At 46.5% G+C, this 966,065-nt stretch overlaps 315 protein-coding genes and 6 non-coding genes across 337 annotated transcripts; 149 read left to right on the top strand and 172 right to left on the bottom strand.

The window, feature by feature from the left end:
* Positions 1–5,420: 5,420 nt before the first annotated feature.
* Positions 5,421–6,801, bottom strand: TrAFT101_000056 (uncharacterized protein; the record flags this gene model as incomplete). The annotated part of the gene is made up of 4 exons (XM_066125900.1): positions 5,421–5,754; positions 5,827–5,984; positions 6,375–6,475; positions 6,570–6,801. 4 exons carry the CDS (start codon positions 6,799–6,801, stop codon positions 5,421–5,423), a joined length of 825 nt encoding a protein of 274 aa, XP_065981997.1.
* A 668-nt stretch (positions 6,802–7,469) lies between these two features.
* TrAFT101_000057 (uncharacterized protein) lies at positions 7,470–8,160 on the top strand (the record flags this gene model as incomplete). The annotated part of the gene is made up of 2 exons (XM_066125901.1): positions 7,470–7,650; positions 7,721–8,160. 2 exons carry the CDS (start codon positions 7,470–7,472, stop codon positions 8,158–8,160), a joined length of 621 nt encoding a protein of 206 aa, XP_065981998.1.
* A 590-nt stretch (positions 8,161–8,750) lies between these two features.
* TrAFT101_000058 (uncharacterized protein) lies at positions 8,751–9,328 on the bottom strand (the record flags this gene model as incomplete). Its single annotated transcript, XM_066125902.1, has 2 exons — positions 8,751–8,944; positions 9,019–9,328. 2 exons carry the CDS (start codon positions 9,326–9,328, stop codon positions 8,751–8,753), a joined length of 504 nt encoding a protein of 167 aa, XP_065981999.1.
* A 1,976-nt stretch (positions 9,329–11,304) lies between these two features.
* TrAFT101_000059 (uncharacterized protein) lies at positions 11,305–12,233 on the bottom strand (the record flags this gene model as incomplete). Its single annotated transcript, XM_066125903.1, has 2 exons — positions 11,305–11,854; positions 11,917–12,233. 2 exons carry the CDS (start codon positions 12,231–12,233, stop codon positions 11,305–11,307), a joined length of 867 nt encoding a protein of 288 aa, XP_065982000.1.
* A 515-nt stretch (positions 12,234–12,748) lies between these two features.
* TrAFT101_000060 (uncharacterized protein) lies at positions 12,749–13,561 on the bottom strand (the record flags this gene model as incomplete). The annotated part of the gene is made up of 1 exon (XM_066125904.1): positions 12,749–13,561. One exon carries the CDS (start codon positions 13,559–13,561, stop codon positions 12,749–12,751), a length of 813 nt encoding a protein of 270 aa, XP_065982001.1.
* Positions 13,562–13,829: 268 nt separating this feature from the next.
* On the top strand, positions 13,830–15,052 carry TrAFT101_000061 (uncharacterized protein; the record flags this gene model as incomplete). The annotated part of the gene is made up of 2 exons (XM_066125905.1): positions 13,830–14,077; positions 14,182–15,052. 2 exons carry the CDS (start codon positions 13,830–13,832, stop codon positions 15,050–15,052), a joined length of 1,119 nt encoding a protein of 372 aa, XP_065982002.1.
* Positions 15,053–19,212: 4,160 nt separating this feature from the next.
* TrAFT101_000062 (uncharacterized protein) lies at positions 19,213–19,803 on the top strand (the record flags this gene model as incomplete). The annotated part of the gene is made up of 1 exon (XM_066125906.1): positions 19,213–19,803. One exon carries the CDS (start codon positions 19,213–19,215, stop codon positions 19,801–19,803), a length of 591 nt encoding a protein of 196 aa, XP_065982003.1.
* A 2,470-nt stretch (positions 19,804–22,273) lies between these two features.
* On the top strand, positions 22,274–24,743 carry TrAFT101_000063 (uncharacterized protein). The gene is made up of 2 exons (XM_066125907.1): positions 22,274–22,978; positions 23,098–24,743. The coding sequence occupies exons 1-2, from the start codon at positions 22,540–22,542 to the stop codon at positions 24,639–24,641; spliced, it is 1,983 nt and encodes a 660-aa protein (XP_065982004.1). The 5' UTR covers positions 22,274–22,539; the 3' UTR covers positions 24,642–24,743.
* On the bottom strand, positions 23,723–26,808 carry TrAFT101_000064 (uncharacterized protein). Its single transcript, XM_024901270.2, has 3 exons — positions 26,335–26,808; positions 25,978–26,236; positions 23,723–25,901 (listed from the first exon to the last, which is right to left on the bottom strand). The coding sequence occupies exons 1-3, from the start codon at positions 26,760–26,762 to the stop codon at positions 24,693–24,695; spliced, it is 1,896 nt and encodes a 631-aa protein (XP_024755773.1). The 5' UTR covers positions 26,763–26,808; the 3' UTR covers positions 23,723–24,692.
* Positions 26,809–27,227: 419 nt separating this feature from the next.
* On the top strand, positions 27,228–29,605 carry TrAFT101_000065 (uncharacterized protein). The gene is made up of 3 exons (XM_024902124.2): positions 27,228–27,756; positions 27,848–28,732; positions 28,821–29,605. Exons 1-3 carry the CDS (start codon positions 27,541–27,543, stop codon positions 29,556–29,558), a joined length of 1,839 nt encoding a protein of 612 aa, XP_024755774.2. The 5' UTR covers positions 27,228–27,540; the 3' UTR covers positions 29,559–29,605.
* Positions 29,606–44,916: 15,311 nt separating this feature from the next.
* TrAFT101_000066 (uncharacterized protein) lies at positions 44,917–46,128 on the top strand (the record flags this gene model as incomplete). The annotated part of the gene is made up of 2 exons (XM_066125908.1): positions 44,917–45,235; positions 45,308–46,128. The coding sequence occupies 2 exons, from the start codon at positions 44,917–44,919 to the stop codon at positions 45,958–45,960; spliced, it is 972 nt and encodes a 323-aa protein (XP_065982005.1). The 3' UTR covers positions 45,961–46,128.
* Positions 46,129–47,349: 1,221 nt separating this feature from the next.
* Positions 47,350–47,965, bottom strand: TrAFT101_000067 (uncharacterized protein; the record flags this gene model as incomplete). The annotated part of the gene is made up of 2 exons (XM_066125909.1): positions 47,350–47,361; positions 47,420–47,965. The coding sequence occupies 2 exons, from the start codon at positions 47,963–47,965 to the stop codon at positions 47,350–47,352; spliced, it is 558 nt and encodes a 185-aa protein (XP_065982006.1).
* A 288-nt stretch (positions 47,966–48,253) lies between these two features.
* TrAFT101_000068 (uncharacterized protein) lies at positions 48,254–51,329 on the bottom strand (the record flags this gene model as incomplete). Its single annotated transcript, XM_024901284.2, has 2 exons — positions 48,254–50,782; positions 50,838–51,329. 2 exons carry the CDS (start codon positions 51,327–51,329, stop codon positions 48,254–48,256), a joined length of 3,021 nt encoding a protein of 1,006 aa, XP_024755777.2.
* A 746-nt stretch (positions 51,330–52,075) lies between these two features.
* On the bottom strand, positions 52,076–52,261 carry TrAFT101_000069 (uncharacterized protein; the record flags this gene model as incomplete). The annotated part of the gene is made up of 1 exon (XM_066125910.1): positions 52,076–52,261. The coding sequence occupies one exon, from the start codon at positions 52,259–52,261 to the stop codon at positions 52,076–52,078; it is 186 nt and encodes a 61-aa protein (XP_065982007.1).
* A 1,219-nt stretch (positions 52,262–53,480) lies between these two features.
* Positions 53,481–55,400, top strand: TrAFT101_011980 (uncharacterized protein). Its single transcript, XM_024908939.2, has one exon. The coding sequence runs from the start codon at positions 53,582–53,584 to the stop codon at positions 55,316–55,318; it is 1,737 nt and encodes a 578-aa protein (XP_024755778.2). The 5' UTR covers positions 53,481–53,581; the 3' UTR covers positions 55,319–55,400.
* A 647-nt stretch (positions 55,401–56,047) lies between these two features.
* TrAFT101_000070 (uncharacterized protein) lies at positions 56,048–56,557 on the top strand (the record flags this gene model as incomplete). The annotated part of the gene is made up of 1 exon (XM_066125911.1): positions 56,048–56,557. One exon carries the CDS (start codon positions 56,048–56,050, stop codon positions 56,555–56,557), a length of 510 nt encoding a protein of 169 aa, XP_065982008.1.
* A 144-nt stretch (positions 56,558–56,701) lies between these two features.
* TrAFT101_000071 (uncharacterized protein) lies at positions 56,702–57,181 on the top strand (the record flags this gene model as incomplete). Its single annotated transcript, XM_024910294.2, has 1 exon — positions 56,702–57,181. The coding sequence occupies one exon, from the start codon at positions 56,702–56,704 to the stop codon at positions 57,179–57,181; it is 480 nt and encodes a 159-aa protein (XP_024755779.2).
* A 1,266-nt stretch (positions 57,182–58,447) lies between these two features.
* On the top strand, positions 58,448–59,616 carry TrAFT101_000072 (uncharacterized protein). Its single transcript, XM_024908940.2, has one exon. The coding sequence runs from the start codon at positions 58,528–58,530 to the stop codon at positions 59,368–59,370; it is 843 nt and encodes a 280-aa protein (XP_024755780.2). The 5' UTR covers positions 58,448–58,527; the 3' UTR covers positions 59,371–59,616.
* A 2,102-nt stretch (positions 59,617–61,718) lies between these two features.
* Positions 61,719–63,555, top strand: TrAFT101_000073 (uncharacterized protein). Its single transcript, XM_024908941.2, has 4 exons — positions 61,719–62,133; positions 62,233–62,364; positions 62,433–62,666; positions 62,735–63,555. The coding sequence occupies exons 1-4, from the start codon at positions 61,806–61,808 to the stop codon at positions 63,061–63,063; spliced, it is 1,023 nt and encodes a 340-aa protein (XP_024755781.1). The 5' UTR covers positions 61,719–61,805; the 3' UTR covers positions 63,064–63,555.
* Positions 63,556–63,768: 213 nt separating this feature from the next.
* Positions 63,769–64,284, bottom strand: TrAFT101_000074 (uncharacterized protein; the record flags this gene model as incomplete). Its single annotated transcript, XM_066125912.1, has 1 exon — positions 63,769–64,284. The coding sequence occupies one exon, from the start codon at positions 64,282–64,284 to the stop codon at positions 63,769–63,771; it is 516 nt and encodes a 171-aa protein (XP_065982009.1).
* Positions 64,285–66,759: 2,475 nt separating this feature from the next.
* Positions 66,760–68,955, bottom strand: TrAFT101_000075 (uncharacterized protein). The gene is made up of 6 exons (XM_024908942.2): positions 68,572–68,955; positions 68,389–68,494; positions 68,195–68,313; positions 67,477–68,087; positions 67,242–67,400; positions 66,760–67,132 (listed from the first exon to the last, which is right to left on the bottom strand). The coding sequence occupies exons 1-6, from the start codon at positions 68,656–68,658 to the stop codon at positions 67,006–67,008; spliced, it is 1,209 nt and encodes a 402-aa protein (XP_024755783.1). The 5' UTR covers positions 68,659–68,955; the 3' UTR covers positions 66,760–67,005.
* A 290-nt stretch (positions 68,956–69,245) lies between these two features.
* Positions 69,246–75,207, top strand: TrAFT101_000076 (uncharacterized protein). 2 transcript variants are annotated; one of them, XM_024908943.2, is made up of 4 exons: positions 69,246–69,325; positions 69,406–70,390; positions 70,453–70,578; positions 70,652–75,207. In XM_024908943.2, the coding sequence occupies exons 1-4, from the start codon at positions 69,323–69,325 to the stop codon at positions 74,704–74,706; spliced, it is 5,169 nt and encodes a 1,722-aa protein (XP_024755784.1). In that variant the 5' UTR covers positions 69,246–69,322; the 3' UTR covers positions 74,707–75,207. The 2 variants fall into 2 exon arrangements, with proteins under 2 accessions (XP_024755784.1, XP_065982010.1); XM_066125913.1 differs by having other exon boundaries at positions 69,249–69,325; positions 70,453–75,204.
* A 53-nt stretch (positions 75,208–75,260) lies between these two features.
* On the top strand, positions 75,261–77,475 carry TrAFT101_000077 (uncharacterized protein). Of its 2 annotated transcripts, XM_024902817.2 has the most exons (3): positions 75,261–76,585; positions 76,679–76,863; positions 76,936–77,475. In XM_024902817.2, exons 1-3 carry the CDS (start codon positions 75,601–75,603, stop codon positions 77,263–77,265), a joined length of 1,500 nt encoding a protein of 499 aa, XP_024755785.2. In that variant the 5' UTR covers positions 75,261–75,600; the 3' UTR covers positions 77,266–77,475. The 2 variants fall into 2 exon arrangements, with proteins under 2 accessions (XP_024755785.2, XP_065982011.1); XM_066125914.1 differs by having other exon boundaries at positions 75,261–76,863.
* Positions 77,476–78,935: 1,460 nt separating this feature from the next.
* Positions 78,936–79,845, bottom strand: TrAFT101_000078 (uncharacterized protein; the record flags this gene model as incomplete). Its single annotated transcript, XM_024901269.1, has 2 exons — positions 78,936–79,177; positions 79,245–79,845. The coding sequence occupies 2 exons, from the start codon at positions 79,843–79,845 to the stop codon at positions 78,936–78,938; spliced, it is 843 nt and encodes a 280-aa protein (XP_024755786.1).
* A 1,426-nt stretch (positions 79,846–81,271) lies between these two features.
* Positions 81,272–86,265, bottom strand: TrAFT101_000079 (uncharacterized protein). Its single transcript, XM_024902125.2, has 3 exons — positions 84,103–86,265; positions 82,986–84,024; positions 81,272–82,904 (listed from the first exon to the last, which is right to left on the bottom strand). Exons 1-3 carry the CDS (start codon positions 86,212–86,214, stop codon positions 81,451–81,453), a joined length of 4,605 nt encoding a protein of 1,534 aa, XP_024755787.2. The 5' UTR covers positions 86,215–86,265; the 3' UTR covers positions 81,272–81,450.
* A 3,323-nt stretch (positions 86,266–89,588) lies between these two features.
* TrAFT101_000080 (uncharacterized protein) lies at positions 89,589–91,543 on the bottom strand (the record flags this gene model as incomplete). Its single annotated transcript, XM_024908944.2, has 2 exons — positions 89,589–91,313; positions 91,362–91,543. 2 exons carry the CDS (start codon positions 91,541–91,543, stop codon positions 89,765–89,767), a joined length of 1,731 nt encoding a protein of 576 aa, XP_024755788.2. The 3' UTR covers positions 89,589–89,764.
* A 1,145-nt stretch (positions 91,544–92,688) lies between these two features.
* TrAFT101_000081 (uncharacterized protein) lies at positions 92,689–94,779 on the top strand (the record flags this gene model as incomplete). The annotated part of the gene is made up of 3 exons (XM_024904515.1): positions 92,689–93,659; positions 93,709–93,992; positions 94,040–94,779. The coding sequence occupies 3 exons, from the start codon at positions 92,689–92,691 to the stop codon at positions 94,777–94,779; spliced, it is 1,995 nt and encodes a 664-aa protein (XP_024755789.1).
* Positions 94,780–97,490: 2,711 nt separating this feature from the next.
* On the top strand, positions 97,491–98,813 carry TrAFT101_000082 (uncharacterized protein; the record flags this gene model as incomplete). The annotated part of the gene is made up of 2 exons (XM_024907069.1): positions 97,491–97,586; positions 97,641–98,813. The coding sequence occupies 2 exons, from the start codon at positions 97,491–97,493 to the stop codon at positions 98,811–98,813; spliced, it is 1,269 nt and encodes a 422-aa protein (XP_024755790.1).
* Positions 98,814–99,177: 364 nt separating this feature from the next.
* On the bottom strand, positions 99,178–102,092 carry TrAFT101_000083 (uncharacterized protein). The gene is made up of 5 exons (XM_024902818.2): positions 101,755–102,092; positions 101,297–101,693; positions 101,103–101,239; positions 99,545–101,052; positions 99,178–99,480 (listed from the first exon to the last, which is right to left on the bottom strand). Exons 1-5 carry the CDS (start codon positions 102,083–102,085, stop codon positions 99,256–99,258), a joined length of 2,598 nt encoding a protein of 865 aa, XP_024755791.1. The 5' UTR covers positions 102,086–102,092; the 3' UTR covers positions 99,178–99,255.
* Positions 102,093–110,320: 8,228 nt separating this feature from the next.
* Positions 110,321–111,694, top strand: TrAFT101_000084 (uncharacterized protein; the record flags this gene model as incomplete). Its single annotated transcript, XM_024906261.1, has 5 exons — positions 110,321–110,497; positions 110,565–110,669; positions 110,747–111,129; positions 111,180–111,244; positions 111,303–111,694. 5 exons carry the CDS (start codon positions 110,321–110,323, stop codon positions 111,692–111,694), a joined length of 1,122 nt encoding a protein of 373 aa, XP_024755793.1.
* Positions 111,695–111,832: 138 nt separating this feature from the next.
* TrAFT101_000085 (uncharacterized protein) lies at positions 111,833–113,758 on the bottom strand (the record flags this gene model as incomplete). The annotated part of the gene is made up of 4 exons (XM_066125915.1): positions 111,833–111,926; positions 112,020–112,471; positions 112,531–112,691; positions 113,266–113,758. 4 exons carry the CDS (start codon positions 113,756–113,758, stop codon positions 111,833–111,835), a joined length of 1,200 nt encoding a protein of 399 aa, XP_065982012.1.
* A 649-nt stretch (positions 113,759–114,407) lies between these two features.
* On the bottom strand, positions 114,408–115,280 carry TrAFT101_000086 (uncharacterized protein). Its single transcript, XM_066125916.1, has 2 exons — positions 114,801–115,280; positions 114,408–114,751 (listed from the first exon to the last, which is right to left on the bottom strand). Exons 1-2 carry the CDS (start codon positions 115,152–115,154, stop codon positions 114,656–114,658), a joined length of 450 nt encoding a protein of 149 aa, XP_065982013.1. The 5' UTR covers positions 115,155–115,280; the 3' UTR covers positions 114,408–114,655.
* Positions 115,281–117,477: 2,197 nt separating this feature from the next.
* TrAFT101_000087 (uncharacterized protein) lies at positions 117,478–118,667 on the top strand (the record flags this gene model as incomplete). Its single annotated transcript, XM_024904081.2, has 2 exons — positions 117,478–117,532; positions 117,588–118,667. 2 exons carry the CDS (start codon positions 117,478–117,480, stop codon positions 118,490–118,492), a joined length of 960 nt encoding a protein of 319 aa, XP_024755797.1. The 3' UTR covers positions 118,493–118,667.
* TrAFT101_000088 (uncharacterized protein) lies at positions 118,478–120,621 on the bottom strand. Its single transcript, XM_024908945.2, has one exon. It carries the CDS (start codon positions 120,554–120,556, stop codon positions 118,604–118,606), a length of 1,953 nt encoding a protein of 650 aa, XP_024755798.2. The 5' UTR covers positions 120,557–120,621; the 3' UTR covers positions 118,478–118,603.
* A 1,306-nt stretch (positions 120,622–121,927) lies between these two features.
* Positions 121,928–122,916, bottom strand: TrAFT101_000089 (uncharacterized protein; the record flags this gene model as incomplete). Its single annotated transcript, XM_024901292.2, has 3 exons — positions 121,928–122,106; positions 122,158–122,431; positions 122,494–122,916. The coding sequence occupies 3 exons, from the start codon at positions 122,914–122,916 to the stop codon at positions 121,928–121,930; spliced, it is 876 nt and encodes a 291-aa protein (XP_024755799.2).
* Positions 122,917–124,634: 1,718 nt separating this feature from the next.
* Positions 124,635–125,276, bottom strand: TrAFT101_000090 (uncharacterized protein; the record flags this gene model as incomplete). The annotated part of the gene is made up of 1 exon (XM_024910297.2): positions 124,635–125,276. One exon carries the CDS (start codon positions 125,274–125,276, stop codon positions 124,635–124,637), a length of 642 nt encoding a protein of 213 aa, XP_024755800.2.
* Positions 125,277–125,839: 563 nt separating this feature from the next.
* Positions 125,840–128,156, bottom strand: TrAFT101_000091 (uncharacterized protein). The gene is made up of 5 exons (XM_024901279.2): positions 127,637–128,156; positions 127,320–127,585; positions 127,138–127,253; positions 126,254–127,083; positions 125,840–126,170 (listed from the first exon to the last, which is right to left on the bottom strand). The coding sequence occupies exons 1-4, from the start codon at positions 128,070–128,072 to the stop codon at positions 126,378–126,380; spliced, it is 1,524 nt and encodes a 507-aa protein (XP_024755801.1). The 5' UTR covers positions 128,073–128,156; the 3' UTR covers positions 125,840–126,170; positions 126,254–126,377.
* Positions 128,157–128,302: 146 nt separating this feature from the next.
* TrAFT101_000092 (uncharacterized protein) lies at positions 128,303–130,129 on the bottom strand. Its single transcript, XM_024910298.2, has 2 exons — positions 129,819–130,129; positions 128,303–129,762 (listed from the first exon to the last, which is right to left on the bottom strand). The coding sequence occupies exons 1-2, from the start codon at positions 130,044–130,046 to the stop codon at positions 128,521–128,523; spliced, it is 1,470 nt and encodes a 489-aa protein (XP_024755802.1). The 5' UTR covers positions 130,047–130,129; the 3' UTR covers positions 128,303–128,520.
* Positions 130,130–132,897: 2,768 nt separating this feature from the next.
* On the top strand, positions 132,898–134,326 carry TrAFT101_000093 (uncharacterized protein). The gene is made up of 3 exons (XM_066125917.1): positions 132,898–133,285; positions 133,339–133,805; positions 133,857–134,326. The coding sequence occupies exons 1-3, from the start codon at positions 133,094–133,096 to the stop codon at positions 134,059–134,061; spliced, it is 864 nt and encodes a 287-aa protein (XP_065982014.1). The 5' UTR covers positions 132,898–133,093; the 3' UTR covers positions 134,062–134,326.
* A 3,317-nt stretch (positions 134,327–137,643) lies between these two features.
* On the bottom strand, positions 137,644–139,036 carry TrAFT101_000094 (uncharacterized protein; the record flags this gene model as incomplete). The annotated part of the gene is made up of 4 exons (XM_066125918.1): positions 137,644–137,852; positions 137,932–138,163; positions 138,245–138,538; positions 139,013–139,036. 4 exons carry the CDS (start codon positions 139,034–139,036, stop codon positions 137,644–137,646), a joined length of 759 nt encoding a protein of 252 aa, XP_065982015.1.
* Positions 139,018–140,183, bottom strand: TrAFT101_000095 (uncharacterized protein). The gene has a single exon (XM_024908947.2). The coding sequence runs from the start codon at positions 140,013–140,015 to the stop codon at positions 139,170–139,172; it is 846 nt and encodes a 281-aa protein (XP_024755806.1). The 5' UTR covers positions 140,016–140,183; the 3' UTR covers positions 139,018–139,169.
* A 276-nt stretch (positions 140,184–140,459) lies between these two features.
* Positions 140,460–141,350, top strand: TrAFT101_000096 (uncharacterized protein). The gene has a single exon (XM_024908948.2). It carries the CDS (start codon positions 140,668–140,670, stop codon positions 141,187–141,189), a length of 522 nt encoding a protein of 173 aa, XP_024755807.1. The 5' UTR covers positions 140,460–140,667; the 3' UTR covers positions 141,190–141,350.
* A 426-nt stretch (positions 141,351–141,776) lies between these two features.
* On the bottom strand, positions 141,777–142,031 carry TrAFT101_000097 (uncharacterized protein; the record flags this gene model as incomplete). Its single annotated transcript, XM_024906263.2, has 1 exon — positions 141,777–142,031. One exon carries the CDS (start codon positions 142,029–142,031, stop codon positions 141,777–141,779), a length of 255 nt encoding a protein of 84 aa, XP_024755808.2.
* Positions 142,032–142,876: 845 nt separating this feature from the next.
* Positions 142,877–143,631, bottom strand: TrAFT101_000098 (uncharacterized protein; the record flags this gene model as incomplete). Its single annotated transcript, XM_024907073.1, has 2 exons — positions 142,877–143,133; positions 143,208–143,631. The coding sequence occupies 2 exons, from the start codon at positions 143,629–143,631 to the stop codon at positions 142,877–142,879; spliced, it is 681 nt and encodes a 226-aa protein (XP_024755809.1).
* Positions 143,632–144,809: 1,178 nt separating this feature from the next.
* On the top strand, positions 144,810–146,071 carry TrAFT101_000099 (uncharacterized protein; the record flags this gene model as incomplete). The annotated part of the gene is made up of 2 exons (XM_024911096.2): positions 144,810–145,549; positions 145,710–146,071. The coding sequence occupies exons 1-2, from the start codon at positions 145,084–145,086 to the stop codon at positions 146,069–146,071; spliced, it is 828 nt and encodes a 275-aa protein (XP_024755810.1). The 5' UTR covers positions 144,810–145,083.
* Positions 146,072–146,129: 58 nt separating this feature from the next.
* Positions 146,130–147,182, bottom strand: TrAFT101_000100 (uncharacterized protein). The gene is made up of 2 exons (XM_024905572.2): positions 146,702–147,182; positions 146,130–146,617 (listed from the first exon to the last, which is right to left on the bottom strand). Exons 1-2 carry the CDS (start codon positions 146,916–146,918, stop codon positions 146,337–146,339), a joined length of 498 nt encoding a protein of 165 aa, XP_024755811.1. The 5' UTR covers positions 146,919–147,182; the 3' UTR covers positions 146,130–146,336.
* Positions 147,183–147,898: 716 nt separating this feature from the next.
* TrAFT101_000101 (uncharacterized protein) lies at positions 147,899–150,075 on the top strand (the record flags this gene model as incomplete). The annotated part of the gene is made up of 4 exons (XM_066125919.1): positions 147,899–148,038; positions 148,098–148,208; positions 148,500–149,633; positions 149,781–150,075. 4 exons carry the CDS (start codon positions 147,899–147,901, stop codon positions 150,073–150,075), a joined length of 1,680 nt encoding a protein of 559 aa, XP_065982016.1.
* An 840-nt stretch (positions 150,076–150,915) lies between these two features.
* On the bottom strand, positions 150,916–152,081 carry TrAFT101_000102 (uncharacterized protein; the record flags this gene model as incomplete). Its single annotated transcript, XM_066125920.1, has 3 exons — positions 150,916–151,694; positions 151,792–152,004; positions 152,061–152,081. The coding sequence occupies 3 exons, from the start codon at positions 152,079–152,081 to the stop codon at positions 150,933–150,935; spliced, it is 996 nt and encodes a 331-aa protein (XP_065982017.1). The 3' UTR covers positions 150,916–150,932.
* A 737-nt stretch (positions 152,082–152,818) lies between these two features.
* On the top strand, positions 152,819–154,256 carry TrAFT101_000103 (uncharacterized protein; the record flags this gene model as incomplete). Its single annotated transcript, XM_066125921.1, has 4 exons — positions 152,819–152,871; positions 153,281–153,347; positions 153,403–153,940; positions 153,992–154,256. The coding sequence occupies 4 exons, from the start codon at positions 152,819–152,821 to the stop codon at positions 154,003–154,005; spliced, it is 672 nt and encodes a 223-aa protein (XP_065982018.1). The 3' UTR covers positions 154,006–154,256.
* A 410-nt stretch (positions 154,257–154,666) lies between these two features.
* TrAFT101_000104 (uncharacterized protein) lies at positions 154,667–155,656 on the top strand (the record flags this gene model as incomplete). The annotated part of the gene is made up of 1 exon (XM_024904085.2): positions 154,667–155,656. The coding sequence occupies one exon, from the start codon at positions 154,667–154,669 to the stop codon at positions 155,654–155,656; it is 990 nt and encodes a 329-aa protein (XP_024755815.2).
* Positions 155,657–158,779: 3,123 nt separating this feature from the next.
* Positions 158,780–160,084, bottom strand: TrAFT101_000105 (uncharacterized protein; the record flags this gene model as incomplete). The annotated part of the gene is made up of 1 exon (XM_024908949.2): positions 158,780–160,084. One exon carries the CDS (start codon positions 160,082–160,084, stop codon positions 158,780–158,782), a length of 1,305 nt encoding a protein of 434 aa, XP_024755817.2.
* Positions 160,085–160,349: 265 nt separating this feature from the next.
* TrAFT101_000106 (uncharacterized protein) lies at positions 160,350–162,954 on the bottom strand (the record flags this gene model as incomplete). The annotated part of the gene is made up of 4 exons (XM_024910793.2): positions 160,350–161,424; positions 161,574–162,196; positions 162,248–162,732; positions 162,795–162,954. The coding sequence occupies 4 exons, from the start codon at positions 162,952–162,954 to the stop codon at positions 160,350–160,352; spliced, it is 2,343 nt and encodes a 780-aa protein (XP_024755818.2).
* A 332-nt stretch (positions 162,955–163,286) lies between these two features.
* TrAFT101_000107 (uncharacterized protein) lies at positions 163,287–165,814 on the bottom strand. Of its 2 annotated transcripts, XM_066125922.1 has the most exons (2): positions 165,330–165,814; positions 163,287–165,258 (listed from the first exon to the last, which is right to left on the bottom strand). In XM_066125922.1, the coding sequence occupies exon 2, from the start codon at positions 165,150–165,152 to the stop codon at positions 163,830–163,832; it is 1,323 nt and encodes a 440-aa protein (XP_065982019.1). In that variant the 5' UTR covers positions 165,153–165,258; positions 165,330–165,814; the 3' UTR covers positions 163,287–163,829. The 2 variants fall into 2 exon arrangements, with proteins under 2 accessions (XP_065982019.1, XP_024755819.2); XM_024908950.2 differs by having other exon boundaries at positions 163,287–165,814.
* A 308-nt stretch (positions 165,815–166,122) lies between these two features.
* Positions 166,123–171,458, top strand: TrAFT101_000108 (putative NRPS-like protein biosynthetic cluster). Its single transcript, XM_024911097.2, has 6 exons — positions 166,123–166,610; positions 166,682–167,067; positions 167,122–167,893; positions 167,961–168,013; positions 168,066–168,488; positions 168,555–171,458. Exons 1-6 carry the CDS (start codon positions 166,193–166,195, stop codon positions 171,366–171,368), a joined length of 4,866 nt encoding a protein of 1,621 aa, XP_024755820.2. The 5' UTR covers positions 166,123–166,192; the 3' UTR covers positions 171,369–171,458.
* Positions 171,459–172,402: 944 nt separating this feature from the next.
* TrAFT101_000109 (uncharacterized protein) lies at positions 172,403–174,485 on the top strand. 2 transcript variants are annotated; one of them, XM_024911098.2, is made up of 3 exons: positions 172,403–172,492; positions 172,550–174,069; positions 174,126–174,485. In XM_024911098.2, the coding sequence occupies exons 1-3, from the start codon at positions 172,438–172,440 to the stop codon at positions 174,438–174,440; spliced, it is 1,890 nt and encodes a 629-aa protein (XP_024755821.2). In that variant the 5' UTR covers positions 172,403–172,437; the 3' UTR covers positions 174,441–174,485. The 2 variants fall into 2 exon arrangements, with proteins under 2 accessions (XP_024755821.2, XP_065982020.1); XM_066125923.1 differs by having other exon boundaries at positions 174,148–174,485.
* A 451-nt stretch (positions 174,486–174,936) lies between these two features.
* Positions 174,937–177,260, bottom strand: TrAFT101_000110 (uncharacterized protein). 2 transcript variants are annotated; one of them, XM_024902819.2, is made up of 11 exons: positions 176,902–177,260; positions 176,757–176,848; positions 176,580–176,707; positions 176,375–176,529; positions 176,269–176,314; positions 175,953–176,211; positions 175,858–175,891; positions 175,555–175,805; positions 175,378–175,502; positions 175,273–175,326; positions 174,937–175,216 (listed from the first exon to the last, which is right to left on the bottom strand). In XM_024902819.2, the coding sequence occupies exons 1-11, from the start codon at positions 177,139–177,141 to the stop codon at positions 175,035–175,037; spliced, it is 1,566 nt and encodes a 521-aa protein (XP_024755822.1). In that variant the 5' UTR covers positions 177,142–177,260; the 3' UTR covers positions 174,937–175,034. The 2 variants fall into 2 exon arrangements, with proteins under 2 accessions (XP_024755822.1, XP_065982021.1); XM_066125924.1 differs by having other exon boundaries at positions 176,375–176,707.
* Positions 177,261–177,425: 165 nt separating this feature from the next.
* On the top strand, positions 177,426–179,269 carry TrAFT101_000111 (uncharacterized protein). Its single transcript, XM_024901267.2, has 3 exons — positions 177,426–177,888; positions 177,946–178,833; positions 178,892–179,269. Exons 1-3 carry the CDS (start codon positions 177,549–177,551, stop codon positions 179,059–179,061), a joined length of 1,398 nt encoding a protein of 465 aa, XP_024755823.2. The 5' UTR covers positions 177,426–177,548; the 3' UTR covers positions 179,062–179,269.
* Positions 179,270–179,965: 696 nt separating this feature from the next.
* Positions 179,966–180,672, bottom strand: TrAFT101_000112 (putative secondary metabolism biosynthetic enzyme; the record flags this gene model as incomplete). The annotated part of the gene is made up of 2 exons (XM_024906265.2): positions 179,966–180,460; positions 180,514–180,672. The coding sequence occupies 2 exons, from the start codon at positions 180,670–180,672 to the stop codon at positions 179,966–179,968; spliced, it is 654 nt and encodes a 217-aa protein (XP_024755824.2).
* A 470-nt stretch (positions 180,673–181,142) lies between these two features.
* TrAFT101_000113 (uncharacterized protein) lies at positions 181,143–182,510 on the top strand (the record flags this gene model as incomplete). Its single annotated transcript, XM_024907074.1, has 1 exon — positions 181,143–182,510. One exon carries the CDS (start codon positions 181,143–181,145, stop codon positions 182,508–182,510), a length of 1,368 nt encoding a protein of 455 aa, XP_024755825.1.
* A 197-nt stretch (positions 182,511–182,707) lies between these two features.
* TrAFT101_000114 (uncharacterized protein) lies at positions 182,708–183,879 on the bottom strand. Its single transcript, XM_024910794.2, has 4 exons — positions 183,644–183,879; positions 183,442–183,593; positions 183,158–183,393; positions 182,708–183,110 (listed from the first exon to the last, which is right to left on the bottom strand). Exons 1-4 carry the CDS (start codon positions 183,773–183,775, stop codon positions 182,848–182,850), a joined length of 783 nt encoding a protein of 260 aa, XP_024755826.1. The 5' UTR covers positions 183,776–183,879; the 3' UTR covers positions 182,708–182,847.
* Positions 183,880–184,344: 465 nt separating this feature from the next.
* TrAFT101_000115 (uncharacterized protein) lies at positions 184,345–186,929 on the top strand. The gene is made up of 5 exons (XM_024908951.2): positions 184,345–184,501; positions 184,578–184,706; positions 184,772–185,423; positions 185,475–185,972; positions 186,028–186,929. Exons 1-5 carry the CDS (start codon positions 184,350–184,352, stop codon positions 186,685–186,687), a joined length of 2,091 nt encoding a protein of 696 aa, XP_024755827.2. The 5' UTR covers positions 184,345–184,349; the 3' UTR covers positions 186,688–186,929.
* On the bottom strand, positions 186,529–187,683 carry TrAFT101_000116 (uncharacterized protein; the record flags this gene model as incomplete). Its single annotated transcript, XM_024904088.2, has 1 exon — positions 186,529–187,683. The coding sequence occupies one exon, from the start codon at positions 187,681–187,683 to the stop codon at positions 186,826–186,828; it is 858 nt and encodes a 285-aa protein (XP_024755828.1). The 3' UTR covers positions 186,529–186,825.
* Positions 187,684–190,451: 2,768 nt separating this feature from the next.
* TrAFT101_000117 (uncharacterized protein) lies at positions 190,452–190,776 on the bottom strand (the record flags this gene model as incomplete). Its single annotated transcript, XM_066125925.1, has 3 exons — positions 190,452–190,526; positions 190,585–190,650; positions 190,702–190,776. The coding sequence occupies 3 exons, from the start codon at positions 190,774–190,776 to the stop codon at positions 190,452–190,454; spliced, it is 216 nt and encodes a 71-aa protein (XP_065982022.1).
* Positions 190,777–192,010: 1,234 nt separating this feature from the next.
* Positions 192,011–192,981, top strand: TrAFT101_000118 (uncharacterized protein; the record flags this gene model as incomplete). The annotated part of the gene is made up of 3 exons (XM_066125926.1): positions 192,011–192,418; positions 192,469–192,485; positions 192,537–192,981. 3 exons carry the CDS (start codon positions 192,011–192,013, stop codon positions 192,979–192,981), a joined length of 870 nt encoding a protein of 289 aa, XP_065982023.1.
* Positions 192,982–196,783: 3,802 nt separating this feature from the next.
* PG1 (Polygalacturonase 1) lies at positions 196,784–198,181 on the top strand. Its single transcript, XM_024901277.2, has 2 exons — positions 196,784–197,075; positions 197,135–198,181. The coding sequence occupies exons 1-2, from the start codon at positions 196,869–196,871 to the stop codon at positions 198,008–198,010; spliced, it is 1,083 nt and encodes a 360-aa protein (XP_024755830.1). The 5' UTR covers positions 196,784–196,868; the 3' UTR covers positions 198,011–198,181.
* A 940-nt stretch (positions 198,182–199,121) lies between these two features.
* On the bottom strand, positions 199,122–200,252 carry TrAFT101_000120 (uncharacterized protein). Its single transcript, XM_024910795.2, has 3 exons — positions 199,940–200,252; positions 199,460–199,878; positions 199,122–199,400 (listed from the first exon to the last, which is right to left on the bottom strand). The coding sequence occupies exons 1-3, from the start codon at positions 200,045–200,047 to the stop codon at positions 199,223–199,225; spliced, it is 705 nt and encodes a 234-aa protein (XP_024755831.2). The 5' UTR covers positions 200,048–200,252; the 3' UTR covers positions 199,122–199,222.
* A 713-nt stretch (positions 200,253–200,965) lies between these two features.
* TrAFT101_000121 (uncharacterized protein) lies at positions 200,966–202,840 on the top strand. Its single transcript, XM_024910796.2, has 2 exons — positions 200,966–201,447; positions 201,504–202,840. Exons 1-2 carry the CDS (start codon positions 201,139–201,141, stop codon positions 202,698–202,700), a joined length of 1,506 nt encoding a protein of 501 aa, XP_024755832.1. The 5' UTR covers positions 200,966–201,138; the 3' UTR covers positions 202,701–202,840.
* A 1,131-nt stretch (positions 202,841–203,971) lies between these two features.
* Positions 203,972–205,998, top strand: TrAFT101_000122 (uncharacterized protein; the record flags this gene model as incomplete). Its single annotated transcript, XM_024910797.2, has 4 exons — positions 203,972–204,324; positions 204,402–204,606; positions 204,700–204,890; positions 204,993–205,998. The coding sequence occupies 4 exons, from the start codon at positions 203,972–203,974 to the stop codon at positions 205,876–205,878; spliced, it is 1,635 nt and encodes a 544-aa protein (XP_024755833.1). The 3' UTR covers positions 205,879–205,998.
* TrAFT101_000123 (uncharacterized protein) lies at positions 205,918–208,763 on the bottom strand. The gene is made up of 6 exons (XM_066125927.1): positions 208,458–208,763; positions 208,185–208,407; positions 207,915–208,128; positions 207,562–207,864; positions 206,798–207,505; positions 205,918–206,744 (listed from the first exon to the last, which is right to left on the bottom strand). The coding sequence occupies exons 1-6, from the start codon at positions 208,651–208,653 to the stop codon at positions 206,454–206,456; spliced, it is 1,935 nt and encodes a 644-aa protein (XP_065982024.1). The 5' UTR covers positions 208,654–208,763; the 3' UTR covers positions 205,918–206,453.
* Positions 208,764–209,183: 420 nt separating this feature from the next.
* On the bottom strand, positions 209,184–209,930 carry TrAFT101_000124 (uncharacterized protein; the record flags this gene model as incomplete). The annotated part of the gene is made up of 1 exon (XM_024901275.2): positions 209,184–209,930. The coding sequence occupies one exon, from the start codon at positions 209,928–209,930 to the stop codon at positions 209,184–209,186; it is 747 nt and encodes a 248-aa protein (XP_024755835.2).
* A 1,085-nt stretch (positions 209,931–211,015) lies between these two features.
* On the top strand, positions 211,016–212,054 carry TrAFT101_000125 (uncharacterized protein; the record flags this gene model as incomplete). The annotated part of the gene is made up of 3 exons (XM_024905576.2): positions 211,016–211,189; positions 211,243–211,660; positions 211,720–212,054. The coding sequence occupies 3 exons, from the start codon at positions 211,016–211,018 to the stop codon at positions 212,052–212,054; spliced, it is 927 nt and encodes a 308-aa protein (XP_024755836.1).
* A 1,273-nt stretch (positions 212,055–213,327) lies between these two features.
* TrAFT101_000126 (uncharacterized protein) lies at positions 213,328–214,451 on the top strand. Its single transcript, XM_024901271.2, has 2 exons — positions 213,328–213,632; positions 213,684–214,451. The coding sequence occupies exons 1-2, from the start codon at positions 213,378–213,380 to the stop codon at positions 214,335–214,337; spliced, it is 909 nt and encodes a 302-aa protein (XP_024755837.1). The 5' UTR covers positions 213,328–213,377; the 3' UTR covers positions 214,338–214,451.
* A 757-nt stretch (positions 214,452–215,208) lies between these two features.
* TrAFT101_000127 (uncharacterized protein) lies at positions 215,209–215,521 on the bottom strand (the record flags this gene model as incomplete). Its single annotated transcript, XM_024904521.1, has 2 exons — positions 215,209–215,354; positions 215,407–215,521. The coding sequence occupies 2 exons, from the start codon at positions 215,519–215,521 to the stop codon at positions 215,209–215,211; spliced, it is 261 nt and encodes an 86-aa protein (XP_024755838.1).
* A 3,272-nt stretch (positions 215,522–218,793) lies between these two features.
* Positions 218,794–221,643, top strand: TrAFT101_000128 (uncharacterized protein). Its single transcript, XM_024902126.2, has 7 exons — positions 218,794–218,848; positions 218,915–219,509; positions 219,568–219,816; positions 219,861–220,104; positions 220,153–220,249; positions 220,295–220,977; positions 221,141–221,643. The coding sequence occupies exons 2-7, from the start codon at positions 219,276–219,278 to the stop codon at positions 221,506–221,508; spliced, it is 1,875 nt and encodes a 624-aa protein (XP_024755839.1). The 5' UTR covers positions 218,794–218,848; positions 218,915–219,275; the 3' UTR covers positions 221,509–221,643.
* Positions 221,644–223,010: 1,367 nt separating this feature from the next.
* Positions 223,011–225,139, top strand: TrAFT101_000129 (uncharacterized protein). Its single transcript, XM_024905577.2, has 2 exons — positions 223,011–224,577; positions 224,641–225,139. The coding sequence occupies exons 1-2, from the start codon at positions 223,150–223,152 to the stop codon at positions 224,728–224,730; spliced, it is 1,518 nt and encodes a 505-aa protein (XP_024755841.1). The 5' UTR covers positions 223,011–223,149; the 3' UTR covers positions 224,731–225,139.
* A 38-nt stretch (positions 225,140–225,177) lies between these two features.
* AGL3_1 (Alpha-galactosidase 3) lies at positions 225,178–227,114 on the bottom strand (the record flags this gene model as incomplete). The annotated part of the gene is made up of 2 exons (XM_024906266.2): positions 225,178–226,020; positions 226,089–227,114. The coding sequence occupies 2 exons, from the start codon at positions 227,112–227,114 to the stop codon at positions 225,178–225,180; spliced, it is 1,869 nt and encodes a 622-aa protein (XP_024755842.1).
* Positions 227,115–228,650: 1,536 nt separating this feature from the next.
* Positions 228,651–230,021, top strand: TrAFT101_000131 (uncharacterized protein; the record flags this gene model as incomplete). The annotated part of the gene is made up of 3 exons (XM_024901261.2): positions 228,651–228,910; positions 228,974–229,200; positions 229,282–230,021. The coding sequence occupies 3 exons, from the start codon at positions 228,651–228,653 to the stop codon at positions 230,019–230,021; spliced, it is 1,227 nt and encodes a 408-aa protein (XP_024755843.2).
* Positions 230,022–230,069: 48 nt separating this feature from the next.
* TrAFT101_000132 (uncharacterized protein) lies at positions 230,070–231,572 on the top strand (the record flags this gene model as incomplete). The annotated part of the gene is made up of 1 exon (XM_066125928.1): positions 230,070–231,572. The coding sequence occupies one exon, from the start codon at positions 230,070–230,072 to the stop codon at positions 231,570–231,572; it is 1,503 nt and encodes a 500-aa protein (XP_065982025.1).
* A 1,182-nt stretch (positions 231,573–232,754) lies between these two features.
* TrAFT101_000133 (uncharacterized protein) lies at positions 232,755–234,737 on the bottom strand. The gene is made up of 2 exons (XM_024902127.2): positions 234,095–234,737; positions 232,755–234,044 (listed from the first exon to the last, which is right to left on the bottom strand). Exons 1-2 carry the CDS (start codon positions 234,577–234,579, stop codon positions 233,069–233,071), a joined length of 1,461 nt encoding a protein of 486 aa, XP_024755844.1. The 5' UTR covers positions 234,580–234,737; the 3' UTR covers positions 232,755–233,068.
* A 956-nt stretch (positions 234,738–235,693) lies between these two features.
* On the bottom strand, positions 235,694–237,149 carry TrAFT101_000134 (uncharacterized protein; the record flags this gene model as incomplete). The annotated part of the gene is made up of 4 exons (XM_024907075.2): positions 235,694–236,407; positions 236,510–236,710; positions 236,786–237,062; positions 237,118–237,149. The coding sequence occupies 4 exons, from the start codon at positions 237,147–237,149 to the stop codon at positions 235,694–235,696; spliced, it is 1,224 nt and encodes a 407-aa protein (XP_024755845.2).
* A 282-nt stretch (positions 237,150–237,431) lies between these two features.
* On the bottom strand, positions 237,432–237,701 carry TrAFT101_000135 (uncharacterized protein; the record flags this gene model as incomplete). Its single annotated transcript, XM_066125929.1, has 2 exons — positions 237,432–237,533; positions 237,606–237,701. The coding sequence occupies 2 exons, from the start codon at positions 237,699–237,701 to the stop codon at positions 237,432–237,434; spliced, it is 198 nt and encodes a 65-aa protein (XP_065982026.1).
* Positions 237,702–240,101: 2,400 nt separating this feature from the next.
* TrAFT101_000136 (uncharacterized protein) lies at positions 240,102–241,597 on the top strand. Its single transcript, XM_024902128.2, has 2 exons — positions 240,102–240,368; positions 240,423–241,597. The coding sequence occupies exons 1-2, from the start codon at positions 240,260–240,262 to the stop codon at positions 241,061–241,063; spliced, it is 750 nt and encodes a 249-aa protein (XP_024755846.1). The 5' UTR covers positions 240,102–240,259; the 3' UTR covers positions 241,064–241,597.
* A 1,183-nt stretch (positions 241,598–242,780) lies between these two features.
* Positions 242,781–244,019, bottom strand: TrAFT101_000137 (uncharacterized protein). Its single transcript, XM_024902820.2, has 2 exons — positions 243,796–244,019; positions 242,781–243,718 (listed from the first exon to the last, which is right to left on the bottom strand). Exons 1-2 carry the CDS (start codon positions 243,851–243,853, stop codon positions 243,186–243,188), a joined length of 591 nt encoding a protein of 196 aa, XP_024755847.1. The 5' UTR covers positions 243,854–244,019; the 3' UTR covers positions 242,781–243,185.
* A 1,225-nt stretch (positions 244,020–245,244) lies between these two features.
* Positions 245,245–249,026, bottom strand: TrAFT101_000138 (uncharacterized protein). Its single transcript, XM_024901294.2, has 2 exons — positions 248,507–249,026; positions 245,245–248,448 (listed from the first exon to the last, which is right to left on the bottom strand). The coding sequence occupies exons 1-2, from the start codon at positions 248,856–248,858 to the stop codon at positions 245,405–245,407; spliced, it is 3,396 nt and encodes a 1,131-aa protein (XP_024755848.2). The 5' UTR covers positions 248,859–249,026; the 3' UTR covers positions 245,245–245,404.
* Positions 249,027–250,419: 1,393 nt separating this feature from the next.
* Positions 250,420–251,402, bottom strand: TrAFT101_000139 (uncharacterized protein). The gene is made up of 2 exons (XM_024902129.2): positions 251,175–251,402; positions 250,420–251,109 (listed from the first exon to the last, which is right to left on the bottom strand). The coding sequence occupies exons 1-2, from the start codon at positions 251,333–251,335 to the stop codon at positions 250,782–250,784; spliced, it is 489 nt and encodes a 162-aa protein (XP_024755849.1). The 5' UTR covers positions 251,336–251,402; the 3' UTR covers positions 250,420–250,781.
* A 1,509-nt stretch (positions 251,403–252,911) lies between these two features.
* Positions 252,912–254,339, bottom strand: TrAFT101_000140 (uncharacterized protein). Its single transcript, XM_024904522.2, has 4 exons — positions 254,215–254,339; positions 253,946–254,114; positions 253,150–253,828; positions 252,912–253,099 (listed from the first exon to the last, which is right to left on the bottom strand). Exons 2-3 carry the CDS (start codon positions 254,103–254,105, stop codon positions 253,152–253,154), a joined length of 837 nt encoding a protein of 278 aa, XP_024755850.1. The 5' UTR covers positions 254,106–254,114; positions 254,215–254,339; the 3' UTR covers positions 252,912–253,099; positions 253,150–253,151.
* A 1,300-nt stretch (positions 254,340–255,639) lies between these two features.
* TrAFT101_000141 (uncharacterized protein) lies at positions 255,640–258,665 on the top strand. 2 transcript variants are annotated; one of them, XM_024901286.2, is made up of 4 exons: positions 255,640–255,987; positions 256,054–256,462; positions 256,557–256,978; positions 257,037–258,665. In XM_024901286.2, exons 1-4 carry the CDS (start codon positions 255,734–255,736, stop codon positions 257,854–257,856), a joined length of 1,905 nt encoding a protein of 634 aa, XP_024755851.1. In that variant the 5' UTR covers positions 255,640–255,733; the 3' UTR covers positions 257,857–258,665. The 2 variants fall into 2 exon arrangements, with proteins under 2 accessions (XP_024755851.1, XP_065982027.1); XM_066125930.1 differs by having other exon boundaries at positions 255,640–256,462.
* A 228-nt stretch (positions 258,666–258,893) lies between these two features.
* TrAFT101_000142 (uncharacterized protein) lies at positions 258,894–260,508 on the bottom strand. The gene is made up of 2 exons (XM_024902130.2): positions 260,096–260,508; positions 258,894–260,037 (listed from the first exon to the last, which is right to left on the bottom strand). Exons 1-2 carry the CDS (start codon positions 260,456–260,458, stop codon positions 259,012–259,014), a joined length of 1,389 nt encoding a protein of 462 aa, XP_024755852.1. The 5' UTR covers positions 260,459–260,508; the 3' UTR covers positions 258,894–259,011.
* A 2,807-nt stretch (positions 260,509–263,315) lies between these two features.
* TrAFT101_000143 (uncharacterized protein) lies at positions 263,316–265,059 on the top strand (the record flags this gene model as incomplete). Its single annotated transcript, XM_024901265.1, has 3 exons — positions 263,316–263,438; positions 263,492–263,950; positions 264,007–265,059. The coding sequence occupies 3 exons, from the start codon at positions 263,316–263,318 to the stop codon at positions 265,057–265,059; spliced, it is 1,635 nt and encodes a 544-aa protein (XP_024755853.1).
* A 3,145-nt stretch (positions 265,060–268,204) lies between these two features.
* On the bottom strand, positions 268,205–269,259 carry TrAFT101_000144 (uncharacterized protein). Its single transcript, XM_024904523.2, has one exon. The coding sequence runs from the start codon at positions 269,151–269,153 to the stop codon at positions 268,500–268,502; it is 654 nt and encodes a 217-aa protein (XP_024755855.1). The 5' UTR covers positions 269,154–269,259; the 3' UTR covers positions 268,205–268,499.
* Positions 269,260–271,174: 1,915 nt separating this feature from the next.
* On the bottom strand, positions 271,175–272,549 carry TrAFT101_000145 (uncharacterized protein). The gene is made up of 2 exons (XM_024902822.2): positions 271,606–272,549; positions 271,175–271,542 (listed from the first exon to the last, which is right to left on the bottom strand). Exons 1-2 carry the CDS (start codon positions 272,298–272,300, stop codon positions 271,236–271,238), a joined length of 1,002 nt encoding a protein of 333 aa, XP_024755856.1. The 5' UTR covers positions 272,301–272,549; the 3' UTR covers positions 271,175–271,235.
* Positions 272,550–275,134: 2,585 nt separating this feature from the next.
* On the top strand, positions 275,135–277,070 carry TrAFT101_000146 (uncharacterized protein). Its single transcript, XM_024902131.2, has 5 exons — positions 275,135–275,418; positions 275,505–275,609; positions 275,674–276,056; positions 276,126–276,190; positions 276,261–277,070. The coding sequence occupies exons 1-5, from the start codon at positions 275,266–275,268 to the stop codon at positions 276,707–276,709; spliced, it is 1,155 nt and encodes a 384-aa protein (XP_024755857.1). The 5' UTR covers positions 275,135–275,265; the 3' UTR covers positions 276,710–277,070.
* Positions 277,071–277,427: 357 nt separating this feature from the next.
* Positions 277,428–280,176, bottom strand: TrAFT101_000147 (uncharacterized protein). The gene has a single exon (XM_024908952.2). The coding sequence runs from the start codon at positions 279,639–279,641 to the stop codon at positions 277,665–277,667; it is 1,977 nt and encodes a 658-aa protein (XP_024755858.2). The 5' UTR covers positions 279,642–280,176; the 3' UTR covers positions 277,428–277,664.
* A 1,354-nt stretch (positions 280,177–281,530) lies between these two features.
* Positions 281,531–284,480, top strand: TrAFT101_000148 (uncharacterized protein). The gene is made up of 3 exons (XM_024907076.2): positions 281,531–283,036; positions 283,091–283,232; positions 283,300–284,480. Exons 1-3 carry the CDS (start codon positions 281,738–281,740, stop codon positions 284,358–284,360), a joined length of 2,502 nt encoding a protein of 833 aa, XP_024755859.2. The 5' UTR covers positions 281,531–281,737; the 3' UTR covers positions 284,361–284,480.
* Positions 284,481–284,953: 473 nt separating this feature from the next.
* Positions 284,954–286,780, top strand: TrAFT101_000149 (uncharacterized protein; the record flags this gene model as incomplete). The annotated part of the gene is made up of 2 exons (XM_024910300.1): positions 284,954–285,466; positions 285,689–286,780. 2 exons carry the CDS (start codon positions 284,954–284,956, stop codon positions 286,778–286,780), a joined length of 1,605 nt encoding a protein of 534 aa, XP_024755860.1.
* A 2,034-nt stretch (positions 286,781–288,814) lies between these two features.
* On the top strand, positions 288,815–290,283 carry TrAFT101_000150 (uncharacterized protein). Its single transcript, XM_024908953.2, has one exon. The coding sequence runs from the start codon at positions 288,989–288,991 to the stop codon at positions 290,081–290,083; it is 1,095 nt and encodes a 364-aa protein (XP_024755861.2). The 5' UTR covers positions 288,815–288,988; the 3' UTR covers positions 290,084–290,283.
* A 1,299-nt stretch (positions 290,284–291,582) lies between these two features.
* On the bottom strand, positions 291,583–292,745 carry TrAFT101_000151 (uncharacterized protein; the record flags this gene model as incomplete). Its single annotated transcript, XM_066125931.1, has 4 exons — positions 291,583–291,855; positions 291,906–292,279; positions 292,336–292,471; positions 292,524–292,745. 4 exons carry the CDS (start codon positions 292,743–292,745, stop codon positions 291,583–291,585), a joined length of 1,005 nt encoding a protein of 334 aa, XP_065982028.1.
* Positions 292,746–293,519: 774 nt separating this feature from the next.
* On the bottom strand, positions 293,520–294,948 carry TrAFT101_000152 (uncharacterized protein). Its single transcript, XM_066125932.1, has 3 exons — positions 294,460–294,948; positions 293,897–294,398; positions 293,520–293,845 (listed from the first exon to the last, which is right to left on the bottom strand). Exons 1-3 carry the CDS (start codon positions 294,943–294,945, stop codon positions 293,556–293,558), a joined length of 1,278 nt encoding a protein of 425 aa, XP_065982029.1. The 5' UTR covers positions 294,946–294,948; the 3' UTR covers positions 293,520–293,555.
* A 480-nt stretch (positions 294,949–295,428) lies between these two features.
* Positions 295,429–296,970, bottom strand: TrAFT101_000153 (uncharacterized protein). Its single transcript, XM_024901299.2, has 2 exons — positions 296,244–296,970; positions 295,429–296,167 (listed from the first exon to the last, which is right to left on the bottom strand). Exons 1-2 carry the CDS (start codon positions 296,548–296,550, stop codon positions 295,761–295,763), a joined length of 714 nt encoding a protein of 237 aa, XP_024755864.1. The 5' UTR covers positions 296,551–296,970; the 3' UTR covers positions 295,429–295,760.
* Positions 296,971–297,459: 489 nt separating this feature from the next.
* Positions 297,460–299,243, bottom strand: TrAFT101_000154 (uncharacterized protein). The gene is made up of 4 exons (XM_024908954.2): positions 298,849–299,243; positions 298,678–298,782; positions 298,389–298,622; positions 297,460–298,317 (listed from the first exon to the last, which is right to left on the bottom strand). The coding sequence occupies exons 1-4, from the start codon at positions 299,032–299,034 to the stop codon at positions 297,724–297,726; spliced, it is 1,119 nt and encodes a 372-aa protein (XP_024755865.2). The 5' UTR covers positions 299,035–299,243; the 3' UTR covers positions 297,460–297,723.
* Positions 299,244–299,858: 615 nt separating this feature from the next.
* Positions 299,859–301,974, top strand: TrAFT101_000155 (uncharacterized protein). The gene is made up of 4 exons (XM_024908955.2): positions 299,859–300,190; positions 300,255–300,325; positions 300,395–300,508; positions 300,587–301,974. Exons 1-4 carry the CDS (start codon positions 300,059–300,061, stop codon positions 301,884–301,886), a joined length of 1,617 nt encoding a protein of 538 aa, XP_024755866.2. The 5' UTR covers positions 299,859–300,058; the 3' UTR covers positions 301,887–301,974.
* A 387-nt stretch (positions 301,975–302,361) lies between these two features.
* TrAFT101_000156 (uncharacterized protein) lies at positions 302,362–305,356 on the top strand. The gene is made up of 4 exons (XM_024901266.2): positions 302,362–303,275; positions 303,328–303,700; positions 303,751–304,059; positions 304,118–305,356. The coding sequence occupies exons 1-4, from the start codon at positions 303,029–303,031 to the stop codon at positions 305,148–305,150; spliced, it is 1,962 nt and encodes a 653-aa protein (XP_024755867.2). The 5' UTR covers positions 302,362–303,028; the 3' UTR covers positions 305,151–305,356.
* Positions 305,357–307,403: 2,047 nt separating this feature from the next.
* TrAFT101_000157 (uncharacterized protein) lies at positions 307,404–311,161 on the top strand. Its single transcript, XM_024901273.2, has 10 exons — positions 307,404–307,659; positions 307,723–308,190; positions 308,260–308,829; positions 308,890–309,389; positions 309,438–309,547; positions 309,614–309,706; positions 309,758–309,957; positions 310,012–310,476; positions 310,528–310,857; positions 310,911–311,161. Exons 1-10 carry the CDS (start codon positions 307,452–307,454, stop codon positions 311,066–311,068), a joined length of 3,102 nt encoding a protein of 1,033 aa, XP_024755868.2. The 5' UTR covers positions 307,404–307,451; the 3' UTR covers positions 311,069–311,161.
* A 402-nt stretch (positions 311,162–311,563) lies between these two features.
* On the bottom strand, positions 311,564–312,464 carry TrAFT101_000158 (uncharacterized protein). The gene has a single exon (XM_024908956.2). The coding sequence runs from the start codon at positions 312,371–312,373 to the stop codon at positions 311,867–311,869; it is 507 nt and encodes a 168-aa protein (XP_024755869.2). The 5' UTR covers positions 312,374–312,464; the 3' UTR covers positions 311,564–311,866.
* A 775-nt stretch (positions 312,465–313,239) lies between these two features.
* TrAFT101_000159 (uncharacterized protein) lies at positions 313,240–315,069 on the bottom strand. The gene is made up of 4 exons (XM_024902132.2): positions 314,575–315,069; positions 314,397–314,523; positions 314,012–314,344; positions 313,240–313,957 (listed from the first exon to the last, which is right to left on the bottom strand). Exons 1-4 carry the CDS (start codon positions 314,701–314,703, stop codon positions 313,374–313,376), a joined length of 1,173 nt encoding a protein of 390 aa, XP_024755870.1. The 5' UTR covers positions 314,704–315,069; the 3' UTR covers positions 313,240–313,373.
* Positions 315,070–315,337: 268 nt separating this feature from the next.
* Positions 315,338–317,169, top strand: TrAFT101_000160 (uncharacterized protein). Its single transcript, XM_024908957.2, has one exon. It carries the CDS (start codon positions 315,516–315,518, stop codon positions 317,028–317,030), a length of 1,515 nt encoding a protein of 504 aa, XP_024755871.1. The 5' UTR covers positions 315,338–315,515; the 3' UTR covers positions 317,031–317,169.
* A 348-nt stretch (positions 317,170–317,517) lies between these two features.
* On the top strand, positions 317,518–319,479 carry TrAFT101_000161 (uncharacterized protein). Its single transcript, XM_024908958.2, has 2 exons — positions 317,518–318,197; positions 318,256–319,479. The coding sequence occupies exons 1-2, from the start codon at positions 317,714–317,716 to the stop codon at positions 319,380–319,382; spliced, it is 1,611 nt and encodes a 536-aa protein (XP_024755872.2). The 5' UTR covers positions 317,518–317,713; the 3' UTR covers positions 319,383–319,479.
* A 1,748-nt stretch (positions 319,480–321,227) lies between these two features.
* TrAFT101_000162 (uncharacterized protein) lies at positions 321,228–322,081 on the top strand (the record flags this gene model as incomplete). The annotated part of the gene is made up of 3 exons (XM_024904525.2): positions 321,228–321,673; positions 321,731–321,821; positions 321,878–322,081. 3 exons carry the CDS (start codon positions 321,228–321,230, stop codon positions 322,079–322,081), a joined length of 741 nt encoding a protein of 246 aa, XP_024755873.1.
* A 484-nt stretch (positions 322,082–322,565) lies between these two features.
* TrAFT101_000163 (uncharacterized protein) lies at positions 322,566–323,722 on the bottom strand. Its single transcript, XM_024901283.2, has 2 exons — positions 322,932–323,722; positions 322,566–322,862 (listed from the first exon to the last, which is right to left on the bottom strand). Exons 1-2 carry the CDS (start codon positions 323,523–323,525, stop codon positions 322,653–322,655), a joined length of 804 nt encoding a protein of 267 aa, XP_024755874.1. The 5' UTR covers positions 323,526–323,722; the 3' UTR covers positions 322,566–322,652.
* Positions 323,723–324,302: 580 nt separating this feature from the next.
* TrAFT101_000164 (uncharacterized protein) lies at positions 324,303–325,532 on the top strand. Its single transcript, XM_024908959.2, has one exon. The coding sequence runs from the start codon at positions 324,637–324,639 to the stop codon at positions 325,450–325,452; it is 816 nt and encodes a 271-aa protein (XP_024755875.2). The 5' UTR covers positions 324,303–324,636; the 3' UTR covers positions 325,453–325,532.
* A 2,657-nt stretch (positions 325,533–328,189) lies between these two features.
* TrAFT101_000165 (putative secondary metabolism biosynthetic enzyme) lies at positions 328,190–329,030 on the top strand (the record flags this gene model as incomplete). The annotated part of the gene is made up of 2 exons (XM_024910301.2): positions 328,190–328,466; positions 328,531–329,030. The coding sequence occupies 2 exons, from the start codon at positions 328,190–328,192 to the stop codon at positions 329,028–329,030; spliced, it is 777 nt and encodes a 258-aa protein (XP_024755876.2).
* Positions 329,031–329,322: 292 nt separating this feature from the next.
* Positions 329,323–330,448, bottom strand: TrAFT101_000166 (uncharacterized protein; the record flags this gene model as incomplete). Its single annotated transcript, XM_066125933.1, has 3 exons — positions 329,323–329,400; positions 329,464–329,805; positions 329,870–330,448. 3 exons carry the CDS (start codon positions 330,446–330,448, stop codon positions 329,323–329,325), a joined length of 999 nt encoding a protein of 332 aa, XP_065982030.1.
* A 3,329-nt stretch (positions 330,449–333,777) lies between these two features.
* On the bottom strand, positions 333,778–336,003 carry TrAFT101_000167 (uncharacterized protein). Its single transcript, XM_024901258.2, has 5 exons — positions 335,831–336,003; positions 335,541–335,756; positions 335,463–335,486; positions 335,221–335,390; positions 333,778–335,158 (listed from the first exon to the last, which is right to left on the bottom strand). Exons 1-5 carry the CDS (start codon positions 335,969–335,971, stop codon positions 334,147–334,149), a joined length of 1,563 nt encoding a protein of 520 aa, XP_024755878.2. The 5' UTR covers positions 335,972–336,003; the 3' UTR covers positions 333,778–334,146.
* Positions 336,004–337,331: 1,328 nt separating this feature from the next.
* Positions 337,332–341,214, top strand: TrAFT101_000168 (putative NRPS-like protein biosynthetic cluster). Its single transcript, XM_024911099.2, has 4 exons — positions 337,332–337,751; positions 337,823–338,084; positions 338,142–338,281; positions 338,333–341,214. Exons 1-4 carry the CDS (start codon positions 337,446–337,448, stop codon positions 341,102–341,104), a joined length of 3,480 nt encoding a protein of 1,159 aa, XP_024755879.2. The 5' UTR covers positions 337,332–337,445; the 3' UTR covers positions 341,105–341,214.
* A 1,051-nt stretch (positions 341,215–342,265) lies between these two features.
* On the bottom strand, positions 342,266–343,746 carry TrAFT101_000169 (uncharacterized protein). Its single transcript, XM_024902823.2, has 4 exons — positions 343,573–343,746; positions 343,069–343,517; positions 342,426–342,964; positions 342,266–342,363 (listed from the first exon to the last, which is right to left on the bottom strand). The coding sequence occupies exons 1-4, from the start codon at positions 343,692–343,694 to the stop codon at positions 342,310–342,312; spliced, it is 1,164 nt and encodes a 387-aa protein (XP_024755880.1). The 5' UTR covers positions 343,695–343,746; the 3' UTR covers positions 342,266–342,309.
* Positions 343,747–345,163: 1,417 nt separating this feature from the next.
* Positions 345,164–347,642, top strand: TrAFT101_000170 (uncharacterized protein). The gene is made up of 4 exons (XM_024901289.2): positions 345,164–345,220; positions 345,289–345,896; positions 345,958–346,328; positions 346,394–347,642. Exons 2-4 carry the CDS (start codon positions 345,380–345,382, stop codon positions 347,507–347,509), a joined length of 2,004 nt encoding a protein of 667 aa, XP_024755881.2. The 5' UTR covers positions 345,164–345,220; positions 345,289–345,379; the 3' UTR covers positions 347,510–347,642.
* Positions 347,643–349,497: 1,855 nt separating this feature from the next.
* On the top strand, positions 349,498–349,809 carry TrAFT101_000171 (uncharacterized protein; the record flags this gene model as incomplete). Its single annotated transcript, XM_024906268.2, has 1 exon — positions 349,498–349,809. One exon carries the CDS (start codon positions 349,498–349,500, stop codon positions 349,807–349,809), a length of 312 nt encoding a protein of 103 aa, XP_024755882.2.
* A 709-nt stretch (positions 349,810–350,518) lies between these two features.
* Positions 350,519–352,137, top strand: TrAFT101_000172 (uncharacterized protein). Its single transcript, XM_024907077.2, has 2 exons — positions 350,519–350,858; positions 350,922–352,137. Exons 1-2 carry the CDS (start codon positions 350,635–350,637, stop codon positions 351,922–351,924), a joined length of 1,227 nt encoding a protein of 408 aa, XP_024755883.2. The 5' UTR covers positions 350,519–350,634; the 3' UTR covers positions 351,925–352,137.
* A 169-nt stretch (positions 352,138–352,306) lies between these two features.
* TrAFT101_000173 (uncharacterized protein) lies at positions 352,307–353,457 on the bottom strand (the record flags this gene model as incomplete). Its single annotated transcript, XM_024901293.2, has 4 exons — positions 352,307–352,449; positions 352,509–352,622; positions 352,678–352,864; positions 352,921–353,457. 4 exons carry the CDS (start codon positions 353,455–353,457, stop codon positions 352,307–352,309), a joined length of 981 nt encoding a protein of 326 aa, XP_024755884.2.
* Positions 353,458–354,037: 580 nt separating this feature from the next.
* On the bottom strand, positions 354,038–354,901 carry TrAFT101_000174 (putative secondary metabolism biosynthetic enzyme; the record flags this gene model as incomplete). Its single annotated transcript, XM_024901259.2, has 1 exon — positions 354,038–354,901. One exon carries the CDS (start codon positions 354,899–354,901, stop codon positions 354,038–354,040), a length of 864 nt encoding a protein of 287 aa, XP_024755885.1.
* A 643-nt stretch (positions 354,902–355,544) lies between these two features.
* TrAFT101_000175 (uncharacterized protein) lies at positions 355,545–357,718 on the bottom strand. Its single transcript, XM_024902824.2, has 4 exons — positions 357,311–357,718; positions 357,076–357,255; positions 355,931–357,016; positions 355,545–355,849 (listed from the first exon to the last, which is right to left on the bottom strand). The coding sequence occupies exons 1-4, from the start codon at positions 357,522–357,524 to the stop codon at positions 355,695–355,697; spliced, it is 1,635 nt and encodes a 544-aa protein (XP_024755886.1). The 5' UTR covers positions 357,525–357,718; the 3' UTR covers positions 355,545–355,694.
* A 240-nt stretch (positions 357,719–357,958) lies between these two features.
* Positions 357,959–360,899, top strand: TrAFT101_000176 (uncharacterized protein). Its single transcript, XM_024901260.2, has 3 exons — positions 357,959–358,271; positions 358,324–360,343; positions 360,401–360,899. The coding sequence occupies exons 1-3, from the start codon at positions 358,178–358,180 to the stop codon at positions 360,804–360,806; spliced, it is 2,520 nt and encodes an 839-aa protein (XP_024755887.2). The 5' UTR covers positions 357,959–358,177; the 3' UTR covers positions 360,807–360,899.
* Positions 360,900–360,943: 44 nt separating this feature from the next.
* Positions 360,944–363,324, bottom strand: TrAFT101_000177 (uncharacterized protein). Its single transcript, XM_024910302.2, has 6 exons — positions 363,032–363,324; positions 362,688–362,959; positions 362,195–362,585; positions 361,997–362,124; positions 361,887–361,929; positions 360,944–361,819 (listed from the first exon to the last, which is right to left on the bottom strand). Exons 1-6 carry the CDS (start codon positions 363,238–363,240, stop codon positions 361,033–361,035), a joined length of 1,830 nt encoding a protein of 609 aa, XP_024755888.2. The 5' UTR covers positions 363,241–363,324; the 3' UTR covers positions 360,944–361,032.
* A 1,963-nt stretch (positions 363,325–365,287) lies between these two features.
* On the top strand, positions 365,288–366,891 carry TrAFT101_000178 (uncharacterized protein). Its single transcript, XM_024908960.2, has one exon. The coding sequence runs from the start codon at positions 365,469–365,471 to the stop codon at positions 366,702–366,704; it is 1,236 nt and encodes a 411-aa protein (XP_024755889.1). The 5' UTR covers positions 365,288–365,468; the 3' UTR covers positions 366,705–366,891.
* Positions 366,892–368,922: 2,031 nt separating this feature from the next.
* TrAFT101_000179 (uncharacterized protein) lies at positions 368,923–369,354 on the bottom strand (the record flags this gene model as incomplete). The annotated part of the gene is made up of 1 exon (XM_066125934.1): positions 368,923–369,354. One exon carries the CDS (start codon positions 369,352–369,354, stop codon positions 368,923–368,925), a length of 432 nt encoding a protein of 143 aa, XP_065982031.1.
* A 1,821-nt stretch (positions 369,355–371,175) lies between these two features.
* TrAFT101_000180 (uncharacterized protein) lies at positions 371,176–373,283 on the bottom strand. Its single transcript, XM_024902133.2, has 3 exons — positions 372,392–373,283; positions 371,462–372,325; positions 371,176–371,392 (listed from the first exon to the last, which is right to left on the bottom strand). The coding sequence occupies exons 1-3, from the start codon at positions 372,806–372,808 to the stop codon at positions 371,309–371,311; spliced, it is 1,365 nt and encodes a 454-aa protein (XP_024755891.1). The 5' UTR covers positions 372,809–373,283; the 3' UTR covers positions 371,176–371,308.
* Positions 373,284–374,474: 1,191 nt separating this feature from the next.
* On the bottom strand, positions 374,475–376,982 carry TrAFT101_000181 (uncharacterized protein). Its single transcript, XM_066125935.1, has 4 exons — positions 376,484–376,982; positions 376,402–376,429; positions 375,873–376,331; positions 374,475–375,782 (listed from the first exon to the last, which is right to left on the bottom strand). The coding sequence occupies exons 1-4, from the start codon at positions 376,888–376,890 to the stop codon at positions 374,583–374,585; spliced, it is 2,094 nt and encodes a 697-aa protein (XP_065982032.1). The 5' UTR covers positions 376,891–376,982; the 3' UTR covers positions 374,475–374,582.
* A 305-nt stretch (positions 376,983–377,287) lies between these two features.
* On the top strand, positions 377,288–379,233 carry TrAFT101_000182 (uncharacterized protein; the record flags this gene model as incomplete). Its single annotated transcript, XM_024910799.2, has 2 exons — positions 377,288–377,437; positions 377,506–379,233. 2 exons carry the CDS (start codon positions 377,288–377,290, stop codon positions 379,018–379,020), a joined length of 1,665 nt encoding a protein of 554 aa, XP_024755893.1. The 3' UTR covers positions 379,021–379,233.
* Positions 379,234–379,805: 572 nt separating this feature from the next.
* On the top strand, positions 379,806–381,304 carry TrAFT101_000183 (uncharacterized protein; the record flags this gene model as incomplete). The annotated part of the gene is made up of 2 exons (XM_024907078.1): positions 379,806–380,766; positions 380,823–381,304. The coding sequence occupies 2 exons, from the start codon at positions 379,806–379,808 to the stop codon at positions 381,302–381,304; spliced, it is 1,443 nt and encodes a 480-aa protein (XP_024755894.1).
* On the bottom strand, positions 381,286–382,830 carry TrAFT101_000184 (uncharacterized protein). The gene is made up of 3 exons (XM_024910304.2): positions 382,334–382,830; positions 382,089–382,281; positions 381,286–382,029 (listed from the first exon to the last, which is right to left on the bottom strand). Exons 1-3 carry the CDS (start codon positions 382,698–382,700, stop codon positions 381,450–381,452), a joined length of 1,140 nt encoding a protein of 379 aa, XP_024755895.1. The 5' UTR covers positions 382,701–382,830; the 3' UTR covers positions 381,286–381,449.
* A 1,514-nt stretch (positions 382,831–384,344) lies between these two features.
* On the top strand, positions 384,345–386,062 carry TrAFT101_000185 (uncharacterized protein; the record flags this gene model as incomplete). The annotated part of the gene is made up of 4 exons (XM_024901262.2): positions 384,345–384,437; positions 384,504–385,231; positions 385,292–385,499; positions 385,553–386,062. 4 exons carry the CDS (start codon positions 384,345–384,347, stop codon positions 386,060–386,062), a joined length of 1,539 nt encoding a protein of 512 aa, XP_024755896.2.
* Positions 386,063–386,261: 199 nt separating this feature from the next.
* TrAFT101_000186 (uncharacterized protein) lies at positions 386,262–387,583 on the bottom strand. Its single transcript, XM_024901290.2, has 2 exons — positions 387,083–387,583; positions 386,262–387,031 (listed from the first exon to the last, which is right to left on the bottom strand). The coding sequence occupies exons 1-2, from the start codon at positions 387,536–387,538 to the stop codon at positions 386,390–386,392; spliced, it is 1,098 nt and encodes a 365-aa protein (XP_024755897.1). The 5' UTR covers positions 387,539–387,583; the 3' UTR covers positions 386,262–386,389.
* Positions 387,584–392,267: 4,684 nt separating this feature from the next.
* Positions 392,268–394,940, top strand: TrAFT101_000187 (uncharacterized protein). The gene has a single exon (XM_024908962.2). It carries the CDS (start codon positions 392,295–392,297, stop codon positions 394,680–394,682), a length of 2,388 nt encoding a protein of 795 aa, XP_024755899.2. The 5' UTR covers positions 392,268–392,294; the 3' UTR covers positions 394,683–394,940.
* An 892-nt stretch (positions 394,941–395,832) lies between these two features.
* Positions 395,833–398,966, top strand: CEL3A (glycoside hydrolase 3). Its single transcript, XM_024901256.2, has 3 exons — positions 395,833–396,285; positions 396,351–398,081; positions 398,186–398,966. The coding sequence occupies exons 1-3, from the start codon at positions 396,225–396,227 to the stop codon at positions 398,593–398,595; spliced, it is 2,202 nt and encodes a 733-aa protein (XP_024755900.1). The 5' UTR covers positions 395,833–396,224; the 3' UTR covers positions 398,596–398,966.
* Positions 398,967–399,223: 257 nt separating this feature from the next.
* On the bottom strand, positions 399,224–400,311 carry TrAFT101_000189 (uncharacterized protein; the record flags this gene model as incomplete). The annotated part of the gene is made up of 2 exons (XM_024902825.2): positions 399,224–400,131; positions 400,195–400,311. The coding sequence occupies 2 exons, from the start codon at positions 400,309–400,311 to the stop codon at positions 399,265–399,267; spliced, it is 984 nt and encodes a 327-aa protein (XP_024755901.2). The 3' UTR covers positions 399,224–399,264.
* Positions 400,312–401,568: 1,257 nt separating this feature from the next.
* TrAFT101_000190 (uncharacterized protein) lies at positions 401,569–402,786 on the top strand (the record flags this gene model as incomplete). Its single annotated transcript, XM_024901281.2, has 1 exon — positions 401,569–402,786. The coding sequence occupies one exon, from the start codon at positions 401,569–401,571 to the stop codon at positions 402,784–402,786; it is 1,218 nt and encodes a 405-aa protein (XP_024755902.1).
* A 1,132-nt stretch (positions 402,787–403,918) lies between these two features.
* On the top strand, positions 403,919–405,833 carry TrAFT101_000191 (uncharacterized protein; the record flags this gene model as incomplete). Its single annotated transcript, XM_024904527.2, has 7 exons — positions 403,919–403,947; positions 404,004–404,115; positions 404,178–404,264; positions 404,323–405,038; positions 405,115–405,203; positions 405,274–405,430; positions 405,482–405,833. The coding sequence occupies 7 exons, from the start codon at positions 403,919–403,921 to the stop codon at positions 405,831–405,833; spliced, it is 1,542 nt and encodes a 513-aa protein (XP_024755903.1).
* Positions 405,834–407,086: 1,253 nt separating this feature from the next.
* On the top strand, positions 407,087–408,172 carry TrAFT101_000192 (uncharacterized protein; the record flags this gene model as incomplete). The annotated part of the gene is made up of 1 exon (XM_024905579.2): positions 407,087–408,172. One exon carries the CDS (start codon positions 407,087–407,089, stop codon positions 408,170–408,172), a length of 1,086 nt encoding a protein of 361 aa, XP_024755904.2.
* A 248-nt stretch (positions 408,173–408,420) lies between these two features.
* Positions 408,421–409,845, bottom strand: TrAFT101_000193 (uncharacterized protein; the record flags this gene model as incomplete). The annotated part of the gene is made up of 2 exons (XM_066125936.1): positions 408,421–409,392; positions 409,579–409,845. The coding sequence occupies 2 exons, from the start codon at positions 409,843–409,845 to the stop codon at positions 408,421–408,423; spliced, it is 1,239 nt and encodes a 412-aa protein (XP_065982033.1).
* A 101-nt stretch (positions 409,846–409,946) lies between these two features.
* Positions 409,947–411,935, bottom strand: TrAFT101_000194 (uncharacterized protein; the record flags this gene model as incomplete). The annotated part of the gene is made up of 1 exon (XM_024904101.2): positions 409,947–411,935. One exon carries the CDS (start codon positions 411,933–411,935, stop codon positions 409,947–409,949), a length of 1,989 nt encoding a protein of 662 aa, XP_024755905.2.
* Positions 411,936–412,329: 394 nt separating this feature from the next.
* Positions 412,330–413,569, top strand: TrAFT101_000195 (uncharacterized protein; the record flags this gene model as incomplete). Its single annotated transcript, XM_066125937.1, has 5 exons — positions 412,330–412,697; positions 412,753–413,069; positions 413,149–413,274; positions 413,327–413,453; positions 413,512–413,569. The coding sequence occupies 5 exons, from the start codon at positions 412,330–412,332 to the stop codon at positions 413,567–413,569; spliced, it is 996 nt and encodes a 331-aa protein (XP_065982034.1).
* Positions 413,570–413,609: 40 nt separating this feature from the next.
* Positions 413,610–415,677, top strand: TrAFT101_000196 (uncharacterized protein; the record flags this gene model as incomplete). Its single annotated transcript, XM_066125938.1, has 7 exons — positions 413,610–413,748; positions 413,813–413,950; positions 414,019–414,118; positions 414,199–414,356; positions 414,418–414,610; positions 414,674–415,007; positions 415,072–415,677. The coding sequence occupies 7 exons, from the start codon at positions 413,610–413,612 to the stop codon at positions 415,675–415,677; spliced, it is 1,668 nt and encodes a 555-aa protein (XP_065982035.1).
* Positions 415,678–415,729: 52 nt separating this feature from the next.
* Positions 415,730–416,842, bottom strand: TrAFT101_000197 (uncharacterized protein). The gene is made up of 2 exons (XM_024902826.2): positions 416,189–416,842; positions 415,730–416,111 (listed from the first exon to the last, which is right to left on the bottom strand). The coding sequence occupies exons 1-2, from the start codon at positions 416,737–416,739 to the stop codon at positions 415,796–415,798; spliced, it is 867 nt and encodes a 288-aa protein (XP_024755907.1). The 5' UTR covers positions 416,740–416,842; the 3' UTR covers positions 415,730–415,795.
* Positions 416,843–417,446: 604 nt separating this feature from the next.
* Positions 417,447–418,409, bottom strand: TrAFT101_000198 (uncharacterized protein; the record flags this gene model as incomplete). Its single annotated transcript, XM_024901285.2, has 3 exons — positions 417,447–417,734; positions 417,804–418,083; positions 418,156–418,409. 3 exons carry the CDS (start codon positions 418,407–418,409, stop codon positions 417,447–417,449), a joined length of 822 nt encoding a protein of 273 aa, XP_024755908.1.
* A 138-nt stretch (positions 418,410–418,547) lies between these two features.
* TrAFT101_000199 (uncharacterized protein) lies at positions 418,548–420,304 on the bottom strand. Its single transcript, XM_066125939.1, has 2 exons — positions 420,157–420,304; positions 418,548–420,076 (listed from the first exon to the last, which is right to left on the bottom strand). The coding sequence occupies exons 1-2, from the start codon at positions 420,298–420,300 to the stop codon at positions 418,958–418,960; spliced, it is 1,263 nt and encodes a 420-aa protein (XP_065982036.1). The 5' UTR covers positions 420,301–420,304; the 3' UTR covers positions 418,548–418,957.
* Positions 420,305–420,692: 388 nt separating this feature from the next.
* Positions 420,693–421,559, bottom strand: TrAFT101_000200 (uncharacterized protein). Its single transcript, XM_024908963.2, has one exon. The coding sequence runs from the start codon at positions 421,530–421,532 to the stop codon at positions 421,023–421,025; it is 510 nt and encodes a 169-aa protein (XP_024755910.1). The 5' UTR covers positions 421,533–421,559; the 3' UTR covers positions 420,693–421,022.
* A 1,069-nt stretch (positions 421,560–422,628) lies between these two features.
* ARO2 (bifunctional chorismate synthase/riboflavin reductase [NAD(P)H] aro2) lies at positions 422,629–424,256 on the bottom strand. The gene is made up of 4 exons (XM_024901272.2): positions 424,093–424,256; positions 423,959–424,037; positions 422,931–423,894; positions 422,629–422,881 (listed from the first exon to the last, which is right to left on the bottom strand). The coding sequence occupies exons 1-4, from the start codon at positions 424,137–424,139 to the stop codon at positions 422,787–422,789; spliced, it is 1,185 nt and encodes a 394-aa protein (XP_024755911.2). The 5' UTR covers positions 424,140–424,256; the 3' UTR covers positions 422,629–422,786.
* Positions 424,257–424,672: 416 nt separating this feature from the next.
* TrAFT101_000202 (uncharacterized protein) lies at positions 424,673–425,534 on the top strand. The gene has a single exon (XM_066125940.1). The coding sequence runs from the start codon at positions 425,053–425,055 to the stop codon at positions 425,425–425,427; it is 375 nt and encodes a 124-aa protein (XP_065982037.1). The 5' UTR covers positions 424,673–425,052; the 3' UTR covers positions 425,428–425,534.
* An 825-nt stretch (positions 425,535–426,359) lies between these two features.
* Positions 426,360–427,190, top strand: TrAFT101_000203 (uncharacterized protein; the record flags this gene model as incomplete). The annotated part of the gene is made up of 1 exon (XM_066125941.1): positions 426,360–427,190. The coding sequence occupies exon 1, from the start codon at positions 426,411–426,413 to the stop codon at positions 427,188–427,190; it is 780 nt and encodes a 259-aa protein (XP_065982038.1). The 5' UTR covers positions 426,360–426,410.
* Positions 427,191–428,063: 873 nt separating this feature from the next.
* On the top strand, positions 428,064–429,316 carry TrAFT101_000204 (uncharacterized protein; the record flags this gene model as incomplete). Its single annotated transcript, XM_024905580.2, has 2 exons — positions 428,064–428,226; positions 428,292–429,316. The coding sequence occupies exons 1-2, from the start codon at positions 428,127–428,129 to the stop codon at positions 429,314–429,316; spliced, it is 1,125 nt and encodes a 374-aa protein (XP_024755913.1). The 5' UTR covers positions 428,064–428,126.
* A 2,689-nt stretch (positions 429,317–432,005) lies between these two features.
* Positions 432,006–433,143, top strand: TrAFT101_000205 (uncharacterized protein). Its single transcript, XM_024908964.2, has one exon. The coding sequence runs from the start codon at positions 432,048–432,050 to the stop codon at positions 432,987–432,989; it is 942 nt and encodes a 313-aa protein (XP_024755914.1). The 5' UTR covers positions 432,006–432,047; the 3' UTR covers positions 432,990–433,143.
* Positions 433,045–434,198, bottom strand: TrAFT101_000206 (uncharacterized protein). Its single transcript, XM_024908965.2, has one exon. The coding sequence runs from the start codon at positions 434,109–434,111 to the stop codon at positions 433,395–433,397; it is 717 nt and encodes a 238-aa protein (XP_024755915.1). The 5' UTR covers positions 434,112–434,198; the 3' UTR covers positions 433,045–433,394.
* Positions 434,199–437,826: 3,628 nt separating this feature from the next.
* Positions 437,827–447,781, top strand: TrAFT101_000207 (Type I Iterative PKS; the record flags this gene model as incomplete). The annotated part of the gene is made up of 9 exons (XM_066125942.1): positions 437,827–438,205; positions 438,256–438,541; positions 438,597–439,122; positions 439,187–439,307; positions 439,362–444,817; positions 444,881–446,192; positions 446,269–446,528; positions 446,597–447,549; positions 447,618–447,781. The coding sequence occupies 9 exons, from the start codon at positions 437,827–437,829 to the stop codon at positions 447,724–447,726; spliced, it is 9,402 nt and encodes a 3,133-aa protein (XP_065982039.1). The 3' UTR covers positions 447,727–447,781.
* On the bottom strand, positions 447,773–449,599 carry TrAFT101_000208 (uncharacterized protein). The gene is made up of 5 exons (XM_024908966.2): positions 449,281–449,599; positions 448,763–449,186; positions 448,581–448,698; positions 448,473–448,522; positions 447,773–448,412 (listed from the first exon to the last, which is right to left on the bottom strand). The coding sequence occupies exons 1-5, from the start codon at positions 449,429–449,431 to the stop codon at positions 447,833–447,835; spliced, it is 1,323 nt and encodes a 440-aa protein (XP_024755917.1). The 5' UTR covers positions 449,432–449,599; the 3' UTR covers positions 447,773–447,832.
* A 1,098-nt stretch (positions 449,600–450,697) lies between these two features.
* Positions 450,698–452,403, bottom strand: TrAFT101_000209 (uncharacterized protein; the record flags this gene model as incomplete). Its single annotated transcript, XM_024910307.2, has 2 exons — positions 450,698–451,601; positions 451,661–452,403. 2 exons carry the CDS (start codon positions 452,401–452,403, stop codon positions 450,698–450,700), a joined length of 1,647 nt encoding a protein of 548 aa, XP_024755918.2.
* A 2,155-nt stretch (positions 452,404–454,558) lies between these two features.
* TrAFT101_000210 (uncharacterized protein) lies at positions 454,559–456,518 on the top strand. 2 transcript variants are annotated; one of them, XM_024908967.2, is made up of 3 exons: positions 454,559–455,051; positions 455,203–455,426; positions 455,484–456,518. In XM_024908967.2, the coding sequence occupies exons 1-3, from the start codon at positions 454,665–454,667 to the stop codon at positions 456,385–456,387; spliced, it is 1,515 nt and encodes a 504-aa protein (XP_024755919.1). In that variant the 5' UTR covers positions 454,559–454,664; the 3' UTR covers positions 456,388–456,518. The 2 variants fall into 2 exon arrangements, with proteins under 2 accessions (XP_024755919.1, XP_065982040.1); XM_066125943.1 differs by having other exon boundaries at positions 454,559–455,426.
* Positions 456,519–457,437: 919 nt separating this feature from the next.
* On the top strand, positions 457,438–458,723 carry TrAFT101_000211 (uncharacterized protein). The gene is made up of 3 exons (XM_024910308.2): positions 457,438–457,609; positions 457,658–458,290; positions 458,348–458,723. The coding sequence occupies exons 1-3, from the start codon at positions 457,540–457,542 to the stop codon at positions 458,593–458,595; spliced, it is 951 nt and encodes a 316-aa protein (XP_024755920.1). The 5' UTR covers positions 457,438–457,539; the 3' UTR covers positions 458,596–458,723.
* TrAFT101_000212 (uncharacterized protein) lies at positions 458,654–461,186 on the bottom strand. 2 transcript variants are annotated; one of them, XM_066125944.1, is made up of 4 exons: positions 460,732–461,186; positions 460,326–460,678; positions 459,279–460,261; positions 458,654–459,219 (listed from the first exon to the last, which is right to left on the bottom strand). In XM_066125944.1, exons 1-4 carry the CDS (start codon positions 460,891–460,893, stop codon positions 458,762–458,764), a joined length of 1,956 nt encoding a protein of 651 aa, XP_065982041.1. In that variant the 5' UTR covers positions 460,894–461,186; the 3' UTR covers positions 458,654–458,761. The 2 variants fall into 2 exon arrangements, with proteins under 2 accessions (XP_065982041.1, XP_024755921.1); XM_024901296.2 differs by having other exon boundaries at positions 460,326–461,186.
* A 240-nt stretch (positions 461,187–461,426) lies between these two features.
* TrAFT101_000213 (uncharacterized protein) lies at positions 461,427–463,938 on the top strand. The gene is made up of 7 exons (XM_024902827.2): positions 461,427–462,162; positions 462,221–462,278; positions 462,333–462,619; positions 462,677–463,090; positions 463,142–463,353; positions 463,420–463,591; positions 463,645–463,938. The coding sequence occupies exons 1-7, from the start codon at positions 461,989–461,991 to the stop codon at positions 463,879–463,881; spliced, it is 1,554 nt and encodes a 517-aa protein (XP_024755922.1). The 5' UTR covers positions 461,427–461,988; the 3' UTR covers positions 463,882–463,938.
* A 1,170-nt stretch (positions 463,939–465,108) lies between these two features.
* On the bottom strand, positions 465,109–468,942 carry TrAFT101_000215 (uncharacterized protein). Its single transcript, XM_066125946.1, has 7 exons — positions 468,854–468,942; positions 468,388–468,807; positions 467,418–468,314; positions 466,639–467,340; positions 466,492–466,588; positions 466,171–466,406; positions 465,109–466,111 (listed from the first exon to the last, which is right to left on the bottom strand). The coding sequence occupies exons 3-7, from the start codon at positions 467,531–467,533 to the stop codon at positions 465,754–465,756; spliced, it is 1,509 nt and encodes a 502-aa protein (XP_065982043.1). The 5' UTR covers positions 467,534–468,314; positions 468,388–468,807; positions 468,854–468,942; the 3' UTR covers positions 465,109–465,753.
* Positions 465,161–465,325, top strand: TrAFT101_000214 (uncharacterized protein; the record flags this gene model as incomplete). The annotated part of the gene is made up of 1 exon (XM_066125945.1): positions 465,161–465,325. The coding sequence occupies one exon, from the start codon at positions 465,161–465,163 to the stop codon at positions 465,323–465,325; it is 165 nt and encodes a 54-aa protein (XP_065982042.1).
* Positions 467,655–469,281, top strand: TrAFT101_000216 (uncharacterized protein; the record flags this gene model as incomplete). Its single annotated transcript, XM_024906269.2, has 2 exons — positions 467,655–467,733; positions 468,021–469,281. The coding sequence occupies 2 exons, from the start codon at positions 467,655–467,657 to the stop codon at positions 469,001–469,003; spliced, it is 1,062 nt and encodes a 353-aa protein (XP_024755924.1). The 3' UTR covers positions 469,004–469,281.
* A 479-nt stretch (positions 469,282–469,760) lies between these two features.
* Positions 469,761–472,536, top strand: TrAFT101_000217 (uncharacterized protein). Its single transcript, XM_024902828.2, has 3 exons — positions 469,761–471,057; positions 471,141–471,828; positions 471,923–472,536. Exons 1-3 carry the CDS (start codon positions 470,168–470,170, stop codon positions 472,124–472,126), a joined length of 1,782 nt encoding a protein of 593 aa, XP_024755925.1. The 5' UTR covers positions 469,761–470,167; the 3' UTR covers positions 472,127–472,536.
* Positions 472,537–475,283: 2,747 nt separating this feature from the next.
* On the top strand, positions 475,284–475,947 carry TrAFT101_000218 (uncharacterized protein). The gene is made up of 2 exons (XM_024902135.2): positions 475,284–475,442; positions 475,511–475,947. Exons 1-2 carry the CDS (start codon positions 475,349–475,351, stop codon positions 475,738–475,740), a joined length of 324 nt encoding a protein of 107 aa, XP_024755926.1. The 5' UTR covers positions 475,284–475,348; the 3' UTR covers positions 475,741–475,947.
* Positions 475,948–477,631: 1,684 nt separating this feature from the next.
* Positions 477,632–478,222, top strand: TrAFT101_000219 (uncharacterized protein; the record flags this gene model as incomplete). Its single annotated transcript, XM_024910309.2, has 1 exon — positions 477,632–478,222. The coding sequence occupies one exon, from the start codon at positions 477,632–477,634 to the stop codon at positions 478,220–478,222; it is 591 nt and encodes a 196-aa protein (XP_024755927.2).
* Positions 478,223–478,993: 771 nt separating this feature from the next.
* TrAFT101_000220 (uncharacterized protein) lies at positions 478,994–479,500 on the top strand. The gene has a single exon (XM_066125947.1). It carries the CDS (start codon positions 479,033–479,035, stop codon positions 479,438–479,440), a length of 408 nt encoding a protein of 135 aa, XP_065982044.1. The 5' UTR covers positions 478,994–479,032; the 3' UTR covers positions 479,441–479,500.
* Positions 479,501–485,680: 6,180 nt separating this feature from the next.
* Positions 485,681–487,167, top strand: TrAFT101_000221 (uncharacterized protein; the record flags this gene model as incomplete). The annotated part of the gene is made up of 5 exons (XM_024910310.1): positions 485,681–485,915; positions 485,969–486,183; positions 486,249–486,691; positions 486,750–486,958; positions 487,022–487,167. 5 exons carry the CDS (start codon positions 485,681–485,683, stop codon positions 487,165–487,167), a joined length of 1,248 nt encoding a protein of 415 aa, XP_024755928.1.
* A 347-nt stretch (positions 487,168–487,514) lies between these two features.
* On the bottom strand, positions 487,515–489,815 carry TrAFT101_000222 (uncharacterized protein). Its single transcript, XM_024902136.2, has 3 exons — positions 489,220–489,815; positions 488,626–489,031; positions 487,515–488,562 (listed from the first exon to the last, which is right to left on the bottom strand). Exons 1-3 carry the CDS (start codon positions 489,505–489,507, stop codon positions 487,712–487,714), a joined length of 1,545 nt encoding a protein of 514 aa, XP_024755930.2. The 5' UTR covers positions 489,508–489,815; the 3' UTR covers positions 487,515–487,711.
* A 2,413-nt stretch (positions 489,816–492,228) lies between these two features.
* On the bottom strand, positions 492,229–493,605 carry TrAFT101_000223 (uncharacterized protein; the record flags this gene model as incomplete). The annotated part of the gene is made up of 1 exon (XM_024901295.1): positions 492,229–493,605. One exon carries the CDS (start codon positions 493,603–493,605, stop codon positions 492,229–492,231), a length of 1,377 nt encoding a protein of 458 aa, XP_024755931.1.
* Positions 493,606–495,993: 2,388 nt separating this feature from the next.
* TrAFT101_000224 (uncharacterized protein) lies at positions 495,994–496,584 on the top strand (the record flags this gene model as incomplete). Its single annotated transcript, XM_066125948.1, has 3 exons — positions 495,994–496,214; positions 496,262–496,295; positions 496,363–496,584. 3 exons carry the CDS (start codon positions 495,994–495,996, stop codon positions 496,582–496,584), a joined length of 477 nt encoding a protein of 158 aa, XP_065982045.1.
* A 1,187-nt stretch (positions 496,585–497,771) lies between these two features.
* TrAFT101_000225 lies at positions 497,772–497,858 on the top strand. The gene has a single exon. It is a non-coding gene; the product is annotated as a tRNA-Glu (tRNA).
* A 1,715-nt stretch (positions 497,859–499,573) lies between these two features.
* TrAFT101_000226 (uncharacterized protein) lies at positions 499,574–500,683 on the top strand (the record flags this gene model as incomplete). The annotated part of the gene is made up of 1 exon (XM_024904528.2): positions 499,574–500,683. One exon carries the CDS (start codon positions 499,574–499,576, stop codon positions 500,681–500,683), a length of 1,110 nt encoding a protein of 369 aa, XP_024755933.2.
* A 218-nt stretch (positions 500,684–500,901) lies between these two features.
* On the bottom strand, positions 500,902–501,739 carry TrAFT101_000227 (uncharacterized protein; the record flags this gene model as incomplete). The annotated part of the gene is made up of 2 exons (XM_024910311.2): positions 500,902–501,409; positions 501,480–501,739. The coding sequence occupies 2 exons, from the start codon at positions 501,737–501,739 to the stop codon at positions 500,902–500,904; spliced, it is 768 nt and encodes a 255-aa protein (XP_024755934.2).
* A 3,498-nt stretch (positions 501,740–505,237) lies between these two features.
* On the top strand, positions 505,238–506,623 carry TrAFT101_000228 (uncharacterized protein; the record flags this gene model as incomplete). The annotated part of the gene is made up of 1 exon (XM_066125949.1): positions 505,238–506,623. One exon carries the CDS (start codon positions 505,238–505,240, stop codon positions 506,621–506,623), a length of 1,386 nt encoding a protein of 461 aa, XP_065982046.1.
* A 1,608-nt stretch (positions 506,624–508,231) lies between these two features.
* TrAFT101_000229 (uncharacterized protein) lies at positions 508,232–514,491 on the bottom strand. The gene is made up of 14 exons (XM_024902829.2): positions 514,293–514,491; positions 513,713–514,168; positions 513,488–513,594; positions 513,090–513,412; positions 512,395–512,933; positions 512,264–512,309; positions 512,152–512,202; positions 511,819–512,096; positions 511,332–511,729; positions 510,578–511,148; positions 510,134–510,466; positions 509,981–510,073; positions 509,633–509,906; positions 508,232–509,560 (listed from the first exon to the last, which is right to left on the bottom strand). Exons 1-14 carry the CDS (start codon positions 514,415–514,417, stop codon positions 508,241–508,243), a joined length of 4,914 nt encoding a protein of 1,637 aa, XP_024755935.2. The 5' UTR covers positions 514,418–514,491; the 3' UTR covers positions 508,232–508,240.
* Positions 514,492–515,502: 1,011 nt separating this feature from the next.
* TrAFT101_000230 (uncharacterized protein) lies at positions 515,503–518,111 on the top strand. The gene is made up of 4 exons (XM_024901276.2): positions 515,503–516,223; positions 516,309–516,426; positions 516,506–516,865; positions 516,979–518,111. Exons 1-4 carry the CDS (start codon positions 515,767–515,769, stop codon positions 517,919–517,921), a joined length of 1,878 nt encoding a protein of 625 aa, XP_024755936.1. The 5' UTR covers positions 515,503–515,766; the 3' UTR covers positions 517,922–518,111.
* Positions 517,917–519,177, bottom strand: TrAFT101_000231 (uncharacterized protein). The gene is made up of 2 exons (XM_024902830.2): positions 518,503–519,177; positions 517,917–518,443 (listed from the first exon to the last, which is right to left on the bottom strand). Exons 1-2 carry the CDS (start codon positions 519,068–519,070, stop codon positions 518,205–518,207), a joined length of 807 nt encoding a protein of 268 aa, XP_024755937.2. The 5' UTR covers positions 519,071–519,177; the 3' UTR covers positions 517,917–518,204.
* A 1,696-nt stretch (positions 519,178–520,873) lies between these two features.
* Positions 520,874–521,955, top strand: TrAFT101_000232 (uncharacterized protein; the record flags this gene model as incomplete). Its single annotated transcript, XM_066125950.1, has 2 exons — positions 520,874–521,277; positions 521,337–521,955. 2 exons carry the CDS (start codon positions 520,874–520,876, stop codon positions 521,953–521,955), a joined length of 1,023 nt encoding a protein of 340 aa, XP_065982047.1.
* A 2,499-nt stretch (positions 521,956–524,454) lies between these two features.
* TrAFT101_000233 (uncharacterized protein) lies at positions 524,455–528,269 on the bottom strand. The gene is made up of 6 exons (XM_024904107.2): positions 528,061–528,269; positions 527,417–527,893; positions 526,915–527,177; positions 526,710–526,825; positions 525,163–526,624; positions 524,455–525,072 (listed from the first exon to the last, which is right to left on the bottom strand). The coding sequence occupies exons 1-5, from the start codon at positions 528,146–528,148 to the stop codon at positions 525,931–525,933; spliced, it is 1,638 nt and encodes a 545-aa protein (XP_024755942.1). The 5' UTR covers positions 528,149–528,269; the 3' UTR covers positions 524,455–525,072; positions 525,163–525,930.
* A 3,082-nt stretch (positions 528,270–531,351) lies between these two features.
* TrAFT101_000234 (uncharacterized protein) lies at positions 531,352–532,032 on the top strand (the record flags this gene model as incomplete). Its single annotated transcript, XM_024901264.2, has 1 exon — positions 531,352–532,032. One exon carries the CDS (start codon positions 531,352–531,354, stop codon positions 532,030–532,032), a length of 681 nt encoding a protein of 226 aa, XP_024755943.2.
* A 785-nt stretch (positions 532,033–532,817) lies between these two features.
* Positions 532,818–533,442, top strand: TrAFT101_000235 (uncharacterized protein; the record flags this gene model as incomplete). Its single annotated transcript, XM_024901287.2, has 3 exons — positions 532,818–532,931; positions 532,988–533,108; positions 533,162–533,442. The coding sequence occupies 3 exons, from the start codon at positions 532,818–532,820 to the stop codon at positions 533,440–533,442; spliced, it is 516 nt and encodes a 171-aa protein (XP_024755944.2).
* Positions 533,443–533,508: 66 nt separating this feature from the next.
* Positions 533,509–535,167, bottom strand: TrAFT101_000236 (uncharacterized protein). Its single transcript, XM_024904109.2, has 3 exons — positions 534,929–535,167; positions 534,751–534,831; positions 533,509–534,641 (listed from the first exon to the last, which is right to left on the bottom strand). Exons 1-3 carry the CDS (start codon positions 534,963–534,965, stop codon positions 533,674–533,676), a joined length of 1,086 nt encoding a protein of 361 aa, XP_024755945.1. The 5' UTR covers positions 534,966–535,167; the 3' UTR covers positions 533,509–533,673.
* A 1,946-nt stretch (positions 535,168–537,113) lies between these two features.
* On the top strand, positions 537,114–542,017 carry TrAFT101_000237 (uncharacterized protein; the record flags this gene model as incomplete). The annotated part of the gene is made up of 3 exons (XM_066125951.1): positions 537,114–537,557; positions 537,618–540,005; positions 540,066–542,017. The coding sequence occupies 3 exons, from the start codon at positions 537,114–537,116 to the stop codon at positions 541,920–541,922; spliced, it is 4,689 nt and encodes a 1,562-aa protein (XP_065982048.1). The 3' UTR covers positions 541,923–542,017.
* A 945-nt stretch (positions 542,018–542,962) lies between these two features.
* On the top strand, positions 542,963–544,087 carry TrAFT101_000238 (uncharacterized protein; the record flags this gene model as incomplete). Its single annotated transcript, XM_024907079.2, has 1 exon — positions 542,963–544,087. One exon carries the CDS (start codon positions 542,963–542,965, stop codon positions 544,085–544,087), a length of 1,125 nt encoding a protein of 374 aa, XP_024755947.2.
* A 1,295-nt stretch (positions 544,088–545,382) lies between these two features.
* Positions 545,383–546,603, bottom strand: TrAFT101_000239 (uncharacterized protein; the record flags this gene model as incomplete). The annotated part of the gene is made up of 1 exon (XM_066125952.1): positions 545,383–546,603. The coding sequence occupies one exon, from the start codon at positions 546,601–546,603 to the stop codon at positions 545,383–545,385; it is 1,221 nt and encodes a 406-aa protein (XP_065982049.1).
* A 2,065-nt stretch (positions 546,604–548,668) lies between these two features.
* TrAFT101_000240 (uncharacterized protein) lies at positions 548,669–550,079 on the top strand (the record flags this gene model as incomplete). The annotated part of the gene is made up of 3 exons (XM_066125953.1): positions 548,669–548,755; positions 548,818–549,886; positions 549,942–550,079. Coding segments are annotated over exons 2-3 (1,117 nt in total), but the record flags the coding sequence as incomplete, so codon positions are not given.
* A 2,936-nt stretch (positions 550,080–553,015) lies between these two features.
* Positions 553,016–555,145, bottom strand: TrAFT101_000241 (uncharacterized protein). The gene is made up of 2 exons (XM_024910313.2): positions 553,259–555,145; positions 553,016–553,198 (listed from the first exon to the last, which is right to left on the bottom strand). The coding sequence occupies exons 1-2, from the start codon at positions 554,947–554,949 to the stop codon at positions 553,063–553,065; spliced, it is 1,827 nt and encodes a 608-aa protein (XP_024755951.2). The 5' UTR covers positions 554,950–555,145; the 3' UTR covers positions 553,016–553,062.
* Positions 555,146–555,316: 171 nt separating this feature from the next.
* Positions 555,317–557,224, bottom strand: TrAFT101_000242 (uncharacterized protein). Its single transcript, XM_024901282.2, has 5 exons — positions 556,957–557,224; positions 556,848–556,899; positions 556,691–556,785; positions 555,898–556,638; positions 555,317–555,839 (listed from the first exon to the last, which is right to left on the bottom strand). The coding sequence occupies exons 1-5, from the start codon at positions 557,079–557,081 to the stop codon at positions 555,662–555,664; spliced, it is 1,191 nt and encodes a 396-aa protein (XP_024755952.2). The 5' UTR covers positions 557,082–557,224; the 3' UTR covers positions 555,317–555,661.
* A 261-nt stretch (positions 557,225–557,485) lies between these two features.
* TrAFT101_000243 (uncharacterized protein) lies at positions 557,486–559,774 on the top strand. Its single transcript, XM_024907080.2, has 9 exons — positions 557,486–557,943; positions 557,995–558,076; positions 558,137–558,374; positions 558,436–558,523; positions 558,585–558,642; positions 558,693–559,203; positions 559,277–559,342; positions 559,420–559,460; positions 559,535–559,774. The coding sequence occupies exons 1-9, from the start codon at positions 557,571–557,573 to the stop codon at positions 559,548–559,550; spliced, it is 1,473 nt and encodes a 490-aa protein (XP_024755953.2). The 5' UTR covers positions 557,486–557,570; the 3' UTR covers positions 559,551–559,774.
* An 889-nt stretch (positions 559,775–560,663) lies between these two features.
* Positions 560,664–563,726, top strand: TrAFT101_000244 (uncharacterized protein). Its single transcript, XM_024901297.2, has 6 exons — positions 560,664–560,928; positions 561,112–562,080; positions 562,141–562,370; positions 562,425–562,605; positions 562,673–562,834; positions 562,893–563,726. The coding sequence occupies exons 1-6, from the start codon at positions 560,753–560,755 to the stop codon at positions 563,479–563,481; spliced, it is 2,307 nt and encodes a 768-aa protein (XP_024755954.2). The 5' UTR covers positions 560,664–560,752; the 3' UTR covers positions 563,482–563,726.
* A 248-nt stretch (positions 563,727–563,974) lies between these two features.
* TrAFT101_000245 (uncharacterized protein) lies at positions 563,975–564,715 on the bottom strand (the record flags this gene model as incomplete). The annotated part of the gene is made up of 3 exons (XM_066125954.1): positions 563,975–564,320; positions 564,377–564,540; positions 564,704–564,715. 3 exons carry the CDS (start codon positions 564,713–564,715, stop codon positions 563,975–563,977), a joined length of 522 nt encoding a protein of 173 aa, XP_065982051.1.
* A 104-nt stretch (positions 564,716–564,819) lies between these two features.
* TrAFT101_000246 (uncharacterized protein) lies at positions 564,820–565,272 on the bottom strand (the record flags this gene model as incomplete). Its single annotated transcript, XM_066125955.1, has 2 exons — positions 564,820–565,076; positions 565,161–565,272. 2 exons carry the CDS (start codon positions 565,270–565,272, stop codon positions 564,820–564,822), a joined length of 369 nt encoding a protein of 122 aa, XP_065982052.1.
* Positions 565,273–565,721: 449 nt separating this feature from the next.
* Positions 565,722–568,273, top strand: TrAFT101_000247 (uncharacterized protein). Of its 2 annotated transcripts, XM_024902138.2 has the most exons (5): positions 565,722–566,081; positions 566,245–566,572; positions 566,651–567,151; positions 567,229–567,728; positions 567,791–568,273. In XM_024902138.2, the coding sequence occupies exons 1-5, from the start codon at positions 566,052–566,054 to the stop codon at positions 567,914–567,916; spliced, it is 1,485 nt and encodes a 494-aa protein (XP_024755956.2). In that variant the 5' UTR covers positions 565,722–566,051; the 3' UTR covers positions 567,917–568,273. The 2 variants fall into 2 exon arrangements, with proteins under 2 accessions (XP_024755956.2, XP_065982053.1); XM_066125956.1 differs by lacking the exon at positions 565,722–566,081 and having other exon boundaries at positions 566,176–566,572.
* Positions 568,274–568,282: 9 nt separating this feature from the next.
* TrAFT101_000248 (uncharacterized protein) lies at positions 568,283–572,237 on the bottom strand (the record flags this gene model as incomplete). Its single annotated transcript, XM_066125957.1, has 3 exons — positions 570,251–572,237; positions 569,900–570,140; positions 568,283–569,823 (listed from the first exon to the last, which is right to left on the bottom strand). Exons 1-3 carry the CDS (start codon positions 572,210–572,212, stop codon positions 568,283–568,285), a joined length of 3,744 nt encoding a protein of 1,247 aa, XP_065982054.1. The 5' UTR covers positions 572,213–572,237.
* Positions 572,238–573,117: 880 nt separating this feature from the next.
* Positions 573,118–573,480, bottom strand: TrAFT101_000249 (uncharacterized protein; the record flags this gene model as incomplete). Its single annotated transcript, XM_024907081.1, has 1 exon — positions 573,118–573,480. One exon carries the CDS (start codon positions 573,478–573,480, stop codon positions 573,118–573,120), a length of 363 nt encoding a protein of 120 aa, XP_024755958.1.
* A 2,354-nt stretch (positions 573,481–575,834) lies between these two features.
* Positions 575,835–576,308, bottom strand: TrAFT101_000250 (uncharacterized protein; the record flags this gene model as incomplete). The annotated part of the gene is made up of 2 exons (XM_024907082.1): positions 575,835–576,169; positions 576,245–576,308. The coding sequence occupies 2 exons, from the start codon at positions 576,306–576,308 to the stop codon at positions 575,835–575,837; spliced, it is 399 nt and encodes a 132-aa protein (XP_024755959.1).
* A 1,904-nt stretch (positions 576,309–578,212) lies between these two features.
* Positions 578,213–579,531, top strand: TrAFT101_000251 (uncharacterized protein). Its single transcript, XM_024908971.2, has 2 exons — positions 578,213–578,401; positions 578,479–579,531. Exons 1-2 carry the CDS (start codon positions 578,221–578,223, stop codon positions 579,333–579,335), a joined length of 1,038 nt encoding a protein of 345 aa, XP_024755960.2. The 5' UTR covers positions 578,213–578,220; the 3' UTR covers positions 579,336–579,531.
* Positions 578,366–582,076, bottom strand: TrAFT101_000252 (uncharacterized protein). Its single transcript, XM_066125958.1, has one exon. It carries the CDS (start codon positions 581,860–581,862, stop codon positions 579,454–579,456), a length of 2,409 nt encoding a protein of 802 aa, XP_065982055.1. The 5' UTR covers positions 581,863–582,076; the 3' UTR covers positions 578,366–579,453.
* Positions 582,077–583,145: 1,069 nt separating this feature from the next.
* TrAFT101_000253 (uncharacterized protein) lies at positions 583,146–585,646 on the bottom strand (the record flags this gene model as incomplete). The annotated part of the gene is made up of 2 exons (XM_024902139.2): positions 583,146–584,912; positions 584,980–585,646. The coding sequence occupies 2 exons, from the start codon at positions 585,644–585,646 to the stop codon at positions 583,315–583,317; spliced, it is 2,265 nt and encodes a 754-aa protein (XP_024755962.2). The 3' UTR covers positions 583,146–583,314.
* Positions 585,647–586,574: 928 nt separating this feature from the next.
* TrAFT101_000254 (uncharacterized protein) lies at positions 586,575–589,102 on the bottom strand. Its single transcript, XM_024905585.2, has one exon. It carries the CDS (start codon positions 588,882–588,884, stop codon positions 587,202–587,204), a length of 1,683 nt encoding a protein of 560 aa, XP_024755963.2. The 5' UTR covers positions 588,885–589,102; the 3' UTR covers positions 586,575–587,201.
* Positions 589,103–589,641: 539 nt separating this feature from the next.
* On the bottom strand, positions 589,642–590,278 carry TrAFT101_000255 (uncharacterized protein; the record flags this gene model as incomplete). Its single annotated transcript, XM_066125959.1, has 2 exons — positions 589,642–589,702; positions 590,016–590,278. The coding sequence occupies 2 exons, from the start codon at positions 590,276–590,278 to the stop codon at positions 589,642–589,644; spliced, it is 324 nt and encodes a 107-aa protein (XP_065982056.1).
* Positions 590,279–590,301: 23 nt separating this feature from the next.
* TrAFT101_000256 (uncharacterized protein) lies at positions 590,302–591,746 on the bottom strand (the record flags this gene model as incomplete). Its single annotated transcript, XM_066125960.1, has 4 exons — positions 590,302–590,926; positions 590,989–591,163; positions 591,291–591,338; positions 591,392–591,746. 4 exons carry the CDS (start codon positions 591,744–591,746, stop codon positions 590,302–590,304), a joined length of 1,203 nt encoding a protein of 400 aa, XP_065982057.1.
* Positions 591,747–592,966: 1,220 nt separating this feature from the next.
* On the bottom strand, positions 592,967–595,888 carry TrAFT101_000257 (uncharacterized protein). 2 transcript variants are annotated; one of them, XM_024911100.2, is made up of 2 exons: positions 593,347–595,888; positions 592,967–593,284 (listed from the first exon to the last, which is right to left on the bottom strand). In XM_024911100.2, exons 1-2 carry the CDS (start codon positions 595,747–595,749, stop codon positions 593,207–593,209), a joined length of 2,481 nt encoding a protein of 826 aa, XP_024755965.2. In that variant the 5' UTR covers positions 595,750–595,888; the 3' UTR covers positions 592,967–593,206. The 2 variants fall into 2 exon arrangements, with proteins under 2 accessions (XP_024755965.2, XP_065982058.1); XM_066125961.1 differs by having other exon boundaries at positions 592,967–595,888.
* A 923-nt stretch (positions 595,889–596,811) lies between these two features.
* Positions 596,812–597,111, bottom strand: TrAFT101_000258 (uncharacterized protein; the record flags this gene model as incomplete). The annotated part of the gene is made up of 1 exon (XM_066125962.1): positions 596,812–597,111. The coding sequence occupies one exon, from the start codon at positions 597,109–597,111 to the stop codon at positions 596,812–596,814; it is 300 nt and encodes a 99-aa protein (XP_065982059.1).
* Positions 597,112–598,206: 1,095 nt separating this feature from the next.
* TrAFT101_000259 (uncharacterized protein) lies at positions 598,207–598,464 on the bottom strand (the record flags this gene model as incomplete). Its single annotated transcript, XM_066125963.1, has 1 exon — positions 598,207–598,464. The coding sequence occupies one exon, from the start codon at positions 598,462–598,464 to the stop codon at positions 598,207–598,209; it is 258 nt and encodes an 85-aa protein (XP_065982060.1).
* A 1,034-nt stretch (positions 598,465–599,498) lies between these two features.
* On the top strand, positions 599,499–600,907 carry TrAFT101_000260 (uncharacterized protein). The gene has a single exon (XM_024907385.2). The coding sequence runs from the start codon at positions 599,739–599,741 to the stop codon at positions 600,705–600,707; it is 969 nt and encodes a 322-aa protein (XP_024764466.1). The 5' UTR covers positions 599,499–599,738; the 3' UTR covers positions 600,708–600,907.
* TrAFT101_000261 (uncharacterized protein) lies at positions 600,731–605,989 on the bottom strand. Of its 2 annotated transcripts, XM_024902269.2 has the most exons (6): positions 605,461–605,989; positions 605,152–605,377; positions 605,036–605,092; positions 604,694–604,966; positions 604,383–604,632; positions 600,731–604,318 (listed from the first exon to the last, which is right to left on the bottom strand). In XM_024902269.2, the coding sequence occupies exons 1-6, from the start codon at positions 605,937–605,939 to the stop codon at positions 600,981–600,983; spliced, it is 4,623 nt and encodes a 1,540-aa protein (XP_024764467.2). In that variant the 5' UTR covers positions 605,940–605,989; the 3' UTR covers positions 600,731–600,980. The 2 variants fall into 2 exon arrangements, with proteins under 2 accessions (XP_024764467.2, XP_065982061.1); XM_066125964.1 differs by having other exon boundaries at positions 605,036–605,377.
* Positions 605,990–609,517: 3,528 nt separating this feature from the next.
* TrAFT101_000262 (uncharacterized protein) lies at positions 609,518–611,928 on the top strand. The gene is made up of 2 exons (XM_024904868.2): positions 609,518–609,636; positions 609,695–611,928. The coding sequence occupies exon 2, from the start codon at positions 609,835–609,837 to the stop codon at positions 611,599–611,601; it is 1,767 nt and encodes a 588-aa protein (XP_024764468.1). The 5' UTR covers positions 609,518–609,636; positions 609,695–609,834; the 3' UTR covers positions 611,602–611,928.
* On the bottom strand, positions 611,811–616,730 carry ZRA1_1 (ZEB2-regulated ABC transporter 1; the record flags this gene model as incomplete). The annotated part of the gene is made up of 2 exons (XM_024902270.2): positions 611,811–614,663; positions 614,728–616,730. The coding sequence occupies 2 exons, from the start codon at positions 616,728–616,730 to the stop codon at positions 612,134–612,136; spliced, it is 4,533 nt and encodes a 1,510-aa protein (XP_024764469.2). The 3' UTR covers positions 611,811–612,133.
* A 548-nt stretch (positions 616,731–617,278) lies between these two features.
* Positions 617,279–618,398, top strand: TrAFT101_000264 (uncharacterized protein). The gene is made up of 3 exons (XM_024911133.2): positions 617,279–617,612; positions 617,772–617,965; positions 618,048–618,398. The coding sequence occupies exons 2-3, from the start codon at positions 617,837–617,839 to the stop codon at positions 618,285–618,287; spliced, it is 369 nt and encodes a 122-aa protein (XP_024764470.2). The 5' UTR covers positions 617,279–617,612; positions 617,772–617,836; the 3' UTR covers positions 618,288–618,398.
* Positions 618,399–618,973: 575 nt separating this feature from the next.
* On the top strand, positions 618,974–619,774 carry TrAFT101_000265 (uncharacterized protein). The gene is made up of 3 exons (XM_024904295.2): positions 618,974–619,342; positions 619,403–619,650; positions 619,706–619,774. The coding sequence occupies exons 1-3, from the start codon at positions 619,184–619,186 to the stop codon at positions 619,743–619,745; spliced, it is 447 nt and encodes a 148-aa protein (XP_024764471.1). The 5' UTR covers positions 618,974–619,183; the 3' UTR covers positions 619,746–619,774.
* Positions 619,775–621,666: 1,892 nt separating this feature from the next.
* On the bottom strand, positions 621,667–622,704 carry TrAFT101_000266 (uncharacterized protein; the record flags this gene model as incomplete). Its single annotated transcript, XM_024899167.1, has 1 exon — positions 621,667–622,704. One exon carries the CDS (start codon positions 622,702–622,704, stop codon positions 621,667–621,669), a length of 1,038 nt encoding a protein of 345 aa, XP_024764472.1.
* A 1,070-nt stretch (positions 622,705–623,774) lies between these two features.
* On the bottom strand, positions 623,775–624,206 carry TrAFT101_000267 (uncharacterized protein; the record flags this gene model as incomplete). Its single annotated transcript, XM_024905852.1, has 1 exon — positions 623,775–624,206. One exon carries the CDS (start codon positions 624,204–624,206, stop codon positions 623,775–623,777), a length of 432 nt encoding a protein of 143 aa, XP_024764473.1.
* Positions 624,207–624,341: 135 nt separating this feature from the next.
* On the top strand, positions 624,342–625,574 carry TrAFT101_000268 (uncharacterized protein; the record flags this gene model as incomplete). Its single annotated transcript, XM_024899215.2, has 1 exon — positions 624,342–625,574. One exon carries the CDS (start codon positions 624,342–624,344, stop codon positions 625,572–625,574), a length of 1,233 nt encoding a protein of 410 aa, XP_024764474.2.
* A 1,852-nt stretch (positions 625,575–627,426) lies between these two features.
* Positions 627,427–629,494, top strand: TrAFT101_000269 (uncharacterized protein). Its single transcript, XM_024899139.2, has 4 exons — positions 627,427–627,559; positions 627,640–627,988; positions 628,074–628,742; positions 628,821–629,494. The coding sequence occupies exons 3-4, from the start codon at positions 628,234–628,236 to the stop codon at positions 629,386–629,388; spliced, it is 1,077 nt and encodes a 358-aa protein (XP_024764475.1). The 5' UTR covers positions 627,427–627,559; positions 627,640–627,988; positions 628,074–628,233; the 3' UTR covers positions 629,389–629,494.
* TrAFT101_000270 (uncharacterized protein) lies at positions 629,066–631,157 on the bottom strand. Its single transcript, XM_024901680.2, has 2 exons — positions 630,831–631,157; positions 629,066–630,763 (listed from the first exon to the last, which is right to left on the bottom strand). Exons 1-2 carry the CDS (start codon positions 631,071–631,073, stop codon positions 629,498–629,500), a joined length of 1,509 nt encoding a protein of 502 aa, XP_024764476.1. The 5' UTR covers positions 631,074–631,157; the 3' UTR covers positions 629,066–629,497.
* A 1,023-nt stretch (positions 631,158–632,180) lies between these two features.
* Positions 632,181–632,396, bottom strand: TrAFT101_000271 (uncharacterized protein; the record flags this gene model as incomplete). The annotated part of the gene is made up of 1 exon (XM_066125965.1): positions 632,181–632,396. One exon carries the CDS (start codon positions 632,394–632,396, stop codon positions 632,181–632,183), a length of 216 nt encoding a protein of 71 aa, XP_065982062.1.
* A 2,000-nt stretch (positions 632,397–634,396) lies between these two features.
* On the top strand, positions 634,397–636,238 carry TrAFT101_000272 (uncharacterized protein). The gene is made up of 2 exons (XM_066125966.1): positions 634,397–634,423; positions 634,522–636,238. The coding sequence occupies exon 2, from the start codon at positions 634,903–634,905 to the stop codon at positions 636,025–636,027; it is 1,125 nt and encodes a 374-aa protein (XP_065982063.1). The 5' UTR covers positions 634,397–634,423; positions 634,522–634,902; the 3' UTR covers positions 636,028–636,238.
* A 1,094-nt stretch (positions 636,239–637,332) lies between these two features.
* On the top strand, positions 637,333–638,153 carry TrAFT101_000273 (uncharacterized protein; the record flags this gene model as incomplete). The annotated part of the gene is made up of 3 exons (XM_024910877.2): positions 637,333–637,407; positions 637,466–638,078; positions 638,137–638,153. 3 exons carry the CDS (start codon positions 637,333–637,335, stop codon positions 638,151–638,153), a joined length of 705 nt encoding a protein of 234 aa, XP_024764478.1.
* A 521-nt stretch (positions 638,154–638,674) lies between these two features.
* On the top strand, positions 638,675–641,667 carry TrAFT101_000274 (uncharacterized protein). Its single transcript, XM_024905854.2, has 2 exons — positions 638,675–638,993; positions 639,090–641,667. Exon 2 carries the CDS (start codon positions 639,245–639,247, stop codon positions 641,504–641,506), a length of 2,262 nt encoding a protein of 753 aa, XP_024764479.2. The 5' UTR covers positions 638,675–638,993; positions 639,090–639,244; the 3' UTR covers positions 641,507–641,667.
* Positions 641,668–642,029: 362 nt separating this feature from the next.
* TrAFT101_000275 (uncharacterized protein) lies at positions 642,030–643,217 on the bottom strand (the record flags this gene model as incomplete). The annotated part of the gene is made up of 1 exon (XM_024905855.2): positions 642,030–643,217. The coding sequence occupies one exon, from the start codon at positions 643,215–643,217 to the stop codon at positions 642,030–642,032; it is 1,188 nt and encodes a 395-aa protein (XP_024764480.1).
* Positions 643,218–644,056: 839 nt separating this feature from the next.
* Positions 644,057–645,702, top strand: TrAFT101_000276 (uncharacterized protein; the record flags this gene model as incomplete). The annotated part of the gene is made up of 3 exons (XM_024899235.2): positions 644,057–644,116; positions 644,206–644,901; positions 644,968–645,702. 3 exons carry the CDS (start codon positions 644,057–644,059, stop codon positions 645,700–645,702), a joined length of 1,491 nt encoding a protein of 496 aa, XP_024764481.2.
* Positions 645,703–646,388: 686 nt separating this feature from the next.
* Positions 646,389–647,927, top strand: TrAFT101_000277 (uncharacterized protein; the record flags this gene model as incomplete). The annotated part of the gene is made up of 3 exons (XM_024899189.2): positions 646,389–647,023; positions 647,088–647,764; positions 647,833–647,927. The coding sequence occupies 3 exons, from the start codon at positions 646,389–646,391 to the stop codon at positions 647,925–647,927; spliced, it is 1,407 nt and encodes a 468-aa protein (XP_024764482.2).
* Positions 647,928–648,088: 161 nt separating this feature from the next.
* On the bottom strand, positions 648,089–649,589 carry TrAFT101_000278 (uncharacterized protein). Its single transcript, XM_024910878.2, has 3 exons — positions 649,353–649,589; positions 648,403–649,288; positions 648,089–648,313 (listed from the first exon to the last, which is right to left on the bottom strand). Exons 2-3 carry the CDS (start codon positions 649,037–649,039, stop codon positions 648,168–648,170), a joined length of 783 nt encoding a protein of 260 aa, XP_024764483.2. The 5' UTR covers positions 649,040–649,288; positions 649,353–649,589; the 3' UTR covers positions 648,089–648,167.
* A 4,581-nt stretch (positions 649,590–654,170) lies between these two features.
* TrAFT101_000279 (uncharacterized protein) lies at positions 654,171–656,053 on the top strand. The gene is made up of 2 exons (XM_024899188.2): positions 654,171–654,797; positions 654,851–656,053. Exons 1-2 carry the CDS (start codon positions 654,313–654,315, stop codon positions 655,971–655,973), a joined length of 1,608 nt encoding a protein of 535 aa, XP_024764484.2. The 5' UTR covers positions 654,171–654,312; the 3' UTR covers positions 655,974–656,053.
* Positions 656,054–656,356: 303 nt separating this feature from the next.
* On the bottom strand, positions 656,357–656,458 carry TrAFT101_000280. Its single transcript has one exon. It is a non-coding gene; the product is annotated as a tRNA-Ser (tRNA).
* Positions 656,459–656,845: 387 nt separating this feature from the next.
* On the bottom strand, positions 656,846–658,783 carry TrAFT101_000281 (uncharacterized protein; the record flags this gene model as incomplete). Its single annotated transcript, XM_024902271.2, has 4 exons — positions 656,846–657,123; positions 657,226–658,117; positions 658,193–658,606; positions 658,673–658,783. The coding sequence occupies 4 exons, from the start codon at positions 658,781–658,783 to the stop codon at positions 656,846–656,848; spliced, it is 1,695 nt and encodes a 564-aa protein (XP_024764485.1).
* Positions 658,784–659,568: 785 nt separating this feature from the next.
* TrAFT101_000282 (uncharacterized protein) lies at positions 659,569–661,393 on the top strand (the record flags this gene model as incomplete). Its single annotated transcript, XM_024904870.2, has 1 exon — positions 659,569–661,393. Exon 1 carries the CDS (start codon positions 659,714–659,716, stop codon positions 661,391–661,393), a length of 1,680 nt encoding a protein of 559 aa, XP_024764487.2. The 5' UTR covers positions 659,569–659,713.
* Positions 661,394–666,100: 4,707 nt separating this feature from the next.
* Positions 666,101–666,960, top strand: TrAFT101_000283 (uncharacterized protein; the record flags this gene model as incomplete). Its single annotated transcript, XM_066125967.1, has 3 exons — positions 666,101–666,281; positions 666,366–666,580; positions 666,679–666,960. The coding sequence occupies 3 exons, from the start codon at positions 666,101–666,103 to the stop codon at positions 666,958–666,960; spliced, it is 678 nt and encodes a 225-aa protein (XP_065982064.1).
* Positions 666,961–668,765: 1,805 nt separating this feature from the next.
* On the bottom strand, positions 668,766–669,125 carry TrAFT101_000284 (uncharacterized protein; the record flags this gene model as incomplete). Its single annotated transcript, XM_024899202.2, has 1 exon — positions 668,766–669,125. One exon carries the CDS (start codon positions 669,123–669,125, stop codon positions 668,766–668,768), a length of 360 nt encoding a protein of 119 aa, XP_024764490.2.
* A 1,413-nt stretch (positions 669,126–670,538) lies between these two features.
* TrAFT101_000285 (uncharacterized protein) lies at positions 670,539–672,021 on the bottom strand (the record flags this gene model as incomplete). The annotated part of the gene is made up of 5 exons (XM_024909337.2): positions 670,539–670,717; positions 670,770–671,053; positions 671,158–671,245; positions 671,433–671,655; positions 671,767–672,021. 5 exons carry the CDS (start codon positions 672,019–672,021, stop codon positions 670,539–670,541), a joined length of 1,029 nt encoding a protein of 342 aa, XP_024764491.1.
* Positions 671,303–675,911, bottom strand: TrAFT101_000286 (uncharacterized protein). Its single transcript, XM_024909338.2, has 10 exons — positions 675,808–675,911; positions 674,346–675,738; positions 674,072–674,273; positions 673,963–674,004; positions 673,754–673,901; positions 673,578–673,683; positions 673,163–673,522; positions 672,499–673,093; positions 671,767–672,442; positions 671,303–671,655 (listed from the first exon to the last, which is right to left on the bottom strand). The coding sequence occupies exons 2-8, from the start codon at positions 674,690–674,692 to the stop codon at positions 672,682–672,684; spliced, it is 1,617 nt and encodes a 538-aa protein (XP_024764492.2). The 5' UTR covers positions 674,693–675,738; positions 675,808–675,911; the 3' UTR covers positions 671,303–671,655; positions 671,767–672,442; positions 672,499–672,681.
* Positions 675,912–678,231: 2,320 nt separating this feature from the next.
* AXHA1 (Putative alpha-L-arabinofuranosidase axhA-1) lies at positions 678,232–679,497 on the top strand. The gene has a single exon (XM_024907387.2). It carries the CDS (start codon positions 678,358–678,360, stop codon positions 679,339–679,341), a length of 984 nt encoding a protein of 327 aa, XP_024764493.2. The 5' UTR covers positions 678,232–678,357; the 3' UTR covers positions 679,342–679,497.
* Positions 679,388–683,454, bottom strand: TrAFT101_000288 (uncharacterized protein). The gene is made up of 12 exons (XM_066125968.1): positions 682,751–683,454; positions 682,135–682,697; positions 681,960–682,067; positions 681,686–681,906; positions 681,602–681,632; positions 681,351–681,544; positions 680,375–681,281; positions 680,127–680,312; positions 680,016–680,063; positions 679,858–679,960; positions 679,709–679,807; positions 679,388–679,656 (listed from the first exon to the last, which is right to left on the bottom strand). Exons 1-12 carry the CDS (start codon positions 683,243–683,245, stop codon positions 679,636–679,638), a joined length of 2,976 nt encoding a protein of 991 aa, XP_065982065.1. The 5' UTR covers positions 683,246–683,454; the 3' UTR covers positions 679,388–679,635.
* Positions 683,455–683,616: 162 nt separating this feature from the next.
* Positions 683,617–688,270, top strand: TrAFT101_000289 (uncharacterized protein; the record flags this gene model as incomplete). The annotated part of the gene is made up of 8 exons (XM_066125969.1): positions 683,617–684,170; positions 684,219–685,235; positions 685,289–685,400; positions 685,453–685,707; positions 685,768–686,219; positions 686,289–686,734; positions 686,816–687,262; positions 687,503–688,270. The coding sequence occupies exons 1-8, from the start codon at positions 683,675–683,677 to the stop codon at positions 688,268–688,270; spliced, it is 3,993 nt and encodes a 1,330-aa protein (XP_065982066.1). The 5' UTR covers positions 683,617–683,674.
* Positions 688,271–688,600: 330 nt separating this feature from the next.
* TrAFT101_000290 (uncharacterized protein) lies at positions 688,601–690,659 on the top strand. Its single transcript, XM_024899281.2, has 4 exons — positions 688,601–689,035; positions 689,095–689,412; positions 689,543–690,361; positions 690,440–690,659. The coding sequence occupies exons 1-4, from the start codon at positions 688,887–688,889 to the stop codon at positions 690,504–690,506; spliced, it is 1,353 nt and encodes a 450-aa protein (XP_024764497.1). The 5' UTR covers positions 688,601–688,886; the 3' UTR covers positions 690,507–690,659.
* Positions 690,660–690,891: 232 nt separating this feature from the next.
* On the bottom strand, positions 690,892–691,212 carry TrAFT101_000291 (uncharacterized protein; the record flags this gene model as incomplete). Its single annotated transcript, XM_024904305.2, has 1 exon — positions 690,892–691,212. The coding sequence occupies one exon, from the start codon at positions 691,210–691,212 to the stop codon at positions 690,892–690,894; it is 321 nt and encodes a 106-aa protein (XP_024764498.2).
* An 827-nt stretch (positions 691,213–692,039) lies between these two features.
* TrAFT101_000292 (uncharacterized protein) lies at positions 692,040–692,997 on the bottom strand (the record flags this gene model as incomplete). Its single annotated transcript, XM_024905858.2, has 2 exons — positions 692,040–692,906; positions 692,965–692,997. 2 exons carry the CDS (start codon positions 692,995–692,997, stop codon positions 692,040–692,042), a joined length of 900 nt encoding a protein of 299 aa, XP_024764499.2.
* A 3,827-nt stretch (positions 692,998–696,824) lies between these two features.
* On the bottom strand, positions 696,825–697,317 carry TrAFT101_000293 (uncharacterized protein; the record flags this gene model as incomplete). Its single annotated transcript, XM_024909340.2, has 3 exons — positions 696,825–696,860; positions 696,912–697,097; positions 697,183–697,317. 3 exons carry the CDS (start codon positions 697,315–697,317, stop codon positions 696,825–696,827), a joined length of 357 nt encoding a protein of 118 aa, XP_024764501.2.
* A 696-nt stretch (positions 697,318–698,013) lies between these two features.
* Positions 698,014–698,950, top strand: TrAFT101_000294 (uncharacterized protein; the record flags this gene model as incomplete). Its single annotated transcript, XM_066125970.1, has 2 exons — positions 698,014–698,092; positions 698,841–698,950. 2 exons carry the CDS (start codon positions 698,014–698,016, stop codon positions 698,948–698,950), a joined length of 189 nt encoding a protein of 62 aa, XP_065982067.1.
* Positions 698,951–701,849: 2,899 nt separating this feature from the next.
* Positions 701,850–701,921, bottom strand: TrAFT101_000295. The gene has a single exon. It is a non-coding gene; the product is annotated as a tRNA-Ala (tRNA).
* A 1,828-nt stretch (positions 701,922–703,749) lies between these two features.
* Positions 703,750–704,046, bottom strand: TrAFT101_000296 (uncharacterized protein; the record flags this gene model as incomplete). Its single annotated transcript, XM_024902272.2, has 1 exon — positions 703,750–704,046. The coding sequence occupies one exon, from the start codon at positions 704,044–704,046 to the stop codon at positions 703,750–703,752; it is 297 nt and encodes a 98-aa protein (XP_024764505.2).
* Positions 704,047–704,506: 460 nt separating this feature from the next.
* Positions 704,507–705,766, bottom strand: TrAFT101_000297 (uncharacterized protein; the record flags this gene model as incomplete). Its single annotated transcript, XM_024907388.2, has 1 exon — positions 704,507–705,766. The coding sequence occupies one exon, from the start codon at positions 705,764–705,766 to the stop codon at positions 704,507–704,509; it is 1,260 nt and encodes a 419-aa protein (XP_024764506.2).
* Positions 705,767–708,119: 2,353 nt separating this feature from the next.
* TrAFT101_000298 (uncharacterized protein) lies at positions 708,120–709,358 on the bottom strand. Its single transcript, XM_024905860.2, has one exon. The coding sequence runs from the start codon at positions 709,295–709,297 to the stop codon at positions 708,269–708,271; it is 1,029 nt and encodes a 342-aa protein (XP_024764507.2). The 5' UTR covers positions 709,298–709,358; the 3' UTR covers positions 708,120–708,268.
* Positions 709,359–712,692: 3,334 nt separating this feature from the next.
* TrAFT101_000299 (uncharacterized protein) lies at positions 712,693–712,866 on the top strand (the record flags this gene model as incomplete). The annotated part of the gene is made up of 1 exon (XM_066125971.1): positions 712,693–712,866. The coding sequence occupies one exon, from the start codon at positions 712,693–712,695 to the stop codon at positions 712,864–712,866; it is 174 nt and encodes a 57-aa protein (XP_065982068.1).
* Positions 712,867–713,406: 540 nt separating this feature from the next.
* TrAFT101_000300 (uncharacterized protein) lies at positions 713,407–715,082 on the top strand. The gene is made up of 2 exons (XM_024902273.2): positions 713,407–713,939; positions 714,012–715,082. The coding sequence occupies exons 1-2, from the start codon at positions 713,657–713,659 to the stop codon at positions 714,890–714,892; spliced, it is 1,164 nt and encodes a 387-aa protein (XP_024764509.1). The 5' UTR covers positions 713,407–713,656; the 3' UTR covers positions 714,893–715,082.
* Positions 714,986–717,338, bottom strand: TrAFT101_000301 (uncharacterized protein). 2 transcript variants are annotated; one of them, XM_066125972.1, is made up of 6 exons: positions 717,289–717,338; positions 716,812–717,173; positions 716,320–716,744; positions 715,628–716,267; positions 715,447–715,568; positions 714,986–715,359 (listed from the first exon to the last, which is right to left on the bottom strand). In XM_066125972.1, the coding sequence occupies exons 2-6, from the start codon at positions 716,936–716,938 to the stop codon at positions 715,192–715,194; spliced, it is 1,482 nt and encodes a 493-aa protein (XP_065982069.1). In that variant the 5' UTR covers positions 716,939–717,173; positions 717,289–717,338; the 3' UTR covers positions 714,986–715,191. The 2 variants fall into 2 exon arrangements, with proteins under 2 accessions (XP_065982069.1, XP_024764510.1); XM_024910483.2 differs by having other exon boundaries at positions 714,987–715,359; positions 716,812–717,338.
* A 1,711-nt stretch (positions 717,339–719,049) lies between these two features.
* TrAFT101_000302 (uncharacterized protein) lies at positions 719,050–721,367 on the bottom strand (the record flags this gene model as incomplete). Its single annotated transcript, XM_066125973.1, has 4 exons — positions 719,050–719,210; positions 719,268–720,599; positions 720,664–720,695; positions 720,764–721,367. 4 exons carry the CDS (start codon positions 721,365–721,367, stop codon positions 719,109–719,111), a joined length of 2,070 nt encoding a protein of 689 aa, XP_065982070.1. The 3' UTR covers positions 719,050–719,108.
* A 793-nt stretch (positions 721,368–722,160) lies between these two features.
* TrAFT101_000303 (uncharacterized protein) lies at positions 722,161–723,213 on the top strand (the record flags this gene model as incomplete). Its single annotated transcript, XM_024903237.2, has 2 exons — positions 722,161–723,038; positions 723,102–723,213. The coding sequence occupies 2 exons, from the start codon at positions 722,161–722,163 to the stop codon at positions 723,211–723,213; spliced, it is 990 nt and encodes a 329-aa protein (XP_024764512.2).
* Positions 723,214–727,078: 3,865 nt separating this feature from the next.
* On the bottom strand, positions 727,079–728,792 carry TrAFT101_000304 (uncharacterized protein; the record flags this gene model as incomplete). The annotated part of the gene is made up of 3 exons (XM_024899158.2): positions 727,079–727,620; positions 727,695–728,463; positions 728,523–728,792. 3 exons carry the CDS (start codon positions 728,790–728,792, stop codon positions 727,079–727,081), a joined length of 1,581 nt encoding a protein of 526 aa, XP_024764514.1.
* A 336-nt stretch (positions 728,793–729,128) lies between these two features.
* On the bottom strand, positions 729,129–729,413 carry TrAFT101_000305 (uncharacterized protein; the record flags this gene model as incomplete). The annotated part of the gene is made up of 2 exons (XM_066125974.1): positions 729,129–729,275; positions 729,345–729,413. 2 exons carry the CDS (start codon positions 729,411–729,413, stop codon positions 729,129–729,131), a joined length of 216 nt encoding a protein of 71 aa, XP_065982071.1.
* Positions 729,414–731,286: 1,873 nt separating this feature from the next.
* TrAFT101_000306 (uncharacterized protein) lies at positions 731,287–732,497 on the bottom strand (the record flags this gene model as incomplete). Its single annotated transcript, XM_066125975.1, has 2 exons — positions 731,287–731,586; positions 731,973–732,497. The coding sequence occupies 2 exons, from the start codon at positions 732,495–732,497 to the stop codon at positions 731,287–731,289; spliced, it is 825 nt and encodes a 274-aa protein (XP_065982072.1).
* A 6,696-nt stretch (positions 732,498–739,193) lies between these two features.
* On the bottom strand, positions 739,194–740,158 carry TrAFT101_000307 (uncharacterized protein; the record flags this gene model as incomplete). The annotated part of the gene is made up of 3 exons (XM_066125976.1): positions 739,194–739,283; positions 739,354–739,470; positions 740,069–740,158. 3 exons carry the CDS (start codon positions 740,156–740,158, stop codon positions 739,194–739,196), a joined length of 297 nt encoding a protein of 98 aa, XP_065982073.1.
* Positions 740,159–740,685: 527 nt separating this feature from the next.
* On the bottom strand, positions 740,686–742,028 carry TrAFT101_000308 (uncharacterized protein; the record flags this gene model as incomplete). Its single annotated transcript, XM_024906291.2, has 3 exons — positions 740,686–741,159; positions 741,215–741,341; positions 741,388–742,028. The coding sequence occupies 3 exons, from the start codon at positions 742,026–742,028 to the stop codon at positions 740,686–740,688; spliced, it is 1,242 nt and encodes a 413-aa protein (XP_024764517.2).
* Positions 742,029–746,729: 4,701 nt separating this feature from the next.
* On the bottom strand, positions 746,730–747,363 carry TrAFT101_000309 (uncharacterized protein; the record flags this gene model as incomplete). The annotated part of the gene is made up of 3 exons (XM_066125977.1): positions 746,730–746,857; positions 747,052–747,155; positions 747,338–747,363. 3 exons carry the CDS (start codon positions 747,361–747,363, stop codon positions 746,730–746,732), a joined length of 258 nt encoding a protein of 85 aa, XP_065982074.1.
* Positions 747,364–747,740: 377 nt separating this feature from the next.
* Positions 747,741–749,082, bottom strand: TrAFT101_000310 (uncharacterized protein). The gene is made up of 4 exons (XM_066125978.1): positions 748,885–749,082; positions 748,615–748,829; positions 748,473–748,560; positions 747,741–748,406 (listed from the first exon to the last, which is right to left on the bottom strand). The coding sequence occupies exons 1-4, from the start codon at positions 748,922–748,924 to the stop codon at positions 748,390–748,392; spliced, it is 360 nt and encodes a 119-aa protein (XP_065982075.1). The 5' UTR covers positions 748,925–749,082; the 3' UTR covers positions 747,741–748,389.
* Positions 749,083–749,849: 767 nt separating this feature from the next.
* On the bottom strand, positions 749,850–751,036 carry TrAFT101_000311 (uncharacterized protein). The gene is made up of 2 exons (XM_066125979.1): positions 750,836–751,036; positions 749,850–750,749 (listed from the first exon to the last, which is right to left on the bottom strand). Exon 2 carries the CDS (start codon positions 750,653–750,655, stop codon positions 750,050–750,052), a length of 606 nt encoding a protein of 201 aa, XP_065982076.1. The 5' UTR covers positions 750,656–750,749; positions 750,836–751,036; the 3' UTR covers positions 749,850–750,049.
* A 603-nt stretch (positions 751,037–751,639) lies between these two features.
* On the bottom strand, positions 751,640–752,630 carry TrAFT101_000312 (uncharacterized protein; the record flags this gene model as incomplete). The annotated part of the gene is made up of 3 exons (XM_066125980.1): positions 751,640–751,884; positions 751,950–752,014; positions 752,623–752,630. 3 exons carry the CDS (start codon positions 752,628–752,630, stop codon positions 751,640–751,642), a joined length of 318 nt encoding a protein of 105 aa, XP_065982077.1.
* A 1,208-nt stretch (positions 752,631–753,838) lies between these two features.
* Positions 753,839–755,023, bottom strand: TrAFT101_000313 (uncharacterized protein; the record flags this gene model as incomplete). The annotated part of the gene is made up of 4 exons (XM_024899116.1): positions 753,839–753,975; positions 754,054–754,222; positions 754,283–754,891; positions 754,949–755,023. The coding sequence occupies 4 exons, from the start codon at positions 755,021–755,023 to the stop codon at positions 753,839–753,841; spliced, it is 990 nt and encodes a 329-aa protein (XP_024764520.1).
* A 620-nt stretch (positions 755,024–755,643) lies between these two features.
* Positions 755,644–756,942, bottom strand: TrAFT101_000314 (uncharacterized protein; the record flags this gene model as incomplete). The annotated part of the gene is made up of 1 exon (XM_024904309.2): positions 755,644–756,942. One exon carries the CDS (start codon positions 756,940–756,942, stop codon positions 755,644–755,646), a length of 1,299 nt encoding a protein of 432 aa, XP_024764521.1.
* A 673-nt stretch (positions 756,943–757,615) lies between these two features.
* On the top strand, positions 757,616–758,812 carry TrAFT101_000315 (uncharacterized protein). Its single transcript, XM_024899251.2, has 3 exons — positions 757,616–758,189; positions 758,250–758,472; positions 758,539–758,812. Exons 1-3 carry the CDS (start codon positions 757,674–757,676, stop codon positions 758,706–758,708), a joined length of 909 nt encoding a protein of 302 aa, XP_024764522.2. The 5' UTR covers positions 757,616–757,673; the 3' UTR covers positions 758,709–758,812.
* Positions 758,813–762,982: 4,170 nt separating this feature from the next.
* On the top strand, positions 762,983–764,614 carry TrAFT101_000316 (uncharacterized protein; the record flags this gene model as incomplete). The annotated part of the gene is made up of 1 exon (XM_024903238.2): positions 762,983–764,614. The coding sequence occupies one exon, from the start codon at positions 762,983–762,985 to the stop codon at positions 764,612–764,614; it is 1,632 nt and encodes a 543-aa protein (XP_024764524.2).
* Positions 764,615–765,072: 458 nt separating this feature from the next.
* On the bottom strand, positions 765,073–766,274 carry TrAFT101_000317 (uncharacterized protein; the record flags this gene model as incomplete). The annotated part of the gene is made up of 3 exons (XM_024904310.2): positions 765,073–765,687; positions 765,751–766,129; positions 766,198–766,274. The coding sequence occupies 3 exons, from the start codon at positions 766,272–766,274 to the stop codon at positions 765,073–765,075; spliced, it is 1,071 nt and encodes a 356-aa protein (XP_024764525.2).
* Positions 766,275–767,563: 1,289 nt separating this feature from the next.
* TrAFT101_000318 (uncharacterized protein) lies at positions 767,564–771,118 on the bottom strand (the record flags this gene model as incomplete). The annotated part of the gene is made up of 1 exon (XM_024907389.2): positions 767,564–771,118. The coding sequence occupies one exon, from the start codon at positions 771,116–771,118 to the stop codon at positions 767,564–767,566; it is 3,555 nt and encodes a 1,184-aa protein (XP_024764526.2).
* A 4,342-nt stretch (positions 771,119–775,460) lies between these two features.
* TrAFT101_000319 (uncharacterized protein) lies at positions 775,461–776,204 on the bottom strand (the record flags this gene model as incomplete). Its single annotated transcript, XM_024904312.2, has 3 exons — positions 775,461–775,674; positions 776,036–776,087; positions 776,180–776,204. The coding sequence occupies 3 exons, from the start codon at positions 776,202–776,204 to the stop codon at positions 775,461–775,463; spliced, it is 291 nt and encodes a 96-aa protein (XP_024764529.2).
* Positions 776,205–776,793: 589 nt separating this feature from the next.
* Positions 776,794–776,878, top strand: TrAFT101_000320. Its single transcript has one exon. It is a non-coding gene; the product is annotated as a tRNA-His (tRNA).
* A 7,272-nt stretch (positions 776,879–784,150) lies between these two features.
* On the top strand, positions 784,151–784,738 carry TrAFT101_000321 (uncharacterized protein; the record flags this gene model as incomplete). The annotated part of the gene is made up of 1 exon (XM_024903239.2): positions 784,151–784,738. The coding sequence occupies one exon, from the start codon at positions 784,151–784,153 to the stop codon at positions 784,736–784,738; it is 588 nt and encodes a 195-aa protein (XP_024764530.2).
* Positions 784,739–784,910: 172 nt separating this feature from the next.
* On the bottom strand, positions 784,911–787,609 carry TrAFT101_000322 (uncharacterized protein). Its single transcript, XM_024907390.2, has 12 exons — positions 787,141–787,609; positions 786,850–787,081; positions 786,692–786,773; positions 786,531–786,597; positions 786,410–786,436; positions 786,159–786,352; positions 785,972–786,094; positions 785,854–785,903; positions 785,704–785,785; positions 785,626–785,643; positions 785,502–785,571; positions 784,911–785,437 (listed from the first exon to the last, which is right to left on the bottom strand). The coding sequence occupies exons 1-12, from the start codon at positions 787,531–787,533 to the stop codon at positions 785,234–785,236; spliced, it is 1,542 nt and encodes a 513-aa protein (XP_024764531.1). The 5' UTR covers positions 787,534–787,609; the 3' UTR covers positions 784,911–785,233.
* Positions 787,610–788,383: 774 nt separating this feature from the next.
* Positions 788,384–788,650, bottom strand: TrAFT101_000323 (uncharacterized protein; the record flags this gene model as incomplete). Its single annotated transcript, XM_066125981.1, has 1 exon — positions 788,384–788,650. The coding sequence occupies one exon, from the start codon at positions 788,648–788,650 to the stop codon at positions 788,384–788,386; it is 267 nt and encodes an 88-aa protein (XP_065982078.1).
* A 72-nt stretch (positions 788,651–788,722) lies between these two features.
* On the bottom strand, positions 788,723–789,983 carry TrAFT101_000324 (uncharacterized protein; the record flags this gene model as incomplete). Its single annotated transcript, XM_024899258.2, has 4 exons — positions 788,723–789,500; positions 789,578–789,673; positions 789,743–789,782; positions 789,857–789,983. 4 exons carry the CDS (start codon positions 789,981–789,983, stop codon positions 788,723–788,725), a joined length of 1,041 nt encoding a protein of 346 aa, XP_024764532.1.
* Positions 789,984–791,283: 1,300 nt separating this feature from the next.
* On the top strand, positions 791,284–794,268 carry TrAFT101_000325 (uncharacterized protein). The gene is made up of 3 exons (XM_024909343.2): positions 791,284–791,584; positions 791,660–793,145; positions 793,214–794,268. The coding sequence occupies exons 1-3, from the start codon at positions 791,537–791,539 to the stop codon at positions 793,990–793,992; spliced, it is 2,313 nt and encodes a 770-aa protein (XP_024764533.2). The 5' UTR covers positions 791,284–791,536; the 3' UTR covers positions 793,993–794,268.
* Positions 794,269–794,525: 257 nt separating this feature from the next.
* TrAFT101_000326 (uncharacterized protein) lies at positions 794,526–795,402 on the bottom strand (the record flags this gene model as incomplete). The annotated part of the gene is made up of 3 exons (XM_024905866.2): positions 794,526–794,759; positions 794,855–795,183; positions 795,264–795,402. 3 exons carry the CDS (start codon positions 795,400–795,402, stop codon positions 794,526–794,528), a joined length of 702 nt encoding a protein of 233 aa, XP_024764534.2.
* A 146-nt stretch (positions 795,403–795,548) lies between these two features.
* Positions 795,549–795,929, bottom strand: TrAFT101_000327 (uncharacterized protein; the record flags this gene model as incomplete). Its single annotated transcript, XM_066125982.1, has 1 exon — positions 795,549–795,929. The coding sequence occupies one exon, from the start codon at positions 795,927–795,929 to the stop codon at positions 795,549–795,551; it is 381 nt and encodes a 126-aa protein (XP_065982079.1).
* Positions 795,930–801,181: 5,252 nt separating this feature from the next.
* Positions 801,182–803,163, bottom strand: TrAFT101_000328 (uncharacterized protein; the record flags this gene model as incomplete). The annotated part of the gene is made up of 2 exons (XM_024899161.2): positions 801,182–802,702; positions 802,771–803,163. The coding sequence occupies 2 exons, from the start codon at positions 803,161–803,163 to the stop codon at positions 801,182–801,184; spliced, it is 1,914 nt and encodes a 637-aa protein (XP_024764537.1).
* An 870-nt stretch (positions 803,164–804,033) lies between these two features.
* TrAFT101_000329 (uncharacterized protein) lies at positions 804,034–807,046 on the bottom strand. Its single transcript, XM_024899259.2, has 3 exons — positions 806,997–807,046; positions 805,534–806,916; positions 804,034–805,426 (listed from the first exon to the last, which is right to left on the bottom strand). The coding sequence occupies exons 2-3, from the start codon at positions 806,195–806,197 to the stop codon at positions 804,183–804,185; spliced, it is 1,908 nt and encodes a 635-aa protein (XP_024764538.2). The 5' UTR covers positions 806,198–806,916; positions 806,997–807,046; the 3' UTR covers positions 804,034–804,182.
* Positions 807,047–808,699: 1,653 nt separating this feature from the next.
* On the top strand, positions 808,700–810,243 carry TrAFT101_000330 (uncharacterized protein). Its single transcript, XM_024899129.2, has 3 exons — positions 808,700–809,584; positions 809,658–809,898; positions 809,967–810,243. The coding sequence occupies exons 1-3, from the start codon at positions 808,999–809,001 to the stop codon at positions 810,100–810,102; spliced, it is 963 nt and encodes a 320-aa protein (XP_024764539.2). The 5' UTR covers positions 808,700–808,998; the 3' UTR covers positions 810,103–810,243.
* Positions 810,244–811,086: 843 nt separating this feature from the next.
* TrAFT101_000331 (uncharacterized protein) lies at positions 811,087–813,396 on the bottom strand (the record flags this gene model as incomplete). The annotated part of the gene is made up of 2 exons (XM_024905867.2): positions 811,087–812,336; positions 812,532–813,396. The coding sequence occupies 2 exons, from the start codon at positions 813,394–813,396 to the stop codon at positions 811,087–811,089; spliced, it is 2,115 nt and encodes a 704-aa protein (XP_024764540.1).
* A 458-nt stretch (positions 813,397–813,854) lies between these two features.
* On the bottom strand, positions 813,855–814,287 carry TrAFT101_000332 (uncharacterized protein; the record flags this gene model as incomplete). The annotated part of the gene is made up of 2 exons (XM_066125983.1): positions 813,855–814,005; positions 814,256–814,287. 2 exons carry the CDS (start codon positions 814,285–814,287, stop codon positions 813,855–813,857), a joined length of 183 nt encoding a protein of 60 aa, XP_065982080.1.
* A 2,604-nt stretch (positions 814,288–816,891) lies between these two features.
* Positions 816,892–817,284, top strand: TrAFT101_000333 (uncharacterized protein; the record flags this gene model as incomplete). Its single annotated transcript, XM_024909344.1, has 1 exon — positions 816,892–817,284. One exon carries the CDS (start codon positions 816,892–816,894, stop codon positions 817,282–817,284), a length of 393 nt encoding a protein of 130 aa, XP_024764541.1.
* Positions 817,285–819,463: 2,179 nt separating this feature from the next.
* On the top strand, positions 819,464–821,042 carry TrAFT101_000334 (uncharacterized protein; the record flags this gene model as incomplete). Its single annotated transcript, XM_024909345.2, has 3 exons — positions 819,464–819,534; positions 819,685–819,807; positions 819,995–821,042. 3 exons carry the CDS (start codon positions 819,464–819,466, stop codon positions 821,040–821,042), a joined length of 1,242 nt encoding a protein of 413 aa, XP_024764542.2.
* Positions 821,043–821,107: 65 nt separating this feature from the next.
* On the top strand, positions 821,108–821,965 carry TrAFT101_000335 (uncharacterized protein; the record flags this gene model as incomplete). Its single annotated transcript, XM_066125984.1, has 1 exon — positions 821,108–821,965. The coding sequence occupies one exon, from the start codon at positions 821,108–821,110 to the stop codon at positions 821,963–821,965; it is 858 nt and encodes a 285-aa protein (XP_065982081.1).
* A 377-nt stretch (positions 821,966–822,342) lies between these two features.
* TrAFT101_000336 lies at positions 822,343–822,424 on the top strand. The gene has a single exon. It is a non-coding gene; the product is annotated as a tRNA-Gly (tRNA).
* A 1,365-nt stretch (positions 822,425–823,789) lies between these two features.
* Positions 823,790–824,393, top strand: TrAFT101_000337 (uncharacterized protein; the record flags this gene model as incomplete). The annotated part of the gene is made up of 4 exons (XM_066125985.1): positions 823,790–823,807; positions 823,922–823,945; positions 824,108–824,276; positions 824,338–824,393. The coding sequence occupies 4 exons, from the start codon at positions 823,790–823,792 to the stop codon at positions 824,391–824,393; spliced, it is 267 nt and encodes an 88-aa protein (XP_065982082.1).
* A 3,909-nt stretch (positions 824,394–828,302) lies between these two features.
* TrAFT101_000338 lies at positions 828,303–828,383 on the top strand. The gene has a single exon. It is a non-coding gene; the product is annotated as a tRNA-Ser (tRNA).
* Positions 828,384–831,373: 2,990 nt separating this feature from the next.
* Positions 831,374–831,733, top strand: TrAFT101_000339 (uncharacterized protein; the record flags this gene model as incomplete). The annotated part of the gene is made up of 1 exon (XM_024903241.2): positions 831,374–831,733. One exon carries the CDS (start codon positions 831,374–831,376, stop codon positions 831,731–831,733), a length of 360 nt encoding a protein of 119 aa, XP_024764544.2.
* A 7,790-nt stretch (positions 831,734–839,523) lies between these two features.
* On the top strand, positions 839,524–839,878 carry TrAFT101_000340 (uncharacterized protein; the record flags this gene model as incomplete). Its single annotated transcript, XM_024904874.2, has 2 exons — positions 839,524–839,648; positions 839,731–839,878. 2 exons carry the CDS (start codon positions 839,524–839,526, stop codon positions 839,876–839,878), a joined length of 273 nt encoding a protein of 90 aa, XP_024764545.2.
* Positions 839,879–842,000: 2,122 nt separating this feature from the next.
* Positions 842,001–845,740, top strand: TrAFT101_000341 (uncharacterized protein; the record flags this gene model as incomplete). The annotated part of the gene is made up of 4 exons (XM_066125986.1): positions 842,001–842,015; positions 842,199–842,519; positions 842,584–842,972; positions 843,075–845,740. The coding sequence occupies 4 exons, from the start codon at positions 842,001–842,003 to the stop codon at positions 845,713–845,715; spliced, it is 3,366 nt and encodes a 1,121-aa protein (XP_065982083.1). The 3' UTR covers positions 845,716–845,740.
* A 728-nt stretch (positions 845,741–846,468) lies between these two features.
* On the top strand, positions 846,469–849,692 carry TrAFT101_000342 (uncharacterized protein). Its single transcript, XM_024902274.2, has 3 exons — positions 846,469–846,546; positions 846,614–848,644; positions 848,976–849,692. Exons 2-3 carry the CDS (start codon positions 846,642–846,644, stop codon positions 849,205–849,207), a joined length of 2,235 nt encoding a protein of 744 aa, XP_024764547.2. The 5' UTR covers positions 846,469–846,546; positions 846,614–846,641; the 3' UTR covers positions 849,208–849,692.
* Positions 849,693–850,382: 690 nt separating this feature from the next.
* On the bottom strand, positions 850,383–850,742 carry TrAFT101_000343 (uncharacterized protein; the record flags this gene model as incomplete). The annotated part of the gene is made up of 1 exon (XM_024905869.2): positions 850,383–850,742. The coding sequence occupies one exon, from the start codon at positions 850,740–850,742 to the stop codon at positions 850,383–850,385; it is 360 nt and encodes a 119-aa protein (XP_024764549.1).
* Positions 850,743–851,337: 595 nt separating this feature from the next.
* Positions 851,338–855,704, bottom strand: TrAFT101_000344 (uncharacterized protein). Its single transcript, XM_066125987.1, has one exon. It carries the CDS (start codon positions 854,348–854,350, stop codon positions 852,293–852,295), a length of 2,058 nt encoding a protein of 685 aa, XP_065982084.1. The 5' UTR covers positions 854,351–855,704; the 3' UTR covers positions 851,338–852,292.
* Positions 855,705–858,284: 2,580 nt separating this feature from the next.
* Positions 858,285–859,483, top strand: TrAFT101_000345 (uncharacterized protein; the record flags this gene model as incomplete). The annotated part of the gene is made up of 2 exons (XM_066125988.1): positions 858,285–858,392; positions 859,286–859,483. The coding sequence occupies 2 exons, from the start codon at positions 858,285–858,287 to the stop codon at positions 859,481–859,483; spliced, it is 306 nt and encodes a 101-aa protein (XP_065982085.1).
* A 2,384-nt stretch (positions 859,484–861,867) lies between these two features.
* TrAFT101_000346 (uncharacterized protein) lies at positions 861,868–864,558 on the bottom strand. The gene is made up of 2 exons (XM_024909346.2): positions 864,157–864,558; positions 861,868–864,053 (listed from the first exon to the last, which is right to left on the bottom strand). The coding sequence occupies exons 1-2, from the start codon at positions 864,332–864,334 to the stop codon at positions 863,062–863,064; spliced, it is 1,170 nt and encodes a 389-aa protein (XP_024764553.2). The 5' UTR covers positions 864,335–864,558; the 3' UTR covers positions 861,868–863,061.
* A 403-nt stretch (positions 864,559–864,961) lies between these two features.
* Positions 864,962–868,876, bottom strand: TrAFT101_000347 (uncharacterized protein). 2 transcript variants are annotated; one of them, XM_066125990.1, is made up of 4 exons: positions 868,007–868,876; positions 866,605–867,779; positions 866,057–866,473; positions 864,962–865,901 (listed from the first exon to the last, which is right to left on the bottom strand). In XM_066125990.1, exons 1-4 carry the CDS (start codon positions 868,199–868,201, stop codon positions 865,214–865,216), a joined length of 2,475 nt encoding a protein of 824 aa, XP_065982086.1. In that variant the 5' UTR covers positions 868,202–868,876; the 3' UTR covers positions 864,962–865,213. The 2 variants fall into 2 exon arrangements, with proteins under 2 accessions (XP_065982086.1, XP_065982087.1); XM_066125989.1 differs by lacking the exon at positions 868,007–868,876 and having other exon boundaries at positions 866,057–866,291; positions 866,355–866,473; positions 866,605–867,885.
* A 1,221-nt stretch (positions 868,877–870,097) lies between these two features.
* TrAFT101_000348 (uncharacterized protein) lies at positions 870,098–872,352 on the bottom strand. Its single transcript, XM_066125991.1, has 3 exons — positions 871,986–872,352; positions 870,871–871,901; positions 870,098–870,811 (listed from the first exon to the last, which is right to left on the bottom strand). Exons 1-3 carry the CDS (start codon positions 872,092–872,094, stop codon positions 870,452–870,454), a joined length of 1,500 nt encoding a protein of 499 aa, XP_065982088.1. The 5' UTR covers positions 872,095–872,352; the 3' UTR covers positions 870,098–870,451.
* Positions 871,678–874,411, top strand: IWS1 (Transcription factor iws1). The gene is made up of 3 exons (XM_024905871.2): positions 871,678–873,207; positions 873,273–873,751; positions 873,850–874,411. Exons 1-3 carry the CDS (start codon positions 872,692–872,694, stop codon positions 874,118–874,120), a joined length of 1,266 nt encoding a protein of 421 aa, XP_024764556.1. The 5' UTR covers positions 871,678–872,691; the 3' UTR covers positions 874,121–874,411.
* Positions 874,412–874,513: 102 nt separating this feature from the next.
* On the bottom strand, positions 874,514–879,601 carry TrAFT101_000350 (uncharacterized protein). Its single transcript, XM_024904875.2, has 3 exons — positions 879,333–879,601; positions 879,160–879,271; positions 874,514–879,048 (listed from the first exon to the last, which is right to left on the bottom strand). Exons 1-3 carry the CDS (start codon positions 879,419–879,421, stop codon positions 874,858–874,860), a joined length of 4,392 nt encoding a protein of 1,463 aa, XP_024764557.1. The 5' UTR covers positions 879,422–879,601; the 3' UTR covers positions 874,514–874,857.
* An 886-nt stretch (positions 879,602–880,487) lies between these two features.
* Positions 880,488–881,572, bottom strand: TrAFT101_000351 (uncharacterized protein). 2 transcript variants are annotated; one of them, XM_024907393.2, is made up of 2 exons: positions 880,929–881,572; positions 880,488–880,870 (listed from the first exon to the last, which is right to left on the bottom strand). In XM_024907393.2, exons 1-2 carry the CDS (start codon positions 881,467–881,469, stop codon positions 880,854–880,856), a joined length of 558 nt encoding a protein of 185 aa, XP_024764558.2. In that variant the 5' UTR covers positions 881,470–881,572; the 3' UTR covers positions 880,488–880,853. The 2 variants fall into 2 exon arrangements, with proteins under 2 accessions (XP_024764558.2, XP_065982089.1); XM_066125992.1 differs by having other exon boundaries at positions 880,488–880,875.
* A 1,255-nt stretch (positions 881,573–882,827) lies between these two features.
* On the top strand, positions 882,828–883,720 carry TrAFT101_000352 (uncharacterized protein). The gene is made up of 2 exons (XM_066125993.1): positions 882,828–882,892; positions 882,954–883,720. Exon 2 carries the CDS (start codon positions 882,975–882,977, stop codon positions 883,506–883,508), a length of 534 nt encoding a protein of 177 aa, XP_065982090.1. The 5' UTR covers positions 882,828–882,892; positions 882,954–882,974; the 3' UTR covers positions 883,509–883,720.
* A 501-nt stretch (positions 883,721–884,221) lies between these two features.
* Positions 884,222–884,860, top strand: TrAFT101_000353 (uncharacterized protein). Its single transcript, XM_024899066.2, has one exon. It carries the CDS (start codon positions 884,296–884,298, stop codon positions 884,704–884,706), a length of 411 nt encoding a protein of 136 aa, XP_024764560.1. The 5' UTR covers positions 884,222–884,295; the 3' UTR covers positions 884,707–884,860.
* On the bottom strand, positions 884,789–885,872 carry TrAFT101_000354 (uncharacterized protein). The gene has a single exon (XM_024905872.2). The coding sequence runs from the start codon at positions 885,711–885,713 to the stop codon at positions 884,943–884,945; it is 771 nt and encodes a 256-aa protein (XP_024764561.1). The 5' UTR covers positions 885,714–885,872; the 3' UTR covers positions 884,789–884,942.
* Positions 885,873–886,736: 864 nt separating this feature from the next.
* On the bottom strand, positions 886,737–887,651 carry TrAFT101_000355 (uncharacterized protein; the record flags this gene model as incomplete). Its single annotated transcript, XM_066125994.1, has 1 exon — positions 886,737–887,651. One exon carries the CDS (start codon positions 887,649–887,651, stop codon positions 886,737–886,739), a length of 915 nt encoding a protein of 304 aa, XP_065982091.1.
* A 770-nt stretch (positions 887,652–888,421) lies between these two features.
* TrAFT101_000356 (uncharacterized protein) lies at positions 888,422–889,226 on the top strand (the record flags this gene model as incomplete). Its single annotated transcript, XM_066125995.1, has 2 exons — positions 888,422–888,435; positions 888,512–889,226. 2 exons carry the CDS (start codon positions 888,422–888,424, stop codon positions 889,224–889,226), a joined length of 729 nt encoding a protein of 242 aa, XP_065982092.1.
* Positions 889,227–890,595: 1,369 nt separating this feature from the next.
* Positions 890,596–891,715, top strand: TrAFT101_000357 (uncharacterized protein; the record flags this gene model as incomplete). The annotated part of the gene is made up of 7 exons (XM_066125996.1): positions 890,596–890,627; positions 890,945–891,014; positions 891,145–891,191; positions 891,279–891,350; positions 891,460–891,487; positions 891,589–891,618; positions 891,683–891,715. 7 exons carry the CDS (start codon positions 890,596–890,598, stop codon positions 891,713–891,715), a joined length of 312 nt encoding a protein of 103 aa, XP_065982093.1.
* A 259-nt stretch (positions 891,716–891,974) lies between these two features.
* Positions 891,975–893,813, top strand: TrAFT101_000358 (uncharacterized protein; the record flags this gene model as incomplete). Its single annotated transcript, XM_024902276.2, has 6 exons — positions 891,975–892,054; positions 892,136–892,387; positions 892,462–892,550; positions 892,618–892,713; positions 892,784–893,112; positions 893,178–893,813. 6 exons carry the CDS (start codon positions 891,975–891,977, stop codon positions 893,811–893,813), a joined length of 1,482 nt encoding a protein of 493 aa, XP_024764564.1.
* A 1,026-nt stretch (positions 893,814–894,839) lies between these two features.
* On the top strand, positions 894,840–896,988 carry TrAFT101_000359 (uncharacterized protein). The gene is made up of 3 exons (XM_024909347.2): positions 894,840–895,197; positions 895,323–895,766; positions 895,839–896,988. The coding sequence occupies exons 1-3, from the start codon at positions 894,925–894,927 to the stop codon at positions 896,754–896,756; spliced, it is 1,635 nt and encodes a 544-aa protein (XP_024764565.1). The 5' UTR covers positions 894,840–894,924; the 3' UTR covers positions 896,757–896,988.
* Positions 896,989–897,418: 430 nt separating this feature from the next.
* TrAFT101_000360 (uncharacterized protein) lies at positions 897,419–899,101 on the bottom strand (the record flags this gene model as incomplete). Its single annotated transcript, XM_024907396.2, has 1 exon — positions 897,419–899,101. One exon carries the CDS (start codon positions 899,099–899,101, stop codon positions 897,419–897,421), a length of 1,683 nt encoding a protein of 560 aa, XP_024764566.2.
* Positions 899,102–899,169: 68 nt separating this feature from the next.
* TrAFT101_000361 (uncharacterized protein) lies at positions 899,170–899,427 on the bottom strand (the record flags this gene model as incomplete). The annotated part of the gene is made up of 1 exon (XM_066125997.1): positions 899,170–899,427. The coding sequence occupies one exon, from the start codon at positions 899,425–899,427 to the stop codon at positions 899,170–899,172; it is 258 nt and encodes an 85-aa protein (XP_065982094.1).
* An 879-nt stretch (positions 899,428–900,306) lies between these two features.
* On the bottom strand, positions 900,307–904,145 carry TrAFT101_000362 (uncharacterized protein). Its single transcript, XM_066125998.1, has 5 exons — positions 903,263–904,145; positions 902,997–903,015; positions 901,785–902,837; positions 901,507–901,728; positions 900,307–901,424 (listed from the first exon to the last, which is right to left on the bottom strand). The coding sequence occupies exons 1-5, from the start codon at positions 903,333–903,335 to the stop codon at positions 900,839–900,841; spliced, it is 1,953 nt and encodes a 650-aa protein (XP_065982095.1). The 5' UTR covers positions 903,336–904,145; the 3' UTR covers positions 900,307–900,838.
* Positions 904,146–906,505: 2,360 nt separating this feature from the next.
* Positions 906,506–907,855, bottom strand: TrAFT101_000363 (uncharacterized protein; the record flags this gene model as incomplete). Its single annotated transcript, XM_024899242.1, has 1 exon — positions 906,506–907,855. The coding sequence occupies one exon, from the start codon at positions 907,853–907,855 to the stop codon at positions 906,506–906,508; it is 1,350 nt and encodes a 449-aa protein (XP_024764569.1).
* A 5,130-nt stretch (positions 907,856–912,985) lies between these two features.
* On the top strand, positions 912,986–916,765 carry TrAFT101_000364 (uncharacterized protein). Of its 2 annotated transcripts, XM_066125999.1 has the most exons (5): positions 912,986–913,340; positions 914,102–914,895; positions 914,972–915,035; positions 915,171–915,387; positions 915,503–916,765. In XM_066125999.1, the coding sequence occupies exons 1-5, from the start codon at positions 913,321–913,323 to the stop codon at positions 915,941–915,943; spliced, it is 1,536 nt and encodes a 511-aa protein (XP_065982096.1). In that variant the 5' UTR covers positions 912,986–913,320; the 3' UTR covers positions 915,944–916,765. The 2 variants fall into 2 exon arrangements, with proteins under 2 accessions (XP_065982096.1, XP_024764572.1); XM_024904328.2 differs by having other exon boundaries at positions 912,986–914,895.
* A 71-nt stretch (positions 916,766–916,836) lies between these two features.
* Positions 916,837–918,848, bottom strand: TrAFT101_000365 (uncharacterized protein). Its single transcript, XM_024903242.2, has 3 exons — positions 918,480–918,848; positions 918,170–918,405; positions 916,837–917,863 (listed from the first exon to the last, which is right to left on the bottom strand). The coding sequence occupies exons 1-3, from the start codon at positions 918,510–918,512 to the stop codon at positions 916,942–916,944; spliced, it is 1,191 nt and encodes a 396-aa protein (XP_024764573.2). The 5' UTR covers positions 918,513–918,848; the 3' UTR covers positions 916,837–916,941.
* Positions 918,849–920,087: 1,239 nt separating this feature from the next.
* Positions 920,088–922,262, bottom strand: TrAFT101_000366 (uncharacterized protein; the record flags this gene model as incomplete). Its single annotated transcript, XM_066126000.1, has 1 exon — positions 920,088–922,262. One exon carries the CDS (start codon positions 922,260–922,262, stop codon positions 920,088–920,090), a length of 2,175 nt encoding a protein of 724 aa, XP_065982097.1.
* An 8-nt stretch (positions 922,263–922,270) lies between these two features.
* TrAFT101_000367 (uncharacterized protein) lies at positions 922,271–922,594 on the bottom strand (the record flags this gene model as incomplete). Its single annotated transcript, XM_066126001.1, has 1 exon — positions 922,271–922,594. The coding sequence occupies one exon, from the start codon at positions 922,592–922,594 to the stop codon at positions 922,271–922,273; it is 324 nt and encodes a 107-aa protein (XP_065982098.1).
* Positions 922,595–927,377: 4,783 nt separating this feature from the next.
* On the bottom strand, positions 927,378–928,017 carry TrAFT101_000368 (uncharacterized protein). The gene is made up of 3 exons (XM_066126002.1): positions 927,943–928,017; positions 927,619–927,880; positions 927,378–927,544 (listed from the first exon to the last, which is right to left on the bottom strand). The coding sequence occupies exons 2-3, from the start codon at positions 927,782–927,784 to the stop codon at positions 927,459–927,461; spliced, it is 252 nt and encodes an 83-aa protein (XP_065982099.1). The 5' UTR covers positions 927,785–927,880; positions 927,943–928,017; the 3' UTR covers positions 927,378–927,458.
* A 668-nt stretch (positions 928,018–928,685) lies between these two features.
* On the top strand, positions 928,686–929,077 carry ATG23 (Autophagy protein; the record flags this gene model as incomplete). Its single annotated transcript, XM_066126003.1, has 2 exons — positions 928,686–928,694; positions 928,793–929,077. 2 exons carry the CDS (start codon positions 928,686–928,688, stop codon positions 929,075–929,077), a joined length of 294 nt encoding a protein of 97 aa, XP_065982100.1.
* Positions 929,078–933,824: 4,747 nt separating this feature from the next.
* TrAFT101_000370 (uncharacterized protein) lies at positions 933,825–937,682 on the bottom strand. The gene has a single exon (XM_066126004.1). The coding sequence runs from the start codon at positions 936,623–936,625 to the stop codon at positions 935,060–935,062; it is 1,566 nt and encodes a 521-aa protein (XP_065982101.1). The 5' UTR covers positions 936,626–937,682; the 3' UTR covers positions 933,825–935,059.
* Positions 937,683–946,010: 8,328 nt separating this feature from the next.
* On the bottom strand, positions 946,011–947,961 carry TrAFT101_000371 (uncharacterized protein). Its single transcript, XM_024901682.2, has 3 exons — positions 947,332–947,961; positions 946,594–947,250; positions 946,011–946,524 (listed from the first exon to the last, which is right to left on the bottom strand). The coding sequence occupies exons 1-3, from the start codon at positions 947,868–947,870 to the stop codon at positions 946,251–946,253; spliced, it is 1,470 nt and encodes a 489-aa protein (XP_024764579.1). The 5' UTR covers positions 947,871–947,961; the 3' UTR covers positions 946,011–946,250.
* Positions 947,962–948,396: 435 nt separating this feature from the next.
* Positions 948,397–950,351, bottom strand: TrAFT101_000372 (uncharacterized protein). 2 transcript variants are annotated; one of them, XM_024907398.2, is made up of 5 exons: positions 950,009–950,351; positions 949,767–949,953; positions 949,375–949,701; positions 949,213–949,311; positions 948,397–949,115 (listed from the first exon to the last, which is right to left on the bottom strand). In XM_024907398.2, exons 2-5 carry the CDS (start codon positions 949,806–949,808, stop codon positions 948,834–948,836), a joined length of 750 nt encoding a protein of 249 aa, XP_024764580.1. In that variant the 5' UTR covers positions 949,809–949,953; positions 950,009–950,351; the 3' UTR covers positions 948,397–948,833. The 2 variants fall into 2 exon arrangements, with proteins under 2 accessions (XP_024764580.1, XP_065982102.1); XM_066126005.1 differs by lacking the exon at positions 950,009–950,351 and having other exon boundaries at positions 949,375–949,796.
* Positions 950,352–951,618: 1,267 nt separating this feature from the next.
* TrAFT101_000373 (Type I Iterative PKS) lies at positions 951,619–958,806 on the top strand (the record flags this gene model as incomplete). Its single annotated transcript, XM_024907399.2, has 4 exons — positions 951,619–951,919; positions 952,008–952,392; positions 952,464–957,882; positions 957,958–958,806. 4 exons carry the CDS (start codon positions 951,619–951,621, stop codon positions 958,804–958,806), a joined length of 6,954 nt encoding a protein of 2,317 aa, XP_024764581.2.
* Positions 958,807–959,541: 735 nt separating this feature from the next.
* On the top strand, positions 959,542–960,272 carry TrAFT101_000374 (uncharacterized protein; the record flags this gene model as incomplete). The annotated part of the gene is made up of 2 exons (XM_024907400.2): positions 959,542–959,802; positions 959,868–960,272. The coding sequence occupies 2 exons, from the start codon at positions 959,542–959,544 to the stop codon at positions 960,270–960,272; spliced, it is 666 nt and encodes a 221-aa protein (XP_024764582.2).
* An 835-nt stretch (positions 960,273–961,107) lies between these two features.
* TrAFT101_000375 (uncharacterized protein) lies at positions 961,108–962,403 on the top strand. The gene is made up of 2 exons (XM_024902277.2): positions 961,108–961,668; positions 961,723–962,403. Exons 1-2 carry the CDS (start codon positions 961,654–961,656, stop codon positions 962,284–962,286), a joined length of 579 nt encoding a protein of 192 aa, XP_024764583.1. The 5' UTR covers positions 961,108–961,653; the 3' UTR covers positions 962,287–962,403.
* Positions 962,404–966,065: the final 3,662 nt, after the last annotated feature.

Raw genomic sequence — 966,065 nt, forward strand, 5'->3', positions numbered from 1 at the left:
TTAAGTGGTTATTAAAGTTATAGTTTCTTTGTAAGAGTTTTTAAGTTATTTGGTAGAACTGGTGTTTCTTCTTGCAGTATTTTCTATAGTATTATATATTGTAGTTTAGAAAGTGGTTTATTAAGTAATTTTATACTTTAACTTTCTTTAGTTATTTACTTTACTAATTTATTAATTTATTAAATATATGCATTTAGCAGTATATATTATTACATTCCTTTTAGTAATGTTTTCTGCAATCTTTATTAAAAGCGTTAAGGATATTGTAAATTAGGACGCAGGTGTAGGCATTCCTAAGGTCTAGTTTAATAGCCTTTATTTACTCTTATGCTTGTTCTACATTTATCTTTTATAGTAGGTATTCTTTAAGATATTATTGTTTTTTTTTTTATTTTTCTTTTTCTTCTGCCTATGCTCTTAAAATATATATATAGTTATGTTCCTTATTTAATGATTTATAGATATTGTATCTTTTGCAGTTATAATCGGGGTCTTAAGAGTAATAGAGATTACATTAATATATATAAAATAGGATTAATTTATTTAACCTTTGTGGTTTTTTGCAGTGATGGTTTATATTCTGTGAATAGTATTGTAGGCATTTATATATTTTTTTATTAAACTTTAGGCAAGTTTTATTATATTGTGGTTCCTGGGAGCTGCATTAATGATATTTATTGTTATTAGTGTTATTACTGTTATATATATTTTTAAAGGTAACTTTATGTTTTGCAAAGGGGTGTATATTTAGAAGGGTGTTAATCTACTATTAGTATTTTTTATTAATTTTATAGAAGCTATATTTATAGATTCTTCTGGTTTTATTATAGATAATTTTACCTTTACTAGTTTCTTTATCCAGGAGTTCCTGTTCCTGTTCTTTAAGGTACTCCTTAGCTAATCTATCTTCTTCTTTAAAGAGTTTGCATATAGCTTCTATATTTTATTGCCATTTGCCTTTATAACTGTATTAGTATTCTTTTATAGATCTGCAGTTGGGGCATCCTTGGCATTTATGGTTAGGGTTTTATAAGTAGTAATTGTTGTAGTTATAGTTTTCCTTCTATATTGCTGCTTATTTTCTATTGCACTTGTAAGTAGTGTTAGTAAATCTGCAGTATCTATAGATTAATTTTATATTAAAATCTAAGTTTTTATTATTAAGTAGCTTATAGGAGGTTAAAGTATTAATTTTAACTTCCTTTTAAGATTTTATTTTTCCTAGCTTCTTTAGGTAGTGTTTTAATCTATCTTTATTACTTCTGTATATAAAGCATGCATTATTATAACAGGCAGTTTAACTAAGGCTATTATAAGGTAGTTCTATAATAATGTTTATTTAAACTTTATTAGCCTTATTGTTTTATTTAGGGCTTTTTCTATTTTCTTTCTGCTTCTTTTTAAAATAGCAGTATGCCTCCTTATAGCCTAGTTTACTATAAAAATAGCATTTTCCTTTAAACTTAGTTGCTTTAATAGTGTTAAAGTTTATTTATCCTGGTTGGGTTTTATTATCTTTTGCAATATATTCTTTTTATTTCTTGCCTTAGTTTACATAATGTTGAGATTTTTATTAAGAGGTTAATTAATAGCTATATTTTTTTAATTTATGTTCTTAGCTTCTTTTAAAGTTGTAGTTATTAATATTAATGGCCTTTTAAGTGTATTTAATGAATTTAATTTTGCTTTAATTTTCCTTAAATAACTTGTTTTTAACTTTAGACTTAATGCTATTGTAATAGATTTCTTTTTTTATTTCTTTGGTTTAGTTTACTTTGGTAAGCAGGCGTAAGAAGGTAGTAGTATGCTTAAATAAAGCTTTTTTTTATTATAAAAACTTAAGTTCTCTTTCTGCTTTCTATTCTTTATTTATAGTTTTAAAGGATTTTTTTAATTAATTTTTAAAGGTTTTGTAATTACTGAAAATCTTGCTTATTTGAATTTTTATTTTAGTAGGTTTTTCTTTTATAGCGTTATAGTTTATTAAAATAGGCCTAAATTATTTAGCAGCAGTTTCTATAAGGCAGTTGGCTGTGAAGAGGACTTGGTCCTTATTGTCTCTTAAATTGATTGGGAAATAGCTAAAATAAGTGTTTAATTTAGTAAAGAATTTATTTATTTTTAAGGTGTCTCTGTTAAAGTTATTAGGTTGCTTAGGCTTAAGGATTTCTCCTTTTTTCTTTTTTTTATTTTTTAGTTAATCCTTTAGCTTTTTAATTTATGTAAGGAGTAAATTAATTGCGGCTTGTTCTATGGTAAGAGGTGGATATTGTTTATAAGTTTCTTTATTTATGTAAGTAGTTCTTTGCTGACTGTTGCCTGCTATATTTTTATTATTGCCTGTAGGTCTAGTAACTGTCTGAATAAGAGTTATTAATATATGATAAACTGTACACTAGATAGTTAATATAGGATAGATTCCTAAGGGATAAACCTAGAATAAGTTCTTTAGGTTTATGTTGGTGGATAGGTTAGGAAACCTATGGGCAATAATATTATAATAATAGTTATTAGTAGGGATTAAAAGAGCTTTTTAATCTATAGGTATAAAACTATGTTAATAACTGGCTATTTAAGTTATCTACATAAGCGTAAGAAGTGAATTTATATATCCAGTTGGTATCTCTGGATTGTAATGGATTGATGTTGATTTTCATTGATCTTAAGTGTGCGTTAAGATAGATTGAATATAATTTGTGTCGACCTATCGCTGATTGGTGCGCCGGGCCTAAGTTAATCCGACGATGCCTACCCGGTAGGCCTATAGTTGCGACCATAAGAGTTGGGTCGTAACAAGCAGCTAGAGGTTATTTTATATAAAAACATATGTTGTTTTTCCTATCTAACAAGAGAATCTCAATCTCTTTATATCTGATCGATTAAGGCAGAGCCTGGATCAATTATCCTCTTTCAATTTCCCTTTCTATCCGGGAGGTGTTGTAACGATCCGTTATACCGTTAAGCCAACAGGGCAAAAGATTAGGCCAATAACCACTATTGTAGCAGTTACTGTAACGGAACCAGCTGCTTATAAGGGATCTATCTGTTACAGTAAACCAGGTTGTAACAGGTGTGCTGCAAAGGTTTATCAAAAGAACTAATACCAATTTCCAAAAAAAGAGGTATATTATATAGTTTCTTGTCTCCTACTCTATATATATACAAGAATATAAGTATTGATTAGTAATTGGAGAACCAATAGTATAAGCAAGAACCCTAGTTATTTAAGAACCCGACTTATCCAAGAACTAACAGCATTAGCAAGAACTTTTGTAAACCAGGAACCAACTGCATAAAAAAGGACTCTAGTAAACTAAAAGCTAACTGTTACGACCTGGTGTACCGTAACTGCAAAACCTTTATAGGCAGCTGGTTCCGTTATGGTAACTGCTGCAATAGTGGTTATTAGCCTAATCTTTTGCCCTGTTTGGCTTAACGGTATAACGGATCGTTACACTAACAGTATATACAAGAAAATAAGAATTTATGATAACTTAACTTATATATTTAATTTATTTATTTAAAAGTAATATATAATCTTAAATTTATAATTTAATTTAAATGGGAGAAGAAATAGAAAAAAAAAAAGAATTTACTCCTGAGGTAAAATATAATATTATATATAGCTATAATATTCTACCTTCTGACTTCTCTTGTGCCCTTGTTTCTTCCTTGCTCAATGTAGTTTCCGCTAGACAAGTGCTGCTCAAGCCCTTCCCACATTCCTCAGGCGTGTCATCTGTGGGACCGGGTCTCGATTACAGCGGGAAGGAGGGTGGAGGCTTCAACTGGCGTTGGAGTAAGGTACCAGACCATACACTACACGCCATTTACAGTCTGGGTCCTCGGACACTCGAATTGTGCAACGATGGCCCTGCAAGATCCCGGCACTGGAAGACCTTCCCTGGCAAGAATGATGCTTGATGTAATATTCGCCACTCCTTCTTCAAGGAGCACAAAATACGCTCGCTCAACATTGGCAGTAAGTTAAGATGCGTCGTAGAAGTTCCTTCACACGAGGTGACTGGTCTTTTTGCATTGGCGACCAAGGTGATTCGACGCATTGGCAACTGACGGCAGGCGAGATGAACTTGACAGCTATAGAAAGGCAGCCAGCCAGGTGGGGTTAATGAATGCATGCTGTTGGCTTTAAGCCTTCAAGACCTTGTAGTAATGACACTAGTCTCTGTTGCTGGGCCGTAGATGTGGATATCTGGGGGATTTTGCCAGGGGAAGTGAGACACCAGGTCTAAATGAGCCTTCGTCTCAGCAACCACTACAACGACCCAGAACGGCCCGTTGCCTATCTTTCCCGCCCATAAAAAGCCATGTTAAGCTTCCTTCACCGACGCCGCTCCCGTGTCAAGCCGTACAGGGGATCCTAAAACAGCCATCGCCGAACACAGAAGCAACGCAGAGTTGCATCCGGGGGGGGGGGGGGGTGAGTTTTATTAGGTCTAGTCCGGCATCTGCTCGGTTGACAATAGATTTCTTTCTGAGCTGCCGCCTACGGACGCTGTGCTCTGAGACGAATGTTGTCTCTCGCTGCATGGAGGAGACATGGCGCTGTACTGGGTGACCTGACCAGATACTCTGCTTGGCCGCATATGAGACTTGACCAGGCCAACAATATCAAACCCACGTCTAGACATGAGAATCTGACAGGGGGCCCGTCTTGAGTCTTGCTGTCCCAATGAGAGCTTTACGAGCCATGGCACAACAAGAGCACGTGGATCGGAGCAAACCAAGCTTAGACGCATTATGCACTGGCCGGAAGATCTCAGGTGTTCTCAGATACGCCAAGCCAGCAACCAACCCTGTCATGCTCACTATGTGGGTGGTCCGATCTGACTATGGTGCATGATCATCTATCCTCGGTTGCCCGGAATGTCCGTTGGCACCCGTTCTCTCTCAGATGCAGATATGATACAATGCAATTAGCGACAAACCCATTTTGAAATGGGGATTGCCGAAGGTAAACCTCGAGGTTGCGGTGCAAACAAAAACTGACTAAAAAATAATGGCTCGCCATGATCGGTTGTTGTACCCGACTGGGCTAGCTGACTTGAGAAAGGAAGACCACAATGTAGCATGCTCGTTATCGTAGAGTTAATACATAGTAGCATAACCAATTTTTTGTCTGACATTGGTGTCAACGTATGGGCTACGATGCTCGATTCTTTCTGAGTGTTGCAAAATTGCCAAGCTCTGGCAAATACGTGAGACGCGGCGTGTGAAATGTTGGTGGAATAAACAATAAACATCCCGGAAATGGGGGGGGGGGGGGGAGAGCCAAGGAGTCACTAATGGTAGGAAAATAGACCACTTTTTCTTTAGATCTCGGTTGAATAGGTCCAATACCGGCGCAAAACTGGTAGTCATCCATATATCACGGATGTCTCATCAGAACCGCAGTCCATCTAATTCCCGTCTGGAATAATGGCTCTAACTTCTATACTTGCCCGATGGGCAGCTCCAGGATTTGCCGTAGGATCGTTGAAAGCCCCATGTGCGACGCACTTCGCTACGCCATCAGCACTATCATCTAGCTTAAACAAAATCACCTCATCCATCAACATGCCTTTCTGATAGAACCAGCGATGCGCAGGGCTGTACTGAATGTCATAACCTTCATTGCAGCAGCGAGGAAAGATGACATCAGTGCTGATATATTCTTTCTTGGTGATGGTTCGGTAATCGCATAGCGCTAGGGGACAGTCCTGATGGGTGATGGGGGGGACGGAGCGCCAAATGCTGTGAAGCGTTTGGTTAACAAGGGGCATATTTTACTTTTCAAGGTCTAGGGAGATGCGGGCATCTACATACTTTACCAATCGATAGCGCTTGCTCAAGACATCATCTACGTTATTGGAAAGTGCAGTGCCATTCTCAACTTGCAGGACGCTTCCGTTGCATTGCAGTGAGCCAGAAAGAAGGGGGTTTTCCAAGGGGTTGTCTCCCAGTCGAGGGTCCGCACCACGAAACTATTGGCCGTTAGTATCCAACGAAAAGTAATAACTGCTATTTGAAGCCGCGACGGTATACACCAAAGCTCACATTGTATGCATAAATGAACACGCGCTCACACGCAAAACGCTGCAGAAGCCAGCTGTGTAGAAATGGAAGATACCTCTCTTGCACAGTATCATCGGACCAACTGTCCATCTTAAATGGCAAGTTTTGAAATTCAAAACCTGATGCGTCGAGAGTAAACAACTCCTCGTTTCCGCGGACGTTGTAGATATTTACGGGGTAACTCTTGCGATAATGTTGCTTCGTTTCAGGTCTCTCAAAAAGGGAAGACGACTCAGATATGGCTTCTGGCGTTTATAAAGCTCAAGGGGAGCAAGGTAATTGAATTCTTCGACACTAACAACCGGCAGTTGCCTGTCTTGGACCTGTTTATCAAGCTCGGAGCAAAGAACTGTTAGGAAGTCTGCGGCGTGATCCTCGGCCATCTTTAACTCTATCGCTTCTGATTCAGGCGGGTGTATTAGCACTTTCAGTACCAAGACCGGACGAAACCCAATTAGATGAGCACGCGAATAACAAAAGAGTTCAAGTCTCACCATTCTGAGCATCGGCAGCAGGAACGGGATCATTAGGAGGCAGGATGGTGTACGCCTGTTCAGTCTTGGCAGCTTCATTTCTAGTGTAACTGCTCCAAGGACGATTGAAAAAGTTGCTAGGGTCAAAGCGCCAATTAATAAACTCAGGACTGTCGGTTTTGAGCCAGCGCTGCAAATCATCTTGGTCTTCTGGCGGCCAGACACTCTGCCATGGTCGTTCAAGACCTGGCATATCGGCTGTAGCAGCGGCATCACTGAATGAATACAAATTAAGCACTTCAGCCATTTTAGCTCTTTGACCTGGAGAAAACTGTTCGATCTGTAGCCGTTGGATTTAGCTATAATATTATAGCTATTTAATTATATTTGATGGCTACTGGGTTCGTTGTCCGTTGTCCCAAATCCGAATGCTGGTGACTAAGAAATTCCTCCTCGTCAATCTGACGCATCTCTATGCCCACTCAATTGCCATTGCTTTTCGACTCCTTGATTTACTCATTTCGCTTTTTCTCGTTTTGTGTAGTCAGCACACGTATGCTGACTAGTCGCTGACTATGCTAAGTCGTCCTAGTTGGCACAGCTGGGGATTCAGGGGGAGAACAAATGTCTGCTGCGGTGGGTGGGGGAACTTAGTTGTCGTTGGCCGTCAATTGCTAGGGTTATACTAGATATCTACGGTGTTGTCATCGAGACCCGGACTTAAATATTGTTATTTCATGATTATTGTAAAGGGAAGAGGTCACGCGGAACTCCCGTATTGGATGAAGAAGAACCCATGCTAGCCAACAACAGAGCACGACATTCGGCAGGTTCGGCGGTTTCCACGGCAGAACCATACACAAAAGCATCTTTTAGTTGGAAAGCGGTCTTTGCGAGACAATCACGGCTCAACCTGTTGGAATGTCTCCTGCTCGGCATGCACTCTGTAGCGTTCGATCAGATGTTGCCCGTTTTCATGCATCATCCGCGTCAAAAGGCCGTTCAGACCCAAACGAGCTTGATACACTTCAGTGGTGGTTTTGGCATCAGTTCCAATCGAATCGGACTCCTCCTCATCTTAAACGGAATTTTTGGGATGTTCGTACAGTTTATTATATTCCCACCAGTGGCAAAGCGATTCGGTGTGTTGACATGCATGAAAACTTGCACAGTTCTGTTCCCTGTCATTTATATTGTTTTCCCGTTCACATCTCTCATTGAATCAGACCAGAAGCAACAAATTATTGGACTGCTCCTCATTGCTTGCAAATGCTGCATGACTGTTTTTGCCTTTCCCTGTAACGCCATTCTGCTTACCAACTCATCTGCCAGTGCCGGAACACTTGGTACCCTGAATGGAGTTGCGACGAGCGTTGCTGAAATTGGCCGCACAATTGGACCTACTATGGGTGGCTTGATGTTCAACGTTGGTGTCGAAGCTGGGCTCATTGTCTTGCCATGGTGGGTCATGGCAGCTATTGCTTTGGCTGCGGCCCTGCCTGTATTGTGGATGGAAGATAGACCTACACCCACAGAACTTGCGCCACAGAGCCAAGAACATGCGAATGCAGTAGAAGACTGTGAGGTCGGTGCCTCACGTCGGAGGCAATAGAAATATAGCAGGGCTGTTACTATATCAGAACGGCATGAGATGCAAAAGAGTCAGTAACCAGTCGACGATCGGATGAGCAACAAAATTAAGGCATCGCAGTCAGTTAGCGAGTGTTGCTCGTCGAGAGAATCTTCGTTCGTCAACACATGAAGACATCCTCATGGACTGCAAGAATGCGGGAGAATTAGTATATCTTCGTCCACAGCTATAGACAAAATGATGTGTAGACAGAGGAGTAGAGGTTCCCAATGTGCTAGGTATCATTCGTCTTCTTCCGCCCCTGAGAAACAAATTTTAAAATTCTCACGCTGAACCAGAACAACTTGTAGAGCACCTATCTATTGCCTTGACTCTATTTTCCGAGTATTCGCTTCTCAGCCGCCCTCAAAATAATATATATACTACATGTGAACGCAGCCGCAAGGAACTCTCCGACATCGCCTCCCGGACTACCGAATTTTGCAGCTATAGGCCCAACATACCACATTTGATTCATTCCCACCACTCCTCCAGCCAAATACCCCGCCAGCAAGCTTACCACTGCACCAATGCCCATGGACAACTGTCTGGGTTGATCCCAAGCATCGATATCATAGCCTGAACCACGTGTCTTCTACCAGCAGGATTATCGTAAAGCACACAGTCCAGTATCCCAGAAGGCTAACAAAATTCTGAACAACGGCAGCCAAGCTGTCTTTGCCGGCCATGGCGAGAACCGCGGAGACAATTGCCACGAACAGCGGCCACAAAAGCCTTGGAATGGCATGGAAGTAATCACCAAGAGCTGTATAGATAGGCCGCTGGAGTAGCAGCTGACGATGTTGTTTCCGAGTACGGAGAACATGAGTATCACCATACTGAACTTTGAGAAGCCGATAGGATGATACACAGTTTGAAGTAGACCCCCAGGCCCGTGTTTTGAGAAGGCTTCGCTATAAATGCTGTCCGAAGAGTTGAAGGCAAGTTCACCTACGCACGACCGGATTACGGTTGTGAAGATGGTTGGAATGCCAATTCCAAACACAGTAAGTAAGAACACCTTCCAGGTAGGCGTATTAGATGAGTAATTGCAGTAATAGTCTGCGACTATCGGGGACCAGCCAGATGCGCTCGAGAAGTTGATGGCAATAAAAGATAAAAACGGACCTGCAATTCCATCTTGAGCCATCGAAACGCTTGATGAAGACGAATTCAGTCGTGGCACTGTCTGTGCGAGTAGTATTGATAAAAAGACGAAGATCCAGACCCAAGAGAACTTTTCAAACCTGTGAATAAAGGTGAAGCCAAAAACAGAAATCGTGTAAGACAAAACCTGAATGATAATTACTCCAACGTCAACCGTCAATTTATAGTCAGACACCGCACTCAAAAGCTGTCCGCATACAACTAAATTGACAACGGAAAACCCAATTGAAGCTGTTACATTCAGCAGATTTTGGCCCCCGAAATCCAAAAGAATATCTAGCAGTGGCCACAGCGCGAAGACCAAGCTGCCAAGCGAAAATAAAAACCAATCTTGCGTTAGTAGGCTACATCGATAATTAAACCACGAATTTAACTCATTTAGAAGTCAAAAGCTCACCTTTGGACCCAAGGTTCCTGTAAACGAAGGACACAGCGCGCCTAGAAAACAACCAATCACTGTACCGGCTACTGAGAGAGGTAAAGATAGTCCGAACAGAGGACCCAAGAGTCCGATCTGCAACGTTCCAACATGCATGGTCATCGACCACCACATAAAGAACGTATTCAGTATGGATGGTGGTGTTCTTTTCTCTTCCGGGATTTGATCTACGCCCTGTGTTTCAATGCCAACCCGTCTATCAAGATTCTTTTCGAACTGGTGCAAACGTCTTAGCAGTCTATTTTGCCCGATGAGTGACTTGGCAAGAGATTCATCTTGCTGTATAATGATTGGAGAGAGAGCTGTTTCTATGGTGATACTGTCGCCGGGGCGGTGAGCTTGTTTTTTTGCATTTGTGGACGAGTCCTGCGACAACATGGCTGCCATGGCGTTGACGTCACGTTTGAGAAAGGGCATGAGGAACCATCACATCAATGCTGTTTTTCAGCATCTATGAGTAAACTTTGTTGCAGAATTCTTCTGCTAAAACTGGACGTAGCGCCAATTTCTGGCAGGTTGAAGAACCGTAGGCTGACATTCCGATTATGCTGTCATGCTAACTAGGAATCTAACTATGTTTCCTATGGATAGCTGCAAATTTGGACATGCTGACTGTCACTATCTCTTATACAGTTGGCCATTATCCCTAAATGTCGACTAAAAAAGAAGTCATGCAATACCGCAAAACCGCAGACACGCATGGCATTGCTTGCATGATATTACGACTCCTTGCGTCTCATCCATCGTAACGAAATTTGCTACTAATACTCCCAAGCTCAAGTAACTCACCTCAGGTCGTAAAATAGCGAGCATTAAGCTCGGAAAAGATCACAGACATACTAGATATGAAGGTCTACTCTCTATCTAAAGCCTGTCGGTTTCTCTCGAAACGGCTGCTTCCCAGCCGGCATTTCAGAAGGGCATCATCCTCCAGCCTGAGCAAGACAAGAGAATAGTAAATTGCCTTTCTTATCTGCCAGAATCAATGACAACACGTTTAACTGACTATTTCCTACAGTTTTGTGATCGTTCAAAACAAACCTAATGTAGACATACAACAATCTGCCCTTCTACCAGGGCTTCCTGACGATTCTCGATTTACTTTCACTGGTTCCATGTTTGATGCTAGTCCTGGTCAGGATAATTGTCGCAAGATAATTGGTACTTGTCTTGCATGCACCTCCGAGAACGAAAACGAGGTCTTGAAACCCATTCGAGAGCATCCTTATAATCGAAAGGTGTCTCGAATATTCTACTTAACAGCTACTGTATCCCTTGTGTCTATCTAACACGTTTATAGGGCATCTGGGATGTAGATACAGTGGAATTGTGGCCTCTGGAAATTGTTTTGACTAGCAAACTGCAGAAGAAGAAGCCTGGCGATACAATATGAGTAATTAGAAGCTTGTATCATAGATCCTGAGCTAGGTCCGGCTAAATGTGGATTGATTAAGCGTGTAATTATGTCTTTGACCCGTATCTTTCAAGGTTTATTTGGCATTGTGGATAGTTCAAGTGTCTCAATCACTAGCTGACGAATTAGACGGATAATGCTGCTTTTGCAAATCGAAGATGCGTCTCAAACTGAATGAATTGTGCCTTTTCCAAGTCCCAGATCCCTTCTTGAATATACGGGTAAGCGGCCAGAAAAAAGCTGTCAAGATCTGCCGTAAGGGTCGATTAGCAGACCTGACAGATTCCACGGCGGCAATGGCGCCACCAGGCGAGTAAAGGTTAAGGTGGTACTCAATTTCACTCATTTCTATTCTCTGCCTGCGGAGCTTTACTTGAGTATCTCGTCTGCCAACCAACTCCAGCGACCCATCATCTGCATACCGCACTAGATCTCCAGTGCGGTACGCTCTATGTAACTTCGCATCTGGGGGGCTGTTTGTCCAGGACGCGGGTTCGATAAAGGCACCCGCTGTTCTGGCCTCATCGTACAAGTAGCATCTGGCTACCGATGGGCCCTGGATGATGACCTCACCGATGGCTCCGATTGGAGCAAGTTGCTTGTAGTTGTCCTGAAGAACGAAACGACCCATAAATGACTGGACTGCGTGTGCTTGCCTATGTTAAGAGGGTCCCTAATACTCGAAGAGAAGTGATTTACTGAAGAAATGACGGAACACTCTGCCGGACCCCAGGCGTTGAAAAGGACAACTTTGTCGGCCCAAGTATTGATGATTTCCAAGTCGGGAGCTTCACCCCATACAGTAAGTGACTCAAGAAGAGGGACATCGACTGGAGAAAGCAGTTTTGCAAGTGTTGGAGTCATGCCAGCCCAATTGACACGGGGATTATTGATGGCACCTTTCAAGTCGTTCATTCTCTGCTCGTCCGATGGGATGCAAATACAGGCTCCGACCATGAGGGTAATCAAGATTTCCAGAAGGATAGCATCGAAGCTGTGAGCTGTGAAGTGTAGGACACGAGACCGCCTCGTCATTCGCAGGATTCGTGATGCGCTGCCGCGGCTGTGCAGTATGCTCTATGCTCCAGTATAATACCCTTTGGAACACCCGTGCTGCCAGAAGTGAAGACTACAAACCCCATACTATTAGGCGTTGCAGGAAATTTATTGTTACAACGGGCAGAAAGTCTGGCGATAGAGTTCTCGTCCACGGTGAATGCTGTAACCGAAGTTTTTTGAAGAGTTTGGGTCATCTCGCGACCACATAGAACGAGAGGAGCTTTAGCGAATTCAATGAGATGCAATAACCGGTTAAGTGGAAATTCTGAATTTAGTCCTACTGGGGCTGTCCCAGCCTTCAGTATTCCCAGAATGGCGACGACAGTCCAGGAGGATTTGGGGAAAAGAAAGGGAACGATTGCCTCTCTTCCAACACCCAACCCTACTAAATGCCAGGACAGACGGCTCGATAAGTCATCTAGTTCATGGTAGGTAAGGCCCCCATCCCAGGAGCATATAGCAATGTCTTATGGCGCTGCTCGAGCCCTGTCTTAGATGACTTCATAGATGCATCTCTCATCCATATGTATCGCACTCGCATTCCACAGTTGAACCCTTTTGCGGTCTGCATCACCCATGATGTTGATATTGGATAGTGTCTCATTCTCATTTTCGATCAAAGCATTGGCTGTCTCAACGAAGCTCTCCCCAAGACTTGTCGCTCTATGAGAGCTCAATAACTTTGACATGGTTGCAAGGCGGGAGAAAACGGAATTGCCAGATGCAGTTTCAAAGATGTAAACCGCGAGTGGAATCTGAACATAGCTTGACCATTTCCCCACCTCCAGAGCCGGATCAACACTATTCGCATCCAACATCTGCACAATAATGGAGTCGTACAGCCCGGTTGTTAACACTGCGGGAGTCACAACTACCATCTCGTCGTCTTCCGGGGTAGTCTTCGTGGATAACCCGTCGCCCGCTGGTTCCCTCAAATATCTCACTTCTAAAGCCTTCAGCAAGCCTGCAAGGTGTTGGTTCGAATCAATCTTACAACGGAACAAGCTTAGCCTTCGGCTAGTTGGTGACAAGCCGACGAAACCTGAGCAAGGTGAAGTGACACCAGCGAAGGCGCTAACGGCAATTGCCCAGGCCAGTTGATATATGGACTCTGCTCTAACATTGTTTCTTGTGCAGTAGTCTTCTATCAAAGCTTTATTAAGTGTACTTTTTATTTCAATCGTTGTCGAGACCTGCTGGTTCGAGGTCGCGCCAGCCTGCTCATAGTTATGAGAACAGATGAGGCATACATCCCAGTCTCGAATGTGTTCTTTTGTCTTGGCAAGAGAATCTGAAAAAGGCATTGCGACTCGAGTAAAAGACAAGCTGCCTGGTCTAAATTTCATAAAGTATGCAAACAACAAAACCAGTGCTCCGCCATGCCACGATGCCTGCCTGACGACTCCTTGATAAACACCATGAGACAAGCTGCTTTTAGACCGGCCTCAATTCTGGCTGGCTTTGAAGGAACCAGCCTCGGCTATCTTGTTCGGAAAGGCAGTGGTGTCGATCTCTGGTCCGCTTCCCAGTGAAGCCAAAAATGTTCGTAGCAGTGCAGGGTTCTGGTCTCTGATGTTTCTCACTCTGGCTCTCGTTCAATGCACCGTTTTCATTATTCAAGGAATTGCCTTTGCATACTGCTCAGAGCGGTTAATTCACCGCGCTCGAAGTCGGGCTCTAGGTGCCATTCTTCACCAAGATATTTCCTTCTTTGATCAGAAAGAGAACACCGCCGGTGCTCTTGCAACTTTCTTGTCGGTAAACGCAACAGCACTGGCCGGCATTAGTGGCGCCACACTCGGCACCATCCTCATTGCGGTGTCAACATTAATATCAGCGATTGCGGTTGGTTGTGCATTTGGCTGGAAACTTGGTTTAGTTTGTTCCTCTCTTATTCCTGTGCTGGTGACCTGTGGCTTCCTAGCGTGCGCTTCACTGGCGATTTTGAGCAACAGAGAGATCTTTACAACCGGGCATCAGCAGGCTACGCGAGCGAAGCTATCTCGGCCATTCATACTGTTGCCGCTCTGACGCGGGAGAATGACGTTTCCAGACATTTCAAGAAATCTCTCTCGGAATCGGCAAAACAGAGCTTAAAGGCAAACATCAAGACGTCATTGATGTATACTCTTGCACAATCGCTGCTGTATGCCTGCATGGGACTTGGATTCTGGTACGGTGGCCGGTTGATTGTCCACGGTGAGTACTCCACGTTTCAGTTCATCGTGGCGTACTCTGCCGTTATTGCCGGAGCTTTCTCTGCTGGTCTTGTCTTCTCGTTTGCTCCAGATATAGGCGGTGCTGCCAGGGCTGCCCACAGTTACAAAGTTCTTTTTGACCGGCGGCCGCTCATCGACCCTCGAAGCTCTGCGGGCTCCAGAATCAACTTTGGGAATTTGAAAGGACAAACTGAATTCAGGAATGTCAACTTTGGGTATGCCTCTCGACCTGCCCATCAGGTCCTGACGAACGTCTCCTTCGCTGTCCAACCGGGTCAGCACGTCGCCCTAGTAGGCGAGACGGGTAGCGGCAAAAGTACAATTATCGCACTGCTCGAGCGCTTTTATGATCCTCTATCAGGTAGTATCTTCATTGATGGAAAGCCGATCAGCTCTCTAAACGTAGCTGAGTACCGTCGCTCACTCGGTATGGTGCTTCAGGACCCAACTCTATATGATGGGACAATCCGGGAGAACATGGTATTCGGTCTTGAGGTAACATCAATACCGGACCAAGCTATCGAAGCCGCTTGCAAGAAAGCAAACATTCTCGATTTTATCCTTTCACTGCCGTAAGTTCTCTCTAATTCAGTCTTGTAATACTATGTCGGACATGGCGTCTAGATTATTGGACTAACCAAGACCCCTTATGGCGATGGCTTCTCAACCCTTGTAGGCAACAGAGGAAGCCAGCTCAGTGGCGGACAAAAGCAGCGACTTACCCTGGCGCGTGCCCTATTAAGAGACCCTCGCATTCTTCTCCTCGATGAAGCAACTTCGGCCGTAGATTCACAGTCGGAGTCGTTGATCCAAGAAGCTCTGGATAAGGCGTCAGAGGGACGCACAACTATTAGTATTGCTCATCGTCTTAGCACAATACAAGCTGCAGACAATATATTAGTGTTGGAGGCAGGCAGGGTTATAGAATCTGGCACCCATAGTACTCTAATGGCCAAGAGGGGCAAGTATTGGGATTTATGGAATGCGGGTCGGTAGAAACCAAGAGTCTTGTGGTGGATATGAGTTCAGGAGGCATTGGTCTGCGGCGTGCTCGACGGGCTGGCAGAAACCCTTGAAGGACTCCTATAGAAAGGTATCTTCCAGTGGTTGGAACCAAACACAGGCCGAGAGCTATTTAATTAATTTAAATATAAATAAAAAATTATTTTTCAATTTTTCTTAAACTTACTATATTTTTTATTAATATTCTTAAATTAATACATAAGTTATTATTTTATTTTTTGTTAGTATAATAGATTATAGTTAATCTGGCCGTGCCTACCCTGTAGTCTTGTTATAGCAACTACAAAAAGTAGGTTATAAAAATATTTGCATCTAGAGATAAAATTATAATTAATTTTAAAAATAATAAGTTCAAAAAGGTAAACTTTTAATATCTCTAATCTAACCTAAGGGAGAAGTTTCTACAGTATGGGACAGTAGCAGTGATATTTCCATATATAAGGACTACGCCGGTGACGGTAAAGACATTTCCAGTCGAGTCTGTAGTTATAGCCAGCGTAGTAGGGATGGCCGCTGGGGTTTCTGTCGCTGACTGCTGGGGGGTTGCTTGAAGCACCAAGTTTATGCTTAAAGTCTATACTGGTAAGGGAGCAGCCGGAAAAGTAATAGTAACACCAGCGGATGCGCAAAATTGCTGGGCAAATGAAAAAGTAGCTATAAAAATAACAGGTTAAACATATAGCTTCTTTAAGGGGGGTTAGGCACTATAAACCTTCCTGATCACTTGCATTACAAGTAGCTAATATATAGGGAGTAATGGCAGTGATAAAGCTAGTGTCTGCACAAATACACTTAGCATCAGTTACAGCGCACCCTGTCGCTGCCATTGCATCAAGAGCGCACGTTTGCTACCAGCTAAATTAGCATATGCTAATAGTAGCGCTGACGGACTTACAGGACTTACAGCGCAGGTGGGTAGGCCCGGCAGGCTTTGTGCTAGAATGGAAGATGAACGTAGGAAGGTGCTGATAATAATATTCAACTTCATTTTAAATGTAAGCTCTACGCGCTTCATATAGTAGAATTAATAAAGTAAAGCACGGGTAGTGAAATCGACTTTGAGTTGTTAGACCAGGATAATATTGCAAAAAGATATACAGGAATTCTATAGCTCCTACCAGCCTATGTGCCAGTTGTAAAGGTGTTAAATCTTCAGAGCAGATCCAGACCCAGATCCAGATATGCATTAAGAACTGGGCTCTAAAGTGCTAAAGCGGGGTAGCACGCTAAAGTCTGGTGGCTCTAGTCATAGACCCTGCTTTACTATTCCACCAAACGCCACGGCGTTATTTTTCCCTGGAGGTGTACAATTCCTGCCCTATAAGATATCCTTCTGGATATATGGTGGAGGTTATGTAGCTTCTTGGTTTTATAAGAGAATGAAGTATTCGCCTTGGCTGAGAGACTCGGAGGTGTTGAGAGCCCTGTGATGTCCTTGTATGTATGACTCAGGAGTGAGAGATCAAGTCGGGGTGTTTGATGATTTGATCTGACTTAGCATTAGCATTGAGGATATGGCAGACTTGAAAGAGGATCTGGCTAATGCTATCGCAGACGCAGCATTGAAGGGGTAAGAGTGACGTCGCTTTCGGCCATTAGCTATCTAGACCTGCTCTGTCTTATTCTAGGCGATTGGATAATGGGCGGCACTAACTATTATCCTTTGCAGGACTAGGTGCTAAAATTGGGTCTACATGATTTTGCATTCCAGATCTGAAGCTTGTAATCAAACTGACACAATACCTATTTCTCCGCTTTCTAGCTCGACTTGTGAAACTGCGAAGAAATAATGCCTGATAGTAAAAGAGGGGATGTATGCAAGGTAATAACAACCCGAGTCAACATGTCCTGCACTACTACAACGGATGGTTACAATTGGTGTATTTAATATCGCATATAAATTCCAAAGGTAAACAAAGGATTGCATCAGATATAGTCCAGGAATAGGCTTTAAGCTCTATTATATCAGAATAAACCTCCTGGAAGCTGGAATCTTACTGTTGAAATACCCTCTACTGAAAGATAATATAGATACCTTTCGGCTATGAATTTGAGATAAATTAGCAGTGTCTGAAAGTCTCCTTGCAATAGGTTTGCCTTTTATAAATCTTGTAATAGGTAGCTTTTGGAAACTGTTTTTTATGATAATGTACCTTGATAGTTGCCTGCCTTTAATATATAAGGCTTAAACTTAGCTACCGCTACGCTTGTATTATTTAAAGCCTGGGCAAACAGCTTGATAGGCATTCCTTAACAGAACCTTTATATCTCAATTATTATATAAATTAAGCCACAGCCACTAGTTAACTAGCATATTAATACTTAAGTCAAATGGCTGTTGGAAAACAAGCGCTATATTACAGTAAATTAGTGCTATAATATAGTAAGTCAATATTATATTATATTAGATAAGCACTGTAATACGGTGCGTAAGCGAGATATTATAGTAGAAAAGCTTTATAATACAGTTTGTAAGTCCTGTATTATAATGGAAAACCCTGTATTATAGTCGCTAAAAGTGTAAGAACTTCCCTTTACAAGCCCTACCTTTTTGGATATCAAATACGCCTGCTTGGATACCGGATATACTGCCTTTAAGTTCAAGAGAGTCTAAGAGATTGGGCCGCTATGTGTTCAAGAATACCGTGCAATTGTTTATCCAAAGCATGGGAATAAATAGAGAGAGCGAGATTTAGCCTAGAATTTAGGACTTTATTATTAGTGTGTGATGATCTATGAAATAAATTTAATTACATGACAGGACCAGTTCAGCACGAAGTCGCAGGCCAGAGAGAGTCGTGTTTACGACGTTGGGCAAAACTAGAGATAAAAATAAAAATAAATGTATGCAGTACAATACATATGCTTGCGCTTCCATATTCATAGTCAGCGGAAAGCCAAATGAGGTGATATAGCGTTATTAATCGCTGTTACAAGGTACGGAGTTATAATAGTCGAGCGTCCCTATTGATTACACATATTTTGTTCCAAACCGGCCGAGTCTGGCTATTAAACTAGTCAGAGCCAAGCCAATTCGGAATGATGCGCACAATTTTGCTAACTACACACGAGTAGGATTGATTATTCATACTATCTAGGTGCTCTGCCTGACAGCTTACTACAGCATAAACAAGTGAGACTTGCTGAAATGATTCAAGGGTTAAGGGCAAGTCAAACATAGGAAGCAATCAAGCCATATGATGTCGGCAAGCGGTCAATGCAATAAATCCCTCCTCCTAAAGAAAACAAAAGGGGTGGAAGAAGAAAGTCAAAGAAAGACAGCAAGATAAGAGAGAGAGAGCACAATAGAGATAGAATTGTAGGAGCTGGGTATGAATAAGAAGAACTGTGGGTCTAGATGCCAACGACATGCATTGATTGGACTAGCTGGCTAGCTCCTGTGTTTGGTGGACAGCAGGTACGAGATTTACGAATAAACCCGAGATTTTGCAACGGCATGAGCTGAAATACGAAGGAGAGTGGGGAGTTGTGCAATAGGCCCTCATAGAGTCCATACAGGACTGGAGATATTCTACGCATGGCCCTGGCTCCGGGGTTTGTTCTACACCCACGTTTCCATAGAACTATGTAGGAACATATCATAACATTTAAAGCCCCATTTATCACATATATAATTAGTGTCAACCGACATTTGAATTGTTATCTCGTTCACTTTCGTCACGTCATATTTTAAATTACACATACGATTACTAATGTCTCTCTTGAGCGAAGACGTTGCTGCTGCTGAAAACTACCGTGTGGTGCTCCCACCAGCTGGTGGACACGTAGTTATACGACCGGTTATGATTCTGCAGCTGCAAGGTTTTGACGGAAGTGGTGCACTGTACGAAACCTTTAACTTCTTCTCTGTCAACACCTGGTCCTCAATGCTCTCGCGAGACATCGGGAATTTTGGAAATCATGGCCAGCGAACTCCTTCCATAATCCTCACACGAGACGTTATCTCCTCCAATGATGAATCCTCGTCCGACATGGCGTCATCCACATTTCAAGGCATTGTTTCAGCTGGTTCTTACTCCAAGTCAATGGACAGTGGTAAGAAATTGCTGGACGCCGTATGGACTGCCAATTTACACTGCAACATCGCAAAACATGGTCAAGACTTATTCTTCATTTATGTTCACGACCAGAGTATAGCACAATTGGAGCTGGATCACAAGGTATGCGATTTGTTAGATTGGCAAAATAGGTCTCATCTGTTAATCCATGGCATAGACTTGTCAGGTTACTATCTGGACGGCGCCAGCCACAAAACAAAGAACTATTCTCGGCCAAATTTCTAAACAGGGCGTAAGTTTGGCGAAAGAGAGTCTGTGGAGGGACACCGTAGATACTCTTTTGGATGGCGATCGATCTAGATGTTGCAATGTTGGTCAATTAGGTATGGCTGTATTAGAAGGAAAAAGTCTGGTCATTTTAACGGGACTTTGGGCCGCAAGTTTGGCAGGTTTGGCTGTAATACCACCCTAACGGCAGCATCATCCGCGCGCATGCCATTTGCTATCTGATCCTCATGAACGCCCTCAATTGCATACGTTGCACAAGAGAGATACTGTTCACATAACTATTTAAGTTCGTAGTGTGATACATTGTAACAATTTGTTTGACCAATTCCTTAGCTGTGATAAGTCCGATACCCCAATAGAGCATCGCACAGTCTTAATTATTGAATCAGCTAGGTAATTCATGAATCGATTCGGCCCTCTTATGACTTTTTCTTAAAATCATTATTTTGTTTTTATTTGTTAGTGTGGTTAAAATATATACTATTTTAAATTCTTTTTTTGCTTTCAAGTAGTATTCCTTGACATTTAAAGAAGTTTAGTACTTTTGCTAATCTTTGATTAGAATATTGCTCGTGCCCAGTAGAACTGCAAAATTGATACCTATTTATGATGCCGGGGAGTGTGCATGGATAAAAAGTGGTGTAATACAACGGATCCGCCGTATAATAGTACGCTAGTAGTGTCCGAGTTTAAGATAGAATCCGAGCAAAAGCAATTGGTCGGTATCCAGCTGTATCGGATTCTCGTGGTAAACAGTTGATACACATAAATAAATAGTTGACGACGAAGTGCGTCAAAGGAAATGCGGGAACATCCCAGCCCAGTTGTTCATTTCTTCATTGTGCTCACCACCAATTGCTTAAATATAAGCTCTAACTCACCAATATCATGTGCATCGTTCTTGTCTAACTTCGCTGGCGCAAAAAACATCTGTGAAAGGCTCAAAGTTGCCCGATCCGAAGCAAAATATATTAACTCCTTGAATGCTCTGCAGCTACGACATATTCGAACGAAAGTGACGATGGCGGATAGCAACAGTGGCTTGAATACAATTGATTTCAAACTCTACCAATACACTCATTCACTACCGGCGGCGATTGTCGCATCCGTGGTTTTCCTCACCTCAACTACAGGCAGTTGCTCAAATTAATTAGGCACAAGTCCACTATTGCATTGCCTTTACAATTGGTGGATTGTGTTCAGTATTGCACTATAAATGAAAAAGAAGCAATCCCCTCAACCTCACTGACTTTTGATCTTCTAGGCCAAACTATCGGATACTGCGGGCGTATTATCTCTCATTTCAACACTAACTCCGTCTTAGTTTATTCTATTCAGGCTATCCTCATTCTTATTGCTCCTGCACTCTTTGCCGCTTCTTTTTATATGATTCTCGGATGTGTCATTCTCGCAACACGCTCATCACACCTCTCTCATCTCAGTGCATCTACTTGCAAAGGGTTTTGTCTTAGAAGATATTATTTCTTTCACTCTCCAGGCTGCTGGTGGAGGGCATTCAGGCTGCTGGTACTCTTGAATTATATCACCTATGGGAAAAGATTATTGTAATCGGCCTGTTTATAAAAATTATCGTTTTCGGGTTCTTCGTTATTACATCAATTGTTTTTGATAAGCATATTGGATAGCAACCAATACATGTGTCATTGTCTGCAAAACTACCCTGGCAGAGGCATTTGATGATTCTTTATAGTATTGTAAGTGGGTTTATTCTTGTACGAAGTATTTTTATCGCATGACCTAGCCCTTGCAATGTCTGATCGTGGCTCGAGATGCTAAATTCCTTTAGGGTCTTGGCCATATGCCTATAGAGAATAATTAGGCCAGTTAGCCTATGTACAATATATGTATCTCCCTTTTATTTGAGCTCATTTGCGGTACATGCAGATGAAATTATTGGACAATCATTTTCAAGCTACGCCAATTTTTTGGGTCCATCTCCCTCGCACGCATTCCACAAGGTTGACGATAGATTGGCCCCGTATAAGGCTCCCTTAGCCTGCCAGTCGCATGTATGTTAATGTGGCTTGGCTAAGTCGGCGACCTATGCGTAGCCACATAGGGGCTCGCAAGAAATCCGAACATTTCGTATTCCTCGGCATCGCTCGCTTTAGGCGTTAAGCTTCATCCTAATTAGCAGATCTGCCCCTGTGCGATAGAATTTAGTAATTTATGCCGCCCGGGGAAGTATATAGGTATATTATGATTTTCATATTCCTCTTCCCCTGTAATAGACCTCTTCGAGCACACTTTCTCGTCATTATAGTCTTTTTTTTTAAAGTTTTCAGCTGTCTTTATTTCTCGCGAACGGTAGCATGTGGCTAAATTCCATATGGTTGAGCCTGGCGCTGCTTCCCCTTGGTCAGGCTCGAGCCGTTCTGGAGCCTGTACAGCGACAGGATCAGCGGGCCACCACGAATGCTGGCTTCACTCCCAATTTTATTTCCACTTCAGACGATGTGATTACCTTGGACTCAACACACAATTCTCCTACAGTCCAGATACTTGATTATAGGTACAGCGTAGAGGGCATCCCGGCTTTCGAGGTTGTATCAGTTGATGGAGATACCTCTAACTTCGAGATCACGTACGGGGAAAGTCGTGCTGCTTTAAGCGTCTATATGGTATAATTCACCCATCCTCTTCCATTCGATTCGTTCCCATCTAATGAATTAATTATTCTAATCGGATGGGCCCCTTCCCCTCTCAGCAGCGATGGATACTTATCGGGTCAACCGATATCGTATAACCGGGCCAGGTCACATTTCAAATCGCCTCATCCAAGGTGCTTTTCGATACCAGAAGCTTAATCTTTCTTCCACTGGCGTCCTGAAGCTCAGAAATGTCGGCGTGCGTCCGACAATCGACACCACTGCAATCATGCAACTTCCCGGCTCCTTTCACAGCGCAGATAACAAGATTGATGCTATTTGGAAGGTTGGCGCTCGCACGATTCAGATGACCGAGATTCCCAAGGGTAGCATCCCGGACTTTTGGAAGGTCACTTCAGAGGGAGCTTCCGTGGACAGTCTCGCCCCGCAGGTTCTCGGGAGTGCGGCCGCCGCACAACTCTTGAATTACAATGTCGACTTTAAGGTTAAACCAGTTGTTGACGGTTTCGGCTTCACCGTCCTGTCGGATACCTTGAACTCCGGTATTTACATCTCTTGTGACGTTATCAACAAGCACATTGCCGCCTATGTAGGATCCACAACGATTAACCAAACGTTGCATGAAGCCCAACTACCGTCCAACCTCACGCCGCTGTGGCAGTCACAGATGTCAGAGTTTCTATCGATGGCATTCCTGTGCTGCAGCTCTCGCAAATGTCGCGATTCTTTGGTTCTGCCGGCCTTGGCGCTTCCTTTGGCCAACGTGCTGTCTTTCGAGACTTTTCACTGACAACGCCTACTGGAGACGAGATTTACTCTCATGCCATGACAGACTCCAGCTTCCTCTCGGACTTCTTTATGGGGACTTACCCCAACGCCGCTGTTGTCGATGGCTCTCGGCGTGATCGTATTGCTTACACTGGAGACCTTGATATCGCTAGTGGAGCAGCGCTGGCAAGCACTCACAATGTGGAGTCCATTCTCGGATCGCTTAACCTTCTCGGACCCTATCAGGCGACGCCGGGTTTCTTTATCCCGCCTGCCAAGATCCAGCAAAAACCTCTCGTGAGTGGTATTAATACGAATATTACCGGCTTGATCGGGTATTCGTTCAACTTCTTGACGGCTGTCGCTTCAACATATATGCATACTGGTGACACCGCATTCGCAACAACATGGGCCCCGAAGATTAAGAAGATGCTTGACTGGGCAGATTCGCAAACACTTGAAAATGGACTATTTAACCTGTCTGACGTTTCTTTCGGCGGAGATTGGAATTACTACGACCCGCCACAATCCGGCGTTGTCACCAAGTTTAATGTTTTATACGCCTATGCTCTACAAGAGAGCTTGGTCATCCTTACTGATGGCGGTGTTGACTCGACGGTATATCAAAGCCGTCTAGAGAAGCTGCGCGAGGCCATCGACACGCAGCTGTGGAGTGACCATTTGAAGGCTTACTACATATCTGAGGGCCTCAAGACTGCGTTTGCGCAAGACTCCAATGCGATAGCCATCTTGGCTGGCGTCAACAAGAATTCCAGCCACTCTACAGAGACCATTCTTTCCACACTATCAGCAGACCTTATGACCCCTGTTGGACCGCATTCCTTCTCAAGCGGTGCGATATCTGCTGGTTTCCATCCGTCCATCAGCCCATATGCATCTGCATACCATTTGCGAGCTGTCTTAGCCTCCAATGCTAGTGAAGTGTCTCTTGAATTGCTTCACAATCTCTGGCGCCCTATGGCAGATATAGCAAATGTCAATTACACTGGTACGTTTTGGGAGACTCTGGATCCCGAGGGACGGCCTGGGCTAGGGCTTCCGACGAGTTTGTGTCACGGCTGGGCTGCCGGGCCCACTGCGGAGCTGACCAGATATGTTTTGGGCGTGCGGCCGAGTCAGCCAGGCTGGAAGCGATTTGTAATTGCGCCGGTGACTCTCGGACTTGAGATGGCTAATGGCACCGTACCTACTCCGAACGGGAGCATCAAGGTTACGTGGAGGTTCGGCGACGCTGGCTTGTTAAGCATGGAGGTCGACGCGCCGGCCGACAGCACTGGAATTGTAACAGTGCCTACCCCTCTGCGGGTACCAGCCGAACAGTCTTCCTTCACCATCAATGGACATGCTGTTATGGGCACAACATTCAGGGTAACGGGGGGATCGAACTTCATCTTAACACAGATGCAAAAAGTATAAGCTTGAAACAGTGGATTGTTGGGCAATGGCTGTTAAAGTCTAGCTGTACTTTTACTTATGTAGTAATAGAGCTAAATAAGCTAGGATTCGGTAGCCAGCAATTATACCAATCATAATACCAATCCATGTTCCTTGAAGTCCGGTACTAATACTGAACAGTTGGAGAACATCGGTACCTTGGAACTTTCCCTCAGAGTTCAGATTACTTGGATATGCGCACTGGTACTGGCCGGGAGAAGGCTCGGCGCAGTCGTATTGGCGATGTTGGAACTCATTGACCATCATCCCTTGAAAGACATAGGCCTGATAGTCGATATAATGAAAGACATACTTCCAAAAAGGGTTTAGAATACTCATCGGCACCAGAAACCCATCAACACACATCCAAAGACCGTTAGCAAAGGCCGTAATAGCCAGAGCAACAACAAAGACATTGAAGAGAGAGGAAACAAGAACAACAAGAGACTCCGCAGCCACCAGATCCAGGAAGAGCCATAAGACCCACATAAAGAAAGTCGATGCATTAGAGCGGAAACCAATAAGCCAATATACAACGACCGAAAAGATTGTTGTAATAATAAAGAGAAATGGGAGACCAATGATAAAGTTGGACATCATAAACGCCAAAGGCCCGACCAGGCCGTTGGCTCGCTCCTGCTTGAAGGTACTGACATCTTCCAGAAAAGCTGGCACGTAGGCAACGGCCATAAAGGACATAAAAGCACTACCGAAAAAGATAGCGTTAATATAGGGCTGCACATATTTTTGCTCTGCGTTGAATTGGAGAAAAACGGTGCCCATGAGGATAGCAAGACCAAGATACATAACGATACGGATGCTGTATGCCATAATATCGCGGTATGACTTTATCCATGACCTATGAAGCAGCACAATCGGAACATTCCACGGACTGGACCGTTCGACAGAGTAATGCAATATATCTTTTGAAGCAGCTTCTCGAGATTTCTGCACGACGAGTTCAAGGCGCTTCTGACTCTCAGATGCAGCCCAAGATTGACAGATGTGATCAGTTCGACGGCGAATCTCTCCGTTTTTATCCAGGTCTGTATTAATCAAGTCTAGGAAGAACTCGGCCGGGTTTGTCTCAGCAGGGATTGAGTGCCCGATGCTGGTAAAATATGCAGTCGCGGCAGAGATCGGACCAAAGTAACAGGTACGTCCTCCAGATAGAAGACAGAGTGAATCAAATTGCAAAAATGTTGCCGACGACGGCTGGTGGATCGATGCCACAATTACTAGCTGCAAGACAAAAGCAGAGCTTGATTAGCAACGATTGCGGAGGTTACGTGAACTAGCGTCGTTGAAGGTGACTTACATTGTGCCTGCGGCCAATATCCTTGATATAAGTGCAAACCTCAAGACTAAGAGCGGAGTCCAACCCGCTCGTTGGCTCGTCGAGAAAGAGAATCTTGGGATTTGTCACCAAGCGACTTGCGACTCCTAGCCGTTTCTTTTGACCTCCACTCAGACCCTTCTTCATAGTCGTGCCAACAATTGTGTGTGCCTGGGATTGCAAACCGAAGCTCGCGATCAGATCGTCAACGCGCTGAAATGCTTCTCGTTTAGTCACGGTTCTGCAAATGCAAATGTATGTTAGCGTCGTCTGAGAACAAAATACAAGTACTGGCAGTCGGCTCGCACGAATGTGCAGGCACATGAGGTGTTGACGCACGCTGGAAGTGAGAGGCGAGCCGCGAACATCATTGTTTCCCGAACCGTCAAGCTACCAATCAGAGCATCTTCTTGCTCTACGTAACTAGACAAGTCTCGAATGGTTTGCAAGGATGCCTTGGAACCATTAACCAAGATGTCCCCATAAGTTGTGGCCCCGGCAGCAGCCACCCGATGCGCTAGGGCGTTGAGTAGAGTCGTCTTTCCGGAGCCACTGGGTCCCATAATAGCAAGCACCTCTCCGGCCTTAACTATTCCGCACACCTTATCTAAGATGGACAGCTGACGGCCTGTCTGGCGGTCTTTGACAACGACGCTGAGGTCGTGCCATGCGAACGAAGAGACAATGTCATTGGCTAATACAGCACTTTGAACGCGGTTCATTTCCAGATCTGCGGCCGCATTGCCTTGGCCATCGTTGGGATGCATGATGTCTGGCGTAAAAGATGATTATGATTCAAAAGTAAAAAAACTGCTGAAAAAAATGCGTGGTGTAACGATCAGTTGTCAGAATATGTCTATCAAGCGTTATGGCACAATCGGTATACGGAGAGGATGTGCTAATTATATCATCTCGCGGATAATCAAAGGTTACGGCAACCGCTCTATGGCAATGCTCACACCGGGAGAGCCTATTATAGTTTGTGATACACATCGGACAATCGGTCGCGGACATTTACAACAACTGTCATCCGTACAAATGAAATTTAAAAATTCCAACTATGATGTCAGTGACGCTGTGGGAACTTTGAGGCTCGTTGGCTCGAGTCATTCATTCCTCGGAGGGATATTGTCACGGGTATCGCTGGTGGATTCGAGATGTGGCGCTAGTCGCCGACCATGGGGTGTGTATTGAATTTTTGCCGTTCCAAGGTCGGCGACCCGGTGTCTAGGTCGGCGTCGGACTTTCGCCAATAAGATTCTTGTCCTAGGCCCTTGACAGGTGGATTGTTCTCGATCAGTGCCGTAGTTCTCACGTTCTCTCATCTAACGACGTTGGAGTAGCTTGGAAATCAAAACATCTACAACCAAGCTGTAAACGAGCATCTTCCTCCTCAGATCAGTGGTCTCCGTCCTCTCCTCGCCAGTATTCGCCACAGAAAAAAAAAAGGGAAGGAAACGAGGGGGATTCTTCGGCTTTCACAAATAAAATTAAAACATAACAAGAAAAAACAATTTGTCAAACTCCGTCAGGCGAGCTTGCGGAATGGAAAGCTTTCTCTCTATCCTAGATGATTATCCAGAAGTGTCAAATCTAAGCCCGACATTCTCTTGGGCCACGTCTCCAGTTGTCGACCAGTCAATTAACCCCGGAACTACACCTACAGATAATATCAAAGACAATCAAGGACCTGTCACCCCAACCACGGAGACGCAGACAGATGCTCCCAGGTTGCTGCCTGTAAAGACCTGTCTGACATGTGTAGGTGCTTCAGCGAGATCCCAATGCTTCTTTCTATGGCAAATCCGCTCTGCTCCAGCACCTGTATACTGAACTATAAAATAAAATATAGCGTCGCAGACATCTGAAATGCAGTGGATCCAATCCGTGTGCTCGATGCGTCACTTCTCAAGTAGAATGCGTCTTCATTCCATCGCAACGAGGATACAACCGTCTTCGACGAGCCACGACTCAAGGCAAGGAACGGCTGCCACTGGCAGGCACATCACGACTGCAGTATCAGCCTCCGTCTCCAGGACCTTCAGTCGATGCAGCTCGCGGCAATGAGCCGAATCGCAATCAAGCCTCTGACAACGAAGTCGAATCACATCCATTGTCAGCCAGTTCCCGGCTGAACAAGCTATCGGCATACGATACGAGTGCGCTTTACAACCAGACTTCGTCGCCGCAGTTGACAATTATGAATGATCCGGACCGACCTTTAACTGCATTCTATTACCATGCATTTGCATCCAACCCGTTCGTCCTTCCACGCTGCCATCTCTCTCAAATTGACGACGCGAAGAGCCTGCATGTCCTGGTTACGGCCATGAGGTGGGTGGGCTCTCTGTACATCAACGCCACGGTCCAAACCGATTTGTACAACGCCGCACATTCCTCTATATATGATGACCAGGCGCCGCGTAATGGTTTTCTTGTTCAGGCCATGATGCTGCTATTGGTGGCATTAGACGGCAGTTGCCAGAGGCGCGAAGCCCTCAGAATACTGAGTGATGTGGAGCTGCTTGCACTAGAAATTGGTTTACACAAACGCAACTTCGCAGACCTTCATGGGCAAGGCTCTCGTATCCTAGAAGAGTCTTGGAGACGAACATGGTGGTACCTCTACATTGTGGATGGCATGATTGCGGGCATACATCGCGAAACTAGCTTTGCACTGTTTGACGTCTCAACTGATGTGTTACTTCCTTGTGAGGAACATCAATACCTTTCCGGGGTGGGTGAAACAAATGGGACTCCATTATTATGCGTTCTACTCAGCAGGTTTCCAAATTTATTGTGGTCAAGCTAACGACTAATGCTAGGAAATTCCAAAGCCGCTGTCTCTCCAGGATCTGCATGATAGAAACTTCAACGAAGACGAACACCAATTCTCGTCATTTGCTCAATTGATCATATGTGGTCAAAGTCTCGGTACTTTTTTGCAATTACCACCTATATGTAACCCTGAGGACCCTAATGTAAAAGAACTGGAATTGCTTCTTACGAGTTGGAGGCTGCATCTACCTCGCTTCAAACGCCACATGTTACAGCAAGACGGTGAGCCGGACGAGGTGATGTTTCAGGCATATATGATAACCTATGCCATACTCATACTCCTATACCAGCCATTTTGTCGATTCAACACCAAAGCAGCCCAGGCAATCGACACCTGCGCGCCGGTCCAACGCACCTTAGGCAACGACTACGTCGATTATTACACGAAGGAGACGATTTCATCGGCCAACGCCATCAGCGCCATGATTGCACGAAGAGAACCACTGCTCTCACACACACACTTCTTTACATGTGCGCTCACGCTGTCGTCTATTGTTCACCTCAGCCACTGGGCACTGCTGTCGTCAGATGCTCGTGATTCTGCCTTGCGGGAAAGCATTCGCTTGAACCTGGGTGCTTTAAAACTCCGCGCTAGTGTTTGGCCTGCTGCTGCCGAAGCACAAGCACAGGTCGCTACCGTAGCCAAGGCGATCCATCGAATAAAGAAAACAGAATCCGCAGAATCCAATCTTTTGGATATTTTAATAAACAATGAAAGTATGTAAAATAGTTCTGCAATAAAACGATTTTGTTTTGCAATGTAGATTTAAAATTATACCCATCCCTGAAAAGCTAGTTATAATTAATACCTGCTAAAGATTGATAATTAATTGTATCCTATAAAAGCATCCTTACCCAGCTAATAATAACCAGAACCATATGTATTAAAGTATAGCACTATAAACAGGATAACTTGTTTGAAAATTGAAATAGCATTTGGGAGAATTTTATTTTAATAATTAAACATCTAGGGGTATTCTGCAACGATCCGTTATACCGTAAGCCAAACGGGGCAAAAGATTAGGTGTAACGTTCTGTTCCTATACCTAGTATAGGGTAACTAGTTCCCAAGGAATAAACCTTTAACATTAGGTTTATGTTAGCAGAGAGATGCAAAGGATCTTATAAGCAGTCTTAGTCATATAGCTAATAACTTTAAATAAGGGTCTAATCTAGTTATTATATAAATACTTATGTTAATAACTAACTATCTAAGCTATATTTAATAAGCATATTAAACAATCTTATATAGTAAGTCATTTTATAATTATTACTTATATAAGTAATATTATACTTAATAAAAATACTTCCCTAAAGTTACAGTTTTATTTTATAAATAGATATATATTTTACTAAAAATACATTTCCTTTATTTTAATTAACTAGCTTATCTATAGTTTACCTAAAGGTATATACTAAAGGGATTTTATATAGTTAATTTATAATACAATGCCCCCCTTCTATTAGTTTTATCCTTAAGGCCTAAGACTATATAAGATTTTATTTTTCCTTCCTTTAGTAATAAATAATTATATTTTTTTATAATATCTTATAGTATTTTTAAATAATATTCTTTAGTTTTTAAAAGCTTAATTAATTATTATAAAGCAGTAATAATAATTATTAAAACTATTAAAGTCCTTATTATACTTTATTTTTTTTATAAATCCTATAACTTACTTTATAAAATAGCAATAAAGTATAATAAATATCTAGAATATATTTATAAAGGTTAAATATATAATAAAAATAGTATTTCCTTAGCTATAGGTAAGTATTTTTTTAGTTTTTAATAAATATATGTTTTATTAATTTATTTTCTTAGTATAATATTTAGCAGCTAAAAAAAAACATTTAAATATTATTAAGTATTAAATTAAGCATAAATTTTTTAAACAGCAATAAAAATTAATAAAGTATTAATAATAATTAATATTATTATTTTAATAAATAAATAAAAGTTTTATATAATTATTATATCTTTAGAAGCAGTATTAATAAATTAATATATAAAGTAAGCAAATGCTTTATTACAGGGTTTAATCTTTTAATAAATTAAATAATTTAAAGTATATTAAATTAAAGGCAGTAGTTAATGTATAGCTTAATAGCAGTGTTAATATAATTAATTAAAATACAGTGCTTGTTAATTTAGGCCCAGTATTTAAAAAAACTTTTTTATTAGCGCCTAAGAATTAAAATATTTAATAAGTTTTTATAAATTTTTAAGTTCTAAGTATCCCTTTTATTTAATAAAATATTTAATATTATTAATTTTAGGGTTTTAGTGTATAGTAATAATATTTTTAATTTTATATTCTTCTTTTTAATTTTCTATAGTTATTTTATTTAAAATAAGTCTTTTAGTTTCTTTATTAATTTATGCTTTTTTAAATTATAATATATAGAAAACTGGATTTTATATTTTTATTATATTTAGCAAGGCTAACTTATAGTTAACTTCTTTAATTTATTTTAAAATTTTATAAGGTTTTATTTTTTTAACATTAAATTTATTATTTAGCTTATTTATTTTAATATTTAATAGTTTATAGCCTTATAAGTATTACAGCAGGTAAACTATATCTTCCTTCTAAAGAATTAATCCTATAATTCTATCTTTATCTATATATTTCTTTATATACTTATTAATAAACTTAAGTTATATATATATTTCTTTATATAAATTAATTATTAATTTTACTTATAATTATACTTTCTTTAAATTAAGTCTATCTTACAGTAGTTTAAATACTTTTAGTATAAATTTATAATTTATAAAAAAAGGCATTAGTTTTATAGATTTTAATAGTATACTATTATAGTATAGTTAAGCTACTAGTAGTTTTTTAACTTAATTATCTTATATAAAGTTAATATAAGCTTATAAGTAGGCTTTAATAATTTAATTTATATACTTAATTTATTTATCTATCTAAAGATAATATATAGTATTAAGTTTATAGTTTATTTTTAATTTAACTATAAGTTTTTATTAAAATTTAAAAGCAAATATTTATCTTTAATTTAAAATAATTTCTTTAAGTAGTCTATAATTAGCAGTAATTATTTTTATATAGGTATAAGTAAGGTTTTTTAATAAATATAACTTTTTATATAGTAAAAAGTAAGCTTGCTTTATAAATTAATAGATTACTATAAAAATACTATTATATTATATACTTATAAATAGTTTTTTTAATAAAAGTAAATTAATAATATAGTTAAAAGTAATTAATTCTTAAGGTTATTCTATAATAAATAATAGTTATAATTTTCTATAAGGCTTATATCTTTTATCTTTTATTTATTAGCATATATTATAATATAATATAATATACTTTATATATTCTTTAAGCTTTTTAATATTATAATATATTAAAACTTAATTATATATTTTTATTATACTTTTATATTTATACAGCAGATATTTATAAATATATTTAATTACTTTTTTTTATAGTTCTTTAAGTACTTAAATTTTTCTATATTATTTAAAATATTTTAAATCTATAGTAATATTTTTTAAATATTATTTATTTTTTTAATTTTTAATAAATTCTTTAATTTCTTTAAGCATAGGGTTGCTTTTTAAGACTTTAAATATTATATAAATTTATACTTATTTAATGTTTTTATTATTATTAAATTATAGTGCTTGCGCTATATATTTAAGTACTTTTTATTTATAATTAACTCTTTTACTTAATGCATTAGCTTATTTATTTTCCAATCCTTTATAGTAAATAAATTTAAAGTTAAATTATAAAAGAAATTTAAAGTATTTAACTTATTAGCTTAATAATTCTTATATAATAATAAAGTAAGTAAGGTTTTTATAGTCTATAAGGATAGTAACCTTATGCTGGCTTTTATAGCAGTAATATTTTTATTCTTTAAGTACTTTAATAATAGCTAATATTTTTTAGTTATATATAGTATATTATATTACTAGTTTATAAAGTTTATATAAAAAAAATATAATAAATTATAGCTTACTATTTTCTTTAGGTTAATTTAATATTTCTTTTATTATAAATATTAATGCATCTATTTTAATTATAATAGGTTTTTTTAGGTTAAATATAGTAAAAATAGGTTCTAATATTATTGCTGTTTTAAGTTCCTTAAGGGCTTTCTACTATTCTTCCCCCTACTTAAAAAAAATACCTTTTTTTATTATATTTATTAATAAAATAGCTTTTTACATAAAGTCTTTAATAAATTTTTAATAATAATTAATAAGTTTAAAAAATGCTTATACTTCTTTAAATATTATAAGCATTAGCTATTCTTTAATTACAGTAACTTTCTTAGGGTTTATATAGATTTTTTTTAAGGTAATAATATATTTAAAAAATTCTACTTATTGGGAATGAAAAATATATTTTTTAAGATTAATAAAGAATTTTACTTCTTTAAGTTTTTATAATATAAAATAAATATATTTTTTATATTCTTTAAGGGTCTTTAAGAAAATAAAGATATTATTAATATAAGCTATTATAAAGTTATTTAAGTATAGTTTTAGTATATAGTTTATTTTCTTTTAAAAGAATGCAGGTGCATTAATAAGCCTTTATAGTATAACTATATATTTATATAATTTATATCTTATAGTAAATACTGTTTTTTATTTATTTCCTTCTTTTATTTATATAAGCTTATAAGCTTTAGTAAGGTTAAGGGTTATAAACTATTTCTTTTTATATAATTTATTTTTAATTTATAAAATTAATAGCAAGGGGGTTTTATTTTTAATAATAATTTAATTTAGTTTATAATAGTTAATAATTAATTAAAGTTTACTGTTTTTTTTTAAAATAAAGATAATAGAATATTTAATAAATAATTTTAATATATAGATATATTCTTTTTATAGTTGTATTTTAATCTATTCTTTAAGTATTTTTAATTCTCCTTTACTTAAGTTATATATTTTATAAAATTTTAATAATTCTCTTTCTTTTAGCACTATTTTATAGTCCTATTTTAAATATAGTAATAACTTTTTTTCTAGTTAATTATTAAAGAGTTTTTAATATTTTCAGTATTATTTTAAAATTAATATTAATTATTTTTTAAAAGTAAGTTCTTTTATTTTTAACTTATGCAATTCTTTATTAAGTTTTATTAATTTTTAGTGTAAAATAGCAATATACCTTTATATATAAATTTATTTTATTTTCTCCCTTTTTTAATAGTGCTAAAAAAGAATATTTAAAGAGCTAAGGAAAACCTTAGGCTTTTAATAACTTAATTCCTCTTTTAATATTTTTATATTAATTCTATTTAAAGTACTTCTATTATTGCGCTAATAGATTTAGCCTATTCTTTATTCTATATTAGGTTTATATTTATATAACTAAGGTATTCTTAAGATAAGGTTATATTTTAGGATATTAATTATATTATATACTACATTTATAGTATAGTTATTAATTTATAGCAGCAGGGGATTAGTTTATTGCTTTATCTATCTTTTATTATACTTAAAGGTTTATCCTTTAGCATAAAAAAGTTAATATAGTTTTTTCTTCTTATATGCTAGTAACTGTAGGCATATTGTAGTTATAGTAGATATATAGTTACTTCTTAACCTACTATCTATTAAAACATTAAGTAAATTCCTGTCTAATAATACTATTAAAATAATTCTTTTATTAAAGTGCTTTTCTTTTTCTTTACTATTATATTTTAAATTAATAATATTTAAATATTATAAGTCCTCCTGCTGCCCTTTTATAAAGAACTTTAATAGTTTTTTAAATAATGCTAGTTTTTAATCTTTTTTTCTATATATTATAAATATTTTATTTTATTACAGTCTTTAAATTCTTTTTATTAATAATCTAGCTTTACTTTTTTAATTTCTTTTTGCTTATATTAATTCTATAATTTTTTTAATTTATATACTTTACAAGATTAGTTAATGCATTTAAAAAGGTTTATTTTATTTAAATATTTAAGAGGTTTTAAAACAACTATTTTAAGGGATTAATATTATTAAATAGCTTTTTATATAAGGCAGTATAAATTATTATAGGGTTTTAATATTATATACTAAGGGATATATATTAAAAAAACATTCTTTTTAGCTTTTTATTTAAAATATTCTATACATCTATAAGTAATATAATTAATTTAGCTAATTTAATAATATAGCAGATATACTAGGTTAATGTAATTATATTCTTTAATTATTTTTTTATAATTAAGGCCTTGAGTAAGTACTTAATTAATAGTAACAGCTTTAATAATATACTATATTTCTAAGGTTTACTTTTATAGGTTATTTAAGTAAGTATATAACACTATTAAAGTATTTTTTATATCTGCATTTGCTTTATCTATAATATTATATTAAAATAAATTAAGTGCTATAATTTTAAAGGTAAAATTCTTATAATATTATATAATATCTTTAGTTTCTTTAAAGTAATATCTATAATTGCATTATTTATTATTTTTATTAGTTTTTAAGGCAATGCCTTTAATTAAATTTATTAAGTTTATAAAATTAACTTAAGGGATAGATTATCGGTCAGGGATTTTATTATTTACTTTTACATTTAGTATCTAGGAGTAATTTAAGAGCTTAAATGTAAATTTATAAAAGTTATAGTTATTGTTACGACCCAACTCTTATGGTCGCAACTATAGGCCTACCGGGTAGGCATCGTTGGATTAACTTAAGCCCGGCGCATCAATTAGCAATAGGTCGATACAAATTATATTCGATTTATCTTAACGCACACTTAAGATCGATGAAAATCAACATTAATCCATTATAATCCAGAGATACCAACTAGATATATAAGTTTACTTCTTATGCTTATTTAAATAATTTAAATAATTAGTTATTAATATAGTTTTATACCTATAGATTAAAAAGCACTTTTAATCCTTATTAATAACTATTATTATAATATTATTGCCTATAGGTTTCCTAACCCATCCGCTAACATAAACCTAAAGAGCTTATTTTAGGTTTATCCCTTAGGAATTTACCCTATACTAACTATTTAATATATAGTTTATTATATATTAATAACTTTTATTTAAACAGTTACTAGACCTATAGGCAATAATGAAAATATAGCAGGCAATAGTTAGTAAAGAATTACTTATATAGATAAAGAAACTTATAAATAATATCCACCTCTTACTGCAGAATAAACTGTAATTAATTTACTCCTTATATAAATTAAAAAGCTAAAGGATTAACTAAAGAATAAGAAAAAGAAAAAAGAAGAAATCCTTAGGCTTAAGCAACTTAATAACTTTAATGGAGATACTTTAAAAATAAATAAATTTTTTACTGAATTAAATACTTATTTTAGCTATTTCCTAATTAATTTAGGAGACAATAAGGATTAAGTCCTCTTTATAGCTAACTGCTTTATAGGAACTGCTGCTGAATAGTTTAGGCTTATTCTAATGGATTATAATGCTATAAAGGAAGAACCTATTAAAATAAAGATTTAAATAAGCAAGATTTTTAGTAATTATAAAACCTTTAAAAATTAATTAAAAAAATTCTTTAGAACTATAAATAAAAAACAGAAAGCAGAAAGAGAACTTAGGTTTCTATAATAAAAAAGAGCCTTATTTAAGCATACTACTACCTTCTTATGCCTGCTTACTAAAGTAAATTAAACTGAGGAAATAAAGAAAGAAGTTTATTATAATAGCATTAAGTCTAAAGTTAAGGATAAGTTATTTAAAGAAAATTAGAGTAAAATTGGATTTATTAAATATACTTAGAAGGCTATTAATATTAATAACTATAACTTTAAAAGAAGCTAAGAATGTAAACTAGAAAAATATAACTACTAATTAACCTTTTAATAGAAATTTTAACATTATATAAACTAAGGTAAAAAATAAAAAGAATATATTATAAAAGATAATGGAACCTGACTAAGATGAATAGACCTTAATACTATTAAAGTAACTAAGTTTAAAGGAAAATGCTATTTTTATAGTAAACTAGGCCATAAAGAGGTATACTGCTATTTTAAGAAGAAGCAGGAAGGAAATAGAAAAAGCCTTAAATAAAACAATAAAGCCGATAAAGTTTAAATAGATATTATTATAGAACTACCTTACAACAGCCTTAGTTAAACTGCCTATTATAATAATGCATGCCTTATATACAGAAGTAATAAGGATGGATTAAGATACTATTTAAAAAAGCTAGGAAAAATAAAATCTTAAAAGGAAGTTAAAATTAATACTTTAACCTCCTATAAGCTACTCAGCAATAAAAACTTAAATTTTAGCATAGAATTAATCTACAGATACTGCAGATCTACTAACACTACTTATAAGTATAATAAAAAACAAGCAGCAATATAGAAGAAAAACTATAACTATAATAATTGCCATTTACAAAACCTTAACCATAAATGCCAAAGATGCCCTAACTGCAGATCTATAGAAGAATACTAATATAGTTATAAAGGCAAATAGCAATAAAATATAAAAGCTATATATAAACTCTTTAAAAAAGAAGATAGATTAACTAAAGAATACCTTAAAGAACAGGAACAGAAACTTCTAGATAAAGAAACTAATAAAAATAAAATTATTTATAATAAAACTAAAAGAATTTATAAATACAGCTTCTATAAAATTAATAAAAAACACTAACAGTAGATTAACACCCTTCTAGATATATACCCCTTTATAAAACATAAAGTTACTTTTAAAAATATATATAACAGCAATAACATTAATAATAATAAATATTATTAATGCAGCTCTTAGAAACTATAATATAATAAAACTTACTTAAAGTTTAATAGAAAAATATATAAATGCCTATAATGCTATTTATAGAATATAAACCACTACTGCAAAAAACCATAAAGGTTAGATAGATTAGTTCCATTTTATATATATTAATATAACCTCTATTACTCTTAAGACCTTAATTATAACTGCAAAGGATATAATATCTGTAAATCATTAGACAAGGAATATAACTGCATGTATATTTTAAAAGCATAGGCAGAAGAAGAAGAAAAATAAAAAGAAAGACAATAATATTTTAAAGAATACCTACTATAAAAGATAAGTATAGAACAAGTACAAGAGTAAATAAAGGTTATTAAACTAGACCTTAGGAATGCCTATATCTATATTTTAATTTATAATATCCTTAATGCTTTTAATAAAGATTATAGAAAATATTACTAAAAGGAATATAATAATATATATTGCTAAATGCATATGCTTAATAAATTAATAGATTAATAGAGTAAATAACTAAAGAGAGTTAAAGTATAAAATTACTTAATAGACTACTTTTTAAACTATAATATATAATACTGTAGAAAATACTATAAGGAAAAACACTAGTTCTATTAAATAACTTAGAAACTTTTATAAAAAAACTATAACTTTAATAACTACTTAAATAAAAAATAAAGAAATAAAACCTTAATTAAGAAATATTATTAAATAATTAAAGAATAAAATAATTAAATTAAATGCTAATAGTATAAGAAATATTAATCTAAGATATAGTAAAAAAGCCCTTTAAATATAATTACCATTAACTTAATTAAAACATTAAAAAAAAAGCTAGTAATTAATAGATATTTAAACTAGTAATTAATTAAGATTTATATAGATAGCGGTTTAGATTGTAACTTAATTGCTGACAGCTTGATAGACTAGCTTGAAATACCATGCATTATTAAGAAGACACTATTGGTTATCTCTAGCATTATAAGCATAAATACAGGAATAACTATTACCTATAAGACTAATTATCTCCTTATAATAATTGCCAATTGAACTAAAGATATTAAGTTTAATATACTAGACTTAAGAGACTGCAATATTTTACTAAAATACCTATAGTTAGAAAAATACAACCCTATAATTAACTAGAAAATAAAAGAAATAACTTAAGAAAAAGATATCTCCCTAAAGTTATAACTAGGCCAGGAAGGGGGTAAGGAAAGTAAAGATATGCTTATAGACCTATAACTAAAACCTCCTGCATAATTAAAAAAAAAGAAATAAAATAAGAAAGATAAAGCTAAGAAAATGGAAATATAAAAGAAAGTTAGATTTAACCTTAAAAAATCACTAATATTACTATAATATAATAATTAGCAATAAAAAGCAAAAATTATATAAATTAATAAAATTATTGCTAGATATTATATAAAACTAGCTAAACTTAATATTATATTAGTAAAAGTAAAAGAATAAGCTAAAGTTAATAAAAAAGAGCCTTTAGCTAAAATACTATAATAATATTAGAAGTATAAGAAATTATATTAGTAAGTATTTAAGAAAGAACTACTACCTTACTTAAAATGAGATTATGAGATTGTACTTAAGGATAGAACTTTACTAAAACTCTATAAGATTTATAATTTTAATAAAATAGAGCTTAAAATGCTTAAAGAATAGCTATAAATATAATTAAATAAAGGATATATTAAAGTATTAAACTCTCCAGTAGAGTACTTTATTATTTTTATATTAAAAAAGAATAAAAAGCTTTATTTAGTTATTAATTATTAATAGCTTAATAAAATAACTATTAAAGATAGAATGCCTTTACTATTAATTACTAAAATTAGAGAAAGATTATAAGGCATAAACTAGTTTATAGCCCTAGATTTTATAGAAGCCTATAAACTTATAAAAATAAAGGAAAGATATAAATAAATAACTGCCTTTAAAATAAAATATAGACTATTTAAATATTTAGTTATACTATAAAGACTTATAAATATACTAGTATTATTTTAAAAGAAAATTAATTTTATTCTTAAAGAATACTTAAATGACTTTATAGTTGCATACATTAATAATATTTTAATCTTTTTAAAGATATTAAAAGAATATAAAGAATATATCTATAAGGTATTATAAAAACTGCAAGACGTTAAGCTCTTTATTAACCCTAATAAATGCTAATTTTATATATAATAAGTTAAATTCTTTAAATATATTATTATACTAGGGGAAGTTTAAATAAATTTAACTAAAGTTGCTGCTATTTAAGACTAGGAACTCCTAGAAACCCATAAAGGATTATAAAGTTTTTTAAGACTTGCTAATTATTACTAAAGATTTATCTAAGGGTATAGTAAAATTATAAAACCCTTAACTAATGCTACTTAACTTAAGGAAGATAAAAAGGGCAAGAAGAAACAAAAAGATAGAAAACTATCCTAGATTAATAAAATAAAATCAGTATTTTAAAAGCTTAAGAATGCTATTATAAGCAAACTAATACTTACTATATATAACCTAAGTAAGTCTGTTAAAATAGAAACAGATGCTTTTAACTTTACTTTAGAAGGAACCTTAAGATAATAAAATAAAGATAGAAGACTTAAGCCAGTAGCTTTTTTTTTTAAAAAACTATATGGTCTAGAGTTAAGATATTTTATTTATAATAAAGAATTTTTAGCAATTATTAAAGCATTTAAAAAATAGCAATACTATTGTTTAGGAAATAAATATAAAATTAAAGTCTATACTAACTATTAAAATATATTTTACTTTATAATTATATAATAACTCTCTGCATAATAAATTTATTATTTTAAATTCTTAATAGACTTTAACTATAAAATTATCTACTGTAAAGGAATAGAGAATAGAAGAGCTAATGCTTTAAGTTAAAAAGAAGAACATTTTAAAGAAATTCTTAAATTTAAAGTATAAATCCTGCATAAGAATAACTAAAGGAATTATAAATAAATTAGAATTAATACTTTATTTATTATAGAAGAATATAATCTTATTCTTAATAAAATTAAGGATTAAATTAAAGATTAGTAACTAGAATAGTTCCTTAAGGAAGTAACTATAATTAATAGACTCCTAAGATAGAGTAAATAAATTTAGATATTAGAGGAATTGCAGATAGAAGTAATTTAAGATGTTTATTATAGTATAATTACAGCAGTACATTAAGGTATATAAACTACCTATAATTATATATTATATTATTATTATTTTAAAGAACTTAAATAAAAAGTTAAAGAGGTTATTAAAAATGCAATATATATAAAAAAATAAAAGATAAATAACATTAGCTATATAGGAAATTATAACCTATTCCAGTTCTTAAACAGAATTAGTATACCATTATATTTAACTATATTACTGATTTACTAGGGTTAAAAGAACCATTAACTAATATAGTTTATAATAGCATCTTTATAGTAGTAGATAAACTCTTTAAGTAAGCCTACTTTTTACTGCATAAGAAGTCTTATACTATAAAAGATTTAGTATATCTTTATATATAATATATTTTTGCAGAATATAGACTACTAGTAGAAATTATATTAAACAGAGGAAATACCTTTGCTTTTAAGTTTTAGTAAAAGCTTATAGCTAAATTTAAAACTTATTATAAGCTAAGCACTATATACTACCTATAAATAGATAGCTAAATAAAAAAAATAAATTAAGTTATTAAGGCATACTTATAATACTATATTAACCTTATATAAGATAATTAAATAAAAAAACTCCCTGCAGCATAAAATTAATATAATAGCTCTATTTTAGAATCTATAGAAGTTATACTATTCTACATCAATTATAGATTTACACCAGAAGCCTATAGACTACCTTATAATAGTTTAAATATAGAAAATACTTAAATTTTAGCCAAAGATATAATTTAATTATAGGAAGAACTTAAGGAATAACTTAAGTTTATTTAAGATTGCATAAAGCAATAAGCAGACTGTATAAGGATTAAAGGACTAACCCTTTAGAAGGGAGATATAGCCTACTTACTACAGTACTTATGCAATAAGAAGTTACTAAATATTAAAATAAATTAATTAAGTAATAAACTGGATTTTAGAAAACTTAAACTATTTAAAATTTTAAAGAAAATTAAAGAAGTTAACTATAAGTTAGACTTACTTGATAACATAAAGTTAAAAACAGCTGTTTTCTATATCTTACTACTAGAAAAAGCATTAGTAGATAAAGAAATAGGTAAATTAATTATAGATGAAATTATTATCTAAGATAAAGAAAAGGAATATAAAATTAATAAAATAATTTATATATAAATAAATAAAGAAACAGGTAAATGAGAATACCTTATAAGATAAAAAGGGTATAATTTATTTAAAGACTTATGGGTTCTTAAAAAAGAACTTAAGAGGAATGCTTAGGCAATCCTGTAGAAATACCACTAGTCTTTAAGGATAGAAATAGCAATGGATTTAAATTAAATGTAGATTAATTAACGACATTAATAGACTGGGATAGGCTGGCGGAATTAAGCGCTGCTAAAGCAGCTTAACAAGCAACCTTTATAGCTTCCCTCTCCTTGCGCTTAATGCACTTCAATTCCTTTAAATTATTAATACTATAGAAAACAGCTTATGCTGCTTTCTCTTTTTAATTCTTATGCTGCTTATAAAGATAAGTAATCTTGGCTATTAAGCGCATTGCCTCCTCTTCAGCAGCCTTAACTTTATTATTTAACTAATCCTAACAATAGAAAATTTATAATAATTATTAAGCAGTAAAAAAAGCCTTATAATAAAACCTATAATCTTTTATATATTTAGAACAGCAACTTAAATCTTTTACTGAGGCAAGGCATTAAATACCTTTCTTTTTATATAAGTAATAAGGCTTTATTTTAGTAGGACAAGAGAAAATAAATGCAGTAAATGCTATACTTTTATTAACTTTCTTTTACTTTTAAAAATCAGGAACTTTTAATTTTTAAATACAGTAAGATATAATAAACACTAGAAGAAGAATATAAAGAAGGAAAATAACTCACTAGGAAGGATGTAGGTACTTATATATTAAATAACTAAGTCTTAGGGACAAGACTAACAGAGGGGGAGTATTATATTATAACCTAACTCTTATAGTTACAACTATAGGCCTACTGGGTAGGCATTATTAGATTAACTTAGGCCCGGCGCACTAATTAGCAATGGGTTAACATAAATTATGTTTAATCTATTTTAATGTATACTTAAGATTAATAAAAATTAACATTAATCTATTACAATCTAGAGATACTAACTAAATATATAAGTTTACTTCTTATGCTTATTTAGATAACTTAAATAGCCAGTTGTTAATATAGTTTTATACCTATAGATTAAAAAGCACTTCTAATCCTTACTGGTGACTATTATTATAATATTATTGCCTATAGGTTTCCTAACCCATCTGCTAATATAAACCCGAAGAGCTTATTCTAGGTTTGTCCCTTGGGAATCTACCCTATACTAACTATCTAGTGTATGGTTTGTTATAGTTATTATTGTTTTTAAAAGATCTTAATTGTTTTAATAAATAGATAGTCCTATTGTCTTTATCTATAATATATATTGCTTTTAGCTTAAGAATAGTAAACTGTTCTTTTTTTAAAGATCTACAGTTTTTTACTATATAATTTAGCTTTCTATAGTTATAATATTTAAAGTCTTTCTTTTCCTTTTTCTTTTATATTATATTAAAGTCTATAGGTCCAGCTATACTATTATTATCTTTAGTAATTAATTCCTGTTATTTCTTGCTTTAATTTACTTAAAATCTTAAATAATATTTCTCTTTTTATTTAAAAAGATTTATTTTTAATTTTTATAGTAAATTATCTACTTTTATATATTTTTCTATAAAGAATAAAAGATTATATTATTTTTAATTAATTTAATAAACTTCTTTTTTAATTTTAGGTTTAAGTTTATTATAAAATTATTTAATAAATACTAATTCTCTTTAATTAATATATATTGCTAGATCTTAAAATATTATAGTATAGTTTAAATACTTCCCTTTTTAATAAATAATAATAAATTTATTTTTAGCTATTTTAATTTCTTTAATATCCTTAAAGGCTTTTTTAAGTTTTTTTTTAAATTTATTAAAACTTTTAAAAATAGCTTTAATAGCGTCTTTAGCAGTAAAGTTATATTTTATATAATTATCCTAAATTAATTTAAACTATTTAAAAGCAAGTCCTAAAAGATAAAATGCTATAAAGAATACTTTATTTTCTTCTTTTTTAAAAATAGTAAAGAAGTTCTAAAAATAAGCCTTAAGTTATATAATAAATAATTAAAGTTTAATAGGCTTGCTATTATATACTAGTAAAGGTTAAAGCTTAAGGGTAACTTTAATATTTTTTCCTAAGGCTAATGCTTTTTATTTTTTATATAGTTTTTTAATAAGTTTTTTAAGCTGCTTAATAGTAAGCTTATCTTAATTAAATTTATTAATAAAGTTAATATTTTTATTTATATCCTTAATAGAATTAAAGATAGGGGTATTAAAGTTGCTTAAGGTTGCTATAGTAATTTAAATTACTTAAAAAATCTAAAGTATCTTTTTAAACAAAAGTCATTAATATATAATATTCTATTTCTATATCTAATATAAAGTAACTAATTCTTAAAGAATAAACCTTTAATATTAGGTTTATATTAGTAAAGAGATATAAAGGATTTTATAAGCAGTTTTAGTTATATAGCTAATAACTTTAGATAAAGGTCCAATTTAGTTATTATATAAATACTTATATTAATAATTAACTATTTAAGCTATATTTAATAAATATATTAAATAATCTTATATAGTAAGTTATTCTATAGTTATTACTTATATAAGTTATATTATACTTAATAAAAATGCTTCCCTAAAGTTGCAGTTTTATCTTATAAGTAGGTATATATCTTACTGAAAATATATTTCCTTTATCCTGATTGGCTGGCTTGTCTGTGGTTTACCCGGAGGTATATACTAGAGGGATCTTATGTGGTTGGTTTATGACATTAGGCCAATAACCACTATTATAGCAGTTACTGTAACGGAACCAGCTGCTTACAGTATAACGGATCTAGGCTGCTACGGCTACTACAGTGTACCGGGTTGTAACAAACCCACTCTAGTGGTAATTACTTTGGATACAGCCCAAGACACTGTAACTTAGTTTATCAAGCTTTGCCTAATACAGTTAGTAGTGTCCTGGATTCAAATTTCAAACGTATATTTAACTAGCCCTCCTCTTAATGCCCCTTATCTTCTTTTCACTAATTTAGCTACACCATGCCTATTACTCGATCGGCTACACGTGCCAGTAAAATAAATACTGAGAAAACTACAACAAAACATACGTCAAAGCAACAGAAGAACCCGCGCTCTATCATCAACAATACCATAAAGGCAAATGGCGAGGATCCATTTCCAGTGGAAGATCCACGCAGATTGGTAGAATGGATATCACTCAAAGATCCACCCAATAGTATCATCCCAAGTAGCGACGGCCTTTTTGCCACCCTACAAGAGATACACAAACTCAATGAATGCATTGTTATCGCCCGAGGCCGTCCTCGTGAACTAAGAGGAATTGAATGGTTGATTATCGGTAAGCAACACTTACCTATTGATGTATGTAAGAGGATGTTATACCCATACCCAATAGCTAACCATTTACTAGAGTGGAGAAGCAGCAGGGATAGGGAAAAGTTTCTTCTTTCAGAGCTTTTCCTCAGATTGAATGAAGCTCTTTCACAGCGGTCGTGGAGCCAAGAATTTGCCTGGTCGAGAATTGGGGGGATTATACGCGCAAACCCGATTTTCCCTCCACAAAAGCTTTATGAGGTCTTGACAATCTATTTTCCTGCAGACTTAGATCAAGAAGCTATCCTCTCTATTGAAGGGCTTAGAATATTCCCCTACTGGCAATTTGATGATGATGAAGAAGACCTAGCTAAATATCCCTGTGCGGCACTCAAGTCCCAAATTCCTTTATGGATAAAGGGGACTTGTGAGTACCAGGGACAAACTGCAAGGCGGTTAGCTCTTTTTATTGTATTCACTGACGAGGAAGGAGAACGATTGTTTAAAGAAAAGGTGAAGTATAACCGACGCGGAAGGCCACCTTGGGACGTCATGATGAATTTCTTTGATGAGCTAAAAGATCTTGGGATGATCGGGTACGAATCGCTGCATGTTGAATTCATGGAGGTTGTTCATTATGCACCAGAGAACTACGTACCAGAACCTCCCCGATCTATATCCCCTGAAACAAGGAAGCGTTTTAATGATTTACGAGCCCAGGAAGCCTATGACTCAGATATGTCATTATAAAAGAAAAATAATAGCAGAGCAGGTTATATAAGGTAACATTTATAGTTATTTAAAGTGCTATGGAATAACAGTTGGGCTTTAAATAAGCTTATTTTTAGTTTGTGTACTAGGAGCCGTTACTGAGGCTTATATTTACTCGGGAAAAATATGACTTAAAACTTAATGGAGTTTCCAATTTTAATTTTCTCTAATCTAATAATGAAAGTAACTTATTTTCATTTCCTTTTCTTCGATGCACTGAAGGAACGAAAACTGATGTGTGAAGATGAAACTAGTTTCGACACTGAGAAAGAGGGTTAATCGTGACTAATTTAGCAACGAACTCACAACCGTGCGGTCCGTCGGTTTGATTTGATATTCTCATCAGGGGCATGCTGGTTTGATTGTTTCATCGCTTAGTGACAGGTGATAACCTGGTGCTCTGAGCGCAGATCCCCCGTGACCAGTCACATTGATCAAGATACATAGCAGTAGCAAACCACTGATAGGTTCCAATGGAGGAAGTGAAGATATTTATATCGGATCTGACCTGTGGACAAATGCAACCGAGGAGATCTTTTGCGAGCCACCCTGCACTATGATCCTGCCCCCATTTCCATTAGCGTCCCCCATAACGATTGACTGGCCAGCATACCAGACTACCATTGCATCAAGCTCTAATGGGGTCACATTGACCAAGACCACTACAATCACCGTTGCTCCCTTCACTATCAACGAGATACCATTCTGGCCTATCACTGTGGCAAAAACTGGTGGAAATGCCTACTTGAGCCCCATGCAGAGTATTGCTCCACCAACCTTTGGTCTGACTTTGCCACAAAGTGAAGCTACTTTGCCCATCATCGTGATCTCCTTTGACAATTCACATGTTGTTACCGTGGTGCCACAGCCGACAGCGACATCAATCAACCCCCCTGGAATAAGTATCCCTATACTCACATACTCCGACGGGGAGGCACCCTCGAATGGAGGGTGTAGTTCTGGCGGCGACACTACTGGTTGTAGAAAGATCGATTGTTCCCTCTTTGGTTTTGGGAATAAATGTGAATTCTTTGGGTGTGATGGAGGCTGTCGCTTAGGATTCTGCAGAGGAAGCTGTGGTCCTCTCGATTGCGGCCCTGGATGCGGCCCTGGTAAGTCAACTGTGTTCAATAATCAAGCGCCTATATCATAGTTCGCCCATCATGTACGACGCTGACATATATCTTATTGCGCTTCCAGGAAACTGTCTTCAAGCAGGAGGTGGCGGCGGCTCCGAGGAAGAAGAGACATCCACTTCTGAATCGTGCAGCGCAACTGCCACGGCTTCTGTCGCGAGTTTTTGTGACTATGCCTGTCCAGACGGGGCATCGACATTCTGTGCCACTCTTTGCACCTCGATAACAATTATTAACTGTGAGCCTACCGCGTTTGTTAATTTCTCCCGGGGCACTGTGGACGCAGATGCGATTCCACTCACATTACTTGAGGGTTCCGATGAGGCCATGGCATCCACTGCCGCATCTGTGGCATCCTGGTTGAACCCACTATACACTAGCCTAGATCTTGTCATGACAAGTGGTACCACCATGACTGCATCAGCTACAGCGCCGGCTGTGACGACATCTGCTTCAGCAACTACCGCCACCGCTATCTCGACCTCGTCTAAAAGCACCAGCTCGTCCTCATACTGCTCATGTGATGGAAGATACGGCGTGGCACTGTCAACAAAGGCTAACAAGCCAAAAACCACCTTCCTGGTCTGTGATGTCACTCCAGCCCTGACAATTTCCACCGTCATGCCGACGACGACTAGCTCCGAAACCCAGTCTGCTTCCACAGCCACCTCTGCCAGCGAGTCTACATCCACGGGATTTGCGCTGTTTCTGACCACCTTTTCAGCCTCGGAGTGTCCCATTGGACTCGCATGCGAGGGTAACGGGAAGTGGAATGCAGTTATGGTAGATAGTGTTTGGAGCGATGAAGCGGCCGTGCCCATCAAAGGCACATGGAACCAGTATGGCATGGTTGATGGAAGTCAAGCAACATTCTGTGATCAGACTTCGACCTTCGCAATCGATGGCGACGACATTAAAGGCTTAAGCAGCGTCAGCAGGTATGGCTCCTATGCTTGTAAGAAGGAACCTGTTCCTGAAGAGAATACCTGGTATGATCCGGAAAATACGGTATCCTATGACATCGTAGGGGCATGGACGTGTTTCACAGATATCTGTACTTAAAGTATATAAACTCCATATCACGGTCATAGAGCCAAAACAGAAAACAACTATAATGCATACCTCGTAGAAAAATTTTAGTTCTTGAATGCTGGAAAATATCTCTTCAAGCCATAATCCAAGGATCTCATTCCGATAGGTTTCACCAGATAGTCATCAGCACCAGCAGCATTCGCGGCTTCTCTATCTATTTCACTGTCTTGCCCAGTCACAATGAATAGAATACTTGACTTCCATCCATGTTGTTTCTCCAAGGAACGCATCTCGTACGTGGCGTCAATGCCATTACACACCGGCATCTGCAAGTCCATGAGAATCAGCTCAATGGGAGCTCCGTCACCAGCAGCGTGGGATGCTTGTCGCTTTGAGAATATCTCAATAGCTTGTTTGCCGTCAGCCGCACTGAGGCATGACAGTCCTCGCTTCTTGCAATACATCTGCAAAATGCGGAGGTTGATAGCGTTATCATCTACAACGAGTGTGAGGGGTTTAGCTGATCTTGCGGGGGTTGAAGGTAAGGTAGAACGCCTCCAGATTGCTGGCTCATTAGATTGATGTGTCGATGATAGACCCCAATCCAAGCTCGACTCACCGCCATGTTCGAGCGTCTGACTTGTTTCTCCATTGGAAGAGAGCGAGGGTGAGCCATTCAAAGAGCTGTACCCTTCGTCTGAAGTCAAGTAAATTTCTTCTGAAGAGGCGGAATCAGTACCACCTTGATTTAGGTCTTCGGCTAAGGTGTTGTTGGACCTGGCAAGTCTCTTCGCTGGATTGATCATCATGGCAAGATTATCGGCTTCTTCAAGTATGCTAAGAAGCTTCAACGTTGAGAAGGGTCCGCTAGCATATATGACATTTGGTAGTGACTCGAGAGACCCTGAATCAACTGATGTTGGGACCAGCCAGATGACGACTTGTTCAGATGGTATAGATGAAACATGGCTGTGGGTCAGTTTCGAGTCACGACCGGATTCAACGATTGTAAAGCTGTCTTTGTAGCTCTCTGAAGCGGTGAGTCCATTACGGATCAGGAACTTGGCGAAGTTTGAAGACAGATGCAAGTCAGGCAAGTCAGCCCCCACTTGGTGGAATCTCAGCGGTAAGTATGTTAGAGCGGACACTGTTTTGTGTAAAGGCACGGCCGAAGCTGCATAAGTGATATCTCGAAATGTTGCTCTGAAATGGGAGCCGCGATCGACCCGTGATGATATTAGCTCAATAGAGCCGTGAAGTAGGGTCGAAAACTTGGTGGCCAGAGGTAAACCTAGTCCAGCGCCTGTCGAGTGCTCGCCACCTTTCTCGTAGAGCTCAAAGATACGGCTTTGATCATCTGGCTGAATGCCACAGCCCGTATCTTCGACATCGACCACGAATGCATCTGTCCCTGGTTGTTTTGAGGAAGTGACTATTACAGCACCCTCGGATGTGTTTTGAATGGCATTAATGATAAGGGGAAGAACGCTGTCCCGAAGCAAGCTGAGGTCGGTTTTTAAGCACCTACGGTCTGGAGGTAGATCAAAGTGAAAAAAAATTGAAGGCGTCGAGCCTGTGTCCCTTATCGCTGCGTCAGAAATACCCTTCACGAGCTCCAACTCCAGCTCGCTAATGTCGTGCGTGGCATAATGTCGTTCGGCCACGGCAACATCAGCCCATCTGTTCAAGGTAATCATGCTGTTAACGGTTGACATAAGCTCTCGACCTGCTGTAGATATGGTATCAAGGTACAACGATGACGTTTTAATATCAGAGATAAATCCCGCGACCTCGGCTAACGCTGGCTGTATTTTGGCGTTCTCAGATATAGTGATTGCCTTTAAGTCCTCGGCAAGAAGTTCGGCGGCGCCGAGAATGCCATGAATGGGAGTTCGAAGCTGATGAGATATTCCACGAAGAAACTTTTCTTTTGCTCTGATTGCTTCTGATAGAAGACGTTTCTGCCAAATTTGGGTAAGCATAGATGCACAGGTTTGTATGAACCAAGCATCGACATCGTCAAATATTCTTCGAAAATCCTTGGTAGCCACAGCAAGTATTGAATGACCTAGTTTGCTCTCGCACTGGGCAGAAAAAATCCGAACAACTCTATCTTTAGGAGTATCGCTATGGTTTGAGGTTTCAATGAACTCATCAATGTAGGCGGTGTCTTCCCATAACCCATTGTTCAGGTCAGAGGGCAATCCCGAATGCCGGCTGTTGGCGAATTGATCAATTTCAGACGACTGGATGCTGATTGACTCATCCGGATAGGCAGTTCGCAGTATGCTGAGCACTGAGTCTTGTGGATCATGATCGTCGGATACATTTTCAACAGTCGCAATGAGCTCGGCCAGTCGATGGCGCTCACGTTGACGCCGGGCTCGTGTGCACTGCACAATGTCGGCTACAATCCAATCGGCAAGACGAGCGAGTGTTTGTTGTTGCTGTTTCGACAAGGGAGGTTGACTGGTTGCTGAGGCGACACATAGCGATCCTAGCCCAACACATTCCCCAGATTCGTGCTGCATTCGAAGCGGGACGCCCGCGTATGCTATTAATCCTCCTTGTTCAACATATGGCGACTCTCGGAACCTCCAGTCCTCCATCATATTTGGTAGAAGAAATACATTCTAAACGCACGAAATTAGCAGGTACTAAAGGAGTTCTAGATGGAATTGGCCATACACCAGGAGGTTGGGTCACCGTATGGGCGCAAAGCGTTTCGCCACGGGGGAGAATAGCGAGCTGAACACCAACTGTTGCAAGACGGATGTAGACGTTGACATCAAGTAATCCCACGATGGCAAATTCCCAGCCGGAAGATTCTTGTGCTAAACATGCTTTTTCCTGAAGCCCTGAGAGGAGCTCAGGTTCGTTGCCAAGATCCCGCCCGTAGTACCATAGCATAGACAATCTCAACCGTTCATTTTTGGCCAGATGAGCCCGCAGGTATCGAGATGGAGCACGGGGAGGTTTCTTGGGTATCGATGCCGAAGCGTAAGGGTCAATCTTGGTGGGATAGAAGCACGACTCGGTATCCGGAGTCCACGGCGCAATTGGAATTTCGGCATTGTCAACATCGAATATTGGACCCACGTTGGTAGGGCGGGTGGGCAGGCTCTGCTCTTCTAGTGATGGCGACAAAAGGGCAGCGTCTGCCTTGGGGAAGAAATGCATTTGCAACTCGGAAACTATGGCCAACGGCTCATTGTAATGACCCAAGAGTCGCTCTGCTCTGAAGCAGTTTTCGACGAGAAAAGAATGATGTCGCACTCAGGATCGATCGAATAACAGGCTGGGTGGGGCTCCCTTCCAGTAAACAAGGAGCTCAAGGATTTGTGGGGAAGGACGGAGCAGATTCTCCGATCCAGTCATAAGCAAGATTTTCGTTTATATACTCCGTACATATACCATTTATGAATATATACTTTATTAGAGTTCTCTGCATCCACATACACTTGCGACTTGTGTAATTTATGGCCAAGATAATCGCTTTGCTATTGAAGCAATATTGTTGCAACCTGGTCCACCATAGCAGCTGGATCCGTTATAAGCAGCTGCTTCCGTTACAGAGTGGCCTGGCTAATAAGTACGCACAGCTGGGAGAGGCCCATATACATGACGGCCGGACACGATCCCACAAGTGGCCGCAGTGAGTCGGAAAAGCAGTTGCTCCTCGAAGTCGGCAAGGGTAAGCATCGGTACGCGGAACTGGGCCGGATGAGTACGCAATGCGCACCGGCCGGCGCAGGGTAACGGCCGCCGGTCGGTCAAGCATGTAGTATGACCAGAGAATGTGCCGGACCAGGTGCACGCAGCAGCCACCATGGGATGGAGAGTTGGGGGCTGGATCATCATGGAATCCGATGCACTGGGCTTAGAAAATGGCAGTTCCCAGCCAGTTCCACATATTCTTAAGTTCGTCAGGGCTCCTCGTGCCAGCAGGTCATCAGTAGCACAGTGGCGAGGACGGTTAGACGATCTGACTTGTAGTCTGAATCACACAGGAGCCAGACCCGAAGGTAGAAGGCTCTTCGTATTGCCCGGCGTTTGTTGTAGCCGTTACTTCGCAGGAGCCTCTTCTCGACATACGGCGCGGCGGCAAACATGATGGCATCTGGCCGGGCCACATCCGAGGCCAACCGTGTGTGATTATGGTGGAGATTGGTAAATATACCGGACTAAAATTCCTAACCACCGCGGATGGTTAGAAGATTGTCCCAGTTCTGCCAGTTGACAGGGGCTTCTTCGTTGGAGCCACATTATGCACTTGCATTCGGTTACGACAATCACATTGAGTCACAAGGGAAGTTGGACCATCAATTTGCATTCGTTGCATAGTTATATTATTCAGGTGCGTAGTTCACCTACTTTCCAAAAGTTACGGTACTTACCTGCATAAGCTTAGGGCCTTTAGTAGAATCCTCGAATGCTAGTTAGTGTAATATATTTCATTGAATAAATTATAGCACAAAGTTAGCTCTTCTAGGTTTCCTAGCTTGTTGCAAAAGCTAACTTTCCTAGCTTTCCTTTCCTGTACAACCGATAACCCCGATTGGCTTGGCGGTCTGTAGCTAATCTGGAGTTGCCTACCCTGTAGGCCCAAAATTTTGCAACTGAGTTGGGTCGTGACTATTATAGGCATTGACTCCAACCCTCTATCAGACTAATATTAAATATAACTCTTTACTAACCAGGGTAACGATTAATAATTATCGGCAAAATATTATACAGAGCCTGCACGGAATTGCAAAGTTAGGTGGTCGCCTAAATATGCCAACTCTGACACTCGCATACTACGTTTTACAGAGCAGACTCAATAGGCAGTGTATACTGCAGGGAAGGAACCGGGCAGTTTTGTCAACTATGGTAGAGGTACTGCGTCAACAGGGTAGTCAGCTACGTTTATTTCTCCGTCGCAATGCCAATTATGTGGAAGATAATAATGGGAGTATACCAGACAATCAAGGAAAAATTCCTGCAGTGCTGAATATAGTGGACCTTATAATAAACCAATTGTAAGCAGACAGTGCACAGCACTAGCTCCAACGTCCTATACTTCGCCCTTATTAATATATATACATACATCCTCATTAACCATTTACGCCGGATACCAAGTATATGCTAGAGATTTAATTTGGGAGAGTTACTGCCTGGCTTGTATATCCAGTGGAGATATAATATATTAAGAAAGAGGGAAATGCTAAAGTTTATTGAACATCCTGGAGCCTTTTGCAGACCCACTGTAGGCAACTCTAGGCAGCGGTGGGGTGTTTTTCGAACCCTGGCACCTTAATTAAAGGTTAAATAACTTCCTTCTTCATTGCCAACTGCACCTGATATTAATGTCATAGAGATAGTTCAAATTCTCTCTCCTCCCAATTTCTCAAGTTAACGCAGTATTCTGCTATTCTCGATAAGCCACGACCATGACGCAGCACCAGTACACCTCCAGGCCGCTCCTTACGGAAGACGTGCTAGCTACCATCATCTACATGGTGCCACGAGGCACGCTCCTAAACTTCCGCTTGGTCAACCGATCTCTTGGTGCTCTGGCTACCAAACGCGCCTTTCGGCATATATGCCTTTTTGCCGCGGAGGAGGGCACTCGCTTCGTTGACATTGCACGGTCTGAGGCGCTCCGCTCGTGCGTCCGCGAGATAACCTGCGACACCAAGCTTGCCGAGGATGATTATACATATCATTCCAATGGTGATTTTGCTTTCCCTTGGAGATTCATGGCGGCCCTTCCATTCGTGCGTTATTTCGAGAGGCTGGAAGTCCTGAACTTAAACTTCAACGAGTACTGTGGGCCGGAGAACAACGATGAAGACCTGCTTGATGGCATCCTTATTGAAGAGTCGCCTGATATCCGGTTCCGTATTCTAGATACCATCTTCCACTGCCTCGAGGGTACATGGTCTGCCGAGAATCAGCGTGAGGTGGATGAAGAGCTTGATCTTAGTGACGATCGCGATATTCTGGACATCGAAGATGACCCCGAAGTAGCATTCTACAAGGACGACCATCAGGGCTTCGCGGCTCCTATTCATGATCCACCTTCCTCGGTTTGTTTGACAATCTCCAACTTAGGAGACTTCGACGACCCGCGCCTTACCAAATCGGACACGTTTCGCCGGGTTATAGCTTCCCAGATATCTGAACTAAAAATTCTATTCACAGTCCAGACCGATGAAGCCTCGCCGGAGAGCACGATATATCGGCCAGAGAAGTATGATCTTATGAAGAATCTGCCCCACACCTGGCTGATGCCATCGCTTGCCATGAACTTGACAGTTCTTTCTTTATACTGTCGTGACTATTGGGGCTGGATCCCCCGGATGGACTTCCGTTGCGTCAATCCGGGCTCGGGTCCGGGCTCGGGCTTCCCAAACCTCAGGGTCCTGGCTCTAGGAAACTATGTCTTCACCCACGAGTGGCAGGTCGACTGGATCGCTTCCTTAGGGCTCCAAAATGGACGGGGTGGGCTTGAAGAGCTTTATCTAGATGATTCTCCCATCCTTTACAAGGCTCGAATGGTCCAACCCATGAACTCAGGGGAGTCGGAAGTGACTAACCTCGTGACTGGAGAGGTTATTTCCATTTCGGATGAGCTGTACCCGCTCCCAGAAGTCGTTATGGGAGGGACGTACAACCCCGAAATCATTTATTTCCCTCTTCGATGGGACTATGTACTTGGTCGCTGGAGAGACTTAATGAAGGGTCTTCGAGTCTTTAGAATGGGCCACGGTGCCTGGTGGCAGCACTATTGTTTCGATCGTGCCATTGAGTCCGATGAATGGATTCAGTCGAGCGACAGACGTGATTTCATTTCATACGATTGCCCAGCTTTCCGGTGGTATAATTGCCCGGTTGTTGATCAAGAAAGCGATGAGTACTATGAAGGTTGTGAGCTCTTTAGAGAGGGAGAAGGGCTCCAGCTGGCCAGGGAATACCAGTGCCAGTATATTGAATACGATATCGGTACAGGCCCCACCCAATGGCAAGAATTAAGGGATAGGTATCAGTATACCTATTACCCTTATTACCCGAAATTGAATCCAGAGCTGGATCCGACAGGAACCCTGATGAAAGACGAGGATGAGGCTCTTGGAAGTCTTCTGGAGATAACAGATCAGCGGCGGAAAATGAATCTGACTATATAAGGTATTTAAATTATATACTAAATATACTACTAGTAGTAAGCAGTTATAGAATTTATTATAGCGCCAGTGCACTAAAATACAGCATTTTCCATTTGGAATATAGTGCTTATATATTAAAGCATAGTGCTTATATACTATAGCAGAGCACTAGCTTTCTTCAGTGCTAATTTTCTAAGAGTATATGTAAAAGGCAAGTAATATATATATCTTCACGCATAGTGTAATTATGTATTCTAGCTGTACATAGTGGAAAATACAAATGGTAGATATTTTTTTCATGATATTAGATACTTGAACAGCTGTTTTTTTGTTTTAAGTTATCTATTTTCTTAACGGTATATGTAAGAATAAAAGGTCCATAAAATTATGTATAACTTGATTGTCAATACTTTTTTTCCGGACCAACAAGTGGGCACATTATTCCAATTATAAATGTATTACAGATCGAGGTATAATACAAGCGCAATACTATTTGCACAAGCTGCGGCCGCTCAAGGTACCACTAGCTCAGTCCCTAATCTATTACTCGCCAGTAGCTATAGTATTTGAGTAGCAAGTTTCCCTGTTAAAATAAAAGAGGTCCACAATATATTCCAGAACAGCTGTTCAAGTTGCATATATAGTTGAAGGGCTAGCTGTGTGAAAGCACGGCAGGATGAGCATTCGAAATAGGTCTGTCTGCCAAATTTATTAAGTCAATTACAACTCCGGTATTTTTTCCTAATTACAATGGGACACATATCCCCCAACCCACCTCAGTCTCTCGATGAGATCCTGAACGTGATCATAGAGCAAGTATGGGAGGTAATTCGTCAACTACCAGAGCTTCGCCCCCTTGTCTTCAATAACGACGAGGGCGCTCGTATAAGTCTTGCTGCGGAACAAAAAGACGTTGCTAGGTTTGAAGAGCACGCAGTGGTTCAATTTCAGCGTCCCATACAAGAAGTTGTCCAAGAAATGAGAGATATTTTCTCATATATTGTGCGCCCTAACCATCCTCCCTTCATGTCAGCGATTCCGTCTCCCTCGTCACCCATCTCTTGGCTTGGCGAGAATTTGACCTCTGCGTTCAATTCCTGGCCTGCAGCATGGTTTGCTGGCTCAGGAGTTGCGACTATCGAGACGAAACTTATTGCTTGGCTGGCTACTCAGATCGGAATGCCTACTTCAACCGGTGGAACATTTGTGTCAGGAGGCTCAATGGCCAATCTGACAGCACTGGCAATTGCAAGGGATTAGAAGCTTGTGGAGAATACGCGCTCTCTTGGCGTTGTGTATTTTTCTGACCAGATTCATTTTCCTGTACCAAAAGTCTTGCGGGTTCTAGGCTTTAGCAATAGCCAAATGAGGCAATTGCCAGCGGATTCGAATTTCCGCCTCGATATGGAACAGCTCCGCAAAACGATTATTGCGGACAAGTCTAAAGGTCTCATTCCTTTCTTGATTGTGGCTAACGTTGGCTCGACAAACACGGGCTCCATCGACCCTATTAATGAATTTGCGGATTTGGCAAAAGAGCATAATATGTGGATGCACGTAGATGGCGCTTATGGCGCATCTGTTGCTCTATCGAAATCGTATAGGTCGTTACTGAATGGAATCGAGCGCTGTGACAGTCTTGCATGGGATGCCCACAAGTGGCTTTTCCAAACATTTGGATGTGGCATTGTACTCGTACATGATAAACGCTATTTGGCGGAGAGCTTTGCGTCGTCCGGAGACTATTTTCGCGACATACCCAGCGACGATGACGAACCAAACATGTTGAATTACGGAATAGAACTCACTAGGCCGGCTCGCCATATGAAGCTTTGGTTCACATTGAGGGTTTTGGGACTAGAAACCTCGGGGGGGTATGATTGACCAAGGATTGGAAGTTGCCAGATTTGCAGAAGCCGAGTTGAGAAAACTTCCAGATTGGGAAATCACCTCACCTGCGATACTGGGGGTGGTTACTTTTAGGTATTGCCTCGATGGGTTAGACGAAAAAGTGAACGACGACATCAATGCTGCCATCTCCCTGGAGATAATAAAGAGCAATGTTGCTTATATCCAAACTACTCGAATTTGCAGCAAAGTTAGCTTGCGCATTTGCGTTATCCACCCTGAGATAACAAAGGGTGATATGCAAAACATAATTACCACTTTGAACAATCTCGCGTTAAACGTCGTTCAAACATATAAGTAAATTAAGTTAAATCACTAACGAGGGGATTTATAGAGAAGTCAAATAACTTCTGGTTTATAGTAACATTAACTATGTATATTTGCTTAATTAAAATATAAGCTGAGTGCCATATGTCTGCACTTAGCAGGAGTGGTTTTTCTTCAGTCTGTATATGATCAATTATGTTCCAAAAACCTCTTTAGAGTTCACCCCAACTTATAACAAATAAATCCATTGCGTTTCCCACTACACCGTCATTTCCCATACTAACTTGGCGAATCTCACCCATTACCTTCTTATTCATACTCGTGTTACTGGAAGTCAAAGTTGTTGATGTGGCTGTTGATGGGAGACAGCTACTGTTGGACTATCAAGTCGTTTGCTGTCATCCTATAGATCTTCTAGACACCATCAAAGATATTTTTTTTGATTGAAAAATGGCAATGATGCAATACAATGTTGTACGAGCATTGTACCAGGTCACGGTATACGGAAGTAACTGCTTTGACAGAGACGGCTCGGCTGATGCAGAACAAGCGCTCTACTTGCTACATCACTGTATCCATCATGCTATCTTTAGTCTTCTTCAATAGAAAATGTGTATATATTGCGTTATAGCGAAAATGTGGTGCATTTTGAAACTGGGTACAATTAAAATACAAGGGCGCTATTATCATAGTTGCTCTGTAGTTGCGTACAGTACTACCGATATTGGCCAGGGTGGTTTCGCTTGCTCCTCTACGGAGTACAGGTTCACACAATTACCAGCACTCGCCTCCACACCTTTGTTGTTGCAAAACGTGTGGCCCATGCTTTGAGGGTACTCTTACCCCTAAACTTACTAGTGCTACTTACCCCGCACGATTCTAGGCAGCAGTTCTAACAATCAACTCTGCTTGCACTGCGAATACTTTATTTATAACTCTTAGATAACTCATGTATTTATTACTATAGCATCGGATCGCATTTGTATGTACATACTATCCTTACGCGGGCTTCTTCCTACAGACTACAATTGTACTGCTTTACTGCATTCTCTTGAATGGCAACGTCTGAGGAATTACCAAAAGCCCAATTCGGACCACCGCTATGGCTTGGTAACGAAAATGAGGGTCTAGCATATTATGTCTTTAACCCAGAGGGAACAGAGTCAATACTACTCCTTCATGGTGCCATGACTGGTGGCACGGAATGGGATCTTGTTTTACCCCACCTCTCGAAGCGGTATCATATTCTTGCGCCAGATATTCCCCTCCACAACCGTTCAAGAAACATAAAACTTGAAAACCCTGGCATAGATACGGGAAACCTCCTACGAGATCTGGTCAAAGGCTCCGCAAAGGGAGGACAGGCACATGTAGTGGGACTAAGTATGGGAGCTCACATCGGCAGGAGACTGGCAGTTCAGTGCCCGGAAGTAGTCAGGACCTGCTTTTTGTCTGGATTCAGTCAGCTGGATTGGATACCATGGAAAGGCTCGCTCGCTTACATTGTCTATGCCGTGGAATACGTTGGCGCAATGGTCCCAAAAAGCTGGATTGACAGAATTGAACATGCAACTGATACTGAGACTCCGCATGATCTAGAGCATTTCAAGAGGGTTTGGAATTTGATGATGGACGATACAGATGTGAAGGGTAAATCCTGGGAGGCTCGAACACTGGTGGTTGCTGCAACGAAAGGTGGGCTTGTTCCCACAAACGACTCCATTAGAGATGCCAGCGCATTGGCATTACTCGCACAACAGAAAAACCCAGAGAGCGCGGTTGTGCAGAATAAGACCATGCGCCATGGGTGGAGCAGACAAGGCCCAAAACTATTTGCAGAAGCCGTCATGTGCTGGATTGAGAACAAGCCATTACCGGATAGTTTCGAGCCCATCTAAATGATGACAGAGCGAATATAAGTCTCATCATACGAAGACCAAATAAAGTATCGATGCAAATGGCCACCGCCACCTCACATGGTAGCCTCAACTAGTCTACAGCTAAAGAGGACTAGACGCACTCTTGATCAAGCGAACGGTGGCGGCTGAAGCCTAGACAGACAGACTATATCTTAGTTCAAATCAAATTATATGGAAACTCGAATATTCAAGTCCCACTCTTTTGCTTTGCTATAGCTATCCGACAGTAAAAGCTCAATCTCACAAAGGGCATTGTTTAATGCCCGTCAATACCTGAATATAAATAGTCTCTCGGCTGGTAAAGACAGGCGACCTGTAGGGAATTGCTAGTAAAGAAATACTCCCTAGACAATTCTTTACTAATGTTGCGAAGGTCTTTGAGTACTTTAATATGTTTAACCATTTCTACATTGGTTTCAAACCCCTCCCTGCCTATTAATCCACTGGTTATTCAACTGCAATAACACGCTGACTACTAGTAAACTGCTAATATATAAGCTATATAAAACTAAATAGCCTGACCTAAAATAACTACTGTACCAAGTGGACGCCCGTAATATACTGAATTGCACAATTTTCATCCGTGCGCTTCAGAATATCCCCCGGACTGCACACTTCTTATCCATGCACGATGAAGAGTGAGCATGTTAACATCAAAAAGGAATAACCCCCAGGAAACCATTAATATGCCGAGCAATAGTCATCCGCTGTACTAATTTACACCCTTTGCATATTAGAATGCGCTATTAGGGGTTTATAATAGAAGAGATCAAGAGCATCCATATTTAGATAGTAGATTTATTTATATGATGGTAAGCATGTAGTGGGTATAATAAAAAAGAGAGAATAAAGTTCAAGATGCGTTCAGCCGCGCTATAAACGTGTTTAATATTTATAAACCAGCAAGAAAAAGCAAATCCTATTGCCCTTAAAGTGTATACACATTATATTACATGCTGGTTCACTGTAATAGATAAATCCTTTATAAGCACCTGGTTCTGTTATAGTAATTGCTACAATAGTAATTATTAACCTAATCTTTTGCCACATTACCTAGTGCTCGTTGATCTAATCAATAGTCAACTCAGTTGCCGGAAAAATGCAATTGGTGCTGTAAGCTACCCAAGCACGGCTTGTTATCGCTTTGTAGACAGAATCCATGAGACACTGTTACGACCCGACCCTTATGGTCGCAACAATGGGCCTACAAGGTAAGACTCATCGGATTAATGAAGGACCGAAGGTCCAATCAAGACACGCTCGACAGGCTCGACCTACGAGCCACACGAGCTCACAAAACTCACGCTCGATGAGCTCGACGAACGAGCTCAACGAGCCACCAAGATCCGGACGCCCAACTGGATATATAAGTTTACTTCTTACGCTCATTTAGATAACTTAGATAGCCAGTTGTTAACACAGAATCAAGATTGGAATACTCTTCTAACTTACTCACTTACTCACTGGTGACATTGTGTTATTTACCATTGCCCATAGATCTCCTAACCCATCCGCCAACATAAACCATAAGACCAGGTTTGTCTCTTGGAAATCTTCTGAGCCACTAACCCTTCCAGGATATTAGTGACCAGGTCGTCACAGACACCAGTAAGAGATGACGTCGATCTTTCGGAGGATTAATCAGTGAGACTTTCTGTCTCGGCCATATATTTACTAAACCGATGCCAGGGTCTCACACTGCGTAGCACTGCGTACTGCGTGCCAATGTAACAACCCGTACACTAGATAGTTAGTATAAGGTAGATTCCTAAGGGATAAACCTAGTTATAGTTTTAGGCTTATATTATTATATTAATTAAGAGATCAATAGGTAATATAAAGAATAATAATAAATAGAATTAAATAATAAGACTTAATATATGATACTATAATTTTAATTTTATATTACTAACCAGTTACTTAATTTATTTAATAAGTGTAAAAAAGTAAACTTATATATTTAGTTAGCTAGATGTTTTTAATATACTTAATACCCAAGTTTATTAAGTACACTTAACCCACTTGATAATTAAATTTATTAAGTAGTGATTAATTAATCGAACGATTATATGTTTCTCTGTTCTGGCCTACTCGGTAGGCCCCAGGTTGCGACCATAAGTGTTGGGTCGTGACAGCTAATAATACGCTTAGAGCTCTGGTTTAACGAAATGCTGGTCTTAAACCTGCAAGGGGTGTCTTGCGATGACAAAACATGAGACACCTACTAGCCTGCGAACGAAATGTGCAGAAACTGGCAGTAGCAGTAACTCATTCATGTGCCTGCATCTTATATGAGTGAAAGTAGTACTGGTTCTTATGGATTTGGGACTCTGAAAGAGATCATACAACCTGTGTTGTTCCACCGACACTTGCGCCTTACCTATCTTCCATCCCAGTTACCAATTCACTAAAAAATGCCATTCTCACTACAACGAAATTTCCCAAGGGAATCCAGGGAATTTCTGGATCGTGGAAAAGACTTCCATAGCAGCAATGGCTCAGAGAACGAGACTCTATTAGGATCCAGGACCCCCGTTGACTTTGTCCCTATTCCCGAGCAACGGAAACGATTCTCAAAGACCTGCAAGGTCTCGCTCACCGTTATCAACATCATACTTCTTCTGCTCAATACCGCATGCCTTCTTTCGGTGATGATGCGGGGAGCGCAATGGGTCAACCGCACGCTCTCGGCGGTTGGACTAGGACGAGATGATCATGTTACGATACGGATTCTGTCACCATGTATGCGCACGCCCCCATGTCTACTCTGAATTTTTCTTCTGCATCTTTCCATTTTTCTTTTTCTCAAATTTGGGTCATGTTATTAATAGATCTGGAAAGCGCCGGCAGAGGAAGTCGTGGAGTATCAGCTTCGTCGTTTCACCGATGTGATGAGCACCGGAGACTCAGATCGAATGTTCGTTGGCGATGCAGGCGAAAAGACGGACAAATTGTGGGATGACATAATAGATGGTATGTATCAGACTATCCACCTCCTGATTTCCTTGAATTGAGAGATGCCAGATTAACCTCGCGTGAAGAGGACAAATACTTCGCAGTTGACTACGATACCTTTTTGCGAGTCAACGGCAATCCCGACACGGGTCTTCGTCTGCCGGGGGAGAACTCAGACAAGTTCATTGGGACTCTTCAATGGGCTCATCAGTTACACTGCTTGAACATAATTCGGCAGTCTACGTGGTTCGACATTGGTCATTACAGGCACATGCACCATTTCCTTAACAAGACTGATGAAATTATCATAGCTCATACAAGTCAGTTCACGTCTTCTTTCTTCTCCTTTGATTGTACTGATTAGCGTATCTAACACGTCTCCTCGTAGAACACTGTCTAGACAGGATTCGACAGGTACTCCAGTGTAATGGCGACACGTCGCTTCTGACTTACAACTGGGTCAGGGGTTATGAGATGCCAAAGGTGGCGCCAATGACTCTGCAGAGCTGCCAGAACTTGGATCGTTTGAGAGAGTGGCAGGACGTGAACGATATCAGCCATCTCATGACACATCTAGAGAGGCCAAAATGGGTGATGAGTTCTGACCCAGAGGTGAAGACGCCCAATGGCGGCCGCAAGGGGCCAGCGGAGGTGCAACATCCGGCCAGTCACAGTAACATAACCAGATCTAAGCGTGGAGATACTGGAGGTGGGTGAACGACGCCCATTATACACATGCCGAAGGCTGCGGTCGTAATACATGGCTTTTATAGCTTCTGACAACGAGCTTCAATAACCGGCTTTTTTTTCCAAAAAAAAAAAAAAAAAAAAAAAAAAATGTATCATCTCATAAGTCACGTGGGATCAAAACAACATCCTACTCCTTGGTTAAGCTTTTCGTTTAGTATTGTTTTATGGAAGAGCCTACAAGCTCATGCCTATGCCAGTCACTTTAACCCGTACAATGAGTAACATATTGCAGTCAACATATCAATGCAAGACTACCCTAATCATAGAGGCCCTGCAGAATAAGGTGGCAGTGGATACATGTAATAAGACAAACGTTCATTCATTCGAATTTTTCAAAGCAAAAAAAGTGAAGTTGGCTCACGAACCTCGCAATAGCCATAGGTACAGATTTCAGGCACAAGACATTATAATCAAGAAACTCAAATTGAATTTTACTATCTTAGTCCCCCATGCCGTCACGATGCGCTAAAATGGCCAGCTACAACATAATATATTCCAAATTGGTCATCACCGAGCCGTGATGATACTCGCCGGAAACTGCCAGAAGAGCCATCTTCAGTCTGGTTGTTGAAACCAGGCAATTTTCGATAATCGAAGTCCTTCCAAACCACACTCTGGAACCTGCCGTCCCCATAGTGGCGCCAATTAAACAACCCCTTATTGGCAATATCCTTAGGCAGACATGTCTTCAGTCTGTTCGGTTCTCTCCTCATCACGGCGCCAGGGAACGAACCAAACACTGCCACCAACATTCTTGGCGGATACATCCTCGGTCTCATCAACACTGTTCTCGCCGCGGCGCCAGGGAACGAACCAGACACTGCCACCAACATTCTTGGCGGATACATCCTCGGCCTCATCAACACTGTTCTCGCCGCGGCGCCAGGGAACGAACCAAACACTGCCACCAACATTCTTGGCGGATACATCCTCGGTCTCATCAACACTGTTCTCGCCGCGGCGCCAGGGAACGAACCAGACACTATCGCCAACATTCTTGGCGGATACATCCTCGGTCTCATCAACACTGTTCTCGCCGCGGCGCCAGGGAACGAACCAGACACTATCGCCAACATTCTTGGCGGATACATCATCGTGAGATATCTCAGAGTTAATGCTTTGGGCTGGAGCGGCAAGAACGTTACCAGCCAACATGGCGAGAGTGAGAGGTCCCTGAGAGATTCTCATTGTTTCCGATGTTGACGAGTTCCTACGTAGATGATTATATTAGCACCCTGCTGTGACATGGCCATGCCGAAAGAGACATGGGGGGTCCGTCGAAAGGAGTCTTACCCTAATTTCTCAAAGTTGTAGGTTTAGTAAGTCTTTTGTTTGAGTATTGAAAAATTGAAAATACTGTGTGTTGTGTGAGCTTACATTTAGGGGGAGAGGAGGGGAGACTCTCGAAACTATATAGATGAGTAGATATGCCCGCATTTTAGGTGGTTTAAGGCGCATACTCGATTTGCCATGGCCAAGATGAGAGAAACGAGTTGAGACGTATTAGTGAGAAGTCTCCAAGACACATGGCAGTCATACCCGGCCGAAGATGAGCTCGCTCCATACCTTGTTCGGGCCGTAGATCACCCCAAGAAAGACACCGGTGATGTAGTCAACTCTTAACGTGCTGAAAAAGGGTACAGGACGACATATTTGAATAGTTGTCTCAACACTTCAATTTGGTGTATCGCCTAGAACATGAGTTTTTACACGGTCCATGCGGTAGTACACGGTGTGCCAATGGGAGGGCAGAGATGCATGTGTATGCATGTGCATCTGTGTCTCGGATGAGAGTCTGTGACTATGAGTATGCTCATGCGCACGAACAGAAATTTCTTGTGCATGAAGAACCATCCCCTATTCTGCTAGGACGTTGAGACATCCCCATTCTTCTGAGCCACATGGGCGAATCTACGGATTGGTCGTCGGTCCCATCTCGGTGATTTCCAAGGCTGGAGAGGACTTTCAGTCTCTTAGGCCGATCTCTGACTACAGCGATATCTCCAGGTGAAACTCAGTTTCGGCTGGAAGGTTAAACATGTTAGGACACGAAGTGTTTGTTGGTTGAAGTGTCTGGGACGGTATCGTATGTCACTTTTCACGTAATGATGGAGTTCTGCTGTCAGATTCTCCGCCCACGTTTGAGAAAAAACTCGCTCCCCAGCTGGCGCGTTCTCATCCCGATTTACCTGTTTACATAATAGAAAGTGTATATGGTGCTTTGCTTGCAGATCCACCTAAGTCTAATACTGCCTTGAGCAGTAACGTCGGCCGGCTCTTGACATCTATTGTGGCTGTTTGTCGCTTGCGGGCCCAGCCAGGAGCGGGTTGGCAGCTTATCTCCGATATATTTGGACGGCGAAAGGCATACCGGGATGGAGGTTATAAGACCGCGAAAGGGATTGATATTAAAGGAGGTAAATGGCTAGCGACTGATGAAGGCAGTATAAAGCTTCTTGACGCAGTTGACCGTCTGATTGCAGCTATAGGAAACAATGGTATGTATATATAAAATTCTTCACCTTAGGATAGGGTTAGAGGTATGCCCGTGGGGGGTATTTCCTCTTAGTTAGCTTAACCAAGTAATCTCAAGAATATAAATAATATATTTATTCTTTCTCTCTGGATTGCTGTTATAGTTAATAAATAATAAAACATTTAAATTTAACTTTATAGCTATTTTTTTTTACTTACTAATAATACTTAAAGACTTATCCTCTTCTGCCAATGTAGGCCTGGTTACTTTATGTACTAATCTCTTCACTTGTTTATATCGGTAAGGTGTCCATGACACAACTTCTTCACGCCCTATAACTTGAGCACGTCTATCATCGTCTATCCTTAGAACTTGGATAACACTGCGTATATGCGCCATTTGCCAATCAATCCAGACAACCTCAACAAGCTCAGCTATCTTTAAACGCCGTGCAGAAAGCTCTTCCAGAAGGCTGGAAGGTTCATGAGACTCTTCAAGGCTGATGCATTTTCCAGTGCCATGATCCTTTTTGTACCTTATGGACGCATCCAAACACCACTGTTTCTCAGAGACTTGGGATTTGCCAGATGACTCTGAGTTCGAGCCAAAATATGAGGCTCTTTCATACACATTGAGCAGCCCCAACAACCGCCAGAGTCTGCTGATCGTCTCAGAAGATGGAAAAGAACTCGAGAAATGAAGATCCAAGAGAGCTTGAGCTTAGCGCTCCGACATCTTCGGTTGGCCGACGAAGAGAGGTCGTTGATGATTGACGGCCTTTCGATTAACCAAGGAGACCTACAAGAGTGCGGCTTTGAAGTTGGTCGCATACCAGAGATCTACAAGCGAGCTTATCTGGTGATCTGGCTTGGAACATCCTCGGAGAATACATGTAGTAAAGGCGCGATGTATACTCTGAAAGCATATGCTGGGGAGTTCGAGTTTACGCGTACGCACGGCTCTTTGCCCTATCCAGACAGCTCCTACGGTACTTTTTCTTATCCGAATTGTGCCCGGATAGGCTCAACAAGCACTCCCAATACCCTGGCCGGAGAAAAGGTTTTCTTGGTTAGTATAAATACCACTCTATGGTTCATATAAGGTCAGGTTAGTAATTTCTCTTGCCACAAGTGGAAATAAAAACTATAGTTTTATTTAATGCTATATACACTATTATATGAGTTATTCTGGGTTCTTCTGCTATATCATTTAAGTAAAAACTACTAGAAGTTGTTTGTAATTTGTGATTTATAGCTTTTTTTTTGTTTACTAGATTTCTACGTAGGTGTATTTTCTAATAACCTAACTGCTATAATGCCTTTCAGATACGTATGTAGCTATTGCATTGGTGCGCTTCTTATTAGTACTGCAAGGTACCATTCACATCTTTCTATAGTTGTCCATCTGCTGATAAAGAAGATGGCCTCTTAATATCAGTCCGAGCTTGAATAAACTTGGAAATGAGCGCCAGTGACGAACGGATCTGAACGCGGATCATACTGCTCGACACCTTCAATAGGTGCATACTTGTGAATGAGGTAGCACATGTTATTATAGGCTCTGCAAAAAGTTCGTAAGCAAGTTGTCATGACCCCACGTAGACACGCAATAGTGTTGGAATGAAGATGGGTTAAGAGAAAATGAAGATGGGTTAGGAGAGTCAGCTTACGTCTTTCTTCTGATACTTCCAGGCCGCATAGCTGAGTAGTTGATAGCGACTTTGATGCTATACAGTCTGTTTCTGTCATCGAATTCCTCGACAGGCTCCGCAGCTGGAAATCGCCTCAGATAGTGAGCCATATAGGTCTTTGAGCGAAAGAAGGTGTTCCTAGACAAGGTCTTTGTAAGCAAGCTGCCCATCAAGGATGGCAATTAGAGCGTCTGGAGGGAGTGGAACACCGCACAATTCACTTCTCCAGTTTCCAAACTCCATCTCGTTGTGCGCAAAATAAGAGCTGGCGTCATACATAACGCTGTCGCCCGTCTCCATGTCGATGCCTCGATTTCCCTCCCACAAGTCGCCATGGATCAGGCACGGCTTTACTGGCTCATCACTGCCACTCTGGCGCAGATTACCCAGCAGCCGCGGAATCACGGCGTCACCCATCTGGCGGACAGCGAGCTCGAGTTCGGGCCAAGGCTCGTTTACTTCTGCATCGAGGCTGCAGGCATGTAGGAAGAGGTTGCGGAAGAAGTCGACCCATTTGCTCTCCCAAGTGACACGGTGCGGGATGTTGCCGTCATAGGTTGTGACAGGGAAGCCGAATTTGCCGGTAGGTGACTGGCTGTTCTTGTGCAGCTCCGCGAGTTTGCCCATCAGGTCTTCAGGGTCGGGCGCAGTTGTTACGTCCATGTCGATGAACTGGGAGAGGTAGAAGTAGGTGTCTGGGCTTTGAATTTTATAACGTCCATAGCCATATGGTGTGGGGATAAAGTCAGGCATGACGCTGTAAATCATCTTGGACGATACGTGCTCGCCTCCAAGCATCAGACGACCATGCTCTCCGTAAGCAACCTAGACACAAAGACATTCTCAGAGTCAGTTGCACAACGCAAACTAGTTTAGCAGTGAATGCTAGGAGATGGAGATTTCATTTTCTTGACTCGGCTCGGCTTTCATACCTTGAGAAAGAAGCGCTGGATGGACCCGTCGGCTCTCTGAGCCGTCACTCTCCCTGTCACGGTCCACGCACTGGTGCCGAAACTCTCAACTGAGGTGAAGGTGACATCCTTGGGTAAGGCTGAATGCGAGAAGGTGTCAGCGACGACTTGTCTACTATATTAGCGCTCAGTTGGAAATAGAAATGTGTTCGTACCCTCGATGACTGCCTCGTCAAAAGGGAACACTCCATCGAGCTGGGATAGGATATTCTGAATCAACGGGGCTTGTATAATCCCCTCGGTTCGGTTTTGTATCCCAGACTTGTGAACCAAAGAGTATGTGAGCACTGAGTCGTCCGGACGGATTGATGGCAAAGGTGGATGGTCGTGGAGTTTACCTCGACTTCATGTTCATCCAACACGGCGCTCTCAGCAAGTCCTGAGTCCTGCGCGGCATTGGGCTGTTCCACGATGGAGGGCGCCATTCTATCAGTTGACAAAAAGATCCAAGAGGGCTTGGGGTTCTTCCAAGTCCGATAAGAGGGGACTTGGCTCAGAGCTGTTAATTCCGCGGGACATGCCTACCATCTAAATCCTCGTGGTGCAGTGCACATTACTGTCAGATTGCCGGGGTGTTATCATGTCAACCCCGCCAGGCTCTGAGTACATGCATGGGTAGGAATGAGGGGATGAAGAAGATGGTGACGTGCTATACGATATGAGTGGCTCGAGCGCGTGACTGACAATGCATAAGCATCCTATTTTTGTTGTTGAAGTCAGGCAAACCACAGTAGTGTACGTCTCACACTGATTGTTCTGGCGTAGTACAGTAGTGCGCGTCCTCAGCCTCATATCCTGGCCAGTCAGGTAGCATAATAATGGCGCATCGGCTGGAAAGAAGCGGCTATATGTAGCTGTGCAGAACTGCAACCACACCTCTATGAGGCTAACACACTGCAGCATCCCACGTACCACCTGGGCGGCACCACAGAAGGTCAATGTGGACAGTAGTATCAGGCTGCCTCGTGGTCCCATTTTTTTTTTTTTTTCAAATCTTGTTGCGACCTCCCGTAGGCTCTGGGCAAGAGACAACTTGATGCGGTCGTGACGCAAGAGAGTCGAGTCGAAACTTGGTGATAGTCTGACACCATGGTTCGTGTCCCGTCTTGTGATGCCCAAGTCTACTCCATTAGGCACGCCTGTACTGACCAAGATTTGGGACCACAATATAGTTTCGCAAGCCGTTTGCATTCCCGAGACGACACCGGGATGAGGTGGTCGAGGCCGACCCCAGCAGCAGTGACGATGAAAACATCCGGCCGTTGGCTCTCGAAAGAACTCAGTCGTCGGCAACGTCCTCGGTAGCCGATCGCTCAGTGAAAGATCCTCTGGGCCTCAAAGTGCTGTATCGGCCGCCAAAAGAGCGCAAGGTGGACATCATATTTGTTCATGGTCTTGGCGGAAGCAGTCGCATGACATGGACGAAAGAACACAACCTCGACAACTTCTGGCCGCTCAAGTTCCTGCCTCATGAGCCTGAGATTGGAGATGCCCGGATCATGACGTTTGGATACAATGCCAAGTTCAAGCCGGGAAGCAGCGGATCAAGTACCATATCTCTGCTGGACTTTGCCAAGGAGTTGCTCTATGATCTCAAATATGCGACTGACGAGTCGTCACCGGAACTGGAGGATCTTAGGCTGGGACAGAAACCGATCATTTTCCTGGTTCACTCGATGGGCGGACTCATCGTCAAGGAGGCATACATGCAGGGCAAAGACGACCCCGAGTACGCGGCTATCATCAAGGCCATCTCATCTATCATCTTCCTGTCGACACCGCATCGTGGAACAAACCTAGCTGAGACACTAAACCGCATTCTCAGGGTCTCATTAGTCGCTAAGCCGATGCAGTTCATCTCCGAGCTCACATCAGGTTCACAGACGTTGCAGAAGCTAAATGAGTCGTTCCGGCACGTCGCCGAGAAGTTGCAGATTATTTCGTTCTATGAGACTCGTCCGACGCCAATAATCAAAAGTGCCACCAGCATCATGGTTTTGGAGAAGGAGTCCTCGGTGCTCGGGTACCCTGGCGAGATATCCAAGCCACTAGATGCGGACCATAACGGAGTCTGCAAGTACGATGGCCCAGACGATCCGCGCTACATCACCATCAGGAATGCGCTGAAGAGTTTGGTTGCCAAGTCCAATCATAGAGGTGCATTTCATGAGACATGTCTTCATCTTTGAACCACCAGAATGCTAATGTATCTGATGTAGAGGGCAGAGAACACACGGCTCGTCACGCGAGATCCGATAGCAGCAGCAGCAGCAACGGCAGCGATTTTATTGCCCTAGACCGAGACCGCTATCGAGGGGGATCAAGACGGGCGTCGACGAAAGAAGGTACGCTAAGCAGTATATGCTGAATCTTGAATGAGATGATCAATTATAACAGTTCTTGTGTTTGACGCAGTAGAACCGACAAATGCGCCTGACACAGCAGAGGCCGCAAAGGCGAACCTCGGAGACTATCTCTCCTCGGCAGAGTCACCAAACCAAGACTTCAACTTCTTCCGTGACCGCTGGACTGTGGGGACCTGCGAATGGATATTCAGCAACCAAGCCTTCACAACCTGGCTCGAGGACGATCGAACGAGCCCCCACGTCCTGTGGCTCCAGGGCAACGCAGCCGGGGGCAAGTCCATCATGTCGTCTTTTATAATCGACAAGCTTGCCCGGGGTGGTCTGCCGTGTTACTATTTCTTTTTCCGCTTCAACGACCAAAAGAAGCGCTCCATAGGTACCCTTCTCCGGTCGCTCGCTGCCCAGATGGCCAACTCGATCCCTGCCTACGCATATAAGCTACTGGATGTGGCTTCGGTGACTACCGATCTGAAAGCGGCCGACTTTCGGAGTATCTGGCAATGGTTCTTCAAGGACACTCTGTTTGCTCTGGGAGAGGAAGTCGGAAATCCGATATACTGGGTGATGGATGGGCTGGACGAGGCCGACACGCCTTCGTCGCTGATCCGCCTGCTAGCCGACATGGATGCAGCCACTGTAAAGATCCCTCTTCGCATTCTCATTGTCAGTCGCAAGACTCACGACCTCTCATCTGCCTTTGTGCGCTTGGGCAAACGGATCGACATGGACACTATCTGGATTGAGGGCTATCGACAGGATCTTCTTGCGTACGTTGAGCAAGAGATGGACTTTACCGAGGAGGGCGAGTACCGCGATCAGGTCGTAGCCCAGCTGCTGGAGCGCACGGGAGGAAACTTCCTGTGGTTGCATCTGGCGGTGCACAAGATCAACCAGTGCCACACAAAGTTAGACGTGGAGCGGGCGCTTGAAGATCTGCCGTCAGGTATGCACGAGCTATACGACCGAATGGCTTTGTTGGTGCAGAACCAGCCAAAGGCCAGTGACCGTCGCCTGGGGCAGAGTATTCTCGGCTGGGCTACATGTGCAAGGCGGTCTCTCAGCATCGAGGAACTGAAAGATGCCCTGGGAGGAACAAGCGATATGCGCGAGATCGTCGAGATCCACCGAACTGTGGAAGATCTCTGTGGTGGCTTTGTTGTGGTCGACAACGAGGGCAAGATTGCCATGCTCCACGAGACGGCGCGCGAGTATCTTACCGGCTCGGCGTTGTACGAGAGCTCTGGACGGCGACCATGCGCAATCGACCCGCGACGGACACACGATTTGCTCTTCAAGAGGTGCATAGCCTGTCTGACGGATCCATCGCTGCGGAATCTCATCAATCGCGGCGAGCCACCCGCCCTTGTCAACTACGCCATCAGCTCGTGGTACATTCACCTGTCCAAGGGGACATGCGTCGACCCCAACCCCGAGATTCTCGATGTTGTTGTTCGATTTCTTCGCAGCCCTCACGTTCTCGTCTGGATGTTCAGCGCAGCGACCCAGAACGAACTGCGGTTCCTCGTCATTGCGTCTCGGTATCTGGCTGGCGTGGTGCTCCGCCTGCGACAGATCCAAGATGAAGGCGAGTCTTTGGCCCAACGCCAGGCCACGGAAGTCATCGAGGGTTGGGCAACGGACCTGATCAAGATCGTGGGCAAGTTTGGCAAGAACCTGACGCGGGACCCAGACTCAATCTACAGGCGGATTCCGCCGTTCTGCCCGTCGCCGTCCATGATCTACCAGCAATTCGGCAAGAAAGAGAGTCGGACGCTGCACGTCTCCGGAGTGGCAACCACAAGGTGGGACGACTGCCTGGCGCGCTTTTCCTTCGAGTCCGGGGCTGTGGCATCGACGGTGCTGAACGCTGGAAGCCGGTTAGTGATACTCACGATCGATCGAAGAACCAGCACGATCGCCACTTACAGCGACGCAACCTTTGGAGAGCAGCGACGTATGCAGCACGCCGAACGGGTTCTCATGATACAGGTGAATAAGCTGGGTAATCTGCTCGTCAGCTACGGCTATAAAACGACCAGGATATGGGACATAACGACGGGTGCTTGTATCAAGGTGGCCAACAACCCAGCCACGCTGCCGCGGCCCCAGGCCATCACCTTCGTCCAAGACGAAATCCTGATGAGCAGCGAGGACCGCTGTGTTCGTTGTCTGTCCATCAGTGACGAGTCTAGTGTTGAGTGGGAGCTCAAGTCGCGCGTCGAGGAACAGGGCCAGGTGTTAGAGGGTATCATAGCCAACGCCCCCTCCTGCGCGGCCATCAGCCACGACGGGCGCATGGTTGCTTACGGATATCGCGGGCATCCCATCACCGTCTGGGAGATTGACCCCACGGTTTTCTTCAGCGAGATTGTGCTGGACGCAGATGGTGCAATCGACATGTTGGAGGCATCAAGCATGAGATGGCACCCTCTGCGCTATGAGATCTTCTGCCTGAGCAATGTTGGCGTCCTGTTCAAATGGGATCCAGATTATGATCAGGCCGAATTCACGACGCACTCTGGCGCAGACAAGCTCAACATCAACCCCAACGGCTCTCTTGTGGTGACTGGGGACGCGAGGGGTAACATCAAGGTCTATGCCAGTGCAGACCTCTCGCTGCTATGCCACTTGCACTCGCAGGACAACATTGTGAGTTTATCCTTCAGCTCAGACTCGCGGAGACTGTACGACGTGCGCAGTCTCTATGGAATCGTCTGGGAGCCAAGCACGCTCGTGAGGCTGGCGGAAAAGTCCGAATACCCAGAGAGCAATACAGACCTCGGATTCACGGGCGACAACGAAAGTCTGGCGAAGCTGTCGCTCTATTCAGAACACACTTCAGCTCATTTCGACAGCGTCGTCTCGCTCGCCAGACAACCCGTCGGATCCCTCTACTGCTACGCCACTGAGGACGGCGTCGCAATGCTAGGAGAGGTTGGGAAGGGCAACGTGGGAGAATTGGCACGCTCAGCGAGCTACTTAGCTATGGAGCACATGGTATGGAGCGAGGATGGGCGGCTCGTCGTCTTGAGCGATCTCGGGGGCCGGTTACTGTTCAAGCGAGTCACGCGGTCTTCCAACAAATGGAACATCCAACACGAGCATGATCTCGTTATTCCGCCCTCGCATGGGCACATCACACAGCTCGTGGTCCATCCATCCGGAGACCGACTGCTTGCCGCTACGCCGACAACGCTGCACTGCGTCAACCTCAAGACATGGGAAATAAATGCCAAACCGTGTCCCGTTGGCGTCGAGTCCCAGATCAAGTGGGCATGCCATCCCACGATACCTGACTACATTCTCGGATTCTCGAGAACGCGGGTGCGGATCGTCTCTTGGGCAACTCTCGATGAGTTGGGTGTCCGAACTTATGCGCTTCCAAGGGCAAAGAAGCAGCAAGCGTCAGGGCCAGGGCCAACGACAACTTCACATGGACTTTTGGCCCGTGCCAATGCCCTCAAGTCGGATCGAGATAAGCTTGGCCGGCTGATCTCGGGCCAAGGCTTTCCCCAGATTCTTTTCGAAACACATCTGGCCGGATCAGGGGAGGCGACCCGCGAATTCCTCGTCTTCGAGGCAGCGGACATCACTCCAAGCCCAGACGACGACGCAACGACTGGGCTTTCGTACACCACCTTACCAGAGCATGTCGCCTCTCGCATACGGGAGCCTCTCGCCTTCCTCCCGCGGGGCAAACTTGCCTACCTCGACATCGATGCCTGGATCTGCACGTTCCGCTTGTCTATGAGACCGACTCTTGGCGGGTCCCGGCGAGTTGGATCATTATCATCATCCTCATTACCGCAACCTGGCGGTTCAACCGACTCACAATCCGGCCGTCGACTCTCGGAAACGCTGTCTCATAGGCGCGGGAGCCTGCAGATAACAGGCACAGCTACGGAGAGAGTTGTAGCGGCAAGGCGGCATGGGTCGGAGTCTGCTGCATCAGGTAATACCAGCGGTATAGAGAGGCATTATTTCTTACCTGGAGATTGGGCCACGGCAAACGAGGCATATCTCTGCGCTATGGCGCCAGATGGGACTCTGCTATGTCCGCAGAACGGGGGCATCGCGTCAGTTCAATCAGCGACACTGCGCAAGTAGAACATGCATGAAATGAATGCATATTCTATTCTACTCTACAAACTGGATAAGCTGTATATAACGTGGGGGGCGGTAAGTGTGGCATAATATATATGGAGAACACGCATGAATTATTAACTAGGGTTCTAAGTAAGGGCAATGCTATATAACGGGGAGTAAGTGAGCCCTATTACGCGCTGTGCACATAGGTATGCGTAACAGCTATTACCCCAAGGCCGTAAATCATAGAAAAAGACTTTTATGTGATAAAAAGTATAGATGTACTAGATTGATCTTGGGGAAGCGATACGTTGTATCAAGAAGTCTATACCTGCATCCCTGGACTTGCTCTAGGCAGTGCTTTGATTGGAGGAATGTACGGGCCGGCGACGGGAAGTCTAATTGGTTCGGGAAATCTACAGTAAGCCGGGAATAGGAAATAGGATGTTATAACGAAAAGAGATAGCTTAACAATACACGCATATCTTCATCTAGCTATAGTAGAGGGGACGAGCGCCTCACGGCTAGATCGCATAATATCTTATTAACACTATTTCTACACTGTATTCTCAATGGTAGCGTGACCAACAAATTGTGAATCGAGAAATTATGCCATTTGTGTTTGTGATGAGTTGTAAGTTCCCATTGCGTCGACAACGTACTAATGCAGCTTGTCTACACAATGCTTGCGATTGGGCAGCTAAGCTTCGAGCACGATGCAAATGCGAGTAGTTTCTATATGGACTCCATTATTAGTACATGCTTCTTGCTTATCCTGCCGCATCCATTGTCATTCTCTATTCGTCGTCACTTGTTTCTCCAGTCTCATCACGGTCACCCTCTATTCATTGTATTGAATAAGCCCGATTCGGGTCCATCCCTACTTTTGCTCGTCATAATAGACCCCTCCCAGACATGTCCAGCGAACCAAAGCTCGAGTTGGGCGCACCGAGCCCCAGACTAACCCCGGAAGAGCCTTACTCGGCTTTCAGCAGCTGGCAAAAACGCTGGATCGTGATTCTCATGGCCTCGGTGGGCTGTCTCGGCACGCTCAGCAGCTTCGTCTACTTCCCCGCAATCCCACAACTGGCTGACCATCTCCACGTCTCAGTCGCCGACATTAACCTGACCATCACCGTGTACCTCATCGTGGCAGCGATTGCCCCGACTATCGTTGGCAATTCCGCCGACACGATCGGCAGGCGGCCGACCGTCGCCGTCTGCTTGGTGATTTATATCGGTGCGGACATCGGGCTGGCCTTGTCGCCATCGTTCGCTGCTCTGCTGTGCTTTCGCATCTTACAGGCCGCTGGGATATCGGGGACGTTTGCCATCACTTTTGGAGTCCTTGGTGATCTGTTCACGCCGGCGGAACGAGGGAGCACCTCAGGCATTATGTCCTTTGTTCTCAACACTCCTCCAAGCTTTGGACCTGTTCTCAGTGGATTGCTGATGCAACGGTGGGGATGGCGTTCGATATTCTGGTTCCTCACAACGGCGTCAGCGTGCTTCTTGCTTGTCATCGCTCTATGTCTTCCTGAGACTTCCCGATTGGTTGTTGGAAACGGGAGTACATCAGCGACTTATGGTGCTCGTAGACCGATCCTCACACTTTTACTCCCTAAATCTTCGATAGGCGAGAAAGTTTCCGAAGGCGCATCAAACAATGAGGGAACTGGGCGCATCAGCTGTCCGAATCCGCTGAAGACGCTTGGTGTACTGAGAAAGCCTGCAACGTTCCTCATTATCTGCGCAATGGCCATATACTACGCCATCTACTCGTCCCTTCAAGCTTCGCTTTCAAGTCTATTCAGCAGCACATACAAGACTTCGAGTTTAGTCACCGGCTTGATCTATCTTCCATTCGGTGTCGGATGCGGTCTCGGAGCTGTCCTCTCAGGTACGAATTATAGCTCAGAATTGGTCTCCATTCACTCAGATGTTCATTTCCAGCGACCCAAGAGTCGGCTCAAATGAGCTGACAAGGGCCTAGGCAAAGTACTAGATATAGAATACCGACGGACGGCGGCCAGGCTTCATTTTTCACTGGATCGTAGAGCAAACCATGATTTGGCCTCCTTTCCCATCGAAAAGTCTCGTCTCGGCAGCCTGGTTTACGCTCTGTTGCCTTGCTGCCTCTGCATCGCTGGATACGGCTGGTCAATCCAGTACGAGTTGGTGAGTTCAGGTCACTAGGTGTGTGGCGTGGTTGAAATGACGTGGGTATTGAAGCTGACTTTCAAAACGAAGCACATGGCGGTACCGCTCGTACTACAGTTCCTCATCGGTCTTCCAGTGCAGGGCATTTTCACAGCCATAGGCACGCTGCTAGTAGATACGCACCCGGGAAAACCAGCAAGTGCCCAGGCGGCCAACAACTTTATCCGCTGTGCAACTGCAGGTGCAGGACTGGCTATATTCGAGCCTGCACTTGGGCGATTGGGGCCCGGCTGGACTTTTGTAGTTGCTGCCGCGAGTGGTCTCGTGGCGGCCGCGCTGCTGTTCTGGGTCAGGGAGTCCGGTTTGTCGTGGAGGAGACGCTCTCGCCTCCTCCAAGCCAACGAAAATGGCTCTCAATAGCAAGACGGATGAGTATATTCAAAGAAATCCAGTTTGATTTGGTTCCAGGATGCTATACGGGGAGGCAAAGGGTTTATCACCACGATATGTAACTTATAAATCGTTAAAGAATTTAGAATGACGCATCAACTCTGCTAGATATCATCAGATTGTTGCATCATTTTCCAATACATATGTACTAATAGACACATTAGACCTATACAGGGCGGCACTCTGAGATGCCAGAGTTCTGGAAGCAGAACCTAAAACTCGCGAGATCTAATCGAACGCGGGAGACACTGGTTTTGCTAAAGGAGACAAAGGGTTTATATTCCCCTCAATGCCAGCAAAAGAAAGACTCTCGCAACCGTGTAAACACGCACGGGAATAGCTGCACTAAGGCTTTCCCCAGCCCAGGCTATGGAAACTCATATCCAGCAGTTAGTATTAGGTCAGGGTTATAGTATATTCTAGAAAATGGACTAATAATCCGTAGTGTATATCTCTCGCGCGCCAATCGCCGCACGGCGCCGTTTGAATCCCTCTCTTCAATACTTCCATGATATCTGAGTATATACAACGAGCGTAACCTTGATTGCCGGCACTTGCTTAAAGATCGACTAGCTTCTCTGGCTACCCATTACACTAACACTACCACATACATGGAATGCACCTTGGATCAGAGAGATTAACCCTCATAAGTATCAAAATGATCCGCTTATTTCGCCGTAAGAAGTGCCCAGAAAGCTTGACCCTTGTTTCCAACCTGTTTGGCCGTGTCCCACCCCAGTTCTTCAACGCCAAAGGTTTGCCAAATATGAGACAAATCTGTATCCGTTTCTGCCGTCTTGCCTTTCGCCTTCCATGTTTCGAGGAACAATGTCTACTATGCGGAAACAGCATCTCCCTTCATTTTCATGATTAAGTACTTTAGGTTGAACGAGGACGCCTAGTCAATGAGCTCGTCGCGCCGTATAAAGCTATTACCATCTCTTACGGGATGGTCCATATTTTTCTTGTAGTAAAAGGCATTCTAGGTAACAGCTTGAGAGGCAAATTCTTTCGGTGCATGATGTTGACGCCGTAGAGCAACTCGAGAGTGTTCTCCTTACAGCTATCGAGCATATCTCGATTGTTGGAATTGAAATATGTATCTTGATCTTGGAGAAGGTTGAAATCATGAGATATTTCAAGAGGTACACCCCAAGCTATGACTAGAATCTTCTTCACAAATGCTATATTCCGATCCCAATGAGAGACCTTGGCCGGTGACGCGATACTCAACTAGACTGGTGGTGCATCCGACAAACTCGTGACTATCATACCCAATTCCATAGGCGTTAAATCACGCATCAGTCTTGTATATATTACTTTTCCAGTGCTCAAAGTGTTATGCGCATCAAACGACGGATTGTCACTACCAGTTTTAATTTTGATTCTGTTGACCGGAAAGTTACAAGAGATTGTAATTACAAAAGACGCATAGGGTTACCCAGCCACTCTTTGACCTTGGTGAGTGGTTAGGCTCTATCAAGAGCCAGAGCTACCAAAGTTGGGATCGACTAGGCGGCTCCTATTAGCCCTTGTCATGAAATATTCACTGTTTCGATGGTTTCCAGAGCATAGGTGATAAGAAGCAAAGAGAAAAAGCTATTATTAGCTACTTTAGAAGCGTATTTAAGAGTGATATCTTAGCATGACACCGGATTCGTGCAACCAGTGAGCCACTGAGCCACTTTATTGGCATAGCAGTTTGCGTTTAAGGATCCACCCACGTTAGGCGAGTACTCCCCTTGGTTGTACCACTCGGACGCTACGTAAAAGACCTGTGCATCCGTGGCGCCCTGGGCCTCAGCCGCGTTGATGAGAAAGCTAAGACCGACTCCGTTATCGGTGCCTACGGCGCCCTCTCGAATCATGTTACTGATTGTGTCTATAGCAATATTGTTAGTCTGAGGCAAAGGTTGGAAACAATGTTTTTTGGTGAAGGTTATGCTTACCTGCTGGACATGGGTCGACCACGCCACAAGTCTCGCCGTACTCGTTGCTCACGCCGTTGTACGTTTCGCAGTTACAGGTGTAGTATCCATCGTAGTCTTGCAAGAGGCCAGGGTTCCAAATGCCGGTCGATGGACCACCCGTAGTGGGAACTCGAACACAGCCGGAAGACTCTGTTAGTATTTCGGCCAGAATGTAGCGATGATCGATGTTGAATTGGTTGGCGATGTCGTTGATGCCGTTCTCTAGATCGTTCATCTCGTCGTCGGAAAGATTGGGAACGCCATACTGGCTACACGAGTTCTGAATACTATTGTAGTTGACTTGCCAGATATAGTTGAACGAGACCCATTCGCTGATGGTTGGCCAGCCATCATTGGCGCTGCCGTCGCCGTAGTAGGCGCGGCATCCAAGACCGCCGTTGGTGTTCTCGTTGTCGTTGATTCCGTAAACTGCGGCAGTGCCTGTAACTGCTGTATCGGTGGCTAGGGAAGCAAGGACTTTGAGAGTTCGGGTGCCAGGAGGAAGGGGAAGACTGCGATTGACACCACCAGCAGCAACAAGCGATGCGCCGGCTAGGAGCAGTGCAAATTTGGCCACCATTTTATAGAACTTGGATAGAATAATCTGCAAGCTGTTTTTTATAAAATGCTGATGAGTGTGTCTTGAAGGTTACAACGGCGGGGAACCAGTAAAATATTTATATGCGGCTTCGAAATTGAAGCCTTCATCTTCATCCACCTCCAATGTTGGGAGTCAATCAATTCGCTCATTACAACACGGAACTTCGGCACGTCAAGATGGAGATAAAGAATCTTTTGTATTCCAAAGAGCCGAAGCCTTATGACAAATTGCAGAGCGCCCTCTCGTGTTGCGAATAATAAAGAAATTCGAACGGGTTAGACATGAAGTTTGCAGTCAGAAATGTAGACAAGGTGCCGACAACACGGAATCTCGGCACATCAAGAGGGAGGCATAGATTCTTATGTATTCTAAAGGGTTAAAGCCGTATTACAATTTCACAGAGCGCCCGCTCATGCTGCTAATGACTGGGGATTCTAAATGCTCCAGGAATGAAGTTAGAAATCATGAGTATAAACAAGATGCCGATAACCGCTGCTTGCAAACTAAACAATATTACTGTAGTAGTCTTTGTGGGGCAGAAGACAAATAGACTCACATAGAAAGGGTCCGAGTTACCCTATGCAGAGTCATAATGTGATGTTGCAGCCTTACAGTAACTGAAAAAAGAAGGTGAGAACACAGGCTCCGCGGTATCGACACAATGGTGGTTCAGGCTTACCAAGTCTTAAGGCGTTGTGTAATAGGTAGGTGGGTAATACCAAATGCGGAAAAAAAATGCAGGCGGCTACTGTTCTCCACTCAACCAATTCAAATAAAGGCACAGGCTTTACATATTGAACCTAAAGAGGCAGCTGTAAATCACGGACAATAAAAGTTGAAGTTGATGTAAAGCAAACTAGGGTATTTTCATTGATAATTAGGGCCGATTGTCTTTTGTTTTACACCTTTCTCCAGCCGCCTTCGATCCTCGATTGAAGAAAAAGAGCTGAGCTTCCGGGCCAGAGATCGCACAATTTTAGGACCAAGTTCATGAATGTCTGTCTGGCTGTGGTAAAATGCGGCCTAGCTAAGTTTAGCTACCGGCAGAGAAAGGCTGCGACTCAGCGCCACAGCAGGATTTAAGGCTGCGTTATTAAGGATGGAGTAGGTAGGAGACAACATCGCTCTACAACAAAGGAGGCTAGATTACAAACATTCCATAACAACTCAAGCACCTGCTTCTAATAATAGCTAAGTATTGCCGTCTTTTACAACTCCGACTTACACCAGGCCACTTTAATACCACCACTTCTGTTGTGTGTTTGTTGCTGAACTGCAAGAAGCAAGCTGTTCCTGAAGAGAATATCTAGTATGACTCGGAAAATACAGTATCTTACAATGTCGTAGGGGCGTGTCTAACAGACGTCTACACCTCAGTAGGATTTTTGAAAATAGTAGATAAAAGGCTCTTTATAAATAGTAGCTAAAACAACATAAAAAGGGTTTACAATAGTATTAGGTTTTGTCCTATAAGCTTCGTTTATCTCATTATAGGAAGTATAAAAATACATGATTATATATAATAACAAGAAATTTAGAAATGAGACCCGTACTTATAACTATAGGGTATAGTGCAGAAGGGCTCTATAAATTGTTAATGATTTGGATTTTCTCTTTTTTTTTTCCCCCGTTATATCTTGCCCGGGGGGTAGTTGTGCTTGGCGGTGTCCAGCCAGTCAGGCCCTGGGCCACCATAGCGAGCGACAGACACTGTTGAGCAACACCGCCAATAACGGTATATGTCAGATCGGAGTTCATCAGAGTGGATGAGCCTGTGTCTGCGTCGGCAACGAGGAATATCTTATTAAGCTGACCCTCAATAGAGCAGACAAAGGGATAGAAAACATTCAGGCTCGAATCTACAGCAACAAGAACAGTAACTCCAGTGCTGGATTTGGTCGGGAATAGCGTTACCAATTCGGCTCCATTGGGGATACTGCCCCAGGCTCCGAGACGAAGACGGGATGCGCCAACAGCGGAGATTGTGTTGGGGAAGTAATAGAGAAGACGGCCAATGGAGTCGCCCATGACAGCGCTCTCGCTTGTGTCGGCCACGAAGCCGATGCCATTTGTAAGATTAGTCAACGGTACGCTGCTGTTGGCTGCGGAAATGAACAAGCTGCCATTTACATGTGGGTTAATCTGTAGCTGGCCGGTTGCATCGTTGATGGTGATGCTGCGGAAGCTATCCGTGGGTGATGGCAGAGCAGCAGATGCTGTGTCAGTGCTGCTAGTCGCAGTAGTAGTAGCAGCGTTACTGGTGCCAGTGGTGGAAGTATGAGTCGTGGAAGTGCTAGTAGTACCAGCGGTGGAAGTGCTAGTACCAACGGTGGAAGTGCTAGTTCCTGTGGTAAAAGTGCTTGTGGTCAAGGTCGGCACACGTCCAAGGAGGTCGAAGTGGCTTCGCTTCCTGGTCGGTGGCGACGCCTTGAGCAAGCTCCAGCCGCTGTTTGCCTGTTCACCAGAAACAGCGCCAGAAGCAACAGCAAAGGGGAAGCAGTTGGCGAAGTCAAACTCGTCTTCTTCCCAAGGATTATTTTCCTGATCAATGCAATCCTGGATACCCCATGAAAAGAAGCTGACGCCAATACAGCTGGAGCCATATGTAGAGGAACAAGCATTGACACAGTCACCCAAGCTAGTGACGCACAAGTTGGCCAACTGGGGTGTTTCATAGTCAACTTCACAGTTTAGCTGGAATGTTTCTCCATTCGAAGTGCAGTAGCCAGAGTCATTGTTAGGGCAGGTGAATGTAGCGCAATCAGGGTAAGTCTGCGGAGGAGCAACGGAGGTGGTGCCACCTGGCTGAGCTGTAACGGTAGTGGTGGGAGCAGCAATTGTGAGAGACTCTCCAATGCAGCCTGAGGCGAACAGCGGTCCATCCCACTCATCTAGAGTGTAGGTTCCTTGGTCAATGTCTGAAAGATCAAGCACGACAGTATTGACAAGGCCAATGCTCCATTCTATGCCATAGCAGCCGTCCGCAGGAGCGGAATTGAATGAGCCATTAGTGAGCTCATTGGTGAAATCGTACTCGACTAAAACATTTTAATTAGTATTCTGACGGTTTGCAAGAAAGAAAAAAACAAGGGGCGGAGAAAAGGGAGGGGGTTCCTTACGGCTACCTCGGACACCTGGAGTATCAACAAGCTTAATTTCCTTCTTGTATTTGCCATCCAAGACATCAATACCAAAGCCAAGGGTAATAGGGAGACCGAGAGTAGAGTTTACAGTTAGACTACCATCAGCCTGGACTGTATCATTAACAATTGGTGTCCATCCAGACTGAGATGATCCGCCATGGTGGACAAAGTCTAGCGTAGCTGAAAGCGAAGGCCAGGTAAGACCAGCACCAACAAGGTATTGTCCGACAGCAGAGATATCTAGATCAATAGAAACACCGAGGGATAGTGAGGGTCCAACGATGATAATATGGGGAATCTCGAAGCCTGGTAGCCCCATGGTGAGGAAGTCATATTCATCCGTAGGGTCCCACTCAGCAAAGGCGTTCATGCCGAGGAAGAGACCAGCGTAAATATTTCCGTTCATAGACACCTGGCCCTTGGTAAGGCCGTTTGCAAGCGAGTAAGAGATGCTACCCGTAACCTTGAGGTCACCCTGAACTCCGCAGTTAACACACCAAAGCTCAATACCAGGCTCAGGATCAGCATCACCAAGCACCACACTTTTCATCTTGTCGATGGCATCTGCCTGAGCGTCATACCATTCGCCCTTGTCGGGAGTCCAGTCGTAGAACTTGAACCCATCGCCCCAGGGAGACTCATCCAAGGAGAGAGGCGGCGGTCCCAGGTGCAAGGGGAAGTCAAATGAGTTGGAGTAGTCACCCGTAACAAGGAAGGTGGCTAGGCCAACGACAGCGGATGCGAGGTTCTCGACAAAGGATAACACATCGCTAGCAAGATTGCCGATGGTCTGCTCGGCCTCACTAGCCAGCTTCTCTGCAGCGGTCTCAACATTGTTTACAATGTTATGAGCAACGTTGGTAACAACAGTTGCAACCGCATGGTAAACTGTGGATACGACGTGCTCGACAGCTTGGACAACGTGACAGAGGCCCAGGAAGCATCTACGCTCAATCAGACCACGACGCGAGGGGGAGTTTGCAGGGACTCCAGGGGCGAGAGCCGCCAGCGTAGCCTATCAGTATGTCAGCATATCTTGCTTGAATCAAGGGAACAATGCATGTAAATAATGTAAAAGGAATGTAGGACGTACATTGAAATCTTCGTCGGAGCCTGAGTAGTAACCAAGCTTATCATCTAGACGCTGATCGAAATCTGGGCCGCAGTAAATAGCTGGCAGGCCATCGACTTGAGAGGAGCCTGGCGCAGTGCAGCCGTAGGTGGCTTCAGGATCAGAATTGGAGCCGCTGGCTGGTGCAGAATACTCGATCGACCCAAAATCCATACCGACCTCTTGTGCGATGTCGGAAACAGTCTCGATAGAGCCGCTGCAGCTCACAGAGTGGGTCTTGTCATTAAAGGCGAAATTGCTAGCCACAAAATATATGTAGTTACCATCAGAGCTGCAGCCTGAAGCAGCCGTGATAACAATCAGACTGGTCGCGTTGCCTTCAGCGGCCGTCCAAGCGGCCTTCGCGGCATTGTAGACCTGAGTGCTGTTGAAGTCGGCAGACAGGCTTCCGGAACCACATTGAATATTGATGACGTTGATAGAGTTGTCAAGGACAATGGATGGATATTCGAATGTAATGTTGACACGGACAGTAGGAGAGTTGACGGCGTTTGAAGCATTTGACGCAGCAGACGAGCTGCCGAACCAGAGATTAGAAATCGCCTGAGGAGTCACAGCATCTGTGCCTGCCAAGTTAACGTTGGGAGGTGGCAGCGGCGTGAGAGTCGCTGTAGGCTGGGCATCAAGTGTGATGGGGCCAGTTGGTGTCTGGAGGGTACCAGGGGGCGTAGAGATACTGGCGGATTGAGTGGTCTGAGCAGCAGTTTGCGCCGAGGTGTCAGAGACGCTAGCTGAGGTTGACGCACCACTGGCAGCATTGGTCGTTGCAGCAGTTGAAGCGGATGATGAGTCAGAGGTTGAGGAGAGTGTAATCTGAGATGTTGAAGTAGTAGGCGAAGCAGCGGTTGTAGGAGAGGCTGAGGAGAGTATAACCTCGGATGTCGAAGTTGATGGAGTAGCGGTTGTAGCTGAGGTCGAGGAGAGTATAATCTCAGATGTCGAAGTAGACGAAGCAGATGAAGCACCGGTTGTAGGAGCTGTGGTAGCGGTAGTCGATGGGACTGACGAGCTCATAGAAGTAGCAGCTGAGCTTGAGGGGCTACTCGAAACAGCACTTGAGCTAGACTTGATGGTGGTCGAAGTGGAAGCCTTGATGGTGGTAGTGGTGCTTTTGGTGCTTGTCGACCAGCTCTTTGACGTGCTCTTCAAAGTCGATTTGGTTGTGGTCGACGTTGTGTGCGTTGACGTATGTGGCAGCTTGCTGCTCAGGACAGCAATCTGACAATTCGTACGCGTGGAAGAAGTCGTCAACTCTCTCTTCAGCCAGCAATGGCCGTCTCGGTAAGCAGCGGCGATGCATCCGCTTGTCTCATCACACCACGAGATACAATCGTTGAAGTTGGCCAATGGCTTGCTTGCCATGTCGCCCTTTGCGCGATCGGTGTTGCAGGCAACCGTGAAGCTTCTGCCGCTTGCCTCCGTGATCTGTTTGCCATTTTGGCTCGGGCACAGGGCCGGAGCATTAAGCAATGAGCTGAGCACAGCAGTGTCAACCCATGAATTGGAAATAGCTGGCTTGAGCGACTTTTTCAAATAGCAGTCTCCAAATCGCCAGCTAGCCGCAATACATCCGCTGGTTTCGTCACAAAGCTTGATGCAGTTGGGAAAATCGAGCGTTGGTACCGACTTGATGTCGCCATGGGGGCGGTCTGTCCCGCACTCAACGGTGTACTTTTTCCCATCTGCTTGCTCCAGCTGATCACTGCCATCCATGGGGCATGTAATAGGTGATGGCACGTATTGCAGTCGTACAGCGCCAGTTACCCTGCTGTTGGCGACTGCGGCTTCCACCGTGGATTTCAGCCAGCATGACTTGCCCGTGTAAGAAGCCGCCCGACACGATGAGTGGGCCGCACAGTAGTTGATGCAGTCGTGCAAGTTCGCAGCGGTGATCTCCTTGTAGTCGCCTCCATGATAATCGAAGCCATACTCCACGGCAAATTTCTCGCCGTTACTGGCACGGTATATCTGGTCGCGCTCAGAAAGCTCCTGGCCAGCTGTCGGGACAATCCGGCCGGAAGCCTCCAAAGCCAAGAAGGCGAGTGCCGAGGCGCTAACAAGCAAAGAGCGCATGTTGTCGAGCAGTGGCAGCACGCCAAGAGCTGTCACTGTAAGACGAGTTGTGAATAGGTCTGTAGCTCCTCTGCAGCTGGAGAGCGAGCGTCTTGGCGAGGTCTCGGCGGCTCATATAGACAACCGTACGTGCTCGTCAGACTGCTCGGGTTAGGCGAGACATCTTGCGCTCCATCTCTAGGTCCAGACTACGCGCGCCTCAGACCACTGTGCTAGTTGCAATAGATTGATCTTGAAATAGCTTTCGAAGCTTTAGAGCACCAATTCACGAACTATTTGTTGTTTTCACCTGAGCTGAAGCCCTTTTTCTCCACAAAGTGGCAAGGCTCTAGATAAGAAGCAGATTAGCTTTTGCCGAAACTGACAGGGGAGCCGCCAATATCGCTTCCCTAGACCGATCTCGACCGCCAAGCTCCCTCAGCCGTTCTGAATTCGGTATGGCCAGCGCTGGCCACGCGAGCAATGGGCCAAGCCGGTCCCCAAACAAAGCGTGGCGCAGGCCAGAAACATAGGGGCGAGACTTGGAAAATTCCTTCATATGGAAGAGGCGGCCCGTTGCAACGGGACGCCCGTCGATGGTCCCCAATCAGAAGAGCGCCAGCAACAGGCCGTACCTGGCGCCATTCATTGCTAGATCGGAGCTGAAAAAAAGAGGAAGAAATTCCCCGGCCATCCCTACATTGTCCTTCAAGCTTATCTCTATGCTATCTGCTGACCCAGATACCGGAAGAAAGGTGCCGGAAGTACTCATAGATCGCTAGAATTGAGTCGGCGCCCTTTTTTTTCTTCATCATATGACAACGCTAAATTCGAGCATCAATTTTTTTTTTTAACACTATCATATGACAATGAGAAAATCGAGAATCAACTACTACTTATGGGGCGTCTGGTAGATGCTGGCATGTGTGGGGAGAAAACACTAGATCCCCATACTAAAATACTGAAATCAGTGTATTCCCCCACTTTGACTATCCGCAATCTGGCAATACTTAATTGCAGGGTAGTTGATGAAGGGAACCCCCTTGACAGCTATTATACATATATTACTATTAGGTTTCCATGGCGAATATACAACCCTTTATATTTACTCTACCCACATTCTGTTTCGAGGTGCATTTTGAGATAGCTCACGACTTTGAGCACGGCATTGAGCTCCCACTTCTTGGCTGATCGAGTTTCTCTGGTCTGAATGACCCAACAGCGTGGCATAGATTCATGACAATGCTTATCAAGGCGCCTTTGTTAATGTACACCAAGCAATAAACAACCTTATACGGCCAAACGGAGGAGCAAGTCGGAGAAAGGCCCCGAAGTGTATAATATGAGGGCATGTCAACTAAGAACAGCAAAGGTTTATAGGTGGCTATGATGCTGAACTAGACTTATTGAGTGCTAGAATCTGAATGCCTACACGAAAGCGTTTCGGATGGATAAAGAGTCGAAGGGCCACACAAGGATGCGAAAGGTCTAAAGAAACGAAAATATATCGATGAGAAAAATTACTCGGCTGGAATGGGAATACGCAAAATTGTACATCTCTGCCATTATGATTTGCACATGCACATTCGCCAGACAATCGGGGCCGTGACAAAGAAAACGAGGTTTCGGTGGAAGGTAATTCGAGGCGTCCGTTTAGTTGTTGGGACAATTAGCCACGACAAGCTGTCAGCTATACTTGGAGGCAATAGCACCTCAATTGCGAAACGTACAAACGAGAACCCCGAGCAAGGGCAAGTACATATCAATATCTATGTGGGTGGCTGGGAAAGTGCGTTTGTTTGAGAGTCTCTCATTCCTTGTTACCCATGTTCTTAAAGAGCGGAAAAGCCTGTATCAGGACACGGCAGACACATGTTGCAATGGTGCTAAGCAAGATAACCGCACGTGTGGTTGGTAATAATGTTTCAACTCTGGTCGCACTTGACACAGCTACGAGTCTCGCTTTAAACTCCTCATCAGTCAACCCATCAATATCACTCATGCTGAAGGCATCAAGTCAGATGTTGGGACCCGACTGGTCTTGACTGAGATCAAATCTTGGGACATCGACCCACTCGATCGTTACTTCTCAACCGAAACTATCTTTGACTTGACGTTGGGCTGCAACAAACAAGCTAGGCAAGGCCTCCAAACTAGCCAGACTGATGCGCCTATACGACACGCAGTCTTGCCTCTCAAAGCTCTTCGGGGAGGTATCGATACGTCCAGAGACCTTACGCCGCCTGTGGCGCATGATACCCCGAGTTATAATAGTGGCCTCCAGCAATGCACACCTCATAAGCTTTATAGTTGGTTCCTTATCCAGAAGTCAAGCATATGATACAGTAAAGCAACCTCGCAATAAAGAATAATCTCGCAGCTAACCGACCTGGTTAATAATAATAGCAAAGGGAACGCAGACAGGGACAGCAACTGCACTAATACTTAAAGCTATCAGCCAAAAAGCCATAGCCCAAACTCATAAAATTTAATACAGTAAAGTTATAGATACCTGCAACTAATAAAAAAAAGTAGCTACAAAAAGCCTTTATTCACTTGAAGAGTAAATAATAAAGTTCAATAAAACTGCTGCTAGCTAAAGGTTTTGACTTTTTCAAGTAGCTGATAAAAGAAGAAAATAGCCTAAGAGGATTTAGAAAAGTATTACTTAGGAAATTGACTTACCTTGCAGGGAAACCATATAAATTTTCTAGACTCTGTTATAAGAGACTACCACGTTAAGTCTATCAAGCTCTATCAGCCGCTATCACTTTATAAGCTGAATGTTGAACTGCCAGTGACAAGCAAGATCGCTGTCTGGTGGTTGCAGATGGTATTCGAGGAGTGCTATTGGCGTAGTAAAGGAGGCATCAAACGTCTTCAGGAAAGGAAAAGATTAGCCAGATTTTAGGCCCCAGAGTCTAAGGACCATGTTGTCTCACCTGAGTCCGGTCGAAGCGAGCCCGGGTCGGCCCGCGCGCCACCAAAACTATGCCCAGCTCTAATTCACGCCGTTGCCAAAGGCAACATTGGCTTGCAACCCGCCTTAGTTACTACACCCGGCATTAGTAAGGAGGGAGACAGAACTATATCGAGATGAGGGAGATAGGATAGTTATGCATCGGTGGCGATGTAGACGTTGCGTGTATTACGCTTTGCTGGTTCCTCAGGGCCAGCAAGGGCTAGGGCAGCGAAAGTGTCGCAGATCAGAGGGATTCACTGCATGATTGTTGAATGGATATAGTAGAAAGAGTTAAATATGGAAAGGTAATTACTATTGCTGAGAAGAGTAACGATGGTGCATTAGTGATCATACTGGCTGTCAAATTGTTTTATATACTGCGAGTAAGGAAGGAATGACACAATGAATACTAAATAAATATATATTGTAATATTGCCACTTAAGTTATTGTAGCTATAGATTAGAAATCTATTAATTACCCACTAGTTTGAACCAAGAAGTTATATATTGAAGCCAAACAACATTGTTATTACATCTCAAACAGATCTGACCCAGTCAAATTCCAAACCTACTAAATGTATTTCAGAAACACTAGGTGTTCATATGTCCTTAATAGCACCACTTATGCTGTCCAGTGGTATTTGGGTCAGGATATGGCACGCCAGCGAGCTCTGCAACGTGTGCCAGTGAATCTTGGGTACCGAGTCCAATTTCACTTGATCCGTGGGCTCCGATCAGAGTGGCGCTTTTCGGGATGCCATCGGCAATGGCGTCAAGAAGAAAGCCCCGGGCATATCCAGTGTCCCACCTTGCTGCCGGACCAGAGCCGGGGCTGACGACGTCTGCATTGAAAAGAGCGAATCCAGAGCTGGCATCTGTCCAACACGCCGGCGCAGCGACAGAAAACACCCAGTCTTCGGCGTGTGCAGCTCTTGGGTGCCAGAACGATGCAAACTGTACCTTACGGTCTTTGAGAATAAAGGGCTTTTCCTCATTGTATGTGATCACCTTGAAGTCTCCTCCGTTGACATTTGCATAGAGCGGCTTTGCGACCTCGGGTATCACCAGCGCCGCACCAGCTGCCAATATGTCACCGACTCCGCCGGCGTGGTCACGATGATGGTGGGAGGGCACAACGTGCGTAATCTTTTTGCCTCCCATGTTCTTCTTCACCCATTCGACAACAATCCTGGATCGGAATGCAGGAGCGTCTGTAATGATAATACCATCTTCCATTTCGACCAGCATTTGAATGTAGTCAGGATAGCCAACGAACAAATTCATAATTTCAGGTGTGGAGCCGTTATGGAACACTGGTGCAATTTGAACACTTGAAGAGTTGAATTGCTCTGGGAATGGACCACCCCAGAGTCCCGTTTCAAAAAACTCATGAACTTCAGACCTTGGGTAGTCTGAACTAGAACGTGGGTCCATGTGGCTGATGGTCGAATTTGATGGCGAGAAGAAATCTGCCTCAAATTTGGGATTCACCGTGAGCTCGTCAATGACGAAGTCCTCAATAACCGAGACAGTATTGTACAGCGTCTGAATTCGATGGGGAAATCTCATATGATGGCCGTCGAACGAAACATTTGTATAGTTGAAAAAGATCATGTCGCTGGTGGAAGGGCCGAAGATGAGATGATTCTCCGGGGCCCGGACCGCGAATGGGAGGAATGTAGACCGGTCAATTAGCAAAAGAAGATCCAGTCCAGGCATCTGGAGGGTGGTGAACTCGGCGTCATAGTTCTTCTCAACCACGGAGGAGAGCAACAAACTGGATTGGTTCTCAAGGAACGACTTTAGCAGATGTGGCAAAGCTAGCTGCTGCGCTGAGTGAATAAGATAATCGGCCAGGAACGGATCCGCAAAGCCTAATGGTTGTGATGGGTCTTCTGCAAAGAAGGAGTTCTGTCCCTTGTTAAAGCAGGCAAAACCATTTGGTCCCGACTGCACCACCATGGAGTAATCGATATCCGGCTGAAGGTTGGGAAACGCCCATATCCAGTAATCTCCATATTGATACTTTCGATCGATGCGTTGTTTCAACTGCTTTTCGGCGAAGCTAAAGGAGACTGACTGCGAGCCGGCTTCGGCCACACCCTGGTCCGACCGAATAACATTGTAGCTCTGTGTAAGCGTCTGGCTCCGAAAGAGACTTTGTCACATTAGAAAAGCTTGGCGCAGCATTGTAAGCGAGACTTACGAAGAATGGTATTGGAGACCATTTACGGCATTCAGTGCTTGAGTTCCACCAATGGCTTGAATGGTTCTATCCAAGACAGCAGCCGCCTTTCCCGCATTACGAGCAACTTCCGTTGCATGCAAAGTGTGTGCACCGGCTCCGATGAGCAACAGTAGTTGTGACAACAATTTTGAGTTGATCATGGTGAATATGATCGTATGAAGAGAGGACAATTGTTTGTATCTAAAACGGAACAGACTGAACGCATCTATCTAGGAGTTGTAAAGATTCTTATATCTATGCAATATGCTCCTTACGCGTCGTAGATTCCCGTACTGTCATCTTCATCTTGACTACTCAGCCTCTCGATTAGGTGAAATTGGCGACATGTGCTACGTACTCCGTAGACGTTGCCGCGGATGTTAACAAGGTCCGCCCGCCAAGCTACGGCAACCTAAAACACGTCGGACCTTATTAGCCTCCAAAAATTTCGATACTCCCTATCACATAGGGCAATCCACTACGGGCAGCTAGGGTGAGAATGGTTTCGAAGATGACGATTGCTCATTAAATAATTAAGTGTGGTTGCGCCTATTCTACGTAAGGTCTTACGCAGTGACGTCTAAACCCTTGAGCCTGAAGTTCGTCGGCGTCGCCGAGTGCTCAGCCAGGCTCGTAGCGTAACACCTACTCAATTGAAACGTTCATGGTCTATGATATAATTGTACTATGCTTTCAAATACACAATGGAGAAGTTATTAGATTGTTTCTTGCTGACGCGTTGCTGCGTTGTCTGCAAGCTGTGACACGAGCAAGGCCGACAATTATGCTATCGCCTGCAGCTAAATGCTTAACAGCCTTAAGCTTAATTATAGAAGACTGAATATTGGCAACCAAGTCTCCAGTAGAATATCGGTTAGACCAACCATTGAACTGTCCATACGACGGCAGCCTTAGGCGCATAGCAAGAGAGAAGCTAGAGACTCATAATACCATCTTACATGAACCAAGCATCTCTGAGGCTATCTATCAGCATAGACACTCACTATCTATACTACACGCTACGGAACAGCAACTGTAGACGCTATTACGCTGTTAGTTGGCTTTGATTTGCGACCTCCTCCCCGGCAATTGCGGGGTATTGGCGCGGCACTGAAATTGAATGAGCGGTAAGATTGACGTTAAGCTTTACGCACAAGGCCTAGTGGCCGCCCTCTCTCTTCAGAAGAAAGGAGTCCCATGGGCGTCGCCTATCCTCCGCTTCACTACTCGGACACTCAGGCAGTCAAGGGTCGTTTCGTTTGTGCCGCATTTCTAATCAGTTGCTCGGAGAATAGGCCCGACTGCAATGGCCGAGTCCAAGGCCTCTCGCAGCATTGGCAAACACGCCTGCCAGGCTTGCCGTAGGAGGAAGACACGATGCTATACCGACACGCTCAAAGAGAACGGCAAGTGTCGGCGTTGTCAAGCACAAGAAATCAACTGCGAATGGAAGGAAATCTCAAAGACCCGGAAGCGTACCCGTACTGGCTCGCGCATCGCGGAGCTAGAGGAGAAGATTGTATCGCTCACATCGGCCATGAACAATCTCGACAAGAATAACGTCTTGAGTGGATCCGCTGGGAACTCTCCTAATAATTCTCACTCTCCAAATCGTTTTCATAGATTTGAAAGCACATTGGGCTCTGTAACGACTGACAATGCTGTGCCCGTAGCTTCGGACACAAATATCCTACCCACCATCGACTCGTCTGGGCCACCATCGCGGGGATTAGCCAGCGCCCGACATGGTAAAGATCATAACCCACCAGAAAGCGGTTCCGAACCGTTGAATCTGACGTCGGCTGCTAAGAAGAAACTTCTTCGCTGTTTCTTCAATACGCTGCTTCCGCAGTACCCGGTGGTTCGTTCAGTGGCCAACATGCCTCTCGAGTCGTTAGAGGAATATCGGCCGTATTCGGCCAGAGCAATGATTACAGCAGCCTGCAGCGTTCTGGAACCACAGCTATTCAAAGACATGCATACTCAAAGTACAAAAACTCTGGCTCATGTAGTGCTCGTGCAGGGCCACAAAAGCCTTGACCTGCTTCAAGCACTTCTGATAACCGCGGTATGGGGATGTCCCCCAACTAACTTGGAGCACCTGAATATCTCCCAATGGTCTCATACCGCATGCACAATGGCCATGGATCTCGGATATGGCGGCAGGACATCATGGCAGGCGCAGAACCAAGATATTGCCGAGCTTTCCCAAGACGCCTCGGACGGCATGCTGGAAAGGTATCGGGCAATGTTTGGCGTCTATTTGACATGTTCAAGGTTGGTGAACTCATGGCTTCCTTGACCGCCTTGTCTAATCCGGTCGCAGAATTGCCATTAGCTTTCGACGACAGAGGATCATATCATTCAGCCCTTCCACTGGCGTGGCGTTAGCCATCTTCAAACAATATGCCACTGAGACAAATGACCAACGACTCGTGGCGTGGCTTCAGCTGCAAGCTATAGCTGAGGATATAGAGGCTATGAAGAGAGAGGCCGAGATGAGCTCCGACCCTGCCGTAGTGGAGCATATCAATGTCAAGGAGAAATCCGCTCTGCTCGAACAGCGCTTGCGAGAATGGGAGGCAAAGCTTGACCGAACACTGCTGACTGGTATGTATTTGTCTGTAACTTTGGGACACACAAGCTCACTGTATAAGCTTCCCTCGAGATCGATCTTAACTTGTGCAAGAGCAAGCTCCACGAACTCGTCATTTGCTTTGATCACAATGTCCAGAGCCTCAGTCTGCCATCATTGGCAACAAAATCCGACGCTCCTCTGCCCGGCTCTCGCGCTCCACTCAGCCCCACGTATACCCGCATACTGTTGTCTTTTATCAGTGACTGTCAGTCTATCCTGGATGTTCTGTTAAACACAGGTCTAGAGAATATCCGATCGCTACCACTTCTCACATTTTTCCGAGTTCCATATGCCTTCAAAGCCTTGGCCATGCTGCAGAAACGCGTCACTGATCCAAACGACAAAATCAGCCAGATCATCGACAATGACACTCTCAAGTGGTCACACTATGCGCACAGTGTTTCCAAGGTTCTCGAAGACGCAAGCACACATGGGCTCTACGCTCCAGCAGCGGTGGTACTCCAGATTAGAGACACCGTGGGAAACATGCATCTTGCAGAGAGCATTCCGACGCCATCCGTGCATACTCGAACACTTCGATCGAGCACTGCCCCAAGTCCGGGACAATATATGCCGACACCCCCAGACGTGGTGGTCGGAATTCAGGATGCTTTGCCTAACAATACAGCTTTTGGTGATTGTAATGTCGGACTGTGGCCAGACGACTACGGATTTGCCTTCATGTCAGAACAGGAGATTCCCATGTCCAATTTTTACTACGGAATGGATAATGTTGGCGACCGATCAGGGGGCTGGTGATGCACTACATTGATAATTTTGACTGGGGAATTGGTGCTAGCCGAGCTGTCGAGGCGAATAGCTGCTGCATTGTCGTCAGCTGCGTAATCATATGGCAATGGCCAGGGTGCCAACTATCTGCATTGAGACCGTTTGGTATTGACCAGGTGAGCATTGACAAGCCACGTTAACATAGTCATTTTGCTTACGGCACATAGATCAAGCATGAAACAATCTAGTCAGCTGATTTTCAGAATGTCGATCTATATGACTGCGTGAAATACTAGTGCTCGTCGGACTGGGTGTTTACTTTGAAGCACTTGTCTTAGTCTGTGGATAACAACCACGAGTTGGAAGGCAAATCTATTCAGAGATATTCCAAGATCTTCGAGGTTCTTTTTTTCCTTTTTTTTTTTTTAAAAAAAAAAAGAGAAAAGAAATAGAGTTCAAATTCCCCAACGCAGTTGGCGATGTAATATTATATGGCCGTTCAGACATGAAGAAATTAAGATTTTTTAAAATACGGTACAAACGTCGGCTTGACATATCATATTACCCAAACCGACATTGCGCGAGCAGTACCCTTCGGGTAAAACATTTTTATTCTCGATGCGACCTCAAGCATTGGAGATGAGTGACATATGGGTCAAGATAACCCTGATAGAGTAGGGGCTTGAAATACACAATATGGCCATATTGCTCGACATAGACGTTCTGATTCGATATGCATACCTGTTAATGAAGTGGTTCTTTATCTGTGGAATATTCACAGGGAAACGATGCTCGCAATGGCTCCGATGTTCTCGATGCAGGCCATTGCGTCAGCTCGGAATTTAGGATCTTAGGGTTACCTTCCAATGCTAACACTAGTAAAGTCTTCCCAGCTCTGGTAACAGGGGTTTCCTATGAGCTAAGGGTAGCTCAGCTGTTCCTGCAGGAGGACCGAAACGGCCTGAAGCACAGGGTGAAGTTTAGTCTCGTCAATGCTCTCTGGGCGGAGAGCGGTTGTTAAAAGTCAGCCGCGCACCGCCTCACTGGCCCCATCTTTCAGAGGCAGTCTATATAATGCTGTACGTCAAGATATTTATGCCTGACTGTGTACGTTCATATAAGATATTGCGAAGCCGGAACTAATGCGCAAATGATTGCTACAGATAATGCACTCGAGCCACTTTATTGACCTTCTATGATGTAAGTGCACACCTGACCACATTTCTAAATTGTGCTAAAGTTGAAGTAACAATCTAGAAGTTATAATTCAGCGGTATACAGCCTGAGAAATCGCATGGGAGGATGGCAAGCTATCGTAAAGGTCAAAATGACACTTCGATCAAACAATAGATTCCAAACCTCAACAAGCTTTGTCGATGACTCTGTTCCTTATAATATCATGGCTCTGTGGAGTAGTGACTTACGGGCTGAGAAGATTTAACTGTCTGATCTTTGGCTACGAAGTCAGTTTCGTTAATGGCAATATACCTGTCGAATGCCTCATCTGGGGGTTTTGCATTTCTGTTTTGGCTGTGCAGGATGTTCGAAGCGATCAGGGCGTTTAGGTTGGCGTTTAAATGCAACGACAAACGATGGAGAGTCTTACTGTATATTGGGCTTACATGTCTCAAACCTAGACAGTTCGCACATCATTTGATCAAAATATAATCAACTGTTGACGAAATTTGTTTGCGGCGATTTGGTACATTCTCTTGTGACTGATTTTTTTTGTTTATGTAATAAGGGGGCTGGAATAGGCAGAAGCTGATTAAGAGAGCCAGGATTGCCACTATTAGACGCAATGTCGAATTTCACAGAATAAGCATGGCAGCAATGTTGGAGGAAATGATGCTGAATGAGGCATCGCGACACGTCTCGCCATATTCAACATCTCGTAGCCTAAGCTAGACAGGCTTGCATCTTTCTCAAATCCAAGTCTGGAAATAAATACAGGCTGTATTTACTAGTTCAACACGCAGCAAATAACGGAAAGTAACAGGAGAAGGCTGGGATAAGGACACATACTGTGTTAAGCGATGGACTCATCGTCGTGAGTTTCCTAGTACTGATCCAAAAGCTTACAGAGTCAATACAGAGAAGTGCATTTTGCCTAGTTCTTGGGGTCTAATATTGGTAGATTGGCGCGGAAGTAGGCAATGATTTTGCGAAGAAGTCTACATATTTCGGCTGGGGGATTGCGTCTCTGTTTGAACATCTGCAACAACCGTTACCTGATGCGTGTTGACGACGTTGATGTTATGGTCGACGCGTACGTAATCTGCTGGCGCAGACTTTCCGTGAGACGTCAGTCAAGGCTCAACGCGGACGTTAGCAAACATCCGCCTGGCTAAAACATCCCCTTAGGCCACCTGCTCAAGACATGTTGGTGGTCCGGAGCTTACCATTGGCTTGAAGTGCATGGAGCCAGTGGTGCGAAGCTGAGAGCAGAGCCAAGACTACGGTGGCGCTCATCAATCTCGGAGCTTATTAACATCCGACTTGTTGCGGCGCTCCAACCAAAAAATCATCATCCGCAAGCACCAGTAAACATGCTTAGAAACACCGTTATATAAACTTTACGAACTGTGCAAAGATGGAGGTCGAAATCATCAAATAATACCCCTCAGCTCCATCGACAAACAAACAAAGAAATTTCAAACTTTTTTTTTTAAACAAATCTACATCCACCAAGTACCAATTTTCACTTTCAGGCCTGCCCTGCAAAGCTCCCCATCTCAAATATGCGTATTTTAATCATTGGTGGGGGGATTGGTGGGTTAAGTCTTGCACACGGACTGCGTAAAGCTGGAATAGAAGTACGGGTTTTCGAACAACAGGTCAGAACTCTTCAACCAGGGCAGCATAATTGAGTTTTACTGAACAATTACCAGGTTGAAAAGGCTGAGAATTTGGCTGGGTACGGCCTTCACATCGATAGAAATGGCCGACGAGCTTTACGCTACTGCTTGCCGCTTTCCAACTGGACGCGACTCCAGTCGCTGTTGACGTCCGCCGGGACGCAGTTGTTTTTTCGCGACACGCAGCTTCGAGTCTTGGCCGAGAAAAACGACGTCGAGTTAAGTGGAAAGTCAGCACAAGAAGTCGAGCGAAGTGGTGTGGGAAGGTTGGACCTTCGCGACGTGTTGATAGATGGGCTTGACGACGAAACCACCTCCGTCATCCAATGGGGACGAGCTTTTACTCGGTATGATCAAGTCAGCGATGGCAGAGTACGCGCCCATTTTGCAGATGGCACCTACGAGGATGGCGATCTCCTAGTTGGTGCTGATGGTCCCAACTCGGTGGTTCGTCGTCAATTCCTGCCAAACGTAGAACGCCTGGACCTTGGAGTATCTGCAATCGCCGGGCGATACATTCTTGACGACAAGAGGGTCGGAAATTTCCCTCCACAAATGATCAACGGAGCGCTAAATAACATTGTACCATCCGGCAGAGGATGGATGTTTATCTCGGCGTGGCGCTCAAGACCTGCTGACGGCGACGAATCATCTGCACCTGAGCACTACATTGTCTGGGCCTACATTGCGCCATCAGACGACATACCACGTGGTGAAGGTCCGGTATACGGGTCTGAATTACATGAGTATGTTCTCAACTGCATAAAAGGATGGGCGCCAGAGTTGCGGGAGTTGGTGACGGGAAGTGATACTTCTACCACCAAGTGCCTATCATTGCGTTCGATGCCCACTCTCACATCATGGGAGTCAAGTAACGTAACACTCCTTGGCGATGCAATTCATAATATGACGCCGATGGGCGGCATGGGAGCCAACACTGCGCTCCGCGACGCAGATACCCTCACGCGTTGTCTTATCGACGCTGCTGCCGGAAGGCTCTCTATTACTGAAAGTGTTAGAACTTACGAAGAGGAAATGAGAGTGTATGCGAACGACGCAATCAAGTTGTCAACATCCAACGCGATCAACGCTTGTAAAGGGGGTACCACACAACGCTTAGTGTTCCGAGGATTCTTGCGTGCCGCCCAGACCTTTCCCCTCATTATGCGGGCCACTATAGGACGCTCCTCAATAAAGCAAGCATAGGGAAAATGTAACAATATGGTGTTTCTGTAACGTGGAAATAGATTAGGGACAAAAAGGGTGGGATTATGTAGGCGCATCGAGACTCAGGTAGTAAGGGAAAGGATTAACAACAATAATATAAAATATACTAACTCATCTCACATTTCACGCCTCGCGTGTTCTACCTCATCATCCTCCTACAATATTAATATACTACCTCCTTAATTACTTCACTTATAAATCATTATTATCTTAGGAAGCTTATTGTACCGATCCATTATACTGTTAAGTCACAGGGCAAGAGGCTAGATTTTTAAGTAACTGCCTTTGGAGTTGTGGACAAATTTTGCTCTTAAAGACTGCTGAAATTATATTAAGTTCTGGCCTCACCCAGACACACCCGGCATTTCTCTAACGACTATGTAATTTATTACTCGTTTTTATCTCCACGATCTTACAATTCCTAAGGAAGAATCTGGCTCAAGGGCAAAGTCCTTGAAGAGCTTCCCACATAAACGGTCTTGGGATAGTTAGAGATAACCCAGTTCTGGCTTGCCGGGTCCCAGTTACTCAGATCACGTCTGGTCAATTTGAAAGTGACAGTGGCAGATCGGCCAGGAAGGATCTCAATATCATCAAATCCTCGCAAAACACGGACGGGATCTGTTGGGCCACCCAGGCTCACATACTAGGACAAGAAGTTAGTAATTTTGTATGCATATATATTCTTGTTGGCTTGCAAAAATACTTACCAGTTGCGGAATTTCGGTGCCCGTCACTTTTCCAGCGTTTTCAATTTCGGCCGTGACAGTGTAGAGAACATCGTACAAGCCAGGGTTTCCACCAGGAGCGCCACCAGCCGGGGCAACTTTCTGGGACGAGCCGTCCTGAGATCCTGGGGGGACGTCTTCGGGTTGTCCTTCAGGAACGGGGCCTTCAAGATATGGGTAGACGTAGAGGTTAATTGGATCAATGTTCTTGGGAAACTCGTTTGCTGCAGGATTCTTGTTGACAGTTCCAAATGTGGGTGCAGATGGCGTCTTGCCCTTGTTGGGAGTATACTTGCGGACCTTATGCTTGACAACCTTAAGATTAGAATAGGTGAAGGTGGTGTAACTGAGGCCAAAACCGAATTCGTAGCTTGGTTCAATACCAGCGGCATCAAAATGACGATAGTCAATAAAGGTTCCCTCGGTATATGGGATCTGTACGGGATCTTCGGCAGTTGTGTAAATAACATCAGTGCTCCAGTCAGTACGTTCCTTGCCCCAGGTAAAGACAGACTTGGCCTGGGGGTTGACCTTGCCATAGAGAACGTCGGTGATCGAGTTACCGGACTCTTGGCCAGGGAGACCAGCCCACAGAATGGCAGTAACATTGGGGTTGTTCTTGTAGGCCTCCACAATGATGGGTCCTACAGTGTGCATGACAACAATGGTATTTGGGTTATGCTGTGCAACCAGTGAGACCATTGCGTCGCCGTTACCCCAGGCGGTGAGGTTGTTTCGATCACCCTGATTGCCGTCGACGGTGATGTAGCCTTCGCCACTATCAGCGTTGACAAAAACAATAGCAGCATCAACACCGGAAGCTGCCTTGATAATAGCCTGTGTATTAAAGTTGTCGCTCACGTTCCTGAAGCTGGTCTTGTCCTGCTGGGCCTGGGCGGCAAGAGCAGTAACGGGACTGATCAAGTATGGGAAGTTGGCAGTGCCGCTTCCCCAGCCCATGGCGAGGGTCCAGATGGGATAGCCGTTCTTGACGTTGGAGCAGCCTCGGTCACTGCATGCATTGGGTCCAGCTGGATTATCATGCGCATCGTTTCCAATGACCGCAATGCTCTTTGGCTTCTTCAAGGGGAGCGCCTTCTTAGTGTTCTTGAGAAGGACCGTTGAAGCAGCACCAATCTTGCGAATGAGGCTCTTATGATCGGCTTGAACATTGACATGCTGGTTGATGGTCGTACTTCCTTTGCTAGGATCCTGCGCATACACGGGCCCGGTGGTCTCCAAGCTCCAAGAGTCGAAGTTGACAGGGACTTTAGTAACATCACGACCAATCTTGTAATAGGAAGTCATGATTCGCACAACCATGTCGTCGAGTCTCCACTGAGGAATGGTTCCATTAATGACAGCGGCGGTAAGGTTGCTTCCCCAGTAAGTGTTGCCAGACGCGAGACCCTGATCTCCGGCCATGGTCATATCAAGACCAGCCAGGGCGCTTGCAACACCAGATTGCTGTGCCCACCAATCACTCATAACTAAGACGAGTCAGATTTTATATCGGTCAGAAAGCATTGGTATAACTTACCAAAACCCTGGAAATCCAGTTCCTCCTTAAGAATATAGTTCAGCATATAGCTGTTTTGACATGCGTAACTGTTGTTGACTTGGTTGTATGAGCACATAATAGATCCCACTCCAGCACGAACCGCATCCGCAAAGGGCCTGGCAAAAAGAATTAGTCAATAACTACCCAGTAATATTCATCGGGACTTTTCTCACCAGAGATATAGCTCATGTAGCGTAACGTCATCGATGTTGGAGGATTCTGCAAACTTGTTGTTCTGTCCGTTCGATTTCTGGGAAGCGCCGCCTTGACGATAATGTTCCTGTTCGTTACCGATGAAATGCTTTGCACAGGCAATTACACCAGAGTCTTGAATTCCCTGCACCGTCTGAGCCATACCAACTCCCGTGAGCACTGGGTCAGGGCTGAAACCTTCCCAGTTTCGACCACCCTCAGGCGTACGGCCAATGGGTCCAGCCACTGGTCCCAGTTGAGTATCCACGCCTTTTCCTCGATGCTCAGCTCCCATAGCCGCACCACGAGCATACATTAAACTCCGGCTCCAGGTTGACGCCGCATTGACTCCGGCAGGGAAGGCGGAGTTTTCATCCGCTAAACGAAGTCACTTAGAATGATTCTCATGAATGTCAACTGACTGGGGGGCTGGTCTTACTGTCACGAACACCAAGCGGCGAGTCTTGGTTACATAAACCTGGAAATCCAAGTCGAGGAATTGATCCAGTGTTTCCCACGCACTTTCCACCCTCCCATCCCACACCGGTAGTGAGGTTAACTTTCTCCAAAAGAGTGAGTTTGCTGACAAACTGGACAGCCTTATCATAGGCCTCTGCCCATGTTCGACCGTTGGTCGGAACCGGAGAAGGGTCGTCCCAGTTAAAGTCCGCGTTGATCCATGGCGAAGGATACTTGGGCGGGGAGGTCGCTTGGCCAGAGGCAACTCCCGTCAGGAGAGTGCCAACAGCGATGATGGACTTTGGCAACATGGCTGAGACTTGGCCACCAGTAAATCGTGCCAAGAGGAAGAGACTTGGCACTGATGCTACCGAAAGCTTCTTCTTACATTCGAGACACCAGCTGAATATATACCCTTGAATAATAGGGTAGTTCTACGGAAGGTATGGTTACATGCCGAACAGCCGTGCAAATCATGCTACCTTGGCTGCAGCCTCTACGACCAGGAGCCCAGGAGTCCAACCATGATTTACACATCTTCCTTTCAATACTATCGATAATAATCGGACCGATGCTTTTCATAAACACGCCGAAATAACATATTCCAGCCGGTAAGTAGGGTATGTCCGGATTAATAACTATTGTGAGCTGTTAAAGGCGACCTTCCGCGGCCTACTACTCCAAGTGCTACATAGTACTATATTTTTCCTACAAGCTACAGCATGTATAGTTCGACAATACTATGGTTGGTTTGCCAGCATACCCTAGCTCGCAGGGTAGGTGTTTAGTAAAATATGTGCGTTTGCCACTTTAGCCACTAGGATATATGCAGAAGGAGAGATCTTATTAGTGGATGTTTTAAAGTCGAGTTTGTCCGATTGCAGAGCCAGTTCAGGGATCATGCACAGCAATTTTACATAGGTCCCGAAATAAGGCCGGGGAAAAAGTGCAAAATACCACTGCCGAATTGCCGGGCAGGAAAGATTGCGGGGTAATTGGGGAAGAAAGGAGCGCTATAGTATAACGATTCGAATTGGTTCCTTACTATGAACTAGGCCAGGGGTTGTATGAGGGTCAGAATCTGGGGAATTGGCCCACGCTGCTAGAACATATTGCAAACATTGAAGTTGAAATGCAATTATATACTACAACAACACTCTAGATCAGCATGTCACCATAATTAGTTATAAAGACGCAATTATTTAAATTCCATTGACTAAAAAAGCAATATGCCCTACTGATAGAGCTTGTGACAACTTTGAATGCTTGGGCTTTTAGGATACCGAATAGACTAAGACTAATGATCACTAGCACTGCTAAAAACAGTTGGCGAATATTTAAGCACCTATGTAGATCTAGTATACAACTGCACAGCTCATTGCCAGGATATCTAAATTATTCCTCATGTGTTTTATTTTGCTGCCTTTCGTCGCTCAAATCTCGCCTCAGACACGGGCCATAGAGCTCCGCAGGTCTCGGGTTTTCCACCCACTTTTGAGCAGCATCATAAACGTTTTGGAGCTCAATGTGCACGCTACAGGCATTCATAGAAATTCTTATGCCTGAACCAGCAGATCGCAATTGCAGACAGACTGCATATGATGTTACGTTTTTCCTACCATAACATAGAGCCCGGCCAAGTCTAGTAATAGCATTATGCTATTGAATAAATTCTTAGCCTTACAAGATATGATTTTGCTAATTCTTATACAATATCATTGCTCTCCCATCCTGTGGGCTTTAGACTTTGAATACCCCTTGCTGCGTATAGCCCCACTGAGTCAACCCACTTTATTGTAACGGGATTTAGGTCTTGCTGCTGGTCGAGGTTACCGAGAGTATGGTTCATCTCTCTGGGTTTTGCTTCTTTAGCTCGAATCTCGAATATAGTAGTAGATCTTTCATGGTGCGCTGTTGATCACGCATGCTCCGATATCGCACTACGATATCACGCATTACTACATTTGACCATTTAGGTAATTTACCCGCTTCAATATCCTCAATAGCCCGGCTGTATGTAAGCACTGCTTCCTCTTCAACATACCATCCGATAAAGCAATGGCAGAACTTAAGTGAAATGGCCTAGGCGAGGAACATGGCATTGAAGCATACGCCCTATGTTCCTATCACCACAAGTCGCATACCTAGCCCCGGCTTGTTCAGGCTGACGAACGTGAGTAAACGCACGCGCTCGTTGAATGCCTCTTCAAGTAGCGTTTCGATCCTGGAATGGTCGAGTCTTTAGTTTTCTTGTTGATACGGAGAGGATCATTATCTTAATGCCTACCAGCCGTTGCCTCTCTTCATGCACCTCAGGCATTTGAGGTGTCGCAACATCCCTCCAACCATACCTGGAACGCCTGCCGCGCTCGCTTGGATGAAACGTCGCATCCACTTCTCCCCTGTCATTTGATTATTGGCGCTGCTAAGGACCTTGCCCCCAGCTTTTGGATGCTTATAGCCCGTGAGCAGATCCATACCCCATCGGAGCATAGGGACCGTGAGAAGTGCTACTCAGTCTGTCCAATCGTCTGGCTTCCGATGAGCTACATTGATCTTTACATTTGGTGTTTTGTGGAGTTTCAAAACTCATAAGAGCTAGGATGTGTTATTTGGTGCTGTAATGCGGCTACCTACACGGGAGGATCCCAGCCCAATTCTAGATTCTTGACCTAGGGTGGCCGCATTGACGGCACAAGCTACGTCGACTTGTGTGATTCGTTTGGGTTTGATCCCTTCTGTTGGACTGTATAGTTTCTACCAGTGAGAAGCGAATCAAGAAAGACGAAGCAATTAGCATGTCTGCGTTGTCGCCTGGTGGCGACTGAGTGTGGAATGATTATAGGACAAACCTTGACCTCATTTTAATAAAATACGAAGTAAAGTAAAGATTGGCTGGATTTTAGTAGCCTATTGATATTGGACTGGGTATTAGGTGCAACCATTAGCAAGACAAGAAGGTTGAAGACAAATTAGGCATTAGATATACATAAACCAGCATCAGATATCCCGCAAGAGATCATTTACTAAAAGGCCTACTACATCATCTCTCAAGAAAGCAATTTATATTAGCCTATTCAAATGAACAACATCACTTTTTACCCTTGGCAATACATACCTATCCTGGGCCCATGATCCGTGATGCGCTTTGGGGATTTTTTCGGACCGCCGCGGAGGCGGATGTACTATATGCAGGAGGCAACCGCTTCATTTCCCTCTAAGCCTGGTTGGTCATCGGCTCCAGCAGTGAGCTAGTAAATGTCTGGCATTTCGAGGTCAAAGATTCCGTTCTTTAACGACAGTTCGAAGAGAACAAGTCGGTCAGTGTTAGTGTCATCGCGCATTCTCCGCTGTCAAATAAAAATCTCGAAACCGATTGTGAGAATACAACTATTGCCTCAATCAACGGCAGGTTTTTTGGGTTCCAACTGTGTGCTGTTGCCTTCATGACGCCGCGAGCGGGAGAAACCTGGATGGCGTCGCGGAACATAGGGTAGACTCCATAAGTTTGCATCAGCAATGCCTTCACGTTGTCAGCGCCACGGACAAAATGGGTGAGACAATTGGAGTTAATTAAAAAAAAAAAAAAGAAAAAGAAAAATTGCTGTGAAATTTATATATAGATGGATAAATACAGCCTGACATGTCTGACTGAAATAGTGGTCTGCAGCGCAATTCTCTCCATACCGATGTAACATAAGCCGCGCAAAATACTCACTCATTAACGCAGCAAAATCCTTTCTTTTCAAATTATGCAGCAGTGAACCCTCTCAGAATCAATTGCTACTATGAATCTATTGATGCTTTTTTTTTTCTCTTCGATGATTCTTGATTAATGTATTTCAAATTCTCAGCTTTATTGAGGACGTTTGTCCCTCCATACGTGATTGAGGTCATAAACAATGAGTAACAAATTTAAGATTAATGATTTCCAAGAATCTATACCAAGCATCAAGAGATTAGAATGCATTTTGCATAACCAGTTCGACTAAGGTTGGTTCTATAGGAAAGCTAGGAGCTGATCGGTATTGAAAAAAGCATATGGCATTTGGTAATGGTCACACAAGGAATGTGAAAGGTTGATCTGATATAAACTGTGCAGTTTAAACTGCGGCCATCTTTCTGCGTGGCTCTATGAGGAGGGTATGAACCGCATTACAATGAATTGCGGTGCCGGACAGTTGCCGCAACCACTCATCAGCAAAACCCGTGCGTGCGTCGCCTCTCCCCGCCCAGGACCAACGAGGTCAGTTTGCTAAATGGTGACTAGAACCGAGTGGGAATGCGTAACAAAATCTTATGCCTTGTCAAGATGCAGTAACCATTCCAATATTATTGATAACGAATGACTCAGTTGCCCTGCGCTGCCAAGTCAGCCTCGCAATTTGAATCCTACACCTGAGATCAACATATTTCGCGTAATCATTTGCGCATACCTGGGACATGTGATGGGCTAGCAACGGCGAAATCGTACTCGTTTGGCTTGTATTTCCTGTTAGATGCGGAAGCGTAAATGTTCCGATACTCAGCCTTGCTCCAATTCTGCGCGTTTCAAGTTCGGTTGTCAATATAACTGCAGAGAGCTGCCCGCTCAAACCGTTTTGGCGCAGCGCTCTGACAGCCCGCTCGTTGCTAACCACGCTGCCGATCTGATCAAATCTCCCCGTAGGCCTCTGAACAGCCTCGCCGCTGAGCAACCGAGCCCTATTGAGGTCTCCTCTGGTGCTATATATGCGAGAAGGCTGGGACTATCAATGCATCTTGATATGGTAGCCAAGTTGGGTATTTTTTGCCTGGATCCTTGGTCTCCAACACTTGGCTTCCTCTGAAAACTCGTCCAACACTGCCATCACGACTCCGGATTCCATGAAAAGCATCATAGCTTGCGATAAAATGCACTTTTCAACTGCAGTATACTTTGAAAAGATGGACCCTTATTATCCGTTCCTGAATCGGCGCGAGCTTTTCCGCAAGATTGCTTTGATATGACCCCCAGTGGTTGATTTAAACAGAGTATCCTCAAAGATCTCTATGAAGCCATCCTTTCTGAAGTGGCTGCATTAGGACAAACAGCCCAGTCTAGAGCCAGCCCTTTGAAGCTGCACGATTGACTCCGGAGCATCTCAGCAACGTTCATGTTCCGTCCATGGACCTCATAACGGCTTAGGTCCTACGTGTGTCATACCTCCGCATCGCCGGCACACCCCATCTAACATAGCTAGCAAGCTGCCAGCTCATGCATCTTATTGAAGCATCTAGTTTATATTTGGTGATACCGAATGAACAGCCATTGGAAAATACCTTGGCTGTCAAGCGGAGACTATTTGCCATAGCTCGCCATTTTAATATCTGGATTTCATATGAACTCGGCCGCACACGTGTCAAATTACCGACAGCTACGACAAGGCTTCGATTATCTGACACAGCAAACCAAACGAAGGATGTCTTCAGCTTTTCGGGTTTGTCTGTAGGTCTAGACAATGAAATAACAGAGCTTGCCAACACTTCAGAAAGCTCTTGTCGACATTGAGAGCATTGAAGACCTGCAACCACCTATGAGCTTGACATATTGTAATCTGATGCTCTTCACTGGTTAACATACACTACCAGACCAATGATACAAATCGAAACGCTTTTCCCCCTGGATATTAAAGCTAACAGAAGAGAGGGTGATAAGACCGATGAGGTTGATTGCAAGAGATCCCAGTTACATCCCTTAAGGATATTATGCCGGAAGGATAACTCCAGGGATCCAGCCTAAGGCAATGCAATAGATGAAAAAGGAATGGCAAATTGCGATTAGCTATGCTCTTAATGGATACCTGGACCTCGATTCTATTTGATATTCTATTCGAAGCACCCCTAATGATCAAGAATGCAATGGTACAGGCTGGGATAAAGCTTGGTACTGCGCTAAAAATTAAACGAGATAAGTAAATGCAGTGAGGCTACAGTCTTGATTTTGTTTGTGCCTGCAACAAACAGAGCGCAAGAGCCAGTAGGTCAGACGGAGAAAGTGAATAGAAGGGGATGTATTGATGAATAGATAGAGAAGCGGTTGCTAAATCCTGGACCTCATCTCTATGCCCGTCATAATGATAGACATAATTCCAGTCAGCACTATGTATATATTGAGGAATAATATAGTTGTAGATAGTCGTGCTGAGGAGTCCAACAGCATAATCTTTGCTAGCCCGGTAAAGACTAGAGCGGCTATGAAAAGACCCTGGGTCTACTTGTCTTAAATACATATTAAAATATCCCGCTGATCTAAAGGACTTCTGTAGTTAGAATATATAAAAGAAAAAAAAAAACTTTTCACATCTTGGAGAGTGAGGAGAACTGGTTCCCTTCGTTACGAGCTATATGCTACATGAATCATGTTCTCGGAAGCATCTAGTAGAAATCACCAACATATAGACAAAGTATTGTTGATTGTTTTAAATAGGGGCATACACATAGGGAGTTTTAGTACCTAGGCGTGTAGGGGTTAGCCTAGCTATAACCTATAAGCAAGGGGGGTTATGTCGCTGCATTAGCAAGAAGCAAAGCTAATTGAACATAGATTTCTATACTGATATAAAAACCCCGACCTAGGAAAAGAAAACAGGGCCAGGGATCTTAAAAATCTATATTCAGGAGACACCTTGACAGAAATCATCTATACAATATCATAGGATAGGTAAATTGCATATTTTTCTAGCCCCTTTGAGGGGTTAAGCTGTGCGTCGTCCTCTCTTTCACGTTTCTACTCTGTATCATAGATACCCCAAGCTAGCTAAGTGGCCATTTTTTTTTTTTAAAAAAAAAAAAAAAAAAAAGGTCTGGGTTTCATCTTATCCCCCTGTAAACCTTAAATCCCTCCATGTTGTAACTTGGTTCCTGAGTTCTACCCCACTTTGCCCCGTGGGAGGTTTTCTGTAGGCTATAATTAAGCAGCCAAGGCGCCACAAAGAGTGACGAGCTCGACCCCGGAGGGTACACAATTTGGCCCTATCTCGAGTCCAGGATCCATTCCTCGGATCCATTCCAGGTCATCATTCCGTTAATTCATTCCCAATTAATCACTTCAACGCGGAATGCTGAGATCCTGCCTGAGCCAGCAGATCCTGGCTAAACCATGATATCAACATGTCAAAGGCGAACTGCTAATCGGCTCTCTCAGATTTGCTACCACATATTCATTTTCCGGCTCCCGCTACGTTTCGGTACCTCCCAAATAAGGCTAATACGTGTAAAAACAGAACATATAAGCTGCTGTACCGTACCGAATATATGGATACTGCCAATTTGAGATACCGATTTCGGTTTATAGCCACCACCAAACATTAAGTGAGACACCCTGATCCGTGATACTGCCAACAATGTGTACAACGACCCCCTCTAGCTGCTTTAATCATCCACTTCATGGAAGTTTAAACTAGAAATGCAGCCAGTTCACGTCCTGCATACCCAAATTGAATGGTGTCGATTGCGAGTAGGTCATGTGGCTGAAATGCCCCCTCAAGACAAAACCCCACCCGGGCGTTATGACCCTCCTTTTAGATTCCCATTCCCGGCCAAATCTTCCCCAGACTCCAGACTCTAGCCAACGCCATTGGGTAGCGCCAAGGGCGATAATCCATAGTGGATTTGCCGAACCCGTTATAAGCCGACCTCTACTTCGGCTTATTGGTTTTCCTCTAATATTGACAAATTTATTCATATACAATAGGTTTTTACAATTTATAGTATAAAAAAAATAACAAGGAATAATGGGTGACATTTAATAGTTTTAGTCTTGGGAAGTTAAGGCTTCTTTAGCAAGAGCAAGGCGTGATGCTGGTCTGGCTAAAGTTGAGCCCGAGGTAGAGAGCAATAGCCGAGAAAGTAGTATTGGTTTCATTTCAACAGTGATAGATGGTCAGCCTGTGCGTCCAAGCTATATCAACGCTAACAGAGAAGCTACTAGCATAACATCGTACATGTATCTTGCAAATGTGCTCCGTACTCTATAGACAGACTAGACTCGGATCTCATACCGTGGTGCATTTCCAGTACACTATACTAGGGAGGACAAACTCCAGCCTACATGGGTAACTATCTATTTGTAATCTACAGCATCATCAACAACGAGTATACGGGGACTAATCAGGGATTATTTCGAGACTATGAAGTTCTCACGAAGCTGTCTTCCACTAACTCGTTGGTCAGCCACAACTGACGGTGGGTTTCATGCTCCCTGACTCTCGTGCAGATATTGGTATCTCCCCGATCGGCAAGCAACGCGAGTTTGGCGACGTTATTATGCGCCACATTGCATGGTTTCGCAAAGCTGACCTCGCTTCTTGGTTGCCCCATCATGCTGAATGATGGTTTCAAGCCGAAAGTGTCACACCGTCTAGCACCCCTCTTAGTACCGTTGAACGCCACATTAACATCAAGAACAATAGATAATTGCTGTTGATCCTGCTCACATTTCTCGCCAACAGCAACAGCAATCCTATTAACTTTGTTATTTATTATTATTGCGTCGACCAGAGATTTGCAATAGCAAGCCGCCAACCATGACGGAGAATACGACGGCCATAGCGCACGATCATGACAATCGTGGGCCGCAACTTCTCGGTGTGAACATTGCCTTCGGCATTGTGTCTGTAATCACCGTTGTGCTGAGAATATATACCCGTGTCTTTACCGTCAAGGCGTTGGGCCCTGATGATTGGTTTATGGCTGTGGCGACTGTACGTCGGAAACACACTCATCTCCTAGTCACATAAGTTGTCAGTGTTAGACTAATACTTTCGACAGGTTGTTTGGATTGCCTACTGTGTTTCATCGAGCACTGGCGTATACTATGGCACTGGCCAACATATGTACAACCTTGAGCTGGAGAATATGGAGAAAGCCTTATACGTATGTAATTATAGCATGCACGATTACAATGTCTGGCCCCGATGCTGAAGTAGGAGAAATGCGCTGACCCAGAATAGTACTGGTGGCTGTGTTACCTTCTTTACAGTGTCATCGTGATTAACATCAAAGCGTCCTTTGCATGGTTTTTGCTTCGCATTATCACCAACCAGGTTCATAAATGGATCATTTATGCAGCAACCTTATTCTCGGTCATCCCACGCATTGCTTTCTTCTTCGTTGCGCTGTTCCAATGCCAACCTGTGTCGTATTTCTGGGATAGGTCGCAACCTGGCAAATGCATCCCGATCAACATCATCGTGTCTCTAGTATACTTTGATAGCGTGATGACCATCATTACCGACTTTACCTTCACCATCCTGCCTGCCTTCATCATCTGGAGCCTCAAGATGAAGACGCGAGTCAAGGCTCTTCTTGTCTTCTTGATCGCTATGGGCTGCATGTAAGTAGATGACATACTAGGCCATGACGTGAACTAACATGCACTGATAGTGCAAGCGCTGCTGTATGCGTACGATTGGCTTATACCCACACGCTCAAGAATCCTGATTTCTTATGTAAATAGTCATTTGCCTCAACTAGCATATTGCTATTGCTAATTCTAGATGAAACCAGGGGCGACCACCGACGTGGCTATCTGGTCAACTATCGAAATGGGCTTGGCCATCAGCGCCGCAAGTCTGGCAACATTGCGACCGTTACTCAACCAGATCTCATGGAAACTGGGATTTGGGTCCGAACAGAAGTCGTCACCGAGCCGCTTGTATAAATTACCATCGAACCACAAGACCAATGGCGGCAGCCACCTTGATCGAAATGTTTATATCTTGTCCGAGTTTTCACAAGGTAGAAGCTTAACCAAGAAGGGGAGCGAGGACTGGGAGCTGGGAACACATACAGCGGCCTATGCTGAGCCCAGCAAGAACTTGTCAACAGAATCAACCAAAGAAATTAACTTTGACAATGAAAGCCAGGAGTATTTGCACAAGGGTATGTCTGCGATTTGATAAGAGGGAAGGATTGACAATCAAGAGTTTATATAATAATATCCTTATTGCTCATTCGCCTGCAAGTTATAGTGTAAATTAATTTAATTCCAGCCTCTCCAAGCTACAGTAACAGACCTGATTTAATTATTCTTGTTTCTACTTACGTGTGGCTGCATCTGCCACGCTTACGACGCTCGAAATGGATGCGGAGGAGATGGCTGTGATGGGCTCCAGATCCAGTATATTCACCCTCCAATCGTTAGCAATGTCTCCTAGCCTGTTTCGATGCCAGAGTCTAATGCATCTAAGCAACCAATGTTCAGGCATTAAGAGCCTCACTCACCCTTGCCAAGTCAGAAGTCCACGGCAGCATATGAAGCATAATTCACCATGACATTCTCTTTTCCCATCTCTAGCGGCCCAAGCCCCGCCAGTGCTGCTCCACGGTATTGCAAACACCATGTGAACAGGGACACCCAATACCTCAGCACATTGAACATGCGTAAAGCTCGGCGGATTGGCGAGGATGGCATCTGCAACAAACGGAAATCCTATCTCAGGATCGGGCAATACACATGCCTCCCAGAAGCCAGCCAGCATTTGCTCATACATTTGGCGTTTGCGGTGGATTGCGCCTTCGCGAATTAAGGGTAGGCTTGGACTCTGGGTTGGATTGGAAACCATATACGCCATAAGTTCAGCAGGGTCGCCGCTGATAGGGAAGAACTCGAGGTTAGTGGATCGAATGAAGTTGGCAAAGATGTTGTGCGTCGCGATGCGAACGCGATGAGCATCCTGCTGCAAGGCGTTACCCAGAGCAAGAAATAGCTGAACGTCGCCGCGGCTTAGATTACAATGTTGGGGAGAATGGGAAATGCGCTGCTCCGGGGTGAGTACTGCGGTGGTACTGAGAAGAAGAATTCATCTTCTTCCTCGATGATGGAGGATTTTGCTTTAATAAATGCGGCACTGCGGAGGCCACTTGCATTGGCGGCGGTTCTTCCTGGATCTTCTTCTTTCCATGTAGTTAGCTAATTTTTGATATCTAGATCAATTGGAGTGCAAATACACATGACCTCTTTCATCTCTAAACCAGTCTGAAGAAAATAGGTATCCAATTTCTCCAGCGTGTCAATTTGTTGCTGCGTATCCAGCATCTCCTCGTCGACTTTATCAGTACGATTTCTCCCATAGTCCGTCCACTATATGGCCTTGCGTATAATATAGCTTGAAAATATAGTTGAGGAAAAAAATGAGGAAAAAAGACATTCAGACGAAAGATTCCTTGGATCAATTGTAGATACTTTCTAAGCTAACTATGTGTAAATAGCCAACCCATATAGAAAACGTAAAAAACCAGTAGGAGTTAGAACCTTCATTGACAAATAACCACAATTAGACTATAAACTTTAGGTTATAAGTCTTGCACACATTTTGCTAACTGAGCTCCCATTTGGACGCATTAAGTCTTATGTTATGCATCGTAATGCATAAGCTTATTTTAAACCCAAAGTCAAGTCTTGGTCCAATTCAGCGCCTTTAACATGAATCTTCTCAATCGGTTGGAACACAAAGAAAGTATAATGTACCGTTGTTATCATCTTTCTGAGTTAGATTGCGCCAAGCATGGGCAGTTCCCCGCTGTACAAAAACGTCTCCCTTTTTGAGGGTTTTTTTCTCTCCTGAGTCAAGTACAAGCTCAGTAGTTCCATCAATAATAACACCGTAATCCAAACTAACTGTTCGATGCATAGCGATATCGTTTCCATAAGGCACTTCAACTATAGTGCATGCTGTGCCACCCGTTGGATTCAGTGGCGATATATTTTGCAAACTAGTTTTGTACTGTTTGATATCCAAGTTGGCCCCGGAGGTATTCGATGATCCAGGAGAGAGGCCTTGCACTGGGAATGTTGTAGTCGAATATGCAAGAACATAGTCTGATGTAGGGGGGTTTCCCGTGGGAACAGGAAATCCTTCGAATTGAACGTTATTCTCCACGGTTTTTTCGAATATAGCATTGCCACTTTCTGGATCATGAGTTGTAATAACTCTGGTGAACGGAATCGGATATTGAGCCATAATGTGTAATTTGGTAATATTTTTGCTATTGAAATGAGAGAAACGCAACGATTAACCCGGTTACTAATATATATGTACCAGAGGGAGTGTTCAACTACTCCACAAGCTAAAATCAATGACTATAGCCTCTATAACGACAATCAAAATGCGTCAGGCTACAATATATGAACTCGTCATTATGATATCACTCTCTGATATTGAAAGAACATGATGTGTGTATTTCTTAATATCTGAGATAAGGTTTCGTTTCCCACATGGGGAGAATGGGAGATCGGGAAGCCGCTACGGATATAATTTTCTATGTGCGTAGTTTGTAGTACAATAATGAAACAACTAGTTTAATAGCTGAACCGGATAACTTGAATTGAGAAGGTATGCGCCGCATAAATCAGCGGCAATAGTACTTTACTTCTAGCTACTAGACTCACTAGCGAGATAAGCAATAGCCTTTGGGGTGACTTTTTCTTTCCTTACAAGAATTATTTAGATATTTTTCGCTTTATACAATCTAGTACCATATGTAAGCAGTAATTTAGACGAGGATTATAGCAAGGTTGCGACTTATAAGGGTTACTCTTTATATATTTAACACTTATTAAATGGCTTAAAGCTTTCACAAGATAGCAAAGCAACAAACATATTTTATATTGCTCAAATTATAAACTGTATCAACCTCTCGATGTAAAGTACAAAAGTCTTGGTTTTTCATCGATGTTAAAGTGCTGTGAGTATAGGGGTGCCAGGCGCGGGAAGCGACGAATATTTTGTTTCCACAAATATCTTCTGCATGCCACCCGCACGATGGTTGAACATATCATATACCTTCTCCATGTCCTCAAGCCTGAATCGATGAGTGACCATATTCAATGGCTGAATTTTTCCCTGTTGAATAAGCAGCTATAGATGCTCCCAGTACTTATGAATAGGCGCCTGTCCATTTCCAATAAGACGGATACCGGTCTCCATCAAAGAACCAATATTAAATCCGTTGCACTGGATAGGTTAGCCAGGTCAGCGGGCATCGATGATAATCTTCACTTACGTAACCTGTATAAATTCCTGTCACACCACAGCTTCCAAAACCCCTGACTGACTCAATCATTTCATTGACTGACTCTGGCGTGTCATTTTCCAACCCCACTGCTCTTTGAAGAGTATGACCCAATGTTTTGGAGTATTCGCCAGCTTCACACTCAATTGCAACGTCAGGGCCACGTCCATCGCACATCTTCTTCAAAGTAGAGACGACAGTTTCCCCCTTTGGTAGCAATGTGTAGTCGATTGTTTCGAGTTGTGGGACCTTGGATTTCACAAAATCTAGGCGCCAACGTCCCTGACCACCGTCGATTAGTATAACTCTCTTTGCCCCATTGACAACGGCAAATTCAACCGCCATTTGCCCAACGGGACCACCGCCGCAAACAGCAACTGTATCTCCAGGTTGAACACCTGTGTCAACGACGGCATTCCAAGAGGTGCACAGCACATCCGACAGGTAGAGTCCCACTTCATCAGGAACATCATCTGGCAGAGGTAGAAGGTTCACATCGCTCGGGTATCGAAACCGCGTATTTCCTTTTACCCGACTTACATAATTGGCCCACCACAACCTGCAAGGAAATTTCTCGGGGATTTTCTACCCCACATGATTTCTCGGCCTCCGGAATTTGCTTGGTTGTTAAACCCCCGAACAAACCGAGTTTTTGGGGGCTCTTGAATTTTTCGAGTTAAATTTTATCTTCCGGTTAGAGCATGATTTGTCGCATCAGCGTGTATAAAAAATCCTCAACGGTGGCGATACCACTGTAATATAATGGAATAAGAAGAATTTGAGCTGTGCTCCATAATAACTAACGTCATTGGGAGCTATGAAGCATAGAAACATTGCCAACTCATTCCATTTTCATCTAGGTTCAAATTAGGTGTAGAGTTGTAGAGTTTGCACATGTCATAATGAAATATATACAATTATTTATATCTTAAGATCGTATCCGCAAGTCCCTTAGACTGCGTAGATTTCTCGACTCTTGGTATTTGTTACAGCCTGGTCCTTTGTAACAGTTGAATACCCTATAAGCAGCTGGTTCCATTACAGTAATTGTTACATTGGCGAGTATTGGCCTAATCTTTTGCCCTGTGGCTTAACCGTATAACGTATTGTTACAGTATTATTGGTTTGTTTTGCTTTATCTAGCTAACCCGATATATGAACTTGCGGTAATTGAAAGAATCAAAATGCATTTACAATTATTATAACATTGGTCTCTCTCCGAAGCAAACGTCGACAGGCAACTAGTTACTATGCGCGGACGCGAAAATGCAGAAACCCTCTTGGAGATTAGGAAATAGTTCTGGGTGGACAAAGCTATGGTATACAACACGGCTTATTCATTACTGAATATATTAGTTTAAAGCGACCTCGGTCTTATTAAGGACGTACCAGATCTCCAGCAAGTTCACGCGATCATTATTCGGAAGGGAAATATCGAGCGTACTCTTCGTTATTTAGACATGCAAGTACTTTTAATAGCAATAATGACTATAAGAACTACCCTCTTCGAAGGCGAAGGTCAATTGGTTAGTTTTATTTTTGTATAATAATAGTAGAAACAAGAGACATGTATGATGAGGTGGGGCTGGCCAGTTCTATTTACACCCTGTCTGAGCTTTCGTACAATCATGACATCGAAGATTTAGAGATAATTGACAGCAAGCAGAAAAATACTCAAGTTACATACGCAAATTAGGCGCTCAGGTTACTATCAGCTTATTACACGCTTGGACCCTCAATGTTTTCTTACTGCAGTAGGTAGCTGTAAAACGTCATTGGTGCCTCCAGCACTTGAATGAGAATTAAGCTATTGCTGCAAAATGTCAACTCAGCGCCCGGATATTATAATGTTGCGTGCTAGGTGAGTGTTAGGTGGAAGGGTTGTCCAATGACGTGTAAATGGAATTTTGATTAGCTGGGAACAAGGTATTTAAAAATATTAAACCAGTATGTCGGCGAAAGGATGCAAACGTGGGCATTGTTCTCCATATGACGGGTCAAACAACTAGTTAAAAATTTAAGGCTACAGAAGAAAAAAGTGTTTAGAGGTATCTCAAGCATCCACAGGGTAGAATATCGAATTGTATCAATCTATTTAATGGTCAAACCTGTCGAATCTTGTCCTCCTTTCCGCTCTGACTTTGCTAATTGCCTCGATCTTCGCTACGAGAGAGGAGACGAGACAAGTAGTATTATTTTTCTGCCTGCTAAAATTGTTTTCTCTATAGCGTAGGCATTTATGACAGGAATGCCGAAAGGAGAATTTCCCCTTTTGGTTTCGGAAAGTGGAGCGGCCTTGGGCAGTTTCGACTTCCAAATCGGGGAATCTAAAAGATGCTAGGCGACACCAGGATGCGAGAATGATGATGTGCTATACTACAAAGAAATAGGGGCTTCCAAGATACTTTGGCACTATAGGCGAATAGAGTTTTCTGCAGCGTTGAATAATGTGATCTTCCGAAAAGACCGAGTTGATCGACATCCAGTATAAGGCAGAGTTATATATAAGGTTCTCAAAGCCCACGATCGAACTGGACAACAACAGCAACAATATACTACAGCTTGAAGCGTTATCACTCAACACTATAAATAGCCTTTCATATATCACATCTCTCGTAACCTCAACTACAATCACATTTATCTCAGTCTCTCAACACTCTCATCCACAATGGCTTCCAAGATTGATGTCCACCACCACGTCTACCCGCCCATGTACTCTCAAGGTTAGTTTTCCACTCATCTTCTAATAACATCCTCGCTGACGTTTGGTGAATTCAGCTCTCCAAAAGACTGGAGGTGACCCATCAGGCTGGTATGTTCCGGAGTGGACCGTGCAGGCCGACCTCGACCTAGCCAATGCTGTCGGTATCAAAAAGTCCATCCTATCCGTCACGGCACCCGGACCTTCATGTGTCGGAGATTCTTCCGAGGCCATTTCCCTCGCGCGAGATTGCAACGACTATGTGTCTCGCCTTCGTGATGAACATCCTGAAAAATACGGCTTCTTCCTCGTCCTCCCTTCTCTTTTCGACACCGAAGCCTGTCTCAAGGAAATCGCCCGCGGTATGGATGAGTTACACGCCGATGGTGTGGTTCTCTATTCACGTTACGGCCCTGGCAATGGTTATCTCGGCCATGAAAGTTTCTTGCCCATCTGGAGGGAATTGAACAAGCGCAAGGCTGTCGTGTTTGTCCACCCGACTCATGCTGTCGATAGGACGTTGGTCAACAGCAAATTGCCCCAGCCTGCGTTTGATTACCCCCATGAGACTGGCCGAACAGCCATTGATCTTATCACCTCGGGAAGGCTGATCAACGACTGCGCAGACTGCAAGATCATCCTATCTCACGCTGGTGGCACCCTTCCATCTCTTATCGGTCGTGTATCTGGCCTGTTACCATTTACGCCGATGGGTAAAGAGTATTTGCCTGGTGATATCAGGTCTCAGGCTAGGAGGTTTTACTATGATACGGCGTTGTCCAGTGATGTGGCTACATTGAAGGGATTGTTTGAAGTCGCGGATCCGACTCATGTTTTGTTTGGTAGTGATTTTCCGAATGCTCCGAATGAATCTATCTACTATTTTACGAATTTGTTGAAGGATGTTGGTAAGTCTATTGATGTTGATGTGGAGGATATTTATTTTAAGAATGCAATGAAGTTGTTCCCAGGGTTGAAATAGATCCTTGGATGACCTTGAACTTATATAAAGTAGTTATACTAAACGAGGACGGTTTTTATATAATTTGCTGTATAGCCGCTATCTTATTATACCGTTTCTTGCGGTGACTCTTCAAGGGTGGTACGGTAATGATGAAAGATCACTCCACAAGTCCACTGACCCTACCGTCATAGAGTCCACCAGCTCTGAAGATGAGGATGAGAACAGCTGTGTTAAATCAGGCTGCCCCAATTGACAAACCTTACTTATGGTTCCCTCAACGGCCACCCTCATCATCTCCACCAACCCCCTCGCCCTCTCCACCGCTTCCCTCGCCTGCAACACCCTGTGCTCCGCCAACCTCTCTAGATTCCTAATTATCACACCCACCGCCCTCCGCGCCACCATCGTAGTGTGGGGCGTTGTCGTGTGAGTGCTCACGTATCCCGTAAGACACAGCATGGCCAGCCACTGAAACCTCGTCGCCTGCGCCAGAACGTTGAACGAGCCGCTGTTTAGGTTGTCCGCCAAAGTTGCCGTGAGTGATATCGCGTGCTTGAGACATGTGATGCTGAGTTCGGCGGAGGTGGAGTGGTGGCTGCTCTCGATGGTGGTGGTAGGGGGAGAGAGGGAGAAGGAGCGGAGGAGGAGGAGGCAGGCCATGTGGTAGGACATTTTGAGGGCTAGAGATTGCCGGTGAAGCCACATGGGGATATCACCGTCTAGGGAGGAGTCGAGGTTGTTGTGGTTGTTATCGCTAGTATTATCAGAAGTGTCCTTGGTAAAGTTTTTGAGGGCAGGGGGAATGGCTTTGAACCACGTTGACATTGCCTTGATTGATGTCTTTACAGATGATGCCCCTTTACTGTAGAAGTTGTGTATATAGATATCGGGAGAGTTATGTTGATTACAAATCTGGTCAAAGTCGGCAGTAGATTGTCGAATAAGTTGAGATAGTCTGTGTATCTGCCTGAAAAACTCCAAGTAGGACAGTCCGTTGTGATTCAAAGTGTCGTAAGTAGTCCCGAAGTCACCAAGATCAACTTCTTCGTTTCTTGTAGCTGGGATCAGAAACGGCAGGCCTGATTCTTTTGACATAATGGTATCCATAATCTGTAAAGCCAACCATGTCCTCTTTGCAGATATGTGACCTTTCAGCTGTTCTGCGCCGCTATTCCCACTTGACAAATCGAGTAGGTATGCATCTCGAACTGCTAGTGATAGCATTTGATGGGCTTTGTAGTGTGAATGCAGATTGCCAGCGTAGATGGCAGCATATATGTATGCCTGAACGCTGAGCAAATCTGGTCCGGTTGTCCTTCTGAGTAATTCCATCTGAGAAATCTCAAATAGATCATAGCCGGGTGGACTATACGCCAAAGTAGCTGCGTTGTAACCGTTGTCGTCAACAGATAGCGTCAACACCTGGTGAGTCCCTAACGCGAGGATGATCTCGATGAGCGGACACCGTTGACGATACATGTCTGAATTAATGGTCCATAGACATGCGTAGTGCGTCCAGAGCCAGGATGCGTCCAATATAGGTGCGACAATCTGATAAGACTGGAGGAATGTGGATACTAGTGACTCCTCTAGTTGTCTATCCATATTTACCCCAATTGTGTTTCCTAATAGGTTTGAGGGGAGACCTGGTATGGCCAGGAATGGCTGTGGTATATATGGACTCAGCTCGAAGAGGGATGTGTCAAAATCCTGGCCGGGGCTTGATTGGCGGAGTTTAGCCTCAAGATTCTCCAGGAAGAACTTTGAAGATGTAGCCCTTCTGTATGTAGTGTTTGATGAAGTAAGACTTGATTGGCTTTCCTCAGCTTGATGCGGGGCGAGATGGCCAGTCCGTGGGGAGACAACAATGGTGTTTGGTGTTATCCGTGACTGCTCTGACCTTCGCACTGGCCTTTCGTCAAAACATTGTTTCCCACTGCTCTTGCAGGATTGACATGGTCTCTCGTCACCGCACTTGATGCGAGCCTGTCGACACCGCACACACGCTCGTAGCGTATGAGCAGATCGTCTGTGTGAGCGAGAGCCGCCACCAGCGTTGTTGAGGTGAAAGGTTGAAAACATGATGTTACTGGCTTTGCATCTGCGTAAAAGACGGTATTGGGCTGATATGCAGCGTTGGGAAGTGAAGGAGAGCGTCGATCGGGACAGAAGGGAGCACGGGAAGCGGGAATAAGAAAAGATAGACTCCGCCTACGAGTGTTGTCGCCGTTCCGCGTTCCGGAGAAGTGGAGCACCAGCGTCTTGATAAGTAACCGCCGACTCTCCACATCCAATAAAGCTGCAAGACAGATTGTCTCTAATTCCCAGAACCTGACCACGAAACGAATTAGTGGTGCTCCAAATTGCATGCTGTGTAGATGTTGAGTCATATAATGCGATAGAAGGATGGGAACACTGGTTGGTTACTTGGCGCCATCTACAGGTATGAACATACCTCAATCATCCAATGGCCAAGACCTATCCATTGAAGGCTGGAGGACTGTTCGCGCAAAAATGGCTATTCTGAGGGCCTAGCCCGAAGCCAGATAAGAACGCTTCCTCTGGCCCACTCTCGCGACAGCAATTTTACGCCAACCCTGGCTGCAGCTTCGTCTATTGTAAAACTTCGTCTACTGACTGGCTATTGCTGTTCACTTTTTTCGACAGCGAAACTAACTGCGGCACGGTTTTAACGCTTATGTTTCGCTGATGTATCCCGTTGTCTAACGCGTTGAGGCATCGTTTTAGTGTATGCAAAACTACTAGGTAAATATATTATATCAAGTAGCTTAAATTATATATATTTAAAACAGTACTTATTTATTATATTAAACATAGTACACAATTTAGTGAATACGCGCTGTAACTTGGCGTATACAAAGCTATATTATAGTTGCTTAATAAGTGATCTTTTGAGTTCTTCTACAAACCCCACTGTTCTGGATTAAAAACACACCTGCTTGAATACCAGATAGAGACCATGAGCAACCTTAACTTCGCCATGGTTATAAAATGGGCTCCTTAAATTCAGAAGAATCCTCACTGTTAAAGTCACTCCAAGGTCAAGGTTCGTGAGGTGAATGAGACTGAACTGCTCGTCGTGTGCTGAAGCGGCGGTTAAGAAACCCAAAACTCGCTTAAAAATGGCACTTTGATACCGCAAAAGCGGCAATATTATGGTGGTTTAAAAGATAACGGAGATCACTTGAAATTTAAGATGAAAATGGCTGTATTTGTGCTGTACAACGCGTTTGAAGTAGAGTTGTCCGTTGACGGGATGAGCAACGTTTTCTATAGAGGCTCGTCGGCAAACCCGCACTGAGCAATTGCAAGTATCAGGAGGTGTCTCACAATGATTCACGGAAGAGAATAACCAACGGCACTCAGCATTGAATTGCTTCCAACTCCAAGGAAGAAGTATTGTCATATTTGCATGTGCTGCTATGAACCAAATTATTTACCGAATGGAAAGCCATCGAGCACTGCGCCCATCGAGAGATACGAGGTTTCAAGCAATTTATCTGATTGGGATTTGAGTTCGGCGACATCCCAACTAGCCCAGAGAAACTTACCCTTGGTAAAAGCAGCTTCTGGGCTTGCCAACCACACAGCGAAGTCGCCAGACAAGGAGACTAGAGTAGTGTTAGGAGAGACTCATCAGCGTGCACATTTTCTTCACTTACTATCATCCATTGGGATTGTCATCCCGGCGGCTTGAGTTTTATCAGCCATGCGAGTCTGAATACCTCCAGGATGCACATTGTGGACACGGATATGCGGGTTTTCAGCTTGCACATGCTCGAAAAATCGAGATTCCGCAAGCTTCGAAGTGAGATAGGACGAGCTTTTTGGCATTAAAAACGACATGGCACCTGTTCCCATCGCGACCAAGACTGCGTTCTCGGCTTCCAATGGTAAGAAAGCTTTGGTCACGAGAAATGCGCCTTTGACATTGATCTATTGTATTTTTTCGTTGTCAGCCTTGTTTGACACAGTATCTTCTCAGCTCCATAACAAACCTCAAAGCTCTTGAACCATTCTCCGACTTCGGCGTCGTGAATGGGCACTAGGTCCGACATATAGGCTGCATTGTGAACGAGCACATCAATCAAGCCCACGGAACTTTTGAAGCTATTAAATGCCTTGGTTACTGACAGCTCATCAGTGATGTCAGCAACCAAGACAATGACTTTCGTCGACTTGAATTCAGTCTCAATGTTCTCCTTTGTTTTAATTAGAGCATTTTCCGTTCGTCCCAAAATGCTGATGGTAGATGCTCCCGCTTCGGCAAAGCTTCTGACAACAGATGCTCCTATGCCAATTCCACCACCAGTGATGAGTACATTCTTTCCCTTTGCTGAAAGCTCAGGCCGCTTTGGGTCGATCTCGCTGTAGGCTGTGCTGTGCCACTGTTGCGTTGGGGAAGGGAAGGGGGCTGCCATGGTTACGTGATTGTAAATGAAAGAGAATGTATACGAACAACGGTGATCAATTTAGGAATGTCTCTTCAACTTTGGTGACTAGTAGCGAAGTTGTTCTACTGTTTTATACCTCAAAGGACACAAAAATTCCCAATCAATCAGAGTATAGAAGGTTTCTGGAAAGTACTCCAATCAGGGAGGCATATTTGTCACCAGGATATTGTAGATTTCAAAGCAACCTTTCCTCTAAACCCCGTCTCTAGTCGAAGACGATCGGCCACTAAGCTACTTCCCATGTATGTGCGTTGTGGTTAAACAACTCTTGGTGGTTGCGTCGAGAAATCACGGAACAAACGTGAGACTCCGCTCATAGCTTGCCATTTTGGGAAAGTGGAACCCTCTTTAAATAAGGACCTGTAAGTAAACTGTTTTTGGATTTAGCCCTTGCCCATCTGTTCTTGTCCTCTACGCTAGGCGACGTTTTGCTCATGTTGTAGAGGTGCCCCCGCACGTAGCATATGATCTTTGTCAGCCAAGCACTCTCTTTTATCGTGACTTGGCTGCTTGGCCCTCCTAGTTGTAAAGCAGCTATCAACTTCAGTCATCTAGGGAACGACTAGCTTCGTTCCGGAAAATGGGCCTCCCTTTATGACCATTTTCCTCAAATGAACGTCGAGATGTCAATGCGCAAACGCCTTGAGTTGGCTGATGCTTAGCAATCGCTGGGTGTTTTAGAAAAGCGAAAAGGCGTCGAGGAGGCAGGAAGTCTTGCGTGCTGGCAGAGCCTGTCAGCGTGAACAAACAGTAGACCGCCAGTATTGATATTAGTCACTGCAGTGGAAGACGCCTCTTATACTACGGCTATCACGGTCGGAAATACCTGCTGTCTTTCGCGTAATAAGTAAAATAGACTGAGTCATAGTATCAGTCACGACCACCGTCACTTCACCCCTTATGTCAAGCTTCTGATAGTATTCATTTCTAATCTGGTGGTAATTCACCGGGGAAAATGTCGATGTCATGTTTCAAGTGCTTATATTAAAATTTTGAAAGATGTCTTTGCAGTTAAGATTCCTGCCTCAGTATCGCCACCGTAAATGGCTGTTTTGGCAGCTGGAAGGAGCTCTGTGGCGATGAGTTGCAGATGGTGACCCGTGGTGCCGGATACGCGGCTACCGACTGTGGCCTATTTTGAGCAAGACATGGTGTCACAACGAAGATACAGTGCGCATTCTATACAGGCTGTTAGATCCAGGATAATGAATGCTTGAAGGAGGTAATGAAGCAAGATAGTATTGACCATGCTACGGTTGGATCTTTGTTGGATCTTTGCATTTCCGTAATATATTTCTTACTCTGATAGTTATTACTGTAGCCCAAGCTCATTTGAGCGTAAAAGAAAAATTGGTTCAGTCAAAAGTGGCCAGAGAGTGACCAATTTGGCACAGACCCTACAATTGCTTTCGGACAAAGGCGATCCCCCAGCGCTTCCATGACTATCAAATAAACTAACATTATTTGACACAAAACTCCAAATCTCCTGACTGATGAGTTCGTCGAAATCCACAGACGTTGCAGTTCGTATTAGGCAAGTGAGTGGTAACTCCAACTGCTCAGAGAACCGCTGCCACGGGACAATTTACTCAACGGTTCACATAAGCAGAGTCCAAGTCCAATATTCCACTATGACTCTGCTATTTTCTCGATAGCGCTGCTATTCAATGTTCCATCTCCGGCGGCTAAAATAGGCAGTCTAGATAATTACCGGAGTTATCCTCGCTCTGGCCTTCAGAGAAATTACCTGCAATCGAGTTTTCGAGCATATCCAGGGCGTTCAATAGTGGTGGGTACTCTTCGCTTTCCTGGGTCAATTGATCCATATAACTAAGCCCATCGCACACAAAGTCGCTCTGCATCCTCGCAACACTTCGTCGGTACTGGACGGGAGTCATGCCGGTGCATTTCTTGAACACCCTGTGGAAGTGCCATTTGGATAGTCCAGCCTGCCTGGCCATTTGGCTCAGGCTTTCCGGGGTAGAGTCGTACTTGAACACCCTCTCACTACCTTCTAGAAAGGCCTGGACTTTGAGTACGGCAGCGTCCTCCGGCATAAGGCCTTCATGGTTCGGTTTGCACCGTCTGCACGGGCGATACCCTGCCGCCTGTGCCTCTCTGCTGGTCTTGTAGAAGGATACATTTTCGCGACGCGGGAGACGAGCCTTACACACAGGCCGGCAGTAGACTTTTGTATTTGCAGAAGCGCGGAAGAAAAGGCCGTCAGCGATGGCGTTGCGGTCTTTTGTTGCTTCCCAGCGAGACAGGTCGTCTTCAAATAGAGCTATGCATGCAATCTGGGATGGGGACCCGTCGTCTGTATCCATGCTCTTGAGAGAAGCAAAATAATGGGTTACAAAGGGACGATACTGGGGCTATTACATTGAAAGTATGTTTATTACCAGACAGCCCTACTTATAGGAACCACCCCGACGGCAAGCTTTATTACAGCTTCCCCGACGTGGTTAGAACTCCAAGCCCTGCCTATCAGCACACCCCTTGTCCCCAGCCTCATGTAGCCCATACCATGGCTGCTACAAGGTGCATCGTCTCACTACATGGTGAAGACATTGCTTTATTTAAGCTCGAGCACGTCTAAGCTGGGTATCGCTGTTGAAGGTGAGCGTCTCATATCCGTTACTAACCTCCTTTAGGGAAGTGGACCCGCCTTGTCCATTTTCCTTAAACTGACAGCCAGAGGAAACTTTAGCTTCATGGAAATAGGTAGTAAACCAGGCGCACTGGCTGACTGTACTCAGCAACCAAGTACATATATCGACAACTCGTAACAAGGAGGCCACTAGATTGTAAGAATTACAAATGAATTGGAAAAGCTCATAGGTGTCCAGACGTCGGATAGCGGCCGCATTTTGTAGCACACGTCTGTTCACGGCAGATTGCCTTTCGGGTGTCGCGGTTCAAGCAGGTTGCCAATCTTAAAAGAAATGTATAGTCTCAGTTGGCATTTCTTCGACCCAGTTAAGTAACTTCGATCTGCCAAAGCTCATTTATATGTATTTACTGCCTCAATGGCTTGCCATAGGGCTCTTTTGACTTTTCTTTTCCCCCGATATCATGCCTGATGACCGTGATCCTAATAGAATGCATGGAAAGTAGCTAAAGTACGGCGATACCCAGTACTGATGTTACCTACTGCCTGCTATTTTATCTATATGTTCGAAAATAGATATGTTTTTTGAGAGAAGGCCACTTCGGCCCGCCTGTGAATGGTTGTGATTAGCTGCAACAGCTATGTGGGAAAGACTATAGAGATATCTTATGTCTTGAAGGTTCGTATACGTACACCTTTGGTCATTATAGTTGCTCTTCATCCTCACACATGTTATCTCAAAGGCAACTGTCGGTGGTAGGTCGTCAGAAGCAGTCATCCTAGACTTAAATTTGAGTGTCTAACGTTCCGTTTAGAATCAGGATCCAAATTCAAGATTCATATCGTGTACCAGCTCATCGGAGCCCGAAGATTCCAAGCAATCAAGCCAAATAATCTCCCTTGCAATATTGACCAAGCTCTCCGACGAGTTCTGACTCGCCAACGCTTCCTCCTCTAGCTTGATCAAATACAACTCCCGCATAGTGCGCTCCTCTAACAAGGCCGCTGTGATCAGTGCCCAAATTTTAATATCACGATATTCAGAGCCGATATACTGCAAGTTGGATGCTATAAATTGGGCAAGCTTGGCCTGTATTGTACCTTTCTCAACAGTAAAGAAGGCGAATCTTTCCTTCACAGCTGACATAATGAGGACACACACAAGCCGTATTAGCTCTCGCACGACAAGATCCCCGGCGCCAAGTAGAGTCGCGAACTCTGTCGGTAGCCTTGGCATGGACAAAAGATAGTGCATTGGCGGGCCGATTAAGAGGATAGCATCAACATCCTTCTTCCAGAAAGCCGCAGAGTGGCTGTTGAGGTTTACAATGTCGGCGATGTCTGATACCTTCTGAAGAGCATTCGCAGCAATAGAAATGTCGGGTGGCATTTGCTGTAGCTGCAGGAGTATCGTTTGCAATCTCGGCGGTGCTGCTCTGATGGACGAATTGGCGGTGACAAGACCAGGTGCCACTGAGAACCGGGGTAGAGAATCAAACACCATGGCACCACAGATGTCGTAGCTAAAGTGCTTGGTTAGATTTCCAAAGGAAGATGCCTCAGTGGGAAAGGCTTACTAAAGCGTCAAGACGACCATCTGATACGGCAAACTCTCAAATCCGCCTCGGGCCTTCAAAACAAGCTCCAGCCCATCGATGTGTACTCTCCAGCTGTTCCAGTCGCAGTGTCTCATCTATGAGCAAGGTCAGTTGGCACGTGTGTGCCGAATATCGGGGGAATATTGCATATGATCGCCTACGTTGAGGCAGACATGTGCCAAAATGTTAGCAATAGTGCCGGGTTTTGCCCTTTCGGAGTCGTCATCTAAGCGCCGTCTCAATTCGATAAGTGACTGTGAGTAGTGTCTCATAATCTCTGGAGTCTTGGCCATGATATCATTCGTGTTGAGTCTGCGCCAGAAGTCGGCCGAGTTGCCAAGGGTGACGTAGAAGGCGCCGGGGTCCATTAGAGCAACCTCCCACCAGGCGACTCGAAACGGAACGTAAAAGTCGGTCACTTCGTTGGCTGCTATTGCTTTAGCAAGACTAATTTACGACACGGTCATCCATCCCATACCGAAGCGGACGAGCTCGAGCATGCGCATGTTAGTCTGAACTGGGAAGCTTCCGAGGGGGGCCAGCGACCGGCTGGGCGAAGGGCTCTCCGGATGCGCAGGCCGCCGGCTATTCTGGGCACCATCTTGCGAGAAGGGTTTCCTTCTTCCGCGTAGACGCCCCCGGTGGTCGCTTACGCCTTTCATTACGTGCCTGCGGATTTCTCGCTGAACGTTGCTCTGCCGGCGGATATCTTCCGGGTGGGACATGTTCACGAAGTGGAGAGCTCCGTGGCCCGAGGAGCCTGATGCACTTGTCGACGGCTCCGTCAAGGGAGGAGATCCATGAGATGCGTCCGAAGATGAATGCCCACTGGGAGGATGCTCCAAGACCTGTTCGCCCTCAGGCGCTGGCTGGAGCTCCTCGTCAAGCTCCCTCCTTTCTGCGCTGGACGCCATTTTTTTATAGTTGATGTCGAGGTCCGTGAGCGATAACACAATGCTTGATGGCTCAGTGGATAAAAATCAACACCTCAGCTTCCCAAATCACTTCAAGTCTGTTGTCAAAAGGGGTTAGACAAACTCAAAGCCGACTCTATGGACGCATTGCAGAGATGGCGCCGCCCTCTTAGTCATCACTGAGGTGAAACCTGTCAGCTTGAGATCTGACCAATACGTGGAGGTGTTGGGCGAATTTCCGTCTTTTAGTTTCCCTTTCCCTATATCTTAAGATCTAGGAGCGCTGTTTGGGTGCCAAGCAGGTCAGAATACTCTACTAAAGCCGTTTCGGAGAAGCAGCACCGGCAATTTTTTATTTCACATACACAAGAAATTCCACATCATTGCCCGTTGGTTGTTTCTGCTTTTCCTTTGTCTACCTTATTTACAGTCGCGAAATATCGAGTCACTAGCCTCCCCGTCTTTCAATATCCTTGAACTGGCCTCTGTCCCAATCTCCTTCGGGCAATTCTACCGAACACCAGAGCCCACCTTCGCCATCATCGCTTTCGACCATACATATTCTTCGAGCTCCAGCAGCACTGCTCCCACTTCCCCATATACGTGTCAACTTGCCATCACCCCCACCCTGGAGAGCTCCCCTAAAATGGATATCCAGGAATTTCATTTTCCTCCAGCTGCTCACCCCAAAAAACAATCCGTCGACACCGCGAGGGACAGGATTTTGTTCCGGGTTGGCAAGTACCCAGTCGACAGTCCGTTCTAACCCCTCTTTCGTCAACTGCTGCACCGTCTTTCGCACCTCCATCGCGACAGCCCCCAAAGACATGGTTCGAAGCTGCCCTACTGTGAAGGTATGCAGGAGAGGAACTGCAAAAACGGCGTTGTGGATATACGAACTAGGGTCTGGCCCATATCGCTCTGGCAGCATAAACCGCAGATCAAGCGGAAACACCAGGTGAGCAAGAGTGGATGGTGATGCAGAGCATGAACTGGCCCAAGCACGGGCCAAGAAGGCGAAGATAACGTCGTTTTCACTCAGTCGGACTCTATCCGCAACCCCTTGAGCTTCTGATCGTAACCGGGTGATCTCAGAAGAAGGAAAATGAAACGACATATACTTTGCCCGAGGCTCCGATTCCATCTCCTTCTTGAAGTTCTCCAAGAATTGTTTCTCAGCGGCGCCCACGATGGATGACCATCCTAGTGGTATGTTTGCGGCGTCGTTTGCTAGATTGTGCCTGTCACCGAGCCCTGATAAAGGATTCCATCCCAACGTTGCTGGCCCTATCGCATCCTCCACATCAGAATTAACGGCAGTAGCCCAATCTGCAAGGATTCGTTCGAATCCTTTGGCATCGTTGAATATATGAGGGCCACGCACACTTATGATTGTCGCGTCGGAGAACGTTTCAACGTGTACCTTCAGCATTGGTGGATTCAGTTCGGGCTGATTGGGATTTGGGCAATACTGCTCCGGAGTCCCCACAGCAGGAACCAGAGCTCGAAGAGAATTGACTCCAGGGTGAAGAGTGATGCGGTCCGATAGAGTATCTAAGTGCGGCAGAGAAGGATTGACGGTTGCGACACTTGTTTGACCACGATTGTTTGAAGTGAATACGACCGCAGGCAAGGTGTCGCGCGAGAATGATTTCGCACGAGGAACGTAAAAGCTGTCTAATGCCGATGTCTGGCAGCAGATGCATCAGAATCACTGTAGATATGTTAAGAGATAATTGCACTCACCAGTCTTGCTCCGAGAATTCTGTACTTTCTCAATATTAACAATTCCAGAGAGTCATGTAGTTTAACGGGATCTAGATATCCAGTAAAATACAGAGAATAAGTGATGACAAAAGGTTTAACAAGATTCGTCGTATCAATGGGATTAATGGGCACAACGTCGAACACGAGGTTTGGAGCGGGCTGATAGGTGCGAAGAGAACCGCTGTGATCGTTTCCTTTGGAGTTCATCTTCAAAAGGTGACACTGCGGGAGGAAAAAAAACCCTTGAATTCAAACACACATGGCCATCATAAACGCAATGCTGCAAGTGAATGCGATGGTATATATAGGGTATCTCTTTAGTAGGGTTAAGGCAGCTTTCTTGTACTTGCTCTGTCAGCAAATATAGGACTTATGCTAACCTGGATCATATCTGATTGGCCCTGTAGGAGGTAGGACGCTTGTTAGGCAAGCTGTACTTTTGGGAGTAAATAATGTATCACATTAGTTCTCTGCTGTCTTATTGGGCCGACTCTCAGAAGGTGCTAGAAAGCTGCCTCGACCCTCTCAAAGAGATGGCACAGATCCACATAAAGCAGCAGAAACCCTGAGCTAAGATATGATGTGAATATGACTTTGTGGTTCCGTGGTTTTACACTTAGTACCTCCAATACGGAAGAGAAAAGTATCTACGCCTATCAAACGGTAAATTATCGTAGCATGGGTGGTCCGCCCTGCAGCGTAATCTTAGTTATGTTTACGTCTCGGCGAGACCCATTGGAGGCTTGCTGGGTTCTGGGCGGTTAGCCACTTTGGGAAAATGGAGTTGTCTGAGATCCACTTGCCTGTTATGGAATATCAAGATGTCGTTCGGGAAGTTCGGACAACAGTCATTGTTGCAAGCCGTTAGCATTGGAATTAAATGTGTCTACTAGTACAAATATCTACTAGCCATTTACAAATAGACTAAAAGATTGTTATTAATAAGCTATACGTATGTATTATAACCGCTGCTACACGAGTACCCGGAGCCAGAACGTCTGTCGCATACGGGGCTTGGGGTGAGGCCAGTATTGCCCACGGTTGTCTGAGTTGTCCCCATAAAGATCTAGGAATCACAGGCTGTATATGACAGCTGTTTCATTGTGAATATATTTAGACTACCGTATTGCTAGTGCCGTTGGCACGATTACTGCACGGCACGTATCATTCCCAAGTATGTGGTGCCTGCGGTATGGGCGTGATGGTTGCTGCTAGTATATTAAGGCAAAACAATAGCATATTATGTGAATGACGCTGTCCGTTCAAGAACACAAGCAGCATCTCAAACGCTTAGGAAGCGCTTTTATTGCTATGCCTCGCCGTGGGTTAGAAGTCGTCGGCATTTTCTTCCTGGGGGTACCATTTGGCGCCTCAGTTTAGCCACTGCACGCTAAAGACTCGATCAAGGCCTCTGAACCGCAGAAGAGTCTCATGAATAGCAACAGTGATGGTTACGGTTGAGACTATTGGCCTAATCCTTCTGCTCTATTCAGCATTACAGTATACCAGATCGATACTTGCTTTTTTTTTTCCATAGTGTATTATCTACTCTACAAATTGAGAAGGTAACTAACGCATTATACGCAGTAAAATTTTACCCTATATGTAAAGGCTTGTTCGAGCTTCTTGTGGCGGCAACATAAGGACTGCAAGCAGCAGGCAAGTCCAGTGACAACGGTAACATTCGCTGATGCGCAATCCAACATAGATGATGTTTATGGCTCTGCCATTTGGGCTGAAGCATTCCATAGTAAAGGAACTTTGAAATGAAGCTGTTTTAAAAGCGGAGTATAGGGTTACTGTCTAGAATATACAACGACGGAGCAATTGGCTGCAAACACACTGGATACTGTATACAAGTATATCAACAATTACTTCCTCATGTACGACAATAGTCCGTTGGACGAGGCCAGGGCTTTTCTTACGCAACCTAAAGAACTTTTCCACCCAACGACTGGGCTTGATAAACGCATTGGCCTGCGCGCACAGCATGCATCTTTGAGGCTGATGTTTTCAACAATGTAATATTACACGCAAAATCCGACACACCACCTTGAGTCATTCCCCTAAGCTCAACTTATACGCCATGATCAGAAATAAGTCTCCAATTTTCGCTATCTAAACATTGAAGCCCAATCTCGTCCCGTTCATTGTGGCGTATTAGATCGTCGCAGCCCCCACCTTTGTTTTCGCTGCGGAAAAATTCCCTACCACGCTTCGAGAAATCGGTATCGGCCTAATAGGATATTGCATTCAAATATGTGTAAGTTGTCAGAATATCCTTGTACCACTCACTCACTGTACTACAAAGATGCCAATAGCATTCTTTCACAACCAGTAAAAGGGTGTTATACTTGGCATAAGCAGGGCGATGGGTGGTTTGCACAGTTTGCGGTGCACTTCTTTGTCCCTAAAACCGCGAAACTACCAACAGAGGAAATCGCTGCACTTTTCGGTGATACAGTCGTAGTATACTTACGAGTTAATGGTAGTGACCCGATTGATGGAAATGGAACGGATGCAGAAAGGAATAGTATTCACAAACTGTATAGCTTGGAGCCTATCTGCCTTGATCTGTAGCATGTTCGCTCTCTGAATAGCCTGGCTTGTGCACCATAATTTAACAGCGCTGTATAATATAGGCAACAAAGCTGGTCGTACAGTGGTTGCCATATCCTTTTCATTCGGGTTAGTCAGCATGTTCGATTGGGGGTGGTGTTTCTGAATGAAGAGAGTGGTGTAGTTTTATATCTGTTTGGTCACTTTGGCTTCTTGCTGAAGTGGTTAACCCTCAGCTACCATGCGAGGAGTCGAACAAATGACAATATTGTGCCATCTGCTGGGGCTCGGGAACACCTCAGTGCGTATCGAGTCGGTAATGAGCCGCTACAGTGGATTCCTCCGGTAGATCCTCCGAACTGCGGGGGCCAAGAGAATGCGGAAGACGATTCTCGGTCGTGAATTTGATGCCGGGATAATGAACATTTCTAAAGCATGTGGATTGAATAGGTACTGTAAATGTATTAAAGCCGCTCTCAATAGAGAAAATGCCAAAAGTAGAGTGGAATCGCCATAAATAGGATGATTTGAGCGTTGTCTAGTAATCCGGCGGGAAAGCCTCTCCTCATTCAACAGGGCCACGGACATAGTTTCATCCAGTTAAGCCCATTACTGGTAACAACCCGTAAATCTATGGCGAATCTGATACTATATATTGCTTGACGGCTTTACGCACAATATTGTATCTCTTCCCAATGGCGCCTACCTGGACTCGTCTCATTCGGTTCGTGGCGGAAGAAGATGGACACATCCACCTTGGACAGGTGGACTCAGACACCCTAGATGTTGGTATTGCAGCGTTCGAAGGCATCCCAATTTTCGCGAGGCTGATTGAAGGGTCTCTGTACGACGGGGTTGTCTCAGATACGACCATGACCGTTAAACACGTAGGTCTACATCAGCTCTGCAATGCTATGGCTGTAATACTCATCCAGCATAGCTCTTGCCTCCGATTCCGACTGACCAAAAGAGCATCATTCGTTGCCTCGGGCTCAACTACCGCGATCATGCTAAAGAGTCCAATATGCCGATACCAGATGTACCGGTGCTGTTCTTCAAGCCTCCGCATGCTTTGATGGGTCCTTGGCCTGAGAAAATCAGGATTCCAAGGTTCGTACAGGATGGATCCAGCGACTATGAAGCGGAGCTCACCTTGGTAATATCTAAGACGGGCAAAAACATCGCAGAGGAGGACGCATTTGACCACGTTCTCGGATACACGTGTGGAAATGACGTTAGTGCTCGCACAGAGCAGTTCAAAAGCAGCCAGTGGTCGTTTTCTAAGGGACTGGATGCGTCCGCACCAATAGGCCCCGTCTTGGTCTCCCAGAGCGCAATTGGCGATCCCCACAATCTCAGTATCAGGGCCATATACAACGGAGCTGTTGTACAGGACTCGAATACCAGGTACGTAGCATACTGAATCATGGAGCACATGTGCTGATGGGGAACAAATAGTCAGATGATATTCTCCATCCCAAAGATCATTTCGTTCCTATCGCAAGGAACGACACTGGAGCAGGGAACGATTATCATGACCGGAACTCCGCCAGGGATTGGATGCAAGCGAGATCCTAGAATCTGTTTGCGTGATGGGGATGATATAAGGGTTCAGATTGGAAAGATTGGGACGTTGATTAATGCAGTCTATTATGAGAAGTGAGAATCCCATGCAGGCGTTGTATAACTAGCCATCACCAGCGTAGAATTCACGAAGAGGAATAATCCTACAGGGTGATATGTGATGGGACGTAACGGGCCACGGGAGAAGACACAGAAGAAACAAACTGCGCCTCAGAAAATTCATCTAATAAAACGAGCCTCAAGGCGTCAACTAAGTAGGTCATGTCTCTGAAGGTATGCAGGAGATATGACTCTCTCAAGCTTGAAACGGGACAACATGAAGGTAGTAATTGATCTGTCGTGCGTTCTTTCCGAATTGGCTTCGAATTGAGGCATAATAACTTGTTGATATTATCACGCCATAAAATCTCTGACACAGTACAACCCGACACCAATCAAATCTCACCCCAATAAATCATTTTTGCATTGCTGCGAAATGTTTTTGGAGACACGGTTCTTCTTACCATTGCGGGGGGTTCATATTATTAAGCCGGCTTCTTCCCCACAAGCGGTGTCTTTCAAGGCACAAACGGCGGGGCGATTGGCAGTCATCAATCATTCCTTCGCAACAAACATACCGCTCGTCACTGATCCTGCTTGGGTTATTTCCCACGGCGCGCGTCCGGATTAAATACGCCAGACATCATGGAATTCTACTCCTCCACGGCCGTTGCTTGTTATACTTGCCGCAGGTAATGATAGCCCTCGCGGTCTACAACCTCGTTCCAGTCACTCGCAGTTGTGGAGTCAATGTTTATCGCGAGCTAACATTATATTTTGCATAGGCGTAAGATGAAATGGTAAAGACTACTACCTGGAGGTTCTCCTTGCGTCCTATTTTGACTAAATCCCATTGCTGGCACACAGTAGTCGCGATCGACCTTCATGTTCGTCATGTATGTCTGTGGGAAGTGCCTGCTCTTACCCACACTCTACGAGGAAGCCTGGCCCCAAGCCTGGTAAGATGCTTGTTTCATTTAATCTCTACAGTGGATGGTTTAGTTGATTATGACCATATAGGTAGTAGTAGGGTGACATTGCACAACCGCCGGGGGTTCAGGACAATGGATATGTCAACTAGAACCGACGGTATCACTCGCCATTCCAGTGGAGGTGTAACGAGCCATGCCGGCCGTATATCCCCTGAACATAGACTCAGTGCAACTAGCTCAAGCCCTCTGGAGGATACATCTGGTGAGGGCTTCGAAAGATTAACATCAAGTCCCAGCCAGTGGTCACGCGGCACCGCAGCTGTTTCTTTAAGCCACCTAGAATCGATATCGCTCTCTGATATGATGCATCCATCCCACGATATACCTTCCTCTCAGCAGTCCCCAGATGAAACGTGTGCCGGAGCTCCCAAAACATTGATAGAATCCGATTTGGCTGTCTGGAATCTCCTCGAGATTTCGCAACAAGCATATGACGAACTGTGGGTGCTTTTACTGATGCTTTTACTTTCCGGCCTTGTGAACAGAATTAACCGCGGTTTCTTCCAGCCTCCAAGCGTATTTTCAAAACATGTCTACATTGTCCCTATTTTACAAACCAGGGTTTCTCTCGAAGTTGAGTTCTGTGTCATCCATTTCGGAGTCGGCCGCTCTGGTGGCATCAATGTTTATCTTCTCTTCCCGCTTCCTCCAGGATTCACAAAAGCGAGGATGCTCAGTGTTCCAACGAAAAGAGCATGTCCCACTGCCAACCCCAGAGACGTTCCATGCGCTGGCACGTAAATATATTGCAGCTGCCCTAGATGAGTGCTCAGAAGATGCGCCATCTCTATGCGTCTTGCAGGCGTTGATCTTGAGTACCTTTCATCAACTGTCCCAGGATGTTCGAGGCTTGGCGTGGAGATCACTGGGAGTCTGTATACGGCTTGCCTACGAAATAAACCTTCACAAGGTAGACGCCGAGAGAATTGCCAACGACAACGATGATTCAGCCTATGATAAGGACCAATGGATTTTGGACGAGGAGCGCCGAAGAGCTTGGTGGGCAATATGGGAACTTGACGCCTTTGCCTGTACAGTCCGGCGGCTACCCACAGGGATTGATGCGATGCAAACAGAGACTTTCTTGCCAGTCAGTGATGAAGCCTGGTTTGGCGGCACCTATCAGCCTAGCTGCTGCCTGAATCTCGACCCAAAGGCTCGATGGAAGATACTTGAAAAATGCGCAAACCAGAGTTGGAAGTCATGGTATATTGTGCTCAATTCGATGATGCGAGACGCTCATCTTCTCTCGTATTCTCGAGTGGGGCACAACATTACTTGCTCTAATGGCAACGCCCAACCAGCCGCATCAAGCTCTACAGCATTTGGAACAACACGTGATAGCTTGAAGACCCTTGAAGAGTGTCTCTCCTCTTTTACAGGAGCCTTACCAAAGCAGCTATCCTACTGTAATGAATACCTTGGCTTCCATTCCAAGACCTCAATGGAGACGCAATCAACCCTAACTAATGACTGCGCTACGCATAGCTTGTATATGATGACACAACTAACGAGATTTATGATTTATCATTATCAAATGTTCTGGGAAGGTCGAACGATGCAATCAACATCTCCTGTGGACCTCTCAGCAGAATCGACGAACCAGCAATGCCAACTCCCAACATATAGTGTCAACATTGTAGCTTGGAACAGATACCTCGAAAGCGCCGACAATATACTTCGCATGATACGGAATAGTAGTCCCTATCACGTCCGCTACGTGAATCCACTATTTGCTAGCACCATATGGCTCGCAGCAGTTGCGCAAATAGTAAGCAAGGTTTTCAACCCCGAGCCTTCAAACGCACAAACTTCGCAGTCCAAACTCGAAGTCTTGCAGCATAATTTCGATAGCTATGTCTCATTCTGGGGCACCTCTAAGGCCCTACAGCACAAACTCAATACTTTGGAAAGTCGTCTTCAGAGTATTCGTCGTCGACAAAGTAACAATTATGGTCTTCAGGGCATGGACAACAGAAACCCTTTGGCGAGGAACCGGCGCCAAGACGCGATAACCGGAGAGTCTCTCGGAGTTAACTCTGGGTATCAAGATGTCCTTTTAGACAGCACAGTTCCAAGTTCTACAGGAGTACATGTTCCACTAGATCCAACGAATACTTTTTATTCATGCGGTCCCTTCGGATTACCAGCAGATATTGTAAACAGCGCGTGGCCGATGGACCTGACTAGTATGAAGTACAACCCTTCTGATGTTTTCAACTATGACGCTCTGGATTTTCTCAATTACTCGTTCACTGGCTAGCCCGCAATACTGCAGCTAAAACTCCGCATTTTGTTTCAAATATGCTATTCTTTTGTTTTTCTTTTTGGCATCGCATGTGAAATGCACTGAATTGCAAAACACAAAATGGAACCAACCAGTTCCCCGCTATAGCCTATGAAAGATTGACTATATACACTTTACATGCGATAGCCATCATATAAGAAGAATGAGAAAGAGTAAAGATACTAACATACAGTTGCTCTATAGCTGCTACGCAATAAGGTCATTTATAAATCATTACAAAGCTCTTTTAGTGCACTCTCAGAATCATATTAGTAAAATTTACAGATTTGTTCATGTTTAGTGTCGAGCAGATCTTAATACCCACATTCTATTTGGACAAAACTCATTCCCGCGCATCTTGCTTCAGTCCATTTGCAATCCAAGCTTTGTTACCATCGAGAAACTCCTTCAGCTTTTCGGGCTCATCAAGTACTTTGTTTAAATCAGCGCCACTTGGTACGTTGTATCCTTTCTGCACTGCTGGCCGCGACGCGATTCTCTTGTGCCAAATCTGCAATGTTGGAAACTCGTTAATATCGATTTCAGAGAACTCTTTTCCAATATTAGTAAAATTCCCATCAATTGCGCAATGGTGAAGAATGAGAATCGTATATGATGGAAGATTACTTACTTGCCGAATTCACCCAGCACCAGAGGGCTATGTCGGCGATGGTGCATTTATTACCAACAAGATAGTCAGACCCAGATTGCCTAAGCTTGCTGTCGACAGTACGGTATAAACGTCTTGTTTCGTTCTTATATCTGTAGATAGCATATGGAATTGGTTCTGCTGCCAACGAGTAGCGTATGAAGTGATTGGCCTGGCCCTGCATTGGTCCTACACCAGCATTTTGGAAGAAAAGCTACACGAGGTGTAACCTTTTAGCATAGTGTTATGGGAACTACCTCCATCATAGTAAAGCCTTAAGAATTGTGTAACTTACCCAATTATTCGTTTCATAATACTCCTTACTGCCTTTAGGGTAGGACAGCTTATGTTCTGGATCATAATTGTCGACTAGATACTGTTGAATACTGCCTGACTCGAATAATGAGATGGGAATTTTTTCTGATAATTCATCCGTCAGAGCCGGAATTCGCCCATTCGGATTTATTGCTAGGAACCATGGCTCCTTGTGGGCCAGCTTCCCAAGTTCCACGACGGTTATGTCATAGGGAAGCCCAAGCTCCTCGAGCGTGATCGAGACTTTGTGACCTAAGGTAACCGAAAGTCTAACCTGAGGTTACAATGTAAAAGGGTTGGCAATTCAAGGGAGGAGCAGACATATGCGTATATATATATATATGCTTATTCTATCTTGGTAAGCATTCATATTAAAAATCACGATTTATAAACATTAGAGACAGACTAGTTATCTCCCTGGGATTTCAACCACTGATAACCAATTTTTTCCGTCTGTGGCGTAAGTATTGGCCTGAAAGACAACTGATAATATATCTAAACATATTATTAATAGATGCTGATACTACGACGTTACAAGACGTCATAAAGACTTTCGTAGGCGACTTGGCATTCCAGGTAAGCATTATAGCCTTTTAAGCGAATAGTCTCCCGAAAAGTATGTAATTTAATAGTTCCTCCGACCCCATTTCGCCCATTGTAAGGCGTTCATAATGAATTTGTCCGGGGCCACCATCTCGTGAGAAAGAAACGCGGGGTAAGGGATTAGCATTTCCCTGCAATTACTTACTACGGGGAGAGAGATAACCGCCATCAGGCATAGCTACTTTTCCAATTCATGGAACATCTTTACTGGCCTTAATTTTGCATGAAAGGATGATTTTGTCTTGGTATTAGAGAATATGTCAAAATATAATTGCCTTTACTCATTGGCATTATAACACAAACTACTGCCAACTAGCTTTGATCCAGGAAGGGTCAGTTGGAAACGACTCTGGATGTTGTAGCACCCACTTAGCAATTTGATTGCAAGGTGCGCACCATATTCGGGAATCTTTGGCAACCAACTCTACCACTTCTCTCATGGCCAGGAATTTCTCCTCGCTTGTTTGAAGTACGGGATGGAAGAGAAAGGATATGTACGCGTTGGACCCCACGGCATCCTCTAGTTGCTGAAGAAAATGATCTTTCAATGTTTTCGAATCCAGTACATCTTCTCGAGAACCATAGAACCGTCGCAACCCAGAGAATTCGTGCATATAGAAGTAGGCATCAGTGTTTTTCCAGTGAAATGGCAAGATGACGATGTTGCGCACAATCGCGGCCTTTTCTGCAGCTGGAGATATATAACGAACACCGTATTTGTGCAGGTAATCGTACGTGCTGTCGTTCACCTGGCCACCTGGAGGCCGAAAGCCATCGTATTTGATTTCCAACTTTTTCGCATTAGCGAAACTCTGTTCAAAGATTGCCTCTTCTTCTTGTGGGGAGAGTTTAGACCAGGTCTCATGCTGGTATCCGTGCCAAGCAAGTTCATGCCCGCGATTAATTACATCCTGACCAACAGTAGGATACACTCCCAGACTCCAGGTCTCGAAAAAAAAAGTTGCTTTGACAGCAAACTCGTCGAGGATCTTCAGCATGCGCGGTAGCGCCTCTATCACTGACGCGTGTTGTCCAACTGGCATATGGGACGGCCAGGTACCACTATTTAGCTCTTGTGCTTCACCCAGGTTATCTACTGTGAAGCTCACAGCTGCCTGAGCGTTATTAGGCCAAGGAGAGCTGGCCATTTTAACCTAATTCAGCCGATATGGACAATGATACAAGGAGGATAGCGGAACTCGATAGTAGGGAATAGGGTCAATGCGACACTATTGATAGGGCCAACTGGCTATTTATTTCTTCGGTAAATGAGAGATACGTACTTTGTAGCGTCTTACTATCTATCATGTAAGACATCGTGCCTCTTACGTATTTGGGGCGGTTAACTAATACAATTTTTGCTTTGGAGCCCAAAAAGGTTGCCAGCGGTGGGAGGGGTTCCGGAAGAACTAACGGAGGAATTGGGGGAGGACTGGCGGATGAATACCAAGGAGTCCAGCCAATGCCGATCTCTTTATTAGTGCACTAATTAATCTTCCTATTGGACAAGCTGACTATAGAAGTTGCGGTTTGTGGAGATGAATATGGGATGACTTGGTTCTTGATAATATTAAAGATGAGCGGCGCTGAATATGAGGTTGAACTATTTGCCTGTCTCACTTAATCTGCTAACCACCGCCTTTCTTGCATTCAAACTCGACGCAGATTATTTTTCCCACTTGTGCAAAACGGACCCTGTTCCTTTGCAAATTTTGTCCTAAACTCAATTCTTCAACACATTGATACTTGGAATAAGCCTTCGCTCTTCTTCTTTCTGTTCAAACTAACTGAATTGTCAACATGCCCGTAACATCACTCCAGCCTCGAGGGCTTAACCATTTCGCTTATGCTACATTGAATATGGACGAGACCCATCACTTCTGGACTCAAATTATGGGTTGCAAGTTTTTGGGCGCATATGCATTTAAGGAATCCGGTCATGACAAGCCTATTCCAGACAGCTACGTGCATAGTCTGTATGGCATGTCTGATGGCTCGGCTTTGGCTTTTTTCGAGCTTGGAAAAGGATATGAGAAGAAAGATGACGGCATCCCCACATACACGAAGCATCTTGCTCTGACTTGTGATAGCAAGGAGCAAGTGAAACAATGGCACGAACATTTCAGTGCACACGGGCTCGATGTTATAGGAGAGATTGATCATGAAGGAATGTGGCTTTCAATTTACGTGACCGACCCTTCCGGTCTCATAATCGAACTTACGTACCAATCGCACACTTTCGACGATGACGATGCCATAGAGGGCCTAGAGGTCTTGAAACAGTGGCGGAAGGACAAAGTCTCCGCAAAGCAGTACAGCTGAGACCTTTCAAATTACATACCAAATAATCGTTCAAGTGTCGTTCAAGTTGAAAAATTCACGTTCCAGCGTCTGTGGTCTTTTACACTGGATCATGCCACATGAGTAAATGTAGCAAACCTAGGAAGACTCAGTTTACTAAAACTACTAAACTTAATGAAAGCATTAATGTGACTTATAGTTCCTTGTATGTTATTACCCTTAAAATAAGGTTCTATAAGCCTTGACTAGTGTAATGTATTGTTCAAGCTATACTATGAACCCAATCTGGGGCACTATCCGGCCTTTTGCGTATGATAACCACTGTATGGTCCACGTACTCCTCGCACATTGTCTGAATCTCCTCGGCCGAAGCAAAGGTACCAAAATACTCAGACGTAGCAGCCAGTCCTACATATGTCTAGAATACGAGAAACGACTCAGCGCCCCAAGGTAGCCCGTCGTGGAAATTCTCGCAATCGATCGGGTTAACAGGCCAGAAATCTATTGCGTTGCCGGTACAGCCGGCTCCGGTGAAGAGTCGGACCCCAAGACCAGAAATATTGGAACTGAACAAGAGGGAAACGACGCTGCCTGGTATTCCGAATTTTTCAGCCAGGGGTGGCCTGTTGTCCAGTGCGTACGTCGCAAATGCCGCCGCTAGCTTGGTTGCAGTCAGGCATTGAGCAGTATTTCGACCACCAGCTTGGGGTGGTAACCAGTGGTAACTGCATCGATGATCCCAACTCATAGCGATGCCTAACTTCGGCGGCGGCGGCATCCGTGTCATGGGCTAAAACAGCAGGTGAGGGCATCGCAGACCAGAACGCAAGGCTAACAAACGGGGTGAAAGACTTGAGTTGCATCTTGAGAGGTTTAACGATGGATAGAATAGGGTAAGGAGAGGTTCAGATAGTGGTTGATATGAGATAAGATGAGAATATTTCGTGCAATAGATTTCTTGCGGGTTATGTTGAGATAGTAGTATAAGATGCCTTTGAATAGTGAGAACATAACAATGATACAGAACACCGAGAGAGGAGACGAGGGGATGATTGAAACCTAAATATCCATCGGATATCACGCAATCTCCCTTAGCCATAGACGAACACAAAATCCTCCAGCTCGGTACTTGGCCTGTAACGCCCTGCTTCTTGGATACAATAGTCTTGACGAATACTGCCTGTCTGGGCATTTATTGATGAGCTGAAGGGGCCCCTCATTCACTGGAAATGACACCGGCAGGGAGCAAGCCCCCTTAGACATGTTTACCGTTAGGGTCGGTTGGCCTATGAGGTTTTCAGAAACCAGGAACATTCGAATACATGCAGCACAAAAAGGATAGGAATCTACTTCAACTGTTATATACGACTCGTGCTCACAACCATGTGGTTTTCCCCGTAGCCCACTGTTGCCAGTTTGGCGGATCTGGGAATTCAGGAGGTAAACAAGCTGCTCAGGTTTCTAGTCACAATGCGAAGCAAGAGTAATAAGAAGTTGCAAGAAAAAAGTTTCTAGTGTTCTGTAGCAATTGTCTGACGGAGGAAGCGCAAAATTTCCAAGGCTCCAGGGATGATGCCTCCGATCATGGACACACCTTCAACTATCGACCACTCGTTCTCCTCAACACTACAAACGAAAGAAATGAATGAGAATTATCCTTAGCCACCTACTCGTCTCCCCCGTAATTCACGCCTAATAGATTTGGCTCTTAAGCGCTAATCTGGACGGTGAGGTTACCGTGGTCGTCGTGGACTACGACAACATCGTTGGGGAGCTTGGTGAAGTCAACGGGGCAGACTCCTCCGATCTTGGTGACGTCAATGAGCTGTCCCTTCTTGAAGTCGCCAACGGCAACATAGTAGGTGTTGACCGGCTGGATCTGGTAGCTCGTCTGGGCCTCGGGAATGAAGGTAGCAGCGGGTCCGTCGGAGCCACCCTTGGCACCCAGACCAATCATGTATCCCGCTGCAGGACATTTAATGTTAGCAGGTTCAACCAGGGGCAAAGCCCGCCAGAGTAGAGTTGGAGGTTAAACGTACCAGCCTTGGCATCTTTATTGCTGAAGTCGCCGGTGCGGATCTCATAGGCATTGGGAAAGCTGGCGTTGGGGAGAGACGTGGAAGAAAACTGGGGAGTGTCGTCGTCGACAAACATGCTCAAGCTAGTTCCCGGGACTGGCTGGCCATTGGGCTGGGTGTAACCGAGAGTAACGGGCTGAGTGCCGGTGACGGTAACGGTGACGCTGCCGCTAGGGTTACTCTTCTTCTTGCCGACAATGGCGTTGTACTCGTTGACCAGATCGAAGCTGATCTGCTGGTCCTTGGCGGCCTTGTCGACGGCAAAGATGTTGGACCAGACCTGCTCCTGGACCTTACCTGACACGATGGGGACCTTGTTGAAGAGGGCATACTGCTGGAGGCTACCAGACTGGTTCTTGACGGTGATGTTATAGCTATTGGGCATCTTGAAGGTGGTAAGTGTAAGTGTGGAAGATTTTTAGTTGAGTGTAAGGATGGGTAGTTTGGAAATTGGTGCTTTGAAGTCAAGAATGTGTTAATGCTTCCTGCTGATGAAACGACAGTGTTATGTCGGGGAGGACGAAGGTCTTATATAATCCGAGATTGGCAAGACTGGACGACTTTTCCTCTGACTAGCGACAGATTGTCCCCATCTCCAGCTTGGAAACGATGAAGACTTCCACGATGCCGAACTACCCCGTTGAGCTCTGATAGCAAACACTACACCGCTGCCTAGACCAAGGCGGGACGCCGACGACTGCAAGCTGACCGCATTCTGAGACGAAGCTCCCCAAGACTTGTGTTTGGAGGCGGTGTTTCTCATCACAAAGCTATGGCGTAAGTGAGTTATCCAACAGTCTAGACGCCCTTAGCTGGTTCAGGATCATGGCACCGTGCCGAATGGGGTGAGGATTCTGCTTGTCCCCCCCTGAAGTGGCGATCAATAGAATCGAATAGTCCCTCTTCAGCCAGCCAAGAGGATGACTACGAAGAGTAGAACATTGAGCATCAGACTGACGCCTCTCTTCTTAGAGGAATAGAAAGTAGAACCTGCATCGGCGTGTCCGTGAGGAGGAGAGCGCAGCGGTTACCAAAGCAGCAGCCATGACGAAGAAGGCTTGAATAGTCGGATTGGGCGTTTGATAGTTGTTTCCATGGGGCCACCTGATGGCGCCTCCAAACTGAGTATCGGAATAAAAGGGACCCAATTAGGCAATGCGCAGCCCTTGACTGCCGGGGCAGGACGGCAGACGGCAGGGTCTTACCTTAACGGTGCGCAACTCACGAACCACGTGCAGATCGGCGGGCAATACTGGACCCTAGCCAGTACAGCCGCTGGGTTGAGCTACGCCGCCTCCAACGTCTAGCCAGAGGGTCAGCGTCTCATTCGCCCATGGCTTCCTGTCACTCCCCCGCACAGGGCTTGGTGACGCCGCTAGTGGGAGCTGAGGAAGGGTCTAGAGGCTCTGAGAGGGCACGGGTAAGGGCGGGTATGCAGGCCAAGAGGTCGCTGGGCCGGTAGGGCTGAGCCTTGGCTGGTCAGATTGGGGCTGGTGAACAAGGAAGAGAAACAAACGTGTGTAATAGACTACAGACTATCGGTTCGGTTCTCTCCTCTAAGCGCCACCGCCTAGCCCAATTCGCCCTCTGTTCGGTGCCCGTGCATGTACGCTGCCGCGGGCAGGGGATTCTTCTGCGCGGATAGACTCTCTTCGCAGGTCACTTACACGTACTAGGCTTCAAGTCACACGGCTCTCCGACGCCTCTCTTGTTGATGACGACTCTTGCTTGCTGTCTTTCCCTTTCACGATACTCCTAGCTCGCTGGAGCGAAGTTCTTTCAGTCTACCAGTGTAACCCCCTTTGGCGTGCTGCTTTCGACCTTGTCGAGGAGCATCATGGCGCCGTATATCGTCTCCATCAACAATCAGTCCGACAGCAAGCAAGCGTACGCCATCTTTGCCGCTGCCCCCGCCATCAAGCGCAACGGGGATTCCGCCGTCGACGTCGTCACCCGCATCATCACCAGCGTCCGGGGCGTCGCCAGCCCCCAGGGCCAGGCCAGCTTCATGCTGTCCAAGAAGCTCTTTGCGACATGCGGTGTGTACGACGTCGAAGCCGACCCGTCGCCTCAGAACCAGCACCGGAAGCGTATTGGCACTGGTATCGAGGTCGTCGACCAGCGCGCCGTCGACCTCGGATGCCTAGATGAGGCGGGCAGGCTTGTCCGCGGAACCACGCTCCGGATTGAGTGTTCTGATGGCACGCCGGCGTTTACCACAGATGAAATCACCCCGTCGGGCGCTCTGGGCTGTTTTTCCATCCTGACTGGCCGGGACTTCTCGGTCAAAGAAGCTAAGCACAGTGAGTTGCTCATCCTCTTCTCCCCCCCCCCCCTACTTCTCCTCTGCTACTGGGAACCCTACTCGTGTTCCAATGTCGCCGCATCCCATCCTCACCCCTGTATTCTGATATCCCCAAGCGTAGCTGCTGCGGACTTCTGGTGCTGACCAGTGACGAGAAGACCAGTACGTTGTTGGCTTCTGTTCGTCCATGCGTCAGAACATCGGACCCTATACCACCTTCGTCCCCGAGCCGGGCCAAGAGTACCAGATCGCGCCGTCCAAGATATTCTACGTCGTAGTGGGTCAATTCAACCCCTACGACCTGACCAGCCCAACTCTGAAAGACAGCCCCTCGACGTGCAAAGTGGACTTTGGCACCCTGGGGACGGACCAAGTCACCTTGATCCATAACGATACAGGTGGGCTTATCAGGATGAGGGTTCCTGGCGAGGAAGCGACGTCACCAGTAAACTTTGATGTCTCAGGGTCGTCTGGGTCCGCCGACTTGAGGCTGGATGTTACTGCTGCTCGCTCGAATTGAACAAGATTGATTGTGCAGGCTTCTGTTTAGCAATCACATATTCCAATGAGATGCATTCCTTAGTATAGTTTTACTCTCCTTCACACCAATCATCTGCAAGGCATGATAAAGCCGTTACTTAAATCAAATAAGAATAGTAAAGACTGAATAAAGCAAGCTATTACATTGTCTAAAGGTCTTGGTAATAGGCTCTCGAGACTTCCCAAGGCCTCAGAGAAGGTATTCATCACCTCAAAGAAGCACTCCCGGTTTCCAGTCTTGCGGACTAGCCTTGTCCCCAGCTGCCCTGCCTGCTTCTGTACTGTCGAATCAGATCCTGGCCGCCGTAGGTTTCAGTACTGACCAATTCAACCACATCCTCGAGCTTCAGCGACCTATTCTTAGGCTTCCTGAAGGCCCACATGGCGGTGTCTATCTCGTTCCAAAGGTAGAAGTTGTCCGTCCTATAGACGGTTAGGAGATAGGTGTCGCCGCGGTCGTAATCGACCTTTACCATGATAGGGATGAGATTGTCAAGGTTAAAGCTCTCGGCGAGGCTAGGAACCGCTGATGTAGTATTAGTGATAGGTACGTAAAGGCAGAAATAAAAGAAAAAGGGGAAAAAAGCAGAAGAGAGAAAGTAAGGCGAACCTGGGTTGAGGGAGAAGTACGTCTCCAAGTTCATGAGTTTTGGATCGTTGGACCAGGAGGAATCCGACGGTAAGAGTTCAGGGTCGAGCTTCAGGTACCGCGGGACACCCGTCGGATCCTCCTCAGGCACTGGAGGTACGGAAGAGGCCAACGAGGAGCTTTCGCCGGCCTCGGCCGAAGTGTCACGGCCTGGGTTGGAGGGATCAGTGCCCGGCATCTTTTGGTTTTCACGGCAAAGAAAGGTAGATGAAGATGAGGATGAGGATGTCGGTTGGCGAAGAAAGAGGATCTTGTTCAGAGAATCTTTCTCTTTTCTTATCTGGGCAAAGAGCAGAAGGATAGTATGGAATGCAAGGCCAGAGCTCGTAGGAGACTTGATATCTGCTTTCCACGGACCGGCTCTCTCATTTGGCGTAGTCAGTTGACTCGCTGAGCGTGCGCGAGAGAAGAGGCTTGAGTGTCTCCCAGGCCAATGGCGTCACCCGGCCCCCTCATCTGCCCAAGTTAGGTAAAGTATCTCAGAACCTATCCGAGCTGAAGACCCTCGTCTATTGCAAAGTTAACTAAGACAGCAGGGGCGCATACATGCACGTGGGCCGATAGTTTAACGAGGCTCAGAGATCCAGGCCATTCGCCACCACACTGCACATCGATAGAACAATATACGGCATGGTTCCGTGGACGAGCCCTAAAACTTCACATCGCGTCGTCCGAGATCCAGCTGTGATTGCGTCAGCCTCAGATAGCCTCCAAGCGCCTACGTTGGCCACTAAACGGCATTTGCTGGAAATGCAGGTGATGCAAGCAGCCAGTTCACTGCGGTCTCGAACGATCCAGTGCGAGGCCGACTGAGAACTCCGGCCCTCTAGGACGAAATCGTCGGCAACTAAGTTGCAACAGCTATTGGTTTATGGCTGGCTGAAGAGTCCAAGCCTCCTATTGGATGTACAATATGCCAACTCGTGGTGGTTATGCGCACCACCTATCCCTGTCAGAGGGGAGGGGTGGCTGAAGGGAAGAGGAAGGCCAGCACAGAGACAGACGGAAGGTGGGTCAAAGGCAAGGAAATGGCGGAGAATTTGATATAAGATAGAATATCAGGCCTTTTTTCAAGGCATTCGTATCTATATCAATTCCTGGTGATTCATCCCTCTTGTCAAGCCCCCTCTTATTATTTATTCCTCCCTCCTTTACAAGATGGCAAACATAGTCTGGGGCAATGGCTTTGGTGTCTTTGAGGCTCCGTGCCGCCTTGACTGCAGCATCTTCCAAGCACCAGCTCAAAATGGTCTCACAACCATGGTCGGGCGTTTCTACACGTGGCTGAACACTCTCCGGTGTGTTGTATACCTCCTCACTCACACCTGTAATAGACCTATACTGATAATTAGGGTAGCACGGAAGTCGAGGCAGCTTCAGTCGGCGGTGGTACGGGAACCTGCGGGATTCCTGGAGACCGTGTGACATATGTGATGCATCTGCTTGACACTTTTTTTCCTATTAATGGGTAAGCCAACAAAGACAATCTCTCAACGAGTTTCAACCCCCCTTTCACCATCATACCCCGGCCCTCACCTCCTGTTTTCTTTTGCTTCTACCTGCTAGATAGATGGATATATCGGAATTATCCAGGCTCTCATCAATTATTCTGGTATCAGTCTACATGTCTCGTGATATAGTACTGTGAACAAAGTTCCTTGCCCATGGAGTTCCATTCTTTAACAGGAATTTTTCCACAACCTCTATCTCTATATAGCGAGAAGTAAACAGCTAGTCATATAACTAACCTTTGACATAGACGTGTTGACATCTCATGTCATCCTGGAGACTACGCCAACATACGAGACCCTGATCCCGTGACCGTGCCATGGGGTCCTAACAACCGGGACTTGAAGATCATCGATGGGCCTGCAGCCCTTGGCTACATATTCAGCGTCGCAACGCCCCCTAACGGCGCCACCTACGACAACTATCTTGTGCCGCTACAAGCAATCTACAGTCGCTGCCTCTATCTAGCGTATATTCGCAAGATCGGGAACCCCGAGCCAGTCAATAACGTTGGTGACCCCCCTGCCATGAGCTCTTGTATCTACTTCCGCGACGCAGACAATCAATTGTGGTTCCTCCTCGGCAGCACATATATTCTCACATATGCTGTGGATGGGTCTGATACAGCCGATCATAATGCCAAGAGACGCCTGATGAATGGCTGGAGACGAGAGCAGATTCTTAACCCGGCGTTACAGTCATACAATCCCAATCGCCGCCTTCCCCCAATTCCTCATGTTCTGCCACCTGTTCTGGAACTAGCTGTTGCCGAGGCTATCTGGAAGAGCCTTTTCAATACGCCCCTTGGAATTGATAATGCTATTACCTACAACACAAATCTCCCAGCTCTGGACCCCTGGATAACTGTGCCCGAGAATCTCGCAGATGCCCAGTTCCAGCTCGTTAGGACAGCGGTGAACGCTGCGTGGAGGGCTGTCCCGAACCCTCAAGATCTTGTGCCCTTCCCCCGCACAGGACACTGGGATAGGGGCCCATTCAAGAATGCCCTGCGCGCAGCGCTATTGAACGTTGTGCGGCTTCGGTGGGAGTTAGGCATTAACCGCAATGATATTGCTATACAGGCTGCATACAGACAGGTGTTTGACATTGTGTTTGTTCCAAGGATGTTCCAGCCCACTGCTAATAACAAACCTAACACTCTACTTCCGGAATTCGATCCTGGACAAGTTCTACCGAATTACATGGCCCTGAAAGACACACTCTTCGCCACTCTCTATGGGCCCGCCAACACAAGCCCTGTTCTTCGCATGCTGGATAATTTATATACCTGGGTTAACAATGGAAATGACTACCTTGCATTTGCAGGGCCATCGGTTCAAAGGTATGGCCGTTGTGCAGAGACATACCCTATTGCAGGTATAATGTAGGTCCTCTTGCCTCTCCTCCTTCGTCCCCCTCCTCCTTGTCCTTTTCTTCTCTACTTTTGACGTAACCCCCCTTCTTATACTGCCTCTTTCCCCTCTTCCACCTCCTAGCCTCAGAGGGAAGGTTGAGTAACCATACAATATAGGCCGCATTACACACCAGAACGAGCTCTTCCAGGTGCACCCAATCCATCCCAAGTTCGCGGATTCGCAATGGAGGTCAGGAAGTTTAACAATAGTGTCGACGGAATAACAGCCGCGAGTCTAGCGGCCAACTTCAGCAGCACTACGCTCAACGGCTTCCACACCAATGTAAAAAGGGTATATCGCAAACCATGTGGTAATTGCGAGACCCTTCTACCCGCATTAGACGCACCTATCGGAGCTGCTAATTATGATCAAGATATGCAAGCATTCTATGGTGCTCCGATTCCTGGTTAGCCAGGACGAACAAGACGAAGGCTCTAAACTTGGAAGAGGATGAAGAGGGAATGGGAGATTACTGGAAGCTGTGGCTATAGTTGCGAGACGGGAAGTGTCAGAAAGTACGTGTGTTCTGTCTATTGATCAAATCTGTGTATTCCTCTTGTATTCTCGTTAAAATTGTCTGCCCCTGAAAGATCTGCTGTTCATCTTGTGACACTGCAGCACATGCCTTAGCCAATTTCCAAGTGCCCCGTTATATGCTTTTTGCCATACGGCAAACACTCCTCGTGTACCAGACGGTGGGCCACTTGGAGCTTTTCCTGCCAGCTGAAACCAATTTGCCACCTACTCTGGCACATGCTCCCGCCGATTTCCCTGATCTGCCAAGGGGACATCTCCTCGATCCCTTAGATCCACCTGATATCGAGTCCTATGCTATGATTGACCAAAAGAGCGTAGGATGGAACATCCCATTCCCTCAGGCCTCGGCGATATCCATATATCACGTCCCCCAACGCTTCGTTTGTGCAAGGATTCAGTTCCCTTTTTGCGATTAAGGCCTTTTCTACGTAGCGTATGAATAATCAACAACATTGGTCAGGCAGGATTGCTTGGAGTTGTATGGCCGGCCGGAGCATAGTCCTCAAATTTGGTCTTTGGGTCTCCACCAACATTGTTCCCATTTTTGGCCCACACTACTTCCAGCCTTGGGAGACCACGTCTTGACCCCCGATTCAGGTTGGATCACCATCGGCTCAGCCCAGCTCACCATCAGTTCAGCCCAGCTCAGGCTAAAGCAGGTAGAGTTCAGTTCCAAGGAAGGAAAGGGAAACTTTGGGTGTCGATTTTGGGATCGTGTTACTTTATTATCCTCAAGATGAAGTTCTAGAACTCTTGACTAGTGTAATGTATTGTTCAAGCTGTTTCCTGACCGTGTCCTCAAAAGAGGTAAACTCCCATCCGAAAGCTTTCTTTGTGTCAGAAGCGTCGAGTTTCCACTTTCTCGTAGGGAGTGATCCTGTACATTGAAGCAATCCATTTTCAACCTCTTGGGGGAAATACTTGATGGCAATATCCAAGATGGAGTTCCACTCGATGCCTTCTGGTGTGTCAGAAGTCAAGATATAGTCCTTATTACCGGGCACCGATGGCTTGATCGCGTCCACATGGGCTAGTGCAACATCATCCACAAGAACAGGTGCTCCCACAAGCGCTCCTTCCATGACTTTACCTTGGACAATTGGCACAATCATGGCACGAGTTCCGACGAAAAAGGTTTCAAGATCTGTAGCCCAATCATCTGGGCCAAGGACAACTGAAGGAAGCAGCTGAATAATGTCAAAATGGGGTTTGTTCCGGGACAGAAAGTCGTGAACATGCTTTCGTGCGAGAGCCTTGGATGCCCAGTACGCTTCCATGGAGTTGTGATATGGAGGTGTAGTGTCCGTATTCAGGTCTTGTGATGTGAACACGGTGTCGTTGTCGCTGGTGGTGATCCAAGATAGAGGAATCAAGGTTACAGCCGATGAAGTAATAATTATTCGACGCACACTAGGTGTGTTGAAGGCGGACCCGAGCAGAGATGACTCCATATCGAGGGGCGGCTGGACAATATCTCGATCATAGTAGTCTGTCTGTCCATCATATGTTAGTGAATGGTGCTGACGCATTACAAATGCGGAAGTAATGACGCGCCTCTTTTGCAAGTGGAGATGCAAGGTGTATAATAACCGAAATATCATCCAGGGCTGTATCGAAAGCTCCAGCTTCTGTTAAATCTGGAATGACGACAAATTCAACACCAGCGGCAAGGCCATTCATGAGAGGGTGAGATTTGATTTTGGAGATTTGCTCTTCTTTGCGTACAACGCCACGGACTCGGTAGCCGTGCGTGAGAGCGATGTACAGCACCTTGAATCCAATATACCCTGTAATGCCCGTGATCTAGTGATGGCGTTTTAGTTGGCAGCCCTTGACTAAGCGGCAAGATTATCACTTACCAGAATAGTTTCCTTGGCCATTTTAAATATGGTCAATTAAATGAAATGCCCAGTGCACGAGAACTAACTGTTTGAGGGTAATTAAGGGTAGAGTTGATGATGCTTATGGGAATATGCGGCATTGGTTAATAAGGCTGGTGAGGGCAAATATATATCACAGAAGTCCCAGGCTCGACAGAACATGTACTCTGAATATGTATACAAATTTAACGCCTTGTGTCGGATAAAATAATAACAGGGAGTGTATCAGCAGTGGACTAATGGTGGCGTTAATGTCGGCGGTAGAAAACTCCTGGTCGATTCACGCTCGCTAGTTGTGGGCGGGATCATGATATAGCGAGTAGTAGTACGCCAAAGTAAGCCGGCGTAACTAAAGTTACTGTAATTTCTTCCCAAAATTGGCTCTAGACTTGCGCTAGACAGCGATGGGGGTTCCTATTGCGGCACCTAGTCCATCATCTGAGCCACTCTTAAAGAGCTTTCATGCCCGGACTTCCGGGTACGTTGGAATCACACCGCAGCTCGACCTCAACCTTAACCGTTCCAGAAATAGCAAAAGAGCATCTGGCAATGTCCTCAGCTCCAGCCCTCGTTGACTTGCGTTGCACCAAATGTTCCGTGACTTTTACGCAGAGTGCGTTGCCACCGCCATTTGCGCGTTCTATTAACCAGGACTGACTCTCATGCATAGAGTCTTCGTTAGTTCGCCATTCTAAAAGGTGCCTTGCAGATGTTCGCGGTGTTCCACGGCAAAAATCATGCGAGCAGTGCATCCGTACAAAATCTCGCTGCACGTTGACGAAGCCCAAATGTGAGCGCTGTTCAAATAAGCGACTCTCTTGCCACTATCCTTCAAGACAGCACGGGAATCAGGGGAACGACGAACTTAATCCAAGCCAATGTCCAATTCCCAATACCTCAAGCTCATCATCCGCTCCTAGCAGTTCCAAAGACTTACTTCTCAGCCATGGTGATTCAACGCCCGTTTCCCCCAAACTCCAATGCCCCGTCGACCTTGGGCCATTGGGTAGATACCCAGGATTAATACAGAGAGCTGGAAGCATTGAGCAGCATAGTTTGCACCATACTATACGTGTGCTTCGAACGTACCCGCGTATGCTGTCAGCGCGCACGCAGTTGCCACCATTTATACACCATTCCCAGATAGAACAGGGCGCGCTGCCATCGGCTTTGAAAACATGCCACGACATTCTAACCAGGAATGAGCGGAATCATATTTCTGTGCAAGAACAGATCTCGATGGAAATTACAAGTTTAAACAAGACCGTCAGTGCGACTCTCTCCTATTAAGAGACTCTTCATCCACGCTAATCAAACGCAGGCAAGCCTGAAAACTGCAAATAATCTCCTTGCATCTGCACAAGCCTTTGTGATCTATGCGATTCTATGCTTGTTTCCCGATGAAAACTCTGTGCAATACGAAATCAACGAGGAAAAGCTCATCTTAGATATCTCTGAGATTTCGCTGCGGCTTGCATCCAGCGGTTTGGCTTTGCACGAAGAAACAACTGGCGAGGGCAAAATTTCCCAATGGCACGACTGGACAATGATGTCGGCGAAGAGGCGTACGATACTAACTATTTATATGCTGACTTGGGCATGGTCCGTTTGGCGTAATTATCCTTCCTTTTACTGCCATGAACTACAGTTGATGCTTGCACCGTCTCCGAAGGCACTTTGGCAAGCCCCGACGGAGACAGAGTGGCTACCGCTGTACCAGAAGTGGTTTCAGAAGTGGGGGGGAGATGGGTACAGGATTGGAGAATTGCTTTCAATTTCGCCAAAGCACATCGTAGACAGGAGGACAGAGGATTGGTTAGAAGAGGTTGATGAATTCGGCATGTTGTTAATGTCACAAGGTAAGAGTTAGCCTTGGATCATGGCGTATACTGAAGCTCACACAAGGCTAGTAAATGGTATATAACTAACATTAGATATCCACGAACCGACGAGAAATTTAAAGGAAAAGGACATGGCAAGCGAAGCGCCGTTAGCAATCAGTGCTTGGTCTCAACGAAACTAATGTCAGATGGTCCACCAATAATGAGGACACGAGGTCCCTGCAACTTTGAAGCGTTGCTCAATGACTGTGATTTTCACTATCGTGTCACAGATAGAAACTAAGTTCGTGAGAGATATACAAGAATTTAAATGCCAGCAACTACGTATTTTGCCTCACAAATTCGTGGCGTGAAACTTCGCAATAAGCTAATTCCTCGCCTGTATCAACGGAGTCATGTCAACATTACAGTTCCGTCTGGTAAACCAAGTTTCTGTCAAATGTGAGTTATATTTTTAACAGCCTCCTTCGCCGCGCATCGGATCCCGGAGTTCCGTGTTGAGCCCGAATTAGATGCAGGTACAAAAAAGATCCATAATTTTAATCGTTATAACTGATAACTATTTCCGCTTCATGTTAAAGTACTCATTTCAAAAGGTCCTGTGAAATATATAATCGCCTGCATTACATATTTGGATCCACGACATCTCTACTCTTTAAACCGGTCAAAGCAGCCCTCGAGGTGTCTCATAGGCCGTCTTATTATATAATTCGCCACATAATTTGCCCATGATATAATAGCGCAATGGCGGACTTGACAATCTACGGAGCTACTGGATACACTGGTCGGCTTGCATCTGAGTTTGCCAAGTCTCTCGGTCTCCAATTCACTGTGGCCGGCAGGTCGGAGAGTAAGCTGAAAGCCCTTGCTGCTTGTCTCGGCGTCGAGTATCGCATATTTAGAGTTGAGGACTCTACACTCGTCGACGCTAACTTACAAGGGTTGCGCGTTCTACTGAATTGTTCGGGTCCATTTTTGCACACGGCTAAACCCTTGATCGAGGCATGCATTCGGAATGGGGTCCATTATCTCGACATTGCTGCCGAACTGGACAGCTATGAGCTATGCGAACAAAAGCATGAAGAAGCAAAAAAGGCCAACATTATGCTCCTACCAGGTTGTGGGGGGAGTGTGGCTATGCTGGGCTGTCTAGCCGACTACATGTTTGAGCATGTAACCAACCCCATCAGTATTGACATTGCTCTTCACGTCGCTGGACCCATGTCTCGGGGCTCAGCAATAAGTGCGGCGGAGAATTTGACATCAAAGTGTCTCCATCGACTGAACGGAAAATTGGTAGACCAGGGTAGCGGCCATACCATGCAGTTCGATTTTGACGATGGCAGGGGCGGCGTGTCATGTTTCCCAGCAACTCTACCCGACCTCATCACGTTATGGCGATCGACCAACATTCCAAATATTAAAACATTTGTTCATGTGGCAGGAGGCGCTTTCCCAACTGATAATCTCGATTCATTGCAAGAGGGGCCAACCGCTGAGCAAAGAGAGACAAATCCGTATCACGTTGCAGCCATTGTAACTAGTTCGGATGGTACAACTAATCGGGGTGTCCTCCACATCGTGAATGGCTATACATTCACACCACTTGCCTCTGTGGAAGCTGTGAGGCGAGTGTTGATGGGAGAGGCGAAACCTGGGTTTCAGACGACTTCTAATCTTTTTGGCTATCGCTTTGCAGAGTCTATAGCTGGGTCAAGATTTCGAAACTTGTGAATGTATTTATCTGTTGAATAAAATACCGAGAACATGAAATCAATAACTTGTTATCAACACTGAAATTGCATAATTAGATAAGAGGGTATAGTCCAATTTATAGTACACGCACCGTCATAAACTCGATCCCTTCTTTTAGACACTATTTATACTCGTAGTATCGTAAAAGAGTGATTTAATAGTTGTTGGCGTAGATGTCAATGTATCTCGTCGTCGATACCTACCATTCATGATCTCGTCGACATATGTAATGGGTGAAACATCAGTAGACATGCAAGGGATAAGAAGGACAAATTGGGCATATTCGTCACGAATGACTTGGGCAAAAGCATCTCTATTCTTCATGTCGCTGGTGCTGGTGATCTAGAAGAGTGAAACGGCGATGTTTGAGTCTACATTGTCGCCGCCACTTGGTCCGCCATCCCCCTGCAAAGGCAAACCATAAGAATGCTTGTCTTTATCGTAGCAAAGAGTGTATCTTATGAGCTTTTTCTCGTTTGAACTCTTTTCAGCCGTTGTTGGTGGTCATCCAAAGAGTCTTAGAGTCTTCCAAAGTGGTAAAGAGCACATGCGCGGTGCAAGCTTGTAGACCGACCTATGTTATTGTATCTATTTATGCTATATTAATATGTTATATTAATATCGTTTTCTAAATGTGACTAAATAGGCGTCTTGCTAATTATTAAGCTGTATTACACCTTTGTATAGAATGAGTAATAGAGTAATAGCAATTATTAGCATACACTTACCCAGCCTTTATTATGCCATAGAGCTCCAGCTCACACGGTATTAATTTGTTTCTTTTATTCAATCTTTCATTTCTTTAAAACTGAATGAACTATACTAAACTCATTCTTATCGATAATAAATGTAGTCCATAAAATAATTCAGTAATAACCTTTCGAGCCTAATAGTGGTAAACCAAAATAACTTTGGTTCCAAACGCATTAAATTGTAGCAACCACGTTTTCGTTCTACAAAAGCATTAATTTTTCAGGTGCTGTGTTGCTAAGGATTGAATATAAACTTGCCTTTTATTAGCAACTGCAGAAAGGTGCAGGATATCCAGCAGGCCATGCACAGCAACTATTAGGACAAGCAGCAGCAATTACCCACTGTGCTCCGTTACAAACAACAATATCATGAAAGTCGTCGCTACAGTCGTAACCGCTCCCACTGCATGCTTGGCCGGGGCTGTGCGTTGCCAATGCTACGGCAGCTAGAGAGCTGAAAAATGCGAGGTATGAAAACTGCATTGCTGGAGAGGTAGTTCGTAGTTTAGAAAGTAGTTTAAGAAGCAGAGTAAAATGGTCGATGGCTTAAGGTAAGTACTCAACAAGCTCGAAGCCAGGCATGCCTATTTATTATTATTTTTCTGTAATACCACCTCCCACAACGATGTCACTGTACATACTACGGTCGTCCAAAAGAATGAACTGAAATATGAACCACGAATCCCTTGGTCAGACCAAATCCTTCGTGCCAAGGCATAGCCAGTAATCCTTCATGCAATCCTGAAGTTATGAATCCTAAATGTATTCATAGAACTCGCTGTTAAAGAGACTATGAACCGACGGCCCACAAAAGAAACTGTACCTTGGCTATCTTTGGCTAGAAAGAGAAAGGACTTTTGAACGAGCAGACTATAAAAGAGCAATGTCCCAAGTATTCATGCACCTTGGCCAAGGCACTGAACCAATCAGTAGTTCCGAGCAGGAAGAGTTGTTGCAGTAAAGTCTCACCAGGAATCCCACGGTTATGCATTGCAACCCAAGAATAAATGAAGTTCGGAACATCGGGTGCTTCTACGGATATGTGTGCCGCCCGTTAGAAATACACGGCTTTAGCCTATTTTGCACCAGCAAGTTATTTCGTCATATTAATTCAGCGAGGTATCCTGTGGAACACAGAAAGGTTTCCAAATTTAGCTCATGTTCCTTCAGATTCTATGCCTCTAACACCTTCTTTTCTTGTTTTCGCAATATCAAGGCTATATAAACAAGGATTCGATAACTAGCAATAATGCCGGATGCTGTGCCCTCTAGTCATTTTACCAACCAATCAACAAGCACTTATTTAGATGGGCACACATCCTCCGCATATCCAGAAGTGACGTTATGAAAACATAAGCTGACTTAATCCCGACTGGTTTCTTAGGGTATTATCGCATTTCCATCAAAGTAGCAAGGGGATATTGAAAACTAGTCCTAGAATCCCCTGCTCGACGCCGCCAAAAAGCAATCTCTGGACTCTGGGGCAAAATTGGCGACCGCTGTGTAACTCGACAGCTGTAGTCAAGTCTCGCCCATTTAGTAATGCTTGAGAGACCACATGCACATCCACAGCACATTTGTTGGCGACCAAAAGGAATTGAACACTGCATTCAAATCTAGTAAGCACTTATGAAAGCATCCATTACTATGTCCCCCAACGGTTTGGGGCTACTTCCCTTAACATACAAATATCAACCGTATCATGACCTCTAAAAATAAATGCATTGACAGGACCATCCCAGATACAAAACATGGCAGTGTTCATTGACAAAGGATACAATTAGCCGTTAAAGATCCGTGGCAACTGCTATCTGGGGATAATCACTGGTTTCGCAGCCAATAATCTGCGAAGGACTGTTGGAAGACGGACTCACTGCCGTAGCTGGTTCTAAAACTGCTATTTACCTCGTACAAATATAATGTATAATATTTTCCTGAGGAAAAGCGCCGCTCAAGCAGATGGAAAATGTAAAAGGCTAAGAGTCGGGTTGGACTATGGAGAGTAAATCCTCTCTGGCTGGTATCGAGATGGCGCTCTTTTTAATTAGTACATTTTTCACAGGGGCTCTAAACGGCCTAAATGTTTTGGTGGTAGGCCTAGATGTCAATTCAGATACACCCGCTATAGCTATTGCAGCAAACAGCCCCTTCCGTTGCTTAGTTGGTGCGGGGGCAGTGGCTATTGCCACACCGATGGTTGACAGAATTAGAATGGGTTGGATGGGCGTGTTCATTGCTGGACTCTGGGTTCCATTACGCCGGTACAGATGGTGATTAAGCAAGTGCAACAAGGAGTGATATTACTTCTGTAGCTACATAGATAGCCCTACGTACTGTCTAACGTAAACTTCTATGGCGTAATTACAACAAGTCTTCCAGCTCCCGTATAGTCAGCCGCCATATCAAGTGCGGATTTCCAGTCGTCCAATGAGAAACTCTTCGCAATCACAAAATTTTGCCCTTTAGGGAACAACCCTCTTTCCAGCATCCTGACAAACTGTGCCATGTCGTCCCTTTCGTACATGAATTTCCCCTTTATCGTAATGTCATTTGCAATGATCCGAAAGCTTGGCAGCGGCCCATCGTGAAAGCCTCCCATAAGACTGACACGGCCCTTTCGTCGAAGAGCTTTGATTGCGCTATTCAAATGCGCCGACTTACTTGCCGCAGCTGGCGAGAAGTCTAGCACAGCATCAATGGCTCCAAAATTTAGCAACGCTGCCGAATCTTCGTTTTCGTCTCCTGTAATCGTGACTGTCTCAATGCTAGCTCCTGGGGTTCCGGATAGAATATGTTTTCTCAACCTCTCCAGCTCCTGTCCATTCCTGCCCATGGCGATGACCCTGGCGCCCATGGCGATGGCAACTTGTACTCCAGCACCGCCAAATCCACCAGTCGCTGGGCAGATGGCAACGGTCTCCCCAGGCTCAAGCTTGATGTCTCTAAAGCCACCAAAGGCCACTAACAGATAGCCAAGGTACGCCAGATCTTGAACTGTATATCCCAGCTCATGACAAAGCCTTGTTTCGTTGAGAGCAACGCAGCTTTCCAATGGGAATTTCGCGTATTCCGCAAACAGCCCATCCCGCCACACGTCTCTCATTAACTTCTGGGCGTTTTCATTGAATCCGTCTGAGATTCCGGACAGAATGATTGCGTCCAAATCGTCGCGCCCACGAATTACACAGTCCAAAAATACAAGTTGCCCGGTTTCGAGAGCCACCGCATCGCGCCCCAACGCGACTACTCGGCCGACAGCACAGAATCCGCCGACAAGCGGCGTGGGGAGAGGGTAGTCGCGGCGTCCATCGTAAATAGCGCGCTGGTATGAGAGCACGGCGGCACTTAGGATACGCACTATGGCACTGCCGGTCTCCACCTCTGGTGTAGCGATATTTTCGAGATGGACTCCGCTCAAATCCCTCTCCACTGATTTGAGAATAATGGCTCGATGAGTCTGGGGGATTTTCGCTTCCATGCTGGCGAAGAACTGAGAATGAAGGTATTGAAGTAAGCAGAGGCCGACGTCTTTGTGATTCATGGATGCAAGAGGGTAAGAGAGGCTATTTATGTTTAAGATACTGTCCGCATAATACCGAGAGTGTGAAACTTGTAGTCCTCTCGGCCGAATAAAGGTTTCCCGTGGAGTATTCATAACCCGTGGCTGTAGCGAATTTTCCGAATCCCCCCGAGCGAATACTCCGGCTCATGGTGCCTGTAAAGTGTATTCCCTCATGAACTCAGAGGTAGCCTAGTAGTAAATAACAACGCGGAGCCGGTGAGCAAAATATCTCCGGAGCTGGCGGGAAATTCTAACCTTGTCAATGTCGATAGATTACTAATTAACGCATTTCAAATATCTACCTTGATGCAAACGGCAGCTTGAATAAAATAAAAGGGGGAACGTCTCGCAGATTTGGCTACCATTCTGCTTCGTGTGACACCGTGGCCTCACCTTCGCCTAGGCCCAACCAAAGGAGTTCATCAAGTCCAATATCCGGCATATCGTTAGATTCATTCCAATCTTCGTCGACGCTTATACCCAAATTTTGCCAATCAAGCTCCCTGAGCTCTAGACATCCTTCATCACGTCGTCCCCCATCCATCAGACACAAGCGAGACTGCATAACGGTGTATGCCATCTTCAGACTCTCCTGAGCTGCTTCAATCATCCTCAGCTGCCGAGAACTACCAGATTCTGCGCATTCGGCACGGCATAAGACAACGTTTAGTTTCATATTCAATCGCAAATTTGTCTCGCCAACTCTTATTCGTTCAGCCGTCTGCCTTAGAGCCTCACGAAGAACATCTACGAGCATTTTCCCATAGGTAGATGGCCACGCCATCGTGTCGAGCTCCTCCAGCTCAATAATCAGATCTGAACATATAGCCAGAGAGGCATGGATAATGCGGTTTTTGAAAATGCCACCGCCAATCAATGTGAGATGGTAAAAGTCTGGGTTATGGGGTGGTAAAAGTAAAGCCGTGGCGGAGTCAAGGCACACCTTTCTTGAGAAATGGAAGCCAGGATCACCAACTCGGGAAGCAGTGGCCAGTGGGCGATGAAGGGTAAGCAAAAAGCGACCAAGAAGCAAATTGGCCATATTTTGTTTAAAAATTTTGGTTGCATCTCCATTATTATTACCCTCGAGACTGGCACTGCATTCACGGCAAGCTCTGTTGAGAGTTAAAGTAAGGCATTGAACCTCGGCTTGGGAGAAGCTGGAACAAGCTCCGTTCATGCGATTGATTATTTCGCTTCGTGGCCGCAAATATCTAAACAGGAGCAGCTGCAACGACATATCCGTCACAGTGTTTTCATCATAATACGGGAGAATCTCGGTGTTCTCGCTGATGTCTTCGTCGTTAACGTTCCGAGGACTCTTGGTGTTGAAATCGTCAAATGATACTGCCAGCGGAGCTCCTGAGTCAAGTGACGCCTGGAGATTTATTTCAAGTATTGTGGCCCATAATCGTCTGCGAACTTCTGCCTCCCTGTTGAACGATCCAAGTCAGCAAGATTATAGATTAAATAATGCAAGAAACGTCGGATCGATATCATATGCTCTTCATGATAGGCCCCATACTAGTAACACTTTCTTTTCTACTGTGTGTAATATTGAAAGTTTTGGAGGGTGACGCACAAGAGAGTCATCTTTCTGAAATATACCGGGTCACGATGGAGACCCATGTGCATGGCAGTACGAACTAAAGTGCCTACTGCTATCCATACTAAATCTCCACCAATGGACAAAAATTGCCGAGCTAGAATCAATAGACATTGTACCTGAAGGCCGTCGAGGCTGATTCGATCTTTGTTGACGGGGCCAGATACCCAAGTTTGTGCCTCGTGTACCCACCGACATGAGTTCCATCCTATGTTGTCAGCGTCGGCAGTATCCCGATATAGACTGGACCCAATCGCCATTACGAGCTTGACCTTGAATTGTAACGCCAATGGTGATTGTTCTGGGTTCTTCGAGAACTCCTCATATTCTGCCCTGAATGAAGGAATATGGAGGATCCGAAACACCGACTCGAAGCGGGTTACGTATAAGTGAACCATTTGGTCGGCCCAGCTTTTGCAGCTCGTGGGTAGGCCCGGACCCGACTGCGTGATTGATCTTCCAGGATCATTCTGTTTCAGTTTTTGTGCAAGGTGCTTGCACTTGCGAAAGAGCCTTTCCAGCTGAACTTTCCGCTGTCTTGTTGTTTCTTCTTCTGTTGATTGATCCGTATATCCATTAAGAACCGCCACCCTCTTGAACTGCAGAGGTCAATAGACGATGATAGAAGGGGTACTTGATTGATTGCACACCTCGTGCCCTCCGTGTAACCAATGGGTTGCACCATAAAGTCTTGATTTGTTCAGCGCCAGTGAATGGACTTGCGATGATGGTTCCTCCTGGCAAGTATCCAAATGCTGCTTATACTGCAGTGAGTCGAGCTCGGTCTCCCGCTGTTTAACCTTTGAACTCATATTGTGAACACTTGTCAATGCCAGGTGTTCCTCTATCGCTCTGATTCGACGTCTGAGATTGGTGAATTCATCTTCCATGTACCTTTTATACTCATCAGTGGGTGACAGCGCCTGCGAGTTTGCCTGGCTGAGATGGGGTTGCTCTGCCAGCCCCGTAGAATGGAACGAGCCTGACTGTTGTGGCTCAAGCCCAGTCAATTGCCATGGTATAGCACTGACAGCAACGGGCTGTTTCGGTGCCAGGCTAAGATTATAGACACACGCGCATTTTGTAAGTTCACATTGCCCGCAGGGTTGCTTAAGGTCGCATTTGACTTTTCGGCCTATGGCGTGGTAAGAGTCAATCACAACTATGGACTTGAAGAGGGAGGTAGGCAGTACTTACGGCGGCATTCCTGGCATGACCGAGCTGGCCGGCGACGCTTGCGCGGGGGCTGCAACGCAACTCCAGGAACCGACGATGCCATTGAAGCTTCTCTGACAAGATTAGAAAAGTACCGGGAGGAATATCTATCGACGAGCGTATGGATGATGAAGCCGGCCATACTGTAGTCTATTTCCGCTTCGGACTTTAGAGTCAAAGAGCCAGCTGGATTTAGATCAGGTACAATGTCCGTTTATATCCGCTCCAGCCACTCAAAGTTCAAAGACAGCGAGCTCCATGGATATTTGCGGGGAGCTAGGTCCTTTCAGAGCTAGCTGGCGTGATTACAGCGGAAGCGCTGTAAAGTGGTTCTTTGATGGTTTCTGTGACATTGAACACACGTTAAACTACCCTGTATTATGGGAGAACTAAGGTAAAAATGATTATCGCTTCATCTGCACACAAATGAGTTTTGACTTGGTATATTCACATCAATGAAATGATAAAGCTATTGTCTTTAGTTAGAATATAAAAGATGTTTATTTCTACCCTCATAGAAAATCTTGATTGATGTGATAAATCAGTTTATGACAATATATGTAAAAACATTAAACACAGCCTAGCTTTTTATGTCAAGCTGATCATTCTCGATCTTGTTAACTTTCAAGGTTCGGGGTGGGAGGAGTTCTTAAATCGGCTGTATAAACACATTAAGTAGGATCAAAACACCTTGGTTTATACATAGGCGAAAGCAAGGAAGGATAAAGTTGGATGGCATTCCGGACTCTGTGGTGCAGATTGTGGTGATTGTGGTGCAGATTAACAAAGTTATCCCAGAAACCGACAAGTTCGTTGCTGAGCTGAATTGAATTTTAAAAAAAGGCTATATGATGGACTAATGTCCGGTCTGCTAAGCGAAGAATTGAAAATTCACTTGTCCTGTCATAAGAGCACCTTGGGCGGCAATAGGGAGCCTCGTCTAGAAGTGTATTGTGACTACCTAGATTAAGATCTGAGGCGCAAACCTTGGACCGACGAATCATGACCTGCATCTTCTTAAATAACATTACCCTTGACTTGATGTATCGTCTTCACATCAGTATTTCGCCAAATTGCCACGGCGACAAATCCAAGAGCCCAAATGGCAGTCCCTGCAATGTGTATCTTGACCTGTGCATCGGCATAAGCCTGTTGAATAGCGAGCCGAGCTGGAGTCCCGACTGGATAGCTCAATTGAACCTCCAGCGATCCATAGATACTCATCAAATTGGGCAACTCCTCTTCCGGCAGATACAGTGCAAGCTTGTTGGGGAAGTTCGACTGCCAGATTATCCCAGCGATAGTATATCCCACAGCGCCTCCTATGGAGGAAAACATGGACACTATGGCTAAGACGACCGCAATGTGTTGGTGGCTTGCGATAGACAAGGCGGCAATTTCGGGTGTAATCATGATGATTCCAGCAGCAAACGATATGAAGATCTGGCACACGATTATGTAGCCAATGTTCCCATTGGGCTCGCGGAAGTATATCATGAGTCCCATAAACAGAGCGTAGACGGGGATGGCGCCAAACAGGGTGATGAACTTGAAGCGTCCAGTGTAACGGATGCCTAAACCAGCCACGATGGCAAAGATGCTGCTGCCGAGGCCATATATTTGGACGATGTAGCTCGCCTCGGTGACGCCAAGGTTGTTCACCACTTGCAGCGACGAACTGAAGAAACTGTTCCAGCAAAAATAGCTAATGAACAAAACGGTGCCGAGGATACACGAACCGACCATGTTACGGTCCAAGAGGAGAGAGTATGGTATGAACGTGACACGCGCATAGAATCTTTCCCAAAGGATGAAACTAACGATAAGCGCAACACCGGACACCAGCAGGCAGATGATGAGTGGTGATTGCCATCCATCTGCCAGAAGGGCATACAAGTTGAAGGGCAGCAAAATGATTGCAAGTCCGCTCGTCAGCAACAGTAACCCAAAGGCGTCAAACTCGTGGAAGTAATAATGGACAGACTGCAACAAGGTCCTCATCTGTTTCTGCGGCGCAATGAGGTCCTGTCGTCGGGCTTTGTAGGAATTTAAGACCAGAAGACCAAACAAAGGGGAGCACATGACCGGAACCGCGATGGCAAACATTCCGAAGCACCACCGCCAGCCAGGACCGTTCAAGAAGGCCTGTGAGATGGGTCCTGCAAGCCATGTTGTAATGATGTTGGGCGAGGACGTCAGCGCAGTCATGAGGCCACGATTGTGAAGGGACGACGTGTCGGATACAAAAATGTTGACGCTGTAGAGCAGGGCACTGTTGCCTACTGTGCAGAAGACCTGAGCAGCTGCGTACATTTCAACACTGGTTGTCATCGTCATCATGACAAGGCCAATGGATACGATGAGCAGAGACAAACCATAGCCTTGAGGCCTCCCAAAGATGTCGAGAATCTTGGCCACTGTCAAATTGCACACCCCTCCTATGATGCTGCTCAGTATACCGACAGTGGGTGTCAGAGAGTGATCTCGGAAAGCAGAGGTGATGTAAGGAGACAGTACCGCTGCCGTGTTCTGCTGAATCAGCATGACCAAGTAGACGACCCAGATCAAGATGTAGGCAATGATGAGGTCAGTCCGTGTCCATACCATGGCGATAGCCTCGATTTGCTGGACGCCGGCCTGTGCATCTTGGCTGATGGATTCTCTCTCGTGTTCCTCCGTGTGTGTTTCGCTCAACCCGCCAACCGCGGCGATTGTCTGGTAGTCACTGAGAGGCCCATGACCCTGAAGTAGCGGCGTATCATCGCGAGCATTATCCATCTTGCGACGGGAATACCGTAGGGTCGAGTATGGTTGCCAGTAGTGTCGAGGATAAAGGATAGATATAAAGATGGGGCAAGGCGAGGTAGAGAAGATTGGTCATCGAGATGTATAGGCTAGAAATTGAAAAGTTTTGTTAATGCAACAATTAAACTACTTTAGAAATAGGACCTATCTAGTGTGTAAAGGTTTTATTATAAAGTGCGTTATATAAATCAACAATGTGGAGGGTATATAACATATTTAATAGCATGATTGAAAATGAAGAAGAGTGCACCTACCCAGTGTATTTATACTTATGCAAAAGTAACTCCACTCTAATAAGGCCGTGCTCTGAAACCGTCTGTATTGTATGTAATTCAGTGCTTAGAAACCATATTATTCCCAAAAGAAAATAGTATATTGGTAAATCGTGCAAGGGAACGAAATATTTGCGCAAACTTGCTCAAATAAAGCTTTCCTGATAAATATTTATAAGAACTAATGTAAATAATGTTAATAAAATCTATAGAATAAACAATGAATATTTATAGCCAGACGGAATTATTAACCTGCATCTAAGGATTCAGCGTTGCAAAGTCTTCCCGACAAAGAATACAACAATGAACACCACCAACTGCAGTGCTAGCTCGGCACCCCCAAATGTCAGCAGCGGAACAGACCCGCTGGCCATAAGCCAGACAGCCGCGGATGCTGGACAGACCTCTCGCCGTATCTTAGACATCATCTTTGAGTATGCGCTTAACAAGTTCGACGATTCGCGAGAGAGGCTGGAGGGAGGGACTCAGAACTTTCTATCAGTCATACAGAAGTTCGTTGCTGCGGGCACAAGGGTCGAAGCTTGTCTTCCCGCGTTCCCATTCAAGTCTGCAAACAGGGTCTACAAGGTCCTTGGGACACTGCCAGATAAGGCGGAAGAGCTTGCGCTCGAAAGGCTGAACAATATGTGCCTGCGCATACAAGAGGTTTATCCGCCAGGAGCTCGTGTCACGATCATTTCTGATGGCATTACTTACAACGGTATGATCTCTCTCTCTCTCTTTCTTCTTATTTTCAAATTGTATTCTTTTGGAACTAATATTATATCCAAGATCTCTTGTCAATATCTGACCGAGATACCTGGGCTTACGGTCGATGCTTGCGCGATTTGGCTTCTAAGAAGAAGTTTGACAACATTGCCTTCTCTAGAATCAAGGATCTTTTGGATTTGCCCCTTCCGGAGAAATTGACAGAAATCATGTACATTGCAAATTGCACAGCGTTTAGGCGAGAGCTCCTCAACAAATATGGTAAAGATGATCTCGACGTCGACGTCGAGATCGCTAACAACCCTGATACCAAGCTGACATATCTTGGATACAAGAGATTCCTCGAATCTGACCTCAAATACATATTTCCCCAAGGGCCAGAACGCGGAGCCAATGAGTACAAAAGAGATTGCAAATACATTGCAAAGCAGATGCTAATCAGAGGCTACGTGAGAGACACCGAGTGATCCAAGGGTTTAGTCTATGTCGCTGACAGTTTACAGGCTTTCGCCCAAGCGGTTAAACATAACTATCCAAATCACTTGCGCCTGTCTATCCATGAGTCAGTGGCGGGCCTGAAGCTCTCGATATGTCTGCTCAACACCAAGACCGGCTTCACCACCCCATGGCACTGCAGTGTAGCTCAGCTGACAGACGGAGAATGGGTCAGTGCGCCAATGGGCGAGTTTACCAAGGATGAGAAAATGGAGGTTGTCATTGAAGACGGACGTCCCATGTACTTCCGAGAGAGACCCTCAAGTCATGATGAGTTTGGTTCAACCGGAACTGCGACAATGAACTACCTGCAGGAGGCTAAGCAGATTAGCATGAGCGGGTATCTCAGCTCAGTGTCTACATCACGGACTGTCTCACCAGTAATACCATCACCGAAGGATACTACAGCTTTCTCACCCGGGGAAGATGCCGCGAGTAGCAGAGCAAGTACGCCAGAGACGCATAGCCCGGTGACTTTGGCTACGGTGAACATTTTGCCTGACGCTGCCGACGAGCATGAGACCTCCCTCCAGGCGGAGAAGAGTAAGGGACAGGACAGTTCATACGGTAGACGGCTCATTCCTCAGATCATGGACGGCTTAGCGGCAAGGGACCCTGGGCGGATCGTCTTCTCTCTGATGACAGTAAGAGATGGGACCCTTGAATGTCTTCATGTGTCTGCAAAGGTATTCACGCGTGCGGTGGACAGGCTTGCTTGGTGGATCAAAAGCCAGGTCGGCATTAGCTCATCGAATAAACCAGTGGGATACATTGGGCCGCGTAAGCACACTTTTAATTGTTCAGGACACACGTTTTATGATATATCGGACTAATGACTCTATGCCAGATGATCTTCGACATGTATTGTTGACATATGCATGCGTTAAAGCTGGACACTCTGTACGTTGACCCGGAATTGACTGATAAGTCTTGGTGCTTACTTACTTTACAGGCCTTGTTTCTATCGCCAAAGAACAGCACTGAAGGGGCCTTGGCGGTTCTTGACGCCACCAAGTGCGATGTATGGGCTAATGCCAGCGAAGTGCCTCTGACCCCTCTAGTAAAGCAGTTGTTGGAAAAGCGACATATGCGGCTCTTGGAGCTTCCTTTGTTGGACAACTTGCTGGATGATAAGCCGACAGACCCATTTCCCTACACCAAGACATTCGAAGAGGCCAAGGATGATCCGTTTTGCTATCTCCACACGTCGGGCACAACTGGCGTGCCGAAGCCGATACCTTGGTCTCATGGCCTGATTGGCACTATGGACGCAGTGAGATTACTGCCGCCGGTAGAAGGTGACAATGGGCTGCTCCCGTGGACCTCGGACTGGAAGGCGGGTGACACGATTTATTCAAGCTTTCCAATGAGCCATGTAAGTCCGCTATTCTATAGGTGACTGGTCGAAGAAGATGTGATTAGCTAACTCCCACGCTTTAAGGGGGCTGGTATCATCATGGATATTCTCATGCCGGCGTTGTTCGACCTGCAATGTGTCTTGGGTCCAGTAGGAGTGTTGCCAAACATCAACCTTATCGAGAGTCTGGCAGAGAACATTGACATTGACATCTGGAGCATGGTTCCGTCTTTGGTTGATGAATTGGGCGAAACACCAGAAGTCCTAGCCAAGCTGCGAAAGTCCAAATTTATTTGCGCTTCTGGAGGGCCTGTTAGCCCGACCAGCGCCGGAAAGGTAAACGACGTTATTAGGGTACTGAATCTTACAGGAACAACGGAAGGCTTGTTTATCGGTAACCTCGTTGTTCCGAGAGAAGACTGGTACTGGTTCTGCTTTCATCCGTACTCTGGGTTTGAGTTTAAAGAGGTGGAAGAGGGTACGTATGAGCACTGGGTGCATCGTAACGAGCATTGGCCACTTTTCCAGGGAATATTTCAGACATTTCCAGACAAGGACTCTATCAACTTCAAGGATCTCTACAGAAGGCACCCGTCAAAGCCGGATCTCTGGGCGTTCAAGGGTAGAAGTGATGATCTTGTGGTGTTGTCCAATGGATACAAAATATCACCGCTAGAGACCGAGGCTTCTATAACAACCCATCCGGCAATCATGGGCTGCCTCATATTTGGTACCGGAAAGCCACAAGCAGGATTGCTTATCGAGTTGAAGGACGGCTACGAGAAGACAGACGAGCTTCTCAATAGCATATGGGATACCGTCAAGCAGGCAAACTCACAATCGAGGCACAAGGATCAGCTACTGAGAGATTTTGTCACTTTCTCTGAACCCGATAAGCCATTCGTGCGTACCGATAAGGGTACTATCAAGCGCCCAGCTACGCTGGCACTATACGAAGATTACATCGAGCGCTTCTACGGCTCTCGAAGTGACGAGTCGGTCAGCTCGATCGTTATCGACACGACTTCTGCAGATGCGATACAAAATGGCCTCGGGATTATTTATGCTCCAGTCCTGCCTGAAATTAATAAAGCTGCGCCAACTGCCAACTTTTTTGATCTTGGCCTAGACTCACTTGGAGTGTTTTCAATTGTCAAGTCTATAAGAGCTGCGACGAGCCTGGGAGAACATCTCGCTCCGCGTCACATCTATGCCAACCCTAGTCTGGCGAGTCTATCCATCGCCATCAAACGTCTTGCGGCGACCATCAAGGCGGAGATGTCAAAGGATGCTGCTGCAGAGGAAGACGAGCTCCTTGTTAGAATCACCCAAGAGGCTGCGCAGCACAAAGCTCGGCTGTCATTTCCATTGAATGCACTTGACTATGTCAACCCGAACCATGGCATGGGTCTCATGTTCTACTTTCCGCTGCGTGACGGAGTTGCATTTCAAGATGTGTTTGAGAACCTTCAGCATGGTCTCAACCGGACCTTTGACATGATACCCGCACTCGGCGGTAAGATGATGAAGCGTTCAGAACAAGAAATTGGCTGCCTCAAGGACGACCTCTGTGTTACTATCCCGCCATTGTCGATGGCTTCATCTGCCCATAACCGGCTTGTATACAAGGATCTATCAGATGTCCTTCCAGCTTTCGACGAGTTGAGAGATGCAGGGTTTGTAACGTCGCTGTTTTCAGATAGTCTCGTTCTGAGAGATGATCCTTTCCCAGTCTTCCCGGCAGACATTTTCGTCGGGCAAGTCAACTTTGTGAAAGGTGGATGTATCGTCGCTGCTGATCTTAATCACTGTTGCTTGGACGGCGTTGGCGCCGTGATAGCAATAAAGGTGTGGGCAGAGAACTGCAGATACCTACAGGGAGATGCCTCGGCTACGTGTCAGTGGTATGACCCGGAGAGCTTCAACCACAGCTTGCCAGAGATAGTCCACAAGCAGGAAGGATGGCCTAGCTCAATGGACGAAGCTGATCCAGCGGCATGGGATGTCTTGCCATTCTTTCCTCCGGACAAAAGCCAAAAAATCAAGGCTACCGTGGATAAGGTTGCTGGAGATATTTCAGTTGATGGACCTTTTCAGCCCGAAGTTCACCCTCGATACGGATTCCCCCTGCACAATGTTTGGCCCTTGCCTCCTGCTGAGAGGTGCATGACCACCACCATGTTTCTCATCACTGCTGAAAGGCTCGACAAGATGAGAGACAGTGTGTCGTCCGATAAGGCTGTCCCAGGACAATATCTATCAATGAGCGACATCATACAGGCCTTTTTCTGGCGGGCTGCCACCAGGGCACGTTACCGTGTAGCGAAAGAGATTCGGAAAGAAACCTTCCACCCTGAGGCAAAGTCAATTCTAGAACTCCCCACAGACGGTCGACCCTACTTTTCCTCTCATCTACCCTCAACGTATATGGGCAGTATGCTCGTTATGAACCGCTTCATTATGGATCTCGAAACACTCTGTTCCCCTGACACAAGCATAGGCCGCATCGCCTGGCTGCTCCGTCAGTCTAACGCGCGAATCACCCCCTCACTTATCCACGACGCATTAACCATCCTGCAAAATTTGCCCGAGCATAGCAGATTCTCAACAGCTAACATGGGCCTTGATCACATGAACGCTATGATCTCCAACATGCTGCTTTTCCAGACCAGTGAGATATGTTTCGGTGATAAATATTTTGCGAATGGAGGATCGCCAGAATCGATGCGCCCACAGGTTGAGAGAGGGAATGGACGCTTCCGATTTTTAATTATTCTGCCCATGAGGAAGGATGGAGGAGTGGAACTCATGTTAGGGACACATCCTGAGGAGCTGGCAATGTTTAGAAAGGACGAGGAGTTTATAAAGTATGCTGAGATGATGGGCAAAGGGGCTTGACAGTCTTCGGTTTGGATGTATATGTAACGAGACTTGATATAGAGTGTACATAATTAAACTGAATCTCCCACAGGATTGCACTGGTGCACATTAGGTGTACCAGAGCCAAATATACTTGAGCTTGAGAAAATAACGAAGGTATATTCATCGCCACATAACAAGATGCAAAAGATACGCAACAACATAGAATGTTTATAGTAGACATTGAGAGCTTTTGATTCAATCCTCTCTGAAAACGAGCCAAATTTTTCATTCTACGTCTTCGTCCACTTGCTGTTACTGGTAGGCTTGTGGTGTTCCTGCCTGTAATGAAGGTCGCATTCTTCAAGCGCGATCCCGGCGCCAAACATTCGCAGGATCTAATACAAGGTCGAAGCCAAGGCGATGTAGATGCGATGACCATTATGGCTGAACCGTCTCTGTAAAACCATTTTACTTATAGCAGATGCACCAGTCGTGGAGTTGGAGTTTACGAAGGACGGGTAGAACGTATCCGAAGACCCGCGCGAGCTCAACGTGGTATTCATCGGCGATCTTGCGAATATGGGCTTTTGAGGTCAATAACAAGTGTAGTCCAGGCAATTTACATATATGAAAGATGAGGAAACTTGAAATTATGCGGAACCTGCCATGCCAATTTTGATGGACTGAACTCGGGTAATCACACTGTCTGGTAAAACGCTGGGAGAGGATCCAAGTCAAAGGCCGACAAAGCCAATATTGTTTGTCTCGTATGAAATGAGAAAATACATGCTGTGAATAAATATTTTCTATTTTACGGGCTGCTCTCTGCCTTTAATACCTATTGAATTTACCTTTAGCATATTGTCTCTTGTTCACCTTAGTTGCAGAATGGCCCCAAGCTGATAGCCACTCATTTGATCGGGGAAATGGGGACCTTCCCCCAGAAAGTTTTTGCCCAGTTAGGTAAGTGTCACGGCACGTGCCCTCATAATTTGGCTTTATCGCATCCAGCCTCACGCCGCGTATTGCAGCGCCAATCCAACCTTTAAGAGAATACCAGGACACGATGTTGGTGAAGGGCTGATGTCTGCCATTCAACTACGCAATGGCCTCACTTGCTACAGTAGATGAGGGCGTGGCAAGAGTACGTTCACGTGCTGGTTCGTAACCCAATCATCCAACACGATCAAGTGATGTGCCTGACGGCCCGTCTTTAGGATGCCATACCTGCCGGTTACGAAAAGTCCGATGCAAAGCTCATGCTGGGACTTTGGAAGATGCTAAAGAGCAAGCCTCTATATGCTCCAATTGCAAGAGACTAGGGCTTAAATGCCGATGGCAGCCTCCCGCTCCTGGCGAAAGAGTCTCACCTCCACCAAAGAGGAGACAAATGATCGGACGGCGCCCCTCACGTCGTGTAAACGAAGAGAATTCGCGTTCGTCGCCTATGCCTACGCAGCCTCTGAAAGATGATTCGACTCATACTCTGGATGAAAATGATGATATCCCCGTGTTCAAAGAGCTAATTGATCGTAATCAAACTCCGCACTCAGACCAAAGCAATGATGTCTCGAGCCAGCCACAGAGTGACCCGTTTGAGCTATTCTCTGGTGCTCCATACTATTTTGATGCTGATCTGGACTACCAATCTCTGGAACTAGATCTCTCCGGCGAAGGATTGAATCTCATTCCTTTACCAGCTGTGTCTCCCTCTGTGTTGCAGGGACCAAACAATGCGCAAGCGCTTTCCTTTAACGATGGATTTTCTCTCGAAGATGCTGGCAATAGCGTATGGCAATTTGAAGCACCATTAACAGACGGAGACCAATCAATACTCCAAACTGTAAAGGCAAAAGGCCCTTCAGTGAACGAAGGCAATCGACAGTTGATCCAACATTACTTAGAGGTAATGAAGGGATACGCCAAAGTGGACGATCGTTCTAAAGACACAAATAATCTTTTTATTTCGGCGTTTTCAAAATCTCTGTCCTTTCCTCCACTATTTTATGCCATTTTGTCCTTCTCAGCCTCTCACCTCTCAATGGAGACTCCTTCTTACAGCGAACAAGCAAAAGTCTATGACCGTTTAGCACACGAGTCATTTAACCAGTTTGCACACGATAACACCAGCACTGTAGACGGCTTGCTCTCAGCTCTTTTTGTGAGGGTCAAACAAGTACATGTGACAGCTGGCAACATCGACACCTTTTTCGAGTTAATTGCTGCCGCGATCGATATCGTTCGCAGTGAAGAAGTGGAAAAGGCGCTTGCAGACCCATCCAGTCTAATCAGGCGTATTGTCATCCGCCTTGCTATTTTGGATGCGCGAGCATCTCACTATGGATTGGGCGGCGGGAAGCTCGTCCAGCATCTTCGAAATGTCCCCGCTATATCGTCCATTTTTGAAGAAGTAGGGCAGACTTCAATCATTGGTGATGTGAATACCCTTTTTCGAGCCGACGTTTTCCGCATGCACGTTGCACGACTTGATCTGAGGATACAAGATCAGCTTCGAAGTGAATCCGCCACTTTTCCGCCTGTGCGCATAGAAGAGATCAAATCTCTGTACAAGTCTATTCAGCAACAGGCTGATCTTTGGGAAGTGGATGCCGTAAAGGACAGATTAGAGGACGGAGAAGATATTGTTGAGGACGAACAACTCAGTTCTGCCACATATGGTCGATTCACCGTCTTATCGGCTCTACACTCGGCTTTGTTATATCTCTACACGGTATATGTGAGTACTTTTACTTACCTAGTCACGAGTAAAGATGTGCTATTGACAATATACAGCCGTTAATGTCATTTGATCCAGAAGTTTCCGTGTCAAAGATACTTCATTACCACCTGAAGATTCGCCATGACCCGTCGCGCAGCTGCTCACCTTCCTCCATACTGCCGTCTTCACTGTTTCTTGCCGGAATTTGTACTGGTGACGCAATTCGGCGAGACTGGATTATTGAACGTTTCCGAGAGGGGGAGGCCTGGGGTGTTTATATTCAGAAGGCAAGAGAATTGCTCCAAGCGATTGTGAAACTGCGTAAAAATGGACATCATCCCAGTATACGCAGTGTCATGGATGAAGTAACTGGAAGGTTTATTATTTGACCTAATAGTAATGTTTAACTTTAAATGCTATTTATACCAACGTCACGACATGTGAATTGATGAAAACTATTCATGTACATCTACCTCACCATCACAATGCTTTCTTTTTTTCCCAGCGTTGTGATGGATCCTGTTGATGAATTAGTAGAGTGAAATTTCCATGTTGCTTTGATATCTGGTTCTTTAATAAGTCTAAAATACATGTCAGTCAATGTATAGACCGAGTGAAAATGGTTAAATGCCGATGAAAGGTAGATATGTCTCAAGACAACAACTTCAGTATTGCACTGCATCAACCACAAGCGGTATTTCTTCATGGATTAGGATATAATGAATAATAGCCGCCAATATAGCTACGTGGTAGGAGGGGTTCAAGCACATTGGCTTAGTTAAGGAGTCGTCATGGCAAGATCGCATGCGAGCACTGCTTGTCAGCAGTTCTAGGGATTTACGGCAGCTCAGTATACCGTATAAATAGCAAGCATATTTTCATTATGGCAGATGTCAGTACGTAGTTACTATATGGTAATAAATATTTGCTATTTGCTATAAGCGGCCTGGAGGTATCCCCATATGGAGCATGAAACCGACAATTTACAAAGTGTACCTGAATGTCTGCCACCGCTCAAAGTCAGTCTTATCACTAAATTCTGTGCTTAGTATCTCATCCGTGCCACCTCCCTCTCTAGCAAGTTTCTCATCACGTCGCTTATTCTCATGCCTGTACCATAGGTACTGAAGAATCGGAACAATGATCATTAAAGCATAACAGCCCACTATTTTGCAAAAGTCAGAAGTCAGTTGAGGTGTGATATTATAATCCGAGACATACTGAGCATTCTAAAGGCCAAGTCGTAGACTGGTGCCTGCTTGTCGAGGAAAAATTCTAAAACACATGTTAGACAATGTTCATAGATTCCTGCGTTGGAACGCTTACGAGGGCCTGCAATGAGTCCAGCGGCCCAGCCTGCGAAGATGATACCAGACGCAGTCGACTTTTTCGTGTTTCCTGCATAATTAGAAGCCATTAATCCGGTACTAAGGGTAAATGACATGGTGTGCCTGGCCAAAAGTTAATTTATACAAGTTTTGTCGCGTACACCGCGGTACTGACGTGAAGGTAAGATAGTAACCTGCGAGACGGCCGGCTCGGTTGCTATCGGAGAGTACATGCAGTAAGGATGCACCTATCAAGGGCGGTATAGATACTATAATCGAGAGAAGAAGCCTGATATTGTTGTGATGAGAAGCAATATAAGAAAAAATGAGGAAAGTACCAAGCTGGATGACGGCGGCCGGACACGCAGAAATAACCGTTGTTTGCAAGGCTGAGAAACCAAAACCTTGTACAATCTGGCTCGAAAACTGGAGAGATTATGAGCTTTACATGGATAATAGCCTGGAAAAGGACACTTACTTGACTCGCAAATGTTGAGGGCATGGTGTTACCACTGTATGGATACTCGTCAGCGCTGCATCAGATAAATGACAGCGGAGGTATATATAGCTTACACAGCTGTCACAAAGAAGAAGATGGTTTGGGGATCTCTCAATGCTTCCCAAAATTGAGACCATTTCCAGTGATTATCCGTGGAAACAGTCTGATTATCCCTCACTCTGTCTCTTGCGACTTCTCTCTCGCGTGGAGTGAGCCACCTAGCGTTGGAATAATTGTCGGGCATAAGATAGGCAAGAATAAGTGCAAAGACAAAGCTGAAGGAGCCGAAGAAAAGGAAGAAGATCTTCCATGTAGCTATTGATGAATTGTGTACTGCTACTAATTAGCGAAAGATTATACACACGAGTTTGAAGCAAAAAAAAATCTTACTTGACCCAAGGCCATATGAGAGGATTCCACCAAAGAAATTCCCAATCTGTAAACAATGAGATTCAATTACTACCATAACAAAATAAAATGAGAACACGATACTTACTGGTGTCCCACCGAGCCAAAAGGCGGTCCTGAATGCTTGTTCCGGTCGAGTCCACCAGTTACTTGTGACAATGACAAAGACTGGTCCTATGATGCTTTCCACTAGTCCAAGGAAAAATCGTGCGGTCATGATCCCCGCAAAGTTGAAGCATAAAGCTAGATTGGATTTTAGTGCTGCAATGAAGCCACGTAAAATCGCGACGTACGTGTAAGCAATATTATGCTGGACCACGCCAGCACAGCCGCGGCAATAAGCTTTCCTGTATGTTGTGGCCATTTGTGAACGATTTTGGCCCATGTAATCGACCCGATCATATAACCAATATAGAAGATGCTATGCGGCTATTAGCTTTCACGAAGGGCAAAATGGAGGGGAGTCTGACCTTCCCAGCCAGCTAAATTGTGAGCCATGGAGATTCAGTGACTGTTTCAGACCAAAGATTGAACTATAGTTGATGAGAGTCTTGTCCAAGAACTAAGTAGAGATGGTAAGCATGCATAGAGAGTTTCTATACAGGGATAACCAACGGAAAAAATGTAACAGCCGCACAGAAGGGGCAAAATGATGAAATCTATCTTTCTTTTGACACAGGCTGCTTCTTCATCGGTAAAGAAGGCTTCCCCGGGCTCTCTCGCGAGTTTTATATCCAAAGTTTCGCCTGGGGTAACATCTTCAACATGATCGGTGGGCACATGAACTTGGTCGTCTTTTTCCATGTTTCCAGAGTCAATCGAAATCCTTGTGGCAGAGATGCCTCCAGTAGTCATGATGAATAACGCAGTGAAAGACTCCCACGTGTGTGATTTATCTACCAGCAGAGTGGCAGTGGAAGAGATGCATATTAAAATAATCTTTCGGTTTTTTTTCGAGACATATTAATGCTATTATAACCGTTAAGTTGAAAACCAGTAGTCTATTGTTAATGGCGAGTCGAGAGCCGATACTGTCGGCTCCGGCTCACGTGATCTTGTCGGCTCTTTCATTTCAATCTTCTCGGTGTCACTGTCTTTGCCGACAAGCGATAATTAGGTCATGTGATGTTATCGGCTACGAGCTGCGTGTAAGTCGAGGGAGCAGTTGAGGGAGCAGTCGAGGGAGATAAACACCCCAGAATCGCTACATATGCTGCTGAGAGTGAAGACCTTGTTGGTACAGAGCCTCTCCGTATACTTGAATGAGTCCATACTATTATCAGTTCACCATGGCAGTTGGCAAGACACAACCTGCAGAAGAACGCGTCTTCGAGCCGCAAATCACATACCTACCCGACGGGGAGACCTCGCAGCCTGTGGTTCTCGAACCCTATCACGTCGATCTGCTCCCCGAATATGGCTATGTTAGTCGTGAGTATCTCATGAGTGGCGTGGCTGCTGGTGAGCCTTATTGCACTCGTCTCCTCCTGCGATGCCCAGCAGACTCAGCCCAATTCAGTGGTTTAGTTGTGGAAGAGCCATCGCATCTATGGGGAGGGACAAGCATTTGGCGTCATATAAACCGTTGGTTGATGAGAAAAGGTGAGACCATGTATCAGACTATACCTTTAGCAGGCACCTGACGAGGAAATTCAACAGGGCATGCTTGGCTCGAGATTGATTCACAGTCTCCTTCAGCAATTGGCAAGATTAAGAACCTCGATCCCGAACGATACAAAAACATGAATTTTATTCCAGGCCCCCTGGCGGATGAGTTTATGGATACTATACCATTCATGACAGCTGTTACACGAGAGATGCTGGAGCAATCATACGTTGATTTCAAGAAGAAGTGGTGGCCTGCAACGACCCAATCTCCAGAGATTATCACAGCGGCTTCCTACGCCCTTCGTTCCGGGGAGTTGGGCATTGCAGCTACCAGAGTGATTTTGACAGGTTTATCCCAAACAGGAGGCGTTACCAGGCGGTTCATCACACATTCATCCCATCTCAGACTCCCTGACGGCGGTCTCCCATTTGAAGCGTTTATTCCCTGTCAGTCTGGCGGAGCAGCCTTACCAGATGTTCCAGGAGCCAAGATAATTGAACTTCTAGGCGAGTCGGAATTCCAGTCTGTTCGGCTGCCGTGTGGGGTCAGCGGCCAAATACTTGGTGTATCTCATCGGCGAGCCGATAGCGATTCCTTTCGGCTCTATGAAATAGCAGGCATGGCTCATCGCGAATCCCGATACCCTTCAGACATTGATGTCAAGCGATGGTCAGTCGCAGATCTCAATGGTGCAAAGTGGAGTACATTTCCAAACTCTTTTATCTACCACGCTGTGTTTGATGCAATGGAACGCTGGACGAGTAATGATGCTATTGCTCCTCCTTGTAGCTCCATTATACAAACGATTGGCTTGAGCGATGAGATTGTCCGGGATGAACATGGCAATGCGGTGGGAGGGGTAAGGTCATTATATACAGACGTGCCATTGTCTCGTATTGTTGCCGCTACCCCCAAGGGCCGACCAAACTGGTATTGTGGTAAGTTGTCATCTTGGTTTCTAGTTGTATTTCAAGGCAGCTAATAACCTAATAACAGGCTCCGAATGGGCATTTGCACCTGAAATGTTGCAAAAGCTGTATGGCACGGTGGCCAACTATCGCCGTCTTGCCGGTTTGGCTATCAGCAAGCAAATTAGAGCTGGCTTTTTACTTCCGGAGGATGCTGAAGTGCTTCGACGCGAAACTATAGAGAGCGTTGTCTTTTGAGAATTTCCTCTATTAATACTTCCGCTATTCTTCTGCCCTTTGGCAAAATTTTCTATAATCCCTACGTTAAACTACAAATAGTACTCTACCTTTATTTATTATAACAATCGTTATGGAACTTATGATTAGAAAGGTGTATGCATAATAGGTTATAATGTAATCGCTATTTAAGTTTGGGAGTAGTAACTACTTTATTGATCGACATTGCAACATACTCCACATTATGTTCCGTCACTAAGCAGAAATTAGCATTAAAACAAAGCAATCATAAGGGAGTGACGAGAACAAACATCCTGTTATAGATATTCTCCCAGATGGCAGAAGATAGATGTGGTAGATCCCTTTCAATTGTCGAATTTGATCTGGTTGTAAGCCTGTCATTGAGAACATTCCAATCTTTGAGTTTGTCAGCGGCTTTGTATGTTGTATCATCTTACGAAGTATTAAATTGCTTACATCCGTTAGTATGTGATCCCAAGAACCTGGCGTTTGGTATTTCAAGAGCGCGTCCAATAGTCTTTTTCGCATTGACTTCATACGGTGACTCATGTGAAGCAAATCCTTTTGCCACTGTTGCTTCAGGTCTGCGTCTCCAAGTACTTTTGCCACAATCCTGGCTCCGTTAATGGGGGCAGTTGTTATTTCAGCGCGCGAAAGTCGTGAAAGCATGTTGAGAGTCTTGGATTTAGCAATTTCCGTCCGGCATACAACGTGAAGTACGCCCACACGCTCGCCATACAGACCGAAATTCTTGGAGAATGATTGGGCTACTAACATTTCCAGAGATGTGTTATAGAAGAAATGCCGCACTGACCAGGCATCTTCTGCCAAATCTCCAGTAGCAAAGCCCTGACTAACCTTGGATTAACTCATAGAGCTGCTTCGAGCTTAATAAAACCACTTACTAGGCAACGTCAAAAAAAGGAACAAGGTTTTTCTCCTCGCATACAGCAGCTACAGCCTTCCACTGATCCTTGGTGAAATCAATTCCGGTAGGGTTGTGTGCGCAACCATGGAAGATAACAATGTCACCCTCTTTGGCCTTCAACTTGAGGGTCGATATGGTGTCTTCGAAATTAATAGTGAACGACTGCTTATTGAAGTATGGGTATGTTTGACGCTCAATTCTGCTGTCTACCCACTGCCAAATTTCATGATGGTTGATCCACGTAGGGTCTGGTATCCAAACGGATCGGGGACGGCGAGCCTTGGCCAAAAACAAAGCACCGAGGTGATTTGCCCCAGTGCCTGCGATGGTCTGGATGGAGGCGATTGTTGCGGCATCTTTGCATGTTGCACCAAATATGAGGCTTTGGGCTCTGTCGAGTAGGGCGGTATGGCCGAGTATAGGCAAATGTTCGTGATCTGTAGTCGAGTCACTCCATAGCTGTTGTTTAGCCTAAAGAAAGTAAGTAAAGGTAGCGATTGTTGGGCAACGATAGTCAAGGCTACTTTTTCTACAGACGGCAAGATCCAAGGCCTTGCATCCTCGTCACGGTAGAACCCGGGACTGAGATCAACTTTGAAGGGAAAATTGTCTGCCTTGTATGCCTCAATCAAGGCAAAGGCGGCATCAGGTTCCGCCTCGGAGAGGTTGGCAAATAGCGACATGGCGAGGTAATTCAAGATAGTCCCAAGATTCCCATATAGGACTGCGCATTAACTAGTCTATATAATGACCTGAGTAAACCAGCTGTGTGCCGCAATGGGTAAGTATACTAACTCGCTCCAAGATCAATCTCGCCGAATCGAGTTTCGGCCTCATAGCATTTACACCGACGCCAGTGGCTAAGAGATGGAGGAGACACTGCCGCGAGACCAAGTTTGATGGCCTGAACGCGATGATGGTACCTCGAGTGTCTTGCTGTTTCGCCGAATAGAATCGCATATCCTGGTCGATAAAATCTTCCCGTTACTCAGTCCAAACTGTAGCCCGACATGGCTTTTCTTTTTATAAAGCCCCCGTTTTCTGTGTTGTCTAAGGCTCCATTTCTCTCGAACCATTTCCGATCTTTTTCTCTTTATTTGCATATATTTTCTTCATTAATTTGGATACTCTACAATCCATCACATTCAACACCATGAATCAATCCAGCATCTTGGATCGGCTTTCAGCTCTCGATACTACTATCGTGTCTGATGCCTTGGATTTTCTCAACCTCAAAGGAGCCACATACGGCCTACTACCACTCTGGGCTTGTCCCAAAATCGTGGGGCGTGCCAGCACAATAAAAGTTGGCCCAAAAATCGATACGACCCCCACAACCCATCTGCTCACTCCAGTTATAGATGCGGTAGAGACAGAGGACCGTATTCTAGTAATTTCTGGGGGAATAGATGGCGTTTCATGCTGGGGTGATATCGTTTCCAATGCCTCGAAAGAGAAACGCATCCGCGGAACCATCATCGATGGTGTGAGTCGCGACATCGATGGCAGCCGTGAGGTTGGTTACCCAGTTTATGGACGTGGCGTGACTATGATAAGCGCACGCAATCGAATGATACAAATCGAATCTGGAAAACCGCTAGAGATGCGAGGCGTCACTGTCCACCAAGACGACTTTGTGATCGCTGATACATGCGGGACGGTGTTTGTCCCAGCTGACCGCATCATCGAGGTTTTGGAACTTGGTGAAAAGATCCAATACCGTCAGGCTCGCATGGTTCAGGCTGTTCGTGCAGGTCACCCCGTATCAGAGGTTATGCATGATACGCAATTTGAAGCCATACGCGAAGATAGGCTGTCTCAGACAGACGTGGTCTCCGTCAAGGGAAATCCCAAGAAAGCCAGTGCAGGCGATAAAGAGTTGGTAGCTCTGTTCACAGGGTTAGATACCCCTGGAGTTTCTGACGCGCTTGATAAGCTGGGAATTCCGGGCCAGGTCTTCAATATCATGCCTTTGTGCAACTACAAAAAGGTTACTGTAGGGCCAGCCTTCACGGTGCGTTACGTACCCGCCAGCGACCCGCCAGGAAGTGTCGGTGATTTCATCGACGACGTTGCTGAAGGCGATATTGTGGTCATCGACAACAACGGCCGCACAGATTGTACCGTCTGGGGCGATATCATGACGCAGTACGCCGGCTTGCGAGGCATTGCTGGAACTGTTGTCGACGGTGTATGTCGCGATGTAAGCCGTGTTATCGCCGATGAGTATCCGCTCTTTACGGCTGGACGGTGGATGCGAACCGGCAAGGATAGAGTTCAAGTTGGGGGCGTCAATGAGTCTATCGGCATTGGCAAAGTACGTGTTGAGCCGCGCGATATTGTCGTTGCCGATGCAAATGGCGTCGTTATTGTTCCGCGAGATCGAGCCCGCGAGGTGGCCGAAGTGGCGCAAAAGATTGAGAAAACTGAAGCTTGTATTCGGGACATGATCGCAAGAGGAGCTTCGATTGCCGAAGCTCGCGAAGAGCTCGGCTATCACAAACTGCAGCGTAAGACATGAATAATGAATGAGAAACATGATGCATGTTGATGCAAATGAAGGAAATGTTAAAAAGGAGGTTACTCGGTCAAATTTGAACATTGCTTTAGTTTACAAATGGAGGTGAATTTGTCATATTAAACTATAAAAGAATATTATAATCATGAGCAATATACAAGATCTCAAATAAAGAATTGTTTTCGACATTTGATCTTAAACTGCATTATGTGCCGCGGTTCAACGATTGAGCAGCGAAAATTAATTTTACATATGTTTTCTACTAGTTTAGCTGATATCTACCTTCCATTGAAAGGAACTTCAAGCTTTGCACGTTATTTATCTCTCATCTTGAAAGGCATTAAGATCGCGCAACGCACAATTCAGTTGTATACCAGTTTTGAATTGCCCTAATATCATAACCCATTGCCACGGTATCAAACACTTTCAGGTGTTCCTTGGACGAAGCCCCGTCATTCGAAAGTCGGCCAACCCATTTGCCATGCTTCCGAGCTGCGACCACAATCTTTTCGATAGCGTCGAGAAACTCTGGCTCGTCACCTTTGGCAGGAACATAACCAAGAATTGATAGGGCAAGATCGTTGGGTCCGATAAAAATCATGTCTTGACAAAAGATTAGTCCAATCTTCCTTGGGGCTTCCAGTACTAACCGACTCCAGGTACAGCACATATATCGTCAACATTTTCAACTCCAGCTCTCGATTCAATTTGAAGACAGATAATGAGAGTTTCATTTGCGGTTTTCAGATACGTGGGGAGGTCAATGCCATGAGTAATAGCCGGAAATGCCGAGCCCTGTCCTCGACATCCTTGTGGGGGGAACTTTGAATGGGACACAACCGCCTCGGCGTCTTCGACTGTATTTATTTGAGGAACAACGATACCGCTTGTATCAATTTTAGCATACATATTGGAAGGGATGTATGTCGCTTACTGTGCCCCAGCGTCCAGAGCTCTCTTGATTAAATCTGAGTGGGTCATTCTTAGACGAACAAGTGGTGATACCCCCAAAGCAGCGATAGCGGCAGTTGAGGAGTGCATTGAATCGTCGCTAATATTTCCATGCTCGCAATCGATGATGATACCCTTGTCACCGTCAGTGCAAAGTTTAAGTGTAACAGTTGAGAGGCACTGACATCAACGCCAGTCTGAGCTATAATTTGACCTGTACGAAACGAAGGAAGCCCCAAAAAGGTCATAATCGGTTTTGAGTTGGCTCGTAGCGCATTGAGCAAGCGTAATTGCGGGTTCGGAATCGCAGCTGTCATAGTTGGTGATTAAGATGCCCTGGATCAATACTAATCTTTCAATATTTTAACACACTTTCCCATGCGACGGCAAAATTAGAATGTAGAGAAAAGCGAAATAAAGATAGACGAAACAATAATCAGTAATGCTGATGTGAGAAAAATACAAAGGCTTTGTTGGCAGTTCACTAGAAAATCGCCACCATAGGATACAAGAGTATAAATCGAGCCAGAGGAACCAGAGACAAAAGGAAAGAAAATTAAGATTTAGAAAAACATCCAGTCCACAACATGAATAAACATAATTATATATGCTTATTCACTGATTGCTTGTACAAGTAAATGCCACTCTACAATCCGGTATTTGGTATCGGCTTGGTTGCCTCTCCACCTTGAGTGAGCTTGCGAATCTAGTCATGAGTGGTGGAACTCAGAACATCTAGCCCAGGTAGTACTAGCTCTACGGCATCTTAACAATCTCACCGAAATCTAGCCCACTTTTTGTCGGCAAGAATGTGCCTATGCCGAGACTTAATGGCGCCTGACGTATTCACCATGCTCAAAGTTTTTTCCCGTTGCATCAGCTTTTTCCCGCATGTCAGTATTTGACATTCTGTCTCCTGACACGACCGTAATCTTTGAATTTAATCCCGTAACTGATACAATGCCAAAGCTAGCCAGGCAGAATATGCCGGGTACTATGTCTTCGACGAAAGCCCCATATGCGCCAAAGACTAGATCAATAGCGTATGACAACCCATCGGCTTCGGATAGCATTAGGAATTGACTAGGGTCCTATGCTAACCATCTGGTGTATTGTTAGCTGCCGTAAATGTCATTCGCGAAGAGTTAAATGTTCTGGAGGACAACCTTGTAATAACTGTAAACGGGCAAACAAGGCTGTAGAGTGCGTTTACCCTCAAAGAGATAGATTCGTAAAAATTAGCCAAAAGTAAGTTGCGCCGGACACCTTGGCATGATAAGATTACTACACCGCAGTTTATACTGACTGGATAGGTACATTGACGAATTGATTGAAGAAAACCAACGCCTTCAGAATCGTGTATCTCAATCAGGATCGCCAATTGATGCACAAGATAATAATACTCTGGAAATCAGCCATGGGACAGACCTCCGCGATGAAGCATCGTCGATACATGTCCCCGAGTCGGCGGCTACGCCTTGGTTCATTGACATGGCTGTTCCTCATACTCCCATCCTTCTCTCTGAAGCCTCAGACTCGGCGTTTGCGACGCGTTTCCGCCAGGCAATGTCTGATTCTGAACACAGTCATCTACCCCGAGTAAATTTTCCAGCGGATGATCACCTTCTGGCCTTGGGTGATGCAGCTTGTGCATGGCCGAACCCATCCCAGGCACGTCTTCTCGTCAATGCTGCATTAAGGTGCCTTGGGCGCTGGCACCATATTGTTTGCCGCAGTGCGGTCCTTGAGGAGCTCGAGCGCAGCCTGCAACATCCCAGACCAATAGGTTTTCTCCTGCAAAGTAAACTTTGGGTACTATTTGCAATCGGAAAGATGTATGCGACACGAACATCTGCTGCTTGTAAAACCTTCCCTGGCCTGGAATACTTTGCTAAAGCTACCAAAATTCTCCGCGTCACCAGTGAGCGCCCGACCCTTGAAATGGTAGAGACGTGGCTTTTGCTGGTTTGTAGCCCTACGAATGCACTATAACATCATATTAACACTGCATCCTAGTCTTACTATTCTCTTTGTCTCAATCGACGACATTCTGCGTACAGCCTAGCTGGTTCTGCCTTGCGGGTATCTATTATCATGGGCCTGAATTTCAACGTCCCCGAGCCTCTTCTTACGGATCCTGCAGCGCGTGAGCATAGGATCCGAGTTTGGTGGACTGCTTATACATTTGACAGAATGTGGGCCACAAAACTGGGGTACCCGGTGGGAATTCATGACAGTGACATTGACGTAGACCTTCCGTCGAATAAGCTTCTGGACAGTAACTTTGAGGACTGTTCTTATTCTATCGCAATGATAGATCTGGCAAGGATATCGGGGCGTATAACTCACTCAATATATGGTAAAAGCTCTCAGCAGGCCTCATTATCGAAACGAGTCCACGACAGCCTGTCAGACCTCCATCAGTGGCTCAAAAATCTCCCCCCAGAATTGCAGATGGATTCAACACAAGATACAGACCAAAAGGCAGAATCTTTATATCTATTATTCAACCAGGTAAGGTTCCACATAGCGATTATGCGGCATTGGCTAGGAGTAACGATGTTTTCAGCTTGTGATACTTGCTACTCGTCCAGTCCTGCTTCAGGTCTTTCGCACACGTATTAAAAGTGTTGATTCGGGATCAACATCGGAAATTCCAGATTCTGCAAGCGCTCTATCGGATGCATGCATTAGATCTGCGCGTCACTCATGCCAAATCCTTACTGATTTATGGATAAGTGGCACTTTTATGATGTTTGACTATTTTCACACTCAATATCTTTTTACCGCAGCAACAGTCTTAGCCATCTCGAGCTTACTTGATGACAGGAGCGGCCAGGCTGATAGGGAATGCTTTGAAACGGCACTGCAATTTCTTTCACAGCTTAAAGACGGTGGAAATTTTGTGGCCGCTGAGTTTAAGCAACATGCGGATGCCATGACAGCTCTCTTTTCCACTGTTGAAACGAAAATGCATGGTCAGCGCGCACATGGCTCGCCAGAAGAACTTATAGACTGCGTGGGCATTAGAAGGAGAGACTTCGATTCAACGACCGCGGCGGGGGATATAACCGCAGATATAGTACTATCTGAGCCCTTTTTCCACGATCTGCTCGCTCAGCCAATGCCAGACCTTGAGTTTATCAATGCATCGCTAAGCCTAGATAGCGACCAAGGACTTTACTGGCCGATGATGACTTCGAGTAGTGACCCAGAGACACTGTATTAAATCAGCGCTCATGATTCATTACTTGAGCCATGAGATTCCGGAAATATATTCTACATATGCTATTAAGTTATATATACATTTCTTTGAACCTCTAGTAAGCCTGTCAAGTCAATCTGCCGAACTGGTGTAGTAATTTTGTCATGGCTGATGCGGAGGGAGGTTGCGACTATCAGCTCTATGTATAAAGTCTTGTATAGATGACCACATAGCTACGGGGTTGGAATACATGGGGAAATGGCCGGATTTCGGAATCTCCATTAGTTCAACCCCAGCAGCTTTTAATTTCGGTAGATATGAAAGACTCGCATGTTGTTCTCCAAACATGAAGGCCTTTGGGAACGGAAAGCTTAAAAACTTTAGTAAAAGATCGCCATTGTCTGATAATTGCACCATAGATTCGAAGACGCCTTTAATTGCGCCGGGGTGGACTCGCTGCCGAAGTGAAGCAGCATACAATGCCATTGAGTAGAAGGAAGACTGGCGACAACCCAAGATGAAGTCATTGAGAAACTCATCCATATCGTCCTTTTCCCTGTCAAATATTTGGCGACTTATAAAACAATCTTCCGGCGCAAGATTGCCTTTAATATTGACGAAGCTGCGGACGGATTTGGGGTTGTGGTGCGCAAGTTGAAGGGCCGTAAGGCCACCCATGGAATGTCCCACGACATGGAATTCCGAGATTTTGAAATGGTGGAGTACTGCCTCGGCGGTCTTAACGAGGAAGGCAATATTCACCTTCGACGGATCTGCGCACCAGGTTTCACCGCACCCAGGAGCATCGTATGCAAGGAACGGTTGTCCGTCGAATGCGGAATAAAGTCGGATGTCGACGTAGTCTTCTTTGGAACTACCCCATCCATGAAGAAACAAGATGGGTGTAGACATACCAGCTCGTCGAAAAAGCGCTAGGTCTACTAAAGTTCCATCGATCTCAAGGCGAAGGCGCTCATACACAACGCCAAAGCCTGGTGCCTGTTGCATGAGATCTGGCATTTTGTAAATTCTTATGGTAGATTTAGAGAAGCTTGAAACAAACAATTTGCCGTTATATGTAGATACTCATTCGATAGAGAGGCAACCCTTTTTATGTTCCTTCACAAAGCGGGTCTGCTATTTTCCTGGATCCATGATCTGATTAGCTAACCTCGGTGAAATCTTGAAGTCGCCGAAAATATACAAAAAGCCTAACTGTATGGTCGCTAGGTATTTACGCCAGGTTGCCACCCGCCAGCAGTGCTTTACAGAACAGTAAAAGTTATTAGAGTGACAACTTACTTTAGTGGTAGCGTTTCCGGTTATCATTAATTTGTGACACCTTTCTTCATAGACAAGAAGCTTCTTAATACGAGAAGATCAGCTTTGACATATAATTTTCGCAAAATATGCTCAATATGGCCATGTTATACCCGGGTCCAGGGTAATGAATTTGGATATGAATTATATCACTTGGCCATTCTTTAAGGGTTACTAATAAGGATGAATTGGGTTGAACATCCGGATAATGATGAACTACCCTATATTAATTATAAAATACTAGTTCTTATAAGCTTTATGAATAAGGCTACATGTATAACAATAATCAAGCTAATATAGAACTTTCTTCATTGTCAATGCTTATACCGTTAGGCTTTTCTATTTTTGTAAATAATCTGCCAGTTTCCTGCTCCTGTCCCAGAGCCTTATATACTGTCCGCCCGTTATCGCCAAGAAGCATGTTCTAATATGGAAGACCATTGTATGTAAACAATACATCATGGTTCGTTAACCAGTACTTTGGCTATATCTTCCGGTACAGGGCCAACCCGCTCTTTGCCCTAAAGGCAAATTGAACTCCAAATGTCCTGCTCTCTTTCAAGGTTTGCACCAAAGCCAGCTTCTGCGTGGGGCGGCTAGATTCGAAGATTGCTTTGTGAGCTTTTTTCGTCCGCCATCACTACTAGTGTGGGCTCAAACCAGTGCCGAGGGAGCTCTGGATTGCCGGTTCGTTTTGGATTGAAGCTTGTCATCCATTGGCATGGGTGTGTAAGGAGAGCTATAGATCAAAAGGCTCGTGAGAAATTAGTATGCCTCGCAAGCGTGATTTGTCCCCTGTTCCCGTTTACAAAGCCCTTGGTATATTTAGCAGTTATAAGAAGACCCTCGGGGCGGTCAGGTTTCGTTCCTCGTATTTATTCCTAGCAACCCAATGCACAAAGAGAGATCTATCGCGGCAGCCCATATTTGGGCAGGTCCTGTACTCAGAGCGGCTTACTTATACACTCTTCGTCGTGAAATACTCCAATGTGTCGTCATGGTAGTCAACGAATCCAACGCTACCTTCCCAGGATCATGTCTCACGTTGTCTGTTTGACGATGACATTGCTGTTTTATCTACAGCGTTACGATGAAGCTGGACGACGCCAATGGCCGCAAGCCCCAAAACGCGTGCGTCCCCATGCTCCAACTAGAGAATGAACATACCAGGAGAAATGATTGGATGCATTTCACTTTGTCGCCTCACCAATGCGGTGCTCATGGATCTTTGATACATGCTGCAGAAGGACCATCGCCGGCAGAGGTATGGGACTTGGGGGGCAGCGTGGGTGTTGAAGCATTGTTATGAGGAGTTCAGACTCAAGGATATTTGCCTTGTTGCACTACTAGACGACCGATGATTATGACGTTTGATCTGGCAGTCATCAACTGAGGTTTGGGATAAAATATTGTTTGGGGAGATAATATTGCATATCGTAAAAAAGGTTAATTCCATTTAGCCATTGCTAAGCGTTTACTCGACCTCTACCAATTTTGCACCGTGTTTAATATGGCCAAGTCAGCGCTCGCCTTGCCTTACGTCGTTTAACCGCCCCAATAGCAACGAGCGTTGATACGCCTTTCGTAACATTATCGAAGGCGCCGATGGCTTCGAATCGACAATTTACGCCGTTGCAAGACCGCGCAATCTGCAGGCATAAGGGCCTATTTACCACCCAGTGGGTTGAGAGGTTTCTTCACCTGTTTGCGCTGGCTTACGACAGCCAAATTCGCACCTCGCACTTCGCACTTCGTTTTTCGGTTTCCATTCTTCGTATTATGTTTTGTTACTACAAGCTAATTTAGTGTTTAGTTGCTTTACTAGCTAATGTCGTGTAACCTGGGGCTGCTCTATAAGCACATTTAGTGTTTAGCTGCTAAATAAACTAAATTCTATTGACTTCTTTTAGCTTAGTATTAAAACAAATATATTATAAGTCTTAGTTGTCGATTGCAAAAATTCACTTAACACCTAGATTGGTTCTTATATAATGAAATTTATTTATATATATATTATTATTATTATTAATCAGTACGAAATAGGAAATATTGTGGATTAAGCGTTCCTTTCGCTTGTTTTAGGAGTTTTATTCTTGTTGCGTTTTATGGTTATTATATAAGCTCTATCATTCGTGTTATGCATGTTCCCCTACCCCATAAACTTATTTAAACCTTGATAGTTACTAAAGGAGTGTGTTTATTAATAAATCAATATAGATAGTAACAATATGAAAACTAATAAACTAGTTTTTAGGTACTACAAGACTGATGAATTTATAACCCTGGCTCACAAGTAGTTATCTGCCCCAAGTTAATGCATGACTGTTGGAGATCCTTGTAAACTCTATCTGGCGCGTGAGGCTCGTGCAAGAAACCTTGCAAGGCAATATCCTCATGTCAAGATTCTCTCGTAGTCCTTATGAAAACGCGAATAGAAACTGAAACCTCCAATGCCAGCCATAGGGCGACTAGAAGCAAAGAACCTCGAGCGGACTACCTTCATTTGGCAGGTACTCGTAGCAAGGATTCTCGTCTTTGGAACACTGTTGACAAACGCGCCTCTATTAGCCTCTACCTGGCATGGATCAACAAGATACTTACCCGGCCATTCTGACAATCCAAGACGGATGATCCGAGAAAACAAACGTTGTCTTCCACGCCGCATATCTGTAGATTATTAGTGAATCATATCCAATGATGTGTTTTCATGCTTCCTACGCCGACAACTGCTTGCGCACGAACGTGAGCCACAAAGGCCACAACAGCAATGAGCGAGATGGTAATGGCTTTCATCGTGAGGGCAAAGATGCAAAAAGCTCAAATCAAGATGTCTTTAGATGGAAAGAATTATTGGGAGTATGAAGGGTTGAGTTTATCACAGAAACTCAGCGGTCCATAGTCCCTTTAAATAGACCAGCTCCCAAGGGGCAAGTCAAAGCAATGGCAGCGTTCATTACGGGATACACGTTCCAATTCTGCTAGACCAAGCTGAGGAATAAGCCCCAATAAAATGAACTGGGGAGAAACGAGGAGAACTGTTTAGTACACTGGGGCCATATTTGGAGCAGGGTCGCAATTTCTACCATAGTCTGTAGTAAGCAATAAAGCAAGAATTTCCCAAAGACCGCACGCCAATTTTGGGCGGTTTCATCGGGCCAGATGGAGAAACAATCGTCTGAATGAAGTACGTAGGTCAGAGATGATGCGAAGTGCGATCAACGCACTGGGACTAGTTTCGGCGACCACGACACAAACGTGCGTTACTATCCTAAGGGTTTTATATAGAGTAGGTAAACATTTGACAAACCACTAAGTGCCCATAAGCTTTCTTTAACCAACACACCTTACGTAGATATAGTTGGCGAGAAGTGACCGCACTGAGACTAATCTCAGTGCTAAGGTACATAGTGCTTTGCTATCTCATACTGGCATACGGTTTAACTGTACACTTGACCAACGGCAAGTGCCTATCAGTCTTATTTACTCAACACGCCTTAGCATCAAGTCTGTATATATGGATTTACCCAGTAGTTTTTCTTGATTTCGTTTTAGGCCCAAGTCTTACGCCGGAATCCCTTTTCTGTATGGATCCTGAATAAGCCCCATTTAAGTAGTCAATCAGCATTGAAGTATAGTACTAGATGTGGGCTACTAGAGTTTCATTACTTGACCTCAATACCAGTCAGCACTTGACAATTTTTTCAAAGCTCATCAAAAGCAATGTTATGCAAATTGTAGTCTTACAGCGTTAACCTTTCCCATTAGGGCAAGTAGTTGCTGGAAGAGAGCGTATAGAATTAGCTTCGGACGAATTGGCTTGAATGTGCTGAGAAAAGGAATGTCGCATGCATGAGAGCTTCAATCCTGCGTCTGTACGAGATGCGAAATTTGCTTCCGTGTGGCTGAAGGAAAAGTATAAGAGGATCAAATATCGCCCAGGCTTCTTCCTTTTTCCGACATCACGCACCTCTACATTCCCATTCCATAACTCATTATTCCCCGATTCTATTCTGAACCCTTGATCAAAATGGCTGAAGCTATCGGTTGGATCAATGACGCGGTGTCTTTTTTTCAATTCCTGGAATCTCTGATCCCAGGCTCGCAGGCGGCCTATTCTACGGTGCGAGTTGAAGCCGGACTCAACGGAAATGGACTTAGTGGTGCTGATGGCACAATCTCCATGATACGCATATATGACAACAACCAGAACCTTATAGGCCAGACCGATGGCGGCTACGTTTCTAGCGGCGGCTACAGCGACTTTAGTATCGAGCAGTCTGGTAACGAGCAAGCCGTGTTTGCTCAAATATACTCCTCTAATGATGCAGTTTGTGTGTCCTATGCCTCCACTAGTTGGACCGACGGCAGCCAATACGCATGGGTTGGAGACTGGGGATACCTGTGTGGATTGCCATGGTATTACGGCAATGTCTACGTAAGAATAACACCAATATTGCGCAAACCTTAGCTAACCTCTCTCTGCAGGTCGACAATGGTGGATAGTACGAACCCTTTAACCACATGATTCAATCTCATAAGCTAACTATGTACAGTGCACCTAGATGTACCTGGATTGACGGTGACGACACCAATGGCCTTTACGCGCAAAGTCTGTTAATCGACTGGACCTCGTTCGGACAAAGCAACCAAAACACGGACCCCAACTCATTCTGTGGTTACCCGGCGCTGCGCTCCTACACTTCCAGTGGCGGCGAGGTAGTTAAACGCGATAAGACTCCTAAGCTCGACTCTAGGCTTGTTATCAGCTCTGCTGCGTCACACAACGCAACAGAACTTTGTTTGAGCGAAACCTCCCGTGGCCCAGACCTTGTGTCAATGGCTGAAGGCGTGTTTTGTGATATGGCCACCAAAGAAGTCCTGCCTCTTTGTGATCAAGGCACAAAGCATGACTGCTTTCACGTTGACTCTCGTACTAAATTGCTAAGCAATGAAACTACGCATGCAAAGTCATACACTAAAGTTCTTCAATGGAAGTAGAGCTCTTCGCTATTGGCCTGCTATGCATCTCAATAATGAATGGTTGTATAGAGTCAAGTTTACATTGTAAGGATGTTCATTTCCCTTAACTTGGTACCAAAGTTACTAATTTAGTTTCTACTTTTAGCTACTCGTTTCTAGTTTAATAACTAAAGCGAGCTTTTATTTTCATCTACTTAAAACAAATTTTTTTTGGGGTTTAAATTGAAAATAAATTCATTTAGTGGTGGAATTGTTTAAGATATTAAATTTCCCTGCATCTAATGTCTACAGAAATATAATATCAAGATCGCTAGTTTTCCATGTCAAATTACCAAGTGCTAGTAAGGCTATGCTCGAAAGCAAAAAGGTGCCATGTGTCATAAATGAATAAACCTATGTGGTATCTGTTAGCCCTCTATGCCAGCAACCCTTTGGGGCTCATATCGTACCTGGAGCTACTGTAGTCACGGTTCGGCTATAATTCATATGAAATGCACAACTAATTATTAATATAATTTATGTAGCCAGTTAGTTTAACGCTCTGTTATTATATTAAGCCAACGAGACAAAAAGGTAGGTCAATACTGGCAATGGTAGGCATTATTGTGAAGATCTAGCTGCTTCCAAGGGATTTCACTCGTACATGGGATCAGGTTGTTATAATATATATATATATATATACATATATTTGGTTATCGCAAATTATGCTGTGCATAACCTGGCAATCACATGACATTTACTTCATTATTTCCCGTTCTTTCAACCAGAGGTCTTTTTTTTTTTTTTTGTTTTTTTAAATACTGAGTAGATGCCTCTAAGTTAAGCCATGCCAGTTCTGCCTGCACAGCACCGACTTTAATTGTTTCGCTCTCATTGTGCTTAACGTATGGGGTTCACAATTAGGAAGCCTCTAATATATTGCTGTTTACAAGCATTAATATACAATGAATTACGCAAGAGCAATACTTCTTTCGTATTTTATACCATGTGGTAAATACACATCTAAATAGCTTCATGCTTTTACAATCCAGATTTGTATACAGGGTAGTATGATTAGTATAATCTAAATAAACGCTACCTCTTGAGCGGTGAAGTAGGCTTGATTCTTGGGTCTAGATACAATTTGTCATTAAGCCTAATTTAGGACCGACAAACGGGCGAGTCAGTTGTTGTAGTTTCTGGCATGTCGTCCTACATTAGCGTTGGGGTTGGTGAGCAGCAAAGACTCCGATTCGCTTTAAATATTTATAATGGGAAATTCAAACCTCTTTGAGAACATTATGTCTACAAAAGCGGCGCAGTATTTTGTAGATGTGATTATATGCTGAATTATCGCAACGAGAAATGCGGGAGCTCCTGTCAAGGTGCCTCCTCACTCCAGCTCATCAAATTACTTTAATAATGAGAGTAAAACAGCACCAATAGGCCTGTTTCACCCAGGGGGCATTTGCCAAAGTGTCACATCTGGGGATTTAATGCCTATGTGATCTAATCTACAGAGCATTACTATGTAAACGTTCAAGACGATGCGAATAGTTCTCAAGCCTTAATAAGGAGTCCCTTCACTATTTTGTATACTACCCGCCATTAAATATAGTCTATACAGTCAAGTAAATCCTATGGTACCAGTACTTTAACGATGAAGGAGATCTGTTTTCTCATATGATATAGTAGCCTCCATGCCATTAAGTAGGGTATACTAGATCCTAATCTTAGCTCGTGGCATGGCACATGCTTAGAAACTATAGCTAGATACGTCTACTCTTATTGTCCCTCTGAACGTCTAGCAAAAACCGGGAAAAGCTTTACCCAGCTCGCCGTCAGTAAGTGGGTATACATACCTAGGTAATTTGGCAGAATACACAAAAGCGGGGTAAGTTATATAGCAGCTTAATGAAGAAAAGGAAATAAAAACAGATAGTTATACAATAGAAAGTGCAGGGAGAGACTACTTCAAAGACTTCAAGGAGGCATAGACACACATAAAACGCAGTCGTCCTAATCCCCGTTCCGCTTATGCAGCTGTTCGTTGTTAGCGCCAACGGCAATTGTTTCTCCGCAGGAGAGAGAGAGATAGCGAATCATCGTGCCCTACGATGATAGCTTACGAGGTATGAAGAGGGTAGCCCCCTTAATATAGATTGTTAATATACATTGATAACTATATTCTAAATGAAGAGGACTACTGGTCTTTGTTGCGTTGGTGCCCCCTTAATATTCTTGAATCCTGTTCGCCTTGGAGATTCGTCAGCGTCTACGTCACTTCGCTTGCCAAGCAGCCTCGAGTAGCAGCTAAATGAGAGATTTGTTGATCTTGACGGATGATGCTACTGAGCTTAATCGCAGGGAACTTTGTCAACCCCACCCTACTCTAAGTTCTACTTTCTATCTATTAGTTCCCATTGGAAGTCTGTCTCTGAAAAGAGAATTGTGATGCCTCTAGCTATTGTTAGAATGCGGGGAACTTAGCTTCAGCGGAGAGGATTTTTGTTATACTTTTTTCGATTCGAATTTTGCTTTCGTAGCGTGAGTTTAGGACTTGTATATCGATATTTTATATCTTTAAGCCAAACAAGGCAAAGGAATCGGTCAATAATTGTAATTGGAGCAATTATTGTACCATAGCCAGCTGCTTACAAGGGACCAGGTTGTAGCAACTTCCTTCATCCTATAAAAAGTCAACTATTATAGCCTCTACTATGAAAGTATACACTATCACCATAACAGCAATGCCACAACGTTGCGCACTTTCATCTAAAATAGCCGTTATTGGAGATGGCTCTTTGCATTTACAGCCTTAAGAAACAGCTCTAGAACAGCAATTCGCGAATGGCAATCTTTTGCAAGACCTTAATACGATTTACGACTGATATTATATTTAAACTTGTTTATGTATCTTTTTTACCAACGGATGTTTCCGTTGTTGATTGAAAATTTATCATCCAATAGCTTGTTCTTTTTCCCGCTAAATTGTTTACTATGTCTCCTAGTTAAACACTAGCGCCGCAATTGGATATTCCGTAAAATTACTCAGCAACTGAAACTCGCATTGCCGCTCCAATGAACTGCTATAGCGTTTTACAACTACATGGGTTGCTCTTTACTTGCTACCGTCGTAGAGATACTATTGTGCGACAACACGTGGGGAAAGGGGGTAATGGCTTATGTCATGGAATCGTTCAGGGGCCAGTTACAGAGACAACAGCGCTGTGAGAGAGCTTCGGCCTGGGTGGGACTCCCTCGGTCCAAGGCCGAGCAGTTGGTAAATCGTACTCCGTATTCTCGAAAAATTAGCCTGTGGGCCTCTCAATTTGCTAACTGTAGCGGGATAGCTGTCCAAAATTCGAAGTAAATAATGGGGCAATTTTGATCAGATAGCGGCAAAACCTAGGCCTACTAGCCAATCTTTTGAAGGAGTGCGGCACTGCAGCCTTACCTGATACTTTGGCGGCTAGGTTATCAATTGCCTTCCTAGGGGATGGCGCGGTTGAACAGGCGGTTTGACGTGTGACTTTGGATACGATCCTCAAATAAAGTGACGGAGATTACGGCAGTGCCGGATACGGACTAGGATCTTGGATCTTTTGTACATTTGACAGCAAAGGCCGAAATAACGGTGGTATGCTTGTTTAAGCCCTACCGTCTTGTCAGAATTCCTGGGTCTTCGATTTGTTCTATGGATATTCTATTCTATTCGCATAATGCAGTGTATTTTAATATCAAGGTCCACTTATGAATGGCATGATTCCTTTATAAAGAGGGTTGGCCGCTGAATGTCTTCAGACTTGACTATTCTATAGAGCTTCTCCATCGAACATATTCAATTGGAAATCTGACACTCATTTATAACTGTGACACTCGTTTACAACTGTGACGCTCATTTATATATTAGAATCTTCGCCATCATGCCTTCCTTCGGATTTTTTCTCGCTGCGTTGGTGGCTACGGCTGCTGCAAAGCCTGCTTATGTTGCTCCCCGGGCTAGCTGCACCTTCACTGACGCTGCAACAGCAATTAAACAGAAGGCATCATGCAGTACAATTACGTTGAACAGCATCGCTGTTCCGGCTGGTGAGACTCTAGATCTGACTGGTCTCAAGGACAACACCAATGTTCGAACGCCATATAGCTCTTATTTCGCCGGTGACTAAAGGTCTAACTCAAAATTTAGGTCATTTTTGCCGGAAAGACCACCTTTGGCTACAAGGAATGGGCTGGCCCTCTAGTGGCAATCTCAGGCAATGGGATTCAGGTACAGGGCGCCTCTGGACATACCATTGACTGTGCTGGCCAACGATGGTGGGATGGCAAAGGTTCAAACGGCGGAAAGACAAAACCAAAGTTTTTTAGTGCCCATAACCTCAAAAACTCCAACATCAAGTCGCTTAATGTCTTGAACACGCCGGTTCAAGCTTTCAGCATCAACTCGGTGACCAATCTTGGCTTGTACAATATCAACATGGACAACTCTCTCGGCGACACCGAGGGCGGACACAACACGGATGCTTTCGACGTTGGCTCTTCGACCGGGGTATACATCTCTGGAGCCATTGTCAAGAACCAGGACGACTGCTTGGCTATCAACTCCGGTACCAACATTACTTTTACTGGGGGAAACTGCTCCGGTGGGCATGGCCTGTCCATTGGGTCGGTTGGTGGCCGAAGCGACAACACAGTTAAAACGGTTCGCATTTTGGACTCGAAAATCTCCAACTCGCAAAACGGCGTTCGTATCAAGACAGTTTCTGGAGCGACTGGCTCTGTTTCTGATATTGTCTACGATAACATCTCCTTGGCAAACATTGGAACCTATGGTATTGTGATCGAGCAAGATTACAAAAATGGTGGGCCGACGGGCACACCTACTGCTGGTGTTCCCATCACTGGTCTTACTGTCAATAAGGTCGTTGGCACAGTTCAGAAGGGCGGCACGAATGTATACATTCTGTGCGCTGCTTGTTCTAACTGGACCTGGACCAACAATGCAGTTACCGGAGGCACCAAGACCAAGACAAATAAGGGCATTCCCAAAGGAGTCTCTATTTAAAGATTAATTTTCTTCTTTATTATTTTATTTTCTTATATATATATATACAGGTGTATATATATATACCTATAGCCCCAGAGGATATACTATGTCATTTTAGTAGAGATGCATATGATTGCAAAGCCAAGTTATAGTACATATATTAACATAATGCCTTACTACGCTGTGCTCTTTTCTTTTATTCTGATTCATTTCAATGCGATCCGGTGCCCTGTCCCAGCTCTTATAACATTATAAGGGATGAACAAGCGCAGTCAATTTATGTCCTCTCTTGTAGCGGCGCTTAAACATTCCTAGAGAGGAAAAAATACAGGATAATAGTCCAGGCATTTTTTTCCAGCTCTAGAATCTTGACTAACAAACCATAACCTAAGTGGCTCTTGAGTCGTTGTTGTACGCTACTTTCGGTATTCTCTCAAGGTGGGCCGGTATCGGCTTGCCTTTACCGGTATTTTTGAGGGCGGCCAGCCCACCAGCCATATTCGTGTTCTCAGCTGTTTCTAGAACGGGATGCACACCATATCTATTCTATCGAGTGGAATGGAAAGCCTTTCACCATCTCACCTTTCAGAGACATAGTTCGACGACGTGAACTCCCACTTCTATTATAATCGAAAATGAGGAAGTTGTAGGCCACCCTCATCAGTGTCGGCGCCAAGCCATCATATGCGATGGATGCTTCAGCATGTTCAACAAGAAACAACTTCGATTAAGACCATGTGTACTTCTCACGTAAATGCTAATTTCAGCCTCAATCGCCCTGATGTCGCCATAGTTCCTCCGCCGTCCTCGCCTAATAGTTCATAAAACTATGCGGACGCGGCAGCCGGAAGAAAAACGTTTTGTCATAGAGTATCAGGCATCGCAGTTCATAAATTTTGAGGCCTCGACGGATGGAGTTTTTGGCGTATCTAGACCGCGCACATGCGCTTGAGCTATTTCTACGAGACTTTATGCAAAGGATGTCACATAATATGCTTCGGCTTAAATTTATAGCCTATATCCATACAAATGATTGTATATTATTATCTATGCCTACCAAAAGACCCTGGATGAATTAGAAGTTAATGAGAAAATTTGTTTTGTGATGACAAAAATCCACCTTCAGGCCCTTACTAATGTGAACTGGACATTTTTGTCGATTTGTATTTGTATTGTATTTCCCTATTACAATGGGCAGAGTCTATTACCACTATTTGTAGTCTAGAACCATTAAGAGAATATATGCAGTGGGTGGTTTGGCAGATAATAACCTGGGTCGTTGAACCGTAAGCCCTGGTCCAAGTTACTGATGAGTTGTAGCTCCTCAGCCATCAGGTCAAACCCAGTTGCATCAAGATTTTGGCTCAATCGAGACGCATTGTTGGATTTTGGGATAACCGCGATATTCCTTTGTGTAAATTAGCTGAAAATCTTCGTTGTTGAATGTCTTGTTTGTTTAGTATTTACCGTTGAGTTGCCCAGCGCAACAGAATCTGCGCATGGGTAACGCCGTACTTTTTGGCCAAGGCCGGGATTGGCTCGACCTCAAACAGCGTAGGCATTTTCTTTGCCTTGGCCGAGAAAACTTCGGGAAGCTCCAGGAAAGATTGTGGGCCAAAGGAGGAGTATGCAGTGACAACAATTGAGTGTAGTTGTGCCATTTTCACTAATCCAGGTTGCACTAGATATGGGTGGTGTTCGATCTGCAGCGAGGAGATGGGATGCTTCGCGTAACTCATGATGTCATACAGAGATTGTGCCTGGAAGTTGCTTACGCCAATGCTGCGGACAACTCCCTCGTCGACAAGCTGCTCAAGACTCTCCCATGTCTCCCGTATGGGAACCTTGTCTTCCTCGACGGTGCCACTGTCGTCGGTCCACCAGGCCTAATATCTGGGTGTCAGAGACTAATATTTCTCCAAGCCAAATCATCTCTTCGAAACCTACAGGATATTTGCGGACGGCTGGGTCGATGTACTTCAAGGCGCAGGGAAAGTGAATGAGCAAGAGATCGATATACCCTAGCCCCCAAGATTCGTTCTGGGAGCGTGCCATTTCAAGCGCATGCTCTTTTCTGTGATAGTTGTTCCATAGCTTGGTCGTAACGAAGATTTCTTCGCGCTTCACGAGACCTTCCCGGATGGCCCTACGAATACCCTCTCCTGCTTCCTTCTCGTTTTGATAATCGTAGGCCCCGTCAAAAAGACGGTATCCTGCCTTGATGGCCTAGAAAAATATCTGTTAGTCGAATAATCCTGCATTGCGCACTGGCCATCGATGTTGCTTATGGCCTTCCCAAGGGTGATGTAACTGACATTGTAGACTATCTCAGCAGCAGATTCCTTTGGAACCTTCCATAACCCAAACCCGACTAGTGGCATCTGGTGGCCAGAGGCTAGCTTTACAGTCACAGAAGAGGTCATGGTTCAAACGACTCTATTGTGAGATATTAGCTCAAGTTGACAGTGTCGACCTCTATGATCAACGAGCTTCCTGACGGGCTTCTTGAATGTTTCCATCCCCAGTTGAGCTTCGCAGCAGAGTAAGTGGCTAGGATTACTTAATTAGGAAAACGAAGAGCCGAGCCTTTCTAAGCCCACAAACGGTGTCACCCCTAGAGTAGAGGCTACGTATGGCCTGCGAGATGTAATCTGGAACTTGCACTCCATCTAATCCCAGTGGTTCCGCCCCAAAAAATCATAGATGCTTGCATGGAGATATGCGCCGAGTATGAAGTCAACACAGGCTGGTTGCCCGATGGCTGACAATCCGCTTCAACTTGCTGCGACAATGCCACATCGAGCGAAGTTTACTCGTAGCCACAGATAGTCTTGTATGGTAACGCTAGTTACACGTTTTATTAGTGGCAATAGTTCCAGGTTTGGCAATTGGAGCCGCCGCCGCCGTGCCCATGGCAATAGAATTCGGGGCCAGGGTGGTGAGGGATTAGCGCCCTAAATATAATTCCTCACGCCACTAGAAAGAAGGTCCTCGTAACTCCTAGTGGACAACCTTTATCAAGTTGAAGGTAGGGAGCGTGTGCTACAAGGGAAAGTAAAGAGAAGATGAGCAAAGTACCTATTTATCGAAACCGAGCCTGCCACCTTTGAGTCAACACAGCTTCAACATTGATAAGGAAGATCAAAATGGCCTCTGCTGCTAGACTACAGTCGTTTAAGTCGAAGACTAGAGTCTTCATCATCTCCGACATCTCTAATGAGCCGGATGATGCAGAGTCGCTCGTCAGATATCTTCTATACTCTAATCAGTTTCAAACCGAAGGCTTGGTTGCCTGTACATCAACATGGATGAGGACCAAAGTTTGTCCTCAAGATATCATCAAGATCATCGACGCATACGCTGGGGTTGTCGACAATCTCAATTTCCATGTACACCCTGACTTCCGTTATCCGACTGCTGAAAGTTTGAGGAATCTTGTGCGGTCAGGACCACCGGTAAATATCCATGTTTCTCACCCATTCATTATTGATACTGGCTGAATCAATGCCAGGTATACGGCTTTGCCGCTGTTGGCGATGACATCCCTTTAAGCGAAGGCGGCCAATTACTCTTCGAGCGTATCAAAGCTCCATCCAAAGAACCACTATGGGTTCTTTGCTGGGGCGGGACAAACGTACTTGCACAAGTACTGTGGAAATTACGGAAGCAATACTCAGCAAGTGAAGCGGCAGACCTACGCTCAAGACTACGCGTGTACACAATTTCAGACCAGGATGACACCGGGGCGTGGATTAGAGCGCAGTTCCCGGACATATTTTACATTTCATCTGTGCATGCCTGGAACCACTATGGCATGGCAGCTTGGACTGGCATTTCCGGTGACAGGTATTACCGTTTTGACCAAGGAGGCCCGGACTTCACAAAGGTTTCTGCAGAGTGGATTAAAGACAACATTCAGCTTGGCCCTCTTGGTTCCGCGTACCCAAACTTCATGTTTATTCCTGAGGGCGATACGCCCACCTTCCTCTATCTTATCCAGAACGGACTCGGTGTACCTGAGCAGCCCAGCTACGGTTCGTGGGGTGGCAGATACCAGCTCATAGACGTCAGTGATGTCGGACAGAATGCAAGTCATTTTGCAGATTGTGCAGATACAGTCACTGGCCAAGACGGCCGTACTTATCGTTCAAACCAGGCGACCATATGGCGGTGGAGGGATGCATTCCAGAACGACTTCGCTGCGCGGATCCAATGGAGTCTCACGAGCGACATAACAGCAGCTAATCACCACCCAGTCATCACTGTAAACGGAAGTCAGGGCTCGGAACCAATTATGATTGAAGCTGAGGCAGGCTCAACGCTCAGTTTTGACGCAAGTGAGACATACGATCCGGACTCTGGAGACAATCTTACATTCAAGTGGTGGCATTACCGAGACCCCAGTGCAATGCAGTGGACTGTAGAATTTGAGATTGATGAATTGGACATTCGGGCAATCGACGATAATGGGAGGGTGGTGGAAGTAAAACTTCCTGGACCAGAGAAATGCTGCGTAGAGCTCCTTAGTCGGAAGCCTGTTGCGCGAGGGAAGGCGCTGCATTTAATACTGGAAGTGAGTGACAATGGGGCACCTGCATTGACAAGCTATAAGAGAATCGTAATACAGACGATGAACAAGGACCTTCGAGGTGGAGGCGAACCATCTGAGGCAATAGGCGATGTTATACAGAAGTTGCTTTCAGGTTGAAGACCAGAGTTATCGTCTTCACCGGCATCGGAAACATTTAGGATCTGGATCATTATTATAATAGACCCATGAGGAGACAAAAAATTGCAATCGCTTTATGTGGTGTTTTAGTTTGTGCAAAAAAAGTGTTTTGGTGGTGGTAAAACAGCTAAGAAGAGAAGTTATACAAACGAGGTTTCTCAACTACTGTTTGGCACTAAAATTACATTTCATATTTTCACAGACTCGCTGTCAGCGAAATCTTGGTTGTCGTATAAGGCACTCTTTGTTACTGTATCAAATGAGATTAACATACGCGATCCCTCTTACAAATAGTGGTCTTTGTAGTATATCTTATCTCCCCTGGTTGTTCTCCCTAGAAGGGTCGATTTCTTGGCCGCTATTCTTAAGATATCGCAGGATGCTGGCTTTCTTGTCAAATATATCTGGCTCTTGACCCTCTTCTTCTTGCTACTCTAGCAGGTGCACCTCCATGTTGAACACCACCTCGGACATCCGATAGTGCCAATCTCACAAAATTCAGCAGGCACGCTACTTTCCACCGGCCAGCTGGAAGCGTGCAAAAACAGAAGTCCAGCTGTCTTCAGAGTTGCAATATATAAAATTTAGTGTCTTAGGTCAGCTGGTACCTGTCAATTCACATCATAGGGAGTAGTCCATTGGCAGCTTTATGCACCATCGTCATGCTCACAGGACTTCAGTGCTTTCATTCGGTGGCGTTGCACGAATGAGTTTGGTATGTGTAGCCGACCTATTGTACTAAGTTTTTGAAAATTATCATCTAGAAGCCTTCAATAGCGCCTCTTAGGCTGATCAAACCAAGGATACATGTCAGATGAGTTGCTAGTCACGATTTCCTTGCAACGGCCAGGACCCTGAGCCACTATGAGGCTGCCTCTGCGCTGCTTTGGGGACTCATGGGTGGGTAGAGGCTTTGCCGAGTGGCGCAAATGCGTAGTGTTAGGTGGTTTCCTAGACAGGCAAGATTAAGCACTCGGAAATGTTGGGGTAGCCTGGGGTGCAGTAGGGCGGATCCGGGGTTCTCCACATCCCAGAATCTGCCATTGCTCTAGAGCAAAAGAAACTTCGTATGATAATCCAAAGGGCTGTAAATATTGAAAATGGCGTTACTTTCTAGATAAATCCCTGCCTAGAAGTCGCTGTGATGCATATTTATATCATCGTCAAACTCCGCAACATCCTCCACAAGCATCCATGCCCACCTTCAACTCTTTAGCACATATCTACCCTGTCTTTCAGCAAGTCTCACAATGTCCTCTCCGCCTACACAAGTAGGATTGCAGCTGGAGAAAGGTCACGTCGAGGGTCACATTGAACAACAACCTGATGAATTTGACCAGATCCACCAGCAACAGCTTGCAAATCTAACCGACCGGGAAGACCACCAAGATGGCAAGTGGCAAGCTATTAAGAAGAACCCTTGGGCCTTCCTCTGGTGCCTTTTTGCCGTCTGGGCAGTTCTTCTTGTCAGTTTCGAGAATCAGGCGTCTGGCAACATTCTGGGAATTCCCCAATTCCGAAAAGACTTTGGAACGCTCTATGACGGCGGTTATGTTCTCTCCGCAAAGTGGCAATCTGCCTTTAGTGGAGCACCAGTAGCTTCGTAAGTCAGCCTAGTCAATTGTTCCTTGAGAATTACAGGCATAGCTATTTAGGCCAGCAAATTAATCAGGAAAACAGACAAGTCATTGGAGCGCTTGTATGCGGCCAAATTGCAGACTGGATCGGCCGGCGATATACCATCGTGCTTGCTCTTCTTATCTCCTTTGCGGCTATCACTATGGAGTTCGTGGCCACCACGGATGAACTTTTTTTTGGCGGCAAGTTTCTCAATGGCTTTGCGGTGGGCACATTGCAAGCTGTTGCAGGCACTTATATCGGCGAGGTAGGTTCACGAGATGACCACATCTACCATCCCAATCTTCCTTGAAGGGAGGAATATACCAACTAGTCAATATGCTGACATAGTATGGCTTAGATTGTGCCTCTTGCCCTTCGCGGCTTAATGACTTGCTTAATTGCGCTGTCCTTCACTGTTGGCCCCTTCACCGTGGCGTTGATCGTAAACTCCGAAGGCCAAAGAGACGATCGATGGGCATATCGCTCTGTTTTCATCTCCCAATATGGCTTTGCCGTTATCTCCGCTGCTTTTGTTTTCTTTATGCCAGAGTAAGTCTGGAATTCTCTTGTCTTCCCATCATTACACTAAAACACACCAATTCCGAGTGATGGACATAGCATTGAAAGACTGGCTAACATTCATCCTACAAGGTCTCCCTGGTGGCTTGTGAACAAAGGTCATGAGGACAAGGCCCTCCATAGCCTCCATCGTCTTGGATACAGTGCAGAATCTGGAGAAGACGCCAAGCGCATCGCTAATATCAAGGTCACGTTGGAGCAGATTCGCCACGAGACAGAAGGTGTCACATATGCTGAGTGCTTTAGGAAGTCCAACCTTCGCCGGACACTGGTTTCCATAGCGCCACTGGTAATCCAACAATTCACCGGAATTAACTTTGCTGCCTCTTACTCAACATACTACTCAGAGCTCGCAGGCTACAGCACAGACATGGCTTTCAAGCTACAGATTATTCAGCAAGTCCTATCTATGGTAGGAAACGTCATCTCATGGGACTTAATTGACCGCGTTGGTCGCCGTGGCCTGACCCTTTATGGAACTATGGTATTGACTGTTGTCCTCTGGGTCATGGGCGGTCTCGCGGTCGGAGGTTCGCCTAATGACCTTAAAGGAACGGTAGCCATGATCTTGCTGTATTGTTTCTTATACAATGTCACCATTGGCGCGACTGCGTATACCTGTTTGACGGAAACGGCGACATCACGCCTTCGGATAAAGACCATCGCCATCGGTCTAGCGGTCTCAAATTCCATTTCAGTCATGTGGAGCTTTGTCCTTCCGTACATGTTCAATCCAGACAAGGGCAACCTCGGCGGCAAGGTTGGCTTTGTTTTTGGGGCGTTATGTTTTCCTTGCATCGCGTTTCTGTGGTACTACCAGCCGGAAACAAGGGGTCGATCATACGAAGAGCTTGACGAGATGTTTACCAAGAAGGTTCCTGCAAGGCACTTTAAATCCTACGTTACTGAGGTGCAGACACAAGGTCACGAGGTTCAGTTGTGTAAAGCAGACATTTGAGGTCGATAACGTGCCCGTAGCATCGATCATATAGCAAAGGGCTTCTTGTACTCCGTGGATAATATTAAATTAGAATCGTCTATCTCCAGTTATACAAATATTACAGCCATCTAGCGTGGGAATATTGTTGATAAACTCTAGCAACCGGTCAATAAGGGTCCAAGTCAACCTATTCTGCCTACCGTCTACTTCAATCCCTTCAAACAAATATCTCGTAGTTATCTGCGAAGGGTGTAAACTTAGATTTTCCTCCTCAACAAATTGCCTATTGTCTTCCATACACGCCTTATAAAAGGCAAGCCTGGGTTGTGTGCGGAATGGCATGGCACCCTCCTGATGTTGTTTTGTGACCAACTCTCCCTTTGCTGCCCTAGACACAACGATCCGATCTCAGGGACAGTAATTAAGTCTTGATTCAATGTCTTTGCATTTGTCACTCATCTCTGCACATCCTGTTACAGCTGTAAAGAAAAGTCAAGGGTCATGTAAAGATCAGAACTTGACTTGTGCATGTCAAACTATGTCGTCTTCTTGTACTCTAGGTGCCATACCGGTTGTGGTACTCGAATGCATCGTCAGCCCACGTATCCCATATCGAACCCCATATCGACCCAGAGAATCGGTAGGTCAGTTTCTCTGGCAGAGCCGGTGGCCGGTTCTCTAGTTCCTGACTCTCGGGATGTTGCTTCAGCCGTGTCTGTCACGGCGGCGGTTCTTGTAAAAGCTTCTGGTGCAGAATCTGGCGGTATGGCTGTACCATTTTGGCGTCCGGAAAGATTCTGGGCGAAGCAGAATAGAATCATCGAACTGGTATCACAATTTGTAAATAACGGTACCAGAACAGGAGCCATGGATGGCTGAGCTACCTGTTGCGTAATTAGTATAGGCTAACTCAGTATTCGGGGATTGTCACTGTCACTGTTTCTATTGCAGAGGAATCTAGCCCAATGTTCTTCATGTCTTCTGCAATTTGAATAGCCAGTGATCTGGCAATCACATTCGTTTTACTGAGAGCTATCATGATGTGAAGAAGGTAAGTCAGGTTAAACCCTGCTTGTCTTCTGTCTTCGGCAACGGACGCGTCAAGATAAACTGACGAAGCCATGTAAGCGCAATATACAAGCAGTGGATTACTGAATGCAGCGTCCATATCTGTAATTTCCCGAAAGATGTTAAAAATCTCTTCCGCCGCGCTTAACAGTCGAGCTTGACCGCGGTTGAACAGAGAGGATGGCAGCGCCAATCGTCGCGTCTCCCGTATCGCCGCCCTATTGAGGCATATGATTGCCGTATGAATCATGATATTTGTAAACAGGGCGTTTTGGCATTGGAGGTTCCCCGGAAGCCGCAAATCTTCCGGCAAACGCATTATTAGAGTCGCCAGGTCATTATCAATCATAGTGTGTCGTGTCCAAAATGAACCATTGCGAATGTCTGCAGAGTGCTCATCCGACAAATGGCCCGAAACATGTTTTGCACTTTGATAGAACAAGTGCGCAACGAGCACCCTCCCCGCAAATGACGAGTACTTTTTACAGCCTTGCTGCAGCACGTCTCCCAACAAGCCTGTCGATTCCGCCACGCCGCTCTCAAAGGCTTCTTCTGACGCAGGGAGAAAAGTAGATATCTAGGTTCGGTCAGACAGATATATATAATTTGTAGGGAATATGAAGCTGCTCTTACATCATCATCGTTGATCAATGCAGGCCATCCCGTTGATCCTGAAACAAAGCGGTCGGAGCAAAAGATGACCCACCACGTTCGGCGTGCTTCTTCCAGCTCAGGCCAGTTCTTCGTTTCTGACACACCTGGTGGTAGTTGTCCATCAACTGCATCAAGTTGGTGCAGGCGTAGCATTTGAGCGATTCTGAGACAGCGGCTTAGGCTTGTTGAGGCCCGGGAGAAAAACGTTTGTTGCGCCTCAAAATTAGATATCAAGCACCAGAATTGCGCCTGGGCCAGGGTTACAGGCTGAGGCCTAAAGTCCTATAACACTGATTAATGCTGATATCCACCATGCAATTTCTTCACCATACCTTTAACTCTTCTTCCTCGACGCATAGCCTAGCCTGATGATATAACGTTAAGGCTAGATTACGATAGTTTTCCACTATTGATGCTGCTAAAGCTGCGATAACATATCGCAGATACATTGGTGGACGTAGATTGGGTGACAAATCCTGTGATGTGAACCGTGATCGGTGCAACATAGGCGCTCCGTAATGCAATTTGTCGAAATAGATCTTGGCCCTACAATACAAGTCAAAAATATGGTCCAGGTCAAGAATAAGACCGAAGAAGCATACAGATCGTCTAACAAGCCACCATAAGGTACCTGCCCGAAGGGACTCATCCTAACCGACCGCAGAGTCGATGGCCCCGTCTTTGCTTCACAATCTAATGGCGAATCTGTGTTATCAACGACATCATGGATGTCTTTATCAGGGAATGATGCAATAACATCATCATTGTTTAAAGCACGCCCGAGCCTATCATCTCGAGAACTTTTCACAATACTCTCGATGTTCGCTTGGTCATAGCGTTAGCGGAGGCAGTTTAGATTGGGCCATGTGCTTTACCTAGTCGTGTTTCTAACTCTGGGATGGTTCTTCTTGGTCCAACTTGGCGCCTTCTTGTAGTTGGGTATGTACATTTGGCGTCTCGCCTCGCACAGCGGCTACAACGTGGCTGCGAGCGGTCACACTTCAGCTTCTGTTCCCGACAGCTCACACAGGACATCAGAGCTCTAGAAAGCGAACGACTACTGCCATTCATGATCTGCTTTGTTATTGAGGGCTTTGAGTCGAGAGACTCTCAACCTGATAAACATACAGTTTCGGCCAAACAATTGCTTGTCAATAGTCTTGACTAAGACCAGAGGCCCGTTTTTGTATCATAGGTGGTTCATGCTACGAAATAGCGAGATTGCACCAGGTCATCTGCTGACAAATAAGTGGAATACAGACTACTTTGGGGTTCTAGAGGCTGACTAAATAACGGATTAACAGAGTTAGTCCCACTGAGGAAATCTACCAAGTCCTTCCCCGTCTAGAAATCTCGCTATTTCGTTCAGGGTGGTGCAGGAAAGGCGTTGCAATACAGCAGACTCAAAGTTGGAGGCAGCTAAAAGATGCATCATCTTGCTAACTAATTGAACCAAGTCCTTATAGATGCCTTGTCGTGATGGTCGCCCCAGCAAGACGCAGATTGGCGAAATGTCTACCATCAATAAATGCCGGGGATTAACTTATATGAAACACGGGCTTTAATCGCGGTCCATTGGCTGCCATACTGCAATTCCTTTGTCAATTATCGATCAGATTGAGACAGATGGCTGAGGTACTTACTCTTTGCAAAAGGTATTCGTCCAAAATTGGCACCCCGCGAAACGCAAAATCGTAAAAGAAGAATAGGCCGACACTAACACCCCACAGTCCGCCCCCGGAGGTGTAGGCATAGAATGCCCTCCAAATGGTATAGGCGCCATAGTTGATATGTCTGGCAAGGGAAAACAAGCCGCCAGCGTAAGGCTTGCCTTTGTTGGCGGAGTTCTTCTTGAAAGCTGTGCGTTGCAGCTCTGAGAGCAGCTCAACGGAAATGCCGACGACGTAGAATCCGAGACCAGCGACAACCGAAGGCGACATGAGGATAGAAGCAGCTGTGGGTGGAGATCCTGAGGTAACATCCAAAACCGACAACAACGTATTGATGGAGTTAAATATAGTGTTGAATAGAGCAATTACAACGGCCGATGATACCGGCATGTCCTGCTCCGACACGACAAGTATTGTTATGATCTGCTTCAAGCTGCTACCGAGGGCCATCATAGCAATGATTGTGTAATACGGTTGTAGCCCTCCCCCATCTGACTTTAGTCGTGCCAATTCCACGGATCGTCCGCCAACAGCTTGCACCAGTCGTGATGCCCATCCGTCATTGAGGAGAACGTACTGAAAAGCGACATCTGCTGCGCGAAGACCAATGAAAGTGGCTGTCCCGAGAACATTAAATTTCTTCACTCGGGACACATTATCGTGAAGTTTATTAGCCATCGCTTGGGATAAACCGAGAGTTTATGATCACCAAGTGCGTACATGTATTGTCGTGGCATTCAGTTAATAGGAGCAGGTCTGTATAGTACGCCATATTATATACAGCAATGGATGCGCTATGCAAAAGCATATCTACGCTACCAGATATTCTTTGACCGGTTTGTTTCGGGGTCCGGTGCTGTGGGCGATCAGCCTAGTGGGCTAGATTCATGGAGAGCGGGATAGGAATATCCCACTTACATCAGGCGACGAAACTCATTACCACTGGAATTGCATGGCAACGTTATGTAAATGAATCTAGTTTGCCATTCAACATGGACACGGTCACAGTCGCGCTCACAAACTTGACAATTGCTTCGTTAGGTTAATCAATTCGGATTTGCATATTTACAGGCACGGCCAAAACGACAAAATGATTTTCCTACGCTATTATCTAATGTAAAATCTTGACTGTGACATACATTGAGCTTCTTTGATACAAACAACACAAGGTCCGGTAGTTGGGGTGGCCCCATGTCTAACCTGTTCTAAATCAATCGGCCTTTCTCGGACAACGATAGGCGCACTATTTCGTAAGGGTGGCGTTTAGCAGCCAGTTTACCTAATAAATGAATCATGGTCACCGAAGTCCGCCAGTGCCATACTGGAAAACAATACAACCGCTTTAATATTCAGCACCTTGAGCCTCTAGTCCTAATAAACAGAAATTCTAGCACAAGCACAACTCTTAATGTAGATTACATAATATTTAGCCATATTCGTGCAGTGGAGAAGTATATGTTGATGCATTCGGTCTTTGTCGGACAACGACGTGATCCACTACGAGTATGCTTCGCTTTTGTAATCGCTTTTACATACTATACACTAACTACTTGGCCACCGCATGCGATACGCGCTATTACAGGTCCAGGTCTTGGATATATAAAGACATAGCAGAGACAGCATGAATCTAATACTAATCAACACATCTCACACCCCATACTCTGAACACTTGGTTCTTCTTCCTACTCAAAAATCCACTTGTACGCCTACCTCTAGCGATAAGCATACGTAAACCTACCAGCTGCCAAAAGCCAAACATCAAAATGCCGAAGCTCTTGACCGTATTTGGAGCCACTGGAAATCAAGGTGGCTCCATTATTGAAGCAGTCCTGTCTGATGCCACACTTAGAGAAGAGTTCACGATTCGTGGCATCACTCGTGATATCTCTAAGCCAGCCGCTCGAGCTCTTGCAGCTAGAGGTATTGAGGTAGTTGCGGTGAGTGGTTGATTTGTATATCCTTCAGTAGCTTATAAGCTAACTCGATAAAGGCCGATATGGATTCTAAAGACTCAGTGCTACAAGCTGTCACGGGTTCTCATACTGTTTTCCTCGTGACTACTCCCGACTTCACGGGTGGCGATAGCAAAGAGCTAGTTCATGGAAAGAATGTTACAGACGCATGCCAGGAAACTGGAGTTCAACACTTGATTTTCTCATCATTGCTTCACGTAACTGACACCACCAACGGCCGTCTCACCCATGTTCCTCATTTTGACATGAAGGCTGAGGTGGAGCGTTATATTCGCTCCAAGGATATTCCTAGCACCTTTCTCTTGCCCGGCTACTTTATGAGCAATTATACCGCGCTGCAATTGATAAGGAAAGGCGACAATGGAGAGTACACTCTCGCCTATCCTGTTAGCGACAAGGCTATGTTCCCTCTCATCGATATAGAGGCTGATATGGGTAAGGTCCCCAGAAATGGCTCTAACGAAGTAGCTGCTAATTAATTGACTCTCTTCAAGGTAAATATGTTATTGCTTCAATTAAGCAGAGAGAAGATGTCCTGGGCAAGCAAATTCTTGCCGCAGCTGACTACTATACGCCGGCGCGTATGCTTGCAGAATTTGAAGAGGTTACTGGTGGAAAAACGAATTTTGTGAAGCTCGATGCAGACACATTTAAAAGCTTTTTCCCGTCGCCAATGGGTGTGGAGATGCTAGAGAACCACCTCTTCATTGAGGAGCCGGGCTACTATGCAGGGAAGAGTCTCAGTGAAAGTCTTGATCTTTTGAACAAGGTTGGATTGAAGCCAACTACGTTTAAAGAATTCCTAGTCAAGAACAAAGCTGCGTTCTAAGAACTAGCTCAATGTTATAGATCCGCTAGTGCCTCTATGACACATAGTATTATATTAAAATAGAACTATTCGTGTTGCCAGTCTTGTTCCACTACATAGAAAGTATATTTCTACTCTTGCAATGAATGTGGGTTTAGTTTATAGAAATGAATCGAATTAGGACGTGTGTAAAGTAGTATTATGTCGGCGTAGCGTGCTCAGCTGTTACTCCCTGTGAAACCAATCAGAAGCTCAGGTAAACAAAATCCTTGAGAATGGTCTTACTATACTACGGATATTCTCTGGATCCACCAGTGCTTGCTTATAAACGATGCATAGTTCAATATCTACAATGCCTATTATCGTCAATAGTCACAAAATGTGAATTTGACCCTTGCGAGTACTAGGCATTAGTAGACTTTGCTAAAAGCATATGTAGAAAGCTTACCATTGGTATTGAAAAAGGGTACTAGTGTGGTTCCTAATGCTAGGTGGGTGGATGTACGAGCCAGTGCTCGGTCATTGCCGGACAGCGACGTGTGGCGCGAACGGGAGTGTGGAACCAAGCGCGCGGCTGAGATAAGCCAACATTTCTTTGGCCTTGTGGAAATGATCAACTGTAGGCTCAAGCAATGGTCTATGCAAGATCCCATATGCCATATTATCAGATCTGCTACGTCACTAACCCATATTATTGAGCTCATCAATGCTCGATAAGCACTCGACTTAGCGAATGCCGCCAGCGTTCTGCCGTGACAATGCTGGCGGCTGCCTGTGTCTTCATTTGTCATCGCCCGAGAATTAGTGTTGTTAAATGAACAGCTACTATTACAAGCTTTGTGAAAAATAAAAATATTTAATAGCAAAAATATGAATATTATGCATAATATTGACATTCTGGAACATGCTGAGTTTGCATTAAGCACAAGTAGCAACCCACTTTGGAGACCTTCGTGCTACTTTTTGGAACCTGAAGCTGAGAAGAATACGCGTGTTAATTGCAGCCTAGCAAATAGGTACCTAGAATACTATGTCGTGTTCACTTACTAATAGCTACTCCGTACATGGGAACATTGACCCCACAAGCAGGACTGTGTCGGGCACCGAAGCACCGAAGCACCGTCCATTCGCCACCGCAAAAGAAATCAATTGGATTTGGTAATGCGGAAATACTGAGTTTTCCGAATTGCTTGAGACACAATTAGCTGTTGCAAGAGGAATAGGGAGGCTGGGAGGGCATATAAGATGGTTATTTAGAGCCCATACCTGGGCAGACAATACGCATAACTAGGGTCTAAAAATTGACATATTCTAAAGCTATTGCATATTCGACCGCAGTTAAAGATGTCTCGCGCGTTGCTTATAACAGGGGCAACCGGAAAGCAAGGCGGCGGCGTCATCAAAGCTTTGCTTGCTAGGAATGCCGATTTTAAAATTTTAGCCGTCACAAGGGATGTCACCTCACCATCAGCAAAGAGGCTGGCCGCTGCATCTCCAAACATCACACTTGTTCAAGGAAATCTAGACAATACAGAGTCAATATTCCAAAATGCTAAGAAAGCAATCCGGGAGCCCGTCTGGGGAGTTTTTAGCGTTCAGGTACGTATTGGAGATAAGCAGCGAAGAGTGCACTTTAGTTAACTGATACAGCTACCAGCCATGAACAAAACGGGTCCAATCGTGGAAGAGGCGCAAGGCAAGGCTCTAGTTGATTCGGCTATCAAGCATGGCGTGAAACACTTTGTCTACTCATCTGTAGATCGCAATGGAGCCAAGTCACTTGATAACCCCACCAACATCCCTCATTTTGTCAGCAAGCATCACATTGAGCACCACCTCATCAACAGTGCCAAGGATAAAATGTCTTGGACGATTCTCAGACCCGTGGCGTTTATGGAAAACTTTGCATCCGGGTTCGTCGGCAAGATTTTTGCTACTGCTTGGAGAGATGTAGTAAAGTCTCGCCCGTTACAGCTAATTTCAACAGACGACATTGGTACATTTGCAGCTTTGTCGTTTATGCAGCCGCATCAATTCTCAGGGAAGGACATATCGCTAGCTGGGGATGAACTGTCATATGCCCAAGTAGAGGAGATCTTCCGTAAGAAGACGGGGTTTCCACCGCCTACTACATTCACATTCATGGCCCGTCTCGTTTTGAGATTGTCGGAGGAAATGGGGACTATGTTTAACTTCTTTGAGAAAGAAGGGTATGGTGCTGATATCCAATCACTAAAGGAGATTAACCCTGATCTCAAGGATTTAAGTCAGTGGTTGGCTAGCAGCTCACTAGCCAAGCCATAAGGAGGGTATTGAACTTCCTCATGTGGTCTATTTAACGGTAGCGAGATTAGTAACAAGATTAGCTATATTTGCTGATTTCAACTCTATTCATTTAAAACCTCAATAATAGTATCCTTACACTGCCTCAATGAGAATTGAATTGCTAAACAACTATTGTGGGATCTTAACCTGCTGAACCTCTGTTGGGCGTGCGTTCAATAGTAAAACCAGTTATGATTCATAAGGAGGTGATGTTCATTAAAAAAAAAAAAAAAGAAGAAGAACTTATAGCCTCGATTTGTACATGATGTTTTTCTATATTTCCGCGATTGTTTTAGCGTTAACCCCAATCTATGCATCAAGAATAAGCCGTCTTAAACTAAAAAGTAATAATAATCAGCACAACATAAGGGCCAACTAACCTTGAACTCTGGTAGTAGCTACTAGCCCCTCCAAACCCTTGAGAAGAAGATACTGCTAGGGCAATGTACATAGATAGTTGTCCTAGTGTTAGAATGTTAAGTTGAACGTAGTTATATTATATTACAAAGGTCCCCAGTCACGATTATGGAGCAAATTGAACTTTACGAGGAGACACGTAGGCATTTGCAACTATCGAACAAATTACAGCACAAAGTATCAACCATAAAGTTGAAGAACACCTAATCTCACCGATCTACCCGCTATATTTTCTGAAAGAGCCCTATTATGACACCTCACGGTACAGACCAAAACCTCAGCGAAGCGCTCAGCGAAGCAAAAAGAGTTAGAGAGCAGCTTTGGACAGGCTTTTTGCATTCCCTTTAGAAGTTAGCGAATTGGCATATACGAATCAGTACAGTCTAGACTTACTACTAGGCATCCGGTTGGCGAGATGGCTCTCGCACTTAGCTTAACCGCTGTGGGACTCAATATAGGCCTCAACACCAGCCTTAAGAGCTTGCTCGATTGGGTCCACGTCAAGGCCTGAGGGATAGCATATAAAGCCTCTGGTCCAGCTGCAGTATTCAGAGCAGCACTCCTTGTTTTGGGCACAACCTGCTCAAGTTAGAGTTTTTGGTATTAAATGAAATTTGTAGTTCCTACATACGCGCGTTGAGAGGCTTGCATGCAGCGGCCTCCGAGGCATGTTCGGCATTGGAGACAGCACCTCCAAGCGCAGCTGTAGCAAGAGCCAGAACGAAGAAAGAGTATTTGGCGAACATGATGAATAGAGTGTGCGAAGCGTGTGAACTTGGATGAATTGACGAGGAGATAATGAGTTTGGATAAAAAAAGGTTCCCAGTCCTGGCCATATCCCATCCTTTATATCCATTATATAGCTCAGAATTACCAGTCGCTCCAGCTCTAATGAGTTTTGCAACTTAATCTGACTTATTACTGACTCTTCAAAGTCTAGAACATAGGAATGTATCGCATACCCGAAACACTGAAGTCTGACCCGATGTATTACATACCCGAAACACTGAAGTCTGACCCGAATGTATTATATACCCGAAACACTGAAGTCTGATGTGCCTTTGATTGACACCGAATATATCCCAGACCTGAAATACTGAAATCGAATATTATGCTTCCAAATAATCTCGATTTTGGGATAGGCTGTTATAGTTTTTGTGGCTGGCTGAAGCTACGAGATTTGAACTTCTTACCCCGTTTCGTCTTTGCGAGACTGCACAGCCACAGCACAGAAAGACTCGTGTCTTGGTGTGCCCGCTCCATCTGACCAAACGAGAGACAATGAATTTAATGTGCAGCATTCCGAGATCATAGGACAATTGCTTTTAATGTGCAGTATACACTTGAAGCCACTCCAGGACATGCATTATAGCTATTAATCGTAGCACCCAAAGCAAATTACTACTATTCGACATGCAGCTACATCGATTTTTAACCAAAGTAGAAAACTGCATATTCAGCTGGAAAAGGGCCTTATAAGTAAATATGTTAGGCAACATCATAGTTTTATTACAACTTGCACCAGTGAAAATCTTTCAGAGACGAGACATAATACTGATCCATACAGCAGCCATTTATTTGGGTCTGCTTATTCCAGCTCGGATCATAGGAATGTCCATAACTCCTTCGGCTCGATGAAATTTCCCCTTGGATTGGTTTTATCCAGGCCGTCCGCCAGTAATGTAGGTGCAATAATATCAGGAATTCGGGTAAGGACTGAAGTATGCAGACTGCTATAAGAGTTCAGTATGAAAGTACGTATACAAGTTAACTACTATTGAATTGTATCGTTTTGTACTACCAAGCCGAAGTCAGGTGATAGTCTGAAAAGGAATCTTATTTGCTTAATTGTATGTAAAATCAGTGCTCAACGTTTCTTTAGATAATAAACTTAAATAGTTGACTTGGCGTTACCGCATTATTGCTGGTTGAAGAAAATCTGAACCTCGCGGACCACTCATCGTACTGGACCCTCCATTATCCCATGGTCTATAAGGCATTAATATACACTATCTATTACGCTTGGTCGCAACCAAGATACGTACCACGGATCAACCACGGACCTAACGACCAATCAAGAGTAAGTCACAACGATCCAGTGTTGACCTTTGTGTAAGTCGACACAAGTGGACCTGACGAACGCGACTTGCCACATAAGACGCTCGTAGATACACTCATTACATAGCTTATATATTCAGTCGTTAACAACACAATAGTACCAGATACGAGTTACATCTTATCTACCAACTATGTGACCGACGCGACGTGCTCCGCAGGATATCTTATCCCATCTACCAATATAAACACACGCATCTATCCCTTGGGAATCCCCCACCCTACAACGATAACTTGGGATCTAGGGAACGGATCGTCACACTATCTTAATTATTATTTACTAAGTTAAAGTTAAGTCCTTTGCCTAATGCTAGCTCGCAAGCTTAATTATACTCTTCCTGAAGCGCTTGTCTTTTAACCTATAAACTATAATACATAAAGTATTCCTCCGCTATATTCCTTTATATACCGAAACTTCTAAAATATAATTTAAAACTACTATTTTAAGCATAAACCTATCTCTAGAACCGCTTCAGGTTATATTAATATAACTAAATACAGCATAATTCATATATATATTAAAAGTGCTAGTAATATACAAGCTTAAATTAACTTACTTCTACTTTTAAAACTATTATTACTCTTTATAATGGACTGATCCCAAGGGGGCTAAGCGATAGCTAGCGCAACTGCCTTTAGTGCCTGAAGGGCCCTATCTCGTTGTGTTATGCAAAAGGATACGTATTGAAAAGATCGCTCAGCGATTTATTCAACTAGCTATATAAGGCCACGTTCTATAAGGTCGGGCAAAGCCCGAATCTATAACACTGTTTGAGATATAGCTTATTATAAATTTCTTCAAATATATCCTTATAAATATATATATCCTTGCCTTTTTCCACTTACTTAACTAAATTCCTTAATTAATACCCTATAAGTTTATAATACTTTCTTATATTAAGGTTTTACTAGTAATAATATTAATAACTCCTCACTACCTGGCTGGGTCGTGGGAATAGAACATTCTTAAGTTACGCTTTATACATGCTTTACTTAAAGAATTCCTCAAGGTCACTGCGAACGGCTGAACTCTATCATTTCTCGACTGAGTTTGCTTCGCTACAAATAGCGAGTTTCTATTCTGCTATTAGGTCAAGTTGCTGCATAACCACTTGCGAACCAGATACCTGGTCACTCACAAGGCTCTAAAACTAGGATGTATTAGGCCGTGGGAGCTTTTCCCTGGCATTGGAATTTGTCTGAGATTTGGAGAGACCTTAGTGTCCAAATTGGTATACATTATTTTTCTGTCTCGAACTTGCAGCGTCAGACAGCTGCAGACGCAGCGCGCTCCGTCTGTGGCTCTCGACCCGGCAAATGTCGGACAGCGGCTGTGGCTCTTGATGTGGGGTTTCAATCCTGGGGTTACGAGAATGTTCCTCAGACCTGACGTCTCGCTAAAAAGGCTTGTAGGTCGGTCCCCGCCATTTATTTTGGCGGGGTGATTTCTTAGCAAGTTTATGGAGTCCAGCATTAGCCTACAGCTGTGCTAATGACAACATTCGACTCTAGCTTTGGAAGCGGATATAGACCGACAGAGATCGTCGATGTTGTTCATTAAAATCAGGTGGTAGCACCACTCCAATAGGCCGAGTTGCGCCGAGCTAGGAGACCACGATATTGGCGAATCATCTTGTCTTAAAGATCCGCTGCATAACACCTCACGATGCCGAGACTGCCTTATTGCCGACAAACCGACCTAGTGTTCAAATCCGTAGTGCAGTGGAATACCTAATAAATTTCACAAGTGTCGGATCTGGCCATAGCCCTAAAGGATTCACCTCAAAATCGAGAGAGTTTAGGCCGCTTTTCGAAATAGTATGATGAAAGAAAATAAAAATCTGCATCCTCACCCGTTGAGAATTTGCATAGTCCAACCTTGGTACTCATAATATCCTCGAACATGTTATTTAATATCTGTGGCTGATATTGAACGGAAAGGCTGCCTGTGATACATGGTGGGCATATCTGTTACTTAATATGGCAGTTCGGCGAATTGACTAACTGCGCTGTAAGCACGGTAGCTACTCGGACCGATTTACTCGAATTTGGACGGCTAAGCGAACTATGCGAATTCCACACTCAGTAGCGCCCTGGCTTGATCACATCTTGTGAGATCAAACTATCTCACTGGTTCAAAAGACTCCCCAGCTTATATATTTTACCCCTGTAAGATGAATGACTTGGATTATATTCAACTGTTATTCTCAGTCAACCGACTTGTGCGACTTGGATTGTATATGCCCACACAATACAATTGTCGCGAATTTTACCAGAAACATTTCCCAATCTACAATTTTAGACTCTCAAATTGCTCTCTCATCGTCCCGAATATACTGAAGACTTTACAATTCAGGATCGCTCAGTGACTCTCAGTTCATTACAATGGGGCTATCGCACTTAGCCCTAGCATGGATATCAGCGTTGCCTTCTGCTGTTGCCCTCACAGCTGCAGAATGGCGCTCACAATCCATTTACCAAGTTCTGACTGATAGGTTTTCTCTCACAAACGGGGCAACTAACTCTCCTTGCAACACCGGAGACCAGGTCTACTGTGGAGGCACCTGGCAGGGGATCATCAAGAACCTGGATTATATAAAGAACATGGGATTTACTGCCGTATGCGCCATGTCTACCATTTAATGTCCATGGCATGATTACTAACTCAACAAGAAAGATATGGATATCACCAGTAGTATCCAATCTAGTTGGCGATAGCTCTGATGGGGAGGCTTATCATGGGTATTGGGCCCAGAATATCTACGAAGTGAATACCAACTTTGGTTCTGCTGCAGATTTGTTAGCATTATCTGAGGCTCTGCACAGTGCCGGTATGTATCTGATGGTTGATATTGTTACCAATCACATGGGATACCTTGGATGTGGAAGTTGTGTCCAATATAATATATTCAACCCATTTAACTCGGTAAGTCAGAATCCCCGTCAATTAAGGCTTTACTAATTTCCTAGCAATCCTATTACCATCCCTTCTGTCTGATCAACTATAACTCCAACAACATGACCCAGATACAGGATTGCTGGGAAGGCGACAATACGGTGTCTTTGCCAGACCTTGCCACCGAAGACGCCAACGTTCATAGCATGTGGCAATCTTGGATAACACAGCTCGTGGCTAATTATACCATCGACGGTCTAAGAATGGATAGCTGCTTTGAACTGGATTATGCATTTTTTGAACCATTTCAAGCCTCAGGTTCGTCCCATTCAGCACAAGTGAGAAACCTCAAGTAACAAAACATAGCAAATGTCTACATTGTTGGCGAGGTTGATAACGGCAACCCGGCTATTGTTTGCCCATATCAAAAAGACTACGGTCTGAACCCTCTGAACTACCCTGCGTAAGTATCAGCACTTTATTCAAGCCTTAATATTAACGTTTCCAGGTATTATTGGATAACTCAAGCTTTCCAATCGACCAGTGGTAGTATAAGTAACCTTGTCGCGGGAATCAACACAATGAAATCCGAATGCTCCGATACAACTCTTCTCGGCTCCTTCATGGAAAATCATGACAACCCGCGCTTTCCTTCCTATACATCTGATATTTCACTTGCAAAGAACGCCATTGCATTCACCATGCTTGCAGACGGAATCCCCATCATATATGAAGGCCAAGAACAACACTTGAATGGGGGCGGTGTTCCTAATAATCGCGAAGCAGTCTGGCTATCGGGATATAACACTTCCGCTACGCTATATTCTCATATCAAATCGCTGAATCAAATTCGAAGAGAAGCTATCAAACAAAGCAGTGCTTACGTGACATCCCAAGCCGATGTCACATACTCTGATAATTCCACCATTGTCACACGGAAAGGCAGTGCGGGATTTCAAATCGTCGGCGTTTTCTCTAATCGTGGCGCCAATGGTAATAATTACACCTTGACATTGACATCAGCTGATACTAGTTTCACCAACAACGAAGAAATTATTGAAGTACTGTCGTGTACGGCTTATTCCACAGACTCGAGCGGCAACCTCGCTGTGGCCATGTCTAGCGGTCTCCCTAGGGTATTTTATTCAAGGGCGAATTTGAGTGGGAGCGGCATTTGCGCTAGCTTAACGGGTAAGATCTCAGTCACATACATTAACTCGCTTTGCTTGTCTACTTTGCCTCATGCATACTTCGGTCCAGGAGAATGTAGATTTTAATCTCCTTGTATCCAAATCGCCCTTTCCGCTTAATATAGGCTACTTCCCAATGCTGACACTTATCGCCCGTGACTTAGGATCTGGTGGTGGTACGGGATTCACGACGACCTCAACGTCTCCAACTTCTTGCACAGCCATCCCTGTAAAATTCGACGAAACAGTCACCACAACATTTGGACAGACAATCAAGATAAGCGGGGACATTAGCTCCCTCGGAAATTGGGATACGGCTAATGCTATCGCGCTCTCTGCAGCCGATTACACCAGTTCTAACCCCTTGTGGTTTGTAACATTAGAGCTAACCCCGGGGCAAGTGGTGGAATACAAGTTCATCAATGTGGCTGAGAATGGTGCTGTTACTTGGGAGGCGGATCCCAATCACACGTATACGGTTCCGATGGCCTGTACAGCTACACCTACTATTACAAATACTTGGCAAACGTAATTACGTATTTATAGGTATTTTTAAGACTTCAGAGTAGCAACTATGTACGATTGATCAAATACAGGCCAGCATTGTCCGAATTCTCTGCAAAGCAGAATTCTATCTTTCCAGAGGGCTTTGGCAGAGACAGTTTGGGGCTGCCAACTTTATCCTAAAAGTTGACTCAAATTCTAAGCAATGCAGTTTGAATTATCTCGAGCTCGAATCCAAAGCCTCACATTTTCGCCTTATGATCTCGACGTTCGAATTGATCAATGCGTCCATCATATGGTGATGAAAACGATGTCTGCGGTGCAATATAAACGTAGCGGACTGCACTAGAGGTCGAGAAACCTATTGGTCGTGCTAAAGGCTTTTGCATTTTTTTTTAGGACAATTGGAGTATATGAATGAAACGCTATCGGGTACCATAAGGACCTCTGCCTCTTCGCTTGTCCACCCTGATCATTTACAATGTAGGAAAGTGACCGTCCAATGGGCAACCAGAAGCAAAATTGAGCAAGACTGTTGTAGTTCCCATGGCTGTGATGCCCAAGCAGTCGACATACTTGGCTAAGGCAGGAAAGTAAACAAATATAAATTTGCTGGGTATCACCATACAGCACAGTATAGGCTCTGTGTAGCAGTGAGGCCTATATCCACTGTAAGCCAAATCATAGCTCTATGTGAGACACTGACCAACAACGAGGACATGTTTAACGTAATTGCTCTAATAGATCCAAGTAGTACTAGTAGTAACTTTGCGACATTTGTAGCAAAGGAGAGCGGTGCATAGTTACGTCCTAATTGTATGAGGCACCTAGTTGGGTTTCGGTGACAGTTCCACTGCGACACCTTAAGCTGCCTGGAGATAGAGAACCATGATCATAGACCCGCTCCATGTAGTCAACTTGTTGTAGAGAGCCAAGTATTCTCTATGTACATTGGCAGAGATTAAACCAGAGATGGACACACGTAGATATTAAAAGGATTGGCACACTTCAATTCCGTGGTGTGAAATATCATGGACTAGGAAGAGTATGGAAAGCGCAGCGTAAAGATTAGTACTCGGGTAGCTGTCTAACTCGAATGATGTCTCAGTTTAGTGTAGATATAGCTTCCAGGTTTAAACTATAAGCAATCAGAATGTCTTAGACTATGAGTAATATAGAGGTAATAAAGAGACATAGGATTTGACTTGTCATGAACATTACATCAGCTGAATGTCTAGTCTGGATCCTTGCGTATAGTGTGTAACAATAACATTTGGCGCTGGTAAAGCACAGTGCTAATATGTAATACAGCACAAATGATGGACACCAAATGGCGGTCTGACCTGTATTATGTTTCACTTCAGCAGAGGTGATGTCTCACTATATTGTGGCGCAGATGCACTATATAGAGTTCTAAAATCACTAGCCATGTGAATCTTTTATCTATTACCAGTAATAGTAGGGATGTCGTCATCTGTTTAGCTAATTTCAAATAAAACTTGGTTTGTTATCTGTCCCGTATTGGCTAAACGCCCAGCTATAGCGGCCAAGACCCGTGATGGACACTCCGTCCTGGCCCATATAATTGCAAATATCCCGCCGGCGACTTTCTTTGTCATTGTGAGGTTTTGCTAGGGAGTACAAACAGAATAGGCATATACTAATCAGTATGTTCATACTTATTCTATTGATTCTTGTGATTATAATCCCGCTGGCCACAATCGGGTATAGGCCGAGAAGAGGTTGCCGGGGTGCACCCACTGTTCCCTTTTACATATCGTTCTATGAGGCGTGGCAAGGGACTGGGCAGGTGACATTTTACAACAACCACCTCCGCCGTCATTTAGAGATCCACGGGTTGGTAAACCTCTGGAACACCGGTCGGTGGTCGGTTCTAGTCACCAAACCTGAGTATGTCGCTCACGTCTTTCGCAATGAACGGGTTATCGCCAAAGGGGGGCTTTACCGCCAAATGCCCTCTACGACTCCCTCCCACCTCTTTGGCGTGAACATCATTGATTCAACTGGTGAGCTGTGGAAGCACTTCACAAGAATCATGAAGCCCGGAATTCAGCAAAAACACAACCCAGCGGCCCTATATACCACTGCTAACAAGCTCCTCGCGCTTATCGATAAACTACAGCAACAAGCAAGTACAGGTCGCGGAATTATCATCAATGATATCATGGAGCGGTGGTCAATGGACGTTTATGGTCAATATTTTCTAGACGCTGATCTATGCTGCCTAGATGGCAAGGCTCGGGCGCAACAAGCATTCCAGAACGTCGTACGAACCTTTCCACATCGCTTATTATTGCAATTCCCCTTGCTAGAATATATCTCCATGTTTCTGCTGCCCTCGCGCCGGCACGCGTGGAGCATGGCTGATGAGCTGGCTGAAGCTGTGCTTGAGGCGACCGCGGCCCATCCATTGCGGGAAAAGGGATTAACAGAAATTGAGAGCAGTCGATCAGAAAAGCTGGTTTACCGTCTCCAGAGAGCAAGAGACTCTGGGCAGCTCACGGATTTCCATTATCGGTCAAACATGAAATTGATGTTCATGGCTGGTCATGAAAATTCCAAGGCTTTGCTAGTTTCGAGTTTGCTTGAAATTGCGCAACGCACAAACGTCCAGGAACGACTATACCAAGAAATCGTTGCGTCAGACGCAGAAGACAGCGAGCTCAAGGATCTACCGTATCTGACTGCGGTAATCTATGAAGCCTTACGATTATACCCCACCCTCATCCAATTTACCGACCGAGAAGCCCTTGAACCAGTCTGCCTAGGGGACGGAATCACTATTCCTCAAGGAACCTTGGTAGGCTGGAACGCATACGGGATTCACACCGATCCCAATAGCTGGGGCAATGATGCTCTGGAGTTCAAACCAGAGCGATGGGGAAGTGACGTGCAGACAATCAATCGACTGGTGCGCACTTATCAGAACCGAGGAATGTTCATTGGATTTGGTGCGTGGTCACGAGCATGTATTGGAGCGGATTTTGCATTATTGCAGATGCGAGTTACAATTAGTGAGATTTTGCGACGTTTCTCGATACAAAAGGATCCAAGTTATCAATTAGTCCTCAATGATGTGAGTTTGGCCCTCTTCCTTCCCAAGTGCGTACCGCTTCATAGGAGTTAATAGGAATGATAGGTGGCGGCGCTTGAACCAGAAGAATGCCAATTGATCTTTACACATCGGCGGAAGGAAAAGTGTGAATCTCAAATAATAGGTTTAAAGTGATATATTGAGGAAGTAGTAATATACCACCAACCATATTTGTGTGTGGGAAGCCTTATACTAACGAGATAGAACGTTCTTTGATCAAAATTACCTAATGTATGTTATAGTGTATGAGCGCGTCTAATTAAGCCAACCTCAACTGTCATTGCCGACACATTGGTATATAAACGTAATAACCTTTTTTTTTCTTCAGGACAGTATCTTCAAAAGGATAGCATACACTAAACTGTAGTTGCTAGCTTGTCTCTCCTGTTTGCTGAGCCGTTGATATATCTAGGGATGATTGTCTTGTCACCAGCCTTCCTGAATCTCGGATACTTTGTGGTACCCTTCTACGCTTAGCTCAGAGAGCACATTTTGATAATTTAGCCCGTTGGCAATAGCAAATTGAGCTTTAATAAATTCGCGATATAATATTTTTATTTCCACTAGCCTTCCTTCTCCCTCTCAACCTGACTTTGTCAAATGCAGCAACTGAGATTCGCCCTCAGTTAGATACGCTGTATATTGGTTATTGACATGCGTAGAATTGCCTGACCAAACATCAGTGAACTTCCACTCAGAACAGCTCAAACCAAGACCAGATAAAGACACAGTCACTGCCTGTTGTCCATAGAGATATGTTCCGAACCCCCCAGAACCTTGATCAGGTCCGTAGTTTGCAATTAGCACATATGCCTCCTTGCCATCATCACTTGGACCACCGATCCAGGCTTGAAGCTGCTGGGCAAGGTTGTTTCCAGTGCGAGGATTCCGCGGCTGCATAGGATACTTGGCGAAGAAATTAGCGGCGGCAGTTGATTGAGAGCTTGTCAACAGCTTATAACCAAGATCATCCGTCTGGGTTAGATCACTGCCGAGAATTAAGTTTGCCCCTGCGCCTAGCCAGTGGTTCATGACTGTAGTTCGCATACTATCGTTAACACCGGTTAATCTCTCCGGGTTGGCGGCGAACAAGTTATCCATGTCGGGGTAAATCGTGATTGGTTTATTTTGCTGAGCTTGGAGGCCAATGTACTGGCGGTAGTTGTCAATGGCACGTTGGGCAACCGACCAAGCCAAGAAAGTCTCATGGCCATAGTTGTTAATGTCTTGATCAGTGCGCATGGACTCTGCCAGGTTGCTCCAAACAGGCAACCAAGTTTCGTTGCGGCATAGCTTCCATGAGATGTTCAAGCGGATATCTTTGCCTGTCTTCGCAATGGCCTTTTGGTAAGCCACTACGGCGTCTGAGTTCTGGCATCCCAGCATGGCGCCGTTTTGCGGCGAGCCAGGAGTGACGTAGTCGAGCTAGTTTTTCCATAAGGCATCAATTATTGGTCTTCGTCATATTGGAGAGTTGGCAACCGTTCACTTACTTTGATCATATCAACGCCCCAAGAGGCCCACAGATTCACTACAGAATCATGCCATTGCTGAACACCATCTTTACTATAGTCAAACTGGCACAAAATCTGATCGAAATTTCCGTTAAATACGGATCCGACGGTAATATCCGTGCCTATAATGGTCTTATTAGCTGCTTGGCAAGGCACGCCAGGAGTAATGTATAAGCCGAGTTTTAAATCCTGGTTGTGGAGCCACGGGCCAAGCTTGGGCATATCAAATCGAGTGTCGTTGTAGATGATTCGGCCGTTATCATCAACCTCATCAAAGGACTGCCAGCCAGAATCAAGGCTGCACATGTCGAAGCCAGCAGCCTTGAACTTAGAGTTGGCAAGGACGCCACACTGAGTTTCAACAAACTTCTGCGTATAATATAGACCAGATTGTCCGGCGAAAGACGGAATCAACGTAGAACCGTTGGCCAGGGCTTGAGCTCCATATGTGTTCCAGCCTCTGGCCGATGAACTGAATCCATTGGTAGTTTTCGCTGTTTTTAAGACTTTCAACGGACCTCCGCCAGGACTCGGTTGAGGGTAGCAGTCCGGAAGCGAAGAATCGCGATCTTGCAAGCAGTAAGGGGCAGGCCTTGTAGGCATTGTACCCGATCCCCCGCTAGAAGTGTAGCAAGCTCCGCTGGTCCAAAGCCAGTACCACTGGTTGTCGCTCCAGCCCCAAGTTCCGCTTGTCGAGCCGCTCAAGAGGCAAAGGTCTACCATGCTCTTAAAAGAGACGCTGATGTCACTATTCTGGGCTGAACCTACGGCTCCCAAGTTTGCCTGTTGCTGCATGCTGATGTTGGAGCCGTTGCAGTCAACCACGGAAGCATTGGCTGCCAGCTTGGTGATACAGCTCTGGATGTCATTGTAGCATTGATCTGAAAAATACACGCTTCCAGGCTGGTAAGAGGCGTCGGAGCAATGAACTGTGCCTGTATTTGTGCCGGCAACTGGCTGAAGCAGGATTGATGCCGCAATGGAGAAGACAAGTGCCGATGCCATGGCGGTGTAAGTCTGCGCCTGTTGGCTGCGTCTCGGGAGTCTGTCGCAGGCCAACTCCCAGTTCTAATCTTGCAATGGTAATATCAATCCAGACTGTTTCCTGCTTTCCAATCTGTCCGTAATGTCTTAGGAGTGATGGACGCTTGTGCTAAAATTCAGAGGTTTCTGTAAGCCTGGTGGACGGGACAGAGTAAATAATGTTGCGAACCTCGATGCATGCTTCCCCGAAGCTCACGAGGCCAGTCAGCTCTCCACTGTTTCCTTAGACCAATTGATTCAATTGTCATGTCTCTTTTGAGCCCTGTTCGCTCCGCCTGTATTACTAAACGAGAACTATTCTCCACGCTATCGACGGATAAGTCTACCCATCACTACGGATTTATGGCAAACGCAAATACGAATGCAGAAGTGCCAAAGTTCTCTCTCCTTCTCCGAATGAAGCCATATGAACCATTTCCGCCGGATTTGTGCTCGAATTTCGAGCTAAGGGGATGTGGCATCCACAATGCGAATGCCGAAACCTGCCCCTCGTATAACCAAAGTCTCGCCTTTTCCTCTATTGTCTTCCCCCGCATTTAACAACCTTCTTAAAGGGGTATTTTGAACCTACCCCTCAGGACACTATGGTAAAGGAAACTAAGCTACCTCATGATAGTTCCTTTGGGAAGTGATAATGGGATATGGCGGAAGCAAGGGGCAACTTCTTGTTCTATATCTCGTGCCCGGCTTCGGCGAAGTCTTCATCTTTTCATTCGCTGGCAATATTGGTTGCTAACCGAAAATCCTCTAGCCGGCTGTCACTGAAGCCTCTAAATCTTTGCATCCACACTAGCTTCTCCCCCACGAAAGACCATAAACCTGGACAAGTCAATAATAGAGGTTTAGATGAACTCACAAAAAGTGGACCGACAATTACGGAAAAGCTGCCTTTGGCAGACACGAAAGCAAATTACAGCGGCTAATTGGGCCGGAAAAGCAGAGCGACAGCTCATACATTACCCGATATCTACGGGAGGCCTAGCTTCGAGGGTGAAAGACTGAGCCCAGTTTTCCGTTTTCCTAAATATAACCATAATGACAAAAGTGTGGAGGTGGGGAATGTAGCTCTCATGTATGCTTGTGTATCCATCTGGGCTGTCGTTATCACGTCTTGACCCCTGCAACCTCAGCAAGGATTGAGATTATACAGTAGACAATGTCTTTGCGGGGAGAAATTCGGCATCCAGAAGGACTTTAGTGCATTTCTCAAATGCGTTGTAGTTGGTTTACATCTTAATTTTTGTTTACTCACACAGCCAGTGTTCCTGCAGCTAGGCGATCAACTCATCCTCCCCGAGACATGTCTGCATGATGTAGTTTCCCTTGCGTGGTGGAAACTGTGGCATACTTTCTGTTCCTTTCTGTCTGCTTTGGAAGGTACATAATTGTATATAGGTGAGCTATGTGCTGCCTCGAATGAATACCGGAGCAACAGCCATGGTGATTAGATATTGATAACACTCTTGTCTAGAGATCAGTTGCCATAAAGTCGGCACAATGCGCCACTTTTCGTTGGCATCTTTTTCTCTCTTGGCGAGTTGTGCCACTGCGCAATACATCTATAATCTGAGCGATGTCTCGTGGACGGTGAGCAATGGTGTCAATGCCACTGTGCCTGGTAAACTACCTTCACATGCTCATATCGATTTGCTGGCTGCGGGCGTCATTGAAGATCCCATTTATGGCTTTAATGAATGGAACCAGTTTTGGGTTCAGCGAATGAACTGGACATATACATCTGGGCCCATTAAAGGACTGTGAGTGATATTTAGTCATGAGAAAAAAAGGGAAAATTGAAGCTGATATAAGCAACTACAAAGGAAACCCCAAAATGGGCTTACATCGTGGCTCGTCTTTGAAGGTCTCGACACCTTCTGTGAAATTAAACTCTGCAATCAGACAGTCGGCAATACCAAGAACCAGTTTCGCAAATACACGTTTGATGTCAGCGATATTTTACCCAAGTGCTCTGGAGATCCAGTTCTAAGCTTGAACTTTGGGTCTGCAAGCAAAATCGTTCTCGACATTGCTCAGAGAAGTGATCTTTGTAAGTCTTCTCGATGACTGAATAATAGTGTTCAATACCCCCTTCGTGCTCCCTTTGTTCCGCTAACAGAGATATACTAAGCTGAGGTCAACTCTGCCAATGGTTACAATGGCCAAGAATTCCAAGGTCGAGTCTACATGAGAAAAGAGGAAAGCGATTTTGGATGGGATTGGGGCCCGCAGTTTTCTCCGGCCGGACCATGGCGACCAGCATACATTGTGCAAAAGGCCAAAACTGATCCTATTTATATCACTAATACGGCTATTGATATCTTTCGGCAAGGTCAAATGCCTAACATATCACCCGATCAGACAAAGCCATTCATTTTCAACGCCAGCATTGATTATATCGGCACGCTTCCCAAAAATACGCAGTTTCACCTGAAGATTGTCGACAGCAAGGGCCACACCCTCAAGGAGACCAATTTAGCTGGAATAAGCCAATCCAGTGGTACCATCACCGGCAGTACTGTCATTGGCAACAATGTGAATCTCTGGTGGCCATCTGGCTACGGCGAGCAGCCATTGTATACGGCAACGCTCTCCCTAATCAACTCTGCGTTCTCCAAGCCTGCCACCGTTACCAAGCGAGTTGGTTTTCGAACCATTGTCTTGAATCTGAATGCGATCACCGCTGAAGACAAGGCCAAGGGCGTTGCTCCCGGAGCCAGCTGGAAGTTTGAGATCAATGGCCACGAGTTGTATGCCAAGGGCTCCAACTTTGTCCCTCCAGATATCTTGTGGCCTCGAGTCAACCAGACCAAGATCAAGGAAACATTTGAGCTGGCCATAAACTCACACTTCAATATGATGCGAATCTAGTCTTCGGGAGCTTACCTCCCTGACTGGGCGTACGACTTGGCCGATGAAATGGGGTTGCTGCTGTGGTCTGAATTTCAGTTTTCCGTGGCCTATTTTCCCGCCACTAAAGATTTCATTGAGGAGTACGAGGCAGAGGCCTACTACAATGCTCGTCGAGTCAATCACCACCCTAGTCTGGCGCTGTGGGCCGGCGGCAATGAGCTGGAATACCTCATCTATGGCTGGTGGCTCAATCCCCGGAATAATACCCAGCTCGAAAATTACGAGACCATCTTCCAGCAGCATATTGCCAAGTGTGTCTACGCCAACACTCACTCTATCAGCTACATCCCTTCGTCAACCTATCACGGCTACACATCGCTCGACTTCAATTCAGTCAGCCCTCAGACCTCTCGGTACAACTATATGGAGAGCCCCGATGCGCTATACGCTGACACCGACTTTTACAACTACGATGGAACTATTGCCTTCCAGTACAGTGGCTATCCTGTGGGCCGTTTTGCTGACGAGTTTGGATTCCCATCCATGCCCTCGGTCTACTCCTGGCAAGAAGCCATCCCCGAGAGCGAATTCTACTTCGACTCATCATATGTTCGGCATCATAACCGCCATCTCAGTGGCGGCAGCGACTTTTTCTCGTCTTCTGCAGGTGGCATCAACCAATTCACAGACAGCATTAAGCTCTGGTATCCGTTGCCCCAACTGCAGGATCCTGTAGCCAACTTCACCGCCTGGACGTGGACCTCTCAGGTGTTCCAGGCAGACTATTACCAGGCTCAGATCGCTTTTTACCGGCGCGGATCTGGGCTTTCAAATCGCCAGATGGGCGCTCTGTACTGGCAGTTCAACGACATTTGGGTTGGCCCTACTTGGTCCAGCACCGAGCACAGTTTGCGGCAAAAGGTGGCCTATTATGCTGCCAAGGACATCTTCAACCCTGTCATTGTCTGGCCGTTCTATGACGAAGCTACTGACGTCTTGGAAGTTTGGGTCGTGTCTGATCTGTGGCAAAGGGTTTCTGGAACAGCTTCGTTCAAGTGGGTTGACTGGCAAGGCAATGCTCTAGACGTTGATCCACCGGTCCATGTAAATCCAGCCCACGACGGGTCGTTTAACGTCAACTTTAATGTGCAGCCGATCAACGCGACTCGGTTGGTTACATATCCTGCCTTGTCTACCTTCTTCGCTTGCAAAAACCCGACATCAAACACCCTGCTCTCAATTTCTGTTGAGGCTGGAGGATATACCCACTCGGCTTTTTTCCACCCGCAAAGCCTTCGACTAAGCAGTATTGCCGATCCGGGCCTGGTGATGGCAAAATTAATTCGTGGAAATAGGGCTCAGTTCAAGATCACTGCGACTAAAGGCGTGGCAGCATGGGTTTGGCTGGACTATCCCACGACGGTAAGAGGATACTTTGATCAGAACGGCTTCTGGCTAAACAAGGGCGAGAGCCGCACGGTTACCTTCAGTGTGTGGGATGACTGGTCTAATGGTGATTGGATCAATGATGTTGTACTTAGATCTATCTATGACAATGTAGAAAAGTAATAGCTAGATATATATTTATTTATTTTATAAAGGTATATATCATATGACTGTATTTGAATTATATAGTGAGCTATAGCTTTGCTTTGCAGATATGTTCCTAAGAAGATGCTCAACATATATATATATATATATATATACAAATTGATCGTCCCTATACTTTTTGTAAACTGTATAGATTATTATTATTAATCGGTATATGCCGTTCCAGAAGCTTCTCCTGTTTCATTGACCGCATCTTGCTGCATTCCGAGTTAAAATTCTCTCCCGTCGTTTATTGTATCTCAGTTGGTTTTCAGCGCAGCTCATTTTCTCATCCGTCTTCGAGTTAATAAAATAGACCCTATATGTCGGATATAATACAAAATACATCTTCAATGAGCAAATGCCAGGGGGCCAAAAGACGACATTATTACAGACTCTTGGATGGTTGGTAATATAGGCGAAGGGTCGATAAAATGCTTCAACTTAAGGTTATTCGTTTCACAACCGAACTGCAACGGAAATTGATAATAAATTAAACTACATATTGCCTTGCTCTAGCACAATTCCATCTCCTAAAATGGACGTCGCATCGACGCCAAAATAAAGTGCTTAAGGCCTCGCCTGAGTTGCTCCCGCCAGAACGCAACAGTCCAGGATAAGCCAAAAGCTATTACTATACGATACGCAGACCATCCCTCTTCCCAGTTGATCTCTTCCCAGCTCGCTTCATTTGTTTCATTTAACCTCTACGCAGTTGTCTACCATGAAGAAAGCTTTGATTTCTTTTGCGGCTGTCGCTCTTAGCGCGCGGCCCTCGTCACGACGCCTTACCCTGAAATGCAATATGACCCTGCCACAACCAAAGACTGTGTCGATTGGTACGACAACATCGAGGGCAAAACCTGTAAAAAAAAGTCATCCACTGGTTTCTTCAGACACTTTATTTACTCCTCTCAATAACAATAACATGTTCGACTTGGATGCTCGCTTTGCCATTGACCTTCGTGATAGTAGCCACGGTGTGTTGGATGCATTTATCAACAGTATTCTCAACGGTTTTAGTGTCAAAGCATATTCCTGAAATTCTCTAAATGGATTTGGACATATCGCCAACATGAACAAGGAGACACGCAAGAGATGGGCAATAGTTGTAATGCAAGTTCTTAACCGTCTTGCCTCGGCGAGAGGTAGCATTTTTAACCGACTCATCTTCCCATTAAATGGCGTACGAAACATAGTAAATAGAACTACTGGAATGTGAATGCGTAGCGAGATGTTCCTTACAGTATCAAAGGTGGTTACTGGATCCTATGGCCCCAATAACTTGCTTCACCCCAACTATGTAATTTGCCAGAACCAGGCTTAGCAAACACAGCAGCTCGACAGGCTGCAAAAACTACCTACAAAAACTATCTACAAAAATTAACTACAAAACTAACTGCAAAACTAACTGCAAAACAAAACCATCCTAGCATTCTTCATAAATTTATGTGACGCTAGGATTTTTCCTTGATTCAAGGATCTTTGAAGAAAATAACCTGCACGGTAATATCGTCTCTCACGTATCGACTGGTAGGTGTAGGTGCCGTCAGCGAGCCACAAAGCATAGCCCTTCTCCTCCCCCCAAGCGCATTCTTTACTAAACACACCGCCGCATTGTCGAGATCCTCTATAGCAAAATGCTCGGGTGTCGCCTTGTAAGATGGCCATCCCTCATCATCTATGGTGTAGCCCGTCGTCTTGGCATCTTCAACAACCTCTGGTTTCCCCAGACGTCGCGCGGAGAGCCAGCGGGAGACGCACGTCACGGCATCTTCGTTAGACATGACGTCCCAGAGCCCATCCGATGCGAGAATGACAAAGTCTGAAGATTGAACGGAGCGGGTGGTAACCTCCGGGGTAGCAACCATATAAGGTGGTGTTTTAGACTTGGGGCGAGGCTCAGTGCCGTGATAATTCGATTTGAGAAAGTTCAGAAACTCATTGGGCCATTTCCACCTATGGTCACCGAAGCCCCGAGTAACAGCAATCCCCAAGAGCCGGCCCGTTTTGGGACTAAGCATATCGTCTTCTCCAGGGTGCTCGGCGTTCAATCTTTTGACTTCATCTTCATTGAATCCTGTCTGGTCCTTGCTCAGAGCGGAAGCCACAAAGCTACCCGAATCAGAAGACCACGACCCGAGAACTGCGCGTGAGTCGCCCGTCACGGCGGTCCGCAGCACAGAGGACTTGGGATCATAGATGCAGAGCAGGGCGCAAGAGCCAGCGAGGGCCGGTGCGAGAGCCGACAACACTTGGCTGGATCCGGGCTCATAGCCTGCTTCGGCGGCTTCGCGCCCAGTATTCAAGATTCTGTCGTCAAGGCTGGTGAAGGCTCTTTTGATAGCAGCGTCGACAACATCTCCTGACCCCGGTGCCGAGACCTTGGAGAGTGCCATTGAAACATACGGGATGAGCGCCTGCTTTAGCACCTTTGAGGTAGCCCAGCCACTATAGCTCGGGTCAGTCTCGATGTTCCTTAGAAGCAGGATTTCACGTACGAGTGTCCATCGTAAACACCCGCGTACAGCGCCGTTCCGCCTTGGATACCTTTGCCAACAGCAACAGACCACTCATCCTCAACAGGGTCATTGCTGGCGACGCGGACGATATCGACGCGGCCCTTTTGTCCGTCTCTGCCATCAAATACAAACGATTGAGCCTGCTCCCGCAACTTTTGGTTTGCTGCTTTCAAGTCTAGGACGGGCACGGGCGAGATGACGGAAATGTCGTCTTCTGAGGAAGCGGGTTTAAGAAGAGGGACAGTCGACGTCTTGGTCTCAGTGCCGCTATTTAACCACAAGTATCCGCCCCCGGCAGCGACAACCACACATGCCCCTCCAACTAAGAGGCCTGGCCGTGATGGTGCGGATCTCGGCGCCTGGGAATCAGACAGCCAACGTCGAGAAAGCTTCTGGGGAGCCGTGAAGCTGTGTTTGCCGGGCGTAAGCCTGGCACCCAGGCGAGCCGTACCGAGACGCAACATGGCTTTTTTGGACCAATTCGCTGAATAGTGTAGAATATAAGGTGCAGGCAAGTGAAGTTTGAGAAGTGAGGTTGGGGTTCTTATCTTTCTTGCCTACATGAACAGATTCACGCACAGTTTGGGCGGTCACGCGACTTACATCGAACAAGAATTGCCATACCAGGCAATTTCACAGACGTGTTGTAAAAAAGTGGCTCATTTATCCCTGCAACCCCTCATCTACTCTAGCACAGCCACAGACAGCAGAAACCATTCTCTGCTTATCAAGTCTGTTGATTAGTCTACGTAGTTGTCCATAAATCCCAAGAGCAGAAAAGTGGCCGCGTGCCGCAATAACCGCTTTGCTAGCAGGCCAAAATAGGGAACACAAAGATTCCGTCATGATGGTTTTGGTTAGTATTCTGGGGCTTTCAGCGTAGTCTGGCTAGCACGCTCAGTTGCGGCCAATGACGTCTCTTGCTCCTCTTTAGCATCAATCAAACGATTTCGGTGCTTCCGTCTCGGCTGGCGAAACCGCGTGAGACTTGTTGATTCCAATTGCGTAGCCAGTGACTCATAACAGCGGCTGACATTTGAGTTTAACGTTGCTGGTATCCCAGGTTGTGAGCACTAAATTGCGCAGAGTGAAATTGTGGTCAGCAAGACTCTGCAGTGAAGAAAGAGTTGCAGGGCAGCTGTTGTTATTTCCTGTCATGAGCATAGGCACGGGATGCTAGATGTAAGTTAAACCAATCATCATGTATCACTAATTGTTGCCCGTGAAATAAATTTATATAAAAAGTGGCTATGGTTTTGGAGCAATGCAAACATATCATACATGATAAACAAAAGGAAGTTTCTGTATTTTGGTTTAAAAATTGACTGACTTTTCTACTAATAAAGTCATAAGGATATTCCAGTAGTTGGATGTAAAAACTATTTTTAAATAAATTTTTATAATGGTGAATTATCTTTTTTACGAGTTCAGTATCAATACTATACAAATAACCCTTTTTATAGTGTCTAGTGTTAACCGTCAAGGTTCACTCTTCTCCTGATACGCCTCAGCAGCAAGCAGTGCTATACAATTTGAAGTCAGCACTCGCAAGTAAACACCACGGCATCAAACGCCTTATTAGCCATGCAACGCCAGCAAGCCTTCGGCAGCCTGCTTGCCCAACGCCTCGAGCGTTCCCATGCTCAGCATTTCTAATACGCTGATATCCAGCCCAAACATTTGCTTCCACCAGGCCCGCATCTCCGCGGCCACAATCGAGTCCAGTCCCAGTTGTGCGAGTGACAGAGATGCATCAATCTCGCCATCCACTGGCCGCAGCACCAAGCCCAGCAGCTTCTTCCCAATTTCCTGCGTCAATAAGCCAACAGACTCTGGTTTGCTGAGCGTCTCAGGACTGGTCTTGGCCGCATCCAGAAACTGCCGCAGACTGTCGCTCGAGGCGCCGCCTTTGGCCTGGATGCGAATGTTGCGAAACACTGACATGCGCACGTCTTTGCGTAGCTTGGCGCTGCTGTCGGGACTGCTGAGTGGAACGACGGGTACAATGCCCACGAGAGTCTGGCCTGCGTTGACGAGGCTCGACTCTGGCGATCCAGGTTGAGCTGATGGCGAAGGCGACTGTCGTATGGCAGATTCCAGCACGTCCAGCAGCTCTGACTCTTGCACAGCCCGCCAGCCTGTTCCCTCTAGCTTCTTGAGCAACTGCTCTTCCTGGACAAGATCGCCTGCGTTTTCCACGGCCCCAATGTTGAGTGACGTACAAGGAAGCCCCTTGCTTGTTCGGAACTTGACGAATGCATCGAGAAACGTGTTTGCACTGGCATCGTTGGCCTATCCCGGCTGGCCAACGATGCCGGAGAGTGAGCTGAAGAGGATGGAGAAGTTGAGATCAAGTGACTGCGTCTCGTTGTGCAGATTCCAGGTTCCCCTGACCTTGGGCGCCGTCGCCATATTCCATTCGTCAATGGTCATCCTCCGCCAGGCTTGGTCATGAAGCACCATTGCCATCTGGATGACTCCCTTGAGGGGACGAGGCGATTCCGCAACGGCGCGGGCCACGTCTGTCGCTTCAGTGACGCTTCCGCGTACCAGATGCACCTCACAGCCCATGCTCTGGATCTCCTCGACAAAGAGCTTGTCTCTATCAGTTGTTCCAGCGCTTCAAGAAAGGAATGTGAGGTGTCGGGCCCCGTGCTGGACCATCCATACCGCTACGGAACGGCCCAAGCCACCAAGTCCGCCCACAAGCAGATACGACGCTTGGCCATCAAGCACTGTCGTAGTAGACGCACTACCAGGCTGAATTTGTCCAAGCTGAAGATCTCCAGATGTTGGTTCGCGGAATTCGAGCACAACCTTGCCAATGTGGCTGCCCTGCTGCATGTGCTGGAATGCTTCTTGCATCTTGACACCGGGGAAGATTTCGTCAATCGAGATGGCTCGAATACGCCCTTGTCGGTAGAAATCCATCGTTGATCGAAGGAGGCTTGTTGTCGTGTTAGCTTAATGTATTCAACGCATGGGCAACGACCAACACTCACCTGTCGACCATCTCAGGTTTCTCCTTGCACATCGCGTCTATGTCTACGCATCGATAGGTACGATTGGCAAGGAACACCTCCATTTTCAGCTTGCCAGCACCAAGAAGACCACGCTTGCCAATCTCTACCAAAGTTCCCCATTTGGCAACGCAGCGCCAAGTTGCATGTAGCAACTCGCCCGAGAGCAAGTTGAGAGCCAAGTCAACCCCGTTGCCGTTGGTTGCTCTTAGCAAGTCTTTTTCAAAGCTCACGTTTCGCGAGTTGAAGATGTGATCTCTTGGGATGCCTAACTCTCGTTCAAGGAAATCAATCTTCTAGTCACTGCTGACCGTTGTATAGATTCCAGCGCCAATCATGCGGGCCAGTTGGATTGCAGCTAGACCCACGCCACCACAGCCGCTGTGGATGAGAACAGACTACAAACATCGTCAGCATTATATCAATATAGTCCTAAGAAAGAAGATTATTTTTTTTTCTTCTTCACTTACCTGGCCCTTTTTAAGTCCACCGACGTTGATGAGTGAATAGATGTCGAGCAACCAGTGTCCCGTCAATGTCAAAATTAACATGAAGAGATCCATCATTTGTGTGTAACGATGCCAATTGCCCGTCTGAGTGCTGTAAATATTCAATGCCATTTGTGGAGCGGTACCAGTTTAAGAATTTAAGAAATGCAGCAAGAGTTTGGCCGAGGCAACAGCATCATTCAAGAATTTAACCAGACAATGATCCTTCAGCTGCTCTAGTAATTAGCAAACTGGAGGCACAGCAGAGCCATTTGTAATTAGTCTCTGATAATCAATTTGCAAACGGCATGATAAAATAGTGACCTAGCGCCTTTGGGGCTTAAACCTCGCCCTCCTGTGACATAATTATGTCCTTATTAAGGCAGCAGATCTAATTTTTTGTGGTTTATCAGCTTTTCCCTTGTTTTGCTGCTTAAATATAGGCTAAGCCTACCACCAACTACAAGAAGCACAGATTTTAGACTCCTTTGCATCTTATTAGTCTAATCAGGCCAAGCTATAAGAGCTAGGTCACAAGAAAATAGGAAGCAAATCTAGAATCATTCGCCTGCAGTTATGATTAGCCTGCTCGTTCATGGTGATCTTCGGCTCGAAGTGCAACATCATGTACCTTTTTAAACGTTAAACATGCAATCTTTGGCATAATCACCAATGCTATTGCGTCTTGTTGCATACAAAGTGTCTTCAAACCAAGCGATACGCCATCAAGTATCATGAATTAAGTATTTTCAGACAGTGCAGGGATTAAAAACATAGTTTATGTCGCAAAGTCGCTTGTTATCTGTCAAATTGATAGTGGGCTTGGTTCTAGATTGAGTTTTTTAGAGATTTGAAGTAGGACCTTCTTTGGGTATCTCCTGGCGGTACTGGTACACGTACACTATGCACTTTTCGAGTAGATTCTTAGTAATTGCTCTTCATAGTTGCAGGTACTTTATTATAGCTTCTGCTGTATTATAGCTTCTACTGTAAGAGTGCATAGCCTCCATACAGATCAAATCTTTGCGTAGCGTATAGCGTTTGTATTATTGTATCTCCCATCTAAAGTTGTAGGCGGGATTGTATCGAGAAGATTATGAAAATAGACGTCAGGAATTGACGCTACACGACCGATCGTCCTGAAGACCAAAGAGTGCGAAGACAGGATTGCGCCGACTTGAGCTAAGGCCAGCATTGCTATCGACAAATACGTATATAATAATGTCAGAAACAGACGAAACGCGCCAGCTGTTTGATACGATGGGTCATGCGCGTCCCATGGCGACCGTGGTCAGGAACCATCATTCGTAATATTGTACAATTTCGTGAATTCTTGTTCATCATGTCTCATGCCTCGTGGGTCTTGGATTAGTACATCCAGCCTACGCATTTTTGGTACCAGGGCAATATATTGCCAGTAACTAGCTAAAGCCGTAGTTGTACCTGAACGCGTGATAAGTGGCGAGTGTATGCCTACGAAAGAAGCCGGAACAGTGTCTGGCGCTTCCTTTCTGGAAATAAGCCTTTCCAGCTGCGTGAGCTGTCAGGTTAGCAACAGTATGCTCAAAAGTTTTGTAGCTTCGCATCCTGTATGTGCCTTCCTCACCTACAACATACTCACTAATTATATCACTTATCTGTATTGACACTAGGGCTGCCGACACCTATTCAACATGTAACTGCTTTCTATCTCCTTAAAATGCTTCGACACGACTTTAACATCTGGCTACTATATCATTGTCATACTGCTAACAATGAGAGGATAGCAGTTGAGAGTCGTGTCCAAATGGCCTATTATGACCTCCATCTATAGAATCAGGAGAGGATTGGTAATACTAACTGAGAAAAGAAATCTCCGAATTCAGACCCACTTGATTACAGTGCTGATTGGTTACTCGTTCGTGACGATCGTTGATCGACGGGTGGATAACACCCATTTCTTTTTAACGGATCGTTTCGTTGGCACAGTCGCCAGCTTCCCACCCTTCTTGAATAACTACCAACTCGTGTATATTGCTATTCCGTATTGCTGGTTTCTTTGTGTTATGAATGACTGCCTCCAGTCCGCTTAGCTTTTGCAATAAAGCCTTTCTTGCAAGGAACCATGCGTTTTCTCAATTTTCTACTATCAAAGATAGTGGGTTGCGATTACTGTCGCACAACGGCGATCAGCCGCCCCCATGCCAGCTCTGCGAGACACAGCCTCCAGAAGTCCTTTAGCCCTCCGTTCACTATGCTGAAAACCGGATGGCGCTCAGGATTAGGAGCGTCTGTTGGGCGGGGAGGTGATATCGCGTGCCTGCAGGTCAGGCCTGTGTGGATTTCAATTGCTGCAAGTTTGGTTAATAGTATTGGCTGGGGAACGATCTCGCCCGGGGTCCTAGTCCGCAATTTGTCTAATAAGTGGAATCTCAATGAAATTGTTGGCCGAGCCGCCTCTTGGTTTGGAAGGATTCGCCCTTGTTTCACAAGGCGACTTTGAAGGAGCTGATCACTTAAAATAGATGATTTATTAGGTCAAAGGCACTGAGAGCATTTCCGGTGTTTGTCTTTCTGCGTCATTTTTTCGTTTCCCAAGGCCAAAAGAAGAAGAAGAAAAAACATTTCCTATTAATTTTTTCAGTCGCGTCGGGAACATGGCGTTGGCGAGGACATTCTTTCTCTTATCTTCCTTTACCATACTGGCTCTTGCGTCCAACTGCATTACTGGATTGGATTATTGTGGCTACAATTTGTTAGGGATTGGTAGGTGACTCGCTCCATTTCTACCTAGCTCTTGTTTAACAGCTACGAATTCAGGAAACTATCAGGCCCAGATCAGCGATGCGCTTCAGAAGGCATCTCTAGACCCAACCAATAAAGGTATAGCAACCAACACACTCTTCCATTGTGTTGGCGGATACAATGGCAACATAGTAGTCATCAAGTTCTGCGCAAACACGTGCGCAGATGGCGGACCTGGTAAAAGTGATTTTTGCGACGAAGCTTCCTCATCGACCGCCTCGACTCCGACTTCCTCGCGTACGACCAGTACGACGTCTTCAACAGCGACACAATCCACTACAGCGTCATCCGCTGACTCGTCCGGCGCCTCTGCTACAAGTACGAATCCTACATCCTCAACAGATACTAAATCATCTGGAAACACTCCTGTCGGCGCAATTGCCGGTGGAGTAGTGGGTGGCGCGGCCGGTCTTGCGCTCATAGGGTTGGGCCTGTTTTTATTCTTCAAGAGATCTCGACAGCGACATAAATCACTGGACCAGAGCATGCCAGAGTTGAAACCAATTCAAGAACAATCATCGAAGGGCTACACTGACGCTCATCCAATCCCACAAGACGGATCAATCCTCGAGGCTCCTGGAGATGTGGCGAGAGAAAGATATGAACTATCTGGGGCTCCCGTAAACACCACGGAGACCAGATATGAGCTTCTTTAGAATATAGGACTACTAGTGTGACATAAACTTGACTCATTTACAGATCATTTTCCTCGACCTTCGCGACACATGAGGATAATCTCCTTGACTGGTCACTATACCATATGTATGGCTTGGGCCTAGCTGGCACAATCTAGTCCTACTGGTATCTCTTACACGTTTGTGATTGTCCCTACAGCCGATAAAATCCCGAATACAGAGACTATAAGCCCACGAGAGCGATCTTATTTACCGCGGAGTCGTTTGGCCTGCATCCTGGCTTCCACCAGCCATCTCGATGCGGCAGACTCTTTACCTCAGTACAATTCGGAATTCAAGCGCATGAAATTAATTATATTGTATTATGCAGGATTTTCCAACAATGCGCATCCTACTCTTCTTCACCTACTAGGTAATAACGCATACTATGGTTCGAATCCCACCTTTTGTTACCTTGGGCGACGAGGATCGTATGTGTAGCTGTGTAAAGTCGTATTTACTATTACGGTTTCAGCTTATAGTAAGGATAATAGATATTTGCCGTTGCACCTTGGCACACCTTCGTCTCTCATAAAACTAACTATTCGCGGGGCTCTTGCTCGTAGCCTCGTTTTCTGCTTCTCTTCCTCATCAGACTGTTCTAGAACAGTCTGATCCATCATTCTGAAATTGCAACAGCTATATACCGTACTTGGCAAGATCTTTTTCCTATCAAATGCCAAGAAGTCGATTGCGTAGGCACTTTTGTCTAAAAGTAGCATGTGATCTAGGACCTTGTTCAAATCAGAATCGCTATGCCAATCCCAAGTTTGGCCACCAGGAACACCATGTAAATCCAGAATGACGTTATGTTATACTCTGAGCAAACATTAACTATTCTATCCATGAGCTTAAATTCCAAACTTTTAATAGTATTAGTGTCATCGTTTTTATACAGTGCCGCGAGTTGAATGGGATGCGGAGATAGTTAAGCCTAATAGAAACAAGGACTTCCACATCCACTTTAGTGAAGAAATAGTTAATAAGGCGGGGGAAATAGAATTCGATATTCTCTTTGCTGGGAACCTCTATTAACGCAGCCCGATGCTCATGTTCATCCCCCGAATGCCAGTAACAGAATTTTTCATTTTCATCTCAAGTATGTCGCCGAATCCTTCACCGAGGATGATTCCCTCATCACCGGCTGGACGATATTGTTGTCGTACTTGGAAAATGTACACAGTGTATAAATGTGCTTAACAGTTGAGCAGCTGGTTGTCGTATCTTGAGTTGCTAAAGGGACATTATGGCGATGTCACGTTGGAAGTCAGATTTAATAGCCACCGTGATATCTTATAGTAATATTTTATAGCAACAAGCCTCATATTATACTAAATATAGAGGTCTAGCTAGTTCTCAACAGCGATGTTGTCAAAGTCTGTGACCTGATCGGTTCACTCTCTCTAGTATTGGTGGCATTCGATGCATGTAGTGGTGATATTGCACTACTTTGCGGAGTTGAGTCAGGCGTGAACTATCCATCATCAGGAGATACGGGTCAGGATAGCCGAATTTAGCCATTAACTCTTAGACATTGTTCCGGGGCCAAAGACGGTAGCACCATATTCCAGACATTGCTGGAGTTTATCTTATTTACGGTTATCATACACATGATTATAGAATTTAATTCAATTCAGTCGTGTTTCAAGTATGTATAAGGTACTAGTGAAAAAATAATTATAGTAAATATACATATAGGGTTTATTTTATGGAACATGAGCACCTGCACTGTATTATACGGATAAGCGCTGTAATATAGCGGATAGGTACTATATCATAGTAGCTAAGCACTGTAATATAGTGGTTGAAAGTACATCATACAGCACATACTTAGTGATACAAGCCCCGCTTGTTTGGATACCAAATATTGAAGCCTGCTTGAATACCAGATATGCCGTCCCAACAATTAGTTTCAATAAACATCCTCTCTTCTAGCCATCCAAGTTAAATCCTAAAGATCCGGGAAATTTGTTGAAGGAAACACCTAGTACCATAACGTTCCACCTTAAACGATGGAGTGCTATTTACTTCTCTTTAGTTGACTAATGTTAAGCGCCTTATACATTGCTTTCTACTTCATCCAGCCAGTCTACTTGAACATTCTCTAGGACAAAACCTTTGACAGGTTCGTGATCTGATCCAAGAACTTCTGGTCTGCCTTTGAGGCATTCTTTGTTACTTTTCCCAAGAGATGTTCAACTGTTTGGCTTGGGTCAGTAGGTGGGTTACCCTGGGCAGTTTGGATACGCGCGATCTGGAAGTTAATGAAGAATTTTGGTGCCTTGACGGCCAAGTTGCCTCCAATTGAACGCAGCGCAACTTCGGTAGCCGTGTAAACATTCGCTTCGTTTTGGAACTTTGCAAGATCATTCTCGGCTAACGGGCTGGTGGTTGCGAATTTCTCCAAGGCGAATTCCAGGGGAGACTGGCCCGAGGTCGCAAAGTCGATAGACGAAAAAGATATTCCGCCAGAGGAGACGTCTGGTACTCCTGAAATGGTGGTTTTCTTGGCATTGCAGGTGATATCCGACGCGAGGAAATTGGCTGCATCTTGAGTCTCTTGAGGTAGAGCCACTTTACCGACGATAAAGCACGGCTGTGCCTGCCGAAGCTGAAACTCTTCCATGCGAATAGGGTCTAGGAGGAAGAAGTAATTAGTTGTTTGTGTGCTTTACAGTGAGCAGCAGCTCCTCTAAAGATACGGCATGACTCACTTGCTAGTGCAATATCCAAAACAGAAAGAAAAGTGGCGACTAGGAGTGCAGAATGCATATTGACAAGAATCGATAATGAAAAACTCTGGAAATGAAGGGAGAACTGGAGTACTGAATGTGTGTAAGAAAGAAAGAGCAATTAGGGGGGAAAAAGGTAGTAATTAATCTCCTGTCTTTTCCAGAAAGACAAGATCAATTTGACGAAAAGATAGAAGAGTATGGTCTACAAGCTCATGCCGATCAACACATATACGCGGGAGACTTGGTATAAATATTCACGTAAACAGACCTGTTCTTACCCAGACTTGTGTCCTCGATACTGCGTGGGAAATGGCGTTGATTATCCTTGTTCCCGCTCCCCTTACTATTAGCGTTACAACGTGTTTCATCCTTGGTTTTTACGCTAAAAGTTGGCGAGCCGCCTGTGCGATAATAAAACACTAAACTGTCAAATCGATATGGGGCAATTCCTCTTCCAGCCAAGACACTGAAACAGGGGCTAGAGTGATTCAAACGACGACGGAGACGCTGCGCAGCCTGGAACCGAAACCATATTCCCCAGCCCGCGGAGTGGGCATACGAGGTTTTATAAAGAATGTCAGCAAATATTCATATCCGTCAATGTGTCATCAGATAGACCATGCTGGAAACATGACTGCCATCCTTATTATGCGGGGCAAGACGTTTGTAGTTTGGCCATAAGTTTTCGCCTGGCAACATTTCCGGCCCATTATCTAATTTGTCAGCATAAAGCCATCTGGTACTAGATCCCTTGCTTTGGCTTTTGCGGGTGCTTGGTATAGAGTACAGAAATAAGAAAAGGCACATGAAATACAGTGGGTTGAGAATAGAGATATATAATGGGAATGGAAGAGAAGCTTGGATTAAGGAATGCAGTTTGTGGTAGTAGAATTAGGTTTACTTACAATTAAGCATGTCCATGCAGCCTATAACGTAGTTTAGGAGAGATGTTTGAATACAAAAGAGGCCCACTCTTCAGCGAAAACCCGAGGGGATAAACATTTAACCATCTATCCTGCGCAATAATCCCTGTATGTGGATTTTCTTGGCTTTATTACGGAGTACAGAATACTTCTAAACTATTAATTACCTACGTGTTTAGCCTGAATACCTCGTATGCTCTGCTTACCCTGTACAAAAGTACCTTTCCTGATATCTCGTATATATTGGGTTTCACGTCACAGGCGGTGAAATAAAGACTAGCCATGAACTATTGACTCAGAAATGCTGCATTACGTGTTTCTTCAAATAACTCAGCTCAATTAATGTATACTAAGCCAGTAGCTGTAGGCATAACTTGTTGATACAGAAAGTATTTAAGAATGATGTATGCATCCGAAACTACTGTGACTGTTTTATTAATTGCATGTCCTCAAGTTGCAACGTCATTATGAAATAAATCTTTTGGTAACTATCTGCAATTTATCTCGAAATTATAAAATATATATTAACTATTGTTATTAATTATTAGCACAACTTATTTTCGTTATACAACCCCCCCTTTTTTTTTCTCTTCCTCTTTCTTTTCTCTTCGATATTCTCTTTAATTATTGATCTTTCGGTTGTCAACTTATTGGTAGTTTTTTATTTACCAAGCAATTCTTGCGATGAATCCACTAGAATATCTTCTCTTAACCGCCTTCCTTAGCTCATCAATACCTAATAGGCCAAGGCCTAATGCCATAGGAATAAACCAGTGCTCAACAGGAACTGGGGCACAGCCAAGATAATCAATGCCAGGAACCATCGTGAATATCAAACCAATAGCAAGAGCAAATAAGATAGCTGGGAATAGGAGCCAATTCTGAGTTTTGGAATTGAACAGTGGTGGATGCGTGAACAATGAGAGGTGTCGAGTACGCAGGGCCATCGCATTAAACCACTGCATTACTACTAGAGTTATAAAGTAGACTGAAGATGCGACTGTCAAGTGCGTAGTAACGTCATCATCAGTCTGTCCTTCGGGAGTTGGAATTGACCCAAATGAGAACCATAACGACCCGAAAGTTAACCCCTTTCGCTGTAGGTACCAGTACGACATTGTAAAAGAGAGGGCTGTTTCGAATGTACCAACAAAACCATAAGCCTGCAAGAGAAGTTTCCAGTCGACGAGACGGTCATTTACAATGTCTCGAGGTGGCTGGAGCATAACGTTGGCCTCTGGCTTCTCGTAAGCCAAGGAAATTGCAGTAGCGCAGTCTGTGAAACAGCATATAATAATCATGAGAAAAGAAGAGAGTATCTGAGGTAAACCAAATGCCACATTGGTAAACACTGGCCAGAACTCTGACCAGGAGCCAGCCGGTAGTAAGTACGCAATTGTTTTCTTCAGATTGTCAAATACTACACGACCGTAGAGAACAGCCTCTGGAATAGCAGAGAATGTACTTAACAAGACCATATCTGCAGCCTCAACAGCGATATCGGAGCCAGATGCGGGTGAAATACCAATATCTGCTTGTTTCAAACTTGGGGCATCATTGACGCCATCTCCGATCATGGCGACAACATAAGATTGTGACTGGAATTCCCGTACAATTTGAAGTTTATGCTCTGGCGTGGTACGGGCAAATACTATCTCTGAATACTCTGTAACTAAAGTGTGCCATTGGTGTGGAAGCAAAGTCATTAGATCTTGACCTGTCAAGACAATCGCCTTGGTTTCTGCTGGAAGGTGATTGGATTTGGTATTTCTCTTGGGTTCGAAATTGGGAGGTACACGGGGGAGATTGTCGACGCTGTGGACCTCAGCGTCTGGTACGCTAATAATACCACATGAGCGAGCAATGGATTGAGCTGTGAGCTGAAAATCTCCCGTAACCATGGCGGTGCGGATGCCGGCTCGGTGCAGGGTCTCAATTACACCGGGAACCTCCTCCCTTGGAGCGTCCACTATACCAACGAGCCCGATAAGCGTAAGGTTTGTACGTGCAAATTCTAGAGCTTCTTTTTCGAATAAATTCTCTTCTGGATTTGTTCGGATGATGCTAGCAGGAAGACACCTTCGGGCAAGAGCCAAAACACGTTTACCTTCGCTTGACCATGAGTTCTTGGCGTCTTCAATGGACAAGCGGATAGGTTCATCAAAGTCATACACGCCGCCGTCTTCGCCAACATACTTTGTGCATCGAGAGAGCAGAATATCTGGCGCACCCTTGATCATTAGAATGTAATCCTTCTGAGCGTCAAAGTCATTCATTTCAGAAAAAGAGAGCGTAGTTTCTAATGAAGATTGATCGCGGGGAGAGCTAATCCGTAAAGCGAATTTATTCTTCGAATTAAATGCGAGGTCAAATCTTTTGATCCATAATTCGCGGGACTTGTTTACAGGACCCAAAAATTCTGACAAGCGAAGAATAGCTTGATCTGTCGCATCACCAAGAATCTTTCTCTCCGATATTGGAAGATGAATACTTGTGGGGTCAAACTCTCCAGCGTTGCACACGGCAGAAGTGATACAAAGCTGCTTTAGGGCAGCGGTTTTCTGTGAACCAGATGTATCTTCCATATCCTGTATAGCCTCTGTGACAGTCAAGACCTTGGATCCAATCAGACAGTCTGTCACGGTCATTTGATTTTTGGTCAGAGTCCCTGTTTTGTCCGATAATAATACCGAAACAGTTCCCAGGGTCTCAACTGTCTTAAGAGATTTGCAGAGAATATCATTCTTCTTCATAATGCCTGCGGTAATTGTGAGTGAAGCGGTTAGGGCTATTGGCAGACCCTCTGGAATAAAGGCAATAGCCACGCTTACACAATCTACAATTAATGTTGAGACTGAGATGTAATCGGGGTATTTGTGACGAATAAAGCCCGCCCATAGGGCAATAATCACAACAACCATTAATATCATTAATGTTGCGATAATCAGGACAAATCTGAAGATTTCCTTCTGCAGCGCAGTTTGGCCGGTCTTGGGTTTGTTTGTCAGTTTCGCAATGCGGCCAAAGACTGTATTGTCCCCCGTTGCGACAACTATCCCCAGACCACTTCCAGAGGTACAGTGAGTACCTTGCATTCCAATACATTTTGTTTCAAGATAATTCTTCTCAGTAGACTCAATGATTGCCGGCAGAGGATTTGACTCGCCAGTCAAGATGCTTCTGTCGAATTTCGCATCAGTTGACACATCGACGAATCGAATATCAGCGGGCAGCTTGTTGCCGGCACTGAAAAAGAGAATATCTCCAGGGACAACCTCCGTTGCCGGAACTAATCTTCTTTTTCCATCACGCAAAACACTGCAGTCTTCCGGAAGCATGCCTGTAATGCTTTTCATAACTCTGGAGGAGGAGAAATCTTGCCAAGCATTAAACGCGGCTTGTGCTAACCATACAATAACCAGAACGATTCCCAGAGCTAGGTTAGCCACTGCGGGATCTGGTTCGCCAAGTGGTTTCCATGAAACAAAGACAAGAATGCTTCCACCAAAAAGAATGGAACCAAAACCTCCAAAAAGATAGAAAAATATTTTCTGCAGCAGCCGAGACTTTGGTGGGGTTGGAGTGTTGGCTCCGAATTCTTCGGTTTTATCTTTGACGCCTTGTATCGAGAGACCAGTTTCTGTAGATGTGTCTAATTTCTGAGAAACCTCTTGGATAGAGAGAGTGTGCCACTCGAGATCCTCTAAATCTATTGTAATCAGTTAGCTATTGTAAGACCTGAAGCTGCCCAGGCACCCGAGACTTACCTGCCATGGTCTTGTCGCCGTGTTTTCTCTTAATAGCTGCGTTCTTTTCCCCCTGCATGCGTTCCATGTCTATACTCAACGTGCGGTATAAAACTGGGAGTGCAGTGGCAGGATCAACTGCTCGTTGACCACTCCTTATGCTTGATAGGGAGTGGATAGAGTAGGCCGAACCTTTTCTCTTGAGTTTGACATTCCTGTTTATAGAAGAACCAATTTGTTGGATTTCGTCACTATCATCAAAATATCGAATTTGACGCTTCGTAGTGCCAGATGTCCCAGTATTGCTCTTGAGTTGAATAACTACTGCAGAGCTGCCCTTTTCAGGATCTCCTTGGTCGTTGGGATTCGCCATTTTGCCGCTAGGGAGAGGGAAAGCAAGGTCAGACAAGAAGCAATGAATTTGTAGGAGAATGTTTGAGTATCCTAGGCTCGGCGAAAGGCAAACTTTATAGCAATGGAATGACCTTTTAAATAGCAAAGCCGAAACGAGGAGGACTAGTATTTTGAGCTAGGAGTACGCTGGAGCAGGAACTTTGGCGCTCTCGCGCTTTTTACTGATGCGTTGAGCTATGATGGGCCTATATTGAAAGGTTATGAGCGATTTTTACGATGTACTCGGTGTGGTGGCGCAGCTTGACGATGTGCAGATGGGATCTGCTGCAAAGTGTACAAGCGACACGGTGTGATACTAGAATTTTCATTGTTTATGGATTTTTAATTTTGTGGATTTTTTTTTTAGGAAAAAAAAAAAAAAAGAAAAACCGGTTTAATCCAAGATATTAGGGATATGAGCCCCAATTCGGAATTGCAGAACTATGCTATTGCTTCAAAGTGCTTAAACTCGTCGGCTACTTCATTGGTATTATATGAGGGTATTTGCTTCAATAGTCATTACGCTTTTGTAGCATGCTTTCCCACATCCTTGTTGATCATTTCCCCTCTTTTCTTCTTTTTTTCCTATGGAGGTAATATTTTAATACGTGTATTTAAACTCAATTGTTGCGCAAATAAGCATCTGACGATTAATATATGAGCTATTAAAATTCTATTAGGTATTGGCAAGTTGAACTATCAAGTTGGGCCTAGAGGGAGGCCTCCATGCAAGGCTAGATGGCCCTGTTTCTGAATACCTAGTTTAGACGCATCTAACCTCATTAAGATGCGGTCAGAATAAATAGTAAGTTGATACCGTCTTATAGCATGACGTAGTATGGAAAGTTCACTCGATATTCATTCAAATAGACTAGAGCCGATGGACAATTACTAGGTGGAGTACTCCACTCTCTCAATCACTTCATGCTTATATGCATTGCAGAGCGGTTGGCTTATGAACTCAACTTCGCAGCGACCTGGATGGAGCGGGGAAATTGAAATACATAACTTGAAGCGCCTGCTGCCTTTCTGACGCATGACGCCCATCAAGGAAAAGAGGGTATTCCATATTACCCACTGGCAGTAGGGCCTCTTAAGATACCTAATTCGAAGTTTCAGGGCAATGAACCTGTCTTTCGAGTTACTCAATCAATGGATATTCTGTCCCATCTTTATATGCTCTCTGTCTTGACAAGCACACAGCGACATCTCCCTAGACCCCTTTTCATGGCCGTAATTGCCTTATTAACATCTTCAACGAGTTCAATTTCTACCGGCGGCCTGATGTTCTTTTCTGAGGCAAGTCATAGCATTTATCTTAGGTCAGTTGGAGAGGCTATGCAGCTACCGCCAACCGTGTTATCGTTAACAATGAGGAAATAGCATTGTTCGCGGGGAGCTCATAGCTGTTAGCGTTCCTACAAGAACCTAGAGATTAATACAATCCTTTGGGGGAGGGAATTATGAAAGAGGTATGCTCAGTCATACGTGTGCCTACTCAAGTTGAACCAGAGCTCTCTCGAGCTTGAGCAGCGTCGGCTGCTCAGAATAGAGCATTCAAGCATTAAGGCAATGAGATCTGGGGTACACGTGTTCTTCGCTATTCAACCATTGTTATCATCTATCGCAATGTACTCGTCGGCTCCCATAGCTAAGTTCCTAATTACATGGGCTGCCGTGCGGTTCCCGTCATCCGTGCTGTGCCAGTGGGCTGTTCGCCCCTTACCATGCCAAATACGTGTGCATGGATACCAACCAAGTTTTTCCTATAAAGATTTAAGAGAATAAGACACAGTCGTATTTCTTGAATTGCCTATGTTGCTTTGCCAGCCTTAATTATCCATATATTGTCGGAATGAGATACCCATACAAAATACACTCTCATCCTAAAAACAATCTTTTATCATCCAAGTTTTGCAACCGTGATATCTACATTTCCAATAGCACCAGGGCCACGGTTCCAAGTTGCGACTGCTACTGAATAATCCGACTTTTGAGGAACATAGTTTGACACTTGAAAGTTGTTAATTGATGACCCCCACGGACAGTCCCAGTTGAGGCTACAGATTCGTGTGGTGCCGTCATACAGATCAAGAGAACCCTGAGTTCCTGACAAAGCACCCGAGCGACCACACGAGTCTGCAGATTTGGTCGCGTCAGGGCCCACAACAATCTTATCGACTTCGGCGGCCGATATCTCATTCGATTTAGAACCTGAATAGAACTTGCCCCTAAAGACGTTTATTAAAAACTCGCGGCCTCAAATGAGCGATAAATTATAAATCGAAGAACTCACCACGCTAGGTTGGCGTTTTTAAAAGAGACGTCATCTTTCCTCATTCTGTTGTAGACACGAATACTGATCCATTGGTCTTCAGTTCTTACCTCTCCGAAGGCGAGTGTAACGGGTATAAATAGAATATAGGTAATAAGTACGATTATGCTAGATCTTAACATTTTGGAGAAATTTAAGGTCGGTATTGTGAACGAATGCAATTGGTATTAGCAGTGTATTGACTACTAAAAAGGCGGTAATATGAAACATGTTTTAAACTTATGAAAGACGGATATTGCCACTTCTTTATAGTGTGAGCGATGATAGTATAAAAATGCCTTCATTCCTTCTGAACTCAGCTCTCGGTATTCATGACGTAAAAAGACCCACTGCACAGAGAAATCTAGGTTGCGGTTGGTATTTCTCGGAAGACACGGACCAGCTCAGATATTTTATCCAAATTAGGACGCAGCGCCATGAGTGAATGGCTGCTGAGGTTTCCCCGCAAAGTGAAGATTATGTTGACTAAGTGGTATTCTTTGGTGGACTAGTCTCGCTCGAACATGGGGTGTTCTTACAGCCACTTGTCCGAGCTAGCTGCCGGTCAACAGTATTTTTATCAATGAAGAGCCATCGATACACAACAGATAACAAACAGATAAGACCTTGGGGCTGATTTATGCTGTTATGGGCGTTGATTATAACATCATCGTGGTTAATTAGACTAGAAGCTAACCAACATAGCCGTTTGCGAAGGCGGTTGGATCGTATCATTCTGCGTGTCAGGTCGCCAAGTCAGGATTACCTAGGCCATCTAGCGTATTTAAGCAATAGAATAAACAGTCAATTGCTTCTTCAAATGCATTAATAGCACGTGTGGTCTTGATTAAGATCAATGATTGCATGGTATTATGGTGTTGGTTTAGTGGCCAATCTTAGACTAGTTGTCGATATTGGATATGCTGATGATATAGATACCAAGGGCGAGTTCTTCTGCCTCAGACAAGCTGAAACTAGGCTTTTAATTCCCTGGTGAACGATATAATAAGTAGCTTCATCGATAGGCAAAACTTTTCTAAGCGTGTCAACGTCTTGGTGTTGGATTGAGGAAGCTCTGAATATCATGAACCAAGGCCCTTTTCTCTTCCTTATCTGAGACGACGGTCGATAATGCCCTAGCGTCTTTTACTGCCGCTTTCTCTGAGCGCCTGCCAAGATAGTTATGGATCGTGGTCTTATTCGGAACTAAGCGGGAATCTCTTCTTGGCATTCACTAGCAGATCTTTCAACACTTATAAAGATCGCCTAAGACAATTCGGGATTTACTCCTCTTGGTAGAAACAGACTTTGTTCAGCACTGTTTAATAGGAAAACATATTATTCTTGTACTAGAAAAGAAACGTTCTACCCCAGAGAGAAAAGATAAGTGGCTTTTTGGCTCCTCAACTACACCTAGACCTTTACTTTACTAAACTTCTACGGCGCCAAAACCCCACTATACCAGAGCTTCGCCATACCAGTCTTTAACAACCCCAGCAATGAGTGAGGGATTGCTAACAGCTGGGATTGCCAGCACTGGGTGGGCTGCCAGCGGGCACCGGCGAAGCACCCGTAGAGCGCCGACCTTCCTGATCGATCTGAACCACATGTAGGCTCCACACCCTAAAATAGCGCTTGGGGCGATCAGATGCGTCAATACTACTATTTACAACCTTTTCTTTGGATTCTATTGAGAAGTGGAATGTAATTAAAAGGGTCTTGGGCTTGATCAATCACTTTAATTTCTAGACTTCATCCAAAAAATTCTTGTAACTGAGCATGAATGCCTTTCATTTTACACTAACATGCCTACTCTCCGACAACCATAATGTTCCTCCCAGACATTACTCTGGCTCTTGAACAGTGGCTATGATCCTTTTAACCCTTGTTTACTTGCTTGTTCTATTCTTCAATGGATGTCAGCTTTTGAATCAGCAAAGTAACTTGGAGGAATTACCTTTAATTTTGTCCTTTCTTCTTCTGTCTGGCACTGGGTGGAATGGGCAATTTGTGGCCAACGGCTGGTCCGATAAATGGCGATCCTTCTGCCGAAATACCCCAAGTCTGAGTAATCGTGGTGCTGTCTGACACAGGCAATTCGCCATAGACAGTGTTAGCCGTCTCGCCAGTACCATCCTGGAACGCGGTATAACTCGGCTCGGTGGTCAGAACAGTCAGAGGTTGAGCGGCAGTGTAGACGATGGTACCCGAGCCAGAGCTGAAGACGCCGTCGTTTCCATCGTAGTCGCCGACGATGTTGAGCGTTAATGCGGAAATCGGGGATTCATATGCGGAAGTGATCCTGTCATTGGTACCGTAGACATCAAGGTCGGTCAAAGTTACGGATGTAGAAACAGCCTGGCCACCTGGAGGTGTATAAACATAAGTAACACCGGTGATGACATTCTTAGAGTTGAAGGTAGGAACAATATTGATACTGGCACCGGCAGGAATCTGATTAGCCTTGGGGAGGGTAGTAATTGTGGATTCGTCATTGATAATTTGGGCATATGTGCCGTCAGGCACTGTTCCCTCCCAGTTGTCAATGATGCCATAAAGGGTCCGGTCACCGGGCTGCGAGAAGACTACATATTGTTGCCAGTTGGGGGTGGTGCTTGGGGCACCTGAAAGCTCCTCTACCAACATATATGAGTTAGCATTTTCCTATGCATAGAAGTTCCAGGGGCGTGTAGATTGACATGGAGTATATAAGTAGAAACGAAAGGATATGGGGGAGTCTAAATGGTGCTTACGGGCATAACCGTTGAGTTGAAAGCCAAAACCGTTTGAGGTAGAGATGAGTGGCTCGGCGAAAGTTATCTCAACGTTGAGGCCAGTAATAGCATTTCCTCCATCCGCAAGGAAGTAGTTGAAATTGCTGCCTAAGCCTTGTGAGGGAGGTGCCACAGACATTGTTGTATTCTATTTAAGATGTGTTAGTGATATTTCTATCTACTGCCAATGGTCCCCTTGGGCCAAGCATGAATTTAAGTTGAATGTGAATCAACTATAAGGTGCACACCTAAATGTGGATTTTCCTCTGAAGTTTGTGATAGGACGGAATCGTTGAAACTCGATGGTTTAGACACAGGCAAACTAAATTGAAAAAAAGAGTCCTTTGCTCAAGCTTGTTCGAGTGAAGGAATTGCAAGAGGATAATGGATAGGAAAGCTTTGAACAAACGTCTACATTGCACCTTTTATGCCATTCGTAGTATCTGTCTCATCCTCATAACTACCTTTGAAGCCTAAATCACGTACCAAGTCTAAGTGCAGCGAGTTGCCTATTTCGGAAGTCTTATCACAATACCATCGTAATCCAAACAAATCTCGATTACTACGTTCCTAATTGAGATACCACTCCCGTTCTCCAGCCACATGAGTAGCGCTCGGCTTTAAAACCTCCCCTCGATGGCTTGCGATCGGTGCTGTACGGGAAGTTGATTGCCTGGTTGATTCGTGATCAGGTATCGCTGGAGTCATGGTATATCACCTCGCCCGACGCTAGTAATAAACATCCCCTGTATGGTTAGCACAATCAGTATATTTAGGCTGCGACATAGGTATCTCAACAGCTACAATATGGTGTGTTTCCAACTGTAAATGGCTTGTCATTACGGGTTCGTAGAGAGCTAGAGACTATGACCAAACCACCTTTGAGCTTTAGTGGTGGTGGCAAGAAGGGTCTGATTCAGAAAGATATTGGACTTGGAAGTCAACAGAAAAGATCATAATTTCACGAGGCACGGGCCAACAAAGCAGACCCAAATGCTGCACTAGCTCAAATCAAGCTTTGATAGAAAATATTAGGCTTGCAATATTCCTGTGGCTGGCTAAGACTTTCTATGACATGATCAAACTATGTAGAACAGAGATTAGATTGTTTCAAGTTGCGGCATTACCATCTGGGGGATGCGGTGCTGATGACAATGCTGATGGTAATGCCGTGATTCTAACTAAAATTCTCTCATTAAAATTGTACTATCAGCAAAATGAAGCCTTGATGGCACAATATGCATTTGCTTTCGTGTCAAAAGTTCTTTCTGGGACCTCGTGTAGCATATGCAGAGAAGAGGAGAATTGCCCGGCGTCATCGTCGGAGCAAAGGTCGTAATGAGCTAGATGAAATACTCTGCGGCTACCAATATGAGTGAACTAGACTCTTTCCGACGGCTATGAGTGAATCACGAACTTTTGAAGCAGAAGTGCCATTTTTCAAACCAGATGCAAGCTCTTTGATATGCATCTTTAATGGGAAAGTGCATACCTAGATGGGCCCCAGAAGCTGTCTTAATGCGAGATTCGGGAATCCGCCGTGTGGCGCAGTATTCATGTGCTAGCTACTCAATGCTCGACCCCACTAACATCACCACTCGTTTGTTGTGGGGGCTCTCGGTATCTTCGGTCCTCCTTCCGTAAGCTCGAGATTGGTTATGAGAGAGAGACATCGGCTTTGCTCCGTGACAGGCGCGGGCTTCTCTCATTCATTTCACCCGCCTACGCACAGTTTGATGCTGTTCGGGGCAATATCTTGGCCCTGAAATGGATCGACAGCGCAATGATACTGGATGGACCCCGCCTCGCAGAGACGGCACTAGTCCATCCCTTCCTTCAACAGTCGACGGTAGCAGGAATAGGAACCTTGGATCAGACCGTCGGCGACGCGCCGCCATAGCATGCCGTGTTTGCCGGGCTCGCAAGGTCAAGTGTTCCAATGAGAAGCCTTCCTGTGCGGGATGCGTTAGGCTCGGCTGCGAATGCGTGTATCCCAAGCCCCCGAGAAACGGGCTACAGCCGTACGTATCGTGCTTTACTACCTACCATCTATGCATTAGTCCGGACGCTGAATGACAGCCCTCCAGTTCCAACGAAAGCAACTCTGAAGTTATCGGCCTTCTCCATGATATCCTCCAGAGGTTACCGCCGGCACAAAAGCATGAGAGAGAGGCTAGTCACGCCCTTCCTGTCATTTCACTCGCCTTTACAGCCGTAGACCATGTTTTTGGATGGCCAGTATTCGATGCTAATAGATCAGACGATTGGGCACCCTTTTGCGTCTTAGCTGCTACCAAGATGCAGGACTTTCAGCACAAGGCGAGCCCGGCCATTGGCACGCAGCAGCTGGACTGGGATGAAATTCCCGCGTTGTTGACGAAATTCCTGCGAATGGCCCACACCATGAATCCCATTCTGGACTGCACCACTCTGATGAGATACGGGAGGGCTGTTGCTGAACTGGGCCCGCAGTGGGACTCTCGCACGTGCCTTGTGGTAAGCACTCTGCAATCTATTTCATCTTTATGCCAAACTGTAACTCTATGGCGTCTCCAAGCAGCTGATTAATGAGAAATGTAACGGTGAATAGCTTGTTGCCGCGGCGCTAGGCGCAATTTCTAGCCCCTTCAGTTCCTTTCCTGACACGGTAGAGAGTCTCTCGAGCTCCTCATCGCAACAAGGCGGCACTGCGTCTCGTCAAAAGGCTCAATCATATTACGAGTACGCCCGGAGGCGATTTGGTCTGCTGGGCATTAGCCTTACGTCATGTCATTGCTACTTCTTGTCAGGAGTATATCTTTTATACACTCTGCGTCCGATAGAAGCCTGGCAGGCGTTTTCTCAGGCGTCATCGCAGTACACTGTATACTTGAAATGCCTGGCCACGAGACGTGTTACACAAACAACAGATCCTATTGATAGCGACCAGATCCCTGACGAACATGACTGTCATGATGATCTGAGACATTGCCTCGAGCAGCGGCTCTATTGGAGCTGTGTCAAGTCTGAAAAGTTAGTCCCGTGTCAAATATACCAAAGAAGCATGAGTGTGATGATAACAGACTTGAAGTGACATGTGCAGCGAGGTCGAGCTGCCCAGATCTGCTTTGCACGCCCTCAATTTTCCCTACCAATTCCCTTCCCCTCCAACACCGAAAAGCGTCGACGGATTGGATGATCGTCAATACTTTGACACATCAGCATCATCAGCCACTACTGTTTCGTCAGTGTCTAGTCATACTGTTGATATACCGGATTTTAAAGAAATCCATGAGAACTCGTGGTTCAACTACCTTTCCGAGTTATCTCTCTCTAAGCTCTCAGTCCGCGTTGATCAGGCGTTTTACTCGGGACCCCCGTCTGCATGGGCGAGTATGGATATACTCGACATGATAAGCACGGCACGAACTTTTGAGAAGCAGATAGAGCAGTGGCAAGAGACTCTTCCAGGTACCATTTCTTGCTTCAACAAGCCACTGAACCTGCCGACAGTCAGTGAGTTTCAGTTGGCGCCTTGGTTGCGATCCGCGAATATCAAGCTGCGCGTCTATCGCCCATTCTTGTATCTCCTTGCACACGGCCAGGATCGAGACTGGTCGATCAATGAGTCACTGACACAGCTGGCAGAAAAGGCGGTACTAATCTGTCTTGATCCGCTGTTCAACCTTGGACTGAGACATAGACATGCTGGAGCGTGGCTTAGGTGCCGTGATACAGCCTGCCGCGCCATGATACTTGTCTGTGCGGCGCGAATTGGGCTCCTAAGCAGGATGGCACTTGAGCAACAAGCGCAGGAAGCACTAAAGATATGCATTGCACATATGCGCTATTGGGAGGCAGAGGCAGAAGACATTCGCGTAGCTCGCCAAGCTCTTGAACGTATGATTTGAGAGTAGTACGCTACGTACACCAATGACGGCACTCATTCCACGTTCTGTTTCATTATTCTATTGGCCTTTGATGGAACACTATCTTACGTCTGACTAATTATGGCGGATCACTCATGCGCTTGGTCGCATCATTCAGCACGTCTTTAAGCAAGTATGCGCCTATCCAGTAATGGTTTCTTCATCATTTAGTTTAATAGGCCAATATGTATTACAAGGTGTTAGTATATGTCAATAGGAAGAGCCTGTCTTGGAACAACCAGAGCGGCCAAAGCTGGGGAAATTACAGGCTGGCAATTGCTGAACATGCTTTAGCAAAGAAGCAATGTTATGACCAAGTGCTTTGGCTATCAACATTGGCACGACGTCGCATATTGAGTTACTTGGAGAAAGAATGACAGACATGCTTGGAGAACGAAAGAGTGGCTGGGTGGAAACTGTTCAGGAATTAGTGTATAACGCATTTCGTGCGCCAATCGGTGGATATTGCGTTCGCCAGGATAGTTGGGCGATCGCTGAGGTGCAATAGTGAGCATCTTCATCTACAAACTTTTACTATAGAAGACACTTTTACTATAGTAGACAGTAGATATTCAAGGGCTCAGTTGTCCATTAGGATGAGCCTCCGCTCAATACTCAATACCACCTAACGTTAGGTGATGTTGCTAAGTGGCCTGTAGCGCTGATTGTGGATTGGCCAGCTTCAGCGAGACTAGGCAACATTTACACGGCAATTCGTGTGTTTCTCTCCCAATTCTCAGGTGTATATTCAACGGAGGACTCACGAAATTGTGAGAGCCAGTCGTCATTGTCTGCGATAGCTGGTCCCTAGTCTCATAATTCGTGACGGAGAATGGTATTAGTGCTCTTGCTTCCGATGCAATAAGATTGGAGGCATTGCTTTTGAGATTGTCAAGCAGTGCTCCCTTCCAATCCATCTTCAGCCCCTTGAGGAAATGGGTTTTGTCAAATGATCAGCACGCTCTTCCCAGCTTTTCATACTTGTGTAACAGAACCCGCATCTTGACGAGACATATATCCCTGAACTTTCCATGAATCAATATTGGGAAGATTTTAACGTGATAATCTATTCTTTCTTCATAGGTAGTAGCAGAACTAAGCAACCGAGATTGTTACGACATATTCTATCTACTGTGATCAAGGAACTGTGAGCTTCGCTGTTTTCTTTGACGCCCTTCCGCCAAAACCCCATCCGATCTGATGCGCAACATTGATCGTAACACCCAATTCGTCAGCCCACGCCCACACAAGTCCTGGGTTTTTCAAAAACATTCGGCCTGCAGCAATTAAATCCAGTGGCGTATCGCTAGCGTCCTGATCGCCGTTCTGGTTGCCATCAATAATCTTCTGCGCTTCCAGGCCCGTCTTGATGCTCCCCACTGAGCTTACTAGCATGGTATCTTTCACCGCCGCTTTAATTGCCTTTGCAAATGGTGCTTGATATCCTGGTCCGCCAATAACTTTCTGCTGTACATGATTTCCGCCACTTGACACATCCAGAACGTCGACTCCGCGTTGGGCCAGGAGCTTGGAAAACTGAACGCTTTCCTCTACGGTCCAGCTTGGACCGCCATTCCAGGTTGGGTTTGTATCGAGCCAGTCAGTCGCGCTGATTCGCACAAACAGGGGCATATCTGCAGGAATAATCTCCCTTGTTGCATCTACTATTTCAAGCGCCAAACGAGTGCGGTTCTCAAAGCTTCCTCCATATATATCCGTCCGTTTATTAACCGCTGGCGAAAGGAAGCTTGAGACCAAGTAACCATGAGCAAAATGTAGTTCAATTACATCGAACCCAGCGCGAAGTGCTCGGCGTACACCGGAAAGAAAATCGCTTTTGAACTGCGTAATCTCTGCCAGGCTTAGAGCTCGTGGTGTAGGATAGTGCTCGTTGAATGGCTCTTCACTGGGCCCTACCACGTTGGATGGCCAGCCGCCAACTTCCTCAGTAGCTGTAGCGCCAGAGCTGAGCCAAGGCGCAACTGTGGAAGCTTTGCGGCCTGCATGGCCAAGTTGAATCCCGATAAGAGCATTTTGGCTGTGTGCAAAGTCGACGTGCTTTTTCAAAGTGTCGATATGTGCGTCAAGCCAAATGCCAGAGTCCTCGGGAGTAATACGGCCATTAGCTTGCACAGAGGTAACTTCAAGCATAATCAGGCCAGGCTATGTATATGTCAGCCTATAAATTGCTAGGGACTCTCCAATAGAAGGCCTGACTTACACCGCGCTGGGCCATGCCGCCATAGTGGGCAATGTGCCAAGGTGTGTGGAAACCCTCGTGAGCGCTATACTGGCACATAGGGCTCACCCAAATACGATTTGGCATTTCTACACCACGAATTTTCAACGGTGTGAAAAGTTTGGGAACAGGGTTGCCGGATGATTGAGTGGCTGATGGACTGCCGGCAACGGGATCCTGCTCAGGTGTAAAGAATGGGACGTTCTTGGCAGCGACGTTTACAATAGGCGCGGCACACTTTGCGCTCTTTTCGAGGGCTGGGGTTCCAGACCGTGACACCTGGATGCCATGATGCGGATGAGAAATATGAGGATGAGAAAGACGTTGATTGAGGTATGCGGCCATCTTGTCTAGTTTCCGGATTCTAGGTTGATTTTGGGTAGAGACAAAGACAAATCAAATTATTTATACACAATGAATGCTTGAAACGAAAGTATTCTTTAGACGACCAGCAGCAGCAACTTATATATACAGCAACTCCATGGTTAATATGATAAACGAGACATATTGTGAGGTCATTGTTGTTCAACCCTACAGCAACAACACGGCACTTGCCGTAACGGGGCAGTGACGGCTTCCAGTGGATTCGGTAACTTCGGAACGTTAACCGATACCCTTTGCAGGGCTCGACATCAAGTTGGGCTGGAAGCTGTTGAAGGCCACTACTATGGGTGGAGTCTTTCGGCAGAGATACCGATAACACCGGGCTGGTTTGCCTGCAAACCCGACCTGCTTAAAAGTAACGAGGAAAGGCAGAAACGTGCTCCGTACAGTACTTAGAGGCCTAGTGCAATCAGACTAATTGGTAATGTTGAATTGAAGCCGCCTTGGCTCCTGTTCAGAATACTAAGCAAACTCGGGCAAACAACTAAACTCTACCTCTCTGAACGGCTAAATCTGTTAACATGGATAGTTGATAATTAAGGTAACTCATAGATAATTCAGTGATATAGAGACATAATTTGGAAGGCTTCAAAGCTGCAAAGGGTAAAGTTTGTAGCATGTGAATGGCAAATGTTAGAGTTGGGGTTTCCCTCAATGTCTCCACAGCAGAAGACATTAGGTGCAAAAGTGATATTATGTACGCTTCGTGGGATCAGAAGTCTGACAAATGCCAATTTTATATTACAAAAGCACTACAAATAGATATAAGCTTTCAAACATGCTTGTCAACCTTCAATTTAAGAATATGATCGAAGTAAAACTTAATTGGGAGGCGATCGGTATTCTCGGCGCCTCGCGCCGGTCGATTCTACGCAGTTGTTCCATATTTTTCAACTAACATTTGCCGCACTACGCCCTACGTCTTACGCCCCACACTTTTACGCCTGATCCAGGATTGGACATTTCGTTCTTCGCTTACTTTTAGATCCTTTGAACGAAAAATTGTCGGGCAATCGACAGGTTGGGTGTGCATTGATTGGAGGAGACAAGAAGATGAGAGGAAATGGCACAGTAAACCGGGCAACACAGACACTCCCCACATCGAAGCCAAGAATACGGATTAAAAGTGATATCATTAGATATAGATTTAGATAATTTCTATGTCCGATCATTCCCCCTTTTGCTTCTTCTATCTATCCTTTGCTCTTTCGGCAAGCCAAAGCGCAGGGAGATTAATACCAGAAGTAATATTTCAGATATAAGATAATGGCTTAGTTTTGTTGGACATCCTAATATTAGGAAAAACCAACATGCTTGGATTTCTGCCTCGTTGGGATATTGATAGTATGTAAGCACGATTCCTTTCCTGTCATTAGAGCACAGCCGAAACTAACTGCTTCGTGTTGTCAACATACCTTGAGTACTGGACTACCACTCTTCGCCGCCAATCAACATCCAGAGAGCGCCAGTCCCTTGCTGCTCTGTCTTATACAGTTTGATGATCCTCTCAGCCAAGAACCATACAAAACCGACATGGAAACCAAGATAGCGAATTGCGAGACGCACCAGGAGAAATATCCGAAAGCCATGCCGAAGTAAGGTCCAATTGGCGGAGCATTGTATTTCCTCCATAGACCGGACACGATCATAGAACGGTTTCGGTGTCGATGATACATCAGATTGTTAGTAATACGGAAGAATCACAGTCTGGGGGTTCTCTCTCAAGAACCGGCGCACACGTTTTCCGTAGGCTAGGATGAGGGTGATAACAACCCTCTATGCCAAAGGGATTTTTTTTTCCTAGGGAGAAAATAGTGGCCAATGATGTTTACTGTGTCATATGTCAGCCTGCCCATGTGTACAAGTTTCATCCATCTTCTGGGAATTAGGTTTGAACTGCACAGTTAAGTAAATTTTGGGATATCTTGCATCGAAGGAAACACTGGTTTTGAGGAAGGGATATAGAAAATGTATAAGCTCCATATACACAGCAATATACGTCAAGATCAAAGTCGAACTTCACAAATTAAGAAATTCTTCTGGTTTTGGCTTAACCACATTCGCTCAAGATATTGATTTTGGTCCCGTGTTCCTTAACCCCCTAAGCAAAATCTACGGCCGCCGATCAATATCAATATATCTTGTCTCATGAAAACAAAATCAAGAAATACTTCATTATTGGGATCGAAAGACCGGGACCTACTATCACTCAGCATCTAAAGAAAACAAATTTTCTGCTTTATGCTATTCAAACAAGAGAGTAGATAAGTTCTCCAGATGTAGGTTAGCAAGATCTACGCTGCTTAGTCATAGTTTGGTTGGCAGAGCCAAGATCACCATGGAGGCTCTCATCAGTTTAAATTACGGATTTATATCGCTAGGAAATACTACTCTCGGAAAGATCGTCTCCGCAATAGCGAGCGGGCTACCTGGTAATCGCCTTCATGTTCGCTCTGTGCCTCTCAAACTGAGGCTGAGCTGATGGTGGCAAGGCTTACTTATTACCTAGCTCAGTTTGTTGGTTGGTGTCTATTAGTGGAATTCCACGATTATTTTTGCCATATTGGGCAAAGATTCCGGAAGAGCCAATCAAGCCAAAAGACACTTCTCCACTGTGCAAGCTGCTTTAGGTATTAGCAACACAATTGGACTATTCAGTTTCCAAACAGGACATTCAATTCAATTGCCTGTAGACTTATATAAATATGCCAGCAATGTTTAAAAAACACATTCTATATAACATCCGAGTTTTCTTTTTCAGTTTAAAAAGCCAATTGCCCAAACATCTCGCTTCAGTATCCACAAGCCGACTTTTACAATGGTTATTTTGTGGCCGTTTGCGCTAGGCCTCTTCACTACAGCTTCTGCAATAGCTACCGGTTGTAGTGAGCTCCCAACGGTCGATTTGGGATATGAGTTGCATCAAGCCATCTCCTTTAATGTACAATAGCCTTTCAAAGGTCTCTCAGCAGTTACACTAACGAAGGTATACAGGAGACTGGCCAGTACTATAACTTCTCCAACATTCGATATGCTAGGGATCCTAGTGGCGACCTGAGATTTGCAGCACCCAAGCCCCCTTTGCGAAATCGAACATCTGTGCAAAGAGGTGAAACCAACGTAGCCTGCCCCCAGGCTTTTGCTGTCTGGTACCTTTGCGGCTTAGCCCAACAGAGCGGGACTATCAAGTCAACAAAGGATTGTGGCCCATCACTTCTACCACCTCCTGATCCTGCTGAGCGGGAGGATTGCCTTTTCTTGGATGTCATTGTGCCAAGATCCATATTTGATAATAGAAAAGGCAAACCAGCATCAGTCATGGTTTGGGTGTACGGAGGAGGCTTCGCCTTTGGAAAGAAAGGACAAGATGGCAACCCAGCAGGCCTTTTAGCACAGAGTCAGCAGGTCGATCCTGAAGGGCGTGGTATCATCTATGTTCAATTTAATTACCGCGTAAGTAGAAGTGGCAACCATTCTCATAAGTAAGTGTACTAACGCAAAATCATCAGGGTGGCGCATTCGGCTTCCTCCAAGGCCCCAGCGTGCAAGCCAATGGAACTGCAAATGCAGGACTTCTAGACCAGCGTATGGCATTAGAATGGGTACAGCAGCATATACATAACTTTGGCGGTGATCCAAAGCGTGTAACAGTCTTTGGTCAATCAGCTGGCGGGGGCTCCATCTTGCACCAAATCACCGCCCATGGAGGTTCTAATGGTCCCGCGCCTTTTCAAAAGGCCATCATGCAATCCCCAGGATTCCCGCTTGTGCCATCTCGGTATCAGCAAGAGAACTTGACTCAGCGCTTTCTTAAGCACCTAAACGTATCGACTATTGCTGAGGCACGACAGCAACCCTACGAAGCCCTCTACGCTGCCAATGTAGCTATAGTGGCGAACTCCAACTACGGAACATTTACTTGGGCACCAGCCCCGGATAATGATTTTGTCCCAGGCCTTCCGGGAACGCTATTGTCTGAAGGTCTCTATGACAAAAGCGTCAAAATTATGACCGGCTTTAACTCTCATGAAACGTTATTTTTTACATCTCCGAACAATACCAACAATGCCTTCTTTGTCAACAACCTTAAAACTACATTTTTGGGTATACAAGAATCCGTTGTCAATCATGTGTCAGAGGTTCTCTACCCCCCGATCTTTAACACGACTCTGTACAGCGACTTCTTCTCACGTGCTGAATTAGCCCTTGCAGAAAGCGCATTCACCTGCAATACATACTACCTGCAGAAAGCCTTTCGACAATTCTCCTCTACATACGGATACAGATTTAACATACCTCCTGGATATCACGGGGAAGATGTGCCGTATACATTTTATAACGGGCCAAATGGAGATATCAATGCGTCAGTCGCAATTCCTTTACAGCGACATCTAACGTCGTTTGCAATCAGGGGAAACCCAAATAAAGGTGCCCAAGTGAGGATGCCTGTCTATGGATCAGAGGGCTTGGTCTTGGATTTGACGCCAGAAGGTGAAAATGTGATTAGTGATCCAAGTCACAACGACCGATGCAGCTGGTGGCAGCAGTCTCTTTATTACTAGATCTGCGTCTGTTCTGTTGTAACACGTCACTTTTCTGGCAAGTCTGCCTAATTGAGGAACAAACCCTGCATTTACTTCTCAACAGTTAGTAAAATATTTTTAGATCATTAGTCTTTAGTTGTAATACAAATAGATATGTAACAGAATAGTGTCTCTTCAGACCACGATCAATATACATTTCACCCGCAGATGTCAGCCAGAATTGTTTAAGACGGATAGAATTCCCCGATGAACCATGTCTCGCTTGATGAAAAGCTAGATTCTACCTTTTCCAAAGCCGATGCCATAAATAGGGCCAGCTGTATCCCCATTTGTTGCCCAATGTAACGCAGTGTAGATGCAATCCACTCTCTCTGATCCTTAGGAGTTGCCCTCAGCATTCCTGACAGAAAGAGTGGCCAGAAAAGGAGATACCCGCCCGGTATTGGTAGCTTTTCACCATCTTCAGAGCATATAGGGTCACTAGGCCGGCCGTCGGAGTTTCGGTGCAGCTTTAAATGATAAGGCACGCTGTGACAAACTTCATCAGCCATGGCCTTGAGAACTCTCAGAGAACCGTGTAGTCTCTCCTTGTGCTCTCTAGAATTGCACTTCATTATCGCAGCTATGATCGATTCGTGAATAAGCAGACGGATGCATCGATAGCTATTCCACATAGATGCTATATAGAGATCTGGATATATGTCGTACTGTAGCATATAATCCTTAACCTGACCATTGGCTGACGGCAAGGAGTGATAAGACTTGAAAGCCCAAGATGCCGGCAAGGTCCTCCTCCAGTCTTCAAACATCTCATCTATGGGCAGCAGTATTGCTGATAGAACTGCCGGGCAGGTAATTGATTTGTGCTTAATCTCTGCGCGGGCAAGCGCCAAGCGCCCATTGAGCTCAGAGAATCGATTCGAGGTTGGCTCAACCTCGCTGTTGGCGCATTCTGCCCAGCTAGACCACTTCTGCAGAGGATGGGGAATTGGTTCCTGTAGTTGGTGGCAAGTCATGGTCTATCAATCATCAGCTGTTAATAGGCGGTATAGCACAAGAGACCAGAAAAATGCATACAATGATCCTTCGTAATTGGACAAACAACCTTGCAGATGTTTTGCCACCGTTATAGAACTGTCCGGGGCCACGAAGGTCTATACATCTGGCGGCTGCGATAATATGATTGCTAAATGACTTCATTGAGTCCATGTCGGCAGAGGCAATGACCTGGCAATATGTCAGCGGTGCTTGGGTTCAGACGGCGTTGAAGATGGGCAAATCCCACTTCGAAAATGCTCATGAGCATGATAGCACCCAGTGTTTCATCTGACCTCATCCGATCAGGATCGCTAAGATGAGCCTGGAGTTGGCAGATTGCCGTTCCATACAAGCCATATGCTTGGGATTTCCATCCCGTAGATTTCCCAACGTTTGCCAAAGCTGCAAGTCCCGCGGCAGCCGTGATGGTCCCTAGCGGCCCTTTATCCCTTGCCTGTTGGAGTAAGTCTGGTAGATATTCATGAATCCCCCTCCTTTGTACTGAAGCTGAAGAGTCAAATGTACCGGATACATATTGGTGGATGAAAAATGCTACGGCGCGATCCTGCAATGGAGGCGGCAGGTCATGGATTTGGCTGGTATCTGTCTTCTGACCTCTAGTCTTCACTGAACGCTTCCTTTGTGAATTTCTCACAACAATATCTGTCTGGTTCCGAAAGATGAATTCGGCGTGAGACGGAACTCCCGGACAAGTCCATTTGGCCTTCTGGCATTGGGAACACGTTGGGTGCCTCAAGTCACACTATAAGGTATATTAGATGCTTAACTACAGAGCCGCCAAGCGGCGTGTATTAGCCACGACAAACCTTGATCTTTCTCAGCTTGCAGATATCGCAGCCTCTGCTTGGGCCGTGTTTAGCCATATTAGTGGGCTACTCAACCTCGTGTTTACCGCGTGCGGCACTCAGAGACTTGGAAAGCGGACAATACTAGGGAGTGGAACACCCAAAGTGAGTGTCGGCGAGATTTCCGGGCCCGTCATTATATCCCTATTAAAATGGGCCTTTTTTTGAGTGCAGAGACCGAAATTGGCAATGCCAGGCGAGCTCCGGCCATAGCTCGCTAGATATACAGTACAGATGACTCGGAACTCAAGTTTGCGGTTGAGCTATCGCCTACTAGACTGGCGTGAATGTGGGGATATTACAGTGGAGTCTATGGCGACAGCACTCCCATGCTATCTATTTTGAACCCAACTGATTGGGTATGCCGGAATAGTTTCAGGTCTTGAACTAGCTTAGAGCGCCCGCAGAAAAAAAGACCCCTTATTAATATGGCCTAATGGACATAATTGACAAGTATATTACCCAGATTAGTGCTTATATTTAGATATGACATGTTTGTTTCTTCGGTATGTATAGAAATATCATCACAATACATGGTTGTCTTGTACTACATAGCCTTAGATCATTCAATTGAAGAACGTTAATTTCTTAATTTCCTGTAAACTTCACTTGGTGAACTAAGCATTGCATATTTTATTATAAACTCTATGGTAGCGTCTTCACTAATACTTACGTTGACCTCGTTATAAACTATGCTAGTTACATAATACTTATATATCATACTTCTATAGATACTTGATATAAAGCCCATGCTAGCTGTACCGATGATTCAATGCGTTATAGAGATGCTTGTTGGTGGTGAATTCATGGTATCCTAATTATAGCGTTGAGAAGAAAAAAAAAGAAGAAAAAAAGAGAGAGAAAGAACGAAAGAAAGAAGAAGATGGCAATCTGGCACGTTAATGTTAGAACCCATTGTAGTGGACGCTTCCTATCGAAACTGAACTTCATTGTACGTGGTGTGGCAGTGAGAAACCTTTCCGTCACAAGATTATAATTACACTGGCCATGAAGCGCCCTTAAGCTATAACTTGGCATGCATCTATGAAACCGAATGAGTTCTCATTGTATTAGTCCTTAGGCGTTCTCGCATCCAACTTTTTTAACTTTCTGCAGGTGCTCTAGAAATTGTGAAGCTTGAAGTTAGTAAGCATTCTTCTTTACAGAGTAGGGGGCCACAGGGTGTCTTCGCTACGTCAACTGCTGCATGTTGAAGATGAAGATATTCTTAATACAAAGTTTCAGCCTTATATGCATATGCGAGTTTCCTTGTAGATTGCTACATACTCAAACTTGGCACTTCCCAGTATATTCATGACCCGTTCGTCCTACTATCTGGTATCAATTACAGGTCTAGCACAGGCATCCAACATCCGTCTATCTTCTCACCATCTCTTCTCTAGGCTAACAGCAATATATATGCTGCTGAACAGCTATGTTGAGAAAAGAATAACGAAAAACAAAGGCAGAGAGTTTTCCTACCCGCAGTTTGCATCCAGTCTTGAACAAAAACAAAGGTATAATGCATTATACAATTTGTTGATTGCAGCCCGTTCACTCACTTGCAACCTGATCCCTAAACTCAACCACCATATCAAGATCTCTCCATTTTTCCCTCTCAATGTTCTTAAACAGTAATTCAGCTACGACGCCCTGCCCAGGAACCTCCTTAATCTCATCCGTCTCAACCAAGCCGACGCTCTTCGCCATAGCTCTCATCGACGTATTATGTTTCATAGTACCCGCCTCAATAATATCCGCATCCACTTCGTTACTCAACCGCAGCAAGACCTGCATGAGCACTTTTCCCAATCCTTTCCCTTGGACTTCAGGGCTTAGTCTGATACCGATATTTGCGACACTCGGCTTCTCGTCGGGGGCGGTGATCTCAAATACCCCTCCCCAACCTACAAACCTGCCCTCTAAGGACATATATACGTCGAGACCGTGGTGTCGGGTCCGGGACTCGGCATACATCCTCCGCATCCTTTCTCCAGGGATAGGCTTTGGTGGATCCCGAGGCTCGGTAAGAGAGGCTTCGGTGCTCTTCGGAGCTGGTGGGATAATTGCTCCTTCTGCAAAGCGTATGAATGCAGCTGTCTCGGCGGGTGTCAAGCGGATGAATCTAAGGTTGGGCTCCGGGCGAGAGGGAAGGGTAATAGTCCAGTCTTTGGTGAAGAATCTATCATCTCTTTGGAAAGGCGCCATGGTTTTTTTTCTTTTCTCTTCTTTCCCTTTTTTATAAATTTTTGGTTTCCTGGAGTAGAATGAGATAGGGAGCAGTGTTGGATTAACAAGTCTGAGGCACTTGAATGATGGAGTTATAGAATGTTATATGCCTATGATTAGAGATAAGCAAGTCGGTAAGGGATTTAGCCGGCAATTGGTGCTAGGCAACAGCCATACCAGTTCATGCTCCACATAAACCCAACAATTGGCCGCTACTTCAAAATCTTTGGAAGAGTGTATTTTAGGCATCTTTTTTGCAGTATCGAATGTTAGCCCATAGCCCTACTTATGATAAAACCAATAGTTACGTAGATGAAGCATCTAGACAGAAGTGGCTAGATGTGATTGTAATCGCAGGCAGCTACTATAAAAACTGGACACTATTTGAGTGCATTCGATCGACGGCTTCCTAATTTGTCCAAGACACACCTGTTTAAATTGTATAACTTCAAGGCAGCAAGTTGTCAATTTCCTATTTTACTTTTAGCAATCTTATTCCTTGCAGCCTATGCGTTATTACCTATATACTACTAGTCTTCTCATGGCTTTTGCGATTCAAGTGTCTTTACGCTTCTGGCTCTGGCTCTAGCTTATCTGCTTTCTGGTACTACACTCTTACATTTCCATCCATATCTTCCTCTACCGAGTATAAGCAATTTTATATTATGCACCACTTTTGGTTATGGCTGTAGCTTGTCTAGTTCTAGATCATATACCTCTATGTCTGGCTCATCTGCTTCTAGCATTCCACGGCACACAGCTACTATTGTTCAAATAGCCAAGGAGCCTAGTTACCCTGGAATTATGCCAACAATTGAATGCCCCAGGACCCAATGTACAGTTTAGCAAATGCAGGAACAACTTCCTCTCATGGAAATGGATAGAATATAAATCCAACATACTCTTATCGCAGAGCCCATATGTTTGGTGTTGGGCTCGGCACCCATCAACTCAACTATTCCAGTGTTGCGAATCGAGTTCAGTCTCAAGAATTAGTAAGTCTTCTCCTTGTTGGAAGCTACAGCTAGATGGACTGACAAAATTCAAGATGTTTGTGCTCAGTTGTCAACCTTGAACTTTGGCATCTTGCTCGTGTGCTAGATCGATTATGCATTTTCGCCTCACACAGGTACCTAGTTGCGCCTGGCGCATCTCAGTTATTATCTAATGTTGCTCTATTCTGCCGATGTTTAGCATTTTGATGTTCATTCCATAGACACCAAAATGGTTGGCATCGCATGATCGACCGAATGATTGTACCAATGCTCTGGCAAAACTTCACGCCACCTCAGTCGACAACGCCAAGATACAACGTCAAGATACAACGTTTGCAAAAAAGACACTGCAAGCGATTGCTAGTTGTATGCGATATTCAAGCTTTTCAGCAACTTGGGGGAATTGGTGCAGTGATTTGTACGTACTGAAACAAGCTTTGGGTCCTTTGCTGAGTTTTTAATTGAACTTCGAGATCACACAACTACCCTGTTCTCGCAAAGGGTTGGATTTGACGAAAGAACCTCGGCACCGATGGCGGGCTTTTAGCAAGCCCAAGTGTTCTGCCTTCAAGAATAGACTATGAGTTGGCGACTAACCAAGGCCGGTGGGCGAAATCCTTCATTTGAGACTGCGCCAATTCGCTTGTCTTCCTCAAGTTACCTAATGGAACCTCTTTGTCCTTAGTAACACGCAAACAGATGATTGTACAGATCACTCCAATTGCTATTGAGAATACTGGCTGGAAGGTGTATTTTGTCCATGCTATTCTCAACCCGTTCTGGGTGCCAATCATTTTCTTCTTCCTTAGTTTCCTTGTGCTCTACACTTAACACTTATTTTCGAGCTGTCCATATCAGTTGGATGAAGTTCCTTCAATTTAATCCTTACTTCCCTAGGACAACTATACGATCTTGTAACAGACTCAGCTAATTTTTTGCATGCTAAAGAGCATGTCGTCTTTATAAACTAGGGTTATACAATCTGTAAACAAACCAGATTCGATTGGGAAGCTCACAAACGGGAAAAGAAAAGATGGACAACTATCAGCTTAAAAAGCTGGATTTTCTAAATTCCAAGTAATGCGCCTTTCGTAGAAGATGCTAGTTGTGCTCGCCACAAGCGATGCTCATTCAAAATGTACATTGTGCCCTCACGCCCGAAACAAAAGTTGGCGGCACCGCCGTCTACAAGAATCTTTCCCAGCAACACACCGCCGGCTGACCAAATGTTGATTCCGTCGCCACATCCGCTATACACATTCCCATGAACATCACATTTTATACCATCAGGGATACCTGTGTCTGCCATGGCGAATACACGTCTATTGGTCAAGAATGGCTGGCCAGAGTAATTGACAATGTCGAAAGCATAACTTTTCTTCAAGTTAGCGGCGGATTTGAGACCCGAGACTAAGGGGAAATAGCCTATCACTTACATGTGCGAAGCTCGAAGGTCATCCGTAGTCCCATCTCCGTGAATCCAGTCAGTATCTGTAATGTAGACCGTTTTTTCATCTGGGCTAAAGCAGATGCCATTCGGCCTTCCGAATCCATCAGCTATAACACGAACCGAGTTTCGCACGGGGTCGAAGCGGTAGACTTGGCACGGTAGCCTCGGCTTTGGCCGAAAGCCTTGTTCAAATCCATAAATAGGATCAGTGAACCAGATTGAACCGTCTGAGTGAATAACTACGTCGTTTACCGAATTAAAATCCCTTCCATAAAAGGAGCTGAGCATCAAATGCGATGTGTACGGCGGCTTAGATGCCATGAATGCGAGGCCTCCTGGACGTTTTTGTGTTCCCTGGGCGCAGAATAAAACACCGCTCTTATAATTCACACCCCCATTGGCCATGGGCACTTGCTCTGGGTTGATTTCTTCGCATTGAACAGAGGTTCCATCGTCAGAGAGCAAGACGCGGGTGATTTGAATACGAGGTTTGTTGGTATGAGGGTCTGTAAACTGGTTGCTTGTTATGAACAATGAGTTGTCCTCTGGAATGAATACGCCCGCCTCATGTGCGAATGGGTACTCTGCGTTTTCATGTAACAGGTCTAGGCTTGGAGAGGCACCGAAGATCTCCTTAATCGAGTCATCAAAGACCACAAATGCTGAATGGTGGTTTGCCATTGTTTACAAATCAAGGCTCGCTAGGCCTATCCCTTTGGAATTAGTCGTTTATGCCTAGAATTTTCCGAGACGGTGTGAACCCGGCGATTTATTCAGAGCAGAATCTAGAAGACTAATGGAACGGTCCAGCGTGTTTATGGGCGTATTCGGGCTGTGGCGACGCAGCTCCTGACCGATTCATTTGCCGTGTAGAGGGTGTGTAATCTTCAAGTCAGCGAGCACTGCCCCCCTGCAAGTTGTACGCGATACCAACAACGACGTAAAGCCAATGCAGAGATGCATCTGATGACGGCGGTTGATACACCAAGCACGATTCAGGGCACGCGCTAGGGAAGGTCGTGAGCGTTCCGGCAAGCAAGGCACATTTGCCACTATACTATACCGTACAATACGAATGCCGACGTTTAATAACGGGCCCTTGTGGCTCCAACGCCGCAGCTGCGTTTCCTCCTTTTAGTGCACAATTGGCGGACTTGGTTTCAAGTCCGTCCGCCCAAAGCAATGCCCATCGGACATTATGATGGCGGCCGAACCGCGTGGCTCATTAGCCGGTCCTCTGTCTGTATCGGCCCTTTCGTTTTGGGCTTCTAGAAAGCTTTTGCTCCCAGGCCCGTGGGCCGGATACGCCGCCTTGCTTGTCTAGACAGCTTCAACAGAGCCTCTCCAAGCACGAGTCTACTAACATGCTTGACCGCCAGATGGTGCAATTCGCCTAAACGGGTTGGATAAGTAGGCTGCACGCAATCTACATACATATGGGGCTGCTCTCCCGTTGTTCTGACAAACATGGACGGCCACGGCTTCCCAATCAGATTAGCGAAGGAAGCACTGTCTACTGGTGAGAGACGGCCCGTGAAGCCACAGTAAAACGGTGTGAATTAGACAGGTCGACATGTCATTCCTTGGCGTCAACATCTAATGCCAATGCCTCGAATACCAGCGTTGCTGGCGTGGGGCACTAGACTAGTCTATATCCGAGTACCTTATTGATCCCTCAGAAGTGTGTCAAATTATGGCCATCTCTCAAGTCCACTCCGTGCAATACTGTATAGAGACTTCGCAACAACCGCACCAAGAGATTCCAAGCCGCTTCGAGCCGAGGCGCTGCAAGTTGAGAGCATCAAAGCCGACAGTCCATCTCTATATGGATAATGGCCTGGTCCGCATTTGGTAGTATTACCCCAAGCCCAAAAACGTGGCGTGTAACGTTCTGATGTCAATAAGGGTTAAGTTAGATTGCCGCCTTTCCCGAAGGCCAATTTACCCGTTAGGTTTCACCTTAAATCGCCAACTGCTTGGCCCCGCCTTGCACACTCCATAGTAGGGCACAGAGTCGCTAAGACGCCCTGAAGATAAAACGGCGTTCTTGCAAATGGCTTTGATTCTCTTGCTAAAAATGACGCTAAGAAAACAGAAAAAGAGAAAAGAAAAGGCCCCCTTAGATGGCAGATTTCGAAGCGCTTCACCCTGATTGCAGTTTGAGCTTGTAGTATTTCGTAGATGTAGTATGGAGAAAGTCTCTTTTTTGCTATACCTATGTTGCTTTCATTGTAAAATTTTTAGTTCATTAGCTAGTAATATATGAACTAGTAGTATATTCAGCCTTTTCAGCGATCTTATACCGAACCAAGGCAAAGCCGAAACAGTTAGTCAATAACGGGTGGAACTGCGGGTAATTCTTCACCCTGTTTGGGTTCGGTTGCAGCCCCGAGAGCAGGTCTAAAGCAACTGGGAGGGTTGCGCGATGGCAAGGCGCTGAGGGGTAGCTCCCAGCTAATTGGGATAGGCACGAATCCGTAACCGAGGCAGCTTGGTCTGGTCTAACTCTATCTCGGCCGGTTCTGCATGTGCCATAATGCTCGAGTTTGAACTTGTGACATACAGTAGGGCTGGCTATAGCAATACAGTGTGGCATACTCTACCCTACCCAGTACGTCGTCAACTGTTGAAGTTATTTATGTACTTGACTGAACTCGGCTACCAGCAAAACAGGGTGTGGAGTCAAAAGACTGGCTAGGTGACTGTCACCAGCGAGTCAAGGGGAGTAGATTTATCGGGGAAACGAGTGTCAGTTGGATGGATGGATTCGCTCGTGGGACAGATTCTCCCTGTTATCTGCGCGCGCTGCTTGTCGTGAAAGGGGGCATTCAACTAAAGAAAGGCACTTGTGGGTAGGCGCCGGATGCCACTAATACGCACAATGCCGTGGCCGGGGGCCGTTGATCTCTTTTCAGCTCCCCCACAGATAGTCAAGCTGCAAGTCCGAGGAACGGGGGGTTCGTAGATTTGGTAAGATTCTTATCCACACATCCAATCGAGGATGTGGTTATCTTGCACGGAGTGAGCGAGCAAGTCAATGCGAAGTCGATGCGTGCCTGGGGCCAGGAAGACAGATCGATGGATGCTTGGGCCTCCTAGATTAGTTCGTCAAGGGACAGCGCTGCTGCCGCATTTGGCTAATATCCGCGTCGGCGTAGGCTGGTGTTTGCCCCCGCACAAGATGCTAACCCCTGACATGACTCGTAAAATCCTTGGTGGTTCCCCATTTTTTATACGCAACCTCGTTTTTTGCACACTCACAACTGCGCCACAGACAGAGAAAATTCTAAAACTGTTGAGATTGAGCCCGGGAGATGGAGGGAATGGTCCGTTATAAAGGGCAACCTGCCGCCGATCGGGGCGCTACGTGTATACTAGTCTGCCGCTTCTGGGAGTCCACGCTGCCGTCTCTCTGCGGGCAGGGGCAAGAGAGGAATTTAATTACTACTTATGCTCGACGCGAGTTTTTTGCAGGACGCTTCTGTTGATGCTATAAGAGATGTGATGCTTCGTATACAGTAGACACCGACTTTCGCATTCCGCTCGTTTCCGCAAGGCGTTTCCATTCCGAGTTTCCTCTCGCCTTCAACAGCTTTCCCTTCCAACACCAACCGATTGGCCTGCTCGCCAGAGAGCATGAGCCACGATGGCTGACATTCCCAATCGTGGTCCGCAGCTTATAGCTGTGGTAGCAGTGCTGCTAGTCTTTTCACTCACGGCTACAATTCTCAGATGTTATGTCAGGATAAGTCTCGTGAAAGCATTCGGCGTGGATGACTATCTCATGGTCTTTGCCATGGTACGTGACGGACGAGACACCTCGCAGCACCGATTCTTTCCGATGCATCCGTAATTTACGAGTTACTTACTTCTCTCTGAACGCAGATGACTTTTATAGCGTTCTGCTCTGTATGTCTCACGGGTGTCCATTATGGTACTGGCCGCCATTATTGGGATCTCGCAGAACACGACATCGAAGAGGCATTGATGGTAGGTGTTGAATTATCAGCACATGGCCCGCAATCTCTAGCCAAGAAACTAACATATCACACAGTACTGGTATTTCTGCTACATCTGGTACTGCGTAACGATGGTTCTCACCAAAATCTCCATCGGATACTTTCTCCTACGCATCACCGTCGAGCGGATACACAACTGGATTATCCTCGTCGTCATGTCGCTCAGCGTTATCACGGGCATCTGCTTCTTATTTATTACTACGTTCCAATGCCACCCAATTTCCTTCTTTTGGAACAAGAATCAAGACGGGACCTGCATCAATATCGACGTCATCATCGCCTTCACCTACCTATACAGTGCTTTTAGCGTCATCTGCGACTTCACTTTTGCACTGCTTCCCATCGTACTCATCATGCAACTCCAGATGAACAGCAAGACCAAGATTGCATTGATCCCAGTTATGCTAATGGCCTGCGTGTATGTTCCTTGTGATCCCTTCCCTTTCTTTCGTTTTGCCAGACCTTTTGCTAAAATACTCTGAAACAGTGCCAGTGTTGCTGTTGTTGTTCGCTTCCCCTATGTCAAGGACTTTAAGACTGTTGACTTTTTGTGTAAGTTTTTGCCACGGGCCCCCTGCTCAGTCGCTCAATGTCCAAGTTAACTAACTGGGGCATTTTTTAGGGGCCACCATCGACATCGCAATTTGGTCGACTGTGGAACAAGGGCTGGCTATCACAGCCGGTAGCCTTGCGACCATCCGACCGCTCTTCCGCAAGATTGCGGCCAAGCTGGGGTGGTCTACGATGGGATCGAATTTGCCGCCCACTGGAGAGGGCGCGTCTATGGGTAACCATCAGACTACCGGCCGATCGAGGAAAAACAAATCAAGAGACCCATTCAGTCTCGCCACTTTTAACCGTAATGAGGAGGAGGATGAGGAAGGAAATGGGCAGTTGAAGTTGGTGGAGGGATACCCGGGAAATTTCCAAACGACAATCACAACCATCACTGCTGATCCAAAGTCCGTATGGGGATCGAAAAGACACAAGGGGGACAACGAGAGCGAGGAAGAGCTTCGGATGGAGGGATCAAAGGTCAGAAGCTTCCTTATCACGGAAGAAACTGTATGACCGCTCGGTCATGCGATGGAGTTCATCAAGGAGGCTGGCATCATTCCTCCGCCTGCTAACTAGTTAATATCACCTAATCACATACCCCATACCCGAGGTGGATCCACCAGAGTCGCGGAGAATGTCGATAACCATATATATCCAGAGGCTCAAAGGCTCAACCTGTCCTCATTCTCCGCTGCTCTGATAGATTCGCTTCTTATATCATATTTAGAATCGTCCGACGTATATATACGCTGTGGACATTAAGCAGGTTGCCTCGAGCCCCTGCTATGGCATCTGGCAAAATCTATTACACCACGCTCCAAAAGACACAGTAGTAACCTACGTGAGAGCATGAGGCTTTTTGCTCAGGACAAACTATCTCTCTACCTAGCTTGTTTCCGACTGTCTACCTCTTATAGCCATGATGCAAGAGATGACGTGCTCCGTGTGCCCAAAGGTATTTAGATACTTTAACCCAGATATGTCCCCGGAAGAGGGCGGAGCATGCCGCAGCATATTGGAAGTCACAGGTGCAGAACGGCTGCTAATGGTGTTTTCTTTTGTTCCCATCATGGTCGGACGCGCTGTAAGCCCGAGTTACTGCCCTATCAGTTCCTGTCCACTAGATAGAGGTCATCAGCTTGGTACTCACTCTGTGCTCGTACATGCTCGATAATGAGACTTTGCGTTTCATGTGAATATCGTAGCCGATTATTCTCCTGAAATTTGATTACCAGAATACTAGCTAGTTATATACCCTTGTGATATAAGACAAATTTGATTTCATTAATTTTCAAATTAAGTTAGAGTGGTTTAATTAAGCCTCTAAGAGGTTACATTTTAAAATAAAGTGATATTAACTAACAGGCATCAGGCTATGACTGTTTGAAAGAACCATGCCATTTAATGCTACAGTTATGACATCAAGCAAAAGTACACAGGGCTAAGCAACTACTATACCAATGAAATCCTAAACTCTTTCAAACACCGGCATATAGTCTAATGGGCATTTGGCTTGAAGCGTTTGCCCTCCGGGTAAGGCGACGCCATCTGCACCCTTCCAGCTTGCTCCCTTTGGTAAGTATACCTCTATTTCAGCTACACCAGGCTTCAGAACCGGACAGCATAGGTACTTATCTCCATACATATACTGCTTGCCGACTTCCCAACATTTCTCGTCCTCCGGAAATTCGTAAAATAGAGTTCTCATAACAGGGCTTCCCTTCTCGTGGGCCGCCGCCATGAGCATCCTGGTGTACGGCCTCATACTTTCACGGAGAGCCATGTACTTTTTGCAAATGCTGTATATCTCTGGACCGTACGACCAAACTTCGTTATCTGCACCGCTTACACACGTTGCGCCGCCAGTTGTACCATGCTGAGGCTGGTGCGGTTCTCGATCGCCATGGAGTCGGAATACAGGGCAGAAAGCACCCCACTGGAACCAGCGAGCAAACAGTTCTCGAAAGGCTGGATCATTGGGGTCTCCTCCGTGGAACCCACCGATGTCCGTGGTCCACCATGGGATTCCTGCGATACCCATGTGCAGTCCTGCTGCGAGCTGGTTGTTGAAACTGGACCATGATGAAGCAATATCGCCGCTCCAGACTAGGGCGCCATATTTCTGGCTGCCGGCCCACGCACAGCGAACCAAGTTTACAATCTGCTCATGCCCTTCTTTCCTGAGTCCGTCGTAGAAACCTTTTGAATATGAAACCGGATAGATGTTACCAATGCTGAGGTTAGAGCCGAGATGATATCTAAAGTTTTCAAAATCATAAGCCGTATACTCGGGCTCTGCCTCGTCCAGCCAGAACACTTTAATCCCTTTGTCGTAATAATTCTTCTTCACTTTCTCCCAGACGTATTCTCTTGCTCTCGGGTTGGTAGCATCAAAATGAACCGTGTTACCCTGGAATTCCATGACGGTGCGTATACCCCGGTCCACGCGGATGAGGTAGCCACGTTCGACCATTTCCTCGTAATTCTCAGAGCGTCTGTCAACCGTCGGCCAGATTGAGACCATCAACTCGACTTTCATCTCCTGAAGCTCTCGGATCATTGCATCCGGATCCGGCCAATATGTGGGATCAAACTTCCACTCGCCCTGCGTTGGCCAATGAAAGAAGTCAATGACGATGAGATCCAGCGGCAGGCCCCTTCGCTTGTACCCTCGGGCAACATTGAGCAGCTCTTCTTGGGTTTGGTAGCGCAACTTGCATTGCCAGAATCCAAGCCCGTATTCTGGCATCATTGGAACTTTGCCGGTCGCATCAGCGTAGGCCTCCTCGATCTCTGCTGGGCTGTCACCCGCCACCACCCAGTAGTCCAGGGTTGTGGTGGAATATGCCTCGAAGCTCATGATGTTGCGACCAAGAACAGCGCGTCCGACGGATGGATTGTTCCAAAGGAAGCCGTACCCAAGAGATGAGAGTGCAAACGGCACGCTTGCTTGGGAGTTGCGGTGCGCCAGTTCAAGATCGGTGCCCTTCAGGTCGAAAAAGGGCTGCTGGTACTGCCCCATGCCATAGATCTTTTCATTAGCATTCACACTCTCAAAGCGCATTGTGAGGTTATAGTTGTCTGTGCCAAGAATGCCTTTGAATTCACGAGCCGAGACCTCGATGGCGCTGCATTTGGGATCCAGCACGTCTCTGCGGTTCCGTGTATACTCCTCGAGCAATAGCTCTCCCTTGGAATTCCACACCATGATCTTGCCCGACTTGCTCACAGCGGCCTTGATCTTGCCATTGACAATGGTGCCGCTTGTTTCGGTAATCTCGATGCTGGACTTTGATGAAGAAGGAGACTGGAGCGCCCAGTCGTGCTGAGGCATAGAAGGCAGCTTGGTTGCGCGAATTCTCAGGGAATTGGCGCCCCATGGCTCGATCCAAAGCGTTTCGGCATCGTATGTGAATACAAGGCGATTTTCCTCAGAGTGTAGCATTGCGAACCGGTAATCCAACGCTTTGCCTTTTTCTTCTCCCTTTGTTCTCTGGTGTGTGTAGAGTCTAGAGACTCTACGACATAGAAAAATAGAAGATCCGAGGTTCGGAAACGGATGATGATAATAATGCTGAGCGAGAGCTGCAGGAGGAGAAATCGAAAGACTTCCCCATTACATGCTGGGCTTTTAAACGGACGACTGCATCTCCTCTATGGCCGCCGCCACCGGAGGAAGTCTTTCGCTATGATGTGATGTAAGAGAACTCTCCTTGGACCATTGTAGGGACCTCATAGAAGACCCATCATTACTCTGGTTTAGACTAGGAACTGCTCCTCTCGGCAGCTCCCCGAAGCTGTTCACAACACCCTCTCACTCTTCCCCAGTTCACACTTTCGCTGCTCTGGCCCCACCCCCACCGGACTTTTGACAGAGCCATCCTCCGGCACTGGAGCTGGCTCAGCTGCAGGTGACAACACATATACTCGACATGTGAGAGACTCGGATCAACATCATATAAACTTTAACAACCTCGACAGATGCGATATAACCCGAAAACCGACTCGATAGCTGTTACAGTGTAGTTGTAATTAAGGAAGCCAGCTCTGGCGCTGTCTCAAGCGCGCCCATAGCTGGTCCATAACAGGGAGAAGGGCAAAAAGCACTAAAGGCTAAAGTAATTAACCGCCAAAACGCACTGAGAAACACGATGCGGGGGATACCAAGGCCAAAACAGCGATATGTAATGTTCTTGGCCCCACACTCTAATAGGGAGCCCTACGGGGTTAGTTTCCGATGGGGGATAGTGACCCTTAGGAAAAGAGAAAGAGAGAATAGCATTAATGAAAAGGCTTAGTTGCGAATGCTTATTTCCTAGCAAAAGCCTCAGTTTGTATGAAGTCAGAGCAAGGCTTCAGTCAGATGAAAAGCCCATCTTCGCCCATGCTCGAGCCATCCACTGAGATCACCGTTAGACCTCATTTCACGATATTATGGATTTGAATAAATAACAACTGAACGGTTACTCCTATAGGAGCACTTTAATGTTCATTTGGCATTTATAGACCACATTACGACTAGTAGTTAGTTGCTACATCACTGCCATATTTCCGCTCGTAATCGTAATACTACACTATGTAGTGCATCAGCCCAGTTCATCATCAGAACTCGTCCTAGTTTCGATGTGGGATATACGCTTTAATGTGCGTTGTTATCCTGAGGGTCGCGTGTAGACTTTTTTGAAGATTGTGGGAAAAAGGTTCTCTATGTTTCGCATCAAGTACAATATGAGTGAGCGCAGTTCAACTCTAGGTTAGTATAATACGGAGCTGTGATGTGCACTCCACAGTGGCGGCGTTCAAGGGACGAGTTTCTGCGGGGTTTGGCTAGGGTTGCTGATGCGATGAGATAAGTACAGGCTGTGTGTGGCCGCTTCAACTTCCCCCAAAACTCCTTATGCCGTCTCACATGCCTTCTCGCAAGCCTTCTCGCCTAGAGTTGCCTCCTTTGCAAGTTTTTTGCCAAACTGTTCTGTCACCCTCTTGCCATGGTGCCTTGCGCAAATCAGAGGCAAACCCTGTGATGATCACTACGAGGCCCAATGCCGTCCCGTCACTCTCCTACTCTTTGTATACAGAAGAATCAGTTGGTAGACATGACGACTGCGATCTCGGTTGGATCGAATGTCGGCACAGATAAGAAATGTGGTATTTGCGATGCGACTTTTAGCAGGCAAGAGCACCTTATCCGCCATACTAGGAGTCATACTCGTGAGAAACCTTTCAAGTGTCTCATTTGCGGGAAAGGATTCGCTCGCCAGTAAGTCACTTGAGCTTTACCCGCTCTGTTTTACACTCTAGACACACGATATAATATTTGCGACACCGTACAGGGATGTCCTGAACCGTCATCACACATCGCATACACAGGATCACGAAGAAGCAAGTGCTGTTACACGTTCCAGAGCATGTAGACAGTGTGCCACGAGCCGTGTTCGCTGCTCCCGGAGTGATCCATGTAAACGTTGCATTGAACGCAGCTTGACTTGCACTTTTCCTACAACACGGAAATCCAAGACCACGGCGATTGTCAGCACGGGGATGCATATTGACAACGAGCCGCAATATACAACGTTGGACGCAACTCACCAAACAATTGGAGACGGTGCCTCACTAATTACAGCTAGACCTGAGGTATCTGCAAGTATCAACGGCGCTGATCTCAACGAATGTGGCCCTGAGGCGGTAAACAACAATCGTTTAGCATTCAGAACCGATGCTTGGAGAGCCCAGCGTATCTACGAGTTTAATCCAATCCCGGACTTTAATGAGCAGGCCATGGACCTACTCTCTATGAACTGGATGTCTCCTGAGAATCCTCCCTCGTTTGTGTGGAACGGACTTATTGCTGTGCCGCCCTATGCTGAGAATGATAAGAATGTCCCATCTATGCCTTTTTGCTTCCCTACTTCGAGCCCTTTGCCCGCCTCTGATCACGAGTGCGTGCCACTTAATAACGTACAGGCGCCTAACATTGGGCGAGCTAAAACCAGCATCGATGGTGCAAGCCATTCGACTGATACTATTGGCAAATATGGGTCTGAGGTAAGCAAATCTATGACTGGGAGTTACTACGTAGATGGCGATGGCTCTCGAGCACCGTTTCGCGGTCAGGCTACCCAACAATGGAGAGGACGACAAATGATGGCTGCCGACGATGCATCAACACCTGAAAGAAGCGCGGCCAATTACGTAGGTGGTGAAAGAATTGGTTTACGGGAGGACTCTCTGGTGGATGCGGATGGCTATAGCAACATGATACGACAATTACATTTCGGGCTGAGCAAGCAAAATGTGCCTGTGGATGCCATCTCCTTCCCGTCTTTACAGTGTATTGCTCTATGCGTCCATTCATACTTTGCTTATTTCCATTCTACATTCCCCTTTGTTCGGAAATCGACGTTTTTGGAAGACTCGAGAGAAAACTGGCTACTTCTCCTTGCTGTTGCCGTTATTGGATCCAAATATGATAAAGAACGGCTGCTTAGCCCAGAGTTTACAGCTGTTCTGGAAGGCATGTCTATTAGAAGAGTATGCCACGGTCGACGAGAAGAAGCTGGAATCCCTTCAACATCACCATTCTGCAAGTTGGAAAATAGTTCGTTCAGCCTTCCGGATTTGCAGGCGGCCAGCCTCTCCTTGATCTGCTCACTACACAGAGGCAAGCAGGGCATGACAAGGTGTGCTTTGATGGAACGACACTACCTTGTTGGAGCATGCAAAGAATTTAATCTGCTATCTGGAGAGTCGGAAGACAGTCATCATCATAGCGATGGTGCCAATGTTGTACAGGACTGGTTAAGAAAGCAGTCTCGTATGAGGACCGGCTTGATGATATGGGTATGGCCTATAAAACAAGAACTATAACCGCTTGTCCAGCTGACATGTCTCTAGGTACTTGACGCTATGATCTCATACGAGTTCAATGCAGCTCCATTGATGCAACTTGTAGATGTAAAGGTCTCCTTGCCCTGCGAGGATCACATCTGGGAATATCCATCAGTAGAAAAGGTTGCAGCCGAGCAGAAATCATCTGGTATATTACCCGCGAGCGTAGCAACCATTTCTTAAAACATTGATAAGCTAATAATCTCTGCCTATAGTCACACTGCTAGACGTGATCGAGATGCTGTATATCGAGAAGAGACTCCCAGAGAGCCTCAGCGAATTCAGCAATATTTTAATCATCCACGGCATTTGGCGAAGGACGAAGGAGGTTATCAACCAGAGCCGGACTCGGCTGACAAACTGGATCCCTAGCGCTGCCATCCAAGGACAAGAAACCTATCAAAGCGCATCAGCAGAAACCTGGCCGCCGTCGAGTCCAACGCTATCAAAGTGGCGCAATAGTGCATGCGATTGTCTGGATATATTGCACTGGAGAGCTAATGGCAAGGCAGCCAATGCCGGAGGACTGGAACACCCTACCATCTTGTATTTACACCTATCTCGTCTCATCTTACTTACGCCTGTAGCGCAAATCCAAACATTGGCAACCAACGCCAATAACACCAACTCTACAAACTCAGCTGCCAGCCAGAGATATACAGAAGCAAGCAACTGTGTGCTCAAGTGGGCCATTAATGACTCGTTCAAGGCTAGGCTTTCAATCATTCACGCCGGCGCGCTATTTTGGCACATACGACGGTACTCAAGAAGGTGCTTTCTGGAGCCTTTCGCAATATACATGGCCACGCTCATCATCTGGGCGTACAGTATTTCGGTGAGGTTTGCAAAACAACAGGAAGAACTTGAAGCTTTCGCAGCTTCGATGGAGGGACCTGTATCATCTGAAGCCCGCATGGTGCCCACTGCGTCCCAGCAATCGACGACTTCCAAGGATGAAGAACTGGTTTCAGAACTTTCTTTTTTCTATATCGACCGACCGTGCGACGATGAGATGGTGCAAATATACCTCCGCCATGGCGATAAGCTGTCTGCACATATGGCAAGAGTTGGGATCATTACGCAAGCCTCTGCTCCCAGCAGAATCCTTAAAGAAGGCCTCCGGCTCCTTGCAAATGACACAACAGGTGGCAGTTCGGTATTGGTGACTGGTTCAAGTGGGCTAGACGGACCCAAAATAAGCACATGGGGGGCAGAACAGACTTACATGGGAGTTCTAGATGCCTTGTCTCAGACAATGGGGCAGAGGCAGACATGAGGGTCTTTGATCTGGACTTAACCATCACACACCAAGGGTAGGCGAACGACTGATACACGCAGAAATGTACGTACCGCTCCCTAAATCTACCCCCATTGCAATTTGGCTTACTATTCTCGGATTTTAAGACCTCCTCACCGCCATGACACCAAGTCAAGTCATTCCTCTCCTCGCCGGAGACAAAAATCCCATGGGTTATCTAAAGGTGCTTCTTAAATGGGAATTTAATTAGCTTCTGATCATCTACAGGTTATGGCTCTATAATTATGCGGAGTATAGAGCATAGATACTCTGAGGTGATTGCCCAATCGCACGACATTTCTCTCTATCCACCATGTTTTACTCTTCGCTTAATAAAGCTCCCTTCTCCCTTCTCCAACCTTCATGAAATGTAAGGAGACTTGATACGACCCGAATGGGTTAATTCAGTCTCAAAGTTATCTCCCAATATTTGGATCAAGACTCTGAGCCGCTTGAAAATTATTATAGTTGAGACCCGCCTACATACCCCGAACATTCCCATCCACCCGGCTCCCATCATCCCATTTCAACTTACCTCTGCTTCATTCTCACAAGCCAGCTTACAAGCAATCATGATAAACGAGGATGAAAAGGTTGAAACTGTCACGTTGGAGCACCAGAGCTCCGATGGTGCTAGAGATATTGAACTAGCGAAGCAAGCAGCCGAGGCCGATCATAGCCTTAGTTTCACGGAAGCCATTCGCAAGTATCCCAAGGCAGTTATGTGGTCGGTTCTGTTGTCAACTTCTATTATCATGGAAGGCTACGATATCGTCCTCCTCTCTTCTTTCTTCGCGCAGCCATCCTTTATGAAACGATACGGCGAGTTCGACCCCAAGTCCAAGACGTATCAGATCTCCGCGTCGTGGCAGAGTGGCCTCAACAATGCGGTTAGCATTGGTACAATATTTGGTGCCTTTGCCAATGGTTACTTCTCACACAAATTCGGCTATCGCAAAGTCCTCTTGGTGTCTCTACTTCTCATTGTAGGATTTGTGTTCATCACCTTCTTTGCTCCCAATCTTGGAGTTTTGTTGGTTGGAGAGCTATTGTGCGGCATCCCATGGGGAGTTTTTGCAGCAATGGTACGTGCATATCGTCTTCGACCCAACCCCCTGCGTGCTCCGACATATCCCAAACCCCAATTATGCCCCAAATCCTCCTTCTCATTTTTTTTTACTCCCTGAGGCTTGACAAGTCTGTTCAGTGAAAGACACGGGGTTTGAGTCATGCCATTTGGTTCCCTCTTTCTATCATGCTACCTATGTGGCTGGAGAGAAAACTTATTAATGTATCCATACAAATAGGCCCCTGCGTATGCATCAGAAATTTGCCCAATGGCTCTCCGTGGCTATTTGACCGTTTATGTTAGCCTATGCTGGGCTTTTGGTCAGCTCATATCAGCCGGGGTACAGGCCGGGTTTGAGAAAAATACAACAGAATGGGCTTATAGGGTCCCCTTTGCGATCCAATGGGCTTGGCCCATTCCACTATTCTTCATTCTTTGGTTTACCCCAGAATCACCATGGTTCTTTGTCCGTCAAGGCTTCTTTAGCGATGCGGAAAAGACCATCATTCGCCTCGGTGCAGATAGGGATACAGCTAAGCAAATCTTGGCTATGATGATCCATACAAACGAACTAGAAGTGTCAATTAATAAGGGCACATCTTATTTGGACTGTTTTCGCGGCATCGATCGCTATCGGACAGAGATTGGATGCCTGGTTTTTGCTGCTCTGCCGTTTTGTGGGTTACCAATGGCAGCGACTCCGACTTATTTTTTTATCCAAATTGGACTGCCGACGTCAATAGCGTTCCAAATATCTCTCGGCGGGCGGGGACTCGCATCTCTGGGACCGATAATCTCATGGTTCCTGATACCCCATTTTGGAAGGCGAACAATGTATCTTTGGGGCTTAGGCATGCTGGCTGCGATATTGCTTATCATCGGATTCATCAATATTGGAGCTGCTGACTCTGTTGGGGGCTCTTACGCCCAAGCGAGTATGATCATACTATGGCAGTTCGTCTTCTACGTTACTGTTGTCCCCATGTGCTACGCAATTATTGGCGATGTATCTTCGACTCGTCTCCGAAATAAAAGTGTCTGCCTCGGCCGAATCGCGCTTTATATCGCCCAGATTGTGTGCAACGTTGCTAACCCGTATATGCTAAGCCCTACTGCAGGAAACTGGCGTGGAAAAGCCGGCTTCTTCTGGGGGTTCTGGGCCCTTGTCTTTTTCGTTTGGGGCTGGTTCAGGCTTCCCGAAACCAAAGGCAAAACTTTTGAAGAGATGGATATTCTTTTTGCATCTGGCGTCAAAGCTAGGGACTTTGCAAATTATGAAGTGAACGCTTATGTTGACGGAGACAATACTTTAACTAATACAAAAAAATGAGCACTAATGGGCAATTGCCTCGAGATTTTAATTTGTGTTATGTTATGAGTACTTAGCTATCAAGAGTATAATTACATTCCTTTAATTTCGATAGAAAAAAAGTTGCTGTCTGTGTATTTCACTATTGCTTTCCGGCCTATAAACGAAGGAATCTGGATGACTCCTGCTGCGCCTGGATTCCATCGCACAAAATGTCTCGAAGACCAAGAAATTAAAAGCACAGACAAAGGGCCGTTAGATGATAGTAAAAGTAACCACAGGTGGTGATCTTAAGCCTATGTTTACTAACAGTACGGGCTGAAGAGTGTCGGATGTTTCGGGCTAGTGAAGTAACCCATGTGTAGAGACTGAAAGAAGAAATGGTAGAGGATTCCGTGCATCGGTCTAATATTGACATAGTGCAGTAAGGTGGAGGGGGAGAGTGCATTTGAGCGACTGTAGGAAATGAATGCAACTGGCTGAGGTGTTTGGCTCGAGCCAAAATACTTTGGTTAGATTTTGTGTCGGCGTAACTGTTAAGTCACTTTGATAAGAATTTGCTTGCAAAAATACGGCTCTTCCGGGCTTTATTGCATGCTCGGTACATAAGAGACATAACCGTGTGACGCAGACGTTCATTGGGTAGCATAGAACATTATGGGGACCTGAGCGATACCAATACCCCTTCATATCAGCACCACCATGAGGTGAATAGCTGAGCGGGTGATTGGCTGTCCAGGGCCCCGCAAAGGGGACGTTTACATGCAGTATATAAACGGGAGGATGAACCCCTCCAAAGAGGTTGGAACTCTGTCCTCTTTTTATTTCCCTGCATAGAGCTTCTAGTATAGAGTGTGGAAATATGTCTGGCAGTCGCGATTGGGGATTTTATTTGTGTGGTCGATATGAGAAGATAATGCAGAGACAGGTTCAGTTAGAGAGTGTGCTCAGGGTTAGAGAGGACTGTCCATCTATGACATGCTCGAAGAGTCGAGAGTTGAAGATAGAAATGAAATTCACCCCTATTTCAATAATTCCATTGAGCGTCATCTTTTTGGGAGCAAAAAGAAAGCCCGGGCTGCTGTTGGCATCTATTGCAAGCGGTTCCATGGTGAGGCACTACAGTACCATGTCGCTGTTCGCTTCTCTACAAGAACGAATTGGTGAAATGCAGAGAAGGCGTTAGCTGTGCACGTTGACGTTGACGGAAAGCGAGTCGCTGATACCTCGTCTATCCTGATTCGTACGAAGAGACGGCGTCAGAGCGAAGACCAGTGGCTGAAATATGTTCAGGAATATGTTGTGAAGGGCGGCGACACCTTTGGCACTTGGATTTCCTCTTCTTCCTGATCGGATAGAAGGACGCGGCGCCAAAGAGTTTGGGCCCAGCTAAATTATGAAGATTGATTTATTATGGGTTGCTTTTTTTTCAGCAGGGTTGTGTATTTAAGTAGGTACTTACTGGAATCTTTCCAATAGATACCTGTTAGAAGATAATATTATTACATGCGTTTTTTAACTTAACGTGACGTCTTTTGTGTACATTTTCAAAACATTTTAATTGCTTTTGTGTTTGGCTAAACAGTCATTTGTTTCTTGGTATTGTAGTCACTCCCAGTTTTGTATTTTCTTTCCAAGCATACCGAGTGATTAAATGTACTTATTATAAGCAACTCGGCCTAGTACCTGATGCATGTACTGGATAGGCCAACAGTGAGCGGACAAAAGTCTGCGACCACCATACCGAATCCCAGCAAAAGTAGGTATTTTTAATAACTTATAAAACTACCAATATTAACTAAATAAGTATGTAGAAAAATACATATTATTAATTAATTAATGAATAATGAATCTATGAGTTTTGTTTTGTATTATATTCAGTTTTAATATAAATATAAATAGTTAAAATAAGTATATTTTATAAGATTTATTTTATAGCGGGTCATGGTGAGAAATACAATAATATTAATACTGCTTAAAAGTATATGTTTTTGCTATTTAATGTGGGATGCTGTCCGCTCGCTGTACCAACCAACTCTACTTGGGTCAAAAAAACAGCACTTTTGGCTACCTAGACAATCTCGGTGGAAGTCGAGCTGTCTACCAAGGCCTACTGCCTAAATCACGTGCGCAAATAAGTGCAAGATATTCCTCTTTATCTACTCGCCAACACAGCAGTTGCTTGGTTAACTTCTCTGAAACTCTGCCTCAACTACACCATCAATAATTATGCCTAAACGATCCGTAGTTCAGCCCAAGCGAGTCAGCAAAAAGCTGCCTTCAGATGGCGATGCAAATCCCAAGCAGATGCAAAACTCGCACTTCCCTCGCTTCGGCGAACTTCCCCCTGAAACGAGGCTTCAAATCTGGCGCGCCGCTCTTCACCAGGCGACTGTCAACAGAACGATTCACGTAGAGGTGCATCCCCAGATAGGGACAACTGCACACGCCTGTTTCACCAGCACCGGAGTCTTTTGTGGCCGGCACGGCAGCTGCCCATCATTCCGAGAGGGTGTCCCGCACTGGTCAATCGGCTGCATGTCCGATGGCTATTTCGCATCTACCGACCTGGTTTCCAGCCCCGAGGACTCAGAGTCCTCTTCGGCAATGACCGGCCTCAGCCTTGCTTGTCGTGAATCTCGCATGACGGTCCTCGAGTTATACCCCAAATTCTTCAAAGTGTATCAAGGCCCCTGGCACCCAGGCGCCAAAAGTCGTCTGGTCCGCTGCCGTCCAGAGACGGATATGCTGGTGATTTATGCAGTGCCAGACGTGAGCCTGAGCCACACACGTTATGAAACATTGACCAGCGACGAGCATTGGCGGGCCCTGAACGAGTCTCGAATGCAAAGGTTTCCCTACAATAACAGAGACTTCGCTGCGTTCAAAGAAATGGTTTCTTGCTTCCAGAATGTAGCAATATTCTCTCGCCTTTTTAGCGGGGGTGAAATGTTCCCGCAAGGCTCGCAGGAGAGCGATGCTAATATAGTTCCTGGCATTGATCTCTTCAACAGCACAGATATGATGGCACTGCTTCTATTTTTTAAATCGTTGAAGAACCTTTATTTCTGGCTTGATCCGGTCTGCTATGCCAATGCGTGGGACGATGCCATTCGCGTCAGCAACGTTGAGGACCTAAAATGTGATGAAGAGCCTGATGTTGTACACATGAGAGCAACTGTCGAGGATTTTATCCACAGGTACAATGAAGACGTGGAAGTTGAGAAGAACCATTCTGTGGTCGCCGACAACACGCATTGGATACCACAGCCAAAGCTGCTTGAACAAGTTGGATGCCTTTGCCCCGCTTCTTGGTTACGATGATGAGGGCCTCCCACACATCCCAGTGTATGATTCGATATCTGTCAGAAAGCTATAAGTTGGAATATGAACAGGCGAGTTACACGCAATGTACGATTAATTTATGCAATATAGTGTTTGTCCATTTGGCAAAGGGCCATTGGATTGTATGATGATGGCGTCTGCAAAGTACATATACCTAATATATATAATTGATTGCCAACGTATCGTTCTCTTGATCAATAAGTAACCTGGTGAAAATTTTTTTCTCTTCGCACATTGCAATTCTCAATTTTCAGCATCAATTGCTTATAGCTAAACACAGCATGGCAAGCCCTGATACATCAATTTTGTGTTTTGCCTGCGATAAGCGAGGTGCTCGGTGTTGTGGAAAATGTAAAAGTGCCCGTTACTGTTCGACATCATGCCAAATGGATGACTGGCCTACCCACAGGCTGGTGTGCGCAAGCTTCTCGAATCATCCGGCCAACCGACGAACATTTTCGTGTGCTTCTCTTCCCAGTAGATGGGAAGCCAGAGGTTATCTGGCATCCCTCTAGATGGTTTAATGATGACCAAGAAGATGAAAGGTACCAAAGTTTCGATCAAAAGTCAATCCTAGGTCCAGATGCCCTTCCGAGAGGTTCTTCGATTCAGTATAATGCTGCATTGAAGTGGAAACTTCTCAATACTATCTATATTTGTCATCGTGACTCTTTCCTCATTGATGGATCAAAACCTAACCATAGCATTGCGTGAATCACTTCTACAAAACCCGGTTAATACCACGACCGGAGAGGTCCAGTTTTTGCCTACGGAATGATTGGCCTTGGCAAAGACCAGAAGAAATGCTAGTGTAAACGCCGAGAATGGAGCATTTGGCTGGGGGTTGGCTTCTTTCAATGGCAGATCGATGTTGGGAGTGTTCTCGTTGTGCGCCAAGACAGGAAATCACTATATCTACTACATGTTGAAGCACTATGAAAGTATTGCCGTTACGATATAATGCCGCTGTTGCTCACTCTATGAGAGAATACGAGCCAGAAGAGCCATTGGAGAAGGAAGTTGTACTTGTTATGATCTGCCGGCCGAGATTTGTTTTGTCAAGATATAAGCTGCTAGACGAAAAGGGTAACCGAGGCGAGGGGGAAGATGCTCCTTATCCTTACGATACCGAATAGCGACAAGCTCGCCACTTCTATTACAGCATGATACCGGAAAAATTGATATATTTTGCAGTTATAAATCTATTGTCACGGAGTTGTATTTAATCATTATGTGTGCAAACGCGCGTGCCCCACAATCTTCTGATAGATCTCTTCCAAGCCATCCAAGTTACATGTAGGAATTAACTCTATGTTCGTGGTAGTTGCTGTCTTTTCAGTAGTGTTGGGGTATTATACCACTCCCCATTATCTACAACAACATGTTAAGCAGTGAACAGTAATATCAGCAACACATCAATAATAAATATTCATCGCTCCTCATCAACAATCTCAAGCAGGGTCAGAATTAGCTGCTTTTCACTCAACTGAAGAGTGCTCTCGTCGATCAAAGGACCGAAGAGCAAGTGGTTCAAAAGCTGCAGAGCGGCCCTTCCACCACTGAATCTTGGAAGAAGGAAAACTGCAACCTGGCCCCTTTAGAACTAGGCCAGGGTGAATTAGGTTCAGAGATGCTAGAGCAAGAAGCATGGGCAGTGCATCAAGATACAGCTGGTAGCCTTCGTGACGCAGTATCTTATTCGATGAGGACACGCCACCACTAAACTCGACAAATCGAAATATAATCCGTTCCTCGTTGGCGTTAGTACGACATGTGGTGCACACGGCAAGAATATACGTACAACAATGAGAATGAGAACAAGGAATATGACGAGAACAAGAGGGCGTATCCACCTATTCCGATTCTTCAATGTGCCGGTGCGGATATCACACAACACTTGATGGTAGAAGGAGATGGAGACAACGATAAATATCACCACAAAGAAGAGCTGCACTCCCACGCCGGCCATATAAACCTTTCTTCCAAGGTCTGCGTTTTCGGTGCTATGCTGATCTGCCATGAGTGCTCCACCGGCAGCTTGGACAATGAAGGAAATAATGTCGGCTGCCACAAAGCCTTTTGCAAGCCAGCGCGCTGGGATCGTGAGTACGGCTTGTTTCGGGTGGAGGAAATAGATCAAACGGGAGACAACCATGTATGCAAATGCATTTATCCCTGGAAAGACACTATTAGCACACATGTGAAGCTGTTCGAAAATGGCCATATCTCACACAAAGGGGCGAGGAGGAATAACAGCGTCGATACTGTGACATATGTCGAGTTTTGCTGGTCCTTTGCACCTAGCGTTCGTAGAATAAAACAAAAACATTCCCAGAGCGCTCCCATGATGATAACCCAGCAGAATGGCTTAGAACAGTTAGCAAGTGGACATGGTGATGAGGTGGTGTTGTTTCTGCACCTTTTTCAGAACAATGGCCTGCGCGAGATGCGCACACGTAGTCAAACCAAACGCAATTGCAAAGGCGGCATTATCTTCCCACCTTGGATAGAAGCCGTAGTTGGCATTGCATGCGTCAGGGGGGACATAGCCGTTGGCGTCAGGGACTGCAGTTGTACAAGTCGCAGCCACTGTTGAAGTGGCTTTCACTAACAGAGTTGGAGTAGAAGAAGTCGCTATCATGCTGATTGGTCTCACTAAGATGAATGAAAGAAATTGTTGTAGATATAGTAAAATATCATTGTTCTCAATTGCAACGGGGGACAGTGTTATATAAGAGAGTGGGAATATACACTCGCCCGGTGCGCTGTCAAGATCATTGTCCCACCTTGACCTTGGAAACGCTCACTGCCTCCTTTCTATCGAGCATTGTACGTGGTCACAGTCGTTTTTGCGAGGATGAAAACGATGCCTATTAGCGATGGACTCAATTACTCCCCTTGCAAGGACTGAGAGAGTCAACGTCTTGGAGGCATGGGTCCCGTTGTGCCTGATATGGCAAATTTGAGCCACAGTTGAACAGGTCCCGCTGAGTGCTAATTGGTCTGAGCATCGTTTTCGTCGCTTTCATAAGTCTTTGAAAACGAGGCTGATCCACTTGGCGCTGATCCGGACAAAATCGTGGCTTGGCCCCTGCCCCTCTCTGACACCAGATACTAATAGTGCCGATGACATCCTAAAAATGGCCAGGCTTTTGTGTGAGACAGGTCCCAAAGGCCACGCGTCAAATGCAAGAAAATATATGAGCTGCGTATACAAGAAAGGTGCAATTTATCTAAATTAAACCATGTCCCCTAACACCATTATTATGTTAGTGACCTCTAAGTATTTTGTAACAAAAGCGCACATTTAATAATCTCTGCATTATAACAAAGACCTGAGCCGGCTGGGTTTTACTTAGTAGTTCAAGATGTCAAAAACCAACCGCAGCCTGCTTTATGATATTGTAAGCATGACTTTTGCTTTTACAGTGGAGCTCTATTTACAATGCCTTTACATTTTTATCGAACTAGTTGCTATTCCCAGCGGCCACATTATGTGCTGCTGAAACTTTGAGGGTAGGCTTGCAGCTACATTAATAACCCATGTAGTACTAATCTTCCCACAAAAACCAAAATGTTTTGGCGTGGGACTAAAAAAGTGCTCCTCCAAAGTATAATCCAGCATGAGGAAATGCGATAGTAGAATACGCGCGCAACCGTTGGATGGGTCTGTGAATGCCTTGAACTCCTCTTCCGTCATTTTATTTGTCAAGGAGTAACAAGGCACAATCTCTAAAAAGGCTGTTACAGGTCAATTTTTGTATACTTCTTCACGATGTAGCTAAAACGTACCTTCAACGGGAGACTGACTGGCCAAGCGGCCCAGTCTCTCAAGTGCAGAGAGATACTTGATCTCTGCAGTTCCTTGGCACAGCGTCCGAAGAATTTTCAGAGAGGCAAGATAGTCATCAAGCGGAATCATGCTCTTGTTGATCGGTTGCCGAGCGATGTGTTGTTTCATACTGCTAGTGAATGCCTCCCTCGTAAAGTTACGGAATATGGACATTTCGAGGTCCGGAACTACTTTTGTCTGGATAAACATCCATCCTCGCAGCATCTTGATGAATTCTATCATTGCATCTGTCATATAGCCGGATTGGAAAGTCAATGCTATGATGGCCGCGTATCGAGCATCGGCGTCAGTGGCTGTCAGGCATGGCTGAGACAAGGCCTCGTTCAGGCCGTTGATGGCGGAGACACGCAGATCCAGAGCCTGAATGGAATAGTCTGCACCGCAGAACAAGGTGAGATGTTGAGCGGCAAGGCCCAGTATAGCATTGGCAAGGAATTGGTACTGTCGAAAGCGTCCGTGGTTAATCTAGGCTGGCCTATTGGGGACTTTGACGGCTGCATACCTCGTGAGACATGGCGGCAACATTGTGCCAGACTGGTTCTGCACCAAGCGGCGTCGGAGGGTAAGCCTCAGCCAAGAAATGGTGATAGAATCGCAAGTGGTCGAGATTAGCGCATGGCTTTGGACTTGAGGACCTCGCGCTATGTAATCTTTTGGCTGGGGGCAAATGGCTCTCTGGGTATATGCAGATTAATCCCATTCGATTGCAGCCTCGACATTCCGGCATCGCCTCGGAGCATTTCACTCTGCGTCGCTTGCAGTTGAAGCAACCTCGTCGTGACTTATTGAAGCCTTTGCCGGGCACCGGCTTTCTCTTTCGTTTAATAGTTGATGATTCATTTATTTCTAGATTTGATGCTTCCGTGACGTCTGCTTTGCGCGGCGTGGCAGAGTCTATATCTGTGGAGATGGAAGTCTGCCTAGAAGAAATTGTAGAGGAGTTTTCACTGGCAATCTCCAACGTGAGAGATACACTGAACGCCTCCATGTTGTCTGAGGCTTATTTAAACCAGCGTTGTTGGTAGTTGAGACAGAAAAAGGCAGTACATAAATGCGTAGAAATAAAGTGGTGAAAGCTTCTTACAAAACGTAGGCAGAGTTTTATAAATTCCAACTTGGAGGCGGACTACATAAGCTTAAACTAGTAGCTTGCTTAAAATGTGGCGGAGCAAGATGACGCAGCTTGGCGCTATTATTCCAGCCCATCAACAAGCTTAAGTAGAGCGATCCAATGTATTGATTGATATAATGAAACCATGGTAGAATGGTATATTAAATGATACGTACGTAAATGCAGCAGATTCTTTTCTGCTGAGAAGAAAATGTCAAAATATGAAGCTCAGATATGATATATAGAGTAAATTGTCAACGAGAGGCGGTGGAGAAATTCCACTGTGCTTCCATGATAACTTGAGTTCCAAGTAAAATTGGGGCTATTTTCTATTGGATAGACTGTAGTCAATGATAAAATCCGGCATCATGTATTATAACGATGAGAATATATAGTTGCTATTTGGGCACTTTGGTATTCATAGCCCTTGACGTCAAGCATTCTGCAACATGTATTAATTGACATAAATAAGCTAGTGCAGTCTGAAAAGGACGTCTATCCGAGGGACCTATTTGTTCTCCGATGATCCCATGCGTTTTATCACTACCTCTGCTATTGCTGATATTATTTGAGTGAATAGGACGCGAAATTTTTGGTGGCGCGTGTTTGAGCTTGGAAACACGTATCAAATATAATAAAACAAGATCTTTGGAAGCTCGGTAAATAGAAAAAAAAAGCCAGCCGGTAAATGCCTAAGAGCTAGATTTAGGCCACTTCCAGAATATATTTGCCCCATCGATATCTGCCAAAGGATTCCCGTCGCCCTGTCTGGCGCTCCCGTATTGCTCGTCAAATCCGCATTTTGTATAGAACTCATCTTTACCAAAGGCGCTGACCACCGACGCGCAAACGCCTTCCTCTTCAGCCCGTTCAAGCCCCCATTGTACAAGTTTTCGTCCTATATTTCTGCCCTGATATTCTGGGTGTACTGCCAGTGCTTCGAGATACCACGACTCAGCACGCTTGCCGGTCCATATATTGTCAAAGTGAGGATATGACCGCTCTATGATGTCTTCTTCTACTGGATCACTTGCACGGTTGGGCCAGACTAAAGCATGGACTTTCATGGCAACCGATGACAAAGGCTTGGAGATCTTTCCTACACGAGTGGTTTAGCTTCAGTTGATATCTAATTTTTGGGGGGAAATGACAATGACATGCTTCGATGTACTTACGGGGATCCAAGTACCAGCGCTCCAGCTTCTTGCCTCCCTCCCCCAATCGTTCCCATTGCGCAACTCCGACAATCAGCTCTTCGCCGTTTTTGTCTTTGTCTGTAGCGACAAGCCATCGTCGGCGATTGTCCCAAAAGTTGACACGTGCCCGCCGCAGCCAGTACAAGTCTACATCATCAGGGAACTCATTGCGATGAGGATGTATGAGCTGGCCAAATAAGTTGTCTTCCCAAAATGCTTGTGCCAAGACATGGGCAATCCTGGGTAATTCCGAATACCGCGCATCGCGGAGCTGGATGTTAGACATTTTTTTTTTTTCAGTGAATACCGAGTGGTAGGGGGCAAAGTGTATCAACTTGACGGAAAAGAAAAAAGGGGGGGAGGAAGAAAAAAAAGGAAAGTCTAAACAGTTCGCAGGGCCAAGTTCAATAAAGTCTATAGCGGCAGTGAGGATCGCTGTAATCCCTAGTCAAAGAGAGATACTGTTTCGAAAGTAGGTACACCACTGATATGCATCAGCACCTATGCAGATAGATGCAGATGAAGTGGCCGCCAGCTAGGGTGGCAGCTTGCAAGATAACGTGACAGTAGTCAGTTTATGATTTGAAGATGATTGCCTAGTTCTGGCTATATAATAGGGGCAAACAAACTGCTTTCACATACCCGTAGGTATGCCCCCCTGCAGTACCTGCGTCCTTGGATATCAGCACCAACACGGTAATAGCCGCTATCCGTAGAAATAAAAGAAGGAAACTCGGATTTCGCATGCCGTACTTTGAGAAATAAATCAATATCATATGTATCATATGCAACTATATGTTCTTCAGGCCTAGCGCCGCTTGCCAAGAATCCATGCTACAGTATTAGCAGCATTAGTTGTCTCCTGTTAAAGGCGTTCCTACATGGCTTGATTTAGCACGACGCCTTACGCCATCCCGCTCTTGGTTGGGCCTTGGGTCTCGATCTAAAAAGCAAAGTGTCGAACGGGGTCCTACTTGTGGTTCGACTGAATCTCGGTGATCCGACTGGCCCGGGGAATCAACACCCCGGTCGTCCGCAGTGGCTAAATTCCAACCAGCAACAACGGCTCTGCAGCAAACAAGGTTGCATGCATGCACCACCGCCCCGTACCTACAATTGCTACTAGTAGTACTGAATACTTGTGGTATTGCCATTTTTTCTTTCTTTTTGTTTTGCGTTAAACGCTTGAAAATGCCTCATGCGACATGTGTCTCTTTCTGTCCAAGTGTTGCTTTTATTACCAGAGACTAACTAAACATGCCAGTCTTTTTCCTCTTATCTACCACCTAAAAGACGTAATTACTACAAAGAGGTTAGATATTGTGCTAAAGTACTGCCGGAGCTAGTATTGACTGTTGAAGAATTGAAGGCTGGTGAGTTAGTTTTAGAGAGGGTTCAGTAAGCAACACGCATTCATCCTTTTATAATGTCAATGTCATGATCACTATTGGCTTGGTTGCTAGTCTTCTTCTGTTTCTAATAATTCCTCTCTGCTGTTGTTGCCGCCATGTGCCCTGATAGCGGTCTCATTCGAACCCTGGCCCAGCCTCCAATTGTACGGGCGGCTGCGGAGTCCGCTGTCACAGGGGTCATGCATTCCAGCAGAAGTCAATGTTCCTCCAGCTGTCGTTGCCGTAGAGGAAGTACCCCTTGGGTGTCTGTTCTCAAGTGACTGAAGCTGGTACGATTGGCTGGATTCGAGCCAGCTGAGGTCAGGGGGCAGTGGAAACCCCATGCCGATGGAGAAGGATTTTAAAAAGTTTTTCATGTTCGGCACCGTGGCAGAAATGAGGGACCACACAATCATGACCTGCTGAAAGAGCAAAGAGCTCGCAATGGCAAACTGAGGCTGGGCGGAAGTTGGATATTTGTCGAAATATACCAAGTGCGTAACCGAGAGGGCAATGAGCAGCAGACGGAATGAAAACACCATGGCAACCTGACACTTGCGGCTGAATGACATGTTGACTGTCCAAGACAGTTGTACAATGAGAATCCAAGTGAGCATCTCAGTGGAGACGTCGACAGCCGTGATCACGGCCCATCGTATATCCTACAAGCAGCTCTCTAGTTAGCCGTCTGATGATGAGATCTCTGAGGGGGTACAGCATGGTTGTTCCGCACCTGATTGGGACATTGCTCGATATTATCCCGAGTCAATAATGTATCGGCGCGGCAGTTAATCAGGAATGCTAGGCAGGAACCTACACCCCAAGCCGCACTGATGGCTAAGAGCGAAATGCAGAATATTTTAATCTTTCCGGTTTTGGAGCCAATTATTCGCAGAATAAGGGCGAGAACAGAGCATTTGGCGAGAGCCAGGGCCAGTAAGCTGAGGATAACGGCTGCGAGAGTGGACTGCCAGCAGATACATCAGCTATGAAATCAACAGTGGTAGTGTGTAGAAGCTCACTTTCGAAGATGTCGCCCATTGTTCCGGCGACGTAATGGAGTTGAATTTGCCAAGGCCGTTGTTCAAGCCAATGAATACCGCGACTGACTGAGCTAAATGCAAAATCTGAATGGCCAATACTTTGTCAACAGGGGATATCGAACGTCAGCCGGATCAGATCAGCCCTCTTACCGTTGCAAAAGCAATCAGGATGTCATCAAAACCGAGCATCTTATGCTTGATGTACGCCCTTGCCATGATTGCAAGCGAACTGTAAATAAGTGACAGAATCGTTACAATCCACAGCTTCCCAGCATGGTCGTTGTACGTAACGGGCGAGAATGGGGGCGAGCCACTGCTCATTGATACTGAATCCATGGCGAATATATCTGTGGGCTTAGCATGTGCGATGCAGCGATTTTGACAAATTTTCAAGAACTGAAAGAGAGATGACACTCCCAACAGGAAGTCATTGCATATTAATCGGTGGAATCTACTCTTACAGAACGAGACTGCAACAAAAGCAACGACTCGGATGGATTATCTGTCGCGTGTTATTGGTTTTAACATGCTTGATGCAAGATGATATTTTACCTCCTGGCTCTAGGTCATCCATCCCTCCAGCAGCTTACAGTGCAAGCATCCTCGCATAAAACCAGCCTCTCAGGGTGAGACTAGGTTGCAAACTTGCCATGTCCCGGTCAGGCTTCATCACCAAGTTACACGTATGCAAACAGTATGCACTTGATACAGTGTGACAATATCCTTGCCTGTGACTCTACGAGTAGGTACGTACATCCCTTCGCCCTTTGTGTCTTGTTCCCAAACCAAGAGACTGTGGGTCTTCGCAAGATGTTCCCGATCTAACGAATTGCTCGACCAAATTATGAGGCATGGCCCCCTGCTAGCGATTGCTTTGCTTAGTTAAATGTTGAATAATCCACTCTTGACACCGGAAATCGCACCGGAAATCGTGGTTGATATTAGGCCGTGCTGTCGTAATCATCAAGAAGCGCCTTGTCCTTGTCTTTGTCGGACAGACGGCATCACCACCTCCCTGTACCACGCTAGAGTTCCCTGCATTGTCACATGTAGGGATTATACCAGGGCTGACCAACATGCATAAACCAAGCCATATTAGGAGCCCAGGCCGGCGTTGTGGCTGCAGTAAATATTTGCACGCTGTTTGCGCTATCCCCAATGCTATCTCGTTGCTACCGGTACTCATTCTGCTACGTACTTGATACTCCTCTTGATTGCAACTCTCCGGCAATGTGTGTCTGCCGGATGCATTTTTCTCCTTGCATCATTTATAAAGCTAGCTGCAGCTTTATATAATCTTTTCTTCACCTCCACCTTTTGATATTTTCTTTCCGAGCGGTGATTGCAGAGCATCACGACAATGTCAATTGACGATAAAGAAACCCCTGAAGTCGTTGGCAGCGCCATCGAAAGCAACGATGATGTTGATAAGAAAGGGACCGCGGCCGACCGCGCGGACATGTACCGCATGGGCAAAACGCAAGAAATGAGAGTTCGTATTAGCAAACATTCTTGGCCTGTGGTACAATTGGCTTATCTAAGGTTACATCTGATAGAGAAACTTTCGCTTTCTGTCCATATTTGGGTTTTCCATGATTCTCATGGCGTCGTGGGAGTTTTCTCTGAGGTAAATTGTGCTAGTTGAGATCTGGGGGTGTCATGAATCCTTATCAAGTGACTAAACATGCTGGTAAAGTGTCTCTACCATCGGACTTGTGAACGGCGGCACTGCCGGCCTCATCTGGATGTTCTTTATCTGTTGGATCGGCTTCCTCTTGGTGAACACTTCTATGGCTGAGATGGCTTCAATGTGAGTACCTACTACCGAGTCTCCAAATGGCCCTACCTGCGCAGACATGACCTGATTGCCGACGCCAACTTTCCACAGGGCTCCCACAACTGGAGGACAGTACCACTGGGTATCCGAATTTGCGCCTCCGCAGTACCAAAAGTTCATCAGCTACCTCATGGGATGGATGTGTGTGCTTGGCTGGCAGACGTCATGCGCTTCGTCGGCGTTTATTGCCGGCACGCAAATCCAGGGGCTCGTCGTGCTGAACTATCCCGACTATAACCCCCAGCCTTGGCACGGCACCCTCATCACCATTGCCGTTGCTGCCTTCTCTGTGCTCTTCAATACCGTGCTTGCGAGAAAGCTGCCGATCATCGAGGCTCTCATCCTTGTGATTCATGTCTTTGCCTTCTTCGGCATCCTCGTCACCCTCTGGGTTCTTTCTCCAAGGGCAGACGCAAAGGCTGTCTTCACTGAGTTTAGCGACGGCGGAGGCTGGAACAGCCTGGGAGGCTCAGCTCTCGTGGGAATCCTTGCTGGTATCCTGCCTCTTCTGGGCGCAGATGCTGCCGTACACATGTCCGAGGAGCTGCGCGATGCTGGCCGCTCGTTGCCGCAGTCCATGATATTGACTACAGTCTTCAATGGTGCTTTCGGATGGATCATGGTCATAACGTTTTGCTTCTGCTTGGGGGACCTTGGAGAGGTTATTGAGTCTCCAACGGGATACCCATTCATGCAGGTCTTCTACAACTCCACACAATCGACGAGCAGTGCGACTGCAATGTCAGTCTTCATTGTTGCCATGACAGTCTTCTCCAACCTAACCATGGTGGCTACCTCATCGCGCCAGCTCTATGCATTTGCACGAGACCAAGCTGTTCCCTTTAGCTCTTGGTTCTCCAAGATAAGAGCAGGGTGGGATGTGCCCCTCAATGCCATTATCACGACTTTCCTTGTTTCAGCGCTGCTCTCCCTCATTAACATTGGTTCAGCTGTAGCCCTGAATTCCATCACTTCTTTGGCAACTGTATCGCTTCTGTCCAGCTACATCGTCTCAACTGGCTGCATGATCTGGCGACGATGGACGAAGAATACGCTTCTGCCGTCCAAGTTCAGCCTCGGACGATGGGGCCTCGCGGTAAACATTGCTTCCGAAGCCTTCCTCGTCCTCATTTTCGTTTTGTCATTTATGCCTGGCAACCCCAATCCGACAGCAGCTCAGATGAATTGGAATATTGTAATTTATGGCGGCGTTACAATATTCTCGTTGGCATACTACTTTTTCCGTGGAAATCGCCGTTATGACGGTCCAGTCACCTACGTCAGAACGCTTGATCAGTATGAGGCAAGGGATCATGAGTATGATGCAAGAGATCAGTACGAAGCAAGGTAATCAGTCGTGTCTACGTCAGATGCTTTACAAGCCCTTACGCATTATCGAATTTGTATACAGTATTAAGCAAAGGAATAATAAACACTTCATCTTATCTATAAACTCTCGCTTTCTTAACCTATACCTTGCGATATTGTTTGGTGGTCTGACTTTATATATTCTCTGTAGTATACATACATATATTTGTATTCTTGTTTTGTTTTCATTCTGCTTGTTTAATATCTATCCAAAATTCCTTCTTAATAACTGTCAAGTTTAGGGTAGTTAATACCTTATATTAGTTTATATCCGTCTTACCAACCACATGCCAAAACGTCGTCATGAGCCATTTATGCATGGGGGATAATATATTATCCTGTAGTTTAAGGCGCAATCTCGCGGCTCGGCCCGGCTCGGTGGTTTGGGGCTGTGCGACATCTATTGCACGTTTCTATTTCACCTGCTCTCGTCATTTCCCCTTGATGCCAACGACGATCTGGCCGAGTGCTAAAGCGCTTCCCCGCATTCCTCTCGGCCAATATTTATCTGCCGTCTCCAGGATTACCTAGTCTGACGTCGGTAGGCAAAGCCGAATTCGGGCCTTGTTCGACTTGACACTTGACAGTCGCCAATAATGGGACTCTGCCCCGCCTTTGTTTGGCGTTGACGGCCTTGATAAACCTCTTGAAACGAAGCAACTGGCAGAGACTTATGCTAGATCATCCACAATGCAGGTAGGAAATCGATTGCATCAAGTTGATCTGCTCCCATCCAAGATGGACATATTGGTCGAAAAGTCCAGATGGCTAAAGTTGAAGCTTCCCGCCCATCTTAGGATACCCGCTCCAATGGAAATTGTACCGTCTTCGGGCCGTTTCGAGGCATTACTCCAATCACATAAGTCATTCTAAAATCGACGGTAATGCAGAGTTCAGGAGGTGGGCCTTCCTCGGCCTGTTTGAATTGATAGCAAAAGTCCATCTTGTGCGTGATGGCCGTATCAAAATGCCGCTACAACATCTTCAACTCAGCACAAGGATGAGCTCCGAAGTGAGCATCAAATTTACCGATTGTACTATAAAAACAGAGACTATGGCCTCACAGAAGAGTCTAGACAAAGTTTTCGTTCCATCTCATTCTCGGCATTTTCGAGTCATCACACCATGTTGTCTCTCAGATTGTTAGCCGTTGGCTGCTGTGCGCTTCAAGTTGTCAACGCTGTGCCTAGACTGTCCCGCGAGAGTCGCCATGAAGTCGATATCGCGAAAAGGTCTGCGAGCTCATTCCTTGCAACTGAGGTCCCTATTGCGCTGGCCGATATGTTGTGCAATATTGGGTCATCGGGTAGCTGTGCTGCAGGTGCCGACTCAGGCATAGTAATAGCGAGTCCATCTAAAACGAATCCGGACTGTAAGAACCACTTTGTCCGCAACCCATGCTACACCACACTAACAGATTCCAGACTTTTACACCTGGACTCGAGATTCGGCGTTGACCTTCAAATGTATCGTCGACACCTTTGTCAACTCTTACTCATCCTCGCTGCAGACTGAGATCCAGAACTACATCAATGCGCAGGCGATTGTGCAAGGCATATCCAATCCTTCTGGGAGCCTGTCTAACAGCGGCACGGGTCTTGGTGAGCCAAAGTTCAACGTTGACGAAACAGCTTTCACAGGAGCTTGGGGCCGTCCACAGAGGGACGGACCTGCACTTCGAGCCATCGCTTTGATAACTTACTCAAAGTGGCTGATTAACAATGGATATGAGTCCACTGCCAGTTCGATTGTGTGGCCCATCATTGTGAATGACATCAGTTATGTGTCGCAATATTGGTAAGATTTTGTTGTACATGCTATGACTTATTCTAACTGGCAATCCAAAGGAATCAGACTGGTTTTGACCTGTGGGAGGAAGTGAACGGCTCCAGTTTCTTTACCGTTGCCAACCAACACCGTGCTCTTGTCGAAGCCAGTGCGTTAGCTACTACTCTTGGCAAGTCCATTCCGTATGCCCAAAGTCAAGCCCCCCAGGCTCTTTGCTTTCTTCAAAGCTTCTGGAGTCCGTCTCAAGGCTACATTCTAGCCAATATCAACCAGAACAACGGCAGGTCTGGCAAGGATGCCAACACGATTCTGGGTTCTATTCACACATTTGATCCTCAAGGAAACTGTGATGCAAGCACATTCCAGCCGTAGGACTATACCTTTTGCAGCCACATTGATTCCACGTTGTTTGCTAACCACATCTAGGTGCTCTGATCGAGCTTTGGCAAATCACAAAGTCGTTGTGGATTCCTTCCGCTCCATATATACCATCAACTCTGGTATTCCCGAGGGCACTGCTGCTGCCGTTGGCCGTTATCCGGAAGACTCTTACCAAGGTGGCAACCCCTGGTATCTAAATACCCTTGCAGCTGCCGAGCTTCTCTACGATGCCCTTTATCAGTGGAATCGAATTGGATCCATCACCGTTACCTCAACGTCCCTTGCCTTTTTCAAGGACATGGATTCCTCCATCACCGTAGGAACATATAGCTCCTCTTCTTCAACTTACACTACTTTGTATAACGCCATCTCGACCTACGCTGACGGGTTTGTTAACATTGTTGCTACTTACGCATCATCCAACGGATCACTAGCAGAGCAGTTTAGTCGAAGCAATGGACAGCCTCTCTCAGCATACAGCCTAACCTGGTCCTATGCGGCGCTGCTGACGGCTGCCGCCCGACGATCTAGTGTCGTGCCATATTCCTGGGGAGAATCTTCGGCATCCAGCGTTCCGTCGGTGTGTTCTTATACGTCAGCCGTGGGTACCTATTCCTCAGCCTCTACAGGATCCTGGCCGCCCAACCAGACGCCTGGCGGCGGGACAGGTTCAACCTCTAGCCAGTCTACGTCAATCACCGCGTCTAGCACAGTCAGCAGCACAAGCACCTCTAAATCTACAAGCTCTACAGCAGCCGCAACTAATCCTGTTACCGTGACTTTTGATGAGATTGTCACAACCATTTACGGACAAACCATCAAGATCGCTGGAAACGTCCCAGCTCTCGGGAACTGGGATACCAACAACGCTGTTGCTTTGTCGGCTGAGGACTATACATCTTCGAACCATTTATGGAATGTGCAGGTGTCGTTTGCTCCGGGGACGGTGATCCAGTATAAATATATTAATGTGGCATCCAATGGCGATGTGACATGGGAAGCTGACCCCAACCACACATATACTGTGCCCGCAACGGGTGCGACGGCGGTGACTGTGAACAACTCCTGGCAGTCGTAGGATGCTAACAAAATGATTGGGGTCTCTGTGCTGCGAGTTCTGTTTCGCCAGTTAGAAAAGGCTTCAGATTGAAGTCAAGTCCCGAATGGCTGCGACATACCCTTGAGCACACGCCCTTATATTTGTGAAGAAAGGTGAAAAAGCTTTCAGTTCAATTCATTTACATATGTATGTAAATACCATTTTTTCATAAAATAGAGGCATGAATTACTATATGCTATTAGCATAAACAGGTTGGTCCAAAACTCTGCACACACAACTGAGTCTTGGATCACAGCTTCAACTACTTACGCCATGGTATGTGTATGATTGCATGATAAATGCGAGACCTTCAAAAGAGCCAAAAGCTCATGGAGCATTGATTTTGTTTGTCAACGGGGAGTAGAGCACCAATCCCCAGCGCTGAAGAATACACCAGATAATCATGATGTAGGGTATCGCGTCAAGTCTGCGCTGGTAAATATCAGCACTGAGGGGTATGGGCTGGCTTGGACATTTTATAGATTCACATCAATGGGAAACCCTCAAATGCACATCATTTCAAAAAGAGCAAACGTCAACAAACGCATCGATGGATTAATAATGGCGTGGCTCATAAATAGCGCATTCAGGCTCTCCGTGACTACCCTATTCACTACACGGATGACACTTTGCGACTCGAAACATTTAACGCCGAGTTAATAAATGGCCGTGATCTGTGCTGTTTGTTTACTTGGCCAACTATAGCTAGTCGTACCCAAGCTGAGCCGAAGCTTAAGCAAGTGTCCGAAGAGCCTTACAGCCGGTAACAGCAGACTGGAATGCCTCGCCCAGGCACATCACGCCCAGATCCCGGGTACTCCAAAGCCGCCTTTGGCCCTGCCGATCTGCCGAGGTCCCGCACCAATTACACCTCTGACTACAACCTCCGCGCTTCTTGTCATGCTAAGTCGGGGAAGTCTGGGGTTTAGGGCCCGCCGCCTCTCCTGTCACCCCGCAAATATGCAGCAATAAGCTACGCCACTGCAGCAGAATCGGTCCTATCTTATTGAGTTATTGAAGGTGCTAAGGTAGTGCTTTTCTTCTTCTTGAGCATTCTGTATTAAAAACCAGAGCTTCTATACGACAAGAGGAGACGGAAACTATATTTATGCTTAGGCTGTATTCTAGAATGTAGTCCAAGTATCCATAGCTCCTTGGCGTACTTATAAACAGTTTTTCCAGGGGGGGTAGAATACGCTTCCTTTCTACCAAAACAACACCTCAGCTAACAATAGCCATGTGCCAAACTCGGCAACTAACAGTTGTCAAAACTGTGGGACGCTTCAACTGAGTCACCAAATCCGCCGAGTAGGGCGCGTTTTCTAGGAGCCAGTCAGTTGATGATTTTGTTGTTTCAAGGCACGATGATATAGTATTCGCGTCGTTGACAAGGGTCGTGTGGGGGGAGACTCGAAAAAGCTGCCTTTAATGACCTTAGTGAGACGATGTCGCTTTTCGGAGCTACTCGCGATGACATGGGGCTGGCTGGTTCTGGAGTCCGAGATTCCGCGACAGCATGGCTTTTGGGCTCTGCTCTCATGCCATCACATATCTCACGATGTATGTGCCTTTTCCCCATTTAGCCGCGGCATGTTTTGGCTCCAGCCTGTTAGGCCAATGAAAGAGTGCGCTCCACCCCAAAGCCCTGGATCTGGCCGTGAAAGCGCGTTCTGTCTCTTCGAGTCCAGACTGGTTTGGGCGTCGTTCTCCGTCCTATTTCCCATGGCGCTCAGCACGTGCCGGGTGTTTTCCTGTTCTTCAGCCAGGTGACTAGGCTTCATGTCGGTGTAACCTTCAACCATCGCGGACATCCACAACTTTCCCCCGGACTCTGTTTCATACAAGATGAGGTGCAGATAAAGAACGCCTCACTAGCATGAACAGCTCGGATCGTGTCGGGCCTTTTTTTTAATTAGGGCTTATTTGCTTGTTTGCTTTATGTGCAAAGTTGCTGGGTAATATGGCAACCTGTTACTTGAATAACTCGCCTTTCGCGAGGAGACTACGATGCCTTTCTCGGGCGTTCTCCATCTTTAGCTCATTCACAGCTTCCTCGCCGCAGCCCAAAAAAGGGCCTTTTCTTGTCTTTGGCTGAGGAACGCATACCATGCCTTGAATCTTGTCATGTGCAAATTCCCCATCTCCGCTTGTTGCATATAAAAACTAGGCCACTTCGAAAATGATTTAAGAGCATGGGGGTCCCTGAGAAATCTCCATGATCACCCTGACAATCTCTCCCTCCACCGTTGTTGCGAAGAGGTGCAGATAGCTTCTATCATCATGGGGTTTATACGCTCCGCCGTGCTTTCGGCCCTCACATTTGCCGTGGCATGTCGTGGCCTGGCCACGCCTGGATCCGAGGCTGAACCCTCTGTAGAAAAGCGTGCTTCAAGTTATTGGTATGAAAACATTGCCCATCAAGGAATTGCGCCATTCGCCCCCAGCGGCTACACAGTGTTCCGCAACGTAAAGGACTATGGCGCAAAGGGTAACTTGCCCCCGCCCCCCCCTTCTCAGTCTTGACCGCAGCTGCTGACGAAGGATGCTCAAGGTGATGGTGTTACCGACGACACGGCAGCAATTAACAATGCCATTCTGTCGGGAGGTCGATGTGGCAGACTCTGCACATCCAGCACTCTGACTCCGGCTGTGGTATACTTTCCCGCTGGGACATACGTGATCTCAACGCCCATCATTGATCAGTACTACACCAACATCATTGGAGATCCGACCAACCTGCCAACCATCAAGGCGACCGCAGGCTTCAGCGGCATTGCCCTCATCGATGGTGATACTTACTATGGCGATAATGACCCGAACAATCCCAATTGGATTTCAACCAACGTCTTCTACCGGCAAGTACGCAACTTCAAGCTCGACATGACATCTATTCCAACTTCTGCGCCCAAAATCTATGGTATCCACTGGCCGACAGCCCAGGCAACAAGCTTGCAGAACATCCAGATTACGATGAGCACAGCGTCTGGAAATAACCAAGTCGGTCTTTTCATCGAGAACGGTATGAACTGCTGAACCACTCGTTACAACACCGTAGTGTGTCTTTATGTTTTGGCTAATGACTTCGTAGGATCCGCTGGATTCCTCACTGATATGACCTTCAACGGTGGCTCGATTGGTGCTGCTATCGGCAATCAGCAGTACACAATGCGCAACTTGGTATTCAACAACTGCGGGACAGCCATTGTCAGCGGCTTCGATTGGGAGTGGGTTTACCAGGGCATTACCATCAACAACTGTGGATTGGGCATTGACATGACGGCCGCCGAGTCCATCACTTTGATCGACAGTTCCATCACCGGGACGCCAGTGGGAATCAAGACCAGCTTCAGCGCAAACCAGTCGCCCGCCACGTCCAACAGTCTCATCGTTGAGAACCTGTCTCTCAACAATGTCCCAGTGGCCATTCAGTCGTCGAGTGGAAGCACTATTCTGGCTGGAGGAACTACAACAATTGCTGCGTGGGGTCAGGGTCACCAGTATACGCCAAATGGACCGACGACATTCCAAGGCAGCATTACGCCAAACTCTCGTCCCTCGTCGCTTTTGAGCGGATCCAGCTATTACACGCGCTCAAAGCCCCAGTATGAAACTCTGCCAGTTTCTTCATTCAAGAGCGTCCGATCTGCTGGTGCCACCGGTAAGCACGGTTATCCATTGTTCGTCAGGGTTTGAGTGCTGACTTTTTGCGTGACTCTAGGTAACGCGGTCACCGATGACACGGCCGCTCTGCAAAGTGTCATCAACAGTGCCACTGCTGCAGGCCAAGTCGTGTACTTTGATGCTGGTATCTACCGCATCACCAGCACGCTCACTATTCCCCCTGGCGCGAAGATCGTTGGAGAGGAATACCCCATCATCATGTCTTCTGGAAGCTTCTTCAATGACCAAAGCAACCCGAAGCCTGTGGTCCAAGTTGGCACACCCGGCCAGACTGGACAGGTGGAGTGGTCAGACATGATTGTGTCCACACAGGGCACCCAAGCCGGAGCTATTCTCATTGAGTGGAACTTGGCTACCTCGGGAACGCCCAGTGGCATGTGGGATGTGCACACGAGAATCGGTGGCTTCAAGGGATCGAACCTCCAAGTTGCGCAATGCCCCGTAACTGCGAGCAGCACGACTGTAAACACGGCTTGTATTGGAGCTTACATGTCCATGCATATCACTGCCAGTGCAAGCAACCTGTACATGGAGAATGTGAGTGAACTGACCTGGAAAAAGGTGCTTCCCAGCTAACGTGAATAGAACTGGCTCTGGACCGCAGACCACGACATTGACGACTCTAGTAACACGCAAATCACCATTTTCAGCGGCAGAGGTCTGTACGTTGAAAGCACTGCAGGAACGTTCTGGTTGTATGTTTACCATTTGCTTAGCATATTCTCGTTTGCTTAGACCAGGCTACTGACAGACTTCTATAGTGTTGGAACAGCGGTTGAGCATCATACCCTCTACCAGTATCAATTTGCCAACACGCAGAACATCTATGCGGGAGTTATCCAGACAGAGACACCGTAGGTATATCCACCTCTCTCATGTGTGCACTGTTAATGATCCCTGCCCAGATACTACCAGCCAAATCCCAATGCCCCAACGCCCTTCAACGTCAATACTGCTCTCAACGATCCCGACTTTGCCACCTCTTGTTCCGGCAATTCGGGCCGCTGTGCCGAGGCTTGGGGCTTGCGAATCGTTAGCTCTAAGAATATCCTCATCTATGCCGCCGGCTTGTATTCGTTCTTCGAAAACAACGATGGAAACACTGGTACGTAGTCTTTTCGCTTCCTCCTCCCACAAGAGTTGAACTGACGAGTAAAAGGCTGTGATGTGGCTCTTGGGCCGGAAAACTGCCAGAACAACATTTTCGACCTTGAAGGCACGCTGACCAACATTAACGTCTACAACTTGGGAACCGTGGGCGTCGTCAACCAGATCATGCAGAACGGAAACGTGCTTGCAACCTCCTCTTCCAACGTCAACGCCTTTGCTGATGTTATTGCTCTCTTCCGACTCGCTTCCGGAAGCGGAGGCGTGACTCCTCCTCCTTCTAGCACCACCACAGCACAATCCACAACATTTTCCACAATCATCACCACCTCGTCGCCGCCGAAGCAAACTGGATGGAATTTCTTGGGATGCTACTCCGATAATGTCAACGGTCGGACTTTGGCCAACCAGGTCCAGGTCGCAGGAGGCGCATCTGCCATGTCGATAGAGGCTTGTGAAACTGCCTGCAAAGCCGCCGGATACACCATTGCGGGCGTCGAATACTCGGGAGAATGCTGTAAGTATTGCACACAAGAACAAGCCCTACAGTGTAACTAACGGCTCTCAGGGTGTGATACCAAGTTCCAGAACGGCGGCGGCCCAGCCTCTGATGGAAGTGCTCAGTGCACCATGACTTGCAGCGGTGCGCCACAGGAAACCTGCGGTGGCCCGAACCGCCTCGATGTTTACAGCTTGGCGACTGCAACTGGGAGCGCCTCGCCTCCCGCGGCCACCGGATGGAACTTTAGAGGATGCTATACCGACAGTGTCAATGCTCGAGCGTTGATTGCCGAGTCGGTTCCCAACGGCCCCTCATCGATGACTATTGAAGCGTGTCAAAGTGTGTGCAAGGGCCTGGGCTACACTCTTGCGGGCCTTGAGTATGCCGACGAGTGCTGTAAGTCTAACTCCAGCTCGATATTTCTCTGATCTCGTTCTAACGATTCGTAGACTGCGGTAACAGCCTCGCCAATGGTGCAACCATTGCCCCAGATGGAAATGCTGGTTGCAACATGAATTGCGCGGGCAACGCTGCTGAAACATGCGGCGGTCCCAACAGGTTGGACATTTACAGCTATGGCCAGGCCAATGGCACCCAGCCACTTTAAGCGTATCCAGGAAGAAATAGGGATATGTAGATATGAGTATTTAAAAGAATATAAAGTATATATAGCTATGGTGTTTCATACAAACACACATGTCAATCGGACATTTAGCATTAAACCAAGTAACCCTGACATTCAATTGGGTAGTGGTCACTGCATGTACTTTGCCAGCCCCTGCCAGCGGCCTGATCTGAATGATGCATCTTATCGTGTCTCGATGCTGCTGCTGCGCTGACCTGACTAGAAGTACGGCATGCTTCTGGCCACATCGATTCATACATCATGTCTGTGATGCTGGTTCACGATATTCGCAGCATCCGTGGTCAAGCTTGTGAATGCTGTCATAAGCAAAGGCTAGCCTGTCGTTGGAGCAACATTCAAAAGCAATTTATTCTAGAAGCCCAGAGGGATTCTGACATTCATATTTGGACATTCAGTCTACCATCTGGCCACTCACCAATTTTGAATATCCTGATAAAGTGGTCGAGATCATCCAAACGGTTTACAATGAGAATAAATTATAGCATATATAAACTGCTAAGATATATATAAAAGGAACCTTATATAAAGAATTATTTAAATGAAAGATGGCCAAGCATTTTGTGTTATATTAAGCATTTCCGTTGAAGGGTTGATATTGGCTTAATCATGTGTACACAGCAAAAGTGGCTCAATCTTCGCACTATCTCTAATGGCACATTTATAAATCAATATCCAAAATATTTCATTCAACAATTGACTCGAGTATATCCAATTCTTGCCTTACGCTCTCTGCCCACTACATTATCTGTTCGTGCAATCCTAGTTTGTGACATGGTATACCTTGTATACAACACTGTCAATACCCGCAGCACCAAAGACAAAATTTACACGTGCAAGTAAGATTGCAAAATTCATCCACCTGTACTTTTGACTCGCCGTGCTACATTTGAGTATCTCAAATCCATACGGTTCAGTGATATTCGACGTGTCACTGCCCGAATCCTCGCCAGCCTGGCCATCCAAAGCCAGCATAGTTGCTCGATCAAGATAATCATAACCCATTACACTGAGGCGTAACAGCTCGCCATTCGAGTCTTTGGCTATCAGCCGCATGTCCACTTCAGCAACATTGTCTTCGACGTATCGAGTAAGATAGTCTCCTCCACCAGAGGTTACTTCCGCAATATGGCTGCCGTCTGCTCCAGTAATTGTTCCATCCGTGATTTCGAACCAATTTGCCTTTCCTCTTGGAGTTTCACCGGCATTAATTGGCTCCTTTGGCGTGATCGCCATGGTAAAGACGTGATTGAGGGTAGGAAGCGACATTGCTTGGAGGTGTATAGACCAGCCTTCAAGTCAATATGTAGAAGCTGGGGAGAATATATCACTTTATAGGATTTATAGAGGCAATTCTGTTCATAACGAAGATAAATGGAGGAATATTTTGACAAATTTTGAAAAGGGAAATCCGAGTTATTTATGCAATGGCCTAGCCGCTGAGAGGCTTCACGATTGTCTTACTAATAAGTGGACGGCCTCTCAACAATATTACGTGTCTTATGAAGTAGTTGACTTGTCCAATAGAAGATGAGGGAGCTACTGCGCGTACTGCCGTGACGTGTAAAACACCAAGTGGACGACTTAGGGAATTTACGTCATGCGAGTATCTTGGATATACAATACTTCATTGTCCTATCTAAAGAGTAGGTTGGTGTGGTAATGAGAAACTGATGCTACATATCCATTTGCATTTCGTTTATTACCCTTGCATATACTGTACAGTGTATTGTTCTCCACTGTTGCTTGATTGGACTTATGCCATATCACAGCCTCTTAATTTGCCTTCAAAGACATTAGAAGAGGGGTTGAGCCCCGCCATACTGCATAACTATAAGTGAATGAGCATAGGGAGCCAACGCGGCTACTTGTCCTGTAATACTTATCCATAGCGTAGATGTCCAATTTGTCGCTTATTTTGTTATTATAATAGAAGCAAAGATGACCGTAAAGAGAAACCCTTTCAAAGTAGATGTGTATCGTCATAAGTTGACGGAGCATACAAGGGTAAGGTACGTGGCTTTGATGTTCCTATGAAACAAACAGCCTCGGAGCCCTTTAGCGGTTGAAGTTAGCTGCTTAGCCCGCTAATATCAGTGTGATATCACCATAATATTACGCGTATCTTTTAGCTGATGAAGAGCAATTAATTGTTTCCAATTCCCCCATCATGTTAATTGATTCGTGCCATCATTTGTGCACGTTTATAATACAGATTTTCAGCGCTGATAGGAAACAGTCGCTAGTATAAAGCTTATATATACACGCATTATAGCTCATCTTTTATACCCTTTGGCTGTTCTCGAGCTCCGTCTTCCAAACCCCTCTTGACAATAGAGCTTAGGATCTCATACACAACCTGCGCCGCCGCCAAAGCCGTCTCTTCACCTCTTCCTTGGTAGGCAGGACTGACCTCCACGACGTCAGCGCCGACAATATTTAGGCCTTCAATTCCTCTCAGGATTCGGATAAACTCTCTCGTAGTCCAGCCGCCAGGTTCAGGGGTTCCAGTACCAGGTGCGAAAGCGGGATCCAGCACGTCGATATCAACAGACAGGTAGACCGGGTCTTCAGTTCCTAATACTGACATGATACCATCGATGATACCCTGTGTGCCGATCTCATCAATCTCGTCGGCGGCATAGCGCACCCAGTTCTGGGCGGTATCCGATTCGTGATCCGCCCAGTCAGAGCCGCTGAGACGAGTGCGCAGACCGGCATGAACAGACTGGCTTGTCGATGAGTTTGACAGAAGCCCCTCTTGGTTAGCCATCCAGAACATGGAGCCGTGAGTAAAATGTGATGAACCCCAGGCTGACGGGTATGCGGCGGGATTCCAGGTGTCCAGGTGAGCTAGAGTCTATCAGTTTCCGTCTGCTTCCCTTAAAGCCTATGAGAAAGACATACCGTCAAAGTGAAGAACCCGAACCGGCTTTCCATAAATCTCCTTCAAAGATCTCAACGCAGGCAGAGCCAAACTGTGATCTCCGCCAAGAGTGATGAGCTTAGGCCGACCTTTGCTCAGTGAGCTTATGGGCTGAGCTCTACCGAGATTTCTGAAAGCCTGCGTCATTTGCTCGGTTGCAATATTATTGTCAAAAGGCGTGATGGGGATATCCCCGCAGTCAATGATTTTCGCCCAGTTCTGATAGGGATTGATGTTGGCGCGAGGGTTGAATGCGCGTAGCGACGTCTGACGAGAAGAGGCTTGTCTAATAGCTCTGGGTCCAAATCGGGCGCCTGTGAGAAGGTGAGTAAACAGTCATCACCTGGGTCATGCAAAAATAGTTACCTGGTCTGAACGAGACTGCGGTATCGAAAGGCGCGCCGATAATTGCAATGTCATATTTCTCTTGCGGGTTTGTGAGACACTTGACGTAGTCTAGATGAGCAAATGACCCGATGCCGTTGAAAGACCACTGCAATCTGTCAACACGGGCTGGAAACTACAAATCAAGTTCGTCACATACCTCGTGCCCCCATTTTGCCTCCAATTCAGCCAATTCCTCTTTGCTCCATTCCTTCTCATCACCATGCCCGCCACAGCTGTAACCTGAGCCAGCCAAGGCGAGGATGCTGAGCCATGTGATGAACTTCATTTGGAGACAAGGAGCGCTTAACAACACCTACAAAGGAAACGAGAAGAAACGATATAAACAAAGTCTCTATATCCAGCACATTTTGCCTTGCAGCGTCTACCATTTATAGGGTTGCTCAGCTTAATAGTTGGTGTTCGCATTCTCCACATTCTCCACCCACGGCGTCAACGGCGGGGGATATTGTCTGGGGAAGCTACCTCTTGTGTGAAGCCCGAGATCGGCCGCGAATAGGCGCATTCTGACTTGCTAAAATGGTGCCAAAACTGATTAGCCACCAGACATGATCTCAGCATCAGCACCAAAGTCAACGCGAGTGCTGTTACAAGTCTGCCCAGTTCCTCGGGGAGTTGTACAAGACGCTGTCAAGTATTTGATGTTTGTCTTCGAACCCTCGTTTATAGTTCGCAAAATCCATCGCCACGGCACGTGGCTTGATAAAAAATGGAGTCTCGATTCTTGGCTGCAACCTGTTCGGCTGTTAAACAACCCCTACGTTTACGCGGGTTGAAGTACCGATAAGAACCAGCCAACGCTAGCAATACGCCTCCGGAAAGCGCACTTTTTAGCTCGCCTGAATCCGAATCCGCCAAGTCTTGGTGTGGTGAACATTTCTAGATCTTTGATAACCTGACAGTCCTCTGCTACAAGTCATCCATAAAAATGGCCCTTACTGCCTTTATATCTACTTCCTTTGAGTGAAGCCAGCTAGTATTTATATAAGCTCTTCAACTCCTCTCCCTCTTCCCCTTTGATTCTTCCTTATCCAGCATATTAAATTGTTCAGATAATACAAGCCAAAAAACGTCTTCGCCATGGCTGACAAGCCCAACGCTGTGGACTCTGTGTCCATATCCCAATCCCATGTGGAAGAGTCAAAGTTTGTACAGCCTGAAGAACAGCTCAAGAAGCGATACAGCCTTCTCTCTGTCATTGCCTTCGGCTTCACTACAATGAACTCGTGGGTGGCCTTTGCCTCTGGAGTTGCCGTCCCGCTCTCGTGCGGCGGCGGCCCAGGTCTCATCTATGGCCTCATTGTTGCCGGAATCGTCATGGCCACAATTAACATCGGCTTTGCTGAACTTGCTTCCGCATTTCCATCTGCTGGCGGCCAGTATCACATCGTTTACATGACCTTTCCCCAATCGACACGTCGAGTCGCCGCGTTCTTCACAGGCTGGATTTCGGTGATTTACATCATGGCGGCAACGGCATCGTGCAACTTCTTTGTCGCTGGCTCGATTCTTGACCTTGTCAATCTGTGGAACGACGGTTACGAAATACAAGCCTGGCATACATACCTGCTCCATATCTTGCTGAGCATCATTGCATTTGGGGCCACGTCTCGTTTCCCTACAGCCATTGGCAAACTGGGCGTGACGATTCTTGTGCTGTCCATTGTTGGCTTCGTGGCCTCGCTGGTTACGCTGCTAACCGTCCAGGATACGAAACAGTCTACCGACTTTGTCTTCAGGCAATATACAAATGTTAGTGGATGGTCAGATGGATGGGCCTTTTTTATCGGTGTTACTGGATGTCTCTGGGCGTACAGTGGCGTTGATGCCCCGACACACGTTTCAGAAGAAGTGCCGAATCCGAGTCGAAATGTCCCCATTGCCATCATCACAACCATGGCCCTGGGTATCGTCACAGTCCTTGCCTGGAACATTGCGCTCATGTTTGTTGTCACCGATCTTCAGGCCCTTATCGAATCCGGCGTTCCCATTCTGGAGGTGTACAACCAGGCGCTGAATTCAAAGGTGGCCACAACCATCTGGGCAGTCTATTACATTGTCATGTTCTACGACATTGTTCTCAATCTATTCATTTTCGCCGGCCGAACAATCTGGTCGCTATCACGAGATGGCGGCGTCCCCTACTCCAAATTCATTTCTCATCTGAATGCGTCAAGTCCCGTTCGCGCCACTGCAATCATGCTTGTCTTGCAGATTATCATCGGCGTTCTCTATGTGGCGTCGGCTACAGCGTACAGCAGTTTCATCAATCTCACCCTATTCGCGCTCAATATCACGGTTGCGCTACCCCAGGCTGCCCTCTTGTTCCGAGGCCGCAGCATTCTTCCGGAGCGAGCTTTCTCTCTTGGAAAGTTTGGCTACATTACAAACGCCGTTGCTACGCTCTTTGTCATTTTCTTCTCTATTTGTTTCTGCTTCCCCGTCGGTTATCCCGTCACTGCCAACACCATGAATTATTTGATTGTTGTCATGGCTGTGGGTCTAGTTGTGACAGCTGTTGTGTGGGCTGCCAAGTTGCGTAAAACTTTTACCGGGCCTCAGTTGGAGAGTTACGGTGGTGAATTTCATCATTGAAATTTGCATGGGATATAAACTCCCCTATGTAGATGGGAATAAAAAACAATAGTTAGTATTACAATATGAATTGCAGATGTTATGATAACTCTTCATTCTCCGCGATTGTTAAGCTACTCCACAGTTTTCTAACCTCCCCGGGCTCTACACCGAGAAAATAAGGAGCAACAAAGAAAGAACGAACTAGCAAAAGATGGTTGACATCCAGAAATAGTCAAACGCGTGCGAGAGGGGCGATAAACTCGTTCTAGTGCTATCTGTATTATGTACGAGTTATCTCAATGCAACTAGCACGCTCACGTATTAACTTTGTGGATTCAGCTTTTAACCCAATACAACCACTTTGCCACGCGCTATCAGATAAGTTCCCCGCGCTTTGCGTTTCCAGTCGTTATCCATTGTCCACTTACTCCGCATTCTCCACACAACTGATAGATACTCAGCCCGTTATCTTCGGCAGCGTCCCCTAATAAGATAACAGGCTCGCCGCCGCCCTTAACGCCGCGCATGGACGCATTCCGACTCTCGGTTTCTCTGTCACCTTATTTCTACCACCTTGGAAGATCCATCTCATATAACCTACGTTGGACTACTCGCTGCGTACATCTGGTCATCAAACGTCCCCCCACTGGAAGTGTGTGCCGCCTGCCGCCATTGACGCCCGTCTCGCCCCTATAGTCGCAATGTCGACGTTGCCGGTCTCGCTATTACCGGCTTCAAGGCCGCAACCGCAGATTTCCCAGCGCAAATTGATCAAGAAGGGCGGTTACACGCGACAACGCCGCGGGTGCTTAACCTGCCGACAGCGCAAGAAGAAATGCGACCAGGGGCTTCCGATTTGTGGGCACTGCTCACGACTTAACCTCGTTTGCAAGCACGAAAAGCCCCGAGAGGTTGTATCAAGCACTTGCGGGGAAGATGCTGCCAGAGACTCGGCTGGTTCTGAAGTGCGTCAACGCTGGGGCTACGACAACTCCAATTCTCCACATGGCGACAATGTTTCCGAAGTCGTACGGGTCTCAAAGATCTTTGAACCGCTGGATTTTGTACGATCCAAAGATTCTGTGGATCATCTGAGCTCCAGTCGAAGGACCATGATGCGATACTACACTTCCACCCTCGCCATTATGCTATCAGCAACAGCTGAAAATAACTGCTTCCTGTCAGGTTAGTTGGATACAGCTATTTCCTCTGCGTCTAGAATATTCCTTAATAGTGGATCTAGTCCTGTTGCCAATGGCCTTTGACTGCGCTACTCTGCTTGATGCAATGGCTGCATGGTCATCGGCCCATCTTGCCTTACGAGACCCCAGTTTCAACAATGTCTCTCTCCAACATCGGGGCAGGGTTCTTAGCAACCTTAGCGCCGCCCTTAACGGCAATAACCTTTCCGGGGAAATGTGCCTAGCTATAACGATGGCCATGTGCTCCATGGAGACTATCTCGGATGCAACTACCAGCGGCTGGGCACACCATCTATTTGGAGCTGCGGCCGTCCTGCAATCCGGCATCTCTGATGTTCAAGAAGGCGCATTGCAAAAGTCACGAAGCATAATTAACGGCTACTGGTTGGAATCGGTTGAGCGGAAGTGGCTGGTTAGAAACTTTGCGTATCACGATATCCTGATGAGCGTGTCACTGGATAGAAGGCCCCTTATCACTGGCGATTATTGGATGTCTGCGGATGATGAGATGGCGGATCCTTACTTTGCATTTGCGTCGAAAATCATGCTATTAACATCCGAGATCAGTGTTTTAAACGCCGATTGCGCTGACTACGAGCTATCACTTGGCGATGGTGGCAGCCCAGAAGAAGACGCCTATGCTGACATCTTTGGAGGATTGCCTTCAAGCTCCAATTACGATACATTTCTTCAAAGAGCACGCGACATTGCTGCTGAACTTCGAGAATGGAAATGCCCAACTGCTTCCGCCGACACACCGCTCGGATTCCTCAGCCAGACGTATCAAAGCGCGGGACTCATATACCTTCATTATGTCTTGCAAAAATACTTTCCACAACACTCGGATGATATACTAACAGAGGGGGTTGATGTGTATGTTGAATTGGTATGTGATGCGGCGCAAAAAGTACCCGAGGGATCCCTGGCCGAGTGCTCTTTACTATTTCCGCTTTTTATTGCTGGCGGGGAGGCGAAGAACGAAACACACATTGAGCGAATTAAGAACAGGCTTTACACAATGAATAAGTGGAGGAGGTTTCGGAATGTGAATGCTTGTAGGGAGGTTTTGGAAGAACTTTGGGAGCAGAGGGCTCAATTGGGAGAGACAGAGACAATAGGTTGGAGGGATATTGTCCGGCAACGAGGCTGGCAGCTTGCACTGTCGTAAACACTAATGATTCGATGTATTATTTTATCAAGCTTACGAGTATATTCTAGCGTGCTTATTTTTTTATCCAGAATAGTGGGAATTCAAATTACTAAACCTCACTCAAGAAATTGAAGATGACAAGAGCCCAGACAGACTGTAGAGCTTTAGGAACAGCTTTGCGCGAGTTGTGAGTTTTTGTGGAAACCAGAACCAATGCCTTGGCACCAATCGCATAGAATGCAGTAGTAGTGAAACTCGAGATAAAGACTAAGAAGCGGCCAAGAGAACCGTTGACATCTTGGCATTGACCAAAAAAGCCGGTTCCAATATCTCAATCCGATGTATTCACCGTTCGTCGAGTGATGTTGGCCTCACTCCGCACAACTTCTAGTATTACCAGTGTATCTATACAAAGTCTATGTATTACAAATCTCAGTTGTTATAATCCAAGTCGTCTAATCACTTTTTGCTGCGCTAGAGCGGCAGTTGTGCATAAGCATAGTAATTGGATTTCGGGTAGTGCCGTATAGGACACACTAGGCCACAGTCACACTAGGCCACATGTTGTGTGGCCAGGGCAGCCCGGCTTCCGCCCAGCATCTGCTATTAACAGAATGCAGGGAATAGTTTAGAAGTCCGGGAAGAGGTTATCTTATAACTGTTATGTGAACTTCAGGAACAGGTAGGACTAGTGGCTCTTGATTTAGCTACTACTCTATCTTCTACTCCAATGTGCCAACAACCCGACCCCTGTATGAAGGATTGATGAGGCAATATTAGGTACTAGTGGTTGTAATTTGCCCTCCACCTCGCAAAATATTATTACTACGGTATGTAGTTTGATACTGGCTATTTAAGAGCCTCCGTGAAGCATTAGAAACTAATGAAGCAAAGCTTACTTCAGAGTTGTTAAGAAAATGACCAAGTTACTGCGCTCAATAGCACAATAACATATATTTATGCCCAGCTTGTATTCGCAAGTACACAAAGTTGCCTGGAAGGAACGCTGCTTATCATAGCACTAAATAATATTAGCCGACACTAACCACCAAGGGTGATGCATAGCTACTCAATTATAAGTAGTTCATAGACCTTTTTAAGAGTCAAACGCGTGTTCCATGTAAGCTATGGTAACATTGACATAAGAGTAACCCTAAACGGCGTAAGGATTCTTCAATTTTTATTTGACTAGAAGTATAAACCTTCTAGTTAAAGTAGGATGTAAAATGATCAGGAGAGGGCATATTGGCTTACCTGACTACTCATACCTAGGGAGCAGTAATCACCACCTATATTTTAAATCGTGTAAATTATAGAAAATTAGACAGCTTGGCATCTATGCTCATTACGGCACCCTTATACTTGATCGGGGATTTATTAGGCCTTTCATCGGCCCTAAGTAGCCGAGACCCGCATAATCGGATGTTTTAAGATATATATTATACAGAAAGAGAAGGTTGTGAGTCGTATTCCATGCTCAAATAATGGTTCATATTTATACCCGATCCAATCATGTTCAATCAGCCTGGCTATAGGATTCAAAAAGCTACTCTGTCTCTGGTAGTGACCGAAACTGGACAACCTCGACAGTTTTTGAGGTCCTCAAGAGATTGTACTGTCAGCAACAATAGCATCAAAGGGGACGATTGCAAGGACTGAAATGGGAGGCAAGTTCTAGTATCGGTTAAATAAAATACAACCAACTTTAAAGATGCCAGCACAATCCTCAGTAAGAAAAGCATCTATAAAGAGGGATCTCGCTCCAGAGCTCTTCTCATGATGTCTTCATCAGTCACAAGTAATTCAATTATCCGGTGTTAGAGAGTTTCGTTTTCTTTTTGACGCTGTTTCTCTGCGTCTAAAATGGCTCGCTTGACTTACATTTCGTTACTTGGCCTTGCCAGTTCTATCCTTGCCGCTCCTCAGCCTGCATTGACTGGCACTGAAGGCACGATTGCATCTACTGTTCGAATTGCCGGCCCCACAGCTGCTCCTAATATTCATGGTCTAGACATTGCTAGTCCTCCTCAGTTCCTGACGATCACTGTTGTTAACAGCCATGGCGATGCTATTTCGACATCGCATGCTCACGACCCCAACGGTCCTTCTGCTGTGTCGGGTAATGTAGGTCCCGGCACTATGGCCGCAGGCGCCACTGCGGCCTTTGCTGTACCAACCGGATGGATTGGTAACGTCGCTATTAACGACGCCGGCTGGGCTATTACTGGCGATGATTCTCTAATTGAGGCCAACTTTGTTGTCCCTCAGGGGTCTTCAATTGCAGTAGCCGATGTTGATATCTCTTATGTGTGAGTTATGAACTGTGATTTATTTTCTCTTTTTCCTGTCAGCTAATGCATTCATAGAAACGGTTTCTCTGTTGCCATTGTTTGCTCTTGTGACGGACAGATTGTAACTGGTTGCAACAAGAACTTGTTCAACCTCAACTCTTGCGGCGTAAGTTGGCGTTATTGTACATCTATCCAATTAGCTGTAGCTAACATAAAACAAAGAACAATGACGGGCAAAACGCTTGTGTTAACCCGCTCAGAAGCGACCAAGGAGCCACGTCAGCTGCGCCTTTCTTCGCTCCCTGCCAGCACGCTGCTTGGACTTATGTCAACGATGGCGCTGCAAACTCTTTCGGGCAGTGCCAGTCGGGCCAAATTACCTGCTGTGTTGGCGCTGCTTGCCCTCCTAACCCCAGACAGCCTTAATAAAGGTATAGTGCTATTCAAATTCAGATTTAGGCTGGAGACAAGGAGAATTCACCGCTACCCTGAAAGCATCAGAATTTAACATCCCTGTCTTCAATCATGAATTTGCCGAATTATTTATTCTTCTCTAAAGTCGCTTTATATATATAGCCACGCAAGATACATAGTTACATAGAATTATATACTAGTTACATGAATTAATTGTGTCTTTATTACGACAAAGCTCTCTACATTGAAAGACTGGCTTAGATGTTGTTAAGGGGGTGTTTCTTTCTCTTTCAACAGCTACGTAGAGAATAATAGAATGAAGAGACGCTAGTAATAGCATGGAGTAGATATCTATAGGAGCATAGCAATTGGTAATCAATTTCATACTCACAATTACCCTTATCACCTGGAACTTAATATAGCCATGTTCAACTTTTGCGAGTTGACTAACCCAGCTATGAACAATGGTTGACCATAATATTGGGGACCATTTATTTGAAGCAGTATATTTCGCTTTTATTTGACTATCTATTTGAAAATATCATATATACAGTGGTATAACCTCCAAATGAACGTCACTGTCCTAGTTAGGCCCATTGCCCGAGCCGTAAGGGCTGAAGGTATACTGAACACCCAAGGGAGAAAGAGAAGGTCCACCGTTCTGTAGCAGCACTTTCGAATTATCCGCGGTACCAAAGTAGGAATAACGGTAGACACAACCATTGTTATCAAGGAACGGGATTGCCGATCGCAAAAACTGACTCTGCTGGTCAATTGTTCCGAATGCTTGGAACTATTTAGGTAGTTAGTATCTGGGTAAGCATTCTTTCTCTCTAGATAGGAACTGATATGAGCAGCGTACCTCTGTAATCCAGACTTGACGGCCATTGCCAAGCGCGCATATGCTATTAACCCAGTTTTCCAGATCCGCCTCAAGTGTATAATCATTGTACCAGTGAATTGGGATGAAATCAATGTGGCAGTCACTGCAGGCCTGCAAAAATTGACTCAGCCAGTTGTAGCCGTCATTAGAGACGGCAGGAGCACCGAGTTGAGCATGACCATAAAAAGGCTCCATGTACTGCCTCCAAGCTGCAGCAGCATCCCCGGGGCTTAGATTGGCCTGGCCGGATTGTTCTGGCTCGTTGAAGGCTAGCAAGTGCCCTGAACCTCCATTATTAAGCCAATACCAAGCATTGTCGAACCACTGGTTTGTATGGTAGCTTTGCGTGCCCCACAGCATGGGTACAAACTCAGCCCAGCTTTGCTTCTGGCTGGTTGTGCTATCCCAGTTGTATTGCCAATTGACCTGCGAACCGTAGCCATTCCATGACCCGCTGAACTGACCGATGGGGATATCATCGTTGGCCGCCAGGCCACGCTTTGGCCACGGATCGGCAAGAGACAACGTGAAAAGGGAAGCAGCTACGCTTATCCTTTTGCCGGAGAAAAGCATGATGGCGAAGGGGCAGTATGTATGAAGGTAAAATGTAGAAGTGTATGTGAAGTTGGTAATACAAGCCCTCGATCTTCCAATGGCGAAGGAAAGAAAGATGAATCTCTTCTTGAGCTGTGAACAAAGAGATTCAAGATGCAACTTAAATGTCACAGACTTGATAGCGGCTGCTTTTTTTTATTGTATTACAACAGCATTCCGTCTCCTATAAATATTTATAGTTTCCAAACATGCGAGCAACTTATTCCGTGGAAGGATTGTACTCTGCTGACAGATTTTTCTTCTTCTTACTCTTCTCTTTTCACTTTCTTTTTTTGAACTAAGAGCGAGTAAGCATAAATGCTTGTTAATCGCTCTTATTGTAATATGAAATATATACCTCGTGGTATGATTTTCAGGTACATTTTCAGCTTGGTTGCTAAAGCGGAATTAACTCATAGCCACTAAGAAGTAACCCTGCCGGTGCGCTATACGATATCGGGCATCGGACGGGTTATAATTCCTAGCATGACAGCGCTTAAGACTGCTGCCTTGAATCCTTTATCTGTGGGTACATATTCATTGTTTCTCCAAAAGGAAGGCAAAGATGATTTAATTTACAATAGGTATACTTCATAGGCACGGCTAGATCCTGCCGATATAAAGCCGCAGCAGTAAGACATAGGATCCTTTCCATGCTATAATAATATACTCATCCTTTGCAACTCTTCTCCTTCTGCATTTATCATAGGCCATTTACAACTATTGACCAAGCTTGGCTATTCTAATTTCTCAGGACCGAATTTGGTTACAACTGTCTTCAGCTGACTCGGTTCTATCACAGCACACCATTGGAGCTATGGAACCAGCGAATCCTATCACTAACACTGAGCTTGTTCTAGAACCCGAATCTCCCGACAACTACCGAAGCGACGGCAGTTGTAAGGAAAGAATGGTGACAGTGGCAAGATATATCCTTGAAGCAAGGTTGATTTATCCCAGTCTCACAGTATGTTGTTAATAATGGGGGAAAGTATATAAATAAAGACATTGCTTCACCTCGTCTTTCAATCTGGCCATCTCACAAGCATTGTCCAAACAAAGGTTGCCTATCCATACATCTGCTGTTACCATGCGTGCCATCTCTTTTCTTTCGCTTATTGGCGCTGCCATAGCGCTACCAACAACTGAAAGCTCCGGAGTAGCTCCCACTAATAGCACCGTGCCCGATATCAATGCTATCAAAGCCGTATCGCAAGATCGGTTTACAAGTTATCAGACGGGTGGCTTAGAACGCCAGTCTGTCAAGGCCAATGGAATGAAGTCCAAGCGCGGCTGGACATGCAGCAGCTCGCCCATTTTGACTTGGGGCGACAGCGACACCGGCGGCAAAGGCGTCACTATCACCAATGCTGACACGGACTGGCGGGGCTTTTACATCTACCACAACAACTGCGATACTGTTCCTTGGAAGTACATTTGGGTTGGGGCCAACCAGACTCAATTTGTTTCCTTCCCTGATGGCTTCGAAGGCCGCATCCAGCGCGGAGTCGACCAATACATGCTTAACGGGCAGGCGCAGTGGCTCGGCTCATGGTATGAGGTCAGCTGGGACGGAAATGGCGTCGGTTGGAGCGATGTCTCTCTCATTCGTGGCTGTGACGGTGGTGTTTTGACTTGGTCTCTGGACAACTCTGGAGCCTGGAAGGGATTCACACAATGGATCCTGGACGGTGCGCCTACAGGAGCGTATGATATGAAGAATGATGGGCAATGGGTGATCAAGGCTACAGAGGCGCTTGACGGTTCGATTAACACAATCCCTCGCGATTGGGATCTCCAGAAGGTTGGCTCTGACTACGTCTATGTTGACGACTCGCACGGCAGCCCAGTCATTGCATCGAGCAACGGCCGTTTCGGTACTTACTGGCCGGGAGGCCGAGCATAAAGCTCGCATTATTTGGATACAAAGCCTTTTAATAACTTTGAGAGTATATATATATACATATATTTATCAAGAATTATATATACTTACTGTGGAGACGCTCTCTATTTGGCCTCTATATTATATAACCTAGCCTTCTAATTGCAGCATACTGTATCAGAACTTAACATACATAAGAACGATAATTTGAAAGCGGTGTACTATTTGATCCGTAAAGTATCATGAAGCCAAAATGTTGCAACAGTGAAACTATCAGTGTAGTATTGGGGTTGCTTCAGACTCAAAAATAAACAGAGTTACATTTGAAACGAGTCCTTGGACGGCATGGCAACATTAAATTTCCCGTGGGAGTCTGATGGAGTTGCATTAGGAAATGTTCCCGGCCGACATTAAGCTGCCAATCGACGGTTTACAAATAGAAATAGTAGTACGGTTGTTATACATTGCAGACACCAACTGTGAGTACTTTATAAACATGTAGAGGAGAAATCTATAGTCTCTCCTTACTTAATAATGTTAAAATGTAAGAGTAGATATAGGGTAAGCCGCGGCTCCAGTCTAGAGCATGTAGGGAAGCCAGTTCTAAATCCTCAAGGATTCAGGGGCCATAGAATCTATGTTCTAGCACGTGGCGTAAGATGAGCCTAGACCATTTTGGAGTAGATCCATACCCCTTGATTCCCAGCAGTCCTCTTATCCCAGCCATCTTCTTCTAGTAAATAGGGCTTCATCCCCATAGCTACACACATGACTCCATTCAAGGCGCGAATCTCTCAAGATTCGCCAAATTTAGAAATAAACTTGATAATAAAAGAATATTTGTAAAGCCGGAATGCGATACAGTGAGCGCAGAGATACCTCACCAATTGTATGGCTACATATCACCGCATATTACCGTATGTTACCGCATATCGCCGTATGACCACATATTATCGGATGTACGCGAAGATGCAGTACGATCAATTGCAAAGGCCAAAATTAGTGTCCTATATCGGGGCCATAGAATCTTCTATTATTACACTAAGAATTCTATGCCCCAAGATTGAAACCATTACAGGCTACAAAGTATACGCATTTTCTTAAATACTAACTGGTTAGTGCTGCTAAGTCTACAATATACGCAGGGTCTGTGCTGATATGAATGCAGTATTGCACCATCTACATACTCTTAGTCGATTAAAGCTTACATGTGCTGCATAAATAGAATAAATAGACGCACAAATATTTTACTTTTGTTGATACACAAATATAGTTGGTAGTTCAGGCTTATACTAATGTCATACCGTGTACAAAGTTATGCATTCCCTATGGGTAGAATATTGTTCCAGCGTCTGTTTGCCTTTCTATATTCCTAGTATGTCTTTAACAACTTGCCAATGCTAGGCATATCTGTTGACTATTGGCCTTGCAGAGTCAAAACCGAGTCCGCAATTTGTCCCTGGTATTCTATGTGCGTGTAGGCACTTAGTGAGCTTGACGTTAATATTGTGGCACCTTGCTGCGGCATTACTTTTCCCTCGAGATTCGATATGAAGTGCCGCAACACCGCACACCAGCGCCGCTGAAAAGTCGGATCTAGGCGTTTTCGCACCATCGACTAAGCACCAGACCAAGCTTGTTGGATATAGGGCTGGGGCGTCGCCACAGCGGGGTCTGAATACTCAAAACGGGCTATAGAGTCCAGAGTGAAGCCCATCTCTTCTTCAACAGCAGAATCTTACATTTTCTTCTTGGAAAGAATGTTTCCATCTCCTCCGAGCCAGCAAAATATCTGTATCGTTTGTAAACTTCGAAGCGGATGAGGGTCAGTGCTTCTCTGTGCTGGTGAAACCCGGCCGCAGACCCTTCGTTAAACCCACCAGAATTGCAACTGATAATGCTGAAGTATCTCAAAAAAAGGCTGTGTGCATAGTGTTATATTACATCAAGACTGGTTATGGAATTGATAGCTGGAGTAAGCTCGTTTAACACGTTTCCGTTGATCCAAAATGTAACATATGAAGCGATGTGAATTACACTATTACCAAGCCCCATAGCTCGATTGCGCGTTTCCTCGACGAATTCGCTCTAGAGGTATCGCAAACAATCTTTCCGACCACATTGGCTCTGTGTGTCTCAAAAAGCTCTTGTTAAAATGCTCGGATTGAAGTTTGTCCCCAGCTGGTAACCGTAAGATCCACGATGTGCAGAATTTACGCTTCGGTTGAAGCTGGCGTGAACGTCAACGTGAATGAAAGGTACAAGCAAATTTCGCTGGTCCATTATTCGAATTCTATGAAGGGGTGCTTTCTATTAAAACCCATTAGTAATATAGAAACTGCAATTTCACGTCAAATAGATAAATATATATTTCAATGGGGCAACATAGGCTCGCGCATGACTCGATCGTGCAGTAAGGTTGCATAGATCAGTAACATATTTCTCCACGATTCTCTAGGTATATATAAACAAATTCGGCTTTCGGATAGACTTTTCATACTTCTTACAAATCTGCGTAGCAACCAATTGAATAATCTCTGGCGGTCAAACAATATCCGTAATCGTTTGCAAATACTGGTTAGTTTACTACATACGGAGTTTATCGTACTTACTACCGCGATACTAAAATAGCATGCTATAACAAAACACAAAGTTGAAAGAATAAATAGAAGTATACATGTCCCTTAACTCATGTGTTCTATAGTTTCTACAGTCTAAACACCATAACATCGACCTCTATTAGCTTTATAAATTGCCCACTATGAACCGTGTCCTGTCCCTTTTTCTGCATTTTGCTGTCGCCATGTCGACCAGCTTTAAGACTTTAGCCTTGCACAAGGATGGCGCTGATGGCGCTATTTTGACAGTCACTATCAAAAATACAAGAAGCGAGGTCAACGTGTTTTGTCAGGAAACCTCTATCGAGCTAAATGAGCTTGTAACTGTTCTCCAAAATGATACCTCAACAAAAGTCGTCATCTTCAAAAGCGGCAATCCTGAATTCTTCAGTGCGCATTATGATATCTTCCCCACACCTGGTTAGTTTGTCTCTCTTTTGGAAACGATATAATTTAGATATGCTCACCTGATATACCTGTACAGGCGAGCCCGATCTAAACACGCCTGGGACTGCAGCTTTCAACGGCAAAGTATTCCTGAATATGAGCAATCTGCCACAACCTGTGATTTCCATGATTGATGGTCCTGCTCGTGGCATAGGAAACGAGTTCCTTGCAGCATGTGACATGATATTCGCTTCCAAGAATGCTCGCTTCAGCAATTTTAAAGCAACACTCGGCCTTCATCCTGGCGCAGGGGGCGTTGCATGGATGCCGTTGCATATTGGGCGAGCTAGCGCTATGGAATTCGTTTTTTCTGGAAATGATATTGATCCAAAGACGGCCGAAGAATATGGCTATGTCAACAAGGCATTTGATACACCAGAAGGATTGTACGATTACGTTGAGAAGTTGGCAGAAAGGATCGCCCTGTTCCCTCTAGGTGGTCTATCCAGCATCAAAAGGACAGTAACTGATACTATTCAGCCTAGGCCAGAACAAATAGCGATTGAGGGAGCCGAGTGGGACAGGCTAGTGGCCTAAAATCTACAATCGGAGCTCATGGGTAGACTCATGACACTCAGCAAGAATTTTACGGACTACAGGTCCCACAAGAGGTAGTTAGGGTTCAACTTATTTAATTTAATATCCAATCGCTATTTTGGCATCTCTCCATAGTATTTTTAGGCGATAGCTACTTTTAGAACTCGAAGAGAAATATTAGATGTATAAATCTCGTCAACAAACCACCTGCCTCCGCTTTCAACCTAGAATATTATTTTCTCGCTACGCATTTGCGACTTCGCTATTCATGAATATCGATGATATCAATCTTTTATGTAGAGAATATTTGAGAAAAATCTCGCTTACGGAAATACTGCTCCATTGTTTCCAATTTCGGAGGCTCTTCCAGCTACGTGTATAATTCTGTTAACACATATTTCAAGCACAACAGCTGCTTTGAGAGCACACTCACGTCTTTCGGGTGGATGATTGTTGGGTCATCTCTAGCTTCATATCCAAACTCTTCAAAATAAAGAAACCCTTCGTCGATTTCGAGCTTTAAATCGGGAGGCAAGAATTCATTTGGTTGGCTACGAGGTACAACCACCACTTCAGATTTGGTCTCAGAGGCTTCTTGGAAAGCTTGTACCATTTCTCGCAGAGTTGCCCACTCTCGATAAGCAATGAGATTTTTGCCCGGTTTTTCCTGAATCAGGACCTTGACGAATGGACCAGTGTCTTCGTCTGCGGCAATCCACGGGAGCTTGAAATCGGCAGCCATCGTAGTAATGAATTGGGCGATACCATCCTCGTTCTGAAATATGTCATTATCTTTCTTTCCCTTTAACTATACAAGGTTGTTGATCGGAATGACTTACTTTGTGAGGGATAAAATTCGGGCTTTCCACATAGGTGTTTAAGAATAGACCTGCTTGAAAAAGGCTAGTTTTGGCCCATAGCGCTGAGTGCGTCTCTTCAACGTAGGCAGATGCGCGCGCTTTGAGGTCAAAATGATAAACATGAGTGTACTTTTTTCTAGACCACTTTGTCACATTGGAGAGGGTAGACAGGATGAACCTTTCCAAGCCGGGCACCTGAGAAGCGGCGTCGATTGCATTCTTCAACTGCTGGAGCTCGCTTTCTCCCGCCAGCAGATTTAGCCGCTGCTCGCTGGTGTGTTTATTTTGTTGAACAAGGGCACCGTATATCCCCCAAAAGTCGCTCACAACAAAAATGGCATTGGCATCACGAAAAGCGGCTGAGAGGCTGGAAATATCATCCATATCAGCCTGAACGACTTCTACGCCGCGAGCAGAGAGTGCCTTGGCTTTTGAGCTAGCAGGATTTCGAGTAAGCCCTCTAACCCTCCATGCTGTATCTTTCAGAAAAGTGTTCACAACGGAGCTGCCTTGGTTACCAGTAGAACCAACAACTACAATAAGTTTTTTGTCGGCCATAACGAATTGCTTTATCGGGATGAATGAAGTTCGATAGAATTGCGCCTCACTATAATGTGGTTGTCTGAGATGTAGAGCTACGAACGTTGGAAGTCTTTATTGTTTCGAGAATCAGGCATTTATACTCTACGCGCTTTGACTCTAGTGAAGAATTTATAGCCTTGCTTGCTCCATACGTGCTCCATAAATCTTGAAAATAGTTGAGCATTTTAATGATAGACCCGATGTATGTGCTATCAGGTGAACTGCTTGGTAATTCACATGGATAAGAGACAAAGCAACGCATTCTGAAAGGATTTGTAACAGCCCGATATTAATAACTAGCGATTAAGAATTAGAAATCGTAAACGAGAGTATAGCTAGATTCGCGAATTGCCCGAGCTAGATCCACCTCTTACGAGCGATTTGCGCTGTTGGCGTGCGGCAACCTGAAATATTTCGTTGCGGAGTGGAGTTACGGATTTGCGGCCGCGTTTTGCGGCCGCAGAACGCGGCTTGGCTTATGTAAAGTCCGCCACAGTGATCATCGGAGTTATATAACTAGGCCTTATGTTGTGTTGCGAGCCTTGGCGTCGGCGAAATATAGAGCGTATTCCCTCGAGCGTTGACATCTGATTCGTGGGAGTAGTACTGTTGTCGTTGAATGCCTTCCTCTAGCATAAGAATGCTGTAACACAAGCCAAGTCCCAGAGGAAGTAGTTCCTCCCATCAACCATCTTTATAACGATTTAGCGTACAAGTCTAATAATGTGCTACACTATATAACTGTCGCATCGCCTAGGTTGGCAAGAGAGATTCAGAGCTCTGGCCCTGCTCAAAGACCACGAAAATATAGATTGTTGATTCGCGGTGGTTTGCCCATTATTAGCTTCATCTCCCACTGGTGCACGTTAACAGATTATCGCAATATTGAATAGTGAACGACTTTCGACCGACGGTCTGAATAGAGCCTACATGGGGATCAGATTAACAAATTTTCTCCTCGTGATGGGTGTCAGATTCATGTCGCTATGAGTCGCAATTAGAAGATATTTCACGCCTATAACTGCTGTGGTCGCATCAGCTACATACAACCTCTTTAAATGCTCTAGGTTTCGCAGGGCACGCTTGCAAGCTTTGACGTAGCGTTGGGTTTGTGCATACGCACGCTGTGTTTGTCAATTGACACGTTCACAGGGAAATCGACCCTCGCGAAACGCCCACGCTGTGAGTGGAACGTAAGGACACAGTTGGCTGATCAATTTCACAAGTAAAGAGCATATTAGGAACATACAAAGCACACAAGGGCATCTCAGCCATGGCTGGGAGAGCAGAAGTATTTGAAGGGCTTTTGCTACGGCAGCCAGAATGGCCACCGCCAACAGCCAAAGCTTCACGGCTATCGACTGTACGTTGCGATCGCCCAGCTATAGTATCTGCAACTGGTAAGAATAAGTAGGTCATGATAAATCTCTTGGCCTCTGATAGGCGAGTTGCAATGACAAGGGACACAGTAGGCCAAAGTTGTTGGCGAAGAAATACAGATAGCAGAAGATCAAAAGAAGAGATAAGAGGAAAACTTTTAATTTGTCAAGAAATTGTACTATATAGATTATAAACAAGGAAAGCCACAATAACGGAGACTGTTGGGAATATAAAACAAAGGTTGCCGAGGGGTGGCTTCGATCTTAGCGTTAGGGACGGATGGTGGGTTGCATCGAGCTACCCGAAGACAAGTCTTGCCATCCTTGACTTCTTTTAAAGAGCCGTTCCAACGTATTGAGCAGGGATTAGAGCACACTAAATACTATCGTTGATAGAATATACCTATAGTGTTCGGTGTTGATGCTTCTGTAGGCCGTGAAAGTTGAGCGACGGAGTGGCTGGCACTAATTGCGCTGAGACGCTGACCTGAATCAAAAGCTCATGCTTCTTGGCTCACCATTCAGGAACGAGAAGTCCCAATACATGCATATTGGTGTCATTTCAGGTATCTAGGCCATCTCTCACAAAGCCAAGTAGACATAAGAAAGCAGGGGGAATCTCCACGGCGAAGGCCGTATCAGTCTCCATGATTGGCCTGAGCGGAATCATTCCTAGTTGTGCGGAATCACTTGACAGCAGTTCTAGCATTAACGTGTCCCAATTGCTAGCCAGCCTTTTTCCGTAGTTTGTGACACGACGGAATAAAGGGAGAAGAGAAAACTGAATGATCTCGCTAGTTGGCCGTATGTTCGTAGAGGAATGCGGCTGAACCGTTAGCATTCACAATTCACAAGCTCCAATACGTACTAGAGTATGCTACCTCTACTAAAGGCTCTAGTCTACTCACTCCTTCCAATTTGTCCAACGGCTCGCACCGATATAAACGAGCTTCCCGGCATTGTTCGTATAGCCACCAGGTTACGAACGCAGGCTAGGCGTGGTGTTCTAGAGGTTATGTAGTCTCTAGCTCCGCACAAAGATCAATTCATTGGACGGTAAAAAGAGGAAAAGCGCGCGATATGAGTCGCACTTTGAACGATCTGCTCAAAAGTTGTAGATAAACGGGGCTGAAAGCTGGGGTTCGAAAAATAGTCCGAGACCATCGCCAAGGCACCTCGCGAAATAAGGAGCGAACCAAAACTGATGCTCGCCAGCGGTGACGCTCTACCAGTTTGGGGAAGGCTTCGCGATGCAGAGGGAGAATGGGCTTGTCTTTTATTTCGTTTGGAGACACTCAGCTAGAGAGTAATTTACCTAATTTCTCAATTTTATGTATTTTTGGGTAGTTGCAGGATATAGTGCTTTACTTTAGCACTTATAAGAACAGACTTTACCAAGTAAGCAAGATAGGTAGGCATCGGCTGACTCCATCTTTCAATCTGACAGGTACTAGGTAGCGCGTAGAGATTAGGCTCGTTAAGTATTTGAGCTCATGAAAAGACCGTTTAGGGCAACATGCATGTTCATCTCATCCATCTTCAGCTCTCTACAGATAAAAGATCTCCATTAAGCAGCTACTACTGGGAAGCGTTGAGTCTTTTATGCCTTGGCTAACTAACATGGTTCTCATCGTTTGGCATTGGTATCAAGTGATGCTTCCATAGACTAGCTAGAACACTTTTACCAATGACCTTTTCCCCCTTCATCTTTGCACATAGTTTTATTGTATACTACACAGACCTATGGGGTATAGCAAAATATTATGCCTTTCTAACCGGGGTACGAGCTACAGCTTTAAAGGTTCTATGGTAGGGTGACGAACCACAAGCGGTATCCGAGATTCTTGAAGAGACTAATAGTAAGGGGAACATCATCAAAGATTTCTGATGAGTAAAGCCAAGGTAGACGACAGTTTCTTCATCTCTCCGGGCTTGCGCTTTTGTGCTAATGGTTCCATTTCTCATAATGTTTATACTTATGTAACTAACTCTGTGCTTTTCTGCTCTCTTGCATTCTATATCAATACCTAGAGATCTAATAACGGCCAATGATCAAAGTATGTATATAGCAGCTAGTACATGCAATGTACCCACGCAGAGTGAGTTATGCCTCTCAGTAATATGGCTTCAAAATAAAGGCCGCAGCATGTACATACACTGAATCGACCTACGTATAGCATTAATGTAAGGACGCTCAGAATACAAAGCTGGGTAGGTGATTTCTATAGCGGCCATACCACGCTCCCGTATCGACAACCTGCTGAATCTGCCTGTGTAGGCATCTCGAAGCTACACTCATTGCATCATTATTTCCATAGATTCGTCCATAATTTTGCGAGCTCGAGCTTCATCACGTGGTATGATTTGAACTCCAAATTTCTCTGGCAGAACTGAAAGTCCTTCCGTTAGCTTATTGGGATCAGGCAAGATGGGGTTGCCGGAAGGATCAAGCTCAGGTAGGAAGTCAAAGGCCCAGAGCATCCGGGAGATGGCAATAAAGAGGCTCCTCTCAGCAACATGAATACCAAGGCAGATCCTGCGACCGCTTCCAAAAACATAATGATCGCGCTTAGACGGATCTGGATTCAGCGCTGAGTCTGCAGCTGATGCCATATCGCCTTCAAATCGCTCCGGTTTAAAAGCCCGCGGATCAGGATACCGTTGCGGGTCCATGTGAATGGTGTAAACGTTGTTCACCAGTCCTGCGCCAGCCGGAATGCGATATCCCATGTATTGGTCCTCGCGATTAGATGCGTGCGGGACTCCTGCAAGAAGCGCAGTGGGCATCCACCGGAGCGACTCCTTGACACAGCCGCGGATATATGGTAGATTGTCCTCATCGTCCAGTGTTGGAAGGCGATCAGGTCCAATGACCCGATCAATCTCCGCCTGCGCCTTGCGCTGTACCTCGGGAAATAATATCATTGCTTGAATGAAGCCATAGAGAGTTGACGATGTTGTGTCTGACCCTGCCTCAAGGAAGCTTCCCGCCACATACGCAGCTTGCTCGTCTGTAAATCCATTCTTATCTTGCTGTTGAGCCAGAGACACACATATACAATCTTTGTACGTGCCACTTTTGTAGCTCTGTTTTGCTTCTAGCCACAGATTCAGGTACATATCCATCTCTTTCTTATGTAGTTCCTTGGCCAGCCTCTTCATGGGGGTCAAGAATTCAGGAAGCCATCTTAAGATTGGAAAGAAATCCAAAAATGCAGATGTTCCAGTCTGAGTGATCTTTCCAACGTCATTGAAGCCTTTGAATACCTGTAACAGCCTTGGGTCATCATGTCGTACAGTCCGCCAACTAGTTTGCATTTGTAAATAAATCGTGCGATAATTAAAACAAGGAAAGATTCATCGACTTACCCGTAAATCATGTGGGTTGACAAAGAATTACTGTATCTGCGCAAGCTTTCGAGTATTAAATCTGGGCGATCTAAAATTTCACGTAATAATTGTTTGCTTTCCAGGATTTGATATGGCACATATGCTTTTGATGATTGTACATTAAGAAGTTGATGTCCAAGTCTCCGGAACTGAATATTAGGTACAATCGCATTAGAAACACTCATCATTTCACTTCATAGCAAAGGTTAAAATCCACTTACCGTTCGCCAGTTATCTCCGTATCCCTATTATCCACATTAATTCAAAGAAAGATTAACTGTGTCGGTGACGAGGCTTACGAGCATTAGAAACCGATAACCACCACTGCACAGCGTCTGTCCAATGTACATCTCAAGGCGATCACTGTGGATGCCACCACGCTTATCCAGTAGTTCTTTAATTGCCACATCATTAGACAACACGATTAATACCTGTGTCCCCAGAATAAGGCTATACACTGGGCCATATTCCTGGGCCCATTTTTGAAACTGCAAATGCCCTTGAGATTTGGGGAGCTAGGTACACAAGAAGGACCGTTAGCAAATGCTCTCTGCGGGTTGTGTCACCGTCTCCGTATGAATGGGACTACCTGGTGGATATTCCCTAGAATGGGCAGTGTTGGGGGGCCTGGAGGGAAATCTGCTGGCCTTCTACCAATGCGATTCAGCTTTCTAATTGCCCCGAAGAGTATTGCAACACATAGAATGTAAAGGTAAATAGGTATGTCCATAGTGGCTATGCGAATGACAGGAGTGAATAGTTGTGTCACTTGGTCCGACTTCAAGTCGTGATACAAACAGCAAGGCGACCAATATAAGTGCTCAATGTACTAGTATTAATTGGCAATCCACTCATTTGTATTGGACCCCCCATGCTGCCGTATAAGCTAGAAGAATCCTCCACAGTCATGTTTTACTTTCTGCTTACTATCTGGGGCTAAGGATCTGTCTAGCGAGGTTAAAGTAAAGAATTACTTGAGAGAAAATCTCCATGCTTGACCAATAGCAAATTTGCAATATATATATATATATATCAAATTAAATATATATTTAATGCTGGAAAAAGAATAATATATTATAATATATAAATTTAAGTATATTTAAAGTTCTTGATTTTTTTACAATAATAGAGTTATAAAATTTTCCCAGATATTACCTTTAAGTAAATAGATTCCTAACTAAAACTACAAAAAAGCCTCAGCTTCTAATTTAGTGATAATATTATTATTTTTTAATATCCGATGCGTTTAGAATATCAATTATGAGTTCTTTAATTTAAATACATTATTCATTCAATGAGCTAATTATAAGCAGTAGGTAAGTAGTCTTCTGCATGGAAAGTCGTTGCAATTTCCTATTGTAGAAAATGATGACTCTCATGGCATGTGGGGTGGTTACATCAATTGTCGGCCGTTCGCTTTTCGTTTAACCAGGTACTCCTATTAATTTCGTACTGCGTTAGCGTAGCAGGAAAATGATTAGTATTAGGGTATTATGTATTGTTCTCGGTGCCGAGGGCCATCAATCTCATGAACTAAGACTAATCAAGCAATACCGAGACATTATGTTCTTCAAGACGCCGGCGAAATTATCAAGCCTGATACCAGCGGCACAGATCAGGATCTGTACAAGCCGCCCAGGGGGCCTTGTTTCTTGTTCTAGGGGGTATAGCAATATCTTTAGCCATGTGTCCAGGGGTTGCAATCCTCCTCTGCAGCGGAATCGTCATCCGTTCAGCTCTGTGGATAAAGGATCACTGGGCCAAATTGTACAACACTATTAACCTTGCATCATTCCAATTGATTACAGTAAACCATGTTCATCACGATATTCTCCGAATTAAGGCTTGGTTGCCATGGAATAACATTTTCCGTCGTTCTGTTCTTGCGTCAATAAGCTTGTGGGCCTGTAGGGTGTGTAGGATTATTATCTCGGCTTAATAGCAAGGCCGGTTGAATCTTTAATTGGTTTGACAATAATGGTGAAGGCGGTAGCATCGGGACGCTTACATGACTGCTTAAATATCACTGTCAAAGATCCCTGCACATCCGCAAATGACAGTCGCGTGCGAAGACTAAAGAGTCTTACAATTTTGCATCCACCAGTTCATCCACCAGTTCATCCATATCTGTTCTTTCAACGCATCTCATTATCGACAATTGTTGTCACCAATAGGCTTTCCTGTGTGTCTACCTCTCTTTCGATATGCCCGGCACTTTGAACCACACTCCTGAGCCTGAATATGGGCGCAGGTTAATACCCAACATCATTGATGAGCGAGCCGAAAGCAATCCAACAAAAGCATTTGCGTCTATCCCACGATCAAAAGATCTCGCAGATGGCTTCGTTGATATTACCTATGCATTGATTGCCAATGCAATCAATCGGGCAAGTTGGTGGCTTTCACACTCGATGGGTAATACGGAAACATCAGAAGTGTTTGCATACTTGGGTCCAAATGACTTGAGATATCCGATTCTCCTGGTTGCGACGATGAAATGCGGCTATCAAGTATGTACAGGAAAGAAAGATAAAATTAAAAGCAACACAAGCTAAGATAATGTGATTCTTTGCAACTATAGATGATGATGCCGTCGCCCCGTAATTCGGCTGAGTACCAACAAGAGCTCCTCCGCCGTGCTGGCTGTCAAACACTTTTCTGCACCCGCGGCTTAATGGCGAAGTTGTCACCAGTTGTAGATGATCTGGATATCTTTTGCAAGATTGCACCTGATTTGGATGAGCTGCTCGATCCAACGCCTGTGGCCCCGTTTCCTTATGAAGCAACTTATGACGAGGTGAAGAAAGATCCATTCCTTATCCTTCACACATCAGGGTCAACCGGTAAGTCTCTGTGCTAGAACAGTGGATTTATATGCGTTACTCTAATCTAGTATATAGGCCCCCCAAAACCTATCACTTTAACCATTGAGTGTACTACGACAGAGGACACACATCGCCTCCTCGATGACCCAGAGGGTCGACTGTGGTGGCGCCTTTTTGCAAACAGGCGATACTTTATGGGCATGCCATGCTACCATGTAAGCAGTATGATTCTTCTCTGAAATAGTTTTACTAAGACAACTATCTAGTCTGCTGGCGTCTGGTTCTCGCTCTTTAAACCAGTCTTTTTCAACTCGACGGCCGTATTTGCATTAAGCGACAAACCTCTTACAGCGGCCATTGCAGAAGCGGTGCACCGAACGGCTGAAGTCTCTGGTGGAATATATCCACCCTCCGTTTTGGAAGAGATTAGTCACACGGAGTCTCTCAGCGGAGCCAAAGGCTTGGAGTTTGTAGCGTATGGAGGTGGCCCTCTATCGAAATCAGCGGGAGACCGGCTTTCTAAAGTAACCATCCTTCACAATTTCATTGGATTCACTGAGAATAGCGCACCCCCGCGGTATGTTATGGAACCAGAAGATTGGAATTACTTTGAGTTTCATCCGGCTTCTGGCTATTTCCCTGAACACCTGCACGATAACCTCTACCGGATGTCCTTCAGGCGTCTGCCTGAGTATGAGTTTGTTCAAACAGTCTTCCGGCTGTTCCCGGAGCTAGACAAATATAGCTCTGGAGACATTTTGAGTCCACATCCAACAAAGCCCAATCTTTGGACATATGGGGGTCGCACCGACGATCTCATTGTGCTATCTACGGGAGAGAAGTTCAATCCCATCCCTGCTGAGCTTATGCTTAAAGGATGTTCGGTGGTAAAAGACACTCTTATCGTTGGGGATGGAAGAAGCCAAGCTGCGCTCCTTGTTGAATGTGATCCAGAGACCACTGTTGGAATGTCAAATGAACAGGCTTTGGATGAATTATGGCCATTTGTCCAGAGGGTCAATATGACGCTGCCCACCCAGGGGAGACTGCTGAAATCAAATATTATTTTTGCCTCTGCGGAAAAGGAGTTTTCACGTTCACCAAAAGGCTCTGTGCAGCGAAAAGCTACAGTCGCAAATTTTGAGGCTGAGCTTAATAATCTCTACTCGACTGGCAAATCGCTGCCAAATGAAAACGGTCATAGCCAATCAGCCAAAAAACCGATATCAAACGGAAATGGCTATAACCAATTCACCAAAGCCAACAACTATAGCCAAGGGTCCAAGCTCGGCCTGATAATTGACCATACAACGAAATCTTCAAGTCAATCGACAAATAGCGACACCAGCTCTGCAGTAACAACGCCAGTATCTCCCAGAACAGTGAAACCTGCCGCAGAGCCTGATATTGACGATACCACGTCGCTTTCTACTACGACTGTATCTCAGCAGGAAAAGTACTTGCTCGACGAAGAAATTGTTGATAAAGAGCAAAAAATAACGATCGCGGTGACCGAATTACAAGCCGTGAGCTTTATCCACACAGCCTTGGAAGCTATATGCGGCATCCACAGCAAAAACAATGACGATGACCTATTTGAACTTGGCCTTGATTCTGTAATGGCTTTACAGTTGTCAAACGAGCTCCAAAGTATATCGGCCTCATGGCCACAAGATAGAGATTCTTCATTGCAGCTGATTTATGCAAATCCAACTATCAAAAGCTTGTCACAAGCAATCAGCCGTATGAATAGACTCTCGGACACTGCGATGGACTCGCCTAAATCTTCAGAGGACGCGGAAAACGTAAACCGCGTTAGAGAAGTTGCGGCTCCGGCAATGCTCGATGCTGTGGAAGCTCAACCACCCAATACGATTGAGAAGTTGATCCACAGTTACACAGAGAATCTGGAAGAGAATACTCCAAAGCGAGTAATCACTGTTGCTCTTACAGGCAGTACTGGAGCTGTGGGGAGTCATTTACTTGATCGGTTAATGAAGGAGCCAAATGTGACAAAAATCTTTTGCCTTAACCGTTCTACGGGTGGAGAAAAGGCTCAAAGAGCAGCATGTGAGAAAAACGGTATTAAATGGGTACCAGGAAGCAAACCAGTTGAATTTCTCACAATTGATCTGTCACAGCCGCATTTGGGACTTGGACGAGATCAGTACTCTACTCTGCAAGATGAAACCGACATCATCATTCACAATGCTTGGAAACTTGACTTTCTACACACTGTACAACATTTTGAGAAAACTCATATCGCAGGAGTTCGACATCTAATTGATCTTTCGGCGAATTCTGAGCGTCGGCCGCGTATAGTTTTTATTTCCTCTATTGCCAGTGTCCTCGGTTGGAAGGAGAGTCAGAAAGTGCCGGAAAAGATTATCCTTTCAGACTCGGTTACTGCGAACAATGGCTATGCTCAATCCAAGCATGTAGCTGAAAGAATTCTCTACGAGGCCTCACAAACCGTTAGAATCCAGGTCACAGTCGTACGACTTGGTCAAATCGCAGGCCCTACCAATGCTGGAGTTGGAGCATGGAACTCGCTTGACTGGGTACCTCAGATTATATACACATCTAAATCGCTTGGTCTTGTGCCAAAGACTTTGGGCATGGCTGATGACGTTGATTGGGTTCCAATTGACCGCCTGCCTGACATACTTGTAGAGTTGATTCATCATGACCTCAAAAAGCCAGAGAGGTTTCAGATCTATCACGCCGCAAACCCTAATCCAGTATCATGGGGTTCACTTCTTCCGGCGATATGCCACCGCCTGGGCCCTGACATGGAGTTGGTATCTTACCAGCAATGGCTGACAATGTTACGAAACAAAGGTGGGCATACTGAAGACGTGAAAACTTTCCCAGCTCTCCGCCTTATGGGCTGGCTACGGGAGTTGGATGCTCCTATGGGTGTCAAGTTACCAAGTCTTTCTACCGATATGATAGCCAAATCATCAAAGACCTTTTCCAGTTTGGAATCAATTCGCGGTATGTGGATGGAGAATTGGATGGAGTCTTGGGGGCTTTAACCAATTACACTTTCGCTGCTGAAATCATTTACATGCCATTCCAACTATTCTTCGCTCGCTTTTTTCTTTCATTTTGTTATTATTTTTTTTTTTACAAATATTGCCTGTCATAATGTTGTATGTATCATTATCGTTGTATTTGCTTAGTATTAAATTCACATATTCAGTCTGTATGACATATCTGTATGCTTCCATTTGTAGCGTCCGACGGTACCTATTCTTATCTTATGCCAGACATCTTACTTTTGTTCTCTACAGTCCAATTACTTTACCAAAGGTACTGCTTTTTATGACGTGTTACATATGAGTATACTAAAAGATAATTTACAGCTTCCCACATCGTGCTCAGGTATATATTCTCATAATGAATCATGCAGAAGCAAAGCGACAAGCCAGCCGAGGCCATTACGAGCCAGGCGGTCATGAAAATGAAAATGTACCACTAGTAGAGTGAGCATTTTTAGCTTACGTTGACATGTAACGTAATACACTCGCCATTGTTTGATTACAGCGTAAAATACAGATCCCTGCCTTTATTTTCCACTTCAGCTAAGCTTTGTTAGAAGCCTGAGAGATTTTCCAATTGCGCACTTCTACGGAGTACCCCGTGCTGGGGTCCCTAAAGTATGCAAGCAATTACTTGTTTTGGCAATTTTAGTCCTCGGGACCCGGGCAGTCGGCCCTGGATCCATGCCCGAGGTGGGATTAGATTTGCCGCCCTGGCGATATCACTATAAACCCATGTAGTACCGGGAGGACTCTGTGCATGCGAATCCTTTGACAGCGATCCTTAAATTATGGAGATCTTGTATTCCAAAGCTACTGTTCGAGACCGTTCGGCCGAGGCGTGTATTAATTAATAACCAACCATAATATACATACTAAATATAGATGTATATTTCCAAATGTAGTAAATGTAAGATACCTAACCCTCCGCGCTGTGATCCTTCCGTTTAACCAATGATGTCAGAAACTAGTGTCATCTGGGCGGAAATGACAACAGTTGCTATGCTAATATCCGTTGATAGAAAGCGGTCTTAATATTAATAATAAAAAGAATAGTACAAAGATACTACTAAGCTTACTTTTTTCATAATGGTTATAGCATTTACACACTATCACTGGGTAGAAGGTTCATCTGAATAAGGAAGAATGTGTTTAAAATAATTATTGTCTTGAATACTACATCGGTATTTGTATTATCCTCAGTGACTCTTGCCATTCGTGTACTCAGGAATCTTCTTGCGTGGAGGAATAGGCTAGAATATGAGTAATTAGTGAAAGATTCTTCAAATAAAGAGAATATGCAAATTGGTCTTACCTTGGGATCCTCCACGTAATCGAAATGGCCAGAGTTTTGAAGGAGCAGATTGTTCTTCGGGTTAGCTTCTCCATTAAACCACATGGGGAAACCAATATCAAAGGGTGCGGCATTTTCAATCATGTCCATGTCTTGCTTCGTAAGCTCCAGGTTAAGAGCCTCAATATTACTCTTGAGATGTTCGAGCTTTCGGCCCCCGAGAATAGGGAAGACGTATGGTGTTTTATGCAGTAGATAAGCCAAAGCCACGCTAGTCATTGGCACACCTTTGATTCGGCCAATCTCCTCAAGCACTTTGCCTACCTTCTTGTGGTTGGAAGTATCCATCACGGGTATGTTCCGGCCGGAATTCTTGTTCTCCTGAACTTGGGTGCGCTCGGTATCAGTCTTGAAATAGCCGCCTCCAAGTGCGCCCCAAGGAGCAAGTGCCATTCCTTCAGCCTTGCACATGGGGATGATGTCTCGCTCAAAATCACGCGCGGCACAGGACCAATGGCCCTGGTAGACGCTAAATTGACGTAACCCGTGAGATCTCGCATCTATGATAAGCATTAGTTATGCACGTGTAACGGTGTGACACTTGGCCATTCTAGAATGGAATGTGCTGCAGTGATACAGGCATAGGAACACGAAGGCAACATACATTCATTGGCACGAGACACAACCCACGCAGGCGTATCACTGATGCCCAAGTAGAGCACCTTGCCTGAGAGAACGAGTTGGTTCAAGGACTGCATAATCTCTTCAATCGACGTTGTGAAGTCAAACCAGTGGACGTACATGATGTCAATGTAGTCTGTACGCAGCTTCTTCAAACTTGCCTGGACAGTCGTGTAAAGGCTCTTGGTAGAATTTCCAGTAAAACTGGAGTGTTGGATACCTTTCTCATGAATGCGGAAGCCATTGCTGTACTTGGTGGCGATTACCATCTCATCCCGGCATCCCCGAGACTCAAGCCATTCACCGATCCAACGCTCAGAATTACCGCCTTGGTAGTTATTGGCGGTATCAATAAAGTTGCCACCATGCTCTTTGAAGTAATCCATCATGGCAAAGGCTGTTTCTTTAGAGCAGGGCCCGAGGAGCTCATCCCTACGCTTTGTCAATCGTGGTGTAACAGACTGAAGTCATCGGTGCTACTATTTACCAGTTGCCGCCAAAGTTCATGGTGCCAAGGCATAGTGGGCTAACCAGAACGCCGGCTCGGGGTGACAGAACTCGGTGCACTCCAAGTGCTTCAGGCTCTGGTGGCTGAGGAAAGAAAGGCATCGTGTCACTTTAGAAACGTTGACGTGGTACAATTCTGGAGAAAGTGTCTAGATCTAGATCTGCAAACCGATTTATGCTCCGTAACAATGCTGTAGGCAAGGGACACTAAATAAATACTTTTTTCTCTCTTTTCATGAACCTTAACATGCTCTGTCTTATTGGCAGGTTGCACTCTGCTCCACGATGCCAGTAAACCCTTGTAATTACTAATCCTAGACTATGCCGTCTCAAACACAGACGGCGACAAACAACCCTTGGAAAGAACAATCATCGTACCGAGCACCGCAAGGAGTAATTTCGGTGGCATTTCTCCTGCATGGAACTTGAATTTTCCTCGAGAGTATCCAGGCTCACGGCGGGAAAGCCCTGTAGGTTGGCATGCAGTGGACAGAAAATGCCGCCGGTGTGATACGACAACATGTATGCGATATGCGGCGATGTAATTTTCCCACCCCTTGGTCCGGAACTTTCGTTCTGTCCTGCCGGTAATATTCAGGGATGAGGTTGAGGGATTGCTTATTAGTGGAGCCGTGCTGTATACCCCCGTGGGGTATGCTAGAAAGATAAACAGATTTCAGGATTCGGGATCCTAGATCTTACAGTGTCTCTTGTACATGAATATGATAGTATTTATCTTTTAAAAAGGTTGTAAAAACAGTAAGAAATGGGTTACTAATAATTAAGGGATATATTACTAACTTTTCATGTTTTTATATAAGCCTTCTGAATTAATAAAACACTAATATTATTTACATTTACAACAACCTCTAATATTAAAAGAAATTGTTACATTATTAAATAATTAACTATTTAATATCGACATTAATAGTAATATTATTAGGAAGAATAACAATAATACCATTACGTTTCTTTTACAGATTCATTAGATAATTATTATCCTTAATAAATATGTTTATAGAGAAACACCCATAGCTTGAGGGAATACAATACTAGCTAATACTATTTAACAATAGTTCTCGGTCCCGATCAAGCTCCGCTATATTCCTGTACTATCCTTGCTGAGCTAGGGTTACGCTCTAATCCTTTACGCCCTTGTTAAGCCTTGTTTAACAGTCCCACTGGCGATCCGTGCGGCGGTATTCAACTTGTGTTCCATCCCGTGAAGTAACTTCCTTGTAAGGTAAGTACTACCTGTATGTTTAAAATGAGTTGTACAATTTTTTCGTTTTCATATATAAATATATATAGATAAAGCGCTAGCAGATTATTTAGTATTTAAATCACCACGCCAAAGTTACTTAGTTTAGTATAATGCAATTAGTCTAGCGCTGTTTTTGGCAATTTTGTTAAAAGAAGATGAAACTGTAAAACAGTAATCAGTAGGCTATTATCTGGTAATACCCAATGTAATAATTTATAATAAAAACAAATGGTTTTTATTATTATATAGCAGAATCCATTTGCTAACCAAAAAAAGTTAGAGTAGGCATTCGGCATCAGTTACACCAGACTGTATGGACTGCGTAAAATTACAGAGCTGGAAAGAATATTTGCATACAAATCTGGTACTGTTTTCTTCCTGGTATTGGTTGCCCAACGAACGCTCATTATAAAGAGGCTAATGACTCAGAAGCCAGAGTGTTAGTCCCCAACTTCTCTCAATCTTCATTCAGAAACTTCAACGACATCCCTACCTGTCGATTGTCCTCTCAAAATTCGTCATAATGCCGTTTATTCCCCTAGAGCCTGCCGGTGTGCAGCTGCAGCCTCATTCTCTGAAGCGAGGTGTCATGGACTTGAACTCTATGAAACCGCAAGCTCGAGAAAAAATGAACCTCTTGCTCAAGGCCTCGGATCCAAATGTGGTGGCCCAAAAACGCAAGTCGTCTGTCGGATTGCACCCCCCGCCACCTAAATCTGCCGCAGACAAGGCTGCTGCGGCAGCTGTGGTGCTGAACCGCTACCGCATTCAATATCAGAATGATTGGGATATGCCCACGTCGATAATAACCTCGAAAGAACTCATCAAGGGATTCATTGATCGCAACGAGTCGATTGAACTCATCCTGCCGGCATTCCCTTTTAAGTCTTCCAATAAGTCGCAAAAGGTCCTTGGTTCGCTTCCAGATGAAGCTGAACGTGTCTCATTGATGCACCTCAATGGCCTTTGCGAGTCTATCAAGGAAGTAACAGAAAATGACTGTCATCTGACAATTATTTCTGACGGCATATCATACAATGGTATTGCACTTCAACTATACCAACGTTTACTGAAGATAGAGACTGACTAACCTTATCCTAGACCTCTTGGATGTGTCTGACAGCGAAGTGTGGACGTATGGCCAGACTCTACGCTCCATGGCTCAAGATATGGGCTGCAACAACATACGGTTTTCACGTATATATGAGCTACTGGGATCAGAGTATAGCCATTATACTACATTAACAGAGGAGGAATATCTCCGCATGGTTCCTGAGTTTCGAAAAGGGCTTGAAAGTAATCTTCCCGATGGATACAATGTCGCAGAAGAAATCTCAAACAATGCCGATGTGACCGCTACATATCGCGGCTATAAGAAGTTCCTAGAGACTGAGCGTGACACTAAGCTCGGTCGTTCAAGAGCTGACAAAGAAAATGCCGAGATTGCCAAACGGATGTTGAATCGCGGTAAAGTACGTCACAGCGACAACTGGATGAGCCATAAATGCTGTTATTGAGTCAAGCTAACCTGTTCAAGGCCTTCGCTGAAGCTATTAAAAAGAGATTTCCAGTCTCTGTTCGTTTGTCAATTCATCCATCCACAGATGTTAACAAGATATCCATTGCGCTGTTGCCTCAAGATAACGAGGTGCCTATGACCCCTTGGCACGGCGCCGCTGTGCGCAAGGTTGACGGAACCATTACCATGATGCACGCCTATAAAGTGCTGGCTATATCTCATGAGATTATTTACCAAAATGGCCGTCCCATGTACTTCCGGGAGCGATCTGATCTCTTCTCATGGAATGACAAGGACCTAGATTTTGAGTATCTTTACCCAACGGGTATACTGGTTCGACCACGGGACCCGCGATCTGCCAAGAACGCGCTCTGTACTGTTGATATGCAAAAAGTCCGCCAATTGTCTGAACTATGCTCCCCTGTTGTTCTTCGTGGCTTCACTGATACTAGAGACCGCCGCGCCTTCACTGCCAAAGCATACGATCTAGGTACGGTTTTACCCTGGAAGTCAGGCGTCATCCAAGAAGTCAAGGATGAGGGCAATTCAGATGCCTCCAGCAACAGCGTTGTCTCAAAAGAGGCTATGCCCATGCACTATGACGGCATGTTTAAGCTGATCACCGTCAAAGACGAAAAGACTGGAGAAGAGAAACAGGTTTCCGCCATACCACGGTTCCAATATTTCGTTTGCCAGGCAGCCGCGCCTCCAGGGGACGGCTATACTCTGTTCTCATCCTCAAGCCGCTTTGTGCAATACTTGCCACAGTCTTACAACATTAAGAAGCTATCCAAGATCCGCTGGAGCACTCATAGCCATGGCTATTTCCAACATGATTTAAGTGACCTCCCTCTGATTGTGCCGCATCCATCGCTGGGGACGCCATGCGTGCGCTGGCTTCAGCCGTGGCCACGCTGGAAAACTGCCTACAATTCCCATGACATCAGCATCGACAATGGCTCGCAGAATCTCATTTCTTTAGTTGACTCTATTCTGTTTGATCGCCGAGTCTGCCTTTATTTCACCTGGGAAAAGGGTGACGTTCTGGTTTCTGACAACTTTTTAATGTTGCACACTCGCACTGCGTTCCAGGGAAATTGTGATCGCGAACTGTGGCGTATCCATGTTGACTAAATTTGATCTGTAGCGTTAGAAACATGCAATGTATTAATTTGTTAAGAGTTAAGAGTGAATTAAGTGATTACAGCAAAATGGAAGCTGTTGGAAGATTTCCTTCGTGCAAATTTGAATATGCGAAACATTTCACAGTAATGTGAGCTTAGCTATTTCCATGTTATATAAAAGTTAGGATCGCGATAAGAATATGATCCACAAAAGACAAGATCAAAAGACATCCATCCCCATCTCAAACAACGGGCAATTTCCAGCGACCAGTATCGCGCTGGGAGAAAAAAAAACCCCCACATACCGCTATTTTTAAACGCACTTACAGCTTCCATATTGCTTCCAGCAGAACAGGCCTAGTGGACAACAACCTGATTAGCCGAACTTCTTTGCAACAAATAGCGCCTCAGGTAACAGAGCTTTATCAAAGAAGAAAATGCAACTTAAGAATAGATCATTTTACACTATAGCTACTAAACCCAAAAAAAAAAAAAAAAGCTTCCTCTTGACAATTACGCATCTCCTATTTAGAAATACCATCTCCAGCGGCTACCCACTGATGTGTAATGCGGCTAACTACCACAGGTGAGATACTAATATGAGTGTCACAGCAGAGTAGCATTGAGTGTGGTGATTAGGAAACATATTGCTAAAGTTATATGATATACACAGATACATACTACATGCGATGAGTAATTACTAAATTACTTGAATAACGCTGAGACATTTTGTCGGGTTACACAGTTATTTCTACCGTTGTTCGTTAAATCTTTGGCTACTCTTCTGTAATTGACTGCCCAAGGACCACATTACGGATCACGAATGAAGGGAAAGGTAAATGCATACAAGCTAATGGACCGCTAAACGAGCTATTCAATTTAATTCTATAACTTTTATAGAGATGGTCGAAACTCAGCTCATGGCATATTATGTACTATACTTTATTTTCGATCTCGTAGCTAGAAAACCGTTTGTAGGCATGCATCCACCAGGTGCTGGCTTAATTTGCGTATTTATAATTTTGTCTCTACGTCGAGTTGTCAACTTGCACATCGACTACTCGCGACTATGATTCCAAATACAGTATCCATATTGATTAACAATAAACTACTACAAGGCCAAAATTTTCATTGTAGTCGTAGCTATTTATACTCCATTCGTCCCTTAAGTGATCTCATATCTGATTGAACAATAGTTATCTATTTGGATTGACGTCTAGAACTCTTACATTGCCCAACGCATCCTGACCAATTCGAATCAAGGTTGTACGCCTTTTCTAGCTTCAAAATTCACTTGCCCCTCCAAGACACACTACGGCACGACGATAAGTGCTAAAAAAAGCTTTCTGGAGTGTATGTTGCATCCAAACTGTCCTCATATGTGTGATTTTAGCTATCGACTTTTGAATAGGCCTGGCATTGGTGGGAGCATGTGCCCGTAGCACTAATATTGCGTCAGCAGCAAATGGGCGCATTAATGGCCACGAGAATTTCGTTGATAACGATGGTGTGAAGATCCATTACCGGTCATACGGTTCTGGTCCTCTTTTAATTTTGCAACACGGTTTCCCAGACAGAGAAACAACCTGGAATACTTTTCAAATCCAAGAATTCGCAAAAAAATATGCTGTTGTAACTCCCACACTACGCGGGTATCCACCCAGCGATGTCCCACTAAGAAGGAATATTATGCTGCAGATGCCTATGTTTCCGACATGTTGGCGGTGATAAAAGCAACTGGTAAAGCATCGGCTGTCATTGTGGGTCACGATGTTGGAGGCGTTGTCGTGCAAAAGTTTGCTTCGGCACATACGGACATGTTGAAGGCCCTGGTTATGGTTAACTCTCCAATCATCCCAGTTTTCCTCCCGTTAATAGAGTTTGACAGCTACCAGCAACAACTATCTGAATACACAATACCATATTATGCATACCAGCTAGGGCAGCCAAAAAACATATCTACCATAGTCCAGCGCATCTTAAACGAAACATACCGCGATGAGATTGCAGAACACATGCAAAAAATCCCCTCTCTATGGGATGCTCGACTTTTACAACGAAAATTTTCCTGCGCCTCCGTATGGGCAAGACCTCAGCACGGAAGGCTTGGCTGAAAGAGTTCCTAGCAGCATTATCTGGGGAGAGCTTGACCCATACTTTAGTCCGGCTATGCTCAATAGCCTCGAGGCTCGGTTTGAGTACGGAATTAGATTAGTCACGGTTCCAGGAGCCGGTCATTGGTCCTTTAGAGATAAGCCTGCGCGGTTCAATGCTGAGCTAAAGTCTTTTCTCGATTTCCTTGAATACTAAAACTGGGATCCCAAAACACCGACTGTAACATCAAGGGCCGTTATTACTATTCCATGGAGGCAAGCATGCGAAAGGTTTACTCCACGATGGGCTCTTAAGGTTGACAGTGAAATCGCAGTTCCGATACTATATGGGTGATTTTGATCTAAAATAGTCCTGTGCATCCATCCGTCTTTGTAGATCAAGCTTATAATTAAGGCTAAAAGCCTGGAGGCAATCTGAAGATATGATCACCGTTAAATTTGTATCGCGGCCAAAGCAAATTCTGCTTGTAGACGTTTGCAAAGATTCTTTTCAATAGCAATTGCTCATGAAATGTCTCATTTCGATTTCATAAGATATAATCACACTTTACCACAACGCTCTAGCTCTACAATATAGTTGCTCTTTGAGATGCTTCTTTGGGCGATTCTTCCGGACTTTATGAGGAACTTTTTTTATCAGCTGCAGCCACATCCGACCAATCAGCCACGTGTGCTAATTGATTTGCTTAGACTAGTGTAAGCGCTATAGGCAAAAGCACTTGAATCAAAGACTTACACCAAAAGATAGCACTATAGCCCAGTCAAAAGTTTTCGTCTTCAATCATCTAGCTAGCCTGCATAGGGAAGTTCGAAATGCCCTTGTGTGGAGAAAGCCGCCAAACTCTTGGCAGAACGTCGGTGTGTGAATGCAGTTATCAGCTCTCAATAGATAGCAAATGCGGGCCAGGCCATGTCCAAGAAAATGTTTCAGGTTAACAAAGTATAAGAGGGGTAAGCCATACTCATATTGAGAATCATCTGAGAAATCTCTTTGTCAAACTCAAACTTATCCTTGACCAAAATGGCGTTACGGCATCTAATCTTCGGGGCCGCCTGGGCTGCCGGATCTGCGGTGGCAGCCTCAGTGTCATGTCCAACAAACTTGCCACTGAGTTGCCAGAATACCACCGCTGTCTCCAATACTTGCTGCTTCAATTATCCGGGTGGCCAACTTCTTCTCACACAATTTTGGGACACCAATCCATCAACGGGTCCCAATAACTCATGGACTGTCCACGGCCTTTGGTAAAAAGCTCTAAATAGCGCGATTGATGCTCCCGTTTGCTGCTTAACTGACCTCCTAAACAGGCCTGATAACTGTGATGGAACTTTTTCCCAATACTGCGATACCTCAAGGGAGTATACCAATATAACAGCAATTTTGGCAAAGGCAGCCCCTTCTACGCTTGCGTTTATGCAAACATATTGGAAGGACTACCAAGGCAATGACGAGAGCTTTTGGGAGCATGAATTTGGCAAGCACGCTACATGCATCAGCACACTTGATCCTGAGTGTTATACCAACTATCAGCCCACCCAAGAAGTACCTGATTTCTTCACGCGAGCTGTGAGCTTGTTCCAAACCCTTCCTTCATACGATTGGCTTGCCGCAGCTGGAATCGTGCCTTCAAAAACCGCCACCTATACTTTGGCTGCCATCCAGGCTGCCCTCACAGCTCACCACGGCCACAACGTGATTATCAACTGTAACAGCAATGGCGAGCTTGATGAGCTATGGTATCAATACAACGTCCGTGGTTCTGTTCAAACCGGCACGTTCACCCCTGTTGACCCTGTTGGCTCTGCTTCCACTTGCCCCAAGACCGGCATCAAATATCTGCCCAAATCGGGTACCGGCACAACTACAACGACATCCAAGACAGCTTCTGCCATATCTACAAGTACAAAAAGCACTGGCGCGGCATCTACCACTCCTGCAGGAGTCTTGTCAGGCAAGGGATACCTATATGTCGATACCTCCAGCACGACTAGCGATGGGTTCCTGATCAGCAGCGGAGCATGGTATCGCGCCGGCGGTACTCCAGCTACCTACACTGCTACCCCAAATTCTGATGGCACTACCTTTTCACTTAGCTCAAGCAAAGGAAAGTGTGCTATTCTGAGCGACTCTTCCTTGAGTTGTGGTGCCTCTGTCTCTACTGCGAGTAGCTTTGCTTACGATGGTACGCACTTGACTTTCCAGGGATCCGCCAAATTTTATGCATCAGCCGTTCCAACTGGACAAACTCAGGGCACTATTTTCACGAGCACTCAAGCTGTTTCTCTGGCGATTGCGTGGAATTCTCAATAATGATTTAAAACGGCTTGACGAGAACGCCTCATATATAGATGCTGGCAGAAAGAAGAGGGGCCGGCATGGCTTGGATGATGATAATGCACGATGATATAAAATGCAGTAGTGTGCTTGGATTATAGACGCGTTCTGCTAAATTTCACCAAAACTCAATTTTAACGAAAATAAACTATCTTGTCCTTCAATTTGCAATATCCGAGTTATCTTGGACTGGGGTTATACTAGAACCTTCTCACAAACATTGATATATGTTATAAATTCTCTCGGCTTGTTGTAATGCCAAGTTCAGCTGCGAAATTGTTACACAAGTCTTCAAATACTTATATGAAGAATTTAATTACATTAGACACATAATCTACAAACCACTATAACTCTACATTTAGTACTGAAACTCCTTACCAACAAGTTTTTCGCTTAGCTTCCAAAGACGGTCAGCCTCGATACTGCTTGTGGCCCATGGCTTAATGGTATTTGTATATGGATCCGCAACATGTGAGTCTTCCAAGTATGCGCCGTTCCGCTCTGTTAAGAATTTTAGCAGTTACTCAGACACTTTTATATTGATATTAACAAGAAAATACCTTTAAGACTGGGTTCAAAAGCTGCGTAGATGTGGGTAGCCACTCCTCTCTCCGGGGTCTTCCACTTGAACTCCGCCCATCCCTCAGCATTTCCCAAAGATTTATCGACAGCCGCTACGAAATATTATTAGATGCCGTAGATGCAATTAGTCGTTAAACAGAAACTTACCCAATTCACCCATTTCGACCGAAAAGTCAAGATGCGCGCCTAAACTGGTACTTATAACACCTGGATGAAGGCTAAAAGCTGTTAACCCGTGTTTGGGTCCTAATTTCTCCGCCAAAGAAATCGCCATCAGTATGTTTGCTGTTTTTGATTGGCCGTATGCACGCCATCTGTTGTATGTTTCGCCATTCTAGAAAGTCAAGTGGGTCAGCCATTACTCTAATAACAATATGAACACACACATACACTAAAATTATAGTCAGCCCATCGGATGGGGCTAAGACGATGGCCATCACTGGAAATATTAACGACACGAGGAGATTTCGAGGCCAAGAGCTTTTCCATAATAAGGTTCGTAAATAAGAAATGCCCTAAATGATTGCTTGCAAACTGGGTCTCGTATCCATCGACGGTTAAAGAGAAATCGGTCGCCATTAACCCAGCATTATTTACAAGGACATCAATAACAGGGGTGTGTTGCCAAGAGTTAACAGTGGCGGCAGCTTCTCGAACAGCGGCTAAAGAACTAAGATTAAGCTGAAGTGTATAGATCTTGATATCAGGATAGGCTGCTTGAATTGCACTGGCGGTTTTCTGTGTCCTCTCTTCGTTGCGACCAGCAAGAATCAGCGTTGAAGGTTGAGCCTTGGCAATTGTCTCAACAAAGAAGCCTCCCAAGGTACCGGGAGAGACGCCAGTAGTTAGTACAACCTTGCCCTTAATGTCTCCAGAAAGGTCATTTAGGAGGTCATCGCTGGTAGTGTCGGTGTTATATTCACGCATATTGTCTTGGAAAGACAATTTCACTCTATCTATCAGAGTATATTGGTAAATATATTTATAAAAAGAAGAGATATGAAAAGAATATTATATAAAGACAACTTTTTTAACTACATTTCATAGGCAGTACAACGTCACGTCACTAGGTACGGAGATAATGCAAGTTATGCCAACCAACAGGAATATATGGGCCACTGTCCAATAGCCCCTAACGCCGATAACAATACCCCCGGTGTTAAGTATTAGAGGAATAAAGTCCGGTTGGCACGTATTTGGCGACAATTCATTTCGCTACAGTGGTAGCAATTTATCCGAGTGATTTATACATGTGTTAGAATAAAATCACAAAGTAAAGATAATTTGCTGTATCTATAGTAACAGGGTCAGCCTCCCCAGACATTAAGAACACGACGGAAAATAAGACTATATTTTAAATTTATGCTGCTGAGACACACGTTTTAGTTATTTAACAAAGCAACAGCTACAGAAAAATACTCCAAGGGAATTTTTAATATGAACATAGGCCTATTCAATTTTATATGTCGCATTTATGGCATATTCCGTGCAGGGGACACTAATAGATTTACACGAAAGGGCTTGAATCGACACCAGTAAGTGAAGTTCGAAATAGATTCTCCTCCAAAATTTCTTGCTTGCGGCTGATTAGCTGTTCGCAATCCCAGTTAGCCCAGACAAAACGCCCAGCTAAAAAGCTAGCCTCATCAGAAGCTAACCAGGCAGTAAAATCGCCAGTCAGCGCAGCCTCAGTAACAGCCAGTGTATCGATGATGCCAGCCTTATGACCCATATCGGTGGCCACAGCGCCGGGATGAAGGGAGATGAAGCGAGCAACTTCCTGTGGGACATCGTGTGAAGCAATTTCTAGCCAGCGAGCAAGGGCGGCTTTGCTTGAGCCGTAGGCGCTGAGAGAAGGCATATTAAACGAGTAAGAGGCGATGGTATTTAAAGTAATAATAACTCCGGGGCCAGTGTTTGAGGCTTTAGTATCCCGGTGTTTGAGATAGGTCTGAGTCACTAGAACAGTGCCAAAGACATTGGTTGTATAGCCAGACCACCACTCGTCGAGATCGGCGTCTTGGAACTTTTCGGGGACTGGCATGTACCCGGCGTTGTTGACGAGAACATCAGGGGAGTCCACAAAGCTCTCAAAAAGCATTTTGACATCATCTTTGGACGAGATGTCGGCGGTGATGGGCGTGAAGCGAGTAGCCGGGAACTCTGCAGTGAGCCTTTGAGCGCTGGCCTTGATCCGAGTCTCGTTACGACCAACAATAATAATGTGAGAAGACTTCCGGGCAGCAAACGATCGGCACATATCGACGCCCATACCATGGCCGCCTCCTGTGATTAATATGGTCTTGCCGCTATAGTCGAGCCGCTCAAGAGCGGAGGTAAGAGCAGCGTAAGGAGCCAGGTGAAGTTCCATTTGGATTTTCGAATGTGCCGGATGTTTAGAAATTAGGTGAACAAAGATTGATACAATGATACTTTATGATCCAATGATGAGCTACGACATGCCAAATCTCCTTTCATCCCTGGATGACAGGCTATATATACTTCCATCGCAGCGATACGGCCTCTGGGGCGATTATCAATTTATTATTACTACGCTCCCCATAAGTTCAGCCTCTGAGGTATCTTGTAGCTCTTCTCTATACCGCATACATCGCGCGAAGATAGCAAAAGAGGCACGCATACACAAGTCGCAAGGTGCAAGGTGCATTGGTAAGAGAGGCAGGCTCATGGAAACTTTGCGCGAGATAAGGTTGTGGCATAAATTCACAACACAAGGCTGAAGACTTGTTCCTGTGCGCCATGTATCTACAACGGGTTATTCTAGATTCAGCAAAGGAGGGCTATAGCGTTCTGGAACCATAATCTAGCAGCTGGCTGCAAGTTTTTGCGAGTGGCCAATTATAGCGCGGCGGTGATTATTACAAGGATGGCCTGAAAGTTTGCCGTTTGTGGGGCAGTCAGTCTAATCTGGCTGCAGGATTTGCGAGAATAGCGGTAATTCGAATGGATACGATGTGGCAGTTGTCTGTCAAGAAACGAAAGTACAGTTTCAGACGCGTTGTGAACTTGACTATAGCTTTATGAAGCGTCATTTTAATTGAATTAATTATTACATAGCACTCTGAATGCAAATCAACATGGACATTGTCCGCTCAAATTTCTCAAACAGTCATCTTCAAATATAGCACACTTTAACCTTCTCCCTATACCTTGACGCTATGCGCAGCCACATTGCTTGCAGTCTTTTCAATCTGCTGCACCTCGCCAAGTTCAATGGCTTTTGCACCCATATCCTCATGGTGCACGGCTTTCTCGACTGCCATGACTGCCTGGTCTGCCAGGGTTTTATCTTCGAACACTGCAAAAGAAACCATTAGTAAGACGAGACAAACTAAAAGTCAAACAAAGAGAATGGATGGAAGCCGCAGATAAGACTTACAAAAGGTCAGCTCTTCCAAGGTGCGACCAGCCGTCTCAGGGAACATGAACCAGACGAAAACAATCTCAAATGCCAACCAGCAGCAATAGACAATCAGCCATCTCCAGCTAATATTCTGCAAGCCAATTGGGTTCACAAAAGTAGCGAAAAATCCAGCAAGTCGCCCAAACAGCTGGAACACTGAGATTCCCTTGGACCGCTCAATGTACGGCCACAACTCAACCATGTATGTATACGTGAGTGCGTTGTATCCGATGTTATAACAAGGCTGATATGCAAAGATGAAGAAAATGGTGGCAGCACCCGCAGCTTTGTTAGTGATCCCAAGATTATTAGCCTTGATGCTCTGCTGCATTGTCACAGTCCAGCAGATGTATACCACGAGCAAGCTGATCGTGCACGTAAGGTACATGGTTCGACGGTTGAAACGATTGACAAGCAGAGACACCGTGACACCACAGAACAATGACCAGCAGGCTATGGCGACGTTGATTTTCTGCTTAAAGACAGAGTCTGTCTGCCCAATCATTGCAAGGAGATCACCAAGGTAATATGAGATGAGAGTATTACCGGACCACTGAGTAAACAAGCCGAGGAACGAAGATATCAATGTTCGTCGCCTCATGCCTGCGGTTTCGAAGAGGGAGAGCCAGCTTCTCTTGGACGATTCAGCCTCAAGCTCAATTGTGGCTTCAATCTGTGCCATCTCTGCATGGACAAATTCAGAGTCTCGGTCGCCCTCGGCGTGATACTTGATCAGAATTTCATTGGCCTCCTCACTGCGGCCTTTTGTGACAAGCCATCGAGGGCTTTCGGGCAATAGGAAGACAAATACAATCTGTAGAATAGATGGGACCATCTGCAGTAAAGAAGGTATGCGCCATCCCCAGTTGTTGGGAATGCTGTTCGTGCCGAACGTAATGCCAGCTGCAACAATCTGGCCGATAAAATATGAAACGTTGAATAAGGAGGTGAGGATCGCTCGCTCTTTCGGGTAGCTGAGTTCACCAATCAAAGATGAGCCGGACACGATGCAAGTCGGAATTCCAAAGCCGAGGATGATTCGAGCGATGATATACATGGCAACTATTTCAAACGTATTATTAGATGACATGTATGCCAATTGATACTCAAAGCCAACTGACCATGCTGAGAAAATCCTTGAATCAACGCTCCTATGATCATGATAACTGAGCCTCCCACGATAGACCAGCGTCTGCCAAATCTGTCGTTGACGATTGGGATAAAAGGAAGAGACAAAATTGCTCCAAGAGAATAAGCTGCTGCAATGATGCCCTTGAGGGATCCTTGTGGATTATCAAAGTCTTCAAGTCGGTCAGCATGCTAGCCCAACAGATGAAGGGAGAAGGGGGCTCATACACTTTACCCAAGAAGGGACAATCTGAAGAGCATTGATCATCTGGGAGTCAAATCCAGACGTGAGTTCGATTCCCATACACGCTGGAAAGAGGATCAAGTAGAGATATCTCAGGTTTGGCTTCCTGTACCATCCTACTTTGTCCTCATTCGCGATGGTGGTCACGATGGGCTCTGAAGCCCCCGTCGCTTTGGTATCAGGCTTGAGGAAACCCATGGTGCCTGCTCGTGCTATAATGAACAGCTTGGCTGATAGAGATGGTGACCTGGAAAGATTTCACGAGAATTCATGCTCCCTTTTATCTGAGACTCTGGTTCTGGACAACCGCCACGAAAGTGAGCCCATGACCAATTCCTGGCAAAATATCGAACTATCCACATCCACCAGTCATGGCTTTGCCAAGACAAGCTAGCCTGGTGTGAGTTGCGCCAAGGGTTTGGTAGCTCGCTAGTCTTTTCTTCCCCTCAAAATCGCGGAGTAAGTCTGGGGTATCCATCGGGGAGACTCCCCGGGGCTATTTGAAGTCAATGGCGAGACTTTAAGCTCGTAACCCCACAGTCAGCTTAAAGTCGGTAAGCTTTTGGCCGGCAGTTCCCCGTGCATGAAGATGAATTAGTTTTCCCCGTTTTGTTATTTCCATGTTGTTGGTTTGGAGTTGAGGCTAGAATGGTCCGCCCCTCTATGGGGAGCGTCCGCGTTTCCCAGTTTAAACGTGGTCTATTAAACTGGATCCCCAAAATATCCCGAAAGCAATAAGATTTATAACAACCGCATTTTTCTCTTTCCTTTACTTGTCTCTTTCTCTCCGGCTTGTGTGCCTTTATTTTTTGCTGTCCATAGACAAGGTACATTCTTTTAATAATCTCACCATGGGCGAGTGGCATCCAGAGGCGAAGATGAACTTTGACGTAGAGACTGTCTTGTCTCAACTAACACAAAACGAGAAAATTGCGCTTCTTTCCGGTAAGTCCTAAAAGGCTCAACCTAGCGAATCCTATTACTAATTTGGGATTAGGCATTGACTTCTGGCACACATTTCCCATCCCAAAGCACAACGTGCCATCCATACGTTTTACTGATGGCCCAAATGGCATCCGCGGCACAAAGTTCTTTGCCGGAGTGCCTGCTGCTTGCTTACCGTGTGGAACAGCCCTGGCAGCCACTTGGGACAAGCCGCTGTTGAAGAGAGCCGGAAAGCTCTTGGGAGATGAATGCATCGCCAAAGGCGCACACTGCTGGCTGGGCCCTACAATCAACACACCCAGATCGCCGCTGGGTGGTCGTGGCTTTGAGTCCTTTTCAGAAGACCCTTATCTTTCTGGCATCCTTGCCGCTTCCATGATTCTTGGTTGTGAGAGTACAGGAGTCACTTCCTGCGTGAAGCACTTTGTAGGCAACGACCAAGAGCATGAGAGACGAGCAGTGGACTGCCTCATTACTCCACGGGCTCTGCGAGAGGTATATCTGCGGCCGTTTCAAATTGTGGCCCGAGATGCCAAACCGGGAGCCATGATGACTTCCTACAACAAGGTAAACGGCGGTCATGTCGCCGATAGTGAAGAGATGCTTCAAGGAATTATTCGATCAGAGTGGAAGTGGGATCCGCTCATTGTTAGCGATTGGTACGGAACCTATACGACCATTGACGCCATAAACGCTGGTCTTGATCTCGAGATGCCCGGTGTCTCAAGATATCGGGGCAAATACATCGAATCTGCTCTACAGGCACGTCTCCTCAAAATGTCCACCATTGACGAGAGGGCTCGAAGGGTGTTGAAATTCGCCCAAAAAGCCGGGGAGCTCAAGGTGTCTGAGGTGGAGAGAGGGCGCGACTTTGCAGAGGACCGCGCTTTGAATCGCCAGGTTTGCAGCAGCAGTATCGTGCTTCTCAAAAACGACAATTCTCTATTGCCTCTGCCCAAAACAGCAGGCAAGATAGCCCTCATTGGCTCCCACGTACGGTTGCCGGCCATCTCTGGAGGCGGCAGCGCCTCATTGCTGCCCTATTACTCGGTTTCCCTCTATGATGCTGTTGCGGAAGCTGTGCCAAACGCCTCCATCACTCACGAAGTGGGTGCGTACGCACACCAAATGCTTCCGGTCATTGAAGCAATGATACACAACGCGATAATCAATTTCTACAACGATCCTATTACTCTCGTCAATAGACAGCTTCTCGGCACAGAGAATGTTTCTTCGACCGCGTTCCAGCTTATGGATTACAACGCCATCCCAACTCTAAACAGAGCCATGTTCTGGGGAACATTACTCGGAGACTTCATTCCAACCGCAACCGGCACATGGGACTTTGGTCTTAGCGTGTTCGGAACTGCAGATTTATATATCGACGACGAGCTCCTCATTGACAACACCACTCACCAGACCCGAGGAACAGCCTTCTTTGGCAAGGGAACCACCGAGAAGATTGGATCCAAGGAGCTAATCGGCGGCAAAACATATAAGCTCCGGCTTGAATTTGGATCTGCCAACACCACCAAGATGGAAACCACCGGCATGGTCAACTTTGGAGGTGGAGCCGTTCATCTCGGCGCTTGTCTGAGGGGAAGTCCTCAGGAGATGATTGCACGCGCCGTTCAGGCAGCATCAGAGGCAGACTACACCATCATCTGCACGGGGCTGAGTGGCGAATGGGAGTCTGAGGGCTTTGATCGTCCACACATGGACTTGCCGCCTGGAGTTGACGATATGATCTCGCAAGTCCTCGACGCTGCGCCAAACGCAGTTGTCGTCAACCAATCGGGCACTCCAGTCACCATGTCCTGGGCACACAAAGCAAGAGCCATCATTCAGGCGTGGTATGGAGGCAATGAGACTGGCCATGGCATATCAGATGTCATCTTTGGCTCTGTCAGCCCCTCGGGGAAATTACCTCTCTCGTGGCCAATCGACGTGAAGCATAATCCGGCATATCTCAACTACGCCAGTGTCGGCGGTCGAGTGTTGTATGGAGAGGATGTGTTTGTTGGCTACAAGTTCTACGAGAAGACGGGGAGGGAGGTGTTGTTTCCATTCGGGTAAGATTTCAAGGCTACTTTCACACGCTTCGTCACTAACTGATACCGCTGCTGCAGACACGGGCTTTCTTATGCCACCTTTGAGCTTCCAGACTCTGCTGTCAAGACAGTTCCAGAGGTGCTCCGCCCAGGCCATTCCAGCATGGCCATTGTAAAGATCAAAAATACCAGCGCAGTTGCTGCGGCGCAGGTCCTCCAGCTATACATCTCAGCTCCTAACTCGCCAACTCACCGACCAACGAAAGAATTGCACGGGTTTGAGAAAGTATTTCTGGAAGCAGGCGAAGAGAAGGAAGTGCAGATCCCCATAGACCAGTATGCCACCAGCTTCTGGGACGAGATTGAGAGTATGTGGAAGAGCGAGAAGGGGACTTACGACGTCTTGATCGGGACGTCGAGCCAGGAAATCTTGGGCAAAGGGAGATTGATTGTGCCTGAGACTCGATTCTGGCTTGGCTTGTAGGAATAATAATAGACTATACAACAGTAATCTGCAGGATGCAGGGTATAAATGTCGGATAGATATTTAGGGTTACATTGATAGAATAGAGGGTCTTATAGTAATAGAAGATTTCATTACATATATTACATTAAAATATAGGCGCTCCCAATTTCATATTTTTAAGCCAAGAGCGTGTACCACAACTCTGCATTTGCTGCAACCGTATTCCATTCTCATATCCAATGCCTTACTGTTCCATCAGCCAATCTAATAACATACCCAGCTCCCTAATACCTCCTCCTTGATCGCTCCATATATGCAGCCTCTCTTGGACAAGACCCACGCACTCCCTCCACAGTGGCGGCACAACCACATGCGCCGCAGACTCAATGCCGGCCTGCTTACCTCGATACGCTGCAATAAGACACAGAGCATGGTTGAACCGCACGCGACAGGCTCCCCAAGATCCAGGATGGCGGAAGAATGGATTCTCTGTCTGGATCCGGTAAATACTCAGCCTCAACCCTAATGAGGCGTGTGCGCCAAAGGTTTCGGCCTGAGATCGAGTAAGCCGCATGCCGCCGTGAAGACACATGTACAAGTAAGCGCGGCAGAGGAGTTCTCGAACTTCTGCGTACCGCTCACGCATCAACTTGACCAATTCAGGCTCGTCCGGTGGCGGCCGTGAGTCGGGCGGTATGTTGAACTGGAGAGCTGAAGGCAGACAGTCCAACCACTGTTGTAGCTGGCCCTCGAGTTTCTGGAGTGTGTCGGCGAGCTGAGAGGCGGTAAGTGAGTCGACTGTTGGTGATAATATGGCGGCAGCGCTGCGAGTGCGGTTTAGAAGACGGCGCAGCGATATCTCGGCGAGATAGTAGTAATAAGACCTCGTGATAGACTGGATAATAGATGCCTCTTGATGAGGATCCATGGGACTGAAGCTTTCAATTGTTGGGAACGTAGGAAGAGAATAGGGGAATGATGATTCTTGTAACGTGCAAGAAGGAAGACCGTTGAGTTCGTGCCGCACCTCACTGATAAAACATTGTGAGCATAAACTGGCCTGAATTCACATCTCAAGGTACCATGGGATCATCGTACCATTCAGACTTCAGACACGTCCAGTATAATCGTTGTTCAAGACCTGGATGATTTGAGACTCGTCAGTATCCCTCAATCTAGACAACTAGCAGGTGTGCCACAGAACATACTCTCTTCTTGTTTTGGTCGCTCAGTCTTTCCGTCAGAGTGCTTGAGATTGTACGCTTCCCACATCATAGACGCCGTGCGAAACATCTTCCACCCAGGGATAGGCTCAATGTTGTACTGATACCACATCCTGGCATCAACCATCAGCACAGAGCCACTCCTGGGTACACGGTAACAACAAGAATGATAATGATACGTACCCAAAGAGACAAAAACACACCACGCCGAGCAACGAATCGTCCAAATACGCCGTCGACATTCGTTTCTGCGCCATTGTAATATACATGAGGGACTCTCTCATGCGGTGGTCGGGCACAGCCATTGTGACGCGCTGCCTTGGATAAAGGTCCAGTTCCTCGTCGGATTCTATCGTTCGTCGCTCATCGTCGGGATAATTGCCCCAGACTGATGCCAGCGCAAACACTAACAGTACGAGGCACGAAGTGGCGGACCAGCCAAAGCCGTTGTCCAACACATATTTGATGTGAGCGTCCAGCTGGTCAGCATCGACAATTGGGTTTTTGCCTTGGATCTTGGTCATATAAATGTCTCGCAGCTCAAACATGCGTTCCGGTGACGGATTTGACGCTTCTTTTCACGTAAGAGTTTGCAGTTAGTATATTTGCAACGTGTCTTTTACATTTTTACAATAAACAACGAATTTTTCTTCAGAGCACAAGCATTTGCACCTACCAAGGTTGGATGGCTTTGCCTTCTCCGCATACTCTGAAGAGGGAAACGTGCCGACCGGCTTCTCCTGTGGAAATACAGACCAGTTGAGTATCATGTCTGAGCCAGTGATGGGCGTCCATGGAGTGTCTTTTCGCGACAGTGTCTCTAGGTTGTCTCCATCCATGTCTAATGGGCGCAACAGCGGGCCATTCCGACCGCCTTCTATGAAACTTGACAGGAGGCGTCCCTGCTCTTCAACAGCCGTCAAGATTTTCTTGCCCCATGTCTCGAATCTAGAGACAGCATCATTAGTGTCTCATAGATGATAGACAGACTCTTCCCATTGAGAGTCAACCATGTCTTACATTGAAAAGGGATCCTTGTCTGGATAGTGACAGGGCACACCACGCTCGGCGCATTTTGCGCACGTTGGACGACCAGAATCGCACCGCGTCTTGCTGACCCGGCATGCATCGCAAGCTGCCAGGATCCTCGTGTGTGAGGGAAGATGCGTAGAGCGCTTCCGCTTCTTACTATTAATAGAATTCTCATCTGTCGGCTCCATATCGACCATCCACAAAATGGCGGGTACACGCTACCTGGCCTGCAGTTGATAGCGGAAGCTGGACGATAGACTTTGAGCGCTTGCTAGTAGTTGATTTGTGAAATGCAACGGTCGGTGGTAATTGTTTATCCCCACAGTGAAGAAAATGTAACCTTCTTATACACGTGGCTAGTCCTAAACAGGGCATTCTAGCCGTGCTACCCCAGATTACTTCATCTTGTGCTAGTGGCTGGAGTTGGAACCGGATGAGGAGGCAAAGACTGGGAGCAGTGTTGGCTTCATCTCTTTCACGGTGATGGCATTGAAGCTGTAACAGAATGCATAGGTTAAAGATTCAGAAGACATATTACACAAGGAACAGAATGAGGAGGGGCAAATTAAAAACCACATCCAAAATTGTACAAGATGGCAGTACAGGGTAAGGAGGGCGGAACTTATACCGAACCAATAAGGAGGATCAAGTTGTAGTAGGATTTAGTTTAAAAGGCTATCTCAAAGGACTGCAAACGTAGTTGCGAGCTCACGAAAGTGTTCTAGTTTCCAATCAAAGAAGTATGAGCGGTAGTTACGTTTGATACTTGATTCTGTGAGGGGGATCAAATAAACATCTCGTAACCAAAATTTCGTAAGCTGCTAACACAATCTAAAAACATCCATAAAACTAATTAGCTATGGAAATCCTTTTTGCAATCCTTTATATAAAGATATTTTATTCTTATTTACTCATTTTCTTCCTCCCTTTTCCCCACTTAGCAACGTGTATGTTGCTGCTTTGGGAATCGAGCTCTATATCTTGGCTTATCAAGATCTCTGAATACTGGGTTTTAGGTTAGCATCGAAGACGTGGAGGCCGTCCCACAGTAATATTAATGGTATTGTGTCAATAATAATAGTACTAGCTAGAAGAGTGTGAATGAAAAGTAAGAAACAAAATAACAATAACATGCAATTGCAAAAACTTGCCAGCAGCATAACGCTCAATAATCATCACATATTGCTACAAATTTCAAAAGAAATTGGCAATCAAGTAATGTTCGCATAGCACGAAAAGAAGAGTCTATTTTCGCTACCCCTTTCTTTTTCCCACTCATTTTACGTCTACCACCATTCCGTCATCCTTCATGTTTTTCTTCTCTCGTATAACGCTCAGAGCATGTCGCGGATAAAATACGGATCTGTCTACCCACTTCCCGTACATTTAGCCTATATTGCTCGCCGCTATCCGAAAAACTGGGATTAAATTTTTATCTTGTATAAGCTTTAATAAGCGTCAAACGTTTCCTCCCCTTTTGCTCTCAATGACGGGACATGGGAGAGCTTGTGGTTTCAGAATTGTTTGAATCGTTCCAAAATCTAACTCCGAGGCTCACGTAGATAAACACAACATCAGCTGGTACGATTTTGGTTTCATGGTCATCTTATCTAGCCGTTGGCCAACAATCAGCTGCGCTCATACGATGATTCTATTGGTGCGCATGACCACTCCATTCAAGCCGCATTCAGTTGCAATGGGCGCCAACAGAGTCAGAATTAAAGGAAGCAATATGCGCATTTTGTAGGAACTTCTGAAATACGCTTGATAGTTTATTACTCTAAGCTGCAAGGGCACAAAGCCGCAGTCAGTGCGCAGGCTTTGACATGGCGAGTACCCCTGTGTTCACGTTTAGTTTGCACTCGCTCAAGGCACATGTGATGAGATTGTGAGATTGTTCCAACGTACGAAATACATAGTTGTACTTTGCCATGTCCGAGGCACCACCAGCTATTCCTCGGCTGACAAACGGTTTCCGGATACCGATAGAACATGTTTATTACGTTGGACCCAATAGTTCTAGATTTGCCTGAAACAGCGGGGCAGATTGCGGTTGTCCCCCATTTGCCGCGCGGACTGCGAGACACTGGTGCGGTCGTGCCAAGGCAATAAAACGGTTGACAACCGTTGAAAACCAGGGTTTACAATAGTATCTAGTATAAGGAGAAATTCATATATATATGAGTAGGTTTCTTCCCTTTCTTCCTGTCTTGTTTCTGGTTCATCATCGCTCTCTTCTACTTTCAATCCTTTCCCTTCTTTTCATCATCTTTTCAGAGTCTCAAGCATCGCTGTGCGATTGCCTCTGTTTTTATTCTTCACCCACCTTCTTTTCTTTTGTAAAAGTATTTTTTACACTCTTTTTTTTTGCTTTTATACCATTGTTTAAAAACACCACAACTGGCAAAATTTCCGACAAGTGAAAATGAAGTCGTCACTCGCAGCCTCCGTTCTCCTAGCTGTTGCAGCTGAAGCCCGCTTCGGCCAAGAACAGGGCAATGGCGCTATTTCTGCCATTGGCGCATTGACAAACTTGGGACAGCCTGGACAAGCTGCTACTCTGGCTGGAACCTCAATTCAGTTCCTCCTTGCTGCCGCCAACCCCTGCGGAAAGCTCACCCAGGCCGATCTTATCTTGACCCAGCTTGGTACAAGTGATGCTGCTGTTGCAGCTGCCCGTGGACTGGTTGCTGCTGAGCAAAACTTCAACCCCTTTGTTGTCAGCGTCCCTTCCATCTGCGGTGATCCTACACTGCCAAAGTCTGCCCAGCTCCGTGGAGTCGTCCCTCTGATCGACCCTGCGGTGGTTGGCTCAGATCTTGAAAACAAGAACGCCGCCGCCTCCAAGACTACGCCATTCCCAGCTGATGGCCTTAGTGTGGCCCAGGTCATGATCAAGCAGGGCTTTTCCAACTTCACCATTGTGAACGCGGATGGCTCTAAACAGCAAGCCTCGGGAGGATCAGCCGCAGCCGCAGCACCCTCCAGCTCAAAGGCTGCCAACGATGCGGCGGCAAAGACCACTGCTCTGGCTGCTACCGCAGTTCAGTCAGAAGGATGCGGCATCCCCACCACCATGATCACCATCACCAGGACTGCCATTGTTTCTCAGACTGCCGCAGCTTCCAATGATGCTGCGGCGTCCTCTGGAGCCGCAGCTTCTTCCGGCAACAACAACAACAACAACGCTCAAGCTGGCACTTGTACCGGCAGCGGCAGCACTCTGGCGTGCTCATCTCCCTCCAATGGCGCTCGTGCCGTCAAGAACGCTGTCACCGGTAACTTTGACGGATTTGTGAAGTCCACTATTGCAGGTCTTGATTTCGGTCTCTGCGTGCCCACTATGAAATTTGAGGCTGGGCTCGATGGACGCAAGGACACCGAGTTCACCTTCCAGGCTATCGATCCCCTCGTCAACAAAGGCCAGGAGGAGGCCCTCAACCCCAACATCATCACCAACCGAATCCACGACCAGCTCACCAACGTCTGCGGAGCCAACGCCGCCGCCAAGTCCGCTGTTGCAGCTGCCCAGGCTAAGATTTCTGCTCTGGGCACCAGGAACGCTGACACTGCCAACACCTGGAACTCTCTTCTTGGTTTCGCCAACACTAATATTAACCCCGACAACGCTCCTGTTGCCGGCCTTGTTGGACACACTTAAGATGGAAAAAGACGGTGCCTACATGGACTTACCACACTTGCTCTCAGCGGTTGTGGAAAAATGTGTATAACAGCTTATTATTCTTTGTAAAGTAGTTTTTCGAGAGATGACCAAAAACATTAATAAAAAATACAATAAAGCCAATATGGTATAAACGTCCATTTACCCTACGGTTCTCAAACCTGAGCAATGTTCTTTTCCTCTGTGATGATTGTAATAACTTGTACAGCTGGCGAAACTCTGGTAACAAGCCAGAGTCTGAGATTTCACCTAGCCGTTTCGTTGCCATTGCTTTTTTCTACTGATACACATGTAATTGGCTAGCCGCTAATGCTATGACGATTGGGACTACGGTTGATACGAATAGGAAAAGCCGTTGGAACTAGTTAGTAGTATTCTCTTACTATTATAACAAGCTCCCCCACAGTCTGGCACTTTGACTACGGCAAGCGGTCTGCAAAAAAACAGGGAAAGTGCAAACGATCGGCACACAACGCTATCTTTATGCACACCCTTGCAACACCAACAACGCTGACATCATGGCTTATTCTAGGTTATTTTAATCAGCGCGCCCGGCTTGTTCAAGCTAGCTAATTGATTTCCCTATAGGTACGATGGCTCGTCAAGCAGAAGTTCATTTCTATCATCACGATACTCCAAAGAAAGCCCGGGTTAAAGGCGCTGTTGCATTTGCCCAGCAGCAAAAGGAGCGTTACGGTCGCGATTTTTCCTATAACGAAATCTTCCGCGCTTGCCAGGTTAGCAAGACCCGCGGCTACGAGATAATTAAGTCGTTTGATAGAAAATTTCATAACGCCTGTAAAGAGACCCGCGGCCGGAAGAAGCTCCTTACAGACGAAGACCTAGATAAGATCGAACGCTTGCTCTGGTCTGAAGGATTTGAAGCTCGCCGCTTGACCTATCCCCAGCTTCTTCCGGCAGCAGGCATTGATAAAGAAGTTCATTCTCAAACAATCCAACGAGCCCTAGGCACACGGCAATGGCGGAAGTGTATCGCCTGCCCTAGGTCATTCGTTTCGCAACGCCATGCCAAGCAACGGGTAGAATTTGCCCGCAAGTCCCTAGAAGAAAGACCGACAAAAGAAGACTATCGCGATATCGCGTATTCAGATGAATGGCACGTTGCTTGCGGAGACGATCGCCAAGTTAATATCCTTCGCAAGCCGGGCGAGAGATACTGCCCAGACTGCCTATACGAGCGGCCGGATCCAAGAAAGCTAGACGAAGAGAAATTTAACGCACACTTTTGGGGCGCCGTTGGGTATAACTTTAAGAGCGATCTCCATGAGTACCGGATCTCTACAAATAACAACGGAAAGATGAGTGCAAACTACTATCGCGACCACATTCTCAAGAAGATAGTTATGCAGTGGCCTGATCAAGGGATAAACCGCATTCTAGAAGAAGATTGCGATTCTGCTCACCGATCCGTTCATGACTGGAAGATAAACCAAGGCATAAAGTTCTACTATAACGCCGCAGGCAGCCCGGATCTATCGCCAATAGAAAATGTATGGCGGATTCCTGCTATGGCGATAGAAAGCTTGCCATATAATAATCGGCAGGATCTTATTGCTGATGTAAAAGAAGCTTGGGATAATATAGATCAACAGACTATAAATAACTTCATAGACTCAATGCCAGCGCGGTTTAAGGCAGTACTAGAATTAGAAGGGAAGATGACCGGGTTCTAGATAGAAAAGATGCTCTTATTTTGCTGTTGTGTGCGTTGATTCATTTTGCGGTCCCTATTTTTTTGCAGACCGCTTGTACGGCTCGCCCAGACCACGTGGAGCACACCGGCTTGATACTGGATATGGAGATAACCAACCCTGGCGTGCTCCTAGCCGGGGCTATGAAACATGAGCGTATTTCTAGCGATATCTTTTGAGCGCTCTCTGGTTAAAGGTTTTTCCTCCAGACACAGAAAAAACATTGCCCCTTTGTTCCAAATTAGAGTACGGTTTATAGCCAACTTTCTAGTGGGTTCAACTGTCGGGACTTTGGTAAGCGTTCCCCAAAGGATGCTCCGGGCTAATAAGCACATGTAGATATAGTCATAGTATTATGAAGCACGCCTTTCTCCCAACACATGGAAATGCAAGCAAAGTTCCGACCTCATCTACAAAGTATCTCCGCCGGAGAATTAAGCCATTTTGCTCATTTTTCAAGTTCATTGCCCTCCACTTGTGCCATTTTACTCACAAACCAGGGTGTTGTGAACGCAAAGCTCAAGCAGCACAGACTGGTATGGAAGAATGTTGTTTTTATAGTGAAATCGTTGTATACCGAGCATGTTGTGCATGTCAGATATTGCTTTTCCGGCAGGCCGAGAAGAAAAATGGAGTTTGAAGCTGGCAGCGAGCATATCAACAGCCTTGCCCAGGCAGTTAAACGGCGGTGCCCCATTCTGACCCCTGCCGGTATGGAGCAGTCCCACCGCCCCCTTAACTGGGCTTCGGATGGCGGCCACAGTCCCGAATCCCTGACGCCCACGCGGCTCGGTAGAGTCTCGTACTATGTACGTTCCAGATGTCGAACCACTGCGGCCCAATGATGAAAGACTATCGTTTGAGGGTGCGGTGCGGTGCTGGGAGTGGTCTAGCGAGGCACCCAAGTTTGGTGCCATATTGCTCTCGCCGTCTGTGACTGCAGAGTAGAGTGCCATATAAGTATTAGTATTATCTACGGAGAATTAGCATCTCCAAGTAACGGCAGCTTTCAAGAAGAAAACCATTGTAAACTTCACAGAGCACATTACGGCTCTGGCTGAGAACCAGAGGAGCTAATAGCAGTATGCCGTCTATTCGTTTATGCCTTTGGTTTGCTTGTGTGAATTTACACCAACTTAAAACCGGTAGTCACTTGCCATATGCATATGCCAGTTTGAAACTTGAATGCTCTCAAAAGAGTGCGGCTTTGGTCTCGTCTGAGTATACGGATTACCCTCCTGATAACATCATGGAGTTCAATGAAATGTACAGTGTATATATAGAGCAGTTACTGTATATCTTATGCCATTGTAGCACCCTACAGCACTATAGAGCCCGCTAAGCCACATAGCCTAGCGCAGTGGACCTACCTGGCTGACCTCGATCCAACTGGTCGGATTTGGCCTGTGATTCATCTGACTGTTGCTGATCAAGATTGCTTTGAGCAGATTCGATAAGAGGCTTGTTTTGCAGGTCAACATCAACCGCATTGATCAACTTAAACTTGATCAGCCTCTGTGGTGACGGAGCTTTGCTTTTTCAGCTACCGCTGCCACCGAGGGCAGCGCTATAGCAGGATAAATACAGTGTTCGCGCTGCGCATACACTGTACACTCATGGATGTATGTATGTAGCTTTCTCTCTGCCTCAGGTGCCACAATCGTACATTGTATGTACATTCATTCTCCGAGTTTACATGCATCAATTGCAACACCATCCCTGCATCTACATCTACTACTTTGGCCTGTTGCCGGTACAGACGCATGTACCGTCGATTATTCCATTACCTCTGACCAGCCTGGCATAGTCTGAGCGCTGTTATAGTACAATCATGTCGAGAAATGTATCGCTACCTCGATGGCCAGCTCCTCGCAAGTCAAATGCCATTGCTCCAGCATCTTCTGAACCCGAGAGCCGCGACTCAATCAGACGAACCTGATGCGTATTGCTAGTTTATAATCGACAGTTGCCTCTTGAGCTGATCAAACGAGCGGAATCTACTACTACCGCGACCATCAGCAGCCTTGGACGTGGACAAGGAGTGCCTGTTATACCACCAGCGGCAGATCAGATACCCTTTATTGTTTGAAGCATCGCAACAATACGATTATAGCTTACCATGCTATCCTCAGCCGAAGCCTATGAATGCCCATTGAGGGTCTTGAAAATGGCAGGGCCTCCCGGTGCCTTCAGTTCATCAGCTCGAGGACGGATGCACATGATGCACAAGCCCTTTCTAGCGTCTTTACATTGATTCTATCTTTTGACGTGAATGATTCCCTTCAATCATTGTCATTGTACAACAAAAACTGTCCAGCTTCGATGCGGTGTTCTTGCACATTCCAAATTCGGGGCCAGGCTTCCGCATGTGCGATTTCAATTTGGGCAGAAAGTCTCTGACAACGGCATCTTCAATATCCATGTGACATTGGCACCGAAACTTTTGGACGAAGAACGCATAGCGTTATATCGAAGCCATGGTATCCGCCAGCGGATTGGCGCTCGGATATTACCTCTTACGATATTCAGCCTCATTTACGCCTTGCTCCTCGGATCTAATCAGGACTAATGACTCAGCCTATATATCACTCTCATACCACATCAAGCTTGAACCGTCGCTATTGCTATTTGAACCCGATGTGAATAACGCGCTCAGAAACATTCACTGGTGTGAACGACACCATACGAACCACCGCTAAGAATCACTGGCTAGACGTCGGAGCAAACTCGATTCTTGTCACTGTATTACGAATTTATTGCATCTATCTTACTATGTAGCTGTGAGATCTAGTATTTGGCTGGCTTGAAAAACGAATGAATGAAAGCCCGAGGGAGACCTTGTCTCTGCGTCCTCACGTATTATAGCAATATTTACTGGTTAGACGCAGAATTCAAGTTCTGTGTAGCCTGAATCTTGGGAACGGCGCCAAATCGCTGGTTACCTTGGTCGAAAATCTGGCATTTGTTGGTTAGTATCGGTCCTATTACTGATGTGCAGATGAAAAGGCATAGGGATATACTAACCGCATAAACAGACTTCAAAAACACGTCGCCCAAAATGTCAAAGGGGTTGTTTCCCCTGGACTGGACTCCTCCGTACCAGTTGCTGTCGTCCGCTGGAGCAAAAGCCAGATCCTCGGGCTGAATCACAAACTGCGTGTCTCCGACAGAAACCTTGAACTCGGGGAGGCTGGATACATCCGTGCTCATGGGGAAGACGTAACCCTGCTGCTGGTCGTCGTATTTCGCGCCAGGAATAGCCTTGTACAGAGCATCGCAAACCTCGTCCGAGACCAGGGCCAAGGTGGTACCAGTGTCGGCAATGGCGCTGTTGCCGGACTGAGAGATAGCCTTGCCGTTGATGGAGCTGCTAGTTGACGGGAACATCCAGAAGCCCTGAGAGTTGTCGACATCAGTCCAGGCAATGTCCTGTCCGGCGGCAGTGACGAGATCATTGTCGATGTAGCCGAACGTGTAAAAGGACTGGGCGTTGGCATCCCGCTCGCTGTAGAAAGCTGCAGTGAAGAGCTGAGCCTCACTGGGAACGTCGCCTTGGGTAATCATGTTGGCAACGGGAGTGTTGGCGGGCGTGGGCTTGCCATCAGTTGTGACTGTGTTGATGGACGGCCAAGCGAGGCCGAGAAGACCATCGCCGGTGCCCTGTGCGAATTGCTGGGCAAGAGTTGATGCGAGCTCAACGGTCTGATTCTTGATGGTGAGGCCCCCGACAGTCACATTGTCGGAACCGCAATCACCGGATGCTGAGCTGCCATCGCCGTAGGAGATTTGCCATTTCTGGCCAGTGAGTGCCTTGAAGGTTGAGGAATTTTTAGGGTTGAAGACAGTGTGGCCTTTTTGGATGGTACTGCTCAGCTCGGTGGAGAAGACCTAAGCATCGAGAAAGAAAGGTTAGTTAGCCAGGATGCATCCCCGTCTTGTCTCGTTTTGACTCACCCAAAGATCAGAGGAGCCGGTATCAAAGTCCAGCAGCAGCGTCTGGCCAGGCGTGCCAATGGTCACCTCGCAAAGATACTCCGAGTCATTTTGCTGGTCCTCTGCCCCCACCTCTCCAGTCTCTGTTCCGTTAGGGTCCGTGGAGCCCTCTGGAGTTACCTTCTTCCTCAGGTGCTTCTTCTTGTGGACGCGACCGCCGCGGGCCTCATGAAAGTCTGGGTGGGCGAGTCCACGCTGGTGGAATTGGACGCCCTGAAAGTACGGGCCTGGCTTGGTGGGCTCAAAGCCGAAGCGATTGAGCAGGTAGACGTAAGACTTGGTGCCGTGGCGCTTGTAGTTTTCGTTGCGGATGGCCCTAATCTTGCTGAGGCCGCGCTCGAGGCGGAACTTTGTCTGGACGTTGAAGATGGCCTCCATGGTGCATGAACGGCCTATATATGATATGATTTATGATGTTCGTTGATACAAGTATTACGAGGAGAGCCGGTGGTGAGGAGTTCTCTTTTTATTTTGCTTCGAGCAAAGATCAACACTAGTGAGCGGGGGGAGAAACCGGTTTATTTATACAACGCTCCGACACTCGATGTTCGAAAGTTATCACTTCTTCAGCTCGAGTGCACATAGCATTTAGATCGTCATACATCTGGAGCCGCCTGATTAGGCCTATCGCGCATCGTCGATATGTCGTTTCCCACTCTAACGCGCGTCAAGGGGGTGGTTTCCAGGGTTGCATCGAGCACAGAGACAGCTGACTGGCTGCCTCAGCATTATGCCGCATGATATGATGCAGGCTCTTGTTTTTTCCTGGCATGGCCCTTACTCTTCGTCATCACTCGACTCGCGCGATCTATTGCCGTCAGGGTGACGCTGGCTCTCAATGCGGACCTGGAACAAGCCTGGAATAGGTCCAGGCGTCTTGTGATAGCCAGTCAAGATGCATGAAGTGTGGGCGGAGACAGAAGTGCCGAATCCCGAGTAGCGGTAGAGGCGTCACAAACTGGTCTTGAGGCGCGGCCCGCATGTTCCACAGCAGCTGGAGTCGCACACACTTTATCCAGCCAACCGTGGCGCAACGATAGCATAGCCCTCGTCCAGATGCTATATTTGACCGCAGATTCGCCCAAAACGTGTGCATCTCCAGCTTGCATCCTGGCTCATTTTCAGCTTTCAGCAACCTGTTGCCGTCCTCGTTGTGAGTGCATCACCAAGACAAAGCATGCCGCTATTCCCGCAGAGTCATATTAGCCAGTCGCTGAAGGGGGTGGCTGCCTGCTCTGCTCACTCGTTAGTATCGTTGATTTTGCTGCCATCATCATCATTATTGCCCACCGCAGATGAAAAATGCGGAGGTGGAGATGCAGACTAATAACAGCTACTGCTAGAGCTTTCAAAATAGTACACGGAGCGGCCGACACTAAAAAGACGCGTGAATCAAGCATACAAAGAGACATTCATATTAGAAAGTACTCGTGTAGTGTGAGAGCTCGCAGGATATATGCGTTTCCGTAACCTCACAAGCGAGCGGTTATGAAGCGGGAGAGGGGCTCATGACAGGCATCACTATCTGAATGAGGTGCTGCTGTGTCTTACAAGCATCGCACTAAGCCATCAGATAACGGCCTTTGCGAGCACGATTACATATCAAGAAAAACCCCGCCCTCGCTGCCTCGTCATTCTCATCTCATTGGAGATATCAAGCTGGTTCTTAGCCATACCATTGGACTACCTGTTCTCGATCAGCGCCAATTACTGCACAGAGCAAGCAATGGGTTATGCATGACGTTCTCGCCAGCGACAAGAAATAGTAATGAGCAAGTCCATTCGCACTGGTTAGCTCCAGTCATGTTTCATACAGCGCAAATCGCGAAGTGATGCGACGTCAAAAGTCTCAAGCAATTCATGGCAGAAACATGCAATGGCTCATGACCGGCAATTGGTGCATTAAAGCACGCGATTACCTATCAGACAGGTCGTGATGCCTCCTCATATTGACTGCTGACAAGCCCCACGCGACCATAAGGTCTAGCAACGATAAAATAGGAGAACTGGAAATTATGAAAGACAAGGTTCAAAAATAATCATTAACGTTATTCGCTACAATATATGCCAGAGGGTCTCCGATATATGACCAAGAGAGAAAAGAGAAAAACGATTGCTAGTGCCAGTCCCGCAAATCATACACGCCACCAGCCTATGTGAAGGTGCTCTGGTCTGCCACTAGCTGCTCCCAATGTATCCACTGATTTGGATCCGTATCAAAGGACGACAGGTTTGGAAAATTATGCGGCTCTGAATATCCCACATCAAGATAGTCTACATACGAGGCTTTGTCATAGCCGGACGGCGGCCAGGAAACAGGCTTAACATCAGCCTTCTTCTCTTGGACTGGAGTTTCTGCCTCCAACTTTGAGGCCTGGTAGTCCCGGATGGCGTGAATATAATCGGGCGGTACCGGTTCTGGAAGACCTTGTGCTTTTGCAGCCTCGACGTGGCTGTCCCAAACTTCTAGTGTCCATTTGCCCAGCGCCACATAAACAGAGCCCGTGAACTCTGAGAATACTTGAGGAGCGCGCGCGAATACGACGCCGATTAGTTCCCACGCCCTGTCGATTTCAGGCCCTGTTTTGCGGCATCGAACTTCCATGAGCAAATAGAGCATGGTGTTCCAGCAGTAGCTCGTGCCCATCTGCCACAGATACTTATCCAAACCCATATGCCCCCTGTTAATCAAGTTTGCATATTCCAGAAGCTTCATGGCGTTGTTAAATGCTATATCATGGTCCTTTTGGGTGGCCATGGGATATCGATGCGCAAACTGTCGCAAATTGTGCGCAAAGAGCCTCATCTTGCATACTGCTGATCGTACCATGATGGATAAAAAGGTATGATATGGGTTTAAAGGGTCACAGTGCCGCAGATATTTCTTTTCCATGAAGTCCTCAACTTCATCTATGACGCCGTCCTTTGTGGCGAGCGAAATGTCAGGGCTGTACAGCATCTCCCAGCGCAAATCAAGGGGACGAGTGGCTGCGCATTTGCACAGAGCCGAAAGCATTTCGCACTTTATGATACAAAGCGATATCCCCGTGATGCCGCTGAAATCTTCAGGTAGGGCAGCCATACCTGGGTAGAGTTCGCTGTCCTCGACATTGATAGGCTTTTTTGTATCAGCAGTGGCGATTTCTGGCGACGGCTTGGTGCCCATTACATCGGCTGTACGAAAGTCTATGTGGGCAATATGCCACCAAAGCCGCCTTCGCATTTCTGTCTCAAAGGGAGGTAGGCCAAGAAACGTTCCATCGCGGTGCAGTCCCATTTTACGAGCCAGCCGGACGGCGACGCCGGACAAAACAAAGAGGGTATCGCATCGATAAATGTTTCTGACACATATCTGTTGTTCCGCGTTAATAACAATAAAAGAAAAAAGAAGCACGGTTGAAGAAAAGCGATTGAAGGGAAGCAGTTGACTGTAGGAACATACTATAAATATAGAAAACGCTTGAAGCGTCATCAGGTTCGCTGTTGACAAGAACCTCGCATTTACCAAGGCTTGCCGAGTTGCAACTCGATAGCGATAAAGGAGAACCTGCAACTCCACGCCAAATAGCTCCTGGGCCTCGTCTTCTTTCAACGAACAAATAGAGACTAAATAAAACGCAAAGATGAGCGCCTCTAAACTCTTGGGTATACGATCCGGATTCGGCAGCTCATTTGCCAGAGCGGCCCAAAAGGTGGGAAGGTGTAGGAACTTCATCATAGGATCAACCCTATCTAAGAAGAACTCTTTTAATTTCGATATTAGCGGCAATGGAAGATGATATTTGGTAAGATCCATGGCTTTGTCGCCTCTCTCAGGCTCGAACATTAACCCATCTTCAATTACATGGACATCCTCTTCCGCCGGTTCGCTGAAAGAAGTGGTGGCTTCTGGATGTTGGAACTGCGGCATTCAAGTTAGTAACAATTTGTCAAAGTCAAGTAGAGACTTGAAAGGCGGGCATGAAATTTACGTCTTCTGACAAGTTGGACCAGAGAGCACTAATAGAGCGTAAGAATATCTTCAAGTACGATGCGAGTCCACCATCGACATACCTATCGTAATATCTCGAGGCTCCCTCTTTCATGATAAATTTTGGCGGCAAAGGATCCTCATGCTCCTGGCTCTTGACTCTTGTTATAGTCCCATCGCTCGACTCGGGAGTATTGTGAGACTGAGACTCTGTTTCCGAATCAGACATGCCAGTGCCATCGCTTGGCTCAATTTTGGCGCCGTAGGCCTTGAGCATTTCTTCATATCGTTTCAGCCGAGCATGAAGAGTCTCTCGAAGAGGCTTCGTTCTTTTCCGCTTTCCGCGTATGGGGGCGATGAAGTTGCATTGTTTCTCGGCTTTGGTGCAATTCATACAAGGGGCACGCCTATCGCATCTAACCTTTCGCTGTCTGCAGCTTACGCAAGAGTAGCCCTTGAGGTCGCTGCTGGGTTTCTTTGGCAGCTCCATAACCGCCTGTTTCTGTCGTGACGCGGCCAAAGTCTGTTTTCTTCCCTTTTCTCGGTGTTAAAGGACAAGTTTAAAGTCCGAAATGAAAGAGTTGCGGAGCAATGCAATGCCTGTTTTGACTCATGCTGAACGAAAGGATTCATGAATTTGGGTGCCTCTCGGGGCTCGGGCGCGAATTTTTGCAATTTTGAGCCCCGAGACGCGCTTTAGTCTAGCGCCACAGCAAAAGGAGTTATGGGACCTCATCCCCTTATATAACTGCAACTGTTTTTATTTAATTTTTTCTTGTTGTGTTGTATTTGTCCAAGAAACTCAGAAAACTAGATTTTTACAGAGTGAAAAATCTGTTTTCTCTTTTTCCTTTTCTTCATCGCTGAAGTTGCCTTTGTTCTTCACAATGTCTCAACCCACCTCAGAGGATGAAAAGCCACCAACCGCCACTACAGAGACAAGCGTTGTAAAGATGGAGACGCATGAGTATCCATCCAATCAGATGCGAATAGTCATCATGGGGTCGCTTTACTTGGCAATCTTCTTGGTTACTCTGGTATGAAGGGATCAACGCCGTGAATAAGCCAACACAAGACTAATACATTTTTTTTTTTTTAATCATAGGATTCCAACATCATTTCGACCGCTATTCCCCGAATTACAGACGAGTTCCATTCTCTTAACGACGTAGGATGGTATGGCTCGGCATATTTACTTACCCAGTGCAGCTTCCAGCTCCTTATGGGAAAAGTCTACAAATACTATCCTACAAAGCCACTGTTACTAGGCGGAATTGTCCTCTTTGAAGTTGGTTCAGCCGTCTGTGGTGCAGCTCCCAGTTCAAAAGCATTCATTGTCGGCCGTGCAGTCGCAGGCCTGGGAGCTTCTGGCATGTTTTCTGGTATCATGGTCGTCTTGTTCCATACAATTCCGCTGCAACAGAGACCAATCTACCAAGGACTGTTCGGAGCTGTATTTGCGATTGCCTCTGTTGTTGGACCCGTGGTTGGAGGTACTTTCACCGACAAGGTAACTTGGAGATGGTGCTTCTATATCAACCTGCCCATAGGTGCGGTGTCACTTATTGTCACTACTCTGATCCTCCATATGCCGAATCAGAAGCTTGAACCTCAAGCGAAAACATTTCTCGGCAAAGTGCAGCAACTCGACCCGATTGGCAACTTGGCTTTCTTCCCCGGCATTATCTGCTTGATCCTGGCTCTGCAGTGGGGTGGCACTAAGTACGCTTGGGATAATGGCCGCATCATTGCCCTTTTCATCATCTGCGGAGTCTTTGTTTTGATATTCATCGGTATCCAAATATGGAAAGGAGAGGCTGCAACGGTCCCTCCTCGTATCGTCAAGCAGCGCAGTATCGCAGCCTCCCTCTGGTTCGGTTTCTGGAATGGCGCCAGCATGATGATAGTCACGTATTATCTTCCCATCTGGTTTCAGGCAATCAAGGGCGTCGACGCTATTAATTCTGGGCTCATGTTGCTCCCCACCATTCTTTCCGTGGTTGTTTCCTCGATGTCATCTGGCATTGTCATTTCGAAAATAGGCTACTATACCCCGTTTTTCATTATTAGCTCAGTCATGATGCCGATTGGGGGAGGACTCTTATCGACGCTTACCCCTGAAACTGGCCACTCCAAATGGATTGGCTATCAGATCATCTTTGGGTTTGGGCTTGGATTTGGCTCACAGCAACCCCTGAACGTTATTCAGACTGTTCTAGACAGACCGGATATAGCGGTCGGGTCCGCGCTTGTCATGTTTATTCGTTTCTTGGGCTCGTCCATCTTCTTACCAGTAGCACAAAACATCTTCCTCAGCCACCTGGTTTCGAAGGTCGCCTCTAATATTCCAAATATTGACCCTAGCGAAGTGGCTAACGCGGGCGCCACGGACCTTAAGACTTTGGTTGCAGCGGGTGATCTGAAGACGCTTCTTTCCGACTATAACGACGCAATTATGGTTGTTTTCTATTTGGTTGCTGGAACATCTGCGGCAACTGTCTTTGGAAGCGCCTTAGTGGAATGGCGCAGCTTGAAGGCTCGCGCCAAGAGTGACCAGGCGGGAGCGAACCCAGTCCAGGCGGACCCAGACGCCAAGCAAGAGGCTGTGGCAGAGCCGTAAACCAGGATAAGTTTACGAAAATGCTAGATTCGAACTATCATTCATTGACCATAACTTTGGTTCAATCGAGGCAACAACAGCGAGGATGCAATATAGATTGAACACGCATATAGACGAGATACGCGAGATAGCATACTATTCATGTATATACTAGGGGGCTAAAATTTTAGAATATAGATTAGCTTGTACTACTAGGCTTCATCCCAATTCCACCTCATTCTCACTCAGAACCACTTTTCTAATATAGTTCCATTTGCCGTGTGACATGTAATTAGATGATAAGTAGATATGCTTAATAAGTGAGATAAAAAATGGTAGAAAAGGCAAAGGGGCACGCTAAGTGGCTTATTTTATTACAAAAGAAAGTATATAAACGCCCTTTCGATAGCTCTCCCCATCAGCTCTTTATAAAGGTATACATGATAGAGCAGTATGCTACTACCTCAGCGTGCCTTTAATCTATCAGCCGTTTGCACAAATAGAGGTAATGTACTAACAATGCACCGGCGCCAGCTCAGAAATCATCTATTAGTGCTGACGTTGACACGCCACAAAGGAATAAACCAAAGTGAGAATTGCTGGGTATTATCGTAAAAGTTTATATAAGGCTGCTGACTACTCATACTACGCGTATGGATGGCGTTTCTTCCCGGGCCATTCAATACATAAATGTCGTAACCCTGCTGGTGTTTTTCACTTGAAATTCAGTTTTCAAGAGTAAGGTTGCCTATTACACCTCTTCAACATTCATAGCCAGCATTTTTGGTCTTCACACAGTTTCTAACATGGAGTTTAAAATTACTGAGCTTCCGGACACCAGAATCCCGGCAGCATCACTTACACGAGACCATGTTGCAAAGGAATTACCGGGTCTTTTGGATCTTTACGATCAATTCCCGCAAATTATCTATACAAAGTCAGACCCTGTTTATGAGTCAATAAGCCCTTCTTTTAATAGAGCTACCACCACCAGACCGCTAGCTGTAGTTCGAGCCTTGGACGAATCTCATGTTCAAGCCACCGTCAAAACAGTCCGGGCGGCAAGCTTGCCACTGGCCATCCGCTCTGGAGGGGCAGAGTTGGAGGGAAGAAATTTCCGTGGAATCGACAAGGGAGTTATGGTTGATCTGCGCAGCTTGTGCTCTGTAAAAGTATCGGAAGACAAGAAGTCGGCAGTTATTGGCGGCGGCACAATCGCAGGTGATCTTGCCTGTGCTCTCAGCAAAGAAGGCGCCTTCACACCCGTAGGATGGCACCCGAGACTTGGATATGCTGGATGGTCAATGGCCGGAGGATATGGCCTTTATGCTGCTCCGTACGGCCTCGGAGTTGATCACATCATGGGTGTACGTATTGTTCTTGCTGACGGATCTGTCGTTGAGGTTGACGAGAATCACCACCCCGATCTACTCTGGGCTCTTAGAGGGGCCGGAAACGGCATATGGGGAGTTGTGACGCAGTTTACCATTAAGACATATCCGGCGCCAAAACTCTTAGCCGGCAGCGTGAAGTTTCAAAAGAAAGATTGGCCGGCTGTGCTGGACGAATGGACTAGCAGCATTGAGCCCAACCTTCCAGAGGAGCTTACAGGCGACATATACTTCAGAAACGATATTTTGGAAACGCCGGAAATGAATGTTTTATTTGCATGGTGCGCCAAGGAAGGCGACGACCTGCAAAAGGGGTGGAATTATTTCGAAAAGATCAAGTCTCTGCCTGGAGCAGATGTGGTCCGAATTGGAGAATGTGAGTCTTTTACCATCATTTTTCAATACCAAATTAACTGACATTTGAGGATCAAGCGAATTTTGCCTCTTTTCTCTTAACCGAGTTAACTATACAGCCCGGGGCCTTTGAATCCCGCGGAATCATTGCCAAAAGCCTTACCAAGGGCATAGCTTCAGCTCTGATGTGCCAGTGGGACGACCCAAAAATCTACATGGGGATGCCCAGCCACGTTGCGCGTGGAAAGGCCATCCAGCCAAACCCCGGATCATGCTTTCAGCTACGCTATCGCCACAGACTCTTTCCGTCTTACACCCATCACGTAGAGTTGAGAACAAAAGAGGGAGAGGAGGCTGAGATTCGTGCGGCTACCAAGGCAGTAGATGCGATCAAAGCAACGGGAGATGCTTATGAGGGAGCCTCATATGGCAATTTGATTCACAGCAAGAATACAGACTGGGAAGTTACTTATGGCAAGGAAAATTTGAACAAGCTGAGAGAGCTAAAGAAGAAGTATGACCCGGACAATTTCTTTTCTAGGGGATATCCGGTTTTGTAGCTTGTGCTTTGTGAATTAGATAGAAACAGTGTTTAATAAATTACTAAATATTAATCAGTGGTAGATGGAACTCCCTCATCGTCCTCGCTAGTATAAGTCAGCGGAACTACAGGATAGACGTCCTTGCCGTACGTCGAATTCAATGTCACAGCCCCAACAGTGGTACCATCTTCAAGCCGCGTCCAAGTCTTGGTCGATTTACCAAGGTCTTTGATGTCAACAGAGATTTGTCGAGACCCTCGTGTCCATGAGCCGTAGCCTCCATAGCCGGTATGACGACCGAAACAAAGACTAGACCGTTGCCCGTCAAGTCTAAAAACGTGAGGTTTTCATCCCACTTGAAGCACCAGTCATCGCCGTGATCATGACCACTAAAGACGCCCATGAGGTTCTCAGTTTCTAGTAGAGTCTTCATAAACGCTTTGTCTTGGGCAGTATACTCAAAACTGGTTGTAGCATTGTACAGTGGGGACTGAACGCCTTGTTGAGAAAGGGGATTGTCCGCGTTGATTCCAGGCTCTTTATGCTCGTCAACGCCGTCTCTCTGCTGAAAGCCATACATGGCGCCGACAGGAATATGAACGAATGCGTACGAAGGCAGTGTCCTTTTGTAACGCTTGGCCAGCTGAACTCTTGTGGCTTCGAACCACTGTACAACGCTTTCGTCTACCCAGTTTGGTCGACTAACATCGGAGCCGTCCTTTTCTTCTTCCTGATAGTAATTCCTTTGGCATAGGATGAGTTGGTTGCGGTAGACATGTGATGCTAAGGTTGTGAGACTTACCCGCCTCGGCTATCGAAGAACCAGAGGATCATAGCAGGAGTAGAGTCGTGTTTATCATTGGACATTACCTCCAGGTAGTAGTTGGAGACTCCAGCGTTTTTGCCCTTGACCATATTCTTGGTTAAGCTGTTCTTGTACGTCTTTTCTCTCGCGTATATGTTGGCAGAGGAGAGATTGTAGGCTGAGTCGTGGTCTACAATGGGTGAGCTACTGTCTGCACGAGTCTATCGCAGGCAATTACCCACTTCCATAAGTCGATGCCCAGGGAAGCTTGCGGGCCACCAGAGGAGAGACAATTTGGTCGACATAATCAGTTGAGTTTTCCCTGAAGGTGTTTTCGCCAGTGATTAAATCGCCATTGATGACAACTAGCTGAGGAGACTCCGTATCTAGCACCGTCTTCATCACCAGCAGCGTATCCACGTCCTGAAGTGGACCCCAGTCTGTGTTTTCCGCTTCTCCGAAATGCAAATCATTGAATACCGTCATTTGAAAAGTGCCTTTGGGTGTGAATCGCAGTTGAGGCCAAGCGGAAGGTTGCGCAGGAACAGCCGCCGCCGCGATCTGACGGCCCATGAGCGCCACCAATATGAAACCGCTGAAGGTGAGCATTATTGCGAACAGAGCGATGAAACGATGGGCTAATTGTGCGAGGAGTTCCTGCAACAAATCATGCGCAATTGCAGAATGGCGCTGTTATTTATGTCTGAAGCTATTGCTACAACTATACTCGGTAATGAATGTGCCGCATACCCGACACCATTGAAGAGTTCCTGCATCTCAAACGGCCGTCCTTTTATTCGCGATCATCACCAGTGCAGGGTTACATCCCACGTGAACAGGGTGTCCAATCGGCAGCAACTATAATTTCTCTCCAGTCTAAACTGGCCAGGACTCAAATACGGCCGGCTGACACGGCATACAAAGTCGGCGTGTTGTGGGGATGTCATACCATGCTCCAGCGGCAATCAGATACCACGTGGGTGCTGTCAGAATGTAGAAACAGCCACCAAAGTTTAGCATCGGTTGAGTTTAAGGCTGGGAAGCTGAGGTTGGTTGGGGGTGTTGGTTGCGGGAGCTACCTTGATTCGGAATGCAACCGTAATTATTTAGTAGTGCCTAGGCCTATATAGATAGAATGTGTGACACAGAGCAAGAAACGACCTACCGAAAGCCTTTAGCAGAAACGCTCTCTGAATATTCTGGGTATACTTCCGCTTAGGTATTGCTTACTTGGGTCTTTCGGTTTCTTATCCCGCCTAGCCCACGGTATAGCACTAACGACGTCGGTGTTTTAAACAAATCAGACTGCCACAAGTATTAAGTATTATGTGCAGCTCTTTGTAACAAGCGGAGTTATCAAGCTTTTGTATTACACAGCTATTACCAAAAGCTTCTTGCTTACCATGGCCATTGCTTCAAAGGTTTCAATGTCGAGCCATCTAATGGATACATTTCAAAGCGAATGACTATTGACAGTCTCGGTCACTGCTGCTGGAGCCCAATCGCAAAACTATAACGGCAATAGGAAATTTACTAGGTGGAGACAGAGTGCGATTAGGTTCGCATATATATGCTGATAATGACCACAGAGAGGGCCTGCATGCAGGCAAATGCTGCTTCGAACTATGTATTGTGGAAACTCTGCAAAGTTCTTCTCAGACGAGACAAACGCAATGCATATGTTGTTCCAGATTGCTCTTACCCCTCCGAAGTTCACGAGCCCTCGCATGGTTACAGCATCCAACGTAATAGAAGCCTCAGCAGCAGTAAGTCCTACGGATACATTACTAGCGCCTTCTGTAGCACGCCATTATCTGAGTATGGCCGACATTGTCTCAGTTGAGCAACGTCACAAGATCCAGAAGTGAAACATGAGTTTACACCGAATAGGAGAAAAGGATTACGCTGCAAATTCCCCGGGTGTCGCATGCTCCAGTTCACAGCAGCGCAGTAGAAGGTCTCACAGCTCTTACTACGGTAGTCAATGGATCATGTCATTCTTCACGCAATTACCCCGGCATTGCAGCTCCTCGATAGTATCGGGCGACAGTCTTGTGGCTTGTATCTCGGAGTAGTGGCCCGGTAAAGCGGTTGCAACCGGTACAATGTGGCGTCCCTAGGTGTCTTATTATAAGAAGAGAGCACGACAATCTCCAATGGCAGACAACGACTACCAAAAACATAGCATCAAGGGCAGCTAAATAATAGAACTTGCGAGAGATAAGCGGTGTTTCTCTAATATTGCCAACTACAATGAACATGTCCTCCCCTGTCGGAAATTTCTCGAGTACGCCACATGTCAACTCATCGATTCGCTCCCCAAGGGTAGCCACCGATAACGCCGAGGTAATGGGGTATCGGTAATAGCGTTACATGTTTGAACTATTACTAACTTGCTCCAATTGACTATAGGATAGCCATAACATTAGGCCTACTCTGCTTATGATGGAGATGAGAGGGGTGTTCTATACATTTCCAGATATCGACAGCGCTCCCATCTCATCGCATATTTGGAAGCAAGTTATCGATTCGCAAGAGTGGCACGATTTGGAATCGGGCAAGTTACCAGCACCGGAGGTCTTTGAAGCTTTAACAGAAAGATTCATACTGGGAGAGGGTGCATTGGAAGAGATGATCCGCCTTTCTCAAGCGGGCTTCGTTGGCAATGAACAGCTCATCGCAGGAATTAAAGAGCTGAAACAAAATCATGACGGTATCATCGGGGTCGTTCTCGCTTCCAACATATATCAAGTCTTGTACGATACAATTCGTGAGAAAGTCAATAGCTGGGATATCTTCGATCATGTTTTCACATCCGCTAGCCTTGGCGCAAGGAAACCAGAACGTGCATTTTATGATCGAGTTCTCGAGTCCGTGGGGGTTGCTGCCGAGTCTGTTGTCTTCGTTGATGACCGTCCGGAGAATGTCATCGCAGCTCAGTGCCGCGGCATGCATGGGGTAGTTTTTGGAGGCACTGATGACGCACTTGGAACACTCCACGCGATGTTCGGAAGCCCTGCTCAGCGTGGAAAATCATGGCTTCGGGCCCACGCAAAAAACATGTGGAGCGTGAGTAATACTGGCATAGAGATCCAGGAACAATTCCAACAACTTCTTTTGCTACATATTACAGGCGACTGGTAAGTGTGAATGGAGTACAACTTATATTCAAGCCCGGAATACTTATAGACTCCTTCCAGGGACCTTGTTCATATTGGCCAGTTAAATCCTCCAAATGGCCGCTGGAACGTGTTTCCTTATGGGCCCCCCGTACTGACAACAGACACGTATCCGGACGATGTGGACACTACGGCTTTAGCTTTACTTAAGCTAGATGTGCCAGATGTCGTGAAGCATAAATGCATGGATGATATACTAGAAAATAGGAATTCGGATGGATTGGTATATGTAGGTAAACTCCAGCCGCTTCGTTCACCAAGCAGCCTAATACCTATCGTCAGTGTTATTTTGACTCAAGTCGTCCACGTATCGACCCTTTCATCTCGGCCAACGTGCTTCGCCTCTTTTACGCCAATGGTCGAGGTGGTGAGTTGACAGCTATTCGTCAGTTTGTCGAAGATATGCTGCGTACCACCGCATTCCAGCACGCCACTCGCTACTATCACCTGCCAGACTTTTTCTTGTACTATGTCAGCGACCTCTGCGCCAACAATCCGACAGCTGGAGAGCTTGATTTGATACGAAAGTTGCTTTGCCTCCGTCTTCAGGATCGCATGGGTTCCAGCAAGGATTCGCCAAGCGCCGCCTTTCGCCTAATTGCCTCAAACAATATGAATATGGTTAATGGCCGAGATGAGGCCATTTTGCTAGATTCCCAGAATGTAGATGGAAGATGGACAGGATGGCTATACCGCTATGGATCCTCAGGAATTCTTATTGGTAGCGATGGGTTGACAACTGCTCTGGCTGTGAATGCGCTAGAAGGCGTCAAACAGGCCCACGCTGGATAGTAATTCCAGTTCGCAAGAAGCCTACAGCGTCGAATCCGATGTTGACTCTCGTCTTATACTCTCGCCGTTTGTCCAGACCTACCAGGCTACAAAGATCTAGAAATAGTAGGCACTGACACCAGAGCTGTCATGAGACGTGGCATAACTTGGGAACCGTGAGAGTAAAATAGACTGATGGTGCACTACTAGAGGGCTTCCCTTGGACCGTAATAAATCGTGTGCTCTGTTATACATCTACAAAACAAGTATTCAGTTTCCATGTTACCTATACGAGACTTATCCGTATAAATACTTAAAGCATAAACTTGACTTCTACTCTCGAGCCCTTCAACACGACGCATATGTCTCATTCAAGTGAAGAATCGTCTTCTTCGTCTTATCTGAATTCCTCCATCTTAACGAAGTAATACTGTTCGGCCTCGTCATAGTTTCCACCTCAACACCAACCTTGTTCGATATGAGGTTCATCGCACGAATCAGTTCAGGACTTGGTTCCCAGATCACAACCTTTGGGAACTTCCACCTGCGGGCTTCCTCCAAAGCATCCAGCAACAAAGCAGCCAGCACTTCGGGGGAGCCCCGGCCAGCCACCCTGTCTATTGCCAGATGCTTGAAGCCGTAATGCCAGTATATCCAAGTGTCAGCAGCTTCGCAGATGGCCCCATGCGCATAGGGTGCTTCACCACCGCGTAGCTTGTTATTGAGGTAATCGCCCCATTGGTGCAACCAGGTGACCATTTCCGCCGATGGGAGAACAGCGGCATGCACTTCGTCTGGCTCAACTGCCAACTTGTCGAAGCTTTCCTTCAAGTCTGCTACGTCGCGCACGCTCAGCGCTGGAATCTCCTCGTCGGTTATGAGACGGGTGCCGGGGAGGCCTGCGCGATCCCCTGGCTGGAATTCGCCAGAGGGATGTGTTAAATTCGATACCATCGAGGGTATCATCTCCCAGCCTTGGCTGACATAGAACTATACAAGTGTTGGTAAGAAGCAGTTTGGCCTGGGGCTATCATCACCTACATCACCAACGCTGGTATACAGCATGCTCGCCGCCGCGTCAGCTGGTCCATCCAGCCATCCCGCAATGTGTTTGATGAGCAGCGAGGCAAGGCCCAGCCGTCTATAGTCAGGATGGGTACCGACGTAGCCGACGCAGTAGCCATCCTCTTCACGCACAGACTCGCTATCTCGGACAAGGAACCGCCGACGGACCGTCTTGGCCACTGCGAGCAAAACCTTAGGGTCTTCTGCCAGGGATACGCACCAGAAACGAGTTCCTTGGTTGATGGTCAGCGGGTGCTGCGAGAGATACTCCTCATGTCCCTCGAAAGCCGAGGCCGGGAAGGACGGTGCGAAAGCGGCGGTGACGATTTCGCACCATGGGAAGCGTTGCTCAGGAGTTGCCTCTCCAAGAACAACGTTCAACAGGCCGTTCGGCCCCTTGACGGTGGTGGTAGTTGGCAAAGATTGTGTCATTTTTGCAATTCTTACGTGCTTTACTTTGAGAATTGCAAAGCCAATTGCGGCACTGTATATTATTATAGAAGTTGCTTTTCGCCGTATGGTCTGATGAATCTATTAGCGTTTTGATCGGTTGTGGATCTGGTACGGTACCCCATTGTATCAATGCCGCTTTTAGGCAACAGCGAACAAAAGAGAGACGATTCGCAAGAGGCTGACGAATTGAACAACTATTTACTATGTAGGTCTATTTGTTCAAGCAATTGCATGTGATCCGGTCGCAAAGTCGCCACTGTGTTGCAAGGACGCTTCAAACAAAGTCCATGCCTGTTATGACAGCACGGCTCAACTTATTGGTAGCTCAGTGGCTAAAACGGGCGTTGAGCGAGAAAACAAAGTCATCCCTAAAGCCGCAATCAGGGCCGCTAAAATGATCTAGCTACATACAGGCAGTTTGTAAGCCCCCAGATGTCTTGGACTGAACTATACTTGTTTTCTATTTTTCGCGGCAACGGTATGGACAATTTGGCTCTCTGGGAATTACAGAGATGCTAAATTCCAAGTCTCTTTTGTCCAACAGTATGTCAGAACCGCAGCATAGACCGCGCAAGCCATGCCATGATGGATAACGGCACTACACTGCCATCTAAGAAAGCCATCCATGGTTCGATGTCCCCCCCACAAATCCGAGATTGGTTAGTTCACGGAGAATAAGAATTAGTGAAGAAACTCAAGGAATAGGACAACATTCTACTTAGCAAAATCTCTAGGACACGTAGGAGATGACGCAGCTGACGGCGAAGCAAGATTCTAGACAAGTATAAGCTTATAGTCGGTCGTTATACTTTGTTAGCAACTGAGCATCTAGATTTCCAAGGTTGGATTGTAAATCATACTTATATGCCAAGTTGTTCCTAGAGACCAAGTTTTTTTAGTCTTATTCCTCCAGGGTTGCATTCTTTTGTTGGTGATTGCAGCTTGGTTTGTTAGCCATGGGGCATTTAATGTCAAGCATGCACTCGCGTGTAATGGCTCATTGATGTACCGCGATAACTTTGGCAAGATGACTGTTTAACTAAATCTCATTTTCATTTCTGCCTTGCGTTGTATGTTTTGATGTAGTATCATCTTCTTGCAGCATCTCGTGTTGTATAGCATTGACATAAGCTAATCACTTCTATGTGTATTTGCGTATCCAACAAGTCTGTGCATGTCTTAGGAAGGCCTAATATATACATAATCCAGACAAATTCCGCTTAGCCCTTGAAGATCTTTAACAACACGGCACATTTATGCAGAGACTGCAAGCTGATTGGTCATGGATGCAGGTAACTAAAACAGCTACATATATGCCATCGTAATATATAGTACAGCCAGCTGATTGACTATATAGCGCATAATATGGAGCGACTGCAGGAATCAAACGCGCAAAGCCTGCTGCTGGTGCACTTTTACACGGATTGGAGTCGGTTATACAGCTGGTAGCCTACATAATGAAATCATGGCTGAATATAATTCGCTGTAGACTCAGGCTACAGATCCAACCGAGAGTCACGTTCGAAATCACTAGCTATTGGTCTTGCCATTTTCGCCTTTCCAACCAATGGGGAAGCTTCCCGGCATGGTGGCTCCCTTGAAAACTGGCGTGGTGATGAAACTCTGTCATTTTTCAGAATATAAGGTTAGCGGCAGCGAGTGGTGGGAGGGTGGCCGATCCACTACGATTTGCAAGATGCCATGTATGTACAAACCTTGGGCTGCATGGGCTCTATTTTGTGGATCTCACATGAGAGATGCTTAAGAGCCAACAGATATCCTACAGCGAGGAACTGAGCAGAAGTGGACGTTGTTCCAAGCTTTCTCAACTACATTAACCTAGTATTGGTCAAAGCTAATAAGGATGTAGCAGACAGATATTCGGTAGTTGTGTAACTCACTTTTCAACAAAAATATGTATGAGTCCGGCCTTCATGGTTCTTCTCATATGGATTCCCCTCTAGCTTCCTGTTAGCATAAGCGGCAAGCTGGTTATGCCACGAGTTCCTTGAAAGAAGATCATTATTCTAATATGATAGGTTAATAAGGAATTGGATGACAACTCGTGGTCGGGAAATCGATTGAAAATAAAAGAATTTTGCTAGATATTGTATAAACTCATAAACTTAGTACATTGGGTTTTCGCTTCGCTTAAGCTACTACAATAGTGAGGAGCACACTATAGAGGAAGGCTTGCTCACAGGATGGAGCTTAGGATCGATAACTTGGTCGTGCGTAGAGTTGATTAAAAGACATATGTCGTGTAAAATAAGGCAAGTTCATGATTTGCATCGTCGCTGCAAAAAGGAATGCTGGGTCTGGTAGAATACTTACCCGGCAATACCACGAATTAACATCCCCTTACGCAAAAGTTCAAGCTGCCCTTTCATTGCCTCTAAAAATAAATTATTTTATTGTTACTTCGAGACACGCGTATTCTAAATACTGGTCAGAAATTGATCTTTATTGCTATTTATGATGAGCTGTCGTGACTGATATATGTGTGGAATGCGAATGATGATTAACCAAGTCTTTACCATTTGATCCTTATTCAATAGCGCAATTGACAACACAGTACTTCATATACCATATAGAGTTAATGCTACGGAGTTAGCAACATACTCCAGGTGTGTAATTTGTTCGGCTAATTGACGCCAGCCATAGAATAGTTGTTAAGACTCAATTGCCCCATACTATTGGAACTGATTGGAAGAAAAAAGCACAAATCTGTACTGCCCTCACAAGTACAGGGTACTTGGTGCTGGGGTAGGATTACTATATTGTTTAGTATTTCACACAACTTATGTGCAATGTAGCAAGCGCCTTCTTGCTACAGCTGGGGGCAAATTACAAATTTCAACCGACATGACGCCAAATCTGCACCGCCAATGGTCAATTGGTGGAATGACAGCCATCTTCGCGCCAATGTGGGCTGCAAAACTAGAGGCCCAGTCCAGGAACAATTCAACCGGCGCGCCCCCAGATCGTGTGGGCCAGATGTGGAAAGGCGCGCTGAATGTGGCATTCGGCCCGGCGGGGAACTCAAGCCACAGATCCGCAACTCATGTGGGTTGACTTCACAAGCTGGGGGTTTTCCGTATGTCCGTCTATGGGCTCAGGCACAGGCTTGTCTAGGGCGAGAATGAAAGGCGGCATTGAGGCACGGTATAGTATTTAGTTGCTTGGAGTAGCTAGTTTCGCTTGGCCGCATGTTATTTAATATTAACCATTTATTCCGGATGGGAGTCCTCCACATGTGTATGAGGGGAAGTCAACGCTACTGATTTTATTCATTACACAAGACGGATATATGGAAGGACTGGGGGGGACTTTTGATGGTCTAGATGGTCTGGCAAGACTGGAAAGCAACAATCTCTTGATTTTCAGCAGCATATCGCAAGGAAGGATCAGGGATCGAAGGAGCAAGGAACGTGTTGACCGCAAGAAGGATTATTCCGCGTTATGGTAAGTAATGGATTGGTAATTTAGCCGGCAAGAGGCGAGGCTGGATACCTGCGTTGCTGCTTATACGTTTGGTTTTACCTGAATGTTGATAATGGGCATCCCGGATGATGTTGCTAGCTTCTTTGTTTAGCACTCTTACAGTAGTTACTCTTGATGATCACTGCTTCCATAGTTGGAGAGAGTCTTCAGCTTTTCGTTAAAGTAATGCAATAAGGGTGCATCGTATGAAACCATACCACGTTTTTCTCCACCCATTTGCAAAACTTTGAATCTATTTATGACTTGTAGAGTACAGAATGCGGAGAAACACGTGTGTTGATATGCTGAAGGGCTGAAAAATGAATCAAAAGTTTCAAAGGCAGCGAATACAGTTGTACATTTATTAAAACAAACGCAATTAGTCGTAAAGAGAAGTTGCTTGTAGATCTAGGTGCATAGTTGAAATATACAGTATAGGCTACCGTATAATTGTCGTCTTGCCACAACAATTTTCATACAAGCCATTGTGCATTTCGCCCTGGTTTATTGCATGACGTTTCCTTGAAAAGCACAAGAGTAGCATTACTCCGCACTTTTCCCCATGCCAGGCTGTGCTGACCACACGGTTACTCTCGCTTCTGGCGTGACCGTGATCCTGGCAGCTCTGGGCAGCTCCTCTCTAGAGTGACCTGCTGTTCCCCGCTTTTGTATACTTAGCCGGTAACCAGAAGATCGAATAGAGGACCTCTCGGAAGTACTGGCTAAAATGAAAACCACAGAATAGTAACGAGAAGACAAATAAGGCCCGGCTATTACTAGTAGTATGTAATAAATGGTGATCGACAAGGAGATGGGTGAGAGCTGTCAAAGCATAGACTAAAACAAAAGACTAAACGAAAGAGCTTAGCATGGGGTTGAAATTAGTCTACAAGAAAAGAAAAAGCCAAGGCAGCCTCCCGTCTTTGCCCGTGGACGAAGAATTATCTCCCCGTCATTCCACTTGGCAATTGCTCAAATTCAGGCTAAATGGCAAGAGATGCCGGGAAGTCCTGGTGGAGAAGCATTGCCATTGTGGAGTCTGAATCCCGACCACACCAAGAGCTGGGGTAGCATCATGTCTGTATGGGGTAATAAGCTACAGCCATGTATAGCTGCAGGGAGGGTGTGCAACATCGTCATAGCTATACCGCCAATTTTTAATAAATATCGACTGTTCCTGAATTTGAAATTTGGAGAAGGGAAGAGAGAGAAGACCATGAGCCATTGAAGGATCTCGGTTGGACAAAGCACCATGGTTTCCAACGCAGCTCTCATCGCCGCTCTGACGGCCCTTCTGCCCAGCACCGCGCTGGCGCAGAACAACCAGACCTACGCCAACTACTCTTCTCAGGGCCAGCCTGATCTCTTTCCTCAGACTCTTGCCACCCTCGAGTTGTCGTTCCCCGACTGCGAGCATGGCCCGCTGAAGAACAACCTGGTCTGTGACAGCACGGCCGGCTATGTCGAGCGAGCCCAGGCGCTGATTTCGCTCTTCACGCTCGAGGAGTTGATTCTCAACACCCAGAACTCGGGTCCTGGAGTTCCTCGCCTGGGCCTTCCAAACTACCAGGTGTGGAACGAGGCTCTCCACGGCCTGGACCGCGCCAACTTCGCCACGAAGGGCGGCGAATTCGAATGGGCAACCTCCTTCCCCATGCCCATCCTGTCCATGGCCGCTCTTAACCGCACCCTGATCCACCAGATTGCGGACATCATCTCGACCCAAGCCCGTGCCTACAACAACATTGGACGCTACGGCCTGGACGTCTACGCGCCCAACATCAATGGCTTCCGAAGCCCTCTCTGGGGCCGTGGCCAAGAGACGCCCGGCGAGGACGCAAACGTCCTGACGTCTGCCTACACCTACGAGTACATCACTGGCATGCAGGGCGGTGTCGACCCCGAGAACCTCAAGGTTGCCGCCACGGCGAAGCACTTTGCCGGATACGACCTGGAGAACTACAACAACCAGTCTCGTCTGGGCTTCGACGCCATCATCACCCAGCAGGATCTCTCCGAGTACTACACCCCCCAGTTCCTCGCCGCGGCGCGCTACGCCAGGTCCCGAAGCTTCATGTGCGCCTACAACTCCGTCAACGGCGTTCCCAGCTGCTCAAACAGCTTCTTCCTCCAGACTCTGCTGCGGGAGAGCTGGGGCTTCCCCGAATGGGGCTATGTCTCGTCTGATTGTGATGCCATCTACAACGTGTGGAACCCCCACAACTACGCCAACAGCCAGTCGTCTGCCGCTGCCGACAGTCTGAGGGCCGGTACCGACATTGACTGTGGCCAGACCTACCCGTGGCACCTGAACGAGTCCTTTGTGGCCGGCTCTGTCTCCCGCGGCGAGATTGAGCGCTCAGTCACTCGTCTGTACGCTAACCTGGTGCGTCTCGGATACTTTGACAAGAAGAACGAATACCGCACCCTCGGCTGGAAGGACGTTGTCAAGACCGATGCATGGAACATCTCGTACGAAGCCGCTGTCGAGGGCATTGTGCTGCTCAAGAACGACGGCACTCTGCCCCTGTCCAAGAAGGTCCGCAGCATTGCCCTCATTGGACCCTGGGTGAACGCCACCACTCAGCTACAGGGCAACTACTTTGGCCCTGCGCCATACCTGATCAGCCCTCTGCAAGCTGCCAAGAAGGCCGGCTACGAGGTCAACTACGAGGTCGGAACCGATATCAACAGCAAGAGCACTGCCGGCTTTGCCAAGGCCATTGCCGCCGCCAAGAAGTCGGATGCCATCGTCTTCATTGGAGGTATCGACAACACCATTGAGCAGGAGGGAGCTGACCGCACGGACATTGCCTGGCCCGGCAACCAGCTCGATCTCATCCAGCAGCTTAGCGAAGTTGGCAAGCCCCTCGTCGTTCTCCAGATGGGCGGTGGTCAGGTCGATTCATCTTCCATCAAGAGCAACAAGAAGGTCAACTCTCTTGTCTGGGGTGGATACCCCGGTCAGTCAGGAGGCTATGCCCTCTTCGATATCCTTTCCGGAAAGCGTGCCCCGGCTGGTCGTCTGGTCTCGACTCAGTACCCTGCCGAGTACGTCCACCAGTTTGCTCAGAACGACATGAACCTCCGCCCCGATGGAAAGAAGAACCCCGGACAGACCTACATGTGGTACACCGGCAAGCCCGTCTACCAGTTTGGTGATGGCCTCTTCTACACCACCTTCAAGGAGTCTCTGGGCAAGCAGTCTAGCCTCAAGTTCAACGCCTCACAAGTCCTTGGAGCTGCTCACCCCGGATACACTTACAGCGAACAGACCCCGGTCTTCACCTTCACTGCCAACATTAAGAACACTGGCAAGACAGCCTCCCCTTACTCTGCCATGCTGTTTGTTCGCACTAGCAACGCCGGTCCCAAGCCGTACCCCAACAAGTGGCTCGTTGGATTTGATAGACTTGCCACCATCAACCCTGGCCACTCCTCCACACTCAGCATCGATATCCCTCTTAACGCTCTTTCGCGAGTCGACTCTCTTGGAAACAAGATTGTCTACCCCGGCAAGTACGAGCTTGTGTTGAACACGGACGAGTCTGTCAAGTTGGAGTTTGAGCTCGTGGGCGACGAGGTGACGCTTGAGAACTGGCCGCTTGAGGAGCAGGAAATCAAGGCTACTTCTTCATAATTTTTAATTCTATGATTTAGGTATGGCAGAATGGTAGTAATGATGAATAAAAATTGTTGAATTCTACTTGCATAAAAGCAGTTGTCCGCGGTACCTGTGAATTTTGGCTAATGTGTGATTTTATTGCGAGGTGATCTTGGCAGCGGATTCTGACCGGCGGCTATGTATCTGAGATGAACATGTACATATAAGAGTGAATGAAAGATAGATATTCACTATTTGGAGTCTTATAGAAGGTTATATAAAGCCCAGTTAAAGCCCATTGCGCGTAGAGAGAGGCCGTGTACCTGTGCCTTGTAATTGCGACTTTGGTCTACATCTAACCAGACACGTCCCATTTAAGCGGATCGACAGTGCGCTAACAGGCTTGTATTCATGCTAATGCACGGCTATTTATGCTGATAGAAGGGTATATTTTGCTAATACGCTGTTATTCATGCTAATCCAGAATCTGCCATTGTCATGAATTATCCATACTCACGTGGAATCCCATTCATGCCCGAGCAATTGCATGTTTGGTCGCCATTGGCCAATCCATCCTCAGCAAAATCGTGTCATTGCGGCGATCATGCACCTATTGACGGCGGCACTCTGGAAAAACTCCAAGCCAAGCTTACTAGTTTGCCTCATGTTGACATTCTGTTGTAAATCGGAGTTGCATCCAGAGAGGATGGAATTCAAGCGACCTTCTCCTTTGGTAGTAGCGGCTGATGTCAAAAGAACACTTGCCTCTTGAAGCTTCACCAGAATCGCGCCATATCCCTTGGCCGTTATGCTTCTTTGTTGGTTTGTCCAGAAATCTTGATTAAAACGCCGTCCGGTACTTGTCTTATTGGTAGTGACTAGGGTTGCAACAAGCTATTGAGGCCACTGAGCGGTTGGTCACGATCCTAAGTAGACGACATTGACATAAACGAGGTTCCAAGACAATATCCGGTAGTTTAGCCAGCTACATGCACCTTGGAGAAAAATAGTATAAGCCTTTCCTAGGCCGCTGACCCACTACTAAGGCTGGGCAGTGGAGATATACCCAGCCGCGGCACTCACTTCAGTTTGCGGAGCAAGTTTTCGATGCGTATTGGTTTAGACTCTGAGAGTTTGTTCTTTACTATTTTCAATAGCGATCGCCATCATCACCTTGTCCGCCTTCCAGGGGAGATGTAACCTTCCTTGGCGACAACCCTAGATACAGGACCTACTTCCCCTTTGCAGTAACGCGTCGACGCCGAGAATCTCCCTCAGAGCATTGGCTCTGGTGGAATTTGCCGGTGCCCTCTACCTATATGCATATAAGTGTGAGTGGAATTGGAGCGACTAGGTTTCTCCGCAATGTTGCCGAGCTGATGATCATCTCTGTAACGTTATCCGGGCCGTTGACGCCTAGATCAAGAAGGTAATGGGGCGGAACAACGCTGGAAGATTTTAGCAATGTTAGGATAGAAATCACATAAATAGCAGGCAGAGAAGTGGCTTTTCTGTCTTGGCTTTGGGAGCATGTCGTGCACCTTTCCTTCGTCTCTTTGCATTTAACCTTCCGGGAAAATGCTTTACACGGCCGTAGCGGCGCTGGCCATTGCCACAACGCCCTTTGTAAGGGCAGAGAGTTAGTACACCAACTAAAGACATCATGTATTCACGTATAGCACGATGCTAAAGTATAATGTGCAGGTGCAGTCACTCCTCCAGCAGGCTCTCCTTGGGCCACTGCCTACACCAAAGCCCAGACCGCATTGGCAAAGCTCTCGCTCCAGGATAAAGTCGGTATCGTGACTGGCGTTGGCTGGAACAAGGGACCTTGCGTTGGAAATACATCCCCGGTGTCAAGTATTAGCTATCCGGAGTTGTGTCTTCAGGACTCACCACTGGGTATCCGATTCTCAACGGGCAATACAGCTTTCACGCCGGGCGTCCAGGCCGCCTCAACATGGGATCTAAACTTAATCAGCCAACGTGGCCAATTCATCGGCCAGGAGAACAAAGCCGCAGGCGTCCACGTTACTTTGGGACCAGTGGCTGGACCGCTAGGAAAGACGCCACAGGGCGGGCGTAACTGGGAGGGCTTCAGTCCTGATCCATATCTCACTGGACTGGCAATGGCTGCAACCATTACGGGCATCCAAGGTGCAGGAGTGCAAGCAACAGCCAAGCACTACATCCTCAATGAGCAGGAGCTCAACCGTGATAGCATGTCCAGCAACGCTGACGACCGCACGCTCCACGAGCTGTATGCCTGGCCCTTTGCCGATGCTGTAAACGCCAATGTGGCTGCCGTTATGTGCTCGTACAACCGAGTCAACAGCACTTATGCGTGTGAAGATACGTATACGCTGCAGACGCTGCTGAAGAACCAGCTGGGGTTCCCCGGATACGTCATGACGGATTGGAACGCACAGCACTCGACCGTGCAAAGTGCACTGGCTGGTCTCGATATGTCCATGCCCGGCACCGACTTCAACGGCGGCAGCATCTACTGGGGGTCGGCCTTGACCAATGCTGTCAACAGCAACCAGGTCCCCCTGAGCAGACTCAACGACATGGTGACGCGCATCCTTGCTGCGTGGTACTTGACGGGCCAAGACTCTGGCTATCCTTCAGTCAGCTTTAGCAGAAATGTCCAGGGGAGCCACAACACCAACGTACGGGCCATTGCCAGAGACGGCATCGTGCTTCTCAAGAACGACGGCAACATTCTGCCGCTGAAGACGCCTTCGAGCATCGCCCTCATTGGATCAGCCACCATTGTCGGTGCTCACGCCAACAACTCTGCCTCATGCTCTGACCATGGCTGTGATCTTGGTGCTTTGGGAATGGGCTGGGGATCTGGCACCGCCAACTACCCATACTTTGTGGCGCCGTACGATGCCATCAACACGAAAGCCTCTTCGATTGGCGCCAAACTCACTCTGAGTAGCACCGATAGCACCTCTGCTGGCGCATCTGCGGCAAGCGGCAAAGACGTTGCCATTGTCGTCATCACCGCAGACTCAGGCGAAGGCTACATCACTGTTGAGGGCAACTCTGGGGATCGTAACGATCTCAACGCGTGGCACAACGGCACTGGCCTCGTCCAGGCCGTAGCAGCAGCCAACAGCAATGTAATCGTTGTTGTCCACACTGTGGGTGCCATCAATCTGGAGCAGATTGTCGCTCTGCCTCAAGTAAAGGCCATTGTCTGGGCGGGTCTCCCCTCGCAGGAGAACGGCAACGCGCTGGTCGATATTCTGTGGGGAGCCGTCAGCCCGTCTGGAAAGCTGGTATATACGATTGCCAAGAGCCCAAGCGATTACAACACGCGCATTTCTTCGGGCGACGACAATTACAGTGAGGGGCTGTTTACGGATTACAAGCACTTTGACGACGCGGGCATCACGCCGCGATACGAATTTGGCTTTGGACTGTGTAAGTTTCTGCCCCATACAGAGAAGAAGGAGAAGAAGAAGAACTGTCTTACAGGACATGATTGCTAGAATATAATGACAGACTCTAACTGACAAACATTACAGCTTACACAAACTTCACCTACTCGGGCCTTTCCATCACCTCCAACGCTAAATCTGGACTGGCTACTGGAGCTGTGGTTCCTGGAGGCCCCAGTGACCTGTTCCAGGATGTCGCCACCATCACCGTGAGCATCAAGAATACCGGAGCAGTGACCGGCGCCGAGGTCGCCCAGCTCTATCTCACCTACCCGTCCTCTGCCCCCAGAACCCCGGTGAGACAGCTTCGAGGCTTCGATAAGCTCAGCTTGACGGCTGGTCAGAGCGGAACAGCGACGTTCAACATTCGCAAGCGAGATCTGAGCTATTGGGACGTGTCGTCACAGCAGTGGCGGGTGCCGTCGGGGACTTTTGGCGTGAGCGTTGGAGCGAGCAGCAGAGATATTCGGCTGACGGGTAGCTTCACGGTCGCATAAATGGAGAGGCAGAGAATGAAAGCAAACTTTAGTTTATTAAAATTCGAGAGCTCTTCAAGTCATGGTTTATTGGAGCAGATCAGTCCAGGACTAGTTTGGGATATGATATGTCAGTGCTAAGACTTTTGAACGTGTACTACGAAATGTGCTGAATGTGTTTCGCTTGATGATGACCAGCCTGATCATGTAGATGGCAATACTGTGAACTTTGTACCATTGGTCTGTCCTGTCCATCTGCTGAGCGCTGAATTTCACTGTCGCATATTGCGAGCACGGAACGGGGATAGTACTGCTTCAATAAATATGATGACACTGGCTCAGAATGAAAAGTGTTCAATTGAAACCGCAGGAAGAGATCAAGTATAACTGTCCCAATCGTATACTACGTAAATCTTAGCATTCAGTATTCTTGTGCAACAGCAACATTATGTCCCTACTTCAAGAATGTATACCTCAGACTGGTAAATGAAGGCCGTCACCACCTTTATTTAAACGTGTATGTCTGAGGACTGGTTTACCAAATAACTCTCACGCTCGAACTTGCTTTTACAACTTATGCTAAAATGCGAAACTGTATATGCCAAGTTTAAGCCTGGCTCACATATAATATCGTTCATTTTGAGTGTGTGTGATATATATCCCCATCCTTCAACTGCGTAACTCCCATCCCTAGTAGGATTGATCGACCCAAGCCTCCCAGCCCGGCATGGCAGTGTCCATGGAGATAGGGCTGCTGAGTTGATGGGACCACGGAACGCGCTGACTAATATTGGCTCCAGAGCCAGCATTAAGATACTCGGCATAGTAGATGTGACTGAGATCATCACTCTTGTCCCATGGGTTCCAGCCTTGTGGGCTAATGATGTTGCTTAGGTTTGTGTTCTGATAAACTACCCGGGCATATGCACGCCAAGGACGTCCAAGATAGACACTACCAGCCTTGACGCTGATACCAGGTTTGGCGAAGACCTGCGATCCGTTTATGACATACCAGGCATCGTCATCGCTTTCGCGGCCCGATGCCGTGATGTAGCCGCCGGTGTCCCGGTTGAAGGCGATGTCACAGTTTTCCAGCCAAAAGGTACAGTTACGGCCGCCGTATATAAAATCTGTTGCGCCTTCAACGTAGGAGGATTTCATCAGGGTGTCTGTGTACTGCCCATACACCGTGTCCTGATAGCCCTTGAAGGCACAGCCATAGAACCCGACATGACTGGCAGAAACCGTAAGCGCATGGGCAGGACTGCCAGCGCCTGCGGTATTCTCAACGCGGAGATTGTATACGGCGACATTGGGTGACTGTATGCGCAAGGTGCTACTTTGGACATTACCGCCTGCTAGAGTCGAGGAGAGATTGTTTGTCAAAATGACCTCGTTGTCCAGATAACTCTGCTCATTTTGAGTATATCCTTGTATTATTATTCTCCCTTTATAACCGGAAGTAATATTTGTCTGACCCGTGTAGGTTCCGGGTTGAATGAAGATGGTTGTCGTCGCCATAGAGGTTTTACTAATTGAATCGATGGCTGCCTGAAGCTGTAAATTGTGTTAGCATTTAGGTATCTTCCTGAGAAGCCGGTTGATTGTGTCAAGTCTTACCGACTTATACTGTCCCCCAGACAAGGCCACAACTTTGGCTCCCTGAGGGGGTGCTGTATGACTCGCCGTCCCAACACTGAGAAAGACTAGAAGCACTGGAACAAAGTTTTTAAACATTTTTAGTGCTTGTTGAACAATTCGTAGCAGCTGGGAAGTTCTTTGATAGTCGTACCTTGCCATTATAATACATACTAGACCAGATTAACAACGGGTATTGGATTTGCCATCTTGGTTGCGCACTTTTAACAATTGCGTGAAAATCGTGAAGAAATTCCGTCGGCACTTTGCCTTTATTTCTGTTTCCAATTTATTTCCACGTCTGGAAACCGACGGGTATCAATCGCCTAAAGATGCCCGACATCGCCTTTTGAAGACGAAACTTTGAAAGACTGCTCCAGCATCAACTGTAGACCTCACATAGGTATACGAGGGAAGGACGCTAACTAGCGTTGTAGTCGTACGTGTAGCTAGGGATCCAAGAAGACGGAGAAATTTCCAGTTCTTGCATGGTTCGGAGGAGGCTTCGATGGGGTGGCACCTCTGATTCTCGCCACAACTGTTCTGGCATTGTTCCTTTGAGACGGGACATGGATAAGACTATTGTTGACGGTGGATATTATTGGTGCGCTACTATAACGTCCACATTATAGTTACCTGACATTGCCCCAGTCTAATTTAGTTCCCGGATTAACAAACTGGGGTTTATGCAGTCTCGGGATTTGTTTGACCGAGGGAAGTTCTAATGTAGGGATGCACAACCAGTGGTTGGCCTTAATATAGACTCTAATATTGCCGCCTTCCCAAGCGACCCGAGGCATGTGACACTCTGGGGTAGATACAGACATGACCCAACGAGAGCAAAGTACAGTACCTATCTAATGATAACTTTGTAGGCGCACAGAGCATCTGACTTTATGGCTAAAGTTGGCTTTAGCTGCGTCACTCTATGGCCGATCATGTTGAAGCCAGTGTTTGTTTATTCTCTTAGACTTGTTGAACGACTGAAGACTCATTAGATCCACAACCACGTCCACGTAATGGTACTAGAAAGACTAGCAATCTTGGTTGCAGTCTTTTCTTGGCAAACGTCCGTCTACATTTACCCCAGGTCCTAAATAGCGCCGAGGCGAACCGTTTAACCTTCATGCCTGTTATTGTCCAGCACCACTAGCCAAGCTGTGGATAAAGCCTGTGAGTATGAGGAGTGAGTGAACACGAACAGGCAATTAGTGTCGCATTAAAGTCCCGAGAGAGTGTACGTGAAGTTCAAATGACATTCTGTAAGAGCACCTGGTAGTCGACTATATAAATATGACAGAATGACTGGTGTAGTAATATCCTACATGAAGCTTACAACTATACCCATCTCAAATCATGATCTTGGCAGCTGCTCTCATCTTTGCTGTCGTCGCAGTCAATAGTGCGACGGTGGCGACGCCACAGCCTCCCACACGGGTGGTGAAGAGAGCCTCGACCTGCACTCCAGTTGCTGGGCAAGGCAGCTCAATCGATGACACGCCAGCAATCCAGTCCGCCATTGCGAGTTGCCCCTCAGGAACCATCGTCATCCCCAAGTCCACCATCTACCACATCAACACCGCATTTAGCTTCACGGGCTGCTCCGGATGTACTCTGCAAATCGACGGCACGCTGCAGGCGTCATCCAACACGACCTACTGGGGAGGACGCCGGTCCATATTCCTCATGGATGGCATTACTGGGGCTACTGTGTACTCCACCACAGGCACAGGAGTCATTGACGGAAACGGACAGGCCGCCTGGGATCTATTCGCAGCTAATTCATCATACAAACGACCAACACTCTTCTACATCAACAACTCAAGGAATGTGAAGGTATCGAATCTCCATTTCAAAAGTGCCCCAAATGTCTTTCACTCCGTCACTGGCGGCTCGAGTAACGTCTCTTACTCGAATATCACTCTGTACGCCGTCAGCGCCAGCGCCAATGTTGCGCACAATACTGACGGTTGGGACATTGGCCAGTCGACGCATGTGACCATCGACGGCGCGGTTGTCACCAACGACGACGACTGTGTCGCCCTCAAGGCGGGCTGCAGCTACGCCACCGTCACAAACATCAGCTGTACAGGCAGCCACGGTATCTCCGTCGGTAGCCTGGGCGGTGGCGTAGGGAGCAAGGACACGGTTGAACACTGCCTTGTCAGGGGTGCGACTATGATCAACTCTGCCAAGGCGGCGGGTCTCAAGCTGTATCCAGGGCCGCCAGAGCACGGCACGGCAGTGGTCTCCAATGTTACGTTTGAGAACTTTGTCTTACAAAACACCGACTATGCTTTCCAGGTACAAAGCTGCTACGGTGAGAACACTTCGTACTGTGAGGCCAACCCCAGCACGGCGCAGATAGCAGATGTGATAGTTAGAAACTTTTCAGGGACGACGAGCACTCACTACTCTCCAAACGTTGCAAACCTTGACTGTCCCGCAGCCGGGACGTGTGGTCTGACTCTCAGCGATATCACTGTCACGCCTCCGAAAGGATCGGCCGTATTTCAGTGTGCCAACACGCCAAGTAATCTTGGAGTGCCATGCACTGATGGTGCTAGTGGGTGAGCTATGAGTAGATCACTGCTGGTCGGTTCATAACTTCAGCATAGGCATATATGGTACACTACATGCAAAAACGCTTCATAGTATATCAAGACATTTTTGGATGCGATTTCCCTAGGTCTATTAGCTGGCAAGATCTTGGTTCGGCTTGTTAATTAAGACGCCGCCGGTGCTACATCTCCAGTTGAAAATGTAAAAGTTACAGCCTGACGCAGTAGGCAGTAGGACTCATCCGCAATAGAAAACCACTGTTTAACAGAAATAGAGCTTTCCAAAAAGGTTTAGGAGACCTCCCTTAACCACGCCGATACTAATCTGGACAATCCAAACGTAAAGTGTTGAAAATGAATCCTGTGTTAGAGGCTGGAGACTTGCATAGCTTGATATCTACGGTGCCCTAATGAAGGGGGCTGGCCATCGGCCACATTTGAGTCAACTATAATTTGGGTATAAAAGGTCATAACTTAATATAGTTCAAGTTCAATACTCTTTCCTACTAAGAAGCCACAGAGTAATGATCTTGTTATTAACCAACCACTTAACATCTCTGAAGTACCTACCTTTAGAGGAACTTCGGAACTAATAGCCGAGCTTGCTCAAGGAAAAGTGGCGTACGCTGTTACGAAGCACTAAATACGTGAGCCTACAACACCTAGGTCCCTGTCTCGCTAGCTGCATAAACCCATCATGGAGTTACCCCAGGACTCGGCAAGGGATTTAGCCGCAGGTTGGCGCTAGGAGGCTACGCGTGTCGGTCTCTTCTGGTCAACCGTCTCTTCATCAGTACTTATTCAGTAAGATCTCGTAAGCCGGAATCTATTGGCGGATTAATATCCCCCCTACCGATATATTGCTGGTACTATTGAAACGCGGAGACTTGATCCATTCAAGATACGATCAATGGGTCATATGGAGCCACCTAAGCCTGAATCTAGATTCAGCTCCCCTGCAGGCTGAAGAACCTTTGGGTCTCATCCTCGCCTATATCTAATAACCATACCTGCTCTTCTTGGTTCACTCTCAATCCGTCCTCAGCTCTGCTCCAGTCTCGCAGCTTGTATTCTGCGTGTGCCATTCGACTGTCAGAAGGAATCGGTACAGGGAGGAGGCTTTGCCACTTGCAAACACCGCCAATATGGTCTCCTCAAAGAGAGTTTACAACTGGTAAGGATTTCCACAATCAGTCACACAATATACGATTGGCTCACTCTAAATTATAGGTATATTTCACTGGTGGCAGCGATGTGCATGGTCCTCTATGGATACGATGCCTCGGTCTTCAACTCCCTCCAGGGCTCGAACAACTGGCTAGCCTACTTTGATCTCGATCCCGTAAGTAGTCAGATAACTTGGCCAGTAGATCTGGTGCCTAACTGTGATCTCTGTTTGCATAGAATCAAGACACATACAAAATCGGTTTGATCAACACGGCATACACAATCGGTGCTATCGTCTCTGGCTTTTTCCTCGGCGGGCCAACTGTTAGTCTCTTCATGCAGCTATTCGGAAGTTATCTGAACTAACATGTGCATACTGTAGGCTGACTACTTAGGAAGACGATGGGGCATGTTTATTGGCTGTCTCCTCACTGTCATCGCGACCTTTATACAGGCCTTTTCCCCAAGACACAACCTCGGCTGCTTTATTGCCGGCCGTGTCCTTATTGGCATTGGCCAAGGCATGGCTCTGACTGCTGGGCCTGTATATATCGGCGAGATGGCCCCATCACATATCCGTGGAGTAATCATGGCCTTTTGGCAGCTCTTCTACTCTGTCGGGTCCTTTCTCGCGTACTGGATCAACTACGCCTGCTCCCTCCACCGCAGTGCGCTTGGAGAATGGGATTGGAAGATGGTGGTTATCTTCCAGATCATGGTCCCAATAATTATCATGGTCCTGCTACCCTTTCAGCCCGAATCGCCGCGTTGGCATATCCAGAAGCACGGGGATGTCGACGCTGCAAAGGCCGCTCTTCGCAAAATCCGCGATACTGAACAAGAGGTTGAGGACGAGGTTATGGCTATCCGCGAGGCACTTGAGTACGAGAAGGAAGCAATCAGCCATAACTACAGCGCTCTATTTAAAGACCCCTCTGTGCGCAAACGATTATACCTAGCTTTCATCGTCAACGTTGGCCAGCAGCTTACTGGACAAGGGACGCTTAATAGCTATTCTACAGCTATTTATAAGAAGGTCTTTACCTCAACCCAAACGATTAACCTCATCAATGCTCTTAATGCCACCTTTGGAATTTTGTAAGCACGCCTATTCATCGACCTGTTTCTATTAAATTGTATCCAGGAATCATGCCTAACTCTTTATATCTTTTAGGTTCACACTTAATGCAACATGGACAGCCGACCGTTTTGGTCGTCGTTGGCTGTTTATAGTCGGCGCTATTGGCATGGGCTTGTGCATGTGTAAGTAATTATACTAGAAGTGGACTACCAATAACCTTCTTCCGGCTGATACAATACTAACCTTGCACAGTGGTTGTTCCCGTCATCGGTCAGACAACTCCTGATATCGATGGTACCAAGTCTAAATCAGTCGGCATCTCAATTGTATTTCTGTTATTCTTGTTCATCTTCTTTTATAAGCCGTCCTGGGGAGCTACAACCTGGATCTGGACCTCAGAAATCTTTAGGTAAGGCTGCCTTTTGTCTCATAATTCAGCAGTGCTAATAACCATCACCAGCATGAATGTCCGGGCACAGGCTATTGGAATGTGCTCGCAGATGCAGAATGTCGCCAACACTGTTTTCCAACAGTTCTTCCCAACTTTTCTTAAAAATCAGGGTCTCAAGTGCCTTTACTTTTTTATGGCTACGAATATCTTCCTCGCCATCTTTGTCTACTTCTTCATCCCCGAGACTAAGCAAATTCCGCTAGAGGAGATTGACGTCCTGTTTGGCGGCGCCAACCACGTTGACAAGGGTGCCCAGATACTTGGCGTTCCCGAGGGCCGGAGCAATGCCGCATATATTTCTGAGGAGCATAAGGGTGCTACTGGTCAGAGAGAAGTTGTGGAGCAGGTTGATCGGGTCTGATTAGAAGAAATCACGGCACTGACAAATTCGGTACTCCTATATTAAGGTCAGATACTTGGATTGGTCTCATGTGTTGACCGAATGGGATTATCTTGTCTATCTATACACGCAGGCTACTTGACATAATACCTACATTATCCCCAGTTTGGACAGTTTGTGCTCCTCAATTGCATCCACATTTTGAACTACATCAGCTACGCCCTTGTGCCCAACAAGCGACTTCGTAAGAAATTCCTTTCAGAAGTCCTACGACAAGCTTAAAAACAAACAAAATCTCCCAACATTCGTGCCGCTTGCTCTGTAGACTTACACGGTGAGACTAGGGGGAATCTGGGGAGCCATTAGCGATAGACAAGATCTGACATTGTAAGTCACTGTATGACCAAATACTTGTAGCCTTGCCTGGAAGTAAATATAAAAGATAGCGGTCAATAATAGTCTCGAACACGTCGAAATGATAATAGCACAACTGCAGTTCCCTGGTCTGTCAAATAAAGCCCTATATCTGCTTCACATCTCTACACCCCTTCTATGCGTGATCCATTTACAGTGGTAGTAGTCCAGTATTGGGTAGATCAGTTCCTTAATAATAGATGTAAACAGATATGGCCAATGTGGTAACTTGGGCAAGATTATGTTTAACCTCTCACCCGACGGATATTCCCAAGACCGTTCCACAAATCTCGCATTTGTTAATTTCTACTGTGCGGAGGATACATGTAACCTAGAGTAATAACCTCGGATTCACCATTCACCCCACGGAGGGCTCCTACAACAATCTTGTTAAGAAATGCGGCTAAATGTGCCTCTCGTCCGTTAGCGAGATTATATTTAGCCTTTCATCTAACGGATATTCCTACCAAGGTTTTGCAAACTTGTCATCAGCTGATCTTTGCCGTACGGGAAACAACAGCATCTCAAGGAGATTAATTAACCTCAGACACAATTGCAAGTTTTGATACACGTATCTCGCCTTTCAACCTTTATTAAGAAGTAGCATTGTCATCTCCATCATAACCTACCAATCCTTAATTCTATTGCTGACCGGATATTCCGTTTTATGACAGGGTGCCTCAAAGTTCCAGACTCCTTGTTTCGGAGAATAATAGCTTAGATGAGCCAAGACATATAAGTAGGGTCCATATTATCCCGTTCTTTCGCAATTGTGTTTGGGGTTGAGATTCAGATATTATTCATCTCAGCACCATTCAGCTCTACTGGCATAGCACCCGGTTATCCTTTACCTTTCTACCATGGCTTGTCTACCTTTGAATGTCTTCATTCTCTCCCTTTTCGGCAGGGCGTTGGGCCTAGCTTTTGACGGGGCGGTCGGGTTCGGTGCCATTGCCACTGGTGGTAATAACGGAGCAACCGTCCACGTCACAAACCTCCTGGACTCTGGCAGTGGATCATTCCGCGACGCTGTTAGCCAGTCCAATCGCAACATTGTTTTCGATGTTAGCGGATACATACAGCTAAAATCCGCGGTGTCTCTATCTAACAGCCTAACAATTAACGGCCAGTCTGCACCGGGCAATGGCATTGGAATCATGGGTGGTGAAGTATCTGCCAGCGATAAAAGCAACATCATTATACGTAACCTACGTATGCGTCAAGGCACTTTGGATACCGACACTGGCAAGAGTGCCTTCAATATGGGAGGTGCGTCCAATGTCATTCTAGACCATTGCTCTATCGAGTACGGCCAATGGGATTCTGTTGATGCTGTGGGTGCCGTCAACATTACCGTATCAAATTCAATCATTGCTCTGCCCATTGGTCAGCAGTTTGGTGCTCATGTTGAGACGGGTCCGTCAACCTTTTACCGTAACCTCTGGGTCAGCGCCCACAACCGCCAACCACTCTCAAAGGACGACACTCAATATATTAACAACGTCGTTTACAACTACCAAGCTGGCTACACCTCGGGAAACACTGGAGGAGCCTTCTCGCACGACATTATCAACAACTACTTTATTACGGGCCCAAGCACCACCAGCTCCAAGAACGCCTTCTATCAGATGGCGGCCGATCAGAGTGTCTATGCTACTGGCAATTATCTCGACAGTAATAATGATGGACAACTGAATGGGTCGCCGGACAATACTGTTGGCTCATCGACTGTCCTCAGCAAGCCATGGGCTTCTACATCACTCGGCCTTGCCACTATGTCGGCTGCGGATGCTGTTACGTATGTTCTGGCGCATGCTGGGGCAACTCCACGAGATGAACTTGATACCTTTGTCGTAAACGTTGTGAAATCATTTGGCACTCAGGGTACCCTGTATAAAAACCAGGCAAATACGGGTGTTTCCAACGGCGGCTATGGTACAATATGATTGGCCTCTCTGATATTGATATGGCTAGATGCAGCTGCATTTGTGCCAGTGGAGATGCTTGCACCCAGACTTGGTGGCAGGTAAACTATGGCTACCCGTGGTTCATTAAGAGAGTTGGGCCGCAGAATATGATATTGCACTCTACTCTGGATGACTGAAAAAGTCACGATACTTTGAGTATGATATTCGCTCAATATTTCATTACTGCTTCTGAGTACCATGTACAAACGCAATCAATTCTATTTATACTAATTGTGTGCTTCTGTAATTACATCAGCTTCTTCATTCCATTTGTTAATCCCTGGACATAACATGTGACCACTCCCAACTTGATGCTCCCAAAACGTGCTCCAACTGGTGTAGATTTCTCGGGATTGTGTATTAATGTCGTAGCACTCGTCAGCCAGACACGTATAAGACATATTACTGACAAGATGTCCATCAAAGTCTGTCTCGATATCCGTATTGCACACTAAACAAGTCTTGAGCACCGAAGGATCCGGGATTTTCCGAGTCTCTTCTTGGTGTACAGAGGCATGCTTTAGAGACTGAGAAAAATGGACATGAAGAATGGACGATAGTAACATCGTATATAAGGGCTCCAATGCGTCCTTCTGATCTTTGTCTAAAGCTAGAAGTAGTGTACGCTCTACTTTATCCATTAGAAGACTCCAGTAGTCCTCCTCGTCGATTAGATGCGTTCTAAAATACTGTATCATCATGAGCGTATCAACTAAAGCCGCAACTTCTTCTTCAGGTGCCTGTGCCATTCTTGACGAATTGCGCAGTGTCTCGTATAGATGTTCGACTGTCTTGCTGCAAAAGTGATGAATGAGTCGCTCTCTCACCATACTCGGTAGGATGAATATGCCACGGTTTTCACATCCTGCAGCATCTTGCCATGTAATAGGCCCATCTCCAGACGGTTCGTAGAAAAGGACATCTTCGTGATTTGGAGCTGTTCCCACGTTTATCGAAGATGTAGTAGAGTAAATAGTTTCTCCAAGAGCCAATAAAGGATGATCCTGACGCGTAGGATAGGAATTGGCCACATCATTATCGTCTCTGACAGCGGCAGAATAAGACTGAGATTTACGTGTTTGTGGTGTATAGCTCCTCACATTGTTGTCCATTGAAATGGGTTGTGCCTTGTTGCTGTTACGGTCAATTATCAGTTCATCCAGTGCTTTCTTGTCGGCTTCAATAGCCGACAAAAGAGACTGTACTTGAACATTGTCAGTGTACTCGACTAAAGGGCCACTTTGGGTTCCCCTGGCTATTCATTCCTATTTTGTATGTATTGGCGCTTGGGCTTGGCAAGATTTTCTCAGGTATTGACCTTGAGCAGAGCATATTCTGCAAATGTTGTACACTTTCCATATTGGCGGGAGAGTCCATAAAATTACGCGTATTTCGATACGATGACGGCCAAACACTTCAGAGAATTCTTCAGTCTCTGGAACTAACAATTCATGGATATCTGCCTCCTTGAAAAGACTTTTATAGGTTTCAATCTGGCGAGTCTGCTCCATACTTTCGTCAGCCACAGCAACGAAGCTTGTCCAATTGCTCGAGATGGCGTATCTCGTTCCCAGACACTCGGCATTGAGGCGTGCCTGCTCTTCACTAGTACCTGCTCTTTTGACTTCGTCTTCAAGATTGCTTAGAATCATCTTGACTGCTAGCGGATGAATGGTATTTTCTCTTAGTTGAGTTGGCTTCACTTTCATAGTATAGACGTTTTTCTCAGCAGCATCTGATGTTGTCCTAATTGTCACTGTTGTTGGCAGGTGGCCATTTTCAGATCCAAGAGAAAAAAGAAAGACTTGTATCTGAATGGATGCAATGAGGGGATCGGATAAGGGCCGTGGGCGTAAAATATCACGTCTGTTTCGTCTCTGCCATCAGCCCCGAACTTGGAGGCAACCAGACTTTGCCTTTTGTATCTTGAGCCGAGATCGATGTCACAAGTCCATGCGTCTGGCTCCATGACTGACCGTAGCATGCGATTAAGACGGCCTTCCCAACGAGCGTTCTTGACGACATCGACAACGTCGCAATATCCGCCACCCAATTCTGCAACACTCTCCATGACGCTGTGCGAGACAGAATCACCTATGCCAAGCGTGAAGAAACGGATCTTCTCGCCATGTTTCTGACGAGTTTCCCAGACATACTTCAATATCGAACTGTGTTGTACGTTGTCAATTTCACCATCGGTGATGAGAATAATCTGCGTTGAAGGACAGCTGGGCTCGCGATTATTTACTGCTCCCTGTAAAGCCAGTAAGACTTGGGTTCCTCCCATGTCTGCTTTGACACTGGCCAGATACTCTCTGCCATCCGATAGACTTTCGGGTTCGTCGGCTTTCTTCGACCGAATCCACATACCGCGCACTTCACTACCAAATGAAATGATATTGAACCTGCAGGAAGAAGGCAATCCAGACAGCGCCAGAGACATGGCGTTTCTCATTGTCTCAATCTTCCGTCTATCGGTGCCTGATTGTGTCCAGCCCATAGACTCAGACCGGTCAAGGACGAAGAGAATCTCACCCTTGAACAAGTCCGGACGAACTGCGCTGCCAAAGAGGTCATTTGGACGAAGGCTGACCATTAGTGCAGCGTGGCCCAGATCGTTTGCGGGCGTGATGACAGCACGCGATTGAAGACGAGACTCATCAAGCATCTGGATGACAAAAACAAAATTGCCTTTAAGAGCAGGCTGTGACTTGGACGAATATTTCCATACATGCTGCAGCTTCGGTGTACCGGTGGCTGCTGAATTTAAGCTCTGTAACTCAGCGATATTCGCAATAGGTACATGTACGTTGCTGCTTGGCTTCAAACCTTGATATATGGTAGATAAATGGCTGGATTCGACATGGCAGCAGACAGGATCAATAGTGCCATCATCGAAAACTCTGATAGTTATCTCTAGCATATCACTCGACACTTCAGGTAAAGTCACTGGGTTTGCAGAAGTCGCATATCGAGGAGCAACTAACGTCGGTATTGTAATAGCAAGACCCTCAGACTTCTCTTCTTTACTTGTGACAACCTTGAGCTCGTGCACATAAGTCAAACTAATTTCGACTGTCGTGTTGGCGGGAATATTACCCAGAGAGGTCTCAAAAACCTCTGGGGTAAGCTCCTCTAGTAGGGCTGCAACCTCTCTCTTCTTTGCTTTGGACTCTTCGAATTCGCGTTTTGCTTGCGCCTTTGGCTTCACCACTCCTTGTAGGCGTCGTGAGCCGCCAATTCTGCACTCAAAAGACGTGACGACCTCATCGTAATATAGGGGAAACGTGTGTTGCGCTTCGGGAATGCCGAGCTCTGATGGGTTGTGGAAAATCTGTGTGAGCCTCGTGTACGAAATCGTCCCATCGATGGAGATGTCAATAGAAACTCTTAGGATTGGGAGACACAAAGTAAGAGTCTTTGAAGAAGAGGGTAATAGCGGTAGCTTGGACCTATCTTCTGGTAGGGCCTGAAGAGGGGAAGGTTTCATGTGTGTCGTTTGAATGAAGGGGGGGAAAACAGAGTAAGGGCCGCCATGAGTCGGAGAATCATCTTCATATTCCGTCACGGAACCACTTGGTACGCCTTGTAATTCCTCGCCATGCTCCACCGAACCTTGAACGAAATGTTGGAATTTCCTTTTTCTTTTGGGACTCCAGACATCTGGCTGTGCGTCAATACCAGCCGGCGGAGAGAAGAGGATACCAGAAGTCAGCCGTGGAGTTCTGAAATGACGATTCATTCTGTCGTTGTAGGTTTAGAAGAAGGTTTGGGCTGCAAACTTTTGTGTATAAGAATAATTGCCGCGTTTCAAATGATGACAATAAACTAGAAAAAGGAGTCAGTCGAAAACCATTGCGGTATTAAATAGGCAATTAGCGGTATGAAATAGCCTAGAGTTCGCAAGGCTGTGACACAAGGCGCGCGAACCGCGGCGTTGCCTTGTTGCCTCGAGCGGGGTCACACGCATCTCTTCGCCATCCAATAGAAGATCTAATGGGAGTTAATCATATGACATGCGCTTCGATGTCTAATTCCTTTCTTAGCGATTGCGGCATTGCTCCGCGACGCGTCCTTCGTCCGTACCTACATTAAGCTCGGGATTGCATCATTTTCATTCTCCCCGAGGTTCCATCATGACGGATGGAGCAGAAGAAGGCATTCTTCGAGTGGCTGAATTGGCGCAGACTTGCGATGATCTACTTGCGGGTCTGTTGGATATAGGAGAGTCAATACATGTAGACGTGAAGGGCATCCACGCTCGACTACAAGCTCTGGGCACCTTGTTACGTTCCTCTCAGCATATTGAACGCTGCGGCTGGTTTCAAACGACTCTCCAAGATTGTAGACGTGTTTTGAGCCAGCTCCGTGAGACGGCAAACACTTGGCCCGTAAGCTGCACTACAGATTTTCTTGAGAGCCGTCAACCTAGTGCGATTGGACATATCAGTGCTTTGGCTGACATTCAGAACTCTTTGTCCCTGGCTTTATGTTCAAGCATCAGGTACGTCTTTTACACAATTGATATCCTTTCGCTTGTAACTGACCATAGTTACAAGTAACAATGAACTGAAAGATGCGACTATGATCAAAACTATAAAGCAAGGCCTCGATACCATTTCAAGTCACTTGATAGATGTTATAGATGACATATTACCGGCGGCTCCTTTTGTCACCAGTAAAAGCACATTCAAGCTGCATGAAGCAAAACTTACCATCAATGGAAATTGGGATAACAGCTCATCCAGGCACGATATAATTTGTTCAAACTGTTTTCTTCATGATATAGGTGGCAGTGCAACGATCACGAGACTAAGGTTTGGCTGCGACTGTCCTACAACTGAGGGATCTCACGATGGTGAACTGGAGTACCGAGGTGAGCATCAGAAAATTTCACCAAATCTTTCTCGCCCTCTGAGCTGAAATATTGAATCTTGGATGCTAATTACGGGAAGTACTATCCGCGACCTTCTTGGTGGAACATATTTGTCCCGGTGAAGCGCGTGCATGGCACATGATACTTTCCAAGCCGCGTACTAATGCCATAGTTTCTATAATCATCTCTGGACTTGCACCTGCATGTATGTTCCAAAGGCTGTCTTACAAATGAACGGGAACAGGTTAACAAACCAGACATCTTCAAAATCGACAGACTTGCCGGAAGACTTGCCCATCAGTTCTCAATGAGCCAAACTACAGATCCCAAACACAAGGAGATAGTGTTTGAAGAAGAGCTAGTGTACAGATTGATTTCCGTCCCGTATGTAATTTTGCGATTGAATCGATTACATCTTTGATTCATTGCTAATAGTCCCCAGGGGCGTTCGAGGCCTTTCAAAACAAACTACCATCGCAGCTAGAATTCCACACATCTAATACTATAGTCAGGCTTGCTTGGCAGCCCCAGGGAGTTCAAATGAGACACTACTCAGTCGCAACTAGGCCAAAAAATAGATATAGGATCAAATCTCTTGAGGCTCTCCCATGTCCAGTATTTGAAATAGAGATTTTCAGGGACTGTAAAGAAGCAAGCAATGACGACTTTAACATACTTGGTAAGTTGGACATATTTGAACAGGTAGTCCGAGGCATTTTGATAATCAATGATTATTGTTTTAGTTTACAAAGACTCAATTATCACTGATGGGGCAACGCTAGGGCGGCCCTTATGGGTAACACTGTCTAAAGTTAGCATGCGCCAAGGTACAGCCCCTTTCGACATTTCTGGAATAAGCTTTGGTTTCGATAAGAGAGACGGTTCGTATGACATCTCTAGAATCAAATCTGATTCATTTGCCCTGTACTAAACATCCACATTCTTTTAGATGCGGTGAATTGGAAGACGTACGTCGAAGCCATGAGAGATCGGCTGCATCAGCTGTATGCTCAACGAATGTTGGCATTTGAATACGAAGTATACCATCAGTGAGAACCCATATAATTAACACAAAGGCCACTGCAATGAGATTATATATCTGTACATATACTTACATACGCCGTGGCAGAGATTCTACGACATTGCGGCAAAGATTTATTCCAGAATCATCCATATGTCAGGATGTTGATATATCTGTTATCTCCTCAGATGTTAAAGGATTTACAAAGAATAAAACTCGTATGGTGGTGAAAAGAAAGGGCCGACCCGGTTCCATATGTCTGGATTGTAAGTATATCACTCTGAATTGAAACTTTATCTTGGATTTGAGTAAGCTGATAATTATCAGTCGAATTTTCCATTCTAAAAATTGCGCAACGAGGTCTCCTCGGCTCACTAGATCTTATCAATTTCTGGACCAATGACGACGACGGTACCAATACCCCTGTTGTCCAGCAGACTAACTGGAAAAAGTTGATTACACGAGGCAAAAACGGCAAGCTAGAGCAGCCGCGAAGTTTGAGCGGACCGCAAGTATTAAGGTCAGTAAATTATAGGATCGCTAATAGATGAAATTAATAGGCAAGTAAAGTAACATTCATCAGTGAAAAAAAGGTTTCCTCTGACGAATGGTTTGACAAGATCGATCGGTTGAAGACTGTCATGGAGTTGCCAGCTTCTGCCAAAGGTACATACAAGTCAGTCAAGATCTGTGTCATTGACACGGGCTTCAAACTAGGAGTCAAGGGATTCACGAAAATCAAGGTGTATAAAGATTTTGTGAATCCAGGCTCTACTAGCATGTGTGATAATACCTGGCATGGCACAATTTCTGCCAACATCATCATGTCAATCTATGAGAAATGCGAGCTGTATGTTGCCAGGGTATTCAACTCTGATGAGACCGACGATAAGACAGAGCCTGAATTGATGGCCCAGGTAAGTTTATTTCAGAGTTACAAATGCATCGTAAATAGGTCGGCTGATTTGAGATCGCACGGAGGCCATCGAATGGGCAATAACACCTGACATCGACGTTGACATTATCAGTATATCGGCTGGATTCCTCTACCACTCTCCCAGGCTACAGGATGCCGTGCAAAAGGCCAGCGCCGCCAACAAACTTGTCTTCGCCGCCGCATCCAACTGGGGTAATTTGGGGCCTGTGGCCTTTCCGGCGCGGCACAATCTCTACACCATATGCGTGTTTTCCACTGATACTCATAACCGAGCGTCTCATTTCAATCCAGAGCGGCGGTCAGACGCGCACAATTTTGCTATCCTCGGCGAAGATTTTCAGCATCCCGGTGATGCAAATCAGCGGGTACGTGGCACCAGTACTGCCACAGCCGCGGCAGCAGGGCTTGCGGCGCTCATAATTGACTTTACGCGGCACCTATTTAACTGCCAGTCCATCTTTAGAGTGGCTGATGTCAGTAAAATGCTTGGAATGATTGCCATATTCAACGCCATATCTGAGCGGGCGGGAGAGTTTAAGTGTATCATGCCGCTGAAATTACTTCCCTCAGACTTTGCTGGTATGAGCTTGCAGCAAATGAGAGAGTATATTAAGGAAAGTCTGTCGAGGGCAATGGATCAGGCTAACTGAGTACATATCTTTCCACAAACACTTAAAGTGGGCTGCTCAACGTTAAAACAAGCCCAGTTTGTCTAAACAAGGTATATTAAAGGTTATATAGATTAGAAGAGTTGTTATTCAAGTTCTCTCAGTTTTCACCACTTAAAAGTTCCTCGTCTAACACAATAGCTTCACCAAGATCGTCATCTTCAACGACCTGAAAGGACTCTAGTCCCTCGTTTTTAACGACAGCACCAACGTCGACTTCTTGTCCGCTCTCCATATGAAAGGTAGCGCGATGTGTACAAGTGTCAACAGACCAGTCTGTCATGAGAAATCCCTTGTGAACTTTGGCGAGACGGATAGCCCAAACAAAATCCGAAAGTTGGCCTTCTTTGGTGTTATTTTCCCAAGCCACATTATTTTTGTTAGTAACTTCGCTAGCTGCCGCAGTTGATAGATCACTACATAAGCATACCAACATTTAGACTCCAGAGTTTTTAATATTTGAGGTATAAGTATAAGACAGTCTGAAACTCACGCATCAGGGCCCCCTTTAACTTCTACATTCCTCATGGCTGTGTTCGACCTCTTTCCCGCTCGTGCCACGCGGAGGCCCGTAATCATGAAGAATGACCAATTCGCCTTGTCGCCAATGTATTTTTTAAGCTCTTCTCTTTCTAGGCACTGCTGGATATAGCGAGAATTGGGTTGAACGATATATGTGTCGAGGCGGTTGTATTCTTCGTACTGGCTAACGGACCTCTTGAATGCGACACTGATGCTCGCCTTGATTGTCAGCAAACCTAATGATGCGGCTATAGGTGCGCTAGTAGCGAGAGCCAGCGATGTTGCGAAGCCACGCTTGCGCTCCCATTTGAAGTCGACGACATGCGACGAGAAGACGTTCATGCGCTGTGGGAACGGCAGCACAGCGCCAGAATTGATTGGAAAGTCCAAGTGTTTGAGGTCGGCGATGCAGTGACCTAAACAAAGAGGAGCCTGGGAGTCGTCTCCATCGCCAGAAAGGATGATTTGCTCTGGACCAGGCGGATAGTGAGTCTGCCGAAGCTTGAACCAGACTTTATCCATAGCAGATCAGACTTTAAATAGTCACATTAAAAAGAATGCATGAGTTCCTTGCTTTCTAGACAAAATATATGTTGCAGCATGAGTTGTCTATTTTATATTTTAAGTCCACGATACCAAAATACAATAAAAAAAAAATAACAACTGCGTATTAGCTTGCTTTGATGAGGGGTATTTTGTTCGGTAGTGCCCTAACTAAAGTCCCTGGAAACCAGGAGTGATTGGCGGAGAAATGTGAAGGACAACGATTAAAATATCTTAGGGGAATTGCAACTATCTTTCGCATTGGTATCTGAGAATAGTGTAGCCATGGCTAAGCATATGGGGAGCAAACTGAATTGCATGATTGACACAAATATAACGCTGCCTAAAATCTTTATACATTATTTAAAAGCGAAAAAATAACCCTATGAAACTCCATGTATAGCTTCTCTTTGAGTATATTTAATTTTTAAGTAAGTAAGCGATAACGCAAATGGCTAGTGAATCATAATTGCATGCTGGTGCATTGATACCGCCCATGGAACAGCAAATCTTAAGTGCACAAGATATTACTTGTAGTCTTAGCAGATTGGGCATACAATATGCTACTGAGGCTAAGGCTGGCAACATATCTATGCTCCTGCATGTATTTAACAAGCAACATGGTTGGGATAAGGACGGAATGTGAATAAAACACGGGGTCTCTTATGGCAGCCCAGAGCGCAGATTTACTTGTACTCTGTCGACTGCTGTAGTCCAACATCTTGATTGGACACCAATTGAACTGCTTCTTGCTCCCTCTTCTTCAAATCTGGTCTCAAAGAACGAGTCAAGATACCGACCAAGAGAAGACTAGTGATACATGCCAGCTCGGGAAGAAAACTGAGGCAAACTTGTACGGCCTTGGACGTGAGGAAACCTGAATCCGGGTGGGAAATTGTCATTTGTAGAAATACAATGCCGTAAACAAGGCGGATTCCAACAAAGGGCAGTGCGATAAACACTCCATTGAGTAGCTAGGAAGCGGTGCATCAGCAACTTATAGAGTCAAAGAGGGAAAAGATAACATGCTCAAAATTACTAACCATTTTACCGTTTTCAGATGTTTGCATATCCGAGTATGACGAAAATCGGCGATTCATGGAATGCGACCAAAGTGCCCAGAGAACGGCAAGTAGCCAGGCAACGCACGATATGGCCGAGCCAGCGTTGAGCAATGACTTATTTTTTGACACCTCGCCGCCGTTTAAAAGGTGGACAACAGCTATAATTGTCAAAACCATTCCCAGAGCGACAATGCCGTGGTACTTGATTTCTAGTATAATGTCAAGCTTTCTATTCAGGCGCGGGTTTACAGCACGTCGACTGATGTAAAGTAAAGTAAAATTAGCAAAAGACACTTATAGTAAGCATTCACGGGACAAATTATAGACTCACGCTTCGTGCAATATTCCTGAGATCGAAAGAAGCAAAGGAGACAAGCCTATGCTGTTGAGAATCACAGCGGCTTCCCCCGTCTGGTTCCCATGCAGACCAATGCCGCCAGTAGCTATGCGGAGTACACAGAAGATTTGGACATAGAGCCAGCCGAGAAATCCTGTTTTGCCGTGCTTCCATAGACAATAGAGCGCGGGCTGGAGTAGAATCAAGTAAATGGCGAGTTTCGCAGCTGAGAGACTGTCAGTTGTCATCGTGGTTGTATAAGTCTTGGCGCTTGATCTTGTAAGACGAAGAAGGCGTAAATCGCAAAAGTGCCGTTTACTGAGTAGCTATTAAGCCCTTTAAGAAACGGGAATGTTGTATGTAAAGTGAATGTCTAGTAGATTGAATAGCTATAGTAGATTGAACAACATATATATATACATATTTGCGGTTGTGATAATGATAACCAAGATCTTCAACTACATTCACTACTTCTTGATCCTTCAATTCTCCCTCCCATGAAAATTTCCCTATTCAATATAGCGTCCCTCAAGTTACTGTGCGTCAGCCGGATTTGTCTACGCCACTATGTCTAGGTTAGCGCAACTTGAACGAGAACGACAGCTAATCAGCAGAGCCCACAAGAGCTTACTGCAGCGTTAAATCAGCCCCTGCATCGACTCCTACCAAGGGTTGTGGCTAATAATTGGCAATTGGCCATTGCTCTTAAGCGATAGAACTGGTTCCTCATCCAGAGTGATCATCGCTCCCCGCACCCTGCAGAGACTTAATATTATTTACTATTTCATCAACCATGTCAACTTTTGGGCTGAACATTGCACAACAAGGATGGATCCTTCAATATCTCCAGTGGTTGTATCAGCATTCCCAGCCACGCTGGAGGCACCGCTACCGCGATTGCTTGAGCTTCGCGAAGACCAGCATCGCCAACAAACCAGAGTTGACGAATAATTGCAAGCAATGCAAAATAGTGCGCCAGTATGATGAGGGCTCGCGGCCGCTGTTCCTCTACAAATATCACAAACTGGGCGTCCACTATCATGGGGAAAAGAAAAAGTCGTCTCGACACGCCGTATGGAGGATCGCTGTCGAATCTGTGTTTCCAGAGCCAACCAAGGCAGCTCAGCGTTCGTTTATACACGTTGTGAACATCGTCATCCCATTGTTCCTCCAGCTCATGGGGCTCTTGGCGTCGCAGCAGGTGTATCAGCTCATTAGAATGCTCCATTCTGTTCTTTTCCTCCAGATTTTGTGAGATTTCCAGCATTAGCCTGCCGCTGACTGATTCACGTCTCTCTTCAATAAATGCCCATGCCTTGCGGAACACAATGTTGCTGGTGTTGCACATGCGCAACCACTCAACAGGAGGCGTATACGGTTCCAAGGATCGATTTTGTAACTGATAATATCTGTAAACCCGTAAAAGGCTAGAGGTCAGGCATGAAAAATCCACATTATCGGGATCGAGATTGGCCACCTGCTGGTGGTGCGACTGAAGAGTCAAATTCGTATATGTCAAGCAATGACCCATATATTCCGACCCGGCATCACCGGATATGTGCGCTTTGTGGAGAGCTGCCACCATGCAGACTGCGTATAGGACAGCATCTGACCGCAAAGCTGCTTGGCACATGAAAGGCCCTAGAAAAGCCTGAGAAAACTTGTCCACACTGTGGACTGGTGCGATGACGGTAGAATAATGATAGAACAGCTCAAGTTCGAGCCTCCTCCGTGCTGTTGTTTCCGCAAGTTGCACCACGCCGTCTGAATTGATCACGCCTTCACCGCCGCTTGGAGAAGCCGACGACTGAGCCGAGTTGCTTTCGCTGCTCTTCTTTGCTGCAGGGGGCTGGGCATATTCGCAATCCAAGTCAAGCCGTATGCAATTGTTACAGATTGGCCTAGCTTCGTCACACTATCTCACAACATTAGGAGCTGTTCAAGTGCCGTCTTCTCCACAGCCATAGGGCTGATCGAAGAGCGTTCCATTCGTACCTTGACTCGCCGAACTCGACAACGCTGGCAGCCTGTCCTAGTCTTTTTGTGGAATAGTTTTGCATGCTTCTTTCGTGGCTGTTGTGTCTCTTGTGGCTTCTCTTCGCGTCCGCCCACAATGGGCAGCGTATTAATTAAAGTCATTATAATGCAGGTGGTATCGTATCCCTAATGCAGCACAACTTCAAGCGAGCAAGTTAAACGATGACGAGGGGCGCCGAATATGTATGTAAATAGTAGCGGCAGCTGAACGAGAACGAGTAGTAGGCTAGTGCTTAAAGAGAATAGCGAGACGCAGGAGTGCGTTAGGACACAAGGCATATTTCGTATTTCATGCTATGGTCACCTTCATTGGCCAATTCGTTTTAAAGCTGACAGGCGATCCTGTCTATACTAAGCAGAGCTTTGTGACACGGCTATAGAAAAACTCGGAGTTTGCCGAAGCGAGATTAGAATCGAAAATAAAGAAATATTTCGGATCAATTTCTCGATAAAGAAGTATCTTTCAAAATGGAGAATGATGCGAGGCACTCAACGCCAGGAATTATGAGAGTAATATCTAGGTAGTGCTTCATAACGCGGAATGAGACTGCTTTATGCCGATGTTGCATCGTCCATACAAAAAATATCAAAATACAAACAACACACGAAGGAGCGCTAACTAAAGTACTAGGTAAATGAGTTCAATAGTGTTTTTTTTTTTTTTTAAATCCTTTGAAGCTTATCAAGATGCCGGCTGCTAGCTATATTACAGGGTGTTGTGTGCGTTCTCATCGGATCCAAGCAGCCAACCTCTTTCCATCCAGAGACAATACCAGCTAGACACCAGAAAGAGTAGATGATAATAATTTCCAATTCCAACCTGTTTAGTCCCAATCGGATTGGATCTCGCGCGCAGTGCCAATGACAAAGCAAACCCATGCCGCCAAATCAACCGTCAAAGACCTAATCGTGTGCACGCTCAGCCAGCCCTCCAGATCCTTGGTGCTCTCTCCCTTGGAGGTGTCTTCAACAATTGCCTTAATTTTTGGTGCGACGGCCGGCACAAAGACGAGATGGGCGGCGGTCAATACCATTCCGGCTGTGTACCACCGCAGAGACTTGTTGGCCCAGTGATAGTTGTGGTTTACAAAACAAGTAGCCATGGTGGATGAAATGGTGAGTGTAAGAAGCCCCAGAGTCCGGTTCAATCCTCCCTCGAAAAAGTCTTTGAAATACGACGGCAGCAGCTCATTGCTTTTGCTGCGGATCTCTGGCTTGTTGAAGATGCTTAGGAAAAAGTGCTCGTCCCACGCCCACCAGAGGGTGCAAGTTGATGTGAGCAACGGCGCCGCTCGCAATGCGGCCACGGGATCAAAGAATGCTTTGGTCGCCATAATGACGGCCTTGTGAATTGGAGTTGTGGTGTTGTTAGTGATGTAAATGATGGTGCGTCATTTTCAAGGGCCAACTGAAGGATGGATGGGCTGACTTTGGGTTGGTTACATCGGCTGATTCTCATCACGTGATGAAATCACTGACAATACAGGCACGGGAAGGATTTCTGTGGATTTTAGTATAGAGAATAGCAAATGGAGTGAAGATTTTGTTATTGTTTTATTTATTATTGCGTATGCATTGAGGCAGCTGCCGATTGCTGGACTCTAGCGCTCTGACGGACCAGTTAGTGGGGTGCAGGTTAACAGAAGGAAGAAAACAGCTAAGAACACATGAATTAATGATCAAGATAACAACGTAATAAAGACAAAATATTTTCGGTCAACTCGAAGATTTGGTGTTATTCATTGTATTGTGGTATATTTGGTTAATGTTGGATGTGAATTTACAAGCCATGTTTTTCCAGTTCACTTGCACAGAGTCATGGGTTATCATATATATTAAACACGGTACAAGTAATAGTCAAAAAAATCGTTACATTTCAGTGCGAAATAAACAAAGAATAAATATCCCCTGTCTAAACTATACCGTTATGCTTACCTCTCAATCGCAATAACGCATAAGTGCTCTTTCGTGCTTGCTTCTCGCGGAGATTTCTTATAGCGTCATGAACATGTCGACTTATAGTCTGTTCTGCTCTTTATCTATGGTGTTATAGAAGGCCCTGCCAACCTCAAAGCCATGCTCGTCTGACAATTTCCTAAAGCTACCAATTGGGTGCTCGAAACTGGAAATTTGACAACCTGAAGCAACAGCCATTCATCGACTCATTAGTATAGTTGTTTCTGTTGACTGGGTTTGCAACATTATACAATTCAAAAAGTCGAGACTACGCATTAGTCGCAACAAGCAAATCCACCAGAAAAGCTAGCAACTATCCCTATTACAGGCATTTTTGCGGCCCCTGCTAGCTCCGATACGGCGCCGATCTCGGGCTTAAAGATTTACCCGTCCAAGACCCTGCAAAAAAACACGGCCCAAGTAAGTATAGCGGCATGTTGGTGCTAGTTTAAAATTGAATGAATTGAATCAGGACCCAAGACTGTGTAAATGGTAATACATCTCTATATGCGTAGGAGGAAATGTCTTGAATATACAATAGAAAAGCTTTTGATTCCAGATCAATCTTTTTTTTTTTTTTTTTTTTTTTTTTTTTTTTCAAAATCAAGATACTACACTTTTGATCATTCATTTCATGGCGCAAGCACCGCCATCCTTCTGCCGCCTTGCAACAAAAGAGCATCCATAATGCAAATTGAAGCCATGGCCTCGACGATTGGAACAGCGCCTAAACATGGTTAGCAGAGTCAGTTTTAGCGTTGAGTGTTGAGACTTACGGGGAACAACACAGGGATCATGACGGCCCTTGGCCTCTAGAAGCCCATCAGTCTCTCCTTCAAATGTGACCGTCTCCTGAGGCAGTCCAATCGTTGCCGGGGGCTTGAAAGCGACGCGGAAATAGATGGGCGCGCCGTTTGTGATTCCTCCCTGGATTCCTCCACTGTTGTTGGTGGCGGTTGTGAGCTTTGGCTTCGCAAATCCATTCTTGGAATCCGAATCAGAATTGGGGTTGCGGATGAACATGTCGTTGTGGGAGGACCCGGGGATTTCTGTTCCTTCAAATCCGGAGCCGATTTCGAATCCCTTTGTGGCCGGAATGCTAAGCATGCCGTGGGCCAGTGTGGCCTCCAACTTGGAAAACACGGGCTCGCCAAGTCCAGTCGGGACATTTCGAATGACACACGTCACTGTGCCTCCAATGCTGTCCTGGCGATCTCGGAAGTCGGCAATGCTCTGCTCCATCTTGGCAGCCACTTCCGCGTCCGGACACCGGACAACCGTCTTGTCAACGGTTTCCCGTGTAACCTCCTGCAGCAGCTGGAGAAACTTGGGGTTGTGAGAGGTGGAAGGATACTCGGGGGTGGGCGGGATGTGGTGGATGTTGCCGACAGACGAAACCCAGGCAACAATTTCGATTCCGTGGGCAAGCTTGAGGTAGTGCTCGCAAAGAGCGCCTGCCGCCACTCGGCCGATTGTCTCGCGCGCACTCGAACGGCCGCCGCCTGAGGATGCACGAACGCCGTACTTTTCAAGGTAGGTGAAGTCGGCGTGGCTGGGGCGGGGATACTGCTTCATGGTGTCGCCCTTGTAGTCTGCGGGGCGGAAGTCCTTGTTCTTGACCACCATGGCTATCGGCGTGCCGAGCGTGACGCCGCCCTCCACTCCGGACTGGATGGACACAATGTCGGCCTCATTCCGCGGCGTCGTGATGGAGCTTTGGCCGGGGCGACGGCGAGTGACCTGGAAACTTGAGCTACAAAGTCCCTAGAAAGCGCCATGGCTGTTCCATATACTAGAAACTCACCTGGGGCTGGATGATCTCTTCAGAGACCGGGACGCCGGGCGGGAAGTTGTCGACAATGCATCCCACGCTGGGACAGTGACTACAGCGGCGAATTAGCGGCCCAGCGCTATCCTAGCTCGGAAGCAGATACTGACCTCTCGCCGTACGTCGTTACACGCAGAAACTGCCCAAAGGTCGACATGGCGGGCAATTGGGATGGACGGTTGGAGGAATTGGCTGTGCAAAGACGATTGTCGCCGGATCTGCTGATATATCAAGGCCAACAACGACGTGCTGAGTCACAATGAGTCACTTGCGTGGGCAAGGTAAGGTTCGACAATGGCCTGGTCGATAAACTCTCCGATCTGAAGAAAAATAAGCAGCGCACGTGATGCGTCACGTGCAGTAAGCGTCAGATTTCGACATCCATTCGAACCTTGACCTTGAGGCGCTGATGCGATGCAACCTCTCAGAACGCCGTCATCGGAGCAATCAAGGCTCAACGCACTCGCTGCCAATTCGCACCGACATCTTTTCAAGCGCACGCCTGCATCTTGTGACTGGTGTATCGTTACCTGGGCCACGCATCTATCTATCTATCTGGTACGGCAAACAAAGCCTCTCCAAGCAATGCCGTCTCGCAACCAGCATCGCGGCTCTCTTGCAGGAACCGAGCATTGCGCGCCAGACGCTTCTCAGCCAGCAAAAATGCGCAATTCCATGCAAGAGAAAACGCCGCCGTTGTCCTGCCAGACGAGATGAGCATTGCGGCGAAATCTGTACTGCCAGAAGAAGGGCGTCGGCATCAGGGCATTCGACACCCTTGTCCTATGGCCAGGGAAGAAGGATGCACGGCGTCTTACGCCTCCACAGGCGGGCGAGCGATCCTTTGCGATCCCTTGCGATCACAACATCGCATGTGCTTACCCGCTGGCCAAGGAGAAAAATTGCGCGTCAGCATTTGCCTCCACTCCCAAGGCAAGTGAGCATGCAAAGATTATGCACCGAAACCTTTTGCATAGTGGAGCAAGATCTGCGAGGACATTCAAGAGCCAGCTAGAACACATGCCAATGCATCTCACCAACAGCAACGACCTCACGCTTGCCACCCCGCCATGGAAATGAACTGCTCTCTGAGGTCCTGGGAAATGTGCAGAGCGCGTGCTTATTCAGAGACTATTCCTCTCGTCTTGCGCCGTGAATTATCCTGCCACTTTGCAACGGATGACAAATGTGTCCGCATGTTTATTTCGAGAAACACAGTCAGCAGGCATACACGTTGGGACCATCTACTTGGTTTATGCCTAAAAAAGGGTATGGCCAGCATTTCTGGAAAAGTTTTAGATTCCTTGGCAGACGCGGGAGATCTGCCCATGACCCGACGCCCGTCTTCATTGTCCAATGCGTTTGTGCGGACTCGCAGTAATAATGAAGCAACTTACTTGCGGACCATCAGATGCCTTGATAAAGGCCTGAGCATCCGAGTTTGAATGCTGGCCATGTTATACTCAAGTCCGTATGCCACCGCCGTCGAGAATTTCCCAGCTTTGTCATTCCAGCTAGGTATAGCTTATCCTATGACGGTATTGAATTGGGCTTCTATCATGAAGAGTAGCCCACAATAGGTTTGCTACTACTATCATTTATGATTCTATATACTCACCAAGCTCAGCCATCTCCTCTAGTAAGTCGTCTGTGCGCTATCGTAAACTGATGAATTTCTATATACTCATTGCTCTCCTCTACGTCTTCGGACCTCCCTTCCACTTGAGCTCTGATACTATTAACAATGGATGACTGTATACGCCTTCATTAGCTTCGCCGTTCAGTTGGCTACTGAAAGTTGGACCAACGGATAATATCCTGTTTGGCATAGCGCCTGAGATCTGATATTCGATCCGATGTGAGACTCTGTGCTTGAACGTTGTATTCTTTGGCTTCTTCTTTTCTCACATTGGGGCTGCGATTAATAAACACTTACCATATAGCGCCTCTTGCAAAAAATTTCAAGATTGTTGCCGCAATAGCGAATCGGTTACGTCGTAGAAGTAGAAGAATGATCAACCGGTGTAGAAAAGCTTCTGTTCCCCACATTCCGCCGACAGCGCGCTTTGTTGCCTTGTATGCATTATAGCAGTGTCGCATATTCCACATTTTGATATAGGCTCTCTTTTTATGAATCGCCGGTTTTACAAGATCTCAAACACACAGAGGGATGAACTTGGAAATGTGTCCTACTTGAGAGAGAACGATATAACATCCATGGGGTATGCCTCTATCATTTTGAAATGTGGAATGAGGTTTAAGAGTTCTCCAATCTTGCAAATCTATTCTCATCTGGTATTTACCTCGACTCACAATGCCGTTCAAGGTTGAAAGCCAACACTTTAGATAAACTGCAAAGTTAGAGTCGCTTTGCATCGCATGGAGCATCAATGGATTCAAGTGGTTCTCTTCAGCCACTGATTCTGACATGACGATTCTTCTTGCTCGCACTCCCGCTGGAAATCTCTCGACTTTTATTGCACCCCTTCGAAAACATGATCCCTCTGCCCTGAACGAATTCGGAAACCCTGATCCAAACGGCCAGTGCCTCAATGGAGTACGCATTCAGCGCCTCAAAAACAAGCTTGGAACTCAGTCACTGCCTACAACAGAGCTTGTGCTTGAAGAAATGCGTGGGTGGCTCATTGGAGAAGAGAATCGGGGCATCCAAGAAATTTCTGTGCTGCTCAACTTGAGTCGAATTCACACAACTAGCCAAGCTGTCGGATATGCAGGTCGCGGTCTGGCAGTTGCACGAGCTTTTGCGCGAGTGAGAGAAGTTGGTGCTGGTATAGGAGGCAGGATGGGACTAACCGACAGTTCGCTGCATATGAAGACGCTGGCACGGATGACTACAGAGTACAGGCGGCTAATATTGTTGCACATGTTTACCGTCTATATACTGGGGCTTTCTGAACATCCGACGGAAAACAATGCGGATAAAGGACTGACATCAGCGCTACAAGCATTAACCCCTGCACCAAAGGATATAGCGCCACTATTAAGGGTGCTCACACTGCTGACCAAAGCATATGCTTGTAACTCGGCTCTGATTTTGCTATTCTCTTGCACGGAGTCGATTGGCGGCGTTGGCTATCTGTTGAATGAAGAACAAGAGTATCTCAACATTGCGCGGCTGTACAGAGACTGTGGCGTGCTGCCCATCTGTGCTGAGCACCGACTTTATAAGAGCACTAAAACGCCCTGAAACTGGGGTTCAGTCAATCGATGCGTTGGACAAGACCATTAAACAGGCGTTTGCGTTTCGTGGAGATGCCGCAAGGTTTCAAAGTGTTGTGCAAAGATGGGACAAGATGAAAACCCGTATCGCTAAAGAGACTCAAGCAAATCTCGTTGGTAAAGCGAGAGACCTTGTGTGGTCTGTGGCGGAAGTCTTGATGGCGGCTTTGTTGCATGTTGATGCAAACAATAGCGGTGGTGCAGCTGAACTAGAGATTCTCCAACATTACCTAGAAGACAAGTTCTCGGCGCGGGAACGGGTTGGTGTGACAAAGAGAGAAGGGCTGAAAAAGGATGTTTGGATTGTCTATGGAGAGGAGCATGTGAAAACGACTTCTAACTTGTGAGCGATGATGAGAGAGCCTTATTGTGTATCTGAGATGGAGCCATTGAGACACGAATTGGAGTTGAGCACCGGTATTCTGAATGTCTTGAGAGCTTTTCTCTTGATCTCTATTGACAGTAAGAGAGAAAATAGGTTTGAAAATTAATCAAGCACAGAGAATAAGATAAGTTTGTTCAACTCTTTCAGACGCCATGTGTTTAAATATCTCGGTGGCGGCTCCTGATAGCGCTTTGCCCAGCGAGTTAGCAAGGCTCTAAGTGATGATAATGCTAAACGCTAAAACTATTCTGGGCAACAGTACCCCAGGTCTAGGGGTTTTCACTAATCGCCGCTGGGAATGGCTCCACAAGGCGACATTCGGGTTCCACCGCAGACTCAATATACACACAATTACATCTGAATGCCATCCAATGAGCCTCAGCGTCTATGGTATAACATAACTAAGAGCATATATAAAGCTCAGAATCCGTCAAAATCCTAGAAGGATGGCGCTACCTAAGAGCAGACTCGCAGTTGTTTCCCATCAGATATCCCGCCACCAAACAGCACAATGGTAAAATGGCTTCTCACGTAAAAATCGAGCCTATGGTCCATCCCCAAGGAAGCAGCGTCAGTTTTGGAGCCAATGCCTCTAGCGTAAACTTGGAGGGCTTGTCCGGTGAATAATTCTACCTAGCCATAGAGTCTACAAGCTCCTATAACTGACATTAATTCTACCATCAGACGCCGACATTGAAATTCTCGCAGAGGCCTTTTATAAGCACCACGTTCTGGTGTTGAAAGATCAAGGACGTCTATCGCCACAGGCTCAATACGAATTTACGCAGCGTCTCAATTCAGCTGCCACGATTTCCTCTCGTCACAAGGACCAAGACAATGCCAAAAGCTTCCTCTTAAGCCCAGACCTTAACACAGTTCCGCATCTGCCACAGGTCCAAATCATTGGCAACGGCTTCGTTCGTGAGCATGAGGGAGCCAGAAACCTGAAACTGCGATACCCGCATCACCGCTCGTCTCATTCCACCGTTATAGAAGACCGAAACGCTTTGAAATATACCCGATTTTACCGCTGGCATATCGACGGTGACTTATACGGCGCGCCTCCGCCTGTTGCCACCACGATCCTCGCCGTCAAACTTCCAAAGAGACGCATGCAGACGATTCGATATGATGATGGCACTGGGGACGAGTTGGTAGCTCCGCTGGGGACAATCGCATTCGCCAGTGGAGAGGCCATGTACGACCTGCTGTCAGAGGAAGACAAGGCATTTGCAGGATCTACCAAGGTCGAGTATGCTGCCCACCCATATTTGTGGATGGCATCGTCCAAGTCGCATCCTACTGGGCTGGGCCTCGTCTCTGAAGGCCTGGAACTCGACGACGACGAGCTGCCGCCTATCGATCTGGCCTCTATACAAATCCTCCCCATGTGCTGGCGGAATCCCGTGACTGGCCGACTCGCACTGCAAGTCCACTCATCTGTTGCAAGGCGGCTGCATCTTGTAAACGGGGAAATTATCGACGACTTGGAGCGGGTTCGTGATATCTTGTATCAATTTCAGAGGCCTGGAATAGCACCGCAGTCAGTTTATACACATGACTGGCAAGAAGGAGACTTTGTCATTTTCCACAATCGAGGGCTTCTCCATTCGGTGGTTAGAACGCTGGCAGAAGATGAGGTGAGGATTATGAGGCAGTGCATAATTTCGGGAACTGAGATACCACTGGGTCCAGATGGTATTGTGTAAAGAGTGTTTAGACGGGCGATTTGTAGCCCATTGGAGGGTCGAGATTAATTCGTAAATACAAGATGAGTTGTAATAGCATCTACTGACTAAATTGCGATATGTGATAGCTGATCTGTTATAGTATACTGGTATATGTATAGATAAGCTCAATTGACATGGAAGTATTTGATAATTGAAATCGAAGAAATTGCACGAATTGATGATTGGTGATTTCTACTAGCAATGTTCTTCTCCTCTGATGCCTAATGAAATAGGAAGAAATTGGTACATCTTGTTGCATATAATTCACAAGGATGGGATTGTCAGATACATATAATTAGTTAACTTTCTCTATCGAGCACCATTGCATTTGACGTTTGTTGGTGCCAACACCAAAGACTGTCTCAAAAGGAAATTGCTTAAGCTGCATATAGCTGGACCCGATGCCCCTTACGTCATCCATTCTCAGGTTGATTAATTTCCCGATATCTTCACAAGACCATGTCTCAGATGTCACCACGCTGCTGTCGAATGATTTCTCCACTGCAAGTGCCACGATCACAGTGCCGTCACTCAGACATCTACAGGTGACGCAATACTGTCTCACGCCCGCTCATTCTCTAGTAGGAAACCTGGTGCCAGCGTACCATTTGTAGATCAAAACGGTCGGTGCCAAGCTCAGCTGCACACTCAAGATGGAGTCAAGATCGACATCAAAGCTTAGAGCGTGCGAGTCGGGCCGTCACCCGTTCAGAAACACAAAGGCAGTCTTCAAGTCAAGGGGAGCCGTCTTGTGGCACCAAAGAGTAACGGCGTCCATTCATGCTACAATATTAACCTTGATGCTTACTCCACAAACGGTACTGCGGAGTAACCTGCAGTAGTAACGCGTCTTATGCATAACGCGTGGCCATTCTCCATTCAAACCCCGTGAATACAGCGTTCGCCTTCTCCTTTTCGGGGGCAATGGACTTTAAATGAAGGCACGGCAGTTCGTCCTAAAGGATCAAGGGAAAGGATTCGATGGGACATAACTAAGAGATTTGGTCGGTGTCAACGCTAATGCAGGAGACTCCTTGAAGGGATTCGCAAACTGTTGCTCAATGCGCTAATTAGTGACTACTATAATAGTAAAGCAAGAGGAGCCTCATCAGCTTGAGCCGTGTTAATCCAAAACAGCGGCGTCAACGTCCATTATGCGTTGCTACAGCAGTTTGGCCGAGTGATAGCCCCGCAACTATTGACTAGGTCGGGGGCTAATGTGGAATCAGGCGGGAACTAGCTAAAGAAAACTACAATCACTCGGTGTCAGCAGGGGTTTCCTGGATTCTTCTCGAAAGTGAGCTTTCTTTTGTCCAATAAACACTGAGTACTGCTGCAGCTCACATACCTATATTGAACTACTAAGCCTTCGTAATGGTCTTGGATGTCTCACACCGCTTACCAGGCTACCTATCGTCTCGCTATACCAGGACGGTACTGCTCACTCGTCGCAAAAGCAATCAAACAAATAAGCAAAAATAAATAACCATACTGTGATTTCGTCTCTGCCAGCAACTTGCATGTTTTGCATATTAATGCACTGAAGAAGAAAGTCATTTTTACCACACGCATCGCATGAACATGCCTATACCAGTGTGACTAGCTGCTATCCTGATATGTCACACCTGATTAATATCAGCATGTCGGCCGATAAGACTAATCGGCGTCACAGAATAGGCATCCTGCGATGCAAGTTTACCCAATCAGGCAATTTTGTAACGTTGCGATAATGTCTTGATTCGTGATCACTCAGAACACGTGAAAACTATCGAGTGAACCAAGCTTGATTACAAAGTTGCATCCTGGCTAATGTATGAGTAGGTATCTGGTATGTACAAGAGCCAAAAGTCAGATGATAACGTACACCCACGTCAATGGCGTGTGTTATCCTCCTATGTAGCGCGCCTTCTTCGTTTTCTTCCTACAAATAAAGCAACAGGACGGGATATATTAGCAAATGAGCTTGAGAATTTTGGGCTATGCATGCGGAGTATTCTCTCTTGGGCTTAGAGCATTATCAGAAAGGGGCAGATGTTTCTAAGAACATGCAAGAGTGACATTAGAGCCTAGCTGAGCATCATCTTTCACAAATCATAACGTGGTTGCCTTGTGTGGGATCATGACCCTAGCCGCGGCATTAACATCGATTTACGTTAGCGTCGGTTTTCTTTAACTATAGACAAAAGCTTCCAAGTTAAAACTCTAGCTTATAAAGGAAGCTAACTTAGTTCACACGTCAGCTAGCTCTTTGCAGATAAACGTTTGGGACTGGGGTACTTGAAGAATAGCGATAACTCTTGATTCTGCGTCATTTTGCACTTATTCCTATAGTTTCCTGTTACACAAAATCTTCAAAAGGCTTAGGGATGAACGCTATTAGCATTCCTCCGTTTAATTTATCGATTGGCCCCAAGAGAATTAGCATCCGAATGACTCGATCCTGGCCAGAAGGAATGTTTTTTCTTAGACTAGTTACCATCATATGCCAAGACTATGGTTAGCAAACGATAAACGAAATCATACTACCTTCCCAACTTGGAACTGACCCGATGTTTCAAGGTTTTGCCCAAGATTCTCTTTAAAGCAAGCTGATATAGGAAAAGCATAAATAGGGAGAGATCTGCATTCTATTGCGATATTGGAAATTACCTAGACAGTATCGGCTCATTAGATAACCAGCAGTTCTCCTGCTATTCAATAAACAGTCAAAATGGCTTCTAAGATTTCTTTCCTCTCCCTCCTCCCTTTGGCTCTTGCCAAGCTTGACAAGCCCATTATCCAGCCGAACTTCCCAGGAGGTGGCCTGGCATCTTTAGGCCAGGGTCTTTTGAATAACTTGTCGCCCACCCAGTCGACTTCAGATAACTGGGGAGCTGGCTGGATTCCTGCAGACTGCAAGTCTTTGGTTCAGGGTGCCGGACTTTCACCATTCGATGTTACACCTTTCAACATTCACTACACCGACTGCTCTCAGACCTGGACGTTTTGTCGTCACAAGGATTCTCCTCTCAGCCAGACTGACATAATTGACCTCTTTGGCCGTGTGCCCGTTCGCATGAGAGATTTCATTCGCCACTACGTCTTCATTCCCGGTGCCACCTCGGCCGGCTCCAGCGGTGATAACACTCTCATGGTTGGCAATGTCGACATTACCGTCTTCCTCCACGAAATTGGCCACAGCCTGGACTCTCATGCGTTTGACCCTTCATACGGCGTGCCTTTCTCTACCAGCAATGTCTGGATCTCCAACTACAACCTCGATTCCGCGGTGACAGACTCATACGCACAAACCAGCCAACAGGAGAACTTTGCCCAAGAAACTGTAGTTTCGGTATATGACAAGGTTGTGCCTGGCGGTATCGGCACGATCCAGCCCAACTGGCAGGCCATCTTCCACCAGTATGCCACCCTTCAGGGATACATTGGCAACACCATCATCCCCGGCGGCACATGCGTCAACCGCCTCACTGACAGCCAGCCCGTGACTATGGGCAACTCTGCCAAGTTCCGCCGTGGCTTAGGCCCCAAGCCTACGGTTTCCCTGAGCCCGGATGTCAAGGAGATCAAGCCTATTCCCATGTCTGATTCCATCACCATGACTACGTTTGATGAGTTTGGCAAGGCCAATGGCACCTATGTCATTCATCTTTAATGGATGCCGTTACGTTTCATCGTAAATATTGAAAAGCTTTTTAATTGATGTATATGTTTGTATGTAGTTTTACGACGTTGATAGTTATGATTATGCAGATATGAGCTGACCGCTCTTAATGAATTAACCTCTCACTGAGATGCATTACCAGAAACTAGATGTTTTGGGTATACTTGTTTGCTATGGTTCTAGCTTCTATCTGTGCTTCTTATATCAGAAAAAATATCCCACCAAATATTTTAATATAATCATAATCTTCCCTTACTTTTTTCCGCTTGCCAGTCTAGGTCTCGGTATTTATACTCGAGTTGTCGCCAACATAATCGCAACCCCACCAGGTATAGATTCGCACAACGTCGCAAGACACACTCACATGGCCCGTTTGAATCATTGGTCAACCATAAGCTAAGCTTTAATTAATCTTTGAGCGCATTTCACTTCCGGAGATAAGCTTTTCAGTGTTGAAGCAAGCTCCTCTGCAGCTGCAAGCAGAGCCTCGTCCGAAAGTGGCTCCAATGCGTCAAAGATGATCAAAACATTTGTAGTTGCATCAGAAAGTGCGGTGCGTGGACCTTGCCGCCAATTCCAGCGACGACAGGTAATTCCAGTGTCGTCACACCAGATGGGTTCTCCAGGCGCCGCAAATTCAGTCTGCATTTCGCCACCTGAGAACGCCTGAAACTCTTCTTGGCCTGTGGCACGTATCAAGAATGGTGATCCGTCGTATTTGTCAAGGTCTTCGCCGCCCAATGGGATTTGATGCTTGACCGAAATAGCATTGTAGATGTCCGTCAACCGGTTGATGCGAGGCAATCCAGTCTCAGCACGGCGAGTCAGTGCTTCCAAGCTGTTGCGAGTTTTCTGCGGCTTAGCACCAAAGGCCTTATAAGTCTCTCGCCATGCAGCAATGTGTGAAATTTCAGTTACAGGACGCTTTGACAAAAGACTCTTTGCAGTTGCCTCGGCATCGCTCAAGAAGGCCTCGCTTATGCTGTCACTAGGGCCTGGAGGAACGCCTTCGATAGTCATTAAGAGAACTCGGTAATCTGGCCGCAGTTTAAAGATTTCTGGAGAGACTCGCGCAGACTGCAGCAACTTTTGTGCACTGAATGCTGAATTCATGATGAACTTTCGATAAAAAGCTTTGAAAGAAATTGGCGTCGAGAGTACAGAGACTTGAATACTCGATACAGCGGCTCAAATTATATCAAAATTGTTTGTTACACACACACAAATATATCTATATATAAACTCTAGGGAAGCAGTCTGTTACTGCTAGAATCTTCTTTATGCTTCATGATTTTTTTTTCCCCTTCTCCATAGTGACGCCTTGTTGCGGACACAGGGCGCGCGCCCAAGAAATTGACAATAAGTGGGACTGCGCCACCAGGCTAACAACGTGTTATTGCTATCCAAACCGTTATGCTATGGCCGGCCTCGGAATAGAATTAAAAGACTTGGATCAGAAAAGCACATTGTTATCATACCCTAAAAAGATAGATATACATGCCATTTGTGTAATATAATATGCTATTTGACGGCCATGCTTGCCTTCGAAGTCGGTTATGAGCTCTGATGTTCCTGGCGCTAGAATAGTGTATGTAGTTTATACTAACTCGAGTAAGTGGTTTCAAACGCTGCACAAGTGCCGAAACCGACAGCCATAGTGGCAAGTTAGCGTACAATATTTTATTCAGCTTTAGCATATCTACGGTTCAAAATGAATATTGAGGCTAAGAGATGAGAATAAACACATAAAAAAAATTGCTTTTTCCTTATCTTCAAGTATAAAACTCTCCTATAATACTCTTAAGATTGCGAATTGCGACTTGTCAAGTCGTATAAACGTTCTCTTCATTGCTCGAGACACATTGGCTGTTTTCGGCACTAGACACATTATCATCAGCTGTAATGAGAACAGGCGTTTTGGCATACATGGTTGAAGGTGGAGAATTCTAGATGCAGTAAGTTAGAGCTATGAGATTGCGATTGTCGGAAAGAGCTTGTGAGGCTATAGGTTATCAGGCAAAGGTTCGTAGACAATTCTTCCGTATTTGTACCCGATATATTGCTGAGAACTATTGATTTGAAACATCTGAAGCCTAACATCGTAAACAAAGAGAATATACCTGATATATGTGTTTTTGATGTCGCGAGTAGCCAATGCTATGCATCCAAGCCTCACTTCTTCCAATCGCAATAAATATGGAATTTAACTACCCAGTGACTTGCGAAAACCGTCAATATGCAGTATGGCTGTCTCTATATAAGAAAGTTAGATTCCTCTCCTTTAGATAGAAACTCAAAGGATATACTCTCGCTTAAATGACTTTTAGTTGTTACAACGATCAAGTTCCTAAAGGAACTGGTATCGTGTAACTAGGTCAGATGATTCTTTAATTTTTCGTTTTAACATCGAGATAACTACCACAGAGATAGCAGCGTTGTGTTTAGTTATAGGCATTTTATCATTAGCAAACCTTAAACAGTTTCTCCTCGATGAAAGGAACCACACTACTGTTGTTATCATGGTCCATGGCTGGGCTATGCCTATTTTATCACTTAATCTGGTTTAAATAAGCTTAACAATTGATATGTTTCAGCTAGTATACTGCTCTATCCTGATATTTACATGGCATAATAAATATTAATAATTTATCTGTATATTAATCACGATATTGAGACACAGTTAGAAAGCATAGTCACGAGACGACGAGTCGTCATTGAAAGTCTACGGAGTTCAGAAACGTAGTTAAGTAGCGCACAGATGTCAATTGTACTACAAATTATCTCTAGTTACTACATCACGTTTCTTTTGATTTCCCAAAAAGATCTTGTACAGCCATTATGCTCGCTGACTTTGTCCCTCCCGGAATGCAGGCTTGTTTCTCGGCATGACATTCCAAATATCCAATCAAGAATCGTAGGGCAGGAGGCTTATTTCAATGAAAGGCTATATCTATGCCTAGGTTCAGTGACTAGATCAGATGGAAAAGACTGTCCGAATGTGATAGCTGTCGGCCAATTCCAATGCCTCCTAATTACCGTACTACATATGTGTGTATAGCTTCCAACAGCATACATAGTAGACAAATTTCCGCGAGACGGGAATTGCACGCACGCTGAAAAAAAACATTACCGCATTTCATCCTATGTCCTTAGGCAGACGGTGATATGGATAAAAATTAAATCACTTTTCTTAAGGCACCAGTGAAAACGGGACCACATGATATTACAGTTGGGTTTTGTTAGATAGTGAGTAATGAGTATTCAAGGCTTTACATGACTTAACACGGATATTTGAGATGTGCCTTATGGTATCCCTTGTCGAGTGAATGTCTGGGGTAATGCGGATGCGCTTACGAGTGCGGGGAATGTTTCGGCATGGTTGACTAAAAAGCTTTATAATGCCCCTTCGCCGACTTTATTTTGAAACCCCCTAGGGGCTATTAAAAACGAGCAGAATGGCTAGATTCGAGCCCGTCACCATAATAGAATCGTAATGACCAAAATAAAATTATCGAAGCTTTCTAGTGTATCTTTGCTCATTATTCTGGAGAGGCATCATAGTTGAGTCGGGCCGTTGGTGGAGAAAGCGTGAAAAGGCCTGGGACATACCCTGCTAGCTCTGGAGATATACTCGTGTTCGCAGCATGTGCAGCTGTAAAACTACCAATCTCAGTTTAATTCTGCGTGGTTTTATGGCCTGTCATACGGCTGCGACATATAGCTCCTACTACTAGTACCAGAGGTAAGCATGTCAAGATGATTTTTAGTCTCATAGCCTATATTTTTCCTTAAATGGTAGCTAATTGGTGCATCAGAACTCAAGAATGCTGTTTGAGCTTCCCAATGAGTGCGTGGATGGTTGAAAGGAAGATCTGCTGACATCAAATTTCTAGCTCGCCTCCAATTGGAGAATATTGTATTACCCATTGTTGCTCTGATATTCCCCGTTGGCTCTTGATATCTGGATGATCTCCGTAGGCTTTGCTACGACTGAAGATGGACGGTCTAAAGGAACGTTAAACACTGATGAAAAATAGTTCGATGATTATGATCTGCACCACTGGGCGCCGAATGGTATGTATAAAGACGCAACAAGGGGTAAGAAAGAACAATATGTATTAACCTGAATGCAAGCTACAAACTAGATCTCTTTTGCAATGCGTACGATACAGAAACGTGGTCATGTACGCTACTAATGCCTCGCAATATGGATCTGAAGCAGGATCCAATATGCAGATCTGTCACTTAGAACGGGACAGTACTTTTCGGGCGTAAGTCTTTGGTGGGGGATATGACCCGCAGCTTAATTAAGCTTGCATGGTTCAGAGGGCATCCTTCCACACATCTTTTGCGGGGGGTGATATTCAATGGGCATTTAGAAGAATGTTAGCGGCATCTACCAAGTTTTAGCGTATCATCATGGCAGGAGGGTAGTATCGCATGCGCTCCAATGGCATCATATACATCTTCGTGTTACTACTAGTATGTTGGTCGACCATACCTAAACCAGGGGTTTAACTGTGCGTGCATGTATATAGAAATGGAATGCGAGCTATAAAGCTAGGTATTTGGACGTTTTATCAAATGCTGACTGCATATTGAATATCCGTAGGCTAGTTTTCAAGTTGGCTTATGGGATGAAAATGGAGAGCTTACAGTCGGCTATCGCGCCCAATCTTGACAGGCAAGGGGAGAGAGCAGACAATGGAGATTGCTCATATATCTAGGCAGCAGTGTAGCCCTGAGAGTCAGCAGAATATAGAACAATTCCCATGCTCTTTGGGCTCTGAAGGCATTTTAACACCCCTTTCTAGCAACCTAAACAGAGATGCGGTCTCAAGGGCCTGTTCCCGTTGCCATTATCGGCATGGGCTGTCGATATCCCGGGGGAGCCAACAGCCCAGAAGCCTTGTGGAATGTCGTTGCTGAAGGTCGAAGTGGTTGGACAGAAGTTCCGTCAGATAGATTCAACCATCAGGCGTTCTATCACCCTGACCCAGAAATTCCAGGCACAATTAATCAACGGGGAGGGCATTTCATTGACCAAGACATTGCCACCTTTGATGCTGGTTTCTTTGGCATAGCACAACAGGAGGCAGATACACTCGATCCACAACAGCGAGTTGTTTTAGAGACGACGTGGGAGGCAGTCGAGAATGCAGGCATTCCGATGCATAAATTTAAGGGGTCGGACACTGGAATATTTGGTATTATCTAGCCTGTTTCTATCATTTGATTCAAGCTAACAATCCCTGAGTTGCCATGTTCGGCCATGATTTCGCACAGATAATACACAAAGATCCAGAGGCTATTTCTAAATATCACAATCTCGGCGTGGCCCGACCATTGTTGGCAAACCGTGTCTCCTATGTTTTCGACTTGCAAGGCCCTTCAGTCATGGTAGATACTGCCTGCTCTGGCAGCTTAGCTGCTATTAGTTTAGCGTGCCAAAGTCTGCGCTCCGGTGAAACTTCCATGGCATTAGCGGGCGGTGTAAATCTGGTATTCTCTCCTGATCAGATGGCGTTGATGTCAATGACTGGGTGAGTCTTACGAAATTTATCAATACGAAACATGCAGCTAAGGTTTATTCTGTAGACTCTTCAACGATCAAGGAAGGTCCTACACATTTGACGCACGCGGTAACGGCTATGGCCGTGGAGAGGGTGTAGGAATGGTTGTCCTTAAGCGGTTGGACGATGCTATGCGAGATGGAGACAGCATTCGAGCTATCATAAAAAGTTCAGGAATCAACTCTGATGGCCGAACAAATGGAATAATGCTGCCTAATCAGGATGCCCAAGAACGTCTTGCGAAACGCCTCTTCCAGAATCTTCCAATTAGACCATCTGATGTGCAATATGTAGAGGCTCACGGCACAGGGACTAAAGCTGGTGACAAGGTGGAAATAAACACGATACGAAACGTGTTCTGCGAGGGCCGTAATGGTCAAAATCCCGTCTTCGTTGGCGCCACAAAGCCGAACCTTGGACATTCTGAAGCTGCCAGCGGGACAGCAGGTCTCATTAAGACGGTCATGGCAATGGAGAAGGGCTTCATTCCACCAAACATACTTCTCGAAAACTTCAAGCCTGGATTGGAACCAGATGAGCGGTATATGAAGGTAAGATTAGCGTTTCACTCCAACTGTGCGAATGTTGTGTTTCTAACAAGACAATTATAACTAGATTGCGCGGTCGCTCACGCCGTGGCCAGCCGCGCCAACTAACCGGAAAGCTGTAGTGAACAGTTTTGGGTTTGGAGGCACAAACGCGATGTTGCTTTTGGAATCAGCAGATGGCTACAATGGTAACCATGATTCTTCCTATCAAGTCAATGTTTGCTAATCTTGTGGTATTTCAGGTGTCAACAACCATATCAATGCACAGACAGCCACACAAAATGGCACACAAAATGGCAACGCCGATCTGAGGAAAGACGATCCGAATCTTCAGCATTTTTTCCCAATATCTGCTAGATCCGAGTATTCTCTGCAAAATGCCATCAATAACCTTGGAGACTATTTGAAGAACCACCCCAATGTTCCACTTAACCACCTTTCTCACACCTTGGTTAAACGGAGATCGAAATTTCAGTGGCGCTCTTGTATTGTCGCTGAAGATATCGATTCCCTACTGCAGGGCCTTGGGGCAAAGGATTTAGTACGAAACAAAGCGCCAAATAAGCAAGCAACCGCCTTTGTCTTCACCGGACAGGGCGCACAATGGGCAAGAATGGGGTATAACCTTCTGCTGTCTGAACATACGGCATTTGCTCGATCAATTGCTACCTCAGAAAAATTACTACAGGGATTCGACGCACAATGGAGCCTAGTCGAAGAGCTATCTCGAGATGAGTCCTCAAGCCGCCTGAACAATAGTGCATATGGTCAACCGGCAAGCACGGCTATTCAGATAGCTCTTGTTGACCTTCTCAAGAGTTGGAATGTCTTGCCTACAGCTGTGGTAGGCCACTCCAGTGGTGAGATAGCTGCGGCATATGCCGCTGGTGCTATCTCGCAGAGTGCTGCAATGTTTGCATCATACCACAGAAGTTTCTTGGCTGAAAAGTCGAAACAACGTTCTGTTCAAAGTGGGACTATGATGGCTGTCGGTCTTGGGCATGAGGATGTCCAGAAGTACATCAAGCAATTCAACATTCAAGGTGTTACAGTGGCTTGTATTAATAGCCCTTCAAGCGTTACAACATCTGGTGACTTGGATGGAATCACGGTCTTGAAGGATGCCCTCGATGCGGACGGAGTTTTCAGTCGCCGCCTTAAAGTTGATACTGCCTATCACTCTCATCATATGCAGCTGGTAAGCTCCGATTATCTGCATCAACTGGAAGGGCTCGAATCAGGACCGGTAAATACTGCCATTCGTTATTTCTCGAGTGTCACCGAACAAGAGAAAGTTGATGGATTTGGGGCCTCTTACTGGGTAGACAACTTAGTATCGCCTGTTCGGTTCTGCGGTGCATTACAAAACTTGTATCAAGAGTTGCGGCAGGCAGCAGTTAACATTGTTGAGATCGGGCCCCACGCAGCTTTATCAGGCCCAATCAAGCAAACACTAGCAGGCCTTCAAGCCAATGGCTCCTCATACAACTATATTCCAACGTTGGTTCGCGGCGAAAACAGCGTCAAATCTCTGATGAATACAGGATCGACCCTTTTCCGCAGCGGGAACGACGATCTCGATATTGGGGCTGTGGCTGCACTCTGCAAGTCGGAGTCATCACCCCTAACAGTTTTGCGAGATTTGCCCTCATATCACTGGGATCATACTGAAACTCACTGGATGGAATCGAGACTAAGTCGCGAGTATAGGTGCAGAAAACATCCTTCGCATGATCTTCTAGGCTCCCGAGTCATTGCATCGCCTGATAGCCAACCCAGCTGGAGAATATTGCTAAGTACCGAAAGATTGCCGTGGTTGCAAGACCATGTTGTCGATAACTTCATTGTCTTTCCTGCTGCCGGATACATGACAATGGCAATCCAGGCGATACAACAACTAGACCAAGACCGTCGACAAGACCTCAAGCCCAAAGGCTATAGGATAAAGAACGTTTCTTTTAAAAAGACGTTGACTATTCCCAAGGATGACAAGTCAGTCGAGACAATACTTACATTCCAATATTCTGATTCAAACGAGAATTGGAATTTCTCTGTCTCTTCCATGTCAGATCAAGGCAAATGGCAAGATCACTGTAACGGCATTATATCTACCATAACTGAAAATGACAAAGATGAGGTTGTGCAACAACGTGAAGCAGAATTTGATCGCAAGACTCAAGCATCTCGCTTGGAAGACGCAGCCAAGGCTTGCACAAATGTCATTTCACACAAGGACCTATACTCTCAGATGGCGGCAACAGGCAACCAATATGGGCCTACATTTGCCATCAACAACGAAGTTCGGATGGCAGCATTCCAATCTCTAAACGACCTCATTATCCCAGATATTGCTACGAAGATGCCCAGTGGATACATCCAGCCACATCTCATTCATCCGACAACGCTAGATGGAATCATCCAGTCTTGTCTTCCTGTGTTTCAGCAGCACTCCAATAAAGGTTCAGTAATGCCCATTTTCATTAGCGACATATTCATTTCCACGAGCATCGCCAATCAGGCAGGGAATCATCTCCAGACATTGTGTAATCTAAGTAACGTCTTTCCCACGTCGACAAATTTTAGCACCACTGTCTTCCAGACGGAAGTGGATGGCACACCACAGTGCGTTCTCACTATGAATGGGGGAGAGATTCGCGTTGTCGGAGAGTCTCAAGCTACAGAAGTGCTTCACAATGATAACATCTTCAAACTAGAATGGGGAGTTGACAGCTCTTCAATTACACCCGAGATGTTGGAACGCGTTCAAATTCCCTTGCAGTCTGACGAAGCTGGGATTACACAGGCAGAGAAAGTTAATCTCACTTTCGTTGCTTGCGCTAGATATATCGACTGGGCAGTCAAGGAAATGCATGAACGTGGATTAGCGGTAAAAGACGATCACAGAGTCAACTGGTGGCGACTGCTGGAGAATTTTGCAAGTTCAGACATGGGCAAGTCGCTTATCGACAAGAGCCCGAACACCAAAGACGAGTTGGACAAGCTTACATCCAGGCTTGGAGTCGAAGGAGAGGCTGTGGCTCGAATTGGACCTGAACTGATTCCTCTCTTGACTGGCCAAACAGATCCACTCACTCACTTCTTGAAAGATGATCTTCTGTTCCGAGTATATCATTCTGATGAGGGGGCTCGACCCAACCAGTACATGGCCGACTATGTTAAAATGTTGACTTTCCAGAGAAGAGATCTCCGCATCTTGGAAATTGGCGCTGGAACTGGCGGCACAACTTATAGAATTTTGAAAGCATGCAGCCCTAATGGCGATACCTTCTGCTCGGAATACATGTATACTGATATTTCATCTGGATTCTTTGAGGCTGTGCGGACAACGAGATTAAAAGACTGGGCGCACCTGTTGACATTTCAAACTCTGGATCTTGAGAAGGATGCGGCGAGTCAAGGGTTCGAAGAACACTCGTATGATCTGGTCGTTGCTGCTAACGTTGTTCACGCCACACGGTCTTTGGACAAGTCGATTCGAACGATCCACAAGCTGTTGAAGCCTGGTGGTGTACTTGGCCTTGTAGAACTTACAACATCAACGCCATATATCAATATGACTTTTGGTTCTATCCCAGGCTGGTGGGCTGGTGTTGACGAAGGTCGGACTGATAGCCCGCTGCAGTCTGCCGAGCAGTGGAATGTGCATCTACAGAAGGCCGGATTCTCCGGCGTTGATTTGGCTGCCTATGATCTACCGGAACCCGAACGGCATTGTGCTCTGCTGTTATCAACCGCGCTTGCGTTACCTTCTGCGACTAATGGACATATTCCTCCTCGCTTCAGGATATTGGATGGCTTTGTTGGTGGAAATCCACCATCTAGCCCATTCTCAGAGAAACTAGCAAGTGCTTTAACTGAGAAAGGATTCGGGGCTTCGTTGGAGGAATGGACTAATGTTGAAGTGGACAACTCAGGTTCTTATATCATCCTTGATTCTGCGAAACAGCCTCTTCTCACAAAGGCTTCTGCTGAGCAGTTTTCTAGTATCACACGCCTGTTATCCAAGGCTACTAAGGTATACTGGATCATCTTTGCTACAAACGACAATAGAGGCATTCTACCAGACAATGCATTAATCACTGGAGTTTCGCGAACAGCAAGGAACGAAAATCCGCACCTTGATTGTTTCACCATCGATGTACAGGACTCTCTGCAACAGCACCCTGATCAAATCCAGAATGCAATTTTAGAATTCATCTATGCTACTGAAGCAAGAATCAAGAAAAATGAGCCGAGGGAGTTTGAGCTAATGTATAGAGATGGGAGAATGCAGATTCAACGCTTTGTCGCAGACAATAAGCTGTCCAAAGTTGTTGCAGCCAGTTCTGACGTTACAGAGACTGAAGAAACTACTTTCCATCAGACTGATCGACGTCTCAGGATTCATGTTGACAAACCCGGCCTATTAAATAGCCTTGTATTTGTTGACGATGATTCTCCTACTCTCGGTCCCGATGAAGTTGAAATAAAGTCTTATGCTTGGGGCCTCAATTTCTCGGATGTTTTCATTGCCTTAGGCCAACTACCACCCACACAGCCCATGGTTGGCGAAAGCGCTGGCATTATCACAGCCGTTGGTTCCAACTTTGCATCACAATTCACGCCTGGAGATCGAGTAACGGCCATGTTTGGTACCCCTTATGCAAGCCGGACGAGAACAAATGGCCATTTGGTCTACCGCATACCTGATAAGCTATCATTCACGGATGCGGCTTCAATTCCGTTGACATTCGCTACGGCTTACTATTCGCTCTTTGACTGCGCGAATCTCCGCCAAGAACAGACAATATTAATCCACTCTGCTTCTGGTGCATTGGGCCAAGTGGCCATAAAGATAGCTCAAAGACTTGGCGCAACAATATTTGCAACAGTCGGAAGTGCAGCCAAGCGCCAACTCCTCGTCGAGCAGTACGGCATCCCTGAGAGTCACATTTTTAGCAGCCGGACAACCGATTTTGCGGCAGGCATCAACCGCCTCACCAATGGAACTGGAGTAGACGTGGTGCTAAACTCTTTATCTGGACCGATGCTTCACGCTTCATGGGAGTGTGTAGCCGCTTTTGGAACATTTGTTGAAGTTGGCAAGACAGATATTTCCCGACGCAGCCAACTGAACATGAAACCGTTTGAGAGAAACCTAAGGTTCATGAGCGTTGATCTTGTTGGGCTTTCGAAACAGCGACCAGCTGATTGCCAAAAGTTGCTGCAAAGAATATTTGCAGATTTTGACGCTGGACTCTTCACTCCACTGGAAGTTACGGCAATGCCGATGGGCGATATTGAGAAAGCTTTCAGGCTGATGCAGAGCCGAAAGCATACCGGAAAGATTGTTTTGGAAGCCTCTGATCATTCGACTGTCCAAGCCAAAGAGCAACCATTCCATCTCCGTTCCGACGGAACTTATATCATTGTCGGAGGCCTTGGAAGTCTAGGAAGGCATCTGTGCCGTCATCTGCAAGAAAAAGGCGCGAGACACATTGCACTATTCACACGACAGAGTTATCAAGAGGCCGCCAAAGCTGAGATGGAGAAAGAGTTGACAGTAGTTTTGGAGGCCATAGTCAAAATTGTAACGTGCGACGTAGGTGATACGAAAGTGGTGCAGCAAGTAGCTGCAGAATTGTCTCAAGCTATGCCGCCAGTACGAGGTATTCTCCATGGCGGCATGGTACTTTCGGTAAGCAAAAGCCCGTCGACTTTGACAGACGGACCGAATATGAAGCTCATTGTTCAAATATAGGACCGGACTCTGTCGCAAATTACACAAAAAGACTTTGAGATTGCTCTTTTACCCAAGTATCACGGCACAGTCAATATTTATAATGCCTTTTATCATAAAGATGTCGACTTCTTCGTTAACCTTTCGTCTCTCTGCGGTATTGTTGGTACGCTGGGACAGTCTAATTATGCTGCGGGAGGCACGTATCAGGACATGTTTACTCATGCTCAAGTCTCTGCTGGTTATACAAAGTTTGCGACGATTGACTTTCCACTAATCAAAAGCACGTATACAGTCACCCAAGAGCACACTCACTCTTTGGGTAGACAAGGTGTTCAGTTTCTCCCTATTGAGACTGCTCTCCCTGTCGTTGACTATGTGATGAGTGGAAGGGCGTTCAAAGATGGCAATCACCAGATTGCATTTGGTCTTGATCCTCAGTCCTTCATCAACCAAACAACACCAGGTGGCAGAGTGCCGCCACTTGTGTCTCACCTATTGTCTTCTCAAGACCGGGGCCTCGCGCACCAAACAGGCCAAGAAAACGAACGAACAGCAGAAGAGAAAGTCGCTCTTGCATCAACGATAGAAGAGGCAGAGCAGATGATACTGATTGCAATTCGAGAGAAAATAGCTTCACTTACTGTCCTTGAATCCCAGGAGCTCGATCTGGATCAAGCCGTTGCAAATATGGGCCTTGACTCTCTTGTTGCGACTGAGATCAAGAACTGGATTACCAACAAGCTACAAGCCCCAGTCCAAACTTCTGACATTTTAGACGCTCCAAGCCTCCGGTCACTTGCGTCATTTGTTACAAAAAGCTCCATCCTTGTGAAGAACAAGTTTAAGCCAGAGGGTGTGAACGGTCATAATGAGACAAAGGCAGAAGTGAACGGCAATAGCTACCGTGTCAAAGAAGTCTCTCTTCCCAAATATCCTATGCAATCTTTAGAAGGGACGTTGGACATATTCCTCGACTCCGTGAGCCATATAGCTAACGCTGAAGAGCTCTCGCGCACTCGAGAAGCCATCAACGCGTTTCAAGACCCCGATGGACTGGGACAGAAATTGCAAGCGAGGCTCAGAAACATGTCGGGTGGTGAGGGTGAAAACAATGAGGTTGTTGACATGTATGTCAGAAACAAGTGGCTTCGTGGGCGAGATTGGCGACCCAGACTTCGAAACTTCTTTGCTACTCTCCCTGGACAGGATACAGCGCGACAGCCGCAGGCACAACAAGCGGCACAGCTTTCGCTAGCAGCCTATGCATATAAATTGGCACTCGATGCAGGCACGGTCAAGCAAGATTTCTATCATGAACAAGCTTTGGACAGTAAGCAAACCTATTCTACCATTTTAACATAACAAAAGTCTTGCTCTGGTGCAGTTGCTGACGAGACTGAATGCAGTGGCGACTGTTTATTGGCTATTCAGCTCAAATCGCACTCCAGCGCTTGGCTGCGACGGTTATGACCGATTCCCAGAGAGCGACTACATCGTCGCTATGAGGCGCGGGCACGCATACAAGATTCCTCTCACCGACCACAATGGACAGACTATAGCATACGACAAGTTGAAGAATGTCTTTGAAGCCGTCATACAGCAAACTCCCGAAGAAACGAATTGGACAGGTCTACTCACCACTGCAAATCGTGATGATTGGGCAAAGGTACGCATGATATTGTTTCAAGTATATTTCTTGCGATGATCTTTCTTTCAAGCTGACTGGTTCTCTAGGCCCGTGATGAAATATTATCGGGAAATGAGAGTGGCCGCAACTACGTCAAAACTATAGAAGAGTCTCTCTTCATTGTTTATCTCGAAGATGTATCTCCAGAAACAGCAGATGGTCGCGCAGAAGCCTTCCTTCTTGATGATAATTCCAACCGCTGGTTGGACAAGACACTCTCATTTGTCATTTGTCTCAACGGCGTGACTGCTATCTGGGGCGAGCACACCATGGTCGACGGTACCACATTCGGCGGTCTAATAAAAGCTCTCAACGCGCCAGCTGTTGAACACATCAAGCTATCTAGTGGCTCATCTAATTCCACTTCAGTGGTTGATGGCGACTTCAAATATTTTGAATTCACTCTGTCACCGACTCTATCAAAAGTAATCCCTGCTCTCCAAACTCAGCATCGCTCGGCCCATGACGGCTATACTCTCGCCAACTTAACGCAGACGTCTTGTGCGGCCTCCTATCTAAGACAGCACAAACTTCCTCCAAAGACAGTCATCCAGCTTCTAATTCAGGTAGCCGTCCGCCGTCTTTTCGGATACAACCCCTCAGGTGCCGTGGACGTCATCTCGCAACGTCCATTCCGCGGTGGGAGAACAGACATGATATACGTGATGACGCCGCCAGTTGAAGCATTCTGCGCGGCAGCTGAAGACGCCAGCGTCAGTAGCGTCGAAAAGAGAAGACTGTTCTTGGAAGCTGTCAAGTCGCACGCTCGGCTTGTAGCACTGTCCACTCGCGGAAGAGGGTTTAGATGGCATCTCATGGCGCTTCGAGAGATGTTGGAGCCTGGCGAGGAGCTCCCTGTTTTCTATAAGGATGAGGTTTTCAAAAGAACAAGCGAGAGACCCGTCTGTACCAGCTTTACGGAATTTGGGCTGCCAGAAATGGGGCGGTGTCAGCCTCATAAGGAGGATGTGTGGGTTGGCGTGCAAGTCTTTGACGAAAGGTGAGTAACAATATGACATGTGACAAACTTCTTGTCGCGAGGTGCAGTGAAGCTAATGGCGGATCTAGGGTGCAATTCACCGTTATTAACGGAGAAAGAAAGTCTGCGGAGTTTGTGGAACATCTGAAGGCGGCTGGTGAGGTTGTAAGGGGTATTATAGAAGCCAGCGCTGTATGATCAGTTGCGAGTATCGTCTCGCCATCACATAACAGAACCATGTATGGGAGCCGCCATATAACAGATATCGAATGTTTTTATCATATTGTTCTTTAATCTATTCCTTCTAGTTGGATTGGTTGCGATGCAAGCCAGCATCGTCCTCACTGTTATGGTTCATGTCGCGTAATGGAATCTCTGTGTCTAGTTTTTGGTATCCCTTCGTCCTCCTGTACTTCTTCACTCCATGCCTTACTCCAAACACGGTCAAGATTATAAATCCTATAATCACTGCGACAGACACCCAGACTCTGTACCCTCGTATACAGCACGGGTACCATGACATGAAAATGCCAACACCCCACTGCATCCACGTTTTCTTTTCACGTTCGTCGGGCATAAGTCCTTTTCGTACGAGATTTTTGACAATGGGGCCTTGTGGGCCAGATACAAATCGCTTTAGACCAAACTTTGGAACTGTCTTTTGTCGATCATCAGAATCCGGATATTGGGCATCGCCCCACATGCCGGTGTAGTAGAAGAAGGATGTCATGTTGGACGCAACCGTGGTGTTGGATATCGAGGTAAACAGGCGCGTTAGTCTAAAATTGGCTGGGTCAAGGTGATAGAAGTATGCCGAGAGGGCTGGATCCCACAGTTTGCCGGCATCACAATAGTCGATCAAGGCCGAATCATGGATGTGATCGCTGAATAGGAAATGTTGTTAACGCCATACACAGATCGTTGCGGTCGAGGTTGCAACTCACCCAGAAGTAGCGTAATTCGCGTGCGATCCGTATGCGCTGAACACAAGAGGCTGAGAAACTTATGTTAGGTGATATCCATGAAGTCTGAGTGTTTTCGCTGTCACGTACCCGCCCACTTTTCATAGAAAGTGTCATATCGTTCCAGTCATAAGCAGCACCACCGGCATGCTGGCTGTAGTAGATACCAGTGGGCTTGCTATCGCGGAATCGTATCATGTTGTGTTCCCTTCAAATTAATCGATTTAGCTCAACTGATTGCACAGACGAGCTGGGAGCTTGAGTCCACGAACCAGTCACCGACGTGGTCTCCAAAATGCATCCCATGCTCAGTATCTTCTATCAGGCGGTTTAGAGGTTCCACCACCTGCGTGATATTTGCGCCTCGATCGTATGAGTAAAAATAGAAGAAAAAGGCGTCAACGTCTCGGGGACTTCGTTCGACGAGGATCACAACACAAGGCGTTGCATTTGCAATCTTCCCGGATTCGTCGGGATCATGGCCGTAGAGCCATGCCGGCAGAGTTGTAACATCGTCATTGGAGGTCAGAGCGACTGTTTCACTACTAATATTGTTGAGGAGGGCGAGGTTATCGAGGTTCAGTTCTGGCAGATCGGGGACAAAGCTCTGGTTGACTGCAGGAGTTGTGTGACGAATGTGTTCGAGCAGATCTGATGGCCGGAAAGGATCATCTGAGTGTAGCCACACAAGCGGCGCTGTTTTCCTCGTTTTGAAATTAGCTTATGTATTCCTAATTGGGGTTATGCAGTATAGCCTTTAGTTAAGAGTCGTTTTGCTGCAGGTTCATACCGTATTTTGTCACATAGTCGGGAACAATGTGATTTGGCGCAGACAATATGGGCGAGGCTGTGCTTCGGGTCCAAGGCTTTGCAAGGACGCAGAGGAACTGGCCGGCCAGCAGCGCAGCGCTCAGACTAGGAAAGAAGTGTTTTCTGGCCATCTCCAGCCTGCGCTCGACACCTCAAGCCGGGAAGTGTGCGGTTCTAAATATGCAGCCGGCGGTGCCGGGCGCTCCATTGCGATGGAAGAGACATTGTGGATTTGTTTAGTTGGTTACCAGAAGGGTTTAGAGGAATTGAGCTCTATCAACTGTTACTTTCATGTGCCATTCACACGTAAGCAGCCCCGCCGTCGGTGGGCCAGTAAATTGTAAAAGGCAATGCAAGGACATTGTATGGAAGTTATCGAAGTGAATGCTGAATGAGATGATGGTAGAAGAACTGAATTGCTATCTTATCATAAAATCCAAGACTTTAACAGTAGTCAGGTTTCAGAATAATACCATTAGCCCTCAATTGGTCAAATGCAAGATATTAATTGTGTTGTACAGAACCATAGGCCAATCAGAGACAGGGTGTTTACGTATGGCAATATCCTCTCTGAGCTAGCATCGTCCATAATGCGGAGTAAACATTGCTACCCTTGACCATGATCAAAACCGTCTGCGTCCAACATTTTATAGCTTACTCAGGCTGAAAATAACATATACCCTAATAAACTGAAAGATATGGTTGCAATCCAAATATTGAGAGCAATTAACTCATATGTGTCGTAGGCAAAGGTCTCATTATTTCACTTGTGTGATTGAATTGTTAGAAAGGCTATTTAGCGTCGAATACCTGGTAGTGTTCACCTGTTACTATAAGACCAGGCCCTACTCTTGGAAGCTACGACAGCAGTATCTCAAACGATGAAGACATCATATGAGGAATGCGTATAAATATCAATGATATAGATGGCAATTCTGCTACCGGCCTTTCCCCCCTGAGCTTAAAATTGCTCTGACAATAAACAGAGCTGGCATAGAGCGAGCGACGAGTAAGCGGTGATGTCATAGCTAGCAGATTTAGCGTCTTTAGTGCTGCTCCAGTTTAAGAACTGTAGGCGTGTTTGGTAATTCTTAGAAGTAGGACTAGTTCAATGAGATAGCTCTTCAACGCCCATTGAATCGATTGTAACAACAAGTGTGTGATGGAGAGCTTGCATGAAAAGTTTTGTAAAAAGGTGGTATTGTGTGTAAATTCTATCCATGTCTAGCATGTATCATGTAATCTTTCTTTTCCAGAAATCATTATTCGCCGCTCTACTGTAACATTGTAGCCTTGACTCCCATCTAAGCAATCGCTCGTGATATTTCATATGGCCGCCTCGCTTTTTCTCTCACCATGCTCACTTTTCTACTGATTTTTCCGTCTTCAGTGCCCTACTAGCACTGGGCCAACTTAGACTTGGCACGAAGCTGGGCACCCTTCTTGTAAATGTACCAGGTTGCCGGAATACCAAGCACGTTCAGACAGGCGAGGATAGTCACACCTTCGTGGGTGCCCACGTTGATAAACAGGGGCCGTGCAATGTGGACTGCCGAGCATGCAATCAAAGATCTGGCAATGCCATTGGATGTGTAGATCGATGCCGTGTACTGCGTGTACGAAACTGGGACATAAGTGAAGAGTGCCATGATAATCCAAAACATTCCAACGCAAAACGTCACAACACCAATCATAGGAGCAATCCAGTGTATATGAACGTAATGAGTCCAGGCAAAGATGAAGCGGCCAATGGGAGTCAAAATTGAGCCAGCAAGAGCAGGAATCAGACGTTGCTCGTGGTTGTCGAAACCGTTCTTGATGTTATCGGGAATCATGTAGTAGCGCAGAAAGATGACGTAAAATACCGTGCCAATGGTGGCACCGATACCGCAGCACTGAAATACCAGGCCGATTTCTCCAAGGTTGAAGCCGTAGATGGGGATGAAGACGAGAGGGAAAACTTCAAAGAAGCAGAAGAAGACGCCGTAGAAGAAGGCGGTATACAAGTGGACATATGCAACAGCGGGGCCCTTGACGGCAATCTCAAAAGGCCTGATGAGAGTCTCCATCACAATGCTTGTCGCTGTCATACCTCGCTGGTCAAGTTCACCCTGACACTGGAGTCTTGAATCGCCGGTAAGTGCTCGAAGGCGCTGCGCACGTCTGAGCAAAATATTGGAAGGGGATGTCTCTGGTGTAAGGAACAGAAGCATCAACAGCATAGGTGCTGACCACCAGGTGATTAACCACATGGGCCATCTCCAGCCATGTGCCATTGCGGCGAAGCCACTACTCACGGTTCTATAGAGTATCAGTCAGTAAATTGTTGTCATCAAAAAGATTGAGAATTGTAAACGTACCCAATGGGAGGAGCCCACCAGAAGGCCAGAATCCACGCCACCAGACCATACGGGAAATACAGAAAGGGAACGACATTGCCAACACTAGCACTACCAATGGCAATACCAACGCTGCCAAAGAAGCCTTGGAAAATCCGCAGGGTAATCAATCCATCAAAGTTATTGACGGTAGCGGTAGGAAAGCTGAGGGCAAAGGTAACAATGAACGAGAGCGAATACACCCAGCCTCTGCCGATGACGGGAATTTCTGTGATGGGGCCGAAGAATAGGGGACCAAAACCATATACTAGGACGAACATTGACAGACCGAGGAGGACCGTTTGGTTTCCCACACCAAAGTGAGCCTGAATGCCAGGTTCAGAGGTAGCGTAGAGTGAACCTGCCATGTAGGCAATCATGGTGTATAAGCTCATGACAATGGCAACCCATGCTCTCTTCCCCGTCGACCAATTCTGGGGATTCGCAGCATCATCGGTAGAATACCAGTCGACGAGAATAGTGCTGTCAGACGTCTTTACTGGAGCGATAGGGACCGACTTTGTTTTGTGAAGCTCAATACCGTCTGCGTCTAATGAGCTTCTGTGAGCCTCCACATCCGCGTCGTTATTCTGAAATGTGGATGCAGGACTGGCTCCTCTTGCTGCAGATTCTTCTTCATTCTTTAGTAAAAGCTGATACTCGGGAGGTAGAACGTAGCCTGGCTTCTCTTCTGGACGAAGAAATAGTCTCTTGCCACCTGTCATGTTTTAGGCTTGTATTTAGGTTTGATTCAATACGTGTACCACTGTATAATTACTCGTAGGGATGGGGACTATATTTTCGCTGGCCTCCCTTAGCTTCATGAGAATATAATTATGCTACGAGAATTCCTTTTAACGCTACAACTCTCATACCAAGGGCGAGATGAGATGTGTGACGAGAGGTTGCAGGGAAAGGCCACTTCCGTATTGTCGTCAAATGACCCAACTCTCACAGATCACTTAATGATACCACGTCACGATCATCAACATTGCGACCTTACGATGTAAGGATAACCTACCTTTTGAAAAACTAATAAATACGTCAGCGGTACTAGGGTGACGGAAGTATCCGTGTAAACTAGGACAGAAAGTTCCGTACAGAAGTAAGACGGCCGACGTGGCTGCTTTGTGCCTGATGGGCTGTTTGATGTATACCGTCGTATTCCCCTAGGGATTTGCCTATTTCGTCAAGAACCTTTTTCTATCAACAAACTAGTGTCACGTTCCACTAATCATCTACCAGAATGCCGAGGATAACAAACATATGCCAATACTCCATCCTTCTTATCTTTGCAATATTCTGCAGATGGAGACATCTCCGAGTTATTACTATTGCAACATTTTTTCACCCACGGAGTGGCTATTTCGCGTGCCAGCTGTGTTAAGATACGTTCAGGAGATAGAATTACGAGAGATGATTCCGAAATTTGGCTAATGCTGGGTTCAGGCAATGGCAGAGTTGGTATGGCGGCGTTGGGAAGGGAGAAGCTGCGGGATGCAGAAATCATATAGAACATCATGGACAACGCACATCTGCATAGTTCTTGGAGGTAGCAAGAAACGTGAAAGGGCTATGTCCTAACAAATGCAAGTATAAAGCTGTTAGTTCAGTATTGGGAGTTTAGAATGTTAATTCTTGAGGCTAGATTGCGTGGCATCGTCTTAGCAGTGTCATCAGATGTTGTCTTGCACCGGATATGCGATATACCAAGCTTTTGATGCTTGAAATAATATCTCGTTCCCGATACTTGGATATCAGCTTTATACGAGACGGAAACGAGATGTTCTAGTTACGGTGGATTAGACCGATCCAAGTTACGGCAAGGCAGCAATGCTCCAATGGTACAACTTGCTATGCACAGTAGCTTTATGTGGAACTCCAGAGAATCTGTCAAAGAGCAACAGCTTCTTCAGCAGTTCTGGATAAACAAGAAGTTTTGTGGTCAAAATTCTCACTAGACAGAGAAATAGCATGGCAAGTGACCAGTAAAATAATAGACAGCGAGATACATGTGTGCACAATCAATAGTGATACGTGCAGTGCTCTGAGAAGAATAGCGCGATTTGTATGTGTGCCCCATGTATTATTGCTTGCTGATCGCTTCTCGGCCTCGGCTGCAATCTATTTTTGCAGAGCGCTTGGTTGATGCCGAAATCCGAAAATTTTCCCTTGCCTCCCAATTTTTCGCCACGTCAAAACTAAGACATATGTCTTAACTCACCATGTGCAATGAAAGCTATAACAATACACTCTAAAAGATACCAATAGATGAAAAAGCTCATCCATTTTTTTATTATAATTTTTATTTTTATTTTTTTGGTTCGCTGTTTTCGGAATTGGGGAGGAAACCCTAGGCTTTGGCTGAGTGCGGGTTGTGTTACATTATGGCAAACTAAACTTGAGTCAGTGAAGCCCAGGTATACCAGCCACGCAATGTGAAACATATTCAGCATCCGCGTTTTCGCGTCTTCATACAGCTGTTTTGACGGTGTTTTCTTCAAGTAAACTAATAAAAATGCTCTTTAACTATGTTAACTATGCGTTGTGAATTGAGTCAAGATCTGGTGTGCGTGTTGCAACACCTCTACAGAGAAAAATGCGTTGGAATAAACGGTTCTGCAGAATCCGATGGCTCTCATCTCTATCGGATGCCCAAACAGCACTTTATCGCATTATTCCAACGTGTAGGGTTCCACAGAATTCGCGTGCATGTGAGACTATGTGAGACTATGCGAGGCTCTTTGTGCGAGCTCTTCCGAGTCTGAGTCGTGCTTCATACAAGCTACTGGTTGAATTTGCAACTCGAGTCCATTTTAGTGGGCCTCGTCGTCATTGCTCGTGTGCGCTGATAAGAGATTTTTTCTATCAACCAATCTTCGACTCCATGACTCCATGTGAGGCTTTGGAACGAGCGTCAATACTGCCCCTTTTTCTTTGTTTTGTTTTGTTTTGCGAATGAGTCTCTTCCAACTCCGCGTGCACAATGGAGAAGATTGAGAATGACATTGCGGCCGAGCCGGCGTTGGAGAGCCAGATCATCTCCGACGAAGAGGCATCCACCAGCGGCTTCTTTGCTCGCGCAAACCAGCGGATCCTCAACCTCAAGCACTTCGAGGCTCGCGGTATCGAGCGGGTGCCGGAAGATGAGCGGCTGGAAAAGGTCGGCGCCTCCAACTACCTGCAGATGACGATGCTGTGGTTTAGCACCAACATCACCGCCAACAACATGGCTCTTGGCATGCTGGGGCCGCTCGACTATTCCCTAGGCTTTACAGACGCGGCGCTATGCGCGACTTTTGGCGCCGTCTTGGGGGCCATTGGCGTCGCCTACATCAGCACGTTTGGCCCGGCCAGCGGGAATCGCACAATGGTATGAAACGAGTTGTTCTTTGTTTTTCCCTCTTTGTTTCGAGTTTCACTTTCGTTTCCTCTCTTGTCTCTCCTGTTGAACCGCAGGGCTTGGCGATTGTGATTCTGGTAAAAAAGCCTCTTTGCAGCTCTGATGGTTGTTTTGCTCTTAGGTCTTGGCGAGATACTTCATGGGCTACTGGCCCAGCAAGATCTGCACCATCTTGAACATTGTGATTATGCTGGGATATGGCATGATTGACTGTCTCGTAGGAGGTCAGATCCTGTCGGCCGTTGCTGATGGCGGGCTGAGCGTCATTGTCGGCATCATTATAATTGCTGTCATCTCTTGGGTTATTGTCGTCTTTGGCATGTCAACCTTCCAAACATACGAAAGGTAGGCGGACAATATGGGCTCCGTTTTCACCACCATTCGGCAGACTGACAGCACTAGGTGGGCTTGGGTTCCGCAACTCATTGCAGCATTTGTCCTGGTCGGTTCCGCCGGCACCAAATTCGACACCTCTATCCAGTCAACTGGAAGCGCGTCAACCATCAGGGGCAACCGCCTCTCGTTCTTCTCGCTGTGCCTGTCTTCATCCATTGCCTGGGCACCCGCAGCAGCAGACTTTTACGTCTACTACCCCGAAAACACCAAGAAGTGGAAGACATTCGCCATGACGGCCGCAGGCGTGGGCCTTGCCATGAGCTTTGCATATCTCCTAGGCGTTGGCCTTGCATCCGGGACCTTTACCCAGCCATCGTGGAGCGCTGCCAACGACGTGTCTTCTGGAGCGCTCATCGTCGAAGGATACCACGGCCTGGGGGGTTTTGGAAAGTTTCTCGGCGTCCTCGTTGCCCTCGGCCTCGTCGCGAACAACATCCCCGGCACATATTCTGCGGCTTTGTGCTTTCAGGTGCTTGGCCGATACGGCGCGCGAATCCCGCGATGGATTCTTTCGTGTGTCGGCGCCATCATCTATACTGCGTGTGCTTTGGGTGGACGCAACTACCTCTATGACATTTTTGAGAACTTTTTGGCTCTCATGGGCTATTGGGTTACCATCTTCATCGTCATCACGCTGGAAGAGCACTTGATTTTTCGTAGAACTCGTGGGTTTGACTGGACAGCTTGGTCTGATCCTTCACGGTTGCCGCTGGGCCTTGCTGCCTTTGCAGCGTTTATCGTCGGATGGGTCGGAGCCATCTTATGCATGTATCAAGTCTATTACGTTGGTCCCATTGCCAAGCTCGCCAGTCCAACAGGGGCTGATCTTGGCATTTGGGTCGGCTCATCATGGGCCATGATTGTATTCCCCCCATTGCGCTGGCTGGAACTGCGCAAGATTGGTCGATGAAGCCTATTTACGACATTTGCATACTAACATTTACCGTTGGAACTAACTGGATAGAATATACTGCATAAGCGTGCATCACTGCTGAAATAATAGAATAGACATCTTTTTTTGAATATAAACTGGGTACAAATCATACTTGCTTGCCTTAACCATACTTTCATATTAATTATTAGAATTGACGCTGTGGACAATAAAATGATAAGAGAGACAGAGCTTATGTTCGTGTCTGAGCATACAAGTCGGGACTCTTAACAGCCGTTTAGGCTAGTTGGAGAGCGCCAGTTTCGGCTTCCAATTTGCCACAAATTCCCAACTCCAGTGTCAGCAAAGGTGCAAAAAGAGAGAGAGAGAGAGAGAGAGAAAAGAAAAAGGAAAGATAAAGAGGGAGGAAACAATTACACGTCTTCCAAACATACCAAACCTCTATAGACTGATATCAATATTGGACTCGCATCAACGTATCGGATCCGATAATCCCTGCTAGTCCAGGATGGAAAGCTTTCTAGACAGGCTAGACTGGGGGCCCTGGCAACTAGGCAGTCAACATTAGCGATGCAAACCAGTGAACGCGAGTTTAGGGTCTTCGGTTCCGATTTCTTACAGAACAGCAATGGGACGACGCTAAGTCTGGCACTGGTCTTCACCACATGATCCTTCAGGATGTTGAGTCTTGGTGTCTTTCCCGGAGCATAATCACTACCCCACTTCAGATCACTCCAGTCTATTCGAACCTTGCTCCTAGCAGACGCCCACAATTTGGGAATTGAATCGCCTAACAAGACCCCCTACGATGCTTGGCAGAGTCCAGAATCAGGGTAGCATGAGAAGTCATTGCTATACATGTAGTAGCTTGTCAAGCTCCCCCACAACCCAAAATGCTTCTTTCTACGCCATGTCACCTTACCATCGCTGTAACGCTAGGGTGGCCCACAGTCCCCAAAGCTCGCTGGGGACGGGGACATTGTCTCTTTGCAAGGTTGAACAACACTCGGGAGGCGACCGAATTGTTCTTTAACCTTAGATTGTATCTATATATATTGTTTGCCAGTCTCTTAAATTCCCTTTCCATTTCTAGGTAACTACTTCTATCTTTTCCCAACTACCTCCCACCTCTCTTGAAGCATCGTGTGTCTTCGTCTCATAACAACAAATATGTTGCCAGAGAACTATTCCAGTAGGCCAGTTGCTGTCATAGGAGGCGGCGTATTAGGGAGACGCATCGGTTCGTAATGCCGTGAGACTCTATAGATGATTTAAGCTAACTTTTTAGCTTGTACTTGGGCATCTGGTGGATATGACGTCCAGATCCGAGAACCAGATCAAAGCCAGCATGAGCCCTGTCTCAACTACATCAAGGAGAACGTCGCAAGATACCCTGCTTCTGTAGAGAAAACCGCTGGAACCGTCAGAATATTCCAAGACCTCGACGTGGCAGTCCGGACTGCGTGGCTTGTCATTGAGGCAGTCCCTGAAAAGATTCAACTCAAAATAGACACCTTTGCGGAACTCGAAACTCATGCCCCCAAGGATGCTATCTTAGCCAGTAATTCATCATCATACAAGTCCTCTGAGATGCTTGGGGAGCTCAAGGACACAACAAAATCGCGAGTCCTGAACACGCATTACTACATGCCTCCCGACAACATGGTTGTTGAGCTGATGACAGACGGCTATACAGATCCAGACATCTTTCCCTTTCTAATGGATAGACAGAGAGAAGTGGGTTCTAAGCCTTTTTTCGCGAGAAAAGAATGCACAGGCTTTATTTTCAACAGACTCTGGGCGGCGATAAAAAGGGAGACGCTGTCCATTCTCGCTGAAGGAGTGTCAACACCTGAGGAAATCGACACTATCTGTATGGAATTGACAAAAACCTGGGGAGGACCTTGCAGATGGATGGATGGTTCGTGATCTCTCCTTGTGGCTTATGGCTTGACTTATTCCATTAACGTATCAACAGTCGTCGGCTTGGACACTGTCGCCCTCATCGAGGATCACTACATCGAGGAGCGTCAGCTATCTCCTACCTATACAGTGGACTTTTTGCGTCGCGAGTATATTTCCAAAGGCAAACTCGGTGCAAAATCTCCTTTCGGCGGCTTATATCCTCCTGAACCCAAAAGTGGCGCGCTGGATTCGGAACCCAAAAATGTCACGCTGGATTCGGGCCCAACACTTGAGACCCAAGATCTTGTCGCTCAAGCATAGCGATCGCTTCATATACAATATCAGATGCAAGTCTTTGAGGTTGAGATAAAGCAACTATTCCATCTTGTACATTTAATTTGTATCAATAATTATACTGCACTTAATCTCACAACCGCCATGCATAAGCGTTGGTATTCCTCTACGGAATTTGAGTATCCTCTAGTATCTAATCATCTGGCACTGCCGAGGAAAGCTTTTGCCGAGCTGCTTGGACTGACTTTGAGCTCTGGGGCAGATGTTTCAACGCAGATTCCAAAGTTGAGTTTAAGCCATCAAATAACTCCTGGGTAATTTTTTTAATCCTATAATCCCGATCGATGGCTTTCCGCATGAGCTGCACAGACGCAACCACATGATGCGGATAAGGGTCAATGGCGATAAGGGGAACGGTAAACGTCATACTGCGTGTCGTTACGCTCTCCCGAGGTAGGCCAGGCGATGGGGAATCGATGACTCGTCTCAAGGTAATAGTATTGTGAAGACCAAATGCCAGTGCATTCATGACAGTGTTCTCTGCTTCAATGCTGGCATCTTTGAGATCAGCGAGCAAGTCGTACCGATCTACGACTTCTATCATATCGAGCACCATCAATATGCTCAAGTGAGAATGAAGCATGAGCGAGACTGGTTGTGCCATTGTTAGTTGAAAAAGAATTGGTATGATTGGAGCGTAACACACTTACACCATCGAAGCTTTGTTTGCTGGCCAAGGAACTGCATACGCTTGTAGCATTCATCAAGAAAAGGACGAAATGTAGCATCGAATTGCTTGATGGAATTGCTAACCTGCGAAAGAGCCTTTCGAACCTCGGACTCGTCGTGGCCATCCCGAAGCGCCTCCTTGAAATTGGCGGCTAGTTTCCAAACCAACAGCTTCCAGCAAGCGGCGGCCGCGATAATCTCGTTGGCCCTTTCATCTGTCATCCCAGCGCTGCCCAGGCACCAGCTCTTTGAGGATTCATTAAACACATTCAAGCAGGTTCGCACCAGTTTCCATGTGAATTCAGACTCATAGCCAAAGAGCCCCGACGAGAGGAGTGGCCTGCAATTGAGCGTGAGAGATGCGGATGTGTCGAATGTGATTGCTGCCCAGTATGCAATGTTTTCCGCATTGATAAAGCTAGAAGTGTCGGCGGACTCTGGAGTGGCACATATCGGAGTCGAGCTCAACGACGGAGACACTTTTGAGCCGCTGAACTGCAGATTCCTCTGCCAAGCTCGAAGAGACTGGACCTGTTGCAAGGCCGCGTGGATGCAAACTTGTCCAGAGACTCCATCCGTCTCCTCGTCTTCCGATATTCCCATTGGAATGGGAGTCAAGGCAAAGAGAAAGAGGGACAGCATCGATCGATACGAGGGGCGATTGATAATTCTCAGCATGTCTCGTCGAGCCTGCCGCCACATGGTCTGGATTTGGTGCGGATTATCGAGAGCGAGGCCAACCACGTCATCGGAAGAGGTGATTGGCAACCATCTTACGGCAAACGCAGCAATAGTATTGCGTAAAGACCGTTCAATCAACGCGTCTCTTTTCTTGTCCTGCTGAATCCACTGTTCCTGGGCCGAGACTTGGTTCCTTTTGGACGTCTCAGCCATGTATTTGTCCAGGTGACAACACAAATCTGATATGCTTATGTACCGTTCGGCGCGGTCATTTTGTCCAAATCTGTCTCAGTGAGCTCAGGCTACCCCCGAGGGAGGAGCATGGTTGTGCTATGTTGTGCACTTACAAGAAAGGGCAGCTATACCGGCCCATCCAAGACCCAAAAACGACCTCGAAATTTTGTCGATATAGAGTCTGAAGCCATTCAAAGTGACAGCTGCCCAGGGGATGCGTCTCAAACTCTGAAGGAGCAGATGCTGGCTCTGGCAAAGCCTCCTCTAGAGACTCGAGTCGTGAGTACGGCGTAGGCGAAGGATCATGGCTATTGACGGGAGTCACCGCCGGGGTAGGTGCATGAGCTGGCTCCTCATCTAACACTTGGTCAATGACAAGATGAGAGGCTCGCCGACGCCGACCTTGCGGTCTTGGCGGAGTAGCAGCATGTGAAGTTGAAGCTCCTGCTTTGGCATCTTGGATCCACTGTATACGATGGTTAGGGCCATTGCCTCTCAGGAACTTGATCTTGGTCTGACTTTGAATGTGCAGGCTCTATTCCGATTCCAACAACGTGTGCAGGGAGCAGAAGCCTTGCCCGCAACACTGCGACGGCTCTGTGAATCGCACGCGACGCGTGACCTGCGGCACTCGTCACAACTGGAAAACTGGGTACGACGGGTAACGACGCGGTTCTGCATCGTCTGAGAATGAGTTGAAGCGGGCGTATGGAAGCAGCCGAAACTTGCGGCGTCACTCAAGGATCGGATCCGAAGGGATATTCGTGGGGGTTACTTGTATAAAGAACACATTAAGAACACCTTGGATGTAACACGTTCTAGAAAACCTCGTCGGATCCGTGTCTCTCCCTTCTTCTACAGCCCCTCAGCGCTCCAAATGCGGGGTAAATATGCCGACGATGGGTAAAACTGGGGAGATCTGGGGTATTCTGGCAGGGGATTGTAACGGAAATGTGCCGCTGGTTGCACGATGAAAGCGAGCGAGGGCGAGAAACGACGCCACCTCTCGTTTGCGGAGTAGGTTGCGAATAGACTAGGTATTAGACTATGGATGAAAGTGTGGCAACAAGCTGCAGCCGAGCCAGATCAGACCGTCTCTCGACCAATTGCTTCAAGACCCGGTGGGCGTTGACAGGGATCATCGGAACCGATAATAATCGTGGCGTCAAACAAAGACTCAGTGCAAGATGTCACCTGTGCATGACTCGAGTTTCCGTAGGCTGTCAACGCCCCCCAATAAATCGTCTCAAGCATCACGGATCCGATAATCATCATCATCATCATCATCATCATCATCAACCTTTAATCTCAAAACGCCATCCCACACACACATACCCAGATAGCTTTCCCCGTGCAGGCAATAGTTCGTCTAGCAGAGTGCGGGGGATGCAACAAGGGCCCTTTTCCCCAGGAACTGTGCCCTGCTTCCCCAGCTCATAGCCACTTGGTTTATCCAAATACACCGCTAAGAGTTGCCGGCTCGCCAAGCCGCTGACAGTGTCCACGCAACAACTCTAGCAGACTGGGGTGGTTTGTTAGCCACAAGAGTCAAAACTGCAGGGGTATATATGGCGTGGAAACAAGCATATTTCAACCTCTTGATGACCTCGACATTTTGTTATTAAAAAGCATTGAATTGGCAACTCAAGCCTTCAAGCTTTTAAAGCTTCTCCTCCTGAGCTTTATAAGACTTAATCCCATCATCTCAACCAAGTCATACCTGCACCATCCTACAACAATCACGCCTGAGGAGCATTGTCATCTCCTCTCAACACTATGGCTTCCTACAATTCTCCAAATGAGAAAGCCAGTGTGATGGAGGCAGAGACGATCAATACTTCTGATCGAAGCGGGAAAGTAGAGATTGACGACGGCAGAGGCATCAAAGCGGTTTCAAGCGCTACTCTAGAGTCTTTCTCTCATCTGGATGAAAAGAAGATTCTTCGCAAGGTATGTTTGCTCTAACATCACACAATTGACAATACGCAATACTAATAAAGTGAGGTAGATGGACCTTCGGCTGATCCCCATGCTTGCGATCCTCTATCTCCTCTCCTTTTTAGACCGTAGGCACAATCAGTTCATCACTCTAAGCCTCATGCTAACACTGGTCTTGATAGGAGGAAATATCGGCAACGCAAAAATTGAGGGCCTCCAAGAGGATCTCAATCTGTTACCCGACCAATATAACTGGTGCCTCACTGTTTTCTTCTTCACCTATGCAGCTTTCGAGGTGCCCTCTAATTTGCTTCTCAAGAAGCTCCGCCCCAGTGTCTGGCTCCCCACCATCATGGTTGCTTGGGGCACAGTGATGACTCTAATGGGCATCGTACGAAACTACCATGGTCTTCTCATTGCACGCATTTTCTTAGGTGTCACCGAGGCGGGTCTGTTTCCAGGTGTTGCCGTATGATTCTCTGACTGTGTCTTTGGGCCTGTCCTCGGCTAATGAAACATCATCTAGTACTATCTAACCATGTGGTATTGCCGCCATGAGATCCAGTTTCGCCAAGCTTTATTCTTCTCCGCAGCCTCAATCGCCGGTGCTTTTAGCGGCCTCTTAGCCTTTGCCATTGCCAAGATGGATGGAACCGCCGGGCTCGAGGGCTGGCGCTGGATCTTTATCCTTGAAGGAATCGCCACAGTTATAGCAGCGGTGCTGGCCTTCTTCATCCTACAAGATTTCCCAGAGACGGCCACGTTCCTCACTGAGGAGGAGAAGGCCTTTGTGGTGTTCCGTCTAAAGTACCAGGCCCAAGCGGGAAAATTCGACACAGATCAGGTGCAGGTTGCCCAGGCCGAAGAGTTCAAGTGGAAATATGTCTGGAGTGCCTTTAAAGACTGGCAGATTTGGGTGAACATCATTGTTTATTGGGGCGTAAGTACTTCAGTCTTTTTCTCCTTCAGCATGGTTCTGACATTTGGCTAGATTGTTTGCCCCCTGTACGGAATTAGCCTGTTTCTTCCTACCATCATCAAAAATCTAGGATACACGTCGAACAAAGCCCAGCTCATGACGGTCCCTATTTACATCACAGCTGCTATTCTCGCCGTTGTCGTGGCCTATGTTTCAGATCGCGTTGGAAAGCGAAGCCCATTCATCATTACTCTCCTCTGTGTCATGATTGTTGGCTTCTCCATGTAGGCTTCTCTCCCAACTTCAGCTAGTCCCATGCCAGTCAAGCTAATCACTGTTCCTTCATCTAGGTGTATCTCGTCGAGCAATCCCAAGGTAGTTTACGGCGGCGTCTTTATTTCAGCCTGTGCCATTTATCCAGCTTTCCCGGGTGTCATTTCTTGGCTTGCAAACAACTTGTCCGGCAGCTATAAGAGGAGCGCCGGAATGGCAATTCAGATTGGTGTCGGAAATCTTGGCGGAGTAGGTCCTTTTGTCTTTACTGAAATTCTGGACTATGTTAATAATGAGAATAGGCCATGGCATCCAACTTTTACCGACAAAAGGACGGTCCTCGATATATCCTGGGCCACGCACTAGAGCTTGGATTTATCAGCGCTGGAATTATTGCTGCCCTCACTTTAGTCTTTGCGTACATGCAAATCAACAGAAGGCGTGAAGCCAAGGTGGCTCAAGGCGAGATGGATCAATACACGGCGGAGCAGCTGTCTGGTAAAGGCGACAAGGCATTGACTTGGAGATATATGCTGTGAGGCATAATGAAGAGGCTGGAATTAGAACCAGCTTAGCTAATTCAAATTGGATACACGCACAGTATATCAGACATTTTCGTAGCGAGTTTTCCATCATGACATTGATCTACTGTTGTACATGGCTACAGCTAGGATGGCCCTGTATCAAAATGGCGTCCAGTTTGTTAGCTGACATTGGTTTTGGTTGACATGCTTACGGTGGATATCTCCAGCGTGATACGTGCAATATGCGCTACAGCCGTCTACTTGACGGGCAAGCTCGTATTCCATTAAAGTGCCAGAAACCTGGGGAGCAATCTTGTATTTAAAGAAAGGCAGAGAAGGAGAAAGCAAGGAAGAGAATGAGGCGAAGTGCCTTATGTAGAAGATTGTGTCAGTCATAGGTAGTAAAATGTTAGGGTAATTATATATAACTAACAGCAATAAATTGCCCGGAAAACTGGTTTCAGCATTTCACTCACCCCGAGATGCGTATCCCAGCCAATAGTTGTTCGCTGTCAAGACACTAGAATGGCGCTGTGATGCGCTGTTTTGCTGGCTATAGTTGAGAAAATGGTATTATGTGAATGAATGTTTGGCAACAAGGGAAATTGACTGATAAAGAAGATTTCGTTAGATGCAAGTCTGTATGCGAGCGTGAATGCCGTTAGGTTCTGATTATTTATTAACATAGATTTGCGTGTCCCAGCACTATTATATGCCCTGTCTTTGCCTACAGCGCAATAAACCGTTTCTATTGCGGCTGTTCTACCCTGAATTCAGCCACGAAACCAGGCACCGGGGATCGAATTTCTCTACCACCCACGTGCGTGTAGTCTGTAAGGTACAATCTAGCATCTCATCATTTAATATTTCTCTATGGGAATGACAAATACTTAATATTAGGCACAGCCACCTATCAAGCCCCACGGTATTGTTATGGCATCATGATTTTGTAAGCAACTTCATAAAACAGGATGCTGCCACAACCCCAGGGACATGGACAACTTGAAAGAGCTGGTCATTGGTCTTCGAACGCCTTGCCAAGATGTACCTGCGTCTGGAATTTAGAATACCTATGGGTCTAGCGGGACGCTTACATAGCTGAATTACCTAGGCGTATTAATAAGGGCTCTATATCAGTATCTAGCACATGGAAACTGCGCAACTAGTCCTACATGAGGAAATGCCCTCTTTTGGACATTACTGTTTGCAGAAACAGTGAAGTGAAGGATTGAGAGAAACAGACCACGATAGCTGTTGAGCAAAAAACAATGTATCTGATATATAACATGCAGAGATGGTGACCTTTTATCTGGATATTGTCCCTCGGGCTGGACACTTTCCTGCTGACGAGAACCCCGAGTGGCTGTTCCAGCGCATAAACCAGTTTTTCGACCCGTACTTTCATCAGCTCAAGAAGGTTGACCTGTCGGTCCTGAAGAACCGCGTCACCTTGGTCTAAGAGAATTTAGTGGGATACAATATGGAATCTTTTGAGTTACGGCGTGGTAAAAGGCGGAGGACGCAGTGGATGTGAATTTCGTTTATACTTGCTCTCGTAATAATTGCTCCATCTTTAACGCAATGAATAATAATTATAATCTTGGAATGATAGAAGAAGAAAAGATGTATAATATATATGTATGCCTCTCCAACCCCCCACGGAGCTCCTTGTTGCCCCATTCGACAGCTTACGAGCTTCGATGGCAAAGTCCTTAAACTCGCCGAGTGGCTCCTCAAAAGGCTCATTTCCGTTGTGAAGCATCAGAACCGTACCACGAGAGCATACGTATTGTGTGTGGATCATGCATACTTCTTCGATTCCATGCAGAATCATTGTTCTAGCCGCTAGGTGTCCAGCGTTGAAGTATACTCCTCATTCCAATAGACTCAAGCTCCCAAGGAGATGGCCTTCCGTGCCTCTAGTAACTCAAGGTAAACGGTCGCCACATTCCATTTCACGGAGATTATCTGGAACGCTTCAAGCAGACTCTTCAGCACCTCGGCTCCGTGCAGTGCTCTCTCGCTAGGACGCATGAGCACTCCACAGATGCGATAAGCAAAGTATAGGCCCCATGGAGACACATCTTCTGGATCTCGGCCTAAGAAGCACCGGCGCCCGACAAGATTCGCACTGATTCGGCCTGTGATCTGGTGTAGAACGTCTCTAGCTCGCCGGGAGTAGTCGCTGTTGTGATTTTCAGTCTTGCCAGAGGACAGATAGGGCGTATACAAAGCAACAAGGGCGCTGGGCAGAATCGAATTAATGCGTGAGAAAGCGGTGACTTGGAACTGCACGGCACAAACCTGTAGACAAATGTAATTTGATCGTAATCTGGGTGGTCAACATCCAATGCAGCAGTTAGCATTGATTGTAGCGTGCGATAAAGCTGCACCCAGGCGATATCCTGGCCCGCAGAGTCACTGGAAACGTGCTGAAGCACTTGACCTAGCAGATGAGCAGCCTGACACAGTAGAGAAAATTTACTCATATGCCCTGTTTTCGGAGACGAAAGAGTAGAGAAATCGTCGAGTACAATCATCTAGTTAAGGCGTCAGCGGCTACAAAGCAAAAGACGAGGCGCTCATGGAATTGAGCAATAACGGCAAAACACCTAAAGAACGTACACCAAGATCAAATGTGGCATCATTGACCGGTAGCAGATCATCAAGCCGTGGATGTGTAGCGATAAATGGCCGTCCTGGGCAACCGATGCTCACGAAACTTTCATTGTCAGTACATGCCGGTGAATTTGATCAAGATTAGCCACACACCGGTCTAAAATGACAATGGCCCACCATACCCTTCGTCGCTCTTCGACTTCCACCAGAGTAAGCACTCTTGTAGCTGGCACCGTTTGACTGGTGTTGATTCCCAGGGCATGGGCATATCTCCCACATTGTCCAATTGACAAGAAGGCGGCTGGATAGATGCCATGTCCCAGTTCGTATAGTGCCACGAGAATGCCTGCTTGCAACACTAGGAGAGAAAAAGAACTTTCAACCTCTAGGTAGAAATGCTTGACTGTGTGATACAAAACTGTGCGAGGATTGGGCAGATGAGGAAGGGGAAGGGTAGTGATGAGCTTTAGTGCCAATAAAAGTAAGGCTACGTCGGGTCGAGAGTGAAATGAGGGCTGCATGTAGAGATCATAGAACCGCTTCTTCGAGATGAAGGGCATCCATTGATGAATGTGCCCAAAGAACTTGTCTGCTGTGAGTCGGATCTCATCCAAGCCGCCTAGGAATTGCAGTACAATTTTTGGGATGGTTGGTACAGTGTGTATAGTTTCTACTTGGCCAAGCCGTAGTAGATCTGGATCCAGGAAAAGGATAGTGGGAAGGTCGACAGCCTGGGCGTGTAGCCGCTCTTGGTCCAAGAGGAGAGAAGACCACTCTCTTTCAGCAGGTGAAGCGATGGTAGAGTGAGTATTTGTTGCTGCATTCGGTTTCCAATATTCGCATAAACGATTTCGCCTATTTTTTACACTGAATGTCAGTTCTACTGGTGTTGCTGCCGCCGATGCTGGCGGAGAATAGACGGCGGAGCTTGCCTGGCGCAGAAGCCGCATCTAGGAAGCGCTTTGTTGCACTTTTTCTTTCGTAATCTGCAGAATTTGCAGGCTTTTGGGGCTTTCCCAAGGCTAGACTCTAGACGGGATGCCTGCATGACGAAGGAGAAGACTCAGGGAAGACTGCAAGCGTGGCATGAAGAATGCCCGTCTTTGACGGACTCTGGCGGAGTGTGACAGACGCAAGAGAAGCCGACATATAGCGGGGAACGCAGCGGCATGTGGCGGAAACAATGGCGCAAGAATGGCGGAGAACAGGCGGCCGCTTTGTCAGCTTTTGAGGCGACTTGTAAAAGTGGTAAGAATAACACGGCGAAATAGAGTGTTGCAGCCAGGCAACAGAGAAGCTATAAAGAGAGTATGTTCTCGACAAAAAGAGAAGAGGAAGAGGAAGAAGAGAAGAAGAGAAGAAGAGAGGAGGATATTTCTTTCGAAGCCTCAATTGTTGCTTGACGTAGGTAGCTCACCTCTCCACAATCCAGGCTACCAACAACTATCTACACTGAATCCCTTTTCTCTATCTCTTTGTTGTGTTGTTGCTGTCTTGAAATGGAATTTCGAATCCCTACGCTGCTGCCCATGCAGATCCCCAGGGCGCTGGAGATGCTCGACCAACAGCCCTCCAAATCGTGCGGGACGAAGGTGTTGAGGGTAAACTTGTCGGAAAAGTCATTGTGATTACTGGAGCCACATCAGGCATCGGCATTGAAACAGCTCGTGCCTTGTCGGCTACTGAAGCAACTCTGTTTCTTACGGCTCGCAATTTGGGCAAAGGCAATGAAAGCCTTGCGGGACTTGTCGAACCCGGTCGAGTATCGCTGGTGGAAATGGACCTGGATTCTTTCAAAAGCATTCGTTCTGGGGCCGAAAAGATTCTTTCTGCTTCCAGGGGTCAGGTCAACATCCTCATCCACAGTGCGGGCGTCATGGGCATCCAGGAATATTCACTTACCGAGGATGGAATTGAGGCACAATTCTCTGCCAACTATCTTGGTTTCTTCCTCCTCTTCCAACTACTGAAGCAAGCTCTGCTTGCCAGCATCACTCCCGACTTGCATTCCCGTGTGGTGATTGTCGCTTCGTCTGCTCACCGAGCTGCCAGCCTTGGAAGGGGAGAGAGTTACAGTCTGGAAGAGGCAGAATACAGTCATGAAGCTGCATACAACAACTCAAAACTTGCAGCCGTGCATCTGGCCAACAAAATCGATCGCCTATACGGCTCTCAAGGACTGCACGCCACCAGTCTGCATCCTGGAGCCATCCACACTGCCATCTCCCGACATCTGCCGCCAGAGTCTGTGGAAGCCATCTTGAAAAATCCGCATGTTGGGAAAATATTGAAGTCTGCCCAGCAGGGAGCGGCAACAACTGTCTGGGCAGCGGTCAGTAAGAACTGGGAGACCAAGGGCGGCAAATACCTTGAGGACTGCAACGAAGCTGAACGGGGCGTGGATGACGGCGAGGCTTTTGGCGTGGGATGGGTTGAGCAAACTTACAATGTTACAGAGGAGGATCGTCTATGGGAAGACTCTCTGAAGTTGGTTGGATTGGAAGCAGAGCAGGCTTGATAGGACTGTTTGTAAGATGTTGGCATGGAGTTTGCATCGTGTGTGGAGGACAGACACGGTTTGTCGGTGATAGAGAGAGACGCGGGGAGCAGTGGGCTGAATGTACCAAAATCAGATCCGTGTTATTCTACCGCCAGCCAAGAAGAAACTCACCAATTGCGATATCTGCGGAGAATCGTGCCAGAAAGCGAGTCATCGGCGGGGAGCTATACTGTATCTTGAGCTCCATTGTTGTTGAGCGATGCGATCTGGGCGATCTCGCTTTGGTTGCCCTCGACCTGGCCATGCTCAAGTATGTCAGCACAAGTAAAATGAACAAGTACCGGGATTATACATCTCTACTACTAGGTAGAAAAAGGCAGCCTTGGCAACAGGTAGAGTCTTTGTGGCTGCGAGACATTGAAGGTTTCTCGGCTTGTTATTGCAGCATGAGTGTAGGTGCGTGAGAAAATTGAAATCCAAGAATGCTGTACATGCTGCCTGTAGCGCAATACCAGCGAACCACCAGTCCATTGATGCGCTGCGCGGAGGAGTAGCAGCGATGTTGTACGCTATATTCCAGCTAATCTGCCCTAAAATACAGCGCAGGGATCCCCAATGGTGGCCCACTCGGATACGTCATGAGATTGAATCTTTCATCTGCGACTGATTGATCTACAGATAAGATAAGCACCCGCTGAATGGGAATGGCGGGGCAGTTATCGATAGCAATATCGAAGCTGCAAACCCCATCGCATCACATCCCATCTCCCTGAAGCAGCTCGATGCTTTCTGCAACGAAAATGGTCTATCTTTGTCTGCCAAAAATTGCGCATTCAGTCGCTTCGCTCAAACTTCAAACCAGGTGCTGCGCGTATGAATTGAGTGGCTGCGATGCTTGAGGATCGCCAAATTAGCGCTCCAACAGCCCCAACAGCGCTCGTTTTAGCGGCATGGCGGGGCTGAAAAAAAATTGGCGGGGCACTTTTGCGGGAGACGATACCGGCGCAGTGACGCCAAAAAATTGCAAGTAGAACTTTTGCTTTTTTTTTTTTTTTTTTCATCATCTTCAATCTTTAGCTACACAAAGAGCCCGACAAATTATTGTCCTCTCTGCACCTCGAATCGAATCCACTCGCCAATCATTCCCTCGAGACGACCAGAAACACACGAATCGACATCAAGATGAGCCCAAAGCCCGTCATTGGCCTTCTGGGTGGCGGCCAGCTTGGCCGGATGCTGTGCCAAGCTGCAGCTCCCCTCGACGTCGAAATCGCCATTCTCGACGCGGAGAATGCGCCGGCCAAGCAGATCAACGATAACAGCCACAACATCAATGGCTCCTACAAGGACGCGGCCAAGATCAAGGAGCTGGCCTCTCACTGCAGCGTGCTCAGCGTCGAGACGGAGCACGTCGACACGACCGTGCTGGAGGAGATTGCGACGACGACAAAGGTTGCCGTTTGCCCGTCATGGAAGACGCTGCGTCTGATCCAGGACAAGTACGAGCAAAAGGCATACCTGGCCAGCAAAGGAATCCCCGTGGCGGAATCCGTGGCCATTGAGGGCTCTGGCGATGCCATGTACGCCTCTCTCAAGGCCGTCTCGGGCAAGTTTGGATATCCCTGGATGCTCAAGGCCAGAAAGGACTCGTACGACGGCCGAGGAAACCTCAAGATCTCGAGCGAGGCCGATCTGGACCGTGCCGTCGCCGAGTTTGGCAACTTCAGCTGCTACGCCGAGAAGTTCGTCCCTTTCCAGTGCGAGCTGTCTGTGCTGGTCATCCGCACCGAGGACGACGAGGGCCGAACAAAGCAGCTGTTGCCCTACCCGGCAGTCGAGACAGTCCACGAGGACAACATCTGCTCGCGAGTCTACATGCCTCCTCGTGCCACCCCTGCTTCTGTTTGTGAGCGCGCCCAGCAGGTTGCCAGCAGCGTGGTGGACAAGCTCTGGGGCAGAGGCATTTTCGCCGTCGAGACTTTTGTGACTCAGGACAATGACATCCTGGTCAATGAGATTGCGCCTCGGCCACACAACTCGGGCCATCTCTTTATCGAGGCAGTGCCATACATGTAAGCAAAGATTGCCGTTATTTTGTTATTCTACTGTTTACGCATTGGCATATATTAATTGACTCGATGCCGCCGCTATATAGGTCACAGTTCAAGGCACAGCTCACCTCAATCCTGGACGAGACTCTGCCCGCCAAAATCGAGCCCCACGTCTCTTCCAGCATCATGATCAACATCCTCGGAGGCGCCAACCCCGACTCCCATCTCCCGCTTGTCGAAAAGGCAAAGTCCATGTACGGCAACAAAATGTCCGTCTACGTCCACCTCTACGGCAAGGAGTCCAAGCCTAGCCGGAAAATTGGCCACATCACAGTCACCGGCGTCGTTGCCAGCATATCAGAGCTCGAAGAGTTTGCGAAGCCACTCGTAGACATGGCCAGCATCGTCAGACAAGAGAGACTACAGGCGGGAAGCAAGTCTCTCCGCCCAGAGCAGGGAGTTTCCAAGCCAAAGGCGGCACCGCTCGTCCTCGTCACCATGGGCTCGGACTCGGATCTTCCTGTTCTCAAGGCTGGCATCGACATCCTGAACCAGTTCGGTGTGCCATGGGAGGTGGACATCACTTCAGCGCACCGTACGCCAGCCAAGATGGCCGATGTGGCCACGAAAGCAGCTGCCCGTGGCATCAAAGTCATCATCGCGGCTGCAGGAGGAGCCGCTCATCTGCCTGGAATGGTCTCGGCTTACACACCCTTGCCCGTGATTGGTGTCCCGGTCAAGGCCACGCATCTCGACGGAGTAGATTCTCTGTACTCCATTGTACAAATGCCTGTGAGTCTTGAGAAATTTCCATCCTCCTAGTTGATAATTATGTTATAAAACGGAAGAGAGTGATTGGGTCATCCGCATGCTAACAAGTGACCAGCGAGGCGTACCGACCGCCACCGTCGGCATCAACAATTCGACCAATGCGGCTCTCCTTGCCATCAGATGCTTGGGCGCCTTTATCCCCGAGTTCCACAACAAGATGAAGGCGTACCAGCTCGAAAACGAGAAGCAGGTTGAAGAAAAGGCCAACAAGCTGCGAGAGATTGACGTGGATGCGTATCTGGCGCAAATGAAGAAATGAACGAAGAAATAAGCAAGGAATGATGTTTGAATAGGTGTGTTTGTTTCATTTTATATTCGCCGTTGCTCTACAACGCTACAAAAAGTACGAGTAGCGCAAGAAGTAGGCGGATCCGGTTAGACATGTCCAAGGAGAATTTATAATGCACCACGGGCTAGGAAGAGACGGCGAAAGTGATCATCGTGGCTCCCCGTAGAGGAAGGCGTAACGCCGATTGTATTTTACATATTACAGCCATGTACCGTAGATCGGTTCTTGGAAACAGCGCCCGATCGCGTGTATCTCGTGGATCTTCACTCTCGACTGTGAATCTTTCATGGAGTAACGCATCTCACTGAGATTAAGGCACTGCTTTACACGTAGCTAGAAATATACCCATCCATAGAGACTGTTATCATGGCATTCTAGGGTAGGTTGTTCATTGTCATTTTGTGAAAAACAAGAGTACATGAATCCAATATCTAGTTTCGGAAACACAAACACTACTCTTCCGCTGTATGTCTTGGACAATTACAAATTAAAGATGACAATCACCAGTCCTATCATAAACAGTAGCTGGTTTAATACTAAAGTGATTCCAAATGTCACATCGCGTACTGTCGAGATCCATGCAATATCCAGTTCGGCAACGGCACAACATGTGACTCCCCTCAGGCTGTTCCAGCAATCTTTGTTTCCTTTTTTTTTTTTCCTTTTTTTTTTCTTTTCTTTTTTCTTTGCCGTGTTTGGATATAGAGGACACCCCTGTTTCAAGCCGGAAGTTGGCCGGCTATGATTTGTCGCCCTAGGATTGAAATAGTAATACTATTTACTTGATTATGAGAAATACGGCTAGGTGCAAATCGGCTCGTGTTAGCAGGCCAAAATCTACTTGTTTCTCACCCGTCGTGACTAAAAGGTCTCAGCTTGCCTGCCTGGTTACCATTACGTATCAGCAAGAGTTCTGTAAACACTGGATGACCATTCTATATATTCTGGGATTGGTTGTTGGTTCTAATCTCTCCTGTAGTTTTTAATCGTAGCTTACATTCTATTTGGGCATAGTTTTTAGATTCATTGCATAACAAGTGACTATACGCTTAATACTAATCCCTACGTATAACTAATACGGCATGCATAGGCTACTAGGTATGACAAGCCCAAACCCCGCAAGGATGGTGTGGAGAGAAGCCGCCCTTCGGATTATCGGGGCGGGCTTATGAGGTACGATCGACAGCCGAGTTGCGCAAATGCGGCAGTTATTCAAGGCGGGACAGAGGCTAGCGCAGATGCTGACAAGGAATTGTCCACAGATTCGCCCTGGCTTGCGGAGTAATAGTACGGAGTAATCGGAATGAATATGCAGAGCCTAGGAGCAGGAGGGCTTCGATCCGTGCGGGATTGGGATGAAGGGCAGAGGAGATGTAGCAGTGATTGTCGGTATCGTCCAAACAAATTCCTGTGTAGAGTTAGTTGGCGATCTCGAGAGCACCATCCATCGACATCTATGCTTAATATAGATACGATGAGATACAGATTCGTTAATAGCAAGTTACCAAGAGCGGCAACACACACATGGCTTGAATAGAATAGGCGCCCATGCCGGTACCAAATGCCGGCGGCGGCATATGTTTTCCCAATAGTACCACTTAAAGCCTGCGTCCTCCCAATAGCACAGTAGTATCACTTAAAGCCCGCGCCATATGCCATCCTAGTCCTAATCCCATCCAATGCCTAGTAATCGTTTCCTCGTTCTACCCTTTGCGTCGTATTCTCTCCTGTCCATCAGGATTGGCCATTGAAGTCTCTTAGTGCTGACAGAAGCCGATGATTAGTTGGGATATCGCACCGCATGCCGAGACACAATATCAAAGGCTATACAAAATGCGCCCAGAATAGACATTTCATGATTACAGAGCATATTCTTGTTACATAGTTCACCCCATGCACTGTATATAATCCATCGGGAATAAGCTCAAAAGTTCTCGGATATAGCTATCCCGCAGTTCCAAGCCATAAGACGGAAATGGCTTCAATATATATTAAAACAGTAACAGTACCGTATCCGTTACACCAGCATACAGTGTATCCCGCACATGTTCATCAAACTATCTGTACACGGCCAAGGCATAAGTAAATGAGACCTGAATATCCTTTTACTGCTTCTGGTATTCGACTGAGCCGAAAGTTACCGACCATGGAAGGTGCTTGGGGCTGGGAAATCATTTCTGTTTTGGTAAATCTCATGACTGAATAACCTTATTCTCATGCGTGTCTCGGGGCTCATTTGTATTCTGATAACTAATCCCAGCCCAATCAAACCCGTCTCTAGAGGCTTTTGATTATGAGCGTAATCTTACGTCTATTTGTGTTCTCTCGTTTGTGTAACAATTGAAAATGTATTCTCAAGAGCACATTAAGGGCAATGATGGGCGCTCTGCGGGCATCAAGATGCATTCATCGCAGGCTATTAGGGTCTAAGCCGTAGTTTGAAGCCGGCGACCCGAGCTTTAGCTCGTTTCATTGGATATGAGATTTTAGGTTCTGTTCCTATGCCGATACATACCATAAAGAGAAACAAGATACCTAGTGGGCTGATGCTGCGGACTGACTCGTTCACTGTCTCGGTAGTAACCGGTATCCCAAATGTAACATGAGCACTGAAGATCCAGTTCTTTAGCTGAACTTCATGTCGAAGCTCTGCATCCATCGTTTGTAATCTACGTTCAGCGTATCTAAACATTTGCTTCCATCATTGTTCTTGTGAGTCCATCCTAGGTCCTCCCACCATGATATTCATGAAATCGTTTTCTGGAGATCCCGTAGCTAGGAGTAACAACGATTTGCAATTACGACAAATAGCCCTGCTTCAGGAGTGAGATCAGAAAATACAACTACTCCAATCTTCGTATTCTCTAACACGCTATAGGCAGTAGGACACATTCCATTAACTGTAGTCAGCCGACTAATCTGAAGTTATAAAAGGCTTTGTACAGTCATTGCTACTACTCCAGATACTATTTTCAGAATGTCTATTTTCGGAAACTCCAACATGATTTGTCCCTTCTAAGCATACGTCGGCCTGTTAGTTAGGCCGTCTGCTGCTTCTCGAGCAAGATAAATACCGTCGTCACTCCCCTCCATCCAACAACATCCTCACTCCAACACACAAACAGTTCAAACAACAAACAAACACTTCTACTACACTTCTCACCACCAACTTTAAAAAAAATCTCCATCAAAATGTACGCCTCCAAGATCGTCGCTTCTCTCGGCCTCTTCCTCGGCCTGGCCACCGCCACCGTCAACATTGGCAAGGACTCTGCCGGTGACACTGGTAAACAGCCCCCCTCTCCACTACATTCTCATGTCTGCCCAATATCAGATTCACTAATCATAGGATAGTTGCCTGGATTGGCGGCGAGTCCGAGTGCACTAACGTCTTCATTGCTGGCAACGGTGCCAACCCTTGCGGAATCAACTTCACCCTCAACAATGGTTTCACCTACCACCTCGTTGGCTGCGGTGGTGCCGGCTTGAGCTTGGACAACGGCGATGGCTCTTTCAACAGCAACTGCCAGTTCGGCGAGCAGAACCTCCAGTGCGGTGTCCAGCAGCAGTGGTCTTGCTTCTAAGCGAATTCCTTTGGCTTCTACAGGGGAAAGGAGATGGATTGTAGCTTACAAGTTACATGATTGTTTGGTTCGATTGGAGTAGCCACATCCGCCGATTGTGTTCTGAACAGGTGAACGCCTATAGCTGATTTTACTTTTCTACCGGTGATCTAAATAGAAGAGTTTTACTCATTCTCAGTTTGCCTTTCTCTGTGAATAATATTCTTGTAAAGCCAGATGTTTGTGCTATTTCCTAGGCTAAGAATAACTACAAGTCAGTCAGCATTGTGCCTAGAGGATCAGCCGCAAGTGGGTCGCCCTTAGTACTGCGAACTATCTATTCTCCTGAAACATGGAGCGACGGTTGGAAATATTCTGTAAAGCTATAGTAAGGTAGTAATATTTTAGGCCAACTTTTTGACTAGCTAGTATGTTTGACTAAAGGATGTAATCGGTTTGAATTTATAAAGCATTGTTATTGCTATTTAGCCTGTTACTGTACCTGGTGTGTTGGCAACCAGGAGCCGTATGATTTGAATGGAAATGGGATGGGATTTGTGGTAAATTCACTGAGGATGAGCGGTGTTGCGTTCCCCAATTCAATATCCTAAATTCCTTGTTGCCTTCAGATTTGGTCATACACTGTAGTGGAGCTTATAAAAGAGTGTTGTAAGCGCACACACCTATTGTGCCCTAGTTCATTGTAACTAGGTAATTTGTGCTTGAAGACAACAAAGGTTGTAAAGCCACCTCAGATTGACTACACAATGAACAATCGCTTATACGGTTGACAACGTATATCATACTGTCCAATGTTATGACAAGAACATTTCTAGAAGCATTATATAATATTGCAAAAGAAATAAACGGTTTTTTTACTCGCTGGAAATATAATGTTATGGTTCACATTGTCTTCATTATATTCTACAACTTTGAAATTGAAGTTGCACTTTTGTCTGGAATGGCTTTTTAGAACCCACTATTATAGAGCCTCCTAAGCTCAAGTGGCAAACGCAGCCAAGCATCTACTCGAAGAAGACGAACCAGCAACCAAAGCATCAAAGCCCCATTCTGCAAAATTCTCTAGCCCGGAATAACAACTTTTATTATATTGTATACCATTAGCAATGTGTTTTCGGTAAATTCTAATTACTCGAACAATTATTAAGCCGATTATTAATCACAGCCAAGAGAACGAAATGATTCCTGATTGTGGATTTCAGTCTTGCCTCTCTACGCGCTTTACCATTTCTGTAGCTGGCTATAGAGATCCCTTCTATTGTCTTACTATCAGTAGCCCAAGCCCCACAGGGCTGATTTCTATAATGCAAGCGACTTCCTCATTAGGATATTGATGGAGTCTCCTCATTGAGAATATCAATAGTTCTCTTTATGAAGGCAACTTTTCATTGTTAGTATTATCTATCTGCGGGGCTCATTCTTCTATCTACAGCAGGTATCGTAATTGAAGCAATTGTTTTTCAAATATGTCAACAGAGAATTTTCGATTCATAAGTTCCATCTTCCATCTTACAAATGGATACGGAAGTTTCCATGCGGAGATTCCCTTCACATGGAAGATTCCGTATTGTAGCTCAGATATAGACTAAGGGATGAATATTTACATATAAAGGTTCCGAGATGAGATTCACCGTAAGGTTTCTTGTTGATCGTCACGTTCATCATTCACACTTGTCAATTCGATCAAGAGACCGAGAAAGAAACCTCAATCGAGAGTCTAAGAAGAAATCGTTACGCTTTCAATCAGTCATGGCTTCCTACACTCCTATCGCGCATACCCCTAGTATCAGGGGCATATACGTATTGGGACTCTCCTGCACCAGTGTCTTTCCCTGGACAAAACAGCACAGAACCATGGATTTTTAACCCAACTACATTTACCCTGATTACGATGCCAAACGAAGCAGTGTTGGTTGATACTCCAGCAGTCAAATCTCGAGTCGAGCCAGTTACAGCGTGGATAGCTGAAATTATTGGGCACCGAACGTTGAGCACTATTTACATCACTCATGGTCACGGTGACCACGTTTTTGCTGCTGGATACATTCAAGAACAATTTCCAGATGCTGTTATCCGTGCTACAAATGGCACTTACACCCATATGCTAGAACAGGTTTCTCCAGAGCTCTGGAATGGTCTTTGGGTTCCAACATTTCCTGAGCTGGGAGAAGGTGGCCCTCCAGACTTGCAGGTAGAAGTCTTACCGGAGAGCGCAAAACACTTTACATTGGACGGTCACGAATTCCGTGCTGTCGAGGTCGTCGGAGGCGATACTGCTGCGTCAACGGTGCTCCATGTGCCTGACCTGAGTCTTGTTGTTGGAGGGGATGTTGTTTATGGGAACATTTATCAGTATCTTGCCGAAAACACAACACCGCAACTCCGACAGGGTTGGATTAATGCCCTTGATCAGATTGCTGCCCTCAAACCCAGAGTTGTTGTATTCGAGCCATCGTCAATCCACAGACAATTTTGGGCTTGAACACTTGAGCGCTACGCAGGAATACATTCGTACTTGGTCCAGGCTAAACGAAGCTACAAAGACTTGGCAGCAACTGGAAGCCGCCATCATAAAGGCATACCCAAAGAGAATCGGGAACTTTATCCTTCGGCTCTCTGAGCTGGTGACGAAGGGTGATTTGCAGCTCCCATAAACCGTGGTGAGCTGCCAATACATGGAACACGTTTGGCACTAATGGCTAGTAATTCGGATTGGTAACTAACTGAGTGGGTCTAGAGAATTTATGCTAAAATGTTAGATGAGTCTGAGCATTTATGCTTATAGATTGTTTTAGATCGAGCCCATTAGAATTATACGATATTTTCCTCTTTGTGTAGTTTCACCCCTCGGCTCCAATGCACCGTTGAACATGAAGCAAATCAACGCAGTGTACCAAATTCCTTCATTGAACTGTCCCAATTACGAATTATTCATCCTTTCAAAGCTCGAGTCAGAGAGAATATGGGTGCGGATCATCAATATATATACACATCTCAGGGTAAGCATACCAAGCCGGGATTCACACAAGCCTGCGGGCGTTGGACGGCACTAAAGGCACAGCTAAGCTTCAGATATCCAACGTAGTGTCCATTGCTCGCTCATCTCAGACTTTAGCTAGAACTAAGTTGCATTTCCCAGTAAAGTAGTAGGCATTTTCTAGTAAAGTACTAGGACAATAAATTATAAGTTATATAGTTTCGGTCCCTCTCAACAATGAGCGACTCACTTCTAACCCTGTCTTTCTTCTCACCCAAAACAACAGCTTCATAAAGCCAACCGGGACTTTACACCATGTCTACCGCCAATATATTATCTAGCAAGGAAGCCTTTGCCTCTGCGATGACAGCCATCTTCACCTGTCCCGAATCGGAGCTCGAATCTACACTGCTCGGCATATACTCCAAAGATGCCGTCGTCACTGTGAATGAGAAGCGGATGACATGGAACGACTTCTTCCCTTACATAAGGGGCATCAATAAGTCGATGGAGTCTGCAGAGATCAACACGCATTATCTTTTGCAGGATGGCAACATGTTTGCGGAGAAACATACGGCGATTGGAATTGGGAAGGACGGCACAAAGACTCAAGCGGAGGCAATTTGCATGGGCGAGGTCAACGCAGAGAAGAAGATAATTTGGCTGGAGGAGGTTTTGCATTTTTCTGCTGGCACAGATACAACCACCATTAACTACGAATAAATTGCCACATATTGGGAGTGGAAATTGTTAATACCATGGAGGAAGCTTAAATCAGCCAACGTCACACAGTGCCAAAGACCCTAAGCTTTTATTCATTTGGATCCATTATATTAAGCTTTCAAAGTTACTGTAACCCACGTTACGGCAAGCATAATGATCCAACTTGTAACGCAAGATAAAGACCGGGAACTAGCAGATCTCACGCCTCCAAGTTGAACTGGGTGAATGCATGAGCCACAAACGTCTAGTGAGCGTAGTATGCCAACGTGCCTGTGCAGAATAGTGTGCAGCCCGTCCTTGAATACCCGGCGCTTCTGCTACCGTTTGACATCTTGTAGAGTCAATTTAATCTCGGGCCGTCCATAGCTAGGTGGTAACGTCCCATGATTCTTAATCTTGCTTGCGTTGTATCTCGCGATCGGATTCGGTGTCAAAGAGTATATTACGGATGCCTTAACGAACCTCGCTATATCGCGAGGAGGCTACATCCATAAATGATTGGCAGGCTAGCTAACATCTACGATTGCAACCATCCAGCAGACAAATATATATCGTAAGAAGGATTACAATTCGATTCAGTGGCGGATAGCGCATCAAAATTGAGAAGCTTCCTCTCTCAAAATGCTCAAGCCACTTGCCTCAAGAGAGCTGTCCGTGATTAGATGATTATGCTCAGAAATCGTTGAAAAAGTCTTTTTATGCGCCTATTCACGACCCTATCTGTTTAGTTATCATGGGCGTTCCTATGGCATAAAGCGGGAATCTCGGTTCCAAATAGTGATCATCGGGCTGCAAGGAGGGTGAGACAAACGGATCATGCTTAGCCCTAAACAGAAGCCGTTGTAACGCATACAAGCTGTTGGTTTATTTGTTTATTCTATATAGTTGCGCAAAATCTCATCAATTACATCAATTCGATTGGCTCTGTAGCATTCACATGTCTCCTAAAGGAGCATAAGCATATCCGACGGGAAAGCACAGTACAATATCCGCTCCGCACATTTCATCCAATTTTTAGACCAAAGGCATGTTAATAGCATACGATTGGCCTCAAGGCAGCCCAATAACTTTGCGTAGAGGGCGCAAATTAGCAATGCCGACATCCCTCCGAGTAGTCAAGCAAGTAAATGCCTTTCCCCTATTTGCACAGAATACTGGTTGCCTGGAGGTATTCGAATGGCAGCATCGGGCCGTTTTGAATAGTATGGGGTGCATAGTGCGCTATCCTAAGAGAGCTCCCTGAACGGTTGCATCACCGGCACTTGTAGTGTCTGATTACTGATAGCCCGTCTAAGAACTCTATACGTAAGAGAATAGCATTAGGAGATAGGAAACTGGTATATATAGAGAGAGTGCCGCCCTATGAAGCGAATGCCAAAGTATTTGACAACCTATCCCGTTGTCTATATTTTATTGGCACTTGTACATATCCCTGTCTCTCCGTTACAGTGGCACCTTAGGCAAAGTATGCAAGAGTGCAAAAACTCTAATTTTCTTATAATCGGAAAAACGGAAAAATTATAAAAAACGGAAAATTACTTAAAATAAAAAAATCCACATTTAACTACACTCTATGCGCTCGTACAGCTTCTAACTATTTTATATAGGTTAATTGGTCTTCGCTTTACTAAAGCTCTTGTACAAGCTTGGTTACTGACCTAGAACACCATAAGAAAGTGCCAGTCATTGTCTTAGGTCAGTAGGACCACTTAATCCTACTAACACCTCTGCATAAAGTCACTTAACTAAGGCTTTATTAGCAGTGTTAATATATATATATATAGGTGTATATAAAAAGAAAAGAAAAAGAAAGAAAAGAAAAGTTATATATATAAGTATTCTTAATCCCTTAATTATTTAAGTAAATTAAGTCTTCTGCTAACCCTAAAGCAATAAAAAAAGCTGCAACTATATAAAGAAGAGGAAGGGGACTATTACTATCGCTAGACTCTTCTTATATATGCCCTGCTAACTTATCTTATTAAAAGCATTAAGCAGCATAGTCCCGCTATTTACAATTACTGCAGCAGCCACTAAAGTAACCTAAAAGGTAAATATAAATAAAAAAAGAAGCTATATATACATTCTAATCTATGGTCATCAGCTATTAGCATTTATTATATAAAGTTAAGATAAGAATGCCTTTACTTTAGATAAAAAAGGCATTTATATATAAGTTCTATATGCTAATAATTTAGTTTAGTTATATACAGCCTTAAATAAACTTAACTAGATAACTAGGTAGACTAATAGCAGCCTGCTGTAATATATTATATATATATAGTTAAAGTTGCTGGCCACTAACATTAACTTTAATAAAGCATAATTCTAGCAGCACCTGTATTAAACTTATTAGCAGAGGCTAAAGTAAAATATTAGCTTTATATATATTACTAATAGTAAAGAAAAAGAACTTACTGTACAAAAAAAAGTCTATAGCTTTTAATTTTAGCAGAAGTATTAATTATTATTACTATAAGCAATAAAGTTAGTAATAAAGGCTATATAAAGTAAAGGCATAAAGTATATATAATATAATAGTAATACTAATGCTATTATTGTTATTATTATTATTGTTGTTATTATTACTGCTGCTGCTGCTGCTATAGTAGTGGTAGTGGTGGTAGTGGTGGTGGTAATAATAATAATAATAATAAAGAGGAAGAAAAAAGAAAAAGAGAAAGAAAAGAAGAAAAGAAGATATACTTTTTATCCTACCTATATAATAAAGCTAGGCAGTGAAGTACTAGTAAATAATATTTTAGCAGTATTTTTATAAATATATTAGTAAGCGCAGTATTTATATAAATTATATATAAAGAAAGCTTAACTAAACATCTTCCTATATTGCTAACTAAAGAGCTGCACTTATTATATACACTAATAATACACCTATATCTTTATAACACTCTATAAAATCAGCATACTACACCTATACAACCTTATTTTTAGTATATCTACTATATACTGCGCTTTTTTTTCTCTTTTTTTTTCTTTCTTTTCTTTATTATCTTTATTTTTATATAGCTTTATTCTTTTACTATAGCGCATTTATAGATAATAAAAGCCTGCCTAAAGGTTAAAGACTGTATATATAAGTCTATATATAAAGAGAATCTAAATTCTGCTTTTTATTTATTTTACAGCTGCGCTTAGCCTGATCTTATTACTGTTAATAACTTTAAAGACAATACCTACTCTTTTTATATAATAAATTAAGTATCTTAAGTACTATATATAAAGACTTAGGTAAATACTTAAGACTATTAGCTCTAAGGACTAGAATAACTATAAAAATATAATTATATAAGCAATTTAATATAAAAATTTAAGACAAATGCTTTAAAAGCAGTAAAAGAAAGCTGTAGATCTAAAGAAATATAGCTAGATTTATATAATTATTTAATTAGACTGTAGATTTATTTAGTTCCTCTTCTTATAATAGGTAAAATATAAAGTGGTTTTTTTATTCCTAGTAAAGTAACTAAATTAAGTATATATAATCTATATTACTTTTAAACTATAGAGTTAACTTCTATAGATATACTTAATTTATTAATAATCCTATAGAATGATATATAACTGGAAGTGCTATTTAGTTTTACTGAAAGTAAGTAAATTAAAAAGTATATATAATTAAGCTTTTTCTAGTAATTTAAAAAAAATATTCCTTAAAAACTTAAAAAGTTTTAGTTTATATAAAAAGGATTTAACTAGCTATTAAAATTACTTTCTATAGACTGGATAATGCAAGAGCTATTTATATAAGAAGATAAAGGCATTTAGTAGTAGAAAGAAAATAAATGAGTTATTATTTATATAAACTTTTAAATGGAAAAGGATAAAGGATATATAAAAAAGATAAAGTCTAAATAAAGGGAAGATTCTCTTCCTCTTTTAGCTTTTACTTATAAAACACTACTGTATATAAAAAACATGCTTTTTAATAATAATAAAAGTTTTCTTCTACTATTATCTTTACCAGGCGCTTTTTTTATTATTTTAATTAAGCGCTAACTATTTACTAGCTTATTTAATTATATAAGTTCTAGGGGAGGTAATAAAAATAAAGAAGACTAGGAAGAAGTAGAACTTCTAAGATCTGCTGGCCCTGCAGCTTATATGCACAATATCTAAAGCAGACATCCTGCTTAAAAGCAGCGGCAAGTTATATAATTTAAGAGGAATTAATTATTTCTTTATTTACAAACTCTTAGATCTAGCTTTAGAAGGCATTTAATATTAAGTCTCCTTATAATCTATAATCTCTCTTAAGTTCTAGATTATACTAGAGAAGTAAAGTCTATAGATAGTTAATATATACTTATATAATAAAGATTTTACTATATATATTCTTAAATTCTGCCCTAAGGCTTTAAAGTAAGCTAAAGGATAGGAAGCTATCTGCTTTCCTAGTGCTCTTAGATTTATATGCATAATTAAAGATAGACTGTAATATATAGGCATTAATGGTTGTTTAAGTTTATATTATATAGACCTATTTAAAATAATTACTTTATACACCAGGCTTTTATTTCAGTAAAAAGAAAAAAATCTAAATCTATATTCTATAATAGCTCTAGCATTATATAAAGTGCCTAATTATTAGCAGTATCTTTATCTTCATTATTTATAACTCCTCAGTTTTATATATCTCTTTTATTATATAAATTAATTAATTGCCTAGAAATTATATGCTGGCAATTCTTCTGTATATAAATCTTATATAAATTCCATAAATTAATAAAATCAGCAAATTCATCCTTTATTATAGAGCTATAGATTACATATAAAGCAATCTAGTCAATAAGATTATCTTCTATAAATAAAGTATATTCTATAAGTTCAGTAAAGTACAACTATTTAATTAGCTAATAAAGACTCTATATAATATATTTCTTACTTATAATCCATCAATCAAAAGCGCCCTATTAAAGCTAGCGCCACTAGCTTTTAATTTATACATTACAAGTACTTAAATTATAAATATAGCAAGATATAATTCAGTCTCCTTAGTAGTATTAATGCTAGATACTATTTTAGTCCTTATATATAATACTAGCTGGTCCAGCCTTAGCAAGAGTTGCTTAGGCTGCTATCTATAAAGGCATTTCAATACCATAATCTAATTAAGTAAAGAATAGTTACATTTATAGTTATTATATTATATAAAGATACTGCTTAAGTATATTTATTAATATTATAGTAAATCATCTAATATAAAACTAGATAATATATTGCAAATAAGCATTAATATATATATACACTTAAATGCTAAATCTCTTTAATTTCTTATATCTATTAAAGCACTAGAGGAAATTTAGTCCAGGGACTTTAAAGTCTATATAATACTTAAAATTTCCTTTACATTATTTTTCCACTTCCTCTAGGAAAATTATATAATAAAAGTCATAAAGGCAATTTTAGGTAATAAGTACTTGGCCTTTATATTAGATGTAGTTATAGAGATATCCTTAACTAAAGCCTTATACAGCAGTTAATTGCTATAAGTCTTTCTTTAAGAATGTAATTACAGTCTATAAAGCTTCTTCTCTTTCCTGGCCTATATAAAGACAATGCTTTATTCTATGCTAGTAGTAGATAGAATAAATAGCTCTAAGGGAGATCTTATATCCATTTTACTATATATTTTTTTAGATTAAAAAATTATTATATTTATAGTAAAAAAAATACTATTATATGCATTAAATTAAATCCTTAAAGACTTATATATATATTTGCTATTATAAACCCTACCTAGTAAAACTTAATTGTAATATATAAAGAGCAATTGTAGGTTTATTTTATTGCTATAAAGAATTATTTATATATAAAAGAATCTTAAGTTTTAGTTTATTTTCTAAAAATAAATTACTTATCTCTTTATATAAAGGGTCAAGATTAATTTGGAATTATTGCTGTAAAAGTCCCTATAAAGTAAGTGTAGTTTTTAGTATATAAAGACTAATACTTTGCTGCTATTAGGATAATAGTAAATTATTTATTTAAGTAAGTATTTGTTAATATAGAAGGCCAGTATAAAATAAAGAAATAATCTGCTTTTATACGCCTTCTAAATCTTTTGTTGGTTGTATTTTTTATCTATAATAAAATAAGGGGTTTGTAAATATATAATTTTTATGATTTTTCTATTTCTTCTGATTTTCCGATTTTGCAAGTTGCGGGGTTTTTGCACTCTTGCATACTTTGCCTAAGGTGCCACCGTACTCCGTCAACATAATGCGTGTAACTTTATCTAGTCTTTTACTAGTCGCCACAGCCTCAGCGGCAAAAGCTCACGGCAACCACGAGAACCATCCGAGGGCTCATCAAAACTATGAGAGAACTGCCACTGTCGACGTTTCAACACTAAAGGGTAAATGGCTTTACGGCTACCAGGGCTGGTTCCGTAAACCCGCATCTGGTGTCAACAACCACTGGTCTCCCAACGGCGGAACTCCAGGGCCTGGAAATGGTAAACTTGTTAGGTTCTTCATTTGGGGATCGATTCTAACGCAAAGACTTTAGTCGAGGTTGACTTTCTCCCTGATGTCAGCCAGTATCCGACCAATTGTCTTTTCCCTTCTACTTTGACTGCACCCAATGGCCAACCGGTGCAATTGTACGATAACACTTGCGAGGGTGTCGTGGACTTGCACTTTAAGTGGATGCAGCAGTACGGAATTGATGGTGTCATTGTGCAGCGTTTCTTGAGCCACCTCAGCGATGCCTCTTTCATCACGGTTCGTCCATACTGAAAACTCATAACGTGCAGCAGTCATATTAAACCATTAACCTACTGCGTTAGATCCTCAATCAAGTTGAAGCTGCCGCTGTGAAATACGGCCGAGGCTTTATCGTCGAATATGATGCTTCCGGTGGCAACTCCTCTGCCGGCAGCGTCGCAAACGAAATCTTGGCCGACTACAACTCTGTCGTCAAGACTTACACAAGCTCATCGGCATATATCCACCAGAATGGCAAACCAGCAGTCATGGTGTTTGGCGTTGGATTCCCCACAGTCGCCATCAGCGTTAGTGATGGAGCCAATATTGCCACTCAACTCAAGAATGCTGGAGCATATGTTGGCCTTGGAGTGCCGTCGACATTTGGCTCCGATGTGCGAGGCAACACTGGTTTTGCGTCCGCATACAAGGCAGCCAACTTGATCAGCCCCTGGACTGTCGGCAGCTACAGCGAGGGCGGATACATGGCGGGATACCACACGACGACACAGATTCCAGACAGCCAGTGGGTTACTCAAGGTCTTCTTTCTCTCTTGCTGTTAGTTAACTCAATATGTTATTAGAACTCTTAAATCGCTCGGCATCGACCACGCTCCTCTTGTCTGGCCCGGCACATCGGCCTACCATCTCAACGGTGTCACTAACCCGTCTGCCTTTGACTACTTCCCCCGCTACAACGGCTCTTTCTACTCCATGCAGGCAGATGCCGTTACTTCTCTGGCCATCAAGCCCCTATTTGTCTTTAACGCCATGTTTGATGAAATGAACGAAGGTTGGTCCTCGTCTATGTGATGCCATTGACTACCAATCAATGCTTATAAACGTTTGCCCCTAGGAACTGGAAACCTGCCATCTCTGAAGACGAGCCAGCTCCCCACTAATGACAAGTTTGTGGGATACGACAACACTTTTGCAAACACCTCATTTTATCTAGCGCTTGGTGGACAAAAGGCGACTGCGTTTGCAAAGGCAGTAAACTAGATTGCGCAAATGAGCGATGAACTCAGGTCTTAAGACCTTGCTGAATATAGAGATGGTGTAGTCATGACGTATAAACGTCAATATATAGAGGATTTTAATTATAATGAATTGGCGATTTGTTTAGACTCCACTGTGTCAGTCATATACAAGTTGATTTCTGTTCCACTAAATAACCCATTTTCCATAGCCTTTTACCTAACTAAACCTTCATCTCTCCTCGAATTCGAAATCAATATACAAACACATGCATCATTTTAAGCCCAAAGTCCCAAAGTGCCACAGACATCACATAACTATCGACGACATTACCCCAAGCCATTAGAGCACAGAGTTGTATATAAATTAATTTTCCTATAACAGAAATTCGCTCATGCTTTCAAGAGAAACGATATGCTCATGGTACTCTAAAAGAGAGAAGAAAAAAAGGCTGATAAACGCTCTTCCTCATAAACATAAAAAAAGAGGAATGCTTGGAACCATGCTCGAATAAAACAAATGAAAATCCCTCCCCTCACATTTGGCGTTGCTGGCCATTCCCCAGGAGTCACCTGTGCTCAAAGCTCTCTGCGGGAAGCTCATAGCTGTAGTTCTCCGGCGGCAGCTCGTGAATCATCGGCGGCTGCTCCAACTCTACTGGAGGAGGCGGCGTCGCCAGCATATGCACCGGCGTCATGGCGGCCATCTTGTGGGGATCGTGGGCGTCGTACGGCACTTGAGGCGAGTAAGGAGGCGCCAGCGAGCCATCGGCCATGTAGTGAGCCTGCTCCGGCGGAGCTTGGTAGTCGCCCAGGTTGATGGGATGCTCCTTGTCGGCGGCGGCGGCGGCAGCGGCTGCTCGTTGGCGGCGTCGTCGAAGGAAGAAGAAGAGGCCGAGGCCGGCAATTGCAAGGACACCGATGCTGACGGCAACACCGACGCCGGCCTTGGCTCCCGTGGACAGGCCAGAGGACTTCTTGCCATCCACATTGCTGGTGGTTTTGTCGTCGATGGAGTTTACAGACACGACGACGGCTGAGCTCCAGTCGCCGCTGGTTCCGCGGTATGCCTGGACGAGGCTGCCGCCGGACACGTAGTAGATCCAGGCCTCGCTTGACTGGAAGTTGTAAGTCACGGCCAGGTCGGCGTTTGCCTCGTCTGCCTCGGGCCAGGCCTCGCTGGTCTGGTTCGGGTACAGCTTCCATTGGAAGTTGATGTTGGAGACTTCGTGCAGCAGTCTATCGGTTCCGATATAGAAGACGCTGCGGGTGAAGGTGCTGTCAATGGCAACGCCCATGCCGCTGGGCGCGCCGTCCCAGGCCGGGAGGGTGAAATTGGCCTCGGCCTTGGGGTCGATTTCAATCTTGGAGGTGTCAGTTTTGTTTGTGGGAGAGTTTTCGAGAGACTCGGGGAAAGTCGCTGCGTTCAGGGGTCAGTTATTATCAATCAGCGGTGATGCCAGTAGATATAGCAACTACATACAGATGTGCCACGTCTTGTCCGAGTTGAAGCGCGAAACCTCAATGTCCTTGTCACTCCTGGGGAACGCAACGGTGATGTTGTCGGTTGACGAATGGGCCGTGCCCAGAGCAAATGATGCAACCGGATCCTGCGATACGATGCCGCCGTAGTTCCAGTTTGTCTTTTGGGTGTAAAACAGCTCTTGGACCTGGCTGTTGTTGTCGTGATAAAAGACTCTGTAGCCGGCGGTGCTTCCCAGGAGCTCCACGGCCAAGCCCGTGTTTTCGTGGATGGATGAATTCTTGACGTTTGCTGTCTCGGAGATGACATATTCAGGCCCCATCCGGACAAACGTGCCCGACTCGTTGTCGCAGTTGTAGATGGCGTTGACGATGGTGCCGTTTACTGAGTGCCAGAAGACGGAGGTCTGAAGTGGCGGCCATATATTAGCAAATTCGTTCCAGACATCTGACCTTTTTCTTTCTCTTTTGCCCCGCCTATATTCCTCCTTTATGGTGTCCTTCTTTTTCTTCACTTCCACCTCTTGACTCTTGTTCTCATTCTCTTTTTTGGCCAACATCGTGGCAGTATCCATGTCAACTCCATCATACTTACAACTACTTTCTGTGAATCCCACCAGCCCGTTGCTGCTATGCTTCCTCCCATCTTCACCGGGGTCGAAACCGGCAGCACAATCGGCACATCTGTCGGAAACAATGGGTTGCCATTGTTCATGGCGGCGCAGTCGTTGACCCAGATATCACCAGAGTTGGGATCCTGCATGCCAAGTTGGACACCCCGATCCGTGCCTGTATAGAAGGCGTATATAGAAGTGGCGCTGGCTGTGCTGATGACGCTGCTGGCCGCCAACGCCGCAGCGCCAATACTCAGAATCCTCGTCATGCTGGTCGACAAAGCCAATGCAACGCAAAGCAAAGCAAGGCAAGGCAAGGCAAGGCAAGGCAAGGCAAGAATAGCTTAGTGTTAGTGTTTCCACTGGGCTTCAAGGAGAGGCCTGCGCAACAAAGCAGCAACACAACCGAAACCGGCAAATGGAAAAAGACGAAAAGAGAAAGAGCAAAGAAACGAGTGAATGAAGAGGAGATCCAAGAGAAATCAATGAAGAAGAGAAGCGAGGAAAATGGAGATTGTATGACCGCACCCCCCTTGGGAATAAGGGCAAACCGCAAGAGAGAAAGCCGGTGCCACTAATAAGCTGGGGGCGCCACGAAGTTGAGTCCAGGCGGCTAAGAAAAACGGGCAAATTATGGGAAACGATTCCTCAAATGAGTGCTCTAGCAAGACCTCGTATGGAATCTCTGTTGGAACTAATACTTCGCACTCGGGTTAGCAGGAAAAAGGCACAGATCCCACTAGTGCTGCCCCATCACAACAGCCGGCTTTCGCAGGCATTGGTGGGCTTGAAAGTTATGACCCAAAGCAACAACAGTCGAGTTTGCCGGGCTCTACCAAGAAATTAAGGCTTACTGGGGGCTCTGTTATCAGCGTCAGCCCTGTACCAATGGCCGTCCAGCGTGCAGCGTGATCAATAAACAGCTGGATCCACTGGGCAGACGGTGATCCCTGTCGATAGAGAGCGAAAGAAACAGCCGCAGACAGGGGGATGAAGAACCAGAGCGACGGGTCTACGAGCTAGTAGATTACGAATAGTGCTACGTACCTTGGAGGCATATATGGGCATATATGGGGAACATCACGATACATGTACCTATATATACCTATATATATACCTACTGGATAATATCCTCCGCGGCGGAGTGTGTGATGCTGTGGCTCGTCGACGCTTCTCTGCTGTTGCTCCTCCCAGATGGTGGTCCAGCTGGCCTTGCATGGTGCTTACTGATTATAGACGAGCCAGTTTGCACCTAAAGAACAGGGGATGTTAATCAGGAAATAAATACATAAATACATACATAGTACTACCTAGTAAATGCAACGCTGGAAGCGCAATTTGGCGGGCACTTTTATATCGTCTGTGCAGGGTGTCGAAAGACCAGACGAACTTCTGGGTCATTGGGCCTTGCTGGCCGAAAATACATGAGAAAAGGCAAAAAAGGGACGGTCCGGCCGACAAACCAGGAACGGTCTTGTGCATTTTTGCCCAAGGCTGACTGTGGCTGGTGGCCCTGCTTGAAGCGGTAGATGTGATTGATGACTTGATCCTTCAACCCCTTTTTGATACCGCGGCTCTTGTGTTGTGTTTATGCTTACTATTCCTACGGACTCTCCGTTTCCACCACAAACAGCTACTTTTTCTTTTTGTGTCTTTCTGCCTCTATCTTCGGCCTTGCTACGAAAGTGAAGAGAAAAAAAAAAAGAAAAAGAAATTGGGGAAAAAAAAAGTAGCTGCCCCATACGAGCTTTGCCAGTTCTCCACCATAGTCCTAACCTCTACTTGTACTACTGTCTACAAACCTTACTCGCGTGCTCTGCCTCTCCAGACTCTATATGACTCCGTTATTCCCATTCCGTCGCGTTTTACGCGCATCAACGTTGTTCCAGCGGATCGGCGGCATCCCAGTGAGATTTTGGTGCGGTTTTGGCGGGCGTGCTAATCCCAAGCGAAGCTGCTTATAATTAGAACCACAGCAGAAACGCCTTTAAGCCCATCCGAGCCTAGCAAGCCTGGCCGATGCCCTGGTGTTTGGGCAGAGAGTGGCCCTGCCTGTGCTCTGCACGGAGTAGCTGCTCCCGAGCTGCTCCATACTTGGACGTCTTCAGTAATTTGTTTCTCGTCGAATCGTCCAAGCAAGAACAGGAACAAGAACAAGGGGCGGAAACAGGGCTGAGTGGCAAGCAGTGGATGATGCTATGCTAGCGTAAGCCCGAAAGCCGCGCGCGATAGTATGAGAACGAGCAATATTGCGGAATGTTACCTGGACAAGTGCCTGTTGCTGGGCCCGAGTCCACGTGGATGCTGATGGCGTCGCAGCAATTTTAAAAATAAAGATAAAAGTGCTACTAATAGCAGGTGATCGCCGACCATTGGGTTTCAGCTCTTTCTCGTCTTCGCGCTGGGCTCGGACTTATGGATGGGGTGGAGTCGTATAACTTGTAATCAACACCTGTTTAGCTCGGGCTTGGATGAAAACAACGTTGTTGAACCAGTTGAAACCCGAGGATGGAGGAGAATAGACACGGCATCGTTATTAGCTAATACGCCCGAACGTGCCACCCATGTCGGAGTGACGGGATTGAACATGCGTGATGGCTGCTTCGCCTAACCTATACCAAATGACTGTATGAGCATACGGTTAAATTCTTCTTTTGCTATTGAAGGAGAATTTATGGCTGCCTAAATGGATAACTCATTAGTAGCTCTATACATGTAAAAGCATGAAAATGATCTTTTCTTATTGCTCGAGGTTGGAGTTGAGCGGCAGACAATATTAGGATCAACAACACCAAGACGAAGCTTACAACAGAAGCTATATCAAGCACACTCATTATCCAATTCTTACAACAACAGATTAAATGCACATTGTCAGATTAACAATAAACTCAATCCTAAACAAACAACTTAAAAGTTTCATACTATGGGGCTCAACGTAGCATCTGTTTGACATACGCTTCGTATACGTCGAGATACAGCGGCTTATTCACTTAGTTGAACATCATCTGCCTAACACACCAGTAAATCCCAAATGCACCACCACAAATCAACACACATCCAATCACAAACACCGCAAAATAAAATGCCTCCAACGGCCGAGCCAAAGGCGATGCCATAAACGAACCAATCGCCGGTCTTCCATTATCCTCCCGTTTAGTCGTCTTTCCCAGCTGCGGCACGTATTTGAAATCCATCTTGGAACCTCCCTGAAGACCCCCCTTGCTCTTGATAACTGCATAATCGAGAGTCTTGCGCCAGTATCTCACCATGGCTTCATCCACCGCTGGAATCCAGTGCTGTGCCACAGCCAGAGCCCCCACAAACCAGCAGTGGCCTCTCCAGCAGACGTACGCCAGCAGTCCAGGCCGTCCGAATCCCAGCCCATCGCAGACCTTGTGGCCGTTGAGCATTCGGCTGCCGGCCTCGATAAAGCCCGCCGAGATTATCAGCGGCGGCAGATCCTTGACGCACTCGACAAAGTTGTGGCCGAGAATCAATGACGTTGGCGTCAGCTTCAATTCGTGCAGCACCATACTCTCCATCGTGGCTTTGGCCTGGGCCACGCTGCAGAAGTACTCGTGAGGGACGCCCTGGAGATATCCAATGTATCGCCATAGCGCAATATAGTCGGCCACTTCTTGCGTAGTGGGATGGACGCCCATCTGAGGCAGCTGGAACCATGCGTGGCCGCAGCAAAACGCCGCAGTTGAGTGTACCGAGTCCAGCGTATTGACGGGAATGCCCAAGTTGTCGACATCAAAGTAGCCCGGCTGCATCTCGGTCAGCTTGAGGATGCGCTCCCTCACGGCAGAGTGCAGCAGCCGGACTCGAATGGCCGTCGTGTGGCCCTCGCCGCCGGGCTGGATCGACTCGAGGCTGTGCGTGGCTTCGAGGATGAACTGAGTCGTCTCCAGGAGTCGACGCAGCAGCACCCGCGTGGAGAAGCTTCTGGTTCGCGCCAGGACTTCAACGGCAGAAGGCGTCGACGAGTTTTGGCCGATGAATCCCTGAAGGGCAAATCCCACCAGGTTGGCCGCGGCATAGCGGTAAAAGAAGCGCTGGCCACGCTTGAGTTGTTCCCAGTCAACCCACTCTGGCACCGTGTGAAGCTCCTCCCAGAGCTGGTTGAGCTTCTCGTCTTCGGGATGGTGGTCCCGAAACGTGGTGTACACGTCAAACGGGCCATGGCAGAGGCTCTTTTCGCCTGCTGCTGCATCCCCTTTTCTGTCTCGAGAGATTTGCTGCAGCTTCTTTATTGCGTAGCTACCCAGCTGGTCATACTCATGGCGCAGGGGTTCTAGCTTTTCTCGAGGCAAGTGAAGGTCTGTCCACTGGAAGCTGTAGTTTCCCACCTTGTGGTATGCCATGGTGATGCTATGCTGCAGCTTTGGACCAATGATGCTGGACAAATAGATTATGTAATGGAGAGGAGAGTCTGTTCATCTGTCAGCTTTATTCAACAACCTATGTCCGTATGATACGAATACCGAGAAAGACTTACTGAAATATAGTTGTTTCCTTGAGAAGAGTGTATCTGTTTAGTTCCCGTCTTCTTACACAACAAGGATTTTATAGTCGAGGACAGACGCATCAGGGCCGGACCAAAGGGCAAATACCGAGTGAAAGCGCTTTCACCCTTTATTCCGGAGGAGGCAACAAAGTCGTATCCCTAGGAAGTCTATCACATTTCATAATATGCCCTGCGTGATTTACTTTGTTGGTGGCGGAGGAATCAAGAGCGGACTCGAAACTCTTCATTCCTGTTGCTGACCCTCACGGTGATCATCTCTGTCGGGCCAACGTCTGTTCCAGGTGTCAAACGATTACCAATAGAGCCGTGCAGGCCAGCCATGTGTCAATGCACCCGCCATCTCCCTGGACGCCATACCGATTACCAATTCCCTGGTAACTCTAACTAAGCTTGAAATATTGCCGTCTTCAACTCCAGTCATACATGTATAACTGAACTTTTATAGTTGTAAATCTCTACATAGTCACTTGCTCACCTGTTTATGCCAGTGTTACACAAGTTTAACTTGTCTGACCCCTTATTTTCTGCCGCAACTCGCCTTGTCATCAGAGCAACTCAATCCTCCGCCAAGCTATTTTCTCCTATGCTTACCAAGTAGCTCAACTGCCAGGTACCGTGATGGAACCTGAAGCTATCATGGAATAGCAATTTGCTTTCAAATTTGGAATCGGACTTGGAATCAGAGACATGGCTTGATAGTATTGAAGGATCATGAAACTCTAAAGCCACCAACGATGGAAACGTGCACTTTCCACACAGATACATCTAGAATCACCTGAGACACAATATGGGCAGCAGAGATGACACATCTCCTCGCAAGGGATCGGCGTTGCGAGTGGTTATAACTGAGCTGTGTAATGTCTCAACTGAGACACCATACTCATGTGTCATCGAGGGACCGGCTCTAAACACCGAGACCATGCTGTACTCCACAACCAACACGTTCTACACAAGCACATTAACACATGATCCGAAGAAGCTCCATTACCGATATTACCGAAATCAGGAACAGCTACCTGTAGCTCGATGCTAGACCCAACTTCACTTTTGCGGTGACAATAGCCCAAGACTTCTTTAGCGCAATCACCGTCACCACCGTGCTACTAATAGAACTATCGAGGGGGGCTCCAAGCCAACGACCAACCAACAACATCTCCATCTTTAGCTTCACAGTACACCAGTACTTCCCTGCTTTCTCTCGTGATACTTCTATTCATTATGCACAGTGAGTTTTTCAGGACTCTGTAACATATGTTTTGGAACGCCATTCGCCCTTTCTCCCTTTCCGTGACCAGCAAGGTGTGCAGAAGCCTGTCTAGGCACCATGGAATCTAAAGATATAAGGCCGCCATAGCAATCTCTCCTATGGAGGGATTTTGGGTAGAAAAATATATTCTTGATCAGTCACATTAATCTTGTAACTATGGAGCCCGAGCAGGTAACTATTACTGTCCTTTTGCCAGACATGTTTAAAGCATTTCTCAAGCAAGAACCTTTGGTAAATCCTCATTATGAAAGAGTCAAGCTAGAGTCAGAAGAGTGGCTGAGCGAGTAAGATACTCCATCATTCACCTTTGCCCATCATTTCTCTGTCCTAGTTCAAGGTTGATGTTAATTCGTCATACTAGATTCTGTTCATTCGGGCCTAGAATGAGAAAAAAGGTTAACAATTGTGACTTTTCCTACTTTTGCGCAATTGCAGCGCCATTTGCTCCCCGATCGCAATTTCGTACCATTTGTGATTGGGGTAATTGGGTGAGAGAGCCACACGTAGCTTACATTAGCCTGACAAGATATATTACTAACTGTTTGGATAATGAAATAGGTTTTCCCGTACGACGATAGTGAGTCCATTCTGTATCTGTGTACAATGTATCCAGCTATATGCTTAGCGATCCATCTAGTGTTTGACAATGGATGCCTCCGCGACAAGCCTGAAGAGTCTCAACGTGTCATGGAGAGCTTGATGATGCCCATGATGGGTAAATCTTCTTACTTGGACGTGGCAGATAGGCTGCGTATCGTACAAGCTCATGACACAGTTTTCCAAAGAATTGCCATGGTATAACCTGCTCAAAATATTGGCGTCTGGATCTTCTTTTGCTAATCGAGAGCTCACTAGGTAGCGCCTACAGGTATACTTCCTTGACAGCATGTCAAAACGTAATATTTTACTAATGAGCCTCTTCATATAAAAGGCGTCCGGAAGAGATTTGCTCTCGCCATGCAAGGCTACTGTCAAGGCGCGTTGGTTCAGATCGACAACCATTTTGCGAGCAAGACGCCCTCACTGGAAGAAATCGTTCTTATCAGGCGAAAATCAGCAGGATGCAAGCCTCTGTACCATCTTGTTGAATATGCACACGACCTCCGAGTTCCAGACGAGGTGTTTGACAACCCCGTTATTCAAGAACTGGAGTGTCTGGGTATGGACATGGTTGCCATGTAAGATGCCCTCTAAGAACCTGAAACACAAAACTGATGATTCTTAGATCTAACGACATCTTGTCATACCGAAAGGAACAAGTCAGTATTCATAATTCTTTTATATCCCATTGTATAATTAGCATGCTTACTTACACACTCGCTATAGGCAGAAGGCGTGCCGCACAACATGGTGACAGTCTGCTGCTCAAGTGGAATGTCACTGCAAAACGCCTTTAACACGGTAGGCAAGCTCCTTGAGCAACGGTACCAGCGCTGGGATAAGGCTGAAGCGAGCGTGCCGAGCTGGGGCAAAGAGGCTGATGTGCAAGTTCGAAAGTATGTTGAGGGCATCAAATGCGTGGTCAAGGCCAACCTTAACTGGAGGTGAGCATTATTATTAATCACTTAGTGGCTGATTACCTTTTCTCATGAGACTGATGAGTGATGTAGCTTCAAGTCAGAGCGCTACCTTGGCTCTAATCCCGCCCAAGTCAGGTCTACTCGGGTGCTTCAACTTTTGGTAGAGTCGCCGAATTCACGGAGGAAAACGGTGGTTATGAAGCATCACCATTCAAGGTTGCAGGATGATGCGCTGAAAACTGTCGGAAGCTATATAATTTGGATATATACCTTGGCGATTGAGTTTCTGTTGTCTTGTGTGATGTACTAAGATGATTTACTATTTCGTTTACTACTGAGAACTCTATTTATACAAATAATAGTCCATTGATGCATACGCAACGCACACATGACAAAAAATGACTATAATCGTCCAATCTCCCCACACAGACAAAAATGACGGCTCGCACGTACCACACACAGATCCGAGAAGCGTTCCCGCTGCACTGACTCTTTATCTTCTTCATGGTCCTTGCCGCAGACCTTAGAAGCATTTTCTTGCTTTATCCCGTGAGTAGCATATCCCAGTGACACTGGTCCTGGGGATCTCGGACCAACTGTTAGTTGGTGTTGGTGTTGGTGTTGTTGGCCATGGGAATGGGATGACCACGCTTGAGCTACTTAATCTTACCCACCACGCATTCTGGATACCAAAACCAGGGTCTTGGGTACTAGTGCTAAAGTGGTCTACTGATATCCCTGTATTGCTTCCCTGATGTTGTTAGTACATGCAGCACTTCTTCCTATGTTGTCCACGGGTGTCTAAGTACCTATTGCTGATGAAGAATTAGCGTTGGAATCCGGAGTTATCACTGAAAGAGAAGCCAATGATAAGCCATCTCTCTTGGATAGCCTACAAGTGCCAAATTATTAAGAAGAATGCAGTATGCAATATGCAAGCATTGACGTAGAATCTAGTCTCAAATGAGAGATGATCACACTGGGCTAGATCAGACTTGCTAGGCTGCCATTCCCCAAGGCTGCTGAAATGTTAATGAGTTACGGGCAAAAAGTCATTTTGGATTATGTGTCAATGGAGTCCTCATATATTATCTATCTATACAATCGGTTCTTTGATCCTATCCGTTCGCTCAGGGCAGAATTTGCAAGGGGTTATGAACCACTTGGCGTCCCCACGTTGCAACGAGTCAGAGACAACCATCTTGACTGATAACATCCGATATGGTGTAGTGGCTAACATCGCTCGCTCTCAACTTCTGTTGAAGCCCCGAGCAGCCCTGGGTTCGATTCCCAGTATCGGAGACTTTACTTTTTGTATTATTTTTGGTGGTTGGTTTTATTCAGAGCCGGCTTCTATATTTGACAAAGAAAGTAAGTTCTTGTTGTTTTGGAAAACTGAATAAAGATTATCTCTCCTGTGACCAAAGATGTACTGCACAAACGCAACTTGAAATGGACCGGGGCATATTTGGAACACTCATGGTATGAGTATTATTTCGGCAAAATGCTCAATCAGCTGAGCCTTCATACATCACACTGATCTGATCATCTCACCTAAGAACCTTGATGCTTGCAGAATTTACAAGTGCCAATGGCCTCGACGTGAGCTATCCTAGTTACACGAACGCTGTACAAACCAATGAAAACAGGAACGCAGTGGATGCATGTACGTAGACGCTGCTACCTGCTAGCACACGCATCGATTCACTCGACTATCGCTCCCAGATAGCTTTACTCAGCACAAATTGAACATGTATCAACAAAATTAATAAGCCTGTCGTTAAAAGAAAAATGGTCTACGGAGGCAGCTATTAAACGTAATGTCCTGAGGAATGTAAACTAGGCCTAAGTATAGCCGATTGACCAGGGGGCCCGGTCGGGCAGCGATTTTGCTGCTCAATCAAGCCAACGCCACCTATTTCAACGGCCGGCTTTCAAAGCTATTTCAATGTGAAGCTGCAAAAAACAGCAAAAACGATGAATTACGAAAGGTCTGACGACGCCCTTAGAGGCGCTATTCTGGCTCTAAAAGCTTCGACTGGCTGGTCTTCGGCGGAGATCAACTATCTTAGGTCTGTCAGTCCGTCAGGTCAACCGAATCTACAGCCGGGCCGTTATAGCCGGCTTCAATCCATCAGCCCGGCCGTTGCAAATAACCAACCTATTTGTATCAGACCGAGCGCGGTCCGGAAGACCGAAAAAACGGAATAGCGACCTTGAGCTAGCTATAGCAGCTAAGGTCCAAAAGGATCGATATGGCCGGGAAAAACCTGTGCTGATATAGCTGGAGAGATGACTAAAGCAGGGCATCCAGTATCAGCCATGACAGTGTGGCGGGTGCTGAAGAAAACCGGGTTCCGGAAGACTAAGCCAACTAGAAAGCCTGGGCTAACGGCTGAGATGAAGAAAGCCCGGTTGGACTGGTGCCTAGCCCATAGGTATTGGACCTTAAAAGACTAGAAGTTGGTTATCTGGTCAGACGAAACAGCGGTTATCTTATTGCACCGCCGCGGAGGCTACCGTATTTGGCGTCGAGCCGACGAGAGGTTCGTTCGAAGCTGTATTCGAGAGCGATGGAAAGGTTCGTCTGCATTCATGTTCTGGGCTGTTTTGGCTCACTTTTTTGCATTCCTCTCAGGACATTACTTTTGATAGCTGCCTCCATATGTCGACACTATTTAGATGTGGATAATGCCAAGACAAACGCCTGCCAAATCGGGACAGGACGGTGCGAGGGCCGAATGACCAAGTCGAAGTTGGTTTGGCAGACGAGACGTCTTTGTAATTGCAACTTGACTATTCAGTGGATGCAAGTTGATGCACAGGAGAGATGGAGTATAAAGATGGTTTAAATTCTCTGCCAAGATATGGACTGTTCATCAAGGATTCAAGTGTCTCTAGGAGGATAGTTGAAAGCCATCAGTTAGTAGTACTCGCACATCTGTTGAGCTTTTTCTTCAACTACTCATCAGTTATCCATTGTCTTAACAAATCGCCTTGCATCGCATCACCTCAAAATGGCCAATCTCCCTACTTCAATGAAAGCGCTAGTCCTCAAAGGCCCAGGAAATGGTGCCATTGAGACCGCGCCAGTCCCGCAAGCCTTACCCGGCAGCGTCATCGTTCGTGTTCTGCACGTTCTTGTATACCAGATAACACCAGATGTGTTTCATGGCACCGTTGCGAATCCCAACATGACTCTGCCTTATCCAGTGGTTTTTGGCAGTCCTGCTATTGGCCGTGTTGCCGCTATTGGGCCCGACACTACTGCATTCAAACCGGGCCAGCTCGTGCTCATCGACACAAACCTGCGGGCCCGTGATGATCCCAATGTTTCTGCAGTTTGGGGTGCATTTGACGGTTTTGACGAGACGACCAAGCGCTTCGTCAAAGAATCTTGGCGAGATGGTGCCTGGGCTGAGTATGTCCGGGCGCCATTGGAGAGTACTTGGGCACTGGACGAAAACAAACTTATTGGAAACTTGGGGCTCAAGACTGAGGATCTCCTCCACCTGGGGCTTCTGCCCGTTATGTATAGCGGACTCCGCAAGATTGACGTCAAGGCCGGAGAGACGGTTCTGATTGCACCGTCAACAGGAGTCTTTAGCGGTGGCTGTATTGCTGTGACTCGAGCGATGGGCGCGAATGTCATTGCCGGTGGCCGCAATGAAGAGAGTCTAAACGCCCTGAAAGCTCGCTTCCATGGGATTCAAACAGTCAAGCTAACTGGAGAACCCAGCGACGTGGCTTCTATACAATCTTTTGGCAAAATTGATGCTTTTGTGGACTTGGGACCAAGCGCTGCTACAGGATCGACGTATCTTGGTTCGGCTATACTCTCTGTTCGCAAAGGTGGCCGAGTATGCCTTCTTGGAGGCCGCGCAGATGCCGCTTTGCCAGCGCCTTATCTAGCAGTGATGTTCAACGACATAACAATTCGGGGATCGTGCATGTTTGAGGCAGAGCATGTTCGAGGGCTGATTAAGATGGTCGAGGCGGGCATTTTGAAGCTTAATGGAGAGGGTGGTTTTGAGGTGTTGGCGTCGTATCCGTTTGAGGCGTATGCTGAAGCGCTAGAGCGAGGTCGAGATATCTCGGTTGGAAAAATTGTTGTTGTAAATATCTAATTATAGGTCGGTTGAGTCAATATGAGAAATGAGAGCGTCTTTGTAGTTGAATTACTAGTATCAAAGTCATCATAAAGAGAACAGATCAGTACGCCACAATGAACACCCTTCTTTTCTTGAATGACAAAGAGCCATTTGTATAAACAAATGCTAAAAAAATGTTGCTTCTAAGACAATAGTTATACATGATACAAACACTCAATAAAGCCTTCTTCATCCTAGCTTTCAAGACCAGTTATCCGTGTTATCGTAGAATTCTTAATGACCCTGAGACCGCTATCCATTGTTACGACGTCGGGATCTACTCGCAACTGTGTCTCGTATTTCCCCAGAGCCATTCCGACCAAGAAGCGTCCCATTGGCTCTGTTGGGCAATGTAACCACTTTGCAGCCACTTCAATCGGTCGTCGAAGCAACATTTTGCTGTTATCAATGAGAAAGCCTTGTTGTTGTAGATAGGGCTGAATAGCGGCGTGACCCTTGCCATCGACAAACCCAGGCCCAACGGCGTCAGCCAAGAGGCGAGGACTTGCAGAGCGCATCTCTGAAAGCGCTATTTCAGTCTCGCCCTTGGTACGGCCATACAGATTGCTGAATCGGCCAGGCGTCTGAGTTGAACCTTGGCCTGACACGAACACGAAACGAAACGGATCGTCGTTGGGCGCAAGCTTAGAGAAAGCTTCTGCACCTGCAATAGTGTAGTCTTTTGTAATCTTAATAAACTCCCTACGACGCAAGACTTGTCAGATCTTATTCTCCCTTTTGCCTTGTTGGAATAAGAATATGTCAAACATACTCTTTCGATACCTTGGTCTGACTAACTCCAAGAGCCCAGACTGCGCCGCTAGCGCCTTGTAGTTTGCTGAGTACTTCTGAATCGTAATTGAGGAAATCTTTGTGGATAATGACATTGACTCTGGGGTCTTTGGCGTTCTCGGCCATTGCGACGGGTCGACGGCTTAGAATGGATATTTTGGTGACCTCAGCCGTCTTCAGCATGGCATCAAGAACGCTTGAGCCGATGAGCCCAGTAGCGCCGGTAAGAATTAGATGCATTGTCAGAAACCTTATCAACTGTTTCGAATGGCTGATGTTGTGGTAGGTTAATTAATGGTGATGAGATGGAAACTCTAAGTCGTATTTTCTCAATCGGCTGATAGTGGAGCGGATTTAATTGTCGAAACCTGGAGGAAATGGAGCATTCGCAAGAGCGATTAAGAACATTTAGGACAATTGAACTTTTGGAAGGGATTTGACAAGGTAACTTGAGAACAAGATTCTCAGAACTATATATTTTTGCCTGGACTTCATCACTTCGAGGCTAAGTGAGTGGCTGACTGTTTATTTCCTAATCTGGAAGCGTGAGGCTCCGCCTGCGCCCGAATGTTTTTCAACGCGCAGTCCATGCTGATTTCTTCTCTGGGGTATAATTTCCGAAAGAGGCGTTGGTCTGTCAGCCAGGTTTCAAAAGAGTTCAATTGTTGCTAAATCGACAGTTAGTAGTGGCAATGGCTTTGGGTTATAGGTGCCTACTTCGTACTTCGCAGCTAATAATTGTCGCTGCAGCTCCATGAAATAAGCCCACTTCAAAGACAGCTAACTTGACTTGATTGCAGTATCAGTTATTTAGGTTTGTTAAGCTATGTACTTTCCAATTGGTGCTTTTCTAATGATTAAATACTAAGGTTATTGCACGAACATAAAGTTTATATAAAGCGTCTCCTCAATAGCGCATCATCAATTCTAATGGTACAACCAAGTGTCTGTTTCCAGATCTATGTAATTAACGTGGTAGCAGCGATTTCAAGAAAAATGTCTTGAGGAATATTCTATTGTAACTGTGTATATCTATAAGTTTCCGTGAGATTCAAATTAACGCCAAAATAAAACTCTATTGCAGATATTGAAGTGCAACCTGGATTTCCGCCGCCGTTATTCGCGAATGCTGATTGTTATCTAGCATTCGAAACGTCACAAATTCGATAGCGTTTGTTTGATCTAAACCCTTTCTGGCGTTGTTAATAAAGTCGAGCCAGAGTTTCATCTGTTTTCTCGCCATACTAGCTTTTTCTCTGATCTCGCCTATATTCCAACTGTTCACCATATTCTCAGGATATTGTATCTTTCGGATGAGATATAGCATTATAATGCCAAAAGCCCATACATCCCCCGCTGAATAGCGTCTTGAACTAGAAATCAATTCTGGCGGAATATACCAGGGTGATCCGACTAGTTTTGACTCTTTTGTTAATGAAGCTGCCCCAAAGTCAAAGAGCACAGCCCCTCGACCGGCAGAATATGCAATATTGCTGGGCTTAATATCATTATGCACAACGCCTCTGGCTTCTAGATATATGAGCGCCGATGAAATATTATTGAGTATCTTAGAGACGTCAGAGGGTCTGCACGGTGAATCGCGACCTTGAGCCAAAGTAGGGGGGAGAAGCTCGAGATGCAATGCAAGCATACGGCCGTCAAAAGCCTTGAGGGAAACAATGTTTCTCTGTATAAACAAAATTACTAAATAGACTCACAAAAGTTACAAAAAAAGAAAAAAGATAACCAGAAACGTACGTGCTTGAATTTCTCAATAAATCCCTTCTCTCGTTTCCATAGCTCCGCACAATAGACCAACTGGCTCAAAGGCTCAGTTTCATACTGAATGACTTTCATAGCCAGGTTTCCAAGCACCAAAGAGTGCTTACAAGAGATAACTCTTGCAACACCTTTTGGAGAAATTCTTCTGATGCATTTTAACTGATATGTAGATTGGCCTTGAAGAAAATTCGTCTTGGGCAGCGGGGTTTGGATATTAGCGAATTCCCCATCTTGTAAATCAAGAAGAGGATTGTCAGTGACACCAGTGTCTTTTTTGGCGTTGAGTTTTAGACCTCTTCTAGAGCTGGGAGAGTGAGTGGTAGCGTCTGTCGCTGAGTTGATGCTTAGCTTTTGTCGCTTAGTTGATAGCCCTTTATTTCGCTGGCCATGTGGTTGAGCGATTGAGATTGTATGACGTCTTTCGCGTAGGAGAAATTTGACAATACAATCGTCAACAATGTCATCCGATCGAGTGACTGCAATTCCCCATAACCCAGGTTTAATGAGATATGATTTATTGGGTGCAACAAGCCCATACGTATATGGTAGCTTAAGGTTAGCGAGATATACAATCCCTTCTGTCCGGTTAATCAGTACGCAGTTGTCAGTCCCTGGATCGTAAACAATTTGGCATTTGATTTTAGTTATTTTGGAATGAAGAGGCGGAGTTTCGAGTTGTATCTCTAGGGTATAATCAACGTCTTCAGTTCTTTGGGCAATATAAAGTATGTCAATCCCTCCATCTGTCTGTTCAGTATGAACAACACTTGGGCCTTTAACTATACTTTTCTCATCAGATTGGCGAGAATAGATAGTCAGCCGAGCTTCTGGGACAGAGAGAGACAGCGTCTTTAGTAGTGTCGTTATATCTTGAATTTGGGCTAGAACATCATTTCTTCTTAAATCCGCCTGTATTTGCTCCATATCATCTGAAGGAGGTATTGCGGTACTAGGCATTGTTGAGGCTCCATCAGAAGATGAGACGGCCTCATCTTTAGTGCAGATCATAGCGCTCGAGGCGGGGCTTGACAGGCGTGGAGAATTCACCAATTGCTGGGTAAATAGGTTTCTTTGGGGCTCTGGCGCATTTAGCACCGATGTAATGCATGGAGTTACCGGCATTGGTGGAGAGGACATGGTAAATGTCTCTAATAATTCCTTGTCAGGTTGAGACATTTTTGCCAGTACGTATTGAAATATGGGTAGCTTCTGACAATAGATTACTACGAGCACGCACGTTGTGAAAACACCCTGCAACAGCCTATCCTATATATATGCCGAGACTAACAATAACCCCATAAGATCGAACTCCGTAATTGAACAAGGATTTCGGGTTGCTGTATTAAGGGGGACTCTTTTGATAGGGGGAACTCGAGCCTTTTATGCAAGTGTTTATCAAAATAGTATATTGAACGGCAAAGGTGGTTCCACTTTCGCCTCAAATATCTGCAAGTCGAATACAATCATCGTGACCGCCAATTGGGGATATACACACAACTGCGAAACAAGCGCGTCTTGTTCCTGGTGAGAATGCCAGCTCCGGGGTGTGCGTAGCGGTGAGCTTGTGTGCGAATCATTTCTCCAGTTCATCGTCCTTCTGCATGCAGCCTGGCATGACATGCCTAGGGAATAATTGGCCATGGCTAAACTCGTGCATGTGAAGGATCCTTGTGGTGGTGTGAGACTCCCTTCGCGGCTTACTAAGGCTGTGATCACATCTGCATCATGCATGCTAGTTCCTACAGCATATACATCTTGAGCCTAGGTGCGATTGATCTCTCTTTTGCCTCTTCGTTGTATATCGAGTGGCCAGACTTTTGGTGATGCCATCATGCCGCCGTTACGGGAATACCGTTGAGAGCCATCGCCACCGCGACCTACGACCATCATGCAAAGACCGACCAACAACACACCACAGCTACGAACGTGCACAGAAGACAGATACATACATTCACAATGCCAGCCTTTGAATCCTCCGATCTGGCTGCTGGAAAGAGACTCATATGGGAGAGTGGAGTTAAGAACTTGTCGCATTCCCATATAGATCTTTTTGGCGATTATTGGGAGCGTTTCAATACTATGCGCGTCCCAATTCTCGGCGAAGACCGATTCCTCGAGATTGCGCTAGAGCTGGAACATGTTGCAAAAGACGAAGAAGATCTCGAGAGGCTTCTTACAGAGAGAAAGGAGCAGTGGGAGAAAGAAGCGAAAGAATGGCTCGGCGGTGTTGCACTCAAATCTTGGACTGGCGGCGAAAGCTTTCAGTGCGAGGATGCTAGCGATGCTGCATATAGAGCGAGCATGACTGGTAGTCTACAACATTTCCTAGAGCTTCTGAATGGAGTTGTCCATGGCTGGGAACCTGATGAGGTGCAAGATGAGGCACTAAATAATACCGATATTATTAACCCTAATTCCAACGCCCAGAATACATCAGCCGAGCCTGATGATGAATCCGAATCCAACAACGATACCGGGGCGCAGTTTAAGCTCGGTTTTGAACATTATATGCGGGAAAAACTTGCTTCCAAGAACCCTGTCTATAAACCTACATATGATGGCAATGTCCACAAGGCTCCGTTCTTTAAGAGCGACCAGGTATTGCTAATTAAGCAGCGCTTCGGGAAACTAAAAGGGAAGAGGTTTCATGGTAGAGATGGGGAGACGCCGCCATCTGAATCCCCCAGAGATACAAACACAAGCAATCCCAATAATCCATCTCGTCCAAAGAGAAAACCGAGATTTGATGACGAACACTCTGTAGCCACAACGGAGGATACGTCCCAGAACGCTTTAAACAGGGCAATTGACCATGTCACAGATACACGCTCAGCTAGAAAGAGACACAGGTCAGATAATGATGACGAGATTGATGATGGAGAGCGGAAGCGTCAGAGGAAGGCATCTCCAGAACTCCCTGCCTCCATATCACAAGAAGCAGATGAACGCGAAGCCAGAAAGACACCCGGAAGAATGAACAAGCGCATAAGACAAAGGCGTCCGGTCATGCGAACTCCAGCATCTTCAGCACCTTCAACATCTTTCCCGACAGCTACAGATGTTGCGACGAATCCTTCAGAAGCTTTTACAGCTTCCACTCCACAAACTAATCCCTCAACTCCCAGACGGGTTACAAGGCAAAAGCAAAATGTACCTAAAAAGGAATCTATATCTAGCCAGAAAACTAATCGTGTGCAAAAACATACTAAGCAGAGTTCTACCTCGCATAACTTAAATTCCTCGCCCCTATCTTCAAGTTCGAGAGCTACAAGGACTTCAAGAAGAAATACTTCATCTTCGCTTTGGGAGCTCAATTCTTCAGGCAAGCCCTCGCAGCAATAAAGCTTCTTTTCTTCCTCAAGCATATGTGAATACTACTTTCAGCGCAGCTACGCATATCTAAGAACATGGTCGTTATCCTAGCAGGGCTGGGTGCAGCGGCGTAGTTCAGCTACTCAGCGTCTGGAAACTTTTAACGAGCATGGTCGTTATCCTGGCAGGGCTGGGTGCAGCGGCGTAGCTCAAAAGTCCCGATGAATGGAGTGACTCTTAAGGGCATGGTCGTTATCCTAGCAGGGCTGGGTGCAGCGGCGTAGCCTCAGAGAAAGATTTTGTCCGTTGGCTGCTGAATTGTTTGCTACTTACCTTATGCGAGAGTGAAGTCAAGCTGCCAGCTATCAGAGGATAAGCCCAGCTCAAGCAGTATCACTTAAAAAACTGCAATAACGGCTGTTTATAATTTACCATGGACATACTTGGCCCGTGTGAATATTATCTTTGATGAAATGGCTCTCCAGACTAGATGATGGGGCGTTGAAGACGATTAAACTGAAGTTTACGGGAGTTATCGTGGATCATATAGCTTCCTTTTTGCAATTGCTTTTATTATACCCAGGGCGTAGCAGGATATCCACTGTTTAGTACTTTAAACCTCTCAGAAAATGCTTTCGTGACATAGTTCGTATTTGCCTTTCCTTATTCCTCTCCATATCTTGTCGACTCCTTCCGAAATGTAGCTTTTCCCGGCTTATTACCTCACGCATGCGTATGGGATCTTCTCGGCCCAGTTGCAAAGCTCGTAAAGAGACACATTTTCCTTGCCAGCAAAAGAACTATATTCATAGGCCATGCGGCATTTTCCTTTGAAGTATACTACAAGGCTCTCTGTTGCCTCTATCATATGCTCTATCTGATTAATTCGAGCTTTCCAACATTTCAAATATCATCTTAGTTCCCCAAATCCACTGAAAATGACATTTATTGACGATAATATTGTTCCCAATCCTTTTGTTGGAGGCAATGTGGTGTACCATTTTCGGGCTTTCCATCCAATATGAATCTTTCTGTTCGCAAAATCGATGCCTGGGTTGAGAATCGTGACAATTCGTGGAAAGACTTGCGCGGTATCAGATTATATTGGTTTGAAATCGAGTTGCCAAGCGCCGTGTTTGGCAGCAATGAGGGTGATACTAAAACTTTGGAATTAATTACGGGGGAAAGAATTACTCGACTTGCTCTCTATGGGGATGAACGCGTCGACCGAATTGAAATATTCACAGATAGAGGGAATGAATAAAATTTTGGAGGCTTAGGTGATGAGCAGTTGATTTTAGGTGTTGGTAGTGGGTTTTTATTGGGCTTCGATGGAGCAGCTGGCATAGATGTTGACAGGTTGCGACCAAAAATGATGAAGTTTGACAGAACTTTTCCAACTGTCAGTTGGTCTGTCAGCCAGGTTTTGAATGAATTGTTAAAATTAACAGCTAGGCAAAGTAATGGATTCGGGTCATCGGTGCTCACTTCTTACTCCAAAGTCCCACTGCAATCTCCCAACATAATCTATTTGCGAAACGAGAATTCTACTCAACTTCTTGGTAAAGTAAATGTGTATTACTTGAAATATAGTAATATGCAGACGGCTTCTTTACAGCGCATAATAAACCCTCTACCTCACCCTCACTATAAATCACGATTAGGATCAATCCTCCATATATAGCAGTTATTCTCCACGATACCCCCCTGCTTCCCATTAACCCCCGCGCAGTTACAGCTGTCCGCAGGCACAGACAGGTACTTCTCACACAAGGTCATGTCAAAGTTGGGATTGTCTCTCCCCTGCAGGTCTCTCCGACTCAACGCGCTGATGGTGTCAAAGCTGCACCGCGGCTTGATCTGCAGCGATATCGTGATATCGACTATGCCAATGCCTCCGTTGTACGGGAACGGAAATTTCTTGGACGCAAAGTAACCGGGGCCCAGAATGTCGTTGGAGATGTCGCCGCAGAAGCTCTTTGCCGCGTTCTGCATCCGTATGTCCTCGGTGGTCTCGCCGCTGTTGTAGCACTTGACAGAGTTGGTCCGCGGGTCGCCCTGGTCGTAATGCGATGGCGCGGGTCGAGTGGGTGATGGTTTGGAGCTGGTGGAAGACTTTGTGCTGGTGGTGGCAGGGCATCTCGTCCTCTGGTCCCAGAGGTTTTCAATATCGCCACCGTCGCCTCCAGGAGCAGTGAAATTGCCATAGAACCACGGCTGTGTGACGCAGTCAGGGTCCACGAAGTTGAGAAAGGAGCATTCCAACCCCAGCGGACCTTCGGGAAGGCCGAATATAGGCTGGATGCCGCGTTTGGGCCAGCTTCCGGACGGCGGCGCAGGGGCACCGGGACCGATGGACTTGGGAGGCTTGGGGAAAGGCTCTGTGGCGGACGTCGTCGTCTGTTTCCCATCAATGCCGCCATTATAAACAACAGCAGGCCAGAACGGCGTCGTTGCTGGGACGGGCCACAGAGTCTCTGCTGCGCGTTTCATCTTGGCGGCGGCGTCCTGGGTCAACGTTGCCGCCTCAAACACCCACTCCGTGATGGTCAGCGGCGGCTGCGTGATTGTGCTCGTCCAGGATCCTTGGCTGACGGTGATGAGAGGGTAGTCGACGGTGCTGGTTGCGCCGGTCCACGGCGGTATCTTGACATTGCAAGGCGGAGAGCAGGTGAACTGAGGCTGATCCATGTCCCAAATCGCAGGGTCGATCCAGAGGTACTCGTCAAAGTTGGTGGTGCCGTTGCTGCCCACGTCGAGAAGGCTGATCTGAGACCAGTCCGGGTGGACGTCGACATTGAGGTTGTCCGCGGCCGCGATGCCTTTGCCGTCCATGACAGCCATGTACTTGGAGCCGATTGTCACGAGATTCGTGATGCGAATGTTGGCAAAGTTGTTTTTGAGAAGCATGAGGGCTTTCTGACACTGCTGCGTATCGATGCAGGTCTGGGCATAGGTCGAGAACCACTACATACGTACAAGATTATGTTAATTCAGCTCAACACTTTCTCTAAATCCCGGTCGAAGAAGTCAACTTACCGAGTAAATGCCTGCGGCCGCGATGAATATGTTCTCAGAGCCTGTGATGATAGTAGACCAGGATTCGTCACAGCCGCTGAACTCGTCTCCAGCAGCACACGTATAATCGGGATCCCCGGGAAATTTACCAACAACGTTAGCAAACGGAGCTGGTGGCGGGGGCGTTGGTTGGTAGTAGGGCGATTCGGTCTGTAGCATGCCGGCGTATATGTTTGATGCCGAGTGGAAGTTGTACTGATAGAAGACGGAGTGCTCCGAGGCAGTGCCGTAAAGCCTATTATGATTCGTTAACATGATGACATGTAGTCTTGCCATTGCAGACAGAGGCTGTGAGAAGAAGAAGCTTACCAGGTGGGATTTGTGCTTTCAATCAAGAAGCCACGAGCAATGTAGATGGAGGTTTGGACCATGGTATTGTTTGCATCTTTTAGATCAGGGTCGCTGAGATTTGTTGGCAACTCGGTCAGCAACTATATTCCACATATTCTATTTCAAACTTACTCAATCATATGGTCGGCTCCCCAGAGCCACATGTTCTCAAAGTAGCCAGACGCGGATTTCGTCAGGTGCATCATCAGACTGGCAGCAGAGCATCCCGGGTCGATGCCACTCGTGGCGGGAGGACACTCTGCAGGTGTCAACTCCGTCCCTGTGGCACCTCCTACTCGTGCATGGCAATCCCAAAGCCCGGCGGCGCCTTGAGACTCAGCCTGGAGATTCCATTCGACGAGAATGGCACCGGCCGTTGGGCCCCGGGTCGTGAACAGAAGGTCTTGCATCTCTACATTGCCAACTTCGCCGTCCGTTCCGACTTTGATGAAGACTTTGGGGTTGCTGTAGAACACAAATAGTCAGCTATGGATGAAGAGAGAAAATGGATCCAAAAGATATGGCTTCATTGGAAGTTGATTCAGCGAGGTATTCATTATGTTATGTGGTACGTACCTAGCATCCGAGAAATAGGAGCCCGTTGCAGCCAGTTGCGACCAAGTCTCACCCACAATCTTGGCACCGGAAGGAATGGTGATTGTCGACGTGAGGATATACGTTCCGGCGTCAACAAAGAGAATCTTGCCCAGGCTGGCGTACAGTGCCGCCTGGAAAGCTGCCGTGTCGTCGGTCGAACCGTCTCCTGCACAGCCGAGGTCCTTGGTATGCACAAACGCCGAAACCGCCTGATCTTCGTACTGAGGCCTTGCACGCTCAAAGTAGTTGCCCTGGCCATCCAAGAGAGTCGAGTGCCTGCGGTAGTTTCCAATCTTGCCGCCCTTGGAAAAGGAGCGAGCAGTCACTGCGCCTTCGTAGACTGGGCCGACGACCCACTGGTCAATGAGGCCCGATGAAGCTAAAAGAGTTGCGCCAGATGTATCGGCGACAGCCACGCCAACTCCTGAGAGGGCAACGTTCTCGAGAGACACTCCCGTGCTGCCCTTTCCAGGAGTCGATGTGATGGGGTTGACAACGATTGCTTTATTGACGCTTGTAAAGGACGAGTCCAAGATGGAGACGGAACCGACTGCGAGAACAAGGATAGTCAGTATTGTATTCTTAGTCCATAACCTTGAGATATGTGCTAACGGTGTCGATACGTTTTGCCAACTAGTTTATTCTCTCACCTGATTGCTGAACCACCACCAGACGGGAATGGGAACGGGAAATGGGGAAAAATACTAAAAGGGAAAGCTCAGAGAATACTCACTATTTCCAACACCATTATCACCGACAAGCTGAAACCCAGTGCCCACATTCTTCATAGTAACAGACTTCCATACCCAGCCCCAGTCCCAAATGACTTGGACTCCAATATCGCAGCCGTTAAAGTTGAGGCGCTGCGCCGTGAACTGCTGATTGCCCCCCTTGAGACCAATGCCGCCGCCGGTGAATGTGATGTCGGAGATGCCTCCGCCGCTGCCATTCTCGGCGAACATACCCATTTGCTCCGTGCCAGACTTAGCTATCAGCTCGACGTTTTGGGTGCTCGTGGCTTGAGCAACTTGATAGTGGATGCATGTGATGGTGGCTCCGGCGGTGACCTGTCGAACGTCTATAATGATGTTTCGGATCTGACGGTAGAAGTTGGCGGTGTTGACGTAGTACCTAGAAAATGGAGACTAGAGTCAGCTTCCGCATAGTCGACAAGATCTATAGAAGATAGTTATTAATGGGGAAAGCAGTGATGCACGTACTCAGGGTCTCCGCCGTCAATACCAGTGCCTCCTGTACCTGTATACTCATCTGTGGACAGCACACCGAGACCAACAAAGCTTGGAGCAGCCACAAGAGTCGGCCGGTTGTTGGCGTCACCAATGACCTGCGTGCCAAAGGGCATGGCAAGGGTAGAGGATACCAGATAGGTTCCGGGCGGGAAGTAGACAATTGCGTTCTTGGTGGTTGACCCGTTGCAGCCCTTGCCACATCGAGTGCTGTTTGTCCCCATGGCCTTGTTGATGGCCTTTGTATCGTCCTAAGAAATACGTTAGAATAAAGACATAAAGCCGACGTGTGACTTCAAGACTCACCGTGACACCGTCGCCCACCGCTCCATAGTCGAGCACGTTTCTGAAGATGACCTGTATTTCTCGTCATTAGATGATGAGCCTCGTTGGCAAGTATCTCGGTAAGGAAACTTACATAGTCGGGATCGTCTCCCCAAGGAACTGTGCCTTTACGGGCAATACTATCGTTTGTAAAGTATGGTGAGCCAACAATCAACGATGAAATGAATACACTTATTCGTTAAACAAACCAAACACAACACTTACTCTTGCATCCAAAATGTTCCCGAGCCAGCTGCTGCAGCGCGCCTCGTAACGTTCCGTAACTTGCCCTTCATCTCTGCCTCAGCCACCAGAGCCGCCGCCGCGGCAATCTCCTCTGTGATGACCAGAAGCGGCGGGACATCCTTGTTGATGGACTGGATCCTGCTGTCGCCCGGAGCCGTGCCTCCCGCAATCTTTGTCCCGGGCCTCAAGCTGTACTTGTTGCGGAGCGGATTCGCCACGCGCGCCTTGTTGAGCTTCTGCGACTCGGCAAGGGCCTTTGTCACGATGCTGCGGGCGGATCTCAGCTCTGCCGCCGTGGCTCTCTTGATCAGCGGCGTGACTTTATGGGATGGGATCCTTTGGGGCACGGGCTTCAGGTTCTCTGGCAGGCTCCTGGGAAGCGTTGCGTTGATACGAGAGCTCGCCTCTTGTTGTTCCATCTTGACCTCTAGGTCCCAATTGGACGGTCGATTCATGCCAGGCATGCCGGGGATGTCAAGCAGGGGCATTGATCGACCAACCAGATCTGGTTTGCTGACCTACATAGACATGGGCATCCATAATCAGTGACACATTACTTCCAAACTCAAGTGCCTCGTGGGAGCAAGAGAGGAACAGACAGGCAGGTTTGCAACTTGCCCCTTTCTCAGACCCTCCTTGAGAAATAATACAAAATTTCTTGGGATTCAACTTACAGTCAAGTTCTCGTGCACCAAGGTTTCGTAGCCCAAACCTGCCCTTACCTGGGCTTTGAGCTCTTCCACCGTCAAGCCTGGGCCAGTCATGGTAGAGTTTACGCGAATTTGGCGTTTTGCTTGCGTCGTATAGCGGTCAGCCACCAATTGATCCGCATTGCCAATATCCTCCATGACATATACGCGGGCAGCGATGCCGTCCGGGCCGTCATTATCGGCGCGAAACCTGAAGAGAATGATGGACCTGGATGGACTATAGCCAGGCTGGTTCTGCGCTGCGCTTTGGAGCTCTAAGCGTAACACGCCATGGGAGAGCCCCTGCCCTGTTCCCCTCATACTGGTTAGCGAGAAACCTTTCTTCTTCTTCTTCTACTTTTAGTCTTTTTTGTTTAACCTACAGTTTTGTTCCGCCTTAACAACAGGCTCGTTGAAGTTTGAGCAGGCGAGTGCGGCACAGCGCGTGTTGGAAGGGGTACCTGCACCCCAGCCATTTCCACCTTCAACCCTGATCAACGAATTAGCACCAAGATTCGAGAATTATTCATGTTTTTGAACTCAGCCATGTAAGAACAGGCCAAATCTGAGCTTCAAGTTCACTTTTCTCAGAGTGAAAGAAGACGTACCAGGTGGCCGGTGGGAACTCATCGCACGTGTACCGGATATTGGAGTATCTGACAACCTGGTTATTGACGCGCAGGTTCATTAGGTTATTGACAGTTGTTCCCGGTTCAAGTGCTGTTGTAAACCACTCGCCGTCATGTCGCATGGGTCTCCTCTGAGTCCCGTCTGCTTCTGGACAGGTGTGGGTATTCTTCCAGCTGTCCGGGCAAGATGCGGTACGACGAGACTCTTGATGAGTCTTTGGCTCGCCAGTGGGAGCCTCGCCTGTGTCTAGATCATAGCCATATACATCATTGGGGAGACCGCTTTGGGGATGCAGATTCTGCCCTCGTGCGGTTCCGCCGAAGAGCTCGGCATTCTTGCAGATTTCTCTCATGTAGTAACAGTTGTAGACCAGGTAGATGGTATAAGGTTCGATGTTGATAACGCGCCATGGCGCAATCTGTGGAACAGACTTGCTTGAATTGTGCAAGTTAGCAAATGCCGTTCACAGTTGACACAGCTCTTTCAACATCTCTTCTACCTTTTCGACTACGAGGATAAGACGGCAACTGTGCACAATGGGAAAGACCGGAAACTTACTATAGGTAGTTACCGGGATTGGTAGTATCAGGCAAGTAGTCCTGTAAGTATTGAGCCTCTGTGACTTGAGGTAAGAAGAGATAGGACAACGGCGCCAGAAGCGCAACAAGCTGTAGGACTACCATCCCGTCAACGAGAGACAGAGAGAAAGCCGGTAAGGAACCAAAGCCTCTAGCAAGCTCAACGTGATTTGAGAGTCATTGTGTCTAAGTGATGGTATATACCTGAATGATCTAGTATCTTGAACAATTGCATATCGTGGAAGCAATGACTCTATCCGTGTCTAGTCAGGAGACTTGATGTGTACGAGGACGAGTAGGAGGGCGACTAATGCAGGCAGAGTCTGAAAGTGGCCATGGCCGTGCCGCGCGATGGAAGCATGCACCTCTCTCCACTCTCATCCTTTGATACCACATCAGGGGAATTTTGGTGCTAACTAGTACATTGTAGTATCATTAACTCATTAACTCAAAGTGCCGAGCGTTTTCGGGGGCCGCGGAGCATCTTTGGCGCGTTGGTAGAGCTAGTTACTATATTGCTTTAGCACACTTACTTAGTGTAAGTCCTATTGAGACGGATTTTGTCTGCTTACAAGTTATTACTCAAGGTAGCATTTGGAAAGATGGGATTCCGCAGCTGATCAGAGAATAGACTAAGTAATTCCTTCGAATCCTACTGTGTATTGACCCAGTCCATTACCCTGCCCCTGCGTCTACAGTATACTTGTCTTGTCTTATTTTGGATAATGCCCCTAGGGCCTCCATGAAGGATGCGGCCCCCAATACCACTTTAGCCGCGGGACAGCCCAGCACTCCCCTGGGCACGGCATTATGCTCTGTGTGAGCTGAAGACCCTAAAATGAAGCTTGTCTTTATCGGAAGCTCGATATGTAGGAACCGACCACCCGATTACATGCAGCCTTATATCTGTACCTCCACTTTGCAGCCGAGCGAATGAACATGCACGTCGGCGATGCGAGCCTGCGCCATACATGTATATGCCGGCTGATATCACCCATAAGTCGGTCATGCTATCTAGATCCTGCCTAACACCATTAACTGAGACAATTTACTATTGAGGAACTTTTGGCTTTTGACTCTCCGCGAAGGGCCGAAAGCGGGAGGATTGTCGGAGTTTAGAGTCTGTATTCGCCCAAACAGTTGCTCCTCCTAGGCATGATCAACTCAGAAAGCGCCAATAGGAGTCAAGGCCCAGTCTTTCCTCCAACTTGCCCTTACCGTAGCTTTCGATACAACCAAATTCACAACAAATTCACAGGTCAAGAAGCCCCTTGTGACCCTTTCCAAAGAAAGACGACCTATCTGTCTACCTTGGTCAGCTCATGGTCAGCTCATGGTCTGCTCCTGGAAGATTAACTAGATGAATCCGCTTCCGCGTTGATGCTCCTTGATTTCTCTGTTTCTGAATTTCTCGCCTGAAGTTGTTGTCCAACTTCAATCGCTCCATCAGAGCCATGAAGTCGCCTCAGAGAACATCTTGGTCGAGGCACCTTGCCTCATGGGCCATTGCCCTCTGTCTGACAGCCACTGTTCGAGCCTCAAACCAATGTGCGCCGTCGATATGGCAGCCGGGGCAATTTGAAGATGGGCTGTTTGTAGCTGCCGCCATTCCCACTCCCACTTCTTCGTTCTCGTCCGGCGCAAGTACGGCCGCCTCCAGCTCTGTGGGCACCACGTCTTCCCCCGTGCCGGTGGTGATAAGTCCTGTAGTCTCCGGCGGGAACATCACTACGGGCACGGTGAACTGCCGGTACGCGGGCACCACGGAAGGCATGGACATTAACTACTACACCTGCAGCGCGTTGGCAGCCCAGTACGGAATCAGCGTCGAGACGTTCTTCATGCTGAATCCCGATGTGAATCCTGACTGTGGGAATATTAAAGCTGACACGGATTATTGTGTGGCTGGTTGTAAGTCATAACTTCATAACTTCACGCCCTGGGCAATCGAGGCTCTGAGACCTTGCAAACTGACTTGTAAACTCGGATTGAATAGTCGTTGAGCCGGCAAGAGCTACAGCCGGACTCTGTGGCCCTCCGAATGGCAACGCGACTTGTCTTGGAACAGAATTCCAGTGCTGCAATGCAAACACGTTCAAATGCGGCAACTCTACGTGAGTCCTCCAGGCGTATATAAGTCACCCTACACATCTTGACAACGAGTCCGTACTAACACCGAGTTCCCAAAACCAGAGAAGACTGCGCAGACGGAACTTGCTACGAAGGCGCTTGCGCAGGAGACTCCGTCTTCACCACCACCGGCGAGTGCGGCCACCAGCACGGCTACAAGCAGTGCGCCGGAGTCTGGGGCGACTGCTGTAACGCGGACGGGAAGTGCGGCACCGGCGAGTCCTTTTGCGGATACGGCGTGTGCCAGCTTGGGAACTGCACGGTTCCGAGCCAGCCCACGGGCCCGCCTTCGTGGTTGAACGGCAACACGACGGACGGAACCTGCGGCGGAACAAACCACTACACCTGCAGCGTAGTCTATGGGAACTGCTGCAACAAGGATGGCATATGCGGCTCATTGGCTTCAGATTGTGGGGAGGGATGGTGAGTTTAATCTGAGCCCGTTTTGTCCCCCTTTGAGTTACTCTTGAACTTTCTTCTCCTTTGTATCACGCCACTATCATGGCGAGAACAACATAGTTAACGTGAGCCTTTAGCCAACCTCAGTTTGGAAATTGTACCACTCCGAACACGGGCTCTTCATCTACGAGCTCTTCATCCAAGGCGTCCTCATCCAAGACCTCCTCCTCATCCAAGGTCTCCTCCTCATCCACCAAAGTGACAACGAGCGGACACACGACCACAGTCAGCTCAAAATCATCAACTCCCTCTTCCAAACCGGCAAGTACCCATGCAACTACCACCACGTCGGCGAAGCCCCCCAACACCTCCATCCCTGGCGAAGCTGCTTTGCCTTCGTGCGGCCAGCTTTGCTTCAACAACATGCTCGCTCAGTACTCTTCTCTCGGATGTAACGCACTAGACGCCTACTGCCTATGCAACAACGTCGACTTTAGCAATGGCCTTCGTGACTGTTCAAACGGTGCCTGCGGAACAGCTGTTGCTTCGACAGTTATTGCCTTTGGGAGTGCGTATTGCTCTACTGCATTTGCTACTCATAAACCAACAACCACTGGCGAAGCTGCTTTGCCTTCCTGTGGTCAGACGTGTTTTAACAACATGCTGGCTCAGTACTCGCAGCTGGGCTGCCCCAGTCCTCAGGATTCTTACTGCCTATGCAACAATGTCGACTTTAGCAACGGCCTCCGCGACTGTTCAAATGGCGCTTGCGGAACAGCCGTTGCTTCAACAGTGATTGCCTTTGGGAGTGCATACTGCTCTACCGCATCAGCGACTCACACAGCCGCTGTCACCGGCGTTGGCTCCCTGCCCGCCTGTGGTCAGACCTGCTTTAACAACATGCTGGCTCAGTACTCGCAACTTGGTTGCGCGAGCCCGGATCCCAAGTGCCTTTGCAAGAATGTCAACTTTGGATACGGGCTGAGGGACTGCTCAAACGGAGCATGTGGCACCGCTGTTGCTTCAACAGTGATTGCGTTTGGAAGCTCGTATTGTGCGTCTGCGACAGCGTCCCCTTAAAAATTTCATTGCTGGGTGGCGAGAGAAAGAGTTCTTGTTTAGCAGAATATTCATAGTGATCTACTGCTTCCTAATGAAATACATGTACATGGATGAAGAATTGAAGGTTTTGATACTTTTAAGGTGATTTTTGAAAAACTTCACCTCCATAACCCGTTAATCACCTTTATAATTCCTATAGAGAGCCGAGCTCCATTTCCTCAGCGTCCATATTACATGCTAGATTAGAAATTTTGTGTCTAGCCGGCTGAGTGGTGGGCCAGACGACAAGACGGCCCGTGAATTACGGGGCTGTCCTTGCGCCTATTCTTTGCAGGAACCTGGAGGTTGCAGCATCCATAGGGCGTGGCGGGCGATGCATCTCAATCCAAAACTCCTTTGTCATTATTTCGTGTTGCGGCGCTGTCAGGTTGCTAACCATCCATTCGGTGTTGACCACTGACTCAACATACGCCCCGGGACGTGCAACAGTCTTTGCTCGTAGAATGTCCCCACGTAAGCCCATGAGCCATGGATGCACGGCTGAGACTGATGGTTAGAAAAGCTCTTCAAAGTCCTAGAGGAGAGACTTCAACGCTCACCACTAACATAATCACGCACAGTGACAAAGTCGTTGCCTGCGGAAGGTGTAACTTTAATCTTCAGCCCTCTCTTCCTGAGCGGTCTATCGTCTCCGCAACATCGGATGAGAAACTCAGTATCCGAGTCCTCCTCCCAGCTGCCATCCTCATTGGGCTCACTTGCGTATGGCCGGTCTTCATCGCTGAGATCTCCATAGGTGACATACTCGGCGTTAAACTCAGGTCCAGTATGGTCTCTATGCCATGCCAGCCAATCAGACTCCCATTGGTCAAGGTCGCGCAGTGAAGCCTCAACAGAAGAGACTTTTGGGTCCGTCAGAGGCAGCGATGCGATCTCATGCCAGGTGCCACTACCGCTGCCGCTGGTGTCTGGTCTAAACAAGGGATCGAGCTCGCTCACGCTGCGAGCAGTCCTCATGACGGATATTGCCGAAGGGAAGACGCCTTCTAGAGGCCAGTAGAGACGCTTGGCGGCGGGAGAGAAAAGAACGCGCTCCTCATTGCTCCGAAGCTCCTCAAATGAGGGGTATGGAGGTTCGTCCAGTTGGCTCGACTGCGCAGCTGCCATGATTATGTTTATGTGATAAAGCTTGTAAGATGGCTTTGTTCAGTGGAGGCTCTGAGCATTTAGTCTTTGTGTGGGGGTGGCGTAGGGACCGCAGATTTACAGACTAATATAGAGGATATACTATGTGCTCTTATATAACGGGACCACAGCTTGTTATCGAGCGCTGTACGGAGTAGGATATAAAGATACGCGATACGCGATAGAGTGATATTTTGCCTATAACAATAAAGGCTGAAGTGAAAGAAAAGACACTAATGTTGGACCTCCAGATTGGAAACAGAAAGGCATTTGCTCTTCTTTTTGGTTTCCTGATTTTGATATGTATTTCAAGCCCATGAACAGTCTGCTCTTTCTGGTATTGCTATGATAATTCTCTCATCGCCATCGATCATCTCTTCTTTTACAAGCCCCTCTTCCACTGGATCTACCTCTTCCACCTTTTCAACTTCTAGCGTACTATTCACTACGGGTTTCACCGCGGTTGTCACATGTTTTGCAAACATTGCGCCCCTGGCATAATGGTCTTCTAGTATGGAACCCTTCTTAATCCACGCTTTGCTTACCCTATACGCAAAGATAAGGTCACCACGATTTTCCCAGCTCACATTATCCTTTACTTGTTGCTTTGTAGCTATCTCAGGCTTGGTAGTCCATGGTAAAATTCGTTCGCTGCCCGGTATCTCTATGCCAACCTTGTTAGGCAGAGGCAGAACGTTTGTTGGTCTGGACGGTAGCATCAGTAGCTAGTAATGATATGAACAAGTTTTCGGTGGCGGTTTTCTTGGAGGTAGCGCTTCACAAGAGGTTTGGCCAGGCATTTTTCAAGCCAAGGTAAAGTTGAAATGAAGAATGTGGTTTCGAAACGATTGAATGTAAAATTTTCCTCGTTGCTGTGTTGTATAGTTAGTTCGATGGTAGAGCAGCCTTGTCTTTGGGACAGAAAGCATTATACGCAGTGTCCCAGCTTGCAGCTACATCGATCCCTAAGCCAATAAATTTGATGAAGCGTGTCAAAATGGAAAAGTTTCCGGCATTTAGCTTTTCCCTGCAGGGTTGGCCATTGGGGGAGAGACATGGAAGAGGATGCTCAATGCGAGGTATGAGGATCGCATTAACACAGTGAGTTGAAAAGAGTGTTGCAGTGATTATGTAGAGAGTTTCAGCGGTGACTTTTGTTAGGCTCAGCAAAAGTTGTGTCCCTGGCAAGGCTAAATACACATGGTTGCCAGCAGCAGGCAGCAAGGCAGATTTTTTAGCTCTCTACAGCAACATCGGCATACCATATACAGGTAGTGGACTTATACCGTATTACACTGCAAACTATTTTGTTTTGCCATTGAAGCTGTGGCTGAATCTCGGTGTCGTACTATGGAGCTCTATTCTATATGACATGCAGGGGCGCACAAAACATTGCTCTATAAACAGAATAAGTGATGGTTACAGCCTTTACATATTATTACAAATTCTGCCTGGACTCTTAGAAGATAAACCTATAAATTTTTTTTTTTCTTGAACCTCCTTTGAAACTAGCCTCGAATCATCTTGATTTATACACTGCCATGTTTGTTTATTTAATTCATCAAATTATGGTAATGAAACTGCATAAGCCAACCACAGCGGCATGCACACACCTATACTGATGCATCTTTGCAGAGTCTAGCCAATCCAACGGCGACACGCATCTAATTGGGCTCTATCGCTGAGCCTGACGATATTCGTATATAAAAAGCCCCGCACCTGTAGCTCTGGTATCTCAACAAGGTATCTTAATATTATTCTTATGAATGTTTTGTATTTTGCAACATGTCTGGCGTTGAGCTCTTGGGTGTTGCAGCAGCGGCTGAACAGTTCGGCAAAGTTGCTCTCGAGACCGCCAAGTTCATTAAATCTGTGGTTGGCGAGATTCAAGATGCCCCAGCCCGAATACAGCAACAGATTGAGCGAATTGACAGCCTTGCCTCTCTTGCAACACAAATAAAAGGCACAAAGACTTTGCAAACAGTCGAATTTGAAAATATATTAACTCGGTGTGAAAGTCACATACGAGAGTTGCAAACTCTTTTGGACAAGATTTCATTCGAGCCCACGAACTCGTTGCCGAGGAAGACTTCGAAAGCTATATGCAGCTTAAACGAAGCAGAAAATATTACGAGGCTATTCAACATACTTGATCATGAGTACAGCACACTTAATACTCTCATTAACCTGTAAGTGAGGAATGCTCAACGCTAGATGCCCAATGGGCTAATTTTGTCTACACCGCCAGCCATACTGCTTCAATGACAGAAAATCTGGCAGCCGGATATCAATCCATCGAAACCAAACTGGACAGTCTAGGGCAAACAGCCGATTCCAGTAAAAAATGTGTTCAGGCTCTCTTCATTACAGACCCTGCAATTGATCGCGCCAAGCTTATCACGTCCAAAGGAGAAATTGTAAGCGGCACTTGCGACTGGATCACTCAGAAAGACGAGTTTGTCAAATGGATAACATCCGACGGTGGGCTGCTTTGGATATCGGGCGGCCCGGGCTTGGGCAAAACGATGTTATCGATTTACCTCACGGAATATCTCTCGATGTATTTCAGATCTCTCGATCATGAGCCGCGCCATTATTCAACTTTTTTCTTCTGTGATGCCAAAGACGATACGCGGAATAGCGCCGTTGCTATTGTTCGGGGATTGCTCTTCCAACTCCTGGAGCAAAAAGAGGATCTAATCACACATATCCTTCCCACTTATGAGATTCAGAAGGATCAGATGTTCCGGCAAAACTCATTCGAAACCATCTGGAAAATATTTCTTGAAATGACAAACGATATTGGAGGATCGCAAGTGTCTTGTATTCTTGATGGGCTAGACGAGTGCGAGCCAGAATCATTATAGGACCTTTTACAAAAGCTCAATAGAATCACAAGCACCTCGCCTGGGCTTAAAATAATAGTTCTGAGTCGAGAACACCCACGATTCCTTGAGGATTCACTAGGCCAATTTTTGAGAATTCGTCTTGATCCAGACGCGAAATCAGAAGTCAACGACGGGCTAGATTTGTATATCTCAACGCGCGTTGTGGAGCTCTCTGAGAGCAAGCACTATCCAGCTGAGTTGACAGATCATGTCAAAAAGAAATTAAAAGAAAAGTCTGAGGGCACATACCTGTGGGTCAGCTTTGTTGTTAAAGATCTTGAAAAGGTGGAAGTATCTGAGGTGGAAGTGAGGTTAGACCAGCTTCCACAGGGATTACATTCGCTTTATGAAAGAATTCTCGAGCAAGTAGATCCCTTTCATCGAGATCTATCTCTGGATATTCTTCGATGGTGCACATTTGCAGTTCGGCCGCTCACACTCAGTGAACTTGCCTCCGCTCTGGGGATCCAGCCCACCAACTTGCTAGATAAAGAAGCTGTTTTGCGAGGCAAATTAGCATACTGCGGTCATTTGATAAGCATATCAGACGATACCATAAGTCTAGTTCACCAAAGTGCCTACGACTTTTTAACAAGGCATATTTTGGATAATGGGAAGGTGCCGTGGTTTTCACTATCAACCGTTGAAGTGGAGCATTCGAAATTGGCATCTGTTTGTATTGCCTACTTTCAAGAAGTATTGCTTAAGGAGGAATTTATTCTTAAATATATCAAAGCTATGGGGTTATTTCCAGAAATACAACCCTTACAAACCGAGGAAGAGGCACCGAAAAGCCTTCAGTATCCGTTTATTGAATACGCAATACGACAATGGGATAAACACTTTAATCATTCCAGCCGGCAGGGCGTCAATATAATGGACCAATACCCACAATTCTTTTTCAACTTTTCGACCTGAAAACCTTGGACCAAATGGGATCTCTCTTTACTAGATGGCAAATTATTATCTGCAGCGGCTCAGCTTGGTTTGACCGTTCTCATGCGGAGAATCCTGGAAGAGAAAGGACATTGGCTATACTGGAAGTATTTATTTTCCAAAAAAGCTAAGGAAGCTGCTCTCCTCGCAGCCTCTTTTAATGGACATCTCCCTGTTGTCAAATTACTCATGAAAAATGGAGTTAATCATGACTGCGAAGCCAGCGGCAAGAACACGCCATTGAGCTACGCTGCGCTGCGTGGCCATCGCGAAGTAGCCGAATTTCTACTAACCTGCGGTGCAAACATCAACGGCACAAACCAAATAAAATTCCCTTTGATATACGCGGTTTTGTTTGATCGACCTAAGTTAGTGAATTTTTTGCTTGAATGGAAGCCTCACCATGAAACAAAATCTTACCGCAAATGGTGGTCGCTGAGGCAGACTTCAAAATCGAGATGCGCACTAAATGTGAATTGCCGAGACGGGAGTGGAAACACGCCTCTTCACATGGCCATTGAGCGTGGCAATACCGAAACAATCCAATTACTTTTGAAACACCCTGACGTTGACTCGAAAGCGGTGAACAGATGGGGCCTCGGTGCAATGCATTTAGCACTGATATACCGCCGATCGAATGTTGTTGAATACTTGATAAAGAGTTTTAACATGCCACTCCCCGAACCCAATGAAGATTTGGGATGGGGTGCAATACATTTTGCAGTCTATGATTACAAAGAGCCCATTGGCATATATGAAATTGAGAAGGACAAAACTAATATACTCCGGTTAATTATCGAGAAACTCGGAGTCGATCCGCATTTTCGAACAGCCAAAGTAAAATGCCATGATGATAAGTGGCATAGTCATCATTTCCTTGATATGTCCGGTCGGGAATATAGCATCCAATATGGTGCGCTTGGCAACATAGCATCGATAAAACAGCATGACTCCTGCTATGAAACGGCATTATCTCTATCTATGCAGCGAGGCAATTCAGCAGCCATAGAATACTTTTTGGATCACTGCAAAATTGACCCTAACGCATCTTGCAGAGGCTGCGACGGCGCCACTCCTTTACATGTCGCTGCGCAAAACTTACAGGTCCGCCTTGTTGGTATCTTGATCTCTAAATTGAAGGTCAATGTTAATTGTATAGACCGCTATAAGCGAACACCACTCCACGTCGTGGTAGGCGCGATGCTTTCTCCTAGATACTTCATTTCCAAGGGGGAAAAAATTATCAAAGAGCTTGTAACAGCTGGTGCGCAGCTTTCTGCAGTGGATATCGACGGATACACTCCTCGAGATTTATTCGAGGCGGGAAAACGTAATAACCGGAAAATAGAAATAATATTGATGAGTATGAGTTTGATGGAACTTTTAACGTACTAATAGCCGACAAGAGTAGAAATACACAGGAATTCAGTCTTATGTGAGCTCATGAAGTATACAATTACATTAATAAAAACTAAGAGTTTACAGAAATCTTGGCTCTAATTGGGCTTACAAATCTTGTCACTGACGCCCCTGCATGTTCCAATCATATGCATTGCGTCAAGACATAATGTCGCTACCTAACATGATATGATGGAACGCGGTAATTCTAAACAAATAACTGGCCATGGGTTCGAGATTAAACAGTACACTCTATTTTGTAATCTTAAAGGGCTGATGATATACACGCCATGAGTCTACCCTTTGTACTTAAAGAAATGTGCACCAACTGACAGCAGAGGACAGAGTATGCTAGCCGTCATGTAAGCAATATAGAACCGTAAGTCGACAACAATATTCATGTATGGGCCGATATGCGTATAAAAACAACAACAACAACTTGATACTAGCTATAAGACGCAGCACAAGCCGTCAAATACAACGCCATACCTAAAAGTAACGTCTCGGGCCCTCCATCCGCCTCGGTCCCCCAAACACAATCACAGCCCGAGACCTTCCTGCACATGTAAGCAAACCCATATATATCTGCATTCCTTGCAGGTTCTTCTTGTCTTTCTAACCCGCCGCCCCGGAAGGGCTGCCAGATCCGATATAGTCGTGTCAGCACACCTGATCCACAATCCTACAGAGATGCTTGGACAATGGCACTTCTCCACAGGAAGCCTCCAGGCGGGACAGCCGCTATCATTGCAATTCCCGCAGCTGAGAGCAGTTTAAATCGTCAGCCATGGCGAAAGTAAGGCTTACTGCGCCTGCAGGCGTTGTATAAAGAGGGTCACTGGAAATTCCCACCTATCACGCCTCTCGTTGTACAAGGAGGTTCCACCGTTGGGAGATGGCTGAAACGTCATTTTATTGCGTTGTTGTGGGCCACGAGTGGGATACAGTATATGGGCCATCACACAACTAGGAGATAATCGGAAAATGGAAATGGCGTGCTAAAGTCCGACCAAAGCAGTGACTGGAGGGCTCTGCAGAGTGAATGAGAGGCGGAAAGACGTTGACTTTGGTCTTTGGCCATCTCTGTGGAAGTCGATTGCTTTGATCGAGATATTCGAGTAATGGCCTTGCCGAGGCGGGTAATCTTTTTGTTTCTTTTTGGTTCTTTCGTCTTCTTTATTTCTGTTGCTTGTGTTCAGGAAAGAAAAACCTTGTTATTCAGGTACGTTTCGCCGTATGGGGCTGATCTGATGCCTTCAATTTACACTCTGCAGTACTACAGGGTGGTACGAAGCCTACAACAACGGTATCCTTTCTTCATCAGAATAGTGGCTGGGTATCAAGAAAATAGAGACGGAACGGATAGTATAGTACATTCAATCTGTGTTATCAGCGATAAATGTGAAATACAAACTTGGAAATGTAGTACAAGCGCTATGCCCAAAAAATTGTCAACCCATGCTTACACAAATCATCAGCCTGAACGCACTGCTAATAGACAGACAAACAAATACTCTAGTGTAAAAAGAGAAGAAGAAAGAGCAGAAAGAAAGAGCACAAAAGGCAAAACTCCCGTCATGATACTAGAGATTCAGAAGTTGATGGCCTCAACTTACCAGTCTATGGTTCGACTTTTGGAGCTTCCAAGGCGACTTTCAACTTGTCAAAGTACTGATCACACCAAGAGTCCAGCCATAGGACATCCTTCAAGTTTTGTTTGAGCTGGTCCATGTCGTGAATCTTGTAGTTTTTGCACATGGTTTTTATAGTTATAAAAAACCATGCATCTTTGTAAGTGTCCACGCCAGCGGCATATCCGATGAATAACATCCACAATATCCGGTTCTTTTGCTGCTGATTGGAGATCCACCACTGCATAGGCTCCGTATTGAAAGTCTCTTGCAGGCGATCTATCAACATCATCATCAACTTGGATCTGACAGGAAGCTCTCGTATTGCTAGGTAGAGATAGATGTTTAGCGCGACACAAAATGGAATCATCTTTCCACAGCTAGTGCCGTGTTCGTGATTATTTCTCTGCAAGCAATGAAGCTTGTATTCAATATCATAAATTCGGTTGTTTATTTCCTTGTTGTTTTGGGTAATGGAGCGGTAATTTTCTTTCTCCTCAGACACATCGCGGAGTGACTGGATGATTAAGAGGACCGGAAGTTCATCGTTGAGAATGGTTTCTAAAGGCGAGCTTAGAGGATTAGATTCAGGGGGTGTAATCGGTGGTTCTTCGATGACGGGGGAGAAGTTTGTGGGAAACTGCGGCGCGCAGTTGAAGACTGTTGAATTGAAGAAATCGGCCCTAGGAGATTGTGTCAGCTGAGGCAGGCCTCTTATGGCGAAGGCGATGGTATTTGTCAGGATGGAGGTAGACAGGGTGTACTAACCACAGAACTACTCCTCGGTGTATGCCCCTGATGCTGTCTATGCCACCACGCTTTTGAACCATGTCTTTGAGGCCCTGCATGTGGATATATGAAATGTCAAACATGCCGGCAAGGTTCTGAATGAAAGTTAGCATATGTAATGTGTAGTCAGGCACAGGGACAGAAAAAGAAAGAGAGAGAGAGAGAGAGAGAGAGAGAGACATACTTCCTTGGTGGAAATCATTGCCACAGCGGCAATTGTCGAGTCTTCAATCTTGCCACTCCGAATCTGGTTGTTGATGAGGCGGAAAGCCTCTGATGAGTGGTACAGGCACCCCAAGTCATCTTCGAAGCCGCGACGGAGAACGTAGTCGAGGGCCACCAGATACAAGATGGCGTGAAAGAGAGCGCAGTTTTCCCTGGCATCAAACAGGGTATAGCCACCGCCGACGTTGAGCTCGAGGAATTCTTTGACGTAACTTTGCTTATCTGAGATGGAGACGACGGCTCATGTCAGCAAATATGAGACAGGGCAAGATAAGGCATGGCAGCATAATGCAACGCAAGGCAAGATAAGACAAGACAAGGCAAGACAAGGCATATATACATGTGATTCAAGGATGTGTGATAACGCCAACCAAAGACAAGATGACGTAATGAGAGAGAGGGGAGCCCAAGCCAAAAGATGCAACGGGCTGCGTATATTCTGTTTTTTGGACTCGACTTACAGTACCAGATGAGCTTCAAGGCCTCGGGCTTCATATCCAGGTTGAACGAGTCAAAGGGATCCAGCGTCGCGCCCAGCATGCTCGGGGGGATCTTCTCCAAGAGGCCGTCGGTGAGGTAGAAGCGAATGTCGAGCAGCGGCCCTCGGTCTCTCGCCGCGCCGATGCGCCCCTTTTGCACTCTGGCGACCTGGTTGGCCTTTTTTGCGCGCGTCTTATCCTTCTTGGCCGCGGCCTTGGCCTTTGCCTTTGCGGCGTTGGGCGGCGAGTTGAGGCGGAAGCGGCCCTTGTACTGCGACGGGTCCATGGGCAGATCGCTGGCGGCGGCTTCAGAGCTGTCGGGGTTGCGCTGCTTCCAGAAATAGTCGCGCATGGCCTGGGTGCGGACGACCTTGGAGACATCCTTGCGGTTCTTTTGCTTGGTGGAGGTGACGGTGACGAACTGGAGCGGCTTTGCGGTGGATGCACGTTTTGGCGGAGCTTGAGGTTGTATGGCGATGAGTTAGTTTGGTGGTGAAAGAAAGTATCAGGACTCGTCGACAGAGAGAAGACAACAGCAAAGAGTGACGACGGCGAGGGGTTATTTCATTCAACCAGTCACCAATATGTAAGGCAAAGGGAAGAAAAAAGCAATCAAGTCCATTCACCTTTGTCTCGTGATAGAGCCCGATCCTGCTGCTGTTGTCCCTGAAACGCGGCAGCGCCAATGCCGCCCGACTTCATATGCAGAGCCATCTTGCTTCTCTCGCTTGGTGTTTGTTTGTTTTAAGCGTTTCCGAGTCTGTGGCGCAAAATCGAGTGTCTCAGCCTGCGTGGCATATACAAAACAATAGACAGAAGAGAAAAAAAAAAGAAAAGAAAAAAAGCAGTCGTTTGTCTGACAAAAGAAAAACTGCGCGTGTCGGTGAACCAGCGTCGTGGGATTGATGAAGGAGCTGCATCGGCTTCATCCAGAGCTCGATCGGCTGACTAATGCGCGCTTACAGGGCCGTGCAGCGGGCTGGGCGTTAGTGGCGCGGTACAGTCCGCGCGAGCTCCATAGGGATGGGTACCTGCCGGGCTAACGGGCGGCAGCGATGCGCTACAGGCACCGCTAGGCACCTAGCACGAAGCACCGAAGAGAGGTACCTGGGGCAGAAGTAGCGGGCACCGCGCGGTGCGGGAATGGGCGGCACCCGAGCAGCGCCAGCAGCAGGCGGCTTCTCCCTATCGGGCACCATCCATCGCGTCGCAGCCGCCAGCAGGCCAATCAGGGCCCCTGGCACGGCCGGCAGTACATGCATATTTCCGCCAGCAGCTTATTCGCACCCTCGGCGTTTGCTCGCCGCCCCGTATCCAGTACCTGGAGCGTCGCCGCAGCCGCGTACCGCATGCAGCGCTGCAATGCCACCACAGACCACTGCCCCGGATTCTGCGCTTCGCTGTTGGGTGGAGTGTTCAGTGGCAGTTGGGCGGGCGGCAGGGCTCAAGATGCCGAAGGTCCAGGCCCCAGCAGCCCTGTTTCAGTGGCTCTCCGCAATCCCTACAGTGCAGTGCAGAGCCATTCGTGTATGTAGGGAGGCTGTAATCAAGGCCACCCAAGGAGCGCAGATATCCATCCACTGTTCTGGGTACCTACCTCCTCTATCATGCATTGTGCCATCTCCCTGGCCTCGCAGGAACATGTACTCTCCGCCACATGGGTACCTTCAGCTGCGGTACCCTTGCACAGCCAAGAACCGCTGCAGCACTGGGGGTTCCTCGGCGGGGGCACCTGGGACGGAGGTACCTGTCCGCGGCCTGTACTCCGCCCTGTTCTCACTGCAGCACCCTGGCCGAATCCTACGCGATCCTGTCAATATGCCAACACAATGCTTGGCTTATGCGTATGTTTGTTGAGGCTTGTTTTCTGCTGCAGACGATCCATGCCACGCTTTTTTTTTTTTTTTTTTTTATTAGCGAGAACGCGCAATATTGATCAGGTCCCGCTGCCATTGGCTTCTATCCGAGAATGCTGGCCACAGCTTGTTGGGTCGAGTCCAGGGAGCCGGGATTGATGCAGCGATATAGGAATCTCACCCTGGATAGAGCACACGCGAGGGGTATGTGGTTGCACAGAAAGAGGCCTTTTCTTTTTCTTCTCTTGCCTTTTCTCCGTATTTCCTTTACCTTCTACCCTTGCAGAAGCGTCGCCGGTGGGAGATAGGTTCACGGCCAGCCGCTTATGTTGTCATCATGGCTTATAACGATGACTACATGTACATAGCCTGCATGCACTTACATACAGACACATGCACCCGGATGCTGAGGTGTGCTGAGCTGGCATATTCATGCTGCAGTACATGTAGACAACCTGAAAAAGTACATGTCAATGCCGAGTCATCTTCGTAGCCTTGTTGCTCACAGCCTTGGTAGGCTACTCGAGCATAGATACACGTACCCAGTGCCGGCAATTACAAGCACAATATTCATATTACTGATAGCATAGACACATTTGATCGGCCGCGGGTTCCATTCTTTTTATTTGCATGAATTATGATGACCAACTGCTACCCCAAATGCGGGCATTTCCCGTCGTCACCCGCTACTACATGTATGGAGCTGCGGCCGTCATATTCACAACAATCACTCAACCACATCTCCAAGGGGCCAGATATGATATTTCTCAGTCATGCCTAGTACTCCGAACCGCCACGGCAAATAGCCGTAGTTGTCGGCATCTCTCTGCGACTTTGCTGCTGCTAGTATTAGTTGCCACGCCACTAACTCCTAGTGTGCACTACTCAGTCTGACAGGCCGATTCGCACTAATTGATACTCCATATATGCGAAACACATGCAGTGAAAATGATTGGAAGGTTTATTTATGCTTACAGCAAGTAGACCTAACAGTTGTGGTCCTGCTTTTCCTTCTGGCTTAGTCCTAGAGGCTCTTCTCCAGTGTTCCGAGTTATGGCTAAAGGCGAAGTGGGACTATCGTTCGAGCAGCAATCCTCGGCTATGAAATCTGGCAACCTTGGCATCTTTCATTCTATCTCACAGCGTGCTCGCCGTACAGTCACTTATTAGTCACCTCGACTTTAATACCGAACTGGACAGGCGTGGCGGGACAGAACCCTGACAATCTCCTTGAGCCCAGCTCCGCTCGTGCGTCCGCGGGAAGGATCTACATATGCACTCGGAGGAATAATATACGCTGGCATCAGCCAAAAATAGCCAAATATTAGCGAATGCATAATGGACCTGAAATGAAGATGTCTAGCGAGCGGTATTATAAAGGGTGGAGATTTACAAGAGTTGCTCAACCGCTCCACCTGTGGTTGCCACATCATCAAGGCAAAAGGCTCTATGCTGATCCCACCCATAATTCCGCAAAAGCCCGTAGAATGCATGACAAGTTAAATTCTGACGCTTTGCAATAGCCATCTATTTAATGGCTGTAGAGATTGTTATGGTGCATTCGAAACTATATTAAACGCTTTGACAACGTCGCTGCTTTAGAAGCACAGTGCCCTACAATACGAGGATTCTGTCAAATACTTGACGAATTCAACGCAGAAACAAGGACCAGCAGAATAGCCAGATACAAAACATATAAAGGCTAAAAGCATAGGGCCGGCTGTGGAATCGCCAACCTCCACGTTATTCTGACCACAAGCCCCGCCAAAAGTCAGCCCATCCTCGCAGACTCAACCTTCGGACTTTCAGTGGGATGCAGGCAGCAAACTTATCGTGATGGACACTGTACAGGGCGCTATGGATCTCCTACCGTGCTGCTCAACAAGTGTCCGAGGGGCTAAAGTCTACGAAGGAACGGGCTGTTTTAGCCCCTTTGGGAAGCTCATGGGGGGCGATCCCAGCAACCAATGTGAGAGATATTCACAACTCATAACTGAGCATCGGACAAGACCCGCATGAAGAGAGCATCACGACAACGCTGTTCGAGGAGATATCAAGCAAATGGCAGCCTCTAAGCCGAAATGGGTCACCATCAAGACGACCCTGCCTGAGCGCCCACTGCCACTCAACTCCAGCCGATCTCCAGTAACGACAGATCGCTTGCTTGTCCGGGCGCTCGTTGCAGAAGATGCCCCCAGCCTGCACATCTTGCGCACTCAACCGGAGGTGATGGCAAATAACCCTCAAGGCCGGCCTGACAAGGATCTGGAAGAGACGCAGCGCAAGCTCAGCCCGTTTCTCCCCCCAAACGACGAGAAAACCTACAACTGCGCCATCTGCCTCAAAGAGACGGGGGAGCTGATTGGCATTGGCGGATGCCACCAGCCCGCGTCCCTCTTTGGCTGGCCCGCCATCGGATACATGATCCGAAAGGAGTTCTGGGGCCAGGGCGTCGCCACCGAGTTTGTCAAGGCATGGCTGGACATGTGGTGCAAGCTGCCCCGCGCAGAGGCAGAGATTGAAATCGATAGACGGACGCTTTTGCCTGACGAGGGTGAAGAGTCGTCGCCGGAGCTGGTGACTTCGTTTACGCTGGTGGATAATCTTGCGAGCCAGAGGGTTCTTGAGAAGGCTGGGTTTGAGAGGTTTCTGGCTTGGGAGGATGCTGATTTGAGAAATCCGGATTTGCAGGTTACGTTGATTGGATATCGCTATGTTTCGGGGAGGCGTTTACGGAATTGAAACGAAACGCTGGTCATGTACATAGTATCTAATAACATGGAAATATATTGAGGCTTTGTCTAACCTGATTCGGGCCTATTTGATACTCCTCGGAGCCTATACTTTTATATAAAACAAATCCTGAACCCAACACCACATAGTCGCTGCACAGGCGGTGTCTCGAAAGTGCAAGCAAAGTCCAGTCAGTGTGCCAATCTGCCTCGCGTTTCTGCTGCGGGGTCAAGCTGTGATTTGCTCCTGTTGGGCCCAAAGATATGGAGACTTTTACTGCGCTAAGCTGTTACACAGTCTCCGCATAAGTAGAACGGATAGTGGCCTTTGTGAGTCTCCCTACTGTATGATTTTCAGCATCGAACAGAGTGATCCTTTGTCAGGCATCTGTTACGAAACAGAGCCCCAACGATGGCTATGCAGCAAAACTAAAGGGCAGTCCAAGCTCGTTCATCGAACACGAGAAGACTCAGCATGTCTCACAGTCACTAAGCCGCTTCACACCGCCGCGAGCTGGATCTCTCTCTCATTTCGTTTGTTGAGGCGCACAGCCACAAGCCGTTCCAGTCCGTCCTAGGCTACAGGGCGTTTTCAAAGCGCCAGCACACAAAGGGCACCATCACGAGCCACGATCTGTGCTCTCAGCGGATTCAGCTAGTTCAACAAGCCTACTTTGTACGACCAACTAGGTATATGAAGAGGCCGCATACAGCGCGGTCTTTGTATAGAAATCTCAATCATTGCCATGTTCGGCCAGCCTCATCACCTCTTGCATCTGCGATTGGCGCCCAAAAATGGAGACGGTTCGGCGGCTTTTCCGCTACCTCGGCAATCTTGAATGGACGGAGCGCAGACAGCACGACTGCATCTTTTGCGATCGCAAGAATTTCGCCAGCATAGTCTACGAGGTGTGCTTTGTGATGCCGTTTTGGTTACAAGGGTTTGTACTGATAAAGGCTTGCAGGATGATCAAATCATTGTCATTGATAATAGGCGCCTGGCAGGGCAGATTCACTGGCTCATCCTGCCCAAGGAGCACACCGTGAGAGATATTGAGAATCTTGACTCTTCACATCTAGAACTCTGTAAGATTCATCGTCAATCTCCAATTCTTAGATATTAATGCCATACAAAACAGTACAATCCATGGACAGAGTGAAGCGCCACCTGCTTCAGGAACGATGTCCCGACATGACCTCATCGTGGATACACTCTGGATATCACCGAGGCCGACGACCACTGATTGGCAGCATTTTCTATCCAGACATCATCTCGATTCACCATCTGCATCTCCACGTCATAATCCAACCACAGCGTATGCTTCTCTGGTTCAAGTATCCGCCTTGGCTACCTCTCATGTGGAAGTCGGACGACAAAGTGCTTCGTGAGGTTGAAGAGCTTTCATTGAAGAAGCGATGATAACTAAAGCGTTGAAACCAGCATTTCACGCACATATAAATTTGGTACTAGAGGGGGACATGGTTTCGGATGGCGATATAGACAAAAGGGTCAACACATTAAGATTAATACATGTTGCAAACTAGATACGTATACGTTTCGAAAACTTGAGTTTCAATACTCCCGCAACATCCCAAACGCACAATTGAAGCAGATTTGTAGACAAATGGCATATGTCCAGTCCTCCTCTCTTTAATGATAATGTTTTCGAACAGAATCCTTCCGAAAAGCCTCTGCATACATCTTTTGCGAAAATATCCTCTGCGTCAGCGCATAACGCACATTGAACACAGCCAGTATAAGCATCATGAGAGCCCCCATGATCAACGTGATCAGCGGCGCCAAGATGGAAAACATGGTGAAGCCATACGATGCGCGGCTGAACATTGCGTTTCCGTTCAATTCTGTCGTGGCTAGCCCAACCTGCATGGCGGCCAATACCACCGTTATGTAGACGATGGCTGTCAAAACCCATTTGAAGTTTCGCTCAAAGTAGGTAGAGTACTGATGATAGCCGTACTCGTAACCCCGTATCAGCCTATAAAAGTTGGCCGTGTTTTTGCAAAGCCTGTAGATCAAATTAAGTCGTGTTAGACGAAGCTCTCCATAGATATATCTCGGGTTGAGATCACTTGGATTCTTTTGAAGGCAAGAAACAACAGCTGCAGAGAACGGCGCCCAGTGCTTCCATTGCACAGATTCCGATATCAATCCATTCTCATGCGCAATCCGCAAATCGCTTTTGCTGCATATCAACCAGGTGTATGAATATAGAAATCCCTTTGCGCTCTCGAAAAGTTCCCGATTGTGGCAGAAAATGGTGTCCCAGAACGAATGGCTGAGTAGATAGTCTGGCAGTGGCTTGAGGTTCAAGACGTTGTCGCGCCACACAAGATGGAGATCTGCGCTTTCAGTAATGACAATCTTTCGCCCGAGTCTGACTTGGTTGTGTAGTGCGCGAGAGATTTGTGGCAGTCCTGCCAGCCAGAGATGTTTGTGGATCTCGTTTAAACGAGAGACGTCCAGATCGCGCTCCATATACTCCTGCACTGAGGAGATGTCATCTTTATTGATGCTAATGATTCTCCTTCCATGCTGGTAAGTCCCAGGTAGGACCAGCTCCTCGTTGAAAATATTTTCTTCAGGGGTGAATGGAGGGACTAATAGTAGACACATCAATTAACAAACCATAGGAAACCACTGGCGAAGCTTTCGCCTCTTCCTCTGATACAAGTTACTAGATTGGAAAAGAAAAAAAGGAATACGTACCAAGATTTGTTTTGGACTTTGGGTTTGTATCGTCATCCGGGCTGTCGATGGTTATCGTACAGTCAGTATCTATACGTTTTCCTAATTTCAGTCAACACATTCCTTGTAGATTCTGGGGCAGTGTTATGGAGTTGGCTGCCTATCGAGATAGAGGGGAAATGTAAAATAGGGCGCCTACCTGGTACGCCCATCGCATTATCAGTAGAAGTTTTCATGACAGCTGCAATGTGCGACAGGCAATGTAGCGTAGAGCGATATTAGAGAAACGTCAAGCCTCGGCTCGATAGCGATACCCGTCCCCAGGATATCCCACAGCTATTTCAGGTGGCTCTTGGAGGCCGTAAGATTCAAGAATAATATGCGGAGGTTTTAGGAGCCTCAAAAATCGCAATAAGCCCAAGGCTAGATTAGGCTGACTCTTTCACAGGGATCATATGCAACCCCACCGCCACTGTCTCGTTTCGGGCCATTTCTGCGGCCAGAGTTTCTCATTCTCGGTTGACTATTAACAAAGCATAGACTGCAACGTTTAATTCGTGGCAATGTTACACAAGCCATTTGCGCGGTGCTTGTATCAGAGACTTGGATTGGCCACATTCCCATCAGCTCTTAACACTCACTATACCTGTAGATGCAAACCAGCGCGGCACGTAAAGATGTATGGCGGGCCGAGACTAACTAGATATCGCATCAGTCTACGTGGCACCAATTGCCAGCGGCGGTTGATCTTGGGGATAGTTAATAAGTCGCGATCAATGGAGAGGATCGAAGGCACACAAGCGAGCTACTAAACCGCAAGTAAAGAGACTAGCTCTGTGGAGCCAACTCGCAGAATGATTGGGCTAAACACCTGCCTACGTGCATAGTGAACCAAATACCAATACCAAGGCGTCAACGGCGCATACGAAGTTAGCGTGTTACTTGAAGTGCCTACTGATACGTCTATATCGTCATCTATTCGGAGAAGGATATCTCATACAGACAGATCACTTAATTTCCTAGTATTATATCCCGAACTCGGCCCTCTATGCCAGTTGCTATTTCTTTACATTGACAAAAATATCCACTTGCTACAGCGGAGATGCATAGAGTTGAGTTGATTGTTTAACGGAACAAAACGTCCAGTTAAGCAACTTCACCTATGATGGCCATACCATGCCGAACTGAGACTTTGGCCCCCACGAGTTACCAGTACCCGCGAAACGCTAGCATCAATCAGGTAAATTGTACTACTAATGGTCTATTTGCTTCGGTCTGTAAGGAGTACCTAGAATGGTCTAGGCATTCTACATGGTATGAGTCAATTGTAATCGCGATAAACGGTTTCAGCTTGGCTCCATGCGGCTGAATATTTCTCAGGGGTAAATTACCAGTTATTCTTGGGGTTGGACCGGAAAAAGTGACATTGCGGTAAGATCAGGGAGCAAATTTTACACGTATCAGATGTTTCTATCAGTCATGCTTGCTGCTGATTATTAAACATGACTTCTAGGTGGTATTGATGGAGCGGCAAGATGCAAGAAGCAGCGAATAACATTGTTTGGGATACTTAGCGCGATGGTTTATGCGGCTGAAAAGTCTCGGCGATGGCAAGTCGATCGCCCACTCTGGGAAATCATGAGGCAACACTTGCCATGGCGATCTTCGAAAAGGTGATAACTGCTGCCATAATGATTTGATCGGAGGATATAATCTAGGCTATAGTATTCACAGAAGTGGTAAAGTCTATCGAATACGTGAGGTGATTCAAGTGGTGGTACTAAAAATGGTGAGTACACCGCGAGCACTTCGTATACTCGAGAATTATCACCGCCAAAAAGTAACTAGCCCCCGCTCAGATATATTAGTATATGACATCTCATATTTCCGCCGTAACAGGTAGGGCTAGCTGCCTCTATGCCATCACGAATAGGGCATATTGTGGCAGAACATATGCCTATATACCAGCAAGGCTACATATAACCCATGCTAAAGCCATCCCTCCTGTCTTGAAAAGTTCCCTCTTATTGGTCTATCTGTCATCAAAAACTACGCTAATCATGTGTGTCTTGTCCGAAGGAGTGCATTTGGCCGTTTGAAGGATTTCAATAGGTCCCATCCGGGGCTCTACATGCCGAGCTACCCTAAAAAGCATGATGAGACGCTTTTAGTAAGATGAGGCTCTGCATGGTACTGGACCTATCTACGCACAAGCATTAAATATCTCTTTAATCTTGTAATTTCACCAATGAGCTCGTATCCAAAATTTCATCATCTCATATGACCTTACTATGTTTAGATGATTAGAGAAAGATCAATCTTTCTCAGCTTCCAAGGTCTTTGAGAATACTTTCTTTACAACACTCTACCATTAAGCTGCAAACATGTCGACCACCACATATCAGACAATGCTCGCAGAGAACAGCCAGAAAATAAATCTAAAATCCTCACTAGCCAATCCAAATGGCACCAGAACGCCGAAGGCGGCGCCAAAGGGATACGAAGTAGCCGACCAGAGGGTGGTACAGATTTATCCTCTAGAAAAAGAGAATGCAACTCCTTCATCCGAGAACAACAAGCTTAATGCCTCGTTAGACGTCGACATTGTATTTGTTCCTGGACTGGGTGCAGATCCGGTACAATCATGGAGCTCCAACGATTCGACCTTCAATTGGATGAAGGACGAGACTGGGCTGCAAAGCAAATACCCTCGAGCTCGCCTGCTGCTCTTTAAATACGAATCGGCGTATCTTGGAGGTTTCAAAGTCAGGCAATACATTGAAAATCTTGCCGACACGCTACTAGTAGAATTGAAGGCAAAGAGAGAGGTATGTATTTGCCACATATATAAATTTGTCGCGACATCTTGACTCACATAAACTCTACAGACATGCAGATCTCGGCCCATTGTTTTTATTGGACATAGTATGGGAGGCCTGATCATCGCAAAAGCGATAGTCCTTGCTTCGTCAGATGTTGGCACATCCAGAGAGATATTTAACACCACCACAGGATGCATCTTTTTCGGCACTCCATTCAGAGGTGCATCTATATTTTCGTCAATCAGTACCTATGCGCGCTCGGCTGAAAAAGAGAACAAAGGCGCTGTTCATTCTACGTTGCTAGACTTGCTTCAGCCAGAAAACGGAGAGCTGCGCCAACTGAGAATCGACTTTACGCGTTTAGCAAGCAGAAACAACCAAACTATTTCTTGTCACTGTTTCTGGGAACAAGACCAGAGTGACATTTCCAAGTTGAGAAGTCTCATAGCGGAGCTTAAGGGCGTAGATCCACAGATTTTTAACCTCCCTGATGGCAACTACATTACATTTGTCAGACAGGAATCAGCAACTCTTGAGAACTGCAAAAACACGGGTTTACACAGCGACCACCGAGGGCTTGTCAAGATTGATAGCTGCAAGGAAGGCGGAGCATGGACGCAAATCAATGAGCATTTGAGAGAAATAGTGGACGGCGCCCAATCGGCTGTCAAGAGTCGTCTCAACGCCGTCAGAGGTATCGATCTCTCAAAGCTGAGTGCCGCATTGAACGCTTTGGAAGGCGGCCAAGTTGAGAGAAAAGAAGAGGCCTTGTTGAAATCATTCGCGCCCTCGTCTTGGTTGTCCTCAGAGGATGAATACAAAAGTTGGCTTCAAGGCGAAAAACCAGTTGACTGTCTCTTTGTACAGGGCAGGGAGGGCCGTGGAAAGACAAGCGCTACCTTGGCTGCTCTCGAGGGCATCCGAAAGGAACAAGATGCGAAAAGAAATTTTGATGGAGAGTATATGCTCGCATACTTTTTCTGCGACGTTGAATCCAATCATTCCACCGCAGAAGATGTCCTCAAATCGCTGGTTAGACAACTGCTGATCCAGAAAGAAACGCTGGCGCCGCACACTGAAAAGTTTGCTAAACAACAGAAGAAGGACGACAAAAAGAAGCAGATTGGAGCAAAAGTTTCGGTTGAAAATTTGTGGCAGTCGCTTCAAGGCATGCTGTCAGATGAGTTAATCGGTAACAGGGTTTACCTTGTTCTCAATAACTTGCACGTTCTACCAGCCGAGTCTGAGTCCACCAAGAAGCTAAAAGATTGCATCAATGTCGAATTGAGTACTGATCAACCGCAGCGACACGCCAAGATTCGATGGTTTATTACAAGCCGAAATTTACATGGCATCCCAAATGCTTCAGACAACGCCGACTGCGTTCAAATCATTGACCTTGAAGACTCTAAACATAAGAGCAAAGTGCAGAATGAGCTAGAGAAACACGCCAAGAAGATGGTATCAGCGCTTGGAGAGAAGAAGAATTACAACAAAGCATTGTCATATTTTGCGAGTAGTCTTATCGGAAGACGTGCTCAGAATACCCAGTGGATCGACATTTTGTGTATACAACTAGAAGAGCTATCAACGAACAGCGACCTCACCGTTCGTGACATTCTTGAGAGCACGCCTCAGGATCTTAAGTCTCTTCTCAATCAAGCTTGGCAGCAGATCTTTCAGCTGAACAAGGAGAAGGCTGGAGAAATTAGAGAGCTTCTTCGCACCATGGTCTTGACTTATGAAGACCCAACAGAGATGGAGCTCGGAGTGCTTGCTGGGTTTTCTTCTACAGTTGAAGAAAGAGTACAGCTACATAAGCTAATTGAGCAGTGCAAGCCGCTATTGTCCATACATCTCGATGACGAAACCAACCCAAAAATTAGCTTTATCAATCTCGTTGTCAAAACTCATCTTCTTGATAATGCAAAGACCTTGCTTGGATTGTCTGAAGAAGGAATAAAATGGCAGCAGGGTGTATTGGCTCACCGCTGCTTATCTCATCTCAAAGCCCTCTTCAATTATCCCGAGCAAGAGCAAACGCCTGACCCTCCAGCCGTTGAGGCAGATGAGAGTCCAGAAGAGGAACAAAGTCCAGAAGAGGAACAGAATACTATTAGCCCAGAGCAGAAAGAAGTACTCGAAAAAATAACACAAGACAAAGCCTCAGCTTACGCAGTGAAGCATTGGCTCCACCACGCTAGCAAAGCAACGCTTGATATCGCAGAAGAGCTCAGCTTTGACGAGGAGTTTTGGAAACCTAGTTCACTCGTTAGAAGACGCTGGTTGGCGGGATATTGTTGCCTTACCGATGTGTTGAGAGGCTTCCAGTATGAACATTTCAACACCTTGCATGTAGCAGCCTCCATTGGCTTCAGCCGACTTGTCGGGACTCTAATCCGCAACGGCTATAAAGACGAAATTACAAAGAGAGACGAAATGTTCAATACCCCTGTAAGTACCACGCCACACTGAACCCTTCAGCTTGAAAATGTCGCTAACCACGATTACTAGTTACATTTGGCCGCCTACTACGGCCGATTAAACACTGTCGAAGAACTACTAACTAGCGGTGCGCCTGTCGATGATTGTGCTGATCTTGGCCATGCCACTCCTCTTTCCATGGCGGCGGCTGGAGGACAAGTCAGTGTTATGCAAAAGTTACTTGATCGCGGCGCCAACCCAAATGCCGCGGATCGGGATATTGGCCCGGTCATAAATGCTGCTATTACGTCTGGTAATGTTTCGGCCGTCAAATTACTTGTAGAATACGATAAGGAGAAAGTCTCATTTGCCAAATATGAAGATGATGGCGAACGGAAAGATGGTGATGAGAATGGCGATGGAGACGACGAAATGCCAAGTCCGCTGGGACTTGCTGCAGTGTTGGCGGACGATGAAATGTTCAACTTCTTGATGGACCGATTTCAAGGAAAGATCCCTTTCATGGATTACCTGGAGGCTTTGGCTTCAGCAGCTGCCGCTGGACGAGATGTGATCTTCAAATCTCTGTTGGACAATGCACCCGAAAGCGATCAACTTGAGGGAGTATATCAAACGATTTTCGACATCGTTGACGACTATCCAAACTGGGATATTTTCAGACTTTTGCTAGAGAAGTGCAAAGGGATGGATATCAATGTCGGAAAGTTGTTCTTTGCAGCAGCAACTAGCAACCAGAAGCAAGATGAGATGGTTGAGCGTGCTTGGGCATTTTCGGGCGAGTCTATCAGCCAGGAGATTCTTGACAACGCCCTCTACCAAGCAACCGATGGCGAAAAGGAAACAACTGTCAAACTCTTGCTGGGATACGGAGCAAACCCAAACGCACCTGGTGAAAAGTACGGCAATGCTCTGACTGCTTCCGCGTTTGACGGCACTATAAATATCATCAGACTTCTTCTACAAGCCAATGCAGATCCCAACAGTCCAGATGGCTGGGCCCTTCAAATCGCTGCTGGCCAGGGACACAAAGAGATTGTTGAAGAGCTTCTACAGCATGGAGCAAATGTGAACGCATTAACAGAGAATCAGAATTTCCCTCAAGGCAGTGCTATGCAAGCTGCGTGTGAGTCGGGCAGGCTGGAGATTGTGCAGCTACTACTAGAACATGGAGCCAATCCAAACAGCGGTTCGGGTATTGACTCTCCTCCCATCATTGCTGCTGCGAGACGCGGGGAAGCGGAAATTCTAGACGTGCTCGTCAAAGCCGGTGCAGATCTGAACATCTTCGGTGGTCCTGACAAGTCAACGCCGCTGATTAACGCCGCGGCTTTCCTTCCAACGACCTCATTGCGGACTCTTCTAGATGCTGGCGCCGATATTAATCTCGCCGACGAAGATGGAGATACTGCTCTAATAATCTCTGCGTTTCGCGGCGACGTGGAAGCTGTTGAATTTTTGCTGGAGAATGACGCCGACATTATGCACTTTAACAATGAGAATATCAATGCACTAATCGCGGCGTATCAGAACCAGCAATCCGAATGCTTGGAGAAGCTTATTGTAGCGTGCTCAGCCGTGCTCCTGTGTTTTAAGAATCTAATGGTTGAACACAAGGTGGATCTTTCGACTTTATTCAAGATGGCTAGCCGAGAGAAGGGGGGTAGTGAGAAAAGTGGAGGTGATGAGGATGATGAACACAAAGGAGACTTTGAAGGTCATGGTGACATTGAGGATAACAGAGATGATAAGGATAATAGGTATAATGAGGAGAGTGGAAACTATGAAGAGAATGGAGACCATGAGGAGGATGAGGAAAATCAGGATAGTCAGGATGATGAGGATGATGAGAATAACGAAGATGACTGGGGGAATAAGGGGAATTGGGGGAATGGGGACAGCGCCAGCGAACGTTCCGAGTTTGAGTGAACCGTACCTACATAAGGCAGCAATATAATCTGCGACTACAGTGAAAGGCGAAATGGGTCGCTACATTTAAATTATTAGTCCTGGCAAATTGCGGCGCTTTCTGTATTAACTACATGTAACTTTCCACCCGTGTTTACAGTGCCTCGATTAACAGGTATCATGCACAGCATCATTTCCTTGCAGAATGAGGCCACCTTGGTTATAATCACATTCCGCAACATAGGTACGGAGACACTGGATCTTTCTGATACAAACATGCATATACTCCACCGGCACTCGCGTGTCCTCTTTTCTTCTTCGTTTTCTCACGGCGGTGGCTTTCAATTCACATAGATATGGGAGGGGAGAGGACAGAGACGTTTGACGGCATGTGAGGTTAGGGATGACAAGGGTTATTGTTGGTGCCTCCGGTGCATCGTGCTCGAATGGCTGGGAGGTCAAATGCAGGCATAACAGTAACAGCTAATTCGTCAAACGCATTGCAAATGAAGCCTACCTCAAATTTGTCGTCTTAAAAAATATCTTTCTCGCAAATCTGCGTTGCTCAAACAAAATGAATCCAGCTACAGCGTCTACTTATATAATGAGATGGCATAGTCTCCTGCAACGTGGTATATTGCACGCCCGGTCCAGGCTTTGGTTATATCATCATCGCCGCAGATGAAACTCATCTAATGATGGAAAATTTTGAAGTTCAAAAGTACATGTCCCTAGGAGCCTATAGCGGTAGATGGAACATCGGTAGTTACATATAATAAGTAATCTTTTGAGTCATAAAGCATATACGCTGGGGTTATCCGCAATCTTCCAAACTTTCAGCCAATATTGGGGGGATTAAAAGCCACCGGATATTCTGGAAATTTTATGCTTTTGCTTGCGCCACTTGAGCCTATTTACATTTGTATATCAATAGCCAGGCTACCTCCTTTCTATCGCCTTTGTAAGTACATTTTCTCTTATACTGTTCACTCATTTATTTCAGTCTTCACCAGCTTGGGAATTTATTACCCAAAGTTCTTTACGAATAGAATTTCTCAAATATGGCGTCTCCTTCACCTATTCTTTCTCGAGAGAGGATCCTTCATGCTCTTCGAACGCTCATTGAATACGATCATAGAGTGCAGATGGTCCGCCGCTCAACTGATTTTCGCTGGCTTTACCAACCGAATATTGCAGATCTTGGCCTACTAGCCGCCGAAATGACTCATAAGCAAGCCAACGACTGTTTCAACAAGGCCACACCTATATACATCTTTTCAGCAAGGCGCTCATTCTACACGTCCTTACTCTTGAAATTGCTTCACAATTTCTTGTACACAAAATGGTATCGACCATATCGAAACGAGGTTGAATACAGGCGATTTTTGGCGAAAACGTTCCTTCCACAGCTCTTGCCCAGCGATCTACAGCCTGGTCCATTGGTCGATTTTGCTACCAAAGTGCATGACACTATTTGCAAGAGAGCACAAGCTGCTCAAGACGCAGTCAAAAGACTAGACCCAGATAATCTGGAAGAGCCATTAGATTCAAACCTTCCGGCTAACTGGTGGGATTGTGAGGGTCTAGATAAGCCTGGGATTATACAGAGCCAGAAAGGTTTTATATTACAGCCTTTATTCCAAGCAGTCATCATTTCTATAAGGCTTGAAGCATTCAATAAAGATACTGAATTGAGCCAAATTCCAGTTCTCCTTATTCGTACTGGAGTGGAAGAAGGGCTCAGTGCTCCCGTCTCATTTGATCCAATCGCTCACAAGATCAAAGGTTTCATCCATAGCTCTGGCGGAAAGACAGCAGCGCAAATGACGCTTGAAACGGCGGTAGAATTTGTCATTAGTTTGGAAAATCGGGAAATTGCAGCATTTGGATACCAGCCAAGTCCAGCAGTGTCTACCCAAAAGCTTCATGATGCTAGTAGTATAGGTGATTTAGATATCATGTACGAAGCTCGGAGGATGGGATGGGGCGATGAGGTATTGGCTGGGCCAAGCTCTCAATGGGTGGCGGATCCGGAAGAATCTATTACTTGGGAATCTGAATGTCCCTGGGTTGATAGGCACTATTTCCCTTGTTCTTCCTACATGCTCGCAAGAGCTATTGAGTTCGATAATAGATACCCTGAGGGGCCGCGAGGAATGCCTTGGAGAGGTGGAAAGCACTTTTAAATTTAAGCGTTTCTCAGGAAACAAACCATGGCTCTGTTCTTTTCTTTGGGATAGCAAAGTACTATGCATGCTCATATTGTATGATATAAGAAGAAGGAACGATAGGTATTCTGCTTTATACGTTAGACGGCATTTAATATGGGATCCCTGACTTCTTAGTTTTGTTGCTGTTGCTATGTTTGGTCTTCGTTTTCGTCGTTGCTTTCGCTTTCGCTGCCGCTCTGTTCTGATTCTTTTTCTTCTTCCAACCTCAGTTTTGTTCTTGCTTTTCATAATGTCCGAAATAGCCACCGACGCTCTCATGCAAAGGCTCGCAGGAAAGGGCCAGGAATTATATAGCCAGCTTGCAACAGGTATTAGAACTAGAGGACGAATATATACTCCTTTTCCGGAGATAGCTCCAAAATATATCACAAAAATCGATGTTATACAGATGCCAGATGGCTCCAATGGTCGACAAGTCTCTCGGATGTTAGGGGCAGCTGGGCAGCCCACAGATCGATATCAATATATTGGAGTAAACAATGTTGATCAAGAGGGCCCAAAACCTTACTACGACTATGTACATCGCGACGGGAAATCTCTCCTTTGCTTCTATGATTTCGCCGAACTAGACACCAATGGACATGAACGCGTGCATTGGTCTGATCTAATGGCCGTTTGCTGCAGTCGAGTCGTGGGCGTTAATAGACGGCCAGATGTGGCAAATATCGAATTCATATGGAGACTAACCATAGTAAATGACGAGACAATAAGCATCATAAAAGCCGTCGACCAGCGACGAAGCCCTGACTTGAAGGCCAAGAATCGATATATTGATTTGACAAGTCAAGACGCCGATTTCTTTTCTCTTCTTGGTACTGTGCACGGCAAAGGCCCCGCGAGGATGCTAGCAGCATACCCTCGATTCTTTGGATGCAAAATGATGCAGAGAGTGCGGATATATCCTCGTGATAGCCCACATGTCTGCTGGTTTTTAGAAATGGGGCCAGTACAGCCACCTGAGCCACCGCAGAATTCATCCCCACTGTCGCGAAAAGCACGGCGACATGAGAAGAAGAGGAGTCAAAGTAGCCAATCTTCAATGGCATAGCCTACCAATCGCCTGGCATAGAGGCTAGAGTTATCGGCACGAGCCGGTCAAACCTCTATTTGAAGTAATTTTCTAAACCCCTTTTAGAGTGGAGGCGCTACAGACATAGTCTCTTGACGATAGTGATGCATTTGCAACGGGAGCACTGTTTATTAGAGGTATCCTGTTTGTCTTATTCAAGTTCTATATCATAGCACCAGTACTAAGACTGCCTCTGCTGCTTCCTTCTCTCGAGATCGATAAGTCCACTAATAAACATTCCCGGAAGTGACAATGTTCTCTGGCTATCGTCCTCTTCTCTCAGAATTTTATAAGCCGTAATGAGGTACTGCTCGGCAAACTCGTTCCACAAGATCTTCTCAATCCTCGACTCTTGCAGCGGCCGAGGGAAATACGGATCGTTGAGCTTGATGGCTTCAACAGCCTTTGAAACGCCGTCTTGGTCCATCGTGATTGGCTGAACTTGATTAAAGTCTAGGAGCCAAAGGTCGGTGGTTCGAGTAAAGAAGTCTTCGTGGACGTAGGATGACGGCCCAGTATATGTCGGCCACCTGAGAGTTCTCATCTCCCGGCCGCTTAAACCGTGTGCAATCTTTTTCGACGAGCTTCCCAGAGCAAATTCCACATCCCGAGCATCAGTTTTGGCAGCCCAATGCATGATTGCCAGAGCAATGGCCATTCTTCCAGCCATTAATTTGACATCCAGATGAAGCTCCACCATCTGATTCAGGTGCAACTTGAAGTTTCGTAGCGAGAAATAGCGCCCTTGTCTTCCTTGCATTGAACCGAGATAGACTCGCACCAGGCAGTCTCTATTTGCCCCGTCATCACGTGCGGCCTGTTTGCATTGCACTGGGCAATACTTGTCAATCAATAGATTTCGAGTCTCCAGGGGCAATGGGAAAATCCGCTCGGTAACAAGGGCGCTTGTGGGCAGGTTGCAGACTGGTTCAGCTGCCTCTACAAGCGTGGGATTCCGGTCAAAGTAAGGGTCTCCTCTTGGGACAAAGTAGTAGCAGGCCGGTATCACGACTCCTGTAAAGTTCCAATTGCGAAATTCGTCGGCAATAGAGGCATGCATACAATTGTCGTTCCACAACTGCTCGTCGTCGGTCTTGGCTAGCTTGATCACGAAGGGCTGACCGTCTTGGGCAAAGATGGCACCACAAGCACCGGCACCAATCTTTCTGTAAGGATCATTGGTGTCTTTTTGGGCAACGTGCTTGGTATCTAAGAACTTGGCGAAGACGTGGTTCCTAAGGGCAAGTTTCCTGCTAAGCTCCAACTCGACACTAGTGAGGAATGAAGTCTCTCGCGAGAGGTCTGAGGGGATATCTTCGGTGACAGTGCTTAAGAAAGACAGTAATGACGCAGGAAGAGTGTTGAAACTAGAATTCAAACGACTTCCTTTGAATGAATCCATGTTGCGTGGCTGTATCAATAATTGCTGATCCTGAAATCTGATGTTTTCAAGTGTCAAGGCGGGCATATGAGACGTAGTAACGAAAAGCATAAACAGACTGGACGCCGGAGGGCAAGCACCTTTATACCAAGCATACCAAAAATATGCTTCGATTATAAATAGTGACTTTCCACGCATTTTAACGGTAATAGAATACGGAAGGAGCAGATATTTATGCTTTGAATTAGGCCATTGGAGCGTAAACGATAATCATGGGAAAGAGAAAAGAGCGTGGCAACAAGCGTAGCTACTAGAAGAGGTAGATTAAAGTATATACTGAGCATTGGGAGCGATAAGCATTACCGAGAAGATATCAACAAGCAGGAGGGGCCAGAGAGATCCAACACTTCTCCTACCTCTACTAGACTAAACAATCTTTGTTCGAGGCGGCATCAAGAGCGGCTTAATTGGATAGCGGGTGGCGGTGGACGATATATTCTTCAATGAGTAGAGTTGGCCTAGGATTTGACTGTCATAAAATTTGATCGTTAGCGACGGTGTTTGTCTGATCTGACACTCCTCGGCTAGGATTCTGGCGCAAGCGAAGATTATCGTCTTTTGAGGTGCAATAATAACAAACCGCAAGTTTGGCTGTGATGTAGCTTCATTGACGCTTTGCGCGTCCCAAGGTCCTCCATAATGATTTCTCGTCTCTTCCCAGTCAATTTCACTCCCGTGGACTTTTCATCATTCGCAAAATCTGCACCATATGTACCAGTACCCGTCCATCTTTCCACAGGTAGCATTCGTAGCTCCAGGTGGCGGCATGTCGTTGACCAACTGACGAAGCGACTAGGATAGAATTAAAGGTTCCATGAAGCCCCACTCTAAAGAGTGTAGATTGCGACGCGTAAATACTAGGCCAAAGTGCTAGATACAACTTAAAAAATGTAGATATCAAAGGGGTAGCTGAAAGTGTACGTGTCCAAACTTGAACCCAAAAGTCCAGATGACGCTTCATTACCTATAGAAAAAGCAGCGGCGCGCTGCGTATATGGAGACTCCTTGTCTAAAATATTTGGGATATATCAGCCTATTTGTTTGAAGAAAGAAAATAATGCAAAGGAGGCGACTTACGTGCTGCGAAAGAGGATTGTTTGAGGGGAGCAAGAAGATTCTAAAGTATCGTCTCTTGATGTGGGCTGGTACAAGTTTAAGGCAAAGGACCTGTCGCACCCATAAAGGTACTAGAAGTTATGAATAAAAAATTCACAGTGCTCAAGGAAGAAGCCTCACGAGTCAAAGACAGATTAGTATTAAATAAAAAAAAATTGTGTATGAAAGAAGAAAAGAGGAGCATCTTTTGCATGAAGAAGAAAGCAATCAAGCTCCATGCCGTAAGCCATGGTTGTTGGCGATTTCCCTGATCAATCGCATGATCAACAGGTTATGAGGAGACCTTTTTTGCAAATTCGTGCGGGATATTTTTCATCTCAGGGCAGCCCAGACCATCGAGAATTTATTGGACGACTTGTTGCTGAGGCCAGAAGGCATCTACGAAGATCTTACAAAACCGAGCGTGGCTACATCAGCCTATGTCCTATCTATCCATTTGCAGCTTGCTTCACACATTGATGTGCGACTGCGCTGATCTGGAGCTGGCACGAGATGTCGAAAATACGGTGTTGGAGATTATGGTGGGGATTAATTGTCCTACTTGTCTTGTCTTATATAAGATCGCAAATGCAATAAACTGCGAGGGCAATGCAAAGATAAAGGTGGTCACAAAAGACAAAGTTAACTGTATGTTAGCAGGTACCTGATATTAGGTGCATGTACATGCAATATTCACAGCAACGGTGAAAACGGGATTCTAACAGCCAATTAAGACGTGTATAATAAATAAAACTGATTGGTAAAAAGCGCGTCAAAGCACCCCGCCATGCCATATGTCAACATAATTGGACAAAATATACTCATCCAGTGGTGTGTCACGGGTTCTACAGCCTCATGTTGCTGCCCAATGTTGCCCAGCTGCTTTTGTTAGAATGATAATCACAATGTTGCGGCATATTCTACATGACTCTCCTTCCTGGTTCAACACACTGTCGATTCATCTTCCACTTAATCCATACAAGGTCTCGCGATTGGGGACGATAAATTGCACCTCCAGGTTGGTTCTTATCCTCAGAGATTCCACCATTCTGTAGGCACGGCTAACTTGTCCAGTGGAAGCCAGTGATAATTCCAAGGATTCTCGGCAGTTAAGCACCAGTTATCCTCCTCAGCCTAACTCATAACTGAATAATCCTGTGGCTGGCGAGCATGTCTCAACCTAGCGACTACACAATCGGCTGGATATGCGCTCTAAAAGTCGAATTCGTTGCCGCGCAAGAATTTCTCGACGAAGAGCATGAAGGACCGGCGTTTATATCTCAACGCGATGATAATAATTACATGTTAGGCAGAATTGGGCAACACAATATCGTGATTGCCACCCTGCCTTTTGGGAGCCACGGTACAACCACAGCTGCAACTGTTGCTAGAGATATGGTGCACTCTTTTCCAAATATAAGAATTGGACTGATGGTTGGCATTGGCGGTGGTGCTCCAAGCAAAAATCATGATATCCGTCTTGGCGATATTGTAGTCAGCGCTCCGAGCAATGGGACCGGTGGATTATTCCAATACGATTTTGGCAAGAATATACAGGATCAACCTTATCAAACTACGGGATTTTTGAACCAGCCGCCATCTGCTCTACTGACCGCACTGGCTGGAATTCAGGTCCAGCACGAGAGAAAAGGCAACAAGCTAGAAGAAGCTGTTAAACAAATCTTTGAGAAAAATAGGAGGCTATTGCCCCGATATAAGCGGCCGGACTCAAGCAGTGATAGGCTATATCGATCTGAAATCGTCCATCCGCAATCAAGGGAGAGCTGCGCAGCCGTCTGTGGCTCATCAGGATTGATAAAACGATCCGAAAGAACCGAATATGAGGATAATCACGCCGTTCATTACGGTCTGATTGCGTCAGCAAACCAGCTCATGAAGAATGCCTTAGATCGAGATAGACTTGCGGCAGAGAAGGATGTATTGTGTTTTGAGATGGAGGCAGCCGGGTTAATGAACCACTTCCCTTGCCTCGTTATCCGCGGGATCAGCGATTACTCTGATTCCCATAAGAATGAGGAGTGGCAGGGCTATGCAGCAATGGTAGCCGCAGCATATGCAAGAGATCTTCTGTCTCAAATGCCGTTTACTATAGTTCAAGCTGAGAGAAAATTCATCGATGTTCTATACAGTAAGTTAAAGAATTAGTAAATAATATTATTTTACTATATTAACTTTACGTTCAGGCTGCAATAGAGCTATTGAAGATCACCGTGATTCGATACAAAAGCATATCCAACTTCAAAAAGATCTAGCACAAGAGAAGTTGTCTGATAAAGAACAGAAAGCAAGAGAGGAATGTCACCAGCTATTTCGTCTTACAGCTAGCGATAAAGATACTACGTACGAGTGGTATAAAGATCGCGTGGAAAACCGCGTAGAAGATACATGTATGTGGTTCCTTAACCACGTTCACTTCAAAAGGTGGTTGCAACAAGATTCTGGCCCATTACTAGTTACAGCAGATCCTGGTTGTGGAAAATCAGTGTTGGCCAAATACCTGATTGATCATGTCCTCCCACAGTCAACAGCCACTATCTGTTACTTCTTTTTCAAAGACCAAGACCAGAACACCATGCGACAAGCGCTTTGCGCACTGCTTCATCAGCTATTTTCTAAAACACCATATCTCATTGAACATGCTGTACCAGAATACCGCATCAATGGCAAAGAGTTAATCAATTCTACAAAATCACTTTGGAAGATTTTACAAAATGCTACAACAGATCCTTCCAATACAGGATCCATTGTTATAATCCTCGACGCGTTGGATGAATGTGCTGAGTCCGAATTTGAAGATTTAGTGAGGAATGTGAAGAGACGATTCAGTGATAACCAGGGAGGCTATAGCAAGTTGAAATTTCTTTTAACTTGTCGTCCGTATGAGCAAATTGTATCAAGTTTCCGAACTCTATTGAGCACTTTTCCATATATTCGAATACCAGGCGAGGAAGAATCAGACGTCATTAGTCGAGAAGTTGATCTTGTCATTGCATATCAGGTTGATCTCTTAGCAAGAGATAAACTTTTATCCCCACCCGTTAAGAAGGAACTTGAAACAAGATTAAAACAAACTACCAACCGCACATATCTCTGGATGTACCTTATATTTGAATACTTGAAGAAAGCGGATTTTAAAAAAACGCCAAGTGCAATTATATCCATTATTACAACTCTTCCTACAACAATTAATGAGGCTTATAACCAAATTCTTAGCAAATCTAGAGACAATTTGACAGCTGGGAAAGCCTTACGTATTGTCTTAGCCGCATGTCGACCGCTGACAGTCTCAGAAATGAATATTGCGGTGAATATAGACTTCCAATCAACCAGCGATCTTGATTTAGAGAATGACAGGGACTTTGAAACGCGCCTTAGATCTTGCTGTGGGTTGTTCATCTCAATCTATCACGGCAAAGTTTATTTCCTGCATCAAACCGCTCGAGAGTTTCTAATAGATGCGGCATTGCCTACGGCTAATTTACCGAAACTACCGTGGCATCGTTCTATCACCATGCGCAATGCCCATGCTATTCTCGCGGAGATCTGCGTGTTGTATCTCAATCTTCTCAGCTTTCACACTAGGCTCTCGAAAGATGCAACTGCGGTTGGTTACCATACCTCTTTTAGCTTCGAGCTTGTAGACTACTCAGCCCGTTTTTGGAATGCTCATTTTCATGAAGCTAATTTCAAGGATGGTGATATCATTATGCCTTTCACTTTGAGGATCTGTGATCCGATTTCAGAGAGTTACTCTCAATGGTTTGAAATTTATATGCAATCTATACATTACGGAGAGATAAAAGGTGCGCGGTCAGAGAGTTTTACGCCCCTTATGGTAGCGGCATACTGTGGTAATTGTGCCCTTGTTGAACTGCTGATTCAGCAAGGTGCTGATATCGGTGCGAAAGATAATTTAGATCGGACACCACTTTTCTGGGCCTCCTATAACGAACACGAAGCCGCTGTTAAGATGCTGCTCGAGAAGGGCGCCGATATCGAGGTGAAAGATAGTGAATACGGCTGGACACCGCTTTTTTGGGCCTCAATAAATGGAAATGATGCCGCTATTATAATACTACTCAAGAACGGCGCCGATATCGAGGTGAAAGATGGTGAATCTGGCCGGACACCACTTTATTGGGCCTTATTAAACGAAAACGAAGCCGCTATGAAAATACTACTCGAGAACGGCGCCGATATAGAGGTGGAAGATAATGAACATGGCTTGGCACCGCTTCATTGGGCCTCGATAGATGAAAATGAAGCCTTTGTTAAGATACTACTCGAGAACGGCGCCGATATTGGGGTAAAAGATAGTAAACATGGCGCGACACCGCTCCATTGGGCCTCCCAGAGAGGATATGAAGCCCTTGTAAAGCTGCTACTTGAGAACGGCGCTGATTTGACAGTGAAAGACAATTATAACCGAACACCGCTTTCGTTAGCTAAAGAATATGGACACGAAGCCATCGTCAAGCTACTACAGGGGATTTCTCAAAATTACCATGCTACACATCCATTTGACTTTTTTAGGGCATGATACTTCCTGTAGATGATAGACAAGAATTTTCCCAAGAAGATGTACCTTGTCATTCTACTGGCAACAGTGCCCCCTCTTAGTATAAGGGAAACTAAGGGCATCTAACATTAATAAACGCTCGCTTAATCACGTCTTACGGCTGAGAACGCTACTGCCTCTGATTCTGGTCGATATATCTTTCGGTAGAGATACCGAGTGTTTCCCTCAGATCATACGATATTTCTTTTTCTATTTCAGCATATAGTTTTCTTTCTTTCTAATCAAACTTATTCATATTTTGGAAGCCGTTTGCATCATTATTTACTTGGCCATGTATCATCATTTATGCCTTTATACATCATTATTGACACTCTGTTCTCAAATGTTCACTTGAATTACAAATAGCTATATATAATTTCTGTTAGATATGGTCAATCTCCTATGCTTAGTTTGTCCTGGTTCGCATTATTAAAGATGTATCCACGTGAGCATTTCTCTACCGATAAAGCAGTATGTTTTCTACAAACATGCGGCAAAGCTCTTACAGCGGTCTATTTAAAGCATGAATGTAACATCTTGTAATATACAAATATACAATCCAATATATATTGTAAGTTGTATCGTGACATTTACCCTTATTCTTCTAAGCCTATTTGTGCCTTTTCGTAATTAGAGCGTTGTACAGTCAACAAAGCGGCATGACACATGAAAGAAGACTACATACTTATGTTCAATTACTTATTCTCCAGCTATAGACTATGATAGTACATGATTCAAGGTTCGCTTTATATGCGACCTCTTTCTAAGAATATCTTTGGTATGTCCACATACTTGCTACGCAAATACTCTGCAACGCCTTTGCCAAGTCCATCGATCCTATCCGATGATGCAATGCCTCCGTTGAGGTTATCAAGTATCCGGCTACGATTACAAAATGTTAAACTTCACCCTCATCTAGATATATTATCCTGTGATACTTACAAGTGCACGGCATTGATGGTGGGAAACTCTATTCGCTCAACCCTCCTCTTCGGGTCACCGCTATGCCAGTCATCTCCCAGCAACTGCTTGAGCTTGTCGACGCTCAAAAGAGTCCTCAGCCACGGATACTCCGAAGCATCGCGAACAAAGAATCCTACATTGGAATTATCGCCTTTGTCTCCTGATCGTGCGTGGACGATGCTGCCGAGAGGCGCAAACTCTGTTGGACCAAACGACAAGAGATCCACGGGCTCTGCCGTATCGGCTGATGGCCGTACGATGGGATACGTCGCTGTAACCTTGGGCTGCTCGACTTTTATGACGGCCCCAGTGCTTATCTGGACGCGGTGGTCTATCAGCGAGACCGGCATCAGCGCTGGAAACATTTCCATAAAGGGCCGCGGCGCCATGGTCCGAAAATCGAGATTCATGTGATAGCCGGGGTAACTCTGCATCCGCAGCGCATACAAGGGGATTTTAAATCTTAGTTCGTCAATGTCTTCCCTTTTCCGCGCCTGTGCAAAGACTCTCAATGACACAGTACCGGCTTGTTGGGATGATGGATTCTCAGCTTGCGTTCCATACAGCTCGATGCTCAATTTGCTGAATCGACTGTCTTGGAAAATATGAGACAGCTGGTTCTTCATCATTGTAGCCTTTTCTGCCACATCAAGGCCATTAATGTAGAACGTCGCCTCGGCCTGGTAGCCTCCCTTGCCTGCAATCATGGCCTTTGTGGTAGCCGGTGGAGGCAGGCCTTTAATCCCTGTCACTCTCACACGGTCTGGTCCCTGTTGCTTGACTGAGACAGTAGATAAATCTGCAACGACGTCTGGGTTCAAGTATAGGTGACCCTGGAGCTCATAGAGGAGCTGTGCAGTTACGGTGCCCTCTGTTACATGGCCCCCTCCCTCTGCAGTTCGCGTAATAACACTGCCCCCTTGAGGATCAATCTCAGCAACGGGGAATGCCAGATCAACGAGATCAGAGAGAAAATCTTTAAAGCCTGAGAAATTCGCGCCAACAACGTATGGGCCGCACTCAATCAAGTGAGCGGCCAGTAGTGACCCTGCTAGTTCGTCAAAGCTGTCTTCTTTCCATCCATAATACCATGCAGCAGCTCCCATAACTGGCGAAGCATCGGTGCATCTTCCACAAAGGACAATGTTGGCACCAGCCCGAAGAGCTGCGGTTATGCCCCAGCTGCCAATGTAGGCATTTCCAGAGCAGGGCGCAAACTCCCAGTCATCAAGTGACATTTCGGGATGGTCCAAATGTTTGAAGCCAGTGTTTTTCTTGCCTGAAGCTTTATCCACAAGCAAGTCTGTAATGTCATCTCCAAGTACGGCTGCAACGACACAGTTTTGGTGTCCCCGTTGCTCGCAGAGACGCTTTACTTTGTTGTATAAGCTGAGGACATTGAGAGCACCCGCATTGGTCACAACGCGAATGTCCTTTGCAACAATGTCGTCGATACATTCTTCAAGCTGCTGATAGAAGCCATCCTCGTATCCAAGAGTCTCGTCTACTTCCTGCTTCGTGATGGCATTCCAGGCAATGTTCATCTCGGACAGCCAGTCACCGGTGATTACATGAACATTGCCCGAGCGAACCATGCGCGCCATGGCGTGTGGATGGTCGCCCGTTGCGCCTGAAACATTGCCAATACGAATATGGGGCTTCTCAACCATTGTAAATCTGTGTCCTATAGTACTTGGTGGTCTAAGATCCAAAAGAGGCAAACGTTGCGGCAGTAAGAGTTGCAATTTCCATTGTCCAGGCCGTCAGCTTTTTGTAATTCCGAATCTATTACGATTCTGCATCTCAGCTCATGCAAAGGCAACCCAAAGTGCATCTAATCCCATAGCCTCTTCTCCATGTTTGGAGTACATGCTGACAGGCGATTCTCCACTGGCCCGCCCAAAGGATCAGTCAGCATCGGCTTCATGATTTTCGGCATTATGCACCTCGGCTTCTTGGATAATCGTCGCCTACAAATTATGGGTACACTTATTCTTAGCTGCGATCGGAATTAGGAGCCGAAATAGTCCACTTCTGTAGATGCGTATTAGCCGATTTCCTGACTCGGATGCCAACAGGCCATTTATTGGAATGAAGAACCTTGCGGGGAGGATCAATGATTGCCAAGAACAACAAGGGGGGACTCATGATGGTGTGAATCATTTGGAGGATATACGTAAAATCAACCGAAGTATCCCGGACGCGGAAATGGGGAGCGTCACACGGGCACTTGCATTCGGGCCTTTGGATAGTTTCACGTATAGGATTGCTGCTCTAAATTCTGTTGGGAAATAGTTGCGAGACTATGCTATTCAACGGACATATAGGCTATTAGAAGGAATTACTCTTCTGGAAAGGCAGGCTATATTCTACAGTATCTTGCTATACTCGAAGTACTACCTTTCTAGCCACCCTCTTCTCAAATAAGTCGAAGCCAGTTGCTGCTTCATCGAGTGGTAGTTCATGCGTGACATAATTTTTCAATGCCCCTTGGTTCTCCTTTAAACATTCCAGAGCATCTGGGAAGACTGTTCCCACTGGAACTCGACCAAAGTTCATCCTATATAGATTGTGAATAAGCAGCTGCCAGCTATGGAGATGTCAAAAATACAACTCACGTTATGTTTTTAAGATAGCATTCCAGACCAGTGAATGGTAAATCATCCTGATGGAAGCCAACGGATGATAGTATTCCACACGGACGTAGTAGCTCGAAAGCGGATTTGAGAGCGGCCGGATTGCCCACTACTTCGATGACAGCATCTGCTCCACGGCCTTGAGTCCGAGACATGACTTCTTCTAGAATGTTAAACCTGGAGAGGTTCAGAGGGACTGCCCCGATCTGAGCTGCTTCAGAAAGGCGGTCTTCCACGCTGTCGACTGCTAATACGGTCTTGATGCCTTTTGATAGAGCTGTGGTGATGGCACAAATCCCAACGGGGCCACAGCCAAGACAGACAACCACTGATGACCCTAATCGATCAAGAGGTGCATCTCCGTTTGTGTAATTATTCGTCTGACCGTTCATGAGGCCATTTGTGCTGCCATTCATGTGGCCATTGTGACCTTTAAAGCTTACCTTGGCTGTATGAGTATTACGGAAGCTGGTCAGCGGTGACTGGTGCTGGTTCAATAAGCCTTCCACAGCACGAGACGCTCCATAATACCCCGTTGGAAAGATGTCACACATCATGATAAGTAGAGACTCGTCCAGGTCTGATGGAACAAGATTGAGGGTGCCATCTGCAAAAGGCACTCTGACAAACTCAGCCTGTCCGCCGTCAAGCTTCTGAGTGCCAAATGCAACTCCTTCGGTGCATTTGTTTGTGAGGCCTTGTTTGCAGTACCAGCATTTCAGACTGTATCTTTGTTATTAGGTTTGTTATGGCTGATGAGACCTGAGTAACGTACCAAACGGGTGAGAATAAGGAGACGACTTCGTCACCAACGGCAAACTTATGCACGTCTGATCCTATCTGTTCTATAGTTCCGATGAATTCATGGCCCTGAATAAGCAAACTGCATTAGTGACTCTTCTGATTCGTGGATCTCCGCATATAATATTTACCATGATGTGGCCAGCCGCAGTCTTCTGAATGCCGCGGTACATGTGTAGTTCACTGGGGCCTGTTAGCAGATTTTCGAAACGAAGACAAGTCGTTCCTGCAGGAGTCTACCTTCCGCATATTCCAGCAAGTTTGACGCGGATTATGGCATCTGTAGGATCCCGAATGACAGGCTTGGGCCTCTTCTCGACGCCAACATCGAAGGGGCCACGAAAAACTACTGCTTTCATTGACATGATGGACTTGTAAAAATGATGTGCGAGTCCTGATTGGGACTTTTTTGTTTTTCAGAAATCTATATGTTGCCAAGGATCGCTATATACACAATGCTCGAGTTGTTTGAGCCGAGCATGCCAGCCTTTCGTCTTGACCTCAGTCAAGACATCAAGTTATCGTCAATCGAGCGTTCTGGAATGAACGCCTCTTCAATCAGAAGCCGAAATTGCAGTGCATTATTCATGTACGCAGGATTAAGCAAGTTCCCATGCCAAGGCATCATAGTAGGACTGCTACTTCGGCTTCTTTCAATCACCGAAAGAAGCCGTGCCCTTTGGCGCCAAAATTCCAGACTCTCTGGAATAGCTTCACGTAGTGGAACATTTTCGTCATCTGTTAAAGTAATGTTTCAGGATAGATAAAATAGTATAGATGAGAACTTGAACAAGTGAATTGATTGCGAGGTCGAGGATAACCCACGCTCGATACAATCTGTAACGCAAGGCATCATGAAGACTTTACTTGGCCAAGTGCCGTTTTCGTTTCACAAAGTTTATCTCAATGGAGAATACATAGAATCCAACTCCAAAGACTATTACTCGTTATTCAATCCAAAAGATGGCTCTCTGGTAGCAGAAAAAATACCAATTGCCGACCGCGTGGATGTCGACAACGCTGTAAAACACGCCGAGGCAGCATTTAATGGTCCATGGGCTTCTTTCAGTGCTGCACAGAGATCGGAATGCCTCAGAAAGCTAGCTGATCTGCTGGAAACGAGGCTGCATGATGTATTGCTTCTCGACTCTCTTACGACGGGGAATCCAGTGTCGCTGATACCGACAAGGGAAAAGAATTATATAAAGAATTGTCTTTTGTACTATGGTTAGCTTTGCTCTCTCTATACAATAAAGAAGACTGACTAACGTTGCATAGCTGGCTGGACCGACAAGTTGCGAGGTGACTATTTTCCCGCGGATGATGGAATCGTCAAACTCGTGCGACAAGAGCCTATAGGGTAAGTGGCCAACTTTATATCGTCAAATAATACCTACTTGTAATACTGACGGCGTTAAAGAGTATGCGCCGCCATCCTTCCATACAACTCACCCGTGGCATCCATATTCCTCAAAGCTGCCCCATGCCTGGCAACAGGCAACGTCCTCATTGTGAAGCCATCTGAAAAAGGCCCTCTGGGCTCTCTTGCAATCGCTCCTCTCTTTGAAGAAGCTGGTTTCCCTGGAGGCGTTTTCCAGGTTGTGTCGGGCGATGGTAGAACTGGTGGGTTGCTGGCTGAGCATATGCGTATACGAAAGGTGAGCTTCTTCTACCAAATCCGAAGCATTTACTTAGGCCGTCAGGACTGACAGTTACTAGATCAGCTTTACGGGCTCTGTTGCTACGGGAAAGAAGATTCAGATTGCAGCTGCGCAGAGTAACTTGAAGCGAGTGACTTTGGAGCTTGGTATGTATAATAAAGGCTCAGCTTTATGCATTGATGGATGGCAGCGCTAATACTTTTAAAGGAGGCAAGAATCCTGTGGTTGTATTTGAAGATGCTGATATCGACAACGCAGTCACTTGGTAAGCAGATGCTATTGGCTTGCCAAAGGACGTGGCTAACGCGGTATTAGGACTACGAATGGCATCTTAGCACGAACTGGCCAAGTATGTGTTGCTGCCTCTCGACTCTACGTCCATAGATCGATATCGGAAAAGTTCATCTCACAGTATGTCGAGAAAATGAAAGCTGCAAGTGCCGGCATAGGGGATCCTCAAGACCCAGACACAAAATACGGCCCTTTGGCCGATTCCCTAGCCTTTGAAAAGGTTCGTGCCATGATTGCTCGCGCAAGAGAAGAAGCAGAGCTCGTCGTGGGAGGCAACCAAATCGGCACTAAAGGCAGTTTCATGGAACCAACCGTGTTTGTGAACCCAAAGGCGGACGCGGAGATTTACAAGAGCGAGGTTTTTGGTCCTGTAGCTGTCATCAAGACATTTGATACCGAGGCAGAAGTGATTCAAGCCGCAAACGATACAGAGTACGGCCTGATGGCAGGTGTTTTCACACGAGATATTACTCGTGCGTTGAGAGTCTCAGCTCGGATTGACTCTGGCGTCGTGGGGGTCAACTGTGTGAGCATGGTATGTTTGTTGATGGCCTATGCCGATCTTATACGTGTTATGATCTAGTATGAAACTAATAGTGACGTGACAGATGAGTGTCCAAGCTCCCTTTGGAGGCAAAAAGGCGTCAGGAATTGGAAGAGAGTTTGGGGAATACGTGAGCTTTATGCCATTTTTCTTTCTTTCTATTCTTTCTTTGATGAATCATATGCGCTGACTTCATTATGACTGTAGGCGTTGCGAGCGTTTACTGAGCCAAAGACTATTTTGATCAAGTAAGTCCATCTCCAAATTCCTATTCTTCCCACCCCATTTACATAAAGGGCTTGTATAGCTGATGGAAGAATAGCATGAATTTGCCATAGATCATCTCATCTCCGCGGAAGCAACAATAAAGTGATGCTTTGAGTGCTGACGATGCATGAATGGCTGGCTGTCAAGGCTTGTTCGGAAAACCTTATCTACATAGCCGCCGAAATAGGACCTGTCGATGTGATAGAGTTCGAATCTAGATCTTGCGTCAACAATAGGCAATAGATAGAGTTGATCAAATCACATTGTGCTGATTGAACTTAAAAAGGAATCCCCCCACGAATGACTTCAAAGAGGAGATGAGCCTCTTTCAAGCTTCTTTAAGCTGTGCCCGGATTAGTTCCCTATTCTGCAACAAACTCATAGCTGAGCTAGTCGCCACAACGGGAGCTATGGCCAATTATAGATGTCTTGCTTGTCTCCAGTCTTGACAGCTACATGCTTACAGTCCAAGAGGTTGACAAATGGAATCCGAGAAGGAACATTTCCTCCGTAAGCCACTGCATAATGAAGCTTTATGGTTGCAATTAAGCTGTCGGATGCCAGCCAAGCCGGCCGGCTCTCGATCGATACCCGGCACAGTTCCAGCTGCTCGGAGAGGAGGTGTTGTGAGATCGACCACGTGTCCATCAAATTTCTTTCTCTTAGTTCGTGTAAACTTAGTGCTGTAGAAGTCCATCCAATTTCCCCCGTCTTAGTTCGCATAAACTAGTGGAGAGCAGCATCGTCAAAGTGGACGCCGGTGCAGCAAAGCTGGGCAACCCCGGGCTTTTGCAACGTGCCTGCCACATGCTAGACGACCACGGAATGCTCCCCTATACCCAAGGTTGAGCTGGCTGGCAACAGGGATATCAACAGATGAAAATGGCCATCCGCGGTGGAGATTGCTTCGGAGGCCAGCTCTTAGTGGAGGGACCGATCGGCAATCGTCCGCCCGAAGAAGCCGAGGCTAGACAGGGATTTGGCCAAGCCATGGCTTCTGCGAACAGCTAGTTTGCGGGGGGGCTGGAAACTTGAATTGCGGCCTATTCTGCTTAAAGTCTAGCAGAGAAGATGGCTGAGAGTCCGCTAGAAAGCGGGGAGATGAGACACGGTGAAACCAGCTGCAGGCGAGTCTTGACTGCTGTGTATGGGAGCTGACTGACCGAAGCAGGAGGAAGAAAAGGAAAAAAAAAAAAAAAACGGGACAATAAAATACTGGGCACGCCCTGTTGCCCCGGCATCTTAGCCGCCATGTAAGCAAATCTCAAACATCATGGAGAGCCCGGAGGACCACCAGAGACACCGGCAACGCGGGAAAGACAGAACTCGAGTGGCATGCCGCCGGTGCAACTCGAAAAAGGTCAAGTGTGATGCGGCACCTGGAGTTGCTTGTTCTGGATGCCGGGTTGCGCGCGCGGAATGCGTTCTAATCGACTCGAAGCGTGGACGGTGAGTTGCAGCGAGCGGCTTGAATTGTTGGGTCTGCTGTGGACACACACACATAACACACACTCACTATGGGGGTTTAGCAGACAGATAACAAACAAAGCAGGCAACTCGTCGTTGGCTATGCGGGCCAGTGCGAGTTGTGAGGAGCAAGGAGTTGAAGCAAGGCTAACCAGTTGATTGCAGCTACATTCGCCGAAAGAAATCTTCAGCTGAGAGAGAGTCTCAGCAACAGCAGCAACAACTGCCTCAACTCAATCAACAACTGCCTCCTCCTCCTCATCGCCAGTCGCAGCAAAAGACCCCGGCTTCTTCATCTGATGAATCTCCCCCGCGGGATCCATTGTCCATTTCCGTCACATCTCAGAAACCAAAGGCAGAGACTCGCCCATCACAGCAACCTCTCGCGTCCAACGTGGAGCCCGTAGACGGCCAGCTCTTTCGCGGCCTATCGCGATCCTTTGAGCGTCGCGCACCCACCGACTCCAGCGCGCTGTTCTATCTGCACATTGCCGACCAGAGCGTGCGGCCGACGCAGCAGCCCATCAGCGATGCCATCAGCACGTTTTACGCCGGAGACTCGTTCAGCCTCACTTATGCCATTCACGATGTTCTCGCGCCGTTTTTGAGTGATCGGAGCAACTACCAGAAGCGGCTTCACTTCCCCATCGCCGAGGGCTTTGATCCCTCTGACCAGGGACGCGAGAACATTGTGAATGCCCAGATATCCCTGCTGCGTGAGAGGAACCTCTACTATCGGCTGAGCCAAGATGCCCTGGAAAGGATGCTGGACGTCTACTTCCGGTGGTTCCATCCCGCGTTTCCCCTCGTCAACCAGACCAATTTCATCGAAAAGTGCCACCGCAATCAGATGTCGCTGCTTGTGTTGAACGGCATGTTACTGGTGGCAGCAATCATGTGCGACCCAGCCGATATCGCCATGACGGGATGTGAAAGCAGAGCCCACGCTCGGTCCGTCTTTTATCGCCAAGCCAAAGCTCTATACGATGCAGAACTGGATCCTGACAAGGTCAACAACGTAACTGCTGTATTTTTCATCAGCTTCTGGTGGGGAGGGTCCAACGACGAGAAGGATTCGTGGCATTGGCTGGGCGTTGCCGTGAGTCTGGCTCAGAGCCTGGGGATGCATAGATCGTGAGTCATGTTAGTAACGAGTGTGAAAAGGACAAGACAGCTTACAGCAGCATTTGACAGGACGGCCAAGTCACACATGAGCGATGAAAAGTCGAGGCACTGGAGACGCATCTGGTGGTGTATCCGGATCCGAGACACAATCGCAAGTGGTTCAACAGGCCGGCCACTGCATATTTCTCATCGGGATTGCGACGTAGAGCCCCTTGAGCCCAGCGACATGGATGACGACAACCATTTGGGCGATGAGGAAGCACTGTATGCCTGTCAGATGGCGCGTCTGTCGATAATATGTAAGTACTGGACCTGGAAGTCATTGGTGTATCAAAGCTAATCGTGAACTGCAGTCGGGAGGATTGTCAAGATGAGATACGCCGCAATCCAGTCAACGAGTCTGAACCAAAAGGACCAAATGGAAAAGGACTTGGAGAATTTCAGGATACAGGTTCCAGCCGCGTTACAATACCGAGGGATCAATCCCGAAACGGGCCAAGGATTGTGGTCTGCCATGATCCTCATGGCTTACAAGTATGCCGGATGGAGTTCTCTAAAACGTCTCATGGAGATGTGCTGACATATGTCTCTTCCATTACAGCTATAGCGTTATTCTTCTCTACCGACCTACTAGCACGGGGAATGACGCCGTTTCAAACTTCTGGGGGGACCGACCGAAAGCTGTGGCTGCCGCCAACGAGATTACGAGAGTCATGGAGGATGTTCTTTCGACTTCCTTTGTGCGGCTCAGCCAAATCCACACGTTAGTATCTCTCTTTCCCTTCCATTCATCTTGACAGAGAAGCCAACAAGAACAATAGCATCCCAGCTCTCTTTAACTCCCTATCCATGCACGTCTTCTCGCTATGTACATCCGGAAACGTTGGCAGAGAACTCGCCGAGAACCGCGCACGCACATGCATGCTGGGCCTAAACTGCCTTCAGGAATCATGGCCCGTCAGCGGGTGGATTCTCAAGCTCTTCGTCGACATCATCGAGAGACTCCGCAGAATGCTCACAAACAGGAGCAAGTCTGGCGAACTGAGCAGGGTGACGGCGAGCCCTGCTCCAGGCTATTTACCGCCGCAACAGCCACGACAGGAAACGCCCCATGGCTCGCAGAACCCCCAGCTCGCAACTATGGAAGGCATCGGCGATCAGACACCGCTCGACATGGCGGCAAACCCCATGGATCCGCTCATGAAGCCGCCTTTAGAAATTCCGACGGGGGGTATTCCCGTCTACCCAAACGAATTTGCCCCATACAGCACTACGAATGCTGGCTTATTTCCAAACTTATTTGTGCTGGATGATCTCTTTGCCAATCTAGATGCGGGCCAAGTCAGCTTTTTTGATTCATTAGAAGTGCCCAACTACGACAATGTTGATGTCATACCGTATCAGGGCTGAGGTGTTTGGCTTGTTATTCTCATGACTGCTACGACTTGTTATACAGATACCAATGTGTATATATCTCTGCTTCCTGTCGTTATAATTAGAAATAGCCGTCCCCCTGTTTTAGTCCATAGATTGTATCATCCAAGAGTCCCGATACGGCAACGCTTTCATGAATATGCCCAATCAAGTAATAGAGACTCCCGCGACTTGCTGCTTGGAGAATAGCCAAGCTTGTGACCCTGGCCTGTCAAACTGGCATCCTTGCATTAATATTAGTGAACCACCCACAAAACGCCCGCAACAATGCAGGTTATACCAGATCCATAATATTGGTGTAGCAGACTATTGGTCCATGTCCATGTAAATGAACATTATACTTTGTAGTGTCGTTATATAAGGTAGATAGAAATAAGGAAGTGATTGCATTTATAGCTATACATGTACTAGCTACCGCTTCGCCAGACGATACATCTACACATCTTGATACAAGAAAGAAAGAAAGAAACTAGAATATCGCAATCACATTTGGAGGAGTACCAACCCCGCCAATAACATGCAGAGGAGCACTGGTGAGGAAAAACGACCATTTCTTAAGATCCGCACAAACCTCACTCAGCTGCTCCAGATTCCACATCTCCCCTATCGGCGTCCCCCACTGGCAAAGCAGCCACTCGTGGAGACAGCACTCCTTTGGATACGGCCAAGCTTCCCACCCCATTGTGTCTCCGGCAACAGCCGAGAAGTGCTTGGAGTAGAGCCAGCGGACGGTATCCATGTTGCTCTCTACGCCAATCAGGGACAGGACCTTTTCGGGCTTTGTGCCCTTGATTCTGGTGGGTTTATCTGCGAGACTGAATGACAGTTAGTGTACGATAGAAGGTAAGTCATGCTCTTGGCAAATACTTACTCGTGCCAGCGGACAAAGCCAGTTCGGACAATGAGAATGTCTCCCTGTCGACACTCGGTGCCTTGAAACTTCAAGACCTCTTCTAATTCGGACGCTGGGATCGAGTAGGTCGATATGGCAGACGGCGCCTCTTTGCCCGGATTGCAATGCTCCCACCAGCGCAGCTGTGTCTTGATTAGTCCTGTACCTGTGTTTTATAATCGTATAATGTGGTTGGCCATACCCAGTCAACAAGAATACCTCTGCCGACTATTCCACCTTTCTCGCAGACATCTGTTTCATTTCTGTGAGCTTCACGTGTGACAAAGAGGACAGAACAGCGCTTACTGTGCAGGCCATTTCGGGGTGACTGCAAGGCCTCTTTGATGGACAGCCCATTATAAAACAGGCCCTGGGACTGTATACTCCACTGCACCACAATGTCTCAGCACACATTTTCTCATTCATACAAATAGGGCCATGAAAGGACTTGCATGCTTCAGGCTGTCCCACTGCGAGCTCGTCTGGGTGTTAATCTTGATCTCGTCATCCAGCCCAATGAAGCCCTCCTTTTCCATCTGCTTCACATTATGCTCAAGAGGAATGCGACCAAAGCCCGGAAACTCGACATTGTTCATGGGCCAGTCAAGCTGGACATGCCGCCCGGTCTGAATCTCAAGCGCAGCCTGCTTGACAGTCTCAGCGTTCAAAAGGTTGATGGCTAGAACACGAAAACAATAGGCATTGCTTGTTAGCTGCAGTAGCTATAGCTCCGCCGACAGAGTTAATGACAGGAGAAACTCACTTCCAAGCTCATCCTTTTCGGTTCCTCGGTCAAAGAACCCCCACAGACAGCCCTGAGGCTGGCCCGGCACAGACGGCAATTGGTCGAATTCGGGAAACTCGTATGTGGCCATTGTTTAGCCAATCTATTGTACTTTTTGCTTTAGGGGGTTTTAGTGGCGGGTGGCCAAAAAAGCAGAGGTTGCTCAATGAGTTTTAGTGGGAAACACAGATGCGATTCCGGACGAGGGGTGGAAGAATATTGGTTTCCATCTGCGCCTATAAAACAACGAAGGAAGGGCGTTAGAAGCCGGCGCTACACCCGCGTTGTCTTCCCCTGTTTGACACACTAAAATCACTAAAATCTAGAATTTCAACTGGCGTTTGCGGGGTAAGAATTGCCGTGGGTCATAAACTGGGGTTGTTAGAACATAGTATGGGCTATGGAGATGGAGAGCTCAACTCCGGGCCTAAGGAAATAAAAAACAAGAGAGAGAGAGACACATAAACTGCGAAACTGTTGAGATTAAGACGCCGAGGCAGGGAGTTTCGGCTTCTTATCCGACACATATGCTCGAATTCTAATTCAGACTCCAAAGTGGCTTCACTGTTCTCTGTTCTTTTAGCTTCATCGCCCTGTTGTTTGATGGCTTTTTGCTAGCCCTGCCGTGGCTTCAGCTGGCCAAGTCTGGAGAAGCCAGCTTCATTCGATTGGCCGCCCGTACGAACTAAAGTTTTGGTGTTTTGTTGCTCTTTTTTTTTTTAAATCTCGACGATCTCCCGAGTTTGACAGGTGTTTTAGTTTCTCCAAGTGAAACTCAACTTTCTGAGTTATTGTTGTCGTTGTTTTCAATTTTGTTTCTCATCTCGTCGCATCAGTCAGTTGGATTGATTGATTTCGGAAAAAAAAAAAATGATTTCGCCTGCCGTGTATCGGGTGCTGGTGAGTTTTCACGAAATCATAAATGCAACCCTCCGAAACTCAGATCTTCACACATCACATGTCAAAACCTCCTCCACAACACACAACACACAACACACAACACACAACACCATTGACAAACAAACAAAAGCAATCATGGACAAATTGCTAATCTCTCTGGCAGATCGTGGGCTTCGTTGCCCTCGGCAGCATGACCTATGGCTACTGCTCCAGCATCATCGCCACCACGCTGGGCCAGCCGTCCTTCATCGCCTACTTTGGCCTTGATACGCGGTCCAACGCCACGCAGCTGATAGGCGCCATCAACGGACTCTTCCAGGCCGGCGGCCTTGTTGGCTGCCTGTCGTGCGTCAAATCCGCAGACGTGCTTGGGCGAAAGCGCGCCATCTTCCTCACGGCTCTTGTTGCGCTCATTGGAGGGGCGCTGCAGGCCGGAAGCGTCAACATCGCCATGTATCTCGTCTTTCGATTCGTCACTGGTCTGGGAATAGGTTCGTGATGTCTTCCTCTTCCTCTGCTTCTGCTTCTTCTTCTTATTATACAAACAACTGTGCTGACATCGCCAACAGGCTCCATCGTCGTGCTCATCCCGCTCTACCAGTCCGAAATCGCCCCCCCTCGCATCCGCGGCCTCCTCGTCGGCATCCACGGAATCATGATCTGCATCGGCTACTCCGTCGCCAGCTGGGTCGGCCTCGCATTCTACTTTGTCAACGCCTCCGGCGCTCAATGGCGTCTGCCGCTGGCCATCCAGTGCTTCCCGCCCCTGATTCTCGCCATCGGCATCCCGTTTCTTCCAGAGTCGCCTCGATGGCTTCTCAACCAGGATCGTCCCGAGGAGGCTCTCAAGGCGTTTGAAGCGGTGCGAGCAGAGTCTGATGATTCGATGCTCAACGACAGGACGGCTATTCTCGAGGAGTTCAACATGCTCAAGGGTCTTATCCAGCACGAGAAGATGACCAAACATCGCTTTGTCGATCTCTTTACTTCGCCGGGCATGCGCAAGAGATGTTTTCTTGGATTTCTCGTCATGTTTGGCTGCCAGGGAACCGGAACACTGGTGATTAACAGTAAGTTGCATCTCACAAGATCACAAGAAGGCACGAGTAGAAAACAGAATAACTGTCTAACGTGGCTTGCGCTCTAGACTATGGCCCAACGCTGTACAAAGCTCTCGGCTTCACAACCGTCAGCCAGCTCCTGATCCAAAGCGGCTGGGTCAGCGTCTGCCCCTTTGGAAACGCCATCAACTCCGTCCTTGTTGATCGCGTCGGCCGAATTCGTCTCCTGGTCATCGGTTTCGCCGGCGTCGTCACGGCTCTCATCGGCGAATGCATTTCCGTCAGTGTCTTTCAGCGCACACAGTCCCGTGGCGTGGCCGGAGCAGCAGTCTTCTTCCTCTTCTGGCACATGATTTGCTTCTCTTCAACATGTGATGCCACGTCCTATATCTATGCGTCCGAGATCTTTCCAACTCCTCTGCGCGCAAAGGGCCTTGCCGTGTCTGTTTCAGGACTCTTTGTTGCAACCATTATCTTCCTCCAAGTTGCACCGACTGCTTTTGCAGCCATTGGATGGAAGTACTATCTGGTCTTCCTTTGCCTCACCGCTGTGATTGGGGTCATCATATACTTTTATTATCCCGAAGTAAGATCGAGAATTTATTTTTCGTTCTATGAAATTGACGCTAACTACTTGTTCTCACCTAGACAAACCAACTTTCTCTTGAACAAATCGGCGAACTATTTGGGGACAAGGTTGAAAGGGCAAACACAGACGAAAAGACAGACGAAACTAGAAGCACCACTGTTGAGGACGTTTCTGACACAGTTTGATGTTGGCGTAAAGATTGCAATTTCTACTCTTGATGTTTACACATTATGTTACTTAGCGCGGTCGAAAAGCTATGTTTGTATCCCTGTGAGATGCTGAATGGCAGTAAAAGACGCAATTGGTTTTGTTAAAAAATGACTGTGCTACGACCATGATTCATAAATGAATGAGACGCTAAATGAAAGAAGCAGATACGAGCAGAAAACTCTAAATGAAAGAAACAGATTAGAGCAGAAAACGCTAAATGAAAGAAAGAGAGACTCCATTTACTCGCGACAAGTCTCTTCACCAGCGCTGAAATGAAAGACTGTTCTATCAACTCCAATTTGAACGCCATGCTCCATCACATACGCCGCCAATGACTCATTCTAAGTTTTCTCATTTGAAGACGACGAAGATTTGGCAGTGCCAAATAGCGATGACTGAGGCGGCGGTGCAGCAGCCGATCCAACCAAGCCATCATTCGACGGTGTCTTGGACGGCGTAGAATTCGATGATTCCGACGTCGTTTCTGAAGTCGTTTCTGTCGTCTTTGTTGTTGTCGTAGTCGTAGTCGTCGTCGATGTTGTGGTTGTGCCAAACAGGGACGGCTTGGCAGCCGGAGCCTGTGAAGATGTTGTTACTCCAGCAAACAGGGACGGCTTAGGAGCGGGAGATTGCAAAGACGTTGTAGCTGCTCCAAAAAGAGACGTTTTAGGAGCAGGAGCTGATGAATCAGCCTTTGAGCCAAAAAGGGATGGTATATAAGCAGTATCTTGTGAAGATATCTTGGCTGCACCAAAAAGAGACGGCTTAGGAACAGGATCCTGCGAAGCGGTTGTGGCTGCACCAAAAAGGGATGGTTTGGGAGCAGGAGCCTGTGAAGATGTTGTTACTCCAGCAAACAGGGACGGCTTAGGAGCAGAGGCTTGAGAAGTTGTTGTGGCTGCACTAAACAGAGACGGCTTAGGAGCAGGGGACTGCGAAGAAGTCGTGGCCGCGCCAAATAGCGGGGATGGTTTAGGAGCAGAAGTCTGAGAAGTTGTTGCTGTGGATGCACCAAATAGGGGAGATGGTTTAGGAGAAGGTGTCAGTGAAGATGCTGTAGTTGTGCTAAACAGGGATGTTTTAGGAGCAGAAGTCTGAGAAGTTGTTGCTGTGGATGCACCAAATAGGGGGGACGGTTTAGGAGCTGGAGTCTGTGAAGATGCAGCAGTTGTACTAAAAAGAGATGGTTTAGGAGCAGAAGTTTGAGAAGTTGTTGTTGCCGCACCAAATAGTGTCGATTTGGGAGCAGGAGTCGGTGAAGAGGACGCTGTATTGGTACCAAAAAGAGATTGTGCAGGAACAGAAGCTTTAGAAGTCGTTGCTATTGCTGCAGCAAAAAGGGACGTTGTAGGAACAGTGTCCTGCGAAGATGCTGTAGTCGTACCAAAAATTGATGTTTTAGGGGCAGGAGTCTGCGAAGTTGTCGTGGCGGCGCCAAACAGGGGCGGCTTAGGGACGGGAGCCTGCGAAGATGTTGCCGCCGAGCCAAATGCCGTAACGGGAGCGACAGATGCCGTAGTAGATCCGGATACAGGACCAACAGCCGGCTTTGGAGGACTCTGAGAACCAAACACAGGCTTCACATCTGCAGTTGTAGTAGTAGAACCGGTACCAGGAACCGAGTTGCTGCCAGAAGCCTTCTTCTCTTCGCTGCCAGAAGAGGAAGAAGTTGGATCTTGCTTCAGGAGCGTTGTGAAATCGACACTCGTCTGGGCGACTTGGGCAAACGGCGACTCTGACAGTGTAGTCTTTGCATATTCCGTAAAGGGGGGTAGCTTCACTCGATATTTGGTCTTTTTGATGGCTCTACTTGGGAATGGATTCGGTGGCGTTGTGGGAGCTCGCGTTGGAGATGTGAGCTCAGGAAAGGTTTCTGCCGGTTCTATACGCTTGGTGTTAGAGAGGCCCATTGATGGCAGTCAAAACAGGAACCGAAGTGTGTTTTGTATGGCATGTACCTGAAAAGTTTCTCGGCCTTGAGCGGCGGCACTCTTGCAGTCCGAGTGTCAGCTTGACAATATCATCCGCCAGCTCGATCCGCTCCTCCTTCGTTTTGCCAGACTCTTCAGCAACGCTTCTTAGTATGTCGTCGCTCATTTGCGTTACAATTTTTGTGGAGAAGATGTCGGGCAGGTCGGAAACAAGGCAGTTTTCGATGACGAGGTGGATGACGTTGTCTGTGAATGTTTTCAGGCTCGCCTGTATCGGGACTGTGTTAGCATCTTGACACCCCTGGGAAACTAGACGTGGTATAAAAGGCAGAAACAAGAAAAAGAGCATTTAAAAAGACTAGAAAAGTTCGCTCTTACCTCGTAATGCGTCAACATCATGTCAATAACGACATCCGTCCCAAAGTCGCTGCTTAGAGTCATGCCATTCGCTTCAACCACAATATTGCGAACATCTTCATACTTCAAGAGCCTATACGACGTCGTGTTGTATGTAACAGAGTTCTGATTCTCCTTCAGGAGATCAGCAATCTGAGTTGCGATACGGGTAAGCTTGCGCTTCGAGAGCCCCGTTCGAAACTCCAAATCAAGCGGAAGGCCGTGCCCTGAGGTGTAGGGACGCAAAATCTCGTCCAGTTTGCTCTTCAGCGTCTCAGTAGTGGTTTCAAAAGTAGGGTCGACGTATTCGGCCAGGATTGCGTCTCGAGTTCTCTTGTCGTCTTCCAAGATGTAGTCAAACAAGTGGTAGACAAATAGCCTTGTTCTCTCGACAACAATGTCGACATGGCGTTCGGCAATACGCCGCCACGGCTCGGATAGATCACGGAAAAGCTGCATAATGAGATCGCTATTTGGCAGCCCGGGAAATTCAACGCCTTGGCTGCCCGACGCTATTCGCTCGATTCTGGAGTTGACCGTGGCCTCGGACTTTGGCGTCGGGTCTGGGAAGTCGTACAACTCGAGGAAAGGCTGGAGATAGTCTGGAGCCTCAGCCTCGGCCATGTAACTGGCAAGTTGCTCTTCTGCGCTCACGCCGCTGCCGGTTTGCTGTTGATCTTGCTCCCACTCGATTTTGTACCTGGCCCCTTTGCGCTTCATGGTGAGATCAAAGGCTCGATTCAAGTTTCGAAGCAGGGCCCTCAGTTTCCTGAACTTGATCTTGCTCGTCTCCTGGACGGTTGCACTGGCAAAGAATGGATCGTTGTATCGTCCCTCGACGGCATGCTCTGCCAGTCTGTGGAAGGTTGCCGATACGCGGAGCAAGTACTCTCGCATTTCGTTGGTGTTTGTCCTGGAGGCTCCTATGGCTTTGAGGCGCGCCTGGCGAGTCTGTAGCTCGTACTCGACTTCTTCGATGAGATCTGGCAGTTTGCTTTTGATGTGCCTGAGAAGAGTTTCCGCCACATTCTTTCGGAGGCTGTCGACGCCTATTCTGCTTGAAGGAAGCCTCCACCACTTCCCCGTCCCTGTTGTGAGAAAAAGATCTTCGTCAGAGTCTCTCTCGTCAAAGTCAACTTCTGGCTGCTTGGGCCCACGATTTCGCAAAACATGCCAACCCAGCGGCAGGTGGTGGTTGGTTTCCAGTCCCCTCGCAAGCCTGAGGTATTGATCTTCTATATTCGCGCTTGGGCAAAGATCAGGCTTGGTGATGACTCCAATGGTGCGCTCTCCGTCTGGGTCGAATCTGGCAGCCCTGTTCAAGACGGCGTGTGCGGATAGAGGGACGTCTGCTGATACAACAGTGAGGATGATGCTGTCTGGCCGCCTCATGTAGCTGTCGACCAAGTCGTCGACAACCGGCTTCCAGTCACGGAGCTGCGATGAGAAGCCGGGGTGGAAGACGCCGGGCAAGTCGACCAGCGTCACTGAAGGCACGTCTGGGCCTTCGATTTCCACGAGCAGCACGTCTCTGGAGAAGCCGGTCGTCTTTCCATCCTCGAGGCCCATGTGCTCCTTTGCCCTGTTGATGATGGCCGGCAGCTCGCTCCGGGGAAAGCCGGTCTGGCTGAATGGCTCGCGAGTCCGCGAAAAGCTTCTGCCACCGACATCCAGCGATTTGGTGTCGAACAAGATCTCCAAGTAGGTGCGCTCTCTCGGCGCTCTCCGCAGCACCAGCTCGATGGGAAACCGCGTGCAGACGCCATCGCCGATGGGCAGGTGGACGCGCGAGATGGCCTCGAGGACGGAGCTTTTGCCGCAGCCCTGGTCTCCAACGACGATGATTTGGGGCGTGTTGACAAAGAGGACGCACAGGTCGTCGAGGCTCGTGATGGTGTCCAAGAGGCGTCTCGTCTCTTCGCGGTCCAGCTGCTCGGGAGCCATGGCTGATTTGGCTGGACTCGTAGTTGAAAGAGGAGAAAAGAAAAGAGAAGAGAAAAGAAAAAGACACGAAAACAAAACAACAGGCAGAATCACCTTCAACAACACAACCAACAACAAAGAGCAGCGTCGCATGCATGCAATACTGAAACGGCTAGGCATCCCCCACCAGCTTTCAGCTGAAGGATCAAAGCAAACCAGAAGCGGCGGTTAAGCGCCCACATCAGCTGTTTGGTTGAAGAAGCGGCCGACCAGGATTCGGATCCTTCAGTGCGCCTGACAGGCATGCAGAGAGTAATTATGGAGAGAGATGGTGACATCTTTTGGGGGGCGGAAAAAAAAAAGAATAAAAGAAATAGAAAATATTGTTTTTTTATACATGAATTTTAGATTGCACTTGATCATTTATTTACTTATTTTCGAACAAGTAATAGCAATCGGCGTCAATTTTGATAACCAATTCCCAACATTGTGTCTCTGTAAAAGCCATCACCAGAATCAAGTTTGACGCAACAGACGCAACTGCATTCATCGTCATGATATGGCATCTACGTAGCTTCAAATTAATCCACCGTGACACATTTCTGGGATAGCGATTGCACCTTTTTTCACGCCTACAAACTACAATGGACACGAGTATTCACGAACAAAAATCCATTTTCCCTTGTCTGATGCTATCCCGAACCTGGAAGAAAGCTTTCCTCCCCCAAATCATTTTGACGGCCTTGGGCCCAACGCAGAAAAGAACAAATCCTCCAAAAGAACAAAGAAGAGAAAAAGTGCGTCAGAGGCAGAAAAGAATGTGCCAAGATTTGCCCTGGTAATTGTCAGTAGTTGTCCCACGATACATACAAGAGCAAGCAGATTCGTCACATACCTTGACGGGCTGTCTGTCTTCAGCAGCACATCTAATGGCCTTTGGCATTCTGGTGACGGTCTCTGGCAGCCTCCGTCTGGTACATGAGATTGCAGGTGCGGCACTTGTGGATGGGGCCTTCGTGGCCCTTGGCCCTCATGTGGTCGACAAGGCCACGCTGCGTGGCAAACGCCTTCTGGCATTCCTTGCAGCGGAAGTAGTGCCATCTCTCCAAGTGCATCTCCAGCTGCGTCACCCGGCGGAAGCGGTCTCCGCAAATCTCACAGGTTGGCCAGTGGCCCTCGTTGGTCATGTGCAGGATCACCTCTTCGTGCAGGAGGAATTGGTCGCCGCAGGTGTAACATTCATGCAACGGGCCATGAATGACTCGCTGGTTGTTGTTGCCTGACGGCATGATGGTCGAGTGGTTGCTTGAGTGAAGATGAACTTGAAGGCTTGATACGAGAAAGGGGAAGAATAGGTTGTGGATGGGCAGAGTGCAGTGTGTGGTGTCTTCAGCTGCCCGTGAGTGATGATGTGAGAAGGAGAAGAAGGGAGAAGAAGTCGAGGGCAGGGGAAGAAGAGAAAGGTGGATATATAGGCAAACGAATTTTCGTTTACACTGCAGAAAAGAATCTAATCTGCACCATTAGGATAGAGCAAACGGATCTTTCAATTTTGACAGCTGGCGTGAATATCAACGTGGCAGCTGGATAGCCGTCACTTGTATATCAGATAATCAAGAGACGCAGCACATCCGTTATTATTCCCAAGATACCCGTTATGCCTGGGCTTCTATACCATTGATACGGTACAGATATGTCAATAAAGAGTCTACAAGCAAGTATTTCACAATAGACTCGCTCCCTATTCACAGTTTCATTCCCAGAGACGCTCCTCGTCTCACTTACACCCATTGTGTAGAAACTCCGCCTTTGCACAATGTATATCAAATGGAAGCTATTGATACGACGTTTAATCTGCCTCTCAATAAAGCCTAGCTGCGTCGCCGTCCTGGAGGATTTTATAATGGTCGACATAGCCGCCCTCTACGTATACGATATGATATGCACAATAGAAACCGGAAGATTAGAGCCAAGGCGTGCGGCCTGGCTAGAGAACCTTTGCCCTTGACCTCGGCTTGCCCTGTAGGTTCCGTATTCTTTATCCGCCGCTGCCGGAACAACCAAGCAATTGGAAGTGCAGTTACTTAGGGCTGATCAATATGTTGTTTGTGTCAGGTGCCCGTGAGTCGAAGCACATTCTTCGTTTTCTCACTGGTAAACTCGCCGCCTCCATTGGTATAGAAGAATTTAATGGTGACACACCGAAATGGGTCTGGATCATTCGAATGAAGTCGGCGATCTCCGACGGAACGTCAGTCTTCTTCTTGATGAATCGGATCCACACGTATCGTGTTTTCTCGTCGAGGAATGGTAGGAAGTATTGGGATTTTGCCAACGATGGGGTGCTAAATTTCCCAGAAAGGTCTGTGTTGACAACGTCGAAGGGGGCTTTCGCTCTTTCGTCAACGATCAAGACAGGTTGGCGATTTGGCGAGATACTGACTTCGTCATTTCACAATCACCGCCATACCACCATGAATCCAACGGACGAATCGAACGATACATGCGCACCGTTGTCACCGACGCTCGCACGTTAATTCCCGATGACAACTTGTTCCTATGGCCCGAGGCAATAGCTCAAATTACTTCGAAAAAAAAAAAAAACAATTCAACACTTCGTTCAATATTGTTCAACAGGTTATGAGCCCGACTCCACTGACTTACCGCCCTAAGTTTCTTGATCTCCTGTCAAAAATACAACAACAAACAACAACAAAGCAACCTGACGCATCGTCGACAACGACGTTCGTGGATACGCTACCTGAGATCTCTTGACCTGACGCCACTATGTCAAACAACAACACAATATACACCAAAGCCCCTCCTCAGGTCAACTGGCTGAAGTCTAACGGTCAGCCGGGCCCAATCAGCCGGCTTTATAATAAGATGCCTCTGCCTTAGAAGCCAGCCTTTGGGCTCCATTTTACCCCCCCAATCCTCAGGAATGTGAAGAATGGGACAGAGGTCAAGGACTTGTTCAGGAGCCATATCAGGGGCCCTAGCTTTAACGGCGCGAGGAGCAGTCTCAACAGGACCAGATACTTGGATGCCTTTTAATGCCATTACAGATTACAGATAGCATGCAACTTTAGAATCAAGAGCAAGAGGACGTTGGACGTTATACACAAAGCAGCTAAAAAAAATGAATAAAGATTACACGGAAACTCCTTCAACAAATTTCCATTTCAATTCTCAAGTGCAGCGTCGAAAAGAAAATAGACTTGGCATACATCCATCACGCATGCAACATCCCAAGCCATTTATTTCAACAGTCAACTTTGCATCAGCTGCTGTCTATTAATACCATGCATCTCATTGATCAAACACTTTTTTTTCATTTCATTAAAGCTGACAAGAGTAGCTAAGAGGATGCAGACGAAAGAAAAAAAAAGAGTCCATCAATTAGCCTTTTGTATGCCGCCAGAATTATATTTTCAAATTCTCATGAAGAAAAGGTCGGTGCCTCTAAACGATTAAAAAATAATAAAAATTAGTAGGCATCAGTGGAAACAATTGCTTGTCCGTATGTATCATCCTTTGCCCTTTCCCATATTGAATCGCCGATATTGCATTCCATTATGCCAGCCATTCAAGCCTCAATCTTGCATCAACATCATGGCATCCACACATCGAATCAAAGCATTTATAGCTCATCATCCTTGTCGCAGCTCTTTACTTCGTAGTCGACAGTCTTGTTTCCCTGCCCCATAATCTTGGGCTTAAAGTCGAGATACACCAGCTCGTTCTTCTTGGGCTTCCACTCGCCATTGGTGTCGCGGTAGTACACAATCTCGCCGCTGCCCACATCTCGAACCTCGACCGTGGTGTGCGACAGAGCGCCATCGGTCGACCACTCAAGCTTGTAGCAGCCATCGGCCTTTACGGGAAAGGGCTTGGAGCACCGGGCGTTTCCGTCTTTGTCGATGCATTTCTCCACGGCAAAGTCGAGCACGCTACCCTTGATGATGGTGTCACCGCCTAGACAAAAACAAAAGTTCAGTTGTTAGCAGTTGGTTTCGGTGAGACAAGTGCTGGAGGATGGAACTCTCATACTTAGTGTGGCGCTAGCAAGGGCCAGGCTTGCAGTAGCAAGCTTCTGAACGTCGGGAATATGCATGGTGGTGATGGCGAGTTGGTGGAAGGATTCTAGGTGACTTTTCACACTTCTTTAACAACAATCAGTAATAAGCAGCAACAGATGATGAGAGAGATTCAGTTCAGTATAGAAGAAAAGTGCCACAACAAAAAAGTAGAACTGCAGTCTATTTAATAGAAAAAGAAACTCCTTCATACCCACATCATCGATGACGTTTCCAAATGGAGCTTTTAGTCCGTTCCTGGTAGCACCTGTTTTGAGTAAAGTAAGACAGCGCAGCAAATGCCAATCGTTTTGACGTCAGAATGTCGCATCAAATGGTAACGCATACGCATGCGTCCGGAACTTTGTTTGCTGTTGTGCCTGTTCCAAACTGCAAGGAGCATCGGGCCTAGATCCGAAATGGAGGATGATCATCTCCGACACCCGACACCGAGGTGAAATGCAGCGCTTTCCTTGCGTACAGTGACATTGAGCCATCGTGATATGTCTTGGTGTTCTCGATCTCCGGCTTTGGCACGCGTTGTTCAAGATCCAAGACAACAAAGCACGATCTGTGTGGATCCAAGCGGTAATCTTGTAATCTTGGCTTCGTTCCCCAGAGTCTGATTTCGAGGGGTAATAGACTTTGTCCCCTGGCGGCGAAATACGAGCGGCGTCATAAAGCGCCCGTGTATTGAGCACAGCGACCTATAAGGGCTCGTAGATGCATAAAGTAACAATAAACAGTCGCTTTTTCAGCGCTCAACCTGGTCGATACCTTGGCGTCAGCATGTGCTGTTGCATGCTGCCCTGTAAGACGCGAATGGGGCCGGCAAACAGCTGGCAAATGCAGGATTCACCGCCGTCGAGCCTCAACCCTTCCATTAAACGTTAAAGCTTCTTTGAACCCTAGGCTCTAGTCTTGTCTTTCAAACACAATTATTGCAGCTCTTTATGCTCGCTTGGTGGAATGCAGCGCCGGTAGACTTGAACCCATTCCACGCATGCTGGAACGCTGAGGAACAAGGCGCCCTTCTCCACTCACAATAAAGAGTCTCAGGAGTAGAAATAGAAAATCAAGAAGCCCATTTCACGCGATGCAAATGTCTCAGACTCTGGGCCCAGATTATTAATGCCTTTTCTTTTTTTTTTTTTTTTTCTTTGAGGGCTCCAGACAGAGTCGAGAAGACTGTGGCTGGTAGCATTGGAGTGAGCTTTGGCAGAGCAATAGTTCATCTGAGGTTCAGCCTGCCTAGTCGTTGGTGCACCTCTCCCAGCTCTTTTTCTCTCATCTTGGACATTTCGACAAGTTGCGCATCTATCTGTAAAAATATCAGATTAGATGAGCCATCAGAGCAAATTTTTTTTTTCCAAAGACGAGCTTGAAAGCTGCCTTACCGTATAACCGGCATCCAAGACGCACAAGGCGCCTTCACCATAAACCACAAAGGCACCCATTGCTCAACGCACGATCAGAAACCAGAAATAGCACCAAACCCACTGTATAAAGCCCCAGGCTACGCCGTCGAATCCACATTTCCCTTCTCCGGTTACTCACAGCAGCAGCTCCCCCGCCGAGACCACAGCAAATCGGATCACCCACGGCTTTAGCGGCGCAACAACGCTCATTGGCTGCGTCGCCAGCATCTTCGGCGGAAGAACGCTCATTGGTCAGCTCACCTACGAGAGCTGATGTCCGGTCCAATCATCATGAGCACCGAGTTTCAAGTATTGAACAGCCCATCGCAGACATCATGGAGTTAGGCGCAAGAAATTCCCGAGATTCTTATAATGTTGTTTCGATTGTACGAGTCACTGGCTCATGGGAGCACCATTCGCATCTATAAAGGGCGGCATCCTATGCCTCTTTGATGCTCTAACCACCAGATCACACCCAGCACATTCTGCAAGACAATAGCAATACGACAAAAAATAACTGTTCAAACAAGCCATGTCTCAAACCGTTCCTAAGATTGTCACTCGCGCCTTGGGCAAAAATGGCCCTCAAGTCTCTCGTCTCGGCCTCGGCCTCATGGGCTTGAGTGGACACTATGGCCTGCCTGCACCAGATGAAGAGCGTTTTGCATTTCTCGACAAGGCGTACGATATGGGCGAGAGATTCTGGGACACTTGTAGGTTAAAACAAAATTTGGCACAATTCAATTTTCTCTTCGGGAAGACGACTACTAACTAAACCTTTCAACCATAGCCGACATGTACGGCGACTGCGAGGATCTCCTCGGCAAGTGGTTCGCCGCCAACCCAGGAAAACGCGACAACATCTTTCTCTCCACCAAGTTTGGCATAATTCCCCAAAAGGGCAGCATCAAGGTCGACTCGTCTCCAGAATACTGTCGACAGGCCATCGAAAAATCTCTCAAACGCCTCGGAGTACCTTTTGTCAACCTCTTTTACGTTCATCACCTAGACAAGGTCACTCCTATCGAAAAGACAGTCGAAGCCATGGTCGAGCTCAAAAACGCCGGCAAGATCCAGCACCTTGGCCTGAGCGAATGCAGCGCCGATACTCTTCGCCGCGCTTCCGCCATTCATCCCATTGCCTGCGTCCAAATGGAGTACAACCCGTTTACTTTGGAGATTGAAGAACCTCAGCGCCGTTTCCTCGAGACTTGTCGAGAGCTAGGCACGGCCGTCGTTGCGTACAGCCCTCTCGGCAGAGGTCTTCTCACAGGAACCATCAAGTCGAAGGAGGATATCGCTAAAGCAGGTGATATGCGAACAATGTTGCCTCGATTCAGCGGCGAAAGCCTTGACAAGAACCTTGCCACCGTCGCAAAGATTAACGAAATCGCCAATAGCAAGGGCGTCACTCCCGCGCAGCTGACACTGGCCTGGCTCCTTGCGCAGGGTGATGACATTTTTGGCATTCCTGGCACAACCACGGCCAGCAGACTCTCTGAGAATCTGGAGGCAATGAGCGTCAACTTGACGGCGGAGGAAGAGCGAGCTATTCGTGACGTGGCAAAGGATGTTACTGGTCCTCGAATTCCCGATAACTTTCCAGGTGTAAATCTTTTTGGCGACACGCCACCGCTCGAGGCTTAATCGCTCGATCCGCGGCCAGTGTTGGTGTAAAAATTATCAATGTATGAGAGATAGACTCGGTGCTCTTTGAGGTTGCTTCCTTCATATAGTAGCTAGCTATTCAGTCATTTTGCATAAATCAAGATCCAAACGTTGTGGCATTAAACGTCTCTTCCAGTAATAACGGGCGCTGATCATTCGAATTCCACCCTTGAACTTCATAGTTTTGTAAGTTTAGCTCCGTTGGCAGTGCCTCGATAGCCTCGACGTCGCTTTTATTCAAGGCCCACGCTTCCTGAATGCCATGGTAAATCAATTCTGTGCCAATGGGCAAATTTCCCACGTCGTCCATATTGGAATCTGCCAAAGTTTGCTCGGGCCATGAAGACAGCGGAGAATCGCTCCAGGCCCAAGACGGAGTCAAGAGGCCGCCATCCAGATTGTCTGTCTCCAGTAATGTGCGCAGTCCATTGCTCGTTGTTTGAATAGAGTCTTGGGGCTCTTGGCGCAATATGTTGATTATTCCCACATGAGGAAATGACATCTGGACGGCGTTTGCCTCTTCTTGCACAATACACTCCGTACACACCATATCGCTGGGTTCGCTCCATGTTCTATAACTGACGCCACCTGCTGCAGTTGCTTCAATGGCACTCATTCTCCTTAGCGCTCGTGCTGCGGAACTACACAACTTGTCGTCGTATTTTTGGCCCATAGTTTCCAGGCTCTGAATGGCACGCTCAGCCGTTATTAAATCCCCTGGACGCTGATGGCCAAGAGCGTTTTCACGGCCCAACCGATGGCTATCCAGGTGTACCGCGAGCAGCGTCAAAGCAGAAAGGAGAACTTTAAGTACGATTCCCCTGGTCGAAAAGGACACCCGATTAGATCCGATCGGAACAATGGATCTGGAGAGTAATTCTCGGGCGGCAGTCATGGCTGCAATCTTGGAATTGGAGTAGTCGTGCGCGGCATCATTGGAACGGCGACCATCAGCTCCAGGTAAGATGTAAGGTATATGGAGCAATAAGACAAAATTATAGTGATGTAATTGATGCACAATCTTTGCAACCATATCTCTCAGCTCGTCGGCCGATCGAGCATCTTGCGGTCGTGGGAAAACCCACCACTGAGCAGGCAGAGACCGCGTGGCTTGTGATAGCAAATAGTCAATGTCTTTTGTCTCTTTGTAATGGTCATAGACGGGGTCCCCTCCTCTTTGCCCAAGTCGCAACTGTTCATTTCTGAAAATAATACGGCTCGTCAACTTTGCTTGAGCTCTCTCAAGCTTCTCAAGCGGCGCCAGATCTACCAAATCGTCCATGAAGCTGTCATCTTGGACAGACATGGGAAGGTCAAGCACCAGAGACAAGTAACGATCCATGAAAACGAGGCGGAACCATAACGTCGCCGGACACATTGGTGACGAACCACTGGTGGATCCTTGCTGCTTGCCCTGCCGCCGCCGTTGCGGTATGTGTAAGCCCACAAGATGAGCAATTCCAAGCGCTCGGCGAAATACAAGCCACGCAAGCTGCAGCCTGCCGCAGGAAACGTGATAGAGACCCTCGAGCATCAACGTCTCTATTCCCTCGTACGAGACGACAAGAGAGTCTTGAGAGGTGACATAGCGAGAGGCGGCTTCGAAATATTGGTCTGCTGCATCGCAATTCGAATGATCAAGCCACAGTTTGGAAATTTCGGGGAAGCGATCAGACTGCTGGAGGCAGATGGCCAGTTGGAAAAGACTTCGAGCCAGGTCTATCGGCTTTGCGTTTGATAGTGTTAGAGATGAAAAGTATGCAATTTGGCGGTGGTAAGAAAGTCGGAGAAGATCGGTGGACAGGCCTCGAAATACGTGCATGGACATCATTAGAAGCTTGTTCTGCTGCATAATGCGAGTGGTGACACTGGCTGCCGGGAGGATAGACTGTAGCAACAGAGTCAATGAGTTGTGTCGCGGCGAGCCGCTGGTGGGAGATGGAGTCAGAAGTGAAGGAAGGCTTTGTCTCGTGGTAGAATATTGATGCGATGATAACGGCTGAAGAGACTGGTTCATTGTATTGAGGCTGTCGTTGGCTGGAGCATGAGAGTCTTTTGCGGATGCTTTGTCCAGCTTGGGGAGGAGTCTGCGCCTAGAAGTGGACGGTGGAAGTTGTCGACCAGTCTGCTGCCTTGACACTTTTCTCAAAGTATTATCGTTTCCTTTCTCGAGAGCAGCGGTTGTTTCTTCCACCCTTGCCTCGGAATTTCCGCCTTGAGCGCTGGGCCTGGCTGGCAAATGGACAAGTTGATCAACCACAGTTTCCAGATGGTCCATCTGCGCTCTGAGATTCCGATTTCGAGCTGTCTGGTCTACCAAGTCCTTCTGCTCAACATCCTGCAGAACACATTTGCATCCTCGACGCTGACAGGACTCGCAGGCGGTCGATTTGCCCTGCTCGAAATGGCATTTTGTCTTCCTGCGCTTGCATTCCCAGCAGCTCGTGGTGCCTCTCCGGAGCTTCCGCCGCTCAAGTCTAGACGGGTTGGGCATGCTTGCTTCCATAACTCTTGGAATTTGCGAAAGAAAAATGGCGATAGGGATCCAGCTCTATCCGGACTTTAGACTCGACTCAGCCGGGCTCTCGCATCGTAGTTTCAGCCGAGCATGTGATGCTCACTTTTGAGAGGTGAGAGGAGAAACGGGCTTTGAGGAGACGATTCTAAGGTGGAATGGGGTCAAATAATTTAGTGATACTCATAAAATTTCCATGTAATCGTTCTTTGGACGATGAACAAACGTCGAATATGAAAAGATTCAAGATAAAGGGTCCAATCGCAGCTGCCTGCATGTACGTAAGGCCAAGATTGGATTACATAATCAGTGTTATGGCCAATGAGCGAGCGCAATGAATCGCGATGCTTCTGGTACGTACCAGCCTACCCTTGATCAGAGAATAGAATCTGAAATAACTCATAATAAGCCGGTTTCTGGAAAGCTATTTGCCTAAAGAAGGCGTATAATGATAGTTTTTCTAATCTAGATTATGATACTCTCATACCATGATAAGGATATGAATACTGGGGTATAACGAAGGCAAACACTTCCATAAAGCGATGTTAATTGTCAAAAAATGAAGAGCGTGAAGCATCACAATCAAGCAAAAGGAACACTATTTCATCGGCAACACGGCCTGATATACAGAAAAGATATTGATGACAGAGCCTACTTGTGTGTTCCGCAAAACTGCCTTGAAGATGTCTTTGAAATGGCGCACGACGCACAATTTCAACGCGGGACAAAAAAAAAAAAAAATGACCGCAGCCCTTGACGGATTGAGTCGGTGTGATGGGCATTCTTGGACGGTTAAAGGATCCATGACAAATAAATTTTGGAATATTTTTTCACTCCCCATGTTTCAGAGCTGTAAAAAGGGTTGCATGTTCAAGAAGAACATTCTACTCCCAAAGCGATTGCAAACCTTTCATGTCTAGCATCTCAGTTATTGACCTCGACGCCGCCGAAATGATGTAAACGCCCCAAAACAAGCTAGCAATCAGCTCGAAATGCACCGTTAAAATGGCCTTGGAGATTCATAAAAGGGAAGCCATACTACAATTTGAAAATACGGTACTAGATGTTTTGATATTTATTCTTGCTATCTAGGAGCGGTATAAAGTGAATAATTTCTTGCAACATGCCATGAATTCACCATCTTCATCCTGGAACTACATACATGTTAACGTTCCAGTTCGCCAGCGAATCGTTTTTCACGGTCAAACCCTGTTGGACGAAATAGGACATTAATGCAACGATTTATTCACCATTCTAGAAGAAAGATCTGGTAATGATATCATGAATAACAATTAATCTTTCAAAGTATTCCTGTACATGAACCTGTATATCTATAAGGGCATCAGAGCAAACAAGTGGGTATCTCAAACAAATGGGTATCCAAAACAAATGGGTATCAAAACAAATGGGTATCACAACAAAAACCATCCCATCCCAAACAAACTAATAATCAGACTCGCAAAACTTGGCAACCCTCTCCCTCACATACCCCCTCTCCCGCTCAAACCACCCATCCATCACATTCGTCCGCACCGCATACCTCGTCGCCGCACCCGCCCTCCTCACGCTCATATCCAGCACCTGCTGCCCCACCAACGTATTCCACACGGCCCTCTCGAAATCCGCAATCACGGCCCTCTTCCCGTCCGCATCGTACAGCATATTCCGCGGCTCCGGATCATACTGCAAGACGCGCTGCCCGTGGATCGCCTCAAACGCAGCGTCAACGGCATCGACAATCTCACCCTTGTCAACGCCCGCCGTGACGCATTGGCGCAGAGGCATCAGCCCGCCGGGAAACCCACCGAGAAGCATGAAGCTGACATATTTACCATGCAGCCTGGTGATCGGATCCCGGGTCTGAATCATGCCGAGGCAAACGGGGACATACCTGCCCTGAATCTCCTTCAGGCTGTCGTAAATGCCACATTCGTGACGCAGGTATCTGACCTTGGGTTGGACGACGCCCTTCATCAGCAGCGTGTAGCCATGCGACGCGAGCCGTACCTTGAACAGCGCCGTGTAGAAGCCGCTGCGACAGATGGGCTGGCAGTTGGTGTCGTCCCTGCCTGCCACCTCCCTGTCGAGCTGCGTCTGCAGGCGTCTGAGAAACTGGGCTCGCGACATGTGCTTGTCGCCGTGATGCCGAAAGTTAGGACACTCCTTGTCCAGAGCGTCGCCGCGCGCAAGGCCCAAGAGGCAGCGCGGGGTGCAAAAGGGCCGTTGGTCTATCCGCTCTCCCTGCGGGTCGATGCGATGGATGGAGAGGAACTTGAAGACGCCGTAGTCGTTGAAATCGGCCTCGTTGGTGCGGCCTCTCGACCCGGGCCAGACCAAGGAACGCGCGCGCTGCTCGAGGGGCGACGCTTCCAAGAGGGGCCTCCAGTCATGCGGAACATACTGGATATTGCGCTCCATCTTGCGCAGCATCGGAGGGATCCGGTTGAAGACGTTGTCGGGGTTCACCCTCCACTGCCTCTGCTCTGCCGACAGGTCCCACGCTTCGTCGTCCACTGGCTGCTCGGCTTCTAGAAGAGCTCGCCGCAGGGTAACGGCTCGAAGAGCTCTCAGGGTAAAGGCCAGCACCTGCGCAGCCGCCGTGCGGTGGAGGCCCGTCTCAGCGTCCGCTTCGACATCGCGGCGAGGCACACAGACGGAGTACTGCACAAAGCGTGCATCGCGCATGATTTTGAGGAAGACGAGGGCCTCGCCGGTGCTGATGTAGCCGAAGCGCGTGCCCACGGCGCGCATGCGGTCGTAGAGCTGGGTGACGACGGCGGCCACAAGACACCTGGACGTGAAGGCAAAGTCGTTGCCTATCCTGCCAATGACGTCTCGCTCCACGTCAATGTCTCGTTGGAGCCCCTTGAGGATCTCGTTGAGGCGCAGCCGGTGTGGCGGCCGGTAGCAGGCCACGAGCAGCGGCACCTCCTGGGAATCGGCGTGTCGGAACGCAACCATGACCCTCATCCCGTCGCGCATGAGGAGGGAGCGGGCCGTGGCGATGCGCGGCTCAGACCCGGGCTGGGTCAGGACAAAATCTGTCGTGCGGGCAGTTAGCAATGGCAAAGCCAGATGGACAGACAGGCAGTCTCATGTGATGCTCACCTCCAATCTCGAGTCCGTTGACAAGACTCTCGCTCTGGACGACGTGGTCGAGGATTGCATCGACCGCTTCGTCTACCGTCCGGTGCATAAACCCCGCCAGGGACGACACACAACCAACGTGGACGCCGTCCACCGTGCCGCGCACCCATTCGAGGTCGGTAATGCTGGGATAGCAGGTGTCGGTGCGCAGCTCGGCGCTGTCGGCCATCCTGCTCCAGATGCGCAGCTGCTTCGCCGCAAAATCCGGCGCCGGCATGATGGACCGGGGCCACCTCTTCGGCAGGATCCGGTCGTGGGTCTTGACCTCCGGCGCCGGCACCAGCAGGTCGCGCGCGGGCATCGCGAGGTCGATGGAGTGGCAGGCCTCGAGATAGCCCTGCAGCCTCAGCAGAGCCCGCGGCCGCTGGTGCAGCGCTGCGATCTGCTGGTCGGCCGCTGCCAGCTGACGGTACAGCATGGCCCTCTGCACGTGCAGCTGGAAGATCGCGTTGCCGTCCAATGGCGCGGCATCCGGCGCTCTGCCGTGCGCATCGCAGATTCTCTCGCCCAGGTTGCGGATCTCAAGCCTCGTTCTGGCGAGGGCCGCGAGATTGTGTTGGATTTGGCGCTCGTCGCCCTCGATATCCCGATAGACTCGGATCAACGCACCACCTTCCGTGGCAGACATTGCTGAAAAGAGAGAGAAAAGAAAAAGAAGATTATTTCCTTTCTTTTCTTTTATTCTTATTATTTAATTTTTCAAAAGGAAAAAAAAAGAAGATTTCCTTTTTCTTTCTTTATTGTTTTATTCTTCAAACTATCTATCTAGTTGAACGAGTTGAACAACACTTCAACTCGCTATCGTCAACTACAGCAACTGTCAATACTTTGGCTGTACCTCTGCTCAGAGTGGGGGTTTCACCTGTCAAGATAGAGCTCGGGTGGCTTCACGCTTGCCGTTAGCGGTGCGGTTAGGCGGCTGAGCCCCTGAAAACGCGGGATCTAGGCTCTCTAGCGGCGGGAGTGTCTTGCAAGGCTCGCTGCAACGTGGCCTGGCACCTGCTGTATAAAGTTAAAGGTATTAAGGTATAAAGTAATTAGGTATCTTGTAGACAGATGGAGGCGCAAGTGTCAATGACTTGTAAGTGTCAATGACTTGTAAGTGAAGGCGGCGTGTACTGTGACGATACAAGATGGCAAGACTGTTAGGACTGATGTACAAGGAAAGAAAATCGAGTCTGGACAAGGGAATTTCGCCCTCCTTTTATATCCGCAATTGACGCTATTTTCATTCCCAGTGATTGCCATCTTTCAGCCCCTACCCAACATTTTCCTTTTTTTTTTTGCTCTATTAAATTCAAATTCCCAGATGGCGAACCCACATAGAATCTGTCCGGAACTCTATGAGGTCAAATTAGATTTCTTTGGCAGCCTCATACCTCCACCTCCAGCTTCAAGACCCAGCGTGTTGGTACGACCAAGGACAGCCTCAAAGTCAAAGATGACTCTGCACCACTCCACCACTGCAATCACGGCTTGGGAGACCTTGGATAAGGCAACCGAGACGAGAAAAAAAAAAAAGCTTAAAGCTAAAGCTACTTAGAATTATGTGAAAAGCGTAGATAAATTAAAAAACCCCGATCATTCCGGAACTAGAGTAACAAGAAGAAAGGCTCGGCAAATTAGAAAAAATATCACCGACTACATGTATACAGCCGATAATTACGCACACAAAGCTTTGCTGAGCAAGCCAACTCTTCTCAAGTTGAAAAAGACCCTGAATCGTAGTCACAAAAGCTTGATTCTCCTGGTGCGATACACTGCTAAAGAAACTCCCCAAAATGTGGCGGAACCATCCAGCACAACATGTCTGGAAACCGAATCTACCTCTGGGCACACCGACATGCAGAAAGTATAGCACACTAAACTGGGCTATCAAGAGAGCCTAACAGTCTTTACTCTTTTACCAGACAGGAGGCGAAAGCACGCTGCGTTGTGCAAAAAGATGTGTTCGCAATCATCATAGCCAGCTACCTACAAAAAGCCTACAAACAGGGTATAGCAACTTTTCGTCCTTGACAAAAAGAAGAAGCTTCAAGCTCTTCAAGAATAAAATAGAAAACTGAGTATCAACTCTTTTTTCCACCCCCTCTCCCTCTCCTTCCGTTGCATCCCCCTCTTTCTCGAACCGAGCGTTTTCAACTCAACATGTGTATAGCCTCGCGAGCTCATCCAACCTCGCCTCAGTGCCCCATTCCGTCGCGAATCTCCAAAAAGTTTAGATATCTCTGCTTCGTCCAGCGGCGTGCGCGCTTGCCCCATATAATCATGGGCACAGAAAGCATCAAGATGACAAAGCCCACGACGCCAAGCTCGATAAAAGTATCCTGCACGCCCGTGTCAAGCCAATAGCTGGCCACAAAAGTAAAAATCATGGCTAGCGTGTTGTTGATGACGGCAACCCCCACCATGCCTTCGAGGACCATATCCGGGTAGCAGTCGGCAAGATAGGTGAGACTCAAATCGCCGGCACAGCCGTAGCCAAATCCAATAAAGCCGAGCCCAACATACGGCACGGGCCAGTCCCAACCCTTGGCCGATCCAATGCCAAAGAGCCACATGCCCGTGGGGAAGATGACGACGCAGAGAAACATGAGATACAGCCGGAACTCGGCCTCCTGGATACCCCGATTGCGTCGGCTTGCCCAAAGGACAAACAGGTCACTGAGGTAGCCACCGTAGAAACAGCCAATGATACTACCAATGAGACAGGGAATGTTCATGTTGCTGACGGCGACATCACTATAGTCCCACGGATCGTCAGTCCAGTAGTCCTCCTCAAGTGTGAGGTAGAAAGACAAGGCAATATTTTGCATGCCCCACTGTAGGCCGGCGAACCAGACAGCTGGGAAGGTGAAGATGCGCAGCGTGTGCCACAGACGGCCGATGTACTGCTTTGCGCCAATGCCACGCAGGTTGGGGGCAGGCGTGATGAGGGCAATGCGCTGCCAGTAGGACTTTGGTCGCGTAAAGTTGATGGAGAACTGGTCTGCATCAGGGGCCCGGGCGGCAGCCTCTTCGTCCGAGACGCCCGTACTGACATCGGCTACATTGGCCGTCTTCTCGTCACCCATTGGCGTAGGGGCTGTCGTGGCGCGGTTATCTCGCTGGTAGCGCTCTCGTGGGAACGCAGTTTCTTCTAGACCAAAGTAGAAGAGAACAAAGTTAAAGGCAGACATGATGGCGCCCAGATAGCCAATCCAGCGCCATCCAAGGTTGCTGTCGGCAATGTAGCCGCCAACTAGCGGACCCAGGTAGGTTCCCACCGAGGTGGCCAACGTATACAAGCCCATCGAGGTTCCATTCTGGTGCTCAAACCAAATGTCCAGCAGAGAAAGCTGCACCACCGCCTCGGCTACAGACTCGGAAGCCCCAACAAAGAGCTGCGTCCAGATGGCGTCGGCCGAGGTGGTGAGTCTCCCAAACCATATATTGCCAATCAGGCCCCAAGTAGCGCCGACGAGATACAGAATTCGGCGGCCGTAAAGATGGACGGCCGGAGAGCTAAGCAAGGTCCAGTAGCCAATGGCAAGAAACAGCACACCGGCTCCGGTGTTGAACACGTCGTAGCTGATGCCGTATTCCTCGTTGACGCCCGTGCTCGCAGAACCAGCCACGTTGGACGTCGCAGCGGTCAGAGCAACGGCAAAACAGACGAGGGCCGTGTGCCACGCCTTGCGCCACAGACTCCAGTTCAAGGGATCATTTGGCGACGCGGTGGGCTGCGGCACCAGCACGATGCCGTCGTGTTTCTGCAGCAGTCCATTTGCCGAGTTGCTACTGGCAGACTCATCGATGAAGACGCATCGCGTGCCCGGAAGCACCTCGTCGATATCGATGACAGCAGGAGGAGACTGAACGGCCATCCGCAACGACAAACGAAGCCTCGCCGGGGGCCACGGTTTGCTGGAGATGGTTTGGTTGGGACGATGGGGGCTGGATCGATTCGCGCGGGGGGTGGCGAGAGGAGGATCGAACTGGCTCACGGGAGCCTCATGCGGTTGCGCCGAAAATGTTGGGATGGGGAGGAGAAGAGGACGAAGGAGAAGGAGAGACGACGAAAAAAAAGAGGTGGTGGTGGTGATACAGAGCTTGGTACCGGGGTAGGTAGACAGCTTGCCCCAAGACCAGCAAAAAGGTACCTGGCCTCTACTTTTGCGTTTTTGTGCGTGCGTCCGCTAATCGGGCTTATCGCAGCACCCAATGGGGCGCTAAATTTTTTCGTCGCTTGGCCGTGTTAGGCAGTTGAAGCGGGTACCTGCTGAGCGCTTGCAGGTACCGCGTACTTGGCTGCGGCCGCCAAGATTGCTGCGTGCGCCAAGTCGCGCGGTACTTGTCCCCCGGCCCTGCCTGACGCCATATCGCAGCAAGCGGCGGATAAATTCTGGGGCGCTCGGAGGGACTTGGCCCGAAGCAGGCAACGGCTTGCAGCAATTGGCCAATCGGGGAGGGGCCTTTGCGGCTTGTGCATTCCTGGAGTCGAGACGAGCGAGGCGAGATTTCGGGCGTGTTGAGAATGGAGATGGCGAGGATGACGCAGGATCGCGCCAATCAGATTGTGGGATTTCTCTCTCTCTTTTATTCCTTGATAAGGGGAATAGTAATCATGTAAACGCGAATCAACTACAGATAAAAGAGAGAGACGGTGAATCTAGGTGTTGTAATATCGAGATGCAAGCTCGATCTGATATCGATATGAGCTGCAGACGACGCTGGTGACATTCCCAGCGCTGTAGGTACCTAGTCTTGGCAAGGCTAAAAGAGCTCCGACTCCAAGAATTCAATCTCATATATATATATATATATATATATATATAAATAAATGAATAAAATAAATTAAAATATTTTTTATAAAAAAAAAAGAAGAAAATAAAGAATAAAAAAGTAAAATAAATAAAGTCAATAAATTTCTTATCAATATGGATAATCATCATCTAGTCATCAGTCAGACAGCAATCTCCCTCATTTGGCCCTCACCAGCACAACGTCACTCTCACATCCCACAACCTCCAAACGCCCCGACGACAGCCTTCCCGCTGAAGCTCCCGTTAATGTAAACCCCATAGCGCCCTGCCCGCAGCTGCTTAAACACCGGCCTGATGCTCACCGTCCGCCCATGCCAGGTCCGAAACGACGCAAACATGGCGTCCTTCTCCTCGTCCCAGCGGCCAGCCAAGGTATCAACTCCGCCATCGAGTCCGACGCCGTCGATCCACGGCACGCTCCTCACCTGCTCCTTGGTCCACGGCTTGTCCCACATCGTCGCCTGTCCGCGCTTGACCGTCAGCCTGGCATAAGCGATGCCCGCGTTGCCGGTGAACGGCTCGACATAGACGTGGTTGCCGTTTGCATCGTACTGGGTTCGTTGCGTGGATAGAAAAGGCCGCCGTCTTTCCACTGGGGGCCCAGGAACTCATCCACGTGCTTCAGCAGGCCGTGGAGGTCCTCGGCCGGGCCAACTTCCGCTGCCCACTCAACGACCCAGCCATAGACCGGGTGCATAAACGCAGAATATCGAGGCGCATATTGCGCAGTCAGATCGCGTGCCTTGGCGTGGATCTCGTCGGCGTCCATGCTGGGATTCTCAGACGTCAATTTGCGAATGGCCCTCGCCACTGGGTCCGGGTTGATGTTGACTCGGTCTCCAATATTGGTCAAGTATCCATGCGCCATCTTTGGGTACAGATCCTCCATCTGCTCAACGTTCCAGGCCATGTGAGCCGCGGCCCACGCCGGGAAGCCAATGTCAAAGGCATCGACGGGGGAGTCCTGCTTGATGCGATAAGCATCCCTCAGCAAGCCGTCTTTTCCCATCTTGCCCTTTTTCTGCCAGGCAGCCTTGTATTTGGCCAGCACATCATCTGCAACATGTGTGCCGTTTCGGACGTCGTTGATTCGCATGGCGGTGCTGTATCCACTGATTAGCCTAGAATCTTGTCGCTATCCACCAGGTTGATGAGCAGCACTCACAGAGGGAACTGGTTGCAGGCAATAAAGACCATGTTTGGTTCGCAGCAGACTCCAATCCAACCGTTGGCTTCCATCTCCTTGAGGATTGCTTCCTGGAGAGTCGCGCGATTGTAGCTGAAGCGCTCGGCACCGAATCCCCAGTACACCGGGTTCAGTTGAAGACGAGGCTGTCGTCCTGCTCATACCGTTCGTCGTCGTACAGCATGGCATACAGCGCCGTCATGAGAAGCAAGTGCCCCGAGTACTAAACAACAATTAGCCTTACACACACGAATATACACACGTGCAACATTGCTACTTACCATGATGTTTTCTTTGCAGATGGGGTCTGCCCACGGCTTTCGCAGCTCCTTTAGATCGGGGTCAACAAAACTTCCACTGTGCGATGTCAAAAACCACTAACCCCACACTTCTCTCCTCAGCATCTTGTGGATAATCCTCTCCATGAGAGGCTTGAAGACAGATCTGGCAGCCGGCATGCGATGGTATTGCGCCGCTGCAACGGCATACGCCATGGTGGCGAGCTGGTATCTGTAGGCATCCAACCACTCCTGGCCCGGCTCTTGCGTGCCCATGAATCTCCATTCTCCGTCTACTTGAGAAACAACATTGTGGATGTGGCGGATGTGTCCAGCCTGTTCGCGCGTCAACTTTGGCGGGTCAGCATATCCGGAGGGGAGTCGTGGTGGGAAAGCCGTGAATTTCGCCTGATTGAGTATGGGAGCTTCAGACGCTGATTGAGTTTGTGTTTGAGACATTGTACCGTTGGTCGAATAATTTGCTGCAAACGTCGTTTGTTGATGTGGTTGTATAATGAAGAGGTGTTGAGATGCTGATTGTATGGAACTTGTGTGTTGAGGTGCTTGTTTTATCAAGTTTATTGATACATAATGGACTATCAACAACTCACTAGGTTACAGATATATATATATCTGTCTTTGACAGTGACGTCTTGTCGTCGTCGTCGTTGCTGGCTATCAAACTCTATACAACTGGGGCCACCACTCTGTACGGAACCAACGGACAGCATTCCGCACATCAAACCAAACACCACGCCATTTTACGTCAGGCTCTGAACAGCGGGATGTTCCTGATTCTTCATACAATGACCCAAAACAGCAAGCGTAGCGCATCTACAATTCACAAACCCTCTGTGTGCTTTGCCCAGGCAATGAGCCTTGGTCGTGCGTGTGTTGACAGGTCAGTTCAAACATGTCGATTGGTTGCTCGTATTGATCTGACTTCTGGTGAAATAACTGATTCAAGAAGCTGATTGATACGGTTTACAAAAAGCTAAGAGTTCTTTATCTCCTGAGGTATATCCATTCTACTACCGGCTACCTTGGAGATACAATGTGTTGCATACTACAAGATTTGTCAGCTCTTTGCCATAAATATCATCGTTTTGAAGGATCGGATCAGCTGTCTTTAACTGTAACAACAAGAAAAGCCAGTTGCATTAGTTAACTCTTGGCGCTACTCATGAAAAATCCGTTTTTGTAAGTCTGCAGTATGTCGGCACTTGCCGGCAGCGAGCCGCTAAACGTTTCATTGCATCGCCAAGTAGCATCACTAACAGTAGTTGATTTCCGAGTGGGGCGCCGTTATATAATTCAGCAGCTAAGAAAAAAAGGGTGTGAATGGAAGAGGCAATTCGTTTCCTAATCTGCATATACAATGGCTATGACGAGACAGAACCTCTTGAGCTGGCTTCCCATGTTAAGTTCCAATCCGACGTCTTTCTTTCTCTTTCGGAAGATGCCGTTGAACTATAGAGACTACCGTTCTTGGGTAGGAAGATTATACGATATTCCTCACTAACAAAAGCTTTATATTAGACAACCATTTGAGAAAGGCAACATACCTCGTTCAACAGGTACCCTGTAATTCACAGAAAAGACAGCCGAAAAAAAAAAGAAAACACTTCAAAAGAGTCTCAAAATTTACAATAATAAATCCTTTTCTATAACCTTTTGTCTTTAATTCTTTATAATATATTGCTGCTTTAAATCAGTCTGGCACTCATTTTGGCCACCATGCAATTCCCGTATACTCCCATCTCCAGATCCTGGATTGCTCCCCCATACCAACGCCCTCTACCAATTTAGCCCAACCATCTCAACACCCGATAATTTTCTATATACAGTACCTATTTCAAAAATGCACATGAAATTCCAAATATTCTAATATTACAAATTGCGCCCACCACCCGTCTTGCTTAGGAGTACATGCCTCGAGATATCCCATCGCTCAGGCAGTACGATGTGTCGCTCTCCTCTTCTCGTCCAGCCAGACTCTACACCGACCATCAATCAATCTCGTCTCATGCAAAATAAAAGAGTATCAACAATTGCTCACCGAGTCATCTCCAACCTCCGACTCTGATTCAGAAAATCGACGTTCATGACTCGGCGCCGCCGAACGCAAAATGGTATGAACAGCATCGACCTTGTCCTTCTCAAAGATCAGCATCGCAGAGTCTGGCCGCCCCCGCTTCCTCTTCTTAGGCATGGAATAGCTTCTGCCCGTGCCGGGAAGATCAGTGAACCTCGTAGAAGACTCTCCAAAGTTCACAATCATCATCTCGCCACGCGACGCGTCGTACAGAAAGTTACTCGGCTCCAGACACCCGTTGTAGAGGATTCCTTGGTCGTGCAGTGCCCGCAAGATGCCCTCTACCTTGCTCGCAACTTGATCCCTGCTGATTTGCCGCAGGCAGTTTTGAAACGGCCGCCCGGCCCAGCTCAGAAGCAGCAGCTCATTGAACTGCCGCCTGTATCCCAACCGCGGCTTGTCCAGTTCCAACAGTCCAAGACATATCGGCACATGACGGCCTTGATATTTTTCCATCTCGTCATATACAAGCTTCTCGCTCCACAGATGAGCAAGCCCTTTCCCGGCCTTGGCGACAAAAGTGTAGCCCCAAGATGCCTGCCGCACCTTGAAGAGGGACTTGTGGGGGCTTGAGGTCCCTAGCGGTATGAAGTTGACATCGCTATTTTCTTCCTTGGCAAGCTGCGTACTGAGAGTGGCCAAAAAGTCGTCAAAACCAGGATGTCCAAAGCCATGATGCTCGTAATTGGGACAGTTTTCGTCCATATTCGCCCTATGCACCAAGCCATACAGGCATTTCTGAGAACAAAACGGCTGATCTTGTATAGTGGGCTTCTTAGTAGCGCTCTCGTTGAAATCTCCGTCGGCTACGTCCTGACCAGATACGTTGTCAAGCCAGTGCCGTATCTCCTCGCCTCTCTTACGGTCACTGCGTCCACGCATATGCTCTGCCAGTAATGGGGACCGGTCAAACCCCCGCCAGCGGTGGTCTTGGACAGAAGATACTTGAGGCTTTGGGGCATTCATCTTGCGTACTTTGTCCAAAATATCGTCGTATCCCATGGTCCAGGCATCCAAATTCTTGACCGAGTCGTACCACGATCCGGGAAGTGGCTTCTCGCGAAGGGCGTGGACCACGAGGGCAAAGACGGACGCTGCAGCCGTTCGATGGAGCCGTAGAGGATCATCCCGTTGCACATCGCGCCCTGGCACACATGCTGTGCAGTATATATTCGAAGGATCGTTCCTTGAGATGCAGCAAAAGATGAAGGCTTCTCCTGTGGAAACGCATCCATACCGAATATCCTTGCTGACCATGTAAGAATACAACTGAGTGATGGTGGCGGCCACGAGAGTTTTTGAGGCAAACTTAAAGTCTCTACCCTCTTTATCAATCACGTCCTGTACCTCAATCTCGGATGCTAAACCGCAGTCGATTTCCTCCAGCTGAAGCCTATGCGGCAACTGATGCATGATGGCAAAGACTGGAGTGCTTTCGCCATCGAGCTGTCGGTATATGCACGACCGATTGGCCCAGATGCCTTGTCTCTTGGCCCTGCGATGTGAATTACGCATGGATAGCTTGAGCTCGCCCGCGTCCTTGTGCCATGAAGATTGGAGCATGGGCTCATACACCTGGCCAAGGTCTTTATCAGCGTCCATGGTCACCCGCACGTCGTCGCTAAGCCCAAGGCCGTTCCAAAGCACGTCGTCTTCCATCAGTCTATCCAACATCTCCATAATCGTGCTTTCAATGGTGTATCGCCCAAAGTGCTGGAGCGAGGCCTCGCTGTTTACGGGAGACAAGGTACGTCTTACGTTCTCCAGCCGCTGGGGAGATGAAAACATGCGCTGTTTGGTAAAGTAGCAATCTGGCAAGAGACGATGCCACACGCTTTGCTGTAGCGACTGGAAGCTGAGATCCCATGGAATGATTCGCCGAGGAAAAGTCCAGCTGAGGGCTTCTTTCTGCGTGATCAGGGACCGACAGGCGCCCTTTTTAAACTGAAGATGCAGCCCATGGCATGCGGTGAGATAACTGGTTAGATTCAGCGGGAGCTCGTCTACGGAAAATGACTCTTGCTGCTTCCGTTGCTCGATCTGGCGCTGGATTTTCTGGTACTCGCTGTCAAACAGCTCTTCATATTCGGCATCCAACTTTTGGCATTGGCGCTCGAATAGCCCGTCGCGCTCGCGCTTCAGCTTCTGAAACAGGCGCTCGTACAGCTCATCGCATTTGCGCCCTATTTCCTTTCGCTCCTCGCTCCTCCTGTCGCACTCGCTGCGCACAAAGTCCTGGAATCGGCGCTCGTCGTCTTCGCGGTCGAATCTCCTGCGTTGGCGTGGAAAGCCCTCGCGATGGTGGCGGATTCCCTGCAGCAGATCCAGATCCTCCACTTCTATCTTGACTTCCACGAATGGATCCATCAGCTCTGTAGGGGTGTTGGCATTGTTAGGGGAGGAAACGAAGAATGGCTGAGAAGAAGAGAAGTTGGAGAGGAAGCATCACGGAGCAGGGGAAGCCTCCCCATATCTCGTATTATACCATCTGGCAATCATACTTTGATATTACTGCAGGCCTCGAATTGGTGTGGGGCCTGAACGGTGGCGGTGACGGTGACAGCTTCTGCCCAAATTACACTAGGCGACAAGTGGGCAGCTTGGGGGCGGGATAATTTGACAGCCGCCGCGATCCCTGCTCGTGTTGGTGGTGTTCATTGGTGTGTTGGCATGCGGTTGGTGGTGGTTTTATTGGTGGCTTGCCTTGGCTGCTTAAATTATGAGCTGTCGTCTGCCACACCCATCCGGTGCCGTTGTCACAGCTAGATGGCTGTGAGTGGGCTGAGACAGACAATTGGGCCTGTTCAAAAAGGAGGAAATTGATGGCGACGGCTCATACGGCAAAGTTTAGAGTGTCGCCTAGGTGCTCAAAGAAGAGGCTAGGAATGGTTCCCCGGCTTCGACTAGTGAACCAGCTAACATTGGCTATTAGTTTTGATGCTCAGCCCTAGAGGATTCGTAACGCAGGTATTGGCAGGCAGTATCGTTAAAGTCGACGCTATTCAGGCGATAGATCACACCCTGAACGCTCCATCAACCCAGCCTCATCCATGCTTTATTCTTTGTGCCAATTTGATTCTCTCGGCTGGTATCGCTTCTGCTGTCCTCTCCATCTAAATCGCTAAACTTGTTTTCTCCCTCTCTTAATAAGATGCTGCAAAACACCTTTATGCAAATCGTACATCTCATATTCCCCTCCCTCTAAAAGCCTGTTACGTCAACCGCAACCTCTGCTGGCCTCTGGCGATGCCATTTCTCTGTCTTTCTGCGCTATGGAATCTTCTAAAGACCGTTGATCGCGATACAAAATGGCGGGCGAAAATTGCGTTTCATTAGGCTGGATATTTGCTCCACGCTTGCGCTCCCTGTTCAAGATGACTTGACGTGATCAGTCGTAGTCTGCGGCATCTGTACGTCGATGACTACGTGCTAAAGGCCGTTCATCGCGGGTAGCCTTGCTAGAAATAGCTGACCTTGCTCGCTTGATGAAATTACTGACTTTGATCCATTTATCTTTGGCAGTCTTAGCTCAATGTTCTCGCTGTTCAGAGCAACACGCGTGTTGACGTGTAGAGTCTTCTCATCTAGGGCGACTGATTCCGTGCAAAGTATTGGGTAATTCGAAGCTAGAGATACAAGCGGCGGAAATTGATCTGAACAAGGGCTGAGACCATCGCCATTTTCGTGTCGCTTTATTGTGCCATGGGGATGAGGGGGAATGGGCAACATCACTCTGAGCCCTTATCAGGACATTTTGCATATTCTGATGACGTTTTCATTCGTATTGAGTACTCTTGTGGAATAGGTTTTAATGGTTCTTTTCTGTATCGGAATTACGGCCAAGCCATCGTGGTTCATCTCGCAGATCGCATATTGCCCACCGTCGGACAACAGAATCTCGTTAATCGGAAAGCATGGTTAAACGTGCTGGGACTCATAGTATTTCCTATTCAATTGCTGATTAGCCTTCATCTCAATTGGTGGATGAACTCCTCAGGGCTCAAGTACTTTCGAAATCCCATGTTCAAATCTTGTGTAATGGTTAAACACATCGCCGCCTTCTTGCCCCGTACCGTCATAAAATCCAATGATGAGATCAGTATGGTATGGGTGAAAAACCATGGCAAAATGTTTCCTATCGCCCCATAGTGCTCTCGGGCAAGTTGTGTCGTTTGGGTCAGGAACTCGTAGCCACGTCCTGCGTATTGCTAGAAGCGAATCAAATTGGTCTTTAGAAGCCACATCAATAGAGGATACGGCCACTGAGTGGAGTCAGCTACACCATTAATCTGGAAAACAAATGTGCCGATTATTAGGGCTCAGACACGTCCAGTATGTGTTTACGTTGTGACACGACGTTCTATAGCCCCTCATTGCCATAGGACCACTGTATCTGGGAAATTTTTGATACCGATTATATGTGTCTTGCTTCTGGCTAGTTCTTGCGACAAGATAGCCATGGTCGATATATTCGTCAATCCCATCTAATATGATGAACATACCATGAACCGAACTGCAACAGGAACTTAAAAGGTTTAAGAGCTCCTCTTCTGTGGCAGTCTGTTGCCCCCGCGAGGGCAGTCCTTGAGATATGAATAGTTGTCTCGAATGTAGTTATTTTGCCTGAATACTAGAACAACTCTGAAAATCGATCAAATATGGGAAATTCGGCTGAAATAGCATAGAGAGACGAGACGAATTTGTCTGTAATGGTCGTGTAGTTGGTAACAAGCTGTTGATCAAGGCAGCTCGTTAGCCATCCTGTGATGGATTAGTCTACTGAGTGTGTAGATGTATTACCTGAAAAGTCATATGAATACCTCCTTATACTGTGGATGCGTGTAGTTTATCGACTTGGATAACAGTATTAATGACTTGAAAGTAGGACTGCAGATGCTTGATGATAGGAGTCGAGGCCCTGACACCGCCCGGCTTGTTCTTGAGCCGTGGTAGAGCCTGGATGCGCTGCAGCAGCTCGTCTCCATTGTCGCAGGCCTCGAAGTGGGCGCTGCACAGGGGTGGGATCGACGACAAGGACGCTAGAAACTGGCCTTTTGCTTGGTCAAAGAGTTGTTGGGCCATGAAAGAGATCGATAGCCAGCGATCGACAGCCGGTTCTGCCTAGCCTCGAACTGGAGCTGGATACAGGAGCGAGAGAAAGCTAGAAAACTCAAGGATGAGTAAAACGGCGAGATGGATGCCTGACATGTCTGCTGTTGTTATCATTGAGACCATCTAAAGAGCATCTGGAGGTGCACTTGCAATCCTTTTCTGCTTGGCCGCCTGTGATTTACGATCGAATCAAGCCGCGGAATAGATTCGCAGCTGCAGCTGGTGGCGCAGCAACGCACTTTGTTGAAATCGATGCAGCCATGATTGGCGATGGTGGAGGGCAGGATTGTATGTCGAGTGTTGAGCTGGATTTGCTGTGATGGAGGTTGAATTTTGAAGAGAACATGGAAGATGTTGTTTCAGCGAGAGCTGGGCGGTGGAAATGGCACGTCGGCAGCTGTACAGGCCCTACGTCGCTGTAATTCTGGGGCATGCACTGGCCGTTGAGCCTCTAAATGTTCTGCGTCATTGCTGTATCTGCGTCAAGGTATAGCGCACAGGCTGCTAGCATTTGAAATACCACATTTGGCTGGTACAGAAGGCTACATGTAGCTCTCATGGTATTTACTACGACTAGACTCAGATATGTTTCAATGGTATTTGAGCCAACAACCATCTACAGTAAGAAATATTACCATTGAATCAAGTGTTCAGGGCCCTCGTCTTCTTATTCTTGGCTCTTTGAGGATATGACGACCACCCATTTAGCGCACTTTGGTCTTCTTTAGGGCGCAGGTCCCCTGTAGCGGGTGGCGAGATTCTAATCTAAACAAAACTCCACCCATCTCTCTGACCAAGATTCACATTCACTGATAACAGCATCTGACACGACCGCCGGAATTTCCATCAATTATTCCACAAGGCTTCTCCGCAAAGTGGCGTGCTCAGCGCCGCCCCATTGGTGGCTTTCCCCATCAGCCGCTGAAATCCGAGCAACGGCGCCATCTTGCATCTCCACGCGGGCCAGATTTCCCCATCAGGCATCGCCAGAGTCATCTTGTTTGGGCAAAACGACTCCAGGAATCTCCACGATCGGCCGCGCTATGATGCAAAGCTATCGATATACGGTCTTGGAATGAGTGTAGATAAATAGATGAGTCCTCTTCTGTTTTCTTTTTCTTCGTCCACTTCCACGCGTGCATCCCAGACTAAAACCCATCTTTAAAATAGTTGAAACAAAGAGACTGACAACTGAAACTTGCATTACCGTTCTATTCTTCACAACTCAACCCACAACCAACACCATGGCTTCTATGGACTCCATCTTCGCCGCCTACAGACAGCGGCGAGCTGCCCTTGAAGCAAGCAACAATCCCTACGCCGACGGCGTTGCCTGGATCGCAGGCGAGCTCTCACCCCTGGCCGAGGCCCGCATCCCCATCATCGACCAAGGCTTCCTGCACGGCGACATGTGCTACGACGTTCCCTCCGTATGGGACGGCAAGTTCTTCCGTCTCGACGATCATATCAACCGCTTCGACGAAAGCTGCAAGAAAATCCGCCTAAAACTACCGCTGCCAAAGGAAGACCTCAAGAGCATCTTGTTCGACATGGTCGCCAAGAGCGGCATGCGAGACGCCTACGTCGAACTCATCGTCACGCGCGGCTTCAAAGGCGTTCGAGGCTCCAAGCCAGACGAAATCGTCAACAACCTGTACATCATCATCCTGCCCTACGTCTGGCTCATGAGCCCCGAAATGCAGTACGGCGGAGGCAGCGCCATCGTCGCCCGCACAGTTCGACGGACACCCCCCGGCGCAATGGATCCCACAATCAAGAACCTGCAGTGGGGGGACATGGTGCGCGGCATGTACGAGGCCAGTGACCGAGGCGCCGACTATCCATTTCTCACCGATGGCGATTCCAATCTGACTGAAGGATCCGGATACAACATTGTCTTTGTCAAGAATGGCGCATTGTACACACCTGATCGCGGTGTTTTGCACGGCATCACTCGTAAGACGGTCATGGAAGTTGCGCGAGCCAATGGGATCGATGTCCATGTTGAAGTGGTGCCTGTGGAGATGGCGTATACCTGTGATGAGATCTTCATGTGCACAACGGCTGGTGGCATCTTGCCGATTACGGTTCTTGACGGCCAGCCCGTGAAAGATGGCAAGGTTGGGCCAGTAACGAAGACTATATGGGATGGCTACTGGGCAATTCATTCTAATCCTCTATATATCACGGAGGTTGATTATTCAAAAAGCTGAATCGATGTATAAACAATTTTGCTGCGAGTTTCTATTAAATATTCCTTCATACACTACCACTATCATCTGAGCGCAACATTTGGTTGAGCGTACAGCTACTTAATAGTAACATTCTTCTAATAGACTGCTCTAATGACAGTTGAACAATTGTAATGCTACTCGCTAGTATAAGCAAGGCATTGTCAAGAAGGAGAACACAGCGAACATGAGAAGCTAGATGTAATCCCTTTAACAATTTTTTATTACCGTCTACCCAACATCAAATGCCTTCATTCATTCATCACTTTGATTAGTTAAACGTAACCATGGAGGGAGGTAATGTTCTGGTCTAGTCCAGCATTCGAGTTGCTCCTCGCTCATAAGCTCCTTGATCTCATCGGTAATCCGGACCTCTTCCCTCTTAAATCTTGAGATAATAGACAGTATTCGGAGGTTGGACTTCTTTCTTATAGTTGCCTTTAGAACCTCCTCTGTAATCTCAATCTTGTCTCCATAGGTCTCCAAGATGAAGAGGATTGTTGCCCAGTCAATCCTATTTCTTGCTGCCTCTATCAGGACTCCCTCTGTAATTGTAATCTTGTTTCCCATTTCCTCTGAAATGAGTCTTATAATTCGATGGCCACCGAGCTTATTTTTTACTACCGCTTTCAGAACTTCTTCTCCAATTTGGATTTCATTGTCAACTTCCTGAAATATGGACCGTAAGACGTGATGACCAAATGAATTTCGCGCCGCTTCTATTAAAACTTCCTCAGTAATCTGGATCTCATTGCCTTTGCTCTCGAGAAGAAATTTCATAATTCTGTCATCAAATGAACTTCTTACAACCTCTTTCAGAATTTCTTCGGTTATCTGGATCTCATGTTTTGATGTCTCCAACAGAGCTTTCATAGCGTCAGCACCGCGTGTCCCAGCTGCCGCTTTCATGATATCCTCTCTATTGAGCAAGACACCACGTCTTTGTGCCTCCGAGAGAAGGCTTGCTATCTCCTCTTGATTGAAATAGCCTTTTAATGTTTCTTTCACGATTCTTTCTGCAATCTGAATGTCGGATCCTCGTGCGTCTAAGAAAAATCTCATAGCTTTATGACCGCACAATGGATTCTCCGCGGCGCTTCTCAAAATCTCTTCACTAATATCAAACTCGTGGCTTCTCGCTCTAAGAAGGAGACCAACTGTCTCACCATTTGAGTCATTGGCTGCGGCTTCTTTCCAAATATCTTCCGTCATATGTATCTCATAGTTTCTCTTTTCAAGGAGGAACTTTAATGCGTCATTCTTGGCGTCCTCGGTACTTATAATTGCTTTTAGTATCCCCTCTGTAAGTTGGAAGTCTTCGCCTCGCTCTTCCAAGAAAAATAACAGCAAGTGCTTTCTCTTTTTCTCGTTCTTCGCAGTTCTTATAATAATATTTTCTGTAACCTTGGCCTTCCTTTTATACGTTTGAAGAAGGCGTTTCACGTCGTCGTGGTCAAATGAGTCCACCATATACTCCATACATTTTTCTGTAACCATTGTTTCGTTTCCTCCCTTCTCTAATAAGACCTTCACCATTTCATAATTCACACGGCCCACTGCTAATTCAAGTGCTGCTTGAAGACCGTTGAGTTGCTCTCTCCTAAACAATAGCTTCACCAATTCTGTATCTCCACCTGCGACGATTTGTCGTACCCCTTCCGTTGAAATCTCCATGTTGTAATTGGTTATGATGAACTGAATGATATCTTTGCCGTTTACAATGTTTTTTTGTGCTAGAATGATAAATTCCTCTGTAACCGTGAAACAAGTCTTGATCTTCAAAACCTCCTCGACCACAAGCCTACCATACTTGACGTTCGCTGCTGCTGTTTCAAAAACATTTTGGGTAATAACGGTGCCAGGTTGTTTGCTTAATATTTGGCGAACTAGCGCGTGGTCAAGGTGTTCAACAACTAGACAAAGCTCTCTCTCCGTAAAGAGAGCATCGTGTTTATTAACAAGGGGTCGTAAACAGTCGTATTCTGTCATTCCATTGGCCAATGCCTTTTCGATTATTTCTTCCGTGATTACTGAGCAGTCCATTTGCAACTCAGCTAGCCACTGAATATTGACCTTCACGGCAACCTCCCAGTTATCTATGGCCTCTTCTAGGTTTGCAATTCCATTTACTTCGCCCCATGTCAAGAGTGTTGGAGATTTGGGCGTGGTTAATTGGCTAATAAGTCTAGAGAACTTCTTTATATCGTCTTCAGTGACATCTCTTGACTCCAGATGACGATACCAATTGCGCGCTGCGTATTGCAGGAAAGGATACTCAACATGCCTTTGGTTCATAAGATCATCGTTCCCACATGGTGCTGATTCGGCAAAGTCTGTAAAACAGAGATATGTCATACAAATATTTGCCAAGTATAGATTCGGATGCAGGCTCATGCAAAACGCAAATTCGGCAAGATGCTTGCTATCCAGAAAGAATTCTTTTGCCGACTGGTGCACGAGATGGATTCTCCCGTCAATGATCTCCAGTATTACTCCTGTAGCGGCCGTAACGCGGCTCTCAGTGAGAGCTGCCGAATACATCTTGGTGGAACTTTTGCTGGTAGAATCATCTTGAACTGCTATGGCCTCCTGAAGCTCATCCAATTTCAAGGGCCTTTTGCCATGCACGGCCCATACCAAAAGTTTTTGAGCTGCCATGTCTTTTTCTTCTTTAATTTGACTGATGATGCTTTCAAACAAACTCTTTAGATCCGATGGACTTTCGTCGATTATATTTTTCAAATCAATCTCTGATAGTAAGGGTGTTGAACGTTCCAGCCTTCTTAGGACGATTGATATCCATAAAAACGTTTGCTCCACACGGCTACATAATAAAGAGACTGCCTTCTGCTTGATATCTTCGCCAAATGGCAACCCGTGCACTTTATTGTTGATGAATGCTTTGAGGTCGTCATGGTTAGCTTTTAGTAGAATAGTCGGCAGGTGATGGAGATCGCCATATATATCGACTGTGGGGCGACTAGTGAGAAGGATTTTGATCATCGGAGTGGGGCTTCTTGCTTGTGTAGACGATGATCGAAGTATACCAGTAATAAGCTCAAGTAGCATCTTCTTCGATTCATCTCTTTGACACTCATCGAGCCCGTCAATCACACAGTATATCGTGCTGAGACTAGATGTTTGAAGCAAGTCCTTAAGAATGTCCCGCAATGAGCTATCGCTAATGGCGGAGCTTTCGATATCTAATCTCTCAGAGACCAGTTGGAATGCATCTGGGACGAGATGAAACAGCTGTTTAACAAGGGATCTCATGGCGGCCCCCGCGGTACGAATGCTTTCATCCTGATCATAAAAGAAGAAGTAAATGACTGCTGCCGGCGGATCTGACGCAAGAGCCGAGGCTTCCAACTGTTCCAAGATGAATTTTGCCAACATTGTTTTACCTTGGCCTGGAGAGCCTTGAATCCAAAGGCCTGATGGGGAATTTGCAGATGTCCAACATTGATATAGATCATTGTTCAAAAACCAGTTAAGTGTTCCTGGTGTTCGGTCGCCAACCTTGTCAATTCGAAACGCCTTATAATCAGGAGCGTTTAAATTTCGTAAGAATTGTTTCTCCAGATGGTTCATCCCTGTATCGGTCAACTTCTGCGCTACATAGGTATAGATGTACTTTGTGCCCATCAATTTACTCACTTCTATAATGGTGGTAAAAACGTTCCTGAATGGTTCCCGGAGCCCCGTTAACGAGATCTTTTATTTTATCCTGAATAATCGAGTAGTCTGGATTCGATATGTTGTCAAATTTTACCATTTCGGAATGATCAGCGTTTATAGAAAGGCGATCATGTAACTTCTCGGTTTGGTGAGCGTAAGCAGCTGATGTGTGCCCAACCATCATGACTTTGGGTCCAGTCCTTTCCCATCTGCCAGTTTCGGAGCACCACTACATAGACATGTTAACCATCATCCTTTTTAAAGACATCGAAATGGACGATCAAACTTACCTCGACTGTTGGCGTATGCTTAGTTTCACTTATAGACAGTACGTGAGTATTATCAAAAGTGAAGTATGCATTAAACCTCTCGTGGAGTGAGCTTAGAAAACGAGAAGATTCATCCAAATCTCTCACCAGGCTCTCGTTGGGCTGCCCCTTGACCATCGACATTAAGCTTAAATTATTTAATCCTCTGTTTGGGACGCCAAAGAACAGTAGGGCATAACATGACCTAGAGATGGTTTGGTCCGCTTCATTGCCGGTCGATGCTCGAACAAGAGCCTGTGTTTATAATTAGATGAAGCTCTTTCGTAGTCTTTGGAAACAAAATCACAATGCTTTACACCATACCTCTTTAACAACAAGGCCGCCAAGACTATGGGCGATGAAAATGAGTGGCCGATCTTTCTTTTAACAATTGATAAGCTCCATATTCTTTCCTTTTTTTCTCCGATGCGTGTCCTCACAGTATCCTTTCCTCGAGTGATTTTAATGGACTCGAGCAACGTCTTGCCTAATTCCAGAATAGACACCTCAGATTGGCTATCACATATCTTGGTATCATAACCGTATGTAAAGATGCGTGTGTTTGGGACAGATTGTCGAAGAAAATCGCGTAGCCACATGTGCGGTTCGTTTTTCGACTTCCATGACCCAAAAGCGTGGCCTGCGAGTCCTGTCACAGCAATAATGCTTCCCGAAGAAAGGGACGCCGTTAGCATGCGTTCCATGACCGGCATGAACTGACATGTAGTCACTAAGGTTGAAAGACATACTCTACGCGTGCGTCAATACCGCCGCCGTTATGCAATGGTGTCATGCCTAAAAACTCGTGGTCGACTCTCAAATCGTTGGCTGCGCGACCAAGCTTCTGCTTGAGAACCGTCTCAAGTTCCTTGATGGCTGGGGCATGTTCAAAGGTGACAGTAGCGACTGAATATCGTGAAGAAAAACTTGATACTGCAGTGGGCGAATATGAATAACCAAGCACAGTGGGCTGGCCACCAATACCTTGGGCCTCGATTGGTAGATGTTTCAAGATGTTATGCAATCTCTCCTCGTTGGTTTCGCTACAAGGTATATTGGAAATTCTTAAAGTCAAGAATTTTTGCGGTACAAACGGCTTCCGACTGATCCCCTTTGATGCGCGATTTGATCGAATCGAAGCGAGAATGAAGTTGTAGGATAAGTTTACGGCGACAGCTATCAGCATTGCGAAGGCCGCGTCAGGCCATATGGCCCTTGGGATTTCCATGGTGATGCTAAAGCAACATGCACGTCGAATCTGCGGTTGTTGAAACTGCAGAAGCTGGAGAAGACAAAGGTGGGATGAAACGGTAGCCGCCGCCTGCAAGGCAGAATACATGGATGGCAAGGCCGGCATGTGTAAGGCATACTGCAGCCTAGCAATTTGGGCAGCATTTGGCAGCCTTGTCACATGTCGATGCATGTACTACGTGTATGTACATTTATCTGTTCTTGCCTTGCAAAAGAATATCGATTCTTCTACTTGATGGCTCTATATCGAGGCGAATTTTTACTTTCACTACATCTACAAAGATGCAGGTTAATGGCAGTAGGATGTTCACTTTGTGTAAGAGATGCAAGCAGACAACACCACCCGCGGAAGCGGCACTTTGTAAAGCACCATGAGCATGGATTCCATCCTTCACCTAAGCTTCACATTTTGGTCTTGACAGAGCTGTCCTAATTTTCTTCTATCGGGCGATGGACTGAGTGATGACTTTCATCTTCCTGAATTCCTCCAACCGCCATCATTGCCGCTGCACTCCGCAAGTGTGGGCATTCAATCATATTTCCGTACTGCTTTGAAAGGTGCACATAATGTTACTGACACAGCTAGAAACGATGCTCAAATAACTGTATCTAGCCCAAGTACCTAGCTTGGGATATGACGCTTATTTTTCGGTTGTAACACACTTGGTGAGATAGAAGCCATCGCATGCGATGCAGAAAAGGGAAAATCAGCGGCAGGTGAGTAGGCGATGGCATTGTGTCTTCCTTCGCAATTAATAAGCAACAAAGGAATGCAACGACTTATGAAGATGATGAAAATGTTAACAGTGAATGTATGCGAGTCTCAGAACACATCGAAACACCACAAGAATGATGCGGATACTAGCGAAGAATCATCATGTAATTATTCCCAATTCGCCGTTGACTTCCAGGACTTTGTTAAATAGCCGAAAGAAAAAAAAGAGGATCAGGTGCCTGCCGGATTGGAGATGGAGCACCTCGGTTAGTACATGCTGCAAAGGGAGCTGTCCCGTGTAGAAAGCCGAACACAGAGAAAAAAATATACATATTGTTGGTGCTTTCACGTCTGTCCACAGATCAAGGGCAAGAAGAAAATACAAGCAGCGGAATCCTTGTCCATGCCTTGTCAACTGCTGAGATACAGGCAGGTTCCTACATCAAGATACCTACTAGATACGATGCTAGTGACAGTCTGAGCTGGCAATTTGAGCTGGTGTTTCTATAAGAAAGCATAAAGAAGAGAATACTGGTTTCGCAAAACGATGATATGGGTGATCTAGGCAGGCAGTTCAATTACATGTACCAACTTCTCACAACAAGATGCTACCGAGTTAAGCCTTTTGTATAATTAATCTTGTATCCTAGACTTTGGTGCAGTCTTTACCTCTACCTAGTAGGTACTATTGCTATATCTGCAAATAAATGCATGTACATGTTCTTATCCCTGAGGCACTTGTCACTCTCACGTGCTCAGCTGGCTCAACCGCCCAGATGCCACAGGCCGCGAATCGACCACGACTTTCTCTCGTTTCTATCAGAATACAAAAGAACAAAAAGCATCCATTTTGTACCACTTTTGTCTGTCTCTACAACCTTTCTTTCATCCATCGAATCTCGGCATTTCAACTTCATTTCTTCGGTCCTTTCACCAATCATGCCTCAGAACTGCAAATCGGCAACTTCTCCCTAGATGGAAAGCGAATGTTTCTCGATAAGCATCTCAACCCATTTCTCCAAAGACAGGATCTGTAGCCTGTTTTTTCTGCTGAAACTCAGCTAGACTACGCAAAATTTGACGCCAAACTAGCTCAAACTGACAGACGAAGCACCCCCCAGACAGAGCAAAGGATGATGTCTCGCTGATGATTTGATACAAGCGTCAATTATCCCAGTCACGAAATACGCGAGAGAGAGAACGAATAACCGATCAACGAGTTATAATAATAACGATATTACATATGGGGACGCAGGAATAGAAAAAGGTGTGATAGGGCACTGGCTAAGCAGCCACCAGAACGGATGAACGAAGTCTCTATGCCAAATTCATGTCCAAGCATATCGAGCCTTATGCCCTGATCTTAGCTTAAACACCACATCAAACGTCGCATTTGGGAACAACTTTCGGGCGAGTGTGTACAAGTTTCGAATTTTCATGCATCATGTGTCTGATTCCGCGCTCTTCAAGTCACTCAAGCTGTCTAATGTTTCGCCGCGACTACCTTGGACTGTTAACATATCAACAGTGCTGCGAAGTGCTGCATCGTCAAGACTAGAATGGACGCTCAAGTATTTCCAGTGCTACCCAATACGATTGGTGTTGCCCAGAGGTCAATTATCGCTCTTCAAAGACGCCCAGAATTGATGCAAATAAGTTGCATCCTAGCTGTTTGTTTTCAGGGAGTCCTGACTGAAACTCGTGAACCTTTTTCATTTTATTTCTGCAGGGCAGCTAATCTTTGTATCAACACCGTCAAAAGGGTGCTCTTCTAGCCCATCAATTGATCGAGCTCTAACAGCCTCATAGTCTCGCGTCTCTTATTAGCGACAATGCAAGTCTCGCCACACCCGCTGTGCGGAAAGAATTCAAGCTCCTTTACCGTATCAAGGAAGGTGATTTGACTTTGACGAGCCAAGATAAAGATTTACGTCAATTCGTCAGATACTTGTCCATTCCAATTGCTGCAGATGAACCCTAATCAGACTAACGTGCGATTACCTCATCGCTTCAGGCTTCTTGGCTGTTGGAGTTATCCTCTTTCATATATGAGTTTCGTTCCAGATGGTCTATAGGCAATACACGTCGACAAGGATGGTATATCGGAAGTGTTCATCTTGTCATGATACTAGTAATGATGCCAACCACTACTCGATCCCGGAGCCACCACGACAACAGGAGATTTATCGATTAGGTCAAATAGAGCGTCAATGTACCCCGATGTCATTACCAAGAGGATTTACGAATATTCAAAACGCACCGAAATACAAGGAGCAGTCATGCATGAGCTCGCTGACTGGGAGCACGAGGAGGTGCTTCTACTTCTCTTATCTCTCCCTCTAGAGTATTTCCATACTCCTTTCAATCATACTTTACACGATGTTGCATGTCGTACTCTGTGCCCACTCAACTGAAACGTGCATGGAGAAACGTTTGCCTCGTTGGCCTGGGGACGAAAACACATGACCAACGTCCACACCAGGTCAAAAGCCTCGATCGAAGGTAAGCAAGGCAGGAGAGCACATTCACCATGCCATCTCATTAAGGCTCTTAGGTTGCGTATGAAACCTTGTCTGGGTGCGACTCGGCAACAACGATATTACTGCTATGAATGTCTCGGGTCCCCTTGTGGCTCCCAGACACGTTTCTCGCTCCTCATTCGCAATCTAGACACCCTTTATCTACATCCATGCATCTTGCGTCGTTCGTTGCACAATTGAAATTGCAAATCTCGAATGACAAGTGATATGACTCATACAGGGGGACAACATATCCAATATTACTACTCCGAACCCATCATGTTAGCTTACTCTCTTCCTCAAAACTCCATGCCGCCGTGTGTTGGCGTGGGGAAGTGCAACAAAATTACTGAATCACTCTTTCTTGGCTTAAGCACATCTACGCTATTCTCACGTCAGTGCCGGAGAAGCAATTTGTCCCGGGATAGAATTTGAGTCAGGTATTAGTATTTGCATCCGAGGAGAGGTTACTGGGACACAGTTAACAAGAAGAAGCAGATAATGTGGCGTCCTGTCTCTCCTATAAAGGGCTGTTGATCCTCCCACGACATGCTCACTCCGCACATGTGGCCACCGCAGTAATCAAGTTCAAGCCAGACAACCACATATTCCTGTAGGTTTTTGCTCTATAACGTGCCATGAAGGCAGCCCTTGTATCGGCCATTGCAGCTGGTCTGTGGCCTGTCGTCGCTGCGGTGCCTGCTCCATCCGCAGCCGCAAAGGATGCAACGAGACCTGTGACTGTTGTCATCCCATCTGGAACTATCATTGGCAACGCGGCTGACACGGTCGATACATTCAACGGAATCCCGTTTGCTGATCCGCCGATTGGGGATTTGCGCTTTCGGCCACCTGTGAAACTGTCCAAAGACCTTGGAACTTTTGATGCTACTGGAGTTGCTGCATCATGTCCTCCGGGGCCCTTCTTCAGTCTGGAACATCTAGTACCACCACACAATGCTACAAATGCTCTGTCAGGCGAAGTACATCCTCCCAATATTACAGAGGGCACAGTTGCGTCTACTTTATTTAAAAGTTCTGCCAGTGATGCGTCAGACCCATTCTCTGAGGACTGCTTGACAATCAGTGTTCAGCGCCCTCACGGCTACGAGGCTGGTGCGGGCCTCCCCGTACTCTTCTGGATCTTCGGCGGCGGCTTCGTTGTTGGCAGCACCTCTGCATTTGATGGCACCAAGTTAATTGAGACTGGCGTGTTGCATCAACAGCCATTCATCTTTGTGGCCGTCAACTATCGTCTCGGCGGCTTGGGGTTCATGCCCGGAAAAGAGATTCTGAATGAAGGCAGCGGCAATGCAGGGCTACTTGACCAGCGTATGGGTCTTGAATGGGTGGCAGATAATATTGAATCCTTTGGAGGCGACCCCAACAAAGTCACTATCTGGGGACAGTCTTCCGGGGCCATTTCCGTGTTTCATCAGCTAGTCCTCTATGATGGCGATGCCAGCTACAATGGCAGCCCACTCTTCCGTGCGGCCATTATGAACTCTGGATCTGCCACACCCACTGATCCTTTGGACACGCACAAAGGCCAGGAAGTCTATGATGCCGTGATCAAAGCAGCTGGATGCGAAGTTGACGACTCGTTGAGTTGCCTTCGCGCCTTGGACACAAAGAATTTCACTGACGCTGCCAACTCCGTCCCAGGCATCTTCTCATACCAGTCTCTTGCGCTTTCATATCTCCCCAGGCCAGACGGTTATGTTTTATCGGATAGCCCAGATGTGCTTGCCAGGGCAGGAAAATTCCATCACGTACCTATGATCCTTGGCACTCAAGAAGATGAGGGAACGCTTTTTAGCATCTTTCAACAGGATATGGGCACGACTGATAAAATAGTAAAGTATCTGTCTGATTACTACTTTAAGACTGCCACCACTGAGCTCATCACCGATTTTGTGGACACTTACAGTAAATATATCTGGGATGGAAGCCCGTTTCGCACATTTCTCGCCTTCGAGTACTACCCAGGCAAGAAGAGAATAACTGCCATTCTCGGCGATATCGTCTTCAATCTCATACGCCGCGTCTCCCTCCAAATCTTCGAGCAGGCCAGCCCAGGGATACCTACGTGGTCGTATTTCTCCTCATACGATTATGACCCGAAAAATGGCGTCTTTGGCACTCGCCATGGATCAGATACTGCAACCTTGTTCGACAAAGACAACACAAATTATCCCACCATCAGTGGGCGCACGTACTACATCAACTTCTTGCACAACCTGGATCCCAACAACGGCACTCGTCCCGATGTGTTTTGGCCGCAATGGTCAGAGAGCAACATGCTTTTGAACTTTGAGGCCATGAATAACAGCCTCAAAGAGGATACTTATAGAAGCAACAGCTCTGATTTCATGTTCAACCATATTGACTCGTTACATTTTTAACCATAATTTGGAAACTCTTGGGCTTTGAAAAGATATAGTGTGTAGTCGCGGATGTTGTTTAGCCAATACAAATACGAAACCCTTTGCGACACTCTCTTCCAATCGCGGATTAACAAATAACACAACATATCATGTCATGGAGCAGATGAACAAGGTCTTGATTATATAAAACACTCTTAAGTTGATAAATTAATTAGTATTAAGATGTCCTCACACATCAATTCATTTTGAACGACTACATGTTTAATTACTCATAAGCTCTACTCTATTGATATAACATCATGCAATTATAATAGGCTCTTCCGATAGCTGTCTACCGGAAACAGCCACTCTATAAGAAAATTGGTCTATAAAGAAGTGAAAGAAATGCCATCCGAAAGGATGTGTAAGTGTGAATTCTAAGGATTACCCAGAATATCTTATAAAAAAATGCCTTAGAAATAGTAAGGAGTCTTGTCCAGATGTAACCAAATGAATCGTTGAAACCACATCAACATCATACACGCACATCAACAGTTATCGACTCATCCAACTACTCCTTCTTCTTTCCCCATTTCTTGGGCATACGAATCAGCCAGTACAAGAAAAGCGACGCCGCGATATTGAAGACGATAAACGACATTCCAATGCCAAAGTCGCGCCATCGATGATCATAACTAGAGCTGACGCTGGTCAAAAACACGTTCGTGTCAGCGATAGGGCAGTAGCTGCAGTCTTTGGTGGCATTCGTATCTTGTAAATATCCCCCAGCAGCATCAATGAATTTCGAAAGGTACTCCCCACAAGTTTGGCCGCTCGGAGGCTCGAGATGCACAAGCTCGTTGCTCGAACAGGTGACGTTTGTGTTGGCGAGACCGGTGGACAATACAGCCGATACCCAGTACGTGAATGGCGAAACACGATACATGAATACCCAGAATCCCGGCATGCTGGATGGAGAAGCAATGACACCGCAGAAAATGAGACACATCATGAACAAAACGTTGGCCAAGTTGCCACCCGCTTCGGCAGTGTCCGTAATGGCGATACAGGCATGAGCAAAAGTGCATGTGAAGACGAGGAACTGCCAGAAGAGAAGCCACATGAGGCCGCCCCGCTCAGCGACTTGTCCAGCCGGCTCGGCATTCTTGTTGAAACCCACGGGATAGTAGACGCAGAGGAACATGAAAAGAGACATGAGCGAGTTCCATGGAATCTCGACGGCAATCTGCGACAGCATAAAGACTTTCCAGCTGTACGTCTTGGAGGGCCTCTCGCGCACTTCGTACAACGATCTCTGGACAACAAAATGCGGCATCTGTTGCTGTACGAGCTGACCGAAAATAGTCAAAATGTTGAAAAAGGCAAACATTTGGTTTTGCAAACCTTGAATAGTCAGCGGAGCATTAAGGAAGACTAGTCCAATAAAGAGAGAAACCGAAACGCAGAGAGAGAATTTGGCGTAGATGTAAGATGGTGTCCTCCAAATCTGCTGGAATACGCGCTGAGTGACGACGAGAAACTGGGCCCAGAATGGCGCGGCAAACTCAGCGTAGGAAGCTTTATCTCGAATCTCAGTCACATTGTCATGTCCTTCGTCCTTTAAGCGCTGGAGTTCAGTTTGAACAGCTTGATACTCGGAGCTATCAAGCCAAGTTTGGTGCCAGTCGATTTCTGTCGAAGATCCAGGAGCAGCTCCGATAGCCTGGAGCATCCACTCTGCAGGATTCTCACCCGGGGAACACTTGGGAGCGCCGTGTTTCTCAAAATAAGAAGTCATGACAGAGGAGTTTTCGCCAATGTCGCCAAAATACACAGTTCTGCCACCCTTTGCGAGAAAGAGAAGACGATCGAAGCGCTGGAACAGCATTGCAGATGGTTGATGGATAGTGCAGAGGATAGATTGACCGGCTTTGGAAAGCTTCTCCAGCAAGTCGAGAATAGCCCAGGACGTCTGAGAATCAAGACCAGAGGTTGGCTCATCAACGAAAAGCAAAAGCGGTGGTTTGGCTGCCAACTCCACGCCAATGGTAAGTCTCTTACGCTGTTCAACGTTGAGTCCCTCGCCAAGCACACCGACAACCGCATCAGCATATTCCTGCATATCTAGCAATTTGATAACTTCATCCACATATGCAAGCTTCTCTGCTCTCGGTGTACTGGCCGGTTGTCGTAGGAGTGCACTGAATTCTAAAGCTTCACGAACTGTCGTTGTCTCCAGATGAAGATCCTGCTGTTGAACGTAGCCCGTCCTGCGCTGGAATGAAGTATCGCGAATTTTGCCGTCGACAAGCATTTCACCCGTGATTACTCCCATAGAGACACGGTCAGCCAAACAGTCGAGAAGTGTCGTTTTACCAGCACCAGATACTCCCATAAGAGCTGTCAGCGTACCCGGCTTGACCCAGCCGTCAACGTGATCCAAAATTCGTCTCGGTTCGCCCTTGATCTTGATATCATAGCATACTTTGCCCCAGTGGAATACACTTGTGGAACCCTGAATATTTGCAGTCTCTTCAGCCGAGATATCTGTGCCCTTTTCCACAACAGGAACGGGTCCGGATAAGGAAGCTTCTGCGTCGGCCTTCTTGGAGCCTGAAGCAACAATGTGTCCGCGTCGGAAGACGAGAACCTCGCCCTTTGACTTTTTGGCTTGAATAATGTCGGTTGCAACAAAGTACACAAAGTGGTTGAAGAGAACAAAAGCAATCAGAATTCCGACGTTGCGCCACTTGTGTGCATGGTAGTACTTGTACTGCGAATTGATGTAGGCATCGCCGCTGACAAAGCTCTGGCCTTGGACAGATCCAACAGCTGTACAAGCTCTATTTACTCCTGTAGCATTTTGATAGCCTGGGATGAGAGCGCTTGGAACGAACGAGTTGCATTCATATTGGCGGCCGCTGAACTCGTTAATCATGAGTGCCTCGAATCCGTACGCAACAGGGTCGAGATAATTAATCCAGCGACACCATCCAAGCATGTAATCGACGGGGATGACGAATCCAGTGAAGATTACCATGGCGAGAATGAGCAGTGAAGCTGGCACCATGGCTTGCGAGAGGGTTCGAGATAGAGAAGCACTATTAGGTATCACACATTGTAGTTAGCAATAGTCCAGCATGATTTGCTTGTTTGGAAACTTACATAGATCGGAAAATTCCAGACATGGCTAGCACCATGAGAAACGTCACGAAGAGGAAATAGAAGAAAGCCCCTGGCGTACGGTTGAGATGCGTCATAAAGTATATAACCAAGTTGTAGAAAATTGCATTACCAATCTTGTACGGCATATCACAGAGCACAGACGAAAAGGCCTCGGCCGAAGGCACATGGAATCCATACCGCTGATGCTTTTCGACAATGGGCCGCTGGGCATACTGAGTCAGGATTTCGAGAGCACTGGAGAAGGCGTTGGACAAGATGGCAACATAGAGAACCGCAGCTCGCGAGTAGAAGCTTCCTGTTGTTTGCGGGAGATTGTAAAAGAGCGACGAAATAATGAGGGCCATGATTGAATTAGCAAGGAGGGAAAAAATAGTCAGGCTTGGATCGCCCATCAGCCGCCGCCATCCTCGCCAGAGACAGAGCCTAATCTGCTGTCCGTACGAGAGGGTATAGGGAGACTTGACACGCTGGTGCTTTGCCTGGGTCGACTTCTTGTGCTGACGGAATGCCTCAGCGTCGGCTCCTCCAATGGGATGCTCCTTATTGAATTTGTCCATCTCAGCTTGAAGAGACTTGTAGTCGTTGCTGTTCTTCCAGCAGGTGGCAAACTCATCAGGGGTACGAGGGGCGCGGCTTTCCCAGCCAGATCGGACAATTCGTTCACTCGGCGCAGTCATCGAAGTCAAGAAGTCAGGCGTTGTTTGACGAGCAGGACAATCGAAGCCGAGGTTGATGAAATAGTCCCTAGCCTTGTCTGTCGGGCCAAAGTAGATTTGTCGCCCCTCGTACAAGACGAGCACCTTGTCGAAAACATCATAAGCACTTTGAGGTGCCTGATAGATTGAAACAGCGCTTGTCTGGCCAAACATGTCGGACTGTAAGCGCAGCGTCTTACAAAACTCAATGGCGTTGGCCGAATCGAGACCGCGAGTGGAGTTATCCCAGCATTGCAGAGGGGCGTTGGAGAGCGTGGCCTCGGCAATGGTGACTCGCTTCCGTTCGCCGCCAGACACACCACGAACATATTCATTGCCCACGCGGGTGTTGATGGTGTGGCTGATGCCGTACATGGCCATAACAACGTCTCGGCAATGCGTGGCAAACTGGCTGGAGTTGACTCCAGGGGGCAGCGTTCGAGGAGATCGTGCCATGGCAGCGAAGTTGAGAGTGTCGCCCACCGACAGCATTGGGAAGTGAATATCAACCTCGGCCGTGTAGATGGCCTCACCGCGATGGTGGTTGTGCATCTCCTCAGCACTGATGCCCTGGTAGTTGAACTCGGTCTCGCTGTCAATGTAGATGCCGCTCGTCTCGCCGGCAATCGATTTCAGAAAGGTCGAGCATCCTGAGCCTGGAGGCCCAAGCACCACAAGCATCTCGCCAGACTTGATGTAGCCGTCGAGGTTGCGCAGGATATCGATGCGTCGTCTGCCAGACTTTCTGAACGTCTGCCGAGCAAGATCGGGAATCGAAAGCCAGACATTTCCAACGTCTTTCTGGAAATCAGTCTCAGTTCCAAAACCATAGACGTTCATGTTTCGAAACGCCACACCGGTGCGGCGGAATCCAGACCCGTGCTCAGTGGCATATTTGGAGAGCGTCTTTGCCCAGGTGCGAGCACTGAACTTGCTGCTCATGGGGTTCAGGGGAGACTCGGGGTCATCGTTTCCAAACAGCGAGTCTGGCTGTCCCTGGATATCGACTCCAGAGGCGTGCGTGTACTGCCGGGCCAGTTGCTGCACGATGCTGTGACGCCTCTGCATCTCCTGGAGACTGTTGTTCTCTTCAGACTGGTCGTCATCGTGTCCAGCATCAAAGTCCTTGTTGTCACGGCGAGAATCCTTCTTCGAATCGACGTCGTTGGAGCTGGAGAGGTGCTGTTGGCCGTCGACAAAAGTCTGTGCACTGCCGTGAGTCGACTGAGCACGGGACTCTGGGCTGGACTCACCGCCCGGCGAGCTTGGCGGCTGCCCAAAAGGCATTTTTGGGGCACTGGAGGGAATATCCTTTTTCCTTTGTCTTTCGATATTCAAAGATCGTGCGTCTCGTGATTATACGGATCTCGACCACTTTGCTTCCTCAGTCAGCTGATATTGCTCCACGATGACTCGATAGGAAAGGTATCTCCTAACCTCAGCTACAACCAACTGTATGAGTGGTATCAGTCCTAGAGGCCCTGGTAGACAGAAAGCGGAAGAAATCTGACAATCGTGTGTTTCATCTACAGGATTTATATCAACCAAGCATCGGACAGCGGAAGCCTGCCAAAGCACCGGGTCTCGGAAAGCCCTCCCATCATGGCCCCGAATCGATGACAGCAAATCCACGGTGCCGTAATCCAGGGGGGCTATGCCCTTATTCTCCTAATAGACGCCTTGTTGCCGGTGAAATACGCAAGGTTCCTATAAACAAGATTCTCGTTACTACTACAAAGTACATGTGCTATCACACTATGGCCAGGCTATACTTCGTATTACTATCTTGCGGAGTTTGGTTAAAGGAGCCGCAGATTCGATCCCGCTTAGCCAATCGTGGCTGTGGTTTGTTTCTCCACATCCGCGGGCTCTTCGCAAACTCCGAAGAACCGTCAGTCTTTACATACAAGCGGACAGTTCATAGACCACGATTCCGCCTGGCATCCCGAACCCTTGGGAGACGCCCTGCCCGTTCAGCTTGGCTGCGACTCGCCTGCGTGTTGATCAGCTTGATCCATGACTCGATTTGCCGCGAGACCCCTGCTGGATGTTGAACAAAGTTTGCCAAAGTTACCCGCTATCTTGATCGGTGCATGGGTCTTGGCGGATGCAGATTATCCAAGCACCATCTCTCACTCTACAGAGCACACTTGACAAAAACTTCAAAATGTGAGATTTCCACAACGTCTGGGCAGGGCTTTTCCCTGCCTGAGACAAGATGTAACTTCTATTATACCTAGCTACTATCATTCCTCTTCATCTTATATCTCCTTCTTTTCGAAACATCCTTCATTTGGCTGCAGCCCAGCTAATCCCATTGACTACTAGCCCTCGTCTTCATACAACATTTACACTTCTTCCTACCTTTTGTTCTTTCTTTCTAAGACAGAATTATGAGTTCCGTTGGTCCAACCAGTGTTCCCAGTAAGGTTGTCAACGAAGGGAGGAAACTTGCCTGCCGGCTCTGCCAAAAAAGGAAGAAGAAATGCAATCGCAAAAGTCCATGCTCTATGTGCATCAAGGTGCGGCATCCGCCAACTCTCCACCTGAAAGATAAGACACAGCAGCGCGCTGACATATTCTTATTTACTTACACGTATTCAGCTCAAAGTTGTCTGTCAGCCAAGCACACCAGCACCTACTCGCAAACGGAGGCAGTCGACAAAGGACCTGTTTGCGCGGCTAGCATGGTGTGAAGAGCAGCTGCGGCGTACTCTTGACCGCAACCAGTGTGATGAATGTATCCCATCAATAGAGACATCTACAGAGGAAATTGCAGAAAAGATTTCAGAAATCAGATCGGATTCAAAAGCCGTCTCTACCACAGCCGCAACAAAACCATAACATGGATCACGTCTAGTTCAGCAGAGCTGATAGTTGGAGACATATACCCTTTAATATTAATACCAAATCAACCTCTTCTTCGGACATCGTATTGCTAGCATACAATCCTCAGCCTATGCTGTGTTGGATGGAGCAAAATACCATCACCATCAGTCTTCTCCCTCTCTCTGTCCAGAGCTCCCCTCGTAAAATGAGCCTCTGGCCAAATGATTCAAAAAAGCTGGGGGATGGCCTCTACTTCGTTATTATAAAAGTGGAGAGTGGCTTTTTCCTCGCCTGCTATTGGTGCTACGATCATCCCCAATTGCTTCTTTTGGCCATGTGGAGGAGCAAAGGCTAAGGGATTTTCTAACGGGTCCGCGGACTTTTGAAGCTTGGAGCCCCCCCGGCTCGCGAATCACACGAGGCTACACATGGCCCTAGCCACCTAAATACGCGGATAGTGAAGCACTATAAAGTGGAATGTGGGATGATTCTGGACCTACTGGGTTAGTGTCCGTTTCTCGCTGCGAAAGTTACCGCATTAGAGACGGCTGTGGATCTTCTTGGCCCACCGCTGTCCTATGCTCTCCTTTTGATGACACACGCAAATCATCCATTCATGATGTGACCGTTGCTGGCATTATATCGCAGTCAACAGCCCATCCGACCCCGTCTCTCCCTTTCGGGTGCGGATAGCTAGACGCATCCGATTTACCGCCATCTTTTCGGATGAACACCGTAGTATTGTATATCGATGCAGGGCTTATTGCAAGCGTATGAAAGAGTAGCTTTGCGAGGGTGATGATTATGATTACGATGAGATGAAGTTTCGATTTGACTCCAACACAGTATCACAATAGATTGCTCCATATTCTTTTTTTTTTCCTCCTCTTCGCCGCCGCTAACAGTTACACATGATGGATGGAGTAAAACGTTGTCTCTCCGATTATACACAAACGATCCTCCTAGCTACGCGCTTAGTCTCATCGAGCCTCTACATCTTCATCGCATGCTTTTCCATCAAACGATTATGTGATGTTCTAAGTTTTTTCGACAGTCTGATAATACTAATAGTAAGACGTTCACCAATACATTTAACAGTCCTTACGAATAAGCCCTAATCACTTCTCTAGTGTCTGACTGCCTTAGTGTACGGTAGTCTGGACATTATTTTCCCAAGACTATTCGATTCGAAACACACCGGTTATACGAATACTAGATTTCGATGCGATGTTATCCTCTGTCTTGGATTTACAATTGCCTCGACTACATTAAGTAGAGCCGCCTCGAGGGAGTCTCAGTACGACAGCGTATACTGGGAGAGAGATATGGTTTTGAGTGATATGCGACGAATTCAATCGACTTTGTCCGCTGTGGTTAGGTGAGTTTTCCAACATGGAAGATATCTACATATGCTGATATTCGTGATTGGACAGCACTTTTCACATGGGTATGTGTATCTGGCAGCCACTGTAGTCAGATATTTGTGTAACAATATGCTCTGCATTATGATCTTGATAACCAGAGGTTGGTTGGAAATGTCTGTGTTGGTTGAACTAGGAAACTACACTGAAAAAGGAAAGAATTCCCTACGAAGAAGTCGATAAAAAGTTACACTAGCGGCATGACGCTGGTTACGAGTTTCATTACAGCATCCTCCTGTTTGCTGTGTTTGTTATACATATCACCTACGTCACAGATATATATGCTTGTATGCTTCACTAGAATCTTCTCTTCTTATAATCCATTCCATCTATCCATTGTCTGGTCATATTAGACGCTGTTATCATGGCACCCATCATACAGCTCTTGTCATTAACACTTTTTTGGTCATGCCACTTCATTCTTTGAATGATGTTGGGTACAATAGCCAACGCGGTCACAAACAGTTCGCAGCCCGTCTATTCCAAGTAACATTGAGGTAATAGCTTTACCTAGCTAGTTAATGTCTTGTTTTAACGGCTATCGCGGGCATAAAGTGGACTCATAGCATACTACACATCGCCCTACTAGTTTCCGACAGCTTCACTTAGATTATGACTGTGCATAATAATATGGGCATTGATGCATATATAATGTTCCAGGCTAGAAAAAGAATAAATATTCCAATTGTATTAATTTTATATTGAACCCGTCAACGGCCGGCCGAGCTTAACTCTAGTGGAGAACTCCATGCAACGGCCGAAGGCTTTCTCCTCCAAATAGCAGAACGAGTGTCAAACGATATAGGTGCTGAGTTACCTAGGCTAGAATTTTCAACGACTTTAGTAACCAATATTTCGTGCTTATGTGTAGGAACATGGCTTACATTGCATTGAGAGTTGAGGCACTGATATGGGGCGCAGCAATCAGGATCAAAAAATCCTCCGCATTGAGCGCCCTAGATTCCCCAATCGATTAGTATGGTCTTGTCAATGACATTTGATTTGGTATTGTGGCCCTTACATGCGGCAAACAATCTCCCCGAACAAGAGCCGCGCTGGCTAGGACAAGTAAATAAGCGAGATCGAACTTCATGATTGCTTGGCAATATGATTATGAGGATGGAATGAGGGATGTAGAAAAATAAGGTGTTGATGGAAAGGACAAAACAAGGGCCTTTTATAGTTGGTGTAAATGCTCGTAGCTTACATGTCTTTCTCATAAGGCCTTGTATTCGATATTACTCAGCTGGGTGAATCCAACCTCATGTCTTACACAGAGTCAGTGAACTGTCCATCGCTAACTAGTTGTAGATTTTCTGGAGATGACAGAAGTAAAGCGTCTAGTAAAAAGTGTTTAGCATCTCGTAATACCGTTAAGAAGCTGTTCCATCTTGATCCTAGCCCGTGGCTTAAGCTTTACCGCTATTGGAGGCATATCATACACTTGTCGCAACTAAAACTTTAGCTCGCGTTGTCAGTGTTTCGTCATCAAGTAACACTCAACCAATACATATTCCATATTGCTGTTTTGTCCAAAACACTTGCTAATTCTAATGATTAATTGTCTACATTTCAGTAGTCAAGACTAGATTGTAAGATCCAAGTTTGCGGTATTCCGAATGTGAAAAAAAGATTGTCACAGATCAGACTCAGTCTTTGGGCATCATTCACCCTGGATTACTGAAACATGTACGACATTCATCCTGACTTACTGAGACATTGAGAGGAAAGGACTCACATTCTACCAATAGAGCACGGCGACGGCCCGAGCGACATGCCGAGCCCATTTACTTACTGACAAGGATCGGATAGCCTCGGATTCAATGACAACAAATTTCGTTGTAGATGGCATATTCACAGTATATAATCTGCATCAACATACAAACCTTCCACGACTGCAGGACCACAAGCAGGGGCTTCCTTTTTGCAGCAAAACAGGGCAACTCCCAGGTGATATCATATACAATACATAATTATATAGAGACTACAATCTTTGTGCTACTAACCCCAGCCTTTAATTTATCCAGCGCAGAATTTAAACCCTCTAGACCACCCGCCTCAACCTGAATAAACGGGCTGGGAACAACTGTATTTGACCGGAGACCTTTTCCAAGCCATCCATTGAAGCATTGGTCAATATGCTTGTCCCTGGCAGCCTTATCCGCCGACGGGCAGTTGAACAGGACTGTAGTATTGTCCAGGGTCGGATGATCTTGCGGCAGGACAGGCGAATGTGCAACCATAGCTGGTGCACTGCCTTTGGTCTCCTTGAGTACGTCTAGCGTTGGCTGCAAGCTTTCCTTGACGACGCAATGTGCTGTGTTGAGCTTGACGCCATCTTTCTGAGCCTGGTAAACTATCTGAGAGACAACATCACCATCCTTGTAGTCGAAGACAGCGTGCGCCCCGAGCTGCTTCATGTATTCGTGGTTTTGAGAGCTGGCAGTCACATAGACAGTAAAGCCCAGCAATTTAGCTGATTGAACAGCAAAAGTGCCCACACTACTCGCACCACCCCAGATCAGTACTGCCTGCTTATCCTGCGGCGTATACTGAGTGTCGAGCGAGATGCCGATTGTGGTCCATGCTGTCAAGGCAGTCAGAACAGCCAAGGGGAAAACAGCACCTTGTTCAAACGAAAGATGGTCAGGGAGTACAACAACGCCCTCTGGCTGAGCCAAGACATATTTCTGAAAGGAACCGTAATCCGGTGAGCCATTGTGGTAGAAACCAGAGGCAAAAGCGATGACTCGGGTGGCTAGGGCAAGGCCGGTTGACACTCCAGGGCCCGCCTTGGCGACAACACCAGCCACATCGGATCCGATAACAGTGGGATAACTGGGTATAGGAGGGAGACCGACGTCTCGTTGGTAATAGTCGACGGGATTTAGGGCCACAGCCTTGACTTCGATGAGGAGCTCATTCGGGCCAGGCTCTGGGGTGTTGCGGTCCTCGACTATAAATGGACCGCCTTTCTGAGGGAGAATAGCAGCGGCATGTGTTGGAGCCATGGCCAAACCAGCTTAGCGAGAGGATATATAGAGAATTGCAAGAAAGCTGCCCAGACTATATTGCCAATTGAAGTACTATTCAAGTATATATTCTCTGTACGACTCCGCAAATCCTTCCGGCTTTTAGATTATTTGCTATTATCTCCGCTGTGAACTGCTCTTTCTCCGGTGTGTTCTACAAGCACTACTTTGCACTTTTAACTGGTAAAACTATAGTTTTAAATCCTGACTTTCACACGGAGTTTATATTAAACTCCGAGGGAGATGCATGTGGCGTATACTCTGAGCGATGTCCCATGAGCCTGAATACAAGTTGCCTATGCTGCAGTATACACATGCAGCTCTTCATCAGCCTATTCGCCAGTTATCCTTTGAAATGGCGGTGATCTGGTAATTTGTAGTAGATCCCGATTCATAGAACGTGAATCATCTAAAGACAATCTCCAGGTGTTGTACTGTTGAGAGTAATGAGTAAGTGCATTTCTTCCAGGTCAGTCCCGCTGGCCTTGAGCGATCCATGCAAGAAATGTGAGGACCATGCAGCTTATGACCTTATCTGATTACTCAAAACGTCATTAATATCCTTGGTTGCAATGAATCATTCTTTCGATTCTCAAGTTCTAGTCATCTTCTCATAGTTCATACTATGATTTGACTTATTCTAATTCGCCAACCACAATGGACGGTTATCCACTCACTATTCATCAGCTAGATTCTACCTCAATTACTTCTTAAAACATCATCTTCATTGAAGAATACATTAATGCATACTTTTCCCACAATTCAATATTTTTTACTTTATTCGCGACTCAAATGTGGGACACAAAGTGTTGTTACACGAGATTACATCAATTTCAGGCGTCTTCTGACGAGGCTTCAATAGACTGTGACTGGGTTCAAGTCACAGCCTGGGAGCAAAGTCTCAAACAAATAAATCGTATACACGTGTCTCTCTAGTATTGCATCGTCCTTTAACTCGTTGTAGAAGACTTCAAAGGTGGAGACTTGTATGCACGATAATGCTTGTGTCACCGCATGACAGTATGATGTGCATCGACTGGGAGCTTCTGTCACCGAAGATTATCATTATTGGCTACAGAATATGGTAATGACAAGCATGGATCCGCAAGAATAGTCTGTGGCAAACCCCACTCAATTTCGTCCCCCGCAAGCCTTTTCAGCTCTGCGACGTTCTTTTTCGTGCCAAGCATCTTCTTAGTCGTAAAGGTGGTGAGAAATTCCGGAGCAATAAGCATCACGCCCATCCAGTAGACCTTTCGACATACAAGAAATGCCTTTTTGTAAATGGACTGTCGCCATCCGTTCGGCGTGAGCTCGGGTGGCACGTTGGGACGAAGAATGGACCAGGTGCAGAGCAGGATGACGCTGAAACAACTCCAGATGATTTGCATAGTCGTGCGTATGTTTGGTGCTTTGACGAAGCCAGTAGTCTCTTGATTAGGAAGTGTGCAATTCGGATTAAAATGGTGAAATTTGTCCATCTTGTAAAGCTGTTTATGTGTGATTCTATCTATCAAGTTCTCAACCTTTCAAGATTTAAACACGCATTTGTAAAAATACTAAAGTTCATCCTATAGCGACTGTTTGAGAGATTTAATACCAGAAATTTACCTGATATGGGAGGGATTATCATTGATTTCTCAGACCGTGAAAGTCAAAACAATAATGAGAAGTCCGTATCAGAAAGGCCACCGGGGAATCCATTAAGTCATGAGACTCCAAGAGCAAGCCAAGAGGCTCTTCTACCACGGCGAGGTGCTCTGATATCCGACCGAGAGACCTATAGGTCCAGTCAAGAAGCTACTAGATCCTCCCGAGATGCACACAGCTGGCCGGGAGACGTCGAATCTCAGCCGCTTCGAGAAAATGCCGACGATTTCATCACAAAATTCGAGAAAAGGCAGAGGAGGTGGTTGGGAGGATGTGAAATCCTATGGAAACGACACGAACCGCATGTAAAACACGCAATCAAGATAAAGGAGACACTTGGTGAGAATCCACCACTCTGGAAGCTGCTGAATATTGCTGCGCTGTCTGGAAATATGTGGACGTTGGATTCGAAGCAACTGGCCATTGCCAAGAAACATAAGATCATCACGGACTTGCCAAAGATTAAGGCTGCAGATATCGACGACAAGAATAAGTCGGATGCTTTGGTAAAGATCTTGGCCGTAATGCAAGTCATCTGGATGGTCGTCCAGCTTTGCGCTCGCGTATACTATCGTCATCCATTCGCGCCATTGGAGCTCAGCACCGTCGCTTTTTCCGCTACAGCAATCATCCTATATTTCGTTGAGTGGGACAAGCCAAAGGATATCAACACGCCAGTGTATGTCAAGGCCGCTAAACGTAGTGTTTCAGAAGAGGCGTTTACGGAGATTGTCAATGAAGCTCCCTTTCCGTATATGCAGCAACGGTTCTGGCAATACAAGCACTATTACATGCCTACTATTGCTTTTCACGAGACTGATGGAGATCTGAAGCACATTGATAGACAATCACTCGTTGTGGCGATGATCACCGTCATCTCTTTCGGTGGTATTCATCTTCTAGCTTGGAATCTCCAATTCCCAACTCCCGTTGAGGGTTTGTTGTGGAAAATATCTGCCACCATGACTATTGCGTGCCCTACTTTATACTGCAGTAGTCATTTGCCGTTCATGGGAAAGTCCCCAAAGGATGCTGTAAAAATAGAGACTTTGATGGTCAAAGCAGTTGTTGGATTTACCACATTCTTCTACATTTTCGCTCGCTTATTCCTGATTACGGAGAGCATACGGTCGCTGTACTATTTGCCGAGGGGTGCTTATATTTCTACTTGGACTGCGGATTTTCCACACATGTCCTGAGATGTTATGAATGGAAGTGTATCGAATTATGAATTTTTAATGAAACATCGCGGCAAGACAGAATAAAGAGACTGTCATAACCATCGCAGAAGAGAGCATCGACCGGTGGTCTTGGTGCCATATGGGAAAAGGTTGGTAGATGAGGAGCGCAATGGGCATTGTCGCGGTATGGATCTTTTGTAGCTTAATTTAAAAAGACTGGTCTCTCTTTTGATGACATCTTTATAACACAGATGGCCATGTTGGATTTGCTTATTGAGACGTCATCTCGACGATAATCTCGGGTCCCAATGCAGCGAGTAGAGCTGGGTTTAAATCGGCAACGGTTAATGGGAAGAATGACTGTGATAGCTTAAATGGTAATGACAGACGCTTACTACTAAATGACGGAATATACAGCCCTTATAAGAATAATAGCCTCATTTGAGTTTTATCCAACGCCGCATGAACATGCACTCACTCAGCAGTTCAGCTGATGAGCTCGGAGTTGAAGTGACAGTGACATGAGGTGTAACGCTTCTTATTGTCTAGGCTGTGTCTACTAAGATCGTAGTCATACCATACAGCACATAGCCCTCTGTATTATAGTGCACACGCCGCTATAATGGCGACGATGGGCCGCTATAAAATAGCAGGTATTACACAGTAAAAATGCTCATGTCAGGCCAAGCTCATGCCATGAGGTATCAACAGATGGCCACTTGCAAGATATTTTTCATAGATATCCAGCAAGGGGCCAAGAATATAGCAGCGCTTTCAGCTAGCTTAGTCGCAGTATATGTGCCTTTCATTTCGTCGGTGAGAATTGAGTTGGAAACTTGTGAGTTTAAAGTCTTCAAAGTTGGTACCCTATATCAAACAAGCTTTTAAGCATAACAAAGCTATTCAATGTCTTGATCACTGTGAGAGAAAAAAATTAAGCAAGCTTAAGCAGATGGTGAGATGCTCAGCGGGATGTGTCTTATTATTTAAGCTGAGTCTGAATCTTGAAGTTGCGTGATGATTTTGGGGCAAAAAAGCCTTCTCTTCATCCGTCACTAAAAAATCATCGACGCGATGAGTCTGCTTTCACACAAAAACATTCAATTCTGGTGCCGATTCTCTTCTATTCCAGCCTTTAGACGACAAAATTCATTTCCTCCTCATATCATTCTTTATATTAAACCTTGTGGGTTAATTCTTTTATTATATTTTATTTTTCTTTTGTTTTCTACCGATATATGATTCAATGCGACTGATGATTAAGTGAGCGACATATGCTTGGGGCTCGCAGCTCATCAGATCCACATTATCTCAGCAGCTTTTAGGGAGCTGAGCTGATCATTCACGGTTAATTCCGAGTTAAAATCCAAGTTTAAATTGTCCATGATCAACGCCTCTAATTAAAACCCTTTCCTGCTCGTAAAGTCTACACCGTGCTTCTAATGTACAAATCGACCAGCAGTTTTTGCGTGAAGCCTGATACACCAAGTATACCTATTAATACCACCATCCTGCTGTCAAATCTCACTTTTTCTTCTGCCGAATCTCACCAGCCCCGGGTAATGCTGCCCGAAACAGCAAAATATCGATAAGCTACTTTCACACACCGCAACCTAAAATCTGCAGCCTCAATAGCAGTCATCGGTCAAATATTGCTACCCAAAAATCCGACGTTCCGAATCCCACGGAGAATTTTTATGACGGGATGCCATGCAGCGCCACAGACAAGGCAGAATAGGTTTTTGTTGTACGAAAGTTTTCTATACTAGTGATGCCAGAGATTACGGTTGTAGACTGTAGGTGCGATATCAATGATTAATCGATAAGCATCCGAATGCGCGAGCGATAAGGGACGAGATCATGTGCAGCTGCAGCAAGCAAACGGCAATTTGAAGAGTAAGAGACTCAGACACAGACACAGACACAGACATCATCCATTCTCCGACTCGTCCAAGACATTTCTCGCCTCGTTTCGACGAGTGCTGCGCTGCAACACTGATTTCGTAAGCGTTGCACGGCATCCATCATATTTCTTCGGCAATCTCAGGGGGCAAGGCTAACCGCTCTCTTTAATCAACAACAGGCAGTCTTTCAACGAATCCACACCCATCAACCCATCAAGTCATCAAGCCAGCATCAAACGAATTCCGCGCGCCTCACCCGAGCCAAACCAAGCCACCGCCTTAGCATCCGCCAAAACGGCATGGCCTAGGAACAGCAGATACGCCATAGATTGCGGCCCCTCCCTGCTGGCCAATCCCGTGGCCCTCGCCAACTCGCTAATCTGGGGGCTTTCTCGTCGTGCCACAGGCCACCTCGATAACGGGCCTCAGTGCGGAATACGGATCGCTCGGCAGCAATGCGGCTCTTCCAAAGTCCCCGGGCAGCTCGTTTGGGACATGGGTGACTCTCGGATTTGGAAATCAGTCAATGTAAGTATCCACTGGCAATGGAGCTCTTTTTTTTCAGCTGGCCCGGTTGGGCAATGGTGGAAGCAGTCCAAGGCTGACTCTGGAGGCCGAGCGACAGGCGGCCGAAATGACGAGAAGGGCGTGTCTCTGGCTTGTAGTTGGCCCAGCCCTGGCTGGATTCTACTTTTTAAGCTTCTTTTCCTATCTCCTATTCCTGCCTCTGCTTCATCTATTCGTACAAGTGTCCAGACCTGCATCAACATATCATGCATCGCCTAGCTTTGCTCCCTCTCCTCTCTACGGCGGTTCTCGCCGCCACAGAGGCCACTTTAACCAGCACTGGCTGTGCTGATGCGTCTGGTTTCGAGAGCTGCCAAAAGAAGGCCAATGACAACCTGAGCTCATGTATTGCCCAGGCGAAGAAGGACAATAGCCAGCAGGAAATCTTGGCTTGCGGCTGCCAGAACTACGTTGACAACTACAACTGCTATTCCGCATCCTGCTGGAACCGAGTCTGGGAGTGCGAATATCAAGAGTACATCATCGAGTATTTCCTCAACTGCCCCATCGCCAAGCTGCCCGTGCCATACTTCCCGGCACCCAACAAGGCTGCCGATGCATGCTCTTGCAACCTGGGCAAGGTCTTCCTCGCCATTCAAGACGCCATCCAAGAAACTGCAACATGTTCAAATAACGCAAACGGGCCCGACGCCTCCAACAATCTTCAGCAGATTCAGGGATGTGATTGCTGTGAGATCAGTGGAGCTCTATCATCGTAAGCATGGATCTCTCTCTCTCTCTCTCTCTCTCTTCTCCATCTTTCGTTCTATACTAATCATAAGCCATTACCCAGGTTCTACAACATTTGCCCTGACACCGATCCTACGCTTATTGGCCTCTCAAACGTTTCTCAACTCGAGTCACAGCTTAATACCCCCTTTGACTCCTGCGGCAGCTACTTGGACACTTACGACTGCATTTCCAGCCTCGGTTACTCTCTCGACGGAGTTAGCACCTACTACAAACCAACCAACCTTCCCAAGAGCGGGACGGCTACACTGAGCAACGCTGCGGGAACAGTAACAGCTCCTGCTAGTGGATCCGTGTTTACTTATACAAATGGTGGCGATGGAACTGTATATACTATTACTGCGGCAGGCGTCAAGGATTCCAGCTCTGGCTCTGGCTCTGGCTCCGGCTCCGGCTCTGGTTCTGGATCCGGTTCTAACTCTGGCTCTGATAGCTCACAGTCCACGGGTTCTGGCGACGCACCAGCTAAGACTGGAAGCCCTGCACAAGGAAGCACCACTACTGCTAGCCCTACCAAGACTGGATCCTCCAAGAATGGAGCCGGCATGGCCACTGCCAGCCTCTACTTGGTAGCAGCTGTGATGGCCATGCCCATTCTTTTGTATTTTTAGATATTTTATAGACATTTAATAGATCAGAAAGACGCCATTTAATAACACGAAATCATGGCAGCAAATACCTACACTGAGCAGCAGGCTGTGAGCTGTCAAACCATAGAACCTATGCATACTTCTCCAGCAGTCCTAGCAGCACTGGCCAGACATGGGCTGGTTGAGCACAATTCATCCAGAAATTCCCTTCTAGGTCTCTGCCCATGATGATGACAACGTTTGTAGTCAAGCTGCCCTTCTCTAAGCTCTGAGAATGGTAATAAACTGGATGGCCCGGCTTCCCCCTAGGGCGATCCCTCTGCGAGCTCTCGACGATTGCCGGACTAAAGTCCACCTTTTCCAGAAACTTGGCTTTGCTCCAGTTGGAAGACACCACCAAGGCCATATTGCTCTCCCCAAATATGGGGGGATTCCCGGTGTTCGCCATGGATTTGCCTGCTATCACGGCTACAGCCTTCATTTGCTCTTCCGTGACCTGCGACTGAATTGCCTTTCGCCCGTCAAGCGCCAGTTCGCCGATGCTCTTGTCCACTGCCTCCTGGCTGCTGCACAAGAGAAAGGCGGCAGCAGGAGCATTGCAAACATAGGCGGCGTTTTGGTCGAAAACTGACTTGACGCGGCTGCGAGGATCAACAGCCTGCAGGACGGTAATGGGGCGGTTGGGGGGTAAGTTCTGAGCGACTACCTTTGTGACCAACGCTACAACAATGTCATTCTCACTAATGAATCGAGCCGGATTTCCATTGCTGCTGGTGTCCACAGACTGTGGCACCTGGTCTTGAGCCGCCCGAACAAGAGCATCCATCGTCTTCTTGGGGACGCAAACCAGCCTCGAATCGATCGGGGAGTTCCACCAGTAATCAAACACGAGCCGCAGTCCGAATGCCGCAAGCTTCCACCCCGAAAGCTGCTTGTCGGCCAGGACATACTTTTCCGCTGTCTGCGCCTTGTGAAGACCAGCCATGGAATCTTCATAGAGGCCCTTGAATGGAGGCACCGCTTCCGGCTTTCCGGCCAGCACGAGCTGCCAAGCATTCATGATGGCCATGAGGCCGGCGAGGTCGCTGACGATGTGATTGAAGTTGATGGAGACCAATGTCCCGTCTGTGAAGTTGACTACGTGAAGGGCAAACTGCGGAAGATCGGAATAAAGGTAGTCATCGATACAAGCTGGCGATCCAGGTCCACGGCCCAATGACTGATAGTTGCGAGGACTTGGGAACGTCGCCGGCTTCGAGTTATCTGGGGCAGTCGGCAGCGTGGATGCCTCGGGGTGTTCGGACATGCGCATGTCGAATCTCGCCTTTGTGAAGTAGAGCGGCGGTCGCTCCTCTGTGAAGGGGCATGGGATGTGAATCTCAGCCGATCCATCAGGCTGATTTGATGTCAGTTAGCCGATGATTGTCATTGATAAACAAAACAGCGCGCGGCTATTTTTTTACCCTGCGTCGAATTCGACCGCCTAGCTTCCGCCATCCTTCCATCTGGAAGAGCTCAGAGAGCGCATTGCCCAGCTTATCGGCATCGAGAACGTCGTCAAACCTGAAGGTCCACATCAACGTATAGCGCCGCAGCGTTGCCGTGTCGTCAAAGAGATGCACCGGCACGACCTCATCAGTCGGCACAACTGGCGGCGCAGATCTCCTGGGGCCGAGGCCCAAGAGGCTGAGGAGGGAGGAAGCCATATTGCGATAGGGGGGGAACTTGCTAATTGCAGGGAAAAGAAGAGGTCAGATTCGCAAGGCTTGCGCTGAAATCTTTTGGTAACTAAGTCGTGAATATGAAAACGGGCTTGTCTGATTTTAGTGAAGCGCTGCCCCGCGCATTGAATACGGTGAGAATATAGCACAGGTTAGCTTTAGAACAGCATGAGACATGAAGACAACTAATTGCTGGCTACGATCACGAGATGGCAAGAGGATTTAACAGAGAGATGCGGCGAAATGTTATTTCCTCGCAGCCACAGAAGAAGAAAGCCCCGGTTGAATGTGTGAATCACGGCCAATAGCCCCCACCATCTCGCATCTTGTTGAAGTAGTACCTACTGCCATTGGTTCTGACTGTGCAGCTGTCGTCGTCTTACTCTAGGCGGCTGGCTTTGGCGCAAGTAGCTGAAGGTATCTGGCGCGGTCTGCCGCCAACTCACTCAGACGCATACCCAATGAACGGATGATGTGCCCATCTCGAGCTATATAGGATAAGCTCTATCGTGGCTGGATCGGTGTACTGGGGAAAAGTCAAGATTGGTAGCCGGAAAATACATGCACGGCTAGGAAAGCAACACTAAGTCTATGGGCATCTTTTTATTAATACAGTTGTAGTCTGTCTATCTGTATATATTGTATCGAGCACATCATTTTTGTATCTTTGTAGATGCAATATATGTGTTGTAGCACCTTTTACTCGCCGCGGCTGAACGCAAGACGCCATCGCGTCCATATTCCTGAAGACGTCCCAGAGGATACATGTAGTGTGGAACATAATTCCCAGGGAGTGGTTCCCTTTCCGAATTGTCATCATGCCTGGATGACAGCGAAGATTGAGAGCAGAATGAGGAGTCAATCGCCATCGGAAGTAGATGCAAAGTTGCGCAAGACGTTGAACCTGCGGAGGAGGAGAGCGAGTGTCCGCAAAAAGAATGAAGCAACTCCCAACACCAAAGTAAATTCTGACGGAAACCAGAGGCGTTTGAGAATTCAGCGGATCGTTGGCGACAGGAGACTGGTGGGAATAGCAGCTGCAGCTTTGATAGAATGGCCTGTAGATGCAGGAGGTTTGTGGCTACAATCGCTTCAGTAGGGATAATTGCCGCTGCGGCCTTTGTAATGCTTAAGGTCGTCGTAGTTGTCATAGTCTTTGCGGGGCTCATAGTCGGGGTAGCTGAAGTATAGCACCCATTGCAGGTGTTTTATTCGACGTCTTCGTTGTTGCTCTAGTTTCTGGATGAGACGTTCCAGATAGCAGATATGGATGTCGATGGATGGGGTATCCAGAGGGGGGAAATCCATGGTGATTGTGATGAATGTTTATGGATATGCTGGATTTAAGCGGATGTTGTTAATATGGCGGAGGGTTAGAAGTAAGAAAGGTGGAAGAAGCAAGGGAGGTGGTAGCAGCAATATATACGTTGGTAGTAGATGTGGTGGATATAGAAGAAGAAGCGGGTATGATGGAGTCACACGCCAATGGCTGTAAAGTTTCTTTATCATTTTACTTTCTACAAAGCCCCCAAAGCTCCTCAAGGTGAATTTTATCGTCTTTCGACTAGGTACGTACGCGTAACTGTACTTGATGCGAGTCCCAACAAACGCTACATGCGGAATCCATCAACAGCGCAGAGTCAAATGAAGAGTTAAAACGCATCAGCACAACTGTATTATCGTACTTTGCTTTTTTCCATGTCGTCAACAGTCCCACAGCAATATCTCCAAAGCTAAAATTTTCGTCATCAGCACGATTTATCAGGATGGATTCAGAGCTGCTGACGCTGTCAAATCTCCGAGAGACAAGCTTTAGTAGCATGTATTACCATGCGTTGATCAAATATTAGAAGATTTGCACACTTGGATGCGTGTATTTGACGGAGATTAATCAATTTGGAGGAGATTCCGTCATCAAAACGCTCTCTATAACAAGCCGCAGCGGAACGGCTCATCGGTATCTTTGATGAAGAATACCACACCGGGTACCTTGACGCCGCGATTAAGGCGCTTCAGTTGGATGGCGCCAATATAAAACGCCAAATCAAAACTCTCACGGGGGATACAATTGTGTTTCGAACCTCTAGTCACGAGACTAACGGCAGAATGCTGGCATACGACGCGGAACGCGGCCAGCTCGCCTGGTGTGTCATGCCTGGCCAATGGCATATGCGATCCTGCTACACAGTATTTGTTGTTTCTCTATTGTATGAGTATCCTTCGACGCTAGCGATATGAGGCCTCTGGTTGGTGGCAAACTTGTTTCGATGATGGCCCAGCAAGCGAAAGACCTGGGGGCTCCTGTCTACGAGAGCCAACTCTTCGAAAGCTTGCGCGTAGACGAGGCCACTTGACTGAGGAAGATGCTGCCGAATTTGCAGCTCAGGGTACATTTCCGTGTGCGCCAGACGGTTCTGTTGAAGACGAAGGAATCGAGGTTGGAGATGGTGAGGACATGGATGATTTTTTATGCGCAGTTCTCTAGTGACTCGGTTGCGGTGCCAACCCATCGTTGTTGACTGAGGATTGGAGTTTTGGTGAGGATGCGAATGGGGATGGTGTGGATGAGAGAAACAGGTCGAGGTCGAGTTTGAAGCCGAGGATGAGGATGAATCGGAGCATCTTTGCGACGCTCTTGTGATTGAATTGCCCAGCTGATAGGCTGAGAATGCAAAATCAGAGAATGGATGATTCAAAAGCTGGACACTGGTTTCTGCTTCTAAATCACGTGGTTGTTGTAGCTGTCGTAGTCGCTGTAGTTGAAGATGATGTAGTAGCTACATTATAGTAGGTAGACGTGTGTAAAGAGGAGAGGCGAGATCCCAACCTACCTTGCTAGGTATCTAGCTGTCATTATGTACTGGGTAGTTTGGATATGGTCAATTCACCCAGCCGGATGTTTGTGTTAGCCGCAAATTTACTGAAGCCGTGTATTCGCCTCCACACGTCATTCACTGAGCTGGATATCAGCCTCACATTCGCAGTGGCGGCCGAGTACAGAAGGTTCCAGAGTCTCGGGGAACAACAAGCAGTCATAGCAGAAACAGTAGAAGCAGTAGAAGTAGTAGTTGTACAGTAGTGGTGGCAGCAGTAGGCAGCTGTATGAGGTGTTGGACGGGTGGATGCTTTGCAAGGTGGATGAATGTATACATGTACATATCACTGCCTTTTCAAAGTGGCAGTGAATTGAACTTAAAGTGAAGCCAAGTCCCACTTAATCTTAAAACAACGTTGAAACTTAAAAAGGCAGTCTTTGAACTCTCCCCCGTTCAAAGACATCCATCCATACTCACACAATTGACTGTTTTCCCCCTGCCTTCAGCGCCTTTTGCAAGGTATTTTCCATTGCCTCTCTTACAGGTCAGTATACAGATCAGGTCATCCACAGATTAGGCCAGAGGCCTTGTTCTAACCAGCTTCTATCTACATGCAGTCTCACCACTCGTATCGCCCATTCTCTTCCCGCCAAGATGCCGAAAAAGAACAAAAGGTCGAACAAATCCCAGCCAAAAGAGGTGCAACAACGCGCCGAGCCCTCGACTCCATCTCCCAAGGAGCCTGCCTCCGCTGGTCCATCCATGCCCAAGAAGCGCCTCCCTGTTGCACAATCCCCAACGCCGCACAGCACCGGTAACATCCGGGAGTATGATGATGAAGGAGCCAAATTACTCGCGCTTCCGAAAATCCGAAGCAAGTTGCCCAAGGAAGTATCACAGCGAGTTCAGGAAGCAGTCGAGGGCCTACGTGGTGGGAAGCGCAACATCTCGCAGCTCTCCAATTTGACCATTGATGCCCCCCTCCGGCAAAGCAGCAGATGGTAGAAAGGGATCGAGATGCAGCAGAATCAATCATAGAGGCCACTCTTCAAGACAAGGAGAAAGAGCTGGCCGCAGCCGAACAGGTCGTCGGCATTCTCAACGGAGAATGGCATGCTGGGAACCTCGACATCACCCAAGAAACGTTCACGTCTGAAATTGAAAAATTGGAGCGCCGAATCACATCCCTCAAAGGAGATACCGTTGTTATCCGGACCTCACGCCACGAGCTTAGCGGCAGGATGCTGGATGATATGATTTGGCGGCAAGACCGTGAGAATGCAGACTGGGCCTACCTTGATCTGTTGATCAGCCGCTACAAGACACCTGAAGGGGCAAGACTGTCTCTCTTTGCACCTCGAGATGCAGACGCTCAACAAAGGTTTCGCGCAAAAGTGCTTAAAGCATATGGCGCTGCAGATGGGCATGCCGCTTGGTGTGCCATTTCAGGCCAATGGCATGATGCAAGCCTTATCAAAGCAGCTCACATTGTTAGATACAATGTGGGCGAACCTTCTGCCCAACACCTGTTTGGCCCCTCAAACGATAAGGATGGCCACCTGATGGGAGCAAAAAATGGCATACCAATACACCAGGTGTATGAACAGGCGCTGGACGAGGCCCGTCTGGTCATTGTACCTGATGGAGACCAGGAGAACGGCCAAGCATCTACCAGCGGTTGGAAGGTCTATTGGCTCTATGAAGCTGATGCCAAGAAAAGGTCCCTGGCGCTGCCATCAGGCTCTGAACTCCACGGACGCTCGCTGCAGTTCCAGAACGACTTTCGCCCGGCCGCACGATACTTGTACTTTGCGTTTTGTATGAGCATCCTGAGGCGACAACGCCACGACGTTCCCGGTTGGTGGCGGGACTACCTCATCGATGGCGTAGGAAAGGTTTGGGCAACACCGGGCAGTTACTTGCGCAATTCGACTCTTCGCAAAATTGCGCACCAAGTCGGCCATCTGACTGAGGAGGAGGCGTCGATATTTGCAGCCGAAGGGGGCAGTGGTCGCACAACTGATCCTGCTGATGAAGATGAAGACGAAGTCATGGATTCTACACATTCCAGTGTAATAAGCTCCGCTTGTGCCTCGCAGGCTTCGCCAACACCTTCCACTTAGAGAGGCAAGCGGATTCAGAGACGTGACGAGGCTGAGAGTGATGATGAAGAGGAATAAAACGAGGGGACTACGTGGGCGAAAGCCTAGTTTACCCACTCTCAGGTTAGGGATGAGATGAATGATACCGAAACTAATTTGCTTGTGTGACTTGAAGTGCTTTGATCGCCCAAATAAGAGGTTGAGAAAGAATAGATGGCTAATTGAAAAGGTGTCAAGTAATAAGCTGTGTCTGATGACTGTGATATAATAGAGACAGTAGAGACAGTAGAGACAGTAGAGACAGTAGAGACAGTAGAGACAGTAGAGACAGTAGAGACAGTAGAGACAGTAGAGACAGTAGAGACAGTAGAGACAGTAGAGACAGTAGAGACAGTAGAGACAGTAGAGACAGTAGAGACAGTAGAGACAGTAGAGACAGTAGAGACAGTAGAGACAGTAGAGACAGTAGAGACAGTAGAGACAGTAGAGACAGTAGAGACAGTAGAGACAGTAGAGACAGTAGAGACAGTAGAGACAGTAGAGACAGTAGAGACAGTAGAATAAAAGTAAAAGGTGGACTACTACCATGGTAATAATATCAGCTGGAATATGTAGCAGCAAAGGTTGCAGAAACATACGCAGACTTGAAGTGTAGAGTGACCAACTAATATATATATATACTAAAATGGTAACTGAAGCTAGGCTTCAACTAGCACGAGACTTGTATAAGCTACGCAGGGAGCTCCTGGGCTAAACAACGGGATGCGCAGTGCTTTACATGGTTTCATTTTATATCAAATCCAAGAGCAACAGTTGGGAACAGGGAGATTCCGCGTCTGTCCACTATTTAGCGAGAGGAAGCACAAAGGCTGTCTCTGAGGCATGCAGGACAGTCCCGTCGCCCGATGCGGCAAGTTCCGTCGTGTGCGGCTCTGCCCCACCAGCTTGGAAAGCAGACAAAGACAGCAACAGGAACAATGTGTTATAGTACATACTGAGGCACTAGAGTAGAAATTCAAGTGTAATGGAGTGCAATGGAGTGTAAATGGAATCATGTCTTTAAAGATTCCATTTAGCGGCTCTGCTTACTGAGCATCTACGTAGAGAGAGTTGCAATAGTTGTAAACCGGTTGACGTTATGACATCAATGCAGTGATATTGGTCCTTCGCGAAGACTTCATGTTGTCGAGTCTGGCAAGTATATAAGTGAAGCAAAAACCAGACTTTCATAAAAAAAGATATCCTCCATCATCATTTGATTCAATCACTTGTTAGAAACTTACCATCAACATCAAATCCAATTTACAACCACCCAAAACACTCAAAATGGCTCCTAGAATCCTCTTTGTTCTCACCAGCCGAGCTACGATGAACAACGGTGCACCCACTGGGTGGTATCTGGTCAGCCTCCCAGCCCTTTTTTCCTTAAACTTCAGCGTTTCTCACACATAATTCTCAGCCCGAGTTTGCCCGGCCTTATTTCCACCTGATTGGCCCAGATGAGGCAAAGCCCCGAGCTGAAATTGTTGTTGCTTCCCCTGCTGGTGGTCTTGCCCCAATCGACCAAGTGTCAGTCAACAACTTCAAGGACGATGCCTCAGTCAAGTTTTACGAAACCAGGAAGCATCTCTGGGAGCAAACCGTAGCCCTCAAGGAATTTCACGGAAAGGCATCCGAATTCGATGCAATTTTCTATCCCGGCGGTCACGGGCCCATGTTCGATCTTGTCAACGACAAGGACTCCATCAAGCTCATTGAGGAGTTTTACAATGCCGGCAAGATTGTTGCGGCTGTCTGCCATGGCCCCATCGCTCTCGTGAATGCCATCGTCGACGGGAAGCCGCTCCTCAGTGGTCGCACGGCCACTGGCTTCAGCAACGCGGAAGAAGACGCTATAAAGCTGACTGAAGCCATGCCTGCTCTGTTGGAGGACGAAATCAGGCGAGTTGGCGGCACCTATGTCAAGGCAGATGCACTCTGGAAGGAGCAGGTTGTTGTCGATGGACGCATCATTACTGGCCAGAACCCAAACTCTGCCCAGGGTGTTGGTGTTGCGATTGCTCGGGCTCTTGGTAGGTTTGGCAACTCTTGACGTTTTCCGTAAATATCTTCTTCTAACCGTCGACCTAGGTCTTGATTCTGCTTAATGGCTTGACCTGTATTCGAGGCAGACATGGGCGATGCCAAATGTCTGTTGCTGGCAGAGGATAGAGTATGAGTATGTTGATAGACTAGATAGATTTCGTGACAATTGAAAAGATTTTATTTATACGTGGTTTCAGGAGGCTCAAGTGCAATCTTTTATTTCAAGTCTGTCTCTGTTGCTAATGTCAAGGCCAATCTCTGTGTGTCTGGTATGATTACTCACAGGGGAGAAGTAAAAGAGTGACTGGAGATCCTATAAAGCTTGGACTCGGATTCGTGCATGTGACAGTCTACATGTATGAGACTTGATACATAGGTAGGCACTGGTAGTAAGAAAAAGAATGTATATAAAAAAAGAGCTGAATAAAATTAAAAGTCCAGGTGCCGATTAGGAAGGTTACAATAATGCAATAAGGTGCATAATACACGCAGAGAGTCATGTGCTAATCCAGTCCCTTCAATGTCACCTGACTGCCATCGATAACGCAGTGCGGGCCATCACCATCACCAGCATTCTTCATGTTTGTTTTTACCAACCTGCAGCCCATCGTGAACAGCAGACAAGGAAAAAAGGCTATTGATCCTTTCTCTTTGTCTCTTTTCTCGTTGCCCAATTCATTCATCTATTCTATCCTCTCCGCCACAGCCATTCACTTCTTCCTCACGGCTCCATCTCCGAGACGGCGTCCTGGCAAGCAGCCGCTGCAACTTCGCCGCTGCATTGATTCGATTCGCACCGAAGGATCGTCGCTCAAATTGAGCTCGCCCAGAAGCCCGAATCAGGAAAAAAGGCACTTTTCCACGCCAATCATGCACGTTTCTCGGCCATTTTCCGATCCTAGGTGGTCCAATTCTCCCCCACAGATCCCCCTCGGATCATCCTCAGATCCCCCACAGATCCCCCAAAGTTGTGCTAACAATCTTGGTCAAATTCATAGGCCCGAATGGTGACTCTCCCAGACGGACTGCGCGCGATGGTTATGAGACCCAAACGAAATGGAAATCGATATTTAAAGGCGACATGTTGCCGGCAGTGCTGTGCTGGATCTTGTTGAAGACCAAGGGGCCAATGCCTGGCATCTAGCAGACAAACATGCTCCAAAAGCTCGTCGCCCCGTTACTGCTCCTCGTGAGCTACAGCAGCACCATCACTGCGCAGGACACTCAGTCGAGCAGCAGGTCATCATGGCCATCATGCTCAGCCCGAACGCAGCATCTCAGTGATCCTCCCTATCAAGACTACTTCTATTCAGACTGCCATGTTGATGCCCAGGCCGTCGTCACCAGCCCTCTTCCCGGCAGCGATCTCTCCATCATTAAGCCCCGGTTCCTCGTTGCCTGGCCTGCTGGCAACAGCGGCGTCTGCACACTCTTCCAGCCCCAGAGCGGCAAAGCTGGCAGCCTCGCCATTGAGCTTGTCAATTCCACGTTGGGAGCCCCCTTGGGTCCGGTCTACAGTAAAAGCAAATGCAAAGGCTCTGCCAACCCCATCGTCGGCGTTGAGGGCGTCCTCTCGTTCAATGATTCAGCTGAGCTTCCAACCGCAATTCTAGGCAGCGTGAGAAACATACGCGACTTCACCGAAGGAGGCTACCTCAGTCCTATTATTCAAGCAGGCATCAACGTCACCAAGTTCCAAAAGACGGGCGCCCAAATATCTCGTTTATGGCTGGACAATGTCACAACGACTACTTTTACTCTTGTGCCCTGGAAAAACAACCACAACCACATTCAAATCGACAACACAACGCTGCGATTTGGCGCTGGATTGTACCGCTTTTCAGCTTCCTTCAACTACCCTCAACTCACGCAACTCACACCAAGCCAGCTTCTAAACGAGCAGTCCCAATCCCTCGCCAAGCAACATCCAGAGACTGTCTCATCGCTTTCCTTCTTCTCTTACACCGAGAAACTTCTTGCCGGCGGCTGGCGTTTCCTCACTTATTTTGGCCGCGATAGCATGATCTCCGCACTTCTCCTTCAACCCGTCCTCAGCAGCTCAGCCGTCGAAGTCGTTATTGGAGCAGCACTCGAACGCGTAAACCGAAGAGATGGATCAGTTTCTCACGAAGAAACTATTGGCGACTATGCCACGTATGTGAATCTGCAAAACGGCATCGCGTCTACAGCTGCCGGATTCACGTATCAAATGATTGATACCGATTACTATCTTCCCATTTTGATGGCGCGATACTTTAACTCGTCGCCGAATCGAATCACTCCACTCTTGGACACCAAAGCTGGATCTATCAATGTCGATAATTTGAATCTGACCTGGGGAGATCTCAGCTACGCAACTGCCAGCAAGATTATGAACATTACAGCCGCGTTTGAGCAGAACCAAACTGTGGATAATCTCCTCACTCTCAAACCGGGCCAGAACGCCGGCCAATGGCGTGATTCTCCCTATGGCCTCGCCAATGGCCGCATTCCGTTCGACGTCAACTGCGCTTTAGCTCCTGCTGCCCTGTATGCCATCTCCAGCTTAGCAGCCATGCCTAGTGTCTATCCCAACAACTCGATGACGCAAACCTGGGCCGCAATCGCAGCTCAGCGAGCCAAAATATGGGAAGACAAGACACTGCAGTTCTTCCAGTACAACATGACTACGGAAACTGCCGTTGCGAGATTGGCGCAGTACACAAGCAAAAGCACATTCTACGACGGTCCTACGAATGGCGACTCAGTATCGAACTACTCTACTGATGGGATGATAATAGACTATGGGCTGGCCATCAACAGCCCAACGACGCCAGAGGTTATCCCAATCACTCACACAGACACGGCTTTCCGCCACTATCTGCTCAACGCCACAGACGATGAACAGCTCACAACATTTATCAACGCCTCGGCAAACGCAATCCTCCGTCCATTCCCAGCCGGACTGAGCACCCCAATCGGCGTCGTCGTCGCAAATCCGGCACTATCCAACAACAACGATTTCATCGGAGGCTTCACCAACACTGCCTACCACGGCACCGTCGTCTGGAGCTGGCAGTTGGCACTCACGGCGAAAGGATTCGAGCGACAGCTTGAGCGCTGCCACGGCTCAAGTAACGTCACGGACATTCCATCGTCCATCACAAACGCAACTGCAATACCCCAATTCTGCAGCAATAATGGCGTGTACACTGCGCTGAAGACGGCATACAACAGGCTATGGGATATCATTGAGGATAACTCACAGCAGCTCGAGTCTGAGGTCTGGAGCTGGACGTATAGCGGTGGTAAGAATGGCACAGCAAAGGACTTCAAGTTCTCTCCTCTTGGCGCGAGCGGCGGAACAGAAAGCGACGTGCGGCAGTTGTGGAGTTTGACGTTTTTGTCTGTCACAAGGAACAAGAGCTTTTCGTAGAGTTGGGGTGAAGTGATTTCAAGATATATGAGCCACAAGCAGGGACAGCGACTCACTTTACTGACAGCTGAATCAATTGAATCAAGTGAAAAATGACCAGAAATGCCGCCGTCATATGATATTTCTAGTCCACACACACACATATATATATATTATATATATATATATATACATATATATGCCCTCAACAAATGTTTCATGACTTTGCAATCTAATGCTCAAAAAAAAATCTATATCTCCAAGCCGATGATATCGTTCTGTTCGTTTCGAAAAATGACGCTGAGATGCCAGATCTCTTTCGTTTATGCTGTCTTTGCCTCCAACTTGTGTCAAAAGGGGAATCAGTAAAAGAAGAAAAGTACGAGAAAAGAAAAATCCACTGAGTGGTGTGTATGCCTTGAATCCGTGCAACCTTGTCCTTTCATAATAGCCCAATGCCCTGCCTTTCCCTGCCCTGCCCATGTCCGGTTTCCCTTCTCTTTATTCCTGCTTGCACTTCCCTTTCCCTTCTATACAAATCCCCCTAAGTCCGTCTGCTGCTGCGATGCCGTCTCTCGCGCTGATGCAATGGCGTTGATGATGGTCGCTTGCTCTTCTCCTTGCCCTTGTCATCGTCCTCCCGAAAACTAGCTTCCGATGGCGCTATCGACGGATTGACCAGGGTACTGCTCCCGTCGTCGTCCTCATCCTTTGGCAGCGGCGTCGCCTCAATCTCTAGCGGTATCTGGCTGGCCCCTAGAGCTCTCGGCGTCCGCAGCCGCAGCGGCTTCTCGCCCAGTCCGATTTTCGACGCCGCCCAGCCCAGCCAGCTCGGATTCGGCGGGATCCACTGGCCAATGTTTAGGGTGTAATGCCGCTGGTCGTCGGGCAGATTGAGCCAGACGAATTCTCGGTTGCTGTTGATGCGTCCTTCCATGACGAAATCGCCAACTTCTTCAGGGATCCGGAGTGCTTCTGCGATGAGAACGGGTTGATATGCCGGGACCAGGAGGTGCAGCCTTGTTGGGCGGATGGATTGCCCTCGCCGCCGCGCCTTGTACTCCATCTCCGAGATGCGCCGCCGCGCTGCAATCATAAAGACAAACACAGAGTCGATCTGGTTCGTGTAGCCGCAGAATCTCGACCCCAGCGGCTTCTCCTCCAGCAGATGGAAAAACTTGGGGTACCAGTCGTCGTCCGGGTGCCAGAGGAAGAACCAGTGATCCCGAGACGGATCGTCCGACGTCTGAGTGAGCCGCTCTCTAATCATGCTGTGCACGTAGTCGGGAAACTCCTTTTGCGCAATGAGCGCCGTCTGCGCCTGGAGAGCGGCTGAGATGTCCTGCAGCTTGGCGGCGATGAGCTGTAGCGCCTGGATTCCCTGGTACGTCTGGACGAGGTTCATGCCGATCCGGACTGTGGTTGCAATCATGCTAAAGTACGCAAAGATCCGGGCGCTGTCTGCGACGGACTGGCCCATGACCTGCATGGCGGGGATGAACCTGTTGAGCCCATCGGCCATCTGGTTCGCCCTGGGCGCAAAGTCATTGACCCTGCCCGCGAGCTCATTGGCCTTGGACAGCGTGTCTCCAATCTTGATGAGGCCGGCGCCGGCTTCGATGGTCTTGACGATGGGGGCGGTATTGGCGAAGAGCTGGGTGGCTGCTTTGATGGCCCTGCCTTTGACCCTCTTGTCCTTGAATATGACGGAGAGGAGGCTGTCTTCCCCCATGGTGTGTTGATTGTAAACAATGAGTCAATGTGCAGATTTGATTTTAGGCTTTCAGGGGTATATAAACGCGTGTGAGATGCAGAACAGCAAAGATGAAGAAAAATAAAGGAACGGAAACGACCTGCAGCTGTTAAATGGAATCGTGGGGTATGAGACGCAGAAACAACACAACAAAAGCCAGTCATACACGCATAAATGTTCGTGAAATGAACCCTTTGGCGGCCCAAAATTGTGAAGAACGCAAGATGCATCTGACCGTCTCCAGCTCCACTTTTCGCTCTCCCTAACAGCCCTGCCGATTCCAATTGAACCCCCCCAAGTGACGTGGCAGAGCAACCAGCCCATGGGCGTCTATCGTCTGGGCTGAAAGTGGAGGCCTCGTTGGAGAAACTGGAGCTCCCTGTTGCGGCCGCTCATTGGACGAGATTGCCAGCAACTGTCGGTCTGCGAGCTCAATGATGGGCGAAAATAGCGAGCAGTGGATGAATGAATGAGCTGTTCACCGTAATCCAGTTTGGGATTAGCAATGATGAGAGCGTATGTTTCAAGTGACTTTGATTTGCCTCGTTCTGCCTTGCCTTGATCCGTCACTAGGACAGGCAAAACAGCCAATCCAGGCTCCCCCCCTGGCGATCCTGGATGGCTTCTAGGCCAAGCGCGGAATAACATCGGATCGTGGCCGTTGCTCATTGCATCTCTCACTCGCCATTGCTGTTATTCATCAGCGCAGTAAGCGAATCAAATATGGTGAAGAAGAGGTGACCCATCCATCCCATCGAGACGGAGCAGCGTAGCCTGCGTCTCATGACTACAGGTGACAAACATTTCAAATCACCGTCATGGTCAATGTCGCCGGCAGAAGCAGAGGCTGCGCAACATGTCGGAAACGCAGAGTCAAGGTGCGCATTCTCATCCATCTATACCCGTGGTCAGCCAACCAACTGCTCATGAGAGAAGTCGACTTACACTCAGCTCAAATGCTTCATAGTGCGACCAGTCTCTCCCCGAATGCCTGCGATGCCTCGGCATGGGCTTGAAATGTCCTGGTGCCCGCACAGACGCCTTCTTTGTCCACACAGTCGTCCCTGATGCTTCATTGCGTGATTCATCATCAGCTGCTGTCACAACCATCAAGTCGGCGTCGTCACACAAGACGATGATGGTGCATTTGCCGCAGCTTCCGTCATGGCAGCCATCTCGCGCCGACGCCTTTGACCAGCTCTTCGTATCTCACTTCATCGACTGCTTTTTCGGCCGGGCTCGGCCATCTTTGCCCATTCCTCACGGTACACCCAAGATTTGGCTTCACGAGCTTCCCGGCTTTCTCACCTCTCCCAACCCGTCTCCCGTCCAGTGCTCCATCCGCGCAGCATCCATGCTCAGCTACGGCACGGTTACTGGAGATGTATCCATCAAGACCGAGGCTTGCAGATGGTACATGAGGGCACTGCAGAGCTTGCGGTATCTGCTGTCGCTTGATGATTCGGGTTCATCTCTATATTCCCCGGAAAGCACGGTATGCGCGGCTGTCATGCTCATCCACTTTGAAACTACGGCCGGAACCAGCCCAAAGGCATGGCTGCCGCACGTCAACGGTGCGGCTTCGCTACTGGAAGCTCAAGGGCCAGATCGTTGCCGCGACGGGTTTATGCATCAGATATTCAGGCATTTGCGGCTGCAGACGGTGCGTTTGTTTCCTCTCTTTTGCACGTTTGGCATCTCACGTTGCAATGCTAATAGGCCCTAATAGTTCGTCGCGGCAATGTCTGATAATAGGCTTCACCCTTTTGCCTCGTCGCAATGGACGACGGTTCCCTTTGAGATCCATCCAAAGCTAATCTTTGACAACCTGATTGACGTTCTCTTTGCTGTACTAAGATGCTTGTCAACGGCAAATGATCTCATTTCATCTAATGTCAACCACATGCGACAGCTGCAAGCCGAACTCAGCAATCACATCCAGGACGCAAGGCTTCAAATGCACGAGTGGAGATCAGAAGCCATGCTCTATACCTCTCGGAGAGAAGATGATCAAAGCGCCTCAGTCTCTGAAGCTGAACAGGATATTACGACATCTTTGGATGCTCGTCATTTCATGCTGCCATATACTGATATTCCATCAGCGGCATTGGTCTCATTCTACGATGCTGCCAATATCATTGTACTTCGCCTCCTACACCTGGTTTCTCCCACAGCATCTTTATATGATGCGCGCATTCAACAACACACACAATCAATCCTGTCTGCACACGAGATGATTAGCGAAAAGTCCGGCCCTGAGCCAAGCCGCGGCTCCATCATGCTGGTCCAGCAATTAAAGATTGCTGCCTTGTGGAGCGTGTCTTCGCAGCAGAGGGCGATGGCAGTGAATATGCTCCAAGGCTTTCGAAAGGGAGGCTTCGCAGGCATTTCGGCGCCATCTCACGAGTATTTTGCCGATGTGGCGGCCCATATTCTTCGCAATTACCCCGTTGAAGCGACTTGAGCTGCTTAGGGTCAATGAAAACGAACCACCATTGTCGCATTGCACGGCTTTGCAGAGGCTTATACTAGGCCAGCCCTCTGTTGGTGCCGACTTCTTTGGGCATGTTCCATTGCTTTCCCGTCTTCAATCTTCAAAGCACGGCACTTCCGTGACGGTGGCTGGGCATAGCCACTAGAGCAAACACGTCAAGTGGGCGCGTCGAGGCAGCATTCAACTCAATATTGAGGGAGCTGGTAAGAGAGCAATTCTCGCCACTTGGCTTGGATTTGCAGAGAAATCCGGCATAGCCAACTTGAGCGGACCGAAACTCTCAGTCAAATCTGGGCTTAGGATGCGTGTCTGGCCTGTGCGCGCCTCAAGCTTGGAAGTTCCTTAAGCTCATAATGGTTAGCTTTGCGATTTAGCGGCTCCGCCCTTTATGAAGCTCTCCCGAGATATACTGTGCGAGCTAAATTAAGGTGCCATTTTGCTACCGATGAAACAAGATGAATGTTGTGTTACGTATACGGATTGCGAATCCGCAATGTCATGGGATCAGTAGCATAGCTATATATACCTGCTCGTCGTCAGAGTTTTTTGTTTCTTGTTGTTTCTCAACATCATCGTAAAGTCATTTAGGGCATTGTCCTATAGTTGACTCGATAAGAAGGATATAAGCCCGGCGTTCATTCTCTTCCTCGTCCAAAATGAAGATAGCCATCATCGGTGGTGGCATTTCCGGCTTTACAGTATACCTCGAACTAAAAAAGCATCTGTTAAAAGGCGACGACTCTGCCCAAGACCTCGATATCAAGATATACGAGGCCTACGACACCGGAAAAGACGTCACGTTTGAGGACCGAGAGCAAGGACCGACGTATTCCTCCACGCTCATCGTCGGCGGTGGACTAGGCATCGCACCCAATGGCCTCAGGGTCCTTCAGCGGCTTGACGGGAAGCTTCTGCGTGAAGTCACTCGTGACGGATATGTGATAACGCGATCCAACTTCAAGAACAAGAATGGGAATCTTCTCATGTATATCGATTCCAATGAAGTCACCGCCAGGAAGTCAGGTGAGGCTTCAAAGGATCTCAACATGGTAGCGTGCAGTCGCCATTCGTTTTGGAGGTCTCTACGTACTCGCATTCCAGAAGAGGATATCATCACCAAGCGCGTGTCGCAAGTCATTGCCAATCCTGAAGGACGAAACATTGTCCGTTTCGTCGACGAAAGCGAGCCAGTAGAGGCTGACATCGTGATTGGTGCTGACGGTGTGAAATCAATTGCCAAAGGGGCTTTGTTTCCGGAGGTGGCAGAAGACCGATATCCTCCCCATTACGAGTAAGTGCCAGTACAACCAATCAAGGCATCGCTCATTGCATTCTAATTCCTTTTTGTTTAATAGAGGCCTTGTCGGGATTGGAGGTTTCATGCCGGCAACGGGATTAGCGGAGTCTGTCGATAAAGGGTCAATGAACTTCATCTTTGGAGGCAATGGCTTCTTTGGGTACTTTTATTCACACAGCGACCCCTCAGATCCCAACCGTGATAATCCATACCTCGCTTCTAAGCCAGGAGAAACACTGGCCTGGTGGTCCACGTATGAGATTAAAGAATGCCCAGATCGCAGCACACTCGACATGGACGATGTTTCCCGACAGCTTCGAGAGAGGCACGCTCAGTGGAAAGATCCCGTCATCCAGCAAGTCATAAAATCAGAGCGCGTTACGCACATGTATCCCACATGGACGTCACCACCGCTCCCAACTTGGGAACGCGACGGAGTTGTCCTGCTTGGAGACGCAGCACATGCCCTGCCCTCGACTTCGGGTCAGGGTGTATCACAAGCACTAGAGGACTGCGAATCGTTTGTCCTATTCCTGGCACACCAGATGAAACGGGCAGATCTGAGCAAGCCAGACGCTGAGAAGCAAGCCGCGATCAAGGCCGCAAAACAATACATGGAGCTTCGAAAGCCACGCGTCACGGAGATACTAGAAAATGCGAAAAAAATTCAGAATTCAAAGCGCGACATGGGGGTCGTCCGAGAGTATGCCATGTACACGATGTTCAAATTGCTCAGTAGGTGACACATTGCGGTACACGCAACCACACAAAGTCTTTGTTGAAATCGCTGACACTTGATATAGGCTTCTTCCCCAACACTGTGATAAAGCCGACGCGCAAACTTTACGACTATGATGTTGCCGAAGAAGCTGCTCAAATGATTGCCAGTGATGGTTAGCATTCCGATGGTTGGCGTGTCAGGCTTGCTTTGCATGATGGCATTGCAGTGTATATTTTTTGGGTCATCTCATCTCAGAAACGAACCACTTGTAGAATAGATGGTACTTGAATATTTGAAAGCGTTCTGTACTGCCGTATTAACCAATTCTTTCATGGTGCAGTGATAAATATAAGTGTGACTTTGCTCGTTGAAACGCACTAAAGAAAAGTGTTTGAAAGAGGCAAACATGCATCACCTTCAAAAGACAACCTTGCCAGGCTGGCTGTCAAAGGGAGTCCCCTCGTCAAGCTCATCATCATCCATAAAAAGCTTAATCGCGACTACTTGGCCGTCTTTCTCAGCCACAGCGAGACCGGGTGGCCCGCCGATGGAGTCTTGCCCAACTAGCAGTAAATCAACGTCAGCACTATATATCAAACAAAATACAATACGTGCATGCAAAACGTAGGCTTGTTGAACAGTTGAAACTTACAGTGGAGCCCTCCAAATGTGAAGCCTGCATTTCTGAGGGAATCCTCCTCGTCGATGGGGCTGTCGTTGAGTGTAACGTGCTCAAGGTAGCCGGAATATTCGTCGTCGTCCATTTCGAGCTCCTCGTGATCACGTCCCTCTATGACCATGTGCGCGGCTTCACGGGTGAGATATGCCATGGAAATGACGTTGAAAAGCCCGCCATCATCATAGTAGGTTCCAGCATGCTTCCACGCTATGCCCTCGTCCCATTCGACAACGGAGTCGTCAAATCTGTCTTTGAGCATCTGGTCCCAGCCCTGCCACTCATCCAGAGAAATACTAAAATCGAGTTCAGTCTCCTCGTCCAAGTCTGCAACCCAGCGAAGGCACGCTTCCGTATCACAGTTTCCAAACTCTGCGCCCTCGACCAACTTCACTTCCGCCTTCCAGATGCCTGGTTTGCAGTTTGAGATGCCCGAATGCAAGTCGGTCAGGTGGTCCCATATTTGGGCATTTCCCGTCAGGGCAAAAGCGATTCCATCCGGGGGGTTAGGGGGGACGACAACATAACGCGGGCATAGGCTCAGGAGGCTGCGCAGACGGTCGCCCTCTTCGGATGTTGAGGAGATCTCGGAGAAATCTTCAGAGTCGCTCATTGTGAATGCGGGCAGCGATTTGAAGCAACAGTTTTCTGAAGAAATTGGTAAATCGCTGGTTCCGAGTTGACGAGAGGTGCAAACAGGATGTTGGAATTGTGCGCGCGAGCTAAAATAGCCTGCCCGTCAATATCGGTGGACTGCAAGCCTTGTGAGGGCTCGTATGCTCTCGGTTCAACCGGCTCCAAAGCTGGTCATCACTCAATGCTGTCCATCTTGAACATCGGCCACTGCCTAAAGCGGGCATGACTAAAGCGAATATTGTCCATTAGCGCGGATTCAGCCTAGAGTTTGGGTCCAAGTGAATCTATACCTAGCGAATCATGTCGAGATGCGTGGACGTTTTTGTCTCGTTTCGAGCAATTGCTGGATCGACGGCAACGATTTGCCGGAAGTCAACGCCCAGATGATTGAGCTTCGTTGGAGGTCCAGGCAGAGCGTCTTCGGTGCGCATCATTTTGGTATTTAGTGCTGCATGTGGAGAAGAGCATTTCAAATGAAGGCATCGTGAAGCAGAGCGGAGAGAGGAGAGGCATCATCACCATCGTTTGTGTCTTTTGCTGGCCTGGAATGGAAAATTAGAAAATGCGATGCGCGTATTCGTTCCCCTCGGCGATGTGGTTATTCCATCTGAGCAACAGTGTCATGATCACTATAATTTAGCGAACTTTTTTTTTTTTGGCGCAAGTCTAGGGTAGGTGATCAAAGTGGTGCACCTTGTAGTATATAGGTACCTACATGTGTAACTTCTAAAGGAACTAACCTAAGCTACCTAAACGTGGTAGACATATCGCAATCATTGATTTACTTCCGCTGTCTGTAAGAGTGACGGATATCAGGCCCGAATACACGCGAAGGGATGATGATGAATCTACCCTGTAAGCCTTGCTCTCCATTCTCGGCGATCAGCATCTTCAGCTGAAGAAGTGATTACTCATACGAGTGTCAGCTAAATATGTAGTAAAGGCTGACGCATTAGCTGCTCACCGCTACTGTCGCGTGTTCCAAATAGGCATCCGAAATGCGATCTACACTATTCCCCGGGTGGTGTTGGTCCGAGGAAAGGATTCATATGATCCTGGGCAGCACGTGGGAGAATGTTCTTCATTTGGCTTGTTTCAGCGGTTGGAGGATGACATGACAGCCAGCACGGGATAATCATCGCCCACTGCATGGCGTAAACCGTAGATGCAAGTTGCTTGTCTTGTCTTGCAGGTTATTGTGGCAGCGGCCGAGGAGCTCAAGTGTTTACTACGCATATCACAATAGTCCTGGGCTTTGATGCTTGGCCCTTCCGGCAGCCGGGCTTGTCTACATATAAGTTGTGTAAGACTTTACAGGAAAATACATACATGGAGCGGATAGAGCATTCATTAGTACTAAGTAATGCTTATGTGGAATTGTATCGGAAAATACCCAGTATATTAAAAATTCAAGCAGTACCACCTACGGAGTCAAAGCACGATTGATGATGAGTTAGCCAAGTGCTGTTTTTCAGCTACTCCGTTGTGCATCACGCCACATGTATACTGTATGGCTATTGTAATAATCGTCTCACCACCCGGACAAATCATGCTTATTGATTGCCGGCACACTATTTTCCAGCGCTATAATTCCGTTTACCAGCCTATAATCCCGCAAGTAGGACGCAAGGATCCGTCAGGAGTGCAGTTTACTGGCAGAACATGCAGATTACTCAACTACCTAGTAGAAGCAGAACAGGCCACTTATTAAACAGGATGCAAAGGCCGTCACCTACATAAAGGTAAACGAGGGAACCTAGGCTACATATAGAAGAGGCGCACTGCATTACAGCGTATTTCACCATGCTGCACCGCATGTACTTACACCATGCTGGGATACTATTCTCATTTATAAGCAAGCGTCTCATTTGCTGTAGTTGAACGAGGTTTATACGAGGCATATGCTATTATTAATCAAGTACCTTGGCCATCTCAGTAGTAATTCGTGCTCCTAGGTGTACATCGAGTCGGCCAAGCCTCGTACCCGATATTCCCGCTGCAATCGCCAGAGCATCCTTCTAGAGACAGCCGAAGCAATGCTTGTGGCTTTATTGAAGCTAGCGTGTGATATACAGTACCGTGTTGAGCGTATGCAGTGTGACTAACACAGCAGGTATGCATCTGGAATTGCCAACTCATGCTGGTTGGCTGGCGATTATGCCTGGCACTAACACGATCCGACGCCGCCCATCCGCAGGATCTATAAGGAGATATCCAGGCAGGTAGAGCTTGTCCCTGTCATATAACGGACTCGAAGTAATACAAGTAGGTACCCCGGAAGAGCTACATCCTCTGGTGGAGGTTTTGTGATGCCAACATGTAACAGGTATACTCCACGCGGCAGGGCTTATATAAAATTCTCCGTGTCATTCCTCCTTCTTTAGTTACACACCTCTGCTTTTAAACACACGTATACGGTCAGATGAGTTTATTAAGCAGTTAGACTTGAATCCCAGCCAATCGTATATTACCTGCTCATGTCCGCTGTCGAGTCTTGGCATCTTTATTTCGTCACCAATTACAACGTAAAGCATGATTTATTGCTAGTAGCTGACCGTGAGACCTAATCTAGTAATAAGCTAAGCACCTTAATCTCTACTGCTTTTTGATGATCGAAAGTTCCAAGCAGCGCTAGAATGCTGTCATAGCTGCATATGGTTGTAAAACGGTTTTTGGGATTCTAACCCTGGTTACTTTCCTGCGACTATGTGCACCAGACGACATCATGTAGGGTTGCATCTCGGCTATTAATATACTGCTACGATATGTACGTCCAGTACATATGTCATTTCAGTCATACGATATACGATACGCCCTACAATGACTCGCCGGTTATTTTCTTTTGTACGTGGGCTATCTGCTCCACCTTGATGGTGTATTATAAGCTCTCCTCTTGCTATTCATCTTGGCCCAAGTGTTACTCCTATTCAAAGCTTGGCAATCAGAATACATGCGATAAATGCCTTTTCCATCATACAGCAAGCCCTACAAATGCCTTGCCGGCCATTTCTTGAATGCATAGGCTACCCGCCTTACCCCGACGGCATAATATAAGCTCTGCCAATCCCATTCGTCCAGGCCTGAGCATCACTGCCATTCAACGGAACGTGGGGGTTAGATTCCGAGGTACGGTCCGCCGTTTCTTACAGCCTACAAGGAGAGATAGCCAGTCCTAGTCACTGAAACACATGGATAATTATTAAAGATATCTGCGGGGCCGGGGCATCGGACGAAGGATTGCGTATGTATAGTCTGGTAGTGGTGCCGCTGTAACGGGGGCCAGCACAGCCCGAAGTACCGGTTTTATAGCCTATAGTCTAGTATATTGAGCGAATCCTTCTTGAATCCAGAAAGAGGGGTTGCTTCTCGGCAGAGCCGTACAGCGCAAACTGCGCCTCCGCAGCTCTGCTGTATGCTCCCCCTTCCAGGTGGGTTTGGTGGGAATTTGTATTACTTGGAATTTGTATTACTTTGCAAGCTGGAACAGATAAAGATGGATCCCTGTCGTTTTGCTTGCGCTAGAACAAGACATGGGGCTAGCACACGGATATTCCTATTTGGTTGTAATCCACACACGGAAAAGGGTGATAAGACAAACCTGCTGCTTGTACGGCACTTGATCGTGGCAATTGTACCAAGTTTGAGCAAGTTTGATACATATTCCATTCCTTCCGGAGATTTACCCATTCTACCTGTCCGGCATTTGCTGAAAATAGGCCGTTGATGTTATTTGCCAAAGAGGCTGCCTCATTTTCTAGCCAGCTTCTAGCCCCCCCGACCCGGCAGTCCATCTTTTACTTGTCGTATACGCCATGCCAACTGTAATTAGAAAAGGCTTACGGGCCGCACCTAGTTTCTACGATTATGCACTTTAGCCCGATCCGCAACGGGATTGTCCTCGCTTATATGGCCTGGCACTAGATGTAATACATGTAGCTAGCAAGCATTAGCAAGCACTAGCAACACTAGCACTAGTTGTTTGATTCGTTGCAAACAGTCAGAGGCAGACAAGACTTGTATAAGAAAATAAAAAGTATTTGCACCCTGTCTCGTATATAGGCTAGTCTAGCTGCTATAGGTATGGAATTTTCTCGCGACGGATCGATGGCTTAGACGTTCTAGTACATGGAGTAGTGATTTTTCCTAGGCTCGTACCGAGCTATGAATCAATAATGGAGATAGTGCCTAACTAAGCAATGGCCATGTTGGTTCTCTCTACCACCATGTCTTGCATATACCTTGGCATTAACCATAAACTAGATGGACGGCGAATTGCGGCAATGTAAACATGTAGATCATGGCGCTATATAAATTCCGCTTAATGCTGAGTCTTAGCACGAGTACCTACTCTATATATACCCAGGTTACACAAGTATTAGAAAAGTGTATGCCGCAGATCTACTAGGTACTTAATATAAATGGTTAATATATACAGTTTCCTCGGGAACGACGGCGGTTCTTTTCCCATCGCTGACTGCTAACTAAGTCCATCCCATTATCAGACGGTTTACGAGCTTTAGTGCTTATATAAGAAATAAGGAGTTAGCAGACCGCTTGCAGGGATTAATAAATAGTCTACATAGTCTGATATCCGCTCTTAGTGTCCTAATTTACTTCATACGAATAATATTTTTTGGGAAAAAATATCAGCTAATAAATACAGTAAAGCAGACAGGTAAATATATAATAAACTTTTAAATAAATAATACAGTTAATATAATTCTAAAATAAAAATTATAAAAAGTATAGTAAAAATATAGTTAACTAAAATAACTAAATATTTATAAAATAAAAACAAAATACATGTTAAATATACTTGCTTTAACCAATTATGTTGTATTTAAAAATACTACATATTATATAGAAAGTTAATACCATATAAATATCCAAAGAAAATAAACCAATATAAACAATTTATGCCTAGTACTTCCTCTAGTTTAGTATCGATAAATGTATACCTAGGCAGTACAACGCCGTTGTCCACCAACACCGTGGCTGTGATCCATAACATTGTAAAAACAGTCTCCGTGATGGCCCATGTAATACCATCATGTGTGCTAGGATAGGATACACGTCACTACAAATCCTTCCGTCCTCATCTGCCAATATATATCTTGCAGCGTCCCCCCCCGCAACAGTCTCCTCTCATCTCTTCCACCAATCTTCTCTCCCCCCTTTTTTCCTTTCTCCTAGCAAACACCAAGACGCCCTCCTCTTCTTTTCAGCGTCCTTATTCACACTTCATTCACAATGTCCACATTTGATGCCATCGTCGTCGGTGCCGGTTTCGGCGGCATCTACAACCTCTACAAGCTCAAGGAGCTCGGGCTCTCCGTCAAGTGCTTCGAGAAAGCCCCCGAGGTCGGCGGCACATGGTACTGGAGCCAATATCCCGGCGCCACCAGTGATTCGTCCAGCGAGGTGTACAGATACAGCTTCGACAAGGAGCTGTTAAAGACTTACCCGTGGCCGACACACTTCCTCCCCCAGAAGGAAACCCAGGCCTATCTGAAGCACGTTGTGGACCGCTACGACCTGGGACAGCACATCCAGTTGAACACGGAGTTGAAGGGAGCTTCGTTTGACGCCGCCACATCCGCATGGACCGTCAACTTTTCCAATGGCGAGACCTACAAGGCCACATATCTGATTCTGGCCTGCGGCTCTTTCCACACGCCCAACCGCCCCAAGATCCCCGGCCTCGACAAGTTTGCTGGCCCCGTCTACCACACCGGGTAAGCCAAAGGATCCTTCTGTAGAACAAAAACGCTGTTACTGACCTTTATAGTGACTGGCCCGAGAAGCGTGATCTCAAGGGCAAGCGAGTCGGTGTCATCGGCACCGGCTCGTCAGGAGCCCAAGTTCTGGTCAACATTGCAGACGAGGTGAAGCATCTGGTCTCTTTCCAGCGATCAGCACAGCACGTTGTCCCTCACCCCAACGGCCCCGTGTCAGCCGAGTACAGAGAGTGGGTGAACAACAACTACGACGAAATCTGGGAGCAGGTCAACAACCACCCCGTTGGCCACCCTCTCGTCCACAAGACCACCCCTACCATGAGCGTCAGCGCAGAGGAGCGCGAGCGCATCTGGGAGGACCTGTGGAACAACGGCCCCAACGGCTTCAGCTTCATGTACGGACCCTTTGGCGACATCCACAGCAGCGCAGAGGCCAACCGGGAAATCTGCAAGTACTTTGAGAAGAAGATTGCGCAGTCCATCACCGACCCCGATAAACTGAAGAAGCTGACGCCCAGCGAAATCTACGGCAAGAGACCGGTGACTCTCTCTGGCTACTACGAGACCTTTAACAAGGAACACGTCGACATTGTCAACTATGAGCACACCCCCTTTGTGACGGTCAACGAGAAGGGCATCTTGACCGAGGAGAAGCAGTGGGATCTCGACGTCATCATTCTGGCCACCGGCTACGAAGTCATTGACGGAAGCTACATCAAGCTCGACTTGCAGGGAACACATGGCTCTCTGAAGGAGAACTGGGCCAAGGAGGGCATCCCGACTTCATATCTCGGCGTCAGCGAGTCTGGCTTCCCCAACATGTTCTTCATCGTTGGGCCCCAGTCACCATTCACCAACATGCCGCCGCTGATTGAGTCTCAGGGCAACTTCATCACAGGGCTGATTGAGAAGGCCGAGGCCAAGAAGAAGGAGAACGGCGGCAAGACGGTCCTGATCGAGGCCGAGGAAAAGGCCAAGCGCGAGTGGATGGAGAAGTGCCGAACGCTCGCAGAGGGCAGCTTGTTCAGAACTGTCAAGTCTTACATCTTTGGCAACATGGCGCCTGGAAAGGACCTGCCGGGCATCTTCTGGCTGGGCGGCTATGGATACTACCGAAGCACTATTAAGGAGGTTTCGGACAATGGATACCCTGGATTCTCGTTTTCCACGTAGATGGAGATGTGGAGGAGGAAGTTGTGCAAAGATTTGTAGTATATAGAGTTGCTTGTTTAAAAATATACCTTGAAAGTTAAATGATTTTTTTTTTTAACTGCGTTTACTTTTTTTTTTTTTTTTTTTTTTTGGTTTCTTTCTTTTTTTTCTCTTCTTGGTTTACTTCTGTGGACCAATTTCTCCGTAATAAATCTTGTCTCGCGAAAATTGCCAACTGCGTCCAGAGAATAACTGAACAACGCGATGCAATTTCCGACAAAAGCATGCGGGTTAATACAAAAGACCAAATTTGATACAAAAAGCCAGCTACTAAAAAACAAAAAAGAAGAGAAAGAAGCAGATAAAATAATCTCATAAAATGCATGAAAGGAGCAAAAAATATTCGACAGAGGCAGGGTTCGAACCTGCGCACCCGAAGGTATTAGATAGCGAGAATCGAAGTGTTGATTCAAGTCTAACGCTTTAGACCACTCAGCCACTCTGCCCGAATTGGTGATTGTGGCTGACTCATAGTTGCCCTATAAAGCTGACACGCTGACACGCTGACACAACAAAAGAAAAGCACAGTTCAACGGAAGAGGATCCGGAAGGATTATAGATGTGCGGTTTTATTACTATTATCATCTCCTTTTTTTACCCGCTTGTTTTGCTTTCAACTGTCAACATGCACAAAGGGAAAGAAAGAGAAAAGATCAGCGCGAAAATACAACGGCATTAACTCGTACCAAACACAGCACCCGTATCATAATTCCAACTCCGACCCTCCCTCCTTTTCAACTGTCATCTTTCTCATCGTCCAACATCATCATTATGATTCTGAATCCTTCCTAAATTAACTTGAATCCTCTTGTCTCTCAGATCTCAGATCTCAATCACTGAGAGAGTTTAGCCCACCAGTCACACCTCGTGGCATTCACCTTCCTGGTCGTTTCAACGGCCCCTTGAGACGTTATGTTCACAATGGTTCCGTGCGAACCAAGATGCGGGAAAGCCTCATGGTTAGTGAATTCAGGGACTCCCCCCTGCACAAAAGTAACAATGGCTTCTTGCAGAGCGTCCTGGGCCTTGGGCCACGGCGCCGGAGACGTGGGGTCGTTAAAGGTGTACTTGAGGTCCTGGATATGGAATCCTGGAGAGATGCCGAATTCGTCTGAAGTTGCATAAAGGCCGTTAGAAAATGACACCCTTCAGAACAGGACACTACTGCCTAGACAAGGAAAGTCGGAAATCCTACGGAGGGGTCTTCACTCACAAGCATATCCCTTGTCACGGACGCCTTGCCCAACCCAATAATAGTTGCAGTCAATGACAGCTTCGCTCCAGAGCTTCATTTGCCGAGTATCCATGTCGACGTATCCCAGAGATCCGTCAAACTGCGGGGGATACAGCGAGGTGGCTAGATGAGTGATATCCTTGTTCGTAAGGCCGGCAAATGATCGACTGATCCAGGTGCTAAACTCGTCATTGGTGGTTACATTAGGATCGAAGAAGAACGCGCCTTCAAACATATTATGGCCAGCCAATACCTTTACAGATTTGTCAAAGTTCCCATCTTTAATCAGTTTGGCAGGGGAATCTGTAATGTATTTGCCGTCAATCACAGGGCCAAAGATATAAGTCGTGGTTGCCGCGGCTCCAATCTGCGCAGCATTGGCAGCAATGACGGCTATCGTGTCAGCAGCTCGGGCTTCTTCCAAGCTGGTGACGTTGAGATACGACAGAAACTGGCTATAGCCGTCTTTTACCACCTGCATCGTGGGGATGGTGGCTGGGCTTTGCGGGATAGCTTGAGAAAACAGACCAGAGCCCTTGCCATGGTTCGCAGTCATGTGGAGGAGGACTGAGCCGCCGCCTGCAGACTCTCCCATTAGGGTGACGCGCTCTTTGGAACCTCCAAACAGGTGGATGTTGTCTTGAACCCACTGCAGGGCAAACTTTTGATCGAGAAGGCCTGCATTCAGGTTTCCATCCTTTTCAATTTCAGTGCCTGCCATAAATCCGAGGGCCCCAAGACGATAATTGAGTGCAACAAAGACGAGACCTTGATCAGAATTTGCAGCAGCATGTTCAAAAAGACCAACGGGATCGTAACCAGGAGTTGGTGTTCCAGTCTTGGAGCCGAGAGCGAAGCCACCACCATGAATCTACCGTGAGCACAAGTCAGATATAAACACTATCAAAGTAAACCTATCCCAGTATAAAGACCCAGCTGAGCTTACCCAGACAAGTACAGGGGCTCCGCCACCTCCACACGATGTTGACTTCGACTTCGCCTGTTCAAAGGCCTTTTTGGTTACGTGGACATCAAGGAAGAGGCAGTCTTCTTGAGCGCCCGCATTCCAGTCAACTGACAACGGCTTACCGTCCTTGATGCTCTCCTCCCAAGCCTGAAGTGTAAACGCGTTGGCTGGGCTTGAGTATTTGCCGATGGGGGTATATGCGTCACCCTGCCAAACTGGGACGCCTTGAGGGCAGAATCGCAACTCGGAGCCGGTTTGGACAGACGTTCGGTTCGTTTTCGGGTGAGCTGGGGCTCGGAATCTAAGGTCACCAACGGGAGGCTGGGCGTATCTAATGTTCTGGAATGTGTAGGCTTGCGTCGTGGTATTGTAGGAGAGGGCTTGATGCAGTTCCTGTTATTATACAAGTAAGACGATGTGTGAGTAGTAGGCAATTGGCTTGGAGGAGGCGTGACAAACATATCCCAAGTCTACAACAGGTAGACAACTGGAGTCAGTGCCAGTGACTGGAGCCGCATTGGCTCCAAGTGCGGCCGACAGAACGAAGCTTCCGAAAAAGAGGCGACGCATTGTGAAGATGCGATGGGTGATTGAATTTGCTGATTCGAATCAATAGAGGCCGAGGGAAACAAAGAAATAGTAACGTCGTGCAGAAGAGGCTATAGAACAATGATCTGATTGCTGGATTGTTGGAGCTGATGAGCCTTTCACTTGTCCAGCACCTGGATTCATCTCTGCTCTTATAACCATTGTCGACATTTCTTCTATCCATCTATCCTCCTATCGCTGTTGACGATGTTGATGATGTTACTAATGATGCTGATGAAAACACTAGTAACGGGCGTGATGGGTTGTTTCCCAAAAATTGGAGGCAGTGATGCTGAAGCCATTTCTCAAAAGAGTAGTGTATCCTACAGAAATGGTATAAACCACGCATTTGGCCAGCAAGTTCCCCCCTGGGATCCTTCATCCTTCATCGGTTCAATTGCCTCTCCGAAAGAAAACAACCTTGGTAAATAGAAATAACCGTCCAATGCCATGCAGAATTTACCCTTGTTCTCGTCACTTTGTTTACATGTTTCTATTTTAACACACCTACGGCGTCGAGTCTTTCCGCGGTGCAAAGTTGCCCCGCGAGACATCATTCCCAAATAGGAACTGTGTCTCCCACAAACGGTAATCAGACTGCGTTGGCCTCCGAGTCTCCAATTAAAAGGCTTCGAAATCCTCCGCATGCATTTGGCCCGATTGGAATGAGTCCCGGTTTCCGAGTAGTGAGCGGCGTATAAAGAACAGCCCCGTGGCTGAGACCTCGGGCTAACGCTGGGCGGCAAAGGCTGAGCTATCAGCACAACCGATGGTCCCATTGTAGACGATGCCTCTCATCGCTTCTCGATGCATTTTGGCGCTTATTAGCATCACCTATCGTGCTTGGATGAAGCTAGTGTGGGCCGTATGATGGTCTGACTGACAGGCCGGCCGCTCGAGACTCGACTTGTTATGGATAGCTCACTGCTTTTTGTCAACAAGACACAAACGTCCCGTATCCTGTCCAGAAGCAAGGCTGGCGAACGGTCAGCCATATTGAGCCATGTGCAGAGTAAACGACGCAGACACGAGGCGGAAACATCGCAGATATCGAAACCATGGGCTGGATTCACCACCACCCTATCGAAGTCGGAAGCCTCGGAAATATCAGAGACAGTTGAAGAAAAGTTGACATTTCTTGTTGATAATGATGATTTGACAGCTCGGTCTGCCAAGTCATTAGCAGTTAATAAAAAGCAGAAACAGCAGCGAGAAGCGGCAGAAAAGAGACTCTCACTAGCATATGCATCATCCAAATCTCTATCAAAGGCCATGCAGCCCTCTTACAATGCTTCAGACCCATTCCACTGCACCGTCGCTAATCTCGATGCTGGCACCCATGCTATCCTTCACATTACCTTTTCTCACGCCTCACGAGTCAACTTCCTTGCCGAATCATTTGCCCCGCTGTCGACGCTGCTGCAGCATGCCCCTATGAGGCACGACAGAATGTTTCAGCTGCGGCTAAAACGCTGTGTTGAGGACCAAAAGCTCATGTACTCGACTCTTGCATATGGATCCAGTCTCTTGGGCTGGACCATGGGCCGTTTCCACTCTAGCAAGCAGCCAGAATACTTTCTCGACAAGGCTCTTCGTGCTGTGCGAGTCTATCTTTCCACTCCCGGGTATGTCGTCGACGATTGGCTGCTTCTATCCATGTATGGTCTCGCAATTACAGAAATGTGGAATTGCTTGCCCATTATGTGGAGGCAGTTGCCAGAGAGGCACGCCATGGCCTCCAAACAAGGATCTCGAGGCTTTTCTGCATGCCGAATGCATCTAAAGACACTACTCCAAGTTGTAGATGACGCTGGAGGTTGGGAGCGATTCGATCCTTATGTGCTGGACAGCGTGATATTGGCAGACAAATTCATGGCCATTACCAGCCGTAAGCCGCCTGTTATTCCCGCGACCTGGGATCCAGGGCCACTTCCTTTTGCAACCCTAGAAGAGTGTGGAATAACAGAAGAGGGACTGTTGACGATATTGCCTCGCCTTGGGACAGGCTTCTTCCAGGAGGCACTATCAGAAGACCTCAATCACACGCTGCAAGATCTAGTTGCCTATTGCCGTATTGCCAGCACGGTGTGGTCGTACTCTTCGACCAGGCTCGACACAGAAGGCTGGTTATTTCGACAATCACAGTCGATATCGTATCGATTTCTCATTTATGCCCTAGAGCAGAACGCGAATTACCTCGAACGCTGCACTTCGTTGGCTTCGCTGGCCTTTATCCTTACTTCTATTCCAGCCAGAGGCCCGCAAATGAGCGCTCAGGAAGTAACCTCGCATCTCTTTGATTTGCTCCAAGAAGAGCATTTTTTGGAAGAAAAGGTGAACATGTCTGACGGCCTCTGGTTTTGGCTGCTGTTCATGGGATGTGTAGTTTCAGAGCCAAGCCCTCATCGGTTGTGGTTCCTTGAGCGGATGACTGACTGTTGCGACGGAGGAGAGATGACAGAATCGAATTTTGAACAAAGACTGGAGCCGTATTTATTTCTGCCGTCGCGACAAGGTGCTCGGATACCGGCAGTGCTTGAATATTTGAACTCCATGGCTACGGGGAGATGGAATCTTCAAGAAACCTTGTAGCTTAGAAGGACGCGTGGCGTCTAGGGATCTGAAGGAGCATCAGTAAAGAAAACTTGTAAACAACCACAGAAAGAAAATAACCTAGGTCTTGAACCAAAAGACGAGATTTGAAATCATCGTGTCTACTGCAAAAGCGGTTATTGCAAGTTGAACCCAACCTGGCCTCGACTTACGTAACATCGGCCTCGGCATCTTCTTCTCCGGAACACGCCCTCTGAATGAATTTACTTTCCCTCAAAATAACCCAAATAATGTATCTCTTCATTTTCTTCAGAAACAAACCTAGCTGCTGATTCAATACACGTCCTTTTCAAGAAACCACAGTCGATGCCCTTTTTCTGATATCCGGCAAGATGACAGGCCTGCCGAGTCATGTAAGGGAGTAGACGAGACTCCGGTACTTTAACAGCGTGGATATCATGCTAACCAGAAAATAATTCTTAGGCCTAGCATTTACTCGAATTCTCCCGCACAAACTCAAACTATCAAAAGCTGTGACTATCTTCAACCAAGATCAAATCTCTGTGTCGTCTTACCTTCATCAACTCGGCTGCGGAAACTTGGCAACTAGTCGTGGAAACTGGTCATCGATGGCTTGCTACGGAAAATGCTGGCCAAGGTGGTGGCTACACGTATTATCAGCAAAGTCCACCTGCCTGTCCATTAACTAGATCATCCTTTCAACATGGCACGTACTGTGTGTTTTTCTTGAAAGTTCTTTCATCTGGATTGAAGGATTCTCTTGAGAGCCGCCAAAGGGCGACCGCCATCTCTGTTCAATGATAACAGCTCCGTGAACACCAGCGTATTTCCTTCAGCCAGAAGAAGGCCTGATACTCGGTCGAAAACGTTGTTGCCCTTTCTATCCTTTTCATTTCCACTACAACTACCGCGAGCTGGCCATAGGCAACAATTATATCCTTGTGCCATTATTGAATACGAACTTCATCTTGAGCGCCGTTGCAAGGTCCCATATATTATTCAAACGGTATCAAATCCAGCTTTCCAAGATGCCAGGGACGCACTTAGCTGTCGCCGGCTAATATTGCTCTGTCTGCTAGATGCAATCATTGCGTAACCTCCAAAAGTCCGACAACATTCCCGTGCCATACACTCTCTGAAAAGGTTTATCACAGACGTTCTCTCCAACTGGCCTTGTCGAGTATCACCAGGCACGACATAAACATCCCATATATTGCTGCGAGTTCTCTCCGCAGCGTCGCTGGCCATCTGGAGCCCTCATACACGGTTTACGATACATTGTTCACACCCTCGAATCTACGGGGACGATGTACGATCCAATCTATTCCAACAATTGTATAATATATTACTTCGGTTGAACAGCCATTGGCGACAATTGTCCTGGCTACTGGTCTGGCCAATAATTGTATGAAACCTGTGCTTTCTAGCAGCTCTCTTTACGTAGCAGTCGAAAACATCAATGTAAATCTCCTAGAGTAAAATTTGACGCATCACGGTCTTTGCAGTTCAGTATGTGATAATTATTTTGCAGTTACCGCGCAGAAAACGCGTTCCACCATTTCACCATCACCTCCTCATATCACGGCTGTTCTGAGGACCGTTATATCCAAATTCCCGGGGACAAGCGGCTGCCGATGGTGCGTGATTTCAATTGTGATTATGTGCAATAGAATCCCTTTCCCTAGGGATTGATTCTGTACCATTTCCGTCAATTGGGTGGACATAGAGGAAGAAGATTACCCCAAAAGACGTAGAATTTATCGCATTGCTTGTCATTTTTACCGCAAAGAAAGCGCTCATCGGAATGAACGTAAGCAGAAGTATCAAAAAATTATCCAAATTTATTGACCATTAGTCTCCCACCATCTATTGTACAAAAGAAAGTCCAAAGCCCTTTGTCCAAATTCTGCTCTCCCTTCCGCCCCCCCCCCCCCCTTTCCCCACGCAGAGACCGAAAGAGAACCCGAAAGAACAAAGAGGAAAAAGAAAAGAAAGAAAGGAATAACAAAATAAAACATCAACGCTCCATGTTTCCAAAAGTTGCCCACCACCCACCCGAAACAAAACAAAGGTACAAACATCCAATCACTGTTTTCCCAAACTTGCCCACCACCCACCCGACAAGAAAAATGAAGCAAAATTAGAAAGATATCCAACCACCATTACCCAAGAGCTTCCCACAGCCTCCCAAGACAGCAAAGAAAAAAAGTAGGGAGAGAGAGAAAAAGCCATTCAAACTCTGTTACCCTCAAGATGTCTCATCCGCCTCTCCAACGCAAACTCTCGTGCTGTGATCCGGGAAGATAGTATTCAGCTGAGACACAAGCCATATCCCCCTGATCAAAAGACACCCGCAATTCTACCCAGCCCCAAAACAATATCCAACAAAAGATGAGAGTTCCAAGTCCAAGGCTCAAAATGATGGCTCGAAAACAAATGATAGTGGTTGGTGGAAGAAATAAAAGTGCCATTGACCCAAATTGATGGCACAAGTGCAGCAAGTTCTCAAGCCTCTTGTTGAGTGTTGAAAAAGTGGTAATGGCCAGAATGCAAAGTCCCACCCGCTCTTTTGGTGATTGAAGCCAATGCTCAGTTGGGTGGAAACGCCGGCAGTATGTTGCAACAATTTGAACAGAGAGTTGTGATGAGCAGAGCACGAGAGCGCAGGAGGCGTGTAGATGAAGAAGACCCAGAACTCAAAAACTTAGTAGGACAAATGCCGGAGGAAAGATGAGAGGGGCTGTACACGAAATTGTAGTGGTGAATGGAATATTGAATCGCGATCATCGGACAGTTGAGACGTCATTCCAAGCACAGACACCTATTTTTCTTCATTTTGGGGACCCAGAAATCTTCGTGAAAAGGATTCGCGTCCATGAGATTCCGAGCGAGTGGGGGTTTTCGATGGAACCAGCGGATTCGAAGCCCGAGTGTGGTTCTTCGCACTTGTTTCGTATTGCTTGAACTTATCGTATGCTTTCGCGACAGCCGACCGCCGTCACTTACAGGCGTTGACGGCGGAAGAGAGCCCGGAAGGAGGCTGAGGCCTCAATAGACCACCCGCCATCACTGCCCAAACCCTCCCCCACCATCATGCCAGGTCAGGGCGATGACGGTGATCAAGGAAGGCTGTGGAATCATGTTAGTAAAACTATACAGAGGGGTGAAATGAAGAGGAGAATTGAATAAGGTAGAGCGAGACGTAGAGACAGAGAGAAGAGAGAGAGGAAGAGAGAGAGGAAGATAGTGAGGAAGATAGTGAGGAAGACAGAGAGGAAGACAGAAAAGAAGAGAAAGAGGAAAACAGAAAGAAAACAGAGAGAAAAATAACGAATAAGATAGAGAGGAAGACAGAAAAGAAGATAGAGAGGAAGACAGAAAAGAAGATGGAGAGGAAGACGGAAAAGAAGACAGAGAGGAAGATGGAGAGAGACAGAGAGAGGAAGACAGTGAGGAAGAGAGAGAAGATGATGGAGAGGAAGATGGAGAGGAAGAGAGAGAGGAAGACAAAAGAAGAACATACCGTGTCCCCGATATCGCATTCTATGTATGCGATCAATTTGACCTCGATGCATGGTCAGCGCCAATTGCGGAAAGTTGGTGTAGTGCTTGGCGAATAACGCCGTAAGCGCGAAGATGGACATGGAGATGGAGGGACAAGGAATGGAACGAGGGAATGAGTAGAGCGGAGATCAAACACGGGGTAGAGAAGGGAATAAGAGGCGGAAAGAATGAAGATGGGGGGAGAAAATGGTGAAGGCAAATAGAGAATGGAAGAAAGAATGAGAAGGGAGAATGGGAAGAGAGAAATGGACAGAAGACCATGAAGACTGGGACAAGATAGAAAAGAGGATAATGAGGAACACGGAAATGAAAAACAAAGAAGGGCGGGATCATGGACTAAGATGGAAAATCGGAGAAGACAAAGAGGAAAACAGAAGGGAAATGAAGAGGAAGTCAAGGAGAAGATGGTCAGAAAAGGACGAAGAAGACGAATAATGAAAGGAAGAGAAATGCTCACTTGAAACCACCGTCATCGCCCCGGCATAAAAGATGCTTTGTGGAAGATGACGAAAGGTGAGAGACGAAGAATTGGAGAGGAGGAGGAGAAGATGAAGAGGAGGAGATGAAGAGGAAAAGAGATGAGAAGAGATGGAAGAGGAAAAGAGATGAGGAGAGATGGAAGATCTGGGGGAGCAGTAGACTATAAAGGATCCGCAAAAGTTCTGGCTTCCTCAATTCTCAGGCTCCCAAGAGAAGCTTCCAGTCACTCTACACTCAAGCAGGAGCACAGCTGCGTCATCAAGAGGGTGTCAAGTGCCAAGTCTACATCTCTGTGGGCCAATGATGGCTCGCAGATGGCAGCCGATCGTCCGATAAGCGAGTGCTTTCCCCAGATCAGGGCGGTCTTCAGGGGCTTGGCATGACTTTCCTCAGTTTCATGGTACGATTTCGCTTGATCCTGCTTGTTACTGGATGGAAAGTGTACGAGATGATGCGGTGAGTCTGCAGGAACACGTCATCTGTCTGTCTGATGGTTCTAGACTCTACCATTCTGTTCGACTCTACGCGGTGAGGAACACGGCAAGCTCGCTGGCCCTTCCCCAGCAGCTGCATTTGATGACGTTGATCGCTTCCCATCAAAAGACGGTCAAACAGTTTGACCCAGAGAACTTCATTCCCGCCAATAATGATGATGGATGGAAGAAACAAAGACATCCGTGAATGGCGTTGGTGAACAGTCTCGAGGCAGCACTGCGGCGTCTTCGCAGCACTTTCTTACAGACAGCAAAATCGAAGGAGGCTTACAACTACACGGCTTTGCTATTATTCGACATTCAGCAAGATGCCACTCCTAAAACTTGCGACTTTGAGACGTTCTCATCCCCTATCACAGCTGATATAGGTGAGATACACGCTTGTGCAACTCTGCGGCTGAAGTTTGTATCTCATCCCTTGGAAAACGAACGCTAATTTTCCGACTGTACAGTTGCCTACCGTTCCGCATCTCTTGTTCTAGAGACTACAAGCCATACAATATTCCTGATCCTGATCTCTCTATTCTGTGCCGAGGAGGTCGCCCTAGGCCACAGTCAATCCCACATTCCACGATATCCATCTGCAGCCATCGAGGCCATCTCTCGAATGTCAAAAACCAATAGAGAGATGTCAAGAACAAACTCTGCCGTCCGCAAGGCTAGCGATGTGAGATGTCGGACACTTTCTCGCATCATCGTCAAAGGGAACGGGAGGGGCAGTAGAGGTAGTAGAAGTAGTAGAAGCAGTAGAAACTGGCGGGTAAGGGTCGTCTATCAGACGACCCATACCTATTTATTGCTGTTTCATTTCTCATCACCGACTGGGTCACTCGACTGCAGACGGGTTACGATGTGATTCAGGAAAACGAAGATTTGGGGAGGCTGGGAGACTGGGAGACTGGGAGACTGAGGGCTTGGATTTACAGGTTGCGAATGATTCAAGATCATCGCTGGTTGTCTAAGGAGGAAGATTGGCCGATTTCCCATACAAATGAATTCTGCGGAAAGCCGGAATTGGACCACGAACCCAACCCTCCAAAGCCGTGAGCTCAGCTCAAGCTCAGCTCTCCTACTCTATCATTTTGCTACTCTCTCCATTTTTCGAGCCATTTAGCAAGATTTTGAACATGGTTCTTGAATATATTGTCATTATCGGATCCAATCATTGACTGAGAGTCTACGTGCAACTGACTATGAACCTATATAACTGCATGTTACAAATAAAATCTCTATTTCTTGGGTCCATAGTGTAAGGATCCGTCATACCGCTATGCCAAGCAGGTCAAAAACCTAGGCCAGGAATCACAATGATAGCAAGTATTGCGACGGAGCCAGCTGCTTAGAGGACAAACATGTAACAAGGGCCAAGGTGGCAACACAAAGCTAATGATTGAGCCACAGCATCTACAATTTGGTCCATTTTGCATCACAAAAAAAGATATCATCAAGGAAATACTCAGTGCCACATTCTTTCTGCCATTGTAGGTGCAATATTTCGGGCTGAATGTACGACAAGTAAACGTCTTATCCTAGCACATGGACTTGGGCACTCTGCAATGGATATGGTCATTGGATCAAATCACTCGAGACCTATAGGCAAGTCAAACAGCTTTTGCATTCCCTTTTTTCTACCTCCTTTCCTTGCGGACAATGTCTAACAAAGTAAACCAGTAATTATTGTAAATCATCGTAGGGTAGTCGTTTTATATATCACGGCTCTGCTCGATCCCTCCATCAAGAACAATTCAACTCGACAAAATTTCTAGAAGCCAAAGCGGTGTTGGATCGAAAGATTGCTCGTAAACACCCTGCGTCTAGGTTACAAAACTCAAGAGGAATTGGATGATGATATTGAGAGTGATGCGGGTGCGCTGGCTGTCTCCCAATAGCAAATTTCTGGAAAAGCGAACCTCTGGTAGAGCTCCAAGATGAGACAGACAAAGGCAAGAAAGAGGAAAGATTATTTTAGTTTAATGGACACGAGAATTAAGAACTATGCTCAGAAGGGAACCATTGCCCAAACATACATTGACACAACTGCGTATCCCTCTGTTTCTCACTCTCAGGGCCCTGGATAGCTTTTGTCTCCATATTAGTTGAGGCTATTTAAATTTAAAACATTTCAAACAAAGCATAGTATTTGTATTGCATACTGCTGAAAGTTGTTAACTAATGGTGAGATATTGATCATGATTGAGAATAAGCAAATGGTTATTATACATGCGTCAATTACAGCTATGTCCAATCAATAACATCACATTACTCAACACACAGCCGTATCGTGCTCCGCAAACCAAGAATATTATTAAGGCAAAGGGGGAAAATAATATAATGCTAAATTATCCAACTGGCAAGCCGAATATGCTCCAAGGATACAAATATCGAAGGGTAATTATACAATAACAGCAGACATATGACCAATGAGCGTGATTCAGCTTGATGTCCGTCTGCTTTTCCGTCTTACATCCTTCCAATCAAGCACCATCCCACAGTCCAACCAAAGCGTCTCGACTTGCAAAGTAGACAAGCTTCAGCGTAGACGCAATGCATGCGATGCAATCTTAGTTGGCACCAACGACGTCTTCGCAGAGGAGAGCCTGGCCAGCCTAAACATAAATGAATTAGAAACCTGCTACCATGCAATCTCGCCATCAAGATCTTGGACAACTTACTACCGGGATGACACAGCAGCGAGCCTTACTGCCAGTGCTGCTGCATATCTTTGCAAAATCGCTTCCGTCCTTGGGCGTCGTGCTGGCTGCGTAATGGTTAATTCATCGCAATAAAGGGAAGCCGGCTAGAGAAGCTCTACTTACGAGGCTCGCAGTTGAGATCAGCAATCTCGAGAACGTCTACGCTGCAGCACTGGAGACTAGAATAAAGGCCAGAAGGGCATATGGAGTGGCCTCCGTCGCTGCCATCGTCAGAATTTCCGCCACCGGTATTTCCACTGCCGCCATCGTTGCCGCCTCCTCCGTTGTTAGGAGGAGTAGAGCTGGGAGGAGGCGGAGTATGGCTGGTATTGTCAGGAGGGGCGGATAGTAGCCACCTCCATTGTTCGGCGGGGGCGGATAAGAAGGAGTTGGGGATGGGGATGGATGAGATGGTGGAGGAGGAGGTTTGTGATCGCCTCCTGGAGGAGAGCAAGAGTTGGAGGCCGGCATGGCGAGAGTGCCAGCAACGAGGAGAGCGGTGATTGCGAGGAACTTCATTGTGGCGAAGCAGTAAACAAGAGAGTCTTAGTTTGGTGTCTTGGTGATGCTGTTGAGAGGAGATGAAGCTGATGGAGAAAGAACTGATGGCTGAAGGACGGATTCATCACCCGTACTTATAGTCAACAAAACATCGTGCCAAGGCAGCACAAAATGCTTATCAGCCAGTCCCTTTTTCTATCTCGAGATAGTAAGTCTGTGATGACAATTGCAAAATATTAGTCGTTTCGTAGCACAATAATTTCCCGGCTTAGTCGATACAAACTCACGAAAACTCAGTCTGGGCGCAGCTAGGGTACAGACAGACGTTGATGTTTCCTTTTTTGGAATATTTTCCAGCTCTCGCGTTACACCGGTTCCATACCGGCGGCTAGACGAAGAGTACCTTGATCGTATCGAGGCCAATAGCCAAGTTGCTTTGTGCGGCTGACAGGAATAGCATTCCGAAAAGAGTACCCAAGAAAGGTCATGATTGTGAGCTACAGGGGCTAAACCCTGTTTCCTTCGATTCGAGGCTGAAACTGGTGATTGCGGAGTTGTAATCTATCTTGGTATCACGATCGGGTAGATTGTTCGCCGAGCCTTGTACGATCCTGGGGTTATCAAGTTAATTTAAAGATGCGCATATTGACGGCGATCGGCGGGACCCAAGTGCCACGGCATTCATCGTCCTTCCGAGATCAGCTTCTCACAGTTATTTCCACAATTTGACGCGTGCAGGATGAGAGTCTCCACCGAGACTGCGCTGAGCAAGGGTTTGGGTGGCAACGCTGCATCTCGAAGAGGCGCATATCAAGCAATATTGGTTGTAGCTGGGCTTTTTTCGTTCGCAGTGGATACTCTTTATGGACGACGCATGTATCAAAGGAGAGCAGCTGCAATATTGTTGTCGTTGTTTAGGTGAACAGCAAGTGTTGGGAAAGAGTTGATGTAGAAAGGCAAAGGCTGCCAAGAACAAAGAATTATCGCTATATGTTGTGTGATGTAGGCGCTTTGGTAATATGCGCTACCCTAATCTCCTCATTCATCCGAACAATAATGCCCCAGGCTCATGCCAGCACTCCGTCCAAACTCCATAGATGTGAGATTCATTCTAGTTTTCTTAGACGCCACAGAAGCAATAACCAAAAATCCCGTCGAGTGTTCAGGAAGGTTTCCAAGACTCAGCTTTCCAATAAAGAAAAACAAGGAATCTCCCCAGCCAAAGATCCTGGGCCCATATTATGCAGCCCCTCGACGCTAACAAGGAGCATGTTCACCGAGAATCAGGGCACTTAGATGCCATTAGTTGCATGCAGGTTATTGCAGCAAGCCAAGTCTTCTTTCATTGCCCAGCAGTCGACGCCACTCGGAATCGACTCTATCCGACGAGCATCAGAAATCTCCATCGTTCCTGGCTTCTCTCTCCCTCGATTAGACTGTTCCAACGACTGGTGCCTCGGCTCTTTCGGCCATCGAATCCGAAGTAATCTGCCTGCTCATCTCCCGGCTCTTCAATTTGCACAACTCTACATGATGCGGTGGAATAAGGTTATAAAAGATTCCCATCATGATGCCTCCAACCGCAGGCCCAAACCAGTATATCCACTGGTCTGCCACATCGTTAGTGCCTCTTGTGATTAGAAAAGGGACATGGAAACTCACATGACAAATCCAGCCTCGCGATTCCGTTTCCAAGGCACTTTGCCGGGTTCATCTGCGCTCCAGCATAGCCAGGGATGATTCCGCTGGTGGAAAAAGACACCAGCCCCAGCGACGCGCCGACCAGCACGGGGCCCAGTCGGGGGCCAAACAGGGCTGCTTGGCGCGGGTCGAGGCCGACGCCAAAGGCCAGGAAGAGGAGGACAAAGGAGGCAAAGGTCTCGTTGAGGTAGATCTGGCCGGGGTTGGCCTGAGATGGGTCGTACCAGCAACCGCCACCATGGACACTAGCAGCAGTAATAAGTAAGCTTTTTTAGAATGACGTTTCATAATAGATGGACAGAAAAAAGCGATGGGTTACGGGTTGAGGAGATATTATTTGTGTACATACGCTTTTGCTCGTTCTTCACCCCAGATGCCTAGGAGGATTCCTCCGGCCAGGGCACCACCGGCGGTCTGGCCAATCATGTATAATATGCCTAGACAACAATACTGTTAGTCGGTAAACAAGATGTGCACTCACAGATCACAGAGTACCGCTAGGATTACGCACAAGTGCATACGCGTAATGTATATCGCCCTTCAAAACTAACATACAGAGAGAAAGCTACCCGGGAGGCAAGAGGGAGGGCAAAGAGAAACCGATTGAATGAGATGCACACATACCTCTAGGCACCGGGCAAAGACCCGTCAATACGGATGCAAAAGTAATTGTGGGGTTGATGTGTCCTCCCGACGCTGGTGCCACCGCATAGATAAAAGTCGATATCATCACCAGGTTGGAGATGCCGATGTACGCGCCAATCTGCGGTGTTCCGTAGCTCTGGATAGTGGCGGCAATCTGACCCGACACAAACACCTGGCAGCATGTGGCAATCAATTCAACAATCTAAGAGGAAAAGAGAAAACATGTCAATCCGTTAGCAACTGCGATTAAACATCCAATTGAGTCTCAAAAGTCTTAGTTGGGGGCAGTTGAAAGAGCAATTGAGCAACGTACAGCAGATCTCCACAGAGCCGGCTCAAACCACTGTCCCATGTAATAGTCCTTCCTGCGATACCACGGCGTCAGCCGCACGTCCTGGGGCCGCACAAGCGGCGCAAACGATCCGTCAAAGGTCGCCAGAGCCATCTTGTTCGTGGCCGTAGGAGGCGTGGACGAGTTGGGAACCGATAACACGGCGGAGGCTGCCCGAGCTTGTGTCGCGGCTCTATCGCCGCTGGCTGGAGGTGCCTTTTCCTCTGACGACTCCATCTTCAAGAAACAGTCTTGAGGGGATTGGGTGAGATGAGCTTCTTAAAGCATCAATCGGTAGGACCAGAAGCGGATATATACCCCGGGCTTGGGATTCGGAGTCCAGGATGAAAGGAAAAGAAAACACGACGATTGTTACGATTACTGCATACGGACTTGCGGGTGGGATGAAGCATGTTTGTTATCCCGAACTCAATCGCAGTTCAGCTATCGGGCCTAGACGAAAAGCGAAGCTCCATTCCGAAGAGCTCCACCGCCGATTCTCATTCGTGGACTCACGTCGGCAAAGCTGAGCTGATGCGGACAGGGATACCGCATGGGTAAGTTGCGCCCGAGCATCTAGCAGCCGGCATTTGACTTTGGAGCTAGCGGCTGATTGAAAATAGTCTTAGTTGCGTTGCATAATCATGACAGTTCAGAACTAGCAAGCATCAGTCAGGCTGTTTTAGGCTTTTGTCGCGGCTGACAAAATTTTACCTCATATAATAGGCACCATGGCTTGTGAGAGCGTATCATAGGTATCATTAAATACTCACGAGGTATCGTTATCCAAAGGCTTTGTACAAATCCACTGGGCTGCCAACCCACGGGGAATCTTCGTCATCGCGAATAAACAGAAGAAAAAGGCATAAGAAAATCAAAACAATAACAACGCTATGCTCAAAACAGCCACTCATAAGCCCTCTTGGCCTTTGCCTTCCATCCCTTCTCCTCCTCCTCCTCCACTTGCTCTTCAGCTGTATGCACATCCGTCTCGAGATCCATGTCTTCTAGACGCACAAACTTGGTTCGCTTAATGAATTTCCAGCCGAGATACATGACGAGCATGATGGGCAGTTCAATGTAGAAACTGACAAAGCTCACGCCGTCGAATGAGGGGCTGAAGCAACTCCATCCCTGGATGAGAACGAGAAACGAGTTGAGCACGACCGCGATCCATGGGCCGAACGGGTAAGTCCAATTCTTGAATGGAAGCAGATGCGTCTTGCCTTGGCGGGCGAGGGCGGCACGGAAGCGAAGCGAGGTGACACCGATGGCGATCCAGCTGAGCTGGTTAGAGACACCGACGAGACTGTAGGCGGAGCGGTTAGCGACATGTGTACCCCTAAAAGATGGGGTAAGATTTCGGAGCATCACATACTTTTGCAGCCAGTTCCAAAGCTGGCCTGCGCCAATGAAGCTGGAGCCGAAGCAGAGACCAGAAACAAAACCGGTAGCGAGGACGGCGACCCAGGGCACCTGGTGTCTGTTGAGCGTGCCAAAGACTCTGGGTGCATGGCCCTCCATGGCCAGCGTGTACAGCAATCTCGTTCCGGCGAACAAGGCGTGGTTACCAGCCGACAAAACACTGGTCAAGATGACGGCGTTGATAACACTGCCGGCGGCCTTGGCTCCTGTCATCTGGAAAACAAGTGTAAAAGGCGACGTGCGTGTGTTCTTGGTGTTTAGGCCGGGGTAGTTGTAAGGGATGTTGAGGCCGATCAGGAGAACAGAGAGGATACTTGATGGGCGTTAGCAAGTTGATGTCAACGAGAGAGGCAATTGGAGAGTCATACTAAAAGAGGAGAATTCGCCAAAAGACATTCTTCACCACCTTGGGCATAGTCTTCGTAGGGTTCTTAGTCTCACCAGCAGTAATGGCGATGGATTCGGTACCACCATCTGGGGAAAACCAATGTCAGTTAAATGCACGGGATTATAGGCTGTAAGATGATTCCATCTGTGTACTTACAGGCAAACGAAGCAGTCACAAAAACAGAGGCAAAGCCACCAATACCGCCAACAAATGGAGCACCGGGGATATGCCAGTTTTCACCGCCAATATAATGTCCGCTAGCGTTGCCGCCGCAGTTGACAACGATGCCCATGACAATGAAAACCTAGAGAATTATGAGCCCAAGGGTTGCTACCAAGAGGTAAAATATCAAGGCCGCTACTTACAACAATGGTAATGACTTTAAGCAAGCTCAGCCAGTATTCAAGCTATATCGATATTTGTTAGGTCCATTATGTTTAACTCTTGATAAATGCTGTTTCGTTGTTTGCTTACCTCGCCATATGCGCGCACAGTAGCGATGTTGACGGCAATCAACACAAACCAGAATATCAAGCTTAGTGCCCATCCCGGGAAGTGATCCGTCCAGTACTGTAATACTAGTTGAAGCGCGACCAAATCGGAAGCTGTCGAAACGGCGTCGTTGAACCAGTAATTCCATGTCAGGGCGAAGCCAAAAGCGTCATCGACAAAACGACTAAGCCACAGGGTTACAATGTTAGTAATAATTTCGACACCTTAACGAACCAGGCTCGCCGATGATACTTACCCCGCAAATGTACAGAAACTACCTGCCACTGGCAAAAACGCAGCCATCTCTCCCAAACTGAGCATTGTGACAAAGACGATGAAGCCGACAATGGCGTAGCAGATGAGCATCGAAGCAGGACCACCGGTGGCCAGCGACTTTCCTGTGCCGAGAAAGAGACCCGTTCCAATGGTGCCTCCAATGGCAATCATCTGAACCTGGCGCGCGGAGAGAGAGCGACGAAGGCGATCCTGGAGAATGTGTGTTGAGCCTTCGAGGTCGTCAGTCGTTACTGCGAGAGGGTCATTTCGATCTTTCTTGCTCTCGTCAGGCAACCCCTCGGGGTTATAATCTTGGCGGTAACCCATTGTGAGTCGCTCTATAGGGATGATTTCTCTTTTCTTTTATTGTAGTAAACAAAGAATTGTAAACAAAAAGAGGAAAAGAGAGCTGTGTCGAGTTATATCGTTGTGAACGTGACAAGCTTCCAGAAGGAGTCCAATGCCTGCACTTTGCAGCGGGTGTGGCGTCACTATCCGCTGTGTGTGCTGAATTAGAAGCCGCTAAACTCTCAACTCAGTTGCTGGCTGGCTCGCTCTCATTAGTGCCATGCAACACAATTACCGACAAGTAAAGGTGAAGAGAGGGAAGAAGAGAAAAGGTGAGAAACGAGGATCACGGTGTGGCGATGATGCAGGTCAAGTAGGGTCGTTCCCCTTGCAACTTTTAGCTCCTTCGAGAAGAAAAGAAGCATGCAATTATCTAATGCAACCCCATCCAAAGAGAGAAAAAACTATCCATGGCCATAAAAAATCTGGTGATGGCAGAGCGACAGCCTTCCGTACGCGGACATGGCCGCTATGCTAGGCGATTGCGTGCTCGACAGAGTGCTCCACTGGGGGGACAGAACCTCCAATGAGGCGTGGCGAGAAGCTCTTTTCGCGATGACGATACCCGGACCGGGATTGTCAGCCACGGCCTAGAAGCACGACGCAAGGCGTGAGAGGATCCGGATGCATCCTTCTCTTGCGTGAGGCGCGCAACTACCGTCAGGCGATCTGCAGGTCTGCTGTTAGTTGAGGCTGCCGCTGCTGCACCCCAGACATCGCCAACAACGGGATGAAGCCCGCGTACGTAATCGAGGCTATTGCGTTATCGACTGGGCTGCGGTTCGTATGTAATAGCGCCGAGGCTATCTGCTCCACATGCTCACAACCGGTGCTGCCTTTTCGGTGGAGAAGACGAGGCCCAGCTCCGGCAACAGCACCGGGTTCTGGAGAGTCGAGACGTTGGAATCGCACTCGATTCTCCCCGCGCTAGCAAAGGCGCTTTCTCGGCGTTGGCTTCCGAGTCATTGGAGCTGTTTTGTCACCAAAAGCTGACGAGCGGTCCTCGGTTTTCGTTGCCGCGATATCTGAGCGCCACCCATCGCCACCGGTTAGCTGTGGCCGAAGCGAGTCTGTAGAGCAGAGGAAGTTGATACTCATATCGAGCGCTGATTGCGCAATTGTGCACGAGTTGGCAGTTGTTGAGGAAGCATTGGAACAGATGTATAGGAGTGCTGAGGTGTAGAATGACAAAGGAGAGATCACGAGATCATGACGCAGTTTTTTTTGTTTTGTCTTTTCCATTATCAAAGGGCACTCAATCTTGTGCCTGAATACATCCTTATCTGCGCTGAACGCCCTATCGATAAGCCTAATCTACGTGACTGATACGAAAACTTTTTAGCGTTAAAGGTGCAAATCCAGGTACAGGCGCAGGTCAAGCGCCACAATTACAGCGGGATGGGTGCCATAAGCTGCCCCCACTAATATGCAGTACAGCTTCATACGGACGAAGAAAATGCCTTTTATAGGATCGCCGGTATGTAGTAAAGAATCTTTGAATAGAATCTTTAATAGTATATAATATATAACATTAAATCAAGGTGCCCAACGCCTTGAGATGCCTTGGTACGCTGTAGTAATTTTGAGAGAGCTACGGCAACATGAGTTTTTAGCTGGCATCCTCTTAACCTACAAAATGTTTGGTCGTATAGAGTAATGCTGCCAGAGTATATTGGGCACTTGGAGAGAAAGACAACATTGCTAACATAATTAGTAATGATGAGGGATGGATATATGTACTAGTTATAGAAACCACTTGTGTATGTTTTGCATATACAATGGTTTCATATTTGTGTTACACACCAGCCCAAAAGGTGGGTGCAGATACCTATGCATGTAGTAAAGGAGAATGTCTTGATTCACAATCGCCATTTATTCTAGACGAACAAATCCCATCGATCAGTTTAATAGAATGGCCTCTTTATTATCGCGAGGAGATAAATGCCTGGGGTTGATGATATTTTGCGGACGTTATCTGCAACAGTTACTCGCCATCTCTCATCTACGCGATATCACGGCTGCCACTGGCATCAGCAAATGCAGACTCTTGTACCACAGCCCTTGATGCACCATTGGAACTGTCGGTTTCTACATCGAAATTATCGTCTGCGCACGAAAATGGCAATACCTTGCAGTATGTGCCCTTTCTTTGTGCTCGCAAACCGAATTGCTCGGCTGCCCGGATCTTACTTCCTTGACTCCTCCTTCATTGCAATTGTATATTGATACAAGCAGTTGTCCACAATGCTTTGAAAAGCTCAGGACGCAACGCTATTACAGCTTTTCCGGACAAAAGGAACCATCTCTTTTATCCTCCTTTACCTCCTCCTTGATTGTCAGCATCTTCGACTTGAGGGGGTCATTTATCCGCAGTCAATCGTATAATCGGGTGACAAGATCGTGAGCGCCCACCCCTCTTATCCAACATTTTTGCCAAAATTAACGAGTCCTACACTTACCGATGACAGAGACTGATTATTTGACGATGTGATATTAACCATGCTTCAAGGCAGAGTGACGTGGATAATATATGGTCCAATTGAATGAGGTAGAGATATATGACAACTTTTGTGTCTGGCTTTGTGGGTAACGAATGCCGCAACGAATGCCGTGTATAGTGCCTTTTGCGCGCCAATAGGAAGCCTCGGTTACAGTGGCAACATACCTTAAACACGAGGCTATACAGTACCGTACTCCCTTGAAACATTCGGCAGTGGACTGCTTTTATTTTATTTTATGATATTTTATTTTTTTATTTTTTTATGGGATATAACAGTTACCCTATTGGTTGAGTTGACCAAAACATGTTTTAGTTCTGGGGACATCGACTACCCAGCTTTGCCAGAGAATACGGTATTCCTGAAAGCTAATTTATGCTTAACTGGTGCAAGCTCTTCTTAACCACTGTAGATATACAAAAGAAGCTCCATTATACTTGAAAGACTGGGAGACATCAGTACAACTCTTTTAACAATTGTACGCAGATACCATTACAGGGCTATTTATCATGAGAACTTACATAGTCAACTGTCAATGTGCAGATTATAGCACCATGATTAAGAAAAGAGTCCCAGTAGCAGGCCATTACACTGAAATGGCTGCAAGTTTACAAACATTCGCAACTCACCGACACATCTTCAATCCATACAGATCTTCAGTCCATACAGCCGGCTCCACAACGCCAAATAGCCTGTTGCAAGTCGGATAAAATGCCTGAGCATCAATCATTACTTAATCAGCATCTTGTTTAGTATTCAGGGCCAAGCTTAGCTCCTCTCAAAACACATGGCAATTTAGCCTCTGAGCATGTGGCATGGAGCTACGCTTGATGGAATAATTGCCACGGGGTGCTACCCCCGCAACCTCGCCGTGTGCCGCTTCATGGCAAAAAAGCCGATTGGAGCGCTTTTCCTCAGCATGGGGTAGTGCCCACCATGGCAATATGCTTATCCGCCGGGTAGATTGTTCTGATCTGAACGACGCTTGGCACGACGCATATTCGGCATACCAAAGCTTCTCAGCAATAGGGGATATGGATGATCGTGAACTTATAAAAGGGGTATTAAATTTCAGCCATCATGTATCAACCAATCTGAACGACATCATCATCAATCAGTCTCTATTCTCAACATTAATACTTTACAATGAGACTCCTAGAGACTGGGGCTTTGTTACTCGCTTCGGCGGCTTCGGCGGCTTCGGCGGCCGTTGTCACTCCACGAGCTTCCTGTGCGCTCCCATCTACATACCGCTGGAACTCGACTGGGGCATTGGCCAATCCAAAATCCGGATGGGTCTCGCTCAAAGACTTCACTCATGTCACCTACAATGGACAGCATCTCGTCTATGGATCCTTTCACGACACGGGATCGACTTGGGGGGGCATGAACTTTGGCCTGTTTAACGACTGGTCCAACATGGCCTCGGCAAGCCAGAATAAGATGAACCCCGGCACCGTTGCGCCCACCATCTTTTACTTTGCCCCCAAGAATATCTGGGTACTTGCGTATCAATGGGGACCAACGACATTCTCCTACCTGACGTCAAGCAATCCCTCCAGCGTGAGTGGATGGTCATCGCCACAGGCCCTCTTCTCCGGAACCATATCCGGGGCGAGCGCCATAGACCAGACTGTCATTGGTGACAGCTCAAACATGTATCTGTTCTTTGCAGGAGACAACGGCAAAATCTACAGGGCTAGCATGCCGATTGGCAACTTTCCGGGCAATTTTGGCACAGCATCGACGGTGGTCATGAGCGATTCGACCAATAACCTGTTCGAGGCTGTCCAGGTCTACACCGTCCAGGGCCAGAACAAGTATCTCATGATCGTTGAGGCAATTGGAGCAAACGGACGCTATTTCCGCTCATTCACGGCCACCAGCCTGAGTGGCTCATGGACTCCGCAAGCTACAAGCGAGAGCCAGCCTTTCGCCGGCAAGGCGAACAGCGGCGCGACTTGGACCAACGACATCAGCCATGGCGATTTGATTCGCAGCAATCCCGATCAGACAATGACGATTGATCCTTGCAACTTGCAGTTCCTGTACCAGGGACGAGCGACCAATTCTGGAGGCACCTACGATCTTTTGCCCTATCGACCGGGTCTGCTAACTCTGCAGCATTAGTACAACATCCTTACTGAATGAGTTTAAAATAGTACCATCTACAGGATGGGGCTTTGTTTTTTATCTATATATTAAATTGCTAGTTCCTATGCGCTATTCTGTTTCTGCTTCAGTGTTTGATCATTAGATCCTTTATACATGGCTTCATTATCCACGGAGCAACACCCTCTGAGTCCAATCGTGAATATGGGTCCGCACCCTGCCGAGATGGCGGATACTCGCATCCGCCAACTGCAACATTAAGTCCATCCATTCCTTTTGATACACTGCAGATATTAAAACGAATAATGTGTGCTAAAGCAAGACCCTCAACCGCTATGTACATGTCAGTAGAATCCTATCTTGGCTGGGAGTGGCGGCAACCCACATGAAGTGTTCCCAGACTATCATCAGTGTGCCCACCATCATGTGGAGAAAGCAAGACTCCAGCAAGGCTCTTCTTTGACTCCTGAATTTCCATGACTTGCTGTTCCAGCTATTAGCATAATTTTTACAGTATGGGAAAGCTGCACTGACTTCTTCGAATGAATCCCGTATATAGAATCGCACAGTCGTAACACTCTGCTTCTGCCCAATCCGGTGAATGCGGGCCAAGGCTTGCTCTTCAAGAGTTGGATTCCTAAATTGATGCCTAAGTATGGCTGTGAAACGAGGGCTTATTTCAGAGTACTAACCAATGCGGCTCCATGAGATATGCTCGCGATGCTACAGTAAGGGTGAGACTACAAAAGGAATATTGTTAGTGACACCAAGACTGTGAAGCGCCCAGGTGGAGAACAACTTGCCCAACAGCGCCACATGACAGCGTCAGTAGCATGACGCGGATCGTCGGATCTTTTTTGAATTTTTCCACTACTACCTGTCGTTCTTTTTGAGGTACCCTACCGTCGAAACGTATGCAGCGCAGCGAGGCTTGATCTAGGCCGGCTTCGATAATATCGAGAGTCAGTCTCCAGGTCGAAAATACAATGCTACGATGACTTTAGTAAATGTAGGAATGGATTGGTCATGGAAAAGTATTGGAAAAAAATACCATTTCGTATCTGGAGACAAAGTCTTGATATCAGCGATTAACGCTTCAATTTTTGACGGAAGGCCAGCGGAGGAAGCTTTCATCTGCCGCGGGACCATGTCGGAAATATCCTCAAAGACATTTATGTTTATAGAGACCGACGCTGTAGGACAAGGGGGCCGATGTCCGCACCCTAATTTGCGTCCGACCCTGCTCATCCTGTGCATACAGTCGCCGCAAACGAATTTCAAGCAGCGAGAAAAGATTGGATTTTGGTATGCCGTGCTTGAGTCGTCCAAAAGAGTCTCGGTCAACTCTAGAGTCGATGAGCATTGAACACACGCGATTGGCCCCATTCCCCGTTGAACATTGAAAGCCTGCTGCGCGAGGCTCGTCCAGTCGCTAGATTCTGCAGGCAAGTTCAGAGCCTTTTGATGTCTTGCATGATAGTGGAGACCCAGATTACAGACAAGTCGCAATGATTCAATTTGCTGTAAAACATTGACGTACACACTTGCTCTCGACCTCTCAGAGCTGCTTTGAAGCGCTTCGTCGACCCTGGCTATCGTCTGCTCTCGTAGTTCGGTATACAATTCTCTTTCTTCGCGACTGAAATCGATAGGACATCGCATATCCTGCCTGGGAGGAAGATTTATGGTCGTTTTCGGCCTGCGCAGCAAGATACAAGCTGAAAGGCGCTGTAACCTTTTAGCAGCTTCTTCGTCTTCTCCAGATTTCCAAAGGTGAGCTATGTCCGCGTCAAAACGCTTCGGGTCTGTGTAAGGATGCATCCTGATAAATTTAAGCAGAGTAGCAAGGTCGCTGAGACGGTTTTGTATGGGCGTTCCTGTAACAGCCCATCGAGCAACGGAATCGAGCGCGCAGATGGCATGGGCCATTCTTGAGCTTCCATTCCGGATGAAGTGAGCTGTCGACATAAAAAATCAGTGGTCTTTAGTACTTTTTCAAAACTCTATTGAATGGAACAGCGACCGACCTTCATCTAGAATTATTCTCTTCCAACGAACAGAAAACAGAATTGAGCTTTCCAATTCTCGCTCATTCTTCCACTCCGCAGAAACGGTGTGATAAGTAGTCAACACTACGTTTAAATCATCAAGCTCGTATTGATTGGTGAATCTAGTCTTTCCATAATGACGCCGCCATTTTAAACCGCCTGCCACAACGTGTCTGCTCAACTATTAGCTGCACGTATGTCTGGGTATGCAAAGATAAATTTAGACTTACTCCGATAGCTGTTCTTCCCAAGTGCCGAGCACTAATCATAGTAAGCATATATCGCTTTCTCAGACTTGAATATGTATCACATACATGGAGGTGGTATGATAATAAGAGTAGTTGCGATACAGGGTTTATTCCCCAACTCTCTCTCCACAGTATCTTTGGTGATATTGATAGCTCCGTCTAGGTCTGACGCCGCTAAAGCAATCATGGTCAACGTTTTGCCAAGGCCCATTGGATCTGCGATGATGCCTCCATAGAACTGGGGAGGCTCTTCTTCCTGGTGGGTGGTGGAAATTCGATTGATAAAGCTGAGAACGGGCTGCGTTAGTCTCTCGACAAGAGGAGTTTCAGTATCGCTTACAATCGTCCTTGGTCATTATCCACTCTCTCCCAAATGTCTAGCTGATTCGCATCGAAAGCCCAGCCATTTTCCCGACGAAGCAGGAAGGTTAAGGCCTTCTTTTGATGGCTAAATGTCCTCGTTATATCAGTTGACAGAAAAATCAAGGGATAACAAATATCTAAAACGTCTTTACCTTTGAAGAGCCGTTTGTATTGATGCTGGCTGTGGGGCCTCTTCCAGCTCAATATTACTGCTTAGTATATCCAGCAAATCTGGCCCCTCTGTGATGCCCTGGAACGAAGATGATTTGAATTCATGCAAGATGACCTGAGAAAGCAAAGGGGATGATTCGAAATCATCTGAAGACAATCTATGAGGATTCCAGTATTTGACATCGTGATGGCATGCCCGCGGATCTTGGAGGTACGCTCCATACTCTTGGAACCAGATGCCAATCTGTTCAAATAGCTCTGAAGAACCATATACAGTAATCTCCAAGTCGCATGCAAACGACGCGGAATATCGACTCGATTTTCGTGTTGAAAGATCACCACTTGGAATGCAAGAGACATGGAGATTCAAGGCGGATTCATCAATAAGACCTTGTATCATCTGTCCGTGTTCTGATAGTATTCGCCCCTTCAATCGTGGGTCTCCAGTTGCGGTGAAATTTTCCGAAGAGTCTAATGCGACTTCAAATGAGGATACTTTTTCGCTCGAATTTGGTCTTTCGCATCTTCCTGAGATACCCGAGACCTGCATGGATCATCTTAGAGGGATTTCTATAAGGGTCGTTCATACTAACTCACCATGCCAAAGCAAACCATCACACTTTGCTCAGTATTGGCTTGTGATACGGTGTACGTATTCGGATCTTGGCCTTCATCTTCAAGGGACAGGAAGCCATCATCTGAAGAGAAGTCTGGATTTGTCGATGGGACAGTCGTATACGAATTAGGCGCTGGAGAGGAATTGTGTGAGTTGGAGATTTCCCATGGCCTAGAATGGCGTGCAGGAACAGCACATTTCGTTTCAGAAGCCTGAGCCACCTGGCTGCCTGACTGCTCAAGAAGACCAAAAGGCGCTGGGGAATCGCTTGACGCTAAATTTTGAGTTGGTTGAGGTGCATGAAGCGCTGAGCCGCATGAGTTCGAATGCTCCGTTGGTGGTGGGATATTGTGATGATGGGGTTTCTGGTCGATCAAGGACGATATGGACATGGTGCTGTTCTTGACTGTGTCTCGTATGCACGGCTCAACATTTTCGTCAAGCCGCCGACGCTTGGCAATGTGAACGTGTTTCATGTCTGGCAAGTTACGCAGTCGAAACGGCGTTGAAGAAAAGGCTAGAATGATAATGCAACTGTTCCTGTGGAAGAAATCCGCAGTTCCAAACTAAAACTCCAACTGAAGGCCGGGCTATAGTCGGGTCCTGGTTCTTGAAGCTGCCTATTTTCTCTTTTCTCTTTTTCCTAATTTTTCTTTTTATTTTTTTATAACAAGATAGTGAATGAAATCATGGCGTGGCTGAGCAGTCTGCGAAAGCACTGCCAACAAGGCGGCTCGCGAGGCAACCTATGTGGGATGCGACCTGCATGGCTGCCCAATGGAATGAGGATGTGCATTTCAGCCCCTGCACCTTCTATCGTAGCCGCGCTTTTTTCTCCTCTTCATTACCTCTAAATTCCTCTTTTGCCCGTCTTTGCATGCTGATGTGCCAGAAATGCGCCAGAAATGCCTCTCCCTCGTCCGGTATCTGCCGCTGCGAGGCAAACAATAAAAGCTGCGTTTGATGATCTTGATCGGACAATTACCCCGGCAGACTCCCGTGACTTTCGTGCTACAACCCTTCAGAATGTACGGGATGCAGCGCTCGAAATCGAGAGGCAGCTTGCTGCGCGAGGGTCGCTTCGCAATATGCGTCGCCTCATGCCTCTGTTCAAAGGAATAGAGCATTATTCAAAAGTGATGGATGTTTTATGCAACGGTACCCCGTATCTACCGTGGATATGGGCACCGATTACACTGATTTTGCGAGTCGCTTCGGAACACGTAGAAGCTTTTGAACAGATTATCAAGGGCTACGCCCAGTTAGCCGAATCTCTTGTAAGATTCGAGGTGTTGGATTGTGCCTTTAAAGACAACCCCGACTTTCAACAGACCTTGGCCGTCTTCTATGCCGACATTCTTCAGTTTCATAGACATGCCTACAAGTTTGTTCGACGAAGTGGTAAGCTGTGGCGCTTCTTGTCGAGTCTTCTCTTCTCACATCAGCTAGGTTGGAAGCTACTGTTCCTTACGTCTTGGGGCCGATTTCAGCGACGATTTGACAACATCATGGAAGACATGGGACGACACGGAGATTTGATTGACAAGGAAGCAAACGCTCGCAATATTGCTGAAGCACGAGAAATGCGTCGCGATATCCGCCTTTGGAGAGAACAGAATGACGAGAGAGTGAAAAGCTTCGAAGAGGAACAAGCTGTCAAGCAGTATCAGTCCATTATGGCGTGGATGAATATCGATGAGTCGGATCAATTGGCCATAATGGAATCAATTATGGCAGAAGGACGCAACTATCCAGGCACATGCGCATGGATATTGAAAAATCCAAAAGTCAGCTCTTGGCTCCAGAAAAGGTCAGAATCGCCAATCCTCTGGTTACAGGGTACGCCTGGATCTGGAAAGAGTGTGATATCCACGCAACTCGTCACTTTCATGCAGACGGCTAAAATGTTTGTCATGTATCACTTCTGCACTTATTTATACATGTCATCTACCATATACGAGCAAATATTGAGATCACTGCTTATGCAACTGCTGCGAAAAGATGGCGACCTAGTCGCCCATGTCCATGAAGAATTTGTTCTCGGGAAGAAGTCTCCAACAGTCTCTGCTCTCGAACGGCTTTTACAGCTTCTTTTCAAAAGCGTATCTAACGAGCCGTCTCAAACAGAATACCTTTGGATTATTCTAGATGGATTAGATGAATGCGAGCCGGACAAGCAGGCCCGTGTCATAAGCTTGATGAATCAGGTTACATCCCATAGGTCCTCCTCGTCTGGCAAAGCGTTTTGTAAAGTTCTCATATCAAGCCGTTCTTCGACGACGTTATCAAAATGGCTGCGCAAAAAGCAGGTGGTTTCCCTCAGCGAGGAGAAGCATTGCCTAGAGGGAGCAATCCGGCTGTATGCGGCACAAAGATTGCAAGCGCTGGAGCAGAGATTCCGCCAACTCGATATTGCGCCAGGAGAATTGGACGATGTCGAACTCCAAATTGCAAAGAAGGCAGACGGTAAGGTAACTAGACGACAATATTGTTGCCTGAGTCACTGATATCATGAAAAGGGATGTTTCTTTACGCTCGACTCGTTCTAGATTACCTCTCTACGAATGTATTTTACAACTGCGACGAAATTAAAGCTTCCGTCAATCAGCTTCCGGAGAAAATTAATGATTTGTAAGTTATTCAACGTGTCCATTAAGCATGCCAACGCTAACTGCCCTTCTAGCTATCGGAAAATATTGACTCAAGTGCTTATTCATTTGGATTCTCGATCCGTCAATAGAATCAAGTGTGTGCTTGGCTGGATTGCCTTCGCCAAACGCCCGTTGAAAAGACTCGAATTTCTGTCTGCAGTCACTTTTAGCTCTGGGGATCCGAATGTTGCCCATGTCGCCCCTCAATACATTTTGGATATCTGTGCACCGCTCATAGATGAGAGGCATGATACGACCTTGACCTTTATACACGTCTCTGTGAAAGAGTAAGCCATATGTTCACTGCAAAGAAGCGACTGTATAGCTGTAAATTAACATCTGTGTAGGTTTCTTCAAACTTCCTCTTGCAGTGTGACCATTCATGAACAAGAAGCGCTTCAAGAACACGGAGTAGCTGCTGTTACTTGTCTCCTTTCCGGGTTAGAGGTATTCAACACAACATACGATGAACAGACAAGATATCATCGGGTAGTCAAGGGTCTGCATGGCTTTCATGTTTATGCTACAGAGTATTGGACGGAATATTTGCTATCTCGTGCAAAATACGCCAGTGGTCTGGAAGCAAGTCCAATACTATTTTCCCTAGCCTGCCAAGTAGCAGATAAGCTCAATGAGACAGCCGATTTAACGAGGATCAAACAAATCGAGATACAACCAATCGTACAGGATGAACGATTAGCGTATTTGCAACAACATCCAATTCTATGCGAACGGGTTAGAGCAGCTTTAGACGCCAGATCAATCAACCAGTTGGAATACGAGCTTCTACAAGTACCCGGTAGGTATTAGCAGTGAGATTTTACTAAGTTGCTGATTTACTGATACATATCAACCTTGGCCCTTGAAGGAACGCAGATTTTACCTGCTTCAGACGGTATATCAGCAATGCTCGCGATGTACCAAGAGACTGTCAAGTCGATACTCGATCAAAGTGACCATCCGGGAATATCCGCCCAAGAGTTAGAATTGTTCAAGAGCCAGTTTGGAACGTCTGCATTCACCTGTCGGCTCAAATCGTGTCCTCGAGCGACATTGGGTTTCGAGACGGAAAAATTTCGCCTTGAGCATGAAATGACCCACGTGCGAAAATTCAGATGCACCTTTCCAGATTGCCATTTTCCGCCTTTTGTATCGGCACAAGCTCTAAAAAATCACGTCAATAAATATCACACCCCAAGTCCGGCACCGAAATCCATACGCGATATCCAGACACCAGCACCGAGAGGAGTTCGAAGTGTTCACGATGAAGAGGGTGATGGGCCCATGCACAAGCGACGGAAGAAGAACTCACCGGTGCGCTCGGCCCACTCGAATGCCCTTCAACCAGAAGACTACTATCAGGCCTTAAGTAAACGTGCTGATCGCTCATCTCAGAGAGTTGACTCCTCACATCTACCTATTGATCCTCCTCCCAGCATTCGTCAGCGATTTATTGACAATAATTTTTATGTCCCACGCCATGGGCCTTATACTGTCTCCCACGAGGCCACTGAGAAGACAAGCAACTTATCGCCAGCAGCCCACCCGAGTTATCTTGAAGCGCCGCCATCGAAGCGAGACTTTTCGCCAGAGCGTTGGCGAGGTCCTTCAAAAAAGGCCTTGGATGAAGCTTTACGGCTCCAGAACGACCCCAAGGAGCGGATAGCCTCGCCACTTGTTTCCCCCATACCTCCGATTGGGCAGCCGTTGGAGATGTCGCAAACGGATCAAAGGGATTTCATACAAAGTGGTCCTCAAAATACAGAAAATAAGCTGACGAGGCTACCTAGTCTGCGAGATCTTATTGCAATTAGCGAACCAGAACAACCGAGTATTGAGCAGGTAAGAGTAGCGTCATATTTTACAACGAAATTAAGTCCTAATTAGATTTAGGAAACAAAGTACCACTCCCCTACATTCGAAGAGGTAGAAGGGAGCTACGCAGATATTCAAAATTTCGGGATAACCAGTCCTCCAAAATCTATCCATTATCTAGAACCCTTTACTTCCACTGATATAGCGATGTTAAACCGAATAACGCAAAGCCCACGGCAAATAGCAGCTGATATTCCAACGTTGCAGGCCCCAGAAACCAATACCTCAGGCATTCAGTTACCGAGTCTAAATTTTGCCGATGGGACTTTCCAGTCTAGCGGCAATGCTGGCAGCGACTTTGAGGACGAGGATCTAATAGACGATTTAAATAGTTTACGTGACCCTTTGATGGAAGAATCCAACCGAGATACAGAGCGACCGATCGGTCCTCACTTTATAGATGTGCTCGACGAGCAGCTATCATTTCAACAAAAGCAGGCTACAAACACGACCAAGAAATTTCAAGAGGGCCTCTATGAAATCATAGCAGACTCAATGGAATTGCCGCCTAATGTACGCATATCTTATAACTTGCCTGAAACGTGTGAGGCGTGGGTAGATTTATGGCGACTACAAAGCAAACTTCGTTGGATTCAAGAACAAATGGAATTTCTTAGGCGTCTCCAAAAATGGCAATTTGAGAGGATACTACAGAAAGAGTGTGCTCTTCCGGTTGGTCAGGGGGGAACGCCGGTTTTTAGAGCCTCGGATACAGAAATCAGCCATGTTCGCAGAAAGATCCATCACCATGGAGAGGCCGACTACCTGATTGTGCAGGCAATTATCCAAACAAAGCATATGGTTTGGGGGCAAATGCAACGGGAATTCCACAGGAAATTCGAGAGGGACAGTAGAACCGAAATTGAAGAAGAATATGTTGCAACTTATTGGCTTGGTCCCTTTATAGAACAGGCAGCAGGAAAGTGGGCTGAAAGTTGGACGTCTGATGGGCGGCTGTTTAGTCGAAAGTTATGATTTCTCGTCATAAAGGATAAGAGAATACAATCATTTTTACATTTAACAATTAACCTAAATTCACAAAGAAAAGAAAAAGATAAAAGGAAAGAAGAAGGGAAGTAGAAATATTAAAGCTCCCTAGGTCACTGATACAAATTTGACCGAGACTCGACGAACGTCCAACTTGGCCTACCCCGCCGTTGTTTAGCGCTCTAGTACATGTACTGAGATGTGCGCCTAGAATTATCGAGGAAACCGGTACATGTACCTGTTTGCTATCATCCAGCCAGCCGAACATGAAAACTGACTGGCAGCATGGGCTTCTTTTTGAAAGTGAGCCTCAATTCTCCAACTTACATGACATTACATTTTCGTTCTTTTGTAGTACAATCAACTCCTTTTGTAAATACTGCAAATCGTCAAGCGGGCCTTCAATTGAGGCAACTTTTTTTCCCCTCCTATGTTCTTAGAAGGCGGCAGAGGGCGCATCTCCAGTGACAAGTAAATAGCCACCTACATTCAACTCCACTCGCCGCAACTCATCATCTACAGCTGCTGTTCGTCCGACAACTTTCTTTGACCACTTCTTGCATTTGATAACCCATTCTTCACGGCTCTCTAGTTTCTTCTCGCAATGCCGCTCGTCCTCCGCAAGGCGTCTCTACCTGCCGCAAGGCGCCTCTACTGTGCTTCAGCTTCAGCAGGCCTTCGCATCAACGCTGACCGGCTGCAAGAAACAATCCACCACACATGCCAATGGGGCGCCGCCCATCGGTACGGGAGGTTTGTTATCTATCAAGCTCATGTCAATTGAATTTCTAGATGCTAACAATGGCTGGCAGCGGCCCAAATGAGACGGGCATGTCTCGACTCTCGCTCTCTGACGATGATGCCCAAGTAAGACGCTGGTTTGCCGAAGAGACGAAGAAGCTGGGCTGCAAGCTGGTTGTCGATAATTTGGGCAACATGTTCGCCAGCAGACGCGGATCTTCGCCAAACCCCACGCCCATGATTGCCATGGGAAGCCATCTCGACACACAGCCTCGAGGTGGCCGATACGACGGAATCTTGGGCGTTGTCGCTGCCGTCGAGGTCTTGCGGACTCTTGCGGAGAATGGATACAGCACCAATCATGACGTTGGAGTCGTCAATTGGACAAAGTATGTATTTCAATATTCAACAACAATGATTCTTTATTTCCATGACCTGTCTCCTCTCTTTGTCATACTACCTTTGTTTTATCATCTTTGTTTCTTTGACAAAACTAATGCAAGTTTGTGTGTTCAACAGCGAAGAAGGCGCCAGATTTCCCAAATCTATGATGGCCTCCGGTGTATGGGCTGGCAAGATCCCTCTCGACGAAGCCTATTCTCTCCCCGACATCTTCGACCCCTCAGCCACCGTCAAGTCAGAGCTGCAAAGACTCGGCTACATTGGAGACGTGGCCTGCTCCTCAGCCGGATATCCGCTGGGCGCCCACTTTGAGCTACACATCGAACAAGGCCCAATCCTCGAAGAATCCGGCAAGAAGATTGGTGTCGTTCGAGGCGGCCAGGCATATCGCTGGTTCACTGTAACTGTCAGCGGCCGCGATGCCCACACGGGAACGACGCCCTTCAAGTCACGCAGCGACCCCCTGCTAGCAGCGTCCAAGATGATTGTCTCTTCCAACGCCATTGCAAAGAAGCTCGGCGCCCTGGCATCTACCGGCGTTATCAAAATCCCCCCAAGCTCGTCCACCAACACTATTGCCTCGCAAGTAACTTTTACGCTGGATATCCGCCACCCAGACGACGCCATTGTCGATGAAGTGCAGCGTCTATGCACCGAATCCTTCGGCGCCATCGCCAAAGAAGACGGTCGAGGTGTCCAAGTCGACATGAGTCTCGATACCGACTCTCCCGCGACCAAGTTCGACCCGGACTGTATCAAGATGGTTGAAAAGGCAGCTACAAAGCTGGTGGGCGCCGATGGGTGGCTCCATATAACCAGTGGAGCCGGCCACGACAGTGTCAACACAAGCAGCCGATGCCCAACGACTATGATCTTTGTTCCCTGCAAAGGTGGCGTTAGTCACCATCCGGAAGAATACTGCAGCCCTGAGGACTGGTAAGTTGTTTACTATTATAGCTTGCCCCTGAAATAGACAATAGCCAGACTAATTTGTGGTTGCTATTCATCAAACAGTACCCTAGGAGCCCAGACTCTCCTCGAAGCGGTCATCAACTACGACAAGCTCAAGGCAGGCCAATAGTCAGAGAGTTTAGCGATCATTACAAAGTTTTAGCTTTATCACACAGAGAAGACAGATTGAACTTGGGAAACGAAAGGCAATGATAAATTGACTAAATGTGCTTTTATAGCTACTACATATAACGTGCGTCCCCTGTGACAATGAAAACACCCGCTACCAGACATCTAGATATCCCTTCGACTCGCACTGTAGTCACGACGATGATGAAGACGTTGATAGGTCGTAAATTTCTTCATGCCTGGTTGAATTTGAAAGAGAGAAAATATATTGTGAGCTATCGCCGAGAGGTAAAAGAGTAGTTGTCAAGATGTCCAATAGAAGAGAGAGCTGAGATCTGGACGGAAAGATGACAATGCTCTGGTAACTATACCAGGGTCGTAAGGTTCTATCGTGCCCTCTTGGGCCTAGATAAAACCACGCAGTTGTTTAACCCGCCAATCCACCAACGACCGAAGTGATGTGATGATATAGGGTCGCGCTTCGTCGTGGTGCAAGTATGCAACTCAAGCGGGATGCCATGTTGGACGCGGAATCCAATGCGCTTGAGCATAAGTATAGCGTGATCGAAGTCTCGTTCCTTTTCGAAATAAAATATCACAGTCTGCTCCGTCCGAAAAGTTTGGATCCTTATTCTCAAAGACGGCTGATACGTTTCTATAATTTCCCTTCCACTGCCTGGTGACATGGTGAGATCTGCCAGTTGCATGCTGGCATGGGTCGTAAAATTCTATCACGGCGAGTCTTTGAAATGTGGCCACCACTCTCTTGCAGTCCTGCTCTGGTGGCTTCTCCAGTCTCTCTTCTCTCTGGGTCCAGCGGCGAGGCTTGATGTATGATTTAACCCGTCGTGGGTCATTGGGTCGTAAAGTTTTATCCCGCCAAAGAGTTGCCTCCAGATTTCTCCGGCCATCGAATCACTGGCAACACCCTCTTCTGGAGATTGCAGAGGCTTTAATGGACCATAGAAGCAGCACCTCTACTTCAGCAGACGGTAGCTGATTTCCAATCTTGCCATGGTTAGTAGAGCATCAAGGAAGTTTCTTGAACAAAGTACATACTCGTTCGCGTCACAGGATATCTGCAATGCTTGTTCAATAAGCTGGAGAGCCGTGGTGGTTGGCCCAAGGGTCGTAAAATTCTATCCTGCCGAGCTTTTGAATGCTGGAGGTTCAAGTTTTGCTTGCATGTTCTTCAGCAGGCCCCAACAGATTTTTAAAAGCCTGGGGCAGGTCCACGTGACTGATAGAAGTGATAAACGTTCAGTGTATCAAGCTTCAGCATACTTCAGATGATTATCTAATTCAATATAGCATTAAGAAGATAGCTTCATTGGAAATATATGATGTATTCGATACCAATTGTGTGCTTGCTGTGCAGCATCCTCTCCTTCTATACGGGCAAAACTGAAGTATCGTGTCAGGATAAGGGGAACGGGGTTCACCCTGAGCAAACAACAAGTCTGTACATGTATATATCACTACCAAATCTATTCAACTACTAATTCTCAAAGCATACATAGAATTGATGTAATATTTACTGAATCTTCGAAGCAACAAACGCATCCAACTCCTTCTCGGTCCAAAGCTCCAGACCAAACCGCTCATTCTCCACGTTCTTATACGCGCTCGCATATTTCCCGCCGCAGAGAGCTGACCGCAGCAAACCGGCTCCATTCACCAAGTTGAATCCTTCCCGGGCAAAGCTTTCGAGGCTCTTCTGCAATTCGGCTGCAGCATCCACCTTTGTCTCGGTCCATTCTGGCTCAGGCGATAGGTGCTTTTTGACCAGCCTCACAAGTTGTGCTTGCGTTACAGTCATGTCATGGATGAAGATGATGCGGTTCTCGGTCCCTTCCGGGTTCTTTAACAGATTCGTGACGGCCTTCGCGATGGAAGCTACGGTAGTGACACTGAAGGGATTCTCGCCGTTGTCAACCAGCTCGACTTTTCTGTTGACGTGATCGAAAAAGAAAGGGACGGAGAAAATCAGCTCCATGAAAAGGCCGTTGGAGAAGACGGTATACTCGATTTGGCCGTCTGCTGCCTTTTCAGCCAAATACTGTCGTATTTGTGTCGTCGGGATATGGATTGGGAGATCTTTGGCAAGGGGATCAGTAGATAGTGCTCCAAAGTCCGCCGGGATGAATCGCTTCACGCCCGCCTCGATAGCAGCATCGATGATAATCTTCTGCTCCGGTATAGCTGCTGGAGCTACGGTAGAAACCACCGCGTCTTTGCCCTTCAGAGCATCGATCAAGCTACTGAGCGAAGAGTAGTCGACTTCTGCAACTTGAACTCCTGAAGGCAGGTCTTTGACGGAGGACTTGGAGCGAGTGAATAGGGTGACATCGAAGCCTTGATCAAGTAGCTGTGACAGGACAGCAGAACCGAGCATTCCTTTCTGAGGATAGGTTGATTAGTGGGTGATAGGAGTAGCACAGACATAGGGAAGAACGTACACCAAGGAGGGCGATATGCTTGAATGAAGCCATTGTCAGTGATAATTGGTGCGTGGATAGTAGACACTTTAGAGAGTAATGATATTGATATCTAATGAGAGTGTGGCAATAAATTATAGAAATGTTGAAATCGTAACTCTATTTATACGCTTATTCTTGCTGCTTCTCAAGCGCGTACGCCGGGATTATTGGCCATTTTCGAAACTCCGCAAATTCACGAAGTGCCGAAAGCGCGATTCCATGATTCCATAATTCCATACACCAAAAGCATTTCCTGATTGTGGAACATCTGATACTGATTCATGGCGTTGTAAATTGTGCTGCCTGATCAGCGGAATGGATCAAAGTAGTAGGTTTTAAGCCTTCAAAGCGGAGTTTCAGGCGGCGTGGCTAGCGGAAATTGTGACGGGATGAATCCTTCATGCGACATGATTGAGTTAGTATTAGCAAAAGGCATGGGTTCAGTGATAGTTGTTCATCTGCTACATTGCCAAATTTTAGCATTTGCCGGTTTGGTTGGGGAGAACTCCTGATTTTGACAGGATACCAAGACGTTGCCTGTCCAATTGACTAATGGCAGATTAGACAGTTGTGCTGTGGAATTAACGTCTTCTATATACCTCTTTGCTGTCTGGTTTCGTGAAGTATTCGAAGAGAGAATGATGCTGAAACTACTAGCAGTTCAAATTGCAATTTGAGTTCTACAATCTAACCAAGGAGAATTAAGCATACATAGTATGTACAACAATGCAAACCATTTATTTCCTTCATCGGGTTATGTCTTCCGCTTATTAAGCACATCATCTTCGACAGCCAGCTTGCGCTAGAAAACCAGATTACCAAGATGAGGACAAGTCGAGCAGAGCATCTGAGTCTTCTTGTGTCCATGTTTTGCTGCAAATTGAATCACCTATCCGTCACTGTTCGTGATAACTACCAAGTAGCGATGATTAGTGTGGCTCTTATTGCCGGCGGTGCAAATCCCAGATCCCACATTCTCCGCAAAAGTCCGCCAAGATTCCTTTGACTCAAGTGGCTCCAATGGCAGGCGACATGTCATATTAACAGCTATTGGCTCATAACCGAGTATATATGGAAAAGATTCTGCGCAGAGTTGTTTTATATCTTGCTCTTCCCGGCTATAACTGGAGATGGGATTTTAAAGCTAGGAGGATCAGACCTCAAGACTCCGCAAATCGCAATTGTTTTATTCCGTGGATGATGCTTGCAGTCCAGTCTATAAAGGAATTAGTAGGGTGCCAGGGAAGCACTCTTTAGACAGAGGCTTACCTCTTTCACCTCGCCGGCTCTGGGCTCATAAAACTATCTTGCTGAGCCGTCAAAACGCTGAGGCCTCAATAGACCGGAAGATTTGGAACAAGCTTGCGGCATAATTAGCAGACTACCACAGAAACCTTCTTGCAGTGGAAGACCTACTCGTTTCGCCTCATAGGCGACTGGGTCGTAAAGTTCTACCCCGCCAAGGCCGTCGTTGATCTGGATAGTATGTCGCAAAGGAGAACTAATTCGCGGCTGGTACGTATTCTTCTGCTAGATCCGTCCGCTGATGCGACTGCGATGATCCGATTCCTGTGATATGTCGCATCAGCAGACGGAATCTAGCTTTGTCGTGGTACAAGTATGCAGGCCACAGGGGGCTGCTGGGTCGTAAAATTCTATCCGGCCTGTCAAAGGATTAGCGGAGGCTATACTACTATCAGAAAGCCTCTAAGAGGGCAACTTCTTTCGCCTCATCGGCTATCCATAGAGTCTAATTACCTCGAAGATGTATCTGGCCACAGCAGGCCATTGGGTCGTAAAGTTCTATCTCGCCTCTTCATCGTCTCCGCCTGAATCTCTTCTTTGTATGTCTGAAGATTGATTTTGTGGTTAATAGGGTTTCCCACAAAGTTCACAATCTAAATCTACTCACATCGTCTCTTCCATCAAGAGCTTGCGTATTCAACCAGATGATCTTGATCAAATCAGATGATCTTGACTCTGTGTGTACATCTTCCAAGGCGTTCTAGGCCAGGTTTGCTGTGTTCTCTGGCGAGTGTTGATGAAGAGAGGAGAGGCAGTCAACGAGAATATCGTGAAAGATGCTGTCAACTACAGAGAAATAACGAGACACCGATGTATCTAGAGACTTCAAAGTCAGCCAGAGTCAAGGCAAAGATACAAGTTGGGTGCATACTCATCGTATGGTAGATTTGATAGAGAGAAAAGCTGCCCATAATATTTGGAAATGAAGCTTTGGAACAGACGATGGTAAAAGCGTAACAGAGGGAGGCAGAGATAGAGGGCATAGAGTGGCGGAGATAGTAGTGAAGAGGAGAAAGAATCAACATCTTGGGCAGGGTAGAGCATGACAGAAGAATGTCGAGGATCGGCGGGAGGAGCAGCCTCTGGCAAGCGAAATGTGATGAATGGAGGAAGTTGCCACGAGATTGTTGGGATTCAGCGGTCAACACTTCAGCACGCAAAAGGTACAGAATACCTGGAGCAGCAGGGAAGAAAGATTTATATATTAAAACTTAGCAATCCCGTTCAGGGTCGTAAGGTTCTATCCATAGCCGAGTGGGTAGCGCCTTACGATCCATTTTTGTATTTTTGCTCTGTTTTTCAGACATCGTAGGTTCAACTCCTCGATAGGAGAGGTCATCTCCGTTCGATGGTGAAGATGGATGCATTTTTTTGCTCTTTATAGAGAGGCAAGTTTGCTTTACGCCGTATCCAGAATGCTACGGTAGGTATATCGATAGCATATTTAACCAATAAAATTGAAACCAGAACCGTAGGACGAATATTTTGATGCGTGTTTGATGGTTAAAGATTATCATTTGATTTCTGGAAACATGTGGCAGCCGGCAGTGTGGCGATGGGGTGGGTGAGGAGCCTAAAGGGGAGGAGAAACACCAGCTCAGCCTTGGATAGCTGGCAAAAAGAATTTCCTCAAAAGTAAAAGACTAAAACAGTAATGGTCTTTCTGCTATTTTCATTAATATTTTACAATTGTATCATGCATTTACAACGGACACGTGAACATCGCGGCGAAGTACAGCAGAATCGATTCGAGGCGCAGACTGAAATCACCAGCCAAATTTCCACAGCAGTCAATTTTTATTTCTAGTGCGATAACTTCGATACATTCGAAACGATTGTTCGAGGCATTCATTTTTGCCATTTCATAATGTCTTTCCATGCCTTGTGACTGGCTCTTGTATATGCAAAGAGAGTCAAGATATGGCCCAGGCAAATGCATGCCTTGTATAGGCACTATCCATCATTACACAAATTGGAAGACACTGTACAAAATGAAACGTAAAACTCCGTAATCACGATGAATTTCTGTATTTAATATTCCCACCCAAAAGATGACGCCCTTTACATGCACACTCTATCATCCAGATTTGTCCCAGCGCAATGCAGCATGCCAAATATAGATTGATAAAACTCCCTGTTTCTAGCGCACAGCTTGGAGAGATCATATCAGTCAATAAAAACCCACGAGCCATTTCTGTCCTCCAGCAGCTTCAACATCACTCCAGTCCTCTTTGGTGATTGCTCTCTTCCCCTTGCCGACCGCCCAAGTCTTGGGTCGTAATTTCTATCCCGCCTGGGGGATGGTTGCTCTGACTTCTTCTTCCTCTCCGTCTTCTTCACTGCCACTATGAGAAGGGATGTCCTGTACGAAGAGGCACCACGCCGTGATGGCGATGGGTCTGCCAGCGGCTGACTTGATGCTTTTCGCGGTTCTTGCAGAGCTCAGGGTCGTAAAATTCTATCCTGCCTTTCGGCAAGAGTCTGTCCGCTGGAGAGGTGATTTTATCTCGTGCCAACAGACGCAGTATAAAGAGTCAGCGGAGTGACTGGTTGCTCTTGTTTTCGCTATGCTTCCGGGAGCTTTAGCGACCATGAAATCCACGTATAGAAGGTCAACTCACTTTTGTACCACGTTGAAGAATCCTGAAGAGGCGATTCCGCACACCACGATTCAACCAGCTTGCGTCCCGAAATCCAGCCAAGCGGTAGTAGTGATGCCACCAGCTACGGTAGTCCGCTTTAGCCGCCACTCCAGCCGCGTTTCTGCATGCCGTTGCAGAAATATCGAGCAGCATCGTAAACTCATACTAGAAACGAGATGTTAGCGCCAGTTAGGTAGGTTGGGGAATAACGCAGCGAAATAGGACGAGGGCGATGCAGCTTGGCACCTACTAGTTGATATAACTTGACCTGTTTCAGGTCGTTGGGTCGTAAGATTCCATCACGGGAGAGAGCCCATACTTGAGAAAGTTGCCAGGTGCGATATAATTCCTCTGATCTGTATACGCAGTGGCTGTCTAGAGACATCAACAATCTCCTGGGTCACCGGACCAAAGTGGATGGGCCCCTTTGCCCTCCGACGTTTCTTCAGAGAGCTGCTGGATGGCTGGATTGAAGAAACGCCAGAGGGCTGGCTGGTGAGGTCAGGCTTCAGGTGTGCCTGAAGAAACGTCAGTAAAAATGGCCATGAATAAAAGGGTTGCAGCCTTTGGCAGGATCACGACCTTTTGCTCAGCTGCCAGGGCCAGGCCGCTTTTCTTGGCCTCTCATCGACGGGCGCGGGCTTGGCTTTTGGCGGAAGACGGATAATGAAGAAACCAGAAGAGAGGGAAGATTTGGCAAGTTTAGTTTAGCAAAGATATGACCGGGGGAGATGTCAAAGAAGAGTTGCCATGGAGAAACTGAACCGCATGTGGGGAGACCAGCAATTTCCGATGACAAAGAAGAGCGGCCAAAGCCTCGATCTGCTGCAAGTACGAGCAAGATTGAGGCAATAGCATTAGGCAGCCTGATGTACATGTCGCTACGAGGTACTACCCAGTTGCTGTCTTCGGATTTGTATCCACCTGTACTATGAGGTGTTTCCGGTCTCCTCTGTTTCGATGTCCTCTTCTGGATGAATCCATATAAGAACACTTCGGATGGACATCTATTCAATAAGCTTTATACAATGGCCTGGATTCATATCATGTTAAGCCCCGTGTCAAAGATGCGTACTGCAACATGCAATACAATATCCCCCGGCAGTGCAGTACAGGTGTCAACGCAATACTTGCTGAGTTTCCAATCCGTGGGCGGGCAGGTTGGTGCTTGCCTCCATTCACTGCACCGCAAGAATGAGCAAATCGTCATTGTTGTCTTCGTATTCGCTCTCATCTCACTCGCGAGCCACTCACAGAGCTTCGTCACCCTCCCTCCCTCCCCAAGACTCCACTCCTCTTGCTTGTTGAGTCTCCAGGCAGCGGTCAAGAGCGGTCACAGGATGCTTTTGTTGAGATAAGGTTGATCGAGATTGCCGTCTTGGATCTGCTGAGTGACGCGTCCTGAGTCACGCTGCCAAACTCAAAGTTTTCCTCTCTTCTACTTCTCCCCTTCTCCCCCTTCTACCATTTCTTCATCTCCATCTGCTTTCTCCATCTCCTCGCATCCTCCATCTTCTCTGCATCCAGCTTTTGGTCCAGTAAAGATTTCCTTCATCAAGATGGATTCATACCAACCACCGCTCTGAGCCCGTTTTGCTGTTCTTTCACCCCTCTTGCAGAAAACAGTAACATCATGATGCTATTGAAAGCCCCCTGACCCTCTTTATCCTTTTTCCAACTGTTTTTCACCTGGAGACATTCAATGGCCACACTTCCACTGGCCCTCCCTGCAGGCCCACAATCTTCAGCTACGGCGTATGCAGTCTTTGCAACATCCTCTCCATCCATTGTGGCTGGCTTGTTGCATCCCTTCGCCTCTTACGGCAGTCTGAGTATGCTTCGCCCAGTTTCTGTTCTGAATGACTCTGAGTTTCCGGTCGAGCTGACACCGTCGTCTGTTATATCTAGAATCACTTCCTCCACATCTGCTTTCTGCCACACAAGCGGCTACCCAGAGCGGCCTTCTTACGGACAGCTTCCTCTGTTTCTGTCCTATCATCCTCAATGCCACTGGATAATTCCTTTCGTTTTCCTCAGAAGTGACTCTGTGGTTTACTGCGTCAAGGTTGGTGATCTTATACTGTTGGTTGTGATTCTCGTTTGCTGACCTTTTCGAAATTCTAGCATCACGGCACACTATTCATTATCGCTGCCAAAAACATCACTGCTTGTAATTCTGCTACGGAATCCTTCCTTGACTGTAGGCGACATCGTCTATCAGAAGCCACTGGTAGACGACGTGGATGACCTCGTTATCGATCTCCACAGAGGTTAGCAGCATTGCCACTATTGGGACGTGCAGTATTCGCCGTCATTGAATCCTGCTCCTCAAGCTACTTGACCCAATGAGTTGAGCGGTATGGTAAGCCTTTCTATCACCCAAGCCAACAGTGGGTGAATACTAACCCATGGTCTGACAGGACCAACACTACATAATCTTACGGCAAAATGAATTCTTTTTCTCTTCTACGGCTTTGGACTTCGGCCCCTCAGCAGCGGTAGAACCTTACGACCCAGATGGCTCTGCGTTGCGAAGACGCAGCCAGAGCCACCATTTCAGCCAGAGATGGAGCTCAAGCCAGGGATGGAAACGGGCGAAGTGATTGAAATGGCTGATCGTCCAACGCTGCAGCCAGAGGTTCCTCATCCATCAACTGAAGGCCTGTTCCAAAAGGCATATCCATCCATCAACCGCCTATCGGAGTCCCAGTCTAGAAAAAAGAGAGACGGCACTCCGCCCCTGCGCTTCAAAAGGTGGCGTCCACAGCCCTGATGGGCAAGATGGAACCTTACGACCCATGGGCCTCGAGTCCATGTCGCCGCCGCCAGCTCCACCCCAGCACTCGCTCATGCACGGCATAAAATGCCAGAGTGATAGAACTTTACGACCCCAACATCTTTCCCAAGTCATCGATGTATCTCTGCTCCCAATTTGTTATCCAATTTTTCGCAACTTCCTAACTCCGTCGTCCGGCAGGAGGTCTATTGAGGCCGAGGCCGGCGGTGGCTTTCCCACGCCATCGAAAACTTTACGTTCGGGGAGAAGGAGACGCATGCCATCGTTGAGCGCTGAGTTGTCTGGCAGGAGGTGTTTGAAGCCGAGGCGGTTTCGGCGCTCTACCGATGTGGGCGGCCTGGCAGGAGGTCTATTGAGGCCGAGGCCAGTGCCGCCCGCAGAAGTAGAGCTGCCTGGCTGCTAGAGAGGGCAAACAAAGCCACTTCACAGTTGCTTGATCAGTACGAGGAGGAGGAGGTGGGTGGTGGGTGGAGGTTTCTCTGTCCCGGTCTATTGAGGCCTCAGTCTACATGTCATTGCGGTTTGGGGCGCGCAGGGTTCTTTGTGCAGTTGTACAGCAGGCAGTTGGCAGCCTTTTGCTGGAAGTGAGTTGGCATTCCTTGGCATGGACAGGCAGATGAGATTGTGTGTTTGGGGTGGGCTTTAATTGAGATGGGAATTTGTCCTAGATTCATGCTTCCTTGTTCCATTAGCTCATCTTGAAATGTATTCGAATTTCTCCTCCATCGTCGTGCCATGTTATTTGTCCGGGTGATTCTTAGAAACCATTTTCCTTTGTGTTGGTAATTTGGAAAGCTATTTATGTCTCTCGCCTAGTGTACGCGCCGAGACCATCTTCTCTCAATTCTATGACTAGCCCTTTGTACTATCTACTCATGGTCCCTTTGTCTTTATGTTTATCTATTTGCTCTTTACTCTTCATTCCTCTGCATATGTTTCACACACCCGAGACTAGTTGTCGAGAATACTACCGAGACGCTCTCTTTACTCGGTGCCATTGAGTCCATTATCGCTCCCCTTCTAAGAAAGAATGACGTACATGTTAATGTCCTGCTAGACGAGACCGTGACTCCAATCATTTGTCATAAACTTGTCATATCTTTTTCTACCCTGAGCGATTATAGCGACTAGGCTGACATCGGAGACAGACAATGACGCTCATGACTAACGCAGAGCTCTTTGATGGCTGTCCTCGGGAAAAGGAACAAAAAGACGTCGGCTAGTGACACCGCTGTAGTTCGACGAGGACATGATAGACTACTGCGAGACAGAATCTTGAATGGTTAGCTATGTTCACTAGCGGGTTTGGAAACAAATCTATCGGTCTGTACGAAGAGAGAAGGATGGCAATCCACGTCGATGCGCGATAATGAGCTGTGGAGCAGTGATGGAAGTGACTACTTTATAGCTGCATCAAGAATACAGATAAATATCAAGGCCTTCTTCTGTCGCTTGGTTTGCTTTAATAATTAAAGGTAGACTCTTAATAGCTGCCGAGCCAGTCTTTGACGTGGGGGAGTAATCGGGCGTAGATGGAATGACGCTTCGACAACGGGTCTTGACTGAACATACGTGATGATCTTTGGCAGAACATAGAAACTAATCTAATTTCTTCTTGCCATAGGCCGAGGATGTGTTTCGCGGTATGGCTTTTGCAACTTGTTGACGCGGTAAGGCATCATCCCTCTGGCTTTTGAAGTTGTATTGGGCGATAATGGAATCCCAAAGAGAGGAGGACGTTAGCGACAGGGTTATAACGTGGAATTATGTTATAAATAGATCCTGGCTGTCATCTTTTTGATAAATTGAGCCTCCAGATGGCAAAGTCTGGGGCGCAATAAGTTCTGCCGTTGGAGTGGACGCCGGGAATAGTAGCGTTGTATGGATGATGGGGACTAGCGAAGCTGCTTTGTCAACACTTGTTGCGCTCAGCATGAATCGCAAGGATATGGAAGGTTCGAAATCGTAGAGGGATGTAAAATATTGATGGTCAGAATAAAAAAAAAAAAAAAAAAAAAACTGAAATTATTGATATTTCTTTCAGGAATAGAATAGATCGAAAGAGGAGAAAGCTTAGGGGATAAAAAGTTATAGGGTAGCATGCGAAAAAAGCAAAAAGATGGACACGAGGGGAATTGAACCCCTGACCTTTCACATGCGAAGCGAAAATCATACCCCTAGACCACGCGCCCAATTAGTTACAGGAGCTTGCGCAAAACTTACTTATACGGCTATGATTTGGATATCGACGCGGGTCTGGGAAACACCAAGAATGAATTGTTCACGTCGCTACTATTGTGGATCAGAGAATGTACGAATCGCTATTAATAATCTTGACTCATGTGCGTCAACTGAAAGCAATTGAATAGCCTTAGCGGATTTTCCTTTCTTTTCTTTCATTGTGATTGCTACATACATACAGATAGCTAGCCCAAAGAAATTGCTGATACAATGAACAAGGGGGAATATTTCCTTTATGCCATATTCAACAAGAATCTCTTTCATTTCGCTGTATTTTGGCGTACCTGGGCCGAGCACCGGATCCCAGCCCTCTACAGCAATAAAGCCCTGATGTTTAAGATACCGCCTCCGCTGAATCTCACTCCCTGTTCTACTGTTTTCTTCCATCGATACTGTAAGCAGTAACATTGGTCACGCCTATGGCGATGATAAATGGACAGCCTGTAGGCGATATGGGGTTAAAAGGACTCCCGGGACAACTGTCAGCAAATCCACCTACGCCTCCATCTCGCAAGGGTAAAGCGACGGTGACTCCCTCTAAACCCAGCTTCATCCACTCTTTGCACTAATGCCGCTGGTAATTCATCGGTTAGATGGCTCCGTCTTCATCGTAGAAGACGTAGATGACGTCGTTTTTGTGTCTGAATACGTTGCGTCAACGCCCGCTAAACCACCCGTCTGTCCAAATGCAGAGCGAGTATAGTAGATTTGACGACAGTGTCAAAGAAGATGTTGAAGAGGCCACTAATTCCATTGCCCCCAGCTTCACAAAGACATCATCGACTAGATAATTGACTTCCCCATCGGGGCACACATGTGGATATGACGCCTGGAAGTCAAGCCCGGCTCCATAGGCGGCGTCGTATGGCAATGAAGAGGGCGGCGACGCTCCATCAATACCAACCAACTTTGTCTTTGTGCGCATGGAGCTTGAAGAAAGTATTGACGCCTTCTGGGTTGTAATGCTGCGCTTGTGCTGAGTAGGTACGACTCGAGCTATATAGAGGAGCGCTGCCGCTGCCGTTGCTATCACACAGAATTCCCTCTAACGATTAGCCGCCCAGGGCGATCTTGTAATAAGTCTACTAGGCATGGTATCGCGTCCACTTTCTTGATGCCGGCCTCACAGAAGGGGGTGATATTGCATATCTGGAGTGTAGTCGAGATGCAGTGCGAGTGGTAATTATTGCCGCGTTAGAGCTCAACAAAGTCGGCCTTTGATGTTCAAGCGTCAATAATAGCAGTGATATTATTTTACCCGTCATTGCCAGTTCTTGTTATTAGACTAAAGAAGACTTTTGGTAAGTCTTGTGCTTTAATATTGGGTGAGAAGTGATAGTGATTTCTGGTAGTATACCTTTGAGCTTCATGCATCCCCGGATGGGAGAACAGTGATAAATCTTTAATAAACAAGGACAACTATCACGAGTGGCCAGGATCTGACTGCTTCATGAATAATCCATAGTAAAATATCCCAAACCGTTGTTTTTCCAAAAGATGGGGCAAAAACAATAGCCAGATGCAAGAGCGCAGAGCCAGTAACCAAGGATAACAAGGGTGCCATGGCCATTTACAAACAATTTGTATAACAACAGACGTAATAGACGCAATGAAACAACACCAAAGACGCGTACTCGGGTTGCGTTGAAACATCCAATCTCGGCTGATGGGTTTGGTTATCTTCACTGCATCGTATTTCTGCACCTTTAGCACGATATTCGCTTTGTTGATGGTATAATAGTCCTCTGGCACAGCGAAGTAGTCATCCCCTCAGCCTAATCATTCATCATCGCCCTCTGCTCTCTCGCGGTCTTTGCCTGCGCTGCTGGCTTCGGTCAGGGTGGGCTTCTTCGGGCGGCCTTTTCTTGGCTTTGAATCAAAAGTTTCGTTGTTTTTCCACCGTTTGAAAATAGCATATGCAGTCGAAGCAGATGTGTTGAATTCGAGCGCGACAGCGCGGTAAGATTTTCCCTCTGATATCTTGGCGCACATTGCAGCTCTTTGTATGGTGGTAAACTCATGGTTTTTCTTACGACCTTTGCTAATAACGGCACCGAATTCGCGTTTTTGTGTCATTTTTCCGTAACGAAATAAGTAATGGGATGTAGTCGAATGTAAGTGAAAGCAATTAAAGGAAGAAGAGTTGTTTTTGCGGATTGGAAACGTGGCGCGTTTTTTGGTGGGGGTGTTCGTAAACTTTTGGCCACTTCTTGCAGCTTGAGGTCAACTCCCTTGTTTCTGATGCGCAGAACTTGACTATATATATTTGACTGACACGTGTGCGCATTCAACCGTTTTATACTCCAGCACCAGAGTTGCGACTGGGTCGTAGGTGAAGAATGGTTGAAATTGACGTGACGTACAACTTGGTACACAACTACCCTAAGGAATAAATATGTACTGCGACGCAAAATATATACTTGAACGTCGATAATAGTAAAACGTTCAGCATCCCGTGCTGGCATATTTCGGTAAGTGTCGATATTGTCGAGTTGAATGAAGGTAAAAAGACAACAATAGAAGAAACATATGGAAATCAATCCATATCACCTCCATTCACTGCTCTGAGCAACACAGAATTTCCCCCATTCTGATATGCAGTTGCACCAAGAGGGTAATGCGCACCAAACAAATGTCCTCTTCCATTGTTGCTGTAAAACACCGAGTTGTTCTCATAACCGGATCCAGGGTCAGTCTGGTGTGTTACGATCCCCAGCCTTGCGACAAAATCTAGCTGGTGCGCGTAATGCTCGGTGACTCTCGAGAAGCTGCTCAGTAAATCATTCCGGACAAGGTCGGTACGGCCTACCCTCCAGTCAATGCTCGGGTTTCCAAATGTAAACACCCTCAGCTTCTGTTGCATGTTATCAACCAGAAGCCCCTGAGTGACCAGGTCTATCAGTGCGAGCCGTAGGAGTAGGCAGCCTTGGGAATGCGCAATGACGACCACCTTTTGAAGCTTGTTATCCTGTAGGGCTCTTTCGAGCTCTTCCTTGATGGCATCCTGTGCAGCCATACTGCTTCTTGTCTGTTGTAGGAGTGGATTTGGCCCGGCTGCACCGCGCTCGCCACAACATTCAACTAAATCCCAGAGGAGACTGTCGCTCCTGTTGAAGATGCCGACGACTTCTCTCTGGAAAATGTTGCAGATCTTATCACAGGAGCCCTCGAACCAGACACGCTCGTTGGCAATGCCGTTTATGAAGAACCATTTCTCGCCATGAGGGGATTCCTCGCACTCAGAGACATGGGTTGGTTGGGGAGGATTGCCCGACTGGTCAAAGTCGCTTTGCAGCTTCACGTTCATTTCGACTGTATCAAGAGTGTTTCCTGAATTCTGTGCCCTTCCTAGTCTGATGATATTAGCAAGGCACATCAATAATCGCTGTATCTGGTAGACGACGGCATGCCGGTTCTCTGCCCTGTCAAGGTCTAGTTCATTATACGGATTTTGCCGACCTGGAGGGAACTCTGTGGCGAAAGTGTTTCCTGCACCATTGCCAATTACCTGTCCTGGTATGACGTTTGCTGGCCTGACCAGGTCGTATAAGAACGATATTAATGCGACAAAATTGTCTAGAATAAAGTCTAGGGTGGTTCTATTCTCGCGGTTTGTGAAGATGCCTCTGAAGATGAGGGCTGCCCCGCCCAGACTTTGCGTCAATGCCTCCAGGGAGTGTTGTGTTACTCGCAAGACTGCGTCGACGGTTGCCGTACTGCTCGCGGCCACGAAAATGTTTATGGCACTTGCGATTAGGAAGTCGGCCATACCGTTAACTAAGTCGAATATTACCATGGCCAACCGTCGTAAGCGCGAATGGGGATTGTTGATATAAAGCTACACGCCTAGAATTATATTCAGGCAATCAATACGACTTGGGACATGATGTCTGCTTATTGAGTAAGTAGCAAGTGGTTTCTTTATAACTGTGCATATTCACAAAATCACAGTAACACCATGGCGTGGTGGTGAGGAATGCAAATTTTGTTGTGGCTTGCTGAAGCCATCTTGGCTGAGCGATGCCTTATTGAGTTATATTCACATGTGAGCCTTGGGATGTCCAATCTGCCTGATATCTTGCGACAAAGACATCTTGACATGACCATGGATGGAAGACGTTGGGTATGTAAATGATGCTCTGGTATGGGTGGCTTGAATCAAATAGAGTCTTTGGCTGAAGAAAGCAGCTGAAGAAACGGGCTGAAAGCAATATGCACAGTTGGCTTCCCGCCACATTTACTAAATCAAACCTACATGAAAAGGTTGAAGCTAAATATCAACACGATTGTAAGTATTATGGTATTTGATGCCAAAAGTAGAATAGGAATCATACGCTACCTGTAGATGGTTATTTTAACCAAGAACATAATGCTCGGCCGGCTTCTCTGCCTTGGTGGCAAGTAATAATATTATGGAAAGTGTGACCCGTAGCCACAGAGTCGCAGAATGTGCCTGCTTGATTTCGACCCATGGTAAGGGATAGTGGTATTCGAGATATATTGTCTCTAATCCGTACCTAGTAGTTACTCTGTAAATTTGTTAGAAGTTTAATTCAAGCATTGCATATTGGTATGTCGCAGCTCACTTTCTATACCATCGGCCAAATGCAGCTACGCAACCATCAACTCTTCGTCTGCACCGTGCTTATGGCATTGCCACTATTTTCGGTAAATGGACAGTTGTTTGTCAATGGTCAGCGGACCATCTATTAAGAGACCGAGCCGCCAGAACGAGGTAGTCGATCTCTGGCCAGGTCGTTGCCGGCAAAGCCCGTATCATGCTAGCTGATCCAGTCAATGGAGTCAGCAATTCCAAATATCTGCGTTGTAGGATGCTATCGCGGCTTTGGTAACAACAAACGAAACCTGTCCTCTGAGGGATAGGCAGAAGTAGCTTGCCCTCGGAGGTATAACTGTAACAAAGGCCAAGCTTCGAAGTCGATGCCACAATATTTGAAACTTCTGGATTTGGCCTCTGCCATTCGGGTTCTTCACACAATAGAGGCCTGCCATTAATGAAGCTGCCTATCCGGTACTAGATTTGCAGTGGCAAAGCAACAGCTGCGTCGTGTCGCCAAAATAACAGGCGATTGTTCGTCGGGTCTCGCTCTATATCCGAATTGACTATGAGGGCAGCTATTTTCTGCATTAGCCGCCCTTGATCAGGCCTTTGCTTTTGAACCTGGGCGGAGTGCGAGAGAAGCTTTCGAGTAGCAGAGGTGATAATTGCTGATCAAAGATTCTCCATAGCAGAGACAGGGAGATTGATGAGTTCCATGGATGCGATGGGAGATTATTGAACAAGAATGCTTTGCAGTGCAGATTTAGAAGCAGGATTTTGGATTGAGAGAGGGCGTGGACAATTTCTTGTCTGTTGGGGGGGGGGGGGGGGGGGGGGGGGAGGGGGGGGCTAATCAGGGCTGCTTCAGGGCCAAGACGCTGTATTCAGTGGCTATCGCCAAATCCTAGCGGGTGTTTAGCGACTATAGAAGCCTCCAGCTGTGGATGGCATTTTAGCGCAAGAATACAGGAAGTTAGCCGCCAGCTGCTGGACCGACCTAAAGCGCCGTGTTCTCGACAGCTGCCCTGGCGCTTGCATGTACCTGCATGCACTGGACTGTGCCGTGCACTTGCTGTGCAAACAGTGATGCCGCATTTGTTCGTGTTCAATGTCATTGCGCATCCATCCATCGAATGTCTCGAATCAGCAATCTTTGCGGTGCAGATGAGGTTCTTGTTCTAGTGCTTGCGTCACCGGCTGCTGCTCCTTTGTGTTCCTTTGCAGCTGCATTCGGGGGTGGCGACGGGATCCCGATTTCTTGCTTCGCACGAGACACGCATCAGCCCGGGGTGCCTAAAGCAAATCGTGCGGGCGGGCAACTGCGCGGCATCGACAACGCGCATATCTGCTCTACAACCATCCCCGTGGTGAATACGGGCGGCCCGAGGACTATGTGCCGAGAACAATGATCAACAAGCCACATATCGAGTTCGATGGATGCAGGCTGTTTGAAGAGCTGAGGGAGCTGAGGAGGGCTTTGCCTGGGTGCGTCGATTGGACCCATTCACGAGGTGAGGGACGCAGCAGACAGACATTGTTCGACATGTTCGGGACAAGGTCGTGGCTAGAATGAAGTTGCTGCAGAGTAGTCGGAATGGGGATATGCATTTTCTTTCTATGCTAATTATAAAGACATAAACATAAACAGGCTACGAGTAAAGGGCTTTGGTCCGTCTTCTCTAACATCAACTCATTACAACCCGATCCCTCCCGAGTCCAGAACAGTAACCCACTTGTTCACTTGCAGTGTGCCATGGCAATCAACTCTTTCCACAACTCATCCATGAAAAACAGCGACGATAAATGGCCCCCAGGCACCAATTTGAGTGTTGCGGATCTATAGTTGTCCACAAGCCAATCATTGGTGCCCCCTCCCATGTAGTCACTCTTGGATCCAACCACCAGCATGGGCTTGGAAGCATGCTCGGCATCCAGAGTCCGCGGGTCAAACCCCCAGTCGGAGTGGATGACATCGGAAACCTCCATAAAGCCGTCCCAGTTGGTGCAGCTTTTGATTGTGCCGCGAGCCATTCGGTCGATAAACTGAGATTCTGTGAATTCATTTTTGGCCAGCCATTCATGAAACAGTTGCTTCTCCTCAAGGTCCATGTCGTTGAATAGCGTCTGCTTGAGGAATTCTCTTGCGCCGTCGAGAGAGTGTAGCTTTGATCCGATGGCAATCTTGAACAGACGCTGCAGTAAATGGAACGGAACAACTCTTGTGGGTGGCCCGATGGAAAACCAATTGTGCCAATTGACTTTCTTTGCATATCCAACGTGATGCTTTAGAGGAGAAAAGCCACTGAGCAGGAGACATGCAGCAATCTTGCGACCGGATGGAAAGAGATCATATGGCGCTCCGTACAGCATTTGCGCCGGCACAGTGCCATATGACCCTCCCGCTACATAGAGAGTGTCGAAATCGGCAGTGGGGTAGAGGTGGTTGAGCAGCGCATTCATGTCTCTGGCCAGAGAGACATGGTAAGGCACAGAGAGGTCGCGAGTGCTTGTGTTTCCCATGCCCGGCAGCGTTGGTGAGATCCAGTGGGCTCGAATCTCTCTGCAGGGCTCGGAGACGTTGGCTGCGGTCCCTACGCTCATGATGCCCGTAAAGAACAGGATAACGGTTCGCGACTTTGAAGGCCCGTTGTGAGCATAGGCTAGCTGCCTGTCTCCTGGTAGTGAGAGAATATGTTCCTCATCGCCTTTGACTTTGTCGTATGATTCGCCAAGTGTTGAGATGTCGGAAGCAATTTCGGAGCCCATTATAGATGGATGTATAGATGTAATGAACCGTGGAGGATTAGGTATAGGGATGGAAATATGGAAACAAGGAAAAAAGGGAAAAGCAAGACCTTCTATAAAACTATAATTAAGAATGCATAATATATTCGAGGTTGGTATTGGATTTAAACAAACGCCGTCCCTCTTCGTCCATTGCCGCTATGCTCTTGGCCTATATGTAGACTAAGTGCATACACGTAGACTAAGGAGCAGTTGGAGGCCGTGTAGCCAACCGTATTCGTCAGCTTGTGAGTTTTCATGCTAGCAGTGGCCCACCCAATCTTGGCTCACGACGCATTGGGAAATCGTATTCATCGGGTTGTGAGTCTTGCAGCACTAGCGAGCGTCAGCCTCATTCAGTGACGAGTTTCTCTCCCGCACTAAACCAATTTCATGGAACTGTGGCTGTTTCATCCCCAACATCCATCGTTTAGTAACCAATCAAGGGCTATGCTTTGTCCAACACCATAGCCTGGATCATGTAAATAGCGACATCTAGTACCCAATTTCCTACTGACTCTATTCATCAACTCCCTCCCCTCCCTCGCTCAGTCTTACCAAATTTGCTTCCAGGATCGCCAGCGCTCTCTCCGCATACGACCTTGACTGTCCACCAACATGTGGCGTGAGAATCAGATTCTTTGTGTTTCACAGACGATGGCCATCCGGCAATGGCTCCAGATCAGTCACGTCAATTGCCGCTCCGCAAATGACATCTCCCTCCAATGCGTCGATGATGCCGGTGTGCAAACGCCATTGATTAGCATCGTTGCGACATCAACATACGACAAATAAACGCTTACATCGTTTGGCCAACAGAATCAGCTGGATGATCCTCAAATCGCTCCCAGCGAGCGTCGCGCCGGAATTCTAAATACCGCGGTACTACACCCAGTCAACAAACACACTATCGCGAATTAGCATTCCAAAATAGTTCACACTTCTTCCTATGGGCCAAAAGTGTCGCAATCACCCATTCTGTAGCCTGCGGCCAGTAAACACATCATCAACCCGAAACCCATACCATTTAGCTGTACAAATACCTACCCATGTACCCCATTCGCCGAACAAAAAGCAATATTGGCATCTGTAAAGATCGGTTGACGCAGTATAAAATCTGCTCCGGCGCTCAATAGCTGTACAAATTCCAGCTTGGGCGCTTGTTCAAAGATTGGCAAAGAACTAGCCGTCATCAGAATCGTGACACCATCCCAGTAATCCCCAGGTACGCTGTCGTTGTAAGCAACCGTATCAAATGGTGTTGTGCGAACGACGACTTGTAGTTCTGGAAATCGATCTCTCAGAGTGGTGAGATACGGCTGCGGGCATTCTTGGGGAGTAAGAAGACGGAGTTTGTGACCCCTCAAGGTGTGGTTGACGCCTTTACAGATGGGCATTCTTTCGTCTTAAAGGGTACATCTGGTAGGATCTATACCACAGAGGCCCTAAACAATGAAGGTTATACGGGGTGGCAACATTTTATGTGACATTGATACATTCTGGAGTGGAGCACGGCTAAGTCGGGCGGGATCAGATGGCTATGTCCGGTAGTGAGCGGGAACGATATTTGCACCTTAAACTTTCTTAATTTTAATCTTATGTATGAGCTGAGTGTCTGTATGACGGTAGATAGATTGAAAGAGGTCACATCTACATATTTCGGCACCATTCTATTCACTGTTGGCATCGCGATTTGACCATGCTGGTCGTAGTTGCCAGTAGGGTAGCCTGGGTTTGATAGTAACAACAGTACCAGCCCGGTTTTCGACACAGGCACCAAACAATACTTGCTGCTGAGCGATAAATTGCAACAGGGTAGGTTGTCAATAGAAGTTTTAGAGTTTGTTGCACTGAGGACCGAGGCTTCCAGCAAAATATCCCCCGCGCCAATCTCGCTCTTGCAGCGAAAATTGAAAGCAGCGTCAATGAGACCAAATCCTAGATTTTTATCAAGAGTAATTCAGCTCTCTTCTCCATTACAGCACTGGTTGGGTACGTAGCCACAATTTGGAGGCATTGCCGGGGGCTAGCGACTTGTATAGCGACCCTAAGGGCCGACAAGAGGTTCTTCTACCGAGGTTGATGGGCATACTAATAGTTGCCTCCTAATATTCTACTGTTTTGCCATAAGTTCTAGTTAAAAGTGTTCACTATGTTGACAATGGAACTGGAATGCTACTCCATGCTCACACAACTGTAGAATATGGCTGTTCAATATAATCAAGTACCCCCACTCCGATGCATTCATGAGATAAGCTACGGTAGCCTCAAACTACTCTCAAGAACAATACATGAACATATCTTCTCTTTCACCGGCCCGTAATATTATTCTCTCCCGAAATATCTGGAAAACACATATATAACTCGATTGCCAAAGTTGGTCTCAGCAACAGCCTGTGTGATTGAGCCTACTGGAGGAAATTGAGAGACGCAAGAATGGCATGCCCACTTGCCATGTACATGTATTCAGTGACGAATTCTCTCAGGCCCATGTCAAAGCTACCTCATGTTTATATGTTTCATGTGCATGTAATCGGAAGTTGTCATGTGACCTCGCAAGACGCCGTCCTCACAGTCGGAAGTTGTCCGGACGTGCTTTATCGCCTGCCTGTTTTGTTCTAATAGCTCGCAAAAGCGGAATAGCAGAATTGCTCATGCGATAGTCAGGGTTGTAGATAATCCAGCAATACGGAGTATTTAGAAAACAATCCTGCTTTATGAGAAATTGAGTCAACATGTCAGTCCAAAGCCTCTAAACTCCGGTTTTCACTGCTGTTATCAATTCACTATCTCTTAGTAACACAAACTCATGCAGCATGCGAGTTGCGATGGCATCTAGATTTCGCAGGGATGGTGTGGAGAAGGGCATTTGTTGAGGCAACTCTCTGCGGGGCGGCGAGCTAGGATCGGTCGGGAGATTATTCGAATACAGCAGTTGGGAGATACCGATAGATTGGCTGGCAGAGCTTCCATTGGACGAGGCGAATAGACATTTAACTTGGCTCCCGGGTGCTAGGGGATTTGACGGCTTGGCAGGAGAAAGTATGTAAAGCTAGTAATATGACACGATGCAAACAATCTTGGCACTCAGGGACAAATTCTTATTGTTTCTGTGTCTTCACTTATAGCCCTGTGGCGTTTGCCAAGCGTTATCGTTCGTTTTACCCCGGATTGTCGGGTTGGACGCTCGCTAGTTTGGATATGGTATAATATAGTGTCTCTTTTACGCAATACGTGTACGAGATTTGCTAATTTTATCGCTGCCCCGCCTGGTCCCCTCTGTGAGCTGTGTCCGGGGTCGGCCTTTAGTGTTGTGGATAGGATTTACGAACGATTAGACTGTTTGGGAAGACGGCCGCGCAGGCGCCCATCCTGCAATGCCCTTTACCGTCCCAGACAGGCAAGGCAAATCCCTTCAATTCGAGGCAAAGATCTACATTACTATGGTCAACATATACATACAAATCGTCCAGGAACACGACCGTCGTGTTGACGGCGTCGCGGCTACTCTCGGACTTGCACTCCGCACAGATGCCGCATCCGATCTATAACTCCTAGTCCCAATACCCCTTGCTACATGAGGAAGCTATGGTCTCTCCTCCGCAGCCACACGGCTCTTGCGCCTCAATCACCTGCCGCCGACTACCGCTAAGCATTGTTAGTGGCGGAAGCGCGAACTGCACGGCAGGAGAAGACTTGCTCCATACAGCAGGTAGTTACCACCAGTTTAGAGCCGAAATGGCATCTACAATCGAACATCGTCACCGCGCATGTGGTCTAGTCTCTTGAGGCTCTTGGATAGCTGGACAAATGTTTCATCACATGTGAGCTTAATGCCTATACTAACTGCACGTGGCGCTTTACCCGTATACAGAGCAATCCTTATCTGCGTTAACTCGGTTAGGACGGAAATGTAGCAAAGCTATATGATCAAAAGTCCCCCTTAACGTAAACAGCCTTGTTGCAGCTATACAAGCAATTGTTATCTGCATGACTCGGATAGGAAGGAAACGAAGCAATTTGTATAATCAAAAGTCCCAATGGCCGTCATGAGTCTTGCTGCAACTCTACAAACAATCCATACCTGGATTGCTTCGGTTAGGACGGATGTGTATCGAGCTGTATATGATCAAAAGTCCCATTTGACGTGATCAGTCCTGTTGAAACCCTTGCCATGATGCAAAAAGGGAACAAGATGCAAAGCGAACAAGGGGCGCCTTGCAAAGCAACAGACCTGGGGTTTGGCTGGGTGTATAAAGACGTATCGTCCTGCTCTACTGATCGACAGTCTGATTCAACGACACTCACATCACAAGCCTGTCTGTTCCATCTCCTGACACAATGCTCTTCTCATCTCTCGCTGTTGTTGCGGCTGCAACCGCCGCCTTGGCCTCTCCCGTCAAGCCCAGCGGCAAGACCGTCGCTCTGCCAGTGAAGCGCGTCTCCAACGTCAAGTCTGCAAAGAGCCTTGTCCAGAAGGGCCAAGCCCGCCTCAACAAGGTCAACGGCGTCAAGGCCGTGGGCAAGCGTGACAGCTCTGGCTCAGTCACCAACGACGACGTTAGCTACATTGCCGCGGTCACCATTGGCGATGGAACCTACAACCTGATCGTTGACACTGGATGTAAGTCGTTACTTATTCACACACACACAGTGAGCAAAAAGAATGAATGTGCTGACTTGAGATTCTGTCTAGCTTCAAACACCTGGTGCGGTGCCCAGAGCTCATGCGAGCCTTCTTCCACCGGCCAGTCCACCGGCCAGTCCGTCTCCGTCAGCTATGGCTCTGGATCCTTCTCCGGCACTGAGTACACCGACAACGTCAGCTTCGGCGGCTTGACCGTTCAAGGCCAGTCAGTTGGCGCTGCCGACCAGGCCTCTGGCTTCAACGGTGTTGACGGAATCATCGGCTTTGGCCCCGTCGACCTCACCCAGAACACCGTTTCCGGTTCCGACTCTGTCCCCACCTTCATGGACAACCTCTACAGCCAGGGCTCCATCTCGACCGAGGTTCTTGGTGTTTCCTTCCGCCCTGAGTCTGGCGGTGATACCGATGACACCAACGGCGAGCTGACCCTCGGTGGCACCGACAGCTCCAAGTACTCGGGCTCCATCAGCTACTTCAACACTCTCCAGAGCGGCGACGCTGCTCCCTACTGGGGCATCTCCATCGCCAGCTTCAGCTACGGCTCAACCACTCTCGCCTCCTCTGCCACTGGCATTGTCGACACCGGCACCACCCTCATCTACATCCCCACCAAGGCTTACAACAAGTTCCTGTCTGCCACTGGCGGCTCGACCGATAGCTCCTCCGGTCTCTCTTCCTTCTCCACGAAGCCAACATCCAACTTCAACATCAAGTTCGGATCAACCACCTTCAGCCTCACACCTTCTCAGTACCTGGTCCCAACCTCCCAGTACAGCGAGTTCGGCCTCAGCTCTGGCCAATACTACTCATTCATCAACGACGGTGGCAGCTCTGGTGTCGACACCATTATCGGCCAGAAATTCCTGGAGAACTACTACTCCGTCTTTGATACCACAAACGCCCGCATCGGCTTTGCCCCTGCTGTGTAATTTGCTGTCATGATCTGTCAAAGGTTATCTAGCAGAGTAAATATGTTGGTTTATAGGAATGCTATAAGGCATCGAAGGATAAAAAAAGTCTATTTTCGTACTTATCAGGATTAGTATAACCAGGCAAAATGAATCTGCTAAAAGACAAAAAAGTATATATGTGAAAATACAAAAGAGAAATATTGCTCCAATCGATTCCAAGCTTGATGGCTCTTCATCAGTGATGTGATCACAGTATCCTGATTCTTAACCAAGTGTAGTAAGAGACAATCTGTTAAACGCCAGACCCATATACAGTGTTATATTTTGCAGAGACGTCCATCCTGACGAACTTGCCATCTCTCATTCCCCACGCACGGCGAGCACCAGAATACATCTGTCGGATCGACTCTGCGCTTGATTTTTAGCAATTTCGCGTAATTGCTGCCCCAGAACGTTTGCTGCCAATCTTTTTCGAACGGGAAAGCCTGTAACAAATTGTTAGCAGCTATGTCTTGATAATAAACAAAAAAAGAAAAAAAAAAAAAAAAAAAAAGAAGTGATATATGACGTGCCTCATTTATGTATGCGCCGCCTCTGGGCGTCAGGTCGCGCAGAGGCTGGAATTCTCTCTCAAGAATTTCTTTAGCTCTCTGCTCCTCACTCTTATTAAATGGTCCAAAGGGTTCGCCATTCACTAATAGTGATGCTGTCAGTAAAAGACATTGATCAGTTAAAGGTGGTCCAGCAACTCACAAGCGTGAACATATGCAGTTCTCCATGCAGGGTTGACGGCATTGCTACCTCCTCTCGGTGTTGCTTCTTGAACACCTTTGCCGCCGACCATGAAAGCTTCCATTGATCTTGAGCTTCCAGACATTCCTACCTGCAGGGCATTCTTGAGCGCTTCAGTATTACCTGTCAAAACCTCTCCATCCAGAAGTCGCGAAACAAGGTACAAACTTCCTCCTGCTTGATTAGTGTCGTAATTCTTGTCAAACCATGCTAGAAATGAATCATATTGCTCAAGAGTGGTGTAAAACTGGACCCTGTTGGGCCAGCGTTTCTGAATAGTCTCATTGATGGGATGAAATGCCTTGGAGACGGCTTCGGGGTCATCAACGTCCTGTAGAATACATTTTCCCATGAATCCAGCGACGCGATCTGGGATGCCCGGCTCCTGAATGGGGATTTCCATGTCTTTGGTAATGATGTTATAACCGGAAAACCCTTGTTTCATTAAACTTGGCATTTGGGAGACAATGTAGGTGATGAGATCAAATACAAAAGACTCTTTAGGATCTGTGATGATCATGATAGTCACGCCCGTGACCTTTGGACTCGGATACGATTTGAGCGTGGCGGATGTTATAATGCCAAACGTCGAGCCGCCTCCCTACAATCCCAATTAGCACTATAGTTGCTTTCGTTAAGCCACTGGAACTCACTCCTCGCATTGCCCAAAACAAGTCTGGGTGCCGGTCCTCATTGACTGTCAAGATGTCTCCGCCTGGCGTGACGATTTCCATCTCCCACACGTTATCCGCAGCTAGGCCATGTCTCGGTGCAAGGATCGAATGCCCCCCGCCTGTGATGTAGCCTCCAACGCCCACACTCTTGGCCCCGCCGCCGACGATTGTTTGGTTATGCTTATCCGCAGCAGCATAGATGTCGTACATCTGTGAACCGCCCCCTACAGTGAAGGAGTTGCCACTAATAACCTTTCCAGAGCCTTGAAGCTTGAACTGCCCTTCATTGTACGTGATCTTGTTAAGATGGTGTGTCCATATAGAGAGCGAGCCCGGAGAGTTGGAGCGGCCAAGGTAGTCATGGCCGGTATTCTTGACGTTGAGGCGAATATTGTACTTGCGGGCTGATTGCAATACCGAGTTAGCCTCCTATGCAGACACTTGACATATAAGTATACTATGGGAAATTACCGAAATCAATGCCAATCTTGACATGTTCTGCACATGATGCATTCACCACGTAGGCGGGATACCCAGCTGGAGAACATGTTGTATTCTGCTCTGGCAGGCAAGTAAAGTTGTCAAATTTGTCCCACATGACAGAGATTGGATTTGCGGCATGGAAATCATACGTCTTCCATTCTTCGGTGACGTTTGCGCATTGACTCGCATTGTATGTAGGTTGACCTGGGTGGCACACGGCCCCGGGAGGAGGCGGCTGGAGGAGTCGTCCATCAAGTGTTTGATTGAGGGCTGCCCAAGTGGCGGCAGACGGCCAAGAAGGTGTTCCTGGATAAGATTTGCATGTTCCCGGAATGGAAGTGTGTAGTCCACTGCCAATGCCAGTCAGCGAAAGTAATAGCTGAAAACGGGGCACCAGCATTTGAGCGGTTTATTTTCACAAGGGCTTATCGAACAGGTATACTGTGATATAAGAAAGTGCCATACATATTATGGCGAACGAGCTGGAATTTATACTTTTCTGCTATTGATCAAAGTCATCGTCGAAGGATTTCGACGCCAAAGTGTCGGTATAGAGCGGAAGAAAGCCGAACAGCCTCATCCATAACAGGATCAATGCCGCGAAAGATCGACGTGATCCTTCCAATGCCGGTTGGCCAACTGCAGCTGGGATGGCTGCGGACTGTGGCAATGGTTGTTCGCTGGACCAATAAGAAGAGATCGTATCGCTCGCAAAAGCAAAGGACTGGGGTGTGGCTTTTGCACTAAAATGCCAGATTTGGCAAAACGTTGCGAGAATGATTGATCGAAAAATGTGGATTGCCCACTTAGCCACGGCCTAGGCAGAAATTAACCATATCGATCGGGTCAGCATCATACCGCCGTGTTCTGTGTATGGGAGAGTTGTTTCTTCTTGAGGAATCACTCAAGGGAACCGATTGTGGGTATTTGTTTGGCTGCGGCTACGCAGCTTACGTGGCCCATATACTGTATTCCCCGGCAAAGATCGAGAATGGACATTCCCTGAATTAAATCCTGGAAACAATTAGTCAGGTAGATAGATGGTTTAACCCGGCACGATGTTGAAAACAACACTAATCAACGATCGGCTTTTGCGAGAGAATACGATATATGGCCCGCGGTGGGATCAAGAGCCAAGTGGCCGAAGTTGAAGTTGAAGTGCTCGACAGCTGAAGGCGGGCGTCATAGGTTCATGGACCCTTGGTGCTGAATTGAACCTTATTGTACTTGTATCGACTGAACGCTGTCTTCTTTCTCCATCACAATTTTCATTGGTTAGAACGATTGTCAAAGGTTTGGATCTGCGATTATAGTTAATGGAAGCTACATAGCCGACATTTCGATGCAAGTAGACAGCAAAGAAGCCGAGACTTACACTCGGGTGCTATTATAGCAATAATAAGCCCATAGACTGCATCACAAAAGTTGTAAAGAAGGGCGAGAGTAACAAAGAGTCGAAAAAGCACCCAGATGCCAAATTTGAAAAGGTAGAGCCCCGGATACTGGGATTCCACGAATAGATCGAACTGAAAGCCGGCACAATGAGTATAGATCACAAAGATCAAAACTCGTAACCCGCTAGTGTAGAGTAGATAGAGAGAGTCGAGGGCATAGCTGAGAATATCCATGGCTAAGAGTAGGGGGATTAAAACGCACTTTGCGGGCTTGGTGACCAAGTAGGCGATAAGGAAGAGGGGAAAGAAGCGAAAATTCGCAGTAGTTCTGGTCATAAATATATAAATAGAGGTCAGTATATGCAGGTATATGGACTGTTGAGAGACCAACACGCATGCCTGAGCTAGTTTGTTGGGTCAGGCAAGTTATTTGAGTTTCCATCGCAGCAATCTAATGTGGCGTAACTTTTGAGGTGGAATGGCGCATCTAAAAATAGAGAAAGTAAGCTAGGTAGTAGAAGCAGTAGGAGGAATCAAAGTCACGTAGATGTACCTGTGTGATATAGATGGAACCAAGGGACCTGATGTTTCTCCGTCTTTCATGGCTGGTGTTGATCGCTTTTCGATAGCAGAAAAGTACTAGGCACATGATTTACTCTTATCTTATCATCACCGCCTGATATTCACCTTGATTATGCAAAGATGGCCAAAAATCTGCTTTTAAACCTCTGCTTTTGTTGCAATCATTATTTACGGCGTGGCAGTCCTAGTTTAGCCATTTTCCACCTCAGTCTTTTTAGAACCACCATCCTCACTCTTGTTCCACGAATTGCCGCCTTTTACGTCGTGTAGCATACCAGGTCACGGCGCTCTTCGTTCTCTTCTCATCTATTAGTTTAGATCAAACCAGTTGCTACCATTTAAATCCATGTTGAATCCCTCCGACTGCGTCGCGTCCATCGTTTGGTTCTGAAAATACTGATCCAACAAACCCTATCTCTAGTTAGACTCCCGTCAAAGCTCAAGGCAAAGCACCCTGGTTTAACATACCCAGTCAAGGCCCTCTGTGCCATCAATCATCTGCGACATTGTTCCTGCGAATGGAAAGAGGTCTTCAGGAGGATTATTCGGGATCGGATCCTTTCTCGGGGGTTCGTTTCGACAAACATGGTCAGCATCCTTCTCGGCAATCTTTTGCACCATCAGATCGAGTGCCAAAGCCGCAATTCGCGCCTCTGAAGAAGTCGAGCTATCAGATGCCCAGATTTGTTGTGACTTTTCTAGCGCGCGATACTCTCTCTCGGCCAAACCTCCATCGGTTTTACGAGGTGCAAGAGGGCTTGATGAGGTTCGTCGGAGGCAAACCGAAAGATGCAGACAAATTACCATCGCGGCTAGAAGGAAATCGTGCACTGTAAGTGAAGATATCATCCACCGATCGTCATATAGGCGGCCTCCGGGTTGCGACGCCTGGTGTATATCTGCCTGTCGAGCTAGAATATCAAGGGCTGCTTCGGCACAGGCACGCCTAGAGTGCTCAACCCTATGGCTGTCCACTTCAGAAAGGATGAAGCGTCGATGCAGGACAATCAAGCCTTTCAGTTTGAGCATCTCCAACGTGCATCGCTCAAATATCGTGCTCGACGGATCCATAAAAGACTGGCTAACGTCTCTTGCTTTCAAGATATCTGGCAGAGCACTGTATGCTTCCCGAAGTTCGTTATCCAGCACAATTGTGTTATCATAGGTTGGCAGCGATAGAGAAAGCGAATGCGCAACAATCTTTTTGAACACGGCCATAATCCCGGCTTTTGCAATCGGATATCGGATGGGCGTGTTCTCAGATAGTGGTCGCCCTGGAGGCAACGAGGTCATTCCCATCTCGAGATCCGAAAACTGAAGGTTCCTGGGCACTTTGGTGTCGCAAAATTCGGTCGCAATCATGCTTGGGAGTCCCATCTGAAAGGACATTAGCGCATCTACCTGGACCAGGTTGTGCCAAACACGACGCCGCATCTCTCCATCAAAGACGGAGATTCCTGGTAAGTTATCTGGGTCGTGATGATAGCCCATTCTGAAGGCAAGGCGAATCAAAGTACCCATCTCAAACCAATGATCAGAGTTGAGCTTATGATGCGCCAGGAAGGAACATTGCATGTGGATGATTAGAATTTCTAGAGAATACGAGTTCGCGGTAGCAAACTTTCCCAACATGAGGCACTCAATGGCTCTTTGTCGCAACGTTTGGAGAGACACGGGCGTCGCATTTGATTCAGACGCAGATGCGAGAAGGCGGAGTGCTGTAGACATGCTCAAAATAGAGAACAGCAGCGAAATCCAAAGTGGCGGTGCCTTTACCGGAGCTTCCCAGAACTTTTCATACTGGAGTTACCACAAACTGTCAGCTTTGGCCAGAGGACCTTCAAATACAAACATCGCAGCCTACCTCCTTTTGAAACTTTGCCGGATGCAAAATACCTAGAAAGTTATCAACGTGAGCAAACAAAATACGAAGATAGCTCTTAAGAAGTTGGCCGCCACTTTACCTAATGCCATGAACCTCGAGTTGAAATATTGAGAAACGAGAGCGTCGCACGTTTGTCTTGGTGGCAAAGAGGTCAAAACTTCTTGTATATCAACAACCGGAAATGTACTGAACAAAAACCCAACTCCTTCTTCCGGGAGATGGTTCTTATGGCCCGGTTCTTCCTGAAGCAACGGGCGATCAAAGGCCGAAAGATGCTCTCGAACTTCCTTGATTTCGTCCAGAATTGCCATCCAATGGCTTGGATCAACGTAACTGACTTGTCCATCACCAGTTTCGTGACGATGCGGTAGTTCTGGAGGTAAAACATGGTCTTCTTGACTGTTACTTGTTGACGTAACGGACAGCTCATACTTCTGATACGAGGTCGACACTCTGCTCGTACTGGAGCTGGACGCTGGCTGCTCATGATTCCCAGATCCAAGTCCAGCAGGAGAGGTGGTCGACACCATCGAAGACAACATACTTTCCAAGTTATCCAACCGCTCTTGGATGTTCACCTTGGGCGTGCGAGGCTTGTTCCGAATGGCGTTGGGGGCATAGCGACATGACGCTGCCTGGCCTCGCTTGGAGCACCCTTCGCAGGGCTGGCCTCGGCTGCACATTTGCCTTGTTACAGTAAGCATAATGCGAAGGTTATTCTTTGGTCGCGCCATTCTAAAGACCAAACTGAACTCGATAACTTACTTTCGAACTCGACATGGCTCGCAAGACACCGGGGGGCGATTCCGCTTTTCAATCTTTCTAGAACTAAACTCCATCGCGGGACGACGGTAGCCAGTTAAAAAATGGTCGAACTGGGCAACAGCCAAACAAAAAACTCGGAATTACAGGTTGAGAGTTTACTGGTACGCAAGACTTGTATGGCAACTTTGCAACGGGAGAGTAGCTGTGTCGTCGCGCATCATTCACGAGAGGAATACCGCCATTACCAGTGGAGCTGCCGGGGATATTATGTCCGCTTGGATCCGACATCAACTAATCCACACCTTAAAGGCCCAGAAGCCAATCATTCTATGATCAAGATACCATGGATGGACTAGTCTCGCCAGCTAAAGAGATTACAGCGGAGATATTATCCCCGCGCTCCACAAGGGTCATAGCCGCCGGCTGTCGCTTTTGAGGTTCGGCGGTGATAACAAAAGCGAAAGATGTAAAAGCGAAAATCTGTTAGACGATGGCAATCGAATATGGAGTGAAATGCGTACCTTTAATTATTCATAACAGAAAAACAAAATTATTAAAGAGACGAAGAACGCCAAAATGTTGAAACGGAAGTGCGAAATCGCGTCTCCCGCTTTTCAGTTACCAAAAGTTATCAGTATTCGCTTCCAAGCATCTATTTACCTCTCATCACTATATTTCTCAAGAAGTCGCTGATCAGTGCCAATATTGATCATGTCTGGTGCTCACGCCTTCGCTTCCGTTCTTTATGGGAGAGTATTCGTCACACTTCCAGTCCCCAGCACAACAACCGACCTTTCGGACCAAATCATCATTGTCACCGGCTCAAACACAGGCCTTGGCTTTGAGTCTACTCGCCATCTGTCTCGTCTTGGAGTTGGAAAAATCATTATGGCTGTCAGAACTCTCGCGAAAGGCGAAGCAGCTAAGAAGGAGATTCTCAAAACCACAGGCAAGCCCGATTCCACCATTGAAGTCTGGCCAATCGACATGGACAGCCACGACTCTGTCAAAGCATTCTCCGAACAAGCTTCTCAGCTTCCTCGACTCGATGGCGTGTTGGCCAATGCAGGCATCATGACATCAGAATTCGCACTCAGCGAGAATAGTGAAAAGACTCTCAATGTCAACGTCATCAACACGTTTCTCCTCTTTTTCCTTCTCCTTCCAATAATGCGTAGGTCGGAGCGGCAGACTGGTTATGCATGCCGGTTTGTTATTCCCAACAGCGCATTGCACTACATAGCTCCTCTTGCTGAGCTGGATGCTCCAGTGATATTCGATCGGCTCAATGACCCAAAGCGAGCAATTATGAGCGGGAGATATCCTTTGTCGAAGCTGCTTGTCCTCTATGCAACCCGCGAGATAGCCGAGCGAACCAGGTCTTCTAATAAGGGAAACTTCATCATCAACGCGCCGAATCCAAGCTGGTGCAAATCCGACTTAGGCAGGGAGATGGATTCATCCGGTTACAAAATGGTAGAAAAGATTATGGCTCGTTCTACAGAAGAAGGTAGCCGGACTTTGGTGCATGGCCTGCTCACTGATGAAACAAGCAATGGCCATTACCTCTCAAATTGTCATGTTCAAGTGTAAGCAATTTTGTCAGCTATATTTTTTCTGGCCTGCCGCATATTAACTAATTGTCTCTGTAGTCCGGCAAAGCACGTTACGAACCAATGGGCCCAGAAAGTGCAAAAGAAATTCTTTGGAGAGCTGCTGGGAAAACTCGAGGCTATTGCTCCAGAAGTGACGTCTAACCTTTGAATATGTCTCTTGATCGACTCGACGTCTTTTTCATCAGCTACGAATATTGCGGTTGAAGACCAATAGCTGGACTTGGTATATATGCACGGTTCATAATGTTGAAGCTGGATGTTTGGATAGCTATCTCTAATCATTCATCGATTAATAATTTTAGATTCTGTTTTAGTACTTACGCTGCCCCCTTGTATTAGGTCTCGGTAACAATGCCCTGTTCAGTGATCCGCTTTGGTGGTTGTGCTGCATTCAACACAGGCCATGGTGGCCAAGTGTCCATCTGGCCAAAGTACTAAGATGCTCTAATTATAGCGTTGCTTGGTTGGCATATGCGCTATAATTACGGATGCATTAGCACTTTTATCCGCTATAAATTTAGCGAGAAATAGTGCTCTGCACCGCTAGAAACGCATGGATGTGTGGTTTTCTCAAGGACGTTACAGGGAGGGGCTTTCAACTACTAGACGGCGCTAGAAGACAAATCGCCATCATACGAGCTATAATACATGGGGTCTAGATTGGACAACCCATATTGACATTAGATGGATGATGGCGATTCAAATATATTTTTTGAAAGCAAAAGACGTTTTGGATCAAATCGTCACATTGAGCATAGACGCGCTTATCGATTGGCTGCAAAGCAACATGGGCAGGTCCCGTGACATACTTGTACCATTCGTTCTATCCCGCTCAACTATTTACACTTGACGCCGAGAACAAACATCATCGCATTATATCGCGTTTGAACCAGTCATCATCGGCCGCACGATTTTTATTCCCCTCGCAATAAATGGCATTCACTTGAGCGCAGTTGTCTGGGATAGGGCGCGCATCTACAGCAGGTAAGCATTTGCTGCAGTTCAGCAGGCGCTCGGTGATGCTTTCGCTAACGATTTATAGCCCCGCGGCGTCGGGGCTTGCAGACTCAACAGTGACTCCAATAGAGAGAGACCATCTTGTGGTTAAGAGGGCTGGATGCTCTTCCCATCACTATACGATATCGCGGCATCTGATTATCAACGGATTCTGCAGAGCCCAATACGCGGGGAGAAAGCGACTGCGACATCATGAAAGATTAGCGGCTCATAAGCGACAACAGCTAGAAGATATGCATGGCGGCCATGAGGCTCGTGATAATCTCAATAGAGAAATCAACCCGATTGCTTGTTGGTTAAGCAAAGAGGCGTGGCTATTCGCATACCTTTTGCACAGAGGAAGCCTCCTAGTCGCAAGCGATCGAAGCCATTCCTCCATCTCACAAGCAGTCATGGCCGGAGAGAAGAGAAAGGCTATCCCTACCGAGACTCGCAATGCGTTAAGCCAACAGCAGTTTTCAAAATTTATCAAGCATCGACGTTAACAGCAAGAGTACAGCTGCACACTTGAGGCTGCGGACCTTGGATTAAACAACCCCCACAGAATAGCCTCCCTTGAGATGATCTGTTCGACATCACATGCGACAGAGTCAATGATAAGAATGAAGCAAGATTTTTCTGTGACATCACGCCATTGATTGTCCCTTCCGCAGAAAGTTTATGTATACATGGTTCTAAGCCTTTGGAAATATTGCGGGAAAGCGTCAACGAAAACTGGAGCAGCTCGATTCCGTTATCTCCTACTCGGCCCCAGCCCGGGTTATTCTGTTGGTTTCGGTCGAACAGTTAACCAAACTAGCGCCATGACTTGGCGATCTGATGGTTAGCGATCGATCCTTCTTTCTGGGCCATAACTACATATACTTACCATTCTTCATATGTGAAGTGAAATGCGATGCTGGGGCCTTGGATGTGGCAGACCGTCGGAATACTCACAGCATGACTCTTGCGATTGTGAAGCTCTTTTGTGTAATGGAGCGAGAAACTGAACTCCAGTGGCAACTCCTCGCCTTCTCTATCTCACATAATCATCGGACTGTGCGAATCTATGCGAATCTATGGCCACTATCCAGTGATAGATGGGAAAGATGTTAGATACCATCGTTATCTGTTCTATGAATCTTCGTTTATAGCACTGAACGGGGAATAGAAATGGACGGCATGTTTGTTTAGATGTCGTCCCATTACAAGAGAATATGCTCGGCTATCGATCAGTTGCCCGAACATTTTGTGAAGCTGCCGCTCCCGGCCACCAGCATATCCCAGGCTTAGGGATTCGTCATCCCTGTCACCCAGACGCTGATTCATTTTCAGCAGTCTCTATTTCAGGCATCAATTCCTCCGTCATCAGTTCCTCAGGTGGCTGAACAAGGCCAGTCAGCATCTTGGGAGCCGGTAGTCCCAGAACGATTGTGACGGACCAAGAAATGGCTAAGAGGAGAAAGGATAGATGAAAGTCAGCAGATTTTCACTGGCGGGAGACCACCTGGCAAGAGCTGGGCTATATTGGGTCGCAAACTATGGTTGTTAAACATAGATAATTCACATACCTGTTTCTTTTTTAGAATCGCCACATTAGCATGACATCACATACAGGGAATTTGCTATACAAAAATATTCTATTGCTTGTCTAACGCTTGCCCACGCCCAATGAATAACGGCTATATACAAAATAGAAAGAAGGAAGGAAAGAAACAAAGAAAGAAAGATCCAAGAAGAAAACTCTCCAAGAAGAATGGTCCCACCCTCCCTCCCTATCCAAGAAAAAATCAAGGCTATCTGAAAACACATCGCCCTGTTGACTCTACTATCCATGAGAAAGGAAAGAAGGGGAAGGGGAAGGGGAAGAAGAAGGGGTTGACATTTTGTTAATGCCTTTGGCCAGAGCCCTAGATTTGCTGTTGAGTCGACTGGCGAAGTCGATTTGGGTCCACCTTGACACCGATCAGAGGCGCTCCCTCTGCGCTTGCCTGCGCTTCAACGGTCTCGCCGTTGACCCTCCCGAAAGCAGCTCCCCAGGGTGCATGCCGCGCGGACTGCCTGCTGTCGTCGGGGTCCCCTAGGGGGCCTCTGGCGCTGGCGGACGGGTTCGGTGGGCAACTGGCCTTGAACGGGCGAACAGCGCCCAGATCAGCTGGTCGGCAACTTGGTCTTGCTCTGTTTGATCCAAGTCGAGGCCGGCTAAGGGCGCCGGCTCCAGGGTAGCTCCAGGGTAGGCGAGACAGCGGACGGGAAGGGGGAGAAGAGCGGGGGAAGGAGAAAAGGAGAATATATCCAAAAAAAAAAAAAAAAAATTGAAAAGAAAATTAAAATGAAAATACAAAAAGAAAAAAGGGGTAAAATGATAAATGGAAAATAGAAAATGAAAAGGAAGCCGGAAAAAAGGTGTCCAAATGAACTCGACCCCTCACTCTCCCTCAGCTGCCATTCTCACTCTGAAATGTCCAACTCTCCAGCCCAGTGTTCCCAACTCCTTCGTACATCCCATCCCTCTGTATCCAACGTCTTTGCCAAGTATAATTTTATGTCACAATCACTCCCAGACGAACTGATGTCGCGGAGCAACGGCTTAAGCCTAAGCTTCGCATCTCTCAGCGAGTGGCGACTAGCTCAGTGACCCAGTTTCTTGATTGCTTGAGGGCCTCCCCTTCCCTGAATTCTTAACCATCATTATGACCGTCCAGGCATGCTATGACCAAAGTAGAAAATACTTCTGCCAAGGATGTCAACTTTGCGCGAGATCAAGTGAGGGCTCTTAATGGGAGACGTCCCCCGGAGCCCATAAACGCACCGAATGCAAAGTCTCACGTCACTTTTTGCTTTGCTACTTGAACAAATGGGAAGCAGATCATCGTGCCCTGGTTTCAGACATTAAGTGTGGTGTGTGATTGGTTGAGCATGTGTACCCAAGAGAAGGCATAACTGGGAAAGATTGGTGGACCGTGTATGCATATGCATTCAGAGGTTCTTGCCCCCTCTTCTCCGTCTGTGCTTGTTTATGCAGCGCCCGTTGATACAGCGCCTTCCAACTTGTAGCCCTTGAACTGGCGTGCAGGAACTTTCCTGTCGAAGAGGAGATCCAGCTCTTCGTAAGTGCGACCCATAGTCTCAGGCACGCGAAAGTATGACCAGATGAGGCAAAGAAGTGCAAGGCCACCAAAGAAGAAGCCCAGCTTGCCCTGTAGATTGGCTTGTTCCGGGTTGATCATGTATGGAATAGCCACAGTCATGACGATGCCCAAGACTCCCTGAGCGGCAGTAGCGGCGGCGATGGTTTTTGAACGGACACGAGTAGCTGAGCATTCTCCAAGCAAGACGAAACAGACGGGACCAATGGAGATGTCGTAGAAAAAGTTCCAGATAAGCATCAGTGACGACTCTGCCCAAATGGCACCAGAAGGGCGACCAGGAATGCAGTCGAGAATACCGATGACGAACTGAAGGACGACGAGCCACGCCAAGCCCATGACAAAAAGCGTTCGTCGGCCGAATTTGATCAAGAGAACCCAAGAGACGAGAGTTCCCACGAATCCAACAGCTACGAACAGTTGGTTAGCAAGGGAAACGCCGGATATAATGTATCGCAGTCACTATAAAGCCATGATGACTCACCCAAAAAGCCGACGGACATATCAAAAGCTTTGTCAGTGGCTAGACCAGCCTGCTGGAAGAAAAAGGTACCATAATTGATGAGGTAGATGCCGCTGAGAACTTGTGTACAGTAAACACCCATTGAAATTTCAGTCCGGCGCCAGTTGTCGCCCTTGAAGATGTCCAGGTATGTGCTGCCGGCCTCAAGCTCTTGTTCTAGGCGATCTGTTTCGACAATGAAGGCTAGGGTTGCCTGGACATTGACCTCAGGGGATGCCAGCCTTTTTAGAGATTTTTCAGCGTCCTCTAGACGGTTCTTGCGGACGAGCCACCAAGGACTTTCAGGGATGAATGCAACACCAGGAAGAATGACGAGAACCCAGAACCATTGGAGGAGAAAAGGGATTTTGTAGGCCCAGTGGTTGTTCAGCTTGGATGTGCCAGCGGTGACACCGTTTCCAAGAAGCTGGCCAATGACGAAACAAAGGTTGACAAAAGATGTGAGATGGCCACGAAGTGCCGTGGGACAGACTTCAGAGGCATAGGCCGGAGCAATGACGACAAACATACCCAACACAAGGCCAGCGAGGAGCTCTCCAGCAAGAAGGACGCTGAGAGTCTTGGAGAAGAATTGGATGAAGACGATGCCAGCAGTGAGAATGACACAGGCTGCAAAGGTGAGTTTTCGCCCAAAGTAGTCCATGGGATACGCAGCAAAAATGGCACCAACTACCTGGCCTACAGGATTGCCCATGGAGAGAGCAGTCTGCCAAGAAGCTTCAATCACCCACTGTAAGGGATATTTTAGTCAAGTTGATATACAAAGATAGGGGCAAAAAATAGACTTACGTCTCCCTTGTACAAGTGTCCAAAGTCGCGAGCGAATTGAGGCGTTGAGTAGAGGTTTCCGATAAGCTGAGGGTCAAAGGCCAGCATGATGACACCAATGGATACAAATCCAGACCACGCAATTGCCTTGGGATACAGTCTCAGCGCTTCGGTGAAAGTGAGCTCGTGCTCAGCACGAATAGCCTCGATGGCTTCGGCGGCAGCTCCATCGTGCTTCAAGTCATGAATGGAGTCTCGTGCAGTCTCTTCCCGCTTGAGATCAGTGGCCATAGCGGCGATGAATGACTGGACCAAGCGGAGTTGCTTTTTGAGAGGTGAACCGTTGGTTAAAAACAAAGAGAGAGAAAAATGGAAAAGGAAAAAGGAATGGGAATGGAATCAAAGAGGAATAACGTGTGTGCTGGCTATCTCGCCGCAGACTGGAATTGGCAGGCCGACGATAAGAATAAAGATGTGGGACTGCGGAGTAGTAATCGGCTTTGAACAGCCAAGAGAGCAGCCTTCATGGGGCACCGCGAACCAGGTCAAGAGAATGGCGAGGATATATAGATAGGAAGGTGGTGAATGTGAGCCTGCAAAGGAGTGGAGAGGGGGTATCATGGCCCATCAAGCCTTTTGCTGCTCCGAAGCATGATTGCCATGCTTGCGGCGCCTTTTGGCCCGATGTAACGAGATTGCCACTAGCAATGGAGCGGGAGAGGCTTGACGAAGAGGAGCCAGCGATGGTACAGTACGAGAGTTGGTAGGTTGTTGCTGCATACGAGTCGTTATCAGCTCGAATGAAACGCTTGGCTGATTAGCCTGCTGGGAAGGATCACATACCTTGCGGCTCTCCCCGACTTGGCGGCTGCAAAAAGCAGGCTTGTGTCTTAGCGGTGCGAAACAGTGCATGGTTGACAAGTCTAAAAGTTGCTAGTGTGGCACAACGCGCTGCAAGTAGCCGTTAGTATCGTGAAGAGATGATTGTTCCACCTATCAGGGGTAGCGAGCACGCTGGCCGGGGGTCTCGCGCCGCTGAATCGGCTAGGGAAGCTTAAAAACAAACAATTAAGCTCACCAATTGCAGAGTTCTCCAAGCAAGCGGAGAGGCAACGTGTGTTGCAGCTGACCAGGGGCCAAGAGATATGTGTGGTGTGTTTATGTGTGTGTGTCTGCTAGTAGACAGTCTCGAGAGTGAAATGAAATACGTAGTTTCGATACGCCGAGTTGCGGAGGGGTCTGTTGGCTGAACCAAATGATTAGCGGAATGGAGATGGTGAGGAAAAGATGGAGGCAGTGGAGAATGAGAAGAGGCGAATACACTCACAGTGGGCGTGCGGGGGTGGATAACTCCCCTCAACGCCACAAGTGCTCCAAACAGCATGGAGAGGTTGAATTTGCAAAGGGTATCGAGGATTCGACAGTGAAGATGGACGACATTGTTGAGAAGAAAGGATTGAAATCGGCAGAGATTGAGATGTAGCCCTGAGAATTCTCCCACGCTTCTCTCCGGACTCTACTTATTCCTCAGGCATCTGCCTTGACCGTTTGTTTCTGAAGCGTCCCTTCGTCATCTGAACCGATTTATCAGGCTTTATCGAACGGCGAGAGCAGCAGACAGGCACATCGACTCACGCATTGCCAGGAATCTGTCCGAGGCCTTGCCACAAACGGAGATATTCTCGTACGGCAAGTATACTCGGACGCAGAGCTAACTCGACCGACTTCCTTAGGTTGTGCTGACATTAGCACCTAGTTGACCGCCGTCCCCGCATTTTGGGGGTCTGGATTTACAGGGCAGCACCAAGTAGATACGAGGTGGTGATACGAATTGGCAGCAGAGTGGGGGCGGCGAACTCGGATTCGTGTCAACGTTGCATCTCTAGATTGCCAGATGTGGCGATTTGCTTTATACCAGGTAACGCGAGAGACTCCGCTTTGTAGATAGAGAATGAGAGGATGTTTGAGATGCGCGGAAATAATAGAGCATAGGGGCTATTCGTTGTGCTGTAACATGGCGTTGGAGTGCACCGTGATGTGATGGTTTCATCTTGTTGTAATTAGTTACTAATTCAGCTGGGGGACAGCACAATCGAGTCACGATTCATGACGTTTCTCGGCTCCGGGTAGCTGCATTGTGCTACTCAGCCGTCGGTTGTCGCAAGCCGGGCTCCGATCGTGATAGATTAATTTGGCGGCGTGGAGACATGCACGGGGTAACTGTAATGAGCAGCTCGGATTGTGGCATTGGGCAGGGAATATAGGTAAAACTCCGTTGTAGTGTCATAAATGCTTTAAATCGACTGATAGTGGTAATGAGAAGCCGAGATTTTGATCGATTCGCTGCTTGATAGGCGAAATCAAGCATTCTTTAGCAGAAATGGTCAACCACCGTTACCAAATCATTTATGCCGTACAATTGACAAAGATTCCGTATATGAAAAAGATTCAGCTGCATAGATTATTAAACAATAGCACGCTAACAAGTTTTATTGTCATACAAGATGAAGCATAAATGTAACGTGATGAAGCTTTAGGAAGATTCCCCGCTGGATTGAAGTGCAGCACAGAGAAGAATACAAGACATTTGTGGCGTCGTTTACTGTAAGACACCGCACGGATGGTGATTTCTGCTGTAACATTAATTTTTTCAACTTAAAATTTCGATGATACTTCGCCTAGAGTCTTATAGCCATTTCTGTTATATCATCTGAGGGAAAATAGAAGTAGAGATAGAGCCTCCCTGTATATGTATTTACATGTTGCATGCAGACAATCATAATCATCATAATCTAGACTGTCCTCTGCTAGTCAAAACGGGAGTAGCAGTATCAATTTTCTTGTCGACAGCCTCGTTTAAAGGTATGGAAATGCTTGCACAGTCGAGCACATTGAATATGCTCGTCAATCCAAGCCAGACAAACTTGTCAAAGCGTAGAGCTGTGTGAAGCGCAGTGGCAAACAAAATAGCGTCTAGCTGTTTACCATTGTCGACATTCAAAATCCTCTTCATTTGCATTGCCAATCGGGCAACTTGATAGTTCAACTGATGCAGATACTCGACCGAAAACTCTGGCAGTGCCGACTTTGGTGTGATTAGTCCGGTTGCTTTAACAACCTCAGTGTGTGGCTCCAACTCCAAAAGTTTGCCCATATAAGAAAGATCCACCACCTCGGCTAGTTGTTCTGCAGACGCGAAGCTTTTTGGAATAGCGGCGGCGAGAGCTCAATCATTTCGTAGCCGGCTCTTTTGAGTCTATCGTAAGCGAGATGAAGGCCCAGTGCAAACGGTGGGTAAAGATGTAAATCGTCTGCCTTGAGCCACACGCCGATTCAAGGCTTGCTGGGACACGAGACTCCCATTTATGGATGCGGATATATAAAGGGGCTATCATCCCATGGACTTGCGTCGGACATCACTTTGGCTGCTAGTTTTGCATCTCTCACCGATCTCTCCAGGAATCCACTCACAATGCGCGAAACAAGTGACGTTGTGCCCATGATGCCTTTTCCAACGATTCTCTGGCCATGAATAGGTATCCTATAAGCACTGGACTTGTATCCAACACCACACGTAGCAGCCAGTATCCGCACGCTTCCGCCTCCATCTGTTGCCAGCCCCAGAGAAGAGCCTCCCATAGCAAGCAATACGCCTTCGTCGCCAGAAGACCCCCCAGACGCAAACTCGGCGTTGTATGGATTGATGGTGCGTCCGAAGACGATCAAATCCATGTCAGCAGTAAGCACTGACTGTGGAACTATTGTTTTGCCAATGATGACGCAGCCTGCGTTGAGAAGAACCTGTACTGCCTGGTTTGTCATTTTCGCTGGTCGGAAGCAGAGGCCTGCCGTACCAAGACAACTATCGTATCCCTTGATGTAAAACTGATCTTTAACGCTGATTGGCAGGCCATGGAGAGGCCCAACAGGCTGCTTTCCCCGTCTCTGGAACTGGGCATCTAGCCATTTGGCTCGATCGATCGCGTCTGAAAACATGATTTCCGTGAGACAATTCGTCAGTTGCTGTGCGACGGCAGCTCTCTTGCAAAATGCCCGAACGACATCTTCAGCCGTGACTGCTCCAGAAGACAGCTGAGTGACCAAGACGGTAGCATCGTGAGTTGGGTTTGTAGGGTAGAATCATGCAGAGGATGAGATTATAGAGCGCCAACGGACAGTAATCGCTTTATTGATGACTAAACACCATCAGTATCGGCATTTAGAGCGCAGCGATCATCATCAATCATCTTTTTAAATAGATGAATTGACCGTTGCTTGCAGCATATCTGCTTGATCCTGCGCAGCCAGTTATGGCCTCTTGCAGTTCCTGTCAATTAGCAGATCGTGTCGCGCCATGTCGTTCATGCTACTAATTTGCGGCTCTTGTGCTCTTCCATCTAGGATAATATTACCCAGAGAGGTCATAATTAATGCACATTTCACAAAAAACCACTGGTTGGAATAAGCTGTTGGTGATAAATTTCCTCATTGGTGCTGCTGGGCTACAAGATAGATATACGCAGCCTTACGCCAACAATTACCAGCTGATCACGGCTGTCTCACACCAGCCATCAGCCTTGATTTCGTCGATTCAGCTGCCGCCTGTCAGAAAGGGCTACAAGATGGTGAAAACTGGAGGTTATTGAAACTGACAGTGGATTGAATCTGAAGTCACGCTAGACTGACTTGCAGTAGAGCTTTGGGGATGCCCAAGCAGAAAAAAAATCATTCTTAAACTCAGCCTCTACAACTGCGAAACTTTCCAATCGGATAAACAAACACAACTGTTTCCTTCCCACTACTCTATTGATTCGTTGCAGTATCTAGCCCTTGCGGTTCTTCTATATTTCGCGCTCGGTGCTTCATCGATTTGTTACTCGCGACCCCCTCGTTATTTCCAAGATCATCGACAATCTTTTCTTGTTCATCTGGCGATATGCAACTCAAAATGACCTTCGATATGATTCGTAACACGATTCGCAATGTGATTCACGCTATTGGAGCGATGGGACACCGACTAAAAATCTCAGTTTACAGAGGCTTGCGGTTGCTGATGTTGCGACTGTCGTCACGCCCGAGTTGCAATCGAGGACAGAGAGAGTGATGGAAGATTGTATCCGCATTTGGTAAGTCAAAGCTACTAAAGATCTTTTTAAAAAATAGTCTGGCTAACTTGCTAATGAAGCAGCTGACATTCATGTAAATGAAAGCTTCTTTGTTCTCGCCTTTCCCATTTATCGCTTGCTGGCACCTGAAGCTTCTCCCATGTCTTTGACTTTGACTCGAGATCTAGCCTCTGTCTGTCATGATTGGACCTTGATCGTTCTAGTGGTCTGTTCGGAAGCCCTTGGTTATTGATCAACTACCTGAGTTAGCTTTGAGGTTGTTCACATCTATTACGAGGTCGCCTTACTTGAACAAAGAATAATTTTTGTGAATGGCATACTTGAGCTTGGCAATCTGTGTGCATGAGAGAGTTAATCTCTATTGTGACCCTTTCTTTGTTGAGCCATTGACGTAGAAATATATGTTGAACTTTGTTGTTGTTTGGGCGATCTGGACAATCTAGCCGTCATCGAAGTTGATTTGACCAAGTTAGCTGAATTATGTTGTTTCCAACACTTCTATCTAATCTAGCAGCTGAAAGCAATGCTGGGTACGGGCCATTTATTGCACTAGCCTTCGCGGGTTTTTTCGAGCGTATAGCGATTGTATACAGAAATAGAACCCCCATATTGGAAAGATAATGTTGCTTTTCTCCGACGTGACTGGGGGCGACCACCAGTTCACTGAACTTGGTCGGTGCCCTCTGCATTCTGGCACGAGTGTTGGGCTTCCTGCGGGGTCCCGAGAACGGCCATGTTGATGTAGTACATGGTTGGTCATTTGGAGACTTCATAGCAACGCCCGCGATTTTATCGACAAATAACCCTGGAGTATCCCCGATATCCTCCGCAGACTTTTCCAAAGTAACCCGTAACCTAACCCGTAACCCCGGGTTTTCAATGGACTTGGTATATCCATGAGTCTCAAAGGTGGTGTTGAAATTTCTTTTGCGTTTGTGTGGTCTTTTAGCAGTGGACTGTATGCTCCGAATTGCCACATAGGGTCTCGATATCCCCTGAAACCCCGCGAGAAGGAATAGAGAGCGCTCTTAGATAAGGCTCCCGGTTGGAGTTACCTCCGAGTGGCAGCTTGCTCAACTTCGTCGTCTAATTGGGGTCCCGAGAACGACCGTGTGGAGTAAGCACAGGATTGGTCGCTTCGGAACCCCAAGCCAAATTTGCATGGGCTCTCGATATCTTCAGAAAGCTTGCGAGGAGGAATAGGGAGTATTCTTTGATAAGACTCCCGGTTGGAGCCACCTCCAAGTGGGAGCTTGCTCAACTTCGTCGTCTGATTGGGGTCCCGAGAACGACCGTGTGGAGTAAACACGGGATTGGTCGCTTCGGAACCCCAAGCCAAATTTGCACTTTATGGAAGCATTCTCGCATCCTTTGCACTGGATTTCCCATTGCCATATCTTTCCAATCTCGCCTGCTCCAGCTGGTATTGTGTTTGATAATTTTCTCTCTTTGTTATGCCACGAGCATCTTGGTCCCACTTGGGGTCCCAAAACAACCCTGTGAAGAGTTGGTCGTTTCGAAACCCCTAATGCATGTCTGCTTATGGACCGTTGAGCATTGCGATGGTGTCCTAGTAGTCTAGGGTGCCATAGGAGAGGTGGTGACCATAGTCCTCAGGTGTATGGCGTTTACATGTCGGCAAAGGTAAATTTGTTGGGCGTTAGAAACCAGTAGATATCATGATAGGCGAATTGGCTGCAGCCCAGGTCATGCCGGGGAAATAGATGGCGATGAAGGCGTCTCGTACCAGAGGTTATGGCGAATATAGCGAAAGGTATTTTTCGAATGCAAAAGAAAAAAAAGAGAATTGATGGTATGCCAAATTTATGGGAACGGTTCTGCAGAATATGAAACATAATACGGGGTAAAACAGTATCTGGAAGTTCAGATCATGGGCAGTTGTCTACCGCAAGTTAACAGCTGCCGCGGCGGCGAAGGCGGTATTGTTATGTGGGGTTAGATAGAGCTTGTTGATTTCGTATTTTGTGCAATATTCTCGACATTTTAAGGCTCGAAAGCCTTTCTTCTGCCAACTGAGAGCTCCAAGTGGCAGGTTAACAATGGATAGAGTTGAAGGACATTGCTATGAGAGAGAACGCCATTATTGGATAATGCTGGGGTTGCGACGACAACACTGATCAGATGCTTAACCAGCAAGTAATAGTCGGAAGATTGCGTGTTTATGAATGCTGCAAGCTGTTCATTGTTTGTGATGTTGAGTAGACAGTGGATTGCTGATTGACAGCTTTCGTGACCTTGCTGTCTGTGTATAGGGGTGGTGCGAGTATGCGTTCTGTGCTATGTGCCTGCTCTGCTCACTTGTCTTGAGATCTTTGATTGAGGTATTGAAGCTGATGATTTGTTCCATGGTTGTTTTTATGATTTGCCTTGTAGTAGAGCATCTAATGCGACGGTTCCTTCAATGAGCTCATGTCTCTCCGGAATTTGTTACTTCTGCCATTGATGATGGTGATGATGATTTGTACTTATTGCCTTCAAAGCCCAGAAGACCTTAGAAAGGTAGCTTGATCTCAACTAAATGGAGTGAAAGGTCTTGTTGAGTAATGTTCGGATCATCTCGAACGAGTCTTGAATTGGCGGTACAACGTCCGTATTCTTCCAAGGGTTTCCCTATCGTGAGGAATGACGCTTCTTTGACTCTCTTTGATGCAAGAAGAAACTCCGTGTGCTGAAAATCATCCGTTATAACCTCTGGAGATCTCGTCTTCGCTTAGTCTTCGATCAATTCTTCATTAGGCGAATCAATCTTACCGATTATCAGTCCTGCTTTCGATGGGGTATTTTTTTTTTCGCGCTCTCTTCCTTCAAAGATAACCCTTTACGTGTTTCAACTCATTTTCTGCCACCCTTCTGCGCTTCTTGGCAGCGAGTTGGTTGTTACGTAATTCCTGATATTGCGCATGATGATTGCACCGTTGAGGCTGCTGACTCGTTCCTGACCATGGCTAAAATGCGTTGAGCGGCCTGCGCTTTTTAAAACATCCGTGAGTGATTAGGAACGAGTCGGTGCTTGGTTGTTTTTCCACCACGTTTGTGTTCCTCAGAATATATTATGGTACTCCCAAGAACCAGTGGCAGCATCTTTTGTGTTTGTTATATTTCCAACCCCATGTCTTTTGTTCTGTGTGAAAAGGAAACGTTGACACAAACAGCCGTTACATGGGCAGCCATCTTGTTCAAGAGCATCCTTTTGAGGTAGGCAGTGTATTCATCAGCAGTTTCAAAGCCGATACTGTCGCTCTGGCAAAATATCTGGCTCAGCTGCTGTCCTTGTGCCTGTACGAGCTTGTGTTTTGTCTCTGTCTTCTCCATATCAAGCCCGCCGTCAACTTTTTATCGCCACGTGTTTTCGCTGACTTTGGTCCAAGGTATTCTTTGTCTTGGCAATATCCGCCTTTCTATCCAAACTTTGGGCAGGGAAGGTACTTCAAAGACTTCGCGGCCGGGGTCTCTCGTAGACTCCCAGCCGACTGGCTGAGCTCTATGGAGTCAACCACACATCTATGAGTGTATCAGCCTAATGGCCAATAGCAAATCGGCAGCATAACAAACCAGTTTCCGTATGCGAATATTCGGGTGCTTCGATGTAGACTGCCGCCCTGCCACCCACCACTTTGCCCACCGACATGCCTGCATTGTCTCCATCATTTCCGATTAAAGCTCTGCTCTGTAGGCCTGGAACTTGTCAGATGGTTTCAACAAACAGGACATTCGCAAACAATTGTACATCTGCCTCTTCAGCAACACAGACCAGACGGGCACCAAAGCTTCCCACATACATTATTGATGGTGGCGGGTATGTTTTTAAGTTGCCCACACTTGCGTCTTCATTGGCGGTCCCTATCTTTCGGACAACCCCTTTTCTGAGTCAACATCCAGCAGGTCTGTCCTGTCGTGTATGTCTGTGTGTGGATATTTTTGCAATATCATGCTTATAGGAGGGAGGAAACGATAGAGAATGTCGATGCAGGCGACAGGACAGGTCTACTTCCTCCTCAATAGCGTGGCCCATAGCTGACTAAATGGCAGGTACTAGCAGCAAGCTGCAGCTCCCTGCCAGCTACAACTGTATCAAGTAGGGCCTATAGACGGTACACTTGATTCGACAGCACCTTCAGTATTAGGCTGCTGTAAAAGGTAGGCTTGGGCCTTAACGATGACTTGGTAGATGTAGCAGCAAAGATATATTCCACTTTACCGTATTTACTGTGGGAGTGTTTCTTGTCCAGGCTGAAGTCGAACATATAGCCGACTACCTGAAGCTGGCGCAAAGCTTTCCGACCAAGAAAGAAGGATAGTTTCCCATGCCATCCAGAAAAGCAATGGTAATCTAGCTGTTGGCTCCGTTGCTCTCTCTTTCGTTCCTCTCTTTGCACTGCTTGGGCTACTTTGTTTGGGAGTGTAGCGGATGCTGAATATGTTGCATCGATCATGATAGCCATAACCAATATACACAAGTTGGCTGCTGTTGAAAGCAGCTGAGTTCGGAGACGACGAAATTTTTCTTTTATTGCTCGAAGCTCGACCGACAATGTGCTAAGAGAATATCCAGGCAGTGCAAGCCATTTAATGTACAGGAAGCAAGGAAAACGGGCATGGTAAGCCCAATGCATTGTGCAGAAAACATGTAATAACAAATTATCGCCAGGCTATGCCTCGATTTCGTATCCACATTCCCCTCAGAATCTTTTCCAGGAAGACTATCAAGTAGCCGAATTTCAACCTTCAAAACAATCCTCCAAAAAGAAGTGGACAGTAAAGAAGTCCTAAACCTCAAAATGTTCCTGGAAGCGGATTAGAAAGTGATTCGTAGGGCAATAAGAAAAAGAAAAAGAGAACTTACGGTAGTGGTAGCTAATGCGGTAAAAAGAAATAGGTAAGTTGTAGTTTTCTATATCTGCAGTAATAGGTATACAAGGCAATTTCGGATTCTTCGCTGTGCTGCCGATAGGATGGAAAAAGGTTGTTTGATCATATTTCCTTCGCCTGCTATATCGCCGCCATTATCCTCATATATTCTATCGTGTGCCTTTTGACTTCGCTGGCTCTTGGGCTGCAAGCGGCTGCCAGCATCTGGGCAATGATTTCTCTTGCAGGCTTCGGCAATCCGGCTTGAGATTACCAATCGACCTGGAACTGGTTATCAATTAGACGATCGTAGTAGCTGCGGTCGAAGCCGATGCCGTCGGTCCATATCGGTAATTGGCAAATATTTCTACTGCAGACTCCAAAGGTTCCAGGCGCTTGATCTTAGACTCTTGTTATTTTGAAAATTTCCCTCTCGACTACTTGTGACGGGTCTGAAGGGTATTCACAAGTTCGATTCTCTGCGTTTGTGTAGTGTTGATCCGTAAACTGCTTGCCGTGCCCGGCTGGCATTTTTCGCTTACTTCAGGGGCTGATGTTCCAAATTCGACACTGGGCATGTGTATTTCTGCTCTAGAGTTGGAGGACTCTCCTCTCCTTGGTCGGAGCTGATGGTCGGTACTAGCCGTACCATATGACATATTTTCTGCAGCCCGCTGGTGCATCCAGGGGCTCACCATTATTCCTTTGTCTTCGTATTGCTGCAGCTGGCCAGCTGGGGCCTCTTGTAGACCCCCCGCCGACCAGCCGCATTCCCATTCCTTCTCAACTGTCGATTAATGTTAGCGCGAGAAGCGTACAATGTCAAGTCTTTTTCCTTTTATTCACTGTGTACTTACTTGGGAGGCAAGACAAAAAAACCCCTTCAGGCCGAACCAGAGTGTCAAGTTGTCGGCAGGCTGTTGCTGGTCAAGACTGGCGCTGCCAACGAGGCCGCGGGTATCAGCCGCTGGAATCTACCCTTTCGAAAGGGGTTATGGTCGCAAGGTTGAAACTTGAAGAAATTGACAAAAGAGAACAAGCCATGATACTCCATGTCAGAGAAAGACTAGAGGCGACACCTTGCCCTAAGCTGCCTTCTCGAGTTTGCGTTGGAAGGGCCCAGTGGCCGGGTCCATAGCGGTGTGTAGGAGGAAGCAGGAAACAGGAAGCAGTAGCGAGAAGAAGAGCAGAGAAGCCGCAGGGCATTCACAAAACAGCAGATGCAGGAGCTCCACACAGATACCCACAAAAGATGCACCGAATGAAGTGAAGCAATAATGCGACTAACTCCTATGTACGGAGTACACTTGTTATGTACTCGTTATTCATCTGGAAGACGCAGTTTTGTATGCTGTGCTCGCTACTTCTGCCGTGGAGGAGCTGTGATTCTGGTTCAAGTGTTCTCTATCTGCCGCAGCTTGAGATTGATGATCTGCAACTCTAATCCAGCCAGTTTATCTCTTGATGCAGTCCTTCAAAAAATATGGACGCTGTATAGCCACCTCTGCATTGTGCTCTCCATTCCAAAGTGATCCCGCCGACGGTAGGGCTGGCCCGAGATAGCTAAAGTACCCAGAGAGCTTTGCGGGAAATCGTAATTGGACCATGAATGCAAATCTGGATGCGAACCCCACCCATTTGACCTTCTCTTAGAATACTCATGTTTGATGCAAAGTGACTTGGGTTCATTCTTGGCCTCGTTGGTGGTGTGTGATTTGCTTGTTGCATGGCGATAACGGACGAGACATGAAACTGCTCATGGCCCATATTGTTTCGGTAGCACGTCAACCTTCGGGAGAGACTATCGCATCAATCAAGCAGCGAGAACATCGAGGCCATGGAAGGATAACCCTTGGGGAATATATGATGTGGCCCAGCGTCATCACTATCATCACTCTCGATCGCCTCACTCAGCCCTCCAACTTACTGTGCAACGTCCTCCTCTACTCCGGCGGCACGGCTACCCGCTCTGGCATCGGAGTTGGGCGCGATACCTTGTGTTTATACGACGCTATATTGATAAGTAGCTGCCTGAAGAGTACACCGGGGCGTTTAGGTGTATCTTGTGGCCCTGCTCGATGGGTTTTGCCCCAGGCCTGATGTTACTACTGGGTTTGGGGATACGACGGGCACTGAACTGTCATTTGAAGAAGATAATTGTGAATGGTGAAATATTCATCTTATAAAATTTAAAGTGACATATAAATTACAAAAGTCAGTACATATAATGATATCAATGGAATTTGTGCCAATTTATCCCCTGAATTTTTGGTTGCTTTTGTTGATGCATTATTATACGCCTCGGTCGCTGCAAAAGCTGCCAAAATGCTAGTCAAGTTTGCCTGAGCATCTGAGTTTGTGTATTCCTTTGCGCGCCATGTGGCGTTTAGTGGATCTGCAAGCATGAGATCCGAGATATTGTAGCCCAATCCCTGGATAGCCGTGATATTGAATGCATCCATCATGGCATGATCTTCATGGATGGCGTTGTGGCAGTGAAACATGTACAGGCCAATAAATGGAGCAAACGTAACAGCTATTGTAACTGTTTCTTTTGGGCCGAGCAAGACGACATCTTTAAGGGCGACCTTTTCGTACGGTGCGACTGTGTTTCGTCCGTTTGCACGAGATATAATCCGGAAATCGACCAAGTGGATGTGAATCTACCATGAAATATTAGTGAACCAGTAGCTCTGATATAGCGATTAGGCAACGTACTGGATGGCTCCAATAAGGATTCTGATTCTCCAATACCCACATCTCTGAGGCGCCTTTTTGAGGTGCTGCAAGAACTCTGTTCTTGACATCGGTGAAGGGTACACCATTTATCACCCACTCACCGTTCCTGCTTGATGTTAGCTGAGACCAGTCATTTGAGTAGAGTGATTTACTTTTTGTCAAATTTGAACTGTCGATTAATAAGATTACCAGTCGGTGGAGCATCTATTGAGACCAAAGATGAAGGGGGCGGGCCGTTATTGATGTCGGAAGAAACGGTAGATCCCACATTGAATTGCATCACAAGATCAGTATCCGCGAAATCAATAGAATCAAAAATTTTGCCTTCATTCATAACGGTCAAGTTGCGATTTTCGTAACCTGAAAAGTCAATGACCACTTCCCACCTCTCCGCCACCGCTATCATTAGGTTGCTGGTTGTTACAGACGCACTCATGAATCCAGAGTCCGATGCGACAATTTGAAGCGGCAGTGCGTTTCCACTGCTATTATCCATAACAGTTAGATTTAACGTTCGACTGAGAGACGAATTTAATACACGAAATCGGTATTTTCGGGGCTCGACCGATAAAAAAGGCCAAGGCTGTCCATTGACTTCGATAATATCGCCATAGACGCCGTCGGTTTCGCTGGCTACTGAAGTGAGATTTCCAGTAGAAGTATATTGTTTTGAATTGAGAGCAAGGGGGATATCGTATTTGCCTTGAGGAAGGCCAAGTTTTGCCTCCACCTCGGCATCTTCGATGATGTAGAAGCCGGCCAGACCGCTAAACAAATTGACCGAGGTAATCATATTCGCGTGATCTTCTTCATCTTAGAATCACATGGGTGGATTGAGTGGAAAGGGTACGCACCGTGGTACCAGAGAGTTCTAGCAGTATTTGAGTTTGGATAGTAATAATCTTTGTACTGGCCCGGTTGGATCAAATCTTCTGCCCAGCCGTCCCAGACTGCGCGCGAGTACGATCCATGAAGATGCAGTACAGCCGGTTGATCTGTCAATTGATGTCAGACTTGGCGTAAAGTAACTGGGGAGGCAATTACCATTGTGATTTACAACACGTATTACACTTTGTCTTCCGCGTTGCACTCTAAAGGTTGGCCCTGGAGATATTCCGTTATATCCTACGAGGCCCGTTTTGGCAAGATTTGGATATATCTGAGCCTGGAATGACGTGATGTTGAGTTGGAAAAAGTCGATGGTTACGTTGTTTTCGGGATCTATATAGGATCTATTCAAATTTAAAGGGAAGATTGGCTATAAGCATCAGAAGCGGTAGAAGCATAACCTTTGCTACCTAATGTAGATATATAATAGAGGAACTTACAGTAGTGGATCGATAACTGGCGGTACAGGGAGAGGAAATTGAAAGATGTAATTGTACGGTGGTGACAGCCATGCGGACTTGCCCGACGGCTTACTTGATAACACCCGTCTCAATCCCAATTCTGTATGAGCGGCGCAAATGAGGGGAATAAAAAGAAAGAATATGGATAGACTGTTGGCCATTTTGGAGCTGTCCAAGGTTTTTTTTTTCGTGTAGTACGTATCTGACACAGCGAGAGATTTGCAAACCAGGTATATAAACTTTTCAAAGCAATCATATTATAGTTCAATAAGCGAAAAATGATACGAGAACGTGATTAACCTCTGATGTTCAATTAAGAGAATATAAAAAGGAGCTATTATTGGGCGATTAAAAATAACATGGCGCGTCAACAGCGTCAGCTACCGGCCCTATGCGGGTATTGAACTCGGCCGAATGCTCCGGCTGTGCAAAGGCCCGAACAACATACCAATTGAATGGCCAAACAGCCTTCTTTGAAGCTGTATAGATACAATTCGTTAGTAGTTTATATATTTACTCTATTTATAACCTTACTTCGCGCTGCATATCTATACTCCTAACAGCGGTGAGAGAAAGAGATTGACTTTACAATACATGACATTTAATCTTTAGTCTATTACAAAATATCATTAACCACTTCGTAAACACCCTAATGCTGCTACACAAGTCTCTATGTCTTTCAGTGTACGAATGTCGTCCGGATTTCTGGTGTCGTCAAAGTGGACAGTGTCGATCCACGTACCTAGAGACTTATATCAGCTTCTAATAGTAATACATTTCACCAGTAGATACTTACGATACCAATTCAATCTTGCGCCTCCATATTTAGCCAGGTGACGGCCAAGGCTGCCGTAAAACATATACAATGTGGGGGGAACAGCCAATCTGCCCCAAGTTGGTAGCCGAGTATTGGGAGCGGCAGATCTTCGTGTTTATAGTGGTGGACGGCGAGTCCACATATTGCAAACAGGATTGATAACAAGTAGAGAGTGGTGGACATTTTAAACTAATGTATTTCGATTAAGCGTCTTTCAAAATGTCGAAAAAAGCAAGTATATAGCTCGTATGCGGTTCACTTTATCCAATCTAAAATGTTGAACAGATATCAGGTTATGGAATAAATATATAATTATTATAGAGATGTAAGATCAAGGCACTTTCTTACCTATTGTATTCGTATGGGTACGTAGTAGATGACGGCAGTGACCTGTAAACGATCGGTTACTGACAGGCGATGCTCGGCCGATGCTATTTGGAGAGCGATGGCTGCGGCCATTTTCCCGCGTGCTACGCTACGGATTGTTGTGGCAATTTCCTTTGCTCCAATACAAGGGCTCTGTTTAACCTTTATTACATGCTTCCTTTGACTAACCGGTTCTTTCCAACAATGTGTGTATTTGTAATATATAAATATTGAGAGGAAATTGTAAAATAAAGAGAAGATTTACATAGAATGCTTATTTCGTTGCTGAAGATTACAAATCCGGTAGGAACTTCAACACCGAATCTAATAACATAAGACCTATTTTGAAACAGGTAGAATGATGTACTTCTTTCTCCCAAATTACCATGCACGCTTGCAACGTGTTCAATATTATCCGACGTGGTGGGATTGTAGACCCTGCAGAGAGGGGCGCCTCTTGGCGAAGGAGATACAAACACACAGTCAGCATTGATGCAAAAATGTCGCTCTTGAAGAGACGACTAAGCAGGTCCGTGTTGTCTAGCTCCTTTTGGTCTTCGAGATCTCGATAATGCACGAGGATAGCTAGACTGCATTCCAACGAGGACCAATACGAAACTGGGTACTCTGACGGAGCGACAGCATGTAAAGCGTGAGAGCGGTGGAGCACAAGGAGGATACGGCGGAAAAATATATCCAGCGTAATATAAAGCCTCGGCTTGCCATACATCTTGCCTAATAAGGTATCCATGAGCCGGCGTACATGGTCATTATACTTGACAACTTCGTCGTACAACGGCTTGTCAGTGTTGCTGGTAATTCTGGAGATTATGTGGCATAGTGTCGGGTATACATCAATAAGCATTACCCATGGGTCATTTGTTTGAGAGATGGACAGCGGTATACGTTCGGCGAACATATCAGCTGATACAATCAATGGTTTCCCTGTAACCATAGCGACTTGTACGCAGAAATAGACGACCGTGGACCACATTGTCTGCTCAAATTGCCAAACACCAATATCTTCATATCCATGATGTGGCATACGCTGTTTGTGCAAGTCTATCGCAGTAGCCGCACGGATGACAGTGCCGAGTAACGTCCAACAGGAATCAAAAGTGCGACATGTCGCATTAAGAGTTTGCTTAGCAAGAACCATAAGGCACAGAGTTCTCACAGCTGATATATCGGGTTGGACCATAAAAGGCGTCTTGCTAAGACAAGCTTCGGCGGCCATGCAGAGATCCATGGTTGCGTGTTGATCCCTCGTCACGGCAAAACACCCCAGTGCTAATACCATCAAAAAGCTGGCTAACCAGGCCACATCTGTTGACCTGGGGTCATTCCAGAATTTCTCGGCTAATGACGAAAACATAGCAGTGTCAATGATGGGAAAGCTTGGTTGGTAGAGGGCGAGGTAGCCATTCATATAAAATTGGTATTTTGGTCGATGTTGTTGGAGTAGATCATGAACACTATCCAAGGATGCAAAATTGGCGGCTGCCGGACTGTTGAATGGAAAGTTTTCAGGTAGCACAAATTCGTCAGAAATGTTAGCATTCTGTTGGTGAATCAAGTCTGAGATCATACGGCGGACTGGAAGATCAACACGCCCAGCCTGCAACTTGAGCTGCAATTACTGTTAGTTCCATCTTTTTGAGCAACTTCATGACCTGAATGCTTACTGCAGATAAAAGCCCACCCCAGTGAGTGGCACCACGACGCTGTGCATGCCACGACTTGATACGACCATCGAGGTCTGGTCCTATTTTTGGTGCGTCTGCATCCAAAGATGGACTGGCCGTTTCCACTCTATAGCGGTATTCGCAAAATTTACCCCAGCCAGACATTCGACATCGTGAACAGGGCAGGTCTCTATCACACCTGACTTTGAGTCTATGGCATCGTATGCAAGACAGTTGGGCTCGCTGCCTCTGTTTGACAACGCCGGACTCTTGTTCTCTATTCACATCGCTTTTGTTTTCCAAGTGCGATTGATGTTCAAGACCCGGAATAGACGGGAGTGAGGCCTCTGCATCAGACCGAGGGAGTGCCTCGGTTGCCAAATCTAACAATCCAGTGCTAGGCTCATCCGTAGGTGAACAAGCACCAAGCGAACAGGTGACATTTGCTCTGGTGCATCGCTGACAAGACGGTTTCAATCTGTCGCACCGCAGTTTGAGTAGCCGACACCGGCTACAGGTCCGGACCTCCCTAGCAACTCTCCTCACAGGCATGCTGGAGCGCCAGTGGCGTTAGATGTAAAGGGGAATTGATGAACAACCACTAAGATATAGCGAGTTGTGTAATAAAGCGTAAATAGGAGAAGAAAGATAACATGCAAGCTGTAACGCCGAATCGGCCATAAGCGGGTAGCAAAGTAAGTTGATATAAGTGACCCGAAATTGATCAAGCAGTCTAGCAGTGAGTGTTAGATTCGGCCGAGATCTCATACCGCTTACTGCCGATAGCTTACGGAATACCTCAGCAGTTACGCCTCAGAGTTTGCAAGGATGTAAGCCGACTAGGCCTAAACGATATATATAGACCAGCAGCACAACTAGTCATAAAGGCGCTAATAGGCGGTAGACGCGTGGACTCGACGAGCTAGCCCCAACATGTAAAACTGAGGAACCAGAAGATGGCGTCTGGGACGAGGGCCAGGGCGGAAGCAATAACATAGCCAGGGACGGACATTGTGGAGTATAGTTGCGACTTTGAGGATGATATCGCCGGTGGCTTTGGAATCAATTGCAACAGGCTGTGAAGTTGGTTAAATGTGATTGCTCTTATCCTCGACTGCTATTATATGCTAAAGAAAGATGAAACTTACACCGAAATTGATATCCTCGGAAGCGGCAAAACAACATCGTCCACTGCAGTGCTTAGTTCTTGAACTGAGTTCCGCGCTGCCATCAGCGATAGGCGGCACTGCCACTACCGCAGCTATGGAAATCTACCATTAGCCAACTTTGAAGTTCCGCAAAGAGCTGCTGGGCTTAGGAGTGGGGTTGGGAGCAATTGGCGAAGAGGCAAAGCTGGTGAAAGCAGTGGAAGAGAATGCCGCTGCCCGGGCCCTTTTCTCGATATCTAGAGTTTAGGTTAGTGGTTATTCTACCAAGTTGTATAGCTCAAATCCACTCAAATCTTCTGCATTATTCAAGGCTTGGACATTATCTAATGGAAGCTGCTGTGCGTCTTCCTTTCAGCTGATTACCTTTGGGACGATCTGCATCAATTTTCCTAAGAATCTCATCCGTACTTGGGGAAAAGAACTCTCTCACTAGCAGACATTATCTTCTTCTGGTCTTGTAGACTGCGGCTCATTTTCTCCGAGAACATGATCTTGGAGACAATAATGAAGAAGCCTGAGGTGGTAGATGGCAAGCTAGTGATGGCGAACACGTAAATTAGAGATTAATAGAAGATTCTGCGCGGGCGCGAGGAGGCTACGCTGCGACGAGCGGTAAGGAAAATTCGGCGTGATATAGACCTCTTATTTTTCTGTCTAGAACTCAAGTTAGTGATCAAATACCCTACCATCAAGCTCCATACTTTAGGTCTACTCACATCTTCCATTTCGTGAAGAGCTCCATTTCGGACTTTTCTGGATATGCAGCCATAAGTCGGACATGGTCCAGCAGCGAGATGAGCCTGTGAAAGTTGGTCAGGGCGGTGGCTTCTATCAGCTGACGGACTCAAGAGGGTACGATAGTTGTTGCGGCTTGGCTGAATCCTCTAAGAGAAAAAAATGTCGGTCCTGGTCCATGCTAAACTGGAGCTTCATCAGGCGTATCAGAGCGGATGCCTGTGGAACGAGGATAAGATGGGGGGGATAATTGCCAGAGTTTCCCTTACACAAGTTGGCAACGAGGGCTGCAGACTATCTATTTGGGACCGTCAAAGCACAGAGCAGCCGCATTTGGACACCTGATATACCAATTAGAGAAGAGAAATCATGATGAGAAGACCCTTTTGATCCAAGCTACTCTCTTTGTGCAAGCTGCCCTCAAGCTACCCTGAAGCTACCCTGAAGCTATCCTCCAGCCGAATATCGTCGGATAACCCTCATCAATTCTCCACCAGATCTCTTCTGTCTCAAGGCTCTTTATGAGAACTCTCCTCCCAGCTGATGTTTTCCCCTCTCGTCTCGTAGCATGAATAGATTCTTCTCGGCCGGCAAGGCGTGTGGCGGGTAACGGCCGCTGGCGGTATCAAGATGCGACGTCGGAAACATGTTATCGCGAGGATGAGTAACATCTTCGACTCTTGATGCCTTGAAGCTGAAGCGCTCGGCAACGTTTGGAAGATGTGAAGGGTATTCACAAGTTCGGTTGTCTATGCTTGTACATTCGATTCCCAACCTGCTTGGTAGGCAAGGCGACGGCTGGCCAACTGGGGCCTCTCATAGACCCCCCGCCAGCCAGCCAGCCGCCACAACGCCTACTGAACGCGGAGACGACGGCGGGGACCCCGAGTAGAACTCTCTTTTTTCTTGACAGTCTCTCGCCGTGAAATCGGCTTGTTGGGAGCTGGGATTTGAGAGCGTGTTTCCAGAGTAAGAAACCAACAACGGCTGGCTGGACCTCTATTAGATCACCCGCCAAACTAGTTGTGGTTTTTCATCGTCTTGAATCTGCTGCTATGTGTCAATTTGGAACTTTGGATCTAGATAGATTATCGTTTCGATGAATTGGAGACTCACTCTCATACACATGGTTTTCTGTTCTCGGTCCCATTCCCAGGCAACCATTCGACCGTGGGTGTGTAGACGATTTAAATACAAATAGATGCTACAACACGCGTCAATAGAGGAAATTGAACCAAGGGCTTTTGGCTTGACTTACTCGAATCAAAAGAGCTAGTTGAAGCTTGTAGAAGAATTGAAATCGGACGCCTTGACGGGCGGCTTGCTGCGATCCCGAGTATACACCACGATCTTTTCTGATTGCTGTTCCAAAAAGCAGAGCTCTGCACAGTGGAGAACCCCGACTCGAGTGGAGATGCAAAGATCTCGCCAAAGAGTCTACCGCATATCCTGAAGATGAATAAACATTGCAAGCTGCGCAAATATCAGCTACTGTCATACAGCACGGTAAGCCAATTGCATCACACACCTGGAAAGAACAATGCTTGAGAGCCTCGATAGATTTGCATGAGCTCAGATGCGCAGTGAGGTTGCGAGGCAGAATGATACCATCTAACAGGAGTAGTGCAAAAGTGAGAGGACCAAAGGAAGAGGAGCAAGGTCAAAACAAAGAATCCAAAAGGACAAAAGGAGAGGAATGATAGGTATTGGCTTCAGCTCAAGGAATGCCGATGCATAGGGGGGCTGAAATGGAGATCCAAGAGAACGAATCCATGACTGGCTGGCGTTGTAGGAGATACCAGAAGAGCATATTAGAGAGGGAGAGTAGTATGAAGATGAAGAGAAGAAGAGAAGAAGAGCGGGGTGCGTAGGAGAAGAAAGAGAGACAACAGCAGCTGTTGGGTGGTAGCGGCCCCGATCCACTCCACCGCTAAGCACTTGCTGTAAGGCCACCTACAGCATCGCCGAGGACTCGCCTATTGCCTTTGAAACTGTCGGTCAAGCCATTTAGCTCGTAGCTTATTTCTGTCTAGAGACGGTCCTTCTTCCATAATATAGTGTTTTCTACGTAATGAAGCTATCTCTGGGAAGGTTAATCAGTCCAGATGTGCCCCAGAACTGGTGGTGGTCACTGCTCCTATTCCATCAAAATCCCGCTGTATGACGTGTCAAAGTTTGTCATATCTCGTCTGATACTCTTGTTAGCTTCATTGTTGTCATGGTGAAGATGCATAAAGTTCAGATAGTATTCCAGTCCTGCCAATATACCTCTGCACAGAAGTTTGATACGATGGTTAGCCAGTAATTCTACTTCTAGACATGCCCATTGTCATTGCCAACTTTCTTATTGTTTTCATCCATGAAGTCGCCTTGGTAGTATCAGAGCGAGCAACACAGAAAAGCTCTGTCGTGTAGAGTACGATATTCGGCTTGAGGAGGAATCGTGCACCCCCTCATCATATGTCTCCTCTCCCTAGTTAGACTTCAATTGTCTAATCAAGACAATCGCGACAAATGTTCGTATTGCATCAGTATTCCAAGTACAAAATCTCAATAACATTGCTCAAATATTCCATTCGTTCATATCATGACAGTAAATTCTTTTCCTGGTAGATAAATGAAGAAGCACAAGGCCCAATAACAAGAAACAACAACAACGACGACGCCAATGACTGCCAACGCCGGGAAAATTATCACCTCTTCGCGTCCCTTCTCATCGCGCACTGGATGTAAGTTCCCTCCAAGAAAGTATCCGTCTGTACGACTCGGAATCCATATCTCTCATAGATAGGCTGGCCCGCAGGAGATGCATCCAAAAAGCACTCCACCTTGTCCTCGTCAGCCTTCTCAACGCCATACTTTAGCATCAAGCTTGCGGCGCCTTTGCCCTGAAATTGGGGCTTGACAGCCAAAAGTTCGAGATACCAGTGTGGCCGCTCTCCCATAGCCTCGTGATGCATGTCATTCAGCCTCCCAAAGAAAAACGACGAAAACTTTTGGTCGCCATCGCTGGGCCAGGCTTCCACTGGCGGAAGAGGCTCTGGATGCGCCCCTGGAACAATCCACTTGGCAAAGCCCGCAAATGTCTCTGGCGTGGTAGAATCGTTCCAGACAGAGAGGAAGTGGTTGTTTTCGTCGCGCATTTCGGCTTCCAGCGACGAATACCAGAAGTCGTAAGCCGACTTGGTCCCTCTTGGGGCAAAGCGCTGATGGATTGGGTCTTGGGCAAAAGCCTCAAAGTATGTTTCCACTATCAGCGGCAGATCTTCGAGATCGCTGGGGCGAAGTTGAAGCGGCATCTTCTATTTTTGTTTCTTGTACTTTCTTCGTTCACCATATGCTAATGGTGACAATGCTCTTGTTCTTGATGAAGAGGCGGCTGCTCTTGGTGGGCTATTCAGTTAGGTTCTGAACAGTTAGCCAAGTCCGAAATAATCGGATAGTCCGATTCAATAGTGTTCATTTTCCCCCATACTGACTTGTCTTACTGTCCTTGTCTTTATGAGTGGGCCACGCCTCGCCTTTGGTCAGCGACTAAGAAATTCTGAAGCGGTAGAAACGAATAATAACATGCAGAGAATGCATTTCAACGCCGTATATCTCTCCAAATATATCTTTTTCACTCCTCTCTACTCAAAGAAGCCACCCAAGTGAGGATAATGGCAATGAAGCACTCTATAATCGCAGTCTTGATTATTTATTGGTGATGACTCACTCGGTGAGCAGGAAAATGCGACACTAAATCACTGCTACTGCTTAGCCATCAGATATGGTGGATATGGTGCTGGACTTGGCGGGTGGCGACGGATGGATTACCAAATCGATAGGAAAATACAGCCATCAATCCGCCATGACCTTGCGCAGCTCGCGATGCCATCTTACGTCTGTGTATAACCATTGGTGGCTTTGGCTTCTGGCGTTCCGGGAGAAGAGCCGCAGGCTAGATAGCCAAATCTCCAGTTCAACAATACTGCAAAGCGCAACCAACCACCTCATGATCACAACCAAGTGCATAGAACTCTGCAGAAGCGCAACACAAATTTCACAAACGCCAAGCAAAGACAATCAACAATGCAGAAAGTGGTCGGAAATTAGATGATTCCATTGTCATAAATCCCACGCAGCCAACCAACTTCAACCAAAAAGGACTGCCACTCACTAGTACTGTAGAAGGAAAAGACATATTGAACAGAACGAAGTGGCAATAAAATAGACCTCCCTCCCACAAACTTCATCGCAACAAATTGGTCATGCCACTCACACCCTAATAACGGAGAAATATATCAAATGAGGCCTCGAATGAGTAGAAGACCATCCCGCCAAACCTCCCGAATAACTCTCCTGTCGTCCCGTAGCCCACCTCGACCAGCACTCTGAATGACTGATGGACCAATGACTGTGACTGTGATGTGGAACATGACAAGGTGGTTGTGTAAACTCTCTGACGTGAGCTGGAGGAAAAATAAAACAATCGCGAGGGAGATGAACCACGACAAGCCTCGGATAGGACTGAGGATGAAGGCAGGCACTGGAAGAAACTCTGGTCAGTTGAACGCCCAACTGATGAGGGTCTGATGCCTCAGGAGCACATACCATTATTGGATGGTGTGTAAATGCTGCTACCAGGCCACTGTTGCAAAACATTGATTGTCCCGCAACTTCAATTTCTAGAGTTAGACAGAATCAAGGCAGGCAAGGAACGGAAGTGGCATACCTCTGGAGGAGTTTGGTTCTCGTGCTCGACGTGAGAGAAGACGTACGAGATGAAGAAGAAATGAAGAAGAAAGGAAAAAGAAGTGTTGTCAGGAGCGGGTGCCATTCCAGTAGCTGTGTGCTTTGGGACAATGCCTCCAAGTTGGCTGAAGGCTGCGGGTTTGCTGAGACCTGCGGGTTTGCTGAGACCACCACAGTAGGCTTCAACACCAAACACTTCTGGTGCTTTCTGGAGAAGCTCAGGGCGCAGATGGAGCGCCGCCACGGCCTCCATGTTAGCCGAGGACTTGTCGGCAGTGTCGAGGGAGAAACGGCGAAGAAAACCGCCGGCCAGCCAGCTGGGCCTCAATAGACCACCCGCTGGGCTGGCCGTTGGTTGTGTAAGAGAGAGAGTCTTCTTCGCACATCTCTCCCAGGGGGATGTCTGTTTTATAGGATACAAAGAAGAGGGGAGGAAGAGGAAAGAGGAAAAGGAGCAAAGGAAGGGGGGAGGAGAGAAAAGTGAGGAACCAGGAAAGCAGTAGAAGGGAATCGAAGGAAAGTCACAAGATACTTGCTCATTTTCTCTCAAAATAGATGCATAAACACGTCATTCATGATTCACTGTGCCGTTGCCCCAGGCATCCATGCAGTGTTTCCTCATATTCTTATTCCTCATTCGTTCTCCTCTCGCTTAGTGACGTCTGATAGCCAAAGTATGAATGCAATAAGCGGTCAGAGATGTAAGAAGTAAGGAATTTGAGTTGGCATTAACGGATCTGGTGTCCAGTACACTTTGTTGGGCTGCAGTTCTGTGTGAATCTAGGTACCCATCTCAAACATGTGTTCCAGCTATCATGATCCAGTGTAGAATCAATCAGTGCCACTCTACAGCTGTCAAAGAGCAGTACAACGCACTGTATTTTTGATGACGCGGTATTGTTCCTCTGCATCTAGGTAGTATGGCATGATATGAAGCAAGTTGTGGATATCATGCCGTAGTCGTAGAAATTTGGTACATATTGTAGCTGTTATATAACATTTTATCCGCTCAAATCATGCTACTGATGTATTTGGTAGTATGTCAAAAGGGCGCGAGATTCGCTTTTCCAAATTGACAAACAATTTTGCATAGTAGGATGAGTGGTGAGCGTGGTTTGCCAGACTTGAAGATTCGTCATATTCTATCTCAACAGGGACACTAACTTGAAATCAAAGAAGCGCTTAGACATACCCTCCTTACTGAAGATACGTGCTCTGATCACTACTCAGGGAAAATACCGATCTGACACTAATATCTTGCTAGTATCAAGATCTACCCCCAGGGGGAATGTTGTCAGAGGGATATGCTCTAAATTTTGGCCAAATACATCCCAATTAGCCAATATAATCATTCTTAAATGCAATACTGGTGCGACAGGGCGCTGTAAATAGCTGTAAAGCTTCCCGTTCCATCTTTTCATATCTATAGGCTCAAGGTGGAGCGGATGGATGGCGCAGGCTTCACCCACCCTAGTTGGTCGGACATCAGTTCTTCACGGCCAACGGTGAAAATGAAGCACGACAACAATAAATCTTTCGAAAAATGGAGTTCAGCTTAATGTAAATACCAAAATTATCCAAGTGCTGCTTTTTGGAGCGTACATCTACCTACCCCTGTAGACGCTTGAGCCTGATTTCAACACTTAGCTGGAAACGCCCAACTACAGGGTACAATAAAAGGATATTCAAGAGCCAGTCGTGAGCTCTGTACAGCCTCAAGTTCATGATATTATTATAATCCAGCTGTATCAAGTCATAAACGGCTTGATGCGCTCAAAACACCAGTCGTACCACTTCTCAGCCATACCAGTTCCCCCTTCTTGTATGCTTCGAGAACCATTTTCGATGTCTTCTCGGATCTTGGCAATTCGTCCCCATGGAATCACTGCAATAGAACAATAATCAGCGTCCGATGTAAGAAAAAAAAAACATAAAAATACTAAACTAGTAAAATGACGCGTACCATAACTTCCAGACTTCTCTGTTGTCACTTCTGGAGAAAGGCCACAAAAAAGCTCCGAATACGCTCCGTTGATTGGAGGAAATAAAAGTACCTTCTTGTTGATTTTCTTCAGCAGTCCGTCTCCATGATGCCGTTGGAGATCGGATCTGAGGTTTCCTGGATTGACAGTCTGCCTCTTTGTCAGCGCATGCACTGTGCGAGCTTTGTTCATCTGGACATTGACACTTACTACGCTGATAATTCCTTTGTCTTTGTTTCTCTTTGCGTATTCTGTTCCCTGATAGTATACGCCAGCTTTGCTAACCGAGTACTTATAGAAGGTGCCCTCGTCTTTTTTCTCATAGTTCATGTTGTCCGGATCGAATCCTCCCTTGGGCGATCCCATTTCTGAGTATAGTGAGCTCACCCAGACGACTCTTGTGGCGTTTGTCGAAAATGGAAGATAACTTCTGGCTGTGTTGGCCAACAATGGCGTCAACAGCTCAGTAAAGAGCAAGTGGCCGAGGTTATTCACACCTAACTGGAGTTCATATCCCTGCTTTGTCTTTGATCCTTGTGGTGGATGCATCACACCAGCATTATTGAAGAGGACATCCAATTTGGACTCTCTTTTAAGAAAATCTTTGGCTGATTTTGCAACAGCTTCCAAGTCGGATAGATCGAGGGCGAGGAATTCGAGGCGTCCAGTCGAAGAGGGACAGTCGGTTCGAACAGCGTCGATGGCTTCTGTTGCTTTTGCTTGGCTGCGGGCTGCGATGTAGACCGACGCGTTCTTGGAGTAGAGGATTTGCGCGAGCTCTTTGCCAACGCCAGTGTTGGATCCAGTAACGATATAGACCTGTGTGAAACATTAGCGATGGATCGAAAGATGACGATAACACAGACAGTTTCGCACCTTGTCCGATAAGTTGCCCAAATTATGCTCTGTGAAGGCCGGTTTGGGTGGCCACATTTGAGTCAGAACACCCATGACGCCAACAGTTGCTATGTAGCTTGATTATGTGGATAAAAGTCGGTATGGACGATGGCAATACAATATCGTCTGGAGAGAGGTCTCTGGCTCAACATGCCTGTTATATACACTTATATACCGAAATCTTCTTTATCGAGTCAAAGTCGAGTTACAGCTTTAAATGGAATTCGGGAACGTGATCGACTTATTTTCTCCGAAACTCTCCGCCCTGGATAGAGCCTCAGATCTAATGCAGCGCCAATCACGGCGTTTGGAAAGAGCCAAGTCGATATCGTCACACGGATTCAAGATAACAACGCTGACCTATGTCCGCTCGACATGGACTGTTTCTTTCCAAATCCATCGACACATTCGAAATTAATCAGCATTCATATGCTTCCCAAAGAGCTTCCTATCCTATTGTAGAAAGATTGGCTGACACAAGGGCTCCCCAGCAATCGGGATTCAGGCGGCCGCTTGTGCACTAGCGAGCGGCCGCTCTCGACGCCTCATTTTCGAATCTTGGTTTGTAGAAAAGGTTTGCCGAAATTCATTTCTTTTGAGCATGGATGACAAGTTGCGGCGCATTATCCAAATTGTTTTGTTCAAAGTTCTGTATTTCAGCGACTGGTCGCCAACTACGCATCCATCAAGGCTTCAAGACGCATATTCGTCGTGTTTGCAATCCAAGCATCCATCTTATCCGAATCCAGCCCCAAACCCATATTCACTATGCTAAACGGGTCGATATCCTTGATTGTCGTTGCTTCGCGCAGCCAATCCGAATCATGTGGCACGACAGATAAAGGATCCTTCTGTTCCAACATACGCAGCCATATCGCCGCTGAAGTGGCATCCCAGAGACCATGCCGAGCGGTGAAATCAATGGTTCCGGTACAGGTGACGGTTCCATCGCGGGTGAGGAGGTAGATACATTGTGTGTACGTGCACACCATCCAGACGCGGCGCACATTCTCCATCACGATCCAGTTACGCCACAAGTGGTTAGCCATGTCCATTTTGTCTTCAACAGCCAGGTACTCGCCGCCAAACGTGTTATGTAGAGTGACGTCGAGGGTTGCTGATTCCCAAAGCTGTGTCGTCCAGGCTTCCAGCACCGCAATTTGCTTCTCGGCCAAAGCTCGCTGGCGAATATGGCCATCGAAGAGGCGGATGAACTGATAGATGAACAAAGACAGAACTCTAGCCAGGTGCTGGCCGGTAGAAAGAGGCGTTGACGAGGCAAACATGTCAACCAGAGGATCTTTGTTTTCCGCGTTAGCCTCCAAGAGCGCATCGGCTTTGTCTTGGATATGCTGCATCACTACATGTTCGTTTTGTTCGTTTTTATTGCCGTAGACAGCCAGCGCAGCATATGCGTCTTGCAAGCATGGTGGCATTCCTGTCTCGGCAAAGAGAGATGCATGTACGATGGGGCAATGGCTGCAGTCGACCCATTGTCGAAGCCATTTTTTGATGCAGCGAATGTACTGCTGGACGGCAGAGCTGCGGATTGAGGGCGGCGTATGAAGTGATTGATGGTGGATGACCCAGAATTCAGCTTTGAGAAACCAAGGACGACTGAACAATTGGCGATTGTTCACATCAACATCACCTTGAGAAGTGTTTTGGTCTTCATCGTCATGCGCATCCCCGTCCTCGGTGAACAATAACGATGTTGATGAGTCCAATGAAGGCTCCGACGCTGTAGCTGTAGATTCTGCCCTGGAAGACCCATCTCCTCTGCCGCGGGCATAGAGACGACGAGACGAATAATGGCACTTGATTTGTTTGGTCAAGCATCGCTGGCAAAAAGGACGGCTCTTGTCGCAGCGTCGCTTTGCCTGAGTGCAGGGGATACACGCTCTTTGCCGCTGAAACGGTGCTGATTGTGGCCGAGGGTCGTAATCAGCCTCTTTAGCCATGGCTGTCTCCATAGCTGCGGATAATGCTTTGTTATCGGCGGGCTGTTTCGGAGACAGTTTACAATGCGTCTGTACCTTGTTTGCTTGGAAATTCAAAAGTGCTTCGGGTTTCGTCTGGGGCGGGAAACTGTATGTATATGGCGGGAAGTTGTATGGCGGAAAAGGGGACGAAGATTACGGGTGGTAGAAATCAGCTGCGGAACATTGTGCGGAACATTGGCGGAAAAGCCATGCTTGATTACCTCTGCACAATACTAGGCATCGCTTGTACTTGGGAATTACTCAACCTACACTAACCAGCAAGCTTGGCTACCATTAACATCCAGCGGCCAAATGATGCAATGCACACTGGGTTGGTTTTATTCACCATCTATTTGTGCAATTAGGAATTGGAAGTTGATGAGATTCTTGGCATGTTTCGCTACCTACATATGCATTCAGGAACTACTTACTAATAAAACTTCCCCAGCACCAGTGGAGCAAAGACGCGATTCAACCATCCGCAAAACATCCGCCAACCCGGGGTTTGAGAACTGCCAGTCTAAGGCATCAGGATTCATGTATCACATCAAAAGGCTTGACTTGGAAAAAAAAGGAGTTTAGATCCAACGATGGAAGGCATAAATACTACAGTCATTTCTCTCAGTCATGATGTGCTTTTATCGCCAAAGCATCGAGTACAACTTCATCTCTGCCCTTTAATACAATAGTCTACAACCCTCTCTCTCTTTTACATTACCATCATGGCCGTTCCTGTTCCAATTTTCCCTAAGCCCGACATGGTCAAAACCTTCCATAAGACACCATATGCGGCCATATCTCCTTCGCGCCCAGAACTTTCGCAGAAAGGCCGCGTCGTCTACGTGACAGGAGGAGCCGCAGGCATCGGTCTGGCCATCTGCCATGCCTTTGCGCTGGCTGAAGCTGCCACGGTCATTCTTACTGGCCGTCGCGAAGGCCCCTTGAATGAGGCTGTCAAGGCCCTCTCTAAGGAGCATCCAAACACAAGGTTTGTAGGCCAGGCTTTGGACGCATCAGATCGATCGGCGACAGAGAAAGCCTGGGCACAACTTGATAGCGACGGCATTGTCGTCGATGTCTTGGTTCTTAACGCTGCGCATATACCGGATAGGCCAGCTAGCGTGTTGGAGCTCGGATATGAAGAGCTGTGGCCCAGCTTCGTGACGAATGTCGGCGCCAACCTTGATCTCATCGATCGATTCTACCACCAAAAGAAGCGTGCGGCCGGCCAGAAGCTGGTGAGTTGCCATTACCCGAATTTGAAATGTAACAAGAGTCGTATACTAAAATATGCGCAGTCGTTAGTAAACATCTCAACCATGGCCATCCACGAACCCTCAGCCGTCACAACCTATCCCGGCTATGGTGCTACAAAGAACGCAGGAACGATGACGGTGCAGATGATTGCCCGAGGAATCTTGCCAGACGATATGCAAGTGCTGAGCTTCCATCCTGGCATAATATACACGGAATCGGTGGCAAAGGCCGGCGTTCCAGCGGAGGCCTTTGCGTGGGATGATGGTACGATCAAAACCCTTGGCTAGCCTCTTTTTTCTTTTCCATCTGGTCGCTAACAATCGCGTGTAGTTAATCTTCCCGGCCATTACGCTGTTTGGGCGACTTCCGAAGAGGCCAAGTTTCTCCACGGCCGCTTTACTTGGGCGGCATGGGATGTGGAAGAGCTGAAGACGGAAGAGGCGAGGAAGAAGATTGAAGAGGATCAAGCTTACCTACGCGTAGGAGTCATTGGCATTTGATTGACTTGTCAAAAGTCCCAAGGTCCAATGAATGGTTCTTTGTATTATATTGGTACAATCATATGTCTAAACTCCGAAATGATAGCTTTCTATCCTATCTAGACTCAACCTCAAACTAGAATAGATTTGAGAATGCTCTATTTTTACACTTGTATAGATATTAAATGTCACTGCCGAGAAGTATGCTGACTGTCCTCGATGGGCTGGGCGACACAGCGCAGCAATCTTTGGAAATGTCATTCTGACTGCACTAAATTTATCCAGTGTTCTTACCACTGTCTTAATAATTCTACAAAATGTATGAGAGCTGAATTTTGGTCTCTACCCACCAGTTCAATTCGAGGACGCGGAAGTAGCCTGACTCCACGGCATGAGAGAAACGCCATAGCGGCAACCCCAAGGATAGGTATAATCCCATACACTGTCGGTAAATATACACAAGAAAGACCATAAAAAAGGGGGGTAGGAGCTTAGAACGTACTACAGGTAGTAGTATAGTGGTGGGAATGGAAGACTTGGAGGTAAAATAGCTTGGTAACGTACTCTCATGTGCGTGCCAGCTGTCGATTTCGGCTTGTTACAGTGTGTTCATACCTACGTCCTCCCCAGAATAGTTGTTTCAATGCCCTAAGCCCATTGTTGTTATTCGTACATACCGCTCATTGGCTCCCAGTATTTTGGCAACTCTATCCCGAAATTTTTCTTCTTTTTTTATTGCCTGCATTTGTGTGCGCTTTTTCCAACTCCCAAGTTTAAAAACTTCACAAATCCACCATCGCGACCTCTTCCACTCGGAGAGAGTTTCGGGGCGCCCAACTTTCTGTGCTCACGCCTTGGAACTCTCACCGGCTCTACATCAGACGGCCAAGGATCTATGTGTCCTTCTCTACAAGGTCCTCGGCTGTCTGGTGTAGAGAACATCAGACCCGGCGATACCATATCAACCCATTGGGATGGTGTGTCGCCGGGTCTGGTGGAAGCGGGAGCTCTCTAAAAGCTCCACTGACGTAGACAGATGGTTCGCCATGGCATGAACCGTCTGTCTGCGTCAGATGCTGTTGTTGCCTGGGCTCAGCAGCAGCAGCATGCCGCTGGGGAGTTCTTGTCTCCAGGAAGGTCTACTTCCAAATCCTTTCGCAAACCCGCATCCCAACCACCCAACGCACCATCCATCAATCCATCAATCCATCCGTCTCTAAACTCGGCTACTTGAAACATGACTTAGCTCTATTTCTATCGGCAGGCAACCAAAGTTCAGCTTCTGGTATGTATGATACGACCTCTGAATTACGGTCTTTGCTGACACAGTGACAATGGCTAGTATTCATGTTCAACAATTTCCACTCTCCCTGAACAACCCGGATCCTCGTATGAGAATAAAGAGATTTCTCCTTCTTCATGAGCATCCCATCGTTTACGATAAATCTCTTCCACCGGTGGCAAATTTAAGGAAGAAAACTACGCGATCGAAGCCAACGCCAGACCTAAAAACTGCAACGCGTTACTTTCAGTAATCTTCTCCACCCAGGTAAAGGCCGCCTCCTGTTCTTCCTGGCAGCACATTTGAGCACTGCGTTCAACAAGGTAAGAACTACGACACTCTCTAAACAATCGTTGTGATAATATAGTAGTACTAATGCCATTATCAGAGGTTCCAAATCGCTATGCTACCCATTATCTGATCAACATGGATATATAAAAAACAAGACATTGAGAAAAGGAAATCGATCAAGATGGGTAAAACATTTTTCCATTGTTAAGAGCTTGGTAGGATATTAGACATTCTCGGTTAAAAGAGACGGGAGATGCTTGGATGCAATTCTACACGTGTTTCACGCAACATACACAGCTGGAATCAATGACAATTCACATGCCTTGGAATGCTTTGATCATTTCAACCAAGATTGCTGAGGATAGAAAATGCAATCACGGCCTTTTGCGCTATATTTTCTATTTACTGCATATAATCATTCGTACTCAGTCACTCATTGAATAATGACTCAATCGTATTGAACAGGATCATTGCTCGACTATGGGCTTCAAGATATGACAGTCTCACCGCTTTGTTGCCTGGCATCGCGTCTAAATGGAGCTATGGTAGTCAATTTAGGGTTTGCTCCCCATATCGAAGATACGATGGGCGTGGGTAGCTGCAACTCTGAAAGTTTCTCATACAGCCGAGATCCAATGGAGTTGATTTAGACATTCGCAGATCAAACGAAACCACGCAAGACAAAGATATTAGAGTATCAAACAGATATCTTTTTCTAGCTCTATACGCCCTACATAAAAATCATGGTGACACATCCAGAGCTTTGAGCACCCATTTAGTGGCTCTCGGTGCCTCCTCTACGTAAACAAGGCGCATCACAAGAAGGCAACATGGCAAATAGAGTGCATTTACGATTTCAAGATGGTCATACTACAAATGGGTCCGATTACTGGCTCGCGTACAGCGTGAAAGACTTAGATAGAACTGTAGAATTCATCGAGGTAGTACCGAGAGAAAGACCAGAGTATGTGGCATGATATCCATCAGCGCCAAACACTACGGTATGTCTTCCAGACTCGAGCCTTTTCCCGCTTGACCGTAACATGAAGACGCACCTCTCAAGACACCGAGAAACAGCGGTCAAGGATCCTCATCGTAAGAGATATCTTTGGCAGTAGCAAATGCCCATCATCTGCCATCGGAGGCCACCGCCACTCGCCACTCGCCACTCGCCAGCTGACCGGTCTTTTCATTAATGCAGCATTCACTTCAAAGGAAAGAGCTGCTGCCTCGTGGCTCTATTACGCGTCATGAGCAAGTTTATGTTTAGTTTTTTTTTTTCTCGCCCTCCTCACTCTTCTCTTCTCCTCTTCTCTTCTTCCCTTCTTCTCCCAATTTCTCCATCTCTTCTTCTTCCTTTGTGTCCTTATAGTTTGGGTTATTCGGGGGGCGCAGGGGGTGGCTCCCCCTTGTTGACTGCCCCTTGGCGGCCCCCCGGTGAACGTAAGTAACATTTACGATGCGCAATTCGGAGACCCAAGGCTGACAACGTGATAGCAACTGATGGTTCACCTGGATGGAAAGAAGCGGCGTCGGCTCAAGCAAAGACGACAGCTGAACCAAATATCAAATTTCAAAACACTGTCGGCGTTACCCAGAGTCACTCTACTACCGCACCCTGGAGACCTTCATCACGCACATGCGTATCTCGGATCGACAACGACAGCCGATCGAAGTAAGACGGCAGCCTCTGGTTTTCCTCTTTGGGATACGATACTGACAGAAGCACTTAGTATCACGTCTCACTCCCACGTTCCATTTTACATGATGCTCCTTGTGCAGTCTCTTCTATCTCTACTACCTCTAACATCACACTGGTTAGCTTTCCCTCTCCCCCCCCTTTCTCCTCATTGGAGTCCTGTTACTAATTGCTTTTAGAATCTTGGATTGTTTTTCCCGAAAGCTTTGGGCTCCTCCATCTTCTACATTGGGATTCTCTCTCGCCTCGGGTCTATGTCTCGGAAAAATTTTAATGTAACTTTCGGTATCATCCCATTCTTCTTTTTTTGATAAGTACTACTGTGGGAATATGGCAACGGCTCAGTTGTTTGTAACAGGGATGGAGATGGAAAATTTCATTGAACTTTTGGTGTGTGGCAAAATTGGTTGGAATTCTTTCTCTGTGGGGTGGATATCAAAGTAAATAGGAATCGCATCGCATTGATCCGAAAGTGGTGTATCCATTTCGTGTCAAGTAATTAAAAGGTAAATCGTTTTGTCTAGCCAAACCGTGCGATGGAAGATTTGCCACTGCATCAAGGAGCAGGCCACATCCAACAACAAATACTCCAGACCACTTTTCCAACCGAAGCTCGCCTATTTTTGACTGTGTGGTAAGCTTACTTTTACTTAAATATGGTTTATTCAGTCATAATGGAGGCAAAAGGGTCAGCTGAACTGACTACAGGTACGTAATGTGGCGTTTTACGGGAAGAGAAAAGATGGTGAAAAACAGCTGCGTATACCGAGAATCTTTTTTTGTCGACACTTTTCTTAGCTAATATTATATTACCACAGCTGATGTTTTTATTATAGCTAGTACTACCATTTCTGATATGGTTACAGCCGATATGACCGCAGCTGATATTATCGAAGCTGATGTCCGAAACATGGTGGTGGCTTCACGCAGCTCAGGTATAAATATGTGATCAAGTCGATGTAACAAGAAGCCATAAATGACTCAGTACAGTAGCCACGCAAAGCTTGAAACACTCTTGAAAAAATGAATTTCTTTAGTCGCAAACCAACCACCAAGAGCGGTAGCCGCACCGCAGCAACCAATGGCGACAGAAATCCAAAACCAAAGCTGAAGCTGGAGGAAAAGCCAAAGCCAACGCAAAAACCAAGACCAAAGCCGCAAACGCTTCGTATTCCCGACGTCTTTGAGAATGGCGGTCCCGTCTTTGTCATGTCTGCCACTCATCGGGGAGACATGTATCATTTGCGAGCCGCGTTGCAATTAGAAAATTGCTCCATCGTTCTCTATGACTCTAATCACCAAGACAAAACGAAGATCAAAACAAATCAGCTGGAAGAATATTTGGCGGAGTCCGTGCTGAGCAAGGGAAAGCACATTTTCGTCGTTCCGTGGGAGTATGGTGTGTTGAGTGGAAGGAAACCACTCCCTGAGAACATGATTGATTGTCTCCTCGACCGAAAGGATTACAACGCAGAAGAACGCGCTGCGCACCCCATCAAAGGTCTCAACTTGGGCACGTACAGCGAGAAGACTTCAACTGAACTCATCGCCAGCGCGCCAGAGCGTTTACAGGACATTGTGAAAGGGATGGCCATCGTTGGTGAAGCCTTGGATAACGAAAAATCAGTCGAATACCAAAAACTCTCCGCCAAATTTGCAGATATATGGAAGACAGCCGGAATTGAAGCCGGCAAAAACAATATCCTCCTCATGTATCGAGATACCGGTACGCGGGACCCCTTCCCTGTAGAGAAAATGGGCGTCTACCCAGAGCTTGACAATGGAAACGCCACCAAGGATATTTGGGACATTGTGGATGGCATAGCAAAGCAGGAAAGGAAGGCCATAACCATTTTCACATGTGGACTCAAGGGTTTCGGCATTGGGGAATACTGGAACGATATTAATGGACTGAAACCGAGTGACAAAATAACCGCAAGAGACTTTGAGGCTTACTTCCTCAAGTGGTCATACAAGCACGGCTACTACAAGATGGCCTCTGGGTTCCGGAGCGGTGCTCTGGATTTGTTTACCTTTATGGGTATTCCCACGGTATCGATTGGATTGCGCAATCTGATGGGGGAGTCGCGGCATAAACTATTGGCAAAAAAGGAATTCAAGCGAGTGAATATCCAATATGACCAGCCACGCCACGAGACAACCGCGGCCGTGACATCCGAGCGCTGGGCATCCAAGCCCGGAACGTCCAAGCCCAACGATGATCATACCGTCTTCGGCTCTCCATTCTGGGAGGCCGGGTTCCAGACACCGCAGGGTGCCAAACAGAGGGCGTTGCCAAGAGACAAAAAAGCAGCCCAAATGAAGACGCCCGGGGGCTTTGCTGGCTTTGATAGGATTGTTATAGAAGTTGGGTACAGACTTGCCTGCCATTTATACATGAACCTCACTCCATCAGTTTATAACATACAGGAGCCGCCGACTTGCGTCGTCAGCACGCATGTTGCGAGATTTTGCTATCCAAATGGAACAAAGGCAGACCAACAAAAGTATGTTAAGAACAACGAAGGGCTTGACCGCAAAGACTTGCAGGCTATGAAAGACAATAAAGCTCTCCAGCAATCAAAGGGCATGGTTGATAGATACGAGAGGGAATTAAATGAAGACTGGACAGAAATGAGGAAAGTTCTTTCTTGATCGAAGTACTATAAGGCCTATATTAGTCAATAATACAGGGACGCTTATTCTCTATCACCTAATTGCTGCTTAACCATGTTGCCATCTGTTTTTCTGTCCATCCCTTCTGCACATCAAAAGGCCCTTTTGAGTTCGATTCGCGTACTCGGCTTACTGGGCATGAGGGCAAGAGTCCCCGAAGGAGAGACAAATGTTATCGGGTTGGCTATTATCTCCACTAGCTGCGTTTAAAAAGATCGAGATGGACACGGGCCCGGCAGAAATATTTTTTGAATGGTCTTTTATCTGGCGTTCGTTGGTAATTCCATTTCCCACCCAATAAACTTTGTCAAGGCGAACACGGGAGTAGATGTTTGGGCGAAACGTTACTTGTCCTTGTGTAACTGTATAATTTCTCTATATAATGAAAATATTAACATACGAGTGAATCAAGCGACCTTCGGTTTCCCAGTTTATTGCTAGCAAGGAGTGGTGCAGTTGCCGTTTAAAGGGTGCTTGTAGTACTCGGCGATGGCAGCAGCCTTGACAGAATAATCGATGAGCTTGCCAGTGCCCGGAACCAAAGCTGCAGTAAAGTTGAAGTCTGATGGAACTTTGAAGCCGCCAAATTTGTTCCTAATATTGACGTCGTTCATGATGCCAGTCTGGTTGACGGTAAAGTCGTTGAGTGGCGGAGAAATCTCTCCAGACACTGGGTTGGTTGCAGAGGCATATTCCTCTATGGCAACCGCCTGTGAGACACCCAATTGCTTGGCAAGCGCCTGGATGGAGCACGCTTTGTTCTTGGGATTCAGCAAGAACTTGTTAGCAGCATGCATGGAGGCCATGAATCTGGTCAAGATGGCGGTTTCGACCGTGCTGCTCAACGAGGACTCGCGAATGGTGAAGGCGCTCGAGGTGACGGGAGCGACGACATCAGATATACGAGCGAGGATGTTAGGAGCTTCTCCGCTTGGTAGAGCTTCACTTTCAACGGTGAAAGGATACGTGAGGATCGTGGCATACACAGCGGTGCCGTTGGGAAGGACTTCGTTGACTAGAGCCGAGTATCTCTGGGGAGTTCCACCGACAGTCTACCGCGCAAGGAGAGAAATGATTAGCCATTAAGCCCCTAATATGCTTTCTTGTAAACCCACCATAAAGTAATAGTCATTGTTAGCAAGCGACAATCCATTGGCTGCCAGAACATCCTGGAGCAGATACGCATAGCCGCTGACGGGCGAATCGACAATAATGGGCTTGCCCTTGAGCTGCTCGACGCTGGTGATGGAAGGAATTGACGCGAGGACAAGATCCGGGCCCTGATCCAATTGGCCTATCACCGTGACGTTCTGGTTCTGGTTGAAGCGGTAGTTGAGCGCATTGTCAACCGTTGCGGTCAGAATGTCGTATTCGCCGTTGAGGATGGACGCAAAAGCAGCCGAGCTATTGGCGACCTGATTGTAAATAACATTGAGGCCATTCTCAGTGAAGAAGCCCAGCTGGTTGGCCACGGAATAGGTGGCTGTAGCTAAGCTTTACGGAAAGGAGAGCTGTGGTTAGCGACTAACTCGTTGGCAATTAAAGGCGCAGGCGAAGCTCACAATGCGGCATATTGGACGGTGTCCAGGGCCTGACTAGACGCTAGAAGAGAGGCCAACGCAAGAGAATGCAACTGCATTGTCGGCTATAGATGCCTGAAACTGAGAGAAGCTTGCTGTTGCTCTATTCTCCTAGTCTCTTTTCCTCTTGCCTCACAGCACGACGAGGTCTCCAGTATTTGGCAGCATAGCTATACTTATATGTAATTCCGACTGTACAGCACGCAAGCTCCTCCTAGAGTCGGAACGGCTTTGGCAAGGATTATAGCTAGCCATGCAGCTTAAACCATGCAGCCGACACGTTGTGGGTTGGGCCACGAACCATTAACCGTGAACTGAACTGGGGTCGGAGCAAAGAGCCTAAAAGAGAGTCCCTGTTGGGCTCAGAATCTCGGCCATGGGAGAAAGACGCCCAGCCGCTGTTTTCTCCGTTGTCCTACTTTGCACTTGGGCAGAGACATTGCCTTTTGTAATCGAGATTTCCCAGACAACGTTCGAATCGCGATGCAGGCCGTGGCTGTCTGCCGCGAGACGAAAATAAGTATCTTCTTGTTGAAGTATGATATCAGTTGTGCATCTCGGAAGCCGCGTGCAGTTGGTGGGCCCAGACTATCGAAGAAAATAGAGATTAACTCTGGTCGATATGCCCTGTTGAGATCAAAACCGTGGACCGAATTCCATTCAATACTCACATCAGCCTCCTCAACATGCCGCCAAATACTCTACAGCAAGTTATAGATATGGTGGCCGGCGATTGACTCTACCATGAGGAACAGATTGATGCAGCATCGACAAGCCTGAATTCATTCTATTGCTCAGCATCTTTGGCGCTGCTCTAGTCTTTGGCGTTAGAGTAGTGGACATCATGGCGCATAAAACATGAAATGTAGATGGAACAATTACGGTCGGTGGTTGAAAATTGCAGTAACAGTTATAAATGCGTAACTGAGTTACCAGAGTGCTATAGCGACTTCAATACAGCGTGCTTGGTCGCTATAAATACAGCGGTTGAAGCGCTAAACAGCGATTTTTAGCGCGCTGACAGACTCCGATTTTCTCTGCTGCTGGGTTCCGCCTCTCCAAACAGGCACAATCTTTGATAGAGACGGTCATGATTTTTCTATCTCATCAATGGCTTCTTTTTCTTTTTATGAATCGCAACATTTGAATTCGGTGCTCTGCTTACAAAATAAAGGCTTTGTTTGAACAAGATAGAAGTGCTTCCTGGGGAGATGTTAATTTCCAGTCCAATACATGTAAAGCGTAATAGTAAAAACAGTTTCTCTTCATGTCATATCCAATCTGGTGTAACTTCATTACTCACAATAAAACAAAGGAAATCCGCCAACATAAATAGACCATTTCATATCTACGCAGCCGTGTCTGCAAACAACGCACGCTCCACAATCTTCTCCAGCTCCATCACATCTTCCTGCGTTTGGCCTCGTAGCCAATCTTCCGCCTTTTGCACAATGAGTTCCCACACGTCCTTTTCGTCCGCCAGCTTCTTCCTCAGATACACCACGGCGCAAAGAGTGGCCAGCACCGTATGCAGCTGGCCGTACTGACCGGGAAGCTCAATGCCCGCCAACGCTGCCGACTTTGTCATTCCCACAATCGTTTCCAGTCTCGGGGTCCAATCCCAATTGCCGATAAATGTTTGCTCTGAAAATAGCGCTGACATTGGAGCGGTTTGCTCTAGCAACGGGGCCGGCATAAGAGTGCTTTCAGCATCAGAAAAGTCAGTCTTATCTTCTGGTTGGGCTAAAAAGCTATCGAAATCAAAGTCTGACAAAACATCGTCAGATTTCGCGCGTTTGTTTGAATCGTCTGTAGAAGCGTGAGTGGATTCTCTCTTCGTCGAGCTAGGGGCGCCAGCAGAAAGATTGTCTGCATTTAGTTGCATTAGAGGTCCTCCAAGGCCAAAAGGACTTGTCGCTGCCTGATTCGACTGGTTCATGGGGCTTGAATGGCCAGACATGAACCCTCCGGTATTGCTGGATGATGAACTCCGAAACACCGCGGGAGGGTTGGCTGAAGACAAACTCCCATGCGGCATTCCGCTAGCAATCACAGGTGTAACCACATTTGCCTGTTGAGGTTGTTGTTGCTGCTGCTGTTGTTGTTGCTGCTGCTGCTGTTGTTGTTGCTGCTGCTGCTGCTGTTGTTGCTGCTGCTGCTGTTGTTGTTGCTGCTGCTGTTGCTGTTGTTGCTGCTGCTGTAGCTGTTGTTGCTGCTGCTGTTGCTGCTGCTGTTGTTGTTGTTGCCGAGCCATCATTAGTCTCTTTTTGTTTTGCTGTTCTAATAACATAGTCTGAATTTGATAATCCTGCAGCGCACTATTTGTTTGCACCATGGAGCGTTGGTGTACCATAGCTTGTGCTATGGCTTGCTGCTGTGCCATAGCTTGCTGATGTGCCATAGATTGCTGTGGTGTCATGGCCTGTTGTTGTGCCATCTGTAGATGCCATGCCATACCCTGCGGTTGTGTCACACCCTGTGGTTGTGCCATTGGTAGTCCCATTTGTATACGGCCTGTCTTACATAGTTGCTGTGGCATAGGAGGTTGTATCACCCTAGCCTGTGATTTCCCCATATCTTGCATATCATATCGACTACTTGATGCTGATGATCCCGCATTAGCTGGCATCGTATGTAGCTTACACTTCCTCCTAGGCCTAGTACGTAGGCTGGCTGCAGCGATATTTTGCTGCGCAACATGTTGAGCGCCAGGGCTATTAATCACGCTCCGTTCTTCAGCTTTTTCTTCGTTGTTGCTTATAATCACTTTCCCTTGATTCTCATCGGTATTGTCTTCAGCGTCTTGAATGGCGACGAATGAGCACCACTTGCCGCTGACTTGGTACTGCGTTCCTAGACGTACACCTTCCCTCTTGACCATGTCGCTGAATTGGCCGTCGTATCGCTGTCGCAAGAGTTGTCCCTCTTCGTCCTTGGCATGGAATATCCAGCCCCGGCCATCTTCAAGCTCTCTCGTGGCCTTGCGAGCTGCCAGCTGGTGTATAGTGGTGCCCTTCTCCGGAAGGATGGTGATGGGAATTTCCAACGAGAGAGGGCCTTGATTGGAGGTTCCTCTGAGGATGACACTCTTTGGCTGGAGATTGGGTGTCGAGTCAGAAAGCAAGACGTAAACAGTCGTGCGACTGAATGGATAAAGATGCGGAATTTTGAAAGGTGCTTGGAGGTAACGTGGAACGGTGACAGCTGGCAGATCCACCTTTAACTTGGAGGTCCCAGACATCTCCAAGTCTTCGTCCTGGACGCTTTCATCAAACAGGGAAATCGAAATCTGATATTTTCCTGTAGCATTGATGTTTTCCGACTTAGTAGAGTCTGCCGACTTAGTAGAGTCCGCCGACTTAGTAGAGTCCGCCGACTTAGTAGAGGTTTGCTTCAGGGTCATGGCAACCATGACCTTTTCAATAATCTCAAAATCGTCTCCATCTTCCTCTTCTCCATAATTGATATCCAGGGTGTAATCATTGATATGAGGTGTAAGAGCCCCCTTGAGCATTCGAACTAGCATTTTGTCTACTCTTTCGCCATCCGCTACAGCCTGAGCAAAGCCGTTACCCGCTCGAGCAACGCCTTCGATCAAAGCATGGCTGGCCATCTCTCCCACGCCCAATGCGAAGACTCGAATAGCGCCATTACTTTGAGTTACATGCGTATTGATGAGCTGAAACAATTGTTCTTGGTTCCAAGTCTCTCCATCAGTGAGTAAAATGACTTCGAGATTCATATCACTGTACCGTCGATTAAATATCTCCGCCATTGGGTTGTACATTTCTGTACCGCCAAAGTTGGAATCAAATGAGCTAACGTGATTAATGGCCATTCTTAGCGAAGTTTCGTCATATGTCTGGGATCTCTCCCACAGAAACGAGTAACTTGTTCCAAAGCTGCAGATATTAAACTTGACTCCAACAGGCAAAGACTTGAGAAAGACTTTCAATGCCTCGACGACGTTGCGCATCTTGAAACCGGTACCCATGCTGCCACTTCTATCGCACATAAAGACCACTTCGGACATGGTCATAGGCAGGTTGAATCTAGGAACGAGCGTCGTCATCAAAGCTCGTTGGTTTGGAATTGTGGGATGCGTTTCGAGGATAGCCATAGGGTCACCGAGGCCAGTGGCGACGATTTGGATCACGAAATCTTTGTTTAGCTCTGCCGAGCCTTGCGATAAAGTTGCATACGCTCTCTGCAGAGATGGCGGCTCAGAAGTTGCCGCAGAAAGAGTGCCAATGTTGACAGAGATCGGATGCGACGGCGATTGAACGCTCTTGATGGTTGAGCTGCCCGACACGTCAACATCAATAGTGATGCTGATATGCTCCCCGCCCTGTAAAGGACTCGCCTCTCCCAGGGTGTATTGCCCATATCGCTGAGCCACGCTCGTGGGGATGGTAAACCGCAGTCCATCAACTTGAGCATCATGCTTCAGCTCTCCCAGGTATGTGATTTCGACTTTGACAGTTTCACCAGTGGGAATATTGCCGAGCGATGTTGTAAAGACGTCGGAGGCCTCTAAAGACTGTTCGAGCAATCCTGCCGTCTTTCCTTGTGCAACTGCAGCATCAAAGGCCTGCTTGGCTTCGTTTCGCTCCTTTACGACGCCCTTGATGACGCGCGAGCCAACTGTGCAAGTTAATGCAACCACAGATACTCCATCGTAGAGAGGGAATAGGTAGCTCACGTTCTCAACGTGGCTGGCGGTGCCTGTCTTGGGGCTATGAAAGGTCTGCGTCAGGACAGTCCGCGATGTTGAAGAAACGATGACGGTGTGAACATCGAGAGAGATGAGAGGAAGAAATTTCCGGAGGCCATTGCTATTGGTATAGAGTCCACAGGTAGGATTGGCTATCCATCGAGGCTGGGGCTGGAAAAAGGAAGTCATGTCTGCAGTAGATATGAATAAATTGAGATGGACGCAATAGATTTTGATAAGAAGCAGTCATAGATTTGGATAACGATAACGCAGAATAAACAAAGAGACAATCAATATGAGTGAATAGAAGTAGAGGCAGACTTGATAAGATGTGATAAGATGTGATTAGGGGTGGGTAATGTATTATATTTAACAGGAAATGAAGCAGTCAGATAAGATATTCAGTGCCTGTGTTTAAGTGAACAGCTCAAACCCAAAGTCGGGAGCGTTCTGATGGTGTGGTGACGCCTGGTGGCTGAGCTTGGTGGCTGAGCCTGGTGGTTAAGACCAGCTGGGTAGCAAAAGAAATATGAGATGAAGCCAACAAGTGGCGAGATTAAATGCCACAAGGGTAAAGTTGGGTGGTTTAGGGGACAAGTGATGAAGATTGGTCCAGGCTGATGAGGATGGAGGAGTCGAGAGGAACACAGAGGCAGGACGGTCGAGGGTTTAAGTAGTTTTTCCTCGCTCAATGGTGATACCATCCGACTCTCAGATTCCACTTAATACAGCCAACCATCTTACACGGTGATATCTGCATCCAATTGCGAGAATGCTTCAAAAAGGCGAATCTTTCTTCCGGCAAGGCAGCAAACCTTGGTTGCCGCCTGGATGCGAACCACCAATCAGGTTGTGTAGATGAGTCACCCGAGGCATACATACACTGTGTAAACATATATGCCTGCGACTTGATTCCATTCCTGCCTCTCGTTATATTTCCTGCTGAACAAGATTTGGTTCATGAATGAATCAAGTAGCCTATACTGTGGCCGGAAGTGCGATGCCACAGCGTTGCGCCATTGGCCAAAGTGCTGTTTTATGCTATTAGTATTCTCATATAAGCGTGTGAAATGCGGGTGAGAGACTGCCTCTGCTGCAATACATGAGTTGAATCACACATCAACAATCCATTATTATTATTTTTTTTTCTTTTTTCAACAAAAGTATAAACACTTGTTAGAGGTTAATCAATTCTCTCAATCCCTATCCATATACCATTTACCATCACCAATGTATTTGTCCAGGCAACCTAGCAGGATACTGCCAGGTGGTTCGATATCCTATCCCAGTGCCTTGCAACGCAGCTCACACTATGTCTCAATCCTGCGTGACCAAAGCTACCCCTCTGTACGGGCACAATTTCCCGGGAGTAAAGGTGAAAATGACAAATGAATACGAGGAAATTCATTCATTCATTCATCCAGCTGCAATCAGAGTACGGGATATGCCCCAACAATTCTTTTTTTTTTTTTTTTTTTTTTTTTTTTTTTTTTTTAAATCCGCTAGTTGATTCTACCTACTGCCCACAAAAACAAGATTGTGTCGTGAGATATAGAATATCACCATTTGTGAACATCCATGGCACGCAGACATACGACAGGTGTGTGTTCAATTATCCATGTGAAAAATAAAAAAGGATACGTAAATTTATAGGAAGAAAAATGAACATGAATTCACTACTGTGAAAATATGGCGAATGCGCACATCCGTCGCAGACGCAAACACTTCAGCCGATAATCCAGACGTTTGGGTCTTGAGATTTGCCTGAGGTCATATTCACCCTCTATCTGGTGGTCGCTTTTCTACATCTTTTTACGACCGGCCGATCGAGCCTTCAGTCGAGCGATCGCCTTCTACTCTTCTGCGGCTGGACATTGCATTTGATCCTCAGTGTCCGGCGACAATGGTTGCGCTAGGAGAAGTTTTACATTGGTGTGAGTAAAAATGCTAGATGCGACAGCTACTTGGTTTCATTCTTTGCCAGAGACTCAACGAGCTCAATCGAGGGAAGAAGCAATGTGATGGTACCGAATCTAACTAAGTTGAGGTACAAGTATGTCCGGTTAGATGACCGCGAATGAATCGAGGACAAGTACGCAAAAGATAGATTTGAGAAGAGTATTATGACCTTGGATATGCCACTCCGACGCTTGTTAATCTCAGCTTTACCTTAAGACCTCGACCGCAATGTAGTTTGGTTTCGGAGGACGGTTCCAGTGGTACCCCGTACAAAGAACATGGTTTGGATCCCCATCGAAGCTCTGCTCAAACAAACGTCGTCTATAGTCAATGTTTTTTTTTTTTTTTTTTTTTTTTTGGGAATCGGGGCTCTCAATGTGGCTAAAGAGAATCTTTCCTTTGCCTAAAGGAACTTTTATGCAGAAGGATTATCACATAACGTTATTAGAAGCAGAATCCAATGCGCTTGAGCATGGAGATGATTATTTTAAACGCTTGTCATTTTTTGATATAAAATATCATGGCCCGCTCTTTTCAAGAGTTCCAGACTTAAGCTTCGTCTCTCCTCGGTGGTATACTCCTAGAGCGTAACATTTACTGTGCCAACTGTCATATTTCTTCTTCTTCATCGCCGCCATCCGAGATGATGCGTCGTGCGAAGGAGCTACATCTGCAAGATTGAGGCCTGCCAGCTATCGTGGGCGTCGTATACGATGATCGATTGTTTCGGTTGCTCGATCTAGTCAATCAGTTGAGGCTCTTTCACGAAGCACAAGCCGCCCTGGTTACAGTATGTGTACTGACGGTGTATGGATTGGGTTATGAAAGATGAAGAAAGGATCCTATGGCTACCTGAAGAATATCGTGCGTCTACATCGGCGGTGGTGGGATCAGCGGTCGCTATCGGCTACCATTCAGGCCGTGTATTGATGATAAAGTTCTCTTAGAGTGGGGGCAGCATAACGATCTCTTGGCTACAAGCAACCCTTTTCCGGTGTTAAGTGGCGATCTACACAGCTGGTTATTTGAATCGACGTCCCGAAGCTTCTATACCCTTAGAAGAAGGAAGCCTGGCCAGCAACTATTTACTACCTTGGCCTGCCAGCCCTGGGTTTATTAGGGTCCAATTGTGCTATGGGAAGAAGTCAGCTTGATGTCTTTCTCTTTGGTTTCCTTTTCACTCTGATTTCAGAGGTCATAGAAGCCGATCATACGTCATATTGGAAGAGGCTGTGGGCGTTGTTCTGGCCTTTCTCGACCAATGGAGGGCAGGGTCGGAGATCAATGTTTTATATACAGAAAGTCACATAGTTTACGGCTGGGCTCATGTGCGGCGTGCGCGTCTTCCTTGCATGTGCTGCTATACCAGAGGAGGCAGCAGCGCATTTACAATTACAGTTACGTCGTCGTAGTAATTAGTTGTCTGTTAAGCGTACATAGCAAGATTGCTATTACTGTCTTATCCGCCCTGGTGAATATTCTCATGCTATCTGTAGATCATGTCAGTACACGATAGAAACCGACTTTTTCCCTCAAAGAATAATGCCGTTTAGTGTATCTTGCAAGATCTCCATCGCGTTTTTGTCCGTTTTTTTTTTTTTTTTGAGTTAACGATCCTTTACTGGGAGTTTGAAGCCTCCATACCTGAAGTCCCTGAAGTCCCTGAAGTCCCTGAAGTCCCTGAGGACCCTGGAGTCCCTGAGAATCCCGAAGATCCGGAACATGCATTTGGTTCAAATCTTTGCCAGATATATTTGGCAGAGCTCTTCATCTACTACCCCCGCCAGCTGTGGCGGATGGAACTCAGGAATTTGGTTGACAAAACTGGATTGTTTATTTTATGAAATTGTGTATACAATGTTATTGCAAGCCAACGGGCACGCATGCGCCTACTAGTACAAGAGTTTCTCTTCATGAGACTCCAAGAGGAGTATACCGTCCAAAAAACACAAACTGTCACTTCCCATATAAGGATTATATACACTCCTGTAACTGATGATGGTTCCACTATGCCCCGATGGCGACATGGAGCGTATGCTTGCCTCTTATATGACGCGCATTCCTTTCTATAAAAGTTACCGCCTGAGAGAAGATGTCTGCTAGCCGACATGAGCTCTTCGCCGGCAGTTGCTCAATCCCTCCAAAAGAAAATGCCACTCTTCGTCATCACCTTCGCTCTAGAATGCTCCCACAGCGCTTGGCTCCAGTTGCATAACGAATGTAAATGGGAGAGTTCTCATGGAGGGTGGTAACCAACTCAATCATATGTGCCTTCAGTTTGATCGAGCCGGAGAGAGATTAAGCCCAATTGTCAGCTTTGCGTAGCGCTAGTAAATGTTGTTTGATTGGTAGAATTGTGTTTACATGATCAATTCATGGGTCTATTTTCATTTTGCGATCCCCGATTATTGTCACTCTGATTTGCTCCGTTTGCGTGGCGGAGATAACGAACGTGTTGGTTTCTTACAGTATCCTGATATGCCTGGATCCTTTGTCCTGCGGCCCCTTTTAGGAGCTTAGTCTCCTCCTTGACTGATGTTGCCTCATCCCAGAAACGCTCTCCGTGGACTCCTCAAACCCACGGGTCCAGAGGCGAGTTGAACTGGACTTGGTATTGGCTCACGCGCAGCCGACATTCGACGTCCTCCCAGATGACACGGAACTGCAGGACTCGCTGGGAGATGGAGTAGACTTCCAGGGTGGTGCGATACTCGGGGTTCTCCCAAAAGATACAGCGGCCAAAGAAGTCAGCAACGAGGTGAGAGTTACGGATACCAAAGAAGATGCTGTCAGATAGGATGGAGGCGATGGACTACCCCTAGGAGGTGGTGATGTCGAGATCAGCCCGTCGGAGTTTCGGATGCCCATGCTGAAGAGATTCTTCTAAGAGACCCTTGCAGTAGCTCGGCATCTTCCGGAAGACTCTCCACGATATTTGGGTAAATGTTTCTTTCCGTGGTAGAGTTATGCCTGCTGCATGGTCTTTGGTCATCCATCCTCCGGAGCCATCGTCATACGATGGGTATGACGCCGCTAATGGTGCGGGCGTTGTATTTATAAAATAAGAAGGTCGTGGTTATCGGAGGAAAGGGTATGTTGGATAAAAGGAAATAGTACTGCTAGGGAACGGGGGTTTATTCGATATACCGTATAGGACATCGGGTGGCGAGGGCGCTGTCCTCGAGAGTGCTATCCGGCTCTGTCGGTATGACGGGTTAGTATGAGCGCAGATATATGTATAGTGCCATGGGTTTGCTTGATATAGAACAGATGTATATAACGAAGACAAACCTCTGTTGTCTTTTCCCCCTTCCATTGGCAGTATGTTGTGAAGATGTTTGCCACGGCGGCTGCTAAACTGAATGGCCTCTGATTTAAATGGTCCGTGGCGTGAAAAGGGTCTATCAATATCGTAACATCTGTGCCGTCCTTGTCTATGAGGCGACTTTTGCTTCGTCTTTGACAGCGCTTCGTTGCTGATTCTGATTCGTAGCAGTTAGACTTCGCCAAGCAGTTATGCTGTAGTTGTTCAACCAGTATAGGTACGAGTAACACAAGCATTGGATGGCATATTGCCCATCATCACAAGGTGTGGCGCCCCATGGCGATCGCTCTGTTTTGTAGCTATTCCTTCGCTCTCCATTATTCAAGTTGGCTTCAATCCGTGCTTGCTAGTGATATGGCTCTTCAACAATCCATGGCTCAAGTGTTCAAGCATCGTTCGTCATAATCTTCCTCTGCTGTATCAAAAGTCCCACGGTATTGTGTCGTTCTCAGCCTTTTCAGTTCTGTAACCATCTGTGCCTGATTGGTTTGGAAGGCCATTGTCATCTGCCACCGATTCATACAGACTCCTCGTCTGCCTTTGTAACTCTGTCTAGGGCGGGCATGTTTCATCGGTGCTAGCTATTATGGTCCAACGGTTAAGACATCAGTTTGTGGTACTACTACAAACCACTGAAGACCGAGGTTCGACTCCTCGTAATGGCACTTCTTTTTGCCTTTTTGCCCCCTCATCTTTTTTCGCTTCATCTTCTGCATCATTGTTACTCGTGTTCGCTTGCAGTTTTTTTCCTGTGTTGTCACGCTGCGCTCAAAGATGTGTATGCCTCGTCTAGCCCAAGGAGCTATTCAGTTCGCATTCCAAAATCTCCATCCCTACCACGTCGAACTTTATGTCGGATCATAGGAGAGAGTTAGCAATTGGAGAAAGAAAAGCTTGACCATGCCAGTACTTCATTTGTGTTTGGCTCAGGCCCTGGTGACATGGATGGATGTCTTTCTTTCTTTTATAAGCTGGCGTTTTGGCGGCAGAGGGCTCGAAAAAGTAAGGCGACTGAAACGGCTGATGCGGCTGAAGGGAAGAAGAATGCAAAGGGAGTTTGGACGGAGAAAGCATCTATCTCCTATATCCCAGTCACCAGCTGATAAGTCAGTTTGGTTGTCTAGACATTGCTGTTTCTGCAAGCTTTATATTATTAGATTTATTTTTAGATTTAAGAGCAGGTAACTTATAACTTAAGCTTTGGCCATTCTCTAGGCTATAACTATAAAAAGATTTAGCTAATTAAGCATTAATATTAAATTAGTAATTTTTTTTTTATTATAATTTAAGCTTATATAGGTTTTATTTAAAGTATAGCTACTTATTTTAATTTAATTTACCTTATATATAATATTAGCATTACTTAAACTAAAACTATTTAATATTATTAAAGATAATATTTAAAAGATTAAAGTTTTAATATTTATATTAATAAATATTATATTATATTATATAATATCAGTAGCTAAATATATTTAAAATATTTATAGTAACTTATTTAAATTATACTTAAGTTATTTAGTTTTTTATATATTTAAAATTAATGTTATAAATTAAAGCTATAAATATTAAATTATTTAATAATATTAATATAAGGTTTTTTAATTAATTATAAAGCCTTTTAAGCCTTTTTATTATTATTTAGTTTTATTTAAACCTAAAATTTATAATATTCTTTTAAGTTTTATATTTTTTTTATTTATTTACTTTTTTATATTACTTTTTAAATTTTAATTTAATTAGCTAAATAATTAAAGCTAGTTTAATTAATAATAAAAATATTAATTTATAATAGTAAATAGCTATATTTATTATTTAATATTAATAAATATTTTTAATAAATAAATTTATTTTTTATAAAAATACTTATATAAGCTTTTTAAATAAAAATACTTTAGTTAATAATACTTAATTTAATATTTTAAAATAATTATTAATTATTTATTATTTATTTATTAATAATATTATATATTAATAGCTTTAGTTATTTTTTTTTTTTTTAATTATTTAAGGTTATTTATAATTAAATTTTATTTTTTTTATATTAATAAAACTATTTTACTTTTTATTATTTAATATTATTATATAATATATTTAAAAGTAATAATTATTAATAAAATATATATATAAATAACTTAAATACTTTATAGGCAATATTAACTTACTATTATTAATTAAAACTAGTGCTATTAATAAAGCTTTAATTATTAATTATTATATACTATAATATATTAAAAATAAAAAGGTTTTTAAAAATAAATAATATATTAAATAATAATAAATTTATTTAAATTAAAGTAAAGTTTATATAATTTATATTTAAAGTTATTAAGCTAGTATTAAGTAAATTTTTTAATATTATAGGCAGCTTTTTTATTTTATATTATTTATTATAACTTTAATATATATTTAAAGTAATAATTAAATATATATTATTTATTAAAAAAAATCTTATATTTAAAAAACTTTAGTTAATTATTTTTTTATTTTTTTTACTTTTTTTTAGCTTAAGGCTATTTATTATTGCTTATATAATACTATAATTAATAGCTATTAAAGCTTAATTAATTATAATAATATAAATAAAGACTTATTAAAGATTTTAAAGTTATACTTTATTAAAAAAGGTAAAGAAAACTATATTATAAATAAAAAAAAATAAAAAATAAAACAAAAGTAAAATAAAAATAATTATATATATATAATTATAAAATAAAATAGTACTTTATAATTATATATATTATAAAAGATTTTTAATATAATATTATAAAAAATAACTAAAGAAAAATATAGTATTTATATAGTTTATATATTATATTCTTTTATTAATAATATATTAAAAAAGTAATATAATATATTATAATATACTATAAAACTATATTTATTTAAATTTAAGTTATTTATTAAAGTTTTATTAAATTATATATATATAAAATATTTACTTAAATTAAATTAAACTTTAAGTTTATTATTTTTAAATAAATTATATAGCACTATATATAAATTAATAAAGCTATATAAATAATATACTATAAAGGGCAAAATATTAAAAATATATTATATATAAAGCTTTATAAATAATAATATAGTTTAATAAAATTAAATATTAAAAAGATAATATAATATATTATATTTAATTATTTAAATTAAAAAAAATAAAGATAAAATTTAAATAATATAGTAATTATTTTTTATTTTATTTAAAAGTTATAAAATAAGCTAAAAGAAATTATATTATATAATAAGCTAAAGATACTTTATTTTAAATATAATAAAAAAAAAAAAAAAAATATAAATTTTATTTTTAATAAATTTATTAATTTAAAAATTTAACTTTTTTTATTTATTTTAGCTTTTTATTATATATATTTAATATAATAGTAATAAAAATATAAATAATAAAATTTAAAATTATCTATATAAAGAAAATATTTAAAAATAAAAAAAATAAATAAGGCTATAAATTTACTTAATTATAATAACCTAATGTTTTTTTAATTATAGTATTATAAATAGTTTTATTATACTTTATATATTTAATTATAAGCCTTTTAAAGGCAATAAAGCTAATAAACTATACCTAAAGCTTTAGTAAAGGCTATAAAAAGATACTTTATTTATATATTATAAAATTAATCTATAAGTCTTAAATAAAAGTATTTATTTATACTAAAAGAGGCCTAGCTTAGCCTAAGCTTTATTTCTCCTATATCCCAGTTATTAGCTAATAAATTAGTTTAATTATTTAAATATTGCTATTTTTATAAGCTTTATATTATTAAATTTATTTTTAAATTTAAAAGCAGGTAATTTATAACTTAAGCTTTAGCTATTCTTTAAGCTATAACTATAAAAGAATTTAATTAATTAAATATTAATATTAAATTAATAATTTTTTTTTATTATAATTTAAGCTTATATAGATTTTATTTAAAATATAGCTATTTATTTTAATTTAATTTACTTTATATATAGCATTAGTATTACTTAAACTAAAATTATTTAATATTATTAAAGATAATATTTAAAAAATTAAAGCTTTAATATTTATATTAATAAATATTATATTATATTATATAATGTTAATAATTAAATATATTTAAAATATTTATAGTAATTTATTTAAATTATACTTAAGTTATTTAGTTTTTTATATATTTAAAATTAATATTATAAATTAAAGCTATAAATATTAAATTATTTAATAATATTAATATAGGGTTTTTTAATTAATTATAAAGCTTTTTAAGCTTTTTTATTATTATTTAGTTTTATTTAAATTTAAAATTTATAATACTCTTTTAAGCTTTATATTTTCTTTATTTATTTACTTTTTTATATTACTTTTTAAATTTTAATTTAATTAACTAAATAATTAAAGTTAGTTTAATTAATAATAAAAATATTAATTTATAATAGTAAATAGCTGTATTTATTATTTAATATTAATAAATATTTTTAATAAATAGGTTTATTTTTTATAAAAATATTTATATAAGTTTTTTAAATAAAAATACTTTAATTAATAATATTTAATTTAATATTTTAAAGTAATTATTAATTATTTATTATTTATTTATTAATAATACTATATATTAATAACTTTAATTATTTTTTTTTTTTTTTAATTATTTAAAGTTATTTATAATTAAATTTTACTTTTTTTATATTAATAAAGCTATTTTACTTTTTATTATTTAATATTATTATATAATATATTTAAAAATAATAATTATTAATAAAATATATATATAAATAACTTAAATACTTTATAAATAATATTAGCTTACTATTATTAATTAAAATTAATATTATTAATAAAGCTTTAATTATTAATTATTATATATTATAATATATTAAAAATAAAAAAGTTTTTAAAAGTAAATAATATATTAAATAATAATAAATTTATTTAAATTAAGGTAAAGTTTATATAATTTATATTTAAAATTATTAAATTAATATTAAATAAATCTTTTAGTATTATAGGTAGCTTTTTTATTTTATATTATTTATTATAACTTTAGTATATATTTAAAGTAATAATTAAATATATATTATTTATTAAAAAAAATCCTATATTTAAAAAACTTTAGTTAATTATTTTTTTACTTTTTTTACTTTTTTTTAACTTAAGGCTATTTATTATTACTTATATAATGCTATAATTAATAGCTATTAAAATTTAATTAATTATAATAATATAAATAAAGACTTATTAAAGATCTTAAAGTTATACTTTATTAAAAAAAATAAAAAAAGCTATATTATAAATAAAAAAAAAATAAAAAATAAAGTAAAAGTAAAATAAAAATAATTATATATATATAATTATAAAATAAAATAATATTTTATAATTATATATATTATAAAAGACTTTTAATATAGTGCTATAAAAAATAACTAAAGGGAAATATAATATTTATATAGTTTATATACTATATTTTTTTATTAATAGTATATTAAAAAATAATATAATATATTATAATATATTATAAAATTATATTTACTTAAATTTAAGTTATTTATTAAAGTTTTATTAAGCTATATATATATAAAATATTTATTTAAATTAAGCTAAACTTTAAATTTATTATTTTTAAATAAATTATATAGTATTATATATAAATTAATAAAGCTATATAAGTAATATACTATAGAGAGTAAAATATTAAAAATATACTATATATAAAGCTTTATAAATAATAATATAGTTTAATAAAATTAAATATTAAAAAAATAATATAGTATATTATACTTAATTATTTAAATTAAAAAAAATAAAAATAAAATTTAAATAATATAGTAATTATTTTTTATTTTATTTAAAAGTTATAAAATAAATTAAAAAAAACTATATTATATAGTAAGCTAAAGATGCTTTATTTTAAATATAATAAAAAAAAAAAAAAAATATAAATTCTACCTTTAATAAATTTATTAGCTTAAAGATTTAACTTTTTTTATTTATTTTAGCTTTTTACTATATATATTTAATGCAGCAGTAGTAAAAATATAGGTAGTAGAATTTAAAATTGCCTATATAAAGAAAATACTTAAAAATAAAAAAGGTAAGTAAGGCTATAAACTTATTTAACTGCAATAACCTAGTATCCCTTTAATTACAGCATTATAGGTAGTTTTACTATACTTTATACATTTAATTATAAGCCTTCCAGGGGCAATGGGGCCAATGGACTATGCCTAAAGCTTTAGCAAAGGCCATGAAAAGATGCCCTATTTATGCACTATAAAATTAATCTATGAGTCTCAAACAGAAGCATTTGTCTATGCCAAAAGAGGCCTAGCTTAGCCCGAGCTTTATTTCTCCTGCCACTTATGTTAAGCTATAAAAAGTCACATCAAGCATCTTGTATTCTACATCTCATCTGTGGAACTCATAATGATTTTCCTTTGCGATCTTAAACTGATGGGTCGTGCTGTGAGCCATAAACATAGCTTGAATAACCCTCAGGTATTATAGCCTCAGCGCCCTATAAAGTAGTATTCTAATAATATGTACAGCAAATTATAGAGGACTAAATGTGTTTATTTGCTAAATTTTATTTCTATCTAATGGTTTGGTTCTCATTGAATGCGATCGCAATATAGCCAGTCTATTTTTGTAAACACCAACTTTCTCACCAGACATTTACAGTAAAAGTCGACACGTTTATTCATTTAGCTAAATTAAATTAAGAATATAATTGGATCACTGAACTCAATTTATATACACCTCATAACCATTTGCAACTCACGCACCACTGTTTTCTTGAATTTTCGCCGATGTACATGTCGGCGTTTGACAGCGTGCTACAAATCATGTTTGCATTTGGACTTGACGGTCATGTCCGCGAAGTCGTTTCATCCGCTCGTGTTGCGCTAGAGAATAAATATGCGGGTTCAAAAATTACATCATTTTTTAAAAGAAAAGGCTCAATAATTTAATTAATTCTTCCATCACTCAAGGTTTAAGGCGCAAATAAATCTTGTAGCATTCCTAGTCAGGCACATGTGTAATGTTCCCTCCTACGGCTGGCGCAGCGATGAATCCCACGGCTAAACATTGGGCTTCCAAAAAAAAAAAAAAAAAAAAAAGGCAAAGAGATATAGAATCTCCATAATACGCAACGCGCATTTACTTTTAAACATTCATTATGAAGGCCTTTATACTGATTATTTGAAAAATTCTTACATCTAGTAGACTTCCGCCCTCCCCCATTCTTTAGGCAGTCGTTTCCATCTTAATCTCCACCATTCGCGATAGTCTTCGGGGAGGCCCACCCAAATACTACGATACCAGATCCCACAACGGTTTGATACATCCCCATCCTAATAGTCTACTATGAGTAGTATTGAAGTAATCATTTTCTCACTGAACATGAATTGAACCTTCTCTTAGCTTCTGCGAACGGCACACAGACTTCCTAGCGCTGTCACATTGCTATTCGTGATCATCCGCCAAACTTCCCACGAAAAGTTAGGATGATGGCAAATCAGACCAAGCGCTCAAGAAATTTCTCTTTTGTGTAACCACTGTCCAACAGTAAATTCAGTGGTGTAGTAGGGTACAAGTACAAAACAAGGTTTTTTTTCGTCGGTTACACAAATATAAATGTTACAAAGTGCAAGCCATTTTCCAAATCCAAGACTCATGCTCATCTATCTCTCAATGTCCAATATTCAATCGCCCTTTGAAACATATCTTTGGACATCGAGTATTATTGCTGCAGTATCCCACTGCATCGAATCAACGTCCAATTGCTGCAGCATATCATTGGATCAATGCCATAACATAGCATCTCGTCAGGCAACTTCACAAACTATAATAACCATTCTACCAGCTCCTTCTACCACTTCTTCAGCTTCTATATCTATCATATCAAGACATCTCTATAACCATCTCATCCCGCAACAAGACACCAATAATACAAACAATGTCGCAGATCCGGGCTTTCATTGTCTACGTCCACGGATGCCCAGGCTTCCTCAACGCCGCGATATGCGTCGAGCTGAGCCAGCTCATCGACCACTCACGAGTCATAAAAATGGGCGCCAATCCAAACAATCGCACCCTTAGGGCTAGGCTCAGCTCTTCATCCATGTCCATTGATAGGGAGACACTGTTGTATCTGCGCTCTGTCCTAGCCGATACGCTCCGAGACTCGAATCAAGCAACGCGCCGCTCATGGATCTTTTCAGACTTCCGAGGCGCAACGAGCACTCACAACACTTTGCCTGTCGAAGATTACGAGAATGCCGCTGACAAGGTGGATTTGCCATTCATTCACGTCATTCTGCGCTGCAATTCGCGGAAATTGAGAAGCCTATCCGTAGTTGGGGAGAGTCTCCGGAACGTCAATGCCGTTGACTTTGCAGTTTTCGAGTCGATCCGAAAGAGAGAGGAGATTCGGGCAACGGGAAAGGCGAATGAGCTAGAGCTGGATATTTCGGATTTAGATCAAGCAGAGGCGGCAGGGAAAATATTCGAGCGAATACCCAAGATATTGGAATTGTATGAGTAGTTGACATTATGTTTAATCATCTGAGAGCAATTTGTAATAAAACCCATAATGTCACCCACTTGTGTCAATGCAAATGCGATAGAAATGATAAATTCGTACATACCCAGGTTCAGCAGGGCACTGTTTAGAATTGTATTCCCAAGTCTGTACTACCAATCATCAGCGATATAATCACAACACACACTGGTCATGCTTGCAACAAGGGACAGCTTTTTGCTCTTCATCTTTTATTCCTCGGCAATTCGGATTCTAGTGCTATAAATAGAGATTTGGCCGTGCAATTCTGCAGCCAGCCGTGTCGTTACACCTTCTCTGCCATCTGATCTGATATCTTGACATGGCGTCAGGCACGCCGAATACCAGCCGCTTCATTTTCTGACATGGCGATTCTTTCCGTCTTAAACTTTTTATCTCTCTTTTTTCTTCTTTCCCGTTCATAAAAAGATCATCCGTTCATTATATGCAATTCGACTCCCTTCTATATGCTTCACCCGTCTAGTCCTTGTCCAGTCGCACGGCAGCATTTCTCTCGATGAAGTGCAGATCCACTTGGTGACCAAGCAACTCACGGATGTTCTGAATGGCGTATTTGATCATAGTCGGTCTCTCCAAGCTAAGGCCGAATCCGTACACTCTCAAGTCTTTGGGCAGTCCCATGGCCTCCAACATCTCCGGTCGGAACATGCCACTGTTGCCAATCTATTTGAATGTCCTCGGTTAGCGTTTTCGGTATGTCCATACGTGGTTATACTATTTCTCTTACTTCTACAAGCTTCTTCAATCCCTTGTGGTAGCTGAAAAGCTCCATGCTAGGCTCTGTGTAGGGGTTATAACTATTTTTGTGTTAGTGGCAAGTAAAATTCTGCATGAGTAGCCTATTTTCTTACGCTGGCTTGAATTTGAGACTGCAAGATTTTATTAGCATGGATACTTGTATAGAGATTTACAGAGTCATGGGTACTCACTCAGTCAATCCCATCTTCTTGAAGAAAGTCTCGAAGAATTCCATCAGACCACCGAGGGTCAAGCCGTAATCGGCAATAACACCTGTGATTGTTGTAAGCTTTTCGACCCATATACTAGAGTAGCAAAATTTCAAATCTGAATATACATACCTTCGACTTGGTGGAACTCGCAAAGATGTGTGGCGTCAACAGCTTCGTTTCTATAATAATAATAATGAGCTTCCCAATATTCCCCTCTTCCCGTATATGACTGAGTATGTGTAGTTACCTGAAAACTCGGTCGATGGAGAAGTAGCGAGCAGGAGGAACGCGGCCATCAGGGCCCTTCTTCGCTGCCAGCTTATGCAGCATAGCAGCGGAGACAGAGGTTGTGTGAGTGCGGAGGACGAGTCTATAGCTTGTCAGCCTGGAGCGGAGCATTTAACAACATCGTTTTCCATGAATAAAGTACATACCTTAATGACTCTTTCTCAGCCCAGGGGTATCGGTAGCCAATTGAGCCGTACTTTCCGTTCTCGTGCACCTGCTTCACGTTCTCAAAGTACTCATCGTAGTTCTGTCTGTCGTCCGCAGAGACGGGACCAGGCCGGCCAGCAGTCTGGGGGTCGGAGATGTAGAAGGTGTCTTGAAGATCACGAGCAGGGTGTTGCTGGTTTAATGTTAGCGGTGCTGAGAAAATAGGAAACGAGTGTCGTTATGCGCATACCTGTGGGACGAAGAGGGCATCGAAGTTCTACAGTCTATTATTAGCATTCGCAAATCATCATGCCGGCTATGAGAAAGAGGAAACGATTTCCATGGTTTGAAAATCGAAGATTGATGCATACCCAGAAGCCGGACTCGATGTACTGGTTGGTAGGCATCTCGGTGAAGCCAGTCTCGAAGAAGATTTGTCTATCCAGGGTAGAATATCAGCATCCTAGGTTCATTTTCATATCCAAGTCTCTTGGTCTCTTGGGACTGCCATTGAATAGCAAAGCCGACTAACCGGAATTCGTGTCGCATCTTGTTGAGGGGGTGGAGAGCTCCAGAGACCTGGTGCGCGCCCAAGGCCTTGAAGTTGTACGGCTCTGAAAATCAAAATTCCCACAGTTAGCAAGCCTTTACAACCAGAAAATTACTCTCTCATCAGATCAGGCCACTGACTAAAGTTTGCCGACTTCCACGATCCAGACGCCAGCATGTCGGCCGTCAAATCAGTCTCCTCCTTGACAATCTCCAGCGCAAACTTGGGTCCCTTGGACACCTTGAAGGAAATGACTTTCTGGGTGTTGAGCAGCTTTCGCTTCTTCAGATCGGCAATGATTTTGGCATCGTGTGATTTCGTCTCCTTGATAAACTGGAGCTGGGCTCTCGTCACGTCCTCGATGGTGTCGACCTGAGCAGTGCAAGTTAGATTCATAAACCATTTCCCTCTCTTTCAGCACAAGGACTAACCAGCGCAACAAGCTTGTTGTCCTCCTTCTTAATCCACTTCTCCCTAAAGGCCTTGCCCTGGCCAACCTTGGTCACGTTCTTGTCGCCGATTGCCGTCTCCAGATCCGAAATTGAGAGGCCGCCTAGAGCCTTGTGCACCGCTTCGAAAACTCGCGCCTCGTGGCTTCCGTGCTGGACAATCTCCTCGGCCTCGGCCTCAAGAATCGCCTCCTGCCGCTCAATCTGCTCGTAAACGACCATGGACCGCGACGAGAGACGGTCCAGGGCAGCCTTGGCCGTGTCGAAGGGCACATTGGGGAACGCCTCGGTCGAGAGAATCTGGTCGGTGTTGGCCAGCGCCTGGAGAATTTCCAGGGCGATATCGCCAGCGGGATCAGCGGATACGGGAGCCATGATGACTGTTGGAGGCGCTGGTGACGTTTCTGTTCTGGCGCAGCGCTTCTTTTTTTTTTTGTATTTTTCGGCTTCGATATCGGGTCGCTCTCGAAAGGTGACTCAACTTTTGGCTATCAAATGGAGGGGGAGGGGCAGAATCGCGGATAGCGCTGCAATAATATTCTTCCGAGCCGCAGGGCGATTTGCGGAGGACAAGGTACGTACCCGTCCGAGAGCAACAGCACAGCAGGACCAACCTCTGCACCAAAATCCAGCGTTCGAAATAGGGTAGGTAGCTTGAGAAACTAAGAAACGAGAATTATGATAAGATTTCGAATAATCGCTTTGATGTGAAAATAAAACAGGGGGAACGAAAATAAAATCAATTGAATATGCTAGGCGGGGGTTTTTTTTTTCCCCTTTCCCCTTATCTTTTTCCGATTTTATTACGCATTACCTAGTTCGAAGTTGTGGCCAGCTTGTAACGTAATTTGTTGATTTCTTCGTTTATAGTAGCGCCAGATACCGCACAACACATCACGACACAAAAGTATCCTCAGCAAGTACCAAAATCGTTTTATATATTTTTTTTTTTGTATCTACTTCATTTGGCTTGATATCGCACAGACAAATTAGTTGCAGCTCAAATGAATATCTATGTCTAAGCACCACATGTAACCATCTGCCTTCCGAGGAAGCAAAATCACTGAAAGCAACAGCAAGATACTACCATGTATAGTAAGCAACGGTGGTAATCGCGACATTTGTCTGTCGACGGCAGTGTGATTTTCTCCCCATTTTTTTTCTCTCCTCCCTTTTTTTTAGTTGCCGTATCCGTCCAAAAGTTGTACCCCGAAGCAACACTTGTTCACAATCTGTCTTTGGGCAGAAAAGTGAATGGGCGTCCTGGGTCAATGCCACAGCCAAAGACGTAGGTGTCGTTGTTGGTCAGGCCCAAAGAGTTGCCCTTGGCAAAAGGTTTCTCCTTGGAAACAAAGATCTCCTTGGTAACAGGGGTCTCCTTGGTGATGGGGGTCTCCTTGGTGTCACCATAGGAATAGGCTCTCTTCTTGGGGTTGGACTTCTCAGATGATGGAGCCGAAAAGGACACATCCTCGGATCCCATTGAGCTCATTGGCGTGAAGCTGCGGCGGCTCGCAGACCTCGCGGCTTCTGATGACGCGGTGAAGCTACGCTCTGCGTCTCTCTACTCCGCAGTTCGTTCGTTGCCGCCTCGCCACAGTCCGTAGAATCCCTCGCAGTTCTTCCACATCTTGATGGTTCCGTCTTCCGAACCCGTGGCGTAGAGCTTGCCATCAGGCGAAAAGGCAATTGACCAGATCGGGCCGTGGTGGCCCTTGTGGACGTCAAGTTCCACCTCATCATCATAGCTAATCACCTTGGCCCATGTTCCAGGCTCTTCTCCGACAACGAGCTTGCGGCCCTTGAGGTCAAGAGCCACACTGGCAATGGTGTAAGGAAGGACGATGCGCTTCAGATTTTCAAAAGCACGTCTGCCGCCCCAGAAGTAGGCGGTCTTGCCAGCAGAAACGGCGAGAACAGGCAGTCCTCCACCAATGTCAGTCTCGGAAGCGTACTCGGGCGATAGAGAAACCATTTCGCAAGAGCGAATTTCGCCATCCAGCACTTCCTGATGAATGACGGAGCGGCTGGGCAGATCAAACCAGCGAATAGTCTTGTCAGAGGCAGTGACGAGAATATTTGGATCATTAGTCCAGCAGATGAATTTGATGGAGCCCTGGTGAACACCTTCGCCAATTTCAAACCCAGCCGAGGCAGGGATGGTGATTGGGCTACCAGGGTTGGAGCCCGCGACCTCGGAGAGGTCAAAAACACGCAGCTTCTTCTCCATGCCGCCAGTAGCCACGAGATCCGAATTGTCAGGCGGATAGGCAACGGCACGGACGATGTGGTCATGCTGCAGCGAGAACAAGAGCTCACCGGTATGAGTGTCCCAGATTTTGCTATGAGCTCATTGTTAGAAAATGTGCATACGATTTTCAAACAGGATGCTCCGTGGGCAGATGAAGAGACAACTTACGCAGTAAAGTCAGCCGACGCGGTGGCGGCATTGGAAGCATCCGGGCTCAATCTAGCCTGCCAAACAGCACCCTTGTGCCCAATGAAAGTGCCGATCCTGGTAACACAAAATTAGCACGAGTCCCATCTTTGACAGCGTCGCACAAGATGAGAGAGAGGCACTCACCAATCGCCTGTGACACCATCGCGGAGCATGGGATTGCCATCTGCATGTCAAAGTCAGCACGGGTCAAATCAGGAATTACTACTGTCGCCGGATCGCTAGAAGACATGCACATACCCTTGCAAGCGGAGATCATGTAGTAGGTTTCCTCTTTTTCGAGCAGAGAGAAGCTGATGTGGGGAACTGGTCGCGAGTGACCGTGGCACGTCAATGGCACGTATTGACGGGGGGTTTCCGCAGCCATGGTGATGATTGACGAGAGCGTTGCGTGAGTTGGCTGGATATCGGCTGGAAATATTCCTTCAAGGAGAGGAACAGGAGATTTTGGAGTCGTGAAAGATTCTTCCAGAGGAGAAAGGTTTGAAGGAAAAGCGAGTTCGGCGGTCAGAGGTGAGCCGGAAAATAAAAAGGACCGTATCGAGTGTTTCAAGTTTGGCGACTTAAGGAAAGAGCGAGCAGAACAGGCTCTAGAACTCAATAATTCGGAAAGACGAGGGGCTTGGCGAAAGTAGAGTTTCGTGGTCGAACTTCGCAAGGAAGGAGAGAGAAGACAAGAAAATTCGTAAAGCTTCGTCAAGGGCACCGGGAGGGTATTATTTATTATATTCGATCGGCAGAGAAAGCTAGATCGAGTCTTTTAGGATCGTGCTATTCGTTCGAAATCGTGTAAAATCAAAGAAAAAGGTCGAATCGAATTCGGGTTCCAGTCTGGTCTGTTTCATGCAAGGGAAGGAGCTTCTCGCAGCAGGATTCGTTCGCTTCGTTAAACGTGACAAGTTGAGCCCAACGCGATGGTGCCTGCCTGAATTCCAGCGGTGGAAGAGGCGGTGATGGAAACAGAGGGCAAGAGGAGAGGAGTGTGAGGAGAGAGGAGCGGGAGAGGGAGAGGGAGTTGTCGCAAGCCCCTTTGACAAGAAGGTTTCGAGGACCAGAAAAAGGCCAGACTCAGAGTTGCAAGAGTGTTTCCACGTTGGTTGCTGGGGATGCGCACGAGGCGGGGCGGTGGCCGCTTAGCTTTCAGTGGCCGTCTAGCGTTGGCAGCAGGTCGCTGGAGCGCTGTGGACTGCTGGGCCATCCCCTGTTTCGCGCTGCGGGTGGAAATTGGAGACACCAGCCACCAAAGGAGGGGTAGATAGAGCTCATGTGGCGGTGACGGGTCTCTCTCTATCTTAGTACCTAGTACATAGTTCCTGGTCCTAAGCTAAGTTGAATTCTACGGTAGGTGGCTCAGTGTCTATTTCTTGCTCCGTGTTTATGCTTTGAGATAGTACGAGCTGAAGAATAAAAATACGACGTTTTTTTTCTCTAGTATTCCCCAACCTTGGAGCTTAAAAAACCCAACTTTATTAAAAACAGGTTATTCTTGCCAGTACATATGAATGCCTCTTTCTACGCACAAGCCACACTGTTCCGTTTGCTCTCTGCTTACTAAAGCGCCGCCCCCCTCTAAACCCCCCAAAGCCCACTGGAGCGCCCGCTAAAATACCCGCAGAGGCGCAACTTCTAGTGGGGTTGGCAACAGTCACCAGCGGCGAGTACGTACTCCGGCTGTTGATGAGCTTCCATCACCATCCATTCAACTCTCTCTCCTCTCGCCCAACACGCCCAATCGCATGACAAAGCAATTCAGCCTTGCTTCACTTTAGGGACTTGCGGCCAATTTGCACCAACCGGCCCTGTTTCTCCCCTTATTCTCTTCAGCTCGGAGCGCTCTCTCTCTCTGCGCTCTCTTACTCCGTGGCATCATCGGCATCATCGTCATCGGCTCTCCACCAGACAAAGAACAGCTCCCAAAGCATGGCTGAATTCAAGCTTTCAGCGCAGCTCCTTGGCCACGAGGCTGATGTACGGCAATCCCTACCCATATAGCACTCGATATGCCCCAAAATTTGCATCTACTGACTCGTCTTCGCCGCACAGGTGCGCGCCGTCAGCTTCCCTTCTCCCGACTTTGCCCTCTCTGCGTCCCGAGACTGCACCGTCAGAATATGGAAGCGAACTTCGACAACTCCCCCAAACTTCGAAGGCACGCTCGTCAGCCGTGGCTCCGAATACGTCAACAGCCTGGCCTTCTTCCCGCCGAACCAAGAGCATCCCAACGGCCTCGTCGTCTCCGGAGGCAAAGACACCATCATCGAAGTCAAGTCACCCAACTCGGTAGCAACTGACAATGCCGAGAGGCTCCTCGTTGGACATGCTCACAACGTCTGCACACTCGACGTCTCGCCCAAAGGAACATACCTCGTTTCAGGGGGCTGGGATGGCCAGGCCCGCGTGTGGAACCTGAGCAAGTGGGAGACCGAGCTCCAGCTTGGTGGCCACGAAGGCATGGCGGTTTGGAGCGTCGTTGCGTTTGACGAGACAACGGTTGTGACGGGATGTGCAGACAAGAGCATTCGAGTGTTTGACCTCAGGCAGTCGACGGGCGGCGAGGCTATGCCGGTGGCTACCATATATACCCCTGATGTTGTTCGGGCGCTGTGCAAGGTTCCCAAGGGCCATCCCAGCGGCGCAGACATCGCCAGCGCAAGCAACGATGGCACTTTGCGACTGTGGAAGCTCAACGGCCAGCAGGTCAGCGAGCTGCATGGCCACGAGAATTTCGTATACAGCCTCGCAGGCTTGCCTTCTGGCGAACTCGTCAGCACCGGAGAGGACCGAACCGTGAGAATATGGAGAGGATCTGAATGCGTTCAGACCATCACCCACCCTGCGATATCTGTCTGGACAGTTGCTGTCAATCAAGAGACTGGAGACATCATCACTGGAGCGAGTGATGGCATCGCACGCATCTTCACCCGGCGTCCAGAAGCCACGGCTGATGAGGCCACTCTGAAGGAGTTCCACGACTCTGTTAAGGCATCAGCCATTCCCCAGCAACAGGTCGGTGGCATCAACAAGGAGAAGCTGCCTGGTCCAGAGTTCTTGACGTCCAAGGCGGGGACCAAGGAAGGTCAAGTACAGATGATTAAAGAGAGCAACGGCAACGTCACAGCGCACACGTGGTCCATGGCTCAGCAGCAATGGATCAACGTTGGCACCGTGGTGGACGCAGTTGGCAGCACAGGCAAGAAAGTCGAGTATAACGGAAAGTCATATGATTACGTATTCGACGTCGATATTGAGGATGGAAAGCCGGCGCTCAAGCTCCCCTATAACCTATCTGAGAACCCTTACGAGCGAGCTACCAAGTTCCTCAACGACAACGAACTGCCTCTGTCCTACCTCGATAACGTTGCCAATTTCATAACCGAAAACACCAAAGGAGCCACCCTTGGCCAGCCCGAGCCTTCTACTGGGCCTGATCCTTATGGAACTGAGTCGCGTTACCGGCCAGGTGAATCGCAAACTGCAAAGGTACTGCCGCAAAAGGAATATCTCAGTATTTCTGCTGCAAAGTACGAAGGTAAGCTTTGGTTAACCTACTATAATTTCGACTAAAGGAGAGATTTTAACAATTTTTTCTTTTCTTAGCCATCTTGAATAAAATCGGCAACGTCAACAAGACCATGATATCATCTGGCCGAAAAGATGTTGCACTTAACCCCGGAGAAGAGAGTGTCCTGCACTCGTCTAAGGAAGCGCTGGATTCATCAAAGCCCATCTCACTTCCAACATTGAACGTGATTCTCAAGGTTGTTACTGAGTGGCCATACGCTGATCGACTAGCCGGCCTGGATCTATTACGCTGTGTGGCTAGATTTCCTATTGCAGCACAGTTTAAAGGCCCAGAAAATGAGACCCTCATAGATATAGCCACAGCATCAGCAGTTCCTGATGATTTCCCTCCCAACGAAAATGCGGCCATGATGGGTGCTCGAACAATTGCTAATCTATTTGGTTCGGCTGATGGTCGCAGCCTTGCCAAGTCTGACGCAGACAAGGCTATTTCATTCCTAGAACGTATAGTCGGCATCAAGGGCGGAGAGCCGATTGGCAAATTCAATCGAAATGTGCTGGTTGCGGTGACAACCGTGGCTGTCAACTACTCTGTCCTTGTTAATAAGGAGAAGCTATTGGGTCCTGAGCAACGACGACGGCTGGTTGCTGTGCTTGGCGTCATTCTCAATGACCAGACGGATTCCGAAGTGCTGTATCGTGCATTGGTGGCGCTCGGCACTATCCTGTCAACATCCAAGGACGAAGCCAAGAGTCTGGGTGTAACAGCATGGGTAGAAGGCGCGGCAACCAAGAGCTCCGAGGAGAGAATCAAGGGAGTCGTGAGCGAGTGTTTGAAGGTAATTCCGCGATAGGCTGAGAGCGTTGCCCAAGGTGGATAGATATAAAGGACAAGGGAAGACAAAAGGATATGAATAGACACGAAGCACGATTACGAAATCTAGGATTATGATTCGAAGCATACAAGCATAATAACACAAGAGTTGGCAACGTGAGGATAAATCACGTTGCTCTGCACATATATATAAACAAATGATTCGTTTGACCAGGAGTCTCCATGCTCGATTTATGCAATCAAAGTGGCAGTAATGAAAATATATATATGTATATACATGAGTAAAAGATGGCTTCTTCCTCCGATTTTCTTTAAAACACCAGTAACGCCATTGTCCTGTTCCCACGCCATGAGACCGAGAGATGACAAGAAATTAAGAAGATATGGCACCAACCCTCGTCAACAGAGCGAGAATCCAGGGGTATATATAAAATTATGCAAACCAAAAGAGGCCGTTTAAAAAAGAAAAGGAAAAAGAAGAAAGAGAAAAAGAAAAAGAGGCATTTCTCATCTTGCAGCAATCAACGCCAAGCGCTGTAGTTTTAACAACCACTACCACAGGGTCATCCATATCGCCCCAATAGCCAACAGCAACCATCCAGCCCAGTCATTTCTGAGCAGCGACGCGGCCGAGGTGGTTGTCGAGGCAACGATGTCGAGGACGGGGTTCTTTGTGGTGACGGTGTAGATCTGGGCGAAGCCGAATTGCGTCGAGTTGAAGCAGTTTGTCTCGTTGACGATGGGGATGCGGGGGTCGCCGGGCTCGGCGAAGATGATGTCGACGCACTGTTATTTTTTAATGTTAGTAAATTATCTTTATCATTGTTTTTTCTTTTACAAAAACAAGAAATTCAAAATTCAAATAAAGATTGTAAACTTACAGAGTACAGAGCCGCGCCGTGCTGGGCCAGCTCAACAACCTGAATCGTCGCCTTATCGCCAGCCTTGACATTCGCGCCAACAGGAAGGGGCACCTGAGGCAGGCACACAGTTCCCGGGTAAGGATTGTTCGAGGGTCCCAGAAGCATAAAGGGCTTGAGCATGATGTTGGACATGTTTGGCGGGCCGCCGTCGGGGCCGTCGGTGCCGTATCCGAGATTGATCTGGAGCTGGGCCTGGAGGTGGCCGCGGAACCAGCCTGGCTGGAAGGAGACGGCGCCGCCGGTGGTGGGCCAGTATGTGCGATTGCGGGAGGTTCCTAAGCCGCCGCCTGATGGTTTTCTTTGTTAGTCTATTTGGTTTATTCATGGGATTAAAAAAGCTTGGGGTTGTTGCTCGGATGCTGCTTACATGGATACATCCACTGCATGCCGTAGGGAAAGGTGTCGTTGGTGATGAGATTGTTGCCTCGCGTTCCTGGATATACGAGGACGCTATGGGCCTCGACAAGAGCCGTCAAGGCGAGGGAGAGAAGTAGTGACAGCCGCATATTGTTGTTGCGTGTATGTGTGTATGTGTATGTGGATATGAGTGGCGCTCTCTCTTATGAATAAAAGTAGATCGGCTTGGCGTGATGATCAACGCTTGTGTCTCAGAGCTTACGCCTTCCTTCTTCGCGGTCGCTTCGACTCAAAACTATCGGGTATAATTGTTGAGGTGTGCGTATAGAAGGAATCGCAGATCGGTTATACAGCTGATTTCAATGTCGCCTTGGGAGATTTTTCTCTCTTGTCGATTTGCGGCAGTCTCACTCTCGTGTGTTGTGTGGAGTAAATGTCCAAAAGGCCCAGCCTTTATCTCTTTCTCAGCCTCTTTCTTCAGTAATAGATATCTCACTGCTGGATATCCGGGACTTATTACTAATAGACCAAAGAGTCTTAAAGTCACAGCGATTGCGTCGTCCGCGAGAACCAGAGAAACAAAAGAAGTTGAAAAAGAAGAAGCGTGCGCAACCGCCAGTCTTAAGAAATGGTCATCTGGGGGCCGAAAAGAGACGCAAGGCCCGCCCTGGTCCATCCGTCTAGTGGTGTGTGCCGCCAGCACGAGAGAAAGAGAGAAAAAAAAGCCGCCATTGCATTCGCAGCCGCCCAACTGCCTCGCATGCCTTCCCACCCTTCCCTGAAAAAGGATAGACGCCACCCCGAGACGGGGACCAGACCGGGCTAGGCCAGAGCTGGAGACAGGCGAGAGAGACGCCGCCTTTGAGTGGACAGAGGATCGAGAACCCGTCTTGTGTTCAGCTTTTTCCCCGCTGTGATTTGAGCACGGCTTGGCGCGCACTGGCCCAATCAGGGAAGATCAAGCCGTAGCTGCAGACGTTGGCCCTTGCAAAATAATTCCGACTAACTCGGGCCACTCGCTGGTCTTGTTCCACAGAGAGAGACGGCCGACAGGCGGTTGGACGCTCGCACGAAGCTAGGCGGACTCTCGTATACAAGCTGTAGAACCTTGGGCCTCAGCAAGGACAATGCTTTCTTAGCTCTCTGCGTGCTGGCTGTCGTAGCGAAATCACTAGCAGTGCTAGCAGCATCATTAGAGCAGAGTTGGTTTTGGCTTTTCCGTACTTGGCCGGTGCCTCGTGTCTTTGGCACGTTTTCCACAAAACGCCGCTGCTTATTCAAAGCTTCTAGAGCTGTCATAGTCAATACCGCCGCAGCCACAGCGGATGTAATATTTGTAATGCCGAGTTTACCTTGATACAAACTCGCAACTTGCTGATGGTTCGCTCTCCGGGAGTGGTAGCACAAACGTACATTCCAGTCTCTGAAACGGCGCAAAGCTACTTGCAAACGACTCGCACAACACACAACCCTCTTCTTAACTTCTCCCCCCCTCCCTCTCTTCCAAGGCGGGAACCAGCACGCCAAGACGGAATGGGATCCAGCGCAGCCGGCAAAGCCAATGGAGTTCCCGTGGCGCCTTCTGAGGCGTCACAATGCTGATGTGAGAAACCGGCGACTCTGGTTGGCCTACAGGCCTATGAATTAAGCGCCCACAACCCTGTCAGTTCGGGTGCGGTGGCTCTGCGGAGCGAACATGCCTGCATGCCCAGCCAATCGCCAGCTGGATGGGGCCGCACTCGCCAGATTGTAGATGAAGCATGCAAGGGCGCCGTAGAGATGGCCCAATCGCAGTCAACGAGGTTGACGAGCTTTGGACGAGCAGCTGCAGCGGTGGATCGATATTTCGTTGCCTGTCTGGGAAATGGCGCGGGATGTGCTTCCGTTGAAGACGCGGTAGACTGGCCGTGATGTGGGTGATTCTCTGTGACTGTTGGTGATGTCAAGCGGAGCACGGCGCATATGCACATTGAAATTGATGTGATGGCACGATGCTATGGTGATGATTCTGGTTTCCTCCAACACGAACTTTTTGCTAGTATACACGTTACCGCCTCTGTTCAAGGTGGCTCGATCTTGCTTCCGACTCAATGCTATTGTTTAACCTGCATACAGGCAAGCGAGCAACCGCAGGGATGATGTAGCTCTATTCAGGCATCATAGCGGCAATTGCGGAAAACAGGGACCAAAGCCGCGGACAGGCATTTTAATCCCCTAGCTCTTACAGGCGCGGTCTTTGTAGAAGATGAGCATCCGATCGGCCGATGTGCGATTTGCTAGCCGCTCTCTTATCCTATCCGCGAGGACAGGCGGCGGTTAGCTAGGGGAGCTGACAGATGGGAGTGGAACCAGAATTACCACCTACTTGTTTGAAGTTCCTTGCAAGCGACGACAGCTCTATGGAGCTTACCCGGCGATAATCTCGACACTTATAGCTTTGTTAGATTAGTTGCACAAACAGATAGCGTCAAATCGTGAAAATCCAAGAATCTATTGTCAGTCAGTAAAGGCTTTCATGTCTCAGGTGTAGCTAGAGAGAGGGAAAGCTATGCTGATGCGAGAATATGGAAGACAGATGGCTTGCTCTGCTTCAACGATGCAAAGAGTCGTGCCTGGCTAAACCGGCTAGAACTTCTAATGGAGCGTCTGCGCTACATAGGGGTCATCCAGTCACTAATGCTGCGTCAACTCAATGTGAAAGTGTTCAGTGCATGTGTATTGGATTGGACTTGCGATTCTAGTTTGCTTCCCCCTTCTTCACCCACTGTAGTATCCCTATAGCCCTTTGCTCTTCCCATATTTGTCTTGGTTAATCCTCCATCGTCCATCCTTCTTCCAGAGCAGCAGTTACAGATGCAATGTTAACAGAGCCCAATGCCGTGATTATTCCGAGTATGGGCAGTAGATGCAAGTGTTTCCTTCTGGCCGTTAGGGGAATGGACTGAGTGGACTGGAGCCTCCCAGCGCCGAGGGATGAAAGATAATTTGTGTGTTGGCAGCTATTCTCTGGTAAGACCATGCACCCAGTTGTAAATAGCTTTGGAGAATAACGTACCGAAGAAAAGGCTGATGAGCCTCTGACCTTTACTCGTTGAGTCATTTCCTCCGTCATATGGAGAGACTATCCTCTTTGAGGGATGTTGTAGGCGGTCATCAAAGAGAAAGTGGTGCTGTTTTGCATTAGATATCCAAATGTGTCAAAAGAAAGAGAAAGAGGAAAAACAAAGTGTGAAGCCTCACTTGGATTTCCCGTTGGAATGGGACCTTTAGAAGGCACATACGCCAGCAACCGCAGAGAGGGGAGACGTTTTGCTTGTCCACCCTCCCTCCTCTCCTCCTTGAGGAGAAGATTTTGAGGCAAAGAAAGAGGAGGAGAGAGGGAGAATATGTTGTGAGTGGAGGGAGAGAGGCTGGGGGGCGGCGGAGGTGGTGCTTTGGTGGTGCTCGTGGCGGAGCGATGAAGAAGAGAAGAGGAGGAAAACGGGACATCAGAGGAGAGAAGTCTGCTTCAGAAGAGGACGCAGAGGCGGCTGCTGTGGCAAGGCGGTGAGATCAATGTCAAAACACAGCAGCTGCCACCGGCCCCGAATAAGAGACGGTGGCAGCTGAGGGGATCGCTGAGGGGATCGCTAAGGAGATACCGAGTTGGACGGCTCACTGTAGGCCACTGTAGGCCACCATAGATTCGCCCGCCATCTCCATCTTGATGGTGTTCATCTTGGAGAAGAGAGCCATCAATTTGACAGTGTCATATGTAGTAATTGTGAATAGTAGCATCAAAAGTCCCTCAGGTGCCTCTCATATACAGATTAAGGGGGTTGGCTTTTCAGGTATATATGACATAGAAACGTGCGTAGATACTACTGGAGTGCATTATATTTATACTACTGTTATGTTTTCACCGTGACACAACTTACAACTGTGGTCCATGCAGCCAGTGCTCTATTTTCGTTGTAATTACCTAAGTGCCAAGGTCCTCTGCTGGTAGTGCGCCTCCTAGCAATGTACTCCCGCCATCCATTGATACTCAACTCCCAGCCGCGGCCTGCAGCTACGATGTCGCAATCTGCTATTGGAACAATGCGATGAACAACATCAAAATGATTATCTCCCGTGATTACTCTTATTTGGCGACAAACAACGGCATCTTCCTCGCAACTGGGCTTGCAAGTCACACGGAGCAGAGGAGGCAAACCTCGCATCTTCATCTCTGACGCGATTCTATAAACCGAAAAAGTCTCCATTGTTCGAAAATCCATCGACATTTAGATTTGCTAACAATTACGCATAGATTATTACGCCACCACGTCGTGATTCGAGGCCACATCGCGAACTGAGCTTTTCCCCAGCTTCTTTCACGCCCTTCTCGCTATTGCTTTGCCCTCAGATTGTCCATTATAGACGCACGATACAATATTACAGCGAAACCTAAAATTGACTCAGACCAACAAGGTCTTTTTAGGTTCCAAGCAACCATATACTCTATCCATAAAGAATTCATGGAATCGCTACGTTGCCGAACTCTTCAACCGAACTCTGATGCTGCGTCTCGAAAGCAACAATTTCTACGAAGAATAAATTGCTCTAAGCAGCCCTGAAAACTTATCCAGAACGCTCTTTGCCCCAAATTGTCTCTGTTACTCTTGAGAGGCCAAACTTAGAAGCGTAAGGCCTTTATTGCAGAGGACCAAACATCGGGTGACTTCTTCTTTATCACACTTTTCGCTCAATCTGACGGCAAAACCAAATACAGACTCGTACAAGCGGGACGGCCCGAGATGATTGCTAATAATAACCATGGCAAACAGTGTAAGTAAATAAAACATTTTTACAGTGGACCCAAACCCTCCCTTCGCCGCTGCCATCAAGCTATACTTACCTTTGAGTTAGGACCGTAAAGCTACTCGGCCGCATGGCTCGGCGAAATATGGGACAATACAAGAAGGGAGCAAGTGCAAAAGCAAACCTAACTTACCCAACGCTATTGTTTGTTGGTTTGCTTTTATCCACTTTGATCTGTTCGCTCGTCTATATATTTCCACGCTCCCTCCCTCTGCCGCGCTCGTACTCTTCTCTTTCTTACTATCATTCCACCTTCTTCAATCGTCTTTTGACTGCAATAATTAGGATACGATTGGTCGGCCTGGCGGGGGGCTTTTTGCTTCTCTCTCTCCACAAACCCCCCCTTCCAGCCGGCCCTCGGGCTAAGCTTGGTCGAATTCGTCTCCAGCATCGACAATGCTTGGTCGGGTTTGTGTCCAGCATTGACAATGATCTCGGTACGTAGGGCGCCGAGAAGAAGCTGCGAGTCTACGGGATGAATAGAATAAGAGTTTGCTCTGGATTAGCTGGAAGATTCCCGGATGGTCTATTGGGGCCTCAGGACAAGCTTGGTCGAGTTTGTTTCCAGCATCGACAATGATATCGGTACGCACTCGTCACAAGTGACCTGAGAGAGGTCATTGAACAAAGGGTCCGTGAAAGTATCGCAAACAACAACTCGCTGGTGTAAAGCAGCCTGATTCAAAGCACTACGGAATTAAAGAGCATGAGAAAGACAAAGCATTGCAGTCTTTGAGACAGTGGAAGGCGAGAACACAAGACACGAGAAATGACAATCGGCGAATTCAACAAGCATGAATTGATTAAGATAATTGGAATGGGTCGGAATTCACAATGGCGGCGAAGAGCGGACTGGGAGTGAGGGTAGTGGATGGGCAGAAGGAATGGGGAGTGAACGAGTTGGTAGAGGATGGCAATGTAAAGGATGGTGACAATACTCGTTCGGTCTTCTTCTCTCTGTGATGGTGATTCTGTGTGTCTGACAGTGAATAACCCGACTCTATTTCTTGACTCATACGTCCAATTCTACTATTGTAAGCACCGTAGGCCAGCTACAGTTGAGATAATTATGAAACAAACAGACTGCTAATGCCCTGATTCACGAAGCCTAAGCACCTTGATCAGTCGTCGGAGCATGCTATTCACGCAAATCTCCACGTTGTCCTCCACAACACGCTTATACAGGGCCTTGTGCATATAATTCCGCCTCTCAGGTGCCAACGTCAGGGCCTCGTTGATCTGATCAGCAACATGGAAGACGTCCCAAGGATTTATTCGTATCGCCTCTTCCAAGTTGCTCGCCGTCCCACTGAATTCAGAGATGATGAGCGGCGCGTGGCTGTCTCGCTGGCAAGCAATGTACTCTAAGCTCGTGGTGCTCATGCCTTCTCTGATGCACGTATTGATGGCGACGTCCCCGAGCCGCAAAAGAGCAAAATATTCGTCCTGGGAGAGATTCTGAGCATGCATCTGGACCGGTGTGAAGTCCAGCGAGCCATAGTCTTGATTGATGGCGTCGGCCAGCTGATTGACTCTGCGAGCGAATGCGATGCTCTCGCCATCGTCGTCCTTCATTGTGGCTGGATTCGTGACCTGTAGTAGGACGGCTTTTTGCTGCCACTTTGGATATCGGTCCAAGAAGCAGTCAAATGCTTGGAGTTTCTTGTCGACGCCTCCAAACTGGTCCATTGGGTCGCAGCCAATAATGACTTTGGTCCCTTTGAACAGCTGGCGTAGCTCTTTGTATTTTTTGTCGACTGATTCTGCAAAAGCCAAAGAAGTAATCTTGGAGATGCTGATTCCCAGCGGAATAATGCTCACGTGGACTCGTGCTTTGGTAGTTTCCACCCATTTGCTGTTTGCAGAATAGCCGAGGATTCTGGCGCACGAGTTTGCAAAATGCTGCGCGTAATGAAAGGCTTGAAAGCAAACCAGGTTGGATCCAAGCATGCCGTTTAGGATTTGCTCTCGTCGATGCAGGCATCGCACAAGTTCGCTAGTTGGAAATGAAGACTCTAGATAGAAAATGATGTGAATGTCTGAATGATGCAGACGAAGAAGTTCTGGTAGAAGCATCAAGTAATAACCATGGACCACGACGATATCTCCTGGTTGATAGATTTGGCAAATCCTATCTGCATATGCCTTGTTCATCCGGCGATAGTCGTCCCATCTACTCTCTGCTTTGCGACCATCAGTTGGAGGATGCTGCTTATAATGGAATAATGCATGCAGATCGTGTTCTGCGTAACGCCTCCATCTCGATTGCTGCTTCAACCTGATTCCATCTCGCGTAACATCGCGCTCATCGGCCAGCCAAACCGGCAGGGTTCGTATGGGGCTACTATCCAGCATTTCTTCAAGTTTGGCTTTGCTCTCATTGGTTACGAATATCTCTTTCGTAATCGCTTCTTCGTCGCTCAGTGTATGCCCGGGGGCCGAAATCGAGGCCTTCAACTCATTATCCGATGGGGACACATCACCCGACGCGCGGTTTATCTCGCCAGTCCACGCGATGACTCTATGGTCCCATGGACACTCCTCTGAGGAGAGATAGGCGAGCGAATCCAGATGGGCAGAGCAATGGCGCGCTTGTTCTGATAGTTTCTGCGTCATGTGTATTAGCTAGATTATCTTCTTATGTAACGAAACTTCTTGTCTAGGTGACTACCTACCCATGTCCCTTCTTGACGATATTGTATCGACTGAGGCAGAGGAAAGGTAGCAGAGAGTACAGTCCCGCTCAATGCAACATCTCCAAGCTGCAGTTGGCTCAAGCGTGATATCAGGGGCAATCGAGCACATAATGGCGAGGCGGGAGATGGCTGAGGCTGTGCCTCGTTGACCGGGTCCAATTGACCGGAGAAATACTCCTGTCTTGCGGCGTGAGGATGCCTCGAAGTCGGAACGCCGCTGGGGCATTTGCCGTACGTGCCCTGAGAGATGCCTGGAGTAACTGGGATGCTGGTGATAGAGTTGGATTCGTGTGGGGGAAGAAGCGACTCGCTGCGTTGCTGGATCGCTGGCCTGGTAGGATGGCGCTGCGCTGAAGGCGGTGGATGAGACATTGTTTTTGTAAGAGGAAATAAACCAAACGATAAGATCAGAGTCAAATGCAAAAGTATCATACAACTGTAGGATATGACAATTCAGAAGGCGCAGAAAAGAAAATATTTTATTTATATGCGTAGGATTCTGTCATCTCCCTTAGGTGGTTTACAATAACTAACACAACAGGCAACGGCTCTAAAAGGGGGCCACGTCGTTAAGGTACTCGCATCTTCTATTGTGGAAATAGAGAGGAGAACTCTGGGGCAAAAAAACGGTAAAAAGTCTTCCAGAAATACAATTATGATCTCAAGATGTTGTTACACGCTTCCATCGTGCGACTCGTCTCGCTCTGTGTTCCGGAGCACATACTCCGCCACAGCGGTCGTTGACGTCAACCGAGTCATGCTCTGTATCCTATCGCACAAGAAGTAGCAAATCGGCTCATGTTAATCTGCAAACCCTAATATGAGATTGGGAAGATCGGAATGCTACCCGCCATAAGCTTATTGGCAGACCAACGTCCTGATACGTTGGACTGCCAAACACTGTAACGGTGTTGGAGTGGCGGCAGCTTGGGTCATAATACATGTCACACACTACACGTCATTTTTGGTTGGAAGCTTACGACGAGTAATCGAAAGAATGCTTTGGCAAAAAGGACAGGAAAAGATAGGAGAAGCGGCTTCCAAAATTGTCCAAGAATCGTGATATCACGATCCCTTTAATGCTGTAGTGCCTTTGATACTGCCGCGATGGCTTCAGCGCCGCAATGTTATTCCCAAGTACATCAATCTATAGACAAACCAGTACGCAGTGTTCAATCTGTTGTGGCGCTGAGGCGCAAAGATCAGCGCTATTTCAGATTCAATAGCGCCACCTCGGCAAAGCTCCAGTAAAAAAAGTGGATTGTTCTTCGTTCCGTGTAAAGTTACGAGTACAACAAACTTTGAATTCAGTACCAGCAATCATATCAAAGAAATAGACCAAGACTAATACACAGAAACAAAACAAAACAGTTGCCTCAGCAAGCCCGACTCTATTTCTCGCCGTACTTATACAAGCCCTCTTCGATGCCCTTAATCTGCAGCGATAACGCCTTCGAGTAGTACCGACACAGCGCCAGGCTGCTTCCGTGAATCCAGAAACCCGGATGGCCAGTCTGCTGGAAAATATTCCGCAACTCCCCTCCCTCGCCAAAGCCCCAAACGTCGCCAATCTTGTCCGCAACAGCATCTCCAAGCATGTGGCGCGTCTTGTCTCGCATGTTTCCGTAGCCCGTGGCCAGGACGATCTCATCTGCCTCGAGTTCGCTGCCATCTTCGAAACGTAGACCGTGGGGCAGCACCTCGGCAATCTCCTGGCCCTGCTTGACCTTGATTTTACCATCAACAATCAGCTTGGAAGCGCCAACATCGATGTAGTAGCGTCCTCCCAGCTGGAAGTACTTGAAGAGGAGGCCTGCGCCATCCGGGCCGCTGTCCACGTTGAACCCAACTTTTCGCAGGCCCTCGAGTGTTTCGCGGTCATGCTCGGTCTGTTTCTTGGCAGAGGATGTATGAAGAGCCTTGAGCACCGCGGTGGGCTGGCTGTGGAACAACAAGTCTAGATCCTCTACTGGGGGACCGCCTTCTGAAAAGTCGCGAAGGAGGATGTCGCTGACGGATTTGGACGAGGCGACAAAGGTGCTCGATCTTTGGACCAAGGTCACGTCGTAGCCATTTTCCACAAAGTCTTGGGCAATGTCGTGAGCCGAAGTACAGCAACCCACGATTACGGCCTTCTTTCCCGTGCTATTCGGCGTTGATCCAGGAAAGTCTGAAGAGTGGCAAATGCGGTCGCCCTTGAAGTTTTCCATGCCTTTCAGCTTCGGCACAAATTTGAATCCCGAGAGGCCTGTCGCTTGGATAATATGATGCGGATGGAGAGTTCGTGTCTCTGTCGTGCCATCTTCCTTCTGCCGTTGCACCGTGACAGACCAGCTGCCTGTAGCATCATCCCACTTGACATCTCCAAGCTCCGTCTTTGTCCAGACGTTCAACTCGAGTAGTGTCGCGTAGGCCTCGAAGAACGTAGCTAGCTTGTCCTTGGGAGTAAAGATGGGCCACTGCGGTGGAAAAGGAATGTATGGCAGGTGCTGGTACCAAACAGTGTCGTGGAGCACGAGGTTGTGGTATCGCTTTCGCCAGTTATCTCCCACACGATTATTTTGCTCAATGATCAAGGCATCGACGCCAATCATCTTCAGTCTTGCTGCTGCCGTCAATCCAGCTTGTCCGGCTCCTAGTAATCGTTTGTGAATATCAGCAAAAATCTTGGTCTATATAATAGCAGCACAATCGAGAATCGTCATGGCTTGAAAGGACAATTGTAGAAAGAAGAATCCCTACCGATAATCAAAACCGCCGGTTGAGTCCCATTCTGATACGAAGTCTCTCGTTGTCTCTTTTCGGCCCAGTTCTGAGGGCCTCGCTTCTGTCCATGCTTGACTCCCTTGGGCCGTCTCTCGCCGAGCTGTTCTTGGTGGCCGTCAATTTCGTCAAGGGCTGTGTATATTGAGAAGAGTTTCCAGGTGCCACTGTCATCTACGAGCCTAGCGACACCCTTTCCAGATCCAATCACAGTTCCAAAATTAATGAAAAACTGTATTCCCGGAACCTCGCCTTCGCCATCCAGTGAAGCCACTTTGGGCGCTCGTAGTGCTGAGCTCGAATCTATTGTAATTTCTTTCAATCGAAATCCATCCTTGGACTTGGAGCTATCTTGTAAGAGGCTGGTAATACCCTGGGTCCCTTGCGCTGTGCGGAATTCCCAAGTTAGAGCCAAGTGGTCTCTCCAATAGCCTTGGTCGACAAAGAGCTTGGCGGCAGCTTCATAGTCGCCCTTCTTGAGCGCTTCGTTTAGCGCATTGACTGCAGTGGCAGCGGCGCCGCTCACGTCCAGGTCTGGAGATGGGGCAGACACATTTTTGGGGAACACAACGGGAGGAATGTTAACCGACCCAAAAGCTGTGCGGTTATCGGTGGGGATTTGCGCGTGGAGTTGAGCCGCCATGGCGAAAGTTGGAGTAGGCCGATTAAGCTACGTTGCAAGACTTCAATCCGGTAATCTTCCGACTTGAAAAGAGCTCAAGGACAAGTTGAAGTCTAGTGGATATCTCGGATCTGAAAAGTTGGGCAGGCAAGACGTTATTTGTAGTTTAGCTGTTGGTTTGGTAAACCCGCCATCCTCTCAGCCTGGTGCAACGCTATGATGACGGATCCAGCAAACATCACACGACGGAGTTGGATCGGCTTTGAAGCCGGGGCGGGTCTGACAAAACAATATCAAAGGATGATTGGTCATAGGCCGTCTTCATAGGCCGTCTTTGGCAATCTCGCAATAGACTGCCATCGCATGGTGTTACCTGGGTACAGCATTCGCAATGTTGGGGCTTTCGGCGATATCTTTTGTGTGATATCATTTGACAATAAGTGGGCGGAGGTCCGATTTTTGTCTCGGGTGGACGAGCGAGCTTAGCGACAAATCGCCTAGAAGAGATCCGCTTGTCCAGGGTTGTTGGAGCCAATAGGGAACTGAACCTAGCATGATAGAGTTTTCTGGAGTAAAAAATACTCAATGAGGCAAATGGACTCGATGTGTCTCGAGCTGCTATCCAGGCAGAATTGGCCATGGCGAGCTACCACTGCGACTAGTAGCATATAGCGTCCGATAGGAAATCTTTAGCGCTCGAACGGCTAGCATGGTACACCGGCTTCGTCTGGGGTAGGACCCTGAGATTCAGACATGCATTAGCCAACAAGGGATTAAGACTAGAGAGGCCTGGAGCGTGGAGCGTAGAGAAACAGCTTACGGGATGAGCCGAGTGAGGAGAACGCACGGGGTAATGGAAGCCGCGAAATAGATCGACTAATGGGGACTTAGCAAGCCGGTAAGCCAAGGGAAAATATCACAGCAATAATAACAGAGCGAGAGAAATTCGCTGGACAAGACTCCTAGGTCGGTGTAACCCAGAATCCCGGGACCCTGGTGGAAGTTGCCGGGCCACACTTCGGCTTCTTGGTATAATTCCGTGGTGTTTTGGGTTAAAAAAACCGGATGACTAAGCCGAGCTGACAGAAAGAGGCTTTCTACATTTGCATGTAATTGACTCGGCTCTATACACGGCACAAAAAATCAATTATACTTTGCATTATTTCGGCATTGTAAAAGAAAAAAAAAAGTCCTTTTCTTTTATCTCCGACTCTACAAGACAGCCTCTTGGATTCTTTTTTTCGGAGTTAGTCTTAGTAATCCATTGCGAGGGCGGCTGAAGACCGTTTTGATTTTTCGAGGTTCACGAACCAACGGACATGATTGGTCAGCACATATCGCGACTTGCAAAAGCTGCCGCCGCAGCCCTATTCGACGGTGTCTCGCAACGCTGCAAATAAAGCGCAGCAGTTAACAGCAAAAAATCAAAAAGAAGAATCTCTTTAATGTAATATCTCTGTAATTGTTCTTGATTTTTCCTCTTGCTGTGCTACAATTGCCATTTTAAAGCTATGATTTCCAGGCTATTCACCACAACTACAGAGAGCTTCCGCAGCTACAGAAGCATCCAGCAGGGATATTACAAGGCATTCAAACATAGACAGGGCGCACAGGAGAGTAGCGGCAGTGTTACATGCATCACGCTAGGTGATGCTTGGCCAATTAGTGCTGAGCTGGCAATCTGTCAAAAAGAGCTTAAACTGACCTCTGCCTCGATCGTGTATATCGCTGGCCCTCATAGCAGTGATGCTCCACGCCCGGCATCCGAAATTCTCACCATCATGGCCATTGCCGCGTCATCGCCCCCAGCAAAATCAAAATGCGGCCAGAATCTCAACCGACAAAGCACCTTCTTTCCAGTTCCTTTTCCTTCCAACTGCGTCACTCTTTCCCTTCCCTCGTGCCCATCTCCAGCTCCTGCCTGAGCAAGTTGCTGTTCGCTCGGCAGAATGGCCCGTGCGCTCAAGAAGGTTTCAGCGCTAGTCCTCTCTGGGCTTCGCCGCATCACCGCGCATCTGCACTATTTCGCAGCAGGGGGCATGCTGAAATGAACTAGATTTGCACTTGATTGATTATCAGAGGTGAATCGCGATAGTAACCCGGAAAAGCAAAGGTGTTCCAAGATGTAGGATTGACAAGAAAAATATCCAAAAGGTAATAATTAATGAAAAAAGGCTACGACGGAAATTGGCCTTGATTTTGATTTTGTAGCCTTTAGAAAACACTCGAGCAACAGCAGCGCTGAAGAAACAAAATGTAAAAAATGGAAATCTTTCGAGGAAGGCGTGCAGTGGGAGAACTTTAAGTGCATGCAGGTACCCTGTCACCTGCATCCCACCAACAGATACCTGCTGCTTCACTGCTCAACCACCGCCTTATAGGTACCTCAGCACCCGCTAGCCACCTATAAGCTACTTGACACTCTCCCACCCACAGGTACCTGCCCACCCAACCCCCACTATAGAGATACTTAAAACTTTTCACCTGTCACTCACTTCAAGGTGCCTTCTCACCTGCCAGCACTCACTCATCACTCATACACCATTCAATCACCACTCAATCACCACTCACCGCATCTGCTCGCACCTGCCACCATCAGGTGGATGCCTTAAAGCCTTAGGTGCTGCTCAGGTGTTGTAGTGGTGGAAGCCAGAGCCTCTCCCTCTCTCGATTTTCTCTTCTTCAACCTCTTCTCTCGAGCATCGAGCATCGAGCATCCTCACCAAAGCATCGTCAGCCTCCATCCTCGCACAGCACGTTTTGATTTTCATTCCTTCATTTTCTCAGCTTCTCCCTCAACCAACCCTCCATCCCCGCTCACCATGACGGAGATTGCTATGTTGGAGGCGGCTCTCAAGGAGTCCACCCTCGAGGAATCCACCCTCGAGGAATCCACCCTTGAGGATTCCACCGTGGAAGCTCTTACCCCCGTTGAAGCTCTCGCCACCGAGGGCACCAACACTGGAGAGGGCACCTTGGTTGACGGTCTCTTGGCTGAGAGCTTCCATCAGGAGCCTCCCAAGCGCGAGGAGCCCTGGGTTTTGGTCAAATCGCGTAAGGGCGGTCGTCCCAAGCCTGTTCCTAAGCCTGCGGATGTTAAGACCATCAAGTTTGAGCCGACCATCAAGGCCATGGACCCCCTCCCTCTTCTCAGCAAGGAGGCCATTGCTGGTCAACATTTCTATACGTACAGAGAGTACAAGCAGAGTCGTGAGTACCGCGTTCTGAAGGCCATCATCAAGGAGTTCGTCAGGGACACCTTCAAGGACTCGGCCTCTGGCGAAGACCCCGTCCGCAAGGCCGTTTGCCTTGGCATTGGATCTTTCGATCCTGAGAACGGCAGCTGGTCCGTCAAGGAGAAGGCTCATGTGCAGCTTGCCGCGTTCCTTCTCATTGTCGAGGAGATTGGTGAGTATCTCCGTCTCTGTGTCCTTGATTCTCTTTCAGCGACCATTTCACTGACGCAAAATGCAACGCTTAGAGAAGTTCTGCAAGAAGCCCATCAAGTGCATCTTCCAGGAGCCGGCTTTTGAGGTCTCCGACATTGCCTTCATCACCTCCTTGGGTCACGAGGTTGTTGAGTCTCCCGTCGCCTTTGACGCTGTTGATTCTCACACCTTCCTCTTTGGCGTCCACCTCTACCGCGATGTCTACGCCCATGCCTTCAAGAACGGCGACTTCCCTGCCCTGTTCATCGGCACCGGCTGGGATGTCTGGTCCGAGTAAGTTTCCCCCCCTTCTGCTCCATCACTGCATCGTTTCTCTAGCTTCAGATGCTGACAGCTTCTAGTGTCAACTACCGCTGGGAGCCCGAGGAGTGCACTCTCGACGCCATCGAGATCATGGAGAAGACCCACAAGAAGTTTGCCTTCCCCGAGGCCAAGGGCAAGAACATCTTCTATGGCACCTCCATCTACTGGGACTAAGTCCAGTTCAGCAATGTGCCGGTGCAGCAAGCGCCTGGCAGCACTAACGACGCTCATGAATGAATGCAGCAGTCTATTTGCTTGTTACGGTTTATTTCACAAGGGTTCTCACAAGGTTCTAAGAATGGTTCTAAGAATGGTTCTGACAATGGTTTTCAGTCCGCAAGGGACAGGTTTTATTTGCATTCTTTCTCTGCATGCTAGCTATGTTATCTACATGACAGCTAGATGCCCATCTTTGCCCTCTCCCTGTAATTAGTTATACCCATATCGGTCGCATGTGTCTAGATACACATTTCAAGGGAGTTTGGAGCATAGTTTAGAGAAATGGAAAATGGTACAATGCCAGATTTTACAGTAAACAGAAGTTTGCCTGCCTGCTTCGCATAGTTGAAAAATGATGGATGCCCGCCTTGGGGTGTAAGAAAGAAACCAACAAACAAACAAACACAAGTGATCCTCGCATGCTGCCCTAAAACGCCCAGTTTCTCTGTAAAGTGATACGATACATGCGCGTATGCCATGATTCGCAGCAAACAGGCAGAAGAAAAAGAAGATAAATGACATGATACCATCCATATGTAATGTTCCCAGCTGTAAACAATTAATCCAGCATGTATTGGGAAGAAGAAGCAATATGGGCAAGGCGAAAGAGAAGAACGAGAAGAACAGTACAAAAAAATACACGCACAAAAGACTCTCAAGGTCTATAGCGTGAAGAAAAAGAAAGGAAAAGAAAAGAAAGAGAAAAGGTCGGATGTGATTAAAAACAACAGATAGAATCGTAAAACTCCTTTTCCCTTTCCGTCATGCCTCGTCATCAATCAGCCGTGAAGAAGAACAGTTTTTTTGTTTCGGATATTTTTTTCTTTTCTGTTTCCAAAAAGGCCTCCTCGAATAATTCAGGTTCCCTTTTTGTACTTTCTCCTACATCATCCACAATATTTTTTTTTCTTTCTTTCTTTGGTTGTTCTTTGTTTTCTTTCACGAAACTGTCTTGCCGCCGCAGTCAGGAATCTTCACACCGTCCTTGAGCTTGCGGTTGGCATCCATGAGGCCCCATTTATCCTCCCATGCCTCGGTGGCAGTGTTGTAGATGACCTTCCACGGCTCGTCAAAGGCTTCGAACCAGAAGTAGTTTGTGCCGTTCTCGAGGGCCTGACACACCCAGTCGCTCATAAACGTGTTGAGCTCGTCGATGCCAGCCACGGCTGGGTGGTCGCAAGTGCTGGGGCCGCCGCAGTCTTGGCCGCCTCCAGTGGGCCAACCGGTCTCGGAGATGATGTTCTTGGACTTGTCGGACTTCCAGAACTGGCCGTCGTGATCTTTCCAGAAGCTGTAGGTCCAGTCAGCAGCCTCGGTTGCCGTTGTTCCACTAAAGAACGGGTGGACGTTGGCCATGATGTAGTCACTGTCGTCGGCGAGAGCTTGAGTCCAGTCGTCGCCCAGATCGGAGGTAGCGACTGGGAGATCGAACTTCTTCTTGGTGAGGTTTGTTCGCACGTCGTCGAGCAGTTCGCCTAGGCTGGCAACGGTGAACTGCTGGCGGAAGAGCACTTCGTTGGCAACGATAATGCCTTCAAAGGGATCGTCGCCGTACTTGTCCAGAATGTCCCACATCTGCGCAAGTTGGCGAGCATTGGTAGTGGCGTTGTTGTCCTGCCAGACGCCCATCCAGACCTTGATGTCGCTAGTCATCTCGAGAGCAGAGATGGAGTGGAGGACCATCTGCGTCTGGTTGCAGTCAGTGCCGTAGAGACGGATCTTGTTGGTCAGCTGGCTGAGAACAGCCACATCTCGAGTGATGTTGTTCTGCGAAGGAGGATCAGTCAAGCAGGCGGGATACTGGGTGTTGAGAGGCGTGTAGTCGATTCCAGGGAAGACCTTGTGCAGGTTGGGGTTGTTGAGCAGGTCTTTGATCTCCTGGCTGTTGATGTTGAGATCACCGCCGTCATCGCCGCCACTGCCACTTCCACTTCCACTTCCGCCTTTAGAACTGCCGCTGCCGTTGCCAGACTTGCTGCCGCTTTTGTTGGCAACGCGGCTTCCGACGACGCCGCCAACGACACCGCCGATAATCAACAGGATGACGATGATGGAGATGGCCCAGCGCCATTTCTTGCTTTGGGAGGTGTGCTGCGCCATCCAGGCCGACTTTTCTTCGGGGCTACCATTGTCGAAGATGCCGCCGCCTTCGCCTCCTGCGCGATTGCCACTGCCATCGGCTGCTTTTGCTATATATCAAACACGTATTAATTATTAAGGATTTCAAAGAGAAAGAGAGAGAGGAGGAAAGGAAGGAAGGAAGGAAGAAAGAAACAAGCATATAAAACAAGAATATAAAAAGGGGAGAGGCGAGGCAAAGTAGTAGACCAGATTAAAGTATGAAACCCATTGTAAAGAGAAAGGGAGAGAAATCTTGTACTCACCACTGCGTCCCAACGCACTTCGAATCGCTCCAGCTCCAACAGCCGCCGTCGTCACCGCCGCAGCTCCCTTTGCCGCATCAGACGCGCCGAGGGTGGAATTCCGCTGACTACGCCGGGAATAGTCCAGTCCGTCGTCGCCGTCGTCCACAATCTCATTAGGATTGACTATGCCGAGCATCGGATTGCTATTTCGAGAGCCCGCGGCATACATCTGAGGGTAGTGGTCGTCGGCATAGGGGTCTCGTGCGCTGCGCGAATCCCGTGCGCTGCGAGAAGGCGAGCGCGAGCTGTTGGCTCCCGGCATGCCCAGCGGGTTGAAGCTGGTGCGCGAGCCCTGCTCGGAGTCCTGGTGGTAGCCGCCAAAGCCGTAGCCGTTGCCGCCGTCGGGATATCGCGCGTGGGATGGCGGAGGAGGCAGGCCGCCGTGCATGGCCTGCATGCCGCTCTCTCGCGCGTTTCGCTCTGCTACGCCGTAGGCAATGCCGGCCATTCCTCCCGCGGCCATGTCGCTGAAGTTGTCAGAGCCGGGCGTCACATTGTTTTGGGAGTATCCACGGGAGTTGGGGTTTGGTCTGGTCTGTTGCGCATACCCGTCATAGTGGCCATCATCGCCTCTGGCAAAGTAGCCGGCGTTGCCCTGGTGGTGCTGAGGCGGTGGAGGCGCATGGCCGTCGTCGTCGTATTCGTAGCCGTGGTCCTGGTGCGAGGGCACTGGAGGAGGCGGAGGCTGGCGGTAGTGCTGAGGCTGAGGCGAGACACTGTCGTGATAGGGAGTCTCGTGGGGGTAGGCAGGGCTTGGGGGGCCATGGTAGGCGTCGAGAGGCTCTCTCTCGGGAGAGTTGCCATGCGAACCGTAGCGCTGCATGGCGAGCTCGGGGATTCAGGGAGTCTATTGGATTTCGGCGAGATGGGCGAGATGGTTTGTGACTTGGCCGTGGAGACGATCAACTGCAATTGCGGGTTCGAAATCGTCGCAGGGCAGTTCCAGCGTTTCAATTGACCCAACGAGGTGGGTTGAAATCAAGCCGATCTGATGCGCGCCTTTTTTTTGTCTGTGTGTCTGGTTTCTTTTTTTGTTTTTTTGTTTAGCTATCTGGAAAAGCCAGCCCAGTGGCGGGCCAACGCCGATCAATGGATTTGATTATTATAGACGGGAAAAAAAGAGGATCTGGTGAGGAGCTGCTGCTTCTCCAACAGCTGACCGACAGGGATTGGGGGCTAGAGAAGAAAAGGCGCCGAAGATGCGGGTGAGCACAGGCCGCGCGAACTGCAAGATGAGACAACAGAGGGAAAAAAAAAAGAGGGCCTGGGGAAAGGGGAGAATCAAAGATGGATGTGTCGAGACGATGACGATGACGATGGATGTCTCTTGTTCCTTGGTAAGTAAGCAGCCTGGGGAAGCTGGTCGAGCGATCGTGGCAAGTTGCGAAGCGAATGACTTTTGGGGTTTGTCGTCTCGTGACACTGCTGTCTGCTTTAATGGCCTCGCAACGTTAGCGGCGTAAAGTGTGATGAAAAGAGCGTGGAGATGGAGACAAACAGAAGAGTTGGGAAGAAAGGGAAAAGAAGGTTCGGAGCAGCTGCCCGAACGCAACGCTCTATCTGGATGGCTTCTTCTTCTTCCTCTTCCTCTTCCTCTTTATTCAACCGGTCTGGCGAGAGACGATGACAAAGAAGAGAAGAGATAAAAGAAATGAGAAAAGGGAGAGGTTTCGTCAGCTCACGATCGATGCGCCAGAGTTTTGCAAATCGGCATCACGGCAAGGGACCAAGTCCAATGCTACATTAGCCCGTTGCTAGCAGCCAGAGCTCGTAACGGCTAATAAAGGCGCGTGGTGGCTTGTGGCCGGCAGCTCAGCTGCTTAAGCCGCTGCCTAAGAATAACCAGAAATCATGCACTCGAGGCACTATGGCGGCGGCTGAGGCCCTTCTGGGCTGCCGCTAATTCCCAATGGCGCAGGTCAACCGCCTGGGCTGCTAACTGAGAGCGGCTATAGCGTCAGGTCTAGACGAGGCATGGAGATTGTTGTGGCGGCCAGGGGGTGGAATTTTAATGAGGCGAGGCTGATGGCGAGATTTTCCTTCTCGTCTTTACAAGCAATACGACCCAGGCTCGTCCTGGAGGGGAGGAGATGCTACGGTTGGTATTTGAGCACATGAGTTTCTTTGTTGGATAATTGCTGGGCAGCGCGGATTTCCGGGCCCATGAGTCCTCCATAATCGCGCTTTGACGACCTCCGAGCTGGCCGTTCAGGCGCAAGAATCAAAGCCGTTGTCCCCCTTGCGCTGTTATTAGTACTGTCTGGGCCCAGCGTGTGGGGCACAGGCGACATCTTGCTCGCTCCCCCAGATTTTCCCCTCGTATGTCTCATCTAAGCATTGATTGTTTTTTCGTATTTTTTTTCCAAGCCGTCTAAACGGGCGGCAGATTGAACTGCTCTGGAAATGTTGAATACCGTAGAGATAGGATGAGAGGATAACAAAGTTTGAATGCGGGAATATCGGGCTGGATGAGGGCGGCGACAATGAAGCTTTTCAGCGATGCCCGCAGCGCAAAAAGCATAACAGATCCTTTCTTCGTATGAGCAGAACCGCGTCAGCACTTTGTTCCCCTCGGCCCAACAGGAACGGCGGCGTGCTAAATATAATTCTTGTTCTGAGTCAAAAGTGTCTCTCGCTGCCCACAACGCCGCTGCGCCTATTGTCTGACCCTTTGCGCACGTTTCAATGGTGTCGTTTCAATTCCAGTCGATGAAAAGACTCGCCATCGATACAAGCCGCAAATGAGGCCGACCCGCGATTTCAATCAGCCAGAAAATGGTCCATCAAAAACAAAACGTCTGCCTGCATACATGAACGAGGCGCCTGTCAAATTCGCGTGGCCACTCTTTGCAGGCGCCCCGGCATTCTTAGCCGTGGAGATGTGGCTGGCCGCCCCTCGTAAACCCTCCTTTTGCCTGTAGAATTCATTTTAGCCTTTGCCGTGCATGCAGGCCGTCTGTAGATCGGCTTTGTGTGCATGTTGGGGCACGTTGATGCTTTCAAACATGCAGCACAACTCCGTTTAATACGAAAAATGAAGACATCTGAACATTTGCCGATTTATCTGCTTACGAATACTGAGCGAGCAGGGGCAGCTTCGGGGTTTCTCGCTTTAATTAAAACAGCCATGTCAGGTAGCTACTAGATTGTACAAGTATGGTACATCAGCACATACATACTACTGCAGACTATTAGAGATTGCAGCTTAGTAACTGCTTGTCTCCTCTTTGTTTTTTGTACTTGTAGGAGATCAAAGCCAAGATACAGCAGCTTTAGCTAAGCTCAAACCACAGATCGACAGCAGTTGAAAATTGCCCTGAACGGCAACCCTATCTCCCTGCGGGAAAGAAAATCTCGCCAATGCGCGAGATTTTATCCACCAAAAACGATTAGCGCCGCCGCCAACCTCCACCGTTGCTCAAGCCCTGTCCAACTGTCGTTTTTTCTGAGCCTTGGCGCTTCTGTCGCTTCTGAAACGTACGAGTATAAAAGTCAAAATCTCCTGTCCTGCGTCTTGAGCCGCTCTACCCGTCATAATCTCCAGATTTGCACGGCAGAGTATAAGAAAGAGTGCGCTCTTATGCAACTTCCGGTGCTTCCTTAGCAGCAGCTACAAGGCGGCTAGCCATCAATATTCATCGGCCCGTCAGGATGCAAGAGGAGACGAAGCTCAGCCCCAAAAACAAAAATAGAAGACAATGTGGAGAGATTACAAGGCAGATTCGTCAATCGCCCCTCCGATGAGCCGGCTTCTTTAGCAAAGCACAGACACAAATAACAAGGAGTTTGTCATCATGCGTGTATAGTACGATTTGTCGCCTTGCTTAATGTCTTCATGTCCCAATTCCATGCTTGTCGTTCGGCACTTGGTACGTGGGGCACTTGGACAAACGACGTATGCACGGGTAGTGGTTAGATAGCCTGCCTCTTCGGGGCCTTATTGCTCAGCCAAAAAAAGACTGATGAGCGCCAGTTCTATAAATTAGATACAAGAGATGAAACGCCGAACAACAGGCAGCATACTGTAGTCTACCGGATGACGCGTTGTTGGCCGTTGAGCGCCAATGAGTGCCGGGACCTCTAGTTGATCATGTTGCCTTGCTCCAAGGAAAAGAAAAGACTTGTGGATGGTGGGGTTTTGTGGGCTGATTCCCATAGTCTTGTTTTCTATAGACAAGCGTCTTTCTTAGGCCAGTCGGTTTCTCTTCCTAGTGACTTTCGATCCCGTCTTTGGCAGCATGCTTACAACTATCGCATAAGCACTTAAGCCTAATCAAGATTCCGTTTGGAGAACTGAACGTGATACATTATTTAGGTAATGAAGGATCTTGCCTGCATCATATCCCCACGGAGGTCGCAATATCCCACCTTCTCCTCCACGCTGGTCAGGGCCGAAAATAAAGATCAATGGCGCCCTAGTGAGATGCATGCTGCTCCTCTAGTCTATCACATAGGAACACACGTATTATGGCATCGAATCGTGGACATTTCTTCGTTCAAGGCCTTGTCGATGGATCTCTCGAGGTTGGCAGCCGGGGAAGAAGGAGAACAAGGACGAAGCGTAAAGCTCTCAAACAAGCGTAGTCGCGGTAGATGCATGGGTCTATTCTTCGCCATCGTCTTCCAGTACTTTGTCTTCTCCTTTGTCGCGTTACAATTCAGATTCGGTCGCTCGTCCCCTGAAATTGGCTTTGTGTCTCAAGGAAATTGATATAGCTGATTCTTCATAGCCACCTCTGTATCGACGAAATGCCTAGCCGCATTGATATCGGATAAGAATGAAACATTGTTTGCTCTCACATATTCCTAAGCTTTGATGTCAGTTTGTACCTTGTAATCATAGGTGGAAGCGCTCTTGGAGAATTTTCTAGAAAGAGTCAACTAAACAAGACTGTTCCGGCTGGGATAGAGGAAAGCCATCTGCCACAGGCATGAGGCATTCCTAATAGTAAACCATCACCGTGCCATTTGAAAAGCTCGTAATATTGTAAAAACAAGGAGGAAGACAATCCATCCACGCCATGTGTAGAATTTTGAGCTCGACACTTAGCAGCCCCTGACAGCTACATGCCACGTATTTCCCTAAAAAAAAAATCAAATTCTGGGTCTTTGTATTATTCCTATCCATAAAGGGAGACCACAGTAGTACAAAAACTGGATTCTTACCATTTTGGAAAATCTATTGAACGAGGAAAAGACGCATATTATTTAGGCGCCTTTTATAGCATCCACAGCAGTTCTGCTCGGCGACACCGTTTTAGGTCTTGAGGGGAGCGCCACTTATCAGCAGTGCTGGGGACTTGGCCAGGGCAGTGGCAACGGCCAACTAAAAACATGGCGGCCAGAAAGTTGCTGTGACTGACTTGGAGCTCGGCTAAGCTTATAATATAGGTACTAAATTGTCGTCACCTCTTGATTACAATCCACGTGTGACGTTATTGTGTGGAGTGGTGGTTATCAGATTGGGGCTTTACCCGGCACAGGGGCAGAGAGAACAAGAACAAAGAGCAGCTTTTTGCCACCATTCCCCCCCCTAGTTTGTAATTTTTGCTTTGATAGAGTATAATCCATCCCCACATCCTCATATTCGACCACGAACATATTACTGTACTGCTGCCTGTTGCTATTACTGATGCCTTGCGTGGTGCGAGCCTCGGCTTGCTGGGACAGACTTCAAGCCACCTTTTAAGCGAAAGATACGCTAAAGATATGTTGCTGGACATGACAGGCAGTACTTCGTATTACCGAGACATACCTAGGTAATCGACTGCTGTCTCGGCTGTACGCACAGGCGCAGACAGACGGGCATTTACTCGGGAAAACAACTCCAGATAGTATTAATGGAGAGCAGCAGCAGCATTCATCGTCCCTAGTATGTATTCTAGAATATGATCAACAACCAGATGATACAAGAGTGAGAGCAAGTGCCGTTTCTCCTCCACCGATCAAATCAACCTAATCAAATCAAACCCATCTCCACGCCAGCCCCATATTAAATCGTGCTTCAACAGCGCGCCAGCGCCAGCTAAAAAGAGCCATCCCCCTGTCAGGCGCCGGTTTCTGCTTCCGACTCAGCACCCTTGTCTGAAGCGTGAGGATAGCGGCATGCCATCTTGTTTTAAACTCCCCACTCCTACCTGCCAAGGTAGCCTTTTTTCCAAGCTTGCCAACCAAAAACTAGGGGGGGTCCTGCGTTGTCTTTTGTCTTTGATAATCCTGTCGCTCTTCTTTTTCCCTCTTAACCTGCCCCTTGTCCCACTCGTTACTGCTATCGCCAAGGCGGATACAAACGTTACATCTATCCAGATCCTATCGTCTGTCATTTTCGCTGCGAGCTTCCCTATTCTGAAGACCAGAGATTTTTTAGGTTTCATATTTGGCTGCTGACTTGCGCCATATAATCTTATTCTTCATGCTCCCAACTTGACGCCCGCTCTTCTCGATCTGCATTTCCTCCAAAGCAAGGGCCTTTGTCTTTGTCTCCTCCATGAATCCTTTACATAAGGCTAGAGCGCAGATCATGAGCTAGCAGTCCTGCAACGACTTGGTTTCACCTTTCTCTCTCTTTCTTTTCTTTCCCGTTTTCGCTCCACTGAAAATCTCCGCGGTTTCATCTTGACTAATAGAAGAGAAGAGGACGATTAAAAAAAGAGGAAAAGGAGATGAGCTAAAATAAATAGAGCGAGAGAAGAAAAGAGCACCGTCGAAGAAACAAGGATTCAATATTTGCCGCGGCATCTGTCAGTACCGTCTGTAAGATATAAGTCTACACGAGCTGTCAAAAACGACAGAAGCGCCAACTCCATTTTTCTGGAGCGCATCTCCATAACGCCAACCAACAACACCAGAGCAGTCGAGGCCCCGCCGATGCATCGTCACCGCGACAAGCCATGGAGATTCAGTTTACGCTGCCGATAAACACCGCCAAGGGCGAGGGCGGCACTACAAGCACATTTACAGGGTGAGTTGAGTCATGCCATGACCTCTTTAGCTTTTATGGCCTGCATTATCGAAGCGGTCAATTCGGCCTTGTGTGGAATCGATCCCATGCACACTACTATCTCCAAGCCGCTGGTAACTGACAATGAGAACCTCTCTCTTGCAAATATAGCCTCTCAACTCCAGCATCCTCATCAAGAGGTCGAGGCGGTGTCCATCGCTTTGCTCTAGACACGAGAACGAGGCACACTCGACGCAGCTCCACCCGCGCACGCACAGGCTGCAACACTTGTAAGTGCCTCTTGTCTGGCGTTTCTTTGATACTGCGTCGCTGACGAGAACATCAGGCAAGTAAGTTAGTTGCCTTGAGACTACCTCCCTGGGTGGTTGGTAGTTGCATCCATGCATCTCGATCTTCGCTAGCCTTTCACACGTTACAACGGTTGCGGGCACTAACAGCACCCCTTGTCTTTTTCTCCTAGGAAACGCCATGTCAAATGCGACGAGACCCGGCCAGCCTGCCTCAACTGCATGAAATGGCGCGGCTACTGCGATTCCTACTCGGATGCTTCCGACTCTTCTTCACAACTCCAGGCCCGCGCTTCATCGTCCAATACAAAGCTCATCCACACTAAAAAGGCTCCTTTGCTCATCATTGAGCCATCCGTCAACAGCATCCGCTTCGCCAACAATGACCAGCGAGACTACTTTGCCGAGTGGTCTAATCTCTCCGTCACCTACCTCGGCGGCTTTTTGGACCAGACTCGCCTCTGGACGGCCACAATGCCTCAGGTCACACTGGAAGACAACACTCTACGATACGGCGCCATGGCTGTGGGGGCGCTCCGAAAGGCATATCAGGTCCAAGGCTCAGAGATGGGGCTTGAGCTTAACAATCGGCACTATATGAATGCCATTGTCTATTATTGCGAGGCCCTCCGCATGCAGTCTGAAATGAAGCCCACGAGAGAGGGTCTGAGGACAGCATTGCTTTCTTCCCTGTTATTTGTGTGCTTTGAGTCTCAGCGAGGCAATGTACCTGCCGCTCTCAAGCATGTAACTCACGGCTTTACCATGCTCAACGAGCTCGCCAACTGCACTGATAGAGCACCCGATCTTGTTAGCATTGCTCCCGCGCCGCCGGCCCTTGTACAAGACATCTTGGACTGCTATAAACCCCTAGAGCTGCAGTCAAGGTCCTTTATGGGGTCGTATAGAAAATACTTTGTCTTGCCACAACCTCCTTCTGGGCAAACTGGCCAGCAGCCTTCATCACCTTCACCATCATCATCCTCTTCGGCACATGCTTCTCCTTCACCACTGCTGCTGTCGTCACAAAACCTGCCACAGCAACAAACAAGCAGCAGAGACTCTTCCCTTCAACCAACAGCTCGGAGCTCCTCAAGCCAGCCTGAGACGCCTCTTGGATCCTCTCATCAAAGCCCTCAGCCAACGGGTCTTCCAAGTCCGCAGAGCCAGGGCAATCCATCCTCTCCTCAAGCTCCCCCTTTAGACGACCGCCTGGAATAATTCCATTTACCAAAAATTCTCCGTACTTTCGACCCAAGCTAACCAACATTGTCTCCATAGACGACATGCCGCGTGCGTTCAAGTCGTGGGATGAAATGCGTGACTACTGGGGTCTGGTCCAGCGCCAGATGGTGCGCCATGTGCCAATGCTGAACAAGCTAACTTCTGAGCTTGCTCTCCACAGAACAGTCGACGTGGCCGAAATAGAGAGGAAGTTTGGGAGCCTCAGATCAAACCCGACGCTGGTCAAGTTCATCGCAGAGACTCGGTACTGGCTGCAGCGCTGGACCGAAACATACGAGCCCATGCACCAAGCCATCATGCAAAACGCCAAAACCAACCGTTCTCTCTATCTACAAGCCCTGAGTATTCGTATCGAGTATCTGATCCTCTACATCTACACGGCTGTGCCGCGCTACTCGAGCCTCATTACTGTCAGAGGCCTCACTCCCCAATATCGCGAGATCAATGCTCTCGCCGAAGAGCTGCTGCAGTCCCGACCCAACTGTGGCTTTGCCATGGATGCCGGATACACCTGGCCTTTGTTTGTCGTCTCCTTTGGCTGCCGAAACCGGCAAGTCAGAGAAGATGCAATCCGAATCCTGGGCCAATATCCCATCCGCAACGCCCTTCGCGATAGTCGAGTCTTCAGAGCCATTGCCATCAAGAACAACGAAACAGAAATCGTCAACGAGATTGAGGGCGACGAGAATGAGCAGTGGATGCGCCTCAGACGCCGCGAGCTCATCTTTGAAGACTTTGGCTCCAGCATCATCTTTCGGTTCGTGCAAAAGGACCCCGTCACAGGGAATTGGGATCTGGTGGAGGAAGTGGCCGACTATGGCGTCGGATCCAATGGTCGACTGGCATGGCGGAGGCAGCCAATTTCCGAAACAGAGTCGATTCTCTCTGGCGTATGTTGATAACTTTTCACACATTCACAAACCACGATTTTTTCAATATTCAAAATTTTGAATCGCCAGACTTTTGTCTTATAAAACGTTGCCGTTACTAAGCGCTGCCAGGTAGTGTAACCCCCTTAGCGAGCTGTTTTTCTTGAGATTCACCCATGAGCACGAGACGGAGGGATATTTGGAGGTGTTGAAGCAATCATTAGAGGCATAAAAGGCACTGGTTTTACTGTAAACAAGGCTAGAAGTCTTTGCTATCGGGACACGATATATAATCGCATGATGATGAACTGTAGTTGTGGCTGTCAGGTCAATTTGCGATGTATTAGTTGGCAATATTTGGGCTAGAGGCTTATAGTGTAAAATATCTAGACGTTCTAACATCTAAAGCGTAATTGGTTTAGTGGTAAAATTCTCCGTTGCCATCCGAGCAACGTCGGGGAGCCCTGGGTTCGATTCCCAGATTACGCATCGGTTTCATTTTTTGCTAACTTTCGAAATTCTTCAACAACGATTCTTTCTTTTTTGCTGTTCAAAGCAAAAATTTTGGTGTTCTTTGTTGTAAATTTTCTTTGTTTGATGCTACAAGAGAAGGAGAGGTTCAGAAGGTGGTTGAGCGCCGCTCTGGTTGTTGCAACGGCTGATTGCGTGAGAATGCCTAACCTGTAATTCAAGATGCGTCGCCGGTCAATTAACCCGACATACTCGACGCTATTATATCTTCTTAAAACAATTAATTGTAATTTTGGCCGCTGTTATGAATTAGTTTTGTTCCATCTTGTTTCTTTTTTCTGTTTCTGTTACAATCATGTCAGCCGCAGATGAGTAGATTGTTGGATCTTCGAGAGACGCGCAGCGTTGCAACAGCTATACAAACTCGTCGCACGCCCTCTCCGTACCTCGCACTTATTTCAAGAGTCACTCTTATTCAGCTAAGCCGCTCTTTTACCTCTTTTCAGCTGAACGAGTTTGCCTTTTATTGATTATTGGAGATTGCCGAAAATGAATGGGGACAGCCATAAAAAGAAATAAAGCGATACAACGACACAACGCCCTTGGAATACCTTACGACCCTGCAAAAGAAACTCCAATTCCATGGATCTAGTACTATCAAATTACACCACCCTACAAAAATATACTCTATTTACGTGTGGCTTGAAATCCTTGCAAATTACAAGGAGGAAAATACTACAATTGCTGCACTTCATGTATGGTGAATGCAAGACCTGGGCAGGCCAATGGCTAGGATAATGAATCCAAGGTGGACAAATAAACAAAGATTCACTTTAGAGCCACTCGTAACTGGCCAAGAGCCAAAGTACACAACGAAGCACATCGCTGCTGGCTCTACTTTGGTGATCAAGGCGACGTCATGAAAGTCGGTCAATTAGTCGTTTAATCAAGGCAAGGGGGACCAAAGCTTGGAAGAACTGGATCTCCGCAATAGCTATGGGCCATCATAGTAGCAGTAGCTCGCGTAATTAGTTAGAAAGAGGAGAGTAATCGGGAAATAGCTCCGTTGTTCTCGACAACTTATTAGCCTTTTAATTTCCTGGAACGCGTAGCATCGCCAAAGGCTATATCAGACGCTGCAGGCGCATATCAGGAATTTGCAGGCACGCATCATGAAGCTACCCCGCAACGGTGTCAAAATCTCCCACTCAACTCGTTACAAATTCATTCTTATTCCTCACTTGTGTGTGTATTTTCATTTTGCGGTCCCTATTTTCTTTGGATGGCCCTTTCGCGGGGGCCTCTCCAAAGGTAGAGCGATCGAAGGGGGCACAAAGAACCCTTCGACTCGCGTAACAAAGAAAGGGAGAGAGGGGAGGGAGGATGCGGTCTAGCCGAGAGGTAATGGCCAATTTCAGTTCCAGCGAGATTGTGAACGCAAGCGAGAAAATAACGATATTCCAGAAATCCATCCCCTTGATATTGGCTGCTGGAAAAGTATCTAACTTCCAACAGTTGGAGCCAACGTCTACGCCATTTGTGTGTGTGGTTTCATTTTTCGCCCATCGTGTTTGTACACGCCCTGCGGGAGCCTCTTCAAACGCCGGAGTAGCCGTTTGCTCCAGGGCTGTTTGGCCACGGCTCGGAACTAGGCGCGTATTCTATGACATTTGGGCAAGTTCTTCTTCTGACATTTTCTAGGTGGCCTCGAACGATATACCTTTGAATCACGAAAAAATCGAAGCATGCGATATTCCTGGCCATGTCCTCGCAGCAGAAACAAACAACGGCGCTTCCAAAACACTGGGCTTGGGCTCTGTTGCAAAGAGAAATTTACTAGTCGCCTCGAGGACCGAGTATCCCATCAAGAGTAAGTAATCGCCTTCGTCTAATATTGCGTTGGATTCCTCGCTCACAAACTGGCGAAACAGTGAATGAGCCATTGCCGGCACAAGAAATTCAACACGTGTGCTCTGGATCACAATGATACAGACAAAGCTCGACAAGTTTTTCGTTCTATGCCCGAGAATGCTAAAAACCATATTCTCACGAGATATCCGATGTTCAAAGTATCTTATTGACTAGGATAAGAACGTTGATTTCGTTTCCTCCGCTTATTGATATGCTCATGTCTAAATCCTGTTGTGGAAATCTTCCAGGGTCACGGAGTTCCGAGTGTCTTTCTTGCGGAAGTATTATTTAACAGTTGCCGGTGGACAGCTGATGTGGCTCTGCTGTCGGATGGGGAGCCGTGAAGATTTGCTTTGTGTCTTGGACGTCTTCTCTTTTGTTTCGTGTGAAGGGCTGGCGGTCTTTCGTCGGTTGGAGTCAAGTCTGCCGTGAATTAGTCGACGGTTTGAGTTCGTTTGGAATTTCTCCATCCTCGCTGTTCAATGACGACTCGTCCTCGGAGTCGGTTGGTGCGGTGTCGTGCCCATGCTGCTCGCGGTTGCCTGGGCTGTAGTGCTGAGGTGGTTGTGTGAGGAATGGCTGTTCTTGACACGTCGCCGTCTCTATGTTCGTTCTCAAACATGTCATGGAGAGTATCATCCTTGTTTATGGTGGTGTATAATAGGTTGATGCCCAGATCAAAAGGAGCAGCGTTTGATTCGAGGTCAGCATTTCAGAAAATGTTTTACATACGAGGACGCGCCGCGCTCCCGGTGCGGGTTGTGCAAACTACTGCGCAAGAGAGGGTCGTGAGCTTGGTTACGAGACCATCGAACATCTCAGTAAACTCTCAGGCAGTTTTCAGGGTCATGATATATCATATGCGTGTATCCAGGAGGCACAACAAGCTGGAGATAGATCGCAGGAGGCCTGTCGATTCGACTAGTTATCATGATTCACCAGAGAACTCTGAGGGACATCCTTTCCGAGAACTATAATTGAGCTGTCAAATAGACTGACTTTTAATGGACTGATCTCCCCTTTTACAGCACTTGTGTACTCTCGTTCCTTCTGCTTCCCCTAACCGCATGATTCGCACATTCAAACGGACTTGGTAGGCCTTATACCAGAGAATATCTTCATGAGACGCTTGATGCTCTCTTCTCCTAGGCGGGCCTCCTTTGGTGCGATGGCTGAACGCTGGTAGGCTCATCTGCGGGATGTGAGTACATACAATCTATGCTGCAAGATCACTGTTAGCAAGAAAACTATGGTCGGCGAAGTTTGGTTGTGCTTGTTGGGCAGAAGTATCTTGGTTGGGTGCGGATTGTCTGGAATTTGGCTCCAGTATCTGCCGAGCAAGGTTCGGAGTGTAGTTTACTGGAGTCTCTCTTGGCCCTTTTATCGATGTGGCCTACACTATTCTGCGCTGTCAGCAACCTGTTACGAATTACTGCAGATGGACAGGCATATTTAATGCTTACTTCGCTTCCGGCGATTCGTTCACGAAGGAGAGATGTGTTGTATCGGAGCCTCCTCGAGCAGACTTTTGGAGGTGCTTTGAACGCATCAATTGTGAAGAGTAACAGGGATAATTAAAAATTACCGAGCCTTGCCATGGTAAGAAACTGGAGAATTTGTATGAAAAAGTAGACGAGATGTCGAGGAACCTGAATGTTCAGTGGAAGAGAATGAGAATGGCCAAGTTGCCTGATACTGGGCTCATATTACAGAAGGTGATGGTCAAAGAAGAAATTATCGAGAACTCTTCAAAGGCACCGAGCTCGGACTCTGCGTGCAGGAACAAAGAAAATTGTATATTTTCTAGCTCAAGAGACAATGAACAGAGGAAAACCAGGAAAATGGCGGTGCGTGCTGAAGATATCCTTTAGTGGGTTGAGTGACACCACGTGATAGATAGCAGCCTAGGAGCCAGATGGCGAATTTGATGCCATTCACAGAGCCTCGAAGTTTTAGCAATTGATCTCATTCAGACGCGGTTGTCAATAATTATCAGATTAAACGAAAAGATGATTCTGGCCAGGGAACGCTTATAAACGCGGCGAATGATGGTTGACCACAATCGTCCATCGTAGACCAACAACTCCGCGACAGGGACATCTACAGCCCCTCAGCTATGTTGTTTTCGCCACCTAGAAACATGCTTACGCCTTGTTGGATTGCTTTTAGCCTGCAAGAGTCGCGATTTCTCGACCGCAGGGAGCCGGAATGCGCCGCAAACAGCACCAAACAGTTGGAAATGGCTGCTACACATGGCTGCCACCGACGCATGCGAAAAGGGGCAACCGTCGAAGTTAGAGTCTGAGCACTAGTGTATGGACAACTCAGCTCTTACCGAATTCTGCTTCGGTAAAATGAACCGAACAAAAAGAAAGCCGTCAAGGTTGGATCAATCCTTTCGTTAATGCGTTAAAAAGGCTGATGGTAGACTATCTACCTCTCACTGATTAGGGCTATCCGAAAAAAAAAAAATGAAATATTGGCCTGTCAACTTATATGACGACCTCCGATCTCGTTAACGTCCATGGCAAGCAATCACCGCAGGATGACAAACTTCCAGGGAGATTCTTCTTTGTATAAGGTTATGATGATTGCGCAAGAGATTGAAAACGAAGACGCTTGTTTCTTTCTTCGATGGAAGGCATCTGATACGCAAGAAAGGCCAAGGAAGAAATTCGTGATGCGAATTTGCCAAAAACAGCTGTTGTCAGAGTCTCCCACGATCAGAATTATCTCGCATACTGTTCAATATCCTACTAGATGAGCCCAAATAGCAGGGAAAGTCTGAAAGGGTGAATCAATTACCCCTAGGATTAATAGCTCTATGGGCATACCAGTCTTCGGTAGGCCCTTCTAAAGATTCGAGTGCAAATCACTAACGGACCCATTAGTGGCAAGTGCTGCCACGAACGATATTAAGACAGGTCCCACCACCTCAACAAAACTTGGGCCAGCTGCACAGCTGCGGACAACAACAATGCCATATCTCTATAGCATCCATTTCTGCTGAAACTCTTCTTCATTTACCTGTGGCTGTTCTGTTCAGCCCCCCTGCTGCTGCTTTACATATCCTCATCACTCAACAGCCGCAATATGCTTTCTCTCCCGCACCTATTCTCCAAGAATACCGAAGCGGATCAATAATTTCAATTGCGCCTCAATGGCCAGGAATTTCCCAGTGGTTCCCAAGCTGGTAGTCATTGATTCAGTCAGTTTCAGCAGCTGTATTTCCTTCAGAAACAATGGCACAAGAGCATGGAGCTGATTGGTTCCATAGCCAAGATCCATTTTCTCCAGAATCTACTATGCATGAAAGAAACGGTGTAGCGATACTGTCTTTCCTTCGAGTCGCGAAATACAGCATGCTTCAACGAGGAGACCAACTCGAGAGGTCTTATCTCTGATAACGAAGACAATATCACCCTCTGCGGGGGAATACCTACCTGCTCGGCCACATTTGAAGTTCAACGTATGGCTCGTGCTTTCGAGCCCAGGGAAGTTACGAGAACCTACTGGCTCAATGTATGTATATCCTGGGAGTATTCTTGCTTTACGCTAACGATAGCCACCAGTGGAGTGGTTATATCCGTCGCCAGAGCGCTTCTAGTCCAAGGCGCCACAAGATCAGCGACATACATGCGGTAGAAACAAACACTGCTGCTATACCCGCCAGGTAGATAGAACTACAGACTCACGCTTGATGAAATCAACACACGCAAGATTCGGGGGCTGTGTGAACTGCAACAACAAGATGTGACTCGTCTGGAAAACGAGCCAAAGGATGTGTCTAATCTCACCCCCTAAAGGAAGAGCCCTACTCTTAGAAATGGATGAGGTTCCTTGTAAGGGCTATTATTTACGCCAACATATGCTATCTTGATCAGAGCTCCCATACTACTCGACTTGTCGAGCGAGCTTAACAGAGGCTCGGCGCCAGCGGGACTCAAATAGCGCTAGAACGACAAGAAGTCCCACCATCCAATAAGGCGGAGTGCCAGAGTGGTTAATGGGTATGACTAGAAATCATATGGTTTCGGCCTCGCAGGTTCGAATCCTGTCTCCGTCGGATAGTTTCTCTTTTTGCACTTTTACTCCCTGTCGATTTTTTTGTTCTTTCGTCTCTCTTGAGATCTTGAAACATCGGTCCATGCAGCAAGCGAAAAATACCGGCTGCTTGGACCACGAACCACGAACCCAGATTTGGTGGCAAAAATCTCCCATTTGGTTGGAAGATCTACGAGATGAAGGGGAAAATAAAAAAAGGAGCTGGAAGAAACGCAGTGGCCGGCGGCAACTCCTTAGCCTGCCAATTCATTACCCTGTTTTGAACAATTTTGCACGCCCCAGGCTTCGCTAGCGATAGGTCATAACTCGTCATCGACTCTCCTGAGAGTGGCTTCCCAGGGTGCACGCCGTACGGAGGTTGCCTGCTGTAGTCGAGGGTTCCCTGAACAAAACGAACGTGGAGAATCGAACTTGCGAATACCCTTCACAACTACCACACAGCTGCGAGGGAATCAGCTCCAAAACAACCTAAATCCAAGGCGCTATCGGGATCTGCGGCGTCCCCTTCCAGGGAACTCGGGCGGCCGTCGATAATGGAAGACGCCCAATTCTGTTTGGGGACCGCTGTCTCCATGCGCTGGCCTGGTCGCACTTCTAGAGACCAGTCCCACGAGCCAGTGCATGGGGACGGCATCCATTTTCCGGAAGTTACCCAAGGCATCCTCTACAAATTACAGCTATTTCAGCTACACATTGCCTGAGTATGGAGAAACGGAGGGCCTACTATTGTGCGTATGGAGATTGCATTCAGGCATTCAGATGTTATAGGTTCAATAGAGGCCGCAAAGGCCGGTGCAATAAAGTGCTGTACTCAACTCCAGATTCAGCGACTAGACTATGGGAATATTGTGTTTGTGGTTGTGAATTTAGTCGATATTGCGATTTATTTGGTTACGGTTGCTTCGTCTTCAACCCATTTCTTCTCTGATTCTAAGAAAGCATTCCTCATTGATTACACATACACTCAACCTACTACTGCCCTTCTAAACTATCACAGCTCCATAAAAACCCTATTCTAAAATAAGAAAGTTGTAGAACGCTGTACATGTACTACAGAGGCCGAGTGGCTGACTGTGAATCGCACAGAGGGGTTCCATCCCAGGAAACTAGACCAGGCTCAACAGTCACAATCCTCAATCGGATAGACCAACATTATTCCTTGTAACGCAATGAAACGTGTAGAGTGTGAAATTGATGACATACTTCCTTCCACCTATTTAGACTTCTTATGGCGGCCTTCCGTAGTGTCTCTCTTGAATGCCTTGGCGGATAAATGTCTAAGCGAGAGGAATCTAGGCATCGCCTTCCTCGGTGAGAATTACGGCAGGCTGACGCGTCAAGGCTCTAGTCAGACATTACATTCCTGAAATCTTCCTTTCTTCTTCAAATCACAGCCCCATCTTGGCCTACCTTGGAGCGACCTACCCTTGGGCACATCGTCAAGGGCCCGTTCTGGCGCTGGGCGCCATGGCACGAAGATGCTATGTTTGCGCCATACCGATTCTTCGACATGGAGGTGTGCAAGAAAAGGGCTAAAGGGGCCAGTTTCTTGTCAATACAGGGGAGCGTGTCTGCTCTGGTACCTTAACCTCGCGTTCGGTTCATCCCGCTTTGTCAGTTCTGGTTATTGGTTTCAATGAGCTCTGCTAAAGTACGGAGGGCTCAATAGGGACTTTCGCGGCTGCGACTTGACAAGAAAGATTGGCATTATTACACCTTACAAGGCGCATCTCTATGGTGGCCTTGATCTGTTGCCGCCTCACTCGCCTTTACTTGGAAAACCTCTGTTGAGTTGAGTTCATTCGCATATCCGGCGCACATGGGCATGAGATGCGGACTTCTATCGCAACTGGAATGGCATACCAGTTTCAAGTGTCAGCCGAGGAGCGTGAAATGTGATTTGACCTTCGAGATGTTACACTCCCTGTGCGTAAGTCCTCAGCAACTTACCGTTACTCTTGAGATCTAAACGCTAACGCAAGCTTGTTAAGCCGTCCATGGTTTTTGTATCCGAACACTAGGATACGGAGACAATCCTTTTGCCTGTATTTGAGGACGGATGAATATAGATCATTACGCAATCATTGTTGAGAGGTGGGATTCAAACCCTTAACGGTCAACCAAAGGTGAGTCACTCGTTCGCAGCTGGCACACAAAGCGGCATGTGGGAATGCAAAAATAGCCCGAAGGCCAACCTACAGCACTTGTCTTGCTCTCATCTCATTTTTTTTTTTTTTTTTTTTTTTTTTTTTTTTTTTTTTGCCTTAGACGGTAGCAGTATTCTGTTCGTTCGCATCATTGAAAGATACGTATGTCTCTTGATGAATTCTATTCGATCATTTGCCGCTGCGACATTTTGGCCATCTCCAGCCCAGAATTATCCTAAGCCTTGCAGACTATACAATCGATGAGCTGTTGCACTACGACTACTTCGGGTGATGCTAGTAGACGTGAACCTATGTTTTGGCCATAGAACCAGGTACTTTGTCGGAGTATGGCACAGCCTGAATCACGCTGGTAAGTGTTGCAGTTTATTATAAATATTTGGTAAAGCAGGATCGCTAAGTCTATTAGCAGAACCCCCCACTACACATAGGATATACAATTATGCGAGTATTCCATCTTGCCTCTGCCTCCAAAATCGCTAAATAACGGTCCGCCCACAAGCCAGAGAATTTAGAGCTTAGGCTTCTTTTCCAGCTGATGGCAAGGCCTTCTGACACTTCTCTGTTGCTCTGGCCCGTTGATACATATGCCGCCTCTGGATTTTTTTCTCTCCAACCCCTTCTGTATGCTCTGAGCTGCCGAACCTTGGTCAAATATTCAGCCTTTGACTTCCATGGCGGTCGACAACGAGTTACAACTAATTGAGAACAACGTTAGCCTGCATTATTGTTCAAAAGGTCGCGATAACTTGAGGTTTGCAAGATATAACCGCTATGCCATCGAAGCCAGCACGAAATAACAAAAATATAATGGGAAAAACAAGAGATGTTGAATTCCATGGCTCAAGAATATGGGAGGGTTTCAGGCCGGTCGCTGCGTTTCTCTAGGCTTTGCCTCCTGGCCGCTTTTTTGCCTCTCTACAGAAGCAATCGGTCTATACATTACCGAAAGTTCGTCAGTTCGGCACAACGACCCAAAATGACAACTTCCTCCAAAAATACGAAGGTCGATTTGGAAGCTTGCGGCATGAAGCGTTGGGAGAGGCGTACACATCCTTGGATAGCATTAGAGGGCCAAACAGCAGCAAACCTCTGGAATGCTTCTGCGGTTGATCTTGGCAGCGCAGTTGCGCCCACTCTGGTATCTTCGGACAGAGTCTCAGCGCCCGATGACAGCTTATACTAATGGGTTGGCGGCCAACATGCGAGACTTTAGTGGAAAGGCCAAGGGCCAACAAGCCGGGAGCTCAGCTCCGGCTCTTGGTCTTTCCACTTGGCTCTTACGTCTCCGGCGGATCCAATGATAGATTCGGGCCAGTATGGAGGTCGGCATCCAACGAACGCTTATCATGGATATTTTCGTTTGTGAACTAGCGGAGGGATCATTATCGAGCTTTCAATCTCCAAAAACCCATGAGAACGTTACCAAACTATTGCATCGGCGGGAATATCGTACCCCCAAGAGCTGTTGAATGACCCGATACACTCGGCTGCGGGCTATGAATGGTCTTGAATGCATCCAGCTACATTAATGTGGCTACTAAGAGAGTTCGTTTCCGCCATTCCTTATATTCTTCGAAGTCTTTCGCCTAATAGATTGAGAATAGTGAACTCCTGCCTACCACGCAAGTAGGCGCGCTTACTGCAATGGCCGATCATACAGACTTGCCTTGTGCGCCTCTAAAGTCGACAGTCTCCCATTGTATTGGTCTCAACTGGAGTGCTCAACGATTAATGGAATCTGGGTCTTGGCTTCTGATCATGTCGGCTTGGACCTTGTATCTGACATGGCATCTTCTTCCTCCTCAGGTTTCATAAAGGGATCTTTCTCTCCCGCGAATAAACTTTCATCTTAAATTTTTGTCTCGTGTATTGGTGTCCTCTTCATCTAAAAGTTGGGGTGATATATTTCGTCTTGGTACTTGGTCTCCTGGGAGAACTCCTGTCACTGCTGTGTTTTCTCTTTAGCTTGAATTACAAATAAGAAATACCAGCGCCTGTCTTCAGCCCCGATCTACTGGATCTACCTGGCATGGTCCATAGCAGAGAGGGGATTCATCTCATGTCCAAAAATCACCCTTGGCATCGTGGGTAATAAATGGCAAGGTATTTATTTGTACCATCAACACTACAACGGCTTACCGCAATACCAGGCATGAAAGGGACCAAAAGGAATTATCGCTGAATGATGCAACCCCACCTACCTGATCAGCCCTAGTTGCCTGATCTGATTAGTAGCATAGAATTTGTGGCACCTGAGGGAGGGTTAAAATGCTGTGAAAAAGATGGCAGCCTGGTAGAACCAACGGGTAGATGCAATGCGTGTGCTTCACAACATTTTTAATCTCCCTCAAGCTTCCGCCCATACGGTTCGATGCATTGGAGCTGAGCCTCTAGCCTGCTAATAAGCTTCTCTCAGAGCAATTTTACACAGACGGGCCGCCACGGATCATTCCACGATGGCGTAATGAAGAATGGATTATCTGATCATTGCAGTGATCCAAGGATACAGTTTGTTCAACCGAATGCAAAGAGAACTATTCTAGCCACTCATTCGTACATTCGATAGCAGGTTGTTAATGCACCACAACGGTCGCGATAAAATCGGATTGGAACCCAGACATCATCTATTACCTACTAAGTGATACAATTGCCTGAGATCTACCTGGCTGATCTACCAGCATAACTCTAGGACTCATCTTCCACGTCCAAGTTCCAAGGGCATCCATCCGTCGCACGACAGTGAGCCGCAAGCTTAGCATGGTCCATGATTGTAATGCCTTAGCACTGCTGGTGTTGTAGGAGGGAAAGAAGTTTGAACTTTAAGTGAACAAGAAGTCAAAGCGTTTAAAGGGTATCTGTGGAAGCGACCTAACAATAATAGACAAAGTCATGAGTGAGACGTGTTGGTTTGTGTCGTTGAACCTTTTGGGCATGTGTCAGGAGGTTGCCTCTGATCAATATGGGACTACATGAGGGTGAGTTTCGTGGTCGAACTTGGGGGGATCATTAATGTTGTATTTGAAGTGGGCTCGGTAATCATGGATTGAGAGTGGGTTTGAGCAGAGCAAGATTCATTATGTAGCATGCGTTCACTGATATCACCGCTTTTCAGAAAATTCCAACAATTTATTAGAAATAATAATGTCCGTGTCTAGATGGCTGTGGGGAGGCTGCATGTACTTCTAAGCAAGTGATACCGTTGTAAAGAGCTGACGTAACAGCACAATGGAATTCCAATTCCAACTGCAACAAAGAACTTCCCTCTGCACCTCTTTTTCTTACTTAAGAAATTTTCCTTTGTCAAGTCTAACACTGACCTCTCCTCGTCCACGGAAAGACCGTCTAACAAGCATTCACCCAAAATCATAAACTTTTCTTTTCGACGTTCGATGGAATTCTATGTTCCCCTACAGCATCGGAGATCATCTCTACAAGCCCCTGTTGAGAATTTCCGCGGCACCATCTTCTTCCCATCAAGTTTACGAGTACCTACTCGGAGACAAACCCATTTGATGACGACCAAAACATACAGCCTGTTCGCCAGTGCCATCACCTGACTACTACTCTGTCTCAGCCTGTATGTTATAATGATATGGCCGTATTCTAAAAGCAGAGAACTAAACGCGAGTAGAGAATCTTCGGATGGCAGGTGCTCTCTAGACGCCTCCTGATATCGGAGACTCTTTTTTCGATCAGGCTAAAGACATAACGACCAGGGCCTCGCTTACGCAGTCTTCAAAACATCGTATGGAGCAGATACGGGAGTTCTCGCCGGTCGCTGCCTTCCTCTAGGCTACTTCCTTTCGCTTTTCTCCTTCCTCTCGTAGGTTCTCCGACCAAATAGGCGAGTTCCACGAATGGGATTCGTCGCAGCACCCCAGCCCACCCAGATGACCTTCCAACAGAAGCTGCTGTGGAATAGGCAGAAGAATTGGGCACATTTGTGATCCCACGCCGGCTCCGCCAATGTAACTCGTCGCAGAATGCAGGCTTATATTCTTCAAAGGCTCTGCTTAGGACACCTGCGTTATGGTTTAACAGATTTGCACTCCAGCCCCCCGCCCCCCGGATGAAAAGACATCCAGGGGGGTGTGCAAAAAAAGATCAAATCGAAGGCGCTGGAACAGCAAAAATCTTCCCGAAATATCTTGCATCTCGGAGCCAAAACCGCCACATTCCACGCCAGCGCAGCTTTTACGGATGAAGAGAAATTCTTCCTGCGTTATATATTTCCCCTTAGCCTAGACAAAGGGTTAGCATGCCTAGCAGAGGAAAACGCTGGGAAAAATTGCGTTTTCGCTCGAAAATAAAGACTTGGTCAAGAAACTGTTCGAGTCTAAACTCTTACTGGAGATATTCGCTACTTTCCGCCCGCTCAACTACTAATCTGCCGGTTAAATACAGTTGAGCTGTGGGGTGGCGTGTTCCCCAGCCCAGATACGAGGGTAGCATCACTGGCGGAAGAAATTATCAAGAGAACTTCAATCTCGTTCGAAAATAAAGACTTGGCCAAGAAATTGTTCGAAACCCACACCCGAGGTATTCGCTGGTGGTCACCCACTCAGATCGCAACTTGGCCTTTGTGATGGGTGTCGTTTTCTATACAAACTTAACCACAACTCCCACAATGCCCGAGAAAGAAAACATGTCTTCGACAACACAGGCGCTAGAACACGGGACTCTGATCGGCGTGGATACTCTCGGCATCTACTCCCTAAGCTCCTGACTTGAGAGGATGTCATCAAAGTCACCGAGAAGAAGGCATCTGCACAGACCCTATCGACGGCACCAAACGGCCTCACGCTTCAGCAGTCCTCTCTAAACGTGTCCTCCAGAATATCCTGAAAGAAAGTGTGACGGGATTTAAATAAGGTGCCAAGCTGGATGCTTCTGTACTCGTCAGAGTCATGGCCGGCTCCACCGTTAACTTTATCGCCACTCCATTAAAGCACACTTGGCACATCAAATCTCATTTATTGACCCAGTACGCCACCTCCACGGCCGAACGCCTATACTAGGGACCCCTTGACTGCACCTTGAAGATCTACACCCACGAGGGCGTGTGAAGTACCTACCACGGGCGCCACGCTGGATGAATTGCGGAAAATAAAGGGCCCCGAGACTTGGCTCAAGAACACCAGAGCGGTTCTAAGATTGAGTTTTTGGATCGCCCATTCTATGCTCGTTGGGTGCCTCCTAGACGATAACAATTCAAACTTCTCGGTTCGTCCTAGTCCAGATCTCTCCGTTCTCTAACGGAAAGCTCCTAGAGGGGAGGTTGGCTAATCTATTTCCCGTATATAGTAACAATTTCCGAATGATGCTTACGAACCATTTACGCATTTTACATCCCCTCATTACAGCGTTTCTAATGGACTTCTTCACTCCATAGAGACCCACGAAGATCGATCACGAGCTACGAACGGAAGACATTTTATAATCTCGGAAATGCCTCGACAATCCAGAGAATCTCAATATTTCACACAGATAGCTCCCTTATCCTGGAGACGCCGCCGAAAACGAATGTGGAAGAACTGATACCATCTACAGCACGATGAATCTCCGAGACAATCACACCCTTACGAGCTTCAAGCATTCACCTCCCCCCACCCTGTCACTGCTGATATAATCTACCACTTTTATCACCATCTCGATCGTCATTTAACGACCCAGATAATCACAGAGCCCCGCGCGTCCTCTCACAACCAAAGAAGCTACCATCTTTTCAGTTGAGAAAGATCTCAACATCCTTTCCTCTTTCCACGGCGAATGATACATTCTCGCCTACTCCAACTCTGTCAGCCACCAATTACCCCTCTCGCAACAGTGGTTACTGCTCGGACCGGTTTCAAGCTCTGCTGCAAAGCGACGACTCGCGGTAGGACTCGGCGAATATTACGAAGTTATGACGTTTGAGAAAATCTCTTGGCAAACTACAGAACAATGTTGAAACCTTTTTCTTTATTGTGGTCCTAAGGGCAATACAGAGAGGGTTACCTCCTATCCTTGCAATAACTTCGGCCTTGTGCGGCCTTAACTGGTCCCACTCGCATACTGCTTCCGTCAAAGACATATCCAGAATGTGTTGTTAAATCTCGGAAATAGTTTTCAACACTTTGGAGATCATAGCCTCCAAGATTATATTCGTTGAAATCTCTTCTATGGAAATAGGTTCAGGAATCGGCGTGCGGCGGTTTGATGCTCTCCTCATCGTTGGAATGGATATACTCTGCCAAATCTTTATCCTAACTTCGGTGTGCACGACACATTTCCAAGTCCATAGGAGACTGAGAAGCCGCTAATCTTATTTCCATCAGCGAAGAAGCTCCGAAAATCATGACACAGCGTGGATGATGCGATTGCGTGACGAGAATGCAAGCTACTGCGCTCGACTTGGACTCGAATGCCACAACCTTCTCTGAAGTCCGCAAATGAAAAGCCTACAAAACCCACGACCCGCCGACTGATATTCAAGACACAAATGCTCTCGCTGTCAATTGGCCCCCCTTCCCTTCAAGATTCGCCGGTTGTCACCCACACAATCATTAATCTACCAGATATGTGTAACGAAGCCCCTTTCACAGCGTCGTTTTGTTCATAACAGCTAAATCAAATGTCTCTTTGGTGACTCTAAAGACTCTTTAAAGCGAATTTTCAGCTCGAGAAAGATGGGTCTGAAGGGAAGAGTGTTATTGGTTGAAGTCGTGGAAGCCCTTTCAGACCTCTGAGACATTGGCAGTGTTCTCGCTTTAACCCTCTCTGCCACGGCAACGTTAACAGCGACTACAATTTCCAACTTCATCTGCTTGCGAGCACAATAGTCTTCATTCCCAAGTTGTTTACGGTTAAACGAGTACGCCTGCACGTACCAAAAATACTTGGCTCGGGTAGCTGATGTTTCTTAGATATTTTTGAGGGGATGGTGTAGACACCTGCGAAAGAGGTGGGGTGATGGTCGAAGTGGATATGATGTTCATTCTCCAGGCTCTCTGGAGACTTTTTCACTTTTTCTGCTGCCTTCTTCTTTATAGAGACGGTCATAGCAGGCAAGAGATGCTCGCTCCCTGGGTGGAATTGGTAAAATTCGTCGAATAGTGTTCGCTAACGACGGCGCCGAATTTATAATGGATACTTCTAAATCATTAAGGTCAAAGCATGAGGTCGCATACGGCATCAAATCGGACCGTGCAAATGGATGATCTGATATGATCTGATTGATGTCTGGGGAGTTGGATGAGTGCAAAGGGCAGAACTCTGTCGCGACCGGTTATTGGGAGTCCACGATTGACGATTGGAGTCATGTCCCTAACATGACTTATGAGCTCCTAGGGAACCAGGGCCGATACAAGAAAAGCAGGGAAAGCAAAACTTGCCGCAAATATAATAAGTCGATACATGAAGCATAAACTTGGTCGACTGAAGACTGCGGGCTCTGACGGTGAAGCAACACAACGGGGAGTGAGAAGTTCAGGAAGATGTGTACTGGACTCATGGGAGGCCTAGGCGAAGGAATACTGTCCACCGTCATAACTCGTTACCCTGACAAACCTCAACGCCCACTGGTATGAATCATGTGGACTTGGACGAGTAGCTTTGAGCTCTATCACACTCAAACTTTTGTCAACCCTACAAGCTACCATCCTCTCATCTCTTGTGCTTCCTCTATCTTTCAGTTTCTTTTCACTTTCCATTCTCTTTCCCAGCAGAGAGTTCAAGGATAGCTCAAATAGAGCTGTGTTCCCAAACTCTACGCTAATCCCGCGCTCATGGTGTCACCTCCCAGGGTTACCTAGTGATGGATATGTCTCGGACTTATATGTTGACTATAAAGTTGTTCTATCGGCCAGGCGAGCGGACTTCGCGAGCGACTCTTTCCTACATCAGTAATGCAGGCGGTTGAACATTTGCACGGCTAATACAATGGACTTGGAGCCCCCGAGCCACAATTTAAACTGATATAAACAAAAACGTACCCATGGAGTACTTGGTCCGAGGCTTTTTACTCTCTGAAGATATGCATAGAGGGGTATTATCGGTGGTGCGATTCCATTCTCTTCATGGCGGTCATAACAATGAGTTTTCTCACCATTACACTACACTAAAATACAATACAATACAATACAATACAATACAATACCGTATTTCTCGTTCGTTTACTTCCTCTTCTAACAGACACAAGAATTATGTTTGAAACAATAGGAAAATTGTCATAGAACGTGGCGAGAAAAGGGCATGGATCTCTAACATTGTCCGCAAATTGTCAGTATGTTCGCTCTGGTCGGCTACCTTTTTCGGACACCATTCGTTCTTCTCCTTAACCTTGTCGAAAGTTTTACCACAGCAGCGAATACATATTGAGCACAATTATTGCAAGTATATAAGAATTGGACAAATATTTGCTCTCCATCTTTTCGTTTGCCGTTGAATGTTGCTTTAATATGGGACTTGGCGTTGCTAGGTAACGGAAATGAGCAGCCAGAAAACGGCTCTGATGCAAAAGACAACTGCCGGACCGCAACGACGTCAAAAATGCAACTTCAAAGCCAACATTTTCGACTTTACAGCCAAAAATACGGCTTTCCCATGCTCCACCACGCTGTACGTTTTCCCTGAGGCTGCCATCCGATGCCAAACCTCTTCTCTCAGAAATGGCTTGCTAAAGAATAAAGACAGTACAACTTATCTGAGTCTCTAATCATCCTTTACCTCATGAAAATGGCATCAGCGACGACATGAGAAGAAAGCTTCAATTGGCAGCTCCTGGACACGTCTATTTCTAATTTGTGACACAAAATCCACATTCAGGTGCAGGAATATTGGCTGGTTAGCTTCTTGTTTACCACGCTGTCCTTTTAATCTTTGGAAGGTTCTTCTTCCTAGCCAGGTTCAGATCTCTCCTCCGTCAAAAAGGTTCACAGATAAAGGTCTCCAAACAGAAACGAAGGCCTCTCTGGTACTAAAGTCTTTGGAACCATGGTCCTGACCGCTCTCAATGCCATTTCAACAGTTAATTTCGACACCATAAGCCTTTTCCAAGCTGTTCGCGAACATGTTTCGTCCCTCGTCTTCGGTCTCGACAAGTATCCACCTAACCGATTGTATGTCTCCCCCTACTTTTTTTATACTCTTTATTTGTCTAAGAATCAGTGCTACTAAGATATTAATGCCTCTTTGCCATAGACCATTCTATAAATCCACGATAAATCCAAGGATTGAGCAGTTTTCCCCGTTGGAGGCTGAGCGAGGAGCCATGTACGAGTATGTCTACGACCGATTTATCGAAACGGGCGCAAGATACGAGAATTTAATAAAAACCCGATGGATATGAGCATATAGTGCAGCAATAGATAAAGGAGTTCCCGTAAGTCATGGTTTTTCTTGGGACTCCCTCTTCAGGTTGTTTATTTTCTTCCCCACACAAAGTTGGGCGCGCCGACTGTCTCCTCTACAGAAGCATGCCAGGCTAATAGCTCAGTTCGTCGTGCTGGCATCTATTCATATCGTGCCTCAGAGACACTGTAGTTGGAGAGAGATATTTATTCTTCTATTAAAATGGATCTGACGAATTTTCTAGACAGATGTATGCCGATTTCTCCACGAAGCAGCTATCATCTTGAGACACGCACACTCAAGGCCAAAGAAGAGGGGAATAGCAACGAGAGGAACGAGGGTAAAAAAAGTAAAGGCTACACAGAAAATGGTATGGTCAGTGGAAGAGAGCAATAGAGGCAAAAAAAATTACTCTATCGAGACACGTCGCGCAGGCTAGAGACAAACAAGGAGGCTAGGCAGTTGCAGCATTACATGATATTATCCTGCAAATCTTGGCTTCCCCTGCTTGTTTTTTGCTATAACATTTAGAATTCTACAACTTCTTAAAAATTTATGTTAATCTTTCTTAATATTTCTCTATTCAATACCTTCCAGGCATTTTCATTGCCTTTTTCTCTGCTCTACTGCCTCAAACAAAGAGGGAAGTGGCCTTGAGCAAGTCAAGCGACAAGTAAAACTTCCAACAACCCTTATCTTATCGTCGCCGAGGAAATAAAACAACTCAAATTGCTTCTGGCAAGCTGATAAATAAACACAGATACAAAGGATTGGATTATTAGTGCAGCATATAAGGGGCTGCGTCGGCGCACGTTAGATTAATTGCTTTACAAAATCTTGCGACCCATTTCTTCAGCCAAGCACATGCAGCAACACCAAACTTCCACACGCGAGGAAAAAAAAAAAAGGGGGGGGAGAACTTGTATTGCGCAAATTGCATTGCACAGAAAACAACAAAAGCAATAAAAAATTCGATATTCTAGCTGTATTAGGCGTTGATGACATGGGTGGTGTCTTGTTGTATATTGCTTCAATACAGCCTTTCTCTCCACCAAGCGTTTAGAGTAGTATTATACAAATGTCAAAATCGCAAGAAGTTAAAAAAAAAAAAAAAAAAAAATATTAGAAAAATTTCCGACCAACCGATAGAGATGCGAAATATCGGTTGTAAAAGTCTAGTAAATAATATTAATATATACCGCAGATCGCACCTCTGTTAACAGTTTTATTTGCTCTCTCCAATCAATTACTTTTATGAGTTTAACTGTATCAAGTCTACAGCAAGCAGCAGATATACTGCGCTATATTCATGAATCTAACAAATAATAGGAAAATAGTTCATTAAATTTTTTAAAACATTTGGAAGAAATAACTGCTTAGGAGCTCTTAGGGTGGCTACAAAGGGACGATGCGCGCCCATTTACAATGCAATATGCACAAAATGCATCGCGACCGTGTCGGCTATGGGTAAAAAGGCATCCCCGAGACAAGCGCACAATCAAACGTAAAATTCGTTTGAAATTATCCAATTACGAAAAAGAAAAAAAATTCTAGGACAGCTTGGGGTGATATCTATGAGCTTGCATGTGTTGGATATACATAATAAAATCTTGATGGTAGCAAACCTCCAGCGAGAATTGTTGCGATTGCACCAGGCACTAGTATGTATACTGTCTATAGAAAGTATACCTAGAGACAGCTAATTAAAATCTGAAAGATTAATTTTGAGCAAATTAAATACAATATTAAGGCATCTAATGGGAGGCTCCTGTTAGATATACACACGCATGTAAAATACATTTGGCAAAACTAGGCCAATGGTGCATTTCCAACTGACAAGCATAATTGATATATAAAGAAAAATCTATGTAAAATACAGCATATTCTCTTGATTGATTAATCAATAAGATAAGGGCACAAATTAAGATTAATTTTCTTTTTGTCGCAATGAACAAAGGCCAAAAACTGAAAGCTGAAAAACAGCGTGCATGCACACAAAGAGGTGGTTGCCTCAGGTGCTCGCACTGCAGACCGCCTGCCCTCAGGTGCCTTCTATAAATTTCAACCTCCGCCACCTCTCTCTCTTCTTCTCTCTTCTTCCTCTCCATGCTCCAATCAAGATGGACCGCTCCAAGGTAAGACTTTTGCCTCTGTTGCCTCTGATGCCTCTGATATCTCCATCGTCTCCACTGTCTCTGGTTCCTCTGATATCTCTGATATCTCTATCGCCTCCGCTGCCTCTGATTTCTCCAATTTTCTTACTGTCTCTGCTGCCTCCGATTTCTTTAATTTCTGTTATTCTAACTTTTGTTTTATAGCCTGTTTCAAGCCTCTCACCAGAGGAGATGATTTCTTTTCACGTTACAAATGCCCAGCTCGTCGAGCAACAGAGCCTTCCAAAGGCTGAAGAATGGCGTTCCCTCCCTGAAATGCCTCTTGCTCAGGAGTTAATGACTTCTAATCCATCTTGCCCTCCCCACAATCCAGTTCATCGCCTTCCAGAGTCCAAATCCAGCTATCTTGGCACACATTATGAGCTCTCGCGCTACGAGGCCGTCGACCCTCTTCGCGGAACCATTCACGAGTTTCGCCTTGACCCAACTGCCAAAGATAGCCAATACGGTTTCATCTACACTGAAGTATGTATCTCCTTTATTCTTCGCTGCCTTGGTAACACTTTGCTGACTTTATTTGCTTACCCAGATTCGCCCAAGAGGATATCTGTTAAGCCGACAGGGTGCATGTTGCCGGATATCCTTCTCTACACAGAGAGCTCCTAAGCCTATTGACTGGCGTGAATCAGATCGCCTAACTCCAGGCCAGTTAGTTGCGCTATCTCCCTCTTCAGACAATTTTCAAAACATTTGCATCGTGGCAACTGTTGCTACGCGCTCTTTTAAAGGAAAGGCCATACCGAGCGCTGAGGCTGGAGATGATCCCTTTACACAGCCCCAGGTAGAGCTATTCTGGGCTGACCCCAACGAAGCTGTTCTTGACCCATTCGTGGAGTACGTAATGCTGGAGGCAAAGGTTGGATATTTTGAGAACGTTCGTTACACAATGCTTGGCTTGCAGCATACGACGCTTTCCAAGTAAGTATCTTACTTTATTTTTTTCTCTCTCTTCATTTCAAATTACCTCTACTGTAGGGTTTGTTTCTACTATGGGATCATTTCAGTTCTAATGATTTTCAGTACTGCCCTAGACAAATACATCGTCGGATGCCCGAAAACCATACAACCAGCCCGTCAGCTGGCAGGCCAGCCTCAAGCCAAACCTGCAGCTGCCGACAAGCTCGACTTTTCTCAGGAAGCCGCATGCAAGGCTATGGTAACTGGCGAATTCTCTATCGTCCAAGGACCGCCGGGAACAGGAAAAACTTTCACATCTACTGTCGCCATCGATAGTTTCGTTAGAACGCTGAAGGCCTGCGTTCGTCGCCCTGCGCCTATCATTATTGCCGCTCAGACAAACCATGCGCTAGACCAGCTCTTAGAAGAGTGCGTACGGTTGGATTTGGGAAAAGTTGTACGCCTTGGTGGACAATCCCGCTCTGAGACCATTGGCCCTCTTACCATTTACAATGTTCGAGCATACTCCAAGTTCCGAAGGCCTGACTCTGAAGGTCAAGCAGCCTGGAAACAAATCTCCGCAGCTATTGAGGAGCTGTTTGACATGTATTCTCGCAACGTGGTCCGCGCCAGCGACCTTCATGACTTTAACTTGATCACTGACGAGCAGTATCAATCTCTGCTTGACATTGCAGCCCAGCAAGAAGGCGAATTTAAGGAAACGCCTGATAACCCTATTTTCTCTTGGCTTGACATTGGCTCTCATACCAGCCAGAAAGATATGGAAGTTCAAACGCGTCTAGGCTTAAACCAGCTGAATCTCCCACTTCTGGAGAAATACAACGATATGGGAGACTGGGATGAGGATGACGCCTTTGAGCCTCGCAAAGGCCGAGCCCCCGATGACGCCAAATTCAAGCTTCGCGGCTTATTCTTACCTTTCAACCCTCAACACAGCATGTGCCAAGTGCCACAAGCTACTCTCTCTTCGATTCACGGGCCCTGGCGTGGAAGGGCCAAAGAGGTTCTCGACGCTTACTCTAACCTCAGCGATGTTCCCAAGGATGATAGACAGAGGCTCTACTTTTACCTTAAAACCCTTTTCAGAGAGCAGGTCATTTCCAAGATTCGAGAGCTACTCCCACAATACAAAGAGCTCTGTGATTCGTTACAAATAACTCGCTGGGACACTACTCGCCACATTATCAACAGGGAAGGCTTTCATATCATCGGCTGCACAACAACTGGCTTATCAAAGTACCGCGGCCTTATTGCTTCCCTCATGCCCCAGGTAATGCTTGTTGAAGAAGCAGCTGAAGCCAAAGAATCAACCATTACGGCTGCCATATTCCCATCGCTGGAGCGACTGATCCTAGTTGGAGATCATCAACAATTACCACCTCACGTTGACATCCACGGCCTGAATGAAGAGCCTTTCAACCTCCATGTTTCTATGTTTGAGCGCTTGGTTAAGCTTGGAGCCCCTCATCATACACTCCAGATGCAGCGCCGAATGATCCCAAGGCTTTGCGAGATTGTCCAGACCTTCTATCCAACGCTTAAAAATCATCCTGATGTTTCTCATCCTAACAAGCGCGCCTCTGTCCCTGGAATGGGCGGTAAGAATCTCTGGTGGTTCCAACATAAGTGGGCGGAATCACGAGATAGCCAGCATTCCTATTTCAACTCTCAGGAAGCCAACATGATAGTCAACTTTTGCCATTATCTCATCAACAGCGGCCTCCCAGCCCCCGACATTACTATCTTGACCTATTACAATGCGCAGCTTGACCTTATTCAGAAGCTCATCGGCCAGCATACAGCCCTTAAGCATTGCAAGGATCATCTAGGCCTTTATACTGTCGACGGCTTCCAAGGCAAAGAAAACAAGGTCATTATTATTTCCTTAGTTCGAAGCCCTGATCCCTCCAAAGGCCAAACAAAAGCAAATGCTGGATTTGTACAGGATGAGAACCGCGCTGTTGTAGCAACCAGCAGAGCAAAGCATGGCATGTTTATTTTCGGCAACGTACGCAACCTTCTCGCTAGTACCGATAGGAGCAGACATACCTGGCAGAAAGTCTTTAATGCATTTGGGTCCCAAACCGGCAATTATCTCCCCCTAACACATTCTAAGACTGGGCAACAAGCAACCATTGCTTACATTCAGGATTGGGCACGCATCCTAGGCAACGGCGTCACTACAGCAACGTGCAGCAGCAAATGCCCTCGCGGGCATCCCTGCAAAAAGGAATACCATGCTGAAAATCAAACACACGATTGCCAGCAACGTTGCTCAGGGAGGGCCTTCTGCGGGCACCCCTGCATCAAGATGTGCGGCGAAGTTTGCCAATGCCTGCACAAGTGCTACGGGGCCGGGAGCCGGCTGGAGGGCTCTAGAAAAGCTCCAGAAGGCCCCAAAAAGGCTCCATCGGGGCTCCAGAAGGCTCCATCAGGCTCCACCAGGCCCCCCCGCCTGCCAAAACCAGCCTCCGTCAAGCGCCTCCAAAAAGGCGTTTTCCCGGCCGAGCCCAGGGCTGTAAAAAGCCCTGCAGACTATACAATCGATGAGCTGTTGCACTACGGCTATCGCAGGCTGGTGATGGGGGAGAGGGTGGGGGAGGCGGCATCGCCCGGGGCAGCCGTGCCCCAAACACTGGCTCAGAAATGGGCCCCGGGCGTATGCAGGAAGCGGGAGGAGGAGATCCTGGGGAAGGGGAGGGAGGAGGAGGAGGAGCTGTTGATTGATTTTGGTAGTGACTAGATAAAAAAATAAATTTCAATTCTGCTTAGTATTTACTACTGTGTCCCAAAAATTTTAATTTCCATTGTGTACTCCACTATATAAGCGCAATATGCTATGTAAACCAATCCAGTGACCACTTAAGAGCCAAGGACACATATGGCAAAGAACTGTTGACGATAGTGTCCATAGCTCTCTACAGCCATCACCTGACCGAGCCTACATGAGGACATTTACGTCGACTCTCGTCGTTAATATTAATAGTGGTCACGTGACTCTGTCCTAGACTCGGTGGCTATAAAGTGGCATCAAGTGGCTTCACGGTGGTATCAAAGTGGTGATAGGGTGAGGCATAGGTGCGAAATAAAAATCAAACACAAAAAAGCAAGGCTAGGCGGTGAAACGGCAATATCCAGGTGGGTGGCTATATGCTCGTGTGGCTGCAAGATGGTGCTCAAGTGCCAGGAAGATACAGTCAATTATCTCTAGAAAATTTACAGTGCAATACTATCTCGCAGTGCACCTTGAAAGAAGGATCTCGGACAGGTTTCGAAATAGTCTCGAAAATAGTCGTCGCGCTGCCTCAGGCAGTCAGCTCCCTTAATTGGGTGCATCACCACCAAGCAGCTGAAAGCCCTATCGTGCGCAGCTAAATAAGATGTCAGGCACAGCTAAAGTGGCTCTGGGGTAAGGCTGCGGAATCGGCGCGCAAGGCTAAACCCAAAGCGACATCGGTGGCGGTTACGTAAGCGACGACGGCGCAGCCTTGCCGGTTCTCTAGGCGTGATGGCGGCATCGTCCACAACGCTCCATTAATTGCTGCGTCACGGTGAGCTTTGCATCGCGCTCCAGGTTCGTCTCCTCCAGGCAGCGATGCATTGCCGGCGACGATACTGACTCAATGCCTCTGTGTCTTTAGACCCGAATCACCGACATCGCGACGACGAATGGACGAAGAGGAGCAGTCGCGGGCAAGCTCGCCCACTTCCGACCGCGACAATGAGCCTGATGAGGTCATGGAAGATGCCGACGACGGCGACCGAGAAGAGGAAGGCGACTTTGACGGCGAGAACATCAACGAAGAAGAGGGAAGTAGGAGGGAAGAGACGGAAAACGGTGGCGACGAGACCACGACGGTGGTGGTGACGGCCGACGACAGCCAGACTGCGACCAACTCCTACTCGCTCTCGAACTCCCATGCCGACGTCGATGCCGACACCGACTACAGAGTCCCTCCCAGAGAGCATTCCTCGCCCGAGAAGAAAGCCGACTCGCCAGAGCTCGACGAGCTCCCGACTCTCTACCGAACATGGCGCCCCAAGATCCGACCTGAAGTCTACACAGCGCGGCTGTACGACATTGTGCCCACTATGGCCGCGCCCATGTCGACGAGCATCAACGCCATGGCCATCACGCCGGATCTGCGGTACTGGATCACGGGTGGAGCGGACGGGTACATACGCAAGTACGACGGGCAGGGGACCATCAACGGCAAACTGGCCTTGACGGTCGCACAGAGACACCCGTTTGTCGACTCGGTCACAAAGGCTGGCATTCTCATGTCGTACTGGCCCAACGAAGAACCCGCGGCACCGGGCCGCAGCGATCAGGAACATGTTCTCTCGTCTGTCTACTCGTTGGCCGTTCATTCAGAAGCGCTCTGGCTCCTGTCTGGGCTCGAGTCTGGCGCAATCAACCTGCAGAGCGTGCGCCACGACGAGGGGAAGAGGATATCATGTCTGCAGAAGCACACTAATGCAGTCAGCGTATTGACATTGGCGCCCGACGAGAGAAGCGTGCTCAGCGGGGCATGGGACAAGAACATCTTTGACTGGGATCTTGATACAGGCAGTGTGAAACGGAGCTTCGACGGTAACGGCGGCCAGATTTCATCTATTGAGCTGAGGCCTGCGAGCGGTGCCCCAATTCCTGCAGACGCCGACGAGCCTTTACCGTCAAGCACCATGGCTACCAATAACGGGGCGCCGATGGGGAGGACAAGTTTCATCGGGGCAGACGATAATAGAGGCTCCAACGGACAAGACAAATCAATCACTGTTGCAGCTAGAGGGGAAGATGAAATCGTCGTTGCAGCTTCTCCAGCTCATGAAAGTCTTTTTGGGGGAAGCGATGACGCTGGTAGTCTGTTTGGCGAGACAGCGGGCGAGCAACCTTTTGGGCATGATGATGACGAATTTGGGGCTAGTATGAGTATGGGGGCAGAGAATGACGCGAGCATGAATCACTCAGTCGATGCAACCATGGCCGGCCTAAACAGTATGGAGACTGGAGATGAAGTCAAGTCATCAGAGCCCGTGCAATCGCCATCAGGAGCAGATGCCATGGATGTAGATACCCCACATCCAGATACTACTACTTCTGCTGCTACTGCTGCTGCTGTTGCTCCAGCCCCAGCTTTGGGCCCTGGAGACACGCAAGTGTCAGCCATGTCAGGGATCTCAGAGCCGACAGAGCTGGCGACAGATACGGATACAATAAAAGCAGAGGAATCTAGCCAAGCACCGCAAGAGCAGGAGCAGCCTTTGGAAAGCCAATCCATGGCTGATATAGCTGAGCAACTCAAAAGATCGCGATCTCCAATGATGCTCAACTCGCAGCCGCCTCCTACGCAGCACGAAGCTTCGCAGGTATCACGTACGACTTTCTTGTCGTCAGCCATGGACGGCACAATTCGCATCTGGGATCGCCGAGTGCCCAATCCTGTAGCGAGAATCAACAACCGCGTCGGTGTGCCGCCTTGGTGCATGAGCGCTTGCTGGAGCCCAGACGGCAACAAGATTTATGCGGGTAGGCGCAATGGAACGGTAGAAGAGTTCGACATAGCAAAGGCAAAGAGAGGATGGGAGCCAGAGAGGGTACTGCGGTTTCCAGCGGGAAGTGGTGCAGTGAGCGCAGTCAAGCCCATGGTCAATGGACGACATCTAGTCTGGTAAGTCTATAATTTAATGATGATTGTGATGATGTGGTGATGGAAAAGAAAAGAGGGAGAAAGGAGAGCTAGAGAAGAACGGATAAGATGTTTAGAAAAAATAGAAGCGAGAGGAAGAACGCAAGAATCAGGAGGGAAGAGAAAAGAGAAGATCAAGAACGAAAGAAAGAAGAAACAGAAGGAGAGAAGAAAGAAAAGATGAGGTTGAAGATGAAGATCAACAAGCAGCAGAGAGATAAAGAGTGAGGAGCGATGCGGCGATGCGGCGATGCAGTTGTTTGGGGCTCATCTGATTGCTTGTTCAAGGACTAACAAGACTTCTTGCGTTTAGTGCCTCGCATGATATCCTCCGACTGTATGACTTGCGCGAAACTCGTGCCTTCAAGCACTCAACCGTGCCGTTTCTCATCATCCCAGGACCTCCCAGGGCCGGTGTCATCTCGAGTCTGTACATCGACCCATCGAGCAGGTTCATGCTCAGTGCAGCGGGCACAAGAGGATGGGATGGAACGAATACAGAAGTGCTCATCGGATATGAGATTCACGTCGAGTCTGATGCTTGAGAAGACGGTGCGATGGGATGACGGGAACGATGCAAATAATACCTAAGCCTGTTGACGATAATTGTTAGCTAATGATACACAGTGGCGTTTGTGGACTATAGTTTGCAGGGAATCAAGCTAATGTCAAGGAATAGACGATTGATACGAGCATCGCCAGAGAGAAGGCACCTGGAACTGGCTTTCAGGGGCCCTAGCTGTGGTCGATAATGGTGGGAAAGGGAGTTGTTGGGAGCGACTGATAAAGAACTAATAGAAGAAGCGAAGAAGCAATTCGAGAAGAAAGAGAGATAATTCGGGAAGAAGAAAGATTTAAAAGTTGGAGAGCAAAGACGCCAGGAAGTCGTTGGAAGCGGTGGCGCCTGAGGCACCGAAAGAAGAAGAATCAGAAATAGGAGCTGCAGGAAGTAAATAAGCAAACAGCGCATATCCAGATAATTTAGATAAAACTGCTATGGTATGAAATAGAAGTAAAAAGAAGAAAAGGAAAATGTTAAAAAAAACATTAACGAAACATTGTGCACATAGATATGAGCAGATAAGAAAGGCCTCATCCTAAAGTCACGTTATGCTGCACCTCCTCTGATGCCCGAGGCAGCTGGCCAGTACTCGCTATTGATACAGCACTATAGGTAGGTAGTTTACCATTGAAATCTCAAATTGTTACTTCTTCTACTTCTTCTTTGACATATGCTAATTGTTATCTTATTTAAGTATTCATCGAGTGTCCAAAACGTCTATTCCTTCGCAGCCCCCCCCCCCCTTTTTTTTTTTTTTTTACTTTTCTTTGTCTAATTCTCCTTTCACTTATTCTGTTTCTTCCTTTTGGTGTTACAACTTCTGATATCATATCCTATGCAATCTTGACACTCTATCTTGTTCTCTCTCTGTGTGTTATGTGTGTCAGTCTCTCTCTCTCTCTCTCTGATTCTTCCCTATTTGTTGTAGAGAAGCTCTCTGACATTTATGGCGTTGACTAGCAGTACGTACAGCTTTTCCCTTCGTCCCAGCGCCGCTCAAGACGGTCTTTTGTGTTTCCATCACTCGATCGAAGAAGCACCACCAACAACGTCCTGATGATGCGATCTTTCGAATGTGACGGCAAAATTCCGCTCTATTGACTTGTAATTCTCCTCGATGAGGGCACTGTTTGAGCAGAGTGCTGGCAATAACTGCTGCTAGCATCGAATTTCCAATGCATCCTCCTCAACGTTGTAGCCATTCTTCTCCATGAGCTGCTTCGATCCAGACCCAGTGGCCCAATACTTTAACCAAAGCTTTTCAAACTGATTCCACCACCATCCCTGGTCCCAGTTCTCGGGTTTCTTAAATAGGTCTTCGAATTCGTCCCTTTCATTCTCGTTCATATCCTTCCAGATATGGTGCGTTTTGATTTGAAAGTTTCTGTCTTGCATTCCCACTTGAATTTCTGCCTTCCAACGGGCTTCTATATTCTCGTCGACAACGGACTTGTCGCCACCCTTAGCTCGTTGCGATTTGCGTCCAACGCGCTTCAAGATCCTCTTCGCGGAGTCCATTTTGGATACGTATGGAGGCCGTAGATACCACGTATATTCAGCAACTTGTGAAAATCGGTGTCTCGTGCTCAATTCTGTTTCTGAATGCTGGTGATGATGTGCCAAGTCAATCTAATCTATGGGAAATGACCGTAGCTTTTTATAAACCACAAGATACGATTGAGCAGATTCAATGGCATTGAACAAGGCATCAAATCTTCCATGAGCCTACAGTCGTGACTGAACAGCAATCCTTGTTTCCTCTGTTCGTTCTTTGAACCCCCTCAGCAGCCAAAATTCACACAAAGAGAAAACTTTAAAGGGCACAAAAGGCGCTAATCTGAACATCTCGTTTCCATCTTCGTCGAAAAAGTCTATTTTTACATTTTGACAAACAAATATACGTCGTGGATATCCATTGTGGAAGCCATGTGACTGCTCGAGATTCCTTTTCCCTTCTTTTGTCCAAGTCAGTCATCTCAACTACCTTCGATTTTTCTCGTGGTAGGACAAAGCGATTTCAAAGCCATCCATTACATGGAGACCAACAGAGACTAAGGGAGTAGTTTGACCAGCAGAGTACTGCTCTACAATCACTACATCAAACATATAAAGTCTCCCTTGGATCAAAATCTCAATAACCAAGAATATCGTCATTTATCCGTCTATACGCTCCACTAACCTACACACATACCAGTCCTATTGCAGATTCCATACCCTCATACCTGTATACATGGCCGATTAACTGCTAGGAACAGACAAACAAAAACAAGGGCAAAACGCAAAACGCAAAAAGCCAAGCAGCAAACAAATCCAAGTTCCTCCCTTTTTCATCCGCACGCATATATGATTCCGAGCATTTCCAATAATAAAAGATGAAAGGAAAAACAAGAAACTAGCTCTGCAAGCTTCCCAAGTCGAGATCAAATAACAAGACCATTAGATATCCATCTCGATAAATTAACCTCCAACTCCTCCCTCGGGTGGATTCCGCGCGATATAAAATACTATATAGATGACACACATAATAAAATTAAGGAAATTTTGATGTTGTAGACTGCGATTGTAACAGAGAAAGCAAGATTCTCAAATCAGACGGCGGCTAGATATACGCCCAACGCTTTTTATTCGTGGCGAAAGAAAAAACGATGTAGATTTTGATATTATCATTATTAACCAAGGCAGCGGTTAAAAAAAAAAAAAAGCAGGTGCTGTTGCCTTGAGAGTGTGGATATCTCGATGCTCGATGCTCGATGCCCGTTAAACAGATGATAATAGGATACTGACGATGACATGTAAAGGAAAAACGTTCGCTGAGTAGCGCTGAGTTGGTGATAATAGTACATAGGACAAAAAAAGGCGACAAGCGCGCAAGTGAGATTAAGGAAATATTTTGATGCAATGTCGACGTGAAAAGCAATCGATGCTAACAGGAGACAGCAGTGGTAATAAAAACGATAGTAGTGCCGGTGGTAGTAGTAGTAAGTAATAAAGGAGCGTAATGGTTTTTTCGTGTGTGTTTTTTTTTCTTTCGTTTTTTTTATTCCCTTGTTTTGATCAATTTATCTTGATCAATTGACATTAGGATCGCTATAAAATGGGCCCATCCCCCAGCCAGTGGTTTGGTCAGGTTGCTGTTGCTGCTGCTGTTGGTGAGCTGATGTGTCTAGAAAGGTTGAGCTAGCGATGCTCTCCCAGTCCTCAAAAATGACGGGATTGGGCGAATATTCAAAGTCCATCATGCCCTCTGTCATAGGGGGAGTTGGACCCTGAGGAACAGGCGGCAGCTCGCGCTTATCAAGATGAGAAGACTGCTGCTGTCCTGAGGGGAATGCCTGTGACGGAACAAAGGCAGAGGGGTTTCGGTAAGGGGTTGAGTTAAAGGCGTTTGGTGCGCCAGGAGAAGCGAGCATCTGCTGCGGTGTCTGCGACGGCAGCGGTGTGGCAAAGGACATGCGAGCATCTGCCTGCTGTTGCGGATAGCCCGATGGAGAAACCATGGCATTGCCCGTGGGTGAAAACTGCGGCTGCGGTGATGGCTGAGCATTTGAAAAGGCCATGTCAGACAGGTCAAAGGCTATTCCCACAATCCACTGTGCCTCGCTTTCGTCGCCGGAGAAGAACTCGAGCAGGTCCTGGAGCTGGCCTGGATTCTCCTTCTCTAAGAAGCCTTGAGCACGCCCCGTCTTGCTCGGATGCCAACTGAACTGCGGACGGCGTCCACCAAACTCAGCTTGCTTGCCCGTCACCATGGCGTCCCAGGCATTGTGGATGAGCGGCTGGTGCAGCAGACCGTAGATGACGCGAGAGTGCATCCAGTCAGCCTTGCCCAGACCAGACTCGAAATGCCTGGCAACATGCTCAACGTGACGCTCTCGTGCAGGATGCAGGGCAGAGCAGAAGCCACAGGCCCAGTACTTGCGCTTGCGCAGGAATCTGACGACCTTTTCAGCATGAGGACACGTCTTGCAGCCGTGGCACTGCTTATGATGCTGGTTGAACGAGTTGGAGCCCCAGAAGCTGCGGTTGCAGCCAGGCTCGGGGCAGGGATATTTCCTCCAGCGCTCGTGGAACTCGTCTTCGTGACGCTTCCAGTCGTACTTGCGCTTGAAACTTGTCTCACACGAGGTGCACCAGTAGATGTTTGTCTTATTGGCTGAAGAGGGAGAAGGAGTCATAGGCAGTGATCGAGACGACGCTGATGCCCACGACATGGATGATCGTCCGGAATTGACGGACCATAGAGAGGCATGGCCAGAGGATCCTGAGCTGGTGGAGGAGACGGAGATTCGAGGGCGGTGGTTGAGATACGACATGGAAGGCGAGATGAAGGCGGAGGGGTCTGATTTCACGACGCCAGGAGCACCAGCCGGAGCTATCCGTGAAACCTGCTGGATCTGGCCAGCTGTGGCCTGTTGCGGCGGCAGTCCATTTACATTAACGGCTGCCCAGGCTCTGGTCACATCATCGGCGAAGGACGATGGCTCTGTTTTGATTATGGCGATGGAAGGAGGTGCGCCGGTTCCAGGAGAAGGAGCTGTGGTAGAGCTGGAGACTGGAATAGGCGAAGTAGCGGCCGACGATGTTGAGAGAGACGCGACGGGAGAACTGAGGACGGCGGAAGAGACCGAAGGCGGCGGTGGAGGAGCGAGAACCGAAGCCTGGGGAGACTGCAGATGCTGATGCGAGGGGGAGGAAGCAGGGTGAGACAGCAACGGCGATGGGATGGGCGTGGCGGCAGCGGCTGGCGGAGAGCCGGACGTGGCGAGATTCTGGTCAACCCACTGATGGAGAAGGTCTTTGGAGAGGCCAAAGTCGATGAGGACTTGGAGGTTCTTGCGGGCTTCAACGAGGACGTCTTGGGCGCTGGCCGATTCGATTTGCTGCTGTTGTTGGTGTTGCTGTTGGTGGTGGTGTTGTTGCTGCTGCTGCTGCTGTTGTTGTTGCAATTGTTGAAGATGTTGTTGTTGCTGTTGCTGTTGTTGCTGTTGCTGCTGCTGTTGTTGCTGCATATGAGGCTGCGAGAACTGAGACATCATCTGAGACTGTGGAGGATGCGGATGAGTATGCGAATTCTGCTGAGGCTGGCTCAGCTGGTGGAGCTGGTGAGACTGAACCGTGAGATCCATTGCGAGAGAGCAACTCTCACATTTGACGCTGGTGGAGAGCGAAATGGGTGTTGTTTTTCCGTCTTTCGATATTCCCTCCTCTTGTTGTCCTTTTTCTCTTCTTTTCTTCTATTTTTATTCTTCTTCTCCCCCTATTGGTTGCGCAGCTGTAGTATTAACGAGTGGCGATTTAGATTTTGGTGCGTTTCGGAGTCGAGCGCCGGGAACTGAGACAGGCAAGTACGAGTGCTGCTCAAGTGTGTGTTTTTGCCGCGGACGAATTGGATAAAAACGAATGAGGTAGCGAGAGTCGGGGAAGAAAGAGAAAAACGAATGAAGGAAGAATAAAAATCAAAAAAGGTCAAAAAGAGCGAGAGGATTTCGGTTCAGGCGCAGAGGAGAGAAGAAGAAGAAGAAAAGCAGGATAAGGATAACGGATAAAGGAGGAAAGATGGAAAGAGAAGAGCGCAAAAAGAATTGCGTGAGAGCAGACAATGGGAAAGAGCGGCTGTGGCTGCGGGAGGGAAGAGAAGGAAGGAAAGGAACCGTCCGAAGCAGAGTACTCAGCGGTACGGGCCAGGTACAGCCAAGCGTGGTTGCGAGCCCCAGCCTGATGACGGTACCGGTACTTGAGGCCCAGGTACTCCCGACACGTGCGAGAGGATCCCAGCACAAACGGCTCCGGCCGGGCCCTTCGTCGAGCTGCTGCTTGTTTAGCGCGGCTTTTTGCTGGAAATTGTAACAGGATTTAGGCGAGCGTGGGAATACGATGGAATCAGAGATAATCAAACAAAAACCCAAAGGCAAGCAGCAGCGGGTTGAGTGACGAAGGGGGGCGCTGCGTAGCAAATAGAGTGGCGGCAGCAGAATCGAGGCTAGTCGAAAGGTTGCCAAAGATACTCGCAGGCCTTGTAGATGCGATGTAGCTGGGAGGTGTGGAGGGTACTGCGGGACGAGGTAGCTTTGTGGTCGGGGACCTAATGGCGCGCCAACGCCGGGGACCCAGGCCTTTTAGGGGAGAAGGGCAAAAATAATGAATGATAGTAAATGGATGAAGTGATGGTAGAGCGTACTAGAGGTAGCGCCAGCTAGTACAAAAGGCACTACTATGTACGACTAATATTCAAGTAGCAGTAGTGGTAAGAGTAGAGTAAGAAGTATAGTGGTAGTATGTATAGCAGCAAAGACCATGTAGCAGGTGTTGGTGTTGGTGTTGGTACGCTACCGATGCAGTACGATGCTATATATGCTGTGCTGCTATAATGCTAGGTAGTTAGGTACGCTGTGGGTGGGTATAATAAAGCTGTGAGTAATAGGAAAAGGGACTGAAGGCGAGAGTGTGTGTGAGAGAGTGAGAGAGTGAGAGAGAGAAAAGAGGGCAAGATGGAGGCGGAACTGGCGGAGAAGCATAGATAAGAAACGGCCGGGGGGAGAGACAGAAAAGAGAGGATGGGCAGGGTCAAGCAAGAATGTCTAGCTCTAGCTGGGTTGGATTGGATTGGATTGGATTGCTTCCCAAGCAGAGGCAGAAGCAAATGGTGTATGTACAGGTTTGCATGCATGCATCGATGTACAAGAATGGACTGGACATGGGATCTGGAGGTGAGCAGCGAGCGAGTTGAGCACAGGTACAGGTACGCACGGAGTTACAGCAACCATGTCTCGCGGCGTGGAGAATGCGTGCAATCAAAAGGCCCTGAAGGGATTAGCGGGCTGGACGTGATTAATATGGATATGGATGCTGGAGAGGTCTGGGTTGGGCTGGGCGTGGGCGTGGACGTGGGCGTGTGCGTGGGCTGGATAATTTGCAAGCCAAGCAGCATCAAGAAAAGAGGACAGGGTTTACGAGTATGGGAGTGTGTGTGTGAGTGTGTGTTTGTCTTGTATGTATTAGCTACAGGTTGTGAGAGCGAGAAACAGCAGAGAGGCTGCGGTACCGTGTACATGGCAATCGAGAACGACACGGGCTTGGGTCGCATTTGAATGATCTCGGTCGTTAATATATTTTGGATACATTGCAGTACAGCCCGATGGAGCAGTAGCAGCAGCAGGAGAGAAGGAGAGAGAGGAGAGAGGAAGAGAATATGTAAACGCTGGTCGGCAAGAGGATGAGACAAGAGCCGAAGCTGTTGCGGAAGTCGGAGTGGCTGCAAACTGCGAGCTGAAGCACGAGCTGAGCATCATGAGGCATCCTTGGACTCGCCCACGTCGATGAGAAAGCGAGACGAAAGCCGGGGGAGCTAATGCTGTAGAGCAAGGCTCGGGCGGAGTCATTGGGGAAGAGCTGAAAAAAAAAATACAAAACTGGCCCAAGCAGACGCCGCTAGGAAAGAGAAAAATCAATAAAAGGATGGTGAAATTAAAAATAGAGCGCCAGAGCAATGTTACTCCAGAGCTAATACAGGCACCATCTCCTACCATTGCGTCAAGGCCAGGCCCCAGTCCGCCTTGTCCCGGTGCTAAGAAGCTGCTCCGCTAGAGAGACAGAAACTACAGTACTACTGCTAGCAGCTGAGCTGCTGGTCTGCTGTAGCGACTGCTCTTCCGGGCAAGGCGCGTTCAGAGGGAATCCAGAGAAGAGGAAGCAGTCCAGCGCTAACGAGATGGCCGGGCTGACGCTAGATCCCAACACTAGGCCAAGGCTCAAGTTCCTCGCAGTTCTATGGTACAGTAAGGCATAGCAGAATAATAGTATGCGTGTGCCTTAGTTTAGTAGGTGCAGGTGCTAGTCTAGGACCCGGAGCTTTATCAAACTAAAAGGCTGGGCTGGAAGCGAGCGAGAGTTCTGAGAGAGGGAGCAAAAGAGAGTCTAGATGGAAAGGCACGGCATTATGGATCGCTGCCAGCACAACCCTGCGTCCGCACCAAGGCCGAAGAAGAAGAAGTAGAAGAAGAAGAGACGAGAGAAGAGACAAGAGAGCCTGGCGAGACATGGTGCTACAGCACAGTAAACGTGCGCTGAGTCTGTGCCACGACGCCACGCAGAATACGGGGTACTACAGGAGGCGGTCGTCTCCAGTCGACCCTCTTCTCCCTGCGTTCGGCAACGCTGGTTCTGTGTAATCCAAGGCAAGCTTTCTCGTCTCGCCAAGCTGTCTCACAACCCGCGTACAGAAATCTACAAGCATCGAACGTTTCTCGGGTGGGACATGCCATGCCACAAGGCGTTTTTAAACGCGTACAAGTGGCTGTCCAAGCCGCGTGCCGTGGCGGGCAATCAAGCAAAAGAATGAGAGCGATGACGATGATGTCCACTCTTTTTCTTTGTATCTTCTTTTTACGATGGGCCCCCCCTCTCCCGAGTTGCCAGCAAAACTTTAGCTATGGCAATAAGGCAATCCGTGCACCCTTGTTTAGCGGCTCTTTGGGATGGATTGGCCAGCGGTCATGTTGCTTGTACAAGGAGTAGTAGCTTGCAGTACTCCAGTGTACGCTGACAGTCCTGCTTCTACATGTCGAGCTGTCATGAAAGGACGTCTTGGGCAATGTGTATGTGCTGTACACTGCTACAAAGCATGCTCAAGCAGCATGACGAGATGTAGACCGGCGTATTCTATGCCTCATTCGCAAAAGCCAAAATAAAAGATAAAATAAAATGAAAGAATACGCGTGTAGTATATGCATGCAGCTGCTGCTTTCAAAAAAAGTAATCTGTCGCTTTTTTCTGCCTTCTCTCCTTCAACTTCGGCGACTGCTCCGGAACATCACGAAACCTTGTCCTGCTGAAAAGATGCAAAATACCGAGATATGACTGGTCCGGCTGCTGAGGGGGGGGTGATACACGTTTTTCTTTGGCCCTTCTCTTTTTAGCTCAGGGGCCCTTGATTTGCTCATGAATCCTGAGAAAAAGGCAGAAGAAGCGAGAGGGAGAAAAAGAAAAAGTGTGTGGGTGGGAATGGCCTCTGTATGGCAGGGATAACCCATGAGTCTCTTTTCTCGTCTGTCTCTCTTAGCCATGCACTCGAGAGAGCAGCACAAGACAGCAAAACGATTAATTGACACTAAAAACGCTACTAAAAGCTTCGCTCGTGCCAATGGCAACATCCAACCCCTGTCACTGCTTGTTAGTGGAACCCCCCCAGCAACAAATTTGAGAAGAAGAAAAAGGAACAGCCCCCAGTGAACCCCCTGGTCTTCTCGGCTCCGATTTGGCTCGTACCCGCGCAAGAAGAAAAAAAAAAGGAACAGAAGCGCGTCCCTTTTTTTGCTTCTTCCATGGGGATGGATGAAAGAGGAGACGCTGCCTCGGATGACTTCTCCGTCCGGGAGCGAAAACGAAAAAAGGGCAGCGGCTCAAGGTTTTTCCCTCCTAGTCGATGGGCCGTGATCGATGCTCATATGCATCTCATCTGGAGTCGTGCTTATGTAGTAGCACTACTGCTGCTGCTGCTCGTAAGCCTGGGCTTACTTGTATCGTAACGGCTGGCTCCTTGGCCTACTTGTATCGTAACGGCTGGCTCCTTGGCCTGGGCCTAGTTTTGTTTCTCTCTCCAACTACCGGCTTTATTCTCCTCATCAATTGCCTCTTTTTCACTTTGAAGAAACAAAACAAAGCTTGTCTAGAGGAAAAAGGGGGGTGTGAAGAAAAGTCTCCAACTGCGTGAGTAGGTCGAGTCCATGTCTGACTCTGCATTTCGCAACGTAATTTAAAATAAAAAAAAAAAAAAAAAAAAAAAAAAAAAAGAAACGACGAAGAGAGAAAATCTTTCTTCCTCTCACAAGATCTGTCTGTTTGATTGGACGCCCTTGGCAACTGGAATTTTTAATTTTTCCCATTGTTATTATTCCCGCGGCGATCACTAGCTAAATTGACAATTTCTTCTCATCGCGATCTTCCTTTGCTGTGATCTTCATGCCACTAATGCAGCGTCAACACACACTCGCGCGCGCTCTGTGTCTCATCATGTCTCACTTTTGCCCAACGACTGCAACTGTACCACGCCCTAATATTCTTAGCCAACAGAAAAAGAAATCAAAAAGGTTAAGATGAGAGTTGCGGCACCAGGCACAGTTCCAGGCACCAAAATAAGTCGCGCAAACCACAGATACAGAGAGAGACAGACAGGCACAACGCAAAAGTATGTTGCAGATCGATGGGGGAAGCCCACGCCAAGCAGGCAAAGCATGGCCTTGAAACACTTGAGCTGCGGCTGAGCTCGGAGCTACTGGCGATTGCGTTAGCACGAGAGCCATCGGCAGCAACCTCGTGAGCATGTCCCAGCCGTTTGGGAATAGCAGCCGTGAGTTCGAAACACGAGGCTCGATGAGAAGCACTGCTAGTGCCTGCTGTACAGTAGCAGCAACTTTGTCGACGGAGCTCTCTCTCCCCTCTCCAGCAGGAGTTGCTGTCCCGCTGGGGGCCTTGCACGATCCCCGGCTTCTACTTAAGCTAGATTTGATCTCTTCTTGCGCGCGCGCGTCATAAACGGCAGCCGAGAGAAGCTGGTCCTCCCCACCCCTGGTTTTGAAAATACGGACAAGCAGAAAAAGGCTGCTGCTAATGCTAGCTCGGAGTACTCCGTATTATGATGTGCCATCTGCTAACACTATTTGGCTTCCGTCAAGGCTCGACGCTGACTTGAGAGCCCGTGAGCAACTCCAGGAACCGAGCACGGCCTTTCAGATGGCATGTAATTCCCTAGTACCTATATCTGATCTACCTGCCTAGTATTCCATAGTGTTTTCGTAAGTAATGGGCGGTTTAAGCTGCTCTTTTGCTCTTTGCCTCTGTAGGTTTGCTTACCAATTGGAGTCGTATCAATTAATAATGTTGCTACTTCCCCCTCGACTTCGGAATACTAACCAGAATATCCCCAACTTCCGTGCAAGCAGCCGCCAAACGGTACTGCAATCAGAGCGCACTCCATGGGCCCAAAACCACCACATCACAGAGGTCGTGTCGCATCTTTTGCACAGCCTCGCAGCGTATTCAGTTCAAGTACCCTTTAATCTTTAACCACACATACATAGTATGTACCGTATGTATGTGCTCTGTATAAGAGAAAAAGAGAGGCAAAGAGAATCTTAGCCCCCCATGCCTGGAACCCCCCTGGACTGCAAGCCGCTGTGTCAGAAATAGATTGGCGTCTTGGTCTTGCTCAGTGGCAAAGACAGTGACATTGGAATACTTCAAGAGAGCGAAGAATCCCTGAATCCTTTCGGCTATTCCCTCCCGATGCTGTTGCGTTGCGTTTTCTTTCCAGAATAGAACAGAGTCTTACTCCACAAACAGCTCTGAACGGAACGCATCAGGAAGCTCATCGACAACGCCACGCACGCACAGACGAGAACAAAACAAAACAAAATATGCGTCTTACACGCATTCCCACACAGCTCGCAAAAAGCAAGTACTACTACGTAAAAGAGCGTTGCATTGACGCCTCTCGCATCTCAATTTCTCGATTTTCCCGCCTAGGCTCCAGTCGGAAAAAACGTGGCTTTCTAGATTGGAATAATTTCCAGTCGCTTCTCTTATCTCTCTGCTCTCCACCGCGCTGCTACCCGGCCCAACCGGCACGTTTCCCTCGGCTCTCATTCAAACTTTTTTTGCGTTTCTGTCTTGCTTCCATACAGGAAATTTTCCGTTCTTATTTCGATAGAAGGGGATCCCCTGTCCGGCGCCGTGAGCTCCTTTGTCATTTCTTGCCACTAATTACGGAGCTCAGAGCTCGAAACAGCGTCTGTGCCCTCTTTTTTTTTCCCTTTGGCCCCCCCTCGATTGTGATGGACCCTACGACTATGACAGAAGCTGTGGATGCCATACATCGTATCCCCAATCTTAGCCTCTTTTTCGGGACGAACATGATACACTCGGCATTCCCATTTTCCAATTTTGTATCCTATATGGAGACAGAATAAGGTCTCTCTGTGCTACTGTACTCAGATAGTACTTATACTAGTTACTAGTAGTAGCCATATAGTCGTTTCCTCATGCCTAGTGAAACACACTATGCGTTTCGTTTCCAAACGCCTCCGCCACAAAGAAGCTCTCGAGATAGTAGAAGACAGGTCCCTTGATGTCCATATTTATCCAGCATGAATCTCATAGATCCACTTGCCGCTGGGACCGTCGCTCGATTTTCCTCTTTTTTTTTTCCTTTTCTTTTCTTTTTTCTGTGCTTTTTTTTTTTTAATTGCTCCCCCTCCACAAACACCCTGCGTAGCAAAATACGGAGAAAGAAATGAGGGCACGATATTAGTCAATGCGCTATGACGATAGTCGGCGATCTACGACCCAGGCAATCCCTGAAAGCCACATGATTGCGCATCATGCCTCGACCCATGATGCCAGCAGAAGAAGAGGCAAAGCAAGGGTTCGCAATTTATTAAGATTTGCATACTATTAGAGAGCCAAGTCTAAGGATTGAAACCTTGACACTCATCACGTCACATCACATCACATCAATCTTTTAGCTTGCCGTGCCAATCAATAGTGGACGTTGTAGCAATCCAGCTGTAGATTCATGCAATTGTTTTGACATCCATAGGGCACAGCCGCCTCCTAAAGTGAACCAGACAATTAATAAACGCAAATGAATGAATGAAGTAATAATAGTAATGATAATAATAATAATACAAGTCTGTTTAAGACAAACAATATTGAAGAAAGGGAAAAAGGCTAAAAACAGTACATCATCGTCTTCCAACTGCATCCAACGCATAGACAAAGGAAACCACCAAAACAGGATAAACATACGATAAAACGAGCAGTAATGGACTTTACCCCATCCCATCCCATCCCATCCCATCCCATCCATTTCACAGTAAATCACCAAAAGAAGAAGAAAAAATACTCTACAAAACAGACTTGAAAAGAATAGCAATAGAGCCCTCAACCATCACCCAATACTAAATAAACAATACATACCCTTGCCTGTATGACAAATGCCAGGTCCTTCTCTCACACACAACCAACGCCTCTTTCTATCTCTCTTCCTCCCCCAAAAGGCTCTTCGTCATCTCGGTCCGGCAAAGAAAACAAGGGTGGCCCAGAGTTTGCATTGCGAAAGAAAGAAACACACAATCACTTCGTATGTAGCAGTACATTCCTTGCCAGCTGATAGATAATCTGCTGCTGCTGTATCAAATAAAAGCAACGCAACGCAATCAATCAATCAATCATGCCACGCGCGCATCTGTAAAGCCCTGCCAGATTGTTATCTCTCTTTCCGCGCTCCACTCGAAATCTCCGCTTCTGCCGAGGTATCCAACATTGTACAAGTACAAGGTAATGTGTAAATGCTTTCCAATCATCAGATTATCATGCCGGTATGTATTATAGCCGCGCTCTCTCCTTCTCTATATTGACAAGTCCGAGCAGTCGCCAATTTTGTATCCAGCTTCCGCTCCAGCTCCAGCTCTCCAAGGTCCAGAACTGTCCAGCTCCTAGTCCAGGTCCGCTCTCAACTCCGCGATCGTAGCACAAGTATCCTGCTCCGTATATAGGTGGTAGTAACAGCAGCAGTAGAAAAAGTAATAGTATCTCGCCAAATAATGTCGCACAGGTAGCACCAATAAGTAAAAGGCGCCACCTGGATATATAGGTAGGCAGTAGTAGTAGTGACATATGAGAGAAAGAAACGGAAAGAAAAAAAGGCCACCAATCTCGGCTGCTCATGGCTGATCATGGCTGGATTCTCAAACGACAAGCATATACGCTTTCTTGTCCATGGCCATGATATCAGTCAAATCAAGCATTTTCGTGCTGGTATAGAATACTATCAACCAAGCACTCAAGCACTCGTGCTGAAATAGTAATTCTCCCACAGATACTCATAATCCTCCAAAATGCCCGCAATAAAGCCCGGCATCCTCCTCGTCATCCCATTCACCGCCCCCTTTGTCACGTTCTCGTAAAACGCCCCGCGCATCGCCCACCAGATCATCGCCCAGCCGCGCTTGTTCCACTCGTCACGCTCCAGCGCAGACGTCCGCAGGCTGCGCTGCCGGAGCTGCCTCGCCGCGTACTCGACCGCCACGCCCACCAGCCACGGCGTCCACGACTTCTTGTTGCGCGTGCGGGCGAGCGCCACGGCGTAGATGAGCGGCGTCAGGATGTGCAGCATCTCGGCAAACTGGCCGCCGCCCTGGAGCTGGTTCAGCAGCTTGTTGGCCGGCTTGATGTCGTCGGCCGTCAGGACCCGGCCCAGCAGGTAGGTGCTGATGTCGCCCGGGTTGGGCAGCGAGGGGAGACTCATGCCCGTCCTCGGCATCGTCCACTCCTTCTCGTACGCAGACTTCTGCGGGTTGCTGAGGAGAATCGCCGACCCGTTGGGCGACGTCTCGTCCATCAGCTCGCTCTCGCTCCTCGCCGTCACCAAATCGTCGTCCTCAGCCTCGTCCTCGGGGATCGGCTCTCGCTCCGGCAGCACCGGCGTCACCAGCGGACGCGACCGCGTGACGCGCAGCAGGATGAGGCGGCAAAAGGCCTTGATGCCCTCTAGCAGGACAATCACGTTCCACCGGCTCTTCTCGCCGCCGCGCCGCTTGGCGCTCATCTCGCACAGCAGCTCGGTGTAGACGACCATCTGCAGCACCACGGCTATCCGGCGGTACGTCTTGCTCTTCTGCGTCCAGTACCGCGTGTAGCGCGCATGTGCCGATCGGATCGGCGGCGTCGGCAGCTTGGAGACTGCCTGTGAGAGGATGCCATCGTGGTAGAGAGACAGAAGCTGGACGCCTGAGTGAATGGACTCGGATGCAATCTCGGCATCGCGAAAGCGGCCTGATGTGTGTTTGAAATTTCAAGAGGTTAGTTCGTGCTCTTATGATATATGTGTATATATGTAGGTATATATGTCTAAGGATATGAAAATGGAGCCACCAACCGGGAATGATGTATGTGAGGCTTCTCAGCGCGCTCTCAATCTGCGACACCTGGCCAGCGTTTTTGGTGATGAAGTCGTCGTACATGCTCAGCCATTTGGGCGGCATCGACAGGATCTGGCCCACCGTCACGCGCCGCTGGGGCCGATTCGTGGCCGGCTTCGTCGGATTCGACGCCATTGCATCTGCTGTTTTGTCGCTCGCTGGTGATTTGTGATTGCGCCTCTGTGTTCGTCTCCTCAATCTCTCGTCGTCTCGTCCGTGTTTCGCGCCCTTTCTGCGTCGGGCGTCTTCTCAATCTGCTCTAATTGTTTCGCGCGTCGCCTATAGTGTCTGCGAGATATTGCCAAGCACCATGTCGAGGTGGCGATGGCGGCGGCGACAGCGGTTTGTTGTTGTTGTCAAAGCTCGAATTCAGCTGCTGCGGCACGACAGATCCAATGATAGAGCCGGCCGGGATGACGCTTTCAGTAGAAGCCGAGGTCCGCCCCTTTGTGGCGCATGCCGCGGTCTGCTGTGGCTGCGCTAGGCTGTCCATTCTACCCTGCATCTAGGCCTAGCTATTGATATAAAGATTTTGGGGGGAAAACAATAATGAATATACAAATGACTTTGATGAAAATTAATAATACACTTTGTTATTGAACGGATATTGTGATAGGAGAAACTGTAAAAATCAAATGAATCTCAATGTTGCATTGCATAGCATCGTTGGTATCTGTATCTGCGCTTATACGTACTTCTGTGAATCTTCAAGTCAACCACCTTGTTTATAACGCGAAACCAACCAAGCCGAGTATTAACAGACCGTGGTTCTTTTAATCTCTGTTATATACAAAAAATCCACAGGAGCATTAATTACAAGATTATCCAGAGTGTTATTCTAGCCCTTATCGCGTCCGTGAGGCGCATCCCTCGTTTACGTACACCCCCCTTGATATCCTACACGTCATGTACAGCGCATATTTGTTTCCCAAACTTCATTGGCCCAGGAATAAGATAATAAAATATCCAAGTAAAAATAGAGAGTAAAGGGAGGTAAAAGGTCTCACGCCGTCGCTACAGCTTGGCAAACCCTGCATCCTCCAACTCTTTCCCGGTAGGCAGCATTGGTCTTCCTTGCATTGGAAAAGGCCAAAAGAGCGGATTCTCTGCCGTCTCTGCCGACTTCTTCGTGCTGGGCGTCTGAAGCGTGTCGACACTCTCTGTGCTGGGCCCAAAGCCGCACATGAAATCGCTCTCCCGAACGTTGGGTGCGAAAAAGTTGAGGCTGCTCGTGTAAGGCCTAACTAGGTTGTCGGGGTCCTCCGGCGGCATCTTGTCGCCGTCAACATTGACCTCGATGTTCCATTTCTTAGCTAGAAACCGTAGAATATTCAGCGCCTGCTCGGCAAAGTGGTGACACGGCGCCATCTCTGTGAGGTCCGCGATACCCTGGTTAAGGGCATCCGTCACGCGCGGATCGATCTTGGCGGCCTTTTTCATCTTCTCTTCGCTTGTCTCAGCGTCTTCGTCGCCGATTCCGGTAGCGCCTATGGCAAGGTGCATAATAGCTGATGTTAAAACAAAGTAAGGGACAAAAGATGGCGTTCTTTTTAGTGTATATAGTTGAGAATAGGATGTTAATAAGCCTTGGATGGCGTCGGCAGCTTGCGAGCAGACGTCTCGTGGCGAAACCTTGGAGCCGATGATACGTAGCTTGATTAAGGGTCTGAATAGGAGGAGTATGGCAAAGTGATAGTACATGCTTTTCATTTCATCATTGTCCACGTTAGCATCAACAACTCTAGAAAAGGGAGGGAGGGCGAGAGAGAGAGAGAGAGAGAGAGAGAGAGAGAGAGAGGGGAGAAAAAAAAATGAAAATGAAAATAAAAAGATCAAGTTGATATGTGCTGTACTCACTGCGCAAATAAGACGGCCGGGGTGAAATTATGGCCTAGCCTCAAAACTTCGGGTATCCGATCATACCAGTTCAGGTACTGCGTGTAAATATTCAAAAGGTCCCGGGCTGTAAGGGGCCTTCCTGGAGAATGGAGCACGTAGAGGGACTGGTGAACAAGCTCACTCAGCTCGCAAAAGCACTTGTACACTGACCGCACGTTGGACGGCTGCTCGCACGACCGCTGTAGCGGCGCGCCTTCGGAGATGTTAGTAGGCAGCCCTTGTAAATCAACCCCAAAAGTAGTCGTTCGGTCCTCACCGTCGTCGGTATACGGTACCCAAAGAGATGCTTCAATGTCACCGATGATGGCCGGCTTGGGTGGTAGATGAGGGAAAGAGGAGCACTGCGGCAGCGAGCCGGTGGCCAGAGACCATGCACTACAAGGATCAGGCAAATTAGAAAACCGTCATACATATTTTCTCTCCCAATGCAAGTGCGAATAAATACAAATTCAAAACTCAACCGCAGAAGTAGAAGAAATAGCTTGTCATGGGTATTTTGGACTCACTGATCTAATGCAAACGCCCCCCAAAAAGTCGCAGACTGAACAGCAAGTTCGTCTTCGTCGTCGTCGTCATGGATGCGATGCAAACCCATCTCGAGGGCTAGCCTTATGCTTTGGCCGGCATAATACCAGCTCTCAGAGTCACGGCCGCAGCTGGCCTCGCGAATTGACATGATGCCCAGAGCCTGGATGGTTGTCAACGAGTGATGGTCCATTTCCTCGTTGAACAGTCGCTGGCTCTCCTTGAAGAAGTGGTCGCCGGAAGAGTAGGGATCATTGGGGTTGGCTCTCGTCATGGGCTGTGTGGAAAATCGACAGCCAAGGGCCAGCAGCGCATTGACCAAGATTGGTGAGCAGTATCGGTGTCTTCCGTCCTGGAAATCGTGAAGGAAGTGCTCCTTGCTGAGAGACGCAAAGGTGGGATACTCCCAGCAAAAGTACAGCGCCAGCAAATGCTGGACCAAATTCACATCGTTTGTGATGCTGGTCCAGGACCCCGGAGGAGGCTTCATTTCAGGCGCGTTGGGCGGCGATAGTACCTGCTCAAGCCCCCGAAACCGCTGGATGCCATCGGGCAGATGGTCGGTCTGCATGCTCTCAGCCCAAGAACCCACTCGCGTCTGTGGCGGACCTGCATCGGTAGCCCAATTCATCAAGTCGGGATGAGAGCCGCTTCTGGTAGAGCCGCCCTGGCTTTGCGGCGAAAAGTGCCAAGGACTGGCCGGAGCTCCTCCCATCTCGTTGCTTAGACCAGGCATCTGCAGCGATCCGCCTCGAGCTCCTACCGTGAGGGTTATTGGCGGAATAGGAGCACCAGAAGCATCGCCAAAGGGTTGCATCGAAGATATATCATGACCGCCGCCGGCACCACCACCAGTACCTAGGCTAGGGCCAGTATGCGCATATGCCGAGCTTGCTGTAGGCCCGCTTGGTGGAAGACTTGTAAGCCACTCGGAGATGCTCTCCACGGTCTGGCCTCCGCGAAGACGCGCCAGCACTTCCTCCCATAGCTGCGGCCGTATCAGAGCGGCAAAGACCTGGTCGCTGGAGCGCTGGCGCAAGCGCAGATTCTCAATCTCATTGCGCAGATGTTCTTTTGACTGGCGCACGGGTATCTCGTAAACGCATTCCACGTCCTTTTGGGACTTGCAGCGGCCGCAAGGTTTCTGTCCGTCACACTATGAAGCGCGTCGTCAGTACACACTGTTTTTTGCTTTCTTCTTTGATTTTGTCCACTCTAATCTCTGCCACAGCCATATAACAAGAAAAGAAAAGTGAGTTTGTAAAAAAAAAAAAAAATAAAGTGGTCCCAGGTTCAGACAGACAGACAGACAGACAGACAGACAAGACAGAAAGAGACAGAGAGAGAGAGAGAGAGGCAGAATCCACAACACAACGAGCTCACCTTGGCACGCTTCTTGCGACATTCCGTGCAGGCATTGGGCGTCACCACCCCCAGCCCGCGTCTGCGCTTCGACAGCTGCAGCAAGGCACTCGACGCCGGCGGCCCAGACTGCGACTGCGGCGTCGTGCCGCTTCCAGTGCCGCCGCTGGTGCTGGGCTGGCTCTGGCCCGACGGCGTGCCCAGATCCTCCTCCATCGACGCGAGGCTGCCGAGTCGCCCTCAGCGAGCAAGTGCCAGACGCGCGCGCGCGGGACGCGGAAGCGAAGCCCCGGCTTGGGCAAAGAAGGACGGGAGAAGAGGAGGCTGTTTTCAGCGATGGGGAACCAGCGCGGATCCAAGGCGTGAGTTGCGGTAGCTGCAGCCTCGTGGGATGAAAGACATGCTGCGGGGGAAGCTGTCCGAGGGCCTGGCAGAGCAGCGAGGAAAGGCTCGGAAGGATTGCGGGATTCGAATCGCGACAAGCGGTGGCTTCAGTGTCGAGGACGAAGCCCAAGTGGCGGAGGCATCGGCGGGAAGCGTCTAGAAGGCTGCAGAGGAAGATGGAAAAATATGGAGAGAGGTTGGAGGAGTGAAGATCGAGCGTGTATTCCTACCTGTACTGTCCAAGCTACTGTGGTAGTGACGGCAGCTGCTGTAGAGCATCGCCAATGGCGGGGCCGGCAGCAGCTACAGTGGGCTCCCAGCACGTCAGACTCAGCCGCTAGCGCTGTAGGCTGGCTAGACGTTGGAGCTATTCGCCCCTAAAACTTGGGGGGCTGATGCAGCGACTTCAGCCGGTTTACCCTTGAATATCAAATCAATAATGGCCTGAAAAGATATGCAAGTTACTCTAGCCGTCAGCCAAAAGCTTAGAGCTGATGGTGGCTGAACGCTAATGGACCCCAGACCGAAACAAAGGAGAAAAAAAAGAAGAAGGAAACGAAGAAAAAAAAGAAGAAGGAAACGAAGAAAAAAAAAAATACTATCAGTTTGTTACAGAAGCCGTGGTTATTGTGGAACAGAAGGGAATCGAGCAATTGGACTGCAGCGATACATGTCTTGCTGCGATTGGTAGCCTTGTCCAAAAATATTCCAGGAGCTCATGCAGGCGATAGAGCCACTGAGCCTGGCCCTGTGATGGGCGTCGCTGCAGCGTGGCGAGCCTAGCCGAAGTGCTGTTGCAGCGGCCCCCAATTATAGTGGGGACTGGAGCTATGATAAAAAAGCAGATGCGCAAAACGGGACATTGAACTGATTAATTTATTTTTTCTTCCTTTTTCTAATTTTGCATTTTGCATTTTTTCAGTGCACAATTCTGGGTTTCAAATTTCTTTTATCCTGCCCCTTTTAATTACGTATTTAGATTAGTATAATTTAACCACTAGTTCATCAAGTGGCTATCAATTGTGTTTGATTTTCTTCATGCTCGTGGTAGCTATGATGGTTCAATGAGGTCATCGGGGACTCTGAGCTTTACCAATTGGTACCTGATATCAGCCGCACAGTGGCCCTAGCTTGCCGTCTACTGCCGAGCAGCGACCACGCGAGCAACTTGTACTGGGGCCACTACTACCGGTACTACCTGCTTACCTACCTACCTACTAGTACCTACGGTACCTACACCCCACAAGCATCTACTTTGTTAGTTTTGCAGTTCACTGGGTACGAGCAATATAATCGGCAACGATCAGCGAAAGTACCTTCTCTATGTAAATAATAAGGCACGATACTTTAAAGAAGAGAAAGAGAAGTCCTTAAGAATAGCATAAGGAGTAAATAAGGTATTAAATAATATAGAGTAATTCCAGCTAGAAATTGGCCTTTCTGTTGGTGATAAACTGATATAAGGCATAACTGGCTGTGTTTGCAAGGTACAAGCAGATTATTATATACACAAGTCTATATACTTATTTAGTCTTCTAAAATAGGTGATAATAAGGTTGCTATACTTGTACCAAAAGGTACCGAAATAATAATTTAGATGCTTGTAGGGTGTAGTACCTAGGTACCTTAGTAGGCACCTTAGTACCTACTACCTCCTATACAAAAATGTCCTTTCTTAAAAACACTTGCAAAATCTCTATTTGAGATCTAAGCAACTTGTTATTCATAGCTGAGAATACCTAGTAGTAGTAATTGAATTCGCATTAAGCTGTATAATCGAAAAAATGGGAAACATTGCGCATCGCTCATAAACCGTCAATATATTGCTAACCGGTCACACGCTTTGAACGACAATGTCCTACCAATTGTTCAATGTTGATAATCCTTTTAAGCTGAATTTTGCCATGAATCTGATGCACCACCCTAATACCGAATTCCACATAGCTGTTCACAGCCCCTCCCTGCCAACGCCGACAAAAATCATTCCATTCCATTCCAATCCATGAAACATGCAACAGACCAATTTTCCTAGTGTACACCAATCGAAATGCAAATACCCATTCGTCAATTTAGCTTCATCTTTTAATATCCCCTGCTGGGACTTCGGTGGTACTTGATTGTACTTGCTGACCACTCCCCCTTGCCTGGGCTGCGGCGCCCTGCTGGCATATACCCAAAGCCTTGCCCCAGAGCCTTGGGAGTTGACATGTCAAAATCGGTGTCGTCCTCAATATAAGCATATCGCTGTGACCTGGGGGTGTCAAAGTGTGTCCCAGGACTCTCAAAGCGTTGTCTGAAATGCGCTGGCGTGACGTCTGGCCCCAAAACAGGAACGTGAGAATAGGCGGGCGGATGTACTGGCGCTGGCTGGGTCTTGGATCGTCCCCATCCAATCATGATGTTGGCAAAGATGACGAAGATGGCAATAGCGCCGAACAGGAGCTGGTGCAATGAATTAGTAAGAGAGGACAGGTTTGATTTTGATTTTGATTCATGCTTACCCAGGCCTTGAGATTCATTGCGTCGGCAAACTCGTTGATGACATCGGCCACCTGCTTGATTGTGACTTTGACGCGCATAATGGCATCCGAATCCTGCGTCATGCAGTCGTACCACTCAGCACACATCTCAATCAGCGCTGGCCGGTCATTCTTGGCGCACCCGTTGCTGATATAATGGTTCTGGCAATCTAATATGAGGCTTTTGATTTCCATCCGCGCCATCTCGTTGGCGTTCCGGATGTCTGATCGCACAGCGTCAACAACGCTCCAACCAAAGAACAAAATAACACCAATGATGAAGCAGTTGAGTCCCAGCTGCAGCCATCGGTAGATGTGGTCGGGAGCTCCCGGGTACCGGTCCATTGTGCCCAACGCAGAGACAAACCAGCCCTCGCGTTTCGGGCCATGCTGCTGTTGCAGGCGCTGCTGTGATGATGATGATGGATGGGGATGTAGCGACGCATTTGTGCCCAGTGGTGTGCCTCCATACGATACCGCGCTCGTGTCCGTGTCCGAGGCATCGCCCTCCCAATCTGGCGGCATGTGTCGGATCACGCTGCTAACGTCCTTGTCGTAGTTGTGGCGCTTCCTCTTCCTCAGCACCTGCATATCCTTGCGCGGGGACTCTCTGCTGACTGGCCGGATTTCCCCTCTGCCGGCTGCAAACTTCCGAGGCGACCCCCTGGTGTAGCGAGAGGCCTTGTCGATCTTGGTGGGAGTCGTGATGGTGCTCGTTGTCACATCGCTCAAGTGCTCTGATTCCAAAGTGTCGTTGGGCAGCGCTGCAACTGCTGAAGCTGCCGAGGCCTCGGTTGCGTCTGGGCTGTCCTCGGCGACGGTGGTGAAGGAGGAGAAGGACTCGTCCATTTTTCTCGGCGTGGTGAATGCTGGATTTCGAAACGGCGGCGCAACGACCTTGGGGGCGAGCTGGGGGGTGAAGAATGACTTCGTGGGCGGCTTCGACGGCGTTCCAAAGACGGAGAACGAACCGCTCGCGGACGACGACTTGATGGGCGACGAACTACTAAACACTGCACATTGTGTCCATGGTTAGCCGTCATCACTATCGTCACAACAGCCGTGATGCTCCGGCCAGCAGAGCAAGGGGCACCCACAGTTGTCTGATCGCTTCTTGGCCACCTGCGCAAACGGGCTCGTCAGATCGATGGGCCCTGTATTCTGGTACTCCCACTCCATGGGAGCTTCAAATGTGCGACGCTCCATGGCCGCGAATATCGCTGACTATAGACGATGGTGGTGTGATGCGATGGCGATGGCGATGGCGATGGTGATCGTGATGGCGTATTCCTGTGTGATTCTGCGGCCGTCAGAAAAGCGAGTCGCAACCGCATGATCTGGATCCAAGTCAATTATGTACAAATAGGCCGATCTGCCCTGGCAAGGGTGGGCATGGCTTCTTTTAGTTACCTCGAATGCCGGGCCTTAATTTGCTTATCCACAATCTGCATATCGTCACAGTGGCAACCAGGCCTTAGTGCTGGAGGAAGTAAACAAAGGCAGAAAAAGACTGCTAGCGGCGGGTGCCTGAGGCCGCAGCGGATCAGATTCGGAGCGGCCGCTTATGTCAGCAACGCGCTGGCTGCGTCTCAAAGGCAACGAGAGGAATGAACCTTTTTCTGGTCTGAAGATTGTTTCACTTCGCCGTCATTCTCAGCTTCTCTTTTGGGTGCTGCCGCTGCAAAAAAGAGGAACTTGCCATTCGCAGAATCTCAGATTCAAATCTTTGATTCATCTCCACGCCCTTCATTTCCTGCTGCGCCATCGTCCATCGTCCTTGTGCGCCAGTTTGCACCGTCAACCATGTCTGACCAGGGTTCGCCGGTCGACGATGGCCAGGAAAACGAATTCCAGGACGAGGTCGCCGAGGCCGACTCTGACCGCGACTCTGACCTCCTCTCCGAAATCGACGAGAATCAGTTTGAAGACTACGACCCCGAGACCGCAAACATCGAGGATCGACCGGTCGAGATTGACGAGGACATTGCCCGGACGCTGAAAGCCAGCAAGCGCAAGCGAGCTGAAGGAGAAAAGGGAGCCAAGAAGCCCAGAGAGACTCGCCGCGAGAAGCGGAGGGATCGAGAGGAAGATGCGGCCCTGCAGGATGTCTCCAGCGGCGAGGCTGAGAAGAAGCCGAGGAGGAAGCGAGCAGAGGCCGAGAGGCGCCCACGGGCCAAGCCTGCATCGCCCCAGGACGACGAAGCCAACGACGAGAACCTCACCGAAGAGCAGCGGCAGAATCGGGAAATCGACAGACGCCTGGATGCGGCCTTGAAGAACCGCGGCGCGGCCCCCAAGCGCCGGAGAAAGGATGAAATTGTATGTCTTCTATGTGGAAACGGGAAGCAGAGTGAGGTAGACACTAATCAATCATCGCCAACCAGGATCTCGAAGATGAGATTGACGAACAGCTCGCTGCGCTCAAGGTCCAGATGGAGCGTGCTTGTCAAGCAGACAACAGTGCTCGTGAGTCTGGACAGCCTGCGCTCCACAAGCTCAAGCTGCTGCCCGAAGTTGCTGGCATTCTGAATCGCAACAACGTCCAACACGCGGTGCTCGATCCGGATACCAACTTCTTACAGCACGTCAAATTCTTCCTAGAGCCGCTCAACGACGGCTCACTGCCCGCCTACAACATCCAGCGGGACATCTTCACGGCTCTGACGCGTCTGAATATCGAAAAGGAGACTCTGCTGAGCAGCGGTATCGGCAAAGTGGTGTTGTTCTACACGAGGAGCAAGAAGCCAGAGCCTAGCATCAAGCGAATGGCCGAGAGACTGTTGGGAGAATGGAGCCGTCCAATTCTCAAGCGGACTGACGATTACAAGAAGCGCCATATCGAGACTCGCGAGTTTGATTATGAGTATGTTCACTCGTCATTACCCCTTTTTTATTTTATTGCATCTATTCTCTCTCTCTCTATATATATATCATTGATGGCTGACACGATGGACGATACAGGGCTGCCAAAATGGCTCAACGCCGCAAACAAGGCTCCCAATTCACTCTCTCTGAGCGACCTGCACAGTCGGCAGCAGATGCCGAACGTGAACGATTCCTTGCCCCCGTCCGTGGTGGCAACCAGGCTCGTATGGTCAATCTTCCCGCCAGTTACACAATTGCTCCTCTCAGCACATTTGATGGCAACAAGAGCCAAGATCACCGGCCTCTCGGTGCTGGAGGAATGGAAGCTTTCAGGAGAATGACGCAGAAGAAGAAGAAGGCGGCTTAGAGAGCCTATTGACTTTTTCAAACTGTACAACGCATCGCACATCATGGCATCAACTCAAAACTAGTCGGCTGCATCACGTTTGTGTGCCATTTTGGGAGTGGAATGTCTATTTATTTATTTTTATTTTTTTAGTTTTTTAATTTCAGGGAGAGGCCCAAGATTCGTCTAAGAGAGACTGGCGTTTTTAGGAGCTTTAAGGGGGAAAACACAATACTAAATGCAAGAATGGTCATACGACAATGGTTTTAAAAAGAAGTATAATTCGAATGAATACCTATAATTCACTGCAGATACTGCCGCTCAACATGCAATGTGATTACAAGCTGCCTTTACATATAGGCTTTGGATGTCAAAGGCTAACAATAATTGGACCTGTTTGACCTCTCTGCTCTTCTGACGGTTGAAAGAAGTCTACAGATGAAACTGGATAGAGAAACTTTTCCATTGGGCTTGGTTATAGTTATTTATCTGTAACTATAAGTTCCAGACTATGTTTTTTTCTTCGTCTTGCTTGCCAAAATACCTCGAAATTCGGCATGCGACTTGACTTGCTTTCTATATACATAAACTTCATCAAGTCAAACCTAGATAGAGAGAAACGATATTCATCGTTTTTTTCTTCTTTGCAGCCCTTTCGCCAGATACCAAAAAAATAAATAAAATAAAAGCCCATATGTAGCACTCTTCTCCCAACCTAGAGTTCTTCTCCCAACCTAGAGTCATTCAACCCCAAATTATTAGACCTTTAGCTTTCGCAACTCCTTCTTAGCCTTCAAATTCTCCGCCCACGCATCCTCAAAGAGCGTCTTCTTCGGCTCAACTTCCCAATCCTGGATGTTGAGTCTTCTCACAACCTGGAACGAGCCCGTGCCGACGCTCATAGTCTGTCCCATGATGATGCACTCAGAGACACCTTCGATGCGATCAGTCTTCATCTTGGCAGCCGCGTCAAAGAGATGGTCGGGCGTCTTTTCAAACGACGCCAGCTGCAGAACGCTCTCTCGCATCTTGGACAGACCGAAACGGGTGATGCCGAGAACTTCGCCCTTGAACGTCATGACGTCGGCCAGCAGCTGGATATGACGAGGATCAATGTCCATACCTGCCATGACGGCGGAGATTTCGACAACGATGGTGGTTCGAGCAGCCTCGATACCCAGAACATCGCGGGCTTCCATGACGGAGTTGGAGCTCGCCTTGGTGCCAATAACACCTTCGGTAGTCATACACGCTCGCAGTCCATATCCTTCAACCAGCACCGTGTGTTCGCTCTGCTCGGATGTCTGGATAATGGCTCTTGTGGCTTCGTTATATCCTGAGATGGGGATCTTGGGAAGTACACGGCGGAGGTGGTTGACCCGCAAGAGGAAGTCGGAAGTCTCCTCTGTCATCGTTAGAGATGCACCACTGCGCTGCCTCTTCTTGGCCGCGTCCGGATCCACCCAGCTGTTGAGCACAAAAATCTTGATGTAGTTGGGACCAATTGATATATCGGATGGCTGAATCTTGAGCTTCTTGAATTTCAAGATGGCCTCCGCAATATCAACGACGCCAATGCCAAGGTGCATGCTCTGCAGAGCCTCCATATCAATGTATAGAATGACGGTTCCGCGATCAGTAACCCACTCATCTTCAATTGCCTTTAGCACATCGATAACGTAGGTCTTTTCGATTCGTCCCTTGACAATACGCGCGGCCTCAATTTGCTTGTCGTTTAGCAGAGGGCATGTAATGACTGGAGTACTGATGTTCTTGGACGCGTTGATGATTTCCTTGATACGTGGCACACCCTGAGTGATACTCATACCGGCGACACCAGCAAAATGGAAAGTCTTCAGCGTCATCTGCGTACCGGGTTCACCAATAGACTGTGCTCCAACAGCACCCACAGCATGGCCAGGCTCGACGTGGGCCTTATGGTATCTCTCTAAGCACTCCTTGACGAATCGTTGGAGCGTTGTCAGAGATACTTTGGTAACTCGCTCGACTCGGGCCAGCTGAACCTTGAGGTCTGCTGAGGCATCTGCGATGATGTCCTCCTGGCTTGGGTCGGGATCCAGTCCGACCAATGCACGAGCTTTAGATATCTTTTGTGCTCGATCGGAGACGTAAGAATAGATCGTCTCAATGAAGCCTCGAGCGCTTTCGTGCTCATCAATGTTTTCATCGGTGGGGTCGGAATAGTTGAGTAGTGCGTTGTCCACCAAGCGGTGTCTCTGGTAGCGTTGCTTTTCTTTCTCTAGCATGCTACTGCACACTGCAAGCACCTCGCGGGGAAGCAAAGATCTTTCGTTGTTATCCCAGGTGGTGCTCTCAGAGTGAGTCCATGTGCGGTCGAACGCCACAGGCACCGCAGAACCCTCCATATCGACGGGATCCAATTTGTCAGCACCAAATTGGAATTGCACAATAGCTCCCGCCGATGTCCTGACGGTGTTATCGTACTGAGTGGAAAGATCTTCCAGAGACTTCATCAACCGTCTGGACATGTATCCTGTCTCGGCAGTCTTAACCGCAGTATCAATCAGACCTTCACGACCTGAGATGGCGTGGAAGAAGAACTCGGTTGGGAAGAGACCCGAGTAAAAGCTGTTTCGTACGAAACCCTTTGACGCCGGCTGCCGGGCATTCTTATGGAAATGGGGCAAACTGCGGTCCTGGAAACCATCAGGCACACGCTGACCACCAATAATCTGCTGTCCGACACAGGCAACCATCTGAGCGACGTTGATGTGCAGACCCTTGGAACCGGAGTTGGCCATGATCAGAGGAGCATTGTTGCGGCTTAGGGTGTCCACACACTGCTGACCGGCCTGCTGTCGAACCTTACTGAGAATACCAGAAATGGAAATTTCCAAAGTCTGTTCCATGTCACATCCGGGAGCCTTTTCAAGCTTTCCCGCCTTGAAAGTCTCGATAAGTGCGTCACTCTTGTCGTAGGCGTCCTGGACAAGCCTATCTCTTGATTTTGTCAGCTGGGTAATGGGGAAGACGTCGCCCACACCAAGTGAAAAGCCTTGGTTTCCTAGCGCTCTGGCACAAAGCTTGGTCAACCTGTTCATAGCAGCAACGGCGTGATCGGGGCCGAAATCTCTGAGGATAATGTAAAACACTGAGTTCTTCTTGCCAGATCCAATGATGGACTTATCCATGCGGCCGCACATGATCTCTGAGTTTCGAATGACCAGCCAGGCATCGTTAGGATCCATATCTGGGCACTGTCCAGGCCTAGCCGAGTATTCTCTGCACCTTGCATCCAAGTTAACAAGCACTGGCGATTCCTTGTTTGGGCGCATAAGCACGTTGAAAATCTGCTTTCCTGTCCAGAGGGCTTCTGGTTTAATAATTGACGGTGGGGGGAGATCAATATTGACTACACCGTCCATCATATGCGTGCAGATGTAGGAAAAGGCCTTTCTGTTGTAAAACCTGTCCTTGCTACTGAGCAGATATGAAGCAGTGATAAAGTCCTGGGTAGCAGCAATGATGGGTTCTCCGTTTTTGGGTGTAGCCAGATTGTGCTTGACGCCCATGAGAGTCATTGCCTCAGCACGAGCTTCCTCGGATTGTGGAACGTGTAGGTTCATCTCGTCACCATCGAAATCGGCGTTATAAGGTCCACACACACATTCGTTTAGACGAAAAGTTCTCCAGGGCCTAATCTTTGCAAAATGGCTCATGATACTGAGCTTGTGCAGAGAGGGTTGTCGGTTGAAGAGAACGATATCCCCATCCTCAAGATGCCGTTCGACAACATCGCCTATCCGAAGGTCTCGGGCGACAAGAGCTCTATCACCAAACTGCAGATCCTGCTTCCAGTTTCCATTGTCTTTGATAACGTGATTTGCACCCGGATGGACTTTTGGCCCGTTCAAGATACATTGTCTCAACTTTTCCAAATTATGGCTCTGAACTCGTTCAGGGAATGTCAAGTTCTTGGCGACGAGCTGTGGAACGGCGACCTGATTGATGGCTAAGTTTGGATCTGGGGAAATGACAGTTCGGCCTGAAAAGTCGACTCGCTTTCCAGAAAGGTTTCCTCTGAATCGTCCCTGCTTGCCCTTGAGACGCTGACAAAAGCCTCTGATGCTTTTTCCAAAGCCCGGCTGATTAAGCCCAGGGACATCACTGTTAACATACATGGCAATCTGCAGCTGCATATATTCCCACTGTTCCATGATGGTCTGCATGGGCTTTCCCTTGTTCAGGGCTGTTCGAATCAAACCACTTATGTATACAATCTCAGCCAGCTTTGCGGTAAGATCATCTTCTGTACTGGCTCCTTCTTGTGCAACTGACGGTCTAATGCACACGGGGGGAGCGGGGACAAACTGCCAGATGAACATCTCAGGGCGACCTTCGGTTGGGTCCAGTCCAAGAAGCTCGCAGTCTGTGGGACCAATCATCTTGAAGTGGTTGAGCACCCAGAGAGGGTTCAGATCCTCCATGGCCCTCACAAGATGCTTGTCCAGATCCGGATTCAATTTCTTGGCTTCATCGAACGAGGCATCGAATGCGATTTTGCTCTCCGGAGGCAGCTTCTTCTGGGACGTTGACTTCTTGTACGCAGAGAACTTGTCGTGTGTGAGCTTGAGCACTCCGACTTTTCGAATCTGGCCGTTGATCTCGCCGCAATACGGGCATGTCCTACATTTCCTGCACTGATCGTTGATCCTTTTGTAAATTGCTGTTCGGCGGATGTTATCTAACCCAGGTCGGCGCAGGTCATTGAGGAAACTCCGTCTCTCTTCTTCGGTAAGAAGTACTCTGGCGCAGGTTTTGCACACATTTTGGAGGATTGTCTGAATGAATCGTAGGTAGCCGATGTGGAAAGCAGGGAGTGCTAGTCGAACGTGGCCAAAGTGACCGATACAGAACTTGAGAGGCTCTTGACAGGTACCGCATTTTCCCGACTTGCTCGAAGTTCCCTAGAGCAAACAAAGGTCAGTAGTCCAACTCATATTCGCATGATACGGCTATATAACTGCCGCAAAATACACCATCAGCAGCACAAGAGTACAGCCAAGCCGCGCACTCACCATACGCAGATCAAGAGCTCCATTGGTAAGAGGAGATCGGTTGTTGTCGATGTCGTAGAGCATGCGCTGGGAAACCTCCAACACTCCCTGGTTGACGATGTCTTGGTTGGATCTGCACAAGAGCCGCTGTTAGAACACGGTAGAGTTTCTCATATGAACAGGGCCAAGCTCACTGGATGCCAAACTTGATCCCCTTGAAGCGCTTGGGGAGATTATCAGTGAGCTGCTCCTTGGTGGAGCTCACAAACGCGGCGTGCGCCATGCTGTCGCTTCTTCAAACTGGGATTCCTCGGCGGAGAGAACTTCGATTTGCGCAGTTTATATCATGAAGACATGATCTCGATTCGATGTTGAGGGCCCTGAGAACTGGCAGAAGAGGCGGCCGTCAGTTTGCGATTGAGCTTGCGGATAGTGACCCAAGGCTGGTTCGGATGAGGCTGGAAATAAATTTTGAGATTCAGTCATCGGTCGTCCCCCACCAAGCAATCGATAAGCCGTACAGGAGCAGATATAGCGCCCCACCTGCTGTTGTAGGCTATTTTTTTAGCAGCTAAAGGATCCCACAGCGGCTAAAGTATTTATCAGGTACTTGAATATTAGGCAGTGATATGTTTGTTGTAAGAAATGAGAGAAAGAGCTGCTTCAAGATGATTGATGATCTCAAGCATGATCTTGGATTATAGTCTAGATGCAGTCTTTTATTTCCTCGTGCTGGAGGACTGAATCTTGACAGGATGAACTCCAACATCTTCTTACTGTATTTACTGCTATTCCACACTGTAGCGAGAGTAATGGCGAGGACGAGAGCTGAAATCTGAAGTTCTTCGCACTGTCCCTGTGTTGGTATAACGCTGTTGCGAGATCCGTAATAAGAGTAGTACGTTAGTGGGGAATAAATAAACGTCGTTGGAAATTTATAGACGTATTATCTCATAACAGTCCTACACAAGCACTATCTCTAAGCATAGTACGTGGATGAGAAAATTGGCTGAGCTTTAGATGAATGGTAACGATGGACACCTTCCAAAGCCTAAACTCTCGATCTTACCGCTGCTGCCAAGAAATGAATTTGTATGGAGAGCAGTTATTAAGCTGGATCCCAAGCTAGATTTTAAAATGTCCTCAGAGACAGAAAATGTAAATACAATTTAAACACCCAGTTGATCTTCCAAGCTGTCTATGAAGCGGACTAATTTTAATGCTTCACGTGCCAGAAGACAATGAAAGCATAAAATGCCGGTTTTAAGTAGACTGTGCTATTAGGACTGCCACAAGAGGCAGCGTAAATGGGATTTCATTCATTCATTCATTCATTCTTTTTTTTTTTTCAACCGAGCATAAATTATTATATGGTATACTCAAGAGTATACTTGTTCCAGGATATTTACATTATAGATCAGGTTAAAGGTATAAGGGTTAGATTATATAAATGATTGTAGTATACCTATGCTTCTTTAAGGAAAATCAGACAAACATATAAATATATGCATATATTTTATCAGAAAAGACTGTGATTCAATAATAATCCTCTTTGTTCAATCTGTGTTCTTGTTCAACTCTGATCCTCCTACTGACTCTTCCTTAGTATATTTGGAGTCAGTCACCTTATTCTGTGTCTTAGTGTTTTATTCCAAGGATAGTCTGAGCCCAGACTCTTAGGATAAAGTCAACAAAAATAGATGTATGAGACAACATTAGTGGCCATAGTTGACTAGACTATTATATATCAGCCAAAGGTTTTATTCTGCAGTTCATTTCATACTTCGTACGTTTTTCATATTGAGCTAAGTGCGCTGGAAAATCAGCAACATTTGTTTTCTTGTTGACCAGGTCGATGAGTTCAGCGGTAATATTTTCTGGAACGTCATGGTAAATCCTATATGAGCGGCCTTGGTATCTAAGTTCGTCAGGCTTTACCGAGCCTGTGCATGAAGATAGCGACTCCATAGATTGCTCTTTCACCGGAATAATGTCCCATCCTCCGCCACTAATACCATCGTTGCCGCAAGTTAAACAGGCGTTGTTTTCTGCAAAAGCGGAATCGCAAGCAACGCCGCATCTATTATCTCCTGATTCCGAAAATGCAATAGCAAGATTACCATCTTGTGGTTGAGTACTGATCCCTGCGACTTGCAGTGAAGGAAAGCCAGTAAATTCAGTGCTGGTACAGCAAATTCCCCTGCCAATGTCACTGCAAATAAGAACAGTTTCATCGTTTGGGCAATTATGATTACTATCGACAATGAAGATGATAACGTTAACTGCCACAGCTGTAGTAGTCAAAAGTAAGAGATTGTGAAAAAACAACATTATTGCAATTATCTTTGAGCGTGTCGAGTATGTGTAAGTTGATAAGTTTAAGTATAAAACATTCAGGATATTTTGAAGGGGGTATTGTGTCTATATATAATGCCTTGGCTAGAGATTTCTTCCAGAGTAAATGGTAATAGTAGAAATAATTGTTGTTTAGAGTATTCATAAGATTTAGCAGTGACTAAATGACTATTTTTACTTAATAAGGTAGCTTGTGATAAAAAAAGCTGCAAAGCTTAGTTAGGTTACTATTTCAAGTTAATACTACTTCGTATACATTTAGTTATAGGATTCGAGGAGGATAGTAAGCTATCTATCAGGTGATTTTTTTTTATTTGCGGGCTAGTGAATGCTACTTTTTCTCATCGGTATTAATCCGAGAACACCCATCTATATTTTAGTGATTATCAGCGAATTTTCCATCAAATATTCATTTGTCATTAATACCACCTTACATTTCCCAATAATGTGACGTATCGCTCCCGCGTTCCCATATTATTGTTATAAGTCAGGTAGATTCCCAAGGGATAAATACATATATCTATGTTGGCAAGTAGGATAGGGTAGTTCATTAAGCTGCAGGCTAGTTATATAGTTGCTAGATAGGATATAACTTGAATCTGGTACCAGTCAATTATTATAAATTGAGTATGTAATCTATTTAATAAGTGGATGAATGAAGTTTTATATATTCGGTTGCATATGTTAGGTTGGACTGAGGGGGACGGCTGACTTGTGTTGACTTAGACAAGGTTGATGCTTGGCTTGCGTTGACTCTTCTTTTATTGGTCGCTCAGGCGTGGTTTTTTTGTGATATGTATCTTACGATAACAATGGTTTTGGGATACATCACTTGAATAGATATAGAAGCTAGCAATATCGAAGAAAAATAATGACTCGTGGCTTACAATTGCATGGATATAATGGAAGTGCGGGCGTTGGAAAAGGCAGGAGCACCTGATATCAGACCGCACAAATTATTTGAATCTAGATATATCAGCTGTTAATACAAGAGAAAGGGACGACTTGTAGCTAATGGCTGCATGGAGCATCTTATATCAGACAGCATATATCACTTTGACGTAGACATATCAGCTGTTGATGCGAGAGAAAAGAATGACTTGTAGCTTATGGCTGCATGAATAGAATAATATGTGGGCGTAGGCAAAATCCGGTGGCAGCACATAGCATACAGTCGGACGAATGGAGGAAAAAAATATATACAATTGGTTAAATTACATTTAGCTATTGTAACTAACTAATGTATAATATGTATAGTATAGTCGGCAGAATTTATAATCTCGATTGGATAAAGAAGAGTCTGCTAAGCTATTTATACCACTGCGTTGGCCGACTTCATTTATTGTTATTTATCTTTTAGTTACACTCAAGTGCCATAAACACAGTCAAAAAACCTTCAGTTAGTTCCGCAGACCCCCAAGACACCTATATCGTCTGCTGATTTATAAAATTTATATAAGGAACACCTCTATAAAGCAATCATGCCGTCCAACATTCGAATCCTCACTTGGAGCTCATTGTTCTCTTTTACCCTTGCTCAAACAGCAACTATCCAGTTTTTCAATCAAGATACTGCTTGTGCATCAGGACTCTTTGCTGAATGTACCGGTCTCCCTCCCGGTGACTGCTGTTTTATAGAAGGTCTCGCCACCTGCGCGAATTTTCAAACAAACAATGGTGTGAATGGCCTCGCGGCCATTTTCGTGAATAGTAATCAAAACGCATGCGGTATTGTTCTTGAACTGTTGGAGAGTGGTGTATGTGCTTGCCCGAATGGAGATCCTATTATATCAGCTGGAAACTGGCAATTGGGAGAGGGCGTTGTTAGTGAGAATAATGCCTGTAACCCAGTGAGTCCTGATATTCTTGGGTGGAAGGAGAATGGAGCAACATGGGTATTGCATCAGAAGGACAATACTGCGGTCTTCGACCAAGTTACCGAGGCTATAGGTAATAAGTCCGCCGACCAAGACAAAATTGGCAATTTGATTAAAGAGCATGGAATGGAAATTTAAGTGGCCATTATAAAATCTTACAACTTAGTATTATGGAGAGCTGTAGTCTTTTTACGCTGTGTTCTTACACTTTGGCTTGCTTGAATAAATACTACAAAGTGGAGATTCCCTTGGCTCATTAATACATTTCTCTAGAATCCAAGATTATCTTTATTTATCTGATATATTACACAATCAGCTTAACATTGAATAGTCAATTAATATAGCATGTATTTACAAGTATAATAACAAGTGAAGCAGAGAAGCCATTTAATTTACAAATCCTTCTTGAAATATTACTTGCATCTAGCTAATCGACAATAAAGGAGTATTCGCTTACTTTCCACCAAAAGAAATGAATCTAAGCTGGCAGGTAAGAGACAAATGGCTAAGTTTCTATATATACTGCGTCGTATTTAGCCCTGGTGACATAATACAGTTGCCCTGTATGGCCTGGTAATGATGTTGAGGCGGGACCTCTGTACTTGTATATACAAAAGGACAGCATAAGGAGACCCAAACTTAAAATTTGAGTGATGGGTTTCACTAATTGTCATTGAAGGATTGCCAGCTTCCGAAATAGGCAATTGCACATATCTCGAACCAGCAATTATATAAGGAATAATCTGCAACGCAACCAAGCAGTCCAGCAGTCTAAGCAACGACTTATGTGAATATATAAACCGGCCTTCCGCCATTGATGAAGCGAACAGCAACCATTCTGCCTGTGACACTTTCAATATAGAAAAGCGGTCCCCACTTCCAAGCATTGTCGTCTTTCGTCAACGCAATCAGTTACCCACACACAATGGCAAACTTGCAAACTATTCTACTAGTTCTCGCCTCAGCAATGACTGCAGTCAACGGCCTGGAAGAAGTCGCAGTCTATCTGGGGCCCGACTGCTCCTTTACTCAAGCTATATCTCTCGGTCCATTCGAGGGTAGCCTCGGCCCAAATAACTGCCCAATCTATCCCCTTGACCAGATAGAAGGCGGGGAGCAGCCTGATGGGACGTACCGCCTGTGGTTGTCTCCTCCCGCTTCGTTGTTCGAAGACGGGAACCAGTTGATTGTTCGCAGCCCTGCAGCCAATGGCCAAGATCAATGCGGTCCGATCAACACTATCATAACAACCGTGGGGTGTCATGAAATAAATACCGCTGCGTATATTGTCTTGCAACTGTGTGTGGATCCGAAAAAATGTGGTGTCTCTTCCTAAACAGAAAACAGAGGAGGAATTGGCGGTAGCTAAAGGAACAGCAACAGTCGTGTGTGTTGTCTTCACGCATTAGCACTAGCTTTGTTTGAGGCAGTATGAATCAAGCAATATTGAAAACATATAACCAGCTTCTAGGAGCTTTATTGTGATATCGGCTAACTGTAACAGTCCAAATCTGACAGGTCGTATGTGCTGTATTTCTGTGCATTCAACCCCTGGAGCATTGCACTGTTCCGCTATTCCTTCCCCGCAGAAGTAAATGCTACAGCTGCGTCCACAAATCTTGCCCATTGCCCAAACTCCTCCTCATCCCGTGGCGCATATATCATGACATACGGCAATGGAATGCGTCCCATCACACCACTGAGCGGGTGCAACTCGGCCCAACCCTTTGCCAAGGCTTCCTTCGCGTCAGTTAGGCTAAGAACCATGTGAGAACTTGCTTCTCCATGTACGTGAACAATTTCGCCCTTTGTGCCGTTCTCCAGGTATTTTGGCAGCGGGTTGATAATCACGAATAATGCAGGATTCTCCTTGGCCTCCAAGCCAGATGCCTTCACGGCCAGCTTGTCTGGGTGATGACTGGACAAATCTCTCAAATGGTTATTCATCCGGGTGACTAGAGCAGCATCGCCTTTTTCTGTGGCCTGCCTCTGAGGCGCCACGTAATTGGGAATGACTGGCCGGTCACCTCGACGTTGCGCGAGCGGTTCCTGGAGAAATCGTGTGTTGCCATGCGGTTCGTAAGGAGCTGAAACTCCAGTCTTTTGAAAGACGCCTAGATCGGTAGTGCTGCTCAGACTGAGTGGGCGCAGAGTCTCTTGAAGAAGCCAGCCAAAGACGTTATGTGGGAGACCGCCGGGGCCAAGGTCGATATAGCCACGATATGAAGGCATAGCTAGAGCTGCTAGAGGAACGATAGCAACAGCAGATGTAAAAATAATTGGGTGCTGGCGTATATAGGAAAGCACCAATGAAGAGAGGCGTGATGGATCCCAAGTCGGCATGTCGGATTAGAAGCTATTGATGGGTATAAATGATTATCTTGTTTAGATGCTCATGCCAAGCTTATTAGCGAAAGCAAAGCTTTGTTGGATAGAGGCTGTTCTTCGGAGGCTCTTCTTTGGAGGATATTAACAGTAAACCGAGACAAGGTGTATCAGAGAGATGGAGCGTGTCCATATATATGTGAGCTGTTAACATCAGAGCTTCTGAATGACATGACATGGTGCCACCGTCCAAATCCGAAACCCGAAAACCGGATGCCTGTGCAGTAGCTTTGCAGGGCAGGACATTAACGAAGACAAACATTTCTTCGTCAGACCTAGGAATCTAGGGGTCGAGTTGTGTAGTCGGTAATTGTGGCAGAGCCTAATTCCATTCTTTTCATACTTTCCCCCCAGAATTTTTTGATCAATTAGGCCTGGATTCGACCGGATTTCTCTGCCGTTGGGCTGTCAGTTCCGATCCCGTCTTATGATGTCTCGATGCTAGTTGTAAGATAGCAGTGTTAGTTTAGTGGAGTTCGCGATTTTGATCGGATCGGAGCTCCGAGCGGCTGTCGCTAATTTATATGCCGGGAAGCCTTTGGAGAAACATCGAGTTTGGGAGTTAATAAACTTGTCTCCATTATCAACTGTAATAATCACAGCTTTCGACATGATGGAAGCGCAATATAGGTCATTCTCTTCGAATAAATCGTTCTCGCTGGATTTCTCTAATGCTGGCTTTCGATGTACAGCCGCGCGTTGGTCATGCAAATCTCGCTAAAAGTTCAATATTTGAAATGAGCGAGTAATTGCAACAAACAAGAACTTCTTTATCATTACCATTTCAGATAGTGTGCTATTAGATTGTGGCCGCATTGCATGGAGAAACTATTTGCGTTTACTAAACTTTGGAGACTTGCGGTCATTGCACCTGGCGGCAGTAAATTAGGCGGTCAGCCTTCGGTGACTGTTGTTATGCTGAAGAAGTTGTTCGATTCCTACCTGCGTATCTAATCATCTCTAATGGAGCATGTGCTGACATCAAAGCTTCAATTCTGCCATCCACTCCGAAACTTCTTGCCCAATGCTATGGGGATAGTCTTCTTGCACGAAATAGCTTCCAGGCCCGAGATAGACATTCTTTACATTCCTCATCTTCTCGCTCAATGTCTTGAAATGTTCTTCTCTGATGATGGCTCCTGGTTTCACCCAGAAAAATAGTTTTGGTAAGTCTGATTCTAGAAGCCACTTGGTGTACCTTTGGGCCTTCTCCCATACATCCTCGGGGTGTCCATCAATTGGGATCTCGTTGGGGAATCTCCAAGTAGGCTCACGGTCTGCAGGAATGAGAAATGGTCGACGATACTCAGTCATCTCCCCTTCTGTCAAGTCTCTAAAGACAGCCCTAGGCAGAATAGTTTCGACAAAGAAGTTCTCCTCGATTATCATCCTCCGACCAAGCTCAGGAGTGCGAAGGTCTTGAAAGGTCGTTCTAAATTCAGGAGACCGAGCGTCCCAGCTACCACCAAGAGCCGGAATCCATTCCATAAAAGCGATACCCGTAGTTCGATCTTCGTGACGGCTAGCCCAGTCAAGACCGAGAGCAGACCCCGAGTCGTGGATGACGAGAGTAATGCGCTCTGTTGGCAATACAGCGTCGAGGAAAGCATCGATATAGCGCTGGTGGTCGCGGACTCTATATTCCAATCCAGGAATCTTGTCAGAATCGCCGAAGCCGATGAGATCGGGTATAATGCATCGGCCCTGCTTCGCTACATGTGGAAAGACGTTGCGCCAAAGATATGAAGAAGTCGGGTTGCCATGTAAAAAGACGACAGCAAATTCGGAAGAAGAAGTGCCGACGTCGACATAGGCTATTTTGCTTCCTAAAACTTGCACCTTCTTCTTCTTATACGGGAAGGCAGCTGAAATTTCGAGACCTCTATCTGTCGACATTGTAAAGATGGAGAGAAGGAAGACAAGGATGCAAATGACAGTTTCTGAGGGGAATTTGATCAAGGGAGTTTTCAATTTTGTTGGATTGTGTTTGACGATGCTGTAGGAAATGGGTAGGAAATGCCGCCATATATGTATCAGGCGGTTCACGACTAGGAGAGTCAGTAATCAAGCGGCAATTGATGCGAGTCTATCGTCACCAGGATCTCAAATCCCTAGACAACTCCCCGGTCTACTAATCCATACGGTAAGGTGATTTTAAATCTTGCTAGATCTTGGCTAAATACCCTTTGCTAATAGAGATACCTAGGCCAATAAATTTGCGCCGTTATGAGGAACGTATATTGATTCCAAACTACCGAGTAAAATCCCCGACCATCCATCCCGGATATCCTACACAAAATGCCTATTTAAGTATCTCTTCCGACTTCGGTGACTATTCGTTCTAATAGTGATGCCAAGTTTTTCTTTGGCCTCGATCCACATACTGTGACTGTTTACTGATCTTCGTCCTCAATAGCCCCCTATGCACATAGTTGTGCTCCAGGTTCAGTAATATTAAAATGCAGCGAAATTGTCAACATATATTAACGCTGAATCCTTTAGACACAGCCCTTGAGGATGATCAATCTATTTGACGCTTTCACAAGTTAGCTCCGTAACAATTTCCCAGTGTCGATAGCAGTTCAATTAAATAGCTGCGTGAAGCCCAGATATAGCTCGTGGCGCAGCAATGGTAGCATCTATTTCTCAACCAACCATTCCACGCAATGTCCTCTAATAGGTACTTCTACAATGCCCCTCTTTCGTTTCTTAAGAAAAGTATTTCACAAATGGATTGGCTGCTGATTATATCTTAGTTGTGATCTCCTACAAAGTGTTATTGACGCTCATGGCGGCCGAGAATACTGGGAATCGATCCAGTCTCTCGCCGTAGAGTTTGAGTTCTCGGGAGCAGCGTTGGCGAATAGGGGACATCCTGGGCCTCATGATGTCAAAATATTAGTCGATACAAAAAGCCAAAAAGTCACCATTGAGAAATTTGGGCCCTATTACGGATCATGGTCAACCGAGCGCACTGAAGTCGCCAGGATTGGTTCTCAAGATCCGTTGGATGTTCGAGAGAACCCCAGGGCTGCATTCGACTCACATACTTATGAATCCAAATGGGATGCCCATAATCTTATATATTTCATCGGCTATGCATATTGGAACTATTTCAACTTTCCGTTCCATCTTCAATCGTCGGACATTCAGATCCGCGAGGTAGATGGATCGACGCCGGAGAATGGCGAAAAATGGAGAACGCTGGAGGTTGTGCATTCTGACGGATATCCTACACACACAAAGGTCCAGAAATTCGATTTTGATGCCAGATATCGGCTGCGACGCATGCAATATAGCGTGGATGTAATGAAGCAAGGACCCCCGGTGTGGCATACCTGCTACAACCATACAGTCTCCGGGAAATACCTTTACCCAACTCTACGAGTTGTGAATGTAACTGTTCCAGATATATCCTTTTTTTCTCCCTTCGTTTTGAATCACATCAAGGTGGAACCCCAGCATTCTTAGACCGAGGTATGGTAGCGTTGCGACGCTGAAATCTGAATGCAGACCAGCGCTTGCTATATAATACAAAGTTGGCTTGAATATTATAAAGTATTTCATTTGATACGGTGGATATAATGAAAGTGATGATTCCACGCGGCGAAGTAACTTATTGTAGAATTGTGCCTTGGAATGCTTCAAATATATAGTCGACGACAAGGGATTGCCATTCTTGAGTGGAATTACGTTTATTGGGTATCCCAAATTCGTCTCGACCATAAACGTAGGGAGTGAAAATATTGACAGGCGACCTAGTGATATGATGAAAAGCCAGCCAAGCGGCCCCAGTTACAATCAGTCATATCGTTGACATTATGTGCCATATAGAGTCGTTTGAAACATTATAGAAGGCCGATTTATATAATCAGCTCCCGACAGTGTTACTGGCTACCTTGAAGAGCTGTATTTGAGGCCACCAGACTATAAAAGCGACAGACTGTCTTACTTCCCAGTAATCTTGAGATCGACAAAGGCGGGCCTGCTGGTCGGAAAAAGACTCTTGATAGACCTTAGAACCAAGAGGATGGGGGCAAGAAATTTTCTTATTGGGCAAGCAGCGAACGTTTATGCACACCCTGAGCCCTTTAATGGGTCTTGTGTTGGATATGAATCCACTACGATGGACCAAACAAGAGCGTGAAAATACATTATGGTGAGTGGAACTACGCGATTGAGGGTCAGAACCTAGAATAGCAGAGTTGAAAGTTGCGTTAACACTCCAGCTCGGAGCAGTTCCGCAATGAGGCGAAGGCGTGATTTCGGCCGTTGCACGCATCGCTGATTCATTCCCCGAGAGAAAAGCCACGAGTAGCAGTATCTCTAAACGAAGGCCTATCAAGGCAAGCAGGCGAAGATGATGTACCGTTTGTTTCTCAATTCGTTTGAGCTAAGATATATCTGCGCAATGGCGATGATAATTTCAGATTAGCGAGACATTTTGGATGGGCGATTTTCGCCTACAGTTGACGAGATAACAAAATGCCGAGTGCTCATGGTGTAGGAAGATGGTCATGGGACGGCAGCGATGAGAGAAGTTAGCCGACGCGAGGGGAACTTCGAGTTAAGCGAGGGCTTCTTGGTTGTTATACCAAGAGAGAGCACTGCGAGTATTAAAGCTTGTTTGATGCTAGTAGTAGACGCTGACAATGACAGTTGACAGCACAGATGTGATAAGTGATAGCCGGGCTCGCTCGATGCTCAGCTCCAGGCTCAGCTGCCCACGCCCTGACTCGGGCGGGCTGGAGGAGCGGGCAGCGGTTTGTATTTCCGACAGGGCTTCTGCGAGGAGATCCAGCATGCGATGCCTGCTGATGAGGCGCCGTTGCCAGCCATCATGCGAGTCGTCCACTTACGCCACCAAGCGAGGTAACAGTCATATTGAGTAAAGAGACGGTGAAGCAGACAGAGACAAAAAAAAAAAAACAAAAAAAAATAAAAATAAACGAGGGTTATTGTTGCTTTTCCATCTTCAGCTGCTGCAACGTCCCAGCTGAGTCTGTGCTTTTGCCTGTTCAGGACTCTCGCATTGGTCTCCAATATGCGGCCATCGACTGGGCAAGCATAAATCCTTGGAAACGCCCCATGGCCTGCGCTAGGAACATCGTGTTTGTAAGAAATCACCCTTTTGGCGACCCTGGGAAGCAGGACAGTGCGTCGTCACCGATACTTTGATTTGCGCATAGCGTCGCATTCAATCTCGAGTACCTGCAGCCAGTCCGTTTTTCTGCGAAACAAGAGCCTGGCTTCTTTGCCGTTAGTAGCACCTAAAAATCCTACTGCACCTTGGTAGAGGCAGAAAGCGCAGCATGGTTTTGGTGGATTTGGCAGATGAGGCACATACCTTGCGGTTGAGAACTCGACAGTGATGATGATGCATCAGCAGGCAAACGGTATTAAGGCGCTACTAAACAAGGTAGAACCAAGTCCCCGGTAAGTAGACTGTCACTTAGACTACGTTCTTACAAGTGTCATCCACCTGACTTGCCGGCATTTCGACTTCTTTTGACATGCCGATAGTCTCAAGAGCACAACCAACAACCAACATGCCGAGCAACCAAACCCATCCATGTCGGTCCACTGCACGAATCGGTAATTCCCCGCCGCCCACGAAAAGAAGACCTGCAGCTTGCCGCCAGCCCGCGCAGCTTTAGCACGTTTTCTTCGCCCTGTCAGTAGTCACACGCTAGAAACCAGACAGGCAGAAGAAGCATGAGAAGACAACCCCTGTTCGTCTTCGCTTCTTCTTTTTTCCCATCGCCCCTTTCAGGGATAAAGATACGCTTGACCCTCCCAAGAAGAGTTCAACGCTAATGTCTTTCTAGGTGAGTGGAAGATGGAGAAGAGCCAGGCAGGGAGGGTGAGTTTGCATCAACCCGCGGCCGCCATTGGCGAAAACTGACTGGTTTCTTTTCCATCTTTAGTTGTGCAGGTATTTCCTGGGTGCCTTGCGCTGAGGTTTGCGTTCTTGGAAGAGAGGCGGGCATAGTCTACCTAATACGAAGTGTTGGAAAGAGAGAAACGAAGGGCGTGAACAGAATCATTTATCATCAGGTTGGCCCGGTTTATTTGAGCTTCCTCTCCATTGCCTCCTCTTCCTTTTCCCCATCTTCTTTATCTCTCCACTGCTTGGATTGGGTTAATTGATTTGGCATCAACACTATCGAAGCTTGAATCTCTCCTGTATTGGCTCTGTCCATTTCGTTTCAACCAACCATGGGCGGTGCAAAGGATGAGGTTGCTGTTGCAGAGGCGCAGCCGCAACACCAGCGTCTGTCCACATGGCGATACAATTCGTGCGTTTGAATCAACTCTCCGATATCTGACACTCGGGAAGCATCCTGCTGACTCTCCATGCCTTTTGCTTCTCTTTCTAGGCCATACGTCCAGACCATCATTATGGGATTCGTCCTTTTCTGCAATCCGGGCACATATCTCGCCATCACGGGCCTCGGCGCAGGAGGCAAGCAGCCACAGCTGATCGGCATCGTCAACAAAGCAAACGTCATTCTGTACTGCTTGTTCGGCGCGTCGGGTATTCTGGGCGGCAGCATCATCAACAAGATTGGACCGCGATGGGCACTGATGATTGGTGCTACGGGATACCCAATGTACGCAGGGTCACTATGGTATGTCCATCTCCGTCAGCCAGATTCTGAGTTGAAGAGTGAGCTTTTGGAGTCTAATATTGAGATCCGCACAGGTGGATTGACAAGGGCCAAGGCAGCTGGTTTGTTCTGTTTGGCGGCACTTGGCTGGGCCTCTCTGCTGGTCTTCTCTGGTCTACACAAGGTATGTCAATAATCATATAAAACAGATTTATGAGACTAGTTTACTAATGCTATTTGCTCATCTGTAGGCTACATCACCACATGCTATCCTACTGAGGCCGAAAAGGGAAAATACATTGCAACGTCCTGGGTTCTTAATGCCACGGGCTCAATTGTTGGTGCTGGTATGTTTTTTCTCTCTCCCCGTATACCTTTTCAAGTAAATGATTGCTGACAGGAAATGTTATCACATAGCCATCGTCCTGGGTGTCACCGTCAACAACACCTCCGTCTCTGGAGTGCCCTCGTCCGTCTACACCACCTTCATCTGCCTCGAATGCGCCGGTCTCCTGATTGCTGGTTTGCTGTTGGACCCGTCAAAGATCCGACGCAATGACGGTCGCCCCATCGCGTCGTTTACCCCTCTTCCGTGGTATCAAGAGCTTAAGGCACTTGGCCTGACTTTGCTGGAGCCCAAGATGGCACTCATCACACTGTCCATCTACAGCAGCGAGATGTATCTGTCGTTGACGGGAGCATTTAATGCGTGGTACTTTAATGCCAGAACACGATCCCTTGCCAACGTAAGTCCAACATATCTTTCTCTTATATCTTTATCCTACTTTGTCGATTCTAACATTAATGATAGTTCTGCTACTGGATCTTCCAAGTTCTGGGAGCCCTCGCCATTGCGTGGATCTGTGATGCCAAAGTTTTTGGCTCGCGTCGACAACGAGCATTTGTTGCCGGAGCTTTCGTCGCTGTCATCATTGGAGGAACCTGGATCGCCATGGTTTCATTCCTCTCCGTCAACGACATCAACCGCAACCTGACGCCCAGAGCAGTTGACTGGACCGAGACATCAAAGTTTGCCGGACCTTTCGTTATCTACATTTTCTTCGGAGCCTGCTACCCCATTTTCCAAAACTTCCATCACTGGACTTACAGCACCTTTTCCAACGAGCCGCACGTTTTGGCACGCTACAGTGGTTATTTCAAGGGGTTCCAGGCATTCGGCACGGCAACAGCGTTTGGAATCGATACCCATAGCGTGCAGTTTATCCGAGAGGCGGGTGCGTACTTTGGCATGATGATTGTGGGATTGTGTCTCACCATGGTCGCCATCTCCTTATACACGACAAACACGCGATACGGACAAGAGGAAGGCGTTGTGATACCCGAGGCGTTTGAAGAAGTCATCGAAGAGCACCACGAGCAAGTTCACGAGCAAGTTCACGACAAAGCTATCGACCCAAGCGAATCGGCAGGTTCACAAAAGGAGTAGAGCGATGCGTGTTACCTTTATGTTTATTATTTTTTATGTTGTATGTAGCAAGCCTGCGATTTTGGGAGCAGTTGTCCTTTTTATGATTACACACACATATATATTATCTTATACCTAGTAATGTTGTTTTTTTTCTTTTGGATACTGGATGGACATGAGACTTTTTGGCTATTTGCTTTGAGGCAGAACTTGTAGGATGACGAGCATTTGATGCTACCCATACTTTTTGGAAATGATATCTGTCCGCAGACGAATAATGTTTTCTTTTTTCTTTTTCAGCCTGTGGAAGTGCCGATGACCAAGAGACTAATATTTCTGATGGTGTTGATGCAAGGCCCGTCGCATCCGGACCGCAGACCTAGCTTCGTTGTCGAGCATTTCGCTGCAACAGTCACATCAGGCCATTTATGAGTTCTCTTTTGGTCATATTTCCCTTTCCTGCTCCTCCGTTAAAACAACCGAGCTCCCATGAAGTAACAAGCAGATCCCTGACTAGCTAGCCTCCGACTTAAATCCACCTACCCCGCACGCGCGAGAAGAGCCTTTCACGAGCCGTTCCGTGATCAAAGACTCGTTTCTAGTCTTAGAGGAGTTTAGGATATGGGTGCCAAGAGCAGCTGATAAAAGAGAGAAAACAAACACGAAATTAAATAGAGCCCCAGCTAGGCCACCGGCTTGAAGTACCGGCAGGATGATCTATGCCCAACGAGGTAACATACGTGCTAGGGGATTGAGGCAAGTTTCCCCATAACATATTCGATATGCGATTGCTACTTTTCTTCACTAATACCCTGTAAGGTGTTTCTGGTATATGCATGTTGGGCATCGATCCACTTTCATTAGGTAGCTGTTTCCTACCGCTTTTGGAGATTGAGGGGTGAAGTGGGATGGAGACGGTGGTGATGATGATACTATCGTTTATCAGGAGCAGAAGAGCTGAGGGGCGACTGACAGCAGCATAACATTGCAGTTGCTAGCAGATGCATGCAAGGTACGTTTTTTTCTTTTTCTTTTTCTCTTTTCTTTTCTCGTTCCCCCCTCGTTTCCTTGTTTAGTTGTTAGAACCAGCCGTAATGCTAACCTAACATTGTCGTTTTCTGTCAGCCTCGCCATGGCTGAATCTCAGGACAACATCCGCCTCGCTATCTCGCTGCGCGATGGCTCTCTCGAGAAGAGCGTGCTGTTTTCGCTCTCGCAAATCACATCGCTGCCGCAAGATGTCACGTCTGTGCCGCGGTCCAGCGACTTGATGACGGACGCCGAGCTGCAGCTAACGGAAGACTACGATGCCACGGCGCTGCTGGAGATGCTGGCGGCGAAGAAGGTCACTGCGGTGGAGCTGTTGTCAGCTTTTCGGAAGAGAGCAACGATTGCGCAACAATGCGTGAGTCTTGACTTTTGCTGCCGAATTCTCTCACTATATCACATCACCTTTCTTCCTCTCCACCCTTCTCTTTCTCCCCTGGTGACAGACCAAATAAGGGCTAACCTGAGTTTCAAACAAACAAGACAAATTGCCTCACTGAACTCCTCCCCGAAGCCATCTACGACGCCGAAGCCTGTGACCAGCATCTCGCCATGACCGGACGCCTCATGGGCCCCCTCCACGGCATCCCCCTCTCCCTCAAGAACCAAATCGGCGTGAAATCACACCTGACAAATGCGGGCTTCGTCACCTGGATCAACAACACGAGCAAAGACGATGCCGCTATTGTCAAGACCTTTCGCAAGCTGGGCGCAGTTGTCTTTGCGCGCACAAATCAGCCACAGGCCGGCATGCACCTAGAGACGTCTAACAACATCTATGGCACGACGGTGAATCCCAGGAATCGTCAGTTGACAGCGGGAGGAAGCACGGGAGGAGAGGCGGCGCTGATGGGCATGAATGCGTCGGTGCTTGGAATTGGAGGTGACATTGGAGGGTCGATTCGCGTACCAGCAGCCTTTAATGGCGTAAGTTTTAAGAAGAGAAGCCATCGACTACCATGAGGATATAGTACAATCTGCTAACAAGACAAATCCTAGCTCTACGGCTTTGTTCCCACCCCTGGTCGCTTCAGCGGTATTGGCGTCGTCGTCCCTACACCTGGCCACGATTCCATCGCGGGCACTCTGGGCCCCTTTGCTCGCTCTCTTCGTGATATCGAGCTCTTCTGCAAGGCCTACTCGTCCACCCTCCCCTGGATCGAAGATGTCTCCCTCATCCCCGGCAACATCTTCTCGGCCTCTATGGGTCGTCAACTGGACGAGACTCGCCCGCTCAAGGTTGGTCTCCTGGTCGACGACGGCGTGGTGTCACCTCTGCCCCCTGTGCGAGCAGTCCTGCAAAAAGTCGCCGACAAGCTGCGGCAAGCCATCGACGTCCAGGTCGTGTCGTTTTCGCCCATGGACCACGCCAGGGGATGGGACATCATCGCCGCAAACTACTTTGAAGATGGCGGTGCCAACATTCGCGCCATCTGCGAAAAGGGAGGCGAGGCCGTGCTGCCACTGACGGAATGGATCATCAAAGAGTGCCAAAAGGGCCGGGCTTCGGTGGCCTCGTCGCCCGAGGGCCTCAAGGAAGCGCGCGATGCCTATCGCCAGGCCTACAGCGACCACTGGAACCAGTTCGATGTCGATGTCGTCCTGGCGCCGATATACCCGAGCGTGGCCGGCCCTCACGGCGCTACACGATACTGGGGCTATACGGCCATCTGGAACCTGCTGCAGTACCCAGCCGTGGCGATGCCCGCGGCTAAGCTTGTGGGGGGAGCGAGTGCCGCGGAGCTCAGGAGCGAGTACAAGCCCAAGAACGACTTGGAGAAGCACTACTGGGAGATTTACAGCGCAGAGGACGCCGAGGGATTGCCGATTGGAATCCAGGTTGTTGGGAAGCGGTATCACGAGAGGATGGTGCTGCAGGCTTCGCGGGTGATTGAGAAGGCTTTGCTTGCCAAGTAAAGGGGGCACTGCCGTATTGCTATGGCTTCTCTGAATGGGAATGTGGAGGTGGATATTTGATTGATATAGGTATTCGCTGGAGGATAACCTGTCTCTACCTACCAGCAGGATTTAGCAGAAATACCATGTGCTATTACTCTTTGGCCACGATCCATACTCGTTTCTTCATCTTTATATAAGTGGGGCTATAACAGTAATCGATTTTATATTAGCATGTGATGATCATCTAGAGCCTTGTATTTGTTCTCATTTCACTGATTCTTCTGTCTCTCTTTCTCTTTTTAAATTCGTCAAATCAAATGCTAGTAATATTTGTTCTTTCTCTTCTACATGGTACCAAGTGCTTTTCTCAAGAACAAGAAGGCACTGACTGATATGGCAGTTGCCATGATTTTCGACCACCATGTATCATCATGATATCACATCTTCAATTCCAATATCCCAGACGTCGCTCTCCTTATCCTCTCCTTATCTTCTCCTCTCCTCTCCTCTATAATCTGTCCTTCTCTCTTGCCTTTCTTAATTTATCCTCTCCGGCGCCACCTCTCTCTGCTTTCTCCTTCTCTATATTTCTTCATCTCCTTTCTGATTCGCCTCTCTTTTCTTTCATTCACCCCTTTGTTATTCCATCAATGTCAAACACTCTTCTCATGTCTAGGTACTTACAACCCGCTCCTTGATTCAGCACAGCACACTGCTTTCGCCACCTCCTCCACCAACGTCGACTTATTCACTGCCTGCTGCGAGCTGGGCACATCCAAGGCCGGATTCTTCTCGTGGAATCCATTTGGCTTAAAGTGCACGCTGAGTCTCTCGACGGGCATCACAGGAAAGTCCTCGGGCCTCGGGTTGTGCGTCAGCGCAAATGTGTGCCAAAACACCACGTCTTGGTTCTGAATGTTGTCGCCTCGCGCCGCCCACTTATCCACGCCAGTGCTCTCACGGCTCTGGTTGGTGAACTCGCCAGCGGCATAGAGCTCGTCGTCTTGGTAGCGGGTAACCCAGACGGGATGCTCGTGGAAGCGCGCTCGACGGGCGTTGAATGAGCGAGACGACATAATCATGCGCTGGCTGGCCACCGTCTGCACCTTGTAGGCGACGGGCTTGTGGCTGATGGCGTTGATGACGCTGTCGTTGCGGATCTTGAAGACTCGGCCAAGCTCAACATTGTTATCGGCAAAGCCTGCGCGGTCGAGAACCGTTGTTTTGGCCACGTATCCAACGCCGTAAGGGTCATCTATGCCGTGTTCCTCGGGCACCAGGGGCACGCTGTCCTCGTATACAACCGTGTTGTTGAAGCCATCAATAGCCGGGTCGACTCGCAAGTTGAAGATGTGCTGATGATACGGTGCCGAGACGCCAGGGCCCACGGGCGTCGAGAATGGCAGCTTCAGGCCCTCGTTGTCGTCAATGGGGATGGTCGACAAGATGCCCGTGGCACGAATCTCGAACTCGATGCCGCCCGCCTGGTCCAGCACCCAGGCAAAAATGTACTCGTAGTTGGACACGGTACAGATCATTTGCACCACCAACTGGCGGTTTCGCACAACTGTGGCCTCACCGTTACGGTAGTTTGTGTGCTTGTGCAGGATGCCCGCATCTTGCTCGTGGAGGCAGATGACGTTTTGAAGATGCACGGGCCGGCCTTGGGAGTTGATGCGGAAGCCGTCAAAGTACTTGATGTGGCCGAGACAATCACAGCCCAGGCTGAGCTGGTTGCAGGTGATGCCCAGTCCAACGTCTCCCACGTCAAAGGCCTGCTTACGGTGGAAGGGCCGTCGTGGATCACCGTAGGGCACCGTCATCTCGGACAGTGACAGACGGTAAAAGACATTGCGGCCGTCAAAGGCGAGGTTGTACAGCACCAAGCCTTCACGGTAGTTGAAGCCGACGCGGAACCGCCATTTCTGCCACTGCACAAGGTGGCCTTCCAGAGAGAAAGATGGGCCCTCGGGCTGCTGCACAATCAATGGCTTGAGATCCTGTCTCGGTGGAGTCTCAATGAGGTCGTGAGCGTACTCGACAGCCTTGACCGGCTTCCACGGCTGTGTCTCAGTGGTGCTGTGATCGCCACCTGTGGGCAGGTAGTCAATACGGACGAGTTCGCTGGTGTTGGCATCCAGAACAGGAGAAAAAGCACACGGCAGCGAGTAATGGTTCGACTGTGGATGGTTCACGGGAACGATGAACATGTAGAACTGCACTAGGCGGCGGTTCTCCTTCTCATCGTCGGTGCCGTAGATCCAGGGGTCTGTACAGACGGTGACGCCCTCCGGCAGTTGCAGCTTGGCGATCTCCTCGATGACTCTGGGGTGCTGCAGGCAGACCGTCTCCAGACCAATCATCTCATCGATATCGACAGGGCCCTGGATATGGCTCGGCAGCTCCTTGAGGGAAATGACGGCCTTGGTGTCTACGTTGATGACGGCCTTGAGGAACGCATGGGTGTCCAGTCGGTGTAAGTAGCTGTATAGCAGGCGTGGAGGTGGCGGGGGAGCGGTTGGCCTGTCCGCTCAGCCTCAATATAGGGGATGACATCCTTCTTGATGGGCTCCTTGACGTCGATGACCTTGAAGCGAAGGTTGACGCCTGGGAGAGAGGCTTTGAGGATGGTTGTGGCGAGAGAGATTTCGTCGGGACGAATAGGGTCGAAGGGATGATTGTGAGACATTGTGGCGGAGAACTCTAGAGGTATTGTTCTCTTTTCTTCTTTCTTTCCCTCTACCCCTCAGTATGATGTATGAACAACGGAGTATGAGTTGTTGTTATGAAAACCTAGTAGTATACCCCCCTGTGCTAACACAAGAACGTTTAGGTATTATTGAGCAAGGATGTCTCATATGCCGCCCCAGGTCTGTAACGAAGCCGAGATCCAAGATGACTAGTCAGAAACACTCCGAAGGTGACAGGTGCCCAGGGCTCGATGGATCGAGAAGGGGGCTGGCCGCCATCTTATACCAGCCATGCTCTTATCTGCCACAGTCCAAAGCCTCGTACCGGCGGTTGTGACACGCAGGGAGTTCGTCGTGGCATTGCTCCATTGCTCGTCCTATACGGTCCGTAGTCTTGGCACTAACTTGTATCACAGTGTGAAAAGTATATCCTGCTGCTGGTATCAGATCACCCGTCATATCTTCGCCAGCTAAGGTACAAGTTACGCCTGAGCTTCCCAAACCGGAAACAACACACCAGAAGCCACAATGATTGTCCATTTACCCATAAGAAACCCAACAGCAAAAAGAAATGCGGAGGTTTGCTTTCCCAAAAAGAGCTATCCTGTGCCGCACTCCGCCATCCTTTTCCATGACCCGTTTGGGCCAAAGATACGCGCACTAAAGAAAGATCCCGCTGTGGGGGTTTCCCTCTCTCTCTTTATTTTTTTTTTACTTATTAATCGCCTTTACAGCATTGCTCTTCTATGTATTTATTTTGTCCTTCTTTATTGCTGCTGGCTTGGTCCGTCTTTACACTTCTACAACTTCTTGAAGCCATCAAAGAAGCAAAATGGGGCTACTTTTTCTCACAATGAAACACGTGGGAGACAGCACTAACCGTTCTCCATTATCAATTCTGTGGACCAAACTCCAATGAACTAATAAAAGCTAAAAGAAAGCTCAAGGACCCCATTTTTTGTTGCTCTCTCCAATGATGGAATTCTCAGGGAATTACCGATTTTGGTAATTTTCTTCATTGTTTTGCAGCTATCTCTACAGCTACGACAATAACGCCATATCCTCCATTTCGCGTGCGCCCCATGAGATACTATGCAGATACCACAAACCGATTAAGCATGGAGCTCTAGAACAGCTCCAGAACGAATAAGATGAACCGATAGCGGACAAAGAGCACGCCAGACCGAGCAGAAACGAGCTAAGAAAGCCGAAACGAAATTATCGAGCAAGCAAAAGACGAGCAACGAAAGACATCATTTTAGATCAAAAATGCGCCATGTCTCTTCTCTATTCATCTCTCTCTCTCTCTCCTGTGCCAATCGTGAACAACGAGATAGTGGTGAAGATGAGGATAATGATGATGAAGGGGCCACTTCACAGAAACCACCTCTATGTAGCTTAGAGGGTTCTTCAGGTAATGATTAGATCCCACTGCAGCTGCGCCAACAGTCCTCGCCAATCATGAAAGTCTCGCTGCGTCGACCGCCTTAACCACACCTGTTTCAGCAACTCACTCGCACATCTAACGTTTCCTAATCCAATGTGGCTCCCTAGAGCTTCGACCCTGAGCAGAGCCTCATGGGCCTGATCCTCTCGAGTCGTCTCGCACGCCACGATGAAGAGTAGCGGCAAAAGGCCGGCCTCCTCCGGGGCTCCAAGCGGTACCCGTGCTATGCCGGCAAGACATTCCGTTAGAGCATCGGCTTTAGCTATAGGAAGGAGGGCATGTAGGGATGCCCAGTCGATAAAGGTCTGTGATGAAGGCTGTAATGGAGGAGACCCAAACTGAAATTGTTCCTCAGCCATGGCCATGGGTGAGATGGCGGCTGCAGCCTCTCTCTCGGCTACAACTTCGAGCACGGCATGAATACAGGCAATGATGGCACAGTAGTATGCCTCAGCAATGGTGGTTGAGTTTTCAATCGTCGACATGCCCATGCCTTCAGGGATGGCGAAGCGGTCTGCGTCCCAGCTTCTCCTGGCAAGCAGGCTCAATCTATTGAACATGGAGAGTCAGCCACGTCATCTATATGAGGGAGTTTGAGGAGAACAGTGAGAGGCTCTGGTTCTTCACATACATTGTCTCTATTTCTAGCCTTAGCTCGTGTGGCCCGTCTCTCGTGTTAATAACGAGCAGGTTGCTGACCCGGCCCAGCAGGATGATGAGACTCTGGGAGAATCCCATGTACGGGTCTACGGGGAATAGCTTGCCCAGTTCGAATGGCTCATGCTCAAACTCCTCTCCTGTTGAATGCGGCGCATATTCGGTGATGCGCGCAATGTTTTTATGATACGACATGCTACAAATCCCGATTAGCCCTATTCATATTCATCGTCATCAGAGTTGGCAACATACAAACTACGGACATAGGCCAGCGTGTTGGCCATGGAAGCCGTCTGCTCGGGACTCAGTGACCGGCATAAAGATTCGATGCCTTTCAGATGGAGGCGCCAGCTCTCCACGCCGTCCTTGATAATCTCGTACTTGCAGAGGAAGATGGACGCCAGGATGGCCATCTCAGCCATTTCGACGTCCTCGACACCCGCTGCCGTTTTCTTCTTGGCCTTGCTGTTCTTGTCGCTATTCTTACTGCTCCTACTGCCTTTGCTGCTGCCCGGACTTGATTCACCATCGGATATCATCATCATGCCCCCCCTGCTGCCCGATTTTGGCGACTTTGAGGTCGAATTCGTCACTTGGGGAATCAAATCGCGCACCGCAGACAACACACGAACGTAGTACCGCGTTGCGTCCGAATACGCCAACGGATCCGCATCAGAGGCGCTGGACCGGTGCAGCGACGCCGTGGCGCAGATGGCGTCCAGCAGTAGATTCGACGAGGCGATGCGCGGCAAGATGAGCGATTTGAGTGGGTTAGAATCGCTGTTGGCATTTACTAGCACATTACTCAGCCGCTCCAGGTAGTATTGCAGGAAAAAGTATTGATTCGTAGAAAGGTAAGAAAACGCAGACAGTGATGGCACTGGCCCTGCCATCGACGGCCCGTGCCGCATGGCCGATGCGCTGCCGCGAGTGCGGAAGACGATCTGCTGTTGGCCGTACAACGGCGGTGATGACGACGATGACGATGACGATGACAGCGGGGAGGAGTCCAACAGCATCAGCTCAGAGTGTCTCCTGTGTCTCCAAGCTGCCGCTGTTGTCGTTGCCGGGATCAACGCCGCAGACGACGACGGTGATGGCGACGACTCCGCCGCATCGCTGGAGCCACCGGCGTCATCAGCCGAACCCGACGAGGATGGGCTTGAGTGGCTCGCTTCGTCCTGGTCCTCGCCGTCTGTCACCGCTCTGGTCGGCCGAGAATCGCGTGTCGGCGTGACGACGTTGATGGGACAGAAGATGTCGAACTGCACGCACTCAAGGCCCAGCCGGAGACATGTCTGACATCTAGAAAGGCCATGCCGTTAGTGGATTTCCTTGCTAAAAAAGAAGAGCTATTTATAAATGCCCAAAACCGTAAGAATCATCGTAGTAGGGGCGGCAACGTCGGGGCTAGAATCTTTCTACGGCAGTTGACAACTTCTCCGACGCAGCATGGCAACTTACTTTGGTTTCTGGCCATCACCTGCAAAGTTTGAAAAGGTCAAGTCAGCTATCTCATCTCTTGTCTCTTGCTTGTCTCCCCATGTCTCTCTCCACGTCTCTCCGTCTCTTTCAGGTGTCTGATACACGCACCCACAAGATCCCGTCAGGGCCGTCGAGATCTTTCCCAGAGAGGCCCGCTCGCTCGGAATTAGAGCGTGGGAGCCTGGAGCCTGGATCTAGGACTGGAGCTCGGCGATGGAACTAAAACAAATGGGCGTAAAACTCACATTTCTTTCTTCTGCGCTTGCAAGTGCTGCATCCTGTGCGACTCCACGGCGTCTTCCTGACTCTGCGTGGCATGACGAGTCGCGGGCAAAATGGCAGAATGAAGTGTCCAAATTGTTCACCGGCTCTTCCATGCAGTCAATCTGTTTGGTAAGCCCTTTGTGGCTGCAGATTTCGTATTACAAAACAACAGTTGAGCCTCAAAAGGGAAAATTAAAATAGATGAAATCGGTAAAAAGCGGACGAAACGGAGTCAAGACATGCTAGAAAATATGAACAAGGAAGAAAAAGCTAATATCAGAGGCAGCTTTTCAATATCGCTTGCTTTGAAAAGATAAAATGCTACACACTGGCGGTAAAAAAAAAAAAAAGTGTCCTTGATTGAATTGAGGAGAAAATCTGCCGGGGTTGGTGTCCTGCGAAATGGCGGAAAAGAGAAACAGTTGACGCTCAGGCCGTGCGCAAGGATTGGAAGCTTTCGTCCAGATCAGCATAAAAGCCTGGACCTGGCTGGGGTCCCCCCAAATTATGAAAGAGAGAGAGATAGCGAAGAAAAAACGAGGACAAGATTAGAGAGAGAGACGCGGGGTAAGTTTGCCGATTGTTTGCCAGTCCAATTAGCCATTCCTGCTGGGAGCAAACAAGAGTAAAGGGGCTCGAGTCATGGTATGATTGAGCAAAATCACACGAGGCCAGAATTGTCGAGAGAAAGAGAAAGAAGGAGTGTGCGAGGCACGAGTTCCCAAGAGATGAGATGAGGAAAAAAAGGGGGTGAGGCGAAAGGCAGCAAACCTTCAAAGCATGCCCTTGAACTTGTGCCAGGCAGCTCGTAGTCGTTTGCTGTCAGCGGCTTTATCAAGACCAAGACAACGAAACATGAAGACAACAAAAGGGATTGGTCAGATTTCTACAAGTACGATGGTGGCATTCCAAGCTAGCTAGCAGCACTGCCTATGATTACTAGCAGCTTCGAGGCGAGCTATCCGCCGCCGTCTGCCCATCACCAAGGTTCTTCCCTCGGGCTTCCACGGAGTAGATCTCCGGCTAACGAAACCTATCACGGAACTACCCATAGTCTAGAAGGTGCTAACACTAGGTACAATCGTGACGCCTAGAAAAGCACCAAGCGATATGCCGATACCCGTTATGGAGTTGACATTAGGCTGCTGATGGACGCGCTGAAAGTGCTGACGGGAGGCGTCCCGCGAAGGCGCCAAGAATCGCCCTACCGACGAGACTACTCGGGGAGTGGGTATGAGCCTAAAGAAAGGCGTTGGGTGTTTGACAGCTCGATTTAAGCTCTGCCTATCTGAAGAGTAACGCGTCTGCGACTGTGAGCAATTGTTGGCCTTGATTACTACGAGTCAGTTTTACAACCGATACAGTATGCATAAATACTACTATCTGTCTGCATATCCTAGTGAGGCACCCGACTCGCGTAACGTCTGAGTCCACAGGCGCCCCGTCCTCCTCTCCTCCGGCTTGCAGCTGTATAGCCGAAAGCCCGAAACCGCCCTGCATGTTATCCCAAAGGAGCAACTCGACTGCTCAAACCAATACGTACCTGGAAGAGGATACTTGTCTACTCGGTCAATTCTGCCACAGCCAACCGCATGCATGCAAGCAGGAGGAAAGAAAGCTATCACAAGTCATATTCATGCGAGGTGAGAAGGGGAATGCAACCCTTGTTGATCCAGAATTTTCTTGGAGGGCACACCCATTATTCCGCCAACTGGTGCTCGGTGTTAAGAGCGAATGGATGGTGTAGGGCTTTTGCGCACTAACATTACAGCCGCCTTGAATCGTATGCAATGTTCAAAATACTGCAACTAACATGGAATGCCCCTGCAGTTTAGAGCGAGGAAGGATTGCTGCTGACCAGTATTCTCGCTTGTGCTTGCTCTCTCCATCGTTGTAGTGCAGAGGCTGCGAGAACAGTCACATTGTGATAGCGGAGGAACTGTAATTGGCCAGGCTTTTCGGCAGAGACACTGTTCAGCTCTAGCTGTTAATTGTGGCTATTTCAATGCTACGCTACTAGGTTATGGGGGAGCAAAAGTGGAGCAGAGACGCTCGAAGAAGCACTTGGCCACGGCTGCGGCCATAGAATGGCCAGGCTCGCTTTGTGGACAGCTGCATTTGGTGAAGGAGGCCCATCGACATGAAATTACAAAAGGAAATCAAATACTCAAAAAAGGCAAGAATCTCATAATGACTGGCTCAAATCGTCCCGAGAGCTTATGCGTGCTAACTAAACTTGCTGCGTGTATATAGAGACTCCCCATCTCAGCCACCAAATCCCCTTTTGAAGGACTAATGAGGCGCCAAATATGGAAGATCGACGGCTAGGGAGTCTTCCCCGAAGGCACGGGTCCTCCCAGAACAAGCTTGATTAAGGACGGCGGCACAGATCCACCGTCCAGGATGAAGAGTCCGTCATGAAACTTGTATATAAATCACCCCTAGAAGACGACAGAGGCCAGGCTGCCGAAGTAGCTAAATAGCCAACGACGATTGAGTACCTATAACATGTCGTATCTTGGCAAAAGCACATGGACAAAGGCAAGCTGCATATGACGGTTTTGTACATGTAGGAATACCCACGCGGCGCTCAGTGGGACTAGATAAGCGATTTCTGCGAGGAATTCAAAGGGGGACCAACTGCAAGAGCTTGGCAGAGATAAAACATGGAGAATCACGATTGATCTGACGAAAGGGTGATGCATCATGTCTCTATTATCCAATTCGAATACGTAAGCACATACAGATCTTGAATGGAGGAGAAGAAATTGTGTATTAAAACATATCTTTATGCGCAACTTTCCCAACCAACTAACTAATACCATTTCAAGTAAAACAGTGCAAGATTCCAAAAATTTCTCTTTTTCCCGCCAGCCTCTCTCTTTCATATGTATATTGTATATAAATGTTCAACATGGTCGTATATCTCTGCCAGTATATATAATAATAATAATAATAATGCCATCCATCCCAATCAAAAATTCTTTTCCATGTTGCCCGGTTTTCTATCTTCTATGCTCCAATTGACCCAATTAAATTTCGTTCTTTTCACTTGCGTTAAGTTTTGTGTGTATGTAATATGCATGCATATGCAATCTTGTGTTGCGTTGCGTTGCGTTGCGCTGCCTCGTTTGTCTCCCAACAGCAAGAATGTGCCATCGTTCGTCTTTTTGCTCGCCCTTCTTTTCTTCTTCTTCTTCTTCTTCCTTCTTCTTCTTCTTCTTCTAATCGCTGCCGCTGTTCGTAGACGCCGCTCCAGATGCCACCCCAGATCTCGGTGCACCCAACGACCGTCCAGACGCAATGCTCAACGCATCCACCTGGAACTCTGTATCGCCAGTGCTAAACAGCTCCAGCTTGATCCTATCGCTATGCACGCCAAACTCTCTCAGGCGCCTCGCCATCTCCATCATGAACTGCTCCGGCCCGCAGACGAAATACTCGGTGGCGGAATTATCCAGCCACAGATCCTCCCTGTGCACTTTTGCAAGATCAATCTTGGCGTCGTGGTCGTACGTGACGCCCGCGAGGTCGGAATCCGCAAGCTGCGTCTTGAAGATGTTGACCTTCATGGTGGGCCTATCTCGGGCAATTTTGCGGACGTGGAGATAAAAGGGAACCGAATCTCGTGAGCCTTGGATCCAGGATATCGGCCTGCTGGGCTGCTTTTCAATGACGGAGTTGAGGATGGACACCATGGGAGTGACGCCAACACCGGCCGAGAGCAGCACGAGCGGTGCGTTGGCAGTGTTGAACGTGTCGAGGAAGAATTCGCCAGCAGGGTGGGTGAGTTCGATAATGTCACCGACGTTCTTCTGGTCGATAATCATGTTGGACACGACGCCGGGATGCGTGCCATATGAGGACCACAGATAGCTCGGCTGACGAACCGTCTGCGCTCCTCGATCACGCTTGATGGTGATGCGATAGTACTCCTGCTTCGGCTGCTCGCTCAGGGAGTATTGTCGGTTCTGCCAGTATCCAATGTCCGGCACCATGACACGCACCGAGACGTACTGGCCCGGCATGAAAGAAGGCAGCAGTTTGCCATCCTCGGGAACCAGGTAGTACGAATACACGTCCTCAGCTTCTTCCACCTTTTGCTGGACGCGGAAGCGTCGCCAGCCTTGCCAGTGCTGCCAGTCGTGATACAGCTGGGCCTCTCGCCCGATGAGCATCTTTGCAAGCACCCAGTATGCCTTGTTCCAGGCAATCTGAACTGCAGGAGTCATGGCCGGGCCGAGGATTTCTCCAAAGGCGGCGATGAGATACTTGCCAACAATGTCATAGTGTTCGGGTAGGATCCCCAGCGAGCAGTGCTTCTGGCACATGCGCTCCATCTTGGGGATCAGCTCGGTGATGTGCGTGATGTTGTTGGCGAAGCTGAGAATGATGGCGATGAGTGCTCGTGGCTGACGGCCATTGGCCATGTTGACTGTGTTGAAGTAGTCATTGAGCTCGGGGTGAGCTCTCAGCATGTTGCCGTAGAAGGTGCTTGCAATGAGCTCTCCATGTTCGGTCAGGGCTGGGATAGTATCCCTGACAATCTTGACCTGATGGGCAGTCAAGGCCATTGTCTGAGCTGAGTTGGGAGTAGTTGAAAGTGTTGATAAGGGCTGCTTCAAGTCAAGTCAAGTCAAGGGTAGATGGTATAGTACACGAAGATGTAACAAAATAATTTCAAAAACTATTAAGCACTATACACGACAGAAACTTGAAGAAGGAAAGACAGTAGAAGGACTCCGTAGGAAACAAACAGCAGTGGCAAATCAATGTTATATGGTTATATGGGGAGAAAGGAAGATTCCAAGATTCCGGGAGCAGGCAGGCACAAAGCCGTTTATCTATGAAAAAAACTTTTCAAAGATGGTCCCAGTCTTGTTGGGGAGAAGGCAAAAAGTAAAGCAAACATCATGGCGCGACTTATCTCGGTTTCTCCCCGTAATGACCCGGCCAAAGGCCGCACTCGTGCCGCATTTCACAGCGCCAATCCCGGCGGCTCCTAGTGAAAAAAAGAGGGAAAAAAGGAAAAAAGGAAAAAAAAAAAAAAAATTCTAAATCCCTTCTCATCCGTTCGCTGCACAAACGTCACCGCGTTTTCTGGACCACATTTGCGTTGATGGAGGCTTCGAAAGCCGAGTGAATCGTATGATTCGAGACAGGGGGGCGACTCCGTGGACACGGCTCACAAAGCACCCAATCTCAGGCGCCCGTTCTAGAATACAGGAACACTCATCCCGCATTATTTCCTCCGACCCATGGAAGATGGCAGGATTATACAGAAGCAAGACAAAAAGGAAAGAGGAAAAAAAGTGGACAGTGGCTGGCCAGCACGCGAGCAAGTGGCTTGGCCGGGATGCCGTCACCTCCAAATTAAACTATAGCATCAGGGCCCTCCGTAGATTGGGACCCTAGTCTATTGGGGCGACCGAAAAATCGAACGACTAAATATGGGTACATTCTGTCAATAACACGCCATCAGAGGGATATAAAAAAAAATTCTCTTGTCTCAATGACACCTGGTTATTGAGCCCTGTTGGTTCCTGGTATGCTGTGCGGGTATTATGCAAGGCCACTTGCCGACAACCGGGACTTGGGCGGCCAATCAAGCCCCGGGAAATGTCAAGGGATTTTACCCTTTTGTCAAGGTTCTTTGTCTTTGTCTGCGTCGGCAGTAGCATCTTTTGTGATTCTTTTGGGAGAGGCCTTGAGCTTGACTAGGAAAAGATGAGGAGACGTCCAGGGTTACTCCGGGTTAATACCCCTCGTAAGCTTTTATGGGATAGACTGGGCTTTGTCTTTGTTGTCATTGGCAGCTTCGCCTGAATTGGTAGTGCTGCAGCGGTAGTGACAATACTGCATTGGGAATACCGACAGATTGTAGTAACCACGATTAGCATTAGGAAGTCTACATGGTAGTATCGGGACTGAGGCTCCAGCCCTAGCCACATGGTTTGATGCCGCTACTCGTCTGCCACCAACACGGGCCGCACTTTGGCGGACAACAGACGGCAAGACTAAAGAGTCCGTATGTACAATTATGTATGTTGGTCCTGACTCGCATTCACGGCAGCTACTTAGTAGTGACGGCAGCGATAGTAAGTAGCACCTCGGCATGGACAGCATGGACAGCACAGCCACGCTACGGAGAAGACCGCCACCCGTGCTTCTTTGCATGAAGCGCATCGCGATTTGCCTGGGTGTTAATCGCTTGCACGTACGGGCGGCGGTTTGCTCTTGCGACGCCTTGGAGATGACGGAACAGCTCCTTATAATGCCTATAATCTTCCCACGGGGGGGGCCAGCCGTATAAGGTACGGTGTGTGGTGCTTACTTGTGCGGCCAGTCATCCGGGTACTGAGACTCGGGGCCGCCAGTTGGTATGTAGGTATGTACTAGCGAGTGTTTCCCCCTTTGAGGCTCGTCAGCTGCTACTTGCTTGATCCACCAGCAATACTACATAGGCGGCCTACCTAGGCACCAACTCTTGGTAGCATTCGGCGATTTTCTAAACGTCAAACCCTATGACTTTTGGCACATTAGTATTGTCGCATCCCGCGCTCTGGACATGGATGTAAAATCGTACGAGGTGATGATGCAGCGCTCCATGCTGTTTCGATAATTGTTAATGCGCATAGCTCTTCGGGATGCTGAGACAGGAGAGGTGTAGAAAGAAGAGAAGCTGTAAGACCCTATACCGGCATTCTTCTTTATGTCTCGGCTCGGAGGGATTCGAGCAGACCCAGAAATAATCGCGGCATCCGTGCTGTCGTAGGCTCCGGTCTGTGTAGAATAGGTACTTCAAGACCCTGCTTCAAATTAGACGAGAAAGAAGAGACTATTGGTATGATGCGTCACATGTGACGGGGCCAAAGGGACAACCCGGAATAGAAAGAGCTCCCCGTAGATCCAAGACTGCATAACATTCGTATGTACTCCATATACTCCGTATGCCTCGGAAAGTCGAGATCGCGCAATGGAGTCGGGTCCCAGCTTTGTATGTGGAGAGAGTCTTTCACAAACCCCATATTCAGCAGCTCAACCGAAATTAAATAGGAAAAGAGGCCATAAAAGAGGGAGAGAAGAATTCCATGGGTGGGGCCGGTCTTGTTCTCCTGTTCAGCTGCGTCATTAACGCTTCTCTCGGCCGAGGATGGTTTGCATGTAGGTATATTCTTAGTAGAGATTCATCCCACGCTCCTCAACGCCCTCCGACCCGCTTGTTGCCCCCAACTTGTCGAACAATGTGTGACTGCCATTGTTGTCAGCCACATTTCTCAGTTGTAACTTGTAAGTGTATAGAGAGAAAAGGAGCGCTTAGTCCCAATTGACTTTTTCTGCTCCTGCTTGCTAAACCCAGACCGGATCGGTCCGGGCCACCTAGTAGCAAGTCAGCTTAGAATAGGTATATCAGGCAACTTTCTGTCTTTGGAGGATCGCAGCAGCGTCTCCGGCGGTTTGTTGTCTCGTAGGGATGCACCCCTTGCAATGACGTTGCTTGTCGGTTTTACTTCGTGATGGGACAAGTCTTACTTCTTTTCTTCTTCTACTAAGAGAAAACTGGTTAGCAAGTGATCAACTGGCCTAAAGAAGACGTGGTGCAAGTAGCACATTGCCTGAAGCGTAAACTGATGCCACCCATCTTCGTCGGCCGCTACTTTCGTGGGTCGATCTCGGCTGATGCAGTCGTCTTACAACAGGAGATTTTTTTTTTCTTTCGCATGGCGAACCCGGTTGTTTTTCTTTACCTCTTCTGAACTATTCGCTGGTCGTGGTTCAGCTTTGAGAATCGAAGCGCTGTAACCGGCGCTATTGGCCTCCATTCAAATAGGCAAAATGATTTCTTTTTCCCGCTCGCTGCCCCCGGTGGACGTGATCCGTCCCGATTGCATAGCAGAATTTGTCAATCGAATAGAGCACGAGTCTAATATCTAGTTTGAGATGTCGATATTCAGAGGCAGCCCCAGCCAAAGACGATGCATCTCTAGTGGCGGCTATTCGCTCGTCTTGATTCCTTCCGCCCTAGCTTCTGTCTCTTGCCCTCCTCGGTTCGTTCTCTGAAATTTCGCTACTTGAGACAACCATGCTCAAAAGTCGGTCGAGCATGGTGTACTGCACTGTTCTCGTGTAGGTGCTGTACTTACTAGTATTACCAAATTATGCCTAAGAGTAGGTATTCCCCAGGTGCTTTTTGCTACCTGCCTGCCTGGCCATGAAATGCACAGAGAGAAGGAAGGTTGGTAGCAATGGCAGTTTACATTCCCTCTAATCGAGCTTCACCACCTTTGTCTGCCAGATTCTGCCACCTCCCGTCGTTTCCTTTCAGCTGTCACAATTTCTCTCTCTTTATCCATCTCTTTTTTCTTCCTCCTCTCTCATCATCCTCATTTGATTTTTTTCTCTATTTGAGCTTTTGCCTGCTTACTTGCTTGCTTGCTTGCTTGCTTCCTCCTCCTCCTGTTTGAGTTTCGCCCCGCGTTTTCTTGCTCATTCTTTTTTCATACGAAGCGACGTCATCCTGCAGGTGAGACTTTTTGTGTGTTGCTCTTCATGGAATTTCCATCTGCTGAGTGTCCAAATCCACTCTTCTGTTCGCCTCTACGACTCTCCCTTTCGTCAACATGCAGCGCGTCGTCATAGCAATCCGAGCTGCGCGCAAAGCTGCGCATGTATGCGCTCGAGAGCTGATTGGCAAAACGCCTGGCCGGGTGCCTGACCGAGTTTGCCCAACTCCACCTTCACATCACGCACCATTCCCGAGTTCCTGTTTGATTCCCCTGCCCGGCCGTCTTACATTAGCCTTTTAGCATGCGCAAAGCTTCTCGATTTGTTGATAAGCGTACCGACAGCCACAAGCCACTGCCCTGCCCCTCACTTCTTCAATGGCTTGTGCCCGCTTTATGACATGGCTGGCTCCACCACAGATTTCGGTTGCCTCTTCAGCAGCACGGCATTTGGGCCTTGTTCAGCCCAAGAAAAGAGCAAGCAGGGCACATGGTTCTATTCTGATTGTTCGCCGGACATGTTTGGGGCTGCATCAGCCAGCTCTGTCAAGTGACGGGCTCGATGTGCTGAGCCGGGCGTTTGATGTTCGGTGCTCTCTTTCTCGTCTTACAGTGCTGTTAATATACATGAGCTGTTTACTGTTTGCTTCCTCCATGTCACATGTACGGCCATGAATGCCGTGCCGATCCCACTTGTGCTGCTCGCCATCTCCCGTTTGGCTACATATGCGTATTGCGCCTACATATGATACTAGTACCTGTTTGCCTACGGCGTCACAAAGCACAGAGCCTTGCTGTCTCTGGCCTCATCCCACGTTGTCTTCATTTCCTCCATCTTTCCCATCTTTCCCATCTTTCCCATCTACATCGTGTGCTGCTAGTCTGTTTTTTGCCTCCAAGTGTTCTGTCCCACCAAGGCAGTGCTTCAGGGCGCTTCGCCGCTTGCAGAGCGCCTGTGATGGCCCCACTGGAGGTCTAGGAGTATGGAGGACGCCCCGGCCTTGAAGCTGGTTGGCGCCGCTTTCAGCTGCTGGGCGCCGTCATCATGGCGTGCCCAGCCAATGAAGCCTGAACGCTAGAACTGGAGTGGCCCTCTCTCTGTGTGTATGTGTGTGTGTATAGTGTGTATGATGAGTGTGTGCTCAGCGAGTCTAACGCCAATGCTATTCGGTCTTGCATTTCTCATTCTTTCTCTCTCCTCTGCCTGCCACTTTGTCACGATACCGCCGCCTCTACCACAATAAACCCTCACCTGTCTGGTCGAATTTTGCTGCCCAGAGAAGAAAAGCCCGCGCCTCTGACTCGCCACCTGGTCTCGCATCCGCCGTCTGATTTGCATTCGTTTTCATTCTCATTCTTTTGCAGTGCATTTGCTCCAATATTTCGCTCTCTGCCCGCCTAACCGAAATCAAATAGACACCTTTTCTTCATCGCACTCATTCTGCCTATTTATGCGGCCTTGGGAGATTTAGATCCAGCCTGATATCATCGCCCAACCATTTGCCGCCGCAACGCCGCATAATGTCAAAGGCAACATGAGCTTTCTCAAGACTCGGTATGTTGCCATGGCTTTCTTTGACTTGCTGCCCACCTATTATTCTCTATTCTCCTTGCCCAAGCTTCTGTTTTGATTTTTATTGTCCCATCCTATCCCATCCCACCCCATCCTATCCTATCCCATCCCATCCTATATTCTTATTTCATCCTTCTTTAATTGTTTTTATTCTCTTTTTAAAAATTCTATTAAACCTCCCCCCCTTTCCCCCAGCGGCGGGGACTTGCCCCCCCTTCCAGACTGCCCGGTGCAAGGGGCTCAGTTCTTCGCCTGCCTGCTGCTACATAATACATCACATACATATGTGCTACATACCTACATACATACGTGCCTTATCTATCGTGCCCAAGCGGGCGGCCCGCTCTGCGCTTCAGGGCTCTGCCTATGTGCTTGCCGCTGCCCGTCATCACCATCTGCTGCCTGCTGGTGGCCATGGGCTCCGTGCCGGCAGCAGTCAATCACCAACTTGAAGCTTCTCCGGGCCTCTGCCCGCTGCAAGTCGCGGCTTTGTTGATGCCGTCACCCCGCAAAGCGTGCTTTTGGCCTCGCTCACCACTAGCCTCGTTCTGCCCCCTCTTCGCTCGCTGACCGCCCAATCATCTGCCGCCATCCCTTGCGCCCGCCAGTCTCTCCAAGCCAAACTCCAACCCTTTTATCTCCATCATCGCTTCATTCCATCCCCAATCCAGCCTCTCCATCTCGTTTCCACGCGCGATCGCGGGCTGACCGCGTTGCTTGTCTTGTGCTTTGTTGCGCCGCAGAACCCAGCAATTGCCGAGCTCCTCCATGACTCGCTCACAGTCGTCAACGTCCACGGCCGACGACCCCGCCGAGAACACGGCCGACGAGGAAGATTCCGAAGATTACTGCAAGGGCGGCTACCATCCCGTCCAGATTGGCGAGAACTTCAAGGACGGCCGGTACACGGTGGTGCGCAAGCTGGGATGGGGCCACTTCTCGACCGTGTGGCTGTCGCGCGACAACAGCAACGGCAAACACGTTGCGCTCAAGGTGGTGCGGTCCGCCACGCACTACACCGAGACGGCCGTCGACGAGATCAAGCTGCTCAATAAGATTGTCCAGGCGAACCCCGACCACCCCGGCCGCAAGCACGTCGTCAGCCTGCTGGACTCGTTCGAGCACAAGGGCCCCAACGGCACGCACATGTGCATGGTGTTTGAGGTGCTGGGCGAGAACCTGCTGGGGCTCATCAAGCGATGGAACCACCGCGGCATCCCCATGGCGCTGGTCAAGCAGATCACCAAGCAGGTGCTGCTGGGCCTGGACTACCTGCACCGCGAATGCGGCATCATCCACACCGACCTCAAGCCCGAGAACGTCCTCATCGAGATTGGCGACGTCGAGCAGATCGTCAAGAGGGTCCTGCCCCAGGGCGGCGACAAGGACGAGAAAGAAAACAACCGCAACGGCCGCAGACGGCGCAGGACTCTCATCACAGGCAGCCAGCCGCTGCCATCGCCCCTCCACGGCAACTTTGAATCCTTCTTGCACAACCCATACTCGGCCATGGATCGAGGCTCTGGTAAAACGGAAGGTATGTTGGCCACTGATCCGACAGTTCTTGTCAACTCGATTTCTTTCTTGCGTATCTCTAACCTGTTACTGTGCAGCGGGTAAGCAAAAAGATGATTCTTCAAAGGCCGATGACGCTCACAACAAGAGAGAAAAGTCTGCGTAAGTCTTGACATAACTTTTTCCCCTTTACTATACTACCCCTTTTCTTCGCTTCTCTCTTCTCACCATTAAAATCGTTGTTGTCGGCATTTTCCTTTGTTGCCTTGTGCCACTAACATCAAGCACCGGTGCCAGTGACCTTTTGACTCGCGAAGTCTCAGGAATCTCTCTCAACACCCCGACCGAGGACGGACATGACGTGATCAGCGTCAAGATCGCAGATTTGGGTAACGCGTGCTGGGTTAACCACCACTTCACCAATGATATCCAGACGCGACAATATCGGTCTCCGGAGGTGATTTTAGGAGCAAAATGGGGAGCAAGTACGGATGTATGGAGCATGTCTGCCATGGTGAGTCTTATGTCTCTCGTGTTACCCCGCCACCTGTCGCAAAACCTTGCATTTGTTATCCTTCCTCCCACATTCTCAACGTTTCTCTCTGCTAACCGTTTCATCCTCGCGACAGGTCTTTGAGCTGATTACGGGCGACTACCTCTTCGATCCACAGTCGGGCACGAAGTATGGCAAGGACGACGACCACATTGCACAGATCATCGAACTGCTTGGCCCCTTCCCGCGCTCTCTCTGCCTCAGTGGCAAATGGAGCCAAGAAATATTCAACCGGAAGGGCGAGCTCCGGCACATTCACAGACTGAGACACTGGGCGCTGCCCGATGTCCTAAAGGAGAAATACCATTTCAAAGAGGACGAGGCTAAGCGCATCTCCGCTTTCCTGACTCCGATGTTGGAGCTCGTGCCGGAGAAGCGAGCAAACGCCGGCGGCATGGCCGGCCATCCCTGGCTGGACGATACCCCCGGCATGAAGGGAGTCAAGATTGAGGGGCTGGAAGTTGGTAGCCGCGGCGAGGGCATCGACGGCTGGGCGACGGAGGTGAGAAGGCGATAAACGGGAGCCGTGTAGACTTGATGCGTCAAAAACCGCGATCGCGCATAGAGATTCCTATCGTCAGGCGTTGTGTGTGTCATTTCATGCAGTAATACAAATTTTGAGCGCGCTCATCAACCCAGAGATGGCGACTGCTGCCCCTGGTATTTATGACTGACTCTCTCTCTCTCTCTCTCTCTCTCTCTATCTAGCCCGAGCGAGGCAGAGCTCACCTTCTTGCTTATTCAACCAGACCTGGACTGAGTACCCCGCCTTCCACTCGCTGCAAGATGTAGCTTTCCGTACCTGAAGCTTTAGCTTTGTCGTGGTTGCGCGGCAACCATGCGTATACTATGTACATGTGCCTGTAGTATTGCCAGCCCTGCTGCCAGCCTTGCGGTGCCCTGCAGCGCCTTACTGCGCTATCCTTATCTACAATACATGTGCGCTGAACATTTGCGAGCGTGTGTCTTTTCTCATGTGATTTTTTATAACCCGCAAGTTGTCAGCTCGACAAGTTTACAGTGAAGCGCGGTGAAGGTGAAGAAAGAGCTAGTTGCGGCCTAAGGCGTCAATATCAACGGCTGTAGGTGCCTCCTACGATGAATGATATTGTCCATGATTTTGGTGATGGCCTCTTGATTCCTGAATAGATACTCTACCTAACGCAACGGCTCTTGATAACTCTAGCCTCATGGAGTGGATATGTCACTGTGCGCACGGACCACCATCGCCAATGCCTCATTTACGCGTGTTGATTTTCTTGGGAGCAAGAGCTCCGAAGAATATATAATCGCATTATGTTTTCAAAAACAAAAAGGAAAAAAAAAAAAGAAAGAAAGAAAGAAAGAAAGAAAGAAAGAAAGAGTTAGATGATTTCTTTATTTTTTTATGTAGATATCCCGATATTTTTTTTTTAAAAAAAAAAGAAGAAGAAACCCTCCTTTGCCCACCATCCCTACTCCATTCATGGCCCATATTATCCTCCAAGATACCCCTGAAAGACCCTCCTCAACCCCCTACGACCTCTTGTTTCTGGCAGAGCGCCTGGGCCTGGCCGTTGCGGCTGGGTCGTCCTCCAAGGGGCTAGGGGGCTGCGAAGTAGCGGAAAGGGGCGTCGTAGGCTGGCTCTCCGTGCTGGTTTCAGGCTCGGCTTGATCGTCACCAAGGTCAGTTACGAGTGTCGTGGCAGCAGCGGCAGTAGACGGCTCCTCCTTGGCAGCAGCTGCCTTGCCCCCCTTCTTGGCCTGCGATTTGAGAACTTCTCTTACTATGCGCTTTCCCTCATCCATCTCGCCGTTACGCGATCCACAGGCCATGCACTTCCACATGCCGAGTTCGCTGAGGCTCTTGGTGCCGGGTGGGGCCTGTCCGTTGACCAGGCGACAGACTTGGCATATCAGGACGATGCGGTTCTTGGCGGCCGTTTCGTCCTCGCCGAGGAGGACGTCGAAGATGCGGTCGTACCAGTGAGGCTCTGCGGCGGCCTGGGGCGGCGGGAAGCTGTGATGCTGGCTCTGGGCGGACTGGGGCCGAAGCAGGTGCTGGCCAATGGCGCTTGGTTCGTCGTTTGAAGTGACGCTTTGGGTCAGGGGAGTAACTGGTCTGCTGCTGGCAAAAGAAGCCGGTGAGAGATCACGACGAGGGATATTTGCAGTTGCGGGAGGTGCGATGTGAGTTCGTTCAGGGAGCGTAAATCCAGTCTGTTGCTGTTGCTGTTGTTGCGGAGCTTCTTCCTTGATCTTAATCTGGGGCTTGCCATCTTTGCCTTCCGCACCGCCATACTTTTCAAGGAGTTCAAGAGTAGACTCATACTTGGTTGCCTCTTTAAGTTTTTGGATGGTGTCTTGCCGCTCTTCTTGAAGGGCTTTCAGCTTTGCCTCGAGATTCTCAATCCGGAAGGTGTAGTAGCTTGTAATGACCACGCGCGTAGTGTAGATGCTATACAACGACTTGTTAGCTCAGGTGTGATATTCATTAAACCTGCAGGTACCAACTCTCCCCCTATTTATAAGTGTGCAGATATATTGAGGGTGCTTTAATCAAGCCTTTGCGGTTACAAAGGTTCAATCAGGAGAGGTGAAGGAGAAAGTGAGATGAGTGCGAGCGTGAGGGGTAAGAGTGAGACATGTGAAAGGGAAGTGAGCAGAGACAGACGAGAAGAGAGGGCATATAGAAGAGACGAGGAGAAAAACATGAGGCGCAAAGAGAACAGGCAGCAAGATATCGAAAAGGCCAGCTACTCACAAGACAGGGCCACCAGCCATGCCAGTCCAGTCCATAGGCCCCAGATTTGTATATCCAACAACCAACAACAGGACGATGACGGCAACCAGATAGGCAAAAGACGTATACAGGGTTCCCAGCACCTTGATCTTGCGGAATCGCAGACGAGTCCACTCAAGGCGAGACTGTGTGGTTGCAATCTTCTTGGAGAGGCCGGAGAGGGCCTTCTCGAAGGAAGCCGGAGAGGGATCGCTTCTCTGCACAGCGCGCGCCGGGGGTTGCCAGGTTAGCCAGATATTCTTAGCCAGGGAGACGACGGTTAGAATGTTACCTTCCACGGCCAAAGCCAGCCCATGATTGGCATCTTGTTTGATGTGAAGGAGAGTAAAACACAAGAAAAGCGAAATGAAGAAAGAAAAAAAGGTAATGAGAGTGTGTGGATTACGGCGTATGAAATTATGCGTAGCTGTCAACTTTGGGTAAAGGAACGGAATGCAGGAGGCAGGAAAAAAGAAGGACACGAAATCAGCGTGAGAGTTCAGGGTTCAGTCAAGGAAGAAAAAGCCGGCGCTCGATGACGGCGCAGCCGCAGTGCAACACAGTTTCGATGCCAGATCTCCGTTTGCTGCTGCTGCTGCTGCTTTGCTGCTTGCTGGTCGTCCGTGTCGCAGCCTCGCCCAAAGCGCTTGACTTGCCGGAGGAGAGAGGGTTAGCACGAAGCACGAGACAGCAGAAGACAGGTGATGCTAGTTTGCAGCCTTAGCCTGTGGCCGCTGGGGGGGTGGGCTGGCTTGTGGTGACTTCATTGGGCAGGTGCGAGGGTGGGGAGGGGTAAATTGGACATTTTGGCAACAAGGCGGGAAGCAGCTGCCAGGCCTGGCGTTGCCTGTGGCGGGCATGTTTGTGTGTTTTGGGGGGGCTTTTATAGGGGACCGACGCGCTGTGGTTAGTGGTTGGTGAGGCTGCGCCACAGCAGCGCATCGTGCACCTGCAGAAAAACGACCCCAGACCCGGGTATTGTAGCCCACGGCCAGAAATGGCCCGTCATCGGCAGCATCAGCATCAGCATCAGCATCAGATTTGGGTACCAAGGCATGTTGTGATTTTCTGTACATCAGCAGTACTTTGGATTTCAGATGTATTAGTGCCTGAATATTTTCAATAGAGTTTTCCCACACGACAATGTTAACATTTGCTATATTGTAGCTATATTCTGCAATAAGATAGTATCAAACAAAGCTGCCTATGCTCTTTGAATTACTACTACAAAGTCTTCGAGTATACGCACCCGCGTCTTGGGATTCTGCCGGCGATATTAAAAATACAACCCTTGAAACGCCATCCTTGTTTCAATCACATCCCATGCCAGGCACCGCCGCCCGTTGGCCGATCGGCCATCTTTGCCCACCCTCAACGCTAAAAAATCAGGGACCCTGACTACGTTAAAACGGATCTTGCATAATCCATACGTATTTCTAATGCAGTGCGCGCAACGGTAGGCGATCTGACATGTCACTGGGGGGCGAACATACTCTGTAGAACTCAAGGGAAAATGTAAATAGGTAAAAAATATGCTGCCATAACAACCTATCCAAGACTACCCAGCCAATATTCTCCATGTCTGCTTTTATAAAACCAGATCCGTTGGTTCCGGATACAGGAACTTATCGTGAGAAAGCATTCTGTCTAGCCTGTATATATATCATCCATAAGCCATGTCCCATAATCCATATCCCATAATCCACATCTGACAAGCCATATCCCATATTAATCCATATCCCATATCCCATATCTCATAATCCCCAACCAATATATCCCAAAATTTTTCAAGCTCGTCGAGGGTGAACCCTCCCAAAAATAAAAATAAAAATATGAAATATAAAGAAAAAATTCATTATCATCATAACCGTTACCACTGGCCTTCGTGTCGCGATAAGCACTAGCATCCAGCATGAGCAACATTTGCATCTGCATCTGTATCAACCTCAGTATTATCCCCATCAACGCCATCTTCATCGTCGTCATAGATACCCTCGCTGATATCAAAGTCACCAAACTCATACTCGTCATCAGCGGCAGCAGCATTCGCTTTGCCATTACCATTAGCACTGAAATCATCACCAGCGTTAGCCTCAGTGGTCTCATAAACATCAACATCAGCATCGGCATCAGCATCAACATCGACATCAACATCGACATCCCTATTCGCGCTGGCAGCACGATACTCGGGCGCCGTCCCAAAGTGCTGGTTCCAACAACACTTGTGCGCTCTCCATACGTGCGTGCTATCCTCACACATCTGGCCCAAGCTGATGCATTCCGCGCAGATGATGAGCCCGCCGGCGCACGTATCGCAGACATACGCCTGCTCTTCATGCACGCTAGACCGGCCGCAGATCCCGCATTGACATGCCGAGTAGTCGTATTTGTATCCCGTACGCTGGCCTGCTGGGTCGTCCAGCCGGATTGGGATTCCTGCCTCTTGAGTGTATCTCTTGAGGAATTTGACAAACTGCTTCTTCTTCGATCTTTGCGCCGAGGCAAAGAGTGTGGCGCCCAGGAAGTCTCTCTCCTCAAAGTTTGCGTACCCTGCCTCGATTAAAAGCTCCACCACGCGTCGGTGGCCGTTCCTAGCAGCGGCAAAGATTGGGGTTGTTCCGTAGCGATCTCTATGGTTGGCCATCTGCGTCAGGGGAAGCAGCTTCTTGACGATTCCTACATGCCCTCGCATGGCAGCGTGGAAGAGTGCCGAGCGGCCACAGTTGTCTAGATGGTCCATGTCAAGCCCAGGAACCTGAAGAAAGAGCTCCAAAAGCCGAAGCCCCCCGGAATGAGCTGCTCTGATGCTCGGAGTCCACCCAGCAAGAGTTGTGGCCATGAGACTGGCGCCGTGGCCCAGGAGGACTTTAGCAGCGTACAAGTGACGGCCATCGGCGGCACACACAAGGGCTGTCCATCCAGTTTCGCTCTTGGCCTCTATATCAGCGCCTTGGTCGATGAGGAGCTTTGCAACTTCGGCGTGGCCGTTATCTGAGGCCATCATGAGCGGTGTCCAGCCCGCGTTGGTAGTCATATGGACATCCGCCCCATAGCGAATCAAAAGGTTGGCAGCAGGATAATGCCCATTTGTTGCGGCCAACGAGAGCGGAAACAGTCCACCTGCTGCTTTCACCGCGACATTCGCCCCATAGTCAAGCAAGAGCTTAATTGTGAAAACGTCGCCGTGGTCCGCAGCCATGCAGAGAGCAGTCCACTGATTGGTGCACGACTGCTCAACGTCAACTCCCCTCTCGAGAAGGAACTCGACCGTATCGTGATGCCCCTTATCGGCAGCAAGAGTCAGGGCAGTCCATCCTTGGTACGCGGTATCTTCTGGGTTCGCCCCGTGGTCGAGGAGGGCTTGAACTGCGCTCGTGTGTCCCTCGTCAGCAGCCGAGTGCAGACAAGTCCAGCCGACGTTATTCCTGACTTTGATATTGGCCCCCCTTCCAAGGAGGTAGTTGAGTATTTCCGTGTGACCATAAGCAGCGGCAGATCGCAGCGCTGACCAGCCAGTCTCGCTTTCGCACTCCATCGAGGCCCCGTAGCCGTCCAACAGGAGCTTCGCAACACCGAACCTCCCATGGCAACAGGCCAGGTTTACCGGCGACCAGCCGCCTCTGGTGAGCGACGAAATGTCGGCACCGTGTTCCACCAACTGTTGGACAATGTGCGGGTGTCCGTAACAGGCCGCAAGGGTCAGAGGTGTCCATCCGTCTGTGTCTTCAGCCATTGGGTCTGTCCCAGGAGACGCCAGCACCACCTCGGCGACTCGACTGCTTCCACTGCACGAGACAACAAAGACGAGATAGCCGTGGTCCTGGAGATTGATGCCAGCTCTGATGGCCCTGTTGAAAGTTTCAATCTTATCCAGGCTTGCAGCCCACAGCAGACAGGAGCCTTTGCCATTCTTTTCGTTGTCCCGGTACAAGTAGTCGCCGAATAGATTGTTGAGGTGTCGACAGGCCCTCGCGAGCGCCGCAATATCGCCAGTGCGGACGAGCAGAGTTCCAATCTGGATGAGGATCTCGTTGGGCATATCGAGTAGCCCCGGTTTGGTCTTGTCCACTTCCATGGTGACGGTTAGGTGTTAGGAAAGAGGAACAAATCAAAGGCAACAATAATGCTTGTGATATAGGAGGATGCTTCTATAATTTTGCCATGCAATATGAAAGGGGAGAAAGAGGCACAGGAGAGGAAGAGGAGAAGTGATGGAGAATGGTAGCAAAAGGACGAGAGTGAGGAAAGTCTGATTCCCCCTCCCACACAAAACTGAACGCCCATGGTTAAGTATGTATTGGAAATTAAAAAGCAATAACTGGGACAAGGCTGTCGGTCAACAAGTGGCTGGCTGCAGCTGCACACAAACACTTCAGCCTCAGCGCCAGGATTTGGAGCTTGTATCATTCGCTGCCATCGTGCATTGATACCTGGGTAGGTAGGGAGACACAGCAGGTCCTAGCCGCGTCTGAAAGAGGGGTGGCGGCGTGGGAGAGATTGTTTGCGAGGACGAGGTATTATGTGTATTATGTGTATATTTGCCCAAAAGCTGGGAGACGATTGTGTTGGGATTAAAATCAGCGTCCAGAAATGAACACCCTCTAATACATATTGCTGTATATATTAGCGAATATTCGGGTAATATATATAGTGCTAGGTATAGGTAGTCTACTCGTATAAGCCGAGAGATCTCAAGTTTCCCGGCTTACGGATACCCGCCAAGTAACAACCCGGAGAGGCATGAGAACCAAGCTAGGCGTATTCATTACGATGAGATTTGAGCCGGGTTGCAGCATTTGACTCCCAAAGTGGTCAAGATACTGACACAGCCTCTACCTATGCGTCTGTACAAGATAACGCGTCTGAACAGAATAATACTACCTAATCAAAAAGTAATACAAAGCATGGCCTATGAAGCCTAATAAATGGAGTATAAAGTACGCAATTACAAAAGCAAAGTCGCGGGTAGGTGGGGCGTTGTCTCAGAACCCCGTATTTCCTACTATTCTTATTGGATGGGTCTAACTTCGGATAAGATACCCCGGTTTTGTGGGACGGCATGAGCATAAAAGTGGGGTTGTGATGCGACGGAGGTTGTTGGGAAGGAGCGACGCACGGTGCGATTATCAAACAAAGTCAGCCTGTTTTGTCCCATATTCACACTGTAAGCTATTCAGCTCCCACTTATGCCCAATACGCCAATCTCCAGATCTCGATGTACCTGAACTAGATTCGTATAAGCCGTAGAGGCACCAGACACAGTTAGAAATGGAGGAAACAGCGTCTTCCATCTTGTCCGTCTTGGAGTAGCATCGTCCAAGTTTGACGGCTGCCCGCATATCCCTTGAATTCCTCAACCTGCTGACCAAAATAAATGCAAACATCGTCACATTTCGAAACAACAAGGAGCTCATTCTGCTGGTCTCATGAACCTTTGCTCTGCCTTTTTTCTTTTCTCTCTTTCTGTTCTCGGTCAGACACCGCATGTACCCTTCCTCCCTGCCTTTGTACATCAAGCCACCAAAGGCACCCTCTTCCCTCCCGGTCTCTTTGTACGACATCCCACCCACAAGGCAACCGGCACAGTTTGGACCAGCTGACTCTCTCTTGCTCTGGGATCTTCCCGGTTTGTCTAATTAGACCCGGATTGCTCCATACATGCTGCCCAGATAGATGCCCAACCTTTGGGGCTTCAGGCTCCTCTGCATCAAGGAGTTGCGTCTTCGGTCCTCTTATGCTCGAACAGCATATCAAGCAGTATGCAATGCGATGACAAAAACCCTTCTTGCAGGTTGTTCATGCTTTCTTCCTTTTTGCCGTACAAATGATAATGGTGACTTCCCCCCCCCCCCCAAAAAAAAAAAAAAGAGGCATCCAGCGAATGTGATGCCAGCCCTTCCCCCATCTGTTACGCGCCTCCCAGTCCAGCAGTCTCACAAGCCATGTTGGCCAGATAAGCCCCACGCAGGCATTCAATCCAATCGATGCCTTGTTTGCATTTTATCCATGTCCGAGTGGCAGTCGCTTAGCCGAGCGTCCTGCAAGACGACCGGTGAGTTCGCTCGGCGACCAACCACGATTGGCCGGCTTCCGCTGAGGCTGTTGATCCCTGTATGAGCAGTGTCTTTCTTGTGCTGGTCAATTCGATTGGTCTGATTACTGGCCTTGCTTTGCTGGCAACTTATTTTGTTCTGTAAAGGCGTGTTGTTGACATCACAGTGCCTTTATCGGCTAGGAGAGGGAGCTCCCTGTTCCCTTATAGGTAGTCGTGGTCCTGTGATGTCTTGGCTGGTCTTGGATGAATCATACTACCCACCTGTACAAGTAATGTGCGTTTTTCTTAACTGCGACTAGTACTATATCGAGAGTTAGAAAATTGCTCGTAGACTTGAGAAGAGTCAGTATGCGTATAAGTCACGGGCTCTATTCCGCTGGTAGATTGCAACATCCGCAAGAAGCCATTTCTTTCTCCGTTTAAACATGTTCTTAGGGCGTCTTCGGATAGCCCTTCCAGCTTTAAAGCACTAATGCAAGGTCAAATTAATGGATTGCCTGGATATTAGCAATATTATCCTTGTAAGATCGAGTGGGGTCTGGCTGACTAGCAGGCAAACAAACATTATGCTGTATACCCTCTCCTACTGACTTACTTTCTGGCTGCAATATGCTTCAGAATAGTAAAGTAACCGTCCACTGACTTCCTTTCCTTGGTTTGTGCGATATATCACATTATATATCAGGTGGATCAAATCCAATAGTTGTTCATATTTCGGCATAGCTTAACATCCAACACAGCAGATAGATTTATTTGCTAGCCTCAGCTCCGTCGCCATATATTGCTTCAGGCTGGCAGAAATCAAAGTGACACCACACTGAGAATGCTTGAATGTGAAGAGAGAGAGCATTGGAGCTAGAGGCAGAGCGTAGGAAGCATTCTGTCTCTCCAAAACCCGTTGCCGTGTCAGCGGAGGTGCCGAAATTTGGACATGCTGTCCAATCTCTCGCAGGAATTTGCGTCAATTACTCTAGAAGCTGGCACGAACTCATAATGTCTTATTCCTGATGCTCTTTAGGTATGTCAAGGCTGCAAAACTCGTTGTCATGCTTGATTCTAGATGTTTCGCCAGCCTATAGGAAAGTGAGAAATGGTAGATTCTTGTTAAGAATACTGCTTATGGAATACTGCAAGGTGGGCAGGGGTCGAAGCAAATGACACTGCAGATGTTCCGTATAGATCTTAGAAACTCGGCAAATGGTCAATATCTTGGAGACGGTGGTATCTAAGGATGGAGAAATGATCTATCAAAGTGCATTTGGATTAGTAGATTATCATGCATAGGATAGCGTGATTTCAAGAGAAGAATTGCATGCTTACTGGGCTAGAATGGTTAACCTGGGGAATCTATGCTAAGATTGTACTAGGCGATAACATGATAGCCTCCATACAATGAATAGACTGTGGTCCCTTTCGCCTTTATTCACGAAAATGTCTTGTGTTGCGTTTTTAGCAAATCTAGGTCTCTGCGGATTGCCGTTTGACCAACTGAGCAGGACTTTGGAATGCTGGTAGCATTTAGGGTAGCATTTGGCGGCTGCCACAGCGGGTCGGCCCGTGTGGGGGAAGCTGGTTCGATTATGGCGTTGAAGCTAACAAACATCAATCCCGCCGTCGATCTACGTTGGGCCTATTTTCGATAAAATTGGCCGTTTGATCATAATCCCTACCCACCGTAGTCGCCATAAAATCAAATTATTAAGCATGATGCATAAGAATGCACGGCAGCTGCCATAATGTTGGGGAGAAGAGGTAAGAAGTGCTTGCTCCGAGTTCAACGCTGACTCACTTTCATCAGCATATGATGAGAAAGCTTTGGGATAAGTAAGATACCCAATTGGTGACGAAAGCCAGGAGGGCAAGCTTTTGAGAAAAAGAGGACGAGTTAAAGGTCTTTTGTTTGGCCAGTGCAGATATCGAAGCAATCCAGGGTAAGGAGAAATAAAAGCAAAGGAGAGAAATGAGGAGAGAGAAGAGAACATGATAACGACTCTTAAGCGGTAGTAGTTATGAATAATTAATCAGAGAAGCTGCTGAATGATAGCCTTTCAGGCTTCTGGTAAATTGTAATCGCTACATGTCGCTTTATAGCAGGCTTCGAAGAGGTTTGGCCTCGTCTCTGTACTGGGGTTCTCGCATATTTGCTGGCGATTACATATTGAATCACCCTCTTTGTCAGTGCTCGTTGACTCTTGAAGTTGTGCCTTCTGGCATTGGGTAACTGACCTCGTATTTAGTTACGTGATGTTTCATATCGTAGAAGAAGATTAGTTTGCGTAATATCTCGTATGTGCGCTGGAGACCGTGTGCGCTCGTTTATCGTGAATCAAAGCGTAGGTATACCTTGTCAATCATTCTCCTGGAGAGGCATAAGGATGGGCTGCCCTCTACATCGCAATGCAATACCTGAGCTGGGTGATTGGTGTACAAACCCAGCAGCGAAGGGGATTCTCTCTCGTCAATTTCGAGTTCAATCTGGTATATATGTGGGTATATATATGGCAGAATGTCTTGTCCATTAGCAGAGCTTCAACAATCTGTTATGTAGTCTAATAGACACGTCATGTGTTGACAATAGCCTACTACTACTCCTTCTCTGCCAGCTTCCGTATGTCAGTCTCCATATATCCACCTTGCTTTTTGAGTAATGGCCAAAAAAAACCAATAACGATGTGTAGAACCGCGTCCAAGGGCCAGTAGTCGCGCTCGAAAAAATGCTGAATAATGACATGTTAACAATCCGTATACCAAAGATCAAGGAATGAGAAACAAGAAAGACAAAGGCATATTCAACTTACTGAACCGCGGACTGTACTAACCCTGAACAAGGATGACACCCAAGACTCTCACCCATACCTCGCCCTCATTCAATAACCAAATCTGCTAATCGATATGTTCTTGGCCATGCTTCGACAAAAGGGGAACATTGGCAAGCCCGCGGTGGATATGACTATGTGGGGAAGTCTTGAATGCGGAGATGCAATGAGTAGTATTTGGCTTTCCCGCACGAGAAACAAAATAGCAGGCAGATACGGCTTTCTCGCACGAGAGACAGTATAGCAGGCAGATATGGCTTTTCGAATCCTGACTGAAGAGTAGCTTCGGATTCGAAAAGCCACTGCCTCTCGTGCGAGAAAGCCGAAGTCTAACTCCATGATCAGCAACGTGCAGGAAGAAAGGAAATGGGATCAACTTACCGCCACCGGCGCACTTGGTTTACCCGCCCATACTCGCTCCCTGACCGATAGGGGCTGGGTCTGGAGCGAGTATGAGCGGCATTTTGACATGTTTTGGGAAAGTCACTAATCAATATATAGTCAGTATCACTCAGAAGAACGTGGAACTTACGAACGACGACAAAAAAAAAAATACTTACAAATGGAGATACCGTGAAAGAACCTCCCATGTAGCGGGGAGCTAGGGCTCGACCCTGGAGAAGGAGCCTGAGAAACGGCTACTGCATCCAAGGAATGCGGAAGAAAGGACTTGTTTGAGCCTCGTGGCTGAGGAGTGCCTTTTTGATTCCACGATGGATGTTCCATGGTAGAAGGCCTCGGCCGAGTTCGCGATGCGTCATGAAGTACACATGGCGTGGCCGAATCCGAACCACATCAAGTAGGACGTGCGGTTGGAGATGGCTACGAGGACATGAGACAAGAACAAGATAAACGTCGTCAGCAGAGGAGAGAGTAATACGCACCAGATGTTTGGTCATGAAGTTTGCTGAGGATTCTTCATAGTTGATTTTGGCATGACAAGGAGAAGTAGTTTGGCAGTTTCAGATCTAAGGCGGAAGAAAAAAAATATATTGAAAGATAAGATATGAAAGTGAGCTTGAATGAGCAAGTTTTTTTTTATGCAAGCAAGCACAATTGAGAAATGAGAAGCTCATTCGTTGAGGTCCAGTCGCTCTTGCCCTCTGCCAGGGGAAATGACGAGATGGCAGCCTGTTATGAAAGTTTACTCAGTCTTTAGTATTTGTAGTTTATTGGGATCCTCATACCTAATAATTGATTGTATTCTTATTGCAATTTATCAGCCAATTATTGCCATACAGAACCACTTATTGATTAGAAAAGATTCAGTATGCCTTCAGCTCTTTGGTATAGCGCAGCGTTATAGGTATATGATTGCATATCAATCACTTTGTCAATCACTTTGCTGCAGTTGGAATTGCACCAGTGTATGAGTGCGCTATATTATAGTGATTCGTTGCACTATAATTTAGTGATAATCCGCTATATTTTAGCAGTTGGCCGCTATAGCATTGCGCTAAGGACATAATTTGTTCTTTTTATTCGGAAAAATTCCAAAAGAATTACCCAATACGGCTAGACTGCTCTGGATGTCACTTTCCCATCAGCCTTGTGCCTCGATACGAAGCCTCGACGATCTACGCTTTTTAGCTTCATCATCATCTGGTTAGGTGGCCCCAACACAGCGATGTTCCAAGTAAGTGGCTTCCCCAATGCCTGTGCACCCGAACAATGGAGAGGAGCACCCGAAGAAGAACATGTTTCGCTAACTGGCCGTGATTCCCCCAATTGCAGCGAATCAAAGGAGCCATCGACCGCACCATCGCGGAGGAGCAAGCCCGCCAGCAAAAGGCGCTTGAGGCGGGCTCCCCCATGGCCAGATCAGCCTCGTCAGCATCGCGAGCGGGCGAAGGCGGCGCAGGCAGACGGTCTCGATCCAAGAACCCAGACGCTGAAGCCGGAGACGCTGCTCCAAACCCCGACCCTGCCATCTTCGAGGCAGCCTTCGTAATTGACGACAGCGACGAGCCGAGTCGAGCAGGAACCCCCAAGCCAGCCCCCCTGAGAAGGATGTGCTAAACGGAGAGTCGACTGGCCGAGCTGAGGCTGCACAAAAATCAAACCCCGGTGGCGATGGCAAGGAAGGCTCGTCGCGCGACGGCCATGCTGCGGGCGAAGGAGCCACCCATACAGCCAAGCCGGTGCTGACTCTAGAGCTCAAGCAAAAGCTCCGCAAGCTGGAGAAGCTCGAGGCTACTTATCCTGGTATGTGATAATTCTTTTACTGCCCGCAGAAATAGAAGGGAGAAGAGGAGGCTGACAACCTAACGCTGCAGAACTTTTACGATCCTACCGCGTTGCGCATCGACGTGCGACTGCCATCGAGCCTTTCGAGAAAGCGCTTCGCGAGAATACACCTCTGGCCACTATTGGCGATCCAGAGTCTTTGATCGAGTATCTCAACCAGCTGAAACTCAAGGAAAGCATGGTAATGGAGGAGCTGAAGCGAGTCTCTGTCGAGAAAGACGACCTGAAGAAGAAGAATGAAGAGCACGAGGAGAAGATTAAGAAGCTTGAGGCTGAGGTCGACACGTTCAAAGCTGGAAAGCCTGCAGAGAGTAATAAAGAGAAATCTGAAGGAGATGATGGAGACTTCTTTTCCTATGATGATGAGGTTCCCAAGCTTCAAGCTGAAATTTCTACAAAGACGGAAGAAATTGAAACGCTCAAAGCTGAGGTGGATAGCCTGAAACAGGAGCTCTCCAATGTCAAAAAAGAAGAGCAAGCTGAAGCGCCCAAAGTTGAACTTGATAGCTCGAAGCAGGAGATCTCTTCCGCCAAGCAAGATGAACAGATTGAGACGCTCAAGGCTGAAGTGGATAGCCTGAAACAAGAGCTCTCTACAGCCAAGCAAGACAAGGAAGCTGAGTCTCTCAAGGCTGAAGTGGAAACTCTGAAACAAGAGCTCTCTACTGCCCAGAAAGAGAACGCAAGCTTGAGCGAGAGCATGGAGAAATCGGCCGTGGAGCTGATCAAGTCTCGCGAAGCCTCTGAAGCAAACGAAGCTCTCCAGACCCAGCTACATGCCCGTACCGGTGAAATTGCCAGCTTGATTGACAAACTTGGCCAAGCAGAGAGAGCCCACAAAGAGCTGGAGAGCCAAGCTTCGGACATGACCAACGAACTCAGCAAAGCAGATGTGGCCAAGACAATCTCTAGGAACCTGATTGACGAGCTCAAAATAAGAATTGACACGTTGAAGAAGGAGAAGAGCGATCTTCAAGCAAAGGTTGATAAGCTCACCGAGCTGATTGAGTCTCAAGGCCAGGCGCCTCCCGCGCCTCCGCCACCCCCAGGACCTCCTCCGCCACAGGCCTCTGATTTTTTAGAGGTTCCATCTGAAGCTACGCAGCCGACGACAGGCGGCGGAGGCAAAAAGAAGAACAAGAAGAAGAAGGGCCGCGGTGGCAGAGCTGCTAGTCCCACTCCATCCGCGACTCCTTCTGCAGCTGGAGAGGGCACGCCGGCTGCGACTCCTGCTTCTCCGGCTCCTGATGCGGCCAAGGCTGCCCAAGGCCAAGATACTGCAGCCCTGGAGGCTCAAATCGCCCTGCTGAGCCAGGAGATTGAGGTCAAAGACAGAGAAATCGAGCGGCTATCCAAAAAACGCAAGACCGAAGAGGATCTTCGTGAGGAGATTGAAACTCTGCAGGAAAACCTGATCAACATTGGCCAAGATCACGTCGAGGACAAGGAACGTATCAAGGAGCTTCAAAACGAGAAGAAGAAATTCACAGCGGAGATTGCCTCTTTGGAGGAGCAGATTGCTGCGATGGGCTCCACTGCCGCTGCCAGTGCGCAGGTGCAAGAGGAGTTGAAAGTTCTCATCAAGGACTACCATGACTTGAAGGAGAAGTTTGGTACCGTCACCTCTGATCTTGCGGCGTCGCAACAGCTGGCGCAAAGCCGCTTTAAGGAAGTGTCGGAATTACGCGAAGTCTTGCAGAAGCTGCAGCCTGAAGTCAAGAGCTTACGCCAGGAGTCTGCCGAGCTCAAGACAGCCAAAGAGGAGCTTGCGGCCAAGGTCAAAGACCTCAAGGACCTGGAGAAGAAGGCCAAGGAACTTGAGCGAAACTTGGCGACTTCCCGACAAGAGGTGGCCAACCACGTCTCGGAGACTAAGACTCTCAAGGACAAGCTAGTAGCGGAGACTGAGGCAAAGACCCAACTGGAGAATGCGCAGCGCGTGTCAGGACGAGACCTTAGAAAGGCTGATGCCGAGAAGATTGAGTTGAGCGCCAAGTCGGAGAAGGTCGAGCGAGAGTTGCAAAAGGTTCAAGAGGAGCTCTCCAAGCTTAGACCGCGGGTGACCGATCTTGAAGAGCAGGTGCACAAGCTGAAGCGCGAGAAGGCGGCAGCCCAGGAGGAGACCGAGTTTAAAGCGAAGCAATATTCGACGGCTCAGGGTCTGCTGAGCAGCATGCGCGACCAGGTGTCCGAGATGACGGTGCAGCTCAAGGAGTCTCAGTCCCAGGCTAGGTCGTTAGAAGAGGAGCTTAGCGAGGTGCAGCATCTGTTGCAAGAACGCACTAGAGAGGGCGAGACTATGCGGCGGCTCCTTGCAGACGTGGACCAGCAGGCCGAGACCAAGATCCGAGATATGCGCAACCGAATGGAGGCGGCGATTGCGGAACGAGAGCGCCTCGAGGACGAGACCAGCACCACGATGAGGAAGAACGTCAAGACAGTCGGAGAACTCAAGTCTCGAGTGCGAGAACTCGAGGTAGAGGTTAAGGACCTTCGCAGCGAGCGTGAGGGAGTCGAAGAGCGAGAGCGAACGTTGCGTCGCCGTAACCAGGAGCTCGAATCGGTTGAGAGCAGAAGCGAGACCGAGGCTGCAGATTTGCGAAACACCATCTCGTCGCTGAGAACCGCCTTGGACGCCTCTGAGCAGCAGGTTCGAGACGGGGAGAAGCTCAAGACCTCCCTGCGCAAGGACTACGAATCACTGCAGCTGATGTATGATAAGATCTCCAAGGAGCTCAAGGCGATTCAGGCCAAGGCCACTGCCACTGCTACACCGACGAGCGGCACGACATCTCGGACGTCAATAGATTCGGCACGCACCTCTTCAGCGGGCGAGTTGTCTGAAGTGCTGTATCTCAAGACCATTCTGCTGCAGTTCCTGGAGCAGAAGGATAATAGGCTGAGGGCGCAGCTGGTGCCTGTGCTGGGCAAACTTCTCAAATTCGACAAGTAAGTGGGAATACAAACTCTGCTGGTTATATATGTATATATGTACCCGATGGCTAACCAGTGTCTTCTAGGACCGATGAAAAGAAGTGGTTAGCTGCTGTTCAGCATATCGAAGTTCGTTAGAAAAGCCATTGAGCGTGTAAGATAAAAAGGGGTATGGGAAATTTCCGAGAAAGATGCATGTTGTCGTTTTTATAAACTTCGTATTGTACCAATATTGCTTTACTAGAAAGTCAGGCAGCACAGTTAGAAAATTACTCGAGTATTTTTTCTATCCAGTGGCCTCGATGGATTTATTTTAATGGGTTATCGAAGGAAATTTGGGGGGAAGGGGGGGAGGCGGCATTATTTGATTCTGATGACGATGACATTACTAGATCCATGCGGTACATTACATTTGCCAGTATCAAACATAGTGCGATAGTTTACAGATTATTGATAGTTGATTCGGTTGAGTCAATGAATAAAAAGTCGAAAGATGCGAACTTGCAGCATGGGAGCGTTTTGAGGTGAAAATAAAGTACAAGTATACTACGACTGTATGAATGTCTTTTCTTATGGATAGTTGCTTCCTTCCTTGCGCTGAGTGGTGCCTTCCTCGTACATTATGGCTATGGCACGTGCGTACCACGGTTCAGTTTCTCCAAAGGTGGCGAGAGCGACGAACGCCTCTTGCTCAATTCAAAGATACAGAAAGCCATCCATACTCTCTGGCTATGACACCATTCAAGAAGCAGCACCCCCCTTGAACACATGCGAAACTCGCAAGTCACATCACTGCATAACCCAAAGAGCAATAAAACAACCACCACTCATCCCCTCATCACGATAGTATCATATAGAAAAGGTAAAAGATAGTGATTCATCTATCCCCTCTCAGCTAACCAAACCTCCAAAACCAACCCCCCCCCCCCCCCCCCCCCCCCCCCCGATCGTCCATCCAACAAATCCCATCACCAAAAAAAAAAAAAAAAAAACCAGCCAATCTATCGATAGATCCATCCATCCGTCTATCCAAAACGCAAAACAAACTAGCCTCGAAATTTTTTTTTCTCCATCCTCGGCCCGTCCCCTAGTGCAAACACGGGATACGCCTCTGGTGGTTCCTCTCTCTCCCCCATCTCCACCATACCATACTAAAAATATAAAAATAGTTTAAATAAAAAAATAAAAATAAAAAAATTCCCTTCCCGTCTGTCCACTCAGATGCCGTCTTGGACCCCCAATCCTTGTCCGATCTTGCTGCAGCCCGATACACACGACGCAAGATTTAAGATCGTAGAGAGTAAGAGAGAAAAAATTTTCACCGTCCCGAGATGAACCATTTCGTGTTTTCTAAATTTAGATAGACGCGCCCCTCCTCATCTTGCAGGAGCCGTTGATCCCGCTGCAGGTCTGGAGATTGGGATTCAGATCTTGCAAGATCTGATCTTACCGTTGGTAGGGCTGAGAGTCACTCCCGGGGGCGGCAAGACTCTTCAAGCAGCTTACTCTCTGTTAGTTACTACGCTTTGGAAGGATGGTCGGAGATTGCCTATCACATGTCACGCGGTGATGCTGATGCATTTGATACCGATTGCCAACTTGATTCGCACAGATAGAAATAATCCCAAGACTAGACTATCATGAACCTCCAAAAGTTCAGCTCTGAATATTACTGTCAGTGCTGTCTGCAGGTCATAACTATATGGATCTCCATGGCGAAAAAAGCATCCCGTGCCTTGCTTGGTTCCGCCACAAAGAGCTGAACAATAAAAGCCCAGGAACTTCCAACAAAGTCTTCCATGAAGACCGTCAAGGCAGTCGACATCGTCGTAGCCTGCCCTAAGAGAAAAGAAGAAACCAGTACAAAAGTAACAAATTCATGCCTCCCTCCGTCCCTCAGCTAAATCAATTTCGGTTGTGCACATTCCACGGGTTTTACCATCAAGGCAATCCCCATCGTCTTCCAATCTACCGCACACCGAGTGGTATAGTTGAATGCAGGAAACAAAAAAAAAAAAAAGGACTTAAGTGGAGAAGAAAAAAAATATTCAACACCGTGCATGTATGCATAGGACCCTCGTTCCTGATCTCATCCTGAATCCATGTCCCTAAGCTAGGCTAAAAACTAGAAGAAAGGAAAAAAAAGACAAAATCATTCTCGTATCAAAGGGGTAGTAAGTAATTTCCATAAAAGAAATTTCGAAGAAATAAAAACCGGGGTCAAATAAAAAGCAAAGGCCTCCCATAATGAATCAAAAGATGAATACTCAATGACAAAAGAAATCGTGTATGGGGCGGCGCCAACAGGCTGGCGCGTTCGCCCCTGGGTATCATGGAAAAAATCCCCCAAATGCTAGGTGTATGTGCGTGATCCTTGTGCTGAAAAAAATGCAAAACCAATTCCCTAATCCAGGTAAGATACCACATTGTATCGTGTAAAGTAAAGGAAAACATGAAAAATCTGATGTGAGTGGAAAAGAGTAGTTCAAATGTGCATAGGCTGCGTTGCGTACGACGACCTGCAGATTAATCGTCTAGGACAAAAAAATCACAGCGTCGACAGTCACAGAGCTGCCAAAGCGACGAATTTGAGCATGAATAAAAAGTAAAGGGGGTAATTGGGGGTAAAAAAGAAAACAGAGCAGGAGATTGCAGGCAGTCGTAACTCTAAATAAAGTAGTCGAATGTGTTCGTTCCGATGAGTTCATTTCGATAAGTCGTTAAAAATCATGCAGCGGGGATAAGAACGGAATGATTGGCCTTAGGAGGGACATGGACTTTGAATGAGCAGGGAGGCGAGAGCCAAGCGGCTGAGCAGATTTATCGAGTGGTGGATTCGATCTTGACGTCCTTGAAGGGAACCATCCAGTGAGGCTCGAGCCAGCCGGCATTGTTGAAGACAACCCAGAGTCGAGAGGCCTTGTTGACGTCGATCTTACAGGCTTGCTGAGCGTCAGTCTTGCGGAACTCCTTGTTGTTCTGGAAGCGCTCGAGACGTCGCATGAACATGCGTCGCTTGCTGGTGAGGTACGTGGCACAGTCCAGACGGAGACCGCTGGCGAGGTTGAGCTCGGCAGGGTGCAGCAGCTTCCGGTTGGGGTCGTTGCTGAGGTCAATTGGCTGGCCCTTCCAGTCTGGCTTCAGCTGAGAGGCAGCGCGGTCAGAGAGAGAACTGAGAGGCGGGCAGAAGTCCTGGAGGACCTGGAAGTTCTTGTCCTCGCGGCTAGGAGCAACAATGCGGCGAGAAGGCTCTGGCGTAGCACTTGGACGACGTCGGCCAGCAGTAGATCGAGCAGCAGCGATGGGCGAAGCCAAAGCGAGAGAAGAGGCAGCAGCGGCAACAGCAGCAGTGGTGGGAGCACCGCTGGAGCGAATTGGCCGTGGGGCGTGTGGCTTAGAGACCCGGCTGGATACTCGATCAAAGACTCGATCAGCGCGCTGAGATCGGGCTGGCTTGGCTGCGATTGGCTTGGCTGGCTGGATAAGAGGCAGACGACGAGCTCCAAGGGCGGCCTCTCGATCGGCAATGAGATAAGCTCGCTCCTTTCGCAGCCATGCCCTGGGGTTGCTGTTGTAGTTCTTCATGACCTGCGACTTGATGGAGATCATCAACTTGTAGTCCTCACGGCGTGGAGGTGGGACAACAGTGAAGAGGTTGGCGGTCGATTCTAGAGCTCGGACATGGTCATCGACGATTTGCATATGGGTATCTTCATCCTCGGCAGGAGCAAACAATGGCGGCTGTGGCAGGCCCGATGGCGACGCCTCATCGATGGGATAAAGAACCGGATCTTGGATAGTCGAGCTCTGAGGCGTGCTTGGAGTGTTGTCGCCGTTGCTGGCGTTGCTGGAGACCGTCTTGGTGTAAGGCGAGATAGGCGGCGACATGGGCAGCGGCTGCTTGTCAGACACTGAGGCAGACCGGCCGCTGTTTGCCGACATGGTGGCGAGGACTGAAGTCATTTCATTGAGCGTCTTTGATTCTTGACGACGGGCCTTGGCCTGGTTAAAAGTCTCGAGCAGGTTCTCAGGGGGGGACATGAGATTGCTAATGTCCAGCCTGTTGCCGGCCTTGGGTGGCGCCGGGGCAGCCATTGCTGGCTGAGCGACAGCGGATGAGTCGCTGTGGGGGAAATTGGCGGCCATTGTACGAGATTCAATGGCGGATTGGCGGTTATTATTGAACAAGCTGCGAATAGGAGAAGGGGCAAGGGTGCAAGGTTGAGATTGAGATTGAGACGAGGAAGATGGATGACAAGTAAAAGAATCAGAAGAACGCGACATCTGAGACGCGGCAGCTGATGTGTTTAGGATCTTGTCGAAGTGAGTGGAAGCTTGCTGAGCGGCGCGGAAATGTGCGTGGCTTGCGGCGGGTTTGTCAGCCATTCCTAGATGGCGATGACCCGTCTGACGTGGTTTGGGCTGGTGGCAAAGACCGTCTGGACGCAGGCAACACAGTGGGTCGGCTGGACAGACGGGATGTGAAATCAGTTCACACAGCCTTTTCGGAATTTAGCGTAAAGAGCCGGAGATAGAAGCCCGTTGAGATTGGCTTTGTGGTGTTCCAAAGTCCGCCTCTGACAGCTAGTGTGGAGATGTGTGTAGATGGAGGTCTCGGGGTTGATTGGTGATGATGAATAAGGGAGAGGAAGAGGGTGAAGAGGCAGAGTGCAGAGGAAAAGCTCGATTTGAGGCTCCTTCAAGTTGAATTGCTGTCACTCTGGCGACGGCAAGTTAGTAAAAAAATGGGAAGGCGAATTGAGTTGAAAGCGATGGATGAATGGAACAGGCAGGTTCCATTCAAGCAATGCGTGCTGTGGCGCTGGGGGTAGAATTCACCTTTTTGAGTAGCTTTCGCGTCGTCAAACGATAATCAGCCCTCACTGGAGGAAAGACGATTGCTCGATGAAGAAGGGGTGATGGTGATAGTCGCCGAATGGATCGGCAGATGGCTCCGATTGCTTTGGTCCTGGAGAGATTGAAAGGCGGACGATGCAATTGGCAAGATTGACTGCGCAAGATAAACTGGATCTGTCCCGGCAGAAGATGCAGGTACAAAATCGGTGGCTAGAGGGGGCTTTACAAGGTGAGGCGAAACCGAAGACGAATCTGCGGCGATTTGCGAATTGTATTTGGTTTGTGTTTGATTTGCGTCCAGGGAGAGAGGGAGGCAGCAGATGATATATGAGAGCAGAAAGAAAAAAAAAAACCTGGCGGTCCGACACCTGGACTGATGACTCTTTGGCGAACCGGGCGGCCTTTCACTTTCGACGCTATATTTTCTTGCTCCTAAAGTTTCCTGGAAGAAGTGGGCTTTCCTGTTTTTTTTTCTCTCTCTTGCAAGGACCAGTGGGCGAACCAGCTAGAAGCCAAAAGTCAAATGGAAAAGACAAACGGCCAGAGGTCCAAATCACTCGTTGCTTCTTGTAGAAGCGAGAAGCAGTGAATCACTGTTGATACCCGACGAGGAGGAACCGTCCTGGTATTAAAAAGCCGTGATGTGGCGGCCGGCGAGACCCTGATGCAGGCACCACACAGGCGCCCACGCCCCCCCGCAGGGGAAGGAGCTTTGAGCAGCATTAGCAGAAGAGCGAGCAGCAAGCGGGAAGAGGATACCAGGATGTTGGGGCGTGGCTGTATAAGCGGGTGCTGCAGCTGCTTGGAATAGTGTTGAGGCTGCTAGTCCTGATGGAGTAGTGCCTGTGACTGGTTTCTGGCTGAGCTCCTGACAGGCCCAGATGGAGGGGTGTGTGTGTATGAGATAGCGGTATCTGCTGCTGTGCGGTATCTGAGAGAGAGCGAGAGAGAGAGAGAGAGAGAGTAGACAGGACAGGCTTCCTCTGCTGCTTGTTGCTTCTGCTGTTGCTTCTAGGCTTCACATTTGCTGCCTGCGAGCATTGCGCACAAGCTCAACCCTGTGCTGGTGGCGCTGCTAGCACAACAAAGCATCTTCACCGTTTGCCAGCCGCAAATAGCGCCATTATTTCCACTTTGTATGAACCTACGCATAGGTAGAGTACCATACATACTTGTACACACGTACTGTACCCGTGTTTCTCCTCAACAGCGGAATATCAAGCCACCCGCGCAGAATCTACACGCAAAGCGACAGGCAGCGGGTCAACAAAATAGACGGGCCATGATTGGGAGGAAGCGCTGCGGTCATGCTACACACCATGTCTCTCCTCTATCGCTTCTTTATTTAAAGATACGGAGGAAGAAGGAAGGAGAGGAGGCCGCGAGGCAAGGGGGAGAGAGAGGAGGGGTGTAGCTAGAAATCAATCTTCTATTTACATTTTCGTTTCTTCTGTGGATGTACATACTGTATGAGTCTTGCGCGAATGCTGAAACATGGAGCCTTGGTATCAGAGAGATGACCGCTCTTTTCCCTCATTCTCTCTCACTTTATGGATCAATCAATCAATCATGACGTTTTCTTTTCCATCTTGCCGAAAAGGGTTGGGAAACACAATACTCACCAATTGATATTTAATGAGAGACTAAAAAAAAAAATTAAGATAAAAAATTAAGAGAAGTAGCCGACCTGCGTCTTTGGGCTCTTCTGCGAGGTACTCCCGCGATCTCCATTGTGCCATACCTTGCTGTACATATGTATGTGAATGTACTGCATAAAATGGCCTTGCAACAACGTGGTGGACTTGCTATAAAAAGTTACCGCCCAAATGCAAAATGGGACAAAGTTGCATCATCGACAAGACGAAGAAATGCAAACATGGGGTGCTAGGCCGAGATTCCTACTGTGCAGTACCTAGTGGCATCGACTAATGTATGGAGTACCCTGACCTTGGGTGGCGTCCTGCAGGGCCGCGCGTGTAGCATGTACTGGTCCTTGGTCCGCATCCCCGTCATGGAGGCGTCCCTGTGACTTCATTGCTTGCTGGGTGGGTGCGTGGAAGCAACGGGAGTCGAGGCAAGGGACGAGTCTGTGGTAAGGCTTAGCAGCGAGGCAATTGGAAAATGGCCCAATTGAAAGCGAATTGATGCCTATCGACTGGCTGGCGTTGGGCAGGGAAGACGCGTCACTTTGATCGTGTAACGCTGGCTGCCTGTCATTGAGGCAGACGCTGAAGAAATCTGAAGAAGCAGCAGCAACAGGAGAGAGAGTCTGTTTGTACAGCATTGGTAGTACTGCGATCAATTGCCGGGATATCAAAGCAGGTCACTGAGTACGTGCATGCATGCTGCCATCCACCCTCCTCAAAAGGTATCTCGGGACCAGCAGAAACAATCAATGGCAGCTTCTTTTTCTGCACGGAGAGTTTCACTTCTCTTCACATTCTCACTCACTCTTCACGCACGCACTGGAACCATTTGCTACGCTCATTGCTACGCTCACCCTCCCCTCCCATTTCTCTTGGGCGACCCAGTCATGTGCGGCCTTCAGGCGCGGTCATCAGGCACACCGGACAGGGCCAAAGGGGTGGGTTGAGAATCGAATTGATTTTCCGCCTACCCCCTCCCCTCTGATGGAATCCAGTAGCTGGGCCGGAGGATATAGTGGCTTTCGTCTTTCTAGGGACCTGGATGCTGATGCTGCTGCCGTGTAGAGGAATCCATCGTACAACATTCGCGATCAGCATGCAAAGGTTGGGACTTCAGTTACCCCAGAAATCACAATTGTAGGTGGCGTTCATGGTAGAAAAATTATATATAAAAAAAAATTCAATAATTGACTTTTTCCCTTGTCCCTTTTACCTTCTATTTTGGGAGGGAGATTTGCAACTGTAATCAATTAAACTTGGTTGAGGCCGGCGGCTGTTAGTGGAGAGAGGGAGGTCCCTTATAGCGCCTCTCCGCAGCTTCACCGCAAGAGAGGCGCAAACCAGCCCTAAAGTTTGGGTCTCGAATTTTTTTTTTTTCTTATACAGGGGAAAAAAGGAACCAAAGACGTAAACAAAATAGTGAAATGAAGCTAAGAGCGGAGAGAAAGAGGGTCAATTGACGACATGCGCAACATGATTTCGCGCAGAAATCACATGGCGGTGGAGGATCTCTAGATAATTTTTCCTCATTCGCCCTGTTTAAGTGGGTGTGGTTGTCATCTGGTCGGCGGCTAGAGCGTCGCGAGAAGAGAAATGAGAGAGAGAATTAAAGAGAAGAAGGGGATTGTGGTGAGTAGTGCCGAGAAGGCATTGCCCCATCGTGGAGGAGTGCTTGGAAAGATTGTATCATTATCGACTGATGAATGACCTGCAAATCAAATTAGAGTGGACGGATATACCTGCCTTGAGCTTGTACTTCTACAGAACAAACCTACAGTACAAGCCCTACGAGTCCACCATAGCGATTTGCTCGTATCTGAGGTGGCGGTGGCAGGAAAATAATTTGAATTTGGGTCTACATATTCAATGGCCCAACAATAAGGGGAGAAAAAAAAAACTCAATTGCACTAGTAATGCTGCCCAAAAGAAAAAAGAAGAAAAGAAAAAGACAGAAAGAAGCCGAACTTACAAGCCCGCTGGTTGACTAACCATTAGAAAGAACTTGGTGATGGGGGTTGATTGATAATAGTAAACGCCGATAGAGGGGCAACTTTTGGCGATTATGGCGATAGCAGCGATAAAAAGTACCCAAAAAGGAGGGGCAATTGGGTTATCACCCCTCATCGATAAGGGCCTTTTTTTGGGGTGTCCTCGACAGGGCATGTCATGTTGCACCAATATTCGGGCGATCTGGACCCGGCTGGTAGGATTTAGGAACGGAGGGAGAGGGGAACGGTTTGAGGCTTGTTTCGGGTAATTGGCCGCGAGGAGATTGGCTGGGAAGAGAAGGAGAAGAAGACGCAAGAAAGAAGTTGTAATTACTATTGCAATCAATTGCTTTGCTTCGCTCACAATCAAGCGAATGGATGCAAAGCAAATGCAAAACAGCAGCAGCAGCGGCAGTGGCGCAATAAGCAGTTGGCCTCTTCCACTTGTAGGTACTACTGACGGGTGATTTTGGCGATGATGAACAGGTGGGCAGGTCGGTGGGGTGACTGACTTGCCTCGACTAGGCTGATTGATTGATTAATTGATTGCTTTGATTGCTTTGATGGAACACGGCGATGGTCGTGAAAGGGGAGGGGGGGTGTGTCCGTGGTAAAGTCCGACAAAATCAAATCTCAGAAATAGATAAAATGAAAAATTGGAGTAAAATATAGCAAAAGGGCATCACCCAGCGCCGTCAAGAAAAACAACCTTGTGCAAGGATTCCCAAATGGCAGGGCTCCCCCTCCTTGGTTGGACGGACGGACTCGACTGACTGACTCTCTGACCGTGACAAACCGTGGACGGAAGAGCCAAACCTTGGCCCAACAAGAGCAACAACAGGAGACCAAGACCCCTGGTCGGGACCCCCTCTCGGTCAAGTTTTGGTGCCTGATGCCCAACGCGCCGGACTACCTATTCTGGGCAGCGACTAGTCGGGCAGCCCAATGGCAAGAGGCATGTCGTTCGAAACAGTCATTGTTGCGTTGCGTATTAGCGTGTGCGTAGATGTGGATGTGGATGTGGATGTGGATGTGGATGACGAGGACGTGGATTCGTTCCTTGTGCTTGTGCGTGCTCTCTCTCTCCTCGCATCTCACATGCTGCTTAGCTGGCGCTGAATTAGCATGACTTTCTGACGGGCGAGGTGAGGCTTAGCCTGGTTGCTGCAAACGACTGGCTGGCGTTGTTTCTTTGTTAGTGTCGAGTCATACACGCCGTGAACAACACAACAAACAAAGAGATAGATGGACGAGGAAGACAAAGGGAGATTGGAAAATGAGGGCTAAACAGACACATTGACTCGCTGGCACAGATCTACTGGTCAGAGACCACCACGCACGTACTCGGGTTGCATTGCATTTGCATCTGCTCACTGCCTTGTCCCTCTTCGTGCTTTCTCTTTCGCTGTCAGTACGCGAGAGGCCTCTGCTGCTGCTGCGTGCCTTCACCGGCTGCGCAATGCCTGTCGGAAAAGCACTCAGCCAGTCGAATCAAATCAACCAATTCCCATTTTATCCTGTCAGCACTCGGTGTCCCTGCACCTCTGCCCTCTCCCACATAGCCCCCAGTCCCCATAATCGCCGGAGCCTTGTTCCCAGACGCACAGGCAAAAAGCTGCTGCAGCTGCTGCGCTGCAGGCCTTCCCACGTCCGCCGTCGTCATCCTATCGGAGGCACGCTCGGTATCTGCCTAGGGAAGCTGAAGGAGAAAGTGGCAGCACAAAGCAGCTTGCCGGTCAATTGGCCAGTAGCCACGCTCGGCGGCACGCAGGCGAAATCCATTGGCCAATGGCTCACGCCTCGGCATCCACACCGTTCCTCGCGTGACTCTGTCCACCTGAGCTCTGCCCTCCATTACAGCGAGCATGCACGAGTATTGAATATATAAACACCCTCCATTACGGTGCGTCCATTTTCTCGTCTCATCTGGAATGCGATATGCGATAGAATTCGCTCGGCCACACTACTAGAGATAGTAGAATGAGAGTCAGCCTGCCAATCAATCAACCAATTCGACCAGAACTTGACTCGCAATTGAGGGGAGGAGGAGGGGACAAGAGGAGAGAGAGGCACCGACAGGACTGAGAGAGAGACCAGCCAGTGACAGAATCAAGACCAGGGTGGGGGGTGTAGACAAGAAAAAAAAATAGAAAAAATACAGAAGAAAAAAAAGAGGAGGAGAATCTGGATCTGAGAAGCATAAACTGCGTGCATGATACATTGACACAAGCCAACCACTCACGCAAGAGACACTAGCCAGCCAGGTGCCTTGCTCCGCCTGCTCTAGCACGAGAGTGAGTCACAAGGATGGGGCTGACGATGGGAAAGAAAAAAGGCAGCCAAAAAGGGGAGCCGAAATCAAATGGGATGCATATTGGATTGGGACTTGGCTTGCCTGGACCTGGCTTAGGCGGCAAATCCCACGAGTCTGTCCTCCAAGGCAGCCGTTCTATCGATAAGCTAACTTGATTCCATTACAGTATGGAGTGGAAGTGCCATTATTATTTCGTCTACTTTGTTAATCCATTACACAGTCTACTTTTTTTTTTATCTGACATACGTCACGCCGGTAGGCATCAATTGGGAGCAGGCGAATTGGTGCTCTGCTGCCTTGGTAACTGTCTTTTCTTTTTTCTTTTCTTTTCTTTTTTTTTTGTCAATCCCATACTGTACCCCTTCTCTCTAGGCTGTGAGCTAACTCTTTTCTTCCAGCTTCCAGATAGGAATTTCAGCCCGGGGCGGCTGGAATGCCCAAGCATGGCGATCCCTCAAATGCCCTACTTCCTCTTCGCCCTAGCAATCAATCAATCAATCAATCAATCCATCAATCGACTAACATCCGAATTCTCGATTTCAGCGCCGCTCCGCCATGTGAAAATAGAACCAGAGACGTACGTCAACGTCATCCCAGCGGATGCCTCCCAAGCCCGCTTGTGGCGGGCGGTTCGACCACTCTAGTAAGTGTGGGGGAAAAAAAGAAGAGGAGGGAGGATCCATCACCGAAAAGGATGGGGGGTGGCGTTAACAACATCCGTCCGCGTGTGTTTCGAACGGATCACAGAAAAGAGAACTAAGTGATGGATGGAGTTAATGGAGTTTTCAGGACTCTGGAGCAAATCAATGCAAGTACAGGCATTGCTCTCGATGAAGAGGCTTGAAAAGCATTACCGACTCTCTGGCTGTTGCTGGCTGTCAATTGGCTTTGGATCGGATCAAGCTGGACTGAATTGGATTGGCCTTCCCGGATCGCTCAGCCATGATTATATTCCTCCCCCTCCATCAGCCGTCGTCATCGTCTCTCGTCAGTCTCACTCGCTCTCGCTCTCGCTTGACAGCTCAGATCAGCTTCGCTTGGCTCGGTCTTCCTCTTGATTTGAAGTTGATTTGATACCAGGCCAGACAAGGGAGACACTTGGCGAGAATGGCCAATGCATGCATCGCACAAAGGGGGACGATCCGGCCTGACCGGATCTGCTTCTCTCCCATTGAGCCCTTGTTGGCTTTTCCCTTGCTTGCCGGCTTGATTTGACAAATTTGATTACTCTGTGCTTCTGTGCACGGCATACCTTTTTTTTTAACCTGTATTACACACTCCAGGCTCCAAAGGGGAGAGAGCCCTTTGATTGATCAGCAGCCGAGCGGCTCTCCCATAGACGACGAAGAGAAGCCGCCCCCCCTGCCCATCGACTCGACCCCAACTAGTGTCCACATCTGGGCCATGCCGTTCCATCACGCTTGCTGCTAGTTCCCAGGCCTAGTGTACCTGTATTCAGCAGAATTATCCCGCGGCAGCCCGCGCATGACACCCCAAATCGCATTCTGGAGGGGGGGGGACAAAGAACGACGAGAGAGAAGCGCGTAGATCCCGTCGCACAGCAGTAAAAAGAGGACGATGCGCGCCATCTCACCCAATACGGTTGAGTCGCCCGTCCAATTGGATGCTCTCCTATCTACTTCGTGCCCTTCTTCCCTTCTCATGTGAGGGCTCAATACGGCCCGCCTGGCGCTTTGACGTGAATAGAAATCCACTCCCGCAACGCCTCTCCGCTCTTAGGGGGGCCTTGTCTTCTGTTGCTACAGATAGATGCTGGCTCTAGCTCGACGGGAAGCTTATCTCCAGGTAAAGTGTGTAGTGTAGTGTAGTGTAGGGGTAGATGGAAAAGAGAAGATGGATGGGGGTTACTACGATGCGACATCGTGACAGTGACGGGTGATGGGTTGAAACAGATCACGGGCTCGTAGTCGTCGCCCGTAAAGCATCAAGCACTTGCGTCATTGCCTCGATTATTTCTCTCGCTTCTTCTCTTAACCCACACCCCTCCCCCAAAGCCCTTCCTGCTGGTGTTTCTTCTTCCCCCTTCGTTCGGCTCCGACGTTTTGGCATCTGCTGCGAGATTTGCGATCCCAGCTAGCTTGCCAGTAGAGCAGCACATGGGCATCTCTAGTCTGTCTGCAGACCAAAGCAAAAATATGCAGTAGATGGCTCCGTAGCTTCTCAACAGACGAGCCTCCCCTCCCCTCCTCTCCCCTCCTCTCCCTTTTTGCGTGTGATTCCCCCACCTACGGCTCTTCCCACTTGCATTTTGCGGAATTTCCCTCAGTCTTTTGGGGGGCGTGTTTGGGAAATCCCCGCCGCTATGCTCCTGTTGTTGCGGCTGCCACGGCTGCAGTCGACGACGTCTTGTTCCCGCTCCTTTGTTTCTGCCCCTTGACCGGAGAGAAGCAGCGAGCAAAGACGCGCCATGCAACTATTTTGCATAACCGCCTATGCAACAGGGAATGATCCCATGTGGCTGGAGGGGCCTTGCTGATCAGCGTGCTTGTCACTGTTAACTCGCATTAATTAAGGCACAGGCAGATCCAGGGTGCTGCTCTGTGCTGTGTTCTATGCAGAAACGGTATAAGATGGACGGAGGAGCACGGCAGTTGAGTTAGCCTGTGTAGATGTGGCCCGTTGCCAAATGAGGCTTCTTGGAATAAAGACGTTCTGTCTAGTTTAATGATTTGTTCATCAAGAGAGGCATATTTGATTTTATTTGATTTTTATTATTTTGTAGTTGTAGATCCTAAGGATATGGATATGTAGACGGTCTCTACAAACAAGAGCATAGGCGCTGTAAACGAATTCGTTCGCTCAGGTAGCACCTATAAGAGCATGGCTTCAGTGGCTGCAAGCGTTAAAAGCGACCGCAATAGCCTACTACCCCACCCACTGATCCCAAAACATCAGCCAATTTAACAGAGAAAAAAGGGCAAAAAAGAACAAGAAAAGATGGTTAAGGCGATGATAGTTTTATTTACTACTAATCTCAATTTCAATATCAATTTCCTTTTAATTCTTATTTCCATTCCATTAGCATCGCACGATATCGCCTCATATTGCTTCGCAGTTGTTTGAAATCTGACCAAGGTGTACTTTGAAATATCACTCCCTCTACATCTGCCTCATTTCCTTCAGCCTGTAGCAACGTTTTCATCAAAGTACCCTTCCAAAAAAAATAATAGAATCAATCCGAATAGTCATTGCTCGCACTCTCGGAGGATAGTCAGGGCCGCACAATCTGCGCCGCTGCCACTGAATTCGCAAATCTGCTTCAACACATTGCACCTCTTCTTGACTGCAATCGAACTCTGTCCCACAAGCACCGCGAGGATCTTGGTAGAGAGCTCTTGTGCCGACCAGCCATTCTTCGTGTTACGAGTACCCCATTTACCGATGCCGAGATATTCAACACGCTGAGCGTAATCGTAGCAATCGGTCCACGCGGGGATAATGACTTGAGGGACACCGGCACTATCATTTGTTTTAAAACTCTGTGTTAGCCAACTGTTAAAGCAATGGGAACTGTAAGATGAGACTCACACAACAGCCTCATTGTAAGAGTTCGCTCCACCATGATGGATAGAGCAGACGACAGAGCCGCTTCGAAGTACCGCAAGGGGGTCAGCTTGGACCCAATCCTTGACGCGAATTCGGTCCTGTTGGAATGCTTGGCAGAGGACTTGCTCGATTCTGCATCCGGGTAGGAACACAGAGTATGCGCCATACTTTCTGAGCTTCCAGAGGACTTGGAGGCGACCCTTTTCGACCTGCTTATCAAGCTCGTTAATGACAATCTTGAGGGCTTTTGCTAGCTCAACTGCCTGGTCCTCGGTCATTTTGACAAGAGATCCCATGTTCACATAGATGGTTCGTCCCTCTGCAAGCCATCCAGCCAAGTCAGGCTCGGAGACCCAAACAGAGACGGGCTGGCGAATGATGGGGCCACAGCAAACAACATGAGCAGGGACCTTGAGCGGGAAATCAAGCTGCGGAAGGGAAGCTACTAGGATCTTGACGTTCTCCGGGCGACGTCGTATGAGATCCATAGGGGTTCGGAGAACAGCGTGAGCAGTGAGGTATGACTGCACATCCTTTCTCTGGGGATCCTTCTTGAATGCCTTTGCGGTGAACCTGACATAGTATGCGTTCAAGAGGACTTTATGCCAAGGGACAGGATAGGAGAATCCAGAGAAGAGCCTTGAAACGGTTTCAAGCAAGCGTTAGCGCAGTAGATGGGTAGAAGAGTAGATATGACGTTTGTTTTCGATTTTAACTCACGCTGGGAACTTCCAAAGGCTCGCACCTCGAGGCTGGTCCGACGCTGCAAACTCCTTGATGGATTTAGGGCTGAGGCAAATGAACTTGACGTTCAAATGAAAGCAGGCCGTCAAACCTGCCGCCATATAGCCGTTGACCACGACTATAGTGGGCTTAACCTCTCTAACAATATTGACAATAGAGGCAAAGAGGTCGACCATCTGACGTCCCGTATACGGCATATGGACCGCGGCAGCGTCTTTAATGGCTTTGCGAGTGTTTTTAAAGCCAGGAGGCTGGATGAAAGAGAGGGGAAAGGTAGGGCCGTTCTGCTTGCGAGTGAAGTGGTCTTCAACTGCCTGCATCAAGGGCAAACCGTTGATCTGGTGATAGGTGGCTCCTGCAGGAACATCATCTTGGAAACCAGGAGGAGTAGCAAGATGGATTTCAACAGTGATGTCTGCATCGCGGAGAGACTGGGCGGTAGCGAGGAAGACGTTGAGCTCGCCAGGCTCAACGTCGGTGATGAATAGGACTCTCTTGGGTCTAAAAGGAGACATTTTGGAGCTCCGAGAGAAAAGAGGCCTGAATAGAGAGGAAGAGGAAAAAGAGGAAAAAGAAGAGAAGAGAGGGGAGAAAAGAAGAGGGGAGGGGAGAGGAGGTCAGGGTAAGATAGGAAGGAAGGAACGGGTGGTAGGAAACTTTGCCAGCTGCCATACGCACCGCCCAGCTGCACTCGACGAGCAGTCACTCAGCAGTCACTTTTTGTTTACTCTTCACTCACCTTTGCCAAGACGGTTAAACAGAGGGCTTTCAGACGAGCCTTAGACGAGCCCTCTATCTAATCGAAAGCCCTCCATTTTCTGTTCCTATCACCTTTTTTCAAATTCGGATCGTGAATCCGGCAACCTTATCTAGATCCTATTCAGACATACTTCCCCACCAATCCATGTCTCGAATATGTATGTAAACCACTGTAGAATTTTAAAAAATGTACAATCTTTAAAAAAAAGTGATTCGATTTCAAGACGGAAGCGATCTGCACGCTTTCAGACCTATACATATTGCGAAAACAAATTTTGGATAATTTTATACTCTTAGTTTTAAATCTAGCCGAAAACGCTTGTAAAGCTACAACTTCCTCCTTATTGGAGATAATGCCAAGTGAGACATCCGCTTCTATACCTTTAAAAAAAAAAACAGATGCTACCGCTTTCGGCCAACAGTATAGGAAAACGCATGCCGCTTCAATCTGTTAAAAAAAAAAAAGTCGATCAAAAGACTTGCTATTCTGCAGAATATCAATGCGCGAAAGCAACAAATAGATCTTTGGTGGTGCTCTTTTCCCCAATCAGGACTCACTGTTGCTGTTGCAGCATATAGGAGGGCGAGCCGTGATTAACAAACGCGAGAAACAAAAATGTGGCGTAAATGTCTTACTTTCAAAGAACGACACGCTGGTCCGCATCCTTCCTTTGACTCTTATATATCGAAATATGCCCTATTCAACCGCCAGCATCACATCATGCCACCTGGGCAAAAGTCCTCTCAATCGCCTCCGAAAGCTCTCTCACCGTTACCTCGTCTCTAGGAACGGTGTGGCCCTTGCCATGATCGAATAGAATGGCCGTATCCTCGTCACATAGTCCGTACAGCGCGACTGCGCCATGAATATATGGATCACTGCAGCCCACTACGTGGCACGTCGGTATATCAATCACCACGTCGTGCTCATCCGCGAGCAGCGTCTGAACGCGCCCATCCACGATGCGAACTGGGGGCCAACCGGCAAAGAAAATGGCGCTCTATTGGCCCGTTAGAATAACGCAAACATCTCGTGGAGATCAAGACAACGTATAGAAGAAGGGAGATGGAGAGAGGGTGCAAGAAAGGACGTCGAACCTTGATGTGTCGAGGCCGGCCTTGCTCTCGAAAGAGACGTTGCTCTTCAAGAATCAAGGTGGCCGCCGTCGTTGCTCCTTCTGAGTAACCAAGAATGCCCTTGTTTTATCCCAATTACGTCAACAATTAATACCCATATCACGGCCGGTTACCAGAACTCACATCAATTTCCGGATCATCGTCCAGAATCTGTAGCAGCCGGCTTATAGTCTCAATCACAGCAGGAGCAGCAAACTGCTCTTTGTCGGCTACCAGCTTCCGCATCGTCTCCTCAGGCGAGTTGCCCTGCGGCATATCTCGAATGTTAATAATCATTTGCTCCAGCTCGCTTATGCCATCAATGTCCATGAATCGGTACAACGGCGGAGCACCAAAGTAGTCGTCAAAGCCAGGCGGTGGCGTCGCTCTCGCAAACCCGTTGATCCATTTGAACTCCACGCCAGGTCGAGTTGTAGCGTCAGTGAATATGCCAAGCTGGACTTTGAAGTTCTGGGCAAGATATGAAATAATCAGCAACGAAAAAAAAAAATCCTATTTGGTGTTTCGAAACTCACGGAAGCACTGCCAAAGGCTCCGTGGAGGCAGAGAACCTTCATGCTGATCAAGGTAATTCTAGGTGAATATTATATAACCTGTGCAAGCTTCAGGCCCAAGTCAAATAGCAGAGGACCGGTGAAAAGGTTACCCTTTCAAACACTTCTATTTCCCTCGTGAAGCTTGTTCTTTTTTTATCTCGAAAGTCTGTGTACCATGTCAATAATTGAGATCATCTATCCCCTGATTCAGTTCAAATCACCAACTGCGTAATAGGTGTCTCGCTCTTATCTGCAAGGGATGGAAACTGTAGTAGCGCGACGCCGAAGAAGACGCGTCTAGTCTGAGACCGCGTCGTGTCGTACCACTTTCAAACCAGATATTGATGAATTCAATTATGAATTGTAGGATTTATACATTTTGGTTGGGCAAATATTTTCCACATGTACCTGTCATCATAGGCAAACGTGCCAACTACCGAGACCCAGTCGAAAGAAAAGAACGAGGTGGTCAACATCCAAGGTATGATGAATCCATATCGCACAGCAAGCCATCGGCCCATGGTGGCAAGACGACCAGGAATTTGGCACAAAGCCACATTTTGAAGCCATCAGATGACATTGCCGCGCAGCTTGGTGCCGTTTATTGTTCGACAGGATAACCGCCTCTCTTGGCGGCGGGTATTCCTGTTACACTGCAGCAAAATTCCCCCCCTCTGGAAGCCCCATTTTTGACAGCTTGTCACATATTCGCCGAAGTGCAATCTGACTGTTTTTTGTTCATCCTCCTGTATGGCATCAGTAAAATAAAACACGTATCAGCATGATTCTATCTCTGTACATAAGCTTATCTTGAATGCTATAAATCTCTCTTTCCCATAACGGACAGAATAATGCGTCTGCGTGTTTTCATTTATATGTGGTGGCTGTCAAGCATCGAAGCAGATATTACTAAGAATTCATGTAAGGGGGGTTTAGTACGGCCTTGCTTCGCAGCACTTTTAGACTTTGCCAAATTCGCACACATCTGCGTCCTGTATGTAACCGTAATTTCACTGGTGTTATACCGCAGTACCATAGCGGAGGCTTTGGCATGATATATAAGGGTATTAAAATTTCAGCTTTGCTCCTGCACAAGCCATAATAACGATCGATGGCTCGTCGATGCCTGGACTTCTTACTCAAGCTCTCTAGCGTTACTCTACAAGTACTTCAGAATCGACTTGCGATCCCTTGATCGACACACCGCTAATTAAAAAAAGGAAAAAAAGAAAAGAAAAGAAAAGAAAAGTATCCATATGATCCAACGACTCAATGCACGCTGCACATGGGAGGAGACACGGCGGGAGGAATTAGTGAGACATGCCATCACAAACAAGGGTGAACCCAGGGCCGCCTCTAATTTCGTACAACAATATAGTAATTTTTAAACACATATTATTAGTATTAGTATTAAGCAGAGAACCGCGAGCTGACATTCTTGTAATACTGACAAGGTGGTTGCGTGGCGTAGAAGCTCGAACGTTGGTTGCAAATTCTTGATGCCAGTAAGCCTCGCGAATCCTGGTCGGAAAACAAAACCTAACGGGTACGGTAAGACATTGATCTTCATTTCAATTAAATAGTGTCTCTCATAGAACCCTTTGTAATTGTTATCCTTATCAACTCCTGCTGTAGAGCGATATGTCAAGACATCAGTCTTAAATAACCTTCTCCGCACCTTTTTCGCTTCTTCTCTCGCACCACCATTGAGGCTTCTCCTTCTGCTTCTCCCTTTGGCATCTTTTTGTAATGTAATGTAAAAAGGCTCTAGGTAGAAGCTTGGTCTATTTCCCTTGAGATCTCGAAAGAGACGCTCAACTCACAGCTCAACATGGCGTCTTCAGACGCGGACGAGACCCAAAAGGCTCCTATGCCTGTCGCCATCGTCGGCATGTCTTGCCGTCTGTCAGGCGGTGTCTCGACTCTCGACGACTTTTGGACTATGTTATCACGTTCTCGTGATGGCTGGAGACCTATTCCTGAAGAACGATACTCAGCCAAGGCATACCATCACCCTGATCCTCACAAAAAAGGCTGCTTCAACCAAAAAGGTGGATATTTCATGACTGGCGATTTATCAACGTTTGACGCACCGTTTTTCAATATCACAAGGCAGGAAGCTGAAGCCATGGGTATGAAGCTCTTTCCCCTGCACAATGATACATGCGTATATGCGTATATGTATGTGAGTTCCAGATAGCTTACCCATATCTTTATTAGATCCACAACAGAGACATCTTTTGGAGTGCACGTATGAAGCTTTAGAGAATGCTGGAATTCCCAAGCAGGCTATTGCTGGCAGCAACATGGGCGTGTTCATCGGCGGCACTGCCTCAAATTATCATCTTGGTACTTTGAAAGAGCTAGATCAGGTACCAATGTATGATGCCACTGGTAACCACCAGTCCATTCAAGCTGGCCGCATCTCTTACTACTTCAACTTGCATGGCCCTTCCTTCACAGCAGACACGGCCTGCTCGTCCGGTTTATACGCACTGCATTTGGCGGTACAGAGTATCCGTTCAGGAGATTCGGACTCTGCCATTGTCGCAGCGTCCAGCTTGCATCTTCAGCCTCATTACATGATTTCCATGTCCGGATTAGGGTGAGTTTGTGTTTTATCGCATACAAGTCAGCCCTCTCTTCGAATACCAAATGAAGTCTAACGTTTTCAAGGCTTTTTAACGAACAAGGAAAGACATTTGCTTTCGATCACAGGGCAAAGTCGGGTTTTGCTCGAGGCGAAGGCACAGGCTGTCTTATTCTGAAACCACTTCACAAGGCGCTGGCAGACAACGACAAGATATACTCGGTCATTATCAACACTGGCGTCAACCAAGACGGCAAGACCTCAGGACTGACAAATCCTAGCGGCGATGCGCAAGAACAGTTGATACGCGATGTTTATGCTAGAGCTGGCATTTCTCCAGAAGATACTGGATACGTGGAAGCCCATGGAACCGGTACGCGAGCCGGTGATCCTATAGAAGCTAATTCCGTTCATCGTGTTTTTGGAAAGGGGCGTACAAAGCGCGCGCCATTATATATGGGCTCAGTAAAGTCCAACGTTGGCCATTTAGAAAACGCAAGTGGAATTATTTCCATTATCAAAGCATCAATAATGCTAGACAAGGGTTTTATTCTTCCCAACGTCAACTTTGAAAAGGCAAATGAGGCCATCCCCCTCGATGAATGGAACATCAAAGTTCCAACCAATATCCGACCGTGGCCACGGAACAAGCGCTTCATCAGCGTTAATAGCTTTGGATTCGGAGGATCTAATGCGCACGTTGTGCTTGAGAAAGTCCCAACGTCCTTCGTGGACCTTCCTCAAGATAACCAGAACACGACTCCGAGACTATTCGTGTTATCAGCTCATGATGAAAGCGCTGTCAAGCGAAAGGCCGAAAAACTTGGCATATACATTGAACAACACCCCGAAGTCTTCCAGAAACGATTGGTCAATGACATGGCTTACACACTTGGGGAGAGGAGGACACATCTGCAGTGGCGCATCGCCATTACAGCATCCTCGTGTAGTGAGCTTGCAAATGCTCTCAACAGCGTCAGTGCCACTCCTGGGGTAGTGCCTTCCAAGGAGCCAAAGGTGGCACTCGTATATACCGGTCAAGGAGCTCAGTGGGCAGGGATGGGAAAAGAGCTTATGAAGAGTCATCCAATCTTTGCCAAAGCTATCGAAACTTGCAGCAACTATCTGCAAACAATTGGTGCTGATTTCTCGCTGTTGGAAGAGCTCGCCAAGAGCAGCGAAGAGACACTAGTCAACGAGGCACACATCTCGCAGCCTGCATGCACAGCCATACAGATTGGCCTTACAAAACTGCTGGACGTTTGGGGAGTTTCACCTTCGGCAGTCATCGGCCACTCCAGTGGTGAAATTGGCGCTGCCTTTGCTGCTGGTGCCGTGACCCTTGAGGATGCTATGTCCATAGCCTATTGGCGCGGAAAGGTTTCATCAGAAATGAAATTCAAGCATCAGGATCTCCGCGGTGCCATGCTTGCTATCGGTGCTGCAGCTCAAGATATCAGAGTCATTGTTAAGACCCTGGGGCTACAAAGGGTCAATGTAGCCTGCGAAAACTCTCCAAATTCCATTACGGCTTCGGGAGACGAAGAAGATGTCGATAGACTGGCTGCTGAACTAGAAAGTCGAGGCATCTTCAATCGCAAATTGCGGGTGACAATGGCATACCACTCCGCTCACATGCAGCTAGTTGCAGATGATTACAAGGCTGCCATCAAATATGTGACATCCAAGGACTCCTCAAATGTTGAGTTTTATTCATCGCTATTCGGGAAGAAAATTGACTCGACAACATCACTCGGCCCATCATACTGGGTCGAGAACTTGACACAGCCCGTTCTCTTCTCTTCGGCTTTCAAAGAGCTTTATCTTGATACAGAGCCGGACATCGTTATCGAGGTTGGCCCGCACTCTGCCCTTGAGGGTCCTATTAAGCAGATCCTGAAGGCTATCAGCCCTAAAGTTGCTTTAGGAGTCAAATATTTGCCTTCTCTCGTTCGTAACCAGCATGCGACCTCATCGACCTTGAACTGCGCGGGTAGCTTGTTTCTCAAGGGCTACCCAATCAACTTACGGAGAATCAACCGTCCTAATCAAGGCGTACGAGCCCCTACACTTGTCACGGACTTTTATCCATATGGTTGGTCGGAGCACAAGTACTGGTTTGAGCCTCGGTCAGCTAAGCAGATGCGCCAGAAGCCGTTTAATCGTCACGATCTCCTAGGCCTCTTGGAAGACTCTTTTAGTGATGTCGAGCCTAAATGGAAAAATGTAATTTCCACAGACGATGTGCCTTGGCTTAAGGATCATCGCATGCAATCGCTAGCCACGTTTCCTTTAGCGGGCTATATCTGTATGGCTGTAGAAGCAGCGTCACAGCGAGCACAGCTACGAGGTATCCCAATTACGCAAATCGAAGGCTTCCGTCTCCGAGAGATTCAAATTTCCAAAGCTCTCATACTAGATGATGGCGTTCCGTACGAGACGGTGTTCTCTTTGAAGCCTTATGCTGAGGGCACCAGGTCCTACTCTAATGAGTGGGATGAATTTCGAATTTTATCGTGGAATTCAGCCAGAGGTTGGCTAGAGCATTGCAGAGGATTGGTCGGAATTAAGAAGGTCGTACCAGCTAATCCAGTCAATAGTGCTTTACTACAAGCCGCCTCTACTCGCCGTCAACATACCAAGACAATGGACTGCCATCAGCTTTCCATCAATGATTTCTACTCTGAGCTAGAGGCCCGAGGAGCTGGATACAGCGGAGTCTTCAGGATTCCGTCAGATGCTGATTTGAGGCTCGGTGAGAAATATACCACCGCGTCTATAACAATTCCCGATACAGCAGCTGTCATGCCGTTGTCTCATGAAACAACATCTATTGCTCCATCAGCATTTATAGACCTGTTTTTTCAGCTCACGTTTCCGATACTGGGTGCTGGAAGCGGCAAGATGCCTTCTCTTTTTATGCCCTCTGCCGTCAAAGAGATCGATATAAGCAGTGCTTTGCCAAACAAACCAGGGGATCGGGTGCAAGTCGTTGTTAACGGATACCTAAATTTTGAAGCCCCTGGACCTGTTGACTTTTTTATTGATTCCTGGTATCAAGATTCCGCTGTGCCCGTGGTAAAGATGAGTGGATTCAGAACGACACCAGTTAATGGCGATATCGTTGAGAGCATGAATCCGCGATCTATCTGTTACAAGGTGGAATGGGAACCTCTTGATGCGGAGAACAAGCAGCCGATAAAACAAGACGTAAAGAACGGTATTACTCAAAACGGCCACAAGGTTAAGAGTTCTATCGATCGAACATCAGCGATTGGTAACGGGCAAAATAACCACACCAGCAATGGCCATCGAGCCCCCAATGGCACTAATGGCGCCAAATCTCACACAAATGGACACCACAAACTCAAAGAGTCTCTCGGAGAAGTCAATGGAAATGGCGCTAAATCTCACACAAATGGACACCACAAACTCAAAGAGTCTCTCGGAGAAGTCAATGGAAATGGCGCTAAATCTCACACAAATGGACACCACAAGCCCAAAGAGCCTCTTGGAGAAGTAAATGGAAATAGTGTGGAAAATGGCAGCACCAAACGGCTGAATTGCGATCTTGCAGAGCAAAGCGTGAATAACAGCTTGGATGATGTTGATTTCGTTGTAATCTCCCAACATGATGGTAACCATCTGCTTGAAAGGGCTCTCTTGGATCTGCTGGCGCTGCGCACCGCGAAGACTCCACGCCTAGTTGCCTTGTCTGATGTCGTTCCTGAGCCGACCGCTTGTTACATCTGTTTGGTTGAAATAGACAAGCCGATATTTATCAACCTGACAGTCGAAACTTTTGAGAAATTGCAGAATCTGTTCACAGTCTGCCATTCCATGCTCTGGGTGACGTCTGGGGCGTATCGCTTTGCAGAGAACCCAGAAAACAATATTGCGCAAGGTTTCTTACGTACGGTTCGTTCTGAGGCAAACAAAGCTGTAGCCTCTCTTGATTTAGATCCTCGTTCTAAATCCGATGCTCGTGACACCGCTGAGCTCATCCTTCGTGCAGTCAAAGTCTCAGTTACGATACCCGAGGACGATGCTCCTGTGGATTACGAGTTTGCGGAAGAAGAAGGCAAGTTGATGGTACCTCGTGTTGTCAAGCAAGATGACATGAACCTCGCAATCTTCCATGATACAGAAACTTCAAACTCGCCACCTTATCCACAACCGTTTGATCAGCCTGGACGGCGTCTCACTGTGGCTGTCGGTACCTATGGTGCTCTTGACTCTCTGTACTGGAAGGATGAGCGTGAAACGCCTTTGGGGCATGAAGAGATAGAAATCAAGGTGGCGTGCACAGGAATGAACTTCAAGGACGTTGTCATCGCTATGGGTCAAGTATCCAGCCCATATCTCGGCGTCGAATGCAGCGGCACTGTGTCTCGCATCGGTTCTCGTGTGGGTTCCTTGAGGGTTGGCGATCGAGTCTGTGCCATGTCACTAGGCGCATATGGCACATACTCTCGATGTCTTGCTTCCAGCGCGGCAGTTATTCCCCATGACATGAGCTTTGTGGTAGCAGCATCAATCCCCGTCGTATACTGCACCGCATATTACGGTATCATGGATCTGGCCAGGCTAGAATACGGCGAGAAGATCTTAATCCACGCTGCATCTGGCGGCGTTGGCCAAGCAGCCATTCAGCTGGCGCAGATGGTTGGCGCTGAGATTTATGCCACCGTTGGAAGTGCAGACAAAAAGCAGTTCATTATGGATAAATATGGCATTCCAGACAGTCATATTTTCTATAGTCGAGATGCTACCTTTGGCCCAGCCGTCCGAGAGGCTACAGGTGGCCGTGGAGTTGATGTCGTACTCAACTCGCTTGCAGGCGACCTTCTTCGCGAAACGTGGGACTGCCTTGCGCCTTTTGGGCGTTTCATTGAACTAGGCAAGCGAGATATCACGAATAACACAAGGCTTGAGATGGCTAAACTCGAGTATAACTGCACCTTCAGCTCGGTTGATTTGACCCTTGTTGCTGCGGAACGACCCAGAATCTTGGAGCGCACTTTTGCGTCGGTGATGCGCCTTGTCGAAAATAAGACAATCAGGCCCATTGAGCCCATTACTTCTGTCAGCATCCAAGATGTCGAAGGAGCACTTCGCAAGTTGCAAAGCGGCAAAACAGTAGGAAAGCTGGTGGTGACACATGGTGGCTCTTGTCAGGTCAAGGTTACACATCCTCCACCTCGCTCAGATGTTCTGGAGCGCGATGCGACATATGTTATAATTGGTGGGACAGGTGGCCTGGGACGGTCCATCACACGACGAATGGTCAGCCGCGGCGCTCGACACATCGTCTTGCTCTCTCGAGGCGGTAATGAAACGGATAGCGTGAAAAAATTGGTGAAGGAGAGCCGAAAGCTAGGCGCTTCGATATACGTTCTGCCTTGCGATGTTGCTGATGAGCAAAAGGTGAAGGAGCTAGTGGATGAGCTGCAAGATGATCTGCCACCTATCAGAGGCATCATTCATGCTGCTATGGTTCTTAGAGTATGTTCCTCCCCCCCTGATAATCCTCCCAGTATTGAAATTCTGTTAAACCCCAGTTGCTAACGAATGCCTTAGGACGTGCTTTTTGAAAAGATGACTTTTGAAGACTATGAAGCTGTCGTTAGAAGCAAGGTCTCAGGAGCCTGGAATTTCCACAACGCCCTCATCAAAACTCCACTCCAGTTCTTCATTGTCCTCTCCTCTGTCGCTGGCATAGTGGGCAACCGCGGCCAAGCACATTATTCTGCGGCCAACACGTACCTTGACGCCCTTGTCCTACACCGACGCCGGCAAGGTTTGGCAGCCTCATCTATCGACCTTGCTGCCGTAGAGGGCGTTGGATACTTAGCTGAAAACGGCGCCAGAATGTCACAGGTCATGAGGAACTTGTCAAACAACACCCTGGGCGAGGCAGAGGTTCTGGCACTGATCGAATCTGCAATGACGGGCAAAGTCGACCGTTTCTGCCAGGGCCAAGTCATCACGGGGCTAGGCTTTGACAATGCATCGTCAATGCCGTTTTATGCCTCTGATGCCAAATTCTCTCATCTGCGTGAAGCTTTGCTCGCCGCATCAGCCGACGCTGACGCCTCGTCGGGATCTGAGGGCTTGTCCATTTCTCAACAACTACGAAGATGTAAAACTGCCGAGGAGGCTCAAGAAATCGTGACGCTTGGTCTTCGCGATAAGCTCGGCGCCATTCTGATGCTGTCAGAAGAGGTGATGGCAGCACGACAAGGAAACACGTCCATCACCGCTTTTGGACTGGACTCGCTCAACGCAATTGAGCTCCGAAATTGGATTGGAAAAGAGCTCCAGGCTCATTTGCAGGTTCTGGAGCTGCTGACTAGCGGGCGAGTCGCAGATCTGGCTGGTCTGGTGCTGCGAAAGTCGAGAATCGAGGGAGTCTGGACAGAGAAGTGAGAGAGAGTCGGACCTTATCTGGTGAGAGCGAGAATTGTTAGTTGCTTCATGTGAAAAGCGAACGGCGGGTTAATAATTAGTTGGGCATTACAAACCACTTGAATATTGTGATAGAACGAATGAATCTTTTCTTTTCGTTACTGGTGATGATTTCGCCCCGCCATCCAAAGTGCAATGACGTGCATAGACTGTTGCTGCCTCAGGAACTACGACCATGCAATCGATAACAGATCTTCTTATCTAAGCGAGTTTTATGCGACCTTGCCCAGATGGGCAATTATCATTTCATGCAAAAAAAAAAATCGCCTCTCCTATTTGAAATGGTCGTGAACTATCGCAAATACTCACCTACAAGAAGACATTTCTGTGGCGGCAGATCGGTATTAAAAAGCAGCGAGGCTTGCGGCATCTTCCGTATGGCGCTAAACCTGTGCTGAACAATTTTGCCAGAAGAGGAAATGGGGATGCACTGGCCCGCTAATCGCCCTATTCCGCCCCTGGCAAAGACCAGTGGAGATGCTTCAGTAACCAGACCGCGGTGGTGACATCAATGGCGCACACCTACCCTGTGAGACTGGAATTACCAAAAAGGGAAATGGAAGAGAAGCTTAGGATCGACGATAGGTTGTAATGTGGGGAGCTGTGTGATGCGAAATAGGGTTTGCTCATGGTGTTGAGATTTGAAATTCGACATTTGAGATAGGCTTCTGTAAAATTCGGGAAAGGTATATATAGATGATATGGATTCTCAGGAAGTTGAGATATTCCAGCACAGGATCACTTCGCAGCATCAACAAGCAAAAGCAGTTAAAACAAGCACTACTAGCAACATCACTTTGCAACTCTCTCAGAGCTAATACAACTCATCCGCCATTCACCATGAGCAACAATGTTCGATCCCAAGATCTCCCTCTTTCCGGCGTTGCCCGAGATGGCTGGTCAACCGAGACCGAAGCCACAGCCACCTGTTTCTGCGGTGCTGTGCAAGTGGTAGTTGTATGTTGCTTGCCCTTTCATATCTACAGCATAGGTAACAATGCGGGAACTAACACCATAAACAGCCCATTGTGGCTCCAGGCCTGGTCAATACCTTTGTCTGCAACTGCTTCGACTGCCGCAAAGTCACCGCATCCATGTTCGCCTCCAACTTTACCATCGACAACTCTTACCTCAAGTACATTCGTGGCGAGGACAATATCACTCGCTGGGGCCAGAGCAAGACACCTGCTTCTGGAACCGAAATGACCAACGGCTTTTGCAAGACATGCGGCACGCTCATGTATCGCAGGAGCGAACTCTTCCCGAACAAAAGCTACATGAGAATCGGCACCGTGGACGATTTCAACCTGCACGAAACCAAGCTCAAGCCTCAGGTCGAGATCTTCACTGATAGCCGTGTGAATTGGTGGCATGGAGTGGAGGGAGCCAAGGCCATGCCAGGTCCTTTCAAGACAGCCTCCATGTGACTACGTGAGAGGAAGACGAGACTGTAAACGGGCATTAGACAATAGATGTACTATACGATAGAGGTGTTTGCGGGAGTGTTCTAGACTGATGAATAGACTCTTTTTTCTTCCATTACTCCGTATTACATGCACCTTTCTCCTGTCTGACGTGTCAGGAATGTGGCTGCTTACCGTACAGCGCATTTGCATAGATATTTAAGCATAGCTACATGCTTCGTGTAATGTACCTTCTATCCACTAGTACCTATGCACACAGGTAGGAAATATGAAGTAGAGAGCCTCACCTCATCCCATCCTGGGCGCTTGTGGTAAACCATGTGTGCTGCTGAAAGCATGATTGGTGCAACTATTGCCAAGGTACAAGATGCCCCTCCCGTGTCTCGCGGTGCTATCCGAGTCGGAGCGATGGTTCCGTCATACATTCCGCCGTCACACAACACCATGATCCCACCTCGTCCGCAGCGTTGCATTTCAGGTGCCGACGTGGCACATGGCCTTAGCTCTTGGTGACCTAATGCCGCGGATATTTTTTTTTTTCTCAAAGAGATGGGCGGGAGGAGCGGGAGCAGCACTGCATTGCGGCCATGTGCCGATGAATCCCTATGGGCTGATGCCGAGTCCAAAATGTGACGTCTTAATGTTCAGCTCCAATGAGGCAACCAGAGCCCAAGGCAACATCGTGCCGTTAACGTTCCGATATGTTATTTTTTTTTTTTTTTTTCGCTCTGCCGAATCCTTCCTAAGGCTGAGCCCATAGCACGACTATTGTCTGAGTGAGAAGCCCCCGCATCTCAAAATACGATGCTTGGCGCGTTGATCCCGTCCAAAGCTCCTCCGCTAGCGAGGGCCTCTACCTCACCTGCTCACTTACAACGAACGCCCTACTTTGTGCTCTTTCAGCCAGCAATAGTCTATAGATTACGCAATGGAAAGATCGAGACATAATCCTTCGACCTCGTATTATTGTACGACTATTTCATGTACTCTTATTAGCCACTGAATCGAGGTCTCACCGCTAGGTAGATACTCTTTTGGGAAACGCGGTGTTCGTATTCTGAGAGGCCTTAAGCTTAACATGGAAATTTGAGTAGCGCAGATCCCCCGGGATGTCGGCCGTTGGGGTGGGGAGGCGGCCGATTCTGTCAAAAATAGTCCATCTTGGCCGTAAATAGAGCATCAACTGGGCGGGTTGCTCGGTTAAGACACGAGTGAAGCGTACCGTACTATTCTCTCGCAAAACTCGGTAGTGGATTGTTGTTTTTCTTACTATGATGCTAGCATAAACCAGCTATCCTATTGGTTATTTTGATCAAAACATGGTTTAATTCTGGGGATATCCACTACCGACTTTTGCGAGGGAATACGATAATATTGAGGCTCAATGAAGCCTGACGCTGTGAGTCTTGAGAGTATAAAAAGGGCAGACTTTTCCTGTTGACATGAGATTTAGAACGACCATCCCAGGCTCTCAACATCTCAAGACTTACATCACAACAATCTTAAAGACATTCTCAAATATTCCCTAAACGAAACTTCTAAACCAATCAACATGAAGTTCACCACCACTGCCGTTGTTGCCATTGCTGCACTCGTTGAGTCAGCCTCTGCCTTGGGCAAAGCTCGCGTTGTCAACAAGTGCCCCTTCAGCGTCACTCTCTGGTCTGTTGGCAGCGCCATCTCTCAGCCAACAACTCTTGCTCAGGGTGGTTCATATGGCGAGACCTTTTCTCGCGATCCTGTCACCGGCGGCCGTGCCATCAAAGTCACTGTCCAGCCTGATGGCCTCTATACCGGCAAGCCAGAGACCATTTTTGCTACAAATCTCCAAGACAACACCATCTGGTACGACCTTTCGGATGTTTTCGGCGATGCTTTCAGCGGGAAGAAAGTGACTGTTACCAGCGCAAATACTGCGTGCCCCCAAATCGTTTGGTCAAACGGTGTTCCTCCTGCGGGAAGCCAAGTCAAGAACTGCGGCGCGGATAAGGATGTGACTTTGACGCTATGTGCTTAAAACAATGCATGCACAAGCTAAGGAAAGGGTATATAAGTTAGACCATGATGTAATTTTAACCTGTTCAAGTCGTATGTTAGCAATGAATAATGAATTATGAAAGTTTTTTGATCCGTCACACATTTGGTGAAACTCAATTTGTCTTGTCAAAAGCTTGACAAAATAATTCACAGAGTCGCGCTTGAACTAGTAATAGTACCAGTATAACCTGAATATACCAATGTAGAAAAAAAAGTAGAAAGTTCAAACCGTCCTGCCTGACGAGTAAAGGCCTGTCATCAACGCGAAGTAATTCGCTATACGTAGATATTAAAATGTGTTGGAACGCTTGAATTAGTTAATTAAAGCATACGATAGAGGTTATAAAGAGCCTTATATTAGTATAAAGGAAAATGCTGCATTAGCCTATATAAATAACTATACTTATTAATAAATAAAAGGACTGCTTTACTAAGCATTATAGCTAGGCTTAAATAAGCCTAGTAGCTTTATAGCCTATATTATATTAAGTAAAAAAAAGGCTATATTTTAATATACCCTTTACTTAATAAAGTTATTATAAATACTTTATTAAATATTATAGCTTTATTTTTTAATATTATAGTATTTAAAGCCTTTTTTAAATACTTAACTAAGCATTTTATAAAGGCCTTAAATACTGCTTTAAGCACCCTGCTATTATAGTAAGTTACTATAATATTAACTATAAAGTAAAATATATTTTTATTATTAATTTAATTAATAATAATAATAAAGGTTTACTTCTTTAAGCTTTATAAAAGGCTTTAAAAGCTTAAAAAAATAAATAATAGCAGGGCATTTATAATTATAAATACCTTTTTTCTTTCTTTTTTTATAAATTTTATTATAATAGCCTTTTAAAAAAAAAAGTACTTTATTACTTAAGTTATAAATATAAATAGCTTTATGCTTCCTTAAGCTTTTAAATATTAAAATAATACTAATTTAAGCTTTTTAAGCCTTTTTTAAGTATATTATAGCTGCTGCTACTGCTTAATATATTAATTATACTAGACTTAAGTCTTTAATTTTTTTATTAAAGCTAGCTTTTTTTTCTTCTTCTTTTATAGCTTTACTACTATTTTTAATATAGTCTTTGCTTTTTTTTTAGCTTTTTTATTTTTAAAGCTTTTTTTTTTTTTTTTTTTTTTTTTTTTAATACTGCTGCTACTGCCTATATAAATTATATTTATAATAGCTTTAAGTTAAGCTTTTAATAAGTTATTAAATATTAAATAAAGTATATAAATTAATTAAGCTTTTATAAATGCATTTAATCCCTTAGGCTTTATAGCCCTAGCCTTACTGCCCCTAGCCTTGCTGCTACTGCTTTAGGCTTTAAGTAAGCTTCCCTGCCTTAGTTGCCTATACTTTACTATTATTAATAAAAGTAAATTCTTATAGTATATACTAGCCTTAGGCTATTTTTATTAATATATTTAATATACCTTTTAAAAGTATACCTACTGCTTTATATAAGTTTATTTTTTTACTTACTTAAGCTTTTATTAAGCTTTATTATATTTACTTAAGTATTTAATAGCTAATATATTACTTATAGCTACCTTCTTTTATACTCTTTTATTTAAGTATTTATATTAGTTTACTTTAATAATAAAAAGGTATATAATACTTGCTTATTATAATTATATATTTATATTAATATATATATAGCTTTAGAAGTAATATTAGCAGGCGCTATAACTTTAATTAAAGCTAATTAATAAAAATAATTAGCTTTTTTTAGCTAAAGTTAAGATAAATATAGTAATAACCTATATATAGGTATATAAAGCTTAAGTAAGCTTAAAGGAGTTTTTATTAATTAATATTAAAAAATAAAGCATTAGTTATTAGGTTTTTTTTTTTTTATTTATTATAATATTTATATAATCTTAGGCCTTAATGCCTTGCTTAATATAATTATTTTTTTTAATTATTATTTACTTTTTTTAATTATAATATTTTTATTTAAATTTATTAAATTTAATAATAACTTAAAGTACTTATATTTTTAATAAAGTAATACTTTAGTAAGTCTATTAGCTAGTATTTTCTATATAATTAAATAAGTTACTTTAAATTTACTTTATTAATACTTTTACTAAAGCTATATACTTTATATATTAATATAGTATAGATAAATATTAAAATATTTACTTTAATTAAATATAAAATAAATAATTTATTAATTATTATAATTAATATTTTAGATAACCTCTAGCTTAAACTTTATTTTATTAAATAGCCTCTGCAAGCTTATAGTCTTTTTAATTATTTTAAAAAATATAATAAACTCTACCTTAATTATTAAAGTACTTATAGTACTTTATTAAATAGTATTTTAAATAATTAAACTACTAAAGAAAGTTATTAAATACCTTTATAATAATCTTTTAGTTTTAATATTATTAATAAATAAAGTATTACTTAATATAGTTAAAATTTAAATTTCTTTACTTTCTTTATATTATAGAGTAAAGTGCTTTATTAAATAAAGATATTTAATAAGCTAGTTAAATACTTTACTATATTTACTTTTTAAATTTATAATATATTTTATAAAAAAGCAATAGTAAAAGCAATATTTAATTAAATTAAAATAGCTATATATAGCATTAACCTTACCTTTTTTTAATAAAATTTAATCTTTTTTTTTATAGCTTATATACTTTTTTTTATAAAATTAAATATAAAAATTAATATTAAAGAATATTAATTTCCTTTAGTTAACTTAAAGCATTAGGCTACCTTTTTAATATATATATTATATAAAAAGTATATTATATATTTAATATATTTATAAATTATTTTAATTCTTAAGAATTATTTTATTTTACTTTTTTTATAAAGATTATATTTATATTTAAATAAGCTTATAATATTATTAAATAATATTTAGTTATTTTTATAATATATTATTATAATATTATTTATAAAAAAAAGTAAAAATAGTTTTTTATCTTTAATATAGTAAAAGTAAGGCTTTTTTAAGCTTACCTTAAGCCTTAGTATTTTAAGTATTAAAGTAAGCTTTTTAAACTATAACTAAAGAAAGTTTTAAAGCCTATATAAAGCTTTTTTAAGCTTTATAAACTTTTTAAGCTATAGAAAATCTAATAGTATAAAATATATTATTAAAATGCTATACTTATTATATTTAATATTTAAAAATGCATTTTTTATATTAAATTAATAGAGTTTAAGGTTAAATTTTACTGCTAGAGTAATAAAAATATAAAATAAATATACTGCAAGCATTACTATATATATGCCTTAAATTATAATGCTTTTTTAAAGGTTTTTATATACTATAAGCTATATTTTATAATGCTTTAGTCTTTTATTTAAATTAAACTTATAAATAAATACTTATTTTAAGGATAAGGGCTTAAACTTAACTTTTAATTAATTTATAATTTTTTAAATACCTTTTTTAATTAAAGCATTTATTTTAGCTTATGCAGCTTTAATAAAATAATCTTTTAATAAGTAGTTTATAAGCTTAATTTAGCTTTTTAGTAGCTTTATTAAATCTTTAAAGTAAATAATTAACTTTATATATAAAAATAAAGGCTATTAAGTATTCTTTTAGTTAAATACTATATTAAATATAGTAAATATTATTATTAAGCTTTTAAAATTATTATATTATAGCTTTTATTAATTAAATAAAAAGCTATAATCTATACCTTTAATAAACTTATTAAATACTATATATATTTAATTTAAATTACCTCCTCTAGCTCTTTTAGTCT

Source organism: Trichoderma asperellum, chromosome 1 (genome assembly GCF_020647865.1).
Source record: "Trichoderma asperellum chromosome 1, complete sequence".
Lineage (NCBI taxonomy): Eukaryota > Fungi > Ascomycota > Sordariomycetes > Hypocreales > Hypocreaceae > Trichoderma > Trichoderma asperellum.

What these genes read in the sequence shown, in the direction of transcription:
- TrAFT101_000063 (XM_066125907.1), top strand. Translation starts at nt 22,540, where the DNA reads ATGGATACTTATCGGGTCAACCGATATCGTATAACCGGGCCAGGTCAC. An exon ending in GTCGGATACCTTGAACTCCG is followed by an intron (nt 22,979 to 23,097) that starts GTATTTACATCT and finishes CCGCTGTGGCAG; the next exon opens with TCACAGATGTCAGAGTTTCT.
- TrAFT101_000064 (XM_024901270.2), bottom strand. Translation starts at nt 26,762, where the DNA reads ATGCATCCCAACGATGGCCAAGGCAATGCGGCCGCAGATCTGGAAATG. An exon ending in GCTCGCCTCTCACTTCCAGC is followed by an intron (nt 26,237 to 26,334) that starts GTGCGTCAACAC and finishes TTGCATTTGCAG; the next exon opens with AACCGTGACTAAACGAGAAG. An exon ending in ATATTGGCCGCAGGCACAAT is followed by an intron (nt 25,902 to 25,977) that starts GTAAGTCACCTT and finishes TTTGTCTTGCAG; the next exon opens with CTAGTAATTGTGGCATCGAT.
- TrAFT101_000065 (XM_024902124.2), top strand. Translation starts at nt 27,541, where the DNA reads ATGGAAAGCTTTCTCTCTATCCTAGATGATTATCCAGAAGTGTCAAAT. An exon ending in TAAAGACCTGTCTGACATGT is followed by an intron (nt 27,757 to 27,847) that starts GTAGGTGCTTCA and finishes AATAAAATATAG; the next exon opens with CGTCGCAGACATCTGAAATG. An exon ending in AACATCAATACCTTTCCGGG is followed by an intron (nt 28,733 to 28,820) that starts GTGGGTGAAACA and finishes GACTAATGCTAG; the next exon opens with GAAATTCCAAAGCCGCTGTC.
- TrAFT101_011980 (XM_024908939.2), top strand. Translation starts at nt 53,582, where the DNA reads ATGACGCAGCACCAGTACACCTCCAGGCCGCTCCTTACGGAAGACGTG.
- TrAFT101_000072 (XM_024908940.2), top strand. Translation starts at nt 58,528, where the DNA reads ATGGCAACGTCTGAGGAATTACCAAAAGCCCAATTCGGACCACCGCTA.
- TrAFT101_000073 (XM_024908941.2), top strand. Translation starts at nt 61,806, where the DNA reads ATGCCATTCTCACTACAACGAAATTTCCCAAGGGAATCCAGGGAATTT. An exon ending in GATACGGATTCTGTCACCAT is followed by an intron (nt 62,134 to 62,232) that starts GTATGCGCACGC and finishes AGATCTGGAAAG; the next exon opens with CGCCGGCAGAGGAAGTCGTG. An exon ending in AATTATCATAGCTCATACAA is followed by an intron (nt 62,667 to 62,734) that starts GTCAGTTCACGT and finishes GTCTCCTCGTAG; the next exon opens with AACACTGTCTAGACAGGATT.
- TrAFT101_000075 (XM_024908942.2), bottom strand. Translation starts at nt 68,658, where the DNA reads ATGGCGCCCTCCATCGTGGAACAGCCCAATGCCGCGCAGGACTCAGGA. An exon ending in TGACGAGGCAGTCATCGAGG is followed by an intron (nt 68,314 to 68,388) that starts GTACGAACACAT and finishes TCTCGCATTCAG; the next exon opens with CCTTACCCAAGGATGTCACC. An exon ending in TCCAGCGCTTCTTTCTCAAG is followed by an intron (nt 68,088 to 68,194) that starts GTATGAAAGCCG and finishes CTTTGTGTCTAG; the next exon opens with GTTGCTTACGGAGAGCATGG.
- TrAFT101_000076 (XM_024908943.2), top strand. An exon ending in TGCCAAGTCCAATCATAGAG is followed by an intron (nt 70,391 to 70,452) that starts GTGCATTTCATG and finishes TATCTGATGTAG; the next exon opens with AGGGCAGAGAACACACGGCT. An exon ending in ACGGGCGTCGACGAAAGAAG is followed by an intron (nt 70,579 to 70,651) that starts GTACGCTAAGCA and finishes TTGACGCAGTAG; the next exon opens with AACCGACAAATGCGCCTGAC.
- TrAFT101_000077 (XM_024902817.2), top strand. Translation starts at nt 75,601, where the DNA reads ATGTCCAGCGAACCAAAGCTCGAGTTGGGCGCACCGAGCCCCAGACTA. An exon ending in TCTCGGAGCTGTCCTCTCAG is followed by an intron (nt 76,586 to 76,678) that starts GTACGAATTATA and finishes ACAAGGGCCTAG; the next exon opens with GCAAAGTACTAGATATAGAA. An exon ending in GGTCAATCCAGTACGAGTTG is followed by an intron (nt 76,864 to 76,935) that starts GTGAGTTCAGGT and finishes TTCAAAACGAAG; the next exon opens with CACATGGCGGTACCGCTCGT.
- TrAFT101_000079 (XM_024902125.2), bottom strand. Translation starts at nt 86,214, where the DNA reads ATGCGCTCTTTGCTTGTTAGCGCCTCGGCACTCGCCTTCTTGGCTTTG. An exon ending in GCTCCGACGAAGATTTCAAT is followed by an intron (nt 84,025 to 84,102) that starts GTACGTCCTACA and finishes ACATACTGATAG; the next exon opens with GCTACGCTGGCGGCTCTCGC. An exon ending in TCCAGGTGTCCGAGGTAGCC is followed by an intron (nt 82,905 to 82,985) that starts GTAAGGAACCCC and finishes AAAATGTTTTAG; the next exon opens with TCGAGTACGATTTCACCAAT.
- TrAFT101_000083 (XM_024902818.2), bottom strand. Translation starts at nt 102,085, where the DNA reads ATGTTGCCAAAGTCCATCATCGCTGTTGGCACTCTCCTGACGGGAGTT. An exon ending in CTACATGAGCTATATCTCTG is followed by an intron (nt 101,240 to 101,296) that starts GTGAGAAAAGTC and finishes TCTTTTTGCCAG; the next exon opens with GCCCTTTGCGGATGCGGTTC. An exon ending in ACTGGATTTCCAGGGTTTTG is followed by an intron (nt 101,053 to 101,102) that starts GTAAGTTATACC and finishes GACTCGTCTTAG; the next exon opens with TTATGAGTGATTGGTGGGCA.
- TrAFT101_000086 (XM_066125916.1), bottom strand. Translation starts at nt 115,154, where the DNA reads ATGGCGGTTGAATTTGCCGTTGTCAATGGGGCAAAGAGAGTTATACTA. An exon ending in CAGGAATTTATACAGGTTAC is followed by an intron (nt 114,752 to 114,800) that starts GTAAGTGAAGAT and finishes TAACCTATCCAG; the next exon opens with TGCAACGGATTTAATATTGG.
- TrAFT101_000088 (XM_024908945.2), bottom strand. Translation starts at nt 120,556, where the DNA reads ATGTTTTCAACCTTTCACCTCAACAACGCTGGTGGCGGCTCTCGCTCA.
- TrAFT101_000091 (XM_024901279.2), bottom strand. Translation starts at nt 128,072, where the DNA reads ATGGCGTCCAGCGCAGAAAGGAGGGAGCTTGACGAGGAGCTCCAGCCA. An exon ending in TGGCACATGTCTGCCTCAAC is followed by an intron (nt 127,254 to 127,319) that starts GTAGGCGATCAT and finishes CCTTGCTCATAG; the next exon opens with ATGAGACACTGCGACTGGAA. An exon ending in ATGGTCGTCTTGACGCTTTA is followed by an intron (nt 127,084 to 127,137) that starts GTAAGCCTTTCC and finishes CAAGCACTTTAG; the next exon opens with CTACGACATCTGTGGTGCCA.
- TrAFT101_000092 (XM_024910298.2), bottom strand. Translation starts at nt 130,046, where the DNA reads ATGAACTCCAAAGGAAACGATCACAGCGGTTCTCTTCGCACCTATCAG. An exon ending in GAATTCTCGGAGCAAGACTG is followed by an intron (nt 129,763 to 129,818) that starts GTGAGTGCAATT and finishes ATCTGCTGCCAG; the next exon opens with ACATCGGCATTAGACAGCTT.
- TrAFT101_000093 (XM_066125917.1), top strand. Translation starts at nt 133,094, where the DNA reads ATGGCGCCTACCTGGACTCGTCTCATTCGGTTCGTGGCGGAAGAAGAT. An exon ending in CGACCATGACCGTTAAACAC is followed by an intron (nt 133,286 to 133,338) that starts GTAGGTCTACAT and finishes CATCCAGCATAG; the next exon opens with CTCTTGCCTCCGATTCCGAC. An exon ending in GTACAGGACTCGAATACCAG is followed by an intron (nt 133,806 to 133,856) that starts GTACGTAGCATA and finishes GGGAACAAATAG; the next exon opens with TCAGATGATATTCTCCATCC.
- TrAFT101_000095 (XM_024908947.2), bottom strand. Translation starts at nt 140,015, where the DNA reads ATGGCCAGCTCTCCTTGGCCTAATAACGCTCAGGCAGCTGTGAGCTTC.
- TrAFT101_000096 (XM_024908948.2), top strand. Translation starts at nt 140,668, where the DNA reads ATGCCCGTAACATCACTCCAGCCTCGAGGGCTTAACCATTTCGCTTAT.
- TrAFT101_000100 (XM_024905572.2), bottom strand. Translation starts at nt 146,918, where the DNA reads ATGCCGGGCACTGATCCCTCCAACCCAGGCCGTGACACTTCGGCCGAG. An exon ending in GTACTTCTCCCTCAACCCAG is followed by an intron (nt 146,618 to 146,701) that starts GTTCGCCTTACT and finishes ATACTACATCAG; the next exon opens with CGGTTCCTAGCCTCGCCGAG.
- TrAFT101_000107 (XM_024908950.2), bottom strand. Translation starts at nt 165,590, where the DNA reads ATGGATAATGCTCGCGATGATACGCCGCTACTTCAGGGTCATGGGCCT.
- TrAFT101_000108 (XM_024911097.2), top strand. Translation starts at nt 166,193, where the DNA reads ATGAACACCACCAACTGCAGTGCTAGCTCGGCACCCCCAAATGTCAGC. An exon ending in AGATGCTAATCAGAGGCTAC is followed by an intron (nt 167,068 to 167,121) that starts GTGAGAGACACC and finishes GACAGTTTACAG; the next exon opens with GCTTTCGCCCAAGCGGTTAA. An exon ending in AGTGGGATACATTGGGCCGC is followed by an intron (nt 167,894 to 167,960) that starts GTAAGCACACTT and finishes ACTCTATGCCAG; the next exon opens with ATGATCTTCGACATGTATTG.
- TrAFT101_000109 (XM_024911098.2), top strand. Translation starts at nt 172,438, where the DNA reads ATGGCCTCACTTGCTACAGTAGATGAGGGCGTGGCAAGAGTACGTTCA. An exon ending in AAGAGTACGTTCACGTGCTG is followed by an intron (nt 172,493 to 172,549) that starts GTTCGTAACCCA and finishes GCCCGTCTTTAG; the next exon opens with GATGCCATACCTGCCGGTTA. An exon ending in TATATCTCTACACGGTATAT is followed by an intron (nt 174,070 to 174,125) that starts GTGAGTACTTTT and finishes GACAATATACAG; the next exon opens with CCGTTAATGTCATTTGATCC.
- TrAFT101_000110 (XM_024902819.2), bottom strand. Translation starts at nt 177,141, where the DNA reads ATGACTACTGGAGGCATCTCTGCCACAAGGATTTCGATTGACTCTGGA. An exon ending in CTCATATGGCCTTGGGTCAA is followed by an intron (nt 176,212 to 176,268) that starts GTAAGATTTTTT and finishes AATTAGTAGCAG; the next exon opens with TACACAATTCATCAATAGCT. An exon ending in CCTCAACATTTGCGAGTCAA is followed by an intron (nt 175,806 to 175,857) that starts GTAAGTGTCCTT and finishes TAATCTCTCCAG; the next exon opens with TTTTCGAGCCAGATTGTACA.
- TrAFT101_000111 (XM_024901267.2), top strand. Translation starts at nt 177,549, where the DNA reads ATGAGTCCATACTATTATCAGTTCACCATGGCAGTTGGCAAGACACAA. An exon ending in CCGTTGGTTGATGAGAAAAG is followed by an intron (nt 177,889 to 177,945) that starts GTGAGACCATGT and finishes GAAATTCAACAG; the next exon opens with GGCATGCTTGGCTCGAGATT. An exon ending in CCGACCAAACTGGTATTGTG is followed by an intron (nt 178,834 to 178,891) that starts GTAAGTTGTCAT and finishes ACCTAATAACAG; the next exon opens with GCTCCGAATGGGCATTTGCA.
- TrAFT101_000114 (XM_024910794.2), bottom strand. Translation starts at nt 183,775, where the DNA reads ATGACAGCTGCGATTCCGAACCCGCAATTACGCTTGCTCAATGCGCTA. An exon ending in TAGCTCAGACTGGCGTTGAT is followed by an intron (nt 183,594 to 183,643) that starts GTCAGTGCCTCT and finishes GACGGTGACAAG; the next exon opens with GGTATCATCATCGATTGCGA. An exon ending in ATGTGCTGTACCTGGAGTCG is followed by an intron (nt 183,111 to 183,157) that starts GTTAGTACTGGA and finishes TCTTTTGTCAAG; the next exon opens with ACATGATTTTTATCGGACCC.
- TrAFT101_000115 (XM_024908951.2), top strand. Translation starts at nt 184,350, where the DNA reads ATGTCAGTATTTGACATTCTGTCTCCTGACACGACCGTAATCTTTGAA. An exon ending in CCAAAGACTAGATCAATAGC is followed by an intron (nt 184,502 to 184,577) that starts GTATGACAACCC and finishes GTGTATTGTTAG; the next exon opens with CTGCCGTAAATGTCATTCGC. An exon ending in TAGAGACGTGGCTTTTGCTG is followed by an intron (nt 185,424 to 185,474) that starts GTTTGTAGCCCT and finishes ACTGCATCCTAG; the next exon opens with TCTTACTATTCTCTTTGTCT.
- PG1 (XM_024901277.2), top strand. Translation starts at nt 196,869, where the DNA reads ATGCCTTCCTTCGGATTTTTTCTCGCTGCGTTGGTGGCTACGGCTGCT. An exon ending in GTCTCAAGGACAACACCAAT is followed by an intron (nt 197,076 to 197,134) that starts GTTCGAACGCCA and finishes CTCAAAATTTAG; the next exon opens with GTCATTTTTGCCGGAAAGAC.
- TrAFT101_000120 (XM_024910795.2), bottom strand. Translation starts at nt 200,047, where the DNA reads ATGGCACGCTCCCAGAACGAATCTTGGGGGCTAGGGTATATCGATCTC. An exon ending in CAGCCGTCCGCAAATATCCT is followed by an intron (nt 199,879 to 199,939) that starts GTAGGTTTCGAA and finishes CCCAGATATTAG; the next exon opens with GCCTGGTGGACCGACGACAG. An exon ending in TTGCGCTGGGCAACTCAACG is followed by an intron (nt 199,401 to 199,459) that starts GTAAATACTAAA and finishes ATTTACACAAAG; the next exon opens with GAATATCGCGGTTATCCCAA.
- TrAFT101_000121 (XM_024910796.2), top strand. Translation starts at nt 201,139, where the DNA reads ATGGCCTCTGCTGCTAGACTACAGTCGTTTAAGTCGAAGACTAGAGTC. An exon ending in TTGTGCGGTCAGGACCACCG is followed by an intron (nt 201,448 to 201,503) that starts GTAAATATCCAT and finishes AATCAATGCCAG; the next exon opens with GTATACGGCTTTGCCGCTGT.
- TrAFT101_000123 (XM_066125927.1), bottom strand. Translation starts at nt 208,653, where the DNA reads ATGAATGGCAGTAGTCGTTCGCTTTCTAGAGCTCTGATGTCCTGTGTG. An exon ending in AGAGTTAGAAACACGACTAG is followed by an intron (nt 208,408 to 208,457) that starts GTAAAGCACATG and finishes GCTATGACCAAG; the next exon opens with CGAACATCGAGAGTATTGTG. An exon ending in TCGAGGAAGAAGAGTTAAAG is followed by an intron (nt 207,865 to 207,914) that starts GTATGGTGAAGA and finishes TCAGTGTTATAG; the next exon opens with GACTTTAGGCCTCAGCCTGT.
- TrAFT101_000126 (XM_024901271.2), top strand. Translation starts at nt 213,378, where the DNA reads ATGTCTCGCGCGTTGCTTATAACAGGGGCAACCGGAAAGCAAGGCGGC. An exon ending in GGGGAGTTTTTAGCGTTCAG is followed by an intron (nt 213,633 to 213,683) that starts GTACGTATTGGA and finishes TAACTGATACAG; the next exon opens with CTACCAGCCATGAACAAAAC.
- TrAFT101_000128 (XM_024902126.2), top strand. Translation starts at nt 219,276, where the DNA reads ATGGGGCTATCGCACTTAGCCCTAGCATGGATATCAGCGTTGCCTTCT. An exon ending in TATTCAACCCATTTAACTCG is followed by an intron (nt 219,817 to 219,860) that starts GTAAGTCAGAAT and finishes CTAATTTCCTAG; the next exon opens with CAATCCTATTACCATCCCTT. An exon ending in CATTTGCGCTAGCTTAACGG is followed by an intron (nt 220,978 to 221,140) that starts GTAAGATCTCAG and finishes CCCGTGACTTAG; the next exon opens with GATCTGGTGGTGGTACGGGA.
- TrAFT101_000129 (XM_024905577.2), top strand. Translation starts at nt 223,150, where the DNA reads ATGTTCATACTTATTCTATTGATTCTTGTGATTATAATCCCGCTGGCC. An exon ending in ATCAATTAGTCCTCAATGAT is followed by an intron (nt 224,578 to 224,640) that starts GTGAGTTTGGCC and finishes TAGGAATGATAG; the next exon opens with GTGGCGGCGCTTGAACCAGA.
- TrAFT101_000133 (XM_024902127.2), bottom strand. Translation starts at nt 234,579, where the DNA reads ATGTTGCGTCTCGGTACGGCTCGCCTGGGTGCCAGGCTTACGCCCGGC. An exon ending in GGTGTTTACGATGGACACTC is followed by an intron (nt 234,045 to 234,094) that starts GTACGTGAAATC and finishes CCCGAGCTATAG; the next exon opens with TGGCTGGGCTACCTCAAAGG.
- TrAFT101_000136 (XM_024902128.2), top strand. Translation starts at nt 240,260, where the DNA reads ATGGCGTTGGCGAGGACATTCTTTCTCTTATCTTCCTTTACCATACTG. An exon ending in CTACAATTTGTTAGGGATTG is followed by an intron (nt 240,369 to 240,422) that starts GTAGGTGACTCG and finishes CTACGAATTCAG; the next exon opens with GAAACTATCAGGCCCAGATC.
- TrAFT101_000137 (XM_024902820.2), bottom strand. Translation starts at nt 243,853, where the DNA reads ATGCATTCTGCACTCCTAGTCGCCACTTTTCTTTCTGTTTTGGATATT. An exon ending in TTTGGATATTGCACTAGCAA is followed by an intron (nt 243,719 to 243,795) that starts GTGAGTCATGCC and finishes TCTTCCTCCTAG; the next exon opens with ACCCTATTCGCATGGAAGAG.
- TrAFT101_000138 (XM_024901294.2), bottom strand. Translation starts at nt 248,858, where the DNA reads ATGGCGAATCCCAACGACCAAGGAGATCCTGAAAAGGGCAGCTCTGCA. An exon ending in CGGCGACAAGACCATGGCAG is followed by an intron (nt 248,449 to 248,506) that starts GTAAGTCTCGGG and finishes TGATTACAATAG; the next exon opens with ATTTAGAGGATCTCGAGTGG.
- TrAFT101_000139 (XM_024902129.2), bottom strand. Translation starts at nt 251,335, where the DNA reads ATGTTAAGATCTAGCATAATCGTACTTATTACCTATATTCTATTTATA. An exon ending in AAAAACGCCAACCTAGCGTG is followed by an intron (nt 251,110 to 251,174) that starts GTGAGTTCTTCG and finishes AAACGTCTTTAG; the next exon opens with GGGCAAGTTCTATTCAGGTT.
- TrAFT101_000140 (XM_024904522.2), bottom strand. Translation starts at nt 254,105, where the DNA reads ATGTCTGTGGCACCTCCCTCACAAGGCTTAGGCAGCAATTTCAACTAC. An exon ending in TCAACTCAACGGTTATGCCC is followed by an intron (nt 253,829 to 253,945) that starts GTAAGCACCATT and finishes ATATGTTGGTAG; the next exon opens with AGGAGCTTTCAGGTGCCCCA.
- TrAFT101_000141 (XM_024901286.2), top strand. Translation starts at nt 255,734, where the DNA reads ATGGATCGACAGCGCAATGATACTGGATGGACCCCGCCTCGCAGAGAC. An exon ending in CCGAGAAACGGGCTACAGCC is followed by an intron (nt 255,988 to 256,053) that starts GTACGTATCGTG and finishes ACAGCCCTCCAG; the next exon opens with TTCCAACGAAAGCAACTCTG. An exon ending in ACTCTCGCACGTGCCTTGTG is followed by an intron (nt 256,463 to 256,556) that starts GTAAGCACTCTG and finishes AACGGTGAATAG; the next exon opens with CTTGTTGCCGCGGCGCTAGG.
- TrAFT101_000142 (XM_024902130.2), bottom strand. Translation starts at nt 260,458, where the DNA reads ATGGCCGCATACCTCAATCAACGTCTTTCTCATCCTCATATTTCTCAT. An exon ending in GCGGCATGGCCCAGCGCGGT is followed by an intron (nt 260,038 to 260,095) that starts GTAAGTCAGGCC and finishes ACATATACATAG; the next exon opens with CCTGGCCTGATTATGCTTGA.
- TrAFT101_000144 (XM_024904523.2), bottom strand. Translation starts at nt 269,153, where the DNA reads ATGGCGCCTTTCCAAAGAGATGATAGATTCTTCACCAAAGACTGGACT.
- TrAFT101_000145 (XM_024902822.2), bottom strand. Translation starts at nt 272,300, where the DNA reads ATGGCAAACCACCATTCAGCATTTGTGGTCTTTGATGACTCGATTAAG. An exon ending in GACCTTCGAGCTTCGCACAT is followed by an intron (nt 271,543 to 271,605) that starts GTAAGTGATAGG and finishes CTTGAAGAAAAG; the next exon opens with TTATGCTTTCGACATTGTCA.
- TrAFT101_000146 (XM_024902131.2), top strand. Translation starts at nt 275,266, where the DNA reads ATGGCTGACATTCCCAATCGTGGTCCGCAGCTTATAGCTGTGGTAGCA. An exon ending in ATCTCATGGTCTTTGCCATG is followed by an intron (nt 275,419 to 275,504) that starts GTACGTGACGGA and finishes CTCTGAACGCAG; the next exon opens with ATGACTTTTATAGCGTTCTG. An exon ending in TAAGACTGTTGACTTTTTGT is followed by an intron (nt 276,191 to 276,260) that starts GTAAGTTTTTGC and finishes GGCATTTTTTAG; the next exon opens with GGGCCACCATCGACATCGCA.
- TrAFT101_000147 (XM_024908952.2), bottom strand. Translation starts at nt 279,641, where the DNA reads ATGCTACACTCTGAGGAAAATCGCCTTGTATTCACATACGATGCCGAA.
- TrAFT101_000148 (XM_024907076.2), top strand. Translation starts at nt 281,738, where the DNA reads ATGCATATTGACAACGAGCCGCAATATACAACGTTGGACGCAACTCAC. An exon ending in GGACCGGCTTGATGATATGG is followed by an intron (nt 283,037 to 283,090) that starts GTATGGCCTATA and finishes ACATGTCTCTAG; the next exon opens with GTACTTGACGCTATGATCTC. An exon ending in AGCCGAGCAGAAATCATCTG is followed by an intron (nt 283,233 to 283,299) that starts GTATATTACCCG and finishes CTCTGCCTATAG; the next exon opens with TCACACTGCTAGACGTGATC.
- TrAFT101_000150 (XM_024908953.2), top strand. Translation starts at nt 288,989, where the DNA reads ATGCCTAAACGATCCGTAGTTCAGCCCAAGCGAGTCAGCAAAAAGCTG.
- TrAFT101_000152 (XM_066125932.1), bottom strand. Translation starts at nt 294,945, where the DNA reads ATGGAGGCGTTCAGTGTATCTCTCACGTTGGAGATTGCCAGTGAAAAC. An exon ending in TTGCCGCCATGTCTCACGAG is followed by an intron (nt 294,399 to 294,459) that starts GTATGCAGCCGT and finishes CGCTTTCGACAG; the next exon opens with TACCAATTCCTTGCCAATGC. An exon ending in CAGTCAGTCTCCCGTTGAAG is followed by an intron (nt 293,846 to 293,896) that starts GTACGTTTTAGC and finishes GACCTGTAACAG; the next exon opens with CCTTTTTAGAGATTGTGCCT.
- TrAFT101_000153 (XM_024901299.2), bottom strand. Translation starts at nt 296,550, where the DNA reads ATGTCTAACATCCAGCTCCGCGATGCGCGGTATTCGGAATTACCCAGG. An exon ending in GCGCTGGTACTTGGATCCCC is followed by an intron (nt 296,168 to 296,243) that starts GTAAGTACATCG and finishes CCACTCGTGTAG; the next exon opens with GAAAGATCTCCAAGCCTTTG.
- TrAFT101_000154 (XM_024908954.2), bottom strand. Translation starts at nt 299,034, where the DNA reads ATGGATTCAGTATCAATGAGCAGTGGCTCGCCCCCATTCTCGCCCGTT. An exon ending in TCCTGATTGCTTTTGCAACG is followed by an intron (nt 298,783 to 298,848) that starts GTAAGAGGGCTG and finishes TTGGCCATTCAG; the next exon opens with ATTTTGCATTTAGCTCAGTC. An exon ending in AATGGGCGACATCTTCGAAA is followed by an intron (nt 298,623 to 298,677) that starts GTGAGCTTCTAC and finishes ATCTGCTGGCAG; the next exon opens with TCCACTCTCGCAGCCGTTAT.
- TrAFT101_000155 (XM_024908955.2), top strand. Translation starts at nt 300,059, where the DNA reads ATGTCAATTGACGATAAAGAAACCCCTGAAGTCGTTGGCAGCGCCATC. An exon ending in GCAAAACGCAAGAAATGAGA is followed by an intron (nt 300,191 to 300,254) that starts GTTCGTATTAGC and finishes TACATCTGATAG; the next exon opens with AGAAACTTTCGCTTTCTGTC. An exon ending in TCGTGGGAGTTTTCTCTGAG is followed by an intron (nt 300,326 to 300,394) that starts GTAAATTGTGCT and finishes ATGCTGGTAAAG; the next exon opens with TGTCTCTACCATCGGACTTG.
- TrAFT101_000156 (XM_024901266.2), top strand. Translation starts at nt 303,029, where the DNA reads ATGTTGTCTCTCAGATTGTTAGCCGTTGGCTGCTGTGCGCTTCAAGTT. An exon ending in AGTTATGTGTCGCAATATTG is followed by an intron (nt 303,701 to 303,750) that starts GTAAGATTTTGT and finishes GGCAATCCAAAG; the next exon opens with GAATCAGACTGGTTTTGACC. An exon ending in GATGCAAGCACATTCCAGCC is followed by an intron (nt 304,060 to 304,117) that starts GTAGGACTATAC and finishes AACCACATCTAG; the next exon opens with GTGCTCTGATCGAGCTTTGG.
- TrAFT101_000157 (XM_024901273.2), top strand. Translation starts at nt 307,452, where the DNA reads ATGGGGTTTATACGCTCCGCCGTGCTTTCGGCCCTCACATTTGCCGTG. An exon ending in AAACAACGATGGAAACACTG is followed by an intron (nt 309,958 to 310,011) that starts GTACGTAGTCTT and finishes GACGAGTAAAAG; the next exon opens with GCTGTGATGTGGCTCTTGGG. An exon ending in CGAATACTCGGGAGAATGCT is followed by an intron (nt 310,477 to 310,527) that starts GTAAGTATTGCA and finishes AACGGCTCTCAG; the next exon opens with GGTGTGATACCAAGTTCCAG.
- TrAFT101_000158 (XM_024908956.2), bottom strand. Translation starts at nt 312,373, where the DNA reads ATGTCGCTTCCTACCCTCAATCACGTCTTTACCATGGCGATCACGCCA.
- TrAFT101_000159 (XM_024902132.2), bottom strand. Translation starts at nt 314,703, where the DNA reads ATGAAGTTCATCACATGGCTCAGCATCCTCGCCTTGGCTGGCTCAGGT. An exon ending in AGGCAAAATGGGGGCACGAG is followed by an intron (nt 314,524 to 314,574) that starts GTATGTGACGAA and finishes GACAGATTGCAG; the next exon opens with TGGTCTTTCAACGGCATCGG. An exon ending in TCGGGTTCTTCACTTTGACG is followed by an intron (nt 313,958 to 314,011) that starts GTATGTCTTTCT and finishes GATAGACTCTAG; the next exon opens with CTCACCTGGACACCTGGAAT.
- TrAFT101_000160 (XM_024908957.2), top strand. Translation starts at nt 315,516, where the DNA reads ATGGCTGACAAGCCCAACGCTGTGGACTCTGTGTCCATATCCCAATCC.
- TrAFT101_000161 (XM_024908958.2), top strand. Translation starts at nt 317,714, where the DNA reads ATGTCGACGTTGCCGGTCTCGCTATTACCGGCTTCAAGGCCGCAACCG. An exon ending in AAATAACTGCTTCCTGTCAG is followed by an intron (nt 318,198 to 318,255) that starts GTTAGTTGGATA and finishes TAGTGGATCTAG; the next exon opens with TCCTGTTGCCAATGGCCTTT.
- TrAFT101_000163 (XM_024901283.2), bottom strand. Translation starts at nt 323,525, where the DNA reads ATGCTTTTCTCCGGCAAAAGGATAAGCGTAGCTGCTTCCCTTTTCACG. An exon ending in GTCAAGTCTGGATTACAGAG is followed by an intron (nt 322,863 to 322,931) that starts GTACGCTGCTCA and finishes CTACCTAAATAG; the next exon opens with TTCCAAGCATTCGGAACAAT.
- TrAFT101_000164 (XM_024908959.2), top strand. Translation starts at nt 324,637, where the DNA reads ATGCGTGCCATCTCTTTTCTTTCGCTTATTGGCGCTGCCATAGCGCTA.
- TrAFT101_000167 (XM_024901258.2), bottom strand. Translation starts at nt 335,971, where the DNA reads ATGGACATACCTATTTACCTTTACATTCTATGTGTTGCAATACTCTTC. An exon ending in GTTATCGGTTTCTAATGCTC is followed by an intron (nt 335,487 to 335,540) that starts GTAAGCCTCGTC and finishes TGTGGATAATAG; the next exon opens with GGATACGGAGATAACTGGCG. An exon ending in TCAACCCACATGATTTACGG is followed by an intron (nt 335,159 to 335,220) that starts GTAAGTCGATGA and finishes AATGCAAACTAG; the next exon opens with TTGGCGGACTGTACGACATG.
- TrAFT101_000168 (XM_024911099.2), top strand. Translation starts at nt 337,446, where the DNA reads ATGCCCGGCACTTTGAACCACACTCCTGAGCCTGAATATGGGCGCAGG. An exon ending in TCACACATCAGGGTCAACCG is followed by an intron (nt 338,085 to 338,141) that starts GTAAGTCTCTGT and finishes TCTAGTATATAG; the next exon opens with GCCCCCCAAAACCTATCACT. An exon ending in TGGGCATGCCATGCTACCAT is followed by an intron (nt 338,282 to 338,332) that starts GTAAGCAGTATG and finishes ACAACTATCTAG; the next exon opens with TCTGCTGGCGTCTGGTTCTC.
- TrAFT101_000169 (XM_024902823.2), bottom strand. Translation starts at nt 343,694, where the DNA reads ATGCCTTTCTTTCCTCAGCCACCAGAGCCTGAAGCACTTGGAGTGCAC. An exon ending in ATGAACTTTGGCGGCAACTG is followed by an intron (nt 343,518 to 343,572) that starts GTAAATAGTAGC and finishes GACAAAGCGTAG; the next exon opens with GGATGAGCTCCTCGGGCCCT. An exon ending in ATTACGTGGAGGATCCCAAG is followed by an intron (nt 342,364 to 342,425) that starts GTAAGACCAATT and finishes CTCATATTCTAG; the next exon opens with CCTATTCCTCCACGCAAGAA.
- TrAFT101_000170 (XM_024901289.2), top strand. Translation starts at nt 345,380, where the DNA reads ATGCCGTTTATTCCCCTAGAGCCTGCCGGTGTGCAGCTGCAGCCTCAT. An exon ending in TGACGGCATATCATACAATG is followed by an intron (nt 345,897 to 345,957) that starts GTATTGCACTTC and finishes ACCTTATCCTAG; the next exon opens with ACCTCTTGGATGTGTCTGAC. An exon ending in GGATGTTGAATCGCGGTAAA is followed by an intron (nt 346,329 to 346,393) that starts GTACGTCACAGC and finishes AACCTGTTCAAG; the next exon opens with GCCTTCGCTGAAGCTATTAA.
- TrAFT101_000172 (XM_024907077.2), top strand. Translation starts at nt 350,635, where the DNA reads ATGGCGTTACGGCATCTAATCTTCGGGGCCGCCTGGGCTGCCGGATCT. An exon ending in TGGACTGTCCACGGCCTTTG is followed by an intron (nt 350,859 to 350,921) that starts GTAAAAAGCTCT and finishes CCTCCTAAACAG; the next exon opens with GCCTGATAACTGTGATGGAA.
- TrAFT101_000175 (XM_024902824.2), bottom strand. Translation starts at nt 357,524, where the DNA reads ATGGGTTTCCTCAAGCCTGATACCAAAGCGACGGGGGCTTCAGAGCCC. An exon ending in TGTCCCTTCTTGGGTAAAGT is followed by an intron (nt 357,256 to 357,310) that starts GTATGAGCCCCC and finishes ACCGACTTGAAG; the next exon opens with ACTTTGATAATCCACAAGGA. An exon ending in TCAAGGATTTTCTCAGCATG is followed by an intron (nt 357,017 to 357,075) that starts GTCAGTTGGCTT and finishes CGTTTGAAATAG; the next exon opens with TTGCCATGTATATCATCGCT.
- TrAFT101_000176 (XM_024901260.2), top strand. Translation starts at nt 358,178, where the DNA reads ATGGGCGAGTGGCATCCAGAGGCGAAGATGAACTTTGACGTAGAGACT. An exon ending in GAAAATTGCGCTTCTTTCCG is followed by an intron (nt 358,272 to 358,323) that starts GTAAGTCCTAAA and finishes ATTTGGGATTAG; the next exon opens with GCATTGACTTCTGGCACACA. An exon ending in GAGGTGTTGTTTCCATTCGG is followed by an intron (nt 360,344 to 360,400) that starts GTAAGATTTCAA and finishes CCGCTGCTGCAG; the next exon opens with ACACGGGCTTTCTTATGCCA.
- TrAFT101_000177 (XM_024910302.2), bottom strand. Translation starts at nt 363,240, where the DNA reads ATGGTCGATATGGAGCCGACAGATGAGAATTCTATTAATAGTAAGAAG. An exon ending in GCGACCAAAACAAGAAGAGA is followed by an intron (nt 361,930 to 361,996) that starts GTATGTTCTGTG and finishes CAAATCATCCAG; the next exon opens with GTCTTGAACAACGATTATAC. An exon ending in ACGTGTCTGAAGTCTGAATG is followed by an intron (nt 361,820 to 361,886) that starts GTACGATGATCC and finishes ATGTTTTATCAG; the next exon opens with TGAGGTGCGGCACGAACTCA.
- TrAFT101_000178 (XM_024908960.2), top strand. Translation starts at nt 365,469, where the DNA reads ATGAAGTCGTCACTCGCAGCCTCCGTTCTCCTAGCTGTTGCAGCTGAA.
- TrAFT101_000180 (XM_024902133.2), bottom strand. Translation starts at nt 372,808, where the DNA reads ATGGAGGCCATCTTCAACGTCCAGACAAAGTTCCGCCTCGAGCGCGGC. An exon ending in CCGGCTCCTCTGATCTTTGG is followed by an intron (nt 372,326 to 372,391) that starts GTGAGTCAAAAC and finishes CTCGATGCTTAG; the next exon opens with GTCTTCTCCACCGAGCTGAG. An exon ending in TTTTGAAGTCTGTTTATGCG is followed by an intron (nt 371,393 to 371,461) that starts GTTAGTATATCC and finishes AACAAATGCCAG; the next exon opens with ATTTTCGACCAAGGTAACCA.
- TrAFT101_000181 (XM_066125935.1), bottom strand. Translation starts at nt 376,890, where the DNA reads ATGGAGCTGCCAAAGAAACCCAGCAGCGACCTCAAGGGCTACTCTTGC. An exon ending in GCCTCGAGATATTACGATAG is followed by an intron (nt 376,430 to 376,483) that starts GTATGTCGATGG and finishes ACGCTCTATTAG; the next exon opens with TGCTCTCTGGTCCAACTTGT. An exon ending in AAGCGTTTTCTATATTTATA is followed by an intron (nt 375,783 to 375,872) that starts GTATGTTCCTAC and finishes GCGGAACAACAG; the next exon opens with ATATGTGTCAGAAACATTTA.
- TrAFT101_000184 (XM_024910304.2), bottom strand. Translation starts at nt 382,700, where the DNA reads ATGCTCACCTTCAGCGGTTTCATATTGGTGGCGCTCATGGGCCGTCAG. An exon ending in CTGGGCATCGACTTATGGAA is followed by an intron (nt 382,282 to 382,333) that starts GTGGGTAATTGC and finishes CACCCATTGTAG; the next exon opens with ACCACGACTCAGCCTACAAT. An exon ending in TTCTTCGATAGCCGAGGCGG is followed by an intron (nt 382,030 to 382,088) that starts GTAAGTCTCACA and finishes CCTATGCCAAAG; the next exon opens with GAATTACTATCAGGAAGAAG.
- TrAFT101_000186 (XM_024901290.2), bottom strand. Translation starts at nt 387,538, where the DNA reads ATGACACAATCTTTGCCAACTACCACCACCGTCAAGGGGCCGAACGGC. An exon ending in TGTATACCAGCGTTGGTGAT is followed by an intron (nt 387,032 to 387,082) that starts GTAGGTGATGAT and finishes ACACTTGTATAG; the next exon opens with TTCTATGTCAGCCAAGGCTG.
- TrAFT101_000187 (XM_024908962.2), top strand. Translation starts at nt 392,295, where the DNA reads ATGGTTTCCAACGCAGCTCTCATCGCCGCTCTGACGGCCCTTCTGCCC.
- CEL3A (XM_024901256.2), top strand. Translation starts at nt 396,225, where the DNA reads ATGCTTTACACGGCCGTAGCGGCGCTGGCCATTGCCACAACGCCCTTT. An exon ending in GCCCTTTGTAAGGGCAGAGA is followed by an intron (nt 396,286 to 396,350) that starts GTTAGTACACCA and finishes TATAATGTGCAG; the next exon opens with GTGCAGTCACTCCTCCAGCA. An exon ending in CGAATTTGGCTTTGGACTGT is followed by an intron (nt 398,082 to 398,185) that starts GTAAGTTTCTGC and finishes CAAACATTACAG; the next exon opens with CTTACACAAACTTCACCTAC.
- TrAFT101_000197 (XM_024902826.2), bottom strand. Translation starts at nt 416,739, where the DNA reads ATGGATAAAGTCTGGTTCAAGCTTCGGCAGACTCACTATCCGCCTGGT. An exon ending in GTTAAAGGGGGCCCTGATGC is followed by an intron (nt 416,112 to 416,188) that starts GTGAGTTTCAGA and finishes ATGCTTATGTAG; the next exon opens with TGATCTATCAACTGCGGCAG.
- TrAFT101_000199 (XM_066125939.1), bottom strand. Translation starts at nt 420,300, where the DNA reads ATGACTTTAATTAATACGCTGCCCATTGTGGGCGGACGCGAAGAGAAG. An exon ending in GTCGAGTTCGGCGAGTCAAG is followed by an intron (nt 420,077 to 420,156) that starts GTACGAATGGAA and finishes GTTGTGAGATAG; the next exon opens with TGTGACGAAGCTAGGCCAAT.
- TrAFT101_000200 (XM_024908963.2), bottom strand. Translation starts at nt 421,532, where the DNA reads ATGGCGACCAAAGCATTCTTTGATCCCGTGGCCGCATTGCGAGCGGCG.
- ARO2 (XM_024901272.2), bottom strand. Translation starts at nt 424,139, where the DNA reads ATGTCGACCTTTGGGCAGTTTCTGCGTGTAACGACGTACGGCGAGAG. An exon ending in AAGAGATCATCCAGCCCCAG is followed by an intron (nt 423,895 to 423,958) that starts GTGAGTTTCTAG and finishes TCAAGTTTCCAG; the next exon opens with GTCACTCGCCGTCGCCCCGG. An exon ending in TGATCCCTGTGTTGTTCCCC is followed by an intron (nt 422,882 to 422,930) that starts GTAAGTCTCAAC and finishes AACCATGTTTAG; the next exon opens with GCGCTGTTCCAATCGTCGAG.
- TrAFT101_000202 (XM_066125940.1), top strand. Translation starts at nt 425,053, where the DNA reads ATGGAAATGAACTGCTCTCTGAGGTCCTGGGAAATGTGCAGAGCGCGT.
- TrAFT101_000205 (XM_024908964.2), top strand. Translation starts at nt 432,048, where the DNA reads ATGGCTTCTAAGATTTCTTTCCTCTCCCTCCTCCCTTTGGCTCTTGCC.
- TrAFT101_000206 (XM_024908965.2), bottom strand. Translation starts at nt 434,111, where the DNA reads ATGAATTCAGCATTCAGTGCACAAAAGTTGCTGCAGTCTGCGCGAGTC.
- TrAFT101_000208 (XM_024908966.2), bottom strand. Translation starts at nt 449,431, where the DNA reads ATGGCCAGAAAACACTTCTTTCCTAGTCTGAGCGCTGCGCTGCTGGCC. An exon ending in GGAGACCACGTCGGTGACTG is followed by an intron (nt 448,699 to 448,762) that starts GTTCGTGGACTC and finishes ATTAATTTGAAG; the next exon opens with GGAACACAACATGATACGAT. An exon ending in GCGAATTACGCTACTTCTGG is followed by an intron (nt 448,413 to 448,472) that starts GTGAGTTGCAAC and finishes TTTCCTATTCAG; the next exon opens with CGATCACATCCATGATTCGG.
- TrAFT101_000210 (XM_024908967.2), top strand. Translation starts at nt 454,665, where the DNA reads ATGGAGAAGATTGAGAATGACATTGCGGCCGAGCCGGCGTTGGAGAGC. An exon ending in CCAGCGGGAATCGCACAATG is followed by an intron (nt 455,052 to 455,202) that starts GTATGAAACGAG and finishes TTTTGCTCTTAG; the next exon opens with GTCTTGGCGAGATACTTCAT. An exon ending in ACCTTCCAAACATACGAAAG is followed by an intron (nt 455,427 to 455,483) that starts GTAGGCGGACAA and finishes TGACAGCACTAG; the next exon opens with GTGGGCTTGGGTTCCGCAAC.
- TrAFT101_000211 (XM_024910308.2), top strand. Translation starts at nt 457,540, where the DNA reads ATGTTGCCAGAGAACTATTCCAGTAGGCCAGTTGCTGTCATAGGAGGC. An exon ending in CGTATTAGGGAGACGCATCG is followed by an intron (nt 457,610 to 457,657) that starts GTTCGTAATGCC and finishes CTAACTTTTTAG; the next exon opens with CTTGTACTTGGGCATCTGGT. An exon ending in ACCTTGCAGATGGATGGATG is followed by an intron (nt 458,291 to 458,347) that starts GTTCGTGATCTC and finishes ACGTATCAACAG; the next exon opens with TCGTCGGCTTGGACACTGTC.
- TrAFT101_000212 (XM_066125944.1), bottom strand. Translation starts at nt 460,893, where the DNA reads ATGCAGAACCGCGTCGTTACCCGTCGTACCCAGTTTTCCAGTTGTGAC. An exon ending in ATAGAGCCTGCACATTCAAA is followed by an intron (nt 460,679 to 460,731) that starts GTCAGACCAAGA and finishes CATCGTATACAG; the next exon opens with TGGATCCAAGATGCCAAAGC. An exon ending in CGGTATAGCTGCCCTTTCTT is followed by an intron (nt 460,262 to 460,325) that starts GTAAGTGCACAA and finishes TCACTGAGACAG; the next exon opens with ATTTGGACAAAATGACCGCG.
- TrAFT101_000213 (XM_024902827.2), top strand. Translation starts at nt 461,989, where the DNA reads ATGGCTTCCTACAATTCTCCAAATGAGAAAGCCAGTGTGATGGAGGCA. An exon ending in GTCTGTTTCCAGGTGTTGCC is followed by an intron (nt 462,620 to 462,676) that starts GTATGATTCTCT and finishes AACATCATCTAG; the next exon opens with TACTATCTAACCATGTGGTA. An exon ending in ACATCATTGTTTATTGGGGC is followed by an intron (nt 463,091 to 463,141) that starts GTAAGTACTTCA and finishes ACATTTGGCTAG; the next exon opens with ATTGTTTGCCCCCTGTACGG.
- TrAFT101_000215 (XM_066125946.1), bottom strand. Translation starts at nt 467,533, where the DNA reads ATGCAGGCATCCCGTCTAGAGTCTAGCCTTGGGAAAGCCCCAAAAGCC. An exon ending in GCCATTGTCATTTTAGACCG is followed by an intron (nt 466,589 to 466,638) that starts GTGTGTGGCTAA and finishes TGACAATGAAAG; the next exon opens with TTTCGTGAGCATCGGTTGCC. An exon ending in ATGCCACATTTGATCTTGGT is followed by an intron (nt 466,407 to 466,491) that starts GTACGTTCTTTA and finishes CGCCTTAACTAG; the next exon opens with ATGATTGTACTCGACGATTT.
- TrAFT101_000217 (XM_024902828.2), top strand. Translation starts at nt 470,168, where the DNA reads ATGAGCCCAAAGCCCGTCATTGGCCTTCTGGGTGGCGGCCAGCTTGGC. An exon ending in ATCGAGGCAGTGCCATACAT is followed by an intron (nt 471,058 to 471,140) that starts GTAAGCAAAGAT and finishes GCCGCTATATAG; the next exon opens with GTCACAGTTCAAGGCACAGC. An exon ending in ACTCCATTGTACAAATGCCT is followed by an intron (nt 471,829 to 471,922) that starts GTGAGTCTTGAG and finishes ACAAGTGACCAG; the next exon opens with CGAGGCGTACCGACCGCCAC.
- TrAFT101_000218 (XM_024902135.2), top strand. Translation starts at nt 475,349, where the DNA reads ATGTACGCCTCCAAGATCGTCGCTTCTCTCGGCCTCTTCCTCGGCCTG. An exon ending in GGACTCTGCCGGTGACACTG is followed by an intron (nt 475,443 to 475,510) that starts GTAAACAGCCCC and finishes ATCATAGGATAG; the next exon opens with TTGCCTGGATTGGCGGCGAG.
- TrAFT101_000220 (XM_066125947.1), top strand. Translation starts at nt 479,033, where the DNA reads ATGTCTACCGCCAATATATTATCTAGCAAGGAAGCCTTTGCCTCTGCG.
- TrAFT101_000222 (XM_024902136.2), bottom strand. Translation starts at nt 489,507, where the DNA reads ATGACGAGGATTCTGAGTATTGGCGCTGCGGCGTTGGCGGCCAGCAGC. An exon ending in GGGATTCACAGAAAGTAGTT is followed by an intron (nt 489,032 to 489,219) that starts GTAAGTATGATG and finishes CCGCCACTTCAG; the next exon opens with ACCTCCGTCTTCTGGCACTC. An exon ending in GGACAAGACGTGGCACATCT is followed by an intron (nt 488,563 to 488,625) that starts GTATGTAGTTGC and finishes CCCTGAACGCAG; the next exon opens with CGACTTTCCCCGAGTCTCTC.
- TrAFT101_000229 (XM_024902829.2), bottom strand. Translation starts at nt 514,417, where the DNA reads ATGGTAGTCCTACAGCTTGTTGCGCTTCTGGCGCCGTTGTCCTATCTC. An exon ending in GGGGAGACGATCCCGACTAT is followed by an intron (nt 512,203 to 512,263) that starts GTAAGTTTCCTT and finishes CGAGAAATACAG; the next exon opens with GTCATCTTCAGAAACGTGCT. An exon ending in GGAGCCGACCATATGATTGA is followed by an intron (nt 510,074 to 510,133) that starts GTAAGTTTGAAA and finishes AACAAATCTCAG; the next exon opens with CGACCCTGATCTAAAAGATG.
- TrAFT101_000230 (XM_024901276.2), top strand. Translation starts at nt 515,767, where the DNA reads ATGAAGTCGCCTCAGAGAACATCTTGGTCGAGGCACCTTGCCTCATGG. An exon ending in TTCAAATGCGGCAACTCTAC is followed by an intron (nt 516,427 to 516,505) that starts GTGAGTCCTCCA and finishes TCCCAAAACCAG; the next exon opens with AGAAGACTGCGCAGACGGAA. An exon ending in TCAGATTGTGGGGAGGGATG is followed by an intron (nt 516,866 to 516,978) that starts GTGAGTTTAATC and finishes GTGAGCCTTTAG; the next exon opens with CCAACCTCAGTTTGGAAATT.
- TrAFT101_000231 (XM_024902830.2), bottom strand. Translation starts at nt 519,070, where the DNA reads ATGGCAGCTGCGCAGTCGAGCCAACTGGACGAACCTCCATACCCCTCA. An exon ending in TGTGCGTGATTATGTTAGTG is followed by an intron (nt 518,444 to 518,502) that starts GTGAGCGTTGAA and finishes CATCAGTCTCAG; the next exon opens with CCGTGCATCCATGGCTCATG.
- TrAFT101_000233 (XM_024904107.2), bottom strand. Translation starts at nt 528,148, where the DNA reads ATGGCTCTGCATATGAAGTCGGGCGGCATTGGCGCTGCCGCGTTTCAG. An exon ending in GGCTCTATCACGAGACAAAG is followed by an intron (nt 527,894 to 528,060) that starts GTGAATGGACTT and finishes TACAACCTCAAG; the next exon opens with CTCCGCCAAAACGTGCATCC. An exon ending in CTTGAAGCTCATCTGGTACT is followed by an intron (nt 527,178 to 527,416) that starts GTAAGTCGAGTC and finishes TCTCCATCTCAG; the next exon opens with ATAAGCAAAGTTACGTCAAA.
- TrAFT101_000236 (XM_024904109.2), bottom strand. Translation starts at nt 534,965, where the DNA reads ATGAAAACTTCTACTGATAATGCGATGGGCGTACCAG. An exon ending in TAATGCGATGGGCGTACCAG is followed by an intron (nt 534,832 to 534,928) that starts GTAGGCGCCCTA and finishes GACTGAAATTAG; the next exon opens with GAAAACGTATAGATACTGAC. An exon ending in AAAGTCCAAAACAAATCTTG is followed by an intron (nt 534,642 to 534,750) that starts GTACGTATTCCT and finishes GTCTACTATTAG; the next exon opens with TCCCTCCATTCACCCCTGAA.
- TrAFT101_000241 (XM_024910313.2), bottom strand. Translation starts at nt 554,949, where the DNA reads ATGGTTGAGAAGCCCCATATTCGTATTGGCAATGTTTCAGGCGCAACG. An exon ending in ACCATCAATGCCGTGCACTT is followed by an intron (nt 553,199 to 553,258) that starts GTAAGTATCACA and finishes TTGTAATCGTAG; the next exon opens with CCGGATACTTGATAACCTCA.
- TrAFT101_000242 (XM_024901282.2), bottom strand. Translation starts at nt 557,081, where the DNA reads ATGTCAATGAAAGCAGTAGTTTTTCGTGGCCCCTTCGATGTTGGCGTC. An exon ending in CTTGCTGGAATATGCGGAAG is followed by an intron (nt 556,900 to 556,956) that starts GTAGACTCCTGC and finishes AACAGGCCCCAG; the next exon opens with TGAACTACACATGTACCGCG. An exon ending in TGCTATCTTAAAAACATAAC is followed by an intron (nt 555,840 to 555,897) that starts GTGAGTTGTATT and finishes CAATCTATATAG; the next exon opens with GATGAACTTTGGTCGAGTTC.
- TrAFT101_000243 (XM_024907080.2), top strand. Translation starts at nt 557,571, where the DNA reads ATGAAGACTTTACTTGGCCAAGTGCCGTTTTCGTTTCACAAAGTTTAT. An exon ending in GAATTGTCTTTTGTACTATG is followed by an intron (nt 557,944 to 557,994) that starts GTTAGCTTTGCT and finishes AACGTTGCATAG; the next exon opens with CTGGCTGGACCGACAAGTTG. An exon ending in GCGAGTGACTTTGGAGCTTG is followed by an intron (nt 558,524 to 558,584) that starts GTATGTATAATA and finishes ATACTTTTAAAG; the next exon opens with GAGGCAAGAATCCTGTGGTT.
- TrAFT101_000244 (XM_024901297.2), top strand. Translation starts at nt 560,753, where the DNA reads ATGGAGAGCCCGGAGGACCACCAGAGACACCGGCAACGCGGGAAAGAC. An exon ending in AGCCTGGGGATGCATAGATC is followed by an intron (nt 562,081 to 562,140) that starts GTGAGTCATGTT and finishes AGCATTTGACAG; the next exon opens with GACGGCCAAGTCACACATGA. An exon ending in CGGCTCAGCCAAATCCACAC is followed by an intron (nt 562,835 to 562,892) that starts GTTAGTATCTCT and finishes CAAGAACAATAG; the next exon opens with CATCCCAGCTCTCTTTAACT.
- TrAFT101_000247 (XM_024902138.2), top strand. Translation starts at nt 566,052, where the DNA reads ATGATTTCGCCTGCCGTGTATCGGGTGCTG. An exon ending in CTGCCGTGTATCGGGTGCTG is followed by an intron (nt 566,082 to 566,244) that starts GTGAGTTTTCAC and finishes TCTCTCTGGCAG; the next exon opens with ATCGTGGGCTTCGTTGCCCT. An exon ending in TATACTTTTATTATCCCGAA is followed by an intron (nt 567,729 to 567,790) that starts GTAAGATCGAGA and finishes GTTCTCACCTAG; the next exon opens with ACAAACCAACTTTCTCTTGA.
- TrAFT101_000251 (XM_024908971.2), top strand. Translation starts at nt 578,221, where the DNA reads ATGTCTCAAACCGTTCCTAAGATTGTCACTCGCGCCTTGGGCAAAAAT. An exon ending in CGAGAGATTCTGGGACACTT is followed by an intron (nt 578,402 to 578,478) that starts GTAGGTTAAAAC and finishes TTTCAACCATAG; the next exon opens with CCGACATGTACGGCGACTGC.
- TrAFT101_000252 (XM_066125958.1), bottom strand. Translation starts at nt 581,862, where the DNA reads ATGGAAGCAAGCATGCCCAACCCGTCTAGACTTGAGCGGCGGAAGCTC.
- TrAFT101_000254 (XM_024905585.2), bottom strand. Translation starts at nt 588,884, where the DNA reads ATGGCCGTTCAGTCTCCTCCTGCTGTCATCGATATCGACGAGGTGCTT.
- TrAFT101_000257 (XM_024911100.2), bottom strand. Translation starts at nt 595,749, where the DNA reads ATGGATCCATTCGTGGAAGTCAAGATAGAAGTGGAGGATCTGGATCTG. An exon ending in CGGAGGTTGGAGATGACTCG is followed by an intron (nt 593,285 to 593,346) that starts GTGAGCAATTGT and finishes TGGTCGGTGTAG; the next exon opens with AGTCTGGCTGGACGAGAAGA.
- TrAFT101_000260 (XM_024907385.2), top strand. Translation starts at nt 599,739, where the DNA reads ATGGCTTCTATGGACTCCATCTTCGCCGCCTACAGACAGCGGCGAGCT.
- TrAFT101_000261 (XM_024902269.2), bottom strand. Translation starts at nt 605,939, where the DNA reads ATGGAAATCCCAAGGGCCATATGGCCTGACGCGGCCTTCGCAATGCTG. An exon ending in GCGGCCTTGTTGTTAAAGAG is followed by an intron (nt 604,967 to 605,035) that starts GTATGGTGTAAA and finishes TTATAAACACAG; the next exon opens with GCTCTTGTTCGAGCATCGAC. An exon ending in AGCATACGCCAACAGTCGAG is followed by an intron (nt 604,633 to 604,693) that starts GTAAGTTTGATC and finishes ATGTCTATGTAG; the next exon opens with TGGTGCTCCGAAACTGGCAG.
- TrAFT101_000262 (XM_024904868.2), top strand. Translation starts at nt 609,835, where the DNA reads ATGAAGGCAGCCCTTGTATCGGCCATTGCAGCTGGTCTGTGGCCTGTC.
- TrAFT101_000264 (XM_024911133.2), top strand. Translation starts at nt 617,837, where the DNA reads ATGAGTTCCGTTGGTCCAACCAGTGTTCCCAGTAAGGTTGTCAACGAA. An exon ending in CATGCTCTATGTGCATCAAG is followed by an intron (nt 617,966 to 618,047) that starts GTGCGGCATCCG and finishes ACACGTATTCAG; the next exon opens with CTCAAAGTTGTCTGTCAGCC.
- TrAFT101_000265 (XM_024904295.2), top strand. Translation starts at nt 619,184, where the DNA reads ATGATGGATGGAGTAAAACGTTGTCTCTCCGATTATACACAAACGATC. An exon ending in ACAGTCTGATAATACTAATA is followed by an intron (nt 619,343 to 619,402) that starts GTAAGACGTTCA and finishes TCACTTCTCTAG; the next exon opens with TGTCTGACTGCCTTAGTGTA. An exon ending in ACTTTGTCCGCTGTGGTTAG is followed by an intron (nt 619,651 to 619,705) that starts GTGAGTTTTCCA and finishes GTGATTGGACAG; the next exon opens with CACTTTTCACATGGGTATGT.
- TrAFT101_000269 (XM_024899139.2), top strand. Translation starts at nt 628,234, where the DNA reads ATGCATCGCCTAGCTTTGCTCCCTCTCCTCTCTACGGCGGTTCTCGCC. An exon ending in ATCAGTGGAGCTCTATCATC is followed by an intron (nt 628,743 to 628,820) that starts GTAAGCATGGAT and finishes GCCATTACCCAG; the next exon opens with GTTCTACAACATTTGCCCTG.
- TrAFT101_000270 (XM_024901680.2), bottom strand. Translation starts at nt 631,073, where the DNA reads ATGGCTTCCTCCCTCCTCAGCCTCTTGGGCCTCGGCCCCAGGAGATCT. An exon ending in GCGGTCGAATTCGACGCAGG is followed by an intron (nt 630,764 to 630,830) that starts GTAAAAAAATAG and finishes ACATCAAATCAG; the next exon opens with CCTGATGGATCGGCTGAGAT.
- TrAFT101_000272 (XM_066125966.1), top strand. Translation starts at nt 634,903, where the DNA reads ATGGTAGAAAGGGATCGAGATGCAGCAGAATCAATCATAGAGGCCACT.
- TrAFT101_000274 (XM_024905854.2), top strand. Translation starts at nt 639,245, where the DNA reads ATGCTCCAAAAGCTCGTCGCCCCGTTACTGCTCCTCGTGAGCTACAGC.
- TrAFT101_000278 (XM_024910878.2), bottom strand. Translation starts at nt 649,039, where the DNA reads ATGAGCGACTCTGAAGATTTCTCCGAGATCTCCTCAACATCCGAAGAG. An exon ending in CACATTTGGAGGGCTCCACT is followed by an intron (nt 648,314 to 648,402) that starts GTAAGTTTCAAC and finishes ATTTACTGCTAG; the next exon opens with TTGGGCAAGACTCCATCGGC.
- TrAFT101_000279 (XM_024899188.2), top strand. Translation starts at nt 654,313, where the DNA reads ATGTCCACATTTGATGCCATCGTCGTCGGTGCCGGTTTCGGCGGCATC. An exon ending in GGCCCCGTCTACCACACCGG is followed by an intron (nt 654,798 to 654,850) that starts GTAAGCCAAAGG and finishes TGACCTTTATAG; the next exon opens with TGACTGGCCCGAGAAGCGTG.
- TrAFT101_000286 (XM_024909338.2), bottom strand. Translation starts at nt 674,692, where the DNA reads ATGGGTTACCGCCAAGATTATAACCCCGAGGGGTTGCCTGACGAGAGC. An exon ending in CTGTGCGCGCATATGGCGAG is followed by an intron (nt 674,005 to 674,071) that starts GTAAGCAAACAA and finishes ATATCGATATAG; the next exon opens with CTTGAATACTGGCTGAGCTT. An exon ending in TTAAAGTCATTACCATTGTT is followed by an intron (nt 673,902 to 673,962) that starts GTAAGTAGCGGC and finishes ATAATTCTCTAG; the next exon opens with GTTTTCATTGTCATGGGCAT.
- AXHA1 (XM_024907387.2), top strand. Translation starts at nt 678,358, where the DNA reads ATGAGACTCCTAGAGACTGGGGCTTTGTTACTCGCTTCGGCGGCTTCG.
- TrAFT101_000288 (XM_066125968.1), bottom strand. Translation starts at nt 683,245, where the DNA reads ATGAAACACGTTCACATTGCCAAGCGTCGGCGGCTTGACGAAAATGTT. An exon ending in TGGGAAGAACAGCTATCGGA is followed by an intron (nt 681,545 to 681,601) that starts GTAAGTCTAAAT and finishes ATAGTTGAGCAG; the next exon opens with ACACGTTGTGGCAGGCGGTT. An exon ending in CTGTCATGTGGCGCTGTTGG is followed by an intron (nt 680,064 to 680,126) that starts GCAAGTTGTTCT and finishes TTCCTTTTGTAG; the next exon opens with TCTCACCCTTACTGTAGCAT.
- TrAFT101_000290 (XM_024899281.2), top strand. Translation starts at nt 688,887, where the DNA reads ATGCCGCTCGTCCTCCGCAAGGCGTCTCTACCTGCCGCAAGGCGCCTC. An exon ending in GCCGCCCATCGGTACGGGAG is followed by an intron (nt 689,036 to 689,094) that starts GTTTGTTATCTA and finishes AATGGCTGGCAG; the next exon opens with CGGCCCAAATGAGACGGGCA. An exon ending in TACTGCAGCCCTGAGGACTG is followed by an intron (nt 690,362 to 690,439) that starts GTAAGTTGTTTA and finishes TTCATCAAACAG; the next exon opens with TACCCTAGGAGCCCAGACTC.
- TrAFT101_000298 (XM_024905860.2), bottom strand. Translation starts at nt 709,297, where the DNA reads ATGGGCTCCGAAATTGCTTCCGACATCTCAACACTTGGCGAATCATAC.
- TrAFT101_000300 (XM_024902273.2), top strand. Translation starts at nt 713,657, where the DNA reads ATGCTCTTCTCATCTCTCGCTGTTGTTGCGGCTGCAACCGCCGCCTTG. An exon ending in CCTGATCGTTGACACTGGAT is followed by an intron (nt 713,940 to 714,011) that starts GTAAGTCGTTAC and finishes GATTCTGTCTAG; the next exon opens with CTTCAAACACCTGGTGCGGT.
- TrAFT101_000301 (XM_024910483.2), bottom strand. Translation starts at nt 717,223, where the DNA reads ATGCTGGTGCCCCGTTTTCAGCTATTACTTTCGCTGACTGGCATTGGC. An exon ending in CAAGATTGGCATTGATTTCG is followed by an intron (nt 716,745 to 716,811) that starts GTAATTTCCCAT and finishes TATTGCAATCAG; the next exon opens with CCCGCAAGTACAATATTCGC. An exon ending in TGTTTTGGGCAATGCGAGGA is followed by an intron (nt 716,268 to 716,319) that starts GTGAGTTCCAGT and finishes TTGGGATTGTAG; the next exon opens with GGAGGCGGCTCGACGTTTGG.
- TrAFT101_000310 (XM_066125978.1), bottom strand. Translation starts at nt 748,924, where the DNA reads ATGCAAATCTATCGAGGCTCTCAAGCATTGTTCTTTCCAG. An exon ending in TCAAGCATTGTTCTTTCCAG is followed by an intron (nt 748,830 to 748,884) that starts GTGTGTGATGCA and finishes ATATTTGCGCAG; the next exon opens with CTTGCAATGTTTATTCATCT. An exon ending in AACTAGCTCTTTTGATTCGA is followed by an intron (nt 748,561 to 748,614) that starts GTAAGTCAAGCC and finishes CGCGTGTTGTAG; the next exon opens with CATCTATTTGTATTTAAATC.
- TrAFT101_000311 (XM_066125979.1), bottom strand. Translation starts at nt 750,655, where the DNA reads ATGCCGCTTCAACTTCGCCCCAGCGATCTCGAAGATCTGCCGCTGATA.
- TrAFT101_000315 (XM_024899251.2), top strand. Translation starts at nt 757,674, where the DNA reads ATGGCCGTTCCTGTTCCAATTTTCCCTAAGCCCGACATGGTCAAAACC. An exon ending in GTGCGGCCGGCCAGAAGCTG is followed by an intron (nt 758,190 to 758,249) that starts GTGAGTTGCCAT and finishes AAATATGCGCAG; the next exon opens with TCGTTAGTAAACATCTCAAC. An exon ending in GGCCTTTGCGTGGGATGATG is followed by an intron (nt 758,473 to 758,538) that starts GTACGATCAAAA and finishes AATCGCGTGTAG; the next exon opens with TTAATCTTCCCGGCCATTAC.
- TrAFT101_000322 (XM_024907390.2), bottom strand. Translation starts at nt 787,533, where the DNA reads ATGGCTCCCGTATCCGCTGATCCCGCTGGCGATATCGCCCTGGAAATT. An exon ending in ACAACAAGCTTGTTGCGCTG is followed by an intron (nt 787,082 to 787,140) that starts GTTAGTCCTTGT and finishes TGCACTGCTCAG; the next exon opens with GTCGACACCATCGAGGACGT. An exon ending in TCCATCGACCGAGTTTTCAG is followed by an intron (nt 785,904 to 785,971) that starts GTAACTACACAT and finishes TTATTATTATAG; the next exon opens with AAACGAAGCTGTTGACGCCA.
- TrAFT101_000325 (XM_024909343.2), top strand. Translation starts at nt 791,537, where the DNA reads ATGGCTGAATTCAAGCTTTCAGCGCAGCTCCTTGGCCACGAGGCTGAT. An exon ending in TCCTTGGCCACGAGGCTGAT is followed by an intron (nt 791,585 to 791,659) that starts GTACGGCAATCC and finishes TTCGCCGCACAG; the next exon opens with GTGCGCGCCGTCAGCTTCCC. An exon ending in TTCTGCTGCAAAGTACGAAG is followed by an intron (nt 793,146 to 793,213) that starts GTAAGCTTTGGT and finishes TTCTTTTCTTAG; the next exon opens with CCATCTTGAATAAAATCGGC.
- TrAFT101_000329 (XM_024899259.2), bottom strand. Translation starts at nt 806,197, where the DNA reads ATGGCGGCTCAACTCCACGCGCAAATCCCCACCGATAACCGCACAGCT. An exon ending in ACCGGCGGTTTTGATTATCG is followed by an intron (nt 805,427 to 805,533) that starts GTAGGGATTCTT and finishes AACGATTACTAG; the next exon opens with GAGCCGGACAAGCTGGATTG.
- TrAFT101_000330 (XM_024899129.2), top strand. Translation starts at nt 808,999, where the DNA reads ATGACGGAGATTGCTATGTTGGAGGCGGCTCTCAAGGAGTCCACCCTC. An exon ending in TCTCATTGTCGAGGAGATTG is followed by an intron (nt 809,585 to 809,657) that starts GTGAGTATCTCC and finishes TGCAACGCTTAG; the next exon opens with AGAAGTTCTGCAAGAAGCCC. An exon ending in GGCTGGGATGTCTGGTCCGA is followed by an intron (nt 809,899 to 809,966) that starts GTAAGTTTCCCC and finishes GACAGCTTCTAG; the next exon opens with TGTCAACTACCGCTGGGAGC.
- TrAFT101_000342 (XM_024902274.2), top strand. Translation starts at nt 846,642, where the DNA reads ATGGACGAAGAGGAGCAGTCGCGGGCAAGCTCGCCCACTTCCGACCGC. An exon ending in AATGGACGACATCTAGTCTG is followed by an intron (nt 848,645 to 848,975) that starts GTAAGTCTATAA and finishes TCTTGCGTTTAG; the next exon opens with TGCCTCGCATGATATCCTCC.
- TrAFT101_000344 (XM_066125987.1), bottom strand. Translation starts at nt 854,350, where the DNA reads ATGGATCTCACGGTTCAGTCTCACCAGCTCCACCAGCTGAGCCAGCCT.
- TrAFT101_000346 (XM_024909346.2), bottom strand. Translation starts at nt 864,334, where the DNA reads ATGGCGTCGAATCCGACGAAGCCGGCCACGAATCGGCCCCAGCGGCGC. An exon ending in CCTCACATACATCATTCCCG is followed by an intron (nt 864,054 to 864,156) that starts GTTGGTGGCTCC and finishes AACACACATCAG; the next exon opens with GCCGCTTTCGCGATGCCGAG.
- TrAFT101_000347 (XM_066125990.1), bottom strand. Translation starts at nt 868,201, where the DNA reads ATGGAGGAGGATCTGGGCACGCCGTCGGGCCAGAGCCAGCCCAGCACC. An exon ending in GTCGCAAGAAGCGTGCCAAG is followed by an intron (nt 867,780 to 868,006) that starts GTGAGCTCGTTG and finishes CGCGCTTCATAG; the next exon opens with TGTGACGGACAGAAACCTTG. An exon ending in CCGGCCGTCTTATTTGCGCA is followed by an intron (nt 865,902 to 866,056) that starts GTGAGTACAGCA and finishes TGAAATGAAAAG; the next exon opens with CATGTACTATCACTTTGCCA.
- TrAFT101_000348 (XM_066125991.1), bottom strand. Translation starts at nt 872,094, where the DNA reads ATGGAGCGTCGCACATTTGAAGCTCCCATGGAGTGGGAGTACCAGAAT. An exon ending in CAAGAAGCGATCAGACAACT is followed by an intron (nt 871,902 to 871,985) that starts GTGGGTGCCCCT and finishes CACAATGTGCAG; the next exon opens with TGTTTAGTAGTTCGTCGCCC. An exon ending in CAATGAATCTCAAGGCCTGG is followed by an intron (nt 870,812 to 870,870) that starts GTAAGCATGAAT and finishes TCATTGCACCAG; the next exon opens with CTCCTGTTCGGCGCTATTGC.
- IWS1 (XM_024905871.2), top strand. Translation starts at nt 872,692, where the DNA reads ATGTCTGACCAGGGTTCGCCGGTCGACGATGGCCAGGAAAACGAATTC. An exon ending in GCCGGAGAAAGGATGAAATT is followed by an intron (nt 873,208 to 873,272) that starts GTATGTCTTCTA and finishes ATCGCCAACCAG; the next exon opens with GATCTCGAAGATGAGATTGA. An exon ending in ACTCGCGAGTTTGATTATGA is followed by an intron (nt 873,752 to 873,849) that starts GTATGTTCACTC and finishes TGGACGATACAG; the next exon opens with GGCTGCCAAAATGGCTCAAC.
- TrAFT101_000350 (XM_024904875.2), bottom strand. Translation starts at nt 879,421, where the DNA reads ATGGCGCACGCCGCGTTTGTGAGCTCCACCAAGGAGCAGCTCACTGAT. An exon ending in GGGATCAAGTTTGGCATCCA is followed by an intron (nt 879,272 to 879,332) that starts GTGAGCTTGGCC and finishes GCTCTTGTGCAG; the next exon opens with ATCCAACCAAGACATCGTCA. An exon ending in GAGCTCTTGATCTGCGTATG is followed by an intron (nt 879,049 to 879,159) that starts GTGAGTGCGCGG and finishes TGTTTGCTCTAG; the next exon opens with GGAACTTCGAGCAAGTCGGG.
- TrAFT101_000351 (XM_024907393.2), bottom strand. Translation starts at nt 881,469, where the DNA reads ATGTTGTTTTTTCACAATCTCTTACTTTTGACTACTACAGCTGTGGCA.
- TrAFT101_000352 (XM_066125993.1), top strand. Translation starts at nt 882,975, where the DNA reads ATGCCGTCCAACATTCGAATCCTCACTTGGAGCTCATTGTTCTCTTTT.
- TrAFT101_000353 (XM_024899066.2), top strand. Translation starts at nt 884,296, where the DNA reads ATGGCAAACTTGCAAACTATTCTACTAGTTCTCGCCTCAGCAATGACT.
- TrAFT101_000354 (XM_024905872.2), bottom strand. Translation starts at nt 885,713, where the DNA reads ATGCCGACTTGGGATCCATCACGCCTCTCTTCATTGGTGCTTTCCTAT.
- TrAFT101_000359 (XM_024909347.2), top strand. Translation starts at nt 894,925, where the DNA reads ATGGCTGAATCTCAGGACAACATCCGCCTCGCTATCTCGCTGCGCGAT. An exon ending in CAACGATTGCGCAACAATGC is followed by an intron (nt 895,198 to 895,322) that starts GTGAGTCTTGAC and finishes CAAACAAACAAG; the next exon opens with ACAAATTGCCTCACTGAACT. An exon ending in TACCAGCAGCCTTTAATGGC is followed by an intron (nt 895,767 to 895,838) that starts GTAAGTTTTAAG and finishes GACAAATCCTAG; the next exon opens with CTCTACGGCTTTGTTCCCAC.
- TrAFT101_000362 (XM_066125998.1), bottom strand. Translation starts at nt 903,335, where the DNA reads ATGCCACGCAGAGTCAGGAAGACGCCGTGGAGTCGCACAGGATGCAGC. An exon ending in CTGGCCTATGTCCGTAGTTT is followed by an intron (nt 901,729 to 901,784) that starts GTATGTTGCCAA and finishes CGGGATTTGTAG; the next exon opens with CATGTCGTATCATAAAAACA. An exon ending in AGGCTAGAAATAGAGACAAT is followed by an intron (nt 901,425 to 901,506) that starts GTATGTGAAGAA and finishes CATGTTCAATAG; the next exon opens with ATTGAGCCTGCTTGCCAGGA.
- TrAFT101_000364 (XM_066125999.1), top strand. Translation starts at nt 913,321, where the DNA reads ATGAGCTTTCTCAAGACTCG. An exon ending in AGGCTCTGGTAAAACGGAAG is followed by an intron (nt 914,896 to 914,971) that starts GTATGTTGGCCA and finishes GTTACTGTGCAG; the next exon opens with CGGGTAAGCAAAAAGATGAT. An exon ending in TATGGAGCATGTCTGCCATG is followed by an intron (nt 915,388 to 915,502) that starts GTGAGTCTTATG and finishes TCCTCGCGACAG; the next exon opens with GTCTTTGAGCTGATTACGGG.
- TrAFT101_000365 (XM_024903242.2), bottom strand. Translation starts at nt 918,512, where the DNA reads ATGCCAATCATGGGCTGGCTTTGGCCGTGGAAG. An exon ending in GCTGGCTTTGGCCGTGGAAG is followed by an intron (nt 918,406 to 918,479) that starts GTAACATTCTAA and finishes CGCGCTGTGCAG; the next exon opens with AGAAGCGATCCCTCTCCGGC. An exon ending in ATGGCTGGTGGCCCTGTCTT is followed by an intron (nt 917,864 to 918,169) that starts GTGAGTAGCTGG and finishes GTCGTTGTATAG; the next exon opens with CATCTACACTACGCGCGTGG.
- TrAFT101_000368 (XM_066126002.1), bottom strand. Translation starts at nt 927,784, where the DNA reads ATGGAACATCCATCGTGGAATCAAAAAGGCACTCCTCAGCCACGAGGC. An exon ending in CTTTCACGGTATCTCCATTT is followed by an intron (nt 927,545 to 927,618) that starts GTAAGTATTTTT and finishes TATATTGATTAG; the next exon opens with TGACTTTCCCAAAACATGTC.
- TrAFT101_000370 (XM_066126004.1), bottom strand. Translation starts at nt 936,625, where the DNA reads ATGGCTGACAAACCCGCCGCAAGCCACGCACATTTCCGCGCCGCTCAG.
- TrAFT101_000371 (XM_024901682.2), bottom strand. Translation starts at nt 947,870, where the DNA reads ATGTCTCCTTTTAGACCCAAGAGAGTCCTATTCATCACCGACGTTGAG. An exon ending in AGCCTTTGGAAGTTCCCAGC is followed by an intron (nt 947,251 to 947,331) that starts GTGAGTTAAAAT and finishes AACCGTTTCAAG; the next exon opens with GCTCTTCTCTGGATTCTCCT. An exon ending in TCTTACAATGAGGCTGTTGT is followed by an intron (nt 946,525 to 946,593) that starts GTGAGTCTCATC and finishes AACAAATGATAG; the next exon opens with TGCCGGTGTCCCTCAAGTCA.
- TrAFT101_000372 (XM_024907398.2), bottom strand. Translation starts at nt 949,808, where the DNA reads ATGAAGGTTCTCTGCCTCCACGGAGCCTTTGGCAGTGCTTCC. An exon ending in ACGATGATCCGGAAATTGAT is followed by an intron (nt 949,312 to 949,374) that starts GTGAGTTCTGGT and finishes GGATAAAACAAG; the next exon opens with GGCATTCTTGGTTACTCAGA. An exon ending in GCCGGCCTCGACACATCAAG is followed by an intron (nt 949,116 to 949,212) that starts GTTCGACGTCCT and finishes ACGGGCCAATAG; the next exon opens with AGCGCCATTTTCTTTGCCGG.